This window comes from Geotrypetes seraphini, chromosome 7, assembly GCF_902459505.1.
Source record: "Geotrypetes seraphini chromosome 7, aGeoSer1.1, whole genome shotgun sequence".
Classification (NCBI taxonomy): domain Eukaryota; kingdom Metazoa; phylum Chordata; class Amphibia; order Gymnophiona; family Dermophiidae; genus Geotrypetes; species Geotrypetes seraphini.
In genome coordinates, this window is record NC_047090.1 from 23,712,289 (window position 1) to 24,865,721 (window position 1,153,433).

General features: G+C 43.0%; 7 protein-coding genes across 27 annotated transcripts; 4 read left to right on the plus strand and 3 right to left on the minus strand.

The window, feature by feature from the left end:
* Window positions 1-30,671: 30,671 nt before the first annotated feature.
* SLC41A2 (solute carrier family 41 member 2) lies at window positions 30,672-171,453 on the minus strand. Of its 2 annotated transcripts, XM_033950818.1 has the most exons (11): window positions 171,340-171,453; window positions 137,419-138,189; window positions 133,357-133,464; window positions 129,962-130,033; window positions 126,080-126,224; window positions 119,468-119,614; window positions 93,371-93,518; window positions 90,347-90,426; window positions 53,431-53,562; window positions 50,453-50,601; window positions 30,672-31,489 (listed from the first exon to the last, which is right to left on the minus strand). In XM_033950818.1, the coding sequence occupies exons 2-11, from the start codon at window positions 137,971-137,973 to the stop codon at window positions 31,304-31,306; spliced, it is 1,722 nt and encodes a 573-aa protein (XP_033806709.1). In that variant the 5' UTR covers window positions 137,974-138,189; window positions 171,340-171,453; the 3' UTR covers window positions 30,672-31,303. The 2 variants fall into 2 exon arrangements, with proteins under 2 accessions (XP_033806709.1, XP_033806712.1); XM_033950821.1 differs by lacking the exon at window positions 137,419-138,189 and having other exon boundaries at window positions 171,340-171,429.
* LOC117363679 lies at window positions 156,850-161,349 on the plus strand. The gene is given in 5 exon segments (XM_033951796.1): window positions 156,850-157,028; window positions 158,637-159,052; window positions 160,426-160,481; window positions 160,659-161,107; window positions 161,109-161,349. Coding segments are annotated over 5 exon segments (1,341 nt in total).
* Window positions 171,454-171,520: 67 nt separating the features above from the next.
* On the plus strand, window positions 171,521-200,118 carry C7H12orf45 (chromosome 7 C12orf45 homolog). 2 transcript variants are annotated; one of them, XM_033950823.1, is made up of 5 exons: window positions 171,521-171,642; window positions 182,264-182,436; window positions 188,073-188,159; window positions 195,416-195,552; window positions 197,772-200,117. In XM_033950823.1, exons 2-5 carry the CDS (start codon window positions 182,367-182,369, stop codon window positions 197,955-197,957), a joined length of 480 nt encoding a protein of 159 aa, XP_033806714.1. In that variant the 5' UTR covers window positions 171,521-171,642; window positions 182,264-182,366; the 3' UTR covers window positions 197,958-200,117. The 2 variants fall into 2 exon arrangements, with proteins under 2 accessions (XP_033806714.1, XP_033806713.1); XM_033950822.1 differs by lacking the exon at window positions 171,521-171,642 and adding an exon at window positions 173,566-173,633 and having other exon boundaries at window positions 197,772-200,118.
* A 2,317-nt stretch (window positions 200,119-202,435) lies between these two features.
* Window positions 202,436-319,023, minus strand: ALDH1L2 (aldehyde dehydrogenase 1 family member L2). Of its 7 annotated transcripts, XM_033950815.1 has the most exons (25): window positions 318,174-318,511; window positions 301,067-301,281; window positions 295,093-295,553; window positions 286,988-287,132; window positions 284,321-284,555; window positions 280,730-280,895; window positions 276,576-276,677; window positions 276,154-276,243; window positions 272,801-272,935; window positions 266,868-266,993; window positions 264,415-264,506; window positions 258,674-258,818; window positions 255,497-255,616; window positions 249,894-250,021; window positions 247,097-247,247; window positions 241,123-241,193; window positions 237,454-237,559; window positions 236,059-236,146; window positions 233,219-233,312; window positions 229,938-230,037; window positions 224,901-224,999; window positions 213,944-214,109; window positions 210,592-210,697; window positions 209,335-209,534; window positions 202,436-205,275 (listed from the first exon to the last, which is right to left on the minus strand). In XM_033950815.1, the coding sequence occupies exons 3-25, from the start codon at window positions 295,138-295,140 to the stop codon at window positions 205,220-205,222; spliced, it is 2,769 nt and encodes a 922-aa protein (XP_033806706.1). In that variant the 5' UTR covers window positions 295,141-295,553; window positions 301,067-301,281; window positions 318,174-318,511; the 3' UTR covers window positions 202,436-205,219. The 7 variants fall into 7 exon arrangements, with proteins under 7 accessions (XP_033806706.1, XP_033806703.1, XP_033806702.1 ...); XM_033950812.1 differs by lacking the exons at window positions 295,093-295,553; window positions 318,174-318,511 and adding an exon at window positions 318,896-319,023; XM_033950811.1 differs by lacking the exon at window positions 295,093-295,553 and having other exon boundaries at window positions 318,174-318,512.
* WASHC4 (WASH complex subunit 4) lies at window positions 318,551-538,554 on the plus strand. Its single transcript, XM_033950810.1, is given in 34 exon segments — window positions 318,551-318,772; window positions 328,170-328,309; window positions 330,278-330,331; window positions 338,147-338,212; window positions 349,972-350,017; window positions 357,214-357,281; window positions 360,760-360,842; window positions 368,597-368,639; window positions 368,848-368,951; window positions 373,320-373,440; window positions 374,486-374,609; window positions 375,125-375,252; window positions 386,117-386,277; window positions 397,764-397,890; window positions 398,854-398,979; window positions 401,390-401,497; window positions 413,387-413,533; window positions 416,901-416,980; window positions 427,643-427,748; window positions 428,958-429,074; window positions 434,791-434,959; window positions 445,833-445,918; window positions 445,920-445,988; window positions 451,429-451,503; window positions 451,604-451,708; window positions 457,030-457,164; window positions 479,009-479,117; window positions 487,553-487,619; window positions 488,325-488,411; window positions 491,150-491,297; window positions 504,495-504,591; window positions 510,921-511,117; window positions 525,651-525,750; window positions 537,292-538,554. Coding segments are annotated over 34 exon segments (3,516 nt in total). The 5' UTR covers window positions 318,551-318,708; the 3' UTR covers window positions 537,351-538,554.
* Window positions 538,555-556,090: 17,536 nt separating this feature from the next.
* APPL2 (adaptor protein, phosphotyrosine interacting with PH domain and leucine zipper 2) lies at window positions 556,091-682,011 on the minus strand. Of its 4 annotated transcripts, none has more exons than XM_033952808.1 (21): window positions 681,846-682,010; window positions 659,666-659,764; window positions 651,712-651,771; window positions 651,406-651,477; window positions 637,811-637,898; window positions 633,184-633,225; window positions 631,380-631,438; window positions 626,034-626,180; window positions 622,949-623,031; window positions 607,372-607,530; window positions 593,469-593,657; window positions 591,633-591,675; window positions 591,483-591,539; window positions 591,302-591,390; window positions 587,143-587,301; window positions 584,353-584,405; window positions 573,040-573,214; window positions 562,046-562,082; window positions 561,711-561,851; window positions 558,842-558,889; window positions 556,091-558,144 (listed from the first exon to the last, which is right to left on the minus strand). In XM_033952808.1, the coding sequence occupies exons 1-21, from the start codon at window positions 681,897-681,899 to the stop codon at window positions 558,016-558,018; spliced, it is 1,983 nt and encodes a 660-aa protein (XP_033808699.1). In that variant the 5' UTR covers window positions 681,900-682,010; the 3' UTR covers window positions 556,091-558,015. The 4 variants fall into 4 exon arrangements, with proteins under 4 accessions (XP_033808699.1, XP_033808703.1, XP_033808702.1 ...); XM_033952812.1 differs by lacking the exon at window positions 681,846-682,010 and adding an exon at window positions 661,528-661,759; XM_033952811.1 differs by lacking the exon at window positions 659,666-659,764 and having other exon boundaries at window positions 681,846-682,011.
* An 84,835-nt stretch (window positions 682,012-766,846) lies between these two features.
* On the plus strand, window positions 766,847-838,088 carry C7H12orf75 (chromosome 7 C12orf75 homolog). 10 transcript variants are annotated; one of them, XR_004540029.1, is made up of 7 exons: window positions 766,876-766,965; window positions 767,149-767,302; window positions 781,616-781,640; window positions 816,865-816,900; window positions 832,271-832,312; window positions 833,188-833,219; window positions 837,030-838,088. XR_004540029.1 is itself a non-coding variant. In XM_033950866.1 (6 exons), the coding sequence occupies exons 2-6, from the start codon at window positions 767,278-767,280 to the stop codon at window positions 837,209-837,211; spliced, it is 348 nt and encodes a 115-aa protein (XP_033806757.1). In that variant the 5' UTR covers window positions 766,876-766,965; window positions 767,149-767,277; the 3' UTR covers window positions 837,212-838,088. The 10 variants fall into 10 exon arrangements, 3 of the variants coding, with proteins under 3 accessions (XP_033806757.1, XP_033806758.1, XP_033806756.1); XR_004540030.1 differs by having other exon boundaries at window positions 781,616-781,636; XR_004540026.1 differs by lacking the exon at window positions 767,149-767,302 and having other exon boundaries at window positions 766,847-766,965.
* The last annotated feature ends 315,345 nt before the right edge of the window (window positions 838,089-1,153,433 follow it).

Genomic DNA, 1,153,433 nt, shown 5'->3' on the forward strand with positions numbered 1-1,153,433 from the left:
TTTATTATATATTGCCAACGAGATGTGTGAAATATTCATAATCCCTTCCTCGAAGAAAAGCCATTCAAGCCTGATTATTTTTCTAAGCAACTTTCATTAAACTGAAGTGAGAAAAGAATTATGCTGTATGTGGATTTTATTTACACCCCAAAGCAATCAAAGGTCCAGCTTTTGATCTAAAATACCATGTGACAGGTTTTTTCCCCCCCCCAGAGCATGAAATGGGTTGTATTACTGTAATTGTGGTGTCTTTTACTAAGCTGTGATAGGTTTAGCACAAGGTTAACACAGCAAAAAATTTAGCACTTTGGGATGCCCTTAGGCAAATCATCTACAGTTCAAGAAAATGTCAATTTCAGGCACAGTAAGCCATGCTTTTCAGTCACATCCAGTCCAAAGTAGCTTATTTTCCTCAGTCCATACATCCAGCCAGAGAGGAAAAACCAATCCCAACAAGGGCCCCTTGTTTCACGGCTTCCTGCCACTTCAGGAGAAATTTTGGAATGATAGAGTCTGGGTTTTTATACAACAGTCTTTTTTCTCCTATCCTTTTTTTTAGGAGCTTTTTTTTTCTGTTCTGTTTTTCCCGACTGCTAAGGGCAAGCCAGTGATATGAGCTGGACTTTCGATCCCAATAGTGGTCTATTCTGAAGCCTGCTTTCTGGTTTTGAGGATTGCCAAGTCATTACATTCCCGGTTTATCCCTTAGTGCAACTCAATGCGACATTATGATGGAATAAGCATTCATTCACAACTTGTTGGTTCTTATCCATGATTTATATCCCCTTGCTAATCAGGCCAGTCATTGCGCAGAGGATCATGCGGAACTTAAAAACTGTGGCTCCTAAACCTAGTCTGCTTTTTAGCCTGACTATGGAGCATGCAATGAAACTACTAAGTAGTAGGATTTAAAAACAAACCTCAAAAAATATGTATTTCTTCTCTAAATGTTTAGTTAAATTCTGGAATTCATTGCCAGAGAATGTGGTGAAAGGAGCTAGCTTAGCAGGGCTTTAAAAAGTTCAGATAATTTCCTAAAAGTCCATGGACTTGGGAAAATCCACTGCTTAGTCCTAGAATAAGCAGCATTAAATCTACTCTTTTGTTTGGGATCTTGCCAGGTACTTGTGATATGGTTAGTCACTATTGGAGTTGTACAACTAACAAATTTCTGGGATACAATCGTAATGACTAATAAATATATATTGAATACGTATTGTAGAATATAGTTACTAGCAGGGATTCATTCAGGCCACGTACATAAAAAAAGTTGACATAACATAAACTATATGTGAAATAATAAAAGTATTAAATCGGAGAAAAATAAACCTCAATTGTGAGAGGTTGGGACTACACAAGTACCCAGCCCTCAACACATCATCACGGGTTTATAAAAAAACTCCGCATACATAGAAATAAATCGGGCTTCCACTCATATCAAGTCACATTTTTTTCCAAGAACTTTTTTTGTATAATTACAGCTGTAAACACCCAATTCTATGTGTTATATGTGTCAACAATTAGTGACCAGAACCCCAAGCTTGACTATAGTAATAATGAAGGCTACAGCTCCGTTTCAATTGTGTAAGTCGTTTTGCAGGCACAGAATACAAAAATCACAATTAAGGAAAAAGTACACTCATCTGAAAGTATGAAATTTCAACAGAGGCTTTCAACTCCTAATCCCGACAGAAAAGACTTTCTGTTTCGCCCAAAACAGGCTACTTCAGGGGATATATGCCATCTTCGAATGTCTCCTTGCTTCTTACAATACGATGGAAATGAAGCCGGCTCCTCTCAAAACTCAAAAACTCAAAAAAATTTGAGAGGAGCCGGCTTCATTTCCATCGTATTGTAAGAAGCAAGGAGACATTCGAAGATGGCATATATCCCCTGAAGTAGCCTGTTTTGGGCGAAACAGAAAGTCTTTTCTGTCGGGATTAGGAGTTGAAAGCCTCTGTTGAAATTTCATACTTTCAGATGAGTGTACTTTTTCCTTAATTGTGATTTTTGTATTCTGTGCCTGCAAAACGACTTACACAATTGAAACGGAGCTGTAGCCTTCATTATTACTATAGTCAAGCTTGGGGTTCTGGTCACTAATTGTTGACACATATAACACATAGAATTGGGTGTTTACAGCTGTAATTATACAAAAAAAGTTCTTGGAAAAAAATGTGACTTGATATGAGTGGAAGCCCGATTTATTTCTATGTATGCGGAGTTTTTTTATAAACCCGTGATGATGTGTTGAGGGCTGGGTACTTGTGTAGTCCCAACCTCTCACAATTGAGGTTTATTTTTCTCCGATTTAATACTTTTATTATTTCACATATAGTTTATGTTATGTCAACTTTTTTTATGTACGTGGCCTGAATGAATCCTTGCTAGTAACTATATTCTACAATACGTATTCAATATATATTTATTAGTCACTATTGGAAACAGGATACTAGACTTGATGGACCTTTATCCCAGTATGGCACCTCTTATGTTCTTAAGTATAGGACAATCAGGCCATTGTGACATCACTGATGAAGTTGGCTCTTAGACATTGGTGGAATGAGGCTTTATGACATCACAATCTCAGCTCTGGAATGTTGCTACTCTTTGGATTTCTGCCAGGCACTTCAGACCTGGGTTGGCCACGGCTGGAAACAGGTTTGATGAACCTGCTGTCTGTCCCAGTATGGCATCTCTTATGTTCCCCTACCCCTCTGCAGTATTCCCAACCTTGAGACAGAAAACCTGACCTCGAAATCAAATTCAGGTCTTCTGCTTGGCAGTGTACAGCACTATCAATGAGCCAACCCCACTATAATACATCCATTTCAAAGGAAATGTCACACTGAAAAGTCCAAGGTGGCAGACTGCCTAGATTAGCTTACGAATAAGGCTTTCAACCGCTGCCAGCAAATCTGTGTGCTGTCAAGAAACCCTCTGCATTGCGAGTAATGGTCCCATGGAAGGTAATTCTATAACTGGGATTCTGATAGGAGAAGAATCTATAAAGGAGAGCAGGCATATCAAATATAGCATAACGGCAAAAAGGGGCCCTTTTACCAAACTGCTTACTGAGTCCTTACATGGGTCATTTCCATATGCTAAGGCCATTTTTCCCACTGGTGTAAAATGGCCGCGCTTGCTATTTTCCTTATTAATGGCCACATGCTAATTTTCCCATTAGTGCATGAGCCCATTATGTAAGCAGTAAGGCCCTGGTTCTATAAAAGATGCCTACAGCCTAGACAATCTGAGTGCCTAACTTAATTGATAATTGAAAGCACCATTAAAAATTTGCTGGTAGGCATCTACATCAAGGCCCCTACGGGCACTTTCACAGCAAGTAGGTGTGGTTAGGGTAGAGTTACCAGACTTCCGGATTTTATCAGACACGTTCTCCCTTTGAGGACATGTCTGGAGGGGTCTGGACGGCTTTTCAAAACCCGGCACTTTTTCCGGGTTTTGAAAAGCCTCCTCTCACCTGTGTTGAGCCTCCTGCCCGGCCAAAGTAGGCAGCTGGGGGCAGAGCTAGGTTGGGACTGGGGCAGGCCTGGGGGGGTGCGTCTAGGGTGTCCAGACTTTACAATTGTAAAATCTGGCAACCCTAGGTTAGGGAGGAGACTGGACGTGGATTGACCTAGGCACCAGTAGATGCACTCATTTAAGCAACAAAAAACCTTGGCCTAAATGGCAGTGTGCCTAAGGACTGAAAGCCTACCAGCATCTACGAACACTTAGGCACTGATAGGTATGATTCTATAAATGGGGCCTAGAAGTTGATTGACAGCCGTGCAGAACAGGGTCTAGGTCAGGGGTGTCCACCCTTTTGGCTTCCCTGGGCCGCATTGGACGAAAAAAAAATGTTTCTGTGGCCGCACAAACGCTGCCGCAAGACAGAGGAGGGAGACGACAAGATGGTAAACACCAGGGGGCAGCAGAGGAAAACACTGCATCGCCCTTGACCGGGGCCGCACAAAATACTTCACGGGGCCGCAGGTTGGACACCCCTGGTCTAGGTGGTAGATGCCTTTCATAGAATCAGAGCTTATGTGCGAAGTACATGCTGATTGGCTAGCACAAAACACCCAAGATAACTCTGCAACTGATTAGCACAGTTTACCATTCAGCCAGCAGAGTTCTTTAATTGTATTAGGCTTGCATGTTCCCTTCAACTTCTGTAGAATCCTGCTGAAATGGGAACACTTCACTTTCTTAAGAACATAAAAATTGCCGCTGCTGGGTCAGACCAATAAGAACATAAGAAGTTGCCACCATTGGGTCAGATCAGAGGTCCATCGCGCCCAGCGGTCCGCTCCCGCGGCGGCCCATCAAGTCTGTGACCTGTGAAGTGGTTCCTGACCATTTCTGTAACCTACCTCTACATCTATCTGTAACCAATGGTCCATCCTGCCCAGCAATCCGCTCACGCGGAGGCTCCAAGGTCAAGACCAGTGCTCCAAATGAATCCAGTCTCACCAAAATTAGGTGTGCTGTGGGGTACACCAGTAATGTAGCCAGCCCTACAATTTAGGGGGGACACACCCAGGGATGAATTCCTCTCCTCCACCCATGCAAGGGACATTAGGAAGTTATTTTGCTGTGTTGTTCTCTATAGCAGTGGTTCCCAACCCTGTCCTGGAGGACCGCTAGCCAGTTGGGTTTTTGGGATAGCCCTAATGAATATGCATGAGAGAGATCTGCATATAATGGAGGCGACAGGCATGCAGATCTTCCCCATGCATATTCATTAGGCTATCCCAAAAACATGACTGGCCTGGTGGTCCCTCCAGGACAGGGTTGGGAATCACTGCTCTATAGCACTGGAATTCTGAACATTGTCAGACCACATGATTCTATGAAAGAACCCAGGAGCATAAGAACATAAGAATTACCATGCTGGGACAGATTGAAGGTCCATCAAGCCCAGAATCCTGTTTCCAGTAGTGGCCAATCCAGATTCCAAGTACTTAGCTAGATCCCAAGTAGTAAAACAGATTTTATGCTGCTTATCCTAGGAATAAGCCAAGGGTAGGGAACTCCGGTCCTCGAGAGCCAGTCGGGTTTTCCAGGATTTCCCCAATGAATATGCATGAGATCTATTTGCATGCACTGCTTTCAATGCATATTCATTGGAGAAATCCTGAAAACCCAACTGGAATACGGCTCTCAAGGACCGGAGTTCCCTACCCCTGGAATAAGCAGTGGATTTCCCCATGCCATTGGACTTCTCTTTTAGGAAATTATCCAAACCTTTTTTAAACCCTGCTAAGCTAACTGATTTCACCACATTCTCCAGCAATGAATTCCAGAGTTTAATTATACATGTGAAGAGCTATTTTCTCCAGTTTGTTTTAAATCTACTACTTAGTAGCTTCATCACTCCTAGTATTTTTGGAAAGAGTAAACAAGTGATTTACATCTACCTTGAACACTATAATCAGTATATTATAGACCTCTTATCATATCACCCCAGAGCCACCTCTTCTCCAAGCTGAAGTACCCTAGCTGCTTTAGCTGTTCCTCATAGGGATGTCACTCCCTTTTATCATTTCCATTGCCTTTCTCTGTATCTTTTCTAATTCTGCTTTATCTTTTTTGAGCTATAGCGACCAGAACTGCACACAGTATTCAAGGTGCAGCCGTACCATAGAGCGATACAAGGGCGTTGTAACATTTTCATCTTTATTTTCTTTACCTTTCCTGATCATTCCTAACATTCTCTTTGCTTTCTTAGCCACTGTCGCACATTGGGCTGAGGGTTTCAACATATCCTCAACGATGACTCCTAGATCCTTTTCCTGGACAGTGACTCCTAACATGGAAGCCTGTAGCAGCCTCACGTAACTATAGTCCGGGTTCCTCTTTCACTTTGCACTTGCTGACATAAAATGGCAAATGACATTTAGACACCCAGTCTCCCAAGGAAATACCCAATGGAGGAAGAAATCCGAGAGGTTGGATAGGCTGGGGCTCTTCTCTCTGGAAAAGAGGAGGCTCAGGGGAGATATGATAGAGACCTTCAAGATCATGAGGGGCATAGAGAGGGTGGATAGGGACAGATTCTTCAGGCTGAAGGGGTCAACAGGCACGAGGGGGCATTCGGAGAAACTGAAGGGAGATAGGTTCAGAACAAATGCAAGGAAGTTTTTTTTCACTCAAAGGGTCGTGGACACTTGGAATGCGCTACCGGAGGAAGTGATAGGGCAGAGTACGGTACAAGGGTTCAAACAGGGATTGGACGGATTCCTGAGGGATAGGGGGATCGTGGGATACTGAGAGAGGTTCTGGGATGTAACACAGGTATAGAAAGCTAAACAGGAAATAAGTATAGAAATCCAACCATGTCGTGGATGTGCAAGACCGGAGGGTTAGGACTTCGATGGGAAGATAGGACTCAATGGGAAACCAAGGTGGCAAGGGGGCCCCTTCTGGTGACTCAGACAGGCCGTGACCTGTTCGGGCCGCCGCGGGAGCGGACTGCTGGGCGGGATGGACCTATGGTCTGACCCGGCGGAGGCACTGCTTATGTTCTTATGTTCTTAAGAAATGCTTCCCTCAATTCTGAAGAAGTAATTAATTAAGAAGTTATCTTCTTTATCTGCAGGTTTATAACATTTTAGCACTGAGCACTGTTCCCTCTAAGCTGAGCAACAGTCCAACAACTGCGTTGCGGCCAGTGGGGGTTGGTGCATAAATATTGTATTTTCCATCACTAATGACAGACAGATCATCTGGAGTCCCGCAGACCTATTGAAAATGGAATGGTGAAACAGCACCCCCCACTGGCAGGACTTTAAGGAGAAGATCCCACTCAGCTTTTAGGGAACAGTGGCCCTGAGCAAAGGCTGGTCTCCCATGTGGTAGTATGCCATGTTTTCACTAGGTCACTGGCAGTGGCATAATAATGGAGGTGCGGACTGTCCCTGGTGCCATGTCGGTGGGGACACCAGAATCTCTCTGTCCCACCCTAAACTAAACCTTAAATTTATATACCGCATCATCTCCACGGATGTGGAGCTCGGCACGGTTTACAAGAACTTAAAATATAGGAAGAGAAGGAAAAAAAAGGTTTACATGAACTTATATATAGAAGAGAAGAGTAAGAGGGGATAGAATTACATTTTAGTGAAAAGCCAGGTTTTCAGTTGCTTGCGGAATAATTGGAGGGAGCGCAGGTTCCGCAGCGGGGTAGTAAGGTCGTTCCAAAGACCTGTGATTCTGAAGAGAAGGGATTTTCCCAGTTTGCCTGCATAGCGAATACCCTGCCACACTCCCTCCCACCCCTCTTTTTGAGCTTCGCTAGTGCAAGCAACTTCTCCTACCTGTTGCATGTGCCAGCCTGGTTCCCCTCTGAATCACTTCCGGGTCAAGGTGCCAGGAAGTGATGTCAGAGAGAAATCCAAAGCTGGCATGAGGAGCATGCTTGAGAAAAGCTACTCAAACTGGTGAAGATTTAGAGGTATGGGGGGAAGGGAGAATGTGAGTGTGGAGTTAGGGGGGCAGGGAGGAGTGAGGGGGCCCAGGCAACTTCTACCCTTACTACTGGTCACTGAGCCTGCCTGTAACAGATTGTTCCTTAGCTGAGAAAGCAATATTTTATTAAAAGGCATTATCTATCATATAATCACAAAAATAACCTGTTTTCTAATGGTCAAGGAACAGTGATACTTAGCATACACAATCTGACAGAAAAATAAGGGGAAGGTTCAGGTCGTATTATATGCATGCAACCTTTCACAGCAAACTATTACTCTGAGAGTGTCAGCTATGTAATTGACTTTGTTACGTCTGCCTTAGCCTTTAGGACCAAGATTATTAAACAGCCACACAAAGCATCATGTGTGTTCCTTCCATGCACCTAGGGTCAGGCGAAGTTCAAAACCTGACCCCTTAAGCATCTGTCAGTTTCCATAGGCATGAAGGCAAGCAGATACACTGTAGCTTTGCATGGGAACAGAGCCTAAGAAAACATTGGTATAGTATCAAAGATGGAGTGGAATGAGTTGCAATAAATCACTACATATTTTACGTGACCTTGGTCAGAATCCCTTTAGCATCCAAGTACCATTTCTTCAAATAAACATCCAATTTTTGGCATTGCACAAAACAATTTTATGATCTTTAATTTCCTCCTATTAATCTACTTGTTTGCACTATTTTACTTAAGACTTACTTAAGGGGAGTGTGTGGCACAGTGGTTAGAGCCACAGCCTCAGCGCCGTGAGGTTGTGGGTGCAAATCCCATGCTGCTCCTTGTGACCCTGGGAAAGTCACTTAATCCCCCATTGCCCCAGGTACATTAGACAGAGTGTGAGCCCACCAGGACAGACAGGGAAAAATACTCAAGTGCCTGAATGTACATCACTTAGATTATAAGTGGTATATAAATACTGAAATAATATATAAATAACAAACTTCTTGTTTGAGATGTAATTTTGGGGGGGACACTGTTGTGCATTTGTCACCCCCCTTTATTTACTAAGCCATGGTAGAGGTTTTCTACCAAGGCCCAGAGCGCGAAATGCTCTGACAGTCATACAGTTCCTATGAGCATCGGAACAGTGTTGGAACATTTTGCGTCCCCGGGCTGTGGTAGAAACCTCTACCGCAGCTTAATAAAAGGGGGACAGTGGCGTACCAAGGAAGGGGCGGTCCGCCCCAGGTGCAAGCCCTGAGGGGGTGCTCCCAGCCTTGAAGCCGTTGGCGTCCAATTCTCTCCCCCCCCCCGACATCCGAATTCTTCCCCAGCCCCCCCCCACACCGTTTGCGGTGGAGAAGCAGCCTGCAGCGGAATTGCGATGCCAGCAATCACTGCGCTGCTTCTGCGCTGCTTCCTCTGCCTGTGGTCCCGCCCCTCCTCTGATGTCAGAAGAGGGGCAGGACCGCGGCGGAGGAAGCAGCACCAAAGCAGTGCAGGGATTGCTGGCATCACGATCTTGCTGTGGGCTGCTTCTCTACCGTAGGTGGTGCGGGGAAGCCAGGGATATGAGCGGTCCTTCAGGGTTGGGGACGAGTGATCCTTCGGGGTGGGGCGGGGCATCAGACCTTCAGGGTGGGGCGGGCAGGCAGGCCTTCAAGGGGGGGATAGGCCTTCAAGGGGCGGGGACAGGCAGGCAGGCCTTCAAGGGAGGGGACAGGCCTTCAAGGGGGGGGATAGGCCTTCAAGGGGAGGATAGGCCTTCAAGGAGGGGGACAGGTCTTCAAGGGGGGGGGCAGGCCTTCAAGGGGGGACAGGCCTTCAAGGGGGGGGATAGGCCTTCAAGGGGGGCAGGCCTTCAAGGGGGGGCAGGCAGGCAGGCCTTCAAGGGGGGGACAGGCTTTCAAGGGGGGACAGGCCTTCAAGGGGGGACAGGCCTTCAGGGGTGGGATACAGACCTTTAAGGGGGGACAGGCCTTCAGGAGAGGGAGGGCCCTGGTGTAGAAGTACACAGAGGGAAGGGGGCGGTTCAAAGAGATGCGCATATGCTGGACTTTGGGTGGGAAGAAATAATGGGTCTGAAAATAGAGGAGAGGGAGGGAGATGATGGACCATGGTTTTTAGGGAGGGAAGGAACAGAAAGGGAGAGAAGTTGGACACAAGAGATGGTGTGGAGGGGGGGATAGAGATACTGGATAGGAGGGTAGTTGGGAAAGAAATGGAGAGATGGTGGTGGGGACGGAGGGAGAGATGCTGGATGAAAGGGTAGTTAAGAAAAGATGGATCTGTGGAGGGAGACGAAAAAAGGAAAGATGCCAGACCTCCTGAGGAGGACAGAGATGGCAGATGGATGGTTAGCATGCAGAAAGAAGGAAGAAGGAGATCCTGGCAAGCAAGTTATCAAAAGACAACCAGAGCCTTGGATCAACAAGATTTGAAAAATAACCAAACAACAAAAGGTAGAAAAAGTAATTTTATTTTCTGTTTTCTGATTACAATATGTCAGATTTGAAATGTGTATCCTGCCAGATCTGGTGTTAGACAGCAAACGTAAGCTAGGATTTAACAAAGAGAGGAAAAGTCCTTTTTGTTTCTTTATTTTATTTATACCACAGCGCCAGTGTGGTTAGGAGAAACCAAAGGGGGGTGAAAAAGCTATAAAATAAACCCACCAGGATGTTTGAAAAAAAAAAAAAAAAAATCCAAAAAACACCCAATTGGGCAGGAAAATCAAATCGAAAAACCAATTCCATAGGCTGAATCGAATTGAAAATTTTTTTTTCCCCTGAATTGGGACAGCACTAGTTTGCGCTACTTTCTTAGACTTTAGGACCTGAGATTGGGGAGAGATGCCATCCTCAGTACTTTATTATGCAAGTGCAACGAGGATTTGGTCAGACTGTTGAAGGGTCTGCAGAAGAAAAATATTGTATAGGCCGGGGACATGAGACAGCAGGAAATGGGAACTTTTCTTCCTTCTATTTTTGTGAATGGCAAGGCTGAGGATGTCAGAGAGTTCAATTAAAATATGTGCTTTATAAGAAAATATAATAATGTGTTTTATAAAGTTTATAAGCATTGCTGGCCTACCCGGTGAGGTGTTCCTAATGGTGGTGGTGGTGGCAGCAGCGTGTCAATGTGTTGAGAGGAAGAGGTGGTCTGGGAAATTCTGCTGAGCAAACTCCGGGCCCATTTCCACCCCCCAGTTAGTCCACTCCACTCAACTGGTTCACACACTGAGTGGGTCTTTGGGTGTTATGCCTGGGTAGTTGTTTTGGGATCTCTTCCAGTGGTTTGTCAGTATCTCCTTGTGGTCCAAGGAAGGAAACTTTGTTAACCTTAGCATTGACCTTCAGAATATGTTTGTAACAGCGCTGCTTGTGTGGCATTAGGCTATGTTGTGATCGAAAGAAAAAGACAGACCTTTGCACATTTTTGCACTATATGGTGGGTGTATGAGGAGATTCACATTTCCTGCACAGCTAAGTCCGTGTGAAGTTACCTTGTGCTGTATTTGACATCTAGCAAGGTCTCTGTTTGGAATGAAAGATCTCAGCTTAAAAATGAAGTGGCCAGAAGTTATGGTAAAAGCAGATAGCGTTGCTGGTTTTAAGAAAGGTTTGGACAAATTCCTGGAGGAAAAGTCCATAGTCTGTTATTAAGACATGGGGGAAGCATCTGCTTGCCCTGGATCGGTAGCATGGAATGTTGCTACTCTTTGGGTTTTGACCAGGTACTAGTGACCTGGATTGGCTACCATGAGAATGGGTTACTGGGCATGATGGACCATTGGTCTGACCCAGTTAGGCGATTCTTATGTTATGCTTTTCATCTGTAGGGGCCTTTGTTTTCACTTCTTATTTTAATGTATTTTTTTTCTGGGAACTTATCAGTGTTTTTTTATAATGGGAACAAAAATGGAAGAGAATTAATGTGTGTGGAATCGGGGGGGGGGGGGTAACTAATTTCTTCAGCTAAATAATTCAATCCACCTCAACCAGACATAGGAGAACTCACACACCATTCACACACCCTCCAATCAAAAACGTCAAAAGAAAAAAAACCTGTTCGACAACCTCCTAACACTCGACCCCCAACTCTACAACCTATTGACCTCGACCACAGACTACAAAACCTTCAAAAAAGAAATAAAAACCCTTCTATTCAAGAAACACATAAAACCAAACTAACACAATCAGAACTGTCCCAAGCATCACCTGCAACTACTCCATATGTACTTCTGATGTCATGACAATTCAGACATAATTTGTGTTATGTTTGTTATGTTATGTTTGGAATAATGGTTACATATGAGGTTCAATAAAAGAAAATTTTCACTGCCTGTTTCTATTCTGACCATTTATTCCATTTCATGGTTATTACAAAAAATATTTTTTACATGGGGGGGGGGGGGTGTCAAAAATGATGAGCCTTGGGTGCCACATACCCTAGGTATGCCACTGAAGGGGGAGAAAGTTTTTTCAGTAGTTCCTCTCCTTTCTTTTTGTTTAATTGCGCAGGACATATTGTATTTTTTTTTTCTTTGTGTATTTGGATTTATCTCATACATCTTTTCAGTAATGGCTTAAGATGAGTTGCATTCAGGTACACTAGGTCATTCTCTGTCCCTGGACGGCTTACAATCTTTTACTAAAATGTGTTAAGAAATAGATCAGTGTGCTTTAATGTAGAACAGTCCCCATGCATTAAACGTATTTTTAATGCAGCCCTAAAATAGGACTTTTAAAAATGTTTGCAGGTCCCAAGCTAATTCTTCCATTAGCACATAAGACCTGCAAAATAGTAACGCAAGAGCACTTACCACCTCCTATTTAAAAAGCTCTAAGAGCTAGGCATGGGTCCAGGAAGTTATGTCAGAGGAGGAGCCGACGCTGGTGCAACAGCAGGTTGGGGGGTTGCTGTTCACACTAGGAATGTTACAGAAGTACGGGGGTGGGGGTGGGGGATGGAGAAGGAGGATGGGTGCCTTTGCCTTCACCAAGATGATGCCCGAGGCAGACTGCTCCCCCTTACTACACTTGTCCCTCAATATTCGCAGGAGTTAGGGGTAGAGCCAGCCCGCGAATGTTGAAAATTCGCAAATAACCTTTTGGCCGACTCTGACCCACCCCCGCCTTCCCCCCAGCATCCCGGACCTTACCTGGTGGTCTAGCGGGCTTTCGGGGCAGGAGTGATCTTCCTACGCTCCTGCACCGTGCAGATCACTGAGACAAAATGGGCTGCGGGGAGCTCCATTGTGCAACCTCATCTGGAGTATTGCGTTCTGGTCTCCTTATCTCAAGAAAGATATAGTGGCACTAGAAAAGGTTCAAAGAGCTTCTCTCGTATGAGGAAAGACTAAAAAGGTTGGGGCTCTACAGTTTGGAAAAGAGACGGCTGAGGGGAGATATGATTGAAGTCTACAAAATCCTGAGTGGAATAGAACGGGTACAAGTGGATCGATTTTTTTCACTCCGTCAAAAATTACAAAGACTAGGGGGACACTCGAAGTTACAGGGAAATACTTTTAAAACCAATTGGAGGAAAAAAAAATTTCACTCAGAGAATAGTTAAGCTCTGGAACACGTTGCCAGAGGATCTGGTAAGAGCGGATAGCGTAGCTGGTTTTAAGAAAGGTTTGGACAAGTTCCTGGAGGAAAAGTCCATAGTCTGTCATTGAGAAAGAGACGGGGGAAGCCACTGCTTGCCCTGTAACGATAGCATGGAATATTGCTACACTTTGGGTTTTGGCCAGATACTAGTGACCTGGATTGGCCTCCGTGAGAACGGACTACAGGGCTTGATGGACCATTGGTCTGACCCAGAAAGGCTATTCTTATGCTCTTATGCTTAGGAGTGAATTGGTGGGTTGCACTATTTAGTGGTGCTTTTTTTTTATTACCTGTGATGACAGTGGGTTTGCTTTGATACAGCTTTGTGCTGTTTGTATGTCCCCTGTGTGACTTTGAGGTCTTTTTCTCCACTTTTGTTTGGGTTAGTCCCTCACCAAGTGCTTCCTGTGGCAGAAGAGAGTTGCTTGGTATAGTGTTAGACTGTTGAAAGAACGGCCCATATTACACTTGTTTTGAAGAAATTGCACTGGCTACCGACTGCATTTCAAGACCAACATAAAGTGATTTCTGTAATTCATCAAACTGCCTACCACCAAGCACCGTGGTGGTACCATATCAGCCTAACCAGAGCTCTGAGATCTGAAAATCAAAAGTTGTTAGAACTGATAATGTGAGGTAGATACAAGCTGAAACCAGAGCTGCTGCTTATTGTATTGCAGGTATTAAGCTATGGAACCTATTGGCGGGATAGCGATGGCTATGTTCTGACCGGCTAAGATAGAAAAAAAAACCAAAAAAGATTAAAAACACAATTGTTTGTTACAGCATTTTTGTAAAATGTCCATGCTTTTCAGTGGCACAGTGGGTTATTTTAAGAATAGTTGTTTTTAAGATTTTGCTTGTTGCATATTCCCAAGTTTTTATGTTCGTACTCTGTAAACTGCCTAGTTGTATTTTTTAAATAAAATAATAAACAAATAAAAATACTCCTTCACATGAAATTACCGTATTTTTTGCATCATAAGACGCACTTTTTCCATCCCCAAAGTCAGGAGAGCGCTGGACCACCGCAACTTTAAAAAGGTACCGGGGGGGCTACGGGCAGCTTCGAGCTGTGGGCGGGCTCCTTCGGCTGAGGGCAGGCACCAGACCACCATACCCACCCCCCTGAAGAGGAGGAAATGTTTTTCCTCCTCCTTATACAACAAAAAAATACGGTAATTCAATTACTTTTCCTGCTCCTTTTTCTCAATGGTAAAGATATGTGTGCTGTAAGGAGAGCATGTATTGTGGAGAAAGAACTTTTAAAGCACTTTTTATAAAGATACATCTGTTAATTTCGATTCTTGGTTTGTATTATGACTAAGAGATTATATTTCTGTATTTCTTTAAACATCTTTGTATATAGGATGTATTAAAATGATAAATAAAGTATTAAAAAAAAAAAAAAAGATACATCTGTTTACTATTGTATAAAGTTTTGAAAATTACCATTATTATTTTGAAAACACACCTGTGTTTATCATTTTGCATATGTATGAGGGCCATTTCTAAAATAAGAATCATTTTGTTGTAAACTAAACAATTTATTGTAACCTATTCAGCATTTCTCCCTTTAACCGTTGTCCTTCCCTTAGACTTTGTTGTCTCCACTTATATCCTTTCTTGTTCTTAAATTTACCCTATGATGGTGGGATGTCCGCCCTGTATCCTGTGTCTATTTGTTTCTATCTTCTAATTATTTCTCTGATCATGCTCACTTCTATCTCGTACTCTCTCTCTCCTTGTTTTCTCTCCAGGTTTGTCCTTGGTTCTCCCAGAGCCTCCGGTTCTCCCTTAAGGTTCTCTTTGAGATGCTCTGTGTTGTTATTTCCTGGACTCTCTGGTGGTTCGGTTGAACCTTTATCTTTACATGTTCAATGCTGATCTTGTTATGTTATTTGTTTCCTTTTTGTTATTGGAAAACCAATAAAAATATTTGAAATCAGAATCTTTCTAATTACAGTGAAAATATGTCTTAAACTACTTTTCCCCGTTGATGTCCAAGCATTTTTGAGACCGAGAGATGAGCTTGGAAATCCCCTCGTTGAAAAAAGATTTCCTCCTGTTACTTGAACCAGTTGTTGACAGTTTTGTGGATGCCATCATCGGTCTGCATGCGTTTTCCACCCAAGAATTCCTTTAATTTTGGGATGGTCCGGTATCTCCCACCGAAACATTTGCAACACTTCTGTTGTTTCGAGGACCACGAGGACACCATTCTTTTCTGTTTGCGTTCTGCTGTCAATATTCTTGGAACCCACCTCGCACAAATCTTCTTGCAGTGAAGGCGATCGGTGACAATTTCGTAAACAACAAAAAGAAAAACATAAAAAGCTCATCAATTGCGAATCTCCTGTTCTGCTGAATGCATGCATCAACTGCAGCGTCCAGTTCTTCAGTAATGACAGACAAGCATCCGGATCTTGTTTCATCACGCTTGTTTGGTCTCCCTTTGTTAAACAACCGACACCATTTTCGTACATTTGCAGATCTATCTTTTCATGACCATATCAGTGAAATAGTTAAATCATGCTTCTACAGATTACGGCTCTTACGTTCAATTTCTACTTTTTTGGATGCTAAATCACTCAATATTTTAGTTCACTCTCTTATTATCTCTAAATTGGACTATTGTAATTCTCTCCTAATCAACATAACCCAAAAAGAAAATAGACGTCTCCAAATCATCCAAAATACATCAGTCAAATTAATTCACAATGCAAAGAAATTTGACCATGTTACCCCTTTACTAATTAAATCACACTGGCTTCCCATAACCCATCGAATTACCTTTAAAATTTTATTTTTGGTTTACAAAACATTGAGCTTCAACGAACCCCAATACATTGCAAAAATGATCGTCCCATACAAATCTTCTCGTTCTTTAAGATCCTCTTCATTACAATTGCTCTCAATCCCCTCACTAAGAATCATAGGCACAAGACGTAATGATATGTTCTCTGTGAAAGCCCCTACACTGTGGAACTCTCTTCCAAATTTTATTAAAAACGAAACAGACCTCGTTGCGTTTAAGAAAATTTTAAAAACATATTTATTTCAAGACGCATTTGACATATGAAACAAAACATTTTAGGTTCTCATACTCTTCTCGTCTCATCTTGACCCATTACTACCCAATGTGCTTTCCTTTTGATATCAAATTCTAACATATAACAAAATTGTAACTTTTCCCCTTCCTTCCCACCCCATCCTGTTCGTCCAACTCTGTCTGTCTTTTAAGTGACTTTTGTAAACTTAATGTATTACCACATTCTGATGGTTTTTAAACTGTACATCGCTTAGATATTGTTATAAGCGATTCATCAAATAAAGGTTAAACTTGAAACTTGAAACTGAGATTCATTACACCTTCACCATAGTTTCCAAGTTTATTATTAATTTGATATACCACCTTATCATTTATTTCGAGGTGGTTCAATTAGCAGTCAATGAATTTTAGCTGGGTGAATGTTTTTTGCATTTAAAAAATGAATCACCAATCGCACCTCAGAATTGGAGGGACTGATGATAGACAGCTTAACACTGATAGGCAGGGTTACAGACTAGAGAGTTGCACGGGGACAGAAATCCCACCCATCCCCGTCTGTTCCCGACAGGATCCTCTCCGTCCCCACCCATCCCCATCAGGATCCTCTCCGTCCCCACCAGGATCCTCTCCATACCCACCCATCCCCGCAAGGAATTACCTCCATCCCCGCCCGTCCCCATAAAAAGCAGCAATTACTTTCTGACAGGATCATCAATTCCACAGTTTCTTTTGTGTTTCCGCTGCTGTTTTCCTTGTGGAATCTCTTTGGTGGAACCCTTTTTTTGTTTTCTGTTCAGGTAATTAACTTATAAACCCCTCTTTTACTAAGGCTGAGATGTCCATTATATTATATGGATGAACCCTGCTTCCAAAGCCTTCCATCCCCGTGGGAGTCCCGTTGGCTAGAGGGGGGTCCCCGTGGGAGTCCCGTGGGCCAGAGGGGGTTCCCGTGGGAGTCCCTTAGGGTTAGGGGGGATTCCCGCGGGACCCGCGGGATTCCCGCGATCCCCGTTCCCATGCAGACCTCTATTACAGACAAGTCTAGACAATGTTCTAGTCCAAAGCGCCTACTAAGGTTGTTAATATATGCAAACGATTTATCCAGGGGGGATGGGAGCGGGAGGGGGTATATCTTTTATTTTGGTATTATTCCTGATGGTAATGAAGAATATGGGGAGGGAATTTTTTTATCTTTTGTATAGATTCTGATTGTTTATAAGTGCTTATTTGATGATTATTATTTGTATGTAAATTGAATTACACTTTTTGTTGGCATTAAAAACTAAATAAAGTTAAAATATATATATATATATATATATATATATATATATATACACGCAAACGATTCCTACTTTTAAAATGGCCCTCGTATAAATCACTTTTATGGGTATAAAAATACACACACCCCCCCACAACCACTGACCACATCTTATTATCTGCAATGCATTTAAACCACTATTTACAATTAATCACAGGTAATGCTTCCAGTTTAGATTTGCACTACATTTAGCTGACAGCAAAAGCTGATAACTCCAAGTTAAAAAGTGTTTCCTGGTAAGAAAAGTCAGACTTGACAGGTAAATTGTATTGCACAGCTCTGACAGAGGGACAGACGTTTCTAAGATAACATCATCATGATTTTAGACCTGGTAGTAGCATAGCTCTCTTTTATTCCATGCCAGCATATTCTAAAGTTCTCTACAATCATCTGTGCTCTGTAATTTTTATTCAAAAGTACTTTTCTTGTCATTGGTGACATAAATCTCAACAACTGCTTTGACTTCTCTTTAAAAAATCAAACAAACCGCAAAACCACAGCATGCTTCCAACTTCAGGTGCTAAGGGGAACATGGCACTTGCCAGTCAATCCGATGTTTTGCTGTGCCGTTGATCTGGAATCTTTGGTGGTTATAATAGAAACTCTTCTTGCTTTGGACATCTGAAAACTGGCATTTAGACTTCCATATTGCATGGGCATCCAAATCCCATTTACAAAGGCGGGATATGAACGTCCAGAACTGCAGTATGTTCATATGGAAGGGGGTGTGGTCTGGGTGTTTTGGGCAGGACTGGAAAGGGCATCCGACTGATTTCAGAATATGTATGTCCATATTTAGACCTGGTAGTTGGCACATCCAGGTTATAGAAAGAGTCCGTACGCTGAATAAGCAGTTCTCCACTGGAAGTCACAGTAAGGGAAGTCACAGTGGGCTCACAATTTTTAAAAAAAGAACATTGCAAAGCATTGCAGTGGGATTTTTTTATTTTAATTCTTTATTCATTTTTATAACTTACATCAAGTGCATCAAAAAGTATAAACCATTTTGACTTAAATACATCACTTGAAATTCTACAATTCTTCATATTAAATAGAATTATCCCTTTCCCTCCCATCCCTTCAACATCTCATAACGCTTATACCATATAATAAAGTCCCCCCTCCCCCACCCCATTCTTTCATTTTATTCATTGCGATAATTTGTTAATGGCCCCCACACATCTTGAAATTTATTAAAATTTCTTTTCTGAATAGCTAATGTTCATTTCATCTTATAAATATGACACACTGAATTCCACCAAAAACTGTAGTTTAATCTATTCCAATTTTTCCAATTACATGTTATTTGTTGTATGGCGACTCCTGTTAAAATAAGTAAGAGTTTATTATTTTTGGAAGATATTTGGCTCTTAGCCCTCATAGACATGCCAAATAATACTGTATCATACGATAATGCCACATAATTTTCAAATAAACTATTAATTTGGCCCCAAATTGATTTCCAAAAATCCATAATAAATGGACAATTATCTAAAGTCCCTGCTTCAAGATGACAATGCCAACATCTATGAGACTTAGAGCAATCTAATTTTTGTAAACGAACAGGGGTCCAGAATGCTCTATGCAACAGAAAAAAATCTCATAGATGCAGACATTGTACATCTCATCCTCCAAGACCAAATTCGTGGCCATTGAGACGCAGTAATTTGATGCTTAATCTCAATGCTCCAAATGTCTCTAACACCAGTCTTTGTTTTTTTTATTCATAAATCCAGATATTAATTTGTACCACTGAGCGGCCTGGTGTCCCAGGAAGTCCACCTGAAAGCATAAAAACTCCAAGCCATATTGATCATTAAGATTTTTCCATTCAGGGAACCCCGCCTAAATGGCCTGCTTCAGTTGCAACCACTTATAACGTTGTGATTTATCAAGACCGAATTTATGTCGCAACTGTGAAAAATCAAGCAGTTTACCATGTAATGGCCTGCTTCAGTTGCATCCATCTAAAACTTTGTGATTGGTTGAGGCCAACTGCAGTGGGATTTGAGCTACACTTCTCCCTCCGTATTCGCGGTTTCAGCAATTGCGGTTTCGATTATTCAGTTTTTAGCTTGCTGGCTCCTCCCCCCAAAATGACATCAGCTTGCATAGAGAAATCGCTGATTCCAAGCGTTTACAGAGAAAATTGCTGATTCCCAGCACTTTCACCACCGTGTTTTGCCTCTTCGTCAGGATCAGGCCAGCTCTCCCACCATGTTATTCACAGTTTCACCCTATTCACGATGGTTTTGAATAGAAAACAGCGAATAACATATGAAAAAGTTATTTGCGGTTTTTCTGTATTTGCGATTCTGTTAATCCCTTATCACAGCAAATACGGAGGGAGAAGTGTAATACCCTCTGGCTCTCTGCTGGTTACTCTGAGCATTAGATTACTCGCACAGGTGTCTATGTGGCTATTTTATAATATTGATGTTCTTCTGCTGCCACAAAACTGTCCATGTTCCTTGTTTTGCCCATTCATAGTTTGGCTGTTTTAGTTTGCAAACAGATGTTCATGCTGAATAAAGCCAGCACTTGGATGTCCATTTCTCTTGTAGTTTTAAAGAGGCAGCAGTTCCTGTTCTACAATGCATGAGAAATGGACATCAATATATGACATATACCCTTATTCTGAGATGGACATCCTTTCTATAATCTGCCTTTTTTATGAACATGCTTCCTTTTCCACAATGCTTTGGAGTGAAAGGTGGAAACTGCTTTTGCACATGAACTGGTTTTTTTTAATTTTTCTTTTTTTTAAAGAAAATCTACCACTGCTGCCAGATATTTAGACATTCAGGGCCAGATTCTGTAAAGGACATCTAACTTGAGGCATCCACAATATGGAAGTCTATTGGCTTAGACATCCAAATAAAGTCGGGCCTCACCAATCAGGAGCTGCTTTGACTTTGATTGGTGAAGCACGACTTTAGTATAGGAAGAGGTGGTCAGAGCATACTGCAAGTGATTTCCTTCACTCGCCGGCGCTCCGGCTGCCCTCTCCTACCTCTCCAGCTGCCCTCTCCTGCCTCCCCTTCGCGGTCGGAAAATACCATGAATGAGCGGGACCGCAGACTGTAAATTCACGGGGGAGCACTGTATTGCATACTAAACTTAGATTTTTTTGCGAAAAGAGGACTCCTATTTGATGATAATAGAAAAAGATGTTTAATAATGCATTACTCAAGCAAAGCACATGAAAAAAAAAATATTGGATACTAAACCTAATTTCCGAAAAGTTAAGAAAAGAAAAAGAGATACACTACTCACAATTACATTACATTAGTGAATTTTATTCCGCCACTACCTTGCTGTGCTTCAGAGCAAGTAGACATGTCTGATGCACAATCTTGACATCAGTGTGACATCATCAATATGCACCTAGATGGCAGAATGTCACTACAAACTAATCAGAACCCCTGCCTAAACTATAGGCAGTAGAGCACTCCAGACCCACTGAAGCTCCACCCCAGGCCCACCCAAGCTCCATTTCAGACCCTGCCCAAGCTCAGCCCCAGACCCCAACTCCTTAATAATAATACTAATTGTAAATATCATTTCTTCCATTCATTTTGCAGTTGGTAATGGAACCCAAGCGGGATGAGGTCATACTGGATTTAGTGCTTACAAACGGGGAAAGTGTTTCTGATGTTACAGTGGGTGATCATCTGACATTCAATGATCACTGCACGGTATGGTTTAATATGGGTATAGAGAGGGTTCATTCATAAGTAAAGGTTCTAGACTTTTAAAAAAACTAACTTTGTTGTCTGGATGGGAATGTTTGGAATGAGTAGAAATGCAGTGGGCAAAACTGAAAGGAGTATTGTAAGAGTGACAAATCTTTTTGTGAGGCAAGTAAGTGGAAAAGAAGGCCAATTTGGTTCTCAATAGTAGTAGCTGAGAAGGTAAGGTATATAAATAATTAAAAGACAAATAAATAAAATATAGTGATGGTGCCAGCATTTTACTGTATATAATTTTAATGTACAAAAAAACAGCATAAAATCGCCATTCTAATGACATCATAACGCTATAGACGTTACTAGGATGTCTATGCAATGTTTAAAAGGCGATTCTGCAAAAGACGTCTAATAATATAGATGCACTTAGATTCACTCAGCACCGCTGAGTGCTATTATAGTGCGTCTATGCTTTATGGAATCATGCGCAGCATTCTGCTGCTGGATGCCTAAACGACGCCTTAATTTTAGATGTCCTTTACAAAATCTGACCCTCATTCATTAGCATGCCTTAAAAAAATTAAGTCACATTAATTGCAATTCTTATATTATTATCCCCAAGAAATATAACACGATATCTACTCCAAATCTCAGGATATTAACTAATATCTATGCACAGATTAACCAAAGTCAGTGGCGTACCAAGAGAGGGGCGGGAGGGGGGTGGTCCGCCCCGGGTGCAGCCTTAGGGGGGGTGCACAGCCGGCCAGGTCCGGAAAATTCTACTGGGCCAATCAGCCTTCCTCTCCCCGATGTCAATTCTGCTGTCGGAGAGGAAGTTTGGGCCAGCCAATCGCTGCCTAGCTGGGCGGAACTTCCTCTCTGAGGGCAGAATTGACGTCGGGGAGAGGAATGCTGGTCGGCCTGACGCAGAGAAGACGAGCTTGGGGCAGCGGCGGCTTTGGGGCCTGTTCCCCGATGGCAGTGACTTGGGGGACGGTTCCCCGATGGCGGTGTCAAGGCTTGGGGGAGGGCAGGGAGAAAGAAAGAAAGGAGGCAGGCAGGGAGACAGAAGGAAAGAAGGGAAACAGAGAAAAAGAAAGGGAGCATGAAGAGAGAAAAAAGAAAGGGAGGCAGGGAGAAAGAAAGGGGAGAGAGGAAGAAAAAGTTAGGGGATGGAATGAAGTGTGGAGGAGAGGAAGCATACAGGCTGAAAGAAGGGAAGAAAGATTGGATGCATAGTCAGAAGAAGAAAGTGCAACCAGAGCCTCATGAAATCACCAGACAACAAAGGTAGGAAAAATGATTTTATTTTCAATTTAGTGATCAAAATGTGTCTGAATTTATATATGCAGTCTATATTTTACACTATGGCCCCCTTTTACTAAACCGCAATAACGTTTTTTAGCGCAGGGAGCCTATGAGCGTCGAGAGCAGTGCTGGGCATTCAGCGCAGCTCCCTGCGCTAAAACTGCTATTGTGGTTTAGTAAAAAGGGAGGGGATATATTTGTTTATTTTTGTATGGTTGTTACTGAGGTGACAGTGCATAGAGTCATCTGCCTTGACCTGTTAAAAAAAAACCCAGAATAGGAATGATAATTAACATTTTCTCAGCGTACAGTATGCTTTGTGTTTTTTAAAAAATTTTATTGTTGATAGATCATTTTGACTTGGTCATTTTAAAAGTAGCTCGCAAGCCCAAAAAGTGTGGGCACCCCTGAGCTAGAGTATTAAAGCTGCGTGTTTCTGCTGCAAAGGTCATCTCTGACGCAACCAGATGTTGCATCAGAGACGACCTTTACGGCAGCCATATGCAACTACAACGCTCCGGCTGCTATAAGAAGGCAGTTTAGACATCGCCGGCCACAGGGCAGGGAGGTTTGTCAGACCGGGCCTGTTGTCCGGGGGGGGGGGAGAAAGCGCCACGAAGGTAAGGGGCAGGGAGGGAGAAAGGGAGGAAAGGTGGGGTGGAGAGGAAAACACGATAGAACAGAGGGGGGAGAAGGACGCTGAAAGCACATGGGGAAGACAGAGGGGGGAGAAGGACGCTGAAAGCACATGGGGAAGACAGAGTGGGAAGAAGATGCTGAATGGAAATGGGGAACAGAGAGTGGGGAGAAGACGCTGAAGGGAAATGGGGAAGAGAGAGTTGGGAGAAGACGCTGGCAGGGAAGAAGCCAGAGATGCCAGACTATGGGGGGAGCGGAGGGAAGAAGATGGGTGCCAGACCAATTTGGAAGGGGGGAGAAAGGGAGAGGCACAGTAACAGAGCAAATGGAAGATGCAGAGAGAAAAGAGACAGTGGATGGAAGGAAGAGAGTAACAAGAAGATGAGGAAAGCAGAAACCAGAGAAGACAAAGGTAGAACAAAAATTTTCTATTTATTTATTGCTTTAGGAGACATGTGTCACTGTTTCTGTGATGTTGCATTGTATGAAGAGTCCAGCTTCTTGCTGGTTCAATTTAACCTTTGTCTATGTATTTCTATTTTATCCCCCCCTTTTTCAAAACTGTAGAGCATTTTTTAGCGCCAGCCGTGGTAGTAGCAGCTCTGATGCTGTTAATTCTATGAGCGTCAGAGCTGTTACCACTGTGGCTAAAATCCACACTACAGTTTTGTAAAAGGGGGAGGGGTTAGTTTGTGATGACATATTCCATACTAGGCGAAGGTGTTTTCTGTGTTCTGTGTGTTCGAAAGACATGGTTTTCTATTAGGATTGACGGTGTAGGATTGATCTGTACTAGTCTGGCTTGTTTAGTTTTACAATGGGTGTATTGATGTTGTACTGCTCACTGCAGTATGTAAGATGCTGCCTTTTCCTAGGTGTGACATGTGACATGTGGCTTGTTACTAAAAATCATGTTTTTTGTACAGATGGGGGGAGGGTGCCAAAAAATGATGGGCCCCGGGTGTCACATATGCTAGGTACGCCACTGACTAAGGTAGGCTTAGATTACTCCAGACATCAGAAGTATCACTCAAAGCTCAGATAACCTCTCATCGCCATGAGATTTGCACACCCACTTCGTCATTAGTCTTTTTTTAATATCTGTTCTCATTAAATAATTGTTTTTATAGCTCCCCTCCTTAACTCTAAGCATCTTAAAACAGTGGTTCCCAACCCTGTCCTGGAGGACCACCAAGCCAATCGGGTTTTCAGGCTAGCCCTAATGAATATGCATGAGAGAGATTTGCATATAATGGAAGTGACAGGCATGCAAACCTGCTCCATGCATATTCATTAGGGCTAGCCTGAAAACCCGATTGGCCTGGCGGTCCTCCAGGACAGGGTTGGGAACCACTGTCTTAAAGAGTAAATAGAGACAAAACAATCACTTATCTTTTAAACATTCTGTCCATTGGGCAGAAGGAATACGTCCAACATTTTTCACCAAAACAAATTAACAGCTTTTTCAAGGACTTCCCCTGTAAAATAGACAGAAATGAGCTTTCCAAACTCTTTTAAAAATTCACAAACTATTCACTCTTTACTAAAGAAAACTCACCACTTTCTGCCGTGTTCCACTGAATGCCCCGCAATTCCAGACATACAGGAAACAGAGCAACATCCTCTTTGCAAATGTTTAAAAGGGTTTGGAGAGCTCATTTCTGTCAATTTTACAGGGAAAGTCCTTTGTTTTGGTGAAACATGTTGGACTATTCCCCCTGCCTTATCTAAAAGATAAGTGATTGTTTTGTCTCTATTTACTTTTTAAGATGCTCAGAGTATGGGGAGATTATAAAAACAATCAAGTATTTAATGAGAACAGATATAAAAAAGACTAATGACGAAGTGGGTGTGCAAATCTCATGGCGATGAGAGGTTATCTGAGCTTTGAGTGACACTTATGAAGTCTGGAGTAATCTAAGCCTACTTTGGTTAATCTGTGCATACATATTAGTTAATATCCTGAGATTTGGAATAAATATTAAACAATTTAGGGCACTTTTACTAAATAATGTTAAAATCCGGGCTTAGCACGTTTTAACTTGGAAGTTTACCATGTACTAAGCCCAGATTTAAAGTGTCAGCATTTAGAGCATTTTAAAATATTTTTTTTGGCAGTGCTGTGCTTATTTAATAATAATAATAATAATAATAACTTTATTTTTCTATACCGCCATAGTCAGATGACTTCTAGGCGGTTCACATTGAAAGAAGGCTGGACATTCAGCGAATTACAAATGTATGAGGGGGAATGTTATAGAAGAAAAGGGTAGTAAGAGGAGGAAAAGTAAAGAGGGGTTGTAAGGGGAGGGAAGTGAGAGGGGTTGCCTGAGAGATTGCCTGAGAGATTGCTTCGGGTTTATAGGGGGAAAAGCGTGGTGAGCGAAGGTCGGTTTGTTTAGGTGATGAATTTGTCAAAAGAGTGGTTTTGATTGATTTTTGGAATGCGTTGTAGGTCTATCTGGTTTTATTTATGTAGTTTCCCAGCCAGGATTGTTGTTTGTTAACTTGGAACATGAAGGTTCTGTCAAGGAAGGGTTTGCATTTGCAGCCAGTGATTTTAGGATAGGTGAAGATGTTTTTGTTTCTGGTTGTTCGTGTGTGGTTGTGTAGAGTGAAGTGTGTTTGCAGGTAGGAAGGTGCTAGGCCCCAGATTTGTTTGAAGCAGATGCATGCAAATTTGAACTGCATTCACGCTTCTATTGGTAGCCAGTGCAGTTTTTTGTAGTATAGGCTAATGTGGCCATTTTTTCTCAGCCGAAGATTAGGCGAACTGCAGTGTTTTGCACTAATCTCAGTTTCTTTATTGTTTTTTTGTGGGATACCCAGGTAGACGATGTTGCAGTAGTCCAGGGTGGATAGGATCAGCGATTGTACCAGTAGCCTGAAGGATCTTATGTCAAAGTATTTTTTTAATAGTCCTTAGCTTCCATAGTGTATAAAAACATTTCCTCACTGTTAAGTTTGTGTGGTCAGCCATGGTCAAGTGCGTGTCTAGTGTGATACCCAGAATTTTTATGGTTTTGGAAATCGGATATTCGTGGTCGTTTATTTTAGTGATGTTCTCATTATTTTGTCATTGAGGCTTGCCAAGAAGACTTTTGTTTTCTCTGTGTTTAGTTTCAGTTTGAAGTTGGTGGTCCATTTTTCGATTTCTATCATAATGTGTGAGAGGTTGTCTATAATTTCAGTTGAGATGTCATTTAATGGGGATTAAGGATGGATATATCGTCTGCGTATATGTAGTGCTTTAAATTTAATTTTTGTAGTCGGTGACCTAATGATGCTATGTAGATGTTGAATAATGTAGGTGATAGAGGGGAGCCTTGGGGTACCCCTGACGGGTTTTTCCATGGGTTGGAGCAATTTCCGTTGCTGGCTACTCAGTAGGATCTGTTTGTTAGGAATTCTTGAAACCATTTTTCCAATAGTGCATAGAACTTGCAAAAAACATTAATGCAGGAACACTCACCATCTCCTTTTTAGGAGCCACTAAGGCCCTGATTCTATCAAAATTGCCTAAAGTTATGCACTGATATCAGCGCCTAATTTAATTATATTACATTAGTGTTTTAATCTGATTAACAGGCTTAAGCAGTGCTGATACTGGTACTCAACGCCCCACAATCGGCTTTAATTGGACTTAATTGGAAGTTAGGCATCTAACTAAAAAAAAAAAATTGATTCTATAAAAAGTAAGTGCCTAGCCCAAAGTGCTTACATTAGCAGTGTGCAAGATTAGGGGTAGATCATTGGTGTGTTTTTGAGGTAAGTACTCACGAATTAGCTGCCATTAGGTTATGATATTAGCGCTTAACTTTTGGCAAAGAAAACCCTGCAATAAATTGGGGACTCCTAAATGTTAGGATACCGAGTGCTGCCTAAACACGCTTAGGTGACGCTAAACATGATTCTATAATGGGTGCCTATGTTTTATAGAACCAGTGCCTTTAGGTGGACTTTATAGAATGATTGCCTAAGTGTACCTGTATTTTCTGTGCTATCCAGTTTGCGTGCACTAATGCAAACAGATTCGATGGAATAATGCTTCCATGCTCATTCCCTGCCCATGACACACCTCCTCTGACAAATATATATACAGTGGTGCCTCGCATAACGAACGCCTCGCACAACGAACGCTTCACACAACGAACTTCATGTCTTGATTCACACAACGAACTTCGTTTCACACAACGAAGTCGCCCGAGCTGCCGATGTATTGCATCCTTCCGCGCAGGCACTGCAGGCAGTCGTTAGTCACTGTGCTTAACTGCCCTCTCTCACTGTATACAGTCATCCTTTTAAGATAAACTCAATATTTTTTATATATCATGGCTTCTAAAAAAAAGCAGAAAGGTGATTTCTGTTGAAATGAAACGGGAAATAATTAGAAGGAGTGAATGTGGGGTAAAACAGTGTGACCTCGTCAAAGAGTTTGGCCTCAGCAAGACCACCATTTTCACCATTTTGACAAATTTATCTTTTTTTATGTCATCTTAGCATATTTTATGCTGCAGAACGAATTATTTTTTTTAACATGTATTGTTATGGGAAAACGCGTTTCACGTAACGAACTTTTCGCATAACAAACTTGCTCCTGGAACGAATTAAGTTCGTTGTGTGAGGCACCACTGTATATATATATATATTTTTTTTTAGCGCACATAAATTGGAAAACTATCACATATTTTAAGGTAAACCTTTTTCATGTGCTAAATGTGTGTTAGAGCTTAACATCCTTTAGTAAAAAGAAACCTCTTAGTGCAAACTAAATTGATTTCTTGTGTGTTAATGCTTCGTGATTAGGGTGCATTAAAATGTTACAGTATGTGTTTACATTTGGTAAAATGGACATATGAAAAGAATCAAATAGAGGAGAGAAACCCAAACACACCAGAATGTTTTGCCTGTATACAGGACTGAATGCCTGGCTCTGAAAAAAAGGCGAGACAGCTTTTACTCAGAAACAAAGAAGCGTGTATTCATCTGAACTGGCGAAAAGAGATTTCTTATTCTTTACAACAAAAACATTCCCCAGGTCCCCTTTCCCATAGTTATCAAATTCAAGTGCTTTGGAGGACAAGCTGAGCAACATAGGGCTCCTTTTAGCAAGGTGCGCTAGCGTTGTTAGCGCACGCGCTGGATTAGCGCACGCTATAGTGCGTGCGATCCAAAAAACTACCGTCTGCTCAGGAGGAGGCTATAGCGGCTAGTGTGCACGGCATTTTAGCGTGCGCTATTCCGCGCATTAAGGCCCTAACGCAGCTTTGTAAAAGGAGCCCATAATTTATCTACCTCAGTAGAAAAGAAAATTCAAAAACCTTTTCTTTTAATTTTTCAATATCGTCCCCTCATAACTTCATACACTTCATTCACTTTTCTTGCTATGACTAACCCTTGTGAAAAGAATTCTTCTCTTTGACCTTCAGACCAGGACGTCACAGCTTCCTTGACGTCTCCATCACTTGAAAACCGCTGTCCACGGAGAGATTTCTTCAAAACTCGGAACAGGAAATAATCCGAGGGAGCCAGGTCAGGACTCTAGGGTTGATGGTTCAGCTGCTGGAACCCACATTCTCGGATTGTGATTGTCGTGACATGCACTGCCATGAAGAAGCAGCACACCTGCTGTGAATTTTCATCTTTTCTCCTTGATTCCCACAAAGTGATCTTGTGTTGACGTAACTCTCCCCAGTTATGGTTGTCTTGTGTGGCATGAACTCCAGAAGCCAAAGTCTTTCATCATCCCAGAAGACAGTTGCCATGACTTTGCCTACAGATTTTTCTGTCTTGAACTTTTTTGGGTGGGGGGGTGACTTGTGCTTCCACTGCATTGACTCCATTTTGGATTCAGGATCTCTGTGATAGACCCAAGTTTCATCTCCAGTCACCTAACGATGACAAAAAATCCACTTGGTCTTCAAGGAGCATCTCCAAGTTCTCCTGACAGCACCGGAGCTTCGTGGCCTTCTGACATGGTGTCAGCATTCTTGGAACCCAACTTGCACTAACCTTAGATATGCCCAACTTTTCATGAAGTTTTTAGAAAACTGTACCTGCCAAAATGTCCATTCTTTAGCTATACTCGTGACAGATGTCCATTCTTCAGCTATATTTGTCTGACAAAATTAAATCCTCGACTTTCTTGCATATTTCTGTGGAAGTTGCTTCCACAGGCTGTCCAGTGTGAGGGACATCTTCAATGGACTCTCTACCCCACTTACAACCGCTGTTCCAAAATTTTACTTGGTAGGATGATGAGGCAGACTCACCATAAACTACAGTCATGCGCACATGGATCTCCTTTGGCTATTTCACTTCTTTTGTGAGAAATTTTATCACTGAACGGTGCTCCAAATCTAGCAGTTTCTTACTTGATTTGTACAAGGACTCTCCTGACATCCTGTCTCTTGGAATGTTAGACTCGCACTGAGCCACAAATGTGCATGGGTAACCTTGAGACATGTCACAACTTGCACAGACTTCTTTCAAGATGCTTGCAAGTTTCAAGTTTATTAGGATTTTATATACCACCTATCAAGGTTATCTAAGCGGTTTTTTACAATCAGGTACTTAAGGATTTTCCCTATCTGACCCGGTGGGCTCACAATCTATCTAATGTACCTGGGGCTATGGAGGACTGAGGACTTGCCACTTTCTTTCACACTCAGGTACATAAATTGTTAAACGCCCCTTGTCTAAGAGGATGCTTGTTAGGCACCAAGGGACAAATTCTATAAGAGGTTCCTAAATAAATAGGTGCCTGTCCTAGTTAGCAAATTGGCTTCAATTTTGAGTTTTAACAAGCGCCGACATTTGAGAGCGAACAATTGAGTGCAAGACTTCAGTGCACTGCTCTAAAAGTTTATTTTACAGGGCTCTGACAGGGGGGGGGGTTCTGGGGGAACCCCCCCCTACATTACTTAATAGTGTTGGTGCTGCCGTTGGGGGTGGTTTTGGGGGTGCTGGTGTGGCTCAGCAGTCAGAGCATCCACCCTGTAGTCCCCAGGGTCCCAGGCTGGAGGGAAAGAGTGGTTGCGGGGCTAGGCAGGCTTGCACTTTTTGGATGCATGGAAGACAGCCTGGACACCGTCTGCAGTTAAGTGTTCGTTTTTCCCTGCTTACCACTGACTGTGTTTGAGACGCTTATATGTGCTGCTTGCTTTACTCACATTTTTTTTTTAAGTTTTGTAATTTGGCGTGCTAGATTTTTTTTTTTTTTTGAGGTGGTTCCTATGAGGGCTACTATAGTGTTTCTCACTGCTGAGTGAACTGATACGTTTTGGACCTTGCTTAATGGTTGTTTATAAGTGGAGTTTTTTTGCCATATGAAGATGAACTGAGGCTTTTTCTCCACTTTTTTTCCTTGTTTTTTGTGTGTTAAGTGAATGAGTGGGTCTTTGTATGAGTGCAGTGGGTAGACCTGGTAGTGTCTAGGTAGGTCCCTCATATGGTTTCCAATAGGGCATAATTCATTAGTTTTAGGGGTTGTAACCCCCCATTATACAGAAAACTTAACTTTTCCCTGAAAAAATAAGTAAAAAGTTAAGTTTTCTGTATAATGTGTGTGTGTGTGGTGGGGGGGGTTACACCCCCCCAACACGGCAACGCGAACAGTATTAAGTAAAGTGTGTGTGGGGGTTCCCCAACACCCCCCATTGGAGCCCTTTAAAATAAGCATTTAGAGCGGCGCGCTGAAGTCTTGCTCTCAAATGTCGGCGCGCGTTTATCTTGCGCGCTTTTGTCCCGTCACCTAGGAAATCATGAGTTTAATCATGTGCTAGACTTGTACTCTTTAAGTTCAACACACTGATCGTAACGCAAGGCAAAGAGACACTATCCTAATTTGAGCAGCTAAAATCCAGTAGGTAGGGTGGATTATTGAACCAGGGTCTACGGTGACTCTGTTGCTATGTAAATGACACTACACTATTTCATAGTACCGTCATATAAGACCTGTATGGTGCAGAACAGATATTAAAAGATTTTTTTAGAAAATATATATATAAATGAAAAAAGAATGTTTTCCACCTGCAAAGCTCCTGCCCACACTCCTGCCCAAGGATGTTCACACTTTTGCTTTCTTCTAAATTCAGTCACAGAGATAAATTAAGGCTATTTAAATTCCATCGGTATTACTGTATTATCTCTCAAACACAATGAAACTATTGCCCTGAAATCTTTCAGATGGCATCGTAAGCAGTTGTCTTCTCTTTTGACTTTAATCTCCTGGCAGCTGTCGTGTGCAAGGGTCCAAGTTATTTAGTCACCGACATCCCCATCTCTGTCTCCGATGAGCCACAGGAAGTGAAAGCTGATGGCTAATAAGGCAGTTCCCAGCAAATCTCCCAGGGCAGTCAGATATGGGATTGAAAAACTGTCGGGATCTTTTCCTTTTCTCCAAATGTGGTGCACCATCCAGTCGGCAATCCACAACAGCATAAACACCTGAAACGGTAAAAACCAAAACAGAGCCTCAGTCTGTAAAAAGTCCAGCTGCACAACATTAAACCACACAAGAAAGAATATATTTATTATTCTGGTGAGGTAAATAACCTGTGAGGAAAATAGCATCAATGTTCATGCATCACCCACAACGAGTCACTCTTCCCCTTTTAGCCCTTCCAGAGTATCATTTAGAGCTGTCTTTCGCTCTACTCTTTCCGGAAGAAGCACCTACTGTAGTCCAGTGTGCCGCAAACTTTTTAAAGCCGTGGCACACTAAACACGGGAAAAAAAAAACAACAACAAAAAAACTGCAGTAGAATGTACAAGGGGCAGGAATTTATTCAATAAAAATCATAAAAACATGTATAGCATACATAAAATAAATATAATAAATATATCCAAAAACTGGCCCAAGTATTCATGTGGACCGGACCCGACACAGTCCGTGTTTCGAAAAACACTTCTTCCTCAGGGGTCCCGGATGATGGTACATAGAATATCAAAAAACCAGATTGAAAAAAAACAAAGTCGAGCGGAACAGTCATAAAATTCTCCTGTTCAGGTGCTGCATTGAGAAACACAGGCTCGGGACCATGGCTGGAAGGCGTCTGGAAGTGTGCGGACGTCAACTTGATGTCACTATGCACACGTGTGACATCATCACATAGACGTCCATGCAAGTGCAGATGTGCTCCAACCACGGTCCTCAGACTCCTATTGCCACCAGTGGTTGAGTTCTGGAGAGGGAGAGGTGTGGATAGCAGGAGAGGCACGGCTGACTGCCTATAGGATGTGACTCTCACCACGAAAGGCACATCTTGTAAGCCGTCAGCCGGTGCCTCTCCTCCTCCGGCATCTCGCGGTACACCTGGAATCTCCTGCGGAACATAGTTTGCGACACACTGACCTAGCCAGTTGGGTTTTCCAAAATTACCATAATGAATATGGATGAGAAAAATTTGCATATACTGGAGAGCCACAGTATGCAAGTCTATCTCATGCATATTAATTGTGATACTCCTGAAAACTCAACTGGCTAGGTGTGCCTCCAGGAAAGGCTTGAGAAGCACTGACTTTGAAGAGAACTGGACCTGGTATTGATCTCAGTGCAACCCTGCTGGTCCCTGTACTTTCAGGAGAGTGGCACTTGACTGGTTAGGTGCACACTAGTTAAAATCCTTATCCACACTCTTATTACCTCTTGTATAGATTACTGCAACTTGCTTCTCACGGGCCTTCCACTAAACCATCTCTCTCCCCTTCAAGCCATTCAAAATTCTGTTGGATGACTTATATTCCTCCAGTGTCGCTAAGCTCTATTACCCCTCTCAAGTCACTTCACTGGCTCCCCTATCTACAGTTCAAACTTCTCTTATTGACTTTTAAGTGTATTCACTCTTTAACTCCTCAGTATCTCTCCCTATACTTCTCCCCAGCTTCAATAATGAGCATTAAGCAGCTCATAATTAAAATAAAATAAAATTTAATTGGGAGATAGGCTAAAGCAGCTAGAGCTCTTCAGCTAGGAGAAGAGACATCTCAGGGGTATGACAGAGGTCAAATAAAATAATGAGTGGAGTGGAAAGGATCAATGTGAATCGCTTGTTCACTCTTTCCATAAATACTAGGACTAGGGGGACATACGATGAAGCTACTAAGTAGTAGATTTAAAACAAACCAGAGAAGATATTTCTTCACACAATGTGTAATTAAACTCGGGAATTCGTTGCCAGGGAATGTGGTGAAATCAGTTAGCTTAGCAGGGTTTAAAAAAGGTTTGGATAATTTCCTACAAGAGAAGTCCATAGGCCATTATTGAGATGGCTTGGGGAAATCCATTGTTTATTCCTAGGATAAGCAGCATAAAATCTGTTTCACTACTTGGGATCTAGCTAGGTACTTGGGACCTAGGTCGGCCACCTTTGGAAACAGGATACTGGGCTTGATGGACCTTCGGTTTGTCCCAGTATGGCAATTCATATGTTCTTATCTTCTTAGGCACAATTCTACAAAAGATAGATGGCTATCGCATGGTAGCGCCTAACACTATAGCAAGTATGAAGGCATGAAGAGACTTATAAGATCATGAAGGGCATAGAGAGAGTAGAGAAGGAAAGGTTCTTCAAACTGTCAAATAATAAAAGAACAAGAGGGCATCTGAAAAAGTTGAAAGGGGACAGATTCAAAACAAATGCTAGGAAGTTCTTCTTTACCCAACGTGTGGTGGACACCTGGAATGCGCTTCCAGAGAATGTAATAGGGCAGAGTACGGTACTGGGATTTAAGAAAGGATTGGACAGTTTCCTGCTAGAAAAGAGGATAGAAGGGTATAAATAGAGGATTTCTGCACAGGTCCTGGACCTGTTGGGCCGCCGCGTGAGCGGACTGCTGGGCATGATGGACCTCAGGTCTGACCCAGCAGAGGCATTGCTTATGTTCTTATGAAGAAATCTGATCATGTAACTCCCCTGCTTAAGAACGCTCAGTGGTTACCTATTCTGCACAGAATCGCTTATAAAATTGCTATTCTTACTTTCAAAGCTCAAAATACCAAAGAATCCACTTTCATCCACAAGCCTCTCATCCCGCATGATCTGCCTAGAATGCTTAAATCTACTACCCAATATCTGCTTCATGTTCCTTCTTTAAAGATCATCAGTACATGCCGGGACACCTCATTCGCCATTACTGCACCCACAATCCGGAACTCTTTACCTACCTATTTAAGGGCTGAAAGTAATCTAGACAAATTCAAAGGAAGCCTAAAGTGCTTCCTTTTCAAAGACGCCTATGAAAGCTGAGCCAGCCCTTTGATCTCGTAAGCTTTTTCAGCCTTCTGATTGATCATTTTTTTTTCTCTCTGTTCAGAACACTGTCCTTCCCTTCCCCGTTTGTTTTTTTCCTTATTTAAATAGTAAATATTTAAATTTTGTAGTTCTCCCTACTTTCCTTTTGTTTTATCGTACGTTACGTCTGTAGGTATTATGTTTCTGTACGTTATGCAATTTTTATTTTAATCTGTATTTTATTTCCCCCATTCTTTTATTGTACACAGATACCAAAGGGCAAAAGCAAAAAATTTAACCCCTTGGCTTTGAGTTGTGTGGAAGTTGGAAGAACTTTTCATTTTGAGCCAAGGCATTAAGAAGCTTTTGGGTTTAGCCTGACAGAAACTTCAGTGCACTCAGCTGCAAGCCTAATTAGTGGAAATTTCACAGCTGAGGGGGATAGGAGTCAGTAATATCCTACTTGTGGGAGGTGATGAAACCATGTAAGGACATTATGAGTCTAAGGCCTCAGTTTGCCAGTAGCCTGAGAAGCTTGTAAAGCTCTAGGTATAAATTTTTAGACTGAATCAGGTTGGGCAGACAGACTAGATGGACCATTCGGGTCTTTATCTGCCGTCATCTACTATGTTACTTCTCCCTCCGTATTCGCTGTGATAGGGGGATTAACAGAACCGCAAATACAGAAAAACTGCGAATGACTTTTTCATATGATATTCGCGGTTCTCTATTAAAAACCATTGTGAATATGGTGAAACCGCAATAGCATGGTGGGAGACCTGGCCTGTTCCTGAAGGAGAGGCAAAACACAGTGAAGAAAGTGCTGGGGCATTGGTGATTTTTCTCTGTAAACGCTTGGAATCAGCGATTTCTCTATGCCAATGGTTCCCAACCCTGTCCTGGCGGACCACCAAGCCAGTCGAGTTTTCAGGATAACCCTAATGAATATGCATGAAGCAGATTTGCATGCCTCCATTATATGCAGATCTCTCTCATGCATATTCATTAGGGCTATCCTGAAAACCCGACTGGCCTGGTGGTTCTCCAGGAGAGGGTTGGGAACCACTGCTCTATGCAAGCTGACATAATTTGGGGGGAGGAGCCAGCAAGCTAAAAACCGTGAATAATTGAAACCGCGAAAACTGAAATTGCGAACATGGAGGGAGAAGTGTACAACGCTTAAAATTCATGATTGGCGTTTTATCAAAATTTTAATAAACTTGAAACTTGGAAAAAGACTTAGGTGCCGCTAGGTGTGATTTTCTAAAGGACTTAGGCGTCCATAAAGTAGGCCTTTAAAAACCCGGTCTACGTTTTAATTTAGGCACCACTAAGGGCTCCTTTTACAAAGCTGCGTTAGGGCCTTAACGCACGGAATAGCGTGCGCTAAAATGCCCCGTGCGCTAGCCGCTACCGCCTCCTCTTGTGCTAATCTGGTGCGTGCGCTAAAAACGCTAGTGCACCTTTGTAAAAGGAGCCTTAAGTTCAATTCTGTAATGGGCGCCTAAGTGTGATTGACACCTATCTTTTTTAGACGCCAATTACAAAATCTGGCCCATAATGCAGAGAAACCAAAAGAAACTCTGTGGAATGACGATGTTCCTTAAATGGACTTTATTTGAAAAATGTTAAAGTTCCAAAGGTACAATAAATCATCCACATAAAAGTAATATAATCCACATGAAAACCTTAAAGGACCTAGTCCACTAGGGACGCTGGACCCAACACGGTCAGCGTTTCGACAAAGAGTCTTCTTCAGGGGTTCCCTGAGGGTCCTATAATGGTGAATATGTGGAGATGCTAATATGTGGTGAACCGCAAGTAAGACGCTGCTTGAATCCAAAGTGAATAGGTAAGTCCATTTAAGGAACATCATCATTCCACAGAGTTTCTTTTGGTTTCTTCTGGATTTTCTTCTCTGTGGATACTTTGGGGGGGTCAATCCTCTTTGGTTTTCCCATAATGCAGAGAGCCAAAGGGGTAATTAGCACAAAACTTTATAAAATTCCTCTGCAAGGAAAATACCTTTTAATACTGTAGGCTAAAAATAAAAACATAAATAAAATATTCAGTTATTCCTTTAGAACAGTGAATGACTTCCTCTCAAAGTAATCATTAAAAAGTAGATATTTTATTAACTCAGTAAGTAAACCAATGCATACTTTGCAATAAGGCCGCATTTTAAACTAATTTCATTAAATTAACAAACATGCTCTTGTTTATTCTTTATGAAATATGCATAGTTTATTTAGCTAACCAAGTCCTCTCAAAAGACAGCTTTATCGCCACCTCTAATTATGTACCGCCAGTGCTCTCTATAGAATTCCATGGCCAGATGTTCCAAATCCAAACTAAGTATATTTAAGAAAACATGTTTTCTTTGGAATAGGCTTCCAGATCCTTTGACTCTGCTCCTTTTTTTGCCCCAGCTCGGACCAAGCTTGTTTATAGTGAAACATTGACAGCTATTTAGGAAAATACAGCAAGCTAAAGCAACCTCAACAGTGACCGTATTTGCACATTTAAGGACTCTTTTAATAAGATGCCCCAATAAACGGACTTAGGGCTCCTTTTACTAAGCTGCGATAGCGTTTTTAGCGCGCACATGATTTTAGCGCGCACTAATCCTGCACTACGCGGCTTGAACTAATGCCAGCTCAATGCTGGCGTTAAGGTGTAGCGCGCACGGCCATTCAGTGCGCGCTAAAACCGCTATCGCAGCTTAGTAAAAGGAGCCTTTAGTGTGTCCTGACAAGAGACTTTTCTACATGCTAAGACCACTTCTAGTAGGGCCATAAATTTGCCCTTATTTTCAATTATTTAATTTTCTGGCCATGTGCTAATGTTAACACCGCTGTTCCCTCTAAGCTGAGTGGGAGAACTCCTCATGCATTGCTGCCAGTAGGGGGCGGGAGGTGTTTCAAACGTTGTGATTTCAATCACTCGGGACAGGCAGGTTCTCTGGAGTCCTGCAGAGTTTGCTGTCCCTCACAGTTGAAAATGTGATACACTTCTCCCTCGGTATTCACGGGGGATAGGGGCAGAGCTGGACTGTGAATGGAGAAAAACCGTGAATATTTTCTCGTCCGGCTCTGACCCACCCCGCCTTCCTCCCGGTATCCTGGCCTTACCTGGTGATCTAGCAGGCTTTCGGGGCAGGAGCGATCTTCCTACGCTCCTGCCCCGTGCAGATCGCCAATAGAAAATGGATAACAGGCCCCGACGCCGACATTGTCCCATGCTCTCTCTGCTTCGGGCCGATCAATCTTCCTCTCCCCGACGTCAATTCTGCCATCGGAGAGGAAGTTCCGCCCAGCCAGGCAGCAATTGGCTGGCCCGAACTTCCTCTCCGACGGCAGAATTGACGTTGGGGAGAGGAAGATTGATCGGCTCGAAGCAGAGACTACGGCGGGAGCTCATGGCAGCCATTTCCTATTGGCGATCTACACGGGGCAGGAGCGTAGGAAGATCGCTCCTGCCCCGGAAGCCTGCTAGACCACCAGGTAAGGCTGGGGTGCCAGGAGGAAGGCGGGAGAGAGGCGGGAACGTGATAAAATATGGGTTTTCACCCCCCCCCCAAAAAAAATCGTGAATTTGTGAAACTGCAAGTATGGAAACCGCGAATGGGGAGGGGGAAGTGTACTGAAACAGCGTCTCCCACTAGCAGGATTGTAGGTGCAGGACTCCTGCTCAGTTAAGAGGGATCAGTGGTATACAGGAACTGTATACAGGAACTGAAAAAAAATGTACACAGGAGCCCTTACTGCCTCCTATTTGGGAGATGCTAAGAGTTCCTGTGTCGTCAGCATGATTCAGTTAGCAGCGCTCACATCAGCAATGCTAGCTGAATATGCTTTCAAGTCCATTCTCCGCTCCCTCCAAATAAATACCATATGGTTATCGTGTGCAAAGGGAAAACTAATGTAAAACGCTTTACCATGTCCTGCATTAGGCCATATTTCCCATGTTAAGAGTGTATTGTGGTGACTTAGTTAGGATTTTTCCCGATATATCTAGAGCTACTTAATTTAGAAGGAAAGAGTTTTTGAAGTTAAAGCTTAGAGTTTTGGCTCTAGAGGCATCTTTTTATTTAAAATTTCCTTGTAAATGTTTAGTTAAGTTACATGATGTGGAATATGTTTTTTGGGATCCCATTCACCTACAACAATTTTTAGTTGCACGTGAGCAGAAATAATAATATTTCTTTTTTCAGTTTTGTTTTCATCCCTAAGATTATGATGAGACAAGTACCCCTATAATAGTAAGGATTGATATAAGGTTCGCGTAGGTCGAGCTGAGAATTTTTTTTTTCTTTATCTTTTCTTTTACTTTTTCTTGCTCTAGGTGAGCTGAGAATCTTTCCTTTTTATTTTTTCTTGTTGTATTAGTATCCTGCCCCCCTGTCTTGTGAGCTTAAAAAGGATTTATGTATGATGAAATTATGTACTTTGATTGTAGATTTTTCTTTTTTTTCCTGTTATTGATGGATAATGTATTATTCAAATTATAATAAAAAAATTTATAAAAAAAAAAAAAAAAAGAGTATATTGGTGCTTAACGCAGTTTAGTAAAAGAACCCCTTAGTGATCCTGAAATGGAGAAAGCCACAAGACTGCAGTAAGAGCGGATAGCATAGCTGGTTTTAAGAAAGGTTTGGACAATTTCCTGGAGGAAAAGTCCATAGTCTGTTATTGAGAAAGATATGGAGGAAGTCTCTGCTTGCCCTGGATCGGTAGCATGGAACGTTGCTACTCTCTGGGATTCCAGAATCTTGCTATTCTTTAGGACTCTGAATGGAATGTTGCTACTCCTTGGGTTTTGGCCAGGTACTAGGGACCTGGGTCGGTCTCCGTGAGAATGGGCTACTGGGCTTGGTGGACCATTGGTCTGACCCAGTAAGACTATTTTTATGTTGTTAGAAAATATACCTCCTACAATTTATTTTTAGACAAAGGCAAATACGTACATATTCCTTACAAAAATATGGTGCGAAAAATATATATATTTTTTTAAATCTCTAATCTGAAGTCCTTCTAGTGCTGGTTTGTATGTCATTTCATATAATAGTAACATAGTAACATAGTAGATGACGGCAGATAAAGACCCGAATGGTCCATCCAGTCTGCCCAACCTGATTCAATTTAAATTTTTTTTTTTTTTTTTTTCTTCTTAGCTATTTCTGGGCAAGAATCCAAAACTTTACCCGGTACTGTGCTTGGGTTCCAACTGCCGAAATCTCTGTTAAGACTTACTCCAGCCCATCTACACCCTCCCAGCCACTGAAGCCCTCCCCTGCCCATCCCCCACCAAACGGCCATACACAGACACAGACCTGCAAGTCTGCCCAGTAACTGGCCTAGTTCAATATTTAATATTATTTTCTGATTCTAAATCTTCTGTGTTCATCCCACGCTTCTTTGAACTCAGTCACCGTTTTCCTCTCCACCACCTCTCTCGGGAGCGCATTCCAGGCATCCACTACCCTCTCCGTAAAGTAGAATTTCCTAACATTGCCCCTGAATCTACCACCCCTCAACCTCAAATTATGTCCTCTGGATCTAAATAGGATCTAAAATGTTATAAGGTTATGACGCGTAATTCCCAGTGGGTTGGATCACTCAAAACTTAACGTCTCAAAGAAGCAATTAGTTTCCCTGTCAGTTCTCTCTCTCCTCTGTATAATGAAGCTGAGCTTTTTTACATTTGCTGGAATGTTGTGACCACGTTCTCCTGACCTGACTGCACGCATTGTATTTGAAACCAGAATATTTATGTAATACGTGCACTGTGGCAACTTCTCATTTTCTAGATTTAGAAGAAGTTCACTCAGATGAGGAAATCTAAAGAAGTCTATTTTAACTTATGCTTTTGGGAGGGGCTCCTACATAAATGATCGTGGTGGGGGAGGGGTGCCAAAGGCAATACCACTTGATCCACAATGAAAGAGATTGCTCAATACTGGGCCACTGATATCCACAGAACTGGCTCCCATGGGCCGCAGGAATCAGAGGGAACAAATCTGACGGGTCTTTGCTTTTGCAAAAGTGGAAAAATACTCTCAAGAAACCAGAATCCGTTTTCAAAGAAAACAGTGAGAAAAATTCATATACTGAATGCACAGGCACAGTTTTTCATTTCTAGACAGCATAAGTGCTTTGGGATACTTTATAAGTCAACAGTGTACATTTTAAAATGTATAACTGTGCTCACCCATGGTCACATTTGCAGAACTTTATCACATGGTTGCACTCCAGCTTGCAGCAAAATACTAAACAGCAGATATATAACTAGCCAAAAAAACAAACGAACCTGAAAATTAAAATGTATCAAACAAACCAAAAAACACATTTACACATTTCTCTCTTAACATAGTGCAACAAGAAAGATTTATCAAAATATAAACTTGCCCGTTTTTATATTTGATTCTTCTACATCCTTCCTGGTCTTGTTTCTTATTTAATTGGTCATACTGACTTATGCAAACAGATTCTGCATCCACAGAATCCTTCCTCACTCAGCAATGCGTGCAGGCAGAACTCACCATACCATTGGGGAAAAAAGGGGCATAAAAACATTTATAAACAGATAGGAAAGAAAATCACTGGCATGGAAATGACAGATTCACAGATTTTTTTTTGTTTTTAACTGTGCTCTGCATTTCTGTCGATTTTTTTTTTTTTTTTAAATATATATTTTAGATGTGTATTTATATAACTGCCAGGCTGTTCCTCCCATCTTCAATTTGCTGGTGTTGTTTCTCCCCAGCTAAATGCTGACAGCAGAATGAGCATTCCACAATGCCAGTCTTGGCAAACTGCACTTGAAGAATAACAATGTGACAAACCATGTAATGTACAGCTTTACATTCTGAAAAATACAATTTTGGTGAATCTGATCCTCTAAAACAGTGTTTTTCAACCTTTTTACACCTATGGACCGGCAGAAAGAAAATAATTATTCTGTGGTCCGGCATTGGTCCGTGGACCGGCGGTTGAAGAACACTGGGCTAAGTCGTGGGCCAGACCCCGCCCATCTCTACAATCACTACCCCAGACCCCGCCCCCATAATAGTACTAATTACACCTTGCAACGTCAGAGAGAAGGCTTCCGGTTCAGGTGCAGGATGCCTGTAGGAGCCACTGTCTGTGGCTTTGTGCACTGAATCAGTTAGGAAGAGGGAGCTAGCTGGAAGATAACGCCGCATCGATCGCACCGTGGACCGGCAGTTGAAGAACACTGTTTTGGGCCTGATGCACATGTTGGCCCTGTGGACCGGCAGGAAATTTCTGTGGACCGGCATCAGTCCACAGACCGGCGGTTGAAGAACACTGTTTTGGGCCTGATGCACATGCTGGCCCTGTGGACCGGCAGGAAATTTCTGTGGACTGGCATCAGTCCACAGACTGGTGGTTGAAGAACACTGCTCTAAAACAGAGTCTCTCAAATTTTTTTAGCTCTGGCACACTAAACGAAGCAAATATTTTTTGCGGCACACTAAACAGAGCAAATGTTTTTTTTTTTATGGCACTTTATAATTGAAAGTATAAAACTGCAAAACCAACAAAAAATTAAATTTGAGAGTTATTTATTTAAAATGTATTTGAGCTATGTATGGGTAATTGTAACAACGGTGAAACTAAAGTAGATAGAATAGAATTGCTAATCAATGCGATGGATGTGCTTGTTTTTAAGTCGCGGATGGATAGTCGACCAGCAAACACGCATTTCATCATCAGCCATCGACATTTTTCCCCGATTTAATTTCTGTCAGAGCTGAAAATCCAAGTTTGCAAAGGTAAGAAGATCCAAATGGGTATCAAAGCCTTGACTGCTTTGTTGCATAAGTTAGGATAACTATTACATAAAAAAAAAATAAATAAATAAAACTACTTGTCGTTAGTTTTCAAGGACCAATCCCGTCAAAGAATGATGCTTGTCTGGGCAGTTGTATCCTTACGCGCACAGACGCTCATAACATTGACAGACTCTCGTGTACGCAACGAACGTGTCTTCTATTCTAGTGTATACTTATGAAGGGAATTTTTAAAAATAAAGTCAAATTCTGGAATCTCTCAAGGCACACAGTTTGAGAGACACATATGATAGAGCCCTGGCAAAATATGGTTGTGCCCAAATGCCAAAAAAAAATAAAAAATAAATAAATTTTGTACTCTTAAAAGAAAGTTCCACTTGAGGAAGTAAAACCACCGTAACCAGCAGCATGGTTCCTTCAGCAAGACCTTAGCGGTGTCAGGTCAAAAGCGCGCCGGGACAAAGGCGCGATCAGACAATTGAGCGCAGTGCGGAGGCGCGCGCCGAAGAAAATTACTGTTTTTAGGGCTCCAACGGGGGTGTGTGGGGGGAACCCCCCCCACTTTACTTAATACAAATCGCGCCGCGTTGTGGGGGCGTTGTAGGGGGTTTGGGGGGTTGTAACCCCCCAAATTTTACTGAAAACTTCACTTTTTCCCTGTTTTTAGGGAAAAAGTTAAGTTTACAGTAAAATGTGGGGGGTTACAACCCCCCAAACCCCCCACAACGCCGGCGCGATTTGTAGTAAGTAAACTGGGGGTGCTCCCCAACAAAACCCCCCATCGGAGCCCCTAAAAACAGTAATTTTCTTCGGCGCGCGCCTCCGTCTTGCGCTCAGTTGTCGGCGAGAGCCTTTGTCTTCCGCGTTGTTGTCTATGAACCGACCTTAGCACTCCTTTGCCACCTCCGCTCTTCTTTTGTCAAAGAAGTAGCAGTAACAGAGTAGAGGAGTTGAGGAGTAGCCTGGTGCTTATTTTATTTTATATTACATTACATCAGTGATTTCTATTCCGCCATTACCTTGCGGTTCAAGGCGGATTACATCCAAACTAAAACAAGAATTACATTTCAACTTGAAGTAATAGATTAAACAATGAGATAAAATTTTAAGGGAGATTTATGGGTTTTAGATAATATTTGGTGACTAGAAAAATTAGAGAGTACTAAGGGTTTATAGAGTGTTGGATGTTGGGTTAGGATTTTTGTGCTGGATGGTTTAACGTGTTTTTTTGAAGAGTATGGTTTTAATTTCTTTCTTGAAGGTTTTGTAATCTGTGGATGAAGATAACAGAGTGGTGAGTTGTTTGTCCAACTTAGCTACTTTGGAGGCTATTAGGTTGTCATAAAGTTTTTTTATTTTGACATTTTTGGATGGTGGGTAATAGAATAGTGAGTGGGATCTTCTGTGTCTGGTTGAGGAGGATTGATTTAGTCTGTTATTCCAGTAAGTTGGGCTTCCTCCGTTGATAGCCTTGTAAAGTAAGCAGTAGAATTTGAAGTTCACTCTCGCTTCTGTTGGAAGCCAATGCGAGTCATGTTATGCCTCTGTGATATGGTCATATTTTTTTAGTGAATAGACAAGTCTCAGGGCTGTATTATATACCATGTCGGTAACAAAAATCCCATGCACGAATACAGGATGTCCGGGGCGGTACTTGGAGAGACCTCCCAGGAAAGGGACTTGGGACTTCTGATCGACAAGTCGATGAAGCCATCCACACAATGTGCGGCGGCAGCAAAAAGGGAAAATAGAATGCTAGGAATGATCAAGAAGGGGATCACAAACAGATCAGAGAAGGTTATCATGCCGCTGTACCGGGCCATGGTACGCCCTCACCTGGAGTACTGCATACATTGGTCGCTGTACATGAAGAAGGACACGGTACTACTCGAAAGGGTCCAGAGAAGAGCGACTAAGATGGTTAAGGGGCTGCAAGAGCTGCCGTACAGCGAAAGATTAGAAATTGGGCCTCTTCTCCCTCGAAAAGAGGAGATTGAGAGGGGACATGATCGAACCATTCAAGGTACTGAAAGGGGATAGACTTAGTAGATAAGGAAAGGTTGTTCACCCTCTCCAAGGTAGGGAGAACAAGAGGGCACTCTCGAAAGTTGAAAGGGGATAGATACCGTACAAACGTAAGGAAGTTCTTCTTCACCCAGAGAGTGGTAGAAAGCTGGAACGCTCTTCCAGAGGCTGTTATAGGGGAAAACACCCTCCAAGGATTCAAGACAAAGTTAGACAAGTTTCTGCTGAACAAGAACGTGCGCTAGTAGGGCTAGTCTCAGTTAGGGTGCTGGTCTTAGACCAGAGGGCCGCCGCGTGAGCGGACTGCTGAGCATGATGGACCACTGGTCTGACTCAGCAGTGGCAATTCTTATGTTCACTTATATCCTAAGTGGTTTACTTATGTCCTAAGTGGTATTTATATACCACTTATATCCTAAGTGGTTTATGTACCACTTATATCCTAAGTGGTTTACTTATATCCTAAGTGGTTTATATCCTAAGTGGTTTATATACCACTTATATCCTAAGTGGTTTAATTATGTCCTAAGTGGTATTTATACGCCACTTATATCCTAAGTGGTTTATATCCTAAGTGGTTTATATCCCACTTATATCCTAAGTGTTTTAATTATGTCCTAAGTGGTATTTATACACCACTTATATCCTAAGTGGTTTATATCCTAAGTGGTTTACTTATATCCTAAGTGGTATTTATATACGACTTATATCCTAAGTGGTTTATGTACCACTTATATCCTAAGTGGTTTACTTATATCCTAAGTGGTATTTATATACGACTTATATCCTAAGTGGTTTATGTACCACTTATATCCTAAGTGGTTTATATCCTAAGTGGTTTGCTTATATCCTAAGTGGTTTATATCCTAAGTGGTTTATATACCACTTATATCCTAAGTGGTTTACTTATGTCCTAAGTGGTATTTATACATCACTTATATCCTAAGTGGTTTATATCCTAAGTGGTATTTATATACCACTTATATCCTAATTGGTTTATGCACCACTTATATCCTAAGTGGTTTATATCCTAAGTGGTTTACTTATATCCTAAGTTGTTTACATTCAGGTATTTTATCATATTTCCCTATCTGTCCCGGTGGGCTCAAACTCTATCTAGTGTACCTGGGGCAATGAAGGGATTAAGTGACTTGCCCAGGGTCACAAGGAGCAGTGAGGGATTTGAACCCACAGCCTCGGTTCAAATGCTGCTACTGTTCCTTGTGATCTTGGGCAAGTCACTTGCTCTCTCCTGCCTTGGATAGAAACCTTTACTACTGCTACTACTTTTCACTTATATAGCGCTGAAAGGCATATGCAGCGCTGTACATTTTGACATTTAATAGACGGTCCCTGCTCGAAAGAGCTTACAGTCTAACTTGGACAGACAGACATGACATATAGGGTTGGAGATGCAGAACCCCCAGGTAGAAGGGACGGAGTCTGGAGTTGGCAGAGGAAGAGAAGGACACAATTAGGAGGGACTTACCAGCTGAATGGAGCTCGGGTGGGGGGGGGGACGACGACAACGACACAGGGGGTTGTAAGCCCCAATATTTAGTGTACCTGAATGAAACTCACCTTGAGCTAGTACTGAAAAAAAGTGGAGCCAATTCCAAATATATAAATAAATAAGAACACATGGGGTAAGAGCAGAAAAATGTTCTTAAAAAGTAAAGGTAAAGCTGGATGTCAATAGGGATCTACAGTACTGAACCAGGCAAGAAACTAGGTATACAAATGGACCTTAAGATCCTTATTTGTTACCATCACCCTCCTAGTTAATGTCTATTCTATAACTTGTAAGCACAATTTTCCACACAAACCCCCCAAATTCTGTATATGGAGCAGGAAAAGGATCTAGGTGTCTTTGTTGAGGATACGTTGAAACCCTCAGCTCAATGTGCAGCAGCGGCTAAAAAAAAAGCAAATAGAATGTGCAGTTCGGGTCGCCGTATCTCATAAAAGAAATAGCAGAATTAGAAAAGGTACAGAGAAGGGTGAGAAAAATAATAAAAGGTTTGGGACAATTTCCCTATGAGGATAGGCTAAAGCACCTAGGGCCCTTCAGCTTGGAGAAGCGACAGCTCGGGGGTGATATGCTATACGTCTATAAAATAATGAGAGGAGTGGAAACGGTAGATGTGAATCATTTGTTCACTCTTTCCCAAAAAATACTAGACTAGGGGGGGGGGCGTGCGATGAAGCTACGAGGCAGTAGATTTAAAACAGACGGGAGAAAATGTTTCTTCACACAACTGTGTGATTAAACACTGGAATTCGTTTCCGGAGACTGTGGTGAAATTAAGTTAGCTTAGCGGGGTTTAAAAAAGGCTTGGATATTTTCCTAAAAGAGAAGTCCATAGGCCATTATTGAGATGACTAGGGGAAATCCACAGCACAAAATCTGTTTTACTACTTGGGATTTAGCTAGTTACTTGGGATTTAGCTAGTTACTTGGGACCTGGAATGGACGCAGGATACTGGGCTTGAAGGACCTTCGGTCTGACCCAGTATAGTCGGATTGTGGGTATTCCTAAAAGTTAGGTGCACCGTAATGCCCAATCCATTTCCAAGTTAGGCACAGGTATTTAGGCCTGGTTTTCCTTGGCCTAAATGGGTATACCGTTCTAGTCGATGCTGATTTTTTGGGCACTATATAGAATACGGCCCTAGGTGCAAAAATGCGTGTGCAAGATTATAGAATGAGAGGACATATATATAGTTCTTTATGTAGAGCAAAAAGGGCGGGGTGTACCGCTCAGTTATACAATGAGCGGTATATGGAAACCGAAATAAACTTGGAAGAGGCAGGGCCACAAATATTTAGTTATGGGTGGGGCTATATTTGGTCTCTGTGGGATAAATTCAAGAAAAGTCTTCATAGGTTAAACGCTAAACATTTGAATATTAAGCATGAATTATATCAATAAGTAAACATTTAATAATAATAGAAATAATAATACCTTGTCAGTTCAGAGCAACTAACAATACAAGAAGCCGGCCATATCCAGAATTTACAACATCATTCATTTACAAAATACAAAAAAACAATCTATAGAAAATCAAACAGGGGAGTATGGGAGTGGTCACACCTTCATGTATCCAGTGGTCATCTGATCAGTTTGGGTACCTTTCTGGCACTTAGACGCTTCAAAAATAGGTCTAGCTCAGAACATTCTAAGTTTCATCCAGGACGTCTTGCAAGAGGTTAGATTATCGCAATAAGATGTCCAAGTCTAAGTCAGTCCAAATCCCGCCCAAAACATGCCTCTAACGTCCCTTTCCGAGTTGGACGTCCTAGAGGGCGAACGTCCCACAAAACATCTAAAATCTTTATTTTGAAAATCGGCATTGGACATTTTGCCAAGAAAAACATCCAAGTACTGATTTAGATGTTTTTTGGGGATGTTTTTGTGTTTTGAAAATGTCCCTGATACTGTGCTGAGCACAAAAATGTCTGGACATCAGTGATTTTTGAAAAGTGGCTTGAAAATTGCTATGTTCAGGATGAGAATTTTAGACGTTTCCACCAAAATGTCTACAACTGGACTTGGACCTCATATTGAAAATGTCCCTTTATGCAAACCAGGTATTTTACATGTCGTTACTAGAACACCAAAGATTGGACTTTCTGGGACATTTTTACAGCAATAATTCATTCTTTATTTAGAGAACAAAATCCAACCCTTCCTCTCTGAGCACACTACCAAAACCTTTATCCACACCCTCATCACCTCGCACTTAGACTACTGCAACTCGCCACTTTCAGGCCTTCCTCTTAACCATCTCGCTCCCCTCCAATCCATCCAGAATTCGGCTGCATGACTCATATTCCGTGAGAGCCGCTATACTCACATTACCCCTCTCCTAAAGTCACTTCATTGGCTTCCCATCCATTTCCGAATTCAATTCAAACTCCTCTTACTGACCTACTCAGCTGCCCCTCACTATCTCTCTTCACTTATCTCTCCCTATGTTCCCCCCTGCGAGCTCCACTTGGCTTGTAAGTCCCTCTTATCTGTGTCCTTCTCTTCCTCTGTCAACTCCAGACTCCATCCATTCTACCCTGCTGCGTTGTATGCTTGGAACAAGCTACTCTAATCCCTACGGTGGGCTCCGTCTCTGGCAGTGTTCAAGGCCCAGTTAAAAGCCCACCTCTTTGAGGGTGCTTTCAACTCCTAACTCCTCTCACCTCACCCATCCCCAACCCTGTATGTCATGTCTGTCTGTCCAAGTTAGATTGTAAGCTCTTCCGAGCAGGGACCGTCTATTAAACGTCAAAATGTACAGTGCTACATATGCTTTTCAGCGCTCTATTAGTGATAAATAGTAGTAACAGAAGTAGAACAGGACAATGGTGCCACTGCCCACGACTGAAATTCAAAGACCGAGTTACATCAAAGAATGTTGTAACAAGAAAATAAGACTATGAAGTTAGCATTAAATTAAACTCTACCCCTTCAGCAATCATGCTCACACAGGACACTAATGAAAGTGGCACACGCATTTTCACACAGGACACTAATGAGAGTGGCACACGCATTTTCACACAGGACACTAATGAGAGTGGCACAGATTTTTACTGCAGGCACAATTTTACTGCCGATAAGAATTTCAAGCAGACCCGGTTGACTTTCTGTGCTTTGAGAGCTGGAATGCAATCTGGTTTAATTACTGAGCTGTTTAATGTTGTGGTTTTAAACAACCTGTGTTTAACAGGATGGAAAATGGAACCACAAATTCTTATCTCGAGGCTTAAATCGTGAGCCATCTAGTCATTAAACTATTTTGGTTAGAAACTGTTTCTGAGAGCTAATTGGCTTTCTTTTAATAGGGTCCTGTGGGTTGCTCTTGGAAGGAGATCTAGGACAATTTAGATCAAGCTGAGGTACGAGTGCTTTCAAAATATGTAAGAAATTTCCGTTTCAATGCTAACTGGAGAAAGTCTTTGTCTAAAAAACATGATTTTTAAAAAAAACCTACTAATTTGTACCAAAACAATTGTAACTCCATGATTAGCAAGCACACTGTATTATTATTGGGATATAAAACAATGCATGTTCTTGCTCTTGTTGATTCATCTTCCATCAACATTAAAAAAAAAATCCTTAATTGCCCGTCTTGCATGTTGCAAATATGAGTCATTTCTGTGTCAGGCAGTAAAAGGTACATCAGTCAATAATTGGCCACACTGATACAGTGCCACGTACACATCTGTGTTCTCATAGAAACATCAGAAGCCCAGTTTCAACCGTCACAAAACTCCTGGAAACAACCAGATGAACTGTGTTAGAAATAGGGGATTCTTAAATAAAAAAAGATGCCTTTTCCAAAATCACAGCCTCCCGAGTTGTTGCTCATTTATTCAGCTTGACATTTTTAAGCAACGTAATGATTTTTCTATAGGCCAGGGCAGCCCTGTCAAGATCCCAATGAAAGCAATGACAAGCAGGGCAGAATTAACCAATAGGCCAAGTAGGCACGTGCCTAGGGCCCGAAATGGTCAGGGGGGCCCGATGAAGGAGGGCATCAACATTGTTTTTTCCAAACGGCGATGGGACCCTCCAGCATCGATCGGCAACGCCGCCCCCCCCCCCCAATCGGCAATGCGGGCCCCACCCCGATCGGCAACGCGGCCCCCCCACCCATCGACGGAAAGTAAGACAAGCAAGCAAGGCGGGTAAGAAAGGCAACGGGAACTGTAATTGTGCAAGCGGTGCTGCTTGCCCAAAGCTTCCCACTGACGTAGCTTCCTGTTTCCGCCTGGGCGCATGGTGGGGTGGGGCGGGGCAGGTGGCCCAGTGTACTTGTGTGCCTAGGGGCCCTCGACGAATTAATCCTGCCCTGATGACAAGGATGCATTTGGAGTGTATATTTAAAACTCAGTAGGTCAATTTTAAGCATGTCTGTCAAAGAGTGGCATAGTGAGGGGGGGTGGGGTGGCGGACTGCCCCAGGTGCCGTCTTGGCAAGAGTGCCAGCATCTCTCCTCCTTTCTGACCACCCACCTCTTCAGCGAACAGCCTCTCTTACCTGCTGCTTGCACCAACTTCAGCTCTCCTTATGACATCACTTCTGGTCGCGGGATCAGGAAGCAACGTCGGAGTGACAGAGCTGAGGCCAGAGCGAGCCGCAGACAGGCGATGCTGCCGGCGATGATTTGAAGAGGCATGCAGGGTGTGTGGGTGTGGTGCGGCAATGCTGGCTGTCACCGCCCTGGGGTCCTCCTTCCCTTACTAGGCCACTGCCTGGCAGCTCCAGCATGCAAATTAATGCAGCTTTAACCCCAGCTCTTGGAAATACATTTTCTTTTTGCCCCCCATGTTTTATTTCTTACCTGTAAAAGAGCAGCCAACAGATATACAGCTATGAAGACAGGGGTCAGGGAAGTGTGACCACTTTTCATTAAATGGATGGTGTAGAGGAAAATTAAATGTCCAGGAATCACTAAGAGGAACAGGACTTGGGCTGATTTATTGTTCACTCCTGGAACAGAACAACCAAACAAAATCTTACAGGCATTTGGAACAGAGCAACAGTTCTGATTAACAAGAGGAAACAAAGGTATTGATGCCCCTTACTGTAATTAATTTCACATTAATTTCCACATACAGACTAAACAGAGACAGCATTATATCAACAATAATAAGCCAGCTCTTTTTTTTTTTTTTGGCACGTTTCTTGAAAATCAAAATTCTATTCCTTCACATTCCATCAAATATGCCTAGATTTTCTGGGATTTGAAGATTATGATTCTACTACCGAGAGTGGGTAGCTAGGGTGACCAACCTCAGCACCAAGCTAACAGAGGATGAACCGAAAAAGGGGAAGGGTGCCTGATGCTTCCTTTCTGAGTCAGTCTGAGAACACATAAGCTCAAAAGGGAAGGGGGCAATGAAAGCAACATTCGGGCTCTCCAGCTGGAGAAGAGATGGTTGAGGGCAGTGGCGTAGGGAAGGTGAGAGGCGTCTGGGGAGGTGGTGCCCCTTCCCCGCCCCCACCGGTCCCTTCCCTGCCCCCTCCTGCCAGGCACTCGACCTTTCCCTTCCCCTGGGCCTCTTTAACATTCACGACCCAAGCAGCGACCACCCCCAACCTGCTGCTCACGTCAGCGTCGGCTCTTCCTCCGCCGTCATTTTCTAGGTGTGGGTCTAAGAAGCGATGTCATATGAAGGGCCAACGTTGGAGGTGCTGCTTGTGCCGCAAATGTCAAAGAGGTACGAGGGAAGGGGGGGGTGTATGTGTGAGCGGTAGTGCGGTGGGGGAACAGGGATGGAGCGGGGAACGGAGAGGAGGGTGGGTGCCAGTGCCTCCACCAATATGGGCAGACTGCACCCCCCCTTTACTACACCACTGGTTGAGGGGGAATATGATATAGGCCTACAGCAGACCCTCAATATTCGCGGGGGTTAGGGGGCAGAGCGAATAGGGAAAATCGAAAATAATTTTTTGGGCCGGCTCTGAACCACCCCCGCCTCCCTCCTACGTCCCCGACCTTACCTGGTGATCTAGCGGCGACATGGGGCAGGAACGATCTTACGTGCAGATCACTCATAGGAAATGGTTGTCGTGAGTTCCCATCGTAGTCATATCAGTGATCTGCAAGGGACAGGAACGTACAAAGATCGCTCCTGCCCCGAAAACCCGCTAGACCACCAGGTAAAGCTTATGGGATTCTGGGGGAAAGCAGGAGGGAGGCGGGGAAGGTCCGGAATACAGCTTTAATTCCGGGGGAAAGCATGGGATGGGTCAGAACCGGCCCAAATATTATTTGCATTTTTTAAAATATTCGTGGGCCGGCTCTGCCCCTAACCCCTGTGCTTATTGAGGGAGAAGTGTAGTCTCGTGAGACCACGGGAACTCACAGCACGGCGAGTTCTTTTCCTTCCCCTGCCCCATTCCTGCAAGTTCTGTCCTCATTTGCACAAGCCCCAAACACTTTAAAAACACAAGTGTGAGGCTTGTTCAGTTAAGGTAGAGCTTATAGGAATGGGGCAGGGACAGGGACAGTGACAGGAAAGGGAAATTAAGTTCCTGCGGGGACAGGGCCATTCTCTATCCCTGGGATCAGTAGTATAGAATTTTGCTACTTTTTGGGATTCTGTCGTGCGCTTATGACCTGGATTGGCCACCGTTGGAAGCAGAACACTGGGCTTGATGGACCATTGGTCTGACCCAGTATGGCTATTCTTATTTTCTTATGCTTGGGATTCTATTTTATACACTGTCCCCTCAAATTCTATTTATTTATTATTTATTCAATTTTCTATACTGTTGTCCCAGGGGAGCTCAGAAATGTTTACATGGATTTATTCAGGTACTTAGGCATTTTTACCGTTTGTCCCAGTAGGCTCACAATCTACCTAATATACCTGGGGCAATGGGGGGGATTGAGTGACTTAAATTCAGTAGTTGCAGTATTTTCAAAATATCTTTTTAGAGTTGAGTTGGTTTATATATATATTTTTTTTTTATTGAAGAAAACCTACTCTTCTGCATTTGGTTTATGGGACTGAGTGACTTGCCCAGGGTCACAAGGAACAGCATGAGTTTGAACCTACAACCTCAGGGTGCTGAGGCTGTAGCTTTGACCACTGCGCAACATTCCATCCCCCATCCCCCAATAGCTGAGGTGTAAGCACAACTTAACTGATTAATTGACTTACTTGGTGCTGATAATGGCCAATTGACACCTCATAACTGACACCAATTGGCATTAATTAAAAGTTACGCGCACAACTCGGAAAGCGCGAGTCTATAAAAAGTATGTGCCAGTTGCAGTGCACAAATCTGAAAAGGGAGTACGGCCAGGGTTGGAATGTGGGCATTCCTAAAAATGTGCATTGTTATAGAGCAGGGGTAGGCAATTCCGGTCCTCGAGAGCCGGAGCCAGGTCAGGTTTTCAGGATATCCACAATGAATATGCATGAGATAGATTTGCATCTCAAGGAGGCATTGTATGCAAATCCATCTCATACATATTCATGGTGGATATCCTGAAAACCTGACCTGGCTCCGGCTCTCAGACCGGAATTGCCTACCTCTGTTATAGAGCATGTCCGATGTGCACACAACTTGTGCAGGCGTTTAGGCCTGGTTTTAGCTGACCTAAAGGGGTGTGCATGCTCTTAAGTTATGCAATGCACACTGGCGCTAAGTGCAATTCTATAAAAGGTACATGCACCTTGCAGAATCTCACTAAGCACAGTCCTAGTCGACACAGATTTTTTAAGGTGCCATATACAAAATCAGGCCCTGGCTGGTCTGCTTGTGGATGTCTGGGAAAATAACTGCAAATCAAAATACTGCGAGTACCTGTCCCACAATAAGTCTTCCAAGGGTAAAAGCAACCTTTGGTTTCTTCAGGCAGCTCCCCAGGGATACTATGCAAATGAAGGTGGGTAGAAATTCGGCTAGCTTGAATGGCCACTAAATTACCACCAATACCTGCAAACATTCAAAAAGAGAAAATGTAACATAGGACTGCTAGCATCTGTTAAAATAACATTTCTGCTGTTTTTACCAATAACGCAAATAATTCTCAGAGGGAATGGGATTTCCAGCGACTTTTGCATAAACACTGATACATAGAAATATAGTGGATAGCGAATTGCTCCTTTCAAACTGCGACACCCCCCCTTCTTTTAGTCACAAATAGAGAGCCAACACATATAAAAACAATAATATATCTACAGACACACAATTATACATACACAGGTACACACGCATAGCGAATGAAAAATTTGAATTCAACATTCATGGGGAAATAAATCCTGCCCATGTTAAACACTGACATCTGTGGAACTATTCATCACACTAGGCGCAGGAGTAGGCAATTCCAGTCCTCAAGAGCCACGGGCAGGTCAGGTTTTCAGGATACCCACAATGAATATGTACGAGATGGATTTGCATGCACTGCCTCCTTGAGATGCAAATCTATCTCATGCATATTCATTGTGGATATCCTGAAAACCTGACCTGCTTGTGGCTCTCGAGGACCGGAATTGCCTACCCCTGCTCTAGGGGATGCCATACCTCAATGATTTGATAGTCTATGAATGAGGTAGAAGGCACTGCCAACAATTCTGAGTGGAAGACTGTTATGCTCAAGAAGAAATGTAGAGTTTAATAGAGACCACAATTCATTTTCACTAGTTCGAGAATAATTTTGAAAAACAGGCCTATGAACTTAAATTGTACTCTATATTTTACTGGTAGCCAGTTTGGACTAATTAAGATTGGTGAAATATGGCGAATACCAGGGGGTATTCTGGATTAAATGATTCTGAAGACCTCAATGGCAAGCCTTAATACAACATATTACAGTAGTCGAAGTGTAAAACACCAGCAACTGGACCACCTTTTGAAAATCATGAATGCATGCAACCTGTGGCAAGTCTCAGTTTATTACGTCTAATTTTAGCAATCTGGAGTCCTATGGATAGACTAGAATCAAGTATGAACCCCAAATAACCTAACCCCTCTCACTATTGTCTGGATGTTTTCTCCAGACGGGATGGCCATTTTGGCCAGAGAGTATTACAAACCTTATTCTCCTAAGTTGCCAACACTCCCTCCATCCCATTCTGGTTAGCTTGGAGGTCACCCATGTGTGAGAATAGGCTGCCTGCTTGTCCTGGGATAAAGCACAGTTAACTTACTGTAACAGTTGTTATCCAGGGACAGCAGGCAGCTATTCTCACAACCCACCCACCTCCCCTGGTTGGCTTCTCTGCTAGCTATCTGAACTGAGGAGACTCGCCCTGTGCTGGGCGGGAAGGCACTCGCACATGCGCGGTGTGGCTGACTCGAAACGTCTACGTTTCTACAAGCAAGTCTGCTTGCGAGGCTGCGGGCTCCGTGGAATGCGCCACCCATATATGAGAATAGGCTGCCTGCTTGTCTTGGGATAACGGTACCTACTTTAAATGGGGTGTACAAAAATATATTGTCTGTTTACAGACAAAAAATAATACCTAGTAGATATAATCTCATATAGTAGGACCATGCAGATGTCAAATGATGTTGAGGAGAGAGCAGATCCCTAGGGCACTCCGCATCTAGTAAGGTGATTTAGAAAGACTTTGGCCTACTTAAGCTGCCTCTTAGTCAGCTAGGACACAAACCATGTTAGGAACTTACCACCTAGTGTTTTCAGTAGTAATAATGGAATCAAATGCAGAGATGCTATCTATAAATCTAATATAATAAAAGGCTACTCGCGCATGCGCACTTCCATCTGCGTGTTCCGTTTTCCGTGCGCTGTACGGCACTGCAGGTAGGAGTGCGTATGCGCCAGAATCCCCCCCCCCAAGGTGGCTGTCGGCGGCGGATGTTGGCCGCGGCGGCAGCAAGCCACGGCGGACAAGAGCTACAGTAAAAATAATTAAGTGCCAACTTCTAAGACCTCAAACCCGAGACTCACAGGATAAAACTAAAAAAAAGGGAGACACAATCCCACCACGTGTCAGCTTGAATAGAAACCTCCAACACCTGCCCCAAAAATGCCAAACAACTGTTTAGAAGAATGATAAGTGAAGTCCTTAAGATCTGGATGTAACACATGCTACAGAATGACCAATCCCTACTGATTCAAAAAACTATGCAACTTAACCCGATCAGCCTGTCCATTACTTACAGCCTGGGCACATGCACACACACAGGGAAGTGGTGGGAGAGAAATGGTGCTGCATAGGAGGCAGGGCGAGAGACAGATAGATAGATAGAAGGAAAAAAGAAAGCCACAGGGGCAAGGAGAGACACAGAAAGACAGACAGACAAAGGGGGCCAGGGAGAGAGAAAGACAGCAGGAGGGAGAGAGAGACAGATAGATAGAAGGAAAAAAGAAAGCCACAGGGGCAGGGAGAGACACAGAAAGACAGACAGACAAAGGGGGCCAGGGAGAGAGACAGACAGCAGGAGGGAGAGAGAGACAGATAGATAGAAAGAAAAGAAGAAAGACACAGGGGCAGGGAGAGACACAGAAAGACAGACAGACAAAGGGGGCCAGGGAGAGAGAGACACAAATAAAGACACACAGACATATATTCTAGCACCCGTTAATGTAACGGGCCTAAATACTAGTACAAGTATAAAGAGATAAGCAATATGGGAAATTTCTAAACCACAAAGAATAGAATCCAAGAGATGTCTTTTTAACATCTTTGGATTACAGCCTACCCTAAATCCATGCTGCCACTTATCCAGAACTGTATTTTTCTTCACATATTCATCCAACTGCTGTTGTATAACTTGCTCAATTAATTTACTAAGAAAATGCATGCTAGAAATTGGATGAAAATTTGCATATTCATCAACTTGGATGAATGCCTTTTTTTGAATTAAGGAAATGAATGCTCTCTTGAACTCAGCTGGCATAACCCCATTTCTCAAACAGGAATGAATCAATTTATATTAAAAAAATAAATAAATAAATAACACTATCTGAAAATCTTCAATATGGGAGTAGCTGTATCGCCCCACAGGACAAGCTGCAGGTCTTGTTCTTTGAATAACTGAAATGATAGAGGAGGGATCAATGACATAAAATGAATTCCATTGTCTACAGACAGTCTCCAAAGAATCCATTCAGAGACCACATTTGCCACATCAAGAGGAAGAACTTTGTATACAGGGTAAAAGCACAGTGATGGGGCCCACAATTTCTCTAAGCTACTGACCATGAATCTGTAAGTGAAAAACTGGTTTTCAATGTTGCCAACTCAGCCCTTTTCCATTCCATTTACTAGAAAAAAGTGCAAAATAAATGCCCACACTCTAGAATTTCTGTGACCAGGGTAACTTCAACAGTACACAAATCACCTACCCCCTGATATTCAGACAGCGGCTGCAAATGTTTTGTTGCCCTTTGCCGGCATTATTCCTGGCTATTCAATGCCGGGCCTTGTCCAGGCTTTGGCACTGAATATCCGGGGTTTATTTCTGAGCTGGTTAACGCACAGCTGGCTAAGTTAATATTCAACCCTGGACCGCATGAGCCAAGCCATTTAAAAATAGGACTGCTATTTGTGTTGGCTGATTTAAGCGGTTTACTTATTCAGTAAGGAGCTGAATATTGGTAATTAATCCAACTCCACCCTGTAATGCTCACATGTTGACGTTTTTTAAATTTGGTGCTAATCGCTCATTTTCGGCAAAGAACAGGTTAAGTGCCGCTGAAAATGACCCAATAGCCGCAAACAAGTGATTTAACCAGTCAGCAACCATTTTCCACTAGTTAAATCATTTGACTATCAGTCAGCTAATCCTTAACATACTGATGGGACTGTCAACTAGCATTCTATATCCCTGACGGATTCTGGCATTGTATTCTATAAGAAAAAAATTTGAGAAATACCCCCTAGAAAACCCCTTTCAAATTCTTGCAGTACTGAGGTTTTTCTACTACCGTGTTTTCCCAAAAATAAGACAGTCATATTAATTTGGGGCCCAAAAAGGGCACTAGATCTAATTTTCGGGTAGGTCTTATTTTTTTCATGTACAATGATCATCTCTCCCTTCTTCTCCTCCACCCCAATTCTTCTGATTTCCTTTCTCTCCCCCACATGTACAGCATCTTTCCTCATTTCTCACCCATCCCCTTGAGAAGTATCTTTCTATCCCTCCCTCCATCCCCCTGTGCAGCAGAACCCTTGCAGCTTCTATCCCTCCCATCCCTCCCTCCCCATCCCTTGTGTAGCAGAACCCTTGCAGCTTCTATCCCTCCCCTTGTGCAGTAGATTCTTGCAGCTTCTATCCCTCCCTCCCATCCCTTGTGAAGAAGAACCCTTGAAGCTTCTATCCCTCCCTTCTTCCCACCCCCATGTGCAGCAACTTTCTATCCCTCCCATCCCCCCCCCGCCGTTGCTGCGTACCCCCCCCCCGACCCTTTCATCTCTCCCTCCCATCCAAACTCCGACTGTGAGCCGAAATACCTGGAAACAAAGGGCAGTACAGGCTGCATCGCGGCCTGCCCTTCTCAAGGCTGGGCATTTCTCTGCTGCATCACTGATGATGTCATCGGCAACACAGCACCAAATGGCCGGGTGTGTGAAGGGCAGGCCACGATGCAGCCTGTGCGGCCGACGCTGCCGTTTGTTACCAGGTATTTCGGTCTCACGGTCAGGGTTCGGATGGGAGGGAGAGGTGGAAGGGCCAGCGGGGGGGGGGGGGGGGAGGGAGGAGGGAAGGGGAAGCGCTGCTGCCGGCGACTAGGGCTTATTTTCATGGATAGAGCTTATATTAAGATCTACCCCGAAAATCATACTAGGGCTTATTTTCGGGGTAGGTCTTATTTTTGGTGAAACACAGTATGTGCTATGCATGATCTAATCCATATAGGTTTATGAAAGTATGCTCAAAAGTGAGGGCTGTAACTTGCAAGTTATATTTTATTTATTAGGATTTGCAGTGTATACCACCTTTTTAACAGGTGATATTGAACTCATATGCTGCACTAATGCACAAAAAGCAGTATAATTTTATATTCTGTAGCATTTTTCATATAAAGGCAAATCAAACCACTTTAAAATCGCATAGAATGTACCTCACAAGATACACTAAAGTACAATCCATTACTGTCTTTTCATGGATCATGGCAAGATTTTTTCCTGAGGGAGCTTTAAATCAGAGCAAACCAGAAGAGACTGTTCACACAATGGCTTTCTTGTTGATTCATCTACCACTAACATAAAAAAAAGAAAAAAATCCTTAATTGCCCATCATGAGTTTTATTTCAGATAGCTGATGTATAGCACACCAGGAAGCAGTGATGTTTTTGAAGGATAAATATATAGGCCCCCCTTCTCTGTATTCACATGAAACAAAGATCGCCTGTGCTTTCAGAGCTCGTATGTCTATAAAAAACAACAAATGGAATAATAGATGGGAAAAGAGGGATCTACCAAGACGATAACCTTCAATGCCTCTTGTTCAGCTTGTAAGGAGGAACTCCCTTCTCCATATCATACAGCACACAATTGTCAGCATAAGTCCCAGAGTTCAGCATCTGGTTCCAGGTCATAAGAAACAGGTGATCCTCTCCTGGTTTTCTAACTACAGGTCAAAAATCTTTTATAACAACGAGAGAGTCAGACTGATTTGAAATAGAAATGGAAAACCAGAGTCGATTCAACTGTCCCTTTTAATTACGAGCATCTCTAGCAAATCCCCAGGACTCAGACAGAAGCATTCACTTAGATTTTTTATTTGTTTGTTTTGATATTGATTTCACTGTTGAGCATGGGGCATTGACGCCATTTGTGAAAGCTTCAGGTTTGAAAATAATTCTACATGCAAAATGACACCAGCGCAAGGTTTTAAAATTATAACCAGGATTTATTGAATTATTGGTTCTATTTTCCCATTATTAGATCAAAAGAATAGCATAATTGCTTACGTTGCGCTCATGGGAGATCATCATCGTGGCCAAAGACTGGCCTTCTCACAATGGTCTCGTCTTTCTATCTCATTACAGTCTATTATATAACTTTTGGTTTAGTGACATCATCAAGTTTGACGACCAATAACATTTCTATGGGTGGTCTTAAAGTTTAAACAAAGAAACATTCCTCCATGTTTAAAAGTTAGTCAAAGTTTCAGATGATTTCTGAATTAACATTAACATTCAAAAGAATTCACAATTATTAACATGGTAAATTCTCAGTCCTTCCATGCTGACAAGTTCTGAGCCTTAAAGGAAAAAAAACTCCTAAGCTGACAGATTCAAATTGCACAGCCTTACACAGAAATCTTACTCAGGAGAAAAAGGGGGGGTTAAATCCCCCTCTCCTCTTCCTGAAGCATGGGCTTTCAATGCCCCCCTTCTCCCTATTCTTGAGACTGACTCTAATTACTTCCAGATGTTATGCTTAAGATTTTTTCTTAATGTTTCTGCTTATAAACATAAACCATTTATATTTCCACAATCATATCATCACATATTACATTCATGGGCCCCAAACATTCATAATTTCATTCATATTTTGGCCATTCATACTTCATACATTTTATATCTCAGTTTGGAATATGGAATCTGATATGCTTTTCCTAACTAGCCTGAGCACATCTGTTTTCAATTAGAACCACGAGGCTAAAGGCGGGAAGCTGAACAAAGAACAGAAACTATTCACTGGCACAAGATGCTGGCCTAAGACAGGACAGTCATAGTACATACAAAAGAACCTCCATGTAATCATGTAATCATGATTTCCACCATGATTTCCACCATGATTTAGTTCAACAGCAAAGTACACAAAAAAACACCATTCTTTTCCTTATATTAATCTTTAGTGTGTTTTTTTTCTCTGGCCTTAGCTACATTATATTTAAATGTTTTATTCACCTGTTTTTCGTACGCTTCTATTTGGGCGTGGTCCTTAACTGACACAGAATTGTCTCTAACTAGAATTACCCAGAACCATATGAAAAACTGGCCTTTTGTAGGAAAAAAACTCCACAAAAAATACTGCACTTATCATGCTTCTGACCTCAATATCGTCCCATTAAACAGCACCCCCTGCTGGCCACGAGCCACTACTCCTCAATCCCCTCTTGGATATTACTGAATTTATGAAGTAATATTCAGAATTGAGCTCGTGGTCTTATCTGTGGCGCTGAGGTTTACTTTGGGTACGGTTCTTCTTATGGATCAGTGTGTGTCTGTGCAAGTATATTCTTTTAAATGCCAATTAGATAGCAAAAGCCAGAAAAATGTACTACCTAGGCCTGCAACGGCAGGTGCCTAGAAGATCTTACCCAAAGCTTACTTGAATTCTCTAGTGAGAATGCAAGCAAATCCCATCCACTATTCTAGATAAAACCCATTCAAGTGTACATTTATGTAAGTTGCTGTCTAAACCATATCATATAGGAAACTTACCATTCCAGTGGTAGTTAGACAGTGTCTGTTCTAGGTGCAAGTACAGTCCTAGAGCAGAGACGTCCATTGTTTTATTCATAGAGGTATTCATGAAACTCCAGTACTTTTAAAGTTTAAAAGTCAGAAAATTTAGAGAAAGTATAGCTAAAGAAAAATAGAACCTTAGATTTCCCTAAGATAAAGAGAACCTCAGTATTACCTAATTTAATTAGTCCCTATGCTCAAAAGTGTTATGTTATAAAATCTTGGAATTAAATCAATAAAGTGTAAGAAAACCCAAATATATGCTTAATATGGAAATGTACTTATGTGCAGATAATGCATGCACATCAGATATAAGTTTTCTTTTTTCTGTGTGTGTTGCAGGAACTCATTTCTCAATTTTAAATTAAAATCATTAAAAGGACTGATGATATTAGCTGTTAAACCCAATTAAACAATATTGTGGCACTGTGTTACAGCTTAGAAGTTGCCACTGTGTATAGAAATACAGTCATATGAAATAAAATTTAAAATACAGGATACACAAAATATTTTCTGAGAACAATGCATGAAGACAATGATAAAGAAAATACAGTTATTAATACAATATCAGAATAAGTCTATGAAATTATGCAAAAGCATAATTAAAGTTCAGAAGCCTAATTCAAATGAAATGATTTAAAGTAACATGGTTTAAGATAAAGTCTGTTTTTTCGTTCAAAATTTTTTATATGAGTCCAGAAATGTCTTTTGCAAATAGTTTTAGCAACTTGTAAGGTCGGAGTCTCTAAATTAATTTCAGTGAAATTTAAATCATGGCTTTAAAAAGTTCATGCTGCAACGTTTTCATAATTCAAGCTTGGCTTTTCTGTAACTATGGAACTGCTTTTCTTTACACCCGTACAACTGAAAGGTAAGCACAGCTCATTAGTTGAAGACAAAGGAACACTGAAATTCCCGCCGAAAATTCAGCATCGGAATTTTTTCTCTGTGTTCTCCACAGCTCTAGTGGTGGTATGTGGTACTGCTGGTCAGTGTAAATCCTGGAAGGAAAGCACATGTTCATTAACAAAAGAACAAAGAAAAGAGAAACATATGGCACTTTATCCCCTCTGCAAAATTCTTGTATTGCAGAGTCTTCTGTGTAGAATTGTTGAAAAGATTCAAAGAAGGTTCTTAACTGAAACACAAAACATACAGATTAAATAGACTTTTTTCAGGGTCCTGTAGTACCCAAAATATGGCCATAGGAAAATTTAAACATGCAGACACATTCTCTACATATTAAAATTAGACTTTCTTTTTTTTCTAACATCAGGGAATTATTCTCAATTCCATATTCTTTATTGGGTTCTTATCCTGAAGAGCTTACTTGTAAAAAGTAAGCAAAATTTCAATTCCGAATTCATCCACTTACATAAAAGTTTATTATAATTGTTCTTTTCCTTTAACTAAGTTAGCAAGCCCTTTGTTTCACATTTATTTCGATTTTCAAAAAAAATATAGGTACTTAACCTCTACTTTTGTTAATCTTTTTATTTTAAACTTCCCAATTTAATTTTAAAATGCATTTAAATTTAATTACTCCCTAATCATACATTTCGGACAATGCACAAGTTTAAAAATACTTTATAAACCATGCAGGGGCACAAAAATTCATATTCAAAATTAATTTGAACCCTGAGATAAAAATATAAAGGCAGGGATTTTATTTTTCCCTTATGCACACTTGCCTGCTTTTAAGCATGGTATCTATTTTTTGGAATAAATCTTTTTCTTTTCCACAAAATTATCCTTTCATTCCCAAGTCCAGCAGAATTCTTTTCTCTTCTCTCATCTTCCCTATCGAACTTCTCCATATCAGATCCCTTACAATCAGGTCATAATTCATAGCACATCCTTCCTTAACACGTCTCACAAAACTTTCTTCCACATTCTTGTACGTTCGTTCTACAGCTTTAAAATCGCCAGACATTTAACTTTCTTTTCCTTTTCACTTAACCATCTCGTTTAAAAATCACTTTCCAATTACAGTTCTGTTCTTCCAACATTCTAATAACCTTTTTAAAATATAAAGGAACAAGGGAAAAATTCAAGCTACATAACGTCTTTTTTTTTTTTTTCTAGAATGCATCTTGTACTGAGCCCTTAGGCTACAAACAGCTTCTGAAACTCTACCAAAGTACCTCCATTGTTCCTAACACCGCAGGGATCACTTAGCTATGTAAACTCTGCTCTCCCAATACACTTTCTTGTTTTCCTGAACATCAAAAACAACTTTGAATTAACTTCAAGTGCCTTACTAAACAATTACCCGGCTGATCGGAACTCCAACCTGCATGCATTTCCCTGTTAAAGTTTTATCCTGATATTCACACATAGGATTCTCATGTCTTGTTAAACTACCAGTTCTCAATAAACCCTTTTAATATGCAAACAGATTTGCTCCGAGACTTCTCAAAAAAGAAGAATTAAATTCGTTAACTGACTATGTTAGAAAATCTGTAGCCCTGAGACAAAGGACTTCATTGCTGTTCCATTCCCTCCCCCTCTTTCCTCACGTGATAGCTCTGTGGAAGGCATCGAGGAAGGAAAAAGGTGGGGGTGAAAATCCCCCATTTGCAGCCCGCTCTTTCAAACAAAGGAGACTGAAGGGAACGGGAAGCCATTAACTTTATTTTTCTTTTTCCAGAGACAAGAGAAAAAGTTAGGGCAGAGCACGACAGAACTGGAGTTTAGAAAGACAAAGCTGAGAAACACAATTTCTTTTTTCTTTTCAAAGTAGTTACTTCAGATAGGCACTGAAAATGCACTGAGGGAGAAAAAGAAGGAGGGGGTGCCCTCAGCCCGTTTTTTCAAACAAAGAGACGGGTGAGGGAAACTTTTCAAAGTCAGATTAAAACAGACAGTTTTCTTTTTCACAGAGAGAAACAAGTTAGTTCAGAGACAAAGCTTAGACACACAGCAGGAAAGAACAAATTTGTTTTTTTCTTCAAACTTAATAACGCATTTTCAAACAAGCAAAAACTTACGTTCACAGAGGAGACCTGCTCTCTACTGGGCACTTTTTTTCTTCTTTCAGACGGGCACTGCTCAGTTTAAAAGCCAGATGGAAAAATGCCAGCACTGCAAGGGCTGTTACATTCTTTCTGTGTTACTTTTATTTCTAATTTTTTTCTTTTTCTTTTTCCATTAATATTTAATTTCCACTAACTTCATATCCCTCTACCCACAAATTTATTATGTACAGATATATACAAGCATGCATGCTCCTTACTGTTAAATAATTTTTTTTTTTAATATTTTTAATTTTTTTATTAATTTTTTTTTTTTTATAATTTTTTTTCTTTAAACAGGCGTAATACTCACAATTTTCCAGTTTTCCGGTCCCGTTTTATCTCTAATTTCCGCCATATTCCTGCGCAGCCAGTCAACCTGTGACCACCTTTTGTTACACAACCATGCGAAATCTCTAAAGTTCCTAGAGCTTCTATGAATAACCTATAAGCTTTTTCAAGGCGTCAAATTAGTTAGTTAGTTCCCGGGTTTCGCCACCAATTGAGCATGGGGCATTGACGCCATTTGTGAAAGCTTCAGGTTTGAAAATAATTCTACATGCAAAATGACACCAGCGCAAGGTTTTAAAATTATAACCAGGATTTATTGAATTATTGGTTCTATTTTCCCATTATTAGATCAAAAGAATAGCATAATTGCTTACGTTGCGCTCATGGGAGATCATCATCGTGGCCAAAGACTGGCCTTCTCACAATGGTCTCGTCTTTCTATCTCATTACAGTCTATTATATAACTTTTGGTTTAGTGACATCATCAAGTTTGACGACCAATAACATTTCTATGGGTAGTCTTAAAGTTTAAACAAAGAAACATTCCTCCATGTTTAAAAGTTAGTCAAAGTTTCAGATGATTTCTGAATTAACATTAACATTCAAAAGAATTCACAATTATTAACATGGTAAATTCTCAGTCCTTCCATGCTGACAAGTTCTGAGCCTTAAAGGAAAAAAAACTCCTAAGCTGACAGATTCAAATTGCACAGCCTTACACAGAAATCTTACTCAGGAGAAAAAGGGGGGGTTAAATCCCCCTCTCCTCTTCCTGAAGCATGGGCTTTCAATGCCCCCCTTCTCCCTATTCTTGAGACTGACTCTAATTACTTCCAGATGTTATGCTTAAGATTTTTTCTTAATGTTTCTGCTTATAAACATAAACCATTTATATTTTCACAATCATATCATCACATATTACATTCATGGGCCCCAAACATTCATAATTTCATTCATATTTTGGCCATTCATACTTCATACATTTTATATCTCAGTTTGGAATATGGAATCTGATATGCTTTTCCTAACTAGCCTGAGCACATCTGTTTTCAATTAGAACCACGAGGCTAAAGGCGGGAAGCTGAACAAAGAACAGAAACTATTCACTGGCACAAGATGCTGGCCTAAGACAGGACAGTCATAGTACATACAAAAGAACCTCCATGTAATCATGTAATCATGATTTCCACCATGATTTCCACCATGATTTAGTTCAACAGCAAAGTACACAAAAAAACACCATTCTTTTCCTTATATTAATCTTTAGTGTGTTTTTTTTCTCTGGCCTTAGCTACATTATATTTAAATGTTTTATTCACCTGTTTTTCGTACGCTTCTATTTGGGCGTGGTCCTTAACTGACACAGAATTGTCTCTAACTAGAATTACCCAGAACCATATGAAAAACTGGCCTTTTGTAGGAAAAAAACTCCACAAAAAATACTGCACTTATCATGCTTCTGACCTCAATATCGTCCCATTAAACAGCACCCCCTGCTGGCCACGAGCCACTACTCCTCACTGTGCAACAAATTTTAACTTTTTTTGTCTGGGGCAAGAAGAAAATGAGGTTTACTTTATAGAATTTGACCTCCTGTGTATGAAAATAGCCTCAGTTTCGAGCAAATCACAAATATTTATAGCATGAGAAGTCATAATATAACGCATTGTGCCGATTTAAGAGTTCCTATAAATATTATTTTCTAGAATTGTTTTGCTGTTGAAGTGCATTTAAAAACAAGATTAGGAGCATCTCTAACAATAGTCAGCCAGCATTGATGAATTCCATCTTCCCTGATATCGTTTCTCCATTGTAGCAATAGCTTGGTGAAACCTTTTCCCTTGCTCATCACTAACACTACCAAGATTATCGGGGGGAAAAATCCAGATGCGAGTGGAGAAAATGAATTTTTAGTGACATGTTGCATTTGAGATCATTAGAAAATATGGCAAAAATGTTAATTTTTGCACTATAATGCTCTTTTGCCAAAAATCAGAGGGTTATACCAAAAAATTAAGGTCAGTTTTGAATTCAGTGACCCCAAATCACTATAGAACACCCACTACAATTCATGCCCCCAAACCTCTGTTGCACACTGTTTTCAAGATTTTTGGACCAGCATTATTCAATCGCGGTTCAAATGCAACTCTTTAGAAAAGTCAATGCTGCAAAGTGACAAAAAGGCAGCCCAGCCAGTAGGAGCATGGGTGTCATAACCAGGTTGTTATCCTGAAACTTTAAATGGGAGAGTAAGATGAGGCTAGGCAGGAAGGATAAAGCAGGTTTAAAACTGGGATGTTGGGCAGGACAGGCTAGTGAAGCTTGAACTGGTAAGCTGACAAAGCAAAAGCAGGAAAAGTACGGTACTACTAAACATTTCTATAACGCTACTAGACTTAACGCAGTGCTGTACACATTATATGGTCCCAAAAAACCAGGTAGGCAAGCGATCTGCAAGATCTGTGAGATCCAGTCCAGAAAAACAAAGCAGACCAATGTAATAAAATATTGCCATGTTTCGTCCCCTTCAATGGCTGCATCTGGGCAAAGTTTGAAACCAGAAGGTGCAATCCCAAACTTTCACCTATCTGGAAACTACAGGTTATTCACAGTCATGCTGTGTGTTTAGAGTGAATGTGGATAAGCTGTAGTTGCCAGATAGGTGAAAGTTTAGGATTACATCTTATGATTGCCAGATAGGAGATAGTTTGGGATTGTACCTTCTGGTTCCCTTGACACAGCCCTTGAAGGGGGCGAAATATGGCCATGTCGGGCAAACTAGACGGGCCATTTCTCCTTTATCTGCTATCGTGTTTCTATATTGTTATATACTCGAAGCCCAAATGATGAAGTTATGACTGTCTTATTTTGGTCGCACCGTCAGAAGAGAAAGATCATTGGAGAAGGACATCATGTTTGGGAAGATCGAAGGAACCAGGCGAAGAGGACAACCTGTAATCAGATAGCTGGAAACGTTGAAAACAACCATAGGGATGATGCTGGAGGACCATACCGGACTAGAACAAGTCGATGGCACCTAACTATGTATTTTAAGAATTTAAGATATTTTTTCAATAAATTAGATACAAGTTTTTATTACATTGGTCTCATTTGATTTTCTGGACAATCTCTATCCCTAGTGGGCTCACAATATAAGTGTTTTGGAGGGTTAAGTGACTTGCACAGGGTTAAAAGGAGCTACAGTGGGAACTCAACCAAATTTCCCAGGATCTGAGTCTACTGTACTAACCATTAGGCTCCTCCTTCAATCTATTTTTGCAGTGGGGATCCATGCAGAAGCAACAGAGGCAGAGAGTTGGTGTCCCAGTAGAAGGAAACATGCATGTACATTCAGCAGAAGAGAGGGAAACATATGAGCTAACATAGGGGGTCTCTTACTAAGGCGCGTTAAGATGATTTAGCGCGTGCTAAATGCTAACCCGTCCATAGAATATAATGGGTGCGCTAAATTGGCTAGCGTGCCTTAGTAAAAGACCCCTATAGTAACATAATAGACGACAGCAGATAAAGACCCGAATGGTCCATCCAGTCTGCCCAACCTTACCCACTCTTTAAATTACCGATTTAATTTAAATTTTCCTTCTTCTTAGCTATTTCTGGACCAGAACCCAAAGCTCTGCCCGGTACTGTGCTTAGGTTCCATCTACTGAAGTCTTCCTCAAAGCTCACCCCAGCCCATATATACCATCCCAGCCATTGAAGCCCTCCCCAGCCCATCCTCAACCAAACTAAACTAAACTAAACCTTAAGTTTATATACCGCATCCTCTCCACGGAAGTGGAGCTCGGCACGGTTTACAAGAACTTAAAATAGAAGAGAAAGGAAAAGGTTTACATGAGCTTATATATAGAATGGAAGAGTAAGGGGGGAAATAGAATTACATGTTAGAGAAGAGCCAAGTTTTCAGTTGCTTGCGGAATAGTTGGAGAGAGCCCAGGTTCCGCAACGGGATAGTAAGGTCGTTCCAGAGACCTGTGATTTTGAAGAGAAGAGATTTTCCCAGTTTACCTGCATAGAGAATACTGCATAGAGAGGAGAAGGATAGTTTATATCTTTGGGCGGGTTTGGTGGAGTCAGGACTCAAGGAGTTAAAGGATAGTGGGATTAGGGGAGGAAGGATGCCGTGAATGATCTTAAAAGCCAGGCAGGAGCATTTGAAATGGATTCTGGAAATCACTGGGAGCTAGTGAAGATTGGACAGGAGTGGCTGCAGTATTCTGGATAAGCTGGAGTCTTTGAAGACTTTTTTTTGTTAGGCATAAGTAAATGGCATTGCAGTAGTCAAGTTTGGAGAAGATGATGGATTGGATGAGGACGGCGAAATGTTTTTTGTGAAAGTAGGATCTTACTTTCCTCAGCATGTGGAGGCTGAAAAAGCATGATTTTGCCAAGGAGTTGAGGTGGTCGTTGAGGGAGAGAGAAGAATCAATAGTGATGCCAAGACCTTGCTTGAGAACTCAAGGTGCAGAGCAGCGCCTGTGGTGTTCTAACTTTGGGCCGAGCCAGAGTAATTTTGTTTTTGATTCATTTAATTTCATCTGTACCGAGAGGGACCAGGAGTGGAGTCTCATTATGCAAGATGTAATGTTCTCGTGGAGGTTGGTGAGGTTCTGGCCTGTTTCAAGGAGGACAAGGATGTCATCAGCGTATGTGTAGATTGTTTCAAGGGGGGAAAGTTGGAGGAGCTTCAGGGAGGACATGTAGATGTTAAAGAGAATAGGGGATAGGGGTGATCCCTGAGGGACACCGCAAGATGGTGTCCAAGGTACAGACATGGTGCCATTTGTGTTGACAGTGTAGGAGCGAGAGCGAAGGAAGTTTGAGAACCACTTTAGGACGGTGGAGTCAATTCCTATCTCCATATAACGGCCATATAAGGACACAGATCATGCAAGTCTGCCCAGTACTGGCCTTAGTTCTTCAATATTTACTATTATTTTCTGATTCAAGATCCTCTGTGCTCATCCCACGCTTTTTTGAACTCCGTCACCATTTTCCTCTCCACCACCTCTCTCAGGAGCGCATTCCAGGCATCCACCACCCTCTCCGTAAAGAAGAATTTCCTTACATTGCTCTTGAGTCTACCACCCCTCAACCTCAAATTATGTCCTCTGGTTTTATCATTTTCCTTTCTCTGGAAAAGATTTTGTTCTACCTCATGTCATATAAAAAGGGGTACAACTTGTATACAGTTATTCAGGTGCCAATAGATGGGAGATTCTTCGCTCAGTTTTGACATTTGTATTTAGTGACCAAGGCTGCTGATATTATAAGGATATTTGAGTTGATAACAGTTATTTTTATTCAGACCTTGGTTAGGATGGTCTAGGGAGGGCCATGATAAAATGAGGCAGAGGTATAGAGCATAGAGTGGTTGTTTTCATATGCTCTTAACTATCAGCATTCATGAAGCAGGAAGCTGCCAAGCAACTGCTTCAATATATGTGATTAGTTAAAAGCTTTAAGCTGCCTCTCTCCCCCCCCCCCCAGCCCCCTTCTAATCTGTCAGTCTGAAGCTAGATTTTTCTGTTTAATGTTGTAAATAAACAAAAGCTGTGGCCATTTCATCCTGATTAAAGAAGCGATGGAATAGTTTTGAACAGGGGCGTTTTCCGGTTGACTGGAATCAAACAAGAAAAATAAATGGGGGGTTGGAAGTGGAGACAGGGCCAGTGCTGGGGGGGGGTTAGAAGCAACTAGGCCAGTTTTCTGGGGCCCCCGGACCTGTGCAGGCCTAAAACAGGCACACCAGGACTGTGAATTTAGGGGTCCCCTCCTAAGTTTCTGTCCTGGTTCCAAACACTGGCCCTGGGTGGAAGGAAGAGGAACAAAAAAATCAGAAGCAGAAAGGTATGACATGTCCCAGCTGAGTTCATGCCAAATTTTATGCTTGTTTATGCTTGTTGAAAGCTTCTATACGACTACTAGTGACTGGGGGAGTCAATTCAGAGCAGTTTACATGAGCTTCTGCAATGGTGTTACAATACATAGTTAGCGTTTTTTTTTTTTTAGATGGTTTTCAATACACTTCTCCCTCTGTATTCGCGGTTTCGCTTATTCGCAATTTTTCGTATGCTGACTCTTCTCTCCCCATTACCTCACGAATAAAGTACTGTACCGATAAAAAGTTTGGTGCTTCCCAGCTTTACTGTATTATTATTACTGTACACTACTGTATTGTTATGCAATAAATAATTTTGTTTTCCACAAAAATGGCGAATATAATCATTGTTTGTTATTCGTGATATCAATATATTAATGGTGGCTGTTACAAAAAACAAAACAAAACGTGAATGACATATAAAGAGTTATTTGCGGGTTTTCCATATTTGTTTTTTTTAATTCTTTATTTAATTTTATAATTTGACATAATAAACAGTCAATTCAAATAAATATTCCAATACCAGTCTCAACCATTGTTACATAATAATCAAAAAGGTAAATAGGTAAATTAAAATAACAAAAAAGAAAATAAACAAAACAATAGTACAGTACAATAGGAAAAATTTTCCCTTATAATTCTAAGTATACTGGTTTGGAAAAATTAGACCTCAATAAAGGGGGAGAAAGCTACTTTCGCTGAATTTTCAATCAAACATTACAAAGAAAATACAGATGGTATTGAGTAGGGGCAAGGAACCTAATTAAACTAAGCGGGTTGTAACTACAATTCTCTCAGGAATATTAACTTTGCTCTTTTGCAGAAATAAATTTTATCAACTGCTGAGGTTCAAAATAAACATGTCTATTCCCCTGATAGACCATCACACATTTACAGAGTACGAACGTAGCACCCAACTGTATGACCCTCGGTCTCAAAATGAGAAACTGTTTTCTTCTCTTTTGGGTCAATCTTGACACATCAGGATACATTCTCACAATTTTTGTCCTAAATGGTATATCCTTAAACTTAAAAAACATCTTAAGCATCCATTCTCTGTCAGAGTCTATAGCAAACTGTACTAGCAGCGTCGCAGTTGCCGGTGGTTCATTATCCGACCTCTCAAGGAAATTTGTTAGGTCCAAACTATCAGCAGACAAATTCTGCTGGCCTGGTTCCTGACCCAAAGTCCTAGTTAGCAAATAATATATTTTAGTGAGGGGTGGATAAGAAGTTTCGGGCACTTTCAAAATCTCTTTCAGGTATTTCTTAAACATATCTTGTGGAGAAATAGTTGAAAGTTTTGGAAAATTTATAATCCGAAGTTTACATCTTCTGGTCATGTTTTCCAGCATTTCAACTTTAAAATTAAGATTTCCACTATCCCTGACCCACACCGAAGCCTGGGACTCCACAGATTTTATTCTGGTCTCATATCCATCCACTTTTGTTTCCACACTAGATAGTCTATTTTTCAGTTCCATATTTTCAGAAACAACAGTTGTATATCTTGTGGTAAGTTGCTGCATTTGAGATCCTAAAGAGAGTTGTAATGTAGATATTGCTTCCCATAATGTTTCCATATTGAAAACTTTGGGCCTCTGCATGGGACCCTCTGTTGCAAATAAGTTACCTGAAACCTCAGCTGGAGATACGTTCAATTTCAAGAAATCCTGAGGAATTTGCAGTTTCAATTTCTCCAAGTGCTCAGATAATCCACTTGGCTTCCCTTCACCGTCCACCGAGACGTCTCCCGATCTCGGCTGCGCTGGTGAGGAAACACCCTGGGGCGCTCCGACCTCCATCTGCTGGTCTAACGCCCCCAGGCGACTCGGAGGACTCCGCTCCTCCGGAGACAGTGATGTTACTTCTAGGGAGGGATCTGACGCCTCAGCCAGCGCGTCTCTCCCTGCCGAAGAAAACTCTGGATGACTCGTTCCAGCCCCACGCTGGAGGAAAGCATCCATCGGGCCCGCAGCTGCCGGAGCTTAGACTTTCGTTTAACCATCAGGTAAAAGCTAACAGCTCAGAGCCTGCGTGAGTGCTCAACGCCAGCTACTCGCGGCCATCTTGTCCAGCACACGCCCCCAGGGATACCGGGTTTTCCATATTTGCGGTTATGTTTCGCTCCTAACCACCGTGAATACGGAGGGAGGAGTGTACAGACACATTTATACCACAATCAATCGTCCTACATATATGCTTAAAACTAGTCTTCAGATTCAGTATCACTGTATGGAAGGCAGGTTTTTCCCACCACAATTCAGATATCATAAATGGAAGCTCTAATGGATGCTTTAGTTGGGCTGCAGGCTCCAGAGTTTTTCTTGATCAGTTTGTGTTAGTGAAAGGTTTTGAAAGGTTAATCTTACATATATGGTACTTTAAATCATTTTCAAAGATTCTCATTTTTTAAGGCCTCTGTTATTCACAAAGGGCTGTTTCTTTGGTTGTTTTTTTTATTAGAAGTGCTGCAAAGGCCACCTACCCTAGAGGTGGCTTCTTGCAGGTTTCTGACATGTTTAACCGGGATGTGTGTTTAGACAGAAAGCACCGTGCAAATTCAAGGCATTGTTATTTATTACATTTAAAAAAAAAAAACCACCATTACTGAATTCTTAATCCTCCATTACTGAATTCTTAATCCTCATTCAGGAGAAAATATTTCCTATCAACTAGTAGCCCTGCCTGGATCCCTTCTGGCCACTCAGTAAGACTCCAGGATTCACCATAAGAAAAGAAACATACCATAGATCAGAAAAGTAAAATAACTCAGCGAGAATGTTTTACAAAAGGTTCATTCTTGAACTGTGCATACACAAATGTCTATTTCATCCAGCAATGAGATAGCAGTTTAATTAAATCCTATATAATCATGAGTGTGAATTTTAATCAGCAGATATGAAATAAAGGATCCAAAATAATGCACTGGCTCAATTGTTAGTTATTCACAGCAAGGGGAAAAAAGAAGATTCTTCAATAAATTTTGAGGCAGGGATAGTGTTATCAAGATGATTGAATTGAATGGCTGGAAAAACATATTCCAAAAAGGGATGCATCCATCCAGTGTCGGCTACAATTTGTCTGTTTCTTCTTTTGCACTGTTTCTGTCCTGCTAAACAAATGGAACCTCTGTGGCAGACCCTACTAGGAAAAAGATCCTATCCGTCATACCCAGACTCACAGAAAGCCCCCCCTATGGATGCATCTGAGAGCAAATTAGCCAAACCATTTGGATTATCTGCCCCAAGTGAGTGGTATCTGTCAGAAAGATCATAGGAAATCACTGAGCCCTGTACCTTTAGGGCTTAATGACCAGCATAGGATTGTAGGCATAATTCCTTAGCGATTGTAAGGCAGAGTCATAATGTAAGGAAGAGTCTCTTTCCAACACTATTACAATGATTAACACTCACAACATTAATGGCTCTTGAGTTCAGTGGATCTGTTAACTCTGTAAAGGGACCGTGAGACACATCTGCACAACACAAATTTGACTGTGCTGAGACTGAAAAGCAGAAAGCAATCACACATCTCACAGAGCTGCGGGTTCAACGGTCTTAAAACAGCAGAATTCTAGTTACTACTCTCAAAAGTCCCACGCGTCCATTATTTGGCTCTGCTCATCCCTCTGCTGGTCTACGTTCTGAGTTCTTTTTCTGTCCAGAATAAAACAGCATAGCTACACAATATGGGGCTCATAATCGAAACGGAAATACCAGCCTACTTCAGCACTTAGACGATCAGTAAGACAGGCCATCCAATGCCGAGAATCAAACCGGGTTTTAGATGTATTTAAAAACAACCTAGGCCTTCACAGTGCTGCTGAACGACCAGAGATAAAAAGGGGCGTGTCAGGAGGAGGGTCGAGGGCGGGAATTGGGCGGGACGTACTGCATGTATAACCGAAAGTTTTACAACACTGCCTAGACGGAACCTGGACGTTGTGACTTAGGCCATTTAAAACCAGATCTAAGTCACAAGAAGGTATCCAAAGTGACCAGATAAGCACTGCAGACACAAAGTACAGACCCACACACACTGCCCCAGTCATCACTGACCCCCCCCCCCCCATAAAAATCATAATAACAACTTTACATATCTGCCTCCAGAACATCAGCACCTGGCAGCCTGGCATAGGAAAGCCTAGTAAAGCTGCACAGAGGTGGCTTAAGTGGTCTTGGGGGTGGGCTAGTGAACCTTGGAGAGGAGGATCCAGGCCCATAAGCCACTCTAATCACTGCATTCATGGTGAAACATGTGCACCTCCCAAACCCCCCCCCAAACCCTTTTGTACTGCCATATAAGTGGCTCCTGCAGTCATAAAAGCTATTAGGGTGGTAGATAGGTGGGTCTAGTAGATTCTGGGGGTGTTTGGGGGGCTCACCATGACCTATAAGGGAGCTGTAGTGAGATGTTTATATGGGACCCTTTTTGTGAAGTTAACAGCAGTGCCCTGTAAGGTACCCCACTACTCTGGTGCCATATCTAGGTGTCCAGTCCATCACTTTTCTGGTCCCTCCTGCACCCAAAAGGTCTTTTTTTAGGGATTTATGACTTGGATGAATTTTTGGACGAAAATGGAGTATAAAAATGGACAACTTAACGATCTGGGCAATCAGACGGCTGGACGTACAGTTGGACGATTAAAAAAAAAAAAAAAAAAAAAAGTTGGATGTATTTTTCGAAAATGGACCTTTTCCCGTGTCAGACTTTGGGCAACTTGCAACTTAGGCCCAAAACGGACTTAGTCGTTTCTTTTGATTATGTCCCTCCACAGGAATACAAGCCAGACAAGTTGCAGGAGATATCTTTTATCAGATCAGCTTAATAACTTAGAGGCATCCCTTTAAGCACGATCCCCCTCATTCTGTAACTTGTCTTAAATTATACACAATACTAGCATTTCCACAGGTAAGTGTACACTTAGACACACAATTATAGGTCTGTCCGCAGAACTAGTCTATAAATGATGAATGCAACTTGCTGTAAAATGGCTGATGTTTTTTTTTTTTTAACTGTATTTTTGCTATTAATGGCTATGCACTAATGTTGATCCACTCAAATCAAAAAATGAGAACGGTCGGAACTCCACCCACAAATGCAAATACCCCATTGTAAAATCAGTTTTACTCAGGCGTCCTTCAACCTCTCATACTGTTTTCAGATCAAAAGTGCTGAGCAGCAAATCTATATTTTTTAATTCTACAATTTTATACTGGTATTTGGGGTGGGAAAAGCCTCAGAAAATGGAAATGCTAAACAAAGCTCTCCTTTTTCTCAATCATTAGCTATATTTATTTATTTTATTATTTATATACCGCTGATAGCCTAAGTGGTTTACATTCAGGTACTCAAGCATTTTTCCCTGACTGTCCCAGTGGGCTCACACTCTATGTAATGTATCTGGGGCAATGGGGGATTAAGTGACTTGCCCAGGGTCACAAGGAGCATTGTAGGATTTGAACCCACAACCTCAGGGTGCTGAGGCTGTAGCTCTAATCACTGTACCACACACTCTCCAGTTTTGATTTTTGTTACTGCTGTTTTAATTTATCATATGGAACACCTTCTTCATGTGCAACTTGTTTTAGAAATATATGACAGAGTCCCAGAAAAGTCATCAAAAAAACTTAAAAGATCACTTAGCTTGATTTATTCCAGCAGCAGCTACTCAGTAGCAGCTCCATTCATAGTTCTGGCAGTCCATAGGCAGTCCATCAAACAGCTTTGACACAGCCAACATTTTCGCGGCTCTAAAGTCACCGAGTCAAGGAAATTTTTCACACGGCTGAGATGCCTTAGTACTGCGGAGCCAAAGCAACTGCCAGGAATAAAGGCGCTCTCCAGGGCATTATTTCATTGTGGAATTCAATAATATATATTTGCTGTCTGAAAACAGGGAGAGAGCTTGAGGGACACGTAAGTGGAACTGATTTTACAGTGGGGTATTCGATTTTGTGGGTGGCATGCGTGAACATTGCCATTGGCACTCAACTAATTTTAGCTCACACATAGAAACGTAGAAGATGACGGCAGATAAGGGCCATAGCCCATCAGGTCTGCCCACTCTACTGACCCACCCCCCAAGTCTACTATCCTAGGGATCCCACTCCTGGTGACAGGTTCCCTTGGCTTAACCCTCTGAGGGATCCCACATGGGCATCCCATTTGCTCTTAAATTCTTGCACGCTGTTTGCCTTGATCACCTGCACCGGGATCTCGTTCCAAGGATCCACCACTCTCTCGGTGAAGAAATATTTCCTGGTGTCGGTGGTAAGGGCTCAGGCGATATTCCTACACTAACTGATTAGTGCAGGAATGACCACTCTGAGCCCTAACAAGCCCCCTCAAAAGTTAAGAAATATTTTTTAGAACGCGTTAGCATGGCCACCCTGCGTAAGAAATTATATGATGGCCTTCTAGCGACACAAGCAGCAAAAATTGAACCTTCAATCTCTAAATTTTTGATCACGACTTCTAATCTCAAAGCCTTCCGAAAAGAAATCAAAACTCATCTATTCACAAAGTACACTCAATCTACCTAAACTCTCCTCCTTCTATCTCCTCTTCAATATCCCTAAGTTTAGTCTACTACCTGGTTCAATTTTCTTAATTAAGGTAACCAATTTCAATTTCTAATATCTTTACTAAATCTTTAACTCAATCATCATATGGAATTCAGTCTAGAATCTTTGTAATGTTACTAGATTTAATTTTTCAATGATACATAATTTAATATGTTTATTATGCTTAAATCCTTCCCATGTAACGTATCCGAAAAACTCCTGTATAAAGTATTCAAAATTAATTTTCCTATGTACTGTTTCTCTGCCTTCTTCTATTCTATGTTTATAGCCTAATTAATTTATTTTTCTCAAGTACTTTAGCAAGATTGTGAGCCTTTGGGACAGTCAGGGAACTCTAAGTACTTTTCTTCATTCAATTAATCTTACTTAATTGCATCTCTTTTGTATCTTTACTGTAAACCGCTTTGAGCCTCACGGTATAGCGGTATACAAGGAACAAAATTATTATTATTATTATTATATTTTGGAGTTACCACAAGACACCTGAGCACGCTCCGCACTACTTCATTTTTAGCTGTATTAGACATAAGTTGGTGCCCAATACAGTTTAGTAAAAGGTCCCCTAAATTTACCTGACCATGGAACATTGGACTCCCACTCATTCAATTTGTTTGTTGGATGACACATCGGAGATCCAAGATGGCACCAGACGGACTGGCCTTTTTCTCCGCCAATCTGCTTTAATGGCTAAATGATGTATCATAAGCAGTGGATATATCCTACAGCACAAACTTTGACATCTGCGCATGCGCGAATGCCCTTCAGACGGGCCCTGAGCTGCAAGTGGGGGTTACCACCAGGGAAGAGGCGCAGAGAGGAGAGGCACCGGCGCTGGCTGATTGCCTACAGGACATGCCTCTCACCACGAAAGGCAGGTCATGTAGGCTGTCAGCCAGTGCTTCTCCTGCTCCCCCCCCCCCAGTGTGTCGCGACACACCTGAAATCTCAGGAGGCATACTAGTGTGCCACGCCACGGCACAGTTTGCAATACACTGCCATAGACTAAATTGGTGTCCATTGATTATAAATGAATTGAATTTTCTTTCATTGACCCACAAAACCTTCAATAGAATTTTTTTAATAAATATTTAATACAAAAAGTTAAAAGAAGGTGCCATTTTCAAATAGAGTTCAATGCTCGAAAAGTGAGAAAGTTGTAAGTTTTGACCAGATAATATTCACTGCTTACAGATAAATTTGAAGATAAATTTGAGGATTTTTAACTACTCTGTTGTTTTTATAGAGACCAGCACGTGCCTTCAAGAAGCCTATTCGGCAAAACGCTACTCACAGAGGAGAGTACATTCACACAACAATGCATTTAAGATAAGCGTTTTTTCATGTTTAAAGTAATCACTGTTTGGAGTTCTTGTCAGTTGATTTTCATTAATCACAAACTCTGCAATAGTAGCGGTAATAAGAACATAAGAATTGCCGCTGCTGGGTCATACCAGTGGTCCATCGTGCCCAGCAGTCCGCTCACGCGGCCACCCTTAGGTCAAAGACCAGTGCCCTAACTGAGTCTAGCCTTACTTGCATACGTTCTGGTTCAGCAGGAACTGGTCTAACTTTGGCTTGAATCCCTAGAGAATGCTTTCCCCTTTTACAGCCTCCAGAAGAGCATTCCAGTTTTCCACCACTCTCTGGGTGAAGAAAAACTTCCTTACGTTTGTACGGAATCTATTCCCTTTTAACTTTAGAGAGTGCCCTCTCATTCTCTCCACCCTGGAGAGGGTGAACAACCTGTCTTTATCTACTAAGTCTATTCCCTTCATTATCTTGAATGTTTCCATCATGTCCCCTCTCAGTCTCCTCTTTTCAAGGGAGAAGAGGCCCAGTTTCTCTAATCTCTCACTGTACGGCAACCGTTTGATAAACATAAATAATATAAGAAAAGATTTTTTTCTGTATTTTACCACACATTTAAAATCAAAAGGATTGAAAAAGACAAAGAAACAACAACAAAAAAAAAGAGTAATGAAAAATAACTTTTTGTATTAAATATAAAAAATTCCACTGAAGGTTTTTTGGGATCAATGAAAGAAAATTCAGTCCAGTTATAACCAACAGCCACCAATATAGTCTATGGTTTGGATTTCTGAGATCCTTTTCCTTCAATAATGTCTAGTGGCATGCATTCTCAACGAATATACCTTTACTTGGGTGATATTTTGAAATTTTGGTTTATTTCGATTTTTTGCTTTGTTATATATTGAGCACTCTGCAAATAACCCCAAGTACCATGGTGCCCGACTGCTTGATATTTATGAAAAAAATTTAGCTTTTTTGACCTTACTGTCATTTAAGCTTACTAATTATTACTGTTTAAAATTTAGCTTGAAATAAACCATACCTCTGTCAACCTGCCTTGAGCTAAATCTTTCATGAGAGGAATCAATAAGAAGAGAGTGCCTGAATGCTTCCTTTTGCTTCCCACGGAGAGATAAGGCATTAAATCACGAAAGGAGCGCATGCTGTAATCCTTGAAAGCACACAGCTGATGCCTTGAATGGATGCTGGACTCTGTGCAATCAAGCATTTTTCCAAAGCCATAGCGTGTTGCATTCAGCACTGTCAGGGAAGATGGGCATTTGACAGGCCCACTGGAATTACTGGTTTACACCAATAACATTCTGCACAGGGCAAAGATTATATGCTGAAGGGCTTTTCTTAAAATGTACAAGTCTAAGGTATAACATTATACTATGCTTCAGCATTAGTGCAGATGGAATAGTTCACTTACCACTCCTTGCAATTCATTTTAAAATCCCAATTACAAGTCAAGCAATATCAGTACTTTAGGCTGACAGAAACCTTTTATTGTACCTTCTGTACTTCTTTGAGGGAATAAGCAGTCGGGTGGACAATGGGGAACCCATAGACATCATTTACCTCGATTTTCAAAAGGCTTTCGACAAGGTGCCACATGAAAGGCTGCTTAAGAAGCTGTGGAACCACGGGGTGGGAGGGGATGTGCACAGATGGATCAAGCACTGGTTGTCAGGCAGACTGCAGAGGGTCGGAGTAAAGGGTCAATATTCTGACTGGCGGGGAGTCACGAGCAGTGTGCCACAGGGGTCGGTGCTGGGGCCGTTACTCTTTAACATATTTATCAATGACCTGGAAAAGGAGGCAAAGTGTGAGGTTATAAAATTTGCGGACGATACCAAACTGTGCGGCAGAGTTAGGACCAGGGAGGAGTATGAGGACCTACAAAGAGACCTGGACAAGCTGGATGACTGGGCAAACAAATGGCAAATGCGCTTTAACGTGGACAAATGCAAGGTCATGCATATAGGGAAAAAGAACCCGTTGTTCAACTACAAATTGGGGGGGTATTGCTGGGAGACAGCAGACTTGAGAGAGACTTGGGTGTGCTGGTGGATGCATCACTGAAGCCATCTGCACAGTGCGCAGCAGCCTCGAAAAAAGCCAACAGGATGCTTGGCATCATAAAGAAGGGCATAACAACCAGAACACGGGAAGTCATCATGCCATTGTATCGAGCGATGGTGCGTCCACATCTGGAATACTACGTTCAGTATTGGTCGCCGCACCTCAAGAAGGACATGGCAGTACTTGAGAGAGTCCAAAGGAGAGCAACGAAAATGGTAAAAGGGCTGGAACACTGCCCATACGACGAGAGGTTGGATAGGCTGGGGCTCTTCTCTCTGGAGAAAAGGAGGCTCAGGGGAGATATGATAGAGACCTTCAAGATCATGAGGGTGGATAGGGACAGATTCTTCAGACTGAAGGGGACAGCAAATACGAGGGGGCATTCGGAGAAACTGAAGGGTGATAGGTTCAAAACAAACGCAAGGAAGTTTTTTTTCACCCAAAGGGTCGTGGACACTTGGAATGCGCTACCGGAGGAAGTGATCAGGCAGAGTACGGTACAGGGATTCAAACAGGGATTGGATGGATTCCTGAAGGATAAAGGGATCATGGGATACTGAGGGAGGAGCTGGGATGTAACACAAGTATAGAAAGCTAACCAGGTAATGAGTATAGAAACCAAACCAGGTCGTGCATGTGCAAGACCGGAGGGTTAGGACTTTGATAGGAAGACAGGACTTAAATGAGAAACCAAGGTGGTAAGGGAGCCCCTTCTGGTGATACAGACAGGTCGTGACCTGTTTGGGCCGCCGCGGGAGCGGACTGCTGGGCAGGATGGACCTGTGGTCTGACCCGGCGGAGGCACTGCTTATGTTCTTATGTTCTTATGTGGCATTATGTACATTCTGTTTGAAGTGTCTCCAAAATCACCCTTAATGTAAAATTAACGGGATGATAAAAAGAAGAGACTTCTCCATATTATTAGCATCACAAAATCATGCATAGTCAGAAGATCAAATTATTGGTATAATATAAAGGTCTCAGGGCAGGATGCACAGTGCTCCGACACCATGGTGGGGAAGAAGATTAAGAAGAGGATAAACACTGTAAAGACGCTAGAGCAAGCTTGGTCTCTTTTTAAGGATACGGTCACCAAGGCGCAAAATCTATATATACCGCTTATCAACAAGGGATCAAAGAGGAAAAAGAATAAAGAACTGGCATGGCTCACTGTAGAAGTTAAGGAAGTGATCAGACACGAAAAATAACCTCGTTTAAGGAGTTGAAAAGATCAAAAACGGACGAAAACTGGAATACGCACAAGCAACATCAATGCAGGTGCCATAAAGCAGTAAAAGGGGCCAAAAGAGACTATGAGGAAAAAATAGCCAAGGAGGCAAAAAACTTCAAGGCGTTCTTTCGATATATTAAAGGGAAACGACCCGCGAAGGAAGCAGTGGGACCGTTGGATGACCAAGGAATAAAGGGAGCACTAAAGGAAGACAAAGCAATCGCCGACAGGCTGAACACATTTTTTGTGTCTGTATTTACCAAAGAGGATATACACAGCATACTGGAACCCATCAGGCTATATGCTGGAAGTGAAAACGGGAAACTGACAGGGTTGACAGTCAGTCTAGAAGAGGTTTGCAGGCAGATTGATAGGCTTAAAAGCAATAAATCCCTGGGACCAGATGGCATCCATCCGAGGGTCATCAAGGAACTGAAAGGGACCATAGCTGAACTGCATCAACTAATAGCCAATCTGTCGATCAAACCGGGAAAGATTCTGGAAGACTGGAAGGTGGCGAATGTTACGCCAATCTTCACAAAAGGTTCGAGGGGAGACCCGGGAAACTACAGACCGGTGAGTCTGACCTCGGTACCAGGAAAGATGGTAGAGGTGCTGATAAAGTACCGCATCATTGATCATCTTGAAGGACATGGTCTGATGAGGACCAGCCAGCATGGTTTCAGCAAGGGCAGATCTTGTTTGACAAACTTGCTGTACTTCTTTGAGGGAGTAAGCAAGCAGATAGACAAGAGCGACCAAGTCAACATTGTATATCTGGACTTTCAGAAGGCATTCGACAAGGTTCCGCACGAATGACTACTTTGGAAAATTGCAAGCCATGGAATTGAGGGTGAAATACTCACGTGGATTAAAAACTGGCTGGAGCATAGGAAACAGAGAGTGGGGGTAAATTGACAATACTCGGACTGGAAGAGCATCACTAGTGGGGTGCTTGGACCCGTACTCTTCAACATCTTTATAAACGATCTAGACATAGGTACAACGAGCGAGGTGATTAAATTTGCAGACGATACGAAGCTATTCAGAGTGGTGAAGACGCAGAAGGATTGCGAAGACCTGCAACATGACATAATCAGGTTCGAGGAATGGGCATCGACATGGCAGATGAGGTTCAACATGGATAAATGCAAAGTGATGCATGTCGGTAACAAAAATCTCATGTATGAATACAGGATTTCTGAGGCGGTACTTGGAGAGACCTCCCAGGAAAGGGACTTGGGAGTTCTGATTGATAAGTCGATGAAGCCGTCCACGCAATGTGCGGCGGTGGCAAAAAGGGCAAACAGAATGCTAGGAATGATAAAGAAGGGGATCACAAACAGATCAGAGAAGCTTATCATGCTGCTGTACCGGGCCATGGTGCGCCCTCATCTGGAGTACTGCGTACAGCACTGGTCGCCGTACATGAAGAAGGACACGGTACTACTCGAAAGGGTCCAGAGAAGAGCAACTAAGATGGTTAAGGGGTTGGAGGAGCTGCCATACAGTGAAAGATTAGAGAAACTGGGCCTCTTCTCCCTCAAACAGAGGAGATTGAGAGGTGACACGATTGAAACATTCAAGGTACTGAAGGGGATAGACTTAGTAGATAAGGACAGGTTGTTCACCCTCTCCAAGGTAGGGAGAACGAGAGGGCACTCTCTAAAGCTGAAAGGGGATAGATTCCGTACGAACGTAAGGAGGTTCTTCTTTACCCAGAGAGTGGTAGAAAACTGGAATGCTCTTCCGGAGTCTGTCATAGGGGAAAACACCCTCCAGGGATTCAAGACAAAGTTAGACAAGTCCTGGTGAACAAGAGCATACGCTGGTAGGGCTAGTCTCAGTTAGGGCGCTGATCTTTGACCAGACGACCGCCATGTGAGCGAACTGCTGGGCATGATGGACCACTGGTCTGACCCAGCAGCGGCAATTCTTATGTTCTTATGTTCACTGTATATAAGCAGACAGTGCTTACTGCCTATAGCTATACATTTGGGGCGTCTTTTACTAAGGTGAGCTAAGCATTTTAGCGCATGCTAAATGCTAATGCGAGCATGTTAGTCTATGGACGCATTAGCGGTTAACACGCGGGTATATTTAGATTGCGCTAAAATTCATAGTGCATCTTAGTAAAACAGGGGGTTAGTTATGAGACAGCTTTTTTTGCAGTCCTAAATTAAACCTCTTTGTTATAAAAATAGCACTGAATACTGCCGCTCTCCAACACTATTTGGATAGCATTGGGGTATTTAAAGGGATTTTTGATGGTCCTGCAAGTTTAAACCATAAACTGGATTTAAGAATTTGTTTTATATAAATACGATGTTCAGCTTACTTTTGGGGGATATAGACCTTTTTTTCCTTCTCATTTGAATAAAATTATATACATCCTTTTCTCATTACGAGCACTATTTATTTTACTTTCCGTCCTCCTTATTCTTTTCCATCTTCCCCTTTTCCTTAGCCTCTCCTGCCTTCTTCTATTATGCCCATCCCTTCCCTCTTTCCCTTCCATCCCCTTCTCCCTCTCTTTCTCTCTCTTCAGTCTTTTTTTTCCCTTCCTTTTTTCTTCTCCATTTCTTACTCTGCTTCCCCTCCTTCCTCCCTTTTTGCTTCCTTTAAACCATAATTTTCCCCTCCCCTCTCTTCTAGCCATAAAAATGGTTAATTAGACCCAAGTTGTACCCACTGGAGAATCTACTCTTTGTAACAGTCTTCTTTTATTCTTTTTAAATTCTTTATTGATTTTCAAACCTTCAACAGTGCAATACAACAAATGCAACGAATAATGATACAAAAAAAGCACATTCAACTTTCATATGTACATAATCAACCATTTTCCCCCATCCACCCACCCAATAATCATTCAATAGAACATAAAAACATATATTACCATAAAAACCTTACCCTATTCTCGATAATTATATCTTCCTGTCCATCCCAAATGTACATATTCAAAAATCAATTTATGACATACATAACCCCCTCCCACCCTACCCTGGATATGTACCAAAATAAACAAAAACTGATTCACAGTCAACACTCAATTATTATAAATTATAATGAGGTAACATAAGATGCCAATGGGCCCCATATGTATATTACCATGCTCCACATTCTCAGCATTTATTCTTTCAAGTCTATAACTAGAGCAAAGACTAGCCCACCAGAACGAAAAATTTTAAACGATCACAGTTCTTCCAATTTCGAGTGATTATCTGGATGGCTACCCCAGTCATTATAAGGAAAAGACGACCTCTATATTGATCTAAAGGGGGCTTAACATGTAATATTGTACCACAAATGACTGCCTCATACGTTAGAGGAATTGATGATTCCAAAATGTTATTAATTCTACCCCATATTGACCTCTAAAAGCTAAGTATCAAAGGACAATAGAACAACAGATGATCCAGTGTCCCAATGTCTAAATGGCAGTGCCAGCATCTATTAGACTTGGAACTATCTAACTTATGCAACCTAACAGGGGTCCAAAAAGATCTATGTAAAAGAAAAAAACATGTTTGTCTCAAAGATGCTGACAAATAACAGCTTTACAACGTAATTTATTGGGTTTTGTATTTTTTAGAAATCTCACCTGCTCTTGCTGACAAACCATTCTTGGATTTTAGAATTCCTATCTGTATGGTTTCCTGAAGCAGCAATTGAAATGTGCCACGTCAAAACCATCTTTTAGTTAAGGGGCTCATAATTTAAAAAAAATAAAAATAATAAAACACGTCTAAAAAGTGGCCTAAATGGGTACTTGGACGATCAAAAAACCTGATCGTCCAAGTACCCATAATCAAAGCTGGTTTTAGACGTATCTAAAACCAGCTTAGGCCTGTCCCCTGCCTCTAAATGCATAGAGCCAAAAAAAGCGTTTTTAGAGGAGGGGAAAGGGCGGGAAGTGGGCCGACCTAGACCTAGGCATGCAGAAGGTATAACCAAAACTTTAGGAAGGTTGACTTAGACCAGTCAAAACAGGTATAAGTGCCGAAAAGGGGCCGCTGAGCTGATCATGGCTGCTGCAATCAGCTCAGTGGCCCCAGCAACCTGCCTATCCCCTACAGCTGGGCCTATTCCGGTTGGCCCAGGCATCTCAGGACCCACCTATGGGTGGTATTTGAGCCGCCTGGGACAATCAGGCTCTAAGGCCAGCCATTCAACGGATGGCTGGCCTGTCAGACGGACGGACTTGGCACCCGTCCGTCCAACCAACGATTTTGAAGGTACGGGGAGGGGGAGTCGTGGGGTCGGCGGGGGGGGTCACGGGACGGCAGTGAGCCATCGGGGGTTCGGGGGGGGGCCCTTGCGTCAAGGGCAGGAGGGCCTGGGATCCCTCCTGTCCGTATCTTAGTGAGGGTGGGGGGGGGTTTCGCTTGGGCAGGAGGGCTTGGACTCCCTCCTGCCCGATTGTGTCAGGGGGCTCGGGGGGTGCCGCGGGGCAAGAGGGCTTGGGCTCCCTCTTGCCTTGATCTTTGTCGAGGGTTGGGAATCGCCGGGGCAAGAGGGCTTGGGCTCCCTCTTGCCCCGATCATGTCGGGGGGGGGGGGGGGGGTGGATTCTGTAACCGGTGTTGTTATTTGAGCAAACATACAGTGAAGTAGATCAGTGGGATTATTAATCATACTAAATCTTAAAACCAATATAAACGGGAACCTCTAATTCTATTTATCTACACGAAGTAAATGTATGCCATACTATATCTAACTCAAATTACAAATCTCATACCTATTACAGGCTCCACAATTCGGCTTTGTGCCGAGTACTGGGCTGAAGAGAACTTAGACCGCGGGTAAGCTAACCTTAAATAAGAACCTTATGGGTTTAACGCCACCTTCTAAGACGGCGGAAGTGATGTCACCAGGGGGGAGGGGAAAATTTGTTCAAAAGTTAAAAGAAAAATATACAAATTAAAGGGACAACCACTCGATCTCGTGATTCAATCCATTTGGCACTAAAGTATGCCATACATAAATGAACCTTTGTTCTTTTCTGATCAAACATCTGGCGAGGTCACCGTCAAAGTTCTTAATTTGTATCAACACGGTGTACCTCAAATCATGGATTGAATGCGATTTCTCCAACCAATGACTTGTGAGGGGGGCGGAAACTCTTTGATTGCGAATACCACTAATGTGTTCCGTTATCCTGACTTTGATTTTGCGGGAGGTCTGTCCTATGTACAATTTGTGACAAGGGCATTTAATACAATAAACCACTCCCGCAGAATCACAGTCAGTCCCAGAGTTGAGTTTAAAATTATTGCGATTCGCCCCTGGAATATTGATTTGAGAAATATCCCATACATACTGACACAGATGTTTGATCAGAAAAGAACAAAGGTTCATTTATGAATGGCATACTTTAGTGTTTTTAGCACACTATAAGCACAAGACTATTTATTCACCGCTGAGGATCATCATTGGGATCATACCATCCAATCCACAGATAAGTCTTTTCAACTTGGATTTTCACGTATAATTTATTTGGATGGTTGTGGGGACAGTGAAAAACGATGATGGTCCCCCAATGAACCCCAGTTTGGTGTTATCACCAGTCACGGGTTTTGGGTCTGAGATTTTCACAATATTTAATTAAATATAACTTTTTTGTAAGTTTAGCTGTGATTATAGTAGGTATTAGTTTAAACACAGTATCACAGTATAGTAAATTATATATCTCTCCACATAAAAGTGACTATAAAATAAACCCACCAGGATGTTTGAAAAAAAAAAAAAAACCCCAAAAAAACCAAACACCTTATTGGGCAGGAAAATCGAATCGAATAATCAATTCAATAGGCTGAATCGAATTTTTTTTCCTGAATTGGGCAGCACTATTGTGTTCATACCAACCACAGAAATAGCAAATACCCTAAATCAATAAAAGTTTATTATGCTTATAGAAAAGTATGAAACAAAAAGTGCCACCATTCTTGCATTTTACTTTCCAATTTTCATTTAAAATCTTTTGTTCTTTACATTTTGAACTGTCCCACTCTTAATGCATCATGATGTGACATACAAACGCAACCGTCTCTTGTAAAGAGAGCTGCCTGCAACTACAAAACTCCCAGGTCAATACGCTACTAATATTTTAAAAAATGGCTTTGCTTCTTAATACGAGAACAAGACCTGAAAGACAAAATACAATTTTTTATGCTGTCAAGCTGGAGAGTTTAATCAATGCCCTTAATGTTCCCCTTGGCAATCAGCATCAAAATCCTCATATCTTTCCTCAACACTAAAAAAAATAATTTAAAGGTTTAGCAGCTATAAATTAAGATGTCGTAAAAAAGACTTTTCAATTATTAAAAAAAAAAAAGAGGGGGGAAAATTACTAGTAGAACACATATGCAAATAGAGATTAAAATAAGAAAAAGACATGGTTGACATTCAAAGCGATTTATGTGGTCTGTGCAGGGCTATCCACTGATATTTATTGGCACCTAAACTAAATAAATAACTAATGGAGCGGTTTGCTGGAGACTATGGGATTTGGCATCTCTGGATCTGCTGTGGCCAACCTGCCGTCTTGTCTTCAGCGTTTGATCTTGGCCTTGAGACATCACACAGCCAGAGATCCCGACGAGTCGGCCCTGCTGTCCGTTGGGCCTGCGGCAGTCCCTGCTCCGGCGGACTTCAATATCAGCTATGACCTGCCACCTTGGCCGTCTTGCTTGGACGGCTTTGGGTCTTTGAGGTTTTGATTTACTTTAGTGTTATTCTTTTTCTTGTTATTATTTGAATTGTTATATCTTTACTATTTAATAATTGTTTTCTCAGGTACTTTAGCTAGATTGTGAGCCTTCGGGACAGTTAGGGAATTTCCATGTGCCTAATATTATTTTATTGTAACCCATTCTGAGCTTCTGGGGAGGACGGGCTATAAAAATGAATAAAATAAATAAATAAATAAATAATACTTACACAGTTATATCTGCCATACAACTGGCATAAGAGCAGATACTTAAGTGCAATAAGGACATATATCACTTATAATATCCAATTAAGTTATGTGTTAAATTGGTAACCTGCTCCATGCTCCATGCTCCACCCTGTGCAATCGCAACGAGAGGTAATGAGGAGACCGGAACAAAGGCAAGGACCCATAGAAAAGTCTAATCAAGTTTCATTAGCAACAGTATTGAAGGGGTAAGAAATCGTTCTCAACTAGGCCAAGTTTCGACCAACAAAGGCTGCCTCAGGGGCATCAAAGACCAGATTCACGTACAAATAAACCCCCCAAACTTTCACCAAAGCTGGCAAAAGGGTTACTATCCCTCACAGGCTCCATACAAGTTTTTTTTAAAATACATGAATCTCGTCTTTAATGTCCTTGAGGCAACCCTTGTTGAGCGAAACTTGGCCCAGTCAGGCACCATTTCTTACACCTCCAATACTGTTGTTAATAAACCTTGATTGGACTTTTCTATGTGAGCCTTTGTCGTTGTGCCAGTCTGCTCCTTACCCCTCACCAGTCTAATTAGTTCTTGTGGTCTATCTGTTTGTTTGTTTCTTGGGATTGTCCCTCTTGCAAATGCATGCTATGTAAGTTAAGTGGGTCTTTGCAGAATGCTGCTTAGCTGCTCCAGTGGTACTGTTGCAAGTTATGTGCAGACATACCTCTATAAGTGCTAGTATTCTTGACACCGGAAAATGTAAAAGAGGGAGGAGGGTGGACCTCTCTGAAAGTTCATCATTGTACAAAAATGTACTACAGAATATAAACACTGGCGGCAATGAGTGATTTGTGAGGAAGAGACCTCTGAAATCAAAGGGCCTCAAGTCACAGAAAAAGGTGACTATCTTTGCAACCAGAAAATGAGAAAGAACACTGATACAGGGAACCATATCCTCCTCCTGCTCTGCAACAAAAACTGTTGTATTTCTGAAATAACTACTCAATTATATATGCTCAGAGCAGGGCATGCTGTTAAGACATGCTGGGGTCCAGGGCAGAAATTAAGGAGGGCCCCCCCATTCCCATATCCCCACCCACCAAATGCCTTCCCATCTAGCATCTCTCCCTTATTCTTCCCTCCCCACCCCTAGATCCACCAAATGCCCTCCCATCCAGCATCCCTTCTTTCATTTTAATATCAGCTGCTCCTGGGATGTCCTCCCATTCTCCCCACCCAGTTCTGAAGAACCCCTTCACCTGTAAAAATGCAAGAAGGTCACCGGCATGACAACGATTCTCTAGCACAGCCTGCGACCTTCTCGGCACTGCTCCTCTACCATGGTCTGCCTCCCACCCCTTTGATGCATCTTCTTGTTTTTGCTTGGGCAGACCGTGGCACAGGAATGGAGTCGAGGAGGCCGTAGTGAGCATTGGAGAATTGCTGCTGCACTGGTGACCTTGCATTTTTACAAGTGGGGTGAGGGGGAGGGCTTCAGAACTAGGTGATGTGACAGGAAGGACATCCAGGTGCAGCTACCCTGTTTGCTCCCCAACCCCCTTCCCAACACCAGCCCCGACTCAGTCTGAAATCTTTAGGGTTCCAAAAAAAAAAAAAAAGGAAATTCTGCCATCATGATTAAATTTATTCATTTACCATATATCCCATCTTAACCAAGGAGGGTAATAAAAATACACGGTCTATAAAACATAAAAAGAATAACACACCATGACTCCACAAGTCGCTCACATTTGCACACACAACACAGACAAGTGCACGTAACTGTGGAAGGCCACAGCTACCCACAATGGAACACAGTTTGGCGTTGCTGATGCTTTGAAGCACTCCGTTAAGCTCAGCCCCCTGCAAAATCAAAGTGCCCAGTTATTCTAAGCTCTATCCTTACTGCCAAATCCCTTTACTGTTTGTATTGTACATTCATTTGGATGCCGATGTTCAACAGATAATTAAAGAAAATGCCGGGTCATTCTTACCATTAATTACAGGAGTATAAACAACAATGCCAGCCAAGTTGGGATCAGAAACCGTCGTGTCTAGTATAAGGCCACCGATGCTGAAAAAACACAACAAAAATATTTAGATTTTTCCAACAATCTTGAGTGTACAGACAATGATTGCATTTGAACTACAGCAGACCCTCAATATTTACGGGGGTAAGGGGCAGAGCCGGCCCGCAAATACTGAAATATCGCGGATAACTTTCAGGGCCGGTTCTGACCCGCCCCGCCTCCCTCCTGCATCCCAGACCTTCCTCTGGTGGTCTAGCGGCAACGCGGGGCAGGATCGATTATCCTACGCTCCTGCCCCATGCAGAGCCGTCATCAAAATGGCTGCTGTGAGTTCCCGTTACAACGGGAACTCACAGCAGCCATTTTGATGATGGCTCTGCACGGGGCAGGAGCGTAGAAAAATCGCTCCTGCCTTACGTCACCGCTAGACCACCAGGTAAGGTCCAGGATACAGCATTTCTAAGAAAAAAAAAAAAAATCACAAATAACTGAATCCGCGGGTGCTGTAACCGCAGATTTGGAGGGGGGTCCATGGATGGGTTTCTGCGGGTCAGATAAAAATTAACATTTATATTTACTATATAGCCCAGTATTGTTGATTTCTCTCTCAGATAATGAGAGAGTAGATGTAGTAGTAGTAGATCTGTTTTAATTTGCACAAGAAGATATTTCATAATTATAATGAGCAATCATTACTTTTTGCATAAAAAAGGAGTGGTTTTACTTTGTTTACTTTAAAGTTTAATAATACTTTGTGTATGTCATACATGTATAAGTCAATCAAGCCTCGATAAATAAAGTACATTATATTCATTGCATGCAAAGTTGTGTTTATGTGAATATTTCTGGGTGGTCCATAGCTTTCATCAGATTCTTAAAAGGGTCTGTGACTCAAAAAACGTTAAGAATCACGGCTGTAGAGGAAGGGGGGGGGATCCTTTCAGATTGGCAAGTTACGCTCTTGCCCATGCTAGTTTGAATCTCAAAAGTCTTGTGAGGCTGATGTGAGAAGTCCCGGCAGCCATTTTGGCCGAGTAACTACCGGGGGAAAGAGCAACTGGGGATCGTTCTTCCCTGGAAGACGCTACTAGATCACCAGGGCATTTAAAGGTAAGTGCAAGGAGGGTCTTCAGGTGGTGAGAGGGCAGAGGGATTGTGGTGGGGGGGCAGGGTGGGGTGGGGGGGGCAAGTGACTGGCTTAACGGGACCCACTTTCTCTTGGTGGGAGGCAGGGGGAAGGTGGCAGCCAGCCTGGGACAACTCGCTCTGGCAGTTGTGTGGTTGGGGGCAGAAACAGGGTGGTCGCAGGGGAAGATTCAGTTTCAGTCAAAAATGTACTTGCATTTTCAGCCATAACCAAAAGCCTAACCAAACACAGATTTCAGGCCGGTTTTGATGCTAAGGCCAAAACTGAAATTCGGTGAGCCTCTATTAGACACAGTAGCAAATGGAGCAGAAAATAAAGAGTGGGTCCAGTTAATACACAGTTCTCTGAAGCTCTGTCATAATAGCATTATTTAGCTATGCCAAGGGCCCCAAGATATAGCACCCCAACTCCCCCCTCCCATCCCCCAAAGCGGACGTTTAGTTTCATTTATTAAAAGAAGGTCAATGAGCAATACAATTCATGAAAAAAAATTACAATTGCAATGTTAATAAAGTTATTTGATATAATACACTTTGATGATTATAAGGGAGATTTTGTTTTATCATTCATTTTACTGCATTTCATCCTATGAGATACAACTTTGCCACCTCCTCCATTAGGGAGTTATGTAAATGAAAGCAGTTCCATATCAGCCCTCACCAGCGTTACAGATAAACATCACATTAATGCATGTAAAACATAAAGCAGTTCTCGGATGGGAGATAAATTACAAAGATCAGGTGGCTAGGAAAGGTTATTTCGATTCTTAAAAATTCTATTCTAGTGGGCCGTTATCTTATCCAAAACATACTCCATTAATTACTACTCAAAATACAAGATCTAATCCAGGGGTGTCCAACCTTTTGGCTTCCCTGGGCCGCATTGGCCGAAAAAAATGTTTCTGGGGCCGCGCAAACGCTGCAGCAAGACAGAGGAGGGAGCCAGCAAGATGGTAAACACCCAGGGGCAGCAAAGGAAAACACTGCATTGCCATCAACCAGAGCCGCACAAAATACTTCACTGGGCCGCATGCAGCCCCCGGGCCGCAGTTTGGACACCCCTGGTCTAATCCATAAGTAAAGAATGGGTGCTTCTTAGGCTATATAGGGTGGGGAGGAGGCTAAGAGAGTTGAAAATTAATACCTGCCTGTAGATGCTATTACAGCAGAGCTTCCCAAACTCTGGGTTGGAATCGCCATAGATGCATCAATATTCTGCACCTCTGGTGGGGGAAGAGGGTTCATAATTTGATTTGGCTACTATTATGGGGTCACAGCTACACAAAAAGGGTGACAAGCACTGCATTAGAGACATGATTACATTAAAACCACTGCCCAAACAGAATTACATGATTTTTTCATGCAGATACATGGAACGCGCTACCGGAGGATGTGATAAGCAGGAGCACGCTGCAGGGCTTCAAAGAAGGTTTGGATAGGTACCTGGAGATCAAAGGGATTGAGGGGTACAGGTCATAGGGATAGGATTAGAGGACTAGAGGCAGTTACGAAATTAGTCAGGGACACTGATGGGCCGCCGCGGGTGCGGACCGCAGGGCAAGATGGACCTCTGGTCTGCCTCAGCGGAGGCAACTTCTTATGTTCTTAAATGTAGCAATTAAAGAGAGGACTCATGAAAGGTGAGCTGCGAAAATAAGGGGTTTATCCACAATAAAGATGCCTTGTACTCCAATACGTTTTGAAAGTGTATAAATGCATGAATTAAGACCAAATGACAGAGTGAGACAGCCAGACACATTTAGCCAGTGGATCTGCTTTGATACTGTGCAGCTCAAAATACATTCTATAAATTTAATTTAGCGCTCAGTGCGAGGTACTAACCTGCTAATAAGCATTGCGATTATGACAGGTTCCCACCCTGAATGCAGGACAGTCTTGGTTGCCGGATGCTTGGAGGCTATTATAATTCCAATAGGAGTTAAAGCCAGGAAAAAGGCGCCGACTAAAGCAGGTACATAAGAGTAAGTGCCTGGGAGAAAACACAAAGGTTACCAGAGGCTGGGTTAGTCAAAATTTAATTCTGTCTTTCTCTTTTTTAAATTCATTAAAAAAAAAAAGTTCTATTATTATTATAGCATGCAGGGAAAAAAATAAATGGGTTACAGTATTCCCCTACTCATTCGCGGACGGCGGTTTACGGTCTCGGTCATTTGCGGATTTTCTGACCACAAATGACCGGGCAGCTGGAGGGGCAGGAGAGGGCAGCCGGAGCGCCAGCGAGTGAAGGAAATCACTCGTTGTATGCTCTGACCGCCTCTTCCTGTACTAAAGTCAGGGCCTCACCAATCAGGAGCTGTGTGTCAAAGCAGCACCTGATTGGTGAGGCCCAACTTTAGTACAGGAAGAGGCAGTCAGAGCATACAGCGAGTGATTTCCTTCACTCGCCAGCGCTCCGGCTGCCCTCTCCTGCCTCTCCAGCTGCCCTCTCCTGTCTCCTCTGCCTAAAAACTGTATTCGCGAAATTTTGGGAGAGTACTGTAGTGTTCATACTCTGTGGTCCAATACAGCATATGAAAGGGAGTCCAAATATACAGCAGAAAACACCACCACCCAACAAAAGTGTAGCTGCCTTCAGAACTGGGACGAAAAATAATTTATTTCAAAATATAAGACCCGACACGGCCAGTGTTTTGGCTCTTGCCTGCCTCAGGAGTCTACAGTAAGCATATAAAAACGTGGAAGGGCATAATCGAAAGAAACGTCTATGTCTGTTTTGGGCCTAAGTCGTTTAGTACTGTATTTATGATATGTATATTTATATGATTCACTGACTCTTGATGTGAACCGCCTAGAACTCATTGGTATGGCGATATACAAAAATAAAGTTTTTTATTATTATTATTATAGTCACCCAAAGTCGGCAGTGTCTAAAGTTCATTCTCAAAATATATGTCCAAAATATTTTGTTTTTCGAGAGTCGTCTAACTGTACTTCCAGCTGTTTGATCGCCCAGACCGCGAAGTTGTCTATCTTTATACCCCATTCTTGTCCAAAAATTCATCCAAGTGAAAAACGCCTAGAAAAGGATCTTTTGGATGTGGGAAGGGCCAGCAAAGTAATGGACTGGACACCTAGACATGGCAACAGAGTAGTGGGACACCTTACAGGGCACTGCTGTGAACTTCACAAAAAGGGTGCTACATAAACATCTCACCATAACTCCCTTATAGGTCATGGTGAGCCCCCCAAAACAACCCCAAAACCTACTAGACCCACATGTCTACCACCCCAATTGTCCTCACGGCTGCAGGTGGCACCTATATGGCAGTACAGTAGGGTTGGGGGTGCACATGTTCCACCATAAATGCAGTGGTTAGAGTGGCTTATGAGCCTGGTCCTCCTCTCTATGGTTCACTAGCCCACCTCCCACACTACTTAAGCCACCTCTGTGCTGCTCTACTAGGCTTTGCTATGACAGGTGCTAATGTTCTGAAGGCAGGTATGTACGTTTTTAGTCCGATTTTTATGTTGCTGTGGAAGGGGTCAGTGATCACTGGGGGTGGGGGGTGGGGGTCTGTACTTTGGGGGTCTGTCACCTTGGATAGTTTTTTGGCATTTAGAACTGGTTTTACATGGCCTAAGTTTAGATCACGGCCTAAGTTTAGATCAGCCCACGTCCCGCCCAAATCCCGCCCTCAGCACTCCTTCTAAAATGCCCCTTTTAGCTCTTGTCGTACAGCACTGAAAAGGCCTAAGTCATTTTTAGATACGTCTAAAACCCGGTTTGATTATCGGCACTTGGACGACTTGTCTTACTGATCGTCCAAGTGCTGATTTAGGTCGGATTTTAGACGTATTTCCACTTCAATTAAGAGCCCCATAATGAATATACAATATTCAACATTTCATAACAATGTCACACAACAGCACATCATAAAATTATATAAATATATTAAAATGTACATAAGTGTACTATTTTTTTTAAATTAATCACGTTTTAAATATATATCATATATACATTGATCTACGATGTCTATTGTCCTTTTTATATGCTTTTTGAATATTGTATAAACACATATATGAGCATGGATTAATGAGATAAAGCCAACATGGATTTAGTCAAGGAAAATCTTGCCCCACTAATCTACATTTTTTTGAAGGGGCGAATGAACATGTGGTGAACCAATTGATATTGTGTGTTTGGATTTTCAAAAGGCAAAAGACTTCTGAGGAAATCAGAAAGTCATGGGACAGAAGGTAATGTCTTATTGTGGATTAAGAACTGGTTGAAAGATAGAAAACGGAGAGTAGGTTTAAATGGTCAATATTCTCAATGGAGAAGGGTAAATATTGGGGTTCACCAAAAATATATACAGGATTTGAGAAAGAGCCAAATACTCTCACAAAATACCTTTCTCACAAAAGACTTTCTTTAAAGTTTTTTGTGAGAAAGGTATTTTGTGAGAGTAAATATTGGGGTTTCCCAGAGGTCTGTGCTGGGACCTCTGCTTTTTAACATATTTATTAATGATCAAGAGATGGGAATAATTAAATTTGCTGATGACACAAATTAAAGTTTGCTGATGACACAAATTAAATTTGCTGATGACAAAAAAGTTGTTAAACCGCAAGAAGATTGTGAAAAATTGCAAGAGGACCTTGTTAGGCTGGAGGACTGGGCATCAAAATGGCAGATGACGTTTAATGTGAACAAATACAAAGGAACCTGAGCTATAGCTATGTGATGCAAGGTTTCACGTTAGGAGTCACCACCCAAGAAAAGGATCTAGGTGTCATCGCTGAAGAAAGCAAACAGAATGTTAGGAATTATCAGGAAAGGAAAGGTTTCCAAAAATACTAGGACTAGGGGACATACAATGAAGTAGTAGATTTAAAACAAACTGGAGAAAATATTTATTTACTTAATGTGTAATTAAACTCTGGAATTTGTTGCTGGAGAATATAGCAGGGTTTAAAAAAAGGTTTGGATAATTTCCTAAAAGAGAAGTGCATAGGCCATTATTGAGATGGCTTGGGGAAATCCACTGCTTATTACTAGGATAAGCAGCATAGAATCTGTTTTACTCCTTGGGATCTTGCCAGGTATCTGTGACCACTGTTAGAAATGGGATACTGGGCTTGATGGATCTTCAGTCTGTCCCTGTATGGCAATTCTTAGGATCACTGGTGTTTGCTAAATCCATCAGTATACCTTAGTAAAAGGACCCCTAAGAAAGATATTGGCAGTCAATTGGTTTCCTGCTGCTTTCCTTCCAGACAGTAAACAGAGCACAAACTAGTGCATGGATCTGAATTTTATCATCTCCTGCAATACCATTAATGTCTTGGAATTCATCCAATCTAATTTCAAAAATGGCTACTCAAAATGGCTGGTGGTATGTTGGTAGAATATTCAATAGCAACCACTTTCAACAAAAATAGATTCATTTGTTTAAATGAATTCAAGCCAATGTCAAAAGAAGGTGCCTTTCTTTTTATCCTACTTTCTAAATGTGAGCATCTTCTTCCATATCACAGATACTGCAAATCTCTTCAAGATATTCAATGGCTCTATGTGTAGTTGCCCCTCGCCACTACCACCTCCCATCATATCTGCTTATGAGAGAAAATGCAAACAATTTTAAGTACAGAAAAATGTAACTAATTCCAATTCAAAGTTTCTTAAACCTAGGATACTAAGCATGGGTCCAACATCCATGGCAGCCAGTCCTGACACACCCCTCCCTCTGTCCCCCTGATGCAGCAGGCAGACAGTCCTGACATCCCCCCCTTCTTACCTGAAGCAACAGAGCTGGTCTTGACAACAACCCTCCTTGCCTCCCTCCCTCCCTTACCTGAAACAGCAGAGCTGGTCCTGACAACCCCCCTCCCTCCCTTACTCGAAGCAGCAGAGATGGTCCTGACCCCCCTCCCCCTTTTTCCTGTCTCACTGACTTGAAGCAGTAGCGGCAGCTGGTGAGTAGAAAAAGTGATGTAAACAGGCTACTTCTGGCCAGCCCCAGCAGGGCCTTTCCTCTGCTGTGTCACTTCCAATGCCAGAAGCAGCCTGTTTACAATGCTTCCACTGGCTACCGCTACTGCTTTGGATAAGTGAAGGTGGGAGGGGGCTTGTCAGTACTGACGTGGCAGAGGAAAGGCCCTGCCGGGGCTGGCCAGAAGCAGCTTGTTTACAGTGCTTCTTTTGCTCACCAGCTGCTACTACTGCTTCGGGTGAGGGGGGGTTGTCAAGACCAGCTCTGCTGCTTAGGGTAAGGGAGGGGGGGGGGGTGATAGGTCCAGTTCTGCTGCTAAAGGTCTTACCCCTTTAAATCCTCCAACAGGAAATTGTCCAATCCTTTCTTGAACCCCAGTACCGTACTCTGCCCTATTACGTCCCTCTGGAAGCGCATTCCAGTTGTCCACCAGACTCGTTGGGTAAAGAAGAACTTCCTAGCATTCGTTTTGAATTTGTCCCCTTTCAACTTTTCCGAATGCCCTCTTGTTCTTTTATTATTTGAAAGTGTGAAGAATCTGTCCCTCTCTACTCTCTCTATGCCCTTCATGATCTTGTAAGTCTCTATCATATCCCCTCTACGTCTCCTCTTCTCCAGGGAAGAGAGACCCAGTTTCTCCAATCTTTCTCTATCTCTTTCTCTCTTTCTCTCTCTCCCTTTCTCTCTCTCTGTCTCCCTTTCTCTCTCTCTTTCTGTCCCTCTCTACTCTCTCTATGCCCTTCATGATCTTGTAAGTCTCTATCATATCCCCTCTAAGTCTCCTCTTCTCCAGGGAAGAGAGACCCAGTTTCTCCAATCTTTCTCTATCTCTTTCTCTCTCTCCCTTTCTCTCTCTCTGTCTCCCTTTCTCTCTCTCTTTCTGTCCCTCTCTACTCTCTCTATGCCCTTCATGATCTTGTAAGTCTCTATCATATCCCCTCTAAGTCTCCTCTTCTCCAGGGAAGAGAGACCCAGTTTCTCCAATCTTTCTCTATCTCTTTCTCTCTTTCTCTCTCTCCCTTTCTCTCTCTCTGTCTCCCTTTCTCTCTCTCTTTCTGTCCCTCTCTACTCTCTCTATGCCCTTCATGATCTTGTAAGTCTCTATCATATCCCCTCTAAGTCTCCTCTTCTCCAGGGAAGAGAGACCCAGTTTCTCCAATCTTTCTCTATCTCTTTCTCTCTTTCTCTCTCTCCCTTTCTCTCTCTCTGTCTCCCTTTCTCTCTCTCTTTCTGTCCCTCTCTACTCTCTCTATGCCCTTCATGATCTTGTAAGTCTCTATCATATCCCCTCTAAGTCTCCTCTTCTCCAGGGAAGAGAGACCCAGTTTCTCCAATCTTTCTCTATCTCTTTCTCTCTTTCTCTCTCTCCCTTTCTCTCTCTCTGTCTCCCTTTCTCTCTCTCTTTCTGTCCCTCTCTACTCTCTCTATGCCCTTCATGATCTTGTAAGTCTCTATCATATCCCCTCTAAGTCTCCTCTTCTCCAGGGAAGAGAGACCCAGTTTCTCCAATCTTTCTCTATCTCTTTCTCTCTTTCTCTCTCTCCCTTTCTCTCTCTCTGTCTCCCTTTCTCTCTCTCTTTCTGTCCCTCTCTACTCTCTCTATGCCCTTCATGATCTTGTAAGTCTCTATCATATCCCCTCTAAGTCTCCTCTTCTCCAGGGAAGAGAGACCCAGTTTCTCCAATCTTTCTCTATCTCTTTCTCTCTTTCTCTCTTTCTCTCTCTCTGTCTCCCTTTCTCTCTCTCTTTCTGTCCCTCTCTACTCTCTCTATGCCCTTCATGATCTTGTAAGTCTCTATCATATCCCCTCTAAGTCTCCTCTTCTCCAGGGAAGAGAGACCCAGTTTCTCCAATCTTTCTCTATCTCTTTCTCTCTTTCTCTCTCTCCCTTTCTCTCTCTCTGTCTCCCTTTCTCTCTCTCTTTCTGTCCCTCTCTACTCTCTCTATGCCCTTCATGATCTTGTAAGTCTCTATCATATCCCCTCTAAGTCTCCTCTTCTCCAGGGAAGAGAGACCCAGTTTCTCCAATCTTTCTCTATCTCTTTCTCTCTTTCTCTCTCTCCCTTTCTCTCTCTCTGTCTCCCTTTCTCTCTCTCTTTCTGTCCCTCTCTACTCTCTCTATGCCCTTCATGATCTTGTAAGTCTCTATCATATCCCCTCTAAGTCTCCTCTTCTCCAGGGAAGAGAGACCCAGTTTCTCCAATCTTTCTCTATCTCTTTCTCTCTTTCTCTCTCTCCCTTTCTCTCTCTCTGTCTCCCTTTCTCTCTCTCTTTCTGTCCCTCTCTACTCTCTCTATGCCCTTCATGATCTTGTAAGTCTCTATCATATCCCCTCTAAGTCTCCTCTTCTCCAGGGAAGAGAGACCCAGTTTCTCCAATCTTTCTCTATCTCTTTCTCTCTTTCTCTCTCTCCCTTTCTCTCTCTCTGTCTCCCTTTCTCTCTCTCTTTCTGTCCCTCTCTACTCTCTCTATGCCCTTCATGATCTTGTAAGTCTCTATCATATCCCCTCTAAGTCTCCTCTTCTCCAGGGAAGAGAGACCCAGTTTCTCCAATCTTTCTCTATCTCTTTCTCTCTTTCTCTCTCTCCCTTTCTCTCTCTCTGTCTCCCTTTCTCTCTCTCTTTCTGTCCCTCTCTACTCTCTCTATGCCCTTCATGATCTTGTAAGTCTCTATCATATCCCCTCTAAGTCTCCTCTTCTCCAGGGAAGAGAGACCCAGTTTCTCCAATCTTTCTCTATCTCTTTCTCTCTTTCTCTCTCTCCCTTTCTCTCTCTCTGTCTCCCTTTCTCTCTCTCTTTCTGTCCCTCTCTACTCTCTCTATGCCCTTCATGATCTTGTAAGTCTCTATCATATCCCCTCTAAGTCTCCTCTTCTCCAGGGAAGAGAGACCCAGTTTCTCCAATCTTTCTCTATCTCTTTCTCTCTTTCTCTCTCTCCCTTTCTCTCTCTCTGTCTCCCTTTCTCTCTCTCTTTCTGTCCCTCTCTACTCTCTCTATGCCCTTCATGATCTTGTAAGTCTCTATCATATCCCCTCTAAGTCTCCTCTTCTCCAGGGAAGAGAGACCCAGTTTCTCCAATCTTTCTCTATCTCTTTCTCTCTTTCTCTCTCTCCCTTTCTCTCTCTCTGTCTCCCTTTCTCTCTCTCTTTCTGTCCCTCTCTACTCTCTCTATGCCCTTCATGATCTTGTAAGTCTCTATCATATCCCCTCTAAGTCTCCTCTTCTCCAGGGAAGAGAGACCCAGTTTCTCCAATCTTTCTCTATCTCTTTCTCTCTTTCTCTCTCTCCCTTTCTCTCTCTCTCTCTCCCTTTCTCTCTCTCTCTCTCTCCCTCTCTACTCTCTCTATGCCCTTCATGATCTTGTAAGTCTCTATCATATCCCCTCTAAGTCTCCTCTTCTCCAGGGAAGAGAGACCCAGTTTCTCCAATCTTTCTCTATCTCTTTCTCTCTTTCTCTCTCTCCCTTTCTCTCTCTCTGTCTCCCTTTCTCTCTCTCTTTCTGTCCCTCTCTACTCTCTCTATGCCCTTCATGATCTTGTAAGTCTCTATCATATCCCCTCTAAGTCTCCTCTTCTCCAGGGAAGAGAGACCCAGTTTCTCCAATCTTTCTCTATCTCTTTCTCTCTTTCTCTCTCTCCCTTTCTCTCTTTCTCTCTCTCCCTTTCTCTCTCTCTGTCTCCCTTTCTCTCTCTCTTTCTGTCCCTCTCTACTCTCTCTATGCCCTTCATGATCTTGTAAGTCTCTATCATATCCCCTCTAAGTCTCCTCTTCTCCAGGGAAGAGAGACCCAGTTTCTCCAATCTTTCTCTATCTCTTTCTCTCTTTCTCTCTCTCCCTTTCTCTCTCTCTGTCTCCCTTTCTCTCTCTCTTTCTGTCCCTCTCTACTCTCTCTATGCCCTTCATGATCTTGTAAGTCTCTATCATATCCCCTCTAAGTCTCCTCTTCTCCAGGGAAGAGAGACCCAGTTTCTCCAATCTTTCTCTATCTCTTTCTCTCTTTCTCTCTCTCCCTTTCTCTCTCTCTGTCTCCCTTTCTCTCTCTCTTTCTGTCCCTCTCTACTCTCTCTATGCCCTTCATGATCTTGTAAGTCTCTATCATATCCCCTCTAAGTCTCCTCTTCTCCAGGGAAGAGAGACCCAGTTTCTCCAATCTTTCTCTATCTCTTTCTCTCTTTCTCTCTCTCCCTTTCTCTCTCTCTGTCTCCCTTTCTCTCTCTCTTTCTGTCCCTCTCTACTCTCTCTATGCCCTTCATGATCTTGTAAGTCTCTATCATATCCCCTCTACGTCTCCTCTTCTCCAGGGAAGAGAGACCCAGTTTCTCCAATCTTTCTCTATCTCTTTCTCTCTTTCTCTCTCTCCCTTTCTCTCTCTCTGTCTCCCTTTCTCTCTCTCTTTCTGTCCCTCTCTACTCTCTCTATGCCCTTCATGATCTTGTAAGTCTCTATCATATCCCCTCTACGTCTCCTCTTCTCCAGGGAAGAGAGACCCAGTTTCTCCAATCTTTCTCTATCTCTTTCTCTCTTTCTCTCTCTCCCTTTCTCTCTCTCTGTCTCCCTTTCTCTCTCTCTTTCTGTCCCTCTCTACTCTCTCTATGCCCTTCATGATCTTGTAAGTCTCTATCATATCCCCTCTAAGTCTCCTCTTCTCCAGGGAAGAGAGACCCAGTTTCTCCAATCTTTCTCTATCTCTTTCTCTCTTTCTCTCTCTCCCTTTCTCTCTCTCTGTCTCCCTTTCTCTCTCTCTTTCTGTCCCTCTCTACTCTCTCTATGCCCTTCATGATCTTGTAAGTCTCTATCATATCCCCTCTAAGTCTCCTCTTCTCCAGGGAAGAGAGACCCAGTTTCTCCAATCTTTCTCTATCTCTTTCTCTCTTTCTCTCTCTCCCTTTCTCTCTCTCTGTCTCCCTTTCTCTCTCTCTTTCTGTCCCTCTCTACTCTCTCTATGCCCTTCATGATCTTGTAAGTCTCTATCATATCCCCTCTAAGTCTCCTCTTCTCCAGGGAAGAGAGACCCAGTTTCTCCAATCTTTCTCTATCTCTTTCTCTCTTTCTCTCTCTCCCTTTCTCTCTCTCTGTCTCCCTTTCTCTCTCTCTTTCTGTCCCTCTCTACTCTCTCTATGCCCTTCATGATCTTGTAAGTCTCTATCATATCCCCTCTAAGTCTCCTCTTCTCCAGGGAAGAGAGACCCAGTTTCTCCAATCTTTCTCTATCTCTTTCTCTCTTTCTCTCTCTCCCTTTCTCTCTCTCTGTCTCCCTTTCTCTCTCTCTTTCTGTCCCTCTCTACTCTCTCTATGCCCTTCATGATCTTGTAAGTCTCTATCATATCCCCTCTAAGTCTCCTCTTCTCCAGGGAAGAGAGACCCAGTTTCTCCAATCTTTCTCTATCTCTTTCTCTCTTTCTCTCTCTCCCTTTCTCTCTCTCTGTCTCCCTTTCTCTCTCTCTTTCTGTCCCTCTCTACTCTCTCTATGCCCTTCATGATCTTGTAAGTCTCTATCATATCCCCTCTAAGTCTCCTCTTCTCCAGGGAAGAGAGACCCAGTTTCTCCAATCTTTCTCTATCTCTTTCTCTCTTTCTCTCTCTCCCTTTCTCTCTCTCTGTCTCCCTTTCTCTCTCTCTTTCTGTCCCTCTCTACTCTCTCTATGCCCTTCATGATCTTGTAAGTCTCTATCATATCCCCTCTAAGTCTCCTCTTCTCCAGGGAAGAGAGACCCAGTTTCTCCAATCTTTCTCTATCTCTTTCTCTCTTTCTCTCTCTCCCTTTCTCTCTCTCTGTCTCCCTTTCTCTCTCTCTTTCTGTCCCTCTCTACTCTCTCTATGCCCTTCATGATCTTGTAAGTCTCTATCATATCCCCTCTAAGTCTCCTCTTCTCCAGGGAAGAGAGACCCAGTTTCTCCAATCTTTCTCTATCTCTTTCTCTCTTTCTCTCTCTCCCTTTCTCTCTCTCTGTCTCCCTTTCTCTCTCTCTTTCTGTCCCTCTCTACTCTCTCTATGCCCTTCATGATCTTGTAAGTCTCTATCATATCCCCTCTAAGTCTCCTCTTCTCCAGGGAAGAGAGACCCAGTTTCTCCAATCTTTCTCTATCTCTTTCTCTCTTTCTCTCTCTCCCTTTCTCTCTCTCTGTCTCCCTTTCTCTCTCTCTTTCTGTCCCTCTCTACTCTCTCTATGCCCTTCATGATCTTGTAAGTCTCTATCATATCCCCTCTAAGTCTCCTCTTCTCCAGGGAAGAGAGACCCAGTTTCTCCAATCTTTCTCTATCTCTTTCTCTCTTTCTCTCTCTCCCTTTCTCTCTCTCTGTCTCCCTTTCTCTCTCTCTTTCTGTCCCTCTCTACTCTCTCTATGCCCTTCATGATCTTGTAAGTCTCTATCATATCCCCTCTAAGTCTCCTCTTCTCCAGGGAAGAGAGACCCAGTTTCTCCAATCTTTCTCTATCTCTTTCTCTCTTTCTCTCTCTCCCTTTCTCTCTCTCTGTCTCCCTTTCTCTCTCTCTTTCTGTCCCTCTCTACTCTCTCTATGCCCTTCATGATCTTGTAAGTCTCTATCATATCCCCTCTAAGTCTCCTCTTCTCCAGGGAAGAGAGACCCAGTTTCTCCAATCTTTCTCTATCTCTTTCTCTCTTTCTCTCTCTCCCTTTCTCTCTCTCTGTCTCCCTTTCTCTCTCTCTTTCTGTCCCTCTCTACTCTCTCTATGCCCTTCATGATCTTGTAAGTCTCTATCATATCCCCTCTAAGTCTCCTCTTCTCCAGGGAAGAGAGACCCAGTTTCTCCAATCTTTCTCTATCTCTTTCTCTCTTTCTCTCTCTCCCTTTCTCTCTCTCTGTCTCCCTTTCTCTCTCTCTTTCTGTCCCTCTCTACTCTCTCTATGCCCTTCATGATCTTGTAAGTCTCTATCATATCCCCTCTAAGTCTCCTCTTCTCCAGGGAAGAGAGACCCAGTTTCTCCAATCTTTCTCTATCTCTTTCTCTCTTTCTCTCTCTCCCTTTCTCTCTCTCTGTCTCCCTTTCTCTCTCTCTTTCTGTCCCTCTCTACTCTCTCTATGCCCTTCATGATCTTGTAAGTCTCTATCATATCCCCTCTAAGTCTCCTCTTCTCCAGGGAAGAGAGACCCAGTTTCTCCAATCTTTCTCTATCTCTTTCTCTCTCTCCCTTTCTCTCTCTCTGTCTCCCTTTCTCTCTCTCTTTCTGTCCCTCTCTACTCTCTCTATGCCCTTCATGATCTTGTAAGTCTCTATCATATCCCCTCTAGGTCTCCTCTTCTCCAGGGAAGAGAGACCCAGTTTCTCCAATCTTTCTCTATCTCTTTCTCTCTTTCTCTCTCTCCCTTTCTCTCTCTCTGTCTCCCTTTCTCTCTCTCTTTCTGTCCCTCTCTACTCTCTCTATGCCCTTCATGATCTTGTAAGTCTCTATCATATCCCCTCTAGGTCTCCTCTTCTCCAGGGAAGAGAGACCCAGTTTCTCCAATCTTTCTCTATCTCTTTCTCTCTTTCTCTCTCTCCCTTTCTCTCTCTCTGTCTCCCTTTCTCTCTCTCTTTCTGTCCCTCTCTACTCTCTCTATGCCCTTCATGATCTTGTAAGTCTCTATCATATCCCCTCTAAGTCTCCTCTTCTCCAGGGAAGAGAGACCCAGTTTCTCCAATCTTTCTCTATCTCTTTCTCTCTTTCTCTCTCTCCCTTTCTCTCTCTCTGTCTCCCTTTCTCTCTCTCTTTCTGTCCCTCTCTACTCTCTCTATGCCCTTCATGATCTTGTAAGTCTCTATCATATCCCCTCTAAGTCTCCTCTTCTCCAGGGAAGAGAGACCCAGTTTCTCCAATCTTTCTCTATCTCTTTCTCTCTTTCTCTCTCTCCCTTTCTCTCTCTCTGTCTCCCTTTCTCTCTCTCTTTCTGTCCCTCTCTACTCTCTCTATGCCCTTCATGATCTTGTAAGTCTCTATCATATCCCCTCTAAGTCTCCTCTTCTCCAGGGAAGAGAGACCCAGTTTCTCCAATCTTTCTCTATCTCTTTCTCTCTTTCTCTCTCTCCCTTTCTCTCTCTCTGTCTCCCTTTCTCTCTCTCTTTCTGTCCCTCTCTACTCTCTCTATGCCCTTCATGATCTTGTAAGTCTCTATCATATCCCCTCTAAGTCTCCTCTTCTCCAGGGAAGAGAGACCCAGTTTCTCCAATCTTTCTCTATCTCTTTCTCTCTTTCTCTCTCTCCCTTTCTCTCTCTCTGTCTCCCTTTCTCTCTCTCTTTCTGTCCCTCTCTACTCTCTCTATGCCCTTCATGATCTTGTAAGTCTCTATCATATCCCCTCTAAGTCTCCTCTTCTCCAGGGAAGAGAGACCCAGTTTCTCCAATCTTTCTCTATCTCTTTCTCTCTTTCTCTCTCTCCCTTTCTCTCTCTCTGTCTCCCTTTCTCTCTCTCTTTCTGTCCCTCTCTACTCTCTCTATGCCCTTCATGATCTTGTAAGTCTCTATCATATCCCCTCTAAGTCTCCTCTTCTCCAGGGAAGAGAGACCCAGTTTCTCCAATCTTTCTCTATCTCTTTCTCTCTTTCTCTCTCTCCCTTTCTCTCTCTCTGTCTCCCTCTCTCTCTCTCTTTCTGTCCCTCTCTACTCTCTCTATGCCCTTCATGATCTTGTAAGTCTCTATCATATCCCCTCTAAGTCTCCTCTTCTCCAGGGAAGAGAGACCCAGTTTCTCCAATCTTTCTCTATCTCTTTCTCTCTCTCCCTTTCTCTCTCTCTGTCTCCCTTTCTCTCTCTCTTTCTGTCCCTCTCTACTCTCTCTATGCCCTTCATGATCTTGTAAGTCTCTATCATATCCCCTCTAAGTCTCCTCTTCTCCAGGGAAGAGAGACCCAGTTTCTCCAATCTTTCTCTATCTCTTTCTCTCTTTCTCTCTCTCCCTCTCTCTCTCTCTGTCTCCCTTTCTCTCTCTCTTTCTGTCCCTCTCTACTCTCTCTATGCCCTTCATGATCTTGTAAGTCTCTATCATATCCCCTCTAAGTCTCCTCTTCTCCAGGGAAGAGAGACCCAGTTTCTCCAATCTTTCTCTATCTCTTTCTCTCTTTCTCTCTCTCCCTTTCTCTCTCTCTGTCTCCCTTTCTCTCTCTCTTTCTGTCCCTCTCTACTCTCTCTATGCCCTTCATGATCTTGTAAGTCTCTATCATATCCCCTCTAAGTCTCCTCTTCTCCAGGGAAGAGAGACCCAGTTTCTCCAATCTTTCTCTATCTCTTTCTCTCTTTCTCTCTCTCCCTTTCTCTCTCTCTGTCTCCCTTTCTCTCTCTCTTTCTGTCCCTCTCTACTCTCTCTATGCCCTTCATGATCTTGTAAGTCTCTATCATATCCCCTCTAAGTCTCCTCTTCTCCAGGGAAGAGAGACCCAGTTTCTCCAATCTTTCTCTATCTCTTTCTCTCTTTCTCTCTCTCCCTTTCTCTCTCTCTGTCTCCCTTTCTCTCTCTCTTTCTGTCCCTCTCTACTCTCTCTATGCCCTTCATGATCTTGTAAGTCTCTATCATATCCCCTCTAAGTCTCCTCTTCTCCAGGGAAGAGAGACCCAGTTTCTCCAATCTTTCTCTATCTCTTTCTCTCTTTCTCTCTCTCCCTTTCTCTCTCTCTGTCTCCCTTTCTCTCTCTCTTTCTGTCCCTCTCTACTCTCTCTATGCCCTTCATGATCTTGTAAGTCTCTATCATATCCCCTCTAAGTCTCCTCTTCTCCAGGGAAGAGAGACCCAGTTTCTCCAATCTTTCTCTATCTCTTTCTCTCTTTCTCTCTCTCCCTTTCTCTCTCTCTGTCTCCCTTTCTCTCTCTCTTTCTGTCCCTCTCTACTCTCTCTATGCCCTTCATGATCTTGTAAGTCTCTATCATATCCCCTCTAAGTCTCCTCTTCTCCAGGGAAGAGAGACCCAGTTTCTCCAATCTTTCTCTATCTCTTTCTCTCTTTCTCTCTCTCCCTTTCTCTCTCTCTCTCTCCCTTTCTCTCTCTCTTTCTGTCCCTCTCTACTCTCTCTATGCCCTTCATGATCTTGTAAGTCTCTATCATATCCCCTCTAAGTCTCCTCTTCTCCAGGGAAGAGAGACCCAGTTTCTCCAATCTTTCTCTATCTCTTTCTCTCTTTCTCTCTCTCCCTTTCTCTCTCTCTGTCTCCCTTTCTCTCTCTCTTTCTGTCCCTCTCTACTCTCTCTATGCCCTTCATGATCTTGTAAGTCTCTATCATATCCCCTCTAAGTCTCCTCTTCTCCAGGGAAGAGAGACCCAGTTTCTCCAATCTTTCTCTCTCTCTTTCTCTCTTTTCTCTCTCTCCCTTTCTCTCTCTCTGTCTCCCTTTCTCTCTCTCTTTCTGTCCCTCTCTACTCTCTCTATGCCCTTCATGATCTTGTAAGTCTCTATCATATCCCCTCTAAGTCTCCTCTTCTCCAGGGAAGAGAGACCCAGTTTCTCCAATCTTTCTCTATCTCTTTCTCTCTTTCTCTCTCTCCCTTTCTCTCTCTCTGTCTCCCTTTCTCTCTCTCTTTCTGTCCCTCTCTACTCTCTCTATGCCCCTTCATGATCTTGTAAGTCTCTATCATATCCCCTCTAAGTCTCCTCTTCTCCAGGGAAGAGAGACCCAGTTTCTCCAATCTTTCTCTATCTCTTTCTCTCTTTCTCTCTCTCCCTTTCTCTCTCTCTGTCTCCCTTTCTCTCTCTCTTTCTGTCCCTCTCTACTCTCTCTATGCCCTTCATGATCTTGTAAGTCTCTATCATATCCCCTCTAAGTCTCCTCTTCTCCAGGGAAGAGAGACCCAGTTTCTCCAATCTTTCTCTATCTCTTTCTCTCTTTCTCTCTCTCCCTTTCTCTCTCTCTTTCTGTCCCTCTCTACTCTCTCTATGCCCTTCATGATCTTGTAAGTCTCTATCATATCCCCTCTAAGTCTCCTCTTCTCCAGGGAAGAGAGACCCAGTTTCTCCAATCTTTCTCTATCTCTTTCTCTCTTTCTCTCTCTCCCTTTCTCCCTCTCTGTCTCCCTTTCTCTCTCTCTTTCTGTCCCTCTCTACTCTCTTTATGCCCTTCATGATCTTGTAAGTCTCTATCATATCCCCTCTAAGTCTCCTCTTCTCCAGGGAAGAGAGACCCAGTTTCTCCAATCTTTCTCTATCTCTTTCTCTCTTTCTCTCTCTCCCTTTCTCTCTCTCTGTCTCCCTTTCTCTCTCTCTTTCTGTCCCTCTCTACTCTCTCTATGCCCTTCATGATCTTGTAAGTCTCTATCATATCCCCTCTAAGTCTCCTCTTCTCCAGGGAAGAGAGACCCAGTTTCTCCAATCTTTCTCTATCTCTTTCTCTCTTTCTCTCTCTCCCTTTCTCTCTCTCTGTCTCCCTTTCTCTCTCTCTTTCTGTCCCTCTCTACTCTCTCTATGCCCTTCATGATCTTGTAAGTCTCTATCATATCCCCTCTAAGTCTCCTCTTCTCCAGGGAAGAGAGACCCAGTTTCTCCAATCTTTCTCTATCTCTTTCTCTCTTTCTCTCTCTCCCTTTCTCTCTCTCTGTCTCCTTTTCTCTCTCTCTTTCTGTCCCTCTCTACTCTCTCTATGCCCTTCATGATCTTGTAAGTCTCTATCATATCCCCTCTAAGTCTCCTCTTCTCCAGGGAAGAGAGACCCAGTTTCTCCAATCTTTCTCTATCTCTTTCTCTCTTTCTCTCTCTCCCTTTCTCTCTCTCTGTCTCCCTTTCTCTCTCTCTTTCTGTCCCTCTCTACTCTCTCTATGCCCTTCATGATCTTGTAAGTCTCTATCATATCCCCTCTAGGTCTCCTCTTCTCCAGGGAAGAGAGACCCAGTTTCTCCAATCTTTCTCTATCTCTTTCTCTCTTTCTCTCTCTCCCTTTCTCTCTCTCTGTCTCCCTTTCTCTCTCTCTTTCTGTCCCTCTCTACTCTCTCTATGCCCTTCATGATCTTGTAAGTCTCTATCATATCCCCTCTAAGTCTCCTCTTCTCCAGGGAAGAGAGACCCAGTTTCTCCAATCTTTCTCTATCTCTTTCTCTCTTTCTCTCTCTCCCTTTCTCTCTCTCTGTCTCCCTTTCTCTCTCTCTTTCTGTCCCTCTCTACTCTCTCTATGCCCTTCATGATCTTGTAAGTCTCTATCATATCCCCTCTAAGTCTCCTCTTCTCCAGGGAAGAGAGACCCAGTTTCTCCAATCTTTCTCTATCTCTTTCTCTCTTTCTCTCTCTCCCTTTCTCTCTCTCTGTCTCCCTTTCTCTCTCTCTTTCTGTCCCTCTCTACTCTCTCTATGCCCTTCATGATCTTGTAAGTCTCTATCATATCCCCTCTAAGTCTCCTCTTCTCCAGGGAAGAGAGACCCAGTTTCTCCAATCTTTCTCTATCTCTTTCTCTCTTTCTCTCTCTCCCTTTCTCTCTCTCTGTCTCCCTTTCTCTCTCTCTTTCTGTCCCTCTCTACTCTCTCTATGCCCTTCATGATCTTGTAAGTCTCTATCATATCCCCTCTAAGTCTCCTCTTCTCCAGGGAAGAGAGACCCAGTTTCTCCAATCTTTCTCTATCTCTTTCTCTCTTTCTCTCTCTCCCTTTCTCTCTCTCTGTCTCCCTTTCTCTCTCTCTTTCTGTCCCTCTCTACTCTCTCTATGCCCTTCATGATCTTGTAAGTCTCTATCATATCCCCTCTGTCTCCTCTTCTCCAGGGAAGAGAGACCCAGTTTCTCCAATCTTTCTCTATCTCTTTCTCTCTTTCTCTCTCTCCCTTTCTCTCTCTCTGTCTCCCTTTCTCTCTCTCTTTCTGTCCCTCTCTACTCTCTCTATGCCCTTCATGATCTTGTAAGTCTCTATCATATCCCCTCTAAGTCTCCTCTTCTCCAGGGAAGAGAGACCCAGTTTCTCCAATCTTTCTCTATCTCTTTCTCTCTTTCTCTCTCTCCCTTTCTCTCTCTCTGTCTCCCTTTCTCTCTCTCTTTCTGTCCCTCTCTACTCTCTCTATGCCCTTCATGATCTTGTAAGTCTCTATCATATCCCCTCTAAGTCTCCTCTTCTCCAGGGAAGAGAGACCCAGTTTCTCCAATCTTTCTCTATCTCTTTCTCTCTTTCTCTCTCTCCCTTTCTCTCTCTCTGTCTCCCTTTCTCTCTCTCTTTCTGTCCCCTCTCTACTCTCTCTATGCCCTTCATGATCTTGTAAGTCTCTATCATATCCCCTCTACGTCTCCTCTTCTCCAGGGAAGAGAGACCCAGTTTCTCCAATCTTTCTCTATCTCTTTCTCTCTTTCTCTCTCTCCCTTTCTCTCTCTCTGTCTCCCTTTCTCTCTCTCTTTCTGTCCCTCTCTACTCTCTCTATGCCCTTCATGATCTTGTAAGTCTCTATCATATCCCCTCTAAGTCTCCTCTTCTCCAGGGAAAAGGGACCCAGTTTCTCCAATCTCTCAGCGTATGAAAGGTTTTCCATACCTTTTATCAAACGTGTCGCTCTCCTCTGAACCCTCTCGAGTATCGCCATATCCTTCTTAAGGTACGGTGACCAATATTGGACGCAGTACTCTAGATGCGGCCACACCATCGCCCGATACAACGGCAGGATTACTTCTTTTGTTCTGGTAGTAATACCCTTCTTGATTATACCTAGCATTCTATTCGCTCTTTTAGCGGCCGCTGCGCACTGTGCCGTCGGCTTCATTGTCATGTCCACCATTACCCCCAAATCCCTTTCTTGGGTACTCTCATTCAATAACATCCCTCCCATCGTATAGCTGTACCTCAGGTTTCTGCTTCCCACATGTAGTACTTTACATTTTTCAACGTTGAACTTCATCTGCCATCTCGTTGCCCATTCCCCCAGTTTGTTCAAGTCCCTTTGTAATTCTTCGCAGTCCTCTTTAGTCTGAGCTCTACTAAATAGTTTGGTGTCATTCGCAAATTTTATTATCTCGCACTTCGTCCCTGTTTCTAGATCATTTATAAATATATTAAATAGCAGCGGTCCGAGCACCGATCCCTGTGGAACACCACTCGTGACCTTCCTCCAGTCTGAGTAGTGGCCCTTCACTCCTACCCTCTGTTTTCTACCCGCCAACCAATTCCTGATCCATCTATGTATGTATCCTTCCACCCCATGGCTCTTCAGTTTCCGAAGTAGGCGTTCATTGGGGTACCTTGTCAAGGGATATATGATGTCTATGGGGTCTCCTCTGTCCATCCGTCTGTTAACTCCTTCAAAGAAGTGCAATAATTTTGTTAGGCACAATCTCCCCTTGCAGAATCCATGTTGGCTGATTATCAGAAGTTTGTTTCTTTCAAAATGTTCATCGATGTTGTCTTTTATCAGCGCTTCCGCCATTTGTTGCCGATTGTTTGCCGAATTTAAATGGAAGACATGGAATGGAGTGTTCAACCAGAACCTGCTTTACCAGAAGCCATGGAAGTGAGCTGATCTGACTGTGTGTTTGACTTGCAAGGTTGTTCAGATTTTTGATTTTTTTTTTTTTTGATGTGCTGGCTGGCTTGATGCGGGGACAATGCTTAAGGACAGTTAAGCGATCTTGGTAATGTACTTTTGAGTACCGTGAAAACCCTGAAGGTTGGAGCCGGTTTGCCAGACATCCAGGTAGTGTGTTTTATGGGTTATATTTTTTGTGCTTTGCTTTGCCAAGGAGCTGAATTGGCAAATCCAGTAATCTTCCGCTCCTTAGTGCTTGGAGAGAAGGGAGAAGCCCTGCAACATTGTACAGCTCTGAGTTGAGGGTTGGACTAAAGACTGCCTGGGACATAAGTTATACACTTGAGCATGAAGCAGACCAGGCTGGTGAGGACATTAGTATTCTGGGTACATTATAGTTGTTGACTTTTGTTTTCCCTGCATTATTGTTTTTGCCCTAACTAGATGAACAATAAATAGTATTTCTTTCTTTTGATACTTACCTTAATTGTGTCATTCTGACTTTTGTACACAAAGTGAAGTATCCACAACAGGGACTTCCTCCTATTTGGGGAAGCACGCCAGGGCAGTATTGTAGGCGTGTGCCGGTCACCGCTAGGCCCAAGGGCTAGTCACGCTACAATATGCATGAGATCTATTAGCATACAATGGAAGCAGTGCACGCAACTAGATCTCATGCATATTCATTGAGGAAATCCTGAAAACCCGACTGGATTGCGGCCCTCGAGGAGGGACTTTGATACCCCTGTTTTAGCCTGTAACTATTGGCACAAATTCATGCTAATGGTTGCCAAACACTAACACTCAAGCTAACTGCTTAGCATAGCTTTGTATACATGCCTCTATATCAGGGGTGTCAAAGTCCCTCCTCGAGGGCCGGAATCCAGTCGGGTTTTCTGGATTTCCCCAATGAATATGCATTGAAAGCAGTGCATGCAAATAGATCTCATGCAGATTCATTGGGGAAATCCTGAAAACCCGACTGGATTCTGGCCCTCGAGGACCGACTTTGACATCTGTGCTCTATATGGTTGCATTTGTAAGCAATGATTCAATAACACGATGAAAAGTATAGAAAATCACATGAAGAATCCAATTTTAAATTTAAAAAAATGAAAATGGAGCTGAAATTGAATTAAGTAATTTCAATAAATGGATTACATCCGTATTTCAGGTTTTAAATTAAAACTTAAAACATAGCATAAAGACATTCACCAATACAAAATGCTCTATTCTTCTATTGTTTTAATCAATCAGTCTTTCATCCCTGACCTCGAACATCAACCTGCCAATCTGGGCATAGTTGCTCAACCAGATAAATGGAATCAAAACTGCTCCACATCCTTCTTTTGTCTCTCACACAGCACCCTCCAGAAAGCAGCATAACGATCCCACAGCGCCATCTAATGTTTAAACAACGCCTAGTCTCACTGGCATGGCAAGTTACGGTGAACAAACTTTCACCCAAATCTGGGTGTGCTGAAGTCTGCCCAGAATTGCTTATTGGATGTTCCTTCGAGCGTAAGGCTGGAAAAATATCGCTCCACAATTTTTTGTGTTGCTGGTCCAAAATTACGAAATTCTTTGCCTACTGAATTGCAGAAGGCACAGAGTGAAAGATTTTAAGAAGGGTTTGAAAACCTATCCTTTTAAACAGTATTTTGGTGCTGAATGAACTTTTAGAGTATAAATGCACTATACCCGAGAGTTTCAGTTAGTCATGAGAATTTATGACTAGCTTTGATGTAATAACATTGATTGTACATTTGGTTGTGTCTGTGCTATTGTAATCCACTTAGAATTGTAAAATTCTGTGAAATATAAATATTTTAAATAAATGAAATAAATAAAGATAAGGACATTTTTTGAGAAAATCTTCCCAAACATTGAATTCACTATCTTTTTTTTTTTTTTTTTAAATCAACCAATATAAGTGAATTTACTGTGGAGTGCCGCAGTGTTCAGTGCTTGGACCATTGCTCTTCAACATATTTATAAATGATCTGGAAATTGGTACGACGAGTGAGGTGATTAAATTTGCAGATGATACTAAGTTATTCAGAGTAGTGAAGACGCAGGAGGATTGCGAAGATCTGCAACATGACATAAATAAAGACATAGATAAAAGACAGGTTGTTCACCCTTTCCAAGGTAGGGAGAACGAGAGGGCGCTCTCTAAAGTTAAAAGGGGATCGATTCCGTACAAATATAAGGAAGTTCTTCTTCACCCAGAGAGTGGTAGAAAACTGGAACGCTCTTCCGGAGGCTGTTATAGGGGAAAGCATCCTCCAGGGATTCAAGACAAAGTTAGATCAGTCCTGTTGAACCAGAAGGTACACAGGTCTCAGTTAGGGCACTGGTCTTTGGCCTAGGGGCCGGCACAGGAGCGGACTGCTGGGCATGATGGATCACTGGTCTGATCCAGCAGTGACAATTCTTATGTTCTTATGATATAAAACAATTAGCTTGTGGGTAGCTAATGGGGATATGTTCTGATGTGAACCTAGCATAAAATGGCCAAAACAGCTGTAGACATTAGAAGGATAGACTCTCAGTTTTAGTAATTGGGTACTCAACACCTGTGAACAGACCATAGAAGTTTCAAGTTCTATTTAAAAATTGATATACTGCCCTAGGGCAATGGTCATCCAAGTGGTTTACAGATAAAAAAAATTATGGTCCAGATACCTTTAAAATGTTTAAAAGGAGGAACTCCATATAATAAAGAAAAAGTAGGAAAGTATAGGAATTATTTTACCAGAGAGAGTATGCTACCCAGCAGGTAGAGCCCATGTGCCAAGAAGGAAAAAAAGAGAAAAAACACCCCAACCCCAAATAGTTTAGAATGCATATTTGAATAAGTAAGTTTTCAATGTTGCACAAAATTCTGAAAATGTCTGTTTTAATCTAATGCCAGGGGGTAAAGAATTCCAAAGAAATGGTCCTATAGAACAGTGGTTCCCAACCCTGTCCTGGAGGAACACCAGGCCAATCGGGTTTTCAGGCTAGCCCTAATGAATATGCATGAAGCAAATTTGCATGCCTATCACTTCCATCATATGCAAATCTCTCTCATGCATATTCATTAGGGCTAGCCTGAAAACCCGATTGGCCTGGTGTTCCTCCAGGACAGGGTTGGGAATCACTGCTATAGAAGATACTTGAGCGGGTTGAATCATAGTATATTTGACGAAGACAGGGAATATGTAGTTGATCTAATTGCGAAGAGTGTAATGATCTAGTTTGTGTATATGATGTCAAAATGTCTAGAGCAGGGGTGTCAAAGTCCCTCCTCGAGGGCCGCAATCCAGTCGGGTTTTCAGGATTTCCTCAATGAATATACACTGAAAGCAGTGTATGCAAATAGATCTCATGCATATTCATTGGGGAAATGATGAAAACCCGACTGGATTGCGGCCCTCGAGGACAGACTTCGACACCTGTGGTCTAGAGAGATAGAGGGGCAAACCTGAACGATGGATCTTATACACAACAGAAAGCAATTTAAAGGTGATTCTATGGGCTCCTTTTACGAAGACGCGTTAGCGGTTTAACGCTAAACCGCTGGCCACGCTAGCCGCTAGCGCCTCCTCTTGAGCAGGCGGTATTTTTCCGGCTAGCCCGGGGGTTAGCGCGTGATTAAAAGTTGAGCGCGCTAAAGCCGCTAATGAGGCTTCATAAAAGGAGCCCTATGTGTTATGGGGAGCTGGTGTTCTGCTATGAGAAGTGGTTTAACATGATCAAATTTTTTCGATCCAGTTACAGTGGTGCCTCACACAACGAACTTAATCCGTTCCAGGAGCAAGTTTGTTATGTGAAACGTTCGTTGTGTGAAACGCGTTTTCCCATAAGAATACATGTAAAACAAAATAATTCGTTCTGCAGCCCTGTTTTCCCATAAGAATACATGTAAAACAAAATAATTTGTTCTGCAGCCCTACATTTCCCTCCCTCCACCTCACCTTATATGCAGAGTTTGCCAGCTTTCTTTTTCACCCAGCCGCACGCTTTCAAAAAGCTGTGCACGCGCAGCTGCTGGAGTTGATCAATGTTCTCCTCTCCTGCAACTTCCGGTTTCCGGTTGCGTCAGAGGAGAAGATTGAACAACAGAGCATGCGCGCATGTGCTGCTCTTTGAAAGTGTGTGGCTGGCCGAAAAAGAAAGCCGGAAAACTCGGCATCTAAGGTAAGGTGGAGGGAGATGATGGAACACTGCATTCAGACAGGAGGGTGCTGCTGTTCCCGGCTCACATTAGGAAGCGGCGAGAGTAGTTCCGCCCCCCCCCCGGGCCCCTCGGGTGACTTCGTTGTGTGAAACGAAGTTCGTTATAGGGAGCAAGACAAAAAGTTCGTTATGCGCAGCGTTCGCTGTACGAGGCGTCCGTTATGCGAGGCACCACTGTATTTATTTTATTGAGGAATTTTGTATAAGTTGCAGGTGATGTTTTTCTTTACTGGTAATGTTCTATACTAGACTGTTACCACAAAAAATGCTATCAGCCAAACACATGTTCTTAAACTCACGTTCATAGTGTGTAATATAAATCGCAAACAGTACTCAGAGAAAATGATAAGATAATAAGAGACCACATAAAGTGGGTCAAGCCCAATAGTCAGTATCGCATGTTCTCAATCTTTATACTTTTGAAACATATGTAAGCTGGAAAAATTTCAATTTATATACCAACATTTGATAATTCAAAAGCAAAGATTTTACTTATCTTCAACAGGAGACCCGTTTAGAAATCCTCTCAAGCTTTGGGCTCTGTTGCGTTTTGCAAAATTGCTGCCTCAGAGAACCCATTCAGAAAACATCTCTTCAAAAGCACCAAAACGGTCTCGGCTATAATGAAGAAATGTAGGCCTTGAAAACCCCGGCCTATGTTTCCGGCGCCTACCTTTGCCAGAGGTGCAATTCTCTAAACGGCGCCGTCTCGTGACTGACATGCGATCAAGCAGTCGCTTTTAAGGTGGCCGCCAACAACGCCTTGCGTTAAGTCACTTTTCTCATTTGAAGCATACATTAGCAGATAAAACAGTTTAGGAAAAGGGGACCTAAATGGCTTTGCAGATTTTCCTCTCAGGGGATAATTTTCAAAACCATTCCATATGCCCAGAACAGTTACTTATCTGCGAAAATGGCTTATTATAAAATTGCAAACACCAAAAGGTCTAACAGGACAGAGAACCCACGGGTATAAAACAGTACAAAAGGAAGTGGGAACGGACAATGCACGCTCCACTGAAGATCACTGATGTAAAACCAACTTGTTTATTTCGTAATAGGACACAAACATTAACATCCTGTATGGTTGCTAGCCTGTTACAAAACTTGTTCTTTCAATCAAATAGCTTTTGAAGTTTGTTTACGCAGCTACATGTTTTGCGCTCTTTTATTGTCCTATGTAAATATGCTGCAGTTTTTTAGAGGTTTTCTCCTGACGAAATGTGGTATTCTGATGGTCCTATTTCCATATTTTTACTACACAGCTTTGTTTTATCCCAGATCTGCCATCTGTGAACTTATACGCTACAGGTTTGGTTTCATTTTTAGGTATTTGCATAAACATTATCATATGTTTTGTTTGTCACATATATATATCTTTGATATATGTATTTATTTATTTACATGATTAGCCTCTGGCATTCGTTTACTTGCATGGCTTTAAAAAAATTTTTTTTTACACTTTTAATTTTTATATGATGTGTTTTATCATGTTGCGTTATGTTTTTATGTTTAGTGACCCCCTGATGCAGGCGTTCCTCAGATGCCGAAACACAGTGCTGTGTCGGGTCTACAGCTTCTGCTTGTGTCAAGAACATAAGAAATAAGAACATAAGCAATGCTTTCACTGGGTCAGACCCGAGGTCCATCGTGCCCAGCAGTCCACGCATGCGGTGGCCCAACAGGTCCAGGACCTGTGCAGTGATCCTCTATCTATACCCCTCTATTCCCTTTTCCAGCAGGAAGTTGTCCAATCCTTTCTTAAACCCCAGTACCGTGCTCTGCCCTATTACGTCCTCTGGAAGCGCATTCCAGGTGTCCACCACACGTTGGGTAAAGAAGAACTTCCTAGCATTCGTTTTGAATCTGTCCCCTTTCAACTTTTCTGAATGCCCTCTTGTTCTTTTATTCTTTGAAAGTTTGAAGAATCGATCCTTCTCTACTCTCGCTATGCCCTTCGTGATCTTGTCCTTTTATGAAATAAACAAGTTGGTTTTACATCAGTGATCTTCAGGGGAGTGTTCATTGTCCGTTCCCAATTCCTTTTGTACTTATTATAAAATTGCCCAGATTGTTAACAGGTAAATGTATTTAGGAGGGAATTCAATAAAAAGCACTGGAAAAAAAAAACTTGAGCACCCTGCCGTTATAGAATAGTGTTCAGTGCGGATCCCGCGCCTAACTTTTGGGTGCCATAATCGTTCCTTTTAAAAGCAGGTGTAAAGGCCAGTGCCCAACTTAGGCACGCTTCAGATGAATTCTGTAAATCCGAGAACAACTTTTTAGAATGCCTACACGCCCCTAGCCACAGCCCCTTTTCAGATAACGTGGGGTTGAAGTTGGGCGCTGTGCTTTATAGAACAGAGCGCAGCGACATGTGTGCGCAAATTTTTAAGACTGTCATTAACATCAGTAATTGGTTGTTGGCATCCAATTATTCATGTTTCCTGTCTCATTGCTAAACTTTTTGTGCACGCATCTCTGATATGCGCACAAATTTGGGCGCGATATATAGAATCCAGAGAAGAAAGGCAATTGTGCCAATCAGAGGTGTTCCCAGAGGTGGGGATGGGGCAGGTTTCGACTTACGCTCATATATCTGGGCTTTCAGAAACACACAAGTAAATTCTCCCCCAAAACCTTTTGAAACAGTTGTAACCAGGGTTGTTTAGGAGCCCTGGACCAGGACCCACTTTTTTTTCAGTTGCCCCAATGCACCCCCCCCCCCAAAAGGGCAGTTCCTTCCTTCTTCCTAATGCTACTGCCTGGTTCCAACACGATATGGCTTCATAGACTAGCTTCCTTGAGGAAAATCTGTATCAAGCAGCAGCATCAGGAGGGAGGAGGGCCCTCCCTCCTCCGATGCAGATATTGACACTGGCCCCTCCCCCTTTGCGGCAGCTGGCCTATGAAGCTGCATTCTGTCATGACTGACAGGAGCACTGGAGGAGGGAGGAGTTGTAGAGTGTTCAAGCCAAATTAAGAGGCAGGTGACATCACAGTTCTGAGTATTTGATGCCCTTTAGAATCGATACCCTGGGCCAGATCCTCACCTGGTTCATAGGTTAAGTCAGCCCTGGGTGTAACAAATGAGAATACTGACTATGCCAGCTAATGTTGCAAAATCAACCTCTAAAAGACTTCTAAAAGATCTCATAAAAGCATAAGGTGTGTTTATGATGCAGAAAAACTTCACATTTGCGTCCAGTGAAAGCTATAGATGGGGCATGTTATGATGTGTACTTCCAATCATTCTAAACATTACTAGGCTGAAAAGCAGTAACTGTGTTTTTTTTGTTTTCTTTTGGGGCTTTGTTTGTTTTTTTCTATGTACGGTAGCTAAAAAACTCTACTTACCCAGGCAATCATAAAGGCCTTGGCTTATCCATGCTAATATGGCAAGAGTGATGAGGTCCCCAAAACTGGCAGCAATAGGTGTGGCAACATTGTCGGGGTTTATACCCGTCTTCTTTGATCCAACAATTACACCCACCATGATTATCCCTAAAGCATACAAAAGCACAAATCTTAGCAACCCAGTTCCTTTTCTTCAATAAAACATGTCATACCTTTTTGCCAAGATTTGCTTCAATTATATAAATGAGGGACCTCAGAAATCTGGCTGTGTTTCTTAATTTTCTTTGTATATACATTTGCTATCTCCCGAGATTTTACTGAGGAAGTATTTTAAGGAGATTCTAGGTTTAGTCATGGCTGATACTACATCAGTTTCTTTTTTTTTTTTTAATCTTTATTAAGTTTTCAAAGCTAACAAAAAGTGCAAAATGATATGCATACATATATTAATAAAATGAGACTCTAGGCACCCTAATCACCACTTTTTGAAAGAAAAACATTCACATGTAACTCCCAATAACAGTAAGAAGTTACTTCTTACTGTTATTGGGAGTTACATATATTAATAATCATAATAAGCACTTATAATCAATCAGTAACAATACAGAAAGGATAAAACCCCCTCTCCCTTCCAGCGTTTTCAATCAGGGAATAAAACCAAACAAAAGAGATACCCCCACCCTCCCCAGTTTCTAATTGTTATTATTTACCCGATAAAATTAACATTGAGTTGAGATCAATAGGGTGTGGATCAATTAGTTTCTTCAGAAATAGATTTAACTGCTTTTCCTAAGGATTCTCAAGAGTGTTATAAATACTAGATTTGCCCCCTCTTCTCCGAAACTGCGCTAGCAGTTTCTAGCGTGGGGATCCGCGCTAAATGGCCTGCGCTGCTTCCGATGCTCATAGAGTTCCTATGAGCGTCGGGAGCAGTGCGGGCCATTCACCGCGGCTCCCCGCGCTAGAAACTGCTAGCGCAGTTTCGGAGAAGAGGGGGTTACTCTTTTGGTGACTCTTGGCAGTGAAAAGACTACATCCCCGATTTTGAAACATTATTTTCAGAAAAAAAAGATGTGGTGTATTGCGGGGCAAGGATTTATATTTTTCCTAGCATATCTAGGCAACTCAACTTAGAATCAAGCTTTTTACCCCTCCCCCTTCCTTTTATTCAGCTGTGATACAGGTTTCTACTACGGCCCAGAGTGCTAAATGCTCCGATGCTGTTCCAATGCTCATAGAATTCCTATGAGCGTCAGAGCATTTAGCGCCCTGGGCTTATTAAAAGAGGGCCTTAGCTTTTAAATCTAGAATAGTAGCCCTAGGGGCCACCTTTATTTCTGAAGTATCTTTGTAAATGTTTTTCTTACATTTCAGGGTAGAGAGTATATTTTTGGGATGCGTTACATTTCAAACAATTTCTTAAAGGTCTTATGAAATAATGCTTTAGATGAATGAATAAATGCTATATAGCAAAACTGTAATAATAATTGTTAAAGCCTATTGTTTGCTTATGACATTTTCTTGAGAGTTAATGTACGAGGGTCATCTCATAAATAATGCACACAATTTTTTAAATTTACATGTTTTATTTTATTTTTTTTTCCAAATATTTCTTTACAATCCTTCAATATAATCTCCCTGCTTTGCAATGGCAGAGTCCCAACGTCGGGAAGCTTCATTATTCCATCCAAGACACCGTTTTAGTTCAGTTGCTGAATGGCTCGGGTACTGGCGGAAGAAAGCTCTTCCAGAGATGCAAAATGATGTCCACGCATAGGTTGCTTCAACTTTGGAAAAAGGTCAAAGTCTGGTGGTCTCATGTCTGGACTGTAGGGAGCATGAGGTAACACCTCCCAGCCGTATTTGTGTAGTTTTTTTAATGACATTTCCTATGTGCGGGCAAGCGTTGTCATGAAGAATGAGTGGCCCAGCCAGGAGCAACTGAGGTTGGGTTTTGTGCATTTTTCTGCGCATTTTTTTGCAAAAAATCATTATAATACACTGCTGTGACACTTCTTCCACATGGAACTTTGTCTGTGATGATGATGCCTTCATAATCATAAGCAAAATTCATTATTTGTTTGACTTTTGATTGAGCTCATCGAAATTTTTTTGGTCATGGGGAAGGTGGAATTCTCCACTCATCACTGAAAAACTACGCGAATAAGGCTGGGAGGTGTTATCTCATGCTCCCTAAAGTCCAGACATGAGTCTACCAAACTTCGACCTTTTTCCAAAGTTAAAGCAACCTATGCGTGGACATCGTTTTGCATCTCTGGAACAGCTTTCTTCTGCCGGTACCCAAGCCATTCGGCAACTGAACAAAATGGTGTCTTGGATGGAATAATGAAGCTTCCCGGACATTGGGACTTGGTCATTACAAAACAGGCAGACTATATTGAAGGATTGTAAAGAAATACTTGGGAAAAAAAATAGTGTGCATTATTTATGAAATGACCCTAGTAATTCTCTCTTCCCTTAATGTGGGTTACAATGGCTACGAGGACATTTTTTTTTAAAATTTGTTTGAATGTTTCAGTTATTCTACTCTTGTACTATTTCTATTAAATCAGGAATATTTAAAAATTCAAATTAAAAATACCCATATTTTTTATTTAATTGCCCTAAGGCTCCACTGCTAAGGGAAAAAAGGCAATGGGAAAGCAGAGAAGGCGGCCAAGCAACACCATCATGTGAAAGTTGAGTATTTGTTTGGAGGAAAATGATGATTTCTATAGTAGATTTAAACAAACTGGAGAAAATATTTCTTCAATCAATGGGTAATTAGACTCTGGAATTTGAAGCCAGAGACTGTAGTGAAAGCAGTTAGCTCAAAAAATGTTTGGTTAATTTCCTAAAAGAGAAGTCCATAAGCCATTATTAAGATGGCGTGGGAAAATCCACTACTTATTCCTAGGATAAGCACCATAAAATCTGATCTCCTTCGGATCTTGCCAGGTACTTGTGACCTGGGTTGGCCACTGTTGGAAACAGGATACTGGGCTTGATGGACCTTCAATCTGTCCCAGTATGGCAACCCTTATGTTCTTAAGTAGAGGATAATGAAGCCATTCTGACATCACTGATGAAGTTGGCTCTTAGGCATTGGTGGAATGAGGCTTTATGACATCACAATCTGAGCTCTGGAACGTTGTTACTCTTTGGGTTTCTGCCAGGTACTTGGGTCCTGGGTTGGCCACTATTGGAAACAGGATACTGGGCTTGATGGATCTTTGGTCTGTCCCTGTTCTTATGATATGATAGTTTAACTGTACCAACAAAAAATGTTATAGCACTTGAGCTTTTGAGACCTATAGGTCCCTTCTTCAGAAGCAACTGCAGTACCGAAGGAAGTCACAGCTTCAGAGTGTTGATGCGTAGGAGTTCTCATAGTAGGGTCTTCAGGAAATGTCAAGTGCTGTTTGTATTGGCATCAATTAGTATTGGTTAGTGAAAATTTAGTCACTGGAAGAGTACCTCACAAACAAAGGTATTAAGCCAGCATCGAGACAGAGGGTGAGGGATCAAAGGCTCCTATAATGTATCATAAATTAGATGCCTACGTTAAGTTCATTTTATAGAATCTAATAGATGGGTGTATTTCAGTTCTATGTTCTCCTGTCTTACGTTTTTTTTTTTAACTGTTTTGCAGGGTTCATAGACATAATCGCGGAAGACAAAGGCGCGCGCTGACAACTAAGCGCAAGACGGAGGCGCGCGCTGAAGAAAATTACTGTTTTTAGGGGCTCCGATGGGGGGTTTTTGTTGAGGAGCCCCCCCATTTTACTTAATATAGATCGCGGCGGCGTGGTGGGGTGTTTGGGGGGTTGTAACCCCCCCACATTTTACTGGAAACTTAACTTTTTCCCTAAAATGGGGGGGGTTACAACCCCTCAAACCCCCCCACAACGCCCCCACAACGCAGCGCGATCTGTATTAAGTACAGTGGGGGGGCTCCCCAACAAAACCCCCAGTCGGAGCCCCTAAAAATAGTAATTTTCTTCGGCGCATGCCTCCGTCTTGCACTCAGTTGTCGGCGCGCGCCTTTCTCCCGGCGCGATTTTGACCTGACACCGTTTTGCAGAACTAACCCAAATATCAAGTGTTCTGGTTAGGAGAACTATTCGTAATCAGATTGGATATGCTGTATCCACAGGAGGAAACTGTTAGTCAGATCAGATGTGGAGGAGCATTTTCGATATGACATCTAAATCCGAGTTTAGATGTTTTGCAGAATACGCTCAAAAATCCAGTACCAAACATGCCATTTTCAAAACTGCAAAACATCTATCTTCTTTTTCAAAAATGGATGTGTTTGTGCTTGGTGCATCTATCTTTTATGAACCATTAAAAAAAACAACAAAAAAAAACCCCACACCCAAAACCAAAATGCACAAAAATAAGCCATTGGGATGTAGGAGAGGCCTGCATTCTTAGTTGCCTGGCCACACAGATATCCCCAGCAGAACAGAGGGGCACCCTAGAAGGCACTGCAGTGACCCATCACAAATAAAGTCACAGGTACACATCTCACTATAGTCCTCCAAAACCCACCCAAAACTCAATTTACCCAACTGTAAACCACACCAATAATCCTTATGCCTGCAGGTGACACCGACTATATACATATGTGGGTACAGTGGGATTAGGATAGGATTTGAAAGGGTCACAAATTCCACCATAAGTGCCGCCGGCCTCAGTTCCCATCTCTATGGTTCACCACACTGCCAACTAGGCAATTCCAGAAACCTGCTTGCTGCTCTAATAGGACTGGTCATAATATCTTAAGCTGTCATACAGGTAGGTATGCATTGTTTCATTCACATCTTTAGGGGGTGAGATAGTCAGTGACCAGTGGGGAGTGTGTATGTTGGGGGAGGGGCTCATGTTTACATCCCTCCAGTGGTCATCTAATCCAGGGGTATCCAATTCCAGTCCTCGAAAGCCACAGGCAGTTCAGGTTTTCAGGATATCCACAATGAATATGTATGAGATGGATTTGCATGCACTGTCTCCTTGAGATGCAAATCTATCTCATGCATATTTATTGTGGATATCCTCAAAACCTGACCTGCCTGTGGCTCTCGAGGACCAGAATTGCCTACCCCTGACCTAATCAGTTTGGGCACTTTTTTTGCACTTATTCATTGATAAAACAGGTATAGCCCCAGACGTCCAAATTGTGCCCTAGACGTATTCCTAAACGTTCGATTATGGCAGAAAAATGTCCAAGTCATAAGCCATGCTCATACCACGCCTCTAACACACCCCCTTAAGATGAACAGCATAGAAATCTGTCTAGAAAACAGGTTTCAAAAATAGTGAATTGGAAGGGTTTGGTGAGAAAAACATCCATCTGCCCCTTGATCACATTTTTGGACATTTTTCTTTTTTGAAAATGAGCTCCATGGTGTATCCACAGGAGAACCGTTGGCACTCAGACTGGATATATTATATCTATAGGAAAATTGTTAGGAATCAGATTGGATGTAGTGTATCCATAGCAGTTCACCCTGGTTTGGAGGATATGCTTAGTCTTACATATCACTCGTAGATACAGCTCTTTCTTTTATCCCGCAAAATTTCAGCAAAGATTCACTGCAGTTTACAATAAGAATTCGAGATCAATCATTAAAGTCGAACAGGAATCTTAGAACATAGACGGGTAGAGGTCGTGAAGGACTATAAGGAGAAGAGATACATCTTAAACATTTTTCTAAATTTGTGGTAAGAAGGGAGTTGACACAGACAGAGGCAGGTTATTCCAAACTTTGGGACCCTGGAATTCAAAGGTAGACTCGAATACTTTCTTCCATTGGACTTGTTTAGCTTAAGGTGTCGTGTTGTTCTTGAGTTATAGAAGGAGAGTGGGACCCTAATGTCCGATACTAATCCACTAGAGTTTTCTCCATATATTGCCTTATAGACCATACAAGAGATCTTGAACTCTTTTTTTCCATTGGGAGCCCGTGTAAATCTCACAATAGTGGACTAGCCTTCCCAAATTCGTCTACTTGAAAGATTAATCTGACTACTGTATTTTGAAGTAGCTGCAGTCTCCAATGTTTTTTTTCTCAGTGATACCATAATAGAGAGTTACAGTAGTCCAGATATGGGAGTGACATGGCCTAAAGCTAGCCTGGCTTAAAGCAGGTCTTACTGATCTTGTCTTAATCTGAAAAATAATTTTTTGACCATAACATTTACCAGATCCCCTCTGATCTAAAATGCAGCCTGAAGCTTTAACAACAAATTCTCAGGTTCTAGCTCTAATTTGTCAAACTCACAGCTGGTAGTTAAGTTTATAGCTTGTGGCTCTACACAGTAAATTCATAGCTTGTAGCTTGAGAATATACCTGTTTATTGAAATACACTGGCATTCACTGTAGTAAATTAAAGGTAATCTAGTATTGTAAATCTTTACATCTCTGCTGCCTATTATTTAATTAAGATGCAAATAATTAAAGCTATATGCGTGTTAGGTGGTAGGCATGTTGATTTGATTAATGAGATCAGAATTTATGGTCTTTCTTCCAGCTTGGACTAAATTAGCATATTACCCCATTAATTTAGTAACTCAAAAAAGGAAAGCTTAGCAAGTCAAATCCATACCTTGTAAAAGAGATGCTATAAATGCAGTAGCCACGCTGCTGGAACACAAGAGTATTGCATAATCTAGCTGATATTTTCCTTCTGGTATCCAACCCAGTATGACTGCTGCCACTGCCGCGAGAAAACCAACCACGGTTGCTTGCACCTAGGAAAATGAACAAGAGAGGTTGTCAATGTGGTATATATCCCATTTAAGGTCCAAGACAAGAAACAGGCAGCCGATCCACAAGATCCAGGACACAACCCCCCCCAAAAAAAAAAAAACAAACCAACAGATCAGAATAAGGTCCAAAAAGCTCCAATGCAAAATTTCCTCACCACATAAAATCACAAATAATTAAAAGCTGGTTTTTTTTATATCCTATATAAGTACATGCTTTCTTCTTTTAAGGAATATAATGTAGCAGTTCCCATATATGGAGACACAGGACCTGACAAGGTCTGTGTTTCGAAAAACACTCCTTCCTCAGGGGTCCAGGATGTAATTGTGCTTAAATATAGAAAACCTTATTGAAAAAAGAGAACTTGGTAATCTGTGAAAGACTTGCAACGTAATGCTCCTGTCCAATAAGGTTCTCTATAGTTAAGCACCATTATATCCTGGACCCCTGAGGAAGGAGTGTTTTTAGAAACACAGACCGTGTCAGGTCCTGTGTCTCCATATATGAGATACAATATATAGAACCACAAAAAATAAACCAAAATGACACTGGATATAATTTATTTTCTCTATTTATAGACAGGGACAAGCCTTAGAATGTTGAGTATTAAATTTTCACCCATTCAGGGTTCTTTCAAAGAGAAAGACATTTCTTTTCTCTTACTCACATTCACATCACTAGCTTGAACCCTTCCTCCCTACCTTTTTTTCTCTTAACATTAACTATACATTTTATTTCTTCAATAATTTAGAATTAACTACTATTTAAAATTTTTTAATACTGTTTGATACTAAAGGGACTGTGCAATTCATTCATAATAAAGACTATTTAAACCTCACAGTTCATTTCAGAGACTCTGGACCGACAGAAAGTGCACTAGTGCTTAAAGGTGCCATTTCATAAAATGCCATTTCAAAAAGTGCTCTGAACCGGCGGGAGTTAGTTCGTAGCCCAGATAAGCGTTGCAAAAAGACTCTTCCCTGATGCAGCGGGGATGTAATTTGATCCCGTGAAACGTAGGCCACGTTGGACTGAGAGTAGCAAGTAACAGTCCTGGTTCTTAAAGAGCATAAGAACAAAGCTAAGTACTTTAAGCTCTATGAGGTTTAAAAGTTTACAGCACATATGCACTTTTTGGAAAGTGAACTATTACACTTTTGCACTAGTGCACTTTCTGTCGGGTCCAGAGTCTCTGAAATGAACTGTGATCACGAGGTGCATGCATTATAATCTTTAGAATGTCACATGCAATAGTAAGCTTTTAGAATCATTAGATGTGTAAACAAGGGAATCACTTTATTGCATCCGTTATAATGTATTCAGATGTCACGTGAGATGCTAGCCTTGAGAATCACATTAGATATGTAAACATAGGAGTTACTTTGGTATAATCTGCACTGTAAATGCATGCTGAAACTGTAACCTTTCAAATCATTAGATAAGTAAAGAAGGGAGTTAAGATACTCAATAAAAGGGTTAGAGGCCTTCCATTTAGGGATGCCTTATCTCAATCTGAGTCCTGTGTGAAGCCTCATCCCTACAAAGGGATCCATGTTTCTGAGCATATATTACACGATCAGCACAAGATTAATATCATATCACAACTCAGTGGTGAGTCATTTGTAAAGTACCCATGTCTGTTTTATCATTCCCTCTGTGAGAAATTCCCTAACCCCTATTTGTCCTGTTTGTCTGTTTTAATTAGATTGTAAGCTCTATTGAGCAGGGATTGTCTGTTACATGTCCTCACTGGGCATGCAATTAACCCAGCTGGGGATAAAACTATTCAGTTATGCAGATGACTTTACGATTATCATCCCATTTGCTAACTCCATCTTGGAAACTATTCCCAAAGCCTCAGAAGCCATAAACGTAATGGAGCAATGGATGACAGACTTCAAGCTCAAACTTAACTCAGAAAAAACAAAATTTTTCGTTGTTTCACCACACCCGATTGACACCAAAATACCACTATGTATCAATAATTTTAGTTACCCTATCCAGCCCACCATAAAGATATTAGGTGTAATTCTGGATCAACGCCTAACCATGAAAGACCAGGTGGACTCCTTAATCAAAAAGGGTTTCTTCACTCTCTGGAAGCTCAGATCCATTAGAGCCTACTTCAATACGTCGGTTTTCAGAACTAATCCCTCATACTGTGTCAACTTGACTACTGTAACATCGCCTATTTGGCAATTTCCCAAAAAAATATGCGACGTTTACAAGTAATGCAAAACGCAGCGGTCAGACTGATCTTTGGGCTAAAAAAGTTTGATCACGTGTCACCCTACGTTGCATTGGCTACCGATGGAGGTACGCGTAAAGTTTAAGTTCGCCTGCTTCTGCTTCAAAGCACTGTACGGACTTGCCCCTAAATACATAACCGACCTTTTCTCCTTCTCAGCCAACAGACACAAGAGGAGCTCACACTCCAACTTCGTTTCCCCCCCAGTTAGAGGTTGCAAACTGAAAAAACACCACGAACACCTTCTCTCACATCAAGCAGCGCTATGGGGTAGGGACCTAGAACAATTGCTTTCGCCCACCACTTATGAGGTTTTCAGGAAACTTATAAAAACACACCTGTTCCTAAAATATCTAGACAACTGATCCTCTTCTCCTTCCCCCTCGATATTGATCACCATATCCTATTAATCTCTCTATCCTCAAAAATGGATTTCCTGTCCCACCAACTCTCTTTCTTCCTCCCCTTTTAAGTTCAATCAATTTGTACCTTGCTTAATCTTTTGTAAACCGCAGAGAACTTCACGGTATTGTGGTATATAAACTGTTATTATTATTATCATATGCAATTTGATTTTATATGCAAGTATGTAATTTGTTATAGTGTGTTTTTGTATTGATTTGTATGACAAATGTTAATGTTTTATTTTGTATGTTCATATGTAACTCGCCCTGGATAACAGCAGGAGAGAAATAAACAAACCAACAAACTATAGAAATGATAAGTAGTTGTAGGATAGCCCTACAAAAACTATTTAAACGGCCAGGAGCCGTTTCTGACTGATTAAATTGCTTTGAATATTAACCCCAATGGTTTGGGGGGGGGGGTTTATTTTAGTTTTTTCACAGTCCTAGAAACATAGAAACATGATTGCAGCTAAAGGCCAAATGGCCCATCTAGTCTGCCCATCCACAGCAACCATTATTTCTTTCTCTCTCCGAGAGATCCTACGTGCCTATCCCAGGCCCTCTTGAATTCAGACACAGTCTCTGTTTCCACCACCTCTTCCGGGAGACTGTTCCACGCATCCACTACTCTTTCTGTAAAAAAGTATTTCCTCAGATTACTCCAGAGCCTATCACCTCTTAACTTCATCCTATGCCCTCTCATTGCAGAGTTTCCTTTCAAATGAAAGAGACTCAACTCATGTGCATTTACTTTACATAGGTATTTAAACGTCTCTATCATATCTCCCTTCTCCTGCCTTTCCTCCAAAGTATACAGATTGAGATCTTTAAGTCTGTCCCCATATGCCTTATGACGAAGAGCATGCACCATTTTAGTAGCCTTCCTCTGGACCGACTCTATCCTTTTTATATCTTTTTGAAGGTGCGGCCTCTAGAATTGTACACAATATTCTAAAATGAGGTCTCACTAGAGTCTTATACAGGGGCATCAATACCTCCTTTTTCCCACTGGCCATACCTCTCCCTATGCACTCTAGCATCCTTCTATGCAACCTAGCATCCTCACCTGTTTTAATGCCAGATTGCCAATTATCAGGTTCCACTTCTCGATGGGTGAATCCATTTTTCCAATATTTACCTTGTCAAAAAATAAAATCATGTTAGCATGAAACTAGACTGTTAGGATTTTGATTTGCAAACCCTAAGTGCTAATGAATATATATATGTATGTATTTCTTAATGAATATGATTATTTTGCTCAGCTACCCCAAGAAAAGTGCAGGGGAACTGCACGTAACATGTTTTGCAATCAACAGAACTGAATTTCAATGAAACCTAAATTGTCTGGGCGGTTGTATCCTTATGCACACAGACGCTCATAACACTGACAGACACTTGCATACACGACGTACGTGCGTCATCTATTCTACTTAGGAAGGGAATTTTTTAAAATTTAAGAAAAATTTTGGAATCTCTTCAGGGCACACCACTGTGCCTTGGCACACAGTTTAAGAGTAAAAGTGTCCTGATTTGGGATGTAATATAAATGCTGAAAGAACAACAGTTAAAATACCTCTTTCACAATCAGCCATCAACCCGAAATCAAGTTTAATGGTCATTTTAAAGTGTGTCTGGTTTCCTCAGACTATGCCATAGAGTTCTAGAATCTTGCCAGACAATTTAATGGAAGATATTTTCATGGTGGTTTATGCTATCTACAAATCTGTTCTCTCTCTCTCCCCCAGTTCCAATGAGTCTCTCAAAGAAATTCTCTGACTCATCAGTGAGGCTAGCAAAAAGCAATTTTTTTTCCAACACATAACCCACCACCTGTGGCACACAGACATTATAGAACTCAATAAGGCATCTTTGATTTAGTGCAAAAGTGTAAAGGGCTCACAATGATGACATAAAATTTGACATAGGGGCTTATTAGGCATTAAAAGGTTGAGGTAAGATACCTGTAAAAAAAACAAAAAACAACCTCTCCCTAAGCAAAATAACTGAAAGTGCAGAACCATGCCTACATTAATTAATCCCCGCGCTTGTGCGATTGTTCTGAAGTTTGGTTGGCTTAGTACAGATCTGATTGCTCTTGGTTGTCTGAGTCTGAAGAAGAATATCTTGACTAGTGTGTTAATTTGGTCCCTGTAGGTGAGATCTGAATTTAGGATTACCCCCAGTACTTTTGAGCACTTCTCTATTTTGAGTTTCTATCCAGTTGTTAGCAATAGATATGTGTAAGGTAATTGTCAGCCCAGCCTCAACTTTCTGGCCTTACCAATGTCAGCAAAGGCCTAAGGGAGATCTTATCATTCATATCTGACCTTAGGGAATGTCAGTGCAAACAGCCTCAGATTGCCCCAGACTGCCTAAATTACATCAGTGCTAAAAGGTAACAAAGGACCTTGGTACAGCTAAGAGGTGCGAAGAGGTGCTAAAGACAGCTAAGATGTGTTAATGTCTGTGCTTAAGATATACAGTAAGCCCAGGTTCATGGTCTAACACAGATAGGGTTAATCAGAAACCATTGTCAAATTGATACTGGAAATTCTCCCTCTTTCCTTCTCCAGTCTCTCACACCCCACTCACTTTATTCACCATTGTTTCAAACAGTTTACAAATTATAAACAGAAAGATACTGGGAAATACAATAGTTTCTATATTTAGAATAAGATTCCAACCTATAAAAGCCCCCCTCTCTCTCTCTGGAACCCGAAGCTTGGAACATCACCTCCCCTCCTCCCAGTGTCTGCCTGTGTGGGTCTTTTCGTAAATGACGGTCGATAAGTTCAGATGGAGTAGAAGGAGCAGGCTTTGGGGTCTGCAAGGTCCTCTAGGTGAAGATTTATGTCTCCGAATAACATCAGGTTTGGGAATGAGGTTGAGGCATGGGAGATCAGATTGCATAGGTTTTCTTATGCTGTGGTCCAGATACCCGGTGATCTGTAGATCAATAGTAAGCCTAGATCTTTTCCACCCTTGTGATTTGGGATGCTGTATAGAATATATTCTAAATATTGGTCTGTTCCATTGTCGAAGTCTGAGGGGGGGGGGGTGTATCTGTATAGAATGAGAAGTCCTCCTCCTTTCTTCTGTATCCATATCAGCTGCTAGCTGATCATGAGGTCTCTCAGGATATGGGTCTTATTATATACAGCCCATCTTACTTGCACCATAAGCTTTTGAGCATTGGGACCTGAAAGTCCCTGGAAACGACTGACTAAAGTAGAAATTTGGCACCATCTTAAGAAGGAACTTTGTAAAGGTGTGCAGAACCACCTTACTATTGAAAAGTCCATAAGCCATTATTAAGATGAATGAGAAAAATTCACTGATTATTTCTAGGAAAAGCAGAATAAAATCTGTTTTACTATTCTGGGATCTTGCCAGGTACTTGTGACCTGGATGGGCCACTGTTGGAAACAGGGATACTGGGCTTGATGGACCTTTGGTCTCTCTGTCCCAGTATGGCAACTCTTATGTTCTTATCTGTCACTTGCATTTATGGCTCACTAATTCTGTAAAGCCAAAGTTACCAAAATCTGAAATCCAGGTCAAGTATTTCAGATCACAGGAGTCTAGTGGTTCAAAAGGAGTTTCCATCGGCTGGGCCAAGACATTGTCCTAGAAGTGTCAAAAATACACACATTTAAGCTGTTCTTTACAATCTTGAAGTCCTTTCTTTAACACTATGAACTGTTACATGTATCTGCTCCAGATATTGGCTCGTTGTAAGGATGAACTTTTTAAAAACGTCAAGATCTTTTTTCTGGGACGCACCCCCCCCTCCAAAAAAAAAAAAAAAAGCCATAATGGAATCTAATGATGTGATGACGAAAACTATAACCCAATTGGGATGTCCCTGGCTCAATTAAAAAATGGCCTGCCTGAATTACATACAAGAATGGAAGAAAATTTATAAAATATTGAGAAATCTTCCTAGGGGACCTAACCTGGATAACAACATAAAAGTCTGCATGACATTGACAATGAAAAAAATGAGAAAAGAAATCTGAAAAAGCAGAATGGAATTCAGCTCATAGGATGTGTTCAATGGTTCCATGGAAACGAAGACAACGAGGCAGTCCTAGTGTGAGAAATGGAATTCATGCATGGTGGGGGCATCTCAAAGGCTTCTGAGAAATCCAAGCTGGAGAAGCTTCTCCTCACGTATGTAAGGGCTTGCAAGCCTGCTTTGTCTTCAGAGAATGCTACTTACCCATGGCAAGCATGCGTTTGCAGGGGTGGAATCGGGATGGGTTTTGGACTTTACAGGCATACTTTTGGATTTTCAAACACATATATGCAAAATAGCAAATGTAAATGTCTAAGATTATTTTTAGAGGGGTGATTTTTAAATTAAATGTACAGTATATCCATGCTTTCCCTTTGAAAACTGATATAACTTGTAAGTATACTGACTACACAGGTTAGGTTAATAAACCATCCATTACTTACAGCAGTTGAAAGTCTTGATGCCAACGTCATCTCCAAATTGCCCTTAAGTCCAAGCAGTGCAGGAACCAAGATAAAAACTTCAGTAAGATTTCTGAACACATCCCAGTGCTACAAAATTAAAAGAGAGAGAGAGAAAAGCACACGTTTCCAAGAAAGCTGTAAACAACAGTAAAAAGAGTTGGCGTTCAAAAGATTAGTCCTGCTGGAGTACAGGATAGTACAGGTTACTGCAGCAGTCTGAGAACCAGAAAACTTGCCTTCCTTTTAGAATGAAGGTCTGCACTGAAGGTTTATCAGCCTACTAGAGCAGTGTTTTTCAACCTTTTTACACCTATGGACCAGCAGAAATAAAAGAATTATTCTGTGGACCGGCATCGGTCCGTGGACCAACGGCTGAAGAACACTGGGCTAAGTCGTAGGCCAGACCCCGCCCCCATAATAGTACTAATTGTAACACTATTTTTTCACAGATACACAATAAAATCTTATTAACAACACATAATGGTTAACCACAAAATTAAACTACACAAAGCACACTGACAGCAGATGTAAATTCTCAAACTTGACATAATTCAATCACTAAATTCAAAAATAAAATCATTCCCCCCTTACCTTTGTTGTCTCCCTCCCTCCATGCTATGCCTTACCTTCTGGCCTGCTCCCGCCTAGCCGTTTTATGCCGCCCCCCGGTGTTATCTTCAGGCCGGCTTCCTCTTCCTCACTGATGCAGTGCACAAAGCTGCAGGGCAGCGGTTCCTTGCACGTCCCACGCCTCATCTGGAAGCCTTCCCTCTGACGTTGTGACGTCAGCGAGAAGGCTTCCGGTTCAAGCACAGGACGCACTTAGGAGCCACTGCCCGTGGCTTTGTGCACTGAATCAGTGAGGAAAAGGGAGCTGGCCTGAAGATAACGCCGCATCGATCGCACCGTGGACTGGCGGTTGAAGAACACTGTTTTGGGCCTGATGCACGTGCCGGCCATGTGGACCGGCATGAAATTTCTGTGGACTGGCAACGGTCCACGGACCGGTGGTTGAAGAACACTGTACTAGAACACTCCAATCACAAGACCAAGATTGTTTGCAGAAACCTGTCCTGAAGACCCGTCACAGGCCAACAACTGACAACAATTTGGAATATCTTGCCAGCCAAACTTTGAAAGATGAGCGATCCTTTTGAATTTGGTGGAAATTTGAAAACGGTTCTTTTTATTTTTAAAAGCCTTTATTTTAAAACCAAACGAATAATTAATCTTCTGACGCTCAGCCAGCAAGGTATGAATTATTCATGATTCTCATTATGTAAGCCATGGTATTAGTTTGTAGATATGATTTCTGATGATTGTTTGTGTGTTTTTATCATATTTTTACAAAATTATGTATGTAAATTATGTAAACCGTTTAGTTTAAATGGTATAGAAAATTTCCTTTGAGTGATCTGCACGGGGCAGGAGCGTGGGAAGATCACTCCTGCCTGAAAACCCGCTAAGGTAAGGCTTAAGGTGTGGGGGGACTTTCAAGGCTTGAAATAGCCGAGGGAAGCGGTGTTAGGGGCAGAACTGGCCCGAATATTATTTGCGGGTTTTTAACATTCGCGGGCCGGCTCTGCCCCTAACCACCGCGAATCCGGAGGGGGAAGTGTACAGCCAAATTACATAAGGTCATCAATTGTGGAAAGGGTCTAAAATGCAGATAAAAAAAGAATTAAAATAGATCACAGTATTAATTCCCCTTCAAACTAAAAGAAAAATTCTTAAAACTCAGAATCTCAAGAACACAATTAGGAACTTGCAGCACAAAAACTACTTTCAGCATTTACTAAAGACAGTACAGTAGTACCTTGGTTTATGAGCATAATTCGTTCCAGAAGCTTGCTCGTAATCCAAAGCACTCGTATATCAAAGCAACTTTCCCCATAGAAAATAATGGCAATGCAGACAATCCGTTTCACAACCCGTACCTGTCTGGATGATGCAAGTTTGTAGGTGGCCAGGCGCTGGCAACCCTCGGGGTCCCCGTATAACTGCTGATGGAGGGGGAAGAGGAGTCCTCGGCGCACAGCAGGCAGCCAGAAAGGGTTATGGACGTGCTTGAAGGAGCGGGGAAGGGAGAAGTAGGAGTAGACAGGATTGTGTGGGTCATCGGCCGGGTTTAGGTAGCAATCGGGGGGGGGGGGTGCTGGTGGTGGAGCCGTAGGCCCTCATTGTTCTCCACGGAAATAAGCCCGAAAATAAGCCCTAGCATGATTTTCGGGGTAAGTCATAACATAAGCCCTACCCCAAATATAAGCCCTAGTTGAAGCGCTGGATTCACAGGCAGCGCTTCCTCCCCCCCCCCCCCTGCACACCCTTCCTCCACCGACCCTTTCATCTATTCCTCCCCATGCCAACCGCGAGACCAATATACCATTACCTTCTTCCAAATGGCAGCGTCACGGCTGCAATCTAAACGAACGCGCTGCTTCATGCCTTTTATCGCCGGGGCTTTGCTGTGCCGCATTGCTGATGACATGATCAGTGATGCAGCAGAGAAATGCACCGGCAGTAGAAGGCATGAAGCAGTGCGTTTAGATTGCTGCCGCAACGCTGCCGTTTGGAAGAAGGTAATGGTATGTCGGTCTCACGGTCAGCTTGGGGAGGGAGAGATGGAAGGGGAGGGAGAGCTAGAAGAGTCAGCGGGGATAGAAAGATGCTATGGGTTTGTCGGTCTTGCGGTCGGTGTGGGGAGGGAGAGATGGAAGGGTCGGCGGGGAAAGAAAGATGCTGTGGGTTTGTGATTGGGCATTGTTTCCCCAAAAATAAGACCTATTGGGTTTTTTGGGCCCAAAATTAATATAAGACAGTGTCTTATTTTGGGGGAAACACGGTAGCACCTCCTTGAGACAAACTTGGTTTTTCTTATTACATAGATCTTTTTGGACCCCTGTTAGGTTACAAAAGTTAGACAGTTCTAAATCTAATAGATGCTGGCACTATCATCTAGACATTGGATCACCTGTTGTTCTATTGTCCTTTGATACTCAACTTTTGGAAGTCAATATGGGGACAGATTAATGATATACTTGAGTCATCAATTCCATTGGCTTATGAAGTAGTCATATGTGGAACATTATTACATATTAAGCCCCCCCAAGGACCGCTATAAATGCCGGCTTTTCCTAATTATGATCGGGATAGCCATGCAAATGGTAACTCGGAATTGGAAAAATTATGATAGCCTCAAATTTTCCTTTTTGGTGGGCGAATTTATGCTCCATTTATAGGTATGAAAAAATGAATGCTGAAATGTTGGGGCATGGTAATTTATTTAAGCTGGTTTGGGGCCCATTGACATCTTTTATTACTTCTCTATAGTCGTCTTTTGTCTTTAATTTCTGGTTTATTTCCTTACACATCCAGGACAGGGTGGGGGAGAGGTGGGGAGATTCAATTATTATTTTACATAAGGGAAGGCTATTGAAAGAATATATGCATTTGTGTTTTTATTGATTAATCAATGGGTATTGGTGGGAGGATAAAATGGTTGCTCATGTATGTCTGTAAGATGAATGTGCTTTTCTTGATTTGTTATATGTTTATATACCTGTGTATTGCACTGTTAATATTTGAAAATCAATAAAGACTTTTAAAAAAAAAAAATTTTTTTAAGGGGTCTTTTTACAAAGGCATGCTAAGCGTCTTAGTGTGCGCTAAACATTAACGCATCCATAGACTATAATAGGTGCGTTAATGCTTAGCGCGTGCTAAGACGCTTAGTGCACCTTTGTAAAACTAGGGGTAAGTGTAGATGAACAATTGGCAATAATAACAGATAATGTGCAGTAATGATCCACATGCTAGCTGTCACTGGTGATTATGGTTCTGTTTTTCTCCCCTCAAGCCCATTCAATGCATTAAGCAGCCAGTGCAAATTTTTGCCAAGCTAGCTAATTTAAAGTGCATTAGAGGTTAGCGCAGGTGTGTACCATCTAATGCACGGCAAAAAAACATGCTAGCTGCTTAACACGACTTCATAAAAGTGCCCCATTATTGAGAAGAGCCGTCAAACCAAGGAAATATACCAACTTGAACAATATCCAAAACCATGCCAGCTGAGACGGTTCCAAACCCGGCCAACAGAAATGGAACTAGAATCTGCAATGCCATGGCAACACTGGACTCCTTTGGTGGTTTTCTACTTTCTTCCGGACTGTTATCTTCATCGCCATCACTAGATGCATCGTGATTCTGTAGGATAGGGTCTGTTTCCGAAGCGTCCATCCCGTCACAGTAATTAAAGTCGCCAAAGCCATCGTACCTTGGACTACAACTCGTTGGACTATGCATGCTGTTACTATGAAAAACTGGTTCGGACAAGTGGTGGTATGCCGAGTGTTGGTCCAATCGAGCATTGAAACTGTGCGCAACTGGCTGTAATCCATCTTGTCTTATACCATTTGTTTTATTATGTTTCTCATCCTGGCTATTGTGGTACACAACCGGAACCATACCCAGGAGCATGGACAAAAACCTATCAGTCTGAATTGTATTTAAACCAATGCTCCAGCTAACGAGCCCTTCTCTAGAACAATCCGTACTATTTATTGTGTTGGCAACAACTCTGCCTTTACAGTTAATCATATTGACATCAGGGTATTGCTGTAATGACACCTTGGCTTATATTCTGTCTTCTGCAAAAACAATATGGCAGTTCGCTTGATATGTTGTCAAGCATCATTTAAAAAATAAAAAAAGAAATACAAAACCAGCAAAAAATGTAATTGTCCAGAACTCTGGCACAAGAAGGATGATGCTCATCTGTGGGTATCTCGATCATTTCCACAATACAGTCTGCACCTAGGGGAAGGAAAAATATGAATTCAGTGCTTGGAGGCTTCATTACCCTGTCCAAAATGCCTAAAAAGAATTTTATTGTTAAATATATTTTATTACGCTCAACAAAGAGGAAAAACAGAAACACAGCAAAATACAGAAAACAAGCTCACTTTTTGGTAGTCATAAACACAACGCAACTTCACCCCTCCCACCCTCGCAGGCCCCCATTCCCTTGTTACTCACTAATGTCAGATACAGAGCAATGAGCAGACCAAGAACAAGGAACAAGAAATGCAGCCAAGCAAACAAGATAAGCTCATTAGAGGCTCAAATAACAACCCCCCCCCAGTCCTCCTTCAAGTCCAACCCAGAAGATACCAATCAGGAAAGAGATGCATAGAGACCCTTATAAAGCAACATGAGTAGTAAGCAATCCAAAGCAACAGATCAACAGTTCAACAATTCAATAAGCGACTGCGAGCCGCTGGGGTCATAGTGTTCCAAAAAGGCTCCCAGGTACGTTGAAATGTGCGCCCAAGTAGGGAAGAAAAGTCCTGCACATCTCTGCGTTCCCACATCAGAAGTGTGATCAGGCGACGCTGCCAGAGAGAATAATCGGGACCCTCCACCTCCGTCCACTTGAGCAAAATGCACTTTAGGGCTATCACTACAGTCCATCGGAGAAAAGCAGCAGGCCCTGGTCGTCGAGGAGAAAAATGGAGAGGTACTCCAAAGAGGAGCAAGGGGGAACGTTGGATGGTAACATGCCAAATACTTTCCACAAAAAGAAAAATGGTATCCCAAAAGGGCTGGATGACAGGACAGGTCCAGAACATATGCCCCAATCCAGCTTCCGGAGTGGCACATCGAAGACAAGCAGCAGATGCTCGGAACCCAGAAAGGTGAGCCCTTTTAGGGGAGATATACAATCGCAAAACCAATTTAGAATGTTGTTCCCAAAATGTAGCATATTTGCGGAAAGCAGTTAATTTTTGTAAAAAGAATTTTATATTATAACTAATTGTTAATATCAACAACATTACCAAGAGTCATGACACAGTCAATTTTGTCAATTTATAAAGACCTAATCCTGATTTTATATTGTCTAGGCAGAGAAAGGGACATCCAATTTGAGATGTACTAGAGCCCCCCAGGTCACCTCAGAGACTTGGGAACACCTCTGACTACACCTTGAAAACACAGAACAGGGATGCTCAGCCCTCACCCCTGTTTTCAGAGAACCTTGTCCAAAAAGGGATATCTCCTCGTACTGTGCATAGTGGCAGTAATAAAGACCTAGTACTGCAGGTGAAACATTTCTTCCTGAATACGCCATCCAATCTGTCAAGCTACCCTCCCCTTCCATTGTCCTCTCACCCCCCCCCCCTTTACATCCAACTCCTCCCCTCAAACCTCTCACTTCTTATGGACTCCCTGTAAGTAATTACTAAACTAAACTAAACCTTAGGTTTGTATACCGCACCATCTCCACAAGCGTAGAGCTTGGCACGGTTTACAGGGTTAGGTTGAAAAGGAGCTACAATGAAGGGTTATAGGAAAGGAGCTAGGAAGATAAAGAGGGACAGGGTACCAAAGAGCGGGAGATGTTAGATTATTGAAAAGAGCCAAGTTTTCAGGTGTTTGCGGAAGGATTGGAGGGAGCTAGAAATTCTGAGCGGGAATGTGAGGTTGTTCCAGAGTTCTGTGGTTCTAAAGGGGAGGGATGTTCCTAGTTTTCCTACACGGGATATACCTTTTGCAGAGGGGAATGATAGTTTCAGTTTTGGGGAGGATCTAGTGGAATTAGGGTTAGAGGAGTTCCAGAAGAGTGGGATAACGGGAGGGAGGATGCCATGTAGGATTTTGAAAGCTAAACAGGCACATTTAAAGAGGACTCTGGAATGAACTGGGAGCCAGTGAAGTTTGGACAGGATTGGGGAGACGTGGTCAAACTTGCCTTTAGTGAAAATAAGCTTGGCCGCGGCGTTCTGGATTAGCTGAAGTCTATGGAGTTTTTTTTTAGTTAGGCTTAAATAGATGGAGTTGCAATAATCCAGTCTAGAGAGGATGGTGGATTGAACAAGGACGACGAAGTGAGAATGATGAAAGTATGATCTCACTTTCCTCAGCATATGAAAACTAAAGAAGCATTTTTTTACCAAGAAGTTGAGGTGGTCATTGAAGGAGAGAGAGGAGTCTATGATGATGCCAAGGACTTTGCTTGAAAACTCAAGCTGAAGAGTGGAGCCGGAAGATAATGGGATGGAGGTGGGTAAATGACCTAATATTGGGCCGAGCCAAAGTAATTTTGTTTAGGACTCGTTCAATTTCATTTGTACAGAATGTGCCCAGGATTGGAGGTTCATTATACATGCGGATATGTTCTCAGCGAGGTTAGTGAGGTTCGAGTCGGTCTCAAGGAGGATGAGGATATCATCAGCATAGGTGCAGAGAGTTTCCAGGGGGGATAGATGAAGGAGTTTCAGAGAGGACATGTAAATGTTGAAAAGGATAGGAGAGAGGGGTGAGCCTTGTGGGACTCCACATATCGGCTTCCAGGGGGGGGATGAGGTACCGTTTATGTTAACGGTATAGGAGCATAAGCGTAGGAATTTCGAGAACCAGTCTAGGACTGTGGAACTTATGCCTATTTCAGAGAGTTGGAAGATTAGGATATCATGATGGACGACGTCGAAAGCTGCGGAGAGGTCGAATTGTAGAAGAACAGCAAATTTGTTGCGAGAATGAAGTTGTTGTACCTTAGAGATTAATGAGGCTAATAGGGATTCGGTGCTGAAGTTGGGTCTGAAGCCGAATTGGTGGGGTAGGAGAATAGAGAATCTTTCTAGGTAGGATGAGAGTTGAGTGGATATGATGGATTCTAACATCTTGGTTAGGAGAGGGATATTTGCTATTGGACGGTAATTGGAGGGAATAGAGGGGTCAAGGTCGGTCTTTTTCGGTAGAGGGGTTAGTGCAATATGTCCCATTTTGGAGGAGAAAAGGCCCGATGTTAGATCAGCGTTTATAAGTTTGGTGAGGGAAGCGATGGCCTGTGTAGAGATATTCTCGAATAGGTAGGAGATGGAGCATGCAATAAAAATTTGTCAACTAAACACAGGTTATGTGAAAGTTTATAAAGGTGAAGTGTTAGCGGCCAAGGTGACAGGGTCCTCTTTAATCAAAACTTTATCAATTTAAGTCAACACTTTAAACTCAATCCTTGACTCAACTGGCAGCCAATGTAAATTCTTCAGAACCAGTGTGACGTGATCAGTCTTTGTTACACTGCCACCAGGCGAGCAGCAGCATTTTGGACAATCTGCAACAGGGAGACCTAAATATACGGCCCCTTTTATCAAGCTGCTCTAGGAGTTTTTAGTGCAGGCCGGAGCGGTAAATGCTCTTGACACTCATAAAACTCCTACAAGCAATGGAGCAATTACCTCGGCTGACTCATGCTAAAAACATCTAGTGCAGCTTGATAAAAGGGGTAAATAGTGAGTTACGCAAGAAAAATAATATAATAACAAAAATTCAATCTCAAAATCAAAACAATGTTATTAGCCAAGTGGTGAAGCAGATTTACAAATAGTGGAGAGAAAGCTTCAACTGCATTTAATGTGCTTTCAATAAAGACGGCAACCCAGCGGGTTACAAACCATTCCATTTCGGTCTCATAGGCAAAAAAAAACTCTACAAAAGGCAAAATGCAACTTTCAAGGTGGCAAAACAAGAGCCTTGTTGGAAGAAAGAACTGCTGTGGACTAGCTGAGGCGCTGTATCATCATGATCAGCAGCGAGGTTGAGTGCAACGGTTTGTGAGGAGTCTATCAGCTTGTGAAGATAAGTTCAGCATTGTTTCTTGTTCTTTTTGCTTCTTCTTTGATTGATTTCCCTGTGCACAGTGGTGTTGGGTACCCATTTTGAAAGTTGCATTTTGCCTTTTGTGGAGTTTTTTGCCTATGAGACAGAAATTGAACAGCTTGTAACCCACTGGGCTGCCATCTGATATTGAAAGCACATTGAATGCAGTTGAAGCTTTTAACATAAAAAGTGCCTCTGCTGGGTCAGACCAGAGGTCCATCACACCCAGCAATCTGCTTGCGCGGCAGCCCAACAGGTCCAGGACCTGTGTAGAAGTCCTCTATCTACACCTTTCTATTCCCTTTTCCTTCAGAAAATTGTCCAATCCCTTCTTGAACCCTAATACCGTACTCTGTCCTATCACGCCCTCTGGAAGCGCATTCCAGGTGTCCACCACCCGTTGGGTGAAGAAAAACTTCCTAGCATTGGTTTTGAATCTGTACCCTTTCAACTTTTCCGAATGCCCTCTCGTTCTTGTAGTTTTCAAGAGTTTGAAGAATCTGTCCCTCTCCACTTTCATTATGCCCTTCATGATCTTATAGGTCTCAATCATGTCCCCTCTAAGTCTTCTCTTCTCCAGGGAAAAGCGCCCCAGTTTTTCCAGTCTCTCAGTGTATGAAAGGTTTTCCATACCCTTTATCAAATGTGTTGCTCTCCTCTGAACCCTCTCGAGTATCGCCATATCCTTGTAAATGTGCCTCAGTGGGTCGCTCCACCATTTAGCTAATAACATTGTTCTGATTTTGAGAGTAAATAGTGAGTTGTAATAATCAAGGATCAGAGGAATCATTGCATATATCACAGTTTGAAATGATTTACTTATAAGTTAATCCTTCAGTCTCCTCAACAATTTTACCTGAATAAAAAACACTTTTTTCACCACTGATTTCACCTGATAGTTCAGTGATAAAATTTGAATCAAGAATCACTCTCATAAATGCAAGAGAGGAGAACGCATGGCTGGAGTTTGAGAAAGCAGAGGGCGGGGCTTCCACTTATGGGCATAACTTATATCATTCAAGTGACCACAAGTATGCTGGGTCTATGAATGGTGTAATTGTAGGAGTGCAAATGGTAGGCAAGCAGGACTATACACAAGAGATTGGAATCCGGGCACTCAAATGCTGTTATAGAATAGGGGTCCTCAAGGCATGGAATCGGGGCAACTAAAGAAAGGGGCCCAGTTAAAGAATTGCATCCTTTGAGGATAATTCTATACAGGGTTACCAAGATGCATCTATTTGGTACCTACTTTCCTTTATAAAATACTAGTATAGCAGGACAAATACATCCCTATATTTTAGGCGCGATCACTTATACCAGTGATAACCCCTATATTTTAGGCGTGATCACTTGCACCAGTGTTTCTCAACTCGGTCCTGGAGTACCCCCTTGCCAGTCAGGTTTTCAGGATATCCACAATGAATCTGTATGAAAGAAATTTGCATATACTGCCTCCATTATATGCTAATTTCTTTCATGCATATTCATTGTGGATATCCTGAAAACCTGACTGGTAAGGGAGAACTCCAGGACCGAGTTCAAAAACACTGACTTTACACCAGCAACAGAGTTGGTGTAATTGCTCATGCCTACAGACAACAACAAAAAAAAAAGCAAATCAGTGCCGATAATTGTTTGATAAGATCCCAATTAATGGTGCTAATTGGCTCATTATTCAATTACATTTTGCATGCAAACTGAGAGCGTGACTAAATTTATGCATGCAACTTTTTTAGTGCTTTTTACAGAATTAGGACCTAATTCTAAATATAGCGCTACAAAAATCGGTGCCAACTAGAATGGCGCTTAGGGTGATTTTATAAAAGGTGTTCAATGATATACAGAATCATTCTTAATGCCAATATATATCATAACTTTTAGGCACACCCACTTAGGCCACGGAAAACCAGGGTCTAAGTACCAGTGCCTAAGTTGTGCACAGATCAAGGGCTCCTTTTACAAAGGTGTGCTAAGGGTTTTAGCGCGTGCTAAAATGCCCCACGCACTAGCCGCTACCGCCTCTTTTTAAGCAGGCGGTAATTTTTCGACTAACATACGCTATAGTGCGTGCTAATCTGGTGCGTGCCCTAAAAATGCTAGCGCACCTTTGTAAAAGCGGCCCCAGGTGTATTCTATAACAGTGAACATTAAATTTTAGGAAAACCCATGAGTCGCCATGCTCCTCTCCTGGTCACTCCTCCTTTTCAGATTTGTGAACTAGAACTGGAACGTACCACTTTACAGAAGGCACCAAGTTGTGCACGTGGAGGGGCATAATCAAAAAAAGCGTCTAAGTCCCCTTTTGGCCTAAGTCCTTAAACGTTCAAAGCAGAAGCAGGGAAAGTGTCCATAACCAAAACAAACGTCAAGTCAAGTTTCAAGTTTATTAGTATTTGATGAATTGCTTATTAGAATTACTAAGCGATGAACAAAATTGAAAATAGGGTATATTACAAAAGGACTAACATATTAACAAAATTCTTTCATATAATACATACATGAGTAGGGAGGGAAAGAGGAATAGTTACAATTTTTGTCTTAGTAGAAAGAATAAGAAGGAAAAAACAAAAGGGAAAGGGGGGTAGTTAAAACTTTGGCAATTTTTGAGATTTTTATTGAAGATTTAAGTATTAAAAGCATCATTAAAAAGATAAGATTTTTTGAACAATGTAAGATCTTTCTCATTTCTAATGTATTGTGGCAAAGAGTTCCACCATTGCGGGCCCATCACAGAAAACATGTCCGATCGTCTCGTGCCTATTATTTTCAAAGATGGAACTGAAAGGAAATTTTGGCTTGATGACCGAAGTGGGCGTAGAGTATTATGTGGTATTAACAATCTTGATATAAATTGGGGTTCATTGAATGCTAAAGTTTTAAATATAAGCAACATTATTTTAAAAAACATGCAATGGCCGATTGGAAGCCAATGGGCATTAATCAGCAACGGCGAGACATGGTCATATTTCCTAGTATTGTATATTAGTTTGATCGAAGTGTTTTGTATGATCTGAAGTCTTCTTTTTTCTTTTTTGGGAAATATTAAGTAGGAGAGCATTGCAATAATCTAGTTTTGCTATAATCAAAGAGTGGATCAGTATTTTGATAGATTTGGGACTCAGAAATTTAGCGATTGATCGGATCAAGCGCAACTTAAAAAAGCAATTTTTAACAGTGAGAGAAATATGTTTGTGATAAAGTAATTTATCGTCAATTGTGACCCCAAGGATTTTAACAGTAGAGACTAAGTTTAGAGGAATATTGTTAAGAGCAAATGAGGTCTTCAGGGCTATATCTTTTTTCCAAGTGAAGAGCATTGATTTGGTCTTATTTATATTTAATGCCAATTTATTTGAGGTAAGCCAATTTTGAATTGTTTCTAGTTTTTTATTAATAGATGAAATGTCATTATCGTTTTCTGGATCCAATGGGTGAATGAGTTGAATATCGTCAGCGTAAGAGAAGGAAGTGAAACCAATAGACTGGCAGATACTTAGTAGTGGAGAGAGAAAGATATTGAACAGGAGAGGGGACAAAATAGATCCTTGAGGAATTCCAAAAGAAGAAGAATAAGTTTCAGAAAGTTCATTATTAAACCTGACTAGTGAGGTACGATTAGCGAAATACGAAGTAAACCAAGAAAGTACTTTGTCGTTTATACCTATCGATTCTAACCTATTTAAAAGTAGATCGTGGTCTATTGTGTCAAAGGCTGCAGAGATGTCTAATGAAAATAGGACAACGGATTTATGGTGGTCTAAAAAGTATTGAATATTAGTTGTTAGTCCTATCATAGAATATTCCATATTATGAAATTTTCTAAAGCCTGTTTGGTTAGGATGTAAAGCGTTAGTGTTTTCAATGAAATCGGAAATTTGATTAAATATAAATTTTTCTGTTAATTTTGCCAGAAATGGTAAATTAGCTATTGGGCGATAATTTGATAATTCATTGGTACTAATTTTATGATCTTTGAGTATAGGGGTAATAATTGCAGTTTTCCATAGGGATGGGACGATGGCAGTGAGTAAACTCTTTAGAATAAGAGAGTAAATGAAAGGTCCAAAGCAGGAAAAATGTTTTTTTAAGTAAAATGGTGGAATAATTTCAGAACCGGAATCTTTTAAATTGATTTGTTGAAAGAGGGATTCTATATCTTTAATGGAAGGGATTTTAAAATTGGAGCACCTTGCTGTAGGAATAAATTCAGTTTGATTAGTATTCATTGGATTGCTGGTTGTGATAGAAAGAAAAGAACTTCGAATGTTGTTGATCTTTTGATTAAATGCGTCTGCTATTTCCTGTGCTTTTAAAGTAGACTTCTGGGTAGTATTGTTTGTTTTGTTTTTTGGATCTATGGATTTTAAAATGTTATATAAAGTAGAGGAATTTTTAGCTTTGTCAATTTTTTTAGAATAGTATGTTTTTTTGCCTGATTGATTTTGGTTTTGTAAGTTGAGACATTGTCTATATAAATTTGAAGGTTGGTTTGTGTTTTAGTATGTCGCCATTTTCGTTCTAAAGAACGTAACTGTTGTTTCATCAGGTGAAGTTCTGGCATGTACCAAGGATTTGAAGATTTACGAGAAGATGAAGTTTTATTTATTATTGGAGCTTTGGTGTCTAGAAGAGATAACAAGGAAGAATCCCATAAAGATAGTTGGTCGTCAATGGAATTGGATGAAGATGTTAAAATAGATGGGTCAAGAAAGGGAATGATATCTGTAGAATCTAGTGTGGAATAGTCTCGGAATTAGATAAGTTTAGTTTTGGAGGCTGGCTGTGGTAATTTTAGTTTGTACAGATCAAGAGAGAAGGATATAAAATGGTGATCAGACCAAGGGACAGGTGTGACTAAAATATTAGAGAGAGTGAGATAATGAGATAACGGAGAGAAAATCATATCTATAGTGTGATTTGCTATGTGGATTGGTTCAGCTATTTTAGGGTGTACGTTAAGAGGTTTTAGGATATTTAATAGGTTCTTGGTAAATGCATTAGAAAGATCATCAAAATGAATGTTGAAGTCACCTAAGATAAAGGGAAGAGTTGTAGAAGAGCAAAAATCAAATAGAATATCCTGAAGGAAAGAGAATTTGTTTTGTCCTAACCGGGGGGGGGAGGGGGGGAGGGAGAGAGGGGGGGGACATAGAGTAATAAAAAATTGAGTTTGGTGTTTAAGTTAAGTTTAAGGTGGAGATATTCGATAGCAGCGTTTTTTGAAGAGTAATCAGAAAGATTTACAAGGTTATTTTGAAATATGACCGCTAGTTTCCGCCTTTGCGGTTATGGCAGTGATTAAAAAGGTAATCGTAGTTAGGTGGACAGCAGTAAGAAAGGTATGCTTTGTCACTTTCAGAGAGCCAGGTTTCTGTGATAAAGAAAATGTGTAGATCATGATGTACAATATCATCTTTTAAGAGGTGATATTTGTTTTTGATTGATCTTGCATTAACAAGTCCTAATTTCAAGCTATTATTTTTGAAGACAACATTTGTCAAAGGTATTGAGGCAGTGGTTATTGGTTTAGTATTATAAAAGGAAGTAGGAGTTGGGATTTCTAAGAGGAAGGGATGATGTGAAGCAATAGTTCTATGATTTAGGGGGCGATGGCCCCAAAAGGTTGGAATGTTATTGATAGACATATTGACTTTTGAAGAATAGTTCAAGCCAAAGTTTTGGGTTCCTATGAGAAAAAAGCCGCGAATAAAGAAAACTGTGGGCCAGTGTTTATAGCTAATGGAGACCCGTTTGTATGGATTAAGATGTGATGAAAGTCTAGGTATTGCAGCGCCCTCCGTTTGCGCACGAAGGAGCGCACAAAGGAGCAGGGCCTGCTCCTTTTGTGCGCTCCTTCGGCGTGTGCCGAAGATGCGCGCCTCTGCGGCGTGTGCCGCAGTAGGCCCGGTTATGAAGGGTATCAGCTGACCTGGTGGGGGAGGCGTCCGTCGCGTGAAACTGGTGGGGGAGGCGTCCGGCGCCTTGTTTTGATTATGGCCTGCCTCTACTAAACGCCCAGATCACCACCACGTCTAAAAGTACACCCCCACGATGTCTACACTTTTTGACCATAATGAACCCAAAAAATGCCTAAGCCCCAAATGTCCAATAGAAGGGCTTTTAGGCGAAGGAGGAGCCAGTTATTTATGTTATTTATGACAGTGTTTTTCTGTCCTCCTTAGGCCAATGGTGTGGCCCTGTGTTGGAGCACAGGAGATGGTGATGAGCTGAAGTGCCATAAAGCGGTTCTGATTTTGGGCTTCCTGAGGTCAATTGCAGCTACACTTCTCCCTCCGTATTCGCGGTTTCTGCCATTGCGGTTTCGCTTATTCGCGATTTTTCGTATGCTGACTTCTCCCCCCCCAAATTACATCATGAGTAAAGTTCCTTTTCTTTACTGTACTGATAAAAAAGTTAAGCGCTTACCAACATTCACTCAGAAAATCGCTGCTTCCCAGATTCTCAGCCTGAAAATTGCTGCTTGACTGCTATCAGCGTCGAGAAGAGCAGCGGGAGGGAAGCATGGGCCACTCGGGTTAAGTGACAGCGGGTTCAGGTCTCACGAGAGGAGCGCCGGTGCCAAGAGCAGTGGGAGGGAAGCATGGGCCACTCGGGTTAAGTGACAGCGGGCTCAGGTCTCGCGAGAGGAGAGCGCCAGTGCCAAGAGCAGCGGGAGGGAAGCACAGGCCACATTACATTGTGCTTATTAACCGTGTTACCAAAAAGTTCTACGCGGTTTACAAAAGATTATTAATTTTAAATATGATCCGTGGAATAGGATGGATTAAGTAGTCAAGTATTTAGAGAAAAGATAAGTTTTCAACTTTTTCCTGAAATGTTTATAGGAATCAGCTGAAAGCAACAATGAACAAAATTCTTTTTCATGAGAGGCTGCCTGGGATGCTTCAGGCTCGGCTCGGTTCTCCAATCCTCCAACGGTGACACGGGCTCCCCTGTCCCTCGCGCTGCCTCTTGCAGGAAAGGGCGGGCTCAGGGCCCGGCTCCCTGCGTTGAGTGTCTGAAGCTCAGGTGGAGCCATGCTCGGAGGAGACGAAGGATCCCAGGGAGCCGCTGAACCTTGCTTCTTCATTTATTAGCAGGGACCGGGGCACCCGCAGCCAAACTTTGCATTGGGGAGTTGGTGGACTGGAGAGGGAGAGATGGGGAAAAAGTTATTCGCAGTTTCAATAATAAAAACGCTGGCTGTTACAAAAAACCGCGAATAACAGTTAAAAAGTTATTCGCGGTTTTTCCATATTTGCGGTTATATTCCGTCCGCATCCACCACGAATACAGAGGGAGAAGTGTACTCGTATCTAGTACTAAATATACCAGTCTGAAATTCTCCCCCCTCCCACTGTTGGATTTTCTGAAAAGCCAGAAAAAAATATATGTTATAAATTTAGATACACTGGAGACCCAGACTTGTTGGCTATGGGGTCACAAGGATGTACCTAGGAATACCTCTGCTAGATTAATAAAATCATTCAGGGCAGATTATATAACCCCCAAATCCCAGAAATCCCCAAAATTCAACAAGGACACGTATATTTCATCAATAGCTTCACTCTGTTGTGTCCTTGCTGGTGTTATCGTCTAGGTGGAGGTTAATATCTCCAATGATCAGTAGTCTCTGGAATTTTAGGAAGGCTCTTGTTATAGTCTCGAGAACGAGTTCTGAGGATTTATTCCAGGGGATAGGAGGGCGGTAAAGTAACAAGATACCTAGTGGGTAGGGATGAAGTTTGTCATTAACTGAAGCTAACATGAATTCTAATGAGGTATGGCTGCCCTTTTCAAGGAGCTGAACATCGAAGAATGATTTGTAAAGCAGAGCCAGGCCTCCTCCTTTCCGGATGATTCTGGGTGAGAAGAGGCCATAGTTTTGTGTGAATGAATCATCTTTTTCGATCCATGATTCTGTGATGCATACAATGTGCAGGACGATCAGATTCCAAAGCAGAGTTCAGATTCTGGGGCAAAATTTACTACAAAAAAAAAAAGTTTGGATTCCAAGTCGTTCGAGTTCTGGGGCATTCGGATTCCAAGGTACCACAAGAATGAAATAAAACTACAATAGATTTCAAGAAGATATCTCCTACTAATTCTGCCCACGACCAACGGATTACAAAGAAATGTATATTGGTACTAGATCTTCGGTATGTCACATTCGGATAAAATCTTGCACTGTCACTATGGCAAACTGTAACACATTAACTGTATATTATGTATGTTCACCTGTAACCTGTCCTGATCTCTTTGGGGAGGATGGAATAGGAAATGAATTAAATAAATAATACCATGGCTGTCCGTATGTCTCGAGTCAATTTAAAGGGTAAAGGGTCATGGATTTGATGTACCGTCTTTCAGCACTACAACCAAAGCTCCTTACAAATATTAGCACACTGCACACCAGCCCTAGCGACTCCAGAAATTTACAGAACTAACTGAAAGCTTTGAGCTTTGGTGCTGGAGAAGGATTTTAGGCATGCCGTGGACCCCCTCCCCCCCCACCTGAAGAACTAACAAATCGATTCCCAAGAGATCAAACCGGCTATAGTCACTCGAAGCCCAAATGATGAAGTTACGACCGTCTTATTTTGGTCACACCATCAGAAGAGAGAGGTCACTGGACAACTACATCATTTTTGGGAAGATCGAAGGAACCAGGCGAAGAGGGTGGCCTGCAATCAGATGGCTGGACACATTGGAAACAACCATGGGGATGATGTTGGAGGACCTTTCCGGACTAGCACAAAACCCGATTTCTTTTTAGTACCCTGGTAAAGCAAAGAGTTTCAAGTTTATTGAGATTGAGATTTTGATTTAAATGCAATATCAAGTATTTTCAATGTGTATAACAATAATAATTTGGGAGGGACATATAAAACAGTTTAAAACCATAAACATACAGTTTTATCCATAGTTACATTAAAGATACGTAAGGAATGAAAGGTTAAATTACATTTGATTTAAAATAAACAATTAAAAATAAAATAACAGTTCTCTCACTGAGCACAGCTGGAAACACTTGAGCTTTTCTAAGGTATGAAGTAGAGAATGACACGGTGACAAAATTCATCACCGTTCCCGTCCCCGCGGATAACCGCGGGAAATAATCCCATGTCATTTTCTAGTGTCTATTTCAGCCTCAGTCCTTCTACACCAAGCATTCTTCAAAGCAAAGCTTGTGGGTCAGTGGTTGTGGCCATTCATACTCTGATTCTTCACTCTCTCCTTAAAGAATGACATGAAGATGGTTTCCCGCAGTTATCCGCAGGGGACGGGAACGGTGATGAATTTTGTCACCGTGTCATTCTCTAGTATGAAGTGCAAGCCATGCACAAGCTTAAATTTAAACACAGAGGTCAATTGGGATTTATTTTGAATTCAACGCAGTATGTCATAAGAACAAAGGTATTAATGATGCCTACAAAATGTAACAAAAAAATAAAAACATGTGCCCGAACCATCAGCAACTATTAAAAAAAAAATATTACAGATGTAAGACTGCCAGATCAACAAGTACCAGCTGCACTCTATAAATATGCCCTCTAGGAACATTTCCTGCATACCAAGTAGCAAAACTGGTTGAACCTATGATTTTCTATGTTCAAGGTAAAAATCAAATCTAATTTAATTTAAGAATAGCCTGCTTCTTCCTGAGAGCTTAAATCAGGGAATAACTGTAAGAAAGATTGAAACAAAAACTTCCCGGACCAAGCACAAGGCAAGAAACAACAGGAAAAAAACAAACAAGTTGTGACAATGTATCATTTTTCCTGTCTCCATCTGCAGAGCAAGGCATGTCTTTCTGGAGGATTTGGAAGGCAGAGACATGGGGGGAAAAAAAAAGTGTTTCAAAGGAGTACCAGGGCATTTGTACAATATAAAGAATACAATTTTTGCATAACCTGTAAAAAAAAAAAAAATCTTTATTTTAAAAAGTACACACATTTCAATCCTTTTTTAAAATAATTTTATCCTGCCTTTCCAGCTAATGCTCAAGGCCTTTTACAGCATTTTTAGAATTCATGTTGGAAGTCCCAGAATTTCTTCAAAACGGCAGTAAAAAAAAAAAAAATCCTCAAAAACATAAAATAAAAATATAATCTAAATAAGCACCTAAGCAACGAGTCACAGGGGATGGTGAGATGGTGAGATTTAAAACCACAGCTCACTGCTCCAACTGCTAGGTTACAGCTCCACTACGAGAATTTTAGGTTTCTAGAGGCCCTTCCAATTTTGACTTCAAAACAAAGGACTCTTTTTACTAAGGTGCGCTAGTGGTTTTAGCGTGCGCTTAGCGTGCGCTACAATGCCGCATGCGCTAGACGCTAACGCTTCCATATTTTTTGTTTAGCGCAGAGTTTGCACGCGATAATCTTCAGTGCGCGCTAAAAACACTAGCGCACCTTAGTAAAAGGAGCCGAAAGTTATGATAGATCTGTTGAAAGATATGTTTAATAAATCCCTAGAAACTGGATTGGAAAAGGGTAGATGTGGCCCTCTTCATAAATATGGAAACATATGGAATAAATATGAAAACTAAGAGGTCCTTTTATTAAGGCGCTCTAACCAATTTATCACGCGCTAAAAATTAGCGAGTGCCAAATGCTAAATCATCCATTATAGTCTATAGGCGCCACAGCATTTAGAAAGTACTAATCTTTAGCGTGAGCTATATTACTTAGCGTGCCTTAATCAAAGGACCCTTAAGGTACCCTTTTATCAAGCCGCATTAGGGTATTTTATCATCAGCTGTTGCGGTAAAGGTTCCAACACTCATAAAAACTCAGCGTCAGAGCTTTTACTGCAGCAGCTGGTGATTTTTTTTTTTAAAAAACCCTAACGCGGCTTGATAAAAGGGAGCCTAAAGGCAGATAAAACTCAGTTTAGTAGTGAGAAAAATAAAAACACCACCACTGAAGGAAAATATAGTAAAACATTTACAATCCAGCGGATTGCAAGATTCGAGGCGTAGTTTTATCTGATTAATTTCTTTGACCGAGTCATTAGAGAACTGGATCAAGAACACACACTGGATATGGTTTATCTGGATTTCAGACAGCTCCTCATAGGAGGCTAATCATGAATAAGCTAATTAAATTTAATTCCACATTTATAGCCCGCTTAACCACAAAGTTCCGTCAAAAATTATAAAGGCTAGGGGACACTCGATGAAGTTACAGGAAAATACTTTTAAACCAATCGGAGGAAAATTTTTTCACTCGAAGAATAGTTAAGCTCTGGAACACATTGCCAGAAGTTGTGGTAAGAGGGGATAGCTTAGCTGGTTTCAAGAAACATTTGGACAATTTTCTGGAGGAAAAGTCCATAGTCTGCTATTGAGAAAGACATGGGGGAAGCCACTGCTTGTCCTGGATCAGTGGCACAGAATGTTGCTACTATCTGGTGTTCCGGAATCTTGCTATTCTTTAGGATTCTGAATGGAATGTTGCTACTCTTTGGGTTTTGGCCAGGTACTAGGGACCTGGATTGGCCACTGTGAGAACAGTAAACTGGGCTTGATGGACCATTATATAACATCTAATATTTTCTTGTAACAAAGTATGCCATCAACCGGTAGTAATGATATATTAAAATAGCCCAATGTTGTTCTTGACGCTGTCAATATAATATATATTACAAATCCCACAGCGGCATTAGTCAGAATTTATAATTAATAAGTTGTTTGTTTATCATTTGCTTATTTTTTACTTGTTTTTCTCTACAGTCTTCAGATCGTGCCAACCACCAGCCAAATTATTCGTAGGCTTATTTCATTTTATGGCTTTGATTCATCATCAGACCTTAATTAATATTTTTTTTCTAAAGTGCTTTGTGCTTCATACAATTCATATGTGCATATAATTGAAGAATTCATTTATCATTTTTCAAAAACATTTTTCTATAACAATTAAAAAGATTTTTGTACTCAGCTTTAGATTTGGTTATATCTCTATTAGTTGTATGTTTGAACCTCGGGTGGGACCTATGGGTTCAACAAGTTTCTCCCAGAGGCTTTTTCAAAAACAAGTCCCCCCTTTTACTTTGCTCTGCAATATCCCGATACTCAGGGGTCCTTTTACAAAGGCGCGGTAGCGGTTTAACGCGCTGAATACCACGCGTTAAACCGCCTGCCACGCTAGTACCTAATGCCTCCATTGACGAGGCATTAGGATTTTAGGCTGCCGCGGGGGTTAGCGCGTGATGAAATGTCCGACACGCTAACCCCCGTAGCGCGCCTTGATAAAAGGAGCCCTCAGTCTTCTATACAAAGACTGAGGGCTTCTTTTATCAAGGTGCAGTAGGGGTTTAATGCGCAGAATACCACGCGTTAAACCGTCTGCCGCGCTAGCCACTAACGCCTCCATTGACGAGGCGTTAGTATTTTGGCTTGCTGCGGGGGTTAGCGCGTGATGAAATGTCCGATGCACTAATCCCCGTAGCGCACCTTGATAAAAGGAGCCCTGAGTATCGGGATATTGCGGAGCCATAAAATGAAATAAGCCTACGAATAATTTGGCTGGTGGTTGGCACGATCTGAAGACTCTAGAAAAAAAAACAAGTAAAAAATAAGCAAATGATAAACAAATAACTTATTATTTATAAATTCTAATGACTATTTAATGCCGCTGTGGGATTTGTAATATCAACCGGTAGTATGCATTTACAATGTCCCTGACATCAATTTTAATCAAAATATTTCTGAAATAATCATTTCCTTATTGCTTTTTCTAAATAACTCAGTGCTGGATAGATTTCTAATTTTATTGGGTAAAACATTCCATAGCTCTGCATTTTCTCTCTAGAGGAGAATAACCTACCATCTTTAACAGATAGTATAGCTAACTGCAATTCTCCTGAGGAACATAAATCTCTTGTTGATTTGCATACAATTATCAAATCTGTAACTAGGACATAACCCATATAAAATCTTAAAATAAAAATCAAACCTTTAAAATCTATTCTGTGGCAGCCAGTCTAGTTCTCATAACAGCGTAGCATGATCATATCTATTTCCCCCTAAAACTAATTTAGCTGTAACATAGCAGGAATACGTAACAAGCAAATATTACAGTAATCCATGAAAATAAAGGTGCAAGAGACTGGACAATTTACCGCCAAAATTCAAATTCAAACTTTCCCGCCAAAACTGAAATTTCTTGACCCACAGACTGCCCTGTTCTCAATCAGGTCAGCCCACCAAACTTTCCCGCCAAAATTGAAACCTCTGTTCTCAATCAGGTCCATGAACCCACTATATATAAAGACACACTGCAGACTTCACAGCATACCCTGAAGAACGCTACAGCAAGATGGTTGAAACATCGGCTCTTTCTACACAGATGCGACGAGACCCGGAAACCTGCTACAATCAACCTGTAAATAATTTCTCTCTAAGAAATGTTTCATTCTATACAGCAATTTTAACTTAAACCCAGACTTTCCTAATCAATTTATTAACCTGAGTTCCCATTGTTAGGCCAACATCTAATCAAACCCCCAGTAATCTAATTTCTTCTTTAAATTTCACATCTGATTTCCTTTTTCTCCTTGTCATACTAAATGGGGTGGTTTTAACCAAATAATTTATCTTTTCTGGATTTAACTTTAAGGAGCATTGAGATATCTAATTAAAAATACCCATAACTACAAAATTCATCAAGATGTTAACTGAAGACACACCAGAAAGTACAGGAAAAATTAAAACAATATCATCAGTATAAAAAATAATAATAAAAAGCATTTCACTTCTGGCCTGGGAAAGGAAGGGGTCCCCAAGGTGTAAACCAGATTAGAAATTGGTTGACTGACAGAAAGCAGAGGGCAGAGGTAAACAGAATCCATTTAGAACACAGTGTCTCGCACTGGTCGCTGTACATGAAGAAGGACACGGTACTGCTCGAAAGGGTCCAGAGAAGAACGACTAAAATGGTTAAGGGGCTGGAGGAGTTGCCGTACAGTGAGAGATTGGAGAAACTGGGCCTCTTCTCACTTGAAAAGAAGAGACTGAGAGGGGACTTGATCGAAGCATTCAAAATACTGAAGGGAATAGACTTAGTAGATAAAGACAGACTGTTCAACCTCTCCAAGGTAGGGAGAACAAGAGGGCACTCTCTAAAGTTGAAAGGGGATAGATTCCATACAAACGTAAAGAAGTTCTTCTTCACCCAGAGAGTGGTAGAAAACTGGAACGCTCTTCTGGAGTCTGTTATAGGGGAAAACACCCTCCAGGGATTCAAGGCAAAGTTGGACAAGTTCCTGCTAAACTGGAACGTACACAGGTGAGGCTGGACTCATTTAGAGCAGTGGTCTTTGACCTGAGGGCTGCCGCGTGAGCGGACTGCTGGGCATGATGGACCACTGGTCTGACCCAGCAGTGGTAATTCTTATTTTTTTTAAACCTTTTGAAGCTGTGGCACACTAAACTCAGGGGCTGCATCTGGAGGGCGTGGATATTGACGCGATGATGTCACGTTCATGTGTGATATTATCATGTCAACATCCGTGCATGTGCAGTGGCCCTCCAGATGGGGCCCTGAGCTTGCTATTACTACGCAAGGGGAGGGGGGTGGGTGAAAGGCGCCAGCTGACTATTTACAAGACATGCCTCTTGCTGTGAGAGGCACATCCTGTAGGCAAGTCCGCTGGTGTCACTCCTCCTCGCATCTCACGGCACAACAAAAATCTCACCGCGTCACACAGTTTGCGATACAATAATTTTAGGAAAAAGAACAGCGAGCAGTAGAGTGTCTCTAGAATCTGTCCTGGAGCTCATTCTGTCCAATATCTTCATGAGCGATAATGCACAAAGTGTTTGAAGGGAACGCTTGCCTTTCTACAGATCACATGAAGATCCGCAACAGAGTGAAACTCCTAGAGAGAGCTGACAACATGGGAAGTGATCTTAGCAAATTTAGAAGACTAGATGAATGCCAACAGTTAAGATTCATTTTGAAAAAGTACAGAGTGATGCATCCGAGGTACAGAAATCCAAGGTATATGAGATAGGAGAGAGGCTATTGTGCACAGACCAGGAAAGATATCTCTTGGTGACAAGGTGGTGATCAGTTTTCATTGAAATTTTTATACAGTAGTTACAAAGAGTTGTACATAATACTGTAAATATGATCCAAGCAGAAACAAAGATGCAACCAGGGGAGCAACAAGCACCCATGTACAATGAGTAAACAAAGCCAAAAGGGTGATGTTTCATACAGGCATATGTAGCACTTCTTAAAACAACGATTAGGGTTTTCCTATTTCATTTATGCTAATGATATTCTGATTTTTTTTTATTTATTTGTTACATTTACCTAACAAAAACACAAGTATATCCAGTAAAACATAGTCAAATAAAGTCAAAGGCAATAGTTTATCAATGATCAAGTCCACATTAAATGGCTGAGAGTACCAAAGCTTAAAAAAAAGGTAAAGTAACAAAGTTTAACATCTTGGCAGGCAAAGAGATGTGGCACATTCTTTAAATCATCAATTACGCTGTCCAGCAAACAAATAGTAATTTAAGAAACTATCTGCAAAGGTTATAATATTCAGATTTTAATCTCTATGGATATATTCAGGGGAGAATAACTTTCTTCCCTCTCCTCCAAACTTTCATTATCACTGCAAACGGGCTTGTTGACAACGATTTAAAATGTAATCTCTCAAAAACCGAACGTCTCCTTTTCACTTCCACAAAGACAGCTCACTCCCACCATTCAGGGACCCCGGATTCCGCTCAAGGACTCTTTATCAAAATCCCTTGGCATTATTCTCAACGGCCATTGAACACTGGTGCTCGACCTCGTTTGACCCTCTCCGCTCTCACACCTCGACTATTGCAACTGTTTAAATCAGGGCCTCTCTTTTACGCAAATCAGATGACTTCAGCTTGTCTGCTGCTTTTCCAAACTCCTTTCAAAAATTCCCAGCATAGCTTGTAAGTCTTGTTATTCTGGTCGTCATATCCTTTCTTCTTTACCTTTATTAAATCATTTCTAAACCGCTTATACTAGTCAGTTCAAAGCGGTTTACAAAATTACATTCATAAATTCCAAAACAAAAATGACTCATACGTTATCAATATACAATCAAACTGGCCAATCATAAAATATATATTTTTCACAGTAGTAACCACATACAAATAAATCAGTCTACCTCCACCACAGATTTCTCTATTTCTACTGGAGCCTCAGCGACGCCACCCTTAGCGACTCAATATCTCATTGTCACTAGGGATTCACATATCAAATCTTCACCGGCCCCATTATAGCAAACTTGGACTTGATTATAAAGTATTTTTATTGCCCATTATATTTAAAACACTTTTTGGTTTCTTTAGACTTTATAAATCAGTCCCATTTCTGCAAGCTCTGTCCTCATCTGCACAAGCCTCAAACACTTTAAAATCATAAGTGTTTGAGATTTGTGAGGTTAAGGCTGAGCTTACAGGAATGGGGCAAGGACAGTGACAAAACCTGCCGGGACGGGGGAAATTGAGTTACTGCGGGGTGTGACAGGAATCTGGCTAGTCCTACTAGTAAGAGGGAGAAAGTCCCTGTAAGCCCCATTAAAAACCCTGTTACCAGGTATAGGAAACATCCTGAACAGTGTGAAAATCATGTGCACAACTTTAGGAAGGAGCCCGTCCCTTTAATAGTGTCCAGAGCTCAGGCTGATATTGAGAAGGCAGGGCCCTTTAAGAGTTTGGCTAATCCTGCTAGGAGGGGGCATGGCTGGTTGCTGAGGCTCCCATTTACTGAGCTTTCCTCCTCAGATAGAGAGGATAGACAGCTGGGACAAGGAGCGGAACAGAAGCTGGGAAGGAAGCCAGTCCTTCCAGCTGAACCTTGGCCAGCACAAGGAAGTTTCCCTGAGGACTGGGAGATGGAGGAACTGGAAGCCAGCCAGATCAAACCAGTCACAGAAGCCCAGCCTGAGGACTATGACATGGAGTGCCAGAAGGACTATGTCTTGCCTAACTGGGAAGAACACTTAATGGACTGTGAGTAGGCTATTAAGCCAAGCAGTTTTTCTTTTCCCTCATGGGAGTTTTGAGTTTGTGGGGGTTTATTGTGGAGCAGCTTGTGCACTGCTGCTACTTGTGCTTGGGGGTTGATGAAGGAAAACCTGAGCCTGTCTTTTAGGAGGGAGGCAACACCTGTGGTGTACGGGCCTATCTCCTCCCAACCTGTTGGGGATTCGGCTCTACCCAACAGCCAGAGAGAGCGTTTTCAGAGAACAAGTGTTTGGTGCATGTACTGTTTTGTTGAGCCCTGAGTGAGGCCAGAGGGAAAAGTTAAGGATTTTTGTTGATGGACTGGACTAACTCTAAAAACACGGCTTGTGCTAAAGTGGGACTTATTTGCTTCCTAAGAGGAATGAATTGAATTCAAGGAAGCTTGTCCTTTTTGCTCGTGCCATTTCTGAAATTGTGTTTGGAGTTTTGTTTTCCATTAAAGTGTTTTGTTTTGCTCAATCAGGAAATCTCAGTGTGCAATTCTTGGGAGGCACTGAGTGCTGTGTTCCACCACCTTTATTTAAACTTTGGGACTGGGATTCAGCGAAGCAACTAGGCCTAGCCAGGATCCTGTCCCACAGGGGATGGGGAAAAATTTGTCCCTGTGTCATTCTCTAGTATGCATGCACGGTACTTTTGTTTTGCAAATGTACCAGCATACTCACGGAGTAAAGAATGTAGTATTCATGCCTGCACTCAGATATCAAAGTACCCCCTTTTCTCAAAACTGTCACTTAATTTTATGCAATTTTAACAGCCTGCCAGGATTTGGGAAAGGAGTTTTATCAGCAAAGTTTCCAGTGACCAGAATTTTCACAACTGCCACCAGAAGGCTTCAAAAACACACAGGATGTCAGCTCATATGAGTAATGACACCTGCAAACACATACAGGCTTAAAAGTAGCACACTTATCACCTCCTCAGTGCCCAGTGTCTCCTCAGGCTCTAACACCCTGTTATCTATCAACCTCCAGATAGCCTCAAGCACAAAAGAAAAAGCAACCCAAATAGAAGAGTAAGAGTTTATAAATAGGGTGCATAACAAGCTTAACAAATTATTATGCTTAGCAAGCACATTACTTGTTTTGTTTTGGAATTGTATTTAATCCAATTTTTTTTAGCCCCACCCCCTCTCAATTGCATTTTTACGTCATAATTGTTTTTAATGTTCTGTTTGTTGGATTTTTTTATTTTTTCCACTTTTAATTTTTGTAAATCGCATTGGATTTGGATATTGCGATCATATCAAATATTTTAAAGAAACTTGAAGCTTGAAACTGTGGTAACAGCTTGAAAACAGGCTGTAATCTATGTTTGTAACTTTTTATTCCAATTTCTTAATGCTATCCTTCATTAAGTTGAAGATGCACAAAATCCACTAGAAATTCAACTATCTAGCTTCGTAAACAGTATGGTAGGACATGAATTTCTTAATGTTCCCAGAAGGAGAGAATCTTTCTCAAGTTCAATGAAACCCAATAAAAGAGCAGAACAAGGTTTCTATCACTAGCGCTGCCCGATTCACGATTCGAATCGATTCACTGATGAATCGATTCGAATCGATTCATTTTTGTTTGTTTTTTAAAATCAGCCTGGCCGATTAGGAAGTGCTGCCACTAGGCAGCAGGTGGGACCACAGAATGAGCCTAGCACGTCCTCCTGGTCGCCCGAAGATAAGCTGCTGGCCAGTCTGCGGGCCAACAGCCACCTGGTGCTGCAGGGCTGTTCGTCCATCGGGCTGCGGCTAGTACTGGAGTATCTGTACACTGCCAAAGTGACCCTATCACTGGACACTGTGGAGGAGGTCCTGTCGGTGAGCAAGTTCCTGCACATCCCGCAGGTGACCCGCCTCTGCGTGCAGTTCCTCAATGACCAGATCTCGGTGCAGAACCACAAGCAGGTGTGTAAAATCGCCGCCCTGCATGGCCTAGAGGAGACCAAGAAGCTGGCCAACAAGTACCTGGTGGAGGACATGCTGCTGCTCAACTTCGAGCTGCGCGCCCTGCTCGACTCGCTGCCACCGCCTGTCGAGTCCGAGCTAGCTCTTCCAGATGTCCGTGTTCTGGCTGGAGCATGAGTGCGAGACACACATGCAGCACGCACTGGACCTTATGAAGCACCTCTGCTTCGCCCTCATGCCGGCGCCCGAGCTCGTGGAGCGTGTCCAGTCAGTTGACTTCATGCGCTCTGACCCCATCTGTCAGAAGCTGCTGCTCAACGTCATGAACTACTATCTCATGCCCTTCAGGCAGCACTGCCGCCAGAGCCTGGCTAGCAGTTAAGGGGGTGGGGGGTTACCTCCAGAATGTGCTTATGGGTACAGTATGCGCACAGTATAGTTCTGTGTGTATCGAATCAGCACTGCCCTCGTGTATGTGTGTGCAGTCTGTGTACAATATATATGCATACAGACTGCATACAGTCACTCTCATGGGTATATATTGGTCGCCATACCTTAAGAAGGATATGGCGATAATCGAGAGGGTTCAGAGGAGAGTGACACCTTTCACATGCTGAGAGATTGGAGAAACTGGGTCTCTTTTCCCTGGAGAAGAGGAGACTTAGAGAGGATATGATAGAGACTTACAAGATCACGAAGGGCATAGAGAAAGTGGAGAGGGACAGATTCTTCAAACTTTTGAAAACTACAAGAACGAGAGGGCATTCGGAAAAGTTAATTAACTTTTGCCAGTTAATTAACTTTTTTCTAGTCTGTATTTGTTAAATTTTGTAAACTGCATTGAACTTACCGGTTATGCGGTATAGAAATGACTCGTTATGTTATGATGGCAGATAAAGGCTAAATGGCCCACCCAGTCTGCCTATCCACAGGCTGGATGGGCCATTTGGCCTTTATCTGGAAGAACTCATACTGTTCCTTCCCTACTCTAACTGCTTCCTAGTCCATGACAGAGCAGCCACATTACCCATTCCAGGAGGGAGACTTTTTGGTCAGCCCTGAATTTCTGCCAACCTCATCCCTAGTGCATTATGGGACCTGCGACACCTATTTCAGTGGGATATAAGTTGGGATAATGCTTCTTTAGCCTTCATATGCTGAGGAAAGTGAGATCCTGTTTCCATCAAAAACACTTTGCTGTCCTTGTACAATCCATCTTCCTCTCCAGATTAGACTATTGCAATTCTATCTACTTAAGCCTAACTAAGAAAAGCCTCCACAGACTCTAGCAGATTCAGAATGCCGCAGCTAAGCTTATTTTCGCAAAAAGTAAATTTGATCATGTCTCACCACTTCTGTCCAAGCTTCACTGGCTTCCAGTAATCTCCAGGGTCACTTCAAATGTACCTGCCTAACTTGCCTAACTTTCAAGATCCTTCACGGCATTCTTCCTCCCGTTATTCCTTTATCTTGGAATTCCTCTAATCCTAATTCCACCAGATCCTCCCAAAAATTAAAACTATCCTTCCCTTCTATAAAAGGATATATCCCATGCTGGAAAACTAGGGACATCCCTCCCCTTTAGAATCACTGAGCTCTGGAACAACCTTACATCCCCTCTCCGAAACTCGAGCTCCCTCCAACTCTTCCGAAAACATCTGAAAACTTGGCTTTTCTCAAAAATGTAACACCTCCCCCCTCTCTGGTACCCTAAAACCCTCTATATCTTCTTTACACCTAATCCTATAACCCTCCTTTGGAGTTCCTTTCTACCTTAGTCCTGTAAACCGTGCTGAGCTCTACGATTGCGGAAAAGATGCGGTATACAAACCTAAGGTTTAGTTTAGTTTAGAATTTTAAAACCAGGGATATAATGTTAAAACCAGGCCAAAAAGTCTCCCTCCTGGAATGGATAGCTTAGCAGCTCTGCCATGATCAGTATCCACTAGATATAGGTGAGGACCACTTTGCAATACATTTGGAACAGGCTGCTCTGCTCCCAGGAGGAATTGCATCTCCAAATACCCTCTGGTCGTGCCCTCCAACTCCAAAATGCCAGATGACGATCCTACTCCCATTTCATACCAAGCAACTGGAATCAACTGCCCCAACAATAAAAACGTACCTCTTCATCTTACCCCCCCCCCCACCACCTAATGCCCGTAAGATTAAAAAAAAGAAATGTATACTAAGGGCTCCTTTTACTAGGCTGCGGTAGTGTTTTTAGAGCGCGCTGCCCCCGTGCTACGCGCCAAGAACTAATGCCAGCTCAATGGTGGCGTTAGTGTCTAGCGCGCGGGGCAATTCAGCATGCGCTTAAAACCGCTAGCGCTACCCTAAATGTATGTTTAATTAGATCCTCTGTGTATGTCAAACTAGCATGAATATACTGTATTAAAAGTTTGGCAATTTGGTTTTGGAGGATGAGATGACAACGTCTGCATCTATGAGACAAACATGTTTTTTCTTATTACATAGAGTATTTTGGACCCCCAGTTCGTTTGCATAGAGTAGATAGTTCTAAATCTAATAGATGTTGGCATTGTCATCTGGAAGTTGGGACATTAGATCATTTACTATACTATTGTCCATTTGATACTAAAATTCTGGAGATCGATTTGGGATCAGGTTAATAATTTATTAGAAAATCTATTGGCACTGTCGTATGATACCATTTTATTTGGAACATCTATGAGGACAAAAAGTCAAATTTCGGCAAAAAAGAACAAACTTTTGTTTATAACGACGGGAGTTGCCATGCAGCTTATTTTAAAGAATTGGAAAAATTGGGATAGATGAAATTATTCATTCTGGTGGGAATCCCTATGTTATGTCTTTAAAATGGAAAAGTTTATGGCCCTTCAGAAGAGTTATTATAAAAAATTTATGGAAAGTTTGGGAACCATTAACTAAATATTGTAAAGACTGATTTATTTGTATAATTTGGGGGAAAACATGCACATCCAGGGAGGGAGGGAGGGGGATATGTTTTGGCATTTGTTAAGAAATATAGAAGGGTTGATTGCAAGTATTTTATGAGATGTTTGTAAATTGAAAATGGGTGGGAGAAAATTAATTTTGTCTTTATTCTATTAAGTATATTGTGCTGTAATGATATTAATTTATGTAAATGTATCATCTTTTGTGCACAATCGAAGTTTTAAAAATGAATAAAGAATATATATATACATATTTTAAAAAATGTTTGGTAATTTGTAACCTGTTTTGTCTATATATTATGTATGTTAACCTGTAACTTATTCTGAACTCATTGAGGAGAACAGGATCTAAAACAAGTTAAATAAATATTACTGCTCCACCCTTAAGAGATTGGCAGCACTTACCTCAAGATTGCCTCATAGAACGAAAACTCTCCCAGCTTTGAAAAGCTCCCACTTCCCACTACCTTGTCAAAAGATACCTACACAAACATTATTATCAAACCAAAGCGGTATTATCAGGGCATATTCTAAACACAGAGAGAAATTTACATTCTACTTTTAGAAGATAAAATTTAAAATCTAGGAATTGGCCATAAATGTTCTTCTTTTATGAGGAGCATACAAAGATCAGAAAAAAACAAAATAAAACATTCAAACACAGCAGATGTGGACTCTGATTCAGAATTTCAACAACGGAAGTGGCCTTTAGGATGCGGATCTTATGCAACAGTTTATATTATATTGTTGGGTGTTTTTTTAACCAGAAATATGTGGGTAGGGCAGAAAAATTGAAAGCTATGCAAATAGCTCCAAGCTGAAGGAAGCAACTAAGGGCTCCTTTTACAAAGGTGCGCTAGCGTTTTTAGCGCACGCACCGGATTAGTGCGCGCTACCCGAAAAACTACCGCCTGCTCAAGAGGAGGCAGTAGCGGCTAGCGCGTGCTATTCCGCGCGTTAAGGCCCTAACGCACCTTTGTATAAGGAGCCCTAAGATTTTTTTTTTAAAACCCACCACATATTTACATCTAACTGCACCTGTGCAGCAGGTCAAAGGCTCTCAGGAAGCAGAGGGTGGGGCTATGTGCTTAGCACTATGAAGAAGGAACACAGCTGTATAATACAGCAAACATCTTTTCTACTGCACAGGCCTATGTCCTGGGAGATGTTTGGTCATTTGGATAGCTCAGGAATTTCTGCAAAATATTTTTGAGGTATTTAGATTATACAGCTTTTAAAGTGAGGCCATGTGTCATTGGGTCACACAACTGATGGCAAAATGCACATCTCAAACCTGTAAACCCAAATTATTAAAAGCTGCCACTTGGGGAGGAAGGGGAAGAGGGACATACAGGCACTCCCTGAGTTACAGACACCCGACTTAAGTACGACTTATACTTAAGAACGCAGTTGCGACTTCATTTGATTTCACTGAGCAGTATTTCCAGTGGCATAAACTCCTCACTTCTTCTGTAGCAGATTCAGGAATGATGCATGGCCACATTAAGAACAGTGTGTGGTTGTGCATGCTGTACCTTACAGGGAACACTAGTAGGAACAGTTGGCCCTTTTGTCAGCTGGAAGCAGACGCAAGCAGCAAGGATCTTAAAATCTACAAGTTCTGAGTTACACACAAATCTGACTTAAGAACAGTTTTTAAAATATAACTTATTCTTAACCTGGGTACTGCCTGTATAGGAATAATCAAGCCATTATGACTTCACTGATGAGTTTGGCTCTTAGGCATTGGTGGAATGAGGCATTATGACATCAGAATCTCAGCTCTGGAATGTTGCTATTCCTTGGGATCTTGCCAGGCACTTGTGACCTGGGTTAGCCACGGTTAGAAACAGAATACTGGACTTGAGGGACCTTCGGTCTGTTCCAGTATGGCAACTTGTATGTTCTTATGTGAGTAAAGTGCAGGCAGTCCCCAAGTTACAGACACCCAACTTAAGTACAACTCATACTTAAGAACGCAGTTGCACCTTCATTTGATTTCACTGAGAAGTATTTTCAGTGGCACAGACTCCTCACTTCTCCTGTAGCAGATTCAGGAATGATGCGTGGCCACATTAAGAACAGCATGCTGTACCTTACAGGGAACACTGGTGAATAGTTGGCCCTTTTGTCAGCTGGGAGCAGAGGTAAGCAGAAAGAACCTTAATCTACAAGTTCTGAGTTACATACAAATCTGACTTAAGAACAGCTTTAAAAACGTAACCCGTTCTTAACCCGTGGACTGCTTGTACTGCGATGTTGGAAAATACTCTATCCTTTCTTATTTATGCCACTACAAGAGATGAGCATAGAATCACTGTCCAATTCAACTCCTACGGATATTAGGCTTTACATGTTTTGTTCTGGATCTGAAGTACAGGTAAATAGAGAGTGAGAGAGAGAGAAATAATAAAATTTACCAAAAATACATTTTTTTTTTTTAATTTTGATGCTGGAGTCACAACTGACCCTGATAGTCCACTTGAATTTTTGGAAACAAGTTGTAGGCAATACCTTTTTACTGTACTATCTTAATGTTTCTTTGACAAACTTTCCAAATTTATCTTCTCTTCATTAGGTCAGTGAAGAAACAATGCAGCTGAACTGGTTTTAAAAAATGCAACAACATCTAGGACTTAAGACAGCCTGAGAAATATTCTACTAAAGGCATTAAGTTTTGTGCTGAACGCATTATAATGCAGAATTTTAATGCACACCAAATCCAAAACTAACACTGAATCAAAAGGGGGGGAGGGGAATTCACACTATTATTTTTACTACAGAACATGTTACCATTCAGATTAATGTACAGTACATAACAATCTTACAGTACATAGCATATCCTATTCAGAGGGCGGTAAGTAGCCTGGCATTATCTTCACATTAGCCAGTTAGTACACAGTAAGGGGTCCTTTTACAAAGGCGCGGTAGCAGTTTAACGCGGGGAATACTGTGCGTTAAAACGCCTGCCGCGCTAGTACCTAACGCCTCCTTTGACGAAGAGTTAGGATTTTAGGCTGCCGCGGGGGTTAGGGCGTGATGAAATGTCCGACGTGCTAACCCCCGTAGTGCGCCTTGATAAAAGGAGCCCTAAGTGTTAGGCGCCATTCGGCATGTTTGTCCGCTAGGTACCATTTCTAGAATCTGGGCCTTACTCATTACGGGCCTCTTTTACAAAGTTGTGGTAGCGTGTCCCAGTGCAGCAAATCAGATGCAGTCGCATTAGGTTGCTGCATGGGACTCGCTGCCACAGCTTTGTGAAAGGGGGGGGGGCTCGACATCTTTTAGAAAGGGGCGAATTCTATCAACAATGCCTACACTTAAGTAGGCGTCCTAAAGCACCTGTTAAGAAACGCCATTTTAAAATGGCGGAAAACAGTAATGTTAAAGTGCCTACTGGCGCTTAAAAAATTTGCTCAACAAAAACAAAAAGAGAACACTATAATCATAGAAACACTTTATAAGTTTACTAGAGGAGCTCAGAACCGTAAGTTGGTATGGAAATCACAACCTGGGATAAACCCTAAAGTGTGTTTCGGTTGTCTATCATTGCTCCATCTTGTATGTATAAAAAAAAAATCCATCTATGAACAGTTGTAACTTATTTATAAACACGTCTATCAATTTAATTCTATGTCGTATGAAACAACTTTATACAAATTCAAGATGGAGCAATGATAGACAACCGAAACACACTTTAGGGCAGGGGTGTCCAACCTGCGCCCCCATGAAGTATTTTGTGCGGCCCCGGTCAAGGGCAATGCAGTGTTTTCCTCTGCTGCCCCCGGGTGTTTACCGTCTTGCCGGCTCCCTCCTCTGTCTTGCTGCAGCGTTTGTGCGGCCCCAGAAAAACTTTTTCGGCCAATGCAGCCCAGGGAAGCCAAAAGGTTGGACACCCCTGCTTTAGGGGTTTAACCCGGGTTGTGATTTCCATACCAACTTACGGTTCTGAGCTCCTCTAGTAAACTTATAAAGTGTTTCTATGATTATAGTGTTCTCTTTTTGTTTTTGTTGAGTGGTTCACCATTTCGGAACACTAGCTCTCGAATTTATTACTACCCAGCAATGGTTTAAGGGGAGGTCTAAAAACTCTGCGCCAGAATGACACTTCCGTTAGGCGCTTTAGGCCGCCGAACGCCACTATGAATGTGGTGAACGCCGGACGTGGTATTAGGCAGCCTAAAGTGCCTCTGTAGACATGATTCACGACAAAGATAGGCACCGGAAATGTAGGCCTGGAAAACCCTGGGGCTACGTTTCTTGCGCCCATCTTTCCTGGAGGTGCGATTCTGAATACATTAAATGATTGACATGTGATCGACAGCCGCTTTTTAGGCAGCGGCTGATATCGGCATTGTAGAGAATCCGGGCCTTAGCGTGAAATAAAATTTAACGCACTCGTTGGCTAATGCTTCCGAGCAAACTCTCCACCCATGCCACACCCCTGAATGAGAAATGTTGAAAAGTTCAGTAATGCACAGTTTAATGCAGTGTTCTTCAACCACCAGTGCTGGTCCACAGAAATTTCCTGCCGGTCCACAGGGCCAGCACGTGCATCAGGCACAAAACAATGTTCTTCAACCACCGGTCCACGGTGCGATCGATGCGGCGTTATCTTCGAGCCAGCTCCCTCTTCCTAACTGATTCAGTGCACAAAGCCACGGGCAGTGGCTCCTACGTGCACATCCTGTGCCCGAACCGGAAGCCTTCTCTCTGACATTGCAACGTCAGAAGGAAGGCTTCCAGATGAGGCACGGGACGTGCAAGGTGCAATTAGTACTATTAGGGGGGCGGTGTCTGGGGTGGAGATTGGGTAGAGATGGGCGGGGTCTTGCCCACAACTTAGCCCAGTGTTCTTCAACCGCTGCTCCACAGAATAATTATTTTATTTCAGCCGATCCATAGGTGTAAAAAGGTTGAAAAAAACTGGTTTAATTGCATAGAAATAGGCGCCTCCAAACTAGTTAAATGTGTATCAAGACAGTAGTCTGGGAACATATCTTTAGGGGTCCTTTTACTAGGCTTCCCATAGTAAGTTTGGCATTAGCACATGCAAACTGTGCACAACAGAATTTTTTTATTTTCTCTGTGGAGGGAGCAGAGAGTGGGTGTTTCTGCGCTAATCAGCATATTTACTAATCAGTGCATTCCTTAGGCACAGATTCTCTATGGGGCACCGATATCTGCGGCCACTGATCGCGTGTCAATTACACGACGACACCCTATAGAGAATTGCGTCTCTGTGGAAGGTAGGCGCCAGAAATGTGGGCCAGGGTTTTTCAAGGCCTACATTTCTGGTGCCTGTCTTTGTTGTGAATCGTGCCTACATAGAAACCTACGGTGTTCGCCATGCCCATAGTAGCATTAAGCGCCGTAACGTGCACGGTTCCGGCACCTTTTATTTAGCTGCCGGTAGGCGTGTAAATTTTAATGTTTTATCACCATTTTAGACAGCGGTTCTCACTTAACTTAGGCGCCTAAGTTTCGGCACTGTTTATAGAATATCCCCCTTACTACCTCCAAAATGGGTGGCATAAGTGCTCACGTGTTAATTTTAGTTAATCCCCCACATGCTAATAGCACCATTAGCACATAGCCATTAATTTGAAAAATAGAAAAATCAGCCATTTTCTACCTGCAAGAAAAATGACCTTCGCACCTGTGTAAGGGCACACTAAGAGGAAAACCAAAAAAAAACCTCTGTGGAGTGACAATGTTCCTAAATGGACTTTATTTGAAAGTGTCAAAGTTCCAAAGGTACACTGAAATCATCCACATAAAAGTAAATCATCCACATAAGAGCCTTAAAAGACCTAGTCCGCTAGGGATACAGGACCCAACACGGTCCGCGTTTAGACAAATGCAAGCAGTGTCTCACTTCCGGCTCACCACACAATTGTTTCCTACGTACTCACCTTTATAGGACCCCTGAAGAAGACTTTTTATCGAAACGTGGACCGTGTTGGGTCCTGTATCCCTAGAGCAGTGTTCTTCAACCGCTGGTCCACGGTGCGATCGATGCGGCATTATCTTTGAGCCAGCTCCCTCCTCCTAACTGATTCAGTGCACAAAGCCACGGGCAGTGGCTCCTACGCACATCCTGCGCCTGAACCAGAAGCCTTCTCTCTGACGTCGCAACATCAGAGGGAAGGCTTCCAGATGAGGCACGGGATGTGCAAAGTGCAATTAGTACTATTATGGGGGGCTGGGGCTGGAGTGGAGATTGGGTAGAGATGGGCGGGGTCTGGCCCACGACTTAGCCCAGTGTTCTTCAACCGCCGGTCCACGGACCGATGCCGGTCCACAGACCGATGCTGGTCCACAGAATAATTCTTTTATTTCTGCCGGTCCATAGCTGTAAAAAGGTTGAAAAACACTGCCCTAGCGGACCAGGTCCTTTAAGGCTCTTATGCGGATGATTTATTTTTATGTGGATGGAATTATTTTATGTGGATGATTTCAGTGTACCTTTGGAACTTTGACACTTTCAAATAAAGTCTATTTAGGAACATCATCACTCCACAGAGTTGTTTTTTTTGGTTTTCTCTGGATTTTCTTCTTTGTGGATAATTTGGGGTTAATTCCTTTTGTTTTTCGCTAAGGCCACACTAAGCCCAACTTTTCCTGTAGCTTTTGTAAAAGAACCCCCTTAGAAAGCTTAAAGAAATATTTGGGCTCAACCAAGGTTCCTCCCACAGGCCAGGGCTGAAATCTCACCTATCTTGACCAATTCAGGCATCAGACACTGTAATGCTACCTCAGCCCTATTCCTTCAAGCATACGGTAGTGAACGTCAGCTTTATTCGAAAAGCTTTCTTCCCATCTTTTACTGTGCGACTTCACTGCTGTTATTATCTCTCTGCATATGGTTTAAATGTGTTGTTGTGTTTCAGAAATCGTCATCTACTGCCAGCAAAAGAAAATGTTTTTAACCCTTTTTTTTTTTGATGATGATGACAATAATTTTTTTTTTTTTAAACCCCCAGCACCGGCACACGAGCCAGCAAGTCACAAATCTCTTCCCCCCGGTCACGTGCCAAGAGATGGTTCACACATCAGCCCGAAGGGTCAGGGCGGACAGCTGCCTGCCCCGCTATCCAAGTTACAGATACTTTTCTCAGAACTCCTCAGAGCCACTGCAGCAAAGTGCTCTTCATCTGCCAACGCGTCTTCCCCGAATCCCTCCCCGCATCTGGCAGACTGTCAGCGCGCGCGACTCGTTGCAAAGAGATGCAGCAGAACCAGCCCCCGTCCCGCGGGGCAGCTTCCCAATAAGACTCAGCCCTCGCCCACCGCCCCCCCCCCTTAAAAATACGTTTTAGAAAAACACCTTTGCAAACTGCTTAGGAGCTGAAAGAATACAGCTGGGAAAGGGAGGAAGAAGGAAAGGCGGCAGGAGGGGGGGGGGTTGGAGGAGGTTGTCGTGGTCCTACCTGAGGGCGCGCGGACCGGCCGAGTCCCCGACCGGTGTCCTGGTGGGGAGCGCGAGCGGACGAAGCTCAGAGCAGGGCCAGAGGGTGGCGCCGGCACGAGCCGGAGGAGGAGGAGGGGAGCGTGACGTCAGAGCGTCGCCCGGGGTCCTGGGCCGCGTTCAGCGGCTGCTCGGGAGTCTGCCTTAGGGAGAGGTGACGAGGGGACGGTGACATCGCCTCGCCGCACATCCGGCTCGTGATTGTTGGCGTTTAGTCTTTACACCCAAGCCTCACCCCCCTGCTCCCCGGTCAGGGCACAGCATGGTGAGGCCCTCACCCAGGACTGCCCTCCCAAACCACTGGGCCAAATGCAGGAGTTGGCACTGGCAAGCAAATTACCCCTCCCCACTTTCACAAAACCGTAGCGCGACGGTAACTCCTCCAACGCTCATAGTATTCGGCCGACGCTACGGTTTTGTACAATAGGGAACGGAGGGGGGGGGGGGTGTATAATGCAGATCCCCCAGGTTCTGACAGTCATTCAGCTAGTCCTATCCTGCTTGGATCTTGCATACATAATCTTCACATTTGGCATTATCCCTTTTCCCTTCAGCTACTACCTGTAGCCGCCTCATCCAAATCGGCGGCCGCGTGGTGGAGGCAGGCAGAGCAAGCGGCTGAGGGCAGAAGGAGGAGACTGCAAGCAGCAGGAGAGCGGGGCCGGAGAGAAGCAGGAGGAGGCAGGAGACGGTGAGAGTGAAGAACTATAGCCGGACTCCCAACTTATAAGACTAGCTAACTAACAAATTGTCTTCAGTCTTTCTTTAGCATTCTACCAAGTCTTTAACTATCAATCTTACTTTCTATCTCACCAACAAGCTACTAAATCTTTCTCACTTAACAGGCAGACCTCACCAATCACTCTATTCCCAAACCACTTTAACAGGCAGACCTCAAGCACCTCTCCAGCACACTAACAAACAGACGTTCTTATCTGACAATTAACTAACTGTTAACTAACTAACTACTACTACTAACTAACTAACTACTCCATCCCTCCCGCAACACTTACTGACCAACACCTAACAGCCCCCACCCTAACAAACATCCTAAAAAAAAATAAATAAATAAATAAATAAATAAAATTTTAAATTAAGAAATAATAACAATAAACCTTTGTAATGGCAGGTAGGACTAGAAGCAGCAAGACTTCAATCAAAACAGGCAGTTCAGTCACCGAGAGCACCCAGGGGATGGCTATGGTCCGAGTACAGATGGAAGGAGAACCAGGACGGAGGGCAGAGGTCTCTGTACAGACCGAGGCCATCCCCTCAAAGATGTCTACAGTATCAACGCAGACAGAAGTAATGGATCAACCGGACGACAGCCTTTGGATGGAGCTAAAGAGCCTGAGAGAGGAGGTTCAGCGCTTAAGGAGCATCCGAGACGACGAGACCTTCATCGATGGAGTCATCCAGGAGCTGTCTCAGATCGCTGAACAGGAACCTGACAAGACCACCCTGGGAACACCCATAGCATCCAAAACGGCCACCTTGAGACAAACTACCGGAATGCAGGAAGTGGTTGGAGACGCTGACTCCTGGCAGTTGGTGACTTCCTCCACAAGAAAACGCAAAGGACCTAACTCTGTCTCTTTTTCCCCCATACAGGACAGCTCAACATCGACACCTCATATCGCCCTGAGGAACAGATATCAGCTGCTACAGGAAGGTCCGGAGAAAGAGCTACAAGTAGTTGTTCAGCAGACGGTTCCAACTCCGCAATCAACAGTACAGCCCACCCCTAAGAAGCGCAGAGTGGTGGTCATCGGAGATTCGCTGCTGAGGGGCACCGAGGGACCAATCTGCAGACCAGACCTACAATCAAGAGAGGTATGCTGTTTGCCAGGGGCCAGGATCCGGGATGTCACTGCTTGCATTGACAGACTCATTAAGCCCCGAGACCACTTCCCCATGGTTCTAATCCACGTAGGAACCAACGACACCGCAAGGAGCAGCCCGGACATCATACCTGAAGACTTCAGGGCCCTGGGGGAGAAGCTGAGGAGGATGGATGCGCAGGTAGTCTTCTCCTCGATTCTCCCAGTGAGGGGCAAGGGCAGAGCCAGAGAGGATCGAATACAGAGGGTGAACGACTGGCTGCGAGGATGGTGCAAGGAGATGAACTTCGGGTTTCTGCACCATGGAGAAGCATTGCAAGGACTACAGGGACACGACGGGCTACACCTAACCAGAAGAGGGAAGAATGTCCTTGGACACCGCCTAGCCCGCCTACTCCACAGGGCTTTAAACTAGGTAAGTCGGGGGAGGGTACAGGCACAAACAACATACCAGGCGAACTAAAATGCCAATACATTTTTGAGGCTGAGGAAAGTAGTCACCGAAATTCTGGGTCAGGGGTGAGTGCACACACTTTTGAGTCGGGAGTAGGGTCACATCATATTTATGGGTCACATTGTAATTCCGGGTCTAGGGGGAGTACACACTGTAGTTCTGGGTATATGGGGAGTACACTTTGTGGTTCTGAGCATCAGGAAAGCACAAATAACACATACAATGTTAAAGGTGTTCAAATAGCTCAAGCAGGAATATCCCCACTGAGACGTAACAAAAATATAACATGGAGGGCTATGTACGTCAACGCACACAGTTTAGGAAACAAGATCCTGGAATTGGAAACAGAAATAAGGAATGCCGACCTGGATGTGGTGGCGATATCCGAAACCTGGCTCACAGACTCCCACGGGTGGGACATGGTCATACCGGGTTACAACTTGCTTCGCCGGGACAGAGAGGGTAGGATGGGAGGGGGTGTAGCATTATATACTAAAGATGACATTAAGGTCACGAGAATCTCAGATGTCCAGTATACTGGGGAATCCCTTTGGGTTAATTTGGCCAGAGGGAAGGACAAATGCTTGTATCTTGGCGTAATTTACAGACCCCCAAGACAACAGGATGACCTGGATATGGAAATAATCGAAGATATAGAAAATATCACCTTGCGTGGGGACACAGTACTGCTAGGTGACTTCAACATGCCTGATGTGGATTGGGTTACACTTACCTCTGCTTCCGGCAGCAGCAGGAGGCTATTAAACTCTATGAAAGGAGCAAGCCTCAGGCAACTGGTGTTGGAACCGACAAGGGATCAGGCAATACTGGACCTGATACTTACCAATGGAGAAAGTGTCACAGAGGTCTCGGTGGGCGACACATTGGCCTCCAGTGACCACAACATGGTATGGTTCAATATCAGGAAAGGTTTCACTAAATCTACTACACTAACCAAAGTCCTCAAATTCAAGGACACAAATTTCAAAGATATGGGAGACTTCGTTCACCAGGCGCTACAAAGCCAAGAAGAAACCGATAACGTGGAAGACATGTGGTCGACTTTGAAGGCAACCATACAAGAAGCAACAAACCGCTATGTAAAATCAGTAAGTAAACGGAGAAGGAACAATAAGCCACAGTGGTTTACTGCGGAGATCTCAGACCTGATCAAGGAGAAGAAAAAAGCATTCATCTCTTACAAACAATCAGGGAAGCAGGACTCTAGAGCAGACTACCTGACCAAATCAAAAGCCGTCAAAACAGCAGTCAGGGAGGCTAAATTCCTCATGGAGGAGTCTCTAGCAAAGAACATCCAGAAGGGAGATAAATCCTTCTTCAGGTATATCAGTGATAGAAGAAAAAACTCAGGCGGGATTGTACGTCTTAGGACTCCAGATGGAGACTATGTGGAAAAGGATTCGGAAAAAGCCCAACTATTAAATGAATACTTCTGCTCAGTCTTCACCCGAGAAGCACCAGGGCTCGGCCCTCAGCTACAGGCAAGGGTTGGCTCAGTTGACCCGTTTAGTAACTTTGAGTTTACGCCCAGCAGTGTCTACGGTGAGCTGTCAAAGCTCAAGGTTAACAAAGCAATGGGGCCGGACAACCTGCACCCCAGGGTGCTTAGGGAGCTGAGTGATGTCTTGGCGGAGCCACTGTCCGCGCTCTTCAACCTCTCCCTTAGTACAGGCAGCGTCCCGTTGGACTGGAGGACGGCTAACGTCATTCCACTGCACAAGAAAGGCTCAAAGATGGAGACAGCAAACTACAGACCAGTGAGTCTAACATCGATAGTGAGCAAACTAATGGAAACTCTAATCAAACACCAATTAGATAAGATCCTGGAGGAGGAGAATCTACGGGATCCCCGACAACATGGATTTACTAAGGGGAGATCCTGCCAATCCAACCTGATCAGCTTCTTTGATTGGGTGACAGGGAAGCTGGATATTGGGGAGTCCCTGGACATCGTGTACCTGGACTTTAGCAAAGCATTCGATAGCGTACCACACCGCAGGTTACTGAGCAAGATGAGTTCTATAGGATTAGGTAACACATTGACGAAATGGGTTGGGAGCTGGCTTGGAGGTAGGCTCCAAAGGGTGGTGGTGAACGGCACCCCCTCCGAAATGACGGAGGTGATTAGTGGAGTACCACAGGGCTCAGTCTTGGGCCCAATCCTATTCAACATCTTTATAAGAGACTTGGCAGAAGGGCTTCGAGGTAAAATAACATTATTCGCCGATGACGCCAAACTGAGTAATGTAGTGGGCAAATGCACAACAGACGAAGATTCAATGCCTGACAACATGATGCACGACCTACTCCTACTGGAGCGATGGTCTAGGACATGGCAACTCAACTTCAATGCCAAAAAATGCAAAGTTATGCACCTGGGCAGCCAGAATCCATGCAAGTCTTATACCCTTAATGGCGAGATCCTAGCAAAAACGGTAGCAGAACGAGACTTGGGGGTAATCGTCAGTGAGGACATGAAGTCTGCCAATCAAGTGGAGCAGGCTTCGTCCAAGGCAAGACAAATCATGGGCTGCATACGAAGGGGTTTCGTCAGTCGTAAGGCGGAAGTCATTATGCCATTGTATAGATCCATGGTGAGGCCCCACCTGGAATACTGTGTGCAATTCTGGAGGCCGCATTATCGCAAGGATGTGCTGAGACTGGAGTCGGTGCAAAGAATGGCCACCCGGATGGTCTCGGGACTCAAGGATCTACCATACGAAAAACGGCTTGACAAATTACAGCTATACTCGCTCGAGGAGCGCAGAGAGAGGGGAGACATGATTGAGACGTTCAAGTATCTTACGGGCCGCATCGAGGCGGAGGAAGATATCTTCTTTTTCAAGGGTCCCACGACAACAAGAGGGCATCCGTTGAAAATCAGGGGCGGGAAACTACGAGGTGACACCAGGAAATTCTTTTTCACTGAAAGAGTGGTTGATCGTTGGAATAGTCTTCCACTACAGGTGATTGAGGCCAGCAGCGTGCCTGATTTTAAGGCCAAATGGGATCGGCACATGGGATCTATTCACAGGGCAAAGGTAGGGGAGGGACATTAAGGTGGGCAGACTAGATGGGCCGTAGGCCCTTATCTGCCGTCTATTTCTATGTTTCTATGTTTCTATCCTGCCTAGGGAAAATTTTGTGCCCATTTAAAATTGATAGTTTGGCTACACACTATTATTCTAGAGATGAGAGTTCAGTTTTCATGGCCAACAGTCTCTGAACGGCTTTATGGTGTATTTATTCCTAATACGTACACCATAATAGCAAGGCTGTTTCTTTCCAATATATTAAAACTGAGAAAAGTGAACGGAACTACATCAAAGTAATAGGAAAGCGGACAGAGGCCAAGAGTGGCTTAATAAAATAAAAGTGAGTTAAAAAAGAGAGAATGTGAAAGGAAATCTCTTTACTAGCCAAAAGCAACCAAATCCGGACTTTTTAAAGAAATAAACATGAAAAAAAAAGATAAAACAATTCTTCCTACTCTTTTAAGTTGTAAAAAGCAGGATAACCAAAACTGATGGTCTTGCTTGAAAATGTGATATTGAAATTTTTTGCCAGATTTATTGAAGGTTTTACTGTTATCTATGGCAAAATCCAAATCTCAGCCTTACTCATTAATCCGAGAACATAAGTAGCGTGGACTTTCAGAGAGTAAATGTACAGGCACTGCATGCAAGATGCTATGTAGAAGAGAAGGGACCAAGAGGACAAAAAATGGAAAGGAGAAAAGAGCAGAGTGAACCCCAGGATGGTCTTATTTGGAGTGATCTCTTCAAATAGATTACTGTAGTAGCCTGCTGGTATTTCAGATTCTAATTTAAATCAATCCAGGTGACTCCATGAAAACAATCAGGGTCAGTCTAATATTATGCAAGACTAGCAAGTTGCCCAAGATAACAATTAGGAAGGCAACAAAGAATAACTGCTGTCAAAATAATAGGTTCTGAGGGCTATACAAATTCAAGTAAGGTGTACATGCTAGAATCCTACTACAACCACACTTTCGACCTGGTTTTCAGCACAGTATAGCTAATCATGAAAAACCAACGGAATCTATGGAAACTACGGTTTTTCATAAAAGTACCGATAGAAACACATTTCTAGATTTCACCTGTAACCATCCGTTGCCACTTAAACAAAGTTTACCCATGTCCCAGTTTCTACGTTTTAAGCGTATTTGTTCGGACTCTGGAGAGTTTCGCCGCCAAAGTAAAGATCTTTCACAGCGTTTATTCTCCCCAAATTTTGAAGAAAGCGTACAAACGGGCTAAACATGTGGATCGGAACTTATTGTTACTACCTAAAGTACGTTCTCCAGATGTGCAAACAATCACTTGTGTATTAGAGTTTTCGCCATCAATAAAACGTGTGGTCAGATCCTTACGTCGTCATTGGGACATTTTAGGACAAGATCCTGCATTTTCTGATTGCCACCTTCGTCTGGCTTATTCTAGACAAAACATAAGAACATAAGAAGTTGCCTCCGCTGAGGCAGACCAGAGGTCCATCTCGCCCAGCGGTCCGCTCCCGCGGCGGCCCATCAGGCCCATTGCCTGAGCAATGGTCCCAGACTATCCCTATAACCTACCGCTACTCTTATCTGTACCCCTCAATTCCTTTATCCTCTAGGAACCTATCCAAACCTTCTTTGAAGCCTTGTAACGTGCTCCGGCCTATCACAGCCTCCGGAAGCGCGTTCCATGTGTCCACCACCCTCTGGGTGAAAAAGAACTTTCTGGCATTTGTTTTAAACCTGTCTCCTTTTAATTTTTCCGAGTGCCCCCTTGTACTTGTGGTTCCCCGTAATCTGAAAAATCTGTCCCTGTCTACCTTTTCTATACCCTTCAGGATCTTGAAGGTTTCTATCATGTCTCCTCTAAGTCTCCGCTTTTCCAGGGAGAACCTTAAAGAACTACTAAGCCCTTCGGATAGTTGTGCTCAGAAACAACAATATCGTCATTCTGTAGGCCACAGGTGTCGAAGTCGGTCCTCGAGGGCCGCAATCCAGTCGGGTTTTCAGAATTTCCCCAATGAATATGCATTGAAAGCAGTGCATGCACATAGATCTCATGCATATTCATTGGGGAAATCTTGAAAACCCGACAGGATTGTGGCCCTCGAGGATCGACTTTGACACCCCTGCTGTAGGCAGTCATTCGAGATGTCAAAGGTGCCAAATTTGTGCCATAACATTAGATCTAGTAGGCTGCTTTAAGCACCTGGCATCAGGGAAAATACATTCTATTCGTTTTCACACTACCTGTCTTACCGACCATGTAATTTATTTAATAATATGCCCTTGTAAGAAGATCTATGTGGGCCAAACGTCACGCCCTTTCAAAACACGTATGACGGAACACAAAAGTTGTCTCCACACTAGCAAGTTGCAGGCTCCGATTGTGGCCCATTGTCAAGAGTTTAATCATAAGTTTGAAGATCTGCGGTGTTGTGCAATAGACTACATTCCTACAAGTCACTGTAACCGTCAGCGCATGCTCTTGCAAAGGGTACTATTCTGGATTTGTGTTTTGGAGACTGAGGAACCTAAAGGGTTGAACTTTAGAACTGAATGGCATCATATACTATGATACAAACTATAACCATTCTGGCAATCGAAGCATCCGTTGGACTGTTTCTGATATTTAATGACAGCATATCACATTATATATTATGCTGTGTATCAAGTTCATACTAACATAATAAGATTTTTGTTGTTTATCACCATTTTTTATTTTTGTGGGTTTTTCATATTTATTTTATTTTGAAACCATAAGGTACATGTTTTCATTTAATCCTGTTTTTGTTTTGTCATGTGATCTGTGAACAAGAGGATCACATGACTGCGACTGAGAGATTTAAAAGGCGGGGCATTATTCACTCTCTGTGTTTGGGGAGCCGCCATGTCTAATCGTGGAGTCGATTTGAGAGTATGTATTTTGTTCACTGCAAGAAGAGGGGACCAAGCAGCTGTCCTACAGACGTTAAGTATTTGTGATATATTTTTCTTTGCTTTGTAAGATTGACCGCCGCTCAACATCCTGAGGCAGCTTATGATTAGTGAAACGCTGGCCATCGTTGATGTGCGGTGTGTCTCTCTGTCTACCCAGTGGGATTTCACTCTTTAAGTTATTTCCAGACACAGTGGTTCATATCCAAGGCAGATTGTAGTCCACCTGCATTGCACAAGGCTTTTGCCTTTATTGAAATATTATCGGGGAGGTTTTTTTATGCCAGTGACTGCACTTTACCCCAGTAAATCTTCACCTGTTTACAACTGGAGTTTATCAGTTTGGTGGAGGGGGGGATCTGAGGCTTTTTCCTCCTCTTGATAATTTTCATAGTTGTTGAAGTGCTGTTTGTGGGCTATCCGGTCTTTGTCTTAGAACCCTGTGTCTGTAATAACACGAGGACTTCTTTTCATAGATTCCATTGGTTTTTCATGATTAGCGATACTGTGCTGAAAACCAGGTCGAAAGTGTGGTTGTAGTATTTTGGTCTTTCGAGGGGCTTGTATTGGATTTGCATGCTAGAATCCTAGACATTTACATGCTCAAGGAACAAGTAAATGCAGGTGCCATGATTATAGAATTGTCTTTATGATGTGCAATTATGAGTTTCTATGGAATTTTTGTAGAATGATCATATATTAATTCTTTTCAAAGGGGTTAAAGTCATTGCAGTTAAAGTGTGTGTGTGTGTTTGTTTTAGCTGTGATTTCTTCAGGTTTTGCAAGTAGTCACCCAAAGTGCAGTTAAGATTTGCAGTTACAGTGCAATAATTAACGCACTTGGTATGTTCACTGCATGCATAGTGCAGCTATGCTTACCACCTCCTGTTTAGGGACCTGCTAAGTGCTACTTGGGTTGGTCAGTGTTGGAGACTGCTTGCTGGGTTTGATGAACCACATGTTATATTAAATTCTACATCGGCTCCTGTTTCAGTGGCCTGTGTTTAAGAAGCACTCAATGTTTCATCATCCATCTCTCCCAATCTCATTTTGGTTGTCATAAAATATGAAAGAATGCAAAAGGATAGATCAATGGTAAAGTTAAACTTATATAAATTAACTAAATATAATCATAGGGAGTCAACTTTTCAAAATGATTGAGGGTGCTGAACCCAATGGAAATTATTCCTTAATACACACAGTCAAGAAGTTATATTGGGTGTGTTCAAGCACCCAAAGAGCCGGCACCTGTGAATATGACTATTATAAAAAAATATTAAAAAATGGCCTTCATGAATAAGTTATAAAAAAATGAGGAAAATGTTTGCCTTAAGTTTGTAAAATGCCTAGAAAAAATATTTAAATTTCCTTTATGAATAGGCAAGAAATTGTTGCCTGTTTTAATTTCTGTCCATGGATGGCAGCCATACCAACTGAGCATTTAATATTTCAGAATGAGATTAAAATTGATTGGAAAGTATAGCCAGACCAGAATTAAATGGAAAAGAACAAGAAATGTAACTAGCATTAACCAGAAACTAGTCATAATTATATTAAATTTGGATCTGATTCACTATGGACCTCTTTTATAAAGCTGCAGTAGTGATGCTGCCACATAAGGGCCCCAAAGCTGTGATAACTAGGGTTGCCAGATTTCTAAATGAAAAAAAGGAGGACATATGGCACTGTTTCAGCCCTGCCCCCTCATCTCTTCTTTCCCAAAAGTGGGCCGTGTCTGGAAGGCCTTTGACAATTTATTTATTTATTCAACTTTCTATACCGTTCTCCCAGGGGAGCTGAGATCAATTTACATTAATTTATTCAGGTACTCAAGCATTTTTCCGTTTGTCCTGGCAGGCTCACAATGTATCTAATGTACCTGGGGCAATGGAGGGATTAAGTGACTTGCCCAGGGTCACAAGGAGCAGCACAAGGGTGCTGAGGCTGTAACTTTAACCACTGTGCCTTTGTGTTGCATCCGCGCATGTTCAGAGGCTCTCTAGATGTGGCCCTGAGGTTGGAGCCTTCCAAAACCCAGACAAACTGCCAGGTTTTGCAAATCCATCCAAGCACCTGGGCAGTGCTATAAAAAAAAAAAAAAAAAAAGGACATGCCTGAGTTTTCCTGGACATCTGGTAACCCTAATAACGATTCTGCTGTGGTAAATGCATCAAAGCCCATTCAATTCCTATGAGCTTCAGTGCATTTACTGTGGCTTTGTGAAAGGGGCCCTCAGCCTAAGACTTCCCCCCATCTTTTCTCCAATAAATGTAGTTAGCATTCATTTCTAATAATAAAAGTGTGACCTACAGCTCACATGTCCACCTTCATTTTTTGGGTCTTTTCTGCACAGCAAATTGCTTGCTTTTTTTTTTTTTAATCAATGACGCTTTCACATGCAGAAGTTCCCAAATTTTACTTTATTTTTTTTAAATTAGCAATACATTTATGAACAAAAGCAACAACTTTAAAATAAACAGCAACCCGACATAAATAAAGAAAGGCAGGTGCCATTATTACTTTGGTTTCCGGGATAGAAAACAACACACAATGCCCAACTGGCGTGTACAGTCACACCCAAGCAACTCGTTTGGTTGTTTTTTTTAAACTGCAGGCCGTAAGCTTACGTAGTACGTAAGGGATTCGAATGACGTAAGTGATGTCATTGATGTGCGACGTTTGCTGAAGCGACTCCTGCCTACTGGCGCCCAGCGAAGATGGAGGGAAGCGCCGGAGATGGAGAGCGTGCGGCCTCGCGGGAGTTGCTGTCCGTGGGCTGTGGAGCAGGTGAGGGCCAGAAGGCGGCCTCCGAGACCGCCATATGCCTCTGTTCCTGTTAAGGGAATGCTCAGAACGTTCTGCTGTTATTGTCTCCTTCCCAGGCACATTGCCCTGTATTTGGAGGGCCGTTTTATCTAGTTTACAGGAACTTTTTTTTCGCTCTGGCCAGCAAAACAAACAAACAACAACCACAAAAATCCCCAACACAAAAACAGAAATAAAACAACTTCTGTATAATGCGGTGGGAGGAGGAACTGTCCATATTCTTCGCGCCTCTCCACGTGTTTTTCGGAGTATTTTCTGGATATGGTAGTGAATATCACAAATAATAATGCCACTTAAATTTAAGTTAATCAAATATATTTAGCAAGAAAATTATTTTCAGGCAGCTACCACATATCACTCATTTCACAAAAACCAGGAACTTTTTCCTTGATTTTAATTAGCAGCCTAATCAAAACAACTTCTTAGGCCCTCAGCGTCACCACTCAGAACCATAGAGAAAATGAGATATAAAGCTAAGTAAAATTAGATTATTTAAAGAAGATAAAATAAATTAAGCTATTTTAAGCTCTTGATAATTTACAAAAAGAAAAAATAGACCCAGTGACGATTTGTCACGTAAAGCTCAGAACAGTGATAAGTTTGAGTTCTGAGTGGTGACCCTGAGGGCCTAAGAAGTTGTTTTGATTAGGCTGCTAATTAAAATCAAGGAAAAAGTTCCTGGTTTTTGTGAAATGACTTAAATTTAAGTGGCATTATTATTTGTGATAGTATTGAATTTGAATGCCTAGTATTAAAATCGTGGTTCCCATTACATAGTTGATATAATAGTGACTGTCAAATACTGAAAGGTCACTTTTGGTCAGCCACAAAAACTCATAGACATGAAGAAAGGAATGGGCTTTATTCAGCATATGCACAACAGATCTCAGAGCACCAATATGGCAGCTTCCAAAGTGCCAACAGGATGTTCAGTGACTCTTAAATTTGTCAAATAGAGTGGTTCCTTGCCTAATCAGATGACCTCTCTCAGGTATTCTTTCCCCTTACAACCCCAATGTATTATGTAACATCTTTCTTCTCTCATGTATTCTTTCCCCATGTTTCTCCAATTTATTATGTAACATCCTTCTTCTTGCATTTTGTAATTTGCTGATTGTCCAGCCTTCTTTCTGTGTGAACTGCCTAGAAGTCACAAAGCAGTCTTCAGGTTAAGGAAAACTCAAGGTCATGTCAAGGTCCTTCATTATCACTTTAAAGTTGGCCACACCACTACTGTACTAGCAAAGCAAAATTGTTTACATATATAATGAAGGCCTTTACGAACGGGGGTGCTGAAAAGTTCTCGGCCCAACCAAGAAGAGAGTGATGTGAATATGGTTCAATCAGTGATCTGAAACAATGTAAAAAAAATAGAATTTCGTCCTGCAAATTGGCACTTTAATGAAATAAGATAACACTCTTTTCAGCTACAGTGGCAAAATAGCTCTCAGAATTTAAGAAGTTGGTTGGTTGGGCTGAGAACTTTTCAGCACCCCCTCCTATGTTATAAGAAATGTTTTTTATCTCAGGACAAGCAGGCAGCATATTCTCTATACATGGGTGACGTCATCTACGGAGCCCCGATCGGACACTCTCGCAAGCAAACTTGCTTGAAGATCTTCAAGCTTGCGAGTTTACCTCGCATGCATATGTGCCTTCCCGCCCTAACCAGGGCGCGCATCTCCTCAGTGTGGCCTCAGTTCTTTATTTTCCGTGGAGCCAGAAGTCCTGTTCCTCTGCTCTGCGAGATCGGAGTGCCTCTAGCACCGCGGCTTGCTTTGATTTTTTGTTTTTGGGTGAGTTGCTGTGCGGCGCATTTCATATAAAAAAAAAAAAAAATAAAACTTTTTCGTGTTTGACTCGGGGCTCCGGGTCCGACTAGGACGACGAGCCTCGTGAGGCTCCGACCTTATGTCCCTGTCCTATCTCCGGGTTTAAAAAGTGCACCCAATGTGGTCGAGTGATTTCTATTACTGACCCCCACCGTTGGTGCAACAACCTTGAGGCACTTTGAGACTTCGGTGCGCTCGAGGCACACCTCTCGTTCTCATTGGCAGCACTCCCCGTCGGTCTCTCCGGGGCGGGGTGGTTCGAGGTCAAAGACTCCTCCCTCGAAGCCATCGGGGAAGTTGGTCTCTTCTCCCGTTCCGCGCACTCCAGGCTCTTCCCCTGGTAGGTTGCTGCATGGGCGCTCTTCTGCCTCACCGGGGCTTTCTCGGGACTCTGACATGCCTGCCCTTTATTCTAGAGAAGCGTCCCCGTCCTTCTCGGCGGCTCGACATTCAGGGTCTTCCTCGCCTCACGAGGTCCTTTCTTCCTCTCGGACCTCCTCCTTTGCGAGATTTGGGTTTCGAGATCAACTTCCCAAAATCCCAGTTATGTCTGTCCCAATCTCTCCAGTTTATCGGGGCGGTATTGAATACGCTTCGTCTGCGCTCGTTCCTTCCTCGTCAGGAGACTCTTACCCGCCTTTGCCGACAGGTGTCTCTTCTTTCAACAATCTCGGCCAGGCACATGATGATCCTGCTGGGGCATATGGCCTCCACCGTTCATGTGACACCTTTTGCCAGACTTCACCTTCCGCAGTCAACCCTGGCTTCGCAGTGGTGTCAGGATCACGATCCGATCTCTTACCGGATTGTGGTGACTCCTTCCTTGAAACAATCTCTCCTCTGGTGGATGCGCTGTTCCAATCTTTCAAGAGGTTTTCTGTTTCACACTCCCCTGGCGCAGAAGGTCCTGACAACGGACTCGTCTGCCTACGCTTGGGGGGGCTCACCTCGACGGCCTCTGGATGCAAGGGCCTTGGTCCAGCGAGGAGCGCCGCTGTCACATCAATCTGTTGGAGCTTCGAGCCATTTTCAACGCTCTCAAGGCCTTCCTTCATCTGCTTCGCGACCACGTGGTCCTCGTACGGATGGACATCCAGGTGGCCATGTTTTATATCAACAAACAGGGAGGCACGGGTTCCCTGTCTCTTTGCTGGAAAGCTCTGAGGATTTGGGATTGGGCGATTCGCCACAACATCTTTCTTGGGGCGGTCTACATTCAGGGCCGGCAGAACTGCCTGGCTGACAATCTTAGTCGCCTTCTGCAACTTCACGAATGGTCCCTCAGTTTGATGACCTTGCGTCAGATTTTTGCCTGTTGGGGGACCCCGCAGGTGGATCTGTTTGCTTCCCCCCTAAACCACAGGCTGCCCTGGTTCTGTTCAAGAATCTGTTCTCCGCACCATCTCGAGGCAGATGCGTTCCTCCTGGACTGGTTGGGCCTGTTCCTCTATGCGTTCCCTCCGTTTCCTCTGATTCTGAAGACTGTGATCAAGCTCAAGTCCGTTCACGCCACCATGATTCTAATAGCTCCTCAGTGGCCCCCTGCAACCCTGGCTCTCCCTGCTTCTTCAACTCAGTGCCAGGGAGCCTCTTCTTCTTCCGATTTTCCTTCTCTGCTTTCTCCCAGAGTTGCGGATCTCTGCTTCATCCCAACCTGCAGTCCCTGCATTTGACAGCTTGGTATCTCAGCACCTAACTGTCTCGTTCCAGTTCTCTCAATCTGTTCGGGATGTTCTTGAGGCTTCCAGAAAGTGGTCCACTCGCTAGTGTTACTCTCAGAAGTGGACCAGATTTTCCTCTTGGTGTTCGGCGCTGCGCCTGGAATCACGTTCTGTCTCCTTGTCGTCCGTGCTGGACTGTCTGTTGCACTTGTCTCGGTCTGGTCTCAAATCGACTTCTATTCGGGTACACCTCAATGCCATTGTGGCTTTTCACCTGCCGCTTGAGGGGAAACCGCTCTCTGTTCATCCGGTGGTTTCCCACTTCATGAAGGGCCTTTTCAATGTCCATCCTCCCCTCAAACCCCCTCCGGAGGTTTGGGATCTGAATGCTGTCCTTGCTCAGCTGATGAAGCCTCCCTTTGAACCTATCGATCGGGCTCATCTGAAGTATCTCATTTGGAAAGTGGTGTTACTTATTGTGCTTACGTCTGCCCGCAGGGTCAGTGAGCTGCAGGCTTTGGTTGCGATCACCCCTTTCACAGTCTTTCATCATGATAAGGTGGTTCTCCGCACCCATCCTAAATTCTTGCCTAAGGTGGTTTCGGATTTTCACCTCAACCAATCCATTGTTCTTCCTGTGTTCTTTCCTGAGCCCCATTCTCATCCTGGAGAAGTGGCGCTTCACACTCTTGACTGTAAGGGGGCGTTTGCTTTCTACATGCAACGTACTCAGGCTCATCGAACAGCTCCTCAACTTTTCATATCTTTTGATCCGAATCGGTTGGGTGTCCTGTGTCCAAGCGCACCTTATCCAACTGGTTGGCTGCTTGTATTTCTTTCTGCTACGCTCAGGCTAGTCTCCCTCTGCAGGGTCGAGTCACGGGGCATAGAGTCAGAGCAATGGCGGCGTCTATTGCTTTCCTCAGGTCACACCTATAGGTTGATTGAATAGATTGAAGAGATCTGCAAGGCCGCCACTTGGTCCTCGGTTCATACCTTCACCTTTCACTACTGTCTGGATACCTTTTGGCCAGTTTGGCAAGTCTATTTTGCGTAATCTGTTCTCCTGAATTGCCAACTCTCTCTCCATCCCTTTTTGGTTAGCTTGGAGGTCACCCATGTGTAGAGAATATGCTGCCTGCTTGTCCTGGGATAAAGCACAGTTACTTACCGTAACAGGTGTTATCCAGGGACAGCAGGCAGATATTCTCGCAACCCACCCACCTCCCCGGGGCTGGCTTCTTTGCTAGCTATCTGAACTGAGGCCACGCTGAGGAGACGCGCACCCTGGTTAGGGCGAGAAGGCACACACGCATGCGCGGTACACTCGCAAGTTTGAAGATCTTCAAGCAAGTTTGCTTGCGAGAGTGTCTGATTGGGGTTCCGTAGATGACGTCACCCACGTGTAGAGAATATCTGCCTGCTGTCCTTGGATAACACCTGTTACGGTAAGTAACTGTGCTATATATTATTCTGTTGACTTCTCATGTTTTGTGCTTATAAGCTTCTGCAACTTGACATGTTGCATGCACTTTTTTGTATTATGCCTTGTGTCCTCCCTTATCCCCTTCCTCTTGTCTTTCAGAAGTCAGCATCATCTGATTTGTCATCTTCTCCTTCAATGCCTGTCCTACCCCCACTCTAACTAAACTTATAAAGTTACTGTTAGAGAAGGATTGCTGAGAGTCTTGTCAATAAATTAATGTGCAGTGAAGCTATGTTTTTTTTTTTTTGAGCTGTGACCAGTTTTGGCATCTTGAGGGAGAGGAACAAAACAGTTTATACTCCTTTCCCTGCCCACCCCCACCCCCCTCGTTCTGCTGCCTAGTTGAAGATCAAGAAAAGAAAAGTAGGGAAACAAGCAAAAAGTAAACTAAAATTGGACGGTGGAAAAGAATAGAATAAAAATAAGCTCAATTAAATAAACTTGCCGCAATAAAGTGGCTCTAAAAATTTTCAGCTGTTATCCATGTTTTCTAAATATGTTTCCATACCAAGGATGGATTATATAAGAGAAATTGAGGTATACACCTTCATAGCTTCAGCTTTTATTTCCATGATGATGATTCAAATAGATGACTAATGCATGCTTTAAAATACTCAGGTCTTCATGAGAAACTGCTGATTAATTCAAAACAAGGGAGAAGAAAAGACACAACTTTGCCAATTGTTAAGATCCCAAGAAGCAGTAGTAAGTTTCTCTTTTCCTTAACAATTTTCTTTAATTCTGTTTGGTTCTTGATTCTTGTATCCACATTAAAATGTAATTATAAAATGCAAAGTTTGTAAAGAGGTTAATCTAACAATTTAATGCTGGTATGCCATTTCCATTTACAGAAAGTACAAATTATATACAAAGAGCTGCTAAGGAACAAAATAACAAAATTTATAGAGGAGAAAAACATATGCTCAGAAAGGCATAACTTAAAACAGGCTCACCTAATTCAATCATTACAACATGCAAAGCCTGCTTAGAACTGTATCTTTATCTTTATTGGAAGCTTCTATATCTGAGTCAGTTCAGAGTGGTTTTCAAAGACATCTATAATGGATTTTAAATACAGATTCAGATGGATTCCACTGTGATTGTTGTTTGCCTCCTAGATGCTTGGCTAGGGTATCATGTTTGCATTTACATTATTACACTATTATATATATATATGTGTATGCTGTGTTTACCCAAAATTACAGTTAACCATTCTAAGTATGCTATATTTACACCCTTATAAATAGGTTAACTGTTACAACAAAAAAAATCTATATTTACATGCATCCTAAATAGCTCTAGCAATGTGTACTGTATTTGTCCTATTTACTCTCACCCTAGATCAGGGTGCCCAATACGTCGATCGCGATCAACCGGTAGATCGGGAAGGCAACGTGAGTCTCCGTGATAGACTCGTGTTGCCGTCCCGATCTATCGGGCCGATCAGCCTTCCTCTCTCCGACGACGCCGGGCATCCATTTGAATCTGTTTTTTGTCATTTCGGTGGTGGTGGCAGCAGCCTGAAAAAGAAATCATCCTGGCTGGGGTCGGTGTCATGCTCTGGAGCTTCTACCTCTTCCAGCAGCCTTCCTATCTGGCCCTCTCCCTTCTACTTGCATCAGGCCACACCACGTGCTCCGCGGCTCGCTTCGGCAACTCAGCAGCAGCGATAGATACAAGCTTCTGACGTCGGGGCCTACCCTCTGCAAGTCCCGCTTGTTTCATCTTCCTTTTTCCACAAAGGCGGGACTCGCAGAGGGAAGGCCTCGATGTCGGCAGCCTGTCTTGATCACCGCTGCTGACGAGTTGCTGAAGAGAGCCGCGAAGCAGAAGGTAGAAGGGAGAGGGCCAGATTCAGGACTCATGGGTGAGGGAGGAGACGAGAGAGAGAAAGAGAGAGGGGAGGGAAACAAAAGGAAATATTTCATACTGGGCTGGGCTGAAGTGGAGGGAGAGTGGAAAGATTCTGGCTACAGGAAAAGGGGGGAAGCTGAAAATGGAGATAGTGACACAAAGAAGAGAAAGTGTAAGTAGGACCTACTGAATAAGGATAGAGATACAGAGGGGACATGCTGAAAGCAGGGGTGGTAGTGGTTTAACACAGAGGGAGAAATCCTGAAAAGGGGTTACAGTGTTCTCCCCAGGGCCTTTCAGCCGGGCGCTTCGCCCGGCTAATTTAGATGACCGCCCGGCTATCATCTATGCAAATCCTGCTGCTGCTGCCGCTGCTCAACATAAAAAAACAAACTAAACAAAAAAAAAACCCACCTCTCACCGGCTTGAAGACTTGAACTCAGTGATTTGTATTTATTTCACAGGCAGCTGCCTTAGCCCGTAGCGAATTCATGCTTTCGGGGCTCTAAGATGTGCGTGCCGGCTTCCCTGCTCTTCCCTCCGAAACCAGAAGTTAAATCCGGGGGTGGGGGGGGAACAGAAGGGAAGCCGGCACACACACCTTAGAGCCCCGAAAGCATGAGTTCGCTACGGGCTAAGGCAGCTGCCTGTGAAATAAATACAAATCACTGCCGATAAGCACAGGACGGCACATCAGAAGCCGATCTGAAGGGCAGTCCTCAGGTTGCCTCCAGTTTTGCTCGGGAGGGTTACTGAGCTATTTTGCTGGTTTTTTTAACCAGGCTCTGTCCTTTGATTGGGTATGTTTCCCTGTCTCCAGAAAGCAGAATAATCCTGCTGCGTTAAGTGTAAACAACACCTCCCACAAAGCTGCTGATAATGCTTCTGTGCGGCTGCAGTGAGTCTGGGACAACTCTGAGAGGAAAAAAGGTGTCAAGTTCCTTTCAGTTCCAGCAAGCAGGGTGATCAAGACCACGTGGGGTGTTTCTGTCTTGGGAAAGTTTAGTTTTTGGACTCTTGGATTGTTACTCGGTTTGTAACGTCATTTTTTTTCTTGAGAGGGAGCAGTGCCTCTGCCACTGAATTTCCTGGCGAAGGAAGGGGGTCAGTTGCTCTGATCTTTCCTAAGTCACAGCAAATGTCCATTGACCCCCCAAAAGAGGCAGGACAGCAAGTCATTATTAATCAGTTGTATGCATCTATGGGTAGCAAAGATAATTTTCTCACTGGGTTCCAGTGCTATTTGAACAGCAGTGCTTAACATGTGCAGCTCAGAAGAGAGGTGTGTTTTTTGTGGGTTTAGAAAAAAAAAAGTCCTATCCCTTACAATACACGGAAAAAATCTTGGCAAATCATCAGATGAGAGCTGCTACTTGAAGCTCCTACGATGATATGATTTTGAAGTGCAGGGATTTTCATGCTGTGCATTGTGTACATATGTTGGTATGAGTTAATGATCGCGCAAACGGGGCTATGTGCACAGCTGCTGTTTCCAAGTCCTGCAAAAAGGTAGATTGTAGTTCCATGACAGAAATCGAGTTTTCTCTGGGCTCTTTTCAAAACTTCAGGCCAATGAAAAGTTTGTGGGTGCTTTCTCTTTGAGAACTGGTACACCACATCCATCATGAAACTAAGAGCACTGAGCACTTTCTCTTTGAAAAAGTCATCCAAGAAAATAAGTATTCCCATAGATTTAAACCTTCCTTTTCTGGAAACAGCATCTGGGTAAACAGCTTAAAAAATTGCTCTGGGATTAGGTAAAATAAGGATTGCCCGGATCCCACAGACCTCGCACATCTCTGTGGCATGGGGTCTGCAGGGCATTTTAATACCCGCAGACCTCACAGTTCCCGCTCACCCTTGAGGTAAGCAAATTTTTAAGGATGTGAGGTAGAGATCCGCGAGGTTCATGGGGCTGCAAGATCCTCGTTTTACCCAGTCCGCTAGGTTTGTGTGTTGTCACTATGCATGTCATGCACAAAATACATATTTTTGTGGTGTTTTGGGGGACACGAGTGACTAATTATACTTTTCTTGGGTCTCTTTTTGGTATCAAACAAAGTTGTTCCTTAAGGATCTTTTTCCTGTACATGTTCTTGCCCTAGATGGAAACACCAGGGATGGACTGTCATAGGAAAGGAAGGTCAGAGAGGGTGAACAGTGGATGCAAGGGTCAGAGAGAGGGTGGACAGTAGATGGAAGGGGTAGAGAGCGAGAGGACAGAGGCTGGGTGGAAGGGGCAAAGAGAGATAACAGATGTTGCATGGAAGGGAGTGAGGACAAAAGTTGAAGAGAGTGAAGAGAAGATGATTAAAACAGAAACGACAAAAGGTAGAAAAAAAAAATTGTTGCTCTACGTAGAATCAAGTAGTATTGTAACTATTGATTAAAGTTTATACATAGGAAATGGAAATAAGGCAGTTTTTTGAGACTAAACCCCTTTCCTCAGGTCAGGACAGGATACCATAACAGCTTTATACTGTACTGTCTTGAAGAAAGATTTGGTCTCTGAAAGCTAATTGAAAAATGGATTAGTCCAATAAAATGGTATTTTCTTATTTCTCATTATTTGTTTTATTTCTTTTTGTTAATTTGTAAAGTGGTGATTGTTATATATCAGTTTTTTCAAATTTACATGTACTGTCTTTATATTTTGCACAGTAATAGGGGACATGTGTCACTGTTTCTATGGTGATGCATTGTATGCAGAGTCTGGTTTCTTGGCAGTTCAGTTTAACTTTTGTCTACATATTTCTATTTTTAGTTTGTGATTATTCCATATTGGGCGAGGGTGTATCTGTGTTCTGTGTATAAAAAGGACATGGCTTTCTGTTAGCAATGACTGTACAGGATCAATTGACTGTGCAGGATCTGGCTTTAGTTTTACAATGTGTGGGTTGGTGTTCTAGTGCTCACTGCAGTGTTTAAGATGCTGCCTTTTCCTAGGTGCACCCTTGTTGTGTGACTCATAGATTATTACTAAAAATATCTTTTTTATAAAGAGAAGGGTTTAAAAAAATGATCAGCACTGGCTGTCATATATACTAGGTACGCCACAGGATTTAATGACCCTATTCTTACTTTACTGTTGACGTAGGCGTTGTCCCCCCACTACCACCACACACATTAAAGTTGTATTAACAAGCAGCTTTCAAATATCATTATAAGCAAATAAAAATAAAATATTTTTAATACATTGCTAATTATTACCTGCATCTTTACCTAAACTGTTTTCCCTAGCTCTCACTTTGATCTTAATTTGCTACTTTATTATTTTGCTGTAGTGCAATCACATAGGTCTCCTTCAAGGCTCAGTAACACCTCTCCATAAATTATGTGGAAGAGGTCTGGAAGTGGGGATTGCATCTATTTCATATCCTCAGTGAGACCTCAGGAAGGAACCTAGTGATCAAAACATTATTAGAGGTGCTGTAGAGCTGTTTCTTGTATGACTGGATGAGCTATATTTATCTTTTTTTTCTTAGTTGTTTAAATTCATGCAGAAATAAATGGCTAGATTGAACTCAATGACTTCATTAACGCATTTCCCTTTTTTTAAACCTCTATACCATTTGAAAGAGGGCGCATATCTAATTATTCACTTCTAGAATTGGATACTTCTTAAATTTAGTAAAAATATTCTGGCACAAGTGTCAAACCTTAAAAAAGGAAGTCATATCGAGCATTGGAAAACAATAATAATTAACTAATAAAAATAGTACACATTTAGGGCTCATTTTACAAAGGCACGCTAGCGTTTTTAGAGCACGCACCAGATTAGCGTGCGCTACCTGAAAAACTACCACCTGCTCAAGAGGAGGCAGTAGCAGCTAGCACACGGGGCATTTTAGTGCACGCTATTCCGCGTGTTAAGGCCCTAACGCACCTTTGTAAAAGGAGCCCTTAATTTTCTCCACTACCAAATTTCCCCACCCCACCCGGCTACTTTTTCATGCCACCCAGCTGGAAAAAATTTCTGGGGAGAACACTGTGGGATGTCAGGGAGCATGCCCTTCAGTGGGGGGTACCGGCAGGATGGACTGGGCATCCCTCCTGCCGACGATCTTAGGGGGTTGCGGTGGTGGCTGCAGGGGTGCTGGTTATCCCTCCTGCTAGGAATGTCTTGGAGGTGGTAGCAGGAGAAATTGGGTACTTCTCCTGCCGTGGACATTTGGGTCAGAGGGGTGGACATTTGAGAGTTCAAGCAGGAGGGAGTGGACATCTCTCCTGCTGGTAGTCTTCGTGGAGGGAGGGATGGGTTCCCTTCTGTGGCAGCTAAACTCATCATGGCATTTAGATTCCCTTGCCGCGATCAGCTCAGTGGCAACCCGATTCTCTTAACTGGCGCTTATGAGAGACGCTGGTTGGAGATTCGTGGTATAAGGCGATTCTATATAGGACGCCTGTGTGCGAATATCAAAAGCCACTTAGGTAGCTTCTGAGTTCCAGTGTCCTATACAGAATCCATCCCTTAGATTTGGTTTTACATCGTCTAAGTCACAACATATAAGTTCCATCCAGGCAGCCTTGTAAAACTTTTGATTATCCCTGCAGTACGCCCTCACCACTCCTTAAAAAAATGCTTTCAGCTCTGGGTGCACAGCGGGATTCAGAGGCCTAAAAAGTCTCTGGATATGTCTAAAACCCGTTTTGATTATCGGAACTTGGACGACCTGTCTTTTTGGTCATCCAAGTGCCAACTTGGGCGGGCTTTTAGACGTATTTTTGTTTTGATTATGAACCCCATGGTGTCCAACTTAGGATAAATATCTCTTTCTACAGATCTTAGCTAGTGAGTCACCATCTGGCTGCATGGATAAGAACATTAATTACCATACTGGGTCACACTGAAGGTCAATGAAGCCCAGTATCCTGTTTCAACAGTGGCCAACCCAGGTTACAAGTACCTCGCTAGATCTCAAGTATTAAAACAGATTTTATGCTGTTTATCCTAGCTGTCCACAGAGAAAGCAAAGTTACATGTTAATGGATGTTCTCTTTTTATTGATTTATTTGATTTTTAACCCGTCCTCCCAAAGGAACTCATAACGGGTTACAAATCAGGTACTCAAGTATTTTCCTTATCTGTCCCGGCAGGCTCAAAGTCTATCTAATGTACCTGGGGTTGTGGAGGATTAAGTGACTTGCCCAGGGTCAAAAGGAGCAATGTGGGGTTTGAACCCAGAACCTCAGGGTGCTGAGGCTGTAGCTCTAACCACTGCACCACACTCTCATCCTCTTCTCTGTGAGCTTACATAGACCTGCAATTTATGGTCATAACCAGAAGTTGATTTGTGTGTTTGGGGGGGGGGGGACGAGCATTTTCTCCAGCCCCCCTCTACCACTACTAAAACCATTGCCACACCACCACACCTAGTCCTCCATAAATTATACCCTTGCTGGTGGGGTGCTCAAGCTCCACCAACAAATGTTTTGCTGCCAGAGCCCGCATATAGTGGTGGAGTAGACAGGCTGATCCAGCCTCCCACCACCACCACAACCTTCATGCATGCTCAGCTGGCAGGGCTTGAGCACTCCCGGCAGCCATGTATCAGCTGTCATAATTTTGGAGGGGCCTGAGCCCAGAGTGGGGAAGGGGGGCAGGCTCTAGGCCTCTGATGGCTATGCCTCTAACCCAGGACCTCCTGTGCATAGTAACGATGTCGCCATCTGTGGGGCAATAGGATCCTGCTCTCTACACAGAACACCCATTACTGGCATGAAACTTCGTTTATCGGTGGGTGTTGGAGGAAGAAACAAGATGGTTCTGAACCATGAGTACAGATACCATTATGGTTAAAGGAGAGAGAGACTGTATGAAGTATAACAAGAATGATTTATAAGAAATCGTGTCTATTTGTGGCCTCATATCACAGGGAAAATCAATGGGAGATGGGAGCTTGTGATTTCCTATGATTTAAGAATATGGTACATTATTTTCACTTCAGTAAATCTGGAGTTAGAATTTTGCTCCCATAGTGTAAACTGCTAGTAGGGGACTATACCATTTATACTTGTTTAATTATGATAAAGTTGGAAATGCTGAATTCTATTATACATGTATATTCATGCAAGTACCTTGGGGTATTCCTGTCTCTTCTTTCAAGTTTTGGACCGAGTTCAGCACTTTCTACCACAGATGGCTCAAGCAAATGAAGAACTAGCAAAGGAAATGACGGCAAAACCAGCGAGTCACTTTGATATTGAAACTGTGGAGGACACGCTTGACAGTTTTATCGAGATGGTAAATATGTTAATTAAAATGTGGGAAGTTTTGGAGTTTTTTCTGAAGAGATTTTGCTGATGATTTGTTAACATTAGACGCACAGGTCTTAGCTAATGAAGAAGGGATTTCTATAGTTTTGGAGGCTCATGGATTTTGTCTTCTGATAGTCTTTATTTTGGTTCTGTAATAGGTCTAATGACCCACTCAGAGTCCAGTTTTCTCCAGTAACAATTTAACTAGTTTATACAGTGGAATGAATTTGCTGTTTCTTTGTTTTCCAGTAGCTGATGTTAAGGAGGATTTTCTGAGTTAAAGCAGCAATAACAAGGATAGGCAGGGAATGAATAATGTATTTTTCCTTCAATTTAAACCCCCTTTCCTAAAGGCTTGAGACAGGATACATAAATTAAATTTTATATAATTCTATGTGGGTTTTTTTTTATTACATATCTGTATTCAAGTATTGATTTGCTTGTCTATAATTTGAAAAGTTGAATAAATAAACAAATTAAAAAAAATGTACATTAAATGCGCATAGACAAAACCAAACAAAGTATAAACCCAATAGTTAGAGCTTGTTTTTCTAGAGCGTATGTCATTCTAGACAGATGGGTAATCTCCCCATGCTCTTGAGCCAAGCAGAAGTAATCCATTCCAGCTTATGAATCCCTCATCCTTCACTAGAGGGTTCTACTGCACACGAGCCGGAAGGAATCTTTCTGATCTGTTCTGTACATTTCTTTCTTTCTTTTTTTGTGGCTTTTGGTGCTCAGAGTTCACCACTTTGAGGGTCAAGCTCTGCCCGAATAGGGAGAAACAGACTGAGGTTGGGATGGGGGCATGTCTTCAGGGGGGGTTCCAGCAGGAGCAAGTGGGCATCCCTCTTCTCCCTCTTGCCGGCCGACTTCGTGAGAAGGAGATTCCCTTGCTGTGATCGTCTCAGCGGCCACGTCGCTTACATTTCAGACACCTATCACGGCCTTAGGGAGACACCTAGGGCCACCTAAGCTCACCTAAGGCCACTTCTGGATGAAACCACACCTAGCCTGAAGCGAGCTTAAGTGGCCCTACGCATCTCCCTAGGCTCGCGAAAACACCTACAGTGTAGGTCAGTGGTTCCCAACCCTGTCCTGGAGGACCACCAGGCCAATCGGTTTTTCAGGCTAGCCCTAATGAATATGAATGGAGCAGATTTGCATGACTGTCACTTCCATTATATGTAAATCTCTCTCATGCATATTCATTAGGGCTAGCCTGAAAACCCAATTGGCCTGGTGATCCTCCAGGATAGAATTGGGAACCAATGGTGTAGGTGACCTGCCTCAGGTGTGGTTGTTTTTTTATTTGTTGTTGTTTTTTTTTTTTTAAACATGTACCTCGATTGGTTGGTTAGACAGCGGTAGGACACATACCGCCACCTACAATTGGGATGCCATTTATAGAATTTGGCCTTCAGTGTCTTCTTGAGATAGGATAAAGCCTGCAGTGCTGTTCAACTCCTTGCAACAAGGCCTCACTGCTATAATTTTTGCATAAAATGTCGTTTTATCAATGACTTATGTTAATTTTTTTTAAACTTTTAAGTGTTTTGATAATTTTCTCTCGTCTTTTTTGATTTTTTTAAAAAAGGCAATAAAATTGGAATAGAAGAATTGGCTCAAACTCACATGCATCACTGAGATGTTGTCGTCACTATACTAGATTTCAGGCACAGAGATACTATGTTGGTGCACTATTTGCCATATAAAAGGTTGAAATATTGGAAAGAAATGAGTGCATCCTTATGATGAGAGATGACAGCAACAAGTGTATGTAATATATATCCAGCCACAGCCATTCCCCTGAAAATCAGCTCTCCTTGGCCCAGGGAGTATCAGAGAGTAAGAGAGGCAGTCCCTGACAACCCAAACAGCTGAAATTGTAGAATGCTTTGGATTTGAATAACACTGTTCACAAACTGATTTGTACCACTTCCTAAAACTGCCCACACTTTTACCATCAGTGTAGTTCTACACAGTTAGCACTGCATTACCAAGACTTGAATCTGAACCGCTTCTTGCCATGTTCCCATGCCCCAAAACACATCAGCAAAATGTTTTCAAAACGGTGGTGTATTTTTATGCTTTTGTTCTGCCATGGCTTTGAACAATTTGGGTAAAAGCAGTGTGTACATCAGATTAGTTTATCCATGCTGTCTTGTGGTGATCATTTTTTAATGGGTTATGTTCCCTATGCAGAATGTGGCTGTGATTGAACTGAACGAGTCCGATACCAGCAGTGATGAAGAGTCAAGCTCAGAAGACAGTTCACAGTCGGACAGCGATGTCTGCATCACTGATGAAGTGATGCAGAACAATATTCGACTGCCGAAGCAGAACGGGAAAGGAGGGAAGATAGAAATTCTGGAAAGTGAAAAGGATTGAATATACTTTCTGGTTTTTCATTTCTACATTTGTGTGCTACTTTGAACGTTTTTAAAATGCCTCTCTTACACGAGTAGCTTTTCCTTAGAAGCTAACTCAGGATGAATCCCGTTGTAGAGTTTTCTATTCTCTGCTTCCTGATGAGGGTTTCATTTAACAAACTAAGAAGTAAAGTTATTTATTTATATGGCCATTAAACAAGGAAGGAAAACCATGCATAAGCAAGGAGCACATTCAGCTTCTGTCCTGATATTTTATGTAGGAGTCAGGCCCATATTGAACCTTCCTTTTTGTCTTCAGGAAATATCCATGTCAGTACTCAGTCACTGGCTAGTTTAGATCTGGAGATTTGGCTGTGCCTGAAAGTTATGTGGGCGTATCTACAATCGCAAACCAGGCAGAGTTAGGACAGCCTTTTGTGTGGTCTTGTATGCCTAGTTAGCTTATGCAGGCGCCAACATTGAACAGCAGTGCTTGTATAACTCCCAGCTCTGCCTCTGAGCACTGACTGGCAAACGCTGTAGGAGCCACATTGGATTTCCAGCAGCACTATGCGGTTAAAGTTACCACTGAAAATCCAGAGATGGCCTGCTCACTGATCTAACTGAGCAGGGGCCTCTCCTGACAAGTTAAATCATTCCGATTGAATATCAACCCCATTATTTTCATCAGCCCCACTGGCATTGAATTGCATCTCCTCCTGGATGGATTTAATCAGATCAATTGGCAGCCTGAAGTTGAAAAGTGCAAAAAAAAGAAAAAAAGGACTAGTTTACTATAATGTTGCTGACAGTTAAACTGTTCTCCTTGTTCCATTTTTTTAAGACTGGCTTTGTATTTCAAATGCCAGATTGATAGCTATGGTTAAAAGTGGCTGTAGAATAATATCCCTACAGAATTGTTTCAGCCTTGTGTTTATTAGTTCATTTGATACACTGCTTTTCCTTACCAGATCTAAGTGGTTTACAACAAATATACAACATATCAAAGTTTAGAAACAGGAACTCCACTAAAGATAGGACAGACCTAACTAAGTCATTCCGAGAACTCAAACTTATTCACAACTATACCTGAAAGAAGTGCAAACTAAAGGCTTAGTTTTAATAAGTTTCAAGTTTGTTATTTATTTGATATACCACCTACCATTACGTCTAGGCGGTTTACAATAAATTTAATAAAAACATATCTGATAAAACAGGGGATTGAAAGATAACATTATTACTGGGACATAGATAATTTTCAAACTCTCGCTCTCATTCTGATAAATTCCACACACCACCACCTACATTGGAGGGTGGAGCTTTTCCCCTCATCGTATGACATATGGTCAGTCAAGTCAAGATCAACCACAGATTCTTCCAGGGGACTGATCAATGTGGTATTCGTGCTGATGCTGTAGATGTTGCTGGGGTTTTCCTCCCACTGCGCTGGGGAGCTCTGAGTTATGGGCAGATAGTGCTTCTGTGAAGAAATAGGGATGCAACAAGGCCTCTGTGGCCCAAATCCTCTGTTTGGATGGGTACACTAGGAAGTGCTTGAGCAGTTCCAGGGCTGGAGGAGATGCATCTGGTACAATATGTTCCAGTGGTATTGGGTGGGTTCTCCTTGAAGGAGATATTGTAATCAGGGAGTTCTGTGATTTCAGGCCAGATCTTCTCGTTTGCTAATTTACTAGTTAATAAAATGGGACCTGTGGTAAAGCAAGTTTATTTAAAATTTTTTATGCTGTTCAATCAAACTTCTGAGCGGTGTACAATAAAAAATAGTTTTCAGCAAAAATAGGGTTTGCATTTGACAATTAAAATCTACGTGACATACTCAGACAGAGATGGAAACATATGGAAAAAGGGATAGGAACTACAATATTTTGATAATAGAGAACAATTAAAGGAAAAAAAAACAACAGGGAAGGGAAAGATGATGCCTTCTGCTGGCGGCATGTGTTTAGCCCTTATAAGGGCAATAGTGCCTCTTATTAGATCTAACTCTGATTTGGAAAATAGCAGAAGACAGTAAGTTTTCCAGTTTATCAGTATATTTATTTTGCATTTCAACTGTGAAATGCCACTTTTTAAAAATGTTTCTTAAAGAAACAGAAAGCTGTACTGTACATCATTTTGGAACCACCTTTTGTATTTTAATAAAATATTGAAAACCTTTGCATATGAATTTATTTTTTGTAATCTTATTAAGAGCTGGTGGTATTCAGTAGAGAGTGACACCATGGGGACAAATTTTTCCCCGTCCCCGCGGGAACTAATTTTCCTACCACATCCCTCAGAGTTCTTTCTGTTCCTGCCCCATTCCTGCAAGCTCCATCCTCATCAGCACAAGCTTCAAACACTTTAAAATCATAAGTGTTCGAGGCTTGTGTGGTTAAGGCAGAGCTTACACGAATGGGGCAGGGTCAAAACTCATGGAGTCGGAATGGGGAAATTGAGTTCCTGTGGGGACGGGGATAAATTTGTCCCCGTACCATTCTCTAGTATTCAGATCCATCTGGCCATGCTATAAGTGTTTTCATTAAGCTCTTGATGTACTGGTACAAGAATCTGCATGACTCTAGTGTTTTACCTCAGATATAAAATGTTCACTTATGGGAGAAAACCTGTCCAAGAAAAGGTTAATTTGGCTTCCTTCCACTTCTCTTTATCCATCTCATCTACATCGACCTTACCTATAGCTGGCTTATGGATATCGGTACTCCTTGATCCAGCGAGCGAGAACTGCCTTTCAAGCCTCTGCTTGAGACCCCCAGGGCTCAAGCAGCCTCTCCTTTCCTGAACTCCTGTGGCGGGCATAAGAAGATAATTGGTCTATGGATGCAGAGCTATTTATTCTTCTCTCTAAATACAGTGCTGGAGATATTCTATGACCAATGACTGGCAGACAGATCCATCCTCTTAACTTTATATGTATGAGGGGATGCTGAAAAGTTCTCAACCAACTAACTTCTTAAATTTTGAGCGTTATTTTGCCATTGTAGCTGAAAAGAGTTATTTTATTTTGCAAAGTGCCAACTTGCAGAATCATAATACAATGTTTTGACATTGTTTCAGATCATTCATTGAACTATGTCAACAAACTGGAATTTTTCAAGTGTGGAACTCTAAGCTGTCATGAAGTTCTTATTCCTGCAGAAGAAAACGCCAAAGAAAATCCATGAATGTACAATGCCAGCATTGAATGACAAATGCCCATCATATTCCACGGTGAAAAAGTGGTATGTGAACTTTCAGTGTGGAGATTTTGAAACTGAAGATGCAGCAAAGTCAGGGAGGACTCAAATGATGTCAACTCTTGAAGTTGTTGACCATGTCCATGTCCTGATTTTGGCAGATTGGTGAATATCAGCTAAAACAATTCCTGAGCCATTACAGGTATCCAGGGAATCATCCAGGGAATCTGTTGAGTATATAATCTATAAGCTGCTGGGTATGCAGAAGCTGTCAGTCAAGTGGGTGCCCTAATGTTTGAATGCTGACCAGAAATGACGTTGAATGGACACTTCCCTAGTTGATTTTGCAGCATTTTTAGGAAGCTGGTGCCAACATTTTGAAATGACTAGTTACTGTTGATGAAACACACTTACACCACTGTGATCAAATAGTCCATGCAATGGCAGCACTCAGGTTCTCTGAGGCCAAGGAAATTCAAGCCCCAAAAGTCAGCAGGAAAGGTCATGACCACAGTGTTTTGGAATTAGGAAGGTGTTGTAATGACTATCTTCCAAGTTGGCCAGACAGTTAATGTAGAATATTAGTGTAACTTGTTGTTCCAATTAAAGGAAACATTGAAATAAAAAAAGGAGAGAGAAGCTGCAGAAAGGAAATTCTCTTTTTGCAAGATAATCACCTGCTCCCAAGGCTGGCAAAATGATGGATGTTTTGATGCAGTTGGGGTTTCATTGCATAGACCATCCACCCTACTCACCAGATCTTGCTCCATTTGACTATTTTCTGTTTCTAAACCTTAAAAAGAGTTTGAAAGGGTGACAGTTTTTGAGTGATTTGAAGGTGATTCATCAGCAGAGCAATATTTCAGTGACTAGACATTGCACTGGTTTTTGGAAGGGTTACAGACACTTCATACACAAATATGCCAAGTGTGTCGAACTTAGGGTGAATATGTGGAATAACTTGTAAGTTTCATCGTTCCACATCATTCCCTTCTTGGTTGGGCTGAGAACTTTTCAGCACCCCTTCGTAGATCAGAATAAGAGCTACTGAATGTTCTGGGTAACCATAAAGGATATGTTGTGCTGGCTTTGCTCTATATACACTATCATTTTAAAACAAGTTTTAAAAAAATATAATTGCACCACAATGTGCTGTTTTTGAAACTTCAAATCATTCTGGAATTGATTCACATACTTCTAGTACAAGCCTACTGTTGAGGTGATAGGCTCCGGAGTAAGCTAAGAGAATACTTTTTTATAGAAAGGGTGGTAGATGCATGGAACAGTCTCCTGGAAGAGGCGAGGGAGACAGAGACTGTGTCTGAATTCAAAAGGGCCTGGGATAGGCATGTAGGATCTCTCAGAGAGAGAAAGAGATTGGCCATTCAGCCTTTATCTGCCATCATCTTTCTATGTTTCTAACTTCATTCAGCATGTAAATCCCTCCTTACACGGTACACATACTAAGCTGCCTGGTCATTACTTGCCACGGTTGTTAAAATCTGAAAATGGTCAGTTGTATTGCAGCCTACTTAAGTCAAAATGCCATAGAAATGAGCATCAAAGATTAAAAACAAAATGTAAATGGGTCCAGCAGGTTCATTATAATAGGATATCATTTATTTATTGTTAGGTCATGGCAACTCGAATAAGAATAGTGACAATGGCATGTGAAGTTATAGCCCACTAATTTTAACACCCTCATGTTTTTGAAATGCTGTTTAAGGGAAACTAAGTGCAAAAGATACAAATAAAATTAAGACCATGTCACTCACTTAGCAATTTTTAGTTTACCATTGTACCTTACAATTTCAAAAATGGTACAAATACATAAAACAAGATAGTTTTACACCAGTCTGTACAGATTACAGCTTCCTTGAGGCAAAAAAGTAGAAAATATTTTTCATAATTCTTTATGCACACCTTTACACCGACGTTGAACTCTGTACATATTATACAAAGATCATACTAAGTGCACTTTATTGCATTGGATTTACAACTTGGCACCACAGTTTTCCTGTGTTTCTGAGGAGTAACAAAAGCAATTGTTTGGATCAATGTTTCATTGGTAAAAAAAAAAAAAAAGTGGTTTACAGTCTTTTTTCAGTATCTTAAGAACACAAAAGCTAAACAGCAAAAGTATCTCCTTGTGTAGAAAACACAGCATCTTGAATTTTAAGCTTACAATATGTCAGTATAATTCCCAAGATATTTTGGAAGTATCCATGTTTTCAAAGGATAGTGATGACTTAAAACCTTTCTTAAAATGACATCTTATCAAAATACAAAATACGATCCTCGTCTCTACTACTTTTTGGAATTTCTCCGTCTCATCATTCAAGGCAGCCGGGATTGGGTACATTTCTCCGATGGTCCATTTTGTGTGCTTTAAAATGTATTTTTCTTAAATGGCTGGACCCCGACGCTCCTAACACCTCACTGTGGCGATCTCAGATGATTCTGCTGTTGGCTTGGGAGCGCAGAGATGTTCCAGATCTTTCCACGGCTATCTAGGAGTCTTTCTGGAATGCCATGACTCAGGTGGCCAGAAGCCATGTTTTGAACTGCTGATTGTGATTCTTTATGCTTCAATTCTGTGTTGCTCTTTTCTGGGCTTGGTGCTGGGGACTTCGGTACTGTTGGGGGGGGGGGGGGGGGGGGTTGGGTGTGTGGGGGACAGTTCTGTATAATTTGTTTTTAGAGCACTGCTTGTTTGGCTGAATCTTTGTACCTGTGCTTTATTTGCTCTAATAAAAATCATTTCAACTTGACAGGTTGATAACTTGCCACATCACCGTACATTCCAGTACACCTCAAATAGTTGAATATTCACTCAAATTTCAATACTAATATGTCAAACATGGACTTATCTTCTGCTGTTGTTCTATATTATAGTCTTTAATTCTCTGAATCCGGTAAGTATGTTCCTGTTCAGAAATAATCCCGTGAATAAAAAAAACTAATGGTGATAAATCCTAAGCTCCATAAATTTTGCCACTATAAAAAGTCCACTAGCTGGTAAGTATCTTCCTGTTCAGAAACGATCCCATGAATAAAAATCTAATCATAAATCAAAAGGTCCATACGCTTCTTTACAACTATAAAAAGTCCGCTAGCTTCTTTAAACAAAATAACAACAGAACAGCACAAGCTATATACATGTTTGACATATTAATATTGAAATTTGAGTGGATATTCCACTATTTGAGGTGAACTGGATTGTACGGTGATAAGGCAAGTACTTGTTCATCATAACGTTGGGTGAAGATTTTGCACTTAAAATAACTTCTTATCAAAATACAAAATAATGTGTGTCATTGTAGAGATTTTGAGTCATTGCTATTCTTTGAATTGATGGTATACTTATTTTGGGGATAGTTTTTATTATATATTTCTCCTGTTATTTTGTTTTTGTATAGTTGAGTATCCATATATATGATCACCATGAGCCTTCAGATATCCTGGTACTATTAAATTCTGTGGGTGACTGACTTGCAGCTCTAGTTCTCCATCTAAAAAGCCACCCAAAATTTGGGCAGTAACAGATGTGTCAAAGTTTTGATGGCTGCACTTTTTGATGATGATGGTGTCTTACTCATATGTAAAGCGGGAAAACTAATAAAATTAATAAGAGTCAGATTGTTGCAGGTACTCTGTCTTCTTCTAGCTTGGCCAGGTTGTTGAGGGGATTAAGAAAATCCTGCCTGTGCAGCACTGCTCATTTGGGGGGGCTATTTTAGAAAATCGAGATTAAATGGCTCAGCTGTAACTGAAAATAATGGAACCTCAGAACAGACAGCAAGAGAGAATTCAGGACCGATTGCCCTTTCTGTCCATATCCTTACGAGAAAAACTATATTTAAAATGTTTTCAAGCAATGCCTGATGATTCAGTGTTCAAAAATATGTATAACCACTGCATAAAATGGTTATATCATAAAAAGATCTATTTAGGCATCTATTTTGCTTTTGTGTATTATCCATACAGCATACCCAGGGCATTGTGGATTTTCTTAAAACACTTAATGGAGTGAATATGGAAGATCTGGAGGTTCCATATGTGCTGTACATCTTCAGTTGCCATATTAATACTCTATAGTTACTGCTTTCGTTCTGAGGTATTCATGAAGTGCTTCTTCACCTAGGATTTCAAAGCAGAAAAATATTGGTCAGATGAAGCACTTTTGATACAAAAATCTGTAGCCCTTGTAGTTGGTCTTTGACTTCCAACTCTACAGTGTGAAATACTGAACTTATTGGTAATCATGTCACACTGATATAAAGCATTCTTAGATAGATTCACGAAAGAACAGTTAGTCAGATCAAAGGTCCATCAAGCCTAGTATCCTGTTCCCAGTAGTAGCCAATCAAGTTTACAAGAACCAGACAAGATCCCAAAAAGTAGATTGATTCCATGCTGCCTACCCTCAAGGCTAAGCAGTGGCTTTGTCCAAGTCTGTCATGTTAAAAATGATTTATGGACTTTATTGCCAGGAACTTTGCATATCTATTTTTTAAACCCAGTTATTCTGCTTTTACCACATCGTCTGTTCACTTCTATGACCATTGGGCTAGTATACTAACATGACTATCAAACAAAGGCTCCCAACAATTGCCAATTATCAGATACCCTCCATTCCATCCATATACAAAATGGAAAAAAAAGAACGTAAGAATTGCTGCTGCTGGGTCAGACCAATGGTCCATTGTGCCCAGCAGTCCGCTCACGCTGCGACCCTTAGGTCAAAGACCAGTACCTTAACTGAGTCTAGCCTTACCTGCGTACGTTCTGGTTCAGCAGGAACTTATCTAACCTTGTCTTGAATCCCTGGAGGGTGCTTTTCCCTAAAACAGCCTCCGGAAGATTGTTCCAGTTTTCTACCACTCTCTGGGTGAAGAAGAACTTCCTTATGTTTGGACAGAATCTATCCCCTTTTAACTTTAGAGAGTGCCCTCTCGTTCTCCCTACCTTGGACCTGTCTTTATCTACTAACTCTATTCCCTTCATTATCTTGAATGTTTCGATCATGTCCCCTCTCAATTTCCTCTTTTCAAGGGAAAAGAGGCCTAGTTTCTCTAGCCTCTCACTGTATGCCAACTCCTCCAGTCCCTTAACCTCAGAGATACACCAACATTTCAAATGACACCACTATGTTTATCTTAAATAACAATTACAAGTAATTATTATTTGTGGAGGGTTTTTTTTAGACCTATGATGGAGTGTGTCTAACCCCGTGGTATTTGGGGTGTTGGTGTATCTCTGAGGTCTTTTTTTTTCTCCATGTTTTGACATTTTGTATATGGATGGAATGGAGGGGTCTTACTGATAATTGTTGGGAGCCTTTATTTGATATACAGTAATAGTGTTGCTACCTTGTGCCCTGCCCCGTTCAAGTTTATTAAAAATTTGTTGAACACACAATGTCAAATACTTCAATGCGTATGACAATTTAAAATTAGGAAACAAACAATAAAACAACTTTATACAAATAAACATACAGTTTATACGTATAAATAATTACCAGTACAAAAGGAAAGTGAAGGTGAACTACAATCTTTAAAGAAAATAGAGATACATTTAGGGAAAAAACAACTGGAGGGTAATAGAAATTAATCTTGAAAGCATAGCTAAATGTGGGAAAGAGGTAAAGGAGATTACGACCTATACGTGCAGTCTGATTAAAATTAAGTATTAGAGCATCTGGAGGGCATCTGTATGTGCAATTGTGACACGATGATGTCACACGCATATGTGCATGCGTGTGACATCATAACGGCTCATCTGAGCGTGCGCAGATGCCCTCCAGGTGCATCCCCGAATTCCACAGTTTTCAAAACCCAGACAGTGTCAGGTTTTGAAAAGCATGCTGGACGCCTGGACAGTCCTCTAAAAAGAGGACATGTCCGGGTAAATCTGTACATCTGGTAACCCTATCCAAGAGGTTCCTGTTAAACAGCAGGGAATCGGAATGATTTGTGATGACACTGACTGATTTTCAACTCCGGTCCCTGTGTCTAGGACACTTCTGGTTTTCAATGTAAGCAAGTTCTTGGACAACATGAGCACAGATATTCAGTGCTCTACCACTTTAGTTTGTGCTGCTGCTGTTAATGCACATTATTTTACTGCAGAGCTCATTTTATGCAGTACAAACTAGAAAGTAATGATGTACTGTACATTAATGGCTATTGTAATAGTATACTGTATATCAGGTATGTGAGCAATCAAAATGTTTAGTGTGTGTGTGTGTGCCCTCAAGTCAAAGATGACTTCTGGCAACTACACTGAGTGATCCCTATCCATAGGAGCCAGCTCTGCGGGTGCTTGAAAACCCCTAATATTGAGAAAACTCTGTATCCAGGGTGGGATGGGTGGGATTTCTGTTCCCGCGCAACTCTCTACTGTATATCAGGTACGTGAGCAATCAAAATGTTTAGTGTGTGTGTGCCCTCAAGTCAAAGATGACTTCTGGCAACTACATTGAGTGATCCCTATCCATAGGAGCCAGCTCTGCGGGTGCTTGAGAACCCCTAATATTGAGAAAACTCTGTATCCAGGGAAGGGTAATTCAGGGTGGATTAAAATCAATGATTTAAAACATCGGATTTTTTAAATTCTTTTTTGAGGGAAAATCTATGCAAAGATAGTTTTCTATTTAAGATACATTATAGTTCAAAAGTTAATCATGATGAAATAAGGATTACTTTTTAATTATGTAGCACGAGGCTGTATAGCAGGGCTGCCCAAGTCCGGTCCTCAAGATCTAGTGGCAGGCCAGGTTTTCTGGATATCCACAATGAACATGCATGAGAAAGATTTGCATACCAAGAAGGCAGTGCAGGCAAATCTCTCTCATGCATAATCCTTGTGGATATCCAGAAAACCTGGCCTGCCAGTAGATCTCGAGGACCGGACTTGGGCAGCCCTGCTGTATAGTCATGCAATGTTTACATTTTTTGATAAATGAATTTGATTATTCCATTCATAATGTCAAGGGCAATTTTTCTATCTGGAGGATATTATCACAGATGCTTGGTTTTGCACTTCTCAAAACTGTGAATTCGTGTCTGCAGAGATAACATGCTTCTTTTTCACAGGAAAAATGCTATAAAATATACAAAGTTGAGAAAAAGACCTTAGCCCTTTTGTTCATTTGCAAATTGATGCACACAGAATCAACCCCATACCTCTTAAATGCTAAGTTTATATATCTGCATAAAGAGTTAAGTGTGAAGAGGAAGGAGCAAGCAGTAAAATGAAAGTAAAATCTTTTGAGCCAAATACTCCACAAGTCTTGGAATCTTTGTGTGTATAGCCTGAAGTTTATCATATTTTCTCCTTGGAAGAGAAAGCCTATAATGGCAGTAAGCTATAAAAGAGACCTAGTTTGAGAATATTTTTATGAAGTTCCTCTACATGTGGGTAAGGCAGGCATGCGTGCAAAATGCAAACACTGCAACAAAGAAATACAAGGCCTGGTAGCCCGAATGAAACAACATCATGAGAAGTCTTTGATGAAGATGACAAAAGGAACATGTTTGAACAGGCAGGATCTTCAGGTTAGTAAATGTTTTGATTTCATCATATTTTTTTAAAGGCTGCCTTGAGGTATTGTTATATTTGTTATTGCATGTTATCGTCATTTTGATACAGTTATGAAGAAATAAAGAGTTGAGCATGGCTACACTCAACACCATATGTTGGCCACCCATTAAACTGGTCTTACGGGCATGGGAATTTGAAGTTCCTGTTCATAATTTGTCTAGACTAAAGGAGGTACCGGATCATCCAGTACCAAAAAATTGGTAGTGTACCTATACTAGCAGTAAGTCCACATGAGCACAATAGCCAGTGTAAATGTCCATGTCTACTGTAACTGCTGTCAGTTATAAGCATAACTCATAGTAAACTTAGGCATCCCCCTGACCTGCCCATACCCTTCCCAGGTCAACACACCTTTGCAGTTGCAAGCTATTGTGCATGCTGAATTTATACAACACTGACTAATGGCAGCCATGCATATTATTGCAAAGTACTATCAATTAACACCAATTATAGCAAGTTGCTGGTTGTCAGTCAATTAGCAGCTAATTTACCAATTAAGTTATGCGTATGGCTGGCACTATTCTATAAATTAATTGTGCAAAGAGTCTTGAATATAAGGTACAAACTAGTCTGGTGACTAAAGCAAATACGTACCTAAATCTTTACCAAATCCTGATTGTTTGAATCCACCAAATGGTGCTGCAACATCAGTCTTGTTATATGTATTAATAAAAACCGTTCCAGCTTCTAGTTTTTCACTAACATACATAGCCTTGTTGATGTCCTTTGTGAAAACTCCAGAAGCTAAACCATATTCAGTGTTGTTTGCTCGCTGCAATACTCCATCAATATCTCTGTAAAATAAAAATGTGCATGAGCAACACCATTTACTCAGGAAAATTGTTGCAATGGGGTTAATGGTATTCTGAAGACACTCTTCTTTTGTCATTCTGAAATATCAGTCATTACAGCTCATTAGAGGCCAACAAAAAGCAGTAGTTTTGGTTACAACTGAAACCATATCCTTGGTCAAAATCAACAGCTGTTTTTTTGGCCATAACTGAAGCCAAAACCAAAAGTCATGCGTACCCCCCCCCCCCCCCCCCCCCGCACTCCTCTCAGCAGATAATAGATGCCTTTGAGGCACCTCCCCCCGAGACATTGGAACATCAAGAGGCCTACCCCAGGCCTACGTTAACAAGCCCTGGTTGTCTAGTGGCCTCTTTGGGGGCAGGAAAGAATCTCACTCTTTTCTGCCCACTGTTCTGCCTGTTGCTGCGACTATAAAATGGCTGCTGAGATTACCACGGGAAGTCCCACAGCCATAATGAGATTGGCTTTGACATAAGCAAGAACAAAACCTGAACCTGAATTTTGGATCAGTTTTGGTGCCAAATCCGAAACCATGCTCACGACCTCCCTTCCCCAACTTCCACCCCCCACCCCACCCCACCCATACCTCTTTAAATTTTTACCAGTGTGAGCAACTTCTCTGGCATGCTGCTAACCCTGGCCTAGCTCCCCTTTGAAATCATTTCCAGGTTGCAGGGCCAGGAAGTGATGTCAGAGGGAAAGCCAACACTGGCACGAGCAGCAGACCGGAGGGGAAGATTTAAAGAGGTATAGGGGAAGGGAGGGTATGAGTGTGGCGGGGTGGACGGGGGTGGGTGGGGTGGAGAGGAGGCCATTGGGGTGGGGGGCCTCCTATCCTCACTATTTAAAATTATCATAAAAACGAGAATGGTAACTGCCAGGTGTAATACTTCTCCTGAGCCATGCATGAGTTATTCCCAGTCAAATTTCAGTACATAAGAAGATCTGTAGCTATTAATACATGGAATAACGTAGACATATAGTACACTCAAATGTCTGAAATAAACTTAGGGAACTTAAATAGAGGCTAAAACATACCCATCCTTAAACTTAGAAATAACCATAATAGGGCCAAAGGATTCTTCCTGAGCGAGGTACATGTGGTCTTCAACATCTGTAAAGACTGTTGGTTCCATGAAGAAGCCTGTAGATAAGGGTGAGATCTTTTCACTGAACTGTTTTAATATAATTCTGATTAACAGAAGTCATACTACTATTAATTATTTCTATAGCGCTACTAGAAACACGCAGCGCTTCAGAGTCACAAAGAGTGAGAAAACAGTCCCTGCTCAAAAGAGCTTACAATCTAAACAGTCAAGACAGACAAACAGGATGTCATGGATACAGTTAAGGGGAACGGTTAATCTGCTGGCTGGGTTGGAGGGTAGCCAGAAGTACAGGACAATCAAGCCATTGTGACATCACTGATGAGGTTGGCTCTTATTGGTGGAATGAGGCATTATGATATCACAATCTCAGCTCTGCTTCCCAAAGACAATCAGGATGTCATGGATACAGTTAAGGGGAACGATTAATCTGCTGGCTGGGTTGGAGGGTAGCCGGAAGTACAGGACAATCAAGCCATTGTGACATCACTGATGCGGTTGGCTCTTATTGGTGGAATGAGGCATTATGATATCACAATCTCAGCTCTGCTTCTCAAAGACAAACAGGATGTCATGGATACAGTTAAGGGGAATGGTTAGTGGGCTGGGTTGGAGGGCAGAGGAGTAGGGTTAAGGATTGAAAGCTATATCAAAAGGTGGGTTTTCAGTCTGCTTTTAAACAAGGGAAGGGAAGGGAACTGAGACAAACTTGGGTAATTTATTCCAGGCACAAGGGGCAGCTAGATGAAAGGAACAAAGTCTGGAATTGGCAGTGGAGGAGAAGGGTAATGCTAAGAGTGACTCATCTGAGGAATGGAGTTCTCTGGGAGGTATATAAGTGATGAGAGATATTGAGGGGTAGCAGAATGAACACACTTGTAGGTCAGCAATAAGATCTTGAACTGTATGCGATGGCAGATAGGGAGCCAGTGAAGTAAGGAGAGGGATGACATGAGCGTAACGAGGTTGGAAGTAGATGAATGGCACAGCAGAGTTTTGCACAGATTGCAAGGGGGAGAAGCGACACTGAGGGATACGTTAGGAGTAGATTGCAGTAATCTAAGTACACATTAATCTTGGTGTTTGCGGAAACACGACTGATGAGAAAAAAAACTTTGTTATAACTACAGAGAAAAAAAGAAAGAAGAACTGATAACGGGTATTACATTAAGAGGTTTTCAATATGTTTTGAATGGTACAAGATTAATCTGGAAACTTGATCAACATCAGAAGATGGAGTATGAATTTTGCACAAGTGAATTTGGTGATATGTTATGAAGTGGGAAGAGGTTCTCTGTTGGTGTGATTTTGTATGTTTAGACTTATATGTAGGAATTTGTATTTATTTATGAATGGGTGATGATGATTATGAAGAAGATATATGAGTAAAAAATTACTTATAAAATTGTATTTATAATTCTTAATAGCTTCTTTGGAAGAGAATTGTTTAATTAGTTTTGGGCTATTGATAAGAGAAAATGGTTCCATATTGAAAGTATTTTGTTATGCATATTTGAAAGGGGTATCCTGAAAATGTGACTGGTTGAGTGTGCCCCCAGGACTGGGTTGAGAACCACTGATTTAACGTAACGTGGCTGAACCACAGCTGAACGTTGTCCTCAGTATTTACACATGTTTCAAGTTTATTAAAAATATGATATATCGCCTAACATACTTCTAGGTGGTTTTACATTGTAAAATAATCAGTTAAATCCCTAAAAAGGAAGGTAACAAACATGAGACTAACAAGAGTAACTGGAACAAGAGGGTTGAATGTAAGAATCCATCTTAAAAAAGTAAAGTACACTTCTTCCTCCGTATCCACGTGGGTTAGGTGCTGAGCCGGACCGCGAAATGTGAAAAACCGCAAATAACATTTTGGCTGGCTCTGACACCCCCCCACCTCCCTCCTGTGTCCCCGGAACCTTACCTGGTGGTCTAGTGGTGAAGTGGGGCAGAAGCGATCTTCCTATGCTCCTGCCATGTGCAGAGCCATCACCAAAATGGCTGCCGTGAGTTCCCATTGTAGTCTTGAGACTACAACGAGATCTCACGGCAGCCATTTTGGTGACGGCTCTGCACGGGGCAGGAACATAGGAAGATCGCTCCTGCCCCACTTCACCGCTAGACCACCAGGTAAGGTTCCAGGCCGGCTCAGATGGCTAAAAAATAGCCTAAAAAAAGGAAATTCTTTAAAAAAAAAAAAAAATTGCGAATAACCGAATCCGCAGATACTGAAACCGTGGATTCAGAGGGAAAAGTGTAATCCAAAGAAGGGAAAATATGAAGGGGAGGAGTAATCTCATCTGAAAACCAGAGCAGGGAGTAGTCAGGATACTGAAGCAGGAAAGATTTCAAAATTAAAGGCATCCTTAAAGAGGAATGTTTTCAGTTTTCCTTTAAATTTTTCAAGAGAGATTTTGTTACGTAGTTTGATAGGCAATGAGTTCCAAACGGTCGGTGTGGTACCTGCATGTTAACAATCAATGTTAATGCACTTTAGTACGTTGACCCCCCTAAATTTTGCCTAATGGTCCATCAATGCCTCCCTTTCCTCCGTCCATTTAAAGGTTTCTTAACGTTTTGCTGACAGGATCAATAAACCCAGACTCCTAAGTGTTGGCACGACTGGCATAAAACAGTACACTGAAGACAAACATCCTTTTACACTTCCATAGTACAGACCGCCTAGAACTCCAATAATCGAGCATTCGGTAGGATATAAGATTACATATAACAACAATATATTTTTCTTCTCACGGTGTGCATTTTGGGCCCGATTCTATAAATGGCGCCTAGCAGCACCTACATTGTAGATACCACTCGGCACAGCTGTCAATCAACCACACGGCGCTGTTTATAGAATCATGCCTAGCGGTGCCTAAGTGGACCTAGGCAGTGCTAGACATTCTAGTGGTAGGCACCGATATATTAGGCCAGGCCTAATTTACCAGCACCTATCTAGTATGCCTAGTGATGCCTAAGTAAACCATGCCTATTCTCTGCCCTTAACCATGCCTACTTTTCAGGAAGGCATCATTAGACAGTAGAGGACACTTCCACTTAGGAATCGTTAGGTGTTCTAAGAGTGGTGCTAAACTCAAATTGCTTAATTAATTTTATTTTTTTTGATTGTCTGAAAAGTGGTGTGGTCAATTACCACACCAATTAAACCAATTTGGCACGGATTCCAAAGATAGGTGTCGCTGGGTGCCACCAATTGGGGCACCTAGCAGCGTCTAATACAGATGCCCTATACAGAATCAGGCCCTCTCTGTATTTACCAGCTCTGGGTACTTGTCTTCCTCCATACACCAGCGTGGCTCCTTCTTTCACGCCAGTCTCGCAGTATTCCAGCAGTTTTTCCAGGTGTGCCTTGTGGTTCTGTGGGCCATGATCCGTGGATCTGTCTAGAGGGTCACCAATTTTCATCTTTTTGATTTCGTCTACCTAAAAGATTGCCAAGTTTACAGTTAAACATTAGCAGAAAATGCAAAATACAGTGATATCTCCTCTAAATGTCTTTAAGACCTGGAAGAGATTCAATATTTGTATTGCTTTGTTTGGCATTTTTTCTACAATGATTTTATACATTTGTAACTAAAGCTCTGGATCAGGTTCCAGTACAATATGTACAGTATATTATAACTTTCAGAAATAAAAATGGCAATAGTTGAACAGTAAATCTTTTTTATTTTTGATGTGTGTGTGTATAAAAGACCTCTTATGAAATCAGGTCATTCCTAAATGTACAGGTGGTACAAGGTGGCATGCACTTGTAGAGTAGGAGGCGACTGGATGCAACATGGGTGGAGTCTAGGGTTACCAGATGTCTGGGAAAACCTGGACATGTCCTCTTTTTAGACTTTCCAAAACCCGGCATTTGTCCTGGTTTTAGAAAGCCCTGACAAGCTCCGGCCACATCTGGAGGGCCTCTGAGCATGGGCGGATGACGTCACACATGTCCGTGCATGCTCCAGGGTCTCCAGACACGGCCAGAGCTTGTCGGGGAAAAGAGGAAGCTTTGTAGGGGCGGGGCTGGGGGCAAAATGCGGCAGGTCTGGAGGCAGAACTGGAACAGGGTGAGGTCATGTGTCTGGGGTTTTCCAGACTAAATATGGTAACCCTAGTGGAGTCAATGTACACCCACACTTATGTGCTAACATTTAGGCCTCCTCATCAGCAGGTTATTTATTTATTAACTGCCTTTATGAAGAGATTCACCCAAGGTGGTGAGCCCCCACAATCTTGGTGCTTTCTCTCCAGAATTTGAGCTTCTACATAAGTTATAAAGACACTTAGGTATCTATAAGCACTTTCCTGTTCTATTAACCTAGGTGCTCTCGTATTACTCTCTATCCTCATTGGAGTAGTAAGGGGGGCAGAGCACCCTAGGAGCTGTCTTGGCGTGGGCACTGGCTCTCTCCTTTCCCTCCTGGAGATGGGGGGGGGGGGGAAGTCACTTAAATGCATTCCTTCCACTATACCTCTTCTAATCTTTGCCGGCCTGTGAGCAGGAACTCCTTCCTGCTGCTCCTGCTAGCTTTAGCCTTCCCTATGATGTTGCTTCCTGTTAGCAGGACCAGGAGGCCATATCAGAGGGCTGGCTCAGCTGGCTCAAGCAGCAGGTAGGAGACCCTGTTTGTTGCTGGTGAAGAAAAGAAGAGGTACGGGGGGAAAATGCTTCTAAGAGACGCCCCATTCCACCGCAGGGGGGTGTCAGGTGCTGGGCGCCTCCACCCCGGATGCAAGCTTCCCTCGCAAGCTCCTCAAATTTGGAACTCACTCCCACTTAATATAAGAGAAGAAAAATTACTGAGCAAGTTTAAAAGTCTCCTAAAGAGTTGGTTATTTAAGGACGCTTTCTAATGGATTAATTCTAAGTTACAATAGACTAGGAAGACGATCTAGTAAAATCAAGCAGGTATTTGTTCCCCAACTTTTTGTGTCATTAGACCTTCCTTTTTTGTTTATTATTTTTTTTTTTTTAGAATTGTATTTAAGCCAATTGTTGTCGGCTCCTATTTCCCTAAATGTATTATTGTAATTAGTATTAATTGTTATGTTTGTTTGTTTTTTATTTTAACCTAACTCTTAACTTATGTAAATCGCGTTGGATTTGGAGTATGCGAGTAAATCAAAGAATTTAAATAAACTTGAAACTATGCCACTAATCTTCTTCATTAAAGGTAAGCACCACTGTGTGTGTCTATTTTAGAATAATTACTTCTACAAAAGCAATATCACCACATATATTTCTTCATTAAATCTTGCTAAATCCTCAGAAGTGCTACTCATGAGCTGTGTTTGTGCTACATAAGATTCTCCGCACTCAGTTCCTCATTTGATCAAGCAATTCTTTAACTCTCTTCTATTATTATTCACATATACTTGTTTATCAATTTTTTTCAGTTATTGTTTGCATAAACTTATCTTTCAATTTATGAAACAATTTAATATAAGCTCATATCAGACTTTATACACAGCGTCGAGTGGGGACATGCAGTGGCACAGTAAGGGAGGGTGAGGGGGGGCGGATCTGCCCCTGGCGTCATATTGCTCGGGGAGCCGGCATCCCTCCTCCCTGCCCACCCCCCATTCCCTTCCCCTGTACCTTTTTAACTTTGGCATGAGCAGCCACCCACTTGCTGCCCGCATCAGCTTCGGCGCTCTCTCTGTCACTTCTGGGACTTGTGCCTAGGAAGTGACATCAGAGAAAGCACTGAAGCCAACGTGGGCAGTAAGTTGGTGGCTACTCAAACCAAAGTTAAAAAGGTACGTAGAAGGGTTGCGCGCACGCGGCAGGGGGGGCAGGGAAAAGGGGAGGGGAGGGCACCGCTCACCCTCGCTATGCCACTGGGGACCTGTTTCGCCTGTCAGTTATATCAAGGAAGCCCCCCCCCAACGTTTCACTCACTACCACCCCGACTGCGCTTTGCTTTTTTGCTGTGCCGTATTGCCACAGCGTTTAAGTAGCGCCATGGTGTTAAATATCTCAAAATCTGTGGTGAAAAAAGCTTTTGCTGATTACGAGGTAGCTGAAAGTTACATTGATGAATTTGCTAAGAGGATATCTGATGGAAATTTAGGTCCTGAATAAATTTACAGTGCTGATGAAACAACTCTCTACTGACATTATGTTCCTAGAAAACACTGGCAACAGCTGATGAACTAGCACCGTCTGGGTTTAAGGACACAAAGGACAGTGTAACTAACTGTTCTTGCATTTGCCAACAGCGGGCACACAGTAATTAAAGTCTTGCACTGTAACTATGACAAATTCAACCTGTAAACTGTATATTATGCCTATTGGTATTTGATCCCTAGTGTGTGTCAAGGTTAGGATAAAACTTGTATTGGAAAAACTTGCACTGTAAGGATAACTATGACAAATTGCAACCCGTAAACTGTGTATTTGGCCCCTAATGTGTGTCATGTTAGGATAAAACTTGTACTGTAATTATGACAAATCATAACCTCTTAACTGAATATTATGTATGTTTAACCTGTAACCCATTCTGAGCTCTTTGGGGAAAACGGGATAGAAAACAAAATAAATGGTCAAACTAAAATATCAGTAGCATCACTAGGGTTACCAGACGTCCGGATTTCCCCAGACATGTCCGAGGATCCGGACAGCTTTTCAAAACCCGGCACTTTATAATAATAATAATAAAAATAACTTTATTCTTCTATACCGCCACAGTCGAAAGACTTCTAGGCAGTTCACATCGAAGAAGGCTGGACAATGTCCATGATATTGAAAATTTTTCAAGTGATGTTGTATTATATTTGGTTGATATTTACTGTACACTTGATGTAAGTTTAAAAATGAATAAATAAATTAAAAAAAAAAAAAAAAAGAAGAAGGCTGGACAATCAGCGAATTACAGAATGCAAGAAGTGAGGGTACAATTTATTACATAAGGAAAAGATAAATGGACAGCATATTACATCAAGATTGACAGAGGGAAAATATAATTTAGTAAGTAGTGAGGCTTCTGTTTAGGAGATGAATTTGTCAAATAATACGGTTTTAATTGCTTTCCGGAATGCGCCGTAGGTCAGCCTGGTTCCATTACTGTAATTTCCCAGCCAGGGCTGCTGTTTGCTTGCTTGGAACATGAAGGACCTGTCCAAAAAGGATTTGTATTTGCAGCTTGTGATCTTTGGGTATGTAAATACGTTACGGTTTCTGGTTGGTTGTGTGGGGTTGTGTAATATGAAATGTGGTAGTAGGTAAGAAGGCGCTAGTCAGGGTTTTGAAAAGCTTGGAACAAATCATTGTCGGGCAGGAGGGCATCCGCGCATGCACTGTGATATTCAGCCTATGCCTGCTAGGTATGTCCCCAGAGCAGTGCACAGCTCAAGAGTAGACACTCCACAAACAGCTCAATTTAAACCTCAAACTGAACATTTTGATGACTTTCCTTCTTTGGCCCCTAGAGGAAGCGGGAGAGCAGATTTGCCTGTTTTCTCTCCCCCCCCCCCCCCCCCCAGCTCTAGTTTAGCTCCCAGCAGTCATCTGCAGGTTGGAAGTAGAAACAGCTGGAAAACCTGTTCACCGGAGGGTTTGGGGCTTGGCTGCAGGCTATTACACCAGAGAGTAGAACAGCTAGAGAGGCAGAAGGAGAAGCAGCAGCAACCAAGAAGGCAGGGTGACTCAGGGTCGAGAGCTCAGGATGGCAGTGAGCAGCTGGAAGGTATGGAGCTAACTGAGGCTGGTCTGGAGCCACCCGACCTAATGCCTCAAGATTTCCAAGATATGGAACTGGAGCCTTATGCTGAGCCCCAGAATAGAGTCCTGCCAATGGAGATTTGCTGGACTGGAGGCAAGTAATTCAGATTGCCTAAATGCTTAACTTGGACACTGCTTAACTGAGCTGACTGAATGGTTTTTTTTTGTGGTAACCCTGAAGAAGGTGTGGTTCTTCTTTGACACAACTTCCTGTTTCTGGTTGCATCAGAGAAGAAGATTCAAGCAGCCGCACATGACTTGTTGAAAGGCTCATGCCATTTGGAGGCAAGAAAAATGAAAATTGCCATGAAGGTGAAGGTGAGGGGAAGGGAAGGGAGGGAGGGAGGGAGATGCCTGGATGGCAGCAATCAGAAGGAAGGAGGGAGGGGGCTGCTGGACCATGCAATCAGTGACTGCGCGCATTCTCTCACTTCACTGCAGAGACAAGGCCATTCACCGCTCCACAGGCCGGTGAATGGCCTTGTCCCCATACCCGTTGCGACCACTTTTTTTTCTCTTCCTGTTTTGGCGGGTTACCCGCAGCTAGCCGTGGATAACAGCCACTGTGTCATTCTCTAGTCTGGATTTCGCAGGACATGGCCTCCTTTTTGAGGACATGTTCAGGGGTCCGGATGGCTTTTCAAAACCCGGCACTTTGTCCAAGTTTTGAAAAGCTTCTAGCAACGAGCAGTGATGTCACACAAATGCATGTGATGTCATTGCATCATACCAGTGCATGCACAGATTCCATCCTGATGAGAAAACAGGTTGAGGGGGTGAGGCTGGGGCAGAACAGGGCGTGGTCAGGCAGAATGGAGTGGGCTTGGGGGCGGGGGTCTAGATTTTCATTTACAAAAATCTGGTAACTCTAAGTAACTGGATTCAAAGGCCCATGATTTCAGTGTTCTAGAACAGTGGTTCCCAACCATGTCCTGGAGGACCACCAGGCCAATCGGGTTTTCAGGGTAGCCCTAATGAATATGCATGGAGCAGGTTTGCATGCCTTTCACTTTCATTATATGCAAATCTCTCTCATTTATATTTATTAGGGCTATCCTGAAAACCCGATTGGCCTGGTGGTCCTCCAGGACAGGGTTGGGAACCACTGTTCTAGAAGGAGCTGTGGCACATGACCCCTTACCCAGGACCATTATTTCAATGACTACAGGAGGATAGAATAAAGGAGAAATATCCCTGGGTAATTGTGAATGAAGTCTCATGGCAATAGGGTCCCTGCCACAATTCCAGTTGAGATTTAGACCCAAAGGAGCAGTGACTATTGCCATAACAGAACACCATATTTCAGCAATAAAAGGAAAAATGTTGCCAGAGGCAAAGAGGCTCAGGCCAGATTCTCTAATATCACTGATAAAATCTGACAGATCAAAGAACTGTGAATGAAAATGAGGTTTATGGAGGTTCGCTAAATTTAGATGAGATCTGTTGCTGGTGATAGCGATTGGCACATGTGTAAAATAGTCCATGGAAAGAGGCGTGGGTGGATAAAGGGCGGAGAACTACCAGCAAAGGCTACGTCATTGAGTCAATCATAGGAGGGGAAGGGAGGGGAGGTACAATCATCGGCTTTCAACAAGCGCGTATAAGACACGCCTTTTAATATACGCCTCTAATACACACGCTCGAAACGCATGCTTTGGAGATTTTTTGCCCTTCACTATATTGCTATAATTTCTGTGAACAGTGTGTTTAAAAATTTTTTTTCACTTTCATTGATCACCTTATAATACCCTAATATGTAAATATCTAAATAATAACTTCACAATCTGGTAAGTGCTTAATAGTGAACGCCCAGACCCACAACTATAACCCAGTGAAAAGTCATGGAGTAGCTGTGTATAGAGACCACCATAGCTTGTTCACAGTCTCTCCCACCAATACCATAGAACATTAGTTCTAACAACACCAATCACTTCTCAATGAGAAGCAAAAATAACTTATCTTGGTATATGGTGGAATATGGCCATTACAGCTGCTCCAGGCACCTCTTTGATCACTTCAACTGAATTGATGCATTTTCACCGACCCCCCCCAACCTAGGTTTCACCGGTTGGCTTCTTCAGGAGGGGTGCTACAAACACAAAGTGATCCTAATCATACACCCAATACAACCCACAACATTCTATGTTCACCAACGCTCAAACTCATACACTTATAAAGACTATTATCATACTCATAATACAGCTTTCAATTCTTGCCTGCGGCTTACCGGGAAGAAAACTCCGTCCAGCATATAGAACACTACTGGCGTCGCGTTACACACCAGCAGGCCACGCCCCCTAAAATACTCCCCCATTACTGACATCACAAATGACGTCAACCACGGAGAACTACATCCTCAACAAGCTAAATCTGAAACCAGTCAATCTCGTTGTTCAACCCTACCGGGGCCAGGGTGTGTCACTGAAATATAAACTTATGTTCTTGATATAACAAGTACTGAGATACATTCCCTGTATCCTTGTTGGCATGAAGTAACACTGTGTATTTAACATCTTCAGCCATATGATTCCTCTCTAGCCAATGACTAACAAGAGGAGCCGAATCCCGTTTGCAATGGATGTTACTCAAATGTTCGGCTATACGGACTTTCACCACTCGCCTCGTGTGTCCTATGTAGTACAAACCACAAGGACACACTATGCAATATACCACTGCCCGAGCTAGGCAATTAGTCCCAGTTCGCAAATAAAATTTCTTACCCCCTGATCTAGGAATGCGCAAATGGTCAGTGTCCAGAACATGCTGGCAATACACGCATTGCCCACAACCCATGTGGGAACCCAGTGTATGTGGGAATGTCGTGTATGCTCACTATATTTGAGGATCTCAGCCAAATTCTGCCCACGCGTGAAAGCAAACCGAGGGACTTCCTTCATGCCCTCATGTACCTGCAACACTGACCAGTGCCTAAGAATAATCTGTTTGATTTGATAACTCTGGCTGGAATATGGCAGTACACACACCATGGCCCCTTCACCTGAGGGTGAAACAACCATTCACGCTGACAATTGCGTGCTCTTTTCCACGCCTGTTTCACAACCTTAGGTGGATAACCTCACTCCACAAACTAACCATACATTTGCGTGGCCTGCTGGTGAAAATCCGCGTTGCCAGAGCAAACCTTCCTCAGTTTCAAAAATTGCCCCACCGGGTTACTGTCCCGCAGGGGCTTTGGATGAAAACTACTGTAATGCAGGAGCGTGTTGCAATCAGAAGGTTTCCTGAATAAAGTAGTCTCATTCTGCACTACCAAATCTATTCAATTTCATAACCTGTATATCCAAAAAAGGTATAGTGTCACTACTGACCACATAAGTTAACTTAATGTTGGGATCCACTTGACTAAGTTCTTCAAGAAACACTTCCAATTCATCATGATCCCCATTCCAGATGAAAAAGATATCATCTATAAATCTCCTCCAAAGGCCAACTTTACTAAACCACTGAGATTTATATACATACTAGTCTTATAGCCCGTACATTAACGGGTGCTAGAATATGTGTGTGTGAGTGTGTGGTTTTATTTCTTTTCCTCTCTCCTTAGCCGCTTTCTGTATTTCTGTCTTTATTTTTTTTTTCCTTGGCTGTCCACCACCACCCTTTCTCTCTTCCTTTTTCCTCCCCTGTGTCCTCCACCACCCCATCACTGCTCACCTTATCCAGCAGCAGCCCTTTAATTGATCTTTTTATTTTTTATTTCATTCTTATTTCTGTTTCCGGGTTCAACTCTTAGTTTCCATTCTTTCTTCTCCAACCACGCTTTCTGCAATTACATTATTTTCTCCTTCTAAAAATGCATTTCCTGTTGCCTGTCTCCATTCTTTTAATATTCACACCAGACCTGTCTCCTAGTTCCATTTCTGCCTTTTCCTTCGGCCTCACCATCTAATTTCTCATCCCTTCCTCATTTCTTCTTATCTGACTCTTTATCCTGGTCTTTCCTTTCCCCTACTTCATTGCTTTTTCCTTTTTCTCCATCTTATTTCTCTCCCCCTTTCCTTACCTCATCATCATTATTACCCCCAAGCCAATTCTCTTCCTCCCTTCCCAGATCGGATCCCCAATAAAGCGTAAGAGTGCTTCGTTACATGTCTGCCTTTTACAGTTGCCCAGGCCACAATTTCACTTTAACCCTAACCCTTCTCAAGGGGGCGGGACAGGCTGGTGAGGAGCTTCGGGGGCTGCTACTGTTAGCCCCGGCAGAGACGGAGCGGCCAAGCTGAGCTAGCAGCAGAGCCCTCATGTGTGTCCCCCCCCCTCCCTCCTCTGTGCCAGTGCCGCTCTCCCTCTCAGCGGGCCGGGCCGGACCGCGGCTTCTTTGCTCCAGAGCTTGGCAGTGGGGCGAAGAGCGGGCGCAAGGGGATCGGGGCCATGCTGTCAGCGGGACAGCCCCAGCCCTCTGCCTCCTCCCCTCGCGGGCTTGTGGAGGCAATCGGCGGCTGTGGAGCTGCTGCAGGCTGGAGGTTTGTGTCGCGGTGGGAGGGTGCGCAGCACGGATCGGACGCGCACGGGGCTCTCCTTGACCCGGGGCTTCGGCGCCATCGACGGAGGGAAAGAGGCGCTGTGGAGGCGATCAGCGGCTGGCTGCAGGTCCCAGGCTTGTGGAGTCGATCATGGTGACCGGGCCCTTTGAAAGCAGCGCTAGGTGGAGAGCAGGAAGGCTGTTGTGAGGTAATAAGTGCGCATGCGCACTCGTGCGGCACATCCCGACAGAAAAGGGATCAGGGAACACGCGTCGCGAGTGCGCATGCTCGGGCTAGCATTTTATTATTTAAGATAACTCCTCATAAATAGACATATAGAGGTATGCGACCGATGGGGTCACAGTGGCCCCCATCGCCACGCCTTTAGTCTGTATGAAGTACTTATTTTCAAACCGAAAATAATTATGACAAATAACGAATTCAGTTAATTCTCCCACCAGTTCCTTTTTCTGTACTGCTATGTTAAGTTTGCTAACTGTTAATAATTGCTAGGGCCGCTAATTGTGGGACATTGGTGTACAGTGCTGCAACATCAGCTGTAATCAGAAACCTATATTCTTTACCTTCACATTCTTGTAAACATTGAAGAAAATGAGAAGAATCACACACACATGATTTAGCTGTAAACACTTGCATCTGTATGAAGCTGTCAATGTACCTAGATAAAGGTTCCAGCACTGACCCAATGCCAGCCACAATCGGACGGCCCAGAGGGCAAGTGAGGGACTTATGGATTTTAGGGGTAAAGTAAATATAAGGTATTTCAGGAAATTCTACACACAAACACCTATATTCCCTACCAGATATAACTCCCCCATCTTTAGCCTTGTTCAGTACACTATCGATCAAACCCTTAAAAATCCCTAGTTGGATCCTGGGAAATTTCCTTATAAAATCCTACATCTCGCAATTGACCCATAGCTTCATCCCGATATTTACTGTAGTCCTGTACCACTATCCCACTGCCCTTGTCGGCGCAGGCAAGAATTGAAAGCTGTATTATGAGTATAATAATAGTCTTTATAAGTGTATGAGTTTGAGTGTTGGTGAACATAGAATGTTGTGGGTTGTATTGGGTGTATGATTAGGATCACTTTGTGTTTGTAGCACCCCTCCTGAAGAAGCCAACCGGTGAAACCTAGGTTGGGGGGGGGGGGGTCGGTGAAAATGCATCAATTCAGTTGAAGTGATCAAAGAGGTGCCTGGAGCAGCTGTAATGGCCATATTCCACCATATACCAAGATAAGTTTTTTTTTGCTTCTCATTGAGAAGTGATTGGTGTTGTTAGAACTAATGTTCTATGGTATTGGTGGGAGAGACTGTGAACAAGCTATGATGGTCTCTATACACAGCTACTCCGTGACTTTTCACTGGGTTATAGTTGTGGGTCTGAGCATTCACTATTAAGCACTTACCAGATTGTGAAGTTATTATTTAGATATTTACATATTATGGTATTATAAGGTGATCAATGAAAGTGAAGATATTGTATATCACCTTTGATTAGTAAAGTTCCCTTGTTTAGTGAGTTAAAATTTTTTTTTTATCATGAGCCACAACCAGAAACACATGCCTGAGATGTGCTTTTCACAGTACCAGCACCCCCGGACCAGCCAGTAATTTTTGGTCATTAAAAGCTGGCGCTTCAACTTGGAGAATCACCCAACAATGATAGAGAATCGCCCGGCGTGCTCGTTTAAATATTAATGAGCCCATTATATTACCATTTTAATAGTAATGACCTCATCATACCACATTTACATGGGCAGAGTTGGAGGCTGGTAGGAAGCTCAGAAAAGATCATAGTGGTAATCAGGGCAGTAAAATACTGGCATGCTAAACTGTCCAGAACTGGTTTTGCAACCATCTTTAAAGGCATGGTAAGTTTTGATAATCTGGCCCTCATTCCTGTGGCCAATAGAACCTCCTTGTATTGTAAAAACAAAAGAAACTTCCTGCAATTAAAAATAATTTTATAACAGATATTACACATCTTACCACTCTCCTCACAAACTCATCGTGAATTGATTCTTCAACAAACAGTCGGCCAGCTGCAATACAGTTTTCTCCCTTATTGAAGTACACCGCACCCATGCCCTTTGGAAGAAATGGGAAAATGCTCATGCAAACACACAGTGCTACAGAATTACAAGGCAGAATATCCTGTTTCTGACAGTGGTAAGCAGCAGATACCTATAAGAAACACATAAGAATAGCCTTACTGGGTCAGACCAATGGTCCATCAAGCCCAGTAGCCCATTCTCACGGTGGCCAATCCAGGTCACTAGTACCTGGCTTAAACCCAAGGAGTAGCAACATTCTAGAACCCCAAAGGGTATCAAGATTCCAGGCAGAATCTCAAAGAATAGCAACATTCCAGAACCCCAAGGAGTAGCAACATTCCATGCTACCGATCCAGTGTAAGCAGTGGCTCCCCCCCATATCTTTCTCAATAACAGACTATGGACTTTGCCTCCAGGAACTTGTCCAAACCTTTCTTAAAACCAGCTACGCTATCCGCTCTTGCCACAACCTCTGGCAACGCGTTCCAGAACTTAACTATTCTCTGAGTGAAAAAAATTTCCTCCTATTGGTTTAAAAAAATATTTCCCTGTAACTTCGAGTGTGCCCTAGTCTTTGTAATTTTTGACAGAGTGAAAAATTGCTCCACTTGTACCTGTTCTACTCCACTCAGCATTTTGTAGACTTCAATCATATCTCCCCTCAGTCGTCTCTTTTCCAAGCTGACCCCTTTCCCATCACACTCTTTCAGTTCAAGGAACCACTGAACCTAGAGTGACAGCTTTGATTTTATGTAGAGAATGACATGGGGACAAATTTGTCGCCATCCCCGCAGGAACTCCATTTCCCTGGCCCATCCCCGCAAGTTTTGTCGCTGTCCGTGTCCCCGCCCCATTCCTGTAAGCTCTACCTTAACCGCACAAACTTCAAACACTTATGATTTTAAATTGTTTGAGGCTTGTGCAGATGAGGACAGAGCTTGCAAGAATAGGACAGGGACAGGAAATTGTTGACAGAGAATGTGGTGAAAATAGTTAGCTTAGCAGGATTTTAAAAAGGTATGGATAATTTCCTAAAAAAAAAGTTCATATTAAGATGGACTTGGGAAAATGCACTGCTTATTTCTAGGATATGTTTTACTCCTTGGGATCTTATAAGGTACTTGTGACCTGGGTTGGCCACTGCTGGAAACAGGATACTGGGCTTGATGGGCCTTCGGTCTGTCCCAGTATGGCAACTCTTATTTTCTTATGTTTAATATTTTCCAATACCAGTGAAGCATGAGGCCCTAAAGAACGTAAGAATTGCTGCTGCTGGGTCAGACCAGTGGTCCATCATGCCCAGTAGCCGGCTCCCGCGGCGGCCCTTAGGTCAAAGACCAGAGCTCTAAATGAGTCCAGCCTCACCTGCGTACATTCCAGTTTATCAGGAACTTGTCCAACTTTGTCTTGAATCCCTGGAGGGTGTTTTCCCCTATAAAAGCCTCCGGAAGAGCGTTCCAGTTTTCCACCACTCTCTGGGTGAAGAAGAACTTCCTTACGTTTGTACGGAATTTATCCCCTTTCAACTGTCGCTTGTCTAGCTTACACATAAATCCTGCCCTGCATAGGAGCAATAAGAAAGGCAGTGTCTTGCAAACTTTGTCAAGCCGCAGCACACTAAACCTAGTGGCCGCAGCTCGAGGCATCTGGAAATGCACAGACGTCAATGCGATGACTTCACGTATATGCATGATGTCATCACATCGACATATGCGTGAAGGTCCTACCGATGGGCCCTGAGCCACCAGTGTGTGTGTGTGTGTGTGGGGGGGGGGGGTGCCAGAAGGGAAGGCGCACGGAAAGAAGGAGAGGCATTGGTGCCGGCTTATTTCCTACAGGATATGTCTCTCACTACGAGAGGCACATCCTGTAGGCAGTCAGCCATTGCCAGCATCTCGTGGAGAATGCATTAATATAGCATAGTAAATGTTGGAATTGTAATTACCTTCCTTCTCTCAGATGTCTGGTGGTAGGGTTACCATATTTTATAAAGGAACACTCCGAACACATAACCACGCCCTGTTCCGCCTCCAGCCCCGCCCCATTCCTCCCGGTTCTGTCTCCAGCCCCACCCCCAGCAAGCCTCCTCTCTTCTGCGACGAGCTCCGGTCGCATCTGGAGGGCCTGGATGTGGATGTGTTTGACATCATCCGCTCCTACTCAGAGGTCCTCCATATGCGGCCGGAGTTTGTTGGGGCTTTCCAAAACCCGGACAAATGCCGGGTTTTGAAAAGCCCATTTGGGAGCTTGGATAGTCCTTTAAAAAGAGGACATATCTGGGTTTTTTCGGACGTCTGGTGATCACTATCATAGTGTCACTCCAGTTAGGTTTCACACTGGAAAGTATATTGTACATTTTTCAGTAGGTACCGTGTTTCCCCGATGGTAAGACACTGTCTTATTTTTTTTGGAAGGCCAAAATATGCTCTAGGGCTTATTTTCGGGGGGATGCCTTATTTACCCTTTCAATGTCTTTCCACCCTCCCTCCACTCCGGCCCAGCCCAGTATGAAATATTTCCTTTTGTTTCCCTCCCCTCTCTCTTCTCCTCCCTCACCCACGAGTCCTGCATCTGGCCCTCTCCCTTCTACCTGCACCTGGCAACATCCCCCTGCTCCGCGGCTCTCTTCAGCAACTCGTCAGCAGCGGTGATCAAGACAAGCTGCCGACATCGAGGCCTTCCCTCTACGAGTCCCGCCTTTGTGGAAAAAGGAAGTTGAAACAAGCGGGACTCGCAGAGGGTAGGCCCCGACGTCAGAAGCTTGTGTCGATCGCTGCTGCTGAGTTGCCGAAGAGAGCCGCGGAGCAGGGGATGTGGCCGGAAGCAGGTAGAAGGGAGAGGGAGATAGGAAGGCTGTAGATCTCCGGAGCATGACACCGACCCCGGCCAGGATGATTTCTTTTTCAGGCATGCAACTTACAAGTCCGGCGTCGCGGTGGGAAATAGCCATGCTGAGCAGTGAGCTCAGCACTACACAGATGAAAGCCTTGCTTGCTGATTGGTCCGGCGGCACGGCCGCCGGACCAATCAGCAAGCAAGGCTTTCATCTGTGTACGTGCTGAGCTCACTGCTCAGCATGGCTATTTCCCGCCGCGACGCCGGACTTGTAAGTTGCATTCCTGCGTGACACACTACCGGAGCCACGGCAAAGGTGGAAAAGAGCCACATGCGGCTCTGGAGCCGCGGGTTGCCGACCCCCGCGGTAGACGGAGGGACCACACGGAGTCACCCACCGTACCACCCGATTCGGGTAAGCACAGGTATCGGTGGGTGGCTTATTTGCGGGGGGGGTGCCTTATTTTACAATTTTTTCTAAAAAGGGGGGGCTGTCTTATTTGATGGCCCTGCCTTATCATCGGGGAAACACGGTAAGAACAAGCTGCATGCAATTTATATAAGAGCTAATAATTTCCAGGTTATAAGTTACTCCTGTGTGTACGTCGTAGGGACCAAAAAAAGTAAGAAAATTGACATATAAGTCACTCCTTTGTATAAGATGCAGCAAAACATATGGTGTTGGCAGTTCAAATCGTACTCTATAATGTCTGGATAGCAATTGGTACTTGAGGCTGCAAGTACTTTATCCACACTCAGGCCTGCAAAAAGGGGATTTGGGGACTTGGACACTGCCTGCACCCGAAAAACTGAAACCAGTCTTCCACGTATCAGTGGCCATCTTCCAAAAAATAGTAATCACTCAATGACAATGAAGATGAAAGCGAGGTAATTCAAATCTTGATAAAGCAAAACTCCACCTCACTTTATGAGAAAAGGGAGAAATTTTCTTCTTTCTTTAACACTTGCTGAGTTCTATCATCTTCCAATCTATCCAGAAGTAAGACAAACCAGCATCGACTGATAATTCAATCATTTATTCTGAAGACAGAATTGCTGAGCACATCCCGACGGGACCCGTTTCGCCCTAACCGGGCTTTCTCAAGGGTTCACAATAGGCGCTCTTTTTTCAGCGTCCTCACTTCTCAGGAACTTTATCCACACTCAGGCCTGCAAAAAGGGGATTTGGGGACTTGGACACCGCCTGCACCCCCAAGACCCTGCAGCCACATGCTCAACGCACTCCCTGTGCCTGGCTCAGAGCCCACCATGAGCTTGCAAGGAGGAGGAGGGAGCTGTGCACAGCCCTATCTGCACTAGTTCACTTTCTTCAAGGGTTCAGGTGTTTGGTTCTCCTCATTATTGGTCAGTTTTTTTTCTTCCACTAAAATGCACATCCGGGCCTTGCAGGCTCAGAGAATCATGGAACGCATTGCCAGAAGTTGTGGTAAGAGCGGAAAAATAGCTGGTTTTAAGAAAGATTTGGACAATTTTCTGGAGGAAAAGTCCATAGTCTGTTAGTGAGAAAGACATAGGGGAAGCCACTGCTTGCCCTGGATCAGTAGCATGTTATGTTGCTACTCCTTGGATTTTGGCCAGGTACTAGTGACCTGGATTGGTCACTGTGAGAATGGGATACTGGGTTTAATGGACCATTGGTATGACCCAGTAAGGCTATTCTTATGTGAGCCAACTATAGGACAATCAAGCCATTGTGACATCACTGATGAGGTTGGCTCTTAGGCATTGGAGGAATGAGGCATTATGACATCACAATCTCGGCTCTGTAATGTTGCTACTCTTTGGGTTATTGCCAGATATTAGTGACCTGGATTGGGCACCGTGAGAATGGGCTATTGGGCTTGATGGACCATTGGTCTGACCCAGTAAGGCTATTCTTATGTTCTTAACATAAAGCTGATAATGACCTTGCACAATGTCAGGAAAAAGGCACAGTTTTCTGCATGCAGCGGAACAAGTCAAGGAATCAACACTGGCAACAAATTACCGTATATAAAACTCATACATAAGCCGTACCTTTGTGTAAGTTGCATCCACAAATTCTTATGTAAAGAAACATAAATGACTTATAACCTGGAAACTATAGTAAATATATTTCATATTAGTGTTGTCTTACCATTCTCACAGCTTTGTCCAGGTCACAGTCACTGAATATAATAAGCGGAGATTTCCCACCGAGTTCAAGCGAGACCTTTTTCAGGTTGCTAACAGCACAGCTGGGAAAACAAGGTTGAATAAAATCATGAACATTCAGATGTTTGAAAATGATCCCCAAGGCTTTACTTTCATGCACAAGAGGAACTAGAAGTGCACTTGATCCCAGTGTTAGCAGACTTTACCATGATGGAATTGCTTTTGACTGCTAGAGGCGAGGGCAACTAATAGAAGAGAGTAAAAACAACGTCTGCAAAGCCCATTACCCTAAAAAGGCAATGCTGCCAGGAAATAGAACTGGAACAGCTTGAAAATAATCAGTGAAATTGATTTAAAAAAAAAATTTTTTTTACAGTATTTTTAAACTCTAATCCTATCAGGGTTTTTTGGAGGCTGGTTTTTTAATCTTGTGTCTGACTAAGGTAAAAAAATATATATATATATCTACTATAATAAAACGCTAAGCGCACATGGCACTCTTACCTGCGTGTTCCCTGATCTGTATGTCCGTGGCAGGTAAGAGTATGCATGCGCGCAAAGGGTTCTATTCTAGGAAATACGACCACCGGCAGGTAACACGCTGCGTCTCCCCCCCCTCCCCCGGCGCCGACCCTACCTGGCACGCCCGAAACTCCCATTGACCCTCCCAGCTGACCCTCCCACCGTTAGACGGCCGACAACCCTTCCGGCTCCAGTAGCGTTCAAGGCACAGTAAACACGCTGCTTTGTGGCCTTCTACTGCCCTAATTTCCTCTGTCGCGTCTCTGATGATGTCATCAGGGACATGGCAGAGGAAATCAGGCCCCCGCATACCTTTTGAAATGTTCACCAGTGCTAGCAGCATCTGCTTCCTGCTCCTCGCACTGGCCTCAGCTCCGTTCCGACATCACATTTTGGCACACGTGCACAAGGGTTTCACAGAAAGCACAGGTCTTGTGCATGTGTGTCAGACACAGTGGCGGGGTGGTCCGCCCTGGGCGTCATCTTGCTGAGGATGCTGGCAGCTCACCTGTCTGCACCTCCCCTTCCCACTCCTGCCCCTTCCCTTCTCCTTTTTAACTTCGTCGCGAGCTACCTGGAGTGGTGGCGTCCCTCCTCCACCCCCCGCCGCTTCCTCAACTCCCCCCCCCCGCTATGCGCATGTACCCCCTTCCCCATACTTTTTAAATTTCATCACGAGCAGCGACCAATTGGCTGCCCGAATAGTTTTTGACGTTCCTCTCAGATGTCACTTCCGGGACGTGACATCAGAGAGATCGCCGAACCCAACAAGGGCAGCAAATTGGTGGCTGCTTGCGATGAAATAAAAAAGTATGGGGAAGGATGCATGCGCGGGGAAGAGGGTAAAGGAGGGACGGTGCTGACCCTTTCCCGCCCTCTTCCCTGCCCCCTGCCATGTGCACCTGCCCCTTCCCCGTATCTTTTTATTTTTGGTGCGAGCAGCCACAAAGTGGCCGCTCGCTTCAGCTTCGGCACTCTCTCTGATGTTATTTCCTAGGCGCAGGTTCCGGAAGTGATATCAGAGAGAGCACTGAAGCCAACGTAAGCAGCTACTTCATGGCTGCTCGCACCAAAGTTACAAAGGTATGGAGGGAAAGGAAGGGATGCGCACGCGTGCGGCAGGGGAAGGAGTGGGAAGGGGGGATGGAGAGCAGGAAGGGTGCCAGTGCCCGGAGGAAGACTGCACCTGGGTGGACCACCCCCCACACTATGTCACTGTGTAGACTCCTGATGCAGGCATGAGGGCCAAAACACATATGTGTTGAGTCATTTTTTTTTTTTTATAATTCTTTATTCATTTTCATATTTTACATGAAGTGTACAAAATATTGAGTTACAACTAATGAATACACAATATCACTTTTATATCTATTACATAATATTCTGAACAAATTTTTTTTATCCCCTCTCCCACTCCCCACCCTTCAAGTACTTTCCAATCACCTTATACATATTGTATACCATATTATAACATGTTATGTAAAATTATTTTCACTACCCCCCCTCCATGTGTGCCATAAAGAAGACAAGAAAAAGAAGAAAAGAAGAAGATAAATCCTATTATTCATTCAGTACAATACTTTGTCAATGGCCCCCATATTTTTATAAATTTAGGAAATGTCCCTCTTTGTATTGCTATTACTCTTTCCATTTTGAATATATGACAAATTGTATTCCACCAAAATGTATAATTAAGGTTACTATGATTCTTCCAGTTATTGGTTATATGCTGAATGGCAACCCCTGTCATGACTAGTAAAAGCTTGTTATTTTCTGGTGAAATTTGACTTTTTTTTCTCATCATCAATCCAAATAACACTGTATCATATGATATTGCTACATGATTTTCCATCAATTTATTAATTTGTGGCCAAATTGCATTCCAAAAACTTTTAATGTAGGGACAATGATACAGTAAATGATCCAACGTCCCAGGTTCCAGATTACAGTGCCAGCATTTATTGGACTTAGAACTATCTAATTTTTGCAAACGTGTAGGGGTCCAAAAAGCTCTATGTAATAAAAAGAACCAAGTTTGTCTCATAGATGCTGACACTGTACATCTCATTCTCCAAGACCAAATTAGTGGCCATTGAGATGCAGTAATTTGATGCTTAATCTCAATGCTCCAAATGTCTCTTAGACCATTTTTTGGTTTTTTATTCAAATATCCAGATATTAATTTATACCATAATGTGGCTTGATGCCCTAGGAAGTCTGCTTGGAAGCATAAGAACTCTAAACTATATTGATTATTCAATGTTTTCCATTCAGGGAACCCAACCTGAATGGCCTGCTTCAATTGCAACCATTTAAAACTTTGTTTTTTATTAAGACCAAATCTATGTTGAAATTGTGAAAAGTCATTTTGAGGAATAAAGTAAAGCAGTTTGACCTGTTCATCATCACTGTTTTTGCTGCAGGATTATTTCCCTGTTTATTATTCTAACCCAGGGGTAGGCAACTCCAGTCCTCGAGGGCCAGAATCCAGTCGGGTTTTCCCCAATGAATATGCATTGAAAGCAGTGCATGCAAATAGATCTCATGCATATTCATTGGGGAAATCCTGAAAACCCGAGGACCGGAGTTGCCCATCCCTGTTCTAACTCTTAACTAGGCCCCTATGCCTGCTTCTAAGAAAAAACTAAGGGGAATGAGAAAGACTATCTCAATCCAATCAGTCTGAGAGCACATTATAGTATGCAGTACAGTCTATATTCCAGTTTCAATATGTGTTAATACCTTTTCATGATCTGTTTGCCAATAGGGGTTGAACCGGTGAAGCCAAGTTTACGGATATCGGGGTGTTCAGATAGACGCTGTCCAACAAGACCACCTGGAATAGAGCAAGAGTAAACAAAAAATCATATGCAGCTCTTTGCCCCAAATCTGAAAGGACCTGGGCAGAGCAGTCATACGCCCCAGTCCTAACGGTGCACTTTGCATGGGGTCCGCTGTTTTCCAGTATTTTGCACTCTTTGGTGGATGGCACTTGAAGATTATGTAACCTAACATATCAGAGAGGCTATTCAAGTCTGCCTGGCCAGTGATATTCAGCAAAATAAAAACAAGTGGGACAGACCGCGAGCTCCGGATATTGCTGCTAGCTTAGAACTCCCGTGCTGCACGCGCCTAGAGAGGGAAGAAAGGCGGTCGAAGCAATCCAAGTGTGCCTGAAAGATTGCAGGCAAGTGTCAGCATGGACCCATAATTACACCTCTGAGGCAGGCCTCCATCTGGAGGCCGAAATATGAGCCATATTGGGTCATCTACTGGATCCTTCTACAATAAGGACATTCTGCTTATAAGACTATTTATTATATATGGTTTTATATGTACTATTTCTGTGCAAATTGGAATAAAGATTGTTTGTCCCAAGGTTGACGTGGTCTATCCCACTCCCCATTTGTTTTTCTTTTGTTCAATTTTACGTGGGGTTTTTGTTCCTTCTTTTTCAAGTTCAATTAATTTTAATATACCGACCATTGATGTGCACCTGGCCGGTTTACAATGCTAAAAATGAAAGGTTAAAATTAATTTTTGTAAGGGGGGGGGAAATGTGAACATTAAATAGACAAATTACAAATACGAACATAAGCTTGAGAGGAAAGGGGGAAGAGAAAGTTAATAATTACATAATTAAAAAACAAATTAATTAAAGGGAAGAGGGAGGGGGAGGATAAAACATCAGGAATGGGGATCGCTTCTTAAAAGTGGTTCATGTTTATTTTGCGGGCTGTTGGAAAGGAAATATTTAGACGCTATGGTATGCGTCTTGGAATAAGAGCGTTTTTAGTTTAGTCTTAAATTTGTCGAGTGAATTTTCGAATGATATTCAGCGGCACTTAACCCGTGAATATCATCGCTAACTGGTCATGTGCTTTACTGTGAGGGGCATCTGCTGCTGCACATGTGTGTGATGTCACTGCGTCACATCCTTGCATGCTCTGAGGCACTCTAGACATGGCCCTGGACTCAAGGAAGGAGGTTGGTGTGGGGGCAGGGCTGGGGGCAGAATGGGGCGTGGCCACAGGTCATCTTTGTCTTCAACAAATTTGGTAACCTTATTTCTGCAGGACTGTCAAGGGAAGAATTAACGGAAGTGATCAATAATATTAAGTTATTTTGTATCATATGAAGCTGTATACCAATGAAAAATATTTCAGCCAACTGCCAACTTCCTTCTAATGTTGTAGTACTGTTTTAGGGCTAAATGCACAAAACTTTCTGGTTTTTGCGACCGACAGAATTTGCCGACCCAATTCTCAAAACGGCTTACTGTGTAGTTCTCCATGCGGTCGTACATTGTCCGATTCTGGTATGCAAATGACCTTTTTACTATTAAAATGAGGTCATTAATATTAAAACCAGCCTTTCGATGAATGGCCTAACATTGCATGCCAGAATCATATTGATAATATCGACGCCAAAAAACTGACAGGACCTTCTCTTTCCCGGTGCATCCTGTGATACAAAGGGAGGGGCCTAAGGCCCTGATTGGCTCAACACCTGACCCCTCCCAGGGGAGGGGCCTTAGGCATATGAGCCAATCAGGGCCTTAGGCTCCTCCCTCCCTCCCTGGACACACAGGAAGGAGCCTAAGCCCCTGATTGGCTCAGATGCTTAAGGTTAGGGGAAGGGCCTTAGGCATCTGAGCCAATCAGGGCCTTTGGCTGAGATGCCTAGGCCCCTCCCAGGAGAGGGATACACAGGGAGGAGCCTATCAGGGCCTTAGGCCCCTTCCCATGCATCCCAAGCACCAGGCCCACCATTTTGTAGTAGTGGGCCTGCAAGCAGGAGGGACTGGGCATCCTTCCTCCTGTCATCATAATTTAGAGATACAGGGGTGTTTCGGTGGCAGGAGGGTGTGGGCAACCTTCCTGCCAATTTTTGGTAAAGGGGGGGAAGGGGAGGGTCATTTCAGGGGGGATCCTGGTGGGGAAGTTCAGTTCAGCGGGGGAGGGGGTTCGTGGCAGCAGGAGAAAGTGGGCATCTCTCCTGCCATTTTTTATTGACGTATGGGGAAGGGGGTCTTGTGGGTGGGGCAGTTCAGCTGGCATGGAGGGGTGGTGCATGATGGTAGGAGAGAGTGGGCATCCCTCCTGCCACTATTATGGTTCCAGGGATCATTGGGGGTGTGTGGACCGTCATCAGAAGGGGGGGGGGGCTCGCAGTTTTGTTTTTTTTTTAACAGGGATAGATATTGTGCGTATGTAACTCACACACAACATATGTGCCATTAAAAAGAAAAAAAAATCACACCAACAGCTGAGTGGCAAGAGGCTGCTTTGGGGCTTCCCCTGGCGCTCAGCTGTTCGGGCTTCTCCAAACTGGCTCTACACACATGCGTCAAAGTCACTCTCAGTGACCGATCAGATGGGATTAGGCAAATCTGCGAAAATGATTTACATGCAAACTTGCTGGAACATTGGTCACAGTTTCAGAATTGGCCAAAAAATCGGCCCACAGTGACCCACACGGTCTTAGCGACCGTGTTTTGTACATCTAGCCCTTAGTCATCTATTAATGTCTTCATCAAGGTTCAGTACAAGAGTAAAAGAAGGAAATGTTAGAGAAATTACCTGACCCTGGTAAAATATTGATAACTCCCTTTGGAAAGCCTGCGTTTGCTGTCAACTCTGCAAACTTTAGAGCCGTCAGTGGTGTGACCTAAATGTGAATACACAGAAAAATGCATTTAATCATTTGTATGTTTCCTTATGCTTATTGTGGTAACTTTCAGTTTCAACAAGCAGCACTGTTCTACATTCATTTTTTCATTTTTCTGCAGCTCCCTTCACCCTCCCCTGCGATCCAGACCCATGTTCCTTTTAACATCAAAGAGGAATGTGATATGCAGGTGGATGAAGAAACGGCTTATTTCCTTATAACAGTGTTGTCTGCTGCTTAATATGATTGTAAAACTTGAAACCAACAGTCTCATGATCTTCTGTAAACAATATACTGTATTAACCCCCCACTTTTATAAAACCCGCTCCCCCCTTGGCACGCCACTGAAACCATGCTTTTGCATAGATTTTTCAGCACTTTTCAAAATTACTGTATTGAAAATGATTGCAGTCTCATCCAGAGCTGCCAAGGGGACCAACCCACTCAGCAGAAGATTCAGGGTCGCCGCCCCCCCTTCCTGGCCTAACGCTCCACTCAGATCCAGCTCTGGCACAGACGATTGGCAGCCAGAGGCAAAGAGAGCGAATCTCCCCATGCCACTGAAGCAGTAAACCTTCATAAAATGTCATCTCCTGCTGTCGAAGCAGGGGAAGATGATGTTTTATGAAGGCATCCTTCTGCGGCACAGGGAGGATGCTTAGCAGAGATCATGCCTCATGAGCGTTACCAGATCTCTGGATTTACCAGACATTTCTTCTGACTGTCCAGGTATCCGGATGGTGTTTTCAAAACCCGGTAGTTTGTCCAGGCTTTGAAAAGCGTTGAGCTCGGGACCGCATCTGGAGGGCCTTTGTGTATGCGTAAATGTGACACGATGATGTCACATGTATGCGCACGTGTGCAACATCACTGCGTCACATCCACGCATGTGCAGACACCCTCCAGAAGCAGCCCTAAAGAGGTGAGGTTTGTGTAGGGCAGGGGCTGTGGGTAGAACAGGGAGGGGTTACGCATCCTCTCTTTTTGATGAAAAAAAAAAATCTGGTAACCGTATGCCTCATGTGCAGGAGCTGCCTTGCTAAAGCGGGAGTTGACCCCTGAAAGCTGAAGATTTGGCAGGTCTGCTCATCAGATTTTGGTCATTTTCAGTAGCGTCCTGTGTAGGACCACGGTGAACCTTCTCCTCAGGTTTGGACCTGAGCAGTGCACGTTACAGGAAGTTATTATGTCAATGAATGGAGGGGGATTGAAGGATCCCCAAATGATTTTTACATGTTTTGGAAAGTGTTCCAAATACATTTAGGACGCCTGGAGAATGACTGAGCACCCCCCCCCCAGAGTTTTACCTGGGCTGGTTTGAGAACCAGCGTGTTGCCCGCAGCCAAGCATGCCGCACTCTTCCATGCAAGCATCATGAGAGGGTAATTCCATGGGATTACAATGGAACAGACGCTTGAAATAAAAAGAAGAGAGGGACGTTTCAGAACACAGTTTAATTGGACTCGTGGACATTGGTTCACACAAGCATTGGCTACTGCCATCAAGAATCAGAAAAGCAACTTGGAAAGAATGGGGAAAAGTGTGCTAAAGGTTATCAGGAGCAGGAAAAGGAGGTTAAATTACCCTCTGCGAAGGGGCTCATTTTCAAAAGAGAAAAACATCCAAAGAAATGGCATAAAGTGATATTTGAATGTTTTTCTTGCTAAAATGCCCAAATCATTACTTTTAAAACCCATATTTTAGATGTTTTTTCTAGGCTGTTCATTCCCCTGTTCGTGATTTGGGTGGATTAAGGAGTTGAACGTTTTGCATTTAACATTTAACAAAACGTCCAGATCACCATTTAAATGTTTGGGACTATACCCATTTTAAAAATGAATAAGAGTCAAAAAGGTGCCCAAACTGACCAGACGACCACTTGAGGGATTAAGGTATGACCCCCCCCCCCTCCCTTTACTCTTCCAGTGGTCACCAACCGCCTCCCACCACCAAAGATGTGAAAGAAACAGTATACTCGTCTGTATGACAGCACACAGACACATCTGAGCAGAGCATAGGGGCACTCGAGGGGGTACTGCAGTGAACGTCACATTAAAATATCCGAGGTATATATCTCACAATTACCTGCTTATATTGTATGGTGAGCCTTCCAACACCCACCCAAAACCTATTGTACCTACATAAAGATGGTACTTACAAGCATAAAGGCTACTGATATATACAGGTGGGTACAGTAAGTTTTGGGTGAACTTTGGAGGTCTCACCATACAATATAAGTAAGTTAAAGAGAGCTGCGCATGCCTTTCAGCGCTTTAAAAATGATAAATAGTAGAAATTAGAAGACTTCAACCTATACAAAATACAGCTGTAAAAATTATATATAAGGTCAAAAAATTTGATCATGTTACTCCGCTTTTAAAAGACGCTCACTGGTTCCCCATATCTCATCATATAACATTCAAAATCTTACTTCTCACTTTCAGAATTAAATTAGAACACTCCCCAGCATTAATCGATAGATTACTACTTCCTTATACTACTTCTAGATCACTCCACTCTACTCAACAAATCTCAGGGAGTCTATTCCAAGTTTCTACCAGTTTAAACGCAAGAGACTGACTAAGCTTCCCGACAGATTTAATTTCCCTAAAAGAGGGGAACGATAGTTTATATTTCTGTGTAATCCTTGAATGACAAGATTTAAAAGTATTCCGGAGACTGTTATAGGGGGAAAACACCCTCCAGGGTTTCAAGACAAAGTTAGACAAGTTCCTGCTGAACCAGAACATACGCAGGTAGGGCTGGACTCAGTTAGGGCACTGGTCTTTGGCCTAAGGGCCGCCGCGGGAGCGAACTGCTGGGCACGATGGACCACTGGTCTTACCCAGTAGTGGCAATTCTTATGTTCTTATTTTCCTCTCAATCCCATCAATCCGTTGTATCTTTTACGACACCAACCTTAAGGAATGCTCTACCCAATCATCTTAGGCAAGAAAACTCTATACCAAAATTCATATCAAATCTAAACTAAACTAAACCTTAAGTTTATATACCGTATCCTCTCCATAATTATAGAGCTCGACACGGTTTACAAAAGCTTAATATAGGAAGAATAACACATTGAAATTGGAAGTTGAGTATAGGGGGGGAGGAGAGCATTAGATATTTGTGAAAAGCCTGGTTTTCAGGTGTTTACAGAATAGTTGGAAGGAGCCCTGATTCCGTACTGGGGAAGTGAGATTATTCCAAAGCACTGAGATTCTGAAAAAGAGAGATTTTCCCAATTTTACCGCATAGAGGATACCTTTTAGCAAGGGGAAGGATAATTTAAGTTTTGGGGAGTGCCTGGTGGTGTCAGGACTCGAGGAGTTCCAAGACAGAGGGATTGGGGGGGGGGGGGGAGAATGCTGTGTAGGCTTTCAAAAGCTGGGCAGGCGCATTTAAAACGAACTCTGGAAATTATTGGGAGCCAGTGGAGTTTGGACATAAGTGGGGAAACATGATCAAATTTGCGTTTTGCGAAGATCAGCTTGGCCACAGTGTTCTGAATTAGTTGAAGACTTTGAAGACTTTTTTAGTTAGACTTAGATAGATGGAATTATAATAGTCTAGTCTGGATTGGATAATGGATTGAACAAGGAAGGCAAAATCTTAAAACATTCATGTTTAAAGACACTTACAATGTCTAAGAGGATTTAGTCAATGATAGCAAACAAGAAACATTCAGTTTCTTCCTTTCCCATTTGTGTTTTCCTTTCTTTTTTTAAAGAAGTAAGTCTAAGGGCCTCTTCTAGTAAACATTCTAATTTAACCCTCTCCTCATTCCCATTTACCCACCCAGCTATTTATAACATCGATCTGGTGGGGTTAAAAACAAGTAAGTCCAATAGAAGTGGACTTATAAAAGATAAAAAGTTTCATGTTTGTTTGGTGGGGTGTTTTTTTTTTTTTAATAAAAATCCTTAAAAGGACATTTACACTTGAAAGGTATCTTTACAAAGGAATGTCTTAAGGAAAGATTTAAATTTCTCAAGATTAGTTATCTCTCTAAGAGCATTTGGTGCTGAGTTCCAGAGGGTCGGGGCAACTACTGAAAAAATAATGTTTCTTCTAGTATTAATATGGTTCAAGGCTGGGATTACTAATAAATTTTGCTCCGAGGAACAAAGAAATCGCGATGTGGAGTATGGTATCAAAAATTTATTAATGAATTCTGGCTGTCCAGTGTTTCTTGTTTTAAAAATTAATAATAGAGTTTTAGAAATGACACGGTGATGGATGGGAAGCTAAAATAGTTAAAGCTAAATCCCTGTATTACACTAAACAAATCTCCACTGCTAAAAATACTTCGACGCTGTATAAGATTGTACGATGACTGGGGCAGTGGCGTAGTGAGGGTGGGAGCTATCTGGGATAGTGGTGCCCGGCACTGCCATGCCAAGTGCCCCCACTCTTCCCTGGTGCTAGAGTGCTACCCACCTCCCCGCATACCTCTTGAAATGTTGCCAGATCGAGCAACAACTTCCACCTCCTACTTGCACTGGCCTCAACTCCCTTCTGACATCACAGGAAGTGACATCAGAAGGGAGCCGAGGCTTGTGTGAACAGTAGAAGGAGATGCGCCAATGCCCCTGCCACGATGGCGTCCGGGGCAGTCCACACCCCTAGCCTCAACCCCTCCTCCCCTTACTACGCCACTGGACTGAGGTAGTCTGCATAGAACAGTTACGATTATAACTTAGTTCTGGCCTTCCACAATGGCTAGGGAAACCTGCAAGGAGGGGGCCATGGTTATAAGCCTGATATTAATAAGTATGCTTGGAGACAGAGAGGGAGGAGAATTTAGAGGTTAGGTAGAAGTCATTAGGGGAGCTGGTATTGGTCTAATTATGGAACTATATATCTTAATTTATCTGGGTAATAAACTGCACAGTAAGATTGAATGGACTAGTTGGAATATACAGTATATGCCATCATTTACTATGTCATTATATTACTATGTAAAAGAGCCTTACCCTAATGGTTCTTTTTTGGTAAATGTTAGGTTGCGATTTGGACGTGCCTGGTTAATTGGGATTGTGGAACCCTATAAAGAAATAAAGAATTTGAAATAAAACATTCCATTCCCCTCATTAAAATTCTCCATTCATCTTCTACCCTATTCACCAATAGGCTTCCTTTCTTTTCCCTCTCTCTGTCCCTTCCTTCTCAAAAATTTCCCCTCTTTTAAAGGGACTCCTGTCCCTAGAGAACACATATGCCCTTGCCAGCCTGACGAAGTGGTGGGAACTTTTAAGATATACCCTCATCTAAGCTCTTTTTGGCCATCAGGTGTTGCTATGACAACAGCAGCCCCTTTTCATCCATCAGATCAAACACATTTTCTCTCTGGTGACCTCTGCTGGTCCTACTAGACATGAACTTTAAACTAGAAAATGTCATGGGAACCATCCCTGCCCCAGTCCTCGTCTTGTGCAGATGAGGCTAGAGCTTGCGGGGACAGGGTGGGGATGGAAATAGACCTCGTGGGGATGGAGACATATTTGTCCCTGTGTCTTTCTCTACTTTAAACTCACATTTCCTACACTAGGACTTTGCAGTTGAAGCCATAAGGTCAGTTCTCTCACTGCAGCTTTTAAAGTCATTCAAGTCTTCCAGAGTCTGAAACAAGGTTACAAATGAAAGAAATTTAATAAGGAGTTCTAGGACTCTAAGAGACTGCAAATTCTCTAACTAGCTCTGTCAACATCAGCTGACAAATATCAGAGGCCCCATGGATGTAATTCATCTTTTCTTCCATTATGGATGCCAAGAATTTGGAATCTGAACTTGCTCTAAAACAGGAGCTGTTGCCATCATACCACTGTCCATGTGTCATATTATACAGCTATAGATACCATACATGTTAAAGTCTTGAGAGCAACACAGGATTTCCCTAATGGCTATTACAATACCAGAGTGAATGGGGGGGAAAAAAAAGGAGAATTCAACATTTATATGTAATAATGCTACTGTATAACCCAGAGTATCGCAAATTGTGTGCCATAGCCTACTAATGTGCTTCCTGAGATTTCAGGTGTGCCACGTCAAACTGGGGAGGAGGAGAGGCGCCAACACTGGCTGACTACCAACAGGACATGCCTCTCACGGCGAAAGGCACGTCCTGTAGGCAATCAGCTGGCGCCTCTCCTTTTCTCTGGCCCTCTTCCCTGCTGGCACCCCCCATTACCGTCTCAGGGCCTGTCTGGAGGCCTTCGCAGATGCATGGATGTCAACGTGATAATATCATGCATGTGCATGATGTCACCACGGCGATGTCTGCGCACTTCCAGATGCCTTGAGCCGGGCCACTAGGTTTAGTGTGCCACGGCTCGAGAAAGTTTGCAGAACACTGGTATAACCACTAAAATGCTTCTTGGCAAATTAGAATCGGCAGTATTAGACCCAGCTTCACTGTTTTTACAAGCATCACTTGAACCCCTCCCCCGTTTTACTAAGCCGCAGTAGAGATTTCTACCGTGGTCCGGAGAGCTAAATGCTCCGAAGCTCATAGGAATTCTATGAGCGTTGGAGCATTTAGCTCTTCTACCGTGGCTTAATAAAAAGGGGGTAATATTTAAAAGAACATAAGAAGATGCCTCCGCTGGGTCAGACCAGGGGTCCATCGCGCCCAGCAGTCCGCTCCCGCGGCGGACCATCAGGTCCATGACCTGTAAGTGATCCTTTGTCTAAAACCTTTCCATCCCCATTATTCTTCTATCTATACCCTTCCATAATCCTATCTCTACCTCTATCTATATCCCTCAATCCCTGTATCCTTCAGGAACTTGTCCAATCCCTCTTTGAATCCCCTTAAGGTAGTCTGTCCTATCACATCCTCCGGAAGCGCATTCCAGGTGTCTACCACCCTCTGAGTCAAGAAAAATTTCCTAGCATTGGTTCTAAACCTGTCCCCTTTCAATTTCTCTGAGTGTCCCCTTGTTCTTGTAGTTTCCAATAGGCTGAAGAATCTGTCCCTTTCTACCTTCTCTATGCCCTTCATAATCTTGTAAGTCTCTATCATGTCTCCTCTGAGTCTCCGCTTCTCCAGGTTGAAGAACCCCAGCCTTTCTAACTTGTCTGCGTTTGAAAGGTTTTCCATACCTTTTATCATTTTTGTCACTCTTCTCTGAACCCTCTCAAGTATCTCCATGTCCTTCTTTAGGTACGGTGACCAATATTGGACACAGTATTCCAGATGCAGGCGCACCATCGCGCGATACAGCGGCATGATGACTTCCTTCGTTCTGGTTGTAATACCCTTCTTAATAATACCCAACATTCTGTTTGCTTTCTTTGAGGCTGCTGCGCATTGTGCTGTTGACTTCATTGTTGTGTCCACCAGCACATCCAAGTCCTTTTCAAGGTTACTTGCCTCTAGTACTAATCCCCCCATTTGGTAGCTGAATATCGGGTTCTTTTTCCCTATATGCATGACCTTGCATTTCCCTATATTGAAGTTCATTTGTCATTTAATCGCCCACTCCTCCAGTTTGTTCAGGTCCCTTTGTAGGTCCTCACATTCTTCCAACCCTGCTAACCCTGCTACAGAGTTTAGTGTCATCCGCAAATTTTATAACTTCACACTTCATCCCCGTTTCTAGGTCGTTGATAAATATATTGAACAGCAGCGGTCCGAGTACCGACCCCTGCGGAACTCCACTCGTGACCCTCCTCCAGTCCGAGTAGTGGCCCTTCACTCCAACCCTTTGCTTCCTGCTTGCCAACCAGTGTTTAACCCATCTGTGTTAAACACTGGTGGACCCCTTCCACAGCTTCCTAAGTAGCCGCTTATGGGATACCTTGTCAAAGGCTTTTTGGAAGTTGAGATAAATGATGTCTATGGGTTCCCCTTTGTCCATCTGGCTGTTTACCCCCTCAAACAAGTGCACTAAGTTTGTTTGGCATGATCTTCCTTTGCAGAAGCCATGTTGGCTCGCTTTCATTAGTTCATTTTTTTCAATGTGCTCACAGATGCTGTCCTTTATCAGTGCCTCTACCATCTTGCCCGGAACCGATGTCAGACTTACCGGCCTCTCGATTCCTTTTTAAAGATAGGTGTAACATTTGCTATCTTCCAGTCCTCCGGGATCTTGCCAGTTTTCAAGGATAGGTTGCAAACTCGTTGGAGTATTTCCGCTATTTCGTTTCTTAGTTCTTTTAGTACCCTTGGGTGGATTCCGTCCAGGCCTGGTGATTTGTCGCTCTTCAATCTATCTATCTGTTGGAGGACATCCTCATGGCTCAACTCTATTGTCGACAGTTTTTCTTCTTGATCTCCATTGAAGATCTCTTCGGGTTTTGGTACACTGGATGTGTCCTCGCTTGTGAAGACTGACAAGAAGAATTTGTTTAACCTATCAGCTACCTCCTTTTCCTCCTTTATCCCTCCCTTACTGTCTCCATCATCCAACGGTCCTACTTCCTCCCTCGCCGGTTGCTTCCCTTTAACGTATTTGAAGAACGATTTGAAATTTTTCGTCTCCCTGGCCAGTCTTTCTTCGTATTCCCTTTTCGCTCTCCTAACCACTTGATGACATTCTTTTTGGCATTTCCTGTGTTCCTTCCAGTTTTCCCCGGTTTGGTCCTTTTTCCATTTCCGGAACTAATTTTTCTTCTCTCCTATCGCTTTCTTCACTTCATTGGTTATCCATACTGGGTCTTTTGTTTGGGTTTTTTTGCACCCTTTTCTAAATCTGGGGATGTACATATGTTGTGCTTCTTGCACCATGCCCTTGAATAGGGACCAGGCTTGCTCCACGGTCTCTGTTTTCCTTGAGCTGTTTCTGAGGTTTTTTTTCACCATTACTCTCATAGCATCATAGTTTCCTTTCTTGAAGTTGAGCATTGTCACTGTGGTTCTCTTCCCTTTTGATGTTTATGTCCAAGTTGACAAACAAGCTTGGTGTCGTGGCAGCAGACTGTGGTGTTGATTAACCCCCCAAATTCTGTTTATGGCGCCTTAAGCTGTGCGTGCAAATTGTTTTTTCAAGCCTGATAATTGGCAAGTAACACCTCAAAACTGATGCTACTGTTAATTGGCACCAATTTGAAATTATGTGCACAACTTGGTAGGAACATTCTAGAAAGTGCCGCGTCGGTTCTAAGTGTGTGAATCTGAAATGGGGGCATGACCAGGAGTGGAGCATAGTCAGATCATGGACATTTCTAAAATGTATGCCCGCTGTTATGGAATATGCCCGAGTAAGCCGAATTAAGAAGGCTAGTCCGCTATTGGGAGAGTTACACTGGCTGCCAATGAAAAAAAGAATCCTGTTTAAGACTGCTTGTATGGTCTACAAGGCCATATATGGAGAAAACTCTCAGGGAAACATATCTGATAATATTTATTTATTTTTAGTATTTATAGACCACTTATAGCTTAAGCGGTTTACATTCAGGTACTCAAGTATATCTCCCTATCTGTCCTGGTGGGCTCACAATCTGACTAATGTACCTGGAGCAATGGAGTATTAAATTACTTGCCCAAGGTCACAAGGAGCAGTGCTGGATTTGAACCAACAACATCAGGGTGATGAGGCTGCAGCCCCAACCACTAGGCCTCTACTCCTTAAGGCACCATATTAAGGCTACTTGCTCTTTTAACAATTCAAGAACACCACAGCAGCTTAAACCGACCTTTCCATCTCCCGTACAAATTCGCCGAAAGAAACTACTCAATTCCACCTTTGAATTTCAGGGTCTCAAGGTTTGGAAAAGGCTGCTGTTTTGTCTGCATCAGATCCCCTCAAAATGATAAAAACATCTCTCTTTTCTCTGTAACACCCAAAACTGTTTCTTAACTTACCACAAATACCTTACTGTAATTGTAATGTAAACTTCTCACGTCTTATTGTAAGCCACATAGAATCCTAGTTGAAATTTTATGGGGAATAAGAAATTGTATGGTATGTTATGGTATGGTATGGTTATTAGGTGCAAGGATTTAGGCCTGGTTTTCCTTCATCTAAAAGGTGCACCTAAAAGTTATGACACACACTGGTACTTAGCGTGATTCTATAAAGTATGTTTACCTTTTATAGAATCATGCTAAGTCAGTGTCTCGCAAACTTTACCAAGCTGCACAGCACACTAAGCGTGTTGGCCGCGGTTCGAGGCATCCGCGAGTACGCAGATGTTGACACAACATTATCATGTGCATGAGTGATGTCATCATGTCGAGGTCTGCGCATGCGCAAAGGACCTCTAACGGGGCCCTGAGCTGCCAGTGGGGGGGTGCTGGAAGGGAAAATGCAAGGAGAGAAGGAGAGGCGCAAGCGCCAGCTGACTGCCTACAGAATGTGCCTCTCGTCACGAGTCAGCTGGTGCCTCTCCTCCAACTCGGCGTCTCGCAGCACGCCTGGAATGTCAGGTGGCACACATTTTTGCGATACACTGCGCTAAGTGCTGTTCTGGTTGACACCAATTTTTTGGACGCCATATATAGGATATGGCCCTAAGTGTTCTTCATTATACATATATCCAGAGAGTTCAAGTTAAATGAATCACTCGGGATGAATGATGCACCTCTAGGAACTTTGCCAAAACTATACAGTAAACTGAAGCACAGATATATACTTGTTAAAGACCAAATTCATCACAGAATGGATAATGTCAGCTTATGGCTAATACTTTGGTAGTAATGGCCCCCCTTTTATCAAGCTGTTTTAGGGTATTTTTTTATTGTGGATCATTGTGGTACAAGTGCCGATGCTCATAGAATTCCTATGAGTGTTGGAGCTTTTACCGCAGCGATCCGTGATTAAAAACCCTTAACGCAGCTTGATAAAAGGGGGCCTATGTGTGCTCTGTTATGAGATGGCACCATTTTCTCAGTGGAGCCACACTCATGGTGCAAGCCTCAGTCCACTTTAAATGTCCTATTGTACAAAATAAAATGACAAGAAAAGAGATGCAAAGGGCACATAGCCACATCAGTTATTATCTTGCCTGAATTTTATCACACCATCCAGCAAAGTATCTGAATGTCTGCACAGACATTCCTACGTGGGTCTTCAGCGCCAGTGTGTACACAGCTCCCGAATCAATGGCTTCAATCGTCGCCAGCTCTTCCTGGTGTTCCTCCATCAAATCTGCAAGTCTTTAACCAAAAGAATATGCTGCATATGAAAAAAATATATAATTTACAGATGCACTACTTTAGCTCAAAAATATCATCATGTTTTTCCATTATTACAGCATCATCACTGGCACTCAATCAGATTATAATATTTATGCTACTATCTCTTACCTTCAAAACACATAGGATAGGTCTTCCACATTATCTAGCGACCTTCACCATCCCATATTCTCATGTTTGTCTTCTCCGCTCGATAAATGATCACATCTTAGTTTTGTCTAGCCCAGGGGGGTAGGCAATTCGGTCCTCGAGAGCCACAGGCAGGCCAGGTTTTCAGGATAACCACAATGAATACATCGCAGATGGATTTGCATGCACTGCCTCTTTGAGATGCAAACCTATCTCATGCATATTTATTGTGGATATCCTGAAAACCTGCCCTGCCCGTGGCTCTCGAGGACCAGAAATGCCTGGTCTAGCCATCAATTATAGTGCAGCTTGCATCTACCAGACATCGTGCTTTCTCGTGTTTTGCCACCCCTTTCTTTGGGAACTCTCTTCCTCTTCATATCCGAGGCAAAAAATATCTTTTAAATCATTTAAAGTTGCTTTAAAAACCTGGCTCGTTAACTCTGCTCACAAAATCAACCAGGTCTCAGCCTCAGCTTCTTTGGGTAAGACTCACTGCTAACTTATCTGTCGATTTTTCACATCCTCTACCTTCCTACCCTACCTCTCTTGATGCTTTCCTGCTATACTATGGGCCTCTTTTACGAAGCCACGCTAGCGGCTGTGCTGCGCCAATGGCCCCGAAGCCCACAGAGATTTAAAGGGTTTCGGGGCCGTTGCTGTGTGGCAGCCACTAGCGCAGCTTTGTAAAAGAGGCAGTATGTCTTTTATGAATGATTTTATCCTGTCCTGTCATTATTGTAATTCCTTTTACTCTGACCTATTATCTTTTGATTTGTAAACCACTGAGATCTATATGTTAGTCCTATGCAGTATAGCAGGTTCTAATAAACCATTCCCTTTAAGGGACTGCTGAGAATTTCTTCACTCTGATGCTCCCCATCTGTAATGAACTCCTTTCAAAATGGTAAAATGAACCCCCTGTTTTACTAAGGTGCGCTCTGCGTTTTAACGCGCGCTAAATACACGTGTGCGCTAACCGCTAACACGTCCATAGACTAACATGCATGGTTAGCGTGCGCTAAAATGCTTAGCACACCTTAGTAAAAGGAGCCCTAAGACTCTGGACATTCATAATAAATAATCTGGACATTCAGCGCCAAGATCCAGACATTGGCCCATACTGAATATCCACCTAGAGCAATGACCAGTACCACTCTATAGGCAGCAGCAACACCGAGCCTGGTATCTGGAGAGTTAACTCAGTAATTCCCAAACTTGTCCTGGGGGCAGCCCCAGCCAGTCAAGTTTTCAGGATATCCACAAATGAATATTCATGAGATTGATTTGCATATACTGTCTCCTTGGCATGCAAATCTATCTCATGCATATTCATTGTGGATATCCTAAAAAAAATCTGGCCAGCTGGGGCTCCCCCGGGAAATCTGGCCAGCTGGGGCTCCCCCGGGACAAGTTTGGGAACCCCCCGAGTTAACTACATAAAAGTTACGACTTTATCTGGACAGTTATCTAGTTAGTGGACTGAATATTATCACCAACCATAACTTCCACTTTCACTCCATCCTCCTATCACTCCAGAATGATCCCAACAGTGCACTGAAAATCAACAGATAGCCATAGTCAGTGTCACGTAATCAGATAAGTGTTTTTGAATATCAGGTTCTTTCTTTGTAAATTCCTCAAGACCAACTAGCATTTCAATGGTTTCAGATAGGTGGGGAAACAGATGTGCAAATTGCCCTCACTTTAGCCAGAGCTGAAGACTAAAAGATGTCCAACCCTAACTTAAGATTTCCATTATATGCGGTGGACTCTTCTAAAAGATAAGTATTTGATTCTTACTCTCTCCAATTAGATAACTTTTGTCTCCTGCATGGCACAAGGCTTTTTGGTTAGTAGTCCAATAGAGGAGGATTTTTATGCCAATGAGGTGTACTTAGCCCTGTAAGGTTCTTCCACACTTCAATTAGTTGGTGTGGAAGGGGTTCTGAGGCTTTTTCCTACCTCTTGGACAATTTACCAGCTTGGTAAGCCGTTCCGTGCTTGAGACTCATGTCATCTTCATTTAACTAAGAGTGTTTTAGACAGAACTCTAGCTTGTATGTCATTTGGTGAATGTGCTGATTAATCTATAAGGGAGTGATACATTATATTTTGATTGTCCTCATGAACGTGAGTTGTGAGCACTAAGATTTCTCTTAAGCCATGATTCTGGCACAACACACATACAGAGATTTGCCCCACCCAGTACAAGGTATTATTTTTGACATTCTTCAAAATAAGTTTCACCCATTTACAAACATCATAAAAATGAAGGTTTCTCAAAAACAGAACATGTATCAAGACATGCAAAAAATATATTAAAATTACAGATACTGCATGATATCCAAAATTTTAGACGTCAACCACTACATCTCCATGAATACAAATACGGATAAAGGTACTTGCTTAAATCCCCTCAACAAAGTAATATTGATAAATAGCTTGGGACAGATTGAATGGCACGGTGTCCCTCACCTGTACATCAGTCTCCCTCTGTCTCTTGCGTTCATTTTCCCCCACTCTCCATTTTCAAAAGCATCTTTAGCTGCTGCTACAGCCTTATCTACATCAGCCACTGAGCAGTAGGACACGTTGCATATCACCTGTAACAAGACATTCAGCTGTTAGCTCAGACACAGAGGGCTCCACAATTTATTTAATGTTCTTTTCCTTTGAAATTCATGCAGCACTTTCAAACTGGGCTATATGACAGCTATGTTTCTACACTGTCTGACATAAACATGTATGTTCTGGCACAGAAACATTTTTGTTGCTACTTCATAACATAAATGTAAATATGCCTGTGCTGACTTATTGATATTTTAAAGTGTAACTAGAACCAAGCCTTCTCAATATATGAAAGTCAAATATGAGTCTTAAATATAGGTGTTGAAATAAGGTAATACAATTTTCACATACACTCAGATTTGTGTAATCCGACCAAGAGCCGTGGCTCCTATAGCCGAACCCACCGTCCCATCACTGTGTATGACTTTGGTGCAAAATAATAATAAGTAAGGCAACATGATCTTTGAATGCTAGATTTGTTCTCAATGGCAATAAGAGGGAAAAACCACTCCACTTAGCTTTAAGGTGTGTTAGCAGGTCCCGACATGGGCCATGTTTCGAGGGTCAGTTTCAAGGAACCCAAAGGAGATGTGCAGAACTTCAAATGCCAGAGAAATAGTTACTGAGTGATTCGGACGAAACACTTGTGTTCATAACGGGTGCTAGAATATATGTCTGTCTTTATTTCTGTCTCTCTCTTTCTCTCCTGCTGTCTTTCTTTCTGTCTGTCTCTCTCCCTGGCCCCCTTTGTCTGTCTGTCTTTCTGTGTCTCTCCCTGCCCCTGTGTCTTTCTTCTTTTCTTTCTGTCTCCCTTCCTCCCGCTGTCTGTCTTTCTTTCTATCTATCTGTCTCTCTCCCTGCCTCCTATGCAGCAGCATTTCTCTCCCCCACTTCCATGTGCAGCAGCCACAGCAGTATTCCCTCCCTCTCCATTTCCCTGTGCAGCAGTATTCCCTACCCCTCCATTTCCCTCCCCCCACACCACTTCCCTGTGCAGCAGCAGCGTTTCCCCTACCTCCCCCTTCCTTTCCTGCGGTCCCGACAAACCTGCCGATTCCAGCAGCATGTGCAGCACTCTACACACACTGCTTCGGGGCCTTCTACTGCCCTGATTTACTCTGCCGAAGCAGCGTGTGTAGAGTGCTGCACACGCTGCTGGAATTGGCAGATTTGTAGTTGGGACCGCGGGAAGAGAAGGAGGGGCAGTAAGGGAGCCATGTCTCTGTCTCGCAACGGGCTTGCCGGCTCCGGCCAGCCAAAGTTCATTTTTTAGTTCAAAGCCGACGCTGCGTCTCCTCTCTCGATCCCCACCAGAGTCGGAAGTCTTCTCCAACTCTGGTGAGGTTTGATAGAGGAGCCGCGGCGGGGGCTTTGAACAAAAAAATGAACTTTTTCTGGCCGGAGCCGGCAAGCCCGCTGCGAGACAGAGAGAGGCGTGGTAAGCGCGCATTCTCCCTACCTTGGAGAGGGTGAACAACCTGTCCTTATCTACCAAGTCTATTCTCTTCAGTACCTTGAATGTTTCGATCATGTTCCTTCTCAATCTCTTCTGTTCGAGGGAGAAGAGGCCCAATTTCTCTATTCTTTCGCTGTACGCAGTTCCTCCAACCCCTTAACCATCTTAGTCGCTCTTCTCTGGACCCTTTCAAGTAGTACCTTGTCCTTTTTCATGTATGGCGACCAGTGCTGGAAGCGGTACTCCAGGTGAGGGCGCACCATGGCCTTCTCCGATCTGTTTTTGATCCCCTTCTTTATCATTCCTAGCATTTGTTTGTCCTTTTCGCCACCACCGCACATTGCATGGACGGCTTCATCGATTTGTTGATCAGAACTCCCAAGTCCCTTTCCTGGGAGGTCTCTCCAAGTACCGCCCCAGACATCCTGTATTCGTGCGTTAGATTTTTGTTACCAACATTTATCACCTTACACTTATCCACGTTAAACCTCATTTGCCATGTCGATGCCCATTCCTCAAGCCTGATTATGTCACATTGCAGATCTTCGAAGTCCCCCTGCATCTTCACTACTCTGAATAACTTCGTATCGTCCGCAAATTTAATCACCTCACTAGTTGTTCCTTTGTCCAGATCATTTATAAAGATGTTGAAGAGCACTGGCCCAAGTACTGAGCCCTGCGGCACCCCACTGCTCTTCCAGTCCGAGTATTGTCCATTTACCCCCACTCTCTGTTTCCTATGCTCCAGACAGTTTCTAATCCACGTGAGTATTTCAACCTTGATTCCATGGTTCGCAATTTTCTGAAGTAGTCGTTCATGCGGAACCTTGTCGAACGCCTTCTGAAAATTCAGATATACAATGTTGTCCAGGTCGCCCTTGTCTATCTGCCTGTTCACTCCCTCGAAGAAGTGCAGCAAGTTTGTCAGACAAGATCTGCCTTTGCCGAAACCATGCTGGCTGGTCCTCATCAGACCGTGTCCGTCAAGGTGATCAATGATGCGGTCATTTATCAGCGCTTCTACCATCTTTCCCGGTACCGAGGTCAGACTTACCGGTCTGTAGTTTCCCGGGTCTCCCCTCAAACTTTTTTTGAAGATCGGTGTAACATTTTCCACCTTCCAGTCCTCCGGAATCTTTCCCATTTTGATCGACAGATTGGCTATTAGTTGAAGCAGTTCAGCTATGGCCCCTTTTAGTTCCTTGATGACCCTCGGATGGATGCCATCCGGTCCCGGGGATTTATCACTCTTGAGCCTATCAATCTGCCTGCATACCTCTTCTAAACTGACCTTTAACCCTGTCAGTTTCCCGTTTTCACTTCCAGCATATAGCCTGATGGGTTCTGGTATGCTGTGTATATCCTCTTCGGTAAATACAGACACAAAAAACATATTCAGTCTGTCTGCGATTGCTTTGTCCTCCTTTAGTGCTCCCTTTGTTCCTTGGTCATCCAGCGGTCCCACCGCTTTCTTTGCAGGTCGTTTCCCTTTAATATATTGAAAGAACGGCTTGAAGTTTTTTGCCTCCATGGCTATTTTTTTACTCGTAGTCTCTTTTGGCCCCTTTTACCGCCTTATGGCACCTGTGTTGATGTTGTTTGTGCTTATTCCAGTTTTCATCCATTTATGATCTTTTCCATTCCTTAAATGAGGTTTTTTTTTGTCTCTGACCGCTTCCTTAACCTCTACAGTGAGCCACGCCAATATGAAGAAGGGTGGGAGGATAGCAATACTGTATAAAGACCAAAAATGGATCTTCTATTTGAATATTATTACACCTAATGGGTTAAATGGGGAACTTAAGTAATCATCATTAATTTGAATTGATTGAATGTAGCTGTAGGATGAAGGGGGCTGTGATAGGAGGTTCTGTGACATATGATTAAAAGTAAAGGAAGGGTTTAAAATGCCGTGGCCATGTTTTCTGCTTAAGAGAGCAATCAGCAGAAGCATTGGTGATGATGGGCTAAAGTAAATTATATATTTATATATTTAAATGTATTATGAGAGACAAAGAATACGTATAAATGAGCACTTTTAATGTGGCGTTTTTCAATTGTAGGGGAATTCCTTGACAAAGCTACAGTGAAACAAAGACTCTATCCCCCTGTTTTACTAAGGTGCGCTAAGTGTTTTAGCACGCGTGCATAGACTAACATGCATGCATTAGCATTTAGTGCGGGTTAGCGTGCGCTAAAAAGCATAGCACACCTTAGTAAAAGGAGCCCATTGTCAGTGTAATATTCCCTGGCCATTAACCATATAGAAGACAGATGAGTATTAAAATTTAATATGTAAATTTAAATATAAATAGTTTAAGAATAATTGAAGAAGTGACCGATGACGAGTTGTGTGTGTGAGTGCATATAAAAGTTGTATTTATGCAGTGACACTGGCTGAGGTCTGAAGATTGTAAATTAAGAGTGTCATGGTGTTTGATTCTGTGAGATTAAAATCTCTGAATTATAAATTGAAGCTGGTGGTGTGTACTTATAAGATCATGGCAAACATTAAAAATCAGAGTTCCTGAAGTAGGTTGCAGCTTTAGACAGTTAAATTAGACTAGTTAACAAGATGCAACATTTCCTGGATCACGAAGAAACCTAGGGGCAGTGGCATACTTGGCTTGGTGGCAACCCAGGGTGGAGCATCCCCCAGCCTGATCACTCTCCTCCTGCAGACACTATGGGAGGGAGGTATGTGAAGTGGTCATGGGGCCATGGTCCACACGTGAATGGCTGTCGACTCTGCCGATCCCCTGTCCTGGAATAGGAAATTGATGCGAGAGTGGACAAGGCCGGCAGAGTCAGTGGCCACACACATGCAGTCCGTGGTCCCATGACTGCCTGCACCTGGGATGGACCACCCCCATCGCCCTGCCCTACGCTTGAGCCCAGGGGTAGATATATCCAAAGGTTCCTACTCAGTTAAACTGTACTGAGCTAGCCATCCCTGCTAAATGGCCATCACCTACCCAGCTAGCTTAGGGGCAAGGCCAGAGGCAGAGTCTGGGTGGAGTAGTAACTTAGCCGGTTTATGAGGATATTCAGTCCGCTAACCAATTGTCCTAATTTTAAAGCTGCACTAAAAGGTGGCCAGTACTATTCTCTGCACAAGTCTTTCCCGTGAGCTGAGGCCACTTGTAGCGCAGCGGTAAAATGTCACCATTTTCTTATTAATGGCCATGCACTAATTTCCCAGTTAGCATATGGCCATTAGTGCATGAGCCACTACTGCCACCTATTTTGTAGGTGGCAAAGGCTCCTGCGCTAACCAAGCGCTAGTCGGCTGGCACAAGTCAATATAGGTGCACTAACCGATTAGCATAGAACACGCCTATTCTCTGGCCCTTGACACACCCCCAGTACTAAAAAATAAAATCTAATTTTTAGCACATGGGAAGCATGTGCTAATCACATAACTACTGCGGGATGCGTGAGCATGCTCCACAGTAGAGCTTTTTAACATGCAATAAGCATGCGGTAATGCTTACTACAGCTTAGAAAATGGATCCCTTCTTGTGGTGAGTTGACTAGGCTCCGATCTGAATCTCAGTTAGTGCCCGGTTAACTTCTTTGTCAATGGCCATACCTAGATATCCAGTGTTGGAAGCTGAAGGTACAGTGTGTTCTCACTATTAAGAACACACGAGTTGCCATACTGGTCAGACCAAAGGTCCATCAAGCCCAGTGTCCTGTTTCCAACAGTGGCCAACCCAGGTCCCAAGCACCTGGCAGAAAACCAAAGAATAGCAACATTCCAGAGCTGAGATTGTGATGTCATAATGTAAGGCAATAAATCTTCCACCAATACCTAAGAGCCAAACTTATCAGTGATGTCATAATGACTTGATTGTCCTATACTTGGCTCACATAAGAATATAAGAACATAAGAATTGCCATACTGGGACAGACCGAAGGAAAATCTTGTAACCCTAGTCTGGCTTGCTCCTGCAGACCCTGCTCATGATCTGGACATCGGCTTTTACATACAATACTTGTATTTTACAGTCCAACTGTGAATTATTTACCGAGTACAGTTTTTAATACTCACTGAGCCATCTGTTGGGTTTATTGTATCATATTTCTTCCCATCATCAGCATCCACAAATTGTCCATTTATAAAGCATTGATAGGGCATTTTCACAGTCATGTTGTTAACATTTTGTGTGGCCTGACAAAAAAAACCCAAACAAACAAATTTTTTACACAGTATCAGATTTTTGTTTTCAGATTATTTTCTCACCTAATATCAGAAGAAAGGAACTAAAATATATGTGAGATGTAAAAAATTAACCCACCCACACCCCGCTTTTACAAAAGTGCTCAAGAGGTTTTTGGTGCCAGCCGGCGTGCTAAATGCTCTGGGCTGCTCCGACGCTCCTAGGAACTCTATGACCACTGGAGCAGCGCAGAGCTGACTGGTGCTAAAAATCTCTTGCGCGCTTTTGTAAAAGGGGGTAAAAATGAGGATGCATGGGAAGATGTTACACTAAGAAACGAACAGTTAAATCTTGCTTATTGTGAATGATTTGTCTTACCAAATCGTTACAAGGACACACGGGAATAAGATATGCAAATCGTTTCCCTCTAAAGCAGTGGTTCCCAACCATGTTCTAAAGGACCACCAGGCCAATCGGGTTTTCAGGCTAGCCCTAATGAATATGCATGAGACAGATTTGCATATAATGGAAGTGACATGCATATTCAATAGGGCTAGCCTGAAAACCCGATTGGCCTGATGGTCCTCTAGCACAGGGTTGGGAACCACTGTTCTAGAGTGTTTTTCAACCTTTTTACACCTATGGACCGGCAGAAATAAAAGAATTATTCTGTGGACCGGCATCGGTCCGTGGACCGGTGGTTGAAGAACACTGGGCTAAGTCGTGAGCCAGACCCTGCCATCTCTACCCAATCTCTACCCAGACCCCGCCCCCATAATAGTACTACTTGCACCTTGCACATCCCGTGCCTCATCTGGAAGCCTTCCCTCTGACGTTGCAACGTCAGAGAGAAGGCTTCCGGTTCAGGCGCAGGATGCCCGTAGGAGCCACTGCCCGTGGCTTTGTGCACTGAATCAGTTAGGAAGAGGGAGCTGGCTCGAAGATAACGCCGCATCGATCGTACCGTGGACCGGCGGTTGAAGAACACTGTTTTGGGCCTGATGCACGTGCAGGCCCTGTGGACTGGCAGGAAATTTCTGTGGACCGGCACTGGTCCATGGACCAGTGGTTGAAGAACACTGTTCTAGAGAATCTACTTAATATCAGCACTATTTAACTGGTCAGGAACAGCCCCTGGCAGTTAAATAGCATTTGGCCGGCTAACCCTTAATATTCAGCGAGAGATAGCTGTCTGTCTATTTCCGCTAAATATTAGCAGTTAGTGGCTTAAACCTGGCAGGCTATATCACACGATAGCCACCAATTTTAAGCACTGACCGACTAAGTTTAATGGACAAATCAGGCTGTGCAAAAAGCAGGTCTATCTTTGGCTGCTATAACGTAGCCAGCCAATGCTTAAAATTGACATAGCCAGTTAAGTCTGAGCTGGCCAAAAACAAACTGGATATTCAGTGCTGGTCACCGGATATGGCTGGCACTGAATATCGATGGTCAATACTGACCATAGGAGTTAAGTTCACCAAAAAACAGTCAATATATACCAGAGAGAGAGAGAGACAAAATCTTTTCAATAAATGGAGATATATGACAAATATTATCTCCTGGATGTCACTATTTCAGCTTCAAAGGCTGACATAGGAAACACATCTCTGGTTAAAAAAAACTCCATTTATAATTCAACAACAATATTTAATTCAATCAGTTCATTTCAAATATCATTTCAAAAATTGTTTAAAGATCAAAAAGCACTTCTCTCAAATAAGTCTCTTCTCCAGTCACCAAAAGACCATAGCAGAGAGCACAATCCTGGGGGTTGCAGCCCAAAAAGTCACGCTGAAACAATAAACACTTCTGGAGGGCGATGAGCATGTGCAGATGTGTGTGACATCATCCACACGTGCTCAGAGGCCCTCTAGATACGGCCGGAGCTCATCTCCAAAACCAGGACAAACTGTCAAGTTTTGGAAAGTCCATCCGGGAACCCAGACTCTCTTCTAAAAAGAGGACATGTCCGGATTTTCCCGGATGTATGGTAACCCTGCTTAAAAGTATTGCTGATTTTAGTCTTTGCACTTATAATATGCTGCCACATCAGGATCAGTCAGACATTGGAGGGATGGGCTGGGAGGGATCAGAGGTCTATGCAACAGGGGTGGGAAAGGAGTAGGGATGGACAGGCAGCGAAAGAAGATGTAGATTCAGGAGAACTGGGAAGAGACCGCAGTCAAGTGGTGATGCTGTGGATGGGCCATTTGGCCTTTATCTGCTATCATATTTCTATGAATAGAGCATGTCTACTGCTACCAATACAGACTGCTGGCAGATTCCTTGCAATTACATTGGTAACTGAAACATTCTTCCAACCACTAACCTATTGATTAAATCCTACTCCAAGGGTCGGCAACCTGTGGTTCGCGAGTCACATGCAGCACTTCTTGCACATGGCTGCGGTTCTCCAGGCCCCGACTCTTTAATTTCCCTCCCAACCCCATGATCCCCCCCCCCCTCGGGTTTACCTAGATATCTGGTGGTCCAGCAGGGGTCTTTGTGGCAGGAGCGCTCCTGCCTCCTACAATAGCTTCTGCGACCTCTCGCAGTTGCTTACCGCATTTCCTGTAGTACCGCGAGCTGCCGTGAGAAGTTGCGGCAGCCATTTTCAGGAGAAAGTGACGTCCAAGAGAGCGCCTAAGCCGACGCGGGCAGCAAATTCGTCGCTGCTTGCAGTGAAGTTTAAAAAGGTACAGGGAAGGGGCACAGGGGCGGGGAAGAAAGCGAGAGAGGGACGCCAGTCACCCTCGTTATGCCACTGGAAGTATGTAAAGAAGAAAATGCAAATCTTGTGCTTAATGTACAACAGCCTTGCCAGTGTGTTATTTATACAGTCGCTAAACTTCATCCCACAACGGTGGGATTTTGAAATCCTCAGGGATTCTAGACCCACAAACTGGCAAACTAATTATTATCACGGGGGATTCCCGTGCAGTTTCTCTTCGGAAATTCGGGGTTGGCGTGCTGTGTTAGTGCACCGTCCCCTTACTTTATAACAAGTGGAAAGTGTGCACAGAGTCTCAAAAAGCGTGATCTCAGCTCAAACACCACACACTCACGTAGTCTATAACCAACTCTTCCCTGTCCTCGCCCCTTGATTTTCTCACAACCATCTGTATGAATTCATGAAGTGTTGTAGCCATGTAAACGTCTTCGTTCTGCAGCTGCAGCCCACCGCATTTCTGTTTGATCTCTTCTACTAACCTTAAGAGAATACAAAAACATAATTAATGTAAAGATTCTGTTAAACATATTGGAAACTGGAACAAAGAACAGGAGAACCAAATCCACAAGCTCAAAGACGTAAAGCAAGAAGTGGAGATGTCCAATGAAGACTGGTGAACTTAATCTTTCTTAAAAAGTCCTTTATTCGTCCAAAAACTCAATGATTCGACTTGTACATGTTTCGGCCAAATCGGCCTGCTTCAGGAGTCTTAAAAGTCTTCAGAATGAAGTAATCTTAAATGAAAGGACTTCCTAGTCGTTCATATTGTACTTATCTTTTGTAAAGCTCCTTTTAATGAACTACCTCTTTGTTGTAACATAACATAACATTGTACTTCTTGACCGCATAACCATAAGTTCAATGCGGTTTACAAAAGATTATAAACAATGAACAATTTAGTAATGGCAGGAAGAATTATTTGACCAAGTATTTTGATAAAAGATAAGTTTTCAATTGAGTTTTAAAATCTTTATAAGAACAAGCTCCAAGTAATAATGATCGAAATTCTCTACCATGGGAAGCTGCTTGAATGAAACATCTCGGTCCAAAATGCACTGAAAGTTTCGGATCGAGATGTTTCGTTTGTATCATATGTCGACTGTACAGCCTTTCTTATTCATTACAACAAAGAGGTAGTTCATTAAAAGGAGCTTTACAATAGATAAGTACAACATTAAAGGACTTTTTAAGAAACATTTTGGAAAACAATCTGGGAAAGCAGTAAAAGAATTCAGTGGAGCGAAAGAGTAGCCCAGTGATTACAGTACCAGACTGACAATAGTGCTACCCGATTCAGGGACAAATTTTTTCAAATTGATTCGATTTGGCCCATTGAATTGATTTTTCGATTCGATTCACTTTTCCTGCCCAACCAGGCTTTAAAAAAAAACAAAAACCAAACGTCCTGGCGGGTTTATTTTGTACCCTCTTCACCCACCCCATTCCCTTTTGCCCTCTCCAACCCCACACTGGTGCTGTGGTGTAAACAAAATAAACAAAAAAAGACTTTTCCTCTCTCTATTAGGTCCTAGCTCACGCTCGCTGTCTAACACTGGCTCTGGCAGTGTACCTAAAATGTATCTCACCTTGGGTTTTACTAAAAAACGCTAGAGGTTTTGAGCGCAGGCCGGCAAGGTAAATGCTCCGACACTCATAGGTAAAAGGAGTCTTAAGTTAGCACTAGCCAAAATAAAATCCCGGATATTCAATGCTGGCCACTGGAAATGCCCTGGCACTGAGTATCCGGGATCAGTGCCAGCCTCAGGAGGCAGGCTGCCTTCCAGAGTCTGAATATTGTCCCCATAAAAGCTACTTTTGGCACACATATAAAATGCAAAGGGGTCCTTACCATAGATACCTTGGTATAGAATTAAAGGGTAAGAGGAATGCATAGATATATCATCTTTCTGTGGTACAGTCAAAGCAGTTTACATATTATAGAAGTAGATGAGTTTGAGGTAAAAAAAAATAAAATAAAATTTGGATGGATTTTTTGAGAATGGACTTTGGACACTGCCGACTTTGGCCGACTAGCGCCCTAGGCCCAAAACGGACTTAGATGTTTTCTTTTGATTATGCCCCTCTATGTATATTAATATTAGACCCCCTTAGTATGTGTCAAGTTAGGATAAAAACTTGTATCGTAAACCTGTACTGAAATTATATATGTTTAAACTGTAACCCGTTCTGAGCTCTTTGGGGACAAAGGAGTAGAAAACGAATTGAATAAATAAATAAATAAATAAATACACAGGTACTTTCGCTGTCCCTAGTGGGCTCACAGTCTAAATCATATGGTCACAATCTAATTGTCCTTTAAGGGCTCCTTTTACGAAGCCGCGTTAGGGGCTTTATCGCATGCACATTTTTAGCGTGCGGCCGGCAAATTAGCACACGCTATTACGCGCGTTAAACCGCTAACGCGGCTTCGTAAAAGGAGCCCTAAGTGTCTGCAGGTACTTTTTCTTTAGGCAATTTTCAAAACATAAGTATGGGGGGCACTTTCACTTTTAAAAATGGTGCAAAGACATTTGAAAGGGTGTGGAGCCCGGCGGGCCTTGACTTTATGTCACAGTTCAGAGCCGGAGACCGAGGACCCCATGCTCTGACTCTTATTGGAGTGGCTGTCGCTCTCTCCTTTTCGCTCTCCTGGGTGGCTGCACTAGTATGTTTGGTTGTACGGGGGGTATGTCTATGGGGTGTTTGAGGCATGATTGTTGTGACTTGAGGCCGAGTGTTTGGAGTTTGGGTGTGTTTGCTTGGGGGGTATTCTGCTACTTAAAAATGTCAATTGTGTAGGGCGTCCAGCCGAAGGATTTCTGTATTATGCCTCATCTGGTGTCATGTTTTTTCACTTGTTGCTCTCTCTGGTTGTTATGCTTATCTCTGCTTTCTCCACTTCTGGTTGTATGTCCCTTTGCAATTGCTAATAAAGATATTAAAAAAGGAAAGGGTGTGGAGCCCATTGACAACATTTACTGAGTCATAATAGTTGTCATGTACCTTTTCTTTTTATTTGTCCTCCTTACACATCCAGGATGGGAGGGAGGGAGATGGGAAAACATTATAATTATTATACATTATATCTATTTTATTGAAATTATACATGTGGGGTTTTATTTTCATTAGTTAAGGGGAGGGGGTGGGTGAAAATGTTTGATGTTGAAATATTTGTACAGTTAAAGTGCTTTTGTTTGATTCGTTTATGTTTAAATTCACTGTATTGCACTGTTAATAATTGAAAACTAATAAAGATTTACAATAAAATAAAATAAAAATGGTGCAAAGACCGGGGGCAAAAGCGCCTAGACATGCTACAGCAAAGCGGGGCAGTTTGCACATTCAGTCAAGTAATTTGCGAAGGCAAAGGAAATCATTCAGACTCTGTCCGAAGAATCACGAGACTAAAATCTTTCATGACACAGGGATAAATATTTCAGCCAGCAGCATTGAGCATTTTGCCAACTGCTGCCAGCGTTATTCCTGGACTTTCAATGCTGGGCCATGTACGGCTTCAGCACTGGATATCCGATTTTTGCAGAGCCGGCCAACGCATGGCCAGTTAAGTCGATATGGCTATGGGTTACTCTATAAAGATAGAACTTAATGGCCAAGTGTTAACTCTGCCTCCGGAAAGCCCCCAAAATAGCCAGTTTCTACTTAGGCGCCAATTGCTGATTTTTAGCAGTGATAACTAGTTAAATGCCACTGAAAATCAGTGGATAGCCCCGAACAAACGATTTAATAATAATAATAATAATAACTTTATTCTTGTATACCGCATTACCATGGAAGTTTTATGCGGTTAACAGATGAAGAGACTGTACATTTACAGCGAAGTTACATTTTCGGCGATGCTACGTTTACATTTTTTGACGATACATTTACGGTGAAGTTATTTTACAGGTAGGTTACATTTGCAGAGTTGTTACATTTGCTGTAAGGTACATACAGCGGTGTTACTTATAGCAGTGTTACGTACGGCGGTGATGAGTCTGGAGGTAAGTCGAGGTTAGAGGAGGAGGCAGGGAAGAGGGGGGGAGAAGTTAGAGGAATTTGTCAAAAAGGTAGGTTTTGATTGACTTCCTGAACATTTGATAGGGGGGGGGGAATTGGAGATGAGGGTTGTGAGGCATTTGTTCCATTTGCCCGCTTGGCATGCTAGGGATCTGTCGAGGAATTTCTAGCCAGTTAAATCGCTTTGAATACTGACCCAAGTAGTGATTTCATAAGCTTCGCACACACATTTTGGGCTAAAACTGAAGAATGAAGGCTTGTAAAGCTATGCTTTGGTGGGACTTGGTGGAGGTGTGGGCGAAGGGAAGAGGCGCGCATGTGGCGGGGGGGGGCATGGAAGGAGTGGGGGTGAAGAGGGTGGGGGAGGGGCATCACCACCCCAAGCTCCTCTCACCCTTGTTATGCAACTGACTGTAAGTTACATGCACCTTTGCCATATTTAGCTGCCACAGTTACGTTATGTCTAAGGCTAGTGTAATGCTAGTGTTCTATAATGCACGTCTTCTCAACCCAGTCCTCGGGGCACCCCAAGTTCCATCAGGTTTTCTGGATATCCACTATGAATATGCATAAGATAGATTAGCATACCAAGGAGGAAGTGCATGCCAAGCTATCTCATGCATATTCATGGTGGATATCCTGAAAACCTGATGGGACTTAGTGTGCCCTGAGGACTGGGGTTGAGAAGCCCTGATGAGTATGTGCCTATAGCAGTGTTTCTCAACTCGGTCCTGGAGTACCCCCACTGCCAGTCAGGTTTTCAGGATATCCACAATGAATATGCATGAAAGAAATTTACATATAATGGAGGCAGTGTATGCAAATTTCTTTCATGCATATTGATTGTGGATATCCTGAAAACCTGATTGGCAAGGGGGTACTCCAGGTCCGAGTTGAGAAACACTGCTCTATAGACTAGGCTCCCAGTTTGGCTGACTAAAGAATTACCCCCACGCCACCACACCCCAAATGGAGAATAAAAGCCTTAGCAAATCCTTTGCTTTAGACCAGTGTCTCTCAAACTCTGGTGTGCCCTGAAGAGATTCTGGGTGTGCCACGAGAGATTCCAGAATTTTACTTTAATTTTAAAAATTCTCTTCATAAGTATACACTAGAATAGATGACATGTCTGTCTGTCAATGTTACGAGCGTCTGTGTGTGTAAGGATACAACTGCCCTAACAAGCATCATTCTTTGATGTGACTGGTTCTTGAAAACTAACGGGAAGTAATTTTATTTTTATTTTTTTTATGCAGTAGTTATCCTAACTTGAGCAACAAAGCAATCGAGGCTTTGTTACCATTTGGATCTTCTTATCTTTGCGAACTTGGGGGTCCTTTAATCAAGCCGTGCTAGCGGGGCTAGTGCGGACATTTCATCACACGCTAACCCCTGCGGCCGGCTAAAAAATTAACACCTGCTCAATGCAGGCGTTAGCGGCTAGTGCGGCAGCCATCTTGATAAAAGGACCCCTTGGATATTCAGCTCTGACAGAAATTAAATTGAAAAAAAGAGAACAACCGTAGATGGTGGATGATGAAATGCGTGTTTGCTTGTCGACTATCAAGCCACGTTTTGAATTCATTTGCATTCAAAAACAAGCACATCCAATATATTGATTAACAATTCTATTCTATCTTCTTTAGTTTCAAGTTTATTAGGATTTTATATACCGCCTATCAAGGTTATCTAAGCGGTTTTTACAATCAGGTACTCAAGCATTTTCCCTATCTGTCCCAGTTGGCTCACAATCTATCTAACGCCGTTGTTACAATTACCCATACATAGCTTAAAGAACTTTAAATAAATAACTCTGAAGTTTAATTTTTTTGTTGATTTTGCAATTTTATAATTTCAATTATAGTGTACCGTGAAAAATATTTGCTCTGTTTAGTATGGCCGAACTGAAAAAGTTTGAGAGACGCTGCTTTAGACACTTCCATTTTTTGTGTTTGTATAACACATGATGTACTTGTTGGATTGACTCCTGCTTTTGTTATCATGACTGTAGGTGAGGTGAGGTTTGCGCCAGATCTATGCAATAGCAATTCTTTTTACCTGACCACATCCATGGAAGCAGCTCCAGATTTAAAGAAGTCAGTGGGACCATCAACGTCCGAAATATTGCTTAAAATTCCTTTCCAGATGGCCTGCAGAAGATAGTAATATTAAGATCTGGCAGAAAAATAACCTATTCGCTGAAAATGACTATGCTGGTAAATGGTAATTATCGTAAGTGACTGAGAACCTGCTTCAGTGGTTTGGGGCATCACTATTTTTCAGACCTGTAGTTCTCAACCTGTTCTTGAAGGACTTTTCAACCTAGTTGGGTTTTCAGGGTAGACTCACCAACTCACCTCACATTAGTCAAACAGGTAGATTCACTTTTGGCTTTGGCCCATTGCACAAATGGAACTGTAGTTTGGATTATATAATGGAAATCAATGGGACAACGTGTAATTAAACTCAGGAATTCATTGCTGGAGAATGTGGTGAAATCAGTTAGCTTAGCAGGGTTTAAAAAAGATTTGGATAACTCAAAGAGAAGTCCGATGGCCATTACTGAGATGGCTTGGAGAAATCCACTGCTTATTCCTAGGATAAGCAGCATAAAATATGTTTTATTGTTTGGGATCTAGCTAGCTACTTGGGACCTGGGTTGGCCACTGTTGAAAAAAGGATACTGGGCTTGATGGACCTTCGGTCTGTCCCAGTATGGCAATTCTTTTGTTCTAATAAGAACTATAATTTCATATATGCAATTAGGACAAAAAAAGGAGTGAATCAGCCTGTTTGGCCAACCTGGGGGGACTTGGCAACTCAAATTCACTGCCTGCTTTCCTAAACCAAAGGATCTCAATGTAGATGTCAAGGCCAAACTTGTTAGTCGAGATATTTACAATGAATGTACATGTGAAATATGTACTAGTAGCATAGCCATATGTAAATTTCTGGGCCTCCCTCCCCCAACAAAGCACGTCAAGGGGTGCCACCATTGGCAGTTGGGAGTGTGCCGCCAACTTCTCCAGTGTTCAGACTGTTAATACATAATCGTTGTGGATACCCTGAAAACCCAACTAGGTTGAAAAGTCCTTCAAGAACAGGTTGAGTTAAAATTGGGGGCAACGTTTGTACTTAGATTTCCATGTAAATGTATAATTAATTTCCAGGGAACTAGATATGTGTTTTTTGAATCTTCACAATTGTCAAGATTTATTTCAGCCAAAGAGGTTTCTACTGCTGTTAACTCTAACAACTTGCAACAAGAAGCTTCTTAATTAGTAGGGACCTAGGTGTGATTCAGGTCTACTCTTTGTTTACCCAAGAATGCTTAGAGAATTATAATTATACCGATTTTTTCCTAAGCTCACTCCTCAATATAGTGGACTAAATAACAGTACAATCAAAAATTTTATTTAATGATTTAATTATATTTTACTTTTATCTAATTTGAAATGTAACTGTTAAAATGTTGATTTTTGTTGATTATGAAAATGAAAATTAATAAACATTAAAATGATAAAAAAAAAAAAAAGAACAGGTTGAGAACTACAGGTCTGAAAAATAGTGATGTCCCAAACCACTGAAGCAGGTTCTCAGTCACTTACGATAATTATAGCAACCCAGGAATGTATGCAGACGATCAGGTTGGTTTATTTCACTGAAGCAACTTCTACATCTATTTCCTCCTATACAATGTTGCTGCAGGAGATGGAAACCACATTGGCCCATACCACTGCAGACCCACCGTAGCATTTATTGTTTTTAATAATTAAATTTAAAAAATAATACAAGCACATAGTTACAAACGTGGTCTGATTGAATTGCAGTGGTGTACATTTTTCTGCAAAGCCGCTCTGAAGCGTCCACCCCTACCTCATTTGTCAGTGCACTTCCCATTGAGCAGCACTTCCAAACAGTGGCGTAGCCACAGGTGGGCCCAGGCCCACCCAGTAGCAGTACTTCTCTGATGAAGCAGGTAGGGATCCCCAAGCTCAGCCAGCTATAAACTCCTGAAACCTCTCCTCCTGTGTACCTTTAAAGAGCAGATCTCCAGCAGCGAGCAGTATGACTGATACACACAGCTTGTGCTGGCACCACAGCTTCCTTTCTGTCGCAACTTCATATTTGTCAGAAGGAAGGCTGCAATCTGTTCTTTGAAAGGTATGTAGCGACAGTGGCAGCGGAGGATGGGCAGGGGGGCTTGAGAGACTGGATCCCCCTGTGGAGCATGTGTCTTCTGCCTAGGGTTACCAGACATCCGGATTTCCCTGGATGGCTTTTCAAAACCCGGCACTTTGTCCGTGATGTCATCATGTCACATCCGCACATGCACAGATGCCTTCCTGCCTGACAAACAGGCAGCTGGGAGGGACTAGGGGGCTGAACTGATGGTAGAGCTAGGGAATAATGGGGCTGTGGAACTGGGCGGGCCTGGGGGTGGGTCATAAAATCTGGTAACCCTACTTCTGCCCACCCCAAACTGGGTATTTACCATTTGTACTGCTCACCCTGATTTCATTTGCCATCCTTGTCTCTTCCTCTGTCAGCTCCACCGTGGATGCTTCACCAGATGAGAAGTATTTAGAGGCAGGAATCATCTTCCCATCTTCAAACTGAAGATTTCTCACCATTAGCTGAAAAATTAAAAAAAAAAAATCTACTCACTTACCTGGAAATAAAATAACCTGGTATAAAACTGGATTTCAATTTTTTTTTTTTTTTAAATTTATTCTTTATTGAATTTCAAATTTTTATGATATCACAAATCATAATGAAAACAACAGTATCACTGGAAATAAGTTCTTGATAAAGTACAAAGGAAAATATAATATGTTTCTACCGTCCGTTAGAGAAACTTGGAGAAAGAGTTTACAAATAGTCAGATATTGTTACTTCATCATAATAATAAGAATCAAAGAAAAAAAAAAAGGAGACAGCCTGAAGTGAACCCTAAAATTCCTAGTTATGAGCGTTATAATTGTCTATTGATAGGGGTGCTTGCTGTCACCACTGCATTATCTACAATAAATCTAGATAACTGTGTGGAATCAATGAAAATGTATCGAATTCTTTAAAATTAACCAAACATTTGCATGGAAATCTTAAATACAAAAGTTGCTCCCAATTTTAAGACCTGGGGTCTCAAAAGCAAAAATTGTTTCCTCTTTTTTTGTGTTATTCTGGAGATGTCTGGATATATTCTAATTTTTTGATTCAGAAATGTAACATCTTTATACTTAAAAAAACATTTTTAATAACCACTCTATCTGAATCAAGTGCTAATTGAACAAAGAGTGTTGCCCACACTAATTTGTTCTGACTCTGATGTTTCAAGTATATTTGCCAAGTCCCATAAATCTAATTGTGGTTCTCGCTGGTCTTCCGGAGTCTTCTTCTTTCCCGAGGAAATATAATAAAATTTTTGAAATGGGTGGAAAAGAATTTGGTGGGACTTTCAGAACCTCCAGAAGATATCGTTTGAACATGTCTAACGCTGAAACTGTAGATAGTTTAGGAAAATTAATCAATCTTAAATTCTGTTTTCTTGTTATATTTTCCAACACTTCCATCTTAAAGTTGATATTCCCATTTTCCTTTATTAGGAGCTAATATTGTGCTCCCAAAACCTTAAACTTTTTTTTCCTGGTCCAATGTCTCAGAAAGTACCCCAGAACAATTAGTTCTTAGCATTTGCATTTGAGTTTCCAGGGATAGTTGTAGGTTAGAAAAGCTTCCCAAATTGAATTTAAATCAATAATCGGTGGCAGAGAATGACACGGGGGAAAAAAATCTGTTCCCATCACTGCCCTGTCACCGGACCACCGTCCCCTTCACCACCCCGTACCCGCAGCATCCACCCTTCCTTCTCACCACCTCACCGCTTTTCAGCGGCCTGAGAATCTCCCTCCCTCTCCCCCTTACCTTTGCAGCGCGTTAGTAAAGAAACTTACTGAAGCCGGAGGAGACTGCCTGCCTGTGCCTGCAGTCGCATGTGTGTGGGCGGAAGCTTCTTCTCTGATGCAACCGGAAGTTGCATCAGAGGAGAAGCTTCCGCCCACACACACACACGACTGCAGGCAGGCAGGCTTCGCTGGCTTCAGTAAGTTTCTTTACTAAAGCGCCGCGAAGGTAAGGGGGAGGGAGGGAGATAGATTTGGCCATAGGTAGGGAGGAAGTGACTGCGTGCCTTCCCTCCCTTAACTACAGGGACAAAGCCATTCACCGCTCCACAGGGCGGTAGATGGCCTTGTCCCCGTGCCCACAGTGAGAACTTTTCCCCCCACCATATCGGCAGGTTACCTGCGGCTACTCACAGCTAGCCGCGGGTAACTGCCACCGTGTCATTCTCTAACCAGTGGTTTAAGCAATGGAGTTAAAAAACATTTAAATTCCATATCTTTGAGTTCCACAGTACCCGAAGGAAATTTTTTCAGCGGTGATTTGTGCACCTCTTCTACCATTTTCAAGGTTCCCTGCGGCAGCAATGATGACACTGAAGCAGCTGAAACTTTTCTCACTGCAAGTTCTGCCTCCTGTTCGTCTTCACAGCTCTCAGAAACAGCTGCTAAGCTCCCCTCACTCTCCTTGTCTTGCAACACAGGACGGGTGAGTGGCTGGGCAGGCATTCTTTGCTCTTCCAGCAATAAGCTGGTCTCCTCGAAAGAAGTGTGAAGACCCTCCGACATGTCTCCACTTTGCGCCAAGGTCGTTTCCGCCAGCTCTCCTTTGGGCCCCCATGTGACGAACGCGTCCATCGAGCCAGGTAAATTTGTTTGCGGCCCGGGTTCTGAAGGGAATACCTGGGTCATGGATTTCCTTTTAACCATAGGAATTGTAAGAAGGCACGATAACGTTCAGCTGAACGCCTTCAGGCCGCCATCTTTCTTAGTCTCCTCCCTCTCTCTGGATTTCAATTCTCATAAATGATTGATCTCATCAATCTAAGATTAAGATGCCCAAATAGATGTTAAACTCTTTTGATATAGAGGAAAATTTGTCCATATAGGGCAGGGGTCTCAAAATCCCTCCTTGAGAGCCGCAATCCAGTCGGGTTTTCAGGATTTCTCCAATGAATATGCATTGAAAGTAGTGCATGCACATAGATATCAGGCTTATTCATTGGGGAAATCCTGAAGACCCGACTGGATTGCGGCCCTCAAGGAGGGACTTTGAGATCCCTGATATAGGGGTAATACTGCAGGTGATTGAGGCCAACAGCGTGGCAGATTTCAAAAATAAATGGGATATTCATGTGGGATCTCTAATTATGTAAAGGCAGGGGGAGGTGAGCAAAATCAAGGAGAAGGGTCACTAGAGTGGGCAGACTTGATGGGCTTTGGCCCTTTTCTGCCGTCATTTTTCTATGTTTCTATGTATGTTTCTATTACTGCTCGAGGACTCAGCGGCCATTTGTGAGGCTCAATGGTCATGAGGCAGGAGTGAATGGGTATTTCTCCCACCCTACTAGACACCCTACTAGGGACCCTCAGTAAGTCCAGAGATTGGGTTGGGGGATCTTGCAGTTTGAGGGTCTTGAACCCAGGGAGTTGAGGGGGAATCTAGGGAAGGCTGCCACATGTAGGGCCTGGGGGGGTGGGGGGGTAGGGTTACCAGACGTCCGGATTTCTGCGGACATGGCCTCCTAAGGTGATTAAATTTGCGGACGATACAAAGCGGATGATACAAAGCACCTCCTGAGGACATGTCTGGGGGTCTAGATAACTTTACAAAACCCGGCATTTTGTCTGGGTTTTGAAAAAAACTTTCCTTCGGACAGGAGGACATCTGCGCATGCGTGAATGTCCTGCCCGACAAGAGCAGGCAGTGGAGGGTGGGATTGGAGGTGAGGCTGGGGCAGATATGGGGGCGGGATTGGGTGTGTGACAGGGCGGAACCAGGGCATGATGTGGAGGGGATGGGTGGGACTGGGCGGGCCCTGGAGAAGGGTCTAGGGGGGGGGTCTGGTAACCCTAGGGAGGGGGGTCTTTGCTGCCAAGGATTGTGATGCCTGGGGGAGGGGGATTTGCTTCTGATGTGGCAGTCAAGTGCTATCAGGAGGCTTGCTATTGATACTGGGGAATGTTGAGGGAACTGGCATTGGCTGCAGGCAAGCCTGGTTAATTTCGTTTTCCTGTCTCCACTGCTCCGAGGACCTTCCCTTCTGCTCTCACTTTCTAAAAATCTGCCTTCACATCAGCTGATTTACCTTTATCCACATTTATTCATGCATTTTGAAAAAATGCAGCAGATTGTACACTATTTTGATCTGCATAGCCAAAAAATGGCAATTTCTAAAGTGTAAAAAAACAAACACTAGCAAGGAAAACTATTAAACCTAAAATGTACTTTCTATTTAATAGAGGGGGTCCTCTTAAATGTTACAGCTCAGGGGACAAAAAGGGTCTTGTTGTCAAAAAGATGTGGGTATTCCCAAAATAGATTTTCTAGATGTCTTTCTGGATGTTTTGTCTCCAGTGCATCCAAATCTTAAGGGGGCATGTTAGAGGTGTGTTTTGGGCGGGCTTAGGACTTGAATGCTTCTCAGGCATAATCAAACCTTTAACATTTGGGGCTAGACCTATTTTAAAAGCGTCTAAATGCTAAAAAGGTGCTCAAACTAACCAGATGACCACTGGAGTGATTAAGGCAGGACCCCCTACCCCCTTACTTCCCCGGTGGTCACTGATCCCCTCCCACTACCCCAAGATGTTAAAAAAAAAACCCCAGTACATTCTAGCCTGTATTACGAAGGCGTGCTGAAAAGTTCTCAGCCCAAGCAGCTTCCGATGTTAAGAACATAAGAAGTTGCCCCCGCTGAGTCAGACCAGCGGTCCATCTTACTCAGCGGTCCGCTCCCGCGGCGGCTCATCAGGCCTAGTGCCTGAATAGTGGTCCCTGATTAATTTTGTAACCTACCTCTAATCCCATCCCTATAATCTACCTTTACTCTTATCTGTACCCCTCAATCCCTTTGTCTTCCAAGTACCTATCCAAAGCTTCTTTGAACTCCTCCTGTTTATCACATCCTCTGGTAGCACGTTCCATGTATCCACCACCCTCTGTGTGAAAAAGAACTTCCTGGCGTTTGTTCTAAACCTCTCCCCGGGCTCTTCTAAGAAGAACTATAGTGAATTTCACATTAAAAGTTCCAGGTATAGATGTCACTTGTTTCTATTGTATGGTGAGCCCTTCAAAACCTACTGTACCTACATTAAGATGACATGGAATGCGCTCCTGGAGGTTGTGATAGGGCAGAGCATGCTACAGGGATTCAAAGAAGGATTGGATAAATTCCTGAACGATAGGGGGATTGAGGGGTACAGATAAAAGTAGAGATAGGTTAGGAAGAGGGGTACAGATAAAAGTAAAGGGATACAGATAAAAGTAGAGATAGGTTAGGAAGAGTATAGATAGAAGAAAAAGGGGGATCATAGGGCTATGTCAAGGAACACCAGACAGGTCATAGACCTGCTGGGCCACCGCGGGTGCGGACTGCTGGGTGCGATGGACCTCTGGTCTGACTCAGTGGAGGCAACTTCTTATGTCTTATGTTCTTATGAGGCATAGAAGGATATAGGTGACTAAAAATTATGCCTCCGCATGTGCGGATCACCGGATTAGATGGACCGAAGGTCTGATCTGGAGATGGCGCTTCTTATGTTCTTATCTGCAGGCATAAGGGCTATTGTTGTGACGTACAGGTGGGCACAGTTAGTTTTGGAGGGTTCACCATACAATAGAAGCAAGGTAAAGTAACATCTGTACCTGGGCCTTTTAATATGACATTCTCTGAAGTAATCCTTCTGCTGTGCTGAGGAATGCTCAGCTGTCAGTAAACCGTTTGCTAAGAATGCTAGTTGCTTAAATGTCCAAAAAACTTGCTTTTGTGCGTTTTTAATTTGGACGTCTTTATATTCGAGTCTTTATATTCTATATATATTATATTTGGACGTCTTTATATTCAACCTTTCCCCCTCTTTTTTTTGGTGGGGGAAGGCTACCTTGGTTTATATTTGGATCAGTTTATATTCAAGTATATACGGTATCTCATAGTTAGTACATATACTCTGCTGAGAGTTATGGGGCTTAAATTATTTAACGCACAGGTTCTCAATCCTGTCCTGGAGGACCACCAGGCCAGTCGGGTTTTCAGAATATCTCTAATGAATATGCATGGAGCAGATTTGCATCCCTGGAGCCTCCATTATATGCAGATCTCATGCATATTCATTAGGGCTATCCTGAAAACCCGACTGGCCTGGTTGTCCTTCAGGACAGGGTTGGGAACCACTGATTTAACGCATTAATTCACATTAACACACTATTGCACATTAATAAACGACACCCAATGTTTCTAACTGTGCTTCCTGTTCAATTTTTCTGAATTTATATGGAATTTGAATCTCTACAAATATCATATCATTTATTTAGGAGTGCTTACCATTTTCCCATCCTTGCCAAAAAGAATGAGGCCATTTTTTGTTACAATGCCAGGCTTCGAAGCACCTTGGATTGCCAGCGGCTCACCTGAAGGCACTGAACCTTCAAATAAAGAGGAGCCATAGAAAGTCACCACCTTTACAAAAGACAATGAAGAGGGTGTAAAGTACAAAAGTGAAGCAAGCAGTAAGTCATGCATGATTACATGATAATCTCCCTTAGCTTTCATGCACATAATTGGGGCAAACTGTTTTACACATTTTTAAATCCACCTTATTTTTATCTCTTCTGCAAACATGTTTGTTTTCAGGCATTGTTTCATCATGTGGGGTAGTTGAGACATTGGAAAACTGGTTTTTTTAAAGTGATCTACTTTCCTTTTCTGCATGTAAACACAGAAGAATGACCATGCCAGCCCATATTATCGTTCGTTTATTGAATAGTGTTAGAAGCAAGTGTACTATTCAAATTTTCTTGTATTTGCTTTAAGTTGATATCAGGATTGTCTCCAGTTTATCTTTCCCCTCACTTTGATTTATATAGACCATAAGGAATACAAGAAGTTTTCACTTATTTGCCTTTCCTAAGCCAAATGGTGTCCGTTATAAGACCTTGTTTGACAGGACCTTAGTGTTTCAAGCAGACAAACTGTAATCTTGGCTTGGTGAATGTATTCATCAAGCCACGTCCTCTTGTTCTTTTCAAAAATTAGTCAAGTCTTCTCTGTTTGACAAATTTATCATTTAATTGGGTACTTTTAAGATTGTAACTATATTTTTAACTTTTATTGTACGATTTTATTCTTATGGTATGAATGTAATTCGCTGACTGTCCAGTTTCTTTTGGTGTAAACTGCCTAGAACTTTTGGTAATGGCGGTATAAAAGAATAAAATTATTATTATTATTATTATTATTATTAAAAGCCAGCTTTTTTCTCGATACATGGGGCACAAGCGCCTCTCCTCCTCCCCCATACCTCTTTAAATGTTCGCTGGTGGAAGCGCATCTTCCACTTGCTGTTCACGCCAGCACTGGCTCCCTTCTGACATCACTTCCTAGTTGCCAGACTAGGATGTGACATCAAAAGGGAGCCGATGCTGGTGACAGCAGTGGGTGGAAAATGCCGCTATTCTCACATTACCCCTCTCCTCAAGTCGATTCATTGGTTCCCCATCCATTTCCGAATATAGTTTAAACTCCTCTTGCTGACTTACAAGTGCATTCACTCTGAAGCCCCCAATATCCTTCTTCACTTATCCCCCCTATGCTCCTCCCCATCTCTGTTCGTCGGGCAAGCCCCTCTTATCTGTACCCTTCTCTTCCACTGCCAACTCCAGACTCCGTCCCTTCTTTTTTGCGGCACCGTATGCCTGGAACAGGCTGCCTGAATCAATACGTCATGCTCCCTCCCTAGCAGCGTTCAAATCCAAGGTAAAAGCCCACTTTTTTGAATCTGTTTTCAACTCCTAACTCCCACTCACTGCTATCAGATACCTATACCCACTGTATCATTTTCTCTACCATAATCTCCCCAACCCCGAAATGTCCTGTCTAAATTAGATTGTAAGCTCTTCTGAGCCAGTACCGTCTATTGTATGTTAAAATGTCAGATACCTATACCCACTGTATCATTTCCTCTAACATAATCTCCCCAACCCCGAAATGTCCTGTCTAAATTAGATTGTAAGCTCTTCTGAGCCGGGACCGTCTATTGTATGTTAAAATGTCAGATACCTAGACCCACTGTATCATTTTCTCTACCATAGTCTCCCCAACCCCAAAATATCCTGCCTAAATTAGATTGTAAGCTCTTCTGAGCCGGGACCATCTATTGTATGTTAAAATGTCAGATACCTATACCCACTGTATCATTTTCTCTACCATAGTCTCCCCAACCCCAAAATATCCTGCCTAAATTAGATTGTAAGCTCTTCTGAGCCGGGACCGTCTATTGTATGTTAAAATGTACAGCGCTGTGTACGCCTTTCAGCACTTTAGAAATAATAAATAGTAGTAGTAATATGTGGGGGTGCCCAAGTGGCAGGGAAGAGTGGTGGGGGGTGTGCCCAAGTGCTGGGGAAGAGTGGGGGCACACCGCATTGCCATCCTGGGCGCCACTGTTCCAGGCGCCAACCTCCCGCACTACGCCAGTGGGTTTGGGGCTTGTTGGATTCTTATTGTCAGTCTGCAGTATAAGTTTAATGGGGACTTGGCTCTTGGGATAGGGTTGTTAATCTTGTTTATCTAATATAATAAAACGCTAGGCCGCGCATGCGCACTCCCATCGCGTGCGTCCGTTTTCCGTGCGGCTGTCGGCCCGTGCTGCTTTTCCTCTGCCCTGCTCCTTGCCTGAAGTCCTCTCTCCTCCCCCGAGGCGGATGTCGGACGCGGCGGCTGTCAGCCGTGCTGTTCTTCGGTCTGCCCTGCTCCTTGCCTTACTATATTTTTAAGCTGAAAGACGAGGCAGCGGCTTCTCTCAGGATCCCCACCTGCGTCGGAAGTCTGATGCAGTCGGGGATCTTGAGAGGAGCCGCCGCCGCCGTGTCTTTCAACTTAAAAATATAGTAAGGCAAGGAGCAGGGCAGAAAGATCTTCAAAATGGCCACAACTACAAAGTTAACATCCTGGTGTCGTGGACTATACCTTCCCTTTCTGCACATACTAACAACAAAAATTCCACTTCAGAACTTCCCCCGGGGTCTTTTTAAAAGTCCAAACACTCTCCTTTTCACTCTCAGGAGGTGAGATGGGAAAGGAACAGTTATAACACAGTCTGGAGCATTCCCAATGTAGCCGAGGCTGAAAGGGTTCACCAGGCACGTTGCCATTTGCAATGCAATACAGGAGAGGATAAGCAGTGATGTGGTAGGTTGGTTATGGTTTGATATTTTGTATTTTGCTTATGAGGATATGCTAAGGGTTATTTTACAGCTGCTTTAAATTGTTAATGAGGCCAGTGACTAGACCGTGCAGGGGGAGCAGGAAGAAGGTGATGATGGACAGGGGGGAAGTAAAACAAAGGGGCTGCTGCTGGATAAGGTGAGCAGTGATGGAGGACACAGGGGAGGTAAAAGGAAGGGATAATGGATGGGGAGCAGGCAAGGGGTGGTTGTGGACAGCCAAGGAAAAAATCCCCCCAAAAAACACAGAAAGCGGCTAAGGAGAGAGAAAAATAAATAAAGACAGCCACACACACACATATATTTTAGCACCCGTTAATGTAACGGGCTATAAGACTAGTGGTTGTATAAAACTAATTAAAAAAAACAACAACTTTGAACTAATACAAAACCAGCAAAAAAAAAAAAAAAAAAATTAAAACTAAGCACATATATTTATTTCATCGTACACACCTGATTATCTATCAGTGTCCACGCACCGGGCACTTTGTCATGCCCTCGAATCCAGTTGTGGATAACTTCCGCTGGCTGGTCCCAAGATATCTAGGAATCAGGGAAATATATACTGTGGATGGCTCTTGTATCTCATTACACCAGACAACGTTCAAAACACATTAGAACAAGTTCCTAAAAGCTGTTCCAAGCAATCACACAAGTGTCACACCTTAGTAAAATGATAGCAGTTTCCAAAGATTCACTGAGGTGTCTTAATCTGTCTTTCCTCACACTTGCATTGTGAAAAGGGTCTAAAGAAACTGTAGTTTCTGTCCAAAAGTTTTTACAACACTGCTGAAACAGAAGAAAATGTGCCTCCCTACAGAGCTAATGCAACCTCCTGTGTGTGTTTAATCGGGGCGTGTTTAATCATATCCTACCTTGACATTTTCTTTCTTCTGTATTCCTTCGTACGTGGCCCCTTCCTCAGACTGAGGCATATGAGGCGCTGTACCATCAGCAATGAGCTGCACAGCCTCCACCTAGCAGAGGAAACAGGTAAGGTTAACGCCTCTGGAGGTTTGCACACGCTTATATTTGGCATCAGATAAATCGTTATGTCCCTTGATTCAGTTCACAGACAAAATCGCGCGAGACAACGGCGCGCAGATAACTGAGCACAAGGTTGACGGCGCGCCGAAGAAAAGCACTACTTTAAAGGGTTCCGACGGGGGGTGTTGGTGGGGAACCCCCCTATTTTATTTAACAGACATCGCGCTGGCGTTGTGGGGAGTTTGGGGGGTTGTAACCCCCCTCATTATACTTGAAACCGAACTTTTTGCCTGTTTTTTAGGGAAAAAGTTCAGTTTTAAGTATAATGTGGGGGGTTACAACCCCCCAAACCCCCAACAACCCCAGCGCAATGTCTGTTAAGTAAAGTGGGGGGGTTCCCCCCCACACACCTCCCGTTGGAGCCCTTTAAATAGTGCTTTTCTTCAGCGCGCCGTCAACCTTGCGCTCAGTTGTCTGCGCTCAGTTGTCGGTGCGCCGTTGTCTCGCGCAATTTAGTCCCGTCACCCTTGATTCACACCACAGTTTTCTATTGTCACTCCATGATATTTGTGTGGTGTCCTCACCTCACTTCTCTTTCTCCTAAATTTAGAGTTGATGCACTGTGAACAGGCATGAAGCACGGCTCAATGTCATAAGCTGCTTTAGAAACCCTCGAGGAAGGAATCCATATCCAGATGGTGTTTCGTTTTGAAGATAAGGCCAGCTGTACAACATGGGTACTCTTGGACCAGGAAGCAGGGGCAGGGCGTATATGTGAACATGCATGCAGAGAACTGAATCTTCATGTATACTTTCACTTCTGTGAACTATACATGCCCTTCTTTTTGTAGATAAAAGTACACTTCCCCCTCCCCATTCGCGGTTTCTGCACTCGCGATTTCACATAATTGCAATTTTTTTCTGGGGAGGGGGAAAATTTAAAAAAACAACCATATTTTTTACCTCCCTGCCGCCTTCCCGGCCTTACCTGGTGGTCTAGCGGGCTTTCGGGGCAGGAGCAATCTTCCTACGCTCCTGCCCCGTGCAGATCGCCACGAGGAAATGACTGTAGGGAGTTCCCGTCGTAGTCTCGAGAGACTATGGGAACTCACAGCAGCCATTTCCTCATGGCGATCTGCATGGGGCAGGAGCATAGGAAGATCGCTCCTGCCCCGAAAGCCCTCTAGATCAGTGTTTTTCAACCTTTTTTGGGCAAAGGCACACTTGTTTCATGAAAAAAATCACGAGGCACACCACCATTAGAAAATGTTAAAAAATTTAACTCTGTGCCTATATTGACTATATATAAAGTAATTCTCTTGAATAGGAATCAAATAAACACAAATAAAGTATTTTATAATTACTTTATTATGAAATATTAAGTAAACAGAATAGTGAAAAATTATAAAATACTGTACTTTATTCAGTGCGAAACCTGGGCCTATTTGGCTGAACACAAAGCTGATATTCTGGCTGGAATCGAAGAAAGACACACACGTAGCTCTTCGTCAACAGCTCTCAGTCTCTCTCTGTATTTGGTTTTTATAGCATACAAAAATAGACAAATATACCCTCCATCCTTTTTATTAAACCACAATAGCAGTTTTTAGCGCAGGGAGCTGCGCTGAATGCCCAGCACTGCTCTTGACGCTCATAGGCTCCCTGCGCTAAAAACCACTATTGTGGTTTAGTAAAAGGTGACCATATTGTAAAATATAGACAGCAGATATAAATTCAGAACTGTGCATAGTAAGTGAAGGGAAGTTTTCATCTCTGGGAATTTACCCAGTTAACTATTTAAGTTATTTGGGCAAATTCCTTTGAAAACTGTGGTAATACTGCCTCCACTTTGCTAAATTTAAAATAAAATCATTTTTCCTACCTTGTCTGGTGATTTCTGGTTGCACTTTCTTCTTCTGACTGTGCATCCAATCTTTCTTCCTTTCTATCAGCCTGTATGCTTTCTCTCCTCCACACCTCATTCCCTCCCCCAACTTTTTCTTCCTCTTTCCCTGACCTTTCTTTCTTTTTTTCTGTTTCTCTTCTTTCCTTCTGTTTCCCTGCCTGCCCCCTTTCTTTCTCCCTGCCGTTCCCCAAGCCACTGCCACTGCCGCTGCCATCGGGGAACAGGACCCACCAATGGATAACAGGCCCCAAAGCCGACGCCGACGCATGCTCTCCCTGACGTCAATTCTGCAATCGGAGAGGAAGTTCCGCCCAGCCAGGCAGCGATTGGCTGGCCCGAACTTCCTCTCCGACTGCAGAATTGACGTCGGGGAGAAGAAGACTTATCGGCTCGATAGATTAGATCGCCAAGACAAAGTGAGTCCTGGGTGAACGACTCACTTTGCCTTGGCGAGCTACTGGCGCCCCTGCCTTGGGTCCCCTGTCAGCTCCGGGCCCCTGAATGCAGGACTGGTAGTACTGCCCTGATGGCGGCCCTGCGGCACACCAGGTAACATCTCGCAGCACACTGCGGTTGAAAAACACTGCTCTAGACCACCAGGTAAGGTCGGGAAGGCGGCAGGGAGGTGGGGGTGGGTCAGAGCCAGATAATCGCAGTCTTTCGCCATTTGCGGTCCGGCTCTGCCCGTATCCCCCGCAAATAACGAGGGAGAAGTGTAAGTGTGTAGGTTTGCTTATGCTGTGTGCGAGGCCCCAAAATTCAAAATATGTTTTTACACAGTAAAACTGTAAATGACAGCAGATAAATACCCACACATAGTTCATCCAGTGTGCCCAACAAGGTGGCCAGAGCCACACTTAGTGTTAACAGAAGTCCAGATTTCCTCAGACATGTCCTCCTTTTGAGAACATGTCCGGGGGTCCGGACGGCTTTTCAAAATCCGGCACTTTGTCTCGTGAGCCCCGCGAGAACTGACGCAGGCATTGAGGAAGCAGCGTGGTGGCGGCTGGACGCTAAAAAGATCATTCCCGCCTTGCACCGCGGCCGCAACATTGCAGGAGGCCAGCGAGGGAGCTGCATTATTTTTAAAAGGTACGGGAGGTCTACTAATGGGGTGGCTTATCTATGATGTTATTAGATAGGCCTATATATGGGGAAATACGGTATTCAGTTTCACTAAGGTGGCCTCTTGTGGTGCTGGGACATCTGGCAAATGCCCAGCTTGTATCCCCCACAACTTAGCTCACAACTTTTCCAATTGTAGTTCAAGGCACGTGACTTTCACATACAGGTTATATTCTGTCCTCAGAAGTAGAGAGTTGCAAGGGACAGAAATCCCACCTGTCCCCGCCCGTCCCCGCCAGGATCCTCTCCATCCCCACCCGTCCCCGTCAGGATCCTCTCCGTCCCACCCATCCCACAAGGAATTACCTCCATCCCCGCCCGTCCCCATAAAAAGCAGCAATTACTTCTGACAGGATCATCAATTCCACAGTTTCTTTTGCTGTTTTCCTTGTGGAATCTCTTTGATGGAACCCGTTTTTTGTTCCGGTAATTAACTTATAAACCCCCTCTTTTACTAAGGCTGATGTGTCCATTATATTATATGGATGAACCCTGCTTCCAAAGCCTTCAATCCCCGTTGGAGTCCCGTTGGCTAGAGGGGGGTCCCCGTGGGAGTCCCGTGGGCCAGAGGGGGGTCCCCGTGGGAGTCCCGTGGGTTAGGGGGGATTCCTGCGGGACTCCCGCAGGACCCGCGGGATTCCCACGATCCCCGTTCCTGTGCAGACCTCTACTCAGAAGGCATACGATTTAAGGTCATACCTGAGGCAAAGGAGGATTAAGTGGGCTTGCCCAAAACTACAAGGAGCAGCAGTGGAATTTAAACTGGGCTTCCCAAGTTCTCAGGCCACCGGCGCTAGCCATGAGGCAATTCCTCCACTCCACTGAATTCTTATACTGCTTTTCCAGACTGATTTCCAATATTTAACTTCATGAAAAGATTTGATTATTGCCCTCTAAGTTTCATTTGAAAGACGTAACACACGTAAGAAGCAATGCTATCCAAACCACTAAATTTCCAGCAACAGTTTCTAATGCTGCATTTCCTCTTAGAATATTTATGTGATGACTTACCATGGCTTTAATCCCTTCTGGGAAAAGGAAACGATTGTAGAGTGTGTCCACTGTGTCATTTGGCTCCACATCACACTCACGCTGGAGAAGAATAGGGCCAGTGTCCAAACCATCATCAGCCCAGAATATAGAAAAACCAGCTTTCTTATCTCCATGGATCAGAGTCCTGAAAAGAACATCGAGATTAAGCTGATTTAGATGCAGCGATTCTTGTGAGACGTTCAACTGGTACTGACAACGCGATGTCAAAAATAAAAGCAAAGAACCGGAAACGCATGTACCTAAGATTTCAAAACAAGAAAATACCAAGGAGTTTGGTGACAGATCTGGTATTCAATCCATAAAATTCACTGAATCATGGCAACAATGACCTGGGCATCATAAAGCCATATTTCAAATTCAACCATAAAAGACTAAATAGGAAAGCTGTGCTAAGACTGAGCAAATTTTTATGGCAGGCGTTCTAATTGTATCATTGCATCTTATGTTTTTATTTGTTTATCTCGACAGAAAAAGAGGAGTCTTCCCTTGACCAGCGCAGCGAGAAGCAAAACAAAAGAAAGGCAAAGCCGTTGTCGCACTACAACACAAGAGATTTTTTTTTTGAAAGTTCCTCTGGGAAGTCCCAACTAGGATGCTGGTTTCGGCAGAACACTGCCTTCCTCAGGGGACATACCAAACGGATAACAGGATATTACAGTGGTGTTTCTATTTCAGGTAGTCTTGAAAAAGACCTTTAGGAACGTACTGAAAGAAGTTCTGACAGTCAAACTTCAATTTTTTTTTTAAATTATTATTAATCAAGAAAAGTATTTTGAACTTACAAATATTCAAAAGTAATCATTTCCCCCACCCACTTTACTTAATCAATAATATAAATGCAATTATCCTTCCAATAACCCACTCTTATTTAAAGTAGTAATACGACTCCCCCCTCCCATCCCTTAGATGTGTAAGTTATAATTGTTCAGTTATGATTGATAAAGTTAGTCAACGGACTCCATACTAATTGAAATAACTTAAAATTTCCCCTTTGATCAGCAATCGTGTCCTATAACAAAGGCATAGTGAGTGCCACTAAAGAAACTTGTGAAGGAACTCTTAGTGAGAACCCATTTACATTCCTAAAGGTCTTTTTTAAGATTACCTGAAATAGAGACTAGAGGTTCACCCAGAATAAGGAGAACCCAGAACCCATTCACCTACCCTCCACTCAAAGGCACTCGACGCAAAAAACTATATGACAACCTACTTGCCACACAGGCAGTGAAACTTGACCCCACCATCTCCAAGCTGCTGATCACAACAACTGACTTTAAAGCGTTCCGAAAAGATATCAAAACCATACTATTCAAAAAACACATCCCAACAACCTAATCTCCCCCCTTTTCCTAACCCAACTAAACATTCCTTGCAATTCCCCTCCTTCAGGCGACATCTAATCAAGTCTCTATAACGAATCCTCAATATATACCCGGATCCGGCCTCTTTTGAAACATTGTAACCACTAAATATCTCAAAACGTCCGATACCTCTATATGTAACCTGAATCTAGCTTTCTGTAATGTAATGTAATGCTATGTAAAATAATGTAATGTATTGCAATGTAATGCAATGCAAAGTTATGTAAATCTATGTAAAGTAATGTATGTAAGGTATGTAAAGTTATGTAAAGTAACATAACATAACGTATTGTATTGTTATCGCCTGGAAATGTCCAGCTATCTTCTAATGTAATCCGCTTAGAACCGCAAGGTACAAGCAGAATAGAAATCACTAATGTAATGTAATGTAAGGTCTGCACAGGAACGGGGATCGCGGGAATCCCACGGGTCCTGCGGGGGTCCCACGGGAATCCCCCCTAACCCATGGGACTCCCACAGGGACCCCCCTCTGGCCCACGGGACTCCCACTGAGATGGAAGGCTTTGAAAGCAGGGTTCGTCCATATAATATAATAGACACATCAGCCTTAGTAAAAGAGGGGGTTTATAGGTTAATTACCTGAACAGAAAACAAAAAAAGGGTTCCACCAAAGAGATTCCACAAGGAAAACAGCAGCGCAAACACAAAAGAAACTGTGGAATTGATGATCCTGTCAGAAGTAATTGCTGCTTTTTATGGGGACGGGCAGGGATGGAGGTAATTCCTTGCAGGAATGGGTGGGGACGGAGAGGATCCTGGCGGGAACAGGTAGGGACGGAGAGGAATCTGGCGGGAATGGGTGGGGACGGAGAGGATTCTGGCGGGGATGGGTGGGATTTCTGTCTCCGTGCAACTCTCTAATAGAGACACCACTGTAATATCCTGTTATCAGTCTGTTATGTCCCCTGAGGAAGGCAGTGCTCTGCCAAAACCAGGATCCTAGTTGGGACTTCCCATAGGAACTTTCAATAAAATCCCTTATGTTGTATTATGATATCGGCTTTGCCTTTCTTTTGTTTGATTTGTTTATCTGCCTGGAAAAAGCTAAAAAGCTTATCCCCCCCCCCCCTTTACAAAAGTGTAGCGTGGTTTTTAGCGCCAGCCATGGTGGTAACAGCTCCTACGCTCAGAGCTGTTACTGCTGCAGCCAGTGCTAAAAGCCACCCTACGGTTTTGTTAAAAAAAAAAAAAAGGGAGGGGATGGTTAACAAAGATTGGCAGGATAGAAATTTACAAAGTGTATAAATAGGTAATTAAGGACATAGATTCTGAGACAGCTGAGGGGAGATAATGATCGAAGTCTACAAAATCCTGAGTAGAGTAGAACGGGTACAAGCGGATTGATTTCTCACTCCGTCAAAAATTGCAAAGACTAGGGGACACTCAATGAAATTGCAGAGAAGTAGTTTTAAAACCAATAGGAGGAAATATTTTTTCACTCAGAGAATACTTAAGCTCTGGAACACTTTGCCAGAGGTTATGGTAAAAGCAGATAGCGTAGCTGGTTTTAAGAAAGGTTTAGACAAGTTCTTGGAGGAAAAGTCCATGGTCTGTTATTAAGACATGGGGGAAGCCTCTGCTTGCCCTGGATCGGTAGCATGGAATGTTGCTACTGTATGGGGTTCCAGAATCTTGTTACTCTTTGGGATTCCAGAATCTTGCTATTCTTTAGGCCAGGTAATAGTGACCATGAGAACAGGCTACTGGGCTTGATGGACCATTGGTCTGACCCAGTAAGGCTATTCTTATGCTCTTATGTTCATGCATATTCTAAATACCAGACTGGCGTTGTGCATCCTGAGGACTGGGCTGAGAACCCTGATCTAGAGAGAGCCGTGTTCTCTGACCCCTGCCTACGAGTGACTGTAATGGTTGGGCAAGGTTGATGGCTTTAGAAATAAGAGAAAAAACTAGGGAGTTACAATGGAAGAGTCAGGTGGTGCTGTGGTCCAATAAGAAGCCAGTTCTGAGTAAGATGAAAGCCAAAAAGGAAGCAGGAGAAAACTGACTGATCAAAAATATAATGAAACAACAACAAATCGAATTAATCCAATCAAAGGTCTCATATACAGTACAAACAAACAAGCTTCTTTTCCTATACCCAAGAAGATCAACTGTATTATTTTCCCTGTCAGGTTAAAGAAATCAGGTTCTAAGTATATCCTACCAGTTAATAGCAGAGGCACCTCTATGACGGGGTAGCAGGGAGGGATGGTAGATAATGGAGCCGTGCTTGGGATGATCGATGACATCCATAGGGATGAACTGTGTACAAAATGGGAGCACATTCAGCTCAGCACCCACAGATTTATAGGCTTCAACCACCTCCTGGAGGGACTTTCCCTTAACTCTCCATCTGGGGAACTTGAACACAGGGGTCCCGTCTTTCTCTGCTGCCATCGCTGAGAAAATGGCCAAAAATAAGGCACTGTTAAGTATTGATTAATGGTAATATATTAATATATACTGTATCTATCTATCTATCAGTTTTATTTTAAAATTTTCAATAAAGATCTAGCTCTAACCAAATTTTCCTTTTCTTTTCCTTAATTTCAGAATGACACGGGGACAAATTTTTCCCCGTCCCCGCGGGAACTCATTTTCCCGTCCCAGTGAGTTCTTTTCCTGTCCCTGCCCCATTCCTGCAAGCTCTGTCCTCATCTGCACAAGCCTTAAACATTTTATGTTTAAATCATTTTTATTGGTGTATTATAACATAGAACATCCAACAACAGTGATATTGTACAATCCAAAATCCACACATCAAACCATAATGATGTCGTCCATCCCAACCATCCCACCCCAGGAGCAGCAGCAGCAGCAGCAAACTCACATTGGAACATATCAATTATAACTTAGCAAATACAGTCAGCAAAGAATCTTGGATCAGATATAGGGAGTTAATGTGACCAGTATTGACAAAATAGTGTCCCTGCTCTTGAGTCCAAAGCAGAAAAGTCCTAGTTTTCGAGCAGTGCCTGTTGGGTCATAAGAATGAGAAAGTGTAGGTGCTTGAGGAATAAGCCATCAATGTAATATACTTTTCCTGCCCATCTAATGAAGGCTTTACATCCTCAAACATTTTAAAATCATAAGTGTTTGAGGCTTGTTTGGTTAAGGCCGAGCTTACAGGAATGGGGAAGGGACAGGGACAGCAACAAAACTTGTGGGGACGGGATAGGGAAATTGAATTACTGCAGGGAGGGAGAAAAATTTGTCCCTCTGTCATGCTCTAAACTGCACTACTCTAGAAATCAAAATGTAGAAAAAATGAGTCAAGTAAACGACAATGAAGTCATTGTAACATCACTAATGAGGACGGCTGGGGAGGAGATGCTGAGTCTGACAGGAGCGCAATTTTTTTTACCACAGGAGCAAGACTTTTCACCACTTCCACGGGGCGGTGAAAGGTCTTGTCCCCATTCCTGCGGTAAACCAGTTGCAAATGTCCCCATTACTGCGGTGACCCACAGCTTACCATGCTAAACGGTCCCCGTGTCAGTCTCTAATGTATGGTACAACATCTAATGTATGATTGACAAAATTTTTAAGTACACTCTTTGTTGCATTGGCTATATTTTTAAAATTTTGTATTCACTTTTTTTTTCTCTTTGTGAAACTTTGTTTTTATTTTATTACCATGGGCAAGGGGTTCTCAACCCAGCCCTCAGGATACATCTAGCCAGTCAAGTTTTGGGGATGTCTGCATTAAATATGCACGAGATAAATTTGCATGCACTACCTTCATTCTATGCAAATCTATCCTGAACACCTGACTAGTTAAGTGTATCCTGAGAACTGGGTTGAGAACCCCTGCCTTGGGCATTCTGATGACTTAAGGCCAGATTCATTAAGCTGACCGATTGTGTCCCGACCAGTTTGAAACCCCGACCCGATTCATTAACCTTCTGGCCGATCCTGTCCGCACCCGATCCGATCTGCACATGCAAATAAGGGGAAATGCATTCGGCAGTGATTCACTAAACAAACAGATTGGGCTAGCAGATCCAAACGTGAGCGATTGCTGAGGACCAGTCGCTCACGTCCTTGCTGACTGTCCTGCTCTCTGCCGCCCTTAAGAAAACAATCGAACACGCCCTGCTCTCTGCTGCCTTTGCTTCCCCAGTTCTCTGACGCCCTGCTCTGTTAGCCCATTGCAAAGACAGGATTCCCTACGGCGACCGAACTCCCCGCTGCCTGCTCAGAAGCCCCCTCTGCGAGCCCGTGCTTTTAACCCACGGGTTAAAAGCGGGGCTGCACTACAGTGAAGATGTTAATGTGCAAACTCTAAGGAAATAATATTGACTATTCTGTTGCATGAAGTAAAATTGAAAAAAACAAACCTTTGCAGACAGGGGCTGCACGCAAACCTCTTCTTTTCTTGTGAGCCAGAAATCTGGGGCAAGATGTTTGAAATCAGCAGGACTCTATTATATGCTGCTTTGTTAAATAATGAGGTAACACAGTGAAAGGGGACAGGGAGAGCAAGCGCTGCCAGCAATGGTCTTCTTTTAAGGCAACAAACCACTGGACTTCACGGCGGGGCTTCCTTGCGCAGAGAGCATGCGCAGACCATCTACAGGCAAAGAAGATGGTCTGCCCATGCATCAGGATCGCTCTGCAGCGATCTGTGCAGTCACTGTGGAGCGGGCCTCCGATCTGCTTCATTTGCATGAGGTGGGTTGGTGGATCGGACACCCGGGAAAGACTCGGCCACGGATTGGACAGGTAAGGGGGCTTTAGTGAATCTAGCCCTTAATATCTGGGAGTAATGGATTTACAAACCTTTTCAATAATACAAAAAAAAAGATCATTGCATGATATTTGTACTCACCCAGAGGATCAGCTTTCCCATCCTTGTCTGGAATTGTGAACACACCCACCACTTTATGCCCTTCTCTACGGAGGCTACGGTAGACTTCTTGTCCAAAAAGACTCTGACCTATTAAGGCTAGCTTTAGCCTATTTTGATAATAAACCTGCCAACAAAAGATTTAAAAAACAAGCTAAATTCTTCAGTGTAACATGAGCAGACACATAGTTCTATGAACATCATGTAAATGGTTTTCTTTTCTTCTGTTTAGCAATAGAAGGTGAATTACAGCCTCACCCATAATCTTGCTGAAATGCAATCACTTACCTTTTACCTCCAGCAGCCCACACAGCCAAGTGAATTAAAGAAACAAAATATTCCTTCTACCTACCAAAGAGAAGACACATTTACAACTATCCAGGTCAGATAGTTTGGCCCATAGGAAAGGCATTAGGTTTTAAGAGTATTTAATTACACAGACCATGGTATGTATTTAAAACACTACTTGAAACAAAAAATGGTCAAGGACCTCTTGAATGTGAAACACAACACACAGAATAGGTTCCTTGTGCAATTGGTTTTGTATATGTCACGAGGGAAAGACCTCAGAAGCCTGCACCAACCACAGAATATTCAATTCTTGCGATGGTTTAACTCAGCAGGACAGGTTATCTATCATCGGTCACAAAACCCTCTACACACCAATTACCAATTTGAATTTCTGGTATCTTAATCACTTTTTCTTTATAGAACGTTTGGTGTGTAAAAAATAAAATGCACTTATCCGGCGCCATTTTTTGAAGTGTTTTCAAGACTGAACACATTGTCAAAAAGTTCCCTGACGAAGCCATTAGCCTGGCGAAACGGGTCCCGTCGGGCCTTATTCTTTAAGCAGATAAGTGCATTTTATTTTTTACACACCAAACGTTCTATAAAGAAAAAGTGATTAAGATACCAGAAATTCAAATTGGTAATTGGTGTGTAGAGGGTTTTGTGACCGATGATAGATAACCTGTCCTGCTGAGTTAAACCATCGCAAGAATTGAATATTCTGTGGTTGGTGCAGGCTTCTGAGGTCTTTCCCTCGTGACATATACAAAACCAATTGCACAAGGAACCTATTCTGTGTGTTGTGTTTCACATTCAAGAGGTCCTTGACCATTTTTTGTTTCAAGTAGTGTTTTAAATACATACCATTTTCTTCTATTGCCTTCAAGCAGCAGCCGCAAGACTGATCGGCTCCTGCCTAGCGTCAGCTGTTCCTGAGGAAGGGGGAGTACTCCCCCGAAACGGAGTCCCGTAGGACGGTGGTGATATGCTGTTCGCCTTTTTTAAGAAGCTAAGTACCTTCATTTTCTTGTGCTGGTTGAAATTGGACACTTGTTTTTTCTAACCCCCCTGGATCAGGGGTAGAGACTACTCACATAGAGTGGAGATTTAAAAAAAAGTACTTTAAGCACTGTTTGTGTTATTTTGCACTAAATTTCACTGAGAGCCCTAGGATGTTTCACAGTTGACACCTCTTGGTGTAAGCCAGTGACAGCCTTTGCCTCCTGCTGGAGGTGGCTGTGTGACTGAGGGCTCTCTACACAATTTTGAGTTACTTTTTCTTAGGTTATTTATAGCGGAACATTTTAGTTCCTTCTTTCTCCTTGTGGGCGGTCTCTACCCCTGATTACAGTTTTTATCTTGGGGTTTGGGAGTTTTCATGTATTTAAAACAGACATGTCCAGCCTGTTTTTACTGCTCACATTTTATATTTTTTTACATTCAGAGGGCCAAATCAACACACCATCATGTTTTGGCACACGTTTAGTCAAATAGTGGCAAAATATGACAGTGTATTGTTCTCTCCCCAGTAATCACCCAGTCTCTCTTGCTTAGACAAACCCCCAGCTTTCATCTCATCTACCTATCTCCCCCCCCCCCCAGTTTTTTTTTTCTTGTTTTCTTTTTCAGTTGCAAAAGAAACCAAGGAATTCCTGATTCCTCACCACAACTTGGTTCTTTGCAAGCATGAACCTCAACGGGCCTGTCTTTTAGTTCTCTAATTTTTGATAAGGAAACATAGAAATAGATGGCAGATAAGGGCCATGGCCCATCTAGTCTGCCCACCCCAAAGACCCTCCCCTACCTTTCTCTGTGAATAGATCCAGGAAACACATCTTTGGCCTTTGCAGCTGGTCCTAATCCCTAACTCGCTCGCAAGAACCCATGCGTAACCCCCTACTTGTCCTGTTAGATGTTGGCACCGCCATCCCCATCCCCCCCCCCACCATATCTCTCCTTGCTTATCTCCCCCCCCCCTTGATCTCCACTCGTTGGGCAAGTCCCTCTTATCTGCACCCTTCTTTTCCACAGCCAACTCCAACCCTATCTAACGGCTAGAATACGCCCATGGCAGCATCAAAGTATTTGAAACATCAAAATACCCAGTTTCTGATGAAGCTCTGTAGACAAACATAGAGCAAAACGGAGATCTTCTATCACACTTCATCTATGTGGCTTGGTAGAGTAAAACCCAAGCTAAGAATTATATAGATCAGAGGTTCTCAACCCTGTCCTGGAGGAACACCAGGCCAGTCGGGTTTTCAGAATATCCCTAATGAATATGCACGGAGCAGATTTGCATCCTTGGAGCCTCCATTATATGCAGATCTCTCTCATGCATATTCATTAGGGCTATCCTGAAAACCCGACTGGCCTGGTGGTTCTTCAGGACAGGGTTGGGAACCACTGATATAGATTAAGCTATGAGTCTCCACTAGAGTAAAAATGAACATTGAATAAATGATATATGAAATCTTAAATGCACACAAAGGGGTGATTTATTTAAATATTAAGATTTCACACAAGTATCACTTTATAGGAATATTTCAGATTTATAAAAACAAAAAATTAAAAAGAGACGCTCTGGACCAGTGATAGCTCGCATTCAGGTCACTTGCTAAGACAAGTTCTAACAGCAAGTAACCGCGTGCACTTGAGATATTTTAGTCTCTAAAAAAAATGTATGAAAATATAAAACAATCAAGACAGGCTTGTTCTTGCATTTGCCTATCTTTATTAGGGTTGTTGGTTTAAAACACCTAAGTTGAATGTATTCATAGTTTATAAAAATGCCAGGTACAAGGATAGAAAAAACAGAGCAGCTACAAATTTGGGTGTCAGGTCAAAAGTGCGCCGGGACAAAGGCGCGAGCAGACAATTGAGCGCAATGCGGAGGTGCGCGCCAAAGAAAATTACTGTTTTTAGGGCTCCGACGGGGGAGGGGCATGGGGGGAACCCCCCCACTTTACTTAATACAGATCGCGCCGCGTTGTGGGGGGTTTGGGGGTTGTAACCCCCCACATTTTACTGAAAACTTCACTTTTTCCCTGTTTTTAGGGAAAAAGTTAAGTTTACAGTAAAATGTGGGGGATTACAACCCCCCAAACCCCCCACAACGCCGGCGCGATTTGTATTAAGTAAACTGGGGGTGCTCCCCAACAAAACCCCCCATCGGAGCCCCTAAAAAAGTAATTTTCTTCGGCGCGCGCCTCCATCTTGCACTCAGTTGTCGGCACACGCCTTTGTCTTCCGCGTTGTCTATGAACCACAAATTTGTGAATAAGGATTTGGGGACTACTTCGGCTAGTTTTGGCTGCAGTTACCTACAGTGGCATGTGACACCCAGGGCCCATCATTTTTGACCCCCCCCCCCCACACACACACACACTCTTGGTATGCCACTGCTACAGTTCGAAAAAGGCTAAGAAACCGACAGGAGCGGCGAAAGCGTCCTTTAAGAAACACTCTCCCAATCTGGCTCTATCCCGCCCCATTCGTGATGCCACCAGACAGCGTTCTCAGCCATTGGTCGACCTTGCCTGGGTTGCAGCACCCAGGAAAGGTCAACCAATGGCTGAGAACGCTGTCCGGTGGCATCACGAAGGGGGCGGGATAGAGCCAGATCGGGAGGGTGTTCCTGAAAGGATGCTTTTGCTGCTCCCACCGGCTTCTTAGCCTTTTTCTTGGCCGCGGGGGTGCAGGTCACAGGATGTTCCGGACCCAGCCAGCTGTGCAACCCCCTAGGGTGTGCACCCGGGGCGGTCTGCCTACCCCCCCTCCTCCCGCCCTTGGTACGCCACTGGTTACCGATTTTATCTTCAAATATATTTTATTGAGCCTCAAGAAAAACAACCATTGGAAACAAGAACAAAGAGCAACACTGCAGCTCAAAATTTCACACCATAAACCAACAGACCCACCCCACCCAACCCAACCCACAACCCAATCCCCCCCCCACCCGCTCTCACTGATGCAAACAAAAACAAAACAAAATTTAATTATAAAGGGAGGGCTAACAATTCAAAAGGCGGCTACGAGCCACAGGGTACAAGGTATTCCAAAAGGGCTCCCAAATTCGCTGAAAGGCACGTCCAGGCAAGGAAGAAATGTCTTGGACTCCTCTCTGTTCCCAGGAAAGCAATGTAATCATTCGACAGCGCCAAATGGAATAGTCAGGGGCCTCCGCTTCCATCCACTTAAGCAAAATACATTTGATAGCAATCACTGCCGCCCAACAGGAATGTGGAGGCCCCTGGGGAGACGGGGATGGAAGTGCAAGGAGACTCCGAATAATACCAAAGCTGATCTCCGAACTTTAATGTGCCAGGTATCCTCTACAAAATGAAAAACAGTGTTCCAAAAGATCTGGATGGATGGACAAGACCAAAACATGTGGCCAAGGTTACCGATTTTATAAAAAAGATATAAAATCGCTGCTTATGTTACCTTTATAAAATATTTCTTCAAAAAGACCCCCAAACTCTTCCTATTATACCACAAAACGTATATCAGACCCCTTAATGTATAAAATTGTTGTCAACGGAAGTTACAAAGGTAATAACATTCACTTAACTTTATAAAATATGCTTAACAATAGTGCCTTTTTGGAATTTGGACACAAACAGTGGGCTCCTTGAATAATAGTGAAATCTATTTCTGATCACTTTCTTTGGTGCCCTTTTCGTACCACATTTTCGGGACAAACCAGGATTCGTGATGATTTTGAGGGGCATCCACATTATATTACACCAGTTTCTCAAACTGTGTGCCACAGCACAGTGGTGGGCCCTGAAGAGATTCCGGGTGTGCCACGAGAGATTCCAGAATTTTACTTTATTATTTAAAATTCCCTTCCATATGACACGTACATCACGTACGCAAGAGTCTGTCAATGTTATGAGCGTCTGTATGCATAAGGATACAACTGCCCAGAAAAGCATCATTCTTTGATGTGACTGGTCCTTGTAAACTAAAGGCAAGTAATTTTAGTTTTTTATGCAATAGTTATCCTAACTTGAGCAACAAAGCAATCAAGGCTTTGTTACCATTTGTATCTTATCTTTGAGAATTTGAATTTTCAACTCTTGCCAGAAATTAATAAAAAAAAAAAAAAAAGCGAACAACTGCAGATAGTGGATGATGAAATGCGTATTTGCATGTTGACTATCAAGCCGAGTTTTGAGTTAATTTGCACTCAAAAAATAAATCCATCGCATTTAGAGCTCCTTTTACTAAGGTGCGCTAGCGTTTTTAGCGCACGGATTTTAGTGCGCGCTAAACCCGTGCTACGCTTCTAGAACCAACGCCAGCTCAATGGTGGCGTTAAGGTCTAGCGCGCGGGGCAATTTATAGCGCGCTATTCTGCACGTTAAGTCCCTAAAGCACCTTAGTAAAAGGAGCCCTTAGTTTCACTGTTGTTATAGTTACCCTTACATAGATTAAAGAACTCTACATAAATAACTCTCAAATTAAATTTTTTTGTTGGTTTTGCAATTTTATAATTTCAATTATAATGCGCCAAGAAAACATTTGCTCCGTTTAGTGTGCCTCGAAAAATATTTGTTCCATTTAGTGCATTACACACTACTCCCTAAAACATCTTGTCTTTTTTTTTTTTTTTTTAAATTCATTTTCCAAACCTCTGTAGAAACCCTTAAGCTTGCTTTCAGATCAGTCTACTCTGCCCTCCCTCTCGAGTATGCAATACATTTTAATTGATGTCCCGTTACACCGATCTTCAAGAAAGGTTCGAGGGGAGATCCAGGGAACTACAGACCAATGAGTTTGACCTCGGTACCGGGAAAGATGGTAGAGTCACTGATAAAGGACAGCATCATTGATCACCTTGACGGACACGGGCTGATGAGGACCAGCAGCACGGTTTTAGCAAAGGCAGATCGTGTTTGACGAACTTGCTGCACTTCTTTGAGGGAGTAAACAGAGAGATAGACAAGGGCGATCCGGTCGACATTGTATATCTGGATTTTCAGAAGGTTCCACATGAATAACTTCTGAAAATTGCAAGCCATGGAATTGAGGGTGAAATACTCACATGGATTAAAAACTGGCTGGAGCATAGGAAACAGAAGAGTGGGGGTAAATGGACAATACTTGGACTGGAAGAGTGAGGTGATTAAATTTGCGTATGATACGAAGTTATTCAGAGTAGTATAAACGCAGGGGGGTTGTGAAGGTCTGCAACGTAACATAATCAAGCTTGAGGAATCGGCATCAACCTGGCAGATGAGGTTCAACGTGGATAAGTGTAAAGTGATGCATGTCAGTAACAAAAATCTCATGCACGAATACAGGATGTCCGGGGCGGTACTTGGAGAGACCTCCCAGGAAAGGGACTTGGGAGTTCTGATCGACAAGTCGATGAAGCCGTCCACACAATGTGCGGCGGCAGCAAAAAGGGCAAACAGAATGCTAGGAATGATAAAGAAGGGGATCACGAACAGATCAGAGGTTATCATGCCGCTGTACCGGGCCATGGTACGCCCTCACCTGGAGTACTGCGTCCAGCACTGGTCTCCGTACATGAAGAAGGACACGGAACTACTCGAAAGGGTCCAGAGAAGAGCGACTAAGATGGTTAAGGGGCTGGAGGAGCTGCCGTACAATGAAAGATTAGAGAAACTGGGCCTCTTCTCTCTCGAACAGAGGAGATTGAGAGGGGACATGATCGAAACATTCAAGGTACTGAAGGGGATAGACTTAGTAGATAAGGACAGGTTGTTCACCCTCTCCAAGGTAGGGAGAACGAGAAGGCACTCTCTAAAGCTGAAAGGGGGATAGATTCCGTACAAACGTAAGGAAGTTCTTCTTCACCCAGAGAGTGGTAGAAAGCTGGAACGCTCTTCCAGAGGCTGTTATAGGGGAAACACCCTTCAAGGATTCAAGACAAAGTTAGACAAGTTTCTGCTGAACAGGAAGGTGCCCTGGTGGGGCTCGTCTCAGTTAAGGTTACCATCAGAACCCACTAGGTTGCATACAATCTGCATAATCGATCCTGCTGGTCTTAAGCTGCAAAACGGAGTACCAAACGCCAGCAAGGATGGCCTTTTGAAACAACGTTGCAGCGGGAGCAGACCCGCAACTTTTTATTGTCTTGTTACTATGCTATTCCACGCGGCTGTGTTTATGCGACGTGTCGGTCCTCGTTCCCCCTTTTTTTGGGGGGGGGGGGGCGTGGCTGATGCAATTCGAAGGCGCGTGGGGGTGACGCCTCCTCCTCGGCATAATCGCTCGACGTGGCTTTCCCACGCCAGCGGCAGGGAGCGATCGCAATGCACAGAACCCAGAATGCTAGCACAAACCAGTCACTTCGCCTGAAGCTCTTTTCCCGTAACCAAAGGGTTACAGCAAGGGTCATTTACGTTTAACCAATCAGCTGCCGTGCAGCTAAGCAACAGTTTCTCTTACGCTAATGTACGCTCTAGCGATCTCATTTTCCAGTGTTTTGACCGGGTACCCAAGTGATCCTGGACAAGACGATCGTGCACCTTTAATCCAAACCGTTTATATCGCCTTGCCTGATTTTTTTTTAAAGCCAAAATCCCACAGTAATGTTGGTCTTGAGAGACTGGGACTCTCTCTATATATCCTGAAAAAGCACTAAAGCTGACAGCGGGCGGTAAATCCAAACTCTTTCCCTTTTAACCTACAAAAAAAAAAAAAATAAGTACTGGAAATCCGTATTCAGCCTGACAAATTCTGCTGCGCTTTCAAAGTGTCACAAACGTAGCTGTCAGGGTCCGTTTACTGCCGGCAGTCCGGCGATGCCATATACTCACCGTGGCGGTAGCAAATGTCCTGCTGAACTGATTGGCCGTCCACAGCATTTCGCCGAGTCGGCTCGGCTCAGCTCAGCAGAGCTTCTCGCGGAGGGGCAGCAGTTGTGCGCGAGGCAGGAGCTCTGAGAGCGGCGCGTGTGCCTCGCCAGCCCCGGGCCCTCAGCGTTCGGAGACTGAACTGACGCAACCCCCGGTGGCTGGGCTGAGCGGCGGGCACGCGCACTGGCACGGCAACTGTGCTTGTGCTCTGGAAATGCAAAATAGGCTGAAGGGGGTGAAAATTCGGCTTGCCTGGAACAAGTGTCGTTTGCGATTCATGCCATTGGGCTCAGATTTGTTGTACAGTGTTACTGCAGCCCTTGAGAGCGTAGTACTGGCAACCAAGAAATCGAAATTAACGGACAGTAGCAAAGTCGTCTTCGGGGCTTCAAGTACCAGAAGCTCATCGTGCATAACATCACCTAGGTGCGAGCGAATGGATGTGAGTGAGTGGAAACGAGTACTGTACCTTTATATAATATGTAAATTGCTTTGATTGTTGTAACCACAGTATGTTCCATCCCCTTTTCCTGCCGTGGATCTCTGACTCCCAATTCTCCCAGTCCCATCCATAACACCATCTTTCCCGGTAACATGGATCTAATAAAAATAATATCCTGGCTGGTTTAAGAACTGCTGTGTTGTGTTAAAAGATAAAATCAACATCAAGTTAAACAAATGAGCCTGAGAGAGCAACATAGGACATAGAAGTCACAGCTGTACTTCAAAAGCCTATGATTGGGTTTTCAACAAGCTGCTTATAGCTTTTGAAGTACAGCTGTGACTTTTATGTCCTATGTTGCTCTCTCAGGCTCATTTGTTTAACTTGATGTTGATTTTACCTTTTAGCGTAACACAAGTTCTGAAACCAGCCAGGATATGATCTGTACTGCTAAGTAATTTAGGTAGCGGTTACAGTAAAACCGTGGATTGCAAGTAACTCGGTTTGCAAGTGTTTTGCAAGACAAACAAAACATTTTATTAAATTTTAACTTGATATACAAGCAAGGTCTTGCAATACAAGTACAGTGGAAGCTTGGTTTACAAGCATAATTCGTTCCAGAAGCATGCTCATAAATCAATTTACTCGTATATCAAAGCGAGTTTCCCCATAGAAAGTAAGGGAAACTCGCTTAATTGGTTCCACCTCCCATTCCCCCCCCCCTGGCCAACGGTGCTGCTCCACCCCACCCCATCCCCAAAAGACCTTCCCCACCCCCGAGGCCACTGGTGCGCTTCTACATCTCCCACCCATGAAAAAGCATGGCCCCCCTGCCCGCAAATGCTGTCCCCCCACAAACCGGCATTACCCCCCCCCCTCGCAAATGCCTGCCTCCCCCTGCACAAACTGGCATCCCCCGCCCGCCCAAATGTGGCACCGGCACGCAGCACCAAGCTACATGAGGTGCCGGTGCCCGAAGATTGTGCCTCTCCTCCGAACTGGGCCTTAAGCATCTGTGCATGCTCAAGGCCTTCCGGCTCTCGTTCTCTCCGAGAATCTCGCCTCACATCACCACAACTGAGCAGATGGTTCTCTCTCTGACGCTGCGGGAGTGTAGTGACTGTTCTAAACGAGTGAGGTCTTGCAATATGAGTATCTATAGTATTTTGTATTAAAGTTTTGGGATTGTGGAACGAATCGTCTTGAGTTTCCATTATTTCTTATAGGGAAATTTGCTTTGATTATTACGAGTGCTTTGGATTACAAGCATGCTTCTGGAACGAATTAAGCTCGCAAACCAAGGTTTTACTGTATACCCTGTTGTGTATTAACATCTAATAAAACCACAATCTGCAAATGGACAGACATATACACCAAAAATAATTTTTTAAAGCTGTTCCAGATGAGGTCTCACCATGGTTCTGTACAACGGCATAATGACTTCAGCAGGAAGCCTGAAGTCATTATGCCGTTGTACAGAACCATGGTGAGACCTCATCTGGAATACTGTGTGCAATTCTGGAGGCCACATTACCATAAAGATGTGCTGAGAGTCGAGTCGGTTCAATGGACGGCCACCAAGATGGTCTCGGGGCTCAAGGATCTCTCGTACGAGGAGAGGCTGAACAAATTGCGGCTATACTCTCTCGAAGAACGTAGGGAGAGGGGAGACATGATTGAGACTTTTAAAATACATCACTGGTCATATCGAGGTGGAGGATGATATTTTCTTTCTTAAAGGACCTTTGGCCACAAGAGGGCATCCGCTAAAAATCAGGGGCGGGAAATTTCATGGCGATACCAGGAAGTATTTCTTCACCGAAAGAGTGGTTGATCTTTGGAATGAGCTTCCAGTGCAGGTGATCGAGGCCAACAGCGTAGCAGATTTTAAGAGTAAATGGGATGCCCATGTGGGATCCCTAAGAGGGTAGAGTTATGGATGGGTAATTAGGAGTGGGATCTCTAGGAGGGTAAAGTCAGGGGGATGGGTCAGTAGAGTGGGCAGACTTGATGGGCTCTGGCCCTTTTCTGCCGTCATTTTCTATGTTTCTATTATTCAGCTGTGCCCTGGTTCCTCATCAGCGCTAACCCAAGTCTGGAAAACTCAGCAATGAGATTCCTGGGAACTGAAGAGTAAGTAGCCTAATGCTACATTGGTCACTTAACCCTCCATTGCTTTAGGTACAATCTTAGATTGTAAACCCTTTGTGGACAGGGAAATACTTGTACCCTCAGCGGCGATCATCCACCATTTACGAAGGGCTGCTGAAAAGTTAGCCCAACCAACAAAGTTGGGGCAGTCTCTATTGAGGGCTAAACACTTAGTCCAGCGATTTTCCACTTTTTCGTTCAGTGGACTAAGGGGCTGATTCTACAAATAAGCATTCTGATTGTAGGCGGCGGTAGGCGTCCTACCACCATCTGGCAGCCAATCGGAATGCACGCTTTTAGAAAAAAAGTCTCTCAAGGAAGGACGCCTACACTGTAGGCATTTGTGGCGGGTCTAGGGAGATGCATAGGGACGCTTAAGCTTGCCCAAGGCAGTGAACGGGCATGGTTTCACCCAGAAGTTGGGCATTGGGTGAGTTTAAGCATCCCTACGCATCTTCCTAGAGCCGCGACAGATGCCTGAAATGTAGGTCTGCAAAATGCTAGCCTATATTCCATCAGAAAAATAGACGTAGCCAGCTGAGCTGATTGCAACATAGGAATCCCCGATCAGCTGAGCTGGCAGGACTCCCGAACCCACGGTTTCGGAGAGACCTGCCAGCTCAGCTGATCAGGGGAAAATACCCCTGCCATGATCATCTGAGCTGGCTGTGGCAAAGGACTCCCTGACACCCACCCCCCAAAATTGGCAGGAGGGACACCCACTCCCTCCTGCCTAACACCATTGAACCCCCTAATATTCCCCCCTCCCCAAAATCAGCTGATTGTCCAGCACATCTTGTTGTAAACTGCCTCGAACTATCATGGCTTTGGTGGTATATAAGAATAAAATTATTATTATTATCTTTGCGATCATTCAAGTGTGATTCTCTGACTGGTGCCGGTTAGAGAATTGTGGGGGGGGGGGGGAGGGGAGGGGGGTAAGGCTTCTGTCCTTTTAGGTAGACTCAATTCTACATAGGATGCCGGTACTTCTTAGGCAGCTGCTGATACTGGCATCCTAAACAGAATCAAGTTCTAATTGTATAGCCCTCGATGGAGACTGCCCCAGCTTTGTTGGTTGGGTTGAGAACTTTTCAGTGGTCCCCCATATGCCCTATGGGGCTTTTAGCTATAGTACATGCATTAACTTTGTAACTATGTAATCAGTCCCTTGAATGGCAAAGTTATTCAGAAGAGGGTCATTAAAAGTCAGAGTAAGTCTCTATTCCCACGAAAGCATCCAAGACTCATATATAAGCTCTCCAACTGCTGGCAAGGAGTGTTAGTATTAAACATGCTGGTTCCCAGAGCATAAATTTATGAGGGGGACCCAAGGCCCATCAGCAACTGATTTTCCTTAAGCTTAAAGCATGGGGGACCAGGGCACATGCCCTCTTTGCACCCCCGGCCCTGGTGGCAAGAGTACAGTCCTACCCAGAGCCCACACATAAGAGTTATGGTAAAAGCAATGAATCACATCTTAAGTCTAGTGTGGTGTTCCATAACTTATTTACTGATGCAACGTGAGATGTCAAGCAATAATGTTCAGCTCTAGTTACAGCTAGTCCAGCCCAAGATAAGTTTAACTTCTAAAAGCTCTGTGTCTACGATCCCTGGAATTTATTTTGAGCCTGAGACTCGATGTTCCTTCAGTGGATCATTAGGCTCTGTAACTAGGGGGAATCTTCAATATTCAAGTAAAATCTCATTTGAAGGATCCAGCCTGGACTCCTTCACTAAGTCCACAACTCCACTTTCTCATTCTTTTCGTTTCTTTACGAAGAAAGACTGGGCAAACTGCAGCTCTATACCCTAGAGGAGCGCAGGGAAAGGGGTGACATGATTGAAACATTTAAGTACGTCACGGGTCGTGTCGAGGTGGAAAACGATATATTCTTTCCCAAAGGACCCTCGGTCACAAGGGGGCACCCGCTCAAACTCAGAGGAGGGAAATTTAGTGGTGACACCAGGAAGTATTTCTTCACAGAAAGGGTGGTAGATCACTGGAACAGACTTCCGGTGCAGGTGATCAAGGCCACCAGCGTGCTCGACTTTAAGAATAAATGGGACATCCACGTGGGATCCCTACGAGGGTCGAGTTAAGGAACCAGGTCATTAGCATTCAGACTTAATGGGGTGGGTCAATAGAGTGGGCAGACTTGATGGGCTATGGCCCTTTTCTGCCGTCATCTTTCTATGTTTCTATGTTTCTAAGTTCAATTTATTTGATATACCACCAATGTAAAACCAAGGTTAAAATCTAAGCGGTGTTGAATAAAATAAAACGTAGGAGGGTTTAGAAAATGTTTGAGTATCTGATTGTAAAACCACTTAGATAACCTTGATAGGCAGTATATAAAAACGTAATAAACTTGAAACAGAAAACTGGAAGACTGGTGATAACATTCACAAGAATTCACAAGAATATAAGGATATAATTCACAAGAATATAAGGAAAGAAACAATAGTGAAAGATTACAATAAAATGAAAAGGTGAAAACAAGAAAAGGGTGAGGAAGGAAACACAAGGAGGAAGGAGTGGCCTAGTGGTTAAAGCTACAGCCTTAGCACCCTGAGGTTGTGGGTTCAAATCCTGTGTTGCTCCTTGTGACCTTGGGCAAGTCACTCAATCCTCCATTGCCCCAAGTACAATAGATAGATTGTGAGCCCACCAGGACAGAGAGGGAAAATGCTTGAGTACCTGATTGTAAAACCACTTAGATAATTTTGATAGGCAATATATAAAACTAGTCTTTAAGCCCGTTACATTAACGGGTGCTAGAATAGATGTGTGTGTCTTTCTTTCTTTTTTTTTCTCTCTCTCTCTCCTTGGCCGCTGTCTGTCTGTCTGTCTTTCTTTATTTCTGTCTTTCTCTTCCTTCGGCTGTCCACCACCACCCCTTAACTGCTCCCCCTGTCCAGTAGTAGCCTTTCTCCCTTCCTTTTACCTCCCCCGCGTCCAGCAGTAGCCCTTCTACCTTCCTTCTACCTCCCCCCTGTCCAGCAGCACCTCTTCCCTGCTCCCCTTGTCCATCAATACCTGTCCAGCAGCACCCCTTCCCCGCTCCCCCTGTCCAGCAGCAGCCCTTCTCCCTTCGTTTAACCTGGTCCCCTGTATGTCTGTCTGTCTGTCTGCCTGTCTTTCATTCTGTCTGTCTGTTCTGTCTCTCTCCCTGGCCCCCTGCCTGCCTGTATTTCTTTGTTGCACCATGCCTGCCTGTCTCTCCATGGCCCCTTCTGTTTCCCTCCCCCCTCCCAGAGCAAAGCATGATTGCTGTCTGCCCCCCAGCACACCCCTTCCCTCAAAGCAGCCCCCTTTCCCTCTCCCCCTCCACTTCTTACCAGCACACCTTGCAGCACCCGCACGACACCCTCCTGCTGTTGTAGAGACAAACCGCCGCTCAATCCGCGCTCCACGCCAGTGCACATGCCGCAAGCTGCTCCAAGCTGGTGCATGCGCCGCAAATGGAATTCAGCATGGAGGCACACATTACAGCGGCAGGGATCATGGCCTCCTAAGTGCACATGCGCGCTTAGGGTTTTATTATAGAGGATACCTAAAATAAATAAATACAAGGAATGTTAAGGTAAAGTATTCTTGTTCAGCCTCCATTTCTTTTTCCCTTGACAAGAGCATCGCAGTTTGCTGAATCTCCATCAAGTACCACTTGGGCAACAACCTCTCACTTTAATTTTTCTACCTCTTTGACACAGAGGGATCTCGACATAAGAAATCCTAGAAACTCCTTCAGGAGCAAACCAATAAGCCAAAAGCTTCCTTCCCATAACACAAAGAAAATTATGGATTCACAGAATTAAGATGCTATTCAAAGCACTACTAGCCTTTACTACTTTTATGATCTAAAGGCTAAAAATAGGAATTTAAGTATGCACATGTAACAAGAGCCTATTCATCCAACTTAAATATAGTACAATAGGTAACAGACAGAGAGCCAAAAATGCCAGGAAATAGCTACAGTAAGGCCTCTCAAATGTGTCCTAGAGATCCCACAAATAATGGTTTTCAAATGTGTGCAAATATTTTGCATGTACATTCATTGAGGGAATATTAGTATATTTAAGAACATAAGAACTGCCATCTCCGGATCAGACCTTCGGTCCATCAAGTCCGGCGATCTGCACACATGGAGGCCCAGCCAGGTGTATACCTGGCGTAATTTTAGTCATACTTACTACACTAAGGTATAGTCCCCTAATGGGAAAAATATCACAAAATATTAGTTCTCACAGTATTCCCATATATATATGAAAAAGTGTACATCACTCGTTATACTAAAAAGTGTGTGTGTAGGAAGAGGCCTCAGTACCGGAGCCCACGCACAGTCGTATTCACAGACTGAGATGTTCGGCGTGGTTGTGCTGCTCCCTAACTCCAATCATTGGCCTTCTTTCTATTTTTATACGTGTATTCTATCCAAAATTACTCAATAATAAATATACTCTAAATAAATATCTTTTTTTATATTTTTGTCGCTTTCCTGATGCTAATATCTTTTTTACTTTTTTTATTCTTTTACAATATGTCTACACTCTTTCATCTAATTGCATTCAATAGAGACTGAACTGACAAACATTTCAGACAAATCTGGTTTAGCTATCGTTGAACACTTTGATAATGGAAAAAGTACTTAGCTTTTAACAGTGCTTATGTATCAGAAAGATACCAACGTGGCCAGCGTTTCGTGGAGCTCAACTTATGTCCACTGCTTCAGGGCCATTTTTACACGTACCAAGCTATTTTCTGTAACAAACTAACAGCAGTCAGAAAATAGTTTGTTAGTTTGTACTAACAGAGACTGCTGTTAGTTTGTTACAGAAAATAGCTTGGTACGTGTAAAAATGGCCCTGAAGCAGTGGACATAAGTTGAGCTCCACGAAACGCTGGCCACGTTGGTATCTTTCTGATACACAAGCACTGTTAAAAGCTAAGTACTTTTTCCATTATCAAAGTGTTCAACGATAGCTAAACCAGATTTGTCTGACATGTTTGTCAGTTCAGTCTCTATTGAATGCAATTAGATGAAAGAGTGTAGACATATTGTAAAAGAATAAAAAAAGTAAAAAAGATATTAGCATCAGGAAAGCGACAAAAATATAAAAAAAGATATTTATTTAGAGTATATTTATTATTGAGTAATTTTGGATAGAATACACGTATAAAAATAGGAAGAAGGCCAATGATTGGAGTTAGGGAGCAGCACAACCACGCCGAACATCTCAGTCTGTGAATACGACTGTGCGTGGGCTCCGGTAATTTTAGTCACCCATATCCCTCTATGCCTCTCGTAAGGAGATGTGCATCTAGTTTGCTTTTAAATCCTAGAACGGTAGATTCCGCAATAACCTCCTCTGGGAGAGCATTCCAGGTGTCCACCACTCGTTGCGTGAAGTCAATATAATTAGCTCTCAATGAATCATATATCACAGCACTCAGTTTTTAGAATGAAATACGAGGGTTCTTCAAAACGTTTATGCACTTTCATATTTTCATGCTCAACCAAAAACATTTGCTGATAGCATTAAGAAGTTAGTACGATGCTGGGGAAAATGTATTACAAAATAGGATGATTATATGGAAAAGTGATGTAATTTGCTTTTGAGATAAACACCTCACATTGGAAAAACATTCTGATTTAATATTTAAAAAAAGCATTTTGGTGCTTTCGAAGCTCCGCACCATCAAGAAGTACTTTGATGAAGCCTCTTTTCGCTTGTTAACTCAATCTTCCATTTTAAGTATTCTTGACTACTGTAACATCATATATTTGGGTGCTTTTAAGAAAACTCAAAAAGTTGAGAGTAGTTCAGAATACGGCTGTTCGCCTTATTTTTGGTTTAAAAAAAATGGGAAGCATATTACTCCATTCTATCAAAAGCTTCATTGGCTGCCATTGGAATCCATGCATATTTTTTTTTTTTTAGATATTCTCTTTATTGGGTGTATATCCTCAAGGAAATGGGCATTTCCAAATACATACTCTTTGTCTCTTGAGAAAGGCATTGTCTTTCAAGCATGTGTCCAGTAGCATAGTAAGGGGAGGAGGTGGTGGACTGCCATGGGTGCCATCTTAGTGGGGGTGCCCCCTCCATCTTAGTGGGGGTGCCCCCTCCATGCCATGCTTGCACCCTTCCCTTCCATGTCCCCCCCCCCCCAGTGCCTATTTAAAATCTTTGCCAGCACAAGCAACTACTTCTAGACTGCTTCTCACGCTGGCCTGGCTCCCACTGAAATCACTTCCAGATGATATCAGAAATAAAGCTAGTGTGAACAGCAGGCTGAAGAAGCTGCTTGCGCTCGTGTTGGCAAAGATTTTAAGAGGAACGGAAGTGGGAAGGGAGGGCACAAGTGTGGTGCGGAAGGAGAGGGCAGAGAGGAGGGCGTGGGGGTGGGGTGCCAACATCCCTGCCTCGGGTGCCTCGTACCCTCACTACACCACTGCATATGGCTCTTCCTTCCATCTACTTCCCCCTTTCTATCATGAGCTTGGGTAGAGAGGCAGAATCAGAAAAAAAAAGCCACATTGACAATGAATGCACCTCAGAGGTTTCCAGGGGCTGCCATTGGTCCCCCCAGGCCTTGCACTGAAGAACACTGGGCTACTCTGGTACTAGAGGTCTATTTGCAATATAGAAGCTAGAAATTACTACTGGAGCAAACATTCAAAAGGTATCTATTGCAAAATGTTATGATCCAACAACACTTGGTATGACCCTCCTAAAAGAGACACATTTCTTTAGCAGAGATACATAGTAACATAGTAAATGATGGCAGATAAAGATCCGAATGGTCCATCCAGTCTGCCCAACCGTACATGCTTTATAAATTAATGATTTAATTTAAATTGTCCTTTTTCTTAGATATTTCAGGGCCAGAAACCCAGAGCTCTGCACGACAGTGTGCTTAGGTTTCATCTACAGGAGTCTCCAGCAAAACTCACTCCAGCCCATCTAAACCATCCCAGCCATCAAAGCCCTCCCCAGCCCATCCTCAACTGAATGGCCATATACGGGACCCAGTACCATGCAAGTCTGCCTAATACTGGCCTTAGTTCTTCAATATATACCATTATTTTCTAATTAGAGATCATCTGTGTTCATCTCACGCTTGTTTGAACTCTGTCACCGTTTTCCTCTCCACCACCTCCCTCAGGAGCACATTCCATGCATCAACTACCCTCTCCTTAAAGAAAAATTTCCTAATATTACTCTTGAGTCTACTACCCCTCAACCTCAAATTATGCCCTCTGTTTTTACCATTTTCCTTTCTCTGGAAATTTTGTTCTATGTTAATTACCTTTCAACTATTTGAATGTCTGAATCATATGTCCCCTGTCTCTCCTTTCCTCTAGGGTAGGGGTGTCCAACCTGCGGCCCCGTGAAGTATTTTGTGCGGCCCCGGTCGAGGGTGATGCAGTGTTTTCCTCTGCTGCCCCCGTGTATTTACTGTCTTGCCGGCTCCCTCCTCTGTCTTGCTGCAGTGTTTGCGCAACCCCTGAAATTTTTTTTTTTCAGCCAATGCGGCCCAGGGAAGCCAAAAGGTTGGACACCAGGGGTGTCAAAGTCCCTCCTCGAGGGTCGAAATCCAGTCGAGTTTTCAGGATTTCCCCACTGAATATGCATGAGATCTATTAGCATACAATGAAAGCAGTGCATACAAATAGATCTCATGCATATTCACTGGGGAAATCCTGAAAACCTGGCTGAATTGCGGCCCTCGAGGAGGGACTTTGACACCCCTGCTATAGACTGACATAGCACCTCACTTCTGGGTCAAGAAATTGCCACTTAGTGGGGAAATTATTAACGTGAGCTACTGTTAAGTCATGTTACTTTACTGTGCTAAAATAGCCTGATGAGGTAAAATAACTTAACAGTAGTCCACATTGATAACTTCCCACCTTAGTGTAAATGACCTATCTAAAAGTTAGCCCATGTTGATAACTTCCCCCTTTAATGTCTGCATAGCCACCAGGTTTATGGCAGCTAAGCAGAATGTCAGGAGTTGTTTTTTTTTTTTTTTTTTTTTAACCCTTTCAGGACCAAGGGACATATTTGTCCCATAACTTTAAAATCCTATAAATTTTGATTGGGATAGTCTACAGTTCTAAATTTGATATGTACGGATTCCATATGATACTGCCTTTATGTAAACAAACTGGTTCCGACATTCATTCATTAGCGTCGTTGCCAGATTGACGAGAAGATTCACTTGCCACACTGTCCATAAGCCAGAAGTGTGATTTTTTTAGATAAAAATAATGATATTTCACAAAAAAAAAAATCAATTTTTTGGCATCTGCAAGCCCTTTTTACCATAAAAATGTCGTCAAAACCACAAAAATTGGCCTAAGATCCTTATGGTCCTGAAAGGGTTAAATGCATTAATTATGGCAGTTTGTGCAAAATACAGCAGGTTACATCAGTGTCTGTGTTAAGGCTGGATTTATCAGACACAGCAGTGGTATAGGGATCCCCCTCAAAGATGCACTATGACAAATGGGGTGCCTCCAACGCCTTAAAGAAGCAAAAGCAGCTGAACTACAATTCTATTTCACAGTGCTCCAAATGATGCTGGCTAGTGAGTAGAGAATGACACGGGGACACATTTTTCTCCATCCCTGCAGGAACTCAATTTCCCCATCCCATCCCCGTGAGTTTTGTCGTTGTCCCTGTCCCTGTCCCATTCCTGTAAGCTCTGCCTTAACCACACAAGCCTCGGACACTTATGATTTTAAAGTGTTTGAGGCTTGTGCAGATGAGGACGGAGCTTAGGCATTGGTGGAATGAGGCATTATGACATCACAATCTGAGCTCTAGAATGTTGCTACGTATGATTTTGAAGTGTTTGAGGCTTGTGCAGATGAGGACGGAGCTTAGGCATTGGTGGAATGAGGTATTATGACATCACAATTTGAGCTCTAGAATGTTACTACTTATGATTTTGAAGTGTTTGAGGCTTGTGCAGATGAGGACGGAGCTTAGGCATTGGTGGAATGAGGTATTATGACATCACAATCTGAGCTCTAGAATGTTACTACTTATGATTTTGAAGTGTTTGAGGCTTGTGCAGATGAGGACGGAGCTTGCAGGCATGGGGCAGGGACAGGAAAAAAACTTGCCGGGATGGGATGGGGAAATGAGTTCTCGCGGGGACAGGGAAAAATTTGTCTCCGTGTCATTCTCTACTAGTGAGCACCTGCACCTTCAAAACATGGATCCAGTGGAATGCTGATGATCTGGCTGAACAATGACTAGGAGAGGGCCATCAGGATAGGAGATGCACCTTTTTTCATCATAATGCACTAAGCGGGTACCAACTCTGTCTAATTAGAAATCTGGACTTGTCTATTAAGATAAGCGTTGCTAGTGTACTGAATCCAAATCTACTCATGAAAGTTATATTTAGTATTCTCTGAAGTTCTTGCTGGAATATCCTTGAGGTCATCACTTATAAGATTACCGTTTCATATTACTTGTCTTGGCTTCCTTTGATATGTCTTAATATTCCAAATGTCCCACAGGACTGACAGTGTTTTTGCTCTGTTATTTTAAAACCTTTTTGCTAACTTTGTACAGCACTACATTTTTAATGCATTTTTTTCTCAATTGAAAGTGCAAGTTGGGGATTTCTCTATCTGTATTGTCTATTAGCACGCATTTTTCTATACACCCAGAAACAGACCTATGCATATGATAAAAGGTAGAAGGCAAAATCAGTGAAATGGCAGCGAAATCAGACTTTGCTACCTGAAGATGAGCAGAGACAATGACAAGAACTGTTGGTAGTGTAAAGACTCCAACCCCTATGGCACAAAAAAAAGAAGAAAGAACCCCCCCACCCCCCTCTAGGAGTGGCACAGTGTGTCAGCAAGGACTCAAATTCCACCAACCGAAAGAGATGAGCGGCAGTCAAGATATGAGCAGTGTGCCTGCAGGGACTCAACTCCTGCCAGCAGGCCTTAATTTGAAGATAGAAAGGGAAGAGGAACTTTGAGGACAAGAAAGGCTTAGGAAAGCCAGGAGCAGAAGCAACAGGAGGAGAAGGGATGGATTAGGGATTACAGTAACTATTCTCTGTTTTGCTCCAGGCTCATATTCTCTATCATCCTCTTCCCTACAGACTGCTTGGGAGGGACTAGAGTAGAATGAAGAGGAAGCAGGCTGTGGCAAAGAAGTGAGCAGTCTTCTGGTGGGCATCCAATGCTGCCAGCAGGAGGCAGTGGTAGAGAAACAGAGCCAGCCAGTGAAAATGATAGGAAGCTTTCGGGGGAGGGAAAGGGGATTAGTAGGAGAGAGAATGCAAGAGGGAAGAGGGGGAGAGGATATGCGTGTAGAAAGTGATTATCTACATGCCCACATTCACAAAACCATTCTTCATTCTATCCCCAAAACAACCCAATTCCCTCCCACATCCAACAGATATACTTGAATATAAACCAAGATTTTTGGGCCAAAAAAATGGCCCAGAAATGGGGGGTCTCAGTTTATATTTGAGTCTCTTACAGTAGTTTATAAAAATATCCAAATTTAAGCCTACCGGGCTGTGGGGAATGGAGTCGCAGGTCAGGGGCAGGCCCGACATGCTAGGCAGGCAGCTGACTCCTCTCGGTGGAGTCCACGGTGGTCATCTATGTTATTTGTCAGCCGCCAGGAGGAGGGGGGAGTGAGGAGTCAGCAGTGCATCCGGATTGTGAGCAGCCCTGCCTTTGGTCCCGTCCCAGTCCCGCTAAACCATCTGGCAATAACAAAGCTAGATATCACGGGAGCCTTCCTTCTTGCCAAATTGCTAAAGGCTCTACCGGTCTCAGTCCTGCCCCCCTCTGAAGTTACTTCCTGATTTTGAGGAGTGGGATCGAAACTGGCTGTCCCTCACTTGTGCTCGGCCACTAAAGTTGTTAATCGATCCCAAATGTTTCAAGTGGCCAGACCGATGCTATGGAATTCAATTCCAGATGCCATTCGTCTAATTCCTGACTTTTTGGTTTTTTGTAAAAGCCTGAAACCATATTTTTTTTTGTTTGGCTTTTCCAAACCTGGGAAGAATAACCTAAATCACAGCTACCAAATGCTAGGTTCCACCTTGGGGATTAGCGCCCACGAAAAGGATCTGGGTGTCATCGTAGACAATACGATGAAATCTTCCGCCCAATGTGTGGCGGCAGCCAAAAAAGCAAATAGGATGCTAGGAATTACTAAAAAAAGGGATGGTTAACAAGATTAAGAATGTTATAATGCCTCTGTATCGCTCCATGGTGCGACCTTATCTGGAGTATTGCGTTCTGGTCTCCTTATCTCAAGAAAGATATAGTGGCACTGGAAAAGGTTCAAAGAAGAGACACCAAGATGGTAAAGGGGATGGAACTCCTCTCATATGAGGAAAGACTAAAACGGTTAGGGCTCTTCAGCTTGGAAAAGAGACAGCTGAGGGGAGATATGATTGGAGTCTACAAAATCCTGAGTGGAGTAGAATGGTTAAAAGTGGATCGATTTTTCACTCCGTCAAAAATTACAAAGACTAGGGGACACTTGACGAAGTTACAGGGAAATACTTTTAAAACCAATTGGAGGGAATTTTTTTTCACTCAGAGAATAGTTAAGCTCTGGAACGTATTGCCAGAGGTTGTGGTAAGAGCGGATAGTGTAGCTGGTTTTAAGAAAGGTTTGGACAAGTTCCTGGAGGAAAAGCCCATAGTCTGTTATTGAGAAAGACATGTGGGAAGTCACTGCTTGCCCTGGTAGCATGGAATATTGTTACACCTTGGGTTTTGGCCAGATACTAGTGACCTGGATTGGCCACTGTGAGAATGGGCTACTGGGCTTGATGGACCATTGGTCTGACCCAGTAAGGCTATTCTTATGTTGTCTTATTATATTTTGCCATGTTTGTTTTAACAATGTATGTGCTGCTGTTACCCGCATAGATGTTTGATATGCGGGCTACAAATGTTTTAAATATATAAATAAATAAATGGCCTGCACTGTGGAACTCAATGAGCGTCAGGAACAGCGCAGGCTATTCAGCATGGCTCCCCGTACTAGAAACTGCTATCGCAGTTTTGTAAAAGGAGGCCATAGTGTTGGATATCTTTGGGAAGAGGGTAGACCTCAGCGGCTACACTTGAACCATGTTATTTCATTTAAGGTACAGGATTTGACATAGCTAGCCTCCTCATTGGTCTTCCTCCATCCTCCACTATGCAGTTACTGTAATATTCTTCTAATTTTCATTCATTTATATTCAATTCAATTACTATTCAAGCAAAAAACTTATCTTTATATGCATAGCTGAACGGGACTCTGACATAGATCCACGTTTCACTGAGATGTTGTTTCCCAAAGATATCCAACACTATATTGAGTGATACTAAGTTTCTGTTTAAAACATTGTATCAGGGAAAGCCTGAAGAATTGATAATTACCTCTGAAACTTTAACTGTGAGGTTTTTTCATACTACACTTTGATTTATAATAAACTTCACATTAAGACAGACTTGAAATTGAGCTGAATTCTGATGTGACAGAAAAAATTGCATGCACACGAGGTGCACAGAAAGTCTAGACACCTCGTTGAAGACAGCGCCTCACACATGCAAATAACAGTCTCCTGGAAACGCATTAATGTTTGCGCATGACCAGAAAAAGGCTAGAAGCACGTCATAGGCATGTGTCTTAAGCACGTCTCATAGGCACGTGTTATAGGTGTCAATTGCCATAAGACACTTGTGTAGTAAAGTGTCACAAAAGCATTTTAACAGGCCGGCGCTTTTATTATAGCAGTCTCTTTGCTGTTCACATTGGCTGTGCATGGCCTTCTGATGGTGGTGTGTCTTTTGCAAGAAGCATGGGATAGCAGATATAGCAGGATCTTCCCCACATGGAGGAGGGGGAAGTGCTGTCCCAGAGTGCCACCCACATCATTAAAACCAAACGGATGCGTGCACCAAAATTTAGCGATGAGGAGCTTAAGGTTTTGGTGCATTGCATCAGTGGCGAGTTCACACAACTTTTTTTTTAAAAAGTCTCAAATAGCCAGAAAAACCAACTGTGGGTCCAAATTGCTGCGGAAGTCAGTGACCTGGGGCGAAAACACATCCTGTTGAGCAAAGCAAGCACAAGTGGCAGGATATCCACAGCTTGATGAAGACCCGCAAGAATGTGAAAGCACACAAAGGGTATTGGGGGGGAGACCCTTTGGTGAGATGTGAGGGTCACTCTCCTGGAGGAGTGTTATCAAATATTGACCATCCGCTATGAGCAGGTTTTGGGGCTGCGCAGTGGTGGAACAGTGCCAACCAATAGAGAGAATGGTGAGTTGGGTGTGGTTTGAGGGTGGGGGAAACAGTAGGCTTCTGGTAGATTAAACTGTTTCATTCTAACTACTTTGTATTTTTTTGTAGAGGAGGATCCGGAAGAGGGAACTTCCACAGGAGTGCCATGTGGCACTTCTGAACATGCACAGGATAGTGAGTTGTGTGGGTGTGTTATGCTTGCTTGGGGGGGGGGGGGGCTGGAGGGTGTCTGGTTAAACATTGCAGTTGTGGCCTATAAAATGTTTATCCTCTTCCTTTTTCATTGGCTTAGGAGTTGGGCCTCTTTTGACCAAATGGAATCCAGAAGCTGAGGAGGTGGAAATTGTACAACTCACCTCCACCTTATATACCTCACCTCTGTGCCCAATGGCTGATGAGTCAGCTCCAGAGGATCTCCCTCCGAGGTCATATCACAAGGGACAGAAAAAAAGGTTATGAAATGAAGAGGGAATGGCAGGACAATGGAACACAGGGCATTCTGTGACAACATGCTTTATGGTCTGTGACTGAGCACCCAATTAGAACATACTCGTAACAGACACACTGGTCCATCTAGCCCAGTATCCTGTTTTCAATAGTAGCCAATCCAGGTCACAGGTTCCTTGCAGAAACCCAAATAATAGCAATATTCCATGCTACTAATTCCACAGCAAGCAGTGGCTTCCCAAATTTCCCCCCACACCTGTCTCAATAGCAGTCTATGAACTTTTCCTCCAGGAACTTGTCCAAATCCAGCTACGCTAACGACCGTTACCACATCCTCTAGCAGAGCTCCAGAGCTTTACTGTCCGCTGAGTGAGAAAATATTTATTCCTATTTATTTTAAAGGCATTTCCTGGTCTTTAGAATTTTTGAGTATAGAATCAATTCACTTTTACTCGTTTTACATCACTCAGGATTTTGTAGACCTCAATCATATCCCCCCTCAGTCGTCTCTTTTCCAAGCTGAAGAGTCCTAACCTTTTTAGCTTTTCCTCCTACGAGAAGAGTTGTAATTCTGATTTTCCCTCATTATATTAAGAAAAGCAAGATTACTAGTTCTTGCCTGAAACAGGGTAAAACTTAGGACTAAATCAACCCTAGATCCAATTGGCAGTCTTAGACTAATAAAGCCCAGTACAGAAATTTTGGAGGAATCTGCAAAGCCTTCAAAAAGGCGGTAGGTACTTCATTCAGCTTTAGCTAGGCTTGGGGCCCAGGTCAATTGTCCTAGCTGTACTCCTTTAAGCCAGGCCTGTTACTAGAATACAAGAGAACCGAGCCACTGCCGTAGCGCAGATATAATGGAAGCCCAAGACCAAGGGCTCCTTTAATCAAGCCGCACTAGCGGGGTTAATGCACGCGCTGGCCAAAAACTACTGCCTGCTCAAGAGGAGGCGGTAGTGGTTAGCGTGGCCGGCGGATTAATGTGCGCTATTATGCGCGTTAAACCGCTAGCGCGGCTTGATAAAAGGAGCCCCGTTACCCTAAAAGGTAAAATTATGGTCTTACCTGTTAATTTTCTTTCCTTTAGAAGCAGCAGATGAATCCAGAGACTAGTGGGTATAGCTCACATCGACCAGCAGGTGGAGATAGAGAACTGATTAACAGTTGGCCTTAAAACCTGGTGTTCCTCCTGTTGATTCAGTTATGCACTTTGCCCAAGCATCCCGAAAGGAGAATGAGCATCCACAAAACTTCATTCCAGTAGAAAATGTGCCCCTCAGCAATGAAATAATACAATTACCAACCATAGCCCAACTAAACAAACAAACAAACACCCTACACACAGACAGTGCACTTGGGGAGGGGCTCTGGATTCATCTGCTGCTTCTAAAGGAAAGAAAATTAACAGGTAAGACCATAATTTTACCTTCCATAGCAAAGCAGCAGATGAATCCAGAGACTAGTGGGATGTAGCAAAGCAAACTCAAACCGGGTGGGACGCCAATGCCGCCTCTGCCAGCACTGCAGCGCCAAAACTTGCCTCCGAACGGGCCGCTACGTCTAAACGGTAATGCTTTGAAAAGGTATTTCCCGACGACCAAGTGGCCGCCCGGCAAATTTCCTCTAAAGACATCCCCCCGGACTCCGCCCAAGACGTAGCCAATGCCCGAGTGGAATGAGCATGAAGGTGCTCCGGTACTTTCTTCCCTGTCAACACATAAGCCGAAGCAATAGTTTCCTTGACCCAACGCGCAATGGACGCTTTAGACGCCGCCATCCCCTTGTTTTTACCCGCGAACAACACGAAGAGATGGTCCGACCTACGAAAATCATTCGTCACCCCCAAATAATGGAGAAGCATACGTCGTACATCCAGTAGACGCAAAGACAAAAATCATTTTCCCCCAATCCTCCTTCCGGAAGGATGGAAGGAACAAACTCTGGTTCCCATGAAAGGAAGAAATAACCTTAGGCAGGAAGGACGGCACCGTACGCACCGACACCCCAGTTTCCGAAAAACGTAAAAAGGGTTCTCTGCAAGAAAGCGCCTGTAGTTCCGATACTCGCCTTGCTGAAGCCATCGCCACCAAAAACACTGTTTTCAGCGTGACATCTTTCAAAGTGGCCGCTGACAGGGGCTCAAAAGGTGCCCCCTGCAACTTCCCAAGGACGAGTTTAAGGTTCCATGTTGGACAAATTCGCTTTACCGGCGGGCGGATATGGTGAACCCCCTTGAGGAAACGGACCACGTCCGGCTGTGAAGCGAGCGTTGAGCGAGCCACCCGGCCCCTGTAACAGGCAATGGCCGCCAACTGAACCTTTAAAGAGTTATAGGCTAACCCTTTCTCTACGCCCTCCTGCAGGAAAGCAGGAATAGCTGGCAGAGATGCATGGAAGGGCGCAATTCCCTGTCGTCCACACCATGCATCAAAAATCTTCCAGACTCTCGCATAGGAGGCTGAAGTCGAAATTTTCTTAGCTTTAAGCAGGGTGGCAATCACCTGTTCTGAATAGCCCTTCTTTTTTAGCCATGACCGCTCAATAGCCAGGCCGTAAGACCAAAGCGGGCCGGATCTCCCATCAAGATTGGACCCTGAGTTAGTAAGTCCGGAGTTACCTGGAACATTACCCGATCGCCTACAGAAAGCTGAATCAGATCTGCGTACCACGGCCGACGCGGCCAATCCGGAGCCACCAGGATCACTCTGCCGTGAAAGCGAGAGATGCGTTGTAACACCCGACCTATCATGGGCCAAGGCGGGAACACATACAGAAGGGAATTTGGAGGCCATGGGAGAGCTAACGCGTCCACCCCCTCCGAGCCCTTCTCCTTGCGTCTGCTGAAGAACCAAGGCAACTTCGCATTGCGGGACGAGGCCATGAGATCCATCTCTGGCAACCCCCAACGACGGACTAGCAGGCCGAACGCTCGAACAGACAACTCCCACTCGCCCGGATCTAGAAGATTTCTGCTGAGGAAGTCCGCTTGCACGTTTTCGTGACCTGCAATGTGTGCCGCCTGACAGAAGCGGAACATGCCCCTCTGCCCACCGAAACAATCTTCTTGCCTCTTCGGCCAACTGCGGACTCCGGGTGCCCCCCTGACGATTGACATATGCGACCGCCGTGACACTGTCCGAAAAGATCCTGGTCGGCCTGTCCTGAATCAGTGACTGAAAAGCCCGCAGCGCCAGCCTGATCGCTCTTAATTCCAGCAAATTGATGGGCCACTGGGCCTCCTGGAAGGACCACACCCCCTGCACTGAAGTTTGCAGGCACTGGGCCCCCCAGCCCCGCAGACTGGCATCCGTTGTAACTACCACCCAGTCCGGCGTGGCCAACGGCATGCCCCTCCAAAGATGCAACTCGTGGAGCCACCAGTGCATGCTGCGAGCTGCTCGAAGACTCCATTGGAGACGCACATTGTAGTTCAGAGAAGCTGGGGACCAGCGAGAGAGCAGAGACTGTTGTAAGGGCCTCATGTGGCACCGAGCCCAGGGGACCACCTCCAGAGTCGCCACCATGGAGCCCAGAACCTGTACATAATCCCAAACTCGAGGTCTGGCCGACCCGAGAAGTAGGCGAATCTGAGCCTGCAATTTCTCCCCCCGGTCTCGGGGTAGAAACACTTTCCCCAGAGCCGTGTCGAACCGCACCCCCAGATGCACCAACGACTGCGACGGGGACAGAAAACTCTTGGGAAAGTTGACAATCCACCCCAACGACTGAAGGAGAGAGATTACTCTCTGAGTTACCGACAAACTCTCCTGTCTGGACGAGGCGCGGATCAACCAGTCGTCTAAGTAAGGGTGTACCCGAATCCCTTCCTTGCGTAGAAAGGCGGCTACCACCACCATGACTTTGGAAAAGGTGCGGGGAGCCGTTGCCAGGCCAAAGGGCATTGCCCGAAACTGATAATGCTGGCCAAGAATCGCAAACCGCAGATACCGCTGATGCGGAGGCCAGATCGGGATATGGAGGTACGCCTCCTTGAGATCGAGGGACATGAGGAACTCTCCCGGTCTTACAGCCGCAATAACCGAGCGTACCGTCTCCATCCGGAAATGGCGAACACTGAGAAATCTGTTGACCCCTTTGAGATCCAGCACCGGTCTGAATGACCCCCCCTTCTTTGGTACAATGAAGTAAAGGGAATATATCCCGCGGCCTACCTCTTCCGGGGGCACCGGTACCACCGCCCCCAGATCGAGCAGCACCTGAAGAGTCATGCGGACCGCGTCTCCCTTGGCCGCCCCATTGCACGGGGACACCAAGAAAGAATCTACGACGGGAGAGGCGAACTCCAACTTGTACCCTTCTTGAACAATGTCCAACACCCACTGATCTGACGTGATTGTGGCCCACTCCGCCCGGAACGCCGAAAGCCGGCCCCCTAAGGGAAAGGCGGAGGGAGCCAAGCCCCCGTCATTGTGGAGTGCGATTGGCTGGGGTACGTGTTGGCTGCCCTGAAGAGGGTTTCGTCGTACGAAAGGAACCCCTCTGCTGAAACCTAGGTCTCGAAGCAGAGAACGAACCAGATGCAGATCTGAAGAAAGGTTTACCAGACCTGGATCTCCTAACATCCCTGAAGCGCGGTCTAGACGATGAGGACCTCACCGGGGGCCTAGCCCTATCCTCCGGTAAACGCTGAGTTTTGGTATCCCCAAAATCCTTCACCAGTTTATCTAAATCTTCTCCAAACAATAAACCCCCTTTAAAAGGGAGTCTCACCAGCCGAAGCTTGGATGCTGCATCTGCCGCCCAATGACGGAGCCATAAGGATCTGCGTGATACCACCGAAAGAGACATCTGTTTCGCAGACGCCCGAATAATATCATATAAGGAGTCTGCCAAATAAGCCAAGCCTGACTCCAAATCAGCCAGCTCCGAAGGGACAGAACCCCCAGACTCCATTAAATTATCGGTCATCCTTTGCGACCACTGCAGACATGCTCGCGCCGCATAAGAGCTGCAGATTGCGGCCTGTAAGGTAACCGCAGCTACTTCAAAGGACATCTTTAGTGAAGATTCAATCTTCCTATCCTGCGCATCCTTCAATGTAACCCCCCCTTCCACCGGTAAGGTAGTCTTTTTGGTTACCGCTGCCACCAAAGCGTCCACCCTGGGTAATCTAAACTTATCCAGTTCAGTCGGGTCAACCGGATACAAGAGCCGCATGGCTTTTGCCACTCTTAAACTGGCCTCCGGCGTATCCCATTGCGCCGAGATCAGCTCCTGCATGGCTTCATGCACCGGAAAGGACTTAGGTGGCCTACGTGTACCTGCCATCAGGGGGTTACCCGAAATATTCAACCCCTGCAAAGCCTTAGAAATCAAGGAAGCCAGTTCCTCTCTATGAAACAGACGGAGAGCTGAAGGATCATCAACTTCCCTACCTGGGGGATCCTCTGCTTCCCAATCTAAGACCTCACCTTCCTCCAACGATTCAGGAAGAGAGAAAGGGGATAATGGAAGATTACCTTCTGCGTCCGCGGTCGCGAGTCTGCGTTTTTTCGCCCCCTGCGACCGCCCAGGCGACAACATAGGACCCGTAGCCGGTCCGGTATTATCATAGGTCAAACCAGTAGAGGTGGACGGCCCAGGGAGGGACGGACCAGTCACTGGCACTGACTGGGCAGGCTGCAAGCCCTGCAGCAGAAATGCTCGGTGCAACAACATAATAAATTCAGGGGAGAAGGCACTCAATCCAAGTGACGCTGACCCGCTCAGATCCATGCCTGGGCGCGAAGCCGCGACGTCCCCAAGCGGTCCCGGCTCCCCGAACGCCGCTGACCCCCCCTCAGCCGTGGAAGAGTCTTGCAGCACCCCCGAGTCGCTCTTGAGAACCGGGGACTTAGACCGTGCCTCTCTGACATGGGAGATGGCTATATCACAAGCCTGCAGGAAAGCGTCTTCTGCCGGTGAATCCGAACAACCGGCAGAACAGATGCCGGACAGTGCTCTGCGCTTCCCACAGCGTGAGCACCGCTGGCTAGCTTCCGCTGCCATCTCACAAACCGGCGACTCAAAAAACTTTTTTTTTTTGTTGCACACACGTGGCGACTCGCCGCCGACCGCCGACTCCGCCCACCAGCTACCGCGGTCTTCGTGAACGAGAAACCGAACACAGCCCAATAAATCAGAAAGCCAAAAACTTACTCACCAACCTTTCCCCCGCTCAATCTGGCCAGGTTACAGCTGGTAATTGCCCTGAAAGCCGACTCGAAAACGGCACGGCTCAGCACAGGCAGGAAGTCCTTTTTTTTTTTTATACTGGAATGAAGAAACAAACTCCTGCAGTGGCCAAGGAAATCCCTCAAACAAACGGAGGGGAGGGTGGAGAAGGGACCTGGGAGGGCCCAGGTGTAGCTCCCAAAGCCAGGCACCCCTGTCCTACTGAAGAGAACTAGTCTCAACAGAGGAAGCCACAGGAACACCACATAAACCGGCCCCAGCCAGAATCCAGGAGCTAAAGAGTAAGCTCCATCCCTGCTGGGAGATAGAGCAAAACTGAATCAACAGGAGGAACACCAGGCTTTAAGGCCAACTGTTAATCAGTTCTCTATCTCCACCTGCTGGTCGATGTGAGCTATACCCACTAGTCTCTGGATTCATCTGCTGCTTTGTTATGGAAAGGCAATTTCTACCCTTGCAACAGTAATAATAGCTTTATTTATATCCCTCCATCATACCTTTTCAGCTCAAGACGGTGTACAAGAGGAGCAGTAGGACAGCAAAGTGGCATTACATCAGTTAGATTTGGAAAGGAGTGGACGACAGTTGAGTGACGGGACCGTAAGGGGAAGGAGGTAGGAACGTGTAAGACGAGGTAGGTGATGAGCAGAAATGAAGGATCAGATTTACTTGTCGAATAAGTGGGGTTTTTAGTAATTTTCTGAATAAATGGTATGTTAGCAGCCGTGTGTGCAACTCGTCTCCAAAGCTCTAGCTTAACTTCCACGTGCGTGAACGCGCACGCAGACTCGGCAGGACGAGATGGGCGGAGCCCAGCGTACGCGTAAGGGGGTGGGGTGGGGGCGGGTCCGAGACGCCGAATCTCGCGCTTCAGTAAGAGAACAGCTGAAGGCTTAGGCGGCCATTATTGATTCGGGGATCTGTCACCGTAGTCAGTGTGTCTTTAATTACGGCGTGGCCGGAGAGCGGAAGTTACGTACGGGTCACGCGATGGGCCGCCTTTGGCCGCGCTGCAGTCGCTGAGCGAGAGAGATGGCGGCTGTGGAGACGCTCTCCCCGGACTGGGAATTTGATCGCGTTGACGACGGTTCGCAGAGTAAGGAAGAGCCCGGGGAGGAGGCGGCGGCGAGTCGCTGCCTCTCGGGACAAAACCTTGGGAAGGGGTGGGGGGGGGTTGAGGCAGAGCTCGGCTGTTTTTAGCCCTTAACGTTTCCCTCACCTGACGGCTCCGTCTGTTACTCTCCCTCTTCGTTTATTGAAATTCACTTCCCCGAACTGCTGAAGCCTTTTCCCGTGATGCCCCTCGGCCGGGGGGCAGCTCGCGCGCGCAGGTCATCCTCAACGTTCAGCGGAGCCCGGTTCTGCTTCTATTAGGAAACCTCCCTGAGCGGGTCTCAGACTGGCGCTTGCAAACGTTGGAGCTGATTTTGGTAGCAGCTGACAGGACGTGCCTCAACTTCGTAGGGGGGGGGGGGAGGCGACTTAGGTTTTATTTTCGTTTCTTGATTCCTCCCCTCCTCCCTCATTCTTTCTTGTTTTTTGGAACAGTGATTTCTTCTTTTGCAGCCGCTCCCTCCCTGGTTTGATGGCAAAAAAAAAAAAGGTCGCGCTGAGTTACTTCAGCTGATGAGAGTAGGCTGCCTTGGCTTGGCCGACGAAATGGCATGCTGGCTTTCGGGTTGTGTGTCTTAGCTGTCAAATGAGCCTGCATCATTTAAGCTGCTTTTCTAAGGTTTGTTAAAAACCGCTACATGTTAAAGGTAACTAGTGGAAGAGCAGCTGTATTGCAGCGAGTGGAGAATGAGGGCAGCCGTGAAATGCGTTCAGTGACATGTTTGTGTTTTACTTTCTTGATCTCCCTCTCTTCCAAACTGCCTTATGAAAGCATTAGAGGAATATGACAGATTACTCTTATTCACAGCCTCAATATATAAGGGATTACAAACCTTATATACTTAAACCTTTTTCAATTGCAAAATCTCTCACATGATCCTCAGCGAGGCCACCTCCCCACTCAATAAATCTTCATGGTAGGTGGCTTTACACCTCCTCTCGTCATCGGATCTTTATATTTTCTTAAACTTTTTTTGTGCTTGTATTCTTTATAATTTTTTTTATATATAATTTAATGTTTAAATACTTAAATAGTTCATAAATAGTGGCTAAAATAAATTTACTTAGCTTTAGATCAGCTCAATTTCTGGTCTCAGTTCATAGAATGGAGGGATAACCGACATGTTTCACCCATGTGTTCTGATACGGTTTTTTTCAAGGTTATCTCTCCTAATAAATATTTCTCCATTCCGAACAGACCATTCTCCTGATCTAAAGCTAAGTAAATTTATTTTAGCCACTATTTATTAACTATTTAAGTATGTAAACATTAAATTATATATTAAAAAACTAGTATTTTAGCCCGTTACATTAACGGGTGCTAGAATATATGTCTGTCTGTCTTTATTTCCGTGTCTCTCTCTCTGTCCTGCTGTCTTTCTTTCTGTCTGTCTCTGTCCCTGGCCCCCTTTGTCTGTCTGTCTTTCTGTGTCTCTCGCTGTCCCTGTGTCTTTCTTATTTTATTTCTGTCTCCCTTCCTCCCGCTGGCGGTAGAATATATGACTGTGTTTCTTTCTGTTTCTCTCCATACTCTCATTCATCTTGTCATCTCCCTTTTGACCTCATACAAATGGCTCACCACTTTCAGAATACCCCTCCCTCTCTCCACTGGTCAGTCTATATCTCCCTGTCCCTTTCTCTTCATCCCCTAGCATCTTCTTATCCCAGCTCTCTGCCCTCCCATGGATTCTTTTTTCCTCCATTTTCTGTTGTTCTTCTTCCTTCCCCCCTTGATGCTGAACAATAAGATGGAGGGAAAAAAAGAGATGCTGCATCTCTCTCCCCTTTCCACCCCAAGACCTAATATTTCTACCTCCCTTCCATCCCTAGGTCCAACTTCCCTCCCCCAGGTCCACCATCTCTCCCCAATAGTCCTCCCTTCGAGTATCTCTTTCCCCAGATCCAGCTTCTCTCCCTTCAGACCATTACCTACCATCTCTCTCTCTCCTCTGTTCCTGGCCCCATAAGCTGTCCCCCATGCCCAGTCTGGCATTTCTTTTAATACTTTCCCCCTTTGTACTTTATAAAAATTAAAAAAAAGTTAATTCAGGGAATTTCCTAGGCCCAACATGTTCTCCCTCTTCTCTACATTCCATTCCGATATTGCCTTCTCCTTCTGTCTCGCTGAAAAATCCACTGGCCTCAGCTGTGATTCAGGAACGTTGGCCGTGGCTCCCCTTCCTGCTTTCAATCTGCCGCGGTTCTCCCCCCCTTCCCCCGGCGGAATGTTTCTGAATCGCAACCGAGGGTGGTGGATTTTTCAGCAAAACAGAAGGCGAGGGCGACATCAGACCGGTCCCTTTCTCCCTATCTCCTTCCCTACTTCCCTGTGCAGCAGCCGCAGCATTCCCTCTCCCTCCATTAACCGCGAGAGGAGCCTGCACACGGACCTAACAGGCCGAGCCTCCAGCAGTCTAACTTCCCGGCGGCTCCTCTGACGATCGCCACCTTCTCCGACGCAGGAGCGGCTTGTGAGAGGAGCCGCTGCAGCGTCTGTGAAGTTGAAAAAAACTTCGGCCCATTTCCGTGCTCGGCCGCGGCGGGGTACAGGTGCCGCGGCCTGCAGCCGCCGACATCCGTTTTGACTTTTTTTTTTTTTTTTAAGTTGAAAGACGCGGCGGTGGCTCCTCTCATGATCCCCACCTGCATCGTAAATCCCACGCAGGCGGGGATCGTGAAAGTAGCCACCGCCGCGTCTTTCAAAGAACCGTAAGCCACCCATGCGCACTTCCTATGTGTTGCTACAGCTCACAAAAAGCGGCGCACACTTAGGAAGTGCACATGCGCGGCTTACCATTTTATTATATTAGATTATAAAAAATACAAGCACAAAAAAGTTTAAGAAAATATAAGGATCCGATGACGAGAGGTGTAAAGCCACCTACTATGAAGATTTATTGAGTGGGGAGGTGGCCTCGCTGAGGATCATGTGAGAGATTTTTGCAATTGAAAAAGGTTTAAGTATATAAGGTTTGTAATTCCTTGTATATTGAGGCTGTGAATTACTATTGCCTTTTTCTTTAAGAAGTTATATGAATTGGGTGCCTTTGTGTCTAGATTACTCTTATTGCCATAACTAGTCTCTTATCTGTTTCTTTTTCATGGGTAGTCTCCAGTGTCCTTAAGTATTCTTTTACTGTATTTCCTTTAGTATTCCAGTGACATATAGATCTTTCACATCTCTTTTCTTGGCTTTTGTATAAACCTAGATTTTTGTTGTGTTTCAGTACTGTTGCCTTAACTACGTTTTCTTTCTCATCCTGGTACAAAATTCTCTTATGTCAACTCTCTCCCCTCTTTTTAAGCCTCCAGGCTCTGTTTTAATTCAGCAAATCTTCATTTTCTGTTTACTTTGGGAAGTCTTGCTTGCTGGGTTTTTGCTATATTTGTGTTCATTCATTGTAAGACTTTCCCCATCTATGTCATTAGTATTTGCTCTTCACTGTTTTGTCTAATTTGCCATCTTTGTTTTCATTTTCTGTGGGGAAGCAAAGAGTAGCACTTCATTCTGTAAAAGTGTGTCTATGTTCTGCACAGACAGCAGATAACATTATAGACATGATGATTTTTCTAAGGCATTGGTTAGTAATTCAGTCTGGGAAAGAGTGAAGTAGATATCCAGAAAATTTTCTGTAAATCTGTTTGCTGGCACTGTAAGTGAGATGTTTTCACCCAGTTGAACCCAAATACAACTGGGATTGCAAGTAACTTGGTAAGCAAGTGTTTTGCAAGACAAGCAAAACATTTTATTTAATTTTAACTTGATAAACAAGCAATGTCTTGCAGTACAAGTACATATAGTATACACATCACATAATCACAATTGAGCCGATGGTTTCCTCTCTCTGACTCTGCAGGAGTGTAGTGACTTCTAAACAAGCAAGGTCTTTGCAATATGAGTACATACAGTATACATGCATCACAACTGAGGTGATGGTTCTTCTCTCTCTGACGCTGCAGGAGTGTAGTGACTATGCTAAACGAGCGAGGTCTTGCAATACAAGTACATACAGTATTTTGTATTAAAGATTTTGGGTTGTGGAACGAATCATCTTGAGTTTCCATTATTTCTTATGGGGAAATTTGCTTTGATATGAGTGTTTTGGATTACAAGCATGGTTTCAGAACAAATTATGCTCGCAAACCAAGGTTTTACGGTACTTAGCTAACAGTAAAAGGGACAGTCTAGCTACCAATAGCGTAGCTTCTAGTTTTCAAAGAAGATTGGGAGAGTATTATTACTATTATAATCAGTTATGGTTGGTTAAAACTAATGTAGAGGGAGATGATCACTTGTTCTAAGATCAAACTGGGCTAGAGTCCAGTGCAAGCTTTTGAGCACAAGTCAGACTTTTGTCTTGTAGAAATGGTCCTGTAGTACTTTGAACCAGGGCTATGGATTAGGTACATAAAACCTTTGAGTCAGATTCCTTTATTTATATATCTATAAAAGTGTTGTATTACATGCAAGGTGTGTAGGGTTTTTTGTTTGTTTTTTTTTTTGGGGGGGGGGATTTTAGTTTAATTTATGTTTGTTGTTTTTAGCCAGCAATTATGGATGTGGAATTTGTGTTTTGTATATGTAACCGAAGTATTCTGTTAGTGTGATTTTGCTATACAACATTTTATATTAATTTGGCTTGTTCAGTTGTCTTGATAGTAGAAGAAATATTTGTGATCGAATAAGCCAAAACTTTGCTTGTGACTGATGAGCATTGGCTACATAATCTGCTCCAGCTAATCAAGCTGCATAAAGGTTTACCCTCCACCAGCTTGAACCCATGCAACCTGGTATGACAGGCGCATGTCACAAAGGAAGCTGCTGCCCCAATTCCCAAAGCCAGCTCATCGAATTGTCTTTTAAGAATCACATCCACTCTGTGATCCTGCATATACTTTTAATATCACACCTCCCTCACTTGGAAAAGACATGCATTTGGTACCTGTACTACCAAGGAATTTCCCTTGGGTTGAGTGAGCAGCTACTGATACTTCAGTGCCATCAAATACAGCTGAGCCATTGTCTTGGCTACTTTAAGAGATATATAAGATATAACTCTGGTAAACACTAAGTACTCAGTAATCTATCTTTAACATGTTGGTGTTTTTCTTTTCTAAGAAGACAAAGCCACGGTAGCCATTCTCCCATGGCAAATGCGATGCAGCCCATTCAGTTCCTAAGAGCTGCAACACATTTACTATGCTGGTACTCACTATTGTGATTTTGTAAAATGGGCCAGTTTGAATTTGAAGCAGATGGCAAAGTTTGTTTAACTAAGGACATACTGTATATGGATTAAATTAAGTGGCAGAGAGCTTTGGAAATTGTTCATTTATTGCAGGCTAGCCAATCCAAAATTTTCCACCATATAGGTTCTTGTAAAATATTGCTTTTATGGCATGGAAAAAGCAGAGGTGTTATGTTTAAATGATTTTTATTATTCCAGCAGTAAGATGCAAATACAAACAGTAATACCAGTCAGGAAATAACATTTTCAACAATATAATCAGTTCCCCTCTCCTCCCCAAGTGTCCATGGCCAGTCCAACAGCTGAGAGTGGGAATAAAATCTTAAAGATTCAAAAGTCTACTGCGAGCACGCGGTGTGAGGTCCCTCCAGAAGTGCTCCCACACCTGACAAATTTTGCGACCCGGTGCCAAGTGTCAAGTCTCCCACCATGCGTCTCTCCAGTTTTGCGTGCACGATCATTAGGGATCTCCATTGTGCATAAGACGGGGGATCACGGGAGAGCCAGTTGGTGAGGATGGCTTTTTTTCCCATCAAAAGGGCTCTGGAGATAAATGCTGACATTTCCCTGGGTTTGGGCGAGGCTATATTATAAAATCCAAATAACGCCCTCGGTTGCGGGAGCCATCGCCTTCCCCAAAGCGATGTAGTATATAAGCCAATATGTCTCCAAAACTGCTGGATTGCGGGACAAGTCCAAAACATGTGACTCAAAGATGCGTGAGCCTGATTGCATTTCAGGCAAGAATGCGACGCAGTAATCCCCATCTGGGCTTCACGTTCCGGTGGAATTTTAAAGTCTAAGAACAATTTTCAATTGCATTTCTCAGTGAGTAATATTGGGTGACACCTTCTGAATGTTCTTCAGGACCCGTTGTAACTGTTGAGCAGTCAACTGGCAATGCAAGTCCTCAGCCCACGCAGTCGCTAATATATCCAGATTCGTACTTGGTTGGCAATCCCGGATCCCCACAATATGAAATCGTAGAGAAATCCTCTGTTGGGCTGAAAGGCAGGCAGAGGTGTTAATGTAACATGCTAAACATTTAGGGCCCCTTTTACAAAGCCGGGCAGCGATGCTGCTGCAGTAAATGCATCGAAGTCCATAGGAACTGAATAGGCTTTGGTGCATTTACTGTGGCTACATCACTTTGTACTGTGGCTTTGTAAAAGGGGTCCTTAATCAAGACTTTACTTTCCAGTTAATTATCATGCAGTTAGTTAAACATCTAATATTTGCTGAGGCAAGCTAGGTACTTACCCCCTCCCCCCACTTTTATCAAGCTGCAGTAGAGGTTTTTAGCATGGTTCAGCGAGGTTAGTGCTACAACGCTTATAGGAATTCCATGAGTGTTGGAGCATTTATCATGCCAGGTTGCTCTAAAAACCTCTAGCACAGCTTGATTAAAAGGGGCCCTTAGTTAAGTAGGTCCATGGCTTATTTTCAGATTCCCCTTTTCTGGCAGTCTGAAGGAGCTCTTCAGATATGTATTCCTTTTTATATGTATACATTTCACTGCTTTAAATGCTTTTAAAATTATATTTGTTTTTTTGGCACATTATATAGCTTTCCTGTGTGCCTCTTTCCAATGTCATATTACATTACTTTAATCTCTTCCCTTATTATAGAAAAAATGCTGCCTATCTTAATTTTTATATATTTACACATTATATAATAGCTATGCAATGGTTTAAAAATGTGGTATCTGGAACTGTACAGAATATAGTACTTAAGGCACTATTTTTCATTGAAATATGCTAATTGTTGGAATTTTTAAAATCCTATTTGCTTTTTTTGTATGCTTCATTTATTAGCATTCAGCTCTTAGTAAAACCTTTTCACTAGACCCCCTGGTGTCTCCTAAAGGAAAAAGTTTTTTTATGGTTATTTTTCTTTAGGTATATACAGTACTTCAAATACAATAGTTGGGTATGTTTGAATTTACATTACTTTTGTGTTAATTGTAAGTGATCTCCTGAAAGGACTGTTGAGATCAAAACACCCCAGGTGAAAAGTTGTTGGGTTTTTTTTTTTTTTTTTAAAAACAACTGATGGTTGTCGCAATTGAAAAAGTTTCTGTTTTGGTGGTAGTTTTAGCACTTCACTAATAAAGAGGATTGTCTCTTAGACACATTCTTTTGATGGATGATCATGTAAAGACAAAATGTGTCTCAATCTAAGAAAAGGTACCAAGTCTTAGTACACACTTAAGTTGGGAAATGAGGCAACAGTGTCAGTTGGGTTCTATTTATAACTAAACATTTTTTTTAGCTTATCAGATACAACAGTTTGGGTAGTGTATACCTATGCTGTTTATTTTGGCTCACTTGCTTAATTACCTCAATAATTTCATCATGTGGCCTGTAAAAAGGTACCAAGTCTTAGGGCTCCTTTTACAAAGGCGTGTTAAGGCCTTAACGCGCGGAATAGCAGGGCTGTGGAGTCGGTAGATAAATGTTCCGACTCTGACTCCTCAGTTTTTTGTACTTCAGACTCCGACTCCAGTACCCGAAATTTCCTCCGACTCCACAGCACTGGTTAATTTTCAGATCGTTAAAATGGAATGTCAAGTTGAGAGAAATGAGCATTTTCGACACCACCTTCTTTTTGCTTTTAATCAAGGTTCTAAGGCCGCAGAAGCTGCTCGCAACATTTGTGCTGTGTATATAGTGGGTGCTATAGCTGAAAGAATCGCTCGTGATTGGTATGCCAAGTTAAAAAATGGAGTCAGTAGATAAATGTTCCGACTCCGACTGCTCAGTTTTTTGTACTTCTGATTCCGACTCCAGGTACCCGAAATTTCCTCCGACTACGACTCCTCGACTACGACTCCACAGCCCTGCGGAATAGTGTGCGCTAAAATGCTGCGCGTGCTAGCCACTATCACCTCCTCTTGAGCAGGCGGTAGTTTTTCAGCTAGCGTGTGCTATAGCGTACGCTAAAAACGCTAGCGCACCTTCGTCAAAGGAGCCCTTAGTTTCTTCACCTGGTTTCATACAGCAAGTTACAAACTACTTTCTCTTTATTTAGCATGCATAGCAAATTGTTGACTTAAATGCAAAATGTACCTGAGAATGAGTAATTTTTCTTCATAATTAAAAAAAAAATTCTGTTGGTCTTAATAAACAGAAGTTCCGGATTTTCAGGCTAAATTCCAAAACTGGAAACTAGACATGCAGCCTGGGAATCTCGATCAACATGCATGATGGAACAGGATGTTAACCAAAAACGAAATCTCCAGCACAAGGTTACTGAATGACTAGACCTATGGAATGATTACTAGAACACAGCTGACTGACCAGTGGATCTGGAAGTGTGGGCCTAAATGGAAACCAGATGCAGATAGCACACTAGAACCCATGAACTGTGTGACCTTCTATTACCAGCTGACTGGCACGAGATTACAGGGGAATTTGCAAAACAAGCCTAACCCTAGCCCAATAATAGTATCATATGGGTTTGTCATGCTCTAGCCACATCCTTAATTCCTATGAGTGTCGGAGCAGCGTCGGAGCATTCAGTGCACTGGCCTGCCCTAAAAACCTCTAACGAGGCTTTGTAAAAGGAGCCTAAAATTAGGTTTCAATTATTTTACTAAGACTTGGTATCTTTCTCAATTTTAAATTGGACTCTGATAAAAATTATAAAATTTTGTAACCCATATGACTAAAACCAGTTGTTTCTGTATTTTGACAATCCAAGTTTCAAGTAAACCAAATTTAAAAACTGACAATTGATATTTGCAATTAATAACTTTGTTTTTTAATTTTTCTCACAATTTTGAATCTTCAATTGTTGAATTATATTAATTGAAACAGTATATATTTCTGGCAAATGAAATGATAGAATGATACGGTTTGTTGCATTTGAATTGGCATCTTCTTGAGTACTTAGCCAGCTGAATAACTCAATTTCTAAGACTTGGTCCCTCTTCTTGGATCATGACAAAAATTTATCTTAGGTTTTGGCCATCTTTTGAATTTTACTGTAAGAATTAAGTACATCTGTCTTGCTTGGATTTCACAAAGTACTATGAATCAATTTTAAATACAATTGGATGTATTCTGTAAAACTTTGTCCTTTTAAATCATATGAACTTTCAAATACACCTTAGTTATGCTTTATTTTCAGAAATTCATGCTGAAGTTCAACTGAAGAATTATGGGAAATTCTTAGAAGAATATACCTCTCAGCTGAGAAGAATAGAAAATGCTTTGGATGATTCAATTGAAGATGTCTGGGACTTCAGTCTGGACCCCATTTCATTGCAGGTTAGGATTCATTGGTACATGTTGAAAAGTCTGTTTGTAGATCTGTAGACAAATTTTTCATCTAGCTGAATCTTGAGATTCTAATATGATCAGGTTTTCATATGTTTACACATTCAATAAATAGTGGTTTAAAAATGTTGTATCTGGAACTGTGTGAAATATTTAAAGCACAATTTTTTTTTAATTTGGCAAAAATAACCTATATTGGAATTCTCTGAAATAAGAAACTTCTAATATCGGGCTTGGAACTTTGTGATTAAGCAGGATATAAATATGGAAAATTTAAATTTTCAGGTCAATTTAATCTATCTTTTGTGATGGAAATTTTTTTAAATTCTGTAATGGGTTTAATAGTTATAGTGTGGAAGAAATTATCCTTATTTTCTTCTTTGTGAAGTACTGCTGTATATTTATTTCTAAATGAAGAGAAATTAAAAATTAATGTATTCTAGTTTACTATATATATACATATATATATACTCAAATTTTACCTGACCTGAATATAAGCAGAGGTAAACTCCCTCCCCCTCCAGAAGGAAAAAAAAAGGTTGACTCTAATAAAAACCAGGGCGGGAGGTTATATTCAAGTGCTTTGCCCTGCCAGGTTGAGCACCCTGTCCCCCCCTCCCTCCCTGCCCTCCTCAATTATTACCTTTAAAATCTCTGGTGGTCCAGTGGTGAACCAGGACAGGAGTGATGTTGCTACTCTCCTGCCCCATGCAGAGCCACTATCTGAATGGCTGCTGCGAGTTCTTGCGGCAGCCATTCAGATAGTGTCTCTGTATGAGGCAGGAGCGTAGGAAGATCGCTGCTGGCCCGGTTCACTACTGGACCACCAGGGATTTTAAAGGTAAGTTTTGTTTTTTTTTTACTAATTGGGGAGATGTGAGGGAGGTGAGAGTTGTGACAGGAGGCGGGAGAGATGCCTCCTATCTTGGCTCACTGCTGGACCATCAGGTCTCACTGCAAGCATGGTGGAGGCTTGCAACTGGTCTGGGAGGGGTGATGGGTGGGCGCTGATCCAAGACTCCCCCCATTTTAGGGCCAATTTTGGTTTATATTCAAGTATATATGGTAGTTTATTGTTAAATTTTAATTGCACTTTTATTGTAAACTGCTCAGATTTTCATAGATGATCAGTATGTTAAAATAGATGAGGTCTAGCATTCTGTCTAATACAGATGTGCCTCGCTGTTGAGCATTTTCTTCGGTTACTGTTGCATTATATGTTACCTAATGCAGGAAGCTTCTTTGTGATGGTTTGTTTTCACTTGAGGCAGCTGACAAAAGTTTTGCAAGATTGGTGGTTTTCTAATACAGTTCTAATCTTGCATTTTGACTCCCAGCACGTCAGCTGTCTTAATGCTTTTGTTTTTTTTCTTTTTGTTAACATATACATTCCTTGAGTACAGGACTTCATTCATAAAACTTAATTAATATTTCTTATTTTCAGTTATTTAGCTTGCTGTTGGCACATCTACTAGAATTATAAAGTGATCTTAATATATATATATATATATATATATATATATATATATATATATATATAATGAATACTAAATAGCATAGGCAGTAAGTAGAATGGGGTAAGCCACTGGTGCCACAACCCTACTAATATTTTGACCAACAAAGCTAGAAAGTTTGGGGTGAGGTTGCAGATGGGTTTGATTTGTTGGCCTTTCCATCCAAAAAATGTGTTCTGCTACCCCTGTTATATACTGCACATTATACCTATGTGTAAACACCCAATAACCCAGGGCCCCAGCTTCATTATACTGGTGATCATATGCTGTCTGTAGTTATTGGTCTGTTGAGGCCAACTTAGGGTAGTGATGAGGAATCTATCTAGAGTAGCAAGAGACTGTTAGTTTGTTGTTTAATCAGGGTTTGTCTTTTTGCTAGTGTCTTGCCATTCAGTTCTGCCATGCTTTTTATAATGAATGCTATTTTTGTTTTAATCAACACTAGCTGTTGCCCTATGAACAGTCTTCTCTGTTGGAGCTCATAAAGACAGAAAATAAGGTAAAGCATCTTTGCATTTTGCAGTGTGATGCATCTTTTGTTCCCACTTACTTAGAAACATAGAAGATGACGGCAGAAAAGGGCCATAGCCCATCAGGTCTGCCCACTCTAATGACCCACCCCCCTTGATTTTACCCCCCTAGAGATTCCCTCATGTGTATCCCATTTCCTTTGCTGTTCCCAAATGTGTATCCCATTTCCTGTGCTGTCACAATTCTTATTCCATTTCTGATCGTCTCCTTCCCCCTCTACTCCACTGAGATTCCTTTGTTTGGCTCTTCCACTTTTGTTAGAAGTCTGTTCCAGGTGACTATTATTCTATTGGTGTAAAGCATTTTCTCTCATTCTTTTTAGTTTAGTTCCCTTCAGCTCTGCATTCAGGTACTTTTCTTGATATGTTAATGTTTTTCAGTGTATCTTCCCTTTTTCTTCTGAATCCTTTTCTATTGACCCTACAACCCATTGAGTTCTCAGGGTATCCAAATTGAATATGCACAAGATTAATTTATTTACATTCTGAGTCTTCAATTAATGTGAATATCTTATGCATATTTACAAAGGATCTCTTGAAAACTGATCTGGCCTTGGAGGCATTCTGAAACGTTTTGGAAATCTCTACTTTTGAGAGTATATCTTTAATGTATTTTGGGTTCTCGCATGTTCACCTTGGTTTCATTTTTGTTTATGATGGACACACAATCTCAGAGAGACGTTCCATATCTGGTAGCAAAAAATGGCCTCTCATTCTGCTTTCCTATGTTCCCTTTTCTTTAAGTTCTTGGAGCTGCTCTTGTGCATTAAAGTATAATAAAACCAGAATTACAGTTCATATTTAGGACCCAAGTCCTGGTTCAACGTTTGGTTCAAATCTTCTACTCTGAGGGCCCATTGCACAAAGCTCCGGCAACTCAGTAAAAAAAATACCAGGTTGGGAGCAATTTTGTATTGCCAGGCTATGCTCGGCACAAATAGCATGCAAATTATACTGTATGCGCGCTGTTTGTGCTGAATAGCCCAGTAAAAGGGGGAGGAACTGTGCTTGGCGCCTGTGCAGAAAAGCAAATTGGTAGGCACAGGCTCAGTACAGCTTCTGATCACAGGAAGCAGTTTATCCTAGGACAAGCAGGCAGTATATTCTGGACATCAGCCATGTACATCCTGTTCTGTATTCCGTCACTCCATGAAGATCTCTACATTTTTTGGAAAAATCTGTGACTGAAGCGAAAGCTTCAATTAATTTACAACTGAAGGATAAAAATTTACTTGTTAGAAAATTGGAAAATTTGGAAAATGCTAACAGGAGTCTGAACCTTAGACTTTTAAATTTTCCTATTTCCAAATTCCAATCGGCAAGAGAACTGTTTCATTCTTTCTTGAGACTAGTACTTAAATTTCCTGAAAACAATTTACCACCGTTACATAAATCATATTATTATTTTTTTTTTTTATTAATTTTTCTTTTATTAAGAAAAGAAGAATACAAAGAAGTAAACCACAATCGGAATACAAAGAACCAGAAACAAAGCAAAACCCAAGACAAAAAGGGTCTACCGCGTTGTTTCTGCGCGGAGACAAAAGATACTCATCAAAAGCCAAGAACAACCCACCCTCCAAACCCCCCCCCCCACCCCTCACCCCCCCAAGCACTCCAGTGTCAGAAATTCAGAAGAGCACTTCGGGCACCCGGAGACAAATTGTCCCAGACCGGAGCCCAAATCGCTCGGAATTTCCTCCATTGACCAGGGCCACTTTTCTTAGTATCCAAATATTCATACTTCAGCAAAGTAAACAGTTCATTTTTCCACATTAAATCATATTATTTAAATATTCCTAAAGAGGATAACGGAAAAGGAACTGTAGCAGGAGATTTAGACCTCACAGCTATCCTGGAAACATCTCAACAAGAAGAAATTATGGGAAGAGCAACTTTATTGGTAACCTTTGTTTTTCAACAAGATAAGGAAGCAGTTCTTCGTCTATTCTACAAAACTGACAATTCAGAATTTCATGGTTCAAAAGTCTCAATCTTTCCTGATGTATCAAAATGGACTCAAGATAGACGAAAGAAATTTTTAACTTATCGTCAGTCAATTTTGAGTATAGGAGCAACTTTTCAGTTACGTTTTCCCTGTAAATGCTGTATTATCTACCAAAATAATAGATATATATTTTATGAACCTGATCAGTTGAAATTTTTTCTTGAGGGTAAGGCAGCTGGTTAAGCTCCAATTCCCTCCATGCCTTTTCTATTAACCAGGATGTTAATTTAATTTAATCCAACTGTTTGATCTCCTAATTTAATTTGAATGAATATTTCTTGAAAAACCAACTTCCCTTGGAGGTGTAGGATTCTCTCTCCCTAATTTGTGGACTATGAACTTAGTTAAATCTGTGGAATTTTTGACTTATAATTTATGTTATGTTTCTTCTTAAATGTTTATTTCTATCACATTGTTGTTTAACAATTTGTAAAATTATAAATAAATAAGATCTCTACATTTATACACCCAAGGACAGGAAAACCATATAAACTAAATTTTAGTAGCAATTGCAATACGGAACAGGTTATATATATGATCATATGCCCAGGTAGTCTCCTTTACATTGGAAAAACAAAAAGAAAGACTAAAAACTAGAATCATTGAGTATGAGAGTTGCATTTTAGAAGATATCTATACCCTCCATCTTTTCAGTAGCAGATTTGATGTTATGCCTTAACTGAAGCGTTCATGTACACATTTCACTACAGACATGCTTGGCCTATCTGGACTCACACTGGTTACCAATACAAGCACAAATTCAATTCAAACTATACTGTCTATTATTCAAAGCAATAAATGGCACAGCCCCCAATTACCTAAACAACCGCCTGTACCAAAACACCACCACTAGGCAAAGAAGAACTAAGACCCCTTTTACCTACCCCCCACTCAAAGGCACCCAGCGCAAGAAGATATTTGACAGTCTGCTGGCGACGCATGCAGCGAAACTGGACCACACTATCTCCAACCTGCTGATAACAACAAACGACTACAAATATTTTCACAAAAAAATCAAAACCCACCTATTCAAAAAATTTATACAGATGGCTTAACCTCAACCGGACCCCCCTCAACGCAACTCCCCCCTCCACCAGTTCCCTTCTCTTTAGCCTCAAGCATGTCAACTGCTTCCCTAACGGTATATATACTGGATCTGCACTATTTCCTATTTGTACAGCATCTTGTAGCTCTTGAAATATACAGCTCCATTATTCTTGTAACTTCTCTTGGAAATGACCAGAATTCTCTCTGTAATTATCCTGGAAATGTCCAGTTGTCTCTTTTGTAATCCGCCCAGAACTGCAAGGTTGAGGCAGAATAGAAATCAGTAATGTAATGTAACATGCTTTTGCAATAGCATGTTTTCACAATTAATGTGTCTCCTCATGGGTCTCTATTTTCATTGCTGATATCAGAGATCCACTTTATAAGTCATGCCATATTATGCATGCTATGGGTGTTCTTTATTTCTGTAAAATTACTGTACTATGGACAAAAACCTTAGGGCTTTACTCTTTCATTTCTTTTAATTTATAATAGTAGGTCTTTTGAAAATGCATGTAAGGTCAGTTTGACCAGGCAGTCTCCCATGTAGCTTTTAGATTACATATGGACCGTAGCTCTAATTATTTAATTCCATTCTAATTTTAATGCTATAACGTTTTGTTTTTTGCATGTGTTAAACGTTTACCATACACATGTTGTAGGTCCAAGATCTTAATAGTGGTACAATGTTATCATTTTAATTGCACTTGTTCTTATTGTTTATCATTTGCTTGTCCTGTATTTTCGTCTTTTTGCATTATATCACTATATGCTGATGGCTACTGGTATGCTTTGTCATCCCTTTCTCTTTCAACTCTTAAATCCTTAATTATGAGTTTGCAATTTGGTCACTTGGATTTTACACAATACTTCTTTCGCATACTACACACATTGGTCACAAGACAAAAAAACCTTTTTTACCAATACATTTCACAAGTATTTTTGTTGTCACGACTTAGGACACTATTTAGTTTATTGATATTCATTGTACAATCAACATCCATAAGTTTTATCTATTTCTATTCAAACAAATGACATCTACGTGTGGGTTATCACATTGACATTAAACATATCACAGCGTTACTTATGCAACATATCAGTTTTCAGCCATTATGCCCATTTAAACATGATGGATCACCAGTGACCCATTTATTCGGTTTTCTGATTCACAAATACCATGTCAGTATTCATCATTCTCCGACACCCAACTCATTACGTCATTACCCTTTGCCTTTATACTCAAGCCCATTGTGGCGCCTTTTTCCATTATTGCTACAGCAATTGCAGCATGGTGAGGTGTTTTTTTGTTTATTTTTATTATTATTACGAGCCCCACAATTTACCATCTTTCCTCTGAATTATTTATTTTTATATTTTAGCAAAATTGTTGTGAGTTCTTTTGACCACCATACCCAGGGTATGTATTTATGTCCCTTCTATTCTTCTACTTATCGTTAGCTTTCTCAGTCTACACTGTAGCTTTCACATCCATATAAAAGAAATCGACAAAATAGAGCAAGAAACGACGTAGACAAGAGGTCATGGACTGAAACTGAAGGGAGACAGGACCAGGACAAATGTCAGAAAATAATATTTCACACAGAGAGTGGTGGACGCCTGGAACGCACTCCTGGAAGAGGTTGTGGTGGAAACTACCATTCTAGGATTTAAGGGCAAGTTGGACTCACATCTTCTTGCAAGACACATTGAGGGATACGAGTGACCAAGGTCCTCGTCGGGGAACACCTAGCTGAGCCTCCGCGGGTGCGGACCACCGGACTAGATGGACCCATGATTTGATCCGGTGCAGGCATGTCTTATGTTCTTATATATGTGATATTTATGCACTTTCTCGCACTCAGTATATACACATCTTATTTAGCATTCTTATATACTTATCACTTGTACTCCTCATTCGTACCTCTTTCCATGCAATGCACATGGTTAATCTTCACCACATTATATATATATTTTCTCCACTGGTTCTTTCACACACACCTTTTTCCAGCTAAGGAATGCCACATGTGAGAATATACTGCTTGCTTGTCCTAGGATTAGCACAGACTTACCTGTAACAGGTGTTATCTGAGGACAGCAAGCAGATATTCTCAGAACTCTCCCACCTCCCCTAGATGACTTCTTAGCTTTTTTTACTGAACTGATGGTCCCACGAGCCAACGTTGGGTGGGAAGGCAGTCTCAAGACTTACAAAAAATTTAAAGTGGCAGTACAGTTATGCACTGTCTGTACTCGGTTCCATAGATGATGATGTCCACATGTGAGAATATCTGCCTTCTGTCCTTGGATAACACCTGTTACAGGTAAGTAACTATGTTATCAGGCTGCTGAGGCAGGAGCTGTAACCACTGGGCCACTCCTTCACACTATGTAGAACTGTACTTGAGCTCTGGTAAGCAGCAGCAAACAACAACAACAACAAAAAAAAAAGATGTCTGAGGCTGGAAGGTGTTTTTATGTTTTACTGCTGCTTACCAGAGCTTATGCACAGCCCTACACAGTGTGGAGAAGTGACTTAGTCATTAGAGCTCCTGTTTCAGCAACCTGAGATTGTGGGTTTGATTTTGAGGAAGTTTTAGAGTGATTTGAATGCATCTGTTCTGCATCCGTTATAAGAGTGTATGCTCCGCTCAGGTCATACACTCACATAGCAGACCACAAACCTACTACTGGCAACTCCAGATCTGCCAGAAAACTTTACTTGGTAAGAGGTGGGCGTTCCCTTCTGTGCATCCCAAGGAGTGCTCATTTTAATACCGATGAGCTCTTTGTAAGGTTATTGGTAGCTGCAACTGTGTGATTGGTAAAAGCCTCTAAAAACACCTGCTGAGCTGTCTTGCAAGTAAGATTGCCTACAACCAGTCTTATTTGCATGGCAGACTTTTGGACATCGAGACCTGAGTCGGCTAGGACTAGGGATTCTGCCAAAGCAGCATTCACAGCCTCCAAGGAAATTTCAGTTACTGTGTAGCAGCAACACCTAATTTGCTGTATTTAAGGTCTAGAAGGACTCTCTGGTGACATAACTAAATAAGTTTGAAGGGGATATATTGTAGGAAGGAAAAACCCCAAGTAGTTACTAAGGAGGAAAGCCTAGATCCCAGCCTTGATTCCTGTTGAGGTAGAAGCCCAGAGGGAAAGTAAGAAATCTGCTAGGTGAAACAACCCCTCCCCCCCCCCCAGTGTTTAATTGCCATTGGCTTTGATATGCTGTCAGAGCTTTGGATCTTCATTCAGATTCCTACCTTTATAGACTTCATGATGGAATGCTGTAGGGAACTGCAGTAGTGGATGAAAGTGGCTCAAGGTAGAGAATGACACGGGGAAAAAATTTGTCCCCGCCCCGTCCCCGCGACCACTGTCCCCACAGCATCCATACAAGCCTCAGTACTGCAATATTTATCTTATTCCTTCCTTATAAATCAAAGGTCTGGCTGCTGAACTAGAGAAAGAGATGTTCAGCTAGCAGGGCTTTGTTTATAAATTTTTATCGACACAACTAATATATTACTTTATCCTAAAGCAAAAATAAATGAATAAATAAAATAAATATAAATTTTTTCTACCTTTGTTGTCTGGTTTCTGCTTTCCTCATCTTCTCCTTATTCATTTCCTTCCATCCACTGTCTGCCTTCTCGGTCTCTTCCATATGCTCTGTTACTGTGCCTCTCCCTTCCATTTCTCCCTCCACCCCCTACCTCCAATTGGTCTGACACCCATCTTCTTCCCTCCGCTCCCCCCATAGTCTGGAGTCTCTCTCTCCACCATTTCCCTTCAGCGTCTGTTCCTCTCCACCCCACCTTCCCCAGTTCCCTTCAGTGTCTATTCCTTCGCACTACACCTTCCCCAGTTCCCTTCAGCGTCTATTCCTCTCTACCTCACCTTCCCCAGTTCCCTTCAGCGTCTGTTCCTCTCTACCCTACCTTCCCCAGTTCCCTTCGGCGTCTGTTCCTCTCTACCCCACCTTCCCCAGTTCCCTTCAGTGTCTGTTCCTCTCCACCCCTACCTTTCCTCCCTGCCCCTTACCTTCACGGCAGGCAATTTCTAAATGTGCTTCCTACCAGCAGCTGGAGCATTTAAATCTCATGTGGCTGCAGGAAAGGTCGTCTCTGATGCAACTTCTGGTTGCGTCAGAAATGACCTTTACGCCAGCCACACGCGATTTCAACACTCCGGCTGCTCGTAGGAAGCACATTTAGAGAAATTGCCTGCCATGAAGGTAAGGGGCAGGGATGGAGATGCTCAGGTGGTGGTGGTGATCGGGCGACAGCGATCTGTAAGGAGGGAGATGCTTGGGTGGCGATCGGGTGGCAGCTATCAGTAAGGAGGGAGGGAGCACGACCGGTGACCATGCGCATTCCCTCCCTTAACTGCAGAGACAAGGCCATTCACCGCTCCACGTGACGGTGAATGGCCTTGTCCATATAGCCGCAGTGAACACTGTTTTCCCCCCACCGTTTCGGCAGGGTTACCCGCGGCTTACCACGTGTAACAGCCACCGTGTCATTCTCTAGCTCAAGGATCACTGAACATAATTCTTTAGAAAGCATCAGCCAGCTATATTGAAGAAAGCATTTTAATGGTTGTTTTGGTTTGTTTTAAAGTGTATGACCAGATTTAGGAGGTAACTAGTAAACATGAAATATATTTATATCTGCTTTATAAAAAATTGTAAGCTCATCTCATAATTACTTTTTTCCAATAAACGTAGGTTCTGAATAAAGTTATCACTGTCTATGCTGCTCTTTGTTGTGAAATCAAGAAACTAAAATATGAGGTAAGCTTCAGAAATATGTTTTGAGCAAATCAACATTTTAATGTTACTAATATTTGATTCCATTATGTCTGTCAGACCAGTCCAGAACGAATGAGTTGTCTGTCTACCAGCGGATGGAAACAGAAAAAATAGTACCAAGAACTTCACCCTTTAAGGGTATTGTGCAGCTTGGAATGTTCAGTATTTTTCTGTTTCCAAGTTTGACATTTGATATATCACAATGGAAGAACATCTATGCAATTTACATATGGAAACTAATAGTTAATATAAGTAAAGGTAGAACTACAATATCAATAGTAAAGGCAAGAAAATAAAGAATTAAAAAGTTAAAAATTGATTTTGTGCTCATTGTGTCTTTTTTTTTTTTTTTTTTGAGAATACCGAAATATTTAATTAATTTAAACACAAGCTGAAAACACATACGAGTCATAGACTTTCATATAGGAGAGAGCAGGCTGGATAAGGGAAGATCAGAAAAAGATTCTACAGAAAGTGTCCTGTCAGGGCAGGGCGAATATTGAAAGACTGAAGAAAAAAAAAAAATTAAGGACAGCTCTTCAATCTTGGTTTTCTGTCTTGAAAACAGCTGTGGAGTGGGTACTTGGCATCTGGAAGTGGAGAAAGGTATATGTGTGGAGGCATTTCATGCACCCTGGTTGCAGAACAGCGGATGGTTTTGACAGGGCTCTTGAAGTTGCTGCTTGCAGCTGTAAGTGGTAGGTCATAGGATGGATTTTGAATCCATATAATCTGGGCACAAACTGATTGGCTGGTTGCTTGGGCCTATACTTGGGGTTGAAGTAAATGCTGCTTAGTTACCTCATTGGAATGACTACGAGATGGTATTGTATTTTCCAAAACAGACAATATTTTTATTGTTAGTATAAAGACTTACAAAATTACAGCAGCAGAAATATATTGTCAGTTCAGAATATGCAATGGAGAGTAGAACTTACACCCATATGCCAAACAGGGGGCTAGCACACCCGCTGGCATAAGCAAGTAAATCTCTCTGGCTCTACCTGTGATGCATGGATTGTTATATAGAGAAATTCTCTCTTCGTTCCAAAAAGCACATCCCTGAACTTTGGTCATGTACTTCCCTATTGGTACAAAAATGTATTCCTAACTATTCTTCCCTCCAGTCCACGCCTCTCTCACTTCCCCTCCCCCCCCCCCAGGAGGGGGGCCCGAGCAGAAACAGAGAATTCTTCGTGAACTTTCTTCCTCCAGCTCTGAGATCCTTATCACCTTGCAGATGCTAATTTGTGGTTTTACAACGCTGTACATCTTCAGGATAGCATTCCTGTAGATAGTCTTATGCAGAAAGTTGGCAAGGGTGACCTCTAGCACCCCAGCTGTCCCTGATTCCCATAACTTGCAGAAAGACAGACAGCCAGCCTGGTAACCAGGCTCGTTCAGGCTTCTCCATCTCTACTCCCCCATCATCCTGCAAGGATTGTTGCTTGTTATAAATGTTTTATGGCTTTCCAGGGTGCCTTGCATATGTGAAGTCATACAGCACTGATAACAGCTCAGCAGAACCTTGGAGAAATATCCTCCCAGCAGGGAATGGAGACAAGAACTTTGCAGCAAAGCCAGCTGAGTTAGCATTTCAAAGGATACATGTGTTCATATACAGCAAGGTACAGGCTGTTCCATCTGAAAGGAAAGCTGATTTAGGCTATGGAAAAATATAGGTTAAAAATGTCTGTAGTATCCAGCATACACAAGTGAGGCCAGTATATCCAGTTTATCCATCTGTATGTCCAGGTTATCCATCTCAAGGTGCACCATGAAAACCATGTGAGGGAATCCAGTGCCAAAGTATGCACCATCTGTATGCTGGGAAGACTTGGGGGTATATACATCCATGCATTTGGGGCAGTAGTTTCACCATGGCTTCTCTAGGAATGTCAGATAATCCAGTGGGGAGCATGGGTTGGTTCTCGCAGTAAACCCGGGGACAGTACCCAAAGTCTCCCTGCTGGTATTTCTCGAGCATCTGGGCAATGCCATGATTAATGAGGATGTAGCAAGCATTGATCAGACCATATAGCATTTCAGCTGCCTGTTCTGTCAGGTCACTCTGGTTTGGGTTATCCTCTATTTCTTCATCTGGCTCCAAGTTGAGGATCATGTCCAGCGTCTGCCAGTAGTGTGGCACCTGCTCATTTAGCCCAGTCAGGTTAAACTTGTCCTGAATGTAGTCTTCATCCACCTCTTGGAAGAATTCATTGCCCCATAGGCCACACGAGACCTCTTCTGAGCTGCTCGTGTTTGTGTATTCTTCTCTGGTCAGTGTCTGCGCCGCCCTCCGCTTTACGTCAGTGCAGGTGTCCATACTCCAGCGCGTTGATGGAGGTGTGTGTGTGGGGGGGGGGGGTTTGAAAAGGTTCCTTATTTCATTTTGCAGATCATTGGTCAAATGCATCTATAAATAGGAAAGTTTTTAATAATGTTTTAAAGTGTTCAGTATTGTGTTCTATTCAAATGTGATTTGGAAGAGTGTTCCAGAATTGAGGACCAATGACTGAGAAGGAACGATCTCTAGTGCAGTGTTTCTTAACTCAGTCCTGGAGTACCCCCTTGCCAGTCAGGTTTTCAAGATATCCACAATGAATATGCATGAAAGAAATTTGCATATAATGGAGGCAGTGTATACAAATCAAGTTTATGCATGTTCATTGTAGATATCCTGGAAACCTAACTGGCAAGGGGGTACTCCAGGACCGAGTTGAGAAGCACTGCTCTAGTGGACGAGTATGCAATTTGCCTAATCGATGGAATCACTAGGAGGTTTTGCTATAAAGAGCGAAGTGTACATATTGATGAATAGGGTATTAGATAGTTATCCAAATATGATGATGACCGGTTTTGAAAACCAAAAGTATAATTTTTATATGTCGAACGATGTTTTATCGCAGGAGTCTCAAGGTCCGCAATCCAGTCGGGTTTCAGGATTTCCCCAATGAATCTGCATGAGATCTATGTGCATGCACTGCTTTCAATGCATATTCATTGGGGAAATCCTGAAAACCCGACTGGATTGGGGCCCTCAAGGAGGGACTTTGAGATCCCTGTTTTATCGGTAGCCAGTGGATAGTGCAGCTCCTTCTTGGTGCTTGCCTGTCTGGTAGATTCTGGCAAAGTCAATTTGAGGTGGCTGTTCAGACTACAACCTGAGCAAAGGTCCTCAACTGCCTCATTCAGCTAAGATGACACCCAGAAGTTCTAGGTCCCTCATCCTCTAGCTTGGGTAGCACCGGGCAGTACTGGGTCCCTCCCATCCCCCCTCCAGATCCACTCCTGACCTCTGAGATGACTTTAGAGTGTAAAATGAGGCAAAAGTTTATTGGAACTTTTGTGTGGCAGTCTCCTGAAGAGCAAGTATGTATTTACTTTTCCTGCTTTTTAGTTTTACTTCACTGAGGTAAGTTGCAATTTTTTTCTTGTTTGCTGGTAGACATGAAGCTTCTGCGCTTGTAATTTAAGGGTGTTTTAAGTTTTTAATTGCTGATAACCAAAAAGAATTATGGTACTGCCTTTCCAGTGTGTTGGTTTTCAGCTTGGCAATTTTTTCTCCTCCCAGGTGTTTGTTTTTAGAATGACTAGTTTTTATTTTTCCTATTAGTAACTTAAACGCTCTGACAAAATAGTATTAGTACTAATAGTATTATTGTTGACAAACAATACCTTGAAGAAATTTTATTTTTCCTGCCATCAGCTGCCTCAGACTGTTGGCAGTTTTCTTTTTGGCTGACTTGGTCTCCTCTCAGTCTGTTGTGAACAAGATTTTGCTATGATTGGTACTGGCTTATTTCTTTAAGTCTCTTATTGAGCACATTTTCTGTCTGAGCCAGTCCATCCAGGGATCTCATCTGTACAGTTCCCCCTGCTTTTATGCTGTTTGCCTTTGTATGTTTTCCTTGCCTTTTTATTAGCCAGTGGTGCTCAGCTAAATTTACTAATTCTCGCCTTAATGTGATAGTTAATTCTAAGCCCTTTTGTGTTATGCAAATGCAGTTGTTCTCCTGGAGTCTTTAGTCCAGTTTAGTGCTTTTTTTTTTTATATACTTCTAATATCATTTTTAGGACTTTTGGCTGAACTCCTAGGCCGAGGTTTAGATGTTTACTTCCTTTGGCTATTGCTGCAAGACTGTTATGCTGTATGGGCTTATAGCTCTCATCAAGGAGAACCCTTGAATATCATCTGCTTGGGCTTATAAAGTTTTGCTGGAATATCACAGCTTCCTCATATACATAATATCAGCTTTTTTATTTTTAAGTTGCTTTTTGGCTGAACTCCTAGGACGAGGTTTAGATGTTTACTTCCTTTGGCTATTGCTGCAAGACTGTTATGCTGTATGGGCTTATAGCTCTCATCAAGGAGAACCCTTGAATATCATCTGCTTGGGCTTATAAAGTTTTGCTGGAATATCACAGCTTCCTCATATACATAATATCAGCTTTTTTATTTTTAAGTTGCGTAGGCTCAGTCATCTTTTGGGTTACATGCTGACACTGTCCTTTATGCTGGAGCGATGGTCTAGGACATGGCAACTCAACTTCAATGCCAAAAAATGCAAAGTTATGCACCTGGGCAGCCAGAATCCATGCAAGTCTTATACCCTTAATGGCGAGATCCTAGCAAAAACGGTAGCAGAACGAGACTTGGGGGTAATCGTCAGTGAGGACATGAAGTCTGCCAATCAAGTGAAGCAGGCTTCGTCCAAGGCAAGACAAATCATGGGCTGCATAGAAAGGGGTTTCGTCAGTCGTAAGGCGGAAGTCATTATGCCATTGTATAGATCCATGGTGAGGCCCCACCTGGAATACTGTGTGCAATTCTGGAGGCCGCATTATCGCAAGGATGTGCTGAGACTAGAGTCGGTGCAAAGAATGGCCACCCGGATGGTCTCGGGACTCAAGGATCTACCATACGAAAAACGGCTTGACAAATTACAGCTATACTCGCTCGAGGAGCGCAGAGAGAGGGGAGACATGATCGAGACGTTCAAGTATCTTACGGGCCGCATCGAGGTGGAGGAAGATATCTTCTTTTTCAAGGGTCCCACGACAACAAGAGGGCATCCGTTGAAAATCAGGGGCGGGAAACTACGAGGTGACACCAGGAAATTCTTTTTCACTGAAAGAGTGGTTGATCGTTGGAATAGTCTTCCACTACAGGTGATTGAGGCCAGCAGCGTGCCTGATTTTAAGGCCAAATGGGATCGGCACATGGGATCTATTCACAGGGCAAAGGTAGGGGAGGGACATTAAGGTGGGCAGACTAGATGGGCCGTGGGCCCTTATCTGCCGTCTATTTCTATGTTTCTATGTTTCTATAAAGTCTGAGGAGTAACCTAATAGTGCAGTGACCTGTAAACCAACAGACCCAGGCTCAAATCCCACTTCAGCTCTTTTAACTCCTTATAGGCTTCTACCTCTTGTAGTGACCATATGGCTCCAGAAAAAAGGGGACGGATTGAGACATCCGGGTTTTACTTCCATTGAAAGCAATGGAAGTAAGGAGAACAGATTGAGACATCTTGGTTGCTTTCAATGGAAGTAAACCCCGGATGTCTCAATCCGTCCCTTTTTTTCTGGAGCCATATGGTCACACTAGGTATAGTGGCAGTTATCTTTTTAGGTGCCATGGTGGGCTCATCCATTATATGCGGTACTGGCACAGCATTCTTCTAGGTGACATGGTGGCTAAAGCCTTATAGGTTGCTTAGGAATAGCATTCTGCATAATGGTAGCATGCTTAGCCTTTAGGCAAGGGGTTGATCTACGCTTAAGTTACGTTAAAGATAAAAATTCATACGAAAACTGCAATATGCCTTTATAAGATATTAAGAACGTATGATAATTTTGAAATACTAAGAATATTATTGCTAGGCTGGGATCGATGAGGATTTATACTCGGGTGCAGTCTGAGAATTCCTGAAAGTACTAGCTGCATTACTAGTCATAGCCTTTAGGCTGGCAGATAGTATCCTTAGAAGCTACATGGTACAGTGTTCTTTTATACTCTATGATGGTAGTAAATGTGGATGTGGTATATAGTGGCAATGCCATTATATATAGCAAAATAATAGCATATTGATAAGCTAGTGGCAGCTTCTTTTATATGCAGCTTAGTGGCAGTCATCTTGTGTGTTACCCAGTATCAGCTTCCTTATATTCTTCATAGGGGAAGCATCCTTTATGTTGCATGATAGCAGCCTTCTTATCTGCTACATGGTAGCAACATTCTTCATCACTGCATGGTGCAAGCGTAATTATATGCTGTATGGCAGCAGTGTTGTCTGCTGCATGATGGTAGCATCCTAATAGCTTGCAAGGAGGCAGAAACTTTTCAAGCGAGTTCAATTCCTGCAGCCTTATTCTTTCTGCTGCATGAGATAGATTTGCATCTCAAGGAGGCAGTGCATGCATATCCATCTGATATATATTCATTGTGGATATCCTGAAAACCTGACCTGCCTTTGGCTCTCGAGGACTAGAATTGCCTATTCCTGTTCTAGATATTGGCTTCATCAATACCTCTAATGCAGTGATTCCCAGACCCTGTCCTGGGGGACTCCCAGCCAGTCGGGTTTTCAAGATATCCCTAATATATGCATGAGAGAGATTTGCATATTATTTGCATATATAATATGCATGAGAGAGATTTGCATACCTGTCACTTCCATTATATGCAAATCTCTCTCATGCATATTCATTAGGGATATCTTGAAAACCCGACTGGCTGGGGGTCCCCCAGGACAGGGTTTGGGAACCACTGCTCTAGTGTTTGCATAGAGTAGGCTTACTCTTAGATAGTTACCTTTGAAACTTCCATTCGCTGATGCTGCAGTTCACTTCTCTATTTTTTTCTTTTTTTGTCCCTTTCTAATTGGGGCACTGCTTTGCTACTTCCCATTTGATCTGGACTAGTCTGGCATAGATGTAATGGAAGGAAGAATTGTTTATCTGATCACTTTCTTTCCTTTAGTCATGCCAGACCAGTCCTGAAGCCCTCCCTCTCTGTTTTTTTCTTAAGTGTTTGTTTTCTTCTTACATAGCTTTTGCTTTTCATTCCCTTCTTGGATCTTCCCTTCTTGGATCTCCTGACTCAGTGAAATACCTGTATGTCAGTGGAGTATGAGCCTCATTCTGTGTTAACAGTGTAACCTCAGTGGCATATTAGCTTTAGTCTTTTCCAGTTGTTAGCTATAATTATGATTACCATTGCTTGGCTATAACTGACCATTCCAGTCTGCATGATATCCTTAACAGGTGAAGTTCTTGGCAGGGCTGTGGAGTCTGAGTCGAGGAGTCGGAGACAATTTTGGGTACTGGAGTTGGAGTCGGAGTCATGGGTACCAGAAACTAAGGAGTCGGAGTCGAAGGATTTATCTACCGACTCCACAACCCTGGTTCTTAGTTCTATTTTTTTTTCTCTGCCTCCATTTACTGGTAGATGGACATAATCTGGTATAACTAAAGGAACGAAGATTATCAGGTAAGAAACATAATTTTCCCTTATTTTGTACTCGTCTGATCATGAATTCCATGTGACTGGTCCCTGGATATCTTATTAGATCTATTTGTTCCACACCCACCCATTGCCAAGACACCAGCTCTTCTGTTATTCCCATATCAATAACCTGGGCAGATGGTTGGCTGTGCTGCTTAAGATGTGGCTGGATCTCTTCCCAATCAGTCTTTTCAGACGTAAATTAAGATTTGTCTTAAAACATCTCAAGCATTAAGTGTCAGTTTTATTAACAAATTATGCAAGTCAGTCAATCCCTGTGGTAAAAATGTACAGGCTTCAGTATGTGTTTTTTTATTCACTCTTTGACTATATTGGTCTTCTGGGAAGCTAAAATGTTTTAAAGTCATCCAGATACAGTACTAGTATTTTTGTCTGGATTTTAAAATAAACTGAGAGCTTTACTTCTCAGAGGTCTCTACTCCATCCTGAGTTGCCTACTTGGAAGTAAAATTTCATTGTAACATTGTAACCTTTTAATATTGTTCAATTTGTGTAGTTGCCTTCAGAGTTTAGAATGTTCTGGTGCTTTGTTTTTCACCCTTTTGAAAGTACCTTTGACTGGATAGCAAATATGTATGTATTTTTATTTTATTTGGGAGGGGGGAGGGAGTGGAACGAATTCTGTTTTTAAAATCCTAGATGCATGAATATCCATTCAGTACAGAAGCATGTCCAGCATCATTATAGAATGGAGATGATTCAGAATTTAAGGGGAAAAATTCATTTCAGTCATTCCCTTGCAAAATGAAATTGTGCACACAAACAAAAATCACAAAAATGCACACCCCTACTTGCAGCAAGAGTAAAAAAGAGGTATAGGGACATGATAGCTTCTCTCAGTATTTGTGCAAAATCATCTCCTTTCAGGCCAGCTTGACTCTGGTTGTTCTGTTATATAAATACAAGAGTCTGTACTAGAGAGTTGCACGGGGACAGAAATCCCACCCATCCCCGCCAGGATCCTCTCCATCCCCACCCGTCCCCGTCAGGATCCTCTCCGTCCCCATCCATACCCGCAAGGAATTACCTCTATCCCCATTTATAAAATAGAATTTCAATATTAAAACTCACTAAGTAATAAACTTATCAAACAAAGTGGTCTTAATTAATTTCTGAAAATATATCAATAGGATAACATAGTTTGCTGAATACATTTACCTAACCAAGATTGTTGCCTACCAGCTTGAAATGCTAGGGTCCTACCTAAGAAGGTCTTATATCTAATCTAATCTAAACCTTAAGTTTATATACTGCATCATCTCCATGAGAATGGAGCTCGACACGGTTTACAAGAACTTAAAATAGTGGGTAGAGAAGAAGAAAAAGGATTACATGAACTTATGTGTAGAAGGGGGGAGAGAAAGGGGGGAAGGATAGAGCCACAATTTGCTGAAAAGCCAGGTTTTGAGTTGTTTGCGGAATAACTGAAGGGAGCTCAGGTTCCGCAGCGGGGTGGTGAGGTCGTTCCAAAGACCTGTGATTTTTAAGAGAAGGGATTTTCCCAGTTTGCCTGAATAGTGGATGACGCATGGAGAGGGGAAGGCTAGTTTAAGCCTTTGGGCAGTTATGGAGGAGTTGGGACTGGAGGAGTTGAAAGACAGTGGGATAAGAGGAGGCAGGATTCCGTGAATGATCTTGAAAGCCAGGCAGGAACAATTGAAATGGATTCTGGAGATTATTGGAAGCCAGTGAAGTTTGGCAAGGAGTGGGGAGGCATGGTCAGACTTGCGTTTTGAGAAGATCAGTTTGGCTGCAGTATTCTGGATTAGCTGGAGTCTTAGAATACTTTTTTTTGATAGATTTAAGTAGATGGCGTTGCAGTAATCTAGTTTGGAGAGGATGATGGATTGGACAAGGATGGCAAAATGTTGTTGGCTGAAGTAGGATCTAGCTTTCCTCAGCATGTGAAGGCTGAAAAAGCATGATTTTGCCAAGGAGTTGAGGTGGTCATTGAGGGAGAGAGAGGAATCGATAGTGATACCAAGGACCTTGCATGAGAACTCGAGCTGTAGTGTATCGCCTGTGGGTAGTGCGAAAAGTGTGGGCAGGTGTTCGAATTTTGGGCCGAGCCAGAGTAGTTTTGTTTTAGATTCATTTAGTTTCATCTGTACCGAGAGGGACCAGACACGGAGTCTCATTATGCAAGCTGTAATGTTTTCGTGGCGGTTAGTGAGGTTCTGGTCAGTCTCAAGGAGGACAAGGATGTCATCTGCATAAGTGTAGATTGTTTCCAGGGGGGATAGTTGAAAGAGTTTCAGGGAGGACATGTAGATGTTAAAGAGAATAGGGGAAAGAGGGTGATCCTTGAGGGACACCGCAAGATGGAGTCCAAGGAGTGGACATGGTGCCATTTGTGTTGACTGTGTAAGAAGTTTGAGAACCACATTAGGACGGTGGAGTCGATTCCAATCTCGGAAAGTTGGTAAAGTAGTATGTCGTGATGGACGACATCAAAAGCAGCGGAAAGATTGAATTGTAGTAGGACAGCGAATTTGTTACGTGAGTGTAGTTGTTGTACCTTTGAAATTAGGGAAACTAGGAGGGATTCAGTGCTAAAGCAGAGTCTGAAGCCATGTTGGTAGGGGTGAAGAATGGAGAATCTCTCGAGATAGGAGGAGAGCTGGGTAGCAACTATGGTTTCTAGAAGTTTGGTAAGTAGAAAGATATTTGCTATGGGACGGTAGTTTGATGGTAGGGAGGGGTCGAGATCGGCTTTTTTCAGAATAGGTGACAAGGCAATGTGGCCCATTTTTGTGGAGAACAAGCCTGATAGTAGAGCAGAGTTAATGAGTCTCGTAAGGGAGGAGATAGCCTGTGCAGGAATGTTTTCATAAAGGTGGGAAGGGAAAGGATCTAAGATGCATTTGCAGGATTTCAGTCTGAGGCAGAGTTTAGAGATCTGGGGTTCAGATATGGGTTCAAATGTCGTCCAGGATCTATCCGCTGGGATATCTACACCCATTAATTTTTGGATAAGCAAATAAGTAGAACTTTCTAGTTTCTCTTGATGGTCTATGCAACACAAAATGAGGAAAAAAGTAACCTGGAGGCAATCCCAATATCAGCTTAAAGCAGATACAGGAAAATTTGAATAATACTCCAAAGGCAGCCAATGAAGTAAACGATAATATGGACTAATATGGTCGTTCTTTTTTAAACCAAAAATCAATTGAACAGCTGTATTCTGAACTATCTTTAATTTCCTTAGAATTTTTGGGGGTGCTCCTAAATAGAAGAGGTGGTAGAGCAGAGTACGATTTTGGGTTTCAAAAGGGGTTGGACAAGTTCCTGAAGGAAAAGGGGATTAAAGGGTATTGTTAGAGGTACTATACAGGTCAGAATGTCTTAAATAAAGGATCAATTACAGGTTGCTGACCTGGGGGGCCACCGCGGGAGCGGACTGCTGGGCACGATGGACCTGTGGTCTGACTCGGCAGAGGCGATACTTATGTTCTTATGTACTTCTGACAGGATCATCAATTCCACAGTTTCTTTTGTGTTTGCGCTGCTGTTTTCCTTGTGGAATCTCTTTGGTGGAACCCTTTTTTTGTTTTCTGTTCAGGTAATTAACCTATAAACCCCCTCTTTTACTAAGGCTGACGTGTCCATTATATTATATGGACGAACCCTGCTTTCAAAGCCTTCCATCCCCGTGGGAGTCCTGTGGGTTAGGGGGGGATTCCCGCGGGACCCCCATGATCCCCGTTCCCGTGCAGACCTCTAGTCAGTACATTAGGTGATCAATCTGTGCTTGTAAACTGTTTGCAGAAGGATGTCAATCACATCTTTTGAGTTCTTCCTCCTTCACTAGTGGAGTATATAGTGCCCTCTTCAATTTTTCCTTATGCTGGCAAACTGAGAAAGTGTGTTCTGATCTACTGTGTTCAGTTTTTATTATTTTTGAGTATTTTTTTTCTCAGTTTCAAGAGGGTTTGGGGCCTAGAGGACTGATGAAGGAGGAGGTGCTGAAATATGTGATTGACATCCTTCTATAAACAGTTTGTGAGCATGCATTGATCACCTAACTATAGACTCCTGTGTGTATTAACAGAAAGAAGATTATCCAGCTAAGAACCTAATCTTTCATTATTGGGGTTCACATTTAATCAGCCTGTTCAGTTAGGGTACTTTTGAATATTATTAAAAGTCACTCTTTGATATTGTTTTTCATAACTCGAAAATCCATTTATTTTTGTCTTTTGCATTCAAGGCAGAGACCAAATTTTATAATGGCCTTTTATTTTATGGAGAAGGAGGTGAGTAGTTGTATCAGTTCTGGTTTTATTGTTCCATACTTAGACATTTTTTGTTGCTGTGTTATTGTTATGATTTATTTTATGAAGAGATTGCTCACTAGACTCCACTGTCACCTATACAACTTAGTACTATGGGCTCCTTTTATCAAGCCGCGCTAGCGGTTTAACGCGCGTAATAGTGTGCGTTAAACCGCGCCCGGCTCCTCTTGAGCAGGCGGTAGTTTTTAGGCTAGCGCGTGTTGAAAAGTCGCACGTTAACTCCGCTAGCGTGGCTTGATAAAAGGAGCCCTATATGTTTTGTTGTCCTCAAATATATTTGAAGAATTAAAAATAAATGAAATATCCGAGGGAGGGCAACTTTCAAAATATCTTCCCCTGGGTAAATGAGTACCTGGATAAATGGCATGAATGAAAATTGCCCCCTACAAAGTTCATTTATGTGCAGACTTTTAATCACAGTAAAAAGGAGGCAGCGCTGTGAATATATTTAGATCAGGAATAGAACAAAACATACTCATGGGATTTTGAAGTTCGAGTTCACCCACTCACACAAAGAGTAGCTGCAAAATACACAGATGCTTTTAATGCATACCTTTAGCACTTGAACTTTTTCAAAGGGAAACCATGCAGTTTCAAGTTTATTTACATTGGTTATAACGCCTAATCAGACTTCAAGGCGGTTTACAAAGGTAAAATACTTAATCAAATGAACAGGAGACAATATCATAAAAGAATACAATAATACACAGACGTGACAAACAATAAGATAAAGGGAAGAACTATAATTTTAAAGAAAAAGGAGGAACGAAGGTGAGGGAAAACAACAACCAGCAGTCGTGCAGAAATACCACTTCTGAAATGGAAACAAGGTTAAAATAGTCTGTATATTTTATACATGTTGTAGGCAGTGTTCCCTCTAAGCGGGCGGGTGTTGTGAGCAAACTTTTTTCACTGTGAGCTAAAAATATCGGGCGCCAGCAAGTTATGAGCCAAATAAATATGTTGCTTTCTACCACAGAACTTCCTTACGTTTGTATGGAATCTATCCCCTTTCAACTTTAGAGAGTGCCCTCTCGTTCTCCCTGCCTTAGCTACTAAGTCTATTCCCTTCAGTACCTTGAATGTTTCTATCATGTCCCCTCTCAATCTCCTCTGCTCAAGGGAGAAGAGGCCCAGTTTCTCTAATCTTTCGCTGTACGGCAACTCCTCCAGCCCCTTAACCATTTTAGTTGCTCTTCTCTGGATCCTTTCGAGTAGTACCGTGTCCTTCTTAAAGTACCAGTGCTGGACGCAGTACTCCAGGTGAGGGCGTACCATGGCCCGGTACAGCAGCATGATAACCTTCTCTGTCTCTTCAGTCCAGCATCTGCCCCTTCCATTCACTGTCTGTCTTTCGCTGCCATCTCTCCTCCTGCCCCCCCCCCACCCCCCAATTTGGTCTAGCATCCATCATCTTCCTTCTGTTCCCCTCATGGTCTGGCATCTCTATCCTTCCCTCCCCCCTGTGGTTTTTAGCATATCTCTCTTCTCATTTCCTCCACTCAGATCTGATCATTCTCTGCTCTCTCTTCCCTTTTCTTCTCTGGTCTTCCTTCTCTATTTTCTGCCTCCATCTAAATTAAATTCTTTCTTACTATTTAGTCCCGTTTCCCTCTTTTCACTGTGTCTACACACAGCTTGTCACCCCTTTCCCTCACCCCTCCATTATCTTACTATTTTCTTCCCCCTTTATTTATCTCCTCCTTCCATCCAGTATGTGTTCTTTCCCCACTTCCATTCAGCATCTGCTCTCCCTTCTCAACTGACATCCATCTGCCTTCTGCTCTCTCTCCCTTCTTCTCACTTCCATCATCTGTCCCCTTCTCTCTCTCTCTCATCTCCTCCATTCCATCATCTGCCCCTTCTCTCTCTCTCTCTCTCCCCCCCCCCCCCCAACTTCCATCATCTGCCCCCCTTCCCCTCACCTTTGTGGGTCACTTTCTTTCCCCTGAGGGTGGCTCATGTCACAGGGGAAGCTTTGGCCGAGCAGAACCGCTTGATTGACAGTGGAACTTACTTGATTGATGTCGATGCTGGGGCCCGTTGCCGTTTGAAGGAAAAAAAAAAAGGTGGAAAAAAGGAACCTGTAAAGGCGAGAGGAAGGGAAACCTCCAGGACAGCTGCTTTTTGCCCTCCTTCAGCGGCCCAAGAGTTCAGACCAGCAGCGGCAGCTCTGTATGCTTTTAACTTCGGCACAGAGCTGCCCCTAATCAATAGTTTAGCGCGGTTTCATGAGGCAGCCTCGGGGCCTTTGATAGCCGGCCCGCTTCGATGATGCGATGTGGGCCGGCCTAGCAAAGGCCCCGAGGCTGCCTTATGAAACCGCGCTAAACTATTGATTAGGGGCAGCTCTGTGCCGAAGTTAAAAGCATACACAGCTGCCGCTGCTGGTCTGGAGGTACGGAGACAAGGCAGGAGGCAAACGCGGTGGAAGGCAGGAGTCCCGGCGAAGGCAGGAGTCCCGGCACAGCGACTGCAACAGGAAGTTGCAAGTCAGCTGACGCCGGCCTTTCGTTGCGGCGGGGACCGAATCCTTCGCGGACCGGCAAGATTTTGTTTGCGGACCGGCGGTTGAAGAACTGTGCTCTACACTGTGTGCGCTGTGACGAGAAACTTGTGCGCTGCGAGGTAATATTTTGTGCGTCAGCGCACCCCAGCGCAGCTTAGCGGGAACACTATAGTAACTCCTCAGTATAAGGTTGCCTCTGAAATTAGTGTAGAAAGGGACTGGAGACTTTCCTTACCAAACCTGTGTACAGTCAGGTCTGGTGTTGGTGGCTGCAACCAACGCAGTTGCCCTAGGGTCTGAATGTTGCCTGATAGAAACAGAGAAACATGACTGCAGATAAAGGCCAAATGGCCCATCCACAGCATCCACTGTACGTTAGTTCCATGGAAATTATTTAAAAGTCTTAGTCATATTCCCTCTCTCCCACCTTTCTTCCAGTCTTCCAGCATATACTGTACATATTTAGGTCTATAAATCTGTCCTCATATCTTTATACAAAAGAAAACAAGTGGGGAGTGGGGCAGACCACGTCAACCTTGGGGACAATCTTTATTCCAATTTGCACAGAAATAGTAAATATAAAACCATATATAATAAATAGCCTTAAAGCAGAATGTCCTTGTTGTAAAGGATCCAATGGATGACCCGACATGGCCGTGTTTAGGCCTTCAGATTGAGGCCTGCTCAGGGGTGTGATTATGGGTCTAAAAGTAAATCCACTTTACATGAAAAAAGATCAAGACATTATAAATAAATTACAAACTGAATATAGCTTATATCGATAAACCAAAATATCAAAATAAAACTGACCAATTTTATTGCTTCACTTTGGACCAAATCCTTCCTGTTTTATATTTCTTTGAAAGTGTTGTCCCTAGAATTGCACACAGTATTCTGAATGGAGCCTCACTAGAGACTTATACAATGGCAATATCGCCTCTTTAATTTTTTTCCTACTGACCATTTTCTGGCTTTGACAGTCATCTTTTCTACCTGTTTTGCCACTTTAAGATAATCAAATACAATCACTCTCAAGTCCCTCTTTTTTTGTACACAGAAGTACTTCATTCTCTATACCAATGTTTCTCAAATTCTTCAACCAAAGTACCCCCTAAGTTCAACAACTATCAACTGAGTGCCCCTGACCCCACCCCCATAATAGTACTAATTGTAATACAATTTCTTCCATCCATTTTTCATTTACACACAATATAATCTTATTAATACATAATGGTAACCACAAAATTTAAAAACCACAAAGCACACTGTACGCAGAGAAAATGTTAATTATTTATATTCATGTTTTGGTTTTTTTTTTTTTCAAAGAGGTTAAGGCAGATGACTAAAAAAATGCAATGTCATGTCGGTTACAACTATAGAAAAATAGACAAATATATGGCTCCTTTTACAAAGCCGCGCTAGCGGGATTAGTGTGTGCTAGCCGAAAATCTACCACCTGCTTAAAAGGAGGCGGTAGCGGCTAGCACGTGCGGCAATTTAGCGCGGCTTTGTAAAAGGAGCCCATAGTGCAGAATATAGATGGTGGATATAAATTCTCAAAACTGACACATTTTGATCACTAAATTGAAAATAAAATCATTTTTCCTATCTTTGTTGTCTGGTGATTTCATGAGTCTCTGGTTGCACTTACTTCTGACTGTGCATTCAATATTTCTTTCTTTCTGCCTCCTGCACGCTTCCTCTCTTCTGGACCTCATTCCCTTCCCCAACCAACATCTCTCTCTGTCCTTCCATGAATCCAACTTTTCTTCCTCTCTTCTCCACCCCTATTGGCAACATGTCTCCCTCAGTCTCTCTCTCTCTCGCACACTGTCCATTTGTTTTGAGAGATCCAGGCATCTCTGCCACATCCAACATTTCTCCCTCTCATCTCCCGGATCATTTTTCACCACTGCCTACCAGCCCCATGCCCATTTCTCCTTCTATCACTCCTCTCCAGCACTATGCCACATTTCTCCTTCCATCACTGCCCAACATTCCTCTGCCTTGCATCCCCTTCAATCTGTCCCTCTGTTCCCACTCCACCACTATATCCAACATTTCTCCCATGAAAAAGGATCTTCAAAAGTTAGAGGAATGGTCTAATATCTGGCAACTAAAATTCAGTGCAAAGAAATGCAGAGTAATGCATTTGGGGATTAATAATCGGAAGGAACTGCATATGCTGGGAGGTGAGAGGCTGATATGCACGGAGGGGGAGAAAGACCTTGGGGTGATAGTGTCCAAAGATCTAAAGGCAAAAAAACAGTGCGACAAGGTGGTGGCTGCTGCCAGAAGGATGATGGGCTGTATAAAGAGAGACATAACCAGTAGAAGAAATAAGGTGTTGATGCCCCTGTACAGGTCGTTGGTGAGGCCCCATTTGGAGTATTGTGTTCAGTTTTGGAAACTGTATCTGGCGAAGGACATAAGAAGACTTGAAGCGGTCCAGGGGAGGGTGACGAAAATGATAGGAGGTTTGTGCCAAAAGACCTTTGAGGAGAGACTGGAAGCCCTGAATAGAGGAAAGGAGGGACAGGGAAGACATGATTCAGACGTTCAAATACTTGAAAGGTATTAACATAGAACAAAATCTTTCCAAGAGAAAGGAAAATGGTAAAACCAGAAGGCATAATTTGAGGCTGAGGGGTGGGAGACTGAAGAGCAATGTAAGGAAATTTTTCTTTAAGGAGAGGGTGGTGGATGCCTGGAATGCGCTCCTGAGAGAGGTGGTGAAGAGGAAAATGGTGACGGAGTTCAAAAAAGCGTGGGATGAACACAGAGGATCTAGAATCAGAAAATAATAGTAAATATTGAAGAACTAAGGCCAGTACTGGGCAGACTTGCATGGTCTGTGTCTGTATATGGCTGTTTAGCTGGGGAGGACTTCAATGACTGGGGATGGGGTAGATGGGCTGGAGTGAACTTTGATGGAGACTTCAGTAGTTGGAACCTAAGCACAGTACTGGGAAGAGTTTTGGATTCTTGCCCAGAAATAGCTAAGAAAAAAAAAAAAATTAATTGAATCAGGTTGGGCAGACTGGATGGACCATTCGGGTCTTTATCTGCCATCATCTACTATGTTACTATGTATCCTCCTATTCCCCATGCATCTCTACATCACTCATCTTTCTCTATGCACAGTTTTCCTTTCCCTATGTGCACCATTTCTTTCCCTCTCATCACACATTAATGCCCAACAATTCTCCCTTTCTATTCCCTCCCTTCTATGTCCCAAGTTAGTGCCCTCTTCCTCCCTCCTTTTTGTGCCCCATGTTCATGCCCCTACCTTCCTTCTGTGTCCTGAGTTTGTGCACCCCTCCCTCTCCCTGTCTTTAACTCAAAATCGTGCCCCTGCAATGTTCCAAACGTGCTCCATCCTCCCCCTCCTTCCTTTCATCCCTTTGTTCCAGAAAGATCTTGTCGCCTTACTTGTTCGAGCCGCACTCACTCGCTCCTTCTGCTTTCAGCAGCACTTGGGGGGGGGGGGGAGACGCACAGGCAGCAATTAACATGCTGCACTTGGCTGCCCCACAAGTCCTTCCCTCTGACATCAACTCTGATATCAGAGAAGGTTTCCGGGTCAGCTACTGAATCCTTACAACAGTCTCCGTCTCTGGCAGTGTTCAAGGCCCAGTAAAAAGCCTACCTCTTTGAGAGTGCTTTTGACTCCTAACTCCTCTCACCTTGGGTTCTGCATTCCCAACCCTATATGTCATGTCTGTCCAAGTTAGGTTGTAAACGCTTTCAAACAGGGACTATCTATAAATGTCAAAAAGGACAGCGCTGCGTATGCCTTTCAGCACTATATAAGTGATAGAGTAGTAGTAGTAGTAGTAGTAGCTACATGCAGTGTGTTAATTGCTGCCTGTGCGTCCCCCCCCCCACCAAGTGCCACTGAAGGCAGAAGGAGCAAGTGTGGCAAGCAGGTAACTGGGAACCTCCCTCCTCCGCCCCGCTGACCTGGAAGGCTTCCTCTGACATTAGCGGGAAGCCCTGTGGATTGGCTTGGAGAGGGGGAGGGAGGGCAGACAGGGAAGGGAGACGGGCAGAAAGGAGGGATCCCTGGCAGTGGCTTTAATGACAGGAGGGCAGGGAATATCTTCCGTGGTGGCCAGGCCATGTACCCCTAAGGGTACACGTACCGTGTGTTAAGAAACACTGTTTTATACTATACCATAACATTCCCTTGGATTTTTGTAGCTGAAGTGAGACCCTGCCTTTTTTTTTAGTATTAAATCTTACCCCCCTCCCCTTTTACAAAGCTGCGATAGGCTTTTTTATTGCCGTCTGCGGTGGTATTCGTTCTGATGCTCATAGAATTCCTATGAGCATTGGAGCTAGTACTGCTGCAACCGGCACTAAAAAAAAGCCTAACACAGCTTCATAAAAGGGGGGGGGGTTAGTTGTCAATTTCTGGACCATTCTACAACCTCATTGGATCCCTCCTCTGGGGTGTCTACCCTGTTAAAGAGTTTTAGGCTTCCGGGTCACCGCCAAAATTTCTACCCTTGTTCCCAGCATGTTTAACACTAGCCCTTTGTAAAATAATAGCGTTGATCCAGAATATAAATGAAAGTGTTGATGGATGTACATTTGGTCTAGCTTTTAAAGATTTTCTTTCTTTTTAACTTCTTGGCTTATCCAGCGGCTGAATCCAGCATGGTGGAAGGTGATTCCCAGATACAAATGGGAAGGTTTGTGTCTTTCTTACAGGTAAATGTTTTGCCTCCTATGATTTTAGTACTTAGTTAAGACTTGATAGAGCATTGGTGCAAACTTTGTGAGTGCTTGAGCATCCCTAGTATTACGTGGCACACTAAAGGATTTTGCTCAACTATTTTGAAAGTGGACTGCTCTGACTATATTTGTACTGCAATTCAGCATATGTTCCATCTATTATTTTGCATTTCCATGTCCATGGGATAGATAATCTTCTTTCTGGTAATGGGACATATGAGTCATGATGTCCTGCCCGGTCAGTGTAATTATTTTCCTGATTAATGTCTCAAGACAAATATATTTGTCAGAACTTGAGATCTTTTCATGCCAGTCAGATATTATGAGTACAGTACCATATTATTGTTACAAATGCAATTGAAAGTATACAAGCCATAAATGCTAGTGTTGGTTGTACTCAGATAGTTAGATTGGTTGTTCTACTATGTTTTATTTGATATATATTGTTTATTATACTTGTTATAGAGCAGAAGAGAAGTGTTGGGGAAGTTCTCCATACCTCTCCTTATGTCTCCTATTTTAGTGGTTATCGGCATCTTTTGTACAAACAAAAGAGATGCAATACAGCCCACTGAGGAAGGAGGGGTAGCTAAAGAAATTTGTAGAAGGGTGTTATTGTGGACAATACATTGAAACCTTCTGCCCACTGTGAGGCAGCAGCCAAGAAAGCAAACAAAATGCTAGGAATTATTAGAAAAGGGATGGTAAACAAGACTAAGAATGTTATAATACATCTGTATCGCTCAATGGTGCAACCTCACCTAGAGTATTGCATTCCATTCTGGTCTCCTTATCTCAAAAAAGATATAGCACAATAGAAAAGGTTCAAAGAAGATCAACCAAGATGATCATCATCTCGTATGAGGAAAAAATAAGGAGGTTAGCACTCTTCAGCTTGGAAAAGACAGCTGAGGGAAGATATGATTGAAGTCTACAAAATCCTAAGTTGTGTAGAATGGATTCAAGTGGATCGATTTCCCCCCCCCCCCCAGTCAAGATTTTCAAAGACTAGGGCACACTCGAAGTTATAGAGTAATACCAATACCAATAGGAGGAAATATTTTTTCACTTGGAGCAGTGGTTCCCAAACCTGTCCTGGGGGACCCCCAGCCAGTCAGGTTTCCAGATATCCCTAATGAATATGCATGAGAGAGATTTGCATACCTGTCATTTCCATTATATGCAAATCTCTCTCATGCATATTCATTAGGGATATCTGGAAAACCTGACTGGCTTAGGGGTCCCCCAGGACAGGTTTGGGAACCACTGACTTGGAGAATAGTTAAACTCTGGAACGCGTTGGCAGAGAGTGTGGTAAGAGTGGTTAATGTATGGTTTTAAAAAAAAGTTTAACACAAGCAAAAAAATTGATCCCGGAGAGTCCACAGAGAAAAACTATCTTTAGATAGATGTTTCCTTCAAAAAGCATTTTATTTAAAAAAAAAAATCAGATTTTTAAAAAATGTAACTTTTTTTTGTTGTTTTTTAATCATCGATTTTTATCTACCGTGCCAAACTGGCTTAACTAGTTTCAGAAATACTTATAAAATTAATCAAAGTCCTAATGCATATTGGTCAGACTTCCAAGACATACAATGGCTTCACCTAGACAGACTCTACAAAAAATACAATCATGCGGCATGCGACCTCAATCACATTCTCACAGAAGGCCAATTTCCGTAAGATCTCTCAGAGATTATCATAACCCCTTTCCTGAAAGACCCTAAGGGAGCCACAGATCAACCATCCAATTACAGACCCATAGCCTCAATACCACTATATGCCAAGATAATGGAAGGCTTCATAGCAAAACTCCTCTTCGAATACCTAGAAAACCACAATTTACTCCATCCTTCACAATCAGGCTTCAGAGGCCAACACAGTACAGGAACATTACTACTCTCTCTCCTAGACACAGCCAAACACCTAAGCAAAAGCAAAAAAATGTGGCTCATTCAACTAGACCTCACCGCAGCATTTGACCTGGTAGATCACGACATCTTACTACAAACACTGGAGGCAATAGGAATTGCAGCCAGAGTCTACAACTGGTTTGAAGGATTCCTCTGCTCAAGAAAATACAGAATCAAAACAAAGGAAGAACAATCTGAAACCTGGAACAAACCCTGCGGAGTCCCCCAAGGTTCGCCACTATACCCAACACTCTTCAACCTCTACATAGCCACACTCGGCACATGCCTAGACAAATTAGACATAATCTCATACAGCTACGCAGATGATATCACCATCATCTTGCCTTTCGACCAATCCACCAATAACACAACAATCAAAATACATACAACACTAGAAACAATATCACAGTGGATGAGAGACCACAAACTAAAGTTGAACCAAGACAAAAACCAAATTCCTACTTATAGAAAAAAACAAAACACCCTCCATAACAAACTTAGAATTAAACTCCATCCTTTACCACCTACAACCCAACCTAAAACTGCTGGGAATAATAATAGACAAGGGCTGCACCATGCAAATTCAAATCAGCAAAATGGTCCAGAAGGCATTCGCAACCATGTACAAAATACTTCAACAAAGAACAGTTCTGACTCGTGGTCCAAGCACTAATCCTGGGTCTCCTGGACTACTGTAACAGCCTATACCTGTCATGCCCCGCCTATACCTTAAAACAATTACAAACGGTGCAAAACACAGCTCTCAGATTAATATATTCATTGAAAAAATACGATCACATTACCACTGTTTACCAAGACACACACTGGCTCCCAATACAAGCACGCATACAATATAAATTATTTTTCACCCTCTTCAGAGCCCTAAATGGAACTGGTCCCAGCTACCTAAACAAACACCTGATCAGAAATAACACATTAAGACCAAGGAGAACACAGGCTCTTCACCCATCCCCCCAGCAAAAGGCATACAAAACAAAAAACTATATGACGAACTACTAGCCACCAGAGCAGCGAAAATAGACTGCCACCTCTCCAAGCTACTGACCAAGATGACCAACTGCAAAACATTCAGGAAAGAACTGAAAATTATACTTTTCAAAAAATTTGTCAAATGAGCTAATCAAAAACCTTATAAACCCTCCCCCAAAACCCATCGCTCATGCTAGTTGTCAATTCGTGTAAGCTCACTCTATCAACTCTGTAAGCTCCCTGGGAATGCCCAGGTCAACTCCTTTTTGTAAACTGCCTAGAACTGAAAGATATTGGGATAGAAAACACGTAATGTAATGTAATAATGTAATGAATAGTGGTCAGGCAGTACAGTCTGTTTTCATTCATATTTCTTTTTAGCTTCTTTTTGCTCTTGGTAGGTACAAAACTCAATTCTTTTTTTCTGAAGCAATTCTTTCCAAGTTTTGTTTTTAAAGATAGTTTCCAGGTCTCCCTTGAGCCCTCATTAATGCCTTAACCGTATTTTTTTTCTACTTGTCATGCTTTTGACAATTTTATGTTTTTCATAGGAGCTTTCTTGTTTTGTGACACGATGTTACGAAGTGGTAATGAATGCTGTCCATCAACTGGCTTCTCTTTACAACAGCAGCAGGTAACAAACACAGAAGATGTTGCTCTATCTTCCTTTTATTTTATCTATTTTAACAATTGAAGAAAGCATGAGTGTAGAGGGAATTTGGATTTAGCACACATCGTTTCAGTAGTAGCCAAGGTGAGTCACATTCAGATTCAGCAGGTATTATCCTGTCTTCAAGGGACTTACAGTGTAAGTTTTTGTATCTGAGACAATGGAAGGTTAACTTGCCAAAAATCACCAGGGGCATCTGAGAGATTTGAACCCTGGCTCTCCCGGTTTGCAGCTTACTGCTGTATCCATTAGGCTACTGTCCCACTCTTGCTGACAGCTTAAGCTAGTGGTGCACTGGAAAGTGTGCTGTTATCCTGGATCCCCTCTAATTGTCACTAAATCCTAGAGGGTCCACTAGTCAGTCTGTTTTTTCAAGCAACCTACAATGAATATGAATAAAATGGATTTGTATCCACTCGCATGCACAACACTGAATTTCCATGCAGTGGTGTGTTGCAGTTTTTGTATCCTCCAAGGCAGCCTTACCTCTGCAGTCACTTCTGCCACCCATACTGAGCTGGGGTTCATCAGGGTAGGTGATGCCTGTGTGGTCCGCTATCTTGGATTCTGCCGGCTTGGGCTTTCCATGCTGTTTTCTCATAATTTGTCAGCCATAAACTCCGCAGATCTTCTGTCCGGTTAGCCCGTAGTATATTGACGCACGAATATAGCGAGAGAACGGGGAAGAAATCACCGAAAATTTGCAGATCTGCTTTGGGTGTTGTGGAGCTGCAAGTGTTTGCTTCTTACAGCTCCATGCTTCCGCCGGAAGGTCTCCATGCGGTGGTGTGGATGCATATGCATTGAGGATATCCTATAAGTTGGAATGCACAAAGACCAGGTTTTGAGTTACTGTAGTTCTGTGTTCATAAATTTTAATGTATTTTAAAATCTTTTAGGTTTTGAATTAGAGAAGTTTAATTATTCCACATTTATATATGCATATGATATTACGATATTGCTACCTTTTTCAGACAATATAGATCAAGTAAGAAGTGATACAAGTTGTTATATTAATTTATTAGATCAGTGGATGATTGAATTTTAGTTTAAATTAAATAAAAAAGTAGATCACCTATTATTCCCCATCAAGATAATCTTTTGTCGATTTGATAATATTGATTACCAACAATATTAATCGAGAGTCAACTCTCTTCTGCTAATAGGAGGAATACTGGTTGATTAACATAGACAATATTACATCCTCTAATAGTGGAGAAAAAGACCTCAAAGCAGAGCAGGGAAAATACCAAACAGCACATGTCTGTATCAATGTACACCCACTGTCATCACAGGCCAAAAAAACTCCACTCAGAAACTTTAAACAATGAAGTCACACCGGCTTCCTCCTTAGTAGGTAACTGATATAAGCTGTAAATTTTCAAGTCAGCAGGTGGTAATGCAGCATAATGACAATTCAGTGTTCACTATAGCCAATCCAATCGGCTCAGCACAAAGAGAGTTAAAAACCTATTTATCTGCAAAAGTCCATCCACGCTGTAAATCCAAACAGTTATAGTCCCAATGGGAGACCCTGTTTTGCAGATGTCATCAGGGGAGATGTGTTCCACAGCACACTAGCTGGTTGGATGTGCTATGGAACATGTCTCCCCTGATGACACATCAGTGAAATGGGGTCTCCCATTGGGACTATAACTGTTTGGATTTACAGCGTGAATGGACTTTTGCAGATAAATAGGTTGTTAACTCTCTTTGTGCTGAGCTGATTGGATTGGCTATAGTGAACATTGAATTGTCATTATGCTGCATTACCACCTGCTGACTTGAAAATTTACAGGCTACATCAGTTACCTGCTAAGGAGGAAGCCGGTGTGACTACATTGTTTAAAGTTTCTGAGTGGAGTTTTTTTGGCCTGTGATGACAGTGGGTGTACATTGATACAGCCATGTGCTGTTTGGTATTTTCTCTACTCTGCTTTGAGGTCTTATTCTCTACCCTTAGAGCAGGGGTGTCCAATGTCGGTCCTCGAGGGCCGCAATCCAGTCGGGTTTTCAGGATTTCCCCAATGAATATGCATGAGATCTATTAGCATACAATGAAAGCAGTGCATGCAAATAGACCTCATGTATATTCATTGGGGAAATCCTGAAAATCCGACTGGACTGCGGCCCTCGAGGACCGACATTGGACACCCCTGCCTTAGAGCATGTAATATATTCTATGTTAATCAACCGGTATTCCTCCTATTAGCAGAAGAGAGTTGTATTTCAGTTTATACTGTTGGTTTTTCCAACTCTTTCCTGTGGTATTAAATAATATTGATTAACCAATAAATATAGTAATTAAGATTTGGGATGTACAGTTTGATAGTAATCTATTATTGGAATCGCATTTCAATTTTTTGATTAAAATAATCTTTGGGCTGTTCTGGAAGTTGAGTTAGAAAAGAGAGGAGAGTTAGAAAGTATTTTGATCACTATCATTTCCGACTATTAGTTCCATCTCTGTTCTTGTCATTGATAGATTTTGGGCAATCCAAATAAATGATGTTACAATAGTCTGTTAAGTAAATTGCAAACTTGACAAAATACTGCAATTCAGTTAATCTCTGGATTGAAAAAAGGAGACAGAATTACACCATATCTGATAAAGCTCCATTGACTTCCTGTGGAAGTCAGAATATGGTAAATTCTACTGTATTTTTAAAATATATCAAGGAAAAGCTCCATTATATACGTTTCTTTTCCATGCTATTCTGAAGCAGAATTATATGGTTTAAGACAGAATTCTCCATTTTGAGTTCCAAAGGTTAGAGGAATAAAGTATATCAGATTATTTACCTCCTCTATCAAGCTGCAAAACGTTGGAAAAATTTACCAGTTCAATTAACTTCTGATGATAATTCTAAAAGTTTTAAAGAAGGCTCTGAGAACTTATCTGTTTAATGAACATGTGTTAAAGTAGTAGCAAATTTAATGTTGATTTTAAGATTGTAATTCTGGACTCTCTTTCCATTTCTTACTGATATTAGACCACAGTGAACTTTGTTGAAGTATTTGTGGTATATAAATAAATGTATTGTATTAAATTCACTTACAATATTTTAACTTTTATGGCACCACATAAGAATTCTATTGCTGCCTCTGAGAATCCATTTTCTTCTAGGAGTGAGATGCTTACCAGAACATTTAAACTAAATATTATGCTTTCCAGTTTTATTTTCTACTAGTGTTTAAGCCCGTTACATTAATGGGTGCTAGAGTAGATGTCTGTCTGTTTTTTTTATTTTCTTTGTCTCTCTCTCCTTGGATGCTGCCTATCTGTCATTTTTTCTGTCTGTGTCTCTCCCTATGTCCTTAGTGCCCTCAGTGCCTCTGTCCTGTCCTTAGTGTCCCTTCCCATGTCCTTAATACCCCTTCCCACATCCTCAGAGCCTCCTTCCCATGTCCTTAGTGCCCCCAGTGCCTGTGTCCTTAGTGCCCCAGTGCCTGTGTACTGTGTCCTTAGTGCCCCCAGTGCCTCCTTCCCATGTCCTTAGTGCCCCCAGTGCCTGTGTCCTTAGTGCCCCCAGTGCCTGTGTCCTTAGTGCCCCCAGTGCCTGTGTCCTTAGTGCCCCAGTGCCTCCTTCCCATGTCCTTAGTGCCCCCAGTGCCTCCTTCCCATGTCCTTAGTGCCCCCAGTGCCTCTGTCCTTAGTGTCCTCAGTGCCCTTTCTGTGTCCTTAGAGCCTCCAGTGCCTCCTTCCTATGTCACCATCACTATCTTCCAGACTTTGTCCCACCCCCCCTCCAATGCCAGCCAGCCTGCCTGCCTCCCTCCCATCCCCCTGAGCAGCAGTTTCCATTTAAACCCCCCCCACCCCCTCGAAGCCTGCCTGCCTCCCTCCCTCCCATTCCACTGAGCAGCATGATTCCGTTTAACCCGCCCCCCTGCCACTACCGCCACCGTGCAGCCGACCCCACTGACCCTCCCATCCGACCCTCCCACCGCTAGACGGCCGACAAACCTGGCTCCAGCAGTGTCCTAAACACAGTAAACACACTGCTTCGCGGCCTTCTACTGCCCTAATTTCCTCTGCTGCGTCTCTGATGATGTCATCAGGGATGCGGCAGAGGAAATCGGGCCAGTAGAAGGAAGCTTATTGTGCCTCGGATGCTGCTGGAGGTGGGAGGTTTGTGTTTGTCTCGCGGTGGGAGTTTCGGCTGGGAGGGTCAACGGGGGTTTCGGGTGTGCCGGGTAGGGTTGGCGCTGGGGGGGGGAAGTCGCAGCGTGTTACCCGCTGGCAGTCCTGTCCTAGAATAGAACCCTAAGCGTGCATGCGCACTACTGCCGACCATGGAACTACAAATCAGGGAACACGCTGGTAAGAGTGCGCATGCGCGCTTAGCATTTTATTATAGTAGATTAGTACTAGCCCAGAGAAGAATCTGTTCTGTACCAATAAATAATTTAATAGCTAAATTTTTGTTGTTCTAATTCGTCTAGCATCTTATTTTACATAAGAGATTTGTGTTTGTTTCATCACTTTGTCACATGGCTGTGTGACTATTCTTGTTTATATATGAATATCGGGTCAGTAGAAGAAGCTTAGGATTAGAGAATGACACAGGGACAAATTTTTCCCCGTTTCCCGCAGGAACTCAATTTCCCCATACTGTTCTGCACCATTCCAGAAAGCTCCGTCCTCATCAGCACAAGCCTCAAACACTTTAAAATCATAAGTTTTCGAGGCTTGTGCGGTTAAGACAGAGCTTACAGGAATGGGTGAGTGACAAGAACAATGACAAAACTTGCAGGGACAGGACGGGAAGTTGAGTTCCTGTGGGGATGGAGAAAAATTTGTCCCCGTGTCAATCTCTACTTAGGATATAGCCTCAAAATTGTGGTGGTGGTTTTTTGTTTTGTTTTCCTTTCTAAAGTTTTTAGCATACTGAGCAGTTTAATATTTTTGTGCACTATTGTTAGAGCTTTAGATAACTTACTGCAGCATGAGGTTGGGTATTTATTCTTAGTTTCTAACCATTTTGATTAAGAGGCTCCTGAACTTTGCTGCTTCCTGTTTTTTTGGTAAGAAACAGTGATGCTTGACATTTGTTAATCAGTGACCCAGTTCAGCAGGAAGACTTATGTTGAAATGTTATGCAAATAAACTCTCTTTATTTAAAAAGAATATTTCATTCAAGCAATAGTGCCTGTTTGGGAGGGTATTTCTGTCTGACCACTTCTACACATTTACAAACATTATGCGTACAGATAAAGGCAGGTAGAACCAAGGAGAGAGCAGAATGGGCTGACAGGGAAGTTGGCCCTGCCACTGGAAAATAATTAGGGTTGGCTGCAAGAAAAACTATTGCCACAGAGCTCCAATCTGTATGGCCCAAAAAGTGAAAAATCCATGGCAGCACAGTCATCAGCGTGCCAGCAGGGATCCAACCCTACCAACACAAGAGAAGGAGGTGAGCTGAGGTGGTAATCAATGTGTTCCCTAATTTTTGCTGGCACAAGTTTTCAGCTTTGATCTGATGTGTGCGAAACAGCTTTGTTCCCAATAAAGAAAGTCAGCAAAAAGTTTGTACATATGTGTTCCCTTTTTGACTTCATGTGCACATGCACAGCTTAGGGAGAACACTAGTAATGGAAAGCCAGCTGGACCTTCCAAAACGTTCATAGGAAGCTGTGGAGTGGGGTAGGGGATGAGCAGGTGAGAGGAGAGAGAGAGAGAGAGAGCTTAAGGGACAGAGTTTGAAGAGGGAAAGAGGAAGTGAGGATGGAGGGAAGGAACATAAGGAGCAGGAAGTGAGTGTAAGAGGCAGAGGCGAGAATGCCTGCATTCAGACAGCTATGAATGCACAAGCACACCTGATCCACAAAACAACCCTCCTTCATATAAACCTTACATGCTTATAGTCTCCTCATAGCCTCAGATATACACAACATAGCACTCAAATGCATATATAGTACATACACCACCACTATTCCTTCAGCCCTACCACTCTATCAAGATACACTTAATTTCTCAAAGATCGGCCTGAATCTGTGAACGGAAGAGACCATACCATTGTGTCACATGTAGGGAGTGATTTTAGAAGGCTACTGTGACATCTACACATGTAAATTCCTTTTGTGTGAAGGCAGTGATTTTAGAAATTCTACTACTTTCACGTTTTTCTGCATCATCCAATTTGACAAGGACGGTATAGGTATAATAAAAATAAAAAATCTAGACATTGGCATTTATACCTATTTGGAGGGCATGCATAAGTATCAACTAATTGCTTTCTTTTTTTTTTTAATCTTTATTAATTTTAAAATATAAATAGTGCAATACAATGAATTTAAATATAAACAAATCAAGAAACGCACTTTAAATATGCAAATAATTTGAAAAACCCTCTTCTCCCCCCTCCCCCCTTAACTAATAAAAGTAGATATACATTTATAATTTCCATACAATAAATAAAATAGGAATAATAAACAATAATACATTTCCTACCACCCTCCCTCCCACCCTGGATGTGTAAGGAGGTTAGATAAAAAGAAAAGATACATGACATCTATTGTAACTCAATAAATGATGCCAATGAGCTCCACACCATGTTAAATACTTTACTATAACCTAAAATTTCAGCATTCATTCTTTCATATTTATAACTAGAACACAAGTTTGCCCACCAGAAAGTATAATTAAGTCGATCATAACATTTCCAATTGCGTGTTATCATTTGAATGGCTACTCCTGTCATTATTAAGAAAAATCGCCTTTTATAACGATCCAATAAAGTATCATAAATTATAGCTTCATAAGTTAGTGGTATCGATGACCCAAGTACAACATTAATTTGTCCCCATATCGACTTCCAAAAATGAAGTATCAATGGACAATAATACAACAAATGATCCAAAGTCCCTATATCAATATGACAGTGCCAACATCTACTATAATTTAGAACTGTCTAACTTTTGCAAACGAACTGGGGTCCAAAAACTCCTGTGCAGCAAGTAAAACCATTTTGTATTTGAGGCTTTACAGGAGTGTTTGGGAGCATTCGAGTTAACCTCTCTATTTTAAAACCACTTAAAAAAATTCAAAGCATTAGTTTTGTAGCTATATTCCTTAATTGAATCCCCTGGACCTCCCAGTTTTGTAAAATCCATACCTATATGTTGAAAATTCACTGGCCTCTTATGATAACTTGCCCTGAGCTTATGGCATGAACTAAATTCAAATATGTAAAACTGTTATGCTCAATAAAACTGAGAACTATCTTTGAGCATTTTGATTCTAATCTCAGGTTGGAACACTCAACTTCTGAAAAAAGACTATATAGGAAGTTGGGGGGTTTTTTTCCTGTATAGATTTCATGAGAGTGATTTCTTGGTGTATGAGATTTGACTGAGGCATTCTGTTCTGGAGTTTATATACCATTGATACAGGGTGTCCAGGTTACTTCTAAGGTCTATGAGGAGCCCTTCGTCTTTGTGACACTTTGAACTCAAACATATCCTATAAAATTATATCATCTTTCAGGTTAAGGTCAATTGAGTCAAACATCTTTAGGGGTGTATTGTGTAGTATTTTTTGACATGATGTTCTGATGTATACATAAGTTACTATATTTAATCATTGATTGTAAATAGGTTTGGGTTGAATTAATTTCAAGTAAGATGGTCTAAGTCTAGCTTAACTGGGTTCCTTGTATAAAATACAATTTATGCATATTTGCAAAATTGTAAAAAAATACTGTATTTTTTCACAGGAATGCCTCTAAAATTATTGAGACTTCAGGAGTTCATTTTCAGGTAGGAAATGCATAATTTTTTCTCTGTTTAAAAATGTTTTTGTTTTTTTAGAGGTGAAAGCAAGATTAGATGAGAGATTTTGGTCTCTGCTGAAAAGGAGAGCATGCTATCTGACTTTGTTTGCATTGTACTTAGAATGTGAGCTGAAGTGAGAATCCAGGTAGCATTAAGATGCTGAAAGATGAAAGACTTCTTTTCTTTAAACCAGACTATGTATGAACATTTGGGTGAACTGCTGACTGTGTTGTTAACATTGGATGAAATCATTAACAACCATGCCACAATGAAAGACCATTGGACCATGTACAAAAGGTGAGTAGTGGCATTGGAGAACTTCTTGCAGGGTGTTTTCTGTCCAGCAGAATGATGCACGTTATCAAATCACAACTGCAAATGATTGTTTATTGAAACCTTCTGTACCGCTGCTAATGACTGAGAGAGTCAATTCAGAATGGTTTATAAGAGCTTTATAATGGTGTTACAATACATGAGTTTCTGTAAAGGTGTTAACAATACAGAGTTTGCATTTCCTGGGATGGTTTCAATACAGACATTATAAAACCATAATCGGTACATTATTAAACCATAATCCGAACTTGTGCTTTTGTAAAGGTGTTATAATACAGAGTTAGTGTTTTCTGAGTTGGTTCTCAACACAGCCCTCTTAAACCATAATCAATCATTTTTCTTTTTCTGCCTATAATATAATCAGTCTACCTGCTTATAAATACCTTCTTGTAGATAACTATATAAAATATATAAAATATATCATATTTGTTCATATTATATCTTATATATACACACATATATATATACGTCAAGTTTCAAGTTTATTTTTAACTTGTTGAATCGCTTAATTTAAATTGCTAAGCGATTTACAGATAAAAAAATAGGTACAACAGATTAATTATAAAAGAATACATAAATTTAACACATTATCATACAGAATAATAAATAAAGTCATACAAACTAACAGACACATGGGGAAAGAAAGGGTAGAACTACAATCGTATATATTAAAGAAAACATAAATGGAAAATACATCAGGTAAGGGAAATCACAGGGAAATAAAAAGATAAGAAAATTTTTTTAATAAAAATCCTTAATTAAATTCACACATCAAACGCATCTTTAAAAAGGAAACTCTTTAAGCTGCTTTTAAACTGTTTCAGATCGCTTTCTACTCTAAGATACTGGGGCAAACTGTTCCATAATTGTGGGGCTATAACAGAGAAGATGTCAGTGCGACGAGTTCCATATTTAGTGTTGATTACTGTGTTCATACTATCATGCTTAGTGTCTGTATCAGTGATCTGTGTTCATGTTGGAAGTACTAACTTCCTAATAAATCTAGTTATTTGTGCTATGATTATCTTATCCCCTGTCCCTACTGTGTTTATCCTATAGATGTTCCTAGTGGGGACTAGCCAACTGTCTCCTCTCTGTTGGCTATAGTATTCTGTGAAGAGGATGGTCTTCATCCCTTTCTTTTAACTTTCCGGTGTCCTTTTCTAGTTTTAGTTCCTTAGAAAGGGCATTCCATCACCTTGGAGCCATCACTGAGAACATTCTTTTCCTGACGCTTTTATATTTGATGTGTCTGAAGGGAAGGTATTTCCAGCAGGAGGTTTTGGCTCGAGGGTAGTGCTGGTGTGTGTGATGTAGTCTGTCCACTAGATATTGTGGTTCTGAGAGATGAAAAATTTTGTGTCGGCAACAAGATCTTGAATTTTGCCCTGTTTTCGATCGGGAGCCAGTGTAGTTCTTTCAGTAGCGAGGTGGCACTCGTCAGCCTCAATTTTCTCAGCAGAAATCTTGTTGCTGTGTTTTTTGTACCATTTGAATCTGCTTAATCATGTACTTTGGAATACCCAGCAGGATCGTGTTACTGTAGTCAAAGATGACTGCTTGGTGGGTAAGATAGGGTTTAAGTCCTCTGACCCAGTAGAGTTTGCCATATGTGGGGTTTTTTTTTTTTTTTTTTTACAATGCACTGGATCTGTATTGTTAAGCCTAGGTTTGGGTTTAGCCATACTCCTAGGTTTCTTACCCCCTCCGTGGAAGATTTGAAGGTGTTGCTGTTCAAGGTTAGTTGGTATCTTGGGCTTTTTCCTCCCCATTTGTTAATTAGCAGTAATTCTGTTTTTTTCTTGTTGGCTACTAGTCTGTTTGTTTGGAACCACTTGAAGATTTTTTTCTAGGCCTGCCTTGAACCTCTGTTTTCACATTTTGTTTCTTTTGTGGGATGATCAGTTGGATGTCTGCATAGATGCAACATTCACATCCCCGTTTTCTGAAGAAGTTCCCTAGCAGTTGGAGGAGGATGTTGAAAAGCTTGGGTGACACAGCTAATCCCTGTGGGTACTTCTATGTCTGTTTCCAGTTGCTTGTATTCCCCTGCCATTCTACCCTCATTAGTCTATTTGTAAGAAAGGATTCAATCCATGCTATGACATTTTCCTTTGAAGCTCAAGGTCATGCATCTTGATTTTAGCACTGTGTGTTGGATTAGATCAAAGGTGGCTGAGAGGTCCAGGAACCCTAGTAGGACATTTTCTTTTTCATGGTGTTTCGGACCGAGTCCTGTACTGCTACTAGTATGGTTTCTGTGCTCAGGTGTCGGCTGAAACCTGATTGGGCCTGGTCACACTTTGATGTATTTTCTAAGAAGTCTGATGTTTGTTGGTAGATTATTTTGTCTATTAGTTTAGATTTCCACGGTTGATTGGCTACTAGTCTGTAGTTTGAGAGATCTTCATGGTATTTTACTTTATTTTTCAGAAAGGGTTTGGTAATTGAGAATTTCCGTTTTGTAGTGATTTGTTAATGATGTCTGAGATGTAGGAGAGTCCTGGGCCTTCAAATTCTCTCATCGGGTGTATCGGGCATGTGGCGAGGGAAGGTGGGCCTGGTTTTATTTTTCTTAATAGTTCAAAGTCTCCCATTATGTCTTCTGTTACACTAGTATGTTTGTCCATTAGTATATTGTTGTTTAGGCTGTTGTGTTTCTGAATCTTCTTTATTTTCTCTGTAAAGAAGCTGCTGAATTCTTCGCTGGTTAGGGAGGTTTTATTTGTTGTCCTGCGTCTGAGTAAGTGGAATGAAATATCTGTTCTACTTAACTCAGATGTGGCAAGACTAGAGAACATGCAAATGATCGTCATCTTGCTTCAAGCTGATCCTTTTACTCTTAAAAAAAAAAACTAAAAACATAAAGAGAAGGGGAAAAAAAAGAGAAAAATATAGAATTTAACGTAAGTACTGATGTTTCAGTCGCATTTTCTCAGGGTTAGATAAAGCACATGCAAAATGTGAGTTGGATTTAGCGTGATCTACTCAAAGTGAGATTTTCCCCATTTGGCTCTTTGAGCTGTCTCTTTTTTTTGTTTGTTTTTTTGTTTAAATCCAACAGTTTTCTCCAGCTTTTGTAGGTTATTTGGAAGCTTTCCAAAGCTTTTCCCTTGTACTATGCCATCAAGGAGATAACAGTGGAACAGGAAATAGTAAAGTTTTAGGATTTTATGCAGGATGGTTTGGAGAAGGGGTTTACCTTGACTTCCTTTTAATGAGGTAGGTTTTGACTTTAGCAAGCCATAGGAGTTTGATGCAGGGCAGAAAGTTAAGTTACCCATACAGATGTTGTGAGGTTTCTGAGAGGAGTTGAGCTTTAGTGACATTGGTTCTGGCATCCTTTTGAGCCCCTTAAGAATTCCATGTTGAAGGATGTCACTTCTGAAAATGGTGCTTTTGCTCTACCAGGAAGATTTCCGAGTTACAGCTTGTATCAAGTTGAGAGCCATTCCTGGTGATTTTCAAAGAGAAAGTTGAGATTCTGCCTGCCCCCTCCTTCCTGCTGAAGGTGGTGATCTCATTACATGTTAATTGAACATGAGAAACAAGATATTTTGAAGTGGAGAGAGACGAGGATGCCAGACACATCGTTTGTACATGTGATGAGCAGTATTTATCTCAAGAGTCAGACACATTTTTTTTCCTTTGTGCTATTTGGGAGCTCCATGAAAAGGAAAGCAGCTTTGAAAATGAAGGTGACCCGCTGGATTAAGGAGGAAATTGCAGCAGCATATATTTTGTGAGACCAGGAATTTTCCTTGGCATTGAAAGTGCATTCCACAAGAGTACATGCTTCCTCTTGGATGAAGAAGGGTCTTATTCCTCTGCTTGAAAGATGTAGAGCTGCTACTTGGTTGTAATTGCATTCTTTTATGAGGCACGATCACTTAGATCTTCAGGCTTGGCAAGATGGCAGCTGTTTGGGTGATGATGCTGGTTGTAGAGTTGACTGGTAGGTATCCTCCTTATAGGGGATATTGGTTTGATAATTCAAATACCTCTGGATTGGTCTGGAAGATTGCTAAGAAAGGTAAAGTTAGGCTTACCTTCCAATTTTCTTTCCTTTAGTCCCTCCAGACTAGCCTGGAACCCACCCAGAGCAAAGTGTACAGTTTCAATAGGTGATTACACTTGTTAGTAAGCAGAGTGGGTAACAGCCTATCAAAACAGTACATATTGTTTTAAATTCTCTTAAATGTTAAAGCTGCCACTGGGTTAAAAAAAAACCCAACAACCCCAAAACAAACTTGGAATAAAGAAGAAAATTGCATATCTTAAATATATTGGACCCCCAACTAAATATCTTAATGTCTTGTTTCTGTTAACAAGGTTACTAAAATCTGTCCACCATAACCCTTTGAAGTTTGGAATTCAGGAAGAGAAACTGAAGCCATTTGAGAAGCTGTTGTTAAAGCTTGAAAGCCAGTTACTTGATGGGATGATATTCCAGGTAAAATTCTAGGCTAAAATCTGAAACAAAAGTAATGCAGATTGAGGCAGAATTTCTAAAGTTTGACTTATACTTAGTAAGGAACATAAGACGGCATTTAAAGATCAGAAAGCTGGCTGTGTTGAAATGATTTATGCCTTTTTGAATGAAAGATGTTACTTTATGTGCAGTTAATGCCTACTGCTTATGGAAGGACCCAGTAAGGGCAGCTGAAAGCACAACCCTCATACAACAGACCTTCAATATTCACAGGGGTTAGGAGCAGAGCCCCCTGTGAATAGGGAAAATCATGAATAATTTTTTTAGCTGGCTCTGACTCACCCCTTCCTGCCTCCCCGACCTTACCTGGTAGTCAGTGGCGATGCGGGGCTTGAGCAATCTTCCTACGTTCCTGCCCCGTGCAGAGCCGTGCTGTTACCCATGCTATGAGTTCCTCTGGTTTCACGAGACTACAATGGGAGTTTCGTTGTAGTCTCGTGAGACCACGGGAACTCACAGCATGGGTTCACAGCATGGCTCTGCACGGGACAGAAGTGTAGGAAGATCGCTCCTGCCCCGTGTCGCCGCTATACCACCATGTAAGGTCTGGTGGATGTCTGGGGCAGCGTTTCTGAATTAAAAATCAATGTGCAAAAAAAAATCGCGAATAACTGAATTTGCGATTGGGGGAAATCGCGAATCGGGAGAGCTGTACTGTATTTCTTTTTTCAGAGATATGGAGGAAATCTATTTTTAGAAAATTATTTGTCTCAAATATGCATAACAATTTTAAATTAATTTTGGTGGACATGCAAAGATAGAATATGTGTGTGCTTTTCATTGTCATAATAAGTATTTTCTGTAACTTCTATGTGGCTCTCAAAATTCTATGGGAATGCAGTGGTTGTGCTCTTCTGCAGTATTTTTACCTCCCATTGCAATATTACTGAATAAGAGATGATTTTTCTTTCCTCTTTTTTTGTTTGACTTGCTCTGATCCCCTTGGACTGTGCATTCAATTGAAAAGGATAATTTTATTTCATAAAGTGTTTAATTATGTTTTTAGGGCTGTATAGAACAACAGTTTGATTCCACAAATGGAGGAGTGTCTGTGTCAAAGAATAGCACTTTTGCTGAAGAGTTTGCACATAACATTCGCACGATTTTTACAAACATTGACCTCAAATTAGGTAAAAGAGCCATTTTATATGGTCTAGGTTTTGGTATTTCTGCATGATTTACTGGGTGTCTGGTAGCAAGACTTGTAACTTATTTATTTCTTCATCTTAATATACCCTTTCTGATAATAAGAACATGTTTAGTTAAACCAAAAGTTCATCACTTTCTTATCTCTGGCCATGACAAATCCAAATCACTAGAAAGTACTTGACAGATCCTAAGTAAACCAGTTTTGTTCACTCCCAGAAATTATGGCACTTCCTACTCTTTCTGGCTAGTAATGGTTTATAGATTTTCCTTCAAGAATGTGTCCATATCCCTTTTGAACTCAGCTATGTTAGATGCCTTGACTCCATCCAGTTTGAATGTACCCTGGTTTATTTTAAATTTGCTACCTATTAATTTTGTAAAGTATCTCAGATCTTTTAGTAAGTATAAATTAGTTTCTTGTTTACCTGTTCTGCTTTGTTTTGATTTTATAAACTTTATTGTATCCTTTATCGGTTGTTTTTTTATTTTAAACTAGGAGAACCTTCTGAAATTGACCAAAGGGATAGATATGTGGGGCTTTGTGGGCTCTTTGCCCTGCACTTTCATATTTTTCGGACAATAGACAAGAAGTTCTACAAATTGCTTCTGGATGGTTGCAAGAAGGTAATACAAACGAACATCGAGGCAGACTAATGTACACTCGTATATATTTTTTTCTAAGAGGACTATCAGATGGTATAATATCCAAACATGAGCTATTTCTAATAACTTTGGATCATCACCAGGATCATCACCAAATCATCATTAGTCCTCTGATTTTCATATCAATTTTTCTACAAATTCATATTCCAATATATTTGAAAAATATTTTTTCATCAATATTTTTCCATTTTAATATATTTGAAAATTTTTAATTTAATATTAGCTGCACTTATGTTTAGCATATGTGAAGATCCAGCATCAGGGAAGCTCATTATTATGTATCAAAAATTGTCTGCGTTCAATCTGCACAGTAATTTTCTCTATTAACTGTATGGAAGCAGTTTTGCAGTTACCATACTTTTAATTTGGCTATTACCGTATTTTCACTCATATACCGCGCACCCTTGTAAAACACGCACACGAGTATAGCGCGCGGGAAACTTTAATTTATGTAAAGAAATTTTTATATACCGCGCACACCCGTATACTGCGCATGCCGCCCCGACTCTCCCGTCGCCGCCCGATTTTCCTTTCGCCCGCCCCGACTCTCCTCTCCCCCTTGAAGTCCTGTCCCCACCCTGAAAGCCTGATGCCCCCCCCCGACATCCGATTCACCCCGCAGGACCGCTCGCACCATCCCCCCCGACGTCCGATTCACCCCCCCCCCCACCGCAGGACCGATTGCATCCCCACAGCCTCCCCACCCCCTCCATCATGGAGAAGCTCCTACCGTTCTCCTGCTGCTTCCTCTGCTGGCGGTCCCGGCCCTTCTGTGAGCCCTGCTCTGAAATGCTTCCTCTTCCGGCGGTCCCGGCCCTTCTGTGAGCCCTGCGTCTGCGCTGCTTCCTCTTCCGGCGGTCCCGCCCTTTCTCTGACAGAGAAAGGGCGGGACCGCCGGAAGAGGAAGCAGCGCAGACGCAGGGTTCACAGAAGGGCCGGGACCGCCGGCAGAGGAAGCAGCAGGAGAACGGTAGGAGCTTCTCCATGATGGGGTGGGTGGGGAGGCTGTGGGGGTGCGAGCGGTCCTTCGGGGTGGGGGTGCGATCGGTCCTGCGGGGGGGGGGGTGAATCGGACGTCGGGGGGGGATGGTGCGAGCGGTCCTGCGGTGTGAATCGTCGGGGGGGGGTTGGGAACTATGTAAAAAAAATTTTATATAGCGCGCTCACACGTATAATGCGCAAGGTTATGCACGGTTTGTAAAATCGTGTATAACGCGCGCTTTATATGCGTGAAAATACGGTAACTTTGTAATAACTGCAAATCTTAGCACTCTGTAGTAAGTGGGGAGTTTAAGTTGTTTGTCTTTGCACAAGGGAGGAGATTATATAGTACTTGGTTCATCTCTCCTTGTGTATGTGTTGAGGGGGGGTGGGTACGAATACTGAGGAGTGTGTGGCGCAGTGGTTGGATCTACAGCCTCAGCACCCTGGGGTTGTGGGTTCAAACCCCGCACTGCTCCCTGTGACCCTGGGCAAGTCACTCAGTCCTCCACAGCCCCAGGTACGTTAGATAGATTGTGAGCCCACCGGGACAGATAGGGAAAATGCTTGAGTACCTGATTGTAAAAAACCGCTTAGATAACCTTGATAGGCGGTATATAAAATCCTAATAAAACTTGAAACTTGAAACTATAGGGATAAGATTATTCCTGGCATAATTCAGCACGACTGCACAATTCAGTATTTCTGCAGAATTCCACTTTTCCTACACAGAATTCCTCTTTGGTGATGTCTGCTTCATCAGGTCTTGGCTTCAGAAGCAGTTCCCACAAGCTGCCTGTCGCTAACCCAGAAGCCTCTCTAAGGCAGAGAAGAGGCTTCCAGGTTAGTGGCTGGCAGTGTGTGGAAGTCGCTGCTGAAGTTGTGACCTGCTGAAGCAAGCCTTACTAGGGAGAAGAGAGTACATGAGAGGAGAGGAAAGAAAGATGCTGGCACAGTGGGAGGGGAGGGGTGAGAGGAAGGAAAGATGCACAGGAGGAGGGGTGAGAGAAATACATGATGAGGGGAGAGGGTGAAATGCACATGATAATGGAGAGGGGGAAGAGAGAAATGGTGCATGGAAGGGGATAAAGAGGTTTCTACCTGGGCACAAGGCAGGGGGAGAGAGATGGTAGGAAGAAAGAAGGATCAGATGCTGGCTTTAAGGGTGGAGGAAAAAAGATGCTGAGAATGGTAGAATCCAGAGGGAATGGTGGCAAGGAATCGGATGAGAAGATCGATATTATGGAGGTAGAAATATGGTAATGGGGTATACTTTGAAGATGAAAAGGAGGGCTGAAGAAGGAATGAGATGTGGAATGGGAGAGAAGATGGAAATTTGATAGATACTCATAGCTAAAAAGTGAAAAATTGGAGGAGGGGGTAAAAAAAGAGGCAGAAAAGTGCTAAAAACAAATGGTCAGTATGTCAGAGGCAGGTGTAGTGAGGGAATAGACAGGAGAGAGGAGAAAAGACGAATGGATAGCAGCAGAAAAGAGAAACTGAACCAACATGATGGAAAAATAAAATATCCAGACAACAAAGGTAGAAGAGAAACATTTTAAATGTCTGAAATGTAATATGGATACTAATTAGCAAAAATATTATTTAAATTTTGCATAGAAATCTGCCAGGTATATAAGATGCATGTGCTCAGTCTCCTACATTTTGGTCTGTTGATACATTACCTCCTGTAGTCTACCTGGTGGCAAAAGGGAAATGCTGTAGGGGCAGTGTAGTTGTGCTCAGTCTTTTCCACTTTGCTGGCCTGGTAATGCTGTATCCGCTATGGCCTTTCTGAAAAGGTGGAAAAGGTTTGTGGCAGTCTGTTGCCCTGTTTTCTAGAGCAGTGTTCTTCAACCTTTTTACACCTATGTATCGGCGGAAAAAAAAATTATTTTGTGGACCAGCAAACTACTAGGACTGAAATTTTAAAAACCCGTTTCTGCCCCGTCTCCGCGAGCTCGGTCCTTGCAAACCATCTGATCCCATCCGCACAAGCCTCAGTTATGATTTTATATTGAATGTATTTTATTAAAGTATAAAAAGAAACAATATTCTTTACAATTGTCATTTTATAAATACAAATAATACAGAGCAAGGATCAACAAAACCCCTGTCTCTCCTCCCCTTCACATATATCCCCCTCTACTATCAAGAAAACTGAATAAGCCAAATTATTACAGAATGCTACACAGAAATATCATGCTAACAGAATACCGCAGTCACACATAGCAGGATTAGGGTTAGGGGAGTGCAACTAGGGCAGCTGCCCCCCTGGTCAGAGAGAGCCCTAAGCCACTGCCTGGACTTTGCAGCCCCCAGTTATGTCTAACACCAGCTCTAGCGAATATATATTTCAAATCTGATATATTCTAATCATAAAATAGAAATAAGATTATTTGTTTCTACCTTTTGTTTTCTCTGGTTTCTGCTTTCATCTTCTTTTCACTCTCTTCCTTCCAGCATCTGCCCTCTCTGTCTCTTCAATCCAGCATCTGCCCCTTCCATCTACTGTCTGACCTCTCCCCCTTCCATATGGTATTTGTCTTCTTTCTATGCCCCTCTCCCCTTTCCATCCAGCCTATGCCCCTCTCTCCTTTTTACATGATTCATTCTAGCTTCACTGTTCTCTTCATTTTTATCTCTCCTACACCAGATCTAGCATCTTTGTCCCTCTCAATTTCTCTGCTGATCCCCCTTCCCATCTCATTCCTGTCTCTCCCCTTCCCCTCCTCTAATCTCCCTGACAGCTGTTTCCTTCCTTTTTTCTTCTCCCTTCCCTCCTCCCCCTGTCCAGCAGTAACTCTCTTCCCTTCCCTTTCCCTCCTCCCCTCCAGCAGCATCTCTCCTTCTCCCTCCCTCCAGGTCCAGTAGCAGCTGTCCTTCTTTTTTTATTTTTATTTTTTTTTACCATGCCCAGCAGCTTTCCGGCCTCTAACAGTGGCTTTCTCCCCTCCCAGCAACTCTCCTTACTTGCCAGCACAGCGATTCAGGAAGGCAGCCTCGAGTCCTTTGTTGGGTCGCACCGCCTGTGAGAAAAGCGGAAGTTGCATCATCAGAGGCAGCCGCGACTCAGCAAAAGCCCCAAGGCTGCCTTCCTGAATCGCTGCGCTGGTAAGTAAGGAGAGCTGTTGGGAGGGGAGAAAGCACACTGTCGGAGGCTCCCCATGATCTCTCCGGCCCTGTGTGGACTACAGCTCGTCGATCTTGCCGGTCCTGCGCGGACCGGCAGTAAATTGGAGATGTTGATCTCGCCAGTCCTCTGCGGACCGGCAGGAATTTTCTGTGGACCAGCACCGGTTTGCGGACCGGCGGTTGAAGAACAGTGTTCTAGAGCACAGTTTTTCAACCGCCGGTCCGCGGACCGGTGCCGGTCCGCAGAAAATTTCTGCCGGTCCGCGCAGGGCCGGCGAGATCAAGTCGGCAGTTAAATTTCCTGCCGACTGCGGTTCCTGCTGATTAATGTTCCTCCCAGCCTCAGGCGATTAAGATAGGCTGCCAACGTCGGGGCCTTCCCTCTGTGAGTCTCGCCTGTTCAGAAACAGGAAGTTGAAACAAAATAGGTGGGACTCAGAGAGTAAAGGTCCCGACGTCGGCAGCGTGTCTTGATCGCCGCCCCTGCCGAGTTGCTGAAGAGGGCCGCGGGGAAATCGCGAGTAGAATGGAGAGAGCTGCAGATACAGGTGCAGGTGGAGGGAGATGTCAGCGTGTGCGAGCAAGATCCTGGGGAGCCTTCACAGTGGCTGTCTCCCCTCCCACCAGCTCCCCAATTTGCCAGGGCAGTGATTTACCGGCAACTTCCTGCAGGCAAGTACCAAAAGCTGCTGGAAGGGGAGGAAGCCACTGTAGGAGCCTGGGAAGGTCTGGAAAAGGGAGAGCTGTTACTGGACTTGAAGGGAGTTAGAAGGAGAGATGCTGCTGGGAGGGGAGGAGGGAAAGGGATGGGAAGAAAGTTAATGTTGGATAGAGGGAGGAGGGAAGGGAGAAGAAGGAGAGATGCTGCTGGGAGGGGAGGAGGGAAAGGGATGGGAAGAGAGTTGCTGTTGGATAGAGGGAGGAGGGAAGGGAGAAGAAGGAGATATGCTGAGAGGGGAGGAGGGAAAGGGATGGGAAGAGAGTTAATGTTGGATAGAGGGAGGAGGGAAGGGAGAAGAAGGAGAGATGCTGCTGGGAGGGAGGAGGGAAAGGCATGGGAAGAGAGTTAATGTTGGATAGAGGGAGGAGGGAAGGGAGAAGGAAAAAAAGGAAGGAGGGTAGGGAGAAAGAAAAAAGGAAAGAAACAGCTGGCAGGGAGATTACAGGAGGGGAAGGGGGTCAGGGTGGAATGGAGAGATCAGATGAGAGAAAGAGGAGAGAGAGGAATGAGAAAGTAGAGAGACATTGATGCTGGAAAGGGGGTCAGCAGAGAAATAAGAGAGGGATAAAGATGCTAGATCTGGTGTAAGAGAGATAAAAATGAAGAAGGCAGTGAAGCTGGAATGAATGATGTAAAAAGGAGAGAGGAGGATGGACAAGGAAGAGGGGCATAGAAAGAAGTCAGATACATATGGAAGGGGGAGAGGGCAGACATTGGATGGAACGGGAAGATGCTGGAAGGAAAAGAGTGAAAAGAAGATGAAAGCAGAAACCAGAGACAATAAAAGGTAGAAAAAAATAATTTTATTTCTATTTTGTCATTAGAATATATCAGATTTGAATTATATATCCTGCTAGAGACATAACTGGGGACTGCAGTATTCTGTTAGCATGATATTTCTATGTAGCATTCTATAATAACTTGGCTTGTTCAGTTTTCTTGATAGTAGAGGGGATATATGTGAAGGGGAGGGAGACAGGGGTTTTGTTGGTCTGTGCTCTGTATATTTGTATTTATAAAATCACAATTGTTCAGAATATTGTTTCTTTTTATACTTTAATAAAATACGTTCAATATAAAATCATAATTGCGGCTTGTGCAGATGGGATCAGATGGTTTGCGGGGACCAAGCTCGTGGAGATGTGGCGTAAACGGGGTTTTTAAATTTTAGTCCTAGTAGTTTGCCGGTCCACAAAATAATTCTTTTATTTCTGCCGGTCCACGGGTGTAAAAAGGTTGAAGAACACTGTTCTAGAGTATATCTTTGGGATCTAGGTCAGCCCTGTTGCTTTTACCATATTTCTGAAATGAAAAGGATACCTTATATACTCTAATATAAATCGACCTGAATATAAACCGAGGTAACCTTTTTAACCCCCCCAAAAGATGTAAAAAGATGGACTTATATAAACCGTGTGTGTGCTAATATTCAAGTGTCTTGCCTTGCCCTGCTAGGCACTGCACCCTGTTCCCCCTCCCTCACTGCTCTACATCCAGCCCCCCCTCCTTCCCCTGTCCTGTCAGTCTCTGTACTCTTTCCCCCCTCCGTCCCGATGCCTTGCAGGCCTCCACTGGTTCTGCCATAAGACCTGATGGTCCAGCGGTAGCTGGTTCAGGAGGGATTCCTCTTGCCTTCTGTCCTAGCCAATTCTAATTATTTTTATCTTCCTCCCACCTCTCCTGCATGCCTTTTGTATCCCTGGTGGTCCAGCGGTGAATCACGGCAGGAGCGACTTTCCTTTCCTGAAGAACCGCTTGCTTATTGGATGCTTTGAGTTCTCAGTCCTGTGAGGTCACACACCCCTAAACACCCTGCCACACCAATGGTACTGGTTCTCAAACCAAGGGTACTGGTGCAGCTGTTCAGGGAGCAACTTCATGAGCTCTTTAAGAGGGAGCTCGATGACATGTTTAAGTTGCATGCAACACCGCTGTCAATATCCACTCCCTCAGTACCGGCCCAGCCTCAGCATAGCACCTTGAGGCCACAGGGTACCGTATCAAGATCCTCATCGAGACGTCTGTCTACTTTGCACCAATCCACCCGTCGACATCGACATTCAACTTTGCAGTAACGCTATACATTGAAACATCGTTGCTTTGCATTGAGACACCGATGTTCATCTTCAAGGCATTGACATTCATCGAGATCTGGCTCTAGGCACCTTTGATCAAGATCGCATCGCTCCCATGTTTTGAGGGATAACAGAGCTTCTCATCGGTCCTCTTCTTCATCATCATTGGATCGGTACTGAGGCCATTGAAGAAAATTTTCTTGTCCAGCTCACCATTCGCCTCCTCATTTTGCTTCATATAGAGAATCAGTCAAATTATCAATGGGGAAAAAAAATTAATCATTATTTGTGATTGAGGGTGTACCAAACTGGTTGAATATCAAGAGTAAAGGTCACTCCTCTAAAAAGATTAACAACCTTGTGCACATAAGCATTAGACTTCTCATATATATAATTCAAAGGCTGAATATGCTCAGAGACATAGAGGCAAAAACAAGGGGTATTTACCTCAAGAATATCGCCTCACCACCCAGTCATCGCATATGCTTAAAGTGCCTTCAAACACCTTTAAGTGCTGTATATCACAGCCTAATCGTTTTCAAAAAATGTTCAATTAGAATGACAAGACACTTAGCTTTGTCAGAGAATCACCTGGAGTACCTGCGGCAGAATCTTAACCTTTCATGTCACCTCTCTGTCTGAGTGTGAGCCCACTCTATCTGCGCCAGAATCATTTGGTATACTATCAGATCCGTCACCTCCTCCTCCAAGACAGAGGACTGTTTTCACTAAATATATTAGACAGTTTGGAAAGGCCCTGCCTGTCAAGGTGGAAGCTGACATTGAGCCCAGGGTGGAGCTCTTGGATGCCTTAGATTATGATGAGTAAATATAAGAAATCTCTGGAATATAAACCCCCTCAGAAAAATAGTTAAAGACCCAATTCATTTTCTCACAAAACACTCACTCTTAACAAACTCACACTATTTCAATAAATAAAGCTAATCTTATCAAAACTAGCTTTATTTACTGAAGTAGTGTGAGTTTGTTAGAATGAGTGTTTTGTGAGAAAGTGAATTGGGTCTTTAACTATTTTTCTGAGGGGGTTTATATTCTGAGATTTCTTAAATTTACTGTTTAATCATCTTGGGTTAAAGATATATTTTTTGCCATCTGATAGTGATCTTAGATTATGTGGAGCCACCTAAGGAGCTTCTCAAGTTGCCCTCTTCTAGAATGAAACAAATGGCTATGCTCTCTAGACCTCAAAGAGGCTCACACACACACACATCTATGCATCCTGTTCACAGAAAGTTCTTGCGGTTCTGTGTAGCTCACCAGCACTTTCAGTCCATAGTCTGTTATTGAGGACGACATGGGGGAAGCACTGCTTGCCCTGGATCAGTGACATGGAATATTGCTACTCCTTGGGTTTTGGCCAGGTACTAGTGACCTGGAATGGCCACCATGAGAATGGGCTACTGGGCTTGATGAACCATTGGTCTGACCCAGTATGGCTATTCTTATGTTCAACCTGGCGTCTTCTCCAAGAGTATCCACCAAGTGTCTGGTGGATGTAGCAGCAGCTCTACGTACTTTCGGATTCCAAGTATTTTCATATCTAGATGATTGGCTAATAAAAGCTGCCTCACTTCAAAAAGAACTTTCAGCAACACAGTTGCAACTAGGGTTCAAAGTCAGTTTTCCAAAGTTTCTCTCAAACACTGCAATTCATAGGAGCCCTTCTCAATAATGTACATCTATGAGCTTTCCTTCCTCAACAAAGACAGGTCAGCCAGGCAGATGATGTGGATTGTGGATACCATGTGCCCCAACAGCCAAGCTACCCTTCTGGCAAGACTTCACCTCAGACTGGACCCTAGCATCTCAATGGTCTCAGGCTATCGACTCCTTCTCTCAAAAGATTAGTCATCTCATCTCTATGTCAGTCTCTTCATATGAAAAACCAGCCTGGTATTGTTAGAAGAATGTCTCTGAGCAACGAACCCCGTTTGGTGCATACCAATGATATGAGGGAGAGCCTTGACCAAGCATAAAGCCAATAACTTAGCCAGAAGTTTACCATCTACATTTATTAAAGAAATAGGCCTGTAATTTGAAACCAACATAGGATATTTATTTGGCTTCGGCAAAACTATAATTAAAGATTCTGCCATAGTACCTGTAATTCAACCTTTAACCAGTTGAGCCTGATATAATTTTAATAGATGTGGTAATAGGGTAATTTGGATTGATTTATAGAACTCTACAGTGAAACCATCACCACCTGGAGCGGATCCAACTCTAAGAGATTTCAACGCTGTTTGTAATTCTTTTAGCAATATAGGCTCCTCAAGACTTCCTTTTACATGCTTGGGAATTTTTGGTCCCTTGATTAACTTTAAAAATTCTAAACCTTCTAATTCCTTATTTGAATAAGGCTCGGAAGAATATAAAAGTTCAGGAATTGTTTTAAAATAGTTCCAATTTGAGAATGGGTATCCCCCTTCTCATCTTTGACTGCAACAATTTTTACCTTTCTTTCTTTGCTTTGAGATAATTTGCCAATAATCTTCCCGCTTTATTTGAGTTTCCATAATACAAGGCCTGCTGAAAAAACAAATCTTTCCTGACCAACTTCGAAGAAATCTCATTGTACTTACATTTAGCTTTTAATAGTGCCTGCAGTGTAACTTGTTCCCATTTTTCAGCCAATTTTAGCTCTAAAACTTTAATTTCTTGTTACAAATTAGAAAATTCCCTTGAAAGCATCCCACAAGGTTTCTAAGGAGATTTCCTCTGAGGCATTAATTTGGAAATATTCATTTTCAATTGAAATTCTTCAAGAAAGTTTGATTCTGCAAGCAATGTATTATTAAATCTCCACACAGGTCTAATACTATCTTGTTCAGCAAATTTAAACTCAATCCAAACTCCACCATGGTCTGACAAAATGATTGGGTCTTTGATGGATCTTGTTACCTGCTGAACTAATTGATCTGAAACAAAAATATAATCTATTCATGAAAATGATTTATGAACATGAGAGCAAAAAGAAAATTCCCATTCTTTAAAATGAAGGATCCGCCTTATATCTTTCAAACCACAAGATTGTACAAGATTTTCTAAACCTAATGACTTCATAACCTTACTAGGTTTTTTATCTATCAATGGATCCATAATAGCATTAAAATCCCCTGCCACTACTATATTAGAAGCAGCCAGTGGTAGAATCAACTTTTGCAGAGTTTTGAAAAATTCAATTTGATTCAGATTAGGGGCATATACTTTGAATAGCGCCAGTGTATTATTTCCCAAGCTCATATCCACATGTAACCATCTTCCTAATGGATCTGCAGCAACTAATTTAAACACAGCTGAACATTTCTTATGCACCAGAATTGCTACCCCAGCCTTCTTTCCTAATGGCCAATTCTCCCTCCATCTCACTTCAGTAAGCTACAGAGTCCCAAGTGAGAATATGCTGCCTGCGTGTCCTAGGATAAAGCACATTTACCTATTGTAACAGGTGCTATCCAGGGACAGCAGACAGATATTCTCGCATCCCTCCCACCTCCCCTGGTTGGCTTCTTAGCTTGCTTACGGAACTGAGGAACCGCGGGCCTACATTGGGTGGGAAGGCACTCGCACATGCGCAGTGCGGGCAGTAATGAAATTTCTTAAAACTTAAAGTGACAGTTCATTTTGAATGCTGTCCATACCAGGCTTCGTGGATGATGTCACCCACATGTGAGAATATCTGCCTGCTGTCTCCAGATAACATCTGTTAGGATAAGTAACTGTGCTTTACTTCACTGTAGTTTTTGTGAATAATAATAATAGCACTCTATTATACTTTCCTCTGGCTGTACTTCAAGAACCCTCTTACAAACCACACATTTCATTGTAAATGTTCAAGATGGTTGAGTTTGAGATTTGTTGTGACCAGTTTCTTTGTGTGTATACATTCTAGGTACCAGCCATTACTTTAACTGGCAATATCATTTGGTTCGCTGATAACTTTCTGCTGCAGAAGGTGCCTGCTTCTACCAAGCTGTTGGACAAGAAGAGCATTCAGGCGATCAAAACTCAACGTGAGAGCTTTTTGCAACAGAAGGCTCTATCTCTTACCAAGTAGGTTTTATGGATACTCGATGTTACCAGTAATGCAGCAATTATCAGACATGCATTCTGCTACATTCAACTGGTCAGATTTTGGGGATTTGTCATGAAGTTCTGTTTTGTCTCCATTATATACATATATTTTTTGTATACATATATTTTATAGAACTCCTGATAACTCAGCCAGCTGCAAGTATCTGCTAAAATCATGAACGATTCCTCCAGTCTGTCCAACAGTCACAATCCTTATTAATTCATAATTAAAGTAACAGTGAATGTGGTATAAAAATACTTGATCCTGATTTTTCTTTGCTATTTATGGGGCATAGACCATATAAGTCCACCTGGCACTGTCCTTGTGTTCCAACGACTGGAGTTTGCATCAAAGCCCACTCCAACATCCTAGTCTGTCTTGTCATATATGGGATCCAGACCTAGAAGTTTGCCTGGCACTGGCCTTAGTTCTTCACAGCCGAGTCGCCCTCTAATCAACACTCAATATATGAATACACATGCAGTCATATAAATTTTGTATTTCATACTATCCAATTTTCTAATTAGGGATCCATTTTTTCCCCATGATGGTACCAAAACCGGCTGGTAGTGACACTAGTGGAATCACTTCTTGATTAGTGAGCTTTGCAGTCTTTGGGTGTTTTTTTAGAATAGTTTTCTGGATGTCTGTGAGCCTATGCTGCAGTTTTGGTAACATGCCCAAGCCTGGTCTGCTTGCCTTAGATTGTGGCCTCAGTTTTACATATAACCCTTTGCAGTTTGTACTTAAGTTACCTCAGTTTCCTAGACGTGTTTCTCTTCTTCATTAATGGGGCTATTTCATGGTTGCTGCATTCAGCAGACATTAGGGGAACAGAGTTGTGAAATCCAACAGGATTTGGGAGAGATAGTGCATCATGTGGAAGTGGTTGAGCATGTTCAGGCATTAAATACTGTGAACACTAACACGCAGAGAGATTTGCTGGATTGCCTCACCCGAGTAGAAGATTTAGAAAACTGATCACACTGGAATAACATAAGGCTGCGAGGAATCCCGGACACTGAAGAGTTTCAAGATGCAGAACAGGTAGTGCAAAGCTTATATGCACATATTCTTGGAGGAGCTGACAAAGGTGATCTTGGTTCATTGGCAACCCCTAAGATTGACAGAGCACATCAGGTGTTGGGCCCCCAAAGGGGAGATTCTCCCAAGGATATCATCGCCTGTATGCATAATTTTCGGGAACAGGAGCAATTCTTAAAATCTGCGTGTGCTAAAGGCCCGATTCTCTGGAAGAACTGTAAGGTGGAGGTCTTCCAGGATCTCTCATCTATCATTTTACAACGCAGACGAGAGTTCCGCCCAGTGCTGACAGTATTGAAACAGCACTCCATCAAGTATCACTGGCTGTTTCCCTTGGGGCTTCTGCTCACCATTAATGGGACTCATAAGAAAGTTACCACCATCCAGGAGGTGTGGAAACTCTTGCGGAAGGAAGGGTTGGTGACATCTAATTCAGAGAAGCAGCGGCAGGTTACGGCGCCGAAGCTGGAGAAATATCGTTGGCAGGAGGTGCCTAAGAGCCTGCGCTCACCTGGTGTGAAGCAAGGGAAGGAGCGGAGAACCCAGGAGCTGGGAGATACTCGAGAAGACACCTGAAAGGACTCCTGTACCTATTGGGTTTACTTGGTTTCTATGATAGCTGATTGACTTAGTTTTTCTGCTGGGGAGTCATGGCTCTGTGTATGAGTATAAGTGCTGATGACTGTCGGGTGATAGGATATGGCATGGGGGTGTCTATTATTTGGTTGAGGGAGGATGGTGGGTTTTATGATTGTATGTATGGGGTGAGGGGGGTTCCTAGGTGTGTGGCTGAGTCAAGAAGGGTTGAGGGACGCCACACGAGGTCATGGAGGGAGGGGGGTGGGGTTGGATGGGTTTGGGGGGTGGGCAGTTATCCGGAGTCATGGGGGTGTTCAAACGGGGATGATGAAGGTTAAGGGGGATAATACAGTTCGCATTTGCAGTTTCAATGTTCATGGTTTGAATATACCTCGTAAGAGGCAATTGCTGTTCAGAGTTTAAACGATTGCATGGTGATGTGGGCTTTGTGCAAGAGACACTTTTTTTTTTTTGAAAACAGGGGAAAAGGTATTTTCTACAAAGGACTTTCTGTTGAAATGTTGGGCTTCCAGTCACAGAGAGCATAAGAAAGCAGGGGTGGGTATAGTATTTGCTCATCATTTGAAGGTGGAAACTGTTAAGGAGTGGAAAAATGAGGGGGGGAGGTGATTGATAAGGGTGGGGGTTATAGATGGACTTCCAGTGACCTTGGTGAACATATACGCTCCCAACAATAAACAGGGCCAATTCTTTGAGGAACTGCTCCCTAAGGTTTTGTTAGCTAAATCAGGGCACATTATAGTGGGAGGGGATTTTAACTTGGTTTCAGACCTTCGAGTAGATTCTATGGGGGTGGGGTTCAGTGAAGCAGGATAGGAAAAAATTCCATAACTTTTTGGAGGTCCTCAACGTAGAGGATGGGTGGCGGAGTAAACATTGGGGGGATCGGGAGTGTTCTTTTTTTCTCCGCTGTCCATAATACATATTCCCGTATAGACACATTGTGTCCTAAGAGTTGGGGGGGTATGCTTCTCCTCTGGTTCTCCTTCCTTCCCCTATCCAACATCTCTTTCTCTCTCTCCCTGCCTGAGTCCAACGTTCCACTCTGCCCTCTCCCCCTTCCCCCCCGAATGTGACATTTCTCCTTCCCTCCTTTCTGTCCTCCCTATCCATCTCGCCCTCTCCATGAGCCCTTTCTGCCTCTTCCACACTTCTGCCTCTTCGAGTGACATCCTTCCTTCCCACTCCCCAACCCATGTTCTCTCCCCATGCACCATTTCTCCCTCATCACTCTCGCTCCTCTTGTAAAAATTTTTCTTCCTTTCTTCTCCCCCCAATCCCACTCACAGCTAAAATACTCTCTCCCCATCTACCATTTCACCCTCTCCTCCAGTAGCATCTTTCCTTTCCCTCCTCTTTTACTATGTCCAGCAGCACCTCTTCTCCCTTCCATTTCCCTGCTCCATGTCCAGCAGCACCTCTTCCTCTCCCCATGTCCAGCAGTACCCCTTCTCTTTCCCTCCTCCCCTGCCAAGCAGTACTTCTCCTGTCTAGAAGCAGCTCAGTGTGCTTTTAACTTGGCCACAGAGCTTCCGCGAGGATTAATTTAGATGTGGTTTTCATCGGCTGCCTCGGGGCCTTTGCTAGGCCAGCCCATTACAATGGTGCGACTTCCTCTTTCGAAAGAGCCGCAGCACACTTGGAATCTCAGGAGGCACACTAGTGTGCCGTGGCACACAGTTTGCGATACATTGGTCTAGAAAGTGGCAGAAATTTCTGCACATTTGGGGCTGCTATTTGGAACTGGAGGAGGGTATTGAGGGGACCTCATAAATCCTTTCATAAGAACATAAGAACTGCAGCTGCTGGGTCAGACCAGTGGTCCATCATGCCCAGCAGTCCGCTCCCGCGGTGGCCCCCAGGTCAAAGACCAGCGCCCTAACTGAGACCAGCCCTACCTGCATACGTTCTAGTTCCACAGGAACTTGTCTAGCATTGTCTTGAATCCCTGGATGGTGTTTTCCCCTACGATAGCCTCCGGAAGAGCGTTCCAGTTTTCCACCACTCTCTGGGTGAAAAAGAACTTCCTTACATTTGTACGGAATCTATCCCCTTTTAACTTTAGAGAGTGCCCTCTTGTTCTCCCTACCTTGGAGAGGGTGAACAACCTGTCTTTATCACTGTCTTTTGTTGATCCTGCTTTTCTGATTTGGACACTTTCTTCTTTGTATGTGTTGTTTTGGGGGGGGGGAAGAGGGGACTGTTTACAGTTGTAAAACATGTGTGGAGTTCTGATCGTTTCTCATTCCTCGTGTATCTTTGTGGTGTACTTCACTGAAAATAAATAATTACAACCCCCTCCCCCTGCCCCCCTACAATCCAGGATGAAAATATTTTAGGCAGTCAGAATGCCAGCTGTTTGACATATTTGACCACAATCCACTTTTTAATAGCTATTTTTTTAGCACAGCCTGCAATTCAGAAGATTTGATTGTTTATATTATTAAAGCAATATAAAATTTGGTTTCATTTACATTGAAAGAGGCTGGACTTTCAGAAATCTCCCTCAGAGGTCCTGGTTCCAGGATAGCCTCTAGGATTCTTGAAATTCTTGTGTGTGGGGGGGGCGTGGCTTAGCGCGAGCACGGATGGAGGTGTGATCCTGAAGCTCCTCTCCATCGGGCAATGAAATAAAGAAAAAAATTTATTTTCCTTCAAAATAATTATATATAAATATATATACGGAAAGCTGAGTAAAAGATACAAAACAAAATCCTAAATAGCGATATTTGAAGAAGGGTATGTGCAGACAGGAGACGGAAAAACGGAAAGCCGTTTGAACTGACGGTTACATAGAACTGAATACAGTACCGAAGTATGTGTTTATATTCTGATCAAATATAATAAAAAAGCTGAGGGGAATCGGGAAAGTAGTCTGTGATTCCGGATGTTTGGAGAGGCTTGAAAGCAGCGCTGAGACGGAGAGACGAAAGTAAACGGAAAAAAAAAAAAAGGCTGAAGGGAATCGGTAAGCAGAGAGCTGTCAGTGTCAGCGTTTTCAATAGACTTTGAGATATATGTTAAATTGAGAAAAGTAAAGAATGAATATATTCTGACAAAATATAACTAAAGAAAAAAAAAAAAAAAAAAAGCCGAATTGCTATATTTAAAGCGGGATTTGTGCGGATGAGAGTTGGGAAGACATAGAACCGTTTGTGCTGACAGTTTATTGAAGTTTAAATGCAGCGCTGAAACCGCGTGATATACGTGATTGAACAGTTTGGCGAAATAGAGGAGAAAAGTTTATATTCTGAACAAATATAAACTGAAACATAAAAAGGAAGCTGTTAAAAGTCAGGAAAGTTGAGAACTGCCTGTATTTCAACTGATTTAAGAGACTTTACAGCTTAGCGCGAGCAGCAATACTGATACAGTTGAATGTGAAAAACCAAAAGGTGATCTGATCAAATATAGCCAAAAAAAAAAATATAACCTGAATTGCGGCAGTTGAAGTGGGATAAGTGCTGACAATAAAAGGGAAGACAGAAAACCATTTGTGATTTTGGCGGTTTCATTGAAATTGAATGCAGTGTTGAAACTAGCAAATTACAAGTGAAAGATCAGTATTGATTGGAAAAAATATAAAAAAGGAATTTGTGTTCTGACCAATTATATTGAAAAAAAAAATTATTCTTTGATAAAAAAGGGGATTTAAAAAAAAATTGAGAGAGAGGAGGACTTACATTTCTCTTAAAAATTGGGTGCCTTAGCACTGAAGACAAATAAATGTCAGCTTACTAATAAAAAACAAATACTGAATTCAATATCAATTTCCTCTTGCAAAGCTGCGATTGGGCTTGTGAGAGAGGAGACACGAAAAAAATATTCAACGGAACTCTAAAAAACTGAAACAGCAAGATATTGAGGAATTTGAAAGACGCTGAGAAAAAACAGAAGAAAATTGCTTAAAGCTGATCAAAATAGAAAAAATAACTCTAATAAAGGGTTGCTCTCCTTAATCAGAGCTGCGATTGGGCTTGTAAGAGGAGAGGAAAAAGTTCCCCTACAACATTGAAAAAGTGAAAGTGAGAAAAGAATTTTCAAAATAACATAGGTAAAGGAAAAGAAAAGAACTTAAAAAGAAAACTTTCTAATTCAAAGATATAACAAAATCTTGGAAGAAAAGAGATTAAAAACCTAAGAATACCAAATATAAAAGATTTAAATACAAGAAATAATAATAACCAAGGAAAAGTGAACAATAAAATGGCAAGTACCAGACAAAACAAAAATGAGACAGGTACATCTGCAAAAAGACAGAAACAAGAACAAATAACACCAAGCAAGATACCACTTCCTATCGAAGAATCAGACACATTAAGCAAAGCTGAAGTCATGGAAGAATTAAAACAAATCAAACAAATGCTGAAAGAAACTATTACTAATATGTCTGATATGAAAGAAGAAATTTTAAATATACATAGACAAATGGAAGTTAACAACAAAAGAACAACTGAATTAGAATCAAAAATAGAAATTATAGAATGTGAATCAAAAAGATGTAAAAACGACAACCTGGAATTAAACAAATTAAAAGATCAACTGGAGGATTACGAGAATAGAGGAAGAAGAAAGAACATCAAACTCTTTGGAATACAAGAAAATCTAGAGGGGAAAAATACTATCCTTTTCCTTGAAAATTTAATTCCAAAAATTCTACAATTAGACTTGAAACAAACAATTGAAATCGAAAGGGCACATAGAATCCCAATAAAAAATTCAGAAAATAAAAACAGACCAAGACCAATCATTTTCAAAATGTTGAGATACCAGCAAGCACTAGAGATACTAAATGCTGCAAAAAAAGATAAAAACTTAAACTATAAAGGATCAAGATTATGGTTTTTACCAGATTTCGCCAAAAACACAGCATCTAAAAGGAAAAGACTACTAGATATGAGACCACTACTCAAAGAAAAAGGATTTAAATATGGACTATACTATCCAGCGAAAATGAGAGTGTCATCTGGAGACAAGTCGTTATATTTTGAGGATCCCGAAAAACTAAAAGAGTTTCTATCTAAACCAGAACCTATGATATATTAACAAAATATATTAAAAAGGTTTTGAAGACTCTATGAAAAATTAGGAAATACAACATATCGAAATATTGAAGAAATGGAGGAAAACAATACAAAGAAAAGACAATAATAATTATATGAAAGAAAGAACAGAATATATGAAAATTATTAAATAATACACTGCATACAAGTTTAAAATAATTATATGTTGAAATCAAAACACTAAGGAAATACAAATTAACACATTGTTAAATGGAAAATGATACATTAATAAAATGTTATGGAAAATGATTAAATAAATATAAAAGATCAATATAGATAGATAGAAGGGAAATTTGTTTAAACAATTGAATATTGATTGCCTGGAATGGGGAGAATGTTAGGATTATATTTCCAATGTGTATCCTTAAGCAGCCAATGTATTGGGTGGGAAAGGGAGGGATAAGAAGAATATTTATTAGAATAATTAAGGGAGATACATTAGGGTTTAATATGTGTGTCATGAAGAAAATTTTTTGGTTATTAAATATGAAAGAGGAGAGGAAGAATAAGATAATGAAAAGTATTAAAATATATAATGTCTTTTAAAATATATTCTATTAATGTCAATGGCCTGAATCATGTAATTAAAAGGGAAAAAATATTAACATATTTAAAAAAACAAAATGCAGATATTTACTGTCTGCAAGAGACCCATCTTAATATGAAGGAATCACAAAAATTATCAGGTGGATGGATAAAAGAATGTTTTTTTGCTCCAGCAGTGGGTAAAAAAGCAGGGGTTGCAATCCTTATAAATAAAAAATGTATGGCCAATATAAAGATAAAAAATTCAGATCCACATGGAAGATGGATACATATCGATATAAGTATGGGAAATGATACCCTGACGTTATTTAATATATATGCCCCTAATTCGAATCAATCAGAATTTTTCAAAAAGCTACAAAATATGTTATTACCACTGGCTGCCTCTAATTTAGTGGTGGCTGGAGATTTTAATGCTGTAATGGATCCATTATTGGATAAAAAACCAGGTAAAAATATTAAATCTTTAGGTTTAGATAATTTAGTTCGATCATGTGATTTGAAAGATATATGGCGTATTCTTCATTTTAATGATCAGGAGTATTCATTTTGTTCACAGGTTCATAAATCATTTTCAAGAATAGATTATATTTTTGTTTCAACAAATAAAGTGCAACAAGTGAGTAAAGCCTCCATTGATCCTATTATCATTTCGGATCATGCAGGAATATGGATAGAATTACAATTAGATCAATTAGAAAATAATAGACCTCTTTGGAGATTTGATAATGCATTGCTTGTAGATGACAAATTTTTGGAAAATTTTAAAACACAAATTAATGAATTCTTTCAAATAAATTTAGTGGAAGATACATCTATAGAAAATGTATGGGATGCATTTAAAGCAACTATGAGGGGTAATATCATATCATATTCAGCTTTTATTAGGAAACAAATTAAAAAACAACATATAGAATTAGAAAAAGAAATAAAAATATTAGAAGCTAAATTGATAAGCAAATGGGAATATGAAGTTTTGCAAGCTCTTTTGAAAGTAAAAGGTAAATATAACGAATTAACTTCAAAAATGATAAGAAAAGATTTGTTTTCCAAGCAAACAATGTATTATGGAAATTCTAATAAGGCGGGAAAATTATTAGCAAATTATCTTAAGGCAAAAAAAAGGAGAACTAATATTAATGGAATTAAAGATGATAATGGTATAATAACAAATCAAACAAATATAATATTAAAACAATTTTTAAATTTTTATAAGGATCTATATTCTTCTGAACCTTATTTGGAGAAACAAAAAGATGGAAAAAAATTTTTAGATCTAATAAATGGACCTAAGATTCCTGATCATATAAAACGAAGTTTAGAAGAGCCTATATCATTAAAAGAATTAGAAACAGCATTGAGATCTCTTAGAGTTGGATCCGCTCCAGGTGGTGATGGTTACACAGTAGAATTTTATAAAACATTTCAAAATATCCTCTCCCCACAATTATTAAAATTATATCAGACACAACTTATAAAAGGTAATATAAAAGGTACTATGGCTGAATCAATAATAATTGTTTTGCCTAAGCCAAATAAAGATCCTACTTTGGTTTCGAACTACAGGCCTATATCTTTGATAAACGTTGATAATAAACTTTTGGCGAAAATTTTGGCTTTGAGATTGGCCAAAGCTCTCCCACATATTATAGATATGCATCAAACGGGTTTCGTTGCTAAAAGACATTCCTCCAATAACTCTAGACTATTATTTCACATGCTAAACTTGTCAAAAAAAATGGATGAACCGGCATTTACAGTTTCATTAGATGCCGAGAAAGCATTTGATAGGGTAGAATGGAATTTTATGTATCAGGCTTTAGAATGGTTTGGTATAGGTTCTGGATTTATACAAATGGTAAAAACATTGTATAGCTTCCCGATTGCAAGATTAAATATTAATAATAAGATATCTGATGGTTTTCAATTGCAGAGGGGAGTTAGACAAGGTTGTCCTTTATCTCCTTTGTTATTTGATATTGTATTAGAACCCTTATTGTTAGCAATACAGCAAACGAAGGAGATACAAGGAATTCCATATTCAGATATGGAATATAAAATTTCGGCTTATGCTGACGATATTTTGCTTTATTTGAGAAATCCAGAATCTACCTTATCTTCTTTATTGAAATTAATTGATAAGTTTGGCAAATTTTCAGGTTATAAAATTAATTGGAATAAATCTGAAATTATACCCTTGAATGTTCACTGTGTAAAAGGATTATTAGATACTTTTCCATTCATATGGAAAGAAGAAGGATTTAAATATCTAGGCATTCAAGTTAAAAAAACAATTGAAGATACTGTAAAAGAAAATGAAAAATATGTATTAAAAAAAGTAACGGAGTTATGTGAACAATGGAACCCACTACATATATCTTGGTGGGGGAGAGTTCAAACTATTAAAATGATGATCTTGCCTGTGGTTTGCTACCAAATGAGTATGATACCTATTTATTTTCAGGGGTCCTTTTATAAGAATATTAATAGAATTTTAACAAAATTTCTTTGGCTTGGTAAAACATCTAGAATAGCTTTAGTAACCTTACAAAAATCAATTAAGGAGGGAGGGGTAAATTTTCCAAATTTCTATAGGTACCATCAAGCCTATATTCTACGTCAGGGTATGTATTGGATCCTCCCAGAACTTATGGATAATGCACCAGATTGGTTATATTTGGAATGGCGCCTTATGTTTCCCCTAAATTTAGTACATTTACCAAGTATTAATATACCCAAAAGATACAGAGAAAATAAAATAATAATGGATACTTGGAAAACATTGAGATTTATTGATAAATTAACACCCAACCCAATATATAAATCAACTAATCAATCCATATGGATAAACTCCAAGATCAAAATTGGCGGAGCTCAAATCCTGTGGAAGAACTGGATTATTGCAGGAATTAGATCTCTAGATGATATTATTTCAGAAGGTAAACTGCTGGATTTTTCACAATTGCAACATAGATTTGGTCTTAATAAAACACAAAGTTTTAAATGGTTGCAATTGAAGCAGGCCATTCAGGTTGGGTTCCCTGAATGGAAATCATTAAACAATCAATATAGTTTAAAGTTCTTATGCTTTAGAGCAGACTTCCTAGGACATCAAGCCGCATTGTGGTATAAATTAATATCTGGATATTTGAATAAAAAACCAAAAAACGGTCTAAGAGACATTTGGAGCATTGAGATTGGACATCAAATTAATGCATCTCAATGGCCACTAATTTGGTCTTGGAGAATGGGATGTACAGTGTCAGCGTCTATGAGACAAACATGGTTCTTTTTATTACATAGAGCTTTTTGGACCCCTACTCGTTTACAAAAACTAGATAGTTCTAAATCTAATAGATGCTGGCACTGTAATCTAGAACCAGGGACATTAGATCATTTATTATATCATTGTCCTTATATTAAAATATTTTGGAATTCAATTTGGCCACAAATTAATAAATTAATGGAAAATCATATTGCAATATCATATGATACAATTTTATTTGGAACAATGATGAGAAAAAAAAGTCAAATTTCACCAGAAAATAATAAACTTTTATTAATTATGACAGGGGTTGCCATTCAACATATAACTAACAATTGGAAAAATTACAACAACCTAAATTATACATTTTGGTGGAATACAATATGCCATGTTTTTAAAATGGAAAGAACAATATCAATACAAAAGGGGACATATAATAAATTTATAAAAATATGGGGGCCATTGACAAAATACTATAATGATTAAATAATAGAATACTTTTTCTTCTTTTCTTCTTTTAGAGATCTTCTTATGACACACATATAGGGAGGGTAAGAAAAACAATTTAGATATAATATATTATAATATATGATACAAAATGTAACAAATGATTAAGGGATAATAGAAGGGTGGGGGGAGGGAAAATGAATAAAATTTATCTAGAATATATTGCAATAGACATAAATATGATATTGAATAATTATCATTTGTATTCAAACATGTTATATACTTTTACAAAATTTGAAAATATTATATTAAAGTGGTGAAGGGGTGGGGGGAGGGTGAAGGGGAAAATCAAATTCAGACAAATATTGTGATAGATATAAAAGTGATAACATGCATGTATCAAATATATTTTATTATTATGTACACTTTTTATGAAATTTGAAAATAAAAATATAATGGAAAAAAAAGAAATTCTTGTGTGTGCTTTATCCTTTCTTAGAGATGTGCAGTCATACTATGTTCTTGTTTGCTCATGGATGATGAAGATGGAATCAATCTTTTCCAAGGAACAGTGCATGGATAAATTTGCAGAAGATCTCACCAACAGATGCAATATTTTTGTACAGGTAATATTTCCAAGAAACAAGATCACTGGTGCCATTTTCTGCTCTTGCTTCTTGCTCAGAGCTAATATAAACGAGAGAGAGAGAGAAACACTGAAATAATACAAATTAAATATGTTGCAGTTGATAATCTGCAGTTACCTAGACAAATCTGTGATTTTAAAAAAAAAATTCTGCTTGATTAAAAACATGAATAATTATCTGAAAGGGATGCCTTGGACATTCCAGGGGTGTGGAGCAATTCAACTTAGCTTGGTAATGGGGTGAGGTTTGCTAAGGTCTGGTAAAGTATTGCATTTTACTTTAGCTTACTTTTACCATGAGAGTTAAACCTCAGTACCAGGGTTCAGTAACTTCATGGGTAAATGAATAATAGTATTTGTATTCTACTTCAGGAGCTACTGGTTTTCTTCTTGGAATGATTGGCCTGCTGACATGCAGCCCAATGCCCTTGGGAGCCTTCCTTAAAGGGTCTGATGCATAAAATTAATATCCCTCCTCCCTCCAACCCACCTTTTCTTGAAGACACCTGTGGAGCTACCTTTGTAATCCCTGGTGTTTAGTGTTGCAGGGTAGAAATTATCTCATTTTGTCCAATGTTAGACCTACTCTTGAAAAAGCATTGGCTCTAAATGGTTTAAAATGTGATAAGTTAATTTTGGTAAATAATTCAGGTCATTCTAAATACACTCCTGTTTTGTTTTGTTTTCTTTGATTCTACTGTTGTCTCAATGACATTTTCTGATCTTTATCCACTTGCTTATTTCCCTATGCTCTTGTTTACCTTTTTTGTTTTAGGTCAAACATAAAATTTCAGTCTGTAGAATTGTTCAGCTACATTTTTCCAAAACATTTTCACTGATGCTAGGTAATAAATATAAAACCATCATGGTATTTTGCAGTAAATAGGAGCCTCTGTATCTGTCAATCTTACTGATTTTTTTTTTTTCTGTGGATACTCTGCAGGGTTATGTTTATGCATGTGGCCTCAGTAACATCATTAAAACAACAATGAACTTGCACATGTCGCTGCAGAAACCGATGACAAAAACATCTGTGAAAGCTTTGTGCAGACTTGTTGAACTTCTCAAGGTAAGTTTATTGTAAAGAGATGCAAAAGATTATTTAGAAGAATTACAAACTTTGGATTGATCAAAAGCTAAAATCTTCTTTATTAATTAGTAGTCTAATGTACCATGGTTTGCTCTTTTATCCCTTAGTGAGTGTAGGAAACAGATTCTTAGGAACATAGCTAATTATGCAATTTAATGTCACCATTTTATTTTGCATTCAAATCAGAAACATCTGGAATATAATACTGAACAGGACCATCAGAATAGTGAGTTTATCGGTACTACATTAATTCTTTCTATGTGTGTTTTCGTGCTCAAACTCTCAGTCCCATAATATATTTACATTTTTTTGAATGCACATAAAACCATTTCTTGTACAATCCTACTTTATTCCAGGACCAGTGAGTTGTTTACCTCCTCCTGTCAGGGATCTGTAGAAAGCCTCAAACATTTGAAGCTTTTACCCTCTCCCTCTCACACCTTACCACTGAGCGTGCTTCTTTGAACTCCAGTCTAAATTCCTACAGGCCAGGCTGTACGAGCTTATCTTTTCTGCTCATGTTTCTTTTTGCGGTGGCTTCGCTCTGGGTTCAGATTGCAGGTCTTTCATGTAAGGGCCTTCTTGCTTTGAGGGACTCATTGGATGCACATCAGGATGTGGTATGTTTTCTGTGGGCGCGGTTCGGCTGCAGCCTCCTTTGCACCTTTCCTGTCCAAGATGGAATCTAAATCTGGTTCTGTGCTTTCTGACTCGTCCACCATATGAGCCTTTGGAGCAGGCATCTTTGATGGATCTCACAGTCAAGAAGGTCTTCCTTGTGGCTATCACTTCAGCCCAGAGAGTTTCTGAGCTTCAGGCTCTTTCCTGCAGGGATCCCTTCCTGCGTATTACAGATTCCGCGGTGATGCTGCGTACTGTTCTTCCTTCCGAAGGTGGTTAACACTTTCCATGTGAATCAGGTAGTCCGGCTTCCTACATTTGCTTCCCCTGGTTTGAAGGAGCAGGACCGGGTGTCATGGTCCCTAGATGTGCATGGGCTTTTGTTACGGTATTTGAAAGTTACCAACGAGTTTCGTCTCTCTGACCACCTGTTTGTCCTGACGGGTCCTGCCCACAAAGATAGGCCGGTCTTTAAGGCTACCATTGCCAGGTGGATTCGCTAGGCCATTTCAGCGGCTTACGTGGTGGCTGGAAGAAGACCCCTCCTTAGGGATGTGGGCTCATTCGACGAGAGGAGTGTCCTCCTCTTGGGTAGTCATCTGCTGTGTCTCTGGATGAGATTTGTAGGGCTGCTACGTGGCCCTCCTTAGAAACATAGAAACATAGAAATAGACGGCAGATAAGGGCCACGGCCCATCTAGTCTGCCCACCCCAATGACCCTCCCCTACTTTTCTCTGTGAATAGATCCCACGTGTCTATCCCATTTGGCCTTAAAATCAGGCACGCTGCTGGCCTCAATAACCTGAAGTGGAAGACTATTCCAGCGATCAACCACCCTTTCAGTGAAAAAGAATTTCCTGGTGTCCCCGTGCAGTTTCCCACCCCTGATTTTACACGGATGCCCCCTTGTTGCCGCGGGACCCTTGAAAAAGAAGATATCTTCTTCCACCTCGATGCGGCCCGTAAGATACTTGAACCTCTCGATCATGTCACCCCTCTCTCTGCGTTCCTCGAGTAAGTACAGGAACGCAGAGAGAGGGGTGACATGATCGAGACATTCAAGTATCTCACGGGCCGCATCGAGGTGGAAGAAGATATCTTCTTTTTCAAGGGTCCCGCAAACTTTCATCCGGTTTTACATGATCGATGTGACACACTGTGCAGCGGTTCACTTCCTCTTCTTGCTGCAGGAACTTAGCTCCGGAGGGGAAAAGAGTGAGTAGAGCTGCTGCTGCCCATGCCTTCGCTGATTTCTGTGGGGGGTGAGATTTTTTTGTGCAAATTCTGCATGTGTAGATTTGTGCCAGGAGTAACTTCAAAACTTTTTAGTGTTCTTATCCTGTATTCTTCTCAGTGGTGCCGTCCCCCCACCCCTATCCGCTTCCCAGCTCCCTCCTGCTGCGCGCGCCCTTTCGCTTCCCCCATATCTCTTTAACATTCACGGTGTGAGCAGCAACCCCAGTCTACTGCTCACCAGCTCTTCCTCTGACATCACTTCCTAGGAGTGTGTTCAGAAAGGGGCAGGGAAGGAAGGGGGCGGAGAGGAGAATGGATGCTGGTGCCCCCACCAAGAGGGCGCCTAGGGTGGACCGCCCCCCCCCCCTTACCAGGCCACTAATTTTTCTTTTCCTTTTTCAATGACATCAAACTAGTAAGGATGAGGGAGGTATTTTAATGTATGCAGTAATCTATTAATGCTAAGCAAAGTATTGGTGTTTTGTTTATTTTACTTTAGAATTAACTAGTGTGGTTTTGGAATCCTTGTAGGCAATAGAACATACGTTCCACAGGAAAAGTATGGTCATGGCAGACTCTGTTTCTCATATTACCCAGCATCTGCAGTACCAAGCCCTGAATGCTATTGCTGTTGCCAAGGTAAGAAATTCTGCTGGATTAGTGAGTTAATCTGTATTCTTGGAAGATTTCCTGCTCCACCAGTGCAAATGTTTTTACCCTTAGTAACTTTACATCTTCTCTTTTTTTTTAATAAATCTTTATTCGTTTTCAAAAATTACAACAAGTGTACAATAATCCATCAGAAATATATTAATTAATCACTTGACAATCTTATTTGTAATCTTCCAATACCTAAATATAAAAGAATCCCACCCCTCCCTCCCATATACTAATAATTAACAATTATCAATTCTTATCATTCATACTCCCACCCTCCCTCTATCTTTTCCAATACTGAGGTGTTTAAGATGTCTGATCATTAGAATAAATAATCAATGGCCCCAAATCTTTTTAAACTTATTATAATTACCTTGTTGTATAGCAAGCACCCTTTCCATTTTATAAATATGGCATACAGAATTCCACCAAAAAGTATAATTTAGTTTAGTATAATCTTTCCAATTTCCTGTAATCTGCTGAATGGCAACTCCTGTTAATATTAATAAAAGTTTATTATTCGCTGAAATTTGGCTTTTAAATCTCATTGATGTACCGAATAATACAGTATCATATGAAAGTCCAACATGATTTTCTAATAAAGAATTAATTTGGGGCCAAATTAACTTCCAAAAGGTATTTATATAGGTAATTAATTGATGAATTTTTATCTGAATTGAGTTTATTTTTAGTATATGACTTTATCTAAAATGTTGTTTTAAAGATGGTCTTTATGGGGTTTATTACTGTCTGATCTAATATGCGTGTCATCAAGTTTACACTATTATTAATTATTTTGGGGGGGGATTGGGAGGGGATAGGGTTGGGGGTAAGTGGGATTGATGGAATATGGGGTAATGAATTTTTTACATCTTCTCTTGATAAATTCTTAATGCTTCTTTTATAAATGTACAAGTAGTTCATTGTATTTTGATTTACCATATTTATTTTGTATGTCTAGTTGTAGCCTGCTTTTGATTTTTAGAATTTTTTTTTTTTTAAAAAGCTGAGCAATTTTCAAAGGGAATTCTATGGGTGATGAGAGATTGCCTGTAGGAATAGGTCATTTAAAAATTGCCATTGACCCTCAGCAAGGAAGAGGAGTGGGGGGAAGTGTAGTTTATGCCTGTAGAGGTAGACATGAAGGGTTAATTTTCTAGTCTCTGCAAATGCTTTTCAACCTTTGCTTAGTACTTGGGTTATGCAGACTACTGATTTTTCAGTGAGAACTCTGTGCAGTTTCTCTTTGAACATAAACTTTCAGGACTATGATCAAAATTCTGCTAAGTATATCTGCAAATATTTGTCTACCTGTTCATTTAATTATTAGGCTGTCATACTCTGTTTTTAATGTGCTTCAGCAGATTTGCTGTTCCTCAGACCACTTTTTCAAATGAGACATTTTGTCTTGAGTTTTTACCCTCCTCAAAATTTTAAATCAGTTTTTGCATTTGAAATGCAGTTGTATAAAGCATTTCTAAATAGAAAGCAATAAAATGAGTACCGATCGTGTACCGATCGGTTTGCGACCCTTTTGCGACCCGATTTCCCTCCGACCCGATTCACTAACCTTTGTAGCGATCCCATTGCAATCCGTGCATGCAAATGGGGGGAATCGGCATGCAAAGCAAGAAGGACGTGATTCACAACACTTTTTTCCTGACACATCAACTGGCTGGCCAATCAAGAACAAGCGACTGGTGAAGACCAGTCGCTTGTGTAGAAAACTGCTATCTGCCCTGATTCTCTTGCTCTGGCCGCCCTGCTCTCTGCCCCGATCAGGCTTCTCTTTTCTCTGCCCTGCTATTTTTTGGGTGAGGCTCCACTCGGAGTACTGGCGGGACTGCGGCGGAGGAAGCAGCCCAGGGATCGCTGGCATCGCGATCCCGCTGCGGGCTGCTTCTCTACCATAGGTGGTGCGGGGAGGCCAGGGGGATGAGCGGTCCTTCGGGGTGGGTCGGGGCATCAGGCCTTCAGGGTGGGGTGGGAAGGCAGGCCTTCAAGGGGGGGGGACAGGCAGGCTGGCCTTCAAGGGGGGGAGAGGCCTTCAAGGGGGGGGACAGGCCTTCAAGGGGGGGGACAGGCAGGCAGGCTTTCAAGGGGGGGACAGGCCTTCAAGGGAGACAGGCCTTCAAGAGGGGGGATAGGCCTTCAAGGGGATCAGGCAGGCAGGCCTTCAAGGGGGGACAGGCAGGCAGGCCTTCAGGGGGGTGGAGGCCTTCGGGGGGGGGACAGGCCATGGGGGGGTGCAGGCCTTCAAGGGGGGCGGACAGGCCTTCGAGGGGGTGCAGGCCTTCAAGGTGGGGACAGGCCTTCAGGGGCCCTGGTGTAGAAGTACACAGAGGTAAGGGGGGGGTTCAAAGAGATGCGCATATGTCGGACTTTGCGTGGGAAGAAATAATGGGTCTGAAAATAGAGGAGAGGGAGAGAGATGATGGACCATTGTTTTTAGGGAGGGAAGGAACAGAAAGGGAGAGAAGTTGGACACAAGGAATGGTGTGTGTGGGGGGGATAGAGATACTGGATAGGAGGGTAGTTGGGAAAAGAAAGGGAGAGATGGTGGAGTTGGGGAGTAATTTTACAAGATATGTTATAATATGGTATATAACACGTGTATATTCTATTTTAGTTGAAAATGTGATGAATGGTGGGTGGGGTTACTACACTATTAGATTTTATGTGTTAGATAGTATAGTGCTATATTGGAATTACTTGTGTGATGTATTTTTGTGCACTTGTCGTTTTGATTTGAAAATGAATAAATATGAATATAAATATGATATATTGTACTTAAAGTATTCATGAAGGAAAATCAAGTGTGTGTTTATAAGATTATATGTATTTTTTCTGATACACTTGTAATATGAAAAAATGAATAAATAAATTAAACAATGAAAATGAATAATGAATTTAAAAAAAAAAAGAAAAGATGGATCTGTGGAGGGAAATGAAAAAAGGAAAGATGCCAGACCTCCTGGGGAGGGAAGGGAAATGGGGAGGACAGAGATGGCAGATGGATGGTTAGCATGCAGAAAGAAGGAAGAAGGAGACCCTGGCAAGCAAGTTATCAGAAGACAACCAGAGCCTTGGACCAACAAAATTTCAAAAATAGCCAGATAACAAAAGGTAGAAAAACTAATTTTATTTTCTGTTTTGTGATTACAATATGTCGGATTTGAAATGTGTATCCTGCCAGAGCTGGTGTTAGACCGCGAATGTGAGCTAGGATTTAACAGAGAGAAAAAGTCCACAGCGCCAGTGTGGTGAGGAGAAGCCAAAGGGGGGTGAAAAAGCTATAAAATAAACCCACCAGGATGTTTGAAAAAAAAACAACAAAACATCCCAATTGGGCAGGAAAGTCGAATCGAAAAACAAATTCAATAGGCTGAATTGAATCAAAATTTTTTTTTTTTTTCCTGAATCGGGCAGCACTAGTTTGCGCTACTGTCTTAGACTTTAAGACCTGGGATTGGGGAGAGATAGCATCCTCAGTACTTTATAATGCAAGTGAAACGAGAATTTGGTCAGACTTTTGAAGGGTCTGCAGAAGAAAAATATTGTATAGGCCGGGGACATGAGACAGCAGGAAACGGGAACTTTTCTTCCTTCTATTTTTGTGAATGGCAAGGCTGAGGATGTCAGAGTTCAGTTAAAATATGTGTTGTGTAAGAAAATATAATAATGTGTTTTATAAAGTTTATAAGCATTGCTGGCCTACCCGGTGAGGTGTTCCTAATGGTGGTGGTGGTGGCAGCGTGTCAATGTGAGATGGTCTGGGAAATTCTGCTGAGCAAACTCCGGGCCCATTTCCACCCCCCAGTTAGTCCACTCCACTCAACTAGTTCACACACTGAGTGGGTCTTTGGGTGTTGTGCCTGGGTTGTTGTTTTGGGATCTCTTCCAGTGGTTTGTCAGTATCTCCTTGTGGTCCAAGGAAGGAAACTTTGTTAACCTTAGCATTGACTTCAGAATATGTTTGTGTGGCATTAGGCTATGTAGTGATCAAAAGAAAAAAACAGACCTTTACACATTTTTGCACTATATGGTGGGTGTATGAGGAGATTCACATTTCCTGCACAGCTAAGTCCTTGTGAAGTTACCTTGTTCTTTCTCTATTTGACATCTGTTTGGAAGGAAAGATTTAAGCTTAAAAATGAAGTGGCCAGAAGTTATGGTAAAAGCAGATAGCGTTTCTGGTTTTAAGAAAGGTTTGGACAAAGTCTTGGAGGAAAAGTCCATAGTCTGTTATTAAGACATGGGGGAAGTGTCTGCTTGCCCTGGATTGATAGCATGGAATGTTGCTACTCTTTGGGTTTTGACCAGGTACTAGTGACCTGGATTGGTTACCATGAGAATGGGCTACTGGGCATGATGGACCATTGGTCTGACCCAGTTAGACTATTCTTATGTTATGTCTTTGTTTTCACTTCTTATTTTAATGTATTTATTTCTAGGAACTTATCAGTGTTTTTTTATAATGGTAAAAAAAATGGAAAGAGAATTAATGTGTGTGAAATAGGGGGGGTGTAACTAATTTCTTCAGTTAAATAATTCAATCCACCTCAACCAGATATAGGACAACTCAGTCACCATTCACACACCCTCCAACCAAAATCGTCAAAAGAAAAAAAACTGTTCGACAACCTCCCTAACACTCGACCCCCAACTCTACAACCTATTGACCTCGACCACAGACTACAAAACCTTAAAAAAAGAAATAAAAACCCATCTATTCAAAAAACACATAAAACCGAGCTAACACAATCAGAACTGTCCCAAGCATCACCTGCAACTACCCCATATGTACTTCTGATGTCATGACAATTCAGACATAATTTATGTTATGTTTGGAATAATGGTTACATATATGAGGTTCAATAAAAGAAAATTTTCACTGCCTGTTTCTATTCTGACCATTTATTCCGTTTCATGGTTATTACAAAAAATATTTTTTTACATGGGGGAGTGTCAAAAAATGTTGAGCCCTGGGTGCCACGTACCCTAGGTACGCCACTGTTCTTAATCACACCTTTTGTGGGAATTCTTTAGTCTATTATGTACATTTTACAAGAATGGATAATGCCAGTTCTGGAATTCATATTCTGACCTATCTGGTAGATGCTATGGATATATAGAGGGAGGCGGAGGGTTTGGGATAGGGGATGTTAAATATTAGTTAATGGAAATCAAATGGTTATTAAACATTTATACAGCTGTTTGTTGTGTTTGTTTTTATTCTTGTTCAGTTGAAAAGCTTGATTCTGGAGTGTAACCAGCATTCTGAATAGAATTGTATCCAGAGGATGGCAGGGGAGGGGGCTTTTGGGGGCAAAATGGTTTGGTTTGTAAACACATGTCCAGATATTTTCTTTGTGTTTTAGGTTTAAATCTTTTTTTTTTTTTATTTGAAGATTGCAAACAAAATAACATTAATTGCAACGAGAGCATCTCTGTTACCAAGACAGATTGTCTGACTGTGCAAGAGTATCAGTCATTTCCTGTGCAAACAGCATTATTCCTTATGGAGGGTAAAGCACCTCAACTCGCAAGTTGCTTGCAGAAAATATCAATCAATTTTTTCTCTCCACCCATTTATCTCTCTGGGCAGCACCCGCTTTTCTCAGTCCTAACTTCTGCAAGATGTCTTTTCATCTGTGTGCACTAGTGCTACCCGATTCAGCCCCATTGAGTCGATTTTTTGATTCGATTCGATTTTCCTGCCCAATTGGGCGTTTTTTTTTCAAACATCCTGGTGGGTTTATTTTATAGCCTCTTCACCCCCTTTGCCTTCTCCTAACCACACTGGCGCTGTGGTGTAAACAAAATAAACAAAAAAAGACTTTTCCTCTCTGTTAAATCCTAGCTCACGTTTGCGGTCTAATACCAGCTCTGGCAGGATACACATTTCAAATCTGACATATTGTAATCACAAAACAGAAAATAAAATTATTTTTTCTACCTTTTGTTGTCTGGTCATTATACAAATCTTGTTGGTCCCCGGTTCTGGTTGTCTTCTGATAACTTGCTTGCCAGGGTCTCCTTCTTTCTCCGTCCTCTCCCTTCCTGTTTCCCTTCCCTCCCCCGGAGGTCTGGCATCTTTCCTTTTTTTCGTCTCCATCCCCAGATCCACCTTTTCTCAACTACCCTTTCATCCAGCATCTCACCCTCCTTCCCCACCACCCCAGGGTCCACCATCTCTCTCTTTCTTTTCCAAACTACCCTCCTATCCAGTATCTCTATCCCCCCTCCACACCATCCCTTGTGTCCAACTTCTCTCCCTTTCTGTTCCTTCCCTTCCTAAATCCCTTTGTCCACCATCTCTCTCCCTCTCATCTGTTTTTAGACTCATTATTTCTTCCCCCCAAAGTCCGGCATATGCACATCTCTTTGACCCCCCCCTTGAAGGCCTGCATCTCTCCTTGAAGGCCAGTACCCCCCCTTGAAGGCCAATATCCCCCCCTTTGAAGGCCTGCAACCCCCCTTGAAGGCCTGATCTCCTTTTTGAAGGCCTGTCCCCCCCCCCCTTTGGAGGCCTGTCTGCACACCCCTCCTTCGAATGCCTGTCACTCCTGAAGGCCTGCTTGTACCCACCCCCCGAAGGACTGCGCCCCCCCCCCCCCGAAAGGCCTGTTCTCCTGGCCTCCTGTACACTATTTACCTAATATCAGCAGCCTGCATTGAAGATCATGGTGCTAGCGATCTTTGCAAGCTGCCATAGGTCTTCGGAGCTGTTTCCTCTGCTGCGATCCTGCCTGTGATGTCAGGATGTGCAACATCTTTCCTCCCCTCTCACCCATCCCCTTGTGTCTTCCCTCTGCAGCATCTTTCTATCCCTCCCATTCCCCTGTGCAGCAGAACCCTTGCTCAGCTTCCATCCTTCCTTCTCTCCCATCCCTCTTGCGGCAGAACCCTTGCCTAGCTTCCATCCTTCCCTCCCTCCCGTCCCTTGTGCAGCAGAAGTCATGAGCACGCGCAGCCGAATCACCAAACCCCCGCTGACCCTCCATCCTTTCCTCCCAACCAATCCCCGCTGACCGTGACCATAAATACCTTCCGACAGAGGAGTGTTGGGCCAGCAGCACTCACAGGCTGCTTCGTGGCCTTTTCGCTGGGGCCTTCTGTGTACTGATGACATCATCAGTGACGTGGCAAAAGGAATTCCCCAGCGAGAAAGCCATGAAGCAGCCTCTGAATGCTGCTGGCCTGACGCTCCTCTGCTGGAAGGTATTTATGGTCGCAGTCGTCGGGGATCGGTTGGGAGGGGAAGGATGGAGGGTTAGCGGCAGTTCAGCGGGGGGGCGGAGGGAAGCGTGGCTGCCTACAACTAGGGCTTATTTTTTGGGATAAGACTTATATTAAGACCTACCCCAAAAATCATGCTAAGGCTTATTTTCGAGGTAGGTCTTATTTTCAGGGTAACACAGTAGGTAAAATTTAAAACAATTCTAAAGTGCAGTTTAAATACATACCAAAAAGATTATCTCAACTTTTCACAGATGTTGAGGGGAAAAATGAAACTGTTCTACCTGAAAACAAGGGGGAGATTTAAAAAACGTCGGAACTTAAGACTAAACTACTAAAGAGGGGCTATCCGAGTTATATTGCTAAGAAAGCATACCAATACATTGGCAGTTTAAGTAGAAATGTTCATGTGCTCTAAATGAGATAAGTGCTTTGTTAAACGTCTTTTATTAAGAAAGAGGTTATTGCATAATGTATGCTGAACATACCATTTTTATAAAATAATATTAAAGAAAACCAAAAAAGATAATTAAATTACAAGAGAAAAGTTAATTAATAAAATAAGAATTGCTAGCAGAGGTTGCAATTCGATTAATTTGAAGGTTTTGTAGCCATGATGGCCATACTTTTTTAAAAAGAGCACCTAATTGGCCGGCATGCGTTAACACTTGGAAGCTCGGGGCTAGGTTCCCTGGGAGCAGTACTTGCCCCTGTGGAGTCAGGCACTTGAGCACAGGCTGATTTGACCCTGATGGTGGTTGGCTGTATACCTCCCCCCCCCCGCCCCTGAAGAATCGAGCAAGAGCATGAGAGGTCGAGGGTTTCAGGTTTTTGGGACCTGAATAAAATGCAGCCCAAAGAACAAGCTGCTGGAGTTACCCTTGCTTGTCTGAGGCAGAAATCCCTTCTCCATTATCATCTATGAGTACAGCTCATTATCCCAGGACAAGCAGGCAGCATATTCTTAACGCATGGGTGACGTCACCGACGGAGCCCCGGTACGGACCTTTTTAACTAGAAAGTTCTAGTTGGCCGCACCGCGCATGCGCGAGTGCCTTCCCGCCCGACGGAGGAGTGCGTGGTCCCCAGTTTCTTCGTTTCCGCGGAGCGAAGAAGACGCATGTGTTTTCAACGGCCGTTGAAAAACTAATTTTTGCCTTCCCGCTCACGTATTTTCTCACTCTTTTCCTATTTTTCTTATCGGATTCCCTTTATTTTTGTTTTCAAAAAAAAAAAAAAAAAACTCGTCAAGCTTTCCTTATTTTTTCAGGCCGGCCCCGGCGGGGCCTGTTGCCACCATACAGGCCTCCGGATTCGATTCCTGACCACGCTTTACCCTCTTCTCTCTCAACACGACTGGCTATGTTCCCTAGACCTCAAAGAGGCCTACACTCGCATCCCCATCAATCTGAATTCACGTCGCTACCTCCGTTTTCAGATTCAGCACCGCCACTATCAGTACAAGGTACTACCCTTTGGCCTCGCATCATCGCCCAGGGTGTTCACCAAGTGCCTTATTGTGGTGGCAGCCTTCCTCTACATCCAGGGCGAACAGAACTCCCTGGCCGACAATCTCAGCCGCATCCTTCAACCTCACGAGTGGACTCTGGACCCTCCAACACTCCGCTCCATCTTTGCTCGCTGGGGCACTCCGCAGGTGGACCTCTTTGCAGCTCCTCACAACCATCAGCTGCCCCAGTTCTGTTCCAGACTCTTCTCTCCTCACCGTCTGGCCCCGGATGCATTCCTGCTCGACTGGACGGATCGGTTCCTCTATGCCTTTCCTCCACTCCCTCTGATGTTGCGGACGTTATTCAAACTCCGCAGGGACAAGGCCACCATGATTCTCATCGCTCCTCAGTGGCCTCGCCAACACTGGTTCTCCCTCCTGCTTCAGCTCAGCTCCAGGGAGCCCATTCCTCTTCCTGTGTTTCCTACTCTACTTACGCAGCAGCATCAGTCTCTACTACATCCCAATCTGTCTTCACTCCACCTGACAAGCTTGGTTTCTCTCGGGCTGACCTCTCCAGAGAATCTGTCTCAGCCTGTCCGTCGCATTTTGGATGCCTCCCGGAAACCGGCCACTCTCCAATGTTACCATCAGAAGTGGACCAGGTTCTCCTCTTGGTGTCTCCTGCATCATCACGATCCCACCTCATTGGCGGTGGAAACTGTACTGGACTATTTGCTTTCTCTGTCCGATGCTGGCCTCAAGTCTACCTCAATCAGAGTCCACCTCAGTGCCATCACTGCGTTTCATGAGCCTATCCTCGGAAAACCTCTCACGGCCCATCCTCTGGTTTCCCGGTTCATGAGAGGCCTCTTCAATGTCAAACCACCTCTGAAGCCTCCTCCTGTCGTCTGGGTCCTGAATGTGGTTTTATCAGCCCTCATGAAACCTCCTTTTGAGCCTCTTGCCACAACTTCGCTCAAACTTCTCACATGGAAGGTGCTTTTCCTCATTGCCATCACCTCTGCCAGGAGGGTCAGTGAGCTGCATGCACTGGTTGCTGACCCACCTTTCACGGTTTTTCACCATGACAAGGTGGTTCTGTGAACACATCCTAAATTTTTTCCCAAGGTGGTCTCGGACTTCCACCTCAACCAGTCCATTGTATTGCCTGTCTTTTTCCCTAAACCCCATGCTCATCCTGGGGAACAGGCGTTACACACGCTAGACTGTAAGCGGGCCCTTGCATACTACCTTGACCGTACCAGGGCTCACCGCTCTTCACCTCAGCTCTTTTTGTCCTTTGACCCTAACCGTCTGGGGCGCCCTGTCTCTAAACGGACGCTTTCTAACTGGCTTGCTGCCTACATTGCGTTCTGTTATGCTCGGGCCGGTCTCTCACTGGAAGGTGCTGTCACAGCCCATAGGGTCAGAGCTATGGCTGCTTCTGTGGCTTTCCTCCGCTCCACGCCCATCGAGGAAATCTGCAAGGCTGCCACTTGGTCCTCAGTTCACACATTCACTACTCACTACTGTCTGGATGCCTTCTCCAGACGGGATGGACACTTCGGCCAATCTGTGTTACAAAATTTATTTTCCTAATAGCCAACCATCCCCCCTCCCTCTCTGTTAGCTTGGAGGTCACCCATGCGTTAAGAATATGCTGCCTGCTTGTCCTGGGATAAAGCACAGTTACTTACCGTAACAGGTGTTATCCAGGGACAGCAGGCAGATATTCTTACGTCCCACCCTCCTCCCCGGGTTGGCTTCTTAGCTGGCTTATCTTAACTGGGGACCACGCACTCCTCCGTCGGGCGGGAAGGCACTCGCGCATGTGCGGTGCGTCCAACTAGAACTTTCTAGTTAAAAAGGTCCGTACCGGGGCTCCGTCGGTGACGTCACCCATGCGTTAAGAATATCTGCCTGCTGTCCCTGGATAACACCTGTTACGGTAAGTAACTGTGCTTTACTGTCTATGGAAAAATTGAGGTGGGTCTGAATTATACAAATCTAAGGGTTTTTCAGGGTGTCCCAATGAATCCTCATCTTTTGACACTAAAATGCTGCCGCAGTGGCCATCTTGGATTTCCCAATTTTATTTCAAAAGCCTACTGACTCAGATTAACTCGATTTTGGTAAAAATGGATTATTACGGACTCCTCTGGTGATTTAGATACCATATCATGCACTAGATCAGGGGTCTCAAAGTCCCTCCTTGAGGGCCGCAATCCAGTCGGGTTTTTAGGATTTCCCCAATGAATATGCATGAGATCTATGTGCATGCACTGCTTTCAATGCATATTCATTGGAGAAATCCTGAAAACCCGACTGGATTGGGGCCCTCAAGGAAAGACTTTGAGATCCCTGCACTAGATGGTCAGATGAGGTGTGTCCTTGTACCACAGGAGCCCTGAGCTTAGCATTTTTTGGTCACTTCACAGGTGAGGAGATGTAGGAAGCTCAAGAGATCCATAGCAGCAACTGACCTTGTCTGACAGGGAGGCAATGCCCCCTTACTTTTCCCCGCTGTTTGAGTTCTCCCTGCCTCCTGTTTATGCTGGCCTCTGTTCTGACGTCCTGGTCCCGCGACTAGGACGTAATGTAAATATTGAAGAACTAAGGCCAGTACTTGGCAGACTTGCACGGTCTGTGTCTGTATATGGCCGTTTGGGGAGGATGGGCTGAGGAGGGCTTCAATGGCTTGGAGGGTGTAGATGGACTGGAATGAGCTTCGACGGAGGCTTCAGTAGTTGGAACCTAAGAACAGTACTGGGCAGAGCTTTAGATTCTTGCCCTGAAATAGCTAAGGAGAAGAAAAAAATAGAAAAACCCAACAAATTTTTAGATTGAATCAGGTTGGGCAGACTAGATGGACCATTTGGGTCTTTATCTGCCATCATGTGCTGTTACTATGAGAGCCAAGACCAGCAAGAGCAAGGGGTGGAAGATGCTGGATTGGGGAGTTCCCAGAGCTCCCCCTTGTTTTTATTTCCTCTCCTAGGGGTTATCACTTGCTTTGATATGGACTGAAGAGAGGAGGCCATGTTCAAAGAGACAAGGGGTGGCTAAATAGTTGAGACAGCTCAGTAAATAGGCTGCTAGAGTGCTTTTCTAATTAATAATGGTATCAATTATGAATTTTTTTTCTCTCCCCTCCCCCCCATTCCCTTCATACCCAGAAAAGAGTAATCTCTGACAAAAAATACAGCGAACAGCGGCTTGATGTGCTATCTGCTCTGGTCCTAGCTGAAAATACTATTAATGGACCAAGCACAAAACAGAGAAGGCTTGTTGTTTCACTAGCACTGAGTGTGGGGACACAGATGGTAAGTAACAGACCACTACTTACATTCTGTCACTGTCTTTTCTCATTGTCATTTTGACTGGTAATGGTTATGTCTTAAGTCCAAGGAAGAGGAATTTCAAAAAGTCAATGAAGGTTTTTGATAATTATAGCCTCTGTTTTGTTGACCAAACAACCAGAGTGTGTTAGGCTGGCTTATGCACTAGTGCTGCCCGATTCACAGTTCGAATCGATTCACCAATTCAGTTTGACTGAATTGATTTGTTATGGGAAAAAATCAGACTCGTCAACTCAGGCCTGCTCTTGGGCTTTTCCTCTGCTAGAGTCTTTCCTTTTGATGTAACTTCCTGTTTTGTGAAACTGAAGCTGCCTATGCCTATTAACTGTACTTTATACTAATACTATAGCAATTTTAAAATATCGTCTTGAAATGCTAGCCTATGTACACTAACAAACACTTCCTATGCTAAGAAAAATAACCTATCCCTAAAACTCCCTTGCTAAGTGAGCAAAGTACTTTAAATAAAATAAGTCCCTGAACTTAGCTATTTAGTTTTAGGATTCCCTTTTCCCAAGCTTGTAAGCAATTTCCCAGCAAAGTCTTTTCAGTGAAGATCTCTCTGTCTCTTGAAGTCCCCTAATAGCACCTCTTCTGGACCTGATTCCTTTCTCAGGAACCTGCTAATTTAGTTGATATTCACTCTCAAACTTAGCTCCCTTGTGATCAAAAATGACGCTGTCGGAGAACACACACGAGCTGACACACTCAGGTGATATTCACATCCAGAAATAACAGAAAGCTTTATTGTAAGATGGCATTCCACTCTATACAGTCATTAAAGCTATCTTAGCTTTTGTAAAGCTGTAAAAACTTGGTTTTTCATCCTCATTTACCTAGGGTAATATTTGTAGTTGGGACACTGAACTAGATAGTATCATCTTGCTGTATTTTATATTTTAGATGTTTTATTGCAGTTATTTGTAGATTGTCTTATATAGTGTGTACAATTTATTGTAAACGACTTTGCTACTTTTAAGCGATATATTAAGTAAATAAATCAAATGCAGAAAGACAGGGCCAATTGCCTGTTTCTAAAGAAACTTGAGTGGTACCAAAAAAACAAGCTTTGTAGTAAAGATAATTATGCTTATTATAAAGATCTTTTTATTAAATCTTTAGTTTTGAATGTATAAAGAATGTATTTGTGAAATTATGAAATTTCAAAAAGGCATAGGCACCAATATGCTTTCATAAAATTAGGTTTGTGTGACAAGAATGCCTCCAAAATGAAGATATTATAATGAATAAAAATAAATAATTCTTCAAACTTGTTCTTCTGTTACATGTAGTTACCAGCATTCATCACATATTTCTACCAATGATGGATAAATGTTTGAAAATGGTTATGAAAGGATAGCTCATCTTATTGCTTCAACCAGTTGTTCAGTCTTTTTCACCTTTTCATTTGAGTTACGTATATGCTTCCAAAGATATTCTTATTTTCTCTTGGAAAAAGATAGAAATTACATGGTGCTAAGACTGTGCTGTATGGTAGATAGAGTAAGACTTTTGAGACCCATCTTCACAATTCCTCCTGTGGTGGTTTGTGCTGTGTGAGGCTTAGCATTGCGTTTGCACAATTTCCTCCTTGTACTTTTGAACTGTTCTCATGTCACCCCATTACTGCAAAAAGCTCACTGGTTGCCAGTTACATATAGGATTACATATAAAATAGCTCTTCTAGTCTTCAAGACTATACAAACCAACGCTCCGGCATTTATAGATAGGCTTTTGATTCCACAGAGCTCATCGAGAGTTCTTAGATCCACTTCACAGTTTACCCTTAATGTTCCTTCCTTGAAAATTATCGGAACACGCCGTGCTTCTATTTTTTCTGTAACTGCTCCAATGACTTGGAATTCTCTTCCCTTATATATAAGACTCGAACAAGATTTGCAGAAATTTAAGAGTAGTTTAAAGTGCCTTCTTTTTAAAGAAGCCTTTAACTGAAAATACAATGTCCAACCAAGATGTAATACTTTACGATTTCAGCCATCTCCAAATTAAGATTTTTAATAGCTCTTATTCGACCCCATCTCTGCCAGCAATCCTCTTCTTCCTACCCTCCTTATATACTTCCCTTTTATGTACTTTTTCTTTAAAATTGTATTTCCTCCCCTCTTTCCTACTGTTTCCCGTGGCTTTAAAAAGCAAATACCCAAGTAGGTCTGGTTACGAATTATGTATATGTGATTTCTCTAAAATCATATTTTTACCTTTTGTACCACGCTTTGTAATTTGGTAAAGCGTTCAATCAAATAATATGAATAAACTTGAAACTTGAAACTTCCTTTGAGTGATCCTCATTTTTCTATACAAGTTTATCAACCTTTCTCAGGTGAGACTCATCGGATGCTGTCATGGGTTGTCTACTTCATTTTTGATCACACATTTGCCTTTCGTGATCCACTGTCTTAAATCAATCTCACATCAACGGTCATCACCATAAATAACCTGCATGTTGTGGTGAATTTCAATTACAGGGACTCCTTCAACAGTCAGAATTCTATCCTGACACATTGCTTAAATCACGAGTATTCATTGCATGCTTTCATTTTTACAAACAATAGCAAAACATATTCACATAGATACTTGTTGCCAGTTGAGGTGAAAGAAGAGATTTCAAAGGCCAAATGAACGTTTGCTGTGTCGAAGCTGTTGAAATATTAAGGTAGAAGTGTTACTTTTCATTCAACCCTCAAATAAATGACTTCTAGCAGTGTGTAAATCCCCTTGTATAAACCTACACCTGTTCCAATGAAGGTATTAACATGTCTGTATATTCTATGCATTTGAGTATTTTGTAAAACACACATGTACATTGCAACAAAACCCCCAGGAATGTTTACATAGAGATCACATAAATGTAGGCAAAATCTTGCATTGCGCTTTTATATCTCTGTATACCCACTTGCAAATGTTATCACAGCCATTTCTTTATACATGGGGAAAAACTTTGTAAAATTACCTTCAGAAGTGGTCAGTGTATCCGTGCATAAGTAGCAGAAGAACAGTACATCCAAAATAGTAGATTTTACTTTTATTGTCCTGAGAGGGAGGGAGTTGGGCGCACGCATTCTTCTGCCACAGGGATGTCCCCACGATGAGGTAAAAGATGCAGCTTTGGTGGTAATGTGGGGGCAATAGCTTTACATATATTTGTGTCATTCAGAATGGAGAAACATCAAATTAATGCTTTATTTTCTTTAAGGTTATGCCATGATTTATTTTTGCAATGCTTTTAGGAAAATGAAAGATAAAAACCTAATGCCTTAAATATATAACCTTTGTGCATTTTCATTTAACATAATCTGTTTGTATTTAACAGAAAACATTTAAAGATGAAGAGCTACTTCCACTTCAACTAGTTATGAAAAAAATGGACTTAATCAGTGAACTTAGAGAAAGGTAAGTGGCACCCAATCTGTTATGTAATCCAGATGTACACAGCTGGAAGCCCTGAAAAGTGGAATGGAGGGGTATCCTAGTGATTAAAGTAGTGGATTGAAAACCAGGGAAGCTAGGGTTCAAATCCCACATCTCCTGCTGATGCTCCATGTGATTTTGGACAAGTCACTTCACCTTCCATTGGCTCAGGTACAATTTAGATTGTAAGACCTACTTGATAGTAACTTGCCTTGACAACGATTTTGAAAAGACAAGTAGTTAAATCACAAATCCAAACCCATAAGTGCAGAGAAAGTCATAGGTTTGCTTACTTCCTGTCTCACATTTTTGATCTTACATCATAACAGTGTGCAATGTTTTGTATTCCTAGCTGAAATCCCTTCTGGTGGTAGACTTTTATGTGACTCGTAGCTCTTAAGCAACAGAATGCAATGCTAAGGTTCTAATGCTTGTGTATCCTGGATCTAGTAGTGTCCAAGCTCAGCACTCTTGAATAAGGAATCAGTGGGGATACACCGTATTACCTTTGATTTTTTTTTTTTGCATTTTCTGCAGGAGGCAGTCTCCTAATAGCTTCAGCCTTTCCCTTTCTATACCTTAGGAAAGAGGACTGCAACTTCCTCTCCCAACATTCAGCTTAGAAGATTTCCTTTCAAAAGCAAAATGCTCTTCAAGGAAGATATTGGATCCTTAGTGAATATCTTGAAGGAGCCCAAGCCTTATAATTATGAGGCAGGCCAAAGCCTTTAGCATAGTTCTAATAAAATTAGAATAGCTTGCATGAAGGGTGGAAAATGCAAGCTGGGTCGTTATGGTTATTAATCATTTCTCATTTGCAGTCATGTCAGCCATGGAACAATAGTAGAGCATGCAATCAAATAATTTCTGTCTCTGAAGTTATACAAGGTTGCCCTGGAGCTTCACTGTGTTCCCTGTCTTTCTGGCAGCTGTGCTACAGATTCTTTCAGATTGAAGAGCAGTGAAACTGCTTCCTGAATTGTCTGGAGAACTGGAATATATGCCTATTACTTCAGATTTAAACCTTGATTAGTAATAGCAGTGGGGATAATTTTTAACAACTTTGTTACTCTTTTCTACTTGTTTTTGAGCTGCTACATTCGTCTGTTGACCAGCATATTCCCTTTAGGCTTGAGCAATTGCTACCAAAGCGTTCTCCAAAAAAATTTTTTTTTTATTGGATGCACCTTTTATTCACCAAGAAGGATTCTGAGTGCATCTATTTTGGGACATCTGGATGTTTTGAGCCAGTATTCCTTTTAAGACACCAAAAAGATGGCAGCTTGTATACTAAACTTCTTTCAGTCTGTTGGCTGTGTGGTCTGCTTTCTGTTGAAGTCCACATTTCTTAGGTGAGAGAATAATCATCAAGTTACTGTTTTCCTTCAAGTTTAGGGAGTATGCCAGTTTAATTCTACATTCAGTTGCTTCTTTGCCACATGGAGTCTCAGTCATAGTGCTAGATACAGGTGCTTGTGGCTTTGGGCTTAGATGATTTCTTGGTTTCTCCAGGTCCCTGGTTCTCAGGTCACTGCATTAACCATTTGGCTAGTCCTCTTCTAAAGTCTGATTTCACATAGCAATTTTTTAGACAAGCTCTGAAAACTTGATCACTTGTAAAAATACCTGTCCAATTGACATTTCTGTTATTTATATGATACTATACTGTAACTGAGCACTTGTAATCTACCTTAGAGGTACAAGTGTAGTGTACACTTGGAGTTCTTAGAATGCTGCTGCATAAGGTGCTGGTTTTGGTTCTGCATTATGTTCTTGAAGCTCCCATTTTGACATAACATCAGGTACCAGCCTGTTCACTGGGGTGCTCTCTATCACGATCAAGTGGCACAAGGAGCTTAGTCTCAGTCCATGGTATCCTGATTCTTCAAAACTCTGGAGCTTTCCATAGTTCAGTTACTGCTAGAGGCCTCAGAAGAGCACTGATGACCTTTATTTTCCCAAGAACTTACTGCAGTGGCTTAAGTTAACAAATAAGGAGGTATGAGAAACACTTATTGGATCTGCAGCACTTACTGCTAGAATGCAAAATATTCAAGCAGAATTTCTTGTTTAAGCACACAAGTTCTTAAAACAAGGATGTGGCACCTGTAGCATTTGCACTCGTAAAAATTGGTTTAGAGAATCCATTCTAAACCTTATGGTGACAAGGGCCAACATCAAGGTTCTGTATCTGTATTAAACTAAACTAAAACTTAGCTTTATATACCGGGCCATCAACCAGAAGAAGCTTGACATGGTTAACAATAATTAATAAAGATATGCTAAAATTGCAAGGAGATTAATTTTCAAAATGTTTAGCAAATAGAAAAGTTTTTAAAGATTTATGGAAGGATTGGAAAGGACTGGGACATCTCAAAATTAAAAGAAGCTCATTCCATAATTGGGAAAATTTAAAATCCAAAGAGAGGATGAAATTCTTGACTCTTTTAATTCCTTTCCTAGAAGGGAGGGAAAGTTTTGATTGTTGAGTGCCTCTTGCATAAGAAAATCTGTAAACGTTCCATAGAAGAGGAACAAGAGGAATAAAAATACCATATAAAATTTTGAAAATTATGCATATACATTTAAACTGGATTCTGAGATGAACCGGGAGCCAATGGAGGCTCAAAAGCAAAGGAGTCACATGGTCGAATTTTCTCTTTCCATAAATCAATTTCATAGTGGTATTCTGAATCAATTGAAGCTTTTGGAGGACTCAGATCTTTGTGATGCTAAGATAAATAGCATTACAGTAATCTAGCCGAGATAGTATAATTGATTGGACCAAGACAGAAAAATGACGTTGATGGAAAAGAGATCTAACCTTCCTCAGCATTCGTAAACTGAAAAAACATTTCTTAACCAGAGAGTTTATTTGATCCTTAAAGGTAAGGGAAGAGTCGAAAAGTATTCCCAAAATCTTCAAGGCAAACTCAATTTGCAGGGAGGTCCCAGAATCCAAACATACAATGGAAGGAAGATAGTCAAATTTTGAGCCTAACCACAAAAGTTTACTTTTGGCTGCATTTAACTTCATCTGGACAGACATAGCCCAAGCTTAAAGTTTGGAAATACAGTGATATATTTTAAAAACAAAATTGTAATATTTGAATCAATCTCAATCAATATAAAGATATCATCCGCATAGGTAAAAAGTGTTTCCCAAGCTAACAACTTATGTGTTCAAAATAGTCATATAAAAATTGAACAAGACTAGGGAAAGCGGAGAGCCCTGGGAAACCCCACAAGGAGGCTGCCAGGAATTAGAAATATTACGTTCAATATTCACTGAATAAGAACGAGAAAGTAAAAATTTAGAAAACCAGTCAAGAACAACCTGATTAAGTCCGATATCTGAAAGTAATTGGAGCAGAATATCGTGATGCACTACATCAAACACCGCAGACAAATCAAACTGAAGCAAAATTGAACATTTTATTTTGTAGTTGTAAATGATGGATTTTAAAAAGAAGAGAAATCAATAAGGTTTCAGTACTAAAATTAGAATGAAATCCATGTTGAAAAGGTTGAAGTAGTGAGAATATCTCCAGGTAATTGGTAAGTTGACCAGCTACAATTGATTCTAGGAATGTTGTCAACAAAGGTATATTGGCAATTGGTCGATAATGAGAAGGGATAGTAGGATCTAGATCTGATTTTTTTTCAGAGGAGGAAGGAGTGTTATTTGTTCCATAGATTGCGAAAAGTATACATTTTCCAATGAGTAATTTAGTAAGATGGTCCCCACCATGTTATAGCCTGAGAAGGAATATTAAGAAAAAGATATGATGGAAATGGATCCAGTGAACATTTACACTTTCAATTTTTCACACAATTTGAAGACTTGGTATTCAGAAACTGAATCAAAAAAGCACCAATAGCGATCAGCTGGTATCTCCAATGTGGGATTTTTGGAATTAGAGAAGAAATATCCAATATTTCCTGCAGGAAAAGATTGCCTAATAAGAGAGATTTTATCTTGAAAAGAGCAGGCTAGAACGTTGGCAGAAGTTGATGATGATTGCTCAAACTATGAGTGAGAGTTAGTCAGAGAACGCCAGAGTTTAAAAAGAGTACTACTCTGATTATTGGACTTAGCTATTTTACATCCATAATAGGTTTTTCTCGCTTTCCTAAGTTCAAAATTATAATTTCTAATTGCAGATCTCCAATTTAATTTATCTATATCTGAATGACATTTTTTCCATTTCTTTCCTAACTTCCTATAGTTTTGTTTTAGGGCTCTATGAATGGGTAGGAACCATGGTGCATTCCGAGCATAGGAGATTGTTTTGGTGATAACTGGCACCAAGGATTGATAGGCTCATTCTGTAACAGATCTCCAATTATGCCAGCTATCATCAATCGTGTGTTCCCTAGGAGAGCTGGAGAGAGAATCTAAAACTTGAGACCAGAAAAATTCTAGACAGATTTTCTTTCTAAATGTGACAGTTTTTTTCCTGCAAAAATTGCATCGGGATATGGGACATATAAATGGGAAGTGAGAATTCACCAAGAAAATGGTCAATCCAAGGAACTTGCTGTCAGCAAAAGCACAAACAGCATCAAAGCAGGTGCCATAAGGTGGTAAGAGGGGTCAAAAGAGACTACGAGGAAAAAATAGCTAAGGAGGCGAAAAACTTTCGATATATTAAGGGGAAACAACCCGCGAAGGAAGCGGTAGGGCTGTTGGATGACCATGGAACATAGGAAGTGCTAAAGGAGGACAAAGCCATCACCGACAAACTGAACACATTTTTTGCATCTGTGTTTACCGAAGAGGATATACACAACATACCGGAAGCCGACGGGCTATACGCGGGAAATGAAGACAGAAAACTGACAGGGTTGACGGTCAGTCTAGAAGAGATATGCAAACAGATTGATAGGCTTAAAAATTATAAATAGATCCACAAAAAAGGTTAATCAAAGCTGCCCAAAACTTTATTTAGTATGGTTATAATTTTTTAAATTTTTTTAAACCTTTTTAAACATGAAGGAAAATGATCTCAGATATGCCACTCCTGCGAGTTATATTGTTATAGCTCACATATGGAATAGTGGCGTGAGTGTCTTTCATCGATCTATAAAACCTTCATGATGGACAAAATAACTAATGTAAACAATTTTTATCCACTACTCTAACTTATTTTTTTATATATTTCATTATTTTCTTTTCTTTTAACTTAGTGCTAAATTAGCAACTCATATATATTTTGTTATAAAAAGTGCAAATAAGCATAGATTCTGTTTGTGCAAAAAATGCAATTAATATAACTGTGCAAAACTTGCAAAGATTTTAATGTCTGATTTACAGTAACTTGGAATGTGCAAATCAGCAAAGCAATTATTATCTTATGTGCAAAATAGGCTCAATAAGATTGTGCAAGTACATAAAGCACAGAATAGCAGCAGAATGGTGCAAAATACGCAAATTCAAGTAAAGACAGCCAAAAAGGCACTTATCTTGTGTAGTTTTATAACAAGATAGAAAGCTTAGTTCCCATAGTAAATATCCGACGGGAGCCCGTTTCGCCGTAACATGCGGCTTCGTCAGGGTTTTAGTCGATATACGGGCTGAGAAAAAAGCATAAAAAAGAATAATTAACAAAGAGAGTAAATAAAGTATCTACCTCTCTATGTATAGCGTACTTACTTTAAGCGTTTGTCTTTTAAGTTGTTCTCACACAATCCTGTACTTACAAAATTATAAATCCCTGGGACCGGATGGCATCCATCCGAGGGTAATCAAGGAATTGAAAGGGGCTATAGCTGAACTGCTTCAACTAATAGCCAATCTGTCGATCAAATCGGGAAGGATTACAGAAGACTGGAAGGTTGCGAATGTTACACCGATCTTCAAGAAAGGTTCGAGGGGTGATCCGGGAAACTACTGACCGGTGAGTCTGACCTTGGTATCAGGAAAGATGGTAGAGGCGCTGATAAAGGACCGCATCATTGAGCACCTTGACGGACACGATCTGATGAGGACCAGCCAGCACGGCTTCAGCAAAGGAAGATCTTGGTTGATGAACTTGCTGCACTTCTTCGAGAGAGTAAACAGGCAGATAGACAAGGGTCACCTGGTTGGCATTGTATATCTGGATTTTCAGAAGGTGTTCAACAAGGTTCTGCTTGAACAACTACTTTGAAAAATTGCGAGCCATGGAATCGGGGGTGAAATACTCACGTGGATTAAAAACTGGCTGGTGGATAGGAAACAGAGAGTGGGGGTAAATGGACAATACTCGGATTGGAAAAGCGTCACCAGTGGAGTGCTGCAGGTTATGGTGCTTGGACCCGTGCTCTTCAACATATTTATAAACGATCTGGACATTGGTACGACAAGTGAGGTGATTAAATTTACAGACGATACTAAATTATTCAGAGTAGTGAAGACGCAGGAGGATTGCGAAGATCTGCAACGTGACATAAACACGCTTGAGAAATGGGCCATGACATGGCAAATGAGGTTCAACGTCGATAAGTGTAAAGTGATACATGTCGGTAACAAAAATCTTATACACGAATACAGGATGTCCGGGGCGTTACTTGGAGAGAACCCCCAGGATAGAGACTTGGGAGTGCTGGGGCGACAGATCGATGAAACTGTCCGCGCGGCGGTGGCGAAAGAGTGAATAGGATGCTAGGAATGATTAAGAAGAGGATCACAAACAGATAGGAGAAGGTTATCGTGCCGCTGTACTGGGCCATGGTACACCCTCACCTGGAATACTGCATCCAGCACTGGTTGCTGTACATGAAGAAGGACACGATACTACTAGAAAGGGTCCAGAGAAGAGCAACTAAAATGGTTAAGGGACTGGATGAGTTGCCATAGAGCGAGAAATTAGAGAAACTGGGCCTCTTCTCCCTTGAAAAGAGGAGACTGAGGGGGACATGATTGAAACATTCAAGATACTGAAGGGAATAGACTTAGTAGATAAAGACAGATTGTTCACCCTCTCCAAGGTAGGGAGAACGAGAGGGCACACTCTGAAGTTTAAAGAGGATAGATTCCGTACAAACGTAAGGAAGTTCTTCTTCACCCAGAGAGTGGTAGAAAACTGGAACCCTCTTCTGGAGGCTGTTATAGAATTAAACACTCTCCAGGGATTCAAGACAAAGTTAGACAAGTTCCTGCTGAACCGGAATGTACACAGGTAGGGCTGGTCTCAGTTAGGGCACTGGTCTTTGACCTCAGGGCTGCCATGGGAGCGGACTGCTGATCACAATGGACCACTGCAAATAAAAAAAATTAAAAAGGTGCTTCAATATCTAATTTAAGATCCTATTTCCTCTTCACTTTGGCTGGAGCCGAAATCAATTAATATATTAATTCACTCTTTGGTCATTGCCAAACTCGACTATTGCAACTCTCTATTAATTAACATTACACAAAAGGAAAAAAGATGCCTTCAAATAATTCAAAACACAGCTGCTAAACTTATACCCAATGGTAAAAAATATGATCATGTCACCCCCCTACTGATTAACTCCCATTGGCTCCCAATTAGTTACCGCATTACTTTTAAAATATTACTTCTTGTATTTAAAACTTTAATCTTTAAAGAACCACAATTTATTAATAGAATGCTCATCCCCCACAATACTTCCCGGTCTCTTCGATCGACGGCCCCAAAACTCCTAATGGTCCCATCATTGAAATTCATAGGCACTAGAAGACATGATATGTTCTCAGTAATGGCCCCCCAATTGTGGAACGCTCTTCCCCAGCATATTAGAGAACAAAAAGACTTTAGCCAATTCAAAAACCTTCTAAAAAGTCACCTCTTTAAAGTGTTCAATCTTTAACTTTCTTTCTTCTCGATGAAGATATTATGGTTCAGTTTTATTTACCCATCCCATTGTTTTTTCCTTGTTTTTTGTCTATTTTCTTAAGCTATGAAGATGTAACTTTACCCCTCTATCCTTCACGTTTCGTGTATGTCTCAAAACTGTTAGTTTTAAGTTATTTTGCTTACTTATATAAACTTGTTTTATGAAGTTGTAAATCGCTTAGTAACTCGAATAAGCGATTCATCAAATACAAATAAGAACTTGAAACTTGAAGGGGAAGTAGAAAGATACCAGATCGCAGGAAGGGGCAGGAGAAAGATGTCAGACTACTGGAGGTGGGAGGGAAGGAAAGAGAGAGAAGGAGAAGAAAGAGATTTCTACACTAAGGGGAGAGGGGGAAGGGAAGGACAGAGATGCTAGGCCACAAAAGGGAGGAGGGAAGGGAAGGATGGGGAGAGATGCCAAGACTGTGGGAAGGAGAAAAGTTGAAGAAAGTGAAAGAGAGAAATACAGCAAATGCATAAGAAGGCCCTGAAAACAGAGTTCAGAGCACAGAGAGAAAGAAGTGCAGCTAGAGACTGGGAAAAGATGATTAGAAAAATAAAATCACCAGACAACAAAGGTAGGAAAAATTATTTTATTTTCAATCTAGTGATTGAAATATGTCGGTTTTGAGTATTTACATCTGTTATCTATTTTGCACTGTTCAGGAAGAAAGCATTTGTTTCTATTTCTCTGGTGTTGTACTGCATGCAGAGTCTGGCATCTTAGGGTTTCATTTGTATATATTATATATTAGGACTTTGTTTGTAGTCCTGTATTTGCATAGGGTTTATCTGTATTCTGCATGTGTGACCAAGGCCAGGTGTTCTGGTAGAAATGAATGTCAAGAAGCGTTATTGGTGTCGCGGTATATAAGAAATAAATTAAATTACATTACATTACATTACATGGCCCCAAATAGGAAGATATTTGTCTACTCTCCTTCACCTCTTTTGGACCCAAAAAATTAGCGAAGACCACTGATTTATGGGGTTTTAGCTGAATTGAAAGTAGTTACTAGTGAGGCTACACCTCATAAATATTCATTCTCATCTTACCCCCCCACACACACACACCTAAATCTAGCTGTCACTGCACCAACAAGTCCCTGGACAGAGATCACACAGTGCTTCTATTGTAATCTAGTATATATGTGCCTTTAATTTAATCCTGGGTTTGTCTGTTGAACAATGGTGTGGTGATCCCTCACCTTACCCATCCCTCATTTATCCCAGTGACTGTGACATAATGACTAGGAGCAGGACTCGGGGCTAGATGCATTAAACACAGTTGCTAATACCATGCAAGTCGCTATTGGTGATTTTTTGGCCAAGTGTGGAATAGCAATCGGTGTTCCAACAAGTTTCTGTGCAAATGATTTGCATGGAGGTTTGCTGTAATCCATTCAGACCAGTCACTCTGAGAGTGACTTGGACATGCGCAGAGCCGGTTTGGGGAAGCCCAAAGCAGGCTCCTGCCACTCAGCTATTCAGGCTTTTTTCTTCTTTTTCTGTATAGCACAGATGTTGTACATATGTTACATATGCACAATATCTGCCCCATTAAAAAAAAAAATAAAAATTGTCCCTTCTCTCCTCCCCCCCACACCCCGCCGACACCACCCACCCCCTGATAATGACGAATGGTCCCCAGTATAAAAAAAATCAGCAGGAGTGATGCCCACTCCCTCCTGCCACCAAATTCCCCTGCCCCTGAACCTCCCCGGATCTCTCCTTAAAAATAGATGACAGCAGTCATCCTGCTACTCTAGTCCCTCCTACTCTACAGGCCTGCCACTCCAAAATGACGGGCTTTCCCCTTCCCGGTGCATCCTGCGATGCGACTTCAAGACTCCGGCAGGGATAGAGAGAGCCGAGAGGTTCAGGGTTTGGCTTCTGTGCTGGGCTTGATGAGCGACTAGTTTAGCCGCTCTGAGCAGAAACAGGGCAGTGAGCGTGGTTCGGCGGACTGTGGAGCCGGCCCAGGGCTGGACATGGCGGTATACCTGGATCACCAAGTGACGAGCGTCGAGAAGAACGGCCTCTGGCTGTACATCCATCCGCTCATCAAGCTCCTCTTTCTGCGCCATCGAAGCAGATGCAAATTCTTCAGCTTAACAGAAACTTCAGAGGACTACACAGTCATGGTGGATGAGGAGGGTTTTAAAGGTACGATGCACGGAGAGGAGCCTAAGTCCCTGATTGGCTCATTCGCCTAAGTCCCCTCCACAGGGGATACAGAAGGAGGTGCCCAAGGCCCTGATTGGGTCAGATGCTTAAGGTCCTTGGGTCCCTCCCAGTGCATCCCATGATTCACTGGGAAGGGGAAGGCCCACCATTTTGGAATGGCAGACCTGGAAAGCAGGAGGGACTGGGCATCCCTCCTGCTGTCATCTATTTTTAAGGTATGAGGGAGGGGCTTGGGGGGGGAATCTGGTGGCAGGAGGGAGTGGGTATCCCTCCTGCCAATTTTGGCTGGCACAGGTGGGATTTCACAGTGGAATGAGGGAGTGGGCATCCCTCCTGCTGCCATTCTGGTTTGGGGTCATTGGGGAGGGCTGTCGTCATTGGGGAGCTAGCATGGCTTTTTTTTAATGGCCAGATATTGTGTGTTTTGCACACGTGGGTAGAGCATCGGGTCGGTAAATATGATCGGTCGCTAAACCGGTTTAGCGACAGTCGTTAGACAATCGGAGGCTTTAGTGCATCTAGCCTTTCGAAATTGAACTCAGGTCTCCCACACTCTGCATTTGGGATGGACCAAAGACTTCTGATTTTTGAAACAATTTGTTTTACATTTTAGAGTTCGAGGACAGTGTGACTGCAGCTTCTTGTACTGGCATCGAGCAGTGTTCCCCATTTATTTAGATGATGTGTATGAGCATGCTGTGGATGCTGCAAGATTACATGTAAGTAAAGTACATTTTGGGTTACACATTAGTTTAGTTTAGAATTTGGAGAACAGTTGTCTTAGTTATGCTAATATGCTTTCCAGTGGTGGAAGCTATGAAAGAAATATGAGATGCAGCTGTTAATTGTATGCATTATATTGTGCAAGGCCTAAAATACTTTGGTTGAAACACAAAAAACACCTTTATAACTGGTACTAGAGAATGAGACAGTGAGTGTTACCCGCAGCTAGCCCTCCGAAACGGGGACAAAAAAAATTTGTCGCCGCAGGGACGGGGAGGCCATTCTCCGCCCCGTGGAGCGGTGAATGACCTTGTCCCCGCAGTTAACGTGTGGTCTAGCAGCCTCCTTCATCCGAATCGCGGTTCAGACATCTCCCTCCCTCCCTCTCTCCTTCCCTGGCTTACTTTAATTTAAATCTTAACAAGCTGCCGGAGCCTTGAATTCGCGTGCGGCTGCCAGAAAGTCGTCCTCTGATGCAACTTCCTGTTTCCGGTTGCATCAGAGGAGGACTTTCCGGCAGCTGCACACGACTTCAAGACTCCGGCAGGGATAGAGAGAGAGCCGAGAGGTTCAGGGTTTGGCTTCTGTGCTGGGCTTGATGAGCGACTAGTTTAGGCGCTCTGGAGCCAGAAGCAGGGCAGTGAGCGTGGTTCGGCGGACTGTGGAGCCGGCCCAGGGCTGGCCATGGCGCCACACCTGGATCACCAAGTGACGAGCGTCGAAGAACGGCCTCTGGCTGTACATCCACTTGCTCATCAACTCCTCTTTCTGTGCCATCGAAGCAGATGCAAATTCTTCAGCTTAACAGAAACTTCAGAGGACTACACAGTCATGGTGGACGAGGAGGGTTTTAAAGGTACGATGCACACACAAATTTTGGTAGGCTGACTTGGTGATTTGGTGGCAAGTGCTGTGCAGAGGATCTGGATTTGGTACCTGGTATCAGGACTGTGGTTCGTGGATTGGCTGCCGCTGGGAAAGCCATAGAGGCAGCTAATATAGTGCTTTTAAGCATGGGAACTTAAGCTTATATGGATGCTGCAGGGACGGGGCGGGGATAGTGGGGACAGGGCGGGTACAGTGGTCACGAGGATTGGAGTGGGGATGGGGACAGTGACGGGGACAAATTTTTTCCCCGTGTCATTCTCTAACTGGTACATCTGCTGTTCAGACTTTTCCTTTCATTCTTCCATTTTTTGTTTCAGTACATGTTCAGTGCTTTGCAAAACTGTGTACCAGCAATGATGTATGCAAAACATCTGGAGTCTTACGATGAACTGCTAGATTGCTACGACAGTGAAATCATGCATATCTTGAGTGAGGTAACTACTTAATGACAGAATTATAGTGTGCATTTAGCACAGAAATATGTTTAAAATGCAGCACAAAGTCCTATTAACATAGAAATGTAGAAACAGAGAAAGTGGTGACGGATAAAACCACATGGCCCGTCCAGTCTTCCCATCTGTAGTAACTAATAAGCTCTACAGTTCTTTGAAGCATTTTAGAGGAGCAGAAAAGCTTCTTCATATTAATAATTACTAAAAGCTTTTGGGCCTCTTTGTGTCTTCATCTTTACACAGAGCCATACAACTGTGTATTAGTGACACTTTGAAAGATTTTTTTTGCTAGTCCTGTTGCTGTTGTTTGATACTTTTTTTTACATTAGTATCATGGATAGATTTTCAGGTTTCCTCCTTATTTTTTGCGCTCAGTTCAGTGTAGGCATCTGTTGAGGAACTAGGGCTCAAAGCTGGAGGTAGTGCGAGGTTGCAACATAGGGACATCTGTTCATATGTTCACAACATGCTACTGTTCGAAACAGACTCCCAACATGACTGGGAGGTTTGGCCAGTCAGTCTTCCAGAATCTTCTTGGAGATTAGACTACAATTCTGCCCCCCACCCCAGCCCTATTTCTTTTCTTTTTTTTTTCTGTTTCAGGCTACCTTCCAAAAAGAAATAAAAAGGAGAAATATGAGAGAGAATGATTGGCAACAAAGAATATTTTGGTGTCTGCGTGTTGCAGCAATTGGTTTTGATTTACCTTTTGTTGAAGGCAACCTGAAGCTAGGGAATCCCTATGCTGTGAACATGTATTAGCCTGCTTGTTGTCAAAGGAGACAGTTATTACTTTTAGCAGATATTCTTCATGAACAGTAGGATGCAATCCTCTTATACCTGTCCTCCTTCCTCTCTCCTTGAGGAGTTGTATTCTATTGTAGCTGAATAAATAGACTGAGGTGGTCCCATAATGACCAAGCTGGAAAAGCTTTCTCATGCGGACTCACTCAGCGACATCACCCTATGCTGAGTGAAAGTGTACAGGGTAAGGCAAACAGAGTAACTCCCTAGAGTTTTTTTGTTGTTGTTTTCTCAGCAACCACGTGGAATTTCAATGTAAAATTTTACAGCTTTGCTACGATCTACATTTACGTTCTGAGTGGAATGAGATTCTTTAAACACAACAAAAGTTGCAAACTTTTTAGTGTGACTGCCTAATGATATTTACATGTTCAAAAATGTTTGCATTGTAAAACTACCATTATTTGGGGGGGGGGGGGAGGAAATCTCAGGGTACCAGCTAATAACGTCACAGTGATATAGACTTAATGTTGGAGGCCTATCTCAAGCTCTACCCAAAGCTCAAAACAATCACCAAACTCAAGAAAATGCAGCAGATGAGCCTGCCACATGGACCAATTGACAAAATGACTGAAGGCATGTATTAAAATGAGAGGTGGACACTGAGCATTCACAGTGACTGTAAAATTCTGACAGACAGCTTTATTGTTTGAATAATGATATTGTACTGTGTTTTAGCTCAGACTTTTTTAATGTACAAAAATCACTAGACAGTAACACACAAATGCAGGGCTGTGGAGTCGGAGTCGGAGGAAATTTCGGGTACTTGGAGTCGGAGTCAGAAGTACAAAAAACTGAGGAGTTGGAACATTTATTTACCGACTCCATTTTTGAACTTGGCATACCAATCACGAGCGATTCTTTCAGCTATAGCACCCACTATATAAACAGCACAAATGTTGCGAGCAGCTTCTGCGGCCTTAGAACCTTGATTAAAAGCAAAAAGAAGGTGGTGTCGAAAATGCTCATTTCTCTCAACTTGACTTTCCATTTTAACGATCTGAAAATTAACCAGTGCTGTGGAGTCAAGAGTCGAGGAGTCGGAGGAAATTCCGGGTACTGGAGTCAGAGTCTGAAGTACAAAAAACTGAGGAGTCTGAGTCGGAACATTTATCTACCGACTCCACAGCCTTGCACAAATGTCAGTAGTATCAATGTGATTTAAGATAATGTTTAATAATAATATGTAAGTACGAGAGTCAATTTAAAAGTTTCTGGTCTGACCGAGCAAGATTAGCATTGCAATTCTATAGCTGTTTGACAGATGGCATTGACAAACGTCTATGGCCAGATTTTTAAGTCAGTCGGACCATTTAGTTTTATCGTGTCAGCCTTTTAAAGTGAACAGCTACTCCACTTTATAAAAAAATGGACATAATTGAGTATTGCACTGTGATAAAATTCCTTTATTTATTTGAAGGGAAAATCGCCTACCGAAATGAAATCTGAGTTAGACACAATTTATGATGATGAGTTTTCATTTTCAGCAGTGAAAGCATGGGCTGCAGAGTTTAAACGTGGCTGGACAAGCATTGTTGATGAAGAATACTTTGGATGTCCAAAAACAGTAACCACCAATGAAATGGTTAAAGTTAACTGAATCATGATGGAACATCACCGATTGACTCTAAATGAGATAGCAATTAAAGGCTGCTGGCATTTCATCAGAACGTGTGCACACTATCCTACATGCGGAAGTTGAGTGCATGATGGGTGCCACATTGCTAATTGTCGACTAAAACGAGTTTGATTGAACATTTTAAAAAAGCCTGTCTTGAGCGTTTTAAGTGCAATAAGAACAACATTTTGCAATGTTTTTTGACTGGATGAGACTTGGATTCACCTCGCACTCCTGAGACAAAACAGTCCAAACAATGGACAACAGATGAACGGACTCTGAAGAAAGTGAAAACGGCTCTGTTGGCTGGGAAGGTGATAGTGACTGTCCTTTTGGGATTGCTACTGGATGATTTTTATTGACTATCTGGAAAAGGGAAAAACTATTAATGGCGAATACTGTGCTTGCTTATTTTGTCATCTAAGCTCCGATACCAAGCCAAAATTTCCTCATTTGGCCAAGAAGAAATCTCTCTTCCACCAGGACAACACACCGGCTCACACATCAACAATTGCAAACCTGGTGAAATTGCATGAATAGCAGTTTGACTTAATTTCCCATCCATTGTATTTTCTGGATTTGGCCCTGTAACCTCTTTCTGTTTCTGAACCTGAAAATATGGCTGGCTGGGAAGAAAATTTCTTCAGATTCTGTGGTCATAGATGCTGTAAATAGCTATTTTTCCAGTTTAGACATTTCATATTTTACTGAAGGCATAAAAGGTCTGGAAAAAGTTGGAGCAAATGTTTTCTTGATTAGGCCAGGAACTTTTCAATTGACCCTTGTATGCTAAGTAAGTAAAATTTTGCGTTGAAATTCAAAGCGGTTGCTGAGAGAATGGTAAAATAATAACCTCTAGGGGGTTACTTTTTGTTTTGTTTTGTTTCACCTCCTATAAGCAAGTCACTGTATTTTTACTTTTTTATCTGCTGAAGAGTGATTTCAGAGCCAGATGTTTTATAAAGCATTACTCCATGTTCACATGCCTTTGTTAAAATAATCTAATAAGCAGCATTATTTTGAAGTTGAGCACTATTTAATAAATCTCAAAATAGCTACAACATTGTTATTGCCCTCCAATAGCTATGAACTTGTAATTTTAAATTCTAGAAGAGGCTAGATGATAGACATACTGTAAATGTAGTAAACTGAGCATTTTTCAATGAAAGGCTAATACAGTGGTACCTCGGTTTACGAGTGCATCGGTTTGTGAGTGTTTTGCAAGACGAGCAAAACATTTGCAAAATCGGTGCCTCGGAAACCGAGCATGGCTCGATTTACGAGCACCCCCCCCTGCGATCTGGCACCCCCCCTCCGCCACGATCCGACCCCCCCCCGCCACGATTGGGCACCCCCCCTGCCACAATCCGACCCCCCTGACACGATTGGGCCCCCCCCGCCACGATCCGACCCCCCCCCCCCCCGACACAATTGGGCACCCCCCGCCTCTTCTTACCCTCATCTGGGCACTCTTGAAAATCGGCCTTCTCCTCTGATGGGCCTTGAGCATCTGAGCATACTCAAGGCCTGCGAATTCACGTTCTGAACGTGAACTCGCAGGCCTTAAGCATGCTCAGATGCTCAAGGCCCAGCAGAGGAGGAAGCAGATTTTCAAGAGTGCCCAGATGAGGGTAAGAAGCGGCGGGGGGGTGCCCAATTGTGTCGGGGGGATGTCGGATCGTGTCGGGGGGGGTGCCCAATCGTGGCGGGGGGGGGGTGACGGTTCAGGCGAGGGGGGTGCCGGATCGCGGGGGGGGGGGCCTTCGAGGGGAGCAATGCCGGTTCTCGGGGGGGGGGAGGGGAACGCATCAAAGCGAGTTTCCATTATTTCCTATGGGGAAACTCGCTTTGATAAACGAGCATTTTGGATTACGAGCATGCTCCTGGAACGGATTATGCTCGTAATCCAAGGTACCACTGTATTTGAATAGGTTTGGTTTATTTATTTATATCCCGCCCTTATCCAGGGCAGGTTACAAACTAAATACAAAAATTCAAAATTACATCTAAAAATACAAAACAGACAAAATACCATGGTGACCAGCACCTTCTTGTCAGCAATCTCTATTCTTCCTTGTTCATTGAATCTCATACCCTGTATTTCATCAGGCAAAGGAGGTGCTATTTAAAATTTTGTATATTTTGTTGTTGATGAATATACCCAAGGAGGTTATTCCATTCTCTAGGCCCAATATAATGGAAAGTACTATCCTTGGATGATGTAGGCCTCAGCTCTCTTACAGATGGAATATGCAGATCTAATTGTTCTGCAGACCGAAGGAGCAAGAGGTTGCAGTTTAAGTCCCCAAGGAGGTATAGTGAGAAACACAGAATAATTCTTCACAGAAAGGGTGAAAGATACTTGGCGCAGCATTCATAGGAGAGGTGATGGAGACAAAGTTGGCATCAGAATAAGGAAAAATAGAGAAGGGCAGGAGATCCTTAATTGTTCAGGTAAAGCCAGAACAGTTAGGGAAAATGGGCAGACCACATGGACTGTGTTCTTATCTGCCATTGCATTGTTCCATAAATGCATAGATGCTATGGTGGAAAGGCAAGGTTGGTTAAGCCATTAATGTTGGGCTCAAGTGATTTGATCAGTTATGTGCAGCCCTCGCTTCCAGCATTAGGCAGCTGCTTCCTGAATGATTGATGTAGAACTTGCTACACCACTGAATTTGACAGTACAGAACCAAGTTGTTCACAGACTAAACAAAAGAGAGAGAAAGCTGTGCCGTATTTGCTATGTCCTTGGATACTGTTTGGTTGTATTGGCATTGTCTGTCTGTTTGCTTCTTAATAATAAAAAATGTTTCAAACCAAAAAAATATATATATAACAGGAAAGCTACTCAATCAAGCCTGAAAAATCAGCCATCCAAAATCTGACAGTGCAGCTGGAAATCAGGAAGTAGATAGGAAGTGCAGGAAAACAGGGTCAGCTGCAGTTGTGACTGACATCCAGTTAAAGCCTTTTGGTAACTTTTTTAAAAATACAAATATTGCCTTTTTAAATTTTTTGTTAAAAAAAGATTGGATGGGTTCTATTATATGACTTTTGTTTCTTGAAAAGGCATTTAATCGATAAACATCCCACTGCAGAAAAATCTTTTAGAGCAGCTAATCTTGAAAATATTTCATTCTAAATGTGTGAAAAAAAATCACTTGTCTATCAGACATGTTTTAAAACCAGCACAAATTAGATGTTTTGAGGGCTGAAGCTTGTTTGCTACATAAATGCAAAGTGAAATGTGGCGTGATTTTATTCCTCAAACAGCACTTACTGGACAAGTTGTGTAAAGAAATTGAGAAGGATTTGCGACTTTCTGTACACACTCATTTAAAACTGGATGAGAGGAATCCCTTCAAAGCTGGCATGAAGGATCTGACACATTTTTTCTCCCTGAAGCCTCTTCGATTTTTCAACAGATTTATTGATATCAAAGGTATTGAACTTTTGATTTAGCCATTCCCTTTTTTTTCAGCTTTGCTTTGTTTTCTTCTGTCTTCAGGTATTTTCCTTTGTATTTCCCCTCAGGAGTCTCCTTTCCTTTTTGTTTCTGGGTCTCATCAGCTCTTCCCACTTCTAGCCCACACCCTCCCATTCAGTCATTTCTTAAACTATTTAGTAACCTGCTATTCTTAGCTATGCCTTGTGTGATCAGTTTTTCAACTGTCAGCAGCTGCTGTTTAGCATAACATAATGTGCTGAAGTGTTCAAGACTTACCCTATGAATCCTTCATGTGCAGCTACTGATATTTTTATATCAACCTCTCTTCCCTCTTAATTCTTGTCTGAACTGAATTAGCAAGCTCTTGCACAATCCACGGATGCTTTTAGAGTGGAGTGCTTTGACTTGTGCAGTTCTCAACTCAACAGCAGCAGATGTTGTATCAGATGTTCCCACCTGTGAATATGCAATGTGTGCAGGGTAAATATGTTTCAAAATGAAATGGTTGGAGCAGTTTTTTTGTTTCTTTATGTGAAGCCTAATGTTTCTTTAAGTGAAGCCTAATGATTGTATTTCTCTGAGGACAAACAGGCATAATATTCTCACATGTTGGTGATGTCATCCATGGAATCCGATACGGACACTGTCAAGTGCATTGTCACTTTAAATCTTCAGGCAGTGCTCACATTCTGCCCGTTCAGGTGCCTTCCCACTCAGCATCAGCATGTGGCACTGACAATTCTAAGTTTTCCACAAAGTTGTGTTTTTGGTTTCCCCTCAGTGTGTCAAACTTTGAAGTATTTTTTGTGCCTTCCTGATATTATTTCATTGTTTTCTTCATAATTCTTAATTTTTATTGTTTTCCAGTATTGTCTTCGAGTTTGATTAAATTTGGTTGATTTTTCAATTTTTGGATTTTGGGCCACTTTGAGACTTTTTTTGGTCCAGGGAGCATCAACATTTTTCAGTATACTTTTTTACTCAAGCTCCCTGGGCCATCGAGCCTTTTGATTTCACATTGGTGGTTTTCACCTCCATGTCAAAGAGGGTGCTGAGCAGCTTCAAGAAATATACTTGATGTAACTGGACCTTTTTTGACCCTCATAACTGTTGTGTTCAGTGTCCTAGGTCCTGAACATTCATTTTGAACTCTTATCTGCATATGCAAGAGATCACTGAAAGCCAGACAAATCCAGTGTGCTAAACTTTTCAGTTGGCATCGACATCAAATATGGCAGGGGATTCATCGCCCAATACTAAACCTGTAATGGCATCAGTATCTACACTGCATGCACTGGTGCATAGTGCATCAAAAATCCATCTCTCTTCAGAGACAAGACTCGATGCGGTCTTTGTCCATGTCTCATGCATCGGAGGACACTTCACATAGGAAAGTTAAGAAGCATAAACATTCCTCCCCTTCTAGGAATTGGCATGGCATTTTCCCAACATCCAACTCCTCGATGCATAGTGTCTACTTATCATGAGTTGTGCTCCATCACTGCAGATCATGTCTTCTCCCAGGTGTGCCTTGACATTGAGGTCTCTCACGCCCAGACAACCAGCAATGCAGACTGCTTCCACACCGATGTCTCTTCAGTGAAGACACCGACTCTCCAGGAGGAGATCTGAGCTATGCTCAAACAAGAGCTTTCAAGACTACTGCATATGCAATCTTCACACGCTCTAAAGGCGTCCATGCATGCATGCCTGCCTCAGCCCAGCCTAGCCTAGCCTAAGGTTGAGGTGTCAATCGAGGATGAGGTCACACACTCTTGCTTGATGTTGAGCATTGGGTTCAGCACAGAGCCACTCCATGCAGGCATTGTAATTAGCATAGGAGTTATCGCCTGGTTTAGAGCATAGACCCCTGCTTCGATACTCCTCTTAACACACACTATCAGGTTCTCCTAGGAGTCTGACTTGGATATCTCCAACCACTCAGATGAGGATCTGCCAGACTTGTCAGCAGAAGAAGCCTATGGCATCCATTCTGATCCTTTTACTTCATCTCAAAGACGAAAGTTTCTGCCAGAAAGTACTATAAAAACTTTACTGGCTTTGTGAAGCAAATAGGTCAAGTTGTGCCCATTAAAATGGATACAAAGGAAGAACCATGCTTTGAACTCTGAACTCTTTGACTATAAATCATCTCCAAATGATTATATCAAAGTGCCTTTACATAGATTCATAAAATATATTTTTTAAGAACTAGGAGACTCCTCTGTCAGTTTAGGTATCTCTTAAAAAAATTGACATAATGTATAAAATACAACAGTGTCCAGGTTTAAAACAAAACCAAAACAACTTCAACATCATTTTCTAGCTGTGGAATCTGTTTCAAAATGTTCTCACAGTTCAAGATCTTGTCTCCTCAAGGAAGGGAAGCCAGAGACTAGACTCTTTTGCTAAACGCATTTTTTAATCATGTACATTGACAAATAGAATCTTACATTACCAATTCCATACATCCCATTTATTTAAAATCCTTAATTAAACAACTTCTAATTTTTGAGGAATTGCCTAAGAACTTATTCAATATAAGGCACTTTCTAGATAAGGCATATTTGATGCATTTAATGATTATTTTCAAACATCTGCAGTAGCAAAAACTGTGCTTAGTTTATCCTGGTTTAGAATCTCTAATCTTTGAAACCTTAGTTATAGGAGTGTCTTTCTGATGTTCCTTGCCTAAGATTGAAGAGGTGGCTAATAGAATTAAAATCCAAAAATATCACTCCAAGACAAAAGCACCACACAAGCCAAGAAAGCTAGCTTATTACTTAAGCGAAAGAAAAGCCTCAGACAAATGGAGAGGTGTACCCACACTCATCCAACCAAGCATCATAGGCAAAATACTTTCGAACAAGTTTAAAGTTACCAGGTGGGAGCAAAAAAATAGCTGAGAATGATTAATGGTAAAAACTGCTGAACACAAACAGGCCAGGCTGACGAGTGATATTTTTGGATTACACTTTCCTCCATTCCTCCCTGTTTTTTGTAATAGAATTAAAAACACAGACACCATGGCAACATAGTCTAAACCATAAACCTCTATATTATCTTATAGAAGATGTTCTCCATCCAGATATTCATACTATTGTAACACAAAATGTTACAATAGAAGATAATATAGAGGTTTATGGTTTAGACTAAGTTGCCATGGTGTCTGGTGATTATGTTGTTTTAATCAGCTGTCTTCATAATCCTCTCAGTCTACTAATCAGCATTCCAGTGCAAAGCAACAAAAGACACAAGTCACAGACTCATTCTCAGTCGAAGCAACAGTTGTCCTTTTGACTCTTCTAGATTGCATTGCTAACATTCCCCTGAATGTACATCCCAGTCTTCCCATATAAGGCTGGCTGTTCTTTTTTTCATTAATGTTGGACACTCATCTCAACCAGTAGGTGCTTCCAAGTCATCACTCAGGGCTATGCCCTACATTGGATCAAACAATCTCCAAAATAGTCTTTTTTTTCAACTCCCTCCAGAAGACTTTCCTTCACTAAGAACTCTCAGCCCTTCAACAGTAAAATGCTCAAAAGTATTTCCTGATACTGAAAGAGACTGGAGGCTTTCGACCCATTCTAGACATCTGAGGCCTGAACAAATACTTGTTGAAGGAGAAGGTTTGCATGGTCTCTCTGGTAACCCTCCTACCATTACTAGAAAACAAAGATTGGCTTTGTTCTCTGAGGCCTGAACAAATACTTGTTGAAGGAGAAGGTTTGCATGGTCTCTCTGGTAACCCTCCTACCATTACTAGAAAACAAAGATTGGCTTTGTTCTCTAGATGTAAAAAACACATTCACTCATGTTTTCATCTTACCTGCACACAGGAAGTACCTCTGCTTCTGCATAGGATCTCAGAATTTCCAGTCCAAGGTCTTGCCGTTCAGACTGGCCTTTGCTCCTTGTGTCTTCACAAAGTGCCTAGTGGTAGTCATGGCAACCCTTTGCACATGGTGATTTCATATATTTCCTTATTTAGACGACTGGTTGATCAAGGCCTTGTCATCGCAAAGAGCTCAGATTACCATAAATTCAACAGTTTGTCTCCTTGAGCTTCTCGAGTTTGCCATCAACTAACAAAAATCACATGTACATCCTTAACAAACCTTACATAGGAGTTCTCCTGGACACCATTCAGGATCGAGCTTTTCTACCGAAGCAGCATGTCGACAATCTCGTTCACTTGTGTCTCCACCCTAAAATGAACTTACACCTGTCAGATGGTATGCCTTCTCAGTCAATTGGCATTGACAGTGCATGTGATCCTATTTGCCCATCTTCACTTCAGGATCCCACAGAGGACTCTTAACACACCAATGGTCCCAGGCCACAGGATCCCTGTCTGATCCAATATATATCACCCAGAGTCTTCAACACTCTCTCCAACGGTGGATGGAACCACTCAGTCTTACTTGAGGTTTGCCTTTCCAGCCCCATTAGACCAATGATTCCCAACCCTGTCCTGGGGAACCCCCAGCCAGTTGGGTTTTCAAGGTATCCCTAATGAATATATATACTCAACAAAAAAAGAGAGCTATAGCTACAAACTATTCAATTTCATAAATATTAATCATTTATTATAATTTTATATTGAACCATCACATTAAAATTTTTTTTTTCAATATTATCATTTTATATAATATATACATACAATCAACCTCCCCAAACATGAAGCCCATCCAATCACCTAAAACTTTTGAAATGTTCATTCTATCAATAAAGTGCTGTTTTAAATGCGTAGTCTTCTTCACTGAGTCAATTTTCTATTGCTTTGCTTCTTCAATCAGTTGTTCATGATATATCCTCTGTTCTTATCACATCAGTCCAACCTGATCATTGGAGACAAATAAGCTCAACACAGTTCTGTGTTTCACCCTAAGTCGTCATCAGGAGCTTAAAACTGAAGCAGGCTCCACTTCATGATCACTACAATACATGATACCAAATTTATACCAACATACAACCTTACAACCTACAATAAATAAAAAAAATAAAACTCTAAACATAATATTCTAAAAAACCTTAATCATACCTGACACTTCATAATAATCTTTTTTTCTGGCAGCAAACAAGAACGAGACATCCAAACCAAGACCTCTCCAGCTCAACAAAAGGTCAAACTCAATTTCCTTCTAATAACTCATTTCCTGCTCCCTCTTTATAATACACATACACCTGCCCCTAATTGAAGCAAATGCCACTTGTCACACAGCTATCCCCTTCTGTGACCGTCAGGCGGTTTAGCTGTGCCGAATCCTTGACCTGTCGGCGTGGCTTCCCCAGGAAAGAGGAAGGCTTTTCAGGTAAAACAGACCTAGGCTCCTGCCTAGTCTGCCCAGGCCCCACTGAGATACGTTTGCCAATAAAGGGAGACACAATTCAGGTATGGTAAAAATCTCATTCTCAGGCTTTATTTGATAGGGGGTCTAAACACCTGTCAACCTCAAATCATCCACCGTATGTTTTAACTCAACCCAGTGGGCTACCAGTGGGAGATTCATTTTCTCCAACCGCAGATTGCTCACATGCTGAGCAATTCGCTGTTTAATTTTTCTCTTAGTCTGGCCTAAGTACCATAATCCACACGGGAATACTATTCCATACACAACCTGACCCGTATTACAATCTGTACAATCACGCAAATAAAATACTTTGCCACGATTAGGAATATCAACTCTATCAACTTCTAATGCATACCGACAGTACACACACCCCCTACACTTATGATGCCCTCCTCCATTCACTCTCCTGTCATAGTTATTTTTAGACAACTCCCAGAGATTGCGTCTCTGAGTGTAAGCAAACCTCGACATATCCTGAAGACCCTCATGAAGCCTCAGGATATGCCAGAGTTGCATTATCACCTATCTCAATTGATAGGACTGAGTAGAATAGGGGAGCATACATGTCGGACATCCTTCCTCGCCACCATCTCTCTCTTTTTTCAACATTAACCTCCTATCAGAGAATATAGTTCTCTTAAACGCATGCTTAATTACATCCTAGATCTTTGAAGGACAGTGTTCCGGTGGGCCAGTTTCTGAGGGTTAAATATGTGTATAGCGAGTTGGCAGAATTTCTATCTCAGTCTTGATGGATGTCTGATTGTTTTAACTGGAGGGGTTATCCTCAAAGAGTAATTAAGTGTGCGTCTAAGAGAGCTAAATACTCTTATAGAGTTAGGCCTTTGGTTGAGCTGGAGAGAGGTCCTGGTTTGGATGTCTCATTCCTGTTTGCTGCCAGGAAAAAGAATATTATGAAGTGTCAGGTATGATTAAGATTTTTTAGAATATGTTTAGAGTTAAAAAAAAAAAATATTATTTTGATTTATTGTAGGTTGTAAGGTTGTATGTTGGTATAAATTTGGTACAACAATAAATGGGAAAAACCCAGGTGGTTACCTAATAATTAAATTAAAAAATGTATAAACCACCAGTTGCCAAAATGATACTGAAAGGATTTTGTAAATAAGGGAACTAGCCTCAGATTACGGAGCTACACCCATTTCGGGTTTTCTTATAGAGATAAGCCACACTGTTTTCTTGCTCATGCTTACATCACCGGCTTGAGCCCACCCTCCCTACCTTTTAAACTACAAGCTCTAATTCATTTAATTCATTACACAGCAACGGCAATTCTTATGTTCTTACATATAACCTACTTATAAATCTAATGCATACACATAGAGCCTCCCCCCCCTCCAGTTCATACAATTAATAAAATAATCCCCCCCTAAAAATTTCTTATGAAATGTTCACCCATCACCTGAGCATAGCAGCAATCAAATTGCATAAATAACTGCAACGAGCATACAAAATGCTTGGATTCAAAGTTCTCACTCATAAATGTTCATCAATTGCTTCGTTTGCATATATCCCATTGATCTTTTAGTAATCAGTAATGTCCAGTTCACTCACATACATCATCCTCATCAAGCTCGACATGATTCCATGTTTTTCCACCAGGCAACTTCAGGAGTTTACTGGGTACAGCTTCATTTCAAACAAACATACTACAATAAATAACAACAAAGCTAAACTTCACTTCTTATCATATGTTCTTCATAAACATATAATTTAATGTACTCAAAATCAATGTTACCTTGTAGTTTCATTATAACTACTCATATAAAGCAGCTCATATGATTGGAGCGTCCAAGCCAGGATCACAAATCCAACTTCAAACTGAAAGGAGAGTTCCGTTAACTACCTCACTTCCTGTCTCCTATTTATTACCCGTAACAAATTCTGTTGAACACATAGCAGGTGCCAATCAATTTCCTTATTTAATCCTATAGGTTCAACCGTCCCCCATGTATAAATCATTCGTTGTTCCTTCCTCACCAATATATCAGAAACATTCCGCCCCCATCCCCCCCCACACACACACACACACTGCTTGTATCAACTCTCATCAACACTACAAACCTCAATGGGATACCAAAGGTAGGTCAATTTTTTCCAATCACAAGTTACTCATATGATGGGCAATTCGGTACTTAATTTTGCGTTTAGTCTGCCCTAAATACCACTTCTTACAGGGATATGTAATCCCATATACTTCTTAACTAGTGTTACAATTAGTCACACTGTAAGAAAAATACTTTATCACTATTTGGTATGTTAATGCAATCAACCTCCAACTGGCAATACACACATTTCTTACATTTCTGATGACAACCACTTCCATTATCTACAGATCTATTTGTTAATGATAGGAGTTGGCTAATGTTAAAAAGGGATGAACGTCGTGAGAAGCGGGCCATCTCCAGCCGCAGCACAGTGAAGGGGAAGGGAGATCGAGTCGTCCCCTTTCACTGCACTGGAGGGCAGATTGTGTTAGGCGGTTAGCCCCGCCCCCAACAGCCGTTTCTTCACCTGGCCTGCCTTCCAGCCCTCTTAAGGGCTCAGTAGACCAGGCCGCAGCACAGTGAAGGTGCAGGGAGATCGAGTTGTCCCCCTTCACTGCACATCACACATCATGGCTACACATAACATGCCTCCAACATTCCAGGCCACCCCCCCTTCCCACAACACCCCCAACCCTCCTCACAACACTATATTTCACCAATCCCCTTCATCACAGGCCAAGGCAAACGTGGTGACCTAGCCTCTCAATGCAAAAACAACCGTACCAGAAACCCTGCCAACCTCATCCCCATCCTATCCTTCCCATCAGCCCCCACTAGCAATATACTCAAATTTGCACTCATCAATGCAAGATCAGTTAACAACAAGACCTTCTTCCTCCATGAGTTCATCTGTGACAACACATGGGATGCCCTCATGGTCACTGAAACCTGGCTCCAAGACAACGATGGGATAGCACTAGGCAAATTGTGTCCTCCAGGCTACCAGGCCCTAGCCTGCTCACGCACCACTGGGAAAAGCGGCAGAGTGGCCACCATCATTAAGACCTCCACCACACCAAAACTGATAAGCTGTATGAACGTTCCCATCATGGGCCACAAACACAAAATCACCCTCATCTTACTCTACAGAACCCCACCCCCCACTCCACAGCAGAAGCCCTAGAGTCCCTCCTTGAATTCATCACTGAGCTATCCATCTCCCACAAACATGTAACCATCCTAGGAGACTTCAACTTCCCAGATTACCCCAACACCTCAGGAATGAGTGACAACTTCCTCTCCTCCCTCACCGACCTGGGATTCCACCAAGCTGTAACCATCCCCACACACTCAGCAGGCAACACCTTAGACTTAATCTTCACCCATAGGTACCTGACTGCAGAGCCCCAACAAACAACCTGCACCACTACACCTGTCCCATGGTCAGACCACCACCTCATTGAGTTCCAACTCCCGCTCAAAACTACCCCAGCCCCGCTAAAAGGCCCTATCCCATCCACCCAACATCGTATCCCTAACTCAGTCAACCCTACAGTCATGGCCGCAGACATTCGCAATCTAAACAAAACCTTCATCCAACATCCCCACTCCATCGACCTAGCAGCCTCCACCTGGCACTCCAACATCCAGTCCCTCTCTAATAGCCTCGCTCAGACAAAAACAACACGAATAACCATCAACAAAACACCTGCTCCCTGGTACACCAGCGACCTCTGATCCATAAATAGTTCACTGAGGAAAGCAGAAAGAAACTGGATCAAACACCCAAATTCAGAATCCAAAGCTCACTGGAAAAAACATCTACCACCTACAAAGCCGCCATCCTAGAAGCAAAGAAAGCCTACTACTCTCACTTCCTACAGAAAGTCACAGCCATATCCAAACAACTGTTCGCCCTTACTAACCAGGCCAGGCCAGGTTCCCCGTTGGGTGTAAGGACTGCCTGGCCTGGATTTGGAAGCCATTAGCAGCTAAGTTATTTTTTCTTGCTTTTGCTGTGGATGTTATGAGCTGGACTATACTGCCTTTTGTTACATTCACCCACTGATTTTCATCTGTATTAGGCATGCTGTTTGATACCACCTGGCAGGCTACTTTAGTTGCCTTGTTTTTGGCCTATTTTTCAGCATTTACATATAAACAGATTAACAGCTTTCGTAGGAGTGGAGTTTTTTTGGCCAAATGAAGCTGAACTGAGGCCTTTTTCTCCACTTCTTTTCTTTTTCTCTTTCCCTTTTTCTTTGGGGAGTGTGAATGCTGTTGGTTGTATGTTTAAGGCCATGTGGGGCTTGTTTTGAGTTTATAAGGAATCTATCCTCCCCATCATTAATTCCTCCCTCTCCACGGGGACAGTACCACTCAGCTAGAAGTCGGCTATTATCAAACCCACACTCAAAAAAACCTGCCCTCGACCCTAAGGAACCCAGCAACTACCGGCCAGTCTCCAACCTCCCATTTGTCTCCAAACTCCTAGAACAAATAGTGCTTCACCAATTACATCCTTTCATAGAAGAACAAGCTGCCTTGTCCCCCGCACAATCTGGCTTCCGAACAGGCCACAGCACAGAGTCAGTACTCCTGGATATCATAGATGACAGCTGGTTGATACTCAACAAAGGCAGCGATGCCTTACTGGTCCTACTTGACCTCAGCGCTGCCTTTGACACTATCGACCACCACCTCCTCTTATCCAGACTCTGTGACCTCAGAATCAAGGACTCTGCCCTCCAGTGGTTCACCTCCTTCCTTCACCAAAGAACCCAAACAGTCCTACTAGGAGATGATGATTGGTTCAGACAAGCAATACTGTAGAATCTTTTCTCTACTTGAGTTTCAACTTTCCCTCTAGCCCTGTTGTGTTTCACCAGGCTCGTGTTCAGTATTAAACCTCTAACAGAGACATGACCCTGGCAGCTTGGGAGTCCCACATGTGAGCATATTATGCCTGCTTGTCTTTGGAGAAAGCAAAGATACTTATAGCGGGGGGTTTTGGAGGATAACAAGCATATATTCTCATAACCTGCCCACCTCCCTTAGTTGGCTTCTTAGCTTTTTTTTTATTATTGAACTATCAGTCCTGCATGCTGACATTGGGCGGGAAGACACTTCCATAAACACAGTGTGGGCACTGCCTAAGGATTTAAAGCAACAGTACACTTGGTAGTGTTTGTACCAGGTTCTGTGGGTGACGTCTTCAACATGTGAGAATATATACCTGCTGTCCTCGGAGAACACCTGCTACAAATCAGTATCTTTGCTTTTTGTTGCAAGCTTATTTTCATTGAACTTGATTGTTACTTCCAGAATATTATTTTACCTTGATACTGCTGCTTCTTTTCCTTCCCCCATTCACTTAACCTGGGGCTATTAAACCCTTGTTATGTTGCAGTGAAGCTTTTTACATTTTTGTTCTTGTGCATTGATTGTGGAATGTTGTGGATCATGTCATTGTGTTTCTTTTTTGTTGATTTATTTATGTAGCTTATGTGACACACTACCTAGACAAGACCTTCTACAACCTAACAACAGTAGCTCTTCATGACTGGGCCACATACAGTGAAATGAGGAAACCTAGCAACTCAGCGTTATGGCTTAATTATGACAGAGGCACACCTGCCAAGTCAGACTTTAGAACAGGTGTGTGGTTTGCATGATCAGGCAATTTCTCATTAAGATGTTTGCATTGTTGTGCGATTTATTTAAAGCTTTTAATGTAGAATAATTACAAAATGTATTTCTTTAATGTGTATACTTTATAGTTTCATGAATACTTAGTGGCCCATTTTCTAACATTTAGTTGGCTAAGTAAGGACTTGTTTAGATCAAAACCTTGAAAATATATGGGGCTTAGCCTTTAGCCAGCCAAATTCTTGGCAGGCCTAAGGGAGGATTTGGTCAGGAGGAGAAATCTAGGGGCCTAGTGCTTATTTTCAGCAATAGTCACCTAATTTCAAGTTCAAATTTGTTAAAATTTGATGAAATGGTAATCATAAATTCTAAGCGTTTAACAATTAAAAAATTAAAATGGGGAACAATTAACATACTTGTTAACGACAAGATGTAACTTACATGAAAACAAAAGGATATTACGCAGAAATACAATTTAAAAAGAAAAGAGTACAATTAAGGTTAAAATCAAGAGGGCAATGAGAGAAATTATTTCAATATTGAATGTGATTAATACAGAAATCGTCAAGGGTGGACCCAGAGATCATTTAGCATTTATATGCATCTTTAAACAGGAAACTTTTAAGGTTTCCCTTAAATTTATCTTCATTTTTCTCAGACCTTAAATGTGAAGGTAAAGAGTTCCAAATTGTAGGGACTATAGTTGCAAATGATTTTTAAAGATGGGTCGTGAAGAAGGTGCTGAGATGCTGATCTTAAGGTTCTCAAAGGATCATGAAGGATGAGCAGCTTATGAATGAAGGCAGGTACGGTGTTCATGGTTTTAAAGGAAATTAAAGCAATTTTGTATGTAATTCAATGATGAATTGGTAGCCAGTGTGCACTCTTTAGCAAGGGGGAACGTGATCAAGTTTCATCTTGTTCGTTATAATTTTTATGGCAGTGTTTTGTATTAATTGTAGCCGTCGGATGGCTTTTTGACAGACACAGTTATATAAGGAATTACAATAGCCAAGCTTGGAAATAATAAGGGAGTGAATTAGAATGTTGAGAGACTGATGGTCAAGAATGTTTGCTAAGGATCTGATCATTCTGAGCTTGAAAAAACAGTTCTTAACTGTACTAGTTTGAAGGCGGTAGGACAGTTTACTGTCAATCATTAACCAAGGATTTTAACTGAACTGGCTAAATCTAGGTGCTGCCCTAGCAGATGTATAACTGGCTGATCAGATCTAATCCTTCTTCCTCCTACTCAGTGATAGCCAGACAAGGAGCTGAAATCCATCCCCCTTCCTCCCACAAAGCCATAAAAGTTCAAAAAAGAAAGACCAACAAGTCCTTCCTAAGTTGGGCTATAAGGAGGATATTACTGCACCACTTCATCTTATTTCTTGTTGCCCTATGAAAAAGACATTTTGTATTTGAATTATACTTATTGTAATCCGCCTTGAGCTGATTGGTTAAGCGGAATAGAAATATTTTGATTAGATTAGATCTTGGTGTCCAGAATGAGAATCATTGTTGGGGGAGGACTGTTGGAACAGCTGCCATCAAGCTCTCATGAGGTTGGGAGTGATGGTTAGAGGGGAGGGGGGGAGGCTTGTCAGTACCTCTTCCACATTTTAACATAATGGCAAGAGTTAGAGGGGGGAAACTGTTGAATCCCAATGCAGAATTTTTTTTAACCTTAGAAGGATTATGGTATGGGGGTGGGTAGGCTGACGGCCTTATACTTTGTTTAATAATTGGCATGGGTGGAAGAAGACAGTCAGCTAGAAATGGGGAGATTGTGGTGCAGTGGTTAAAGCTATAGCCTTAGTACCCAGGGGTTGTGAGTTCAAACCCATGCTGCTCCTTGTGACCCTTGCCAAGTCACTTAATCCCCCCTTTGGCCCAGGTACATTAGTTAGATTGTGAGCCTGCTGGGACAGACAGGGAAAATGCTTGAGTACCTGAATAAATTCATGTGAACCGTTCTGAGCTCCAGCTAAATTTAGCCAGACAAATGTTTAGCTGGCAAGATTGAGAGTGTATTTTAAGCTAAAAATCTAGCTGGCTGTAATTAAATGAAAACCAATCCGAGTGATTTTAGAAATCATGTTTTACTTGTGAAAAATGTCTGTTTATAAAATTGCACAAGGGTATTTTATTTATATATTTAAAAAATTGTAGCCTGCCTAAACTTAGGTGGGTTCCAAAATATACACATTTAAAAACAAAAGCATACAATCACAGAAAAACAGCATCACCAAATAGCAAGCGACAACATTACAGATATACTGCTGCATGCCAATAATCCAGATGTACTACTATATAGCATACCACACCAATTAAGCTCATTAAACAATTTTGGGTTCTGTGTGAAACTCAGCTAGGCATTCCCGATCTAGTGCCACTTATAGAATCAGGCCCCTTGTGTTTAGCTGTTGTGGGGGCAGCATTTGGGCTGAGTAACATAGTACATAAATACTTTTATAAAATATATGCATGCCAGTATAAAAGGTACACATAATTATATTTGCCTCAGAACAGATATACTTTGAAATAGAGGAGTGGCCTAGTGGTTAGAGCAATTGCCTCAGCACCCACAGGTGGTGAGCAAAGAATGACATAAGAACAGATACTCGTGGAGCAAGGATTGGGACAGAGCCTGTGGGGATGGGGTGGGGATAGGAACAGAAACAAACTTTGTCCCCATGTCATTCTTCAAAAATCTTGAAACTAGTATCAATATGTAAAAACTTAACACATTTAGACAATTGACAACTGACTTCAATGATAAAAAAAAACCTGCTGAAGCTGTTTTTGGATTTTGACAAACTACTGTTAAATGACATCGTTTGTGTCTTGTCTGCCATCTGCAACAGCCTTCCATCATGTAGCCAGCTGCTTAAGCATCTTACTGTTACTACAATAGATTTATCCACCATTGCTGGCATCAAGGAACATTTCTAAGATTTAATAGACACTTATTTTCCTGTTCATCCACTACACTGTTTAAGTTCTCCTCTATGTCTGAAAAATAATCCAATTGCCTTCCCAGATGAATCTTTGAGACAGTTGTACCAAAATCAAATAAGGCTCTATTTATGATTTATAAACAGTTATTCAGAATATTGTTCATTTTTTACACTTACACTTTAAAAAAAGATTTAAATATAAAATCATAAGTGTTCAAAGCTTGTGCAAATGAGGACAGAGTCTGTGGGGATAGGACGGGGCAGAGATGGAGATGGAGCCTACAGGGATGGGGGGCAGTGCCCGTGGGGACAGAGCCCATGGGGACAGAGACAAACTCTGTCCCTGTGTCATTCTCTCATTGTGGGTTAGATTCCCACTGCAGCTCCTTGTGACTGGGCAAGTCACTTAACACTTCATTGCCCCAGGCATAAAATAAGTACCTGTCAAAAAAAAAAAAAAAAAGTAAACTGCTTTAATTGTAACTACCGTATTTTTTGCTCCATAAGACGCACTTTTTCCACCCCCAAAAACGGGGTGGAGAAGTGGGTGCGTTTTATGGAGCGAAAGACGACCCCTCTCCTCCCTTTTTAAAACGCCGCCCACCTGCCCTTTAAAAATACAGCCTGCCCGCTGGCCCTTCCTTTTAAAACACCCCCTGCCCCATAGTACCTTTTTTAACGTCCCTTAAGCCTGGTGGTCAAGCGGTGTATGGGATGGCAGGAGTGTGCTTTCTGCACTGCTGCCTGGGCCCGCCCCGCTTTTTGAATGGCTGCATCAGTTTTTGCGGGACTCGCTGCTGCCAGAGTAGTAAGGAGGAACATGGGGATGGGGAAGAGCAGGTGGAGAGGAAAGAAAGGGACTACATTGGAGTAGGAAAATAGGGGAAAAGATGCCAGCATCGGGGGCCGGAAAGATATATGGCCTTAGGGAGTGGCCTTGGGAGTGGGGGGAGGGGATCTTTAGAAGAAAGGAAGAGACGGGGGAGAAGCTGAACATGGGGAGAGATAAGAACAAGGATGGTGGACCTGGGAATAGAAGAAATGTCAGAGGGACAGGAGACCCTGCACAAACAGAAGAAACAGATAAAAACAGAAGAGAGACACCAGTAAATTACCAAAAAAAAGTGTTGGGCACAACAAAGGTAGAAAAAAGTATTTTATTTTACACTTATTAATTTAAATGTTAGCTTTTGGAAATAAGCTTCCTGTCCCAGCCTACCACTAGACCACCAGAGGTGAGGGGGGGGGGAGCAGGTTACATTTCAGGGCAGTGGGACAGAGTATAGAGCCTGGCAGAGAAGAGGGGGACAGGGTACAGAGCTTAGTAGGGAGGGGGGACAGGGTACAAAGCTTGGCAGGGAAGGGGGGGGACAGGGTGCAGAGCCTGGCAGGGAGTGAGGGAGGCTGTGTGCACAATTTGGTTCAGATGGTTTTTTTTCTTGTTTTCCTCCTAAATCTAGATTGTGTCTTATGGTCAGGTGCGTCTTATGGAGCGAAAAATACGGTACACAGAAAAGTAGTATATCAAATACCATCCCCTTTACTTTATATGAGAGCATTAAGTTGACTGAGGCTGGTTCTGGAAGCCTAGTTTATAAAGGCACATATGTTTATATTGTGTTTACATAATAGGCATCTGGTTATAAAATTACCCTCTGTTAAATGACTTGCACTTTTTTGAACACTGACCCTTTAGCTTCTACCCTGTAAAATCTTATCTTTAGAATGAGATTCAGTTTGCTTAGCATTCAGTCACAGTAAAAATGATCTGTACAGTATACAGATGAATATACATACAATACTTTTGTGTGTATGCGCTTTTGTCCCTTCCTTGATTTGACCTCATTTGAATATACATTTCATTCTTCTGTTTATTTTATTTTCCATAGACCTACCAGAATCATAGTATCTAAGGTGGTGTATAATATTCATTGTTTACTGAAACAAGCAATTCTTTATATTTCATTGCAACACTTTTTGGTCTTTGTCTAGGGCAGGGCTGCTCAAGTCTGGTTCTCAAGATCTAGTGGCAGGCCAGGTTTTCAGGATATCCACAATGAACATGCATGAGAGAGATTTGCATACCAAGAAGGCAGTACAGGCAAATCTCTCTCATGCATATTCATTGTGGATATCCTGAAAACCTGACCTGCCAGTAGATCTCGAGGACCGGACTTTGGCAGCCCTGGTCTAGGGCTTCCCAAATATATGCAGATGAGCCCACAGCCACCTAAGTTTGTATAATATAAATTTGTATACTGTATACTGACATATGCATATCTTTCATGTATATTGTTGTGGTTCTCCCAAAAACCAGTAGGCTGTGTGCTCACTAACATAGGTATGGGAAGCTCTAGGTTAAAAACAAAGTAAATGAGCAAGTTGACTTCAAATCTTGTAGTATATTGCTTTATCAATGCACAATGGACCTCTTAAAAATGCTTTAAAGTTGCTAAGATAGGAACACTTTTTTGTGCATTCTGTTTCAGGGATTGGATGTCCTAGAAATCATGAGAAACATTCATGTATTTGTATCTCGATACCTCTATAATCTCAATAACCAGGTGAGATGGCATTTTACATTCTCCAGCGTATATACGAATGCATTTTTTGTTCCATGATGTCAACATGTGAATGACCTTTGCTAGCTGATTTCTTTTGTAGATCTTCATTGAGAGGACAAGCAATAACAAGCATTTGAATACTATCAATATCCGACACATTGCAAATTCCATTCGAACACATGGTACAGGAATTATGAGCACAACGGTAGGCATTAGTGATTTATTGTATACACAGGGAAGTGATATGAGTTATTTAAGTAAATACAGTATTATTTCCTCATCATTGACACAGTTTTATTTTATGCGTTGTTTTAGTGTATCAGGCTGCATTTTAACGCTGCATTAGATGAAACTGTTTTAATGCTCTCTGATATGGACAAAAATTGTGCAAAATTATTTTGTCTGTCAAGTCAGCTCTGTTTGCATGTTTATTTTATTCCATATTAAATAATAATAATAATGTATTTGTATGCCGCCATACCGGAGAGGTTTTAAGCGGCTCACAACACAGGAAACAATACATACAATTCCATCAAAGTATCCTGGTGAAATACAACAAGGAGCTATATATACATTTCAATAGTGCATCAGAATAAAAAGCATGCCATATGGATAGAAATGCAAGTGATAAAAAGTGATAAAAACATGATTAAGTTAAAAGAAAACCATTAAGATAGCAGCTTATTGAATAAATAAGTCTTTAACAATGTCCTAAAATCTAAATAAGAAGAAGCTTCTAACATCATTTTACCAAGCCAAGTATTCAATTTGGCGGCCTGGAAAGAAAAGGTTCTATCATGGAACTTCTTATAATGGCAGGATTTTACAGAAGGATATGTCAATAACTGCACTCTCCGTGTGGTTTTTATTAGAATGACTCCAAGAAAAGTGAGAAAGTAAGTAACCTGGTGACAGACCGAACACTACTTTGTAACAGATGTATGAAAACTTGAACAGCACTCTGAACTCCACTGGCAACCAGTGTAGTTTCAGGTAGGAAGGAGAGACATGTTCCCATTTTTAAAAACCGTAAATAAGGCGGGGTCGCAGTATTTTGAACTACTTTGTCTCTTTAAAATTTTCATAGGTGCCCCTAAATATACGATATTACAGTAGTCAAGAATACTTAAAATGGAGGATTGCACCAACAGCCGAAAAGAAGTTTTGTCAAAGTACTTCTTAATGGTGCGGAGCTTCCAAAGCACTTAGAAACATTTCTTAGTCAGAAAATTAGTATGAGTTTCCAATGTAAGATGTTTATCCAACATAACCCCCAATATTTTTATAGATTGTTCTAACTTATAATCCAACCCATTCACCTGTATCATTGTTTCTTTGAGCTTGTCATTAGGTGTTGCTAAAAAAAATTTAGTTTTTTCCTTATTTCATTTCAATTTAAAAGCTGTCATCCAAAGCTCAATCTGATTTATAATGGATGTAAGGAAATTAATAAATTCAGGAGACAAACTGATAAGAGGGATGACTATAGTAATATCGTCAATGTAGTAGCTAGGAAATAATTTCTTTCCTGCTAAACAAGCAACCGTATTAGATTTTTACCGACCCTCAGTGGCACCACTCAGGACTCAAACCTTTCATTGTCCTGAGCTTTACGTGTCTGCTCGTCACTGGGTCTAATGATCTTTTTCATAGAGCTAAATGTTTTTTAGACTTTTTAAATTTATTTATATTTTTATACTTAGCTTAAAGCTGTGGCTAAGTCCTCTTAGCTCGAGATGTCAGCGTTTATAAGGGATGTCAAAGCCGACATGTTTTTCGCCTAGATAGCTTTTTCAAGGCTTCATCCCTCTTTACCACCGACTACCACTGTAACCGCCAATGTAAAAGAATTGCTTTGGGTGCCGAAACTGGGATCCTTGTTGGGACTTGTATTTTTTTGAATAAAGACAGCTTTCCTTGGCTGATTAGATTTCTCCCTTGCCTCTCCTGCTGTACTGTTTGTAGTTTCGAGGCAAGTTGTTTCTTCTTTCTTCATGCTGTACAATTCTGGAGACCACATTTTCAAAAAGATATAAACAGGATGGAGTCAGTTCAGAGGAAGGCTACTAAATGGTCACTGGTCTTCATCATAAGGCATATTTGGACAGACTTAGAGATCTCTATATGTATACTTTGGAGGAAAGGCAGAAGAGAGATATGATCGACATTTAAATACCTACATGGCATAAATGCACCTGAGCCGGGCCTCTTTCATTTGAAAGGAAGCTCTGGAATGAGAGCATAAGATGAAGTTAAAAAGTGATAGGCTCAGGAGTAATCTAAAAAAATACTTTTATACAGAAAGGGTGGTAGATGCATAGAATAGGCTTCCAGTAGAGGTGGTGGAAACAAAGACTGTGTCTGAATTCAAAAAGTATGGGACAGGCACGTGGGATCTCTTAGGAAAAGGAGGAGATACTGGATGGGCCCTTTGGCCTTTATCTGTCATCATATTCCTATGTTTCTGTGTTTCATATATTGCCTGTGGAAAACTGCCACCTATCTCTGTTACAGCACATTCGACTAGAAGTATTTGCCCCTTTTTGGGCAGAGTCCCAGGCTGTTCCACCCAATTAAATCTGTAGAGTAGCTACTCGGTCTACTCTTCCTATCTTTACAAGATTCTATAGAGAGGATGTGGCAGTCTGAGAGGATGCCACTTTAGGGTCCTCAGTGCTGCGGGCAGGTTCATCTATCCCTCCCTAGATGTCTGGCACTGCTTTGATATGTCAGCTTCAGTACAGAATCCTATGTCTTTGCAACAGAATGGAAGATTAGGTTCTTACCTCGGTAATCTTCTTTCTGTTAGACATAGGATTCTGTACAGCCCACCCTGTGTAGACTTCTGATTCACCTATATACTGTCTTGGACATTCCTGGTGTCCATCATAGGTCTTCTTTTCCTATCATTTGGATGAGTTAAAAAAAGAAAAGATATTACAGCTTTACTTTTTATCCTTATAGAATAGTGCTTGTTCCACATAACAGGTTGGTGCCTGGATACCCCTACATTTGCGTTCATTATAATTATTGTTAATCATTGTTCCTGTGTCATGATTTACAGAGCAGAACAGAAATGTAGTTTGTTTTGGGGAAGTTCCCTGTGACCCTCTCTCTTTTCTTCTGTTTTAGTGGAGTTCGATTGCTTTGGTACTAACTGAAGAGGGAGCTATTCTCTACTGGTGAAGGGGAGGAGTTGAGAGATTTGAGTGACACCCTTCTGCAAAGTTCGCAAGTATAGGAGGACAACAGCTTCAGTACAGAATTCTATATCTCCTAACAAAAAGATTACCAAGGTAAGAACCTAATCTTCCATTAGAAAGCTGTACCTTCTGTGCTGTTCAGTATTTCATAATAACCTATGACTGTCCTTAGCATTTGCACAAGGAACAAATATTAAATTTTTATCTTTAAGTATCTCCCTAGCCATTTAGTTAAAGCTTTGGGAGCCACCATATTTGGAAGTATCACAAAATAGCTCATGCAGGTATTGGATATGCGGAATGACATTTGTGCTAGTCCAGTGAGCGAGGTGATTAATAACTACTAATATATGTTGTCTTCAAGGTGCAAGGAAAATTTACAGGAGAGCAGTTTGTAATCGATTCCAAAAGTATTATTAACCCTGTAAAATGATACGTAATTTTATTTCAGGACTTGGTAAATTCTAGGGGGCAAATTGCTGTAACACCTAGAAATTGGACCCTGACACCAAAAGTTTCATGTCCCCATGAGATGTTATTTTAAGAACATAAGAATTGCCATACTGGAACAGACTGAAGGTCCATCAAGTCCAGTATCCCAACAGTGGCTAACCCATGTCCCCAAGTACCTAGCTAGATTCCATGTAGTAAAACAGATTTTATGCTGCTTATCCTAGAAATAAACAGTGGATTACCCCAAGCCTCAATAATGGCCTACAGACTTCTTTTTTTAGGAAATGATCCAAACTTTATTTAAACCTCGCTAAGCTAACTGATTTCACCACATTATTCGGCAAAAGATAGCAGCGTTTAATTACATGTTGTGTGAAGAAATATTTTCTCTGGATTGTTTTAAATCTACTACTTAGCTTTATCACATGCTCCCTAGTCCGAAAGCATGAACAAGTGATTCACATCCACCCTTTCTACTCCGCTCAGTATTTTATAGACCTCTTTCATATCATCCTTGAGCCGTCTCTTCTTCAAGCTGAAGAGCCCTAACCGCTTTAGCCTTTTCTCATAGGGAAGTTGTTCTATCCCTTTTATCATTTTCATCACCCTTCTGTGTACCTTTTCTAATTCTGCTATTATCTTTTTTGAGATAATGACGACCAGAATTGTGCCCAGTATTCAAGGTGAGGCTGTACCATAGAGAGATACAAGGACTTTATTATAATTTCATCTTTGTTTTCCATTCCTTTCCTGATAATTCCTAACATTCTATTCTTTGTTTTCCATTCCTTTCCTGATAATTCCTAACATTCTATTTGCTTTCTTAGCCACCACTGCACCTTGAGCTGAGGGTTTTAATGTATTCTCAACAATAACACCTAGATCCTTTTCCTGGGTAGTGACTTCTAACATAGAACCCAGCATCACGTAGCTATAGTTCAGGTTCCTTTTTCCTACATGCATCACTTTGCACTTGCTCACATTAAACATTATCTGCCATTTTGATGCCCCATCTCACCAGATCCTCTTGCAATTTTTCACAATCTTCTTGCTAATTAACAACTTTGAACAACTTTGTCATCAGCAAATTTTAATTATTTCACTAGTTATTCCCATCTCTAGATAATTGATAAATATGTTAAAAGGCAGTGGTCCCAGCACAGACCCCTGGGGAACCCCACTATTTAAATTCCCAAGTGAAACACTCTAAAATCACACAACCCCAAGGGAACTAATTATTCAACACTCCAAACACCTAGGATATGGTATATATTCACTTGTTCCCTACTCAAAAGGAATTTAATTTTTTAACTAAGGTTTCCATTCAGCTCAAAGGATATCAAAAGGAAGGGAGGAAAGAGCCTCAGACTTCAGCCTGCCGTTGTTCATTAGCTTTCAAGCAGGCTATATTTGTGAGCTACCTCACTGGTTCAAAAACCTCTTCGTCCTAATGGTTCTCTATTAGTTTTTTCAATTGATTAATTATAATTTTTAATAAATATTTTTAAATTAATAATTTATTTTATATATTTTTTAAAATATGTTTTTATATTAAAACTCCTAAGAGCTAAACCCTATCAATCCAAACTTCCATAAGGTTGGGGGGGGGGCCTAACAGTGGTATTCGGGAGTGACCATAAAATCACTTCCCACTAGTATGTTAGAACTGCAGTCGGATGACAGTACACTTTTTATACTCTCCATACTGGGTTCCGAGGATAACATCACACACACATGTGAGAATATCTGCATGATGTCCCTAGATAGCACCTGTTACAGGTAAGTAGTAACTGCTTTTTCAGTTACATGTTTTTAACTTTTGGTTTTGTCAAGGTCTACATTAATGGCCGATTTTGCTTGTTTTCCCTAGGTCAATTTCACATATCAATTTTTAAGAAAGAAGTTTTATATCTTTAGTCAATTTATGTATGATGAACACATTAAATCCAGATTGATCAAAGATATTCGGTTTTTCAGAGAAGTAAAGGATCAAAATGATCAGAAGGTAAAGCCAAACTTTCTTCATAATCTGTTTCCCTTCTTTCTTTCTGTGTGTCCTCAGTCAACTCCATTTGGAAAGGGTTAATTGCTTACGACACATACAAAGTCAGACCTCACCTTCCTTCTATGTACATAGTAATAACTGTTATAATTAAAACAGACCTTTTTGGAATGGCTTAGGAGTGGGGAGATCCAAAGAACAGGAACCTGTTTCTAAGTCCATTTGTTCAGAAGGCCTCTGAGGCTTGCTGGGGACCTGCTTGCCAATCTGTGCTCTCCTCTGTGGTGGTACCCTTGTTTTCATGTAGCCCTTTGGAACTTCTGGTATACCTCTTCTTTAGGCAAATTGGTTGCTTTCCTCCCCTCGCCTCCCCTAAACTCAGATGTGAGAGCTCATGATTTTTTTCTAGCTTCACAGGGGGCTAAACTCCTTCCCCTAGGAAATGAAGTCTGACTCTGAACCTTGTTTCCTAGACTTCTGCTTCTTGGAACATGTGTTGTAGGCAAAACTGATGTTAACTGAGTGACCACTAGAATATGCTTTTCCCTGTCATAATATGTCCAGGAAAATATTCATTGTTTTTTATCATCCTTCCAGACCGCACAGAAATGGATGGTTTATGCTCCTCTGCCAGCAGGTAGAGACTGAGACACTGACTTTTGACATCAGTACAAGTGGGCTGTGCAGTCCCTCTTACAATCAGTCTTTTCTCAGTCTCCAGCAGGTGGAGTGGTCTGTTTTGTGCAGTCTGTGCTGAGGTTTATTAAGGCCTGTCAAATCTGGTTAGAGAAAATTTCTTGTCCCTTTTGTCTCTGTCGACTGAGCTGGTGACCTCAGGGATGTCTCGCTCGGTAGGGTTATTTATTTATTTAATTTTATTTTTATCCCATCTTCCCGGGAGCTCAGAACGGGTTTCAAGCCAACATTCACAGTATGTTGCATTGGATAGTACGTTTGACAATACAATACAATATACTACAATACAATACCCCCCATTTCCCCCATGTACCCAGGTTTTTCTGAATCTAGAGGAGCCTCAACTGTATGCCTTGCCACTGAGGGGATTGAGGGGTACAGATAAGAGCAGTGGAAGGTTTAGAGATAACTGTAGAGGAAGGCAATAAAATTAGTCAGGGACCGCTGACCAGGCAATATGCCTGGTGGGCCGCCGCGTGAGCGGACCGCTGGGCTGGATGGACCTCTGGTCTGCCCCGGCGGAGGCGACTACTTATGTACTTATGTACTTATGATACCGGCACTGACTACAGTTTAGAGTGCCTATGGGGTCTGCTTTCTCTTAGTACAGCTGGTTGGCATGAGAAGAAATAAAAAAGAGAAAATAAGACGCAAGAAATAAAAGGAACTTGGTATTAAAAAAAAAGAGGCCTGAGGCCACTGTTTCTTACATGGCATTGTTGTGCGTGGGTTTTTGGCGCTTTCATTATGAGCATTTCAAAAAAGCAGAAAAAGTGCTCTGTTTGTGGGCGCCGGTCGGTGGATGCGTCTGGCGGATGCATAAAATGTTCCGGCCACCTCGAAGGAGACCTGGCTTTGGATGTTGGCATGCCAGGTTCACCTTTGCAAGTGCATTGCTCAGTGGTGGGAGGCAGGGGTGAGCTATGGGCTTCCCCTATTACCCATGCTGGGTTTTTCTCAGCTGCCAGTGGTCAGTAAGAATCGGTGTTACAGTCTGCCGGGGTTGGGGATTCTGTTTCAGCCGCAGCTGTGGCGGCAGGGTTGGCTATGCCTTCGGTGCCGTGTATGTTTTCTGGTGACAGTATGGCGATGGCCCCTCAGTTTTGGTGGGAAGTGCATCAAATTTGCCTACGGCCTCAGGCAACCTTCCTGTCTTGGAAAGGCAGGAAAAGGTCTTACATGTGTCTTCTGCTCCTAACATAAATGCTGTGTTGTCGCTGAGGTTTTTTCCCCCTGATTTTATGTTGGCCATGTGCAAGGCTTATTTACAGGCGGCTGGGGGTCCTGCTTCAGTGCCGGGGGTCTCTGGGTCGTCGGGGGGGGGGGGGTTGTCCCTTTCATGGCCACCCTGTTCAGTCTCCTGCTGTAGCTGCCTTGTCCAACCCCCTCAGCCTTCGCCCAAGCAAGCCAAGTCTTGGGACGAGGATTCTTTTATGTCTGATCCGTTATCAGGAATGGGATCTTGGGGTGAACTTTCCAGATCCATCAAGGGGGAGCCCAATTTGTTGGATGAGGACTTTTTAGAGGCACCAGATGGTGAGGACATATCTGTTGTGCACATATTTCAGCAGGAAGAGTTGCAGGAGCTCGTTCTTCAGGTGTCTTCGGTTTTATACTTTGAAGAGGAAGTTAAGGACCTCCCTCATGTTGTGGACCCTCTCCAGATAGGAATCCAGTCAGCATCCCACTCTTTCCCTATACGCCTTTTTGCATGGCATAGTCCATGGCAAGACTCTACCCTATCCCTGATGGCGATAGAGATACCTTTAAGTCTCCTGTGGTTGATGCGGTGGTCTCTGCTATTGCACACAGACATACCATGCTGGTAGAAGGTGGTTCAGCCTTGAGAGACCCTCAGGACTGTAATAGGGAGGCTCTACTTAAACAAAGTTTTGATGTTGCTGCCCTGGTGGTCTGGTGGCCCAGACTTGTTTCTGGTGGTCTGAGCAAGTTCTTGAGCGTGAGTTCGCTGACTGGTCCTTAGTGGATCAGGAAGTGGCTAAGATTGAGCTAGCCACTTCTTTTCCCTCTGATGCCATGTATGATCTTTTGTCTGCCTTGGCTAAGTTCATGGCTCTTGCAGTAGCTTTCCGACGTACCCTGTGGTTTCAGGGTTAGTTGGTGGATGCGGCATCTAAAACTAAGCTCAGTAAGTTCCCCTTTTCGGGGGCTCTTTTCCTTTTTGGGGAGGAGTTAGATAAGCTTTGCATGACTCTAAAGTGCCTCGGTTACCAGAGGTCCGACCTCGCCAGGCGTTGCAGGGTGGTTCTGCCCAGGGGTTCCGCTCTGGTCGGGGTGCAGCCTCTTTTCCTTCCAGAGGATGTTTCTTTCAATGCATGCAGTCCTTTTGGGGGGCTTGCTGGGGGGGGGGGTCACGACTCCTCCAAGGACTCCTCTGCTGCATATCTGCCCTAGTGACTTGTTGCGGGTCCTTCTCCCAGTTCAGTCGGAGCCCGGCTGCGGAAGTTCTACTGGGAGTGGGCCAAGATCACCATGGATCATTGGGTCCTGGAAGTGATTTGGGACGGTTATGCTTTGGAGTTTTCCCGATCAAGGAGGCTATCGCTTCGGTGCACCTTCTTCAAAAGAAGTCTGTTCTGGAATTTCTCAAAGCTCATGCCACTCGAGGTCAGGCAGCTTCTTGGGTTGAGTCTTCTATTGTACCGCCGGTGGATATCTGTAAAGCTGTGGTTAGTTTTCTCTCCATTTCTTTGTGTGGTACTATCATGTGGACGTTCAGGCTAGAGAATGACATGGGGACAAATTTGTCCCCATCCCTGCAGGAACTCAATTTCCCCATCCCATCCCCACGAGTTTTGTCGCTGTCCCATTCCTGTTAACTCTGCCTTAATCGCACAAGCTTCGAACACCTAGAATTTTAAAGTGTTTGAGGCTTGTGCAGATGAGGACAGAGCTTTCAGGAATGGGGCAGGGACAGGAAAAGAACTTGACGGGAAATTGAGTTCCCGTAGGGACGGGGTAAAATTTGTCTCTGTCATTCTTTAGTTCAGGCACATTCTAGTGGCGACCATTTTGGGGTCCTACCTATGATGGGTACTGCTTTGGTACGTCCCATCTGTTTCTGTGTGGGTCTGGAGGAGTGATAAAGAAGGAGAAATTAGATCCTTACCCGCCCTTTCATGTTCTGTGTTTTTTGCGGAGTATTTTTTTTTTTTCCTGTGGGTGTTGGTGGTTGTTGAGGGAGTTGGGGGAGTTACAAAAGCAGCGGCATTTGGTTCGGCTGGTTTAGCTGGCGAACTGTGGGACATTTGGTGAAGGTTCTTGCTGTAATCAGTATCCAAAAATGTTTTCCTAGTCCACTTGAGGCTAGGCTTATGTTGTTTTTTTTTTCCATATGAGTGTGGTCATATGTTCTGAATTAACCTAGTTGATTTCTGCTTGGCTATTCGTAAAGACTGATTGTAAGAGGGACTGCACAACCCATTTGTACTGTTGTCAAAAGTCAGTGTCAGTCTCCACCCCCCTGGCAGAGGAGCGTAAACCTTCCATTTCTCTACTGGTCTGGAGGGACTAAAAGAAAGAAAATAAGCAGGTGAGGACCTAATTTCTCCTTCATGTAGTTTTTGTGGGGACTGTTTTAGTATACACTTCCCCCTCCGTATTCGCAAATTCTGTATCTACGGATTCGATTATTCATGATTTTTGACCAGAATTTTTTTTTGGGGGGGGCTATTTTTAGCCCTGTAAGCCCTCCCCTTAAGTCTTACCTGGTGGTCTAACGGGTTTTCAGGCAGTAGCGATCTTCCCACACTCTTGCCCCGTGCAGATCGCTTACAGGAAATGGCTCGAGAGACTATGGGAGCTCAAGGCAGCCATTTACTGTGAGTGATCTGCACTGGGCAGGAGCATGGGAAGATTGCTCCTGCCTGAAAACCTGCTAGACCACCAGGTAAGGCTTAAGGGGGTTCTACATGGCTAAAAATAGCCGGGGGGAAGCGGGGGATAAGGGCAGAACCAGCCCAAATATTATTCGCGGTTTTTCCATATTCGCGGGCTGGCTCTGCCCCTAACCCCCACGAATATGGAGGGGGAAGTATACTATAACACTATAAAAAGCTGTATATCCTGTGTTCATATGCATTTCCTCTTTATTAAAATGCTGTAAAAATTCCATGTGGTGTATTTCTGAACCAAAGTGCTTATTCTGTCTTCCTGTTTGCAAGCTTGATATTATAAACTGATTGAGGTACAGCATGAGAATCTCCTGGGTTGGAAATGATTTAAGTGCCTGAATTCTGTTGGTCAGATCATGTGGAATGCACATCTGATGGAACATATGCCCTTGGCATAAGAGAACATAGACATTTTTTTAATTAAAGCAAGCAGAGGCCAGTTTTTACAAAGTGCATATAAAAATGTACATATTGGTGCCCTTTAAAAAAAAATCCACTGGTATTATAGATATAATGCTTGACATATAATATAGTATACATAGAACCAAAGGGGCTTGTTCTTGGCATTCCAGGGGTGGTGCTCACTATACATAAAAACTATATATGTAAGCACCAATATTCAACTGCTGTACGATACATGTGAAGGCCTGTTTTGCATAGAACATTGAGATGGGAATTGAAATATTCAGGTTGAGAGATTTAAAATTATCGTGATATTTTACAAAAGTCTTTGCCAAATTAACTGCTTTTCATAACATACCTATTTTCAAAAGCTATACATGAGGAAGAGATTAGAGAGTATTCCTTTCTTTCCAGATGTTCACATCTAAATCTTTTTTTCCCCTAAATGCATGCTCCCAGTAGTCAAGACCCGCCCCCCCACCTCCCAACAGTATCATGTATAGCCCAACTCCACTCCCTCTCCCCACCTGCACCATTCGGCTCTGGGTTTAAAATGGTGCTCTTGACTTCTGGTGGCATTCTCATAATACTATTGCCAGTGGTTGAGCTGTCAGTTAAGGGTAGGTTTAAAAGCCAACATGCAAAATTTTTGGCTATTTGTATTTCCCTTGTAAAATGGAGAATACAAGTCTAGGTTTTCAGTCCTTCCAAATCACACTCCCTTTGTCTAAACATGGTTTAGATTGATGCTTTTCAACCTAGTCCTTGGGGCATACTCATCTGATTGGGGTTTTAAGGATATCCACAATAAATATGCATGTGAGAGATTTACATGCATTGTCTCCTTGGTATGCAGATCACGTTCATTGTGGATATCCTGAAAACTTGACTTGCATGTTATGTACCTTTTAGAGATGCTGCTAAAATAACCCCCATGGCTTATTTATCTGGTTTAGATGTTGAAAAGCAGATATAAAATGGTGGGTACAACTGTATATATAGAAGGTAGATATATGTGGCTTCTGCTTAGCCCAGTTCTCAGAACACACCTAGTCAATTGGGTTTGCAGGATATCTGTAATGAATATACATGAGATAAATTTGCATGCAGTTCCTCTCTTCTGTGAAAGTCTGTCTCTTGCATATTCATTGTGGATACTCTGAAAATCTAAGTAGCTAGGTGAGTCCTAAGGACTGGATTGAGAACCCTGGCAAACATGTACTGCTGAATATACAAATAATTTGAAACAGATTTAAATTTCTTGCTAAAAACTGATTTACACAGATTAACCCTGATTTTATTGTAGGTTTAACAAACTTAAAATATTCTGAAAATGAATGCTTAAATGTGGCTGTGTACATTTTCAGTCTTGATTTCAAACATTTGTTACTGGTAAATGCACTTTCATCATTTTTAAATTGCTGCCAATCCCTATCTTCCATATTTATCACACCAGTCCAAACAAATGGTTTCTTCTTCTCTATCAGCAGATGGAGACAAATATTTGTAGGGTGCTATGCACCCCCTACCATCTTCAGTTTTGCTGTCTCCAGCAGGTGATAAACAGGCATCCTTCATAGCGGACAAATTGTGAGTTATAATTTTGGACTCGGAGAACTGATCACCCTGTTGAGTACAGGTGGATAGGGTATCTTTCAGAGCTGAGTCTTCCTCTAAGCCCTCAGGGAGATACTTGGAGGTGTTCAGGTCCCTCTCTCACTCCTGGCTGTCCTTCTTTATTTGGTCCTTGCGTTCTCTCTCCCACTCCTTCTTTCCTCCATCTTGGGGGAGATTGCAAAAAAATAAATTGAGAGAGAGCCACTGTAGGGGAAGGGATTCAAGTATTGTAGCTGACAGAGTAGAACACCCTCTGGGCTGACTGGGATGCTGGGAGGTGACCTGCCTGGTGTAGGGAGGTAGTTTTGGACCAACAATCTCAAACAGGTGTGAGACCTTTGGAGTCAGATCTAAGTGGCCAGAATATTTCTGCAGTGTGGGAAAGGCAGCCATTTTAAGCCTGCTCATTCAAGACGTTCTAGCCTCCCCCTACAGTGCCCCCCTCCCCTGCCCCAACTCCAAAAGAAATTTTGGAAATGGCAGTACAAACTGCACAAGGGGCTTTTGGAACAGCAGAAGTTAGGGACCCTCAGATAAGGGGATGTATTCCCCCCTCTCATATTCTATATTGCACAAGTCATTTATGTTGTACAAGTTTTGGAAGCTCTTAGCATGCTGGGGATTCTGTGATGGAAGCAAGAGGCCTTGAAGGGGGGGGGGGGTAATCATGTTGTATAAGCCTGCGAAGTTGTAATTCATCTGGCCATTAGCAACCTATTATTGGCTGAATGATATGTGTGGAGGCTGGTCTCAGAGTAGACGGGGCCATGAATAAGGTGAGTAGCCAAAAGCCATAGAAGAAAAGGAAAAGTTAAACATGCCCAGGGTTGATGGTATGATTACAGCGGTGACTATAGTGCCTGTAGCAAAGGGGCATGGCACTTAAGGACCTTCAAGACTGGGAGATTGAAGCCTTTTTGAAGCAAGCATTTGAGATGGCAGCTTTGTGTTCCCAAGTTGCAGTTTTGAAGTTGGATACATGTTCAAGACCTATTTGTATTGGGGCCAGCAACTGCCTTCAGAGTCCATAGAAGAAGGAAAAGTGTGTGCCAGGGAGGCTGCTCATTTACAGGCCAGTCTTATATAAATGGTGGATGCTGTATATTATTTCGTTGGAACCTCCATCAGAGGTATGGTAACTACAATCTCAGCCTGGTTACTCTTTGGCTGCAGTTTAGGAGGTTTCAAATTTTTTTTTTCTTTGCTGAGAATCTAGAGCACAGGAGAGTCCAGCTCTCTCTAGGTTGGGTTTTCAGGATTTCCCCAATGAATATGCATGAATCTATTTGCATTCAATGTAGGTAGTGCATACAAATAGATCTCTTTATATGAAGAACATAAGAAGTGCCTGCACCGGATCAGACATGGGGTCCATCCAGTCCGGTGATCTGCACACGTGGAGGCTCAGCCAGGCATACCCCGGCGAATACCTTAGTCACTCGTATCCCTCAATGTATCCTGCAAGAAGATGTGCGTCCAATTTTTCCTTAAATCCTAGAATGATGGTTTCCTCCACCACCTCCTCTGGGAGAGAGTTCCAGGCGTTCACCACTCGCTGTGCGAAGCAGAATTTTCTGACATTTGTTCTGACCGTGTCCCCTCTCAGCTTCAGTCCATGACTTCTTGTCCGAGTCCGAGTCACATTAGACAATGTGAATAACGTTGTTTCTTGCTCACCATCCTTTCCCCCTGCTGGTGAGTGAGCTTGCTCCATTTTGTCGATTCCTTTAAGTATTTTAAAAGTCTATCAGATCCCCTCTCAGTCTTCTCTTCTCGAGGGTGAATAATCCCAGTTTTCTGAGGCGATCTTTGTAGCGCAAGTTTTCCATACCTTTTACTAGCTTCGTCGCTTGCTTCTGCACCCTCTCCAGCAGTGTTATAGCCTTCTTCAGGTAGGGAGACCAGTGTTGGAGACACAGTATTCCAAGTATTGTCTGCCTATTGCTCTATAAAGCGGCATTATGACCTCCTTCGATCTACTCGTGATTCCCTTCTTTATCATGCCTAACATCCTGTTTGCTTTCTTTGCCGCCGCTGCGCATTGAGTCGACGGCTTCAGGTTCCTGTCTATCAATACCCCCCCCAGGTCCTTTTCTTGTTCGCTCTTCCCCAATGTTATACCTAACAGATTATACTCATGCTCCTTGTTTTTCCTGCCCAGGTGCATCACTTTGCATTTTTCTACATTAAAACTCATCTGCCAATTCTCTGCCCATCTCTCAAGTTGGTTCAAATCTCTCTGGAGTTCCTCGCTGTCTTTTTGTGACCTGATTGCCCAGCATAGCTTTGTGTCATCTGCAGACTTGATGATAAGACTGGTCGTTTCTTCTTCCAGGTCATCTACGAAGATATTGAATAAGATAGGCCCAAGAACCGAGCCCTAAAGCACACCGCTAGTTATTTTTTTCCAGTCCGAATACTTCCCATTTATGCCCACTCTCTGTCTTCTGTTTTCCAGCCATTTTCCTATCCATCTTAGTATATCCCCTTCTATTCCATGACTTTGTAGTTTTCTGAGAAATCTCTCGTATGGTACTTTGTCGAATGCTTTCTGGAAGTCCAAGTATATTATGTCCACCGGTTCTCCACTATCGACTTGTTTGTTCACCATCTCGAAAAACTGAAGTAAGTTCGTCAAGCATGACTTCCCTTTCCTGAATCCATGCTGACTACCTCTTAGCAGGTCATGGGTATCCAGATGCTGGACTATGCTATCTTTAATCAAAGCCTCGACCAGTTTCCCAGGGACTGATGTGAGACTCACAGGTCTATAGTTTCCCAGTTCTCCTCTTGATCCTTTTTTGAAGATTGGGATGACGTTCGCTATCTTCCAGTCTTCTGATATCTGTCCGGTTCTAATTGACATGTTAGTGAGGGATTGCAGTAGTTCTCCGATTTCTACCTTTAGCTCCTTTAATACTCTCGGGTGAATTCCATCTGGGCCAGGGGATTTGTCACTTTTTAGTTTGTCAATCTGATAGTATATCTGGTCCAGATCCACCTTCACTGTGGTGAGGCTCTCCTTTATTTCTCCCTTGAATACTTTCACTGTTTCGGGTATTGATGTGACATCTTCTTTGGTAAAGACAGATGCAAAGAAGGAATTTAATCTGTCTGCAATCTATTTGTCTTCTTTGATGTATCCTTTTCTTCCTTGGTCGTCAAGAGGGCCCAATGTCTCCTTTGCGGGTTTCATCCCTTTAACGTATCTAAAAAAGGGTTTGAAGTTTTTGGCCTCTTGCGCTATCTTTTCCTCATAGTCCCTTTTGGCTTCTCACCGCCTTGTGTCACTTCTTCTAGTCGTCTTTGTGGCTGTTCCAAGCCTCGGTTGTTTTCTCGCGCTTTCCATTTTTTAAATGAGTCCTTCTTTTCCCTTACTGCATCCTTCACCTCTTTGGTTAGCCAAGCTGGTTCTCTTTTGCCTTTATTTTTCCTTCCTTTGGCTATCTGCGGAATGTATAGATTCTGTGCTTCGGTGATAGTGTTTTTTAGGGACCATGCTTGCTCTATCGTTTCGATTTCGGCTATCTTTTTCTTGATCCGTTTTCTCACCATGGCTCTTATGTTATCGTATCTTCCTTTTTTAAACTTAAAGGTCGTGGTTAGGGTCTTGGTTCGCTTCCCTTCCCGATGTCGAGTTTAAAGTTGATCATGCTGTGATCACTCGTCCCCAGCGGGACCGTGACTTCTATTTCTTTTGTTTGCCCAGTTATGCCATTTAGGACCAAGTCCAAGGTGGCGTTTCCTCTTGTTGGTTCTCCTACCATTGGGAAAATTCTGAAAACCTAACTGGACTATGGCCCTTGGAACCAGGATTAGTCTCTCGTATCTAGAGGATTTGAGAGTTGCTAAGCACCAGATAATGCTAGAGGAGAGACCCAGAAAGAGCTTTAGATCTGGTCCAGGCAGGACAGGTTTTCGGGATGCGTGATATCACATGGCAAAGGGATTTTGTAGTTCTTGAGTTTTCTGGATGAGTTGCAGCCCTTTCATACTGATAGAAAAGTTGTGTGGTGAGTTATAAGGCTGCTGGATTGCCGAGAGATGCCCAGTAATCAGCAGAGAGTTTGTTCCTTGGACAAGTGGCTAGGAGGCTAATGTTCACTTTTCTTGGAGTGGATCCAGATGATGTTGAACAAGTAGATACTTTATTTTGTGAAACAAAGTTGTCTTGGAATTTTCCTACCGTTTTGCAGATTCCTTTGTTTCTCCCTTTCATGGTCTAGCCAAGAAGGTAGCAGCAAGGGTCACACTCAAGAGCAGTGGTCCTGGGCCAGAAGAGTGGGGCAAAGGCAGATACTTAAGTTGATTCATGGTTTTAAAGAAAAAGGAATTCTTTCTCTTATCCTGAACCTAAAAGGCATGAATCCGGTCTTGTGAATCTCAAATTTAAGAATGGTGACTCTGTGCTTAATCATTGTTGTGGTAAGACAGTGGAAGTTTCTAACATCTAGAACTTCAAGGTTTGGAAGGAGCATCAGAAGTATTGGATTCTTTATTCTGAGGCATCATTATCAGTTATAAACCCCAGGAGTCAGACATTTTTGCCAACTATTTATTTGGATTTATTAACCACCTTTATGAAGATCCATCCAAAGTTTCAATGAAAAATATATGTACAAATGTACTGTATTTGAGCAGATATAACATGTTGGCTAAGTAAGTCTATTGTATGCCTTTATGTGTGGGATGAAGTCTATTAGAATATCCCCAGAGGCAGCTTATTTTTTAAGCGAAACATCAAGTACTTCTGACTGTCTTCGAGATATTGTGAATATCCTTGAAGAAATAGAAGTGATTTTGTTGCAGATGGAATAGATGGATATCATATCGGATACATTTTTGATATTCTCTTTAATAGACATTCTCCACTTTTTTAAATTGCAACGTACTGGTTGCTAAGTTAGCCTACGGTATCGGGTTGACAATTTCAACAAGAGCAAACTAAAACCATTCCTATGTCTAAAACAGCATACCTTGATATTGTTTTCTGGAAGCACACTTTGGCCACTACCACAATGAAGATGGAGATGACTACCACAATGAATAAGCATTGGATTTGCATATGCTAGGTCTCCAATGTGCCCATATTTGCTGTGGTAACCCTGTATTTGGCTTATTTCATAGTGTGACAGTTATTTGAGGTCTGGAATACCAATTTTCTACAGTTTGGATTTCTTGCAGGAGTGTTTAAAAAGTGTGCTGAAGATGCAGGCAGCAGTGCCGGCATGTCTTTAAGGGCACCCCTTTGTCTTGAAAGAGGTGATGCACCTTCATTCTCCTAGTACAGTTGGTGGTCCCAAATTGGAATCTGAATCTGATTTCTCCAGGTGGTTCGGGTTTTTTCCCAATTTGAATTGCAGTGGTGAGCATCTTTATGCTTAAAGCAATCATCCTAGTTGGCTGTTTTCTTGGTGAGGTGGATTTCTGAACTCCAGGCTCTTTCCTTTAGAGAACCTTTCCTGTGATTCACTGAGGTGTGTGTTCTAGTTCAGGTGATACCATTTTTTCTGCCAAAGATGATTTTGTTTCATATTAACCATATAGTATTGTTGCCTTCATTTCGGAGGAGATTGTGAAAAAGACTGAGTGGTATTTATAGATATTTGTATGGATTTTCTACATTATCCAGAGACAGAGGGGCATAGCTACCATTGAGAGTGCCTGGTAAAATTCCTAGGGCTGCCCAGTGGTAGGGGCCACTTTCAACTGAACCCTCCATTCCTCTCCTTGCCACCCCCCTTCCTGCATCTGGGTCCAGTACCTCTCACCCGATCCCTGGCCCTCTAAAGGCCGTGGCAGAGAATGCTAAAAGCTGCCTCTCTCTCACCAGTAGGGGTCTTTACTTTGCTGGGTCTTGCCTCTCTGATGCAACTTCCTATTGGCCATAGGACCTAAGGTTCTATAGGAAGTTGCATCAATCAAAATTATTCTGCTAAAAAATTAAGTGAGCTGCCATTATGCTCTGTAGTAGCTGAAGCCTTTTTTTTTTTTTTTTTAATAACTTAACTGAAATTCTAAGATACATTATAGAAACATGATATAGAAATATAGAAACAAGATGGCAGACAAAGGCCAAATGGCCTATCCATTCTGCCCATCCGCAGTAACCATCATCTCTTCCTCTCTCTAAGAGATCCCACGTGCCTATCCCAGGCTTTCTTGAATTCAGACACAGTCTCTGTCTCCACCACCTCATCCGAAAGACTGTTCCACGCATCTACCACCATTTCTGTAAAAAAGTATTTCCTTAGATTACTCCTGAGCCTATCATTTAACTTCATCCTATTCCCTCATTTCCTTTCAAATGAAAGAGACTCGACTCACATGCATTTATATCACGTAGGTATTTAAATGTGTCTATCATATCTCCCTCTCCCGCCTTTCCTCCAAAGTATACAGATTGAGATCTTTAAGTCTGTCCCCATATGCCTTATGACGAAAGACTACGCACCATTTTAGTAGCCTTCCTCTGGACCAACTCCATCCTTTTTATATCTTTTTGAAGGTGCAGCCTCCAGAATTGTACACAATATTCTAAATGAGGTCTCACCAAAGTCTTGTACAGTGGCATCAATACCTCCTTTTTCCTACTGGCCATACCTCTCCCTATGCACCCTAGCATCCTTCTAGCTTTCACCATCACCTTTTCAACCTGTTTAACCACCTTAAGATAAGAACATACAATTACACCCAAGTCTGCTCTTCTGTCGTACACATAAGTTCTTCACCCCCTAACTGTACCGTTCCCTTGGGTTTTTGCAGCCCAAATGCATAGCCTTGCATTTCTTACCACTAAATTTTAACTGACAAATTTCAGACCATTCGTAAAGCTTCACCAGGTCTTTATTCATGTTGTTCACACCATCTTGGGTGTCTACTCTTGCAGATTTTAGTATCATCTGCAAAGAGTCAAATCTTACCTGACAGCCCTTCAGCAATATCATTTATAAAAATGTTAGAAAGAATAGACCCAAGAACAGAACCTGAGGCACACCACTGGTAAACATCCCTTTCCTCAGAGCGATCTCCACTGATTACTATCCACTACTCAACCAATTCTTGACCCAGTCCCATCCCTTTGAGACCCATCCGGAGGGCACTTAGTTTATTTATCAGATGTCTGTGTGGAACACTGTCAAAGGCTTTGCTAAAATCTAAATACACCACATATAGCACACTCCCTCTATCCAGTTCTCTGGTCACCCAGTCAAAGAAATTGATCGGATTTGTCTGACAAGACCTACCTCTAGTGAATCCATATTGCCTCCGATCTTGTAATCCACAGGATTCCAGAAATTTCACCATTCTTTGTTTTAAAAGCGTTTCCATTAATTTGCTTACCACAGTAGTCAGACTTACCGGCCTGTAATTCCCTACTTCTTCCTTAATATTTTTGTGGAGAAGGACCACATCCGCCCTTCTCCAGTCCTCCAGTACCACTCCTGACTCTAGAGATTCATTGAAAAGGTCAGTCAGTGGAGCCACCAGAACTTCCCTAAATTCCTTCAGCATCCTCGGATGTACACCATCTGGCTCCATCACTTTGTCTATTTTTATTTTAGCTAGCTCCTCATGAACACAACCCTCTGAAAATCGATCAGGGTCTACTACTCCTCTATTCCTATTCATGTTTGTCTTCTGCATTCCTGCTCCCAGCGCTTCAGTTGTGAACACAGAACAGAAATATTTGTTAAGCAATTCAGCCTTTTCTTTATCAGCTTCTACATATTTCTCCTCTTCACCATTGAGTCTCAAAAGGCCACATTTGTACTTCTTCCTATCACTAATATATCTAAAAAATGTCTTGTCTTCTCATTTTACCATGTCAGCTATTTTTTTCTTCCATTTGCATCTTTGCTTTCCTGACTACATGACCAGCCTCTTAACTTTTCCAGATATTTTACCTGTCTTCCTCTTTGTGATTTTTTTTTTTTTTTTTAGTTTATGAAAGCTAACCTCTCATGCCTTACCTTCTCAGCTACTACTTTTGAGAACTAAAGCAGCCTTCTTTTTCTCTTACTTTTACTTACTTGCCTCATAAAAAGGTTTTGCCCACAGCATTTCCACTCCTTCCAGACATTCCTATTCAGATGTAATCTCCCATCCGAACAAAGTTAATTTTGTTAAAGTCTAGAACCTTTGCTTTTGAAAGAGCCCTCTCTATACCCATCTTAATATTAAACCGTACCATGCAGTGATCACTGGATGCCAGATGATCGATCACTCACTGTAACATCAGAAACACTTTCCCCGTTTGTAAGCACTAAGACCAGTATGACCCTATCCCACGTGGGTTCCATTACCAACTGCTGGAACAGTTCTCCTTGTAGAGAATCCATATCTCCCTACTTCTAGAAGACCCTGCAATAGGCATACCCCAATCCAGCATGTTAAAATCACCTATTAGTAAAACATCCCCTTTTTTAGATATCTTCTACTACTACTACTATTAAATCTGTCTACTTCTGTCTGTGAAGGAGGCCTGTATATCACACCAATATAAATATATTCACCATTCCCTCTTTTTCCAAAATGATCCACAGTGCCTCTTCCTTGTACTCCCCCCTCCTTTTCTTCCTACCATCTTTCCTGAACAGATTATAGCCCAGTATAACAACTTCACAGTCATGGTTTTCCATGAACCACGTCTCCATGATCACCACTATATCCAATTCATCTTCTTCCATCACAGCTTCTAGATCCAGAATCTTGTTTCCCATACTTCAAGCATTAGTATACTGTATACTGTTTTCCAGACATTGCCCCCTTTTTCCATCTGTGTTAGAGGTATTCAGTGATTTACTTACCTGAGGGCTTATACTCACTTGGGAGCTTTGATCTCCCTGCCCCATCACTTCTAGTTTAAAGCCCTCTTCAGTAGATTAGCCAGCCTGCGACCAAAGACATTTCTTCCCTTCTTTGATAGATGCACACCATCCCTGCTCAGCAGCCCTTGGAAAATCATCCCATGGTCCAGGTAGCCAAAATGCTTTTGACACCATCCATGTAGCCACACATTCATCTCCAGTCTTAAATATGCTGTCGAACAGTTCTAAGTTGTTTCAATAAAAACAAAAAAAACTTTCTTGACAAGATGGATTAACCTGATTTCCCAAGGATAAAGAACAGTCCAAAATTTGAGTTTAGTAGTATAGCTTCTGGCAATTTCTGATGTTTACCCATCCAAAGCACTTTGGTTTTATTGATGTTTAATTTTAGTGTCTGTGATAAAGGTCACTTCTTGATCTTATCAGTATTGGTTATTTCCCAATATGACTGATCCAAACCTTCAAAGATAGGAATTGAAAATGACTATACTTATCTGTATAAGAAAATAGTTCTTTTCAAGGGAATTGAGCCCTGAGAACTCAAAATGTTAAGACAATATGAGCAACAGTGATGAGCCCTAAGGAATCCCCACAAGAAAATCTCTAAGCAGAAGAAAAAACACCGTTCATTTTGACCATCTATTGCCTATTTTTGTCAGAAAGTTTTGAAACCAATCCAATACAACTCTAGAAATGTCTTACTTAATAAGTAAAAGAATATGATCAACTGTGTCAAAAGCAGCTGAGATATAAAGCAGCTGAGATATCAAACTGTACCAAAACAGTTTGACCCACTGTTACTAAGCATTTTTTTGCTTGAGAAACTAAAGTCAGAAGAAATGTTTTAAGCGCTATGTAAACTTCTGAACTCAAATTGAGATGCGTGTAAATTTATCCAAATATCTTGTCAGCTGCTGACTAACAATAGGCTTGATTTAATTTAGTGAATAGTGGTATACTGGCTATATAGGTCTCTAGTTGCTTGGTAATGTTGGATCTAAATGCATGATACTGTTACAAAGTGCACAATCCATTGCATTTAGGCATTATTTCCTATAAAGATGTGTAGGGCAACTACATGGTCATCCTTACATTCATTCTTTATGCATTATAGATTAGATATGCATGCCAGAGAGGATCCTGCTTATGGGACATGTGTGCTTAGAGCAGGGCCGTCCAACCTTGGCCCCTGCCAGGTCGGGTTTTCAGGATTTCCCAAATGAATATGCATGAGATCTGTTTGCATACAGTGGAAGCAGTGTATGCAAATAGATCTCAAGCAAATTCATTGGGGAAATCCTAGAAACCCAACTGTATTGCGGCCCTTGAGGACTGACGTTGGACAACCCTGTCTTAGAGCATATGCTTCACAATCCCGTCTAGTGCAAAGGGTGCTTTGCTCTTTCATATTCATTTGTACTGGTCTAGTCGACAATAAGAGAGGAAATATTTGGTTTTGGCTGCTAATTTTCTTAACTTCTATCAGACCAAGCAAGTTCCACCCTATGTATGAAGGGAAAAGGATTGGGACTTGTATACCACCTTTTTGTAGTTATACAACCACACTCAAATTGGTTTACATAAAGGTATTTCAAGCATTTTTCCCTATCTGTCCTGGTGGCTCAATGGTCCTGGTGGATCAATGATTGGCTAAGTGGAAGACGTCAGAGGGTGGTGGTCAACGGCACCCTCTCTGAGACATCGGAGGTGACCAGCGGAGTGCCACAGGGCTCGGTCCTGGGTCCACTCCTTTTTAACATATTCATAAGGGACTTGACCCAAGGGCTTCAGGGTAAAGTAACTCTATTCGCTGATGACGCCAAACTATGTAATATAGTAAGTGAAAGCAATCTGCAGGATAGTATGACGCAGGATCTGATTACGTTGGAAAACTGGTCCTCGACATGGCAGCTGGGCTTCAACGCTAAGAAATGTAAGGTTATGCATCTCGGTAGCAGAAATCCATGCAAACCTTACACCTTAAATGGAGAAACACTAGCTAGGACTTCAGAAGAAAGGGACTTGGGAGTAATCATCAGTGCAGACATGAAGGCCGCCAAACAAGTAGAGAAGGCCTCATCCAAAGCAAGGCAACTTATGGGATGTATCAACAGAAGCTTCGTTAGCCGCAAATCTGAAGTCATAATGCCACTGTACAGAACCATGGTGAGACCTCATCTGGAGTACTGTGTACAATTCTGGAGGCCACATTACCGTAAAGACGTGCTTAGAGTTGAGTCGGTTCAGCGAATGGCCACTAGGATGATCTCAGGGCTCAAGGGTCTCTCGTACGAAGAAAGACTAAACAAATTGCAGCTCTACACTCTAGAGGAGCGCAGGGAGAGGGGGGACATGATTGAGACATTTAAATACATCATGGGACGTGTCGAAGTGGAAGAAGACATCTTCTTTCTCAAGGGACCCTCGGTCACAAGGGGGCATCCGTTCAAACTCAGAGGAGGGAAATTCAATAGTGACATAAGGAAGTATTTCTTCACAGAAAGGGTTGTAGATCACTGGAACAAGCTTCCAGAGCAGGTGATCAAGGCCACCAGCGTTATTGACTTTAAGAATAAATGGGATGCCCTAGTAGGATCCTTACGAGAGTCGAGTTAAGGAACTAGGTCATTAGTATTCAGACTTAATGGGGTGGGTCAGTAGAGTGGGCAGACCTGATGGGCTATAGCCCTTTTCTGCCGTCATGTTTCTATGTTCTATGTTCTAATCTATCTAATGTACCTGCGGCAGTGGAGGATTAAGTGACTTGCCAATGGTCACAGGGAAGCAGTGTGGGGTTTAAATCCACCTGTTAGCAGTTTGCTTTTGAGTAATCTTGGGGGTCACCCAGAGGTGTAGGGGTATTCCTGATGGTGGTCGAGGAAACCCCCATTTTTTTCTGGGGGAAATTAGGATGTTTTTTACTTTATCAGTTTTAAATTTTAACAAAATCAAACATTTTGTATAGAAAGATTGTCTGATTATACATATATTTAAAAAAGAAAGGAAGAAAATAAATTTTCCACAAAAAAAATCTCTAGTCAAACAATCTCAAGTCCTCAACATTGGATCCAAGAGCTGATGAGTGAATTTTAAAGAAATTCAAATAATAAATCCTATACAAGAAAAAGGTATCTGACATCTGGGTTAAGGAGCTTTATATTCTATTTAGTCAAGTCCACTGTTGTTGTTCCTTCCTTTTCCAAACGTTTCAGCGTCAAGAAAGCTGTAAGTTGGGCCGGTTCAAAAAACACATATTTATTATCATGATACCTTACTATACATTTACATGGAAAGCGCAAAAAGAAAATACCACCCAACTGCGCAACTCCTTTAGTCTGCTGGTCCAAGCTTCTATTCTTAGCGTCCTGGACTACTGTAACATCATTTATCTAGGCGCCTTCAAGAAAGTCACCAAAAAGCTGAGATTGGTCCAAAACACCGCCATCCGCCTTATCTTCGGCCTAAAGAAATGGGATCACATATCCCCCTTCTACCACAAGTTGCACTGGCTGCCATTCGAATCCAGGGTCCTATTTAAGTTCTCTTGTATCTGCTACAAAACCGTATGGGGTATGTCACCTGACTATCTTTACCCCCACTTCAACCTGAACTATAATAATAAGAGCTCCCGCAGAATAACTATGTTTGCTTTCCCCTCACTGAAAGCATGTCATCTTAAAAGATTCCTTGAACGAACTTTCTCTTTTCAAGCGGCCAAACTAAACTCATGGCTCGCCCAAATTATACTTGACGCCTCCTCATACCTCCACTTTAGAAAAAAGCTCAAAACTCTACTTTTCAATGGACCAAATCCTTAATGCTCCCCTCTTCCGCCTTAATGCTCCCCCTCTCCTCATTAGAAAACAGATCGAATTCCCTCCTCTGCATCAGACCAAATCCTCCTCTTCCCCCCCCTCAACACGGCCCACCTTTCTTTACTTTTTCCCCCTCCTCCCCCCCCCTCCCAACGATCCCTGTCCCCTCCTCTCTTACATTATGCTTGGCTCTCCCTTCTCACAAATTCTATTGAACTCTTTTACGGTAAATACCATATATGCTCTGTATTAGTCCTTCCTTACTTAAATTGTCAATGTAAACTAGTTTGACCCTTCGATTGACTTGTTATGTACTTCTTTTTCAACTGCACTGTATGTAACTCATCTATTTGTTGTGAACCGCCTAGAACTCCCTGGGTATGGCGGTATACAAAAATAAAATTATTATTATTATTATTAACTCCTGATTTCATCAAAAGAAATTGACGTCTACGATTCTGAGTTTCTTTACTAACATCTGGGAATACTTGAATTTTCAAACCCAGGAACTCCTTATTTTTATTTTTGAAAAACATTTTTAATATCCAATCTTTATCTGGAAGCAATGCCACAGATAATAGAAGAGTAGCTGGTTTAGCCAAATCTTTATCAGATGCTTTCAGAATTGCTGTTAAGTCTAATTGAGGTTCTTGTTCAACCTGTTTCTGATCCTCCGCTTGCTGATCCATTACTTTAGTGGGCAAATAGTACACCCGAGTGAGAGGAGGTATTGATTCCTCGGGAATATTTAATATCTCTATAAAGTACCTTTTTATCATCTCCTTTGGGTTTATAGATGGAACTTTGGAGAAATTCAACAAGCGCAGATTATTAGCCCGATAATTATTTTCCATTGTTTCCAATTTTCTTCTAAGAATTTGATTATCTTTTATTATTGTAGATTGAACTTGCTTAATCAAATTAGGGTGTTTACATTTTCTCTTTTAGAGACTAAAACTTAGCAACAGTTAACTTCATTTTTTTGACACCTGTATAATGCAGCGTTCAATTTGGAGAGGATTGGTTCTTGTTCCAATTTTTTAAAATATTTTTATGAGTAATATTGTGGAAGGATGGTTTGTCCCTTTGTGGAAGATAACAAAATCTGCAATAGCTTACACACTTCTGATGGTGTGGATAACAAGAGGGTCCTAATGAAAAATGGTCCAGAATTGCAGCTAAGATTTAATGCGAACAATGCTGAGTCATGCCGTTGGGCTACAAAAACCTGAATGAGGGGTACAGTACTTCTGTACTTGAAAGAGGAGTGGGACTTAAGTGTGATTTTTATATGACAATCGTATGGAGGTCATATTTGTAAAAAAGGTAACGGTGAAAGCTAGAAGGATGCATAGGGAGAGAAATGGCAACAGGAAAAAGGTGATGGTACCTCTGATGAGATGACATTTTGAGTGCTGTTTATAGTTCTGGAGATTGCACCTTCAAAATAAAACAAAAAAACACAAAAAACCAGGATAGAGTTGGTCCAGAGGGTGGCTACTAAAGTTGTCATTTGTCTTTGTAATAAAGCTTATGAGGATAGAAGACCTCAATTTTGTATACTTTGGAAGAAAGGCAGGAAATGAGAGATGTGATAGAGATGTTTGATTATCTCCGTGGCATAACTGCTCAAGAGGTTAGCTTCTTTCAATTGATAGGAAGCTCTGGAGCGAGGCGGTATAGGATGAAGGTGATCTTTTGTGGGGTGGCCTAATTTTGTCCTTTCTTTTGTTTGCTGCTGCTTTGTTTGTGCCTTGATGCTGTATTTTGTAGTTTCTTTTGTCTTTCTCTACAGTACACTTCTTTACTTCAACTCTCTTTAGGAATTGATTTTTCTTGATATGGAATATAATTGAGAATGTAAACCGCTCAGGTCTATATTTAATGTAACTTGGAATGTAAACTGCAGAGGTCTGTAGTTAATATGATTTAGAATGTAAACCGCTGAGGTCTGTAATATGGTGTATGCGGTATAACAAATGATAATAAACATAACATAAGAAACCTACTCAGGAGTAACCTAAAGAAATGCTTCATAGAAAGGGCGATAAATAAGTGGAATGGCCTCCCAGTGGAGCAAGTGGAAACAGTGGAGACGAAGATTGTATCTGAATTCAAGAAAATGTGGGACAAGTACATAGGATCTCTAAAAGAGAAGAAGGGATAGAAGATGGTATGGCTAGGCAGATTGGATAGGCCATATGGTCTTTATCTACATTTCTATGTCTGCCTGTTAGTAGAGGGCAGAACCCATTGTCTGGACTGGCCTGGTAGGATTTGAGGCAAGAAAACTGGCAGGTAAGGCCACATTTTGTTCTTCTGATTCAGCTTGTTATTGCTGGCAGAGGGATTATCCTTACTTGCTAACAACTGGTTCTGTATTGGTAGCAATCTGTACTTATTGGGTCAAGCTCAATTCCCAGATCATTAAGGCTAATGGAATTGGAATGTACAAAAGCCAGGCATTGAAGTGGATGTGAGAAAGTAAAATGCAGCAGACAGATGGGATTTCTTTTCTAGGATCTCCTCATTTTAATGTTTTATATGGACAGTATTACCATTATTTCCTTAGTATCCCTTTGAAAGAGCTGAGAAGTTCAACAGAGGTATCAGGAAACTTGGCATAACACCAGATGGGCAGAGCTACCTGGACCAGTTCAGACAACTCATAAGCCAAATAGGTACAGTGACTGTAGAATATATTTTTTAAAAATTTCTGATCTTTACTTTGTAAGAATGTAACAATTGCCATCAAGCCTGGTTTCCTGTCTCTAGTAGTGGCCAATCTCAGTTTGCTTGTTTGTTTATCCCTCGCCCTTATCCAGGGCAAGTAACACCTTTACATACAAAATAATACATTACTTTTAACATACACATCACATCAACACAGACATTACTATAACACAAATAACACACTTACATACAGCATCTAAAATTACAAATAACATACAAGTCGCTTCAACGACAAGTGTCATAACCAATAAAACAGACCAGATCATAGAATACATCTGTGACCAGCACTCTGCACTGAACAGTCACCAGTCCTCCTCCCTCAGCTCAGATCTTATATTTCATCTGACAGAACAAGTGTCATTTCAGTACTTTCTTAAAGTTCTGTAAATTCTACTGCTAACAAATATATTCTGGAATGTTGCTCCATTCCCTGGGGCCAATGCAATGGAATTCACTATTCCTGGATGAAGAGAGCCTTAAGTCCCGCACAGATGGGACAAAATGATCAGTTGACTGAAGCAATCGAGTCGACTCATGGGCAAGATACTCCAGACCAGGTGTTTAGGAGCCAACTTCTATAGGCACATGACGACATTCACCAGAAGCTTATAACGTATCCTGTCCTTTACCTTCAGCCAATACAACCTTATAAAGTATTCTGCCACATGCTCAGTATCGGGTAAGGTCCCAAAATGCACTGATACATTTTTATTCCATGCTGTTACATGCTTAGAAGGAAAATTATCAATGTGGGCTGCTGTTACGATGGGGTAGTTTTACCACCAACTCATGCTGTTTTAGCACAGGTCCAAGTTTATTCAGTGAGACCTAGTTACTAATAATCTGAGTTATCAGTAAAATAGCTTGGCTTAACAATAGCTCATGTTGATAGCATCTCCCAGTTAGTGTTTTGTCAGAAGTAAAAAAACAAACAACCCCCCCTCCAAAAAATAAACCCAACCAAAAAACCCCCAAACCAAAAACCTTGTATGTGATGAACCAGAAAGGTTTTGTAATTAAGATCAGTAATCTTTTGTAACTTCTGTTTGCTCATATGAAGAAATTAAGGGGCCTTTTACTAAAGGGCATTAAGCCATAATTTGCCCTTAGCATAGGAAAAATGCATTAAAATGTTTTTGCCTGTTTGTACATTCTAAGCATGCATTGACTACATTTATACATTTTTTGAGGGGAGGTGTCCATGGGTGGAGAGCAGGTATGGAAGCATTAACAAGTTAGCACATTCTCATTAGTGTGCACTAAATGGTTAACACAGGAGCATTGGTGCCTCCTGAAAAAAATTGCTTTAAAAATAGGCCGAGTAAAATCTGGGCTTAGCATAAGGGAAAATTCTGCATTAGGACACACTATCAGATTTTACTACCCTTTTGTAAAAGGGCTCCTAAGTTCCAAACATTTGGGGGTGGAGTAGAGGGGGCTATCATTGTAATGCATTGTATACAATGATGTGCACAGAAGGTCCCACAGGGGTCTAAAAAGTTTGGCTATTTGAGCTATCCCTAATGAATATTTATGTTGTGAATTTTGATGCATACTACCTCTGTATATAGATCCATAATTATGTATATCCATTAGGGATAGTCTGACAACCAAACCCATTAGTGACCCTCACATTGAAAGTGAATACTACTACCTTTTATAGACATTGTTCTATCATTAGCTAACATAAGTGTTTTCACATGCATTCACCTGAGTACCTGTAGATGATGTAGGACTAGCTCACAGCTGTTGATCTCCAGGGGCACCTTTATTTGCAGGATTTTCTCACAATTTTATTTCTATCCCTCTCTTTTTCTATAGCCCTTTTCCTTTGCTGTAATGATTAATTTCCTAAAATTATTTTCTCTGATCTGGTACAGGGCATTTGGCAACCAATGTCTATTTTTAAAAAAAAATATAGAAAATGACAGCAGATAAGACCATATGGCATGTCCAAGTTGTCTATCCAGCTGCTAAGCTCTAAATACCCTTAATTTTCCTTAAAGATCCTCTGTGCTTTGTCCCATGCTTGCTTGAATTCAGATATAACTCTTCTCTTCATTGCCTCCACTGAGAGGCCTTTCCACTTATCCAAAAACAAACAAACAAAATGTGCACAAAATGATTCTGATGCAGGTTTTATTCAATCATAAGTGATGCAATGAAAATCCAAATCCAATGAGAATCCACATACAATATATACGCAAATATAAGACCAGGGGTTCCTTTTTCCCCAAAAAAGGAGGAAAAAAGATTGACTCGATTATAAGACTGGGTGTGTGTGTGTGTGTGTGTGTGTTTAATATTCATGTTCCCTGCCAGCATCTGTGCCCTGTCCCCCCTCCCTCCCTCCCAGGCTCTCCACCCTGTACCCCCTCCTGAAGAGGCACTGCAAACCTCCTCACTGTCTCCCTCTAAGGGAATGACCACTTAGACGTGTAGTGTATTTCCAAATCAGATAATACATTTATTTGCAAGCAGAATATATAAATTGCAACAGTGGAAGCATGCCAGCAATAAGATTGTATTATCAGTCTGGAGATACAATGGAGAGATTATACAGACAGAAGCCGGCAGAGTCTGGCTGTACAGAGGCTCACTGCTGAAAACCAGGAAGGGTAGCCCATTATATAGGTTTTATTTGGTCTATGCCCATGCATCCTATGTCACCTGAGGACTATTCCAGTTGGTGCAAATACACTACTTGTTCCTGTGCCCATATCTGGAGGGTTGCTTACTGTTTCTGTGGTCAGGTCCTTTGTCCAGATGTATACTGGCAGTTGTTGCCAGTTGCAGATTCAATGGTTGCTCTTTGTCACAAGATGCTGATCTGAAAGTTGCTGATGTGCACCTGATTTCTCTGTAAAGCTATGTCCTTTTCTTGAACAATGAAACTCAAGCATGCACCTGATCACAAGTTCATCTTCAGAGCAAACACAGTAGAAATGTCTTAACCTTTTTAAGACCAAAATGGTTGTAGCTTTCCATGGGGTCCATGGACCCTTCCTCACTTCCTGCCCTGTATCCTGTTTCCACTCTCTCCTGATGACCTGCAGGCCTCTACTGAGCCTGCCGTATGACCTGTTGGTCCAGTGGTAGACTGGGAGAAGAGGGATCTGTCCCTGTGGATTCTGACAATTTTTTTTTACCTCCATCCCACCTCTCCCCGCGTGCCTTTTTGAATTCCTCGTGGTCCAGCAGTGTATTGGGTAGGAGCGAGCTTTCTGTGCTTCTGCCCTGTGCTGAGCCTCTCCCTCCTTGAATGGCTGCCTCAAGTTCTTACGGCCCAACGGTGTACTGGGCAGGAGTGAGCTTTTTACTCTCCTGCCTGGCCCTGAGCCACTCCTTGAATGGCTGCTGCCAGTTCTTGTGAGTCCTGTGGGACAGGAGGGATCCCTACTTTCCCGGTCCACCAGGTCATATGGCAGGCCAGCGGAGTCCCGCAACAAGTCCGGGAGGGGGGCGAGTGGGCGCTGACCCAAATATGACTAGACCCCCATTTTTGGGCCATGTTTTTGGTCCAAAAATCTTATCTTATATTTGAATATATATGGTATGCAAAGATTTGGACCCAACATGGTCCGTGTTTTGACAAACGTGTTCCTCAGGGATCCGAATTGGTAGTAAAAAAAAAAAAAAATCAAAACGAGCAAGTGTGGATATTATCATGAATCTGGATTCACAATAATATCCACACTTGCTCTTTCAGAAAGAGTCATTTGGCTCCATCCCAGTCCTTGGACTACCTGGGACTATTGTTTGATAAAGATGAGAACAAGGTCTTTCTTCCGGAAACGCGCAAAGCAAAGCTCAGGCTTCAGATTCTGGCAATAAAGGACAGGCCTGCTCCGATAGCATGACATTAACTTCTGTTGCTGGGATCCATGTGGCAATGATATAGTACCCTGGGCAACAGCACTTTTAAGCCTTCTACAGGAGGCTGCTCTCCCAGTGGGTCCCACAGTCAAAAGTGCTGGACTTGGTGCTGCCTTGGACAAACACAGCTCTGTGCAGCCCGGACTTCTATTCTGGAGACTGTCTTTGCATATTCACTTGAGAGATCTTGATGATGGATGCCAGCCTCTTTGGCTTGGGAGCCCATTACCAAGGGCGCCCATTGCAGGGCTGGTGGTCACCCTCAAAGAGGGGTTGGTCAATCAACTACTTTTTGCTCAGAGCGATCAGGTTAGCCCTTTGAGCACTGAAGAGCATGCTGGAGGGCAAGGCAGTCCATGTCTTGGACAATGCCACAGCAGTAGCCTATGTCAACTAGCAGGGGGCCACCAGGAGTGCACTGATGAGATTGGAGGCTCAAATGCTGTTATGATGGGCTGAGGCCCATCTATTGGCTCTCGCGGCGGCACATGTAGCAGGAGTGGACAGTGTGCAAGCAAATTTCCTGAGTCATCATACACTGAATCTCAGAGCATGATCTCTGTCTCAGGAGGCCTTCGAAACCGTCAGCTCAATGTGCGGTGGCAGCAGCTAAGAAAGCAAATAGAATGTTAGGAATTATCAGGAAAGGAATGGAAAACAGATGAAAATATGTATCGCGCTATGGTACAGCCGAACCTCAAATACTGTGTGCAATTCTGATCGCTTTATCTCAAAGATGTAGCGGAATTAGAAAAGGTACAGAGAAGGGTGACGAAAATGATAAAAGGGATGGGACAACTTCCCTGTGAGAAAAGGCTAAAGCAGCTAGGGCTCTTCAGCTTGGAGACTGCTCAGGGGTGTTATAGGGGTGACAGAGGTCTATAAAATACTCAGAGAAGTGGAAAGGGTAAACGTGAATCACTTGTTTACTCTCCAAAAATACTAGGACTAAGGGGCATGGGATGAAGCTACTAAATAGTAGATTTAAAACAGACCAGAGAAAATATTTCTTCATGCAATGTGCAATTAAACGCTGGAATTTGTTGCTGGTGAAATCAGTTAGCTTAGCAGAGTTTAAATTTCCTAAAAAAGAAGTCCATAGGCCATTATTCCTTGGCTTGAGGAAATCCACTGCTTATTCCTAGGATAAGCAACATAAAATCTGTTTTACTACTTGGGATCTAGCTAGGGACATGGGTTAGCCACTGTTGGAAACAGAAAGCTGGACTTGATGGACCTTTTGGTCTGTCCCAATATGTCAGTTCTTATGTTCAAATATTTTATTTTATTTTTCACAATTTGATATACTGCTACAGCTGACTAGCAGAACTGAGTGGTTCACAGGTTAAGAATTAGTAGATAGAAAAGAACTCCATCAAAGTGACAGGAAAAGAATAACCAACCAAATCATGAGAACATACAACCAAACTCGCAGGAGAATGGGGAACATCAAGAAGCAGTCCAGAGACAGAACTAAAAGGAACAAGCAAGCTCAAAGAGCCAGGTCTTTAAGAGGGATTTAAACTTCTATAGGGATCCCTTTGCACGTAGTGTGAGGGGTATTCTGTTCCAAAGTGAAGGAGCTACACAAAAGAACACAGGGTCCCGGGTGGACTGTAGTGCTGAAACGTGCACTGATGTGTTGCCTGCTTTACATCAAGTGAAAACAGCATGTGTGTTAAGTGTTTCAACAAGAGCATGTGCCTTAAATCTCTACCTAAGGTAGTGTTGGATTTTCATTTAAATTAATCAGTTATTGTTGATCTTCTTGCCATGTTAGTTATGCAGCCTTCTGAAGCAATACTACATATACTTGACTTGACGAGTGTTTCCCTTCTACTTTGATAGAACAAAGAACATCAAAAATTAATCCCAACTGTTTAGTCTACTGTGGGCCTTATTGTCTGAGACAAGCCATAAAGTATACTATAACTGCCTAGATCTTTCGAATGAAGGAAAACTCCGGAAGGAAGAGGGTATAGGATGCAATTAAGAGGTGATAGGCTCAAGAGTAATGTAAGAAAATACTTCTTTACAGAAAGGGTGGTAGATGTATGGAATAGTCTCCCAATGGAGGTGGTGGAGATGAAGACTTTATCTGAATTCAAGATAGCATAGGCAGGCATGTGAGACCTCTTAGGGCAGGGGTGTCAAAGTCCCTCCTTGAGGGCCACAATCCAGTCGGGTTTTCAGGATTTCCCCAATGAATATGCATGAGATCTATTAGCATACAATAAAAGCAGTGCATGCAAATAGATCTCGTACATATTCATTGTGGAAATTCTGAAAACCCGACTGGACTGTGGCCCTGGAGGAGGGACTTTGACACCCCTGTCTTAGAGAGAGGAGGAGATAGCAGATGCTTTAGATGGGCCATTTTGTTCTTTATCTGCCATCATGTTTCTATCTCTGGATGCATCTACATCTGTTACTAAAGAGCAGGTTTTCCCTTACAGGGCCATATAACAGTCCACAACAGAGCAATGGCAGCCTCTAAAAGCTCTCTGCTTTCAACTCTGTTGAGGAAATACAGGTACATGGAGTTCGGTGTATACTGTGTCTTCAGCATGGAGTACTGTTCCCATGCTGGATTTCATTAAGACAGCAAGTTTGACCAGGTAGTCTTGAAGAACTTCTTTAAATCCTGACCCATTCATTTTGGTCTATTACATGAGGATATTCTAATCTGTTTCCTGGTTTTAAACTTTTTCTTGCAACCACTCATTGTCTATGGGGAAAAATTGTAATAAGTACATAAAGACAGTCCTTAGCTTGGATGTTCACATACATGAGACTGTTCATCCTGTTTGTCCACAGAGAACAGTTTTTAATCTGTAATCAGTGATCTTTGTGGACAGCAGATTAAACAGTCCTATATAACTGCCTATCTCCCATTACAATTTAAAATCACTCTTCTTAATAGTATAAAATTGAGTGGGGCCTTTTATACAGTGATATCATCTGGATATGTGCTGTGTAATGCCACTCATATGTGGGTTTGTTTGTCCTGCTGTTTATTCAGAATACCAGTTATGGTCAAGAACCTTAACTTTCTGTGGTATACAATATTTTAACATGAGACTGATTATGCTGCAAGATATTGATGTGAAGCCAGTTGGGGAATTTATTTCATCAGAGAGCAAATTAGATTGAAAAGTCCCTCACCCTCTGTAGTATTGTTTCTTAATATCTTAATAATGCTTAATAACAGAGGTGGTGGTTAGGCATGGCACCCAAATAAGGAGCACTGTTCTGTTGATTCTTAGTGATGGATGCTCTAAAATTGCCATTAAAATTCTGTGGGTCGCTGTGATGCCGGTAAAAGGTTAGATTTGAAAGCAGTGATTGATGTTGAAACAATTTCACATGCAAATGAGTTTGCAGAGGTCTGCCGTAATCCCATCCAATCAGTCGTTGGACAAAGTGACTAACATATGCAGCCTCCAGCCGCTCAGCAGTTCGGAGTAGGAAGAGTAGGTTTTTATTTTATTTTTATTTTTTTTAATGGGCACAGATGTGTGTGTGTGTGCTACATATGCACAATATCTGTGCTCATTTTAAAAAAAAATAATAATTTGTGCCGCCCCCCTCTTTCACACTCATCTCCACAGGAAACCATCCCCATGTCCTTAGAGAGGGAAGAATCAAAGTATGAATTGGCACATCCACTGATCCTATTGCATTGAAGAATGCTGATGTAGAAGGACTGAGGTTGAGATAGACACTAAAGAATGACATGGGATTGTTTCCCATGGTTATCTGTGGGGATAAATTCTGTCCCTGTGTCATTCTCTAGGGGCCCGAACTTTAAAAAAGAAACAAAAATGGCAGGAAGCCCACTTTCTCCTGCCTCCGCCACCCAGACTCCTCCACATCCCTATCCCCCCACCTTTAAATTGAAGACTGACAGGAGGGACGCCCACTCCCTTCTATCACCAGGACCCCATCTGTTCCTATTTTTTAAAAAAAGCTGCTTTTCAGCACTTTTTTAACACTACCGACACCTCCAGACCTGTCGAAGATTTTGGAGTGTAAAAAAAACAGCGCTCCATTTTGTACATCTAGGCATCAATAGGAGTTCTCATTTTAATATTGATGAGCTCGTAATCTATTTACATACGATTATCAGAGGTAGCTACAAACCACAGAAAAGACTGTGTGACTAGCCATTTTAGGCATCGATAGCTGAAATACTTCAATGCTAAACATGTTAAAACTGGTTTAGCGTCGATCATTAAAGGCCCTGAGAGTTTTGAGCAAATGGGCCTCAGTGTCTGGAATAAGTAGTATGTCCTCAGATGTAGGGATTAAATACCATTATACATGCTGATGGTTCTAGTGAAAGGACTTGTAATCTGTCAAAAAGAGGCAGAAATTACTTATCTTTTTTATTTAGTTTTAATTATGTGTAGTTACCTTGAAGCAGTAGTTTCATAATAGCAAGAAATTTCAGGATGCTGTATTTACATGCACATTTGAAATATTTCTTTGCTGTTTCATTTTGCAGGCAATGCCATGGGCTATGTGCGGATGATCAGATCTGGAGGCCTTCACTGCTGCAGCAATGCAATAAGGTAAAAAAATATAGATAGATAGATAGATGTAATCAATTACACTGAGAGCAGCATGGAGTCTATTAGTGATCATTGGGTCACAGCCATACTTGGCCTTTGGGCACAAGTGTCAACTGACTGCTGTGGCCATATGGTTGGAGAACCATGGTCCATGTTGATTCCAGAAATCAGTTGTGTAGGCACAGGGAGGCCCAGATGGGGGTATTTGTATTTGGTGACATAAGAATTGCCGCTGCTGGGTCAGACCAGTGGTCCATCATGCCCAGCAGTCCGCTCACGCTGGGGCCCCCAGGTCAAAGACCGGTGCTCTAAATGAATCCAGCCTCACTTGCGTACGTTCCAGTTTAGCAGGAACTTGTCCATCTTTATCTTGAATCCCTGGAGGGTGTTTTCCCCTATAATAGCCTCCGGAAGAGCATTCCAGTTTTCTACCACTCTCTGGGTGAAGAACTTCCTTACGTTTGTACGGAATCTATGCCCTTTCAACTTTAGAGAGTGCCCTCTCGTTCTCCCTACCTTGGAGAGGGTGAACAATCTGTCTTTATCTGCTAAGTCTATTCTGCTAATACCCCAAATGTTCATGGCAGATTACAATAAAAATTAATAGATGTACTGCACTTATTAAAAATAAAGGCAAGATTTCAATATTTTCTAAGAGTTGGAGAACAGTAGCTAATTGAATACCTGTTGAACATGACTATGCAGGTTTGTTCCTGACCTTGAAGACATTGTTAACTTTGAAGAGCTGGTGAAAGAAGACAGACTTTCGGAAGAAACTCAAAATTCAGCAAGGTATGGTGGTAGCTTTTTTTTGAATAGAGGGAACACAGTAAGTCATCATGGTTATCATTCTTATTTACAATTTCTAATTCATCAAGTGAATATAAACTTAGTTTGATGATCAATAGAAATACCAAATCAGAGATTAGAGACCTGAGCTGCTGATGTTGTTAATAGTGCATGTTATTTTTCCTCAAGGAAGGTTTTATAGGTTATGTTTGGTTATAGGTGTATAAATTTGAGCTTTTTCATAAATCATAACACAGTGGTATGACTGGAAGAGTGTTTGCTTTCTTTCTTTAAACTAGTCATTTTGGGACCAGGTTTTAAAAATGATCATTAGATGCCAAAATTTAGGAAGATTTTCAGCTAAAAATGTTTAGGCTTGCAGTTTATCTAGATTTACTGTAGTAGGTGTCTATGCTGAAAGTCCACCCCTTTGAACTCCCACCCCTGTAGCCACCAGACTACCAGATATCATAGGGGCCTGTTTAAAGTGCAGTAAGCAGTTAGCATGGGATTTAATGTGTGCTGTTAGTGGAGGCCTGTTGTAATGGCTAGCGCACACTAAAAATTTAGTGCTAATTGTAAGCTGTTAGAAAGTAGGAACTGGGCATATTATGGGTGTGAACTCAACACATGATAATTACCGCTTGCAGTTAGAATGAGTGTGCACATACCATCGCTTCAATTAGTGACATTAAAAGTGTATCCACACTAATTGCAAACAAACCTAATGTGCAGTAAATAACTTTTCTATGTAGTAACTGCAGGAACCTACTGGGCGTGTGCACAGCCTTGTACTTCTGCAGGAACTTATTGAGTGTTCCCCCAGGAGTTGGCCCACAGCCTTGCACTTAGTATGTGTTAATTTTTCCTGTTAAAGTGCAGTATGTACAAAAGTGTGTTGCATTTTAGTAAACAGATCTAGAGAATGGCACGGTGGTTGCTACCAGATGAAATGGGGAGGAAAAAAACTGGTCGCTGTGGTACAGGCACGCGGTCATTCACTGCCCCGTGGAGTGGTGAATGGCCTTGTCCCTGCAGTAAAGTATCTGCCATGTTGCTTCCCTTCCCAGCCTTCCTCGCGACCATGACACTCGCTCCCTTGGCACCAGTGGAAAAAAAAAACCAACCAAACAACCCATCCGGGCATCTCTTCCCTTCACCTAGCCATCTTCCTCCCTTTCCCTCACCGTTGTGGGCGTTCTTCATAGTTTTCTCTTTCTGAGGTGTTTAGATGTGGCAATGTTCTCACCAAGTCCCACGTGTCTGCTCCAAAGCTTCTTCTCTGACACACTTCCTGTTTCCGCCTGGGTGTCTTGTGTCAGACGAGAACCTTTGGGGCAGTTGTGCGAGACTTAGTGAGAGCGTTGCTGTGTCCAGACACCTCAGAAAGAGAAAACTATGAAAAGCGCCCACAAAGATGAGGGGAAGGAAGGAAGGTGGCCCGAAGAGGTTGAGTAGCACTGAAGGGAAGTGGAGGGAGAGGGGGGAAGGGTAACAGACGCTGGATGGGAGGGGGGAGAGAGGAGAGCATATGCTGGTTGGACGGGGAGAGTAAGAGAGGGGAACAGATGCTGAAAGTGGAGAGAGAGGGAGCAGATGCTAGAAGAAAGTGGGGAGGAGAGAAAGGGGAGCAAAGGGATGGGAGGGGAGAGACATAGGGGAGCAGATACTGGATGGGAGAGGATAGAGAGGGGAGCAGACTTTGGAAGGAAGAGGAGAGAAGAGATAGAGCACATACTGGATGGAAGGAAAGGATACAGAAAAAGAGCACATGCTAAGAGACTAGATTTAGTGAGACACTGGAAGGGGTGATGGAAAGAAGTAGCAAGCTGGAGGTAGACACAATGAAATGTAAATTGAGGACTGGAAAGTAAGTAGACAAGATGTAGAAAACAAAATTGAGAAGGAAGAGCAGAAAAGGAAGGGAAAGAGAGAGAGATGCCAGACAATTGGGGGAGGGGGAGGAGACAAGATACCAGATCTGAAGGGAGGAAAGGAGGAGAGATGCTAAAAACCACCTGGGGGAGGGAGTGAGAGATGGAAGGGAAGAAGACAGATGCCAGACCATGGGGGAGCGGAGGGAAGAAGATGGGGTGCTAGATCAATGGGGGGGGGTGGAGGGAGAGGTGGAAGGGAGAGACAGTTTCTGGTAGAAGCATAGAAATAGAGCAGATGAAATAAGGAAGAGGCAGAGAGAAGGCAAACAGTGGATGGAAGAAAGAGAATGATGGAAGATGAGGAAGCAGAAACCAGACAACAAAGGTAGAAAAACATTGCTTTTCTTTTCTTTTTTTTGCTTTAGGATAAAGTAGTATTGCTTTAGGACAAAGTAGTATTATAGCTGTGTTCAGTTATAAAACTATTCGAGGCTTGTGTGGATGGGATCAGATGGTTGACGGGGCAGGGACGGAAACCAAGCTCATGGGGGCGGATATGGGGACAAATTTTTCCCCCGTGTCATTCTCTAAAACAGACCCATGGATGACCATGACTTCTCACAAACCTGGATGCTGAGAACTCTGCTTGGAGATTGAACAGAGGGCCTTATGTAATATCAGTGCATATGAGCCTCCAGGCCAGCCCCTTTGTCTTGAGGAAAATAAGAATGTGTTCTTTTTGACAAACCATCATCTTTGCTGAGTACCATTGAAGGATAGGGCATCCATTCTGGGTTTGTTGGGGTTTTTTTTAAAGATCTGTGGACAATATATCATCAAGTATTATATTTTTTTCTTTTGCAGGCAGTTAGACTCTGTCCTTACTGATCTCACTCAAAATTCGGCAGAGGGCACGGAGTACTTCAAAATGCTGGTAGATGTGTTTGCTCCTGAGTTTCGTAGTTCAAAAAACATGCATCTCCGTCACTTCTATATCATTGTGCCTCCACTGGTTAGTTCTACTTTCGACTTTTCTTTTTTTATTCAAATAATAAGTTGGATAGACTGTTTAATATTTTTTTTAAAAAAACAACTTATTCCAATTCCTTTGAGAACAAGTTACATTTTTATAAAAGTACTGCATCATATTCTCTTTATCTAAAAAATATGCTTCAAGACTTTCTGCTATGTTGGAGCTATTTATGTTTGTTTGTTTGGTTTTTTTCCTTTCCCTATTTTAAAAAGAAAAATACAAATCTAACTCACAGAGAAATTAAGGATATTATACAGTACCAACAAATACAATAAATAAACAATACCTTTTGGCATAATACTTTGAAATATCTCTAATCTGTTTAGTTCTTTTTCCAAATACATGATCAAGACAAGTTACATATTTAGATACATTTTTTAAATCCCTACTTAGAGTTCTTGGTTTAGTGCACACTGAACATATGGATTTGGTCCCTGATGTACAAAAGGGTTCTCTGTGGCTGCTACCAATCGTCAGTAGCAGCAACCGAGAATCCTATGCTAATGCATTACAAGGAGCTCTTTAGTATTCTAATGAGCACTCCATGTAATGCACAGCAAGGAAACACATTGTTTCTCATTCAGACTTTACCGACAGCTGTCATCTTACTTTCCTGTTGGTGCCTGAATGCTGATTGGCTCAGGCACTGACAGGAAAGTAATGCCATGACATCCCATCCTGCCGGTAAAAACTTTGACAACCATTAAAAAAAAAATACACAGCAGAACAGCGCAATCTAGAGAAATTAATTAAAACAAAAGAAGTGGCACATCAATCTGATATCAATAACCCTTCTCTCTTGGGGGAATTGCAGAAACATAGATTCCAATATAACTCCATATTGAGGAAATCAGCAGCACATAAGGTATTCGTCCAAGCCGCTCATTATTATGCTGACAATAACGAATCGGGTCACTTACTGGCTTCATACTTAAAACATAAAGGTGAACAAAAATGTATTTCCTCTCTAACCAGAGCAGATAATTCTGTTATATTCACCACGTCCGACATCCTAGAAGAATTCAAAAAGTTTTATATAGATCTATACCGATCAGAATCCTGTGAGTTTCACGATCCCTACACCTTCCTTAACGAAGTCACTTTACCTCTCCTGCCTGAACTGGATCTTGATGGATTGACATCTTCCATAACTGAACTAGAAATAATAGATACGATCAACAGCATGACAACAAACAAAGCCCCGGGTCCAGATGGACTTACAATTTTATCAAGCTTTCAAAACAGCTATGTCCCCACATCTACAACAATTTTTCATCCACATGTCGAAGCAAGGAAATGGTTTGTTTACTGAAGCGACAATAATTGTTTTACCTAAACAGGGTAAAGATCCTAATCGTGTCAGTAACTATCGGCCACTCTCCTTGATTAACGTGGATGCTAAGATCTATGCTAAATTAATCGCCACTAGATTGCAGGAAGTCCTACCTTTATTGATTTCTGAAGATCAAACTGGATTCATCTCTGGACGACACTTCTAATAACACTCGTACCTTAACAAATATCATCTCGGTAACTCAAGCGCAATCTAATAAACTTGCCTTCTTATCTCTGGATGCTGAGAAGGCTTTCGACAGAGTGAAATGGCCATTCCTATTCGCTACTCTCTCGAAGTTTGGCTTCCCTGCGAGTTTCATTCAAATGATTAAGGTGTTATACTATGCCCCTACCACTAGATTGTGCATTAATGGTCAATTCTCTGACTCTTTTTGTCCTACGAGAGGAACTCGACAAGGATGCCCACTATCTCCTCTATTATTCAATTTGGCATTGGAACCATTGCTGGCTGCCATACATGCAGATGTCACCATTAAAGGATTTGTTCATGCTGACATGAGATTAAACTCTCGGCATATGCTGATGACGTCATACTTTATGTGACACCAGATTCCATACTATCTGCCTTGAAGACGATAGATAGTTATGCGTTGGTTTCAGGCTACAAATTGAACACAACTAAATCAGAATTAATGCCAGTAAATTGCATCGAGGACAAGCATGAAATGGTTACGCATGGTTTCATCTGGAATCCAGTTAAGATTAAATACTTGGGCATCTACTTGGGTCCTACACTGGAAGATATGGAGCAGTTTAACACAGTTCACATTCTAAGTATCATCAAAGAATCCACTCAGAAATGGTCCCCTCTTAAACTGACGTGGTGGGGTCGCCTAGATACCATCAAGATGATGTTACCTAAAATAAACTATATACTGAGCATGTTGCCATTCTTGCTCAAAAGGTGCACATACCCACGACATCGAACGTTGCTTAACTGCCTTTCTGTGGCAGAATAAACAACCTCGAATAGCTTTGAACAAACTGAAACTTGATAAAACTATGGGTGGTATAAACTTTCCTGATTTTCTACATTACCATCAGGCTTTTATAATGAGGCATGGTTCTCAATGGCTCATTGATAGTCCTATGTCTAACCTTCCTACTTGGCTACAACTGGAAAAATGTCTGCACGGAAGCAATCGCTTTGCACTTGTCCTATCCTCCCCTCTACAACCAAATGATAAAAGTCAACCAATTTATCACTCTACACTAGTTGTGTTAAAGGCCTATGACAACCTGGTGGAAATCAAGTGGCACGAGTCTTGTCGGTTATTGCTATGGCATAACGATTGCATAAAGATACAAGATGGAACTCTTAACTGGAAATTGTGGGATCTGGTCTCTTCAGGACTTAATCAAGAACTCTCAATGGATCTCCTTCACTGACTTACAAGCTCAATATAGTCTACCTCATCACCAATACTTTTGCTGGCTACAATTGAGACACTGCTTATCTGCTATCTTTCCAGATGTAGGGAAATTAAAAGATACTCCAGATCTATTACCGCAGATATCTCTAATCAATAATAACAAAAAAGGGATTGCCTCATGATGGTATACCATTGTACATAAGCCCAATACTTCTTCATTATCCAACATGAACGCTTGGCATGAAGACTTGGGTCTTTCAATGGAAGATGTGGACTGGCAGGACGTCTGGACTAGCATGTTCAGATCTTCTCACTCAGCTGGGGTGATTCAGTCCATATTCTTCCTTCTACATAGAACTCACTGGACCCCAGTAAAAGTTTCTAAACTTCCTGATGGTCTTTCTCCTACATATTGGTCATGTAAATCTCAGGAGGGAACGCTACTGCACATGATTTATGAATGCTCACACCTCTCTGTCTACTGGAAACCATCTCCTCTATTCTGGATATACAAGAACCCATAAACCCATGCATTATTATCTTGGGACATCATGGACTCCGCCAATTGTTGCCTGAACATAATGCTAGATTGCTTCACATTCTGCTATTTCTAGCCCTCAAAAACATACTACACTGCTGGAAAGATCTTTCCCAGATGAATTGTAATACATGGTGGAACACGGTATACCTCACAGCGAAATATGAAAGTGTGATGGCAGAAAAACACAGATCCATGTGCTCCTATGTTAAGATTTGGAGTCCGGTCAACACCTTTTGCTATACCGGTTGAAGACATTCAGTTATTAAGACATGAACTGTGCTCCACAATAATATTCCCCTATGTTATGGCTCCTGTTTAGATCTGATGCTGGATTATAACCTAGCTGTTTCTCTGTACCTTGGATGTTCTAATGGCGGTGGCTGTGAGTTTTGTCATCATTCCTCTCTTATATAAAGGCCTAGACCAGATGGTTGTATTACATAGATAATATTGTATGTAACCCTAATTTTATATTATACTTACAACGTGTCTGTATCTCGCCTTGTTAACATTTTTTTTTTTGTACTTATTGTATATTAAAACTCAATAAAACCTTTGAACTTAAAAAAAATAAAATTCCTCCCTCCCACTGAATCCCCCCCCCCCTCCGGTCCATGTCCACACCCCCCCCCAGCCAACATATGTGCGCATAAAAAGAAAAGACTGCTCTTCCTGTCCCAAACAGCTGAGTGGCAGGGGAAGCCCCGAAGTTGCTAGTAAAAGAAAAATTGCACCCACCATGGTATTTTTTTTACTGCAGTATTGGTGCTTTGTGCATATGGGCCTTGGTTACAACTGATAAAAGCCTGAACGCAAGGAAACTGAACATACTGGTAAAGGTAAAAAAACACCAGATCAGCATTAATTATAGAGGTGTCAGGTCCAAGTTGATTATTCTGTGAATTGGATGGGTGCAAGAAGATTCTTAGATATCAAGAAGTGCAATCAAAGACCAAGAAAATGTGACATAAGAACATAAGAATTGCTGCTGCTGGGTCAGACCAGTGGTCCATCGCACCCAGCAGTCCGCTCATGCGGCGGCCCCCAGGTCAAAGACCTGTGCCCTAACCGATACAAGCCCTACCTGCAGTCATTCTGGTTCAGCAGAAACTTGTCCAACCTTATCTTGAATCCCTGGAGGGTGTTTTCCCTTATAACAGACTATGGAAGAGCATTCCAGTTCTCTACCACTCTCTAGGTGAAGAAGAACTTCCTTACGTTTGTACGGAATCTATCCCCTTTTAACTTTAGAGAGTGCCCTCTCGTTCTCTCTACCTTGGAGAGGATGAACAACCTGTCTTTATCTACTAAGGGCTCCTTTTACAAAGGTGCGCTAGTGTTTTTAGTGCACGCACTGGATTAGTGCGCGTTACCTAAAAAACTACCACCTGCTCAAGAGGAGGCAGTAGCAGCTAGCGCATACGGCATTTTAGCATGTGCTAAACGCATGCTAAAACCACTAGTGCGCCTTTGTAAAAGGAGCCCTAAGTTTTTAAAAGTTTTTTAAATGTTGCGATGTCTTTTTCAGTTCTAATGTATAAGCATAAGAACATAAGCAATGCCTCTGCTGAGTCAGACCTGAGGTCCATCGTGCCCAGCAGTCCGCTCACGCGGCGGCCCAACAGGTCCAGGACCTGTGCAGTAATCCTCTATCCCCTTTTCCAGCAGGAAATTGTCCAATCCTTTCTTGAACCCCAGTACTGTACTCTGCTCTATTACGCTCTCTGGAAGCGCTTTCCAGGTGTCCACCACACGGGTAAAGAAGAACTTCCTAGAATTCATTTTGAATCTGTCCCCTTTCAACTTTTTTGAATGCCCTCTTGTTCTTTTATTATTTGAAAGTTTGAAGAATCTGTCCCTCTCTACTCTCTCTATGCCCTTCATGATCTTGTAAGTCTCTATCATATCCCTTCTAAGTCTCCTCTTCTCCAGGGAAAAGAGACCCAGTTTCTCCAATCTCCTTTATCAGACACGTCGCTCTCCTCTGAACCCTCTCGAGTAACGCCATGTCCTTCTTAAAGTACGGCGATCAATATTGGACGCAGTACTCCAGATGCGGATGCACCATCACCTGATACAATGGCAGGATAACTTATTTCGTTCTGGTTGTAATACCCTTCTTGATTATGCCTAGCATTCTATTTGCCTTCTTAGCGGCCGCTGCGCACTGTGCCGTCGGCTTCATTGTCATGTCCACCATTACCCCCAAGTCCCTTTCTTGAGTACTCTCATTTAATAACATCCCTCCCATCATATAGTTGTACCTCGGGTTTCTGTTTCCCACATGTAATACTTTACATTTCTCAATGTTGAACTTCATCTGCCATCTCATCGCCCATTCCCCTAGTTTGTTCAAGTCCCTTTGCAATTCTTCGCAGTCCTCTTTAGTCCGAGCTCCACTAAATAGTTTGGTGTCATCCACAAATTTTATTATCTCACATTTCGTCCCTGTTTCTAGATCATTTATGAATATGTTAAATAGCAGCAGCCCGAGCACCGAGCCCTGCGGGACCTCACTCGTGACCCTCCTCCAGTCCGAATAGTGGCCCTTCACTCCTACCCTCTGTTTCCTCCCAAGTCTCTTTCCTGGGGGGTCTCTCCAAGTACCGCCCCGGACATCTTGTATTCGTGTATGGAATTTTTGATACCGACATGCATTACCTTACACTTATCCATGTTGAACCTCATTTGCCATGTCGATGCCCATTTCTCTAGCTTGATTATGTCACGTTGCAGATCTTCACAATCCCCCTGCATCTTCACTACTCTGAATAACTTCATATTGTCCGCAAATTTAATCATCTCACTCGTCGTATCAATGTCCAGATCGTATATAAATATGTTGAAGAGCACGGGTCCAAGCACCGAGCCCTGCAGCACCTCACTGGTGACGTTCTTCCAGTCCGAATATTGTCCATTTACCTCCACTCTCTGTTTCCTATCCGCTAGCCAGTTTTTAATCCACGTGAGTATTTCACCCTCTATTCCATGGCTCTCAATTTTTCGAAGTAGTCGTTTATGCGGAACCTTGTCGAACGACTTCTGAAAATCCAGATATACAGTGTCAACTGGGTCACCCTTGTCTATCTGCCTGTTTACCCCCTCGAGGAAGTGCAGCAAGTTCGTCAAGCAAGATCATCCTTTGCTGAAGCCGTGCTGACTGGTCCTCATCAGATTGTGTCCGTCAAGGTGATCAATGAAGCGGTCCTTTATCAGTGCCTCTACCATCTTTCCTGGTACCGAGGTCAGACTCACAGGCTTAAGAACTACAGGATGTCTACAGCTGCCTAAAATCGGGACGCACTTTTAGAGAATCAGGGCCTTAGATTGTCACTTAAAGTTCTTAATCATAGAGCAATTTCGTTTTAAGCGCAAAAACTGAGAGAGAGGCAAATTCTTTCTCAGACTGGCTGGATGGCAGCTATTAAAATTCAAAAACGTGTTCCTGTCTGTAGGCTTCATGTAGACATTAAAATGGTCATCTTCTTGAATAATCTTCAGATCTAGATATTCCAGCTGATTCTTTGAATGATGCATGGTGAATTTTAAATTTGAGTCACAATTATTCAACCAGTTACTAAAACTTTGTAGATCTTTCTCAGTGCCTTTCCAAAGCATTAAGACGTCATCGATGTACCTGAACCATCTGCTAATGCAGGCCTCAAAAGTAGAATTTTTTATCCATGTAAACTCAAAGTCTGCCATAAACAAATTAGCTACTGAAGGGGCGAACACTGCCCCCATGGCTATTTCTGTTTTCTGTTTGTAAAATTGTTTATTGTATAGAGAAAAAATTTTCTTTCATAGCAATTCTCGCTAAGTTAGATAAAAAGACCATTGGAATTGTGTGTGGTCGTTCTCTCTTTTCAAAGATTCTACTGATGATATCTAAAGCATCATCCTGTAGGATTGATGTATACAATGAGGTTACATCAAAAGATACCACTATAAAAGGAAATAACTCCTTCGGAACTTCATTTAACTTCACTATCAAATCCCTTGAATTTTAAATGTATGATTCAATTTTCGACACTTTATGTTTTAAAAATTCATCTACGAATTTTGAAAGAGGTTCCAGAACTGAACCCCGTGAAGACATTATAGGTCTCCCCGGGGGATCTTCTAATCGTTTATTAATTTTTGGCAGAGTATAAAAAACAGGCACTATCGGAGATTTTCTGTTCAAAAATTTATGGTCTTTATGTGTTAAAAAACCTTCCAATACACTCTGGTCCGTTAATTTCAGAATATGTCTCTGCAATCTTTTTGTAGAATCTAAAGCTAATTTTTCATATACTCCCTCTTCATTCAGTTGTCTCATGTTCTCCCAGTTGTACTTTTCTTTTTTAAGTAACACTAAGGCCCCTCCTTTATCAGCTTTTTTGATCACTATTGACCTATCTGTTTTTAATAACTGAACAGCCTGTAGTTCTTTGTTAAGGTTCTTGAAAAAATGTTTCTTATTTTGTTGCCATATAGAAACATCTTTTAAGACGCACTGTTTAATTGCATTAACTATTGGATTTACAGGAATTGGTGAGGACCAGTGTTCCCTCTAAGCGGGCGGGTGTTGTGAGCAAACTTTTTTCACCGTGAGCCAAAAATATCGGGCGCCAGCAAGTTATGAGCCAACTCGCCCGATTCTCCTCTCGCCGCCCTGCCATCTGCCGTACGCCTCTTCCGATCGTGCGCTGTGACGAGAAACGTGTGCGCTGCGATGTAATATTTTGTGCGCCAGCGCACGCCAGCGCAGCTTAGCGGGAACACTGGTTCAAATGGTTTTATTTATTTCCCCAAATTTATTTTTGTTATACGCATTGAAAATATTTGATATTGCGTTTAAATCAAAATCTCAATAAACTTGAAATGAGTGCCCGTGAGATTGTGGGAGGGTTAAATACTCAAAACTTAGAAGTTTTTGCTACGCCAGCTTTCTGGTATCTTTACATACAGTGGCGTACCTAGCATATGTAACATCCGGGGCCCATCATTTTTTGGCACCCCCCCCATCTGTAAGAAAAACATGATTTTTAGTAACAAACCACACGTCACACATGAGTACCTAGGAAAAGGCAGCATCTTACATATTGCAGTGAGCAGTACATCAATACACCCATTGTAAAACTAAACAAGCCAGACCAGCACAGATCAATCCTACACCGTCAATCCTAACAGAAAACCATGTCTTTCGAACACACAGAACACAGAAAACACCTTCGCCTAGTAAGGAATATGTAATCACAAACTAACCCCTCCCTCTTTTACAAAACTGTAGTGTGGATTTTAGCTACGGAGGTAACAGCTCTGATGCTCATAAAATTCTGAGCATCAGAGCTGCTACCACCAAGGCTGGTGCTAAAAACGCTTCACAGTTTTGTAAAAGGGGGGATAAAATAAAAATACATAGACAAAGGTTAAATTGAACCAGCAAGAAGCTGGACTCTGCATACAATGCTTCACAGAAACAGTGACACATGTCTCCTAAAGCAATAAATAAATAGAAATTTTTTTCTACCTTTGTCTTCTGTGGTTTCTCCTTTCCTCATCTTCTTGTAACTCTCTTCCTTCCATCCACTGTCTGCCGTCTCTCTTCCCCTATATGGCATCTTCTCTCCTTCTATGCCCCTTCCAGAAACTGTATGCCTCCCCCTTCCATCTCTCCTTTCACCCCATTGGTCTGGCATCTCTCTCCTCGCCTTCCCTCTCCCACACCTCTCCTCATAGTCTGGTATCTCCCCTTCCCTGATTCTCTGGCATCTCTCTCCTTTCCTTTTCTTCCATCTTTCGCTCCCCCTCCATGCTCTCACATCTCCCCCTTCCTTTTCCCTTAGACTGGCATACCTTCCTCCTACGCTCCAAGCCCTGGCATCTCCTTTAATTCCCTCCCTCATCTTCCTTCTCCCTCCAGCTGGGTACCGCAACACTCTTCCCTGCAGCTCTGCACTTCCCCACAATTGCCATGCTTCGGTTCCTCTTCTTCCCTCCTTCCTCCCCCCCCCCCCCGCGGGACCCTGCGGCACCATCAACTCTTACTCCCTCTAATGTCGGCCCTGCAGCTCCAGACTTCCTCGCACCTTCTCCCCTCCCCCTTTGGATCGCTATTATTTTAAATGTTATAGCCGCGGAGCTGTATCCATCAGTGGAGATGTCTAACCTCGGCCTGCCCCGGAACTCTTACTGCAGCAGCCGCCCGTCTAGGCAGGAACAGGAAGTCACTGTTGCAGTAAGAGTTCCGGGGCAGGCCGAGGTTAGACATCTCCACTGATGGATACAGCTCCGCGGCTATAACATTTAAAATAATAGCGATCCAAAGGGGGAGGGGAGAAGGTGCGAGGAAGTCTGGAGCTGCAGGGCCGACATTAGAGGGAGTAAGAGTTGATGGTGCCGCAGGGTCCCGCGGGGGGGGGGGGGGAGGAAGGAAGGAAGAAGAGGAACCGAAGCATGGCAATTGTGGGGAAGTGCAATCCCCCCAATGCGTCCCCTTACCTTACCGACGCGTGTGTGCGCTGTGAAGAGAAACTTTGCGCTGCGATGTAATATTTTGTGCGCGAGCGCAGGCCAACGCAGCTTAGCGGGAACACTGGTGAGGACCATGTGCTTTTGGGAGCTATTACCATGCGATCCTGAACAGTGGGCTGGGAATTGAAAAAAAATTTTAACTGTAGCTTTCTTACTAACTTCTCCAAGTCCACATGAAATTGAAATAGATCAAATTGGGTAGAGGGTACGAAGGAAAGACCATATGTTAATACTGTGGTCTCAGCAGTGCTCAATGTCCAATTCGATAAATTAATCACCACTGGTTTCTCAGGGATTGTGACCGGATATTGGGTCTGGAGCGCTGGGGCTGGGCCTAAGGTCTCAGACTCATCGTGTGAGGCATTGGAACAGGAGGGATTGAGTACCCCTCCTGCTCCTGTTAAAGGTATGGGAAGGGGAACGGGGAGGGGGCATCGGTGGGTGGCAGGAGGAAAATGGCATCCCTCCTGCCATTTGGTTTTTTGGTTGGTGGGTGGGAAGGCATTGGAGCATTGGACACGATCTTGAATGAAGGGAATCTTCGGGATCCCAGTCAACATGGATTCACCAAGGGTAGGTCCTGCCAATCCAATCTCATCAGCTTCTTTGACTGGGTAACAAGAAAGTTGGACTTGGGAGAGTCTTTGGACGTCATGTACCTGGACTTCAGTAAAGCTTTTGACAGTGTCCCACACCGCAGGCTGCTAAGCAAGATGGAATCGATGGGGTTAGGAGAGACACTAACTGCATGGGTCAATGATTGGCTGAGTGGCAGACTTCAGAGGGTGGTGGTTAATGGTACCCTCTCTAAAACATCGGAGGTGACCAGTGGAGTGCCGCAGGGCTCGGTCCTGGGTCCACTCCTTTTCAACATATTCATAGGGGATCTGACTCAAGGGCTTCAAGGTAAAATAACACTATTCGCCGATGACGCCAAACTATGTAATATAGTAAGTGGATGCAGTTTACAGAATTATATGGCGCAGGACCTGCTTACATTGAAATGTTGGTCCTCAACCTGGCAGCTAGGCTTCAATGCTAAGAAATGTAAGGTCATGCACCGCGGAAGCGGAAATCCATGCAGGACGTACTTCTTGAACAGAGAAACTTTAATTAGGACTTCAGCAGAACGAGATTTAGGAGTGCAGACATGAAAACTGCCAATCAAGTGGAGAAGGCTTCATCTAAGGCAAGGCAGATATTGGGTTGTATCAATAGAAGTTTCGTCAGCCGAAAGCCTGAAGTCATAATGCCGTTGTACAGGGCCATGGTGAGACCTCATCTGGAGTACTGTGTGCAATTCTGGAGGCCACATTACAATAAAGATGTGCACAGAATTGAATCGGTTCAGCGGACGGCCACCAGGATGATCTCAGGGCTCAAGGGTCTCTCGTACGAAGAGAGACTGAACAAATTGCAGTTCTACACTCTCGAGAAACTTAGGGAGAGGGGAGACATGATTGAAACATTTAAGTACCTCACGGGACGTGTCGAAGTGGAAGATGATATTTTCTTTCTCAAGGGATCCTCGGCCACAAGAGGGCACCCGCTCAAACTCAGGGGTGGAAAATTTCATGACGACACCAGAAAGTATTTCTTCACAGAGAGAGTGGTTGATCATTGGAACAATCTTCCAGTGCAGGTGATCGAGGCAGACAGCGTGCCAGACTTTAAGAATAAATGGGATACCCATGTGGGATCCCTATGAGGGTCAAGATAAGGAAATTGGGTCATTAGGGCATAGACAGGGGGTGGGTAAGCAGAGTGGGCAGACTTGATGGGCTGTAGCCCTTTTCTGCCGTCATCTTCTATGTTTCTATGAGGGATTGAGCCCCCCTCCTGCTCCATTAAAGGTATGGGGAAGGGGCATCCGGTGGGTGGCAGGAGGGAGTTGGCATCCCTCCTGCCATTTGTTTTTTGGTTGGTGGGTGGGGAGTCGGGAGGCATTGGAGCAGGAAGTATTGAGCACCCTTCCTGCTCCGCGGGGCAGAGAGCAGGAGATAGGGGTTTTTACACAAGCGACTGGTCCTCACCAGTTGCTTGTTCTTGGATCAGCCAGCCAGTTGGTGTGTCAGGAAAAAATTAGTGAATCGCATCCTTTGTGCTTTGCATGCCGTTTCCCCTCATTTGCATGCACGGATTGGAATCGGATCGGAGGAGAGGTTAGTGAATCGGGTCGGAGGGAAATTGGGTCGCAAAGGGCTCCCAAACCGATCGGTACACAATCGGTTTGTTTAGTGAATCTAGCCCTTAGTTTTGGGAGTGAGATAATATTTGGAGTAGTAGGGCAGTTGCTGGAGAGAGGTTTCCAGTTGGGGCAGTTTGTAGTGTGTTGTCAATTGCAAGTAGTGTAGTTTTTGGAAGTGGGGCATTTTGCAGAGCAGTGTGATAGTTTGGGGGTAGTGTTTTTGGAGGGATGATGCAATTGTAGGTAGATTGTTTTGGGGCCATGGAGGCAGTTTGGCAACTGGGGCAGTTGTGAGTGGGTAATTTGTAGGGGATATGAGCCAATTTGGAGGCTTGGAAGAGTGGTGAATTGTTTTAACCTTTCTAAATTGCCCTGCACTGTTAATCTAAGTTCTATATTTCATGCTGAAGAAACTAAAACCCCTTTTCCCATAGAAATACATCTTTGAAAGGAGGGGGCTTATTTTTCTTTATCTTTATTAAAATATATATATATTGCACAGTATCAACACTGGTCAAGTCGTTAGTTTATAAGTAAAAACATGAACAGTAATGCATCAAATAAAAACAATAAAACTTGAAAAATACTTCTGTCCTTTTAATGCAACCTTTATATATCATCCCCAAGATCTTTTGAAACCAGCTATTGAAGAACCCTACCTCTTCAGGATAACAATACAGCACTATAGCTATTCTTATCAATACATGTGTCTGAAATGTGTACAGCAATTGGCCTGCCTCAACCTCCAGTCGATTTGGCCCATTTTGGAACTTAGTGTACATGTGTGTGTTTTTTAATGATTTTTGGCCCAATTTGGAACTTGGTATATATGTTTGGGGTTTTTAAAAAATGATTTTTAACCCATTTTTCTCACTTGCCATCCCATTCCATTAATGATTTTATTCAACAAATGCTCAAACTCCTACAGAAATTCACTGGACCATTTTTTTGTTGTGGTGGTGGTGGAGGGCTTATATTCTGGAACTCCCAGTCTGATTTGGCCCATTTTCAAAATGTGTGTCTCTTTATTGGTTTTCTCATGCCAAGTTTCATCCTATTCTATTAAATTTCAGAAAGTTATTTGGTCCCAGATGTCAAATATATTCAGTCTCTTTTGTATAATTCTTTTCAACTACCATTGAATTGGAAAGAAATGAAAATAAACAGACATGATTGGCAATATGTTTATTATGTTTCAGACCCTCAACTTTGTAGAGCATTCCATCAGCTGTAAGGAGAAACTGAATAAAAAGAATAAAGTTGGTGCAGCTTTTACTGATGATGGCTTTGCAATGGGTAAGTTAAGTTTGATTTCATCGTGACAGCAGTAAGCTTTAAATGTGCTCTGTCTCTTCAAGTGGGCGGAAAATGTGTGTATTAAACTAGAAGATCAGTAGAACAAATTATCTCTTAAAATGTTAACATTCATTTGAGGGCTCTTTGGAAAATTTGGGCTTATGCAAGTTCCAAAATATATTGTGCTTGCATTTGAAAAAAATGACTGCAGGTGCATTTAGTATAATTTGGTTCACGTACAGTGAATTTATTCTCCTTTTATCGTACATCTGTGCTATTTTTGTGTGTCCTACATTGGCTTCTTTCACATTTTTGTCTTATAGTGGGGAAGCAGCAGCCCTGCCAAGGTGACACTATTCATCTTAGGCATTAGAATTATGTTCATTTGTGCATCTTTCTTCTGGTGAATTCCTTCTCCAGAATAGAAGAGGGCTAGATGAATGGAAGTTTTGCAAATCAAAGTCGGTATCCTGTAGAGCCCAAGTAGAGGGAAGTTGCTAGTCTTGTATGCCCCACCCATGCACTTATTCTTAGCTGACCATTGCCCTGCTGAATTTAGGTGCTGTTCTCTTGACTCTTATTATAAATGGCGCTTGATATATTTAGAAAGATTGGTCTTGAAGGAAGTCAAAATTTCATGTTTACATGGAAAAAAAACGAACATATTCTCCAAGAACAAACAGGACTGTAAATCCTTATGTCTGGGTAATACCACCAATGGAGCTTGGCACAAGAAGCTATACCCCAGCAACATTTCCTGGAAGTATTTGGGTAGTCTCATTGTGCATGCATGCTTGTTCTGCCTGCTGCTGTTGTGCAGGAATTCCTCCTCAGTCTAACCTATTCCGCAGAGCTGATGGAGCTCGTTTTGCATTGCAGTCACCTCAGTGCCTCAAAAAATGTTTATTTCTCATAAATCTTTAAGTCCTGTTAACTGTTGTATATCTTTTCTTGTCTACATGATAGCTCTTTGAGGGAGGATGAGGAATTAGAAATTATATATACAATTTTTTTTTTTTTTTTGCCTAGACTCAGTGTTGGCCATTTTTAGGCCTGGAGCTCTTAGCTGGCGTGTTGTCACCATTGAGTTGTTTCATTTCACTTTGGCTATTTTTTCAGTGAAATGTCTCAAAAGAAGATCCCCATAGGCATTAAAAGGTATTACTCGTGCAACAGGACCCTATCCTTTATGGATACTCACTCATGGCTCTTGCAGTGCCAAGGACCTGACTTGTTTCCTCTAATTGCATTCTCTGTTCACAGATATAAGGGAGGGATTTAGGGTAGAGAGAGAGTTTTTTCAGAGATCAGACTGGTCCATTGATGGAGCTACATTGGGCGCTGAGATGCATTTACATTAAGCATCAGTAGGGCCTATTGGGAGCAGTCATCATCCAATTCCTGTCTGAAGAAGGATTTGGCCTCATCTTCATTGGTATTGAGGAAGTGTGATGCGGGACATCAGGCAGAGGCTGCAGATTCAGTTTGTCACACTCTAACTTGCTATACATCCAAGTTATGACAGATTGCCAGTATGCCTTCTTTTGAAGTCTTGGGATGACTGCCTGAGCATGGGTCCAAAGTTGAGCCAAAATATCTTTCCTTGCCCAATATTGAATCCCAGTCTCAACTAGAGAATGACACGGGGACAAATTTTTCCCTACCCCCACGGGAACTCATTTTCCCATCCCGGTGAGTTCTTTTCCTGTCCTTGCCCCACTAGGGGCTAGATTCACTAAGGACACTGATCATGTCCCGACCACTTTGCAATCACTTAGCGACCCGACCCGATTAACTAACCTTACTCCCAATCTGCATCCGATCCGCACATGCAAATGAGGGAGAACAGCATGCAAATACAGGCAAGCAGCGATTCACAAAAAAATGAGGAACACCGAGTGGGCTGGCCGATCGAAAAATAAGCGACTGCTGAGGACCAGTCGCTCAGGTCCTTTCCGACTGCCCTGCTCTCTGCTCTTGCCGCCCTGCTCTCTGCCCCAACTCTCCTGCCCTTCCCCTCAGTGCAAGCCTGTGGTTTTAACCCATTTGTTTAAAGTTTAAAAAAAAAAAAAAAGTAAAGCAAAAAAGTATAAAAAAGTTTCCAGCTCTGCCAGGCATGGAGGGCCAGCGCATGCGCAGACCATCTTCAGGCAAAGAAGATGATCTGTGCATGCGTCGGGATCGTTGGAGAGCAATCTGTGCAGTCGGTTGGGGGTGTGATTCCGATCGCCCTCATTTGCATGAGGATGCTTCATGAATCAGCTCTCTATCATGGATCTCCAGCCCTATGTTCTCCAGCAACTGTGGTCTCTTGGCTCCACACCTCCTGGCTTGATATCCTATGCAATCTCTTTGGTCCTTGTTGAAGATTCTTTTCCATCTTGTAGGGTAGATTTGATTTTAATTTAATCAATTTAAATCACTAGTCAGAAAAACGATTTAAATCATGGTTTTCTGCAGAAAGATTCTTGCTGGTATAATCTTAATGTTTACAACCTGATGAAAACTTCATTTTTAAAAAAATAACTTTCCTTTATCATCCCTCCAGACTGACACAGATGGGTATGTTTACGCACTTCTGCTAGCAGGTGGAGACTGAGAACACACTGAATTCTTACAGTACAAGTGGGCTGTGCAGTCACTCATAGAATCAATCTGTCTGTTCTCGGTCTCCAGCAGGTGGAGGTGGTAAGCCTGCACAGTTTTGTTTTAGGCCTTGGCACGGTCTGTTGGAAAGGTTAGGCAATGGTATTTTTATCTGCCCCGCTTTTTTTTCTTGTTGGACTGAGCAGGGGTCCCATTACCACCTCGGGAGTGTCGCACTTGATCAGTTGAGTTCATCCCCCCATTTCCCGCATCTTCCTCTTTTTTTTTTTTCTCTAGAGGAGCCTCAACTGTATACCTTGCCAAGGGGAAAAGACTATACTGTAGTTTTGAGTGCCTGTAGGGTCTGCTCCTTACGAGGCAGTGCTTTTCTTTCTGTGCTGGTTGCAGGAACTGTGTTCATTCTTATTTTTTTTGCTGCTGGTTTCATTCAGCCTGCCTCGCAGTTCACAATGAGCACTTCTCATAAGCTGAAGTGCTCAGTGTGTTTCCGTCAAGGGCTTAATGCGGCCAGTTTTTGTTGTTTTTGTTCATGACTGGAAGGGGAGCCCTAGCTTGCTTGAGAGCCGGCTGGCTTGAGGGTTTTCCCTGAAACCGTGAAGGGTGCATCAACCGTGGGTAGTGGGGAGGCCTGTGGTTTCCTAACTGCCAAATGTGCTGGGTATTCCCCAGCTGTTGTGGCTGCCGGTGGTGGGGAAGACCGGGCTTCCCTTACCGCCGAAGGTGCTGGGGATTCCCTTACTGGCGCATAAAGCCTTTCTGGGGATACCCTTACAGTGGCTTTGATTATTTAGGCCTCTTCAGTGCCCTTGGCCTTGGGGATGCCTTTTTTGGCTGGCTTTTCTTCTTTGGTGGGGAAACTCTTCCATTTTGACAGTCTTCTCGGGAGTTTCCGCCTAGATTGGAGAGGACTTGCAGGCCTCCTCCTCTACTGGGGAGCGTGATCCTTTCCCACCTCTTTGTTTTTCCCCGGATTTTGTTCTCGCCATGTGGAAGGTGTATTGCATGCACACAGCTGGTGGTCCTGTCTCCTCTTCTGTGGCTTCAGCCTTGTCCAGGGGGTCATCTTTACATTACATTACATTAGTGACTTCTATTCCGCTCGTACCTTGCAGTTCTAGGCGGATTACAAAGAAGCTAACTGGACATTTCCAGGAACCTTACAGTTTAGGTGTTAGGATTACAATGAAGCTAACTGGACATTTCCAGAAGATTTGCAAGTTAGGTAGTGGACTACATAGTTGATATGTAGGAGAGAAAAAATTACAAAAGGGGGTGAGACTATTACAAGGGAGGAAAAGGACAAGGGGAAGAGTTAAGATAACTGGATAAATTTTTTTGAATAGCAGAGTTTTGATTCCTTTTTGAAATGATTTGAAGTCGCTCGTTGTTGTCAGTAAGTTGGAGATGGGGTGGTCAAGTCTTTGTTGGTGCCAGCATGTTTCCTGGGAAAGATAATGTTTTGTCCCCTGATGAGGACCTGGGTCTCTGGGGACCTGCAGGACCCTCAAGGGTGAACAGATGATGCGGGTGGCTGGCTGTCTGAGTCACCCACAGGGGAGGATTCAAATGTGGTGTGCATTTTTTGTCGGGAAGAGCTCCAAGAGCTTATTCTTCAGGTGGCCTGTGTCTTGCATTTTGAGGAGGACACTAAAGAGGCTCCGTGGGTGGTGGATCCTCTCAAAGGGAATCGGACGGCTTCCCATTTCTTTACCATGCATCAGGATCGCCGGGATATAGTGGATACTCAGTGGAAGACTCCGGATGCCCCTTTTTGGCTGGTGCAGACCATGTCACAGCTTTATCTTATTCCTGAGCTTAATGAGGATTCTTTTTGGTCACTGGTTGTGGATGATGTGGTTTCGGCCATTGCCAAGAGGCATACTATTCCGGTGGAGGTGCAGCAGAGTTTTGATGTGGTGGCTCCTGTGGTCCAGGTGATTTATGGTGGTCTGGTGGCCAAAGCTTGTTTCCGCTAGGAGTCTAAGGACTGGTCACTGGTAGATCAGGAGGTGGCAAAAATTGAACTGGGCTCTTATCTTTGACACCATGTATGACTTGTGTGCTTCGGCTAAGTCTCTGGCCTTGGGAGTGGCTACTAGAAGTACCTTATGTCTCCATGGTTGGTCAGCACACATGGCCTCCAAATCCAATCTCAATAAGTTTCCCTTTAACATAACGTAACATGCAACACATCTGCTACTTCTGCTGGTTATACCTTTCTCTATACAGCCACTGCCTTGCCACACTGTTTTGTTGCCTTCCGATCCTCAGACACTGTCATCCCCAAGGTTCCTCTCTCTGTCTGTGCATATCTGCTTCTTGCCTCCCAGCAAATATCTCTCATGTGCTGTGACTCTTTTGAGGAAAATCTGAACATTCTAGAACTCCAGGCATCCAGTCACAGGTGTCAAACACTGCAAAATTGAATAAAGCAATAAAACTACTGCTTACGTCTGCAGGGTGGACCATTCGGGTCTATCTGCCGTCATCTACTATGTTACTATGTTAAAGCAATGATAAAAATACACCTTACCACAGCCAAAGGAGAGGGAGCTTTGGGAGGTTTTGAACTTCCACAAAATAAAACATAAGAGTTATGGCCAGCCCAAAAAGTGCAGATCTCGGCTACAACTAGAGCTCAGTGCTGTCAAATTCTGAAGTGCTTCTGGTACTGCAAGTTCATCTTCCCTCTGGCACAGAAAAGAATGCACGATAGAGAGAAGAAAATGGGCAGACAGCGCCAAACACTGAAAGGGAGAGAGACGGGCAGCTGCAAGGAGCAGATTGAAAGGATGACTCCTGTTCCCTCTATTCAATTTATTATTATTTCTATTTATTTTTTCTATTACTCGTTTGGCTGTAAAGTAGGCAGACCCCTCAGACTCTCCTCTGTTTACAAGCAGAGCAGACTAGCAGAGTCGGGGGGGGGGGCTTTTGGGGGGGGGGTTTCTAGATCAAAAACCAAAGAAAAGGGTCTAAGATCTAGGAGATGAAAGAGGTGGAGGGACCTAGCCACCTGGGTGTGACACCCCTGTGACTTAACAGACCCCCCACAGGCCTCAGTCCCAGTCCAGGAGCCAGAGAGGGAATTCTTAACTTTTCCATAAAACAAATATCAACTAATTCTCATCCCCAGGAAGGACCCAAGACCTCAGGGAGATTGCACAGGCCATCTGCTGAGACTGGCTTCCAGGAGACTGCATAGCCCTCTTATAAGTTAAGTTGAAGCTCAGTGGTTCTTAGCTTCCATTTATTGGTAGCAGTACGTAATACCCATCTGCACTGATATAGAGGGATGCTACGGAATACCCATTTCTCTCAGTGCATTTATCCTACCACCTTGTGTCTTGAGACTTGACCCAGTTGCCATCTTTCCTCAGTTTGCAGGGCCCTGCTTCTCACCTACATAAGTGAAGTTCAAATTGGGAGTTTTCTGTTTAGCTGACATTCTCTATTGATCTAAATTCATAAGACACCAATTTTAGCTTTTAAGACTATGGCTCACTAGAAGCTCCTGTGTTATATATCCATCTTGGCTCATGGCATCATTTCCTCCTAACTTCAGCTGCTTTTTAGGTTTAAATTGTCTGATTTAATAGCAGAAATATTGCATCAGTAATGCTTCAGTGTCAGGCTTGGACTGACTTGTCTAGTGGCAGGTGCAGAAGATGTAATTATACTTGGTTTAACTTTAGCCTGGTCTTTTGGTTTAATGATTACAGGTGTGGCTTACATTCTAAAGCTTTTGGATCAGTACCAGGAATTTGACTCATTGCACTGGTTCCAGTCAGTTCGAGAGAAGTACATGATAGAGAAAAGGGCAGTTGCTAAGCAACAAAATGTGCAATCAACTAATCAAGATGAAAAACTACTACAGACTATGAATCTTACTCAGAAACGGCTTGACATCTATTTACAGGTATCATTATACTTATTTTTTGGCTTGCATTATCCAGATAGTAATAGCGAGTTCTCTGGAAAAGGTAAGGGTGATGCAGCCACAATTTCCAGTGATATTGTCAGAATGGCTGCAGGTTGGATATTTGCTCTCCTAGACCCCATAAAAACTTGGAAGGTTTTCTTGGGCATGGGCAAAATTTCTCTCCTGGAATAGCTCTCCCTTCTCTGTTGGTTAACAACAGTGCTTCCTGTAAGGATTGGCTAGGTGCGTGCAAATTTATTCTCATGTGAGCAACAAGTTCTAAAAACCAACAATTTTCCAGATTTACAAGTATTTTTGAGAGTGACCATGTAAAATTTGTGAGCAATGCTCATAGAATGTATGAGCGATTACTCATGTTAACACTAAGGATACAAATTTTTTTTTTTTTTTTTTTTCTTGGGGATCTTATGGGTTGGATAGAAAACTGACAGTGCCTAGCAGTGTGATATTAGCAAATGGAAATGGAACACAGTTAGAGTAGGCAAGATTACAATCTTTTTATGGTCTGTTTATATGAAGGGTGATTAGGTGTGATACTTGGGGGAGGATTGTCTGGTGGTAGATGAGTTCAGTCGAGGTAGGTGAATTTTCTGGAGGTAGGTGAACTTGGCTGGAGGTAGGTGAAGTGGTTTAAGGTTTTTGGATGAATTTTTTAAAAAGCAGGGTTTTGATTTCTTTACGGAATGTTTTGAAGTCGTCCGATGTTGTCAGCAGGTTGGAGATGGAATGGTTGAGTTTTGCTGCTTGTGTTGCCAGAAGGTTATCAAACATTTTCTTGCGTTGTGTGCCTTTGAGTGGAGGGAAGGCAAAAGGATTTGGGGTTCTTCTTTGTCTTGTGGTGGAGATCTGGTTTAAGCGATTGTTTAGGTAGGATGGGGAAGAGCCTTGTATTGCTTTGAATAAGAGGCAGAGGAGTTTGAATTGAATTCGTGCTTGTATGGGTAGCCAGTGGGAGTCTAAGAAGGCGGTTGTTATGTGATCATATTTTCTAAGTGAGTAGATCAGTCTGAGGGCGGTGTTTTGTATGGTCTGGAGTTGCTTTATCATAATGGCTGGACAAGGAAGATATAGGGAGTTGCAATAGTCCAGCAGACCTAAGACTAGGGATTGTACGACTAGTCTGAATTGTGTTTGGTTGAAGAATTTTCTGATTTTGCGTAGGTTTCTCATGGTTAGGAAAGCTTTCTGGGTCGTCTTGTTGATTTGGGACTGCATTGTGCAACATCTGTCTATGGTGACTCCTAGTAGTTTTAGTTCGGGTTGTATTGGGTATTTGGTATTTTTGATTGTCAGTTCTGTGATGGTAGGAGATTTGGCTTTTTCGAGCAGGAGGAATTTTGTTTTTTCTGAGTTTAGTTTTAGTTTATGATCCATCATCCATTTTTCTACTGTATCTAGGGTTGTTTCCAGTTTTGCGGTGGTGGTGGGCTCTGAAGGGTCGAAGGGGAGGAGTATGGTGATGTCGTCTGCGTAGCTAAAGGATGTGACATTTAGGTTATCTAAGGTGGCTCCTAGGGAGGAGATAAAGAGGTTGAAGAGTGTAGGTGAGAGAGGTGATCCTTGTGGAACTCCGCAGGGATTTGCCCATGGCTCTGATTTGATATCATTGTATTTTACCCTATAGGTTCTTGATTTGAGGAACCCTTGAAACCAGTTGTAAACTTTGCCAGAGATCCCTATGGCGTCGAGTATCTGTAGTAATATGGTGTGGTCAACTAGGTCAAATGCAGCAGAGAGGTCAAGTTGTATTAGTATCATCTTTTTTCCTTTACTGATGTGTTGCCGGGCTGTATCTAGAAGAGAGACAAGTAGTGTTTCTGTACTATGGTTGGTTCGAAATCCTGATTGTGAGGGGTGGAGTAGGTTATGTTTTTCCAGGTAGATTGTGAGGTATTGTGTGACTAGGCCTTCTATTATTTTGACGTATATTGGAATTGAAGCGATAGGTCTGTAGTTGGAGGGGCTATCTATTGGGCCTTTGTGATCTTTCATGATTGGGGTGATTAAGATCTCTCCTAAGTCCTGTGGGAATTGGCCTTCTGTTAGTGTGGTTTGAATCCATAACATAAAGTTGGTTTTGAATGTGGTGGAGGCGTTTGATAACAGGTAGGTGGGGCAATTATTTAGTTCGCTGGAGGCATGGCTGTATTTGTTGTAGAGTCGGTTCATATCCGACCAAAGTAGGATTGGGAAGTTGGACCAGCTTCTGTCTGCTACGATGGCTTCGCCTGTTATTGGGTTTGTTGTTATCTTTTCGAGATGGGTGGGTGTATCGATGAATGCGGTTCTGATATTGGTGATTTTGTTTTTGAAGTAGTCTGCTAGGTGGATGGCTGTCGGTGGGTGGGTACCTTGAGTGGCAAGATAAGGTTTAGTATCAGTGAGGTTCTTTACTAGGTTGAATAGCTTTTTTGTGTCTGGGATTTTTGTGCCTATCATTTTGGAGTAGTAGGCTTTCCGTTTTTCCTTGAGTTTGGTTTTATATTGGTTAATTTGATTTCTCCATGCAGTTTTAGTGTGTTTTAAGCTCTTATTTTTTTTCCAGTCTCTCTCTAGTTGTCTGCAGAGCTTTTTTGATTGGAGGAGTTCGGAGTCGAACCATTTATCAGAAGGTCTGCATATTTTAAATTTTAATTTTTCTGGGGCTAGTTCATTCAGGATGGTTTCGCTTATGGTTCGCCATTGGGATATGAATTCGTTGGGGGCTGTGTTGGTGATGGAGTGGTCTGCTTTGTCCCAGAATGTGGGGGGTTCAATTTTTTGGCGTGTTTTGAAGGAGGTTTTTTTTGGCGGTTGTTTGTTGATGTTTTGAGGCCAGTTGATGTTAAAGGTGTATTCATAGTGGTCTGACCAGAGTGAGGGGTGCCAGGCCCCATTTGAGATATGGATTTCGGGTTTGTGGTGGTGTTGGGTCATGTAAGCCGCGACATCTAGTTGGTGGCCTTTTTCGTGTGTGGGTTGGGGGTCGAGGATCTGGTAGTTCAGTGCTTTGAGGTATGAGAGTAAATTTATTACTTGTTTAGAGGTGTGATCTTCAAGATGGAGGTTTATATCTCCTAGGATTAGATTATGAGGTGAGGTTAGGGAGTTCTGGTAAATAAATTCTTCGATATCTTGTTTGTTGTCATTCCATTTTCCTGGTGTTGAGTAACAGAGGATGCATGTTAGTGTTCCTGTGAGAGAATCATCGGATAGTTGACAGGCTAGGAGATCTAGGTGAGGGGTGGTGTGTTTGTCTAGGGTCTTTATATTGATGTTGTTTTTGAGTATGATGGCTAGACCTCCACCACGTTTTTTTTTCCTGCAGATCAGTTCTATTTTGTAACCTATAGGGCATAGTTCTGTGATGGTGGGATCGGATTCCGAGGTTAGCCAGGTTTCGGATAGGAATAAGCAGCTTAGTTGCTTTTTTACTATCCAGTCCTTAATGAGGTCTGCTTTTGTGCTTATTGATCTGATGTTCATGTATGCGCATGATAATGAGATGTTGAGAGTTTGGGGAGTGGGTGAGCGGTTTGGGTGGAGGAGATTTTCTTTGGTTTGTGGATGATGGTTGCGGTTTTCTGGCTTTGGTTTTGGAGGTGGTCTTTTTCCCCAGCTGGTTGGTATGCTGATGTGGTTGAGTGAGGAGCAATCTATCAGGTTTCTGGGTGAATGAAGTTTTCTGGTAGGTAGTGGGAACCTTTGGGATTCTGTTAAGGTTGGGATAGAGGATGTGTGATAACCTTCTGTTTTTCTGTTGGTTAGAAGTAGGAAGAGTAGTAGATGTAGGAGTACGTTTGTTGAAAAGTTGGGAGGCATGGTGGTGTTTGTGTAGGGTGCAGGAGGTTCTGCTGTTTGGTAACTGGTGTGATGTGCAGGTTGGGGGGTGTGGGGATGTTAGGGGAGGAGGAGGCGTTTTTATTTTATTTTTTTCCCTTTTGTTCTGTAGCGTCTGTGTCCTTCAGTAGTGAGTTCAGAGATGGGTGAGTTTTCTTCCCACTGTTGAGAGAAGTGGAGCTCTTCTTTGAATTGTGAGGGTCCCTACTGGTTCGGGGGAATACTATCAAAGTTAAGTAGGAATGGGAAGAACTAACGAAGAGTGTCAGCTATAGCAGATTGTCTGTGCTTGTCAGGATATTAGGGGATAGACAGTACTAGTATCTTATCAGATTATAAGGAGGACGTATAGATTGTTTTGGGGCTAAACAGTAACTATCAACTTATTCGTCTGTATAGGTTCTTATGGAGATAAACAGTACTAACAACTTATCCGTCTGTATAGGTTCTTATGGAGATAAACAGTACTAACAACTTATCAGTCTGTATAGGTTCTTATGGAGAAAAACAGATCTAACAACTAATAAGTCTGTATAGGTTCTTATGGAGAAAAACAGTTCTAACAATTTATCAGTCTGTATAGGTTCTTATGGAGAAAAACAGTACTAACAACTTATCAGTCTGTATAGGTTCTTATGGAGATAAACAGTACTAATAACTTATCTATTAGCTATTAGCTCTTCAACCTAGATGGGAGACGAGGGAGGGAAAGCGTGGCTTCGTCGCTCTATTGTCAACAGAGGAACTCCCATTAGAGAGAAGTAACTGTTTTCACTGTTGACATTCTGGTAATGCAGGCACACTTGCTGTTGATTACAGATGGGCCACTGCAATAGCCTAGCATTGTGTTGCTGATTAGAGGCCAAATGAAAGTATGTGGTATTGATGATCTAGGAAAGGAGGATCCTCAAGTGGTACCTATGGAGTTCATTTTGAATATTTCCTTTTACAAATTCATTGAGATCCTGTATAACTCAAAGCCAGCCCTCCATCATCTAGGACAGTGATTCCCAACCCTGTCCTGGAGGAACACCAGGCCAATTGGGTTTTCAGGCTAGCCCTAATGAATATGCATGAAGAAAATTTGCATGCCTATCACTTCCATCATATGCAAATCTCTCTCATGCATATTCATTAGGGCTAGCCTGAAAACCCGATTGGCCTGGTGTTCCTCCAGGACAGGGTTGGGAACCACTGATCTAGGAAATAAGTACTTTGAATACAAGCCTTGAGCACTGGTACAGACACTTCTTTGATTCTGGATGCCTGCAGCAGAGAGTATAGCTTTAAGATGGTGAGATGATAGAGTGGCCTACGATGGTGATCAGAGCTCTGAAAGGTTGAAGTTAGGTGAAATTTATTTTGATTTATAATATTTGAGTATCCATCTGTCTTATTCTATAGGAGCCACCCCCTTACTGGAGGAACTTGGTGCTGGAGTAGAATCCCTGAGGGGGGGGGCAGCAATCTTGTTTGTTTTTGTACCAGGTCCTAAAGGTGCTTTGACAGAACCAATTGGCACTGATGAGGAGATTCTGGCAACTTTTTCAATAAGTATATGCAGGAGGGGGCTCATAATGGCCCATGGGATATTATATTTGGGGTTTTTTAGTTCTCCCACCCTCCCTTTTTGCTGTCAGTTATGATATTTTTTTTACGTTGGGTTTTTATAAGTTAGAGAAGATGAAATCATACAATTGCTTCAAGTAGATTGAACAGAATGACAGTACAAGGTAGAAATCAGCTTTCTCTGGGCAATGGGAGAGCAAATGTGCACCTTGAATCCATTCTGATGAGGTCATCAGCAAATGTGGCTGCATTACCCCTGCTTGTTGATAGAAAAAGATTATGTACAATTTGCGTGTGCTTAAAAGTACCATTTGGGAAATTTAGACTCAAGAACCTGCTTAGAGGCCCTTTTGTTGTTAGGTAACAAAATGTCATACAAATTCAATCACTAATATGTTTACCCTCCAACTTGCCCATTGATAGCGTAAGATTACTGAAGATATTACAGGAGGTTCTTCCTTTGCTTCCCTACTTCCCAATTGCCATGCTAGTGTCTCCTGTCCTAAGTTGATCAGAACAGTCAATGTGGCATCCTGCCTCTACTATTTCTGATGTAGAAAATCTCACCAGGATAGTAGTAGTGGATCTTCTTTCCTAGCTCTTTGCATTCTTAGATGAATGTGGCCCTAAACACATGGGAAAATTAGGTTCTTATCTCTATAATCTTCTTTTTAGTAGAAAGGCATATGAATCTTGAACTGCTTGGTTAGTCATCTCTACCCGTGAGTTCTGTAGAAGGCATTATTCACATTCTTTTTGGCTCAGCCTCCTTTATCAGTGGGCTGTTCTGTAGCTCCTCAGTTCAAACCAAAGCACCATAAGAGGATAAATAAAAAAGGAGGGGCTTGGGGGAACTCCCTGCCAAAGCCAGATCTGCTCTGCTCTTGAACAAATATAATAGAAACATCAAACAAAGTGGACCCAAATAAGCCACCTACTTGAGTGCAACCAGCATTAACATTTATGTAGTTCTCATATTCTCACATTTGATGCTTTGCAATAGCGCAAAATCTTCAAACCTCTCTGACAGGAAAAAATATGTGGAAATACATACATGTCTGAGACAGCAAGTAGGCTAATTGAAATCTGACAGGGCAGACCTTCAAGACTTATATGCCTTTCTACTAGAAAGATTATTATTGAAATAAGAGCCTAATCTTCCCTTCTAGTGTAAGGCATGAGTCTTGAACCAGTGGGACATACCAAAGCATTCTCCTGAGTGAGTCTAGGGTGGGACAAATGAGCCTGCTGTTAGCACTGAGATCCCAAAAGCGTCATCCAGCCATGCTGCTACATCCATCCTGTAAACATTTGTGACAATATGGAGGGTCGTCCATGTAGTTACCCTACAGGTGGAAAAGCCTGGGACTCTACCAATGAAGAAACCACACTCCTCATAGAGTGTGCTCTCAAAGAAATCAATGGTTGCTTACTACATCCAATATAGTCTGAAGAACTAGTCATGCGAATCCATCTTGAAATGAGAGCCTTAGAAGCCAGTTTTCCTGGGTAGCTAGGACTCAGTACAAAAGAGATGATCTGAGAGACAAGAATCATTCATCACCTACAGAGAAGAACTCTTCTAATGTCCAGCAGCACCAAAACTTTGTCCTTTCTCTTCGAACCCGTGGTGTGGAACATGGGTAGACGGACTTCCTGATTTATGTAGAAGACCAAAACATCTTTTGGCAGAAAGGAAGGTACTGTATGCAACGAGACCCCAGTCTCCATAAATCTAAGACACACATGTCAAACACAAGGCCCGGGGGCCAAATCCAACCCACCTGGCCTGTTTTATGTGGCCCTCGGTGACTGTGTCGCATCTAAGTGCCTGACTGTGCAGCCCCGGTCCTAGTGGCGCTCCAAGCGCCTGAACACACTGCCCCACTCCCTGCAGCACTCCAAGCTCCTCACCATGCTTCCTCAGTACTCATTTGCAGGCAGAAGGACCCAGTCCCAGTATAAAAGCTAGGTTGGAGCATTGCGTTCCACAGAAGTGCCTGAGCGCGCCACTGGTGTCTCAGGGCGAGGAAGGATCTATTCTTCTGCTAAGACTAAGTATCTTAATAGAAAATTCAGCCCTTGACTTAGCCTGTGTTTTAGATTTCGGCCCCTTATGTGATTGAGTTTGACACCCCTGATCTAAGGAAAGGCTCTCTGGACAACAGAGCCTGCAGCTCTGAGACCCTTCTAACTAATACGATAGCTACTAAGAAAACTGTCTTAACAGTAAGATCCACCAGCGATGCCTCTTGTAAGGGCTCATATGGGGCCTTATGGAGGTGGGCATGCAAAACAATGTTAAAATTCCATGTCGGGAACGGCTTTCATACAGGAGAATGCAGCCGCAACTCTGTTCAAAAAATCTGGCTATCACAGGATGAGAGGCCAAAGAAACTTTCTCTACTTAAGCCGTAAAGCATGAGAGGCCTGCAACCTGCACTTTGAGGGAATCAACCTCCAGGTCCCTTCTTGAGTTAGTTTTGAAACACCAGGACTACTAATATTGGAACCTTTAAAGGGCTCCACCTTCAGATTAGCACACAACTGCTGAAACATTTTTCAAGCCTTAGAATAGGCTGCGACAGCCATCAGTTTCTTAGATCTTAGGAGGGCAACTATGATCACCTCTCATTAGCCCTTCCACGCTGACCGCATGCTCAAGAGCCATGCCTTAATCCCAAAGCATTCTGGATCCTTCAGGGCAATTAGACCCTGCAAGAGAAGAGTCAGATGAAGTGGCAGTTTGAGACACTTGTCCCTCTGCAGCTGAATCAGATCTGTGTACCATGACTGACGCAGCCGATCTCGAGCAAACAGGATTACCCAACCCTGGGTGAGTCACTATTGTGCGAATGATTCAGCCTATCATGGGCCATGGGGGAAATACACATACAAAAGACCTTCCTCTGGCTAAGGTTGTACTAGAGTGTCCATGCTAGTGCTGAAGGCTGAATCTTCAGCTGAAGAACTGAGCGCCCCTTTTTGGGGTGCTGCTGACACCATCAGATCGAATGTCTGATGTCCCCTAGCAACTCAAAATGCTTTCGAAGGCCTTCTGGGACAAAGACCATTCTCCCAGCTCCAATGTCTGCCAACTGAGATCATCGGCCTGCACACTGTCCACGCCCGCTAAATGTGCTGTTTATAGAGCCTGTAGGTGGACTTCTGACCAGCGAAACAATAACTTGGCCTCCATTCTCAACAGAGCACACATAGTCCACATCTGTAGCATTGTCTGAGAAAACCCTGACTGTTTTGCCTTCCAGGGTGTTCTCCAAAGTCTGCAGCACTTGCAGCAACAATCTATTGATGTACCATTTCCTCTGAGAAGGTAACCATCGGCCCTGAACTAAATGACCCCCCCTCCCCCAAGCCGTACAGACTGGCATCTGTTATCAGGATCACCCAAGAGGATTTGTGAAGAGGCAAGCCTTTGAATAGTGACTCTGGTTGGAGCCACCAATTCAAATTTTGATGCACTTCCACCGTCCAGGCCAGTGGCATCTGGATAGAATCAGTCTGTGGAGACCAGTGGGAAAATTAGCATGCCCTGAAGAGGGCACAATTGAGCTTTCACCCATGGAACAACCTCTTTGGCTGCTAATATCAACCCCAGCACCTGTAGATAAAGCCAAGCTGTAGGAGCAGGCTTTGCCCAGATCTCCAAACTCTGGCATCTTAGTTTCAGTTTGCATGGCTCTGGAAGAAAAACACATCCTTCTACTTTTGTTGAAGTGGATCCCCAAGTCTGCACCTAGATGAAATAATTAAGCTGCACTCTAGGGATTTTGTTGGCTCCAGATGCATCTTCTGAAAATTGACGATTCAACCTAGATCCTGCAGCAGTTAGACAACTTGCACCACTGCTGTCTCGCTATCAGCCTTGGACGGGGCTTGAATCAGCCAATCATAGAAACATAGAAACATGATGGCAGATAAAGGCCTTATCCCAGGACAAGCAGGCAGCCCATTCTCACATATGGGTGACCTCCAAGCTAACCAGGATGGGATAGTGGGAGTGTTGGCAACTTAGGAGAATAAATTTTGTAATACTCTCTGGCCAAAATGGTCATCCCGTCTGGAGAAAACATCCAGACAATAGTGAGAAATGAAAGTATAAACCGAGGACCAAGTAGCAGCCTTGCAAATTTCCTCAATAGGTGTAGATCTGAGGAAAGCTACTGAAGCTGCCATTGCTCTGACCTTATGGGCTGTGTCTCTACTCTGAAGGGGTAATCCAGCCTGCATCCTGGCATAGCAGAAAGAGATACAAGCAGCCATCCAGTTGGAGATGGTATGCTTAGGGATAGGATGTCCCAACTTATTTGGATCGAAGGAGACAAAAAGTTGAGGAGCAGTTCTGTGTGGTTTGGTGTGTTCCAAATAGAAGGCCAAAGCACGTTTACAGTCCAGAGTATGAAGAGCTGATTCTCCAGGATGAGAATGAGGCTTTGGAAAAAACACTGGGAGAATAATGAATTGGTTGAGATGAAATTCCAAAACCACTTTAGGTAGGAATTTAGGATGAGTACGGAGAACCATCTTGTCATGATGGAACACAGTGAAAAGTGGATCAGCAACTAAAGCTTGCAGCTCATTGACTCTTCGAGCAGAAGTGAGGGCAATGAGAAACACCACTTTCCAAGTGAGATACTTCAGATGAGCCGTAGACATTGGTTCAAATGGAGGCTTCATCAATTGAGTAAGAACAACATTGAGGTCCCAAACCACTGGAGGTGGTTTGAAGGAGGCTTGACATTGAAAAGTCCTTTCATGAATCTGGAAACCACCGGATGAGCAGAAAGGGGTTTTCCTTCAATAGGCTGATGGAAAGCAGCAATTGCACTGAGATGGACTCAGATTGATGTAGACTTGAGGCCAGAGGTGGATAAGTGCAAAAGGTAGTCTAAAACAGAAGATAAAGGAGGAATGTTGAGGCTCCTTATCGTGAGAAAAACACCATGTAGAAAATCTAGTCCATTTTTGGTGATAGCATTGTCTAGTGGTAGGCTTCCTAGAAGCCTCTAAAATGTCTCTCACAGATTGAGAAAACTGAAGAGGAGTTATGTTGAGAGGTACCAAGCTGTCAGGTGTAGAGACTGCAGGTTGGTAAGCAGAGAAGGAAAAACTGGTAGAAGGTATGGCTCCCTGCTGCTGAGTTGAAGGAGAAGGGAGTACCAAGGTTGTCTCGACCACTGAGGAGCAATCAGAATCATGGTGGCATGGTCGTTCTTCAACTTGACGTCACCCATATGTGAGAATAGCTGCCTACTGTCCCTGGATAACACCTGTTACGGTAAGTAACTGTGCTAAATGGCCCATCTAGTCTGCCCATCTGCAGTATCCATTATCTTTTTCTCTCTCCAAGAGATCCCATGTGCCTATTCCAGGCCCTCTTGAATTCAGCCAGTCTCTGTCTCCACCACAACTTCCGGTAGACTGTTCCATGCATCTACCACCCTTTCTGTAAAAAGTGAGGGAATAACTAATAAATGTTGATCATTAGACCTCAGTAATCTGGTTGGGGTATAGGGAATCAATGATTTGTAAATGAAAGCAGGAGTTTTATATAACAGAGACTTGAAGGTAAGCAAACTTAATTTATACTGTATACGATGCGCGACTGGGAGCAAGTGCGCTTTCTTAAGAAGGGGAGTGACGTGATCAAATTTCTTAGCTTTCATTATAAGTTTAATTGAAGCATTTTGAATGATCTGTAAACGCCTAATTTCATTTTGGACTATTCTCTTGAGTAGGGCATTACAATAATCGATTTTTGAAATAACCAAAGAGTGAATCAGAATGTTAAGAGATTTTGAACATAGAAATTTAAATACTGAACGGATTTGACAAAGTCTGTAAAAGGTGGATTTAACAATATTACTAATGTGATTATGATAGGTTAGTTTATCATCGAAGATAACCCCTAAAATCTCGATGTTACTTATCAACTGTAAAGTGGTACCCTTAATAGAGATTGGAAAAATAAATTTAGAACTGTCTTTCCAGGAAAAGAACATAACGTTTGATTTATTAACATTAAGGGCTCCTTCTCTGATGAATCCTGATGCAATATAGTATGGCAGGCACATGCAGAGAAGGAAGCCATTGCCACCGCCTTCAGCCCCAATATCAAGGTGTCAAACTGTCTTTTGTAATAGAACTTCTAAATCCACCCTGCGGTCTTGTGCATCCTTCAAAAACACTCCACCTTCACTAGGCAGAGAAGTTGCTTGGTAACCTGAGCTACCATTGAATCCACTTTAGGCGGGACAAATAGCTGTTGAAAATATGGAGCCAGGGGATACACCTTTGTCACATCCTCCCAGTGCTCCATTACATCATTGTTAATGTCAGAATGTGAAGGAAAAAAGATAGTTGAGGCTTAGAGCTGCTCGTGACAGAACACTGAGCAGCATAAGTTGGCAGGAGTTCAAACTTCAATATACACAAAGATTCTGTGATGACCTTCAGCAAAGCCGCCAGCTTAAAAGGGCAGCACACAGTCTGGTCCTATCATTAATCCAGGGCTGCCACAGACTCTTGACTAAATTTTCCAAAACTGAAGATTAATTTTAACGGAGTAAAGGAATTGATTGTCTCCTTGGGGGCCCAGAGGCATCAGCGCATCTGCGCTGTGCCACTATCCAAGGGCTCTGGAAGGGATTTTTGGCCCAAAAAGAGCCACCTGTGACTCCCCTGTCCTAGAGGGACCAGAGGGGGGGGCTAAGCCCAATGCTTATGTTCCCCTCATGCGCTCTGCAGCACGTGGAACATGGAGTCTCCTCAGCCGGCCATCCAGTGCAAATCTGCCATGAATCAGGTAAAACAGCCAGAGGAGAATGTCTCTAATGATTTTAAACAAAACCGAGGTGTTTTTAAAAGCCTCTATCTGCCTCAAAATCAGATTACGAAATCTGAGAGGGCTGCCACTGTAGCATTTTGGTGCCAAAAAACAGCCCAGAAGAGCTAAACGTTTTTAAAAAATTCAGGAAGGGGGTTTATCCTAGGATAAGCAGAGAGCATATTCTCACATATGGGTGACATCATCCACGGAGCCTGGTACAGCAGGCATGAAAAGTGTAGTTAATAAGTTTTAAGAAACTTTTCGACTGCCCACACTGTGCATACGTGAATGCCTTCCTGCCTGACGCCCGCTCGTGGTACCTCAGTTCTTCGTTTTCCACAGAGCAAAGAAGTCTGTTTTTGACTGAACTCAGTTTAGCCGGCTTTACCTTCCCACTTCACTTAACTCAAAATTGGCTAGATAAATATACCTACTTATTCTCTGAAACTTAATCCAAAAAAGACAACTATCTTGTGGATGAAAAATAAAGTATTCTTTTGCCTAATGTGGGTCTAGTTTTCAAAGAAAACTGTGATTTGTAGTTCAGGTATTTTGATTGATCTGTGGTTCACATGACAGAGAAGTCTTGTTTCATTAAGATTGCTAACACAAATTTCAGATTTTTTTTTTCTATATAGAGCTTCAGCTGCTAGCCTAAACTACGAGGGCTCATTTCATAAATAATGCACACTATTTTTTAATAAAATTTTGTAAATTTTTTTTCCCACGCGTAGGTTGTTTCAACTTTGGAAAAAGGTCAAAGTCTGGTCACATGTCTGGACTGTAGGGAGCATGAGGTAACTCCTCCCAGCTGTATTTGTGTAGTTTTTCAATGACATTCCCTATGTGCGGGTGAGTGTTGTCATGAAGAGCAACTGAGGTCGGGTTTTGTGCATTTTTCTGCGCATTTTTTTTTTTTTTTTTTTGCAAACAATCACGATAATACACTGCTGTGACACTTCTTTCACATGGAACTTTGTCTGTGATGATGATGTCTTCATAATCATAAGCAAAAATAATCATTTGTTTGACTTTTGATTGAGCTCATCAAAATTTTTTTGGCTGTGGAAGATAAAGCTCTCCACTCATTGAAAAACTACTACCAGACTTTGACCTTTTTCCAAAGTTGAAACAACCTATGTGTGGCATCGTTTTGCATCTCTGGAAGAGCTTTCTTCCGCCGGTACACGAGCCATTTGGTAACTGAACAAAAACGGTATCTTGGATGGAATAATAAAGCTTCCCGGACATTGGGACTCAGTAGTTGCAAAGCAGGGAGACTATATTGAAGGATTGTAAAGAAATACTTGAAAAAAAAAAAAAAAAACATGTAAATTAAAAAAAATAGTGTGTATTATTTATGAAAGGACCCTTGTATAATATCCTCATGTTTAGATTATTGTAATATTTTATATTGTGGGCTTTCTAAACAGCTTTTAATTTGAACGAGAAGTTGAGAAGTCTTTATTATATGTTGTTATCTTGAATGTTTCAGTTAGCTCTTTTGTAATCCGCCTTGAACTGCAAGGTATAGGCGGAATAGAAGTCCCTAATGTAATGTTTCAATAATCAAACTCGGCTCTCAATATTACAATTTACCTTAAAACAAGGCTAGAGGCACTTGTAGAAATGCTAATAAAATGTCTACATTTTCAACCCCATTTTACATAAAAGAACCAAAAGTGAAAAAAAGGTACTTTAGCACTCTCTCAACACAGGGTAGCACACTTATAGAATCAAAAGCAAAAAATGTGCTGGCACAAGTACGATAAGACAGTAATCCCCCACAGTGCTGTGCTATTCTTCTTGTACAACAGTATACACACACAAAAAAGTGGAGAAAACCCCCCCTCAATTTGGCTTCATCGGTTTGATTTAAAAAAAACTCCACTTAGGAATTTTCCTCTATCCAATCTGTGAAGGCATTCGATCCTTATATGCCATTGAAACTGTGCTCAACAGTCAATCTCGTACTATAGTGGAAGCAAATGCAAGCAGCAAGTACTTTAGCCCCAAACATACTATAAAATCTCACAATATCTGAACAGCTTTTAAGGGGATTTCAACTTTTGAAAATTAAGGCTGCAAAAATATTACATAATTCTGTTTTATCTGGTATGTTGTTATAATACTGTATGTAAAGATTGTAGGATTGTGGCATAATTTGGGATTCCTAGTTTGGAATCATTGTAAACACTTGAGCTTTGGGTTGAAACAATATATTATTTCCTGTACTAGAACTTCTAATACTTCAGTTATGTGTTTCTCTAGGAATTTGAGTTGCTTTATTTCTCGCTGAGTAGTGCGCGGATATTCTTTAGAGCTGACCAAACTGCAGCAGAAGAGAATCAGGAAAAGAAAGAGAAAGAAGGTAAGTGAATGCAATCTTAGAACTTTAAAGACGAAGCCAGCAATAATTTAATCTGGTTTGTAGCATTGGATCCAGTGTCAGATATCACTTACAATTGAGCCTTTTTCATTTCCAGTGACTCACCTGAATTTAATTCATTGTGAAGTAGGACTGTAGATTTAGTGCGTTAAGGCGATTAATAAAATTAATCGCAATTAACGAGATTACTTTGTCTGTAGGAGTGCTCTGGTCCCTTCCCCATGCAGCCGTTTGCAGTCTTCAAGCCGCCAGCAGCATTAGTTTGCTGAACACACTGCCTTTGGTAGCCCCAAAAGCTTTCTTTCTGTAGAACAGAAGTTGAAGCAGAGGGAAAGCTTCTGGAGTTGCCGAAGGCAGCATGTTTAGCTGACTGACAATGCCAGCAGCCCGGAGGAGAAAAGAGAGAGAGAGAAAGTTACCCATTCCATGGGGAGAGAAATGTCGCACCCAATTGGGGGGAGGGAGGGGTAAAAGGAGAAAGCCACCAAATTGAGGAGGGAAAGAAGAAAGGGAAGGGAGAGGAGTGAGAGATGACAGACCACAGGGGAGGGAGAGATGCCAACCCACAGAGGGATGGGGAGATATATGGAAGGGAAGGAGACAAATGCTATACAATGGGGTGGGTCAGTGGCGTACTAAGGGCAGACGCTGGTTGAAAAGGGATAAAGAAAGTACAGATGCTTTATGGAAGGAAAGAGCAGGTGCTGATGGAGGGAGAGAGTTGCTAAATTGAGGTGGGGGACAAGGAGAGAGGAAAAATGCGGGATTCAGGGCAAGGAGGGAGTAAGGTGCCGCATTGAGGGAAGGGTGAGCAAGGAGAGAGAGAGAGGTGTTGCTTGGGAGCATGGAGGAGTAAAGAAACGCTGGACTCGGGGTGACATGGAAGGCAAGAGGTGTTGCATCGGGGGAAAGAATATGAGAGCTGCTGAGTGGAGAAAAGAGAAGAGACGATACACTGGCCTGGAGGCAAGACAAATGAGAGACCAGAATAGAGCTGAGAGGGTGAATACAGAGAAAAGAAATGGGGGACTAGGTAGTAGATGAAAGATTCAGGAAACTACAGATAAACAAGTGGTTTATACTTGATTTCAGGAATTTTATTTTTGTTGTATATTCTTTAAAAATATCACAATTAAAATTCTTAATTTTCTTGCAGCCCTATTGTGAAGGAATTGACAATAATCTCAATGTGATTGCTTCCAGTGTTTTTGTGGAGCAGTGGGGACAAATGGTTTAGTAGTAAATTATCACTGCTGCTATCTGAAATGCTGTAGGGTGCAGATTTCATTTGAGTGATCCAGTACCCTAGTCTGTCTCACTGCATAGAATGCTGCAGGTTAGAACTATAAAGGAGCAATTTCCACATTGCCCACATCTGGAGAAAGTTTGCTTTGGAATTTGCCAAAGTACAAATACACATATATTTGAAAATGATCTGTGTGTGGTTTTCTCCCCAGAACTAATCTCCAAATATTTTATTTAAACGTAGTCTATTGTGGAACACCATGTTTACTTTTAGCTGAATTGAGGGAGGATATTTACCTGTGTAAATTGCCCTCCCTGGGTGTCACCTAAGGGAAGATTAGATACTTACCTCGGCAATCTTTCTAGTAAATAGGCATCTCATTCCTGAACTCTTGAGTAGTCGATCCCTTCGCACAAGAATTGTGTAGAGACCCTCACTAGCATTTTCTTTGCTCTGTCTTCCATAAGAGAACATAAGAATAACCTTACTGGGTCAGACCAATGGTCCATCAAGCCCAGTAGCCCGTTCTCACGGTGGCCAATCCAGGTCACTAGTACCTGGCCAAAACCCAAGAAGTAGCAACATTCCATGCTACCGATCTAATAATACAAGTCACTCGAAACAAAGCCAATGTTGATGATCAGCTGCTCTTTATGATATATTATCTTAGACTGTATGTATAATTTGATAACAATTCGATATCTTTATGTAGCGTGTATAATTCTTTGTAACATATTTAAGTCTGTTCAAAATTTATATAACAATATGTTTCCTGTAACCTGCCTTGAACTCTAATTAATGATGATTTAGCAGGATTATATAATTGCACATAACATAACACCAATAAAGCTTTTCAGGAGTAGCCCCTATACTCTGAAACTTACTTCCAGAGGGACTACCTCTAATTCAGGAAGATGGTAAAAGCTTGGCTCCTCTTCCCTCACTCTGCATATAATTTGCCATTTGCCTTGAGTTTTTCCCCTATCTTGTCCCTATTGCATTTGGCCCCTTAGCTACATAGTCAGCATTAACATCAGATCTCTGTTATTTCAATGCTCTAATGCGTGCTTCGTAGGTGTTTCATTGGTTTTGTAGGAATATCGTATTGTATTTATGTTATTTGAATGTTCTTCCATGCTGTCTACTATGGGATCATTTGTATTGTATGCCATTTTGTGTATATTTCTGTTCTATAATGTTTTACAGTGCTGTTAAATCTCTATTTTTCTGATACTCTTTGTTAGCCTTATTATTTCCAAGTTGACCCTATATCCTGTGATTCCTCAGTTCATAGTAGAGAATGACACGGTGGCGGTTTACCCGCGGCCACCGCATTTTAGCCGCGGGTCACCCGCCGAAAACGGGGAAGAAAACTAGCAGTCGCTGCGGCGACGGGGACAAGGCCATTCACCGCCCGCGGGGCGGTGAATGGTCTTGTCCCCGCAGTGAGGCATGAAGGATCGCGCGGTCCCCGCAGCTCACACCCGCCTGCCCAATCGATTCTAGTGTTTAGCCAGCTCTCTCCCTTCTCCTCACCTTAGTTTGTAGATTTTCTTTTTCGGCGACCCGCACGCTATCAGAGAGCCGCACACCCGCTGCTGCTCAGTTTCATCTTCTGCTCTGACGCAACTGGAAACAGGAAGTTGCAGCAGAGCAGAAGATTGAACACTGAGCAGCCGCGCGTGCGCGGCTCTTTGGGAAAGCGTGCAGGTCGCCGAAAAAGAAAACCTATAAACTAAGGTGAGGAGAAGGGAGAGAGCTGGCTAAACACTAGGATCGATTGGGCAGGCAGGTAGTGGCTGCGGGGACCGTGCGATCGCTAGTGTTCCCATCCCGGCTCAAATTGGAAGGAGGGAGTGAAAGGGAAAAGGATTCTGGGCCAAGGGGATGAAGTCGGAAAGAAAAACCCACAGCAGGAAAGAAAGGGAAGGACTGGCAGGTAAGCCAGATGCTAGAAGCAGGGGGGGGGGGAAGAAAGAGGGAAAAAAGCTAGATGGGGTTGAAAAGAAGAGACACACTGGTATGGAAGAGGAAGATAGGGGAAATCTGGACACAGGAAGGTAACAGAAAGAGGGGAAATTATGTGCATGGGGCATAGGGACAGAGACATAAAGGGGACATGCCATGGGGATGGTATATGGACACAGGGGGGGCAATGACAGATACATAGGGGAGATATTAGAAATGGAGAAAATAGGAGCACAGAAGCGAGATGGTTTGTGGGGATGGGACAGGGACTGAGCTCGCAGGCTCCAGTGGCTTGCACAAATTACATTGTAACGTGCCATGAAAATAAGAGGGAGGAAGGTAGATAGATAAGCCACGTGAGAGGAGCTGAAGGGTAGTAGAAAGGAACAGATGGTAAAGGAGGGAGGGAAGGGTGGTGGTGGAAAGGAATAGAACAGACATTGAAGGAGGGTGGAGAGGAACAGACCCCCAAGGGAAATGTGGAAGACAGAGTGGGAAGAAGACAGATGCCAGACTATGCGGGAGCGGAGGGAAGAAGATGGGTGCTAGACCAATTGGGGGGGGTTAAGGGAAAGGCACAGTAACAGCAAATGGAAGACGCAGAGAGAAGACACACAGTGGATGGAAGGAATTCAATGAGAAGATGTGGAAAGCAGAAACCAGACAACAAAGGTAGAAAAAAAAAATTATATTTATTTATTTATTTTTTGCTTTAGGATAAAATAGTATATTAGTTGTGTTGATAAAAATTTATAAACAAAGCCCTGCCAGCTGAACATCTCTTTCTCTAGTTCAGCAGCAGGAACTTTGATTTATAAGAAAGGAATAAGCTAAATATTACAGTACTAAGGCTTATATGGATGCAGCGGGGACGGTGACGGGGCGGTGAATGGGATGGCAGTGGCGGTGACGGGGCGGTGAAAGGGATGGCGGTGACGGTGACGGGGCGGTGAAGGGAACGGCGGTGACGGGGCGGTGCAGAGGATGGTGGGCCGGTGACGGGGACAGATTTTTTCCCCGTGTCATTCTCTAGTTCATAGCAAAGCAGATGATCAGCCCTAGAGAGGAGACATAAAAGGGAGGGGTACAGGGACTTTCCCTGAGAAACAGGTCTGTTCTGCTCATAATAAATAACCCAAAATATTGAAAATATGAAACATTGAAGATATAAACATTTAAGCATGTAATGAGGTGGAACGAACTAGCCACCTACCCAGTTACCTACTGCACTAACAGCTTTAGGGTTCTGAAGGATACCCCCTGAATGCAATGAAGTATGCTCCTCTGTTCTTGTCTTTGTGATAAAGAAATGAAACAAGCAAGCCAGACTTCCCAGCTTGTCAATAAGCAGGCTAATGAACATCTGAAAGGGCGGGCTTCAGGAATGAGGTGCCTATTTATTAGAAAGAAGATTACTGAGGTAAGTACCTAATCTTCCCTTTTAGTGCAATAGGCACATCATTCCTGAACTCTTGGGACATATCAAAGCAGTCCCCAGAATCTAGGGTGGGGCATGTGAGCCTGCTTATAGAACGGAGGATCTGAAGGCAGCATCTAGTTTGGCTGCCATGTCCACTCTAAAATTTTGTGAAAGTATGGAGAGAGAACCATGTAGCCACTCTGCAAATCTCAAGAGAGACTGCTGTAGCTCCACCCAGGAGGATGATACTCCCCTAGTGGAATACACCTTTAAGGATATGGGGGGTTGCTTCCCGCTCCAAATGTAGGCTGATGAAATGGCAATACGAATTCACCTGGAAATGATCGCTTTGGAAGCTGGTCGACCCTTAAGGAACGCACCTGCTAGCACAAAGATGACTCAATTTGTCATTTCTAGATAATGAAGAACCACTTTGTGAACATCTAGCAATTTCAGGACTTTATTCATCTTCTTGGATATAAAGGAAATGAAGGCAAGCAATCATACATAGTTCCTGGTTGACATGAAAATTGGAGACCACTTTCAGCAAAAAAGAAGGTACAGTCCTCAGTATCATTCTTGACCTGAAATTCTGAGAAAGGGTTCCCTGCAGGAGAGGGCCTGCAGTTCTGACACCTGAGCTGAAGTGATCACCACTAAAAACGCCATCTTAACCATGAGGTCCAATAACGAAGCCTGCTCCAGTGGCTCATATGGAGCTTTTTCTGGCACCCACAGGACAAGATTAAGATTCCACAATGGGAATGTGTGTCATACTGTACTGGAGGATGCAGGCGCAAATCCCAGTTCAGAAACCTGGCCGCTTTAGGTGCAAAGCCGAGGACAACTTATGTACTAGAAGTCTGAAACATGAAAGCCTTGCTACTTGAACCTTGAGGGAATCCATTGCCAGATCTTCCTCAAGTCCCTCCTGCAGGAATGATAGGACAAAATAAAACGGAGCTAAAACCGGATTCTTGCTCTTCTATGTGCACCAGACCTGGAAACACTTTCAGGCTTTCACATGGGTGGCTAACATTGACTGCTGCTTGAACCGTAAGAGGGTGGAAATCACCCCATCCAGATGGCCTTTACACATTAAAGCTATGCCGTAAGCCCATAGCACTCTGGGTCCTACGGGTGACTGGACCCTGCATGAGCAACCCCAAATGGCATGGGAGGCTGAGTCTCTGGTCCCTCTTTAGACATACGAGGTCTGCATACCATGGATGTCTTGGCCAGACTGGTGCGACTAGAACTACCAGCCCTGAGTGCCAAAGAGGGAAGACATAAAGGAGCCCTGTCTTTGGCCATGGTTACATCAGAGAGTCTAAGCTGTCAGTTTCTGGTTCTTATCTTCAGCTGAAGAACTGTGCCACTTTCTTTGTTGGCTGCCGACGCCATCAAATTGAATGTCGGGTGCCCCTGACTCACATGTTGTTGAATGCCTCCTAAGATAGAGCTCATTCTTCGAGATCTAGAGTCTTCTGGCTGAGAAAATTGCTTGCATATTATCCACTCCTGCTACATGTGCATTCGAGAGAGCCATTGTTGCATTGTCTGAAAAAACTCATACAGCTTTGCTCTACAGTGCTGTCTCGTTTGCTTGCAGTACTAGGCGTATGACTCTCAATTTCAACCAGTTGATCACTTTTGGGAGGTAGAGCAGCATCCCACAATAGGACGCCATTTGCAATGCGCTCCCCAACCATAAAGACTGGCATCTGTAGTCAGAATTAGAGAATGACACAGGGGACAAATTTGTCCCCGCAGGAATTCAATTTCCCCATCCTGTCCCCATGAGTTTTGTCCCTGTAAGCTCTGCCTTAACCGTACAAGCCTCGAACACTTACGATTTTAAAGTGTTTGAGGCTTGTGCAGATCAGGATGGAACTTGCGGGAATGGGGTAGGGACAGGAAAATGATTTCCTGTGGGGACGGGGAAAAATTTGTCTCTGTGTCATTCTCTAGTCAGAATCACCAAGGCCTGAGGCTTCAGCCACCAGGCCAGACTATATATCACTTACAGATGCATACATGTAACACATCCCTTTGCAGAGATCAGTGGAATAGAAGCGCATCCTGGAGATTGCACAAGTGTGCTCTTGCCCAGGGGACCACATCTATAATCTCTACCATCAACCCCAGCAACTTCAGGGAATGCCAAGCTGTCAATGCCTGCCTATCCTGAAACTCCCTGTGAGCTTCGTTCTGTGGCCACCTGGCAGAAAAATTTTGTTCTCCAGGAATTGTTGGCTCCAGGTGGCTGTTCCAGAAGTTGACCACCCAGCCCAGATTTTGCAGAAGCTCAACCACACATTGCACAACCCTTCAGATGAAGCTGTTATAAGCCAATTGTCCAGATACGGATGCACCTATACCCTCCCCCGTCTTGCAGAGGTGTGCAGCTACCACCACTGTCACTTTGGTGAAATGTGGTGCTGTGACCAGTCCAAACAGCAGGGTTGAAAACTGGAAGTGCTGCTCCAGAACATGAAACCGTAAGAACTTCCTGTACTCTGAAAAAATGGGACTGTGCAAATAGGCTTCTGACAAATCCAGAGAGGTGAGAAATTCTCCTGGCGCTACTGATCAAACCATCTCCATTTGGAAATGCAGTATCTTGAGGGCAATATTGACCGACTTGAGATCCAAAATCAACCTCCAGTCTTCTGAGTCTCTTTTGGGCACTATGAAGTATTTAGTATCTGCCTAAGCCCAATTCTTTTTCTGGAATGGGTCCTATGGCTGCTACCTTCAGCAACCTCTGCACTATTACTCTACTCTGATCGCTTTGGTCTCCCTGCTGGAGAGTCCACAAAAAGGTCTGGAAGGGGACAGAATAACTCAAGTTGTGTCCCTCCTGAATAATCTCCAAGACCCAATGAATTGAAGTGATCCCCACCCAGGCTTCCCAATAGGCTTTAACCTCCCACCTAGCTTTGGAGGTTCAGCTATTGTCCTGGCATCAGAACTGCTTCTTAGGTGTGGGATCCTGTAGATTGGGGGCGCATGGCATCCCCCAAATCTCTGCTTCGAGTCTTGAAAAGATTTCTGGACCGAAGCACTTCCCAAGTACTGGCAAAAATGTCTAGAGATGGGAAAATGACCCCAACCTGACCCCCCTAGAGGCTCTTGGTCTACTGTCAGGTAAAGACTTTGGCTTGCGATCCTGCACACTGGCCATGAGGTCATCCAGACCCTTTCCAGACAGCAATTGCCCTTCAAAGAGTAACTTGCTCAGTGTTGTCTTGGAGGATGAATCCCCCACCCTCTGCCTGATCCACAGCATTTTTCAGATGGAAATAACATAAGCAGAAACTGCTCAATACCCTGAAAATATCATATAGAGCAGTGATCCCCAACCCTGTCCTAGAGGACCATTGGGCCAATTGGGTTTTCATGATAGCCCTAATGAATATGCATGAGAGATATTTGCATATAATGGAAGTGACAGGCCTGCAAATTAGCTCCATGCATATTCATTAGGGCTATCCTGAAAACCCGATTGGTCTGGTGATCTTCCAGGACAGGGTTGTGGACCACTGATATAGAGCATCTGTCACATAAGCCACTTCTGACCTGAGGCTCTCTACACAATTGGCATGGGAAGGGATTGACTACCCAAGGGTTCAGAAATGAGGTGCCTATTACACTAGCAGGTACAGTTAGCCTTTTTATTTCTCCATGGAGATGCAGGGGTAGTCCGTGTTTGAAGGTGCCATTTTTAAATTTACTACTAGAGATTAGTCTCCAAAAAAAGGAATAAACTGTTACATTTTAAAATGGGTCATTTAATAGGGAACCAAATTATGCTGCAGCAACCTGCTTCACACAGGCAATATGACAGTTGCCTATTGTGGTAGGAGCTTTAAAAATATATACTACAGTAGAAATTGTGCTTTTTTCCGTTTAAAGCTGTGATCTTTCACATGTTTAGTACTGCCTTTCCCTATCAACTACAGTGGTACCTTGGTTTGCGAGCATAATTTGTTCCAGAAGCATGCTCGTAATCCAAAGTGCTCGTATATCAAAGCAAGTTTCCCCATAGGAAGTAATGGAAACTCGAATGATTTGTTCCACATCCCAAAAACAGGCCTATGTCTTCTTGTGGTCCAACACTTCTCCCACTCCCTGTTTCCGCATTTCTCCCTCTTCTCCCCTCCCCGCTACAACCCAGTGTATGTACTCCCCTCAATTTCCATCCCCACAGACCATAAGAACATAAGCAGTGCCTCTGCCGGGTCAGACCAGAGGTCCTTCCCGCCCAGCAGTCCGCCCCCGCGGCGGCCCAACAGGTCATGACCTGCCTTAATCACCAGAAGGGGCCCCCTTGCCCCCTAGGTTTCTCATCGAAGTCCTATCTTCCCATCAATGTCCTAACCCTCCGGCCTTGCACCTGCACGACCTGGTGAGCTGTCTATACTTATGCAACACCCCAGCACCTCCCTCAGTACCCCACGATCCCCTTTTCCCTCAGGAATCTGTCCAGTCCCTGTTTGAATCCCTGTACTGTACTCTGCCGGATCACTTCCTCCGGGAGCGCATTCCATTTGTTCCACGACCCTTTGGGTGAAGAAAAACTTCCTTGAATTTAATTTGAACCTATCTCCCTTCAGTTTCTCTGAGTGCCCCCTCGTACCTGTCGTCCCTTTTAGTCTGAAGAACCTGTCCCTGTCCACCCTCTCTATGCCCCTAAGTATTTTGAAGGTCTCTATCATATCCCCCCTGAGCCTCCTCTTTTCCAGAGAGAAGAGCCCCATGTTATCCAGCCTCTCGGCATATGGGCAGTTTTCCAGCCCTCTTACCAGTTTCGTTGCCCTCCTTTGGACTCTCTCAAGAACTGCCATGTCCTTCTTGAGGTGCGGCGACCAATATTGAACGCAGTATTCCAGATGTGGGCGCACCATCGCTTGATACAGCGGCATGATGACTTCCCGCGTCCTGGTTGATATGCCCCTCTTGATGATGCCCAGCATCCTGTTGGCTTTCTTCGAGGCTGCTGCACACTGTGCGGATGGTTTCATGGATGGATCCACTAGCACACTCAAGTCTCTCTCAAGTCCGGTGTCTTCCAGCAATCTCCCCCCCATTTTATACTCGAACAACGGGTTCTTTTTCCCTATGTGCATGACCTTGCATTTATCTACGTTAAAGCGCATTTGCCATTTGTTTGCCCAGTCCTCCAGCTTATCGAGGTCCCTTTGCAGTTCCTCACACTCCTCCCTGGTCCTAACTCTGGCGCAGAGTTTGGTATCGTCTGCAAATTTTATAACCTCACACTTTGCCTCCGTTTCCAGGTCATTGATAAATATGTTGAAGAGTAGCGGCCCCAGCACCGATCCCTGCGGCACACCGCTCGTGACTCCCCGCCAGTCAGAATATTGGCCCTTTACTCCGACCCTCTGTAGTCTACCTGACAGCCAGTGCTTGATCCATCTGTGTACATCCCCGCCCACCCCGTGGTTTCACAGCTTCCTAAGCAGCCTTTCATGTGGCACCTTGTCAAAGGCCTTTTGAAAATCGAGGTAAATGATGTCTATGGGTTCCCCTTTGTCCACCTGACTGCTTATTCCCTCAAAGAAGTACAGAAGGTTTGTCAGCCACGACCTTCCCTTACAGAATCCGTGCTGGCTTGTCCGCAGTAGGCCATTTTTCTCGATGTGCTCGCAAATGCTGTCCTTGATCATTGCTTCCACCATCTTCCCTATAACTGAAGTCAGGCTCACCGGCCTGTAGTTCCCGGGGTCACCTCTCGATCCCTTCTTAAAGATAGGTGTGACATTCGCCAGTTTCCAGTCCTCCAGTTTCCCTTTTTCTTGTCCTCGCCCTGGTGGGAACGTTAACAGGCCCCACTCTCACCCCCAGGCCTGGTTCTCCGTGCAGGCTCCTTCTCGGCCCCCAGCCACTCCGAGAGTGTTAAAATTCCAGCATCACCTCACGGTGCCTGTTATTGCTGCAGGTTCTGGTCCCACTTCATGGACCCGTCTCGTTCTGGTTTCCCACTATTACTATCACTGTGGTCTCACCTCATGGCCCCATTCCGCTCTGATCACCTTTTACTGGGCGTTGGCAGCTCCGCACAGAATGAGAGAGGTGATAGTAGTGGGGCGTCAGTGAGGAGACAGGGCTGAAGAAAGCGAGGCAGGCAGGGGGGAGGGGGCTGCCCACGTTTCAGAGCTGGAGTGCAGCATTCCCTCGACCAAGCTCCACTCCCTTTTGCTTCCACTTCCTGCATAAGCTCCTCCCTGTCTCTACGAAGTAGCAGAAGGAACCAAGATGCCTTCTTTCCTGCCTTCCCTCCGCCAATCAGGGCTAGAGAGCGGACCTTTGCACAGCTCTCCCCACCCAGGGACATCCAGGAAGCACTGCCTCTACAAAGTAGTAGAAGGAACTGAGATGCTTTCTTTCCTGCCTGCCCTCCATCAATCAGGGCTAGAGGGTGGACCTTTGCATAACTCTCCCCACCCAGGGACATCCAGGCAGCAATGTCAGGAGTAGATTGCAGGGCGGTGGTGCCGGCATGGGTTGGTGCGTGCTGTTTGCTGGTGTCCACTGGAGGTAAGGGTTTGGGGGTGGGCCGCGGGGGGGGGGGGGAGAAGCCGGTTCCCGGGGTGGATGCACTCGTTGATCGAGTCAACGCTTGCTTTGCGAGTTAAAGTTTGCTCGTCTTGCAAAACACTTGCAAACTGCGTTACTCGCAAACCGAGGTTTGACTGTACTAGAAACTGGAATAGTATGATGCAGAGGCATCACTTTACAAATGCCCTTTTCAGCATCCATTGCGTGCCAGGATAGTGACCTTGAAGAAACCTTTGTTGTGAATTTGTCACTTAAAGAGCAAGTTTAACAAAGATACTTAATATCCTATTTTCTTTTGTATTTGCAGAGCAAACCAGTGATAGAAATTTGGCTAACAGCACTACTTTAGATCATGGGATGAAATGAGTAAAATTGATCACATCAGACTCATTCTGCATCATCTCTACCTTGACATTATTTCTTCCGATAGTATTTTGGTTTTCTTCACTGACTGAAAGCTGTCAAATGTTGCATACAGACTATAAGCCTTCAAAGTGGACCACTGTGAGCCCTGAAGCATAATCCAACATTGCACTTAAAAATGAGCAAAGGAATTGAACAGATCTCACATCAAATCACTTGTCTTTGTACAATGTGGTGCCAGTTGTCAAGTAAAGGTGATGCTCTTTTTATATGTATTCAAGATACAACCCTTTTACAGTGCTCTGAAACTCTTCAGTACACTTTCCAGCTTAAGCATTAGGCCGTTGCATTATTTTGTTTGGATTTTGACAGGAACACTGAGTCTGTGTGTTCTTTAAATGGAAGAGAACAAAGAGACTAACAGGGAAATTGTTCCCCAGAAACCTACAACAGCAAAAGTAGAATGTCCAGGTGGATCGAGAGCATGGCCTCATGGGAGCTTTTGAACTTCATAAGCACTGCTGATGTGTGCTGCCTAAGTTTGTTTTCTTTCAATTTAGAAAGCTTTTGTACTGCTATTCAGTTCATCTCATGGTTACTCTGTTTAAAACACAATTTTATTTGATCCATTTAATAATGGTACCAGCAATGCTGCTGCTATTGTTCTTCTCCCTCCCATCGCTGTTTATTGTGGAGTATATTGATTACTCCTGATCCATGGATCAACATGCAAAGCATAAAATATCAAAGAATTTTGCTCTTATTTTCACACTGAGTGGTGATTTCAAAGAATACTGTATTAGTCTTGATCAGCATCTGTGCCTAATGTAGTCTTAACAAAATTAAAAATTAACATTCTTTGATTACAGGAAGTCTAAATAGGATTGTTAAATAATTTTTAATATTTTTGTTCTAATGCACCTCTGTGTATATGCTGTATACATATGTAAAATGATAGGCTTGCTAATAGAGTACTGTGGTGGTTAATCTATTGGCATAAATTCCTTGTATAATTTAAAATTAAAATGTAAACACTTTAATCTGAGATGCATAGTTGACTGTTTTCAAATTCTCAGGTATGAAGGACCAAATGTTACCTTATTTTTTTGTTCTGACTGCATTTTACAAACTAGGTATTGTTACCTCTGTCTTTGTCCATTTGTGTATTGATACATCATGGTCAATAAAGTAAATATTTCTAACATTACATGTGGGTGTTTTGTTTTGTTTTTATATTCAAGACCCTACATTTGAAAGTAGCATTTTGGGTAAAGTTCAGTGACTGAGTAGCAGTGCTGCCTTGCGGAGGTCTCTGGTTTGATTTTCAAAGTAAACATAGTAAATGACAGCAGATAAAGACCTGAAAGATCCATCCAGTCTTCCCAATATTTACATGCATTATAAATTCATAATTACATTGCCTTTTTTTACTTATTCCTGGGCCATTAACCTTATAGTCCACCCAATTCTGTCCTTAGATTCCAGGTATTGGAATTTCCATTGAAGCTCACTCCAGCCTAGACAGACCGTAGTCTGCCCAGCATCGTCCTCATGTTCCAAATTACTGTAATTCCCTAGCACATTCTAAACTGAAATGTCTTATACACAGACTGTGCAAATCTGCCTGGTACTGGCCTTAGTTCATCAATTTATACCATTCATTTTCTAATTAAGCACAGTTACTTACCGTAACAGGTGTTATCCAGGGACAGCAGGCAGATATTCTTGACTGATGGGTGACGGCACCGACGGAGCCCCGGTACGGACAATTTTAGAGTGATTGCACTCTAAGAACTTGGAAAGTTCTAGTAGGCCGCACCGCGCACGCGCGAGTGCCTTCCCGCCCGACAGAGGCGCGCGGTCCCCAGTTAGTATAAGCCAGCTAAGAAGCCAACCCGGGGAGGAGGGTGGGACGCAAGAACATCTGCCTGCTGTCCCTGGATAACACCTGTTACGGTAAGTAACTGTGCTTTATCCCAGGACAAGCAGGCAGCATATTCTTGACAGATGGGTGACCTCCAAGCTAACAAAAAGAGGGATGGAGGGAAGGTTGGCCATTAGGAAAACAAATTTTGCAAAACAGATTGGCCGAAGTGTCCATCCCGTCTGGAGAAAGCATCCAGACAATAGTGAGATGTAAAAGTATGAACTGAGGACCAAGTAGCAGCCTTGCAGATTTCCTCAATAGGAGTGGAACGGAGGAAAGCTACAGATGCTGCCATAGCTCGAACTCTATGGGCCGTGACAGAACCTTCCAGTGTCAGTCCGGTCTGAGCATAACAGAATGAAATGCACGCTGCCAGCCAATTAGACAACGTACGTTTAGAAACAGGACGTCCCAATTTATTCGGATCAAAGGACAGAAAGAGTTGGGGAACTGATCTGTGGGGCTTAGTACGCTTTATTTAAATAGTAAGCTAGAGCCCTCTTACAGTCCAAAGTATGTACAGCCTGTTCTCCAGAATGAGAGTGAGGTTTCGGAAAGAAGACAGGCAGGACAATGGATTGGTTGAGATGGAATTCAGAGACAACCTTCGGGAGAAACTTTGGATGTGTACGCAGAACCACCTTGTCATGATGAAAGACCGTAAAAGGTGGATCTGCAACTAGTGCATGTAGCTCACTGACCCTCCTGGCAGAGGTAAGAGCAATAAGGAAAAGTACTTTCCAAGTGAGAAACTTGAAAGGAGTGGTAGCCAAAGGTTCAAATGGAGGCTTCATTAAGGCGGAAAGAACCACATTGAGATCCCAGATTACAGGAGGGGCTTTAAGAGGTGGTTTCACATTGAAAAGACCCCGCATGAATCTGGACACCAAGGGATGAGCCAAGAGAAGTTTTCCATGAACTGGCTCATGAAAAGCAGCAATAGCACTAAGGTGGACTCTGATGGAAGTAGACTTAAGGCCAGAGTCAGACAAAGAAAGTAGATAATCCAACAAAGTCTCCACAGCAAGGGAAGTGGGATCATGTTGATGAAGAAGACACCAGGAAGAAAATCGTGTCCACTTCTGATGGTAACATTGCAGAGTGGCCGGTTTCCTGGAGGCATCCAGAATGGAACGAACGGGCTGAGACAAAGAAGTATTATGAGAAGTCAGCCTGAGAGAAACCAAGCTGTCAGGTGCAGAGACGGAAGGTTGGGATGCAGAAGTGTCTCCTGATGTTGCGTAAGCAGAGAAGGAAACAGCGGAAGAAGAAAAGGCTCCTTGGCACTGAGTTGAAGTAGAAGGGAGAACCAATGTTGCCTGGGCCACAGTGGAGCAATCAGAATCATGGTGGCTCTTTCTCTCTTGAGCTTGAACAAGGTTCGCAACATGAGAGGCAGAGGAGGGAAAGCGTACAGGAACAGATTGGACCAATCGAGGAGAAATGCATCCGCTGCCAGACGGTGAGGAGAGTAGAGTCTGGAGAAGAATAGGGGCAGCTGGTGATTGTGAGGAGCTGCAAAGAGGTCTATCTGAGGAGTGCCCCACTGAGCGAAGATGGACTGTAGAGTTAAAGGATCGAGTGTCCACTCGTGAGGCTGAAGAATTCTGCTGAGCTTGTCTGCTAAAGAATTCTGTTCTCCCTGAATGTAGATAGCTTTCAGAAAAAGTTGGTGATCTGTGGCCCAAGCCCAAATCTTCTGGGCTTCCTGGCACAAGAGGCGAGAGCCTGTCCCCCCCTGCTTGTTGATGTAGTACATCGCAACTTGATTGTCTGTGCACAGCAGGAGGACTTGAGGAAAGAGAAGATGTTGGAAGGCCTTGAGGGCATAAAACATCGCTCTGAGTTCCAGGAAATTGATGTGATGCTTCATTTCCTGGGCTGTCCAAAGTCCTTGAGTTTGGAATTCGTTCAAATGAGCTCCCCAGGCATAAGGGGAGGCGTCGGTGGTGATGACAAGTTGATGAGGAGGTAGATGGAACAGAAGACCTCTGGAGAGATTTGAGGATATCAACTACCATTGTAGAGACTGACGAAGAGACGATGTCACAGATATGTGTCGTGAGCAGGGATCCGTCGCTTGGGACCACTGGGTAGCTAGGGTCCATTGAGGAGTGCGCAGGTGAAGACGTGCGAAGGGTGTGACATGAACTGTGGAGGCCATGTGACCCAAGAGTATCATCATTTGCTTGGCAGAGATGGAACGTTGTAGAAGCACCTGCTGACATAGAGACTGAAGAGTTTGAAGACGGTTGGACGGCAGGAACGCTCTCATGAGGACTGTGTCTAACACCACTCCAATGAATTGAAGTCTCTGAGTGGGGATGAGATGAGATTTGGGTAGATTGATCTCGAACCCCAGAAGTTGGAGAAACAGGATGGTCTGGTTGGTGGCCAGGAGTACTGTCTGAGATGAATTGGCCTTTATCAACCAATCGTCCAGGTAAGGAAAGATCTGAAGGTGGTGAGAGCGTAAAAAGGCCGCCATATAATCAGACATTTGGTGAACACTCTTGGAGAGGAGGCAAGGCCGAAGGGCAGCACCTTGTATTGGTAATGACAGTGATTGATCATGAAACGGAGGTACTGTCTGGAGGTCAGATTGACCGGTATGTGAGTGTATGCGTCTTTGAGATCGAGGGAGCATAGCCAGTCGTTTTGATTGAGAAGAGGGTAAAGAGTGGCTAAAGAAAGCATCTTGAATTTTTCTTTGACTAAGCATTTGTTGAGATCTCGAAGATCTAGAATTGGCCTGAGATCTCCTGTTTTTTTGGGGACTAGAAAGTAACGTGAGTAGAATCCCTGTCCCTTTTGATCTAGAGGAACTTCCTCTATGGCGTTCAAAAGGAGGAGGGATTGAACCTCCTGGAGAGAAGACTGAGGAGTTTCAAAAATTCCTTTGGAGGCTGGTCAAAGTCAAGGGCATCAAGAAAGGCCTTGGATTTTTTAGACTCAGCCTCCAAAGGAATGGAAAGAGATTTGCACATGTCCTTCAAGAAAGAAGTGAAAGATGTGGAATCATGTTTGGAGGATGGATCAGGAATAGCAGGATCATCCTCATCCGAAGAACACTCACCCTCAGAAAGAAAAGGCTCTTCGGAGTCACCCCACAGATCAGGGTCCCTAATATGGGAGGCGCGGTCCCGAGACTCCGGAGTAGAGGGTTCTAGGTGTCGGGATTTGCGTGCCGACTTACCCGACCTCATAGATACGGTACGAGGAGATGTTACCGACTGCAACGGTGCCAAAGTCTGCACCGACTGATGCTGGGCTCTCGGCTCCGGTGCAAGGACTGGCATCGATACCGATGATGCCGAGTGAACCGGTACCGAAACAGTGGATGCTGACAGTAGGGGCTGCTCCACTGCCGGTACCGGTGGCTCAGACCGGACCGGGACCGGAAGGTTCGGTGCCAAGAGAGCAGGAAGGAGTTGTTGTAACTGCTCCTTGAGCTGCACTTGTATGATAGCTGCAATGCGCTCATCCAAAGAAGGCACCGGTACCGCCTTTTTCTTTTGTGGTACCTGCGGTGCCGCTCGACGCCCCGAAGATGAGGAGCCCGAGGTCGAGGGACTCACCTCGATAGGGGCGGAGCGCTTCCGCGGGCGCCTCACGGTCGGCAGGACTGGGCTCGCTGCAATCGAGACCGGAGGACGCTCCAGCGGGGAAGGCTTCTTAGCCGGCTTACCTGGGTGTTGCAACGCCTGCGCAGTGTCGACTAAGAGGGTGCCGACTGCAATGGAGCCGAAGCTGGTGTCGATGATGCGGGATCGGACATTTCGGCACCGAAAAGTAATCGCTGTTGTATCTGGCGATTTTTTAAGGTACTTTTTTTAACGTGGCACAGCGGGTGCAGGTGGAAGCCTGATGTTCAGGACCTAGGCACTGTAAGCACCAGTTGTGTGGGTCCGTGAGGGATATAGGCCGTGCACACCGCTGGCACTTCTTGAACCCTGGTTGGGGGGGCATGAAAGTAAAAACGGCTTCTGCCAAATCGAAGGCCGAGGCCTCGATGGTGGCAGAAGGCCCCGCAGGGGCAAAACCGAAGTGACGAGAAAAATAAAAAGTAAACGTTCGTTTTTTTTTTAAATAAAGAAAAAAAATGAAGGGAAAAAAACTTCCAAAAAGGTTTCGCGAGCGGGAAGGCGTTAAGGAAAAAATTTCAACAGCCATTGAAAAAAGCGACTTCTTAGCTCCGCGGAAACTAAGAAACTGGGGTCCGCGCGCCTCTGTCGGGTGGGAAGGCACGTGCGCGGTGCGGCCTACTAGAACTTTCCAAGTTCTTAGAGTGCAATCACTCTAAAATTGTCCGTACCGGGGCTCCGTCGGTGCCGTCACCCATCAGTCAAGAATATGCTGCCTGCTTGTCCTGGGATAATATATATATTCTCTGTTCATCCCAAGCATTTTTTGAATTCCATCACCATTTTCCTCTCCGCCACCTTCCTCGGGAGGGCATTCCAGGCATCCACTACTCTCTCCATGAAAAATAATTTCCTTACATTACTCCTAAGTCTACCACCCTGCAACCTCAATTTATGGGGTGGTAGACTTAGGAATAATGTAAGGATTAAAGTAGCCGATGATGCTGTTTGAATATGGATTTGCTACCTGTAATGTTAAATACAGGGGATTGCAGTCATTGTTAAGGACAATAATTAATGGCTGAATTTAGTCCATGGTCCATAATTCTGGAAGGCCCTCAGCCATGTGTGTGGTGTTGGAATAATCAGAAAAGAACAGTGGGTCAGATTTTTAAAAAATGAAGGCTTAATCATCAGAATTCCAAGTCTGTTTCAGACTGAGCTGAGAATTAAAAGGACACAGGGAAGAACAGGCCAAATAAAAGCACAGCTACTTAGCGTAATAGGTGTTATCCAGGGACAGCAGGCAGATCTTCTCACTGATGGGTGATGTCACCGACAGAGATCTGGTTCAGACTACTTTAAAAAAAAGTGCATTGCCACTTTAAGAATTCAAAAAGTTTGCGATAGCCCGAACCACGCATATGCGAGTGCCTTCCTGCCTGATGAGGGCGCGCGGTCCTTCAGTTAAGATACGCCAGCTAAGAAGCCAACCCGGGGAGGTGGGTGGGCTGTGAGAATATCTGCCTGCTGTCCCTGGATAACACATGTTACGGTAAATAACTGTGCTTTATCCTAGGACAAGCAGGCAGCATATTTTCACTGATGGGTGACCTCCAAGCTAACAGAGATGGGATGGTGAGAGAGTTGGAGAAAGAAAATATAATTTGAAATACAGAGTGGCCAATGTGCCCATCCCGGCTGCAGAAAGAATCCAGACAATAGTGAGAAGTGAAGGTATGAACTGAGGACCAGGTGGCAGCTTTACAGAGGTCCTTAATGGTGTAGATCTAAGGAAAGGAACAAAAAGCTGCCAGAGCTCTAACTCTGTAGGCTGTGACTGTCTCATGCCAGGCCAGACTGAGCAAAGCAGAACGAGATGCAGACAGCCAGCCAGGCGCAAATTGTTCTCTTGAAAAAGAATGACCTAACTTTTTTGTGAATCAAAAGAAAAGTTAGAGAAAAAAAATGGTGAGGCTTTGTCCAATCAAAGTAGCAGGCCAAAGCTCATGTATAGTCCAAAGTATACAAAGCATGTTCTTCAGTAGGAAAATGAGGTGTAGAAAGAAACACAGGCAGAATAAGTGACTGAGTGAAAAGAAAAGTGACAACATTTAGAAGAAACTTTAGACGTGTATGCAGAACCCCCTTGGCATGATGAAAAACTGTGAGGGATGAATCTGCTACTAATACAGGTAACTCACCGACTCTCCTGGTAGAGGTGAGAGCAATAAGGAAACACACTTGCCAGGCAAGAAACTAAAGATGAACCGCCAAAAAATGGCTTCAACAAACTAGAAAGAACTATAGTAAGGTCCCAAACGAAATGAAGGGACTAGAGAGCTGGTTTCACAGGGGGAAAAACCCTATCAGAAGCCTGGAAACCAAGTGAAAAGGGTGAAAGGGGCTCAGCACCGGAGCGTGAGAGCACCGCTTCGCCCCCTCCCCTGAGCCAGCAGGGGATCCTGCACTAAAGCCAGCAGAGCCGACCAAAACCAGCATCGGGGGCCCAGCATGAGAGCACCGCTCCGCCCCCTCCCCCGAGCCAGCAGAGGATCCTGCACTAAAGCCAGCAAAGCCAACGGCGCGCTGACGAAGGCGCACGATAAAGGCGTGTGCGTCTTAGCACGCGCCTTTGTGAAGCGACTTCGCGAAGAGACACAGGACGCTGAACAACACAACGCTCCCAATAGAAGTCATTCCAACACTCGCTCAAGAAAACTCAATCGTAACACCACCAGAAGAGCAGAAATGTAAGGAGGCAACTTATGCTCTTCCCCTTTCAAGTCCTAATCTCAAAACTAAAACCCAGCTCAGGATCAACACCGCCAATCCTCCCCCACATTTGCACACAGACTCATCTTGAAGAACTGCCCCCCCACATACAATCAAAAATGACACCCTACACAACTAAACTCCTGTTCTCCCTCCTACTACTCTTCCCGCTCCTAACAAATTGGAAAACATCTGGATACCACATCTCCCCCATCCCAATTCTATCAGAGTCCAACAGACACTTCCAACCTTCAAGAAAACCCCAACCATCCAGAAATCTGATAGACTGTTCAATGATCACCTATAAAAGCATCCCCCCCAGTTGGGGAAAAAGACCACTCCCCAAGCCAAGAACAACATCCCACACCCATCCACAACCAAGAAACCTCCTCCATCCAATATGCACCCAAAATCCCAATACAACCTACACCTCAATAGCCTGTGCATATATGAACATAAGATCGATAAGCCCAAAGGCAGACCTAATAAAGGACTGGATAATTAAAGAACAACTAGGCTGCCTATTCCTAGCTGAAACCTGGTTAACATCTGACTCAGATCCTTGCATAACAGAATTCTGCCCTAAGGGATATAAAGTAGAGCTAGTCTGCAGGGAAAAAAAGCGAGGGGAGGATTAGCAATTCTAGCTAAAAACAATCTCAACATAAAAGTCCTAGACAAACACACTACACCCGATCTAGATCTACTAGCCTGCCAACTATCTGGCGATACAATCAAAGACACCATAACCTGTATTCTCTGCTATATGGCACCAGGAAAATGGAGCGCTACAAAATATACGCTTAAAGACTTCATCTTCCAGAACTTACTAACATCAACCTACAACCTGCTACTAGGAGACATTCAATCTCCACCTTGAAGACCATACCTCCACTCAAACTGAAAGCCTACTCGCCTACCTCAAAACACTATCCTACCAAATACTCAACCCCCAACCCACACACGAAAAAGGCCACCAACTAGATATTGCAGCATTCATGACACAATAACCTCACACACCTGAAATACACATCTCAAATGGATCCTGGAACCCCTCCCTCTGGTCAGATCATTATAAATACACCTTCAATATCAACTGGGCTCAATGCAATTACAAACACAAACCCCACAAATCCCCCATCAAAACCTGCCCAAAAATCGAAACCAACCACATTCTGGGATAAAGCAGATCTCTAAATCGAATCCATAGACCCCCCCCCCCAAAGAATTCATACCGCAATGGCAAACATTAAGCGAAACAATCCTAAATGAGCTAGCTCCAATAAAATCAAAACACAAAATCTGCAGACAATCAGACAAAAGGTTTGACGCCGAACTTCTCCAACTCAAAAGGCACTGCAGACAAATGGAAAGAAACTGGAAAAAAAATAACCAACATCAATCCAAAATAGCATGGAGAAGTCTTATCAAACAATGCAAGACCAAGCTCAAGGAAACAAGTAAAGATTACTACTCCAAGCTGGTAGGCACGGAGTCTATAGACTCAAAAAAACTTTTCAACTTAGTAAAAAACCTCACAGACACCAAACCTTACCTAGCAGCTCAAGGAAAGCACCCACCAACAGCCACCCAACTCGCAGACCACTTCAAAAACAAGATCACAACAATCAGGACAATCTTCAATAACACACGACCCCACCTAGTCGAGATAACAACAAACCCCCCCCAAATAGGAGAAACCATTGCAGCAGACAGGATCTGGACTGAATTCCCTGCAGTAAACTGGACAGATATGAATCGACTCTACAAAAAATACAGTCAAGCCTCATGCGACCTGAACCACTGCCCCTCATATCTGATAACTAATGCTACCCCCAAATTTAGGACCAGCCTCATGCAATGGATCCACATTACTCTCACTGAAGGTCAATTCCCGCAGCACCTAGGAGAAATCATAATCACTCCAATTGTGAAGGATCACAAAGGCCTAATAGATAACCCCGCTAACTATAGACCCATCGCCTCGATACCAATATATGTCAAAATTATAGAAGGACTGTTGCCCAATACCTCACAAATTACCTGGAAGACCACAATCTTCTCCACCCCTCTCAATCGGGGTTAAGATCCAACCACAGCACGGAGACCCTACTAGTAACCCTACTAGACACAGCCCGACAGCACCTCAGCCAAGGCAGAAGGATGCTGATAATTCAACTTGATCTATCTGCAGCATTCGATCTGGTTGACCACACCATCCTACTACAGACACTAGAAGCCATAGGGATTTCAGGCAGAGTATATAACTGGTTCCAAGGATTCCTTAAAACCAGATCTTATAGAGTGAAATCAAACAATCTTAAATCAGATCCATGGTCCAACCCCTGCGGGGTACCTCAAGGATCACCACTCTCACCTGCTCTCTTCAACTTCTTTTTATCCTCTCTGGGTTCCACCCTAGACAACCTAAATGTAACCTCTTTCAGCTAGCTGATGATATCACCATACTTCAACCCTTCGATTCTCCCGACCCCACTTCTACAGAAAAATTGGAAAAAAACCCTACAAGCAGTGGAAAAATGGATGACAGACCACAAACTGAAACTGAATCAGTGATAATATGCTGCCTGCTTGTCCTAGGATAAAGTATAATTTCGTTATAACGGACTCACTTATAATGGAACCTCGTCTATAGTGGATGAGGTCCGCTGGTCCCGGCCGTGCGCCTTTATAAACATGCAGAAAATCATTGCATATAGCAGACTCACATATAATGGACTTTCGGATATAACAGACAACCAATTTGGTCCCCAGAGCCGCTTTTAGCTGTAGTTTTGTTCGGCTATAACGGACATGCAGGTTCCACCTACAAGGCGCGTGGCGTGCCGGTGATATAGTATCAAAATGCAGTCCAGAACAAAATGACAGAGCATTTTTCTTTCCATTACAGTATGACATAATGCTTTAGAACATCTTTTAGTGTTCTGGTTTTGCAATCATTTCGTGCCATACCAATGTTTTGCTGAGTTTTGTTCTTGATGTTGCTGAGATGCTTGTGCAGTGACTGTTGTTCATTGATTGTACGTTGTTTCAAGCTGACCTAAATAAAATTTTAAAAATATGCAACTCTGGATATAACGGACTGTTTTTCCAGGTCCCTTGAAGTCCGTTATAACAAGATTATACTGTAGTAGTCTATTGCTTAGAGCACTGGGCTGATGAAAGGAAGGTGGTTCAAATCCCACTGCCACTCATACTCTTAGGTAGGTCACTTAACCCAGCATTTCTTCAGGTACAAATTTAGATTGTAAGTGTAGGGAGATATTTAGAGTATATGAAGGCACCAGCTAAATCCTAAATAAATAAATGAAATAATTTTGTTAAAGAATACAGTGCAAAACATGTAAAATAATAAGCTTGTGAGTGATAGTAAGTTATAAAGCTATTAAAGGTGACCCTGCCAAAGAAACTAAGCTTTGACCAACAGAATGAGATGACTGCCCTCCAGATGGGCTCCCTAGAATACAACACATGAAACCTACCACCAAAGAACCTTGTCACCAGGAATGCAGCCTACAGATTTGCACTTTTCAGAGACACACCACAGTGGTTCAAGGGAAGAAGACTGTATGAAACACCAAATTAAGAACCCAAGTTGCAACAACATCCAAAACAAAAGATTCATGCCTCTTTGGAACTGTAATAAGCCCCTGGGCCTGAGGTAGGCCACCTTTAATATTGAGAATGATGTACCATGAGCTCCATGGTCAATCAGGGGCCACTAAAATCAACAGATGAATGTGATACAGACCACTGCAGCTGCACCAACCACAGGGGAAATACAAAGAGCAATCTGACAAATGGTCACTGTTGCGGCATTGTTTTGCCTGCTAGAACCCCACTCCTCTGACTGAAAGAAGTGCAAGAATTCAGGTTCAGGGTACTTGATATACAGCCTATTGTATATAATAAAATTCTAAGTGGTTTATAAGTAAAGTAGAATCTATAATAATCTAGAAAGGGGTCAGTTAAAAACAAAAAGACAAGGTTTTGATACAGGAGGGTAAAATTAGAAAAAGGAATAGAGGGAAGATCTCATCCTTTGGGCAGTTGAGGGAGGAGTCACGCCAACCTGTACAGTTGAGCAAAGGGGCAAAGCCTAGAGAATGGCACGGGGACAAATTTTTCCCCGTCCCCATGGGATATCAATTTCCCTGTCCCGACCTCATGAGTTTTGTCGCTGTCCCTGCCCCATTCCTGTAATCTCTGCCTTAACCACACAAGCCTCAAACACTTAAGATTTTAAAGTGTTTGAGGCTTGTACAGATGAGAACGGAGCTTAGGTATTGGTGGAATGATGTATTATGACATCACAATCTGAACTCTAGAATGTTACTACTTATGCTTTTAAAGTGTTTGAGGCTTGTGCAGATGAGGACAGAGCTAGCAGGAATGGGGCAGGGACAGGAAAAGAACTCACTGGGTCAGGATGGGAAAATGAATTCCTGCAGGGATGGGGAAAAATTTGTCCCCATGTCATTCTCTAGTAAAGCCTACCACAACAAAGCAACCATATTCATAGAAAAGTAGTCAATGCTGCAAAGCAGATTGGAGCGATAAAAAGTAAAAGGCTTTAAGCGATGATTTAAATTCTCTTGACAGAGTTAATGAGTTTCAAAGGGCTGGTGCTGTGGCACTAAAACATGAATTTTGAATAGTTATCAAAATAAACATAGTAAAAGGATGGGATGGATATTAATTTTTTTCTAGGAAGAACAAAGACTGAAGGACTTTGTTATCAGATCCATGACTGGCTTGCTGCAAGAGGCCCAAAAGTGAGAAAGTGAAGTTGCTTACCTGAAATGGAGGTTCTCTGTATACAACAGGGGAATGTAACCACACTCGGTGGTGAAGTCCTCAGACTGGTCCTACAGTAAGCATTTGGCTTACTGGGAATGTGCAGGGATTCCTGCCTTCAGTGCCTCCTCCCCTCACCAGCTCAGCTTTGTCTCTAGTTGAAAAAGATGTATGCTAATGGGGATAGCAGAAGGGTAAGTGTGGCTGGATTCCCCTGCTGTCTACTGAGAACCCCTATTACAGGTAAGCAACTTTGATTTCTCAAGCAGGGGAGATGCATACATACTTATTGATGAATCCCCAGCTATAAGTTATATCAGGGTGCTGGTGATAGATCAAGGAGCAAACAGGTTTCATAGGATGGACTGTCCACAACGAATGTCATATGCTGTGGTCCAAACAGTATTGCTTATTAAAGGTATGAACTGAGGAACAGGTTGCAGCTTTGCAGATATCCCTGTACTGGAAAAGATGGTAGAGGCGCTGATAAAAAACCGCATCATTGAGCACCTTGACGGACACAATCTGATGAGGACCAGCCAGCAGGGCTTCAGCAAAGGAAGATCTTGCTTGACGAACTTGCTGCACTTCTTTGAGGGAGTAAACAGGCAGATAGACAAAGGCGACCCGATCGACATTGTATATCTGGATTTTCAGAAGGCATTCAAAAAGGTTCCGCATGAACGACTACTTCGATAAATTACTAGCCATGGAATAGAGGGTGAAATACTCGTGTGGATTAAAAAATGGCTGGCAGATAGGAAACAGAAAGTGGGGGTAAATGGACAATGCTCTAACTGAAAAAGCGTCACCAGTGGAGTGCTGCAGGGTTCAGTGCTTGGACCCGTGCTCTTCAATATATTTATAAATGATCTGGAAATTGGTACAACGAATGAGGTGATTAAATTTGCAGATGATACTAAGTTATTCAGAGTAGTGACGACGCAGGAGGATTGCAAAGATCTGCAACGTGACATAAACATGCTTGAGAAATGGGCTGCGACATGGCAAATGAGGTTCAAAGTGGGTAAGTGTAAGGTGATGCATGTCGGTAACAAAAATCTTATACAAGAATACAGGATGTCCGGGGCGTTACTTGGAGAGACCCTCCAGGAAAGAGACTTGGGAGTGCTGGTCAATGAAGCCATCTGTGCAATGTGTGGCGGCAGTGAAAAGGGCGAATAGGATGCTAGGAATGATTAAAAAGGGGATCACGAACAGATCGGAAAAGGTTATGCCGCTGTACCGGGCCATGGTACGCTCTCACCTGGAATACTGCGTCCAGCACTGGTCGCCATACATGAAGAAGGACATGGTACTACTCGAAAGGGTCCAGAGAAGAGCAACTAAAATGGTTAAGGGGCTGGAAGAGTTGCTGCACAGCGAGAGATTATAGAATCTGGGCCTCTTCTCCCTTGAAAAGAGGAGACTGAGAGGGAACATGATCGAAACATTCAAGTTACTGAAGGGAATAGACTTAGTAGGTAGGGGAGAACAAGAGGGCACTCTCTAAAGTTAAAAGGGGAGAGATTCCATACAAACGTAAGGAAGTTATTCTTCAACCAGAGAGTGATGGAAAACTGGAACGCTCTTCCGGAGGCTGTTATAGGGGAAAATATCCTCCAGGGATTCAAGACAGGATCCTGCTGAACCGGAACATACGCAGGTAGGGCTGGTCTCAGTTAAGGCACTGGTCTTTGACCTAGGGGCTGCCGCGGGAGCACGATGGACCACTGGTCTGACCCAGCAGCGGCAATTCTTATGTTCTTATGGATTTGATCAAAAGATTGCCACTGAAGAAGCTGTAGCATGTAATCTGTGTGCACTGATCCCACCAGGATGTGGCTGATATATGCTTTAGTGTAGCAGAATTCGATGTAATGGGAAATTTATATGGAAATGATTTTTCTAAAGGCTGGTTAACACAATTTGGCCAGGTTGTCGTTGATGAAAAGTTGACTGCTATGAAGTAGGGCTGCAGTTTCTCTGAGGTAAAAAAATAAAAAAATAAAAAAGTAGTGCTCTCCTACAGTCCAGGATGAAGAGGCATTGCTCCACTGATGAGGTGTGTGGAGGAAGTATGATGGTTGATCTATATTCTGGCTGAGACAGAAGTTTGAAATCACCTTAGGTAGGAATTTTGGGTGCATGTGCAGCTGGACACAGGGAAAATTGTGTATAAGAATAGTAAGTTACTAGTGCTTAGAATTTGCTGTCTCATCTCGCTGATGTGATGGCTGTGAGAAAAGCTGTCTTCCATATGAGGTACATGAGAGAGGTGGTGCCCAGTGGTTCAAAGGGTGCAACCATTAGTTGGTCAAAGATAATGCTGAAATTCCATGGCGGTGGCGGTTCCCGAAGGGGAGGTCAGAGATTAGTGAGGCTTATTAGTAAGCGTGCCATCAGGGGTTGCGTAGAGATTGGTTATCCACTGATTGGGTCATGATAGGCAGAATTGTGGATAAGTGAAGGTGCACTGAAGTTGTCTTGAGGTCTGAATCCGATAAGTGGAGGATATAAATCAGTATGAGTGGAATTGGGCACTTGAGGGGATCCTGGTGTTGGGAAGTTGCCTAATGAGAGAAACCTGACCACTTAGATTAAGATTGTTTGTTTGATAGAGGGCTGTCTGGTGGCCGAGGAGGAGGGTCTTCCCTTACTTGGAGCCTGGGATTGTAGCAAGGATGCTCCCCTCAATTTTTATGTAGTTAGGCTGAGACCAAGTAGGCTGGGGTGAAGAACTTGGCCATTCTATTGCATGAGGAGGTAGGGTGGGCCCTGAGTGGAATTGGCAGAGCATCAAGAAGGACTAGGAGAAGAGGGTACCAGATCAATCTAGGCCATCAAAGAGCAATCAGGATAGGATGCTCAGAGTCTGACTTTCTGAAGTACCCTGGAGATGAGAGGAAATGGTGAAAAGGTGTACAGATTTTCCATCCAAGGAATGGTGAAGGCATACCATGCTATGGCCTGATGCCCTGGATGGACTGAACGATACTGCATCCATTTTGCATTGTCCTGTGAGACAAATAAATCTATAATTGAGATTCCTCATAAGTGGAAAGCAAGATTAGGTTCTTACCTTGATGATCTTTCTTGTAGATGAGTCTAGTGGTCCTGAATCAAAGTGTTTTGCATCTGAACCCACACATTTCTTGCCAAAAACAGTTAATCATCTTTTCAACTCTACCTACTTCCCAGGGAGCTGCACCTGCCCCCTCAATTCATACAAAATCAATCAAGTAGCACTGTAATGAAACACATAACCAAATGGAAGGAAATGAAGAAACCTCAACAGTACAATTCTGTTTTGCTCTGTAGCAAACATTACCAATAAACATTACAACATTTAAGCAGCTTTTATAAAACAGATACAAAAAAACATGTGCAACCAGCACTAATTTTATATATAGCTCACAGATACATAACCTGCTATCTAGCGAAGACTTGAAGCAGTCTTTCACTCTCAAGAACAGGGTTTGGTTTTTTTTCATTCTTTGAGCTCACCTGAAAGATTTCTCCAGCTCCAGATTGATTCCAAGACAGAAAGCAGGCGAAGGGTGGGGCTTCAGGGCTACTAGACACATCTACAAGAAAGATTATCGAGGTAAGAACCTAATCATTCTAGTGCAATGTGTCTAGTGGTCCTGAACCATAGCGATCTACCAAAATAGTCCTCAGAGTCTAGGGAGGGTCCACTGAGCCTGCCTTCACAATGGAGGACCTGAAGGTGGCTGCAACATCCACCCTATAGAACCTGGTAAAGGTAAGAAAGATAGACAATGCAGCCACTATACAGATCTCCTCAGGAAAGAAAGCCCTAGTCTCCATCCATGAGGCAGCAACTCCTGGTGGAGTGAGCTTTCAGTGCAATCGGTAGCTGATTACCACAGCCCACATATGCAGAGGAAATGGCCATGTTAATCTGTAAATCGAGGCTTTAGATGCTGGCCTCCCTTTCTTGGCATGACTGGTCAGAGCAAAAAGGCGATCAGAAACGCAAAACTCATAAGAACATAAGAGTTGCCGCTGCTGGGTCAGACCAGTGGTCCATCATGCCCAGCAGTCCGCTCACGCGGTGGCCCTTTTGGTCGAAGACCACCGCCCTGAGACTAGCTCTACCAGTGTACATCCTTGTTTAGTAGGAACTTGTCTAACTTAGTCGAATCCCTGGAGGGTGTTTTCCCCTATGACAGCCTCTGGGAGAGCTTTCCAATTTTCCATCACTCTCTGGGTGAAAAAGAACTTCCTTACGTTTGTATGAAATCTATCCCCTTTCAACTCTAAAGAGTGCCCTCTCGTTCGTCCTACCTTGGAGAGGGTGAACAACATATCCTTATCTATTAAGTCTATTCCCTTCAATACCTTGAATGTTTCGATCATGTCCTCTCTCAATCTCCTCTGTTCGAGGGAGAAGAGGCCCAGTTTCTCTAATCTTTCGCTGTACGGCAGCTCCTCCAACACCTTAACCATCTTAGTCGCTCTTCTCTGGACCCTCTCGAGTAGTACCGTGTCTTTCTTCATGTACGGCGACCAGTGCTGTACGCAGTACTCCAGGTGAGGACTCACCATGGCCCAGTACAGCGGCATGAATAACCTTCTCTGATCTGTTCGTGATCCCCTTCTATATCATTCCTAGCAGTCTGTTTGCCCTTTTCGCCACCGCCGCACATTGTGTAGACCAGTGGTTCCCAATCCTGTCCTGGAGGACCACCAGGCCAATTGGGTTTTCAGGCTAGTCCTAATGAATATGCTTGAGAGAGATTTGCATATAATGGAAGTGATAGGCATGCAAATCTGCTCCATATGTATGAGTCGAGTCTCTTTATTTTGAAAGGAAACTCTGCAATGAAAGGGCATAGGATGAAGTTAAGAAGTGATAGGCTCCGGAGTAATCTGAGGAAATATTTTTTTACAGAAAGGAGGGTGGTAGATGCGTGGAACAGTCTCCCAGAAGAGGTGGTGGAAACAGAGACTGTGTCTGAATTCAAGAGGGCCTGGGATAGGCACCTGAGATCTCTTGAAGAGAGAAAGAGATAATGGTTACTGTGGATGGGCAAACTAGATGGGTCATTTGGCCTTTATCTGCCATTATGTTTCTATTTCTGCACATGCCTAGTAAGCCAAAAGCTTAACTGCAGCTAGGGGAGAGCACCAACGCAGGATCAGTCTGAGAACTTCCTACACCAAAAGCATGCTTCTTGCTGGCTGACATTGTTTTATTTTTCAAGTTTCATTTAATCCTGATCTTTTATGTGACAAAGATAATTCATAAAGAGAGCCTTGCATAATATCATTGAACACCAATATGATTAATGAGTGAATATACTTTGTACTTATCAGATGGTAAAGGTTTGTTTGCAAGCACATAACCAAGGACTGTGGCTGTTTTCCCCCCTCCCTCTGCAATTTTGATGTGGCTTGGATTCTATTACTTATTACATCTGGTTTATATAACTAGGTGCCTCAAGGGCCCCATTTCCTGCTGTTGCTCTACATAGATTGAGCTATCTGCAAACATCATACCAGCAACACTTTTTTTGTTTGGCAGTAACATTTATTCTAGCCATTAATCCTAAAACAGAATACCTGAGAAACTGCAATGAACTAGAGAATCACAAATTAGAATCACTAGTGCATAAACCATGTTTTGTGTAACTTTATTTGTAAATGCCCTTTTTTTTTTTTTGTACACAGTTTAAACACGATCTAAAACAGATATTGATACAGACACACATTCTGGCTTATGCTTTACTAGGATTGCACATGATCTACAGTTATGTCAGACAGAAAAATACCATATAAGAAATGATGTTGGTCTTGCTTTGCAGTCCATATTCAAAAAGGAATACATTTATTATCCTGCATATGCTGCTTATTGACAGTATTACAATTTAATAGAAAGATGTTTGAAAAATGTAGGCTCAAAAAGAGATCAGGCACTTGATTTACAAAGTATATTTTAACTTCACATGAAGTACAAAAATAGATATTAACAGCAAAGAGCAACCATTTATGAGTCCTTTGGTAAATCAAGGCTAATACAAGACCAATATGACTGACTGATTTGAAAAAATCCCATCCACAATTATAAAGGAAAGACAATCTTCAACAAAGAAAAAAGTAGTGCATTTTCTATATCCTTCATTATCCTTCTCCATCATACTCGTGCAAGTAGGAATCCTGGCCAGACAGTTCTCTGGGTACTGGTGCTAGAAATACTGACAGTACCAGGAGAATTTTCAGCTGGTTGCTAAAAGTTTTGCCAGCAACATTAACAAGTTAATGTTTCTGAAAATCAGTGGCTGGCCCCAGACAGCAGCGCTTCTCCAGACAGAAGCTGCTCCCAACCGGATATATGCTGATTGTGAAGAAATAATTAACTTTTTATAATACACATCTGGTCTTCTATGGCCCCTTGTAATTACCAGTTCCTCTAGAGAATGGCTCAAGGGCTAACCTGGAAAAAACTAAACAGGAAAGTGTTATACCTCTTTAGGGGGACCAGAGCTTTGACTTAAAAAACACAAGTTGTGGGAATATAACGTCCAGAAGTGGCTTACAAACAGCAATTGAAACATTGCTAGACTAAGCAAGGTCAGGAAACAGTTATTACCAAGTAACGACTGATTGAGCCCTGCTAATAGTGGCCCCTTAGAGGGTAGGTGTAGCAGCAGAACAATGGTGTCCAAGTCCTATTAACTAGGGCAATAGATATCAGATTTATAGCCTTCTAAAATTTCCAGGTAAGCCCAGAGCCCTGTAATGTGGAGAGGGGGCCAGGTATGCTGAAGGTTAAGTGAGAAAATTACTCAAGGTCCCATTGAATCAAAGAAAAACATGATCAATATTAGAGTTAGAAGCAGGAAAGCTAGCATGGACTGGGTATTTTTTTCAGGTTCTCTTTCATTAATTCAGCATAGAAATTACATGAAGGACTTGGAGCTAAAATAATCACATGAAAATCTCCACTGTATGCAAGGCAATAGCACCTAGAGTTACTTAGTAACATAGTAGATGACTGCAGATAAAGACCCGAATGGTCCATCCAGTCTGCCCAACCTGATTCGATTTAAATTTTTTTTCTTCTTCTTAGCTATTTCTGGGCAAAAGCTCTACATGGTACAGTGCTTGGGTTCCAACTGTCGAAGTCTCCGTCAAATCTCAATCCAGCCCATCTACACCCTCCCAGCCATTGAAGCCCTCCCCAGCCCATCCTCAACCAAAAGGCCATATACTTAAATTTCAAGTGCTACCATGTATTATCCAAATCTGGTAATTTCATTGTGATTCAAAAACAGAATGAATGCTGTATTTTGGGATAAGTGGGGGAAGGGGGATGACAGAAATATGCTATAGTATATTATACTCATGATTAAGTTGAGGAAACAAAATCAATTGTGCCCTTTGCAACATAAAACTCAATTATTGGTCCTTTATCAATCTGAATATGGAAATCCTATCCCCAAAATCCACAGCTACTTACCTAGGTATCAATCAAAGATAGTGCACATTAATTCTGGGAATGCTGACAAACAGAAAAATAACCTTTCTTAGGACAATATTATGCTTCTGACTCTACAGCTTCATTTTCTCTATTGTTCTTCTCATCTTCTTGATCATTTAACAGGATGAATTTGCCATCATTCGTGAAAGGCACGGACATCAGGAGCTGAGCTAATGCTTCTGGATCCTAAAATAAGGATAGTTTTAAAGTATTATGAGAAACTTTGTCCAAACTGGGTGCTCTGTTGTATAAGCATTGGCATGTTCATTTCAGATATGATAGAATTCATTTTGATTTCTGATTGGAAATCCTCATATCTGAATAAGTAAATTGCTTTGCAAAGTAATCCTGGGGCACTAACTCCAAGTTTAATAATGGTTTTGAGATTTACCACAGGCAAAAACATTGTAGAGGGTGATATTCAGCTATGTATGGGCACTGGCTTTGAACATCCAGGTTTATGCAGTCAGCTCTCTCTTATTGTGATATGTATCACTTAATCCCCCCCCAAACACCTCAACAGATAAGACAATATTTTATGTGGTCCATAAGACTGTTTAACTTAGGCAGTTAAGTGCTAAATATTGGCACTTAACCTCATTAAGTGCCGACTCTGCCCTAGACTGCCCACAAAATGGCTGGCTTTCAGTTTAGTAGCTGCAATCATATTCAACTGCATTAGTTGGTTAAGTGCCACTGAAAATCGGATAGCCCTACACAAGTGATTTAACTGGCCAAGAAACATTTCTTTGAATATCATCCCCTTAGTGACTTGTGCATTCTAGGAAGGAGAGCTTAGTAAGTGATTGTTTTGCCAATAGACCTTGTGCCAATTCAATACAGAGGAATAACCAAACAGAAGGAAAAAGAAAATGTCTCTTACTTTTTGAGCCTCAGTGATCTCTTTCCCCAAACTTAGAGCATAACAAATCTGCAAATAAAATTAAAAAGGATTACTACAGTCTGAACATTTTTAATTATCTCTTATGTATACAGTTGTGAAACGTACAGCAAAAGTTGTGAGTACTTCTGCCCCTCGATTCCAGTTTGCTGACAGAGCCTTAGGCCCCTCCCTGGCGCACTGGGAAGGGGAAGTCTTGCCATTTTGAAGAGGCGGGCCTGCCGGCTAGAGGGAGTAAGCACCCCTCCGGCTGGCCTTCGTGAAGCAGGTAGGAGGAGGTCGGGGGGGGTCATTGGGGGCACAACAGCAGTGGCGGTGGGAATGGGCATCCCTCCCACTTCCAGGAAAGGAGGGTGTCAGAGGGGTTCTTTTATCGCAGTGGCGGGAGGGAGTAGGCATCCCTCTGGCTGCTGGAGGGAGTGTTAGTGGGTTGTTTGATGGCCGCAGGAGAGAGTGGGTATCCCTCCCGCTATTGGGGGGCGGTGTCAGGGGAGATTGTTTGACGGTGGCGGCAGGAGGGGGTGGGCATCCCTCCTGCTGATCTTCGATTTAAGGTTTTTTGTTTGTTTTTAATTTGCAAGGGGAGGGGATGTGGTCTTAGCTGTCAAACCTGAGCCAATCAGCGCTCAGGCACTGATTGGAAAGTAAGGCTATGACAACTCAGACCCTGCCAGAAATATTTGCCCTTAAATGTAATACAATGATGTTAGGGAATCACCCGGCAATGATAGAGAATTGCCCGGAGTGCTCATTTTGACCTTGTTGTACTACATTTTCATGGCAGAGTTGGAGACAGCTAGGAAACCCAGAAAAGAATAGTGAGAAATTCTGATCATCGGCCGGTAAAATACTGCCCCGCTAAAACGACTGAAGCAGGTTTAGTGACTGCATTAAAGGCAGCATTAAGTTTTGAGAATTTTCCCCTGAGTCACCTAGTGCTAAGGGAACATGACCTTAAATTTTATTGCCATCAATGGACTCTACAGACTCCATGTATGCTTGACTAAAAAAGCCCGTTATACTTTTCAAAAACTGAGGTTATCATAGACACTAATTTGTTCAATTCTGCAACATTCACCAGATTTTATTTTAAAGTAATACCTTGAATAAGCTACTGCAGGCATAATAAAAATATTTGCTGTTCTTTTGCCTGGAGTCAGAGCATGAGGATATTTCTTGTCCACACAAAGTACCTATAATCAAAAGATTAGGTTCTTACCTTTGCTAATCTTCTTTCTTGTAAATCCACACTTTATTTCAGGACCAGTGGGTTATTTCCCTCCACCTGCTAGGATCTGTAGGAAGCCTCAAAACTTCTGAGGCTTTTACCCTTCCCCCTCCCCCCAGCATGCTCTGCTGCTCACCAATCAGTCTTAAAGCAGCCAGGAACATTTGCAGAGGATAATAACAAGAGAGAGAGGAATGGGGAAACTCCAGCAATCAAATAAATTCTGCTCATATAAACAAATACAACAGCAGCAACAATGAAAACAGAAATAACAGGTTATGAAACTTTGGAAACCTGAATGACAAAACAGTGCTATAGGTAGACACAGCCTGCACTGTCATAAAGGGGTGCTAAACCTAGTCTGATGGCACTCTTATAAAAAGCTGGTCAGAAAACAGAAATCAAGCGTACCAGTACTTGTAAGGCAGAGACTTGTAAGGCGTCTCAGCAAGTATAGGGTGGGTTCCCGGAATAAAGTGTGGCTTTACAAGAAAGAAGATCAGCAAAGAAAGAAAAAATCCTCAGCTTCAATTACTCAAACTTTCGACATTCCCCAAGGCTCTATCCTTTCTCCTTTACTATTTAATATCTTTCTAGCCCCTCTTCTCACTCTAGCCCAGTCCATTGGATTCACAATTTTTGCTTATGCAGATGACATTCAACTTCTTCATCCCAGTGATCCTTCCACTATCTCTGATATACAAGAAATAAACACTAAACTTGACAAAATTAGCGACTGGCTCCGTATAAATAAACCTTCCCTCAACATAAATAAATCCTGTGGTATACTCTTCCTGATCAGGAACAACAAAATGATAAATGGACAAATCTCTGTTAAATCCTCCTCAGTAAAAATGGAATCAAAAATAAAATTGCTCGGAGTCATTCTAGATAAAGATCTAACCTTTCATGACCGTCGTAAAAAGCTGTTTTCACAAACTCCAGCTCATCCTTTCTTTAACCTCAATCCTCAAAACTGATGCTATCACAATCCTTATTCATTCACTGGTCATTTCTCATTTAGATTATTGCAACTCCATCTATAATGGAATCACCCAAAAAGAATTACATCGTCTGCAGCTCATTCAAAATATGGCAATTAAACTTATCTATAAAGTAGGAAAATATGATCACGTTACCTCTCTTCTGCGAGAAGCACATTGGCTACTCATAACACATCGTATCACTTATAAAAACACTTTACTACTGGTCTTTAAAATCAAATTTTCGTGCCTCCCATCCTTTCTTGACAGACTCATCATCCCCTATTGCTCTTTCCGGACCCTCAGATCGGCTACTACACTAGAAAAACTTTATGGAACGCCATGACACCTCAACTCCGCCACGAAAACTCACTCGACAAATTTAAGACTAAACTAAAAACATTCTTATTCTAAGACGCATACCATAGCTTCCTGGCTTGAAGGAAGAAAGACTGGTAAGCAAAGGTGCATGCTCAGTGATGAGGTATGAGGGGGAGAGGGTAAAAACCTCTGAAGTTTTGAGGCTTCCTACAGGGTGGAGGAAAATAACCCACTGGTCCTGGAATAAAGTGGGATTATACAAGAACTATATATACATGTGTTTCTATTACATGAGAGAGTAAAATAATCATTCCAAGACCTTTTCGCCCTCCATGTTGCTCTCAAATATGTAGGCACTCATCGACTCTTCTCCAATAGAATCTGGAAACCGAATCACAAATCCAACCAATCTTTTGTTTTCTTGATGAGCAGCAAACTGGGTGACACTAGAAAGCTCAAACTGTGGGGGGAGGAAAAATACATTAGTCTTTCACAAGCACACTTGACCTACCTAGGGGAAAAAAAAATCCATAAAATATATTTACTGCTCCTAGAAGAGATTTCTAAATGCCTGTGTGCATTTATGGTTACACTAAAGAAAATCTTTAGGCCAGGCACAGAAAACTGCATGTACATTAATAAAGAATTACTCACACTTGTCCTTGTAACTTGAGTCTTAGGATCTATTAATCTGTAATTAGAAAGAAGTTACATATGTTAATTATTAAGTTAAAACACATGTGAGAATACAGAAATATTTAAGAATCTCCCCTTCTTTTATGTGAAAAAATAAAAAAAGTTACAGAAGTTCAAACATATAATTTTTGAAGATTGCTATGATATGAAAAAAAATCAGACGCTCTCAACATTTTGGATTTGCTACTTTAGTCACATATAGTTTTACTATACAGTGGTACCTTGGTTTACGAGCATAATTCATTCCAAAAGCATGCTCGTAAACCAAATTACTCGTATATCAAAGCGAGTTTCCCCATAGAAAGTAAGGGAAACTCGCTTGATTCGTTCCCCCCCCCCCCGAGGCCAGTGGCACTGCTCTACCTCCCTCCCCCAAGGCCAGTGGCACTGCTCTACCCCCCCCACGAACCGGCATTGCTTCCCCCCCGCGTGATCCGCCACCCCCCCCACGAATCCTCCCCGCTCGAATCGCCCCCCCCCCCGCCGCAATCCGATATCCTCCCCGTACCCATCACCCACCCGAACGCATCACTTACCCCCCATTGGCACCCGGCACCAAGGCACAGGACATGCCGGTGCCGGTGTCCGAAGATCTCTCATCCTTTTTGCTGGGCCTTGATCATCTGCGCATGCTCAAGGCCTTAGTTCCTACTCTCTCTGAGAATCTCGGAGAGAGCAGGAACTAAGGCCTTGAGCATGCGCAGATGCTCAAGGCCCAGCAAAAAGGATGAGAGATCTTCGGGCACTGGCATGTCCTGTGCCTTGGTGCCGGATGCGTTCGGGTGGGTGATGGGTACGGAGGATATCGGATCACGGCCGGGGGGGGGCGACGCAAGTGGAGGGGTGCCGGATAGCAGGGGGGAGGTGCTCGTACATCGAGGTAAGCTCGGTTTGCGAGGCACCAATATTGCGAATGTTTTGCTCGTTTTGCAAAACACTCGCAAACTGGTGCACTCGTAAACCGAGGTACCACTGTATATATTTTGGTATTGCCATCTTTTGCCCATTAGCATTGGGTTTGGAGATGGCTGAAAAGGGCTTCCCAGCTTGTGGTTGAGTCATCTGTTTGAAGTGTATGATGAGGTGGTGAAGGCTGGATTGGGTGACATCTCTTAAGGGAAGGAAAAAGTATCCACCATAACAGAGATGTGTTGATGAAGTCTAGAAGTGAAATCAGTCATGAGGGCCTGAGATCACTGAGTTGAATGTAACCTGAGGTGCCACTGTAAAGACCTCCAATGAAATCATGCATACAGAGCGAGCTAGAAAATTGACACTATGGGGCTCATAATCAAAACTTTAAAACGTCCAAAAACCAGCCTAAGTTGGCACTTTGATGTCCAAATGCTGAAAATCAGAACCAACTTTCTGGATATGCAGCAGCACTTCTAAGCTGCTGTGCGTCCAGAGAGCAAAGGGGCATGCTGGGAGGTGTGTTATGGGCGGGAATCAGGCGGGCTTCAACCTGGATGTACCCCAGCCATAATCAAAGCTTTCCTAGAGGGAAGTTAGACGCAACTCAAACGGGTCTAACTGCTGGGATCTAAGTTCTACAAAGGTGCCCAAACTGACAAGAAGACCCCTGGAGGATTTAAGGCATGGCCTCCCCTTACTCTCCCAGCGGTCAGTTTATCCAGCGTAATTAGTAATTTATTTTAAAGGATGAATGACTTTCAATTGCATGTTTGCATTGAAACACAGATGAAGTAACTTTATAAGGGTCTCTACAGCCTGTAGCAGGGAACAGTAGCAGGAGAACTCATGTCTTAAGACATTCTTTTGACTCTGCTACATATTCTCCCAGTATAAAACAGAATAATGTTTGTAGGCATTCAAAATCTTATGACTCATGCAGCACTGCTGGCAAATCTGAGTGATATATTAAGTAGGGCAGCTGCCTTTTACTGGTGTGAAAAATACCAGAATGATTGAAATGTAACAGTGTAGTTTTAAAAAAACAACCACAAAGGAACAACCGCAAGAGAATCCTTAGTCTCAGACTTGCACACTTTTGGTTTTTGCTTCATGTCTTATATTGCTGATGGTGCACCCAATTAGAGAGCCAGGACATGACAAATTATTCCTGACAATTTCTTAGAGAAAGATAATGTTACCAGTAGAAAATGAGACTAACGAGATTTTTTGCCACCATTAACAGGTATTGCTCCTTTAAAAGTAAACCCTAACAAACAAAAAAAACAAATCCAAATACAAGGTAGTAACCTGGTTTCACATCAGATGTCTGGTGAATTTGAAGAAATAATTTGGGAGCATTTGTGGTTGCATTAGTGAGAATAATAGCAGGTTCCAGCTTTTTCCCACAACACAAAAGATATGCATCCAAGCTGTGTTATAAGACAAAAAGCATCTGCATGCATTAGCAAACAAAAAGTAAAACTCGATATTTCTAACTGTACCTTAAAAGCCACTGTTAATGAGTGGCAAGCGTTCTATTGAAGAAGTCTGAAGGGAAAGGGCGCTTTAAATTTTGCAGTTGGAGTGCATCATGTGATCTGACTGATGTAGTAGGAGGTCACTGGAGAAGTTTAAATCTGCCTACCATTTGGAGCTTTCTGCTGTGATGCTAAAAGAAGATATGCTCTTTTTTATTTTGCTGTTTTTTTGGCATTTGTGGAGCAGCGCATGGGCATGAAACAAGGGCCTTGTTGAGAAAGGGTTTACTCTTTCTACCACCGGCTTTGAGCATTACCTGAATGAGTGGAAGAATGTTATGAGAGTTTGGGGCGGGGCCAAACCGTTTGTGATTTTTTTTTTTTTCAAATTCTTTATTCGTTTTCAATCTTACATCAAGTGCACAAACAATAAAATAATACAATTAAACACATCACTTGACAATCTTTCTGATTTATCTTACACTACATAAAATTACCACCCTCCCCTCCCATCATTCCTCTATTATTTCCCCAATAAGAAAAATGTAAAATATACCTCCCCCTCCCCCCAATCATTAGACACTGTATATTACAATAGAAAATGGTGTTTACTCATTACAATAAGAAGTTAATGGCTCCCAAATTTTATTAAATTTCTTATAGCTTCCTAGTTGTATAGCTATTGCTCTTTCCATTTTATATATGTGACATAATGAGTTCCACCAGAAATTGTAATTGAGTCTACTGTAATTTTTCCAATTACTTGTGATATGCTGAATGGCGACTCCTGTCTGTTTGTGATTTCTAGTTCCTGGTATGCTGTGGACATTACAGATTTGAAGACTTCCAGCAACAGTGAGAGGATTTGAGGAGGACAGCAGTGGACTATATATGTGACCTGCTTGAAGACTGGTGTTCTAAGAGAAGCTTCTCCCAATTCCAGCTCTTCAAATTCCTCCTGCTAGCAGCTAAGTACTTGGCTTGTATTGCATTTTTGCACGTTTTTTGGTAACTTTATAGGGGTTTTTATTTTGTTTTTCACCACATAAATTATTTAACACTGTTTTGATCTGTAGCATTGTGCCAGGGTGAATAACAGTTTTTTTTCTTGGATATTTCTGAGTTTTTTTGCTGCCATTACACCTGGACACAAGAGGAGCCTATAATTATTGGACTTTTGCCGGCTGGCTTGATTGTCTGGCATGGATTAAGTTCCTGCCTGTTGTTCTGAGGCTCGTTTTGATAAGGATTTGGAAAAGCCAGTAGCACATGACAAAACAGTCTTTTCAAATTTTGCCATAGGTGTGTTTTTTGTGGTTTTTTTAAAAAAAAAATTGTATTCATTTTTCATACTACAACAAGTGTATCATAGAAATTTAAACGATCTCCTAAAATATACACTTGATTTTCTTTCATGTACCACTGTAAATACAATATATCATTCTAAATTCATGTACAATAATAACTGAAAATGTATATGTTACATAATATGTATAACAATTGTTACTAAAATTTAAAACCCTCCCTTCCCTCCCCTCCTAATACAAATAACAATTATAATAAAAATATTGACAAATACATATATATTATGAGATAAATAAAATAAAATAATACCCACCCACCTCCCCTCCTAATAAATAATTTATTATGGGAAAATGATAACATTCATTACAGAAGTCTGCTAATGGTCCCAAATCTTCTGAAACTTACCATAGGTGTGTTAATACTATGTAGTAATTTTTTTGGGTGACAAAAAATTCACCTTTTGGATATTTTTGTATAATTATCTTATAAACCGCAGCCATACACAAGCCCCATCATTAACAACAGTATTTAGAAAGAACCGAAATACACAGATAGAGCACCACTGCACAGCATTATACAATCTTTGCAGCTATAATTGTCTGTAAAGCAGTTACTTACCCTAACAGTTGTTATCCAGGGACAGCAGGCAGCTATTCTCACATATGGGTGACGTCATTCACGAAGCCCGGATGCGGACAGCCTCGCAAGCAGACTTGCTTGGAGAAACGTAGAAGTTTCGAGTCTGCCGCACTGCGCATGCGCAAGTGCCTTCCCGCCCAGCACAGGGCGAGTCTCCTCAGTTCAGATAGCTAGCAGATGAGCCAACCAGAGGAGGTGTGTGGGTTGTGAGAATAGCTGCCTGCTGTCCCTGGATAACAACTGTTATGGTATGTAACTGTGCTTTATCCCAGGACAAGCAGGGAGTCTATTCTCACATATGGGTGACCTCCAAGCTAACCAGAATGGGATGGTGGGAGTATTGGCAACTTAGGAGAATAAATTTTGTAATACTCTCTGGCCAAAATGGCCATCCCATCTGGAGAAAACATCCAGACAATAATGAGAAGTGAATGTATGAACCGAGGACCAAGTGGCAGCTTTACAAATTTCCTCAATAGGAGTGGATCTGAGGAAAGTTACTGAAGCCAAAATTGCTCTGACTTTGTGGGCTGTGACTCGACTCTGTAGATGCAGTCCAGCCTGGGAATAGCAGAAAGATATGCAAGCAGCCATCCAGTTGGAGATGGTACGCTTAGAAATTGGATGTCCCAACTTGTTTGGATCGAAGGAGACAAAAAGTTGAGGAGCACTTCTGTGTGGTTTGGTGTGTTCTAAGTAGAAGGCCACAGCACGTTTACAGTCCAGAATATGAAGAGCTGATTCTCCAGGGTGAGAATGAGGCTTTGGAAAAAACACTGGAAGAACAATGGATTGGTTGAGATGAAATTGTGAAACCACCTTAGGTAAGAATTTAGGATGAGTACGAAGGACCACCTTGTCATGATGGAACACAGTGAAAGGGTGGATCAGCAACTAAAGCTTGCAGCTCAATGACTGTTCGAGCAGATGTGAGGGCAATGACAAACACTACTTTCCAAGTGAGATATTTCAGATGAACCGTAGACATTGGCTCAAATGGAGGCTTCATCAATTGAGCAAGAACAACATTGAGATCCCAAACCACTGGAGGTGGTTTGAGAGGAAAAATCCTTTCATAAATTTGACATTGAAAAGTCCTTTCATAAATTTGGAAACCACTGGATGAGCAGAAAGGGGTTTTCCTTCAATAGGCTGATGGAAAGCAGCAATTGCACTAAGATGGACTCAGATCGATGTAGATTTGAGGCCAGAGGTAGATAAGTGCAAAAGATAATCCAAGACAGAAGCCAAGGAGGTATCTCAAGGCTACATGTCATGAGAGATGCACCACATAGAAAATCTAGTCCATTTTTGGTGGTAGCATTGTCTAGTGGCAGGCTTTCTAGAAGCCTCTAAAATGTCTCTTACAGGTTGAGAAAACTGAAGAGGAGTTATGTTGAGAGGTACCAAGCTGTCAGGTGCAGAGACTGCAGATTGGGATGAAGTAGAGATCCTTGACTCTGTGTAAGCAAAGACAGAAAAACTGGTAGAAGGTATGGCTCCCTACTGCTGAGTTGAAGTAGAAGGGAGTATCAAGGTTGTCTCAGCCACCAAGGAGCTATCAGAATCATGGTGGCATGATCGTTCTTCAACTTGACTAGAGTCTTGAGAATGAGAGGGAATGGAGGGAATGCATACAGGAAGAGATTCATCCATTCCAGTAGAAAAGCATCTGCCTTGAGGCGAGGAGAATATATCCTGGAGCAGAACTGAGGCAGTTTGGGGAGATCTATCTGAGGAGTCTCCCACTGAGAAAAAATGTAATGAAGAGGCGAGGAATTGAGTGTCTATTCGTGAGATTGCAGAAGACGACTCAACAGTTTTTCGCCCCTTGGATGTAAACAGCTTTCAGGAAGGTGTTGTGGAGGATTGCCCAGTCCAAAACCTTCAGAGCTTCTTGACAAAGGGAGAGAGATCCCGTTCCTCCCTGCTTGTTGACATAGTACACGGCGACTTGGTTGTCCGTCCGGATAAGGCCTACCTGGTCATGAAGAAGATGTTGAAAAGCTTTGAGAGCATTGAAGATTGCTCCGAGTTCCAAAGATTGATATGACACTGACGATCCGTGCTGGACCAGTGGCCTTGAGTACGGAGACAATCGATGTAAGCCCCCCAAGCGTAGGTCGAAGAAGTTGTGGTGAGGACCTTCTGATGAGGTGGTGTCTGAAACAGTAACCCTCTGGAGAGATTCAAAGAGAGCATCCACCAGCGGAGAGACTGTCTCAACAAAGGAGTGACTGTAATGTGTCAAGAGAGTGGCTCGCAAACCTGCATTCACTGAGATGCCAGGGTCCACTGAGGAATTCTGAGGTGAAGTCTGGCAAAAAGAGTCACGTGTACAGTGGAGGCCAAGTGATCTAGTAGTACCATCATGTGTCTTGCTGAGAGTGAAAAGTGGGAGGACACTTTGTGACAGAGCTGAAGAAGAGCATCCAGTCGTTTTGAGGAAGGAATGCTCTGAGCTGGATAGTGTACAGAACAGTTCCGATGAACTGTAGATTCTGAGAGGGCTGTAGTTGGGATTTGGGAAAGTTGATTCTGAATCTCAAACTTTGTAGGAAACCACGATGGGAGGGCTATTATTGAGTGAGAGTACCCAAGAAAGGGACTTGGGGGTAATAATTGACATGACAATGAAGCCATCGGCACAATGCGCAGCGGCAGCTAAGAAAGCGAATAGAATGCTAGGAATAATCAAGAAGGTATTACATGCAGAACGAAAGAAGTTATCCTGCCGTTGTATCAGGCGATGGTGTGCCCGCATCTGGAGGACTGCATCCAATATTGGTCGCCGTACCTAAAGAAGGATATGGCGATACTCGAGAGGGTTCAGAAGAGAGTGATCTTTGATAAAAGGTATGTAAAACCTTTCATACGCTGAAAAATTAGAGAGACTGGGGCTTTTTTCACTGGAGAAGCGGAGACTTAGAGGGGATATGATAGAGATTTACAAGATCACGAAGGGCATAGAGAAAGTGGAGAGGGACAGATTCTTCAAACTTTCGACAACTACAAGAACGAGAGGGCATTTGGAAAAATTAAAAGAGGACAGATTCAGAACCAATGCTAGGAAGTTCTTCTTCACCCAACGGGTGGTGGACACCTGGAATGCGCTTCCAGAGGGCGTGATAGGGCAGAGTACGGTATTGGAGTTCAAGAAGGAATAGGGGATAGAAGGGTATAGATAGAGGGCTACTATACAGGTCCTGGACCTGATGGGCTGCCGCCTGAGTGGACTGCTGGGCATGATGGACCTCCGGTCTGACCCAGCAGAGGCACAGCTTATGTTCTTATGCAGCCCGTTGGGTCGCTACAATAACCCTCTGAGATGTTGAATCTTTGATGAGCCAGTCGTCTAGGTAGAGAAACACCTGAAGACCATGGTTCCTTAGAGCTGCTGCTACCACTACGAGGCACTTGGTGAACACTCTGGGAGATGATGCCAGGCCAAAGGGTAGCACTCTGTATTGAAAATGCTGATTTCCCACCCAAAATCTGGGGTACTGAAGGGAGGACGGATGAATGGGGATGTGAATGTAAGTCTCTTTGAGATCTAGAGAACATAAACAATCGTTCTGATCTAGAAGGGGATAAAGGGACGCCAGGGACAGCATACAAAATTTTTCTTTGATTAAAAATTTGTTGAGAGCCCTGAGATCCAGAATGGGTCACTGATAGCCGGTCTTCTTTGAAACTAGGAAGAAACGGGAGTAAAACCCCCTGTTCTGCTGTTCCAGAGGAACTTCCTTGAGCTTGAGCTTGAGTTTCCTGAAGAAGAAGGGCGGTCTGGGATGGATTGGAAGGATACTCTCTTGGAGGAAGCTCTGGAAGAATCTGAATGAAATGAAGAGAGTATCCTGCCCTGATTATTGACAGCATCCAGAGGTCGGATGTAATGGTCTCCCATCGATGGTAAAAATGATGGAAACGACCTCCTATGGGAAGAGGGGATGACAGGGGCAGAACGATGGAGGTTATGCTCTGTTTGACAGTCAAAAAGGCCTTGGAGAAGCCTTGGGTGTAGCAGAAGGCTGAGATTTCTGTTACTTCTGCTGCCGTTGTTTTTTGGGGGTTGCTCGAGTAGAAGGACCTGCCCTTGGAGGATAATGCCTCTGATAGGATGAAGAGGTTGAGAAGGCTTTGCAGGAGCTGGCTTAGGCATTGTCTAACTATGGAAGCAAAAGATTTCTGATGCTCGGACAACTTCTTGGTGGTGGCCTCTATCGATTAATCAAAGAGGTCATTGCCCTCACAAGGAATATTGGCCAGTCCTGAATGTTAGGGCCATATGAATAGTGCGAAATACGGCAAGGTGGCGCATCGTTACTGAGAAAGCAGTGACCCTCGAGAAAAGCTCAAAGGCATCATAAGATGACTGAAGAAGGTGCAACCTGAGTTGTGCTAATGTAGCAATGACTTGTTGTAACTCTAAAAGCCTGTGTTGAGCAAGGTCTTTACTAAAACCAGGGAGTATTTCAATAAAATATTTGAAATAAGTAGTAAAGATGAAATTATAATTCAAAACCCTGGAGGCCATCATCGAATTTTGATAAAGACGACGGCCATATTTGTCCATGGTCCTACCCTCTCCGCCAGGAGGCATGGTAGCATAGACCCAGGAAGGATGACTCATCTTCAATAAAGATTCCACAAAAAGGGATTGATGAGATAGTTGGGAATTCTCAAAGCCCTTGCAATGTAGAATTCTATACCTCGATTCCAACTTGCCTGGAACAGCAGGAATGGAATAAGGCGTCTCAAGATTTTGTTTGAAACTGTGAGACAGAAGCCTATTAGAGGAAGCATGAGAGACTCTGCAGGAGGTCGAGGCATATTCATTTCCTCTAAATACTACTTAGAGTACTTCGATCTAGCATCCAATTGAAGGTCCAGGTGCTCAGCCCTCTAACAGAGGAAGGAGGAAAAGGACAATTGATTTGCCAGAGCATGGACTCAATGACCTCGAGGTGCCTCAAGAGGAAACAAAGGCGAGGCATTGGAATCAGCTGAGTCCTCGGGTTCTACGATTGGTGTCCTCGATCAAGGAGTTGGAGGCCTCGAACAGCTGGAAGGCCTGGACGAGGTAGGCTTCTCTTTGGAAGAGGACCTGCGCCTCGATGAGGGCCTCGACCGGCAACGAGAGTGCTGCCTGGAACAGGTCTTGTGTGAGGTCGAGACTTTGCCCTGTGCCTCGAAACGGGCAATGCCTTTGTAGTGGTATAGGGCTAGAAGCTGTAGATCAAAACCCCATAGACTCAGTGGTTTGGATCAAGGAATCTCGAAGCACTCCCAAAGACTCGGCTCCTTGTATGGAGTGTGAGGATTCCAGTCGAGACACTCGCAAAGACTCGACTCCTTGCATAGAGTGTGTAGATTCCAGACCAGACACTCGCAAAGACTCGACTCCTTGCATAGAGTGTGTAGATTCAGCTCGAGGCACAGGCAAGGACTCAACCTCTTGTGAGCCTGCTGAGTGCCCAGGCTAGACTGCAGGAAGCAGCATCGAGGCAGGATTGTATTTGCTCAGTAACTGAACAATTTCCCGCTCTAGAATGGTCTGGATGGTAGCCTGCAATTGTGAATCTGAGTCTGAAACTGGACCACTTGCTGATGCTAAAGGCTCTGAGGTGGCAGAGGAAGCATGGTTCGCCTTGGAAGAGTGATCCTTCAGGACCACCGCCGGAACCGTCTGCTGAAGTATCTGACCTGCAGGAAGCTCAGGAGAAGACTTGGCAGAGTTTACTTGAGGTCCAGGACTTTCCCAAACGAGGAAAGTCTGATGAGACTCGAGGTCGGAGTTGTGGAGGCAGGAGGACTCCTCGCAGCAGGCTTGACCAAGTCAGCAGGGGTTTCCATAGTAAGAATCTTCTCCACTTGAGGGCTAACATTGGCTACACTTCTTGAAGCCCATGACTGGTCGGGACATAGAAGGAAAGATAGCTGAGGGAGTGCGGCAGGCCCCACCAGTCAGCCGACAAAAATAAAACTTTATTTTTACACAATAACCAAAAGAAAAATACAGCGACCTGGTAATAAATCAAATAAAACACGAGCCGTGGTGAGAGAAAGCATGAAGCGAACTAAGTTCAGCGCAGAGCATCAAAGACGGACTTCTCGGCTCCGCAGAAAACTAAGGAACTGAGGAGACTCGCCCTGTGCTGGGCAGGAAGGCACTCGCACATGCGCAGTGTGGCAAACTCAAAACTTCTATGTTTCTCCAAGCAAGTCTTCTTTCGAGGCTGTCCGCATCCAGGCTCCGTGGATGACATCACCCTTATGTGAGAATAGGCTGCCTGCTTGTCCTGTGATAAAATAAGATATCATCTCTATGTCTTCCAAGTTTCTCAGCTCCAGTTTGGTCTCAGACTTTCACTGGGCTATACTGGAGACCTGCTCAGAGCTCCCTCCCCCATTAGAGCCCTCAGGAGTTAATGAGAAACTGGAAAATGAGGTTTAGCTTAGTGTACAAGCTAAAAATGACACAGACACGATCTTAGGGGTGTGCACTGACCACGTACGAACATTTCAACATGGATATCATTGTATGTACTTACGGTATGCTTAAATTTTGCTTTATAGAAGGAATGGCTAGGCAAGGCAGAAATAGCACCGTACCTCAAGCTTTTGCTGGTTATCATCAGATGGGTCTCAGTTGTACGAAAAATATTATGAATGGCACGAGCAGCTAGAACTTGTCTCATGGCTTCATAGATCACTATGGTGGTACTATCTGATTGAACAGCCATAGATCCCAAGAAACGGACTACAAACACCTGCTGCAAGAGTGACCCTGGAAAATGGGGAGAAAGAGTTAAATTCTTTACACAGGATCATACCAGAATTGTACCATACAACTGCTATGTAAGGAACAGACTGATATCTGTCATTGAGTTGGCAGAGATCGGAAACTAATGCCTTCATTTAAAGAGATTTATGTGGCTTCTAAAGCACACATACAATGTCACTGGATAATTCTCATCTTTGTACAAACACCACAAACTGCTATACTTAAAAAAAACACAAATATTTTTTTTCAAATTTGGAGAATTGGTGGGAGGATACTGAGGCGACTGAGCCAATCAGGACCTTAGGCCTCCCTGTGCATCATATGATGCACCAGGGAGAGGCCTAATGCCCAATGTCGTCACAGAGGAGATGGAGCAGGAGGCGTTTTCAGTACCTCCTGCTCCCAACGTCAAAGGTACGGGAGTCTGGAGGGGGGCCTCCCTCCTGCATTTTTCTTTGGGGGGGAGGAATTTGCAGGCAGGAGGAAGTGGGCATCCCTCCTGCTGTTTTTGGGGGGAGCAGGCGGGCACCTTCGGGGCAGGAGGGAGTGGGCATCCCTCCTACCTTTTTCTTTGGGGTGGAGGGGGGGAGATCCTTCATGGCAGAAGGGAGTGGGCATCCCTCCTGCCATTTGTTTTAGGTTCGGGTGAGTTGCCGCAATTGTCAGGGGAAGGGATGCACGATTGTCGGGAGTCGTTGGGTAGGGCCGGCGACGGTGAGGGATTTTTTTTTTAAATGGGACAGATATTATCTGTGCCACTGAAAAAAAAAAAGAAAGAAAAAATACCCAGCAGAAGGTCTACAACAATCGGGTTTTAGAATTGGTAAAACCTGATGCTAAATAGCCAAGCAATGTAAGTGAATCAATCACTTGGCTATTTTGCATGGGGTTTTACTAATTAGCATGGCCGGATTGGAAAATGGGTGATCGAGGGGAAAAAATGTGGTGGGCTGTTTAGTGAATCGGGTCGGTTAGCAGCGATCATCATTAAACCTGTGAAAACAGGTTTAGCGACAATCAATGACTTTTGTGAATCTAGCCCAAAGTGAAGTTGCTTAGTTCTAATGGGGGATCTCCATAGACAGCAGGGGAATGAAGCCACATTTATTAGTGAAGTCCTCAGATTGATCCTGTGTGTCGGTGCTCTCCCTTTGGTTTATTGAGCATATGCAGGAACTACTGCCTTCTGTGGCTCCTCCACGTGCCATATCAGTTTGTCTCTAGCTGGCGGTCTAGATATTAGAGAATGACACGGGGAAAAAATTTATCACCGTTCCTGCCCCATTTCCGTGAGCTCGTCCCCCATCCCTGCCCTGTCCCCTTGAGCTCAGGCCCCATCCCTGCCCTGTCCAAGCCCTGCAGACTGTTAGATCTCATCCACACAAGCCTCAAATAGAACTGATTTTATGCTGAACTTATTTTATTAAAGTATAAAAAGAGACAATATTCTGTACAATTGTCATTTTATAAACACAAATAATACAGAGCAAGGATCAACAAAACCCCTGTCTCCCCTCCCTTTCACAAATATCCCCTGCACTATTGTGAAAACTGAACAAACCAAATTACTACAGAATGCTACATAGAAAAATCAAGCTAACAGAATACTTCAGTCACACATGGCAGACAGAGTGAGCCCTAAGCCAGCTGGAAGCTAAAGAAGCACAGCCTGGACTTTGCGGTCCCCAGTTATGTCTAATACCAGCTCTAGCAGGATACATATTTAAAATCTGAAATATTCTAATCACAAAATACAAAATAAATTTATTTTTTTCTACCTTTTGTTGTCTGGTAATTTTATTCTTCAAATCACATTGGTCTCAGGCTTTGGTTTTGGGTTCCTACAGTCTTCATCATGGCATGGCTGGCTCCTGAAGGTAAAATAGGTGCAAGAGGAGCTTGGGAGGAGATGCCGAGTCTGACACAGTTGCAATTTTTTTACCACAGGAGCAAGACTTTTCACCACTCCAATGGAGCGGTAAAAGGTGTTGTCTCCATTCTCACGGGGAGGTGAAAGGTCTTGTCCCCATTCCTGCGGGGCGGTGAAAGGTCTTGTTCCCATTCCTGCGGTAAACCAGTTGCAAATTTCTCCATTCCTGCGGATTTACTGCAGTGACCACATCAACGTAGAGAACCTGAATAATACAACTGGATATTAACGTCGTCTGTCCTTTTAAGGACAGTTGTATTATTCAGGTTCTCTAAGTTGATGTACCTCTAGATTGTGGTATGTAAAGCAAGACCCCTGACGAGGGAGTGTTTTCCGAAATAGGGACTGTGTTGGGTCCCGGATACTCACACAAGAGGACCATTTGTTTGGAATGCTACATTGCATCTTTCTTTTTATTTATTTATCCATTTATTCTTATACATCATACATTATGAATAAAATAAAGACTTTGCCACATTTTAACAACAAAGGGAATATAGAGTTAGGTCTGCAGATCTCAAAACTTATAATTGCTCAGTCTTATATAATCCACATATGGGGGGAGACAATGCACATTTAGAGAGAATAATAGAAAAGGAATTATTTTCATTTACAAATCAAATTTGTAGTGTTACATCTTCTAAATTACATAGACCTATTTAACAGGGGTCCATTGGAATTGCCTTAGACTGAGGCACTAGGCAATAATACTCCCTTTCCTTTGAGAAAAAATAGCAACTGGGAGGGTTCAAAAAAGAAAAAAAGGAATGAACATCCTTTTCCTTTCTGATGGATACATGTATTTTATTGGGGGGAGGGGGGAAAATGGATGATTAATATTTTTATTTAATGACTGGATTTCTGTTGTATTATGAAAATTTCATTGAAGAATTGTTGGGTGGGGGGAAAGGGTTATAATTTCCACTTTAATGAATTATATGTATAAGAATGTCAAGTGCTGTATATTTTATTAGTAATGTAATGTTTTAATATTAATCACTTGTTTGTCAGTTTTAAAATGAATAAAGAATTTAAAAAAAAAAAAAAGGGATTTTTGATCCAGTTGGATCATACACTTGCATGGATATCTTAATTGGAACATTGCATCTTTCTTAATAAAAATTAGACTTTTATACCCTTGTACATCAGCTCTGCAGTATTCTTTCTTTGTTTTGTTGTTTGACTTTTCTACCGCTGTTTGGTTGGATTGTTTGTTTCTGGTTGTGTTTGGCAAATATATATTACGCAATTAAACAGCAACCCCACCCATGCTCCATACAAACTTCTCCACTGTGTTTTTAGGTTTGCCCTAATTTTATAAAGACCTATTGCAAGTATAAAAAGTTTATAACATTACCATCTGTAAGGGTGCACTTAGATTTAGGCACTAGAAAAGCACCTATTTGAAGTCTATTCTATAAAGAAATTAGGAGTTTAGTTTTCTTTATAAAATCCTAGCATATGTGGCCAAAAGCATGACTATATTCCTGGTGCAAACACTTATACCAGCCACAGAACTGGTGTAAATACTTGTGCCTCAATTGCAGACAACCATGCATAGATTTTTAAGATTTTATAATTTAGACATGCAAGTTTGCATCCTGCCAAATTTCATCCTCATAAGCACCCTCCCTTAAAGTATGCGCTATGGCATCTAGGCACTGTACCTACAGAGCACTTAGCTGGAAACTGCTCATTTACATGCATACATGTTCACATACATACCAAAATGATTGAATATTGGCATTTACATGTATTCTTACTGTAGGTGGCTGCTTAAGGGCAATTTTATCTAAGCGGATTACATTAGAATATGGCTGGTCATTTCCAGGCGATGACAATACAATTATTTGTATAACTTTACAAACTTTGCATACCTAACTTTACATAACTTTTCGTACATAACTTTACATAACTTTACATGGTGTTACTTTGAGTTACTTTACATTATCCTTACCGTGCTTGCATAACTTGCATTAAGTTTACATAATTTATCTTACATTAAGTTTACATAATTTATCTTACATAATTTATCTTACATAACTTTACAAGACTTTACGTAGAGTTATTTTATGTTATTTTACCTTATTATTCCAATACATTGCATAACTTGCATTACATGATATTACAAGGCATAACTTTATGTTATATTACAACGCATAACCTTATGTTACATTACATAACATTACAAAGCATAATCTTATGTTACCAAAAAGATCGTCTGTTCCTAGGTTTTTATATCTGATTTTTCGGTATTTGGGGAAACTGTGTTTCTAGATATGAATTGGCTTTTCGCCCGTTGCTACTAGATTAGATGTTGCCTAGGGGACGAGGTTGCAGTTGGTTGTGAGTTGCAGGAGGTTATGAAGGGAGAGAAGATGATGGTAGATTATAATATTGGGATGTGTTTTTTGAATAGTATGGTTTTTATATCTTTTCGAAACGCTTTGTAGTCCGTAGTTGTGGTCAGCAGCTTGGATATGATGGGGTCAATTTTCGCGGCCTGTGTAGCAAGTAGGTTGTCATATAGCTTTTTGTGTTTTGTGCCTTTGAGTGAGGGGTAGGTGAATGGGGTCTGGGTTCTCCTTACTCTAGTTGAGAGGTTTCGGGTTAGGCGGCTGTTTAGGTATAGAGGTGCTGTTCCGTTTAGTGCTTTGAATAATAGACAGTATAGTTTGAATTGAGTTCTTGCTTGTATCGGTAGCCAGTGTGAGTCGAGATAGGCATTAGTGATGTGATCGTATTTTCCTAGCGAGTAGATAAGTCTGAGTGCTGTGTTCTGTACTGTCTGAAGGTAGGTGGTAAAATTTATGCACCCATTGAATGTGAAAATGTTTAGAATACTAGTATATGTGTGTAAACTCACATGTGCATATACGAGGGTCATTTCATAAATAATGCATACTATTTTTTAAAATTTACATGTTTGTTTGGTTTATTTCAAATATTTTTTTACAATCCTTCAATATAGTCTAGTCTCCCTGCTTTGCAATGACCGAGTCCCAATATCTGGGACACCGTTTTTGTTCAATTGCCGAATGGCTCCTACAGTCAAGTCATAAGCCCACCAGACTTCGACCTTTTTTCAAAGTTGAAACAACCTATGCGTGGACATCGTTTTGCATCTCTGGAAGAGCTTTCTTCCGCCGGTACTTGAGCCATTCGGCAACTGAACAAAAACAGTGTCTTGGATGGAATAATGAAGCTTCCCGGACATTGGGACTCATTCATTGCAAAGCAGGGAGACTATATTGAAGGATATTACTTGAAAAAAAATAAAACATGTAAATTTTAAAAAAAATAGTGTGCATTATTTAGGAAATGACCCTCGTATTAGTAAGCTGCCTAAGTGCTATTTTATAAAATATGCGCCTAACTTGCATAGACAAAAACAACAAAAATTTGAATGGTACTATATTAATAAAATAAATAAATAACAAAAACCATTCACAAAACTCAACAAAGAGTCACTAATTCCAAAATAATTTGTTAAAATTTACTGTAAATACCACTTTCCAAAAGTTATGGATCCCACTAAAATCCTTAGAATAGGCTGTCATACAAGGCTGTAAATACTATCATATATAATATAGAGACGAACCAGGAATCTCAAGCGCTCACCATCAGAAGCCTAAAAATATTGTTAAGGCTGGTGACTTATTTAGTGAGCTATCATCGGCCCAGTTATGTTCTCTATAATTGTAAGTATAATTATTAATTTATTAATTTAATTGTTTTAAATATTACTTTCTTCTTTATTTTTATTTTTCTTTCTTTAAAACAACTTAAGAACATAAGAACATAAGAAACGCCTGCACCTGATCAGACCCGGGGTCCATCTAGTCCGGCGTTCCGCACACGCGGAGGCCCAGCCAGGCACACCCTGGCGAATACAATGTCACTCGTATCTCTCAATGTCTTCTGCAAGAAGATGTGCGTCCAATTTTCCCTTAAATCCTAGAACGGTGGTTTCCTCCACCAGCTCTTTCGGAGCTAATAAAGTAGTCTAATATTCTAAATATCCATTACCCTCTCAGGTGTTATTTAGGGTTACTTAGCTTTCATTTTCTTTAACTGTAAGTATTCTGTTTCAGTTTTTCTCCTCAATACTTTATTTCAATTTCTTCTCGACGGAAGATCTCCGTTTCGCTCTTATTAATTGAACAGGAGCTTCATCAGGGCAAACGCCAAGAATATCACTACAAATAAAGCATGAACATTTTAGTTTGGAAAGAACTAGTCTACTTAATCAAACTTAAAGGCACTAACTGCTTGTACTAAAGAGGACTCCATGGTATCACTGATGGGCAAACTCTTGTATTTAGGATACAATATATCTAAACGTTCCCAACCCTGCTATACTAAACAGTTCTTCAGCAATTGAGAATATTGTTTTATATTTCTAATTTTAAATTTAAAGTTTAAAGATATTTTCTAACCACGCAACTATACACCTAAAACACATACAAATCTGAACACTCATACAAACTCCACGGCCGGGAAAGCCTATCCCCTCAACAACATACCTGATACCAACGCCGATGCCACACCGGTAAATAGGCTGGAGATAAAACAAGGACTGCTCTGTACAGCGACTCAAGCAATTTCAAGAGTCGATAGTCAGTTCAACACAAACCTATGGGGTTTTAAATTAAATGAGAGCGTCTGACGTCACTTCCGGAAAGTGACCTCACTCATCGGTAAACAAATGCCGACCCAGCCAAGCATACGCGCACTCATACATGTTAGAAACAAACCCAAAGCACAAAAGAAAAGCTATAAACACAGCTAAATATAAAAGACTAATAGAAGAATACAGGTTTCCAACGCTGACCCAAGACATGAGAAATAATGCCAGACTCAAAAAAAGACCTGCCAATTAATAGCCACATTCAAACCCTGAGGTTGAAGGCTATGCAGGCGATCAATCCACCTCTGCTCAATTTGTAAAAGCTTTTTCCCTCTATCCCCTCCCCTTACAGACACCCCAACTCTGTCAATTACCATACATTTTAGCTGATCAAATGTGTGTTTGTATTGAATACAATGAGCTACAAGCGGAGCTTCCTTCTTCTGAAGGTTTAAACAAGATTTGTGCTCTGCCATCCGAATATTAAACTGTCTAATAGTTTTACCTACATAAATCTTTTGGCATGGACACTTAATAACGTATATAACAAAATCTGTTCTACATGTAGTGATGTAACGCAATTGATATTGTTTATGATTTATAGGATTTTCAAATACATCCCCCTGCATTGTTAAAGGGCAAACTTGACATTTGCCGTTACCTTCTACTAATACTGGGTCAGGTCTTAATCTTAAGTGTTCTCTAAGATTACGTGCTCTAGAGTAGGTCAAACGTAATTTGGAACCTTCAAAGCAAGGACTACTTTGGACTACCCTCCAGTGATTTCGAATTATACTGGCTATATGATCGGATTCTGCATTATGTCTGAGTATAAATGTTTGAAACTCCTCACTATTAATGAACTCATTTATATCATCCCCACTTTGGGTATTTCTTTCACTGCAGGCAGTAGACGGTTGTAAAAGCCATTCAGGATGATTATATTTTGCCCTACAGTAAGATCTTTTCAATACTTTTTCAGGATAACCTCTATTCATTAAGTTTTTAGTTAACTTATTGGCTGACGCTTTAAAATCAGCTGTATGTGTACAAATGCGCCTAAACCGTAAAAGTTGAGCTAAAGGTAAACTGTTTTTAAGAGAGGTTGGATGGCAACTATCATACTGCAGCAAAGTAGTAGTATCAGTAGATTTCGTATAGAGCTTGGATTCAAGATGATTATCTACAATATAAACCCAAGTATCTAAAAAATTTATCCCCAAAGTGGAACGATTCATGGTGAACTGGATGTTGCTATCCTTAGTGTTAAGCCATTCAAAAAAATTTTCCAATTGATCTTCAGAACCTTGCCAAATCATGAAGACATCATCAATGTATCTTTTCCAACCTACAATATTTTGATACCATTGATGAATTCCTAAATACGTTTCTTCATAGTCTTTCATATAGAGACAGGCTACCGAGGGCGCACACGTGGCCCCCATTGCTACCCCTTTTATTTGTAGATATAAATCCTGACCATCAGTAAAAAAATTATTCATTAAGGCCAATTCTAGTAAGGCCATGATAAATTTGGTAGGGCTTTGATGAGGACAAGCACGAGCATCCAATGCATTTTGTGCAACAACCAAACATTTGTCCTGAGGGAGGGACGTATATAACGACACTATGTCCAGTGTAACCAAAATAGTAGGAGTATTTAATAAATTGATTGTTTTTAGCCACAAAAGAAATTGACTGGTGTCTTTAATGTAAGAACTACTTTGGCTTACTATCGGTTTCAAAAAATAGTCCACATACTTAGAGAGGGGCTCAAGAATGGAATTAATCGAGGATATGATTGGCCTCCCAGGGGGATTATGCAGTCTTTTATGAATTTTAGGAGTTAAATACATCCAAGGAATGGTACTAAATTCCTTATTCAAAAATTGAAACTCTCGTTTAGTTACATAACCCTCGTCGAAACCTTCTTGGGTTAAGGCCAAAATTTGGGCTTTCAACTGACATGTAGGATCAACATCCAATATTTTATAAGTATCTTTATCAGCCAATTGTTGAGTAAATTCTTTCTTATAGTCTATCGTGTTCCAAATAACAGTTGCACCGCCTTTGTCGGCTCTGCTAATGATGATTGACTGATCCTGTTGAAGGCTACATAAAGCATTATGTTCATCCTTAGTCAAATTGTAAGTTTCAGTTTTATTGTATCGCAGTTGTCCTACATCCTGAAGAACCAGTTGTTTAAAGGTATACAATAGTGGATCAAGAGGACCAGGAGGAGTCCAGGTCGACTTCTTTACAACCACTGATCTATCGAACTGAGATTCTTTTCCCCAAAAAATTTTTTTTAAGGATAAAGACCTCACGAATCTCTCCAGGTCAACTTGAAATTGGAAATAGTCAAACGAAGCTGTAGGGACAAACGATAATCCTTTAAAAAGTACATTCTTTTCTTCCTGGGTCAAAATACGGTCAGAGATATTGATTACAGATGAGGCAGAATTTTGCTGTTGACAATTCATCAATAATGGTTGCGGGTGTTCCTGCGACCCCTGCTCCTGCCTCTGGGTCTTCCTCTTCCTCTGCCGCTTGTAGCTCATTGTATTCAATACAAACACACATTTGATCAGCTAAAATGTATGGTAATTGACAGAGTTGGGGTGTCTGTAAGGGGAGGGGATAGAGGGAAAAAGCTTTTACAAATTGAGCAGAGGTGGATTGATCGCCTGCATAGCCTTCAACCTCAGGGTTTGAATGTGGCTATTAATTGGCAGATCTTTTTTTGAGTCTGGCATTATTTCTCATGTCTTGGGTCAGAGTTGGAAACCTGTATTCTTCTATTAGTCTTTTATATTTAGCTTTGTTTATAGCTTTTCTTTTGTGCTTTGGGTTTGTTTCTAACATGTATGAATGCGCGTATGCTTGGCTGGGTCGGCATTTGTTTACCGATGAGTGAGGTCACTTTCCGGAAGTGACGTCAGACGCTCTCATTTAATTTAAAACCCCATAGGTTTGTGTTGAACTGACTATCGACTCTTGAAATTGCTTGAGTCGCTGTACAGAGCAGTCCTTGTTTTATCTCCAGCCTATTTACCGGTGTGGCATCGGCGTTGGTATCAGGTATGTTGTTGAGGGGATAGGCTTTCCCGGCCGTGGAGTTTGTATGAGTGTTCGGATTTGTATGTGTTTTAGGTGTATAGTTGCGTGGTTAGAAAATATCTTTAAACTTTAAATTTAAAATTAGAAATATAAAACAATATTCTCAATTGCTGAAGAACTGTTTAGTATAGCAGGGTTGGGAACGTTTAGATATATTGTATCCTAAATACAAGAGTTTGCCCATCAGTGATACCATGGAGTCCTCTTTAGTACAAGCAGTTAGTGCCTTTAAGTTTGATTAAGTAGACTAGTTCTTTCCAAACTAAAATGTTCATGCTTTATTTGTAGTGATATTCTTGGCGTTTGCCCTGATGAAGCTCCTGTTCAATTAATAAGAGCGAAACGGAGATCTTCCGTCGAGAAGAAATTGAAATAAAGTATTGAGGAGAAAAACTGAAACAGAATACTTTCAGCTAAAGAAAATGAAAGCTAAGTAACCCTAAATAACACCTGAGAGGGTAATGGATATTTAGAATATTAGACTACTTTATTAGTTGTTTTAAAGAAAGAAAAAGAAAAAATAAAGAAGAAAGTAATATTTAAAACAATTAAATTAATAAATTAATAATTATACTTACAATTATAGAGAACATAACTGGGCCGATGATAGCTCACTAAATAAGTCACCAGCCTTAACAATATTTTTAGGCTTCTGATGGTGAGCGCTTGAGATTCCTGGTTCGTCTCTATATTATATATGATAGTATTTACATCCTTGTATGACAGCCTATTCTAAAAATTTACTGTAAACCTTAAATCTAGTTATTTAGAATATTACAATTATTAATGAATTATTACGGGGAAATGCCTCAGACTTAGGAGATCTTTCCAGCTGGAACTATTCAAGAGAAGAATGAATTAATCTCTTGCCTCCTTATGACATCACAGGCTAATTCCCCACCAAAATATTTATTTTATTACTTTAATTAATTAAATAACTTATAACTTTTAATCTAATATTAATTAATTTAGTAGAGAATCAACATATAACTTATAATCTATTTTAAATTACTTAAATTAAATTAAATTTACTTTAATTTAAAATTTAAAAATTTAATTAAAGAATCAGCATATCATTTTTTTGGAGACTCAAGACCAAGCTCTATTAGAGTGTCAATTTAATTATCTTCTTACATTTCAATTTCTTTCATTATATGCCTAGCTCTCCACTTACACATTTAACATATATAATACTTTAAATTATGCATGCCTGTCATATTTAGGTGCTCACTCTATGGCTGATATAAGTGCGGGTACCTAAATATTAGGCATGTCAATACTGGGCTAGGTCCCTTTAAAAGAATAGGCTCCTATCGAATGCCCTTGAGGTATCTAAATAAAAGTACTCAGTCTTCTATATGACCAAATGCTAGGTGATGAATATAGTACATTACCAGATAAGACCTCATTTACATTTGTTTTTGTATAATATTTCCAATCACCTTAAAATAAAATGTTTACCTTCCTCATCAGATCTATTACTATCTTCTGTTTCTCCAAATGGATTTGTTCGCCTGTATATTTTAAAATAAAACGTGAAGATAATCTTGTAATAAAATCAATTTTGTTTTGTTTTTTATTCATGACATAATAAAACTATTACAAGATATAAAAATTTCAGCATAACTGCACTGTGGAATTGCTACACTGTCAAACAGGAGACTGGGATTCAATCAGAGCCCAGTGTCTACTTCTCCAAGCTGAGGATGGTTCAGCAGAGGATGGGAGGATAGGAAGGGAGAACCAGCAGCTGCACAATGAAAACACCTAGGGCCTTTTCTATTAAACTGCGCTAGCAGTTTGTAGCATTGTGAGCCACGCTGAATGGCCTGCGCTGCTCCTGATGCTCATAGAGTTCCTATGAGCGTCGGGAGCAGCACGGGCCATTCAGCGTGGCTCTCTGAGCTAAAAACTGCTAGCGTAGTTTAATAGAAGAGGGTGCTAGTGGCCAGATTTAATATGCATATAAACTTTGTTCTGGAGAGCTAAGGACTATTGCAGCGATGACTGGAGGGGGAATCTTAAAAAAAGATGAAATACTGAATTAGCTATAAAGGAAGACTCATGATACAGTTACAGTTAAATCATTTATATTCTACTACTACCAACAAATAATTCACAGTGGATTAAAAATACATACCAAGAAATAGATCAGCTAAGCTATACATAAATGATAAGACATTATCCCATTATTAGCTATTAAGATTAAATTTCTGGAACAAAAAAGTTAAGCATTTTTTTTTAAAAATGGTAAAAATTACTATAGATCGTATTCAGTGGCGTACCTAGCATATGTGATACCCAGGGCCCATCATTTTTTGACACCCCCCCCCATCTGTATGAAAAACATGATTTTTAGTAACAATCCACACGTCACACATGAATACCTAGGAAAAGGCAGCATCTTACATACTGCAGTGAGCAGTACTTGAGCAGTATATATCATCAAACCCATTGTAAAACTAAACAAGCCAGACTAGTACAGATCAATCCTACACAGTCAATCCTAACAGAAAACCATGTCTTTTTGAACACAGAACACAGAAAACACCTTTGCCTAGTATGTAATCACAAACTAACCCCTCCCCCTTTTACAAAACTGTAGTGTGGTCTTTAGCCACGGTGGTAACAGCTCAGATGCCAACGCTAAAAAACGCTCTACAGTTTTGTAAATGCGGAGATAGAATAAAAATACGTAGACAAAGGTTAAACTGAAGCACCAAGAAGCTGGACTCTGCATACAATGCAACATCACAGAAATAGCAATGCATCTCACCTAAAGCAAAAAATAAATAAATAAATAGATTTTTTTTTCTACCTTGACTTCTCTGGTTTCTGCTTTCCTCATCTTTTTGTCACTCTCTTCCTTTCATCCACTGTCTACTCTCTCTCTGCCTCTTCTATATGGCATCTTCTCTCTTTCTATTCCCATTCTAGAAATTTTATGCATCCCGCTTCCATTTCTCCCTTCACCCCCATTAGTCTGGCATCAATCTTCTTCCCTTCCCTCCTCCAATGGTCTGGCATCTCTCCTCTCCTCTTCTTCCCTTCCCTCTCACACACCCCACATGGTCTGGCATTTCACTCTCTCCTCTCCCTTCCCCCCACTTCCATCAGCATCTGCCTCCTTTCTCTCCCTCCACCACGCTTTCCATACCACCCTGACCCCCTTTCTCACCCTTCACCATGATTCCATACCACCCTGACCCCCCTTTCTCACGCTCCACACCCTTCCATACTACCATGACCCCCTTTCTCACCCTTCACCATGTTTCCATACCACCCTGACCCCCCTTTCTCACCCTTCACCATGTTTCCATACCTCCCTGACCCCCTTTCTCACCCTCACCCTTCCATAACACCCTGACCACCTTTCTCACCCTTCACCATGTTTCCATACCACCCTGACCCCCCTTTCTCACCCTCCACACCCTTCCATACCACCCTGACTCCCTTTCTCACCCTTCACCATGTTTCCATACCACCCTGACCCCCTTTCTCACTCTTTACCATGTTTCCATACCACCCTGACCCCCCTTTCTCACCTTCCACACCCTTCCATACCACCCTGCCCCCCTTTCTCACCCTTCACACCCTTCCATTAACACCCTGACCTCCTTTCTCTCCCTTCACCACCCTACTATGCTCCTTTCTTTCGCCATCCCAAATCAGCAAGGTCCCGCGATGACTGCTTCTGCTCCGGATGGAAGAGGTAAGTGACACTGGAGGGGGCTGGGCCGGCAGACGCAGGGAGTTGTAGCAAGATCCCATGATGACTGTGGCTGCTGGTCCACCCCCCTCCCCCCCCGACGTCACTTACCTCTTCCGGAACAGAGGCGGTAGACGGCACAGTCATCGCGGGACCTTCGTTCACTTCAGCGCGGCTGCTGACTCTGCTCTGTTATAAGTACGGCAGCCACGCTGAGGTGCCGTTTGGAGCAGCACTTGAGGTTCCGGATCCGGCCGGCTGTGCACCCCCTTGGAGAGTGCACCCGGGGCGGACCTTCCCCCCCTTGGTACGCCACAGATCATATTGGAATTGGTAGGATTGACCATACTTAAATATTTATTTATATTATTAAATAGTGATGATAGTGAAATCCCAGTAGAGGCCAGTCTTCACTAAGCTGAAATCTCAGAAGGAAATATCCAGGTATAAACCCCACAAAGCTAAAACACAACCACTACCAAAAATAAACTCAAATTACTTTCTGAATCTGGAACCCCAACCTTACAAGAATCCTCTTGTACCTGCCACCTCGGTTGTAATCCATGAATTCAGAAGCAGGAAGTACAATATCAAACTGAATTGGCGTTCCTGGTGCAATTAATTGTGCAGAGTCTGATGGGTCCAATGGTTCCTTGATGATAGTCTTGGTGCTCTCTGGTTCCATACTCTTTGGGTTATGACTAATGTACAAAAAAGCAAGAGAGTTAGGAGTAGCAGCAAACTATGGCATCTGAAAATATGGGTAGTGAGGGCAAACTTCATCAAGAAATCTTGTTACAATCTAAACACTTCAGAAATTTAACTATGTCACAAGAAAAAAGACAAACCAACACGGCTTCTGAGAAAGGAGAGTGCTACTGAACTGAAACCATTTCTAAGCAGGTGTCATAATTGGCTGCCCTAGCAGTCAACAATGTAAGGCTAATGCTGTAGTAAGTAAACTTAACTCTCCAGCAACAATAATCTTATAATCATATCTTAATACCATATTGGCATGATTATAATTAAAAACTAAAGAGATTATGTTCTTACCTTGATAATATCTATTCCATTAGATAGGAATGGTATGCTGAACCTTAGAAGCAGCTCCAGGACCTTCTTCCTTCCGAGTCCCTCCTTATGTTGTAACTTCCTGTTTCACTGGAAGTTACATTGGAAGGAGGAACTCAGCTGGAAGAAGATCCCAGAGCAGCCCTGTGTGCGATATTGCCTCTTCTTCCATGAAGCTTCAAAGAGGCTGGTAGACCCACTCCAGGAGGTGCAAAGAGGACGGCCCAGGGAAGTTGTAAGTTTGTTTGGTTTTTTTTATCAGTTTTCACCCGCAATTAGGAATGAGGGAGGGGGGCTGCTGGACTTGCAAGGGAGGCTGCTGGCTGGGAGAGGTGGAAAGGGAGGCAACTCGCAGACGATCCATTGCAGGAACAAGACTATTTACTGCTCCACAGGGTGGTGAAAAGCCTTGCTCCCGTACTCATTGCAGAGGGTTGAATTTTTTTCCCTTGTTCCTGCAGGTTAGCCCCACGAAACAGTCCCCAGTGTCATTCTCTAGCCCAGGCCTCCTTGTACTCCAAAAGCCTTCCTCCTATTCGGAGGAAGCTCAGGCTCTGGCCTAGCATCATTTGGATTTCTTAGTACTAGCTATAGAGCAGGGGGGTGGACACCTGAGGTTGTCTAGAACCCCCAAACCTCTGTCTAGAACTCTGAGCAGAGATGCTCATCATTGCAGGGTAAGACCTCCTGTAGCCATAAAAGGAGCCAAGATTCGACCTCTCCAAGCACATGGTATACTGTCTGGAAATAACTTAGGATGATGATCTGCCATGCTGGTCATAAGATCGTCCAACCCCTTACCAAAAAGGAACCTGTTCAAAGTTGCTTTAGAAGCAGAATCTCCCGCCCATTGTCTAATTCAGAACATTCTTCAGGTGGAGATGGAATAAGCAGCCACGCTTTCTCATGACCCTAAAAACATCATATAGGGCATCTGCTACATAATCTACTCCTGACAGTAACATCTAGGTGTATGTACTCTCCTCTGCGGACGGAATCCGCCAAACGTTTTAGGGCAGGTGCAAACCATAAAGGAAGCTGCTGCAGCTGACGCTTTCAGACCCAGAGCTAAAGACTCAAACTGTTTTTTGAGGACCAAGTCCATCCTGCGATCCTGTGCATCGTTTAATTTCTCTCCTCTCTCACTAGGGAGCACAGTATGCTTAGTTACCTGCGCTGCTAACGAATCCTCCTTAGGTGGGGTAAAAAGTTGCTGGAATTAGGAGCCATCGGGTACAATTTTGTCGCAGCCTTGGACAACCCTTAGAGGGCGCTCTGACATCTCCCATTGCTCTGTCAGTATCATGGCTATCTCTGGATGTGAAGGAAAAAATGTGGACTGGGTTTTAGAACTGCTCATAAGTGAAATTTGAGCTGCGGAAATTTGCAGGAATTCCAAATTTAATTCCTGCATAAATACTTAATGACTTCCATCCAATCCACCAGTTTGAATCATCCACATACCAATGGGTCCTCTCCCTAGTCTAAGGCTGCCCCAGACTCTTGGCTGTTAACATCCATCTGAGACCTGGAATCCTCTATGAGGATTTGCTTTAAGGAAGTAGACATTGACCCTGACCCCCAATCATCCCAGACCTTTTCCGACCGGACCTCCATTTCCTGCAGTAAAGATTTTCACTGGGGAACTGGGCTCTGCAAAGGTAAACTCCCAAGCGCCACCACTGGCAATACTCCAGACTATACAGGTATTTTCAAACTTCATATAAGCCTCAAACATCAAACTTACTATATCAGAGGTAAATCCCTGACCTGGACTTCCTAAGGATCTTTGCAGGGGAACTTCTTGTATTCTCATGGGTTCTGAGGTGTCGCTTCATTTGCATTTTGTCATCATAGCTGAGTCGCCATTTGAGGGCTCTTGGGGGTGATTTATGCACCAACAAAAAAGCTTCCTGCAACTCTAAGGCCCTAGAGGGACTGTGGGGGGGGGGGGCTAAGCCCAGTTCTCTTTCTCCATCTCACATGCCCCATGGTATGTGGCAAGTGGATGCTCCTCAGCTAGCCATCCAGCCCAAAATTGCCATGATACAGGGGTAGAAAGGCTTGGGGAGCCCATAAAAATCATTATCCACTATAATAAAACCCTAAGCACTCATGCGCACTTCAAACAGCGTGATCCCTGCCTTTGTGGTGCTGCATGCGCAAGTAGGTGCATGAGGCGGTTTGTGATGCGTGCGGCGGTTTCCCCAGCAACGTTCCTACCCTGATCTCCGACGCCAGCTGACTTCTGACAGACCAGCAGCGGCAGCAGCTGCAGTGCATTTGCTAGGCCAGCCCACTTCGATAATGCAAGGCGGGCCGGTCTAGCAAAAGTCCCGAGACTTGCCTGGTCTAGCAGATGCTGGACAGGGAGAAGGGGTACATCAATCCATTTGGCTGAACTCCAAGATTAAAATTGGCGGATGTCAATTCGGCTGGAAGCAATGGGTTAGTGGAGGTATTCGTACTTTGAATGATATTATTTTAAATGGTTCGATGCTTAGTTTTTCACAATTGCAACATAAATATGGTTTAAATAAGACACAAAATTTTAGATGGTTGCAGTTGAAGCAAGCTATTCAGGAGGGGTTCCCTGAATGGAAGAATCTTAATAATCAATATAGTTTAGAATTCCTTTGCTTTGAGGCGGATTTCTTGGGTAATCAAGCCGCACAGTGGTATAAATTACTTAATGAATATCTGAATAAAAAAAAGAAAACTGGGTTGAGGGATATTTGGAGCATTGAGATCAAGCACCAAATTTCTGCATCTCAATGACCACAAATTTGGTCTTGGAGATTAAAGTCTACAATGTCGGCATCTATGAGGCAAACATGGTTGTTTTTATTGCATAGAGTGTTTTGGACCCCAGTTTGTTTATAAAAAGTAGATACTTCTAGGTCTAATAGATGCTGGCATTGTAATAAGGATGCAGGGACTTTAGATCATTTCATTTATTTCTGTCCTTGTATTAATGCGTTTTGGAAATCAATTTGGCCCCAAATTAATTTGCTATTAGAAAACTTTGTTGCCTTGTCATATGATACAATTTTATTTGGTACTTCAATGAGGTTTAAAAGTCAAATTTTAATGTCTAACAATAAATTACTATTAATATTGACAGGAGTTGCCATTCAACACATCACTAGGAATTGGAAAGACTATACAAGACTCAATTATACCTTTTGGTGGAGTTCAGTATGTTATATGTATAAGATGGAAAGAGTTCTTGCTTTACAGAATGGGAATTATGATAGATTTAGAAAGATATGGGGGCCATTGATTGAATATTCAAATGATTAGACACCTTTAAATACTTGAAATTTTATAATAAGAAGGGATATAATACATATATGAATGAAATTATTGATATAGGGAGGGCTGGGAGGATGGGATGGGGGGTAATTTAAAGTATTTAAGATTTATGGTTAAGAATGTACAAGTGATTTTGTATAGTATAAGATATCATATTGTATACTTGTTAATTGAAGTGAAAATGAATAAAGAATTAAAAAAAAAAAAAGATTTATGGTTAAGAATGTACAAGTGATTTTGTATAGAATAAGATATCATATTGTATACTTGTTAATTGAAGTGAAAATGAATAAATAATTTTTAAAAAAGCTGTACCTTGGCAATACGGTCTCTTGTTTTTTTTCAAAGCTGGTGATGGGAGTCACTGCTTGTAGGGCTGTCTGGTTTAATTTGATAGCAACTGCCTGAAAAATAAGCAAAGCAATAAAAAATGACCTCTGTGCTCTGACCCAACCATCACAGAATGAAATGAAGGCATAAAATCCAAACAATTTACTTCTGGGTTATCAGTCAGATAGATCTGCCTGGAAATATTGTTGATTGTAGAAATCCACTGTGAAGAAAGTGGAAAAAAAAAAAAAAGGTGACTGAAATTGCATACTATCCAAAAACGATTAAATCAAAGTAGAAATATTAAAGTTATTACCTCCTCACATTCTCTTTTGCCCTCGGCCTGCAGGATAATGTTCCTAAAATTAATATATTTGTACATAAATAGACAGAATAGATTTGAGAGAAAATCGCAATCTAAAGTCACAGAAAAAAACCTTCCAAATGGCGTAAATCATAGGGTCTCAACTGGGAAGATCAGGGAAATGCCACCACATTTGCTGGTAACATCCTCCAAATGGATCCAAAGCTTGAGGTTCTCCCCTGTCTCAGGAAACTGCTTTGTTTGCAGTCTGCTGAGCATATGCAGGAGTTCCTGCCTTCCTTAAAGCTCTATTTCTCTCTACCTCTTCAGTCTAATTCCAAGCATAGGTAAGACTTGCATGTGAAGGGCTTGGTGGGCTTGGTGAAGGGCTAATGAGCACTTAATTTAACTAATGAAGTCTGTGACATGAGAACTTATAAAAGCAGATGGAGAAGATGATTTCAACGTGCAAAAAGGTTTTTCAGTATAAACTGTTACAAGGACAAATCTAAAAAATAACGTTTTCTAAATGTATGAACTGAAGACCAAGCCACAGCAATGGAGACAGAACAAAGATTTGCCATGGAAATTGCTTTCCACCAGAGGGAACGTGCTATTTTGTTGTCAGAAGCTGAGATATTGGATTCAGAGTAACAAACTAAAATTTGACATCTAGTGACATAAGGTATGTGTGATGACTAGTAAACCTGGTTTGTTAGGGTTAAATGCTACAAATAGTTGAGAACAATGACTACCTCCAAGAATGTCTCCACTGAATGTTGGTAACAGAGATGGTGCTCTGGCTAACATGGCAGAGAATAGTGTCCCAGGGAAGCTAGGTCTTGGCATAAGAAAGGCCTAGGCTAATGTGGACCTTTGTACAGTTATATGCATTTCCACTACTTTCCAGGCATATTAGATAGAAAAGTGCCTAGGGCTGAATTGGCCCAGGCGCCTAAGGCCCCTCCTATGGCGGAAGGGGCCTAAGGCGCCTGGGCCAATCCGGCCCTAGGATCCTGTGGGTTGGGAAGGGGAGGGGCGGACCCGCCTCATTTGGACGGAGGTGGGCCTGCTGGCCGGATGGTGCAAGGATTACAGATGCACACAGTATTATAGAATATGGGAGATCCACACCTAATTTAGGTGCGAGGATTTACACCAGGGTTCAGTGGTGCAAATTCTTGTATCTGGATTCTGATGCTAAGCTCTATTTCTATAAACAGCACCCAATTTGGTGTGCTGTTTATAGAATAGCACTCAGTGCTCATCTGTTTCAGAGCCCAAATTTGGGCAACATTTCGTGACTGAGCCCAGAATGGGCAATTTTCATAAAGCTCTTACCTATGTTAGTAATGGGTAAATAGTTTTTGAAAATTGTCCTTCCTGTAATAAAGCGAATAATTCACTCAATATTATGATGGTGCAACCAGGCAATTGCCCTGGGCTTCCATGCTACAGTGGCCCTCCAAGCCTACTGAGGCTGAAGAACACAGTCTGCAAGTGAGCTCTGACCCTCTGCCCCTTCAAGATTACTGCTGTGGGCCCCAGCATGTCTAACACTGGCCAATAATTTACTATTCAGATCCTAGGAGGGATTGATCTATCAGAATTTAAGCAAAGATTGAACCTTACGAGAGGCATCAACAGGCCTGATTTTTACAACCTCCACATTTGATTACATACATATTTGCTTATGCTCCTACTAAATATTCCTCTAGCTAATGATTCAGATATTTTAATATCCTATAGAAATTAGAGCTAAAAGACTAGTTAATTTAATAGTGACAATAGGTGTCACACTGTAACATGGTACAACTGAAAAACAAATTCCTATCCATTCTCACATACTGTTTGCCAGTCGGTGAAGTGATTTGAAAACAGTATCTTCGGTCTTCACAGTCCACTGCCATTACAGAAGAGTTGTCTAGGTCCAGAATCAGCCCACCAGCTACTGCCCCTCGGGGCTGACACATCAAATTGCCACCTTGAGTGAAGAAATAAAGCCTTTCCCATGATGTTGTCACTAGGCCTGTTTTGCTAAAAAGAATACACAGAACATTGAATAAACTTGCATTGGCATAAAATGACAAATATATAAAATCCAGATCATTTTAAACTGAAAATACTTTCCACATTAGAGTCTGTGAGGAACAGACTACCCCCCTATATAAGGAAAAATTATGTTCTTACCTGTTAATTTTCTTTCCTTTAGATGCAGCAGATGAATCCAGAGACCAATGGGATAGCCCACATCTACCAGCAGGTGGAGATAGAGAAACTAATTAACAGGTTGTCCTATTGGCTGGCACTCCTCCTGTATTCTCAGTATAGCTCCTTGCCCAAGCATCCGGAACCATCAATAGGCATAGCATGTAAAAAACTTCTTTCCCCTAACAAATTTCAAAAGGCAATAATACAGAATACAACCATCCATAACAACCAACATCGAAAATTGCAAAGGCAAAAAACCGACAGCCAAAATCCAGAAAGGGTGGGGCTCTGGATTCATCTGCTGCGTCCAAAGGAAAGAAAATTAACAGGTAAGAACATAATTTTTCCTTCCTTAGCAACATCAGCAGATGAATCCAGAGACCAATGGGATGTAGCAAAGCAATCCTCAAACTAGGTGGGAAGCAAATACCGCCTCCGCAACAACCGAAGCACTAAATGCATCCACCACATGCGCCCCCACATTCAACCGGTAATGCTGAGCTAAAGCACTCTCAGAAGACCCAGTAGCCGCGAGACAAAACTCCTCCAAGGAAAAGACCTCTGGTCTGAGTCCAAGAAGCAGCCATCGCTCTGGTCATGAAGTTTTTCTGCCAACCGCTTCCTTGCCATCAAGCAAGCGTAAAGAATGTCCTCCTGGACCCATCGAGCGATGGAAGCTTTGGACGCCGCCATACGTTTGTGGTATCCCTTGAAGAATACACAAAAAGGTGATCTAAACAACTAAAAGTCGTTAGAAACCTAGCTCACAGAGAACGCTACGCACTTTCAAACAATACAGTGAATAAAAGCAAGTCTCCCCATTTCTCCTCCCAGGAAGAAGGAAGGAAAATTGAGAGTGGCGTAAAAGAAAGGATGACCCCCCTCCTGAGAAAGAAATTGCGGTACCGTCCGAACTGACACCCCAGATTCTGTAAAACAGAAATAGGAATCCCCGCCGAACAAGGCCTGCAACTCAGAAAACCGCCAAGCTGAAGCCATGGCCACAATGAAACCTCATGTTCAACAGCACAGCCTTTGAGAGTCTCAGAAGAGAAGGATGAAAGGAAGCCTTCGGTAAACTGCGAAGAAGTTCCTTAAGACTGTACCCCAGACAGGGCTTTCTAGGAGGTGTACGAATATACCGTACTCCGTTTAGGAACTGAACTACATGAAGCTGAGAGATAAGCGAAGAGCAAGATACCTAGCCCTTGTAACAAGCTAAGAAAGGTACTGGAAGCTGAAGGGAATTGAACGCTAAGCCCTTGGAGATACACTTGTGCCAAAAAGAACTCTGGAAGGGTACAAATGTTGAGAAGTACTCAAGAAAGGAAAAACCTCCAAAAGGAAGCAGAAGCCACAGGTGAAGACGTCTGTATCGCCTAGATAAGAGAACAACCTGCTTCGCAGAACCCTTACATGTCAGCCATGACATTTCAAAAGCCAGGTCGTAATACCAAAGTAGTACGAATATCCATGTCGATCGGACCCTAGGTAAGCAAATCCTGAGATACCAGGAAACTCAAATGTCCGGCTGTCGAAAGACTCATCAGGTCCGCACCGCAAGGATGGCGCACCCAATCCAGAGATTCAACAAATACTGCGCCCGGAAAGCGAGCGTGAGATGGCCAATCCAAGCTATCATCAGCCAGGGGAAAACACTGAAAAAGGAGAAACCCAAGGCGAGAAAGAAGCCACGCTGGTACACCCCCTGACTCCCGACTCCCTGTGCCCGCCGAAGAAGCTAGGAAAGCTTTAGAATTTTGAGACGAGGCCATGAGGTCTAGGACCAGGAGATCTCACTTCCATACAAAGAGCTGTAACGCCTGAGCCAAATGCTCACTATCCAGGATGTAGAAGATTTCACTATAACTAACCTTTACACTTTCTAGAGCGTATACAGCACTGTACACTGTAACACACAAAAAATAGGGCCATCTCAGATTTCGCAGAGAGAAAGCCTATCTAAACTCTTTTCCTGACCCATAAAAATGATCTGCCAACAGAAGAGGAAGATGAGGGTCCACCATTGAAGTAGAACTATAACTTTACTCGCCAACTGAGTACATCACCTACTGCCCAGGCTGTAGAGAAATACCACCATCAAAATACTGACTGAAAAGACCTTCAGCGTCATTCCAGAAGAATGGGCTGAAACAGGTTGGGCAGACTGGATGGACCATTCGGGTCTTTATCTGCCGTCATCTACTATGTTACTATGTTAAACTCCAGAGACGGTAGCCTGACCATGCCCCAGAGTAGAAGAATGAACAAGTACTGAGTCATCTCTTAAGACCAGACTCTTAGAGACTCCAAATGCTCAAAGACTCTTAAGACCAGACTCCAAGATCTGAAGATGGAAGGCACCGAGCCCCCCAACCCGACAGCCTGGGATGTTTGGTGACCAGGAGCTAGTCCAGCAAAGACCGAGGCATGCCTTTGAAAAGAGAAATCTCGCTGAGCCACCAAATCATACAGAGCGATGCTAGAGGAGCCTACCAAATACATGGAGCCCTGAGATACCGGGAACTACTGGAACAACAGTGACTGCTGTAGCGTTATAATGGGAAAGCAAGTCGAAGTTCCCAGTGGAGTCAGTAACAAGGATCCTAGATCCTGTACAGAATCCCACACTCTCGCCATGGTGACCAAAGAAGAATGCAAACCTGAGACTGCGACCCATCACCTTTAGTCTCTGGGAAGAAACACATTTCTCTCCTACATTAATAAAAACATTTACCAAATATATCTATAAACAGTATAGGAGGAAAGAGCGCAGTGTAAAGTCAAAGATTCACATCCAAAGAATTGAGGAAAGGGAACCACCCTTTTCGAGTCAGTCAAATGGCCCGACTGGAAGACGTCTGAATCAAGCAGCCAGTCAAGAAGAAAGTAGGCGAATTGCCTTGTAGTGCCAAAACGGTACCACTGCCCTCATTTTCTAAAATGTGCGTGAAGCCTTGGGTAGGCGAAATGGCATGCGCCAAAACCGAAAGCACTGCTCCAAGAGAGGCAAGCAAACCTAGTGCCGATTCGGAGCCCATAGTGAAAATGTAAATAGTCTCCCAGGTTTTCTGCAGAAATGTAACCTTGAGAAACTAATTCAGCAGAATGGGATCCAGCTCCAGGCTGCCCAATTAACCCGTCTTGGGCACCATGCAGTAAGTGGAACAACATCCCTTAGTTCCCAAAGAACTACAAGAACTGCCCTGAGGACCAGTAACACCTAAAAGGGAAACAATAAACAGAGACTCCAAGAACGAACTGGAAACCTGAGGAGGATGCAAAGGTGCAAGCATCCTAAAAAACAATTCACGCACCAGCGGATACTCAACCCACAGTGACACCAAGAAAGAATCTGAAATGAGAGAAAAGAACCTAAAGGCGCAAGCAACTTGAATAACGGTTAAAGTCCCATGACCTGCCAATATTACAGCTCCTTTTCCGTGAGAAAGCCGGAAGAGCCAGCAGCGGAAGTAATGACCCCTACAAAGTGAAGCAGAGGTCAAGTAACGAGCCAGAGGAGAATCGTAAGTTCTGAATAGAAGAAAGGAACACTCCTGAGAACAAACCAGTCTCGCAATGTTATATGACTATGATGGAATGCTGAAAAATAAGATTAAGCTGCGGCAGCCTGTGGTATCTGAAAATTGCATGCACAAGCTGCTCCAAAATCCAACCGCCCTTAAAGGGTAACTGTTTTGGTTTTTGGAGGTTTTCTTTTTTAATAACCAAGGCGGCCTAGGGAAGGCACAAGGTTGGACACTCCTGCAGAAGATCCTGCCACGCTAGAAACAGAAAAAGACAGACTTGCCCGCAGGTAAAGGCGAATAGCCCTTATGCCCCTAGAAACTGCTCCCTATGTACAGTAAATATTTCTACAGCGCTACCAGACACACTCAGCGCTGCACAAAGGCCCCCACATGAAGGAAACAGCCAAACCTACATAGTTTCACCCTTTGGAGACCCTGAGAGAGATGAGGAGACACTGGGTACTCTCCTGCAACCGACATCAGTCGCCGTGATTTGCCTACCACCGACCCAGTACGGAGAAAATCCGAAATTGGGGGGGGGGAGGTAAACAGAGAGCAGACTCTCTCTCCTAAGCGCCTACAGAGATTCCCTAAAGAGACAACGCTATCACGGCAAATCAACCAACTCGGGAGACCTCCCATACACCGAGCTGTACTGTCTCAGCAATGAAGAGAACTACCATAACTTTCCGACGCAGCAGACTCCGAAGGCATAGAAGCTGCGGCAGACGCTAATAAAAGTCAGCTGCCAGAGAACATACTGAACACTATGGCGCTCCCACCAGCGCAGGACTACAAGCGCTAAGCCTCTTGCTCCCTGTAAGACAGTGGCTCCTAGTAAACATTGAAAATCACAGACCAGCCGGATAAATTAAACCCAGCCGCTGCAAACACTGATGCCAAGTCAGTTTCATTGAGAATTTAAACAACGCTGCGGCAATCCCGGCAGTGCACAATAACAAGCGTGTGCCTGATTCGCGGACAAATGTGCCGGCCCCATTTAACCATGCTGTAAAAAACATACCCGGAGCCAACCGCCAAGAAATCTGACACGGCCGGTGCCTACAGACAGGAAAAGCAACGTCGAGGAGACCCAGTATGAAAGACACGATGGTCTCCTCAGAATAAGAAATAAAGTGCGCGGTTCCCGCGCACGGGAAGGCAACGGCTTCTACAATGGCATTTGAATTATATACCTGGAGCCTTTCCCTCAAGCCTGTCTCACAAATTCCTTGCCTCACCAAGTTCAGCGTTATATAAAAGAAACTATAACACCCGCCGATCAAGACCATTAAAAGACCAAAACCCGCAAATACACCATTCCAACAACGTTAGCAATCAAATACTTACAACCTCTTGCAGTGCCGGTAGAAGCCGATAAATGCCGGTTGCTCAGCACTAGCAGGGCAGAAATGTTATTCAGTAACTGTGGTCTCTTATGTTTTGGTGTTTTGTTTTGTTTTTAAGGGAAAGAAGAAAATTAGAGACAAAGGCAGACCTTCTATCACTGGAGGGAGGGTGAGACAGGGACCTGGGGGGGCCCAGGTGTAAACCCTAAAGCCGGCACCGTTCATCCGGACACCCCTGTCTCACTGAAGAGAAAATCTCAACAGGAGAAATAGAAACGTTAGCTCACTGAAGAGAAAACCTCAACAGCAGAAAATAATTGCCCAGGCACATCCAGAATCCAGGAGCTAGTTGAATAGCAACCATCACCTGCTTGGAGATAGAGCATACTGAGAATACAGGAGGAGTGCCAGCCAATAGGACCACCTGTTAATCAGTTTTTCTATCTCCGCCTGCTGGTAGATGTGGGCTATCCCATTGGTCTCTGGATTCATCTGCTGCTGTTGCTAAGGAATTATTGTTGTTTTGCTTATTTAAAAAAGGGACTGATTTATACACAAAACATTTGTTTTGATCTTTTGAAGCATCAAATAGCTTGTAAGTCAGCTTAAAGCTTCAGAGTGTTCAGAGTACCACGTAAAAATGAGAGATTATATCAAAAGCATCAAAAGTGGAATGCACCATGTATCTTCTAGTCTCTAGAACATTAGTCAGATGTTGATAATCATTCAGATGTTTTGATGGTATATATTGATTAAAAGATGACTTTTTGGATGAGTGATTTCATATAAAATGTCATATAGATATTGTACTTTAATCTTTTATTAGCCAGCATGGAGCCTTGGAATACTCTGTGCTCAAACTTACCTAGTATTCTGCCTTCTCTGTCTAGTAGAACTATTAATTCTAGAACTATTAATTCCTTTTAAGGCAGATTCCACAACCAAAGATTGGTGTTGCAACTGTGGTTTGTCAAAGTCTAGGCACGACCGGATTATGTAGAGAGAAAGCACAGTTACTTACCATAACAGTTGTTATCCAGGGACAGCAGGCAGATATTCTCAACAGTGGGCGACATCACCGACGGAGCCCCGCAGCGGACACCTCGAAAGCAGACTTGCTTGAAGATCTTTTTAAGAGCTTCCGAGTGCTGCAGTGCGCATGTGGGAGTGCCTTCCCGCCCGAGTCAGGGCGCGCATCTCCTGTGAGGTACCTCAGTTCAGATACCTAGCTAAGAAGCCAACCAGGGGAAGAGGGTGGGTTGTGAGAATATCTGCCTGCTGTCCCTGGATAACAACTGTTACGGTAAGTAACTGTGTTTTATCCCAGGACAAGCAGGCAGCATATTCTCAACAGTGGGTGACCTCCAAGCTAAACATAATGGGATGGAGGGAGAGTTGGCAAGTTAAGAAAAGAGATGTTGCAAAACAGATTGGCCAAAATGGCCATCCCTTCTGGAGAAAGTGTCCAGACAGTAATGAGAGGTGAATGTATGAACCGAGGACCAAGTGGCAGCCTTGCAGATTTCCTCAATAGGAGTTGATCTGAGGAAAGCTACAGACGCCGCCATTGCTCGAACTCTGTAGCCCGTGAGTCGACCCTGCAGAGGGAGACCAGCCTGAGCATAGCAGAAAGAGATGCAAGCAGCCATCCAGTTGGATATGGTTCGCTTCGAGACAGGATGCCCCAACTTATTTGGATCGAAGGAGATGAAAAGTTGTGGGGCTGTTCTGTGAGGTTGAGTGCGTTGCAAGTAGAAAGCCAAGGCACGCTTACAGTCCAAAGTATGGAGTGCTACTTCTCCAGGGTGAGAATGAGGCTTTGGAAAAAATACTGGAAGAACAATAGAATGATTGGTGTAAAATTCTGACACAACTTTAGGCAAGAATTTTGGATGAGTACGGAGGACCGCTTTGTCATGATGGAAAACTGTGAAAGGTGGATCCACAACCAAAGCTTGTAATTCACTGACTCTTCAAGCAGACATGAGGGCAATCAGGAAAACTACTTTCCAAGTAAGGTACTCGAGATGGGCCTTATCAGTTGGTTCAAATGGAGGCTTCATCAATTGAGCCAAGACAACAATGAGATCCCAGACCACTGGAGGTGGTTTGAGTGGTAGATGAACATTAAAAAGTCATTTCATAAAGCGGGAAACCACAGGGTGTGCAGACAGAGGTTTCCCATCAAGAGGCTGATGAAAAGCAGCAATCGCACTGAGATGGACTCAGATAGATGTAGACTGCAGTCCAGATTGTGATAAGTGAAGTAAATAATCCAAAACAGAAGCCAAGGAGGTAGACATTGGCTCCATACGGCGAGTGGAACACCAAGCAGAAAATCTAGTTCATTTCTTGCCGTAACACTGCCTAGTGGACAGCTTTCTGGAAGCTACCAAAATATCCTGTACAGACTGAAAGAACTGTAGAGAGTCTATTAGGTTGAAAGGTACCCAGCTGTTAAGTGTAGAGACTACAGGTTGGGATTTAGCAAGGACCCTTGACTCTGAGTAAGCAGAGAGGGAAAAACTAGTAGAAGCAGAGGCTCCCTGGTGCTGAGTTGAAGAAGAAGGGAGTACTACGGTTGTCTGGGCCACCGTGGATCTATCAGAATCATGGTGGCATGTTCCATCTTGAGTTTGACAAGAGTCTTGAGAATCAGAGGGAATGGAGGGAAGGCATAAAGAAACTGACCCATCCAATCCAGGAGGAAAGCATCTGCCTCGAGACGCTGGGGAGAGTATATTCGAGAGCAGAACTGAGGCAGCTTGTTGTTGAGGGGGAGGCAAAGTGGTCTATTTGGGAGTCCCCCAGCGAGCAAACACCTGACATAGGGGCGAGGAATTGAGTGTCAATTCATTTGGTTGCAGAAGATGACTCAATTTGTCCGCCAGACAGTTATGCCCTGACCTTGAATGTAGACAGCTCTGAGAAAAGATGCTGCGATGGATTGCCCAATCCCATAGCTGCAGAGCTTCCTGACAAAGGGAGTGAGATCCCGTACCTCCCTGTTTGTTGACATAGTACATGGCGTGAAGAAGGTGTTGAAAAGCTTTGAGATGAGACACTTGATGGCAAAGGCGAATGAGGGCATCCTGACATGGTCAAAGCAGGAATGCTCTGAGTTGGACAGTGTCCAGAATGGCCCCAATGAACTGAAGAGACTGAGATGGGGTCAACTGGGATTTTGGAAAGTTGACTTCGAACCCCAGACATTGGAGGAACATAATAGTCTTTTGGGTTGCTGCAATAACCCCTTATTGAGAGGGGGCCTTGATGAGCCAGTCGTCCAGGTATGGAAAAACTTGAAGATCCTGGGCACGGAGGGCTGCAGCTACCACCACCAGACACTTCGTGAAGACTCTGGGGGATGAGGCGAGTCCGAAAGGAAGAACTCTGTATTGTAGATGAAGATTCCCCACCCGGAATCGAAGATATTTGCGAAAGGCTGGATGAATCAGGATATGAGTGTAAGCCTCTTTGAGATCCAGAGAGCATAGCCAATCTCTCTGATCCATCAGGGAATATAAGGTTGATAAAGAAAGCATCGGAAACTTCTCTTTGACTAGAAAATTGTTGAGGGCTCTGAGGTCCAGAATGGGTCGCAAATCCCCCGTCTTCTTTGGGACTAGAAAATAACGGGAATAAAAGCCCATGTCCCGTTAGTTTAAGGGAACTTCCTCGACAGCTCGAAGGCGAAGAAGAGCCTGAGCTTCCTGAAGAAGAAGGGGAAGTTGCAACAAATTTGAAGGACACTCTCTTGGAGGGTGATCTGGAAGCACTTGAAGAAAGTGAAGTGAGTATCCCTCCTGAAGGATGGTGAGAACCCAGAGATCTGAGATGATCATCTCCCACTGGTGATAAAAATGGTGAAGACGACCTCCTATTGGCAGAAGAGAAGTCTGATGAAAGGAGGTTGGTATGCTCAGATTGGGAATGTCAGAAAGACTGAGCTGGTTTAACCGCAGCAGGAGTCTGAGCTTTCTGCTGTCGTTGCTGCTATGGAGGCCTTCTAGGCGGAGGCCTGGAGAAAGCTGGCGTCGTTTTTTGAGGATAACGATGTGGTGATTGTTTGTATGGCCGAGCAGGAGGAGTCTTAGGGCTCGGCCGAATGAGGGAAGCAAAAGAGCACTCATGTTCAGAGAGACGCTTTGTAGCAGCTTCAATAGTCATCAAAAAGTTCATTTCTCTAGCAAGGCAAGTTGGCTAGACGGTCCTGCAAATTGGGATCCATATCAACAATGCGAAGCCAAGCTAGGCGACGCATAGCCACTGCAAAAGCAGAGATCCTGGAAGAGAGCTCAAAGGTATCATATGTGGCTTGCAGCATGAAGAGTCGAAGTTGAGACAGAGTTTTGATGATCTGTTTGAATTCTGGAAGACACTGCTCCTCAAGAGCTGGGTAGAACTTACGCATCAATTTGAGGAAATACTTAAAATAAGCAGTGAAAGTATAGTTGGAATTTAGAATTCTGTTAGCCATCATGGAATTCTGATAAAGTCTACGGCCAAACTTGTCCATGGTACCTCTCTGCCTGGAAGGACTGCAGCATAGAGCTTAGATGGTTGAGCTTTCTTTAATGAAGATTCCACAACCAAGGACTGGTGATTCCAGCTTGGATGGAATTATGGTAATGGAATAAGGAGTTTCCATATTCCTGAAGAAAGTTTGCTTTAATACTGGAGTCATAGGAAGCCTCAAGGTCTCCTTGGGTGGATGAGGCAGCTTCATGTCGGCCAAGTATTCAGGAGTATACTTGGTATCAGAGTGGAGATCCAGCTGAAGAGCCTTCCCCATGTCAAAGACAAATCTGGCAAAAGAGGCAGACTTCGAGGACGAGGGACTTTCAGGAGAAGGAGTGCGAGACTTAGGAAGCGCTGAATAGGAAGGAGAAACCTCTCTGGAATACTGAGAAGGAGGCTAAGAATCCAGGCGCACAGTGATTGAAGAAGCTCCACTACCTGCAACAGGAGGAGTTAGAGAGTGCTTGCGCTTCAAGGACCTCGATGGTGAAGTTCTCGGGGTTCAAGGAACAGAGTGGGTCGAGGTAGGAGGAGAAAGCTCCCTCGGAGTCTGTCTCGATGGAGGGGTCTTCGACCTCGATGGACTGCGAAGAGAATCAGCTGGTGCAATAGTCTTGCGAGACTTATGTTTAGATTTAGTAGAAGTCTCGGTAGCCTTTGATAAACGAGGCATAGAAGACTCAGTATCTAGAGGAGGAGAGGGTTTCTGTTGTAGAAAAGTCTCCTGACTGAGCTTGGAAGTGAGATGCCTCGAGTGCCTCGAACGATGCCTCGATCGAGGTTGAGGAGACTGTGTCCGAGGAGTAGGTGAAGTTACTTGATGATAAGCAATGAAACTTCCGAGGTTTGCCTCGAGGTGCTTCAACAGAGGCCTCAGACTGCCGCTCAGGCTGTCTCACAGGAAGCAGAGTCGAGGTTGGGAGGAGCTGAGCTACGACCGAAGAAATCTGAGTGGTCAGAATGGTTTTTAGCATGTCCTCGAACATAGGCATCGAGACAAAGGGATCAGGTCTCGAAGGTGCAGCAGTGCGCTCCAAGGAGGGCGACCTTGAGGATGAGTATTTCCAATGCTTGGAGGCACGCTTAGCTGGAGGTCTCGAAAAGGCTGGCAGGACTGTGGATACGGCTTGGGATGCCTGAGACTCTGGAGGCTTCTTAGGAATGGTACTTTAAGGAGAGACAGGAGACTTACCCATCGAGGAAGACTTCTGAGGAACTGCCGAGGAGGCCTTCGAGACCAGAGGTGTCGAGGTCAAGGCCTTGGTGGAGGCAGATGTGGGCGTTGAGGTCGAGGTCTTGGAAGTCGAGGCCGACACCGAAAGCCGAGGTCGAGACCTTCTCAGCAGACGGTTCCATAGTGCCAAACAGTTGAAGAAGTATGGCACTTCGTCTGCGAAGGGCTCGAGGTTGAAGGGTAGCACAGCGTGAACAGGCGTCGGGGCAATGTTCAGGACCTAGACAAGCAATACACTAACTATGAGGATCGATGATTGAAATGGCCTTGCTGCACTGGCTACACTTTTTAAACACGGTAAGAGGCCGGGACATAGAAAAAATAAAGGCCGACAAAAATGAAAAATAAAAATTTTATTTATTTTTTTAACACTACAAAAGGAACAATAAGAATGCGAACACAGCGACTAGCACAAAAGAAGAAAGCCGCGGTGAAAAGAAGGCAACGAAGACTGCAGAGCTGAAGTAATATAGGACATCTTGGCTCTGCAGAAAACGTTGAACTGAAGTACCTCACAGGAGACGCGCGCACTGACTCGGGCAGGAAGGCACTCGCGCATGCGCACTGCAGCACTCGGAAGCTCTTACAAAGATCTTCAAGCAAGTCTGCTTTCGAGGCTGTCCGCTGCGGGGCTCCGTTGGTGACGTCACCCACTGTTGAGAATATGCTGCCTGCTTGTCCTGGGATAATCCAATTTTCATGGAGTTACTGGGACAGAAAGTGGAGCTTCCCAGTTTTTAAATAAGGTGTATTTCATAAGACTGTGTAAAGGTACCTTTTATACCATCCTTAGGCCACTCTTTGTAGTCAAGGGCTTCCATGAGCTCTGTTCGAGGTTTTGAATCAGATTATATTAATTGGAAGCATCTGCCCCGTTTGTCTGATAAACTGTAAAAGACAGACTTTCTGGAGGCGACCGTCAGAGGTGGAGATGGATCAGAAAGAATCTCTTAGGATTCATCTGCAGACAAGTCAGGGTAATTGCTAGAAGAGCGTGGAAATGGGTTTGAGTCATACTCCTCTTTGTCAGCCCTTGTAGATGTAGAATGTCGAGACAGATGTTGAGTGGAGTGGTGAGATGAGTTGTGCTCTCTGGAAGAAAATGTAAGTCTCCTTGACTTAGATACTTGATGTCTGAGATCGATGTCCCGATGGAATTTAAGGACACTGCTCAGACTAGGCTGAAGCTAGGTGCAGTTGAAGCAGATTTTTGCATGGAGTGCAACTTCAGCATCCCAGTTAGTTCCTTCAACAGCTCTCTGAGCTGATCCTGCAGCAATGGCGCAGGTACAGATAATGGCAAGGGTATAATAGGCACAGTCTGCATCAGGTGTCAAAGTGTTGGGGACCTCGACATCAAGGCACATTTCAGAGGAGACACCAATTTTAATTATGGTGATCTTGCATCAAAGCTTGAAGTGCATCGACGGTGATAACACCTGGGACGATGCTGATGCCTGTTCAGAGGGGGGAAGATGTTTATGCTGTTTAGCCTTTTTACAAAGTTACCCTAATGCATGTGCTGTTGATGTCGTCAGTACCAGTGCCAATCGATGTTGAATATCAGTGTCAACAGTGAAGTTGACCCGAAAAAATTTTCAAACTGTAATTTCCTGGGCTGTAATTTCCTCTTCTACAACTTAGAGCAGAGCATGCAAGAAGTATCCTGATGTTGAGGACCTAGATACTGGATACACTAGTTTCGTGGATCCTTGCCTGAAATGGTCCTGTGACATTGAGTGCACCGCTTGAAGCTGCTAGGCACCTTGGACATGGAAGGAAAACCCACTGACATGAGGTCAAAGAACTCAAGGTCCAGGGAGGTCAAGCAGGTAGTAAACCCAAAACGAGTCAACGTTCCTGGCCTGAGGACAGGCTGAAAAGTGCTCGCAGGCCCAAAACAAAAATGTAAACAAGAATTGAAAATTTTGATATGTAACAAATGTAGAACAGAAAAATATAACAAAAATAACAGGAAGGAACAAAATACACATACAAAATATACACACTTAGGGCTCCTTTTACTAAAGTGCACTAGCGTTTTTAGTGCACGCTAACCACACGCTAAACAAAAAATACTAACGTAAGCTCTATGGAGGCGTTAGCATTTAGCACGTGTGATATTGTAGCGCGCGCTAAAACCGCTAGCGGCCTTAGTAAAAGGAGCCCTTAGAGAACCTCTAAGGACAGCTTCTCCACCCACAGTAAACTAAAAATTGACATTTCCGCAAGTCAGCATCAGGCGGGAAGGCAGTCTTGAGATTTTTAAAAAACTGACAATACACTTTTGCACTGTCCATACTGGGCTCCACGGACACTCCACTGTTTGTCCTTGAATAATGCCAGTTCCACCCAATTAGTTACCACATAAAATTTGCAGCTAGTGTGCAGCTTTAAGCTGCAATAACTATAAATTTTACTGCGCTTTAGTAAAAGGGTCCCTAAATTTGGTTGAAATAGGGGATGAATTTAGGAACTCAGCTTTAGGTTTTCATCAAAATGTCTTTTTTTTTTTTTTTTTTAAAGAAAAACCACCCAAAGTTGGCATTAGAGATGGGAGTTACAAGAATCATGTTGGTAAAAAGACATATTTAAGGCATCCTAATCTTATAGCTCAAAAAGTTAAATTCAGAAGAGGGATTTATTAGGGTGGAAGGTTTTGGATTAGCATTTGTCTGAAATAGTTATCAAATAGGTTTGCTACTGCATCAGAAACCAAAACAATGAAAAGATGATGTGTGATAGGGGAAGTTCTGTCAGAGCTCTGTCAATTTCCTTTGTGCTTGAAGATGAAATTATAATGGATATTTCAAGGTGATCTAAAAAAAGAAATTAAATCTTCAACTATTATTACTGATTTGTACTTCATATTCTATACTGAATCAAGAACCAGCCATTCTCTTTACCTCCTAATGTTAAGGTAGCCAGACTTCTGGATAAGATTTCTGTTTATCACTGGAGAGGCTATATCAGAGTCCGGGGTGTAGATAAATTCATCTCCTGAAAGCAGTTCCTGCTGAGAGAGTCTCATGGCTTCAGTGTCAGCATCAAGGTCTTCCTGAATGCTACAATATAATCAAAAGCATTTTAATGTTTGCCAAAGGTAATTCAGAAATCAAGTGTCTGTTGCTTGGAGCACATAATTATTATACTTGGTGTTTTTCTTGCTCTCTTTCTAGTTATTTCTGGGGGTGTAGGGCTTGGAGATCATGCTGTGACCTTTTCTTTGCAAGATACTGCGAAGGTTCACTATTGTCTTTTTCAGTCCACAAGAATAACCCCTTCTTTTACTAAGGTGCGCTAGCTGATTTAGCGTACGCTAAATATTTGCACGTGCTAAACGCTATCGCATCCATAGAATATAATGGCTGTGTTAGCGTTTAGTGCATGCTTTTTTTTTTTTTTAATTCTTTATTCATTTTCAATCTTACATCTAGTGTACAAACAATAAAACAATACAATTAAAACACATCACTTGATATTCTTTCTAATTTGTCTTACAATACATAAAATTACCACCCTTCCCACCCATCATTCCTCTATTATTTTCCCAATATGAATAATAAAAAATTATACCTCCCCCCCCCAACATTAAACGGTGTAAATTTCAATAGAAAATGGTGTTTACTCATTACAATAAGAAGTTAATGGCTCCCAAATTTTATTAAATTTCTTATAGCTTCCTTGTTGTATAGCTCTTGCTCTTTCCATTTTATATATGTGACATAATGAGTTCCACCAGAAATTATAACTGAGTCTACTGTAATTTTTCCAATTTCTTGTAATATGCTGAATGGCGACTCCTGTCATTATTAATAAAAGCTTATTGTTATTTGATATTTGACTCTTTTTCCTCATTGACATACCAAATAGTACTGTATCATAAGATAATGCCACATGTTTTTCCAATAAACAATTTACTTGATCCCAAATTGAGTTCCAAAAGGCTAAGATAAAGGGACAATAAAACAAAAGATGATCCAAAGTCCCTACTTCAAGATTACAGTGCCAACATCTATTAGACTTTGAACTATTTAACTTTTGTAGTCTAACTGGGGTCCAAAACGCTCTATGCAGAAGAAAAAAACAAGTTTATCTCATAGATGCAGACATTGTACATCTCATCCTCCAAGACCAAATTTGTGGCCATTGAGATGCTGAAATTTGATGCTTAATCTCAATGCTCCAAATATCTCTAAGACCATTTTTGGGTTTCCTTTTAACAGATTCACTTATAATTTTATACCACTGTGTGGCCTGGTGTCCCAGAAAGTCCACCTGAAAGCATAGAAATTCCAGACTATATTGCGTATTCAGATTTTTCCATTCAGGGAAATGGCCTGCGCTAAAACGTCTACCGTGCCTTAATAAAAGAGGGGGTAAGTCTTCCTTTTTCAAAGGCCTACTTAGCATTTAATAAGTTCAAGTTTTTCCAGACCAATACTGATGGAAGAGGAACAGTACTAGGGATGTGCATTTATTTGAAACCCACAAATATATAGAGCCAAAGTTGGGGAGGGGTCAATACACAATTCCGCAGGGATATGGAGAAGCTAATTTACTAACAAACAGCGGGATGTGCCCCTGAGTTTGCCCCTGAAAGATACGAAATGGGGTACTCTGTAGGACAATCTGACGAGGCACCCCCTTCTAAGGAAACATTTGAAATCTTGTGGACTTCGTAAAGATAAGTCTCCGTGTATATTTATTTTTGAACTGTGGTGGAAAACTTTCTTTCATAAGGACCTAAGAGTCCAAGCGACTTTATATTAAATATTTTTGATTTCTCTATTTGATTTTTGCACACAGCACTTTTGATTTACCCCCCCCCCCAAAAAAAAAGCAATTTTTGAATTTAAAAATATTCACATATAGGGTGGTGTTATGTGATGTTTGTGGGTAAACCCTGCAGTGCGCTTTAGGGTGCACAATTACTGTGGATATACCCAGGTGAACTCCTTAAAGATTGATTAATCACCCTCCATGAATGATTGGTAAATTATTCCAACAAGTGCAATTTTGTATGTAGAGTTCTATATGCAAATCAGAAAATTAGAGAACCAGGAGCAGGTCTTTGGTATTAGTTTACATTTATTTGAAACACCATGGGAAATGTCATTGACATTTCTGATGTTATTCCATGTATTCTTTAGTCCCAAATGATAACAAAAATTTGTTTTGCACTATTAATAGCATCGCCCCCAGAATGAAAATATAAACAAAACAAAAATGAAAAATGCTGAAAATGGCATGGGGAACTAAACAAATGTTCCATTAATCCTGACCAGGATTTAATTATTCTGCTTCTGGAAGTTCAGTTTTGCTTATGATTATGATTATTGAGAGCTTCTATACCAGGGGTGGGCAACTCCAGTCCTCGAGGGCCGGAATCCAGTCAGGTTTTCAGGATTTCATCCATGAATATGCATTGAAAGCAGTGCATGCAAATAGATCTCATGCATATTCATGGAAGAAATCCTGAAAACCCAACTGGATTCCGGCCCTTGAGGACTGGAGTTGCCCACCCCTGCTCTATACCGCTACTAATGACTGGGGAGTCAATTCAGAGCGGTCTATATGAGCCTCTGCAAAGACACTACATGAACTTTTGTAAAAGTGATATAGAAACATGATAGCAGATAAAGGCCAAATGGCCCATCTAGTCTGCCCATCCGCAGTAACCATTATCTCTTTCTCTCTCCGAGAGATCCCACGTGCCTATCCCAGGTCCTCTTGAATTCAGACACAGTCTCTGTTTCCACCACCCCTTCTGGGAGACTGTTCCATACATCTACCACCCTTTCTATAAAAAAGTATTTCCTCAGATTACGCCGGAGCCCATCACCTCTTAACTTCATCCTATGCCCTCTCATTGCAGAGTTTCCTTTCAAATGAAAGAAACTCAACTCATGCACATTTAAATTACGTAGGTATTTAAATGTCTCTATCACATCTCCCCTTTCCCACCTTTCCTCCAAAGTATACAGATTGAGATCTTTAAAGTCTGTCCCCATATGCCTTATCATGAAGACCACACACCATTTTAGCAGCCTTCCTCTGGACTGACTCCATCCTTTCTATATCTTTATGAAGGTGTGGCCTCCAGAATTGTACACAATATTTTAAATGAGGTCTCACCAGTCTTATACAGAGGCATCAATACCTCCTTTTTCCTACTGGCCATACCTCTCCCTATGCAACCTAGCATCCTTCTAGCTTTTGCCGTCACCTTTTCAACCTGTTTGGCCACCTTAAGATCATCACATACAATCACACCCAAGTCCCGCTCTTCCGTCGTGCACATAAGTTCTTCACCCCCTAAACTGTACCATTCCCTTAGGGTTTTTGCAGTCCAAATGCAGACCTTGTACTTCTTAGCATTAAATTTTAGCTGCCAAATTTCAGACCATTCTTCAAGCTTCGCCAGGTCTTTCTTCATGTTATTCACACCATCCAGCGTGTCTACTCTATTGCAGATTTTAGTATCATCCGCAAAGAGGCAAATCTTACCCGGCAACCCTTCAGCAATATCATTTATAAAAATGTTAACAAGAACAGGCCCAGGAACAGAACCTTGAGGCACACCACTGTTAACATCCCTTTACCTCAGAGCAATCTCCATTGATCACTACCCTCTGTCACCTTCCACTCAACCAGTTCCTGACCCAGCCTATCACTTTGGGACCCATCCCAAGGGCACTCAAGTCTATTTATTAGATGTCTGTGTGGAACACTGTCAAAGACTTTGCTAAAATCTAAATACACCACATCTAGCACACATCCTCTATCCAATTCTCTGGTCACCCAGTCAAAGAAATTGATCAGCTTTGTCTGACAAGACCTACCTCTAGTGAATCCATATTGCCTCCGGTCCTGTAATCCACAGGATTCCAGAAACTTCACCAGTCTCTGTTTTAAAAGCATTTCCATTAATTTGCTTACCACAGAAGTCAGACTTACCAGCCTGTAATTCTCTACTTCTTCCTTACTTCCACTCTTGTGGAGAGGGACCATATCCACCCTTTTCCAGTCCTCCGGTACCACTCCCGCCTCTAGAGACTCGTTAAAAAGGTCAGTCAGCGGAGCTACCAGAACTTCCCTAAGTTCCTTCAGCACCCTCAGATGAACACCATCCGGCCCCATCGCTTTGTCTACCTTTATTTTAGCTAGCTCCTCACGAACACAACCCTCTGAAAATCGATCAGGGTCTTTTACTCCTCCGTCCCTATTCACGTTATATGATACATTAGCTTCTGTAGAGATGTTACCATAAGGAGTTGTGAGGTGTTACAATGCATGGGCTCTATACTGAAATACTAGTGGTTTTATAGAGTTATTAATACTGGCATGGTTATGCCAATAATTCATCATCCTACTTATATGCACATGTTTATACCAAATCAGTTGTCCTATGTATGTTTACTATTGCCACTAAATACACTATACACACCTCTTAAGGAGGTTGGCCATTTCAACTAAATATAATCTATTTACATGCATCCCTGAAAGATCTGGTTTCCTCTCTCTGTCAATTTCATAGTTTCAGTTGAAGTAGTTTGAGAAAAGGATAGTTTTTATTCCTTTCTTGAATTTTCCAATGTTCTTTTCTAACTTTAATTCCTTTGGTAGGGCATTCCACCACGTCGTTGCCATTACCAAGAACATTCTTGTCCTGGTGCTTTTGTATTTGATGTCTTTGAAGGAAGGTATTTGTAGTAAGGACTCTTGGCTTGAGCGCAGAGCATGCCGGGGCGTATGGTTATTTAGTCTGGCTGCTAGGTATTGCGGTTCCAAGAGGTGAACAGATTTGTGTGTCAGCAATAGGATTTTGAATTTCACCCTGCTCTCAATCAGGAGCCAGTGTAACTCCTTCAGTAGCGGGTAGCGGGTAGCACTCATCTGTCTCGTTTTACCTAGTAGAAACCTAGCTGCAGAGTTTTGTTTGGTTTGGATCTGTCTGATCATGTATTTTGGTAAACCCAGGATTCTGACCGGGATTTAATTGTGCTTCTGGAAGTTCAGCTCTGTTTATACTCTACCCCTGATTTTGGGAATAGCAACAGTAAGTTGCCATGGGTCAAAAGTTCAGGCTCTACAAACACACATCTTCCTCTCTCACTCACACAAACTACATTTTCACAAATTCTTCCCCAAGGAAGCAGGAGAACAACTACACTACATGGTCTGTAAGCTCTGTATGCTAATAAAGTGTTTAGCTCAATTTCAAATCTTTGTCCTGGTTTCTGAGGAACACTGGGACACTAATATCCACTTAAAGGATCTGTCAAAGGAAAAATCAGGTTAACGATGTTGAATTCAATCTTTGTGGTGGATGTAAAACAAAGTCTTTTGTGTGTGTTTAGTTGAATGAGAGGAGGATGGCAGTTGTAGACAAAAAACAACAATATTTGGGCAAACAGGTGGATGTAGGCACTGTATAGGGGAAAAAAAAACAACCTAGTGTAGAGAACATGTCTGTGTGGTAGTGCAGGTAAAGACAGACCAAGGGGTCCAGCGAGCAGGCAGCTGGCTGTACTGGAACTTTCACACATGCTCACACGAGAAGCTATCTTGTTTTTTCTGAGCCCTAGAGAGCTGCTCTGTGTTGGTGCTATAAGATAAAAGGCATCTAACAGTGGCTGATTTCATCTTGCTTGTCGAGAGAGAACTCTGCATTTCCTTAATCATAATCTTCTGCTCCCAGGATGGCACAGTACTCTTACCCCAAAATTCTATAAAGTCCACCTAAAGTTAGGCACCTACATAAGAGTGTGCCTAGCCAATACAGGCATCTAATTTAAATGATAGACTAAATTGGCATCAATAATTGGCACTTAATACCTCATAAATGGCTTTAATTGGACTGAATGGAAAGTTAGGCACCTAACTTGGTAGGTGTGATTCTAAAATAGTTAGGCACCTTGTCCAAAGTGCCTGCCTAAAAGTGGGCATGGTTAGGGGGCAGAACAAGGCTGTGTTTTGACTTAGGTGCCGTTGAGCACCCAACTTAGGTGCAGGCATTTAGGTCAAGAAAACCCTGGCATAAATACAGTATGCCTAAAAGCTAAGGCACCTAGTGTCATTTAGGTGATGCTAAGCATGATTCTTTACAGTACGCCTAACTTTCATAGAATCACAATTAGTGCCACACTAGTCTGTGCCGATTTTTTTAAGTAAATTATATAGAATCAGGCACCTAACTTAATTAGCAAAATACCCTTAATAGTATAATTGGAGAAAAAATTTGAATTGGGCCATAGGTGCCTATCTGATTCTATAAAAGATAGGTGCCTATCGCATGGTGCTTAGTGGCACCTAACACCTAAGTGGGCATTTCTTTGGGTAAAGCGTGATTTAGGCACTGTTAAGCGCAATTCTCTAAAAACTCAGGCACCTGAAATGCAGGCCCTTAAAACCCTGGCCCATATTTCAGGCGCCTAAGTTTTTACATAGGCCCTGCTAGCCACGATTCTGTAGACAGCGCCTAAGTGTGATTGACATGCGGGGCGCCATTTTTCTAGGCACCAGATGATTTACGTGCCATTTATAGAATCAGTCTCTTAATGTGCGTAGCACTGCAGCGTCATTTTCACTCTCCTGCCACTAGCTGCACTTCCTTTATTTCACAAAAGAGTGACTGACAGAGAAAACGATCATTTATTCCTTGTTTGCCTTCTACAGTATGTTGTCTACAAAATGCTGACGGTGAAGCTGGGCAAAGTATGAAGCAGAGCTGAGCAGTTATATTTGTGGGTCTGTACTAAGTCACTTAAGGCAGTTCTTCAGGTTGAAAGAAATGGGATGGAATGAGAGTTCAAATGAAGATTATATCTGCCTTTCTTACTTTGTGTCCACAATGCAGAGTCTATTCTGATGAAATGAATCGAGCATAGGTCTTGAAAGCTAACTACGCATAGCTGAGTCCAGTAAACAAGTATCAGCTACAGCTTGCTTGTTAATCACCATTCTGAAATACAGCATTCCTGATTGCCTTTTAAAGACACTTTCTATACCTGAAAACTCAGCGGTATATTATGTTCATATTTTCCTGCTGATCCTAAATTCCAGACAGGAGCAGATTTTTACTGTTGAGCAAAAATATGGACTCTGAAAAAGAACTGCCATGTGAAATCTTACCCCCTCTTTTACTAAGGTGCGCTAATCGAATTAGCGCACGCTAACATAGACTAACATGCACGTGTTAGCGTTCAGCGTGCGCTAAATCGATTAGTGCATGCTAGTAAAAGAGGGCCTCAGTTTTGTCTTTAACATCTTAGAAAAATGTCAACTCTGAGGAAATAAATTGTTCTTGGTTAATATACTGTATATCCACAATTCCGACACATTTTCTCATTGCAGAATTCAGTGGTCCAATAAGTTCTTATAATGAAAACTAAGGATGTATGGCATGTTGATAAACACCAGAGATTAAATATAGTACACTCATCAATTCTCTGAATTGAAAAAGAAAATGCTTCTCCACTCTTTGGAAACTGAAAACCATAAAAAAATATTTTGACCCTCTATCTTTCAGACTACTGGTACAGTCATTGATTCTATCCACCCTGGACTACTGTAACATCATTTACTTGGGGACATCTAAAAAAACCGTAAGAAAAACACGGCCGTCCGCTTAATATTCGGACTAAAGAAAAGTGATCACGTTAGTACCAACTGAGGAAAGAATTCTATTCAAATTCTCCTGCTTTTGCTGCAAACTAATCTGGGGAATGGCCCCCCAACTACCTTCTACCTCACTTCGAATTCTACTCCTCCATTAGGTCTACCAGAAACCGCAACCTTTTTGCATACCCGAAAATCGCTGGCTGCAGATATCGAACCTTCCTGGATAGAACTTTCAAGTTTCAAGCTGGTAGACAGCAATCTTGGCTAGGTTATTTCATTGATGTCGCTAGGTTGACCTACAGCGTCTTCCGGAAAGAATTAAAGACCACTTTGTTTAAGAAATTCATGTCCTAGCCAGACTTTCTCCCCACGAACAAAACTATCACACCTTACCCTGAATTTCTTCTTCATTTTAGGTATCCTATATTCTTTGTCTGCTAAAATTTCCTCTTCACAATTGTATCCAGTTACTCGCAGGTGTCCGATCATTTTCAATGTAATATGTAAAATAGTTAATTCTTATACTGCAACCTATGTATAGTTTTCCTTCTAACCACCTTGCACCTTGTAATCACCGACTGCTCAGTGACCCCTTATCTATTCATATACTGTAATTCGCTGATTGTACAGCTATTCTTCATTGTGAACCGCCTAGAAGTCGCAAGATTATGGCGGTATAGAAAAATAAAGTTATTATTATTATTTATTTATACAAGTTTTCATATACTGCACATCAAATCCAGTCCTCGAGATCCACAATCCAGCATGGTTTTCAGGATTTCCACAATAAATGTGTGTGAAATTTATTTGCATTCACTGCTTCCACTGCATTCGTGCCTATGGGGGTAATTCTATAAAGTAGACCCTTAACATTTACACAGAAATTACACATGCAAATGTTTTGAATAATGGCATATATATCTGTAAATGCCAATGTTCTGCAAATATGTGCATATCTTACATAGGTGCATGTGACCTGAATTGGCCACTGTGGAAACAGGATACTGGGCTGACCCAATACAGCTATCCTTATGACAGATGAGCATAAAACACAGACAGTGGGTAGGATTCACACTTACATATGTATCTTATAGTGTTCTATAAGGTGCATTATTTTGGGGATTTACACCAACTATAAAGCTGTCATAAATGCTCGCACCTATCTGTGTGTTGCTTTTAGAATTGTGAATGTTTTATTTTGTAATCCGCCAAGAACACAGGATTGTGCAGAATAGAAATACAGATAAATACAAAAAAACAAATATTCTTGCAAGGAAAGTAGATGCCTGCCTTTTTTTTTTCTTTTATAGAAAAGGTGCCTAAATATAGGCACGCAGTTATAAGAACACAAAAATGGCCATACTGGTTTAGACCAATGGTCCATTTAGCCCAGTACCCTGTTTCCATTAGTGGCCAATTCAGGTCACAAGTGCCTGGCAGAAACTCAAAGAGCAACATTCCATGCTACCGATCCAGGGCAAGCAGTGGCTTTCTCAATAACAGACTTTGGACTTTTCCTCCAGGAAATTGTCCAAATCCTTCTTAAAGCCAGCTAAGCTATCCACTCTTACCACAACCTCAGGCAATGCGTACCAGAGCTTAACTATTCTCTGAGTGAAAAAATATTTCTTCCGATTGGTTTTAAAAGTATTTCCCTGTAACTTCATCGAGCGTCCCCTAGTCTTTGTAATTTCTGATGGAGTGAAAAATCAATCCACTTGTACCCGTCCTATTCCACTCAGGATTTTATAGACTTCGATCATATCTCCCCTCAGCCATCTCTTTTCCAAACTGAAGAGCCCTAACCTTTTTAGTCTTTCCTCATATGAGAGGAGTTCCATCCCCTTTATCAAATCTTGGTCGCTCTTCTTTGAACCTTTTCTAGTGCCACTTTATCTTTCTTGAGATAAAGAGGCCAGTATTGAATGCAATATTCCAGGTGAGGTCATAAAATGGAGCGATACATAGGCATTATAACATTCTTAGTCTTGTTAACCATCCCTTTTTTAATAATTCCTAGCATCTTGTTTGCTTTTTTGGCTACCCCCACACATTGGGTGGAAAGTTTCATTGTATTGTCTACAATGACACACAGATTCTTTTCTTGGATGCTAACTCCCAAGGTGGACTCTAGTGATTTGGGTTATTCTTCCCAATGTGCATCACTTTGCATTTGTCCACATTAAATTTCATCTTCCACTTGGATGCCCAGTCTTCCAATTTCCTAAGGTCCGCCTGCAATTTTTCACAATCAGCATGCGTTTTAACAATTTTGAACATTTTAGTGGCATCTGCAAATTTAATCACCTTGCTCGCTTTTCCAATTTCCAGATCATTTATAAATTAGTTAAATAGCACAGGTCCAAGTACAGAACATCCATTGGAAAAAATGACCATTTAACCCTACCCTCTGTTTTCTGTCCAATAACCAATTCCTAATCCACAACTGAACTTTGCCACCTATACCATGACTCTTTAATTTTCTCAGGAACCTCTCATGACGAATTTTGTCAAAAGCTTTCTGAAAATCTAGATACACTACATCAACTGGCTCAACTTTATCCACATGTTTATTCACACCTTCAAAGAAGTCAAGCAAATTGGTGAGGCAAGATCTCTCTCAGCTGAATCCATGCTGACTCTGTCTCATTATAACATGTTTGTCTAGGGGGTTCCACAATTTTATTTTAAAATTGTTTCCATCATTTTACCCAACACTAAAGTCAGGCTTATCGGTCTGTAATCTCCCAATCTCCCCCGGAACCCTTTTTAAAAATCGGCGTAACATTGGCTACTCTTCAGTCTTCAGGTACTACCGATGATTTTCACAACAGGTTACAGATCACTAAGAACAGATCAGATCTTCAGGTACTACTGATGATTTTCACAACAGGTTACAGATCACTCAGAACAGATCAGAAATTTAATGTTTGAGTTCTTTTTTTACCCTGGGATGTATACCATCTGGTCCATGTGATTTATCATTTATTAACTTATCGATTTGGCTTAGTACATCTTTCAGATTCACCGAGATTTCTTTCAGTTCCTCCGCATCATCACCCTTGAAAACCATTTCCAGTTCCGGTAGATCTCTTACATCTTCATCCATAAAGACCAAAGCAAAGAATTCATTCAGTCTCTCCGCTATGGCCTTATCCTCCCTGAGCGCCCCTTTTGTTCCTTGATCATCCAATGGTCTCATGGATTCACTCAAAGGTTTTATGCTTCTGATGGTACCTAAAAAATTGTTATGAGTTTTTGCTTTTTTTGCAAGTTTCTCTTCATATTCTATCTTAGCTTTCTTTATCAATACTTTGCATCTAACTTGCCAGTGCTTGTGTCTCTTATTTTCTTCATTTGGATCCTTTTTCCATTCTTTAAAGGATTTTTTTTTGGCTCAGCCTCTTTCACTTCACCTTTTAACCATGCCAGCTCTTGTTTCCTCTTCTTTCCACCTTTGCTGATACGTGGAATACATCTGGTCTGGGCTTCCTTGATGGTATTTTTAAATAACACCCATGCTTATAGTTCCTTTGCGGGAAACGACCTGCAAAGGAAGCATTGGATGACCATGGAATAAAGGGAGCGCTAAAGGAGGACAAAGCAATCGCTGACAGACTGAACACGTTTTTTGCGTCTGTATTTACCGAAGAGGATATACACAGCATACCGGAACCCATTAGGCTATATGCTGGGAGTGAAAACAGGAAACTGACAGGGTTAACAGTCAGTCTAGAAGAGGTATGCAGGCAGATTGATAGGCTTAAGAGCGATAAATCCCCGGGACCGGATGGCATCCATCCAAGGGTCATCAAGGAATTGAAAGGGACCATAGCTGAACTACTTCAACTAATAGCCAATCTGTCGATTGTATCGGGAAAGATTCCGGAGGCTGGAAGATGGCGAATGTTACACCGATCTTCAAAAAAGGTTCAAGGGGAGACCTGGGAAACTACAGACCGGTGAGTCTGACCTTGGTACCGGGAAAGATGGTAGAGGCGCTGATATAGGACCGCCTCATTGATCACCTTGACGGACATGGGCTAATGAGAACCAGCCAGCACGGTTTCAGTAAAGGCAGATCTTGTTTGACAAACTTGCTGCACTTCTTCAAGGGAGTAAACAGGCAGATAGACAAGGGTGACCCGTTCGACATTGTATATCTGGACTTTCAGAAGGCGTTCGACAAGGTTCCACATGAACGACTACTTCGGAAAATTTCGAGCCATGGAATTGAGGGTGAAATACTCACGTGGATTAAAAACTAGCTGGAGCATAGGAAACAAAGAGTGGGGGTAAATGGACAATACTCAGGAATGGAGGAGCGTCACCAGTGAAGTGCCGCAGGGCTCGGTGCTTGGAACCGTGCTCTTCAACATCTTTATAAATGATCTGGACATAGGTACGACGAGCGAGGTAATTAAATTCACGGACGATATGAAGTTATTCAGAGTAGTGAAGACGCAGGGGGATTGCAAAGATCTGCAACGTGACATAATCAGGCTCAAATAAAGGGCATCAACATGGCAGATGAGGTTCAAAGTGGATAAGTGTAAAGTGATGCATGTAGGTAACAAAAATCTCATGCACGAATACAGGATGTCCGGGGCGGAACTTGGAGAGACCTCCCAGGAAAGAGACTTGGGAGTTCTGATCGACAAGTCGATGAAGCCTTCCGCGCAATGTGTGGCGGCAGCGAAAAAAGCAAACAGAATGCTAGGAATGATAAAGAAGGGGATCACAAACAGATCGAAGAAGGTTATCATACCGCTGTACCGGGCCATGGTGCGCCTCACCTGGAGTACTGCGTCCTGCACTGGTCACCGTACATGAAGAAGGACATGATACTACTGGAAAGGGTCCAGAGAAGAGCAACTAAGATGGTTAAAGGGTTGGAGGAGCTGCCGTACAGCGAAAGATTAGAGAAACTGGGCCTCTTCTCCCTCGAACAGAGGAAATTGAGAGGGGACATGATTGAAACATTCAAGGTACTGAAGGGGATAGACTTAATAGACAAGGACAGGTTCTTCACCCTCTCCAAGGTAGGGAGAACGAGAGGGCACTCTCTAAAGTTGAAAGGGGATATATTCCATACAAACGTAAGGAAGTTCTTCTTCACCCAGAGAGTGGTGGAGAGCTGGAACATTCTTCCGGAGTCTGTCATAGGGGAAAACACCCTCCAGGGATTCAAGGCAAAGCTAGATAAGTTCCTGCTGAACACGGACATACGCAGGTAGGGCTGGTCTCAGTTAGGGCGCTGGTCTTTGACCGGAGGGCCACCGTGTGAGCAGACAGCTGGGCATGATGGACCACTGGTCTGACCCAGCAGCGGCAATACTTATGTTCTTAGCAACTGATCCTTTTAACATCTTTTTAACCATTTTCCTCATTTTATCATAGTTACCCTTTTGAAAATTAAATGCCTCTACAGTAGATTTCTTTTGTGACGTCACTCCCAGTATTAGCTCAAATTTGATCATGTTATTATCACTGTTTCCTAGGGGACCCAACACAGCTAACTCCTATACTATGCCTTGCATTCCACTAAGGACCAAATATAAAATAGCTCCACCTCTTGTCGGTTCCTGGACCAGTTGCTCCAAGAAGCAGTCATTTATGATATCTAGGAATTTTACCTCCCTAGCATTCCCCGATGTTTTTTGTATATAGCATTATGGTTAATTGTATTGGTGAACAATATTATTCTTTAGGTAGAATGATTTCTCTTTGAGGGTGATTGCTATTCAGTATGAAGGTCAAAGGCTTGAGGCTGGCTTATATATGATAATTTTTCAGGAAGCTGTGACAATTATTTTTTCAAAATATTTTATTTTTGTTTAATGATATTATTAGGAGCATAATCAAAAAACTAAAACGTCCAAGAAAAACACCCAAATCGGCACTTGACATCCTAATCATCAGGATTCTAAGTGCCGATTTTCTAAAACATTCTCCTGGACATCTAGCAAGATGTTTCGTTCACTCTACATCGAGTTTCAAGGGGGCATGTTATGGGTGTGCTTTGGCCATGCCAGACTTGGACATCTTGCGAGGATAATCAAACCTTTTCCAAGACATCCTGGAAGGAACTTAGACACTTCCAAAAGAAGTCTAGCCCAAAACGTCTAAGTGCCAAAAAGGTACCCAAACTGACCAGATGACCACTGGAGGGATTAAGTAATGACCCTTCACACTCCACTAGTGGTCCCAGACCCCCTCCCATCACTCCAAACTCTGAATGAAACAGTACATACCTGTCTCTGGAACAGCAGCATCTGATATTCCCCCTTGAACAAACCTTAAAAGTTCTGGGAGTAACACTGGACAAACATCTATCCCTCGAGAAACACACTGATATCACAGTCAGGAAAAGTATCTCGACTCTATGGAAACTCCGCACCATAAAAAAATACTTTGACGACTCTTCATTCCGCCTCCTAGTGCAATCCTCCATACTCAGCATACTGGACTACTGCAACATCATCTACTTAGGCTCCACAAAGAAAACCATCAGGAGACTAAGGATGATCCAGAACACCGCAGTCCGCCTCATATTTGGCCTGAAAAAATGGGACCATATCACCCCTTTCTACCATAAACTTCACTGGCTCCCTCTAGAATCCAGAATCATATTCAAATTCGCCTGTTTTTGCTACAAAACGTTATTTGGTTTATCCCCAAGCTACATCACCCCTCACTTCACCCTTAACCACAACTACAAGAACGCCCGTAAAATTCAACTCTTCGCCTTCCCCTCCCTAAAACTATGCCACTCAAAAAAATTCCTAGACAAAACCTACGCCTTCCAAGCCGCCAAACTAAACCCTTGGCTAGCCCAAATGGTCCTCAAGGCCCACAACTACCTCGACTTCAGAAAATTACTCAAAACTCACCTATTCCGAGACCAAGACCCTCAATGCCCCTTCCAATCCTCTTCTACCCCCTTCTGATCCTCGCCCCCCCTGTTCTCCCTCCTCTTCCCACTACTTCTCTCCTTGCTGTTCGCAACTCTATGACCATTTTGATATGTAATCACTTGTAAATACTCTCTCCTTGCTGTCTGCTACTCTATGATCAATTTGTGTAACCACTCGTAATCTCTGTCAAACTACTCCATGATCAATTTGATATGTAACCACTTGTAATCTCTGTCTAAATAATGTGAACCGCCTAGAACTCTTCGGGGTATGGCGGTATACAAAAATAAAGTTATTATTTTTATTATTATTATCCTAGTAGAGCATCACACAGGTGGGCAAGTGAACCATAGAGGAGACGCCTGACCCAAAAGCACTCTAACCCACCAAAACCCTACTATAGTTGCCAAGTACAGCCATAAGGGATATTGGGTATAGTAGGTTTGGGGGGAATTTTGGAGGGCTCAACATAAATTATAAGGGGTATATGGTAATATGTATATCTGGCACCCTTTACATACAATTCACAGCAGTGCCCTCTAAGGAGCTCCACTGTTCTGTTGGCATATTCCATGTGTAAAGCATGATTACATATGGAAGATGCTTTCTATAATTGAAGGGCTTATTTCTAAAATCTGTTAAATCTACGGCCCCCTTTTATCAAACCTCAGCAGAACTTTTTACTGCGGGCCAGAAAGGTACATGCAACTCATAGGAATTGAATGAGCGTCTGGAGAATTTACCTCGCCCGCCCTCAGTAAAAACCTCTACTGCAATTTGATAAACGGGGCCCTATGTTAGTTGCATTGGACTTAATGGGATTTAGAAATAAGCCCTTCAATTATCCCATAAAGTATCATCTCACAGAAAAGGGATATCAACTGAATCTTCCATTTATAATTCTTAGGAAATCTATAGCCGCTACAAGTGCATTTGTTACCTTTTAATCATGTTTGATATAGATAATAAAAAGTCATCCATTCTTTTAGAAAACATATCTGCCCCCTTCTTGAAAAAGTAAACCTGAAAAATATCAAAAAGATAATTACTACATATGAAAAAAAGATAATCGTAAAGTAGACAGTGAATGTTTCAATATTGAGCAGTATCAATCAATATTTTTTTAAATGCCAATTGTGGCAATAAAAAACAATGTATATCCAGCACTGCAACATGTATAGTCAAAGCTGCTAAATATACATATAATATGCTTACTGCTCATATATACAAACTATTAGTATTAATAAACTAATCAAAGATCACATGATAGCGGTCCACCAATCAAATCATAGATATCCATTTGATAGATTCATTCAGCACAACAGAGAAAAGAGTGTGTAATTTATAAATCTAATAGTGTTCCTGGTAGACAACCTCTTAAACAACCCCCCCAAGAGGATGGGAAGGTATATGATCAATCACCCGCCATCTGATGTCTTATATAGAATGAGCCTCAGGAATCCAATGAAATACTAAAGGTGTTGTTTTCTTCTCTGTATGCCCATATATACTCTAGCTCTATGACCCTGGTATCATATGAGTTAATATTTTTTACTGGTGAAACAAATCCCTCCGTAAATTCCAACATCAATAACACAGTTTCATTTCCCTATATATTAATGGTGACATTGGTGTCTATATAACACTACTTCTGACACCGAATATGCTATTGAAGCCATGATGCTCCCTGTTATCTCACACCAATGTCATCCAATCAAGTTCTTCATTGGAGCCTAGGCATTTAGCTATAAAATCCAGTGTTCTTTAAAATTCAGCACATCTGACACCAACTGGCCAATCGCACTCATATCATTACTGGGGTCATAATCCAATTTACCACAGTGAGCCAAATCATCAAACTGATGATCCCTTAAATAGACCCAAACAAAATTGTAGCATGATGGCTCCACCTTTATCCACTCTTGAGATTACTAGTTCAGAATCAAGACACAATTTTTGAAAGCTCTGCCATTCCATGTATGAAATATTATAGTGCCTAAGACTGTGGTTCGTTGTTCAATCTTTTGAAGTTCTTTCAATAATAGATCTCAAAATGTCACAATATTAGAATGCAGAGGGCCCAGAAGACACCAAAGATATTTGGTTGTTACCAGTGATGGGTTCAATACACTATGAGAGTGAGTAAAATATACTTTCATCTGTATTTTTCTCAAAAATCTATAGACCACTATCCTTGTTCGGAAGGCATCATAATCAGTTGATGGAACATATCCCAAACCAAGATTCAATACATTTTCTTGGTAAGAGGTAAGTATCTTATGTGCTATTGACATTACGATGCTCCCTGTTATCTCACACCAATTAAGTTCTTCATTCTTTAAAATTCAGCATATTTTCTAAATTACCACCCTTCTGAAATTGAATCCATAGGGTGCCCTCTGATATCCTTAAAAACGTGACCTTTATCTGTCCAGTGATTCACTAAAGGGGCTGTGTCTGTAACAGTGTTGACTCTTATGTTCATTTAATTGCACCTTAATAGATCACATAGAGTGCCCTGTATAGATTCTCTCACATGGATACTGGATCAAATAAATCATACCTGATGAGACTCCCGATTTCTTTGTTTCCATGGTGATCTTATCATCAAATTCACTAATTCACCAATATTGGTATTCTATTGATAGGATATTTTCCAGAAAGACCGATATTTGCCTTATAGTTGTATTACATGCCAATGTTGCAATATGATCTTATTAATTGAAGATGAGAGGGAATAATACTTTTGAACAAACATCAAATCTGGAGTTTCTCTCTTTTGTGTCTACTTTAACAGCAGATCACACTGATCACATCGAATTCTCAAATATGCTGAATAAATAACATTACTAGATTCAGTTCCAGAAGGGTGGTAATTTAGAAAATGCGCTGAAATTTAAAGAATGCTGGATTTTTAAATCTAAATACACTGACTCCTAAAAGCTTGAATGAAGAACTTGATTGGATGACCCTGGTGTGAGATGACAGGGAGCGTCATGATGTCAAAAGTGTGTTTGGTGTCAGAAGTAGTGTTATATAGACACCGCCACCATTAATATACAAGGATATTAAATGGCCACCATGGTTAGCTACAATTTGAGATGGGTAAATTTTAGAGTGTTGCTTGTGCTGAAGACTTAATTATGTAATGTAATGTAATGTAATTTATTTCTTATATACCGCTACATCCGTTAGGTTCTAAGCGGTTTACAGAAAATATACATTAAGATTAGAAATAAGAAAGGTACTTGAAAAATTCCCTTACTGTCCCGAAGGCTCACAATCTAACTAAAGTACCTGGAGGGTAATAGAGAAGTGAAAAGTAGAGTTAGAGGAAAAATAAAAATAAAATAAACATTTTAACAAGACAGCATTGATCTAAATACTTTGGAAGGTAGAAGAGAGGAGAGAAAGGAATAGAAGCAGAAGGGGGAGCCGTTGAACAGTAGAATTCTGGAGAAATTTAAATGATAGAAATAGAACAAAACAAAGACAAAAGGCAAAACAATAGATAAGATTAAAGATAAATCATAAGCTGGAAAGAAAAATAAAATAAAACTTTGTCTTCAATCCAGCTAGACGTATAATTAGATGATTCTCGAAAAAATATATATTTTGGATGCATTTTTCGAGAATGGAGTTTAGACACTGCCGACTTTGGGTGACTAGCGACTTAGGCCCAAAACGGACTTAGATGTATTTTTTGATTATGTCCCTCTTTCTGTTTAAGTTGTGTTTATTCTCCCTCCATTTTATTAGTTTTGTAAACTGCTTTGTCCTACGTGTTAACAAAACCAGCATAGAAAGTCTGGAATAAAAAAAATGTATTAGTTACAATATTCTATTAATATGCACATACTTTTAGCAGCCTTAAAAAGGGCAATTTTCAGATGGCCAGGCTACATGTGTAAATTACTGTTTAGCCCTAGAAATGGCTAGAATATCATCTTCTTAATGCTTTCACTCATAATAACAAATTACATTTTTGACCAAGCTAACATTTGTAGTATGATGGGTTTACATACTTGTCCTTGTGCAAATCCCAGCATGGGTTCTACCACTGCAATTCTCTTTCTATATTGCAGAGCATTCAGGGCACAATAGTACTGTAAGGATGAAAGATGCTGTTTTCTTCTTGCATTCGCCACCTCTTTTGCAACCTCTGTTTTTAGCTGGGGAATCATTAATGCAGGATTTCAAGTTACTGACAATATAATGCATTGCAATTCAGATATTAAAACAAAAAGTTTTATATTTCTTTTAGACTATGGCTTTGATTCAAAGACACAGTATAGTAAAAAAGCCTTAAATTAAAGGCCTCTTTTATCAAGCCGAATAGCGCAGGCCAGCATGGTAAATGAACAGAAGCCCATATGGATTTAAAGGACTTTGGTGCATTTGCCGTGCAGCGCTTGCAAACTGCAATTTCCTGGCCTTATGTGACTTCTTCTGCGATTTAGAGCAGAGCATGCAAGAAGTCTCCTAATGTTGAGGACTAGGTGTTAAATGCAATGACTGCATAAAAGAGAGGTTCAAACTCCATAGTTAAACTTTCCTGCTGTGTACGTTCAATTCTCAATATCAAAAATATGACAAAGATTATATCTCAGAGGTAAAGGTGACTTAAAATGTCTTTGCTCATCTTCCACAATTCCAGTTTGTGCTGTAGATACTAGATGTGATTATACCCAAGGTTAGGGTTAACAGATGTCCAGATTTCCCCGGACATATCCTCCTTTTGAGGACATGTCTGGGGGTCCGGATGGCTTTTCAAACCTCAGCACTTTGTCCGGGTTTTGAAAAGCTTTCCTTCATGTAGGAGGGCACCCTCACATGTGTGAATACAATGCCATTGCGTTGCATCCGCACATGTGCGGATGTCCTGCCCGACGACAGAAGGTAGTGGGGGGGGGGGGGGCGCAGCTGGGGTGGGATTGGAGGCAGGCTTGTGGGCATGACAGGGAGGAAGCAGGGCATGATGGGGCGGGGATGGGTGGGACTGGGCAGGCCTGGGGGCGAGTCTAGGGATCCGGATTTTCCAGACAGAAAATCTAGTAACCCTACCCAAGGTATATCTTCCTAGTTGATATTTGCAGTACAGTTCTCTGAATTCACAGTTGCTTGCTTGTAATGGGATTCTCTGTAGGTGACAGGGAAATGCAGACACACTTGATGGTGATGTCATCTGACAAAGTCAAAGTGGCCAGAGCCCTTCAATAGTTACAACACCCCCCCTTCCCTTTTTTTTAAGGCTTGTCTGCATTTGCATGGGGATTCTCACTTATGCCTTCAGGATTTATCAAGTTTTAGTCATAGTAGCATGATATATGATAAAAGACAAAGACCCACATGGTCTATCTAGTCTGCCTAATAAGGCAGTCAGAGCTGCACCTGTCACTCTGTGCAGGTTACATTCTCATCATGATCAAATACTGGCATCACAAAATAGGGCAGTCACACAATCATGAAGACTGGTATTTTGATTACAGCACAGTCACATTCATTGTCAATACAGTAGAACACATGTCAAATACGTATACCCACTATAATCTCCCCAATCCTGAAATGTCTTGTAAGCTCTTCTGAGCAGGGACTGTCTATTGCGTGTTAGAATGTACAGCGTTGCGTACGCCTTTCAGCGCTATAGAAATAATACCAATTATTCAGATATCCAATTATCTGGATTACATCGGGGGGAGGGGGGTCTCAGTTTATATTTGAGTTCCCCCCTAAGTACCATCATCCTCCATCCCACTAGTGTTTCCTGTGGGTCCAGGAGGAGGTTGGTGGTGTCTGTTCAGGGAGGGAGGGGGAATGCTGCCTTTTCTTGTTGGTGGGGAGGGGGAGTTGCTGATGGTGTTTTTTTTTAACAATTATTATTATGAAAAAAAACAAAAATCCAATCAGCCAGATATTTGATTATCTAGACTACTCTCTGCCGAGGTTAGTCCAGATAATCAGCGTTCTACTCTACTTGATTAAACCAGCAATCTAACATGTTACAAACTAACATTTTACTTCCTATCAACTTTAAGTTGTCTCCTCTCCCTCTGAGATATATTCATAGCATGTGATATGAATGTGACATACACAAAAGCCACACACTTGGTCTTGATCTGTCTCTGTAATTCTTGTGTCACAGAGAGTAGAAGTCTGCCAGGCACTAGTCCATTTCTCAGCACTCCAGCCTATCCAAATCTGTCTTTCTAAAACTGGGACAGACAAAATAAACATCTGCCCTGTTGTGCCTTGTTAAGTGTTGTTTTGATTATTTCCTTTTGCATTTGAGGATCTTTTGTATTTATCCCATGCATTTTTTAATTCCGCCACCTCCCCTAGCAGGGCATTCCAGGCATCCGCCACCCTCTGTGAAAAAGTACTTACTGATATTACTCCTAAGTCTACCACCATGTAATATGTCCTCTAGTTCTACTGTTTCCTCACCTATGGTAAAGATTTATATGTATATTGATACTTTTCAAGTACTAAAAATATCTGTATTATATCTCCCTTATGCCTCCTTTCCTCGAGGGTATATATATTCAGGTCCTCAAGTCTTTTCCTGTACATCTTATCACAAACTCCATACCACTTTTGTCACTTTTCTCTGAACTGCTTCAAGTCTTTATGTCCTTACTGACCTCCAAAACTGAATACAATACACCAAGTAGGGCACCAACATTTTCTGCTGGTTATACCTCTCTCTATTTAGCCCAGCATTCTTCTGGCCATCCTTGTCTCTAAGATGTTATAGATTGAATCCAAAGGCTGAGGGTCATAGAGAGGTAACATCCCTTTTGAACTTCCTCATTTGAGTGAAGTGTCTTTTCTTAACACTTATACAGAGCTTTTATATCCATATACTGGTGGTATGACATGACCTTTCCCACCATGAAGCAAGACCTGCTGTTACTGGAACATTGGTCCACGACCTGGCAGCTGGGCTTCAACGCGAAAAAATGCAAGATCATGCACCTTGGCAACAATAATCCGTGCAGAACATACACACTGAATGGCGAGACCTTGGCTAGGACGGCAGCAGAGCGGGACTTAGGGGTAATCATTAGTAGAGACATGAAAACAGCCATCCAAGTGGAAAAGGCTACATCCAAGGCTAGACAAATGCTGGGTTGTATCCGTAGAAGCTTTGTTAGCCGGAAGCCGGAGGTCATAATGCCATTGTACAGAACCATGGTGAGATCTCATCTGGAGTACTGTGTGCAATTCTGGAGGCCACACTACCGTAAGAGCGTACTGAGAGTTGAGTCGGTTCAGCGCATGGCTACTAGGATGATCTTGGGGCTTAAGGATTTCTCATACGAGGACAGGCTGCACAGATTGCGGCTATACTCTCTCGAAGAGCGTAGGGAGAGGGGAGACATGATTGAGACATTTAAGTACATCACTGGCCACATAGAGGTGGAAGACAACATTTTCTCTTTCAAGGGTCCGTCGGCCACAAGAGGACATCCGCTAAGAATCAGGGGCAGGAAATTTCATGGGGATACCAGGAAGTACTTCTTCACAGAAAGAGTGGTAGACCATTGGAACAAACTCCCAGAGCAAGTGATCTTGGCCAGCAGCATTTTAAGAAAAAAATGGGATGCCTACGTCGGATCTTTACGAGGGCAGTGTAGAGGTGATGCCACCTGTGAGTGACCCCTTAGGGGGTTGTTTGGGGAGGGTTAATGGAGTGGGCAGACTTGATGGGCTATGGCCCTTTTCTGCCGTCATCTTTCTATGTTTCTAGCTGGAATAATGTGGCTATAAATATAATATTTATGTGAATTGTAATGGTAGAGGGTGCAGGATAGAAAATTTTTAGATAAATAAAGTTCCTCCACAGGAGCTGGTGTAAATCTATGCAACTGAAATATGCAAATGAACATGTATCACAGCACCTATGGGCATACTTTGTAACTTCGTCCAAACTCATCCTTCAAAACACCTACACCAGGTCGCGTACAAGTACAAACATACGTGTCAAAGCGAAGTGCTTGTATGCAAAGGGTAATTTTATAAAAGAGGTCTTTATGTGTGTTTAATCCTGGGGATTAATTTTATCAGACTTTTTCGTGTGTATATGCCAGTATATGCACACTCTCTTATAAAAAATAACCCCCCTTCCCAATTTAAAAGCATGCATAATGTTAAGAACATACATAATTTTATGCACGCATGTTTAGTAGCAGAGTATTGCTGGATTCATGATTTATTCACATATATCTTCTGGAGTAATTTATAAAAAGACACATAGGCACCCCTTGTATCTTTATATAATAGGTTTAAAATAGGTGCTTACATGGCCTGTAAACCTAGATGATCCACTATAAAATTACTCTTTTATTTGGAACAACTATGAGAGCAAGGAGTCAAATCTCGTCAAATAACAACAAACTTTTATTTATTTTAACTGGAGTAGCAATACAACAAATAACATACAATTGGAAAAAGTATGACAGGTTAAATTACAATTTCTGGTAAAATTCTGTATGTCATATATACAAAATGGAACTCACAATAGCAACGCAAAAAGGTTATATTAATAAATTTCAGAAAGTCTGGGGACCATTAACAGATTTTTGTAATGAATGATTAACTTTTCCCATGATAAGATATTTGATTAGGGGTGAAAAGGGGTGGGCTTTACTTGTTGTTATTATATAATACATGAGTATTTGAATAGTTTTCACAGTAAGGATGATTTTATGTATTATTGAATAGGGAGGGAGGGATGGGGGATTATTATATTCAATTAGAATGATTTAAATTTTAGATTTCTTACATAATATTTAAAATATTATAGAATATTAATTTGTAATGAAATGTTAAACTTTATGCTTATATGAGAGTTAATCAAGTGTGTATCTTTAAGTTCATATGAGTTTAATTGCTACACTTTTTGTAACATAAAAAAATGAATAAAGAATTAAAAAAAAAATTTACTCTCATGGAGGGCAATTCCAATAACAGGCCACCTGCTATATGTGGGGCGCACTTTCCTTTATAGGATACTAGCATAACAAGAAAAATACATAACTACAATTTAGGTGCAAGCACTTATACAAACCATAGGGCTAATGTAAAGCTTGCACCTAAATTGACAAAGCACACAAATTATATTGTTTTATAATTTACTTATTTAACTATGTACCCTGCCCACTCTCCAGCCAGACTCTGCCCCTACGTACATTCACTTTCAAACTATGCATCACCACATTTAGATGCCTTGTCAAAGGAACAGTATGTTAATAGGAACTGTGGCATTTACACATGTATGCGAATGTGTGTTTCTTGGGGTTCACTTTATAGAATGACCCCTTAATGTGCAAGTGACACAACAAAAATATATCCACCTAGAATCATTTTACCTTCTCATTTTCTCGTTTCTTTGGTAACCGGCTGTATTTTGCCATTGATATGTCATGTTCTATAAAAAGAAGCATGTTCAATATCAGGATACACTTTATGTGGATGTCACACAACTCTAATTAGCAGGATAGATAGCCAGATAAACTACTTTAATGGGAAAAAGGCAGGACAACATTCCAAAGGGTTGCTGTTTCAGTTTAGAGAGGGTCTGACCTAAAGCATCTTATCAAAGTTTCTCAACAGCAGCATGAGAATATGGAAAATAACAACAACAAAAAAATCGAAACAGACAAAAATGAAAAATCAGAACAAAAAGTAACTTCCAAGCAAACTATACTACAATATTATTACATTACATTACATTAGAGATTTCTATTCTGCCATTACCTTACGGTTCAAGGTGGATTACAAAAGAGTTATAGAAGGAGGGTTACAAAGGAAGATCTCTGGTCATTTCCAGTGACGGTAAAGAGTAGATCAGGTAGTATTATATTACTGTATATACTCGAATATGTCGATCCGAATATAAGTCGAGACCCTCATTTTCCCCCCAAAAAGGAGGAAAAATGGTTGACTCAAATATAAGTCAGGCGGCTTAATATTCAAGTGTCCCTGCCCTGTCAGGCTCTGCACCCAGCCCCCCTCCTTGCCCTGGTACATCCTCTGCCAATCCCTGGTGGTCCAGAAGTGTAGCGGGCAGGAGCGAGCTTTCCGTGCTCCTGCCCTGCTGCTAACCTGGTCAGTGGTGGCTGCCGCAAGATCAGGGCTTCTTCAGCCGCTGAGCAGCACTGAGCAGGAGCTTGCTTTGGAATTCCTGCTCAGCGCTGAGCGGGAGCCAGTCAGGAAGCTGCTCAGCGCCGAGCAGCAGTGCCAAAGTGTGCTCCTGCTCGGTGCCGCTGAAGAAACCCAATCTTGTGGCAGCCACTATTGACCAGGTTAGCAGGGAGCAGGAGAACGGAAAGCTTGTTTCTGACCGCTGTACCTCTGGACCACCACGGATCGGCAGATGAGGTATGAAGACAGGGCAGGGAGGGGGGACAGGGTGCAGAGCCTTGTGGCAGCTTGCAATAATTCAGGGGGGGCGGGGGGGGGCACTGGCCCAAATATAAATCAGGACCCCCATTTTTGGGCCAATTTTTGGGCCAAAAAATCCCAGTTTATATTTGAATATATACAGTAGGTTTCAAACCTGTGGCCTGGGGGCCAAATGCAGCCCGCCAGGTACTATTTTGAGGCCCTCGGTATGTTTATCATAATCACAAAAGTAAAATAAAACAGTTCCTTGATCATATGGCCCTTTAGCTATAAATTACAATATTATTATTGAGACAGCCAAAAAGAAAGATTTATAAACCTCATGCAAAATTGTCATTTCTTTAATAAGACATTAACTATTTTTTTTCTGAGACCCTCCAAGTACCTACAAATCCAAAAGGTGACCCTGCAATGGGTTTGGGTTTGAGACCACTGGTATAGAATTTTGTCAAATAGCTGAAGACAATGAGGTAGTAGATCAACTAGCAATAAAAACAGATGAACAATACTTTTGTCCTTGCAGACATAATGGAAGAAATCCTTTGGAAAACAGAATTCAATATGTAGGATGCTTTATACAAATTAAATTTTGCTTTTCGAGGGGATATGCTATTGCTAAATCTTTCTGAAAAGGCATGGATATCCTAAACCCAAGAAATTTGCCTCCCCTACAACCCTATTATTATGTTTTTCCAAACGAGCTCAAACTGCATTACTGAGTGTGTCTGTACAAGAAAAGACAGCATCAAAATAAAATCAGAAACCTACCATTACTAGCAAGACTGAACAGATCTTTTAAAGTGCTTACTTCTGGAAAGAAAAATAGAGATAAACATTTCAGAGGACAGAAAACTTATAAAAAATTTCACAGCCATAAAGGTCTATTCATGGTCCTGCAGTATATAAACTGTTATATTATTATTATTATTATTCAGTGCCTAGTACAGAACTCAAAAAGCCAGGGAAATCAGAGACCGTGCCATGTTACAGTAATCAAGATTCAAAAGCATGTACAACACAATTAACTCAACAGATAATAGGCTCTGCAATTGTCATCCTTTTGAAATTGCATTACTCCCATTACGTGTATACGTAAGTCATATATACATATAGGGCTCCTTTTACTAAGGTATGCTAGCGTTTTTAGCGTCTGCTGCATTGCCCTGCGCGCTATGTGCCAAAAACTAACGCCAGCTCAATGCTGGAGTTAGTGTCTAGCACGCAGGGCAATTTAGTGTGCGCTAAGCATGGGCTAAAACCACTGGCGCAGTTTAGTAAAAGGAGCCCATAGTCATACAGATGGAAGTATTGATTTTAGAAGAGACAACTTTTACATAATGTGCAGCTGGCAAGCACAGATTTGACAGAAGCATGCTCTGGATTGTTCTTAAAGTGTGTATTGTCTATCTTTACACATATATGAGTGCTTAAAAAAAATGATCCATTGTTATTTACACCTGCTCTGAAACACATGTAAATGTTAGCACACTGTTCATTTTGTTTGAAGGAGTTCATTTGGGTTTGGAGGAGTTGTTGAGGGAGAAATTATGCTTATATCTCTGGTGTAAAAAAAACCCAACAAAGCAAAATACAGTGGAACCTCGGTTTGCAAGTAACCCGGTTTGTGAGCGTTTTGCAAGACGAGCAAAACACTCAGCAAACTTTTGGCTCGCAAACCAAGCACTGCCTCGATAAATGAGCACTTACAGCCCAGGAAGCGCCGCTTCAGGGGATTCCTCTTCCGTCTTCCAGCCAGCCTTCCATGTCGGGTGCCTTCCACAGGTTGGAGGACCTCTGTCTGGACCTGCGCGGCCGGGTGCCGTCCCGCCTGCGCGTTGCGTATGACGCGCACAGCGTCAATCATTGGCGTTGTGCGTGTCGTGCACAGCGTATGGGTGGGGCGGCGCTCGGCTGCATGGGCTCGGTTGGGGGCTCTCCAGCATGCAGGGGGCATCCGACGTGGAGGGCTGGCCGGCAGATGGAGGAGGCATCCCTCTGAAGCAGCACTGCGGGGTTCTCCAGTGGCTGGCGGACATTAGAGCCATCCCCCCCTGAAGCGGCACTGTGGGGTTCTTCTTCAGATGACGGACGGAGGAGGCGGACAGAGGAGACGGCGCTGCAGCACCCGGCACCCGACAGGTACAGAGCCCGGGTTCTGGAACGAATCATCGGTGTTGCCACTATTTTCTATGGGGAACTTTGCTTTGATAAATGAGCATTTTGGATTACGAGCATGCTCCTGGATTATGCTCGTAATCCAAGGTACCACTGTATCTAATGTTGAAACTCAGCTTCTTAACTGGCTCCTCTTGCATTGACAGATTTGAAAATCTGCCATTTACACATGCTGGTAGCAAAATACTACTTATGTGTAATGTCTCTCAGTACATAAGCTAAACCATGAGTGACTTAGCTGTGTTTTTCCAACTAATTTTTGGTAAAATGGCTAATCTTACTGTACAAGATAGAATACGTACATTTTCCAAGGCCCTATATTAATTTTACAAAGATCCCCATAAAATATAAGGGTTGTGAAACAAAGGGTGTAAATTTATAAAGATTTTTTTCTTCATGTACATATATATACATATACACACACATTCACTGACACGATGGTAATGTGGGTGGTTTTGAGGTATAGTTTGGGTGGAATAGGGGTAGAATTATGATATATGTGTATAGTTTATAATATATGAGTACACACAAATACACCTACCAATTTCAGAGCAGGTCTCAATGTGTGGATCGGTATTTGCATGCTACTAGGACTGCTTCTGGGTAATTATTTTATTAAGGTACATAGGAGCATAGCATCCTTCTACATAATAAGCACATTTATTAACTTCTTGCATTGGCATCCTGCTATAAAATTAAGCACAAAGGCCCTAATTCTATAAAAGACGCCTACAGTTAGGTGCCAAGATCAGCACACCCAGCAGATCTAGACATTAAACTTACCCCTTTTTACAAAGGCATGTTAGCCGTTTTAGAGTGTGCTAAACGCTAACGCATCCATAGACTTATAAAGGGCACATTTGCATTTAGTGCACGCTAAAACGCGTAGCGCATCTTAGTAAAAGGAGCCCTTAATTTTTTTAAATTGACTTACCCCCTCTTTTACTAAAGTGCGCTAACAGATTAGCACGCACTAATCGAATTAGCGTGCACTAAATGTGTCCATAGACTAACATGCACGCATTCGCATTTAGCATGCGCTAATCGGTTAGTACATCTTAGTAAAAGAGGATCTTAATCAGCACTGATAACTGAAAGTGACATTAAAAACCAATGACAATAACCTTAGTTATACATTTTGGTGGAATACATTAATGTCATATATTTAAAATGGAACGAGCAATAGCAATACAAAGAGGGACATATACTAAATTTATAAAAATATGGGGGCCATTGACAAAATATTGTAGTGAATAGTCATCACTTCTTCTCTTCTTCTTTTCTTTTTCTTCTTTTGGCACACCAAAGGGGGGAGGGTGTTGGGTACAATTTTACATAATATGTTATAATATATTCTATAATATGTGTATATTATTATTATTATTATTATTATTAAGTTCTTATATACCGCCATACCCAAAGAGTTCTAAACTAAACTAAACTAAGCCTTACGTTAGATAGATTGTGAGCCCACCGGGACAGAAAGGGAAAATGCTTGAGTACCTGATTGTAAAACCGCTTAGATAACCTTGATAGGCGGTATATAAAATCCTAATAAAAACTTGAAAAAAAAAAACTTGAATATGGCTTTATTATTATTCTTTTATTTCATTCATATTGATAATCATGTTTTCATTATTTACATTTATAATCACATGGTTTCAATATTTTTTTAATCACTATGGGCTCCTTTTACTAAGATGTGCCAGCGTTTTTAGTGCACGCAGGATATTACCGCATGCTACACCGTGCACTACAGGGCTAGAACTAACGCCAGCTCAATGCTGGCTTTAAGGTCTAGCGTGTGCGGCAATTCAGCACACGCTATTCCGCACATTAATGCCCTAACGCAGCTTAGTAAAAGGAGCCCTATGTTTGGCAAATACATAGAGTGTATATTACATCTTGGGTTCGTCTATTTCACAGTGTGTAAAGTCACCACTTTATTTTTGCTGTAAATTCAAAGACATTAGATATATGGTCTTAATTTATTATCAAGTTTGAATGATATTAAGTGACCTTTGTCCAATCCTATTATGAAGTTCGGTTAACAAAGATTGCTTGTGGGTTAATAATTTGCCACACAGTTGGTGGTTAAATGATGGCACAGATATTAGAAGCTAGTAATCCAAAGTACAGTATTTCATTTTCTGCTTTAGCTACAAATATTGTACTTAACATCGTTTATATTGGATGCCCACTTTTTCAAATATCAATAAAAGGTCCATTGCCGTAAATTCAAATAAAAAATAAAGGGCAAAAAAGAAGGAATTCTCAGTAAATATATAAGTATGAATTTCGGCTAAATTTAAGAAATTTAGGGCTCCTTTTATAAAGGCGTGCTAGCGGTTTAACGCACGTAATAGCGCGCGCTTGCCGCTACCACCTCCTCTTGAGCAGATGGTAGTTGTTGGCCAGCGCAGGGGTTAGCGCGTGATGAAAAGTCGCACGCGTTAACCCCGCTAGCGCGGCTTTGTAAAAGGAGCCCTTAGCCACTATAGGTTAAGTTGAGGAAATGGTTTCAGATCCAATGATGGTAAGAGACACAATTTATAAAACAAATCGATCATTTCTGAATATAGCTAATATGTTTTAATTATAATATTAAGATCCATCAACATATTTAACAATACTCTGGGTTATAGTACTACACACCATTTTTATTATTTCTTTACTATTTTTGCATTTTATTATCTAGCCCCAATATTATGGAAGTTTTAACTGCCTGTAGAATTGAGAAAAGGAGGAATCTTTTCAAAATTTCAAAAGACATTTAAAGACACATTTTTTTCAACTGGCCTTTTTAAATTGATGAGATGAATTTGGGAATGCAGTCTACATTTATAAATTTATATATTTTATAAATTTTAAATTTGTATTAATTTCATTAATTAATTTGGATTTTAAATGATATTATGTATTAGAAATGGTTTTTGGGGGGTTTTCTCTATTTAAATGGAGTTCTTTTCATAATTTGAATTTAGTTATATTGTAAACCGCTTTGATCCTTTTTGGTTGTATATGCGGTATATAAAGATTTTAGTAAACAAACATATTTCCCAGAACATTTATTTATCTATAAGGAAGAAAGAATCCACCTAATATAGATACCTGACCAATTAGTTTCCTATATCCAAGACAGTATATTTATGACAGAATTGAATAAAAATTAGAATATATAGGACTAGAAGGCAATCCTAATCACTGAAAACAAATTTACCTGTGAGATCTTTTTCTCGAAACTGTATGATGGGGAGTATCATTGAGTCTGCAAGCTGTTTTGCCAGTTCTGAATGAAGAACATTAAGCTGAAAAAAAACAAACCACATCTGTATGTGCTGCCTTCCTTCCACTTTCACAACAAAAGAAAATGATCAGGCAAGATACAGCTTCCAGTCAAACTCTAGAGATTATTCCCTTCTGCTACCTTTAGATACTAAAACCCTCGCATACCCACAAAATCAAAAAGCAGAAAAATAGGACTGTGTTTGATGTGCTTAACTTAGGCAGTTAAGAGCTAAAAACATTAAACCACATAAGTGCTGTTTCTATCCCCGAAACACTGACAAAATAGCTGGCTTTCGGTTTAGTGGTCTGTGGTGCTATTCAGTAGCATTAACAAGTGCCACTGAATGATGGCAGATAGCCCCACACAGGTGATTTAAGCAGCCAAAAGTCTTTCCTGGGCAGTTACTTAAATCACTTTAAATAAAATTGACCCCACAATTTTATCTCACTTTCTATCATAAAGAAATGTTGAAAATAACAGTGCTAGTCTGAATTTGTGGAATGGACGAAGCAAATAAATAAAGCTGTAGAACATTTAATATTTTGAGCATATCACTGCAATAGCCCTGAATCAAATTTCTTAGGCTTTCCTCCTTTCACTGAAGAAACAAACTGTTACAGTGGTCATCTATAAGTAGACAGCACAGCCACATGTTCTTTATAATATGTACATTTCCTGAAAGACTTTTTTCCACATAAATGTACATGATTGGTTTAATTCCAATTATTCTTATATGCTACAAATCAAATGTCTTAGCTGTAATAAGCTTCATACTTCAGTCAACTGAGCTGCATAATGTGTGCTAGAGAACACATGTAGAGCTTTCTTAAAAAAAAAAAAAAGCTTCCAAGCATAAAAGAGTAACCCCAAAATGGAAGAATACAGATACAGAGGGGAGAAACCTAACTGGCCATGGGGAGGGGCCTAAGGCCCTGACTGGCTCAGGTGTCTGAGCCAATTAGGGCCTTGGACTCCTCCCTCTATATCCTGGTTTACAGAGGGAGGAGCCTAAAGTCTTGATTGGCTCAGACGCCTAAGGGCCTCCAAGCAGGAGGGACCAGCTTCCTTCCTGCTCTCAACTTCTAACAAAGGTATGGGGAGGCAGGGGTTCGGGGGAATATTCGGCGGCAGGAGGGAGTGGGCATTTCTCCTGCCTTTTTTTGAGAAGGAAGAAGGTAGGGGATGGTTTGCAGAGGAGCCTGATACAGGGGGGGCCTTCATTGGCAGGAGGGAGTGGGCATCCCTTCTGTCTCTTACGGGAGTGGCCATCATCATTTGGGGACATGCGGTTGTCAGGGGGGTCGGATGTGGTTGAGAGGGGGGCCGGCACAACTTTTTTTTTTTAAAAGGGGACAGATATTGTGCATGGGTAACATGCACATCTGTGTTCAATGAAAAAAAAGGTTTCCTGCCCTGAACAACTCAGTGTCAGGAGGCTGCTTTGGGGTTTCCCCTGCCTCTCAGCTGTTCGGGCTTCAACTGCCGGCTCTGTGCATGTGTGAGAGTTGCTCTCACAATGATCCATTAGATGGGAGAGACAGGGATAATGGTGAACTTCCATACAAATCATTTGCATACAAATCTGTTTGTGCATCAATCGCTCTTTTGGAATCGGCCCCAAATCGGATCACAGTGGACCCACGCGGCATTACTGACCCTGTTTAGGGCATCTAGCTCTAAATCTTTAATCATCTGGGCTGTGTATACCCAGTGGCGTACCAAGGGGGGTAGGGGGGGTAGTCCACCCCGGGTGCACGCCCCAAGGGGGTGCACAGCTGGCCACCCACCGGGGAATAGGCTGCCACCGGGGAAAGGCTTCCACTGCCGTCATCGGGAACAAGCCGGCTGAGTTCTCCCTTCTTTTCTTCCCTGCAGGGCCGACCAACTCTCGCTGCCCAACGTCAATTCTGACGTCGGAGAGGACGTTCTGAGCCAGCCAATCGCTGCCTGGCTGGCCCAGAATGTCCTCTCCGACTTTAGAATTGACGTCGGGCAGCAAAAGCAAAGAGTTGGTCAGGGGAAGAGAAAGCAGGGCGAACTCGGAGCCAGCCTGTTCTCGATGGCGGCAGTGGCAGCCTATTCCCAATGGTGGTGGCATAGGGGAGGGGAGGGAGAAAGAAAGAAAGAAACGGGGGGGGGACAGGGAGACAGAAAGAAAGGGGGCAGGGTGAAACAAAGAAAAAGAAAAAATGGGGCACGGAGAGAGAAAGAGAAAGACAGACAGAGAGAAAGAAAGAAAGAGGGCATGGAGAGAGAAAGAAAGAAGGGGGCAGGGTGAAACAAAGAAAGAAATGGGGCACAAAGAGAGAAAGAGAAAGACAGACATACAGAAAGAAAGGGGGCATGGAGAAAGAAAGAAAGAAGGGGGCAGGATGAAAGAAAGAAAAAGTTGGGGGAGGGAATGAGGTCTGGAGGAGAGGAAGCATACAGGAGGCTGAAAGAAGGGAAGAAATATTGGATGCACAGTCAGAAGAATAAAGTGCAACCAGAGACTGATGAATTTACCAAACAAAGGTAGGAAAAATGATTTTATTTTCAATTTAGTGATCAAAATGTGTCCGTTTTGAGAATTTATATATGCTGTCTATATTTTGCACTATGGCCCCCTTTTACTAAACCGCAATAGCGGTTTTTAGCGCAGGGAGCCTATGAGCGTTGAGAGCAGTGTGGGGCATTCAGCATAGCTCCCTGCGCTAAAAAACGCTATCGCGGTTTAGTAAAAAGGGAGGGAGTATATTTGTCTATTTTTGAATAGTTGTTACTGAGGTGACATTGCATAAAGTCATCTGCCTTGACCTCTTTGAAAACCTGCGGAATATAAATGATAATTAACATTTTCTCTGCATTCAGTGTGCTTTGTGTTTTTAAAATTTTATTGTTGGTAGATCATTTTGATTTGGCCACGAAGGTAAGGGGGAGGGAGGGAGGGGAGCTGCTGAAAGACATCTAGTAATCCTTGCAGGCTTGACTGTGCAGTGAATTATTTTTGTAAAATCATATTTTGTTATGTGACTAGCATTATTTCGACTTTAATTTCTATGAATGAATAGAATGAAAATGATATAAAATTACTTGCTTGTTTTTATGTGTGTGCCCTGAAGGAAAGTGGAGAGAGAGTGGGCTGAGTACGCTGAAGGGAAATGGGGAAGAGAGAGTGGGGAGAAGACGCTGATTTATAAATTGACAATTGTACAGAATATTGTTTCTTTTTATACTTTAATATAATAAGTTCAATATAAAACAATTCAAGGCTTGTGTGGATGGAATCAGGTGGTTTGCGGGGATGGGGACCGAGCTTACGGGTTTAGTCCAATAAAATGGTATTTGCTTATTTCTCATTATTTGTTTTATTTTTATTTGTTAATTTGTAAAGTGGTGATTGTTATGTATCAGTTTTTTCAAATTTACATCTACTGTCTTTATATTTTGCACAGTATTAGAGGACATGTATTACTGTTTTTGTGATGTTGTAGTGTTGCATTGTATGCAGAGTCTGGTTTCTTGGCGGTTCAGTTTAAATTTTGTCTACATATTTCTATTTTTAGTTTGTGATTATTCCATATTGGGCGAAGGTGTATCTGTCTGTGTGTATAAAAGGGACATGGCTTTCTGATAGCATCGACTGTACAGGATCAATTGACTGTACAGGATCTAGCTTGTTTAGTTTTACAATGTATGTGTTGGTGTTCTAGTGCTCACTGCAGTGTTTAAGATGCTGCCTTTTTGTAGGTACACTCTTGTTGTGCGATATGTGGATTGTTACTAAAAATCATATTTTTCATATAGATGGGGGGGGTGTCACAAAATGATGTGCCCCGGGTGTCACATATGCTAGGTACGCCACTGTGTATACCATGCAATCCCAAATTATGAAAGCTGAATTATCACCATAATGAAAAGAACTAAGAATCAGATTAAGATCAAGAAATTAGTGTACGTTTAGAGAGCCTGAATCTAAATTCATATTGGTGATTTCCCAAAAGAACAAATTTGGATGTATTCTGTACCCTCTTTCCCATAGGCATCGGAATGGGGGGGCCCCACAAGGGCCATACCTCCCCAAGAAATGGCAATTGGAAGTATGGCTCTCCCTTCTCCCCCACCTACCACCTCCCCACCACTTTAATTAAAAATCTTCAGGCAGCTGGCGGCACAACAAAGTGAGCCTCTCACCATCTGCCTGTCCTGGAAGCATTCTTTCTCCAGTGTCCTGCCTATGCGGGAAAAGGTAGTGCTTTAGAAAGAATGCTTCTGGGGCAGGCCGATGGCAGGAAGTTCGCTTGGTTGTGCCGCTGGCTGGCTGAAGATTTTAAATTACAGTGGCAGGGAGGTGGTAGGTATGGGAGTCGGAAACTGGGGCGAGGCTGTACCATAGGATCCAGCTGGGAGGGGGGGTGCTGGTGTTGGAAAGGCAGGGAAGGACAGATGCTGCAGGGGTGTTGGGAAGGCAGGGAAGGACAGATGCTGCATGGACTGAGAGGGGGTTGGGAAGGACAGATGCTGTATGAGTTAGAAAGGGAGGGAAAGAGAGATGCTGCTGGTGGGTGAGAGAAGAGAAAAAGATAATTGTTGGACATAGTAGGTGTGTGGAATGGGAGGGAAAGAGATGGTTTACATGGGGGTTAGGAAGAAAGAGAGAGAATTGTTAGACGTGATAGTGGTGGAGAGGAGGAAGGGAGAAATGTTATACTGGAAGAGAGGAGAGATAACTCAAAGAAGGGAAAGATGTCAAGATTCCAGAGAAGGGTGATGGAAGGAGGGAAGAAAGATGTCAGACCACTGGAATGGGAAGAAGAGGGAAGTGAAGGAGGGGGAGAGATATATCAGAATGCAGGAAGGAGAGGAGAGAGATGCCAGACCATGTAAAGGAGAGGAGAGAGATGTCAGCCCACGGGAAGAGGAAGGGAAGGAGAGAGATGCCAGACCTTGGGAGAGGAGAGAGATTTCAGGCTATGGGAAGGAGAGGAGAAAGATACCAGACCATAGTTGCGGGAAGACAGAGATGTCTGACCATGGGAGATGGAGAGGGATGAAATAGTGCACAGGGATGGAGGGAAAGGGGAGACAGAGGGAGGAGATGGTATAAAGCAATGGGTGTGCCAGGGAAGAGATAAGAAGTAATGCTTCTTATGGCTAGATAGGAATAGGGGAGAAGAAAGAGGAAGGAGATGGTACACATAGATAGATGGGAAGGGAAGACATGGAAAAGTAGATAGATTTTGATAAGAAAGCAGAAAAATGAAAGAAAGTTGAATGTTTAAAGTTAATGCTAAAGCTGGATGTAGGCCAGAAAGTGAAGGAGAGAAAACCAGCAAATGGATAAGGCGGCCCTGCATACAGAGTTAAGAGCAGACAGAAGAAAGTGCAGCCAGAGACTGGGAAAAGATGGTTAGAAAAATAAAAATCACCAGACAACAAAGTTAGGGGAAATTATTTTATTTTCAATTTAGTGAATGAAATGTGTCAGTTTTGAGAATTTACATCTGCTGTCTATAATTTGCACTGTTCAGGAAGAAATGCATTTGTTTCTATTTCTCTGGGGTTATTCTGAATGCAGATTCTTCCAACTTAGGGTTTCATTTGTATATATTAATACTTTTAGTTTGTGGTCCTGTATTTGCATATGGGTTATCTGTGTTCTGCATGTGTGACTAAGGCCAGGTATTCTAGAAGGAATGAATGTTGAGAAGCATACAGTGTGCTTTGTGTAGTTTAATTTTGTGGTTAACCATTATGTGAGGTGGGGGCAGTCTGCCCTGGGAGTGGTCTTGGTATGGGCGCTGGCATCTGTCTTCAACACCCACCCCAATTAGTACTATTATAGGACTGGGGCAGAGCTTTTGGGGGCCCCCACAAACAAAAAAACGTTCTGCTGACTATTTTCTCTCTTATTCCCTGATGCACCAATTGGTAAAAACATGTCCATCTTTTGAAACCAAAAGTGTTATGTGTGCACTTGATGCAAAATACAGAAAATGAGAAGTGAAGTTTAAAATGCATATTAAATAAAAAATTTGATATATGTTTACAGTTTATCTGTGATACAGCCTCATACAAGTTATAATATTGGCATTGAAGAAGATTTTACAGCAATATACTGACATACAAATATATCTAATCATGTCATGCAAAATTTCGTATACAACACTTTTGCTTTCAGGCAGCAACAACGGTCTCCCCCCACCATCATCACCACTAATCTTCTCCTGTCTTTCTCTCCTACTGAGGCGCTAAAAGCTTGATCTCACTTCTGACAACCAGGCAGGAGGTTTACTTTTCAATCCAATTATTTCAGAAGCATTTGCTGCTAATATTCCCTTCTGTAGACTCTAAGAAAAATCTGATAAAAGTGGAACTCCAGTAGGCAGTGGCAAACCTGCATCTGCACAATTTCAGCAAATATAGGTGAGTGGGTGATTTTTTAAACAGGAAAATTTTAAAGTAAGCAGCTAGTGGGAGTACACCAAAATCATGAAACAGTATGAGGACAGGACTTACAAATTTTTTAAACAGTAAAATAACTAACAGGTCCATGACTTGGAAACTGATCTGAACAGCTCTATGAAAAATACAAAAAGAGAGACTGAAGAGGTCCTGCACAACAGCAACAGGTGAGAACAATCCTACATGCATGATGAATGGCCCAAACACTTAGCAAAGTTGCTAGGGCACTGTTTCCCTTGCAGGAAGATTTACAGTCCTATTTATCATCTGAGTAAAGGAAAAAAAGCAAAACAACAAGAAACACTGAAAAGGGAAGGATAAGTAGGTGGCAACCTTTCAAATTCTAAGCAGGCTTAGGGGTTGCAAACCCTGCTTTCCTCCCATGAATTAGACATAAGACAAAGGCCCAGATTCTCAAAACAGCTCCATTTGGAAGGCACCTAAACAGGGCCTAAGAGGGGCATAATCGAAAGAGACGTCTAAGTCTGTTTTCGTCTAAGTCGCAAATCGTCCATAGTAAAAAACAGCCTAGGACACATTTTCGAAAAATACATCCAAAATTTTTTTTGTTTCGAAAATCGTCTAACTATATGTCCTGCCGATCTGATCGTCCAAGCCGTTAAATCATCCATCTTTATACCACATTTTCGTCCAACTTTTTGTCCAAGTCAAAAACGCCTAGAACAAGCCCTGTTGGACATGGGAGGGGTCTGCAAAGTAATGGACTGAACACCCAGACATGGCACCTAAATAGTGGGGTACCTTACAGGGCACTGCTGTGAACTTCACAAAAAGGGCGCCATGTCTTCTCCTCATTACAGCTCCTTTATAGGTCATTGTGAGCCCCCCAAACCACCTCCAGAATCCCCTAGGCCCACTTATCTACCACCCTAATAGCCCTTATGGCTGCAGGAGCCACTTATATACCAGTAAAAAAGGGTTTTGGGGGTGTATAGTGGAGTGCACATGTTTAAGTATCAATGCAGTGATTACAGGGGCTTATGGGCATGGGTCCTCCTCTCCATGAGTCCCTAACCCACCCTCAAGATGGCTTAAGCCACCTCTACGCTGGACGACTAGGCTTTCCTATGCCAGGCTGCCAGGAAATGATGGTCTGGAGACTGAATTTTAAAGGTGTGATTATGATTTTTATGGGGGTGAGGGGGTGTCGGTGATCACTGGAGTAGTGTGTGGAGGTCTGTTTTATGTGTTTGCAGTGCTTATCTGGTGACTTTAGGTGGGTTTTTGTGGTCTAAGTCACAATGTCCAAGTTTCGTCGTTCTGGGCTGTATAACTTTCGGTTATACATGCTGTATGACTAAGTCTAAGCCGGCCCATGTCCTGCCCAACTCCCGCCCTCAACACTCGCACTATGAAGGCCTAGGTCATTTAGAAATACGTCTAAAACCTGTTTTTATTATCGGCACTTGGACGTATTTGGACAATGTTCATCCAAGTGCCGACTTAGGCCGGTTTTTGGACGTTTTTCTCTTTCGATTATGAGCCCCTAAGTGTTTTAATTGGCCATTAAAGGAGCGGTAATTGACTGTGCCATTAAAAACCAATTAAAAACTAATTAAGAAAAAAAGGAAGGTGCTGTGAGGCGCCTACAAAAAAAGGTGCCCAAATCGCATCTATGCAGATGCTTACTGGCGCTGAACATCAAAAGATGCAGGGTTATGGGCGGGGTTGATGTTCGGCACTAAGCGTGATTCCATGTCGAAGATAGGTGCCAGAAATGTAGGACTCTAAAACCTTGGCCCACATTTCTGGCACTTATCTTCAACACAAGACTGCTATTCTCAAAATGGTGCTGTAGTTTGAGTGACATGTGACTGGTGCCATTTTTTTCAGGCGCCAGCCAATTCTGATGCTGTTTTGAGAATCTGGACCATAGTTCCTATATTTCACAGATCTTCCCTTGCTTGGTTGTCAAAATTTTTTCTGGAAACAGAATGGTTAGATCCTTAGCTAACATTCTTGATCCACAATCTCTTAACATTTTAATTCATTCCCTCATAATTTCCAAACTTCACTATTGCAACTCTTTTCACAAAGGTGTCTGTCAAAAAGACATCAGACGCTTACAATTAATAGAAAACACAGCCATAAAAATTATAACCAACAAGAAAAAATTTGACCACGTCACTCCTTTGTTGAAAAGTGCACACTGGTTGCCAATCCATCATCGCATTATTTATTCAGGGAGACCGTGGAAAATCACCAGCAACAGTGGAACTGCCGGGACACATCTACAGAGAGTGGGGACCACCAACAGGACAACACAGCAGCGGGATCTGAAGGCAGCGGAGGGGACCCACAAGAAGGCATGTCTGGTGCAAGCCAACACCAAGATGAGAAAAGATGGGTGTGCACGGAGGACACGGACCTACGACTGGCGAGATGGACATGCACCAGGGACACAGACCTGTGGCTGGAGAAGAAAGAGAAGATAAAGGGGACAGCAATCATCGTGAGGGACTCCATTATCAGACAAGTTGACAGCCACATAGCAGGAGGAAAACAGGATCGGCTGGTGACCTGCCTACCAGGTGCCAAGGTAGAAGACATAGTGAGCTGCATCGACAGGATTGTTGACAGCATGGAAGAAGAAGATACGGCAGTGGTGATCCATGTGGGGACGAATAACGTGAGCAACAGGAACTACAACAGAGAAGTACTGAAGGACCAGTTCCAGACACTAGGGAGGAAGCTGAAGACTAGAATGCAGAGGATAGCATTTTCGGAGATCCTACCGGTAGCCAGGGCACATGAGAAGAGATAGATAGAGCTGCAAGCAGTCAATGCTTGGATGCGGTGCTGGTGTGAGGAAGAAGGATTCCACTTCGTGCGCAACTGGATGACGTTCTAGGGGAAGAGCAAGCTATACAGGAAGGACGGACTCCACCTCAGCAGAGATGGAATGAGGCTACTTGCGAACAATATCAAGAGAGAAGTTGAGAAGCTTTTAAACTAGGAAGAAGGGGAAAGCCGACAGTCGACCAAGAGAGAGAGTCAATGATTCGGGAACCAGTATACCCAGAGGATACCGTGCAGGAAGAAGGAGGGGATGACTCACCAGATCACAGACAAGACAGACCAAAAGGGACACAAGAGGGAAGGACACGCAAGAAAGGAACAGGCTGCAAACTCAAGTGTATGTACACGAATGCAAGGAGCCTTAGAAATAAGATGGGTGAATTAGAAGCTGTGGCACAAAAGGACAACGTTGACATCATTGGCATCACAGAAACATGGTGGACTGTTGAAAATGTCTGGGACACGGTGCTACCGGGATACAAACTATACCGCAGAGACAGAGTGATACAAAAAGGAGGAATTGCCATATACGGCATTGCCATATACGTCAAAGAGGGAATTGAATCTACTGGAGAGAACATGCCACAACAGAGGGATAAGTTAAAGTCTCTATGGGTCAAAATTCCGGGAACAAATGGACCAGAATAGGCAGGATAGGCATCTACTACCAACCCCCAGGGCAGTCCGAAGAAATTGATGGAGAAATGATGGATGAGATTAAACGCAACTGCAAGGGAGGCAACGCAGTTATCATGGGCGACTTCAACTATCCGGGGATAGAATGGAACCTCAGCACCTCTGGCTGTGCTAGAGAGACCAAGTTCCTGGAAACAGTAGGCGATTGCTTCCTTGAACAACTAGTCAAGGAAAACATGAGAGGAAACGCAATTCTGGACTTAATTCTAAATGAGCTGCGAGGACCGGCACAGGATGTAGAGGGGATGCTGGGAAACAGCAGGTAAAAATACAAGTGTAACACCAATTCATTCTTGAGGGCAGGATTTAAAACTATGCTCATGGTTTTTCCTGAGTAAATTTACTAATAGGGAGAAAGTCACTAGGATTCTGTGATGAAAGTAATAATATTCTTTATTGAATCACAGCTCTTTATTTTATTTATAGCTATCAAGCTAACATATTAAAAACAAACGCTTATCATTCACAGCAAAAAATTGATTCAGTCTCCAGTAACGCTGAAACGATGTGATTAGATGGTATATCACAATATCTTGAAATTCCAGCCATTTACAACAACCATGGCGGAACGAGTATAAAAGTCAATAGCAGCGTTAATGGATTGTGCAACTAGTGCAAATTGTGCAAAAAATTTTTGTAATGTGCTGAAGTGCTATTAAAGTGCTGATTAAAGTGCCATGTGCTTTTTATTTCAATGCCTGGCCCCCCGACCCAGGTTTCGTATTCTTCGTCAGGAGGGGTCTAGGTAAAAGCAAACTAACATTAAAAACATTACAACGATAAATCGAATACACACTCAATCTTATAACTGAATCTCGCCAATCTTATATCAAATATCAAAACTTCTTTACTATCAATATAAAGTTGTTAAACATACCTTCTCAGGCAAGCTAAATCGGGGAACGACACCGGAAGAGGAACTGGCTGAAGTTGCTTAAGCTCCCGGATTTAAATACTTACGCACTCACTAATACACCCATCTGGTAAAAATGCTGCAATTAAAGCAGCGGAAGTGACGTTATATCCGAGGGCAACACACATATACTTATATATTTAACCACTCGATTTCAAAATTTAAACCATTAGGAGATAAGGTATTCCAATTGTAAATGAAACGTTGTTCTTTCTGCAATAAAAGTTTACAGATATCTCCTTCATATTGATCAATATGTATAAGCACTGTATATCTGAGATCTTGCAACATGCACATGTACTTGAAAATGCAAAAGCAAGCATCTGCACATAGTAGTATATTTAAATGTGTCCATGTGATCTTTGGGGATAACTTTTAGAATGAAAGCAGACATGTACTACAGTATTACTTTGAAAATCCTGTACAGGCAGTTTCAAAATTGATGCCCTAATAGTTTAATTGGTAAAAAAAAGTCATTATTTGTAAACAGAATTGGTCCCTTCCCTGGAGGCTTCAGATAGAATTATGGGTAATAAAGTCAAGCTAGTGTACTCTTATCACTGACATTGTCAAAATTATTCCTGTATTGTTGACTGTAGAACTGCAGACACTCTGGGTTAGTAACTGCTAATGAAATTCTTGCCCCCAACTGATGAAGATGGCGCCTTTGGCTGCAATTACCCCTTAGATGTGCAGTATAGCAGAAAATGACTTAGGACCTGAATTCAAGTTGATGTATAAGTGGGTCAGAGGGCTCAGATGTGCTCTTAGTACTGCAGTTTGAATAGCAAATTTACAGCTTGTTAAAAATTGCAAGACAGTGAAAATGAAATCACACTTGCAAAGTGTGACTTTTCAAAATGGATTACATCTCTAAGGCACAGAGCCAATCATAGGTGTAGTCTGAAGTGGACATGGGAGGCAGAGCCCCCCAAATGTGTGCGCCAATGCTGAATTGATCTCTCTGCCCCTGCTGCCAATACGGCTTGCCCACCTCCAAAGCAAGTAGGCAAACTATATAAAAAAGGCAGTTAATGTACAGTACTCCCCCGATATTCGCAGGGGTTCCGTTCCAGGAAACCCCGTGAATGCTGAAAAACCGCGAATACGGTTTTTAGCGGGGGAGATAGGAGAGGGCAGCTGGAGAGGCAGGAGAAGACAGCCGGAGCACTGGCGAGTGAAGAAAATCACTCGCGGTATGCTCCTTCCGCCTCTTCCTATACTAAAGTCGGATCTTACCAATCAGGAGCTACGTGTCAAATTTACGAGGGGAACACTATATATAGAAAGTTTACTCATAAATAAAATCTAATAGAACAACACAGAACAAAACACAAGACTAAAGATTACAGAATGGCATGGATTACAATACACAGTGCTTGCACATATAAGGATCAGGTCCTATCTACATGCCCTACACAAAGAAGAGGAGAAACTGGAATTCTTTTCAAAGGAGTCCAGCAAAAATACCCACAAAGGTAGTCTCTTTCTGTGGACATATTTTTAAAACACTATAAGAACTAGTTCACCATAAATTGTGCCCATTGCACTCTGGTTGAAATCTGATCTCTACTCAAATGATTAGAACAGTGCCCCGTAAACTCTCTCGAGCCGTGACATATTAAACCGTAGCACAAGGCATCTGGAAGTGAGTGGACATCACATGCATAGGGATTCTATGAGCGTCAGAGCTGTTACCGCGGCAGCTGGCACTAAAAACGCTAGCGTGGCTTTGTAAAAGAGGGGGAAAGATAATAAAGGTTTGAACACGTTCCTGGAGGAAAGGTCCAAGTCTACTATTGAGACAGACATGGTGAAAGCCACTGTTTGCCCTGGATCGGTAACATGGAATGTTGCTACTACTTGGATTTTTGCCAGGTACTTGTGACCCGGATGGGCCACTATGACGACAGGATACTTGACTAGATGGATCATTGGTCTGACCCATTAAGGCTATTCCGTTGCTCTCATCAGAATCTAATTTACTTCAAAGCCCAAGCCTCCATACACAGAGATTTCAAGGAGAAAACAAAAATCAGGAAATGGTTGAGAAATGTATAGAACTAATATTTCCAAAACTGGCAGGTCCTGAGGCTTTTGCCTGTTTCAGCCTAGATATTTGTTACTGAATTTCTAATTCAAAGAGGTTTATTACCCCCCCCCCTTTTTTAAAAAAAAAAAATAATAATAATAATTAAGCTGTGGTAGAGCTTTCTACCATGGCCTGGAACGCTAACACTAAATGCTCTGACACTCATAGAATTCGGAGCAGCGTTTGAAAATTTAGCACCCTGGGCCATGGTAGAAACCTCTACCATGACTAAGGGGTCCTTTTACTAAGGCGCGCTAGTCTACATGGACACGTTAGCATTTAGCATGCGCTAAAATGGCTAGCGTGCCTTAGTAAAAGGACCCCTTAGTAAAAGAGGACCTAAGTTTTCTAGATTGGTTCAGAGTTAAAGAGGGACGCTATACATTTTGAAAAGTTATCTGTATTAGAAGCAGGCCCTGGTCTGAGTGAGACAGATGTTGTTAGACCTGTATTATTATTGTTATTATTTAAACATTTATATACCACTTATAGTCTAAGTGGTTTACATTCAGGTACTCAAGCAGTTCACATACTATATGTATGTGTAAAAATGTATTTTACCTCATCCACCACTTTTGCAAAATACTGAAGAGTAGATATCACTTCTTCATCTCCCTTGCCCAAAGCAAAATTCTAAAAATAAAACAAAGTAGCCAAGACTGAGTGAGAAAATGGACAATATGGTCTTTAAATCTTATTTTTTCTTAACAAGAAAAACAACCTGAGTTTGTTAGACACAGAAAGTTACCAATTAGTTCAGAATCCTTAAACTAGAAAAATATATGCAAACAGATTTGAATTAGTGGCACAGTGACACAGCGATTTGCATCCTTATCAGTTTTTAAATTTCTGTTTCCAAGTACCCACCTGAGTTTCATAAGCTAGTAGCTGCTTGGAGAGCTGTTGTGTTGCCAAACACATCTCATTCTGTAAAGGGAAGAATAGTGTTAATGCAACTGAATCACCACAGAGGATTGTCAGGCTAACTTTTGTTTTGTTAATTTTTAAAGAAACCAAAATAAGAAAATAGTAAAGAATTCCCCTCAAAGAAAAGGAAATGTTATATAGGAAAACTACCTGATTTATATTAATTCCCCCCCCCCCAAACACGAGAAGAACAGAGAAAGATAATAGACAAAAATACAGTGCCTAATTTAAACTGAGCCTAAATACCCACCCTAATCTAGAATAAACTAGAAGAAAAAGCTTTAATGGAAGAACTAACAACTTGTTAGTCACACACACAAGGAAAGAAACCACCAGCTGCACATACTATAGCAGGACATATTTATCCAATCCTACCCCAGCTGAAATTATATTAATGCACCTTTCAACTACACATGTAACTTTCTTTAAAACTTCTCCCCTTAATTTCTTATTCCTGGTATTCTGTTTTATCTATATGTTCCATCTTTGCTTATACACTAATGATGTCTATTAAAATGTTTTACTGTGTACTATGTTGACACTTATGTAGCATACTATACCGTACATTGTATTGTTATTTGAATATTTTACTGCTGTAATTGTCTATTGCCTACGTTTGACTTATTTTTGTTGCAACATATTGTATATGGTCTTAAGTGAATTCCTTAAAAAAGGCAGTACATAACTCCTAATAAATAAATAAAAGGAACATCTAAGAACTTGCGTTAACTACTCCCTTATCACAAAGAAACCAGGGGAATCATGGTACTTCATCACTCTCTCCAATTTCTTCACAAACCCTTTTGTAGCTCCAAAGGGCTCCCAACAGACATGCCACAACAGCTGCACACTGTAGCTACTCAGATTTTTATAGGGCAACAAGGACCTTCCTAGTGAAATCAATTAGCCAAAACACATCACAGGAGCCAAGTACACTAACTGCACTGTTAGAGTGATGACCCCACCAAGTAGAGTAGAATCTAGGTTTCTCTCTTCTTCCAGAGTTACAATAACCACTCAGATTTTTATAGGGCAAGATGGCCCTTTCCCGATGTCAGCAGGCCAAAGTGTGCACAAGTCACTAACCGCACAAGCAAAGCAATGCCCCCCACCAGGTTTTCTCCTCTTCCTCTGACTTGGCTGGTTTAAATTTTATTAGAAAAAACATTCCAAATTAAAGGCTTTTCTTGCAGTTCACTATCCACAAAATAAATGCACTAACGTTATCCTTCATGTACAAAGACTGCAGTAATCCAGGCAGTGCTTGGACTAATTGCTCCTCACCACTAGTATTTGTGGATCTTAAGACTTCAGACACAATAAAGAAAACAGTTAACTTATCAGAGACTTTACTTTTCTAACAGATTACATTTGTCAGTTCTTTATTTAAAAAAAAAAAAAAAAAATACATGGTCAGGGCTTCTCAACCTTATTGCAAGGCAGAGGCTTTCAAGTCTGCCTGATCTTAAGAGTGCACTGAAATGAAATCTCACAATGTCACTGTATTTTTCATTATCCCCTGGTAATTACATTACATTAGTGATTTCTATTCCACCATTACCTTGCGGTTCAAGGCAGATTACAAACGGAGTTATCTGGCCATTTCCAGAGGAATTGAAGAGTACAGCGAGTTGTTTCAGAGAATTGGGATGAGTCTTGCGGTGTTAGTTTGTCTTCAAGGATTTCTTGAATAGCATGGTTTTTATTTCTTTTCTGAACGATTTGTAGTCTGGGGTCGTTATCAGTAAATTGGAGAGTTGGTAGTCTAGTTTTGCTGCTTGTGTGGCTAGAAGGCCATCGTACAGTTTTTTTCATTTGACATCTCTGATTGGGGACGTGTGAATGGTTTGTGGGTTCTCCTATGTCTGGTTGAGATAGTTTGGATTAGGCGGTTGTTTAGGTAGGCTGGGCTGTCTCCGTTTATGGTTTTAAATAGTAGGCAGTAGAATTTGAATTGTACTCTTGCTTGTATTGGGAGCCAGGGTGAGTCGAGGTATGCCACCGTGATGTGGTCATGTTTCTTCAGTGAATAGATAAGTCTTAGCGCTGTGTTTTGAACTGTTTGTAGTTGTTTTATCATGGTTGCAAGGCAGGGGAGATAGAATATGTTGCAGTAGTCTAGAAGACCTAGGACTAGGGACTGGACCAAAAGCTGGAACTGAGTTCTGTTGAAGAATTTTCAAACTTGCCTTAAGTTTCTCATGACAGTGAATGATTTTTGTATTGTTTTGTTGATTTGTGGTTGCATGGTACAGCATCTGTCTATCATCATTCCTAGAAGTTTTAGAGTGGGTTGTAGCTAAACCGGTCAGTCTAAAATATCCATAGAATACAATTTAAAAAGTTTAGAAATGTATTTAGAAAAAGGATGGAAAGATCTGTGGTACTGCAGATTTCTTCAAATATTTTTTTATGATTTTAAGCTTAATTCCTTATGTTGGAGCTCAGCTATAATTTTCCTCTTTATTCTCTCTAATATACTCCTACCTTCTCTTCTATGCATAGTCTCATTCCCCTAAAGGGCTGCACTCATCACTGATATTTAAATCACCACTGATCAATAAATTTCCTAACAACTGTATTAAGCAATGCCAAGCCAATACACCCAGATTTGTAGGATGTTAAGGTATTGCCAGAAGATTCTGATGTAGCAATTTTGATCCATGTAAAAAGCACAGAAACGTGGATGTGCAGGCAGAAAACAGACTCCATTAGTTTATTTCTTTGACTTAATACATCAAGTGTTTCACACAAATCAGACATCATAAATGATGCATAGAACATCCTGATTGAATATATTGAATGTTGATAATTTAGCTTCTTTTTAGTCAGATAACACCTTTCCATATAAGTCATTTGTCTTCCTGTAAAAAAGTCTCCTCAACTTCTCAAAAATGTGAACAAAGTAATGTGCAAGCAAAGAATCTCTGAAACATTCCTGGAAAAAGGATAAATTATGCCCACCAATTAAATTTAGGAAATGAACACAGGAGAAAAATAAATCCTTCTCACAGCGGAGAATTAAGACAAACAGTGAAGGTGACCACTTTTTGTGAGCAGACACACCGGCAGGTTTTTATTTGCAATTACATTACGTCTAGAGCAGGGATCTCAAAGTCCCTCCTTGAGGGCCGCAATCCAGTCGGGTTTTCAGGATTTGCCCAATGAATATGCATTGAAAGTAGTGCATGCACATAGATCTCATGCATATTCATTAGGGAAATCCTGAAAACCCGACTGGATTGCGGCCCTCAAGGAGGGACTTTGAGACCCCTGGTCTAGAGCATACAAAAACAACGCAGTGCTGAGTATTCAACATTATATGATATCAGTGGGTTATTGAATTATAGTCATCAGTCATCAAGATTCCTGATGCAGGCCAGTTAGGCCAAAACACGTACGTGTCAAGTCTTTTTACCAATAAATTTGTTGAACACAGAGGTCACCTTCGCTCTTTGTCTTTTGATTCACCAATTAAATTTAGACATAAACCAGAAAAGAAGACACGTTCAAAGTTATACAGAGAGCAAGAGAAAGAAATACGTTTATATTTCAGGAGTCTAGTTTCTCAGTTCCATGTGTATGCCAAAATGTTTAATCACATGGGATGATTTATAAACAGAAGTAAAAACAGATTTCAGAATTCATAACAGTTTACCTTGTTCACAAATATTTTAAAACTCTCCCAATCCAGATTTGCCAACTTTCAAAAAAGTTGAAAAGATCAACACACTTGTGTAGCCATAAATAGGAGTCAGGACAAGATAAAGGATTTTTTTCCGCCAACAAGCAATGGAATGCATCCACACTTAATGATGATGTCCTCTGGTCAGATTCTATCTGCAGTGCTTTTCTCTAGCTCAGGGCCCCTGAGCAAAGAAAAGGTTCTCTGAGCTAGAGGAGAATGCCATATATGAGATCCATCCAGAGGATATCACCAGTAAATGTGTCTGTATTCCTTGCTACTGTTACATGCAAGCATCTATGCTTTTTTATCTGGCAGTTTATCCAGTGGGCTAATCTGAGAAGACCAATGCCCCAGGCTGGAAATAATTCAAGGATAGTGTCAGAAACTATACTCTCTATTTCAGAGGTAGGGAACTCCGGTCCTCGAGAGCCGTATTCCAGTCGGGCTTTCAGGATTTTCCCAATGAATATGCATGAGATTTATTTGCATGCACTGCTTTCAATGCATATTCATTGGGGAAATCCTGAAAACCCGACTGGAATACGGCTCTCGAGGATCGGAGTTCCCTACCCCTGCTCTATTTGATTGATTGGAAGGCCAGTGAAGAAAAGTTGATGAGAGCAAGGAAGCATTCCTAGCAACCTGAAGTCAGCCCAGCTTCTTACCATGAAACTTCAATCCTAAATTATTTTACTGAATTTGACTTGCTCGCCTGCAGTTCTGTTTGTCCCATACCTAGACTAGGTTGATCCACATACATATTTCATTGAGCTTTGATTCATGACTGGTCATGTCTGTCTGTCCTACAGGAAATCACGAGTACCTCCCAACAGATAACCTCATAGTGGGAGACCAAGTTAAGTTCCCGAAATTGGCTTTTACTCTCTGGGCTAGCTGAGACTGGGAATGCTAGAGATAATATTCACAGCCTCCAGAGGGCTATGAGTTCCAGCTATTGCACACCAGTGACACTGACTTAATCAAGATGACTAATAATATGTTTTCACAAGGTTTCAGAGGGAACCATGTTCATTGCATCTCCGAAAGAGAGCTATCATTGAACTAGCTACCATAATTAGGAGGGAATAAAAATGAGACAAATTTCCTCATGGAACTGTGATCATCACTCACTAAGTACCAGTTTTGTCACTCTCTGTGGGTATCACTTAAGTCAAAAAATGTAGAACAGAAATTAATGACTCTTGCTACTCTTGTAAGGGGTCATTGGGAACTTTGACATTTGATATACGACTGTCCTAATTTACAAGTCTATTGGAGAATATATAGCAATGGATAACAGCAAATTTGGGGAACAGATATTAATTTGTCACTGAAAGTCATTATTTGGAAGCTCTTAGTTCTTTCAGCTGCCACTCTAAGGCATGGGTGAACTGAGGTCGATGCTGGACAGACTTCTACAGCCTGCAAATGGCAAAAGACAGGTGAAGTTTTGATACCTCCAGTGTTAAATCATTTTATTATCACGTAATGTGAGTGGGGGAGTTATGCAGGTTAAGATGGAGGGGACAACATCTTGACTGGTAAGTTGAATACTGTCAGCAATACTTGGGAGTCTTGGTTATAACCATATATCATCTCCATCATGTTTGGCTGCCTTTATGGTTGGGCATGTTCGTGAACTGATTTTTTGGGTGTATCTATGAATTGGGGACCTGGGAACCAGGCAGGAGACACAAATATTTAGTCTTTTCTTTTAATATGGCGTTCTTTTCTATCTTTTAGGGCTCCTTTTATCAAGGCGCTCTATGGGGGTTAGCGCGCCGGACATTTCATCACACGCTAACCCCCGCAGCAGCCTAAAATCCTAACGCCTTGTCAATGGAGGCATTGGGTACTAGCGCGCCAGGCAGTTTAACGCGCGGTATTCCCCGCATTAAACCGCTACCGCGCCTTTGTAAAAGGACCCCTTAATTTTGAATTGTGCTCTGCTTGTATGGATTGCTCATTTTCTAAGCGGTTAAGCAAATTTAATAAAAACCTGAAACCTGACTTCACAACAAGCATTTAAACATGGGTGACTGGAGCTTGCACAGAGCGGAAGGCACGGCTCTGGCACTGGCTCATAGTCCATCCAATTTGTTGGACAGACTGGATGGACTATGAGGGTCTTTTTACGCCATTATTTACTGCGTTACTGAGTCCACAAAGTGTCTTTTGGGGTTGTTGATTTTTTAATTACAGTGACACTATGGGCTCTTTTTACGAAGCTGCGATAGCATTTTTAGCGTGCGCAAAATTTTAGCGTGCGCTAAACCCGTGCTATGCGGCACAATGCTGGTGTTAGCATCTAGCGCACGCAGCAATTTAGCACACATTAAGCTTGCGCTAAAACCGCTATCGCAGCTTAGTAAAAGGAGCCCTAAAGAGTTATTGTAAATCATTAGAAAGATAATAGTGATGTACATTTTATTTTAAGGTAGCAATTGACATGTCTATTTAGAAAGTATGAGAAGATATTGGAGGGAAGGGGCTTTCTGGTACCTAAATAAAAAAGCACGTGGGAATTGCTGGATCACTTTATTAAAGCTTGAGAGGTTTCATGGATTTCTTCTTGTTAATTGTTAATTGTTATTGATATTGTTTGTAAATTTGATTCAGTTGATTTTGTAATTTAGCTTTTTAATTGAAAGACTAAAAATATTTAATTACTAGCTGATGACCCGGCATTGCACGGGTATTTAATTATAGCAATAACACTGTAAATGGATTCAAATAAAGATACTTTATAGTGGTGAATGAAAATATTTTTTTACAGCTTTATAAAAAGTACAATATTCAAATTATAATGTGAAATATTTGACAAAATGAATACAATACAACTAACACAAAACTTGATTATAAACAACATTTTTAGTTTCACCTCCAGGAGCAAGAACATATACATTCTTGGGTGAACCCACCCTTCCCACGTGTGCAGGTGGGCCGCGAGACCCCCAGAACATATCACCCCAGGTAGTGAGGAATCTGCATACCAATTTACGTTCAAAGCGGTCCCACAGCTTTTTACATTTTTTCCATTGACTTGAATGGGTGAAATCTGATTTTCTGTTTGTAGCTCCGCCCACGTGTGCAGGTGGGCCGCGAGACCCCCAGAACATATCACCTCAGGTAGTGAGGGATCTGCATACCAAGTTTCATTCAAGTCGGTCAAGCCGTTTTTGAATTACTGTGAGAATGGCAGCTTTTTACATTTTTTCCATTGACATGAATGGGTGAAAATCTGATTTTCTGTTTGTAGCTCCGCCCACAGTGTGCAGGTGGGCCGCGAGACCCCCAGAACATATCATCCCATGGTAGTGAGGGATCTGCATACCAAGTTTCGTTCAAATCGGTCCCACAGCTTTTTACATTTTTTCCATTGACTTGAATGGGTGAAATCTGATTTTCTGTTTGTAGCTCCGCCCACTGTGTGCAGGTGGGCCGCGAGACCCCCAGAACATATCACCCCAGGTAGTGAGGGATCTGCATACCAAGTTTCGTTCAAATCGGTCCCACAGCTTATTACATTTTTTCCATTGACTTGAATGGGTGAAATCTGATTTTCTGTTTGTAGCTCCGCCCACGTGTGCATGTGGGCCGCGAGACCCCCAGAACATATCACCCCCGGTAGTGAGGGATCTGCATACCAATGTTCGTTCAAATAGGTCCCACAGCTTTTTACATTTTTTCCATTGACATGAATGGGTGAAATCCGATTTTCTGTTTGTAGCTCCGCCCACGTGTGCAGGTGGGCCGCGAGACCCCCAGAACATATCACCCCAGGTAGTGAGGGATCTGCATACCAAGTTTCGTTCAAATCGGTTAAGCCGTTTTTGAATTAATGTGAGAATGGCATCTTTTTACATTTTTTCCATTGACATGAATGGGTGAAATGTGATTTTCTGTTTGTAGCTCCGCCCACGTGTGCAGGTGGGCCGCGAGACCCCCAGAACATATCATTCCAGGTAGTGAGGAATCTGCATACCAAGTTTCGTTCAAATCGGTCAAGCCGTTTTTGCGTGATCGCGGCACATACACACATATATACACACATACCTCCGATTTTATATATATAGATATGATATTGTTAATTATATGATATACTTTATGTAAATTGGACCGATGAACTTTCTTTTGTTATATCTATGTGACTATATTCCTCTTAAAAGTTCACACCTTGCTTGTTCACTGAAAAAAAGAACTTACCTGAGCTCCATAGACACGCTGCATTGCTTGAAGTAACTGATTTGTATAATCCGTAAGCGTTCCTGCATCTTCCTCAAACACACTTAACAATGAGCGTGTCTTTAAGGAAAAAAAAAATAAAAACACTTTAGGACAGTATCTCATGGACACATTAAAAAGAAAGATCTGATTCTATGATTATTGCTGATGTGCAATTCAAGAATTCTAAATGCATTTTAAATTAGAATGCAATTCCAGACCAAAATGTGACTAATTAAACTATTCAGTCCTACAAGTTTCAAGTTTATTTAAAAATTTGTTAATCCGCTTATCAAGTTTCTAAGTGGAATACATAAGTTAAAAACTAGGTTGAACATAACATGATACAGACAGATGAACTGAAACAAATAATGGGGAAAACTACATTAAGTGATAAGACAGAAAAGACATTTAGGGTTAACATGTGGTAGGGGTATTTCATCTGTAAGAATATGTAGAAATTGAGGTCTATAGATCAAAGGTATCTTTAAATAGGTATATTTTTAAATTAGATTTAAAGCGATCTAGTGAGGTTACTTCACGTAAATAAATTGGTATAGAATTCCAAAGTTGTGGAGCGATTACAGAAAAGATGGTTGAGCGAGTCATGTTAATGTGACAAACACTTGCTATATATGTAAAGCAGGGATCGCAAAGTCCCTCCTTGAGGGCCGCAATCCAGTCGGGTTTTCAGGATTTCCCCAATGAATATGCATTGAAAGCATTGCATGCACATAGATCTCATGCATATTCATTGGGGAAATCCTGAAAACCCAACTGGATTGTGGCCCTCAAGGAGGGACTTTGAGACCCCTGATGTAAAGTCATTGAACCTGGTGATACCCAATGTGGTATTCTTCTAAGAGTCAGTGGCATAGTCCGAACTGATATTTTTGAGGGGAAGCAAGTTTACATGGGTGGACAATAAGCATACGGGTCCAAATCATGCTAGCTATACTCTTATCATACAATAATGTTTTAGAATAGGGAAAGGGATTAGGACTTGTATACCACTGTTTTGTAGTTTTACAACCACACTCAAAGCGGTTATTGTACTTCAAGCATTTTCCCTATCTGTCCTGGTGGGCTCACAGTCAATCTAATGTACCTGGGGCAGTGGAGGATTATGTGACTTGCCCAGGGTCACAGGGAGCAGCACGGGGTTTGAACCCATAACCTCAGGGTGCTGAGGCAGGCTGTAGCTTGTCGTCCGCACCCTTAGGCAGGAGGCCCAGGAATGCAGGGACGATAATTATGCTCTTGTGACCTAAGGTAGGATACACAAGGAATGTCAGGATATGCGTATTCAGGATTTTCCCCAACACACAAAAAAAAAACCAGAGGAGCCAAAATAAAAATCCGGCCTGGATTTATTAAGTTCCACTATAGGCAAGGGCCAACACACTTGGTTCTGAATCCTTCAAATAAATCAAGGAGCTTTCCAAACAAGAAAGAAAACAGCATAATGTTATAGTCACATATTGCCAAAAATCATAAATCCAAACAGCTCCCAAAAGAAAGGAAAAGGGAAGACTCTGTACTCAGGAGTCTTAACTTCAAAGTCCTTGGCTGCACTACGCAGCAAAATACAAACAGTCTTTTTGCTTTTCTTTAGAACACAAAATATGTCCCAAAAGGAGCAGTGTCTCAACACTGCACTATGTCAGCCAGTAGTAAGGCTGGCCAGGTGGTGTGCTCCACGTGCTGATAAATGCCACATTAAAGAGCCCTCAATCCCACCTCAAACGTGGGGCAAAATTCCCCCCCCACACTGGCAAAACAAACAAAAAGCCAGAAAGTTCCAAAACAATTCAGTATCCCAAAGTTCACTGAAATAGCTGTACCTCTTAGTCAGGTCGACCGGGAACTGCTTTGGCAACGGTTATGTCCATCGGTTGTCCTTCCAGGATTGGTTCCACTCCCAATTCCATAGCCTGGGGATCCTCAGAGCAACTGGGAGACAGCACCGCATCGGCTTCTCCAAGCTCCATGCCTTCAGGCCATTCAGGGTTCTGCAGAGCTCCTAGTCCTGAGCTAGCCAGAGGGAACTGTTCCTGGGACTGGTTTCCTCTCCTACAACCCTCCTTCTCCCTTACTAACTGCTCAGACTTTAGGTTCAGGAGTTTACAGCCCCGCCCAATCTCCCCAGCTGGAACACATTTCCGGTTGGAAGCCTTGGGCAGGAGAGGGGGAGGGAAAGCCTGTAATTCTACTCCCCGGCTCCCTCTTGTGGAATGGGAAGAAATGTCAGGAAAAGAACCACCTTGAGGTTTAAACTGCTGAGACAGAGGGTCATATGTTCTAGCCACTGGCTTAGGGCTAGGATCAACCCTAGCTGGCATAGCCTGCATATCACAAGCTCTAACCACTGAATGTCTATGTAGCAACCTTCTCAATCGTATCTCCAAACAGATATCATATTTGAAACATCAGAAAGGTGTTCCTGTTCCGAGATCTCAAGATCATTGCCACTGCAGATGCTCAAGAAGAAACATCAAATGCATTGAAAATGCCTCAAGCCACAAATTTCCTTGTAGTGAACAAGTTTTAACAAAACTGTTGGTATTCTTTTAGTTTCTCTTGTGGTAAGAATTCCTCAAAGGCTGGAAGTTGTTTAATTAAAGATACTAAATAAAATGGAAGTATAGAATTGGTAATCCAAGATTCTATTTGTTAGCATAGATCAGGGGTAGGCAATTCCGGTCCTCGAGAGCCGGAGCCAGGTCAGGTTTTCTGGATATCCACAATAAATATGCATGAGATAGATTTGCATCTCAAGGAGGCATTGCATGCAAATCCATCTCATACATATTCATGGTGGATATCCTGAAAACCTGACCTGGCTCCGGCTCTCAAGGACCGGAATTGCCTACCCCTGGCATAGATGATTGAACATGTGCTTACCAAAAGGAGTCTAATATTCTGGTTTCCTTTCCTGGAGGAGCAGAAGCATAAATTACCTTGAACTGTGTGAACGTTTTAAGGCAGATTCCACTGCTAGAGAATGATGCTGAAGTTGTGTTCTCTCAAACCCTGGACACTTTTGTATTCTATACATTGTGTCAATTTTTTAAGAACTTCCTGGATTGATAGCGGGGTCTCCCAGTTCTTAAATAGGGTATCTTTCATGACTTTATATAAAGACACTCCGATCTGTCTCCACTTTAATGGGTAGAGCTTCACTCATTTTTCTTACAAAGCCAGTAAAAGATATGCTTTCTGGCCTTTGAGGCAGAGGATAGAGTGAATGGAGATATCTTGAGTCAGACTCTTCAAAATACTCTCTCCTAGGTCAAGGGTAGCCATAAGCAGGCCTCAAGAGCCATAAGCAGGTCCTCAAGAGCCATAAGCAGGCCAGGTTTTCAGGATATCCACAATTAATATGTACGAGATGGATTTGCATGTACTGCCTCCTAGAGATGCAAATCTATCTAAAATAAACTAAACTAAACCTTAAGTTTGTATAACGCATCATCCCCACGGTTTACAGGTAATTCAATAAATGAGGGAAGGACATAATAAGAAATTAGAGGTTATGAAGAGAATAGCTAGCTTTACATTTTAAATAGATAGTTTTACGTTTTGGAGAAAAGCCAGGTTTTCAGATGCTTTCGGAATAATTGGAATGAGCCTAGGTTCCGCAGCGGGGCAGGGAGGTTATTCCAAAGCTCAGTGAATTTGAAGAAAAGGGATTTTCCTAATTTACCTGCACACATGATGCCTTTTAATGAAGGGAAAGATAGTTTGAGTATGTGGACGGATCTGGTAGTGTCAGGTCTCGAAGAATTCCAGGATAGTGGAATTAGGGAAGGAAGACTGCCATGTAGGATCTTGAATATTAGGCAGGTACATTTAAAGTGAATCTTAGAAATCACCGGAAGCCAGTGAAGTTTTGACAGAAGCGGGGAAACATGATCGAATTTGCTTTTTGCGAAGATCAACCTAGCCGCAGTGTTCTGGATCCGCTGAAGTCTTTGAAGATTTTTCTTGGTTAGACTTAGATAGATGGAATTACAATAGTCCAATCTGGAAAAGAATGATTGATTGTAAAAGGACAGCAAAATGTTGTTAGTGGAAGTAGAATCTCACTTTCCTCAGCATGTGAAGACTAAAAAAACATTTTTTTTTTTACCAGAGAATTGAGATGATCATTAAAGGAAAGTGTGAAATCAATAATGATGCCCAAAACTTTACTTGAGAATTCGATCTGCAGTGTGGGACCAGAAGATATCCTGAAAACCTGACCTGCCTGTGGTTCTCGAGGACTGGAATTGCCTACCCCTATCCTAGGAGTTGTCAGTGCCCAAGCCAATCAGCACTCAGGCACTGATCAGAAAGTAAGGCAAAGGCAGTTCAGACCTTTCGGCAAATTTTGGCCGCAAATGTGGCACAATGAGGTTAGGGAATCACTCAGCAATTAGAGAGAATCGCTCGGAGTGCTCATTTTAATATTAATGATGTTGTTGTACTACATTTACTTGGCAGTATCAGAGACTGCTAGAAAACTCGGAAAAGATCACGGTAAGCCGTTTTAATAATCCACCTCTATAATACATGCACACTAAACCAGCTGGAACTGGTTTAGTGAGCACGTTAAAGGCAGATTTTAGTTTTGAGAATTTGCCTCGAGTGAGGAACTAATTAAGCAGCAATGGCATGATCAGTGGGATATCTTAGGGCTCTATACTGAGACCACTTCCTCCCTGTCTGATTTTTTTTTATTCAGAGATAAAGTAGTGGTCTTGAAAGCCACATTTCTTGAAGTACAGTGAACAGAACAAGAAGACACTTCTAAGCCAGGGGATCAGGAGTTCAACTTTATGAGGTTTTTTTAAACTTACCCTGACATATATGTATTTTAAGCTTTTAATAGTGTCACTTCCTAGTGTGAATTCTGAGATATCTTCTGATGAGGTCAGGAAGCTTACAAGTTTAGTAAAGGAAATTGTGATGTTGACCCTTGTCCAGCAAGTGCCTTATTTTGAATTACTGATTCTATGATAGATAAATTATATTACAAAGACAGTTGATCACTAAGAGCCCCTTTTACAAAGCCATATTGACAATGCTGATGCAGTAAATGCACCGAAGTGCATTTACCATGGCAGCATCGCTACCTTGGCTTTTTAAAAGACTCCTTAAGGGAGGACGTATATCCTTCTTTTTATTTATTTTATTACTTATTTTATATACTGCCTGTCAATGGTGGTTGTCTATGTGGTTTTTACATTCAGGTACTTAAGATTTTTTCCTTATCTGTCCTGGTGGGCTCACAATACCTACCCTACCTGGGATAATGAAGGATTAGGTGACTTGCCCAGGATCACAAGGAGCAGTGCTGGGCTTGAACCCACAATTTCAGGGTGCTGAAGCTGTAGCTCTAACCACTTACGCCCAGATTCTCAAAACATTAACGCCGTCACAAAACTGTTTTCTGGTGGTTTAGCCTGTACACAGTTTAGTGTCAGATTGTCAAAACAGATTACCGTATATACTCGAATATAAACCGGGATTTTGGGGCCCAAATATTGGCCCAAAATGGGGGTCCCAGTTTATATTCGAGCCAATACACCCCCCTTCCAAAATTATTGCAGGCCACCGCCGCCGCAAGGCTCTGCACCCTGATGCCCTCCCTGTCCTAACCTCATACCTCTACTGCCAATCCTCGGTAGAGGTGCAGCGGGCAGCAGCAAACTTTCCAAGTTCCTGCCACGCTGTTAATAGGCTTCCATGAGTGTCTTCGGCCACGCTGAGAAGCACGAGCAGGCGTGTGATTTGGCACTGTTGCTCAGTGCTGAGCGGCTTCCTTAATGGCTCCTGACTTTGCCCAACTACTCTAATGCCTTAGTACTCTCCCGCATGGATTACTGCAATATGCTAGTCAACGGTCTCATGGTGAAGAATGTACAACGTCTCCAGCGTGCTCAAAATGCAGTGATCAGGCTTCTTATAATCCTCCATGCCCATTCCAGGAACCCCCGCAAATTTCAAAAAAACGTAAATACGATTTTTCGACTGTCAAAAGGCAGGAGAGGGCAGCTGGAGCGCTGGCGAGTGAAGAAAATCACTCGTGCTATGCTCCGACTACCTCTTCTTGTTACTAAAGTAAGGCTACACCAATCAGGAGCTGCTTTGACACGCAGCTCCTGATTGGGGTAGCCCGACTTTAGTACAGGAACAGGCGGTCGGAGAATACAGTGAATTAGTGAGTCCACGAACCGTGAATTCGCGGGGGAACACTGTATAGCAAATTGTAACCAGTAAACTGCATATTATGTATATTATTATTAGACCCTAGCATGTATCAAGTTAGGATAATAACTTGTATTATAAACTTGTACAGAAATTATGTATGTAAAATCTGTAACCCATTCTGAGCTCCTTGGGGAACAACGGGCTAGAAAATGAATTAAATAAATAAATTTAAAAAATCCTCATCCCAAGAAACCCTCAGCCGCTTGGATGAAGATGAGGAGAACTCGGGGGAGGACTGGGTGGGGGCAGATGCCGAGGGGGGCTGAACAGGGGCAGACATCAAAGGCAAAGACTCCACCGAAAAACCAGAGTCCCCCAGGGAAGAAGCAGAACGTGGCTAAAACAAAATCAGGGGCAACTCCACTCCCAGCAGCAAAGAACTCACTGCAGAAGCAGGAGAAACACTTAGGACCTGTTCCTATCTCTCTAAGATAGGAGGGCGGTCACCTAAGGCCACAGGCAAAATAGCCGAGCTTCCTGCCAAAAGTAAGATAAAGCCCACCGAAGAAATCTCCCCCAAGGCCTGTAGCAGCAAAGAGGCCTGAATAGACCCAGCCAATAAAGCAGGACTGCAGGCAGCAGCTGCTTTAGCGAAAAGGGAGTCCCTAGCACTATCGGCAGTAACTTATTTCCCTAACCGTTGACGACTGGGGAAATCCGGGCTTCATGACTGCCTGCATCCAATGAGCGGTGCACGTGCAAAGGGGAACCCTGCTCACCGGCACCTGAAGCCGACATGGATTCTGCCCTCGGAGCAGCCGGAGCACTTTGTGCACATGCCAGCCGCGTTCACAGCTCATCGGGCTCATCGTGAACTGTTACACAAGAAAAAACAAAAACGCCGGTTAGCAAATAACTTCAATTAAAGCTAATTAAAAGCTTCCCTTCAGATCAGCACTGCCGAAGGATGTTGGTTTTTTTTTTCTTACAAGTACAACTTTAACTAACAAAATGAGCATATGCCATAGCTCTCAAAGCTATATGCCTTGCTTGGACTGTGGCAAGACTTACTGCTGAGGCATCTCTAAGCCAAAAAATTAGGGGAGGTGGAGGAAAATGAGGGGAGGGACTTGAGCAGTCGAGTGTGGCACCCCCGAGGTCTGAAAAGTGTCCCCCAAGCTCTATCCAGCACCCACAAACAGGGACAAAAAAGGCCACTAATCACATCCAACAGGCCCTAACTAACCAAAGGAAAGACTGCACAGACTTACCACCTCCACCTGCTGGAGACTGAGAACAGACTAATTGTAGATGGGACTGCACAGGCCACTTGTACTGCAGCCAAAAGTCAATATCTCAGTCTCCACCTGCTAGCAGAGGAGCATAAACCCATCTGTTCTGTGCCAGTCTGGAGGGACACTAAAGAAGAGGGGGGTTAATGCTAAAAATGCAGGGTTGTGCATTTGAGCAGCAAATCACTATACTTGGAAGAACTTTTGTGCACAAGAGAAGAACTTGGGGGTGATCATATCTCATGATCTTAAGGTGGCCAAATGGGTAGAAAAAACAATGGCATAAGCTAGAAGGTGCACAGGGAGAAGAATGGCCAGCAGGAAAAAGGAGGTTATAATGTCTCTGTATATACAGTATATACAGTGTATATATATATATATATATTTTTTTTTATATTATTTATTTATTTTTTCTTTTTTTAAATTATAACCTACTATCTAAAATCCTAGGTGGGCAATAATAAAAAAATAACATACATAAAATGTAAAAATAATATCACTGATTGGCAAAAGCAAAACAAAAAACAATACCAGAATTAAAATGGCAACACTTGTGCATAAATGTGTTTTTTCTCACTGAACGCTATGGTCTGTTAGAATGGCATCTAAGCTTATGAGGGAGTGATAGCCTTGAAAATACCTTTGAAAACACATGGGTGAAACATGTCGGTATATCTCCCCTGTCTGAACCGAGACCATACAGCTAAGTACTCATAGTACATATATATTAGAGTTATGATATTTGCAGAACACATGAAAAGTTTGAAAAATAAAAAAAAAGTTGAAAAAGTAAAAACGTTAAAACTCACGGCCCCAAAGCTCATAAAGATTTAAAGGGCTTTGGGGCTGTATCCCCTGCGGCAGCTGCTAGCACTGCTTTGTAAAAGAGGCCGTTAAATCGATTCATTGACGATTTGAGGCATAAAGCTACTCACTATGAGTGAATACTAAGTGGGTGGTGGCCTCACTGAGGATCGGAGAAAAGACAGATTATAAATTATTAGTAGGAATAAGGTATTTAATGTATGCGGTTTAAATTCTAGCATACGTAAAAATGGTGTATGGATGTTACCCTTATTCTATAATAATATTTTATAGAAAATAGTGCCACTGGTTAATTCATTATGTGTTACTGGCATAATTTAGATCAGGGGTGCCCAATACGTCGATCGCGATCGACCGGTCGCTCGGGAAGGCAATGCGAGTTGATCACGGAACCCATCCCGGGTTCCGTGATAGACTCATGTTGCCGTCCCGATCGACCGGCCGTATCAGTCTTCCTCTCCCTGAGGTTCTCCACCAGTCATCACTTCATGCTCGCTGTGTCCTTCCTTGCTCGACTGCCAGAATCCATCTTCCTCGCGCGCCTTTGTCCCGGCGCGCTTTTGACCTGATGCTTTTGACTCTCCTACATCAGAATTGAAGGGGAGCGGAATCCTGGTCAGCGCAAGGCTTCTGCAAGGAAAGCTTAGGGGCGGTGGTGGCTTGGAGGCCTGTTTCCCGGTAGCGGTGGCAAACCTAGTGGCTTGGGGGACGGCAGGGAGAAAGAAACAAAGGGGGCAGGCAGGGAGACAGAAAGAAGGGGGGACAGGGAGACAAGAAAGAAGGGAAACAGAAGAGGAGACAGGAGAAAGAAGAAGTAGGCATGGAGAGAAAGAGAAAGAAAGAACAGGAGGCAGGGAGAAAGAAAGAAGGGGGCAGGGAGAAAGAAAGAAAAAGTTGGGGGGAGAATGAGGTCTGGAGGAGAGAAAGCATATAGGAAGCTGAAAGAAGGGAAGAAATATTGGATGCAGGAGTGGGCTGAAGTCAGATGTCAGAAGAAGTGCAGTCAGAGTGAAGTGAGAAGAAGTTAGAAGAAGAAAGTGCAACCAGAGACTCATGAAATCACCAGACAACAAAAGTAGGAAAAATGATTTTATTTTCAATTTAGTGATCAAAATGTATCCATTTTGAGAATTTATATCTGCTGTCTATATTTTGCACTATGGCTCCCTTTTACTAAACCTCAATAGAGTTTTTTAGCGCAGGGAGCCTATGAGCATCGAGAGCAACGTGGGGCATTCAGCGCAGCTCCCTGCGCTAAAAACTGCTATGTGGTTTAGTAAAAAGGGAGGGGATATATCTGTCTATTTTTGTATGGCTGTTATTGAGGCGACATTGCATAGAGTCATTTGCCTTGACCTCTTTGAAAAAAGCCCAGAATATGAATTATAATTAACATTTTCTCTGCCTTTCAGTGTGCTTTGTGGGGTTTTTAAAAATTATTTTATTGTTGGTAGATCATTTTGACTTGGTCATTTTAAAAGTAGCTCGCAAGCACAAAAAGTGTAGGCACCCCTGATTTAGATTATCAAACCTTGCCTCTTTTCTTCATCCACTGGGTATATACAAGGACTGCTAACCAGCCCTAAAAGGCATGCTTGAATAAATAAGATCTGAGCAACTTCTGGAACATCACATAATTCAAGACCTGTCTTAATCAGCAGGTAGAGTGGTTCCAGAGAAACAGGTCCTGGAACAGAAAATTGAGGCACGATGTTTCTTTAATTCAGTAGTTATTATTAGGTGCATCACCAAAAATTTGGCATAAACAGCAAGCCTGTGCTTTCCTGAACTGTCATCTGTGCTTGAAAGCTAGGGAGAGCAGAAAATTGAGAGACCTGGGTACTTGAAAACTCCTATAACCGGTCCTTATTTCTGCATCCCTATTATCCCCAGGGATATATGCTGCCATGAGCACCAAATGGAAATGTTGTACTGCTTATTCATAGGTTCTGTTACATAGTTCTAGTAACATATTTGCAAGGTTTGTGTTATTTCATGGTATCTGGTAGCTGAATAATTTTGTTTTACTGAGGTTAAGGCCAAAATTTGAATATCAACCCCTAGAGGAAAAAACAAATCTTAAGCTCTCAGCTCTGTATAGAATAGATGAAAATTTCTTAATGTTAACATGAGTTTCTGTGAATTTGCCCAACATTCAACCCATTTCAAAAAAATTATGTACCGGTAGTCCTTTTACAAAGGTGCCCTAATAATTAGAGCACACTAAGATGCCCATAATGGGCATTTTAGCATGTGCTAATTGGTTAGCCCACCTTAGTAAATGTTGGTCTATATGGGGTATATAAGCATTAGATTTTTCACCGTTAAAAGTGAAGATTTAAACCTTTTTGAGAAAAAAACAACCCACAGTTTGATAATTTTAATAAAACTATATGTATATGGCAAGAGCAGGGGTGCACAAAAGGTCGATCACAATCAACTAGTACATCGCAAAGGCAACGCGAGTTGCTTGCATTGCCTTTGTGTTCTGTTCTCCCTGCTTCCCCAACACTAGGCCAGGCGCGTGCAAGTGCCGGGCCCACAGCCTTCCCCCCCCACCCCCCCCACCCCCACCGTCAATTCTGACGTCTGAGAGGAAGTTCCGGGCCAATCGCTGACTAGCTGGCCCGGAACTTTCTCTCTGAAGTCAGAATTGACGTCGGGGGTGTGGGGGGGGGGATGGCTTGTTGGCCCAGGGCTTGTACATGCCTGGCCTGGCATCGGGGAAGCAAGGTGAAGTCAGTGGAGGTGGCTTGGGGAGGCAGGGAGAGAAAGAAAGAAAGGGGAGGGGCAGAGAGAGAAAGAAAGGGGAGGGGCAGGGAGAGTAGATAAAGAAAGGGGAGGGGCAGGGAGAGTAGAGAAAGAAAGGGGAGGGGCAGGGAAAGTAGAGAAAGAAAGGGGAGGGGCAGGGAAAGTAGAGAAAGCGAGGGGAGGGGCAGGGAGAGAGGAAAACCCCGCCCACTTTCATTTGGACGCTCTAGGATGGTTTTCGTCTCCCAAGGGAGAGTAGAGAAAGAAAGAGAGAAAGAAAAAAAGAAAGAAAGAAAGGGGATGAGCAGGGAGAGTAGAGAAAGAAGGGGCAGGGATAGAAAGAAAGAAAGGTGAGGGGCAGGGAGAGAAAGAAAAAGAAAGAAAGAAAGAAAGGGGGGCAGGGAGAGTAGAGAAAGAAAAAGGCAGGGAGAGAAAGAAAGAAAGGGGCAGGGAGAGAAAGAAAGAAAGAAAGGGGAGGGGCAGGGAGAGTAGAGAAAGAAAGAAAGGGGCAGGGAGAGTAGAGAAAGAAAGAAAGGGGCAGGGAGAGTAGAGAAAGAAAGAAAGAAAGGAAAGAAAGAAAGAAAGAAAAGGGAGGGGCAGGGAGAGTAGAGAAAGAAAGAAAGGTGAGGAGCAGGGAGAATAGAGAAAGAAAGAAAGAAAGAAAGGGGCAGGGAGAGAAAGAAAGAGAGAAAGGAGAGGGGCAGGGAAAGAAAGAAAGAAATGGGAAAGGGCAGGGAGAGTAGAGAAAGGAAGAAAGAAAGGGGAGGGGCAGGGAAAGTAGAGAAAGAAAAAAAGGGGCAGGGAGAGAAAGAAAGGGGAGATGCAGGGAGAGTAGAGAAAAAAAGGGGCAGGGAGAGAAAGAACATAAGAACATAAGAGATGCCGCTGCTGGGTCAGACCAGTGGTCCATCGCGCCCAGCAGTCCGCTCACACTGCGGCCCTTTTGGTCAAAGACCAGTGCCCTAACTGAGACTAGCCTTACTAGCGTACGACCTTCTTCAGTAGGAACTTGTCTAACTTTGTCTTGAATCCCTGGAGATTGTTTTCCCCTGAACGGGAGAGCGTTCCAGTTTTCCACTTCCTTACGTTTGTACAGAATCCTATCCCTTTTCAACTTTAAAGAGTGGCCTCTTGTTCTCTCTACCTTGGAGAGGGTGAACAACCTGTCCTTATCTACTAAGTCTATCCCTTTCAGTATCAGGGGAGGGGAAGAGAGAAAGAAAGAAAGGGGAGGGGCAGGGAGAGAGGAAGAAAAAGTTGGACTCATGGAGGGACAGAGAGAGATGTTGGTTGGGGAATTAAGTCTGGAGGAGAGGACACATGCAGGAGGCAGAAAGAAGGTAAGAAATATAGGATGCACAGTCAGAAGAAGGAAGTGCAAACAGAGACTCATGAAATCACCGGACAGCAAAGGTAGGAAAAATGATTTTATTTTAAAATTTAGTGATCAAAATGTGTCCGAATTTATATCTGCTGTCTATATTTTGCACTATGGCCCCCTTTTACTAAACCTCAATAGCGATTTTTAGCGCAGGGAGCCTATGAGCATTGGGAGCAGCGCGGGGCGTTCAGCGCAGCTCCCTGTGCTAAAAACTGCTATCGTGGTTTAGTAAAAAGGGGAAGGGGGTACATTTGTCTATTTCTGTATAGTTGTTACTGAGGTGACATTGCATAATTTAAAGTCATCTGCCTTGATGTCTTTGAAACCCCCTCCCCCGTATATAAATGATATTTAACATTTTCTCTGCGTAGTGTGCTTTGTGATTTTGTTTTATTTTATTGTTGGTAGATCATTTTGACTTCGTCATTTTAAAAGTAGCTTGCAAGCCAAAAAAGTGTGGGCATCCCTGGGCTAGAGCATAGATGAACATATATCATAATTTTTTTTTCAAGTTTTATTTTATTTTTCAAGTTTATTAAGATTTTATATACCGCCTATCAAGGTTATCTAAGCGGTTTTACAATCAGGTACTCAAGCATTTTCCCTCTCTGTCCCGGTGGGCTCACAATCTAGCTAACGTACCTGGGGCTATGGAGGACTGAGTGACTTGCCCAGGGTCACAAGGAGCAGCGCGGGGTTTGAACCCACAAGCCCAGGGTGCTGCGGCTGTAGATCCAACCACTGCGCCACACACTCCTCCATAATCAAAACATTCACCTGCTAGTATATATTTGCAAATGTTATCCGAGTCTATATTTGTTGTAGAACAATGTTGTAAGTTTGGAATAGCTATATATACTACTACCACAAATGTATTAATTATACATACAAGCTATTAATTATGAATACCTTACACAGTACACTTATACTAACCTTATGCTACTAGGGAGAGATTGGTATGGCAACTGAAACCTTACCAGTACCAAAGAAAAAAATCATCAAGCAAATACTTTAATAGCTCTACAGAAAAGTTCTTTCACATATACTAACCAGCCTACTAAGCTATATTTGTCTACTTGTTCTCTAAAAGGGAAATCTAAAGGAAAACAATATTTGTATGAAAGCTTAGTTATCTCAAGGAAAATTGGCCTTAAAAAATATCATCTCTGCCCCTATTAAATTTTTGAACTACTCAGCCAATTTCACTCAGATTTCTGCATTTAACAGCCACCACAAAGAAACTCCTGAGAATCACTGGCAAAAGAAACAACTGCTGTTCAAGAAACTGGAGAAATATTCCAAGTCAAAATTCAAATAAGCTAGCACAGTGTTCTTTAAGGAAGAAAATCTTAAGGGTCTCTAGATCAGCCTCCTGAATCCTGAACACATCTGACAGGGCTCTCCCATAAACCTTTGGGCCCTTGGCACTTGCCTATGTCTTAATTCAGCTGTAGCTGTATGGATATTCAGGATAGGTACTAAAACTGAATATTCAGCCACAATTCACATGGCAGTGGCTATTGTTTAAAAATGCTGGCCACCAGTGGCTGGATAATATGCTTTGTTTCCAGTTAAATTTCAGACAGCAGTCAAAGCTCCAGCATTTTTTTTTTTTTTTTACTCTTTCACCAAATATTCCATCTATCAGTAGTTTGCATTCAGACTGTGATGAGACTAGAGCAGGGGTAGGCAATTCTGGTCCTCGAGAGCCGGAGCCAGGCCAATACATACATAAGTTATATAAATGGAAGAAGCAAAAGAAAGATATTTAGGGGCTCATAGTCAAAGGGATTAAGCATGTTATTTTGCTACTATTCAGGGTTTTGCTAGATACTGTATTTGTGACCTGGATTAGCCACCGTGGAAACAGTATACTGGGCTAGATGGACCATTGGTCAGACCCAGTATGGCTATTCTTATGTTATGTTGAGCCTGCACAGGTCCCAGCTTCGAATATCTAGGAATAATGCTGTAGGCAGTGAGCAAACCACTTGCCACCCGATGACTGAATATTGACTCCTTTAGTTTCTTTGGGAAAGGCAGTATTAGGGCTGCCCAGATAACAAATAGTTAGCTGGCTAAATTCCCCAGGCAGAAAGCTTCCTTTCACTATACATACAAGCATAGGCGTCAGAACAGGGGAGGCCACAGGGGCCATGGCCTCCCCCAAAATTGGCAATTGGAAGTATAGCTCTCCCGACTCCCCCCAACTACCACCTCCCCACCGCTGTAATTTAAAATCTTCAGGCAGCCAGATGCATAACTAAGCGAGCCTCCCGCTGTCAGCTTGCCCCAGAAGTGTTCTTTCTGCAGCAAGCTGCATGACTGATGCAGGAAGAGGGAGTGATGCAGAAAGAACACTTCTGGGCAGGCTGACAGCAGGGAGGCTTGCTTCGTTGTGCCACCAGGCTGCTCAAAGATTTTAAATTAGAGCAGCGTGGGAGGTTGAAAAGTGGGGAAGTCGGGAACTGGGGAGTCATACCACAGGTTACAGCTGAGGGAGGGTTCTGGGAAAGCAAGAAGGGCAGATGCTGCATGGGCTAGGGGGTTGGGAAGGCAGGGAAGGACAAATGTCGAATGGGCTGGGGGTTAGAAAGTGAGGAAAAGAGAGATGTTTGGGTGAGGTGGTGGGAAGGGAAGAAAAGAGATGCTGCTGGTGGGTAAGGGAAGAGAAAAAGAGAATTGTTGGACATAGGTGTGTGGAGTGGGAGGGAGAGATGGTATACATGGATAAAGGGAGAATTGTTGGACATGATAGTGGTGGAGAGGAGGGAGGGATGAGAGATGATGCAAAGAAGGGAGAGATGTCAGATTCCGGAAAAGGGTGATAGGAGGAAAGAGAGAGGTGTCAGACCGTGGAATGGTAAGGAGAGAGAGGTGCCAGACCACGGAATGGTAAGGAGAGAGAGATGCCAGACCACGGAATGGAAGGGAAGGAGGGGAGACAGAAATGCCAAACTGCAGGAAGGAGAGAGATGCCAGACCACAGAAAGGAGAGGAGAGAGATGTTAGACCAGGGGTGGGCAACTCCAGTCCTCGAGGACCATAATCCAGTCGGGTTTTCAGGATTTCCCCAATGAATATGCATGAGATCTATTTGTATGCACTGCTTTCAATGCATATTCATTGGGGAAATCCTGAAAACTCAACTGGATTCTGACCCTCGAGGACTGGAGTTGCCCGCCCCTGTGTTAGACCATGGGAAGAGGGAGGGAAGGAGATAGAGATGCCAGACCATAGGAGTGGGGAAGGAGGAAGACAGAGATGTCTTACTACGTGATAGGGAGAGAGAGATGAGATGGTGCACAGGGATGGAGGGGAAGGGGAAACAGAGGGAGATGATGCACAGCAATGGGTGTGGCAGGGAAGAGATAAGAAGAAATGCTTCTCATGGATAGATAGGAATAGGGGAGAAGAAAGAGAGAGGAGATGGTACACATGGATAGATGGGAAGGGAAGACATGGAAAAGTAGATAGATTTTGATAAGAAAGCAGATAAATGGAAGAAAGTTAATGTTAAAAAGGTTAATGCTAAAGACTGATGTAGGATAGAAAGTGAAGGAGAGAAAAAAAAAGCAAATGGATAAGACGGCCCTGAATACACAGTTAAGAGCACAGACAGAAGGAAGTGCAGCCAGAAACTGGGAAAAGATTATTAGAAAAATAAAATCACCAGACAACAAAGTTAGGGGAAATTATTTTATTTTCAATATATTGATCGAAATATCAGTTTTGAGAATTTACATCTGCTGTCTATAATATGCACTGTTCAGGAAGGATTGTTCTGCATGCAGGGTCTTGCATCTTAGGATTTCATTTGTATATATTAGTACTTTTAGTTTGTGGTCCTGTATTTGCATAGGGGTTATCTGTGTTTTGCATGTGTGACCAAGGCCAGGTATTCTGGTAGAAATGAATGTTGAGAAGCATACAATGTGCTCTGTGTAGTTTAATTTTGTGGTTAACCATTATGTGATGTTAATAAGATTATATTGTGTGTATATATAGAAAAATGAATGTAAAAAATTGTATTACAATTACACTACTCCCTCCTTATTTGCAGGGATTAGGGGAAGAGCCAGCCCACAAATATGGAAAAATTACGAATAACTTTTAGGGCTGACTCTGCCCCACCCCTGCCTCCCTCCTGTCTCCCGGACCTCTCCAAACCTTACCTGGTGGTCTAATAGTGAAGCGGGGCAGGAGCAATCTTCCTACGCTCCTGCCCCGTGCAAAGCCATTAAAAAAATGGCTGCTGTGAGTTCCCGCTGTAGTCTCGTGAGATCATAGGAACTCACAGAAGTCATTTTTATTGATGGCTCTGCACGGGGCAGGAGCGTAGGAAGATCACTCCTGCCCCGCTTCACTGCTAGGCTACCAGGTGGAGAGGTCCAGGAGGTGGGGGAGGGTCAGGGTTTAGAAACTCACAAATAAACGAAGTTGAGAGTCCTAGATCCATGAATTTGGAGGGAAAAGTGTAGTACTATTATGAGGGCGGGGTCTGGGACAGAGCTTTTGGGCCCCCAAACAATAAAGCGTTCTGCTGCCTATGCATACAAGGACATTTGTAGTAGTGGTCTTCTGTATGCCAACTCAAATTTTCCAAGGGAAGCCAGAAACAATTATACACACAAGTATGAACTCTTGCTCTTCATTCAGTCATGTGAAAAAATTAGGACACCCCATGAAATATTCAGTTCCTTCTTAAGAAATGTTCACATATCGATGTCAAATCTATTTATCTCTGGAAAAGAAAGTGATGTAATCGCAGGTAAACAACAGAAGATTTCCTTGATTTACTCATAAAGCAAAAGATATCCACAAAAACGTATATTCTAACCGAGGAATAAATTAGCAGGGAGACGCTTCTTGTAGCCATCTACCAGTGTATGACATCGGTCTGAGGAAAGTTTGGCCCACTCCTCGATGCAGAATTCTTTAAGCTGTGAGATGTTTGAGGGGTTTCTTGCATGTACAGCCTGTTTCAAATCACCCCACAGTATCTCAATGGAATTAAGATCAGGGCTTTGACTGCCACTCCAGGACTCTCCATTTCTTAGTTTTCAGCCAGTCCTTGGTGGATGTATTGGTGTGTTTTGGGTAATTGTCATGTTGCAGGGTCCAGTTTTGCTTCTGCTTTAATTTTCTTACAGATGGTCTCACATGTTCCTCAAGCACCCTCTGATACACAATAGAATTCATGATGGATTCTATGATGGTGAGCTGGCCAGGTCCTGCTGCAGCAAAGCATCCCCAAACCATGATACTTCCACCTACATGCTTCACAGTTGGTATGAGGTTCTTTTCCTGGAATGCTGTATTTGGTGTACACCAAATATGTTCTCTTTTCTGGTGTCCAAATAATTCAATTTTAGACTCATCTGTTCATAGAACACTATTCCAGAAGTCCTGGTGTTTGTCTATGTTCTTTCTGGCAAACTTCAGTCTGGCCTTGATGTTTCTCTTAGACAGCAAATGTTTCCTCCTTGCACACCTCCCATGCAAGTTAAATTTGTGCAGTCTCTTTCTGATTATAGAAGCATGCACTTTCACATCAACAGTAGCAAGAGCCTGCTGTAGGTGCCGTGATGACATTTTAGGGATTTTGGAGACTTCTTTGAGCATCTTGTGGTCTGCTCTGGGAGTCAACTTGCTTGGGCAGCCAGACCTGGGCATGTTGGTAGTTGTTTGGAAAGTCCTCCACTTGTATTCTATTTTCCGGAGTGTGTAATGGCTAATGTCAAATTCTTTCAAGATCTTTTCAAATCCCTTACCAGACTTATAAGCTGCTGCAATCTTCTTTCTGAAGGCCTCAGACAGCTCTTTTGATCTCACCATGGTATTCACTCTCACTGCAGCAATCATAAGCACACCAAACTAAATGTCTGAGGTTTAAATAGGGCAAACCTCCTTCAAAATGCTGAGTAACTATGTTCTAATCATGTACACCAAATGTGATACACCTGTGTGTGATTTGAGCCACTTTAAGTGGGAGGATATGTTGGGGGGGGGTGTCCTAATTTATTCCTCAGTTAGAACACACATTTTTGTAGATATCTTTTGTTTCATGAGTAAATCAAGAAAAATTTTTGTTGTTTACCTGCAATTACATCACTTTCTTTTCCAGAGATAAATAAAAAAAGATTTGACATTGATATGTGAATATTTCTTAAGAAAGAACTGAATATTTCAAGGGGTGTCCTAATTTTTTTACATGACTGTACTCTCTCTGATGCTGTGCTGCTTCTGTGATTAATACTCTCCCCCTTTTAAAAAAATGTTCTGCACACCATCATTTTCTGCCATTTTTTAATTTTTTTCAGCTTGCAGCAAACGTGTCCCTGCCCCATACATTTTTACTTCTTTTCAACAATACTACATTGCCTAGCCTAACATACTCACTGGTTTCTTCTAGAACCCCAGAGCTCACATCTCCCTCCATGGGACTAGAAAAGCCTTCCTACCACACACCATCTCTGCACTGAAAGGGGGAGTAGGAGGATGGAGAACTGTGTGGAAGGTAGAGAATGACATGGGAAAAAATTTGTCCCATCACCGCCTTGTCCCTGCGACCATCATCCCTGTCACCGCCCCATCCCCGCGACCACTGTCCCCGCAGCATCCATAAAAGCCTCAGTACTGCAATATTTAGCTTATTCCTTCCTTATAAATTAAAGTTCTGGCTGCTGAACTAGAGAAAGAGATGTTCAGCTGGCAGGGCTTTGTTTATAAAATTTTATAAACACAACTAATATACTACTTTATCCTAAAACAAACAAACAAAAAAAAAGAAAATAAATAAATAGAAATTTTTTTCTACCTTTGTTGTCTGGTTTCTGCTTCCCTCATCTTCTCATTCAATTCCTTCCATCCACTGTCTGCCTTCTCTCTGCATCTTCCATTTACTCTGTTACTGTGCCTCTCCCTTCATACACATCCCCCCAATTGGTCTGGCACCCATCTGCTTCCCTCCACTCCCCCATAGTCTGGCATCTCTGTCTTCTTCCCTTTCAGCGTCTTCTCCCCACTCTGTCTTCCCCATGTCATTTCAGCGTCTGTTCCTCTCTACCCTTCAGCGTCTGTTCCTTTCCTCCACCACCCTTCCCTCTTGCCACCTCACCACCCTTTGTGCCCCCTTGCGCAGCCCCCTCCCTCCCTCCCTCCTTCCTACCTACCCGAATCTATCTATCTCCCTCCCTCCCTCCCTTTTACCTTCGCGGCGTGTTTTGAGTAACTTTCACAAAGCCGTCGGAGCCTGCAAACAGTAGCGAGGGTGTGTGGGCGGAAGCTTCTCTTCTGACACAACCGGAAGTGGCATCAGAGGAGAAGCTTCCGCCCACACATGCACGTACTGCCTGCAGGCTCCAACGGCTTTGTGAAAGTTACTCAAAACGCGCTGCAAAGGTAATGGGGGGAGGGAGATAGATAGATAGATTCGGGTAGGTAGGAAGGAGGGAGGGGGCTGCGCGCGTTCCTTCCCTTAACTGCGGGGACAAGGCCATTCACCGCTCCATGGGGTGGTGGATGGCCTTGTCCCCGTACCCGCAGTGAGCACGTTTTTCCCCTCTTACCGTTTCGGCGGGTTACCACCAGCTAATCGCAGGTAACAGCCACTGTGTCATTCTCTAGTGGAAGGGAGGACTGTGAAAAGTATAGAAATCCTGTAGGGCTTTGTGCAGTTAATTAGCAAATCTGCAGAAAGCCTGTGTAAAACAAACAACCGGTGCTCTCGAGCACATCTAACGCGCCTCCCCCTGTTAGTAGTACCTTCCTTAAAAGTTTTATACTGTAAGAGAGATATGATCTTTTCCATCACAGCTCCACAAATTTGGAATTCACTATCCACTTAATATAAGAGAAGAAAAATCTCTTAGTAAGTTTAAAAAGTCTTCTAAAGAGCTGGCTATTCAAAGACGCTTTCCAATAGATTGGTCATACTCTATAATAAGTTTAGATAGATGATCCAATAGAATAAAGCGGGTATTTGTTCCCTGACCTTTCGTGTCTTAACCCTTCCCTAGTTTTATTTTTACTCTTAGTTTTTTTTTAAATTGTATTTATGCCTTTCCTTCCTTACATACACCATTGTATTGGTAATGAATATTTTTTTTTAAATTTTTGAACATGTGTAATTCCCATTGGATTTGGACTATGGGAGGTAATCAAAATCTATATATATAAAATCGGAGGTATGTGTGTATGTATGTGTGTATGTGCCGCGATCACGCAAAAACGGCTTGACCGATTTGAACGAAACTTGGTATGCAGATCCCTCACTACCTGGGATGATATGTTCTGGGGGTCTTGCGGCCCACCTGCACACGTGGGCGGAGCTACAAACAGAAAATCAGATTTCACCCATTCAAGTCAATGGAAAAAATGTAAAAAGCTGTGGGACCGATTTGAACGTAAATTGGTATGCAGATCCCTCACTACCTGGGGTGATATGTTCTGGGGGTCTCGCGGCCCACCTGCACACGTGGGCGGAGCTACAAACAGAAAATCTGATTTCACCCATTCAAGTCAATGGAAAAAATGTAAAAAGCTGTGGGACCGATTTGAACGTAAATTGGTATGCAGATCCCTCACTACCTGGGGTGATATGTTCTGGGGGTCTCGCAGCCCACCTGCACACGTGGGCGGAGCTACAAACAGAAAATCTGATTTCACCCATTCAAGTCAATGGAAAAAATGTAAAAAGCTGTGGGACCGCTTTGAACGTAAATTGGTATGCAGATCCCTCACTACCGGGGGTGATATGTTCTGGGGGTCTCGCGGCCCACCTGCACACGTGGGCGGAGCTACAAACAGAAAATCAGATTTCACCCATTCAAGTCAATGGAAAAAATGTAAAAAGCTGTGGGACCGCTTTGAACGTAAATTGGTATGCAGATCCCTCACTACCTGGGGTGATATGTTCTGGGGGTCTCGCGGCCCACCTGCACATGTGGGAAGGGTAGGGTTCACCCAAGAATGTATATGTTCTTGCTCCTGGAGGTGAAACTAAAAATGTTGTTTATAATCAAGTTTTGTGTTAGTTGTATTGTATTCATTTTGTCAAATATTTCACATTATAATTTGAATATTGTACTTTTTATAAAGCTGTAAAAAATATATTTTCATTCACCACTATAAAGTATCTTTATTGAATCCATTTACAGTGTTATTGCTATAATTAAATACCCGTGCAACGCCGGGGCATCAGCTAGTACTAAATAAACTTGAAACTTGAACTGTAGGCACGTGCCTAGTCTGCTTCAAAAATACGAGTTTTGGGCGGGGTGTCTATCATGAGCCGACTCAGCAGCACAAATAGAGCGCTCCCAATGACATCCCCCCCCCCAAAAAAAAAAAAAAAAAAAAAGGGCTAGGCTTGACTTGGGAGACGAAAACCATCCTAGAGCGTCCAAATGAAAGTGGGCGGGGTTTTCCTCTCTCACACCCGCCTCCGACCCGCAGCCGTGTTTACATTACCCAACCACACACAAAAACAAACAAGCAGGAAGCCCCCCCCCCCTCTCTACAAGTTAAAGACCCCCGTTCCCTCCACGTTTTTCACTTCACACCTCGGCCAGCGCCCCTCCCCTTGGCCGTTAGTCGTCGTCGTCCCTCTCTCTCCCCCCCCCCCCCACCCCCGGCTCGCGCCTCAGCTATAAAACATTTTCCACAGCGCCGTCGGCGTTTTCCCGCCCGAAGCGGCCGTTCGTCTTGCTCCTACCTGCGGGCTATCCTGCAGAGCCTCTTCTAGGAGCAGTTTGTCCACGGTGGGCATGTTTAGCTGAGTGGGCGGCGAGCGACGTAGGAGGGTTTGCCGGCTCTGCCCTTCGCTTCCCCGTGACACGTAGCGTTTTGACGCGGCGCTTCTTGCCCTCTAGTCTGCAGCGGAGAGCCGAGGAGGGGGGAGGGCCCTACACTACGCCTCACCCCCCCCCCCCGGCAAGAAATTCGACCTTTGTCCCAGTGTATGCAACTGTTAATTAAAAGAGCCGGTTTAACATTTAATAATATGCAACTGGTTAATTAAAAAGAGTCATTAGTGATGATTACTATCAAAACTATACTAACTTGATTACTGCTACGTCCTGTATCTTGGAATAACTAAAAGATAAGATGCAGGGCGTTGCAAATTGTGCAGAATGCAGCAGCAAGACTGATACAGGCGTATCTAAATACAATCACATCTCGCCCTATCTCCAACCATTGCACTGGTTGCCTCTTGTTTTTAGATCTCAATATAAAGCAATAATAATTTGCCATCAATTCTTGTATGGAACCATACCTGAATTGTTTAAGAGTAAGATGTCAAACTATTTACCATCTAGGTCTCTGCGTTCTGAGAATTTAGCGTTATGAAAAACAAATGCTAATCCAAAATATACTGAGACCAGTATAATGGCCTTTCGCTGTGCGGGGGTCAAATTGTAGAATTCACTTGTTGGTCAATTACGAAAATGTTATGAGAAGGGTAATTTCAGTAACATAGTAGATGACGGCAGATAAAGACCCGAATGGTCCATCCAGTCTGCCCAACCTGATTCAATTTAAATTTTTTTTTTTTCTTCTTAGCTATTTCTGGGCGAGAATCCAAAGCTTTACCCTGTACTGTGCTTGGGTTCCAACTGCCGAAATCTCTGTTAAGACTTACTCCAGCCCATCTACACCCTCCCAGCCATTGAAGCCCTCCCCTGCCCATCCTCCTCCAAACGGCCATACATAGACGCAGACCGTACAAGTCTGCCCAGTAACTGGCCTAGTTCAATCTTTAATATTATTTTCTGATTCTAAATCTTCTGTGTTCATCCCACGATTCTTTGAACTCAGTCACAGTTTTACTCTCCACCACCTCTCTCGGGAGCGCATTCCAGGCATCCACCACCCTCTCCGTAAAGTAGAATTTCCTAACATTGCCCCTGAATCTACCACCCCTCAACCTCAAATTATGTCCTCTGGTTTTACCATTTTCCTTTCTCTGGAAAAGATTTTGTTCTACGTTAATACCCTTTAAGTATTTGAACGTCTGAATCATATCTCCCCTGTCTCTCCTTTCCTCTAGGGTATACATATTCAGGGCTTCCAGTCTCTCCTCATATGTCTTCTGGCGCAAGCCTCCTATCATTTTCGTCGCCCTCCTCTGGACCGCCTCAAGTCTTCTTACGTCTTTCGCCAGATACGGTCTCCAAAACTGAACACAATACTCCAAGTGGGGCCTCACCAATGACCTATACAGGGGCATCAACACCTTCTTCCTTCTACTGACTACGCCTCTCTTTATACAGCCCAGAATCCTTCAGAAAACTATTAACGCAGTTATTTGTTAATGCATTTTTCTAGGAACTGATCTTTGCGACTGTTCGTTTGATGGGCACTTTACATGATTTTCTGATGATTATATGTCAATGTTTGTTTGATTTTATTTGTCTTACTGAATTATGGGCAGGATTCGCTAAACCTCCAAACCGTGCACAATCTGTTTCCTATTGCACGCTGGCGACTGATTCATTAAAGGACTGCATGTAAATGGAGACGATCGTTAGCACGCCCCCTACCCACGGCCAGAGCGATCTCCGCTCATGCACACACTCTGACAGTAGTGACAGGAGAAGCAGCCTCCTGTCACTGCTGTCAGGGCTCAGCCCAGCCCAGATCTCTCTTGCCTGCTCCGGACTCTCCTGCTCTCTGCCGCTGTTCCCTGCAGTGCAAGCCCGTAGTTTTAAAGCTGGCCTGCACTGTGGAGAAGGCTGTAGAGAACAGGAGAATCCGGGAGCAGGCAAGAGAGATCTGCCCGACACCCCCCCCCCCCCAGCCCCGATCTCTCCAGCCTGCCCTACTCTGCTGTGCCCATCCTGTCCCCCCCCCCCCACGGAGAAAAAAGCAGGAGGGATACCAACTCCCTCCTGCCATCAGTGTTTGTTTGTTTTTAAATGCTGCATGCATGCAGCACGGCCCTCACCCCCGCCGACCGGCACGCCCCACCCCCAGCAGTAAAAAGTTGTGAGCAGGAGGGGTGCTCAGTCCCTCCTGTTCCTAGGCCTTCCACCCTCCGGCCCGGTCCTGGTCAGGCCTGGCCCACCCACCCCGTTATCTGCAAAATAGTTGGAAGCAGGAGGGGTGCCCAGTCCCTCCTGCTCCTTGGGCAAGACTCCCCAACATCTTCGGGAGCAGGAGGGGTGCCCGGACCCTCCTCCTGCTGCTACGCACTGCCAAAATCTTCAGGAGCAAGAGGAAAGTCCTTCTGCTCCTATTCTGCTGCCCGCCGTCATCCAGTAGCGGCCTTAGCTATTCCTTATGGACTAGCTTTATACCATAGGCACAAATGTTACCCTAATTATTGTGCAGATTTCATATATATTGTTCATTATGCATATTTCACGTTATTCTGTTTTATGTATTGTTTCATGTTCATTATAATGTATATGCAGTTCATCTGTGTATGTACATCACTTTTATGACGTCTAGTTCAACACTGACTATGTATATATGTCCTCATTGACTGATACGGTTATGTAACTTATCATACCTATTATTGTTATGTATATCTTATGCTGTTATTGTGTTTTATTTCTAAAACTAATAAAAATATTGAACAAAAAAAAATAAGAAGAAGAACCAATTTATGAACTAACTAGTCTTTAAGCCCGTTACATTAACGGGTGCTAGAGCAGATGTCTGGGTTTTTTTTCTTTGTCTCTCTCTCCTTGGACACTGTCTGTCTGTCATTCGTTCTGTCTGTGTGTCTCCCTGGCCCCCTGCCTACCTGTATTTCTCTTTTGTGCCATGCCTGCCTGTCTCTCCATGGCCCCCTTCTGTCTCCCCCCCTTCCAGAGCAAAGCATGATTGTTTTGTGCCCCCCCCCAGCAGCCCCCTTTCCCTCTCCTCTTGTGCCATGCCTGCGTGCTCTGTCGCCCTCTTCTGTTCCCCCCCCCCGATGATTGCTGTCTGCCCCCAGCACACCCCTCCCCCCAAAACAGCCCCCTTTCCCTCTCCCCTGGTCCCCTGTTCTGCCATGCCTGCGTGCTCCTTGGCCCCCTTCTGTTCCCCCCTGATGATTGCTGTCTGCCCCCTCCCCCAAAGCAGCCCCCTTTCCCTCTCCCTCTGGTCCCCTGTTGTGCACTGCCTGCCTACTCCGTGGCCCCCTTCCGTTTACACACACCCCCCTCCCATTCTTACCCTTCCTCCATCCCTCCAACTGGAGCTGGTCCTCTCGGCCCAGATCGTGCATCAGACTGTGGTTGCCATTACTGCCGAGCCCTCTGTGCAGCAGGCCCGGTGTCCTGCCCCGGTACTGCTCGCCGTCGACCAGGTTCTCCTGCTTAATGGCGGTGGGCGGGGCTGCAGGAAGATGGCAACCCTGGTTCCTTCTTCAGCACCATGTCTGGAAGGTGGAGAGCAGCCTGCGAGGTTCGCTACAGCGGCTGGCGAACCTCAGCAGGCCGCTTTGAAGAGGAGCAGCAGCGGGAGGGAGGAGTAGCTGGCATGTTGTGCACACTCACACGCCTCCAGCTAGCGCAGGCGCCGTGAGGACTGGCACAGAAGCACACCTCACGCCACCAGGACTCACGATCTTTCAACACTGCATGTGCGCTTAGGGTTTTATATATAGAGATCAGGGAGCTATATTAAAGTATAGGGAATGTAACATTAAGCCTTCATATTAAAAAAAATTCAGTGCCCTTAGCCTTCGTAATAAATGGAAAGATTCACGTTGCACGTGAGATGAAACGTGTACACCTGATAATAATGAAAGTAACTGAGATACAGTGTTGCCAGGTTATTTTTTTTAAAAAAATAATCCCGCCCAATTACCTTGAAAAAGCAGCTCAAAAACAGCCCAGTGTATGAGGGGGTACTGAAAAGTTCTCAGCCCTACTAACTTCATTGGGACATTCTCTACAAAATAGCATCTGAACATATTCACAGAAGTTACAAAACAAAATTCAGAATCTCAAAACATCCTTTTCTAATCATTCAAATTGCTCCACAGCTCTGGAAGTTCCTTAATACTCTATGGGGAGGGAGATCAGACAGTGAAGTAGCTAGGGTATGTGACACCTGGGGCTGATCATTTTTTTACCCCACCCCCACTATAAAAAGGGATTGGAGGTGCACCCCTTAGGAGCTGCACCTCAGGTGGACTGTCCTTTTGCCCTGCCCCCACCCCCCAATATGCCACTGCTAGAGGAAGGGAGTTTTATTCACCAAAAGTTAGTAAAAAAATGTATTAAAATTAGTCCAATAAAAAGATTTCCTTATTTCCATTTTCTGTTTATAAATGTTTATCAATACAGCTACAGTACTACTTTATTCTAAAGGAACAAAAAAATATATATTTTTTTCTACCTTTTATCATCTCTGGTTTCTGTTTTCTCATCTCTTCATTCTCCATTCCATCCAGTGTCCACCCTCTTCCTCTGTCCCTTCCATTTTTCTGTCTCCACTCCCTCCCCCATGATCTGGCTTCTGTCTCTTCTCCTTTCCTTCCCATCCCAACTCACCCCATGCTCTGGCATCTGCTTCCCTTCCCTCATGCCCTGGGATCTCTCCCTCCATGCTCTGGCATATCCTTTCCTTCCTTTCCCTCCCTCCCTGATGGTCTGGCATCTCAGTCTCCTTCCCTCTGTCCATGCTCTATCATCTCTTTCTCCTCTCCTTCCCTTCCATATTTCCCTCCCCCTCCATGCTCTGGTATCTCCTCTCTTTCTTTCCTCGAGGGCCGGAATCCAGTCAGGTTTTCAGTATTTCCCCAATGAATATGCATTGAAAACAGTACATGCAAATAGATCTCTTGCATATTCATTGGGGAAATCCTGAAAACCCGACTGGATTCCGGCCTTCGAAGACTGGAGTTGCCCACCCCTGGTCTAGAATGTCTCACTTATTGTACTGGAAAAGGAGATTATGCACTTAAGAACATAAAAATTGCTGCTGCTGGGTCAAACCAGTGGTCCATCGTGCCCAGCAATCTGCTCACGTGGCGGCCCTCTGGTCAAAGACCAGCGCCCTAACTGAGACTAGCCCTACCTACGTACGTTCTGGTTCAGCAGGAACTTGTCTAACTTTGTCTTGAATCCCTGGAGGGTGTTTTCCAATATGACAGACTCCGGAAGAGCGTTCCAGTTTTCTACCACTCTCTGGGTGAAGAAGAACTTCCTTACATTCGTACAGAATCTATCCCCTTTCAAATTTAGAAAGTGCCCTCTCGTTCTCCCTACCTTGGAGAGGCTGAAGAACCTGTGCTTATCTACTAAGTCTATTCCCTTCAGTACCTTGAATGTTTCGATCATGTCCCCTCTCAATCTCCTCTGTTCAAGGGAGAAGAGGCCCAGTTTCTGAAATCTTTCACTGAATGGCAACTCCTCCAATTCCTTAACCATCTTAGTAGCTCTTCTCTGGACCCTTTCGAGTAGTACCGTGTCCTTCTTCATGTATGGCGACCAGTGCTGAACGCAGTACTCCAGGTGAGGGCGCACCATGGCCCGGTACAGCGGCATGATAACCTTCTCAGATCTGTTCATGATCCCCTTCTTTATCATTCCTAGCATTCTGTTCGCTGTTTTTGCCGCTGCCATGCATTGCGTGGATGGCTTCATCGACTTATCAATCAGAACTCCCAAGTCTCTTTCCTGGGAGGTCTCTCCAAGTACCTCACCGGACATCCTGTATTCGTGCATCAGATTTTTGTTACCAACATGCATCACTTTACACTTATCCACGTTGAACCTCATCTGCCATGTTGATGCCCATTCCTCGAGCCTGATTATGTCACGTTGCAGGTCTTCGCAATCCCCCTGTGTCTTCACTGCTCTGAATAACTTTTTATCGTCTGCAAACTTAATCACCTCACTCATCGTACCAATGTCCAGATCGTTTATAAAGATGTTGAAGAGCATGGGTCCAAGCACCAAGCCCTGCGACACCCCACTGGTGATGCTCTTCCAGTCCGAGTATTGTCCATTTACCCCCACTCTCTGTTTCCTATGTTCCAGCCAGTTTTTAATCCACGTGAGTATTTCACCCTCGATTCCATGGCTTGCAATTTTCCGAAGTAGTCATTCATGCGGAACCTTGTCAAAACGCCTTCTGAAAATCCAGATATACCATGTCGACCAGGTCGCCTTTGTCTATCTGTCTGTTTATTCCCTCAAAGAAGTGTAGCAAGTTCGTCAAACATGATCTGCCTTTGCTAAAACTGTGCTGACTGGTCCTCATCAGCCCGTGTCCGTCTAGGACGGTGATCAATGATGCGGTCCTTTATCAGCGACTCTACCATCTTTCCCGGTACCGAGGTCAGACTCACCGGTCTGTAGTTTCCCAGATCTAACCTCGAACCTTTCTTGAAGATCGGCGTAACATTCGCCACCTTCCAGTCTTCTGGAATCTTTCCCAATTTGATCGACAGATTGGCTATTAGTTGAAGCAGTTCAGCTAGGGTCCCTTTCAGTTCCTTGATGACCCTCGGATGGATGCCATCCGGTCCCGAGAATTTATTGCTCTTAAACCTATCAATCTGCCTACACACCTCCTCTACACTGACTGTCAATCCTATCAGCTTTCCGTCTTCGTTTCCAGCATATAGCCTGATGGGTATGCTGTGTACATCTTCTTCGGTAAATACAGATGTAAAAAATGTGTTCAGTTTGTTGGCGATTGCTTTGTCCTCTTTTAGCGCTCCCTATATTCCATGGTCATCCAACGGTCCAACTGCTTCCTTCGCAGGTCGTTTCCCCTTATTATATCGAAAGAACGGCTTAAAGTTCTTCGCCTCCTTGGCTATTTTTTCCTCGTAGTCTCTTTTGGACCCTTTTACCGCCTTATGGCTCCTGCATTGATGTTGTTTGTGCTTGTTCCAGTTTTCATCCATTTTTGACCTTTTCCATTCCTTAAACAAAGTTTTCTTATCTCTGATCGCTTCCTTCACCTCTAAAGTGAGCCACGCCGGCTCTTTGTTCTTTTTCCTCTTTGATCCCTTGTTGATACGTGGTATGTATAACGTGACCATTTATTTTTTTCATCAAAAGGGGTCATCTATTAATTGTCAGTCCCGCCCTAGTACCGCCCCAAATTCCTTCCATTCATTTTTCATGTACACATAATATCTTCATATTAATTCATAATGGTAACCTTAAAATTAAAAAAAACTATAAAGCACACTATACGCAGAGAAAATGTTAATTATCATTTGGGATTTTCAAAGATGTCAAGGCAAATGACTTTAAAATATGCAATATCACCTCAGTAACTATAGAAAAATAGACAAATATAGTGCAAAATATAGACAGCAGATATAAATTCTCAAAACTGACAGGTTTTGATCACTAAATTGAAAATAAAATCATTTTTCCTACCTTTGCTGTCTGGTGATTTCATGAGTCTCTGGTTGTGTTTCCTTCTTACTGTGTATCCTTTCTTTCATTTCTTTCTTTCTTCTTTCTTTCTGCACTCAGGCCCAACAATTGTCCCTTTCTATTCCCTCCCTCCTTCCTTCCTATGTCCTTAGTGCCCCAGTGCCTCCTTCCCATGTCCATAGTGCCCCCTAGTGCCTCTGTCCTGTGCCCCTAGTGCCCCAGTGCCTCTGTCCTGTGTCCCTAGTGCCCCAGTGCCTTTGTCCTGTGTCCCTAGTGCCCCAGTGCCTCTGTCCTGTGTCCCTAGTGCCCCTGTACCTCCTTCCCATGTCCCTAGTGCCCTCAATGCCTCCTTCCCATGTCCATAGTGCCCCCAGTGCCTGTCCTGTGTCCCTAGTGCCCCCAATGCCTCTTTCCCATGTCCATAGTGCCCCCCAATGCCTCCTTCCCATGTCCATAGTGCCCCCCAATGCCTCCTTCCCATGTCCATAGTGCCCCCAGTGCCTGTCCTGTGTCCCTAGTGCCCCTAGTGCCTCCTTCCCATGTCCATAGTGCCCCCAATGTCTCCTTCCCATGTCCATAGTGCCCCCAATGCTTGTCCTGTGTCCCTAGTGCCCCCAGTGCCTGTCCTGTGTCTCTAGTGCCCCCAGTGCCTCCTTCCCATGTCCATAGTGCCCCCAGTGCCTGTTCTGTGTCCCTAGTGCTCCCAGTGCCTCCTTCCTATGTCTTCTCTTGCCTTTGTCCCTCCCCCCGAAGCCAGCCTGCCTGCCTACTTCCTTCCCTCTCTCCAGTGCCTGATTCAACCCCCCCCCACCCGCAGATTCAAACCCCCCCCCCCGCGATTCAACACCCCCCATGGATTCAACATCCCCCCGCAGATTCAACCCCCCCTTCCCGCTCATCCGCCCGCCCGTGTACCGCCACTGCCTGCCTGTCTGCCTCCCTGCCGCGCCGATTGAAACGCTGGGCCACCGCCGCTGCTTCTTGGCTTCTTTCCGATGTCAATTTTGACGTCGGAGAGGAAGTTCAGGCCAGTCAGGGAGCGATTGGCTGGCCCTGAACTTCCTCTCAGACGTCAAAATTGACGTCAGAAAGAAGCCAAGAAGCAGCGGCAGCAGCCCAGCATGTCAATCGGCGCGGCAGGGAGGGAAAGTGATCAGCCGTCCTGGTGTCCCCGCAAAGCTTTGGGACACTGTCCCTGAAAACGAGACATTTCGGTGTCCCGAAGCGGTGGATCGGGACAACGGGACGGTCGGCCCGAAAACGGGACTGTCCCGTTGAAAACGGGACGTATGGTCACCTTAGGTATGTATAGATTTTGCGCCTCGGTGACTGTGTCCTTAAAAAGGGACCAAGCTTGCTCTAGCGTTTTTACAGTGCTTATCCTCTTCTTAATCTTCTTCTCTACCATGAGTCTCATTCCTTCATAATTCCCTTTGCAGAAGTTCAGTGCCGTGGCTGTCGTTTTGGACCGATGTTCCTCCCCTGCGTCCAGATCAAAGCGGATCATATTGTGATCGCTGTTTCCCAGTGTCCCTTCTACTTCTACATCTTGTGCCGGTCCTCGCAGGCCATTTAGAAATAAATCCAGAATTGCATTTCCTCTAGTATTCTCCTTGACAAATTGTTCCAGGAAGCAATCGCCTACAACATCCAGGAACTTGGTCTCCCTAGCACAGCCGGAGGTGCCTAGGTTCCAGTCTATCCCCGGATAGTTGAAGTCACCCATGATAACTGCGTTGCCTCCCTTGCAGTTGCGTTTAATCCGTCTGTCATTTCTGTCCTACTTTAAAATTGCTTGGAATCACGATTGACAGAAGCTGTAACATGCAACCCCAAATTAACAAAATAATAAAGACATCATTCATGACCATGAGAACTCTGAGAAAAATCCGATCATTCTTCGAAAAGAAGCAATTCCTACTATTGGTACAATCTTTAATCCTTGGGATGCTGGACTACTGCAATGTACTATACCTACCATGTCCCGCGACCATGATGAAGCAATTGCAGACGGTGCAGAATACAGCCCTGAGACTTGTCTATTCACTAAAAAAATATGACCATATCACAGAGGCATACCATGACTCGCATTGGCTTCCAATAGAAGCGAGAGTGAACTTCAAATTCTACTGCTTACTTTACAAGGCTATCAACGGAGGAAGCCCAACTTACTGGAATAACAGACTAAATCAATCCTCCTCAATCAGACACAGAAGAACACATTCACTATTCTATTACCCACCATCCAAAAATGTCAAATGAAAAAATCTTTATGACAACCTAATAGCCTCCAAAGCAGCTAAGTTGGACAAACAACTCACCACTCTGTTATCTTCATCCACAGATTACAAAACCTTCAAGAAAGAAATTAAAACCATACTCTTCAAAAAACACATTAAACCTATCCAACACAACAATCCTAGCCCAACATCCAACACTCTATAAACCCTTAGTACTCTCTAATTTTTTCTAATTACCAAACATTATCTAAAACCCATAATTATCCCTTAAAATTTTATCTCATCGTTTATTCTATTACTTCAAAGTTGAAATGTAATTCTTGTTTTAGTTTGGATGTAATCTGCCTTGAACCGCAAGGTAATGGCGGAATAGACATCACTAATGTAATGTAATTTCTCCATCAATTTCTTCGGACTGCCCTGGGGGTCGGTAGTAGATGCTGATCTATGTTTCCAGTCCATTTGTTCCCAGAATTTTGACCCATATAGACTCTAACTTATCCGTCTGTTATGGCGTGTTCTCTCCAGTAGATTCAATTCCCTCTTTGACGTATATGGCAATGCCCCCACCTTTTTGAGCCACTCTGTCTCTGCGGTATAGTTTGTATCCCGGTAGCACAGTGTCCCAGATGTTTTCCTCAGTCCACCATGTCTCCGTGATGCTGATGATGTCCACGTTATCTCTTTGTACTTAAGCTCTTTTCCAGTAGACAGGTGAGACAATCTTGACTTCATCTGCTTGCAGTTTTCAGTTTGTTTATTTATTATTTATTTAAAAAGTTTCTATACTGCCAAAAATCTCAGCAGTTTCCATAATAACATATATAAAAACATAAAAATACACATACACCAAGATCACCACACTTATAGCTATTGACACAAAATGTGTCCTTTGCAGTACTTTTAACAAATACTCATCTACTTTAAATTAGGGGGAAACAAGACAATTTCAGAGAAATAATTATCATGCCATATTAGAAATAAGTGTCAACAAATAACTTTGTCTAAAGCAATTTTTTTAAAGACATCCCAGCGATCATAAACATTTTCATGCTTCTCCAAGCTGATTTTTGGATGCCTACCAGCCCTTAGAGGCTGAGATGAATTTGTGTTTATGCTCAATTTATTGGAGAGTACTTTCTGAGCTTCACTGAAGCCTGTGTTGGCATTTAACTTGCCTGTTGAGTTAATTCTTGAGCAGAACAGTTGGTTTGAGCCTGTTGCTACAGGTGCCTCTACTTCACGTGTATTAGGTGGCTCTACATGCTGAGGGTTGAACTAGAGAGTCTAGTGAAGTGCAATAGAGGAATCTGGAGTGGATTCCTTCTGCAGCATGCAGCTGAAGGGAAATAACCCTACTATCTAGAATGTCTCACCTGTCTACTGGAAAAGAGCTTACCAAGGTAAGTACATAATCTCCTTATAATTTGCATTCAATTAATGTTTAGCTTTGGGAAGTTATTTTGCTGTGCTGCTTTGGCGGTACAGTGGTACCTTGGATTACGAGCATAATCTGTTCCAGGAGCATGCTCGTAATCCAAAATGCTCGTTTATCAAAGCGAGTTTCCCCATAGGAAACAATGGAAACTTGCTTTGATACGTTCTCCCCCCCCCCCCCACCCACGAGAACCGGCATTGCTCCCCCCGAAGGCCATCCCTGCAATCCGGCACCCTCCCCCCTGCAATCCAGCCCCCCCCCTCCCCCCCCTGCTGCTTCTTATCATTATCTGGGCCTGGGCACTGGCACCAGCATCTCTTGTGCGTTGGTGCCGGTGCCTGAAGATCTGCCTCCTCTTCTTGCTGGGCCTTGGCGCCAATTTTGCGAATGTTTTGCTCATCTTGCAAAACACTCGTAAACCGGTGCACTCATAAACCGAGGTACCACTGTATTTCCCAGCATTGGAGTTTTAAGCATTAGCCTATGGACTCCTTAGCGAGATATGGGAGGGGCTTTAGGTATCTGAACCAATCAGAGTCTTAGGCCCTTCCCCAGTGCATCCCAGGATGCACTGGGAAGGCCTGCTATTTTGAAGAGGCAGGCCTGCCGGCAAGAAGTAGTGGGCATCCCTCTTACAGGCTTTCTTTCCTCAACAAGGGGGGGGGGGGTTGAGCTTGGTGGCGGGGGGGTCTGGCTTGATTCCCCCTAGCCCATCAAGGTTCTCATTTAAGGACTTGTTGGTGGAGTTGTGATATAACACACATAACATCTGTGCCATTAAAAAAATAGAAAAATAAGACTTCCTGCCCTGAACAGCTTACTGATAGGAGGCTGTTTTGGGGCTTCTCCTGCCGCTCAACTGTTCGGGCTTCCCCTGATGGCTCTGTGCATGGTGTGAGAGTCATTTTCTCGATGACCGATTGGATGGGATTATGGTGAACTGCGAAACTCATTTGTATTCAAACTTGTTTTAAAATCGATCACCGTTTTAAAATTGGACAAAAAAATCTGTCCACAGCGACCTACATGGTCTTAACGACCATTTATAGTGCATTTGGGCCCTAGTTACTATGCAGCACTGCGTACAAAGGCATGAGTGTTTTATTTTATGAAAATACTGAATTCAGAGTCAAGGCTTTGTAAATGGAGCTTATTTGACCTGTGCTATTGAGATAAAGCTAACCAGTAACTATGCCCTTGAGCTTCAATGAGTTGATGTAGAGTGGTGTTTGCTTGGAAAGAATGATGAACCTTGAAGCAGCTGTGTTGTTCTGTAACCATTTTCTGGAAGTATTACTGGGAAACAGTTAAATATATGCTCTGATCTGACTGTAAAATACTTGTATATAAATATACTGAAGCTGCACAAAAGAGAGCTGTTTCTGAGCGTATGACAATATACTATTCAGCCTCTGCACTCTACCTTAGGAACAGACTTTTTCACCAGGTTTTCTTCCCCAATCTAGCTGAAGTCCCTAAGTTTAGATAAGATATGACTCATTAAAGTGGAGGTGGGACCTGGTGCTGTCTTGGGAGTTGTGGGTTTGATCCCAGCCTGTTCCTTGTGACTCTGGACAATAGTGCTGCCCGATTCAGGAAAAAAAAATTTGATTTGATTCAGCCTATTGAATCGATTTTTTTAAATTTGATTTTCTTGCCCAATAGTTTTCCACGGAGCTAAGAAGATGTGTTTTTGAACATTGTTCAAATTTTTCTGCCTTTTGCCTTCCTGCTCCCATGTTTGTTTCTTATTTAGTCTTTCCTTTTTTTTTTTAAAGAAAAAATGGAAGAAAAAAAAATAAAGAGGGAAAATATTTTCACCTCATGTGCATTCAGCCAGCGGGAGCTTCTTTCTTCTATCTCAGCCATTGAGTTTAATTTAGCTGAGGCAGTTTTCCCATTGATGTCCCACCTGTTAACCGATTTTAAGAAGTATGGTAAGTGTCAATGGCCGATTTCACTTACAGATCCCCACTCTTGGTGTTTTCAGTGTCTTCGCCCAGAACACCGTGTCGACTCCTGTAAATGTTGTTCTTCTCTTCAAAAATGATCTATCAAGAGTCACAAACTTCAGCAAGAGAAGTTATTCGGTACCACCGTGGACACCAACAAACTATCGACATCGACACCAGTATCGGAGGGCATCGCTCCTTCTGGTAAGCCAGCTAAAAAGCCACCAGCTTTCCAAACGGCGTTGCAGATCACTGATGCATTGAGTCCCTTGATGCCGATAAAGCGATAGCTTCCATTGTGACTTGCCTCACCTGCATTGAGGGGTACATCCTCATCACAATCACCCTTTCCAAGGCAAGCCACAGGTACCGGTGCTTTCCTTTTGGGAGAAGCTTGATGCGCTTCTTCCGTCTAGAATTCAGGGATATGTTTCACTTCACCTTGGTTTTGTTCTTACCACATCCTTTTAGTGCATTCTAATTAAACACTACATAATCTTCTAATTTAGATTGAAATGCAAGTCAGCTGTTGTACATACAGATCTCATACAAAAAAATGGAGCCTGTGATAAATTCCTTTCAAATCATTTGTAGCAGCCTAAGGAATTCAGCAATAAGGAGTGTTTGCCTGAATCCTCAGTGCTTCTACTGTAGTCCACCAGTGGGATAATACTTAGGAGCTGACTTCAGCTATGGTCAGTCATATTGGTGTCATTGTCCTTCAGGTGAACTTTCCGACTTTCTAGTGGGAGCTGGAAGTTGCAGAAAAGTGGTTGAACAAAAGGAATGACCAGTATAATCAATGGGAGGATCTGGTTTTCAATAGAATCTTCCTCTGACTATAAAATAGAGACTCCTCATAGGAGCAATGTCTTAGGTTTTACATCTCCGACTTCTGACCTCTCTGAGAGGGAGGCTCTTCAGACCAAGCCTTGTCAAGGTAGGTCTCAAAAATATTGAGCCTTTTTCTGTGTCACGCAGACCAGTACAATAGAAACATATGCGTGTTATAAAAGTGCAAGAACAGAACCTATAAAGTTGTGACCTTTGTGGATATAAGAGGATGAGGGCCCCTCTACATTCCTTATGATTACAAGAGAGGAGAAGGAAAATCTAAGCTACTGTGAAAACCAGCAAGTGTTTTTCAACCTTTTTACACCCGTGGACCGGCAGACTACTACAATTTTGTGGACTGGCAAACTACTAGGACTAAAATTTAAAAACCCCGTTTCCACCCTGTCACCTCAGTAACTATAGAAAAAAATAGACAAATATAGTGCAAAATATAGACAGCTGATATAAATTCTCAAAACTGACACGTTTTGATCACTAAATTGAAAATAAAATCATTTTTCCTACCTTTGCTGTCTGGTGATTTCATGAGTCTCTGGTTGCGTTTCCTTCTGTCTGTGTATCCTTTCTTTCATTTCTTTTTTTTGCACTCAGTCCCAAGAATTGTCCCTTTCTATTCCCTCCCTCCTTCCTTCCTATGTCCTTAGTACCCCCAGTGCTTCCTTCCCATGTCTTTAGTGCCCCCAGGGCCTCCTTCCCATGTCCTTAGTGCCCCTCCCTGTCTTTAATGCCCCCAGTGCATCATTCCCATGTCTTTAGTGCTCCCAGTGTCTCCTTCCTATGTCCCTCTCACTGCCTTCCACACTTTGTCCCATCCCCACTCCCCCAAGCCAGCCTGCCTGCCTGTCTACTTCTCTCCCTCCCTCCCTCCCTGGCCAAAGCAGCACAAAAAAAAAAAAAAAAATCTAAAATCAGTAGAATTGCAAAAGGCCTTGAAGTAGGTGAAATGTTTATTATAAGTCCCCATTGCTATTGTGAGAAATACAGGTTTGAAAAAGAAATCAGGCAGTCAAGCAGTGTCAGCCCGACTACTAAGAGAGCTAAGTTTCCAGATGGTTGTGGGGGGAGGAGGGAGGAAGCACCAATGCAGTAGTCAGCAATTCTGCAAAATACTCATTGGCGCCAGCAGGGGGCCTTTAGCATCCATGCAGGCTTAAGGCCTGCCAGATCCCGCTTCCTCCAAACTTGATTTGTTTTTCTACGACTTGAAAAAGGCATGAGCCAAAATCTAAATAAATATGTATGTGAGACATGCCTGACACCTGCTTTGTACACAAAACAGCATGTAATCTGGTTATTTATGATACCAGGCAGTACTTATACTTGAAATCACAGTATGCGCGGATGATGTCATATGTGTCTGCGCATGCTCAGAGGCCCTCAGACGCAGCCCAAAGGTCAGGAATAAAAAGACAAAGCTATTTGGGGGTTGGGCTGGGGATAGAATGGGGCAGGACTAGAGGCAGAATGAGGTATGGCTGGAGACAGAATGGGGTGGGGCTGGGGTAGAACAAGGCGGAGCTGGGGGCGGAACGGGATGTGGCCATGCATCAGGGATTTTTTCATGCAAAATATGGTAACCCTAATTAGGTGGCATCAGCATAAATGAACATCTTAACATTTCCCCATTTTTTAATTTGAACTATGCATAACTTTCACCTGAGGCTCACCCAGAAGTGGCGCACACCAACCACGTACAATCCAGCATCCATTGCTCCCTTCCCACCCTCTTCCAGAAGGTCCAATATCTCTGCATCTTCCTTTCTCTCCCTCACCTCTGCCATGGTGCTTCCAACTTCATATTATAGGTGCCACCTGGCAGTAATTCACACAGGCCTGCTCCAGGGCCTTCCCTCTGCTGTGTCCCACCCTGTGTAAACAGAAAGTTGCATCAGACCAGGTGGAATATGGCAGAGAGAAGGCCACAGAGCAGGCCTATGAGAATTGCTGCCGAGTTGCAGTGATATGATAAAGTTGGAAGCACTGTGGTGGGAGTGAAGGAGAGAAAGAAAGATGCAGAGATGCTGGACCTACGGGAGGGAGAAGGGAGTGGAGAGAGGTGCTCTACCTAGAAGAGGGGGGGCTAGAGGGAGAGGAGTTGGACTTGCAGGGGGAGCCAGAGGTTAGAGGGAAGGGAGATAGGTGCTGGACCTGCAGAGAGGACTGGAGGGAAAGAGGTACAACACCAAAGGGATGAAAGAAGAGGGGTCTAATGCTGAACCTACAATGGGAGTAAGAGCCAGATGCTAGAAAGAGGAGGAAAGAGAAAGGGATATAATCTGGATAGGATGGGGTTAGAGAGCCAAGGGACACATTGGTATGGGGGTGGGAGAGAGGGGAGAAAATGGACACAAAGGGGAGATAATGTATGGGGATAACATATTGACAGAGGGACAATGCCTGACATGGGGGTGGGGGCATATTGGAATACAAAGACAATTCTGGACATTGGGGGGATATATGGACATATAGTAGTTATATATGGACACATAGAAGTTACTAGGCATGTGGTAGAATAGGAACATGGAAGGGAGATGCTAGACAGAGGGGGTATAGGGAGACAGAGGGGTGATGATGGATGGGAGGCTATGAACACAGGACAAATGCTGGACAAGGACATGAGAGACAGATGATGGACATGGAGAAAGAAGAAATGTTAAATGGACAATAGACCCTGGTGAGAGAGTTAAAGACTGAGGAAAGCAGAAACCAGAATAATTTGAGACATAAAATTACATTGACCAGATAACAAAAAGGCAGAAAAATAATTTTATTTTCTAATTTTGTTATCAGATTTAGAATGTAAGAACATAAGAAGTTGCCCCCGCTGAGGCAGACCAGAGGTCCATCTCGCCCAGCGGTCCGCTCCCGCGGCGGCCCTTCAGGCCCATTGCCTGATCAGTGGTCCCTGGTTATTCCTATACTTGCCTCTCACTCCTGTCCCTGTAACTAACTCTACTCTTATCTGTACCCCTCAATCCCTTTGTCCTCTAGGAACCTATCTAAACCTTCTTTGAAGCCCTACAACGTGCTCCTGCCTATCACAGCCTCCGGATGTACATCTTTCTAGAGCTGGTGTTAGATATAATTGGGGTCCAGGGCAGTAATTTGGGAGGGCACCCTAAAACCATTACCAGGTTGCACCTTCTTCAGCTTGCAGGATGCCTGGGGCTCTCTTTGGCTAGGGAGACAAGGACAATTGCCCTAGTTCAGGGGTAGGCAATTCTGGTCCTCGAGAGCCGGAGCCAGATCAGGTTTTCAGGATAGCCACAATAAATATGCATGAGATAGATTTGCATCTCAAGGAGGCAGTGCATGCAAATCCATCTCATATATATTCATGGTGGATATCCTGAAAACCTGACCTGGCTCTGGCTCTTGAGGACCGGAATTGCCTACCCCTGCCCTAGTTGCACACCCCTAACACCATCTTTGACATGTGACGTACAAAATGTATTCCAAAGCAATCAATGGCATACATCAACAAAGACTCATCATAGAAGAGAGCCCAGCAGAAGCTGATCTTAATATCAGTAAATGCAGGGATCTCAAAGTCCCTCCTTGAGGGCCGCAATCCGGTCGGGTTTTAAAGATTTCCCCAACGAATATGCATGAGATCTATGTGCATGCACTGCTTTCAATGCATATTCATTGGGGAAATCCTGAAAACCCGACTGGATTGCGGCCCTCAAGGAGGGACTTTGAGATTCCCTAAGTAAATGCCATAAAAATCCATCACATTAGGAGGCATATTTCATCTGACAGAAAAGATGCCGCTTCAACACTTTCTTAAATTGGCCCAGATCTTTCTGCTGTCAAACGCACATTAGATGTTTTTTCCACTCCACAGGTCCAGCACCTGAAAAAACACTTTTTCTGATTGCTACCTGTTGAAAAGTTTTATATGTTGGAATTACTAGGTCAAAGAGAACTGCAGAGTGCAATTGCCTAGCAGGTACATATGGTGCAATACAGTTCTGCAAATACACTGGAGAAAATTGATGAAAACTTAAATACGCCAAAGTGGGGATGGAACAGAGATAAAACCAGATAGATAAATCCTTTGACTCCGACTCCTCAGTTTCCATGACTCCGACTCCAGGTACCCATAATTGTCTCCGACTCCAACTCTTACTCCACAGTGCTGGATAAAACAAATGAATAAATATTTATTAAAAACTAATAAAACGGACTCTGTCATATATTGGATTGAACTGTGATGTAGACCCGACACGCTCCGTGTTTCGGCATTGATGCCTGGCTCAGAGGTGCACTCGTATAGCAGCACAACCTAAAGGCTTTCAGTCCACCTGCCTTTCAAGGAGTCTCTCTGTAGCTGAATGTGTGCTTTCTGGGGCTATATGAGTTTTATTTTAAAAACAGCAGAGGAACTGGACAAGCTTTAAAGAAAAGATGTTTGTGTACCCCTGAGGCAGGCATCAATGCCGAAACACGGGCCGTATCGGGTCTACAACACAGTTCAATCCAATATATGACAGAAACTGTTTCATTGGCTCTTAATAAATATTTATTCATTCGTTTTATCTCTTGGTGATGTGTACCGTTCCATCCCCACTTTGGCATTTTTTGTTTGCATTCCATGGGGTTAATTTCCTAGTTCTTTGTTTGGTAAATTTAAATACACCATCAATAACAATTTATATTTTACTCGATATTATACTGTCAGCCAATACATCGAAATGAAATATGCAGTTACATGCTCAAATCTACAAATCCCATAAAATAGACGAATAATTGAGTTCTGAGCAACCTGCAGGGCTCGGAGACAAAATAATGGAATCCTCAAAAACATGATGGTATAGTAATCCAAGCCTGCAAGCTTTTTGTTGTTTTGGCATTTCAATGCGGTGGACACTGGAGGATCAAGTGACTTGTCCAGGGTCACAAGGAGCAGCACTGGGATTTGATCTCACAACCTCTGGGTGCAGAAGCAGCAGCTCAACCAGTGAGCCACAGTAGGCAGCTTTCTATCCCAGGAGAGCTCACAATTAAAAAAAAAAAAAAAAAAATTACAAAGAGCTGCAGTGGGATTTGAACCAGCATCTAAGCAGGGGTAGGGAACTCCAGTCCTCAAGAGCCGTATTCCAGTCGGGTTTTCAGGATTTCTCCAATGAATATGCTTTGAAAGCAGTGCATGCAAATAGATCTCATGCATATTCATTAGGGAAATCCTGAAAACCCGACTGGAATACGGCTCTCGAGGACCGGAGTTCCCTACCCCTGATCTAGAGAATGACATGGGGACAAATTTTTCCCCGTCCTGTCCCGGTGAGTTCTTTTCCTGTCCTTGCCCCATTCCTACAAGCTCTGTCCTCATCTGCACAAGCCTCAAACCCTTTAAAATCATAAGTGTCCGAGTCCTGTGCAGCTAAGGCAGAGCTTACAGGAATAGGACAGGGACAGCGACAGTGACAAAACTTGTGGGGGAGGGGGAAATTGAGTTCCTACAGGGATGGGGAAAAATTTGTTCCCGTGCCATTCTCTACCAGCATCCTCTGGTTCTCTGCACACTGCTCTAACCATTAGGAAGCTTCTACGTGTGGATATCTATGAGGTCATTTTGTAATATGCTTGGATTTTACTGACTTTTGTATGCTCACATAGGCAGTCCGTCAGGGATTAACACCAACTTCATAAAGTCATAGGTGATACAAAAAGCAAGCAGTACAGCTTTAACCATAAAGATAAAGTGTTTGGAAAAAATTACCTCAGTGTCATGGCGCTAAATGTTGCTATTTTTAGAAAAGCAGCGTTAGGGCTGTTTAAGTCACGGTAAGGGCCATTTACTGCAACTTAAAGCCCTAACACTGCTTGATGAATTCCCCCTTTACTTTAAGGGCTCCTTTTACGAAGGTGCGCTAGGGGTTTTAGCGCGCGCTAGCCGAAAATCCACCACCTGCTCAAAAGGAGGCAGCAGCGGCTAGCACGCAGGGCAATGTAGCGTGCGCTATTCCGTGCCTTAAGGCCCTAGCGCACCTTCGTAAAAGGAGCCCTAATTTTTTTCACTTCCTCAGAATTCCTTGGCATGGAGACCTAACTGTGTTGTAAGAATGAGTTACATCCTGTCAGTGAATTTTGCAGGACCAGAGCTTCCATGACAGGATTCCATTAGATTTATTATTTAAAGTGGCCCTGCAGTGGAATAGTATTTCCTTCAGCATGAAAACAGAAATTAGGACAAGCAATGACGGTATTTGGATTGTTTAATTATCTTCAGGCAGATTTTGCTAGTAGCTCTGCAAATGATGAAACAATGTGACTTAATGGCAAATGAGGCCATATGGTGTATATCTTCCAGGATGCTTACTTTTGGATCCAACGTATTATCATACCATCGGCTTTTTTCTGTTATTTTTGTACGGGACTTAAAAAAAATATTCCCTTGTCTATTTATACGACAAGACAGTAAAAATGGCTCCTTGTGTAATAAACAGCTCAGAACAACTGTACTATGAAGGCAGAGTTAAATACACAGCTTGAATCACATCTCTGCCTTAAGGTGATGAAATGCAGTATCAGGAAGTGGTGTGCTGTGTTTATACAAACATAGTGCCCTTGAAATGTTTGTAGAACAAAACTGCTAAAAAAAAGGAAAGACGATAAATCTCACAGAAGGCCACAAAGAGCGCAGGTCTAGCTCTGGAGGAGTCCAATCAAATGCTGAGACAACATGCCAAGTAAACCATCTGCTGATCTTATGGAAGAGGCTGAAATTTACCACAATATTTGGAATGAGAGAACTCTTCAGAACAGAAGGGTTTTTTCCCATACATTTCCATCAGGTTCATCTCTATATTATGCAATGATGTAGAAACAGAATACGATGCTGGATAATAACCAGCAAAGACTATAATCCTAGCCTCTGGCTGCCTGCAACACACTAATTTGCAGATATGTACTGTATGTATTAAATAATCTGATTTTGCTTTATATAGAAAGGTCATTGGGGGGGGGGGGGGGAATTCTGTAAATTCTTAGGCACCTATTACAGAAATGTGCCTGATCAAAACTTAGGTGCCTAGAAGAAGCCCAAAATCCAAAATGCCAATGGAGAGGCCCGCAAATGGGAGCAGACCGAAGTTCCACATGGAAGGACCAGAGTTCCATAAACAAATCAAAAATATCCAAAAACACACAATGTGGAACAAGTTCCTGAACAGTCAGGAAGTTAACATATAATTAGGGTTGCCAGATTTTACTGTAGAAAAAAACAGTGTCAACTCCTGAAATTGTTGACCTTGTCCTTGACCTGATTTTGGCAGATTTGCAAATATTGGCTAAAACACTTGCTGAGACACTACAGATATCCATGGAACATGTTGGATGTACAATCTACAAGCAGCTGGGTATACAGAAGCTGTCAACCAAGTGGGTGCCAAGATGTTTGAATGCTGACGAGAAACGATGTCGAGTGGACACTTCCAAGTTGATTTTGCAACATTTTCAGCGAGCTGGTGCCAGCCTATTGGAATGACTAGTTCCTGTTGATGAAACATGGTTATACCACTATGATCCTGAGACAAAACAACAGTCCATGCAATCCATGGTGGCTCTCAGATTCTCCAAGGCCAAGGAAATTCAAGACCCAAAAGTCAGCAGGAAAGTTCATAGCCACAGTGCTTTGGGATCAGGAAGGTGTTGTAAGGAGAGTGTGTGGCGCAGTGGTTAAAGTTACAGCCTCAGCACCCTGGGGTTGTGGGTTCAAACCCACACTGCTCCTTGTGACCCTGGGCAAGTCACTTAATCCCCCCCATTGCCCCAGGTACATTAGATAGATTGTGAGCCCACCGGGACAGACAGGGAAAAATGCTTGAGTACCTGAATAAATTAATGTAAACCGTCAGTATAGAAAATTGAATAAAAAAAAGGTAATGAATGATGCTTGGACACACAAAAATGATTGTTAAAATTATGTGGGTTGCTGTCCGAATTGAAAATAGTGGTTAATGTTTAAATGACTTCATATGCAAACGAGTTTCACAGAGGTCTGTCATAATCCCATCCAATCAGTTGTTGGAAAAGTGACTTTGACACTTGTGCAAAGCCTGCGGAGTAGTGCTGCCTGATTCACCGATTCATTTCGGGTGATTCGGTTCGAATCGATTCAAAACCAAAAATAATCGGCCTCCCAATTTGACGACTGACCCTCCCCCCCTCACCCCCTAAAGCAGGATTGGCAGCGTTGCCTCTTGCTGGCTGGCTGCCGCCGCTCCTGCTTTAGAGAGTGAGTGGGGAGTGTCAGTTGGGAAGTGCTTCTGTCCGGCTTCCCCTTTGGCCTCCCGGCTTCAATTTACCTAATTTCAGCAGCTGGATAAAATCGCTAGTGCTAGTGATCTTTTCAAGCTGCCATCGGGTCTTCCGAGCTGCCTTCTCTCTGCCGCGGTCCCGCCCTCCTCTGACGTCAGAGGAGGAGCGGGACCGCGGCAGAGAGAAGGCAGCTCGGAAGACCCGATAGCAGCTTGCAAAGATCACTAGCACTAGCGATCTTACCCAGGCTGCTGAAATTAGGTAAATTGAGGCCAGGGGAAACACACAGGCCTTCGGGGAGGGGGAGAGGGGGTTGTACAGGCCTTCCGGGAGGATAGGCAGGCCTTGGGTTCAGGCCTTCAGGGGGGACAGGCAGGCCTTGGGTTCAGGCCTTCAGGGGTGGGGTGTAGGCCTTCATGGGGGACAGACCTTCAGGGGGAGACAAACCTTCAGGGGAATGGGCCCTGGTGTAGAAGTACATGGAGGGAGGGAGGGAAGGGGGGTTCAAAGAGACGTGCATATGCCAGACTTTGGGGGGAAGAAATAATGGGTCTAAAAATAGAGGAGAGGGAGAGAGATGATGGGCAAAGGGATTTAGGGAGGGAAGGAACAGAAAGGGAGAGATGGTGGACCCTGGGGTGGTGGGGAAGGAAGGAGAGATACTGGATGAAAGGGTAGTTGAGAAAAGGTGGATCTGTGGATTGGAGACAAAAAAAAAAAGGAAAGATGCCAGACCTCCGGGAGAGGGAAGGGAAATAGAAGGGGAGGACAGAGATGGAAGATGGATGGTTAGCACGGAGAAAGAAGAAAGAAGGAGACCCTGGCAAGCAAGTTATCAGAAGACAACCAGAGCCTGAGACCAACAAGATTTGAATAATGACCAGACAACAAAAGGTAGAAAAAATCATTTTATTTTCTGTTTTGTGATTATATGTCAGCAGTGGCGTACCAAGGGGGGGAGGTCCGCCCCGGATGCACGGCCCAAGGGGGTGCACAGCTGGCCACTCACCGGGGAATAGGCTATCGCCGGGGAAAGGTTGCCATTGCCGTCATCAGGAACAAGCCGGCGCCGAGTTCACCCTCCCTGCTTCTCTTCCCTGCAAGCCGACCAACTCTAGCTGTCCGACGTCAATTCTGACGTTGGAGAGGACGTTCTGGGCCAGCCAATCGCTGCCTGCCTGGCCCGGAACGTCCTCTCCGACGTTAGAATTAATGTCGGGCAGCGAGAGTTGGTCGGCCCGCAGGGAAGAGAAGCAGGGAGGGCGAACTCGGCGCCGGCCTGTTTCCAATGGCCAGTGGCAGCCTTTCTCTGGCAGCGGTGGCAACAGCATGTTTCCCAATGGTGGTGGCATGGGGGAGGGCAGGGAGAAAGAAAGAAAGGAGGGGGGAGACAGGGAGCCAGAAAGAAAGAAAGGGGGGGGGGACAGGGATTCAGAAAGAAAGAAAGGGGGCAGGGTGAAACAAAGAAAGAAAGAAAAAAAATGGGGCATGGGGAGAGAGAGAGAAAGACAGACAGAGAAAGAAAGGGGGCATGGAGAGAGAAAGAAAGAAGGGGGCAGGGTGAAACAAAGAAAGAAAGAAAAAAATGGGGCATGGGGAGAGAGAGAGAAAGACAGACATAGAGAAAGAAAGGGGGCATGGAGAGAGAAAGAAAGAAGAGGGCAGGGTGAAAGAAAGAAATGGGGCACGGAGAGAGAGAGAGAGAGAAAGACAGACATACAGAAAGAAAGGGGGCATGGAGAAAGAAATAAAGAAGGGGACAGGATGAAACAAAGAAAAGTTGGGGGAGGGAATGAGGTCTGGAGGAAAGGAAGCATACAGGAGGCTGAAAGAAGGGAAGAAATATTGGATGCACAGTCAGAAGAATAAAGTGCAACCAGAGACTGATGAAATTACCAAACAAAGGTAGGAAAAATGATTTTATTTTCAATTTAGTGATCAAAATGTGTCCGTTTTGAGAATTTATATATGCTGTCTGTATTTTGCACTATGGCCCCCTTTTACTAAACCGCAGTAGCAGTTTTTAGCGCAGGGAGCCTATGAGCTTCGAGAACAGCATGGGGCATTCAGCGCAGCTCCCTGCACTAAAAAACGCTATCGCGGTTTAGTAAAAAGGGAGCGGGTATATTTGTCTATTTTTGTATAGTTGTTACTGAGGTGACATTGCATAAAGTCATCTGTCTAGACCTCTTTGAAAACCCGCGGAATATAAATGATAATTAACATTTTCTCTGCGTACAGTGTGCTTTGTGTTTTTAAAATTTTATTGTTGGTAGATCATTTTGACTTGGCCACAAAGGTAAGGGGGAGGGAGAGAGGGGAGCTGTTGAAAGACATCTAGTAATCCTTGCAGGCTTGACTGTGCAGGGAATTATTTTTGTAAAATCATGTTTTGTTATGTGACTGGCATTATTTAGACTTTAATTTCTATGAATGAATAGAATGAAAATTATATAAAATTACTTGCTTGTTTTTATGTGCGTGCGCTGAAGGAAAGTGGAGAGAGAGTGGGCTGAGGACGCTGAAGGGAAATGGGGAAGAGAGAGTGGGGAGAAGACGCTGATTTATAAATTGACAATGGCCAGATTCGAAGATAAATTTGTTTATAATTCTATATGGTATGGGTATGTACTTTTTTGGGTCCGCTTCCTAGATGACATTTTCTTCATCTGGGAGGGCACCAGGGACCAACTTGATGTTTTTTTGGAACACTTAAATTCGTCTGACCCCAATATTATGTTCACAATGACATGTCACCAAACAAACATCCAATTCTTGGATATTGCCATCACCATTATGGGGGATGAGATCCATACTTCCCTCTTTAGGAAGCCGGTCATCCGTAATACCCTTCTACACTTTAGTAGTTTTCATCCTCATAAATTGCGGTTTAATTTACTGGTGGGGCAATTCTTACAGATTCGTAGGATATGCTCCACTATGGAAGAGTTTCGGAGACAGGCAGACGCATTGTCTGACCGTCTTCGTGTGAGAAGCTATCCTAACAGTGCTATAAAACGGGCTTATACTAGGGCAAGATTTGCCCAACGTGAACTCCTTCTTAGAGAAATAGATATTATTCAGGAGAAAGAGAGTGAGATTCTAACATGTGTCCTTCCCTTTTCGAAAGCTGTAAAGTTTTTAGTTCTAGCTATGAGGAGACACTGGCACATAGTGCAGGGGCACGATGCCTTGCATACTTTTCCGAGGATCGCATATTCAAGGGGTATCACGTTGGGCCAAAAATGCAATTTTCAAAAATATGGATGTAGGAAAAAGATGAGAGGGGGTCATCATAAAAGCTGTGGGAGATGTCAATGGTGTCCCTCCATGATTGAGGGGAGGTCATGGAAGGTTCCCAGGAGAGATATAACTTTGGAATCATTGACGGATACTGATTGCACTACTAGCGAAGTCATTTATATTATTATTTGTCTGTGTGATTTGATATATGTGGGATGCACTGCTAGATCTGTGCGGGTGAGACTTACTGAACATAAATCCCGGATAGCAAATAAGATTGTAAAAGCTCCTTTGGTTGACCACTGGATAGCATAAAACCATAAAGTAGAAGATATGAGGTGGCGCATTATTGAGAAGGTTGTTGAGAGGGATGGTGGGAAGGATATGGTAAAGTTGAATGAATATGAACAGAGATATATCTTTCTTCTTAATACAGTAGAACCTCACCGCCTTAACTGGGAATTGGAGTGGTCTTCATTGATTTGACAGGTCCAGACCAATAGGAATTGGGGGGGAGGAAGTTATAAATTTTGTAAGGGAAGACAGTATATAAACGCCGGGGTACACGCCGACGCCATCTTGCTCATTCACAAAATAGGTAGAGTCGGATGACACAGGCGACCCGGTAAGACGTTTGATTTTAAGGCTATATATATGTATCTCTATACAACTACCGCATGGGTGATGTTATTAAACATAGACTAATGTCACTTCATGTTATTGTTTAGGGGGACCCTTGATACAGCACGGACAGTGCGAAACATGCCGGATCATGCTCCCAGGGTTTAGCTGGCATAAAGATAAGTACATATACCCTATTTACTTCCTTACTATTTATACTTATTTATTTGGAATTCAATGCACTTTAAAAAGATAAAAAAATGAAACAATGTGAAATTGCCAGTGATGATAGCACCACGTAATTTCTTCCCGCAGTAATAAGACAATACACGGTGGAGTGGTGGGACTGAGGCTTTTTCATCTACTTCATGAGTTTGACAGAATACGATCCATATCCAGTATTTAGTCTCTTTAATATCATTATTATACTAAGCACCTTGGTGTTGTATGTAATATTGACCACATCTATGTGTTCATCATATTATTATATTTGATGCATCGTCATTGTTATACAAGTTTTAATGTTGTATTTGTTGGTTTGCATTAATAAAAATTGTTTGAACTAAAGTATAAAAAGGGACAATATTCTATACAACTGTTTATAAAACTCACAAAGAGAGCCTTCCACTTCTATTTGGGTTTGGTGTAATCTTCCCAAAGATTCCATTGCCTGTGTTTTACATCACCTGGGAAGGTAATTGGATTGTCTTTCAGACATGGGTATATAGAAGAGAACATAAACTGTGTAGAAGATTAACAAGAAAATATGTGTCTATTATATGTTAGAAATGTTCCTTGATTCCTGCAACGATGGATGAATCTGTTGCAGTAACAATGAGATGCTTGAGCAGCTGAGCACATGATGGAAGGACGTTGCAGATGGCAAACAAGACACAAATGAATCATTAATCACTGAATTCATCTTATATATATATATTTATTTTTTTTAATGTAGTATTTATTATCTGAATTTTGTTTGTTTGTTTGTTGTGTCTACAGTTCAACTGAGTTTGACCTACAGTACAATTTGTTTGCCCTTTTTTTTTTTTACTGTCTTACCTTTAGAAAATAGGTGCTTTTCTGGACTTTTTCACATAGGTGCTCTGCTATAAAATTAGCCCCACTGTCCGCATCCCTACACAGTCAGTGCATAGGTTTTAGCCATAGGCTTTGCACCAGTTTTCAAAATGATATGAGTGTATTATTTTACTTTGAAAATTGCTTAAGAAAATATATATATATATTTTTTAAATAAATCTTTATTAATTTTCAAATGTTAACAGTGCCATACAATGAATTTAAACATAAACACTACATAGAATGCACTTTAAATACACAAATAATAATAATAAAAAACTAATCATTTTCTCCCCCCCCTCCTCCCCATAATTAATAGAAGAAGTACATATTTAATTTAAATAATATAGATAATTAAGTATAGCAAACAATAATACATTCCCCTCTACCCACCTACCCACCCTGGATGCGTAAGGAAGTCAAATAAAAGGAAAGGTACGTGACAGTTATAATGCAGTGAATGGGCTCCACACCATTTTGAATGCGTTACTATATCCCAAATATTCCGCGTTCATTCTTTCATACTTGTAACTGGAACATAGGTTTGCCCTACCAAAAAGTGTAATTCAGTCGATCATAACTCTTCCAGTTACGTGTAACCATCTGGATAGCTATTCCCGTCATTATCAAGAAAAGCCGGCTTTTATATCGATCCAAAGGAGGTTTAATATGTAATAGAGTACCACAAATTATGGCTTGGGGGACATGCTTATTCTTAAGAAAATATTAAGCACAGAAACTCATGCCTACATTTTCTAAGCATACTTCTGAAAATACAAAAATATGTGCATTGCTGTAATCCCCTGCCCTAAATCAGCCTCTGGGAATTCCAACCCCCCCCCCCCCACACACACACACACACCTTGGGGAATTATGCATGTACTTTTACCCTTGTGCAGGATGGCCAATTTTTAGACGTACATAATTAATGAGCTTCTGACCTATGCAAATTGCTTTAAGAATGGTCTTTCCATTGCATGCACACAAAATACAAAATGTGCAGTAACATTAGGAGTACATCCTTTAAAGCGGCCGTCTAGGGCATTTCCTTGCCAACAGTAATGAGAACATATTACTGTTCTTCCTCACACACATTTGCAAGGCACTGTTGGAGACCATATGAGAAAGATTCTTATAGCCATTGCTAGGGATGTGCTAATCACCTCTCAGCTGTTGCCAGGTATTCATCTCTGTTTGACAAAGCACAGGTTAGCAGCAGTTTGAAGTCTGCTAGTCACTTTTGTTTTTAACCTACTTTCCTACGGAAAATAAAAAAAGGCTTATTAGATCCTTGTGTGAATTTCTTTATTAACCTCTTTTTGCTTGATCTATCCACACCAAGCGTTCAGGATATGTCAAGAAGGATATAAAGGTGTTGTTTTGTTTTGTTTTTCTGGATCCACACATACACGTCCTGAGAAGTGTGCCCAAAATTTGGATGCCAAAACATCCATTTTTGAAACCGCTGAAATTCCAAAAATTTTGGGGTTTTTTCCTCAAAAATCACCTACTTAGACATCCTTGAGGGAGTTGGTCCAGAGGAAGGATACTAAAATGGTCCGTGGTCTTCATCATAAGGCGTATAAGGACAGACTTAAAGATCTCAATCTGTGTACTTTGGAGGAAAGGCGAGAGAGGGGATATATGATAGAGATGTTTAAATACCTACATGGCGTAAATGCGCATGAGTCGAGTCTCTTTCATTTGAAAGGAAGATCTGGAATGAGAGGGCGTAGGATGATGTTAAGAGGTGATAGGCTCATGAGGAATCTAAGGAAATACTTTTTTAATGAAAGGGTGGTAGATGCGTGGAACAGTCTTCCGGAAGATGTGGTGGAGACAGAGACTGTGTCTGAATTCAAGAAAGTGTGGAATAGGCACGTGGGATCTTTTAAAGAGAGGAAGAGATAACGGTTACTGTAGATGGGCAGACTGGATGGGCCACTTGGCCTTTATCTGCCATCATGTTGCTATGTCAGGATGTCCAACCTTAGGACACCTAACTTTTTTGGACATTTTTGACCACAAAAACATCAACGTTCAAAACGTCCAATCCAAACCATTTGGATGTGGGAAAGGCCAGCATTGTAACGGACTGGCCACACAGACATGCCAGCATAACATATAACATAACATAAAACTCACTTGTATATCGCAAATACCATTAAGTTACATTACATTAGGGATTTCTATTCTGCCATTACCTTGCAGTTCAAGGCGGCTTACAAAAGATTAATAAAATGGGGGTTACAATGGGAGAACTATTGATTAACTAGAGAAGTAAGTAGTAGATCTTTTAACATTTCTCGGGTTGTTAAGGGTAAGGCGGCTTACAAAAGAATTAAAAGGGGGTAACAATGGAAGCACAATTGTTGTTACTAGTGAAGTAAAGAGTAGATCAATTGTCAATTTTAGAGTTATTAAGAGTACATGATGTTATGGCTGCTTCAGGAATTTCTTGAAAAGTATTGTTTTTATTTCTTTTCTGAATGTCTTGTAGTCTGGGGTGGTCGTCAGAAGGATGTCTGGTTGTCCAGTCTTGCGGCTTGAGTGGCTAGGAGGCCGTCGTGTAGTTTTGATCGTTTTACTTCTTTGATCGGGGGAGGTATGAATGGGGAGTGCGTTTTTCTGTGTCTGGTAGTTTCTGCTTGGATGAGGTAGTTGTTCAGGTAGGATGGGCTGTCTCCGTTTAGGGTTTTAAATAACATGCAGTAGAATTTAAATTGTATTCTTTCTTGGATTGGTAGCCAATGTGAGTTGATGTAGGCTTCTGTGATATGGTCATGTTTTCTCAATGAGTAGATGAGTCTCAAAGCTGTATTTTGGATTGTTTGAAGTTGTCTAGTCATAGTAGCAGGGCATGGGAGGAAGAGGATGTTGCAGTAGTCCAGCAGTCCTAGAATTAGGGATTGTATTATAAGCTGGAATTGTGTTCTTTCAAAGAATTTCCGTTCTAGTCTCAGATTTCTCATGATTGCGAAGGATTTCTGTATTGTTTTATTTATTTGCGGTTGCATAGTGCAGCATCTGTCTATAGTCATGCCAAGTAGTTTTATGGTGGTTTGGATGGGATAGTTGATTGAGTTGAGTTCTAAATTGGTTATGGTTTGGACTTTGTCATTTTCAAGGAGGATGAATTTGGTTTTGTCTGGGTTGAGTTTAAGTTTGTGATCTTTCATCCAGGTCGTGACTGTTTCTAGTGTTCGATGTAGTGTGTTTGTCAAGGTGGGCTTAGGCTGATCATATGGGATGAGGATGGTAATGTCATCTGCATAACTATAGGTGGTTATGCCTAGATTGTCCAGATGTGTTCCTAGAGAAGCAGTGTATAGGTTGAAGAGGGTAGGGGATAGTGGGGATCCTTGTGGTATGCCGCAGGGGTTTGACCAAGGTTCTGATTTTTCTTTGTTTGATTTTACACTGTAGGTTCTGGATTTTAGGAAGCCTTCAAACCAAGAGTATACTTTATCTGAGATACCTATTGCATCCAAGATCTGTAGAAGAATGTTATGATCAACTAGGTCGAATGCTGCAGTTAGGACCAGTTGTATGAGAAGCATTTTTTTCCCTGTGCTAAGGTGTTGTTTGATTGTTTCCATTAGGGAGCCTAGTAGTGTCTCTGTGCTGAAGTTGGTTCTGAAGCCTGATTACATGGGGTGGAGTAGGTTATGGTCATCTAGGTAGTTGGTGAGGAGTTTGGCTACTAGGCCTTCTGTAATTTTGACGTATAGCGGTATTGAGGCAATAGGTCTGAAGTTGGATGGGTGGTCTGGTGGTTCTTTTGGGTCTTTTTGGATTGGGGTGATGACGATTTCGCTGAGGTCAGTAGGGAAAATGCTGTCTGTGAGCGTGGATTGAATCCATTGTAGAAGTATAGTGCGGAATTTTACACTGGAGGTAGTAAGGAGATATGAAGGGCAGTGGTTGAAGTCACAGGAGGCATGGCTGTATTTTTTGTAGAGTTTATTGAGTTCGGACCATTGTATGTTGGGGAACTGAGACCATGTTCTGTCTGCTGCAGTTGAATCTTTTTCTGAGGGGTGAATTGTGATTGCGTTTTGATGGGGTGGGGTAAGATTGAGGGTGGCTCTGGCATTGGTAATTTTGTTCTTGAAGTGTTCTGCTAAGAGGATAGCTGAGGGGGGGGGTGTTGTTGGTGGTTGTGTAGGGTTTGGTGTCTGTTAGATCTTTCAGGATTTGGAATAGTTTTTTGGAATCTTGGGTTTCTGTGCCTATAAGATTAGTGTAATGAGTTTTCCTCTTGTCCTTTAGTAGATGTTTATATTGTTTGTTGATTTTTTTCCAATAGGTTTTTGTTTGATCTAGGTTAGTTTTTCTCCATTTTCTTTCTAATCTTCTATACTGTTCTATGCGGTTCACAAAGACTAGTAATACAAATGAATAAACAGTGCTGCTGTGAGCTTCACATAAACGGTGCCAGAAATACATCTCACCATAACCCCCTTATAATGTATGGTGAGCCCTCCAAAACCTACTATATCCATTTGTCTACCATTCCAGTAGCCCTTATGGCTGCAGGTGGTACCTATATGGCAGTATAATAGGATTTTGGTGGGTTTTGATGGCCTCACACTTTCCACCATAAACATGGTTAGAGTGGCTTACGGGGCTGGTTCCTCTTCTCTATAGTTCACTAGCTTACCCACCAGGCTACTTGAGACACCTGTGCGATGCTCTACTAGGATTTCCTATACCAGGTGCTGCTGATCTAGACACAGGTATGTACTGTTTCATTCAGATTGGGGGGGGATGGAAGGGGGTTAATGACCACTGGGGGAGTGTTGGGGTCCATTACCTAATCCCTCCAGTGGTCATCTGGTCATTTTGGGTTCCTTTTTGTAACTTTTAAAACATGTCTAGCTCTGGACGTTTAAGTTCTCTTCTGGACGTCTTGGGAAAGGTTCGATTATTTATCACCGCAAGATGTCCGAGTCTGAGCCCGCTCAAAGCCCGTTCACGACACACCTCCTCGAATTTTAGACACCCAGGGCCCTGATTCTGCAAAACGCTTCTAAAGTTCCACGCCCGTTCCACGCCCATGCCGATTGAGTTAGGCGCGAGTTTTAAACATGGGCGTCCCTGAAATTATAGCTGCGTCTACAAAGTGGTGTCTACGTCCTATGGACGCCTAAGTACCAATTATTGCTTGTTAAGACCACTTAGATTGGGCGCCTAAAGAACATCTAACTTTAGGCATGACGTAGGCGCCCTTTTTAGAATCAGGGTCACAGAGGCTATGAAGCCTAGCAAGACATCCAGAAGGTCAGTTTCAAAAATCGGCACTTGGACGTCTTGGCGATTAAGATGTTCAAGTGCAGTATATGTTGGATGTCTGCTTTTTTTTTTTTTTTTAAATGAGCCCCATAGTCAATGGATGTGGGTATTCTGAAAAGTAAAATTCTAGGTGGAACTTTGGTGTTTTTATTTTTTTGGCCCAGTATCTTCCTTTCACTTTGAATTTCTAGCAGGCTTTAATTGTGCTATGTCATTTTAAATATTCATTCACACCTTCCCTGTAATTTTCCCCAACATTCTTAGCTCAGCCATTCTAGACAGTCCTTGGCTGAGGACTCCTTCTGGAACCTTGCCATTGTGGCCTTTAAATGTAGCTACTGTTCTGCTCATTCTATAACTTGGTACCCAGGTCCTTTACACAACAGTATATACCACTATCCACTGGCGTAGTGAGGGTGAAAGGCGCCCGGTGCATCAGTGACTCTTCCCGCCCTCTTCTCTGCCTCTTCCCGCTCCTTCATGACACCCCCCCCCTCCGCTGTGCGTGCACCCCCTTCACTTCCCTTCCCTATATCTTTTTCATTTTCCAGGCACAAACAACATTACGAACTTGCTGCCCGCATCGTGTCGGCTATCCCTCTGATGTCACTTCCTAGGCAAAGGGCCCGGAAGTGATGTCAGAGAGAGGCAACACCAACGTAGGCAGCGAGTTCGTCATGCTTCTCAAGCAGTGAACATTAAAGAGGTACGATGGAAGGGAAGGGGCACATGCTCGTGGCAGGGGGTGTTGGGAAAGAGCGGGGGAGGGGCGGATGGGTGCCGGCACCCCTATCAAGACCGCATCTGGGGCAGACCACCCCTCCCTTACTACATCACTGCCACTATCACTTAGCATCAAGTCAGCCTAATTGACCTCTACTTAACATCCCTTATCCACTTCTCATGTGGTTCTGTTTAAGAGTGTGTTCACTTGTTCACCATCCTGTGAAACAGCAGGATAAAAAAAAAAAGTGAAGAGATTGCCAATCATTTCCTTCTTTATGATTAATAAGCCATATCAGGTATGGATTTTTAAAAACCCTGAAGTCAAAGGTAAAACAAATATTTTGTTTAGCAAGGCATATCCTGTTTTAAATAAAATAAATAAATAAAAATCATCCTCTTTTTTATTCCAGCTAAGGCACTGATTCCCAAACTCATTTCTCAAAGTCCAAATGAAGTCCAACTTTCAGGTTTTTCACAATGAAAATGCCTTAGACAAATTGACATAAATGTAGTTTATTAGGCAGGTTATATTTCATATTTTGGTTTCCCTGAATATCTGACTCGCTTGGGGATCTCCAGGATCAAATTTGGATTTATTTTGAGCCAAGGGTTGCTCTGCATATTTGAATACTTGGCCTTCTGGAAAGCCTTATTTTGCTTGGGATCTTTGTTTATACTGTACAGCAAGGGTACCCACACTTTTTTGACTCGCAAGCTACTTTTAAAATGACCAAGTCAAAATGATCTACCAACAATAAAATTTTAAAAAAACACAACGCACACTGTACGCATAGAATTGATAATTATCATTCCTATTCCGGGGGGTTTTCAAAGAGGTCAAAGCAGATGACTCTATGCACTGTCACCTCAGTAACAACCATACAAAAATAGACAAATACCCACCCCCTCCCTTTTTACTAAACCACAATAGCAGTTTTTAGCGCAGGGAGCTGCGCTGAATGCCCAGCGCTGCTCTCGATGCTCATAGGCTCCCTGCGCTAAAAACCACTATTGCGGTTTAGTAAAAGGGGACCATATTGTAAAATATAGACAGCAGATATAAATTCAGACACATTTTGATCACTAAATTTAAAATAAAATAATTTTTCCTACCTTGTCTGGTGATTTCATGAGTCTCTGGTTGCACTTTCTTCTTCTGACTGTGCATCCAATCTTTCTTTCAGCCTGTATGCTTCCTCTCCTCCAAACCTCATTCCCTCCCCCAACTTTTTCTTCCTCTCTCCCTGCCCTTTCTTTCTTTCTCTCTTCATGCCCCCTTTCTTTTTTTCCTGTTTCTCTTCTTTCCTTCTGTCTCCCTGCCTGCGCCCCTTTCTTTCTTTCTCCCTGCCCTTCCCCAAGCCACTGCCACTGCCGCTGCCATCGGGGAACAGGACCCAAACGCCACCAATGGATAACAGGCCCCAAAGCCGACGCCGACTCCGATGCCGCCGACGCCCCATGCTCTCTCTGCTTCGGGCCGATCAATCTTCCTCTCCCCGACGTCAATTCTGCCGTCGGAGAGGAAGTTCCGCCCAGCCAGGCAGCAATTGGCTGGCCCGAACTTCCTCTCCGACGGCAGAATTGACGTTGGGGAGAGGAAGATTGATCGGCCCGGTAGATCGCCAAGGCAAAGGGAGTCCTGGATGATCGACTCACTTTGCCTTGGCGAACTACCGGTCGATTGCGATCGACCTATTGGGCACCCCTGCTGTACAGCATTCACACTATATCCATCAATATATAATGCTGTTATGCTTCTTATTGCTTTTACTATTTTTTTTTTTTTTATATGCTTTCTTAATGCTCTATAGCTACAACCTTTATTGAGTGAAAGACTCTTTATAATGTGCTCAGTGCTCTTCCACCCAGTTAGCAAAATGCTATAACCGTGTGTGTGACTGCTGGGAACCATCATCGCACATGTATGTTCTCACTAGTGCTGCCCGATTCAGAGAAAAATATTTTGATTTGATTCGATTCACCCTGTTGAATTGATTTTTTGATTCGATTCGATTCAATTCACTGTTAATGACACAGTTTTTTAAGTTTAAACATTTTATTTTACCAAGGCAATATCATATCAAAAATTCCAAGCTTCCATCCCCAGCCCCTCTGCCAATTCTGAGCTTCCATCCCCAGCCCCCCTGCCGATTCTGAGCTTCCATCCCCAGCCCCCCTGCTGATTTCAGCTTCCATCCCCAGCCCCCAAGGCTCATCAGCCCCCCTGCCGATTCTGAGTACTCCCTGCCGATTCTCAGCCCCCCTGCCAATTCTGAGCACCCTCTGCCGATTCTCAGCCCCCCCTGTCGATTCTCAGCCCCCTGCCGATTCTCAGCACCCCCTGCCGATTCTCAGCCCCCCCTGCCGATTCTGAGCACCCCCTGCCGATTCTCAGCCCCCCCTGCCGGTTCAGTTACTTACTCAACTGGATGTGGAATCGCGGGGAAGAGAGGAGAAATGCGGAGACAGCCAAAAAATACCCTTTGCTTCCAACTGGTCCGCTGCACGAGGTCTGCTCGCTCCCCCTCGACATTCCCATGTCCTTTCGTTTCTTCTGATGTAACTTCCGGTTTTGCAAAACCGGAAGTTACATTAGATGGGAATGAGTCCGGCGGCGGGCAGTGAAAAAAGAATGAACTTTAATCGGGAAGAATCGGGAAGTCCGGTTTTTTACAAAAACGAACCGATTCGAATCGATTCACCTGATTCGAATCGGTGAACCGATTCGAATCGTGAATCGGGCAGCACTAGTTCTCACCTATATATCTAATAAACTTCACAAAATATCCAACTTTAAATTGCTACTTATCTTTAGCATAGATGTTCCATGGTGATGACATGCAATGAGGATCAGCAGTTCACAGTTTTTCTGGAAAGCCTACCACTGTGTTTACCTGGTTTGAATGCTAGCTCTGGAACATTGTAGCAGAGCTCCGGAAGGAGGTGAGCTCACAGGCAAGCAGTCTGGCAAATGAAGTGGCTAAGAAGCAGGGGCTCAAAGCACAGGCGGAGACAATTAAACAGCTGGAGCCAGCTAAGGAGGCTGCAGGTGAACTCAAGAAAAAGCCAAGCATTAGAGGAGAGAAGAGCTCATATTGAGGAGCTCTTGCCAGCCAAGCCAGACGGTAGGTAATGTTCGAAGCTTAGTTGTCAGAATCTTACATAAAGGTAGGAACTTACATGCTGTACTGTGATACTACTGCTATATGTCAGAAGGGGAAAGATGACCCCAAACCCCTTGAGCTCAGTTAAGATCCCAGAAGGGCTGGTGGAAGACTAGGCTGTGCTTTCGGGGATGGGGTGGTGGTGGAGGGGAGTTTACCTCTGCTTCCAGGCTGATGGGTGATATCAGGTCCAGTGAATCGCCAAGGAGTGGAGACCTCTAATCCAAGCAAGTGAGCCCTTTAATTTTCCACTGCCATGGTTTCTTGTTTATTGAAAGGTTCTATACTGCTACTAATGACTGGAGAATCAATATAAGCCATTTTTTCTGCTCTATTACTGTGAAAATGGCCTATGAAGACTTTTCACACATTTATTTTGTGTTTGTCTTGTTGGACTGGTCTTTGAGTTATCATCTCAAATATTCCTTTCTGTTCCTTACGATTTGAGGACAGAAACCTACTTACTATTCCATTCTTACGAATTATAAATACTAGGCGTAACACACTTTTTTCTGTCACTGCTCCCCAAACCTGGAACCTACTACCAGCTCCAATAAGAGAAGAAAGAACCCTCAAAAAGTTTAAATCAAAATTAAAAAGTTACCTATATAGGGACGCCTTCAATTAATTTGCCTTCGAAGTTCAGTAAACATATCCACTCAAAGCAAGCAAGCACTGATCTAATAAATCTCCTATTGTCTTATCCCTTCTTTGTTCTCTTTCCTGTACCAAATTGTAGTTCTTCCCTGCATTCCCTCTTGTCTAATGTACGTCTGTGATTCCCAAAAACTGTTTGTCTCCCCTATTTTAATTTTTATTGTTCATCACTTTGTAATCTTTGAAAAAAAAGTGATTTTATCAAACACGAATTAAACTTGAAACTTGAAACTTAGCAGTAGGAGGATCAGGCCTGGAAATTAAACTCTGCCCCATAGCTGACATCATCAGTCAGTGGTGTCCTTTGTAACCAGGGTATATTGTGGCCACTTGTATTATAAAGCTTACCATTCATTCCAGCTGTCACACTGTGACAGTGGGCAGCCTGTTCCATCTTGTCGGACTGGTTTTGGATCCTGGTTAGCAGCTAGAAGACTGGGTGTGGGAGTCTTATTCTGTCCTAAATCTGACATCATCAGTTAGCAATGCACTTTCTGACCAGTATTTCATACGCTGAGAGATTGGAGAAACTGGGTCTCTTTTCCCTGGAGAAGAGGAGACTTAGACGGGATATGATAGAGGCTTACAAGACCATGAAGGGCATAGAGAGAGTAGAGAGGGACAGATTCTTCAAACTTTCAAATAATAAAAGAACAAGAGGGCATTCAAAAAAGTTGAAAGGGGACAGATTCAATACAATGCCAGGAAGTTCTTCTTTACCCAACGGGTGGTGGACACTTGGAATGCGCTTCCAGAGGACGTAATAGGGCACAGTACGGTACTGGGGTTCAAGAAAGGATTGGACAATTTCCTGCTGAAAAAGGGAATAGAAGGGTATAGATAGAGGATTACTGCACAGGTCCTGGACCTGTTGGGCCGCCGCGTGAGCGGACTGCTGGGCACGATGGACCTCAGGTCTGACCCAGCGGAGGCATTGCTTATGTTCTTATATATTGCTGCTACTTTCTATCAAGCCATCACAGGCATGCTGAAGTAGGTATATCAGTGAAGGGGCATGGCAAAACGGTTGTACATGAAATAGACAAATACATGGACGTACACTGGTTTGGGAGAAGAGGGGGAGGGAAGGTTGTAATTACATCATTACATTACATTACATTACAGATTTCTATTCCGCCATTACCTTTCGGTTCAAAGCGGATTACAAAAAGAGTTATGGAAGAAGGGTTACAATGTTAGATCAGAGAAGGTTTCCAAGAGAGGGAAAAGTAGGATCTGGGGTTAGGGAGGGGATGGTAAGAGGGGGGTTAAGCTTTATCATGATATTAAGCTTTATTAAGGGATTTCTTGAAGAGTATAGTTTTTATTTCCTTTCTGAACATCTTGTAGTCTGGGGTTGTTGTCAACAGGTTGGAGACTTGGTTGTCTAGCTTTTTTTATATAATTAAATAAAAATAAAAGAGGGAAGGAGGAGGGAGGAAAAGACACCGGGAGAGGGGGGGGGGTCGCTTCTTAAAAGCGGTTCTTTTTGTATGCTGAAGTTGGGGTAGGGTCAAACGCTATGGTATGCGTCTTGAAATAAGAAAGTTTTTAGCTTAGTTTTAAATTTAGCAAGAGAATTTTCTTGGCGAAGGTGAGATGGCATAGCATTCCAGAGGGTGGGGGGCTGTATCAGATAAATTAGCGTTTCTAGTGAAATAGAGTTCCTTGATTTGGGGGGGACAGTTAATAAGTTCTGGTCAGCCGATTCCTACATGATACAGTCAGTGGGAAATTATATTTATGTTTATTTTGAAGGGGTCTATCAACATCATCAATTTATTTTAAGGAAGCAAAACGTTTGGAAAAATTGGGTGTCCAGTGCTTTTGATAGCCTTTATTTTTGTTAATTGTAATCCCACTTTTGGTACCTTTTTGCTCAGCGGGTCACATTTAACTATGTTGATGTTTATTAAAACAATTTACAGTTACAGTTAAACTATTTATATTTGATATACTGCTAAGCAATAATGAATAACAAAGCATTTTACAACAAAATTAAAATACATCTTCATCATTGTTAAACTAAGAAATCCAATTATTGATAGTAAAGCCTACCACTCTAATGGCCTCTTTTACAAAGCTGCGCTAGCTGGCTGCCACGCAGAAACAGCCCAGAAGCCCTTTGAATCTTTATGGGCTTCAGGGCCGTTAGCGCAGTGCAGCCGCTAGTGCAGCTTTGTAAAAGATGTCGGAAGAGGTCTTCATTAATATGGGGCCCTTTTATTAAGGCGCGCTAACCAATTTAGCGCGTGCTAAATGCTAGAGAATGACACGGTGACAAAATTCATCACCGTTCCTGTCCCCGCGGATAACCGCGGGAAATAATCCCATGTCATTTTCTAGTGTCTATTTCAACCTCGGTCCTTCTACACCAGCATTCTTCAAAGCAAAGCTTGAGGGTCAGTGGTTGTGGCCATTCATACTCTGATTCTTCCCTCTCTCCTTAAAGAATGACATGAAGATGGTTTCCCGTGGTTATCCGCGGGGACGGGAACGGTGATTAATTTTGTCACTGTGTCATTCTCTACTAAATGCTAAGGCATCCGTTATATTCTATGGGAGCCGTAGAAAGGCTTAATCGAAAGGGACGTCTAAGTCCGTTTACGTCCAACTCACAAGTCGTCCAAAGTAAAAAAATAGCATAGGACACATTTTTGAAAAATATATCCACAATTTTTTTACTTTTGAAAATCGTCTAATTATACGTCCTGCAGATCTGATCGTCCAAGTCGCTAAATCGTCCATCTGTATACCACATTTTCGTCTAACTTTTTGTCCAAGTCCAAAACACCTAGAACAACCCCTGTTGGACTTGGGAGGGGTCTGCAAAGTGATGGACTGAACACCCAGACATGCCACCTAAATAGTGGGGTACCTTACAGGGCACTGCTGTGAACTTCACAAAAAGGGTGCCATGTTTTCTCCTCACTACAGCTCCCTTATAGGTCATGGTGAGTCCCCCAAACCACCTCCAGAAACCCCTAGACCCACTTATCCACCACCCTAATAGCCCCTTATGGCTGCAGGAGCCACTTATATGCCAGTACAAAAGGGTTTTGGGGGTATATAGGGGAGTGCACATGTTTAAGTATCAATGCAGTGATTACAGGGGCTTAGGGCATGGGTCCTCCTCTGCATGAGTCCCTAACCCACCCCCAAGACGGTTTAAGCCGCCTCTGTGCTGGACGACTAGACTTTCCTATGCCAAATGGCCAGGTGATGATGGTCTTGAATTTTAAAGGTATGATTAATATTTTTATGTGGATGGGGGGGGTTGGTGATCACTGGGATAGTGGGGGGGGGGGGGGTCTGTTTTATGTGTTTGCAGTGCTTATCTGGTGACTTTAGGTGGGTTTTGTTACATGGTCTAAGTCACAACGTCCAAGTTCCGTTGATCCTGGCCTGTATAATTTTCGGTTATACATGCTGTACAACTAAATCTAAGCCGGCCCACGTCCCGCCCAACTCCCGCCCTTGACACTCCTCCCGAAAGCCCCGTTTAGCTTTGGTTGTTCAGCGGCACTATGTAGGCCTAGGTCGTTTAGAAATACGTCCAAACCCCGTTTTTAGTATCGGCACTTGGACGTATTTGGGAAATGTTCATCCAAGTGCCAACTTAGGCCGGTTTTTGGACGTTTTTCTCTTTCAATTATGAGCCCCTTAGCATTTAGCGCACGCTAAATCGGTTAGCATGCCTTAATAAAAGGACCCCTAAATTATTTTCTCTCTAATCTAACTACTTTCACTTCGATTATTCGATTTTTATGTGAACCAAGTCACGCTCCTTTTGGGGAGTCAACCATTTTTCCTCTTTTTTTGGGGGGAAAGGGGGGGTCTCGACATATTTGGATTGACTTATATTCAAGTATATATGGTAATATAACTGGGGCAATGGGGGGAAGAGGTGACTTGCCCAGGGTCACAAGAAGCAGCGTGGGTTTGAACCTACAACCTCAGGGTGTTGAAACTGTAGCTTTAACCACTGCGCCACATTCTCCCCCTTAAATGCTCTGGCTGCTGTAGCACCTCTCCTGCACTCTTTCTTGAATCCCCTTTCTGTAGATTTGCTCTTATAGTGACATCAGTTGCCTTTTGCAGCTTGTCCTTTGATATTTTACCTCTTTCCTTCATTTTCTGGCAAGCTCATGTATCCTCTTTAACAGTGGTTCTCAACCCTGTCCTGGGGATCCCCCAGGCAGTCGGGTTTTCAAGATATCCCTAATGAATATGCATGAGAGAGATTTGCATACTTGTCACTTCCTTTATATGCAAATCTCTCCCATGCATATTCATTAGGGATATCTTGAAAACCCGAATGGCTGGGAGGTCCCCAGGACAAGGTTGAGAACCACTGCTCTTTAATGACAGTAATGATGGTTCATTATCTCCTTTCTATCTTCTGGAGTCCATCTAACTGTTTTTAGGCCTTCCAACTTTTTCATTAGTGTCTGTGGTTTATCACCGGCTGCAGCGTTGCATCAGGGATGTTATCTTCTCCTGAAAGCTATGTGCTATTGTTTCCACCATCATTAGCTCTGATGCATTGTAGCAAGGTGTAATTTATTTTGCTGGATCTATGAATTATACAAAAGTATTGCTTCTTGGAACTCTGTGCTTCCTCAAAACTGTCTAATATATTACTTAAAATAAAATATTGTCTGCATAAGAAAGCATAAATATACCCAAACGTGATAACAATTTTCCTACAGAGCTTATGTACACATTATTTTTTTTTTCCAATTCTTTATTCATTTTCAAATCTTTTAACAAGTATACAATAATTAATAAAATATTCATACAAATCACTTGTAAAACTTATTCAATAAGTTCTAAATTATCCCCTCCCCCCTCCCACCCATTCCAATACTAATAATGATTCTAATAAATCATACAAATTATACCACCCCAATCCCACATAATATTATTCTCTATATAAAAAGGTGTCTAATCATGCGAATATGCAATCAATGGCCCCCAAATCTTTTTAAAATTAGTATAATTTCCTTTCTGCAAAGCAATAATTCTTTCCATTTTATATATATAACATATAGAATTCCACCAAAAGGTGTAGTTAAGTCTTGTATAATCTTTCCAATTTCTGGTAATATGCTGAATGGCAACTCCTGTCATTATCAATAGAAGTTTATTGTTATTTGCTGAAATTTGACTCTTTGATCTCATCGATGTTCCAAATAAAATTGTATCATAGGATAGGGCAACAGAATTCTCTAAGAAAGAATTAATTTAATACAAGGACAAAAAAAAAAATTAATGATCCAAAGTCCCTGCTTCTAGATTACAGTGCCAACATTTATTAGACTTAGAGCTATCTAACTTTTGTAAACGAACTGGGGTCCAAAAAGCCCTATGTAACAGAAAGAACCAAGTTTGTCTCATAGATGCCGACACTATACATCTAACTCTCCAAGACCAAATTCGTGGCCATTGAGATGCAGAAATTTGGTGCTTAATCTCAATGCTCCAAATGTCTCTAAGACCAGTTTTTTGTTTTTTATTTAAATAACCATATGTCAATTTATACCACTGAGAGGCTTGGTGTCCCAAGAAATCCGCCTGAAATCATAGGAATTCCAAACTATACTGATTATTAAGATCTTTCCATTCAGGGAACCCCTCCTGAATAGCCTGCTTCAGCTGTAACCACTTAAAACTTTGTGATTTATTAAGACCATATTTATGTTGCAAATATGAAAAACTAAGCAGTGTACCGTTTGAAATAACATAATTTAAAGTTCGTATTCCTGCGATGATCCAATGCTTTCCAGACAATTTTAAATCCGCCAATTTTAATCTTGGAGTTTAGCCAAATGGATTGATTTAATGATTTAGAAATTGGAATAGGTAATAAATTATTAACATATCGTAAAGTCTTCCAAGTATCAATCAAAATTCTATTTCCTTTATATCTATTAGGCATTTTTATACTCAGAAGATGAACCAGATGCAAAGGAAACAGGAGTCGCCACTCTAAATACAACCAATCTGGGACATTTTCCATGAGCTCTGGGAAGACCTAATACATACCCTGTCTTAAAATATAGGCTTGATGGTAGCTATAAAAATTTGGAAAATTTACCCCCCCCTTCCACAATTGTTTTTTGTAAAGATACTAAAGCAATTCTAGGTCTTTTACCCAACCAAACAAATTTTGTAAGAATACTATTTAACTTTTTATAAAAGGACCCCTGAAAAAAAACTGGTATCATACTCATTTGATAACAAACCACAGGCAAAATCATCATTTTAATAGTTTGAACTCTCCCCCACCAAGATAAATGTAAAGGATTCCATTGTTCACACATTTCTGTTATTTTCTTTAATAAAAATTTTTCATTCTCCTTTATTGTGTCCTCAAAAGTATTTCTAATAGTGATGCCTAAATATTTTAATCCATCTTCTTTCCAAACAAATGTAAATGAATCAAATAATCCTTTGGTACAATGGACATTGAGTGGAAGGACTTCAGACTTACTCCAATTAATCTTATATCCTGAAAACTTTCCAAATTTCTCTATCAATTCAAGCAAGCATGGAATAGTAGTCTCTGGTTTCCTCAAATAAAGCAGTATGTCATTCGCATAAGCAGAGAGTTTATATTCCCAATTTGAATATGGAATACCTTGTATCCCCTTTGCCTGATTAATAGCTATCAACAAGGGTTCCAAAACAACATGAAAAAGCAAAGGAGATAGAGGACAACCTTGCCTAACCCCCCTTTGCAAGCTAAATCTATCTGATAAATTATTATTAATCTTATGTACACATTAAAAGGCAGTGGGGAAAGAGGAGAACTCCCACATTGATGAAAAAATAGTCTAGTGCAGTTTTGTTTTTGATTTTGATTTTGGCTTGATTTGTACTGAAGATTTGGGGATGGGGAACACAAGATTTTGTTTGTCAGACAAGACAGAACGCCATGGCACATTAACTGTTGCCTTTCTGATCAGGAGAGGACATCATAGAAAACAGCTGAGATAACTATTTTTCTTATCTTTTTACTCTGTTTATAATCCTTCTAAGCAGTGGCGTACCTAACATATGTGACACCAGGGGCCCATCATTTTTTGGCACCCCCCATCTGTACGAAAAACATGATTTTTAGTAACAAGCCATACGTCACACATGAGTACCTAGGAAAAGGCAGCATCTTACATATTGCAGTGAGCAGTACATCAGTGCACCCATTGTAAAACTAAACAAGCCAGACCAGCACAGATCAATCCTACACCGTCAATCCTAACAGAAAACCATGTTTTTCAAACACACAGAACACAGAAAACACCTTCGACTACTATGGAATATGTCATCACAAACTAACCCCTCCCTCTTTTACAAAACTGTAGTGTGGATTTTAGCCACGGTGGTAACAGCTCTGATGCTCATAGAATTCTGAGCATCAGAGCTACTACCACCACGGCTGGCGCTAAAAAATGCTCCACAGTTTTGTAAAAGGGGGGATAAAATAGAAATACATAGACAAAGGTTAAATTGAACCAGCAAGAAGCTGGACTCTGCATAAAATGCAACACCACAGAAACAGTGACATATGTCTCCTAAAGCAATAAATAAATAGAAAATTTTTGTTCTACCTTTGTCTTGTCTGATTTCTGCTTTCCTCATCTTCTTGTTACTGTCTTCCTTCCATCCACTGTCTGCCATCTCTCTGCCTCTCCCTATATGGCATCTTCTCTCCTTCTCTGCCCCTTCCAGAAACTGTATGCCTCCCCCTTCCAGAAACTGTATGCCTTCCATCTCTCCTCTAGAAACCCCTCTTTGGTCTGGCATCCATCATCTTCCCTCTGTTCCCTCATGGTCTGGCATCTTTCTCCTTTCATCTCTCTTTCCCTCCCCCCTGTGGTTTTTAGCATCTCTCTCTTCTCATTTCCTCCGCTCAGATCTGATATCTCTGTCTCCTTCCCCATTCTCTGGCATCTCTCTCTCCTCTCTCTCTTCCCTTTCCTTCTCTGGTCTTCCTTCTTTATTTTCTGCCTTACTATGCAGTCCTCAGTTTCCCTCTTTTCATTATGTCTACCCACAGCATGCCACCCCTTTCCTTCACCCCTCCACTATCTCACTAACTCTATCTTCTTCCCCCGTCCAGCATATGTCCTTTTTCTTTATCCCTCCTTCCATCCAGTATGTGTTCTCTTTCTCCACTTCCATTCAGCATTTGCTCTCCCTTCTCCTCACTTGCATCATCTGACCTGTTCTCTCTCCCCTTTCTACCCACTTCCATCATCTGCCCCCTTCTCTCAATCTCTTCATCCACCACAGGCCCATCTTTCTCCCTTCCTCACCTTTCTGATTTTGGCAACAAGATCTGCAACACCCCCCCCCCACTCCCCTGGACAACAGGCCCGGTCCAACAAACCTCCCTGCCCTGTGGCCGGCAATGTCTAAACTGCCTTCTTACAGCAGCCGGAGTGTTGTAGTTGCATATGGCTGCCGTAAAGGTCGTCTCTGATGCAACTTCCGGTTGTGTCAGAGATGACCTTTACGGCAGCCACACGCAGCTTCAACGCTCTAGCTCAGGAGTGCCCACACTTTTAGGGCTTGCGAGCTACTTTTAAAATGACCAAGTCAAAATGATCTACCAACAATAAAATTTAAAAAAAACACAAAGCACACTGTACGCTGAGAAAATCTTAATTATTATTCCTATTCTGGGGTTTTTTCAAAGAGGTCAAGGCAGATGACTCTATGCACTGTCACCTCAGTAACAACCATACAAAAATAGACAAATATATCCCCTCCCTTTTAACTAAAACCACAATAGCAGTTTTTAGCGCAGGGAGCTGCGCTGAATGCCCAGGGCTGCTCTCCATGCTCATAGGCTCCCTGCGCTAAAAACCGCTATTGCGGTTTAGTAAAAGGGGGCCATAGTGTAAAATATAGATAGCAGATATAAATTCAGACACATTTTGATCACTAAATTGAAAATAAAATCATTTTTCCTACCATGTCTGGTGATTTCATGAGTCTCTGGTTGCACTTTCTTCTTCTGACTATGCATCCAATCTTTCTTCCCTTCTTTCAGCCTGTATGCTTCCTTTCCTCCAGACCTCATTAACTCCCCCAACTTTTTCTTCCTCTCTCCCTGCCTCCCTTTCTTTTTTCTCTCTTCATGCCTCCTTTCTTTTTTTGTTTCCCTTCTGTCTCCATGCCTGCCCCCTTTCTTTCTTTCTCCCTGCCTGCCCTCCACCAAGCCATTGCTGCCACCATCAGGGAACAGGACCCAAAGCCGTGGCTGCAGCCGCCCCAAGCTCTCTCTGCTTCTCTGCATCGGGCCGACCAGCATTCCTCTCCTCAACGTCAATTCTGCCGTCAGAGAGGAAGTTCTGCCCAGCCAGGCAGCGATTGGCTGGCCCGAACTTCCTCTCTGATGGCAGAATTGACGTCAGGGAGAGGAAGGCTGATTGGCCCGGGATGGGCTCCATGATCGACTCACTTTGCCTTGGCGATCGACAATTATCCGAATACGGCCGGCTGTGCACCTCCCCTAAGGCTGCACTCTGGGCAGACCGCCCCCCCCCTTGGTACGCCACTGCTTCTAAGACTCTAAGATTGACAGCCAATAACCTTTTCTCTATTCCGTCACTGAAGTATAGAAATACAATGAGGTCTACTATCTTCTCTGTTACTGCCCCTTCTCTCTGGAATAGTATCCCAAATTACTTACGCGAAGAATCAATTCTTAATAATTTTAGGACGACATTTTTCTTTCTTGATGCCTTTGAGACCTAACTGTCCTTTTAAGGGCAATTGAGTTCAACATTATTTATAGAAGCCCTTCCTATTGTTTTTTCCTTTGACTTTTTACCTTTTGTTCCTGTTTGTCTTTGTTTTTAAAAGTCTTTGAAAGTTATTGTTACTGTTTGGTGATGTAATGTCAGCTTAAACTTGTATTTTAGCTAAAGTATGTTTTATATTCTTTTGAATTTCTACACCGCCTAGAAGGTTTATTGGGCGGTATAAGAAATTTAAAATAAACTTGAAACTTGAACTTGAAACTCGTGTGCTATGATGTACATGTTTAACATCTTTATCCCAGGATAAGCAGGCATGATATTCTCACATGTGGGTGACGTCATCTACAGAGCCCCGATGCGGACAGCATTTCAAGCAAACTTGATTGAAGATTCAAGCTTGCTGTGCTGCATCACGCATGTGTGCCTCCTGCTCCACTAGAGGGCGCCTCCACTCCTCATGGTCTCCAGTTCGTTTTTTTTTCCGCAGTGCTAAGAAGACACGTTTTTTTCTTAGCTCTGCCCCAAGTGCCTTCTTTGCACCGCGATTTATTGTTTTTTTGCCGTTCAAATTCGCTGTGCGTATAATTGTTTATTATTCTTCTTCTTCCTGCTCATCGCGCTTTACGCGCTTCATTCACGATCCGGGGGCTCCCGGGTCGTCGCGGCCGCATGGCCTGATAAGCCGCGGCCGCCTGAAATTTCTATGTCCCGGCCTGTTACGGGCTTTAAAAAGTGCACCAGGTGCGAGTGTCTATTATCAATCACAGACCCGCATCGCTGGTGCATCCTCTGCCTGGGGGTCGATCATCCGACAGAAACTTGCCCCCGGTGCGCTACCTTCCAACACCGGGCGCTCCGCCGCCGCCGGGCCCGCATGGCGGACCTGTTTGCTGCCGATCAACCCTTGACCTCGGCCTCGAGGTCGGCCCCGGCTTCGGCCCCGGCCTTGACCTCGGCCTCGAGTACCTCGGCTCCGCCTCGGGACTCGACTTCGAAGACCCCGAGCTCTCAGAAGTCTTCGGCTCTGGGTAAGTCCCCTCTTCCTTCCTCAGGTTCCATACCTCCGAAGAAGCCAACCTCGGGGACAATGGCTGGACAAGGGGGGAGTCCCTTACCCACGGCCCCGACGAAGCCCCCGAAGACCTCGGAACGTGCCTCCACCACTCGGGAATGCTCTGACTCGAGATCACCCCCGGTGAAGTGCACCGCGGCCTCGGACATGCCATCGATGCTGTCCGTGCCGGTGTTCCAGGAGCTGCTCCGAGCAATGATCACAACGGAGCTATCCGCTGCCATGGCTCACCTTCAACTGGCCTCGACCTCGACCTCACGTGCGCCGGACCAGCCTGAGCAACGCGTCGAGACCCCTCGGGGCAAAGTGCGCCGTTTACGCCGCCTCTCTTCTTCCTCGGATTCCTCTCCGAGGCACTCGAGGCATTCGTCCCCGGCGGAGCTACGCGGGGCGAAACGTAGATCGAAGCCCCTCGACTCCTCGGGCCGTCGACTTTCCAAAAAAGCCCGGAGTTCCCCTCCAACTCGAGGCCGCTTGCCCTCGACTCGATCGGGGGGACCGCTACGGGTTACTGAGCTATCTCTCACTAACCCCAAGCTGATTCTGACTCCTCCTCGGTCTGGGGATCCGGTCCGAGGCTCTAGGCTTTCGCCGAGGGAGTTTGGGGAGAGGTCCCCGACCCGACATCGGTCGGTGCCTCTTACCCCGGCGGCGTCCCCGAGGGGCTCCTCAAGGCGACGCAGGTCCTCGACCCCGGAGCGTTTCCATAGCGCGTCCCCGGTGTCAGACCGAGGATCCGAGCAAGAACCTCGCTATTCGAGGGAGGCTTCCCCTTCCTTCTCAGTGAAACGAAGGTCTCGTTCACCGTCCCCGCAAGGGGCCACGGGATCTCACCGACCTTCCTTCACGAGGTTTGTCCAGGACATGGGACGTGCCCTTGACTTGGACTTACAATCTGACTCGAGGTACTCCAAGGAATACCTGGCGGAGATGGATATGCCTTCTCCGCCCCGAGAGTTCCTCCGGCTACCGCTGAATCTGGTGCTCCGGCAGACCCTCATCAGGAACCTCGAGACCCCTTACATGGTGATGGCGGTCCCATCTAAAATGGAGTCTAAGTACCGTACGGTACCCTGCCCGGGGTTTGAGCAACCACAATTGTCCCACCAATCTTTACTGGTGGAGTCTTCCTTGAAGAAAGATCATCCCTCTAGGGTGTCCCCGGTGGTCCCTCCGGGACGCGAAGGCAGGACACTAGACAAATTTGGCCGCCGTTTGTATCAGAACTCTATGATGGCCTCTAGAGTCCTGAACTACACGTTCACCTTTTCCTCTTATCTGAAACACCTCATTGGGCTACTTGGCGCCTTCTCGGTGGATTTACCTGCTCCCTCACCAGGCAGCGTTTGGCCTCCTCCTAGAGGATTTCTCCAACCTCCGCCTGCACTTGTTCCATGCTGCTTACGACGGCTTTGAACTTTCTTCCAGGGTCGCAGCCTTCGCGGTGGCCATGCGCAGGCTGGTGTGGCTGCGGCTCATCGATATGGACCCAAACCTGCAAAATCGGTTAGCCAACCTTCCTTGCGTCGGTAAGGAACTCTTTGACGACACTATCGAGGCAGCTACGAAAGCGGCTGTCGGAACACGAACATTCCTTTGCTTCGCTCGTCCGACAAAAACCTAAACCGCAGGCCTCTCGCCCTTTCCGGGGATTGCCTCGCCGCTACCCCCAGAAGTCTACTCCGGCCTTTTCCCGACCGCCGCCTCGGCATCCCCAGGCTCACTCTAGGGCTTTACCAAAATCACAGCCTACTGCGCCTGCGAAGCCGTCTCCGTCCTTTTGACGGGATGAGCGGACGGGGGGCTGGCCCCCTCCTCGCCTCCGCCGGGCCTCCTTCCCATCGGGGGCCGCCTACGAGCCTACTACCCTTGCTGGGAAGCCATAACGTCAGACTCATGGGTCCTTGGCGTGATCTCATCAGGGTACTCACTCAACTTTCGAGAGGTTCCTCCCGACAGCTCACCAAGTGCGTGTCCTCCCAATCGAACGCAGTTGTCCCTCCTCCTCTCCGAGGCACAGGATCTCCTCCGCCTGCGGGCGGTGGAACCGGTCCCCCCAAAATCAGAGGGGCCAGGGGTTTTACTCCCGTTACTTCCTGGTACCGAAGAAGACGGGAGACCTGTGCCCGATTCTGGACTTAAGGCGCCTGAACAAGTTTCTGGTGCGGGAAAAGTTTCGGATGCTTTCCCTTCCGATTCTTTACCCCTTGCTCAACGAGGGCGACTGGCTCTGCTCCCTCGATCTGAAGGAGGCCTACACCCATGTTCCGGTGCACCCTGCTTACCGCAGGTTCCTACGCTTTCAGTTGGGAGACCTCCACCTGCAATACCGGGTCCTCCCCTTCGGCCTGTCCTCATCCCCCCGAGTTTTCACGAAGTGCCTCGTAGTGGTCACGGCTGCCTTGCGCTCCCAGGGTCTGCAAGTATTCCCCTACCTGGACGATTGGCTGATCAAAGCCCCGACCAGGGAGGGGGCTATCTCAGCGACCCGACAGACTATTACTTCTCTTCAGTGTCTGGGGTTCGAGGTAAACTTTCCAAAATCCCAGCTGTGCCCCTCTCAGTCCTTACAATTCATCGGGGCCGTGCTGGACACGGTCCGTCTTCGTTCCTTCCTCCCACCCCAGCGCCTGGAGGCGCTGGTAAGTCTGAGCTGACAAGTCTCGAGATCGACCTCGGTCTCGGCACGACAGATGATGACGCTCCTCGGCCATATGGCCTCCACCGTCCACGTCACTCCGCTTGCCCGCCTTCATCTGCGATTACCGCAGTGGACTTTGGCCTCACAATGGCGTCAGGATTGAGACCCGATCAACCACCACGTGACAGTGACCCCTTCCTTGCAAAGATCACTCCGTTGGTGGACCGACTCTTCAAATCTTTCCAAGGGTTTGCTCTTTCTCGCCCCTCCACACCACAAGGTCCTCACCACGGACTCGTCGGAGTATGCTTGGGGGCTCATGTGGACGGTCTTCGCACTCAAGGTCTGTGGTCCACAGAGGATCGTCGCTGCCACATCAACGTGCTGGAGCTTCGGGCCATTTACCTCGCCGCGGTGGCTTTTCAACACCTGCTTCACGACCTGGGTGGTTCTCGTCCGCACAGACAACCAGGTGGCGATGTACTATGTAAACAAGCAGGGAGGGACGGGGTCATGGTCCCTCTGCCAAGAGGCTCTGCGGCTCTGGGACTGGGCAGTCTCCCAAAACATCTCCCTTCGAGCGGTTTACATACAGGGAGAACAAAACTGTCTGGCAGACAGGCTCAGCTGCCTCCTCCTGCCACATGAGTGGTCCCTGCATTCTCAGGTCCTGCGACAGGTGTTCGACACGTGGGGGACTCCCCAGATAGATCTGTTCGCCTCCCCCGACAATCAAAAACTGCCTCTCTTCTGTTCAAGGATATACTCCCTGGACCGTCTCGAGGCCGATGCCTTCCTCCTCGATTGGGAGGGGAAGTTCCTTTATGCGTTCCCGCCGTTTCCTCTGATTCTGAGGACGCTGGTTCATTTGAAATCGGTGAGGGCCACCCTGATCTTGATTGCTCCATGATGGCCCCGCCAGCCTTGGTTTTCCCTACTACTTCAACTCAGTGTCAGGGAACCTCTACTTCTACTTGTCTTTCCCTCTCTGCTATCTCAGAGTCGGGGTTCACTGTTACATCCCAATCTTCAGTCTCTTCATCTGACTGCTTGGTTTCTTTCACCTTGACTTCCTTCCCTGTATCTCAGTCGGTCAGGGAGGTGCTGGAGGCTTCTCGGAAAGACTCAACTAGACTCTGCTATTCCCAGAAGTGGACTAGATTCTCGTCCTGGTGCTCCTCTCACCGCCAGGACCTGGTGTCGGTCCCTGTGTCTTTGGTTCTGGAGTATTTGCTTCAATTATCTCACTCTGGCCTGAAGACCAATTCCATTCGAATACATCTTAGTGCGATTGCTACCTTTCATCAGCCCCTAGAAGGGAAGGCTCTTTCACTCCATCCCTTGGTCTCTCGTTTCATGAAGGGTCTTTTGAATGTACATCCTCCCCTCAAACCTCCTCCTGTGGTTTGGGATCTTAATGTGGTTTTGGCTCAACTGATGAAACCGCCATTTGAGCCTATGGATAAGTGTCATCTCAAGTTTCTCACTTGGAAAGTGATCTTCCTACTCGCCCTCACTTCTGCTCGGAGGGTTAGTGAACTGCAGGCTTTGGTGGCGGACCCGCCTTTCACTGTATTCCATCATGACAAGGTGGTTCTCCGCACTCACCCTAAGTTTTTGCCTAAGGTGGTATCTGATTTTCATCTCAACCAGTCCATTGTTCTGCCTGTGTTCTTTCCCAAGCCCCACTCTCATCCTGGAGAGGTGGCGCTCCACACTCTTGACTGCAAGAGGGCGTTGGCTTTTTATCTTCAACGCACTCAGTCTCATCGGACAGTTCCACAATTGTTTTTGTCCTTTGACCCTAATCGGTTGGGTCGCCCAGTTTCCAAGCGCACCTTGTCCAACTGGTTGGCTGCTTGTATTTCTTTTTGCTACGCTCAGGCTGGTCTCGCGCTGCATGGTCGAGTTACGGGGCATAAAGTCCGAGCGATGGAAGCTTCGGTAGCTTTCCTCAGGTTCATGCCTATTGAGGATATCTGCAAGGCTGCCACGTGGTCTTCGGTTCATACTTTCACCTCCCACTACTGCCTGGATACACTGTCCAGGAGCGATGGCCGGTTTGGCCAATCGGTTTTACGTAATCTGTTTTCCTGAATTGCCAACTTCCCTCCACCCCTTTTTCATTAGCTTGGAGGTCACCCACATGTGAGAATATCATGCCTGCTTGTCCTGGGATAAAGCACAGTTACTTACCGTAACAGGTGTTATCCAGGGACAGCAGGCATATATTCTCACAACCCGCCCACCTCCCCGGGGTTAGCTTCTTTGCTGGATATGTGAACTGGAGACCACGAGGAGGGGAGGCGCCCTCTAGTGGAGCAGGAGGCACACATGCATGATGCAGCACAGCAAGCTTGAATCTTCAATCAAGTTTGCTTGAAATGCTGTCCACATCGGGGCTCCGTAGATGACGTCACCCACATATGAGAATATATGCCTGCTGTCCCTGGATAACACCTGTTACGGTAAGTAACTGTGCTTTTTAGCCTGTCTATGGCATTGTTGATGTTGATTCCACTGAGCACACATTTATAGTTATATTTTTTTTGTCATTTTTCTGTATGTGTTTTTGAATCTGCTTGAATTCTCTTGTTTTGTGTAGTCTCTTGAGGTTGCCGTGGTAAGTCTCGGAGGTCATTTCCATTAAGCATTGGCACCAGGCATGAACAAGTGTCCATTTTCATTGAACAGCAGCAATGGAGAGAGGCCACTAGACCATCAGGGCTTGTTAAGGGTGGTCCAGGGAGGGCCTATGGGGGGGGAGGTCGGTCAGCCCAGAGAGATTCCTATTTTGTGGCAGGGGAGCATGTCTTCTGCTGTTAGGTGGCAGAGAGTGATTGTGGGTGGGCGACGGGATGTTTCAGTTTCTGCTGAAAATGCAGATTTTGGGCCAGTTTCAGTGCTGAATCTGATCTGAATCTGAAATTTGGTTGGCCTCTAACCTGTTCCTTTCATAGGCTGTTAACTTTGGAGTTCAATATCCAACAAACAAAAGGGCCTGGTTCCTTCCAGACCACAGAAGCATTTCAGTGTGCACAAAGTTGCAAAATACAAAGCTTTCCTACCTCATGGTTATCCCTCTAGCCCAGTGATCTCAAACTTGCTGCCCGGGGGCCACATGCGGCCCGCTGGGTACTATTTTGAGGCCCTCGGTATGTTTATCGTAATCACAAAAGTAAAATAAAACAGTTTCTTGATCATATGTCTCTTTAGCTATAAATGACAATATTATTATCAAGACTTAGCCAAAAGGAAATATTTTTATTTAAATGATTTTTATTGAGCACAAGAGTACAGAATATACATAAAACACAACTGAAGAAATACAGGCTCAAATTTTCAAATAGAAAGGAAAACCGAAATAACCCACCTCCCCCACCTATCCCCCACCCCAGGCCTCCGTCAAGCGGCAGCCAAACAAGGGTCAAAGAAATCCCCCCCCCCAAAAAAAAAAAGGTACAATAAATACACCAAACAAACAAATGGGGAAATCAACAATTCAATAAACGACTCTGAGCCAAAGGTGAAGAAAGGCTCCAAAACTAACTGATGGAGCCTAATATGTAGCCGGTACTCAACCACTGCCACCAAATTCAACAGCAGGAGCTCATCCAACACAGTCAAGTAGGTGAAGAAGAGGGCCCCAAATCCGAGGGCAGGGTGTTGAGGTACTTGCCAGCATCTACCACCGAGTCGAACATGCGCTACCTAGTCGCTGTGAAGATGCGAAGCAAGGCCGGATAGGCCAGAATGAAGCGTTGCTTTTTCTTGGAGAGTGTTGCACAAATAGGCAAGAATTTCCTTCCTCTTCTCCAGCAACAAGGAGGAATAATCCTGAAACAATTGCACTCAATGGCCATCATATTTCAGAGTTCCAATGGAGTCTGTATTGCTGCATCAAAGCGGCTTTACAAGTGTAATTGTGGATTTTCATGATAGCGACACGAGGCCGCGTGCGTTCATCCATTTTACACCCCAGGCAATGTGCCCTTTCTAGGCGCACGGGACCCAAGCCGGATGGTAACGGCAGATCCGCCTGTAACCACTGCTCTAGTGTGGTGAGTAACCTAGGGACGTTAGAGTATCCGTGTTGCCGCCGCCGAGTTTTCAATATCGGCCACCCTCACCTCCAGCTCCCCGTTCTCCTAGAAAGGTCAGAGAACAGAGCTTCCATATTGGAGAACTGGTTGGAAATCAGAGTCAATTGAGGCTCCAATGCTTGAACTACGGCAGCGGTAAGCTCCTTAACAGAGTCTGGATGCAAAGGCGGTGTCACACTGCTAGAAGGACTCGCCATAGCGCCAGCTGGAGGGTGAGGTTTCTTGCGGTCCTTTTCCTTGCGAGGCGGCTTAGAACTCATTGAAATCGGAGTTCTAAGCAAGTATCTGTCCACAAAGGTAAGTAGAGCCCTGTATCTAGCAACTGGCAGACGTCCAAAAAGAGTTTAATTAAACCGGCAAGGCCCGGGGCCCAGGAGCTCAGTAAGAACACGTTTCACCAGGCTCACTACATCACGTGATTCAAAGGAAAGATTTATAAACTACAAAGAGTTTTTTCCTCATGCAAAATTGTAATTTCTTTAATAAGACATTAACTATTTTTTTCTGGGGCCCTCCAAAGGGTTTGAGTTGGAGACCACTGCTCTAGCCCTTCAAACATATGTTGTGTAAGCATATTTATTTGGTCTGTTTTATCTTGCTCTCGGCCTCTCTGACTGGTCTCCCTTCTGGAGTTTTATTTGTTTTGTTTGAACCAAACACTGGAGTCAGGCCTAATAGGGTGAGTTTGCTTAAGAGGGAAAGGCACTTCCTATACACTCCATCACAGAGCCATTATCTTTCAACTCACTCAGACCTGGCTATTCACAGTCTGCAGAAACTTTGATGTTTCAAGTAGGGGACTGATTTGAGGGCACCTCTACAATATGTTTGTGACTAGCTTTTGAGAGATATGACCTTGGAAATTAGTTATATATACATTTATGTAGCAAATGCATAATCATTGAACTGAGCAAAAATCTTAGCAGTGGCTGAATCTAATCCATTTTCATTTGTTACACATCATTACATAGTACATCAGAATATTAAACATACTGGAATATGAAACACGATATAAAAAAGACCAGTTGAAGGAGGAATCCCAAGATGGTGAGTGTTGCACAGTATTTAAAGGTACAGCCTCAGCACCCTAGGATTGTGGGTTCAAATCCACGCTACTCCTTGTGATCCTGGGCAAGTCACCTAATTGCTCCCCATTGCCCCAGGTACATTTGTTAGCCCGCCGGGACAGAAAGGGAAAAATGCTTGCGTACCTGAATAAATTCATGTAAACCATTCTGAGCTCCCCTAGGAGAAAAGTTTCAGCCTCTGATAACCAGAGCTGGTACTATGACATCACAATACTTCATTCCGCCAATGCCTAAGAGCCAACCCCATGAGTGGTGTCACAATGACTTCATTGGCTCACTTCTACAACATTTTGATTTCTAGAGTGGTGCAGTGGTTAAAGCTACAGCCCCAGCATCCTGAGGTTGTGGATTCAAACCCACACTGCTTCCTGTGACCCTGGGCAAGTCACTTAATCCCCCACTGTCCCAGGTAGATTAGACTGATTGTGAGCCTGCCAGGACAAACAGGGAAAAGGCTTAAGTTCCCGAATAAATTCATGTAAACCATTCTGAGTTCTCCTGGGAGAACAGTATAGAAAATTTAATAAATAAATATATGAAGTTGAAACTCCTAGAGCAGTTTTTTAAGCTTGCTTTTTTATAGCATGGAAAATAGGAAGGATAAAGCTAAGGCTTACCCTGCCAGTCTAGGACTCAGTGTGTGAACATATAGTCCTTATGTAGCAGAGGGCTGATTCTGCCAACCAGATACTAGAAGAATCCATTGTGGAATTGGATGCATTGCTCAGTTCCAGCAAATCAGCATTCCTGCTCCACTCCTGTTATTATATGCCTTTATAAAATAGTATACTCGAGAATAATTCTGTGCATATGCATGCATGACGTGGTTGAAATTAGCGCATATGTGGAACGAATACGGAGGATCTTGTAATCAGAAAATGAACGGTATAAATTGAAGAACTAAGACCGGTACTGGGCAAACTTGCACAGTCTGTGTCCCATATATGGCTATTCGGTTTAGGATGGGCTAGGGAGGGCTTTAATGGGAAGTCCAGTAATTTGGAGATGGTTTAGATAGGCTGCAGTGAGCTTTGATGGCAATTGCAGTAGTTGAAATCTAAGGACATTATCAGGCAGACTTCTATGATCTATGGCCCAGAAATATCAAGAAAAAAAGACAATTTAATTTACTCATGAATTTATAATATGTGTTCTTGTTGAGCAGACTGGATGGACCATTCAGGTCTTTATCTGTTGTCATTTAATATGTTACTATGCAGGGCCGGTATTAGGGAAGGGCAAACAGGGCAGCTGCCCTGGACCCCAGAGTGCCAGGGGGTCCCATGTTCCGGGCATCTGTTCTCCTTGTTGGTCCATCTCTCCCCCCTCCCCTTCACGGTTGCCTTTCCAAATCAGATTTCTTTTTCAATGGGGTCCCAGCATGGCAGCTGTTTTCATAAGTTGCAGGTCCGAAGCTTCCCCTCTGATGAAACTTCCTGTTTCTGCCTGGGTGGATCGCATCAGAGGAAAAGCTTCGGGAAGGGCAGCAGCCTACAACTTATGAAAGTGGCTGCCGTGCTGGAGTCCTGCTGAAAAAGAAAACTGTGATTTGGAAAGGCAACAGTGAAGGTGAGAAAGGGGGGCGAGTGAGATGGACCAACAAGGTTGTGTGCTGCTTGAGCTTTATGTGCTGTAAGGAGTGTGTGGTAAAACAGCAGCAGCAGTGGAGAGGTGAGGGAGAAGGCTACTGGATGGAATTGGGGTGGAGGGAGAGGGGGCAGGATACTCAATGGAACTGGGGTGGAGGGAGGGAGAGAGAGAGAAGGGGGCAGGAAACTCTATGGAATTTGGGTGGAGGGAGGGAGAGTGGGGTAGGATACTCAATGGAATTGATTTGGAAGGAGGGAGAAAGAGAGAGAGGGGGCAGGATATTCGATGGAATTGGGTTGGGGGAGAGAGAGAGAGAGAAAGGGGCAGGAAACTCGATGGAATTGGGGTGGAAGGAGAGAGAGTGGGGTAGGATACTCGATGGAATTGAGGTGGAAGGAGAAAGAGGAGGCAGATGGTGAAAGTGGAGTAAAGGGAGAGAAAAAAGAGGGCAGACATTGGATGTCAGTGGGGAGGGGAGAGAGGGGGGAGCAGATGCTGAATGGAAATGGAGAAAGGGGGAACATACTGGATGAAAAGAGAGAACAAAGAGAAGAAAATAAAGAATAAAAGTGCACCTGCTGGATGGAGGGAAGAGGAAAGAGTTAGTGAGATACTTGAGGGGTTGAAGGATAGGGGCGGCAAGCTGTAGGTAGACACAGGGAAAAGAGGGAAATTGAGGACTGGATAGTAAGAAAGAATCTAATCTAGACAGAGGCAGAAAATAAATTGAGAAGGAAGACTAGGGAAGAGAGAGGAGAGAGATACTAGATCTGGGGGATGGGGAGAAAAGGGGGAAGGAAACAGAAGAGAAAGATGCTAAAAACCTTGGGGGGGGGGAGGAGGGAAGGAGATAGATGCCAGACCATAGGAGGTATGGAGGGAAGAAGATGGATGCCAGACAGGTGGGGGGGGGGAGGAGAAGGAAGGTGAGATGGAAGGGAAGGAAAATGAGATGCAAGACCATGGGGGGAGTGAAGAAGATGGATGCCAGACAAATGGGGGGGGGGGAGGAGGAGGAAGACAGGTTTTGGAAGAGGCATAGAAAGAGAGCAGATACCATATGGAAGAGGCAGAGACAGGGCAAACTTTGGATGGAAGGAAGAGAATGATGAGAAGATGAGGAAAACAGAAATCAAACAACAAAAGGTAGAAAATTTTTTTTTTTTTTTTTGCTTTAGGATAAAGTACTATTGTAGCTCTGTTGATAAATGTTTATAAATAAAAAATGGAAATAAGGTGATCCTTTTATTGGACTAATTTTAATGCATTTTTGACTAACTTTTAGAGACCTTATCGTCTTTGTTTAGGTCAAAACAGGATACTATAAATGCAGTATACTTTACTGACCTGAGGAAAAAGGTTTTGACATCTGAAAGCTAATTGAAAAATATATTAGTCCAATAAAATGGTATTATCTTATTTTCCATTGTTTGTTTTATTTTTATTTGTTAATTTGTAAAGTGATTTGTTATTTCTCTTTTCTCAAATATACATCTGCTGTCTTTATATTTTGTACAATATTAGGGGACATGCATCACTGTTTCTGTGGTGTTGCATTGTATGCAGAGTCCGGCTTCTTGTTGGTTCAGTTTAACTTTTGTCTACATATTTCTATTTCTAGTGCAATAGATAAGACATTCTAGAGTTAGACAGTAAGGTTACTTCCCTTTAGCTGCATGCTGCGGAAGGAATCCACTCCGGATTTTTCACTCTGCCTCTATAATACTTCACTGGGCTGTTTAGCTCCCTCTTCAGTTCTTTCCTTCTGTACGCATGACTGCAGATGTGTATGTTCTGCTCTCCCCATTTTATTATTTTTAATTTGATGTAATTTTGCCGTGCTTGGAGCGAATTTAAAGCTCTGCCTGCTTGAAAATTCACAGACTTCGGTCAGTAGCTGACAGGCCAATCCCTCTGGGTACCTGTTAACCAGCCTGCATAGTATTTTCTCTGGAGCTCAGGGCAGTCCCTGAGGTGGTTTCACCTTCTGTTATTCAGAGGTCGAGCGAAGGTTGTTAGGAGGCTTGGCGGGGTCTCGCAGGGTGCTGGCTACGGCACTGCGCCTCTGCCCATCCCAGTGCGCATCCAGTGGTCCGCAGGAGTGGAGGTGTAATCAGACATATGAGTCTGACTGGCAGCCCGAAGATCAGATTTTCAGAAGCATTCCCAGCATTGTGGCAGTGAATTTTCTTATCCAGCTACTGTGTGAGAGCTGAAAGCAGGCAGCAGCATATGTTTATTGAAAGTGGAAAGGGTCACAACCAGGCATAATACAAGCTCGTGAATAATACAAAAGCAACCAAGTACAGCAAAGAATCGGCAAAATCATGAAGGCCCCTATAGGATCCTAATGATTCTATCCGGTCACAGTGAGTACACAGGCTGACACCCTTTGAGAGACATTGGGGGAGGTTGGAAAAGTGGGGTTTCTGAATGTTCCCTGTGTTCCCCCTCCTGAAAAATCCTAAAATCGTTTTTGCTGTTTGGAAAGTGTAAACAAATCACGATTTTTGCTTGAATTTGACGGTGGCCATCTTGGATTTCTAGCGACCTTTTCTTTCAAAGTTCTCTGCTTCTTCAAAACTGCAAATTTTGCCTGGAAAACTGCTGGGATGGAGTCATAAGCACATAAGCATTGCCTCTGCCGAGTCAGACCATAGGTCCATCATGCCCAGCAGTCCGCTCCCACGGCGGCCCCCCAGGTCAATGACATGTAGTGATCTATTACTCTACTACTCTATTACTTTACAGCCTTTTGTACTATATAGTAACCCTCTAGTTGTACCCCTGGATCCCCTTTTCCTTCAGGAACTCGTCCAATCCCCTTTTGAACCCCAAAGTCGTATTCTGCTCTACCACCTCCTCTGGAAGCGCATTCCAGGTGTCCACCACCCTCTGTGTGAAGAAGAACTTCCTAGCATTTGTTCTGAACCTATCTCCCTTCAATTTTTTTGAGTGCCCTCTAGTTTTTGTTGCCCCCGCCAGTCTGAAGAATCTGGCCCTCTCTGCCTTTACTATACCCTTCATGATCTTATAAGTTTCTATCGTATCCCCTCTAAGTCTCCGCTTTTCCAGGAAAAAGAGCCCCAGCTTTTCCAGCCTCTCAGCATATGAGAGGTTTTCCATGCCCTTTATCATTTTTGTCGCTCTCCTCTGGACCCTCTCGAGAATCGCCATATCCTTCTTAAGGTACGGCGACCAGTACTGAACGCAGTACTCCAGATGCGGTCGCACTATCGCCCTATACAGCGGGAGGATAACTTCCTTGGTTCTGGTAGTGATACCTTTTTTGATAATGCCCAACATTCTGTTTGCCTTTTTTGAGGCCGCTGCGCACTGTGCCGCCGGTTTCATTGTTCTATCCACCAAAATCCCCAAGTCCTTTTCTAGGTTGCCTTCCCCCAGTACCATCCCCCCCATCGTGTGTACATCGGGTTCTCTTTCCCTTGCCAGGATTGCGCAAACTTAGTGCCTTTGGAGCGTCCTTGTGCCACGTGTCACGCGGCACAGCCAGGGGGGAGGAGGGGGGATGCAGTGCCCAACTGAAGCAGGTGTCCAAACACTCAAAATACTTTGCTACTAAGCTCAGCATCTGAGTAACTGTACTGAAAGATGCTTCCCTCATCTTTTCAAGTATTCAAGTAACTCTAAGGTTTATGCAGCAGCGACAGCAGTCTGTCATCCTAATTTCATGCTGCGCTTGATATCACCTGACAAGAAAGATTGGGCGAGATCAGCCTTTCTAGATGAAGAAAAATCAAATCAGACGGTGAATGAAATGAAGGTGCCCTCCATGACTACAGCAGATGATTTCTTCAATTTTGACGATGGTGAAAATCTTGGCACTGAATCAGAAAGCTCAGCTGCAAAGGTATATCAACTAGCAGCATAAATAAATTTCCTTGTCACTATTAATATTATAGCCACGGGTGAAAAAACAGTGAACAGTTTTTCTTATTGTGAATGAAAGAGATGTGATGGATGCTAAGAGCTAAGACGTCTTGATAAATATGAAGGGATATCTGAATGCGATGCTCTGTAGATCAATATTATTATTATTTATTAATTTGATATCTTGCCTGCACCTTCCAAGGACCTAGGAAGCTTGCAATGTTAAAACAATAAAATGAAAATGAAAAGAACGCCAATAATATACAGTGGTGCCTCGCATAACGAACGCCTCGCACAACGAACGCTGCACACAACGAACTTCATGTCTTGATTCACACAACGAACTTCGTTTCACACAACGAACTTCGTTTCACACAACGAAGTCGCCCGAGCTGCCGATGTATTGCATCCTTCCGCGCAGGCACTGCAGGCAGTCGTTAGTCACTGCGCTTAACTGCCCTCTCTCACTGTATACAGTCGTCCTTTTAAGATAAACTCAATATTTTTTATATATCATGGCTTCTAAAAAAAGCAGGAAGGTGATTTCTGTTGAAATGAAACGGGAAATAATTAGAAGGAGTGAATGTGGGGTAAAACAGTGTGACCTCGTCAAAGAGTTTGGCCTCAGCAAGACCACCATTTTCACCATTTTGACAAATTTATCTTTTTTTATGTCATCTTAGCATATTTTATGCTGCAGAACGAATTATTTTTTTTTAACATGTATTGTTATGGGAAAACGCGTTTCACATAACGAACTTTTCGCATAACAAACTTGCTCCTGGAACCAATTAAGTTCGTTGTGTGAGGCACCACTGTATAGGGTAGTAAACAACTTAGGCCTTCTTTTACAAAGGCGCTCTAAGCGTTTTAGCGCGGATTTAATCAACACATGCGCTAACCGCTGACGCATCCATAGGATAACATGCACGCATTAGCATTTAGCGTGTGTTTAGCGCGCGATATTTAGCGCACACTAAAAAGCTTAGTGCAACTTTGTAAAAGAGGGGGTTAGTATCCATCCATCAGCAATAACAGCCATTCATCCTATCATGAAAAATATTGCTGCTGACTTGAAAGGTAATATCCACTTTGCATATCTAAAAAGAAATCAGGAAGCACATGCAGAGGGAAATGTGGCACCAGATGCGTTCTAGGGCCTAAAATGCGATTTTTTTTTTTCTTTTTATGGGATTTAACTCGTACCTCATTTAGCACCGTTTTTCTTTTTTTTTTTTTTTTGGTCTTTCATGAAGCTTCTGCTTCAGCTTTGATTGGCAATTTTGTTTTTGACAAACTGCCCAGATTTTCCTCAACGTCAGCTACAAAATGGGAAAACTAACCTTTCTCTCTTTTTATATGGAGCGGTTTGAAGGAACAGTGTGACTTTTAAATAACATTTCGTGATTGTTGTCACTGAAAATGCTGTCAACCAGCATCCTTGAAAAAACTCTAAAATAGATTATTCATGCCATAATGACTTTTACCTACGGAATAGCCATGGGAATGCTCATAATATCCAGCTGGGAGTTAACGATCCAAAGCACCACACTTCCATCTCCCAGATAGAAATTTATCTCCAGAACTGTCCGGGTCTCATTTGTTCTTTAACTGGTCACTATGATAACGATGCAAACTGCATTTCTTGACCTTCGTTGCTGATCATTACAAGGTAGCAGTATAGCTCTCTCCTAGTTCCTCTTTCTCTTATGACCCTTTCCTCAAGTGATGTCACAGTCCAATGATTGTAATATCAAAGTCATTTCCATGGTAATCAATTGTGTTGTTATCAGAGGCCCTAGACTATGACAAGAGTAGAAGGGATGTGGCACAAAGGAAAGACCAACAACAAGCACCACATTGTACATGAAAGTCTATATTAATCAAACCCGATAGGGAAAAAAATTCTCCCAAAAAGCATATAGAGATGGTTTAATGAAATTAGCAACACAAAAACAAAATCCAACGAAAACTGCAGTACCGCCAGCCAAAGCAAAAACAAAAAAACAAACTGCAGGCAACTATGTACGAGATGCAGGCAATGTTTATTATCCTATCCTATATAATAAAACGCTAGCCGCGCATGCGCACTCAGACCTGCGTGATCTGTAATCCCTGATCCGTAGATCCGTGGCCAGAGTGCGTATGCGGCGGTCAGATTGGGAAAGCACAGCACAGCCGGCGACTACCCCCTCCCGCCCTCACTCACTGCCAAAACCACCACCTCCTCCTTCTCGCCGGCTCACCCGCGTTTAAATGGAGAGAAAAGCGCTGCACCGCTGTTTTCCTTCTGATTTGGTTTCCTTGCTGACTCAGACTGCTGCTACTTCACGTCATCACCAGTGTTGCTGTCACTATTGCAATGTCCTGTCCCTTTTTCCATCTGTTCTCTGGAACTGCCACACACAGTGGCGTACCTAGGGGGGGGCGGGGGGGGGGGGCGGGCCGCCCCGGGTACCAGCCCTGAGGGGGGGTTCCCGGCCTTGCCGCTCAGTCCCCCCCCACGCCCGAAGGACCGCTCGCCCCACTGACCTTCCAGCACACCTATGAAGCAGCCCGCAGCAGGATCGCGACGTAAGCAATCCCTCAGCTGCTTGGGCGCTGCTTCCTGCGCCGCGGTCCAGTCCCTCCTCTGACGTCAGAGGAGGGGGCGGGACCGCGACGCAGGAAGCAGCTCCTAAGTAGCGCAAATATAGCTGACGTCGCGATCCTGCTGCGGCTGCTTCATAGGTAGTGCGGGGAGGCCAGGGGGGCGAATGGTCCTTCGGGGTGGGTCGGGGATCTGACCCAGTTCTAATACCTCTCCGTCTCCGTGCCGACCGACCCCCTCAAGGACCGACCCTTGGAAACATGTTTTCAGGCTTGGAATCCAGTTAAAAGGCAATAGACGCTCTGTCTATACCTGGGACCAAACTGAAAGAAATTTGTCCAGCCCTGGCAAGTTCAAACCCAACTCAAACCAAATTCTGCACTCCTGGGGAAGGGGGAGGTTTTGCTTCTGAGAAAGTGCTCCTTAGTACATCAGAATCTCTGTCTGCTTCTTGGCACCAGCACTGGAGAAATAACGAGACGCCCTACTTTCTTTCTGCATGTGAAGCCATCTGGAGGGGGGGGGGGTGTTTGTGAGTACCAGAAGGCACTGCGAGGAAGGAACGGGGTATATTAGTAGATCTGTGTGTGATGGAGGGCACTAGGGCCAGCAGGAGTGAGGTACATAGTTAGAGCTGTAGAGGGGGGGGGGGGAGAAGGAGGGTGTCCCTATTGCAAGGGAGGAGTGAGGTTTTCCCTCGCCTTTTCTTCAGTCCTAAAGTTCACATTTTCTGGCTTTGGCTGCCTTCAGCAGTCATGCGACCGGGTAACAAAGCCCCCCTGACCCTGCACGCTGTCTGATTCGGCTGCTGTTGAACAGTTTGCGTGCCGGAACCCTTCTCAGGCTGAGTGGAATTTGGGTTATGAGCTGCAGGGAGTGGTTGTGAATTTCTCCGTGAGAACCTTGTGCATCCTCCTCCAGCTTGAGTCCGCACTAGACGTCCCCACGTAGACGTCCGCAATAGACGTCCCCACTAGACGCCCGCACTAGACGTCCGCAATAGACGTCCGCACTAGACGTCCGCAATAGACGTCCGCACTAGACGTCCCCACTAGACGCCCGCACTAGACGTCCCCACTAGACGTCCGCAATAGACGTCCCCACTAGACGCCCGCAATAGACGTCCCCACTAGACGTCCGCAATAGACGTCCGCAATAGACGTCCCCACTAGACGTCCGCAATAGACGTCCCCACTAGACGTCCGCAATAGACGTCCGCACTAGACGTCCCCACTAGACGCCCGCACTAGACGTCCCCACTAGACGTCCGCAATAGACGTCCCCACTAGACGCCCGCAATAGACGTCCCCACTAGACGTCCGCAATAGACGTCCCCACTAGACGTCCGCAATAGACGTCCGCAATAGACGTCCGCACTAGACGTCCCCACGTAGACGTCCGCACTAGACGCCCGCACTAGACGTCTAGTGCGGACGTCTACGTGGGGACGTCTAGTGCGGACGTCTACGTGGGGACGTCTACGTGGGGACGTCTAGTGCGGACGTCTACGTGGGGACGTCTAGTGCGGACGTCTACGTGGGGACGTCTAGTGCGGGCGTCTACGTGCGGACGTCTACGCGTGCGCGTCCTCGTGCGCGCGTCTTACATTCAGCACCAAGTGGTAGAAACCTAAACCCCAAACTCAGATAAATGCATTCCCAGGCCTTGTTCTCCCCTCCTCCAGGTCAGATTGCTGTTGAAAGCTGAGGCAACAGGAAATACGTCAGCCTCGGGGAGGATCGGAACTCAAGCTGGAGGAGGATGCACAAGGTTCTCACGGAGAAATTCACAACCACTCCCTGCAGCTCATAACCCAAATTCCACTCAGCCTGAGAAGGGTTCCGGCACGCAAACTGTTCAACAGCAGCCGAATCAGACAGCGTGCAGGGTCAGGGGGGCTTTGTTACCCGGTCGCATGACTGCTGAAGGCAGCCAAAGCCAGAAAATGTGAACTTTAGGACTGAAGAAAAGGCGAGGGAAAACCTCACTCCTCCCTTGCAATAGGGACACCCTCCTTCTCCCCCCCCCCCTCTACAGCTCTAACTATGTACCTCACTCCTGCTGGCCCTAGTGCCCTCCATCACACACAGATCTACTAATATACCCCGTTCCTTCCTCGCAGTGCCTTCTGGTACTCACAAACACACACCCCCCCCCCTCCAGATGGCTTCACATGCAGAAAGAAAGTAGGGCGTCTCATTATTTCTCCAGTGCTGGTGCCAAGAAGCAGACAGAGATTCTGATGTACTAAGGAGCACTTTCTCAGAAGCAAAACCTCCCCCTTCCCCAGGAGTGCAGAATTTGGTTTGAGTTGGGTTTGAACTTGCCAGGGCTGGACAAATTTCTTTCAGTTTGGTCCCAGGTATAGACAGAGCGTCTATTGCCTTTTAACTGGATTCCAAGCCTGAAAACATGTTTCCAAGGGTCGGTCCTTGAGGGGTCGGTCGGCACGGAGACGGAGAGGTATTAGAACTGGGTCAGATCCCTGAAGAAGCTCATTCTCCTTCTATCAGTTTGGTTCGGTGCAGTGGCGTACCTAGGGGGGTGCGGGGGGGGCGGGCCGCCCCGGGTACCAGCCCTGAGGGGGTGTTCCCGGCCTTGCCGCTCAGTCCCCCCCCACGCCCGAAGGACCGCTCGCCCCACTGACCTTCCAGCACACCTATGAAGCAGCCCGCAGCAGGATCGCGACGTCAGCAATCCCTCAGCTGCTTGGGCGCTGCTTCCTGCGCCGCGGTCCCGTCCCTCCTCTGACGTCAGAGGAGGGGGCGGGACCGCGACGCAGGAAGCAGCTCCTAAGTAGCGCAAATATAGCTGACGTCGCGATCCTGCTGCGGCTGCTTCATAGGTAGTGCGGGGAGGCCAGGGGGGCGAATGGTCCTTCGGGGTGGGTCGGGGCATCAGGCCTTCAGGGTGGGGCGGGCGGGCGGGCAGGCAGACTTTCAAGGGGGAGGGGGGTGACAGGCAGGCAGGCAGGCCTTCAAGGGGGGGTGCAGGTCTTCGGGGGGGGGGGGGGTGCAGACCTTCAAGGGGGGGACAGGCAGGCAGGCCTTCAAGGGGGGGGCAGGCCTACAAGGGGGGGGGGGGACAGGCCTACAAGGGGGTGCAGGCCTACAAGGGGGGGGACAGGCCTTCAAGGGGGGACAGGCCTTCAGGGGGGGTGCATGCCTTCAGGGGGGGTGCCGACCTTCAAGGGGGTGCAGGCCTATAAGGGGGTGCAGGCCTTTGGGGGGGTGCCAACCTTCAAGGGGGGGTGCAGGCCTTCAAGGGGGGGGACAGGCCTTCAGGGGGGGACAAGCAGGCAGGCCTTCAAGGGGGGGACAGGCCTACAAGGGGGTGCAGGCCTTTGGGGGGGTGCCAACCTTCAAGGGGGGGACAGGCCTTCAAGGGGGGACAAGCAGGCAGGCCTTCAAGGGGGGGTCAGGCCTTCAAGGGGGGGACAGGCCTACAAGGGGGTGGGACAGGCAGACCTTTAAGGGGGGACAGGCCTACAAGGGGGTGGGACAGGCAGACCTTTAAGGGGGGATAGGCCTTCAAGGGGGGGGACAGGCCTTCGGGGGTGCAGGCCTTCGGGGTGGGTGCAGGCCTTCGGGGTGGGTGCAGGCATTCGGGGTGGGTGCAGGCCTTTGGGATGGGTGCAGGCCTTCAGGGAGGGACAGACCTTCGGGTGGGGGGTACAATCCTTCGGGGAGGGTGCAGGCCTTCAGGGGTGGGGTTTAGGCCTTCAGAGGGGGACAGACCTTCGGGTGGGAGGTAAAGTCCTTCGGGGGGTGCAGGTCTTCAGGGGTGGGGTGTAGCCCTTCGGAGGGGGGACAGACCTTCGGGGGAGGGGGGTCCTGGTGTAAAAGTACACAGAGGGAGAGAGGGAAGGGGGGGTTCAAAGATACGTGCATATGCCAGACTTTGGGGGTTAGAAATAATGGGTCTAAAAACAGAGGAGTGGGAGAGAGATGGTGCATAATGGGATTTAGGGAGGGAAGGAACAGAAAGGGAGAGAACTTGGAAACAGGGGATGGTGTGGAGGGGGGATAGAGATACTGGATAGGAGGATAGTTGGGAACAGAAAGGGAGAGATGGTGGATCCTGGGGTGGTGGGGAGTTGAGAAAAGGTGAATCTGTGGATGGAGACAAAAAAAAGGAAAGATGCCAGATCTCCGGGAGAGGGAAGGGAAACGGAAGGGGAGAACAGAGATGGCAGACGGATGGTTAGCACGGAGAAAGGAGACCCTGGCAAGCAAGACAACAAGAGCCTGGGACCAACAAGATTTGAATATTGATCAGAGAACAAAAGGTAGAAAAAATAATTTTATTTTCTGTTTTGTGATTACAATATGTTAGATTTGAAAAGTGTACATGAGACAGCTTGAAATGGGAACTTTTCTATTTTTGTGAATGGCAAGGCTGAGTTCAGTTAAAATATATGCTTTATAAGAAAATATAATAATGTGTTTTATAAAGTTTATAAGCATTGCTGGCATACTCGGTGAGGTGTTCCTAGTGTTGGTGGTGGTGGTAGCATGTCAGTGTGTTGAGAGGAAGAGGTAGTCTGGGAAATTCTGCTGAGCAAACTCTGGGCCCATTTCCACCCCCAGTTAGTCCACTCCACTCAACTGGTTCACACACTGAGTGGGTCTTTGGGTGTTATTTCTGGGTAGTTGTTTTAGAATCTCTTCCAGTGGTTTGTCAGTATCTCCTTCTGGTCCAAGGAAGGAAACTTTGTCAACCTTAGCATTGACCTTCAGAATATGTTTGTAACAGCGCTGCTTGTGTGGCATTAGGCTATGTAGTGATCGAAAGAAAAAAACAGACCTTTGCACATTTTTGCACTATATGGTGGGTGTATGAGGAGATTCATTTCCTGCACAGTTAAGTCCATGTGAAGTTACCTTGTGCTGTATTTGACATCTAGCAAGGTCTCTGTTTGGAAGGAAAGATCTAAGCTTAAAAATGAAGTGGCCAGAAGTTATGTTAAAAGTAGATAGCGTAGCTGGTTTTAAGAAAGGTTTGGACAAATTCCTGGAGGAAAAGTCCATTGTCTGTTATTAAGACATGGGGGAAGCGTCTGCTTGCCCTGGATTGGTGCACTCAGTTGTTCCCACTTGGAGAACCTATTGACTTTTACTGCTTTTCTGTGTGGCTTTAACATTTTTGCTATTCAGTATACCTAAACTATTATTCAGTAGAAAAAATTTGTTTGTTCAATCAAATCCTGTGTGGACATTGGACTTCTATGAGTGAATGTTCTGCTTGATTGAACAAACTAAATTTTTTCTACTGAATAATAGTCTAGGTACAATGAAAGTAAATAGCAAAAATGTTTGAGTAGATAATTAAGGAAATCTTTTTCATATTGCTTGCTTATGGACTGGGAAAAAAGACTGTTCAAGCAAATGTCTCCAGAACTGCTTTAATGGAAAAATGTGATTTTTTTTTTTTAAAGTACTTTGTGAAATTTATTGTTGTTGTGAAATTTATTGTTATACTTTGTTTAAACTTAAAAAGCGGTGTCATTAACAGTGAATCTAATCGAAAAAATCGATTCAACAGGGTGAATCGGATCGAATGAAATATTTTTCTCTGAATCGGGCAGCACTATTGGCTACCATGAGAATGGGCTACTGGGCATGATGGACCATTGGTGTGACCCAGTTAGGCTATTCTTATGTTATGTTCTCATCTGTAGGGGCCTTTGTTTTCACTTCTTATTTTAATGTATTTTTTTCCTGGGAACTTATCAGTGTTTTTTTATAATGGGAACAAAAATGGAAGAGAATTAATGTGTGTGGAATGGGGGGGGGTAACTAATTTCTTCAGCTAAATAATTCAATCCACTTCAAACAGACATAGGAGAACTCACGCACCATTCACACACCCTCCAACCAAAAACGTCAAAAGAAAAAAACTGTTCGACAACCTCCTAGCCATTCGAGCTGCAACACTTGACCCCCAACTCTACAACCTATTGACCTCGACCACAAACTACAAAACCTTAAAAAAAGAAATAAAAACCCTTCTATTAAAAAAACACATAAAACCAAACTAACATAATCAGAACTGTCCCAAGCATCACCTGCAACTACTCCATATGTACTTCTGATGTCATGACAATTCAGACATAATTTATGTTATGTTATGTTTGGAATAATGGTTACATAAATGAGGTTCAATAAAAGAAAATTTTCTGTGGGAGCATTTGTTGGAACTTCTGTTATCCTGATTTCTTCTATCTGTGGGCTTTCTTTAGCTAACCTACTTATCTGGGGCTTTCCACTTCTGCAGCTGCCCTTTTCACGGTCCACTTTGCGCTTGCACTCTCTGGGGAGGGGGGGTTGGGTCTGGGCTTGGTGGGGTAGGTGTGTCTGGTAGTTTTGTCTGGGTGGTGGCTGGGTGTTTCTTGGGTGCTTGTTGTGCGGATTGGTGTGTCTGGTGAGCGGTCTGGGTGTTGTTGCTTGTGGGGGTTTTTTTCATTATAAAATATGGCTGAGGGTCTAGTCCGGCTTATTATTCTTGTGGGTTCTGGGGTGGGATTTGTTTGCTTGCCCCAAGTTTTGGCCTTTTGTTGTGTATTGCTATGCCTCTCATTGGCAATTTTCTCTTGGGAGAGGCTTGTTCATGCTTGTTGTTGCTGTTACTCTCATTCTGTGTTCTTTTTGATAATGTATAAGTTTCTGTACAGACCATGGTTGCTTGTCTGGACCTTTTGCCATTCTCAATAAAAATACTTTGAAAAAAAAAAAAGAAAATTTTCACTGCCTGTTTCTATTCTGACCATTTATTCCATTTCATTGTTATTGCAAAAAAAAAAAAAAAAAAAAAAAATTTTACATGAGGGGGGGGGGGTGTCAAAAAATGATGGGCCCCGGGTGCCACATACCCTAGGTACGCCACTGGCCACACATGCCATAAACTGCCACAGGCTCCACCACTGTACGCATCGCAGAAGCAGCATTGAGAGAAAAGCGCTGCACCACGCTACCGCTGGCTTCGGCGTCTTCTATCCACTGCGGCCAACCCTAGCGGAAACAGGAAGTAGTCAGAGAGGGCGGGCCGCAGTGGACAGAAGATGGCAAAGCCAGCGTTAGCGTGGTGCAGCGCTTTTCTCTCAATGCTGCTTCTGCGATGCGTACAGTGGTGGAGTCTGCGGCAGTTTATGGCACGTGTGGCAGTTCCGGAGAACAGATGGAAAAAGGGCAGGACAGTGATAGTGACAGCAACACTGGTGATGACGTGAAGAAGCAGCAGTCCGAGTCAGCAGGGAAACCAAATCAGAAGGAAAACAAAGCCCGTGCTGAGGGGGCCACTTCAGAAAACAAACAAAAACAGCATGACTGAGAAGGACAAAGCTGAGAAGAACGTTGAGAAGCTAACAGGAGAGGAAGCTACGAATGAGACAGAGAGGAAGGAGCCCTGTGCAGATGTTTCTGCCCCAGTGAATGGCGAATTTGCAGCCCAGCAGAATGAGAGTGGTGAAGACAAGAACCGGGAAGAAGACCACAGTTTGGGTAGTGTAAAGCAAGAGGTGCCGACTGAATATACACAGAATGACACACACATTGATGCTAAGATGGAAAAGTTAGGCAGTGACAGAGAGAGAGACAGATAGAAAGAAAGACAGAAAGCTGCCAAGGAGAGAGAGAAAGAAAGAAAGACAGACAGACAGACAGTGGCCAAGGAGAGTGAGAGAGAGAGACAGAAAGAAAGAAAGAAAAACAGACAGACAGTGGCCAAGGAGAGATAGAGAAAGAAAGACAGAAGGCGACCAAGAATAGAGACAGAAAGAAAGACAGTGGCCAAGGAGAGAGGGAGACAGAAAGCAAAAAAGACAGACAGACAGGCAGTGGCCAAGGAGAGAGAGAGAAAGAAAGAAAGACAGACAGACACATCTATTCTAGCACCCGTTAATGTAACGGGCTTAAAAACTAGTACCAAATATTTATGCAGTTAAAAATTTTTAACTGCATAAATATTTGGTATAATAAACATTGCCTGCATCTCGTACATAGTTGCCTGCAGTTTGTTTAATGAAATTAACTTTATTTTATGAAGGAAGGGCCGGATGATGTGATTGCCCTTGCTCTGCGAAAGATCCAGTAATCATGAAGGGGGAAATTCTAGAAATAGCAAAAACCCGCACCGCTAAAGTACCTGCTGGCGCCTAAATGATACATTCCAGAATCGTGCCTACATAGGTGCTTTAGGGCCGCCTAATCTAATCTAAATATTGGATTTATATACCGTGTCATCTCCCTAAAAGGAGCTCGACTCAGTTAACATAAAAATCTATAATCGAAGCCCAATGCCGCTATGGGCATGGCTAATGCTGGAAGTGGAGTTAGGTGGCCTACAGCGCCTACATAGGTACAATTCACAATGAAGATAGGCGCCAGAAATGTAAGCTCGGCATACCCTGGCCTACATTTCCAGTGTCTTTCACGGATGTGTGATTCTCAACAGGGCGCCGTTGCGTGATTGACATACGATTGGCGACTGCTTTTTTAGGTGGCTGCCAATATCAATACCCTATAGAGCAGGGGTAGGGCACTCCGGTCCTCAAGAGCCGTATTCCAGTCGGGTTTTCAAGATTTCCGCAATGAATATGCATGAGATCTATTTGCATGCACTGCTTTCAATGCAAATTCATTGGGGAAATCCCGAAAACCCGACTGGAATACGTCTCTCGAGGACCGGAGTTCCGTACCTCTGCTATAGAGAATCGGGGCCGAAATGCGTGGTGTATTGGTTCATTATTGTGACTTACTCGCTCGGTGGGGAGGTGGGTGCATAAAGCTTAGCGTAATGAAAGCTTTTGAATGCTAAGTGGCAGAGTATAATATACACCAGGGATCTCAAAGTCCCTTCTTGAGGGCCGCAATCCAGTCGGTTTTTCAGGATTTCCCCAATGAATATGCATTGAAAGCAGTGCATGCACATAGATTTCATGCATATTCATTGGGGAAATCCTGAAAACCCGACTGGATTGCGGCCCTCAAGGAGGGACTTTGAGACCCCTGATATACATTGATGAAGAAGAATGGTATAACTGAAAAGTAAAGAGTCCCAGTGTTTTTTGGGATGTGTGAATATAAATCTAATTTAGGCCCCATTTATAGAATTGTGCCTAACTGCGCCTAGCTCAGTTTAGGTGTGATCAGGCATCATAATGTCAGGTGCTGCTATATTAGGCCAGGTTTTCCTGGCTTCTAACACAGATACCTAACGACGCTTAAGTCATTCCACACCCAAACTCCACCCTAGCCACACCCACTTTGTGGATGGGTGCGGGTAGGCGCTATGCCAATCCTCATGTGGAGCTTAATGCTTTTTATTTTTATTTTTTTAATTGGCTTTTAATGGCAATGCTGTTTTCAATTATCATGCCATTTAAGCCAATAAGTTTTGTGCGCAAACTGGCTAGGTGCCACTAGGCACCAATGATATCGGCACCGTTTATAGAATCAGGACCTCGTTCGCTTTCCTGCAGTATGGATCAACCGCTTCCAGAGCTGGTGTTAGACATGCTGGGGCTCAGGGCAGAGATTAAGGAGACCTCCCCTCAATTCCTCTCCTCCCTCTCCCCTCCATCAATTTCCTCACCCATCAAAAGCCCTCCCTTCCAGCATCTTTCCCTTATTCCTCCCTCCCTCCTCTCCCACCATCCCCGGGTCCATAAAATGCCCTCCCAGCCAGCATCCCTCTCTTCATTTTTAAGATCAGCTGCTCCAGGGGGCCCACAGCCTTCTTGACACTGTTCCTCTGCCATGGTCTGCCTAAGCAGAAACAGGAAGTTGCATCAGAAGGGATAGATGGCAGAAATGGAACAGCGCCCAGGAGGCCATGGGCATAGCTAGCGAGCTGCTGTTGCGCCAGCACCAGCGACCTCCTTGCATTATTTTTACAGGGGGGGGGAGGCTTTGGAACTGAGTGAGGAGAAGGGAAGGGCATCCTGGCTCATGGGCGCCTCCTGGAGGTGTGGGGCACTCGGCGCAGGGCAGTTTCCCAGTTTGCCCGTCCCCCCAATGCCAGCCCCTCCCCCTTCCAGAGCATTTGGTCTTCAGGCTGACTTGAGGAGTGAAGTGACTTAACTGGCCAGCTGTGGAATGTCCAGGTTGCAAGTGGATCAATTTGGACTATCTTCAGTGCAGAAAGTTTGGGAATTCACTGTGGTAGGTGAGCCAATGCCTGCTTCAGGGCAGATACAAGTTGCTTCTCAGGAATAAGTGGTGGAAGTCTTAGAATCTCCTAAAATTCAATGGGCTGTGGCACCATTCACTGGCAAATCTCCCCCTAGTAAGACCTCCCGATGTTACTATGGATACTATGTGACAAGCTTTAGCATCTGTGGACAAATTGATTTCCTTCATGGCTGTAACTATTTTGGATATGCATGCTAGAATGCAGACTAAGGAAAAATTGATTACTAAGAATTGTCCCATTTGTTGAGTGCTCTGAAAGAGACTGTCAGGAGCTTGGGTAATACTAAGGCTCGTTGGTTCAGGGTCACAGCAAGAAAAAAAAAATTAAGAGCCATTAGTTTAAGGGTGTTAAATTATCCTAAAACACATTTAAAGGGCAATTCTGTAACAGGGCACCTGATAGGAGCCTAGTTTATAAAGGAATGTAAACATCTACAAGTAACACTCTCACACACACACACACTAGCACAGTGTTCTTCAACCTTTTTACACCTATGGACCGGCAGAAATAAAATAATTATTTTGTGGACCGGCATCGGTCCGTAGACCGGCGGTTGAAGAACACTGGGCTAAGTCGTGGGCCAGACCCCGCCCATCGCTACCCAATCTCCACCCCAGACCCTGCCCCCATTGTCCTAATTGTAACACTATTTTTTCCATTAATTTTTCATATATACACACAATATAATCTTATTAACAGCATATAATGGTTAACCCCAAAATTAAACTACACAAAGCACACTGTATGCTTCTCAACATTCATTCTTACCAGAACACAGATAACCCCTATGCAAATATGGGACCAAAAGCTAAAAGTACAAACAAACCCTAAGATGCAAAACTCTGCATGGAGTACAACCCCAGAGAAAAAGAAACAAATGCATTTCTTCATGAACAGTGCAAAATACTGACAGCAAATGTAAATTCTCAAAATTGACACAATTCAATCACTAAATTAAAAAATAACATAATTCCCCCCTACCTTTATTGTCTCCCTCCCTCCATGCAATGCCTTACCTTCTGGATTGCTCCTGCCTGGCCTTTTTATTCTGCCCCCGGTGTTATCTTCAGGCCAGCTCCCTCTTCCTCACTGACATAATGCACAAAGCTGCGGGCAGCGGCTCCTTGCGCGTCCCACGCCTCATCTGGAAGCCTTCTCTCTGACGTTGTGACATCAGGTGCAGGATGCACGTAGGAGCCACTGCCCGTGGCTTTGTGTACTCAGTTAGTGAGGAAGAGGGATCCGGCCCGAAAATAACGCCACATCGATCGCACTGTGGACCGGCGGTTGAAGGACACTGTTTTGGGCCTGATGCACGTGCTGGCCCTGTGGACCGGCAGGAAATTTCTGTGGACCAGCACCGGTCCATGGACCGGTGGTTGAAGAACACTGCTCTAGCAGGACTTGCTTATCCACTCCTACCTCTTTCTGATTAGAGAATGACACGGGCACAAATATTTCCCTGCCCCCACGAGGATTCATTTTACATTACATTACACTACATTACATTAGGGACTTCTATTCCGCCTATACCTTGCAGTTCAAGGCGGATTACAAAAGAGCTAACTGGACATTTCCAGTGAAGTTACAACAGTTCCCATCCCATCCCTGCGATTTCTTTTCCTGTCCCTGTCCCTGTCCCATTCCTGCAAGCTCCATTTTCATCTGCACAAGCCTCAAACGCTTTAAAACCATAAGTAGCAATATTCTAGAGCTCAGATTGTGATGTCATAATGCTTCATTCCACCAATGCCTAAGCTCCGTCCTCATCTGCACAAGCCTCAAACACTTTAAAATCATAAGTAGCAACATTCTAGAGCTCAGATTGTGATGTCATAATGCCTCATTCCACCAATGCCTAAGCTCCGTCCTCATCTGCACAAGCCTCAAACCCTTTAAAATCATGTGTTCGAGGCTTATGCGGTTAAGGCAGAGCATACAGGAATGGGGCAGGGCCAGCGACAAAACTCACGGGGACGGGACGGGGAAATTGAGTTCCTGCGGGGACAGGGACAAATTTGTTCCCATGCCATTCTCTATTTCTGATCTCATGGGCAACTTTCTTAAAATGAGTCCCCTTATTTCCTTACTTCCGTTACTCTGTCTAAATCCAGTGCACCCAGCAGGGCACGGACGTCGACGTGATGACATCATGCGCATGCGTGAAGGCCCATCTGGCCGCGACCCGCTTTGGTGGAGGGATCTGGGAGGTGCGGGGAGAGGAGGAGAAACGTCGGCCAAGAGGAGAGTCATCTGCGCCGGCTGACTTCCTACAGGACGTGCCTCCTTGCCAGTGTGTCGTGGCACACCTGAAATCTCAAGAGGCGCTATGGGTGTGCCATGGCACACAGTTTGCGATACACTGATCTATATGTTCCATCTTTGCATGTTGTCTATTAAAATGTTTTACTGTCTCTTGCATGTTATGTATTGTGCTGCGTGTGTCTGGTAGCACTATAGAAATAATAAACAGTAGTAGTTTATTGCACATTGTTTTCATATAGTACTGTAATGTAGCATTCTTTGTCATACTTTGTACTGTTATTTGAATATTTTTACTGCTGTGATTATCTATTGCTTATGTCCAACTGAGTGGCGTACCTAGCATATGTGACACCCAGAGCTCATAATTTTTTTAACACTCTATATAAAAAACATGATTTTTTTTTTAGTAATAATCCACACAACGCACAGCAAGCGCGAACCTAGAAAAAGGCAGCATCTTATATACTGTAGTGAGCAGTGGAACATCAATACACCCATTGTAAACCCACACAAGCCAGACCAGTACAGATCGATCCTGCACAGCCAATGCTAACAGAGAACAATGTCTTTCATACACACAGAGCACAGAAACACCCTCACATAGTATGGAATACGTAATCACAAACTTAAAATAAAATATGTAGACAAAAGTTGAACTGAACCACAAAGAAGCCAGACTGCACACAATTCCACATCACAGAAACAGTGATGCATGTCCCCTAATATTTCCCCCCCCCCCCCCCACACACACTTTTACAAAATTGTTGCATGGTTTTTAGTGCCGGCCATGGTAGCAACAGCTCCAACACTCATAGGAATTCTATGAGCATCGGAGCTGTTACTGCTGTGGCTGGTGCTAAAAATCACACTACAGTTTTGTAAAAACCGGGGGTGGTAGTGGAATTGTGCAAAATATAAAAATAGCAGATGTAAATTTGAAAAAACTGAGAAATAGCAATCATCACTTTACAGATTAATAAATAAAACAAAAAATGGAAAATATGTAATACCATTTTTATTGAACTAATACATTTTTCAATAAGCTTTAGAGGCTAGAACCTGTCTGGATGCTTCAACTGTATAAGCTACTGTATATGATACTGTATGATACATCTTTGAGGTAATAAGGAATTGTATGACAAATAATGTATGTTTTATGACTGATGGGATGAATGGTGAAGTTTGTTTTGTTTATGCATTATAGTATGGTATACTGATTTGGAGCCGTTCCTAGTAAGCTCCTGAAGATGCCTGGTGGCGAAACACGTGACTCGTGTCAAGCTGAATGAAAAGATCTAGCGTGAACTGGATATTATCCCAGGACAAGCAGGCATGATATTCTCACATGTGGGTGAGGTCATCTACGGAGCCCCAGCGCGGACAGCTTTTCAAGCAAACTTGATTAAAGTTTCAAATTTGCTATGCTGCACCATGCATGTGCATGCCTTCTTGCCCACTAGAGGGCGCATCCCCACCTCGTGGTCCTCAGTTCAGTTTTTTCCGCGGAGCCAGAAGCCCTGTGGAATTTTTGCTCTTTAGTGTTTGCCTTCTGACATCGCGTCTGAGTCATTTTTCTCGGTCGCTGTGCTTGCTTTCTTTTTTTATTCATTCGTGTGTTCGGTAATCGTCAAAAAAAAAAAAAAAAAAGAACTTTTTCGTCGGCTCCGGGGGCTCCCGGTAGCCGCAGCCACGGGACCTCGTTACGTTCCCGGCCGTTTTTCGATTTCATGTCCCGTCCTTTGACGGGCTTTAAAAAGTGCACCCGGTGCGATCGGCTGCTTTCAATCACCGATCCCCACCGGTGGTGCTTACTTTGCCTGGGTCCCGAGCACCCCACCGACTCCTGTCCTCGGTGCTCGACTTTTCAGCCAAGAGCTCTCCGCCGCCGTCGGGCCAGAATGGCGGAGCTCTTTGCGGTGGACCCCGCAGCGGGGCAGGCCTCGACGTCGGCCTCGGCTTCGGCCACGGCCTTGACCTCGGCCTCGACTCCCTCGACCTCGCCGCGACATCCTGCTTCGTCGAAGCCTGCGTCCTCGACTTCGAAGTCGACGGGGGGTAAGTCCTCACTTTCTTCTTCAGTTCCAGCCTCGAAGAAGCCATCCTCGGGATCCTCGACGGGGGCGGGTGGGTCGTCTTCGGCCCCGCCCCGAGCGTCGAAGTCGGGTGCCCCGCGGGAATACTCGAGATCTACCGGCCATGATGGGGGTTCCTGTTTTTCAGGACTTGCTCCGGGCCCTCATTGCCTCGGAGCTGTCCGGCGCCCTTGTGCATCTGCAGCCGGCTTCGGCCTCGAGTGCCTCGGCTTCGGCAGCCTCGGTCTCGGTGCCCTCGACTTCGGACCCCGGGGTGGCTCCGGCCTCGACCCCGACCTTGCCCTCGACCTCGGTCGACCAGCCGGAGCGGAGTGTGCGGCCTCGGGACAGGGTGCGGCGAGTTCGGAGGATCTCTTCCACTTCTTCCTCGTCGAGGTCCTCCCGGGGCTCCTCGCCCTCGGGTTGGCCTCGGGCGAAGCGCCGGCCGAGGAAGCCCAAGCGTTCTAGGGGTTCTTCTCGGAGACGCGGTCGCTCCTCGCTGACCGGGGCTGAGACGCTGCGTGTCTCGGAGCTCTGCCTCGATAATCCGAGGCTTTTCCGTTCCTCCGAGGGAGGGTTATCGAGAGACTCCTCGCCGAAATGGAAGGGGCAGGCCTCGGTACCTCGTTCCCGGGGAACTTCCCAAAGGGGTTCCTCGGGGCATAGGCGGTCCCCGACCCCCTCGAGGTCGCTTGGGGCGTCGTTGTGGGGTTCGGGGTCTGGTACTGTTAGGGAACCTCGGTATTCCCATGAGGCTTCCCCTTCCTTTTTGGCGACGCGAGCCTCTCGGTCTCCCTCCCCGCCTTCCAAGCCCTCCTCCTTTTCGAGATTTGTGCTTGATATGGGGAGGGCCTTGGACCTTGATCTGGTGTCCGGTTCTCAATACACCAAGGAGTTTTTGGAGGAGCAGGATTTACCTTCTCCCCCGAGGGAGACTCCTCGTCTGCATCTCAATAAGGTCCTCCATCAGACCTTCTTGAGGAACTTGGACTCCCCTCTTACAGTCACAGCGGTTCCATCAAAAATGGAGTCGAAGTACCGTACCATCCCATGCAAGGGCTTCGAGAAAGCACAATTGTCTCACCAGTCGTTGCTGGTGGAGTCGGCGTTAAAGAAGTCCCAACCTTCTAGGATCTCGGCTGCGGTCCCTCCTGGGCGGGAAGGGCGGACCCTGGACAAGTTTGGTCGCCGCCTCTACTCCAATTCCATGATGGCAGCCAGGGTCCTTAATTATGCTTTCACTTTTTCATCTTATCTGAGGCAGATGGTGAAGGCATTACCCCGTTATCATGGGGTCATGCCGGATTCCCATAAGGGGGACTTTGGTAAATTTATGGCCAACTTGTCACAGCTGCGTCTATACCTTTTTCATGCTGTTTCATGCATGTTTGAGTTGGCCTCCAGAGTCTCCGCCTTTGCAGTAGTGATGCGCCGTCTCGCATGGCTCCGAACGGTTGATATGGACCCGAACTTGCAGGAGCGCCTAGCCAATCTGCCATGTGTTGGATCGGAATTGTTCGATGAGTCCTTGGAGGCGGCGACCAAACGCCTGTCCGAACATGAGCGCTCCATCACCTCCTTGGTCCGTCCTAAGCCACGGGTACCGCCACAGAAGCCATTTAGACCTCCACCGCGGCGATACCCTCAAAAGTCTACACCAGCATTCTCAAGGCCTCCGCCCCGGTGCCCCCCGCAGCAGGGCAGAGGGGCCCAGCCGAAACCTCAGACGCAAGGGGCGTCTAAGCTGGCGTCGTCTTTTGACATGATGAGTGGATGGGGGCGGGCCCCCTCCGCACTCTCGCCGGACCCCCTGCCCATCGGGGGCCGGCTGCGGGCCTTTCATTCGGCCTGGGCTATGATCACATCAGACGCTTGGGTGCTCCGTCTCATCTCCGAGGGTTATTCGCTGAACTTCTCAGCCACGCCACCGGAACAACCGCCAGGGGCATCTCTTTGCAATCGAGCCCAGCTTCCTCTTCTACTCTCAGAAGCCAGGGCCTTGTTGAGCCTTCGGGCGGTGGAGCCGGTCCCCCCAAACCAACGGGAGCGGGGGTTCTACTCCCGTTGCTTTTTGGTCCCAAAGAAGACCGGGGACTTACGCCCCATTTTGGACCTCCGGAAGCTCAAGAAGTTCCTGGTCCGGGAGAAGTTCCGTATGTTGTCGCTTCCGGTTCTCTACCCTCTGTTGGAGGAAGGGGACTGGATGTGCTCCCTAGACTTGAAGGAAGCGTATACTCATGTTCCGGTGCATACCGCCTTCCGCAAGTTCTTACGGTTCCAGGTGGGGGAGTTGAACCTTCAGTATCGGGTCCTCCCTTTCGGGCTGGCGTCATCTCCTCCAGTCTTCACGAAGTGTATGGTGGTAGTCGCGGCTGCCCTGAGATCTCAGGGGCTGCAGGTCTTCCCCTACCTGGACGATTGGCTGATCAAGGCATCATCCAGGGAGGGGGTTATCTCAGCGACCCAACAGACTATCATCTTCCTTCAACATCTGGGGTTCGAGGTGAACTTTCCCAAATCGCAGCTGTGCCCTGCTCAATCCCTTCAGTTTATCGGGGCCGTGCTGGACACGGTTCGCCTTCGTGCGTTCCTCCCCCCTCCGAGGCTGGAGGCTCTGCTTCGACTGTGCCGTCAGATTTCGCTGCAGCGCTCCGTCTCAGCGCACCGTCTGATGATTCTACTTGGCCACATGACGTCGACGGTTCATGTCACACCGTTCGCCCGATTGCACCTGAGACTCCCTCAATGGACCTTGGCCTCCCAGTGGCGTCAGGATCGGGCCCCACTCTCCTTTCCTGTAACAGTGACTCCTTCCTTGAGACGCTCGCTCCGTTGGTGGACCAACTCTTTCAATCTTTCCGGGGGTTTGCTCTTTCTCGTCCCTCCGTATCGCAAGGTCCTGACCACGGACTCTTCGGAGTACACGTGGGGGGGGGCTCATCTCGACGGTCTGCAGACTCAAGGTCTATGGTCAGCGGAGGACCGTCTTTGTCACATCAATGTGTTGGAGCTTCGTGCCATTTTTCTGGCAGCTCGAGCGTTCTGCCACCTGCTGCGCGAGCAGGTAGTCCTCGTACAGATGGACAACCAAGTGGCAATGTATTATGTAAACAAGCAAGGGGGGACGGGCTCTTGGTCCCTGTGCCGGGAAGCCCTGCGCCTTTGGGAATGGGCGGTCTCCCAGAACATCTTCCTGCGGGCGGTTTACATTCAGGGAGAGAAGAATTGTCTGGCCGACAAACTCAGTCGTCTTCTCCAGCCGCACGAGTGGTCGCTAAACTCCCGAGTTCTGCAAGAGGTCTTCGACCGCTGGAGGACTCCTCAGGTGGATCTGTTTGCCTCCCCGGAGACTCACAAACTGCCCCTCTATTGTTCTCAGATGTACTCCCCGGACCGTCTCGAGGCCGATGCCTTTCTTCTCGACTGGGGAGGGAGGTTCCTTTATGCGTTTCCTCCTTTCCCTCTGATCTTGAGGACATTGGTTCATCTCAAGTCGTCCAGAGCCACTATGATTCTCATTGCGCCTCGTTGGCCTCGTCAGCACTGGTTCTCCCTGCTCCTTCAACTCAGTGTCAGGGAGCCTCTACTTCTGCCTGTTTTTCCCTCTCTGCTGTCTCAGAGTCGGGGTTCGCTGTTGCATCCCAATCTTCAGTCCTTACATCTGACGGCTTGGTTCCTTTCCCCTTGACTTCGGTTTCTGTTTCTCAGTCGGTCAGGGAGGTGTTGGAAGCCTCGCGCAAGGTCTCGACTCGGCTTTGTTATTCCCAGAAGTGGACCAGATTTTCATCCTGGTGTTCTTCGCACCATCTGGATCCGAGTTCGGTTCCGGTGTCCTCGGTTCTGGAGTATTTGTTGCATTTGTCCAAGTCTGGGCTGAAGATGACTTCTATTCGGGTGCATCTTAGTGCTATTGCTGCTTTCCATCGGCATCTCGAGGGTCGATCTCTCTCTCTTCATCCTCTGGTGATTCGTTTCATGAGGGGTCTAGTGAATGTTAATCCTCCTCTGAAACCTCCTCCTGTGGTTTGGGATCTTAATGTGGTCTTTGCTCAGCTGATGAAGCCTCCTTTTGAGCCTATGGACAAATCTCATCTTAAGTTTCTCACTTGGAAGGTGATCTTTTTACTTGCACTCACGTCCGCGCGTCGGATTAGTGAGTTGCAGGCTTTGGTTGGGGACCCGCCTTTTACTGTGTTCCATCATGACAAGGTGATTCTTCGCACCCATCCAAAGTTTTTACCTAAGGTTGTGTCTGATTTCCACCTCAATCAGTCCATTGCTCTTCCGGTGTTCTTCCCGAAGCCCCACTCTCATCCTGGGGAGGCGGTGCTTCACACGCTTGACTGTAAGAGGGCGTTGGCTTTTTATCTTCAACGCACCGAGTCTCATCGGAAGGTTCCTCAATTATTTTTGTCCTTTGATCCTAATCGGTTGGGACGTCCTGTTTCCAAGCGCACCTTGTCCAACTGGTTGGCTGCTTGTATTTCTTTTTGCTACGCTCAGGCTGGTCTCGAGCTGCATGGTCGGGTCACGGGACATAAGGTCTGAGCGATGGCAGCTTCTGTTGCTTTCCTCCCGTCTACTCCGGTGGAGGACATCTGCAAGGCTGCCACTTGGTCTTCGGTTCATACTTTCACCTCCCACTACTGCCTGGATACGTTATCCAGGAGGGACGGCCGGTTTGGCCAGTCAGTTTTGCGAAATCTGTTTTCCTAAATTGCCATCCTCCCACCTGCCCTTTTTGGTTGGCTTGGAGGTCACCCACATGTGAGAATATCATGCCTGCTTGTCCTGGGATAAAGCACAGTTACTTACCGTAACAGGTGTTATCCAGGGACAGCAGGCATATATTCTCACAACCCGCTCTCCTCCCCGGGGATGGCTTCTTTTCTTTGCTGGCTATAGAACTGAGGACCACGAGGTGGAGATGCGCCCTCTAGTGGGCAAGAAGGCATGCACATGCGTGGTGCAGCATAGCAAACTTGAAACTTTAATCAAGTTTGCTTGAAAAGCTGTCCGCGCTGGGGCTCCGTAGATGACATCACCCACATGTGAGAATATATGCCTGCTGTCCCTGGATAACACCTGTTACGGTAAGTAACTGTGCTTTATAGAAGATACATGGGATAAGTGCATTTGAACATTTGAAACGTATTTATAAGTGACTACTGGTGAATTGAACATTTTGGATGCTAGTTTGGACATTGGTGCTATTTATTCATTGCTAGCATTTTCTAGTGATGAGTGAACATTTCATGGATTTTTATGGGATTTTTTAACAGATAAACTGGGTGGGCTCTAGATTTGTGAATATAGGATTATAAGTTATGTAATATGATGATTTTTGAAAGGAATTAATAAACTATTTGTGAATATTAAATAATAAATATTATGAAGAGATTAATTAATAGCTTTTTAGTGTTTAGGGTTTAAATCGTGATTGAAGCTATTGTCAGCTTAATTATAAGCCCTGCTGGGATTTGTAATGAGTATGCATGAGATGGATTCAGAGGCCTACTACTTCCCTTGTATGTATATCCATCTCATGCATATTTAATGATATACAAACTCAACCAAAAAAGAGCTGACTACAAACTATTTATAATTTCATAAATATTTAATCATTTATTATAATTTTATATTGCACCACCACATTTAACATTTTTTTTCAATATTATCATTTTATATAATACATACAATCAACCTCCCCCCCCCCAAAGAGAGAAATGATGTTGAGGAGGGACGTCTGACATGTACTCTCCCCTATTCCACTCAATCCTGTCAATTGAGACAGGTGATAAGGCAACACTGGCATAGGGTCTTCAGTATATGCCGAGGTTTGCTTACACTTGGGGACGTAATCTCCAGGAGTTGTTGTCTAAAAAGAATTACGACAGGAGAGTGAATGGAGGAGGGCATCATAAGTGTAAGGGGTGTGTGTACTGTTGGTATACATTAGAGCAGGGGGTGTCCAACCTGCGGCCCGAGGGCCGCATGCAGCCCCGTGAAGTATTTTGTGTGGCCCCGGTCGAGGGCGATGCAGTATTTTCCTCTGCTGCCCCCAGGTGTTTACCATCTTGCCGGCTCCCTCCTCTGTCTTGCTGCAGTGATTGCGCGTTTGTGTGGCCCCAGAAACATTTTTTTTCGGCCAATGCGGCCCAGGGAAGCCAAAAAGGTTGGACACCCCTCCATTAGAGGTTGACAGAGTTGACAGTCCTAATAGTGGCAAAGTATTTTATTTGTGCGATCGTACAGATTGTAACACGGGTCAGGTTGTGTATGGAATAGTGTGCTCGTGCGAATTATGGTACTTAGGCCAGACTAAGAGAAAAATTAAACAGCACATTGCTCAGCATGTGAGCCATCTGTGGTTGGAGAAAATTGATCTCCCGCTGGTTGCCCACTGGGTTCAGTTAAAACATACAATGGATGATTTGAGGTTTGTGGCATTGCTTACTTGTCAATTGGTTCGTGGTGGCAATATTTCTGAGCCTTTTGGGTTAAACAAAGAGGTTGAGTGGCATTTGCTTTAATTAGGGGCAGGTGTATGTGGATTATAAAGAGAGAGCAGGAAATGAGTTAGTAGAACGAAATTGAGTTTGGCCTTTAGTTGAGCTGGAGAGAGGTCATGGTTTGGATGTCTTGTTCTTGTTTGCTGCCAGGAAAAAGAATAATATGAAGTGTCAGGTATGATTAAGGTTTTTTAGAATATTATGTTTAGAGATTTTTTTAATTTATTTTGATTTATTGTAGGTTGTAAGGTTGTGTGTTGGTATAAATTTGGTACCATGTATTGTAGTGATCATGAAGAAGTGGAGCCTTAGGGTTAAACACAGAACTGTGTCAAGCTTATTTGTCTCCAATGATCAGGTTGGACTGATGTGATAAGAACAGAGGAGATATGAACAATTGATTGGAGAAGCAAAGCAATAGAAAATTGACTCAGTGAAGAAGGCTACGTATTTAAAAACAGCACTTTATTGATGGATTGAACATTTCATGAGTTTGGGGAGGTTGATTGTATGTATGTATTATATAAAATGATAATATTGAAAAAAATTTTTAATGTGATGGTGCAATATAAAATTATAATAAATGATTAAATGTTTATGAAATTATGAATAGTTTGTAGCCATAGCTCTTTTTTGGGTTGAGTTTGTATATTGTTACTTAGAGCTATTGAAATGCATATTTAATGGAGATAGCCTGCCCTAATTCATACCTATTGCAAATCATTCATATTTCTGTGCAGCGCTCCGTAAAATGTATTTTCTATACAATTTCTCCGAATTTTTATTATTATTATTTTTTTTAATCAAAGCTTAAACAGCGAGTCTAGTAAATAGAAACCCGGAACCCATCGAGCCCTGCCCTCTTTCCCGTTTGGCAAAACTTCTTAAGAAAGGCTGCATCGCAAGGACAATCGGAGCCATAGTTATACAGTCAAAGTCAGCCGGGAGATGCACCCCCCTCCCCCCCACGCCCGGTTCTCTTCATTTTCCGACGGGGAGGGTCGAGACAATGTCAAATCAGTGTCACAAGGCGCGCGCATTCGCACGAGCTAGCCGCTGACAGGAGATAAGGAAAGCGCATCCCGATACGGGGCGGCCTCCCGGCCCCTCATTGGCTGCGCTGAGTTTTTTTTCTCTCTCTCTTTTAAATTGCCGCCGCTCTGGGGAGCCAATGGGCCGCGCGGGGGACGGGCAGCGGACGCCGGTTTCTATGACAACGAGGGCAGCGGGTTGGGAGCTTTCCCCTCCCCCCCCTCTCCTGGGCTCGCTGGCCGCGAGCGCCTCCGCTTCTTTCCCCAGCCCGCCGCCCGGGGAGATGGGCTGCGGCTGCTCCACGGCCGCCACCGGCGCCTCCAGGGGAGGTAAGTCAAGGGGGACCGCTCACTTCCCGGAGAGAACCCGCCCCAGCCCCGATCGGCAGCTCCCGGGTTTGCCCTTCCCGTTGCCTCGCTTGCTACCCGATCCGATCTTCCGGGCACCGTTCTTGGAAGCGATCGGTGCTGCCGCTAAACGCAATCCAAAGGACTCCTTCCTGAACGCAGCGGTGGTGGGGAATGTCCCAAAGCACTCGGTGCACCGGAGCTTCCACAGCTCTAGCAAATCAGCTCTTAGCGGTCCGTTCCGGTCACCGGCGACGTGTATAGCCTGGAGGACAAAGGAAAATAGCCGCCAGCGCCGAAGCCGATCCCTGGTATTTGGGGGGGGGGGAGGGGAATGCATAGTTTTGAGATTTATGATTTAAAACCATCAGCTAACGTGCGAAAAGGGATTAGGAAGCTGTTCAAGTGGCAGGACCAGAAAAGTTAACTTTTTTTTTTAATTTTTTTTTATTTCAGACATGATAATCAGTTTGTCATTGTAATTTGATAGTCCACCCCACAGAGGGGATTTAGTATTTTTGCCACTGAAGGTATGACTCAATTTGCAGAGCATCTGCAGTCCTTTTCCAAACTGTGCTTTGCCTGCCACTTCTTGCTATTATAAATAAGCCAGTTTAAAGTGTTTTTTCCAAAGAAACTGCACAGGTGGTAACATTTTTATACTTATAGTTTTCACATCCGTTGACCGTGGTAAGTCAGTTAGCTGGTTGTCAAAGAGACCTGCTGAACTAGGTTGTGGTTTCTGTTGTTTAGAAGTCCTGTTTCATATCAGTTTCTGGGAGGGGGGTTAATAGGGAGAGGGCAATTATTTCCTGAAGATTTTGAACCTCCATTAACAAGTTGAGGGGTATTCTTAATGAATGCAATGATCTGCTCTTTGGGCTTCTGCCAGGTGCTTGAGACCTGGATTGACCACTGCTGGAAACAGGATACTGGGCTTGATGGACCCAGTATGGCAACGCTTATGGTCTTATGTTCTAACCATCCCGTGTCATTCTTAAGTGTCTATCTCAGCCTCAGTCCTTCTACACCAGCATTCTTCAATACAAAAGTTGAGGGTCAGTGGTTGTGCCCATTCTTACTCTGATTCTTCTCTCTCTTCTTAAAAGAATGACATGGAGATGATTTCCTGCAGTTATTAGCAGGGACGGGAACGGTCATGAATTTTGTTACAGTGTCATTCTCTAGCTAGAACCATATTTTTATTTTATTTTTGGGGGAAGGGGGGGGTGGGGCAGGTCTTGGGGCTATCCTTCTGGTGTGCAGCTTTATATACCAGTACAATATTGTCCGGGCATTCCTAGGAAAAGAACAACTTGATACCCATCCTCTATAAAGAGACTGTCTCATTGTGTTTCTTATGCAAATTCCTGACTTCACGGCCTATCATTACATTACATTACATTACATTAGTGGAGGAGATAAGAATAGGGTGAAATTATGGGTTTTAGATAACGTTTGGTAGGTATAAAAGAGTATTAGAGAGATCTAAGGGTAGAGTGTTGGATATTGGGTTGGGATTGGTTGTGCTGGATAGGTTTTATGTGTTTTTTGAAGAGTATGGTTTTAATATTTCTCCTGAAGGCTTTGTAGTCTGTAGTTGAAGATAACAGAGTGGTGATTTGTCTGTCCAGTTTAGCTGCTTTGGAGGCTATTAGGTTATCATAAAGTTTTTTTCGTTTGACATCTTTGGATGATGGGTGAGTGAATAGTGAGTGGGATCTTCTGTGTCTGGTTGAGGAGGATTGATTTAGTCGGTTATTCCAGTAGGTTGGGCTTTCTCCGTTGAGAGCCTTGTAAAGTAAGCAGTAGAATTTGAAGTGCACTCTCAGCTTCTATTGGAAGCCAATGCGAGTCATGGTACGCCTCTGTGATATGGTCATATTTTTTTTAGGAAATAGACAAGTCTCAGGGCTGTATTCTGTATTGTCTGCAATTGCTTCATCATGGTCGCAGGGTCTTTGCATTACTGTTCAGTGCTGTCACAAATGGCTCCTGGTACTTTGCTTGTAATGTCATAGCAGAGCTTTATGGACACGGTAAAAGTTTCACTATGAATCAACCTACAAATTCAGTGCCACAATCTCTAAAGCAAAATTAAATCAAGAGTCCAAAATGGAGCACATATGCCGCCTCAACCTAAAGGTTTTTTAGCTTGTGTGGCTGCAAAGTCCATATGTACTTGTCACTCATAGACTTTGTGAGCAATTTTCAAAGGGGAAATAGCAAGTTTATGTTCAAGTTTATTAGGATTTGATATACCGCTTATCAAGGTTTTCTAAGCGGTTTTTACAATCAGGTACTCAAGCATTTTCCTGCATAGCCCTGGATAGTTTCCCTTTGAAAATGGCCTTTGCTTTTAACCTTCTGCCTGCAATCTGTTTGGGCAGAAAATGACAGCAAAGCAATGCTTGTAGATCTCAAAATCAAATTTCAGTGTATGTATGTAGTGAAAGAACACGCCTCCCTTTAGCCCAGTTGAGGTAGTCAATTTGGTTCATAGACAAAACCGCGGAAGACAAAGGCGCGCGCCGACAACTGAGCGCAAGATGGAGGCGCGCGCCGAAGAAAATGACAGTTTTTAAGGGCTCCGACGGGAGGGTTTTGTTGGGGAGCCCCCCCACTTTACTTAATACAGATCGCGGCGGCGTTGTGGGTGGTTTGGGGGGTTGTAACCCCCCCTCATTATACTGTAAACTTAACTTTTTCCCTGTTTTTAGGGAAAAAGTAAAGTTTTCAGTAAAATATGGGGGGTTTACAACCCCCCAAACCCCCTACAATGCCCCCACAACGCGGCGCAATCTGTATAAAGTAAAGTTCTTCCCCCACACACCCCCGTCGGAGCCCCTAAAAACAGTTATTTTCTTCGGCGCGCGCCTCCGCGCTGCGCTCAGTTGTCAGCGCGCGCCTTTGTCTTCCGCGGTTTTGACCTGACACCGTCAATTTGTTCCTTAAATATCTTCTTAGCCTGGCTTGGAAAATTATCCTTGATGTAGGCTTACTCATACTTTTGTATACTGTATATGTACCTTATATATAAGACACTCATATGATCTATTTGTGTGATTGACCACATAATGGGGGAGGAGAGGCACCAAATTTGCTTACATTTGAAAGTGCGCACACATACTTTTAGCCAATCAATAGAAGAAAACTTTAAGGTAAGTCAATTCATCAGATAAATGGCTTCAAAAATTGCTCCCTGCAGTTGTGACCTCACAAGACATTCTATGGAAGATTATGGGATCTTTTCCAGATAAGCCCCGCCAAAAAGTTAACCCCCGCCACCCAAAAAAAATTATAAAAAAGAGGTGCGATCTGTAGAAAGTAAAGTGGGGGGGTTCCCCCCCACGCCCCCCCCCGTCGGAGCCTTTAAAAAAATTGGCGACAGTTTATCCTATTTTTTTATAATGTTAAGTTTCATATCCTCTTTTTTATAATCTTTTTTGGGTGCTCCGGCTTTACTTGGGAACCCCCCACTTTACTTTATACACATCGCGCCGCGTTGTGGGGCCGTCGTGCTGAGAACTTCACTGGTTAAGGTTGCGTGCGCTGGCAAAAGGTGGCGGGGCTTAACTTTCGGCGCGTCCACTTTTTCCATTAGTGGCGGGGCTTATCTGGAAAAGATCCAGTTTATGCATGATAGTGCTGCAATATCATGAGCACATTGGTGGAACAAGGGGTTGTTGTGATCTTCAGAGCTCAAATGGAAGAGCAGCCCTAGTGGTTAGAATAGTATGCCCCAGTAGTGTAACTGGGCCAGAATTGTGCCCAGTTCAACATGCCCCCTGACATGCCTGCCCTTCACGCTGCACTGCAGCCAAGAGGAGATGATAGAGGGAAGCAGTTCTGGCAACCCAGCGTCCCGAGGAGTGGCCTAGTGGTAGAGCAGCTGCCTTTACACCCAGTGGTTGTAAGATCAAATCCCAGGGCTGCTCCTTGTGAGCTTAGGCAAGTTATCTAATCCACCTATTGCCCCAGGTACAAAATGATTGCTTGTATACATGTGAACCACTTTGAGTGTGGTTGTGCACCTGCAAAAAAGGACAGGTCCCAATCCCTTCCTTTTGTGCCCTATTTGGCCACATTGCTCACATAACATAACAATAATAATAATAACTTATTTTTATATACCGCCTAACCAGCAGTTCATCGCGGTTTACACAATAGGTACTCAGCATTAAAACTATTCACTTGTATACCATAACTACTTCGCAGTTCAGTGCAGTTAAGAAAATAATAAGATACTGTACATTCACAGTGAATTATAATCCCAATTTTTTTAAAAAAATTATCAAATAAGTATGGTTTTAACAGTTTGGGTATGAATTGGAACTTAATATCAAATTACCCAAATTCTTGTCCCATACACCTACCTGATAAGATAGAATCGTTTGTACACACAAGTTTTTACAGAGGGAAAGGTGAATAACCTTAAATCCCAGATGGGGTGCTTTCTATTGACAAATTTTAAATATAATTAGGCATGAGACCATTCAGTGTATTCTCGCCTCTATTGGCAACCATTGCAATATCTGAAAATATTTTGTATGGTATGGTCCTTCTGTATCCCAAGGGGTCAGGGTTCAAATTTCACCTTTCCCACTAATACTTCTTGTAACCTTGGGCAAGTCTGTTCATTCTCCATTTCTTGTGTACAAACTGATCTCTTTAAGCATTTCATCTGAGTCGGGGAGAGTGGGGGAGGCTTACTAAATAAGGCCCTTGTAACTAACCCCCCTCTTCTATGAAACTGCGATAGCAGTTTTTAGTGCGGTGAGCCGCGCTGAATGGCCTGCGCTGCTCCCGACGCTCACAGAGTTCCTATGAGTGCCGGGAGCAGCACGGGCCATTCAGTTTAATAGAAGAAGGGGTATGTGGGAAGCAGGGCTGTGGAGTCAGTAGATAAATGTTCCAACTCCGACTCCAGGTACCCGAAATTTCCTCTGACTCCCAACTCCTCGACTCCGACTCCATAGCACTGGTTAATTTTCAGATCGTTAAAATGGAATGTCAAGTTGAGAGAAATGAGCATTTTCGACACCCACCTTCTTTTTGCTTTTAATCAAGGTTCTAAGGCCGCAGAAGCTGCTCGCAACATTTGTGCTGTGTATATAGTGGGTGCTATAGCTGAAAGAATCGCTCGTGATTGGTATGCCAAGTTCAAAAATGGAGTCGGTAGATAAATGTTCCGACTCCAACTCCTCAGTTTTTTGTACTTCTGACTCCGACTCCAGGTACCCGAAATTTACTCCGACTCCTCAACTCCGACTCCGATTCCACAGCCCTGGTGGGAAAGGGAAGATACTCACTGTATTTTAAACTCAACATTTTTATTTTTTGTTGTCCCTTTAAAAAGATATTGAATCTACAAAGACTTCAGATTGCATGTTAAGGAATTCATATTCCTGATCTTAATAGCAGTAGTAAAGCTTTTCACCAACTTGGCCTTTGACATGTTTTAATGACTAGCAGCTGGTAGGACGTCTTGTCAAGCTTTAATGTTTCATGGTGTTCTTTCTCATTTTTAGCTTTGGCTGAGTTACTGTGTCTGGCTAGATTTAGGGCATGCTTCCAGTCATAGTTAAGGCTGACTGTTTAAAATTTAGAACGTAAGAACATACAAATTGTCCCACATTGAGTCAGACCAAAGGTCCTGTTTCCAACAGTGGCTAGTCCAGGTCACAAGCACTTGGCAGAATCCCAAAAGGTAGATCAATTGCCTTAGACACATCCAGCGGAATGTGTGAAACATCCATTCATTAATTTGGACACTGTCACACCAACAGGCCATATTATATTTATTTATTTTCCCTGGGGCTCTTTTCCCTGGAAAAACGGAGACTTAAGAGGGGACATGATAGAAACTTACAAGATCATAAAGGGTATAGAGAAGGTAGAGAGGGACAGACTCTTCAGACTGGTGGAGGAAACAAGAACAAGAGGGCACTCAAGAAAATTGAAGGGAGACAGATTCAGAACGAATGCTAGGAAGTTCTTCGTCATGCAGAGGGTGGTGGACACCTGGAATGCGCTTCCAGAGGAGGTGGTAGAGCAGAGTACGATTTTGGGTTTCAAGAAGGGGTTGGACAAGTTCCTGAAGAAAAGGGGATCCATGGGTAGAGTTAGAGGGGTACTACATAGGACAAAATGTCTTAAATAAAGGATCACTTACAGGTCACTGATCTGGGGGACCACCGCGGGAGCAGACTGCTGGACGCGATGGACCTGTGGTCTGACTCAGCAGAGGCGATGCTTATTTCATTAGTTTTCTGCTGAGTTCCCCAAAGAGCTCAGAACGGGTTACAGCTTAACATATTAACATACATAATATGTGTAATGGGTTACAATTTGTCATCCCTATGAAACGTGGCGTTTATCCAAACTTTACCTAAACAAAAGATCTAGTGCCATATATATTTATACATTTCTTTTTACCCAGATGGCATTAGGCAAGGGAATTTAGGTGAAGTGATGCTAATATCGTCCTCCGTCCTTTGCAAATCAGGCTTTTGAAAGGGATTCAATATGGAGATGTCAGTGGCCTCCCTTATTTTTAAAGTTGGAGCTTAACAGCTTCATATCCCCTAGAAAGTAATCGTACAGTTTGAGTTATCTTCTGCCTTCAGACTGGTAGATCACTTTTTATGATCAAAAACTGAATGTCAATGTACCAAAATGGTAGAGCCGTTGCATGTCAGACAGTTTGTCTTAGGGATTCCCACTGTTGCCTATTTTAATATCTTGAGCTCTTTGGGTAGGAATACTATCCCCCTCCCTCCCCATTTTACAAAGCCGTGCTAGCAACTGCCATGCTGCTCAGTTAATGGTATTCTAAACTAGTATGGTGTGCTTTAACCATCATCTGTATTCCCTCTGAGTTCACTATAAGCTGGAACATTCATTGTCTTTTGATAACCTTGCTCTCTGTATTACAGCTCCCCGTGACATGCATGAGTTTTTGACGTTGTAAATCGCCTTGATCCTTTATAGGCATAGAGCGATCCACAAGTCCTAGATTAGATTTCCTCAACTCCATCTTCGTAATGGTTTATGGACATTTTTTTAAAAAAAATTTAGCTACACCAGTAGCTCTTACTCCTTTGGCAATGCATTCCAGGGCTTAATTCTGTGTTGAGTGAAAAAGGTTTAAAAATATTAACCCCCTCTTTTACTAAGGTGTGCTATGCTTTATAGCGTGCGGTAAATATTAGCGCGCGCTAAACGCTAACGCGTGCATGTTATCCTATGGACACGTTGGCAGTTAGCGCATGCGTTGATTTAGCGCACGCTAAAACGCTTAGTGCACCTTAGTAAAAGAGGGCCTAAATATGATTACTGTATTATGTTCTTTAGAAACTTTGGATATGACTATCTTCTTCCATTAACTAGGAGACCTTTGACATTAGGCAAACCCATGGAAAAGAACCCAAGTGATATTTTATTGCTAATTTTATTAATCATTACTGTGATGGGGTAGAATTGCTATCACAAATGCAAAGCACCCCACTTCAGAGTGTCACATATAAGAAAGGAGGGTAAAGGGTCTCAGAAACCCGCTTGATTAAACACATAAATATGTAATATCAAAGCTAAATGGGTTGGAGTCTTAATCATTGACCCTTATCGCCACCTCCTGCTTAATGTTTTCCTTAAATCTTACTGTTACTAATTTATTATATAATCAACTTTTAATAAGGCATTATCACAGTAAGTTTTATCACTTATCTTTAATGTGCAGAGTTACTAGCCTGCCTCGATGGGACCTGTTTCGCCATACAAAGGCTTTGGCAAGGGTTCTAAAGGAGCTATTTTGAAGCATCCTTCCTCATTTAGGGGCTAGGTTTTAACTGCGAAGCAAGCTCATTTGCATGTTGAGTCTAGTTGGCATAGATCTCACCCCAAGAGAAACAGGAGCTTGCAGATAAGACCCGGAGCCCAGCAAGACAAGTTAGGGAGAGCTCCTGGCAACAGGAACTCTTATGAGCGAACCTTGGGAAGGGAGGGAAATACATGCTGGCACCTGCTTAACCTCCAGTAAGCGCAGACTTGAATTGACCGGTGACTTCAATTGTCCATGAGGACCAAGGTACCGAGTGACCAATGGTGACTGGAAGATCAAGTGACCGGAGGTGACCAGAAGATACCCAAGTGACAAGACGTGACCAGTGGTGACCAGAAGAGTCCTGAGTGACTGGTGGTGACCGGAAGAAGCCTAAGAGACTAGTGGTGACTGGATAGTGACTGGAAGTCCTGAGTGATCAGTGGTGACCGGAAGAGTCCCAAGCGACCAGTAGTGACTGGAAGAGACCAGAAAGAGAAAAACCAGAGATGTTAGTGACCAGTCGGTTGTCTCTGATAACAGCAATAAAGTGACCGCTTGACAATTACAAAAAAAAATTCTTCCCTCCCTCTCCCTTTCTGTCTGTTATAATAATTCTTTGCTCAGATTCGAACCAGCAAGGAGAGCATAAGAAAAGTCAGTTGAAGATGCTAATTAGGTCAGACATGCCTATCTAATTGTCCTCTTTTTCCACAGAGAAGGGGCCCCATTTTATGTAGTGAGTTTATGCTGTAAATTTCCCATATTAGGGGGGGATATTTTCTTGTAAAAGGAAATTCTAATAGCCTGATCAATTTAAGGAGTTAGGCTTCTAAATTGGCTTCTTTGAAAATTTGCCTAGGGTTGAATGTTTAACTTGATGATCAAAATTTCACATGAGTCCTTACTATCTATAAAAAGTATGTGGACTGAACACTCATTGTGAAAATATTCAACAAGTATCTAACAAGTACCCGCTTTTTCTTCTTCTATAAAGCTGGGTTATAGAGACACCTCAAAGAAGATAAGTGTGGCATTTTTTTAATATCTTATTGTAAATTTAAAGCATTTTGGAGAAATTGCCTCTATGAAGTTTGGAGAGTAAAAAATATTAAGATAATTAAGAATACTACCCTTAGTGGAGTTTTCCTGGACCGAGGATGTGTCTTCTTCTTCAAATCTTCATTTGAAGTTTCATTGTCCCCGGTTTTGATTGGCTTTTTTCATTCTGAGCGACACTGAGGTCCTTTTCTCCACTTTTAGTGGTCATGTTGAGTCTCCCTCCCGGGCTTTTCTGTATTGAACGTAGTAAACATTTATTGATACTGCTAGGTGCCATTTACAGAATCAGGCTCTTTGTGCCTCAGTTTAGTAAAAGGGCCTCAAAACATTAGCTCAGTGTCTCGCAAACTTTTTCTGCTATGGCGCACTAAGGCCGTCTTTTACAAAGGCGTGCTAAGCGTTTTAGGACAGTGTTTTTCAACCTTTTTACACCCGTGGACCGGCAGAAATAAAATAATTATTTTGTGGACCGGCAAATTACTAGGACTAAAATTTAAAAACCCCGTTTACGCCCCATCTCCGCGAGCTCGGTCCCCGCAAACCATCTGATCCCATCTGCACAAGCCGCAGATTTTATATTGATTTTATATTGAACGTATTTTATTAAAGTATAAAAAGAAACAATATTCTGAACAATTGTGATTTTATAAATACAAATATACAGAGCAAGGACCAACAAAACCCCTGTCTCCCCTCCCCATTTATCCCCTCTACTATCAAGAAAACTGAACAAGCCAAGTTATTATAGAATGCTACATAGAAATATCATGCTAACAGAATACTGCAGTCCCCAGTTATGTCTCTAGCAGGATATACATTTCAAATAAGATCTATTCTAATGACAAAATAGAAATAAAATTATTTTTTTCTACCTTTTGTTGTCTCTGGTTTCTGCTTTCATCTTCTTTTCACTCTTTTCCTTCCAGCGTCTGCCCTATCTCTTCAATCCAGCATCTGCGCGTTCCATCCAATATCTGCCCTCTCCCCCTTCCATATGTATCTGACTTCTTTCTATGCCCCTCTCCCCTGTCCATCCAGCCTGTGCCTCCTCTCTCCTTTTTACATCATTCATTCCAGCTTCACTGCCTTCTTCATTTTTATCTCTTTTACACCAGATCTAGCATCTTTATCCCTCTCTCATTTCTCTGCTGACCCCCTTTCCAGCATCAATGTCTCTCTACTTTCTCATTCCTCTCTCTCCCCTTTCCCTCATCTGATCTCTCCATTCCACACTGACCCCCTTCCCCTCCTGTAATCTCCCTGCCAGCTGTTTCCTTCCTTTTTTCTTTCTCCCTTCCCTCCTCCCTCTATCCAACATTAACTCTCTTCCCATCCCTTTCCCTCCTCCCCTCCCAGCAGCATCTCTACTTCTTCTCCCTTCCCTCCTCCCTCTATCCAACATTAACTCTCTTCCCATCCCTTCCCTCCTCCCCTCCCAGCAGCATCTCTCCTTCTAACTCCCTCCAAGTCCAGTAACAGCTATCCCTTTATCCAGCAGCTTCCCAGCCTCCTACAGTGGCTTCCTCCCCTTCCAGCAGCTCTCAGTACTTGCCTACAGGAAGCTGCCGGTAAATCACTGCCCTGGCAAGTAGGAGAGCTGGTGGGAGGGGAGACAGCCACTGTGAAGGCTCCCCAGGATCTTGCTCGCACATCTGACCATCTCCTTCCACCTGCACCTGTATCTGCAGCTCTCTCCATTCTACTTGCAACTTCTCCGCGGCCCTCTTCAGCAACTCGGCAGGGGCGGCGATCAAGACAGGCTGCCAACGTCGGGATCTTCACTCTCTGAGTCCCGCCTATTTTGTTTCAACTTCCTGTTTCCTAACAGGCGAGACTCACAGAGGGAAGGCCCCAACGTCGGCAGCCTGTCTTGATCGCCTGAGGCTGGGAGGAACAGCAGTCGGCAGGAACCGCAGTCGGCAGGAAATTTAACTGCCGAATTGATCTCGCCGGCCCTCCGTGGACCGGCAGAAATATTCTGCGGACCGGCGGTTGAAGAACAGTGTTTTAGGATAACATGCATGCATTAGCATTTAGCCTGTGTTTAGCACAAGCTAAAAAGCTTAGCGCACCTTTTTAAAAGAGGGGGTAAGCTTTCTTTTGATGTTACAATTCTTTTTTGGATAAAGCACACTAAGCTCAGGCCAGGGCCACATCTAAAGGGCCTCTGAGCATGTGCGGATGTCGACTGGTGATGTCACATGCATGTGCGTGACGTCATCACGCTGACGTCTGCGCACGCTCAAAGGCCCTGTAGATGCGGCCCTCAGCTCAGGGGCCTTCCAAAACCTGGACAGATTGCTGGGTTTTGAAAATCCCTCCATGAGAGGGACAGAGAGGAGGAGAGGCACTGGCGCAGAGTGACACGTCTCTTTCCCGGCACACCTGGAATCTCGTTGCAGCATGCAACTGTGCGTGGCACACAGTTTGAGTTACATTACATTAGCTCTTTCAAGCCTTAACGAAAATAGGAGGATAAGTCAGTAAATAAAATGACTTTAAACACATCAAAACTGTTAACATTCATTTATTTACTCTCCCTCCTATTATAATCCATTGGTTATCTAGGAATATACATTTTGCTTCCTATTTCTAGGGGTTACCATGATAATAAGCTTCATTAATTTAACATAGTGAGGTTCCTGCAGAGATCTCTGAACGCTAAAGTTCATATCTCTGCTTCCAGGAAACAGGATACAATAGCCCGCTTCTCTCTTTAAATTTTCATAAGAAGTGACTCATTCTATGTGTGACCATAGCGTTACTCCAAGTATTTATTTATTTATTTTTTCTCTCCTCGGTTTATATCTCCGCATCCAGTTTGTGGTGAAACCCTGTTCTAAGCCCCTTTGTCTTTCTGGTGACTGAAGCGTATGAAGCTGAGATGCAGTGAGATTTACATGTCAGCACAAGTCTCCTTTCTCGCAAGCAATTTGATGTCAACTGCATCTCTAAAGCTGATGAGGCAGACACATAGGGCACTGCCAAGACCTTGATGAATCAGACCTGCATGTGTCTTGCTAGTGGATTCTACAGCATGAAGCTTTTGTTAAGGTGGAGGTCTTGGATAAACTGTGGTATTTTCTTGTTCAGATGTATTCACACAAAACCTTACTAAACCAGTACACTTCCCCTTCCCCATTCGCGGTTTCCACACTCGTGTTTCACAAACGCGTGATTTTTGGGGGGGGGAACCTATATTTTTTCATGTTCCCGCCTCTCTCCAGCCTTCCTCCCGGCATCCCGGCCTTACCTGGTAGTCTAGCAGGCTTTTGGGGCAGGCGCGATCTTCCTACGCATCTGCCCCGTGTAGATCGCCAATAGGAAATGGCTGCTATGAGCTCCTGCCGTAGTCTCGAGAGACTACAGGAACTCACGGCAGTCATTTCCTATTCCTATTGGTTGGCCCGGAACTTCCACTCCGATGTCAGAATTGACGTTGGGGGGGGGGGAAGAAGAAGACTTGTAGGCCTGGCGCTTGTGCAGTGCAGTCGCTGCACGCACCTTGATGTTGCTGGGTCAGGGAAGCAGGGTGTGTGAGGGCAGGAGAAGCAGGGTGGCTTGGCTTTTCGGGGGGCAGGGGAAGAAAGCTGCGTTGGGGAAGCAGGATGGCTTGGCTTGTCAGGGGCAGGGGAAGCAGGGTGGCTTGGCTTGTTGGGGGCAGGGGTAGCAGGGTGCGTTGGGGAAAAAGGGTGGATTGGCTTGTTGGGGGCAGGGGTAGCAGGGTGCGTTGGGGAAAAAGGGTGGATTGGCTTGTTGGGGGCAGGGGAAGCAGAGTGCGTTGGGGAAGCAGGGTGGCTTGGCCTGTCGTGGAGCAGGGAAAGCAGGGTTGATTGGTTTGGCTTGTCGGGGACAGGGGAAGCAGGGTGCGTAGGGGAAGCTGGGTGGCTTGGCTTGTCGGGGGCAGAGGAACCAGGGTGCATTGGGAAAGCAGGGTGGCTTGGCTAGGGTGTGTCAGGGAAGCAGGGTGACTTGTCTTGGGGGGGGGCAGGGGAAGCAGGCTGCGTCGGGGAAGCAGAGTGGCTTGGGGTGGGGCAGGGAGAGAGAAAGAAAGAGAAAGAAATGAAAGAGAGGATGCACTGTCAGAAGGAAGTGCAATCAGAGACTCATGAAATCACCAGATAACAAAGGTAGGAAAAATTATTTTATTTTAAATCTAGTGATCAAAATGTGTCACTTTTGAGAATTTATATCTGCTTTCTATATTTTGCGCTATATTTAATGGGATCCGGAGGATCCGGGATCTGAGGGGGGGGGGGGGGAATGGATCTGGGGATCCTGTCCCGTTTTGAGGAAAAAAAATTAATGGTCACGTTATGCATTCCCAACCCTATATTTCATGTCTGTCTGTTCTGAGCAGGGACTGTCTATAAATGTCAAAATGTACAGCGCTGTGTACACATTTCAGCACTATGTAACTAATAAGTAGTAGTAGCAGCAGCAAGTCCATGATCAAGCTGGCTGTCAAACAGAAAGGATCGTTATAACGTGCAGAACTGTTATGTGGTATTCTAAAGTCACCTTTTCAAATTTTGTAAACTCTTCCCGTCTTTTCATTATAGGTTCTTCAGGGTCAGCTAAAGGTGGGTAAGTAATTTACATAATACATCCATTTTCAGTTTTTTTTTGTCGAGTATATTACTGAGTTTGCCGTTTTATCAGCCTAGAAAACCTAAAAATAAACCATGCTCCTAAATGTTGTCACTTAGAAGTGATGTCAATACTTGCGGTAAAGCGCATTAGTGACCATAAACAGCGTGCGTCATAAATAAACTGTTAACTACACCTATTTTCGTGGCGTTAAACACAAACGTGCTAAACACGCATTAGAGCCGCGCTACGCGTTTCATTAGGTCGTGCAGTAACTATTTTATGGGCTACCCCTACACCACACCTCTGGAACATCCCTATCTCTGCCCATATGCATGTTATACATTAGCGCGGGGATTGTCACGCGCTAATACGCGATTTAGCACACAGACCACCTAACGCAGCCATTAACGCGCACTAATGTCCTAACGCACCTTAGTAGAAGGAACCCTTAATCTGTATCGCAAACTGTGTACCACGGAGGAGTCCAGGTGTGCCCTGAGATGCTGGCGAGGAGGAGAGGTGCCAGTGCTGGCTGACTGCTTACAGGACGTGCCTCTCGTGGCGAGAGGCACATCCTGTAGTCAGCCAGCCGGTGCCTACGCCTCTCCTCCTCGCCGGCGCCTCTGCTTCCTCTCCTCTCCTTCTACAGCACCCCCCTCACCGGCGGTAATAGGAGGCTCAGGGCCGCAGCTAGACATCGACATGATGATGTCATGCATGTACATGTCAGCGTTGTCATCACAGAGAAGTCTTCCGGGTCAGGCCATGTGCAGCATGCAAGAGCTGCTGCCCGTGTTCCTGCAACAAGTGCCGCTGAAGGCTGGAAGGAGGTAACTGGGATCCCTCGTTGACCCTGAAGGCTTCCCTCCGACGTCAGCTCTGAAATTAGAGGGAAGCCTTTCTGGGTCGGCTTTGGCAGAGGGGCACGGGCAGGAATGAGGGCATGGGAACCCTGGCAGCAGTGACCATTAAGGAGGAAGGGGGCTGGAGACCCACGTACAGCTGTGTACCCCCAACAAGTGGCTCCCGTACCCCAAAGGGTACATGTACCATGTGTTGAGAAACTGTGGACTAAGGGGAATGGAATTTGATACCACCTTTCTGCGTTTATAGTTAAAGTGGTTTAAATATTAAATACAGGTTCATGTTTTGTTCATGAAGCAAAGGAGGGGTAAGTGACTTGCCCAGAGTCACAAGGGGTGGAAACCGAGCCCAGTTTCCCAGGTTCTCAGGCTGCTGCATTAACTGCTAGGCTATTCCTCCAGTCCATCAAGCCCAGTATCCTCTTTTCAAAAGTGGCCAATCCAGGTACAAGTGCATGGCAGGCTCACCCCAAAAAAGTAGATTCTGTGCTTCTTCCCCCCCCCCGAATAAGCATTGACTCTCCAAGTGTACATTAATAATAATTTATAGAATTTTCCTCTCAGAACTTGTCCATCCATGTCTCTTTAGATATGCTAATGTCTTCTTTTAATGTGTCCTCTGGCAATGAATTCCAGGCTTAATTATGTTGAGTGACAACATAGGCCCTCTTTTACTAAGGCGTTCTAAGCGTTTTAGCGCGCGTTTAGCGTGCGCTAACCGTTAACGTGTCCATAGGATAACATGCACCCGTTAGCATTTAGTGCATGATTAGCGCATAGTAATATTTACCGTGTGCTGAAAAGCACAGCGCACCTTAGTAAAAGAGGGGGATAGTTTATCCTATTTCTTTTAAATGTACCACCTAGTAGGTTGTTCAAAATGCAGTAGCACAGGTAATCTGAGGTAAAATGACAGGTAAAATGAGCAACATTTACTGATGATCCCCTCACTCAAAATTATTAATACACGGCGGCAATTCATTTTTTCTGTCACAGCCCCTCAAACATGGAACTCACTCCCTATTTATTTAAGGGAAGAACGCAACTTGGGATAGATTTAAGAGCAAATTAAAAAGCTTTCTTTTTAAGGATGCATTCGATAATTAGTAAGCCAGTCTAGTGGCCTTATTTTAATTGCACTTTATAGCTTCTCTGAAGTATATTGATCTTTCCTTTCCTTTTGTTTTTTCCTTGAATGTCTTACTTACTATCAAACAATTTGTATTTCCTTTCCCTACCTTTCCTTGTGTTTTAATGGGTTTGTAATGTTAGTTTATAATTAGTCTTGCAAGACTTAGTTTTTCTCATTTGTTGTATTGTTTCCTAAATTTTGTAATTTTACTAATATGTACATCGCTTAGAATTCTGATTAAGCGATCAATCAAATCCTTATTAAACCTAAACCTAAAACCTGAGGGAAAAGATTTGATTACGCAACTCCATTGGCGGCCAGTAAAATATCGGATTGTTTGCAAAGTCCTTGTGTTGATTTTCAAAGTAACACATTGCGGGATTCCTCACTATCGGACTCGGGTGTTTAACGTGTACCAACCATTTAGACCCTTGAGGTCAGAGGGGATGTTGAAGTTGGCTAGTGAAGGGCTCGTACACTATGAGAAAATGAGAGCTTCAATCATTTATTTATTTATTTTATTTTATTTCTTCCATTTGTGCGTCGCACATACCTATACAAGCTCCAGGCGACATTACAGAGGAAGGGGTTAGAAGAGGGTAGGAAGGTCTATGGAGGGCAGGAAGGAGTGGAGAGGAGAGAAGCATGTCAAATATTTCATAGTAATTCCTAACTTCACAGATAGGAGCACCATCTATGTAAATGATCTCGAAATGAATTAAAGGAATTTATGTAAAAAGGAATAGAAGGGAGGAACCCTTAAACAATAGAATTCAGTTAATAAAATAAAAAGAATGGGGGTAAAAACAATGGAATAAAATTTAAAATAATTCATAAACTGGAAGAAAATATTGAAAACCAAAATCAAATAATCATCTCAGTAGCAGGGGTGCTTTTATGGAATAATTTGACTGGACCACTTCTTCTATGAAACTGCGCTAGCAGTTTGTAGCGCTGAGAGCCGAGCTGAGTGGCCCATGCTGCTCCCGACGCTCATAGGAATTCTATGAGCGTTGGGAGCAGCGCGGGACATTCAGCATGGCTCGCCACGCTAAAAACTGGTAGCACAGTTTAATAGAAGAGGGCCTTAGGCTGCTATCAGACATTCAAAAATTTAAAAGGGTATTGAAAACAACTTTATTTATGGAGGCTTTTTCCTGAATTTTATCTAACGATTGTAATCCTGGAGAACTTTGTTGTAGTGTTATTTGTGATTGTGTATGGACCTTGTGAACTGCTTATGTTTAAGCGGGGTATAAGTTTTTAAAGAAATAAGTTTTAAAGAAATAAATAAATAGTAATCGCATGACACCTACTCTAGACCAGTGGTTCCCAACCCTGTCCTGGAGGTCCACCATGCCAATCAGGTTTTCAGGATAGCCCTAATGAATATGCATGGAGTAGATTTGCATGCCTGTCATTTCCACTATATGCAAATTTATCTCATGCATATTCATTAGGGCTAGCCTGAAAATCCGATTGGCCTGGTGGACCTCCAGGACAAGGTTGGGACCCACTGCTCTAGACCAGTGTCTCTCAAACCTTTTGAGCTCTGGCACACTAAATGGAGCAAATGTTTTTCATGGCACATTATAATTGAATTTATAAAATTGCAAAACCAACAAAAAATTTAATTTGAGAGTTATTTATTAAAATTCTTTAAGCTATGTATGGGTAGTTGTAACAATGGTGAAACTAAATTATATAGAATAGAATTGCTAATCAATGCAATGGATATGCTTGTTTGTGAGTGCAAATTAGCTCAAAACGCAGCTCGATAGTCGACAAGCAAACACGCATTTCATCATCCACCATCTGCAGTCGTTCTCTTTTTTTCGATTTAGGGCTCCTTTTACTAAGCCGCGTTACTAAGCATGCTAAATTTCCGCATGCGCTAGACGCTAACGCCAGCATTGAGCTGGCATTAGTTCTAGTCGTGTAGCGCGGGTTTAGCGCATGCTAAAATGCTGCGTGCACTAAAAACACTAACGCAGCTTAGTTAAAGGAGCCCTTAGTTTCTGTCAGAGCTGAAAATTCAAGTTCGCAGACTTAAGAAGATCCAAGCGGCAACAAAGCCTTGATTGCTTTGTTGCTCAAGTTGGGATAACTATTGCATAAAAAATAAAGCTAAAATAACTTGCCGTTAGTTTTCATGGACCAGTCACGTCAAAGAATGATGCTTGTCTCATGGTTGTATCCTTACGCACACGGACGCTCATAACGTTGAAAAAGTGGCAGTGCCTACCACTATTCACTTCCCCTTCAAATATGGAATTTCGGTCTTAAAGGTTCCATGGTCATTCTGGTTTTTAAAAAAAGAACCTTTATTCTGTTTGACTGAATGCCTTGTAACGGTGGTCTCCAACCTTTTTCACATAAAGTGCCGCAATATGAATACTAGAAAGCTCTAAGATAGCCACCAAAAGATTTCAAACTTACAAATACTACTAAAATTAGATCGGCTTCCCAGCCTCATTTCACTGTCTTCTGGCGCCACACTGCAGCTCGAGTTCTCAAGCAAAGTTCTGGGCATCATCATTGACTCTACACACTTTCCTTCAACAACCACCTCAACTCCTTGGTAAAAAAAAAAAATGCTTTTTTAGCCTTCACATGCTGAGGAAAGTGAGATCCTGCTTCCACCAAAACAATTTTGCTGTCCTTGTACAATCCATCATCCTTTCCAGATTGGACTATTGTAACTCCATCTACTTAAGTCTAACTAAGAAAAGCCTTCAAAGACTTCAGCGGATTCAGCGGCTAAGATAATCTTCGCAAAAAGTAAATTTGACCATGTCCAAACTTCACTGGCTTCCAGTAAGCTCCAGGGTTCACTTTAAATGCGCCTGCCTAACTTTTAAGATCCTACACGACATCCTTCCTCCCCTAATTCCACTATCTTGGAATTCCTCGAGTCCTGATACCACCAGATCCACCCAAAAATTCAAACTATCCTTCCCTCATTAAAAGGCGTCTTCCATGCAGGAAAATTAGGGACATCTCTTTCCTTCAGAATCACAGAGCTCTGGAATAACCTTACCCCACTTCGGAATCTGGGCATTTTCAGGATTTGAAGAGCATTTCAGTCAACTGAGGGCTACAGTGGAGGACTTGTGTTGGAGACAACTGCCTTGGAACATACAATGGTTTGATCCATCACATGTTTTTCAGAAAACATGGGGATTAAGTGAAGCAAATCTTTTATTCAGTCTGCATATTTATGTATCTAGGTGACAGGATTGTCTGCTTCCTGTATTTCTAGAATGTGGCATCTCTTTATCTAGCTGATAAATGACTGGAAAAATTTCAGGAAGCCATTTTGTGTTTGAACGTCAGCATTATTTGGTTTAGCTCCTGGATATCTTTCTTCCCTGTTTAAAGTACAGAATGCAGTGTTATCACAAGTGAGAACAACTTCTCGAAGGACACTAATTCTTCCCCTCCTGTGCTGGGATGGGGCTCCTGAGGCGGGCCAGTTAGGCCGAAACACGCACGGGTTGCAATGGTGGCCATGTCCTCTTTAGAAAATCAATGGGGGGGGGTAATTTTATAAGAGGGTGCTTATAAAAATTGTCAAAGGAAACATTTTTTTGGCAATTTGGAACCCCTGTATACAGTCTCTTAATCCAGGAATGAGGAGTCTCATTTTAAATAATTTGCAAATATGATGTTTGGGGAGCTGGGTATGTTAGCATTACTAACATTTTCAGATGTGACATGGACAAGAGGTCATAGCCTGAAACTGAGCGGCAGCAGGTTCAGGACTAACATCGGAAAATTCTGTTTCGTACAACGAGTGGTGGGCACTTGGAATGCTCTCCCGGAAGAGGTTGTGATGGAGACTACTGTTCTGGGTTTCAAACGCAAGTTGGATTCATACCTTCTTGCTAATCATATTGAGGGATATGGGAAAACCGGGTCTCCATAAAGGAGTACCTAAATGGGCCTCCGCGTGTGCGGATCACCGGACTAGATGGACCTAGGTCTGATCCGGAGAAGGCATTTCTTATGTTCTTATGTTCTTAACCCTAACAGGATTACCCAAATAAATAATATGTTTATAGGCTCCTTTTACAAAAGCACGCTAGCCGCTACTGCCTCCTTTTAAGCAGGTGGTAATTTTTCGGCTAGCACGTGCTAATCTTGTGCGTGCGCTAAAAGTGCTAGCGCACCTTAGTAAAAGGAGCCCTATGTATCCATAAGAACATAAGCAGTGCCTCCGCCGGGTCAGACCATAGGTCCATCCTGCCCAGCAGTCCGCTCCCGCGGCAGCCCAACAGGTCACGACCTGTCTGAATCACCAGAAGGGGCCCCCTTGCCACCTTGGTTCCTCATTGAAATCCTATCTTCCCATCGAAGTCCTAACCCTCCGGTCTTGCACATGCACGACCTGGTTGGCTCTCTATACTTATTACCTGGTTAGCTTCTATACTTGTGTTACATCCCAGCTCCTCCCTCAGTATCCCACGATCCCTTTATCCCTCAGGAATCCGTCCAATCCCTGTTTGAATCCCTGTACTGTACTCTGCCTGATCACTTCCTCCGGTAGCGCATTCCAAGTGTCCACGACCCTCTGGGTGAAGAAAAACTTCCTTGCGTTTGTTTTGAACCTATCTCCCTTCAGTTTCTCCGACTGTCCCCTCGTACCTGTTGTCCCCCTCAGTCTGAAGAATCTGTCCCTATCCACCCTCTCTATGCCCCTCATGATCTTTGAAGTCTGTCTGATACAAGAGATTTCATGAACGAACATTTGCTTTTCAAGCAGGAAAAATGAATGCCTGGTTGAGCTCCCTTATTCCTTCAGTTGATTCTTATTACTCTTTTAGGAAGTTATTAAAAACTAAATTATTTGAAAAAATATAATTTGAATTCTTGCATGCTTTGTTAAATCTTTACTGGTTTTAAATTTTTATTGCACTGTGATGTTCAGTTTTTTCTTTTATGTAAATCGCCCAGAACTTATGGTTGGGCAGTATATAAAAATAAAGTTTATTATTATTATTACTATGAACATCAAGTTCACCTTTTACTAAGGTGCGCTAGCGTTTTTAGCACACGCACAAAATTACCACGCGGTACACTTCTAGAATAACGCCAGCTCGATGCTGGCGTTAAGGTCTAGCGCGCGGGGCAATTTAGCGCATGCTATTCTGCGCATTAAGGCCCTAACGCACCTTGATAAAAGGAGCCCTTAGTGTTATATATGATAATAAGGAGCTATAAGATACAGTGTATGAAAGTGTGGCTATCAGTTATATGACTTTGAAACAAGAAAGAAGATTATTAAAATGAGAAAAAAGATTGCTTGAAAGGAGATTATTTAAATAAAAGGAGATTAATCAAATGAAATAACATATTGAAAGCATCAAAAAAATAGAATAATCGGAGGGGGAGGTTTGCATGCCAATGACTGTAACTGGAGCTAATGCACTTATACAGAAAGTGTTTCTCTTTGAATGAGATATACAGCGATGCCTTGGAATCCAAACTTAATCCGTTCCAGAACCCCGTTTGAGTTCCAAAATGTTCGAGTTCCAAGACAATTTTTCCCATTGAAAATAATGGAAACTGGATCAATCTGTTCCTGGGTCCCACAAACTCAAATTTTAACAGTAAATACACTGGATTTTAGGGGCAGAAGCACACACACACAATGTGCAGGGTGTTCGGATTCCAAAGCAGAGTTTGGATTCTGGGGCAAAATTTACTACAAAAAAAAGTTCGGATTCCAAAACGTTCGAGTTCTGGGGCGTTCGGATTCCAAGGTACCACTATATATTGCTCCAAATTTCTGAGGGTTTTCCTATCCTTGAGATATCTATATTAAGAATCAGATCAGTTTATGAGGATATGCTGGAGGATATATGACTACAGAAACATAACACTGTGGGTTTTCCTGTGGGTTTATTGTTGATTTGAGAGCTGGAAAAATTCTTACGCATTTTGGGTCAGATTCTTTATATGGCACCTAGGACCAGGTGCCTAGAAAAATGGCGGCGGCCTGTTGAGTTCCGTACGGAACTTAATTTTTTTAAAGAGATTAACTGGCATGACTATTGGATCACGCCATTAAAAGCAGATTCAAAAATATAATTAAAATGAATTTTAGTTCCATGTGGAACTCAACAGGACGCCTAACCGCCCCACCATGTAGGCACCAGTAAGCGCCTAACGGTGCCTAGTAGTGCTTAATGCCTAAGCAGGTGTAGTTAAGGGCAGAAAGTAGGCATGGAAAGGCTTAGGCCGCTGCTAGATGCCTACAATGTAGGCGATGAAAACCCATGCGTACATTGCGGGTACCTACTGACACCTAATTACATTTAGGCCTTCTTTTACAAAGATGCACTAAGTATTTTAGCACGGATTTAGCGTGCGCTAACCGCTAACGCGTCCATAGGATAACATGCACGTGTTAGTGTTTAGCGCATGCTAATATTTAGAGTGCGCTAAAAAGCTTAGCAAATCTTTGTAAAAGAGGGGGGTTAAATGCCAGTAAGGGATGATTCTATAAATGGTGCTTAGATTAGATTGATGTAATGAAGACACCATTATATTAGGTTCCTGCTCTTCTAGGTGCCATTTATAAAATCAGGCCCTTTTTCTCTCTTTTTTTTGTTCCTATGAGAAAACCTACTTTTTGAGGGCGATCAATAGACTGAACTCAATGTCATGGGTGCCATGGTCGACAAAAGAAAGGCAAAGCCGATGTCACAATACAACACAAGGGATTTGATTGAAAGTTCCTATGGGAAGACCCAACTAGGATCCTGGTTTTCGGCAGAACACTGCCTTCCTCAGGGGACATACCAGACTGATAACAGGATATTACAGTGGTGTTTCTTTCAGGTATTTTTAGGAACGTACGAAAGAAGTGCAGACAGCCAAACTTCTAAAGAGATTTGTCGAAGAACTCACAGTGAGAACCGATAGTGTTCGGTATAAAAAGCCAGTATTCTACTTAAATGGCTCGACAGGGAGGCGCCGGACTACTATCTCTGGCGGTGCCGGATGATTACTCTCCTGATGTGGGAACGACGGGATGTGCTAGATTTTTCCTCTCTCCCTGGATGCTCTTTTCAGCGCACTTGGGACTTGGGAGTCCTTTTCGACCACCATGACTCCCTTGGCTCGTAGCCACTTGCTTAACTGTTGATATCTTTTTCTATATTGTTGTGTTCCTTTTCTGTATGCCTAACTAATACTGTAATACAATTCATTCTAGGGGTTATACTTGGAAGAAGAACCGGGGGTGGAGTGGGTAGGGGTGGGTGTTTTGGGGGAGGGTTGTCGGATGTTGTGGGTTCATTTGATATAACTTGAGCTTGTTTTTGATACCTTTTTGTGCTGATGCTTGTTTTCTCTGTTGAGCTCGATAAAATATATTTGAACGTAAAAAAAGCCAGTGCGTGTGCATTGAGTATATATATATATATATAATGGAAGTAAAGGGCGTGATGAAGAGAACTTCTCAGAGCAGAGCTTTGCCTTTCTTTTGTTTTACTTCTCGCTGTGCTGGGCAAAGGAAGACTCTTTCTCCGTCGCATGGGTGCCATGGTCGGCGTGATCTAACCCAGTCCCTAATGCAGTGAACACAGTTATGATGACTGGAGGCTGAAAACAGGATGTGGGATCTTGGGTTTAGGATAAGTGAATTGCAAACTGTGTGCCGCAGCAGATCCAGGTGTGCCCGACGAGATGCTGGTAAGGAGGAGAGGCGCTGATGCGGGCTGACTGCTTATAGGACGTGCCTCTCACCGCGAGAGGCACGTCCTGTAGGCAGTCAGCCGGCACTCGCGACTCTTCTCCATGCTGGTGTCTCTCCTCCTCTTCTTGCACCTCCCTTCCTCCAGGATCCCACACCGAAGTGACGGGTTCAGGGTCGCGGCCAGATGGGACTCTGCGGACGTCGATGTGATGGCGTCGCTCATATGCATGACCTTATTGCATTGACATCCGCGCACTTCCAGGTGCCTTCTGGCCAGGGCACTGGGTTTAGTGTGCCTTCTGGCTGAAAAATTTGCAGGACATTGGTTTTGAGTATGGAATGATTCATACTGTATATAGCTGTGTTCAAGGCTGGGTCTGAGTCATTCAAATTACTTTGAGCTGTGAAGCTATGAATAGATGTTTTTTTTGCAGAGCTGTCTTGAATGTAAGGTTCATCAAGTTTATTTTCACCTGGAGAAAACTATTTGGTCTAAACAGTTTGATCATTCTATCTTTATGCACATTGTCAGAAGCAATTTCATTATAGTTGAAACTCATTAACCTGGAAGAAAAACAGTTTCCCATCATTGTTTTGATAGAAACGTGTCGGAATTCTTACGCTGTTGTTTGCCGTTTAATCTGCAAATTGGTTCTCAATGGCAATCTTTCACAGCAGTTTGCATTTCTTCTTATATAATACCCACAATGTGGCAATTGCTGGGTTCTGGTGAATAGGAACAACTCATTTTAATGCAGCATTTGAGATGAAGTATTATGAAGAGGTTGTACCATTGGGAGCTGGGAGACACTGTCGGGTTGTGAGTTCAAAGCCCTCCACGTAAGAATGTTGAAAAGTGTTGTTTTATGAAGCATATGGTACACTATGGCCTAGATTCACTAACCTTGCGATCTGCGTCCGATCCATGGGCGATTGGAGGCAGGCCGACCGATTCACCAACCATCTGCATGCAGATGGGGGCGATCGGAGGCATGCCCCAAACCAACTGCATGAATCGCTGATTGAGTAGGGGAGAGCCCTGACAGTAGTGACAGGAGAAGCAGCCTCCTGTCACTACTGTCAGGGCTTCTGCTGGCTTTTAAATTTTTTTATAAATTGGGACGCCCCCTTTTCTATATATTCTGAAAAAGCGCATTGCCAGCCCATGGTTTTAAAGGGCAGGTTAAAATCACGGGCTTGCACTGCGGGGAAGGGCAGGAGAGTCGGGGCAGAGAGCAGGAGAGCAAGGTTTTTGCACAAGCGACTGGTCCTCACCAGTTGCTTATTTTTGGATCGGCCAATCAGTCGGTGTGCCAGAAAAATGTTTAGTGAATCGCGTCCTTCCTATTTTGCATGCCATTTCCCTTCATTTGCATGCACGAATCGGATCGGAGGAGAGGAAAATTGGGTCACAAAGGGGTCGCAAACCAGTTTGCTTAGTGAATCTAGCCCTATAAGTTGTTAGGTGCCATCAACTCGTGTTCGAGTCCTAACGACTTGATGAATTGTCGATCTACAAAAGAAATCGGTTTTGTGCTAGTCCGGAAAAGCAAAGAATATGTCCAAAAACCCCTAATAAACTGTGGAGAACTCTAGTGCAAATGGGAATGCCCGAACACATCTCAGCTGATAGCCTATATGAAAATCAAGAAGCTGCAGCGAGAACTGAATACTGCAACACCGATTGGTTTCCAATAAAACATGGCGTCAGGCAAGGATGCATCTTGTCATCTTACACAATAAGACTGTTAAATTAAAAGTCTTTACTGGTGATTGTTGCAGATTTCATGCAACTAATATAATATTTTGATTATTTTATGCTGTACTATTTTTAGTGTGTTTTAATCTTGAATGTGTATGTTGTGATGGTAAACCTGTCAAGAATTTTTCAGATCTAGCGGGTAAGAAATTTCATATATAAATAAATGACTGGCTGTGGGGGGCAATTCTATGATGGGGTGCTAGAAATAGGCATCTGGAAAGCATGCAGTAGGGCCCAGATTCTATAAAACAGTGGTTCCCAACCCTGTCCTGGAGGACCACTAGGCCAGTCGGTTTTTCAGGATAGCCCTAATGAATATGCATGAGAGAGATCTGCATATAAATGAAGGTGCCTAAGCATGCAAATCTGCTCCTTGCGTATTCATTAGGGCTATCCTGAAAACCTGACTGCCCTGGTGGTCCTCCAGGACAGGGTTGGGAACCACTGCTATAAAAGACGCCTAAAATTACACATCTAGATTGGCGCGCCTAGCCTATCTAGGCATCTAACAATTATTTAATTAGCTTATTTGGCACTGATAAGCTTAATTTGCTCAATAATTGTCTTAAATTAAAATTAATTGGGTGGTAGGCACCCACCACTTTCAGATAGATGCCTAGTCCGAGGTGCCTACCAGAAAGTGAGTGTGGTTAAGGGCGGGATTGTGGGTGTGTTTTGCACTTAGGCACCAAAATTGGACTTAGGGCGCCAGTATTTAGGTCAAGAAAACCCTAAACTAAACTAAAACTTAATTTTATAGACTGGGTCTGCAACCAAAAAAGGTGCTTGACTCGGTTTACAATAATGTAAGTATACTACATAAATATGGAAGAAGAATGTAATCTAGAATGGTTTAGGGTCTCTTTTACAAAGCCGCATTAGCAGCTGCCGCGCCCTGAAGCCATTTAAATCTCTATGGGCTTCGGGGCTGTTACTGTAGCGGCCCGCGCTAAACACCTTCATAAAAGAGGCCCTTAGTTTCCAAAGTGTTTAGTAAACAAGAAAGTTATCAGAGCTTTCTGAAATGAAACGAAGGGGCCCAGGGCAGGATTAATTCTTCAAGGGCCCCTAGGCACACAAGTACACTGGGCCTACTAGCCCCGTCCTGCTGAGATTCAGCTAATAGAACCCTGGACTGCCATATGTTTAGGGCTGGGCTTCAGGGAACTGGAGTCAGACATTCCAGACTTCAGGGTTAGTCAGAGCCTCTTGTGAAACTGTTTACTGTTATCATCGAAGCCATGTTGCTGCGCCGGGCAGCAGAAAGGACCTGCTATGTGTCACACTGGAGAAAGTAATGATGCAAACTGAGTCGTAGTACAAGGTTGAGGTTAGGGATGAAGAAGTTCGGCAGGCAAGTAAGATCGGCAACACGGGACCCCAAGCGATGCTGCTGCTTGGTTAAAGCTACCCTCTGACACGAACCGCCCAGGTGGAAACAGGAAGCTGCATCAGAGGAGAAGCTTTGGGTTGAGCACTGGGCCCCCCCCTCCCCGCCTGCGTTGCTGATCTTAGTTTCCCGGGGGCTCATTGCCATTTAAAAAAACTGCTGAGTCATCTGTTACTTGTTTCTTTAGCGGGCCCCCCTGACAAGTTCGGGCCCTCGGCACGTGCCTCTTGGGCCTACTCATTAATCCGGCCTTCAAGGGGCCTAGATTTCTAAGTGAAAGTGGCTGAATCTCTTACATAAGAAGATAAGAAATGCCTTCACCGAATCAGATCTTAGGTCCATCTAGTCCAGCGACCCGCACACGCGGAGGCTAAGCTAGGTGCTCCCTGATGAAGACCCTGTTCTACCCGTATCCCTCAATGTGATTTGCAAGAAGGTGTGCATCTAACTTGCCCTTGAATCCAATCTAAAGGAACCAAAGTAATGCCAAAGAGAATTTTAAATGCAATACAAACGCACTTAAATTGAATTCTAAGATACACTGGAAGCCAATGTAATTCTTTGAGCAATGGGATTATGTGATCGAATTTACTCTTACCACAAATGAGCTTGGCAGCGGTGCTCTGTATCAATTGAAGTCTCTGCAGACTGACCTTTGAGAGACCCAGGTACATTGAGTTGCAATAATCCAATCTTGACAAGATAATTGACTGAACCAATACAGAGAAATGTTGCTGATGAAAGAGTGCTCTCACTCTTCTCAGGATATGGAGGCTAAAGAAACACTGTTTAACAAGAGAATTTAGCTGATCCTTAAATGTAAGAGATGAATCAATAACAATACCCAATATTAATATAAATAGGCATAAATAGGGGGCATCTAAGGTTTTGAGGCCTTCCAGAACTGCTAGTTGCGATTCTATAAACGGTGCCTAATTCATGATTGACATGTGCTATGCACCACGTTCCTCGGTGCCTATATTTTAGGCACCATTTATAGAATCGGGGCTTAGATACCTTCTTTTATAGTAATTCGTGATGACATTGTCCAGGATGGGAGGTACAGATCTTTCATGATCATTTTTAGTGTTTTCTTTTTGGGGCAGGATCTTGTAAATTGTTCCTGAGTGTTTGTCTAGCTTTGTTGATCTGCCACTCAATGCAGGTAACCCCCCCACCCCCACCCCAATCTTTGTGTGAGTCAGTTATGTTTTACTTTAGGGTACCTTGGTTACTGCTTTTCTTTAGCTGAGATCAAATTCTATTCTTGGAACACTAAGAAGGCATTTTTCAGAGTTGAAGAAATGGGTTTTTCTGTGTAACAGGTTGTACACTGTCAGAACTCATTGTACATTGTAATCCTTTATTGATTTGTTGTGAGAATGGGAATGGCTTATTTTCACGTTGAAACCTGGGGGAGGCCCTTTTTATTGCAGTTAATTCCTCCCTCAATTGAGCCAAGACATGGGGGAAGCCACTGCTTGCCATATATTGCTAGCATGGAATATTGCTACACCTTGGGTTTTAGCCAGGTACTAGTGACCTGGATTGGCCACCGTGAGAACGGGCTACTGGGCTTGATGGACCATTGGTTTAACCCAGTAAGGCTATTCTTATGTTCTTATTTTTCAAAGCAGAGTGTTAGAGACAGATAGCGTAAGCTCTAAGACTCCAAATGGATTGCCTCAAGATTAAAGTACCACAGTTATTTTGATTATTAGGTCTGACATAGAGCAGTTACATTAGAAGAGAAAAATCAAGAGTGTCGCCTAACTGAAAACAAATTCGCTATGACTATATACGAGATCTTGATCCTGGGGTGGGTGGGCTGAGGGGAAGGGGGAGGTGCAGGCTTTTTAGTGTCCAGGCCCTGTAGAACTTGTCTGGGCTGACGCAAATCTGCTTTCTGTGAATGCCAACGGGAAAGCGTAGCAGAGGTTTTCAGCAGTTCAAAAGCAAATGAAATGATACAGTTCAAGAGACTGAGGAGCAGAAAGCAAAAGAGAGCTACAAAGCTTGTTCTGTTAAAGACAAGAAGGAGGAAGCTGATAGAGAGTAGAAATCTGGGCGGGTGAAAGCTAATCCATAGCCTAAAAGTTCAAATGTAGAGAAAAGAAACTATAAATCACTCGATGGTATGGAGATCTGTTTGCGGTCGTAGCGCACCATGGGGTAGAGCAGCGTATCGCATAAAGTGTGCCTCTTGCGATTTCAGGTGTGCCGTGACATACTGGGGAGGAGAGAAGCACTGGCTGACTGCCTACAGGATGTGCCTCTCGCTGCGAGAGGCACGTCCTGTAGGCAATCAGCCGACGCCTCTCCTCTCCGGCCCTCTTACCTGCTGGTACCCCCCCCCCACACTGTTTTCGAAGTATTTAGGCAGCTAATTCGTAAAAAATTCTATTATGCACTATTTTGATCATTTTAGTATCTCTAATTATTGGCTTTTAACTTTTTTTAGATCTATTCAACTTCTTTTATTGCGTTTTTTAAAAAACTATTGTAAACCGCACAGAACTTTACGGTCTTGCATTATTATTTTTATTACTAGCGGCTCAGGGCCCGTCTGGAGGGCCTTTGTGCATGCACAGACATCGACATGATGATGTCATGCATGTGCGTGATGTCATAACGGCGATGGCCGTGCACTTCCGGAGGCCTCGCGCCGTGGCCTCTACGTTTAGTGTGCCGCAGTTTGCGGGACACTGGGGGAGAGGGTGGGTTCTGGGGAGCTGCATAGGGCCAATGTTTCTCGGGAAAGTTAACAAAACCTCCTGAAGTGTTTACTTTGAAATGAATAATGTAACTTGCCAAGTTTACTGCAAGCTGTATTTTTTCCCATTTTGGCTGATAATGAGCAGTTCTTCTGCATGCTTCACAGCTCATATTTTAACACGATCTGTGGTTAAAAAAAACATCTTGTATTACGTTGTGTTTTGGACAAATAATGCAGCTTAGGAAACAGGGCCCTAAGTTTGTATGTGAAGTAAGGGTGGTTGAAATGATTAACTGAGGTCACAAGATGCTCTAATGACCAGGTCACTTCTCTAGTCCAGCAATCTCAGGATTACTTTTGCCTTTTTGTTCTTTGCTGAGGGGAAGGCCATTGCAGCAAGGATGTACACAGACATTTGGAATTCTTCCTGATTTTGTATTTTTGGATGACACATATAAACATCTGCTCTATTTTGCCAATACCTCTTAATTTTTTTTCTATTAGAACATAAGGATTGCCATCCTGGGACAGACCGAAGGTCCATCAAGCCCAGAATCCTGTTTCCAACCATGGCCAATCCAGATCCCAAGTACCTAGCTAGATCCCAAGTAGTAAAACAGATTTTGTGCTGCTTATCCTAGGAATAAACAATGGATTTTCCCCAAGCCATCTCAATAATGGCCTTGTATGAAATTATCCAAGCCTTTTTAAAACCTTGCTAAGCTAACTGATTTCACCACATTCTCCGGCAATGAATTTTAGAGTTTAATTACACGTGTGAACAAATATTTTCTCCAGTTTGTTTTAAATCTACTACTGAGTAGCTTCATTACATGCTTCCCTAGTATTTTTAGAAAGAGTGAACATATGTTTCACATCAATCTTTTCCACTCCACTCAGTGTTTTATAGATCTCTATCATATCACCCCTGAACCATCTCTTCTCCAAGCTGAAGAACCCTAGCCGCTTTAGCCTTTCCTCATAGGGAAGTCATCCCAAACCTTCTCTGTATCTTTTCTAATTCCGCTATATCTTTTATGAGATACGGCGACCAGAACTGCACGCTGTATTCAAGTTGCGGCTGTACCATAGAATGATACAAGGGCATTATAACATTTTCATCTTTGTTTTCCATTCCTCTCCTGATCATTCCTAACATTCTACACTTCCCCCTGCCTATTCGCGGTTTCAACGTTCACGATTCATGGATTCATGATTTTTTTTTTTCCCCAGCCCCTCCCCCCTGAGAATCGCTCATTGGCAGCCTGCATCGAAAAATAACAGCCCGAGAATTGGATCGGGGCAAGGAGGGAGGCGATTGGAGGAGGATGGGGGCGATCGGGGGAGGAGGACCTCTTAGTTTCACCATTGTTACAATTACCTATACAAAGCTTAAAGAACTTTAAATAAATAACTCTCAAATTTAATTTTTGTTGTTTTTGCAATTTTATAATTTCAGTTATAATGTGCCACGAAAAGCATTTGCTCCATTGAGTGTGCCAGAGCCGAAATAGTTTGAGCGATACCATTCTAGATAGTCACCTGAGGAGTAGTACCATTAACTCCCCTCCCCCTTTTACAAAAGCATAGCGCGATTTTTAGCGCCGGCCGTGATGGTAACGGCTCCTACGCTCATAGGAATTCTGGCGCTAAAAACCGTGCTATGTTTTTGTAAAAAGGGCAGGGGGGGCTTAATGTCCCCTTTCTACACCAAGAACATCCCTCTTTAATGAATGGCAGATTCACTTAGAAGCGTCAACACAGAGAAAAAAAAAAAAAGGGAAGACCTGTGTTCCACAATACCACTTGTGAATCCAAAGCAACAAAAGTGGAACAGTAGTCTCTGGATATAGCTGGAATTGTAAGATTCAAAAGTTTATCAAGGATAAAATAACCAAACATAAAATCATATAAAAACATTAGCAAATCATGCGTTCAGAAATAAAATATATGCCAAAACAAGATCACAATACACTAATTGCTCCCAAGGATGGTGATTTAAATTGGACCGAACACGGGCCATGTTTCAGCAGAACTTTGCCTTCGTTAGGGGTCCTGAAGGATGGTAGAATGCTGAGAGCGAGCCATTAGGTCTGAATTATAAGAACATAAGAATTGCCGCTGCTGGGTCAGACCAGTGGTCCATCGTGCCCGGCAGTCCGCTCTCACGGCTGCCCTTAGGTCAACGACCAGTGCCCTAAGTCTAGCCTTACCTGCGTACGTTCTAGTTCAGCAGGAACTTATCTAACCTTTTCTTGAATCCCTGGAGGGTGTTTTCCCCTATAACAGCCTCCGGAAGATCGTTCCAGTTTTCCACCACTCTCTGGGTGAAGAAGAACTTCCTTATGTTTGTACAGAATCTATCCCCTTTTAACTTTAGAGAGTGCCCTCTCGTTCTCTCTACCTTGGAAAGGGCGAACAACTTGACTTTATCTACTAAGTCTATTCCCTTCATTAACTTGAATGTTTCGATCATGTCCCCTCTCTGTCTCCTCTTTTCAAGGGAGAAGAGGCCCAGTTTCTCTAATCTCTCACTGTACGGCAACTCCTCCAGCCCCTTAACCATTTTAGTCGCTCTTCTAAGGACCCTTTCGAGTAGTACTGTGTCCTTCATCATGTACGGCGACCAGTGCTGGATGCAGTATTCCAGGTGAGGGCATGATAACCTTCTCCGATCTGCTTGTGATCCCCTTCTTAATCATTCCTAGCATTCTGTTCGCCCTTTTTGCCGCTGCCGCACCGCAGGCGATTTCATGTAAACTGAAAGTGCACCTACTGGTATGATACAGTCTTCTCCTTGGCAGCATAATAGATTTCTGCTGCCCTTGGCTGATATTTTTATACTTTTAAACTGCTGTTTTGGAAAAACAGCAGATGGGTTCTTCAGTGTGGAACAATGATGAGTAAACAACGTGGCTATTCTCTTTGATATACAGTGAAAATAATGGTGGTGGATTTTTTTTTCACAATCTGGTATTATGCACACATTAACTATGCCTCACCTCGTGCTGAGCAGAGAAAGATATTTTTGTGTGTTTGTATGGAAGAAAGTTGTGCAAGATCTTACTATAGATAGCATTTTTGGTGGTAAGAGTAAAGATCTTCAAAATATAAGTTGACTAAACTTATTCTTTTGCTGGAAAGATATGCAGTTATTATGAGCTGCATTTAGGATTAATAAAAACATGCTGTAAGTTGTGTAGTTGGCCATAATAGGATCAGATATGAAGGGTTGTAGTTACTAAGTTATGGTAAAATATCACATTTTACTAAAGCAAAATTAACCACACAAGTCACTTACTCGCAGTACCTCGGTATTGCAGGTGAGTAACTTGCACAGTAAATTTAATTTTTTATTGCTGCAGCTGGGAATAGTGTGTTCCTTGGTGACTGTCTAGAGGTAGTGCCATGAGCCTACCACTAGGGGGGGTCCATTTTAAAATTGGGAGCCAACAGGGCAAGAGCAACCGGGGATCAGCCATCTACTAGCCACAAAATAAACTTCTTGTAGATGCTGGGGGTGGGAGCTTTTGAAAAAGGGGGCTAGGGGAGTGGAGGATTTTGCTTACTGACACTTATGTGGAATTTAGGAGACATCTAAAAACATATCTGTTTTCAAAGTATTTAGGCAGCTAATTTGTAAAAATTTTACTATGTACTATTTTGATCATTTTAGTGTATCTAATTACTGGCTTTTAACTTTTTTTGTTCTATTCAACTTCTTTTATTGTTTTTTTTTTACTATTGTAAACCGCATAGAACCTTACGGCCTTGCAGTATACAAACTTTTTTTTAAAAAAATTCTTTATTCATTTTATAACTTACAACAAATGTATAGTAAATATCAAACAATTATAGTACAACATCACTTGAAAATCTACAATATCATACAACAAGAAGATTTAACCCCCAACCCCCTCCCAAATTCATATACAACTAAATTATACCACATGAAAATAATATCTTATGTCATTCATATATATATTATTAGTGGAAAACCAAGAATCCCCCCATCCCAAATCCATATGTGTATTAAAATTGGGAAAAGTGTAAATTATTCATTATAATAATTTAATAATGGTCCCCACACATTCTTAAATTTATTATAATAACATTTTTGAACTGCCAACGCTCTTTCCATTTTATACATGTGACAAACTGAATTCCATTAGAAACAATAATTCAGCCTTTTACAATCCTTCCAATTATTATTATTATGGGGCTCATAGGTAGGGTTACCAGATGTCCAAAGAAACCCAGACATATCCACTTTTTAGAGGACTGGCCGGGTGCCCGGAAGGATTTCCAAATCCCAGCAGTTTGTCTAGGGCCCTGAGTTCGGGACTGCATCTGGAAGGTCTGCATGTGTGGACATCAACGTGATGTCACACGCAAGTGCGTGACATCATCATCCTGTTTGCACATGTGCGGAGATCCTCCAGATGATGCCTCGAGATCGGGGAAGGAAACATGAGGTTCATGTGGGAACGGGGCTAGGGTGGAGGGGGGCTGGGTTGGAATGGGGCAGGGTCAGGTGTCCTGTTTTTTAAAAGAGGAAATCTGGTAACCCTACTGATAGGGGTTGGGGCTAGTGATTTGTTCCTTCAACTAAGCCTTTTAGGAAGCTCTCTGGGATCATCAGAATATAGAAACATAGAAACGTGATAATAATAATAATAGTTTATATACCACAATACCATTAAGTTCTATGCGGTTTACAATAGATTAAGCGAGGTACAAATTGATTGAATTTAAGAGGGGGGAAAGAGGAGAGTTAATAGGACCGGAAATGCGTTGTTGAGGAGAAAGAGATTAACAGGACAGAAGAATCACTATGGAGGAGAAAGAAGATGAGTGGGTCAGTTGTCTAGATACTTTAGGAACAGTTGAGTTTTTAGACATGTGATGGCAGATAAAGGCCAAATGGCCCATCCAGCCTGCCTTTACTTTTGAATGAGCCCTCTCTATACCCATCTTAATATTAAACTGTACCATGTAGTGATCACTGGATGCCAGAGGATCACCCACTGTAACGTCAGAAACACTTTCCCTGTTTGAAAGCACTATTTATTTATTTATTTATTTAGAAGACCGTCCTCTCAAAAGGAGCCCAGAACGGGTTACAAGAATACATTCATAGTATGGGTAGGACAAACTTTAGTGAGAAATACAGACTTTACAGTATAGACAGAAGGGGATTTAGATTACAGCAATTATAGTGTAGACATAACATTCAGACTTAAAAATACAGACTTAGGACCTCTTCTATCAAACTGCGCTATGAGCGTCGGGAGCAGCGCAGGCCATTCAATGTGGCTCTCTGCGCTAAAAGCTGCTAGCGCAGTTTGAAAGAATAATAATAATAAACTTTATTTTTATATACCACCCAACCATAAGTTCTGGACGGTTTAGATAAAAAAAACAAACTGAACAAATTCAGTGATACATACAATAATAAAAACCATTGCAGTGGATTAAAAATCTAAAACAGTGAAGATTTAACAGAACATACAAGAATTCAAATGACATTTCTTCAAATAATTTAGTTTTTAATAACTTCCTAAAAGAGTAATAAGAATCAACTGAAGGAATAAGGGAGCTCAACCAGACATTCATTTTTTCCTGCTTGAAAAGCAAATGTTCGTTCATGAAATCTCTTGTTTCGGACAGATTTCAAGGATGGATACATAAACATATTGTTAGTTCGGGTAATCCTGTTAGGGTTTTGTGCTTTAAACAGAGAAGAAAGATATCCAGGAGCTAAACCAAATAATGCCTTAAAGCAGATGCATCCAAATTTAAATAAAATTCTCACCTCAAAAGGCAACCAGTGTAATTTTAAGTAAAAAGGACATGGTCAAACTTTCTAAGGCCAAACACGGACATAGAGTAGATTAAGTTGAATATGACCCCATCACGCTTGGGCTCCATTACCAACTGCTGGAACAGTTCTTGTAGAGAATCCAGGTTCTCCCTACTTCTAGAAGAGGGATACCCCAATCAACATCCGGCATGTTAAAATCACCTATTAGTAAAACTTCTCCTTTTTTAGATATATTCTGAATGTCTACTATTAAATCTCTGTCCACTTCTTCTGTGATCGACTAGTAGATCGCAAAGGCAATGTGAGTCGATTGCATTGCCTTTGCGATTTTGTTCTTCCTGCCTCCCCGAGCCAGGCCGGGCACGTACAAGCGCCGGACCTACAAGCCTTCACCTCCGACATCAATTCTGACGTCGGAGAGGAAGTTCCAAGACAGCCAAGGTGAAGGCTTGTGGGCCCGGCACTTGTACACACCAGGCCTGGCTCGGGGAAGCAGGGAGAAATCGGGGTGGTGACTTGGGGGGGGGGCAGGGAGGGAGAAAGAATCGGAGAAATGGAGAAATTGGCGCGATGGCTTGGGGGGGGGGAAGCAGGAGGAGAGAGAAAGAAAGACAGGCAGACAGGGGGAGATAGAAAGAAAGACAGAAATAAAGAGGGGGCAGGGGGAGAGGGAAAGAAAGAGAGACAGAAAGAAAAAGGAAGGGGGCAGAAAAGAAAGAAAGGCAGAAAGAAAGAAATATTGGATTTACAGAAGAAGGAAGTGCAACCAGAGACTCATGAAATCACCAGACAAAAAGGTAATAGAAATGATTTTATTTTCAATTTACTGATCAAAATGTGTCAGTTTTGAGAATTTATATCTGCATTATGGCCCCCTTTTACTAAACCGCGATAGTGGTTTTTAGCGCAGGAAGCCTATGACCGTCGGGAGCCGCGAAGGGGCATTCAGCGCAGCTCCCTGTGCTAAAAACCGCTATCATGGTTTAGTAAAAGGGGAGGGGGTATATTTGTCTATTTTTGTATAGTTGTTACTGAGGTGACATTGCATATTTTAAAGTCATCTACCTTGACCTCTTTGAAAAAAAACCCAGAATATAAATGATAATTAACATTTTCTCTGCATAAAGTGTGCTTTGTGTTTTTTTTAAATGTTATCGTTGGTAGATCATTTTGACTTGGTCATTTTAAAAGTAGCTCGCAAGCCAAAAAAGTGTGGTCTATGACATAAAAGCCACCTTTGATGCTGAAGGAAACTTCTTTCAGTGGCTGGCCACTAGCCAAAGTACAAATTGCTTCTGTTCACTTTTGTCAAAGTATTTTTATATTTTTCAATGAGGCTTATCCCTCGTTCTGCTGCATTAACAGTTAGGGCCTTAACGCGCAGAATAGCGCGCGCTAAATTGCCGTGCGTGCTAGCCGCTACCGCCTCCTTTTGAGCAGGCGGTAGATTTTCGGCCAGCGCGCGCTAATCCAGTGCGTGCGCTAAAACCGCTAGCGCACCTTTGTAAAAAGAGTCCTTCGTTTGGATGCCCGATTCCAAAGTTCCTTGAAAACTGGATTGTCAGTCCACTCTGTGGGATGTTTTGCTTTTGTTGATCCTCTGTCAATCAAGAGATCCCCCCCCAAAAAACCACGACTGCGTTCTCTGTGTTACAAAACTTTCAAAAGCCAAGGTTCTGTTTCATCTGTGTGCATGAGACGTTGTGGAATGTCTAACAATGGTGGACGCTGTGCATTTTACACCGTTCGTAGCTTTGTTTGTGGTGCGATTCTGTCTTCAAAAACGGCAAGTGCTCAAGACAGAAACCATAGGTGTCTGGAAAGGTCTGTGAGTGCCTTGTTTGCAACTGCCTTATTCATGCAGCTTCCTCAATTGCCAAAAGCAAGTCTATGCGTTGTGTCGGTATCCTGGCTCAATTCCATACCGCCATCGCTGACTCACATGCCAACTTAGAGCTTTCTGGAAAAGGTTATCCTTCATCGTAGTGATGAAAAGTGACCAGTCGAAGAACATCCAGTCCGCGTGGCGGTCTAGCCGTTGACAGCTGACAGACTGATTTCCCAAAGAGCCAGTTTTTGGGTGAAGGTTGCAAACTAGACGACGCAATACAAACTAATTATGCGCAATCACCTACATACACAACACACAAGCAAACATACATGCTGGCCGGGTGCCCGGAAGGATTTCCAAATCCCGGCAGTTGCCTAGGTTTTGGAGGGCCCTGAGCTCGGGACTGCATCTGGAGAGCTTCTGCGCATGTGCGGAGATCCTCCAGATGATGCCTTGAGATCAGGAAAGGAAACGTGAGGTTCATGGGGGGGGGGGGGGCTGGGGTGGAGCAGGGGCTGGGTTAGAATGGGTTGGATTGCGCATGAACGAAGGTCAGAGTAGGGTAGTTATAGGAACCAGAGGAACCAACTTTTCAAAATGATTGGGGGTGCTCAAAAGTCCCCATCCCAGGCCCTGCCCACACAATATAACCTTATTAACAATTCATAATGATTAACCACAAAATTAAACTAAGCTATACTGTATGCTTCTCAACATTCATTCCTACCAGAACACCTGGCCTTGGTCACACAAGCAGAACATAGATAACCCCTATGCAAATACAGGACCACAAACTTAAAGTACTAATATTGACCCATAAGTATGACAAGATCTGACAAGGCAGATTTTTTTTTTTTTTCCATACTACCGTGGACCTAATCTCCTCTGCCTAACCCTCTAACTGTGCCTAACCTTCTCTGCCCCCCCCACCCCTTTTTAGGAAGCTGCGGCAGCAAGCTGCATTATATAAGAATAAAGTTATTATTATTATTATTATTTTGCTCTCAGAGTGCAGGGACAGGAGATATCCCTACATGAATTCTGCCCTCCCCCACCTGAGCAGACCTCCCTCTAAAAACAGTAAAAAAAAAAAAAAATAAAAAAAACCACAGAGAGTTTATATAATGGCAGCTTTCTGTGGCTGCCTGTGATGATGAAACAGGGACAGCTGCATTCAGTTAAAACAGCTATTTTTGCTTGATGCCATCACTGGACACACAATAGTTGTCTCGATTAAGAGAGTTCGTACTGAAATAACCAGGACGCTTACATTTTTTTCCCAAACATGGGAAAAAATGCATCCTATTGAGAGAGTGAGAGAATATTGTAAAACATTTGTCTCTTGGAAGGTTAGGATCTCATAAAGGAGTTGGCAGAAGCTTCTACTGCTGTTCGTCAGTGCTTTTCAGGCGGGGCCTGTTTTGGATGAAGAGGAGGAAGGAACCACAATTGTTGATACTAGAATACTGTTAGTTCAAAATAAGAGAGTCAGTACTGCATGCTTCTAATATACAAGTGATAAATAGAAAAAGTGGGAAGGAGATGTAGCTGGAAAGTTTCTATGTGGGAATGTTTGTTAACATTTGATATATCTCCTTTCTGGAATGCAAACCAAGTGGTATACAACGAAAATTAATCAAGAGAGAGAGAAAAGCTCCAAAAAACGAAAGGCCAACAGAATTATGGTTTTGGCTTTGGCACTGAAAGCAGCCCAGAATCTGGGTTTGGTCATTCTCCAGTTTCTGCTGGAAATGCCAGTGCTTTTTTTTGACTGAAATCAAACCCTCTCTTTATGACCCCTCTCAGCCTGTCCCATTCCATCATGCCAGAGAGTGGGTCCCACCAGGCTGAGCCAGCCATCCCAAATACCTGTATAACCTTCTGTCCTTCCACCATCCAAAGGTCCTCTACCTTTAAATGTCATGTGTCAGCCTAGCATTGCTAGCAATCAGCATTTTCGGTTAGCCTAACCAATGTCAGCAAAGGCCTATGGGAGATCATATCATTCATGTCTGACCTTAGGGAATGTCATTGCAGACAGCCTTAATTAAATCAATGCTTTAAAGGTAACAAACGAACTTGCAACTAAGAGGTGCAAAGAGGTGTTAAGAAGATGTGTTAATGTCTGATGCTTAGGATGGACAGCTTAGGACGTACAATAGGTTCAGGTGCACAGATAACTAAGATTAATCAGAAACTATTGTCAGAGGCATACTGGAAAGTACATTTGACTCCAGTCTATTCTTCTCCAGTCTAGCACACCTCACTCACCTTCCAATCCAAACTTATCTCAGTTTAATTAGAAAATCCACAAGGCGTTCATTCACACATACACATGTGTAATTTACACATACCCACATACACTAATGCACACACACAGCAAATGTACATACCCACATTCATACATACACAAGCATGCACATATATATATACATACACACAAATACACATAAGAACCTAAGAATAGCCTTACTGGGTCAGACCAATGGTCCATCGAGCCCAGTAGCCCATTCTCACGGTGGCCAATCCAGGCCAAAACCCAAGGTGTAGCAACATTCCATGCTACCGATCCAGAGCAAGCAGTGGCTACCCCCATGTCTTCCTCAATAACAGATTATGGACTTTTCCTCCAGGAACTTGTCCAAACCTTTCTTAAAACCAGCTACGTGTACGTACACATGCACACAAGCTACGTGTACATACACATGTACATATGTGTACATACACATATACACATACATATGCACACATACATGCATGCTCACATGCATGTATAATACAAACACACATACATACTCATATGCATTATTGCGTACATTCATGCATTCACACATTCACGTGTACATAAACACCTGCCTCCATGGTCTGAATATCAGCCTCTCTGTTATAAAATTATCATCTTAATGCCTCAAATTGTATTTTATAATACATAGTTTGACAATCTGTAAACAAGATGTCAGTTTCTTCTTTAAAATGTTTGTGGGGTTGCTTATTTAGGACTATGGTGGGTGCAAAGCTTAAGCCAGCCGTGGAGCATTTGTCAAATCGTTTTAATTTTAAAGGGTATCTCGGCAAACAGAAGCGTGTGTTTCTTGAGATAACATTGGAATGACCAGCCTTTTACTTTCTGTGAAGTCGACACTTTTCTGAAGGTTATTCACTGATGTGGCAAAAACCTGACTCAGTCACCATTAAGCTATATGATAGCATCACAAAGCATGAACAGTTAGTCAGACTAAAATAGCAACATTAGAACTTTTTTAATGAAATAATCTTTCTTAAAAAAAAAAAAAAGTACCATTTACAGTATAATCTCATTATAACGGACTCGCTTATAACGGAACCTCATCTATAGTGGACAAGGTCTGCTGGTCTCAACCTTGCGCTTTTATAAACATGCAGAAAATCATCGCATATAACGGACTCGCATATATAATGAACAACCAATTTGGTCCCCAGAGCCGCTTTTAGATGTAGTTTTGTTTGGCTATAACGGACATGCAGGCTCCGCCTACAAGGCGCGTGGTGTGCCGGTTATATAGTATCAAAATGCAGCCCAGAAGAAAATGACAGATTATTTTTCTTTCCAGGACAGTACGACATAATGCTTTAGAACATCTTTCAGTGTTCTGGTTTTGCAATCATTTCGTGCCATACCAATGTTTTGCTGAGTTTTGTTCTTGATGTTGCTGATATGCTTGTGCAGTGACTGTTGTTCATTGATTGTACGTTGTTTCAAGTTGACCTAAATAAAGTTTTTAAAAAATGCAACTCTGGATATAACAGACTGTTTTTCCAGGTCCCTTGAAGTCCGTTATAACGAGATTATACTGTATATGTATGCCACAGAGAGACTACTGTTTTGTAGAGGAGCATTCGTGTCATAACTATTATTTCTCAGTTAGGTCCTCTTAATTCCCTCTCTGTGATCCACCAGTCTTTCTGCTCTCTTCTCCTTTAATGTAGCTCGCTGACTTTTCTGAGCCATTTTTATGTAAACCGCCTTGAACCGAAAGGCACTCGCGGTATATAAATATTTATGTTATGTTATATCAGTGTTTTAATGTGTGATTATTACAAGTGTTTGATAAGTATTATGTTGACATTGTATTATATCTCTCTTAGGTGAATTTCAGTGCTGTTAAGCAGTGGCGTACCAAGGGGGGGGGGGGGGGGCGGTCCGCCTCGGATGCACGCTCCAAGGGGCTGCACAGACGGCTGGGTCCTGAACCTTCCGCACTGCTCTAAACGGCACCTCAGCGCGGCTGTCGTACTTATTCCAGAGCAGAGTGGGCAGCCGCGCTGAAGTGCAGGAAGGTCCCGCAATGACTGCGTCTACCGCCTCTGCTCTGGAAGAGGTAAGTAACGTCAGAGGGGGGTGGACCGGCATCCGCAGTCATCGTGGGACCTTGCCGCAACTCCCTGTGTCTGCCAGCCCACCCCCCTCCGATGTCACTCACCTCTTCCAGAGCAGAGGCAGCAGAAGTAGTCATCGTGGGACCTTGCTGATTTGGATGGAAAGTGAAAGGAGCATAGCAGGGTAGTGGAAGGAGTAAAAGGGGTCAGGGTAGTATGGAAGGGTGGTGAAGGGAGAAAAAGGGGGTCAGGGTGGTATGGAAGCATGATGGAAACATAGAAACATAGAGTATGACAGCAGAAAAGGGCCGTTGGCCCAACAAGTCTGCCCACTCGAATAACCCTCCCTCAACACAACCCTCCCTCTAAGAATTTCCTAGAGCGAACCCACTCCAAGAACCTTTCCTCAACAAGAACCCTCTTTTTAAGCATTTCCCCGGAGCGAACCTACATGTTTATCCCATTGTCTCTTGAAGTCGAGTGCGTTACTGGCCTCAACTACCTGAAGTGGAAGACCATTCCATCGATCAACCACTCTTTCAATGAAGAAGTATTTCCTGATGTCACCCTTGAGTTTGAGCGGATGCCCTCTGGTTGCTGTGGGCCCCGTAAGGAAGAAGATATCTTCCTCGTCCTCAATACGGCCTGAAAGATATTTGAATGTCTCTATCATGTCACCCCGTTCTCTGCGTTCTTCGAGAGAATATAACTGCAGCCTTCTTAGACATTCTTCATATGGGAGATCCTTAAGTCCTGAGACCATCTTAGTGGCTATACGCTGAACCGACTCCATTCTCTTCACATCCTTTTGATAATGTAGCTTCCAAAACTGAACACAGTACTCCAGATGAGGTCTCACCATCGACCTGTACAATGGCATTATAACTTCAGGCTTACGGCTGATAAAACTTCTCCGGATGCAACCTAGCATTTGTCTAGCCTTGGCTGAAGCTTTCTCCACCTGATTGGCAGTTTTCATATCTTCACTAATGATTACACCCAGGTCTCGTTCTTCGATGGTTCTTGTTAAGTTTTCACCATTCAGGGTGTATGTTCTGCAGGGGATATTGCTACCAAGGTGCATCACCTTACACTTTTTGGCATTAAAACTCAGTTGCCAAGTATTAGACCATTGTTCTAGTAAAAGTAGGTCCTGCCTCATAGTGTCTAGCATGGTTGTGCTGCCCACAATGTTGCATAGTTTAGCGTCATCCACAAATAACGCAATTTTACCTCGAAGTCCCAGGGAGAGAAAGGGAGTCAGGATGGTATGGAAGGGTGTAGAGGGTGAGAAAGGGGGTCAGGGTGGTATGGAAGCAAGGTAAAGGGTGAGAAAGGAGGTCAGGGTGGTATGGAAGCATGGTGAAGGGAAAGAAAGGGGCAGATGCTGATGGAATTGGTGTGCAGGGAAAGAAGGATACTGCATGGAATTGGGTTGGAGGGAAAGAAAGGGGCAGATACTGATGGAAGAAGGGGGGAAGGGAGAGGAGAGAGTGAAATACCAGACCATGGGAGTGTGGGAAAAGGAAGGAGAGGAGAGAGATGCCAGACCATTGGAGGAGGGAAGGAAAGAAGATGGATGCTAGACCAATGGGGGTGAAGGGAGAGATGGAAGGGGAGGCATAAAGTTTCTGGAAGGGGAATAGAAGGAGAGAAGATGCCATATAGAAGGGGCAGAGAGAGGGTAGACAGTGGATGAAAGGAAGAGAGTGACGAGAAGATGAGGAAAGCAGAAACCAGAGAAGACAAGGTAGAAAAAAAAATCCTATTTATTTATTTTTGCTTTAGGGGAGATGCATCGCTGTTTCTGTGGTGTTGTATGCAGAGTCCAGCTTCTTGGTGCTTCAGTTTAACCTTTGTCTACGTATTTATATTCTATCACCCCATTTACAAAACTGTAGGGTGTTTTTTAGTGTCGACATCTGAGCTGTTACCACCGTGGCTAAAAACCGCACTACAGTTTTGTAAAAGAGGGAGGGGTTAGTTTGTGATTACTTACTAGGCGAAGGTGTTTTCTGTGTTCTGTGTTCGAAAAGACATGGTTTTCTGTTAGGATTGACTGTGTAGGATTGATCTGTACTAGTCTGGCTTGTTTAGTTTTACAATGGGTTTATTGATGTACTGCTCATTACAGTATGTAAGATGCTGCCTTTTCCTAGGTACACTCTTGTGTGACTAAAAATCATGTTTTTCATACAGATGGGGGGGGGGGTCAAAAAATGATGGGCTCTGGGTGCCACATATGCTAGGTACGCCACTGCTATTAAGTATACTTTTGAAACTGTTTCATGGTAGTCCTATATTAAGGGGTCCTTTTACTAAGGTGCGTTAACCAATTTAGCGCGCAAAATGCTAATGTGTATATACAATATTTAGTCATATTTAATGCACGCTAAATTGGCTAGCGCGCCTTAGTACAAGAGGGGATAAGTTTCAATTTGTTGATTTTGAGTTTACCTCATTCATTGTATTTATGTTTGTATGTGGGGTTTTTTACTATTGTTATGCTGTTAACAAAATTGTAAGTTTTATGTTGAATTGTACTATGAGAATTGGATTTTTAATCCTTTGTCAATTAAGGTGTAACAAAAGAGTCAACCTGGCAAGAAGTCTTCAGTTCAGTTTCAAGTTTGATTTTCCACTCTCCTCAATTGTCTGGGGCAGGTGGGTGAGAATCTTCCTCTATAATATTACCAAAATCCGACCCTTCCTCTCTGAGCACGCTACCAAAACACTTATCCACGCCCTCATCACCTCGCACTTAGACTACTGCAACTCGCTACTCTCAGGCCTTCCGCTTAGCCATCTCGCTCCCCTCCAATCCATCCAGAATTCGGCTGCACGCCTCATATTCCGGGAGAACCGCTTTGCTAGTGTTACCCCTCTCCTAAAGTCACTTCATTGGCTTCCCATCCATTTACGAATACAATTCAAATTCCTCTTACGGACCTACAAATGCACTCATTCAGTTGCCCCTCACTATCTCTCTTCACTTATCTCCCCCTATGATCCCCCCTCCCCCCATGAGCGCCGCTCAGCTGGTAAGTCCCTCCAATCTGTGACACCTCTTCAACTGCCAACTCCAGACTCCGTCCCTTCTGCCTTGCTGTGCCTTATGCTTGGAACAAGCTGCCTGAATCCCTATGGCGGGCTCTGTCTCTGGTAAGCCCAGATAAACGCCCACCTCTTTGAGAGTGCTTTTGACTCCTAACTCCTCTCATCTTGGGTTCTGCATTCCCAACCCTATATGTCTTGTCTGTCTGTCTAAGTTAGATTGTAAGCTCTTCTGAGCAGGGACCGTCTAAATGTCAAAATATACAGCGCCAATTCGCCTTTCAGAGCTATATTAGTGATTAGTAGTAGTTAAGAAATCTAGATATATTCCTAGGGCCCTAAGTCAAGAGGCGGTATTGGACCTGCTCGGTCTTCTCCCTGAGAATGGCAGACTTCCAATAAATGTAGGATACTTGGAGCCAGAGTAGGGTTGGCAAACAGTTGTTCTAATTATGAGAGGCCAGTGACTAGCAGAAACTTCAACCTGACTACATAAGTTTCCATTAAAGTAGCAAGTAATAGTCTGCCTTACTAGCAGTCCACGAGCACCACCACCTCCCTCTCTTTTCATGGCTGCAATTCCTCCTCAGGCCTCCTGAATCCTCATCTTCCCTAATTGTGTGCTCACCTGCCTGCCTGTCCAGCCTCTCCCTCCCTTCTTGCACAGACTTCCATTACCTCCTCAGCTCATCTTTGACCCGAGTTCGGAAGCAGGTTGGGCTGAGTGCACAAAGAAAACGGGGGTCTGTGAGCATACACTCATTCCATTTGTACATTCACTCCATCCATACACTCGCATCCTGCTTCTGTTTCCTTCAAGCCACTTCAAGAGTGGGAGTGTGTGGCGCAGTAGTTAAAAGCTACAGCCTGGGGTTGTGGGTTCAATCCCCCGCTGCTCCTTGTGACCCTGGGCAAGTCACTTAATCCCCTCATTGCCCCCAGGTACACTAGAGTTTGAGCCTGCTGGGTTAGATAGGGAAATATGATAAAGTACTTGAATGTAAAACCGCTTAGGATATACGTGGTATATAAATAATTAAATAAATAAATACTATACATAGAAACGTAGAAACTGACGGCAGAAAAGGGCCACGGCCCATCCAGTCTGCCCACACTAATGACCCACCCCTACCTTCCTCTATGAAGAGATCCCACGTGCCAATCCCATTTTGTCTTAAAGTCTGGCACGCTGCTGGCCCCAATTACCTGTAGTGGAAGATTATTCCAGCGATCAACCACCCTTTTGGTGAAGAAGTACTTTCTGGTGTCGCCATGAAATTTCCCACCCCTGAGTTTCAGTGGATGCCCTCTCGTTGCCGCGGGACCTTTGAGAAAGAAGATATCTTCTTCCACCTCGATACGGCCTGTGACATATTTGAACGTCTCGATCATGCTACCCCTCTCTCTGCGTTCCTCGAGTGAGTATAGCTGCAATTTATCCAGCCGTTCCTCATACAGTAGATCCCTGAGACCCGAGACCATCCGAGTGGCCATTCGTTGAACCGACTCAACTCTCAGCACATCTTTGTGGTAATGTGGCCACCAGAATTGTACACAGTATTCCAGATGGGGGTCTCACCATGGATCTGTACAATGGCATTATGACCTCTGGCTTACGGCTGACGAAACTTCTTCGGATACAACCGATGATTTGTCTAGCCTTGGACGAAGCTTTCTCCACTTGGTTGGTCCTGTGATTCTGAGAAGGGTACACTGTTCCATTGCGTTGCCCTGTCATCTTATTAGGAGAAAATTTGGCAGCAGGTCCAAAATATCTTTATTATTGCGATTCCTTTAACTTATGGAATTGTAATTTGTAGATTTATCGATTGTCCTTGCATGCAACAGAGGGATCATTCAGAATTGTTTAGTATCTTGCTTACAATTAAAACACTACTTTATTGACAGTGTAAATATAGCAAACATAGCTTTACCACATTATGAAAGAGCTTTTGCTGACAAGGATTCCTCTCTGTGTAAGTTCAATGCCGTGTGGTCTCTGATTGCTGTTTATGTGGATCAGCAACTTGTTATCTGTAGGTTTTTGTTATATGATGGGCCACTGAAAAGTTCTCAGCCCAGCCGAGAATGATATGGAGCCATGTTACTATGAAACTTACAAGTTATTCTACACTTTTTTGACACTTTTTTGTTTCAATGATCTATATATATATATAAAATCGGAGGTATGTGTGTATGTATGTGTGTGTGTATGTGCCGCGATCACGCAAAAACGACTTGCCCGATTTGAACGAAACTTGGTATGCAGATCCCTCACTACCTGGGGTGATATGTTCTGGGGGTCTCGCGGCCCACCTGAACACGTGGGCGGAGCTACAAACAGAAAATCAGATTTCACCCATTCATGTCAATGGAAAAAATGTAAAAAGCTGCCAACGCAAAAACGGCTTGCCCGATTTGAACGAAACTTGGTATGCAGATCCCTCACTACCTGGGGTGATATGTTCTGGGGGTCTCGCGGCCCACCTGCACACGTGGGCGGAGCTACAAACAGAAAATCAGATTTCACCCATTCATGTCAATGGAAAAAATGTAAAAAGCTGCCATTCTCACTGTAATTCAAAACCGGCTTGACCGATTTGAACGAAACTTGGTATGCAGATCCCTCACTATCTGGGGTGATATGTTCTGGGGGTCTCGCAGCCCACCTGCACACGTGGGCGGAGCTACAAACAGAAAATCAGATTTCACCCATTCATGTCAATGGAAAAAATGTAAAAAGCTGCCAACGCACAAACGGCTTTCCCGATTTGAACGAAACTTGGTATGCAGATCCCTCACTACCTGGGATGATATGTTCTGGGGGTCTCGCGGCCCACCTGCACATGTGGGCGGAGCTACAAACAGAAAATCAGATTTCACCCATTCATGTCAATGGAAAAAATGTAAAAAGCTGCCAACGCATAAACGGCTTGCCCGATTTGAACGAAACTTGGTATGCAGATCCCTCACTACCTGGGGTGATATGTTCTGGGGGGTCTCTCGGCCCACAACTCTATGTTGCTTGCTCAAGGGTGGGTTCACCCAAGAATTTATATGTTCTTGCTCCTGGAGGTGAAACTAAAAATGTTGTTTATAATCAAGTTTTGCGTTAGTTGTATTGTATTCATTTTGTCAAATATTTCATATTATAATTTGAATATATGTGTGTGTGTGTATGTATGTATGTTCCAGCATAACTCTTCAATGCATGGATAGATTTCAACCAAACTTGACATACACATTACTTACTATCTGAGGACAAACACTGTGGGGGTGGGAAGGGGGGATATGTAAAAATGATTGAAAATAACAGATTTTAGTATCTACCCCATAGTATTTTCGGGCTCACAGATGAATACTCAGCATAACTCTGAAACGCATGGAGAGATTTCAACCAAACTTGGTACACATATGACTTACTATCTGGGGAAAAATATTGTGCAGGTGGGACGGGGTAAAATACTGTGAGGGTGGGAAGGGGGTGATATGTTAAAATTATCAAAATCGACAGATATTAATGCCCAACCCATAGTTTTTGGCCTCGCAGAGATGAATACCGACACTCCCGATGCCGTTTAAGTCTAAGTTCAGCCCCATAGAGAGGGACATTCCTTTGGGACTTGTGGAGGGTAGGGGGTTGGGACATGGGGGTGGGGCATATGGGACATGTTGGGGGGGTAACGTGGGGGGGATAGGGGGTGGGACATGTAGGGGGTTGGACATTTTGGGATAAATAAATATCCGGGCAACGCCGGGTAATCAGCTAGTATGAAATAAAATAAAAAGTGTCAAGAGAAGTGTGGAATAACTTGTAAGTTTCATGGCTCTATATCGTTCTCTCCTTGATTGGGCTGAGAACTTTTCAGCGGCCCCGCCTACTGTGATGTCATAATGCCTCATTCCACCAATGCCTAAGAGCCAACCTCATCGGTGATGTCACAATGGCTTGGTTTCCCTATACTTGGGCCCGTTTACTAGATGCATTTGCCTCATTGAAACGAAAAGTGTCAAGAGAAGTGTGGAATAACGTGTAAGTTTCATGGCTCCACATTGTTCTCTTCTTGGTTGAGCCAAAAACTTTTCAGCGGACCCTCTTTATTTGTTTTCATGAACATTTAATAAAGTTTGTTGAAACTGAAAGGAAGAATGAATGGACATTCTTGGGGGCACTTAAAAATGAATAAGGGCCAATGCAGCGTTAGTCTGATCCTGTGGTCAGAGGATGCCGCAGAGGCGGCATTCACATCTCCTGGTGGGCTGAGGGGGGGGAGGGGCAGGTGTTGTGGTTATTACTCAAGGGTGACAGCGAGCACTTAGAAGCATCATGATGACAGGGTCCTGAATGGAGTCTTGCTGCATAGCTCAGAAAGACCTTTGATTACAATCACTAGACTAGGTTTGTTAGAGGGGTGGGGGATGTAAGATAGGTGGAAATTGCAAAAAAAGGCTTATAGTGCCAGGATCCTAAGTGGGCTGGAGGCCCAAATGAAGCATTTTTTTTTGAAGGGGAGGTGGGGGGGAACTTCCTGATCAGAAAAAAAAAGAAGTGATTATAATCTGTGATTTTTTTTCTGTATGATAGGGCTGAAGAATCCACAGCTGAAGATGACAGAAGAAGGTATTTTTTCTATATTATAAGTGTTTTAGTTTGGACATGTAAAAATATGCCTGCTAATGATTAAGCTTTCAAAATGATTATTTCCCATTCTGGTTTTACTCATCCATTGACTGCTCTGGTGCCAAGAAGTGCTCTCAAAGTGTGAGAATTAAACCTGATATCAATCTCCTTATTAAAACATATTTTTTCCATTATTTAAGACTGTATAATATAAATGCTGATTTCACTTTAATTGATATCAAAAAGGATAAACTTACCAGGTTTTTGGATTGATGCATTTTCTGGTTATTAACTTCTATCGATTTCTTGCATAACTTTTGGTTACATGATTATTGAATTTAATCTACATTACAATGTTGATAGTCAACATTTTTAGTAAGGCCATGTTTAGAACTGCAAATTGTCAGCCGGAATGAGAAAAATCAGTTTTGAGGCCTATATTGAGTAGATTTGCTTTGGATAACTTTGGGCTAGATTCACTAAGCAAACCAATCGTGTACCAATCGGTTTGTGACCCCTTTGCGACCTGATTTCCCTCCGACCCGATTCACTAACCTCTGTCCTGATCATCCTCCAATCCGCGCATGCAAATGAGGGGGGACGGCATTCAAATGCAGGCAGGCAGCGATTCACTAAACAAAATGAGGGACACCGACTGGGCTGACCGATCCAAAAATAAGCGACTGCTGAGGACCAGTCGCTCAGGTCCTTTCCAACTGCCCTGCTTTCTGCCCTGCTGTTCTGCTCTCTGCCCCGATCTCCTGCTCACTTTCCAGCTCTGTCTGCCCGATCACCGCCCTGCTTCTGCCCCGATCTCCTGCTCTCAGCCCCCGACTTTCCAGCTCTGTTTGCCCCGATCGCTGCCCTGCTTTTCTGCTCTCTGTCCCGATCTCCTGCTCACTTTCCAGCTCTGTCTGCCACGATTGCCGCCCTGCTTCTGCCCCGATCTCCTGCTCTCTCCCCTCCGACTTTCCAGCAATCTACCCCGATCGTCTTCCTCGTAGTGCGAGCACATGGTTTTAACCCACTGGTTTAAAGCAGGTTAAAACCACAGGCTCGTGAAAAAGTAAAAAAAAGTTTAAAAAAGTAAAATTTAGTTCTGCCGGGCACGAAGGGACAGCGCATGCGCAGACTAGTGCTGCCTGATTCACAATTCGAATCGATTCACCGATTCACTTCAGGTGAATCGATTCGAATCGATTTACCACACCAAAAAATCGGCCTCCTGATTCGTTGACTGACCCTCCCCCCTCGCCCCTAAAGCAGGAGTGGCAGCGCTGCCTCTTGCTGGCCTGCTGCTCCTGCTTTAGAGGGCGAGTGGAGAGGGTCAGTCGGGAAGTGGCTTCCCCGCTAGTGTTCGGCTTCCCAGCATCAATTTGCCTAAATTCAGCAGCCTGCATAAGATTGCTGGCTCTAGTGATCTTTGCAAGCTGCCATACATCGTCCGAATTGTCTTCTCTCTGCCGCGGTCCCACCCCTTCTCTGACATCAGAGAAGGAATGGGACCATGCAGAGAGAAGACAACTCGGACGACATATAGCAGCTTGCAAAGATCGCTAGAGCCAGCGATCTTATTATGTAGGTTGCTGAATTTAGGTAAATTGAACACGCAGACCTTCCGGGGGGAGGGAGGTGTAGTCCTTTTGTGGGGGGGAGGGTGCAGTCTTCCAGAGAGTACAGGCCTTCAGAAGGGACAGGTAAGCCTTCAGAGAGGGTGCAGGTCTTCAGGGGAGATACATGCAGGCCTTCAGGGGAGGTGCAGGCCTTCAGGGGGACAGGCTGGCCTTCAGGGATGGCCGCTCCCCAGAATCCCCGATCAGCCCTCCCCGCTGACCTGCGACCCCCCGTCCGACCCCCCACCCATACCCCCCTTTCCCGTACCTTTAATGTTGGCCGGACAGACGGGTGCCAAGCCCGCCCGTCCGGCAGGCTAGCCGGCTCCAGAATGGGGCTGGATTGGCCCAGCCGTCTGAAACCCCGCCCACAGGTGGGGCCTAAGGCGCCTGGGCCAATCAGAATAGGCACGGAAGCCTTAGGCCCCTCCTATGGGTGGGGCCTTAGGCACATGGGCCCAACCTGATGTTGTCGGGGGGGGGGGGTTCGCGGTTCGACGGGACAAGAGGGCTTGGGCTCCCCGTTGCCCCGATGTTGTCGGGGGGGGGGGGGGTTCGCGGTTCGACAGGGCAGGAGGGCTTGGGCACCCTCCTGCCTGGATCGTTGGGGGGGGAGGATTCTTTAACCGGTGTTGTTTTTGACAGACACCGGTTACAGAATCCAGCTTTTAGGTGAAGGACTGGCTCCTCCTTCGCCTAACAGCCCTTGTGTTGGACGTTTGGGGCTTAGGCGTTTTTTTTGGTTCATTATGGGCAAAAAGTGTAGACGTTGTGGGGGTGTACTTGTAGATATAGTGGTGATCTGGGCGTTTAGTAGAGGTAGGCCATAATCAAAACAAAACTCCTTTTGGACGTTTGTTTTGATTATGGACATTTTCCCTGCTTCTGCTTTGAACGTTTAAGGACTTAGGCCAAAAGGGGACTTAGACGTTTTTTTTGATTATGCCCCTCTAAGGATCTTAACATTTGCATCTTCTCTTCCTATAGGCTAAGGCTCTTTACACCTGCATTGTGATGTCAAAGAACTTTATGGTTATAGAAACAGCTGGTAATTAATTTATATGAGGTATAGAAACATTGTAACATGATGGTAGATAAAGGCCAAATGGCCCATCCAGTTTGCCCATCCGCAGTAACCATTATCTCTTTCTCTGTCTAAGAGATTCCACGTGCCTGTCCCAGGCTTTCTTGAATTCAGACACAGTCTCCATTTCCACCTCTTCTGGGAGACTGTTCCACGCATCTACCACCCTTTTCGTAAAAAAGTATTTCCTCAGATTCCTCCTGAGCCTATCACCTCTTAGCTTCATCCTATGCCCTCTCATTCCAGAGCTTTCTTTCAAATGAAAGAGACTCGACTCATGCGCATTTACATCACGTACAGTAGGTATTTAAACATCTCTATGAGAGAGGAGAGATGCCAGCGCCCTCACCAAGATCCCTACTTACTAAGCCACTGCTCTGTCTACTGGTACAGCCTTACTGTTATGCGCCGTGGCCCAAATTCTATAAACGGTGCTGCTAGTTTGAAAGCAATTAAAATCACATTTAAAAAAAAAAAAGACGGTGCCACCACAAACAGCGCTGGAATATTGACAAGGGATGCGCCCACCGGCCTAAGTATAAAATTCATATGGTTAACACGGGAAGTGCCCTTAGGTGTTTGTAGGCACCTCTGTGGTCATGATTCTTGTCACAGATAGGAACTGGAAATGTAGGCCTTGAAAACCATGGCCTACATTTCCTGTGACATAGCTTTGATTCTGTAAACGGCACCACTGTATGATTGACGTGCGATCCGTGTCGCTTATGTGGGCGGCTGTTCATTGTGGCACCTTTTATAGAATTCATGTGACTAACATGACAATTTGATAGAACAGCACCTAGCACACGCGTGCAAAATCGCTAATTAAGGGTGTGGAATTGGTGCTTAACTTTAGACGCTATTTATGGAATTTTCTTTATGCCTTTTATGACCCTAATCGGCTGCAGTGTTTCTTGATGACAAGACATGTTTCTGAGGTGATAGTTGTGCCTGATATTTCATCTACTTCACATTTATAGCATCATGACAAGTGGAGGCAGGCTTTCCGCACTGCTAATTCCCCCCCATCCTCCTTTTACGAAGCCGCATTAAGGTTTTTATCACCAGATCACCAGCTGCAGCGGTATTAGCTCTAACGCTCATAGGAATAAAAAAGCCTAATGCGGCTTGGTAAAAAAGGGGTTTGTCTTTCTGATTTCTTTTGTTTGTTTTTTTGCTGAGAGGTACTCCTGTTCCTCTAGGTCGAGTTTCCCTCTCTTTAATTCCTTTTTTTTTCTCTTTGGTTGAGGTTAGCAGAGATTATATTTCTTTTCTCTTTTAGCTACATTTCTTGGCTCTTGGATGAGTGTATTGAAGATTTTTATTTCATGCAAAATTTAAAAAACACAAAATGTAATAAATCCTGAGGTATTCCATATTAAAAGCATAAATTAGATTAGATTGATTGATAGATTAGTTAGATTGTGAGCCTGCCGGGACAGATAGGGAAAAAATGCTTGAATAAATTTGTGTGAACTATTCTGAACTCCCCTGGGAGAACAGTATAGAAAATTGAATAAATAAATAAATAAATATGATGTGGAGTCATGAAACTTACAAGTTATTCCACGCTTCTCATTTCAGTGAGGCAAATGAATCTAGTAAATGGGCACAAGTATAGGGAAACCAAGCCATTGTGACATCATCGATGGGCTGGCTCTTAGGTATTGGTGGAATGAGGCATTATGACATCACATGGGAAGGACTGCTGAAAAGTTCTCAGCCCAACCAAGCAGGTAATGGGGAGAGTGTGGTGCAGTGGTTAAAGCTACAGCCTCAGCACCATGAGGTTGTGGGCTCAAACTAGAGAATGACACGGTAACCTGCCGAAACGGGGAAAGAAAAATAGCAGTCGCTGCGGGGACGGGGACAAGGCCATTCACCGCCCCATGTAGCGGTGAATGGTCTTGTCTCCGCAGTGAGGCATCAAGGATCGCGCGGTCCCCGCAGCCCCTGCCCGCCCGATCGATCGTAGCGTTTAGCCAGCTCCCTCCCTTCACCTCACCTTAGTTTGCAGGCTTTCTTTTTCGGCGACCTGCACGCTTTCAAAGAGCCGCACACACGCGGCTGCTCAGTGTTCAATCTTCTGCTCTGACGCAACCGGAAACAGGAAGTTGCAGCAGAACAGAAGATTGAACACTGAGCAGCCGTGCGTGCGCAGCTCTTTGAAAGCGTGCAGGTCGCCGAAAAAGAAAGCCTGCAAACTAAGGTGAGGTGAAGGGAGGGAGCTGGCTAAACGCTACAATCGATCGATCGGGCGGGCGGGTGGGGGCTGCGTGGACCGCGCGATCGCGCGTGTTCCCGACTCACACTGGAAGGAGGGAGTGAAAGGGAAAAGGATTCTGGGCCAAGGGAATGAAGAGGGAAAGAAAAACCCACAGCAGGAAAGAAAGGGGAGGACAGGCAGGTGAGCCAGATGCTGGAAGCAGGGGGGGGGGGAAGAAAGAGGGAAAGAAGCTAGATGGGGTTGAAAAGAAGAGACACACTGGTATGGAAGAGGAAGATAGGGGGAATCTGGACACAGGAAGGTAACAGAAAGAGGGGAAATTATGTGCATGGGGCATAGGGACAGAGACATAAAGGGGACATGCCATGGGGATGGTATATGGACACGGGGGGGGGGGGCAATGGCAGATACATAGGGGAGATATTAGAAATGGGGAAAATAGGAGCACAGAAGCGAGATGGTTTGTGGGGATGGGACAGGGACCGAGCTCGCAGGTTCCAGTGGCTTGCACAAATTACATTGTAATGTGCCACAAAATAAGAGGGAAGAAGGTAGATAGATAGGCCACGCGAGAGGAGCTGAAGGCTGGTAGAAAGGAACAGATGGTAAAGGAGGGAGGGAAGGGTGGTGGTGGAAAGGAATAGACCAGACATTGAAGGAGGGTGGAGAGGAACAGACCCTGAAGGGAAATGTGGAAGACAGAGTGAGGAGAAGATGCTGGAAGGGAAGAAGACAGATGCCAGACTATGGGGGAGCGGAGGGAAGAAGATGGGTGCTAGACCAATTGGTGGGGGGGGGGTGAAGGGAGAGGCACAGTAACAGCAAATGGAAGACGCAGAGAGAAGACACACAGTGGATGGAAGGAATTGAATGAGAAAATGTGGAAAGCAGAAACCAGACAACAAAGGTAGAAAACAAAAAAATTCTATTTATTTATTTATTTTTTGCTTTAGGATAAAGTAGTATATTAGTTGTGTTGATAAAAATTTATAAACAAAGCCCTGCCAGCTGAACATCTCTTTCTCTAGTTCAGCAGCAGGAACTTTGATTTATAAGAAAGGAATAAGCTAAATATTACAGTACTAAGGCTTATATGGATGCGGTGGGACGGTGACGGGGCAGTGAATGGGATGGCAGTGGCGGTGAAAGGGGTGACGGGGCGGTGAAGGGAATGACGGTGACGGGGCGGTGCAGAGGATGGTGGGCCCGGGAGGGGGCGGTGACGGGGACAGATTTTTTCCCCGTGTCATTCTCTAGTTCAAACCCACACTGCTCCTTTTAAGTCACTTAATCCCCCCATTGCCCCAGGTACATTAGACAGATTTTGAGTCTGCAGGGACAGACAGGGAAAAATGATCAAGGACCTAAATAAATCCATGCAAACTGTTCTGAGTTCCCCTCGGAGAACGGTATAAAAAATTTAATGAATGAATAAATAAATAATTGGTGTTAACAGGCAGTAATTTACAGTTATATGCTCTTAGTTGGTATTCAAAAAAGGTACTGATGTCCTTTTAGTCTATGTGTCTACTGTGGGATTTTAAAAAAATGTTTTAACAGCTGATTTTTGAGTGCAGGTGTCTAGTTTGCAGAACAGTAGCCGTATCACGTTCAATTTATGCAAGAACTTTCCTTTTTATCATTTATAATTTGAAGAAGTTACCACCCCTTGACAGTGCAGACGAAAATAAATGCTAAAATGTTGTTCTTCTTCAAGAAACTACGGAGGTGTATATGTTGGAATACCCGTTGATGCCGCCGCCATGATTTCCAGCCAGACAAAGGCCAGACAGAAAGGTACTTAATAATTACCTGCTTGTTTCCTAGATTTATTTAGGGGAGTGGCGCTAATGTGTGTTATTTGCTCATTCAAGTTCAAGTTTCAAGTGTATTAGGATTTTATATACCGCCTATCAAGGTTATCTAAGCGGTTTTACAATCAGGTACTCAAGCATTTTCCCTCTCTGTCCCGGTGGGCTCACAATCTAGCTAATGTACCTGGGGCTATGGAGGACTGAGTGACTTGCCCAGGGTCACAAGGAGCAGCGCGGGGTTTGAACCCACAACCCCAGGGTGCTGAGGCTGTAGATCCAACCACTGCGCCACACACTCCTCCATTAACATTAAAGGGCAATAACTTGCGTTAAGTTACCATTACGCATGTTAAATAAGTTTATCACAGGACCCACAGTATGAGATGCAAACATACAGAACATAAGAACATAAGATTTGCCACTGCTGGGTTAGACCATTGGTCCATCGTGCCCAGCAGTCCGCTCACGCTGCGGCCCTTAGGTCAAAGACCAGTGCCCTATTTGAGTCTAGCCTTACTTGCATATGTTCTGTTCCAGTAGGAACTTATCCAACCTTATAAACCTCATAACCGCAACGAAGCTGGTAAAAGGTATGGAGAACTTGAACTACAAAGAACGACTTAGAAAACTGGGACTGTTCTCCCTTGAGAAGAGGAGACTGTGAGGGGACCTGATTGAGACTTTTAAAATAATAAAAGGAATCGACAAGACAGAGCAGAATAAAAAGTTATTTACGATGTCAAATGTGACTAGGGCAAGAGGTCATGGACTGAAGCTGAGGGGGAACAAGCCCAGGACAAATGCCAGGAAGTTGCTGCTTCACACAGCGAGTGGTGGACACCTGGAACGCTCTCCCGGTGGAGATTGCTGCGGAACCCACCGTTCTAGGACTTAAGGGCAAGTTAGATGCACATCTCCTCGAAAGACGCATAGAAGGATACAGGTGGCTAAGTTTTTGCCAGGTTACACCTGGCAGGGCCTCCACGTGAGTGGATCACCGGACTTGATGGACCCAGGGTCTGATCCGGAGATGGCAGTTCTTATGTTCTTATGTTCAATGCGGTTAACAAAAGATTAATAATAAAATAACATTAAAAAATGCCTAAATTATTTAGCCAGGTACTTTGAGAAAAGGTAAGTTTTCAATTGGGTTCTAAATTGTTTGTAAGAGCAAGCGTTACGCAACAAAGGTCGAAATTCCTTATCGTAGGAAACAGCCTGGAATGCTAATGTATGATCCAAAGATTTCTTGCTTTTACAACCCTGAGCAGATGGAAAAGTAAACTAAGCAGGTGGATCCTCTTCTATGTTTATAAGATGCTATAAGGAATCTGTCAGTCATATAAATTGGAGCAATACCGTACACGACTTTATAACAAAGACAACCCAACTTAAACAAAACGCGAGCTTCCACCGGGAGCCAATGCAACTCGCAATAGAAGGGTGTCACAAGGTCATATTTCCTCACACCATAAATCAATTTAACTGTCGTGTTCTGAATTAATCTAAGTCTGGCCATCTCTTTCTTGGTGCATGTTAAATAGACTATACAGTGGTACCTCGGTTTACGAGTGCACCGGTTTGCGAGTGTTTTGCAAGATGACCAAAAGATTTGCAAACTTGGTGCCTCGTACACCGAGCGCGCCTCGATTTGCGAGCGCCCCCCCCCTGCGAACCGGCACCCTCCCCCCCGCAATCCGGCACCCCCCCCCGCACATGCTCAAGGCCCAGCACCGGAGGCAAATTTTCGGGCACAGCACAGCACAGGACATGCTGGTGCAGGTGCGGAGGCTACATCAAAGTAAGAAGAGGGTTCGGGTGGGTTGGGGGGACCTCAGGTCGCGGCAGGGGGGTGCCCGATGGCGGCGGAGGGGTGCCGGATCGCGGGGGGGAGGGTGCCGGTTCGCGGGGGGGCCTTCGGAAGCAATGCCGATTCTCGTGGGGGGGGGGAGCAGCGCTTCTGGCCTCGGGGGGGGGGGGAAGGTGGAAGGTGGGAACATATCAAAGCAAGTTTCCCTTACTTCCTATGGGGAAACTTGCTTTGATATCCGAGCATTTTGGATTACGAGCATGCTCCTGGAATGGATTATGCTCATAATCCATGGTACCACTGTATTGTAATAGTCAAGAAGACTCAACAACAATGAATGAGCTAGAAGTTTGAAAGCAGAAAACTCATAATACGGTTTTATGGTACGCAACTTCCACAATGTATAATAACCCTTTTGTACCACGGCAAAGCATGTAGATGCATTCAAAACACCTCATTACTATCCCCCCCTTATACAAAAATGCAGCACAATTTTTAGCACTCGGTCACAGCGGTAACAGCTCTGACGCTCATAGATTTCCTATGAGCATCGAAGCTGATACCGCCACGGCCAGCGCTAAAAGCCATGCTACGGTTTTGTAAAAGGAGTGGTGGGGGGGGAGTATATAAATTGAGTAACATGGATTGCATTGTTGCTGCTGGAAAAGTATCACCAGCAGAAAGCTGGCTGTATTTTTCCATCCCGAGGCACTGTGTTGCCATTCCGTTGTACCGGGCCATGGTTCGCCCTCACCTGGAAAACTGTCCAGCACTGGTCGCCATACATGAAGAAGGACACAATACCAGAAAGGGTCCAGAGACGAGTGACTAAAATGGTTAAGGGGCTGGAGGAGTTACTGTACAGTGAGAGATTAGAGAAACTGGGCCTCTTCTGCCTGGAAAGGAGGAGACTGAGAGGGGACATGATCGAAACATTCAAGATAATGAAGGGAATAGACTTAGTAGATAAAGACAGGTTGTTCACCCTCTCCAAGGTAGAGAGAACTGAGAGGGCACTCTCTAAAGTTAAAAGGGGATCGATTCCGTCCAAACATAAGGAAGTTCTTCTTCACCCAGAGAGTGGTAGAAAACTAGAACACTCCTCCGGAGGCTGTTATAGGGGAAAACACCCTCCAGAGATTCAAGACAAAGTTAGGCAAGTTCCTGCTGAACCAGAACGTATGCAGATAAGGCTAGTCTCAGTTAGAGCACTGGTCTTTGACCTAAGGGCCGCCACGTGAGCGGACTGCTGGGCACGATGGACTACTGATTTGACCCAGCAGCGGCAATGCTTATGTTATATTGCTCCTTGGCATCTTCTTAAAGCGGCCACTCTTTAGTTAAAGAGCAGTGGTCTCCAACTCAAACCCTTTGCAGGGCCACACTTTGGATTTGTAGGTACTTGGAGGGCCGCAGAAAAAATAGTTAATGCCTTATTAAAGAAATGTCAATTTTGCATGAGGTAAAACTCTTTATAGTTTATAAATCTTCCCCCCCCCCCAAAGGCCTGCATGTCCCCCAGCTTCCCCCTGGCCTCCCGGACTTAGTTTAAGCTAATTACCGCAGCCTGCAGAGAGGATCGCCATAGCGTTCGTTGCAGGCTGCCATCGGCTTCCGCAGCACGTCCCTTTGCCGCAGTCCTGCCCCCTCCTCTGAGGATTGTGGCAGAGGGAATGTGCTGCTGAGGACGACGGCAGCCTGCAAGGATCGCTACATAACCGGCAATCCTCTCTGCAGACTGTGGTAATTATCTTGCGGTAAGAGCGGGAGGCCAGGGGGGAAGACGGAGGACGCTGCAAAGAGTGGGCAGCACTAGTTATAGCACTAGTACAGACTGCGGGCTGCAAAATAGTACCTGGCGGGCTGCATGTGGCCCCCAGGCCGTGAGTTTGAGACTGCTGTTAAAGAGCATCCTCCCTGCCCTGAAGATGCCCCCATCTACAAACTCCTCATCCTCCAATAGGCTCCCCTAGAGCATATTGTTTATAATCAATGCTCCCTTTAAGGAGTGGCCAGGGCAAGTCACTTAATCCCCCCATTGCCCCAGGTACAATGGGCAATTGATTGTAAGTCCACCGAGACAGATTGTAAGTCCACCGAGACAGATAGGGAAAAATGCTTGAGTACTTGAATAAATTTGTGTAAACTATTCTGAGCTTCCCTGGAAAAACAGTATAGAAAATTGAATAAATCAATAAATATGATGTGAAACCATGAAACTTTCAAGTTATTCAACGCTTTTCATTTCCATGAGGCAAATGTATCTAGTAAATGGGCACAAGTCTAGAGAAACCAAGCCATTGTGACATCACCGATGGGGCTGGCTCTTAGGCATTGGTGGAACGAGGCATTATGACATCACAATGGGAGGGACTGCTGAAAAGTTCTCAGCCCAACCAAGAAGGGAATGGGGAGAGTGTGGTGCAGTGGTTAAAGCTACAGCCTCAGCACCCTGAGGTTGTGGGTTCAAACCCACGCTGCTCCTTGTGACCCTGAATAAGTCACTTAATCCCCCCATTTCCCCAGGTACATTTAGATAGATTTTGAGTCCACAGGGATAGACAGGGAAAAATGATCAGGTACCTAAATAAATTCATGTAAACTGTTCTGAGTTCCCCTCGGAGAAAGGTATAGAAAATTGAATGAATGAATGAATAAATAATTGGTATTAACAGGCAGTAATTTACAGTTACATGCTCTTAGTTGGTATTCAACAATTGTGCAGACAAAATTCAATGCGTGCAACTGTGTGTGGACCTGGGAGGGGCATGGGTGGATCACTGGCATGCCTAGAATTTGTGTGTCTAACTGACAACACTTAGGTGTGAACATTTACACCAGCCTTTCAGCTGCCATTAGTACCAGTGCATAAAGTTAGGCACGCTGAAGACTTACATGAGCATTCTGCAATGGTAATTATGCGCAGAATTCTAAACTAGAATTTGTACTTAGCATTAGAGAATGACACGGTGGCGGTTTACCCGCGGCCACCGCATTTTAGCCGCGGGTCACCCGCCGAAAACGGGGAAGAAAACTAGCAGTCGCTGCGGCGACGGGGACAAGGCCATTCACCGCCCGCGGGGCGGTGAATGGTCTTGTCTCCGCAGTGAGGTATCAAGGATCGCACGGTCCCCGCAGCCACCGCCCGCCCGCCCGTAGCATTTAGCCAGCTCCCTCCCTCCACCTCACCTTAAATTTCGAGTTTTCCGGCTTCCTTTTTTCCGAGCCGCACGTGTTCAAAAATCCGTGCACGCGCGGCTGCGCGAGTCAATCAATCTTCTCCTCTGACGCAACCGGAAACAGGAAGTTGCAGGAGAGGAGAAGTTTGATTGACTCGCGCAGCCGCGCGTGCACGGATTTTTGAACACGTGCGGCTCGGAAAAAAGGAAGCCGGAAAACTCGAAATTTAAGGTGAGGTGGAGGGAGGGAGCTGGCTAAATGCACGGCTTTTTGAACGCGTGCGGCTAGGGAAAAAGGAAGCCGGCAAACTCGGAACGAATATAAGGTGAGGTGGAGGGAGGGTAGGGGCTGCTGGACCATTCTTCATTACTTTGCCATACTAATTCCATTCTATGTTAGGTGCCACGGACTCAGATTCGAGTCCTAGCGATGATGAGTTAAAGATCCCAAAAAATGCTGCGGGGACGGTGACGGGGCGGTGAATGGGATGGCAGTGGCGGTGACGGGGCGGTGAAAGGGATGGCAGTGACGGTGACGGGGCGGTGAATGGAATGGCGGTGACGGGGCGGTGCAGAGGATGGTGGGCCGGTGACGGGGACAGATTTTTTCCCCGTGTCATTCTCTACTTAGCATGCAGTGTCCCAGCACCTAACTTTAGGCGACCTTCAGAGAACTTTTTGAATAAGGGGATCGTTTACTGAAGATTAGTGAATGGCTCTGGTGACAAACAGTGATATAGCCAAAGGGACGGATTGAGTCGGAAGATGATATCTTCTGTCTCATGGGTCCCTCGACCACCAGAGGGCATCCGCTGAAAATCAGAGGAGGGAAGTTTCAAGGAGACTCCAGAAAGTACTTCTTCACCGAAAGAGTGGTGGATCAGTGGAACAAACTCCCACTGCAGGTTGTTGAAGCCAGCAGCGTGAAGGATTTTAAGAGTAAATGGGATGCTCACGTGGGATCTTTAAGGGAGTAAATTCGGGAGCGAATACTTTGGAATGGGCAGACTTGGTGGGCTATAGCCCTTTTCTGCCACTATGTTTCTATGTTTCTAAGGGGGGGCCTTGGGGGCCTGGGCCCTCCCAATTTGGGTTCAGGCCGGACCAAAATTGAGGTGCCCTCCTTTAAAATGTACTTTGATACAATGTAACCCTCCCATGGGAGTGAGTAAACTGCGGTAACTCAATACGGCAGGTTTAGTCACTCCTGCAGGGAGTGACTAAACAGGGGAGATATGATTCAGATGTTCAAATACTTGAAAGGTATTAACGTAGAAAGGAAAATGGTAAAACCAGAGGGCATAATTTGAGGTTGAGGGGTGGTAGATTCAAGAGTAACGTTAGGAAATTCTTCTTTACGGAGAGGGTGGTGGATGCGTGGAATGCGCTCCCGAGGGAGGTGGAGGAGAGGAAAACGGTGAAAGGGTTCAAACAAGCGTGGGATGAGCACAGAGGATCTCGAATCAGAAAATAATGGGTATGCGTTGAAGGAACTAAGGCCAGTACTGGGCAAGCTTGCACGGCCTGTGTCCCGTATATGAACATTCGGTTGAGGACGGGCTGGGGAGGGCTTCGATGGCTGGGATAGTTAAGATGGGCTGGAGTGAGATTTGATGGAGACTCCAGTAGATGGAACCTAAGTACACTACTGGGCAGGGCTCTGGGTTTCTGGCCCAGAAATATTTAAGAAAAAAGACCATTTAAACGAAATAATTAATTTATGGAGCATGTATGGTTGGGCAGACTGGATGGAGCAAAAAACCCAAAACAACTGCAGACTATGAACAAGATGCAGGCACTGTTTATTTCAAACTCTAATGGTATATACAACCTTATTACCAACCAAGGGACCCGAACACGGTCCGTGTTTCGGACAACACACCTTCTACAGCATTAAAGGGAAAAAAGTGCTCGGAAGAGTGTAGTGCTGGATTGTAAACACCATTGCGATCACAGTGGATGGACCACTCGGGTCTTTATCTGCCATCATTTACGATGTTAACTATGTTTTCACAAAACATTGTAACTTCTTCTATATATTGTAAATTTCCCCATGTTCTTGCTTGGGTCTCTTAACCTGTAAATCGCTTTGAAGCTGTTCTGGAAAAGAGTAATTGAGAAATTCTGATTAGATTAGGTGCGGTCTGCCACTTTGGTCCCACCAGCGGAAGCTCTCCTCTACGCGAAAGCTAACAGTTGGCAGCACTTTTTCTGGGTCGCTGCTGCGTTGTTCCCCCCCCCTCCCATCCCCCATATATACTTGTTTATTGTGAAACTTAGCACGTGCGAGGGAGACCTGCTCCACTCCCCCACAAGTGCACGATAACCAAGCATGCAGGGGAGGAGGGCGACCTTTCTCGCGCCTACTCAGTTTCACAACAGCCGAGCATGTGTCAGCAGCAGCGGCTCAGGAAATGCCGCCACCTGCCGGGCTTTGGATGGAGGTGGACTTCCGTTGGTGGGGCTTAGGAACTCCCGCCGGCTCAGGTATCTGAGGTTCTGGGGAGGGGGGTGGCAGAGAATGGCAGGGTGTGGTGCCAAATATTATACCTCCCACTTTGGGCTCGGGGTCCTTCCAACCCCAAATCTGAGGTCTGGCTACACCCCCAATGGCAAATAACATGTTATTCCTATGGGCCCTGCTACATGTAACAAGTGCTAATCTTTTGTAAAAGACCCTGCCTGAGCTTGGGAAGAGATGGCTTAAACTTTGCTGGGAAAGTTATAATAAAAGTGCTTAATGTGATCATCCACGAATGTTAAAAATCTCTATAGCCAACCCTGGGGGCTAAGGGTTTCAATCGACTCTGAATATGCGACAACAAACAATACTCTTACATAATTTTCAGAACAGAAAGTAAATAGGTTATTTCCTTTTTTCTCTTCTTATCTCTTGCCTTCTTTATCATGTATTTTTGTATTCTGCGCAGTCCAGATGAAATAGCAATAGGCGATATAGCAACTATTAATACCTGCTACTTGTAAACTCTAAAAATTGTCTTCCAGTTAAGAACATAAGAGTTGCCTCCGCTGGGTCAGACCAGAGGTCCATCGCGCCCAGCAGTCCGCACCCACGGCGGCCCATCAGGTCCACGACCTGTTAAGTGGTTCCTGCCTTTTCCTATAACCTATCTCTAAATCTATCTGTACCCTCTAATTCTATCTGTACCCCTCAATCCCCTTATCCTTCAGGAATTTATCTAAACCTTCCTTGAACCCCCGTAGTGTGCCCTGCCCTATCACAATCTCCGGGAGCGCATTCCATGTGTTCACCACCCTCTGGGTAAAGAAGAACTTCCTAGCATTTGTTCTAAACCTGTCCCCTTTTAATTTCTTGTTTTGAACAAATGTGCTGTACAAATCTAAATTGAAAGTAGGAAATAATATTGCAGAATGACTCCGTGGACGGAGCACTATGAGGATAATCATATATTAAATTGGTGTTAGAGAAAACAGTTATATTAACTGGAAGACAGCCAGAAGGTAATATGCTGGCACGGCTGTCCTGCTGTGTTATACATACTATGGAGGGCTGCATTCAATCTGTACAATATGTGTGGATTCATATTGGTTTCTGATGCATTTGTTAATAAATAGTTTTTTTTTTTAAATTGATTTAAATATGCTTTTTTTATTTTGCAAGACTAATATGGAGTAGCTACATCTGGATTCCATAAACAAACAGGTACTGACTGCATGGTTACTGTTTTCAAACTAATTGTGGGAATAATGAATTTGCAGATTTTAAAGCAGAGCAACTTTGAACCAGATTCTATAAATGGCGTCTGAATTTAGGTGCCTAGATTGGCGATTCTAGCCAATCTGGGCACCTAACTTAATTTTTTAAATGAGCTTAATTGGAGCCATTAATGAGCAATAATGAACTTGAAATTGGCAAAAATTTAAATTAATTGGGTGATAGGCACCTATCTTGGTAGATGCCTACTGCTTTCAGGTAGGCATCTAGCCCAAGGCGTCTATCAGAAGATGAGTGAGGTTAAGGGCAGATTATGGGTGGATCTTGGGCTTGTTTTACGACTAGGTGCCTACAATCCAACTCCCGCCCCACCCCCTCCTTTCTCTCCCCCTCCCCTCCCTTGGTTCCCTTCTCCCTCCCTCATCTCTTCCAAACCAAATATGATAAACTTCTGCTAAAACCCCAATACTTCCTTCCTCGTTGCTTGTAATTCCGACAAAATGTTGTAAATCCATGTTCAGCCCGGATCCTAATTTAATTGATGTGAACTGCCTAGAACTCTTTGGGTTTGGCGGTATATAAGAACTTAATAATAATAATAATAATAATAATAAATTGGACAATTTAGGCCAAGAAAACCCCGGCATAAATAGAGGGCACCTAAGGTTTTGAGGCCTACCTGCACCTAAGTCCAATTTAGTCACCACTAGGCGTCATTCTATAAATGGCGCCTAACTGGAGATGGACAAGCGCTTTGCATTTATAAAATTAGGCCATTTGGGGGTAATGTTATAAGAGATGGGCATGTCTGTGGCTGTCACATTTATAGGTTGGATCTGAATATAGCTTATTTCTTTTCACAGTTGTAACTCAAGACAAGTTACATTTATCTACGGTAAGTATTTTTCTGTCCTCGGAGGGCTTACAATTAAAATTTGTACCAAAAGGCAATGGAGGGTTAAAGGGGCAATTCTGTAAGTTGGTCCCTTGATATAGGCGCCACAAAGGGGCTCAGTATGTAGATGACGGCAAAGTAGCACTTCATGCTCCTTGATCAAAGCTGGATTTAGGCCAACTGATGCTCTAAGCACATCTTAACAGTGGAGCCTCTTGGCCCTTCCATTGCATAACTAACAAAACTGAATAATAATAATAATAATTTTATTTCTTATATACCGCTATACCCTAAGTTCGAAGCGGTTTACAAAGAGGGTCGTGCCGGGAGAGGGTGCAGTGTTTACAGCAGGAGACATATGTTTACAACAAGATACATATGTTTGGAACAGGATAAGTGCTGAGAAATATTATTATTCTATGAAACAAAATATTCTATATTTATATTTATAATGATTAGAAAAACACTGAAATGCATGTTGGATAATGGGAAAGGCAGACAGCAGCGAAAGTGTTAAGGCCATGATACCTAGGGGAAAAGAAAACACTGTGGAGCTCCCCTCCCCCTTTCCCTTGGTGCCCTAAGCACAAGCTTATTTTGCTTAATGGTTAATCCTGAGCTGCATTTGATGGATCAATTACCTAAAACTTCGTGGGAAGTGGCCTCAAAACCCACGCTTCATAGGATGTGTTGATTTGTGTAAGAGCTTGAAAAAGGCATTTTATCTAACCGTCCACCCCCCCCCCCAAAAAAAAAATGTTCTTATGACTGTATCAGATGTCATGGACAGCATTGCCATTTCATTAAAAACTAGCAAAAAAAAAGTACAGAACTTCAAATGAAATCAATTTCCAAAGTACCGCACATTTGGAGAATTTGTGATTGTGTTTTTAGACTTCAATTGGCAGCTATTTATCAACTCAGTAAACTGAGGCCCTTAAAAGTTCTCTCTGCAAATGCAGGATTTTGAAGGTCCATTATGATTAAAAAGTGTGAAAATATATGGATATTGTCCTTCAACCATTTTTGGAAAGATTGTACAAAATGTAATCATTATAACTATCATATTCAAAACAGAAAGTCATAGAAAATAGAATTGAAAAGGGTAATGTTGGGAGAAAGGTTTTAGAAATAAAAAAAAAAAGAAAGAAAAATAACATTGTGGGGATTAAGATTGCTGCATAGAGGGCTGAGGTGAGATAGAGCTCCTAACCTCACGTTGCCATGATTTATCCTCATAAGAACATAAGAATTGCTGCTACTGGGTCAGACCAGTGGTCCATCGTGCCCAACAGTCTGCTCACGCGGCGGCCCTCTGGTCAAAGACCAGCGCCCTAACTGAGACTAGCCCTACCTGCGTGTGTTCCGGTTCAGCAGGAACTTGTCTAACTTTGTCTTGAATCCCTGGAGGGTGTTTTTCCCTATGACAGACTCCGGAAGAACGTTCCAGTTTTCTACCACTCTCTGGGTGAAGAAGAACTTCCTTACGTTTGAACGGAATCTATCCCCTTTCAACTTTAGAGAGTGCCCTCTCGTTCTCTTCACCTTGGAGAGGGTGAACAACCTGTCCTTAACTACTAAGTCTATTCCCTTCAGTACCTTGAATGTTTTGTTCAAATTTTTCCTGGCTACCCCCAACGACAAAATCAAAGACACCACTGGACACAAGGAATGGCTTTCCCCCTCGAACAATCCTTAAAAGTACTGGGAGTCACCCTAGACAAACATCTATCCCTTGATAAACATACTGATATTACAGTCAGGAAACGCATCTCGGTGCTCTGGAAACTACGCACCATAAAAAAATACTTTGACGACACCTCATTCCGCCTTCTGGTACAATCCTCCATTCTCAGCATCCTTGACTACTGCAATATCATTTACTTTGGCTCCACGAAGAAAACCATCAGAAGACTGAAACTGATCCAGAACACCGCTGTCCGCTTTATATTTGGCTTGAACAAATGGGAACACATCACTCCTTTCTACCACAAACTTCACTGGCTACCTTTTGAATCTAGAATCATGCTTTTGCTACAAAACTTTATTTGGCCTATCTCCGAGCTACCTCATCCCGCATTTCAACCTGAACTGCAACAAAAAGAACTCCCGCAGAATCAATCTATTCGCCTTCCCCTCCCCAAAACTATGTCACCTCAAAAGGTTCTTCGACAAAACCTTCGCCTTCCAGGCGGCCAAACAGAACCCATGGCTAGCCCAAATTATGCTCGAGGCCTCCACCTACCTCAACTTCAGAAAACTTCTCAAAACATTTATTCCACGGACAGAATCCCTAATCCCCCTTCTACCACTCCTCCCACCAACGATCTGAACTCTCCCTTTACTTCTTCTTATTGTCATATCCCTACCTAACCCCGATATTTTGTACAACCCCTTCATGCTTACCTCATCAACTTCGTTGACTGTAAATCTAAATAATTGTTATTCTTGTAAATCTATTTAATTGATGTGAACTGCCTAGAACTCCCTGGGTATGGCGGTATACAAAAATAAAGTTGTTATTATTATTTTTATTATTCAACTTTAGAGAGTGCCCTCTCATTCTCTTCACCTTGGAGAGGGTGAACAACCTGTCCTTAACTACTAAGTCTATTCCCTTCAGTACCTTGAATGTTTTGATCATGTCCCCTCGCAATCTCCTCTGTTTGAGGGAGAAGAGGCCCAGTTTCTCTAATCTTTCGCTGTACGGCAACTCCTCCAGCCCCTTAACCATCTTAGTTGCTCTTCTCTGGACCCTTTCGAGTAGTACCGTGTCCTTCTTCATGTACGGCGACCAGTGCTGGACGCAGTACTCCTGGTGAGGGCGTACCATGGCCTGGTACAGATCACACTTTGTCTGGGTTTTGAAAAGAAATTGTGTCGGGAGGGGGCATCCAGGCATGCGCAGATGCCTTTCTGCTCGACGAACAGGCAGCGGGAGAGAGAAGAGAGGAGGCTCTGTGGGAGCAGGGCTGGGGTGGAATGGGGAAGAGGTGGAGATGGAACAAGGGGGGGGGGGCATGTGTTTGGGGTTTTGCGGACTAAAATATGGTAACCCTATCTCTAAGCGCTGTTGTAGTCAGAGGATATGAAGACTTTCAGCAAGGTTATCCATAAGCATAGTTTGGATGGATATAGGCTACGTGATTTCCCCCCCCCCCCAGGGCAGGATTAACCAATAGACCCAGTAGGCACGTGCCTAGGGCCCGAAATGGTCAGGGAGGTCTGATGAAGGAGGGCATCAACATTGTTTTTTCCAAATGGTGATGGGCCCCTCCAACATCGATCGGCAACACAAGCCCCCCCCCCCGATCGGCAACGTGGGCTCCCCTGATCAGCAATGTGGCTCCCCCCATCGATGGGAAGTAAGACAAGCAAGCAACGTGGGTAAGAAGGCAACGGGAACTGTAATTTTGCATGCGGTGCTGCTTGCCCAAAGCGTCCCTCTGACATAGCTTCCTCTTCCTGGGTGCATGGAGGGGTGGGGCGGGGCAGGGGGCCCAGTGTACTTGTGTGCTTAGGGGCCCTCGATGAATTAATTCTACCCTCCCCTCCCCCAATGTTTCAGGCACTGATGCTGAAGTGGTATCTCTCCTCTACTGTCAGTATGGCTTTCTTACCCTTTGCCCCCCACCCCTCCAATGTAAGCAGGCAAATTATATCAATATTGTCTCTTTTTTCTCCATTCAGAATGTTTCTTTTCTCGACATTGTTGAAATGACTCTGTTAACCAAAATTTTTCCCCCAAATGAGCTTTTTGTTTCCGCTACACAGAATGTATTAATTAAATATATTGCTCTATTTTTCCAGTGCTTGGCATACTTGGCTCACTGAAGCAGAGGAAGAGCTGTGTAATAGTTCTACTGAAGATCTATTTATGTGCACCGAGAACCGCTCTCAGTTTGTTTCAAGATGCCATTATGGGATGGTTCTTGCTCTGTTTATGCTATGAAGTCTGCTACAAGTCAACACTGCTGGTGGGACAGCAGTAAAGGATGGTGCCACACCAAATATCTGAGGAGCTGCAACACCTCCATCTGTGCCTGCACTTCAGATAATAATGAGCTTGCTTTCCCCCTCCCCCCTTCATATTTTGTTGGGTCATTTGAGAACTCAAATTATGGGAAATGAAGGAATTTTATAGACCGATTCCATATGCTGATTTATGACACAACATGGAAATTAGCGCTGTGTTCTGCCGCATGCAGAATAGGCTTGACAGAACATTCTAGATCTCCTATGCGTTAAGAATTCCACCGAGAGGATGCTTTCAATGTTTGGAGGTGAATGGCGAGAGATGCATCTGTATAACTTGCAGGGTATTCCCTAGTTAACAAGCAGGATCACACCCTTAGGTCTATTGCTATCAATATTTGATGGTGCTGGAAAGAGACTTGTGTAGGAGAAGCATTGGTAAATGGACTCCAAGGCTGATGCTTAAATCCCTTAACTAGATCTCCAGATGCTGGATTTTTCTACCAATGGTCTTCTGCATGCAGATGTTCCATGTTTCAGGTCTTTCTGTGGTGGATTAGCATACTGTAAAGAGGTCAGAGGTTGCAGGTATGGGGCTGGGAAGTTTTGATGGAGAAATAGAAAAGATAGTATACACTTCTTTGCATCTTTTAGGATTTTTATTGCAAATTTTGATGACTTTTTTGTTTGCTGGATTAAATAATTAGAATGAACTTTAATGGCAGAAATTATTTGATTCCCTGAATGAATGGATTTTTTTTTTTTTTTTTTAAATCTGTATCAGTTATGTACTGCCATATGGTAGAAAATCTCAATCAAAAACATCTGGAAAATTTTCTCAAGGAAAATGTAGTTCATTGCAATATTTGACAATAAAGAGCTAAATTTAATTACCACAAACGTTCTCTGTTTTCTGTTGATATCAATCACTGACTTTTACTAGACTGCGGTAGAGCTTGTTACTGTGGGCCAGTGATGTAAATGTTCCGACACTCATAGGAATTGAATGAGCGTTGGTGCGTTTACCCTTCTTTCTCCATTCTAATCTTCTGCCTAAATTTCTGTGTAGTCCACTCTCAGCCTATACTCAAATAACTTGTATCTAAACTAAACTACTTATATTTAACTTACTGTTCTTAATTTGCTGTATAGTCCCTATATTTACACTGCTGCACAGTCTCGTATGTCCAAGTATATTTAAATCTACTGTATAATCTTGTATGTCCAATTCACTCCATTGTGAATGTTTACTTGTAAACCGTTCTGAGCTACTGGGAGGACGGGATAAAAATCTAAATAAATAAAATAAATAAATACTCCGCCAGCCCGTGGTAAAAAGCTCTGCCATGGTTTAGTAAAAGGAGCCCAATGTTATTTTCTCTTTAGGAAAAGTTTGAGGAAAAAGGAGACTTATTTTATCCTAATATACTGTTCATCTTCCATGTTAGAAATGAAACAAAATTACCTTCTCTTATGTAATAAGAGAATAATAGTAATAGCATTCCATTTTGTACCATTAAAAGGTTGCAAATGCTGACACTTCTATAGGAAAGTTATAATGTAAGAGAGAGTGCATAATCCCTCTTCTAAAACACCAAACCATTTCTAACCACTCATTCAATTTCCAATGCACTTAACACAGTTAGAACCATTTTTCACATATTGGGTATAATTGAAAATCTTTTGGTTAGAGGGTCTAAGATTAGTATTATTTTTTTGTATTTTGTTCTAGATAAAAATGTTCATTATTAAAGCTTTTTGCAGAATCTTTGAAATGGTTGGTTTACGTAAGTTGGGCGAGGGAAAGTATGCATTCATGTAGGTAGTTTGCCCCTGCTTTATGGTCCTAAAGGAAGTGCAAAGATTGGTGGGGTGGGGGGGCACAATGTGTGTATTTGCAAATGAGCTGGTCAAATGAAGAACATAAGAATTGCCATACTGGGAAAGATAGAAGGCCTGGTATCCTTTTTCCAACAGTGTCAACGTCACAAGTACATGGCAAGATCCCAAGGAGAAAGATTTTATGCTGCTTATCCTAGGAATAAGCAGTGGATTTCCTCAAGATATCTCAATAATGACTTATGGACTTTTGTTTTAGGAAATTATTCAAACCTTTTTTAAACCCTGCTAAGCTAACTGCTTTCACAACATTCTCTAGCAATGAATTCCAGAGTTTAATTCCACATTAAGTGAAGAAATATTTTCTACGGTTTGTTTTAAATCTACTACTTAGTAGCTTCATTGCATGCCTCCTAGTCCTAGTATTTTTGGAAAGAGTAAACAAACGATTCACATCTACCCTTTCAACGCTACTCAGTGTTTTATAGACCTCTATCATATCTTCCCTGGGCCGAAGAGCCCTAGCCACTTTAGCCTTTCCTCATAGGGAAGTCGTCCCATTCCTTTTATCATTTTTGTTGCCCTTCTCTGTACCTTTTCTAATTCCACTATATTTTTTTGGAGATATGGCCACCAAAATTGCACACAGGAGGGATGAAGTGATATCACCAGGCCAAATGGCTGCTTAAGTTTGTGGCTCCTTGCTGACCCAGGGTAATCCATATTTATTGTTAGCTTAAACCTGATATTGTCACAGGGAAGCCCCTGCAAACTCTTGAATTGAACTCAGGAATGCCAAATGCTGGCTATTCACCACCTATTGCTAAGCTTAAACATTTCTCAAAAGGAAAACTAGAAACTGACACTTCTATTTATATCTTTCTAAGAAGACACAACAGGAGGGGAAGGTTAAGGCATTAACTGTGAGACAGAAAAGAGAGTGAAGCCAGATTATTTAGCCCCAAAATCGAATACAAATCTTAGGTAGAACCTGCTCCTTTGAGCAATACAGTAAAAGCTCAAAGGAGGAATTGCCAGGTTTTCTTGCTAGTGAAATGATGGTGGAGTTTATTGAATACAATCTTCATCATTTACCTGAGTACTAAAGGCCTATGTGTGAAGGCCTGTGTTAGGCCACAGCCTAAATTTTAAAATAAAAAAAACCCCCAGTGGAAATTGAGGCCTGCTTTCAGAGCAGAGGAAGGGCAGAAGGATACAGGACAGTGTAATTCCTGCCCAGATAAACATATACATTGGTTTGGTGAAGCTATAGTTTGGAGGAGCTAACCCCTTTGTTTTTTCCCGTTTTCTGGTGGTATCATTGTGAGAAAGTACCCAAAAGGACTAAAGGCCTGGAGTTGAAAGCCAGAGAGACAAGGACAAGTAGAAGGGATCCGCGACTAAAGGCCCTCAAGTGAAGTTAAGGAACTTTACAGTGGAAAATAACTGTTGCATTTTTTTCTGCAAAGATATTGATTTATAGTTTCAATAAACATAATTAATTGTGCTAAAGCAGAAGTGAGTGAAACTCTTCTTTTTTCTTGTGCATGTCAATCACACTCCACTAGCCTTTAAGACTAACTGCTCGGTCTCATTTACCTGTTGCCAAACTCTAGGCTTGGCAGTTGTTCTGCCTACACCTGGCCCAATATATCGGACTTACTCAGGATTATTTATTTATTTATAACGGGTTACAGGTTTAACATATGAGGGCTGTTCAAAAAGTATCAGACCTTTATTCATAAAAAATACTTGTATTCAGATACAACAATCTTATACTAATCTCCTTCAAAGTAGTCCCCTTGGGCTGCCACACACTTCTTCCAACGGTTCTGCCACTGTCGGAAGCAGCGCTGGAACGCCTCTTTTAAGATTGCTCGCAACTGGTCCGTCGCATTCTGCATGATGTCATCTCTTAACTGAAATCTGGTCCCTTTCAGGGTCGTACCCATAAACCCAGGACACATCGCTGTTATGAGTAAAAAAAGATTATGAACCTACAGGATTTTGCCTACCAGGGCAGCAACCACCCGTGATGCGAGGTAGAGAACATGGCCACCAGCAGACACCAACAGGGCCGAGACTTGATCTCCGACATTCCTAGTAACAGACACAGCATGCATGGAGGAGATTGAGTGGTGCCTTTGGGAGATTAAAAATGATATTGCCGCATCGCAGGCCGAAATGGCAGCAATTGGATCAGAGCTCCATCCACGTATTGACAGTTAAAAGAAGATGAGATGACGTATCTCTAGTGGAATCTCATTCCCTGTTGCATGAGTCTCAATCAGGTTTTAGATCCCACTGTAGTACAGAAATGGGGTTCATAGACAAAACCGCCGAAGACAAAGGTGCGCGCCGACAACTGAGCTCAAGATGGAAGCGTGCGCCGAAGAAAAAGAGTGTTTTTAGGGGCTCCGACGGGAGTTTTTGTTGGGGAACCCCCCCCCCCACTTTACTTAATACAGATCGCGGCGGCGTTGTGGGGGTTTGTACCCACCCTCATTAACCGTTTCCCTGTTTTTTAGGGAAAAAGTGAAGTTTTCAGTAAAATGTGGGGGATTACAACCCCCCAAACCCCCCACAACGCGGCGCGATCTGTATAAAGTAAAGTGTGTGTGTGGGGGGGGGGTTCCCCCACACACACCCCTGTCGGAGCCCTTTAAAACCATCATTTTCTTCGGCGCACGCCTCCGTGTTGCACTCAGTTGTCTGCGCGCGCCTTTGTCCCGGCGCGCTTTTGACCTGACACCCAGAAATGGTATTAGCTACACTATTGGATCATTTGAATAGCTTTTTGAGCAAGGATAGTAATGCGCTGGTGCTATCGTTTGATCTGAGCAGCGCTTTCGATTTAGTAGACCACTGCAAACTGTTGGAATTTTTGGATTCTATAGGAATCCAGGGTAAAGTATTCTCATGGTTTAAAGGATTCCTGGAATCAAGACTCTATCAGGTTAAATTTAAGGATGCACTCAGTAATTTGGAAAAATCTGTGTGGAGTCTGGCAGGGCTCCCCACTTTCTCCTACACTTTTTAATGTGAACCTTCTTTCGTTGGGTTATTGGATGAGTAAATTGGGCTTGAGGTTGTAATATTACAAGAGTTATCCCATGTTGTAATACGTTATCCAGCAGTACTCAATCTATTGAGTCTGTGCTAAATACGATGGAATCCTGGATGCAGGAATCCAAGTTGAAATTAAATCAGGAAAAAACAAAATTATTTTTTGTGTCATCACAAAAGATTATTCTTGAACCAATAATTAAGATCAATTCAGTATCATTTACAATAAGCCCTACAATTAAAATCTTGGGAGTTGTTTTTGATCAGTGCTTGACCATGAAAAATCAGATAGACACAGTGGTTCAAAAGGGTTACTATACGTTATGGAAATTACATACCATCAGATCCTACTTTAATGCTACTGCTTTTACAATCTTAGTTCAGACATTACTTCTGAGTATTCTAGATTACTGTAACATTGTATATTTGACAAGTACTATGAAAAATTTGGCTAGACTGACCTTGGTTTAGAATACAGCAGTAAGAATGATCTATGGTCTGAGGAAGTACGACCACATGACCTCTTATTATTGTGAGCTCCATCGGCTCCCAGTTGAGGTCCGGATGATCTTTAAGTTGGGAAGCTTATATTATAAAGTCGCTTTTGGTGCTGCCCCATTACACCTTGTTGATAGATTCATTTTCATGGCACATGAGAAGAGTAGAAAATCTCATGCCCTATTTACGTTCCCTTCAGCTAAGGGTTGCAAAAGTAAGAAACATCATGGGCATTGTCTTTCCTATCAAGCAGCTTATTACGACAAAGATTTCTGTCCATTATTGATTAGATCCACATCTTATGAACATTAAAGAAAACTTTTGAAAACTTTTCTTTTTTCCAAATTCACGGTTAACTAAATTTCTGTATATCACATTATTCCTGTATTTCCGCATAGCATAATCTTTTGTTAACCGCGTTGAACTAAGGATTATGCGGTCTAGAAATTTGCTATTATGTCATGTTATGGAATATAAATGTTGCTGCCCTGCACAATGAGGCCTAAATTTCCTTTCTAGAATATAAGCATAATTGGGTGTATATGCGAGTATGTACCTTGGCGTGTATACTTATGCCAGCCATAGAGATGGTATAAACGGTTGTGCCAAAATGTTGGAGATAAACATTTAGAGAGAAAAACACAGGAGAACTAAATCCACAAACTCAAAGTTGCAAGGCCAAGAGTGGAAATGTCCTAATAAGACTGGTGAACTCAATTTATTTCATAAAAGTCCTTTTATTTATCAAAGAACTTGATAGTTCAAACACAATGACTCGACATGCACATGTTTCGGCCAAGACCGGCCTGCTTCAGGAGTCTCCTACAAACCCTGTCAGTGCCAGGCACTTCCAACCAGCCTCTCCAGCTCCTACGTTCTCTCTAGCACACCCTAGGAACAACATTATAAGTTGGTCCTTCGTTTGTACGTTTCTCCCAAGAGGGCTTATCTCTCTGGTTTCGGGAGTCCGCTGCCTGTCTTAAGTGTCAGGCCCCTGAGGCTGGCTTGGGACATATGTTTTGGACCTGTACTACCATTCGCTCCTTTTGGGATGCTATATTTCTCTTTGTGGAATGCATTTGGAACATTACTATACAATGCTCTCCTTTGTTTCTATTTGGTGCTGTTCCCCATTATTTTTCCCGTAGACGGGGGGGGCTTCTGCATTCCTCAAGTGGAGAATCCTCGAGGCTCTGAAATGTATTCTACTTAAATGGCTAGACGTGGAGGCGCCGGATTAGTCTCTCTGGCGGTGTCGTCTGATTACCCTCCTGATGTGGGAACGATGGGATGTACTGGACTTTTCCTCTCTCCTGGGGCGCTCTTTTCAGTGCATTTGGGAGCCCTTCTGGAACACCATGACTCCCTTGGCTCATAGCCGCTTGCTCAACTGTTGATATCCTGTTTTTGCATAATTTTAAGTTCCTTACTTATGTATGACTATGTATTCCTGTACTCTCCTGAAGTTCATTATTTGGGTTGTAACTAGAAGGAGGACCGGGGGTGGGGGCTGGGAGGGTACAGGAGTGGTGTTGTGGGTCTCTTTATTATAAGATGAACTTGTTCTCTGTTTCACCTTGTGTTTTTGCTCGTTTTTACTGTTACGCTCAATAAAATATATTTGTCATAAGTTTAATCGGTATGTAAATGTTAGTGACTTTAATTAAATTAAACCTAAAAAGGGTCCGAGTGATATTCAAAACTATCCCCCTGTTTTACTAAGGCGCGCTAGCCGATTTAGCACGTGCTAAACGCTAACACGCCAATAGAATATAACAGACGAGTTAGCATTTAGCGCATGCTAAATCGGCTAGCGCGCCTTAGTTAAAGGACCCCTATAAGAGCTAACTTTTTCAAATTATTGAGTGTGCCCAACTCAACGAAAATGGCCTTTCCCTGGACAAAATCATGGAATTGGCTCGATACTGGGAGTGCTCAAGCCCCCCCCCTCCACCGAGTTGCACCTATGAGAAGATTTAATCAGGCTGAAATAGCCGCTGAACAGTTCGTTCACTTGTTTGAGGCTTTCCCTTAATTTTCAGCGGCAATTAACTGGCTATCACCTCTGAAAATTAGCACTTAGGGGCTGATTCTACAAAAGGCACCTAAATTGTCCAGCAACCCAAAAAATGGCGCCAATTGCATGTCAGTCACACTGAGGCACTGTTTACAGAATCTTGACAAGCAGCGCTTATATAAGGCCTACATTTCAGGTGCCTAAATTTTTAGAGAACATAAGAATTGCCGCTGCTGGGTCAGACCAGCGGTCCATCCTGTCCAGCAGTCCGCTCATGCGGCAGCCCTAAGGTCAAAGACCAGTGATCTATTTGAGTCCAGCCTCACCTGCGTATGTTCCAGTTTAGCAGGAACTTGTCCAACTTTGTCTTGAATCCTTGGAGGGTGTTTTCCCCAATAACAGACTCCGGAAGAGCGTTCCAGTTGTCTACCTGTAGGGAGATCTGATAAGTTCTGATCCAGGGTATCAGAATGCAGGCAAGGTCAGCACACAGGCAGTTCTGAACCAGGCCAGGTTGGCACACTGACCTAGGCCCTGTGTACGGATCTAGGCCTTGTGTTTGGATCTAGGCCTTGTATTTGGATCTGAAGCCCTGTTTCTCATTCCCTCTCCCTCCTGCCACGTACACATTCTAAGCAAGGACAAGGTTTGCACCTCGTGACAGAATGCTGAGGCATTCCTCCTCCCTTCCTGTCACATTTACCCTTATTCCTTATCTTGGTTAGCCACTCCTTATATGGGCAGCAATTAGACCTTGCCTGTGTTCTGATGCCCTGGATCAGAACTTATCAGATCTCCCTACATCTACCACTCTCTGGATGAAGAAGAGGATCGCGCTTAGTGGCACCTAAGTAATACTCTGCCCACAGAAATGGCCACTTAGGTGTTAGACACCACTAAGCGCCAAGCGATAGGCGCCTATCATCCAATTAATATTTTTATTAGCCTATTAAGGGTATTTTGCCAATTAAGTTAGGTGCCCTTTAGAGAATCTGCTTCTTAGCGCCTAAATGAAAACCAGCTATTTTGGGGGTGTTCCAGAGGCAGAGTCAGTTCTTAACCAGCCAATGGTATTGCATAAAACACAATCCTATCTTTATGCAGCAACCTATGGCCGGTGAAGTTCTGAATATTGATGTAACCAGCTAAATGTTAATTGGTGGAGTTGTCTCAAGTTAGAAATGCATCCTGTGTAACATGCCCCCTGGAGTTTCTATCCTACCTACTCTGTCACAGCCAAGCAGGGAAGGCAATGGACAGGACACAGTTCTGGAGCCCTCACCTCTCTTGCACCCTGAGCAGTTGCACTGTTCGCACACAGCTTGCTACAGTGCCACGCAAGCAATGCAAAAGCCTGGACAAGGCCTGGCACTGAATATCCATGAACAATGCTGACGGCAGCCAGCAAAATACTCACTGCTACCGGCTGAATATTAACCCTGGTAATTCTATAAAAATGTATGTGCATATCTAGGTGGAGCCCATTCTACATATAAGGGAAAGCAGATGTAGCAGTACAGGGATGTGTGTATAATTTAGGTGTGACCACGTACATCAGCCATAGAGCTGGTGAAAATGCTTGTGTCTAGACTGCTAAATTAAAGACATGTAAATTATAGTATTCTATAATTTATGTGCAAAACTGCATCCTAACCGCATACCACCCAGACACAGCCTATTTGTATGACCATCTTCAAACCATGTGCCATCGCATTTAGATATCATTTAATCGAGTAGTGTGTAGTCAGAATATGTGCCAGAATTCCGATCATAGAAATGTGATGGCAGATAAAGGTCAAATGGCCCATCCAGTCTGCCCATCCGCAGTAACCATTATCTCTTTCTCTCTCCGAGAGATCCCACGTGCCTATCCCAGGCCCTCTTGACACAGTCTCTGTCTCCACCACCTCTTCTGGGAGACTGTTCCACGCATCTACTACCCTTTCTGTAAAAAAAAAAAGTATTTCTTTAGATTACTCCGGAGCCTATCCCTCTTAACTTCATCCTATGCCCTCTCATTGCAGAGTTTCCTTTCAAATGAAAGAGACTCAACTTGTGCGCTTTTACATTACGTAAGTATTTAAACATCTCTATCATATCTCCCTTCTCCCGCCTTTCCTCCAAAGTATACAGATTGAGATCTTTAATTTGTCCCCATATGCCTTATAAATGTATGTTATTGGTGCTTAAGGGGGGGAATTCATCAAGCGGGGTTATGGCCTTAATGCACGTAAGGGAATTAGCATGCACTAAGGGCCTAATTCTATATATGTCGCCTACAAAATCAGCGCTGATTCGAAGGGGGGGGGGGCAAAATGCAATTCTATAAAAGTTAAGTGCCCATTATTGAATCATACTTAGTGTCGCCTATGCTTGCTTAAGCGGCATTAAGCATTCTAACATTTAGGTGCGCCCTATTTATGCCAGGGTTTTCTTGGCCTAAGTGCCTGCATGTAAGTTAGGCCCAAAGGTGCCTAACTTAAAAACAGGCACCTAACTCAAAAACATGCCCACAATCACCCCTAACCTTGCCCGCTTTTAACTATACCCTTTGCACTAAAGGGGTTGAAGTGGCGCCCGAAATGGTAGCGGTGCCTAGAATAATGGCACCTCTAATGTAGGGTTTTAAAAGGCCTACATTTCAGGCGCCTAGATTCATCATAGAATCGAACCTAAAGTCGCTGAGTGACGTCTAAGGCCAACTCCACCCCATAAACACACCTACTTAGGCATGCATCATCACTAAGTGCCGCTAGGCACCCGTGTGTTAGCCGCCGGTCCCAGAAGGCTTTTATTTAGTTTTTTAATTGGCTTTTAATTGCATGATCAATTATTGCGCCAGCTAATGCTGATTAAAACAATTAACGTAGGCGCCGGCAGATGCTATCTAGGCGCCTGCCATCGCTTAAGCGTAGGCAGCCCTTCCAGAATTTCCCTCTAGGGGCCTAACTGTTGTTAGGCGCCTAACTTTCAATTAACTCCAATTAGTGCCAATTAAGAGGTGCTGAGTGCCAATTATTGGTGCCGAGTTAGCCTATTACTCAATTAAGCTAGGCGCCTACATCAGCTAGGCATGTCAATGTATACGCCTAACTTTAGGCGCACTTTATAGACTTTGGGGGTAAAGGCTACAAGTCCGTTCTATACTTATGGGCTTTTGGCATTCGATGCACGCTAACTCCCATAAGGCATATTACGGTGTGTTAAGGCCATAATGCTGCTTGATGAATTCTCCCCCCCCCCACCCCTAAATATTGGTGCCTTCTTTATAGAATTGCCTTCAACATGTCATAAATTTTCATCATTTATGGAAGGAGTGGCCTGGTGGTTAGAGCTACAGGCTCAGCACCCTGAGGCTGTGGGTTCAAATCCCGTACTGCTCCTTGTGACCCTGGGCAAGTCACTCAATCCTCCATTGCCCCAGGTACATTAGATTGTGAGCCCACCGGGACAGATAAGGAAAATGCTTGAGTACCTGATTGTAAACCGCTTAGATAGGTGGTATATATATACCTAAATAAATAAAATAAAATTTTCCATCTTCGCCACCCAAGGCCCTTCCCTTTCTACACACAAGAAGACTTTTAAAGTGATTTTGTTTCTGAGACATCATGAGTCATCTTTTAATCTATTATTTCAGAAGTAGATCTCATGTAGTTTCCATGGATACAAACAATTCCAAGCTATTTTAAATAGTAAAATCAGTTCCCCTATAGTGTGTGTCCGGTTAATTGAGCACTCGTAGAATGTAACAGGGACCAGCTGTTATTTCCTTATTTTTTTCTCTTTGAAAGCAACTGAAGCACTTGATGAAAGATCCAGCTGAAACCATGTGCTGCATATTTTGCAGATGGCCAGCCATGCTTCCCCCTATCCTCTGCAAATTTATTGCAAACAATTCCATCATCTTTATAAATCCCATTAATATACCATGTTTCCCCGAAAACAAGACCTACTCCAAAAATAAGCCCTTGCAGGATTTTCGGGGTAAGTCTTTACTATAAGTCCTACCCCCAAAATAAGTCCTGGGATTTGCCGGAAAGGGAAGCTGGGCAATGGTCCTGTTGCCCAAGGAATGAGTGGGGAGGGGAGGATAGAAGCTGGGCAAGGGTCCTGCTGCACAAGGGAGGGAGGGAGGGGAGGAAAGATGCTGCACATTTGGGGGAAAGAAAGGAAAGAGGAAGAACTGGGGTGAAGGAGAAGAAGGAAGAGATGATCATGTACATACCCCAAAAATAAGACCTAGTGTCTTTTTTGGGCCTAAAATTAATATAAGACACAGTCTTATTTTTGGGAAAACACAGTAGTAATAAAAAGAAATCTGAACTTTATGCTAGTGTAAGTTGGTGCTTATGTTGGGTGAGTCCTGTCTGCATGAAATCGGAAAGGTGTGTCTGAAAGACTGAAAGTCGCCTTGGTTGGCGACGGTTAAAAAGGAACTGCAAAACGGACGGTGAAAAGAATGACGTGGGAAAATAAGCGTTGATAATGCAGCGCATGTTGGCAGTTCTCAGTCTTCGGTATATAAGCGTATAATTTTATCGTCTTGTATTTAATTCAGATTATATACCCCCTCTTTTTAGATTTTCCTGTTTTCAAATTCTTTTCTCACACCATCCTTATGTTCTAACCCAATCTGATTAACACATTTTTTTTTTTTTTTTTAAATTGTATTTTTTCTTTTTCCCTCCTTTCCTACTGTTTCATGTGTTTGTTACCCCAGTTCGTTTTTTAATTTTAAAGTAATTATTTTTATTTACGATGTATTTGTGATTTAAGAAATCCAATTTTATTTCTTTGTAAAACGCTTTGTATCCTGAAAAGCGTTTAATCAAATAATATAATAAACTTGAAACTTGATAAAGCGCCATCGGATGTTTGCGGCAATCCAGAATTAAGACTGCAACACTGGGTTTAGGATCTCAACCGTCTGAACTATTACACAGTGATGCCTTTTAGCAGTTCAGTTCAACTTTTGGGGCCTGATTCTATCAATAATAATAATTTATTCTTATATACCGCCAAAGCCATAATAGTTCGAGGCGGTTTACAATAAGAAGTGCTGGACAATCAGAGAAAAAGCACAATATAAAATCATCAAAAATACATCCATACAGGATAAAAATACGTAAAACAATGAATCCTTAGGTTACAAATCAATTAAACAATTTCATTTTTACTAATTTTCTAAAACTAAAGTAGGATGAGGAATGCTTGATAATATTACCCAGCCAATCGTTCAATTTACCTGCCTGGAAAGCAAGAGTTCTGTCCAGGAATCTTTTATAACGGCAGGCCTTTATTGTTGGGTAAGAGAACATATGAATTCTATGTGTAGGCCTCTTAGAACAATCCAAAATAAAATGAGAGACCAAATACGCAGGGGCCAAACCAAATATTAATTTAAAACAAAGACAAGAAAATTTAAACAAAACTCTTGCTTCCAGCGGCAGCCAGTGTAATTTTTGATAATAGGGACTTATATGATCCCAATTTTTCAAACCAAAAATTAGTCGAACTGCCGAATTTTGAATAACTCCAAGTTAGGTGGCAGTAGGCGCTTTACTGCCGCCTAACTTAATTATTTTAATTGGCGTGGTAATTGACAGTGCTGCTAAAAAAATAATTCAAACTTGTTTACAAAGTAGGCATTGTAATTGCATCAACAGTAGGGGGTCAAAGTAGGGGTGGAAATGACCTTAGGCGCTGTTAGGCACGATTCTGAAAAGAACTTAGGTGTCTGCAAAGTAGGCCAGTAACATCCTGGCTTAGATTACTGGCACCTAAGTTTTGTGATTGGCACCGTTAGCCACAATTCTTTAAATGGCGCCTAGTGTGATTTGACATGCCACCAGCGCATTTTTTGTAGGTAGCTACCAATTTAGGCACCATTTACAGAATTTGGTCCTTGATGCACAAATCTATTTTAAACAACTATTCATTCTGGCCAGTGCATGATCCTCTGTGCACAGCTTTGCAGCAGTTTATGGAAACTGCACTCCATCCGTTCCTACTTTGATACCCTTCCCTTCCAAATCCCATGCCGAGCCCTGATCCTCAGCATGCTAGACTACTGCAACATCATCGACATCTCATGTTCCAATAAAGCACTACAACAGACTTTGAATGTTTCAGCACACAACTGCACGCTTTATCTTCGGCCTAAGAAAAACCAACCACGTCACACCTTACTACAAGCAACTACATTGGCTCCCGATTGAGGCCCGCTCATTATTCAAACTGGGCTGCTTCATGTATAAGTCCCTTTATGGCCTCCTACCAAACTACATGATGGAAGTATTTGAGTTTACCTCCCCTACCCGCCTTTTGCACTCCAACTCCATTTTTGCCTACCCCTCCTTGCAAGGAAGATCTAAAAAACTTACGTGGCAAAACTACTATCCTACCAAGCAACTCACCTCAGTCAGGAACTACTCCCCATTATTGGATCTTCTTCATCCTACATGCATTTCAGGCAAAGGTTAAAAATATACTTGTTCAATAAATTCCTAGTAGAGCATTAAACCCTGTGCTCTCTCCATGTGTCTCGCACTCTTCTCAAGATGACAATAATGCTCCATGCATAGTTTGGGTCTCCATCTCCATATCTGTACTGGTTATCAAAAGCTATTCACACACTTGAGTTCTTCTTTTTTGTCGTATTAACCTACCACAATTGCATTTGACACTGACCTTGTCTTGCTCCTAAGTTATTTATTCTTGTACCCTCACCTCTCATGTACGGTCTTTTACTTAATTCCTGTTAACCGCTTCGAACTTCACAGTGTATTGTGGCATACAAATAAAATTTAATGTTATTCATGCCACATAGCCACCTCTGTACTGTCTGCTCAGGATAGGTGCTCCTGTGACTGCACAATTCTTAAGTGCTTGGGTCGGGATTTCAAAAAGTTTCAAGTTTCATTAAAATTTTGATGTATCGCAATATCATTAATTCAAAGCAATTTACAATTAAAACAGGGTCTTAATTTTTAACTAAAACCAGCACAGATGGACATGACGTACCAATACATAAGGGAAGTAGGGAGAACTACAATAAGTATAGTAAAGGATACATAAAAGGAAAATACAAACGGAGGGTAAGAAATTTTAAAAGTATTGATAAAAATATAACAGAAAATTAAGAACTTTAAAAAAAAAAAAATTTTTAAATTCAGTTTCTCAGAGCCTAAGACAGAGGACAAGTGAGTTTAAGCAACGAATGGGATCAACAGAGACTCCGATAATTAGGTCTCAAAAGCATCCTTGTACAACCAGCATTTTAACAGTCCTTTAAATTTACTTAGTGATTTTTCTTCCTTATTAAAAGATGGTAAGGAATTCCATATTCTGGGCGCTGTAACTGCAAAGATCGTATCTTGTCTTGTATTTATTATACTAAGTGATGGAATTACTACACTTCTTCCTCCATATTCACGGTTTCAGCATTAGCGGTTTAGATTATTCACGGTTTTTAGCTTGCTGGCTCCTCCCCCAAATTACATCAGCTTGCATAGTGAAATCGCTGATTCCAAGGATTTACAGATAAAAATCGCCGATTATCAGCACTTTCTTCACCGTGTTTTGCCTCTCCTTCAGGAACAGACCAAGTTTCCCATCATGTTATTTGCAGTTTCACCATATTCACGATGATTTTTAATAGAAAACAGCGAATAACATATGGAAAAGTTATTTGCGGTTTTTTCTGTATTTGAGGTTCTGTTAATCCCCTATCACAGCAAATATGGAGGGAGAAGTGTAGAAGGTTTTTGTCCTTTGAAAAGCATAGTTTGTGGATAACTGAAAGCTATTTGCTTTCTAGCACATGAGCCTCGAGTAGTGCATTTGGAATAGGATTTAAACAGAGGATCCTTGCTGGAGGGCAGGGCCGTACTGGGTCAGAATTGTGTTCTATGCAACACTCCAATTGCTGCCTCCACCCTGCCTAACGTGCTGGGGCAAAGAAGAGGATACAGGGAGGGGGGGGGGGAGAAACAATTTTGGCATCCATGCCTGGCTTATGCCCTGTGCTGTTGCACAGTTTGCAAAGTCTTTGGTATTACTTTGGTGCAGAGAGGAAAAGGGAGAGGCTGGGGATCAGCAGGAGGGGTTTATGGAATTTTTCTGGGAGTGAGGTGGGATGGACTGGGTCAGTGGTCTCAAACTCGCGGCCCGCCAGGTACTATTTTGAGGCCCTCGGTATGTTTATCGTAATCACAAAAGTAAAATATAAAACAATTTCTTGATCATGTGTCTCTTTAGCTATAAATTACAATATTATTATTAAGACTTAGCCAAAAGGAAAGATTTATAAACTATAAAGAGTTTTACCTCATGCAAAATTGTCATTTCTTTAATAAGACATTGACTATTTTTCTGAGGCCCTCCAAGTACCTCCAAATCCAAAATGTGGCCCTGCAAAGGGTTTGAGTTGGAGACCACTGGCCTATAGGAAGAGGAGATGCAAATGTTAAGAGCCTTAGCCAATAGGGAGAGGAGGAGATAGTAGATGCTGTGGATGGCCATCATGTTACTATGTTTCTATAACCATAAAGTTCTATGACATCACAATGCAGGTGTAAAGAGCCTTAGCCTATAGCAGTGGTCTGAAACTCGCGGCCCGCCAGGTACTATTTTGAGGCCCTCGGTATGTTTATCATAATCACAAAAGTAAAATAAAAGTTTCTTGATAATATGTCTCTTTAGCTATAAATTGCAATATTATTATTAAGACTTAGCCAAAAGGAAAGATTTATAAACTATAAAGAGTTTTACCTCATGCAAAATTGTCATTTCTTTAATAAGACATTAACTATTTTTTTCTGAGGCCCTCCAAGTACCTACAAATCCAAAATGTGGCCCTGCAAAGGGTTTGAGTTGGAGACCACTGGCCTATAGGAAGAGGAGATGCAAATGTTAAGAGCCTTAGCCAATAGGGAGAGGAGGAGATAGTAGATGCTGTGGATGGCCATCATGTTACTATGTTTCTATAACCATAAAGTTCTATGACATCACAATGCAGGTGTAAAGAGCCTTAGCCTATAGCAGTGGTCTGAAACTCGCGGCCCGCCAGGTACTATTTTGAGGCCCTCGGTATGTTTATCATAATCACAAAAGTAAAATAATAAAACAATTTCTTGATCATGTGTCTCTTTAGCTATAAATTACAATATTATTATTAAGACTTAACCAAAAGGAAAGATTTATAAACTATAAAGAGTTTTACCGCTTGCTAAATTGTCATTTCTTTAATAAAACATTAACTTTTTTTCTGAGGCCCTCCAAGTACCTACAAATCCAAAATGTGGTCCTGCAAAGGGTTTGAGTTTGAGACCACTGGACTGGGTGGACCTAGCAGTCCTTATCTGAGGTCATATTCTATGACTGGAGTGGGAGCATGTTTGGAAAATTGACGTATTACAAGCAGCCCTCCCATCTCTCACTCTGGGGCAGATGTGGGAGGAGAAGTGATGAGGCAGTGGTTCCAAAACTTGTCCTGTCTGGTTTTCAGGATATCTGCAATGAATATTCATGAGTTAGGTTTGCATGCACTGCTTCTGTTGTATGCAAATCTAACTCACAAACATTCATTGAATCTATCCTGAAAACCTGATTGGAGTTCCTTCGGGACAGGTTTGGAAACCACTGTGCTAAGAAAAAAAACAAAGGGTGGAAAAGAAAAGAGAATCTCTCTCTGTCTTTAAAGAGATAGAGAGATATTTAGTTATATAAATAAATACAAATAATAAAAGTGAAAACATTATCATCATACATTTAAAAAGCAATATTTGTTTACAAAATGCTTGATAAAAACCCATGATAAGAAATTCCTAAAAGATTAATTAAATAGAAAGTCAGCTAAATGAATTGCATGTAAAAATTCATGAACTAAACCGATACACTTACAATTGGACATCAGTGGATATAATTGCTTCTCACGTGATTACAGATGATTGAAAACAGACGCTCGCTTTTGATGACGCTGCATTGGCTCCCAGTTAGCGACTGAATAGAGTTCAAGATTCTAACACTGACACATTTCAGCTCCATCTCGATAAGCCTACTGTACCTACTTATCGGACTGCTAGCATCCACTAGCTTGAACTCTACACTTTTCTCAGGATCATCTTCTGGGAACTCCTCAAATGCGACTGGAATCTACCTGGCATGCAGCATTCACACTCCCTGCTCCAGCTATTTTGGACTGCCATACCATCTGAGCTTAGGTTAAAAAATAAAGACTAATTTTTTTTCCCAGAAGTCTCCAGTTAATACAGAATACAGCGGCCAAACTTATTTTTGGAAACAGAAAGTACGACTATGTTTCCCCATTGCTGAGAAAATTCAATTCGCTTCCAGTCCATCATAGGATACAGTTCAAGTGTGCATGTGTGGTTTTCAAACTCCTTTATGGAATACTAGCTGATGCCCCGGCGTTGCACGGGTATTTAATTATAGCAATAACACTGTAAATGGATTCAAATAAAGATACTTTATAGTGGTGAATGAAAATATTTTTTTACAGCTGTATAAAAAGTACAATAATCAAATTATAATGTGAAATATTTGACAAAATGAATACAATACAACTAACACAAAACTTGATTATAAACAACATTTTTAGTTTCACCTCCAGGAGCAAGAACATATACATTCTTGGGTGAACCCACCCTTCCCACGTGTGCAGGTGGGCCGCGAGACCCCCAGAACATATCACCCCAGGTAGTGAGGGATCTGCATACCAAGTTTCGTTCAAATCGGTCCCACAGCTTCTTACATTTTTTCCATTGACTTGAATGGGTGAAATCTGATTTTCTGTTTGTAGCTCCGCCCACATGTGCAGGTGGGCCGCGAGACCCCCAGAACATATCATCCCAGGTAGTGAGGGATCTGCATACCAAGTTTCGTTCAAATCGGTCCCACAGCTTTTTACATACTGGGCAGACTTGTACGGTCTGTGTCTGTGCATGGCCGTTTGGAGGAGGATGGGCAGGGGAGAGTTTCAATGGCTGGGAGGGTGTAGATGGGCTGGAGTAAGTCTTAACAGAGATTTCGGCAGTTGGAACCCAAGCACAGTACCGGGTAAAGCTTTGGATTCTCGCCCAGAAATAGCTAAGAAGAAAAAAAAAAAAAAAAAAAAATTTAAATTGAATCAGATTGGGCAGACTGGATGGACCATTCGGGTCTTTATCTGCCGTCATCTACTATGTTGCTATGTTACTATGTTACTATGTTACATTTTTTCCATTGACTTGAATGGGTGAAATCTGATTTTCTGTTTGTAGCTCCGCCCACGTGTGCAGGTGGGCCGCGAGACCCCCAGAACATATCACCCCAGGTAGTGAGGGATCTGCATACCAATTTACGTTCAAAGCGGTCCCACAGCTTTTTACATTTTTTCCATTGACTTGAATGGGTGAAATCTGATTTTCTGTTTGTAGCTCCGCCCACGTGTGCAGGTGGGCCGCGAGACCCCCAGAACATATCACCCCAGGTAGTGAGGGATCTGCATACCAAGTTTCGTTCAAATCGGTCAAGCCGTTTTTGAATTACTGTGAGAATGGCAGCTTTTTACATTTTTTCCATTGACATGAATGGGTGAAATCTGATTTTCTGTTTGTAGCTCCGCCCACGTGTGCAGGTGGGCCGCGAGACCCCCAGAACATATCATCCCAGGTAGTGAGGGATCTGCATACCAAGTTTCGTTCAAATCGGTCAAGCCGTTTTTGCGTGATCGCGGCACATACACACATACCTCCAATTTTATATATATAGATTTGACTCTTTGATTCCCTGGGAATTCCTTTAGATCCTGCTATTCAAGAATTACAATTCACAAATTAGCATTTCCTTCTCTGAAAGGTATTAAATGCACTGGGAAGCTTAATAAATCTTTTACTTTTAAATTGGTGAAAATTTGGAATGGACTTCCAGATTCTCTAATTATTTCAATTTCAAAAAAGTTAAAAAACCTGGTTGTTTTCACAATAGTTAATTTGATTTTAGCTGTCGTATACTAATTTTAAGCAATTCAACATACTTTTTTCTAACTTTTTCCATCCCTCTAATCCAGGTGTGTCAAAGTCTCTCCTCGAGGGCTGCAATCCAGTCGGTTTTTCAGGATTTCCCCAATGAATATGCACTGAAAGCAGTGCATGCAAATAGATCTCATGCATATTCATTGGGGAAATCCTGAAAACCTGACTGGATTACGGCCCTCGAGGAGGGACTATGACACCCCTGATCTAATCTAACCAATTTCTGTTTTTATCCCACAGTTTTTACATGTTATGTTTCATCTTTTAACAAATTGTAAACCGAGTCGAGCTCCTTAGGGAGTAGATTCGATATATAAAATGAAGATTAGATTAGATTCCTCTTGCGCAATGGATTATTATTAGTTGGAGAGCTGAGGAGGGAGATGCTTCACTAATCTGCTTCTGCCATACTGAAGACTTACAAACATATGTTGCCTAATTGGTGACCTGCTTGTCTGGTCACATTATTACTTCAGGCTTTTGTATCCCAATTTTGGTTCCAGAACATGCTGAAAAGTGAGTCCATAATGCAAAGAACTCTAAAATGGTTTCTGCGGACACTGTATTTGAAATCCCACTTTTTATAGATGGTGTTTCTCCGTTCGTCATGAACAGCTAGGCACGAACCAGCAAAGTTCAGAGGCTTCTCTGGTATGAGATTTCCCAGTTTGTTCACTGTCTGAGTGACTTTTCAGGATTGAGCTCTGATTGGATAGGCCTTATAACTTCCAGGACCTGATTGGATGGACCATATAGCTTCCGGGTTCAACCCTGGAGTGTTTCCTGCTGGTAAAAACTGTTAGTTTTGTGTTCCTGTTTATTACTTTGCCTGGATTTCCAGCTTTTATTCTGTCTCCATTTGATTGATCTCTTGACTGAATGTGAAATGACCCTGACTGAACAGTACTTCTGTTGCCCTGTGTCCATTGAGTTGCTTTTATGGTTTGGGCTTTTGCTATTTTGAAACTTTGTGTGAAACCCCCCCCTGCACCTGAAAAATGCCTCTGCTACAAAGTAGAAGACACCGGATTTTTCAGGGGACAGTCAGAGCGGCTTTAGGTGGCACCGCGCATTAGTCCTGTGCTCAAACGTCGGTGTACCTTCAGCTGTTACTTTGGATAAGAAAAATAGTGTGAGGACTGAATGTGACTGAGCCCTGGGATCGTGACCCTTCAGCCTTGCGTAGCAAGTCCGGCCTCGGTCTACACCCAGCTCGAGAGACATTTAAATTCACAAGAACAAAAGAATTGCCATACTGGGACAAAACGAAGGTCCATCAAGTCCACCTCGCTTCTATTTCTATACACAGGTTGCCATCTTAAGTTCTTCTCCTTTCACACTGTTCACAGTGGCGTAGTGAGGGTGAGAGGCGCCAGGGGCAGTGGTTCCCCTCCCCCACCTCCACACGCTCCTTCCCTGCCCCCTCCTACCGTGTGCATGTCGCTTCTCTTCCCTCGTGCCTCTGTAACGCTCCTGGTGTGAGCAGCAACCCCCCCAAGCTGCTATCGTGCCAGCGTCGGCTTTTGTTCCGACGTCACTTCCTAGGCGCGGGTCCAGGAAGTGACGTCAGAGGAAGAGCCAACATTGGCACGACAGCAGCTTGGGGGTTGCTGCTCATGACAGGAATGTTACAGAGGTACGGGGGAAGGGAAGTGGAGCGCACTCGTGGCAGTAGGGGGCGGGGAAGGAGTGGGGCAGAGAGGAGGACAGGTGCCTGCACCCTCACCAAGACGGCCGTGGGGCAGACTGTTCCTCCCGCTCCCACTTACTGCACCACTGACTGTTCCCAACCTGTTGTGAACATCCATTTCCTGTTCCCTTGAGTCCCATTAGAACTTAAGAATTGCCATACTGGGACAGACTGAAGATCCATCAAGCCCAGTATCCTGTTTCCAACAATGGCCAACCCAGGTCCCAAGTACCTGGCAGAAACCCAACAAGTAGCAACATTCCAGAGCTGAGATTGTGATGTCATAATGCCTCATTCCATCAATGCCTAAGAACCAACCTCGTCAGTGATGTCACAATGGTTTGATTGTCCTAAAGAACATAAGAGTTGTAATACAGGGAAAGACCGAAGGTCCATCAACCCTAGTATCCTGTTTCCAGCAGTGGCCAACCCAGATCACAAATACCTGGCAAGATCACTAGGAGTAAAACTGACCTTTTCTTCTTCTCAGCCAACAGACACAAGAGAAGCTCACATTCCAACTTCGTTTCCCCCCCAGTGAGAGGTTGTAAACTGAAAGAACACCATGAACATCTTCTCTCGCACCAAGCAGCATCATGGGGTAAAGACCTAGAACAATTGCTTTCGCCCACTACTTATGAGGAATTTAGGAAACGTCTGAAAACACACCTGTTCCTAAAGTATCTAGACAACTGATCCTCTCTTCTCTCTCCCCTCTATAGCGATTAACTTGTTCTATTGATCACTCTCTCCTCAAAAATGGATTTCCTGTCCTATTAACCCTCTTTCTTCCTCCCCTCTTAAAGTCAATCAATTTGTACCTTTGCTTAATCTTTGTAAACCGCATAGAACTTCACGGTATTGCGGTATATAAGCTGTTATTATTATTATTATTATTATTAAAACAGGTTTTGTGCTGCTTATCCCAGGAATAAGAACCCCTTCCCGTCACATTTCTCCTTGTATAGTGCAATATACAGATAGCAGATGTACAGTCTCAGAACTGACACATTTCAATTTGATTGTTCCACAGAAACAATATCAAATCCCATTATACCCCCCCTACTAAACTAAAAATAAAATAATTTATCTTACCCTTGTTGTTTGGTGATTTTATCTTTCTAATCATTTTATTTTGCATCTCTGGTTCTGCTTCCCTGTGCTCTGAACTCTATTTCCAGGGCCTCCTGTCTGTTCACTCATTATTTTCTCCTCTTCACTTTCTGTCCTATATCCATCTTTACCAATCAACTTTTCTTCCATTTTTCTTCCTCCTTTTCAAATCTGTCTAGTTTTCATCTCTTCTCTTACATCAAATAAAAACATACTTAACATTTTTTAAACAAATGTGTTTTTACCTTATGCCTGAAGGATAGATAAGATTTGGCATAAAAACAATAGTCCAATATTTTCCTTCAGAACTGCACAGTTTACATATAAACATGATTACATTATATTACATTATAGAAGATTTCTATTCCGCCATTGTCTTGCGGTTCAAGGCGGATTACAAAAGAATTACAAAAAAACGTATTACATGAAGAAGATATCTGGTAATTTCTAGAGGAGATAAAGAGTAGATGAGATTGCGTTGATGAATCGGGAAGGTATTGGGAATATAAAGGCCAAATGGCCCATCTACTCTGCCCATCCACAGTAACCATTATCTCTTTCTCTCTCCAAGAGATCCCATGTGCCTATCCCAGGCCCTCTTGAATTCAAACACAGTCTCTGTCTCCACCACCTCTTCCGGGAGACTGTTCCACGCATCTACCACCCTTTCCTTAAAAAAGTATTTCCTTAGAATACTCCGGAGCCTATCACCTCTTAACTTCATCCTATGCCCTCTCATTGCAGAGTTTTCTTTCAAAAGGTGACGGCATTACGTAGGTATTTAAACATCTCTATCATATCTCCCCTCTCCCGTCTTTCCTCCAAAGTATATAGATTGAGATCTTTAAGTCTGTCCCCATACACCTTATGATGAAGACCGTGCACCATTTTAGCAGCCTTCCTCTGGACTGACTCCAACCTTTATATATCTTTTTGAAGGTCTGGCCTCCAGAATTGTACACAATATTCTAAATGAGGTCTCACCAGAGTCTTATACAGGGGCATCAATTCCTCCTTTTTCCTACTAGCCATACCTCTTCCTATGTAACCTAACATCCTTCTAGCTTTCGTCGTCACCTTTTCAACCTGTTTGGCCACCTTTAGATCATCACATACAATCACACCCAAGCCCCGCTCTTCCGTCGTGCACATAAGTTCTTTACCCCCTAAACTGAAACGGCAACAGCTTTTTTGGTAAGTTTCAAATTTATTATTGATTTGATATGCCACCTATCAAAAGTCTAAGTGGTTTACAAAATATAGTTTAAAATATATGATAAAAATGGGGTTAAAAACAGACAAGCACAAACAACAAAAACCAGTAACATAATACCAAATGGGTGGAGGGAAAAAGTTTACGTTGTCTTAAAAAAAAAAAAAGTATTAAATTTTTCTGGTCTGCCATCCTATTATTTTTAGGTTCTTTATGGAATTGTCAATTGGTGGAATCTTCAAGGGGGGGTGTTATGTGGTAAAGCTGCAGCTTGTGGGGTTTTTGGTCAGGGAAGAAGTATTCTATTTCAAAAGGCTTGTATGATTGGTCATAAATGTATTTTGCAATATTGGTTACAGAAAGATTCGCCTAGTCATTGGCATTGGAGGAATCAATTTCATCGTTTAATTTTATTTGAAATTTGGGAGTTTCGTAATTTTCCTAGAAGAACTTGTTTATTTTTAAAAATCTGGGACCCTTATATACAAAATTTATCCTCAAGAGCAGTGGTCTCAAACTTGCTCTCCGAGGGCCACATGCGGCCTGCCAGGTACTATTTTGAGGCCCTCGGTATGTTTATCATAATCACAAAAGTAAAATAAAAGTTTCTTGATCATATGTCTCTTTAGCTATAAATTACAATATTATTATTAAGATAGCCAAAAGAAAATATTTATAAACTATAAAGAGTTTTTGCCTCATGCAAAATTGCCATTTCTTTAATAAGACATTAACTATTTTTTTCTGAGGCCCTCCAAGTACCTACAAGTTCAAAAGGTGGCCTTGCAAAGGGTTTGAGTTTGAGACCACCGCTCTAGAGCAAGAAGTAGGATTCTTAATACTTTACATTGAAGACTTGGAATAGTTCAATGCATTTTAATACTTGGTATTTGATGTCACCTTTCACTCTAGGGTAGGGGTAGGAATAGGTGGGATGATAGTAATATATGTGGAATTACTTGAATTGTATTTTGTTTAATTCATTTATTTCAATGTTATAATTAAAATTAAAATAATGGGGGGAGGGGATAGGGAAGGGTGGAAGGTAATAGGGGGAGTGTATTGTGAGATGTAATAGGTAATTTTGAAATTTATTTTGAAGAAATGAAAGACATTTGATGGAAAGTTAATATGGTGAATTTAAATGTAACGATTATTTTATTGTATTATATTATTGTCTATTTATTGCTTTTCTTCAATAAAATGTTATAACATTAAAAAAAAAGAAAAGAGGGAAGGAATAAAAGGAAAAGGGAAGAAAATTTTTTTCCTGATTACTGTCGACGAAGAGGTCCTCATATATTGAACCAGACTTTGAACGAAAATGTTTTAAGATATGATTTGAATTTGGATACACAATCTTCTTGTCCAAGGTGATTTGGAAGTGCATAAGGTTAAGGACTTGATCCAAATCTTTTTTTTTAAATTATTATTATTTATTCAATTTTTCACAATAAGAACATAAGCATTGCCGCTGCTGGGTCAAATCAGTAGTCCATCGTGCCCAGCAGTCCGCTCACGCGGCGGCCCTTAGGTCAAAGACCAGTGCCCTAACTGAGTCTAGCCTTACCTGCGTACGTTCTGGTTCAGCAGGAACTTGTCTAACTTTGTCTTGAATCCCTGGAGGGTGTTCCAGTTGTCCACCATTCTCTGGGTGAAGAAGAACTTCCTTACGTTTGTATGGAATCTTTTCCCTTTTAACTTTAGCGAGTGCCCTCTCGTTCTCTTCACCTTGGAGAGGGTGAACAACAAGTCCAAGTACTTGCATAAGGATTAGAAATAATATCATTCAAACATAAATATGGTTGATATAACAATAAATTGAAGAATAATCAACTAATTATTTAGTCTACAAATTTTTGGATCCAAAAACAGGGAAAACAAAAATAAATAAAAGTAAATTAACTAATTAGACAAAGTTGGAGACAAACGTAGTTGATCCCCCAGATAGCCGTTTTGTTACACTGCGGGCAATTCAATTGAGCCAATAGTAATTCTCCCTCCTTCTCTGGCCATAATAAATTGAAGCCATTGACTGGGTTCAAAAAATAGGAAATTTTTCCCTTTTAATGAAACACAACATTTTGCAGGAAATTTTAGAACAATTAAAGCATCTAGAGCCCAAACTCTTGGTCTATAACTCAGGAAATATTTTCTTCTTTTCTGTGTTTCCTTAGACAAATCGGGAAACATACAAATAATTGAACCAAGAAACGTCATTTATGTGCCGAAAGTATGTCCGAAGAATTAAATTCCTGTCACACTCTAGGGCAGAGGTGGGTAATTCCGGTCCTCGAGGGCTGGAATCCAGTCAGGTTTTCAGGATTTCCCCAATGAATATGCATGAGATCTATTTGCATGCACTGCTTTCAATGCATATTCATTGGGGAAAGCCTGAAAACCCACCTGGATTCCGGCTGAGGACCGGAGTTGCCCACCTCTGCTCTAGGGCAAAAATCACTGAGACTAGTACTCTCGGTTATTACTTCAAGTGAGTTGTACAAAAAGTTTGACAGGTTTAATTCACTCTTCTGTATTTCCATTTCTCCACCAGGGGTAGAGGCAAGTTGTTTTTTTCTCCCTCATAGAGATATATTGAACTCTAGTTATTGATGGTAAACTCTCTTCTGGAATTAACAAAATCTCCTTCAGATACTTCTGCATTATTACTAATGGAGCAATTACAGGTGATTTTGGAAAGTTCAGTAATCTTAAATTATTCCTTCTTTGCTTGTTTTCCGTGTATTCCAATTTTCTCTGTATATAAGATCTTTTTTTAACTTATATCTGACTCCAAACATTTTATTTGATTAATCTGATCTTCATGCCTTTTAATAGACTCACTCTGCTCTTTTAACATCGTCCCATGTGCATTGAACTGAGAGCTAATAGTAATACAATCCGCACATACCAAAGTTACTGTCTCTTTGAGGTTGGAGTCTATGGTAACAATTGCTTCCATAGGTCGTCTAAACTAACTTTGGCAGGCTTAGTTAAATCCCCAAACTGAAAATCTAGAGAAGAAATGTTCTCACCAATTTCTGCAGTGGAAGATGTTCATGGTGTATCTTCAGTAGGAGCCTGTCTCTCCAGAGACTTTCCTCCCACCTCTCCTCCAGGGTTCATCAGTTGGCCGTCTTCGCAGAAAAACAGGGTTGCCTCTTCCACTGTAGCATTTCTTCTCTCAGGTTGAGGAGGCGGCTGCCATTGAATCAGGCTAATATAAGCCCGAAGAAATTGACAATCCTCCCCAAAAATTGGTGTGGCCCCCGCAATTGATGTGCAATTCCAGCGTCCAACGTCGTCTGGATCAAACCTTTAGAGCCTCTGACCGCTGGAAGTCCCAGCCGCGAGGCTCCCTTCCTCTTGCCAATAGGATAGTGGACAAATTAAATGAGGAAAAATCAATCGCTTAAAAGACGCTGGTAATGAGACAAAATGGGTGAGGAAGTCAGACGGTAAGCCGTAAAGCCAGGCTTCACACACCCATCTCAGTCGCCATCTTGGATCCTCTCCAAACTTGATCCAAATCTTATTGTATACCGCATTGATTTCTTGCAGAAAATTGTAGTATATAAGACTCAGTACTGTATTATATTATTTCATATAATGGGACCTGTTCTAAAAGTAGCATGAGTTAGTGATAAAATAACCCATATTAATGATAGCAAACTGATAATTTCTTCCCTTATTCTGCATCTTGTCTCATGGCAACCATATTACAATTATATTGTACACTACAGTACTGTACAATGCATAAGGTGGATTTGTAAGCACCTTTACACTGGATTTCCTCTAGAGGTCAGTAGCTACCCAATAATATAAAATCTCCCTCACTAGTATAATTCTGGTTAGACATGTACATAAGAACATAAGAAGCGCCATCTCTGGATCAGACCCTTCGGTCCATCATGTCCGGCGATCCGCACACGCAGAGGCCCTGCCAGGTGTACACCTGGCGTAATTTTTAGTCAATAGTTCCACACAAGCTGAATATCAAAAAGACATAGAACCACTACATAGATATTCATACACTAAACCTCATTACCAGAGACTTCAATCTAGCAGATATACAAAATATACGGAGAAAGACTTCAGTGTTCCAAGAGGCAAACTCGGGGAACTTCTATGGCAATTATAAAATTGTCATAGAAAACACATCCTTGGTCTGAAAAACTCCGTTCAATAAATTATTCTCAACAATACTTATTTCCAAAAACTTTTAGGTAAAAAACCTGCACTTATCTTTAATAATATGTTTTTGTCCTCTGGTATGGGCAAGATCACTGCAGCGCAGTGAAGCAAATCATTCGGTGCTGTTGCATTCAGTCTAACATAGCACTGAAGATAGCCAGAAAATTTGTTCGTTCACGGTCTCACAAAATTGAAGTAAATTCGTTAAACATGATTTCCCTTTCCTGAAGCCATGTTGACTGGCTTTCATCAGGTCGTGTGTATCCAAGTGCCGGACTATGCTATCTTTAATCAGTGCTTCAACCATCTTTCCAAGGACAAACGTAAGGCTCACAGGTCTGTAGTTACCCGGTTCTCCTCTCGATCCTTTTTTGAAAATTGGCGTGACATTCGATATCTTCCAGTCATCCGGTATCTGTCCAGTTCTAATTGTCAGGTTGGCAAGTTTTTGCAATAACTCTCCGATTTCAACTTTCAATTTTTTTAAGACTCTCGGATGAATTCCATCCGGTCCAGGGGATTTGTCACTCTTAAGTTTGTCAATCTGGTAGTATATCTGGTCCAAGTCCACTTCTACTGTGGTGAGGCTGTCTTCTATTACTCCTTTAAACACTTCCACTGCTTCTGGTATTGTTGTGGTGTCCTCCTTCGTAAAGACAGATGCAAAGAAGGAATTTTGTCTGTCTGCAATTTGATTGTCTTCCTTGATGTACTCTTTTCTTCCCTGGTCGTCCAGGGGTCCCATCGCCTCTTTTGCGGGTTTTTTCCCTTTTATGTATCTAAAAAAGGACTTGCGCTATTTTCTCCTCATAGTCCTTTTTGGCATCCCTCACCGCCTTGTGACATTTCTTCTGATCATCTTTATGTTTGTTCCAAGCTTCGGTTGTTTTCATGCGTTTCCATTTTTTGAAAGAGTCCTTCTTTTCTTTTATGGCTTCCTTCACCTGTCTGGTAAGCCATGCCGGTTCTCCTTTGCGTTTAGTTCCCCTTTCTTTGGAATCCGCGGAATGTAAAGATTTTGTGCTTCCTTGATAGTATTTTTCAGTAGGGACCATGCCTGATCTACCATTTTAAGTTTGTCCACTTTTTTCCTGAGCCGTTGTGCTACCATGGCTCTCATGCGATCGTATTTACCCTTTTTTAAAATTTAAGGTCGTGGTTAAGGTTTTGGTACGTTTCCCTTTCCTGATGTCAAGTTTAAAGTTGATCATGTTGTGATCACTCATCCCCAGTGGGACCGTGACTTCTACTTCTTTTGTCGGTCCCAGTGCTGTGGAGTCGGAGTCGGAGTCGAGGAGTCGGAGTCGGAGGAAATTTCGGGTACCTGGAGTCGGAGTCGGAGTTGCCAAACAATGCACCGACTCCGACTCCGACTCCGACTAAATTTAGATTGGAATTTAAAAAAAAGCAAGTTTAAATGTCCCAATTCACAAAAAGTTATAATTAATGACTTCTCTACTGTAAGAATAAAGACCAATGCATGCAGTGCCTCACGTAACCGCAAAACGAACATGTGCTTCACTATATGGCACGCAACGCACAATTCGGAGCACCAATACTTATAAATGTATTCTCCCTTGTTGTTGTTTACAACTTATTTCCAACGTTCAACAAGGTTTTCAATACCTCGTTGGTAGAAATCACCTGGTGTAGACTCGAAAAATTCATCCAACCAAGCTCTCCCACCATACGCACAACATCTTTTTACACGGATGAAGATCTTGTTTCACGCGCGGGGTCATTTGTTTACCTGGGCTAAGCCATTCCTTACGCTGCTTCATATTGATGTACAGGCACCATTTTTCGTCGCCAATAACGATTCGGTAAAGAAATCGTTCCTTGTGTCCATGAGTTGAACGGTGACGAGCAAGCAAACCAGCGGAGATTGTGGCTCGTTGATTTTTGTTGTCGTCACTTAAAGCAGTAGTTTCTGTGGTAATGACATGTATGTTGCCTTTCTTTCCTTCAAGGAATGTACAAAAAACTGAAGAGTCGGAGTCGGGGAGTCGGAGTCAGAAGTACAAAAAACTGAGGAGTCGGAGTCGGAACATTTATCTACCAATTCCACAGCCCTGGTCAGTCCCGTGAGGCCATTTAGGACCAAGTCCAAGGTGGTGTTGCCTCGTGTCGGCTCTTTTACCATTTGTTCCAGGAAGCAATCCCCTAGCGTCTCCAGGAACTTGGCCTCCTTGCCGCAGTTGGAGGTTCCCAGGTTCCAGTCTATCCCCGGGAAATTGAAGTCTCCCAAGATTAATACATTACCTGTCTTGCATTCTTGTTTGATTTCCTCTATCATTTCTGAGTCCGTTTCCTCCGTCTGTCCTGGGGGTCGATAGTAAAGGCCAATATTTGTGTCTGCGCCATTATGACTAGGAATCTTGATCCAGAGGGACTCCAGCTTCTCTTTCCTTTCCGTCATAGCCACTCCAACAGATTTTACTCCCTCCTGAACATATAGGGCAATACCTCCACCTTTCTGCCCTACTCGATCTTTTCTGTCTAGTTTGTATCCCTGTAGTACTGTGTCCCATTTGTTTTCTTCATTCCACCATGTTTCTGTTATGCCAATGATTTACAGTTCATCATGTCTTGCTATTGTCCCTAGTTCTCCCATTTTGTTTCCCAGACTTCTAGCATTCGTATACATACATTTGAGTTCTCTTTGTGTTACCTTCTTGGACTTTCTACTCATGGTTGTCTCTACTATTTCTTTCACAGTATCCTTTTCTGCTCCTGCGTTGTCTCCCTTGTTTGCTGTGTGGTTGTCCCCTCCTGTGTCTGAGTTGTCCCTTCATGCCTTGTCTCCCTTATTTGCTGTGAGGTTGTCCCCTCCTGTGTATGAGTAGTTGCCCTGGTTCCTTCGTCAGGGCATCCTGTCGCCCGGGCCATCGACTGGTGGTTGACTGTCGGCTTTCCCCTGTCTTTTAGTTTAAAGCCTTCTCGATGGCCTTCTTCATGTTGCCTGTCAATAATCTTGCTCCTTCCTTGCTGAGGTATAGTCCGTCCTTTCTGTAGTACTTGCTTTTTCCCCAGAACGCCATCCAATTGCGCACAAAGTCAAAGCCTTCCTCCTCGCACCATCGTCTCATCCAGGCGTTGATCGCTTGCAATTCCCCTTGTCTCTTTCCATCCGCTCTTGGTATTGGGAGGATCTCGGAGAAAGCCACCTTCACCTCCCTGATCTTCAGTTTTCTTCCTAGTGAGTGGAGCTGGCCCTTCATCTCTTCCCTGTCATACTTCTGCCCGCTCACATTGTTGGTTCCCATGTGGATAAGCACAGCAGTGTCCTCTCCCCCTGCGCTGTCTATGATCCTGGAGATCCTGTTGGCCACATCCTTCACTCTTGCTCCAGGCAGACAGGTGACGATTCTGTCCTCTCTTCCTCCTGCGGTGTGGCTGTCCACATGGCATATAATGGAGTCACCTACGATGATCCCCATCTTCTTTATTTGGGGGTTCCTTGGGGGTCATAAGTCCATGTCCATGGTGTAGGGCCAATCTTCTTCCTCCTGAGATACACTTAAAGTTGTTTTCGGTTCTTTGGGTGGGGGGACGTCTTCCTTCGTTCTCTCTCTTCCTCCTGGTGTGCGGTCGTCTCCTACCTCATCTTCAGTTTTTTCTGAAGTTGCAGGGGTGTCTTCTCTCCTCTCATCCAGGCCCTCTTCCTGGGTTGCTCAAGTACAGCTATCCAGCCCTGGGATCTCCACGTGTTGCTGGTGAGCTTCCTCAATGAATCTTTCTAGTTCCTTGACCTCCTCGTTTGGACTGAACTCCACTAGAAACTTCTGTTCTCGGATTCTATCCTCAAAGATGAGGAGTTCTTTTAGTTCCGTCACTGTTTCCTCTAGTAGTTGTACTTGCTGTTTCAAGCTATCCATCTCCATGCATCGACTGCAAATGTATGCCCGGATCCCCAAATAGGATTGCAGCCTGTACAGAAGACAGGGAAGCTCATCTTCTGGCTTCCTTGGGCTTCCATTTCTTGCTTCCCTTATGAGTTGTCCGAGTGATTTAAAAAGAAACTGTGATTTAATCAAACTTTTAATTAAACTTGAAATAAGTTGAAATATGTTTTTTGATACTCTGTGAAGGGCTGCACTGAACTTGTCCCACGCTGAAATGTATATACAAACACGACAGCGCAAACAAGTTGCGTAACTCCTTATATCCCAACTGGCTTCCTGATAGGCAAACAGTCGTTGTAAGAACTTCTTATAAATGCAATCTTGAACAGACGGAAACACAAATAAAGAAGTAATCGTAATGGACGATCTACTTTAAAGAAAGTGAATTGATCCAGTAAATATTCAGGTGCCTGCCCATATAAAGTTTTGTAGCAAATTTAAACAATACCCGGGCCTCGAATGGAAGCCAGTGGTCTCCAGTCCTTTCCTGGAAGACCAAGAGCCGGTCGGGTTTTTTTGGGGAAGCTCTAATGAATATGCATGAGAGAGATTTGCATATAATGGAGGTGGCAGGCATGCAAATCTGCTCCATGCATATTCATTAGGCCTATTCCGAAAACCTGACTGGCTGCTGGTCCTCCAGGACAGGGTTGGGGACCAGTGCTCTATAATATGGAGTCCATGAAAGTGCATCGAGAGGAGCGGTTTCTGTCAAGCATGATAATTTAATGGGAGCCTCGACCCTGAGGAAAGCGTATGAAACATGGACATGTTGGTGGAGGCGCTCCCCTAAAACTATTACATTACATTAGTGACTTCTATTCCGCCTGTACCTTGCAGTTCAAAGCGGATTACATAAGAAGATGGCTGGACATTTCCAGGAGAATACAAAATAGGGTTGGATGCATACTAGAGGCTTTGAGGGGTAATTGGGAAAGATAGCAAGAGGGGAGGGAGACATCGGAGAGGTTGCGGGGAAGGGAGGGAGAGCTCTAAAGATAAAGAGAGTTAAGAGGACTCTAAAGATTTTTTGAATAGCAGAGTTTTGAGATCTTTTCAAAATGATTTAAAGTCTCTTGTTGCTGTCAGCAGGTTGGAGATAGTGGGGTCAAGTTTCGCTGCCTGCGTCGCTAGGAGGGCGTCATACATCTTCTTGCGCTGAGTTCCCTTGAGTGGTGGGTAGGAGAATGGGGGTCTATCTAAGCTAAGTAATGGGGTCTATCTAAGCTAAATAATAAATTTCAATGATATATAGTAATTTAAAACTAAAACAGACTAAAAAAATATATATTAAAAAAAAGCACGTTTGATCCCATGAAGATCGGGTTCGGTGACTTCTGTCACATGAACTTTTGGGTAATTTAACCCTCTGAGGATCGGGTATATCCTGAATTGAGCATTGCTTCAAATGTGATTCTATAAATAATACTGGAAGTTTGGTTTGCTATAATATGGAGTGACATGGTCAGACTTCTTCAGGTCAAAAATTAAGCGAACTGCCACATTCTGCATTTTATGGAATCTGACTAGATATGAACCGAATTTCAATAATCCAAAGTACTAAGTACTAAAGATTGAATCCTGAATGCCATAGGATCAAAATAAAATTTAAGCAATTTCCATAAAGTGAAAATATGAAAAAAATGAAAAATTCAATCGTGTGCAATGGATTTTGCACTTGAAATATGCAGAATCCAGACTAAAGGCACTTCAGATGTAACTGCTAATTAGTGACAACACCAATTATAGCCAATACAGGACTTGGTTGTTAAGGGTCTAAAAGTGGGAGTGTGTGGTGCAGAGGTTAGAGCTACAGCCTTGGAACCCTGAGGTTGTGGGTTTGAATCCCACACTGCTGCTTGTGACCCTGGGAAAGTCACTTAATCCCCGTTGCCCCAGGTACATTAGATAGAGTTGAGCTCGCCGGGATAGTTAGGGAATAATGCTTGAGTACCCGAACCATTTGTAACTAGTCTTTAAGCCCGTTACATTAACGGGTGCTAGAATATGTATGTGTGTGTGTATTTCTTTCTTTCTCTCTCTCTCTCCTTAGCCTGTTTCTGTATTTCTTTCTTTCTGTCTTTCTTTTTCCTCGGCGGTCCACCACCACCCCTTGCTTGCTCCCCCTGTCCATTCTCCCTTCCTTTTTCTTCCCCTGTGTCCACCACCACTCCTTCACGGGTCCCCTTATCCAGGAGCAGCCCTTCTCCCTTTGTTTTAACTCCCACCCTGTCCATCAGCACCTCTTCCCCTGTCCAGCAGTACCTCTTTTCTGTTCCCCCTGTCCAGCAGTACCTCTTTTCTGTTCCCCCTGTCCAGCAGTAGGCCTCCCTTCCTTTCCCCCCCCGTCCATCAGCACCTCTTCCCCTGTCCAGCAGCAACCCTTACCTCCACCGACACCTGCCTAAAGCCGCCGCGGCCTGCAGGCACTGACAGCCTCTGCAGCCTGCTCCCACTCCTTCCTCGCCGTCCGTCCCCCCCCCCCCCCCGGGAAGCTTCGTTTCTGGCTTCGGCAGCCTCCTGTCTGCGGGCCGGCCACCTGCGCCGCAGCTCCTCTCTCGATCCCCGCCTGGTGCGGTTCGAGAGAGGAGCCGCGGCAGGTGGGTGAGGAGGGTGAGAAGATCCTGGCAGGTGCGCCTGTGCCCCCCCCTCCCCCTCCGAATCAGCGGCAGACTGCAAACCGCCAAATGCGCCGAAGACGACCGCTGAGAAAGCTCCACAGTCGCGTGCCTTCAGCCACCGCGCGCGCGCCTCCAGCCCCCACATGCGCCCTGAGATTTAGAATGTTGCCACAGAAGCACACCTCAGGGTGCCAGCGCTCACGAATTTTCAAGAGCGCATGCGCCTCTAGCATTTTATTTGTAATACGCATAGAATTGTAGGATATGCAGAATATAAATTATTATAAAAAATTAGCATCTAATTATTAAATTAAGTTACATGCATAGCAGGAGTCTAAGGCAATGAGGAAATGTGGTGGCTGCTTGAGGACTCTTTTTCTGTGCTGCTCTCGAAACAGTTGGCCCCTTCCTTTTATGCTTTTTATCCACATTTCCTCATTGCTTTGGACCCAGGAAGAAGGCGCCTTAGTCGAAACATGGACCGTGTTGGGTCCGCACCACTCCCTAAATATGTGGATTTCACTTTGTGAATGTATTTGTGCAACATTTGATTGACTCAATAAACGACCGCATCAGGAACATTTTTTTTCCACTTTTTGGGTCTTTGGCTTTGCCTAATTTATTTTACCATTATTAACAGGGCTAGAGGTGAAACAAATACACAAACATTTAAACTGGTAAGATATTCATAATGAATTTGCATGAGATAGATTCCAATACAGTGGAAGCAGGGCGTACAAATTTATCTCATGCATATTCATTGTCATATCATTCACATTAGGAGTTCACTAGAAAATCACTGCTGGCAGATAAAGGCCAAATGGCTCATCTACTCTGCCCATTCGCAGTAACCATTATCTCTCTCTCCGAGAGATCCCACATGCCTATCCCAGGCCCTTTTGAATTCAGATGCGGTCTCTGACTCCACCACCTCTTTTGGGAGACTGTTCCATGCATCTATCACCCTTTCCGTAAAAACGTATTTCCTTAGATCAGTGATTCCCAACCCTGTCCTGGAGGAACACCAGGCTAATCGGGTTTTCAGGCTAGCCCTAATGAATATGCATGAAAGAGATTTGCATATGATGGAAGTGATAGGCATGCAAATTTGCTTCATGCATATTCATTAGGGCTAGCCTGAAAACCCAATTGGCCTGGTGTTCCTCCAGGACAGGGTTGGGAACCACTGCCTTAGATTACTCCAGATTAAATTTCTCCAGAATTCTACTGTTCAACGGCTCCCCCTTCTGCTTCTATTCCTTTCTCTCCTCTCTTCTACCTTCCAAAGTATTTAGATCAATGCTGTCTTGTTAAAATGTTTATTTTATTTTTATTTTTCCTCTAACTCTACTTTTCACTTCTCTATTACCCTCCAGGTACTTTAGTTAGATTGTGAGCCTTCGGGACAGTAAGGGAATTTTTCAAGTACCTTTCTTATTTCTAATCTTAATGTATATTTTCTGTAAACCGCTTAGAACCTAACGGATGTAGCGGTATATAAGAAATAAATTACATTACATTACTCCAGAGCCTATCACCTCTTAACTTCAACCTATGCTCTCTCATTGCAGAGTTTCCTTTCAAATGAAAGAGACTCGACTCATGTGCATTTACATTACGTAGGTATTTAAATGTCTCTATTGTATCTCCCCTCTCCCGCCTTTCCTCCAAAATATACAGATTGAGATCTTTAAGTCTGTCCCCATACGCCTTATGACGAAGACCACGCACCATTTTAGTAGCCTTCCTCTGGACCGACTCCATCCTTTTTATATCTTGAAGGTGCGGCCTCCAAAATTGTACATAATATTCTAAATGAGATCTCACCAGAGTCTTATATGGAGCCATCAATACCTCCTTTTTCCTACTGATCATACCTCTCCCTATACAACCTAGCATTCTTCTAGTTTTTGCCGTCACCTTTTCAACTTGTTTGGCCTCCTTAAGATCATCACATACAATCACACCCAAGTCCCGCTCTTCCGTCGTGCACATAAGTTCTTCACTCCCTAAGCTGTACCGTGTGTGTAGAAACTTTCCACCCAAAACCACAAGTCCACTCTGAAATAAATCCTCATTCAAAATGATATTTTGAAAAAAATGTTTTGTTTTGTTTCAAATATGATGGTCTTTGGCTTTGCAATCTTAGGGCTCCTTTTACTAAGCTGCGGTAGCGTTTTTAGCGCGCGCTGTCCCCTGCCCTATGCGGAAAAACTAACGCCAGCTCAATGGAGGTGTTAGCGTCTAGCGCTAAAACTGCTACCTCAGCTTAGTAAAAGGAGCCCTTAGTGTGGAACTTTTGGGTTCTCCTTTGTTTGTTGAAAATAAATTAGAAGCAGCTTATAAGCAACCCTGTGGCTCAGTGGTAGGACTATTCACTGCTATGCAGAACAACCATGGTTCAATCTTCCTTGTTAGGTCATAGCCGGCCCAGATTGAACCAGAAATACAAAAAAGCAGGAGACTGATGGGTCAAACTCCACACACCCCCCCCTCCCAAAATCTCTTAGAAACTACAGTGAGAAATAGTTGAGCAACTGTGAAATGGAAGGGAAATCCTGCTCTCGTGGCAGCTTTCTGCCGACAGAAACAGAAGTGTTTGTTATAAATTGTAAACAGCAACAAGGATGTCAATTTCCATAGAGTACTAGATAAAAGTATGGGAAACCAGCAATGTATTCAAAAAAAATGGTGCTTCCGTTAGCGAGGTTTAACTTCACAAGATCAAAGGATAGATGAAGGAAACCACAAAAGTCATGAAGATAACCCAAAGAAACATTCCAGATGCTATAAGATCTGTCTGTGTCCTTTAGCTCCAGCAAAAATCATTATACAGACAAATCTAAGTAACTTTTTAACCTCAAAATGACATCAAAGTATTTTTTCAAGTTGTAAATGGCTATAGTTTAAAGTTCGCATCAGGGCGGAACAAACCTGCCATGCTTGGTTGGCATCCATTCTTGGACAACCAGAAACATGGGCACAAGATTGGAGAAATCTATAAGGCATCAGGTGAACAAAGTGAAGTCATTGGAAAGAGAAGGTGTACCTGGCTTGCATAGCCTGATACTTGGAGGCAAAACAGATTAAAGCAAAGGAAACGAGAAATGGCTGCAATTGATTCAAAATGCTGCAGCCAGACTGATTTTGGGAAAGAAAAAATTCAGTCATGTGTCATCTCCGTTGAGGAAATTACATTGGCTTCCGTTTCAATTGACAGTTCCATTTAAATGTGCCTATATAGTCTTTAAAATTGGACTATTTGTTCCTTTGATGCCTTTATCTGCAAACACTATGAGATCTTCGGGCAAGAGAACACCTCATGTGTATAAGCTCTCTTTTCCATCACTGAAAGGAATCAAGTCCATTAGTCAAATCTCACACTCCTTTCCATACTTACCAACTGCGATATGGAATGGACGACCTCCTCAAATGAGATCGTTTTTATCTCTTCAGATCTTTTGCAAAACCTTAAAACCCGCTATGTTTTATCGCTTTTTAGGCAATATCTCCAATGAATGTTCTTTGTGATCTAATTATGTATATCGAATCGAGCTCCTATCTTTAGGAGATGATTCGGTATATAAGACTAAGAAGCAGGTTCTTCCAGTGGGGAGAAGATGAATAAGAGCTGGGGAAATGCTACTGAGATTCTAGAGTTGTGAAGGCAGAGTAGCATAACATCATCATAGAACCTAGGTCTTACTTTTTGAGCTTTCGGGCCTAGTTCGGGCCTACCGGTAGTCTTTTTCCCTAGCTATTGAGTGAGAGAAGAAAATCTTTATGAATTCAGCCCTCAGAGTACACTACGAGGATTTGACTATAAGTCTCTTATGTTACTGATTTTAAAAAAAAAAAAAGGTTAGTGTTCAGATCAAATTTTCTGGCATTCAAGTTAATTCACATCCAATACTTCATCCTAAAGGCAAAATTCCATGATATCTGCTGAATATTACAGGACTTTTGATTTGATTTGTACCATTTAACTCATAGAAGGCGATGAAAATCATTTGTGTCTGCCTATTGTTGTGCATAGAAAATCTACTCCAATTTAACTAATATCTTGATTCCATTCTTTAAGCTAGCCTTCCCTTGAGCGAGCTCTCCTTTTAGATATAGATCAACGCTGCTTGGATCTCTTGTCCTGTCTTGACAGCTGTGGTTTAGACGTAACCAAGTAATAAAACGAGAATGTCTAGGAGCAAAATTAGTCCCAGGCTGTAGGACCTGGCATTTTTACAGTTTGAAAATCTAGGATAGTACTTGGCATTTTTATTTATTTATTTTAAAATTTTCTTCTCCACTTAATGCCTAAATAAAAATATCAGGTACTACTACTATTAATTATTTCTATTGTGCTACCAGACGCATTCAACGCTGTACAGAGTCACAAAGAAGAACTAAACAGTCCCTGCTCGAAAGAGCTTACAATCTAAACAGACAATACACACAAACAGGATGTCATGGATACAGTTAAGGGGAATGGTTAAGGCAGGGGTGGGCAAACTTTTTGACTCGTGGGCCACAATGGGTTCTTAAATTTGACAGAGGGGCCGGACCAAGAGCATCTTTCTATCCCTCCCTTCCTCCTGTGCAGCAGAACCCTTGCCCAGCTTCCATCCTTCCCTCCCTCCCTCCCTCCCTCCCATCCCCCTGTGCAGAAGAACCTTTGCCCAGCTTCCAACCTTCCCTCCCTCCCTCCCATCCCTGTGCAGAAGAACCCTTGCCCAGCTTCTATCTTTCCCTCCCTCCCATCCCCCTGTGCAGCAGAACCCTTCCCTCTGTCCCATCCCCCTGTGCAGAAGAATCCTTGCCCAGCTTCTATGCTTCCCTCTCTCCCTCCCATCCCTCAAGCAGCAAAACCCTTGCCCAGCTTCCATCCTTCCCTCCCTTGTGCAGCAGAACCCTTGAGCACCCGCCCCCGCTGACCCTCCATCCTTTCCTCTCATCCAAACCCCGCCGACCGCGAGCTCTACATACCTCCCTCCAGAGCAGCGTCAGGCAGGCAGCACTCTAAACAGGCTGCTTTGCGGCCTTCTCTCATTGGAGGCTTCCGTGTGCCGCGTTACTGATGTGTGTGGGGGAACCCCCCCTAAGTACACTGAAAACTTCCATTTTCATTTCTGTTTTCACTGTTAGGGAGTTTTCAGTGTAGTGGGGGTTCCCCTCCACACACCCCTCACAGCACTGACGGAAAGTCTTAAAAGCGGCAGCAGCAGCGGCGCGCAAATGTTGCCACGGGATTGTCAGCGCACCAAAGTCCGGCGCGCTATTGATGGGTCACCGTTTTGTTGAGATTTGTATGTCCAGCCGAAACATTAGATATAACATACCCAATACTCAGTGCTCTTGTCTGGCTAGGAGTGGCTCCTACCTGGATGACTCCTGCTCATTGTGGCAAACCAACAGGCTTTAGTCTATGGAAAATCTTTGTTGTAGAGGTCCAATTAAAGTCCCAGCAAGGATCCTAGTTTCGGCAGTATGGCATGGTCTTCATCAGGGGACAAAACTCTATTAAAAATATAAAAAGATAAAATAAAAAAAAAGACATACAGTATATAAAATTTAAAAAAACCCAAACATTTAAAAAACAGTTTCCCTCAGTCCTCATTTAAGCAATATGGATTGTTACATATACACAATAAATATTCCTTATAAAAGGTGTTCCATAAAAACAAATACAATAGAGTCTCAGTTATCCAGCACCCATGGGGATTGGTAGATGCCGGATAAATGTGGTTTCTGGTTGCCTGAGAGCTACTATTAAAACAGGCCTAACTAATACCATAAACTACCGAACATGTGGTAGACAAAGCGTGGACGTACTCAGGTAAGGCTTGCCAAGTTTACACTGAAATTTCTGCCAGAAATTGATTTTATTTTCATTTAAAGTATTACAGTCTTTTGTTGTTGTTGGTTGCTTGAGAGTTCCAGTTGATTGAGTTCCGGTTAACAGAGTCTACCGTATATATATTTTTACATAACATAGGGCTCCTTTTACAAAGCCATGCTAGCGGTTTAACGCGCGTAATAGCGTGCGTTAAACCGCCGGCTGTGCTAGCCGCTACCGCCTCCTCTTGAGCAGGCGGTAGTTTTTCGGCCAGCGCGGGGGTTAGCGCGTGATGAAAAGTCGCGCTAGCGAGGCTTTATAAAAGGAGCCCATAGAGTAATACAATGGTACCTTGGTTTACGAGCATAATTCGTTCCAGAAGCATGCTCGTAAACCAAAATACTCATATATCAAAACGAGTTTTCCCATAGGAAATAATGGAAACTTGCTTTGATACGTTCCCACTCCCCCCCAGGCCAGCGGCGCTGCTCCACCTCCCCCCCCCCCCACACTCGCAAAGGCACTCCCCGCCCGAACAACTTGAACTTACCCCCCCTCCCCCCCCCGTCTGGCACTGGCACGCAGCCCACAGGACGTGCCGGTGCCGCTAGAAGATCTTCCTGCCTCTGCCGGCCTTGAGCATGCATCTGCGCATGCTCAAGGCCTTCTAATTCTCCCTAATCTAATCTAATCTAAATCTTGGGTTTATATACCGCATCATCTCCAACTGGTGGAGCTCGACACGGTTTACATGGTTAGGAAGCAACGGAACTCCAGTGGGTTTATAAAAGTAAGTAAGAGAGAGGTTAAGTGTGATAATAATAGGGAGGGGACGGGTTACGTTTTGGAGAAGAGCCAAGTCTTCAGAAGCTTACGGAATGGTAGAAGGGGGCTCAAGTTGCGGAGAGGGGAAGGGAGACTGTTCCAGAGCTGAGCGATTCTGAAGTGGAGGGAGGACCCGAGTTTACCGACGAGGGAGATACCCTTTGAGGAGGGGAAGGATAGTTTTAATTTTTGCGTGGATCTGGTGGAGAGTGGATTTGAGGAATTCCAGGATAGAGGAATAAGAGGTGGAAGGATGCCGTGGAGCATCTTGAAGGTTAAGCAGGCACATTTAAAATGGACCCTGGAGATGACAGGAAGCCAGTGCAGCTCCCTCTCGCCGAGATTCAGGCAAGATCTCGATGTGGCTTAAATTCAAGCTTTTTGGCTATCCTTATCAAACCGGAGAATAAGGAACAGATTTAGCATACAGTGCTACAATTATACTGTTGTGTGGAACAAATTCCACTTGATGCTAGCAATATGGAGTATCTAAAACTTTGCTTTTCTTTTTTACAACAGGATTCCTTTAAGCCTAACTTACTCTGCCTTCTGTTGTTCTTCCAGACATGTTGAGTTAAAACAGTTTGAATCTATAAAGTCAGATGCTTTTTAGAGACCACCCTGAATTTTAATAACACATGATACAGCTGTGATGTTTTTTGTTTCCTTGGCTGCTGTTTAATTTTGTACTTTTTTTTTTTTCCTAGAGGAGGAAGAGAATAGTGAAAAAAAAAGGGGACAGATTTCCATTGCCATTTAAGTTTCTCGAAACATCATGGCTTATATTTGATAACTCTATAGTGTAACCTCTTCACCTGATTGTCCAGCACTTCTTGTTGTAAACCGCCTCGAACTTTCATGGCTTTGGCGGTATATAAGAATAAAATTATTATTATTATTAAGTTTATATACATTTGGGCTCCTTTTACCAAGGTGCGCTAGCGTTTTTAGCACACGCAGATCAGTGCGCGCTAACCCCGCGCTACGTGGCTAGAACTAACGCCAGCTCAACGCTGGCATTAGCGTCTAGCGCGCACGGCATTGTAGCGTGCGCTAGTCCGCGTGTTAAAGCCCTAACGCAGCTTAGGAAAAGGAGCCCAAAGTCTTGATATGCCGCGCATCAAATATCTGAGCCGTTTGCATATAATAAAATAATTAATAAAATTTAAAAAGTCAACTTACGAGGGTCACTAGACAGACCATCCAAAAAGACAAGCAATAAGATACACAAGGAGCATGGGGGAGAAATACAACATTTTTATAGAAAAGGGGACAAAGGTAAATTACAAAAGGAAAAAGGGAATAGATTTAAAATAAACCAAACCTTGTCTAGGCCTTACAATCGGATTTAAATGGACTCAACTGAAAGTTAGGCCCATAACTTGAAAAACTTGATTCTATAATAAGTAGGCACGCCTACCCTAAAGCGCCTACACTACAAGTGGATGTGGTTAGGGGCAGATCATGGGCCTGTTTTCGAGTTAGGCGCCTTTTTGCAAATTAGGTGACATTAAGCTCCGATATCATCACCTAACTTTAGATGAAGAAACCCTGGAATACACTGGGGACGCCTAGGGGCTCCTTTAACAAAGGTGCGCTAGCGTTTTTAGCGCACGCACAGGATTAGCGCACGCTATAGCATGCGCTAGCCAAAAAAAATACCGCCTGCTTAAAAGGAGGCAGTAGCGGCTAGCGCGTGCTAAAACCACTTGCGCACCTTTGTAAAAGGAGCCCTAAATGTTAGGACGCTGAGTGTCGCCTAAGCATGCTTAGGCAACGCTGAGCGTGATTCTACAATGGGTGCTTAAGTTTTATAGAATCATTGCTGATATTGGTGTCTTAAAAGCTGATATTGGTATCTGACAGCTAATAATGTAAGATACGAGTATGTGGCAGCTCATCTTCAAATGTTTTCCGTTGTTGGAATATCATATTGGAAGAAACTTACTGGGCAACGGGAAGGGGTAAAACACAGACCTTACGGATCTCGCTGATCTAAACCTGCACATCCTTAGGTCCATGCCACTTTTAGGGCTCCTTTTACTAAGCTGCGCTAGCGGTTTTAACGCGCGCTGCAGATTAGCGCATGCTAACCACACGCTACGCGCCAAATACTAACGCCAGCTCAATGGTGGCGTTAGCGTCTAGCACGCATGGCACTGCTAACGCTCCTTAGTAAAAGGAGTCCTTAAAAATCTGAGGACCGTGCCACATTTAGTCTCAGCAAAGGTTATGGCTCTGACAGACCTCCGTGTCATTTTAGCTACTCTGACGGACTCTAATGCTTCTCCCTCCCTATGCTGAGACTAAAAGTGGCAAAATTTTTGCCCCGAGGTCCGTGCCACTTTTAAGTCTCAGCATAGGGAGGGAAAAGCATTAAGATCCGTCAGAGCTAAATTGTCGTAGAGGTCTGTCAGAGCCATAACCTAGGCTGAGACTAAAAGTGGCACGGTCCTCAGATTTTTAAGGACGTGCGGTTTTAGATCTGCGAGGTCCGCGTTTTACCCCTTCCCCTGGACAACTAAGATTATGTGCAGATCACTACAGCTTTAAGAAAACGTTGAAAACGTTGAAAACAAAGCTGTTTGTAGACACATACTTTTGATCTGTCTTTCCTAACGTTGTTTGGGCGTTTTTGTAACAGTTTTTTCAAATACATTATTGAAGAATTTGTAGGTAATCAATAATAATAAAATGCTAGAGGCGCATGCGCTCTTGAAAATTCGTGAGCGGTGGCGCCGTGAGATGTGCTTCTGTGCCAGTCCTCACGGCGCCTGCGCGTGACTGTGCAGAAGACACCAGCGCCTCCTCCCTCCCGCTCCTCTTCAAAGCGGCCTGCTGAGGTTCGCCAGCCGCTGTAGTGAACCTCGCAAGCTGCTCTCCACCTCCGTGCAGAAGAAAGAGTCGCCGTGTCACCTCCCGCCCTCACTCGCCGCTGCCGCCGCTGATCCTCCTCTTCAGAGCAGCCTGCGATCGTGGCCGGCTTTAAAGAACCTCGCAGGCCACTCTCCAGCTTCAGTAGCACGCTCCCTCTGACGCACGGGATCGCGTCAGAGGGAACGTGCTACCGAGTTGGAGAGCAGCCTGCGAGGTTCGCTAAAGCCGGCCACCACGATCGCAGGCTGCTTTGGTGAAGAGGAGCAGGCCAGAAGACGCCTGGATGTTGGGAGGGTAAGAAGGGAATCAATACCAGGAGCCAGGGGGAAAGGGAAAGGGGGCTGCTTTGGGGGGAGGGGTGTGCTGGGGGGAGACAGAAGGGGCCATGGAGAGATAGAGAGAGGGAAAGGGGGCTGCTTTGGGGGGAGGTGTGCTGGGCACAGACAGCTTTGCTCGAGGGGGGGGGGAGACAGAAGAGGGCCATGGAGAGACAGTTAGGGAGAGGGAAAGGGGTCTGCTTTGGGGGGGAGGTGTGTCCTGGGGGCAGACAGCTTTGCTCAGGGGGGGGGGAGACAGAAGGATACAGACAGCGGCCAAGGAGAGAGAGAGATAAAGAAACACAGACAGACAGACAGACACATCTATTCTAGCACCCTTTAATGTAACGGGCTTAAAGACTAGTATTTTCATAAGTGTTAATATTATTTTGAAGGGTTTTTTTCCCCCTGTATGTGTATTTGGAAACTGCTGTGACTCCAGGCGGTATATTAAGTTTTTAAATAAATAAACTTAGGCGGACATTATAGAACCAGAGCCTAAGGGCTTAACACCATTTAGTAAAAGGGCCCCTATGTTTGGGAATGTGGTCATGCAGGGTACAATTGTGTCCTTTGGGGTCCTTAGCATGCCTTTATGGAAAAAAAAAAAGTGTCCTTAGCCTAACAATTAATTTTAATTTAAGCCATTGATTTAATGCTGATTGTTTGTTACTGGCATCAATTAAGCTTTCTAAATAATTAACCCCCCCCCCTTTTATGAAGCCGCATTAGCGTTTTTTATCGCCAGCCATGACGGTAAAAGCTCTGACCCTCACAGAATTCCTTTGAGCGTCGGAACTTTTACCGCCACGGCTGGTGATATAAAAAACGCTAACGCAGCTTCATAAGTGGGGGTGGGGTAAGTTAGGTGCTTAGATCAGCTAGGTGCACCGCGACTCCTACTGCCACTTAACTTCAGGCGAGAACAAAAACACTGTAGAGAGGATGATGTTCAAATGCAGGCTTTTATTTGAAAATACAATCCAATAATCCACACGGAGAAATATCTAGGACTCAGAACATTGGGAACTATGGATCCAACACGGGTCCGTGTTTCGACAAAACTGTCTTCTTCAGGGGTCCCTAAAGGTCCTGATACATAAACTCGTGGATCAGAGGCTAAACACGATCATAGGTGAAACTCTGCGCAGATGAGAAGTCCTCGGGCACCATTTACAGAATCTGGGCCTTAGTGCTCAATCTATTCAGCACCAAATTTTCAGCACTATCTATTAAATTCCTTCCATAGTCTGGAGCTTGGCTGTACACAATAAGACAGACCAGAGTATGTAATTTAGAAATGGCTCTTACCTCTAGTGAGAGCCAATGCAGTTTAACAAATAATAGTGCGAACCTATCAGATTTTGCAGTGTTTGTAGTTTCTTACGCAAAAAAAACAAAAAGGGAGACCCAATGATCCACAGTAAAAACGATCCAAAGATAAAAACAGCAGGCTGTGGATGTACCGAAAGATGATTTAAAAAAAAAAAAAAAATTTATTTGTTACATTTACATAACAAAAACACAAGTATATCCAATTCAAAAATAGCATATAAATGCTCATCAAATAAAGTCAAAGGCAATAGTTTATCAATGATCAAGTCCACATTAAATGGCCGAGAGTACCAAAGCTTAAAAGAAAAAAGGTAAAGTAACAAAGTTTAACATCTTGGCAGGCAAAGAGATGTGGCACATTCTTTAAATCATCAATTACGCTCTCCAGCAAACAAATAATAATTTAAGAAACTATCTGCAAAGGTTAATTTCTAAGAAAGTCTTCTAACTGGACTGGATCCAGAAACATATTTGTCACTTGCAAATGAACTAAGGCATTTATAAGGGAATTTTAAGAAGAAGGTCACACCCACCGCTAAGGCCTTGGGCCTAAGCAATAGAAACTGCTTCCTCTTTATCTGAATCTGCTTAGAAACATCAGGAAATATTAACACTCGGCCACAAAACAGAGCTTGTTTCTTAGTAAAGTACAACTTCAAAATAACCTGTTTTTCTAGTTCTGTTTTGAAAGTTACTAAGAGTGTAGCACGTTTTTTAATTGTGTCCTTAAAGGACTCAAGAAAATAAGACTGTCTGGTGATACTAATTTACGAAAGATGATTTTTATTTGCTCTTCACAATAAAAATACAAATAAAAGTCTGAATTTGTAATACATGTATGTTTGTGCTGACGGACCCTACACGGTCTGTGTTTCGGTGAGACCACCTTCCTCAGGTGTCCGGATGATGTAGGGTACAAAGATAAAAATCTGAGCAAAACAATGTACCGTATTTGCCGGCGTATAAGACGACTTTTCAGTACCTTAAAATCCTCCCCAAAGTCGGGGGTCGTCTTATACGCCGGGTACTGTTTAGAGAGCTGCACGGGGACGCCCCTAGGGTCGCGGGGATCCCGTGGGGACGCCCCCTAGGGTCGCGGGGATCCCATGGGGACGCCTCCGAGGGTCGCGGGGCTCCTGCGGGGCTGGATGCTCAGTCTTCTGGATGTACGCGGCTCTTCTTCTCCCTACCTTCTCTGCTTGCAGCACAGAGCCGAACGGAAGTCTTCCCGACGTCAGCGCTGACATCGGAGGGGAGGGAGGGCTTAAACAAAGCTTAAACAAAGCCCTCCCTCCCTCCGACGTCAGCGCTGACGTCGGGAAGACTTCCGTTCGGCTCTGTGCTGCAGGCAGGGCAGATAAGGAGAAGGAGAGTAGCCTCGCGGTTCGAGTGGCTACCAAGGGAGAGGGGCGGCCGCCCCGCCCCGGTTGCAGCACAGCCGGCCAGGTTCCCTTAGTTTTGTGGCACTTCCCCGACCGACCGATAACAGCCCGGGTCCGACAATCCTCCCTGCCCTGTAGCCGCGAATCTAAATTACCTTCTTACAGCAGCTGTAAGAAGGTAATTTAGATTCGCGGTTAAGGGCAAGGAGGTTTGTCGGACCCGGGCTGTTATCAGTCGGTCGGGGAAGTGCCACAAAAGTAAGGGGACCTGGCCGGCTGTGCTGCACCCGGGGCGGTAGAGAAGGTGTGCGGAAGAAGGGGTAGTCTTATACGGCGAGTATATAACAAAACTCTATATTTTAACTAAAAGTTGGGGGGTCGTCTTATACGCCCAGTCGTCTTATACGCCGGCAAATACGGTACGTGTCTTTGAGCATAAAACCTGAAAATGGCTTGAAACAAGCAGAGTGGTGCCATTTCAGGTTTTATGCTCAAAGACACGTACATTGTTTTGCTCAGATTTTTATCTTTGTACCCTACATCATCCGGACCACTGAGGAAGGTGGTCTCACCGAAACACGGACCGTATAGGATCCATCAGGACAATCATACATGCATTACTAATTCAGACTTTTATTTGTATTTTTATTGTGAAGAGCGAATAAAATCATCTTTCAGAACATCCACAGTCTGTTTTTGTCTGTAGTTTCTTTCGAGCGTGTACTCCACAGCATAGATATAGTATGTTACAGTAATCTGTCCACTATAATATTAAAGACTGAACTATCAATTTACATTTATCTGGATCAAGATAGCATCTAATGTGTCTCAGATTCCTCAACATCCAAAAGACCTTCTTAATGTTCAATAATTTTTATTGAGTTTTAAAAATAAAATATACATAACAAAAATCTTACAAAGAATATCATCTCAACTCAGTTAATACATTGTAGATATATAAAATCAAAAAAATCAACAATCAATTATTATTACAATACAGGCACGATAAAGTACCTCTCAACACACCCTCCTCCCTTCTCTTCCCATCCCCCTACCCCCTCTCCACCCATCCCATTTCCAAATATTACTAATAAATAGTGTTTCACTTTATGATTACAAATGTAATGAGTTCACTACAAAAATGCGTTCTCTGACTGATAATTGCTGTATATAAGGTTCCCAGGTCATCCAAAATTTACTTTGTTTTTTATAAGATGGGGAGGTCGCCCTAGCTTCCATAATCATAAGAGCATGAAATGCTGCTCTCCAAGACCTTCTTAAATAGGGATTTCTTTTTTAAGCTCCCTTCAAAACCTAGAGAAAACACCCAACCTTTAGAGATGATGGTTCATCTTCCAGTACTCTAATTACTTAGCATATATTAGGAACAGGGACTCAGGAGGTTTCTGCATCCTACAGATGGGGGATCTGCTGAATGTGGATGGGTCTCCTCTTCTAGAATTTGAATGTGTCCTTTGCTGACAGAGTTTGATAGATATAGAATTTGAATCTGTCAACTTGCATCATGGGCTCCCTTTATGTGGGAGTCTGAATCTTTATACAGGTATCTACACCACATATACTTTAAACTAGCCTTATCACTTGCGTTCCAAGGGTTTCAGAAGCTGCAACCTTGATTCAGTATAGTTTACATGCTTTTTTATGATTTACATTTTGTTTAATGTACTCTTATTTCAAGGATTACAGTAATAAGGCTTTAAAATATACAGTGCTCCCCCGGTCATTCGCAGTCGGCGATTCGCAATCCAAGTCATTCGCGGTATTTTCCGACTGCGAATGACTGGGCAGGAGAGAGCAGGCGCGTGAAGGAAATCACTCGCGGTATGCTCCAACCGCCTCTTCCTGCACTAAAGTCGGGCCTCACCAATCAGGAGCTGCATGTCAAAGCAGCTCCTGATTGGCGAGGCCCGACTTTAGTGCAGGAAGAGGCGGTCGGAGCATACCGCGAGTGATTTCCTTCACTCGCCGGCGCTCTGGCTGCTCTCTTCTGCCTCTCCCGCTGCCCTCTCCAGTCTCCCTCGCTAAAAACCGTATTCGCGGTTTTTCAAGATTTGCGGGGGGTTCCTGGAATGGAACCCCCGCGAATATCGGGGGAGTACTATATGTGGTATAGATTCCTTTATAAAGATTCAGACTCCTGAGGCAGGCCCTAGTGGCCGAAACTCGTACATGTCGAGTCTTAATCATACGAAAGAGATTGAGCACCACAGGTTACCTTTTCTGTCTTTCTTATGTCTCTGCCATGTGAAGGTAGGATCTTCTGTTTTGGTGTAACCCCTTTTACGTGAGCGCACGGGGAACCTATCAAGTTTCAAGTTTATTAGGTTTTTATACACTGCCTATCAAGGTTATCTAAGCAGTTTTACAATCAGGTACTCAAACATTTTCCCTATCTGTTCCGGTGGGCTCACAGTCTATCCCCTCTTGTCCTTAGAAATAGCTGCCATGCCTTCAGACGCAGGTGGTGTACGTTTAAGCAATGATATATTGACGAGCAAGAGCTTGAAAGATAAAAGAGCATCTGGGGTTCCCTCCCCCCCTCAAGTGTGGACCCTGTTTGGGATTTTTCCTGACGTGTCTTGCGATTTTACATGCGTTTGGTTGTTTTCTCAGGTTTTAAAACAACCAAGGGCAGCAGCAGGAAAACTCATCACACAGCTACTGCAAGCCCTCCTGAGAAGGAAAACAAGATCTGATGTCTTTTGTCTTATTGTCTGGCCCCCACAGTGGCAGCAACCATTTGCCTAATAAATTTTCTCCCCTGTGCTTCTTTGTTTGCCTTGCCTCCTATTTAAAATTCTTCTTCTTTTTTTTTTTTTGCTTTGCACAAGTTTACATAAACCACTCTCTTTGCTTAGAATAAATCCCAAGGCTATGAAATTGCATAACAGATCTCTTTGCATTAAGAATATGCTTCAAGGACTTATGGGAGTCTCGCAGGCATTATTTCTTATTTCGCCAGGACTGCAAAAGTTATTTTCTTTGCTGGCAAAAGGTGGTTTCTGTTAAACTTCTCTGCGGGAGAAACGCAAGCCTATGTGGGGGCACTTCCTTTGTCTGTGCTGAGCAAAATACGAATGTGCTGGTGGAAACCTCGAGCTAGAAGGCCTTCTTTGATCTTTTGAGGTAGATCTGGAATGAGCCAACCTGGCGTTCTGGGTTGAGTCACTTTTTTTGCAGTGCAAAGTGAGGCCAGATGATCTGGAAAAGCTCCAACCCTGACCTCTGTGGCATAAAACCTTCAGATCAGTCTCCTTGACATCAGTCATCCATCCTGGACCAGTATAAGGAACATATGGGTTATTTTTTTCTAATATTAGGATTAAGTGAGGATTTAAATATATTCCATACTCCGACATTTCACCTTGCAACATCCTGAACTGCAATTTACCCTCTCTTTTACTAAGGTGCGCTAACCGATTAGCGTGTGCTAATAGAATTAGCACACGCTAAATGCTTATGCGTCCATAGACTAACATGCATGCGTTACCATTTAGCGTGCGCTAAATCGATTAGCATGCGCCTTACGGCCTCTTTTTACAAAGCCGCACTAGCGGCTGCGCTAATGGCCCCGAAGCCCATAGAGATTTAGAGGGCTTCGGGGCTGTTGCCGCACGGCAGCCGCTAGCACGGCTTTGTAAGAGAGAACGTTATTGTAATCCATGACTAACTCTGCTATTTCTTCTTATATTTATAGCTTGGGATTCTTCAGATGCTATTTTTCATTAAAATAGATTATTTTGCCTATAAAAGCTGTCTCTGGTACCTTGTATGATATTGGTAATATTTATTTAATTTTCTAGCCTGTCCTCCTCAAGAGTCCAGAACGGGTTACAGTGAGACATTCACAAAGTTTCGAGGCATACGAATAGAGGTACACTATAGAGGTATACTCACATTACATTTCCATAGGGTACATAGGCCCAGATTCTCTGTACAGCGCTGATATTGGCGGCCAGAAAAGAAGTGGCCGCTGATCGCTTGTCAATCACACGACGGCGCCGTGGAGAGAATCGCACCTCTGGGACAGATAGGCGCTATAAATATAGGCCAGGGTTTCCCAGGCCTACATTTCCAGCACCTAGCTATGTCCCAAATCGTGCCTACGTAGGTGTAAAGCACCTAAGTAGGGGCGATTCCGGTGCCTTTTATTTAATTTTACCACTTAGCTAAATGCTACTGCATTAAGGACCCCTTTTACACAGCCGCAGAAGCGATGCTGCGGCAGTAAACGTGCCAAAGCGCATACAAGTGAATGGACTTTGGTGCATTTCTCATGGCAAGAAAACTAGTGGGGAAAGGCTGAAATTTTGAATTTTGTATAGAAAGAAAGCCGTTCACCTACGAATGAACCCCGAGGCAGCGGTATGACAATTTATGCCGTGAAACGCTGGCCGCGTTGGTGAAGAGTGAAGCGGCTACTGCTGTTTATACATAATTACGAGGCATGAGAGAAGGCACAATGAAAGAGATTATTTGCTGGACTGCTAGGAAGAATTCAGCATTCCAGATAAGTACAATATATTGTGGAATTCCTTCATTCGGATAGTTTTTCTCGTATTTGAGCGTCGTTGAATATAGCTGGAAGCTTTTCAAAACTCAGAGAAAGTGCCGGGTTTTGAAAAGCCGTCCAGGGAAATCTGGACGTCTAGTAACCCTACCGAAGTCCATTCAATTCATATGGGCTGTGGTGCATTTCCTGCAGCAGCATTGCTACTGCGGCTTTGTAAATGGGGACTTTAATGCAGGACTCGCAGGAGCATTAAGCTAAGTGCTAAGAGGAGTGTGTGGCGCGGTGGTTGAAGCTACAGCCTCAGCACCCTGGGGTTGTGGGTTCAAACCCCGCGCTGCTCCTTGTGACCCTGGGCAAGTCACTTAATCCTCCATAACCCCAGGTACGTTAGATAGATTGTGAGCCCACTGGGACAGATAGGGAAAATGCTTGAGTACCTGATTGTAAAACCGCTTAGAAAACCTTGATAGGTGGTATATAAAATCCTAATAAACTTAAAACTAATAAAACTCCTGCATTAACCAGTTCGCACGCGCTACTCATAACGTGCTTGCTGGTTAGTGCAAACCTACACATTCCCCTCCCGTGCCCGGCCTCCTTTCACAAAAATATTTTTTAGAAAATTATTAGCATGCAATAATAGCAAAATGACTGCACAACGCTGTAATGCATTTGTGCGGTAGTCTGTTCTGTGTGCAGCTTGCAGTTACTTGAGCAAGGCTGAAATGAACGCATTTACAGGATTTGAAGTGCATTTTAGCTGTTTCAGGGCCACAATGGAGGCTTCGGGGGGTTGCATGTGGCTCTGGGGCCATGTGTCGAAGACCACTGTGTTAAGGACTTATGACTGTATTTAGTAAATGGCCCTGAAAAAATATCCATGGATAGGGTTACCAGAAGTCTGAACTTTCCCGGACACGTCCTCCTTTTGAGGACATGTCCGGGGGTCTGGACAGCTTTTCAAAACTAGGCAATTTGCCCAGGTTTTGAAAAGAAATTGCGTCGGGAAGGAGCATCCACGCATGCACAGATCCAACACGGTGACGTCACTTGCACGTGCACGTGATATAATCACATCGCATCCACACATGCACGGATGCCTTCCTGCCCAATGAACAGGCAGCTGGGGGCGGAGATGGGTGGAACTGAGTGGGCCTGGGGGGTGGGTCTAGGGCTCCGGATTTTACTGATGTAAAATTTGGCAACCCTATCCATGGAGAACCCTGCTTTATTGAAACTGCAGACTAAGGGGTCCTTTTATCAATAAAGTGGGGAAGGCTTCAGCTAAGGCAAGACAGATGCTAGGTTGCATCCGCAGAAGTTTCATCAGCAGGAAGACTGAAGTCATAATGCCATTGTACAGAACCATGGTGAGACCTCATCTGGAATACTGTGTGCAATTCTGGAGGCCACATTACCAGAAGGATGTGCTGAGAGTGGAGTCGGTTTAACGGATGGCCACCAGGATGGTCTTGGGGCTCAAGGACCTCTCCTACGAAGAGAGGCTGAAAAATTTGCGGCTCTACTCTCTCTCGAAGAACGTAGGGAGAGTGGAGACATGATTGAGACGTTTAAATATATCACCGGCCGTGTCGAGACGGAAGAGGAGATTCTCTTTCTCAAGGGACCCTCGCCACAAGAGGGCATCCGCTCAAACTCAAGGGCGGGAGATTTCATGGCAACACCAGGAAGTATTTCTTCACCGAGAGAGTGGTTGATCCTTGGAATGAGCTCCCTGTGCAGGTAATCGAGGCCAACAGCGTGCTAGATTTTAAGAGCAAATGGGATGCCCATGTGGGATCCCTTAGAGGGTTAAGTTAAGGAGATCGGTCATTAGGAGTGGGATCTCTAGAAAAGTAGACTTGGGGGTGGGTCAATAGAGTGGGCAGATCTGATGGGCTATGGCCCTTATCTGCCGTCTTTTTCTATGTTTCTATGTTTATCAAGTCGCTCTAGCGGGGTTAGCGCGTCGGACATTTCATCACGCGCTAACCCCCGGGGCCGGCTAAAAAACTAACGCCTGCTCAATGCTGGCATTAGCAGCTAGCGCGGCAGGCGGTTTAACGCGCGGTATTACGCGCATTAAACCCCTACCGCAGCTTGATAAAAGGACCCCCTAAGTCAATACAAAAAAAAGGGGAAATAAATTCTTCCAAAAATTGGGAGCACAAAGTTTAAATGTCCAAACAATAGATATATGTGAAACTGCCCTATATTTGCATTAGAGAATGACACGGTGACAAAATTCATCACCGTTCCCGTCCCCGCGGATAACCGCGGGAAACCATCTTCATGTCATTCTTTAAGGAGAGAGGGAAGAATCAGAGTATGAATGGCCACAACCACTGACCCACAAGCTTTGCTTTGAAGAATGCTGGTGTAGAAGGACCGAGGTTGAAACAGACACTACAGAATGGTATCCAGAGCAGATATTGTGATGTCATAATGCCTCATTCCACCAGTGCCTAAGAGCCAGTCACATCAGTGATGTCACAATGGCTTCATTATCCTTGGCTCACATAAGAATCAGAGTATGAATGGGCTCAGCCACTGACCCGCAAGCTTTGCTTGGAAGAATGCTGGTGTAGAAGGACTGAGGTTGAAATAGACACTATAAAATGACACGGGATTATTTCCCGCGGTTATCCGCGGGGATGGGAACGTTGATGAATTTTGTCACCGTGTCATTCTCTAATTTGCATTGCCACCGTAAATACGTATAACCTTGTTTCAAATCATTTCAACAAGAAAACAATATGCTCAGAGACCTGGAGACCATAGCCGGGGAATGCTCCCCATTGCAGCCTCCCCATCCAATCATAGCATATTTCTCTTAATATTTGACGTTCTTTAGTTGGTGAAATACCGTTATTCTTCACATTAGTTCAAAAAAAGTGGTGCACTCATCTATTTGAAGGTTATTGAAACTGCATTTGTGCCTGCTTGGAAACGGATGTCAGTGTCTGCAAGCAAGTGTATCTTTTACAGCGTAAATCGTGACTTCACCTGCACTCTGTGCCTACACCCTGCCCCTGAACACATGGGCCCACATAAAAGAGAAAGGAAAGGGGACAAGGGAGTTGATATACTGCCTTTCTGTGGTAAAAATCAAAACGATTTACAGAAATTTCTTTTGTACCTTTTACACGCAAACCCTTGGGATAATTTTCTAAAGGTCTTTTATGACTGTAAAAAAGGCTCTTCTGTGGATTAACCCATTACCCCATAAAGACTAGAGTTCATCACTTAAACGCATAGAGGGGCTTAATCGAAAGGGACGTCTAAGTCCGTTTACGTCCATCTCGCAAGTCGTCAAAAGTAAAAAAAGAGCCTAAGACACATTTTCGAAAGATACGTCCAACTTTTTTTTCGTTTTGAAAATTGTCTAATTATACGTCCTGCCGATCTGATCGTCCAAGCCACTAAATCGACTATCTTTTTACCACATTTCTGTCCAACTTTCCGTCCAAGTCCAAAACGCCTAGAACAAGCCCTGTTGGACGTGGGAGGGGTCTGCAAAGTGATGGACTGCACACCCAGACATGCCACCTAAATAGTGGGGTACCTTACAGGGCACTGCTGTGAACTTCACAAAAAGGGTGCCATGTCTTCTCCTCCCTACAGCTCCCTTATAGGTCATGATGAGCCCCCCAAACCACCTCCAGAATCCCCTAGACCCACTTATCTACCACCCCAATAGCCCTTATGGCTGCAGGAACCACTTATATGCCAGTGCAAAAGGGTTTTGGGGGTGTATAGGGGAGTGCACATGTTTAAGTATCAATGCAGTGATTACAGGGGCTTAGGGCATGGGTCCTCCTCTGCATGAGTCCCTAACCCACCCCCAAGATGACTTAAACCGCCTCTGTGCTGGACAACTAGGCTTTCCTATGCCAGACGGCCAGGTGATGATAGTCTGGAGGCTGAATTTTAAAGTTATGATTAAAATTTTTATTGGGGGGGGGGGTTGATGATCACTGGGGTAGTGTGTGGGGGTCTATTTTATGTGTTTGCAGTGCTTATCTGGTGAGTTTAGGTGGGTTTGAGTGACTTAGACCATGTTTTACATGGCCTAAGTCACAACATCCAAGTTCCGTCTAGATTCTGTTGTAAAACTTTCGGTTATAAATGCTGTACGACTAAGTCTAAGCTTGCCCACGTCCAGCCCAACTCCCGCCCTCGACACGCTTCCCTGTTTAGCTTTGGTCATTCAGCGGCACTATGAAGTCCTAGGTCGTTTAGAAATACATCCAAAACCCGTTTTTATTATCGGCACTTGGACATTTTTGAGAAATGTTCATCCAAGTGCCGACTTAGCGCACCTTTGTAAAAGAGGGCCTTAGTCCAGTGATTTTCCACTTTTTGCGTTCCGTCAGAAAAATACGGAACCCCCCTCTTCAACTAATATTCCAGCTGCAATCAATTCCTTTGACCCTTCTCCTTCCAACCTCCTCTTGCTAATCTCTTAGACCCTTTCCGTTTGTTCTTCCCATGAATTCCCTCTGAATACACCCCCCCCCCCCCAGCAGACCGTAAGTCACTGCTCTTCCAAGGCTTGGACTTAAGAAACTACATTGACAGATCTTCTACCCAAAGTTGTACCTTAAATAACCCCCTCCTAGCTGTCCTCAAATCACCGTTTTTCCAAACTTGTGCTTAAGTTGCAGTATTGTCATTTGTCTGTCCAATGTAATCCACTGTGAATGTTAGCTTGTAACCCGTTCTGAGCTACTGGGAGGACGGGATAGAAATCGAATTAAATAAATTAAAATTAATTATTTAAAGTGGAAAATCGCTGGACTAAGGGTTCCTTTTACAAAGGTGCGTTAGGGCCTTAACGCGCAGAATAGCGCGCGCTAAAATGCCGTAGCAGGCGATAGTTTTTCGGGTAGCACGCGCTATGGCGTGCGCTATTCCGGCGCGTGCGCTAAAAACACTAGCGCACCTTTGTACAAGGAGCCCTAAGTGTACAGCCCTCGATGGAGACTGCCCCCACAACTTTGTTGGCTGGGCTGAGAACTTTTCGGCGGTCCCTCGTATCTAAGCGGCGACACCCTGGACTGCTGTAAATTCTGTCCAGATGGATAATTTTGAAAGTAGAGCATATAAGAGTATATATTCTTAAACAGCCAAAATTATCCATTCAAGTGGCCTGGATTTAAAAGAAAGACGTGGTCAGTGGCGTTGCTGGTTGCATAAGAGCTTTTAAAAATCAATCCCATTATGATTTCAATAAAGATAGTTTTATCACCAGCTCTATGGTCGGCTAACTGCAACCAAACAGTTTGTCTAGATGAATGGATATATGACCGCTAGGCTCTCGTATGGTATAAAACTACAATGCTGTACTGTACTGCATTACTGATCTCCCGATCACAGAGTGACTCAGGCCGCCAGCTGGCAGAAGGAATTACAATAATGGTTTCATTCACCTCTTATAGTACAAAAACTCGGATATGGTGAATATCAATAATAATCACAAAAAACACTTTCACCAAAAGGATGTATTGAAGGTATATTAAACAAAAGACACAAGCAAAGACCAGTCTTAATGGAGGAAAAAGCCTCAGACAGGGACCCACCCACCTCCACAATGGTGGAATAACGGTGTTCAGGCGATCACTTCACTGGCATAAAACCTCCTACTGTAAAGGTCATAGCAATGTGTCAAATGTATCAAAAAATTGCTTTCAAGATTGAGTGATGCAGATAGAAGTAATAATAACTTAACTTTCTCCTTAAGGATCGGAACACCAACGATGGCCAGCGTTTCACTGTTAAGCTGCCTCAGGGTGTCAACAAATCCGATCACACTATGAATATAAACATAAAACACTCAAATCAGAATAAATTTAGAAAGAAACCGGTGTGTATAGTGAATACAAAATATCTTAAAACCGGTTACATACCTCTCTTATCGGACACCGCCGCGTCTCAAAAGATCCTAAGATGGCGGCATGGTTAGCGAACAAGATTAAATCATGCCGGTGTAATGACGTATGATTGCGTCAGCACCGGAAATGACAAGCCGGCTTTTTACAAGCCGGTAAAAGATTGTTTCATGCTTGTCAAGTCTATTTGGGATGATACAGAAAAGGCAATAAAAACTTTTTGATATATCAGAAGAATGCTTTAGTTATGCTATCTGAATCGTCTACTACTTCTAAAGTTTTAATCATTTTCTAATTTTCTATTGTTTTATTATTTTATTGAATACAATAAATAATATTGTTTGAATTTATTTGTTTGAATAATTGTTTGAATAATAAAATTTATTGAATACAATAAATAATAAAAAATAAAATTATATATATAAAAAAATTTTTTTTTTGAAAAATCACAAAAAAATCACAAAAAGAAATAAAATAATAAAACAATAGAAAATATCTCCCCTCAGCCGTCTCTTTTCCAAGCTGAAGAGCCCTAACTCTTTCAGTCTTTCTTCATATGAGAGGAGTTCCATCCCCTTTACCATCTTGGTCGCTCTTCTTTGAACTTTTTCTAGCGCCACATAGTAACATACATAGTAGATGACGGCAGATAAAGACCCGAATGGTCCATCCAGTCTGCCCAACCTGATTCAATTTAAATTTTTTTTTTTAAATTTTTTTTTTCTTCTTAGCTATTTCTGGGCAAGAATCCAAAGCTTTACCCGGTACTGTGCTTGGGTTCCAACTGCCGAAATTTCTGTTAAGACTTACTCCAGCCCATCTACACCCTCCCAGCCATTGAAGCCCTCCCCAGCCCATCCTCCACCAAACGGCCATACACAGACACAGACCGTGCAAGTCTGCCCAGTACTGGCCTTAGTTCAATATTTAATATTATTTTCTGATTCTAAATCTTCTGTGTTCATCCCACGTTTCTTTGAACTCAGTCACAGTTTTACTCTCCACCACCTCTCTCGGGAGTGCATTCCAGGCATCCACTACCCTCTCCGTAAAGTTGAATTTCCTAACATTGCCCCTGAATCTACCACCCCTCAACCTCAAATTATATCCTCTGGTTTTACCATTTTCCTTTCTCTGAAAAAGATTTTGTTCTACGTTAATACCCTTCAAGTATTTGAACGTCTGAATCATATCTCCCCTGTCTCTCCTTTCCTCTAGGGTATACATATTCAGGGCTTCCAGTCTCTCCTCATACATCTTCTGGCGCAAGCCTCCTATCATTTTCGTCGCCCTCCTCAAGTCTTCTTACGTCTTTCGCCAGATACGGTCTCCAAAACTGAACACAATACTCCAAGTGGGGCCTCACCAATGACCTGTACAGGGGCATCAACACCTTCTTCCTTCTACTGACTACGCCTCTCTTTATACAGCCACTATATCTTTCTTGAGATAAGGAGACCAGAACTGAATGCAATACTCCAAATGAGGTCTCACCATGGAGCGATACAGGGGCATTATGACATTGCAATTTAATTTTTTTTTTATATGCTCACAGTTCCAGTTCCAGTTATCTTTATCTAATATTTTTATCGGCTGGAAGCAAAACATTTTTAACCAAAGTTTGAAAAATTCAAAAACAAACTTCTGCAACACCGAGTAACAGCAGAAACCCACATGGCAGCGCTGAGACCAAAAAAGACGTGCTGTTTCACCAAAAACGGGTAACACCGAAGTCCCAGTGCAAATATCAGAAAAGCACGAACAAGACGAAAAAACATGAATGGCAAGCTTGGATGAATGCAAAACCCACTTATCTTAAATCTCCCAACAGTGGCCTGACCGTTTCACATAGTTGCTTTTTCAGGGGTTATCAATATGCTGCCTGGCTCTAAAATCAATAGGAAAGAAAAGTGTCCTCATACATCCACTCTTGTGAATGCCAGTAGAAATTGCTGTTCAGTCACTGCAGAGCATAAAGAAAATTTTTTATCAGTATTAGTGAAAGACTACCGTGTTTCCCCAAAAATAAGACAGGATCTTATATTAATTTGTGCTCCAAAAAATGCACTAGGGCTTATTTTCAGGGAAACACGGTATCTCCCCTTGCCATGCTATACCCATCTCTCCCCCCCATCCCTTTGTGCACTGGAACATCACCGACTGCCTTCCATACCTCCGAAGCCTCAAACCCGGTGCCAGCGGTGACATCAGTGATGCGGCAGAGGGAAGGCCCCAGCAGGGAAGACCGCGAAGCTGCACATTCAGAGCATATAACTCTAAGGTGAGCATACACATGGGAAGGGCACAAGAGGACCATGGGCATGGTGCCAAGTAATGCTTGTATGTGTATCATTTGGTACATTTAGACATACTACGATTATTTATTGTTTCTATAGCACTACCAGACGCATGAGATGGTCCCTGCTTGAAAGAGCTTACAATCTATGACTATTTCCACTTACCATTGACATGGCAAGACAATGGAGGTTTGCACTAATTTTCTATAACGACTTAGTTGCCTAAGTGCCATTTGTCGATAAGCACACCCAATGCAACTCCTAAATCAAGGCACCAAGTCATAGAATTGCCTCCATCGATCATAAAAAAAGATCCAATAAAGATTTAAAAAAAAACAACAAAACCTTGAAATATAACTTAACTTGTAATTCCCATTTTGTACACATCTTGATGAAAAAAGAAACTTATTTTGGGCTTCTGCTTGAATGTTCTCTTTTTGCGTTCACTTGGATACCCCTTTTTCTGAGTTCTTTGGGCACACGTACCATTGCCTGCATCAGTGTTAAAAAAAACCCAGAGGTTAGCCATCGTTGCTCCTGACAGGTGGAATGTAGAGGATCAGTGAAATGAGTACTGACTGTGTGTTATTTTAGCATCAATAATGGAAACTGGTCAGACTTGGATACATTTTTTAGTGAAGGAAATTATATGGCTGGATAGGGTAAGACAGCTGTGCTGTTGGCTCTCTTATTCAGTCGCACTGAGCGATGGCTCTGAAATAACAAACTTTGCTTTCCAGGGTAGTTACTGCAGACCACATGGTTGCTGAAGTTGGAAGAGGCAGCTCTTTTGGAACTGTCGGGCTACAAATTATGGAGATGTGGTACCCAGTGTCATCTGTCACAGTGTACTAAAAAGGAATTGCGCTGTGGTAACGCAAGGACCGCGTTCAATGTGCCAGCGGTTCAGCCAGTTCTCTTGATAAAATAAGGGTTGCATCTACGCTCAATTAAGGGCATTTTTTTTTAGAGACAAATGAGGTGGTGGAACTCTGAAATGCAAGGACCACCCAACGGGCTCGTTGATATGCTGAGATGAACTATCAGTCGTGATTCTGCGGACCAATGCCACAGCAAGAGCTCCCTGATTCAGCCGCCCACAGTTTTGACTGTTTTGATTTTATTTTCACTTCTTTTTAGTTTATGATATATTTTTTAATCCCACTTATTGTTTTTCCACTTGTTTTATTTTATTTTATCATTCAAATTTCATTTAAATTTCCCCAGAATTCTATTGCTTCAACGGTTCTCCCTCTGCATCTATTCTTATCTCCCCTCTTTTTAACCTTTCAAATTCCTTTAGATCATTGTAATCTTATTAGTATGTTTATTTTCTTATTTTTCTCCTCTATCTCTATTTTTCTTTCTTTATTACTCTTCTGTCATTTTTCCTGGTACTTTAGTTAGATTGTGAGCCTTCGGGACAGTAAGGGAATTTCTAAGTACCTATCTTACTTATAATTTTAATGCACCAATATATTCATTGTAACCCGTTCTGGGCTCTTTTGGGAGGACGGGCTAAAAAATCGAACAAATAAATAAATGTGAAACCCGCAGAATTGATTATGTTGTTATGACTACCAAATTTAACACCCTTCACCCCCCCCCCCCCTCTTTTACAAAACTGCGCAAGAGGTTTTTAGCCGCCGGACGGCTCTGCACAGCTTCAACGGTCATAGAGTTCCTGTGAACATCAGAGTAGCACAGAGGATTTAGCACGCCGGCCAGCGCTGAAAACCTCTTGCACGGTTTTGTAAAAGGGGGGGGAGGGGGTAGTCATCTTACCTATTACCTTTTGAAACCAATGCAAAATACCTAATCAATGTAATCTATTTTAAGAAATCCAGAAAGCAAATAATATTATGCATTATTAGTTTATTTCTGTATTATTATACATTGAAGGGGTAATTCTGTATGGTGTTGCCTAGTTTTATGTGGTGGTGCTGTTCTAGTCTAGAATATTATAATTTATGTGCTTTCCAGCTAATTTATAGAGTCCAGCATTTGCACTAGCTCTAGGGCTGGTGGAAGTGATTGCTTCTAAAATGCGAGTGTGTTTTCTGTCACTTGTGCTAATATTCCATAAATAAAAGCAGGAACCTTCTTTTCTTTCTAGATTGGGTTAGAAATATGCTCCTATTTTGGAAGTCAATTTGGGGGCAAATAAATATAGTCTTAGAATCGGATATTCCATTAACATACGAAGCAATAATTTGTGGTACTATTTTACATATTAATCCTCACCTTGATAAATTTAAGAGCCGTCTTTTCTTGATTTTTAACTGGAATTGCGGTTCAAATGATCACAAAAAACTGGAAAAATCACGACAGGTTAAATTATACATTTTGGTGGACAAATCTATGCAATACATATAGATATGAGAGTGAACGCAGAATGTTTAGGGTTTTATTTAACAAAATATGGAGTCCATTGGCTTTATTTGCTGTTTCACATTAAAAGATAATATATTGCCTTCTGAGTTTTTTCATTACACATCTGGGATGGGATGGAGGGGGGGGGGGGGGAAGGTAAGGAAAGGTACTGAAAAAATTGATATTAAATCTTCATATTAAAGATGTTTAGTATTGTCAATATTAATAATTGATGGAAGGGGGTTGGGTATAGTTATGATTCTATAATATTACAGTGGTACCTCGGTTTACGAGTGCACCGGTTTGCGAGTGTTTTGCAAGACGAGCAAAACATTTGCAAAATCGGCACCTCGGAAACCGAGTGTGGCTCGATTTACGAGCGTCCCTTGCGATCCGGCACCCTCCCCTCCGCGATCCGGCACCCTCTCCCGTGATCCGGCACCCTCCCCAACGTGATCCGGCACACTCCCCCCGACACGATCGGGCACCCCCCCCCCCCGCCGCGATCAGGCACCCCCCCCCCGCCGCGATTGGGCACCCCCTGCCGTGATCAGGCACCCCCCCGTCGCTTCTTACCGTTATCTGGGCACCGGCACTGGCATGTCCTGTGCTTGGTGCCGGTACCTGAAGATTGGCCTCCTCTTCTGCTGGGCCTTGAGCATCTGCGCATGCTCAAGGCCCAGCAGAAGAGGAGGCCGATCTTCGGGCACCGGCACCAAGCACAGGACATACCAGTGCCGGTGCCCAGATGACTGTAAGAAGCGGCGGGGGGGGGGGGGGGGGATTGCCCAATCGCTTCGGGGGGGGGGTGTGCCGGATTGCAGGGGGGGCCTTTGGGGGGAGCAATGCCGGTTCTCGTGAGGGGGGGGGAACGTATCAAAGCGAGTTTCCATTATTTCCTATGGGGAAACTCACTTTGATAAACAAGCATTTTGGATTACGAGCATGCTCCTGGAACAGATTATGCTCGTAACCCAAGGTACCACTGTATTTGTTTGAAATAGTGTATCCTTTGTAATATTTTGTTATTTTCAATTAAATGTATTACACTATTGTAATTTAATAAAATAATAAAAATGTTAAAAAAAAAAAAGAAATATGCTGCTGTTTGGCCTCTTATCCTAGGCACCCTGTATTGAATTTCTAACCAAATGACGAAAAGTGACAAGCTGTTCCTCTGAGTCAGCGTCCCGCAAACCTTGCGGTGCAACGGCACGCTAAACCTGATGCCGTGGCCAGAAGGCATCCAGAAGTGTGCGGATGTCGACCCGATGGCGTCCCGTGCATGCGTGATATCATCACATCGACATCCGCGCAGGTGCGGAGGCCCTCCAGCCGCGACCCTGAACCTGTCACTTCGCCGTCCGTCGCGACTTGCTTTGGCGGAGGGATCCGGGAGGCACGGGGTGAGGAGGAGGGATGTCAGCCAGGAGGAGAGCCACCTGCGCCAGCTGACTTCCTACAGGATGTGCCTCTTGCTGCGAGAGGCACGTCCTATAGGCAGTCAGCTGGCGTGGATGACTCTCCTTGCCAGTGTGTCATGGCGCACCTGAAATCTCAAGAGGCATACAGTTTGCGATATACTGCCCCGCTGCTAACCCAATCGGTCGCTGCTGCGAGCTCCGGCTTCAGCCGCTAAGTGGTACCGAGCAGGAGTACGCTTTGGCGCTGAGCGGCTTCCTGAATGGCTCCCATGAATTCTCACAAGAATCTCCACTCACCATCTCCCAAGACAACTCTGAGCTTTCTCAGGCTCGAAGCAGGAAAGCAGCAAACAACAAACTCTCAGGACTCCCAGACAAATAGTCCTGTGGATTACTCTCTGGAAGTCTTGACTCCTGAAGACGCTTACAACGAAACACCGTCGGGTGTAGAGCAAGGCTGCTGCAAGTGTCAATGCATCTGTTTGTCCTGTGGAACTAACAAAGTACAGTCAAACCTTGGCTTGCAAGCATAATTAGTTCCGGAAGCATGCTTGTAATCCAAAGCACTCGTATATCAAAGCGAATTTCCCCATAGGAAGTAATGGAAACTCAGACGATTCGTTCCACAACCCAAAAACTGTAATACAAAATAGTATACGTACTTGTATTGCAAGCCATTGCTTGTATATCAAGTTAAAATATAATAAAATGTTTTGCTTGTCTTGCAAAACACTTGCAAACCAAGTTACCGTACTTGCAATCCAAGGTTTACTGTATTCGCTACAAGGAGTGGGTAACAAAGTTGCAAAGCTTCCTGTTTACATTCAATAGAAGTTAGTAATCATCTAACTGTGACTGATATTGATAGTCTATGAACTGGACTTTTTAGATTATTTGTTTGAGTTTTTCATTAGCTCATATGGGGGAGGATAGTCTTGGGGCAATAATATTTATTAAAATGTATAAGTTTTATTTGGATGTACTTGAATATAATTATAATAAATGGTTAATGGATTTTGTCAAAATCATGATGAAATTAACTTCTTTCTTGCAACAAGTTGAGCATTAGAAGTGTTGTTTTAATTATTTTTCCCATTAAAGTTTGTGTTTTGTTAATTCACAGAGATGGAGAACCATGACTGGAAAATAGTTGTACAGTCTATGAATGACTTATGTGGTCAGGAAGAGTTGACCATGGTTAATCTCAAAAAAGGGAGTGGAGCATCTATTTAAACTGGCATAACAGTGCCTCCTCTTCATTGACATTCTTTTTATATACGCGGTGTCCGCAAAGTCTCTTTACAATTTGAAAAAAAATTACTACAAAGGCAATTGATGAGCTATGTTCATCAAATTTGTCCTATGTACTCAGTCGTTATCAAAGTTTGCAATCACATTGCATTTGGGTAATTCAGGTTCCCTGTTGATGAAAGAGAGGCTGTCGAATCAACCCCTAAAGAAAATAAAAGGCTACTCCTCAAGAAAAGGCTGCAAAAACCAGAGGGAACGGTACAGTTTAGGAGGTGAAGAACTTATGTGCACGACGGAAGAGTGGAACTTGGGTGTGATTGTAAGTGATGATCTTAAGGTGGCCAAACAGGTTGAAAAGGTGACGGCAAAAGCTAGAAGGATGCTAGGTTGCATAGGGAGAGGTATAGCCAGTAGGAAAAAGGAGGTATTGATGCTCTTGTATAAGACTCGGGTGAGACCTCATTTAGAATATTATGTTCAATTGTGGAGACCGCACCTTCAAAAAGATATAAAAAGGATGGACTTGGTCCAGAGGAAGGCTACTAAAATGGTATGTGGCCTTCATCATAAGGTGTATGGGGATAGACTTAAAGATCTCAATCTATATACTTTGGAGGAAAGGCGGGAGAGGGGAGATATGATAGAGTCATTTAAATACCTAATTAAAATAAATGTGCATGAGTCGAGTCGCTTTCATTTGAAAGGAAACTCTACAATGAGAGGGCATAGGATGAAGTTAAGAGGTGATAGGATCCAGATTAATCTAAGGAAATACTTTTTTACAGAAAGGTGGTAGATGCGTGGAACAGTCTCCCGGAAGAGGTGGTGGAGACAGAGACTGTGTTTGAATTCAAGAGGGCCTGAGATAGGCACATTGGATCTCCTGGAGAGAGAAAGAGATAATGGTTACTGTGGATGGGCAAAGTAGATGGGCCATTTGGCCTTTATCTGCCATCATGTTTCTATGTGTATTGTAGTTTATTGAAACAAAATCGGATATGCAGACTCAGCAAAACTACAGGACTAAGTATGGAAAAGTCATCCATCGTCACATCCATCAATTCGTGCATGGCACAAGATATTTATGGAGACAGGGACAGTATTGGATAAAGAAAGGAGTGGACGACAAAGAATATCAGAGGAAAACGTCGACCATGTTCGTTCTCCTTCAAAATCCATCCGTGTAGAGGTGTATTAAATGAGGCAATTCCCCCCCACTTCAATATCTACTCCTCATTTTGTAATAATTTAAACAGATTTTTCTATTCATTAGGTTTTTGGGTTTTTGTTTTTTTTTTTAAATAAAATCTTGAAATTGTAAAGAGACTCTGTGGACACCTCGTATAATGCCATGCCTCCTACCCTTCTTCCTACGTTGTTCTTTTGGAAAATCCAATTATTACTATGCTCTGCTTAAAACTTACATTTGTTTTTAAACATTGTTATTGAAAATAGGGGAAATCACTGGTTTCCTCCCTGTATCTGAAGGTAAAAGCTAATAGCAGACTAAATATGAGCTCTTTAAATATATATATATATATATATTTTTTTTTTTTTGCTTCTTATCTCCACCTACTGGCTAGAAATCAGAGCATTTGCTGATTGACTCACCTGCTATAGAAAGCAGAACTAATCAGAAGAAGACTTGCCCATTACCACATCCAGTCAACAAGCCATTCCTTGTTCTCTGAGTTCTGCGTCTGTAATAAATGGGACCCATGCATAGCTAGAAAACCTTGTCCTTGAAGAAGTGAATCAGACATTCCAACATTAGCCTGCGAGGTGACCCTAAAGTATAGCAGTTTGCAAGATCCTTTCAACAAAATTAAATTGCTCAAGGAAACATTTTTATACTATAGCACTGCTGTGGGGCATAAAATATTACTGGAAACAGCATCCAGGCAAGGGCGATACAGTCATCCAAGAATAAACATTTGTTTTTCATTGAACTATAAAGCTGTTCTAGAGTTGCTCTATATGAAGTGATTTAGAAGTTTAGATATAAGTACAGTATACCACAATCCAAGGAACAACGCTGTAGAAAAATTAGTCAAGCCAACATTTTAGGGATCACAATCCAGGATCTTTAATCTGGATTCTGAAATTAATTTTTATTTTTTCTTTTATCCAGCTTTACCTCCCTCCGTGCACACTCACACTACCACCAACACTTCCTCCTTCTCCTTTATTTTGCTTTGTTTTTTTTTTTGGTTTTGGGGGGGGGGGGGGATGTTTGCTTACTTTTTCCAGTCTTTCATGAATTGAGGGGGAAGAGTAGGAATAGGTGACTCAGGAACCTACTCTCTGTAGATGGGATCCGGAATTGTTAGAATCTGATGGTGTCAACAGAAGATACATGTTCTGAAGGATTTGGGCATGATGTCCCTCCAGACTCTCAGGTTTTTCGGCTCAGATCAGAGTTTACCTCATCAGCAGCTGGTTGGAATTAGCTGCTGCTAAGGAACCTTTGAATGGGTGGATCTTTTAGGAAGGGGTGCAGTTCAGGAGCAAGTTTCCTTGTGATGCCCTTATATAGTGAATTACAATAGTCAATTAGAGGCGACAATATAGCTTGAGTTATTGTGTGAAAGCTAATGTGGTCTTAGAGATGTTTTAATACTTAGCAACAGGCGTAACTTATGGAAAACATTCCGAACAAGGAAATGTACCTGATTCTTTATAGTTAGTCCTGAGTCTAGTATAACACCTAATATTTTGGATTTATTTTCAGTCTGGAGAGATTCACCTGTGGGCTCTTTGCAACATTTACTAGGGAGGCCCTCAATCACCAAACCATATGATTTTAGTTTTTTGCAGATGGTGAAGCCCTACTTGGCGTATAGTGTTCAGTTTTGGAGACATAAGAAGACTTGAAGCGGTCCAGAGAAAGGCGATGAAAATAGTAGGAGGTTTGCGCCACAAGACGTATGAGGAGAGACTGGAAGCCCTGCATATGTATACCCTAGAGCCCACACTTTTTGGGCTTGCGAGCTACTTTTAAAATGACCAAGTCAAAATGATCTACCAACAATAAAATTAAAAAAAACAAACCACAAAGCACACTGTACGCAGAGAAAATGTGAATTATCATTTTTATTCCGGATTTTTTATTCAAAGAGGTCAAGGCAGATGACTCTATGCTATGTCACCTCAGTAACAACTATAAAAAAATAGACAAATATACCCCCTCCCTTTTTACTAAACCGCAATAGCATTTTTTAGCGCAAGGAGCTGCGCTGAATGTCCCGCGCTGCTCTCAATGCTCAAAGGCTCCCTGCGCTAAAACCCGCTATTGCGGTTTAGTAAAAGGAGACCATAGTGCAAAATATAGACAGCAGATATAAATTCTCAAAACGGACACATTTTGATCACTAAATTGAAAATAAAATCATTTTTCCTACCTTTGTTGTCTGGCGATTTCATGAGTCTCTGGTTGCACTTTCTTCTTCTGACTGTGCATCCAATATTTCTTCCCTTCTTTCAGCCTCCTGTATGCTTCCAGACCTCATTCCCTCTGCCAACTTTTTCTTCCTCTCTTCCTGCCCCCTCCCCTTCTTTATTTCTGTATGTCTTTCTTTCTGTCTCCCTGCCCCCTTTCTTTCTGTCTGTCTTTCCCTCTCCATGCCCCCTTTCTTTCTTTCTGTCTCCCTGCTCCTCCTTCTTTCTGTCTCACTACCTGCCCTCTTTTTTTTTTTCTTTCTCCCTGCCTTCCCCCAAGCCACTGCCGCCACCATCGGGGAACAGGCCTCCAAACCACCGCCGCCCCAAGCTCTCCCTGCTTCCCGACGCAGAAGCTTCGGGCCGACCAGCATTCCTCTGCTCGACGTCAAGTCTGATGTTGGAGAGGAAGTTCCGGGCCAGCCAGGCAGCGATTGGCTGGCCCGGAACTTCCTCTCCAATGTCAGAACTGACGTCAGGTGGGGAAGGTTGGTCGGTTCAGCGCTTCTGCATCGGGAAGCAGGTAGAATGCGAAGGCAACGCGATCGACTCGCGTTGCCTTTGTGATCTACTGGTTTATTACGATTGACCTTTTGGGCACCCCTGCCCTAGAGGAAAGCAGGGACATGGGAGATATGATTCAGACTTTCAAATACTTGAAAGATATTAACGTAGAACAAAATCTTTTCCAGAGAAAGGATATTGGTAAAACCAGAGGGCATAATTTGAGGTTGAGGGGTGGTACACTCAAGAGTAATGTTAGGAAATTCTTCTTTACAGAGAGGGTAATTGATGCCTGGAATGCACTCCAGAGGGAGATGGTGGAGAGGAAAACGGTGACAGAGTTCAAAAGGGCATGGGATGAACAAAGAGGATCTCTAATCAGAAAATAATGGTATATATTGAAGAACTAAGACCAGTACTGAGCAGGCTTGAACGGTCTGTGTCCCTTATATGGACATTTAGTTGAGGACGGGCTGGGGAGGGCTTCGATGGCTGGGATGGTTAAGATAGGCTGGAGTGAGCTTTGATGGAGACTCCAGTAGATGGAACCTAAGCACACTTCTGGGTTTCTGGCCCAGAAATATCTAAGAAAATGGACCATTTAATTAAATGGTTAATTTATGGAGTATGGTTGGGCAGACTGGATGGACCATTTAGGTTACTATTGACAGTGTCAAAAGCAGCAGAAATGTCAAATTGTTAAAGAACCATATCCTATCTTTTTCTGAGGGAGGTTCTAATCTCTGCAATCTAAGTTAACAATAGTGTTTCTGTACTATGGAGAGCATGAAAGCCATGCTGGCTAGGATGCAGTTTATAGATAGATATCTTGTCTATCTATGAACTGAACAAGCAAATTGACTTGCCCATTTTTGTATTTTGTTTTCTCCAGGATTTAAATCTCTGAAGCATTAGAAGCTGCTTGCAGTTTAGACAATTTTCAGAACAGCTAAGCATCTTGCAGGCACCTGAGCACTTTGTACATGAAGGTCTGTAAGCCTAGGGTTACCAGATTTTCCCAAAGGAATATCCGGACCCATGGCCACGCCCCCAGGCCCATCCAGTTCCGCCCGCGTCCTGCCCCTCCCCTCCTTAAACTGTTCAGTCATTGCAGAATTTTCATTTTGAAATTCAGTGACCTTCACTACGAGCGCTGCTGGTTTCCTTTAATAGCTTTGAAAAGTAGGCACAGGAAACCAGCAGCCCACTGTGCCAATGATTTCCTGCTCTTTGGGCTGCCGGTTTTAAGTTACAAACTATGAGGATTTAAGCAGTGAAAAGCAGGCATGGGGGATTTGGAATTCATATTACATGCCTGCTTTCCCAGGCCTACCATGACCTTCTCCCAACTCCACTCCTATTTCTTGTGGAGGTCCAAAGGCAATTTTCAAAAGGCCTTTTCATGCCATTAAACTTCCGTTTATCTGTGAAAATCCCTTTGAAAACTACCTTTTTAAAATAAACTAAAATGCATAAATAATAAGCTATCCAGACCTAGATCAGCTATTTTTTTAAGCCTTCAGGTTGTAAGTTCTGGAACACGTTGCCAGAGGATGTGGTAAGAGCAGATAGCGTAACTGGTTTTAAGAAAGGTTTGGACAAGTTCCTGGAGGAAAAGTCCATAGTCTGTTATCGAGAAAAACATGGGGGGATTCCAGAATCTTGCTATTCTTTAGGATTCTGAATGGAATGTTGCTACTCTTTGGAGTTCCAGAATCTTATGTTGCTCTTTGGGATTCCAGAATCTTGATATTCTTTAGGATTCTGAATGGAATGTTGCTACTCTTTGGGGTTCCAGAATCTTATGTTGCTACTCTTTGGGTTTTGGCTAGGTGCTAGGGACCTGGATTGGCCACCGTGAGAACGGGCTACTGGGATTGATGGACCATTGGTCTGACCCAGTAAGGCTCTTCATATGTTCTGTTTTATGCAATGGAGTTTTAAATGAATCTCCCAAACTGTATCAGTTTCATAAAATAAATTTCCATTGTATATAAAAGCCACGAAGTTCAGGAACTTGAGAAGAATGTACTATAAACGTTTTGTAACAGACACCAACAAACAGAAGAACCTTTTCAATAAACCTGGTCTCTTAAGTCAAAAGTTTCCCATTGGATTCCTAATGCCCAGGTCACATCCGTTGTAAGTTTTTAGTTTATATGAATAAAGTAGACCAGTCTACGTCTTCTGGAATGATAAAAATCTCATGCTTGCAGACTTCTTGGCTGGATCCAATTCTTAGAGCTGGATTCTTGCCAGCTTTCTTTGGCCATGAATTTTCCTGTTGACATTTCTCTTTTGGCTATTAAACTGGTCTCTCTGTCTCTTCTTTTTCTCTCTGTCTCTTTTACTCTTTTCTCTCTTTTTCTTCCATCAAACCCTTCCTTTTCTAAATGTAACATAATACTACCTTTTTGTACGGTAAAAGCTGTACTCAGTCTCCCAAATTGTATAAATAGTGCCCAGAGTTAAGAGCATGGGGTCCTTTTATTAAGATGCACTAACCCAGTGTTTTCCAACCCTGTCCTGGAGGACCACCAGCCTGTCAGGTTTTTGGGATAACCCTAATGAATATGCATGAGAGAGATTTGCATATAATGGAGGTGAAAGGCATGCAAATCTGCTCCATGTATATTCATTAGGGCCATCCTGAAAACCTGACTGGCTGGTCGTCTCCAGGACAGGGTTGGGAACCACTGCAATAACCGATTAATGCACGCTAAATGCTAAAGGCGCCCATAGAATAATAATAATAATAATAATTTTATTTCTTATATACCGCTATACCATAAGTTCAAAGCGGTTTACAACAAGTTACATACAATGAGAGTAAGAGATGTTTACAACAAGAAGTAAGAGATGTTTACAACAGGAAGTAAGAGATGTTTACAACAGGAAGTAAGAGATGTTTACAACAAGATACATACAATGAGTGTATGAGATGTAAGGGGAACAGAAAAAGTACTTTCTGGGATACAAATTGCAAATGGAAGAGAACCAAGATGGTTTGAATCAAAAGGAAGTATCTAGTTAGAGATTGGGGTGCAGGGGAAAACAATTTGGGTGGAATACCTTTACAAATGGGAAGAAGGATGAGTTAATCTAAAATCAAGAGAATTGGGGATTGGGATGAGGATGGCTGAGGGGGATTGGGCAAGAATTAGGAATTAGAATTTGTTAAAGAGACAGCTCTTCAGTGATTTTCTGAAGTCGGCGTAAGAAGTGGCCTCGAGAATGGGTTTTACGAGCCACGTGTTCAGTTTGGCTGCCTGGAATGATAACATTCTGTCTAGGAACTTCTTGTAAAGACATGATTTCAGGGATGGGTAATTAAAGAGATTTATTCTGCGAGAGAATATAATGGATGCCTTAGAATTTAGTGCATGCTAAATCAGTTAGCACGCCTTAATAAAAAGGACCCCATAGTTATGAAATAGGGGTGCATAAACCAACTGTATTGGGTTGGATTTATAATTTGATTTACCGCTGTTGACATAAATATTTAGTAGTGTACAATTAAAAAAAAACTTATTAAAAATACATACAATCACTTCCCAAAATTAGCAGAACCAAGTCAATCATTAATAATAATAATAATAATAATAATAATATTCTTCTATACTGCCAATAATCGTGCGACTTCTAGGCGGTTCACATTGAAGAGAACTGGACAAACAGCGAGTGTATGCAGATAGTCAGTGAAATTACAGTGAATGCAGAGAATTACAATAAACAGTTTGTTAAGTATTTCAGAAGGGACATGTTAGAAATAATAGAATTGTATTTAGTGTTTGGTGTAGTTACTATTTAGGTGATATATCTGTCAAATAATACAGTTTTTATGACTTTTCTAAAAGCGTCGTAAATCAGTCTAGCTCAGGGATCTCAAAGTCCCTCCTTGAGGGCCGCAATCCAGTCGGGTTTTCAGGATTTCCCCAATGAATATGCATTGAAAGCAGTGCATGCACATTCATTGGGGAAATCCTGAAAACCCGACTGGATTGTGGCCCTCAAGGAGGGACTTTGAGATCCCTGGTCTAGCTCCATTGATGTAGTTGTCTAGCCAGCGTTGTTGTTTGTTTGCTTGGTACATAAAAGTTCTATCCAAGAAGGTTTTGTATTTATTGGTGATAACTGTCAGTAATTGGCCTTAACGAGCACTATTTGACACCAGTTACTGGTTTTGTACCTATATGCTCTACAGGCAAAAGAAGAACACCTCGCCTTGGGCTATAAACAGTCAAACAAAAGGTAAGGGAGACGTCTTTTCAACCAATGATAGAATCTTTATTCAAAACTGTGGTCCCGATAAGGATCCTAGTTTCGGTGTATTGGAGACGCCTTCCTCAGGGGACACTTCTATAGAGCAGTCAAAATATGCTGAAGTGAAAACTCTTGAGTGCGCCTATGGACTTCTCTTTTAGAAATTTATCCAAACCTTTTTTAAACCCCGCTAAGCTAACTGATTTCACCACATTCTCTGGCAATGAATTCCAGAGTTTAATTACATGCTAAGTAAAGAAATATTTTCTCATGTCTGTTTTAGATCTACTGCTTAGTAGCTTCACCACATGTCCCCTAGTCCTAGTATTTTTGGAAAGAGTAAACAAGCGATTCACATCTACCCTTTCCACGCCACTTAGTATTTTATAGACCTTTATCATATCATTCCTCTTCTCCAAGTTGAAGTCGTCCCATCCCTTTAATGATTTTTACTGCCCTTTTCTGTACGATTTAGAAATATAGAAACATAGAAAGATGACGGCAGAAAAGGGCTACAGCCCATCAAGTCTGCCCACTCTACTGACCCACCCCATTAAGTCTGAGTGCTGATGACTTAGTTCCTTTGCTCGACCCTCGCAGGGATCCCACTGGATGTCCCATCTATTCTTAAAGTCGAGCACGCTGGTGGCCTTGATCACCTGCACCGGAAGTTTGTTCCAATGATCCACCACCCTTTCCGTGAAGAAGTACTTCCTGGTGTCACCACTAAATTTCCCTCCTCTGAGTTTAAGCGGGTGCCCCCTTGTGACCGAGGGTTTCTTGGGAACGAATATGTTGTTTTCCATCTCGACTCGACCTGTGACGTATTTAAATGTCTCAATCATGTCACCCCTTTCCCTGCGCTCCTCTAGAGTATAGAGCTGCAATTTGCCCAGTCTTTCTTCGTATGAGAGACCCTTGAGTCCGGAGACCATTCTAGTGGCCATCCGCTGGACCGACTCGGCTCGAAGCACATCTTTACGGTAATGCGGCCTCCAGAATTGCACACAGTATTCCAGATGAGGTCTCACCATGGATCTGTAAAGTGGCATTATGACTTCAGGTTTGCGGCTGACGAAGCTTCTCTTGATACATCCCATCATTTGCCTTGCCTTGCATGATGCCTTTTCTACTTGTTTGGCAGCCTTCATGTCTGCACTGATGATAACTCCCAAGTCCCATTCTTCTGAAGTCCTAGCTAGTGCTACTCCATTCAAGGTGTATGTTCTGCATGGATTTCTACTGCCGAGATGCATGACCTTACACTTCTTAGCATTGAAGCCCAGCTGCCATGTCGAGGACCAGTTTTCCAACGTGATCAGATCTTGTGTCATACTATCCTTGAGATTGCTTTCACTTACTATATTACACAGTTTGGCGTCGTCAGCGAACAGCGCTACTTTACCCTGAAGCCCCCGGGTCAAGTCCTCTATGAATATGTTGAAAAGGGATGGTCCCAGGACTGATCCCTGCGGCACTCTGCTAGTCACCTCCGATGTCTCAGAGAGGGTGCCGTTGACCACCACCCTCTGAAGTCTTCCACTCAGCCAATCATTGACCCATGCAGTTAGTTTCTCACCCAACCCCATCGATTTCATCTTGTTTAATAGTCTACGGTGCGGGACACTGTCAAAAGCTTTACTGAAATCCAAGTACACTATGTCTAGAGACTCTCCCGAGTCTAGCTTTCCTGTCACCCAGTCAAAGAAGCTGATAAGATTGGATTGACATGACCTGCCCCTAGTGAATCCTTGTTGACAGGGATCCCTCAGATTTCCCTCATCCAATATCGTGTCTAATTTACCTTTAAGTAGAGTTTCCATGAGTTTACACACTATTGATGTGAGACTCACTGGCCTGTAATTTGCAGCCTCTGCTCTGCAACCCTTTTTGTGCAGAGGAACAACGTTGGCTGTTTTGCAGTCTAGGGGGACTCTCCCCGTACCTAGGGAGAGATTGAAGAGCATGGCTAACGGTTTTGCCAGAACATCGCATAGCTCTCTGAGCACTCTTGGGTGCAAATTATCTGGTCCCCTGGCTTTGTTCACCTTGAGTCTTGACAGTTCTCTGTAAACATCAGTTGGTGTGAACTCAAAATTCTGAAATGGGTCTTCCATGCTTTGCTTTGCTTCCAGCCGTGGCCCGTGCCCTGATACCTCGCAGGTGAAGACTGAACAGAAGTAATCATTCAGTAGTTTGGCCTTATCAGAATCTGTTTCCACATAGTTCCCTTCTGGCGTTCTAAGGCGTGCTATCCCGTTTGTGTTCTTTTTCCTGTCGCTAATGTACCTGAAGAAGGATTTGTCCCCTTTCTTAATGTTCTTCGCTAGAGTTTCTTCCATTCGAAGTTTGGCCTCCCTGACTGCTGTTTTGACCGCTGCAGACTTTGTCCTGTATTCAATGTTTGCTTCTTTTTTCCCCGTGCGTTTGTATGAGAGAAATGCTTTTTTCTTCTCTTTGACGAGGTAAGAGACCTCATCAGTGAACCATTGGGGTTTCTTTTTTCTTTGCTGTTTGGTTACCGATTTTATGTAGCGTTTAGTTGCCTCGTGAAGGGTCGATTTCAAGGTTGACCACATAGCTTCCACATTATCAGTTACTTCTTGAACCTGCAGCGTCTGATGGACGAAATCTCCCATGCGTGCGAAGTCAGTGCCTCGGAAATTGAGTACCCTTGTTTTTGTTTGTGACCTGGGGAAGCCTTTCTTAAGGTTAAACCATACCATGTTATGGTCACTGGTGGCTAGCGTTTCTCCCACCGAGACCTCCGAGACGCTTTCCCCGTTCGTAAGTACCAGGTCCAGGATGGCCTGGGCCCTAGTGGGCTCTAGTACCATTTGTTTGAGCCGTACTCCCTTCATGGACGTTAATATCCTCCTGCTATCACAAGTTGTCGCTGAGAGTGTGTTCCAGGCTACATCAGGCATGTTGAAGTCTCCCATCAGAACGACGTCCCCCTTTAAGGTGATATTCTCAATGTCTTCGATTAATTCTGCGTCCTTGTCCTCCGATTGTCTTGGAGGTCTGTATACCACACCAAGGTACAGGCATTTTTCTCTGCCTCTGGCCAGGTTCACCCAGATGGATTCCCCAGTATACTTGACATCCGTGATCCTGGTTGTCTTGATGTTCTCTTTGATGTAAAGTGCTACCCCTCCTCCTAACTTACCCTCTCTGTCTTGTCGAAGCAGGTTGTATCCTGGTATAGTTATATCCCACCCATGAGAGTCTGTGAACCATGTTTCGGATATTGCTACTACGTCTAGGTCTGCATTAACTATTTCTGTTTCTAGTTCTAGAAATTTATTCCCTAGGCTGTGTGCGTTAACATACATAGCTCTCCACTCTTTCTGTTTGCTAGGCTCCTGTAGTGAGCCATCCATTTGAATTAAAGTGTCACCTAGTGATTGTTTTGCAATAAGGGTACTTACCTCAGACTTAGAAGCGGAGATTTGGTTCGCCCCATCAGGATTGTTACTTACTGCTCCGGTGTAAAAGTGGGTACCCACCCCCGACTTACCTAGTTTAAAGCCCTTCGAAGTAGGCGGGCTAGCCTGCGTCCGAAGACATTCTTACCTCTGTTGGTCAGGTGGAGTCCGTCTGGTCCCTGTAGTCCCTGTAGTGCCTCTCCGTGATTCAGGAATCCGAAGTTCATTTCCTGGCACCATCGTTGTAGCCACTCATTCGTCTTCAGGATACGTTCGTCCCTGTCCCTTCCTCTGCCCCTAACAGGAAGAATTGAAGAGAATACTACCTGTGCTCCTGTCAGCTTTAGCCTCTTTCCCAGAGCTCCGAAGTCTCTAGCTATGTCCTCCAGGGAGTTCTTGGCAGTGTCGTTCGTCCCGACGTGAATGAGCAGCATGGGGAAGTGGTCCTGGGGCTTGAGAAGTCTATCAAGACAGGTGGTCACATCTCGTATTCTGGCTCCGGGCAGACAGCAGACCTCCCTCGACTGCATATCCGGTCTGCATATTGGTCCCTCGGTGCCCCTCAACATGGAGTCCCCAATGACTATCACTCTACGCTTCTTTTGGGGGTGTCGATCCATTGTCCTTGGAGATGTGTGTTGTTCCTGTTCCATGTCCACATCGGTAGTCTCTTCCTGCAAGACCTGGAATCTGTTCTTCAGGTTCAGATGTGGAGTCGATGTGGAGCTGCCCTGGTGAGAGAAAGAGTGAGAAGGTGAAGAGATTGTAAATGGGGGGGGGGGGGTCTCCTACGTTTACCTGTGGAGGAGGTCACTAACTGCCAGGAGTCAGTGTCTCCATCCATCTCCTGAACAGCAACAGTTGGTTTCTTTATCGACGGCCCTGGTGTCATCATGGGAGATCCGTCACGAGCCCGTTCTGTGATTTGGGATAGCTCCTGCACTATCCCATCGATATAGGCCTCATCCTCTCTAATGCCTCTCAGACGTTTCACCTCCTCCCTGAGGCTCCTTAGTTCCTGCATGATGTCATCATCCTGCTGGCCGACCTCCTCTGTCTGTGTAGAGGCCATAATGTACTGCTGTGTGATGGGCTCGGTTTGCACGGAGACGTCCCTTCCCGGTGCTTTGTCCTCCTCTGTCTGCGCGTAGGCTGAGGCCATCTCCCGGATCACCTCAGTGCAAGGGATGCCGACCTTGCTTGTAGGTTTCACACTCCTTGTCCGCCCTGCCATAACAAAACAAAACAAAACAAAAAGGGAGAGAGAGAGTTAATGCGATAGAGTAAATGAGAGAGAGTAAATGTGAGAGTATGAGAGTATAAGAGAGTATGGGGGTATGAGAGTGTGAGAGTATGATAGATAGTATGAGAGATAGTATAAGAATGTGTGAGGTTAGGGCTTCTGAGAGGTAAGGTTGAAGTAAAGTTGAAAGTTAGGTGTTAGAGAGAACAGTAGGGTGTCTGGAATGAAGAATTTGCCCTAATGTGTCCTGTTGCCCCGGATTTGGCTCTTCTTTAGGCTCTTCGCAAAGGCGCTCTCGCTAAGGCGAGCGCCTTTGCCGCTCGCCTTCGCCGCGCGCCGAACGGTTGCGCGCCGTTGGCTCGCCTCCTTTAAAGGAGGATCCCGGTCGCAAGCTGCTGATGCTGTGGGGGGTGGGCGGAGTTACTCTCGCCGCTACCCCGAAGTTCTCGCCACGCGCTCCGGCGCTCCTAGCGCCTCACTCTGTCTCCCCGCCTGTTCGCCTCTCTCCTCCTTCCTCTCCCGAACTGCTTTCCCGATTTCTGTGCCTCGCAGCCAGTAGTTAGGTATGAGTATTTATACCAGCCTATGACTTGGTATTTATTTATTTCCTTTTCATGAAGATTACTCAAAGCGGTTTACAGTACACCGAATAGTAATCAGGTACTCTTGGGTATTTTCCCTCTCTGCCCTGGCAGGCTCCCAATCTAACAATGGTACCTGGGACAATGGAGGGTTAAGTGACTTTCCCAGAGTCACAAGGAGCTGGCTGGGATTGAACTCGAAAGCTCAGGGTGCGGAGGCAGCTTAAGCAAGCTATTTACAAAGACAGTTCTGCTTGGAACTACGAACATAAAAATAGCCTTATTGGGTCAGACCAATGGTACATCTAGCCTAATATCCCATCTTTGCGGAGGCCAATTCAAGTCACAAGTATCTGACAAAAACCCAAATAGTAGCAGCATTCCATGCTACTGTCCCATGTCTGTCCCAACAGCAGACTATGGGCTTTTCCTCCAGGAATTTGTTCAAACCTTTTTTAAAATCAGCTACATTAACTGCTGTTCTCACATAAGCATAGTCTTACTGGGTCAGACCAATGGTCCATCAAGCCCAGTAGTCTGTTCTCACGGTGACCAATCCAGGTTCCTAGTACCTGACCAAAGCCCAAGGAGTAGCAACATTCCATTCAGAATCCTAAAGAATAGCAAGATTCTGGAATCCCAAAGAGAAACATAAGATTCTTGAACCCCAAACAGGAGCAACATTCCATGCTACCGATCCAGGACAAACAGTGGCTTCTCCCATGTCTTTCTCAATAACAGACTATGGACTTTTCCTCCAGGAAATTGTCCAAACCTTTCTTAAAACCAGCCACACTATCCGCTCTTACCACATCCTCCGGCAACGAGTTCCAGAGCTTAACTATTCTCTGAATGAAAAAAATTTCCTCCTTTTGGTTGTAAAAGAATTTCCCTGTAACTTCTTCGAGTGTCCCCTAGTCTTTGTAATTTTTGATGGCGTGAAAAATCGATCCACTTGTACCCGTCCTACTCCATTCAGGATTTTGTAGACTTGTGAACAGGGTAACTGCCCTAGGCCTCACAGCTCCAGGGGGTCCTTGTGGGGTGGGATGTCCTTTCCTTCTCTCCTCCCTGTTCCGTAGCCCCTCTCACCTTTTAAAATGCAAAGAGGTTGCCGGCGCAGCAGTGATTCTTTAGCGCTTATCGCGGCTTTCTCGGTGTCCCCGCCGACAATAATCTAAGTGAACTTTAAAATTTGGAGTTTGAGTAAAAAGTTTATATTGAGAAGAAATAATTATTGAGAAAAAGTGTTATATTTAGAGACCGATGAAGAAGTGAGTGCTTCTATACCCAGAGATAAGATGGTTCCTGGGTTGCGCTACTGAGGTCTTGAACATCTTGTTAAAAGTCTAATGCCAGCATGAAAAGCGGTTGGCACCAGATTAACGCATACATAAACGTGTGCAGGATGTTCAGAGAGACAACTCTTGTGCAGGTATCAGTGTGGGCACCAAAGTATTCCTTCCCAAAGCTTAAATGGAAGCAAGAAGCAAAATCTAACCTTAACACTGAAAACTTAACGTCAGCTCAGGAAAAGATTTACGGTCAATTTGGCAACTTAAACGGTGGGGTTTTTCCTCTCTTTTGCAAGTGGAAAGAAATCTGTGCAAGTTTTAAGTGCTGAATTGAGAAACAAATATGTATGACTTGGAGCAAAGGACAGATATCGCTCCCCAATGGAATTTCCCCCTCCCACGCACTCGTTCCTCCCTCCTCCCCTCACAATCATGTCCAGCGACGTAGCGAGAGTGAGAGGCGCCCGGGCTGGCTGCGCCCATCCCCTGCCCTCGTCTCTGCTCCCACCCCGATCCCCCCAAACCCTTTCCCTTCCCCCGTCACCTCTAGCTGTTCACCGCCACGAGCAACAACCTCAACTTGCTCCTCGTGACCCCGTCAGCTCTCCCTCTGAGTAGAGAATGATGTGAGGAAAAAAATTTATCACGTTCCCACCCCATCCCCGTAAGTTCGTCCCCGTCCCTGCCTCACCGCCACGAGCTTGGTGTCCATCCCTTCTCCATCCCCGTGAGCTCAGTCCCCATCTCTGCCCCATCCCCGTCCTGCAAACTGACAGTTCCCATCTGCACAAGTCTTGAATAGTTATGATTTTATACTGAACTTATTTTATTAAAGTACTAGTCTTTAAGCCCGTTACATTAACGGATGCTAAAATAGATGTGTGTGTCTGTCTGTCTTTCTGTCTTTTTTTCTTTCTTTCTCTCTCTCTCTCTCTCCTTGGCCACTTTCTGCTGTCTTTCTTTCTTTCTGTCTCTCTCTCTCCTCAGCTGTCCACCATCACCCCTTGCCTACTCCCCCTGTCCAGCAGTAGCCCTTCTCCCTTCAATTTACCTCCCCCATGTCCAGCAGCACCCCTTCCCTGCTCCTCCTGTCCAGCAGCAGCCCTTCTCCCTTTGTTTTATGTCTCCCCTGTTCAGCAGCACCCCTTCACTGCTCCCCCTGTCCAGCAGCACCTCTTCCCTGCTCCCCCTGTCCAGCAGCACTCCTTACCTGCTCCCCCTGTCCCTCTTCTCTGCTCCCCCTGTCCAGCAGCACCTCTTCCCTGCTTCTCCTGTCCAGCAGCACTCCTTACCTGCTCCCCTGTCCTTCTTCCCTGCTCCCCCCTGTCCAGCAGCACCTCTTCCCTGCTCCCCCTTGCAAGCAACACTCCTTACCTGCTCCCCCTGTCCCTCTTCCCTGCTCCCCCTGTCCAGCATGCGGCTTCCTACTTGGTGTAAACTGTCCTTCCTGTTATCGAATAGATTAGGCCAACTCCAGTATAATCTCCAGAAATGCAGACCTCTCCAGCTAACTCAGGGCAGTGCAAGAGACTTGGAGACTTTCCACAAACTTACAGTATTTAAAAAAATTAAACTCTACAATCATGATCATCCCACAACCATTCTACAGTATAAAAACATACTTTGAGATATTAAAGTATGTTTTTATATATATAAAAACATACTTTAATATCTCAAAGTATGTTTTTATACTTTGAGATATAAAAACATACTTTGAGATATTAAACTTTGCTTTGCAGGGAAAACACACACCAATGGCTCTTTGAGTTTCAGTTTGAATGCGGCCTCCTCTTCTTTAAAGCAGCCTGCTGAGGATCAAGGCTGGCTGTAGCGAACCTCGCAGGCTGCTTTGCACCTCGGTAGCACGTTCTCTCTGACACGATCATGTACGTCTGAGAGAATGTGCTACCGAGGTGCAGAGTGGCCTGTGAGGTTCGCTACAGCCGGCCGCGAACCTCAGCAGGCTGCTTTGAAGAGGAGCAGCAGCGGTGGCAGCAGCGGTTGGTGAGTGAAGGCGGGAGGGGAGAATCGCCGGCGTGTTCCCTGCCTCCGTGTTCCAAAATGAAATTTGGCATGGAGGGACACAGCACTGTGGCAGCGATCAGAAAACCCTAAGTGTACATGCGTGCTTAGGGTTTTATTATAGAGGATAAAAAGAGACAATATTCTGTATAATTGTCATTTTATAAACACAAATAATACCGAGCAAGGATCAACAAAACTCCTGTGTCCCCTCCCTTTCACAAATATCCCCTCCACTATTGTGAAAACTGAACAAACCAAATTACTACAGAATGCAACATAGAAAAATCAAGCTAACAGAATACTTCAGTCACACATGGCAGGAATAGTGTTAGGGGAGTGCGACTAGGGCAACTGTTCCTTGGTCAGAGAGAGAGAGCCCTAAGCCAGCTGGAAGCTAAGGAAGCACAGCCTGGACTTTGCGGTCCCCAGCTATGTCTAATACCAGTTCTAACAGGATGCATATTTCAAATCTGAAATCTTCTAATCACAAAATATAAAATAATTTTTGTTTTTCTACCTTTGTTGTCTGGTAGTTTTATTCCTTAAATCACATTGGTCTCATGCTTTGGTTTTGGGTTCCTTCTGTATTCATCATGGCATGGCTGGCTCCTGAAGGTAAAATAGGTGGAAGAGAAGTGGGGGAGATGCCGAGTCTGACACGGGCACAATTTCTTTTACCACAGGATCAAGACTTTTCACTGCTCCCATGGGGCAGTAAAAGGTCTTGTCCCCATTGCCGTGGGGCGGTGAAAGGTCTTGTCCCCGTTCCTGCGGTAAACCAGTTGCAAATGTCTCCATTCCTGCAGATTTACTGCAGTGACCACGGTTTACCGCGGTAAACGGTCCCAGTGTCATTCTCTACCTCTGACTCGCTCAGAAGTGACATCAGAGGGAGTGCCGATGTGATCGCGAGTAGCATGTTGAAATTGTTGTTCATGGCGGTGAACAACTAGAGGTTATGGGGGAACGGAAGGAGGTGTGTGCATGACGAGAGGAAGAGTGGGAAGAGGCGGGGGGGGGCAGAGAGGAGGAGGGGTGCCAGTGCCCTCACCAACATGGTGCCCGGGGTGGACCGCCCCTGCCCCCCCCACCCCCGGTTGCTCATCACACACCGTTTCACTTATAAAATACTACTCCTTGCTTTCAAAACAAAAAATTCCTATCAACCAGCTTTCATTGATAAACTTTTAATCCTGTATGCGTCTTGTAGGATCAAGCAATCAAAATCTGCTCACTATCCCTTCACCCCGAGAACTCTTGTACAACACCACTCACATATCCATCTTCTCTGTCACAGCTCCCACACTGTGGAATGCCCTTCCCACTGATCTTCGTTTAGAAAACTCTTTAGATAAATTTAAATCCAAATTTAAAACGTTCCTCTTTAAAGACGCCATCACTCTGTAAATTCTATCATCTATGAAAACTGATCATCCTTTGCAAAAATCCCATGACAACCAAAACGCTTTTCTTGAAGCGACCTCCCCAACCTAACTGTAGTTCCCTTTCCCATTTTCCTCTTTTTAATTTTATTTTCACCTCGATATGTTTATTAATCTCTCCTTCCCATTCTTCTCCTAATGTATCATGTGCGTCAATGATTCCCTTTTAATTACCCTCTCTTCTACGAAACCGCAATAGCAGTTTCTAGCGCAGAGAGCTGCGCCAAATGGCCCACGCTGCTCCCGACATTCATATCATTCCTATGAACGTCAGGAGCAGTGCGAGCCATTTGGCGCGGCTCTCTGCGCTAAAACCTGCTATTGCGGTTTCATAGAAGAGGGGGTTAGTTTAGATAAGTTTATATTTAAAAAAATTTTTTTAAGATACATTTCATTTTATTGTACACTTTTTAGATACCTGTATGATAAACGGTATTATCAAAAATAAAGAAACTTGAAACTTACTACGCCACTGATCATGTCTGTCTTTTTCTTATCACTTCTTCCTCTATATTAAATTTAAGTTGCAAGCCGCCTAGAAAGTTGCCCCAATTATGCGGGACAGAAAGTGCTAGGTGTCATTGTTGAGGATACGTTGAAACCCTCAGTTCAATGTGCGGCAGCTGCCAAGAAAGCAAATAGAATGCTAGGAATGATCAGGAAAGGAATGGAAAACAAAGATGAAAATGTTCTAATGCCCTTGTATCGCTCTTTGGTATGGCCGCACCTCGAGTACTGTTTGCAGTTCTGGTCGCCGTAACTCAAAAAAGATATAGCGGAATTAGAAACAGTACAGAGAAGGGTGACAAAAAATGATAAAAGGGATGGGACGACTTCCTTATGAGGAAAGGCTAAAGCGGCTAGGGGTCTTCAGCTTGGAGAAGAGAGGGCTCAAAGATGATATGATATAGGTCTATTAAATAATGAAAGGAGTGTAAAAGGTAGATGAGAATCGCTTGTTCACTCTTTCCAAAAATACTAGGACTAGGGGATATGTAATGAAGCTATTAAGTAGTAGATTTAAACTAAAGTGGAGAAAATATTTGGATAATTTCCTAAAAGAGAAGTCCATAGGCCATTATCGAGATGGCTTGGGGAAATCCACTGCTTATTCCTAGGATAAGCACCATAAAATCTGTTCTTCGGATCTTGCCAGGTATTTGTGACCTGGGTTGGCCACTGTTGGAAACAGGATACTGGGCTTGATGGACCTTCAGTCTGTCCCAGTATGGCAACTCTTATGTTCTTAAGTATAGGATAATGAAGCCATTGTGACATCACTGATGAGTTTGGCTCTTAGGCATTGGTGGAATTAGGTATTATGACATCACAATCTCAGCTCTGGAATTTTGCTACTCTTTGGGTTTCTGCCAGGTACTTGGGACCTGAGTTGGCCACTGTTGGAAACAGGATACTGGGCTTGATGGACCTTCAGTCTGTCCCAGTATGGCAACTCTTATGTTCTTAAGTATAGGATAATGAAGCCATTGTGACATCACTGATGAGTTTGGCTCTTAGGCATTGGTGGAATTAGGTATTATGACATCACAATCTCAGCTCTGGAATTTTGCTACTCTTTGGGTTTCTGTCAGGTACTTGGGACCTGGGTTGGCCACTGTTGGAAACAGGATACTGGGCTTGATGGATCTTCAGTCTGTCCCAGCATGGCAATTTTTATGTTCTTAATAAACTGGAAACTTGAATAAACTTCAGCAAAACCGGTTAAAACAAAGGGAGAAGGGATGCCGCTGGATAAGGGGAGCAGTGAAGGGGTGGTGGTGGACACAGGGGAGGTAAAAGGAAGGGAGAATGGACAGGGGAAGCAGACAAGGGGTGGTGAGGAAAAATAAAGAAAGAAAGAAAGACAGACACATACATCTATTCTAGCACCCGTTAATGTAACGGGCTGAAAAACTAGCATATATATATATATATATATATATATATGTATATATATATATATATATTTGGATGTCCTGCAATTTGCCATTCAAAAATGGCCATTTTTGTTCCTCCAACTTTGGACATTCAGCTGGAAACTTGAAATCTGGACTTAGATGTTAGGGCAATGTCTTTGGCAACATACGTCTGTTGTAGGAACCTGATTGGAGAAAGAATGCACAACATTATTACATGAGGACTCTACCTATATTAGGCCAGTCTTCCTGGTGAAAATGGAGAAAGCGACAAAGGCAATTGCTCTGAAATTTGATTTGCTCTCACAGTTTGGCCATCTGTCTGGGGGATGATGAGCCGAGGAAATATATGGCTGGATCTCAAAGATAATTTTGATAGCTAGGAGTTATCAGTTCAAAGTTGTCGAATGGCGCTCTTTGAGTGAGTTTTATGAGAATTAGAGGCAGAGGTGCAGCCTTTGGTGAGGTCCTAGCTCCTGGGATAATGGGGTAGGTGTCAAGGTAAACATCCCTTTTAGCTGGTTGAAAGCTTGCTGTGCCACTGGGGCAATGCAAAGCTAGTGAGTTTCTTCCACTAAGAGGTTAGGGATGCTACAACTGTGGAACAGGTTTCTGTGAATATCCAATATTTATTTTATTTATTTAGTCGAATTTCTAGTCTGTCCTCCCGGAAGAGCCCGGAACGGGTTACAAGTTTATATACACAGTGGAAGGTTTAGCAAAAAGGTTACAACTTCACAAACAGCAGTAGTAGAAATTCCTATGTACATGTTTTGGGTACTGAGCTTGGTAGCATGGCCAACGATGGGCAACAAGGATGCAAATTCACATATAAGATATTCAGAACAACAGATTAGCAAAGCCAATGAAAAGGGGAGAGGACAATTTTCAAACACTGCCTTTAATAAAATTAAATAACTTTTCTTTTTTTTTTTAAACTTTATTTCGTTTTTAATGCCAACAAAAAGTGCAATACAATTTATATACAAATAATGATAATCAACCAAGCACTTATAATCAATCAGTATCTATACAAAAGATAAAAATTCCCTCCCCCCATCCATCATTACCATCAGGAATAATACCAAAACAAAAGATATACCCCCCTCCCGCTCCTACCCCCCCTGGATGTGTGGGTGAAAAACAACGGAAGATAAAGATAAAGGCCAACTATAGCAAATCTACAAAAGATGTCAATGGACCCCCAAACTAATTTGAATATCTTATTATGCCCCAGCATGTCAGCATTCATTTTCTCATATTTATAAGTTAAACATAAGCTCGCCCACTAAAAAGGAAAACTAAGATGATCCCAATTCTTCCAATTGCGAGTAATCATTTGCATGGCTATCTCGGCCATAAGAAGGAAAAGCCGGCATTTATAACTTTTCTATTGCAATCTAGAGGTAGAAAAGTGTGATCCGGAAAGACGGTACAGCACCATGTTTTCACGCATTTGCATTTCAGAGTCAGAGTAAAATGCTTACAGAGACAATGAACACATAAGCCAGTTATGTGGTTCTGATCAAGGCTCTAATTTTGAAGCGTTATGAATAGATTACTCATAAGCAATAAAACCTTAAGAGAACTTGGCAGGGTTATTCCTAATGGCAATGAATGACGATAGAATCTCGAAAAAGATCAAACCTTATTTACTTTGAATGCACCACTCACTCTTTGGGAAGCACTCAATATTTCATATCACTTCAGAGCTTGGCAGAATGACATAATCAAACAAAAGCGGAGCATTGTGACATTCAAAAAAAAAAAAAAAATCAAACCTAAAAGGTTCAATTAGTGCATGTAGTCAGCAGTTTTGTAGGAAACTTTGAAGACATTTATGTTTGGCAATGAATCTTACTACTTCAGAAGGATGTGTGTCTTCGTGCTATCATCTCAACTCAATTACAAGTTTCAAGTTTATTAAAACATTTTTTATACCGCTAATTCAAATTTCTAAGCGGTGTACAGCCTTAATAAAAGAAAGCTTTTAAAACACAAATAAAAATTGGTGTTAAAAATAATATACAGTACTATACTAGGTTAGTAGACTTTTAGTATAGGACACATATATTGACTACACACAATTTGGGAAGTAGGGTTGAATTACAATAATTATAATAGAGCACACTTAAAGGTTAAAACAATTGGTGGAGAAAGGGGCTATTGCTGATTTAGTCCTAAAAAGGACAGTTTTATCCAAAAGCATCCTCAAATAAAAATGTTTTGAGTTTAGCTTTAAACTGCTTTATCGAGGTTTCCGCTCGTAAGTGATTGGGCAATGAATTCCATAGGGAAGGTGCAGTGACGGCAAAGTTATTAGATCTCAGCGTATTGATTAGTTTCAAGGATGGTACAACAAGAAGGTTTTGTGACGTAGATCGGAGCAATTTAGCGGGTTGATATGGAATAAGGAGTCTATCAATGAATTCGGGTTGGCTATTGGAACGAGTAGTAAGGGTTAACAGTGAAATTTTGTAACTAATTCTGTGCTCGACAGGCAGCCAATGAGCGTCAATTAAAAGGGGAGACTGCCGACTGTTTTTTAAAATATATATCTCAGTTATGACTGCCTAAATGTTTTAGGCAAGAGACTCAATAAAGCATTCATTAACGCCATATGAAGGCTTTGCACCCCTCCCCCCCATCTTCCATGTAGCTTGCAGACCCAGAAATAATTTATGGTACCTAAGGCTTAATTTCTGGTGGAAAGATCTGGAACACAGTTCCTCCATTCTTTTAAGTCTCCTGGGAAGCAGGAGTGTTTTGCTAAATCCTCTCCTGTCCACACCGCTTGTAGAGAAGAGGGCGAGGGGTTGCCTGGAGCAGAGCAGAGATCAAACACTCTACTCCAGTGTCTATTAAACTTTCTCGAGCCGGGGCACACTAAAGGTAGTTGCCACGGACATCGCCGTGATGACAACATGCATATGTGTGACATCATCACGTCGATGTCTGCGCATGTGCAGAGGCCCTCCAGATGGGCCCTGATCCGCCAGTAAGGGGTGCCAGCAGGGAAGAGAGCCAGAGAGAAGGAGAGGCACTGGCGCCAGCTAATTGCCTACAGCAGTGTTTCTCAACTACAACAAGCTAAGTCTAACAACTACTTCAAGCTACGGTAAATCTAACAACTTCAAGCTAAGTCTAACAACTACAACAAGCTAAGTCTAACAACTACTTCAAGCTAAGTCTAACAACTACTTCAAGCTACGGTAAGTCTAACAACTTCAAGCTAAGTCTAACAACTACAACAAGCTAAGTCTAACAACTACAACAAGCTAAGTCTAACAACTACAACAAGCTACGGTATGTCTAACAACTACAACAAGCTAAGTCTAACAACTACTTCAAGCTACGGTAAGTCTAACAACTTCAAGCTAAGTCTAACAACTACAACAAGCTAAGTCTAACAACTACTTCAAGCTAAGTCTAACAAATTATCAACTGAGTACCCCAACCACAGACCTCCCTAGGCCCACCCTAACTCTGCCCCAGATCCCATCCCCTTTACTAATCGTAACACAATTTTTTCCATTCATTTTCATATACACACAATATACACAGCAGATATAAATTCTCAAAACTAGCACATTTCAATCACTATAGTGAAAATAAAATCATTTTACCTACCAGCGATCCTCTGCAGGCTGTAATTAGCTTTAAAGGTGAGACCAGGAGGCCGGGGAGGGGGGGGGAAGCTAGAGAGAAGGGGGGAACATGCAGGCCTTCGGCGAATTGGGCAGCGCTAGCACTGTACTGCATAGGGAAGTCAGCTGGCAGGCGCCTCTCTTCTTCCTCAGTGTGCTGTGGCATACAGTGGTACCTCGGTTTACGAGTGCACCGGTTTGCGAGTGTTTTGCAAGACGAGCAAAACATTTGCAAATCGGTGCCTCGGAAACTGAGCATGGCTCGATTTACGAGCACACCCTCCCCCCGCAATCCGGCACCCCCTCCTTCGATCCGGCACCCCCCGCCACGATCCGACCCCCCCTGACACAATTGGGCCCCCCCCGCCACGATCCGCCCCCCCGCCACGATTGGGCAACCCTCCCCGACACAATTGGGCATCCCCCGCCGCTTCTTACCCTCATCTGGGCACTCTTGAAGATCGGCCCTCGTCTGCTGGGCCTTGAGCATCTAAGCATGCTCAAGGCCTGCGAGTTCACGTTCTGAACGTGATCTTGCAGGCCTTGAGCATGCTCAGATGCTCAAGGCCCAGCAGACGAGGAGTCCGATCTTCTAGAGTGCCCAGATGAGGGTAAGAAGCGGCGGGGGGGGTGTGCCCAATTGTGTCGGGGGGGATGTCGGATCGTGTCGGGGGGGGGTGCCCAATCGTGTCAGGGGGGGTCGGATCATGTCGGGGGGGTGCCCAATCGTGTCAGGGGGGGTCAGATCGTGGCGGGGGGGTGCCGGTTCGAGGCAGGGGGGGTACCTGATCGCAAGGGGGGTGCCTGATCGCAGGGGGGGGCCTTCGAGGGGAGCAATGCCAGTTCTCGGGGGGGGGGGGGGGTGGGAACGCATCAAAGCGAGTTTCCATTATTTCCTATGAGGAAACTCGCTTTGATAAACGAGCATTTTGGATTACGAGCATGCTCCTGGAACGGATTATACTCATAATCCAAGGTACTACTCTACTTGGAATCTCGGCACACAGTTTGAGATACACTGCTCTACTCCCTAATCCAGTCCTCCTTCTACTGTTCCAACTGGACCTGGTCTGCCTGCAACCTTCCCAGCTCCACAGTGCCACTTCCTTTATTGTCTACTGTGCTGACTAAATCATACTATACAGCTACAGCTCACTGTATAGTCTTTATCTCAGGTTTTTGTGCTGAAAGCAAGGACTAGTCTGAGTTGCATTGACCACTGTCAGAGGTTACTATTCAGCCAACCCCTAATTCTGTAATCTTGGTGTTACCACCAGACTCTAAACTGATCGAACAGTTTCTTGAATAAATGAAGCAAAACAAATTTAGTCAGATGGATTCAATGCAGTTCAAGCCTGTAACATATCGTCTTCCTCTACCAGCATATCAGAGTTAAGCTGGGAGTGTCCACCTTGTGGAGATGACACCGTTCTCCAGACTTAGAAATAAACCTACGCTGTGTTAGATCGTTAGAACTAAAGGGTGAAAAAAAACCAGGTGGGAGAATAATACTACACTCAGTTTTTCATCTAGCCATGTGCTCTGCAATATGGCTACTGCTCTCTCCCAGACTGGAGAAGGAGGCGGGCTTATGCTCTGTGGAAGCAGCCTAGCTCTCAGGGAAAGCAAAGCCCTCTGGGAATTTAAGTCCACAGAGCACACATTACATATACATCTATAACAAACAATTAACTCGTTCTTATTCAAGAAACTGAGCAAATGCCCACATAACATGGGGGCAGATCATCTACAAGTTAAGGCCTCTTGGTACCCCAGGCCTGCAAGCTAATTTTCAATGGAAAACTTCCTGTGGACTTTAGTTTTGAAAATCTCCTCTCTGATGGGGCCCTGGGTACCTGCAGAGTACGCAGCTGCAAAATCCACACTGGGAAACATATAATGGGAAGTATGCTGTGGTCTAGCCTTGTCTCCGGTGCCTTTCTTTTTTCCCTTTATTGGGAGTTGATGCAGTTTATCTGTAAGCAAACATCTGTTTACCTGTGGAAATCCCTTTGAAAACAAACATTTGAGGAGGGGGGGAGTAATTTCATTTAAAAAAAAAAAATACACCTAAAAACATTCAAAAAAGCATCTACGTGCCCTTACAAAATAGATCCCCCAAAGCAATTCCCAATAGTGCAAATATTCTCTCACAAATTTACATCTTTTCTGAGGAAGTTGTAAATGTTTTCTATTCCAATTCCCTGCATCTATTACTTTGTGTTAAATTATTCCAATGGATTGGCATCACTTGCTCCATTGCAATGGTTTCTCTAGTTTTGTTCTGGAGTTTTTACAATTATAAACATCTGAATGTTTGTACTAATAAATCTGGGGCCAGACCCATAATTGTCCATTGTCCCCTTCATCTGTAGTATCACAGATGCTACTTGACATCTTATCTTTCTAACCTGGTATGGATCCTGTGTGTTCATCTTATGCCTTTTTTTTTTCATTCCAGTATCAATTTTGGTCCCACTGCCTTCACTGGGAGAATGCATAGTTGTAATGCCGCTTTCAAGGTTTGGAACTAGGATTGGGCAGCTGGGACTAAAGATAGCTGTCAGTTAGAGAAATGGGCGGAGAAATGGCAGATGAAGTTTAATGTGGAAAAGTGAAAAGTAATGCGTTTAGGCAGAAAGAACAAGGAACACGAGTATAGAATGTCAGGTGCAACTCCGGGAAAGAGCGAACAAGAAAAGGACCTGGGTGTACTGATAGATAGGACCCTGAAACCGTCGGCACAATGTGCGGCAGCGGCAAAGAAAGCAAATAACATAGTAACATAGTAGATGACGGCAGATAAAGACCCGAATGGTCCATCCAGTCTGCCCAACCTGATTCAATTTAAATTTTTTTTTTTTCTTCTTAGCTTTTTAGCTTTTCTGGGCGAAAATCCAAATAGCTAAGAAGAAAAAAAAAAAAAATTTTTAATTGAATCAGGTTGGGCAGACTGGATGGACCATTCGGGTCTTTATCTGCCGTCATCTACTATGTTACTATGTTATTTGCTTTCTTTGCCGCTGCCGCACATTGTGCCGACGGTTTCAGGGTCCTATCTATCAGTACACCCAGGTCCTTTTCTTGTTCGCTCTTTCCCGGAGTTGCACCTGACATTCTATACTCGTGTTCCTTGTTCTTTCTGCCTAAACGCATTACTTTTCACTTTTCCACATTAAACTTCATCTGCCACATTAAACTTCATCTGCCAGAATGTTAGGCATGATAAAGAAAGGAATCATGAGTAGATTGGAGAAAGTTATAATGCCGCTTTATAGGGCAATGGTCAGACCACACTTGGAATACTATCCAACATTGGTCTCCCAACCTAAAGAAGGATATAAAACTGCTGGAGAGGGTGCAGAGACGAGCAACGAAACTAGTAAAAGGGATGGAGAAACTGGAATACGAAGATCGACTTAAGAGACTGGGATTGTTCTCCCTTGAGAAAAGGAGACTGCAAGGGGACATGATCGAGACTTTCAAAATACTAAAAGGAATCGACAAAATTTTCAATGTCCAATGTGATACGGACAAGAGGACACGGACTGAAGCTAAGGGGGAACAAGTCCAGGACAAATAACAGGAAGTTTTGCTTCACGCAACGAGTGGTAGACACCTGGAATGATCTCCCAGAGGAGGTTATTGCGGAATCCACCATTCTAATAATAATAATAATAATAACTTTATTCTTCTATATCGCCATAATCTTGCGACTTCTAGGCGGTTTACAACTGAAGAGAGCTGGACAATCAGCAATTTACAGTATGCAGATAGAGAAATTACAGTATACAGAATCTTAGAAATGCAGCAATTTTAATATACAGTTTGTTTAGAATTTTTTCAGGGGGGACATATTAGGTTAAAGAAAAAGGAAAAAGAGAGAGGTGAAGTTGAAGTTTAGTTGACATATTTGTCGAATAAGGCAGTTTTTATGGTTTTTCTAAAGGCGACGTAGGTCAGTTCAGCTCCATTTATATAGTTGTCCAGCCAGTGTTGTTTGTTTGCTTGGTACTTAAAAGTTCTGTCCAGGAAAGTTTTGTATTTACAGCCGGTAATGCTTGGATATGCGAATAGACTGCAATTTCTGGTTTGTCTCGTGGGACTGTTCTAGGATTTAAAAGCAAACTAGATGCACATCTCCTTACGAGAGGCATAGAGGGATATGAGTGACTAAAATTACACCAGGTGTACACCTGGCTGGGCCTCCGCGTGTGCGGATCGCCGGACTTGATGGACCGAAGGTCTGATCCGGAGATGACGGTTCTTATGTTCTTATGTATGCCTGGGGGAGGCCTATAATGATGATGGTGGCAGGGGGGAGTTTAGGGGTACTGCTGTTATGGGGTGAAGGGAGATTGGAAGACCCTTTGAGATAAGTACTATTCTTCCGTTAAGGGGTCCTTTTACTAAGGCGCGTAAGCCGTTTTAGCTTACATTATATCCTATGAAGGCATTAGCGTTTAGCGCATGCTAATATTTGGCGCAAGCTAAAATGGCTAGCGCGCCTTAGGGCTCCTTTTACTAAGGTGCGCTAGCGGTTTTAACGCATGCACAAAATTACCGCGCGCTATAGAGCGCGCTAGCAAAATTATTACCGCCTGCTTAAAAGGAGGCGGTAGCAGCTAGCGCGTGCGGCAATTTAGCGTGCGCTATTCCACACGTTAAGGCCCTAGCGCACCTTTGTAAAAGGAGCCCTTAGTATAAGGACCCCTAAGACTTTGAATTGCTCAAAGTGGCAGCATATTGAACAGTTATAAAGCTATAGAGGTTTTGGTGGTTGATAGCTTGCACGTCATGGTATAGGATAAAAGGACTGATTTTTTAAACAATAAGATAAAATCAAATTAAAAAGTATAACAAAATAATCAAGACAATAAGGAGTTTCTTTTGCTTATGACAGGGGTGTCAAAGTCCCTCCTCGAGGGCCGCAATCCAGTCGGGTTTTCAGGATTTCCCCAACGAATATGCACGAGATCTATTTGCACGCACTGCTTTCATTGTATGCTAATAGATCTCATGCATATTCATTGGGGAAATCCTGAACACCCGACTGGAGTGCGGCCCTCGAGGTGGGACTTTGACACCCGTGGCCTATGGGACGTGAAGTATTCACTAAAAGAACCCGAGTTGGGTACACAGCTCCAAATTCTGAGGCTCTTTCACCCCATTAAGGCGGTGACATGTAAAGAAAATAAAACAAATCCAAAGCACTCGTATATCAAAGCTTATATCCCCATAGGAAATAATGGAAGCCCAGATGATTTGACCCACAACCCAAAAACTAATGTACAGAATAAAATTACCCAAAAACTAATGTACCTGAATAAAATAAAAAGGAGAAAGACGCCGAGCCGCCAGAGGAGGGGAAAGAGGAAAAGAACCTCAGCCTGGGTGGCTCCCCGGTTCTGCTGCTCCTGTCTCAGCAGCCACCGTTGCTTCCGGAGCTGGGCTCAGTACTGCTGCAGAAGCAGGCATGAAATTGTGTGGAGCGGTGAATCCGCAGGTGGTGTTCGTCATGCTTTCCCAGGCTCCGCAGCGTCCCTGTGCACACCCTGCAGGAACGTAAACACCACCGGACCTGTACGCATGCGCTGACCCCCGCCTCCCGGAGCTCCAAACGCACAAAGTACAGGAGTTCTAACCAGGCGCGTGAGCTGCACAGAAATATCCCCGCCTTGAGTGAACGCGTGCACCGTCCCATCTCCGGAAGAAGGCGCCTCCTCAGATCCGGTCACCTCCCAGCGGGAAGAAGGTATTTGACTGCTCGTTTTGCAAGTCACAAATTTTGCAAATATTTTGCTCGTCTTGCAAAACACTCGGAAACCGAGGTTTGATTGTAAACAAATTGAGACTATGACCATTGATTTAACGCCGGTGGAAATTTTGTGTGGTTTGGGGATGATACATTTGGACCACACGGTCAGTTTTTTTTTTATTGGTTTGATAAGACAAGCACATTAGATATCAGTATCATTCCTTACAATAACATAGTAAATGACGGTCCATATTGCATTACATCAGGAGACCGAAAACATCATATTCCCATTCAATGGAGTCTCCGATAGGGATAATTTTATCAATTAAAACAATTACTTTTCTATTTCTGGGTGTTAGGGTAGGAAATTACAGCCCAACCACAGTGCCTATGCCCTCTCAGGGTAGAATATTGCAGAGACTTGCCATTGCCGTCTGCAACCCACAGCACCTTTCTTCCCTGGTGGTCTCTTATCTAGGTACTGACCAGGCCTAACCCTGTTTATCTTCTGAGATATAACAAGCTCAGGCATGTTGAAGCTAGCGTCGATCGTAAGCTATTTTTAAAGTAATATACTGGTCTATTTGTACTGGGAAGCAACAGACTTGAAGGCCCTGATTCTATAAATGATGCCTAGGTTGGCGCCTAGATTGGAACGCCTAGCCGATCTAGGCGTCTACTTTAATTTTCTTAATTGGCACCAATAATTGAAAGCCTTGTTAATAAAATGAAAAATCGATTAAAAAACAATAAACTGGTAGGCGCTTACCACTTCATGGTAGGAGTCTAACCGAGGTGTCTACCAGCATGTATGCATAGTTAGGAGCAGATTCAGAGTGGATTTTGGCCGTGATTTGACTTAGGGGCCGGTAGGCGCCTACCTTAGGTGTACTCATTTAGGCCAAGGAAACCCTTGTCTAAATGTCAGTTCTCCCAAACATTCAACGCCTATCGACACCTATAACCAATTAGGCACCGCTGGGTGCAATTCTATTAACGGCGCCTAGCAGATGATTGACAGCCATATTCAACAGTACCTTGGAGTAGAGAATAACACAGGGATAAAATTTTCTCCATCCTTGCGGGAACTCATTTTCCCGTCCCATTCCCGCGATTTCTTTTCCTGTCTCTGTCCCATTCCTGCAAGCTCCGTCCTCATTTGCACAAGCCTCAAACATTTTAAAACCATATGTAGCAACATTCTAGAGCTCAGATTGTGATGTCATAATGCCTCATTCCACCAATGCCTAAGCTCCGTCCTCATCTGTACAAGCCTCAAACACTTTAAACTCATAAGTAGCAACATTCTAGAGCTCAGATTGTGATGTCATAATACCTCATTCCTCCAGTGCCTAACCTCCGTCCTCATCTGCACAAGCCTCAAACACTTAAAAATTATAAGTGATCGAGGCTTGTGTGGTTAAGGCAGCGCTTACAGGAGTGGGGAAGAGACAGGGACAGCAACAAACTTCACAGGGACGGGGCGGAGAAATTGAGTTCCTGCGGTGACAAATTTGTCCCCATGTTATTCTCTACCTTGGAGTTAGGCGATGTTTATAGAATTAGGCCCAAAATGGCCATTCATTTTCTGAGCAAGAAAATGTAAAAGTTTTTAGATCTTTTTAAATGTATGCAAACTACCCCTTTTCTCAGCTGTCACTCTTAGCAATGAGGCTTACTGAATTCCACCAAGTAATTTTTTTTTTTTTCTGATTTCTGATGCTGCTTCCCCTCACGACCTCTTTAGCTTCCGACTCACCCATCTACCTCCTCTCCGGGCCCAGCTGCTGTAATTTATTAGGGCAGCCGGCCTGTCCTAGAAGCTGCCTCTCTGCAGTGACTTTCTGTAGGCGGGACCTGCAAAGAGGTGGCTTCTGGGGCAAGTTGTTGGCAGCAGGCTCACCTCGTTGCTGCTGCCAGCTGCCCGAAGATTAACTTACAGCAGCTGGGCCCGGGGAGGAGGTAGTTGGGAGTCAGGAGAGCCGGCTAAACCCAGACAGACTCTTGGACAGGCCTGAACATCTGGTAATCCTAGTCCATTATACCTGGATGTTCTGTGCCAGTCTCTGGGTGTGGCTCAGCTAGGGTTACCAGATTGTACATATGTAAAATACGGACCCATAGACCTGCCCCCAGGCCCACCCATCCCCCAACCAGTTACACCCACACCACGCCCCAGCCTTGCCCCTAGCCCCGACCCTCAGCCTGCTCGTCGAGAGGGAGGGCATCTGCACACGCACAGATGCCCCGCCCGACGCGATCTGCTTTACAAAACCCGGACAAAGTGCCGGGTTTTGAAAAGCCGTCCGGACGCCCGGACATACCTCTATAAAGAGGACATGTCTGGGTAAATCCGTATGTCTGGTAACTCTAGGCTCAGTACTGAATATCCTGCTATACACATCCCGAGGCAGCTAGCATTAAAAAAAAAAAATTGCTTCAGGTTGTATATTGCCCCTCAAATACTTTAAAATCTAGTATGTAAAGGCAACTTGTGGCCGAGGGTCCCTTGAGAAAGAAAATATCATCTTCCACTTCGACACGTCCCTTGAGGTACTTAAATGTTTCGATCATGTCTCCCCTCTCGAGGAACGTAGGGAGAGGGGAGACATGATCGAAACATTTAAGTACAAGCTTCCAGTGCAGGTGATCGGGGCAGACAGCGTACCAGACTTTAAGAATAAATGGGATACCCATGTGGGATCCCTACGAGGGTCAAGATAAGGAAATTGGGTCATTAGGGCATAGACAGGGGGTGGGTAAGCAGAGTGGGCAGACTTGATGGGCTGTAGCCCTTTTCTGCCGTTATCTTCTATGTTTCTATGTTTCTTTTCTATCTTAACGTCCAGTCCAATAGAATGACAGAAACCTGAATTTTGCTATGCAAGCAATGACAGCAAGAAATGCTTTTCAAGATTTGTTTTAGGAGGTTCTGATTTTATCAAGGAATTCAATCTTCCTAGCTGAGTGCTTAGCAAAAAAAAATAGTTCAGCTTTAATAAAGCACAGCTGTTGACATATTCACTCACCTTCACCAACGCATGGGTGCGTTTCATACTGAATTTCAACGAAGGAATTTTAGACTTTAAAAAAAAAAAATAATCAAAGCGTTTCAGCTTCCCTTTGGGATTACGGCTGCTTTTTAGATCAAAGATACACATCATGAAAATGGCTTAAGGTGGAAAGCTATGCTTTTTGCTTTTCTCATAAATGAAACGATTGATGTGTTTTAACTGAAGGAGTTTAGAAACTCTGTTTTATCTCTGGTGTGTCCTGCATTAATGAACAGAAAATACAATAGCATATAATGACCTGAATACTCATTCAATCTTCCTGGGCTTTTTTTTCTCTACTGTACTAGTAAAGACCCTACATGATCGTCAACTTTTCCCAGCTACCCAGATAAGTTTTGCTGACTGGGCCAGTTATTGATTTTTGACAGTTATCCAGGTAATGCCACTGACAATCATTGTACATCACCTAGGCCCTACCGTGCTTCCCCGAAAATAAGACAGTGCCTTATATTAATTTGGGGTCCAAAAAATGCATTAGGGCTTATTTTCTGGGGATGTCTTATTTTTTTTTTCATGTACGACAGTCATCTCTCCCTTCCTCTCCTCCACTCCAATTCTTCCTCTTTCCTTCCCCCTCCCCATCTTTCTATCCCTCCCTCCCTTCCCCCTGTGCAGCAGAACCCCACTGACCCTCCCGCAGCCCCAGTGAGGAAGACCATGAAGCAGCCTGTTCAGAGTTTTAGGAGGACTCGGAGCGGAGGTATGTCAGGTCTCACTGGGGTGGGGGGTTGCCGAATTGACGAGTCTGATTTTTTTTCCAGTGAATCGGACAGCACTAGGTGCAGTGGCGTACCTAGGGGGGGGGCGGGCCGCCCCGGGTACCAGCCCTGAGGGGGTGTTCCCGGCCTTGCCGCTCAGTCCCCCCCCACGCCCGAAGGACCGCTCGCCCCACTGACCTTCCAGCACACCTATGAAGCAGCCCGCAGCAGGATCGCGACGTCAGCAATCCCTCAGCTGCTTGGGCGCTGCTTCCTGCGCCGCGGTCCCGTCCCTCCTCTGACGTCAGAGGAGGGGGCGGGACCGCGGCGCAGGAAGCAGCTCCTAAGCAGCGCAAAGATAGCTGACGTCGCGATCCTGCTGCGGCTGCTTCATAGGTAGTGCGGGGAGGCCAGGGGGGCGAATGGTCCTTCGGGGTGGGTCGGGGCATCAGGCCTTCAGGGTGGGGCGGGCGGGCGGGCAGGCAGACTTTCAAGGGGCAGGGGGGTGACAGGCAAGCAGGCAGGCCTTCAAGGGGGGGTGCAGGTCTTCGGGGGGGGGGGGTGCAGACCTTCAAGGGGGTGCAGGCCTTCAAGGGGGGGGACAGGCAGGCAGGCCTTCAAGGGGGGGACAGGCCTACAAGGGGGTGCAGGCCTACAAGGGGGGCGGACAGGCCTTCAAGGGGGGACAGGCCTTCAGGGGGGGTGCATGCCTTCAGGGGGGGTGCCGACCTTCAAGGGGGTGCAGGCCTTCAAGGGGGGGACAGGCAGGCAGGCCTTCAAGTGGGGGGACAGGCCTTCGGGGGGGTGCAGGCTTCGGGGGGGGGGGGTGCAGACCTTCAAGGGGGTGCAGGCCTTCAAGGGAGGGGACAGGCCTTCAAGGGGGGGACAGGCAGGCAGGCCTTCAAGGGGGGGACAGGCCTACAAGGGGGGGGGGGACAGGCCTTCAAGGGGGGACAAGCAGGCAGGCCTGCAAGGGGGGGGCAGGCCTTCAAGGGGGGGACAGGCCTACAAGGGGGTGGGACAGGCAGACCTTTAAGGGGGGACAGGCCTACAAGGGGGTGGGACAGGCAAACCTTTAAGGGGGGATAGGCCTTCAAGGGGGGACAAGCAGGCAGGCCTTCAAGGGGGGGTCAGGCCTTCAAGGGGGGGGACAGGCCTTCGGGGGTGCAGGCCTTCGGGGTGGGTGCAGGCATTCGGGGTGGGTGCAGGCCTTCGGGATGGGTGCAGGCCTTCAGGGGGGACAGACCTTCGGGTGGGGGGTACAATCCTTCGGGGAGGGTGCAGGCCTTCAGGGGTGGGGTTTAGGCCTTCAGAGGGGGACAGACCTTCGGGTGGGAGGTAAAGTCCTTCGGGGGGGTGCAGGTCTTCAGGGGTGGGGTGTAGCCCTTCGGAGGGGGGACAGACCTTCGGGGGAGGGGGGTCCTGGTGTAAAAGTACACAGAGGGAGAGAGGGAAGGGGGGGTTCAAAGATACGTGCATATGCCAGACTTTGGGGGTTAGAAATAATGGGTCTAAAAACAGAGGAGTGGGAGAGAGATGGTGCATAATGGGATTTAGGGAGGGAAGGAACAGAAAGGGAGAGAACTTGGAAACAGGGGATGGTGTGGAGGGGGGATAGAGATACTGGATAGGAGGATAGTTGGGAACAGAAAGGGAGAGATGGTGGATCCTGGGGTGGTGGGGAGTTGAGAAAAGGTGAATCTGTGGATGGAGACAAAAAAAAGGAAAGATGCCAGATCTCCGGGAGAGGGAAGGGAAACGGAAGGGGAGAACAGAGATGGCAGACGGATGGTTAGCACGGAGAAAGGAGACCCTGGCAAGCAAGACAACAAGAGCCTGGGACCAACAAGATTTGAATATTGATCAGAGAACAAAAGGTAGAAAAAATAATTTTATTTTCTGTTTTGTGATTACAATATGTTAGATTTGAAAAGTGTACATGAGACAGCTTGAAATGGGAACTTTTCTATTTTTGTGAATGGCAAGGCTGAGTTCAGTTAAAATATATGCTTTATAAGAAAATATAATAATGTGTTTTATAAAGTTTATAAGCATTGCTGGCATACTCGGTGAGGTGTTCCTAGTGTTGGTGGTGGTGGTAGCATGTCAGTGTGTTAAGAGGAAGAGGTAGTCTGGGAAATTCTGCTGAGCAAACTCTGGGCCCATTTCCACCCCCAGTTAGTCCACTCCACTCAACTGGTTCACACACTGAGTGGGTCTTTGGGTGTTATTTCTGGGTAGTTGTTTTAGAATCTCTTCCAGTGGTTTGTCAGTATCTCCTTCTGGTCCAAGGAAGGAAACTTTGTCAACCTTAGCATTGACCTTCAGAATATGTTTGTAACAGCGCTGCTTGTGTGGCATTAGGCTATGTAGTGATCGAAAGAAAAAAACAGACCTTTGCACATTTTTGCACTATATGGTGGGTGTATGAGGAGATTCATTTCCTGCACAGTTAAGTCCATGTGAAGTTACCTTGTGCTGTATTTGACATCTAGCAAGGTCTCTGTTTGGAAGGAAAGATCTAAGCTTAAAAATGAAGTGGCCAGAAGTTATGTTAAAAGTAGATAGCGTAGCTGGTTTTAAGAAAGGTTTGGACAAATTCCTGGAGGAAAAGTCCATTGTCTGTTATTAAGACATGGGGGAAGCGTCTGCTTGCCCTGGATTGGTGCACTCAGCAGCAACAAATACTAGTTTTGGCTGGCTCTTTCCCCGCATTTCTCCTCTCTTCCCCACGATTTAATATCCAGTTCAGGCAGTAAGTAAATGCATCGGCAGGGGGGGTCTGGTAAGTCTTGGGGGCTGGGGATGGAAGGTGAGAATCAGTTCTGTAGGCTATCAGAAATTTGCTTAATTATCTACTCACACAGAAAAGCAGTAAAGTCAATAGGTTCTCTGAGTGGGAACAACCTGTTTGATCTTGCACTCTTGTGATTGACCAATTGTTTATCACTGTTTAATTTATCACATTGATTAATTTGAGCACACCTGAGGTGTCCTATGATGGTGTGCACTGCAGGCAGAGGAGCCTTATTGTGTAAAGCACTGGAGAATTCTCTCCTCTCGCTTACCTCTCACGCTGAGGACACCCTGCTTCAGTATAATCATTTATATGATTTATCTTATAAACATTATTACGTGGTCTTTTCCTCAAGTGCTGAGACATCAGGTTGTTCCCACTTGGAGAACCTATTGACTTTTACTGCTTTTCTGTGTGGCTTTAACATTTTTGCTATTCAGTATACCTAAACTATTATTCAGTAGAAAAAATTTGGTTTGTTCAATCAAATCCTGTGTGGACATTGGACTTCTATGAGTGAATGTTCTGCTTGATTGAACAAACTAAATTTTTTCTACTGAATAATAGTCTAGGTACAATGAAAGTAAATAGCAAAAATGTTTGAGTAGATAATTAAGGAAATCTTTTTCATATTGCTTGCTTATGGACTGGGAAAAAAGACTGTTCAAGCAAATGTCTCCAGAACTGCTTTAATGGAAAAATGTGATTTTTTTTTTTTAAGTACTTTGTGAAATTTATTGTTGTTGTGAAATTTATTGTTATACTTTGTTTAAACTTAAAAAGCGGTGTCATTAACAGTGAATCTAATCGAAAAATCGATTCAACAGGGTGAATCGAATCGAATGAAATATTTTTCTCTGAATCGGGCAGCACTATTGGCTACCATGAGAATGGGCTACTGGGCATGATGGACCATTGGTGTGACCCAGTTAGGCTATTCTTATGTTATGTTCTCATCTGTAGGGGCCTTTGTTTTCACTTCTTATTTTAATGTATTTTTTTTCTGGGAACTTATCAGTGTTTTTTTATAATGGGAACAAAAATGGAAGAGAATTAATGTGTGTGGAATGGGGGGGTAACTAATTTCTTCAGCTAAATAATTCAATCCACTTCAAACAGACATAGGAGAACTCACGCACCATTCACACACCCTCCAACCAAAAACGTCAAAAGAAAAAAACTGTTCGACAACCTCCTAGCCATTCGAGCTGCAACACTTGACCCCCAACTCTACAACCTATTGACCTCGACCACAAACTACAAAACCTTAAAAAAAGAAATAAAAACCCTTCTATTCAAAAAACACATAAAACCAAACTAACATAATCAGAACTGTCCCAAGCATCACCTGCAACTACTCCATATGTACTTCTGATGTCATGACAATTCAGACATAATTTATGTTATGTTATGTTTGGAATAATGGTTACATAAATGAGGTTCAATAAAAGAAAATTTTCACTGCCTGTTTCTATTCTGACCATTTATTCCATTTCATGGTTATTGCAAAAAAAAAAAAAAAAAAAAAATTTACATGGGGGGGGGGGTGTCAAAAAATGATGGGCCCCGGGTGCCACATACCCTAGGTACGCCACTGACTAGGTGTCAGGGATGGAGTCAGAGAGTGTCGATCTTAACTAGGGCTTATTTTTGGGGTAGGGCTTATATTAGGAGCATGTTTGAAGATCATGCTAGGGCTTATTTGGGGGATAGGTTTTATTTTGGGGGAAACAGGGTATCTAGGCAAGGCCATGGATGGTAAAACGGTGCGGTGGGAAATTATCTGAATAGCAGTAATATTCAGTGCTGCCATTCAGATCATTTTTCAGCAACTCAGAACAGAAAATTGCTGTCTAAGCTGAGTCCTCCAACTGCACTGCCGCCAGCGAGTGGTGTTGCTTCGATATTGTGCTTTCAATTTCTAGGGTACAGGCAGATTCCCTGGAGTCCTTCCAGTGGTGTAATAAGGGGGGGGCAGACCGCCTCGGGCGCCATCTTCCTCGGGGCGCCGGCACCCCTCCTCCTCTCTGCCCCTTCCCACTTCTCTCCCTGCCGCACGCGCCCTTTTCCTTCCCCCGTACCTTTTTAACTCCGGCACGAGCAGCCACCAACTTGGCGCTCTCTCTGACGTCACTAGGAAGAGCGAGCGCCGAAGCCGACACGGGCTGTAAGTTGGTGGCTGCTCGAGCCAAAGTTAAAAAGGTACGGGGAAGGGGCACAGGCGGGGGGAGGGGGGTGCTGCTCACCCTCGCTATGCCACTGAGTCCTGCAGAGCTTGCTGGTCCCTCACTATTGAAAATGTGATCGTGAAACAGCACCACCCACTGGTGGGATTGTTAATGGAGGACTCCGACTCAGCTTAATGGTCCTAAATTCTACCGATCATTACCCGGATAGCAGTCTTGAATTTCACCACTTTCCAGATAACTCCTGATAGTCAAAGGTGCTATTCTATCTTAATGCCAACTCTCATGTCTGGATAGCAGCCATCACTGAATAGTTACACTATACTACAATGTGCTAAGTCTTACAATATATTTAACTTTCATCCCTAGGAATGCTAAGCGGGCCACAATGCCTTCTCCATGAAAGGCACTACAAACAATTGTACGCACACAATTCACTTAGGACCCTTTTACAAAGTTGCAGTAGCGAAGCTGCCACGGTAAATACACCGAAGTGTGTAGGAATTGAATGGGATTTGGTGCATTTATCATGGCCGAATCGCTACGTGACTTTGTAAAAGGGGCCGTGGGGGGGAGGGGGGGGGGCAAGTGCATTATCTTTATACGGGCATCTTTAGCGGCTAATGCATACGGATGCAATTATGCGCGCTAACACATTTGCGATGCTAACGTGCTTAGGGCCTTTACATGAATCCCCTCCTTCATTTTCAAAAGCTAATCCTATTAATTAGAAAATAGATATATTTTTAGTGGTTTACTAAAGTGCAGATAAGATATTAATTGTCGAATTTGAGGAGGGATATCATTCCAGATTTTCCCATGACTACTTATCACTTATATAGCGCTGAAAGGCATATGCAGCGCTGCACATGTTGACATTTATAGATGGTCCCTGCTCGGAAGAGCTTACAATCTAACTTGAACAGACAAGATATGCAGGACCCAAGGTGAGAGGAGTTAGGAGTCGAAAGCACTCTCGAAGAGGTAGGCTTTTAAACGGGCCTTCAACACGGCCAGAGACGGAGCCCGCCGTTGGGATTCGGGCAGCTCGTTCCAAGCAAACGATGCAGCAAGATAAAAGGGACGGAGTCTGGAGTTGGCGGAGGAAGAGAAGGGCACAGATAGGAGGGACTTACCAGCTGAGCAGAGCTCATGGGGGGGGGGGGAACATAGGGAGAGATAAGTAAAGAGAGATAGTGAGGGGCAGCTGAGTGAGTGCTAGGTACTTGTGACATGGATTGGCAGCTGTTGGAAACAGGATATACTGTCCCAGTATGGCAATTCTTATGTTCTTATGCACTCATACATAAGCATCAGGTCTGATATTGCCTCCTCCAGTGTGTGGTCCATTCCCAGCTGCTAGATTAGTTATGGTTTATGGTTTATTAGACTCGATGTACCACTCCTTGTAAAGGAAACCATTGGAGCAGTTTACAACACAAACCCTACATCCAAGTTAGCCTCTGGATTCATTACCTTATTTCCCATATAACAGCCATTAGTAAACACAGTTCTCCCTGTAAAAAAAAAATCAAGGATCTTCTTTCTTCTCAATGACACTGCAGCCAGGATGTCCCAATCAACATCTGGAAAACTGAAGTCAGCTAGGGATAACACTGCCCTTGCCATAGTGATCGTTTGCAATTATATCCCTATTTTTTCTCCCTGTGAGGGAGATCTGTGTTTCATGGCCATATAATTAGAAGTTCCAATTTTCTCTATCCAGATTTCATCCAGGGTGCCTCTTCTTCGCAAGCCTTTCAGTTCCATTGCCTTAATATTATTAACATACAATAAGGATGTATCCAGGGTAACCAAATAGAAAAGGAAAAATTTGACAATTTATATAAGACAGACATCTTACATACGAAGTGATGTTCGCACTATTTTTAATCAAGCCGTAACTTGTTCTCAACACGCTAATAGATTTTGTAAGCACTTTATAAATCAGGAATAGACATCCACATGAGCCAAAGGAAATGGAGCAGACGGTGATAAGATTGTTTCTGATTTAATTCCCAAAATAAAACAGTCTCATTTGAAAATCCAACTACTATATTTTGGTGGGGGTTTTTTTTTTTTTTTTTTTTAAAGGTTACAAATCCTGAATTTGTTGGTTGTCTCTTAGAAAGAAAGGAGCTCATTTATCTTGTTTGGGGCTATCTCCAATTACCCTGAATTTGTCATCCCGCATTAAAACAACATGGCTCTGGACAGATCTTGTGCAAGACATGGCAATTCGTCCTTTTTCTTGTCAAAGAAATAAAAGTCGGAAAACAAAGTCTAAGTCAAGATGAATTCTGAAAGCTACAGAAAAGATTTGTATCTAAGATATTAATATTTATCATTGTCATTAAAGACTTTTCCCAATTATTTTACTTATGACATCAATTAAATATGTTTGGTGTGTGGTTAAGTGCATGGTAACCACTACCGCACAAGTGAGGAAATAGGTTTTGAGATATTTTGACAGTTACAATGCAATAAACAAGGGCATTTGGGGGTGGAGAGGGGGGATAGTCAATAAATGGCCCCCAATGTTAGGTGCTGAGATGATCTGTACTAAACCAGCATTCCATAAAGGGTGTTTTGTGTAGAGTACCCTCTACAGAATACTAGCTTAGCATGCATTTTGGGGGTAACTCTATAAATGACACTCAAAAATCAGCATGGGAAAAGAAGAAAATTAAAGGCTGGACTCAGTAATTGGCGGTGCAGAGGGTAGGCCTCGGTGGGGAAGGCCACAAAGCAGTCCGTTCAGAGCGCTGCCGCCACCGCTGTTTTTGGAGGCCTCAGAGTATTGGTATGTCATTCTCACGGTGGGAGGGTTGGCAGGGGGGGATGGGGACGGGTGGGAGGGGACACAGGGGGATGGGAGGGAGGGATAGAAAGATGCTGCACAAGGGGATGGGTGAGAGGGTTGGTTGGGTTCTGCTGCACAAGGGGATGGGAGGGAGGGATAGAAAGATGCTGCACAGGGGGATGGGAGGGAGGGAAAGAAAGATGCTGCACAAGAAGATGAGTGGGAGGGGAGGAAAGATACTGCACCTTGGAAGGGGGGAAGGAAAGAGGAAGAATTGGGGTGGAGGAGAAGAAGGGAGAGATGATTGTTGAACATGAAAAAAAATAAAACATCCCCTGAAAATAAGCCCTGAGGCATTTTTTGGACCCAAAATTTATATAAGACACTGTCTTATATTCAGAAAAAAATGGTAGCAACATTCCATACTACCAATCCCAGGATATGCAGTGGTTTCTCACATGTCTGTCTCAATAGCTGCCTATGGACTTTTCCTCCAGGAACTTGTCCAAACCTTTTAAAAACCCGTCTATATTAACGACTCTTACCACATCCTCTAGCAACACGTTCCAGAGCTTAACAGGCGAATGCCAATCCAAAATATGTAGAAACCAGTGCAATGACTTTCTGTTGTGCAGGGCTGAAACTGTGGAACTCACTTGGGCAGATACGGAAATGGGTGGATAGAGGTACATTTAGGAAACTACTCAAAACGCAACTGTTTATAAATGCCTTTTTATAGAGTCTGATTTCTTCTGATTGAAGATTTCCTGAGGATTTAATTATTGCCGTTTATATGTCTTTCAATTTGTCTTAAATTTATGTATATAATAGTTTGTAAACCGTCTAGGTTTAGATCAGGGGTGTCCAATGTCGGTCCTCGAGGGCCGCAATCCAGTCAGGTTTTCAGGATTTCCCCAATGAATATGCATGAGATCTATGTGCATGCACTGCTTTCAATGCATATTCATTGGGGAAATCCTGAAAACCCGACTGGATTGCGGCCCTCGAGGACCGACATTGGACACCCCTGGTTTAGATGGTATAGAAATTTTTTTTAAATTTTAAAAATATATTCATTGAGTGAAAAAAATGTTTCCTCTATTGATTTAAAAAGTATTTTCCTGTAACTTCACTGAGTGTCCCCGAGTCTTTGTAATTTTGATGGAGTAAAATATCAATCCGCTTGTACCTGTTGCACACCTCTCAGTATTATATAGACTTAAATCATATCTCCCCTCGGCCATCTCTATACTAAGCTGAAGAGCCCTAACGTTTTTAGTCTTTCCTTATGAGAGGAGTTCCGTCCCCTTTGTTATCTTGACCACTCTTCTTTGACCCTTTTCTAATTCTGCTATGTCTTTGAGTTACAGCGACCAGGAATTGAACGCAATAATCCTCAAGGTGAGGTCGCATCATGGAGCTATACAGAGGCATCATAATATTCTTAGTCTTATTTTTCATGCAAACCATTCTGAGCTCCCCTGGGAGAATGGCATAGAAAATTTAATAAATGAATAGTGTGAAAAGTTTCAGCCTCTGATGACCAGAGCTGGTACTGTGATGTCATAATGCCTCATCCCACCAATGCCTAAGAGCCAACCTCGTCAGTGATGTCACAATGGCTTCTGCAAAAACCAGAGGGAACGGTACAGTTTAGGGGCTGAAGAACTTATCTGCACGATGGAAGAGCGGGACTTGGGTGTGATTGTATGTGATGATCTTAAAGAGGCCAAACAGGTTGAAAAGGTGACGTCGAAAGCCAGAAGGATGCTAGGTTGTATAGGGAAAGGTATGGCCAGTAGGAAAAAGGAGGTAAGACTTTGGTAGGACCTCATTTAGAATATTGTGTACAATTCTGGAGGCCGCACCTTCAAAAAGATATAAAAAGGATAGAGTCAGTCCAGAGGAAGGCTACTAAAATGGTGTGTGGTCTTTAGTGATAAGGTGTATGGGGACAGACTTATAGATCTCAATCTGTATACATTGGAGGAAAGGCGGGAGAGGGGAGATATGATAGAGTCATTTAAATACCTACATAATATAAATGTGTATGAGTCGAGTCTCTTTCATTTGAAAGGAAACTCTGCAATGAGGGCATAGGATGAAGTTAAGAGGTGATAGGCTCAGGCGTAATCTAAGGAAATACTTTTTACAGAAAGGGTGGTAGATGCATGGAACAGTCTCCAAGAAGAGGTGGTGGAGACAGAGACTGTGTCTGAATTCAAAAGGGCCTGGGATAGATAATGGTTACTGTGGATGGGCAGACTAGATGGGCCATTTGGCCTTTATGTATGGGCTTGGGCTCCCTCCTGGCCCAATCCATCGCGGGGGGGGGGGGGGGTGGTCGCTGGGGCCAGGAGAGCTAGGGCTCTCTCCTGGCCCGATGTTAATCGCCGGGGCAAGAGGGCTTGGGCTCCCTCTTGCTCTGATGTTGTGTGTGTATGGGGGGGCGGGGGGTGATGCATCGCGGCAGGAGAGATGCCTCATCTCCCCTACCACGATGCCATCACTCCTCTACCCGAGCTGCTGCGGGTCACGGCAGTTTGGGTAGAGGAGTGATGGCATCGCTGTAGGGGAGATGAGGCATCTCTCCTGCCGCGATGGTTGCAGTGGGTAGGTTGCCGTACCGCTGAACTGATGGTGCCAGCGGCCATCAGCTCAGTGGCCCCTTTTTCGGCACTTAGACCTGGTTTGACTTCGTCTAAGTCAAAAAGGTCTAAGTGCTGACTAGGCAACCTGTAAATATTTTGGATATACCTGTTGTACGCCAAGGTGTAGGTTGGCCCACCTCCCGCCCACTGCCTGCCCTTTCCCCTCCTCTAAACACACCTCTTTTCTCTCTGTGCATTTAGTGGCAGGGGAAAGGCCTAAGCTGTTTTTAGATACGTCTAAAAACCAGCTATGGTTATGGGTACTTGGACGATCAGGCTTTTTGATCATCCAAGTAGCCATTTAGGACACTTTTTAGACTTTTTTTAAAATTATTATTAACCCCATAGGTCTTTATAAAAATTTAAAAATTGACTTAAGATTTTTCCAATTTGAGTATGTGTAACTCTTTACATCTTTCTTGGTGGAGGAGAGTCCAAACTATTAAAATGATGATATTGCCTGTGGTTTGTTATCAAATGAGTATGATACCAGTTTTTTTTTCAAGGGTCCTTTTATAAAAAGTAAATGGTATTCTTACAAAATTTGTTTGGCTGGGTAAAATGCCTAGAATTGCTTTAGTATCTTTACAAAAACCAATTGCAGAGGGTGGGGTAAATTTTCCAAACTTTTACAGTTATCATCAAGCCTATATTTTACGCCAGGGTATGTATTGGGTCCTCCCAGAGCTCATGGAAAATACCCCGGATTGGTTATATTTGGAATGGCGACTCTTGTTTCCTCTAAATTTATCTCATGTTCTCAGTATCAAGATGCCTAGAAAATATAAAGAGAACAGAATATTGATGGATACATGGAAAACATTGCGATATGTTAGTAATTTAACACCTAACCCAATAAATAAATCAACAAATCAATCTATATGGATAAACTCCAAGATTCAAATTGGTGGATTTAAAATCGTTTGTAAGCATTGGATTATTGCAGGTATACGGACTTTAAATGATGTTATTTCAAATGGTAAACTGCTTGATTTTTCACAGTTGCAACATAAATATGGTCTTAATAAATCACAAAGTTTTAGATGGTTGCAACTGAAGCAGGCTACTCAGAAGGGGTTCCCTGAATGGAAAAATCTCAATAATCAGTATAGTCTGGAGTTCTTATGCTTTCAGGCGGATTTCTTGGGACACCAAGCCACACAGTGGTATAAACTGATATCTGGATTCATGAATAAAAAAACAAGGACTGGACTTAGAGACATTTGGAGAATTGAGATTAAGCATCAAATTTCTGTGTCTCAATGGCCAGGAATTTGGTCTTGGAGAATGAGGTGCACAGTGTCCGCATCTATGAGACAAACTTGGTTCTTTTTGTTACATAGAGCACTTTGGACCCCAGTTCGATTACAAAAGTTAGATAGCTCTAAGTCTAATAGATGCTGGCATTGTAATCTCGAAGCAGGGACCCTAGATCATTTAATATTTTATTGTCCCGGTATCATGGCCTTTTGGAAATCAATTTGGTCTCAAATAAATTGTTTATTAGAAAACCATGTAGCATTATCATATGATACAATTCTGTTTGGTATATTAATGAGAACAAAAAGTCAAATTTCATCACGCAATAATAAACTTCTATTGATTATGACAGAAGTCGCCATGCAACATATCACCAGTAACTGGAAAAATTACAATAATCTTAGCTATTCATTCTGGTGGAATTCGTTGTGCCACATTTACAAAATGGAAAGAACAATTGCTATACAGAAAGGGAATATAATAATTTTAAAAAGATCTGGGGGTCATTAACAAATTATTGTAATGATTAGACATCATTTTCCACTGACAGTATATTTATACATTGGAGAAGGGAGGATGGTATAAAGTTCTATTAAAGGTTTAATCAATAGATAAGAATATTTATATGATATTTTTGATTTAAATTTATGTGGGAAGGGTGGGTGGGGAGGGAATAAATTTATGTATTTATGATGACAATAGAAAGAAATTCAAGTGATGTGTAAAAGTTGTAAATGATGTAATATTGTGTACTTGATGTAAGATGAAAAATGAATAAAGAATTTGAAAAAAAAAATTAGAGGTACCAGAAATCTGTAGCCTGCACACAAGGGGTCGGAAGGAGCAGCTTGCTCGTCAATAGGAATTCAAAATATTTATTCCGCAATGGGATCGCACACAATAAAAAGCCAAAATGTTGCTCTGCTGAAGTGAATGCGACCATCTGTATATGATTTCTGAATACTGCTTGCCGACTTGAATTTTTTTAATGATCTCTTGTGAGTATTTACCCCTGACGAAGCCCTTTGTTTTGGTGACATGTGGCCACATCAGGCTTTTAATTATGTGACATCCCATTACAGAATAAATATTTTGAACTCTTACTGATGTGCGATCTGCTCCTTCTGACCCCTTAAAAGCCCTAATGTGCATGCTGAAGTGGTCTGAAAAAACATTAGTATATTTGTTCTAAAATTAGCAAATATGCACATGTAAATGGAAAAATGTCAGATACAAATGAGGATCTAATCTTAGGGTTGAATTACCCTCCCCAAAAAATAAATAAGGACCAGCGCTAAGCAGTGCTACCTGTCTACTTGTGATGAATGAGCTCATCTAGAGTGCCTCTATACCACTGTTCCTTCTGAGTGGGAGACCTCCACCTACAATCCTGCCAGTAGAGGGTGCTGTTTCACTATCCCATTTTCAATAGCGAGGGACAGGCAAATTCTGCAGGACTCCAAGGAACCTGTCTTTTCCTAGCAATTGAAAACACAGTATTGAAGCACCACCAGTGGCGTAGCGAGGGCGAGAGATGCCCTTCCCCCACCTTCTTCTCTGCCCCCCACCCCATCCGCTCCTTCACCATCCCCTCCTGCCACATGCCTCTTTTCTTCCCCGTACCTCTTTAATGTACCTCTTTAATGTGAGCAGCAACCTCAAGTTGCCAGTGTCGGCTCTTCCTCTGATGTCACTTCCTAGGCACAGGTCCAGGAAGTGATGTCAGAGGAAGAGCCAACGCAGGCACAAGCAGCAACTTGAGGGGGAGCGTCAAAGAGGTATGGGGGGAAGGGAAGAGGAGCATGCATGTGGCAGGAGGGGGCAGGGAAGGAGTGGAGGGGCAGAGAAGTGGATGGGTGCCGGTGCACTCCTCCCCCTGAGCAACACCCCCTATTTCCAGCAATGCTGTTGGAGGACTTCCGCCTAGCTTAGGGGGACCTAGATTCTCTTAATATTGATCATGCTTCACATGTGTGATTTGAAGCAATTTCTGGTGACTGAAATCAGATTGCGAATAATTTCTGTACAAAAGCTGATTAGATGATAGATCAGAAGAGTACGGCGATTAAGAAATGGCAAGAATATTAGTTCACCCGTGAACAGGTTGATTCCTTTTGATATGATGTAATGTAAAACAGCTGTTAGCCTTGTCTGGACTGTGGAGTAGAAGGCTCATATTCTTGGACACTGAATTATTCTTGAAGTATAGATGCAGGCTTTGGCAAGACTCATTGGAAGCGTAGCCAACACCTTGCCAGTGGTATGGACTAATCATTCCAAGAGCTATCATACTAGTGCATGAATATTTTTGAATATCAAATCCAATTCTAATTTTGAGTCTTCAATTTCCAGCGAGTATTTTTTAATTTCCATTGAATACAGACCAGGCAAACATAGCTCAAGAGGCAATACAGAGGATCTGTAATTACATAGTAACATAGTAGATGACGGCAGATAAAGACCCGAATGGTCCATCCAGTCTGCCCAACCTGATTCAATTTAAATTTTTTTTTATTTTTTATTTTTAATTTTTTCTTCTTAGCTATTTCTGGGCAAGAATCCAAAGCTTTACCCGGTACTGTGCTTGGGTTCCAACTGTCGAAATCTCTGTTAAGACTTACTCCAGCCCATCTACACCCTCCCAGCCATTGAAGCCCTCCCCTGCCCATCCTCCACCAACGGCCATACACAGACACAGACCTGCAAGTCTGCCCAGTAACTGGCCTAGTTCAATATTATTTTCTGATTCTAAATCTTCTGTGTTCATCCCACGCTTCTTTGAACTCAGTCACAGTTTTACTCTCCACCACCTCTCTCGGGAGCGCATTCCAGGCATCCACCACCCTCTCCGTAAAGTAGAATTTCCTAACATTGCCCTGAATCTACCACCCCTCTACCTCAAATTATGTCCTCTGGTTTTACCATTTTCCTTTCTCTGGAAAAGATTTTGTTCTACGTTAATACCCTTCAAGTATTTGAACGTCTGAATCATATCTCCCCTGTCTCTCCTTTCCTCTAGGGTATACATATTCAGGGCTTCCAGTCTCTCCTCATACGTTTTCTGGTGCAAGCCTCCTATCATTTTCGTCGCCCTCCTCTGGACCGCCTCAAGTCTTCTTACGTCTTTCGCCAGAAAATGAATGGTATAAAATGAACTAATGCCTGCTTTGGGCAGACTTGCGCGACGGTTTCCTGTGTCTGATAATTCAGTTTAGGATGGGCCGGGAAGGGCTTTGACAGGAACCCCAGTAATGTGGAACATGAGGGCTTTTAAGGACTACATCCTGCAAATGACCAGATGGTTTGGATAGGCTGGAGTGAGCTTCGAAATCAACGCCAGTAATTAGAACCTAAGGACAGTACTGGGCAGACTTCTATGGTCATTGCCCCGGAAATATCATAGAAAAAAAAAGAAAATTTAATCATGAATTTATAAGGTGTGTAACTATCAGGCAGACTGGATGCTCTGGAACGCATTGCCTCCACCCCCCCCTGAACTACGGGACAAAACTATACTTGATCGATTCAAAGGAAAACGAAAAACATTCCTCTTTAACCCACTAATCTTATGTAACAAAACTCTCGTCTTAGCTTTGGTTATCAGACGGGATCTCCCGCCCTTTTTGTATTTCCTCTAGATGGCTCTCTTTCCTATTGGAACTGTATTTCCTCCTTCCAAACTTATTGTCATATCTATTTATTTAATTATTTATATACAACTTATATCCTATTTATCATATTTCCCTATCTGTCCCGGTGGGCTCAAACTCTTATCTAGTGTACCTGAGGCAATATATTATCCTGAGGGATTAAGTAACTTCCCCAGGGTCACAAGGAGCAGCGAGGGATTTGAACCCACAGCCTCATAGTAAGTCTTGTACGTTACCACGTACGTTTCCCCTATTTCTATTTTTATTATGTACAAACCGCTTAGACGACTGACAGGCGGTATATCAAATTCTGATTAAACTTGAAACGTCTAAGTCAATGGGCTCCTTTTATCAAGGCGCGCTACGGGGGTTAGTGCGTCAGACATTTCATCATGCGCTAATGCCTCGCCAATGGAGGCGTTAGGTGCTAGCGTGGCAGGCGGTTTAACGCGCGGTATTCCGCGTGTTAAACCGCTACCGTGCCTTTGTAAAAGGACCCCAATGTTTTGATAGTATCAGGAAAGACTGCACACTTCCAGATTAGAAGAGTGAGTGCAACTGATCATTGCAATTTGGGGCAAAAAATGGCACAAAACGGCATGAGATGTAGTTTCAAACACAAATTGACATCCCCAGTTTCAATAAGGTTTCATTTCATTGTAAAGGATGTAAACTGCATTGATGTCCAAGTGCAACCACATTCTTTATTCACTTACCCAAAGATGGAATGCTGCAAATTGGATGATAATTTGATGATGCAGACAAGTCCACTGATGGATTATTTGATATAGAAGCCGTCTAAGCATTTTCAGCACTGGCAGTTAAGATTTTGACATCAAGATATAATACTACATAACAAATTTTTATTTTATTTTTTTGTTCTTAGGTAATAAATGTTCTTTCTTAATTGCCTATGCCACAAAAGTTGTAGAAAATGGCTATCATTTTTTCCTCAAACTTTGCTTTTGTGACTGGGACATTGATCGTTTGAAGTTTCCCTTTTTTGCAGAACATTCCAGATTGGTTTAGAACAAATGCCAGAAAGTTCTTTTTCACCCAGAGGGTGGTGGATACATGGAATGCGCTTCCGGAGGCTGTGATAGGCCGGAGCACGTTATAAGGCTTCAAAGAAGGTTTGGATAGGTTCCTAGAGGATAAAGGGATTGAGGGGTACAGATAGGAGTAGAGGTAGTTTTAGGGATAGTCTGGGACCACTGCTCAGGCAATGGGCCTGATGGGCCGCCGCAGGAGCGGACCGCTGAGCGAGATGGACCTCTGGTCTGCCTCAGCGGAGGCAACTTCTTATGTTCTTATGATTCCAAGCTGAGTAAACTTAGGGGTCTTTTACTAAGGCGTGGTAGTTTCCCCTGCTATCTTTGCCTTTGGGATAGTAGGGACACAAAGGTGCACTCCCAAAGGCGGGACTGGCTGAGTTTTCTGTGTGGAGAAACACCATCAAATGGACCCCTGGAAAGTGCTGATGCCACCACTGCACATCAAATTGGGCCTAATGAGACAATTTGTCAGAGCTCTAGATAAGGAGCTGGCAGCCTTCAAGTACCTTCAAGACATCTGTCTGAGGTAAAGGTCAAAGCTGGTGTCTTTGTCAGATCATAGAAAGAAGATCCTGGAATGCAAGGAATTTCTTGAGAAGCTAACTAAGAAGGAGAAAGCAGCTTGGAACAGCTTTGTTGAAGCAATGCAGGGCTTCCTGGGCAATCATCACAAGGGCTGAAAACTACGTGGAGTTGGTTGATAAGCTGGCGAAGAATTACAGTAAAATGGGCTGTAGGATGTCTCTCAAAGTCCATGCCCTTGATGCTCATCTTGAAACATTCAAGGAGAACATGGGAGCATGTTCAAGAGGACCAAGGTGAGCGCTCCCATCAGTATATACACTTCCCCCTCCGTATTCGCGAATTCCGTTTCTACGGATTCGCTTATTTGCAGTTTTAAATTTAAAAAATTTATTTTAATTTTTCGAGCTATTATAAGCCCTGTAAGCCTTCCCTTAAGCCTTACCTGGTGGTCTAGCGGGTTTTCGGGCAGGAGCAATCTTCCCACACTCCTGCCACGCGCCGATCGCTCACAGAAAATGGCTCGAAAGACTACGGGAGCTCAAGGCAGCCATTTCCTGTGAGCGATCTGCACGGGGCAGGAGCGTGGGAAGATCGCTCCTGCCTGAAAACCTGCTAGACCACCAGGTAAGGCTTAGGGGGGGCTTACAGAGCTTAAAATAGCCAGGGGAAGTGGGGGTTAGGGGCAGAACTGGCCCAAATATTATTCGTGGTTTTTTAATACTCTCGGGCGGGCTCTGCCTGAGAATATGGAGGGGGAAGTGTACTAGACTTCGAATGCTAACACCAAGGACAATATAATGAGAATATGATGGGTGACTCATCTAGGGCAGGGGTAGGGAACTCCAGTCCTCGAGAGACATATTCCAGTCAGGTTTTCAGGGTTTCCCCAATGAATATGAATGAGATCTATGTGCATGCACTGCTTTCAATGCATATTCATTGGGGAAATTCTGAAAACCCGACTGGAATACGGCTCTCGAGGACCGGAGTTCCCTACCCCTGATCAAGGGGCTGATTCTAAATCTTCAATATAAATACATGTTCATTGTGATTCATATGTTGCTTTTGATGACTTTATAAGAATGAAAAGATGAAAAATTCGCCCCCCTCTTCTATGAAACTGAGATAGCAGTTTCTAGAGTGGGGAGCCGCGCTAAATGGCCCGTGCTGCTCCTGACGCTCATTGAGTTCCTATGAGCGTCAGGAGCAGCGCGGGCCATTCAGCGCTAGAAACTGCTATTGCAGTTTCGTAGAAGGGGGGAGGGGTCGGTGTTTTCACATTTTAAATACGAGAAATTTCAAAATCTGACTCTCCTGATCACATAAGCAAAGTTTTTTTTGGAAATAACAGACATTTTCTATACTTTTTAGGCATGAGCTATTATTTTATTTATTTATTTCATTTTCTATGCTTTTCTCCCAGGGGAGCTCAGAACGGTTTACATGGATTTATTCAGGTACTCAAGCAATTTTTCCCTGTCTGTCCCGGTGGTCTCACAATCTATGTAATGCACCTGAGGCAATGGGGGGATTAGGTCACAAGGAGATTTGAACCCACAGCCACAGGAGTGCTGAGACTGTAGCTTTACCGCACCAGAATTAGGAAATTACACCTCAGGCGACACTGACCCAAGAAAGAAAAAGCCTCTGAACCCTCTAGAACCAGCTACAAGTTTCAAGTTCAAGTTTCAAGTTTCAAGTTTATTTAAATTTAATGGTTCGCTTAAGATTTCTAAGCGAATAACATTACAATAAATATAAGGGTAAAAACAGTTAAGATCATTTTTGTGAATTAAAAAACATATTCGTGAACACTTAACAAAACAGACACTACTGGAAAGGTTGGGAAAAACATGCGGGGTAAAAAGTTACAATGTTGTTGTGTCCTCTTAGATAGACGAAGAAAATTGGATAGGGTAGGATAGAACATTGGGATGGGGGTACCTAAAGATAGAAAATTTTCGAAGTTTATGATATTTTCAATTGATAAAAGATGGCGCACGAATGCAAACGCGCAAACAGACTTCCAGCAGGATAATGAAAGTGGCTCAGAAGACACGATCCAGCATCCTCGTCCTGGAGCCATATGGTAACCCTATCAGAGACAGATGTACAGTACTCCCCCCCCCCAAAATTCACGGGGGTTCCGTTCCAGGAACACGTGCAAATTTTGAAGAACCGCACATGCAGTTTAGGAGTAGATCGGAGGCAGGAGAGGGCAGCTGGGGCGGCGGCAGGTGCTGAAAATCGGGAGCGGGATCATTCTTTAATATTTTCCGAGGCGGTCGGAAAACGCCGCGAAAGACTGAGTCCGCGATAAGCGAACCGCGAATTTGTATATGAAGTTGATGTGAATAGGGAGCCAAAGTGTCAGCAGAACCTCCATTTTCAACATTATAGTACCACCCAATTTCTTTTGCTGAAATTGCCACAGAGGTTTCATCTCAAATGCTGAACTTGCATCTCATTGCCAGGCTCATAGATATTAAAATTCCCTTCTCTGCAATTAACAAGCACAGTAAATTAGGAACACCCACCTCCCCCCACCCTATCAAACCCAAATCCAAAACAGCAGAGCGTCCTTGCTAAAGCAAAGTGCGGGAGTGTGTGGCGCAGGGTTTAGAGCCACAACCTCAGCACCCTGAGGTTCTGGGTTCAAATCCCTTGCTGCTCCTTCTGACCCTGGGCAAGTCACTTAATCCTCTCATTCCCCCAGGTACACTAGATAGAGTTTGAGCCCACTGGGACAGATAGGGAAATATGATAACATACCTGAATGTAAACCACTTAGGACAGTGGTCTCAAACACGTGGCCCGGGGGCCACATGCGGCCCGCCAGGTACTATTTTGAGGCCCTCAGTATGTCTATCATAATCATAAAAGTAAAATAAAACAGTTTCTTGATCATATGTCTCTTTAGCTATAAATGACAATATTATTATTAAGACTTAGCCAAAAGGAAAGATTTATAAACTATAAAGAGTTTTACCTCATGCAAAATTGTCAATTCTTTAATAACACATGAACTATTTTTTTCAGAGGCCCTCCAAGTACCTACAAATCCAAAATGTGGCCCTGCAAAGGGTTTGAGTTTGAGACCACTGACTTAGGATATAAATAAATACCGAAGAGTGAGTATGGCCTGAAGTTTTTTGAGGAGAACTAGGAAAGAAAATTAAATAATAAGATAACAAGAAAAACAAGAAGTAAAGCAGGGTAGAATTAGGAAGAAAACAGAAATGAGATGATGAGGGAGAAGGGAGCGTGAGGAGTAGAGTAAGTGAAACAGCTGACGTGCAGAAAATCTGAATGGAAGAGGATCCAGTGATGGTCAGGAAGCACATTTGGATTTATTTCTTTACTTATTCATTCAGTTTTCTATACCGTTCTCCCAGGGGAGCTCAAAACGGTTTACATGAATTTATTCAGGCACTCAAAGCATTTTCCCCTAAGTGATACCTCATACGAGGCTGTTTTCTCCATTCAATATTTTTATTAGCGGCCCTGCTGCCGTTCTGCTTTTAATAGTTCTGTTACTGAGGCGACCAGATTGAGCGCCAGTTCAGGCAGTTTCCAAGAGGAACTGAGCAGTGATCTAGTAAATCAAGGCTTGTCATATTCGCTACCGAGAAGAGTTCCGTTTAGGAATCAAATCTGGATCTTGCTCCGTGCTGCTGATGGAAGCTCGCCGTCCCCACAAACACATGAACAACTCCTGCTGAAATACAAGCTGCTGTCAAAATTTAATTGTTTTATTCATCCCATAAGCTTCTTTTCTTTTTTTTAATACGGATGGTGCATATGCGTTTTAGAAGAATGATATACCCTTAGGGATCATTTTGTACAATCTTCAAAAGGGCCGATTATTTCTGCCATTTTGGCCTCATTGGTTGCAGATGATTACACAAGTGGACGACACAGATGAAAATATCACATTTCGTGCCACAGCTCATAAAAATCTCCCCCACACTTTTTTCTAATTCTTCAAAGCTGCTCCCTGGGAAACAGTACGAGTGTAATTATAAACCTCTGTGTCCTAGGTAGTAAAGACAGAAGAATTCTGGGCACTTGTAGAAGCTGGACCTGTCGCAGTATTTCCTCCTTGTGATGAATTATAACAGAAATGTTGACACTATTTCTCCTAACTCCCTGGATATACAGTACAATGCAGGTTACTTATTTTAAATATCTTTAGGTCAGCCTCGTAGGGGGCACGTGGACATTTTGCAGATCCCTACATTCTCCAGCTCTGTGATTCAGAAACAAACTACAGTAAAACCTTGGATTGCAAGTAACTTGGTTTGCAAGACAAGCAAAACATTTGATTAAATTTTAACTTGATGTACAAGCAAGGTCTTGCAATACAAGTACCTACAGTATACACACATCACAACTGAGCCGATGGTGCTTCTCTCTCGGACGCTGAGGGAGTGTAGTGACGGTTCTAAATGAGCGAGCTCTTGCAATACGAGTATGTATAGTATTTTATACTAAAGTTTTGGGGTTGTGGAACGAATCGTCTGGGTTTCCATTATTTCTTATGGAGAAATTCACTTTGATATACAGTGTTTTGGATTACAAGCATGTTTTTGGAACGAATTATGCTCGTAAACCAAGGTTTTACTGTATTTAGCTTCCTTTTTAGTGCTGCATTTCTTGCAAGAGGTATGTTACTATGTTGAAAGTCTTTTTGGGAGCTCACTACAGACAGCGATCAGAGTCATTTTTAATGATTTAAGCATGCTGATGTTTCTCATCTTGCTAGAATACCCTAGTGGCCAAAATTGTGGAAACTCTTCGAGTGTTTCAAAAGCGGAGACCTTTATTCAACTGTTGCTCCAGTTACTTATTTAATCCCGCAACATATGATATGTGTAAACATTCCTTGATTGCTTATGAACAGCATCGTAGTATTTGTACAGTAATTTTGTTTATTGGGTGGTTAGGAATGACTTTTAGTGATTTGACATCAAAAAGGTAAGCAATCGGTCGTGTTTCTTTTGATAAGTATTGCTTAGATTTTGAGCGCATACAGTACAGTAGGTTGTTTATGTGTTTTGTTTTGATTCCCTGATGTTGTCACAGCTTGTGGGGATTGTCTAAAGGCCCGTTGTGCAATATAAATTGGTATTTTTCATTAATTGATTTAATAGAAGTAAATGAATATTATTGTGCTCATAATAAAAATTTAAAAAATCGTACAAAAAGTGGCCTAAGTTGTTACTTGGACAATCAAAAAGACAGATTGTCAAAGTACCGATAATCAAAACTGGTTTTACATGTATCTAAAACCAGCTTAGGCCTTTCCACTGCCTCTGTACGCCCAGTGAAAAGGGGCGTTTTTGGAGGGGTGGATAGGGTTGGAGGTGGGCCAACCTAGACTTAGTCGTCTGGCAGCTATAACCAAAAAGGTTTGACAGGTTGCCAGATGGAACTTATACTTTTTGACATAGTCCAAGTCAAAACAGGTATAAGCTCTGAATCGGGCCGCTGAGCTGATCGCAGCTGCCGTGATCAGCTCAGCAGCCCAGGTAACCCATCCCCCCTGACCATGCACCCCCCCCAGGCCCCCTCCACACCCCCACGAACCCTCTTAACTCTCCAACCCCTCCGGACCCCCCTCTAACCTTACTAGATGGACGGACGGACGGGTCTTCCCTCTGTCTGTCCGGCCTGCCCTCCTCTGAATGGGGATGCACCGGGGGGGGGGGGGCCTAGGGCCTGATTGGCCCAGGCGCCTAAGACCCCGCCCATAGGAGGGGCCTTAGGCACCAGAGCCAACTAGAATTGGACCAGTTGCCTAATGCCCCTCGTATGGGTGGGGCCTTAGCCACATGGGCCAACCGAATCTTAGTTCTCTTTTGGTCTAAATCCCTAGACGCAGAATAGGCAGAACACAGATAATAAAACCAAAAGGAAAGCTCTCAATATCCTGTTAGTGACCTGCTGCATTAACGTGGTATCAGATAAGAAGAATGCAGTGGCATCTACTGGGCTTTATTCATACACCCCTGAGGAAGGCTTTTATAGCCGAAACACGGACCGTGTTGGGGTCCAGCACAAAAAAAGGATCAAAAAGACTCTTTGTTATGCCTATATTATTTCATGCAGATGTTATTTATATGTATCAGTTATTTATATAGTTTCAATACATTGATTGTCCCTGAAGTTGGTTGACTGTGCCCCTTCCACACGCCTTTTTTTGGTTTACATTTTCACATGTGGGCTTGTGTTTCTTTTGTGTTGTGACAGCTAGTGGAAGATAACTTGCTGGTACTAAAGGGTCTAATGTAATAGATTTCATTAGGGTAAGCACAATGTGACCCATAGGTAAGGAAAATAAATCCATGATCGAAAAACCGATTCATTAAAGGTGTTAACTGTTGCAGGTTTATAGGTAAATCCTGAAAAAACAGTAGCAGGATATAGATACAAAGGACAAGAAAAATGGCTCCATCTATTTAATATTGAAACTATTTGGTCTTTGGTAACATGAGGAAAAGAAGGCTACAGGAACAAAATCATTATTGGCTGAATAGAGAGAGATAGAAAATACCTCTTTAAATGTAAATGAAGAGCGACTAATTTTGATTTTTTTCCAAGAAATAGCTAAATCTTCGGCATTAGGGGCTTGAGGATGTTGTCCATTCTTTAAAGGAGCTGATAAAGATCTCCAGATTTTAAACAGAGTGTCATAATGATCCATGGATCTACTTATCACCATAAAACTGCTTCTTAGATTTGCTAGCATGCATTTCACATACTACTGCCTTTCTGTGGTATAACCAAAACAATTGACCTATTATATACAGGTACTTTTTTTTTGTCCCTGCTGGGCTCACAATCTAAAAATATATAAACTGACCTCTCATTCAAACAGGTAACCTAAACATGGATTGTGATCAACAATTTGTAAGTCACTCAGAGACGTGAAACTCTACAAGGAAGGATCGCTCCCCCCCTAGAGATGAACCAGAGTTTGCCTTCCAATCAATGACTGGAAGGCAAACTCTGGTTCATCTCTAGGGGGGAGCGATCCTTCCTTGTAGAGTTTCACGTCTCTGAGTGACTTACAAATTGTTGATCACAATCCATGTTTAGGTTACCTGTTTGAATGAGAGGTCAGTTTATATATTTTTGATGAACCAGAGTTTGCCTTCCAATCAATGACTGGAAGGCAAACTCTGGTTCATCTCTAGGGGGGAGCGATCCTTCCTTGTAGAGTTTCACGTCTCTGAGTGACTTACAAATTGTTGATCACAATCCATGTTTAGGTTACCTGTTTGAATGAGAGGTCAGTTTATATATTTTTGATGAACCAGAGTTTGCCTTCCAGTCATTGATTGGAAGGCAAACTCTGGTTCATCTCTAGGGGGGAGCGATCCTTCCTTGTAGAGTTTCACGTCTCTGAGTGACTTACAAATTGTTGATCACAATCCATGTTTAGGTTACCTGTTTGAATGAGAGGTCAGTTTATATATTTTTGATGAACCAGAGTTTGCCTTCCAATCAATGACTGGAAGGCAAACTCTGGTTCATCTCTAGGGGGGAGCGATCCTTCCTTGTAGAGTTTCACGTCTCTGAGTGACTTACAAATTGTTGATCACAATCCATGTTTAGGTTACCTGTTTGAATGAGAGGTCAGTTTATATATTTTTGATGAACCAGAGTTTGCCTTCCAATCAATGACTGGAAGCAAACTCTGGTTCATCTCTAGGGGGGAGCGATCCTTCCTTGTAGAGTTTCACGTCTCTGAGTGACTTACAAATTGTTGATCACAATCCATGTTTAGGTTACCTGTTTGAATGAGAGGTCAGTTTATATATTTTTGATGAACCAGAGTTTGCCTTCCAATCAATGACTGGAAGGCAAACTCTGGTTCATCTCTAGGGGGGAGCGATCCTTCCTTGTAGAGTTTCACGTCTCTGAGTGACTTACAAATTGTTGATCACAATCCATGTTTAGGTTACCTGTTTGAATGAGAGGTCAGTTTATATATTTTTGGATCTAAGCATTTTTCTGACTTCCACTAATTTCTTAACTAGTATCACCCCTACGATTCCTGAAGGAAATTGACTTTGGGCTCACAATCTAAGCTTTTTGTACCTGGGGCAGTGAAAGGTTAAGTGACTTATCCAGGGTCACAAGTAGCTGCAGTGGGAATCAAACCTGGTTCTCAGACCACTGCACTAATCAATAGACTGTTTCTCTGCTCTGCCTCTGCTCGATTCATACGTCAATCGCTCCTCCTAAATTTACTTGCTCCACTTCATCACTGACGCTGAAACCGTGGATTGAAGACAAAGTTTTATTTTATTTTTCTTTCCAGCTTATGATTTATCTTTAATCTTATCTATTGTTTTGCCTTTTGTCTTTGTTTTGTTCTATTTCTATCATTTAAATTTCTCCAGAATTCTACTGTTCAACGGCTCCCCCTTCTGCTTCTATTCCTTTCTCTCCTCTCTTCTACATTCCAAAGTATTTAGATCAATGCTGTCTTGTTAAAATGTTTATTTTATTTTTATTTTTCCTCTACCTCTACTTTTCACTTCTCTATTACCCTCCAGGTACTTTAGTTAGATTGTGAGCCTTCGGGACAGTAAGGGAATTTTTCAAGTACCTTTCTTATTTCTAATCTTAATGTATATTTTCTGTAAACCGCTTAGAACCTAACGGATGTAGCGGTATATAAGAAATAAATTACATTACATTACATTACATTACCAGAACGAAGGAAGTTATCCTGCCGCTGTATCGAGCGATGGTTCGCCCGCATCTGGAGTACTACGTGCAATACTGGTCGCCGGACCTTAAGAAGGATATGGTGATGCTCGAGAGGGTCCAGAGGAGAGCAACAAAAATGATTAAGGGCATGGAAAACCTTGCTTATACCGAAAGGCTGGAGAAGCTGGGGCTCTTTACCCTGGAGAAGCGGAGACTTAGAGGGGACATGATAGAGACCTATAAAATCATGAAAGGTATAGAGAAGGTAGAGAGGGACAGATTCTTCAGGCTAGCAGGGACATCAAAAACAAGAGGGCACTCAGAAAAACTGAAAAGAGACAGATTCAAGAAGAATGCTCAGAAGTACTTCTTCACTCAGAGTGTGGTGGACACCTGGAGTGCGCTTCCAGGAGAGGTGATAGGACAGAGTACAATAATGGGTTTCAAAAAGGGCCTGGATGACTTCTTGAAGGAGAAAGGGATTACAGGGTATAGATAGAGGGGTACTATACAAGGTACTTCAGGATTAGGGCATAAACAATTCAGGTGGTGAGAACTTACAGGTCAAGGACCTGGAGGGCCGCCGCGGGAGCGGGCTGCTGGGCGCGATGGACCCCTGGTCTGACCCAGCAGAGGCGATAATTATGTTCTTATGACTCCTCTGATTAGAGAACCCACATCAGATCCAAAGACAAATCTAAAGACACGATGAAGAAACCAGGTTTCAAGAAGTGCCCACACTGCAAGAAACATGGCATGTTCAGACATACTGTGTACCACATGTGTGTCCATGGCTCTGGCACACTAAACGGAGCGAATGTTTTTCACAGCACATTATAATTGAAATGATAAAATTGCAAAACCAACAAAAATTTGAGAGTTACCAGTATTTATTTAAAGTTCTTTAAGCTATGTATGGGTAATTGTAACAACAGTGAAATGAAGGTAGTTGTAGGGGGTCCCAAAAAACGTACTCAATATCTTGCAACTTAACCAAACATTTACAAGGAAATTTCAGGTAAAAAGATGCCTCTAGGGCCAAACTTTAACCTTCAACTTCAGAAATTCTTTCCTTCTCAATTGAGTGGTCCTAGAGACATCCGGAAAAATCCTAACCAGATCTCCACAAAATTTCATTGACCTGTTTTTAAAGTAAAGTTTCATTAATAACATCTTATCTATCTCGCTCATGCATGTTATCACCAGGATAACATGCATCACGTCCTGAGTATCTTCCAAAAATTCAGTCAAATTTACTTCAGGCGTGGCCAGATGGTCCAGCAATTACAACAATTTTTAGTTGCGAGAGAGCAGAAATGAGTTGTTTCACCCGCTGAGAAAAAAGAGGAGAAATTAGTATCCCAATTAGTAAGGAATGATTCAAGGTCGTTTAGGACAAACTGAGAATTATTGTCCTTTAGCTTTTCTTGAATTTGTTTGATTAGAAATAGTAACATGTTTCCCCTTAATGTGGGCTTAAAAGGAATTATGTATGTATGAATTGATTATGTATTGTTTTGTGAGATTTCTCCTTTTTTTCCTCTTTGTATGATTGGATATTGTAATGTATTCAAAATTATAATAAAAAAAAAAAAGAAATGAAGGTAGATAGTCTATAATTGCTAATCAATGCGATGGATGTGCTGATTTTTGAGCGCAAAGTAACTCAAAACGCAGCTCAGTAGTTGACAAGCCAACACACATATCATCCACCATCTGCAGTCATTCTCTTTTTATGATTTAATTTCTGTCACAGCTGAAAATCCAAGTTCGCAAAGATAAGAAGATCCAAACGATAACAAAGCCTTGATTACTTTGGGCTAGATGCACTAAAGTCAGCGATCGTCGCTAAACCTGTTTTCACAGCTCTAGCGATGATCGCTTTTACCGACCCGATGCACAAAACGGCTCACTGTGTTTTCTCCCTCGATCGCCCATTTTCCAATCTGGCCATGCAAATAAACTAAAACCCCATTCAAAGTAGCCCAGTGATTGATGAACGAACATCACCCCCCCTGGGGGTTTTAGCTATCGGAAAAAGACAACTGGTCTAGGGCCTTAGGTATTCCCTGTGATGCATGGGGACGGGCCCAAGGTCCTGATTTGCTCAGATGTCATATGGGATACAGAGGGAGGAGCCAAGGCTCTGACTGGCACAGACACCTATGGCCCCTCCCAAGGGGAGGTGTCTTGGGCATCTGAGCCAATCAGGGCCTTAGGCTCCTCCCCATGCGTCTCATGGTGCACCAGGGAGGGGAAGGCCTGTTATTTTCCAGCCTTGGAGCTGGAGGGACCGTGCTTTCCTCCAGCTCCCAATGTCTACCAAAGGTACGGGTGGGGGGTCATGGAGTATGTGTGTGTATTTGGGGGGGGGGTCAGGGGAGCATCTGGTGGCAAAAGACAGTGGGCATCCCTCCTGCCTTTTTTTTTTCAGGAGGAAGGGGGGAGGGGATGGTTGGGGGGAGTTGGTGGCACGGGGGTCCAGGACCAGGTGGGGACATGGCACGGGGGTATTCATCCAGGCAGGAGTGGTAGGCATCCCTCCTGCCATTTAACTGTACTGGGGGTGAGGGTCGCGGTGCTAGTTCGTGGGGGTTGTTGGGGACGGCCATCAGGCTGGGTTTTTTTCTTTTAATGGGGCAGATTGTGCAGGTGTAACACATGTACAACATCTGTGCCATTAGAAAAAACAAAGCCCTAACAGCAGTGACAGGAGGCTGTCTCTCCTGTCACTGCTGTTAGGGCTCTGCGCATGGTATTTTTGCCAAGTTGTGGCACTTTATCAGCCGAATAGATCCTTACGATCCAAACACCAAAAGTGTGGAGGGAGATATGCAGACATCAGAGCAATGGCTTTTTGTATTGCTGGCGTCAAGTTACGATTTAAGGGCAGTTATGATTTAAGAAACAGTTAAAAACTCAGCTGTCTATCACCACATTTTTGCGATGTATTTTGTTGATTTTGGAGCAGAAGATACTTTTTAAGAGTGAAGATTTTATAACCCTATTTTGTGATGTCAATTTTATGTATGCTTTATTATTGTAAACTGTTTAGTCTTTAGACGGTATATAATTTTTAAAATAAATAAATACGCGTTAACCCGTGGTGTGATGCTGAATGTGAATCTCCTGAAAATATTGATTCTAAATGCAGGTTATGCAAGGTCGTGACACAACTGTGAACATGGAATTCAGTAGTGATGTCTGGTCGTTGGGCCACAGTAAAGCTCGGTACAAAAGGATTAACCAGAAACGAGCCCCACCCCCTTATTGTCAAGATCATTTATCCCACGATCTTTTTCACAGTCTATCAGATTGGCAGTACATGCCAGTCTGCTTGTCAGATTAGGATGTTGGTTTTAGTTTGAAGTGTAATGTTTCTTGTGGCAAACCTTTCAAATAGTCTTCATTTCTTGGAACAAAGTTGATTCAGAAGTCTTTGTAGAAGGAATTTGTGGTCTATTTTTTTTTTTTTTTCCTTTTTAAACTTACAGGGCCTGCAGAAGTTCATGTGGAAAACTGGACTTTATTTTTGTTTAAGACATATTGGAGTAATTGTATAAAGACTTTTTTTTTTTTGCATGCATAAATGGATAAATTGCCTCTCGATATTGAATGACTGATGGCATCTCCCACTATAAAAGCCGTTCTAACCCTTCCTTCCTGGAGGGAAGCCCCTGGAAACACATCCTTGTTGCGAGAGGACATTGCATCTCCTGGTGAGCAGGTCCTGGCTACAGGATTGCCACCTACTTAGGGTTATCAGACGTCCGGATTTCCCCAGACGGCTTTTCAAAACCCGGAACTTTGTCCGGGTTTTGAAAAGCTTGGAAAAAAAAAATCACTGCCGGGCAGGAGGGCATGGGGTGGGGGGGGGGGGGGGTGGAGCTGAAGTCAGTGACCTCTGCATTGTTGAAAAGAATGCAAAAAAAACCAAAAACCCCAGCAACATTATTTACTCCTGACAACTTTATTCAATTAAATTATCCAGTTCTCCCTGGGAGCTGGAGAAGTGTTTAAGTACATCATCCCCCGTCCGCTGTGCCAAGTCTAGCGTTAAGAGCTGCAAACGGGAAAAAAAGACATTGGGAGGCCATGTAGCAAGAAGGATGAACAGGCCCAAAATGTTCATTTGGTTTCGATTCGACAGGTTTTTGTGTTTGTTTCAGGCGAAATGTCATCAACAGGGCGCTCTCGATGCTCAGCAGTGCACACTGTTCTTCACTGGTATATCTCGCTAAGTAATAAGCAACAGGGGTGAACTAGTGTGCGCATTTTTTTAAATTGTCAAATGTCCTATACCATTTCAAATAAATGCGCATTTCTGTGTGCCACAAGCCATTATGGTGGTGCAGTGGTTAAAGCTACAGCCTCGGAACCCTGCTTCTTGGTTCAAACCCTTGCTGTTCCTTGTGACCCTGTGCAAATAACTTAATCCCCCCCTTGCCCTAGGTACATTAGACAGATTGTTAGCTCGCCTGGAGAGACATGGAAAAATGATTTCAGCACTTAAATAAATTCATGTAAACCATTCTGATCTCCCCTAGGAGAATGGTATAGAAAATTGAATAAATAAATATGATGTAAAGCCATGAAACTTACAAGTTATTCCACACTTTTCATTTCAATGAGGCAAATGCATCTAGTAAATGGGCACAAGTATAGGGAAAACAAGCCATTGTGACATCACCGATGGGGTTGGCTCTTAGGCATTGGCGGAATGAAGCATTATGACATCACAATAGGAGGGACTGCTGAAAAGTTCTCAGCCCAACCAAGACGTGAATGGAGAGAGTGTGGCACAGTGGTTAAAGCTGTAGCCTCAGCACCCTGAAGTTGTAGGTTCAAACTAGAGATCTGCACGGGAACGGGGATCGTGGGAATCCCACAGGTCCCGCGGGTTCCCCCCCTGGCCCACGGGACTCCCACGGGAATGCCCCCCTGGCCCACGGGCCTCCCAAGGGGACGCCCCCCTGACCCATGGTACTCCCATGGGGAGACCTCCTGGCCAATGGGACTCCCACGGGGATGCCCCCCTGACCCATGGGACTCCCACGGGGATGCCCCCTGGCCCATGGGACTCCCACGGGGATGAAAACAGGCCTACCTAAATTCTGGCGATGCAGGCATGCAGCTTACAAGTCCGGCGTCGCGGCGGAAACAGCCTTGCTGAGCAGTGAGCTCAGCATGTACACAGCTGAAAGCCTTGCTTGCTGATTGGTCCGGCGGCACGTTTTGAGTATCAAAATGCCTAGGCTTTATAAGGACAATAGAATTTTAATGGACACTTGGAAGACATTAAAATTTATCACTAATTTAACAGATATTCCAGTTCATAAATCCACTTGTCAGGGTTGAACCCCAGGATTCAAATTGGCGGGTTTAAGGTCATCTGGAAGTACTGGATGAAAGCGGGCATACGTAGTTTAGACGATGTAGTATCAGACGGAAAGCTGCTTGAGTTTTCACGATTGCAACAAAAATTTGGTATTACTAAATCTCAATGTTATAGATGGTTGCAGTTGAAGCAGGCCATTCAGGAGGGGTTCCCTGAATGGAAAAATCTTAAAAATCAGTATAGTTTGCCATTCCTGTGCTTCCAGGCGGATTTCCTGGGTCACCAGGCTGCTCAGTGGTATAAATTAATATCTGGATCTTTGAATAAGAAACGAAAAACTGCATTGAGATAAAGCATCAAATTACTGCGTCTCAATGGCCACGAATTTGGACTTGGAGGATGAGATGTACAGTGTCTGCATCTATGAGACAAACATGGTTTTTTTTGTTACATAGAGCATGTTGGACTCCGGTTAGATTGCAGAAATTAGATAGTTCCAAGTCTAATAGATGCTGGCACTGCCATCTTGAACCTGGGACATTGGATAATTTATTATTTTATTGTCCCTTGATACTTCAATTTTGGAGATCCATTTGGGATCAGATAAACAAAGTAATGGAAAATCCAGTGGCACTAACATATGACACTGTGCTATTTGGCACTATGATGAGAGCTAAAAGCCAAATATCATTTCATAATAATAAACTTCTCTTTATTATGACAGGGGTTGCCATGCTGCTGCTTATTTTAAGGAATTGGAAAAATTGGGATAGATTGAACTATACATTTTGGTGGGAGTCTCTCTGTCACGTTTTTAAAATGGAACGTAGTATGGTTATACAACAGGGACATTACAAAAAATTTCTGAAGATTTGGGAGCCATTGACAAAATTTTGCAAAAAGCGATTGTTGATTTTACCCTTTGGTCATACACGTCCAGGGTGGGTGGGCGGGAGGGAGGGCTGGAATAAATATTTTTAAAAATTCTTTCAGTGCAATTTTTGAATATGAATATGGGGGGTGATATATTTTTTTGTCATAGATTACAATTTGATTGATTTTAAGTGCTTTTATAGTGTAATATGATTGTATAATATATTGCACTTATGTATGGCTTAAAATGAATAAAGATTAAACAATTAAAAATAAAAAATAAAGGTATTTCCCTGTAACTTAAAAAAAACCCCAAAAACATTGAAGTAAAATGAATAAAAAAAAGGAAGGTAAAAGGGGAGTGGCAAAACATTAGGATGGGGGGTCACTTCAGAAGAAGCGTTTGATGTTTCAAGGCTTCACAAGAATTAAGGTTTGAGAAGCGGAAGCTGGTACTAAAGAGTAAAGGCATTTTTAAAGAGAAAAGTTTAAGTTTGGCTTTAAATTTTTTAAGAGAGTTCTCTAATCGAAGATCTAATGGGAGGGCATTCCACAGAGACTGAAAAAATGGACTTGCGAGTAATATCGTGAAACAGTTCGCGTACTGGCGGTATGGAAAGTAGCGCTATTCTATGAAATGCACTCGAAGTTAAGCGCCCTATAGAGACTAGTACTTAGCTCTGGGATCAGCAACTCATTTGAGCCATGAGGATTTTACACCAACTAAACCCTAGTGTAAATTCTTTTGCCTAAATTAGGTGCAGATCTCTGTTATACTGTGTGCCCAGAAATTGCAGGAATGACCCTTCTATGGCCACCCCCACCTCCACCTCCACCCCCCCCTTTTTTGGAGCACACGCAGATTACCGCATCTAACCGCATGTCCATAAATTTAAATTGACCCCGATAGCACCAATTATCGGCACAAAAGGAGGAATTCATCAAAAGGCACCAACCGACTTAGCGCGTGCTAAATGCGTTAGTGTATGCTAACGGCTAATATGTACTAAACGGTAAGATACCGATTATGGGCTAGATTCACAAAGCAAACCGATCGAGTACCGATCGGTTTGCGACCCCTTTACTATCCAATTTCCATCCGGCCTGATTCACTTACCTCTCCTGCGATCCGCTTCGAATCCGTGCATGCAAATGAGGTGAAACGCATGCAAATTGGACAGCGACCAAATTTCATATCCGACTAGGCTGGCCGATCACCTGAATAAACTTCTAGGGACCAGTCGAAAACGTCCTTCCGACTGGAAGCCCTGCTCTCTGCCCTGCAATCTCTCCTGCCTGCTCGCCCCATATGCTGCCCTTCTCTGCCTCGATCTTTATTTTTTATTTTATTTATTCAATTTTCTATACCGTTCTCCCAGGGGAGTTCAGAACGGTTTACATTCATTTATTCAGGTACTCAAGCATTTTTCCCTGTCTGTCCCGGCGGGCTCACAATCTACCTAATGTACCTGGGGCAATGGGGGGGGGGGGATCTTCCCCGAATTTCTCCTGCCGCATCGCCGTTCTCCTGCCCTTCCTTGAAGCTCTCCTGCCCTGCCCTGCCCAGCGAGCCTGTGGTTTTAACCCGCGGGTTTAAAGTGGGTTAAAAACACGGGCTCGCAGGGCTATAAACTAAAGTTTTAAGTTTAAAAAAAGTTTAAAGGTAAAAAAAAAAAAAGGTCGTTTCTCAGACGGGCATGTGCAGACCATCTACAGATGGTCTGTGCATGCGCGGGGATCGCTATAGAGCGATCCGTGCAGGCTGGTGCGGGCGTTCCTCCGATCGCCCCCGTCTGCATATTTTTCATTCCTGAATTCATCGGACCTGCCCGATCGGGCAGGTTAGTGAATTCAGGCCTATATTCCATTTTAGCATTTAGCACACACTAGTTGTTAGCACATTCCAGTGGCATAGTAAAGGGGCGGGGGGAGGGGCAGACCACCGCCGATGCCTCTCCTCCTCCCCACTCCCCTGCGCGCCCCTTGAAATGTTCACAAGCCTGAGAAGCATCTTCCACTTCCTGTCCACGGTGACCTTAGCTCTCTTACGATGCCCCTTCCTGATGGCAGGACCAGGACATGATGCCAAAAGGGAGATGAGGCTGGCAGGAGCAGGAGGAGGAGGGAGATGTTGCTCGTACCGGCAAACACTTCGAGAGGTACGTGGAGGGGGGGGCACTTGAGTGGTGGGGAAAAGCAGGGGGCGCACGGCGTGGCAATGCCGGATGCCGGCGCCCCGGATGCATCCATCCCTTGCTACGCCACCGGCACATGCCAACCTGGTCAGTGCGTGCTAAATTTGGTTAATTCCCCTTGATGAATCCCCCCCCCCTAATTGGCCCATTATCCAATTAAATCGCATGCACAAACTGGACATGCGCACAATTCTGAGCGCCAAATATTGAATTTTGGATGAAAACTGATCTGCTTCAGCTCGATCTATGAATTCCTGTTTGGTGAAAATATTGGATGGGAAGACCTTAGTGATTAGAAAAGCTTCTTTACCTTTGATGGGACTTTAGAAACTATCTTAGATGGGAATATTTTGCTGCTAAACTCTGTCTGGGGTGATTTTGGACTCTTAATTTGATTATGTGAATCAGAATGCACAGTACATTTTTTTTTTTTTTTACAGTTCAACGCATTGCAAGATCCAAAGCAACATGGTTTTACCCAAGGGAGATTGTGCCAAACTAATCTGACTTCTTTGATTGGATGACCAGAGATCTAGATAAAGTGCATGTGCCTGATGTGGTGCACTTGGATTTCAGCAAAATGTTTGATACGGCTCTTCATAGGAGACTTCTAAATAAAGGGGGAAGGGACTTGATATGCTGCTTTTTCTGTATGGTTTACACCAGACATGGGCAAACTACGGCCCGCGTGCCATATCCGTCCCGTTTAGTTTTTAAATCTGGCCCACGGTTTCAGAGGCAGCCGTCGTTTGACCATGTCTGCTTTAGCCCTTTCTCTTACTATCATCGTGTGCGATGGCTGCTGCAAAGCGCCTGGCGGCCCCTTTCTGCGGCGATTTGTGTGCGTGCGACCGACTGAGTGAGAGGGAGCTGAGGAGCTCCTGCATACGTATGTGTGCGAGAGAGAGAAGAGAGACTGCGCAGCCGAGACAGCAGAATCGTCCGTCCCTCTGGCAAACCACCGGGAGGAAGAAAGAGAAAGAAAAACAAGAGCAACAGCCACCGCAGGAGCAACCGACCCCGGCGCTGCCAAAGGGATTACAGAGAGCAGTTGCCCGGGCTATGGCGGGATCGCCTTGCCTTTGACTCTAGCCCGCAGGATTCCGTCTCCTCAACGTTTTAGGCTTCGCACGCGTGCCCGCTCTTTCGTCCGTGGTCAGTCGCTCGTGTGTGCGCGCACCACGGGGGGGAGGGCGGGGGGAGGAGGAAGAAGAAGAGGATCCGGGACATTCGTCCAGCATGGTCTGGGAAACCAGGCACCTCTGGGTGGGCAACTTACCTGAGAACGTGCGGGAGGAAAAAAAATCATCCAGCATTTTAAAACGGTGAGTGGCCCAGCGTGCTCCTCCATGGGGGAGGGGGGCGTTTCTTTTTCACAGGGGGGGAGGGGGTTTGAAGAAGGAAATAATGAATCTCAAAATAAAAAAAAATAATAATAATAAAAAAAACCAATAATAATAATAAATCTCAAATTCCTCTTTGCCCGCAGCACTTGAAAAAGTGTCGGTGTGAGGTGCGGGGAGCGAGAGATAAAGGCTAATAAGGAGGCTAACAACCTTGCAGCAGAAGAGATAGCTTGGGGTGATAATGTTTAAGCATCTCGAGGTGGCAAAACAATGTGTTAAATCAATAATTACTTACTGTATATATTTGAATATAGAGCAAGATTTTTCAGCCAAAAAATGGCGATCTCGGTTTAATACTCTAGGCCCGAGGTCCCCAAAGTCCCTCCTTGAGGGCTGAATCCAGTCGGGTTTTCAGGATTTCCCCAATGAATATGCATGAGATCTATGTGCATGCACTGCTTTCAATGCATATTCGTTAGGGAAATCCTGAAAACCCGACTGGATTCGGCCCTCACAGAGGGACTTTGGGGACCTCTGCTCTAGGCCCTCCCATTGACCGGCATGCTGCTGTCCCCCTCCCCCGTTGACCATGGGCAAGCTGCTCTCCTCCCCTCTAACTTTCAACACACTGCTGCACCACCCATCCACTCCTCTCTTCCCAAAATGACCAGCACTGCTGTCATACATCTGGATACCTTCCTCCCCACCCACCCCTGTCCAGCACTGCACTTTACCTTCACTGATATGCTGCCAGCGATCATTCTTGTTTCCCAGTGCAGGCCTTGAGCATCTGTGCATGCACAAGTCCTGCTGGCTCCCACCCTCTCCGCCCCTAACCATGCCTGCTTGCTGTTAAGTGCTGGAAGGCACATAGGTGTAGGAGAACAAAAACTGCAGACAATGTACACGATGCAGGCAAAAATTTATTATCCCAAAATAAAATGCAGTAATATAAAAACCTTATTACCAACCAAGGGACCCAACACGGTCCGTGCTTCGGACAAACACCTTCATCAGGGGTCCATGGTAAATAAGGTATAATGTATACCGCAAAAAATGAAGATAACAACAATTGCCTGTATATTAAATCTGCCGAAAGTGCTGCCAAAAATGAAGTCACTTTTTTTTTCTGTTGAGTGCATTTGCCCTCCTTACTACGCCACTGGGGTAAGTGTCTAAATATAGGTGCTCAGTTATTCCATGGAAAAAGGTAGTAAAATAGAGAGGCTACACGGCTTGACCTAGGGTTACCAGAAAAGTCGGGTTTTGAAAAGCCGTCCGGACCCCTGGACATGTCCGGGGAAATCCGCACGTCTGGTAAACCTAGATTGACCACATATAATAGACTTATGTTTATCTTTACTATTACTAGCAGATAAGGTAAAGGGGGAGCCGCATCATGGACTTGATATAAAGTACTCCCCCGGTATTCGCGGGGGTTCTGTTCCAGGAAGCCCCGCAAATCTTGAAAAACCCGCGAATACGGTTTCTCGTGGGGGAGACTGGAGAGGGCAGGAGAGAACACCCGGAGCGCTGGCGAGTGAAGGAAATCACTCGCTGTATGCTCCGACCGCCTCTTCCTGCACTAAAGTCGGGCCTTACCAATCAGGAGCTGCGTGTCAAAGGCCCGACTTTAGTGCAGAAAGAGGCCGTCGGAGCATACAACGAGTGATTTCCTACACTCGCAGGCGCTCTGGCTGCTCTCTCCTGCCTCTCCAGCTGTCCTCTCCTGGTCGGCGGTTCGTGGTCGGAAAATACCGCGAATGACCGGGGGAACACTGTACCACCTTTCTGTGAGTACAATCAAAGCAGTTTACATATACTATATGCAGGTACTTTTTTCTGTCCCTAGTGGGTTCATAATCTAAGTTCTGAATCTGAGGCAATCGAGGGTTAAGTGACTTGCTCAGGTAACAACTCTACTGGTAGGGCAGAGATTTTTTTTTTTTTTTTTAAATCTCTGAATGTTTTTGCGTCATCTGCCTGTGATGTCCAATTGTTCGGTGTTTGCTTCACCAGGCCACGGCTGGTATTCTGTGTCTGGATCAGAGTATAAGAACATAAGAATAGCCTTAATGGGTCAGACCAATGGTCCATCAAGCCCAGTAGCCCATTCTCATGGTGGCCAATCCAGGTCACTAGTACCTGGCCAAAACCCAAGGACTAGCAACATTCCATTCAGAATCCTAAAGAATAGCAAGATTCTGGAATCCCAAAGAGTAACAAATGATTCCAGAACCTCCAACAGTAGCAACATTCCATGCTACCGATCCAGGGCAAGTAGAGGCTACCCCCATGTCTTTCTCAATAACAGACTATGGACTTTTCCTCCAGGAATTTGTCCAAACCTTTCTTAAAACCAGCTACGCTATCCGCTCTTACCACAACCTCTGGCAACGCGTTCCAGAGCTTAACTATTCTCTGAGTGAAAAAATATTTCCTCCTATCGGTTTTAAAAGTATTTTCCCTGCAATTTCATCGAGCGTCCCCTGGTCTTTGTAATTTTTGACGGAGTGTCCCTTCCTGGTGCTACTCTTCAGACTGATGCTAGTAATAGCTTAGTCTAGAATTGATACTATAAACTGAAATTAGCATCAGTTTTGAGTCGTCGTTTTACTTTATGATGTGATATTTTTAACCATGGGAGATGCACAACTCACATCTGTTGTTCTGTGCAAGTATTGGAGTAAAGTGTGCACGGAGGGAGGAGTTAGACTGTAACACAACCATTCAATCTTATTTCTTGTCTGTAAAGTTACATTTTCTTGGCACATCAAAATGTCCATTTTAAAAGCTTCTGCCCTTATCATAGGGCTTTAAGACTGTCAAACAGCTTATCCAGCAAAAAGGATGCTGCGGCCGCCTCTTATCTCCTTGTTTGAAAAATGGTTAAGTCTGTTTATCCAGAAATGCAATCAGTTAAAGTATTCTGCGGGTTTTCATTTTTCATGCTCAAGCGCAGCTTGTCAGATAGCGAACAGCTAATCTCCACTATAACGGAGTGAAGACAGGGAACTTAAGCACAAACACTCTTGCAAGCCTGATACCTCTGCTGGGTTGGGTCATAGTGAAAGAATCCAGAAGAGTCTGGAAACTAGACAGAGGAAGGGCATGTTTTTAAGCCAGTGATTTTATTTAACCATGAAATTACCAACCCTGTATACAAGCAGCGGCATAGTGAGAGAATGAGGCGCCTGTGGAGCTGGAGCCCAGCATTTCTGTGCCCCCCCCCTTGCATTTTCTCTTCCCCCCTTGTATCTCTTGGCGGGGTTGGCACCTCTCCTGTTTGCCCCCCCACACCCATCTCTTCAAATCTTCACCCGCAGCGAGCAGCATCTCCTATCTGCTGCTTGCACTGGCTTTCAGCTCTCCCTCTGCCCTGCAAACAGGAAGTGACATCAGAAGAAGAGCTGAGGTCAATATGAGAAGGAGGTGCTGCTCGCTGCCAGCTAAAATTTAAAGAGATGGGCTAGCGGCAAGGAGAGAGGTGCCGGAGCCCCCTGCTGAAATGGTGCCCGGTTGGTCCACCCCTTCGCCCTCCTGGCTATGCAAGTAAACTTATGCATGTTTAGGGCTGGATTCAGTAAACGATGCTCCAAGTTAGGTGCCAAAAAATCCAAGCTAAACTAGTATTCTGGAAAGGATGTGCACTCTATGAAGGATACTAGCAAAGTATGGATTTTGCAACTAATGTCGGGCACTGGATTTATGTCTAATCAAATCTGGTATAAAGCCAGCGACCAAGTGAAGACATGAAATCAGCCAATCAAGTGGAGAAGGCTTCATCTAAAGCTAGACAAATGCTGGGATGTATCCGTAGAGGCTTTGTTAGCCGGAAGCCAGAGGTCATTATGCCGCTGTACAGAAGCATGGTGAGACCTCATCTGGAGTACTGTGTGCAATTCTGGAGACCGCACTACCGTAAGGATGTGCTGAGAGTTGAGTCGGTTCAGCGAATGGCCACCAGGATGATCCCGGGGCTCAAGGATCTCTCGTATGAAGACAGGCTGCACACGTTGCGGCTATACTCTCTCGAGGAACGTAGGGAGAGGGGAGATACGATAGAGACGTTTAAGTACATCACTGGTCGCATAGAGGTGGAAGACGACGTTTTCCTTCTAAAAGGACCCTCGTCCACAAGGGGACATCCGTTGAAAATCAGGGGGGGGGGGGAAATTTCATGGGGATACCAGGAAGTACTTCTTCACTGAAAGAGTGGTGGACCATTGGAACGAGCTCCCGGAGCAGGTGATCGTGGCCAGCAGCATACAAGATTTTAAGAATAAATGGGATGCCCACGTCGGATCCCTACGAGGGTAGCATAGAGGAGGGCAGCTTGGGGACGAGTGATAGAGTGTAGATTAGGGGAGGGTTGTTGGAGTGGGCAGACTTGATGGGCTATGGCCCTTTTCTGCCGTCATTTTCTATGTTTCTATGTTTAACTTAGGCATGGAAATGACATTATTCTCTAACTTTGTGTCTAACTTCTGGGAACTCCCCAGCTGAATATTTGCTGGACCCGCATAAGCTCCAGTGCCCAGCTCACCCACATTTACACCCCCAATATTCACTACCAGTGCCTGGACATGGCTCGGCACTGAATATTGGGAACTAATTTAACAAGTGATGGCTAGCATTTTTAAAAATGCTGACCATCACTGGCCGAATATTGGGGCGATTCCATTTAAGGGGGTTCATGGATTCCCCCGGCAATTGAAGGGGAATCAGGAGACTGTTCAAATTACCAACCTGAGAATTTGAACTAAACAACGCAGCAGATGTCTGTCCATCGGCCCAGCCACAAGATCTGTGAGAAACTGAGAAAAAGAGAGGCCTACTTTTCATCTTCTTCATCCTGCATATCCTGGATACAGTAAATGCCACTGGAATTCCTTAAAACACAATGTGCCAAAATGGCTCCAATGTAGCATGGAAGGGACATCAAAGGGGCTTTTCCCTTTGGTCATGCTTCATTGCTCACGCCCCTGTTGCTGTGCGTTATAGTTGTGAAAGGTCACTTGGACACACAAAGACAGAGGCGTGAAGAAGGTACAAGAGGTTTATTTACATCATGCCGGACCCTTGTGCAGTGAACAGCCTGCTTACAAGAGTGTTAGAAACAGGAAATGCACAGACTTTTATGCCCTTTTCACTAAGCATATGGAAACTAATATATGCAAAAACTACAATTTTCATTTGTTATTTCTATAACTTTCTACAATTATTATTGGTTCTAAGCCAGCACTTGTGATAGGTTCAGGGGTACAACTTATAGTCCTATAGGAAGCTAGTTCATTTGTCTGCTTATCTAAGCCTTGCAGTTCTAAATGTTACATGTTCAGGAGGGCAGGGTACATCATGGCTCAAACTGTTATCTATTTAGCTTACAATGTGGTAAGGCAGGGACATACATTTCAAGCAGATGATGTCAGTAGATTGTACACTGTTTCCAGCTATGTAGGCCAGAGCAGTATTTCAAACAACAGTTAACCATTTCATGACCCTACAGTTGTGTGCTGCAGGGTGGCTGAATCTAAATAGGAAAGTGCCATTCAACACTTATGATATTAAAGAGCAGTTCTTATTCTCAGAAGGCCCAGCTCCAAATGGACTCCTCCAGAGCAAGCCCTAAGGAAGGTCCAGATCAAACTGCAGGCAGACCCCAGCATCTTGAATCTCTCAGGTACCCTTCCATATCCCCCATTTGCTTGTTTATATTGAAGACCAGTGGCATGTGGTGAGGGCATTCAGTGAATCCCCAGCTCTACAGCCCTATTTTTTTTTTTTTTTTAATTGTTTACTTTTTTGCTTGATGCAGTTTGATATGTTAAGAAGGCAGCCTGTTCAATCAGTCAAACTGCATCAAACAAAAAGTAAACAAACAAACAAAAAAAGGCTCTTGGGATGGGGATTCTCTGAACCCCCGAAGACCCTGAAAGTACTTTAGGGGGTGGAGCAAATCCTCTGAAGGCCCTGACCGCTCACCACTGTTGAAGATCCATGGAACACCTTTACTGGAGTGGAGTGTCTCCTATTAGCATAAATGCACCTTAGGCCCTGAAGTGAAGAAGAAGTATAGTGCCGAGATCAGTGGGCTGAGAACCAGACAAGCCAGGGTTCAAATCCCACTTACACCCACTTAAAACCTTGGGCAAGCCACTCAAGCCTCCATTGCTTCAGATACAGACCAAGATTATAAATCTGGGATGTGGATGTTCTGAAAGATGATTTTTATTCGCTCTTCACAATAAAAATACAAATAAAAATCAGAATTAATGATACACGTATGAGTGTCTTGACGGACCCTACACAGTTTCTCACTGCGATTTTACACGCCACTCTTCTTGTTTTAAGCCATTTTCAGGTTTTATGCTCAAAGACACCTACATTGTTTTGCTCATATTTTTATCTTTGTACCCTACATCATACGGACACCTGAGATAGGCAGTCTTGCCTAAACACAGACCGTGTAGGGTCCGTCAGGACAATCATACATGTATTACTAATTCAAACTTTTATTTGTATTTTTATTCTGAAGAGCGAATAAAAATCATCTTTCAGAACATCCACAGTCTGTTGTTTTTATCTTTGGATTGTTTTTTCTGTGGATCATTGGGTCTCCCTTTTTGGGTTTTTTTGTGCTGAAAGAGTATAAGCAGAATCCCTTTCTATCATAGAAACACGATGGCAGATAAAGGCCAAATGGCCCATCCAGTCAGCTCATCTGCAGTAACCATTATCTCCTCCTCTTCCTATTGGCAAAGGCTCGTAACATTTGCATCTCCTCTTCCTATAGGCTAACGGCTCTTGTGATGTCATAGAACTTTATGGTTATAGAAACATAGTAACATGATGGCAGATAAAGGCCAAATGGCCCGTCCAGTCTGCCCATCCGCAGTAACCATTATCTCTTCCTCTCTCTAAGAGATCCCACATGACTATCCCACGCTTTCTTGAATTCAGACACAGTCTCTGCCTCCACCACCTCTTCTAGGAGACTGTTAGAGATCCCACATGACTATCCCACGCTTTCTTGAATTCAGACACAGTCTCTGCCTCCACCACCTCTTCTAGGAGACTGTTCTATGCATCTACCACCCCTTCTGTAAAAAAGCATTTCCTTAGATTACAGAAAGGGAAACCACTCAAGTATTCACATGGAGCCTCTGAAAAGAAGTCCTGGCTCCATGGGCTGCCTCACCTTGCAGTCTAAGTGGGAGGGGCCAAAACCATGGCAGTAGCCTTTATAAAATATGGAATCTATACCTAGAGAAGATGCCATCTCAACACCTTGAAACATGAACATACAGAAGAGCAACAAAAAATCATACGGATATGCTAAAAGTACTGACTTTGTTGACATTTTCTATTTTGCTTTAACTTTTTAGAGAAGCAGGATTAATAAAGCTTGCAGCATGCCACACAGACCAGTTAGCTGTTGCTTAGCTACGTTTTCTAATATGGTTCACTATCTTGCCTATTTGGGGATAGATATATCTTCTGCTCACTTCTGTGTTTCCTTTTAAAAACTTTCACCGCCTCCTCCCTATTTTGTTTTTGGGTAAGAAATTCTGTGTTTGATTGATTCAAGGCACGGATAAGTTCTAGCTGAGAACCATTGACCCAGGACGGCAGAGCGAGCGGCGAACCTGTAATTCATGTGCTGAAAAAAGCCAGATGTGCTGGTAAGTCGCAAGATGTCAACCTGAGTGGCTGAAAGTGCTAAATGAGGAGCTAATCTCTTTGTCTTAATGAGGGTATTTTTTTTTTTTTTATAACACGTCACGTAGGTTGGAAGCCCCAGTTGGTGCCTAGTTGGAGGCTGTTATATAAAAAAACCACACAGGCATCATCAATCTCTTTTTTCATATCAAGCAGCTTTATGGGATAAGGATTTGGAACATCTGATTATGCTTTCTGATTCCTATGTGGAATTTAGGAGATATTTAAAGACATATTTGTTCATGAAACACTTAGGCAGTTAATGAGCCATCTAGATCAGACATGGGCAACTCCGGTCCTCGAGAGCCGGAACACAATCGGGTTTTCAGGATTTCCCCAATGAATAGACATTGAAAGCAGTGCATGCAAATAGATCTCATGCATATTCATTGGGGAAAGCCTGAAAACCCGATTGGATTCCGGCCCTCGAGGACCGGAGTTGCCCATGTCTGATCTAGATCATTATAGTACTATTTTTAATTATTCGGTTAATAATTAAAAATTATGGGTTCGGGGTTGGGGGGGAGAGGTGAATAGGAAAAAGGGAAGGGGGAAAGGAAATAGGGGGAGGGTATTGAGAGATGTAATGGGTAATTTGGAAATATATTTTGAAGAAATGAAAGACATTTGATGGAATTTAATATGATGAATTTTAATGTAATGACTATTTTATTGTATTATATTATTGTATATTTACTGGATTTTTTCAATAAAATTTTATAAATTAATTATTTGGTTATCTAACTTTATCCTTTTTCTAATTCTTTATTAATTTTCAAAACTTCAACAGTGCAATACAACAAATACAACGTATAATGATACAACAAAAGCACATTCAACCTTCACATGTTCATAATCAACTATTTTCTCCCACCCACCCATCCAATAATCATTCAATAAAACACAAAAACATATATTACCATAAAAACCTTACCCTATTCTGAATATTGATATCTTCCCACCCTTTCCTGGATATGTACCAAAGTAAACAAAAGACTGACTCACAGTCAACAATCAATTATAATGAGGTAACATATGATGCCAATGGGCCCCATATCAATTTAGATATACAGTGGTACCTTGGATTACGAGCATAATCCGTTCCAGGAGCATGCTCGTAATTCAAAATGCTCGTTTATCAAAACGAGTTTCCCCATAGGAAATAATGGAAACTTGCTTTGATGTGTTTCCCCCCCCCCCCCCGAGAACCGGTATTGCTCCCCTTGAAGGCCCCCCTGCGATCTGGCACCCCCCTGCGATCCAGCACCCCCACCCCGCCACGATCTGGCACCCCCCCCCGCCACGATCCGGCACACCCCGACGTGATTGGGCACCCCCCACCATGATCCGGCACCCCTCCACCACGATCCGGCACCCCCATCACGATTGGGCACCCCCAGCCGCTTCTTACCCTCATCTGGGCACCCCGAAGATTGGCCTTCTTGTCTGCTGGGCCTTGAGCATCTGAGCATGCTCAAGGCACAGCAGACGAGGAGGCCGATCTTCGGGGTGCCCAGATGAGGGTAAGAAGCGGCGGGGGGGTGCCCAATCGTGTTGGGTGGGGTGCTGGATCGTGGCGGGGGGTGCCGGATCGTGGCGGGGGGAGGTGCCCAATCGTGTCAGGGGGGGTTGCCGGATCGTGGCGAGGGGGGTGCCGGATCGCGGGGGGGAGAGTGCCGGATTGTGGGGGAGGGAGGGGCGCTCGTAAATCGAGCCATGCTCGGTTTCCGAGGCACTGATTTTGCAAATGTTTTGCTCGTCTTGCAAAACACTCGCAAACCGGTGCATTCGTAAACCACTGTACTGTATTACCTTGCCCCAAATTCTCAGCATTTATTCTTTCAAATCTATAACTAGAGCAAAGACTGGTCCACCAGAACGAAAAATTTAAACAATCACAAATCTAACTTTTTCTAATTTTATCTAACTTTTTCTCTTAATTGTAATTTTTGTAAACCGCATAGAACTTTATGGCCCTGCGGTATATAAATTGATGATTATTATTATTAAAATCTGTACAGTGCTACAGACATTTACACCATGCAAGCTGAAGTAAACATGTAGGTGTGTATTTCCACGTTCTGCCCAAGTACACGTGTATTTCCACGTTCTGCCAAGTACACCCCTACATGTGGATGGCATAAATGTACACACCTTCTTATCCAGTGTGGACCTTTCAGTGTATAATCTGTGGGATATTTTATATGAGGCTTTGGATGAATGTAAAACAGTGTTTACATGTGGAAAATCCTTTATGAAATGACCCCCTTTGTGTACAAGGAACTTTTCACCCCTTTGCTTGGCAGCTGTTGTGCTATATTCCCATGTTCGTTGAACTGTTCTTGATAAGCAACATCAGACGTCCTTAAGGGAGTGTTTCTGGTTTATCACCATTTGTCCTGTCCACCTCCACTGCGCGAGTAAGACCAGATGTTTCTGTGATGTCTAACACGGAGAGGCTGGGAGCCACAGAGTCGTTCAAAATGGATGATTAGTCAACAAATTTGTATGGTTAAAAAAACGGGGGCTGGAAACATCTGTGGAAAATGAATCTCCCGTGAACTGTAATATTCCTGGCTGACCCGGGGACTGGAACATGGGAAGTAGGTCATCTCAAAGTAGGTGGTAAGACTGTGATGGAGAATCCTCTACTAATGAAGAGCAGATTATAAGGAAGCATTTGAGGCATTTCTTCTATATCCTATACGATACAGAGAGATCATAATTGCCTACAAATCAATGCATAAATCAGTTCTGTAAAAGAAATTAGAGTATATATGGACTATTTCTATTTATTTATTTAAAATTATTTATAAACCACCTATCTACAAATCTAGGCAGGGAACAATACACACATACGAAATCAGTCCATAGAACAAACAATAAAATGTGTTGCCAGAGGATGTGGTAAGAGCGGATAGCAGAGCTGGTTTTAAGAAAGGTTTGGACAAGTTCCTGGAGGAAAAGTCCACAGTCTGTTATTGAGAAAGACACGGTGGAAGCCACTGCTTGCCCTTGATTGGTAGCATGGAATATTGCTACACCTTGGGTTTTGGCCAGGTACTAGGGACCTGGATTGGCCAACCTGAGAACGGGCCACTGGGCTTGATGGACCATTGGTCTGACCCAGTAAGGCAATTCTTATGTTCTTATGTAATGAAAACAGACATTAAAATAAAAAAAACCCCAAAATTAAAAGAGCCTACACATCCATATGCTGTCACATGACAAACACCCCAAAAGACAATTCAATAACGGTACAACCCTCGGCCTGAAAAGTAAAAATCTTCAGATCCTCATACTATCGCATGACTTGCACCAAAAACGCACTCAGACAATGCGCTTTTGAGAGTTCTTGTGAATTACTATAATATGCTACTTTTTGTTATAAGCTAGTGAAGGAGTAACCTAATGGTTAGTATAGTGCAGGGGTCTCAAAGTGCCTCCTTGAAGGCCGCAATCCAGTCAGGTTTTCAGGATTTCCCCAATGAATCTGCATGAGATCTATGTGCATGCACTGCTTTCAATGCATATTCATTGGGGAAATCCTGAAAACCTGACTGGATTTCAGCCTTCAAGGAGGGACTTTGAGATCCCTGGTAGAGTGGGATTTGATCCTGGCGATCTGAGTTCAAATCCCACTGTAGCTCCTTGTGACCTTGGGCAAGTCACTTAACCCTCTATTGTCTTAGATACAAACATAAAAAGAGTTCACGGTTTGTGCAGGTGAGGACAGAGCGTATAGGGAAGGGAAGGGAAGCGAGCTGACGGGGATAGAGGGAGCCTGCAGGGATGGGGAAAATTTGTCCCCAGCTCTTTTTCCAGTAGGCACCAAATACAGAATGCTTGCACCTACATAGGTAGGGGGGTGGCTCTATGGCATTCATCCATCTATGAGCTGGCCACAGTTCTATAAAATACACACATAGAGGCTAATTCTGGAAGCGGCACCTGCCGCGGGCCAATCCCTGACAGGCGTCGCTTCCAGAATCGCAGTTTGAAGGGACCCTAGACCCCGGACATGTGGGCCAGGGTTTCACAGACCTGCATTTGCGGCACCTAGGGTCGTGTTAGAATCGCGGCCAGCAGCGCATAGTGGTGCTAAGTTCGGTGTCGACCCCTAGCCATACCCTTTTCTGGGCTTCAGCAGCACTATGTGTCGCTAGCCACTAGGGAGATAGGTGCTGGTTAGGGAGGCTGCTTAGCTGCAGCCATTTTTATTTTTTTGAATCACCTTTTAATTGGTTTTAAATGACATGGTCAATTGCCGCATCATTTATCACCAATTAAGACAATTAAGTTAGGCAGCGGTAGAACTAGACTACCTACTCTCCAATTTACTGATAACGACTACAGACTACAAATCGTTTAGAAAAGAAATAAAAACCATCCTATTCAAGACATCCTTGAAGATAAACTAACACCGCAAGACTCATCCCATTTCTCTGTAGCAAATTGCTCTACTATTCAATTCCTCTGGAAATGGCCAGATAACTTCTTTTGTAATCCGTCTTGAACTGCAAGGTATTGGAGGAATAGAAATCAGTAATGTAATGTAGAACGCCTACTGCTGCTTAACTTTCGGTGGCCCGACGAAAATCAACCCCATATTTGCTTTAGTGGGTATCTGAAAGGGCAGAGATTAAGCTCTACCAGATATGCATGTAACCAATAGAATACTGTAGGTTATAAGAGAATGCCACCAATGGCGTAGTAAGGGTGAGCGGCAGCACCCGGGGCGGTGGTGCCTTCCCCCCGCCAACCCCCCCCCCCACTGTGTGCGTGCCCCCTTCCCTTTCCCATTCCCTTTTTAACTTCTCTGGCGTGAACAGCATGCGGCCCACGGCGGTGTCAGCTTGGCCTTTGACATCATTGCCTAGGCGTGGGTCGCGGAAGTGACGTCAAAGAGAGCACCGATGTTGACACGGGCAGCAACCTTGCGCCAGGGAAGTAAAAAAAAAAAATACGGGGAAAGGCAAGGGGCATGTGTGCGACAAGGAGCGGAGAGGAGGAGGGCTGCCACTGCGCCCTTAGGAAGACTGCACCCAGAGCAGACCTTCCTATGCACTGAATGCCACTTACTGTGCGCCAGCTATTGACTTGACATAAGTAATCACAGCTACATGCTTGCGTGTATGTGACACTTTCTATTGGCAGTACCCAGAGAAGTGCCCTTATAAAATACCACTTAGGGCTATGATTCTTGGTGCTAATTTCATGGCGCCCAATTGGGCACTCTTTACTGAATTACCCCTCTTAGATCAGAAGCCCTCCAGAGATGGTGAAAAACCTAGTGTACCTGAATATTTTTTTTACATTTTTATTTACATTTTATTAATTTATATTCTGCCTCACAATTATACCTCTCAATTCTAGGCAGATTACATAATACAAGAGGCTGAAGAACATCAAGAGTTACAGGAATTAAAAAAATATATCAAATGACATATACTATAATCCATTATAAATCTTTGACCAGTAATGTTTTTAATTCAACTCTAAAATGTTTAAAAGTGAGTGTAGCACCCAACAATCCCAAAATGCCCTCATCCAATTTAGCTGCCCGATAAGTATATAAGGTCTCCAAGGCTTTCCATTTTTCCTTCCCTTTAACAGCTGGCTAGCTAAAGAATCCATGACCTCAGCTAAATCCAGAGGTCAAATATAGAGGAGCTAAGTCATATATTACTTTGTAAAGCACACAATAAAAATTTAAACTTTACCCACGCTCCAATTGAAAGCCAATGTAATCTCCTATAAAAATCTGAAATATGATCAAATTTGGATAATGAGAAAATCAGCTGTACAATTAATTGCATTTTGGCAAGTCTGTAGTTGTTTCAATAGAACTTGCCTTTAGCTATTACCAAAAAGGTGTGAATTAAATCAAATTAAATTAATTTGATTAGGTTTTACATCTATCTATGTCAATTTTCAAATGGAGCCTCCAGTAACATCTGAGTATTACCTCAAAGCATCCATATAGCTTAAATGTATTTTCAGTGTTGGAAGTGCATGTTGCTCTGGCAAGCGGTGGGAGGGGGGGAGGGGAATACTCTACGAGGCAATTCTTTAGTCCAGTGTTTTACAACCTCTTTACACCTATGGACCGGCAGAAATAAAAAAATTATTCGGTGGACTGGCATCGGTCCGTGGACCGGTGGTTGAAGAACAGTGGGCTAAGTCGTGGGCCAGACCCCGCCCATTTCTACCCAATCTCCACCCCCAGACCCCGCCCCCATAATAGTACTAATTGCACTTTGCACGTCCTGTGCCTCATCTGGAAGCCTTCCCTCTGACGTTGCAACGTCGGAGAGAAGGCTTCCGGTTCAGGTGCAGGATGCCCGTAGGAGCCACTGCCCGTGGCTTTGTGCACTGAATCAGTTAGGAAGAGGGAACTGGCTCGAAGATAACACCGCATCGATCGCACCGTGGACCGGCGGTTGAAGAACATTGTTTTGGGCCTGATGCACGTGCTGGCCATGTGGACCGGCAGGAAATTTCTGTGGACCGGCACTGGTCCATGGACCGGTGGTTGAAGAACTAGTCTATGTGTTTAACAAGTCAACCTTTCACGCTGGAAAAAGCTGATTGTAGCCATGCCACAAACTGTGTGACATGCAGTAGAGTCTAATTAGTCCTGAAGAAGCGGCGGAAGAGCTGTGAGTCTTTAAATATGTGATCACACATGTGCTTTGGAAAATCTGTAGCATTTTTGAACTGGTTTTAAGATTTGGGCACTAGTTTTATTTCGGCTGTTTGTAAATGTTACGTATGATAACCAATGAAAGAAAGTTTTTTTATGCCGACGATGTGGTTGGCAGGGCATATATTTGCTCACCTAAATCCTGAGGCTTTTTTCTTTCATTCGTGGTGGTATACTCGGTTTTGATCACGTGTGACTTTTTGTATGGGGTGGCAACTGTGGTAATAGTGTGACACATCCCCTCCCCCTGTTTCCCTGTCGTTTTGCATAAGTTATGCGCACCAGCCCTGATTCTATAAATGGTCCAAGTTTCCAAGTTTATTTAATCTTTGATATACCATTTATCAAAAGCATACCTAAACGGTTTACAATGATCAAAATATTATAAAAACTTAAAAATAAAAGGTAGAGGGGACGACAAAACATATAGACATATTTGTAGATGCTTTTTCTAGCTATTTCTAGTAAATTTGATGAATTATCCACGATTATTATCCAAATTATGGTATCTTTCTGAGGATTGTTTGCATGCTTATTTTATCACATGTCTATTTTATCATGTGTCTATTTTAAATATGTATGTAAATTATGGAATCAACCAAATAAAGGACTTATGAACGGCTTTGCTTAAGAACAAGGCTACAAGTGCACATGAGAGAACAACCAGCTGACAGGCTTTAAGATAAGTGCTGGTCTCTGTCATTGTTCATATTAATGCTATTAAACATTATATATATAGAAAGTAGATTATAAAACTATAACAAAAATTAATTAAAAAAATAGAACGCATTAAGTTCAATGAAAGATACCATTTACCTGCTAAATCCCTGTGAGTAATCGGCACAGGCGTCTGAGAGCTTTTTTTACGGGATACATTATACACATATTGGAGACAATTGTGTTCGTAAGTCCTTTATTTGGTTGGTTGAAAAACGGGGAGGACTTTTCCCATCGTTTGCACATTTAAGTGTAAATTATGTAAAACGCTAAGTTTTAAAAGGTATATAAATTTTTAAAATAAAATAAAATAAATACTGGTACCAAAAGGAAAAGTGGGAAAAGGTGAGAGCTTAAAAGTTCAACGTGGATAAGTGTTAGGTAATGACATGTTGGTATCAAAAATCCCACATACGAATACAAGATGTCCGGGGCGGTACTAGGAGAGACCTCCCAGGAAAGAGACCTGGGAGTACTGGTCGACAAGTCAGTGAAGCCGTCTGCACAATGCGCAGCGGCAGCGAAAAGGGTGAACAGAATGCTAGGAATGATTAAGAAGGGAATCACGGACAGATCGGAGAGGGTTATCATGCCGCTGTACTAGGCCATGGTGCGCCCTCACCTGGAATACTGCATCCAGCACTGGTCGCCGTACATGAAGAAGGACACGGTACTACTCGAAAGGGTCCAGAGAAGAGCGACTAAAATGGTTAAGGGGTTGGGGAAGCTGCCGTACGGTGAGAGATTAGAGAAGCTGGGCCTGTTCTCCCTTGAAAAGAGGAGACTGAGAGGAGTCATGATCGAAACGTTCAAGATAATGAAGGGAATAGACTTAGTGGATAAAGACAGGTTGTTCACCCTCTCCAAGGTAGAGAGAACGAGAGGGCACTCTCAGAAGTTAAAAAGGGATAGATTCCGTACAAACGTAAGGAAGTTCTTCTTCACCCAGAGAGTGGTGGAGAACTGGAATGCTCTCCCGGAGTCTGTTATAAGGGAAAACACGCTCCAGGGATTCAAGGCAAGGTTGGACAAGTTCTTGCTGAACCAGAACGAATGCAGGTAGGGCTGGTCTCGGTTAGGGCACAGGTCTTCGACCTGGGAGCCGCCGTATGAGCGGACTGCTGGGCACGATGGACCACTGGTCTGACCCAGCAGCGGCAATTCTTATGTTCTTAAACACAATGATAAAATAAAATCTAAAAGGGAGGGAAGAGAGGGAGGGGCTTAACACACTAGGATAGGGTAGTGGTCGCTTCTAAAGAAGCGTTTCAATTCGGCACTGCCGACTGCGCAGAAGCTGTTCGGGCTCTTAATGAACGAGGTAAGTCAGAATGAGTAGGTGTTTTTGAAGAGGAATGTTTTTAGTTTAGATTTGAACTTTTCAAGAGATGTTGCTTGTCTAAGATCCGATGGAAGTTAGGCACCTAGATCAACGCATCTTGCTGATCTAGACACCTAATTTAATTATTCAATTAAGCTTAATTGGCACCATTCATTGAAAAGCACCATTAAAAAGTCATTTCAAACCAATTTAAAAAAAAAAAAAATTTGCTAGTAGGTGCCTAACTCGATGATTAGGGGCAGATTCTGGGCATTGGTTTAATTTAAGCGCTGGTTGGCGTCTAATTTAGGCGCCTTCGTTAGGCCACGAAAACCCTGGCATAAATGGGAGTGTGTCTAGGTTTTCAACGCCTACTGATGCCTAAGAACGCTTAGGCGCCGCTCTCCATGATTCTATAAACGGCACCTAGCGGATGATTGATAATCAGGACTAATTAGATGATTGATCATTACGCTCATTGGCACCTTCAAGTTAGCCACTGTTTATAGAATCAGAGCCACCATTTCCAAATATTGTTTAGGCACTTCAGTGCCAGTATTCTGTACATTTAAGTACTTAACATGTATGTGAATTTAAGAGTTCCATGGATACTGAATATTAGTGCCTGTATCTCTACCTTATACGTTTAGCCTGGAAGTTCCAGGCTCTACCTGGTTTTGGCACATTCAAGCCAAATGTGTACTCTGGGACATAGATAGGGGAACTTTTATTAAGGCAATCTAAATATTAGCGCGCACTAAGTACTAAGGTATCCATTATATTCTATGGGCGCCCTAGCATTTAACGCATGCTAAATCGGTTAGAGCGCCTTAATAAAAGGACCCCACAGTTTTATACAAGCACTTGTGTCGAAAATGAACCTAAACGTTGACCTTTATATGCCTACCTTGCACTGTACATGTCAAAACTAGGTCTAACCTAGAGATGAACGATAGCTTCTGCATTTCTAACTTATGCCAGCTCTAGGGCTAGAGCAACTGCCAACACTAGTGTTTAGGTACTGCATTTTGCAACACCGTTCTTGATAAAAGCTCACTGGTTACCACTTTCCCACAGAATAACTTACAAAATATCACTTCTAACCTTTAAATCAAGAATGCTCCACTCTCCAGGATTCATCAATAGATTAATTGTTCCCTACAATTCACCTGGATCATGGCGATCAAGTAACCGAAATCTCTTGGCCATGCCTTCATTACGTCAAATAGTCTATGATGCTATGCGCAAACCCATTTTTTCTGTAACTTCCCCTTCATTATGGAACTCATTGCCATTGTTCCTCCTTGATGAATCCTCTTTAGATAAATTTAAATCTAACCTAAATCCTTTTTTTATTTAAAGATACATTTGACCTATAAACATTCACTAATTTCCACTATATATGAAGAATTTGTTCCCTCCTTATTGCATTCACCCTTTTTTGTATCTCTATCCTATCAATTATTGTATTTCCCCCACCTCATCAAATTTGGGGCCCATTAATAAAATTTTGCAAGTTATGAAATATTAATATTATTTCCCTTTGATTTATGAAAGATTGTGATACACATCCAGGAGGGGAGGGAGGGGGTGGGTGGGAGGTGGGATTGAATAACTATATATTATTTGTTGGAATAGAGTGTAGGTTGAGATATTAGTTGGTTGTTCATATGTTTGCACTCTGTATTTGAATTAAAAATGAATAAAGAATTTATAAATGAGAAACACAGATGCAGATAAAGACCATGTGGCTAATCCAGTCTGCCATTTGCTATTCTTTAGGGTTACCAGATGTCTGGATTTCCCCGGATATGTTCTCCTTTAGTCTGGGTTTTGAAAAGCTTCCCGACAAAATTTTATCGGGAAGGGGCATCCACCCATGCATATATATTAATAATTTTACTTTTATGCAAGCCACTTAAATATCTGATAAGCGGGATATCAAATTTTAAATAAACTTGAATCTTGGATGATCCAATATGACTCCTGCTTTTAGATGTGGGCTTGAGTTGGTCTCTGGGGGTGGTGGGGGTGGTAAGTGTGCTATGGGGAAACCGGGGAGGGAGAATGAGAGATGGTGGACCTGATGGGACAAGAAGGGAAGAAGATGAAGAAGGACAGATGCTGAACATGGTGGAGGGTGGGTAGGGAAAGGAGGAGAGGCTCTAGATTTGATTGAGGAGAGTGAATGGAGATCGAGAGATACTGGACTGGATTGAAGGGGAAGGGAAAGAGATGCTGGATCTTGTGGGGAAAGGAGAGAGAGGTGATACTGGATAGGAGTGTCCTGAAAATCTGAAGCCAATTGGTAATGCTAATCCTGGATCCTGAGGATTTACCCAGACATTGAATTGCTAGTGTAACCTTTAAGGTCGCTACAGGCAAAAAGCAGAACTGCACAACCAAGTCAACTAGGAAACCAAATCCTAGGGGACTGAAAAAAGAACTTCTGCCCTTTCGTAGACAGCTTCTTTTGGAAATGAGGTCAGAGAGGAATGGAATATATGAAAAAAGGATCTTGGAATAGCAATCTCCAATGATGCACTGAGACACCAAATGAGAAAAGCCTGCTTTCAAAATATTCTTATTCTCCAGAGAACAGGTAATCAGCACTAAAAGTGCCCAGACAAGAGGAAGCAAACTTGAAGAAGTCAAACAAAAGGGATCAAGCCCTAATCACAACCCATTCTCAAGTTCCACGGTCTCCACATCAATGTCTATGAGTACCAACAGAGGCCAGCCGAGATTCCGGAAGATATATGTAGCTCACAGACAAATTCAAAGAATGCTCAAATGAAAGCTCTGTAGACAAAGAACAGGTACAGAGGATGCCAGTTGCATAAAAAGCATTATGAAAGACTGTGTCTTAAAAAAAGAAAAGAAAATAAATTTCTATCCTGGGGACTGTAGTCCAAATTAGAGCTAGGCTTCCCTTCCACCCCCCACTAGAGAGTTGCGCGGGGACAGAAATCCCACCCATCCCCGCCCATAGCCGCCAGGATCCTCTCCGTCCCCACCCGTCCCCATCAGGATCCTCTCCGCCCCCACCCGTCCCCATCAGGATCCTCTCCGTCCCCACCTGTCCCCGCAAGGAATTACCTCCATCCCCGCCCGTCCCCATAAAAAGCAGCAATTACTTCTGACAGGATCATCAATTCCACAGTTTCTTTAGTGTTTGCGCTGCTGTTTTCCTTGTGGAATCTCTTTGGTGGAACCCTTTCTTTTGTTTTCTGTTCAGGTAATTAACTTATAAACCTCCTCTTTTACTAAGGCTGACGTGTCCATTATATTATATGGACAAACCCTGCTCCCAAAGCCTTCCATCCCCGTGGGAGTCCCGTTGGCTAGAGGGGAGTCCCCGTGGGAGTCCCGTGGATTAGGGGGGGATTCTCACGGGACCCCTGCGGGACCCGCGGGATTCCCGTGATCCCCGTTCCCATGCAGACCTCTACCTCCCACCCCCATGAGAGCAGAAGGAGGCTATGATGCAGCTAGAACAGTACCCCCTCCTCCTCCTGTTTTATCCTTTTTAATTCTCTTTTTCTTAAATCTTATTGTAGTTCGCCACTCTCCCTTTTGTATCACGTTAGTCTATGCGGTCTTTGTAATACGTTACTTTTGTTGTTATCGAACCCCCTGATTTTATTATATTATGTACAATCGCTTAGAATTAAGATAGGCGATATATCAAATGTTCATTATAACTTGAAACTTATCCTGGAAGAAGGAATTGCACAATGGGAAATGACAGAGAGAAAGTGATGTTCTTATATCCCTAAGATTTAATAGATAATGTAGCCCATAGGTAAGATTACCAGACATACGGATATACCCGGACATGTCCTCTTTTTAGAGGGCGTGTCCGGACGGCTTTTCAAAAGATGGCAGTTTGTCCGGATTTTGAAAAGCAGATCACGTTGGGAGGGGCATCCGTGAATCCGCGGATGCAATGTGGTGACGTCACGCACATCAAGTTTCAAGTTTATTGAGATTTGTTATCTACGCAATGTCATCTAATCTAATCTAATCTAATCCTTAGGTTTGTATCATATACTTCAATGCGTATAACAATTGTTTTAAAAATAAAAATAAAAAAATGGGGAAGACAAAACAAGATATTACAAACAAATTATTCACGTTCTATTACAAACTGGTACAAAGGTGAATGGGATGAACTACAATCTTTAAAGAAAGAGAAAGAAACATTTAGGAAAAGACATATATGGTGGGAGCATATAACCAGAATATAAAGTAATGTAAAAATATTTTGGCAACCTACTCATAGGTTACAAAGAACGCCTCAGAAAACTGGGATTGTTCACCCTCGAGAAGAGAAGACTGCGAGGAGACATGATAGAGACTTTTAAAATACTAAAAGGATTTGACAAAATAGAGCAAGAAACATCGTTATTCACATTGTCAAATGTGACTCGGACAAGAGGTCATGGACTGAAACTGAGGGGCACCAGGCCCAGGACAAATATTAGGAAGTTCTGTTTCGCACAACGAGTGGTGGACGCTTGGAACGCTCTCCCTGAGGAGGTCGTGATGGAGACCAGCATTCTGGGATTCAAGGGCAAGTTGGATGCACACCTTCTTGCAAATCACATTGGGGGATACGAGTAAACAAGGTTTCTCAGCAGGGAACACCTGGCTTGGCCTCCGCGGATGCGGGTCGCCGGACTGGATGGACCTAGAGTCTGATCCGGCGAAGCCATTTCTTATGTTCTTATGTTGACTCATTAAAGACTAAAGATTTAGTACTTGGTAAATAATGTGTGTGCATTTCATTGCATCACATCTGCGCATGCACGAATTCCTTCCTGACCAATGAGAATAGGCTGAGAGGGGTGGGGTTATGGGCGGGGCATGGTGTGGGCGTAACAGGCGGGGATGGGGGCGGGTCTATGGGGTAAAATCTGGTAACCCTATTCATAGGGAACAGGAGTAATGGCCTATTACAGATTTGCATTTATTTATTTATTGGGAGTTATTTGGTTTGAGCAAGAAGAAAAGGCCCTAGGAAAAGCTGGAAAAGGGCAACCAATGAGCATAAGACAAGAAGTTACCAGAAGCCATTTGCAAGATGCAGGAGGTTGTTTTTTTAGCATGGCACAACAGTGAAGCATAAACCAAAGATCTCAATACATATACTTTAGAAAAAAAGCGGGAGAGGAGAGATATGATAGAGACAGCTTGTAAATACCTCCATGGCCTAAATGCACAGGAAGTGAGTCTCTTTCAACTGAAAGGAAGCTCTTGAATGAGGAAGCAGAGGTTGAAAATGAATGAGGACGGACTCAAAAGTAACCTGAGAAAATAATTATTCACAGAAAAGGTGGTGAATTCATGGAACACTCTCCCTGTGGAAGTGGTGGAGATGAAAACTCTGTTGGGATTCAAGAGAGCTTGGGACAAGAACATAGGATCGCCAATGGAGAGGAAGGAATAGTAGGGTTACCAGATTTTCCTTTGGGAAAATCCGGACCCATGGCCACACCCCCATGACCGCCCAGTTCAACCTCTGTCACACCCTGTTCTGCCCCCCAGCCCCACCCCCAGGCAGCATCTGCAAATGCACGGACGCATGCATGCATGGGTGGATGCCCCTTCCCGATAAAATTTTGTCAGGAAGCTTTTCAAAACCCGGACAAAAGGAGGACATATCCGGGGAAATCCAGACATCTGATAACCCTAAAGAATAGCAAATGGCAGACATGGGCAGACTGGATTAGCCACATGGTCTTTATCTGCATCTGTGTTTCTCATTTATAAATTCTTTATTCGTTTTTAATTCAAATACAGAGTGCAAACATATGAACAACAAACTAATACCTCAACCTACACTCTATTCCAATAAATAATATATAGTTATTAAATCCCACCTCCCACCCACCCCCTCCCTCCCCTCCTGGATGTGTATCACAATCTTTCATAAATCAAAGGGAAATAATATTAATATTTCATAACTTGTAAAATTTTATTAATGGGCCCCAAATTTCCTTAAATTTACTATGGTGCCCCCTCTGTAAAGAACAAATGTTTTCAAACTTATAAATTTGACATAAGGACTCCCACCAAAAAGTATAATTCAAGTTATCCCAATTTTTCCAATTTTTCATTATCTGCATGAGGAGCAATTTATTCTGATTTGCATTTATAGGTTTCTTGGTTAATAACATTGTTCCAAATAATATTATATCATATGATAGTGATAAAGGAACTTTCAATACCGTAATAATTTGATCCCAAATAGATTTCCAGAATTTGAATATCAAAGGACAATAGTATAGCAGATGATCCAACGTCCCTATATCAAGATGACAATGCCAGCATCTATTAGATTTAGAAATATCCAACCTTTGCAATCTAACTGGGGTCCAAAAAGATCTATGTAATAAGAAAAACCAAGTTTGTCTCATAGATGCTGCTTGCATCTATGCTTCTATAGACCAGTGATTCCCAACCCTGTCCTGGAGGAACACCAGGCCAATCGGGTTTTCAGGCTAGCCCTAATGAATATGCATGAGAGAGATTTGCATATGATGGAAGTGATAGGCATGCAAATTTGCTTCATGCATATTCATTAGGGCTAACCTGAAAACCCAATTGGCCTGGTGTTCCTCCAGGACAGGGTTGGGAACCACTGCTATAGACCACTTGGAGAGGGACTGTATTAAGCTTAAACTACCACTCCAGCTGTGCAGAGTCTTGCAAGATGTCTGAAGAGCATACTGCTTGGGATGTGCCTACTATTACTATTTGTTCATTAGACTTTATTTACCACCTTTTTGCAGAAATTCACCCAAGGTGGTGCAATAATAAGCTGGACATAGACAATAGATAATGACAACAGTAAATAGCTGATTCTATAAATAGCACCTAAATTGGCCGGCGCCTAGAAAAATGGTGCAGGCCTTGTTGTCAATCATGCTTAGCCACCGTTTACAGAATCGCAGCTAGCGGTGCCTATGTAAAAGCATAGGCGCCTGAAATGTAGGCCATCCCCGTGTCATTCTTTAAGGAGAGAGGGAAGAATCAGAGTATGAATAGGCACAACCACTGACCCTCAAGCCTTGCATTGAAGAACGCTGGTGTAAAAGGACTGAGGCTGAGATAGATACTAGAGAATGACAGTCTCTGGTATCCAGAGCAGATATTGTGATGTCATAATGTCTTATTTCACCAATAAGAGCCAAGCTTATCAGTGATGTCATAATAGCTTCATTATCTTATACTTGGCTCACACAAGAATCAGAGTATGAATGGGCTCAGCCACTGACCCTCAAGTTTTGCATTGAAGAATGCTGGTGTAGAAGGACTGAGGTTGAGATAGACACTAAGAATGACACAGGATGGTTAGAACATAAGACCATAAGCGTTGCCATACTGGGACAGACCGAAGGTCCATCAAGCCCAGTATCCTGTTTCCAGCAGTGGCCAACACAGGTCCCAAGTACCTGGCAGAAACCCAAAGATAGCAACATTCCAGAGCTGAGATTGTGATGTCATAATGCCTCATTCCACCAATGCCTATGAGCCAACCTCATCAGTGATATCACAATGGGTTCATTATCCTATACTTGGCTCACTTAAGAATCAGAGTATGAATGGGCTCAGCTACTTATCCTCAAGCCTTGCATTAAAGAATACTGGTGTAGAAGGACTGAGTTTGAGATAGACACTAAAGAATGACATGGGATTGTTTCCCACAGTTATCTGAGGAAATACTTTATACAGAAAGGGTGGTAGATGCGTGGAACAGTCTTCCAGAAGTGGTGGTGGAGACGGAGACTGTGTCTGAATTCAAGAAAGTGTGGGATAGGCACGTGGGATCTTTTAGAGAGAGGAAGTGAAAATGATTACTGTGGATGGGCAGACTGGATGGGCTAGTTGGTTTTTATCTGCCATAATGTTTCTATGTTTAAAGATAGAATCAGTCTTGAAAATAAAACAATTATGGTATAGAACCAAAATTTGTGATGGACAGTGAAAAGTTTAGTGTTATATCCCCTGAAGTAATATAGAAACATAGAATATGACGGCAGAAAAGGGCTATAGCCCATCAAGTCTGCCCACTCTAATGACCCACCCCCCTGACTTTACCCCCTTAGAGATCCCACGTGAATGTCCCATTTTCTCTTAAAATCTGACACGCTGCTGGCCTTAATCACCTGTAGAGGTAGACTGTTCCAATGATCGACCACCCTTTCTGTGAAGAAGTATTTCCTGGAATCACCTCGAAATTTCCCTCCCCTGATTTTCAGCAGATGCCCTCTGGTGGTCAAATGACCTATAGGACAGAAGATATCATCTTCCACCGCGATACGGCCCGTGACATATTTGAACATCTCAATCATGTCCCCCCTCTCTCTTCGTTCCTCTAGTGAGTACAGCTGCAATTTATTTAGCCTTTCTTCATACGTGAGATCCCAGAGCCCCGAGACCATCCTGGTGGCCATTCGCTGAACCGACTCAATTCGCCGCACATCTTTCCGGTAGTGTGGCCTCCAGAATTGAACACAATACTCCAAATGAGGTCTCACCATGGATCTGTACAGTGGCATTATCACTTCAGGTCTCCTGCTGACAAAACCCCTACGGATACAACCCATCATTTGCCTTGCCTTGGAGGAAGCCTTTTCCACTTGATTGGCAGCCTTCATGTCATCACTAATGATCACCCCTAAATCACGTTCCACCTTGGTCCTAGCCAAGGTCTCACCATTTAGTCTGGCAACTTGATTGATTCAGGCAGCTGCATATATATATATATAAGTAAGTATAGCTTCTTTTTATTGTATTGTTTAATGAATATGCATGAGACAGATTTGCATATAATAGAGGTAACAGGCATTCAGATCTGCCCCTGCATATTCATTAGGGATTTCTTGAAAATCCGACTGGCTGGTGATCCCCAAGGACAGGTTTAAGAACTGTGGAGATAGAGGATATCTTCAGGTCATGCATTCAAGTCAACATTCGCCATTCCTATGTTATTTGGACAGGTTTGCTGTTTTCCCTTCTGCCATCTCTGAATTAATAACATACTAAATGACGGCGGATAAAGACCTGAAAGGTCCATGCAGTCTGCCCACTAGTTATACCCATTAAAAATACATGATTAAATTAACTTGTCTCTTCTTTGATATTTCTGGGTCGTAGACTGTAAAGTCCTAGGCTCCAACTGCTGAATTTGCCATCTAATCAAGCCATTGTGACATCACTGCTGAGGTTTGCTTTTAGGTATTGGTGGAATGAGGCATTATGACATCACAGTCTCAGCTCTGGAATGTTGCTACTGGCAACAATACCTCCGAGAGATATGTTAAAAAGATATATGATAGAAATATTGGGTATTTCAGAAGAATTGTTGCCACCATTTACCCAGGTTTATTACTTGCCTATACGAAGAGAAGAAGGACAACATCCAAAATTACAGGAATTACAAGAGGACCAACAGATATTAAACATCTCGACGATCTTGGAACAGTCAGACAGGGAAACGGCGATACCAGCAACTTTACTTCTTACAGTTGCCTTGGCACCAGATAAAAACTGGTTGCTGAGACTCTACTTTAAAAATAAATTAAATGAATTCTTGGGACATAGAATACATATGTTTCCAGATCTGGCACGAGATACCCAAAAGCATCATCGTGAATTCTTGATTTTAAAGCCGGAAGTTATTGCCCTTGGAGCTTCTTTCTTTCTACGACACCCATATAAATGTGTGATAGTACATCAAAAGCAAAAATATGTTTTCTTTGATCCTACTGAACTGACAACCTTTTTGTCGGCTGCACACCTGAAAACAGGGACAACATGAGTGCTCATGTTAAATTTGGACACTTCCTTCAGTTGATTGAATTCCCTGTTTTCCTTTCTTTGTATTCCTATACTAGCTGATGCCCCGGCGTTGCACGGGTATTTAATTATAGCAATAACACTGTAAATGGATTCAAATAAAGATACTTTATAGTGGTGAATGAATGCAAGTCTCACTGGAATTAGCAATCTCTTAAACTGAAAAGGAAGATCTGTTGGAATAAGTGGCATCCAAAAGTTTCAGTATTGATTTAAACAACTCAATATGTGGAAACTCAGGTTGAAAAGAAACTCCATGCAGTTTTTTCCCGGTTCAGAATGGAACCTGTGTGCCTAGTTCAGCATATGTGAGTACTCATGTAATGAAATAACATTATGAACTGGGGTGCATGAAGGAAACAGTTACAAACACAGTTAGAACATACAAACTCTATATGTATGGTGTCCGTGGTAGAATAGAAAAGATGTCCCTAGTGGTTATAGTGTCATATAAAGTGTTTTATAGTTGGAATTACTGTGAGAATGGCAGCTTTTTACATCCTTTCCATTGACATGAATGGGTGAAATAAGATTTTCTGTTTGTAGCTCCGCCCACGTGTGCAGGTGGGCCGCGAGACCCCCAGAACATATCACCCCAGGTAGTGAGGGATCTGCATACCAAGTTTCGTTCAAATCGGTCAAGCCGTTTTTGCGTGATCGCGGCACATACACACATACATACACACATACATACCTCCGATTTTATATATATAGATTACAGATTGCTCGCTGATCATACTTCTTGGATCTATTATTTGAGGACTTGAGCTGGAGTTAAGCTTTATTTTTATTTTTATTTTTCTTGATTGTGTTTATATATAATTGGAAAAATTTTGTGTTAGCTAGCTTCATCTTTCTGTACAAGTGGATACTTCATATGTTTATGGAAAATTTGATAAATAAAATAAAAAAAAAAATGGAATGTTGCTACTCTTTGGGTTTCTGCTAGGTAACATAGTAACATAGTAAATGACGGCAGTTAAAGACCTGAACGGTCCATCCAGTCTGCCCATTCATTATACCATTGCAAATACATGATTAAATTAACTCTTCTCTTCTTTGATATTTCTGGGACATAGACTGTAAAGTCCACCTGGTATTGTCCTAGGCTCCAACTGCTGAATTTGCCATCTAATCAAGCCATTGTGACATCACTGCTGAGGTTGGCTTTTAGGCATTGGTGGAATGAGGCATTATGACATCACAATCTCAGCTCTGGAATGTTGCTACTCTTTGGGTTTCTGCCAGATAACATAGTAACATAGTAAATGACGGCAGATAAAGACCTGAACGGTCCATCCAGTCTGCCCATTAGTTATACCCATTAAAAATACATGATTAAATTAACTTGTCTCTTCTTTGATATTTCTGGGTCACAGAGTGTAAAGTCCACCTGGTAATAAAAACGACTCTCTCTTCGGATATTGTAGTTTGTGAAAAGGCATTCTTTAAACGGGCATTTAATCCTCAAAGGGTTCTAATATATTGGACAGCTTCTCTTTTTAGTTCAAATGTATTCTTCACCTCTGCCAATATTATAATCACCGATGTAGCTCAGAAGATTTACCTTCGGCAATCTCTACTTTAATGACTTTATGTATTTAGTTTTGCTTGCAAGCTCGTAACATGCTTTACTTCCCCAAACAGCCTGGTACTATCAGTGACAGATGCCAGCACAGAATACATCACACATCGAGCCTGATTCATCAAGGTTTTTCCCATAGACACAGCACGAGAGAAAAGCCTTCGCCGTTTAGATCTTAAGTCTAAAGAAGTCACACCTGTCAAGCATGCGCCTGTTATCTCGAAAAATTGCACTTCTACATAGCAGACTATTTATTTTCTGTGAAGATATGACTGTCTTTAAGCCATCTGAGTGCTAATGTAGAGCTCAGTTTAGAAAACTGTAATTGCACGCTGGAGTGCTATAAAATAGAGATCAGAAACTTTATTATCTAGCAAGTAATTCCGCATGTTTATCCTCTGACTGAAACGTCTTGAACCACACTGTACTACCTCATCTTTGCCATACATAAATTTCAGAGCTGTCAGTCAAGCTGAGGTAATTGCTCAGCTTTCCCAGTGTTAAAATAATTAAAGAAAGTTTGCTAACACTTAAGTGGATTATTGGCACGGTGGAGACTGCTCTTGGGAAAAATGCGGCCCATGAATGAGGTTCGTCATCTGTGGGATCTGCGGCGCATTTGTGCTGGCACAGGCTTTTCGGGAGTAAATTTCTAAGCTGTCTATGCATGTAAAACTGTATTGTATTTGAAGAAATAGGTATTATAACACTGAATGGGGCATTCATGCATAAACATATGTGTTACTGGTGCATGAAGTAGCATTTTAGAAAGGACAAACAAATCGGAATTGAGACATCAAGATTAAGACATCTCCTGCCCAATACTGAGTAGTATTTAGCCGGCTGTCTCTCACTGAATATCCCAGTCAGCGGATTGGCTATACATATTTGCATGAAAAATGGTCCTGGAATCGGCAACTAAGATTTAATGCTAAAAAAAAATAAAAATGCAGGGTTATGCTCTTGGGTTGCAAAAATCCAAGAGAACAGTATAGTCTAGGGGGCAAAGTACTTCTGTGTAAGAAGGAAGAGCGGGACTTGGGAGCGTTTGTGTCTGATCATCTCAAGGTGGCAAAACAGGTAGAAAAGGCGACGGTCAAAGCCAGGAGGATGCAGGGTGCTTAGGGAGAGGAGTGGCCAGAATTGATTGTGTTGGGGTATAAGTCTCTGGCGAGGTCCCATTTAGAATGCTCGTGTGCTATTCTGGAGACCACACCTTCAAAGAGAGATAAACAGGATGAACAGTGGTAGGCCCAAATGCTACAAAATTGGTCAATGGTCTCTGTCAAAGCATATAGGGACAGACTTATAGACCTCAGTAGGAAAGGCAGGAGAGGGGGGATATGATTGAGACTTTTAAAATATCTCCATGGCCTTTCCCAAATGAAGGAAAACTCCAGAATGAGTTACCATGTTAATGGATGTACATCTAACCCAGGGGTAGGCAATTCCGGCCCTTGAGAGCCACGGGCAGGTCAGGTTTTCAGGATATCCACAATAAATATGCATGAGATAGATTTGCATCTCAAGGAGGCAGTCCATGCAAATCCATCTCATACATATTCATTGTGGATATCCTGAAAACCCGACCTGCCAGTGGCTCTCGAGGACCGGAATTGCCTACCCCTGATCTAGCCAATCGGGTTTTCAAGATTACTCATATTGCAGTGGACAAAACAGATTTGCCTCCACTGTGTCTCCAATGTATACAAATCTACCTCATACATATTCACCAGGGTGCAATCCTGAAATCAAGCCAGTTTGGTGTGCTTCCAAGAGAGGGTTGGGAACACTGCTCTGGTGCTCTGTTTCATTCCAACTCTTTGGTGTCTAGGTTGGAGCTCCTCCCTTGAATCTCTGCATACTCCTCCAGCAGGACAGAAAGGAAGACCATGGGCCAAACTGGGCTTATGGGTTTCATAGAAACACACTTCCTTGAAGACATCTCCCAGTAGGGAATGTGAGATATAACACACTCTTTCTGACCTCATCACTCAATGTTGACTTTGTGGCCACCAAATACTTCTAAAAGTCTTTTTGAAGTGAAGTTCTAAAAATAATTATTTCAATTTCTTTTTCTCAACACAAATCTTTTTTTTTTTTGTATCGCAAAACAAGATGATACCTTGGGGCACTGCAAAAAGCAGTTACGGGAAAGAACGTTTCAGAGGTGAATACCTGGCCCTGTTTCGTCTTCCTGAAGGAACATCAGAAAATATGCAAAAACAAATCATGTTTATTTCAAGGCTATATTTTATACATCTGGTGGAGTAGGTTATGCAGAAACCGAGAGTAGGATGACTTGGAAAGAGTGCAGTTGGATAGGAATTCAGCATTGAAGCTAATTCCCATTTAGGAGGCTGTTATCAAAAGTAGATAAGGCTTCTCCTGGGCTTAGGCAAATTTAAAATCATTTGAGGCATGTCTCCCCCTCCCCCCTCTAGTTCTCACATATATACCGTATTTGCTGGCGTATAAGACGACTTTTCAGTACCTTAAAATCCTCCCCAAAGTCGGGGGTCGTCTTATACGCCGGGTACTGTTTACATGCCCTTACTTTACATGCCCTAACATCTCCTTCCTTACCTCCTTACGGTGCTTACGGTACTAGTAAACCTGCCGGGACATCAGCGGGGCCATGGCGGGACATCAGTGTGACAAGGGTGCCAGCTCCTTCATCCTGCGCTGCGGGAAGCAGCGGCGCTCTGGCCCCACCCCTTTTCTCTTTACTACGTCTCTCGCACATGCGGCCGTGTGTGGAGTCTAGCCCTTAAGGAAGTTGCGGGGGCGAACAGGAGGCTTTTGAAGGCTTTTAAAGGGAAACTGTCATGCCAGCAAACTTGCTAGGGACTTGCCCGGCACTTGCTCTCTCCCTCTATGTGTTATCTTCCTTCTATCATTGACAGTTTCAGTTTGGTTAACAGTTTAGAAAACAAATAGCATGGCAGCTCCCATGGGTTTATTGTTCTATTCAGCTTTAGTGAATTAATTAAAATTGTTGAAATAAATTCTGATGTTCTTTTAAGTTTTATTTGTTGTGCAGAAGGTGTGCGGAAGAAGGGGTCGTCTTATATGGCGAGTATATAACAAACTCTATATTTTAACTGTAAAAGTTGGGGGGTCGTCTTATACGTCCAGTCGTCTTATACGCCGGCAAATACGGTAGTTCTAATTGTCTTTCCCAGAGAAAAATCTTGCTATTTCTGCCAGTGCAGGCCAATTTTGCTCTCAAACGTGCCAAATCACTCTTCTGTGTTTGTTCCTGGTCCCGGGTTGAAATTTCTTTCATAACACATTTCATGTCTGTGCTTGGGCTTGAATTCAGAACCCAAGCTGCTAAAAATGCTTATTTAACGGACACTGATGAATTGTGAAGGGACAAAGGGAAAGCCTGAATAACTGGAATGCCTACATGAGCCTCTTAATTGAACAAAGCACACTTAATGAGGTCAGAAATGTTTGCTTTCACACGTGCTTCACCCTCAGTATTCCTAACTGCCTGGCAGAGAAAAAGTGCCTGGAACTTACATCCACATGTGGAATTGGGAAGGTAATTAAGCTGGCCCCCCATGAGAGGAACATATGAGGGCTTAATTAGCCATATATTAGAGAACACATTTGATAGAGAATTAATGACTAGCTAGCTAGTTTGCAGCATGAAAGACTTTTATTCGTTCTCTGTGGGCAAATACATATACTTTTAACTGAAGTTTTATCTTTCTTTTTTTTTTTTTTAAGCTGATTTTAACTAAAGTTATTTTAGTCTTCTTTTTTTTCTATTAATTCCTGCCCTTTTGTGCTTACCCTTAATGTTTCTCTCATTTACTATAGCTATTGTATTTCTTCCCTTTTTCCTTCGTGTGTCTTCTGTTCGTTCGTCCTTAAATAACCTAGTATGTGTTGTAGTTTGTCTTACAGTTCTTTTTTTGAAAGTATGTTTTAATTGTAATTTTGTTTGTTGAAATGTTATTTTATTTAATGCTTTGTACAACGCTTTGCAGAATCGATAAAGCGTTTAATCAAAAAACTAATTAAACAATAAACAATAAACAACACCAGAGTATAAGACACCAAATAAAGAAAACTAGAATGGAGTAATATATAAAGCAAAAATACTGCTGTGCAAAACATATTACATTTTCCCCTCCGTATTCATAAGAACATAAGAATTGCCGCTGCTGCTGGGTCAGACCGGACGCGGCGGCCCCCCTGATCAAAGACCTGCGCCCTAACCGAGACGAGCTGGCCCGTGAATATTAAAAAAACGCAAATAATATTCGGGCTGGTTCTGCCCCTAACCCCCGCTTCCCCCGGCTATTTTAAGCCCCGAAAGCCCCCCCTTAAGCCTTACCTGGTGGTCTAGCGGGTTTTCGGGGCAGGAGCAATCTTCCCACGCTCCTGCCCCGTGCAGATCATTCACAGGAAATGGCTCGAGAGACTACGGGAGCTCAAGGCAGCCATTTCCTGTGAAGCGATCTGCACGGGGCAGGAGCGTGGGAAGATCGCTCCTGCCCCGAAAATCCGCTAGACCACCAGGTAAGGCTTAAGGGGGGGGGGGTCTTACGGGGCTTAAAATAGCCTGAAAAAAGAAAAAGGAATTTTAAATTTTAAATTGCGAATAAGTGAATCCGTAGATATGGAAACTGTGAATACAGAGGGTGAAGTGTAAACATTTTGGTGAGAAATAATGTCTGTAGTCTCTTTAGCCACAGAGAATTTTTCTTTTTAATACAGTACAGTTACATCTAACCTCCACTGGATGACTGCATGTTCCATGTTTGACATCCTAACCCAAGTCCCTTAATTTGATAACAGCAATGACATTTCATAGCCAGTGGCTTTGCACCAGGGTTCCTTCTGGAGAATGACACAGGGACAAATTTTTCCCCGTCCCCACAGGAACTCAATTTCCTCATCCCATCCCCGCGAGTTCTGTTGCTGTCCCTGTCCTTGCCCCATTCCTGTAAGCTCTGCCTTAACCGCACAAGCCTCAGACCCTTGTGATTTTAAACTGTTTGAGGCTTGTGCAGATGAAGACGGAGCTTAGGCATTGGTGGAATGAGGCATTATGACATCACAATCTGAGCTCTAGAATGTTGCTACTTATTGTTTTAAAGAGTTTGAGGCTTGTGCAGATGAGGATGCAGCTGAGGCATTATGACATCACAATCTGAGCTCTAAAATGTTGCTACTTATGATTTTAAAGTGTTTGAGGCTTGTGCAGATGAAGACGGAGCTTAGGCATTGGTGGAATGAGGCATTATGACATCACAAGCTGAGCTCTAGAATGTTGCTACTTATGAGTAAGTGTTTGAGGCTTGTGCAGATGAGGACGGAGCGTGAAGGAATGGGGCAGGAAAAGAACTTTCCAGGACCGGGTGGGAAAATGAGTTCCCACGTGGACGGGAAAAAATTTGTCCCTGTGTCATTCTCTAGCTTCCTTCTAGCACCCCACAATCACAGGCTGTAGGCTGGCCACTAGATGTCACTGTTGGTAATCACTGGGACTCCCAGTAGATTTCAAGAAAGTCTGGGATAGGCAGCACAGTGGGATCTGTGGATGGGCAGACTGGATGGGCCATTTGGCCTTATCTGCCCTCATGTTTCTATGTTTCTCCCTCCCTGCAACATTTTCTCAGGGAATGTAAAAATTTATGTGACAACTAGATCCTGATATTTTGCCTGGCAGAACACAGGATTGCCACTGAGCAGTATTAACTTATTATTATTTATCAGAAAAAAAAAAATTTGGGACCTTCAGAGGCACATCTTTCAGGTAGCAAATAGCATATTCTGCTGTTCTTTCAGATAGCTTTCAGCATATCCTACTAGTCAAAAGCTCGTTATTGATCCAGAATTGTAATTCATTTTACACTTTTTCCATTCTCAAAAACATTCTTCACCGTTTACAGTTCTATTTCTCATAATAAGTTTAAGCTCATATAAATTCAGTTCAAGTGCAAAAAGGACCCACTGCCGACATGGCCAGTATTTTGATACTTCTTCAGGGAAGTGGTCCATTAAAAAATAGAAACAGAAGTGTATGTCAAAGTGTGCGCTTCACCATTTATAACAAAATCTCACAAAAGTGACAGATATATCCACAGTGTGCTTCCATACATACACTTACTGGAATGTCATTCCATCTGCTAAGCAGAGTTGACAGATACTTTTTTATAATCTCGTCCAATTACCTTGAAAAAGCAGCCCAATGTATAACCGGGGGGGGGGGGAGGGGGGGGCGCTGAAAAGTTCTCAGCCCAGTTGGGATAGTCTCCACAAAGCAGCGTCTGAACATACAGAAAATACAAAACAAATTTCATAGCCACAAAACAACCTTGTCTACTCAGATTTAAATTGCTCCACAGATCTGGAAGTTCCCTAATATTCTACGGGGAGGGGATTGGACAGTGGCGTACCCAGGGTATATAACACCAGGGGCCGATCATTTTTTAACACCTTCTCTCCAATATAAAAAGGGATCGGAGGAGCACCCCCCTTAGAAGCTGCCCAGAGTGGACTCCCCCCCCCCCTTTGGTATGAAACTGCCTGAGGAAAGGAATTTTGGTCTCCAAAAGTTAGTAAAAAAAATGTATTAAAATTAGTCCAATAAAAAGGACCTTATTTCCATTTTCTATTTATAAATGTTTATCAATACAGCTACAATAATACTTTATTTTAAAGCAAACAAAAAACATATTTTTTCTACCTTTTATCATCTCTGGTTTCTGTTTTTCTCATCTTCTCTTCACTCTCCATTCCATCCAGCGTCCACCCTCTTTCTTTGTCTCTTCCATTTTTCTCTTTCTGTCTCCACTTCCTCCCCCATGCTCTGCTATCTCTCCCTTCTCCTTCCCACCCCAATTCACCCCATGGTCTGACATCTGCTTCCCTTTCCCTATGTCCTGGGATCTCTCTTCTCCTTCCATCTCTCCCTCTCCCTCCATGCTCTGGCATCTCCTTTCCTTCCTTTCCCCTCCCACCTGATGGTCTGGCATCTCCATCTCTTTCCCTTCCTTCCCCCCATGCACTGGCATCTCTTTCTCCTCTCCTCTCCTTCCATCTCTCCCTCCTCCTCCATGCTCTGGCATCTTCTCTCTTTTCTTTCCCTCCCTCCCTCCTCCCTGATCTGGCATCTCCACCACCTTCCCTTCCCTCCTCCCCATGCCCTGGCATCTCTTCCGCCCCCCTCCATGGTCTGGCATCTCTTTTTTGTCTCCTCTCCCTTCCCTGGTCTTCCTTCTCTCTTTCTCCCCAATCAAGTGCTGTATTTCTCTCCCCCTCCCTCCCTCCCTTTGTCACCCTGCAGTTGGCAGCACAACGTTTGCAATTCGCTGCTATGGTCGGCATCGGGCCTTCATCTCTGTTGAATCCTGCCTTCACAGAAACAGGAAGTAGGCGGGACCCTACAGAGAAGAAGGCCCAATACCAACAAGAGCAGTGAATTGTGAACCTTGAAGGGGAGGGGTGTGGAAGTGGTCTTCCCTCCCTCCCGCTTGCTTCCACTCTCTTCCCTATATGCGATCTGGCACCTCTCTCTCAAACTTTTCCACCACCACTCCATCATACAGTCAAACTTATGAGATTGCTCACCAACAAGTCTGCAGTTTTCCTTTTTTTTTTCTGTCCAACACACCATGAAGCAGCCCAAATTACCACTCAAAAATCTAAGAACAGCTCATAAATCTGCAACCCGCAGCTACTCAAAATTTCCCGCAAACCAGCGTTTCAAAGCATCCCTCGGATCTGGCAACTGTGCTGCTAAGGCTTCTTCAAAATGGCCGCAGCAGCATCTGATGTCACTTATGTCCCAACCAGGAAGTGAATATGATTGCAGAAAGTTCACATCACTCATCCAACAACAAATCAGAAGCCGCCAACCAATCTCTGCATTCAAACCATTGGGCTGTACTGAGTCTAATTAAAATATCCAGCGATATTCTTTCAAATTCAAAACATATCGTATTCATAATTAGATTTGTATGTGTAAAAAAAACTTCTAGCGTGCATACAATGTGCGTACTAAAAACAAAATGTATGAAATCTGAATTTAAAGTAAAAAACGAACTGAAAAAAATCAGGAAAATATGAGAAAAGCTGTGTGCATCCCTAGCTTATTTTAAAGGCAGAGGGCCTGATTTACTAAGATTTCTATGTCTGCAAGGAGAAATCATAATACACCAGAACCAAATGGGAATTTGTTTTGTAGCATTTACAACAGTAGGTGACAAAATACTGAGGAATATAATTTTATTGTATTGTAGAAATAGGATTGCCTAGTAAATCCTTATGAAAGAACTGCAATGGCAACCTTTATTTTAACATCAAAATAATACCGAGAAGAGCATGCTCACTATCCCATACCACATATTACAGTTATAAATTTCATTTGGCAAACATTTTTCAAGGAAATAAGAACCAGCCGTATGGTTTATTTAGTTACTATGAAATCGCAATTCAGAGACTATAAAAGTAGTCTGTTTTCATAAACAGAGTTTTATAATTTTATGAAAATTTGGACCATGGTCTGTTCTGTTTCTAAATTATGACACAAATATGTCTTTGTTCTAAAATGAGAAAAAAAAAGACAAACCCAGCAAGTAATGGAGATCTGGGAAGTGGCTGCTTACTTGCAAGAACCAAAAAGTACACTGAAAATCGAAGTGAAATTGTTAATGTGGGGTTTTGTTTTTTTTTACTTCCACATGTAAAGGACAATTCTATAAACTGTGGTCTAAAATTTATGTGCCATTGCGTGTAAAGTTTTAGGATACTAGCATGCAGGACATGTGTGTGGGTGCACATTTATGCATGAATGCCAGGTGCCCATTTTCAAAACAGATGGATGTTTAAAAAAAAAAAAATTCCCATCTGCTAAAAACGTCCAAATTCCGATTTTGGAAACTCGGAATTTGGATGTCTCACACTGCAATTTGTCCAAATAGCAAGGGGGGTGTTGTGGGCATATTTTGGGTGGGACTAGTGAGGGTCCAAAAGTAGGACGTCCAACAGGGATTTTCAAATGGGAAGAAATAACCAAGTATAAAAAGATGTTTAGGCCCTCTTTTTCTAAATCGCGCTAGCGGTTTTTAGCGCCGGGAGCTGCACTGCTCCCGACGCTCATAGGAACTCTATGAGCGTCGGGAGCTGCGCGCAGCATTCATCGCGGCTCCCGGCGCTAAAAAACGCTAGTGCGGTTTAGTAAAAGGGGGGCCTTAGTCTAAACCTCTTTCAGTCATGTCCAAGTCACAAAATGTTGTTCTAATTGAGTAGGAGACCACTGCAGGGATTAAGACGTGACCCCCCCCTCCTTAATCCCCCAATGGCTGCTATCCCCTTCCCTCTCCCCTGAAAGTGACACTGAAAAGGAAAACCAGGCTCGGAGTCTATACCAACTGCATGCATTATAGCCCAGTGTCTCGCAAACTTTCCAGCCGGCAGCACACTAAATCCGCTTCGGTGGAGGGGTCCAGGAGGTGCGGGGCGAGGAGGAGAGACGCCAGCCAGGAGGAGAGTCATCTGTGCTGTGGAAGAGTGTCTTCTTCTAGAGTCAGGGGTCTCAAAGTCCCTCCTTGAGGGCCGCAATCCAGTCGGGTTTTCAGGATTTCCCCAATGAATATGCATGAGATCTATGTGCATGCACTGCTTTCAATGCATATTTCATTGGGGAAATCCTGAAAACCTGACTGGATTGCGGCCCTCAAGGAGGGACTTTGAGATCCTTGTTCTAAAGGTAGGGGGAAAGGGGTCAGTCACATATGCTAACATTTAATAAAGACAAGTAGTTGCCTACTTTCCTTTATAAAACAATGCCTAGGTAGCCATGGGGCCCTGTGAAAAAATACCTTTGAGGAAAATAATTCTATTTAGCTCTGGCTATCATAAAGAAAAGTAGGTGCCTATATAAGCGCCTATTGCATGTCTATCACGCTTAGGCACCTTTTACAGAATTGCGCCTACTGGCGTTAACCTAAAATCTAGACGCCTGTAATGTAGGCCAGGGTTTTAAAGACCTACATTAAAGATGCCTAAATATTTTAGAAAATCGCACCTAGCAGTGCCTAAGTTCTTCTCTGTCCCTAGATTAGGCGCCGCTGGGTGTCATATGATAGGTGTTTATCGTTTGTAAAATCACACCTAATAAGATAGGCGCCTATCGCCCAATTAAACTTTTATTTAGGTGCCCGGCTTTATTATATAGAATTTGCCTCTTAGTGTTTAATTTGAAGTAGAGAATGACACGGGGACAAATAGTTCCCCGTCCCCACTGGAACTCAGTTTCGCCGTCCCGACCCCGCGAGTTTTGTTGCTGTCGTTGTCCCGTTCCTGTAAGCTCTGCCTTAACCACACAAGCCTCGAGCACTTATGATTTTAAAGCGTTTGAGGCCTGTGCAGATGAGGACGGAGCTTAGGCATTGGTGGAATGAGGCATTATGACATCACAATCTGAGCTCTAGAATGTTGCTACTTAGGATTTTAAAGCGTTTGAGGCTTGTGCAGATGAGGACGGAGCTTAGGCATTGGTGGAATGAGGCATTATGACATCACAATCTGAGCTCTAGAATGTTGCTACTTAGGATTTTAAAGTGTTTGAGGCTTGTGCAGATGAGGATGGAGCTTAGGCATTGGTGGAATGAGGCATTATGACATCACAATCTGAGCTCTAGAATGTTGCTACATATGATTTTAAAGTGTTTGTGGCTTTTGCAGATGAAGACAGAGCCTGCAGGAATGGGGTGGGGACGGGAAAATGCACATTTTATCAAATTTGAAAAAGGTTTGGAGACTTTTAGATGACAATTGTCAGACTTCAGTTTAATTTACAGGTACCTTTGTCACTGAAGTGAATATTATGTGATGTTAATATGGTTCACATCTGTTTATATATACATTAAAACTTTGGATTGCAATTAACTTGGTTTGCAAGCAAATCATTTCATTAAATTTTAACTTGCAATACAAGTACATACAGTATTTTGTATTAAAGTTTGTGGGTTGTGGAACGAATCGTCTGAGTTTCCATTATTTCCTATGGCGAAATTCGCTTTGATAAACGAGTGCTTTGGATTACAAGCGTGCTTCCGGAACGAATTATGCTCACAAACCAAGATCTTACTGTATATTCAATAAAAAATTTAAACAAAAAAATAAAAAGAAAAAATGAAAAAGAACATCATTGATGATACAATTACAGTACTCCCCCAAAATTTGCGGGGGTTACGTTCCAGAAACCCCCATGAATGTTGAAAAACCGCAAATACGGTTTTTAGGCAGGGGAGACAGGAGAGGGTAGCCGGAGCGCCGGCGAGTGAAGGAAATCACTCGCTGTATGCTCCAGCCGCCTCTTCCTGTACTAAAGTCGGGCCTCACCAATCAGGAGCTGCTTTGACACGCAGCTCCTGATTGGTGAGGCCCGACTTTAGTACAGGAAGAGGCGGTCAGAGCATACTACGAGTGATTTCCTTCACTCGCCGGCGCTCCAGCTGCCCTCTTCTGCCTGGTCATTCGCGGTCGGAAAATACCACGAATGACCGGGCCCACGAACCGCCGACCGCAAATTTGCGGGGGAGCACTGTATATAATAGGATGTGTTTGGGTTCCTATTAGATGAGCATATCGCACCCAGTATTTTAATGAAGAAAAATATTTCCCCTCCTACCTACAAACTATCCAGCAGAGCTGTCAAACATGTTTTGAGGACAGCCATCATACCAACAGAGGAACAAACTAAGACCATTGGCACAGTAAGGGGGGTGCAGAGTCTGCGGACCGCCCCAGACACCGAGTTGGTGGGGGTGCTGGCACCTCCCCGCACTGCCCTGCCGTGCCATTCTTCCCCCTACTCCATACCTATGTATTATCTTTGCTAGCGCAAGCAACTTCTGCCTGTTGCTCGCGCCAGCCTGGTTCCCCTCTGAATCACTCCTGGGTCACGGGGCCAGGAAGTGACATCTGAGGGAAATCCAACGCTGGCATGAGGAGCATGCTGCCGAAGCCACTTGCGCTGGTGAAGATTTAAAGGTACAGGGGGAGGGAGAGCACATGTATAGAATGGGGGAGCAGGAAGGAGTGGGGGCACAGAGAGGAGAGCGTGTTGGGGGGGGGTGCCTCCTACCCATACTACTCCACTGACTAAGGGATATATTCACTAAGCATACCGATTGTGTATCAGTTTGCAACCCGATTTCCCTCCGACATGATTCACTAACCTCTGTCCCAACCATCCTCTGATCCGCACATGCAAATGAGGGGGAACGGCATTCAAATGTAGGCAGGCAGCGATTCACTAAAAAAAATTAGGGACACTGACTGGACTGACCGATCACAAACAAGCGACTGCTGGGGACCAGTTGTTCAGTGGTTTCCGACTGCATATCCTGCTCTCTGCCCCAACTCAAGACGCGATTCTCCTGCGCCCTGCTCTGCCCTGAATCTCCTGCTCTCTGCCCCGAAGCCGCGATTCTCCTGCCGCCCTGCTCTACCCTGAATCTCCTGCCCGATTCTCCCTGACTCTCCTGCCCTTCCCTGCTGTGCAAGCCCATGGTTTTAACCCACGGGTTTAAAGCGGGTTAAAACCACAGGCTAGTGAAAAAGTTTTTTAAAAGTTTTAAAAAGTAAAATTTAGCTCTGCCGGGCAGATGGTTTGCACATGTGTTTGGATCCCTAAAGAGCGATCAGGGCAGACGGTTGGGGGCGTGATTCCGATCGCCCTCATTTGAATGAGGCTGATTCGTGAATCAACCCCCCCCCCCCCCCCCGGACATGGATCGGATCCCTCACGGATCCGATCCGATCCGTGCCCTTAGTGAATCTAGGCCTTAGACCTCTAAATGGTAGAACTTACTTCATAAACACTGATACAGTCAGAGCCGATGAAAGCTGGATTTTGCATTCCTTTGTCATTAGTTACTCAAATACTTTCTGGAACAAAACAGCACTCTTTGGATCAGTTGTTCATTTTTTATACTAAGATGTTCTTTCATTTGTACCCTACAGGCATGCTGGGGAAATAAGGTTCTGATTAGTGGGGGAAAAAAAACAAAAGCTCACCTCTTTTTTTTTTTTTTCTCTCTCCATGTTCCCTGATTGGGTTCCAGTCCACAGGATAATGAAAAGACTAAAATAGGCTGGACATGATTGTTTCATACAGCACGGAGCATTTAAGGCTGATGACGTCCCATGACCGTCCACATACAGTATTAGTTATCTGGGTCAGATGTTAGTGTCTATGCTTTCAATTACATGGCTCTAGGTCTATAAACCTTTTCTTTGGTTTGTGGATGCTGGGTGGAAACTGTAAACAATATTTTCAGTGGAAAAAAATTCTGTAGTTCAATTATCTAGTGAGCATGCTTTATTACAATACATTACAGATTTTTATTCTGCCATTACCTTGCGGTTCAAGGCGGATTACATACGTATTGTCAGGATAATACAGAATACATAAGGCGGATTCCAAGAGAATTGTAATGATTAGGAGATAAATAGGAGTGGATTGAATCTGTTTGATTTGCTAAGGAGTGGATAGCATAGTAGGTGGAGCTTAGGACGGATCAGGTTTCGTTATATAGGTTTTATGTATTTTTTGAAGAGTAGGGCTTTTGTTTCTTTTTCGAAGATTAACAGACATGATGGCCTTGATTCTATAAAACAGCACCCAACTCCTAGGTCACGGGTGTCAAACTCAGGCCCGCGGGCCAAATCTTGTAGGTGGTATAGAGCCTATATTTCTGGTGCCTGTGGCTCAGGGTGACTAAAGTAGGGAAAATCCTGTTATAAATCCTGTGTTTTAGGGTAGCACTGATAGAACCTGCAGTTTTGTTTAAAATACTGTGTTTTAGGTGGTATAGAGCCTATATTTCTGGTGCCTGTGGGGTGACTAAAGTAGGGAAAATCTGTTATAAATCCTGTGTTTTAGGGTAGCACTGATAGAACCTGCATTTTTGTTTAAAATACTGTGTTTTAGGTGGTATAGAGCCTATATTTCTGACTCACTAGTTTTTAGCCATTGTGTTTGATTAGGTGGAGAAGGGAGGGGTTCTGTTTTACTTCTAAGGTTAATTGCATTATCTTTGGGACATTGCTGAAACAAGGCTGCCCTGTGAACTTCTAAAAGCTAAGTTACTCACCATTTCATATTCTGCTCTTTTCACTGGTTTTCAGCATTATATCTGCTTAATTTCTCTTCTCCTCCCTGTTTCTTACTAAAAAAAAATATAAAAAAGCACTAAAAAATCCTTCTCTTTCCTCTGTTAAATCTTATTTCTTCTTCCTGCAGTTTTGTTTAAAATACTGTGTTTTAGGTGGTATAGAGCCTATATTTCTGCCTTACTAGTAGTCTTACTTATAGTCCCACCAACCCCAGGGACCACTATTCATATATAGAGACCCATATAATCAGGACTTCACAACCAATCAAGATGACCTTTATTCTATGCAATCACTGTGGTGCTTTAATTCCAAGACATACTATTTGGAGGCTTAAGGCTTGCCCCATCTGTCTTCAACTTGCCAGTATTAAGGAGGAGCTCTGCAAACTTAAACAGGAATTGAATACAATTAAAGCAGCTTCCATCACTCCACAAAATCATACCAACTTACCACCTCTACCTCAAAGAATAAAACAGCCCAGGAATAAATGGGTCACAGTAGGCTCAGGAAGACTGCGACATGTAACACAGAAACATCCACCTTCACTAATATTACCTCTACAGAATTCCTTCGCTCCACTAGTGCACTGCGATACTCAGGAAAACAGAAGGGAGGTGGGACTGGAACCAATGAAGGAAACTCAAGAGAACAAGAGCACCCTAAGTACAAATAAAAAAGCCAAAAACAGAAAACTATTACTGTTGGGGGATTCCATCATCAGAGGCATTAACCTTGGAACACAGGGCGAGGAGTCCAAAATAGTGAAATGTCTTCCAGGATCCTCAGCTACCAGGAGTTCCAGGCAAATACTGACTATAATTAAGGAAGAAACTAAGGATTTTAACACTGATGTTGTTATCCATCTGGGAACAAATGACCTGGCCAACAACTCCACACTTGCAGCACAGAAAGCTTTTCGGGAGCTTGGTGAGGGCGTGAAACCTTTTGTAAAGACTTTAGCTTTTTCTGAAATACTGCCTGCATATGGAAAAAGAGAGCAAAGAATGAAAAACACAGAGGACTTTAATAGATGGCTCAGAGCCTGGTGTCATCAAGAAGGCTTCAGGTACATAGGAGGATGGGGAAATACATGGAAGGACAAGAAGCTATATTGCACTGATGGGCTACATATTACTACAGCAGGAAAAAGAAACCTTGCAGAGAAATTTAGACAATATTTTTCCAGGCATTTAAACTAGAAGGTGGGGGTGGTGTATGTACGAAGGACAATTATAGAGACCACCCCCGGCAAAAGAAAAGATGTGATAGTAGTAAAGGCTGCAACATAAGCAATATCAGCAACTCATTTCTTAGTATTGCAACGGAAAGTGAAACGACACAAAAATCCATACGAAAAAGGAGATTATCGCTGAAAAATAGCTGGAAAGCGATGACCACAAATGCTCGCAGTCTAAGCAACAAAGTTCATGATCTGCAAGCCCTGATATTAGAGGCAGATCTAGATATTGTTGCTATCACAGAGACATGGTTCAGTGAATCACATGGATGGGATGCAAACATACCGGGATATAATCTTTTTAGGAAGGACAGAGATGGTCATAAAGGTGGAGGAGTAGCTCTCTATGTAAAGATCAATATCCAAGCGACTGAAATGCAAGGGACCTGGGGAGAGGAAGAAGCGATATGGATTGCTCTGAAAAGAGAAGATGGAACTTCTATCTACGTGGGTGTAGTCTACAGACCTCCGACTCAATCGCAGCAAATTGATAAGGATCTGATTGTGGATATCCAAAAGTTTGGAAGGAAAGAGGAGGTTCTGCTGTTGGGAGATTTCAACCTGCCGGATGCGGACTGGAATGTTCCGTCTGCGGAATCGGAAAGAAGTAGGGAGATTGTGGATGCCTTTCAAGAGGCTCTGCTCAGACAAATGGTGACGGAACCCACAAGGGAAAAAGCGATATTGGATCTGGTCCTCACAAATGGAGAGAGTATCTCTAATGTTCGAGTGGGTGCTCACCTGGGTAGTAGCGATCATCAAACGGTTTGGTTTGATATAACGGCTAAAGTGGAGAGCGGCCGCACGATACTTAAAGTCCTAGATTTCAAACGTACGGACTTTAATGCAATGGGAAAGTACCTGAAGAAAGAGCTGTTAGGATGGGAGGACATAAGAGAAGTGGAAAGACAGTGGTCTAAGCTGAAAGGAGCGATAAAAATGGCTACGGACCTTTATGTGAAGAAAATCAATAAAAACAAAAGAAAAAGGAAGCCGATATGGTTCTCCAACCTAGTGGCTGAGAAAATAAAGGCGAAAGAGTTGGCGTTCATGAAATATAAAAAAACCCAAGAAGAGGAGAGCAGAAAGGACTACAGGGTGAAACTGAAAGAAGCCAAGAGAGAGATACGTTTGGCGAAGGCACAGGCGGAAGAACAAATGGCTAAAAATGTAAAAAAGGGAGATAAAAATTTTTTCAGATATATTAGTGAAAGGAGGAAGATAAAAAATGGAATTGCTAGGCTAAAAGATGCTGGGAACAAATATGTGGAGAGTGATGAGGAGAAAGCAAATGTGCTAAACAAATACTTCTGTTCTGTGTTCACAGAAGAAAATCCTGGAGAAGGACCGAGATTGTCCGGCAAAGTTACACGAGAAAATGGAGTAGATTCTGCGCCGTTCACGGAGGAGGGTGTTTATGAGCAACTTGAAAAACTGAAGGTGGACAAAGCGATGGGACCAGACGGGATCCATCCCAGGATACTAAGGGAACTCAGAGAGGTTCTGGCGAGTCCTATTAAAGACTTGTTCAACAAATCTCTGGAGACGGGAGTGATTCCTGGGGATTGGAGGAGAGCGGATGTGGTCCCTATTCATAAAAGTGGTCACAGGGATGAAGCAGGAAACTACAGGCCGGTGAGCCTCACTTCAGTTGTTGGAAAAATAATGGAAGTGTTGCTGAAAGAAAGGATAGTGTATTTCCTTGAATCTAATGGGTTACAGGATCCGAGGCAACATGGCTTTACAAAAGGTAAATCGTGCCAAACGAACCTGATTGAATTTTTTGATTGGGTGACCAGAGAGCTGGATCGAGGACATATGCTAGATGTAATTTATTTGGATTTCAGCAAAGCCTTTGATACAGTTCCTCATAGGAGGCTGTTGAACAAACTTGAAGGGCTGAAGTTAGGACCCAAAGTGGTGAACTGGGTCAGAAACTGGCTGTCGGACAGACGCCAGAGGGTGGTGGTTAATGGAAGTCGCTCGAAGGAAGGAAAGGTGACTAGTGGAGTCCCTCAGGGTTCGGTGCTGGGGCCAATCCTGTTCAATATGTATGTAAGTGACATTGCTGAAGGGTTAGAAGGAAAAGTGTGCCTTTTTGCAGATGATACCAAGATTTGTAACAGAGTAGACACCGAAGAGGGAGTGGAAAATATGAAAAAGGATCTGCAAAAGTTAGAGGAATGGTCTAATGCCTGGCAACTAAAATTCAATGCAAAGAAATGCAGAGTAATGCATTTGGGGATTAATAATAGGAAGGAACCGTATATGCTGGGAGGAGAGAAGCTGATATGCACGGACGGGGAGAGGGACCTTGGGGTGATAGTGTCCGAAGATCTAAAGGTGAAAAAACAGTGTGACAAGGCAGTGGCTGCTGCCAGAAGGATTCTGGGCTGTATAAAGAGAGGCGTAGTCAGTAGAAGAAAGAAGGTGTTGATGCCCCTGTACAGGTCATTGGTGAGGCCCCACTTGGAGTATTGTGTTCAGTTTTGGAGACCGTATCTGGCGAAAGACGTAAGAAGACTTGAGGCGGTCCAGAGGAGGGCGACGAAAATGATAGGAGGCTTGCACCAGAAGACATATGAGGAGTGACTGGAAGCCCTGAATATGTATACCCTAGAGGAAAGGAGAGACAGGGGAGATATGATTCAGACGTTCAAATACTTAAAGGGTATTAACGTAGAACAAAATCTTTTCCAGAGAAAGGAAAATGGTAAAACCAGAGGACATAATTTGAGGTTGAGGGGTGGTAGATTCAGGGGCAATGTTAGGAAATTCTACTTTACGGAGAGGGTGGTGGATGCCTGGAATGCGCTCCCGAGAGAGGTGGTGGAGAGTAAAACTGTGACTGAGTTCAAAGAAGCGTGGGATGAACACAGAAGATTTAGAATCAGAAAATAATATTAAAGATTGAACTAGGCCAGTTACTGGGCAGACTTGTACGGTCTGTGTCTGTGTATGGCCGTTTGGAGGAGGATGGGCAGGGGAGGGCTTCAATGGCTGGGAGGGTGTAGATGGGCTGGAGTAAGTCTTAACAGAGATTTCGGCAGTTGGAACCCAAGCACAGTACCGGGTAAAGCTTTGGATTCTCGCCCAGAAATAGCTAAGAAGAAAAAAAAAAAAAAAAATTTTAAATTGAATCAGGTTGGGCAGACTGGATGGACCATTCGGGTCTTTATCTGCCGTCATCTACTATGTTACTATGTTACTATGTTACTATGACCCGTGAGAAAATTCCAAATGTCTACTAGGGCAGGCCCACCGGTAGGCAGTTGTTTCACCCAATCGGCTCATGTCCCCATTATGCATGTCATCACGTTTGACGTTTTTACAAGTTCCCAACGTTCTCCGGCTCTTTTCACAGCCTCACACTGCGTCGTAGTAGCACTGGACGCTTTGGTAAGTATTGACTTTTTCTTCTTTTTAATCCCTTGTTGTATATAGTCTTTTGATCACGTTCTAATGTTGGCGTTTTGTTTCCTGGTTCTCATTCTTTTCCGATGCTAGTGTTTTTCCGTATTTCTATTGGTTTTCTCTGCTTCACGTAATAGCTTTTATTATGATTTTATTTTTACGCTTTTTTAAGCATATGTTGCTAATTCACATGGCATTTTATTTCGTCCCTCTTTGGTTTTAATCCCTTTGTAGTTTTTCCGTTTTTAAGTTTGGCTCAGCTTTTTTGTCCCCTACCTCTTTTTTCCTCTCACTGTCTTGAGCGTGGCCTACATTCATGACCTGTGCCCTATTCATCGTTATATCTGATGAGAAGGAGAAACTTCCTCAATTGTAGACATTTTCTCACTACATATCAAGGTTGGCCCGCGACATTGTTCAAGTTTTTAATCTTGGCCCCCCACTGTGTATTTGAGTTTGACATCTCTGTCTAGGTGCTGTTGAGCGTGATTGCCAATCATCTGCTAGGCGCTGTTTAAAAATTGTGCCTAGTAGCGCCTAAGTGGTCTTAGGTACCAGTAGAGAAGGGGTCTCAAAGTCCCTCCTTGAGGGCCGCAATCCAGTCGGGTTTTCAGGATTTCCCCAATGAATATGCATGAGATATATGTGCGTGCACTGCTTTCAATGCATATTCATTGGGGAAATCTTGAAAACCCGACTGGATTGTGGCCCTCAAGGAGGGACTTTGAGATTCCTGCAGTAGATGATGAAACCTTAGGCACACTCATTGGCGTAGTAAAGGGAGGGGGGTGGGGGGAGTGGTCTTCTTGGTGAGGGCGCAGGCACCTGTCCTTTCCGCCCCCTGCTCCTTCCCCTCCCCCCATTGACTCACGTTCGCACCAGTTCCCTTCCCCCGTACCTCTGTAATGTTCCTAGTGTGCCAGCATCAGCCCTTCCTCTGACATAACTTCCTGGACCCGCGCCTAGGAAGGGACGTCACCTACAAAATACTTCTCCTCACCTACAAAACTAAACACACAAATATTCCAGCTTTCATCGATAAACATCTGATTCCATATTCTTCCGCCAGGACGCTACGATCCAATACTCAGGATTTATTAGGAATCCCATCCTTTTCGCGAGATATTTTACGATACCACCCGGAAGGCTTTGGTGCGACAGCAGCTTGGGGGTTGCTGCTCGCGCCAGGAACATTACAGAGGTGCGGAGGAAGGGAAGTGGCATGCACAGCAGGTGGGGACAGGGAAGGAGCATGTGGCGGTGGGGGGGAGGGTGGCAGAGAAAGGGGGCGCCACCACTCCGGCTGCCTCTCACCCTCGTTACGCCACTGGGCGCACTCCCATTTAGGCCAGGGTTTTCTTGGCCTAAATGAGTGTGCCTAAGTCAAACCATGCCCAAAATCCAGCCCAAATCCGCCCCTAACTATGCCTACTTTCTGATAGGTGCCTCGGTGTAGATGCCTAGCTCAAAGTGGTAGGCACCTATCAAGTTGGGCGCCAACTAGCTAATTAATTTTTTTAAATTGTTTTTTAATGGTGCTTTCAATTATCAGTGCTTATTAAGTCGATTAAGAAAATTAAGTTTTAACGCCTAGATTGGAAAGGCTCACCGATCTAGCCGCCTAACTTTAGGCATCATTTATATGATCTAGGCCAAAGGGCCAGATTCAGTAAATGCTGCCCCAAATTAGACACAGTTAGGATCTGCGCTAAGCACCATTTCTATTAAGGTCACTGTGCGCTAAGCCACCTTTACAGAATAGCGCTTAGTATGCACTTCCATGCCCAGCTTTGGGCGTGAGGACTTATGCCTTTTGAAACCTGGTGGCAGATGGGCGTATAAATGCAAGTATTCTATAAAATTGCGCCTAATTTTTAGGAACGCCTTTGGCCTGTCTTTGCCCCTCCCATGGTCACACCCCCTTTTCAGTTGCACACTACGAAATTTAGGCACACATGCTTTAGAATAGGGTGTAAGAGAGATGCACATATAACTCTTAATTACTGCTAATTAAGAGCCAATCAAGTCCAGTTAGCTCGTTAGTGCCTAATTGACAAAGGGCCAGATTCTATAATTGGCAACTAACTCATTAGGTGCCTAGCAGCTATCCTCAGGCAACCTCACCCCGTCTTTTACAAAGTCCGATAGCGCGGTCCGCTGAGGTAACTGTGTCAAAGTCTATAGGGAATTAAAGGGCTATGGAGCTTTTGCTGCATGGCGGCCGCTAGCTCAGCTTTGTAAAAGGGGGGTTAATTAGTAATAAATTAAATAAATAGTTTTTTAAGAGACAAAGCTTTGTAGGTAGTACAAAATGCTGCAGCTAGGCTGGTTATGGCACATATTATGCTGGTTTTGAAGAAATTACCTTGGGGAGTGTGTGGTGCAGCCTCAGCACCCTGAGATTGTAGGTTCAAATCCCACACTGCTCCTTGTGACCCTGGGCAAGTCACTTAATCCCCCATTGCCCCAGGTACATTAGGTAGAGTGTGAGCCTGCTGAGACAGATAGGGAAAAATGCTTGAGTAACTGAATGTAAACCACGAGACTACAAGTGGTATATAAATGCTTAATTAATTAATTAAATAAATAAATTGCCAGTTGCATTTTGGGTTCGACATAAGGTGATTTCTGCAGTTCAAGCTATTTACCATCAAGCACCATGGTATTTTCGCCAAATTGTGGTACCTTCTCAGTCAAATAGATCTTTACAATCTGAAAATCAAAATTTATTGGACCTGATAATGCAGGGGAGATAGTCTGACAGTAGGGCAATAAGTTTTTGGATTGCTGCTGTTAAATTGTGGAATGCTTTGGTAGGGCAGTTATGACTACTCTCAAACCGGTTCCAAATTTAAGAAACAGTTACTAACCCAGCTGTTTGTTACAGCATTCCTGTGATATATTTGGTTAATTTTGGAGTAGAAGAAATTATTTAAGAGTGAAGATTTTAACATTTTAAGAACATAAGAATAGCCTTACTGGGTCAAACCAATGGTCCATCAAGCCCAGTAGCCCGTTCTCACAGTGGCCAATCCAGGTCCCTAGTACCTGGCCAAAACCCAAAGAGTAGCAACATTCCATTCAGAACCCTAAAGAATAGTAAGATTCTGGAATCCTAAAGAGCAACATAAGATTCCGGAATACCAAAGAGTAGCAACATTCCATTCAGAACCCTAAAGAATAGCAAGATTTTGGAATCCCAAAGAGCAATATAAGATTCCAGAACACCAAAGAGTAGCAACATTCCATTCAGAACCCTAAAGAATAGCAAGATTCTGGAATCCCAAAGAGCAATATAAGATTCCAGAACACCAAAGAGTAGCAACATTCCATTCAGAACCCTAAAGAATAGCAAGATTCTGGAATCCCAAAGAGCAACATAAGATTCTAGAACACCAAAGAGTAGCAACATTCCATTCAGAACCCTAAAGAATAGCAACATTCCATTCAGAATCCTAAAGAATAGCAAGATTCTGGAATCCCAAAGAGTAGCCAGACAAATTAGAGAAAATTGACCCCCAGGAAATCCACAGAGAAGAAAGTCCAAGGAAAACCAAGAAAACACTGTGGAGTGACGATGATCCTGAGATGGACTTTTAATAAAAGAATCAAAGTTCCAAATGTACAATAAAACAATAATAATAATAATAATAACAGTTTATATACCGCAATACCGTTAAGTTCTATGCAGTTTACAGAAGATTAGTGGAGTACAAGTTGAGTTGACGTACAAGTTGAGTTAACTTAAGGGATGTGGGAACAATGGGGAGAAAGGGCAAGAGAGGGGAAGGAGGGAAGTGGGTCAGCTGTCTAGGTATTTCAGGAATAGGTGAGTTTTGAGGCGTTTCCTGAATACCTCATAAGTGGTGGGCAATAGGAGTTGTTCTAGGTCTTTACCCCATAGAGCAGCCTGATGTGAGAGAAGATGCTCATGGTGTTTTTTTAGTTTGCATCCTCTAACCGAGGGAGAAACGAAGTTCGAGTGGGAGCTTCTCTTGTGTTTGTTGGCTGAGAAGGAGAATAGGTCAATGATGTATTTAGGGGTTAGACCGTAGAAAACTTTAAAACAGAGGCAGGCGAACTTAAACTTTACACGAGCTTCCATCGGCAGCCACATAAAATCCACATAAAAATGAAATAATCCACATAACCCAACACGGTCCATGTTTTGACAAAATGTCTTCTTCAGGGGACCCTAAAAGACCTATGGTGGTAGATACGTGGTAAAACCCTGAAAACTTTGTTATTCTCGCAGTTTTTAAATGGTTTAACTACAGTATCAATGAAATGATAATATTATAGTTCTTTTTTATTTATTTATTTACTAGCTGATGCCCCAGCGTTGCACGGGTATTTAATTATAGCAATAACACTGTAAATGGATTCAAATAAAGATACTTTATAGTGGTGAATGAAATTATTTTTTTACAGCTTAATAAAAAGTACAATATTCAAATTATAATGTGAAATATTTGACAAAATGAATACAATACAACTAACGCAAAACGTGATTATAAACAACATTTTTAGTTTCACCTCCTGGAGCAAGAACATATAAATTCTTGGGTGAACCCAGCCCTGAGCAAGCAACATAGAGTTGTGGGCCGCGAGACCCCCAGAACATATCACCCCAGGTAGTGAGGGATCTGCATACCAAGTTTCGTTCAAATCGGTCAAGCCGTGTTTGAATTACTGTGAGAATGGCAGCTTTTTACATTTTTTCCATTGACATGAATGGGTGAAATCTGATTTTCTGTTTATAGCTCCGCCCACGTGTGCAGGTGGGCCGTGAGACCCCCAGAACATATCACCCCAGGTAGTGAGGGATCTGCATACCAAGTTTCGTTCAAATCGGTCAAGCCGTTTTTGAATTACAGTGAGAATGGCAGCTTTTTACATTTTTTCCATTGACATGAATGGGTGAAATCTGATGTTCTGTTTGTAGCTCCGCCCACATGTGCAGGTAGGCCGCGAGACCCCCAGAACATATCACCCCAGGTAGTGAGGGATCTGCATACCAAGTTTCGTTCAAATCGGTCAAGCCGTTTTTTAATTACTGTGAGAATGGCAGCTTTTTACATATTTTCCATTATTCTTTATTGAATCACAGCTCTATTATTGTGTTTAAGTTCTTAGCAGGTTTACATTTAAAAAGCAGACACTTATCCACTATCAAAAGTAGATTCAGTTTCATAGAACGCTGCAACAAGTCACGTGTTTAGGTGGAAAAACACATTATCTTCTGCAATTTCCAACCATTTACAGCATAAATGGCAAAACATCAATAAAAGTCTATAGCAGCGTTAATAGGTTGTGCAATTGGTGCAAAGTAGTGCAAAAACATTTTTTTGAAAGTGCTGAGGTGCTATTAAAGTGCAATTTAAGGTGCCATGTGCGTTTTACTTCAATGCCTGGCCCCCCGACCCAGGTTTCGTATTCTTCGTCAGTAAGTAAAAAGCATACTAGTATTAAAAACAAGACTAGAGATAAAACAAACTTTACTCAATATTATAACCGAATCTAACCTTTCTTAAATCAAATGTTTAACTTCTCTCTTAACAATGTAAAGTTACTCAACGTACCTTCTCAGGCGAGCTAAATCGGGGACTGACACCGGAAGAGGAACTGGCTGAAGTTACTGAAACTCCCGGATATAAATACAAGTGCTTATGCTAACACTCTCAACAGGTGAAAAGATTATTCTTAAAACAATGGAAATGACAAAATACCCGGGGACACCACACATATATTTATATATTTAACCACTCGATTTCTGAATTTAAGCCATTAGGGATTAATGTATTCCAATTGTAAATTAATCGTTGTTCTTTCTGTAATAAAAGTTTGCAGATATCTCCTTCGTATTGATTAATATGTATGAGCACAGTGTATCTAAGATCTTGCAACGAGTGATTTTCCTTCAACCAATGATCCACCAGGGGTGCTGTGTCTCTGCCCCTACGGATATTACTAAGATGTTCAATAATGCGTGCTTTAATTTTTCTACTAGTTTGTCCGATATATAATAAACCGCACGGGCAGATCACGCAATAAACCACTGCCTGGGAGTCACAGTTAGTACCTGTGATAAGATTAAATTTCTTCCCTTGTGAAATTGGAATAAGTATAAATGGTTGGCACCATATATAGCCACAAGTGCTACAATGACCACACGGTTTATGAGCCGGCAATCTTTGTCTGCAATGGATCCCCCTCCGGCATCGAAGCTTTTCTCCCAAGTTACGCGCCCTCGTAAAAGCAAATTTGGGTTTATCTTTGAGTGACGGATAGTACTGTACTATAGGCCAGTATTTTAAAATAATTTTTTTAATAGCATTACTCTTGTTAGTAAAAGGTAATACGCATACTGTATGAGAGTCATTATCCTTCTCCGTTGGCTGCATGAGCCAAGAATGATGACAGTTCTTGGCTCGCTTCCAAGCTCTTTTAATTATTTTTTTAGGATAACCTCGTTCTACAAATTTGTAATACAAATCCATAGCTTGATTATTAAAATCAATTTCGTCTGAACAAATTCTTCGTATGCGAAGAAATTGGCCTACTGGTATGCTATTTTTAAGAGAACGATGATGTGTTTTTTGTGTGGACTGGTGGAGAGGCTGAGCTTGATGTGTTTTTAATAGAAATTAATCAGAAGGACCCGAATATTAAATTTACGCACAAGAAGGATAGGGTTAATATATCATTTTTGGATATTGACCTTTATATTCATGATAATGCTATTTCCACCAGTGTACACAGAAAACCATCTGATCGCAATGCACTCCTCCAGTATCGAAGCTTTCACCCTCGTTCTCTTAAAAATAGCATACCAGTAGGCCAATTTCTTCGCATACGCCGAATTTGTTCAGACGAAATTGATTTTAATAATCAAGCTATGGATTTGTATTACAAATTTGTAGAACGAGGTTATCCTAAAAAAATAATTAAAAGAGCTTGGAAGCGAGCCAAGAACTGTCATCATTCTTGGCTCATGCAGCCAACGGAGAAGGATAATGACTCTCATACGGTATGCGTATTACCTTTTACTAACAAGAGTAATGCTATTAAAAAAATTATTTTAAAATACTGGCCTATATTACAGTACTATCCGTCACTCAAAGATAAACCCAAATTTGCTTTTACGAGGGCGCGTAACTTGGGAGAAAAGCTTCGATGCCGGAGGGGGATCCATTGCAGACAAAGATTGCCGGCTCATAAACCGTGTGGTCATTGTAGCACTTGTGGCTATATATGGTGCCAACCATTTATACTTATTCCAAATTCACAAGGGAAGAAATTTAATCTTATCACAGGTACTAACTGTGACTCCCAGGCAGTGGTTTATTGCGTGATCTGCCCGTGCGGTTTATTATATATCGGACAAACTAGTAGAAAAATTAAAACACGCATTATTGAACATCTTAGTAATATCCATAGGGGCAGAGACACAGCACCCCTGGTGGATCATTGGTTGAAGGAAAATCACTCGTTGCAAGATCTTAGATACACTGTGCTCATACATATTAATCAATACGAAGGAGATATCTGCAAACTTTTATTACAGAAAGAACAACGATTAATTTACAATTGGAATACATTAATCCCTAATGGCTTAAATTCAGAAATCGAGTGGTTAAATATATAAATATATGTGTGGTGTCCCCGGGTATTTTGTCATTTCCGTTGTTTTAAGAATAATCTTTTCACCTGTTGAGAGTGTTAGCATAAGCACTTGTATTTATATCCGGGAGTTTCAGTAACTTCAGCCAGTTCCTCTTCCGGTGTCAGTCCCCGATTTAGCTCGCCTGAGAAGGTACGTTGAGTAACTTTACATTGTTAAGAGAGAAGTTAAACATTTGATTTAAGAAAGGTTAGATTCGGTTATAATATTGAGTAAAGTTTGTTTTATCTCTAGTCTTGTTTTTAATACTAGTATGCTTTTTACTTACTGACGAAGAATACGAAACCTGGGTCAGGGGGCCAGGCATTGAAGTAAAACGCACATGGCACCTTAAATTGCACTTTAATAGCACCTCAGCACTTTCAAAAAAATGTTTTTGCACTACTTTGCACCAATTGCACAACCTATTAACGCTGCTATAGACTTTTATTGATGTTTTGCCATTTATGCTGTAAATGGTTGGAAATTGCAGAAGATAATGTGTTTTTCCACCTAAACACGTGACTTGTTGCAGCGTTCTATGAAACTGAATCTACTTTTGATAGTGGATAAGTGTCTGCTTTTTAAATGTAAACCTGCTAAGAACTTAAATACAATAATAGAGCTGTGATTCAATAAAGAATAATATTATTTTTCATCACAGAATACTAGTGATTTTCTCCCTATCAGTAGAAGTACATAATTTCCATTGACATGAATGGGTGAAATCTGATTTTCTGTTTGTAGCTCCGCCCACGTGTGCAGGTGGGCCGCGAGACCCCCAGAACATATCATCCCAGGTAGTGAGGGATCTGCATACCAAGTTTCGTTCAAATCGGTCAAGCCGTTTTTGCGTGATCGCAGCACATACACACATACATACCTCCGATTTTATATATATAGATTTATAAATTTTCACATTATTTAATAAGCATATCATCTTGTACAGAAAGTGCAATTAAGAAAACATAATATTAAAGTTACTTTCAATCCAGAAAATAAACCAAACTATAATAGGAAATATTTCTCAACTTTTTTTTTTTTTTAAATAATTTTTATTAGCGAGTGCAACACAGAGTGTACAGAAATCCAACAGTACAAGGACACACACTAGTTCTCAAAGTTAGGATCCAAGACTTGAGAATCGGAGTGATTAAAATATAAAATAATAATTAAACGAAATCACATTATCTGATGCTGAACAGGAGCTAAATTATTCCTTGGACACAGGTATTTCTCCATATTCAAGGCGCTTCGTAGAAAGGAAAGCCGTCAAATGAGCTGGTTTAAAGAACACATATTTTAAAATATGATACCTTATTACACATTTCCAAGGATATCTCAAAAAGAATAAACCCCCAATCTGGGTCACACCTGGTTTCAATATTAGAAATTCCCTTCTTCTCTTTTGAGTCTCTTTAGAGACATCCGGAAAAATTTGAATATGGAAGCCAAGGAGGACTCTGGTTCTATTTTTAAAGAAAAGTTTAAGGATCCAATCTTTGTCTGGAGCCAAAGCCAGAGTCAGTAAGAGAGAGGCTGAAATAGCCACCTCTCTGTCTGATTGTTCCAGTAAAGTGGAGACATCCAGAGAACTTTCCTGAGGTTTTCCAACATCTTCTTTCTTCTGAATATCCTGAGACCTTATAAGTAAATAATACACTCTTGTCAATAGTGGTAGTGAATTCTCAGGAATTTTAAGAATTTCCAGAAAGTAGCGATTTATCATATCTCTTGGGGAAATTGATAAGACCTTTGGAAAATTGATTAAACGTAAATTATTAATCCAAGTATTGTTTTCAAGTACTTCCAATTTTCTCCTCATAATCAAGTTATCTTTTACAAGTAAATCATGATTACTTTTAATCATTTTTACGTCCTTTTATTCTTGAGTATCAGATTTCAATAATGCAATATCCTCTTTCAAAGTATTAATTTCTTCTTTCTGGTCCTTCAATTCTTTATCTAGATTTTTAATTTGAGGATTCAGTGAAATTTCCAAAGCCAAAACTAGTTCCCAGAGTGACTTCTGGGGGTTTAACAGGAACAAAAGAAATTATCGGTGTAGTTTGAGGTAGTTCAGATGGCTGGTTTACCTCCCCAGTGCCTTGTTCCTCCTTAGCTGAAGATGTCCCGGTCGCTGGTTCTTCCAAAGGGAGCAAATCCTTCTGGGTTGTTTCCTGCAGCAAGCCCTCCATTATGCTGGCCTCTCGAGAGGAGAACATTAGCTTGTTGGACGTACTCTCCTCTCGCGGTGAGCTAGCTCCCAGCGGCAGTGGCTGAAGGGGAGGCGTCCTGACGTCGGGGCTCAGAGTAACGTCTAGCCCGTGGGTTTCGGTTGAAGTACTCCTCTATGCTGACCCTCCCAATGGGCGATTCCCAGAACAAGCTTGCTCATTTTAAAGGCATCTGAAGATGTCTTCGATTGTAGGAACCGTGGGTCCTGAGCGCTGGGAGGCACCACCAACGCTCCTGCCCCTTCGTTTTCGCATTTTTCGAAATGCGTCCTGTCAGGCGTCCTGTCAGTATTCAGATAGCAGCAGCCATCTTGGATCCCCTAATATTATAGTTCTTACTTCTCTTATGTTTCTTTTTCTATGTACTCTAGTCTTAATTATATGTGAACTGAGTCGAGCTCCATTGGAGAAGACCTGGTATATAAACCGAAGATTAGATTAGATTACCGATCCAGGGCAAGCAGTGGCTTCCCCCATGTCTTTCTCAATAACAGACTATAGACTTTTCCTCCAGGAAATTGTCCAAACCTTTCTTAAAACCAGCTACGCTATCCGCTCTTACCACAACCTCTGGCAACGCGTTCCAGAGCTTAACTATTCTCAGAGTGAAAAAAAAAATTTCCTCCTATTGTTTTTGAAAGCATTTCCCTGTAACTTCATCTAGTCTTTGTAATTTTTGACAGAGTGAAAAATCGATCCACTTATACCCGTTCTACTCCGCTCAAGATTTTGTAGACTTCAATCATATCTTCTCTCAGCTGTCTGTTTTCCAAGCTGAAGAGCCCTAACCGTTTTAGTCTTTCCTCATACGAGAGGAGTTCCATCCCCTTTACCATCTTGGTCGCTCTTCTTTGAACCTTTTCTAGTGCCACTATATTTTTCTTGAGATAAGGAGACCAGAATTGAACGCAATACTCCAGATGAGGTCGCACCATGGAGCGATACAGAGGCATTATAACATTCTTAGTCTTGTTAACCATCCCTTTTTTAATAATTCCTAGCATCCTATTTGCTTTTTTGGCTACCGCCACACATTGGTTAGAAGGTTTCATCGTATTGTCTACAATGATACTCAGATCCTTTTCTTGGGCGCTAATTCCCAAGGTGGACCCTAGCATCCGGTAACTATGATCCGGGTTATGTGGCGCCTAGATATTATACCCTCTTCTAGGTTAGTGAATAAATAAATGGGAAGCCTCAGCCCCATCACTCTACCGCTGTAGCTTTTTTAACTGCAGGAAGAATTACGTGGTGCCATTCATCATTGGCTGTTCTGCATTCTTATGTTCTTCTATGTGAATAATTTTTATATACATTTTTTGATATTTTTTATAAACCTTAAATATTTTATGTAACTCATTTAAAATTTATATGCACTTATCTTTGCATCCGCCAAAACCTGGGAGTCAGACCCGACATGTTTCGCATTGTTGCGCTTTATCAAGGGTCTCCCTGCATGTTAAAGAAAAGGAAGCCATTATGTTCTCATTCAAATACTGTTCCCTCCCCTCCATATATTTGTCCTTTGCTATCCAACAAGGTAATGATAAATTGTCTTACTGAGATTGCCACTGCCATCCGACTCTAGATTTTGTTTATGAGAGAAAAATGGCGGCGGCGTTCTACCCCGGTGTTTAAATAATCCTCCTTTTCCTTGTCACCAATTGTTACCTCCCCCTATTTCTCATTGGCCCAACTGTCAACCAATCAATGAAGCCCACTCCAACTCTCCGTTCAACCCTTGTGGTTCCACTGTATCTAGCATAAAGATATATCTCTGTTCTCTCTCGTTAAGTCTCCTATAGCCTTTCTCACCATCCCTCCCAACTACTCTTTCTATGACCCGCCATTTGATCTCCTCTACCTTATGGTTACATGCTACCCAATGATCCACTAAGGGGGCCCGGGAGATCTTATTAGTAATTCTCGATTTGTGTTCAGTTAATCTGACCCGTATTGCCCTGTTCGTCCTTCCAATACATATTAGTACACAGGGGCAAATTATCATATATATGACATCTATTGAATTACAATCTGTATCCGTTTTGGATTCCAAGGTGATGTCCTTTCCTGGAACCCTCCAAGACCGCCCGTCTAATGTGTCACTTCAATACTTGGACTGATATTAAGGACACTATATTACAGCCATATATACTTGGGTTTTAAGTGATTAACAAGTAGCAGGCGCCACTTCCAGAATCAGGCCCTTAATGACCCTTATTCAAGTTTCCAAGTTTATTAGTTATTTGATATACCATCTATCACACAATAACTAAATGGTGTACAATAAGTTGTACAGCAAAATTATAACTTAAAAAGAAATAAAAGCAATATGAAGTACAATAAAATAATACAACTAAAAATTAACATAGACTAACATTAACCAATTGGAAAAGAACACTGGGGAATAAAATTACATTGAGATTTAAAAAAAAAAGAATACGGGAGGGAAAAGGGAAAGGGAAACTGCAGTTGGGAAGTTGGGAAGGGGGGGGGGGTCACTTTTTAAGAAGCGTTTGTCATTCTCTGCTGATGGTTTTTGTCAGGATCTGATGAAGGAGTCTAACCTGAGGTGTTGAAGGCGTCTTTAAAGAGAAAAGTTTTGATTTTGGATCGGCATTTTTCCGAGGAGGATTCTAATCTAATGTCTAGGGGCAGGGCGTTCCAAAGCGATGGTGCGGAAACTGGAAAAAAAAAATTGCCTTTCCGGGTGGTATCGCAAAATATCTCGCGAAAAGGACGGGATTACTAATAAATTCTGAGTGTTGGATCGTAGCGTCCTGGCGGAAGAATATGGAATCAGAAGTGTATCGATGAAAGCTGGAATATTTGTGTGTTTAGTTTTGTAGGTGAAGAGAAGCATTTTGTAGGTGATGCGATATGTAATAGGCAGCCAATGGATGTCGCGAAGGAGGGGGGGGTAGCAGTTTTTACATGAGATCATTCGCTAACATCACAGGTTAGCAGCGTTAGTACTCATTAACACAGCGGTCTCAAACTCAGATCCTTTGCAGGGCCACATTTTGGGTTTGTAGGTACTCGGAGGGCCGCATAAAAATAGGTGAATGTCTTATTAAAGAAATGACAACTTTGCATGAGGTAAGTACCTACAAATCCAAAATGTGGATTATCTAAAATTATCAGAAGCAATAAAGGAAAGATTTATAAACTATAGACTATAGACAGATTCAAAACAAATGCTAGGAAGTTTTTCTTCACCCGACGTGTGGTGGACACTTGGAATTCGCTTCCAGAGGGCGTGATAGGACAGAGTACAGTATTGGGGGTTCAAGAAAGAATTGGGCAATTTCCTGTTGGAAAAGGGGATAGAGGGGTATAGATAGAGGATTACTGCACAGGTCCTGGACCTGTTGGGCCGCCACATGAGCGGACTGCTGGGCACGATGGACCTCAGGTCTGACCCAGCGGAGGCACTGCTTATGTTCTTATGGTCTTATGTTATAATTTCAGCTGTACACAGCTGAAAGCAGTGCATCATGCAGAAAGTGAAAAACTATCAAAGTATCAACTGCAAGAGACAAGATTTTGGACCAACTATTTTGAGGCCCTCGGCATTCTAAAGAATGATTCTTTATGGAAAACCTGTGCCTTAAGTGTCCAGCGGTCGCGTCCACAACCGCCTTCAGCTCTCACCTCCTCCAGCACCCGGACACACGCACAAGCTGCACTGCCTCCAGTGGTTACCTTACGTTCTGGAACGTTGCCCGCCTCACTGCTGTGTAAACCTCACGCAAGCGCTTTCCTGCGTTTGTACGCGATGGTGAGGTGGAGTGGAGAGGACAATCGCGTACAGACGCAGGAAAGCGCTTGCGTGAGGTTTACAGCAGTGAAACGGGCAACGTTCCAGAATGCAACCGCCGGACACTTAAGGCACAAGTTTTCCATAAAGAATCGTTCTTTATAATATAGAGGGACTCAAAATAGTACCTCGCGGGCCACATGCGGCCCCTGGGCCATGTGTTTGAGACCACTGCATTAACATGATGCACACTTCAGTATATCTAGTTGGGTTTTTTTTTTTTTTAAATTAAGTAATACTCTACTTCCTAAACTGGAAGATTCCTACGGACCACAAACTGCTTTGTTATGGTAAACAGCTTTCTTCTTATATTTCACTTGTAATACTGGTTTTGCACATGCAGCGACCATTTGAGATCTTTAAAAATAAGACGCTATTCTTTTTTGTTCAAAATCTGCCTGGTTTAGGCTAGAGACTGGGTACGAGATCAGCTCTGGTTCCACTTAACCAGCTTGGCAATGAAAAACACAAGCTTGAATCTCACAGTGTCTTTGAATGCCTTTGAGCTGTCAAACGTCAATACATTGTACAGGAACTCAGAGACTCTTGTCTGGCTTCTGGGAAACCTACTGTTCTTCCATGTCCTTCAGGACTCATTAAAATAAAATATCATACAACAGGAGCAAAAATTTCTACCCTTCTTAGGTTTTGTGGATGGTTCTGGGTAAACATTCAGAGCATAATATTTTTATGTTTTATGCTTCTGTCTTAAAATTTTATATTCTACATTTGTGGTTAACAAATGAAAATCAAAGTATCAATGTAAGAAATGAACCCTGTTACTCAAATAGGAAAAAGGAAAAAAAAAAACACTGGAGGACTCTTCTCATTGGGAGATAGTACTTATATATAACCAAAATATACATTTTTAGAATGTAAAGTGAGTCCTCAGAGTGAGGTTGTAAGCTCTGAAGAGCAAAATTCCAAAAAGGGAAGAGCTGTAATGCTTAGCTTAGCCTCGATTGTACCCGGTGTGAGAAATCTTCTCACTATATAGGCTGCACACCATCATAGGATATCACAAGTGTGCTAATTACAAAAACGTGTATTATCACAAGTGTAGTATGAGCATCGAATCAAATAATAGACAAACAGGATGTCATGGATACAGATAAGGGGAACGGTTAATCTGCCGGCTGGGTTAGAGAGCAGAGGGAAGTACAGGACAATCAAGCCATTGTGACATCACTGATGAGGTTGGCTCTTATTAGTGGAATGAGGCATTATGACATCACAATCTCAGCTCTGCTTCCCAAAGACAAACAGGATGTCATGGATACAGTTAAGGGGAACGGTTAATCAGCGGGCTGGGTTGGAGGGCAGAGGAGTAGGGTAAAGGATTGAAGGCTATATCAAAAAGGCGGGGTTTCAGTCTGCTTTTAAACATGGAAAGGGAAGATGCTTGGCGGACAAACTCAGGTAATTTATTCCAGGCATAAGGGGCAGATAGATGAAAGGAATGAAGTCTAGAATTGACAGTGGAGAAGAAGGGTACAGCTAAGAGCAGCTTATCTGAGAAATGGAGTTCTCTGGGAGGTGTATAAGGAGAGAGAAGAGAGGAGAGATATTGAGGGGCAGCAGAATGAACACACTTGTAGGCCAGCAATAGGAGCTTGAACTATATGTGAAGGCGGATAGGGAGCCAGTGAAGTGAGTTAAGGAGAGGAGTGACATGAGCGTAGTGAAGTTGGTAGAAGATTAGTCGTGCAGCAGAGTTTTGCACAGATTGCAGGGGGGAGAGGCAACACTGAGGGAGACCAGAGAGAAGTAGACTACAGTAATCTAAGCATGAGGTTATGAGGGATCTTCAAAAGATTTCTACACTTTTATTTTTTTTAAGCACCATTTATTAAATATCTCAAAAGCAAATTACATCACTTTTCTACAGGTGAGCCAGCTTGCCTGACTAACTGGTCACATGATATTCTACGACACGCCCTCTTACCACTTCTCCCGCCCCAACCATTTCCTGTGAAAATATCATAGTGTCAAAACTTTTTGAAGGACCCTCAAATAAATACTGCCAGAATATTGACCTGAATGTGCCTAACGTTATATGGGAACAAGAACTGTTTAATTTACAAAACGAGCCTCAGAACTGTCCAGCAGAGACAAGAAGCTCAGCTAGAACAACAAGCCACATAGGGCTCCAAAAGTTAAATCATAGGCTCCTCTGACCGGGAGAGAAACCCAGTAAAAAACTCAAGAGCTCAAAGGGCCCACTGTGTAAAACCTGAGTTTGCCCCCACCGGTTGAGTAAAACTACATTCAAAAATTGTCCCAAAATAATCAAGGCAAACACAGTGTAGTGGCATACACACAACCCCCCCCAAAAAAAAAACCCAAAAAAAACAAAACCAAAAAACCCAAACAAAACCTATGAGGAAAAAAACTCAAACATTACTTATCTTTAGAGAATCCAAATGTGAAAATCAACACGCTGTTCTCACACATGTATTTGTAATCCAATCAAAGTATAGGAGCTGCTCATGAGTTCCCCCCTTCAACAAGAGCCTTGTTTCGCCAAATTCTGCTGCTTCAGGAAAGAAGGAAGTTATCCCAAACGAGCACAAACTGCTGTTGTGATGAAGTTCTGGCTTCTTGTTCTAGCTCAGCTTGTTGTCTCTGCTAGACAGTTCTGAGGCTTGTTTTGTAAATTAAACGGTTCTTGTTCCCGTATATAATCTTGGCTAAACATCATTCTGTCAAGTAAAGGTTTACATTAAGTAGTTAATTTTGACAGTAACACCGTTCTTTTGTATTACTTTGTACCCAACGTTATACATATGGGGTAAATTTTGTATATCATCGCCCAAAAACAAAAAATGAGCACCAGGCACTATTCTGGGTAGATTTGAAAACTCATTTGTAACATCTTTGGATTATTCTTAACAGCCAATATGAGCGATCACAATCTACAAGGGCTTCAATGATAGCTGAAATGTGTGACACAGGGGTGTTTGAGGCCTGCGTGCATTCACATACAAGAGTTTGCAGGATCTTGTTCAGGCATTTTGAAGCACGTGCATCATAAAATAAACAGAAAAGTCTGATTGGAAGCAGATGCATGTAAAACAATCAGGCTTCATCCCTATATTCAATCCATGCAAACCACGACAGCCTGGTCTGAAAAAAAAAAAAAAAAAAAAAAATCAAAGGAACTCGATACAGAAGGAGGATGATTGTCGGTTGTTTGGCAGGCATAAGTTAGAAACGCAGAAATGCAGATGTTTTTGACTGCATAGCCAGAACTTAACATTGTTCTTAACAAGTGTAATTGTTGATTTTTTTTTTTTTTTTTCATTTTAGGAAATCTATGGTTTTATATATTGTTAAGAAAGCGGTTCTTAAACATGAACTATTTTCCAGCTTGTTGGGATAAGTTTTCAGTGAGGGCATCGACACGCAATGGCACGAGTACATGTGCACTTTCCGACCCACACGAACCAAGCGGATTTTCCAACCCCCAAAGCCCTGATTCTATAAAAACACGCCTAAAGTTAGGCACCTAGATCGTTGCGCCTAACCCATCTAGGCGCCTAGCTTAATTATTTAAAAAGCTCAATCGGTGCTGATAACAAGCAATTAGCACTTTATAATTAGCTTAAATTAAACTTAACTGGTTGGTAAGCGTCTAACTTAATAAAGGCCAGGTTCTGTAATTGGTACCTCTCCACCCCTAAACATGCCTAACTTAATTATTTGAAAAGCTCAATCGGCGCCGATAACAAGCAATTAGCACATTATAATTAGCTTAAATTATAATTAACTGGTTGGTAGGCGTCTAACTTAGTACGGGCCAGATTTTGTAATTGGCGTCTAAAAAAGATCACACTTAGGTGCCCATTATAGAATCGTGCTTAGTGGCACCTAACTTAAACCTTAGGGGCCTGTGCAGTAGGAGTTGGTGGTCAATAGTGCCAAAGGCACTCCTGAATGCAGCCCACTAGCATCTTAAGTGGCGGTAAACACGCATCAGTGCTTACGACCGCTTGGTAAAAGGGTCCCATAACTTCGTTCCAAAGAGATTTGGATACGTTTTTGGAGGGAAAGTCCATAAAAATGTTTGTCCAGATAGAATTTGCATGCTATTGTTTATCCTTTGAAATGTGTTATGAGAAATTGATCTGCTTTTTCAGATCCAGGGTATTCAGTTTGTGACCTGGACTGGCCACTATCAGAAGCAAAATCCTGGATTAGATGGACCCTGGTCTCATTTAGCAGGGCTTATGTTTAGGAACTGCTAATCTGCAGATATACAAGGAAATGGGATAAAAAGATTTACTTTTTTAAATGTTTCATATTAAGATAATTATGTCCAGACAACATTCTGAACTGTTGATGGTTAGAAGACATTTTCAGATTCAGTACTGTACTGGAACATAGATATTGTGTCTTTATTTAGGCCTATGTCCAGTCTGCCAAATATCTGCAGACATTTAAATTCTTGCTTTCCTCTTTGCCTCTATGATTTCAAGTTACCCTATGCAAGTGCCAACCTTATATCTTCCATATTATGTCTTGGTTTACAAATATGTCATTTCCTCCCCCCCCCCCTTGGTATGTCGAGTCTGTGGTTTTGCTTCTAATATTACTGCAATGTCTGTTCATAGCCCCATTAAGTGCCCTGTTTCTCCTATATAAATACTACCATTAATCACTGAAATGATTTTTTATTTTCATTCTGAGAGAAATTTCAGATCATGTAGCACACAACTGCTTATAACTGTGGTTTTTGCAAGTTGATTTGTTTTAAAGGGAATCTCCCTTCAGGGTTTCCCTTCAAAAACGCTCTGGAAAGCCAGTGCTATGGAGATCTCTGAAAAATGAAACTCTGGCATGTGTTTCAGCCATTCCGTTCTCTAACCCTCGAATCTGAAATTGCTGTGAGACGGGTAGCTTTAGAAAATTACTAACGACGCAGCTATTTGTTGATGCCTTTTTTTAGGTACTTCCGACAAAGTTGATGAACTAACCATGATCTTTTTATCCACATTATGGTATCACTTGAAGATTGTCTTTATGTTTATTTTATCTTATGTTTTTAACTCTCCGTTTGTTTCTACTATGTGCTCATTTTGAAGCTTTGGAAACATTTATAGCAGGGGTGTCAAAGTCCCTCCTCGAGGGCCGCAATCCAGTCGGGTTTTCAGGATTTCCCCAATGAATATGCATGAGATCTATTTGAATGCACTGCTTTCATTGTATGCTAATAGATCTCATGCATATTCATTGGGGAAATCCTGAAAATCCAACTGGATTGCGGCCCTCGAGGAGGGACTTTGACACCCCTGATTTATAGCATCACAATAACTGGTAATATTTGTCATCTTCCATTCGGGGGAGGGGCAGAACTGGGGGGGTCTAGGGGTAGGATGGAATAGGTCATATAGAAATGTATATTGAAGGAATGATAGAAATATGTATGTTTATTTCATAATTTATTATAATTTGATTAATTACTTCAATACAATGTGAATAGGAGGAGGAAGGGGAAGTGGGGGGAGTAGGGGGGTTAATATGGGTCATATGGAAATATATTTTGGAGGAATGATAGAAATATGTATGAAAATATCATAATTGTGAATCTATTTGAATGGAAATCTATTTGTATTATATTATATTTCCTTCAATAAAATGTTATAAAATTTTTAAATAAATAAATAAAAAACTCTGCCAAAACTCTGAATAGTCCACATTCTGGAAAAGGCAATTCAAGTTCTAGAAGGAATTCAGGAATCAAAAATAAAGGAATAAGCCATAACAATCTTCTCGCTCTTAAAAACCCAAAAATATATCAATTAGGACTAGATATTATAACACCTTTCCCTTCAAGGAAATATTGCAATTGAGAGGGCTCAAGGAAAACATAAGAATGTTGGTCAAAGAATGCCATATATTTATATAGATAATCACACAAAAGGAAATTAGAAGATTACAACTAATAGAAAATACTGCAATAAAAATCATCACAGGTAAAAGAAAATTTGACCATGTCACACCATTATTAAAGAACACGCATCGGCTTCCTATCAACCACAGAACAACTTACAAACAGGCGCTCATCACATTCAAAGTTTTACAATTCAACGCGCCGTTATTCCTAGACCGAGTCATTAGGCGCCACTAGGCTCAATTCTATAAATGGCGCCTAGACGTTGATTGACAACTGTTCCAAACAGCACCTAGGATTTAGACACCATTTATAGAATCAGGACCTGAGTGTTAAATGTACAGAGCATGCTCAATGTTTCAATGAATCAATTATGTACAGACGTTCCAAAAAAATGGTCCCTTCTGGTGTGCTCGGCTTAAATTTAGAGAAACGGGGATTAAGATTAAGAAATCTTCCTTAGGGGTCCCAGGTTTCCTTTTGGGAACAGAACAGTGGATCGAATCTAATCAAATTCTCAGTCTTATATACCAAATCATCTCCTAAAAATAGGATAATATGGAAATATATTTTGAAGGAATGATAGATATATGATGGAAAATTTGTATGGTGAATTTAAATGTAGTGACTATTTTATTGTATTATATTATTGTATATTTATTGGATTCCTTCAATAAAATGTTATAAAGTAAAAATAGGAGCTCGATTCGGTTTACATAATTAGATCACAAAGAAAGATCCATTAACATTCATTGGAGCTATAACCTAAAAAGCAATGAAACATAGTGGTTTTTAAGGTCTTGTGAAAGATCTGAAGAGATAAACACAATCTAATTTGAGGAGGTGGTCCATTCCATATCGCAGTTAATAAGTATGGAAAGGAGTGGGAACAAATACACATATCTAATCTAATCTAATCTAGTCTTCAGTTTATATACCGGATCATCTCTCATCAGAGCTCAACTCGGTGTACAAATAGTCAAGAGACCAGAATATACATAAAATAAGGAGAAGTAAAGATAGTAGAAATTAATTTAGGGCTCCTTTTACGAAGCCACGTTAGCGGTTTTAGCGCCCATAGCTTTTTAGCGCGCGTTAAACCTACGCTATGCGGCTAGAACTAACCCCAGCTCTATGCTGGCATTAGCATCTAGCGCAGCCAGCAGTTTAGCGCGTGCTATTATGTACGTTAAACCACTAATGCGGCTTCGTAAAAGGAGCCCCTAGTCTATCACGATATTAATGTTTATCTCTTTTAAGGTTTATTTTTATGTAAAGCTTTGCTAGCATTTTTTAGCTATGAGTTTTAAGACTTTATTGTATGTATATTTTATGATGTTTTAAGATTATGTATGCATAAACGTGTTAACCGTTTAGTTGTAAACGGTATAGAAATTTTTAAAATAAATAAATAAATAAATCTTGCAATGTTAATGATTAGTAGGTTTTGCAGGTAAACTATTTAGGTATTGTGAGAATAGCAGGGTTTTTAAGGTTTTCTGAAAAAATTGCAATTGGTCTATTGTTGTAATACAGGGGTCTCAAAGTCCCTCCTTGAGGGCCGCAATTCAGTCGGGTTTTCAGGATTTCCCCAATGAATATGCATAAGATTCATTGGGGAAATCCTGAAAACCCGACTGGATTGTGGCCCTCAAGGAGGGATTTTGAGACCCTGTTCTAATAGAACCAGGAAGTCCATTCCAAATCTCTACCAACTTGAAAGCATAGGACTGACAAAGTTTTCTAACTGATTTAATTTCCTTGAAAGAGGGAAACAATAATTTGTACATATACAATGCTGCTACGACAGGAGTGGGCAACTCCGGTCCTCGAAGGCCAGAATCCAGTTGGGTTTTCAGGATTTCCCCGATGAATTTGCATGAGATCTATTTGCATGCACTGCTTTCAATGCATATTCGTCGGGGAAATCCTGAAAACCCAACTGGATTCCGACCCTTGAGGACTGGAGTTGCCCACCCCTATGCTACGAGATCCTTCTCACCACAGTGTTTATCTCCCCTCATTTTTTCAGGCACTAGACTTTTATGCCCACAAAAACACTCCTTGACTTTAAATGGTTACAAAACCAAAATATATTGGACTATTCTTTCACCTTTGAGACTACAGTTTCATCAGCTTGCTGTCATCTTATTTATAAACATGCGCCAATAAGTTTTGATTTTGTAACCATCTAAAATCAAGGAGTGCTTTTGTGGGCACCCTGTATATTTGTTCCCATCCATTGCTCTGTTCCCAAAAGGAAACTTGGAACCCCTGAGGAAGATTTCTTAATCGAAACACGGCCCGTGTTGGGTCCCTGTTTCTCGAAGGCAAAAGTGGATTGTTATTATGCAACATTTGTTATTGACTGAATAAAGTGCCTGCATCGTGTTTTGCGGTTTCCTTTTTGTTCTCTGCTACTTCATATCCACTGCAGACCTGTTGGATTTCCTTTTTTTTTCTTGGCTTTCCTCAGCTTAAACTTACCACAGCTAACCTTGCTCAAAGGCACACTCTGCTTCCCATTCCAGCAGTGTCTATTTCAGACTACTCGCAGTACCTTTGACCTTACTCTTAAAAGAACACATGCATGTTACAGTGTAGAAGGCTTGGATTAGTTATCTTTGTCCCTGAAAGAGGGAATCAATAGTGACAAACATTATTTTCTTCTCTCCTGTTTAGTGGGTTAATTGGTTTTGCATTCTTCAGTAGCTACCAGCTATATAACCACTTGAAAACACCAGGAAGTGTTGCAAGAGACGATCAACACCTTAAGCTTTCCTGCCCATCTAGTAAAGGTATCAAAAGAACCAAGATTTTTGGCCTCTCTCTGTCCTTCAAGCTCACTCAACTTTGGAATGATCTCCCACTTTTCCTGAGACGTTCCGGTTCCCTTTTTCTTTTTGTAAGGCTTTGAAGACTGTTTTGTTTACTAAACATTTTGGTAATTTAATTCTTTCCGAGATCCATCCAATATGTCTCTCTCAGCTTAATCTAACTATTGGAAACCGAGTCGAGCTCTCTTAGATTGAAGTCTCGGTATACAAAACCAAGGATTAGATTAGGAAGTAAAGAGTGTAGCAATACAGTATCTTCATCTGTATAGGAAGTCTAGGGGCGGTTTAATGCGCGTAATAGCACGCGCTAAACCTCCGGCCGCGCTTACCGCTACCGCCTCCTCTTGAGCAGGCAGTAGTTTTTCGGCTGGTGCAGAGGTTAGCGCACGATGACACGCTAGCACGGCTTTGTAACAGGAGCCCTAGGTGTAGGGACCTCACACTGCCTCTGTGAACGGGGTGAATGTCATCTGATCTTGTCTCTGTGATCATCTTTTTAACAATGTCTTTTTTTGCTGAAGGATGCTGGTGTGCCCAGGTTCCGTCCATCGATGCAATGTGAGTTTGGCCACAGGACTGACATTTTCCAACCATCCAATCAAAACTGTGTCACAGGTGGCAGGATTTGTTTTTCTAAGAACATTGAGCTCTTTCAAGAAGCTGGCAGTACATTAGTCTTTGCAAGTACAGTAAAACCGTGGTTTGCGAGCATAATTCGTTCCGGAAGCATGCTTGTAATCCACAGCACTCGTCTATCAAAGCGAATTTCCCCGTAGGAAATAATGGAAACTCAGACGATTCATTCCACAACCCCAAAGCTTTCATACAAAATCCTGTACAACCTATGAAACCCGCCTCGCGTTGCTGCGGCTCCCGCACAGCCACTTCTTATAGCGAAGCGCCAACAGGGCGCTGACCAATCGCGAGGCATGTCATGTGATGTATAGACTTCTTGAATTAGCCGGGGTTACACGAAGGACGTTCATTCACAGGCAGAAATTAGCAAGGAAAGAAAAAATATAAATAAAGAGAGAGAGAGAAGCGGTCCCGAGGTGGAAGCTGTACAAAACCCGGACAAAGCGCTGTGTTTTGAAAAGCCATCCGGATGCCTGGATATCTCCTCTAACCCTAAGTGGGTGGGAAGGCTTGTGTGGACAGCCATGTTTGGTTCATAGACAACGGCGCGAAAGACAAAGGCGCGCCCAGACAATTGAGCGCAGCGTGCGCCGCCGCGCCGCTCTAAATTACAGTTTTTAGGGGCTCCGACGGGGGGTTTTGTTGGGGAACCCCCCCCCCAGTTTACTTAATAGACATCGCGCCGGCGTTATGGGGGGTTTGGGGGGTTGTAACCCTCCACATTTTACTGTAAACTGAACTTTTTCCCTAAAAACAGGGAAAAAGTGAAGTTTTCAGTAAAATGTGGGGGGGTACAACCCCCCACACCCCCCACAACGCCCCCACAACACGGCGCAATGTCTATTAAGTAAAGTGGGGGGTTTCCCCCCCCATACCCCCCCGTTGGAGCGCTAAAAACAGTAATTTAGAGCGGCACGGCGGCGCGCGCTGCACTCAATTGTCTGGGCGCGCCTTTGTCCCGGCGTGCTTTTGACCTGACACTGCCATGTTTTGAGAGCTACTTAAAATTCCTTAAGATAGGGGTAGGGGATATTATGAATGGAGAGGGGGAGAACTGCCCTGAAGATGTGCATTTATTATTTATTTATTTGATTTTTTTTATTTTTTTTTTTTAGTCTGTCCTCCCAAAGGAGCTCAGAACAGGTTACAAATCAGGTGCTCAAGCATTTTTCCTTCTCTGTCTCGGTGAGCTTGCAATCTAATGTCCCTGGGGCAGTGGAGGATAGGTGACTTGCCCAGGATCACAAGGAGCAGCACAAGGTTTGAACCCACGACCTCGGGGTGCTGAGGCTGTAGGTCTCGCCACTGCACCGCACTCTCCTCACTGCCTGAACTCAGAGTGGATGGGCCCCCGTTCACCTGGGCCCACTCGTGACTACTCCATTGTTTTCTGTTTGGTGCCTGGAGCTGTCATCAGTGGAATATTCACTTTCATTCGCCTCACCTACTACATGACTTTCCGAGTCAAGCCAGGTCTCTTGGCTTGTCTCTAACTTGGCTCTCCTTTTGCATTTTCTGGCTTGCCCACTTGTAAACAGTTAAACTCTTACGATATGATATTAATAGACATGCTTAAAGAAGTTGTAAGCAATAGTGAGCCAAGGAGAAGGTGTCCTAAAGGAGAGAACACTGCCAGTTTCATTTTGTCCCTCACGCAGAACACAGTAAAGAGCTTCACATACTAAATCCAGATGCCTATTTTCTTCTTTGAAAAAAAGAAAAAAAAATCGGCAGTACTATCAACTATTTTTAAAAAAATATTAATTTCAATGAATTTTGGCTCTGTTCTCTTCCTGTTTTGTTAACGCATGATGCTCCCTTTCAGATTGATGCCTCTCTTTTGGCCTTTTTAAAAAATATATAGTGTAACCACGACATCCCTGTTATTTCAAACAATGCCCTTCTGTGCTCTCACTGTCAAACTGTTTGTGCCGTGTAGGGGCTGCCTGTGAGGGATGAAGAGGGCTGCGAGGCCTCCATGTGCAAAGCCTCAGCCTGGGGCCTCATTTGCATAAGTCAGTCAGGGTTGAAAGGCGGGACCATGTGCAAAACATGTAGCTGCTCAGAGGCGGGGCCAGTCCTGGCCCTTTCTTTATGTTGCACTTACCTGGGCAATCCGGTATTGGTTTCTGATGGCTATTAGCACAATCCAGCACTCATTGAGCTTAGTGAGTGAAGCACAAGTTTCAAGTTTTTATTTTGGTTTGATGAATCGCTTATTTAATTTACTAAGTGAATTACAAATTTTAAAAAGTATAAGCATATACTAATTAATTATTAAATATAATAGGTTAAACTGACAGACTTACAGACTAATAGATACATAAGGAAAGAAGGGTAGAACTGCAATTCAATTTTTTAGAGCAGTGTTCTTCAGCCACCGGTCCATGGACCGGTGCCGGTCCACAGAAATTTCCTGCCGGTCCACAGGGCCAGCACGTGCATCAGGCCCAAAACAGTGTTCTTTGACCTCTGGTCCACGGTGCGATCAATGCCAGCTCCATCTTCCTCACTGATTCAGTGCACAAAGCCACAGGCAGTGGCTCCTATGCACGTCCCGCGCCTGAACCGGAAACCTTCTCTCTGACATTGCAATGTCAGAGGGAAGGCTTCCAGATGAGGCACAGGACGCGCAAGGAGCCGCTGCCCACAGCTTTGTGAACTGCATTGGTGAGGAAGAGGGAGCCGGCCTGAAGATAATACTGGGGCGGCATAAAATGGCCAGGCGGGAGCAGGCCAGAAGGTAAGGCATAGCATGGAGGGAGACAGACAACAAAGGTAGGGGAATGATTTTTATTTTTGAATTTTGTGATTGAATTATGTCAATTTTGAGAATTTACATCTGCTGTCAGTGTGCTTTGTGTAGTTTAATTTTGTGGTTAACCATTATGTGTTATTAAAAAGATTATATTGTGTCTCTTTGAAAAATGAATGGAAAAAATAGTGTTACAATTAGTACTATTATGGGGCGGGGTCTGGGGTGGAGATTGGGTAGAGATGGGCGGGGTCTGGCCCACAACGTAGCCCAGTGTTCTTCAACCGCCGGTCCACGGACCAATGCCGGTCCACGGACCAATGCCGGTCCACAGAATAATTATTTTATTTCTGCCAGTCCATAGGTGTAAAAAGGTTGAAAAACACTGGTTTAGAGTAACGAAGAGAACATAAATGGAAAAAACAATGGGGAGGGACACACAACAAAAAGAGAGAAACATAAAAATGAAGACAAATAAGACCATATGGCCTATCTAGTCTGCTTATCCCCTCTTAGAGATCCAACGTACTTGTCCCAAGCTTTCTTGAATTCAGATACATATATCGTCTCCACCACCTCCACCAGGAGGCCGTTCCATGCATTCAGCACCCTTTTTAAAAAAAAATTATTTATTTATTCATTTATAACCTAACATCATACTTATAAACCGTGTAACCGTTAGTTCAATGCAGTTAATAAAAAATTAATAATAAATTAACATAAGAAACATATAGCTTAACTAGAGTTTAAGCCCGCTACATTAACGGGTGCTAGAATAGATGTGTAAACTGTTAGCACAATGGGGTGCTGAGGCCTTTCTTTCTTTGCTTCCTGCTCCCCCTGTCCAGCAGTAGCCCTTCTCCCTTCCTTTTATCTCCCCCCTGTCCAGCAGCACCCCTTCCCTGTTCCCCCTGTCCAGCAGTAGCCCTTCTCCCTTCCTTTTACCTCCCCCCTGTCCAGCAGCACCCCTTCTCCCTTCCCTGCTCCCTCCTGTGCAGCACCCGCTAGCCCGGGCAGCCTCGGGGCTTTTGCTGGGCAGGCCTAGCAAATGCCCCGCAGCTGCTTGATGAAACCGCCACTGCTGCTGGTCCGGGGGTGAGAATAAAAGGCATCCCGGCAGTGTAGTCAGAAGGCAGGAAGTCAGCCGGCATCAGAGATTGGGGCAGGAAATCAGTTGGAGCAGGCACTGCACATGCGCAGCACGGCACCACAGAGGCACGGAACACAGAGTTTGAAGTGCGCGCTAAGGGTTTTATTATAGCAGATTCGCCAGATACTTTGAAAAGAGGTAAGTTTTCAATTGAGTTCTAAAATGTTTATAAGAACAAGCACTGCGTAACAATGGTTGAAATTCCCCATCATAAAAAGCAGCCTAGAATGCTAATGTATGTTCTAGAGATTTCTTACTCTTACAACCTTGAGCAGATGGAAAAATAAGCGAAGCATGTGATCCTCTTCTGTATTTATAAGATGCTATAAGGAGTCTATCAGTCATATAGATTGGAGCGATACCATACACGACTTTGTAGCAAAGTCAACCCAGCTTAAACAAAATGTGAGCCTCCACCGGAAGCCAGTGCAATTCGCAATAGAAGGGTGTTGCGTGATCATATTTCTTGAAACCATAAATCAATTTCACCGCCGTATTCTAAATTAATCTGAGCCTAGCCATCTCTTTCTTAGTGCATGTCAAATAGGCTATATTGGAGTACTCCAATAGACTCAGCCACAATGATTGAACTAGCAGTTTGCAAGCAGAAGATTCAAAATATGGTTTTATGGTGCGCAGCTTCCATAATGTATAATAACCCTTTTGTACCACGGCATCTGCTTGTTTTTACATGGTCAAATGTTGATCAAATCCGACTCCCAGTATTAATATATATATATATATATATATATATATATATATATATATATATATATATATATATATACACACACACATCAAACATTATGGGGCTCATAATAATTTTTTTTTAAAGTCTAAAAAGTGGCCTAAATGGCGGCTTGGACAATCAAAAAGCCTGATCGTCCAAGTACCCATAATCAAAGCTGGTTTTAGACGTATCTAAAACCAGCTTAGGCCTTTCCCCTGCCTCTAAACGTACAGTGAGAAAAGAGGCGTTTTTAGAGGAGGGGAAAGGGCGGGCAGTGGGCGGGAGTTGGCCGACCTATACCTAGGCGTACAACACGAATAACCAAAACATTTGACAGGTTGCCTATTCGGCACTTATACGTTTTGACATAGACCAAGTCAAAACAGGTAGAAGTGCCAAAAAAAGGACCGCTGAGCTGATGGCGGCTGGCGCGATCAGTTCAGTGGCACGGCAACCTACCTCCCCCCCCCCCACTGCAACCATCGCGGCAGGAGAGATGCCTCATTTCCTCTACCGCGATGCGATCACCCCTCTACCTGAACTGCCGCGATCCATGGCAGGAAAATGCCCAATCTCTCCTGCCGCGGGTTGTGGCAGTTCATGTAGAGGAGTGATCGCATCACGGCAGGGGAGATGGCCAATCTCTCCTGCCATGATACATTACCCCCCCCCCCCGACAACATCGGGGCAAGAGGGACCCAAGCCCTCTTGCCCTGTCGACAGCTCGACATTCCCCGACTATGATTGGGGCAAGAAGGAGTCCAAGCCCTCTTGCTCCGTGGCACCCCCGACCTCCCCGACTACGATTGGCGCAAGAGGGAGCCCAAGCCCTCTTGCCCCGCGATCACCAACCCCCCCCGCCAAGTCCGATGGGGCCAGGAGGGAGCCCAAGCCCTCCTGGCCCTGCGATTTCCAACCCCCCTCCGCCCCACGATCGGGCCAGGAGGGAGCCCAAGCCCTTCTGGCCACATGACCCCCACCCCCTACAAGATTGGGCAGGAGGGAGTCCAACCCCTCCTGCCCAGGTGGACCCCCTACCCCCCACTCCCACTAAAATACAGGCAGGAGGGATCCCAGGCCCTCATGCCCTCGACCCAAGCCCCCCATGACTGCCTCCCTGAACCCCTGTTCGCCCCCCCCACTGACCTGTGACCTCCCCGCCAACCCCACGACCCCCCCACCCCCAATCCCACCCCCCATACCTTGAAAGCATTGGCCAGACAGACGGTTGCCAAGTCCGCCCGTCCGGCAGGCCAGCCAGCTCAGGAATGGGGAAGGATAGGCCCAGGCGGCTCAAACCCCGCCCACAGGTGGGGCCTGAGGCGCCTGGGCCAACCAGAATAGGCCCAGGAGCCTTAGGCTCCTCCTGTGGGCGGGGCCTTAAGCACATGGTCCTGAGCTGGCTGGCCTGCCGGACAGATGGGCTTGGCACCCGTCCATCCGGCCAACACTTTCAAGGTTTGGGGGGGTGGGATTGGGGGTGGAGAGGTCGTGGGGTTGGCGGGGGGGGTCGCGGGTCAGTGGGGGGGCCGATCTGGAGTTTGGGGGCGGTCGTGGGGGGGTTGAGTCGAGGGCAGGAGGGCCTGGGATCCCTCCTGCCTATATTTTAGTGGGGGTGGGGGGTAGGAGGTCCGCCTGGGCAGGAGGGTTTGGGCTCCCTCCTGCCCGATCTTGTAGGGGGTGGGGATCGCATGGCCAGGAGGGCTTGGGCTCCCTCCTGGCTGGATCGTGGGGGGGAGGGGGGTTGGAAATCGCAGGCCAGGAGGGCTTGGGCTCCCTCCTGGCCATATCGGACTGGGCAGGAGGGGGGGAGTTTGGGGATCGCGGGGCAAGAGGGCTTGGGCTCCCTCTTGCCCCAATTGTAGTCGGGGAGGTTGGGGGTGCCACGGGGCAAGAGGGCTTGGACTCCCTCTTGCTCCGATGTCGGGGGGGTTAGGGATCGCGAGGCAAGAGGGCTTGGACTCCTTCTTGCCCCGATGTCGTGGTGGGGGGTGGGGGGGGTTGGGGTGGATTATGTAACCGGTGTTGCTTTTGACAGACACCGGTTTCCAAATCCAGCTTTTAGGCGAAGGACTGGCTCCTCCTTCGCCTAAAAGCTCTTGTTTTGGATTTTTGGGGCTTTGGCTTTTTTTAGGTTGATTATAGGGTATAAGTTTAGACGTAGTGGTGGTCTGAGCGTTTAAAGAGCTGAACATAAAGGCAGGCCATTATCAAAAAAACCCTCCTTTTGGACTTTTTTTTGATAATGGACATTTTCCCTGCTTCTACTTTCAACGATTAAGACCTTAGGCCAAAAGGGGACTTAGACGTTTTTTTTTATTATGCCCTCCACATATTTGGAATGAAAGACTTTGCCACATTTTAACATTTAAAAGGCAATACAAAGTTAGGTCTCCAGACAAAGTGCCGGGTTTTGAAAAGCCGTCCAGACCCCCAGACATGTCCTCAAAAGGAGGACATGTCCGGGAAAATCCGTACGTCTGGTAACCCTAGCTAATTGTAACCTGTTAACTGTATATTATGTATGTTAACCTGTAACCCAGGGGTGTCAAAGTCCCTCCTCGAGGGCCAGAATCCAGTCGGGTTTTCAGGATTTCCCCAATGAATATGCCTGAGATCTATTTGCATGCACTGCTTTCAATACATATTCATTGGGGAAATCCTGAAAACCCGACTGGATTGTGGCCCTTGAGGACCGACTTTGGCACCTGTGCTGTAACCCGTTCTGAGCTCTTTGAGGAGAATGGGGCAGAAAATGAATTAAATAAATAAAATATCCTGTAAACCTTACTGTCTGGCTGTTTCTCAAGGACTGGGTAGAGAATCCTTGCCTCATATTATATAGTATAATAGGGTCTGGCGCTGGTGAATGGGGCCCTCTGCTATTGTAATCAGAACAAGTTTCAAGTTTTATTTCAAATCTGATTAGTCGCTTACCATAATTAAAAAAAGGAGAAAATACAGTTAACATATATATATATATATATATATAAAACATAATCTTAAATGCATATATATAACATATATATATAACATATATAACATATATATTATATATATTGTGGTGGGGCCGGGGGTAAGCCTAGCGCTGGCAACCCGGCTCCCGCCCCAGGCGTAAGGACGGAGCGCTCCCAGGAGGACTCCCACTGGATAAGCAGTAGAATAATTAGTGGAGACTGCGTTCTTGGTAAAGTTCAGCTTTTGTCTTTATTACCCCTAGTTCACAGCACTAGGGTTCCAGTAGTCCCTCTGGTCTGAGGAGACTTAAAACAAAACATATTTTCATAAGGTTTCTTCCTTACAATACAGTCCAGCCTGCTGCCCAGGCAGAAAAGCCAAAAAAATAACCAAAACGTTTTCTCCTTAATTTTGCTCCTTTTGTTTGGAAATATTTCAGGAAGCTCTGTGACCTAACCCACCCGAAGTCCAATGCCTCCCATTACCCTGTGCTCCTGGGTAGGGGCTAGGGAACTTTATATAACCCAACCTTTTATGACTGGTGTAAGTCCCCTCCCGAAAGTCCCCTGCTTCAGGGTTACACAATGTCAGGTCTCTGAGTTCCGTTACACTTCTCGGGGAAGTTAATTAAAGGTTCTCACCTCTTTCCCTTTATCTACATGGCCTCCCTCTCAGGCTCTAAGTGATTCATTCACACATGCTCACAGTTCTGCTACGGGAGAAAGAACGCTACACAAAGATACATTCACTTTCATTCCCCTCCCCCATTCATACCTTGTTAACTGTGATTCTCCAGGAGATCCCATACTGCGAGACTGCACTCCATCTCACTGCTTTCAGATAGCTCTCCCTCTAATTCCATTAGGGAATCTCCGCTTTCTGAGACAGGGTAAGAATTCCCTTCAGGGACAGATGGAAGTCTTTCTACTCCCCTGCACTTCTGCTTAGGAGTCAGAAGTCTGTTAGCTCGGGAGGGTTGTAAGACCAGCTGTGCTTTAGCTAGGGTCTGGGACAGAGACCTCCTAGCAGGCTCTTTCCTGCTTAGCACGGCATGTCTCTCTCCTGCATTTCTCCCTACAGTCTTCTCCCCAGTGTTCTCCCCTGCAGTCTTCTTACCAATCTCGTCCCCAGTGTTTCCACCTGTGCTCATTTTATGCTGCAAGCTTAATCCCACTTTGCCTCTGGGTTCGTCCTGCTTGCCAGCCACACCCCTCTCATTAACCATGCCTGTGCTGGTTTTCTTTACTAGAGGTTTTGTTGGAGATTTGCCCAAGGTATTATAAAAGAGATTATAGTGCCCTAAACCAGATGTTATGGTTTCTGCCCTTCTCTCTCTGCCTTGCCCTGCCTGTTGGCTCTTGGTGATAGGCACAGGGTTACTGGGCAGCTTCCTGGGCTTAGGAATAGGGGCCAGCCTTTGCAAGGCAGGGTTTAAAGCTGGGTTTAAACTGTTGACAGGCTCTTCCCTGTCACATACCCCCCCTCAAAACACTATCAGTCCTTTTATCCTTGGGCGGGGAATCTATCCCTTCCTCCAGACGTGACAGAATGTCCGCATTCTGCTGTCCACAGGTTTGAGTTTCATCCACCCCAGTGGAACCCCAACCTTGGTTTCCTCGGTCCGTTTCATCTAACCTCTTTTCCTCCTGCAGATCTGGAAGGAAAACCTTCTCACAGATTAATTGGGCTATTTGGTCTCCTTCCCTTATCCTATAATCTTCCTCTCCTAAATTGAAGAGGAGTATTTTTAGGGGCCCCCTATAGTCGGGGTCCACTACCCCCGCTCCTACACATAGCCCATGCCTAAGTGCCAATCCAAAACGAGGTGCTATTCTCCCATAGCAACCCGGGGGTAAGGATACCTGTAAATCTGTATTTATGACCTCCCGACCTCCCTTGGGTATTATTCTTTCTTGGGCACTACTTAAATCAAACCCTGCGGCTTGGTTCGTAGCCTTATAGGGAGATCTCGCCCTATTAGACAGCCGCACAAACTTCAATTTTACTTCGCAGCTCTCCTTCTCAGCAAGCCCCAGATCTACCACTCTTCCCCTCTCCTCCTGGTCCCGGAACCTGCCCCACTGTTCTTTGGGAACGGGTCTGGAATGACAAGGCTTACATTCGTGGTACCAGATTTTAACTTCTTGGGGTAAAGAAGGCCAATAAAAATGAGCCTTCGCCTGGCTCAGGGTTTGGGCCTCCGAAAGATGGCTCGTCTTGGGGTCCAGATGGGCAACCCAAAACATCCTCCTTCTATAGGATTGGGGCACTACCAGATGTCTATGTTGCCTCCCCATTTCTTTATCCCAGGCCATGTAATATAATAGGCCTCCTTCTATCTGGAACTGTCTGTACCTTCTCCCTGGCTGCCTCATTTGCGCCCATATGTACCTTAAGGACCTATCGGTTCTCTGTTCCTGTTTTAGGGTCGGGAACTTCCGCATCACCTCCCATGGTTGCAAAGGCCTCCAAGACAGATCTCCCCCGGACCTTAATTCTTGGGAATAAGTGACTTTGTCAGCCCTCCTTTCTGCCCGGGTTTTCTTAGTTTTCCGTGAGGGGGATCCCATAAGCGCATCCTCCCATGGAAAGATTTCCCCCAGTTCTTAATCTCGGGGCTCCCTCTGTCCTTGTAGTGTCCACCCCTCATTATGCCTAGACCGGGACATCTCTTCCCGCTCTCTCATACATTCTTGGAAACCTGCCCATTCCCTCCCTAATATAAGATCATAGGGAGGTGTTGGCATTACTACTACCTCTAGGGGCTGCCTTTTCCCCCCATACTCCAGCCACACTCTTCGGAGTTCATAGGGAATGGTCGTGCCATGCATACATTGAATTCTAGATATGCCTCTAGGTCTATCCACCTGCCCTCCCTTCTTATTTCGTATGGCCCTCCATAAGGCCCGAGAGACGCTTGACTGATTCGCCCCAGAGTCTAATAAAGCAGTAGCTGGAACTCCCCCTACCCTGACTGGCAGAAAGTACTCCCTCCCTTCCCTAGGGCATGGGGATTCCTTCCTACTAGCCAGGTTCAACTTCCCTTCACACTGTGTGCTCCGGTGACCCATTTTCCCACAGGAGAAACAGCGAAAGGTTGGCTTCCTGGAGGTCCTTTGATCATACCTACTCGGGTGGTGTGACTAGACCCCCGTGTTCGTGAGGTTTCCTCCCAGGGTGTTCGCCTAGACCCTTGAGTTCTAGAGGGAACCTGAGCCTCCAGGAAGGCTTCAGCGATAGCCACAGTTTGACCCAGGGTTGGAGCTCCCTGCCTGGCTAACCAGTCTCGTAAAGAGCCTGGAACTGCTTCCATGAATTGTTCTCTCACCAGCTCTGCTATCACGGCTGGGAGACTTTGCAGAAAAGGGGTTAACCATCTCTCGCAGAGACGTTTAAGCCTCTGCGCTAGGGCCTTAGGTCGCTCCCCGGGCTCCATTTTTAAGGCCCGAAACTGCATTCTGTACTGCTCTGGGGTATGTCCAAGATACTCTAGCAGCACTTCTTTTAAGTACTTATAGTCCGAGGCTTGCTCCGCATTTAAAGTTCGATAAGCCTCTAGTGCTCGTCCCGCTAAGCAGGGAATAAGCTTTATAGCCCACTGGTCCTGAGGCCAGTGAGATGCCCCAGCTACCCGTTCAAAAGCTAATAAAAAATCTTCAATATCGTCCTCCGGTGCTAGCTTATTCAGTCTAATAGGCTCCCCAAAGGAAGCTCCTACCGGGGCGCTGGTGGTTGGTTCAGTCACTTGCCGCTGTGCCAGCTTATGCATAGCCTGCACTTGTTCCCCAAGCATATGAAGTAGCTCAGCATGGCGGGTTTGTTGGGCGGTCTGATCGGCTTTCCACAAGTCCATCTGTGTCCGTACCGACTCTCGCATCGCCTCTGCAAGCTGTCGCCGCTCGACCTCCCACGCTGCTGTAGGCTTGGCCGACTCCATCTGGAAGGCAAGGGAAACGAGAACACAAACCAAGTGTGGCTCTTTAAACACCTTTCCCCTCTCCCTTCCCGGAAACAGGAAGCCTTTTACTTAGAATCCCTCAACAGCACCCTAAGGTACCCTTACCTCAGGCACTGATGAGTCTGCGCCTTTGGGTTTTTTCCTCCCCAGGATTCGATCTCCGTCTCCACATACACTGCTCCTCTGGTCGCCTTTCCACCAGGACACAGCTGGGCTCACTCCGGTCCTCATCCGCCGACCAGGATCTCCGGCCTAGTAGCCATGCACTCCTGCAACACCTCTGTGGACTCCACCAATACTCCAAGAAAATGAGACTTTAGTAATCACTGTCCCAATATTCACAAAAAAAAACTGTAATCCACAGGCAATTCCAAATTATTGTTTTCAGTCTCTTAACACTTGTGCAGCACTCAAAACCTGCACCAAGCAGTATTGCAATTCCTCAGCAAACAAACAAAATTTGAAAAAGCAAAAAAAAAAAAAATTCCACTGTTCCAGCAGTAGCCTGTGAGTGGCGCTACATCCCATCACTGCCACCATATTCTGCTCTGTGGCGGGGCCGGGGGTAAGCCTAGCGCTGGCAACCCGGCTCCCGCCCCAGGCGTAAGGACGGAGCGCTCCCAGGAGGACTCCCACTGGATAAGCAGTAGAATAATTAGTGGAGACTGCATTCTTGGTAAAGTTCAGCTTTTGTCTTTATTACCCCTAGTTCACAGCACTAGGGTTCCAGTAGTCCCTCTGGTCTGAGGAGACTTAAAACAAAACATATTTTCATAAGGTTTCTTCCTTACAATACAGTCCAGCCTGCTGCCCAGGCAGAAAAGCCAAAAAAATAACCAAAACGTTTTTTCCTTAATTTTGCTCCTTTTGTTTGGAAATATTTCAGGAAGCTCTGTGACCTAACCCACCCGAAGTCCAATGCCTCCCATTACCCTGTGCTCCTGGGTAGGGGCTAGGGAACTTTATATAACCCAACCTTTTATGACTGGTGTAAGTCCCCTCCCAAAAGTCCCCTGCTTCAGGGTTACACAATGTCAGGTCTCTGAGTTCCGTTACACTTCTCGGGGAAGTTAATTAAAGGTTCTCACCTCTTTCCCTTTATCTACATGGCCTCCCTCTCAGGCTCTAAGTGATTCATTCACACATGCTCACAGTTCTGCTACGGGAGAAAGAACGCTACACAAAGATACATTCACTTTCATTCCCCTCCCCCATTCATACCTTGTTAACTGTGATTCTCCAGGAGATCCCATACTGCGAGACTGCACTCCATCTCACTGCTTTCAGATAGCTCTCCCTCTAATTCCATTAGGGAATCTCTGCTTTCTGAGACAGGGTAAGAATTCCCTTCAGGGACAGCTGGAAGTCTTTCTACTCCCCTGCACTTCTGCTTAGGAGTCAGAAGTCTGTTAGCTCGGGAGGGTTGTAAGACCAGCTGTGCTTTAGCTAGGGTCTGGGACAGAGACCTCCTAGCAGGCTCTTTCCTGCTTAGCACGGCATGTCTCTCTCCTGCATTTCTCCCTACAGTCTTCTCCCCAGTGTTCTCCCCTGCAGTCTTCTTACCAATCTCCTCCCCAGTGTTTCCACCTGTGCTCATTTTATGCTGCAAGCTTAATCCCACTCTGCCTCTGGGTTCGTCCTGCTTGCCAGCCACACCCCTCTCATTAACCATGCCTGTGCTGGTTTTCTTTACTAGAGGTTTTGTTGGAGATTTGCCCAAGGTATTATAAAAGGGATTATAGTGCCCTAAACCAGATGTTATGGTTTCTGCCCTTCTCTCTCTGCCTTGCCCTGCCTGTTGGCTCTTGGTGATAGGCACAGGGTTACTGGGCAGCTTCCTGGGCTTAGGAATAGGGGTCAGCCTTTGCAAGGCAGGGTTTAAAGCTGGGTTTAAACTGCTGACAGGTTCTTCCCTGTCACAATATATATATAACATATATATAACATATATATATAACATAATCTTAAACGCAGCCCCAAAAATTACAAGACACACAGAAACACAATGGAAAACGGGAAGAACTACGATAGTTAAAGGAAAGTTAAACGTCTAAGGGGGGGGGTGGAAACAACATGAAGAGCAAAAGGTGAGATAGCTTTGCCTCAGTCACTGCACTGTTAGGTGCCATCGACTCGTGCTAGAGTCCTAGCGACTTGATGATATCATCAAGTTTTCATGGCCGAATACAGACGTAGATTGCCGAACCTTTCCTCTCCGCATTATAAATTCGATGTCGTCATCGTTGTCGCCTCCAGCGTAATCCTCCGCCTCCAGCACTGCCCAACTGCTTGCTGCCCACAAGGGTGGTACATCGTTAGTCTGACATCTCCGCTGAAACCTGACCGCCTTGGGAGGCCCTGCTGGGAGCGGAACTACCGACGGCATGGCTTTCAGCTCCACAGATGCGCGCAAGCCCCAGCGGCACGCCAAGCCCGCCTACCACGACCGCACTATGCAAATCTAGAAATAGTGCAAAAATAATAATTAGCACTGAAGGATCATCTCTCGAGGTAATGGCCAGAGGAATGAGAGACTCAACATTGCTTTAAACATATTACAAACTTTTTGGCTTGGGCTCTCCGCTGATGTCACGTAACAGATTACATGTTATCTTTTCGAGCTGACTCAGTTGCAAGCAAGGAATGTGTATGCCAGGGCCTTTCCTGCTTCACATCCTAGCACCGGGTCAGTTTAAAAATAGTTTTAACAATTTCTTCTTCTGCCAGTGTTTGGCACAAAGATCCGCAGGTAACACTAGAACGTGACACAATATTTTTGTCATGATATTATGCAACTTAGCCATCACAGATTAATCAATAAGCAGGATAACAAGGGAAATGTAAAAAATTGCTCTGAGTGTTCAAAGCACCTACAGAAATTCGTTTTCAGCAGAGAAGAGCAACAAGGATGATAAAAGGCATGGAAAACCTTTCATATGCTGAAAGGCTAGAGAAGCTGGGGCTCTTTTCCCTGGAAAAGCGGAGACTTAGAGGGGACATGATAGAAACTTATAAGCTCATGAAGGGTATGGAGAAGGTAGAGAGGTACAGATTTTTTAGACTAGCGGGAGCAACAAAAACAAGAGGGCATTCGCAAAAATTGAAAGGAGACAAATTCAAAACAAATGCCAGGAAGTTCTTCTTCACTCAGAGGGTGGTGGACACCTGGAATACGCTACCAGAGGAGGTGGTAGGGCAGAGTACGATTTTGGGTTTCAAAATGGGATTAGATGATTTCCTGAAGGAAAAGGGGATTGAAGGGTATAGTTAGAGGGTTACCATACAGGATATTAAAGGATTAAGGAATAGAATGTTTTAGGTATAAGATCACTTACAGGTCATGGACCTGGGGGGCCGCCATGGGAGCGGACTGCTGGGCATGATGGACCCATGGTCTGACTTGGCAGAGGCCATGTTTATTATGTTCTTATGTTCTAATTTTCAACTGTGCTATAAAATCTGGAAGAAGCTGATAAAATTTAGATTATGAGGCCGCTGTGTTTTTTCCTCTCTTCCAAATGAACACATATCTTTAGGATGAAGGCATTCGCCCATAGATATATCCTTTAGAGAATTTAGTACTCCTCCAAGATGCTGGATTGGCAGTGCTGGGTGGGTGGGGGGCAAAGTCCTCCATTTATCCACTGTACCAGCACAGAACAGCAGCGGCGGAATCTTTCCCACACTACCCTGCCAACGTATCTCAGCCCTGCAAGGAAGAGAGGGTAAAACAGTCTCCATGCCTACGCAGTCTTTGGCCTTTCCTGCTGAAGCTGGCAAACGTGTGATAGTGGATTGAGTGGGAGCTGAAACCAGACTCCCCAATTCCTTTCACATTGGCTAGAAGAAGCTGAACTCTCAGAGGTTACATCAAGGGCCAGAAAGAATGAAATGTAGAAAATATGTTTAATAGATTTGATATACTGCGTTTCAAAACAGACATCAGAGTAGAGTATAAACTTAAAGCAATACGTTACTTGTCTACACAGATGCAGACACAAAGAAATACTATGATTAATTATTTCTATGGTGCTACCAGATGCACGCAGCGCTGCACATAGTCACAAAAAGTATGAAAACAGTCCCTGCTCGAAAGAGCTTACAATCTAAACAGGCAAGATAGACAAATAAGATGGCATGGATACAGTTAAGGGGAACAGTTAATCTGCTGGCTGGGTTGGAGGGCAGAGGGAAGTACAGGACAATCAAGCCATTACGACATCACTGATGAGGTTGGCTCTTATTGGTGGAATGAGGCATTATGACATCACAATCTCAGCTCTGCTTCCCAAAGACTGAAACTCTCCACACTACTACTACTACTATGAATTATTTCTGTAGCGCTACCAGACATAAGCAGCGCTGAACAGGGTTACAAAGAAAACAGTCCCTGCTCAAAGAGCTTACAATCTAAACAGGCAAGACAGACAAACAGGAAATAGAAAGAGAAAAGAAGATACACATGTCATTAAAAAAATAGATGCCAAGGGATTAAACAGCAAGAACCCAAATAAACTGATATGTTATGGTCCACTCCTACCCAGGGACCCTGGAACACTTATAAATAAGGTTACCATATTTGTGAAGTAAAAAAAAAAAAAAAAAGAGGACACATGGCCCCGCCTCAGCCCACTCCAGTCCCATCACCAGTGCCATTCCTCTCCCAGGCGGCTGCTGGCTGCGTGCAATCAGGGCCGTAGCAAGCTATAATTGAGCCCTGTGTGGCTTGCCCTCCATGGTGCCCCCCCCCCATCCTTTCTTGTACTGCCCCCATTCTCTCCCCCATGAAATATCAGATTTTCAGTTGTGAGTTTTATACCTTATTCAAAATGAAAAATACAATTCTTTTTACTACCTTTCTTGTCTATCCGTTCAGTTTTTCTAATCACGTTGGTCCCGATCTCTGCTTACCAAGTTTATTAAAATTTGATATTCCACCTTATCTGAATTCAAAGCGGTTTTATATAAAATTTAAGTAAAACAGGAAAACAGCCAAAACTTTAAAATAACACGAGAAAACAACAACAAAAATGTTTTCTGCTTTCCTCTGTCTCCTCAGCTCTCATGCCAGTCTTTGTGTCCATTTGTCATTTTTCTCTTACCTCCTTTCTTCATCAGCTCCTCCTCTACTACATTCATCTTTAACACTGTCCCTTCCCTCCCCCCACCCCTTCGGTGTTCTTCGATATATTTTTCTCCCTCTCTTCATTCATTCTTATTATATAGTCTTCAATGGCCCTCTTTTTACGGTCTACCTACAGCTTTCTATCTTTTTTCTCTCACCCCACACCTCTCCTTCCCCTTTCTCTTATCCCTCAGTCTCTCCCTAACTCTGGCCTCTACTCCTTTCCATTCAGCATGTCCTTCGCTCTCTCTCTTCCCACTTCCATCTCCTGGGTCACCCCCTGTCTCTCTCTCAAAAGGGAACATAGCCAGGAAGGAACAGGGGCAGTTCGCAGGCGTTCCTAAAAGTTAGGCACACTGTTATGGAATACACTCAACCCATGCAAAACTTAAATGCAGGTATTTAGGCCCGGTTTTCATTGGCCTAAATGGGCACGCCTACACGTTAGTTACACGTATGGGCACTAAGCATAACTCTACAAACTGTGCATAACGTTGAAGGCATTTTGTAGAATCACTCTATGCACCATCTTTTTCGGCACCAAAAATGCTGTCTTTTTCGCGCAAAAATGCCACGCGCGCTAACCGCTACTGCCTCCTTTTAAGCAGGCAGTAATTTTTGGGCTAGCATGCGCTAATCTTGTGCGTGCGCTAAAAACACTAGCACACCTTTGTAAAAAGAGCCCCAAATTTTTTAAGCGCCATATATAGCTAATTTTCAGAGACCAATTTAGGAGCCTAACTCTCAGAATTAGGAGCCTAAACACTTTGAATATCAGCCTTTTCAAATTCTGACATTGTTCCCCACCCAGAAATTTACATGATAAGAAGGTCTTTCTGATACTGTATTCTATACTGGAAAGGGTGATGAATGCATCGTCTCTGGATCAAAATTCTTTTTTTTTTTTTAACCCTCCCAGTTGCAATTTTTTCTTGAAGGAAAGGGAGTAATAATGCCTAGTGCTTCATTGTGAAGTAATGCCAATAGACCCTAGTTAGAAAGGTCCAAGTAAATAATTTGAAGATGTAACACTACGAATTTTATTTGCATTTTCTGAATATATATTCTCTCTGTTGATGGGAATTGTCTCTCCCAATACGTGGGCTATATCAGAGTCTGAGCAATGTTAAGTTCTTATGTCCTGGTAACCCTACAATTAGCCATAGTAATTCCAGCAGAGAGAGGAGGAAGGGAGTCAGCTGATTGTTCCTCCTCTCTCCACCTGAGGATTCTCAGCTGAACTGAGGTCCCAGTGGCAGTGGCACCCAGTATCACCACACCATGCACCCCCTATTTTCCACTACAGCTCAAGCAAACACCTCTCCCCCCCCCCCTGTGTACCTCTTGAAATGCTCACCAGTGTGAGCATCATTTTCCGCTTCCTGCTTGTGCCGGCCTCAGTTCCTTTCTGACATCATGTCCTGGTCCTGCAACCAGGAGGTGACGTCAGAAGGGAGCAGAGGCCGGTATGAGCAGGAGGTGGAGATGCCTTTTGCACTGGCGAGCATTTCAAGAGGTACGTAGGGAAACAGAGAGGAGAAGAGGCACTGGTGCCCCTGCCAAGATGGCACACAGGACTGTCCATACCCTCCCCCCCGCCCCTTATTATGCACTGAGCTGCCTTTCCTCTCTGTAACAAAGTGGCCTTTCCACTGGCTAGATCCTACCATATTCTCTGCATGAGAGCTGTAGATGGCTAAACTTGTAGCCAAATCAATGAAACTGTCCTTGCATTGCGCGGCAGCGGCAAAAAGGGTGAACAGACTGCTAGGAATGATTAAGAAGGGGATCATGAGCAGATCTGAAAAGACTCCAACGGATTCAGAATGCCGCGGCCAAGCTCATCTTTGCTAAAAGTAAATTTGACCATGTCTCCCCGCTCCTGGCCAAGCTCCACTGGCTTCCAATAATCGCCAGAGTCCACTATAAATGCGCCTGTTTAACTTTCAAAATCCTATATGGTATCCTCCCTCCCTTTATACCTCTTTCTTGGAATTCCTCAAACCCTAATACCACCAGATCCTCCCACAAATTAAAACTATCCTTCCCCTCGCTAAAAGGCATTTCCCACACAGGAAAGCTAGGGACCTCCCTCCACTTCAAAATCACTGAGCTCTGGAACAACCTTATCTCCCCTCTTCGGAACTTGAGCTCTCTCCAAGTTTTCCGCAAACATCTGAAAACCTGGCTTTTCTCAAAAAATGTAAGTCTCCCTCCAACTTAGGAATCAAGGAAACTCTTATATCTTGGCATCCCAAGTCCTCTAAATTTTCTTCACACTTCTACCTCTAACCCTCTATTGTAGTTCCTTCCTATTTCTCCTACTGTAAACCGCGTCGAGCTCTACGAACGTGGAGATGATGCGGTATACAAACCTAAGGATGAGATTAGATTAGATTAGATCTGAAAAGGTTATCATGCCATTATACCTGGCCATGGTACGCCCCCACCTGGAATACTGCATCCAACACTGGTCGCCATACATGAAAAAGGACATAGTACTACTCAAAAGGGTCCAGAGAAGAGTGATAAAAATGGTTAAGGGGCTGGGGCAGTTGACGTACAACGAGAGGCTAGAGAAACTGGGCCTCTTCTCCCTTGAAAAGAGAAGACTGAGAGGGGACATAATCGAAACATTCAAGATATTGAAGGGAATTGACTTAGTAGAGAAAGAGAGATTGTTCACCCTCTCCAAGGTGATGAGAATGAGAGGGCATTTGCTTAAGTTAGAAGGAAAAAGATTCCGTACAAACTTAAGGAAGTTCTTCTTCACCCAGAGAGTGGTGGAGGTCTGGAACACTCTCCCGGAGGCTGTTATAGGGCATAGCACCCTTCAGGGATTCAAGACAAGGTTGGATAAGTTCCTACTGGATCAGAACATATGCAAGTAAGGCTAAGACTCAAATAGGCCACTGGTCTTTGACCTAAGGGCCACCGCGTGAGCGGACTGCTGGGCACGATGGACCACTGGTCTGAACCAGCAGCAGCAAATCTTATGTTCTTATGTTTCCACCTACTACCTCTTGGGCCTGATTAAGCAGCCCTTTAAAGGGCTGCGTGTCAGGCGGGCCTGTACCGTCAGTGGCGCACTTTGTGCGACCCTTCGCGTGAACCAAGTAGGACCAAGCTAAAACCTCTGCCCAACTTCACCCATAAGTATCAACAGTCCACAAAGCTGTTTAATCGAGGACCAATGCATCTTTGAACCCACCTTCGAGTTTCAAGGTCCCAAAATTTGGAACTGCCTCCCGACCTGCTGACGTCAGACCTCCTCCCATCTTCAGTTTAGGAAGGTACTAAATACGCATCTGCTTTCATTATAGTCTTGCTATGATTCATAATGTCTACGTTGCTAACCTTATTAATCTTATGTAAGCCGCAATGATTCCCAGTTGACATTTGCAGGGTATAAGAAACAATTTGCTATAGTATGGTATAGTTGCAGTACATGCTTTTTCGATACAAGTTTTTATCCCAACTTGACACATACTAGGAATTTAATACTAATACGTGTGTTGTTAATTGCTTACTACAAGCTTCTATACCACTACTGATGACTGGGTATGTCAATTCGGAACGGTTTACAAGAGCTTCTGCAAAGGTGTGATAATACAGTTAGAGTGGTTCTATCATGGTTTTCGGTATAGCACTCACTTTGGTTTAGGTGTATTTAGGCATTGTGGTGTGGTGCATTTGCATATCTTTTGCATTAGTCTTTTTGTCCGAGTATACAGTATTTACTACATACTATCTATCAATATGCCATTGTTGCCTCATTTACTAAGGTGCGCTAACCGATTAACGTGCCCTATATGCTAACGCGTGCATGTTAGCGCACCTTAGTAAAAGAGGGGGCAAGTTTCCAACTTTATTTAAAAATTGGATTGAACGCCTATCAAATACTAGACGTTTTACAAATGTAAGAATAAAGGGGAAGAACAAATTTAAAAACAAAATAACATTAAAAAACTAATCCTAATTTTTATTTATATGTTCAACATGTCTGTATCTTGCCTCGTTAACATTTTTCTTTCTGTACTTATTGTACATGGTATATTGGAAAAAGCTAAAATTATCTTTTGATTTTTTACTAGGATCAGGGACAAGGGGTTGCATGGGTCTTCCTGATCTTTGGATTTATGGGAAGGCTTGATTACTACGACATATTAGGGTTTGGGTGTTTGATGATGTTTTATTTTCTCCTATATTATATGAAAAAGCCTTCTATTACCCTTTTCATTTATTATATCTTCTTCAGATACATCCATCTAAATTACCGGACCATTTTAAAGGTAATCCTATTTTATCTTCAATGAGGTCAGTTTGGGGAAATTTAATTAAATTATGGAGATATAAACCATGTATAACAGATTTGCTACCTATTCAGGGTAATGGAGATTTTCAACCTGGTATGACATGTAGGATTTTTAGAATTTGGGGGCTTAAAGGCATTTATTATTTATCACAACAAGTTTTGGATGAAACTGGGAAGATTAAGAGTTTTCCTGACCTTTCTATTGTAGTGGGAAGGGGTCCTAGATCATTATATGCGTATATGCAATTGGTAAATTATATTAATAAATTGAAGAGATTGAATTTTACTTGTGGAGTTCATGACAGAATTATTTCTTTTTTTAATCAATGTGATGATGTGCCTATTTCAGTTTCTTTATTACACAAGTGGTGGTGTAATATATTACCTACCCGTACATATGATAAAATTCTACAAAATTGGAATGAGGAGTTGGGAATTCAGATTTCTCTTCTTGATTTTACTCAATCTATTAATAGACTACCAAAGATTATAAAAGGGTATGTTTGGAGAGAATGTACTTATAGAATTTTGCATAGGGCTTATTTTTCCCAAATTCAAACTTTTCATGTGAATTTAATAGATACCCCAATTTGTATTAAATGTAATAAAGATCCTGGCACATTATCTCATGCTTTTTGGTTGTGTCCTTTAATCAACTCATTTTAGTCTGCCATCCTATTATTTTTGGGTTCTTTATGGGGTAATTCGATAGTGGGTTGTCCTAGAGGAATAATTTTTGGTAAAGCATCAGCTTGTGGGTTTTTGGCCAACTAAAATGTCTTTTATTTCAGAAAGCCTGTATAATTGGGCTCAAGGCCCGGCACAGGAAGCAGATTTTCGGGCACAGAACATGCTGGTGCCAATGCGGAGGCTACACTGGAAGTAAGACGAGGGTTCGGGTGGGTTGGGGAATCTCAGGTGGCGGTGGGGGGCTGTCCGATGGCGGCGGGAGGGTGCCCGATGGTGGCGGGGGGGGGGGGGTGCCGGTTCGCGGGGGGGAGGGTGCCGGTTCTCGGAGGGGGGTGCTCGTACAGCGAGGCAAGCTCAGTTTATGAGGCACCAAATTTGCGAATGTTTTGCTCGTCTTGCAAAACACTCGCAAACCGGTGCACTCGTAAACCGAGGTACCACTGTATTCACTTGTACAGAAAGTAAGTTAGTGAGGATATGACTTATAACAAGTATAAATCTCATTTACACCTTTACATAATTTAATAATAAAGAAAAATCTTTTCAACTAACTCAACTCAAGTCCTCAAGCTATGGTTCCAAGATTACATACTAGCGAAGATAAACTAGAGACAGAGCTGAGGTAGGAGCACCTTATAAAAACTATAGAGCAGTTGGTTTCTCTTTATCCAGTTGAGACAGAGACAGAAAAGCAGTTAACTGCTGAGGTTCAAATAAAACATATTTAACTAAACGGTGGCAAATAATAGACTTGCATGGATGTCTTAAATAAAATGTCGCCCCCAAGGAAATGACCCCAGGTTTCAGAAGAAGAAATTCTCGACGACGCTTTTGAGTTTCTCTAGAAAGATCAGGAAACATTTGAATTTTACATCCAAGAAACTCTTTCTGTTTGTTTTTGAAGAAAAGTCTCAATAACCATATTTTATCATTTGCAAGAGCTACAGTCAATATCATTGTAGATGGTACTGCTATCTCTCTATTTGATGTTTCTAAAATTTCCGAAATATTCAGTGGTGCTTGGTCAGGTATTTTAGACTGTAATCTTAGAAAGAAATTAGAAACACTTGAAAATAATTCACGGAATAATAACTTGCGACTTATCAATTTTCCTAGACTAACTATGGTTACTCCTAGGGAAAATGTTTAGGAGATACCAGATAGAAATTTTACAAGTTCCGGAAGAAACTTTACCACCATTTACTCAAGTGTATTACTTGCCAAATAAAAATCATTTTTAATGGGGGCACCCAAAGCAGATGTTGATTGGAAGATCTTAAGGATCTGTTAGATTCGTACAGAATAAGAATTTTATCTACCAAGGCCGGCTCCTTTGTTTTAAGGGTTTTTAAATATTAACGTCAGAGAAAGGGCGGGACCGCCGGAAGAGGAAGCAGCGCAGGCGCAGGGTTCACAGAAGGGCCGGGACCGCCAAGAGGAAGCAGCAGGACACCGGTAGGAGCGTCTACATGATGGGGGGGGGGTGTCGGGAGGCTGTGGGGATGCGAGCGGTCCTTCAGGGTGGTGGTGCGGTTGCGGGTGGGAGTGCGTGCGAGCGGTCCTTCGGGGTGGGGGTGCGGGTGCGTGCGAGCGGTCCTTCGGGGTGGGGGTGCGAGCGGTCCTGCGGGGGAGTGAATCAGACGTCGGGGGGGGCATCAGGCTTTCAGGGTGGGGACAGGACTTCAAGGGGGAGAGGAGAGTCGAGGCGGGCAAAAGGAGAGTCGGGGTGGCCAGAGGAGAGTCGGGGCGGGCGAAAGGAGAGTCGGGCGGCGACGGGAGATTCGGGGCAGCATGCGCGGTATACGGGTGTGCGCGGTGTACAAAATTTTTTTACATATATTTCGGTTTCCCGCACGCTATACCCGTGTGTGCGTTTTACACGGGTGCGCGTTATCTACGTGAAAATACGGTATTCTATGTTGAACAGGAAGCCAATGGGCTTTCTTTAAGAGGGGAGTAACGTGTTCGTGATGACTTTAATAGCTGCAGCAAGCATGCGTTAGTGTATGCCGCAGCTTGTTAAAACTGCTCCTTAGTGGCTTCTGGCTGGCATATCTGCCACTGTGGACTCTGTCATAATGCACATTTTTAGAATGAGCCTGAACTATAATTTTGATCTTGTGACATTCCAAAGCAGACTGCAGACTACGGAAATCAAAGTCTAAACTGTTTGTGATCAGGACTCGAAACATAAGTGAATATATTAGTGGGTTAAAATCATTACTTCAAAAAAATGCTATTTGATTTATCCAACAAAAACTTGTGAAAAATGTGTCTGGCATAAAAACGGAAAAATATTATGCTGCGGTTATAAATGGTGATATGGGCCAGGATTAGCCGTTTCTTTTCACTGTGTTTTATTTTCTGACAAAACAGATGACCATTCCAAGCTTTTAAAAATAATATTGCTGTGTTTTTGAAGAATCTGGGCCTAGGCATGTATCAGAAACTCTGGGTCTCACAGTGCTTTTATTTCAAGACAAATTTCTAAAATACAAAAGAAACTTTTTATTAGAACTAGAACAATGCTTAGAGTTGTAGCTTCGCAAAAAGTTGTACCGATGAAAATTCTTTACTCAGAAATGAAGGTTAAGTTGGTCAAATATAGGATTTCAAGGTTAATGAACCTGCCAATTAAAGTCACAATTAAGGCCCTCTTTTAAAAAAAGTGCGCTAAACGTTTCAGCGTGGGTTTAGCACGCGCTAAATCAAAGCGTGCGCTAACTGCTAACGCGTCCATGGGATAACCTGCATGCGTTAGCGTTTAGCGCGTGAGTAGCACCAGCCATGGACATCAAGTTGCAAGTTTTATTCATGAGTCACAGAACTCTGGAGATAGCAGGTCTCTTGATGGCAGCGGGTTGAACTTCTGAGCTTGCCCCTGAGGAAGGACACGAAACGGGGGGGGGGTCTCTGTAGGGCATTCAGCTAAGGCGCCCTAGATGAACTGAACGGCTGCTATCCTCTCCAAGATAAGTTAAAGCAACATTTTTGATTGGTGGTTGCAACATTGACTGATGTTCTTAAAGAATCACAGTGACACTTGTATTAAATGTTTTTAAAAGTTTTTATTGCACAGGGCACTTTTGAATTACTGAAAAAGAAAAAATAATGGTGATATGAATGATGTTTTGGGGTAAGACCCACAGTGCACTTCATGGTGCACATTGTCTGTGGGATATACCCGGGTGAAAGTCTTAAATCATAGGTTATTCCCCAGAAACTGATTATTCACCTTATTTATTGATTTAAAATTGGTTAATCTCAAGTACCATGTGCAAATTTCAAGAAAACGTGGGAGTAGGTCTTGGCAGTGGTTAAAGCTACAGCCTCAGCACCCTGGGCTTGTGGGTTCAAATCCATGCTGTTCCCTGTGACCCTGGGCAGGTCACTTAATCCCCTCTCAATTGCCCCAGGTACATTAGACAGATTGTGAGCCCACTGGGACTGACAGGGAAAATGCTTGAGAACCTGAATAAACTCATGTAAACCGTTCTGAGCTCTCCTGGGAGAATGGTATAGAAAACTGAATAAATAAATAAAAATAAATAGAAAAGTAAAGAAGATAAGTAGGTGAAGGACAATAGAAGGGGCAAAAAAAAAGAAGAAGAGAGGATAGCAGGTGGAATAGAATTAAGGAATTTGGAGCGACGAATAGGAAGGTAATCTAAAAAAAAGGAAATTTAACTCTGCAAAGGAGATCAGATAACGAAAACTGAAGGCATAACTTAACTCGAAGCGCTAAAGGTTAAAAGAATCTTTAAAAAGAAAGCATTTTAACTTACTCTTAAACCTATCTAGAAAACGTTCTCTTAATTGAATAGCAAGGGAGTTTCCTTCGCGTTGTCATCACTGAGAAATGCTGGCCATTGGATCTTAGCATTCTAGAGGGGGCATAAGGAATAAGAAGTCTGTCGATGAATGCTGGGGCCTCGGAAAGAAGTGTCTTTAGAGTTAACAAACATATTTTATAAGTTATACGATGAGAGACTGGAAGCCAGTGGGATTGCTTTAGAAGTGGCGAAACATGATCAAATTTATTTGCTTTCATAATAAGTTTAATAGATGCATTTTTGGATAATCTGTAAGCGCCTTATTTCCTTTTGGGTTATTCCCTTAAATAGATAGTTACAGTAGTCGATCTTGGGACGTTACCAGAGAATGTATTAATATGTTAAGTGTAAGCTACTGCACCTAAATGTTGGCTTATAAATGCCGACTAATGCTCATATTCTAGAACAGCAAGTTCGTGTGTAATTGCTGAAGTCCGCGACAAAAAGACACCAACAAGTTCCACAGTGAACCAAGGGAAAGACAAAGACAAAAACAAAACTGTGGATGTGATGTACCGTACTTCATGTCAAGGTTTATTGCGATTGTTCTTCATAAATCTTCCAAATGGTGCAGATAACGTAAATCAATGGATTGTGGTGTGGACTCAACATGGTCTCTGTTTCAGCTGTGGATGCCTTCCTCAGGGGTCCAAATGCCGAGCGCCACAAGATTTGATTATGCTATAAAGCATACAATGGTGTGTGAAAGCGAAAGTTCCTCAAGCCAAAGTGTAATTGCTGATTTAGAATTCATGTTTTTGGCGCGGCATCCTGGCCAGTGGCATAGTAAGGGGGGTGGGGGGTCCACCCCAGGCACTGTCTTGGGGGGGGTGCCAGCACCCGTCCACCCCTCCACCACCCTACTCCTTCCCCAACTCCTCCACTACTGTGCGCGTGTGTCCCCTACCTCTTTAACATTCACGGTGCAAGCAGCAACCCCCCCCAACCTGCTGCTCATGTCAGCATCGACTCTTCCTCTGATGTCACTTCCTGAACCAGTGCCTAGGAAATGATGTCAGAGGGAGAGCCGACACGGGCAGCAAATTGGTGATGCTGCTCATGCCGGGAACATTAAAGAGGTATGGGGGAACAGAAGGGGCGCATGTGTGCGGCAGGAGGGGGTGGGGAAGGAACAGGCAGGGGTAGGGGTGTGGAAAAGAAGGTGGGGGAGGAGCGCCACTGCTCCAGGCGCCTCTCACCTTCACTCTGCCACTGATCCTGGCATCTAAATTTTGGCACCCTTTTCTGAATTACTCCTGTGTGTAGAGCAGTCATTCATTGAGGACCTTTTTATGAATTTTTCCCTGAAAAAGCTGAGTTATTTTTCAAGTTTGTTTGATATACCATTTATAAAAATATACAGTCATGCACTTCCGGGAGGGGGGAGGATGGAGGGTCTGTTAGATTAATGAAGTTAGATATATTGGGGTTCATTATAGAAATGCTATGTGATTGCATTGTGATGGCCTAGGAGGGAGGGGGGACTAATTCTGAAATGGATATAAATGGAATATTAAGTGTATTATTTATGTATAAAATGTGGTATTTATTGTTACACTTACTGTAAGTTTTGAAAATAATAAAGAATTGGAAAAAAAAAATATACAGTCATGTGAAAAAAATTAGGACACCCCATGCCCCATGAAATATTCAGTTCTTTCTTAAGAAATGGTCACATATCGATGTCAAATCTTTTTTTTTTTTATCTCTGGAAAAGAAAGTGATCTAATTGCAGGTAAACAACAAAAATTTTCCTTGATTTACTCATGAAACAAAAAATATCCACAAAAATGTGTGTTCTAACTGAGGAATAAATTAGGGACACCCTAATAGCTAGTGTTACCCCCTTTGGCTGAAATAACTGCAATAAGATGCTTCTTGTAGCCATCTACCAGTCTCTGACATCGGTCTGAGGGAAGTTTGGCCCACTCCTCAATGCAAATTCTTTCAGCTGTGAGATGATTGAGGGGTTTCTTGCATGTACAGCCCGTTTCAAATCACCCCACAGCATGTCAATGGGATTAAGATCAGGGCTTTGACTCGGCCACTCCAGGACTCTCCATTTCTTAGTTTTCAGCCAGTCCTTGATGGATTTACTGGTATGTTTTGAGTCATTGTCGTGTTGCAGGGTCCAGTCCGCTTCAGCTTTAATTTTCTTACACATGGTCTCACATGTTCCTCAAGCACCCTCTGATACACGGTAGAATTCATGGTGGATTCTATGATGGTGAGCTGGCCAGATGCTGCTGTAGCAAAGCATTCCCAAACCATGACACTTACACTTCCATGCTTCACAGTTGGTATGAGGTTCTTTTCCTGGAATGCTGTATTTGGTGTACGCCAAACATGTCCTCTTTTCTGGTGTCCAAATAATTCAATTTTAGTCTCATCTGTCCATACAACACTATTCCATTTATTTCATTTAAGGATGTTTGGAGCCCTTTAAAGGGTTTTGTAAAACAATGTGTGTGATGAAATGATTGACCTGCCACACATATGGGAGGGAGGTAGGGTGGGGTTTTGTGTTAGGGAGGGAGGGATGGGTAGATAATGACATGTTTTTCGTTAAGAATTTTCTAATGTATGCTTACATATGTTTATAATATATTTGTGTGTTCCATTTTTCTGTAAGATGTTAAAACTTAATAAAGATTGAACTAAAAATATAAAAAAGAGATTTTGAGGGGTTTCTTGCATGTACAGCGCGTTTCAAATCACCCCACAACATCTCAATGGGATTAAGATCAGGACTTTGACTCGTATACAGTATATCTAAACAATTTCCAATATGTATTTAAAAAGAGGGGAGACTCAGAGTGGACTAAATATGACAGACATTACAAATCCAAAACAGGGGAAGAAAAACGGGGAGAAGAAGAGGATTTGTTACAACTCCCACAAAGGAACTAGGGAGGAAAGGCAGAACACATAAAAAAGACAATTTCTGGCTCTATCGTGGCCATGCTAAGCTGAGAAAAAGTCTGGAAAACGCAGAAAGAAATAATATGCTTTGAAGAAAGTCTTAGATTTCAGAAAAGATATTCAGATTTAATGTAAGGGGGAGACCGTTCCAAAGAGTGGGTGCTGAGATGCTGAAACAAGAATTTTGGGTGGCGTCCAGAAAGACTTGGCGAAAACTGGAAACCACTAATAAATAGCTGGTTAGAGGAACAGAAAGTTCATTGGGAAGAATAAAGGATTAGTGAATTAGATAAGAATAACAGTAAACCTAACTTTTGGATTTGGTGAGAGCTAAGACTTCAAACAAAATCCTATAGCCTATGGGCAGACTGTGTTCAGAAGATAAAAGTGATGAGACATGGTCAAATTTCTTATGCTTGAAAAGGAGCTTTGCAGCTGCATTTTGGATAAGCTGACATCTGCAGACTTGTGTGGTTGGAAGACCTAAATGAAGAGAATTACAGTAATCTAGTCTGGTGACTACCAGAGCCAGAATAAGACATCGCGGAGAAGAATATTCAAGCATAGGGTGTATTGAATGAATCTGGTTTAAAACAACAACAAAAAATAACTTCTGGCAGCATGTGAGAGATGAGCCCAGAACAACAGGCCAGCATCTAAAATAATGTCCAAAATCTTCACTGACCCCCCAAATTCTATATGTGGTGCTCCAAAAAATTGGCACCAATCAGAATAGTGCTTAGCACACGCCATGTATAGATTCAGGCGTAGTGGTAGTATGCTAACACATACCCCCTCTTTTACTAAGGTGTGCTAATCAAATTAGCGCGCGCTAAATGCTAACGTGTCCATAGACTAGCGCGCGCTAATCGGTTAGCGCACCTTAGTAAAAGAGGGCCTTAGGCGTGCCCATTTAGGCCAAGAAAAACCAGGCCTAAGTACTTGCACCTGAGTGGTCTGCAGATTGGGCAAATACCCACCATCCGCTCCTGCTCTTCCCCTGACCACCCCCTTTTGAGAACTGGAGCGCACCACTTTACAGAATGCACCTACACAGCTGTGCATGTGACTTCGAATTCATGCCAATTTGTATCAATAACACAGGCCAACAAAAACGAATTTTTTTCTTTGTACCTTGGGATTTTGATCTGTTCCTGGGGTTATTTGGGGCGCTGATATGACCATATCACAGAGGCATAACATGACTCGCATTGGCTTCCAATAGAAGCAAGAGTGAACTTCAAATTCTACTGCGTACTTTACAAGGCTATCAACGGAGAATAACAGACTAAATCAATCCTCCTCAATCATTCACTATTCTATTACCCACCATCCAAAAATGTCAAACGAAAAAAACTCTATGACAACTTAATAGCCTCCAAAGCAGCTAAGTTGGACAAACAACTCACCACTCTGTTATCTTCATCCACAGATTACAAAACCTTCAAGAAAGAAATTAAAACCATACTCTTCAAAAAAACACGTTAAACCTATCAAGCACAACAATCCGAACCCAACATCCAACACTCTATAAACCCTTAGTACTCTCTAATTTTTTTCTAATTACCAAATATTATCTAAAACCCATAATTATCCCTTAAAATTTTATCTCATCGTTTATTCTATTACTTCAAAGTTGAAATGTAATTCTTGTTTTTAGTTTGGATGTAATCCGCCTTGAACCGCAAGCTAATGGCGGAATAGAAATCACTAATGTAATGTAATGATTCAGAAAATTGTATTGGATAGACCGCATCAGCTCTAGTTTCTTAGATATGATTGAATGTATTAATTTTATTAACGGCATTTAAAAGATCTCTCCTGCAGAATCGAGATGTCATAACCAGCTTTCTTTTTTGAATGGGAAATGTATGTATTTAAATTACCCACATTTTTTTGTGTGTGTATAATGACCTTTGTTTCACAACTATTCGTCTACTTCCTTTCCTGTAAAGCACACTGGCATAAAAATGTAAAGCTCAAATGACAAAATCGCTTTTGTTCTGTTATATTACATAATTATGTGCAAAAAATTTAGATGGTAAACATGAAACAGTTGCCCGTAGATTTAAATTCTAATGTTTTTCAAAAATGTTGTGAGGGCTAAGAGCCAAATATCATCTAAGAATAACAGGCTTCTACTTATTATGACAGGGGTCGCCATACAACAGATTACCAGTAATTGGAAAAACTGGAAGAGACTTAATTACAATTTCTGGTGGAACTCTTTATGTCACATTTATAAAATGGAAAGGACAATAGCCACACAGCAGGGGAATTTTAGAAAATTTCAGGAGATTTGGGAGCCATTAACAAAATATTGTAATGATTGAATATTATTTTTACCCTTAAAAATGCACATCCAGGATGGGGGGGAAGGGTGATTTGATTTAAATATTAAATAAGGTATATAAGAATGGGGTTTATGGTAGGTTTTCTTGAATTTAAAGAATGCTATTGATTAGGGGGAGGGGGGCCAAATTCTGATATGGATTTTAACAGAATATTAAGGGCTCCTTTTATCAAGGTGTGCTACGGGGGTTAGCGCGTCGGACATTTCATCACGCATTAACCCCCACGGCAAGCCAAAAAACTAACGCCTCGTCAATGGAGGCGTTAGTGAGTAGCGCGGCAGGCGGTTGAACGCGTGGTATTCCGCGCATTAACTGCCTACCACACCTTGATAAAAGGAGCCCTAAGTGTTGCATTTGAGTTTAAAATGTTATAAATGCTGTTACAAGTTTATTCGTTTATTACTATTATTAAAATAATTTTTTTAGACCGCCTAATCAAATATCTAAGCGGTTTACAATGTAGTGTTACATAAAGACATATATCGTTATAAAAACAAATGAAAACAGGGGATACTGGAAGACAATCCGAGTATTAAAAGCACAAGACGTACGGACCTACTGCAAACAATAGGAGAGTGGGGGAAGAACTACAATTTTTATAGAAAAGGTGCAACATGAAAGGAAAATACGATAGGCTAGGGTAAAAATTAACAATTTACTTTATATTTTAAATTTTGAAATTTTTAAAGTTTTAAATTTTCAAGGTTTTTTAAAAAAATATCAAAATATTATAATATTAAAAACATTAAAATTTTAAAATATTAAAATATGCCCTTAACAGGAGAGTTGTTATCCAAAGGCATCTTGGAACAAGAATGTTATCAGTTTTGCTTTAAATTGTTTTACGTCTGGTTCACTACGCAAATAGTTAGGCATCGAATTCCAAAGAGTAGGGGCTGAGACGGCAAAGTTATTAGAGCTCAACGTGTTAATCAGTTTTAGAGAAGGAAATTCTGAGACATCGAACGAAGAGATTTTGATGTATTATAAGGGATTAAAAGTCTGTTGATGAAATCAGGTTGATTATTTGATTTTGTTGTAAATGCTAAAAGTAGAATTTTATAAATTAAAAAAAAAAAAAAAAGAATAATGAATTGGGAAAAAAAATGTTGTCTTTTGTTAGTTGGTTAGGTGTTTTTGCATACAAGTTAGCAGATATATCCCCCCACCCCCTTCTTTTACTAAACCATGAAAGTGGTTTTTAGTGCTAGCTGGCACTGTTCCCGACACTCATAGAGTTCCTATGAGCGTCGGAGCAGCGCAGAGTATTCAGTGCGCCAGCCTCCACTAACATCCGCTTCTGTGGTTTTGTAAAAGTGAGAGTTTTTTTAACGTATTTCCAACTGTAGTTTTACATCCCAAACACTGGATTGTAAAAGGTAAGTAACTTACAAGTCTTACAAAATGAGCTTCTTGAGGGTCGAATGACTGGAAAAAGTTTATATCACAAACTTGTGCTTTTGGTATGATTTTCATGTTGTACACTTTTAATGTTTAATATGTTCCCTACATGCTTAAAAGAAATTAATTTAAACACTACATTAAGATACCCAGATTTTTTTTAATGGCGAGCAGAGTGAAGAGTGGTATATGGCACTTGTTCAGTATCTCAAAACCTGTTAGGAGAAAACTGGTGCCAGTTTTGGAATCAACAGGCCAAATATCTCCAGAAACAGGTCTAACATTTGAGGGCCCAAACTGAGTGTTGGCCAGTGATAGGTTTGGATAGGTTCCTAGAGGACAAAGGGATTGAGGGGTACAGATAGGAGTAGAGGCAGGTTATAGGGATAGAAGTAAGAGGTAAGTTATAGAAATAGTCAGGGATCACTGCTCAGGCAATAGGCCTGAAGGGCCACCGCGGGAGCGGACCGCTGGGTGAGATGGACCTCTGGTCTGCCTCAGTGGAGGCAACTTCTTATGTTCTTATGTTCTATAAAGTCCACCTAAAGTCAGACACCTACTTGATTGATAAATAGGCTAAAGCAGCATAAATAATTGGCAATTAACACTTCACCAGTTATGAAAGGGTTAATTGAAAGTTAGGCACCTAGAACACAGGACATGTGCAGGGGAAATCCAGACGTCTGCTAACCCTGTGCATGCCGATTTGTGTACACAACTTAAGATGTCATATTTAGACTCCGAGACTGAGTCTCGGTACAGGGTTTCTTTAATAGCAGAGACCAGATTGTTCTGTTAATGTAATATCTGCTCTCCACAGTTGTGGAACATAAGAATTTCCGCTGCTGGGTCAGACCAGTGGCCCATCGTGCCCAGAAGTCCGCTCATGTGGCGGCCCTTAGGTCAAAGACCAGTGCCCTAAATTAGTCCGGCCTCACCTGCGTATGTTCCAGTTTAGCTGGAACTTCTCTAACTTTGTCTTGAATCCCTGGAGGGTGTTTTCCCCTATAACAGCCTCCGGAAGAGCGTTCCAGTTTTCCACCACACTATGGGTGAAGAAGAACTTCCTTACATTTGTACAGAATCAATCCCCTTTTAACTTTAGAGAGTGCCCTCTCGTTCTCTCCACCTTGGAGAGGGTGAACAACCTGTCTTTATCTACTAAGTCTATTCCCTTCATTATCTTGAACGTTTCGATCATGTACCCTCTCAGTCTCCTCTTTTCAAGGGCGAAGAGGCCCACTTTCTCTAATCTCTCGCTGTACGCTGGACTAGAGTTTTAAAAAGCTGCATGCTTTTATGTTTTTCTTCTGCTTTTCTTTTATATGTTTACCCATCATTAATTTGCCTCTGACTGCAAGTCCTCTCCCCTAGATTTCCCCCGCACAGAATTTCCCTTGACTTCTCTTTCAGGTAAAAGAATGGCTAAACCTCTTTAATCTTCTCCTTATTTTGTCTAGACCCAGCTTAGCATGCTGGATCCGATCAACTATGGAACTAGTCTGCATCCCACCCAGGCAGCCTGGCAGAAAGGGATAAACAAATCTCACTTTAAAATTCTTCGATTCGACAACTTTGCTATATCATCTAACTCAGTGATTCTCATACCTGCCCGAGGAGGGGGCGGAGGGGCCACCATCCAGTTGGGTTTTCAGGATATCACTAATGAAAATATGCATCTCTAACTCCACAAGGAAGCTATTAAGAACATAAGAAGTTGCCTCCGCTGAGGCAGACCAGAGGTCCATCTCGCCCAGCGGTCCGCTCCCGCAGCGGCCCATCAAGCCCATTGCCTGATCAGTGGTCCCTGGTTATTCCTATACTTGCCTCTCACTTCTATCCCTGTACCTAACTCTACTTTTATCTGTACCCCTCAATCCCTTTGTCCTCTAGGAACCTATCCAAACCTTCTTTGAAGCCTTGCAACGTGCTCCTGCCTATCACAGCCTCCGGAAGCGCGTTCCATGTATCCACCACTCTCTGAGTGAAAAAGAATTTCCTAGCGTTTGTTCTAAACCTGTCCCCTTTCAACTTCTCCGAGTGCCCCCTTGTACTTGTGGTTCCCCATAATTTGAAAAATCTGTCCCTGTCTACGTTTTCTACGCCCTTCATGATCTTGAAGGTTTCTATCATGTCTCCTCTAAGTCTCCGCTTCTCCAGAGAGAACAGCCCCAGCTCTTTCAGCCTGTCAGTATATGAGAGGTTTTCCATACCCTTTATTAGCTTTGTTGCTCTTCTCTGGACTCCCTCAAGACTAACAGTTTAACATTCAAATATTTTATTAAACTATTGGTTCACCACATTGTTACAGAAAGTACTTTTGCAATCATTATAAAATCGCTTAAATAACCATATACACAAAATTACACAAGAGGGACCAAACATTCACACACTAAACACCATTCATTACATCCTCAAACCTGCAGTTGTCCTTATTCATCATAATTAACTCCAGACCCCACGTTGATCCTTAAACGATCATCGAATGCTCCACAATCTCATAAAGGTTCTTCTACACATAATATGCAGTGTAACCCAACACCGAGCTGTGTTTCGCTGTTATGCGCCTTCAGGAGCTGGGTCTGTAAGGACTCCCAGTGTTATCTAAACCAGTGTTTCTCAACTCTGTCCTGGAGAACTCCCTTTCCAGTCAGGTTTCCAAGATATGCACAAAAAATATGCATGAAAGAAATTTTCATATAATGGAGGCAGTGTATGCAAATCAAGTTTATGGAAATTCAATGTGGATATCCTGAAAACCTGACTGGCAAGGACCGAGTTGAGAAACACTGGTCTAAGCAATGAATATGCATGAGAGAGATTTGTATGCCCGCTACCTCCAATATAGATACATCTCTTATGAATATTCATTAGGAATAGCCTGAAAATCCAAATAACTGCTGGCCCCCAAGCAAGTTTGAGAACCACTGATCTAACTTGTGTCCTGGTTGTCTGTATTGAGGTGCAGCTAAAAGGTTTTTCACAGAAAGTATACTTTTAGCCAGATACAACATAGAAACATAGAAATCCATGCAGGCTTTTTTATTTGGATTTAGCTCGCACCTTTTTCAGTGGTAGCTCAAACTTAGAAACATGACAGCAGATAAAAGTCAAATAGCCTATCCAGTCTGTCCATCTGCAGCATCCACTATCTCTTCCTCTCCCTATTGGCTAAGGCTCTTAACATTTGTATCTTCTCCTCCTATTGGCTAAGGCTCTTAACACTTGCATTGTGATGTCATAGAGTTTCATGGTTATAGAAGCATTGTAACATGATGGCAGATAAAGGCCAAATGGCCTATCCAGTCTGCCCATCTGCAGCATCCACTATCTTCTCCTCTCCCTATGAGATCCCGGGTGCCTGTCCCATTCTTTCTGGAATTCAGACACAGTCTTTGTCTCCACCACCTGTACCGGGAGACTATTCCACACATCTACCACCTTTTGTGAAAAAATCTATTTTCTTAGATTATTCCTGAGCCTATCACCTCTTAACTTCATCCTATGCCCTCTCATGCCAGAGCTTGAGGGGGTGAGAAGGAGCGAGGGGCAGAGAAGAGGGCAGGGGCGTGGTGCCACTCACCCTTGCTATGCCACTGTGCCTAACTGTAGGTATGTTTTATAGAATCAGGGCCTTTGTAATTGTAGGGCAGGGTTGGGCAAACGTTTTGACTTGTGGGTCACAATGAGTTCTTAAATTTGGCAGAGGGGCTGGACCAAGAACATCTTTCTATCCCTCCCTCCCATCCCTTGTGCAGCAGAACCCTTGAGCACCCACCCCCGCCGTGCAGCCGAACCTCTCCCCCCGCTGACCCTTCATCCTTCCCTCCCATCCGAACCCCACCAACTGCGAGCCCTACATACCTCCCTCCAGAGCAGCGTCGGGCCGGCAGCACTCTGAAAAGGCTGCTTTGCGGCGTTCTCTTATCGGGGCCTTCCGTGTGCTGCGTTACTGATGACATCATCAGTGATGCGGCAGAGGGAATCCTCCAACGAGAGAAAGCCGCGAAGCAGCCTGTTCAGAGTGCTGCCGGCCCAACGCTGCTCTGGAGGGAGGTATGTAGGGCTTGCAGTTGGCAGGGTTCAGATGGTTGGCGGGCCGTAGTTTGCCCATGTCTGTTCTAGGGTTACAGGCAAAACTTTTGAACTAGAATTTTATGAAAGATGACATCCAAAAGAGAGCAAATATAGACCACAGTATAGGGAACAGAACCCCCACGTAAAATCTCAATAGAGAAAAACCAAGTGAGGAGTGGGATACAACGCGTGAACCTTGAGACAAAACAAATCTTTTATTTCTTTAAACTCAGAATAAATACAGAAACACATGTATAAAAAGTCCTATAAACGTGATGTCCTTATATTGAAAGGATCTACTCTTTAAAAAGACGCAACTCTTTTGGGCTTTTTAACGAGTAGTGCATATGTTTACAGTCTTTTGAAAGAGTGTATTCTTTTCAGACCATTAGACACACCCCTGGGCTGAAACACGGACCGTGTTGGGTCATCAACTGGATCCTTTCAACATAAGGACATTATGTCTATAGGATTTTTTATGCATGTGTTTTTATTCATGTGTTTCTGTATTTATTCTGAGTTTAAAGAAATAAAAGATTGTTTGTCTCAAGGTTGACGCGTTCTATCCCACTTCCCACTTGTTTTTTTCCTCATCCAAAAGAGAGCAACACATATGTGATTTTACACCGCAGCCTTGGGTAACCTGAACAAGTCTGACGTTAGCTATTAAAGATGATGCATAGCTTTTTTCATGATGCACATTTCCTCTTTGGAGCAAATACATCTTTCAAAGTTAAGCCCTTTTGCGTTATCTCTTTGGTGTTCAGAATTCTTCTGCATCCAATGTACTCCCAGCTCAGCTATGCTCTCTGTTTCATGTCTCAGGATTGTGATGTATTTGTGAATTGAACATTCTTCCTTTCAGATTATGTGCTGGCCATTGCTTGTGCGGCTACAAAAAGAAAAAAGAAAAAAAAATCCCTCTATCAAAGTTAAGGCAGGCTTTGAAATCTACCTGATGATTTATTAACCAGTTAGGTTGTTCCTACTCCTACTCCTCCTCTCCCACATGTCTTTCCCTCCCACCTGGTTCTTCGGGTTCCTTCTTCAGCCTGTCTAAAGCTCGATTACTTCCCTTCCCTTGAGTACAAACTGTCTTGAAATGTAATGTAATGTAATCTAATGTGAATTTCTGTATTGCACTTATCTAAAATAGGTTCAAGGCGATTTACGAGAAAAGAGGCCCATACATTATTATGGGGAATTACAATACAAGTGACATTTTAAATACAATAGCTTAGCAGATCCTTAAGCTATCATATCACAGGACAGTCAGAGACACCTGCCTGGAAGCTGCTATAGCTCAATAAGTAAAAGCCCTGTGTTACTCTTCCAGAGATCATAAGTTCAGCTCCCCAGCACATATTTTAATTGTGGCATTCTACCTTGCAGGTGCACCTTGATGATCTCACAATGAGGCCACTATTTTGCAGCTGCAAACCTCCATTTGCAATGAAGTAGAAGCCATGCTAAGGTCTGTATCCATTTTTTTCTGTTTTTAAGCTTTTGCAAATAAAGTTATGTATGCAATCTATATATTTTTGTCATGTGCTTTCTTTGCTTTCAAGAATGAGCTGATTGGAGCACTGTTTAGTCAGAAAAAAAGGGTAGCTTTTTGGCAAGAAAACTAAAGCTATGTTTTTCATGTGCTGTGCTTCAGTTAATGGCTCTTTTCCTCTAATTAGCAAATAACATTGCTGTTTATCCACAAAATAGGTTTTGCATGCAATATATCTGTTTTGATGTGCTCCATTTATCTAGTGCTGCTTAATAAAGCAAAAATAAAAACCCAGAGAGCTATTTAGCAGATCGCATTAAGGACATCCAAACTGTGCCTAAGTTCCAGAGGAACGTCCAAAGAGTGCCTACGTTGTGTACATAGAACTCAAACTAAGCTCAAAAGTAGACCTGGTTTTCATTCACCTACAATATAGGTATCATTTGGATGCCCTAGGTTGCTCAGTGTTATGTAAATGAATCAAAGGACACCCAAATTGAGACATTGCCCTAACCACGCCCATCCCATGCCCACGCCTATTGAGTTAGGCACGAGTTTTAAACATGAAATTGTTGCTGCGTCTGCAAAGAGGCATCTACGTCCTTTGGACGCCTAAGTACCAATTATCGCGTGTTAAGACCCTTAATTGGCTCATTAACTGCTTAGATTGTATGCCTAAAGCACACCTAATTTATTTTAGTTATAACATTTTATTGAAGGAATCAAGTAAATATACAATAATATAATATAAAGAGATATTCATTACAAGTAGATTCACAATTGTTATATTTCCATACATATTTCTATCATTCATCCAAAATATATTTCCATATGACCTATTGCATCCCCCCTATACCCCCCTGTTCCCTTCCCTCCTTCCCCCTTTCCCCTTCCCTTCTCCCTCTCATTCTTTTTATTTCCAATTTATAACATTGTATTGAAGGAATTAAGCAAATAGACAACAATAGACAAAGAAATTCCATTACCAATATTTCACAATTCAGATATTTCCATACATATTACTATTATCCCTCCCCAAAATATTTCCGTTTGACCTATTTCATCCTACCCCTACACCCCCCTGTTCCCTTCCCCCCCCAGATGGAAGGTGACACAAATTGCCAATGAATGTTTTCAAAGCTTCAGTGTAAATCATTAAGAATCATACTTTGTGCTCTAGAGCAGGGGTGTCCAACCTGCGTCCCAAGGGCCGCATGCGGCCCCGTGAAGTATTTTGTGCGGCCCCGGTTGAGGGCGATGCAGTGTTTTCCTCTGTTACCCCCGGGTGTTTACCATCTTGTCGGCTCCCTCCTCTGTCTTGCTGCAGCATTTGCACGTTTGTGTGGCCCCTGAAACATTTTTTTCGGCCAATGCGGCCCAGGGAAGCCAAAAGATTGGATACCCCTGCTCTAGAGGAAAGGTTTTGAATATAGGGGTCCCAGATTTTCATAAAGAGATGAGTTCATCTAGGAAATCTACAAAACTCCCAAACCTTGAATAAAAGTAAACGATGGAGTTGGTTCCTCCAATGCCAAAAACTAGGAGGGTCTTTCTGTAACCAATATTGCAAAATACATTTATGACCAATCATATATGTCTTTTGAAATAAAATGCATCTCCCTTGTCCATATACCCCACAAGTAGCCCCTTGGGGATTCCACTAATGAATTATCCCATAATGAACCCAAATATAATAGGATGGCAGACCAGAATGACTTAATAAGGGGATATTGCCATAATTTACCTAATTTATTTTAATCTCTGTTCTAATTGATTTTTGTTGTAGTTACCCCTCCTCCTGAAGAAGCCTTAAATGGCGAAACTCAGGTCTGGTACAGGAGCATAGTTGTGGAGCACAAGCCACATGGGTGATGATAAATAAATTGGAGTTGTCTTCCTGCTGAGCCTTGAGCTTGTATAGGCTTGTGCGATTCACAAATGGAAGATTAAATTAGATTAGATCATTTATGACCAACTGGGACCTACGCTACCCTCTGGAAAATCAGATAAGTGACGTTTGAATAGTGGAAGTAGTAGCAACAAACTTTTGTGAACATTGGTATTGGCCTCGTTGGGGCAATTGAGAGACAAGGAAAGTGTGATGATGGTCCCCAAATGATCTTCACGCGGCTCGATGGCAGGAGACATGGACACTGAGCACTTTCACACTAATTTATAAGTATATGAAGAAATTAATTTATAAATTTAAAGTTTTCTAAGTGTATTTCTCCTGCTTTTTATGATAGATTATATTATTTTATTCTCATTTGTTTAATTTATGGTTATTTATAACTGTAGGCTTATTTATTTTTGTAGATCATTTTGGACCCCTGATATAGTCTGACTAGTCGAAACACAATTACTTTATATAATAGCCTACCACTATTCAGTTAAGAACATAAGAATGTAAGAATTGCCGCTGCTGGATCCTTAGGCTAATAATAGTCTCGTGAATCCTTAGGCTGATAATAGTCTCGTGAATGATCTGGTCACTGTACATGAAGAAGGACACTGTACTACTCAAAAGGGTCCAGAGAAGAGCGACTAAAATGGTCAAGGGGCTGGAGAAGTTGCCATACAGTGAGAGTTTGGAGAAACTGGGCCTCTTCTCCCTTGAAAAGAGGAGACTGAGAGGAGACATGATCGAAACGTTTAAGATACTGAAGGGAATAGACTTAGTAGATAAGGACAGACTGTTCACACTCTCCAAGGCAGGGAGAACGAGAGGGCACTCTCTAAAGTTGAAAGGGGATAGACTCCGTACAAACGTAAGAAAGTTCTTCTTCACTTAGAGAGTGATGGAGAGCTGGAACACTCTTCCGGAGTCTGTTGTAGGGGAAAACACCCTCCAGGGTTTCAAGACTAAGCTGGACAAGTTCCTGCTAAACTGGGACGTACGCAGGTGAGGCTGGACTCATTTAGAGCACTGGTCTTTGACCTGGGGGCCGCCGTGTGAGTGGACTGCTTGGCAGGATGGAGCACTGGTCTGATCCATCAACGGCAATTCTTATGTTCTTATTCAAACAATTAGTGGCTTATTACAGATTATTACTACTAGATCTATTCTTTAGGGGGGACAAAAAGCCTCAGATGTTGGACCGTCTGCACAGTACAGATGTTCAGTGTGATTACTCACTCTGCTCCTCATACTGTCATTGGCAAAAAAAACAACACAGTATTAAAATGTTTTTCTTTTTCTGTTATCTTATTTTTAAAATTTAATTATAAATATACTCCTACCTTAAAAAAAAACTTTCTCAAACCTTCTTCCATTTTATATCTAGTTTCAACACAGCCCATGTTGGGTCTTTGTTCCAATTTGATGCATGTGTTGGACTTTGATTAAAGTACAGTAAAACCTTGGTTTGCGAGCATAATTTGTTCCGATACCATGCTTGTAATCCAAAACCCTTGTATATCAAAGCAAATTTCTCCATAAGAAATAATAGAAACTCAGACAATTTGTTCCACAACCCAAAATCTTTAATACAAAACACTGTATGTACTTGTATTGCAAGACATTGCTTATATATCAAGTTAAAATTTAATCACATGTTTTGCTTGTCTTGCAAACCAAGTTACTTGCAATCCAAGGTTTTACTGTATTTGCCACCTTCATACCTTGGTCATCTCTGCTTTTTTTTAATGTTCTTTTTGCTTATATTTAGGCTTCATCTTATAGAATTCACTTTCAATTTTTTACTAAGTAGAGAAGCTGATGTATCTGGAACTGGAAAAATAAGTTTCTTTCTTTCTTCCTTTCTCTCATTTTGCTTTTGATCTCTTGTCTGACTCTGGATTTTTCCCCTGACACCCAGACGGATGAGGTCATGCTCTCCTGACATGGAGTGCTGCCTCCGGCTTGTATCAAAACATTTTTTCTGCAGCTGTTCCTGAAAACAATTTTTTAGTCTGTCATACATTTTCTTTTTACGTGATGTATTAACTAAATAGGGAAAAAAACCTGGTATTCTGCCAGAAACATATTAAAGCAGGGGAAGTGGATATTTCCCTAGAATTCTTATCCAAATATTCTATTTCCGAATATGAATAAGACTGCCTTCCATGCATTACAGGCTCATGAGCATAATGAAATTATTCTTATTGTCATGGGTATCCAGGGCAAGCATGGGCTGGATGTTTGGGGGAGATAGCATATTTGCAGTGCTCTTGCCCCTATATTTCATTCTGGTCCATCTACTCTATTGCTTGATTTTCTAATCAGGCCAGGATTAAAGCACAAACAAGGCATGTAACATAGTAATAATAATAATAATCTTTATTCTTGTATACCGCCCAACCATGAGTTCCAAGTGGTTCACAATCAAGGACTGTACAATCAGTAAAACATACATGTAAACATAACATAACATAACTTTATTCTTCAATACCACCCAAATCAAACAATTTCTAGGCGGTTTACAAGAAGGCTGGACAATCAGCGAAATACAGATAATTACAAATACAACACGTTACTTAACAATATTCAGTATAAAATTTTTGTTAACCCTGATATCCACTTTTAGGAAATGAATTTGTCAAACAATGCTGACTTAATTACTTTTCGAAATGCACCAAAAGACATCATGACTCCACCGATGCAATTGCCCCACCAGGACTGCTGCTTAGTTGCCTGGAATTCAAGGGTCCTATCCAAAAAAGTCTTGTATCTGCAGCCAGTAATTTTGGGGTAGACAAATACATTAGAACTCCTAGTTGTCCTCATTGGGCTATATAACGTAAAATGGCCTAACCTCCTAAAGATATGCAGGTGACATCACCATTCTTCCCTTTGACCAACCGGCGCCCACCATGACAAGGCACAATACACAAAACACTTGAAACAGTAGTAACATGGATGAAAGAGCACAAACTAAAACTTAACCCTGACAAAACAAATTTCATCCTCTTAGAAAACAGCAAAACCCCAACCTTAACAAACCTAGTAATAAACTCGATCTCATACTCCATTCATCCTACGCTAAAACTTATTGGAATACCATGCAACCACAAATCAACAAAATAATAAAAACATCATTCACAACTATGAGAAACCTAAGACAAGTTCAAAAATTCTTCGACAGAAAACAATTTCAACTTTTGGTACAATCTCTAATCCTAGGCTTAATAGACTACTGCAATATACTATATCTCCCCTGCCCAGCAACCATGATAAAACAACTACAAACAATACAAAACACAGCTCTAAGACTCATCTACTCACTAAATACGACCACATCACAGAAGCATACCACGACTCACATTGGCTCCCAATACAAGCAAGAGTACACTTCAAATTCCATTGCCTACTATTTAAAGCTATAAACGGAGACAACCCAACCTACTGGAACAACCGACTAACTCAATCTACCTCAACCAGACACAGGAGAACCCACACACTATTCACACACCCACCAACCAAAAATGTTAAACGAAGAAAAATGTACGACAACCTACTAGCCACCATAGCAGCAAAGCTGGACAGACAACTCACAAATCTGCTATCTTCAACCACAGATTACAAAACCTTCAAAAAAGAAACAAAAACCCTACTCTTCAAAAAAAATACATTAAACCTTTATAACAGAACCAGACCCACCCCAAGCTTCACCCACAACACTATCTACTACTTAGCAAATCAAAAATATGTTCAAACCACTCATTAGGCATTTCCTAATATCATGACAATCCTCATGTAATCCACCTAATGTATTTCGTAGCATCATGACAATTCTTGTGTAATCCGCCTTGAACCATAAGGTAACGTCGGAATAGAAATCAGTAATGTAATGTTACAAACTTATCAAACAAATAAGTTTTCAACAACTTTCTGAAGGCATAATATGATTGCGTTTATGGAATCAGAGAACATAACCAGGAATTCATTTTTCCTAACTGGAAAGCAATAGTCTTATCTAGAAATCTCTTGTAACGACAAGCTTTTACAGATGGATACATAAACAGTCATTTCAAGTATGGACTTATATAACTTAAATTGGGAGAATATTTATCCTGGAGCCAGACCAAAAAGAGCTTTAAAACAGATGCAGCCAAATTTGAACCAAATTCTTTCTTCAGAATTCTCGCTTTAAAATCCATGTCAAACAAATCAATAATAAACACATATAGATACAGTTTGTCCACTGTTTATAGTAATATAGTAACATAGTAAATGACGGCAGATAAAGACCCGTGTGGTCCGTCCAGTCTGCCCAACAGTCGCTTTCATTATCAAGGCAATTGTGAACCAACAATCTAATTATATTATATTTTAATTGCTAAGTTCTGCTATAAGATGCCTTTCCCTCACCCTGATATATACTGTACAGGACCTGTACTCAGATCAGTGGCCTAGTAAGAGGAGGGAGGGAGGCGGTCCATCCCGGTGCCATCTTGGTAGGGGGCGCTGGCACATGTTCTCCTCTCTACCCCTCCCGCTCCTTCCCTGCCCCCCCCCATTATCACACCCCCCCTTCCCTTCCCTCGTACTTCTGTAACGCTCTTGGCACGAGCAGCAACCCCAACCTGCCATCGTTTGTTCTTCTAGCGTCACTTCCTGTGGCCGAGTCTAGGAAGTAATGTCAGAGGAAGAGCCAACACTGGCGTGAGCAGCAGGTTGGGGGTGCTGCTCATGCCACAAATGTCAAAGAGGTATGAGGGAACGGGTGTGCGTGTGCTTCGCAGGAGGGAGCTGAGAAGGAGCAGATGGGGGTGGTGCTGGTGGGGGGAAGAGAAGAAGGCCACTGACTCAGATGATACTCCTGGCTCCATCCTTGCCATTTCAGGGCTCAGTCCGTAAAAAAAATTTTGCCCTGCACTGGCCCTACTTCCCCAGCTACCGAAATACAGTCAAAACCTACTATGGCCCCTCCTGATCGCTCTTCCCACATATGGGACACAGACCGTAGATATCCATCCAGCATGGGCTACACTCCCCCACTGCTGGAGTTGCCATCAAAGCTAACTCCAGTCCATCTTGATCTGTCTTTCCATAGACGCAACACAGACCATAGAAAGTCCATCGCCTTCGCTTCCCCACTGCTGGAATTGCCGTCAGAGCCAACTCCAGCCCATTCTGATCTGTCATGTCATATAATGGGACACAAATTGTAAAAGTCCACCTGGAATTTGCTTCACTTTCCCGCTGCTGGAGCTGCCATATAAGTATCACTAGGGCCTAATGTCTGGGAGAGGCCCTATTACAGCCCAGTATTGCTCACAGAGGTCTGTCTATTCTTACTTATTTATTTATTCATAGGATGCGTAAGAGAGCCCGACAATTTGTGATGAAACAAAAGCATAACAAAGAACAGATCATATAAGTATAGAAAGCCAAACAGTTTAATAAAATACATGCCTGACACGACCATATTTCACCCAAAGGCTGCGTCACAGGCAAAACTGAATAAAACAATAAAATCCATGTCAAACAAATCAATAATAAGCACATATATAATCAATTAACAGTTTGTCCACTGTTTATTCTCTTTTTATTATATGCATGGTTCTCTTAAGAACATAAGAATTGCTATACTGGGACAGACCGAAGACCCATCCAGCTCAGTATCGTGTTTCCAACAGTGGCCAACCCAAGTTCCAAGTTTCGAGCTAGATCCCAAGTAGTAAAATAGATGTTATGCTGCTTATCCTAGGAATAAGCAGTGCATTTCCCCAACCTTCTCAATAATGCCCTATGGACTTCTCTTCTAGAGAATTATACAAACCTGTTTTATACTCTGCTAAGCTAATTGATTTCATCACATTCTCCGGCAACAAATTCCAGAGTTTAATTACACGTTGTGTGAAGAAATATTTTCTCCAGTTTATTTTAAATTTACTACTTAGTAGCTTCATCGTATGCCCCATAGTCCTAGTATTTTTGGAAAGAGTGATCAAGTGATTCACATCTACCCTTTCCACTCCTTATAGACCTCTATCATATCAACTCTGAGCCATCTGTTCTCCAAGCTGAAGAGCCCTAGTACCTTTTCTAATTCTGCTTTTTGTTTTTTAGATACGGTGACCAGAATTGCAAACAGTATTTGAGGTGCAGCCATACCATAGAGTGATTCAAGGGCATTATAACATTTTCATCTTTGTTTTCCATTCCTTTCCTGATAATTCCTAATATTCTATTTGATTTCTTAGCCACTATAGCACATTGAGCTGAAGGTTTCAACATATCCTCAACGATGACATCTACTGTTCAACTATTGTCTGATTTGAGTTTGGAGGGCAACATCCTCAATTGGGTCAAAGGATTTTTTTTTTATTGCGATAATACATGGTAAATTTCAATGGTACAACATCTACTGCATGGTTTTTGGATTGAGGGATCCCTCAAGGTTCACCATTGCCCCCTGTTCTTTTTAATATTTATATGACTACATTAAATTTATTTACATTAAGCCCTTTTGAAACTTTATTCACATATGCCGATTATAAGTAGATCTGAATTTGAGCAACTTCTCTGCTAATATAAATTCTTGTATTTCTAAACTGCACCATTGGTCACTTCAGGTTCAAATGAAATTAAATACAACAAAAAAAAATTGTTTTGGTTTGGTTCTGAATTGCAAATATTCCAAGCACATTTACACTTAATGCCGGTGAAGTCCTACCAATAGAGTTCTCTTCTAGAGCGTTGGGAATCATTTTAGATTCTTCTCTTTTCCTTCCATCATCAGGAAACCATCATTAGGTAATATTTCTTTAGTTTACATACATTGAAAAATGTCCACACTTTATTTAACTAGCACCATTTTTCAGTATTGGTTCAGTCAGTTATTTTAGCTCAGTTGGACTATTGCAATTCTATCTATGTTGGTTTAAGTAAAGGGAATCAGAAAAGGTTACAATTAATACAGAATGCTGCGGCACGACTAATTTTTGGAAAGTCAAAATTCAAGCATGCTACTCCAATGTTTAAGAACTTACACTGGTTCCCGTTTCGTTACAGAGTTCAGTTTAAATGTTCATGGATTGTTTGATACTTTGATACCCTTAACTTTGAACTCTTCAAACATTTTGGGTTATAGAACTATTCATATACAAAAATTATCTTTTCCTTCAGTCAAAGGTTCTCGATCAACTGGCAAAATAGCTCGATCTTTTTCTTTCTTGTTGACTGCACCCTTGAATGACCATCCCTTCCAGATATGATCATATATTTCTCTTCAGATTTTCCATAAAATTTTTAAAACTACGATGTTTCAAAGTTTTTTAGAATGTAATTCCTAATGATCTATCTTAAAATCAATACATCCTTTATAAACATATTTTTATTGTAAGCCCTATATTTCTAGGGATGATCTGGTATATAAATCTAAGGTTTAGATTAGATTACTACTGTAGATCCTTTTCATGGGAAGTGACTCCTATAGTTTGAGTTCCTTTTTCCCACATGCATCACTTTGCACTTGCTCACATTAAATGCCATCTGCCATTTTGAAGCCCAGTGTCCAACTCACAAGGTTTTCTTCCAATTTTTCACAATCCTCTTGTGATTTAACATCTCTGAACAACTTTGTGTCATTAGCAAATGTAATTATCTCACTAATTATTCCCATCTCTAGATCATTGATATATATGTTAAAAACCAGTGGTCCCAGCACAGACCCCTGGGAAACTCCACTATTTACCCTTCTCCATTGAGAATATAGACCATTTAAACACACTGTTTCTGTCTTTCAACCAGTTCTTAATCCATAATAGGACATTACTTCCTATTACATGACTTTCCAATTTCTTCAGAAGTCTTTCATGAAGTACTTTGTCAAATGCCTTTTGAAAATTCAAATACAGAATATCAACCGGCTCACTTTTATCCACCTGTTCATTTTACCCCTTCAAAGAAATGCAGTAGATTGATGAGGCAAGATTCCCTTTGACTAAATCCATGTTGGCTTTTTCTCATTAATCCATACTTACATAAGATATGTTTTGCCATTTTGTTCTTTATTATAGTCTCTACAATTTTGTCTTGTGCAACATCAGACTCACTGGTCTATAATTTCCCGGATTACCTCTGGAACCCTTTTTTTGGCCATCCTCCAGCCTTCCGCTGCTATACTGGATTTTAAAGAAAAATTACAAATTACTAACAATAGCTCTGTAAGTTCGTTTTTCAATTCTATCAACACTCTGGGATGTATACCATCTGGTCCACATGATTTGCTACTGTTCTATTTGTCAAATTGACCCTTTACATCTTCCAGTGTTACAGAGATTTGTTTGAGTTTCTCTAATTCATCAGAATTAAATAACATAGCATAGCATAAATCTTTATTTACATACCATAAAAGCCTTTCAGTTCTAGACAGTTTACAGTAAAAAGGTTGAAGAGAGTCAGCGAACTACAACAGCTGAGAGAATATTAGAATTGTATAGAACACATAGAAGGAAGTGTAGCAGGGCTTTATAAGGAGGGTAATAAATAATAAATAAGAATGATCATAATCTTAGAGCAACAACTTGGAATAAAGAGTCAATTTAAAACTGGGTCATCCTGTTTGAACAAGAGGAACTTTTTAGGAGCTTTCTGAAATGCATGTAAGAGGTTGAAGATCAGACCAGTTGGCTCCATTCAGGATCTTTGGATGCTGTTTGGTAAGGTAGGAGTCTAGTAATGAATCTTTTATAGGTGTGACCTTTAATTGAAGGGAAGGCAAAGAATGATTGAGGTCGAGTGGATCATCTGGGTCTGGAAAATGAGAACTGATTGGTGAGATAGTTGGACAATAGACCGTATAGAGCTTTATAGAAGAGATAACTGAGTTTGAAGAGCACTCGATTCTCAATTTTCAGCCAATCAGGTTTATGGTAGGAAGGTGTTATATGATCAAATTTATTCAGGTTGAATATGAGCTTTACAGCAGTGTTTTGAATAACGCTTAGTTTCCGGAAGCGTTTGCGTAGTTCTGCTAAGTAGATGATGTTGCAGTGATCTAGGATATATAGGACTAGTGATTGGACTAGGAGCATGAAAGGTGCCTGGTTAAAGTATTTTCTGATGGATCTGAGTTTCTAGAGTATGCAGAATCCTGTGCGAATACCATTTCTAGCACCAGTATCTCCTCTACATCTTCCTTGGTGAAGAGTGAAGCAAAGAATTAATTTAATCTCTCTGCTATCTCTTCCACGAGAGCCCTTTTTATCCTTTGGTTCTCTAGTGGTCCAAGTGATTCTCTTTCTAGCTTCTTAGAAACACAGAAACATGACGGCAGATAAAGGCCAAATGGCTCATCTAGTCTGCCCATCCGCAGTAACCATTATCTCTTTCTCTCTCTGAGAGATCCCATGTACCTATCCCAGCCCCTCTTGAATTCAGACACAGTATCTGTCTCCACCACCTCTTCCGGGAGACTGTTCCATGCATCTATCACCCTTTCCGTAAAAAAGTATTTCCTTAGATTATTCCGGAGCCTATCACCTCTTAACTTCATCCTATGCCCTCTCATTGCAGAGTTTCCTTTCAAATGAAAGAGACTCGACTCATGCACATTTATATTTCGCAGGAATTTAAACATCTCTATCATATCTCCCCCCCCCCCCCCTCCTGCCTTTCCTCCAAAGTATACAGATTGAGATCTTTAAGTCTGTCCCCATATGCCTTATGACGAAGACCACACACCATTTTAGTAGCCTTCCTCTGGACCAACTCCATTTTTAAAATATCTTTTTGAAGGTGCAGCCTCCAGAATTGTACATAATATTCTAAATGAGGTCTCACCTTAGTCTTATACAAGGGCATCAATACCTCCTTTTTCCTACTGGCCATACCTCTGCCTATGCATACTAGCATCCTTCTAGCTTTCACTGTCAACTTTTCAACCTGTTTGGCCACCTTAAGATCATCACATACAATCACACCCAAGTCCCGCTTTTCTGTTGTGCTTTTAATATATCTAAAAAAAGGTTTTACTGTGTGTTTTTGCTTTCAACGCAATCTTTTTTTTTAAGGTCTCTCTTTGTTTTCCTTATTAGCACTTTGCATTTGATATGCTATTCCTTGTGCTGTTTACATTTTCAGTCAGATTCTTCTTCCACTTTCTGAAGGATTCTCTTTTAGGTCTAATAGCTTCCTTCACCTCATTCATTAACCATGCTATCTGCCTTTTGGTCTTTCTTCCTCATTTTTTAATACTTGAAATATATCTAGCCTGGCCTTCCAAGATGGTATTTTTGAATAACCTCCATGCCAGATGTAAATTTTTGACCTTTGCAGATGCTCCTCTAAGTTTCCTTGTTACCATTCTCCTCATGTTATCATAGTCTCCTTTTTTGAAGTTAAATGCTATTGTATTGGATTTCCTGTGTGAACTTATTCCAGGGATTATATAAATTCTGATCATGTTATAATCTCTCTTATCAAGTGGCCCCAGAACCATTACCTCCCACACCAATTCATATGCTCCACTAAGAAGTAGGTCTAGAATTGCTTCACCTTTTGCCGATTCCTGATCCAGCTGCTCCATAGAACAGTCCTTGATTTCATCAAGGAATTTTATCTCTTATTTTTGCAAATATGTTCTATGTCTCAATAGATAATTGTATTTAATAAACTCGCTTTTATCTCAGGTTGATATGTACAGTCCTTTCCCCCACTTTTTTTTTCTTTGCTATATTTATCGTGGGGTGTTCGCCTTGTTTTTTGGATTGCATTCAAAAAACGTTTAACCGGGCAGGAAAAGCTTCTGCTCAGTTAAACCACACCAAGTAAGCCGGGAAGGGATATTCAGCAACACTTCAATTGTAAGTGCTATTAAATATATCCTTGGACCGCTGTGGCACTGTCTGGTCAGTGCCAGGGCACTGGAGTTGGGATAGAGCTACACTGGATATTCAATGCCAGTGCCAGGATTTGATTGGACAGGCTTTTAATTCAGTCTGCAGCCAGCAGCTTAAACATGCTGATCGCAGTAGGCTGAATATTGGATGAAAACATTTTGGAAGAATGATCTTCCATTCTGAATTGTAAAGTTAAAAGACGTTAACATTTACTTGAGGCTTATTTTGGGCCGAGTTCATTGCTGGTTATGGTTCAGCAAATCTTCTGAGCTGTATACAGTGAATGACTGATTGCTGGAATGAGTCAACCGGTAGTATTTTCTCTTGGGCTACAAAAAAATAAATTGGAGTCTTATCGGACAATATTGAACTCTGTCTTGTAGATATTTACTCACATGCATAAATCATTGTATGCTTTCTGAATTTCACAGAATAGAGGTTGGAGTGATGGGAGTTGAGTACTATTTCCATAAAATAACAATAAGCAGAACGAATTAGATGAATGTGCTCAGACCATATCTATCATAATTGGATATGGTTTGATAGCTGTTTATTAATAACATACTTGTATGCTGCCTTCTTGGATAGCTATTCAAAGCAGTTCACAGTCTACAATAATACTCTGTAATGGTTCTCTTTCAGTGTGTATCAGGGCTGGATTAGGATGAATTATGAAAGAAATAAAACTCATCAAGGATCCCACTGTGGAATAAAAAAGTGGAATATAAGTACCATTTTAGATTAAATTAAATGTTGGCCATGGACTGTTTTCATTGATGTCATAGCTGATGAGTGAATGCATCATTGCTTGAATTAAAACATGAAGAACTTCATTTATTAAAGGGTTATCTCCCAAACATTTTTACCCATGGGAAAAACACACTTTCTGTGAATGCTTGGAGGGGCATTATCAAAAGATACGTCTACTACTAATAATAATAATAATTTCTATAGCACTATCAGACGCACGCAGCACTGCACAGAGTCACAAAAAAGAAGAAAACAGTCCCTGTTCAAAAGAGCTTACATTTTAAATAGGCAAGACAGACTTCTAAGTCCGATTCGGATGTATGACGCTAGACACCCAAAGTTGGCAGTAGGAAAATGTCCAGTCCCAAACGCTCAGAACAAGACCTTTTGGATATGGGAGGGGCCAGCATTGTGATGGATTGGCTACCCATACATGGCAACAGAGCAGTGGGGTACCTTACAGGGCACTGCTGTGAACTTCACAAAAAGGGTGCCACATAAACATCTCACTAGAACTCCCTTATTGGTTATGGTGAGCCCCCAAAACCCACTATACCCACCAGTAGCTCTTATGGTTGCAGGTGCAACCTATATGGCAATACAGTAGGGTTTGGGGGGGATGGGGGTGCATATGTTCCACCATATATAGTGGTTAGAGTGGCTTATGGTCCTGGGTCCTCCTTTCTATGGTTCACTAGCCCACCCACCCCTCCCCCTCCCAGGCTATTTTAAACATCTGTGTGCAACTCTACTAGGTGCTGATGTTCTGGAGACAGGTATGTACATATTCCGATCTATGTGGGGGTGTGAGAGAGTCAGTGAACACTGGGGGAGTGTGTGGAGGTCTTTAAATTGTCTCTGCATTGGTTATCTAGTCACGTTGGATACATTTTTGGCACTTATACCTGTTTTTACATCTAACACAATGCATAAGTTACATCCAGGAAGTCTAGTACAACATTCGATTATCCCTGCAGGACGACTAAGTGTAGGTCAGCCCATATCCCACCCCGACCTCTCCTCCAAATATGCCCCTTTCAGCTCTGGGCGCACAGCGTTAATCAGGGACCTAAAAAGTCCCTGGATATGACACTTGGATGGGTTTTTATACGTGTTTAAGTTTTGATTATGAGCCCCATATTGTATATATGTGAAATCTTATCCCAAACATCCATCCCAAAAAAGCTGAACATTAGCGCACTCTGTAGCGTAATAAGGGGAGTGTGTGTGTGTGGGGTGCGATCTGCCCCAGGCGTAGTCTTGGTAAGGGTACCCGCACCCATCCTCCTCTCTGCCCCCCCCCCCGCTCTTTTCCGACCCCTCTGACAGGCATGTGCGCTCCTTCCCTTCCAGCGTGCCTCTTTAATTTTCCCCCGCATGAGCAGCATTACGAACTTGCTGTCCATGTCGGCGGTGCCTCTCTCTGACATCGCTTCCGGGCCCCGCACCTCGGAAGCGACGTCGGAGGGATGGCCGACACGACATGGGCTGCAAGTTCATGAGGTGGCTCGTGCCTGGAAAATTTAAAAGGGATGGGGAAGAGATGGGGGAGCGTGGGCCTGGTGGGGGGAAGGGAAGGAGCAGGAAGGGCAGAGAAGAGGGTGGGGCGCCATTTCCCCAGGTGCCACTCACCCTTGCTACAGCACTGAGCACACTCATAGAGTATATGGATCAATGTGCCAAGATGCGACGTGACATGACCAACAAAAGTCTGTGGAAGAGGACCCACGTTTATTAAAATTATTTTTTTAAAAATAAATTATTATTATTAAGTTTCAAGTTTACTATTAAGTGATATATTTATTATCTATTTGTTATATTATATTGATGCACTTATTGTACGTTTAAAAATGAATAAAGAATTAAAAAAAATAAAATAAAATAAAATTTTGATAAACGCAAATCAAAACTTCTAAGGGGAGACAGAAACCAATAAATACTCACAAAATAATACATGACCAACTAGAAACGACAGGAAAACGGGGAGAACTACAAATTAAGAGTAAAGAATACATAGAAGGTAAACCACAGTGGGAAAGCTAGGGAGTAAAGATGATAGAATAACCCCGGCTGTAACCAGATCTAATTAACAGACAAATGCATCTCGGAATAAGTAGGTCTTTAGATTTCCCTTGAATTTATCTAAGTTGTTTTCTGCCCTAATATGAAGAGGAAAGGAATTCCATATGGTAGGGGTCAAAATTGCGAATGAGGTAGCCCGACATGTGCTAATAATTTTCAAAGATGGCATATGAAGCAAATGCTGAGAAGAGGATCTTAAAGCTCATATAGGTTCATGTGGAATAAGAAGTTTATGGATAAAGGCTGGTTCTTTAGTGGTTTGAGCCTTGAAAGAAAGGATAGCTATTTTATATATGATACGGGGTGAAACTGGCAACCAGTGAGCCGTTTTTAGTAGCGGAGTGACATGGCCGAATTTCTTTTTGTTTGCAATAACTTTTATGGCTGTGTTTTGTATCCATTGTAGATACCCTTATATGACGCATTACAGTAATCGGGCTTAGAAATGACAAGAGAACGTATTAGAATACTGAGAGATTGAGGGTCTAGAATGTCTGCAAGAGATCGGATCATCCTTAGTCTTATGAAATATGCTTTGGCTTTCCTTGGGGTCCAAAAAGAGCGATGCAAAAGAAAAAAATAATTGACTGCACAATTGAAGCTCTTGGACCAGGTAGCCATACTTGACAGTTATTTACAGTATTTCGTTTTCTATTCCGCCCCCCCCCCCCCCAAAGAACGCAGAACGGGTTACATATATATACAGTTAACAGGTTACAATTTGCCATAGTTACAGTACAAGTTTTTAACCTGACACATATTTTAGGGAGATAATATTAATATATATAAAATACAGTTACAGGTTGCAAGTTGTCATAGTTACAGTGCAAGGTTCTTCAATACAAGTGTTTTTCCTAGTACATTCAATTTTGCCGAACGATCCAGCTTCCACCATGTGATAGCAAACATTTTGTTTCTGTCAACCCCAACCCCTCCATTTTTATCCCTACATATTGATGTTGGAACCCATTTAAACGGAAAGTGCTTCTTTAAATTCACCTTAATAAGAACATAAGAATAGCCTTACTGGGTCAGACCAAAGATCCATCAAGCCCAGTAGCCCGTTCTCACGGTGGCCAATTCAGGTCCCTAGTACCTGGCCAAAACCCAAGGAGTAGCAACATTCCATTCAGAATCCTAAAGAATAGCAAGATTCTGGAATCCCAGAGAGTAACAAAAGATTCCAGAACCCCAAAGCATAGCAAGATTCCATGCTACTGATCCAGGGCAAGCAGTGGCTTCCCCCATGTCTTTCTCAATAATAGACTATGGATTTTTCATCCAGGAAATTATCCAAACCATTCTTAAAACCAGCTACACTATCCGCTCATACCACAACCTCTAGCAACGCGTTCTAGAACTTAACTATTCTCTGAGTGAAAATTTTTTTCCTCCTATTGATTTTAAAAGTATTTCCCTGTAACTTCATCGAGTGTCACCTAATCTTTGTAATTTTTGATGGAGTGAAAAATCAATCCACTTGTACCTGTTCTACTCCACTCAGGATTTTGTAGACTTCCAGTACTCTTATATTCCGTCCCATACACATTTAAGCCACTGACAATGACATCTCAGGCAATCAGAACCAGATGGTCAACAAACCAAGCAAGTTCTTCATCCGCACAACAGGTCCCCTTCCCGGTTCTTCTGTTACCCTGTTCTCTGAAGCTATGTTTGTTCTACTGTTACTCGCCCTGAGCTTTCTGGGAGGGTGGGATATAAATCTCAATCAATTAACTCAGCATCCATAGAAAAGACTTTCTTGAATTTCAACTGTGTATTGCAAAATAGGTAGGTAAATTGTTTCCATAAATTTGCTGTTAACTTATAAATTGAACCAAGTTTTATCATGTCTACTCTTCTGTTGAAAGAATGAATTAAACAATGAGATTTCTGAGGATTCGGCCTCATGAAGGGGTGGTCCACCGGCATCTCCTGAATCACAGGCAACTTGTGGAATCTAAACTTGAGGCTCTTTGGATACCGGCGAAGGATCCAAGATTGACCAGTAAGAGGAATGAACCTCATTGGCTTGCATACTGGCGAAGGAACCAAGATGGACCAGTAAGAGGAATGAACCTCATTGGCTTGCATGTCAATATGAGGAGGTGCCTGTGGCAATAAAAACGTGATCCAATGGGAGCAGGTGGTAGCAGCAGTCTCCATGGTCAACCAGAAAAGGCAGCTGTTGATCTGGACTCGGGAAGCATTTGTATGCTTTACTATCCAGGCAATTAAACAATGAAATCCTCAAACTTTATGAACAACTATATGGACAAGATTTCTCCACTGCTTGACTTCCCCTCTATATGCCTCCAATATGCTTTTCAGTTCGTGCCCTGCTATGCTCCCTATGCTCCCCAACTCTCCTCCCTTTGTCTCACCTGGTTCCCCATTGTAAATGATAACATGTTAGCCCTACGTTGCCCTTAGATACCCTGCCATAGAATCTGTACATTTCTCCTCGATGATAATTTGCTAGCCTTTAATATTGTACCGAAGTTCTCTCTGATTTTTGTAACCTTCCTGGTTCTTCTGTTACCCTGTTCTTTGAAACTATGTTTGTTCTACTGTTGCTCGCCCTGAGCTTTCTGGGAGGGTGGGATATAAATCTCAATCAATCAACTCAGCATCCATAGAAAAGACTTTCTTGAATTTCAACTGTGTATTGCAAAATAGGTAGGAACAGTTACTTTCTGCATGCAGAAACTACAATTGGAAGTCTTTCTGCCCTAAGGTAAGAGTCTTTGTACTAGATATTCATAGTTGCTGACAAACAAATGATATTGTAGAGAGATGGATATGGAATGTCATAAGAACATAAGAATTGCCGCTGCTGGGTCTAGTCTAACTTTGTCATGAATCCCTAGAGGGTGTTTTCCCCTATAACAGCCTCCGGAAGATCGTTCCAGTTTTCTACCACTCTCTTGGTGAAGAACTTCCTTACGTTTGTACGGAATCTATCCCCTTTTAACTTTAGAGAGTGCCCTCTCGTTCTCTCCACCTTTATCTACTAAGTCTATTCCCTTCATTATCTTGAATACTTCGATCATGTCCCCTCTCAGTCTCCTCTTTTCTGTAGAATGAGTTGATTAATTGAAGAGGATGGTGTTTGGAAAGGACAGTGCTTAAAGGGTTGGATAAAAGAAAATTTGATTGTTAGACTTAAAAGGGAATTTGAGACATAAAGGGAGATTGAAATGTTAGGCTACAAGGAGTCTGAAAGTAAAAAGAGAGTCCACTTTCCTAAGGAGAGAGGCGGATCAGTACTGCAGTCTCTGGGTCAAGACAGAGAATCAACATACAAGGTGAGAGGGCAACGAAGGGGACCAATAGGATCAGTGCCTGATAGTGGAGTAGCTGGAACATCAGGTCCCTTAGGAAAAAAACTAAAGACTTCAAGACAAAAAGTTTAATAATATATAGGTATATTTAATGGAATATACTGTAGATTTTCTTTGAAATAAGTTTTTATATGTCAAATATTTAATCACTTGTTTAAGAGGATAACACCCTATTTACAGTACATTGTTTCAAAACATGAATAGGCCACTTAAAATTAAAATACTAGGTAAAAAATATTTGTAGGGTAGTTATTTAATCGAATGGATACATAATAAAGTACCATTGAGTTGATTCAATATTTATGTAGTACACACATTAATTTTAATCATTATATTCAAATAGTTTAATCCTAATGAGCAAAAAGTAAAAAATGACAAAAAATCATATTGCATGGTGGGGAGTGAAATATGATAAAGTACCTGAATGTAAAACGACTTAGGATATAAGTGGTATAAATAAATAAAAAATTGCTCCAGGTAGCAAAGGCGGAGAGTAGTGTAGGCTTATTAGACCTATAATAAGAACATAAGAATAGCCTTACTGGGTCAGACCAATGTTCCATCAAGCCCAGTAGCTCGTTCCAAAGGTGGCCAATCCAGAACACCAGTATCTGGCCAAAACCCAAGGAGAAGCAACATTCCAGCATCTCAAAGAATAGCAAGATTCCGGAACCCCAATTAGAGCAACATTCTAGAGCTGAGATTGTGATGTCATAATGCCTCATTCCACAGTGCCTCAGAGCCAACCTCATCAGTGATGGTACAATGGCTTGATTGTCCTATACTTGGCTCACATAAGAACAGCCATACTGGGTCAGACCAATGGTCCATCAAGTCCAGTAGCCCGTTCCCACGGTGGCCAATCCAGGTCACTAGTACCTGGCCAAAACCCAAGGTGTAACAAAATTCCATGCTACCGATCCAGGGCAAGCAGTGGCTTCCCCCTTGTCTTTCTCAATAACAGACTATGGACTTTTCCTCCAGGAGCTTGTTTAATGAGAATTGCTAGAGATTAGGTTCTTCTGTAACTATGCACTGGAAAGTCAAATTGTAAAACTTTAAATTATTCTATGCTCTTCGAGGGGGTGCTGAAAAGTTCTCAGCCCAACACAGAAAAGAATGACATGGGTATGATTCATTCAATGATCTGAAACAATCTAATCTAATCTTCTATTTGTGTGTAACTCATACCTAAACAGGCTCAAGGTTTCTGTAGAGAGGCAAGAGGGGAGAGGATGGGGAGAGAGGGGAGGTGGGTAGGTAGGAGAGAGGAAAGGGTAAAGGAGATTAGGTGTCGAACAGAGGGGTTTTCAGTTTTCTTCAGAAGATGATGTGGCAAGGTTCAGTTCTGGTCCTTTCTGTAAGGCCATTCCAAGTTTTTACTCCTAGAAAGGTAAACATGGAGTGGAAAACTTGTTTGTAGTGAAGATCTTTTGTGGATGGGAGTTTTATTAGCATCTGGTTTAGGGTTCTGCGAGAAGTAGATCACGCTATTGAGAAGAGCTGGATGAGTGGGGCCGCAGGGTTTCCATAAAGTAAGCGGTGAATGACGCAAGATATTTTGAATGTTATTCGTGATGGGATGGGTAGCCAGTGTTTGATGAAGGTTGTGACTGAGTCGTATTTTCTCAGGTTGAAACTGAGTCTTATGGCAGTATTTTGGATGAGTTGCACTTTGTGAATTAGAGTAGTGTTGATTCCCATGTAGATGGAGTTGCAGTAGTCCAGTTGTGGTAGGATCATCTGCTGTACGATTAAGGCAAAGTGGTGTTGATGACAGTACGGTCTGATTACATAGAGTTTTGTTTCTGCAAATTGGCATTTAACGAAATAAGATAATACTCTTTTCAGCTACAGGGGCAAAATAACGCTCAGAATTTAGAAAACTGGTTGATTGGGCTGAGAACGTTTTAGCACTCTCGAACGTGCTAAAAGTCACCTAACCCTCTATTGCTTCCGATACAAATTAAGTGCCTGTATCTATAATAATAAAATGCTAAGCGCGCATGCGCACTCTTACCGCTTGCTTCCCTGATCCCTGATCTGTCGGGCTGTGGTGGTAGGAGTGCGCATGCGAGCCAGACAAGCCTCACTGCTCTCCACCAGGCGCAATATGGCCCTACCGGCCGAAGTTTCTTTTTAACTTAAAAGACGCTGCGGCGGCTCCTCTCACGAGCAGCTCCTGAGTCGGAGAAGGCTTCCGACACAGGCGGCGATCGTGAAAGGAGCCACCGGAAAGTTAAACAAGCAGAGGGGACCGCGGGAAGAAAAGGGAAGGGGGGGGCAAGGGACTAAGGGAGCCACGGCGCTATCCTGTCGGCTCCCAGAAACAACCTACTTCTCCCGCGGCCCAGAAGACCTACCCGACAACCCCGGACACTGAGCTCAACCAGCTCCCCGTGGCCCAGCAGAGGCCCCGCGACAGACTGCATCGGCACCTGACTAGAGGTTGTATGCCATTTGCTTTCCAGGTGGAAAGATACAAGCAAGACAGATACCCTGCAGAAAACCCCCCAAAACAAACTGAATTCTCTGTGCATCCTGAGAACACAAGCTGAAAAGATAATGAGGTAAACTATAAGTAGCACAAGGGCCTGGTTTCCAACAGGTGGAAGCAATGGAGTCCAAATCCCACCAACGCCAGATGGAAATAGGGAAGGTAAAAGGGGAAATGGGAGCCTGAATATGGGTAGGTAAAAGTAAGGGAGAAGGGCTACTGCTGGACAGGGGGAGCAGGGAAAGGGTGCTGCTGGATAGGGGTGAGACACAACAACAACAATACACTCCAAATTTGCCAAAATTCCTACTGTAGAAAAAACACAAAAAGGCAACCTAGTCACATCAAGGTTTGTGTGGGGGACGCTCAAGGTTGAACCTCTTCTCCTGGCGCGGTTTTTTGCGTTTATCAGTTTGTGAGATAGTTTCAGATAAGTATTGTGTTCATTTGATTTTTGCATGGTGATTTTTTATTTTGTTGTGTGAGTCGGGGGGTCTGGCTGGCAGGGTTTGTTAGGGGGTCGCTCAGGTTGTTTGTGTTGAGTTTAATTTACTCACTTTGATTGTTTGATTTGTTTGATTTAGTGGACTCAGGTCCCTTTAATTTCAGCACACTTAGGGTGCTCAATGATGGTGTGTGTGGGTGGAGGCTTACCGTCTTGACCCAGAAGTGAAGTGTCGGAGCTGTGCTCCTATCACTGAGGGTTCACACTGAGAGCACCCTATATTATATTCACCCCATTTTGGTTTGTTAGTTGCGAGCCAATTTTGGCGTCTTGAGCGTCCCCCACACAAACCTTGATGTGACTGGATAGGGGGGAGAGACAGAAAAAGAGAAACAAAGAAAAGAAAAGCCTAAGTCTACACATCTATTCTAGCACCCGTTAATGTAACGGGCTAAAAAACTAGTTTAATATATAAACTGCTTTGATCGTAACCACAGAAAGACGATATATCAAGTCCCTTTCTAATCTTATTTAGAATCTCGAAGGGAGAAATTTTACTAACTTGTGGGCTGCAGAGACCTCAGTGGAATCTCCTGTTTTAAATGGGATGTCCATTTCATATACAGAATGTTGAGCCTGGAATTCAGATGCCCAGGTCAGGACATGCTCAGTTCCAGTGGTAGTTTACAAAAGGCTTTGCTGAACATGGAGTCTTTTGTAAAATACATAGAAGAAAGTGCAGGAGTGCATGTGTATTTGCTACTTTGTCCATCAGCAAGAGCCATTTCATAAATTTACATGTGTACAAGAGTAACATCAACTCAACATTTTCCGCATGTAAAGACTAATGATCACTTTTGAAAGCAGTAATTATACAAGTGCCACTTAACTGCTGATGCTGACACGTGTAGCCAGTCCTATTTTGCAAACCTACACATCTTAGTGATGCTAATTAAGCAGTGAGGTTGCAATCTGAGGGGGAGGTGGGGGGTGCTGGAGGCATAAAAGAGGGAATTAGGGGAATTACTCCTTTAATATCTTGTATAAAGTTCTGGGTGAAACAAACATTTTTCACAAATCTGTCCTTGTCTCCAAGCTGGTGCAAAACCCGATAGCGTTGTTGGTTTTTTTTGTTGGTTTTTTTTAAACCATAGACCTGTAATCTGTACGTGAGATGAGAAATGCATAGATTTGTGGCCCACCTAAACAGTGCCCCAGCCGTACCACTTTGAAATCTCTTCATCCTGTGATCTCCAAGGGTAAATAGCAGTTTTCTGAAATTGCCATTTACCGGTATCTTACCATTTATCTATGGAGATGCTTTTAGAAAGGAAGCCTAATCACACAGACATGTTTTTCTGCATTCTTGATATGATTCTTCTGGAATGATCTTGGCAGTGCAATCTAGTAGCATTCAATGATAGAAAAGCCTTCCCACTAGCAGAAAGCTGGAGGAGGAGAGGAAAAGAACAAGGGAGAGAGAGAGAGGGGGGTAGAGAGAGAGAAAGAGAGGGAAAGAGGGAGAGAGAGAGAAAGAGAGGGAAAGAGGGAGAGAGAGAGAAAGAGAGGGAAAGAGGGAGAGAGAGAGAGGGGGGGGGAGAGAGAGAAAGAGAGGGAGAGAGAGAAAGAGAGGGAAAGAGGGAGAGAGAGAGAAAGAGAGGGAAAGAGGGAGAGAGAGAGAAAGAGTGGGAGAGAGAGAGAGAAAGAGAGGGAAAGAGGGAGAGAGAGAGAAAGAGAGGGAAAGAGGGAGAGAGAGAGAAAGAGAGGGAAAGAGGGAGAGAGAGAGAGAGAGGGGGGGGAGAGAGAGAAAGAGAGGGAGAGAGAGAGAAAGAGAGGGAAAGAGGGAGAAAGAGAGGGAAAGAGGGAGAGAGAGAGAAAGAGAGGGAAAGAGGGAGAGAGAGAGAAAGAGTGGGAGAGAGAGAGAGAAAGAGAGGGAAAGAGGGAGAGAGAGAGAAAGAGAGGGAAAGAGGGGGGGAGAGAGAGAGAAAGAGAGGGAGAGAGAGAAAGAGAGGGAAAGAGGGAGAGAGAGAGAAAGAGAGGGAAAGAGGGAGAGAGAGAGAAAGAGTGGGAGAGAGAGAGACCTGAGGTTGTCCCAGCTAGGGTTGCGCATTTCTTTGAAACTATATAGAAAACATTAATGCATTTCCTATGTTGTTTCATCTCATTTGCAAATAAGAATGAGCCCCCCCTATCTTTTTTTCTTGTGCTGTCAATAGTGCACTAACCCCCCCTCTTTTACTAAGGTGCGCTAGCCGATGAAGTGCGTGCTAACTGATTTAGCGCACGCTAAATATACGCACGCACTCACCGCTAACGCACCCATTATAAGTCTATGGATGCGTTAGCGTTTAGCATGCACTAAATCAGTTAGCGCCTGCTAAATCGGCTATCGCACCTTAGTATAAGGACCTGTTAGTTTCTAAGTTTTATTTAAAATTTGATTAATTGCTTAATCATAATTCTAAGCGATGAACATAGCTTAAGAAAAAGTTTAACAATATTTAGGGAGTACAATATGCGAAACATATACCAGACGCACAAGACTTACTGTGCCAAATGGGAAAGGAGGGTAAGAAATACAATATTGGATAGGAAAGAAGACAAATAGAGAAAGAACAAAAGGAGGGATAAGGAAAAAAAGGAAAAGCAGAAGAGAGAATAACGAGTAGAAAGGAGATAAGATAAATGGGTGGATAAATAGAAAGAGAATTTAGAAATTGGGAAATTTAATTCTGCAAAGGAAATCGGAAGCCGAATGTAAGGGTAATACCCTACCTTGACTATTCACAAAGACGGCACTTTGTGAAGAGTGTGTGTTCTTTCCCTATAGTGCAAGCATGTGTGAATAGTGTCCGCATATGCATATTATCAAGAAAGATTGTGTGCTTTTTCTGAAACAGTGACTGGTCCAAATGGAATGAACAGCATGATGAATACAATAAAGCCACCCTAGAGGCTAAAAAGAATATACTACTCCAGACAACTATTAAAGACTCCCAGTAGATCAACAAACCTTTTTAAACTAACAAAAATGATACAACTTCACAAGGAGACAACCAGTGCCTTAACACCAAACTCAACAGCAAAACGCTCTCAGACTACTTTGCTGACCAAGTAGACAAGATATGGTTGCACCTTGACTTTGCCGCACCACAGACATCATCCCCCCCCCCCGACTCAGACAAGATAATTAAAACTACAACTTGTAACATAATTCACTTCGAGACTGTCTCCCATGATGACATCAAAAACTAGACACTATTCACCCTTCTGGCTGCATTCTAGACAACTGTCCGCCACACCTCCTAGTGGCTGTGAAAGACACCTTTGTAGACTCCATTCTTCCTCTCATCAACACCTCTCTACAAACAGGCTTAGTGCCCACAAACTGGAAGTCAGACCAATCTTGAAAAAATCAACACTTGACCCTAATGTGCCCGGCAACTTTAGACCTGTCTCCAATCTACCCTTCGTCTCCAAGATCCTAAACCAATTACACTCCTAATTTGAATATCAGCTAGATTATATTTATTGTGGATACAGATTTTGGAAGAGAGTTCCAAAGAATGGAGGCCATGACTGAAAAAGAGTTTCTATGGACATTGAGAAATAGCTGCCTGAAAGAAGGAATAATCGGTAAGTATTGAAGTGACGAATGAAGAGTTCTCTTTGGGGAATATTGAACTAAAAAGCTAAATAGAAAAGATGGAAGACCACTGGATAGAATCTGGAAGGAAAGAATATTGTATTTAAAAGGGATTCAGTAGGAGTCAGGAAGAATATGCTCTGCTTTTAAGAGAGGTGTAATATGGTTGAATTTGAAGTTACGGTAAAGTGGTCTGACCGTGGTATTTTGTACTAATTGTAACCGATGAAGATCATAGTTCAAAAGACAGGTAAGAATTGAATTACAGTAGTTGAACTTTGAGAGAAATAGGGAATGTATAAGAATACAGAGGGAACCAGGCTGAAGAAGAGAACGAACAGAGCAGATTTGAAGAAGAACAAGAAAAGAAGGGACTACCCTTGAGATATGAGAATGAAAGGATAGGGTGCTATCAATCGTAACTCCTATGATCTTAGTTGTTGTAAATGGTTGCTGATAAAACTATAGTAGCCAGCCACCATAGTGGTGTTAGAGTTTGAATGGCCACTGAAAGAGAAAATCACCAGGAAATGGGAAATCTTGCCCCAGGAGCACATTGTCTGGCTTATCTAGGCCAATAGCTCAGGAAACTTGCTAAACATTTCTCCAGGCAGTAGGTGGCAGAATTACCACCCAGGGCACAGTGATTTATGGTCCTTTAGACTGACTGGGAATGTCTTTCACCACCATTACCCATTAATGAAAGACAACCATTAGCAGAGTTTTTATTTGTTCTCTCTGTTCTGTTTCATCTTAATGCCTGAACCAACAGCAAGTTAGAACAGAAACAGAATATAAATCTGCTTCTTTCATTTTGCAGCACATCACCTGTGGAAAATACGTAGAATAGTGCCAAACCAGGATTTTCCATTCGGTCTCTTTCTATTACTGCTGACAGAAATAGCAGACAGAAATGTTTCTAATACCTTAAGAGTAATCTAAAAACTTTTCTTTTTAAAGATGCCTTTGATAACTAATTAGCCAGTTCTCTGGCTAATTCTATTTCTGTTGCATAATACTATGGAAATTTTCTGTTTCCCCTGCCTTATGTATTTTCCTTGACTGTCCTGCTTTCCTTTAAATATTTTGTAGTTCACTTCCCTTTCCTTCCTTGTGTTTATGGGTTTGTTAAGTCTGTTAATAGTCCTGTATGGACTTAATTATTGTTAAATATTGTATTGTTCCCCAAATATTGTAATTTTTATTATGTTCATCGCTCAGAAATATGATTAAGCGATCAATCAAAAACCTTATTAAACTTGAAACTTGATCTTTTTCTTCGTGAGAAGATCTCATGAATATATTTAATTTTAGCTTAATTGATCTTTAATAACATTCTAAACTCGAATGCACCGTTATAGAATATGCCAATGCGTGCGCAAGTTAGGTGCAAGTATTTAGGTCTGGTTTTCCTATGCCTAAATGGGGTGCCTAAAAGTTATACATATACCTTTTATATAGGGTTACCAGATGTCTGGATTTCTCCGGACATGTCCTCCTTTTGAGGACATGTCCAAGGGTCCGGACGGCTTTTCAAAACCCGGCACTGTGCCCGGGTCTTGAAAAGCTTGGAACAAATCGCTGTCGGGCAGGAGCGCATCCGCACATGTGTGGATGCCATGTGATGATGTCATGCGCACACGTACGTGTGCATGATGCCATCGTGTCACCCAACGAGAGCAGGCAGCGGTGGGCGGGGCTGGGGTGGGACTGAGGTGTAATGGGGCGGGGCTGGTGAAAGTGGGCAGGCCTAGGGGTGGGTCTAGGGGGGGGTCCAGATTTTTCAAACGGAAAATCTGGTAACCCTACTTTTATAGAATCGAACTAAGGGGGGAATTCTCAAAGACACATTGAAGGTTAGCCAGCGGTTGGGCGCCCTAACACCAGCTAACCAACCAATCTGGAAGCAAGTTTTCTAAATAAAAAAATGAAGTCGCAAATGGCACCTTCATTTAAGGTGCTGCTGTTGCACTTAATGAAGCGCTTAGGGGCACATAAGAACACCTAAGACCGGCGAGGAAATGGCTTGCACCAGAAGCGGCCTTAGGCATCCTTAGGTGCCCCTAGTTGCTTTCGTAAGCGCGACACCGGTGCCTTTAAAGAAGGCTTCTAAAATGCTGGCCTACATTTAAGGCACCAGTATAAAAAAAAAACAAGCTAAATTCTATAAGCGGTGCCGGTTTGGCAGCTGCTTCTTAGGTGGCTGCTGATGCTGCCGCCGCATATAGAATTTCCCCCTACGTGCCATTCTAGTCAGCGCTAATATATACTTCCCCCTCCCGATTTGCGGTTTTAGGACTTGCGATTTTGATTATTCGCGATTTCCTAAAAACAGAATAAACCCCCACCTCCCTCCCGCCTCCCGGACCTCCTTGGACCTTACCTGGTGATCTAGCAATCTTTTGGGGCAGGAGCGATCTTCCAGCGCTCCTACCCCATGAAGATCACTCATACAAAATGGTTGCCGTGAGTTCCCATCGTAGTCTCGAGAGGGGGGGAAGGCGGGAGGGACGTGGGTGGGGGGGTGTCAGAGCCAGCCCAAACGTTATTCGCGAATTTTCGATATTTGCTAGCCGGCTTTGCCCCTAACCCCTGTGAATATTGAGGGAGGGCACATTCTTTAAATTGTGTATTTTCCCTAGGTGTGCCTAGGCTCTTTTCGATTGTTAACCATATTGCTTGGTTTGTTGTCCGCTTTATACAAAGCAGAGCACATCAAAACATACGTAATAATAAAACAAAACTAACATAGAAGCATGCATAAAAACTAAATCATACACTAAAAAATTACACAAGATCATTTGACTTCAGCCATAACCAGTGTACACAGACATCATCATATCACCCATGCTTCATTTGGCAGAAAAGGTGGTGTCTTAATAACCTTTTGAATACCTTCAGATTCTCTTGCTGCCGTATACCGTATATTGCAGCAGCCTGTTCCATTCTTCTGGACCCACGCAGGAGAACACACCTGCTCTCATCGTTTGTACACTTATTTCTTTTCCAGTCGGAACAGTTAAATCGCAGGGTCCGGCAGAACGTAACTTGGGAAGCGCAAAATACAGTCGACTCCTCTTAAGTGCAAGGCCTCCGGACAGCCACGTGCACATAAATGGCGTATGCGCTTAATAGGAGTACCACATTTTAGTCAGGCGGTCATTCAGCCAGTATCGGCAGCTACCTGGGGTGATGGCGGCAACAGCAAGCAGCGCTGAGAGAAAGGTGCTGGCGAGTGCTCGGCGCGCTGGAATGGCTCTCCCGTCTACTTGCTGCCTAGGGCGGCTCGCGATGCTGTGACGTTCCGGGGAGGGGTGTGTGTGGGGGGGGGTATAGTAAATGCAGTGCAATAAATACAGAGGACCCGTGATTGTGTTTAACCGGAGTGAACGTAACGTGAAAGAATAGAGGTGGGTCCTATGACATCAGTGCACATAAGTAGATTGTGTGCTTATCAGAAGTGCAAGTATCCGGAGTTTGTGTCCATTGACTTTAATGTTAAAAAAAACACAAAAAAACGGGACCGTGGCAGTAGGGTGCAGATAACCGGAGCGTTCGCTTATCCAACATGCACTTAGGTGGAGTCGACTGCAGTATGAAAGATGCTCAAATAATTGAACTAATTTAGGCATGTGCAGGATAAAAACATTGTATTGATGTTTATCCATGATCCCCACCCCCCACTTTTACAAAACCGAAGCATTTTTTTAGCGCCGGCCATGGCAATAACAGCTCCACGATCATAGGAAGTCTATGAGCGTCGGAGCTGTTATCGCCACGGCCGGAGCTAAAAATGCACTACAGTTTTGTCAAGTTTCAAGTTTCAAGTTTAATTATTCTTAATGAATCGCCTATTTTAAATCACTAAGCGATGTACAAAGCCTTAATACATACAGATTGATACCTTAATACATACAAATTAAATATTAGTGACAATATAAAGTAAATTTTGTAAATAGTAAACATACTTAATTACATACGTATATTAAAATGTTAGTTAGGGTATAGAGACATACTTGAATTGTGAGGATAAATAGGAAAGAAATTACAATAATTGGATAGGAAAGGAAGAGTAATAACAAAGGAAAAAACAAGTAGGAAGGGGAAGTAAATTTATAGATAAATAAAAAAGCATAATAAAATATTAAGAATCATTTGCATCTTTAAAAAAAAATGTTTTTAGTGTTTTTTTAAAAATGGATAAATCTTTTAATTCCCTAATGTATTGCGGTAAGAGATTCCAAGACTGAGGGGCAATAACAGAGAACATGTCGTTACGCCTAGTTCCAATCACCTTCAACGAGGGGACCGACAGGAGGTTGAAAGAAGAAGAGCGAAGTGAACGAGTCGTGTTATAAGGGATTAACCATCTATTAATGAATTGTGGCTCATTGAAAGTGATGGTTTTAAAAACTAAAAGTAATAGTTTAAACGTAAAAGTGTTTGTGTGCGTGGGTGGGGGGGGGGGAACCATATGACCTGATATTATTTAAAATGATCATTTGCCATCTCAAACACCTCTTGAATATAGATTTTTTTTTTAAATTTATCATCCTTCCATTCAGTGGTTGCTTCTCCTCAATCCATTAACTAATTTTTTTTTTTGCTACAAAACTTCCATTTCTTGAGCAAAGCCAATACAGTATTGGCTGCTACAAACAGCTAAAGGTCTTGTTTTGGAATCAGACTTCCGCAGCAGCCATGCTTCTCTTATGATTTTCTGCTCACACAAGTTAAAATGAGTTTGGCAAAACTCCCCATCTGCTACTCAGGTGAAAAAATAAAGTCTCCTGATGAAATTCAATCCCTGCACATTCTTCCTGCTGCTTCCCAAGATAAATTGCCAGCAGATTATCCGATGATATCATGAAATTAAAGAACAAAAGTGTTTCGCCACCCCCGCAAAGCAAGTGAGTGTCGAAAGAAGGTACTTGTAGATAGAACAGGCACAGTGGCGTAGCGAGGGTGAGAGGCGCCCCACCCCCGCCCTCATCTCTGCCCCCCCCATTCCTTCACCGCCCCTTCTCTTCCCCCATACCTCTAGTTGTTCACTGCCCTCTGATGTCATTTCCTATGCGCGCCACCCGGAAGAGATGTCGGCGGGAGCCGACACGGTCGCGAGAAGCACGTTGAAGTTCCTCGTGGCAGTGAGCAACCAATGATGTGGGGGAAGGGAAAGGGGGCATGCGTGCGGTGGAGGGAGGAGTGGGATGAGGTGGGGGGGCAGAGAGGAGGAGGGGTGCCGTTGCCTCCACCATGATGGTGCCTGGGGTGGACCGCCCCACCCCCCTTACGATGCCACTGAGAACAAGTATACAAGTATGGCCGGGACTCATCCATAACCATACTTACAGAGAGGCCAAAGTGTGCAGCTGGAGCTGGAATTGTAAGAAGCAAACTTGAACAGAAACCCTTTGGTATGGAAGAGGAAGGGCAAGAAGGGATCTGTGCACTGGTGAAAAGTGGACAAAGGCAGGGTTTAATCTGCCAGAATCCAGAGGAAAAGGGACTCGGGGGTCATGCAAAGCTTCCACCACAGGGACAGCTGAAAAGGAGAACCGTGAAGAAGACTACAGCAAGAAGGAAATCTACAGAAGATCTTAAGCCCATTTGACTTACACAAGAAGTATATGTGCCCTGAAGTGATCCTGTTTTATGTGGTCATTTATGCGTAAGGGAGCAATCACAGTGACTCCTAGAGGTGGCACAGCAATGAAGAACATGAAAGTGTGTAATGGAATATTTGTTGTTAGCACTCTGAATGTGTTTCTTTATTTACGTTCCCCTGCAAGCAGATCTAAATTCTTAGTTCCTTAATTACACTGACAAGCACAGAAATAGGGGACATGCAATGAAATTACATGGAAATACTTTTAAAACAGGCCCGCCCGGTTCTGCCCATCCCTGCCCTGCTATATCCCAGTCCCACCACCAATCCCACCCTAGCTTCCCCCCCCCTGCTGCTTGCTCTCAGAAGCGATTTCGAGGAAGCTTTTCAAAACCCGGTCCAAGTGCCAGGTTTTGAAAAGCCATCCGGACATGCCTGGGGAAATACGGACGTCTGATAACCCTAAGATCAGGTGCACTAGGTAACTCCATGCCTAAGAGGATTGCAATGTAAGGAAGGTTAAGTGACATACCCAAGATACTACTACTAGACATAAGCAGTCCCTGCTCAAAAGAGCTTACAATCTAGAGCTTACAATCTAGTCAAGACAGGCAAACTGGACAGGAAGGTGCATCAAAACACTGTGCTTAGGTGGGGGAATTTCAGAGGGAGTGCCAAGACAGATATGGCGATACTCGAGAGGGTTCAGAGGGGAGCGACGCATCTGATAAAGGGGATGGAAAGCCTTTCATACACTGAGAGACTGGGGCTCTTTTCCCTGGAGAAGAGGAGAATTAGAGGGGACATGATAGAGACCTACAAGATCATGAAGGGCATAGAGAAAGTGGAGAGGGACAGATTCTTCAAACTTTCGACAAATAAAAGAACGAGAGGGCATTCGGAAAAGTTGAAAGGAGACAGATTCAAAACCAATGCTAGGAAGTTTTTCTTCACCCAAAGGGTGGTGGACACCTGGAATGCGCTTTCAGAGGGCGTGATAGGACAGAGTACGGTATTAGGGTTCAAGAAGGGATTGGACAGTTTTCTGAAGGAAAAGGGGATAGAAGGGTACAGATAGAGGACTACTACACAGGTCCTGGACCTGTGGGGCCACCGCGCGAGCGGACTGCTGGTTACGATGGACCTCTGGTCTGACCCAGAAGAGGCACTTCTTATGTTATGTTCTTATTGGTGCTTAGCAGGCGGGGTGGAGTTTGGAATTGATCATAAGAAGCCTTAAGAAGGCATAATAGGATTTGAATCCGAGACTTTCTGCCATAGAGAATGGCACTGGGACAGAATTTGTCCCCATCCCCGCGGTTATCCAAGGGAAACCATCCTCGTGTCATTCTTTAAGTAGAGACGGAAGAATCTGAGTATGAATGGGCAGAGCCACTGACCCTCAAGCCTTCCATTGAAGAATGTTGGGGTAGAAGGACTGAGGTTGAGATAGACACTAAAGAATGACATGGGATGGTTAGAACATAAGACCATAAATGTTGCCATACTGGGACAGACCGAAGATCCATCAAGGCCAGTATCCTGTTTCTAGCAGTGGCCAATCCAGGTCCCAAGTACCTGACAGAAACCCCAAAGAGTAGCAACATTCCAGAGCTGAGATTGTGATGCCATAATGCCTCATTCCACCGATGCCTAAGAGCCAACCTCATCAGTGATGTCACAATGGCTTAACTGTCCTATACTTGGCTCAAATAAGAATCAGAGTATGAATAGGCATAGCCACTTACCCTTGAGCCTTGCATTAAAGAATGCTGGTGTAGAAGGACTGAGGTTGAGATAGACAGTCTCTGATATCCAGAGCTGATATTGTGATGTCATAATTCCTCATTCCACCAATGCCTAAGAGCCAACCTCATCAGTGATGTCACAATGGCTTCATTATCCTCAATTTGGCTCATATAAGAATCAGAGTACGAATGGGCACAGCCACTGACCCTCAAGCCTTGTATTGAAGAATGCTGGTAGAGGACTGAGGTTAAGACAGACACTAAAGAAGGACACGGGATGGTTTCCCACGGTTATCCGCGGGGACGGGGCCAAATTCTGTTCCTGTGTCATTCTCCTCCCCTCCTTTTATTTTGAGCAACTTTATTTTTATAACAAGGTGTAATTCTAAACACAGGGTACAGTAACTGCTCGAAAAGTACAGTCAGGACTTTTGCTGCAACACTATCCCATTACTCATCTTTTCCTCAGAACAATTGTATTTTTAATATATACATCCGTTGCCAATCTCACCCGGCTCTTCAGTTGCTATTTTAGCCATATCTTAAATCGGTTTTCTCTTCTTTGCCTTTTACAAAGTTTAAGTCACACCAGTGTAACCACCCTCAAGATACTCCACTCCATATTCAAAGCGATTTAAGCAGGCAGGAGAGGCCTGCCCAACCATCAATATTCAGCGGCTCTTAATCGAGCAGTGTCACTGAATATTGGCAAAAAACAGCCATTTTTTTGTGCTGAGCCACACAGAGGCATTATGGGTAGGATCACCATATAGCACCAGAAAAAGGAGGATGGATTGAGACATCCAAGTTTTACTTCCATTGCTTCCCTCTTAATTATAGGGGGCGGAGTTAGGGAGGAGCTGGCAGTTAGGCAGGTGCTGGCAATATTCCATGTTGGCATTCGGATAGCCAAGCTGGAATTTAGGATTGCAGGGCTAATTCTGCTCACAGCGGTCAGCGTTTCCGAAAATAAAAAATGCTGCAAAATCTTGTTCAGCTTCTCCACTCCTGAAAATCCAAGTGACTGTGGGTTTCCCAATACAGGATTTAGAAACACTGCCCTAGGACAAAAATTGACTCATGCAATCTGGCTAGTGTCATTTCAATAAAGGTCTTTCTTTGACTGTTAAAACTCGACAAAACACTCAGTCCATTCATGCCTTTTGAGATTCAGCACTACATATTTACATAAAGGACTTTCAAATTTTGGAAAGCAATGTGCTGAGTGTTTGTATATTAATCCTGAGGGAACCCTGCACAATGCAAAATTTGTGCAGAACTCCCACTCCTCTGCAGACTGCACAGAATTCTGCCTTTCCCCACAAAGAATTTTGTGCAGCCTGTTTTTTCTGTGGACAGTACAGAATATCTTCCATTTCTGGCTGGCTGCCTCTCTCCTTTCCTCTCTGACTACCTTCAGCGTGGCAAGCAGGGCCGGTTTTAGACATGCTGGGGCCCAGGGCAGAAATTAAGGAGAGGGCCAATTTCCCCCACCCACTTTTAAATGGCTTCTTCACACACAAGACAATTTGTGCACACATCCCCCAAATCCTAGAATACTGCATGTAAATTTTAGGAACACTCCTTTTTTAAAAAAAAATCTTTATTCATTTTCAAGCCAAAAATAAGTGCAACATATTATATAATCATTTACACTTTAATAGCACTTAAATTCAATCAGAATTATATTCTATGACAAATACATATATCATCCCCCCCCACTTCTACTTATCTAAAAATTTGCACTCAAAATTAAAAAAATCTTCCCATCCACCCTGGGCGTGTATTATCAAAAGGGAAAAATCAACAATCACTCCTTATAGAATTTTGTCATTGGCTCCCAAATATCCATAAACTTCCTATAATGTCCCTGTTGTATGGCCACCATACATTCCATTTTAAAAGTGTGACCAGGGCCAGATTTTCCTAAAGGCTAACTAGGCTTCAGCCTAGGGCCTCAAGATCAAGGGGGGCCTACATTTAATTTGTTAGCAAAATTAAAATTACACTATTCTAAAAACAGTGAACACTAAAACACTGAACTGAAAATAAGGAGAAATTCTACGCTTCGGGATCGGAACCGGCTCCGGCCGCAATGGGGCGTCAACTCAGCTTCTCCCTTTCTTTTTCTCGTCCTGGGAGGAGGATCGGGGAGGGAAAGACATCAGTCCAGAAAGAGCTGGGCAAAGCCCAGCCCCGCGGGAAGAGAGGCAAAACGTGGATCCGTCAGGACAGGGCAGCCCAGACTGGCATCGGGGTGGGTGTGGTGGGTGGGGTGGGGGGTTTCAGTGGAAGGGGGATGGGAGGCAGGCAGGCTGGCATCAGAGGGGGGGTAGGGGAGGTTTAATGGAAGGCAGGGAGGCAGGATGGCATAGGGGGTGTTCAATGGAAGGGGGATGGGAGGCAGGCGGGCATCGGAGGGGGGGTGAGGTGAGGAAGGACGCACTGGGGGCACTATGGACATAGGAAGGGGCAATGTTGTGTGTTATGTTTGATTAGTTATTGTTACAAGTACTATATATGGTGCTGAGAATAAATGTCCAAATAAGTGTTCTCGACTTTTTTTTTATTTATTATCCGTGTCACATTTTTTTATAAAGGTTAGTACCAATAACAACATGTTTCATTTAACATATTGATATATATCACAGTAATGATGTATTTTATCATCTCTCATGTAGTTTACAAACTTAAAAATGGGAGGTGAAAGGGCCTCATAAGTGGAATAGCCTAGGGCCTCTTTTCATCTAAATCCGGCCCTGAGTGTGACATAGAGATTCCCACCCAAAAGTATAATTTAATCGATCCCAGTTTTTCCAGCTCCTCAAAATAAGTTGTATGGCAACCCCTGTCATTATAAAGAGAAGTTTGTTATTCCGAGCAGATATTTGGCTTTTAGCCCTCATTAACGTACCAAATAGGATGGTATCGTACGTCAATGCCACTGGATTTTCCAATATTTTGTTCACTTGATCCCAAATGGATCTCCAAAATTTAAATATCAAGGGACAATAGTACAATAGATGATCCAATGTCCCAACTTCGAGACGACAGGCATCTATTAGACTTGGAACTATCTAATTTCTGTAATCGAACAGGGGTCCAAATGCTCTATGTAACAAGAAAAACCATGTTTGTCTCATAGATGCCGACGCCGTACATCTCATCCTCCAAGTCCAAATTCGTGGCCATTGAGATGCAGAAATCTGCTGCTTTATCTCAATGCTCCAAATGTCACGAAGACTTTGGTTTCATGTTCAAAAATTCAGATATTAATTTGTACCACTGAGTGGCCTGATGTCCCTGATCCCCAAAATCCTAGAATCCTGCGTGCAAATTTTAGGAACACTCCTGACCCACTATGGACCTCCCATGGCCATGCCCCTTTCTAGAGTTTTCACACTATGGGATTTGCATGCAATTGTGCACAGCAAGATGTGCACCCAAATCGGCAATGATTAGGGACAATTAACACCCAATTATTGGCACTGATTGGCTTGTTAACCAATTTAGCTGTGTGCACACTTTGGATCGGGGCCCAATTTGGGGCGCCTTATATAGAATCTGGGGGATAGTGCTAGGGCATTCCATGAATAGGAGCCAACACCTGTCCAATAGCGGCAATTTCCAGTGCCATTTTCTGGATAAGAATCTGCATGACAGCTCAGTGTGCCTGCAAGTAATGCGTGTTACAGAACATCTGTGCAGAAACTGTAGGCAAAATGCTAGACACTGAGGATTCCAAATGGGATTCGTGATATAAATGGGAAATTAGACCAAATCAACCAGGCTTAGGTTTAGGCTTAGGCTTAGGCTAGACTTAGGCTAAATATGTTAGCCCTAAATGTTAACAAGTCCCAGATGATCTTTTTCCCCTGGAAAGAAGACCAGAATCTACAAGAGGCAATTAAAATCGACAATATTCCCCCTACAACATGCACAAAAATTCTCCGGGTCATAATAGATCATAAATTAACATACCAAAACCACATAACACAAACAGTGAAAAACTGTTTCTACAAATTGCGTATGATCAGGTCACTAGCAAAAGTATTAGAACCATCAGCACTCAATATACTTATCCACTCTCTGGTCATTTCGAAACTCGATTATTGTAATTCTTTGCTAAAAGGTATCACCCAAAAACAAATAAAGAGACTTCAACTTATCCATAACACTGCAATAAAAATTATAACAAATTCAAAAAAGTACGACCATGTAACGCCTCTTTTTTTCATCTTTATTCATTTTCAAAGCTAATACAAAGTGCCATGAATTATATATACATCAATAACAAAATAAGCACTTAAATTCCATTAATAACAATACAGAAAATAAATATCCCTCCCCTCCCATCCAATATTTGAATCAAGAAATGAACCAGAAAGATATCCCCCCCTCACCCCGTCCTGGATATGTATAAAAATAAACTAAAAATTTTAAACAAAAACTATGTTGAATTAACAAAGGATGTCAACAGGCCCCAAACCAATTTATTTAATTTGCTATTCCCTAATATATCTGCATTCATCTTTTCATATTTGTAACCTAAACATAAACTGGCCCACCAAAATGGAATGTTAAGGCGGGAGGCAGGGAGGCAGGGAGGAGCAGTGAGATTATACTGCTATCTTCACTCGTGATCAAGCTCCGCCCCCCATGTAACGCCTCTTGTAAAAAATGCTCATTGGTTGCCAATAGCATTACTTTCATTTAAGATCCGCCAATCTAATCTGCCTACCTTTTTGGACAGGTTACTGATCCCTTATTCTTCATCCAGAACTCTGTGGTCCTCTGACCAAAACCTTTTCTCAGTCCCATCTCTTAAAGTTATCGGCACAAGACGAGCAGAAATATTTTCAGTAGCTGTGCCTCAATTATGGAATTCTGTGCCTGGATATATTCGAGGAGAACCGGCTCTAGATAAGTTCAAATGTTTTTTGAAAACGTTTCTTTTTAAAGATGCTTATGATAATTAAAATTCACCAATCAAACTTATTTTGTAGGTCTTTTACTTTTAAATATTTTTGCTTTTTCTTTTAGCCCCTCCCTATTATGTGACACTTCACTCTTATCTTTTTCTAAAATTTTTGGAGTTCCATGCCCCTTTCCCATTGTTGTCTGTAAGTCTTTCTATTTTTGTCAACGTATGTGTGAAATGTTCTTGTAACCCCTTTTTTACTTTTTTTACTAATTCGCTTTGAAACTATGTTATAAGTGTTTGCATCAAATTTTAATAAACAATGAAACATGACACATTCCCAACATTGGGAAGAAGACATGTAAGAGGTAATAGGATCAGGAGTAATCCATGGAAATACTTTTTTATAGAAAGGGCGGTAGGTGCATGGAACAGTCTCCCAGTAGAAAAAAAAAAGACTGTGTCTGGATTGAAGAAAGCATGGGACAGGCATGTGGGATCTCTTAGGTAGAGGAGGAGATAGTGGATGCTGCGGATGGGCAGATTGGATGGGCCATTTGGCATTTATCTGCCGTGATGTTATATAACACTTGTAACCATCAGGTTTTTTGTACTCTGTGTTTCTATAACCATAAAGTTCTATGACATCACAATGCAGGTGTAAAGAGCCTTAGCCTATAGGAACAGGAGATGCAAATGTTAAAAGCCTTAGCCAATAGGGAAAGGAGGAGATAAGGTGACGGGACTAAAGCGTGCTAGATAATCGCTTGTGGACAAAAACGCTAAGACAAATACATGCAGGATGTCAGCACGCTGGATTAAAAGGTAACTTTAAAGCTCTCCGAGGAAGGGTGCGTGGGGGGAACCCCTCACTTTACTTAGAAGTGTTACCGCTGCCATTGGGGATGGGGGATGGGGGATGGGGATGGGGGAACTCTCCCCCCCCCCCCCACACACACACACACTTACAGAGGAAACTAAATTTTCACTAAAACACTGGGAAAAATGACACTTTCCTATCTAATGGGGGGTCCTCCCCAAAACCCCCCAAAAGCAGTGCCAACACTTCTAAGTAAAATTGGGGGACCCCCCCCCCCCCTGCCCCGGAGCGCTTTAAAGTTACCTTTTAATCCGGCGCGCTGACGTTTCATCTATGAGCCGGAGATAATGGTTATTGCGGATGGGCAGACTGGATGGGCCATTTGGCCTTTATCTGCCATCATGTTTCTAGGTTTCTATTTATCGCAAAGTCTTTGCACTTAAGGCGCATTGATTTGTATTGTTAAACCATGTTAACTGCAAAAAACATAATGTCTTGTAGTAAACATGCTCCCTTTGAAAGAGCCACTGAAAGTTGCCTATTCTAGCCACCACTCAATTTAGAGAAGAAATCTGTACATGTTGTGGCTCATGTCTCCTTTAACAGTTAGCAGGTGCACAGTAAAGTAATTATACGAATCAAAAGCGCTTTGTGATAAATTTCAGGCAAGCACAATGCGGCAACAGATTTATAGATTAGATAAAACACTGCTCAGCAGTCACATTTTTAGCTTAATTTCCTTTTATCTTTTTTTAAAATAATTTCCCTATCCCAGATGGCATGCCCAAGCAACACATGTGCCTTCGACGGCTGGGAAGGCTGGAGGCATGTCTCCTTTGAGACTTACCCTCTCAATCCTGAGCCTTCAGCTGGTAACAGTTATTCCAGCAGTGGAAATCATATTCCCTTTTTTTCCGTGGCAGCGTGCAGATCATCTACTCGGCCCCTGAATTCACCAGCATGTCAGACAACAGACTCAGACTCAGGTTTCTTGTGCTGCTCCTGCAAAAGTCTCAAGGTTAACTTGGGCTTAAGTTATCTTTAAGACTCATTCTTTTCTATCTATTCTGATTCCTTGACTTGAAGCGGTCCAGAGGAGGGCGACGAAAATGATAGGAGGCTTGCGCCAGAAGACGTATGAGGAGAGACTGGAAGCCCTGAATATGTATACCCTAGAGGAAAGGAGAGACAGGGGAGATATGATTCAGACGTTCAAATACTTGAAGGGTATTAACGTAGAACAAAATATTTTCCAGAGAAAGGAAAATGGTAAAACCAGAGGACATAATTTGAGGTTGAGGGGTGGTAGATTCAGGGGCAATGTTAGGAAATTCTGCTTTATGGAGAGGGTAGTGGATGCCTGGAATGCGCTCCCGAGAGAGGTGGTGGAGAGGAAAACTGTGACTGAGTTCAAAGAAGCATGGGATGAACACAGAGGATCTAGAATCAGAAAATAATATTAAATATTGAACTAAGGCCAGTACTGGGCAGACTTGCACGGTCTGTGTCTGTGTATGGCCGTATGGTGGGGGATGGGCTAGGGAGGGCTTCAGTGGCTGGGAAGGTGTAGATGGGCTGGAGTAGGTTTTAACAGAGATTTTGGCAGTTGGAACCCAAGCACAGTACTGGGTAGAGCTTTGGATTCTTACCCAGAAATAGCTAAGAAGAAAAATTTAAAAATTTTTAATTGAATCAGGTTGGGCAGACTGGATGGACCATTCGGGTCTTTATCTGCCGTCATCTACTATGTTACTATGTTTTCACATATAGGGACCTTTTAACCTCCTCTTTTACAAAGGTGCACTCAGCTTTTTAGTGCATGCTAACTATTAGCGTATGCTAAACATGCACTACATGCTAACGCGTGCATGTTATCCTATAGACACGTTAGCAATAGGTGCACACGTTGATTTAGCATGCACTAAATCCGTACTAAAACGCTTAGCGCGCCTTTGTAAAAGAGGGCCTAAGGTGCTGCACAGGTGGTGTGGTGAGGGTAGGAGGTGCCCAGGGTGGTGGCAGCCACCATACCCTCCTCTCCGTCCCCGCTCATTCTGCGCCCCCCGCCTCTCCCCCCACTTCTTCCGCCTCCCCCCCCAAGCCGCACTCGTGCCCTCCCTTCCCACCTCCTACCTCTTTAAATCTTCGCCAGCACGAGCAGCTTCTCCGGCCTGCTGCTCATTTTAGTCTTGGATTTCCCTCTGACATCACTTCCTGACCCCAAGACCCAGAAGTGATTTCAGAGCGAGCCTGGCCGGTGCGAGCAGCAGGCTAGAGGACTTCCTCATTCAGGCGAAGATTTTAAAGTGGTGGGGGGGGCAGGGAAGGGAGGGTGCGAGTGTGGCATAGGGGGCAGAGAGCTGCCAGCACCCCTACCATGACGGTGCCCAGGGCAGGCTGCCCCCCTGTCCCCTCATCCCCCCCTTACTACACCACTGCTGATACGTACTTATGTGCACACAGGAGAGTGTGGTGTAGTGGTTAGAGCTACAGTCTCAGCACCCTGAGGTTGTGGGTTCAACCCCTGGGCAAGTCGCTTTATCCTCCACTGCCCCAGGTACATTAGATAGATTGTGAGCCCACCAGGACAGATAGGGAAAATGTTTGAGTACATAAACCACTTTGAGTGTGGCTGTAAAACTACAAAAAGGTGGTATACAAGTCCCAATCCCTTTTTCTCTGATGTCATAATGCCTCATTCCACCAATAAGAGCCAACCTCATCAGTGATGTCACAATGGCTTCATTGTTCTATTTTTGGCTCACTTCTAATATTGTATTGGAGGAGAGGGTGGTGCAGTGGTTAGAGCTACAGTCTCAGCACCCTGAGGTTGTGGGTTTAACCCCTGGGCAAGTCACTTTATCCTCCACTTCCCCAGGTACATTAGATAGATTATGAGCTCACTGGGACAGATAAGGAAAATGCTTGATGTACCTGTATGTAAACCGCTTTGAGTGTAGTTGTATAACTACAAAAGGCAGTATAGAAGTCCCAATCCTTTCCGCTTACCGTGGGGTATAAAGCATTACTGCAGGGCACATTCAGATGTCCTATAGTCATTTTCAGATCAGCATGCACTTCCCATGTGATACAAAATCATTTGTATATATTTTTTTAATACTGGAGGGTGTGTTTAGGGATGGAGAATAGGCATGCCTAGTGCTAATTAGTTAGCGTAGCTAATCAGTGCACACCAAACTATTAGCATGTGGTTAGTGCTGGAGCCCTTACTGCCTTGAAAATAGGTGTTGGTAGGCGCTCCCATGCTAATGGCCACACACTAATTGGGAAATGAGCTTGCGGCCATTAATGGTGTAAGTGAACACTGCGGCCAAAATTTTGACGTGCTCACGACGTTGGCTATTCGAGTCATTTTGTCTGGGCGGGAAAAATACGTAATAGGTGTTTGGTGGAATGTTGGATGGTATGTCTTGCAAGGAAGTACGAAGAGGTTACTGCATGGAGGAGGACGATGAGTAGGCGAGCATTTATGAAGGTCTGGGCACCTCTGGATGCTTTTGGTCAACATGTGGGCCAGTGATTTTGGGAACAGGATAAGGGCGACAGCTGTATGCTGAAAAGGGGGGAGAGGGGAGGAGGGAATAAAGGGGTTGTATTTATTTATTTATTATTTATTTATTCGATTTTTTTAGCCCGTCCTCCCAAAAGAGCCCAGAACGGGTTACAATGAATATATTGGTGCATTAAAATTATAAGTAAGATAGGTACTTAGAAATTCCCTTACTGTCCCGAAGGCTCACAATCTAACTAAAGTACCAGGAAAAATGACAATTAGAAGAGTAATAAAGAAAGAAAAATAGAGATAGAGGAGAAAAATAAGAAAATAAACATTCTAATAAGATTACAATGATCTAAAGGACTTTGAAAGGTTGAAAAAAGAGGGGAGATAAGAATAGATGCAGAGGGAGATCCGTTGAAGCAATAGAATTCTGGGGAAATTTAAATGAAATTTGGAATGATAAAATAAAACAAAACAAGTGGCAAAACAATGAGTGAGATTCAAAAAAATATATCATAAACTAAAAAGAAGTGAAAATAAAAACAAAACAGTCAAAACTGAAGTCCAGCTTGAACGGGCCCCCGAGCCGATGGCCCGACTGCAGCCCTCCTCCGTCGGCTCTCCCCTGCTGGAATGGGGGAGGTGCGAAGACAGTGTCGGGTGCCCCGCTGGAACGGGCCCCCGAGCCGACCGTTGGTCCGATGGCCGGACTGCAGCCCTCCTCTGTCGGCTCTCCCCTGCTGGAATGGGGGAGGAGCGAAGACAGTGTCGGGTGCCCCGCTGGAACGGGCCCCCGAGCCGACCGTTGGTCCGATGGCCGGACTGCAGCCCTCCTCCGTCGGCTCTCCCCTGCTGGAATGGGGGAGGTGCGAAGATAGTGTCGGGTGCCCCACTGGAACGGGCCCCCGAGCCGACCATTGGTCCGATGGCCGGACTGCAGCCCTCCTCCGTCGGCTCTCCCCTGCTGGAATGGGGGAGGAGCGAAGACAGTGTCGGGTGCCCCGCTGGAACGGGCCCCCGAGCCGACCATTGGTCCGATGGCCGGACTGCAGCCCTCCTCCGTCGGCTCTCCCCTGCTGGAATGGGGGAGGTGCGAAGATAGTGTCGGGTGCCCCGCTGGAACGGGCCCCCGAGCCGACCGTTGGTCCGATTTGAAGAAATTTAGAATGTGAAATGTTTGCAGTATTCTGTATGTAGACCGTTTTGGCTATAAGTGGTATACAAATAAATAAATTCTGTTTAAAAACATCTAGGCCGCTATTCAAGCGTAGTCTTGCACACCGCAGTGGGCGCTGTCAACAGAGGAGTTTCGTTTCTAAAATTTCCGACCAAGTCAACAATTTAAGGGGAAAAAAATATGTTCCAAATCATTGGGAAAATGAAAGTAAAAAGCCAAGAAAAAAATTAATCCCATATGTTCCAAAAAAATCACTTGTTCCTAATAACTTTATATTGCTGATATTTTAAAAGAATTAATATGCTCAGAGACCCCAGAGATCTCCTCCAGGTACCCCAGATCTAAAGTCTTACCTGCAAGGATTGTTTTGAATGCTTAAGTTGAAAAGTATTATTCAAAATCACTTAGCAATGTAGAGTTTTATAAACAGACTTATCTTGAACAACTGTTTAGGGTCCCGACATGGACCATGCTTCGTGTCTGCCTCAGGGAACTCAAATAAGAGTCCAAATATTGTTCAAAACGTGGGTCTCTATCTTACAAAATTATTATTAAATGGATGGAACTCCACCAATAAACTATACACACTCTCAAAGAGAGGAATATAATTTATAAAAAGTAGAGAGGGACAGATTCTTCAAACTCAAAACATAAAAGAACAAGAGGGCATTCGGAAAAGTTGGAAGGAGACTGATTCAGAACGAATGCTAGGAAGTTTTTCTTTACCCAGCGTGTGGTGGACACCTGGAATGCGCTTCCAGAAGATGTAATAGGACAGAGTACGATACTGGAGTTCAAGAAAGGATTGGACAATTTTCTGCTGGAAAAAGGGATAGAGGGATATAGATAGAGGGCTACTGCACAGGTCCTGGACCTGTTGGGCCTCCGCGTGAGCGGACTGTTGGGCACGATGGACCTCGGGTCCAACCCAGTAGAGGCACTGCTTATGTTCTTATATTAATACAGTGGTACCTTGGTTTACGAGTGCACCGGTTAGCGAGTGTTTTGCAAGATAACGAAAACATTTGCAAACTTGGTGCCTCGTAAACCGAGCTTGCCTCGCTGTACGAGCATCCCCCCCCCCCCCCGCGATCCGGCATCCCCCCCCGCGATCCGGCATCCCCCCCGCTCACATTGCCCCCCTCCACCGCGATCCTACTGTACCCCGTCTTGGCACCAGTGCCGGTGCCCGAAGATCCTCCCTCTTCTGGTACGGCCTGGGCTGGGCGGTGCATCGGAGATCCTCCCTCTTCTGGTCTGGGCTGGACTGGCTTTGAGCATTTGCGCATGCTCAAAGCCTTCTGGTCTCGCTCTCAATCTCGGAGAGAGCGAGACCAGAAGGCTTTGAGCATGCGCAAATGCTCAAAGCCAGTCCAGCCCAGCCCAGACCAGAAAAGGGAGGATCTCCAATGCACCGCCCAGCCCAGGCCGCGCCAGAAGAGGTAGGATCTTTGGGCACCGGAACTGGTGCCAAGTCGGGTAAAGGATGTGTCATTGACATGCTCGGGGGGGGGGAGTAGGATCGCGGTGGAGGGGGGGCAACGCGAGTGGGGGAAGGATGCCGGTTTGCAGGGGGGGGGGAAGCTGGATCGCGGGGAGGGGTTTGGAACAGCGTCGGATTCCTCAAAGGGGGGGGGAGAATGGAGCAGCGCCGGTAGCCTCGGGGGGGGGGGGGAGGAGGAGGTGGAACCAATCAAAGCAGTTTCCCTTACTTCCTATGGGGAAACTTGCTTTGATATACGAGCAATTTGGTTTACGAGCATGCTTCTGGAACTAATTATGCTCGTAAACCAAAGTTCCACTGTATAGGAAAGAAGCGCGCTTGATTAAAATTTAGCACTCTAATAATAAGGTATTAAGTTAAAAAGACCAAGATTCAAAGCATTTGCAAACAAACTAAAGTTTTATTTCTTATAGAGCAAGATTAATTATAAAATTAAAATCAATCAGGTGAAGCAGTTACAGATAGGATCTTTTAAGCTAGGATAATAAATAGTGCCACACAAGACAAAATGTTGCTAAAGCAGAAGGATCAATTTATCTGGATTCAAAAAGTTACTCATGATGTGAATAGGCCTTAAAATGGAGAAGAGACCGCATGGCCTATTTGGTAATTTCCCAGAAGAATATGAGACAATTACAAATGGTGCAAAATGTGGCAGGCAAGCTAATTTTGGGGTTGAAGAAGTTCGATCATGTAACACCTTCCTACCGACTTCTGCATTGGCTGCCGATGGAGACGTGTGAAGTTTAAGTTTGGATGTTTTCGCTTTAAGGTACTATTCGGTTTAGCCCCTAAATATTTAACTGACCTTTTCTCTTTCTCAACCAACAGAAATAAGAGAAGCTCACACTTGAATTTGTTTCTCCACTGGTTAAAGGATGTAATTTTAAAAGACATCATCGACATCTTTTCTCATATCAGGCAGCATTATGGGGTAAAGATCTGGAACAATTATTTATGCTTGCTAATACTTATGGGGAATTTAGGAGACACCTGTTCCTGAAGTATTTAGGTAACTGATCTGTGCTATCTTATTCCACAATAACTGATCTCTAGAGCTGTTAATCACTAGCTTTTAACTTTGTTAACTCTACTCAATTTGTAGCACTTTTTAATCATTGTAAACCGCATAGAACTTCACAGTCCTGCGGTATATAAACTGTTATTATTATTATTATAATTCAGAGAAAACCAAAAAAACTCTGTGGAGTGACGATGTTCCTAAATGGACTTTATTTGAAAGTGTCAAAGTTCCAAAGGTACACTGAAATCATCCACATAAAATAATTCCATCCACATAAAAGTTAATCATCCACATAAGAGCCTTAAAGGACCAGTCTGCTAGGGATACAGGACCCAACACAGTCCGCGTTTCAACAAAAAGTCTTCTTCAGGGGTCCCTGGGGGTCCTATAAAGGTGAATACGTGGGAAACAATTGTGTGGTGAGCCGGAAGTGAGACACTGCTTGCATTTGCAATAGAAAAGGATTTTCTTCTCTGTGGATATTTTGGGGTCAATTCCTTTTGTTTTTTGATTATCATTATTATTCACATGGCTATCCCCAGGAGAAAGGAGTGTACAGCCAGGTTGGGGTCTGAGGGAGAAGAGAAGGAAGGCCGAGCATGTGTCTGGCTTGAAAACTGGACCCATGATGCATAGCAATTGTCCCATCCCTGAGGCTGGAGAGCAGTCCCTGAGGCTAGCATCGTATCCAGTCATAGAGCAGTCTTTCAATTCCCTCTGTGATGCCATGATTTAATTTTATTTGAGTGCTTAAAATGGTGTCCCAATACAGAGTATTGTTACTGTCCTTGCTGAGTGTGGTGTGAAGAGTTTCTGAGTGGCTTAAAATGGAGGATCTGATGAGATTCTATTGTTCTTGCAGACTGGGGTAGTTTGGTGTAAAGAGATGCTGGCCTACATCCTGTTCCACTGATACACCTTCTAGTATAGGCTAGTAGAGTTCTGTTTAGCGCTGGCATCCACCCTGGCCGTCCTTTTGTGCTCTATGGTACTTAACTATTTCCTGAACAGATGGCTGAAGCAGTGTTAGACTCAAAACTGTTCAGATTCCCAGTTAGAAATCATTTTTACTTTAACTCCAAGCAGAATTATAAAAATAAGCAGAATATAAAATCATATCATGCTACATCTAAAATAAAAAAAAAAAATATGTGTATCACTTCATCAAAAAGCATCTCAAAAACTTAGGGGTCCTTTTATCAAGCTGCGGTAGGGGTTTCACGCGCTTTAAACCGCCTGCCGCGCTAGCCGCTAATGCCTGCATTGAGCAGGCGTTAGTATTTTAGCCGGCCGCGGTGGTTAGCGCGTGATGTCCGACGCACTAACCCCACTAGCGCGGCTTGATAAAAGGACCCCTTATAAATATACAGTAATGTCTCATATATTTCAAGCTTTTTCTTCAAAAAGAGAAAATTCCTTATTCCAAAAATATTCTTCTTATATAATAATTAATTAATTAATTAATAGTGCTCAGTGATAGCCAATACGAACTCCAAAGCAGGAGGATAAGCAGGAGATTTGGGTTGATTTGGATTATATGCATTTAAGATTTTTGAAAGTTTTTGGATGGGAACACTTTGCACTTTTTGGATTTGGAGGCACTAAGCACTTTTTGGAACAGCAGCAACAGAAGCCCGGGACTTTTAACAATTTTAACAACTTTAACAACTCCAGCAGAGATAAGCACCCTCTCTTTTTTGATGTTGATTTAAAGCTTTAGGGGTCCTTTTATCAAGACGTGCTAGGGGGGTTAGCGCGTCGGACATTTCATCACGCGCTAACCCCCGCGGCCGGCTAAACAACGAACGCCTGCTCAATGCAGGTGTTAGCGGCTAGCGCGGCAGGCGGTTTAACGCACGTTAAACCCCTACCGCAGCTTGATAAAAGGACCCCTTAGTCTTTTGAACTTTAGCTGTTTTAGAGGCAGGAAGGGAGGAGTAGAGAGCTGCACGGGAACGGGGACGACGGGAATCCCGCGGGACCCGCGGGCATCCCGCGGGTTCCCCCTTTGGGTCACGGGGATCCCGTGGGGACGCCCCTAGGGTCGCGGGGATCCCGTGGGGACGCCCCCGAGGGTCGCGGGGATCCCGTGGGGACGCCTCCGAGGGTCGCGGGGTTCCTGCGGGGTTGGATGTTCTCAGTCGCGCGGCTCTTCTCTCTACCTTCTCTGCTTGCAGCACAGAGCCGAACGGAAGTCTTCCCGACGTCAGCGCTGACGTCGGAGGGGAGGGAGGGCTTAAAGCTTAAAGCCCTCCCTCCCTCCGACGTCAGCGCTGACGTCGGGAAGACTTCCGTTCGGCTCTGTGCTGCAAGCAGAGAAGGTAGAGAGAAGAGCCGCGCGACTGAGTCGGGAAGACTTCCGTTTGGCTCTGTGCTGCAGGCAGTGCAGGTAAGGAGGAGAGGAGCCTCGCGGTTCGAGTGGCTACCAAGGGACGGGGCGGTCCGCCCCGCCACACCCCGCCCCGGTTGCAGCACAGCCGGCCAGGTCCCCTTACTTTTGTGGCACTTCCCTGACCGACCGACAACAGCCCCGGTCCGACAATCCTCCCTGCCCTGTAGCCGCGAATCTAAATTATCTTCTTACAGCAGCTGTAATAAGGTAATTTAGATTCGCAGTTAAGGGCAGGGAGGTTTGTCGGACCGGGGCTGTTGTCAGTCGGTCGGGGAAGTGCCACAAAAGTAAGGGGACCTGGCCGGCTGTGCTGCACCCGGGGCGGTGGAGAAGGACGCTGAAAGCACTTGAAGACAGAGGAGGGAGAAGGACGCTGAAAGCACATGGGGGAATACAAAGGGGTGGAGAAGGACGCTGAAAGGCCATGGGAAGGGCGGGGGGGGGGAAGGACTCTGAAAGCACTTGTGGAAGACAGAGGGGGGAGAAGGATGCTGAAAGGACATGGGGAAGATAAAGGGGTGGAGAAGGACGCTGAAAGGCCATGGGAAGGGCGGGGGGGGGGAAAGGACTCTGAAAGCACTTGTGGAAGACAGAGGGGGGAGAAGGATGCTGAAAGCACATGGGGAAGACAAAGGGGTGGAGAAGGACGCTGAAAGGACATGGGGATGACGGGGGGGTGGAGAAGGACGCTGAAAGGCCATGGGGAAGACAGAGAGGGAGAAGGACGCTGAAAGGACATGGGGAAGCAGAGGGGGGAGAAGGACACTGAAAGCACATGTGGAAGACAGGGGGGAGAAGGACGCTGACAGGACATGGGGAAGATGGGGGGAGAAGGACGCTGAAAGGAAATGGGGAAGAGAGAGTAGGGAGAAGACGCTGGCAGGGAAGAAGACAGATGCCAGACTATGGGGGGAGCGGAGAGAAGAAGATGGGTGCCAGACCAATTTGGAAGGGGGAAGAAAGGGAGAGGCACAGTAACAGAGCAAATGGAAGATGCAGAAGGAAGAGAGACAGTGGATGGAAGGAATTGAATGAGAACATGAGGAAAGCAGAAACCAGGCAACAAAGGTAGGAAAAGAATTATATTTCTTTTTTTTTATTTTGCTTCAGGATAAAGTAGTATATTAGTTGTGTTGATAAAAATTTATAAACATTAGAGGCTCTGGTAGAAACCCATTTGCAAAGTATGTATTCTTCCCAATTAATATTTTCAAATTAATAAAGTCTTTTTGCTTATTTGTAAATGGTTTCTACCAGAGCCTTTAATTCAGTAGCATAATTAAATGAAATAACTATTTCTGAAGTTTATATGGACGGGCGGGGACGGAGGGGATTCCTCGCGGGGACGGGTGGGGACGGAGGGGATTCCTCGCGGGGACGGGTGGGGATGGAGGGATTCCTCACGGGGACGGGTGGGGACGGGTGGGATTCCTCACGGGGACGGGTGGGGACGGGTGGGACTTTGGCGGGGACGGGTGGGATTTCTGTCCCCGCGCAACTCTCTAGGGAGGAGTGCTATGATGTATATAAGCCTGAACTGGCAGAGTCCCGTGCTCTTATGCTTTGGAGTTCATATTGGCTATCATTGCGCTCTATTAATTAATTATTTATTTATTATATAAGAAGAATATTTTTAGAATCAGGAATTTTCTCTTTTTGATGAAAAAGTATTTATAATAGAGGATTCATATTCATATATTCAATACTCCAATTACGTTTTGCGTGTCCATATATTTCAAGGCCAAACCAAAGAGTATCTTAAATTTCTTGAATGTCTTTTCCAGATTCAATCAAGTAACTGACAAAAGACGCCGAAGGGCGAATGCTATAGAATAAGTGATATTGAATAATACTGGTAAGTGATTTTGAATAAAACAATATATGCAATGATTGGCAGGTGAAACTTTAGCTCCTCCCTAACTCTGCCCCCTATAAATAGGGGGGAAACAATGGAAGTAAAACCTGGATGATTGACAGATGAAACTTTAACTCTGGGGTAAGCATCTCAGGTCTCCAGGTCTCTGAGCATATTAATACAGGCCTGTAATATGCCCCCTAACCATACCAGCTTTGTGGTAGGTACCTCAGATTAGGCGCCTTCTTGGTGAGAGCGCAGGCAACCATGTTTCTCTCCACCCCCACTCCCGCGCCTTCCCCCCCCCCACTGCCGTGTATGCACACCGCTTCCCTTCCCCCGCACCTTGCAAACAGCAAAAGCTGCTGTTGCACCAGCGTCGGCTCTTCCTCTCACATCACTTCTTGGACTCATGCCTAGGAAGTGAGGTCAGAGGAAGAACTGCAGCTTGGGGGTTGCTGCTCACGCCAGGAATGTTACACATGTATGGGGGGAGAGAAGTGGAGTGCACGTGGCAGGAAGGGATGGGGAAGGAGCGTGGGGAGGTGGAGAGGGGCGTTGAAGAGGGTGGAAGCCACCGCCCCGGGTACCTTTCACCCTCGCTATGCCACTGATCATTGCAAAATGGGATGATGAATTCTAATTTACATGGGTGATTATGGAAATAAACATCACAATTCTGTCAATGTGAGATTGTAGAAAAGAATATTCAGTTATTACTTGGTTTTGGGCACTTCCTTCCATCTATGAGGGAGTGTGGGTCTAAACAAATAGCAGGTTGCAAAAATACTCTTTCCTTTGCCAATGGTGTACCCCAGACCTTCATTTTTGGGGAATTGGGTGTCCTTCCCCCACTCTCGATGCCCTGTTCTTCACTCCTGCCTGCTCACCACGCCCTTCCCAATCCCCAATTCAAAATTTAAATACCTATGTTGTTGGGGATCCCTAAATAGAACAAGCGGCCATTTTACCCGTGTGGTAAAAATGGCCTCAGCGAGCGGGAATGGCCCATATAAACATGTACTAAGGTCACTTTTTTACCACATCATAGTAAAAGGACATCTTAACTGACAAATTAACATGTGCAAAGTTGATGCCAAAAGGTTTTTAGTAGCATGTCCCAATATGTGAGAGAAAAGTCTGAAAATGACCCCAAAATGAAGCAAAAATTTTTTCCTATTACCCAAATGCCTTTGAAAATGCAAAATGCCCTCTTTCCCTCCCCCCTCCCCACTCCCCCCCCCCCCCCCCCCGGTTTCTGTATACTGCAGCCAATGTTGCGCATGCAAATCTGTGCACATTGTTGATTTGCATGTACAACTTAATTGTCTAACAAGCCAATCAGCATCAATAATTGCCAATTATTTATTTATTTAGTATTTATATACCGCTTATAGTCAAAGTGGTTTACATTCAGGCACCTAAGTATTTTTCCCTCTCTGTCCCGTGGGCTCACACTTTATCTAATGTACCTGGGGCAATGAGGGGATTAAGTGACTTGACCAATTAACAATCAATCCTTGGCACTAAATGTCCCAAAATTAGAATTCGCGTGCACAACTTTAAGTGTATTCTATATAGCGGTGCATGTAAATTCTACTGCGCAGATCTCAAGAGGGATGTATGGCTAGGGGAGGAACATAAGCAAGTTAGGAGCACTGTTATAGAGTACGTAAGGTTACCAGATTTTCCTTCGGGAAAATTCGGACCCATGGCCACGCCCCCCTGGCCCGCCCAGTTCCTCCTATGTCATGCCCTGTTCCGGCCCAGCCCTGCCCCCTAGATGGCAGCCGTGCATGCGCGGACGCGATATAGTGACATCACCGTGTTGCGTCCGCACATATGAGGATGCCCCTTCCCGACGCGATTTTGCCGGGAAGCTTTTCAAAACCCGGACAACGTGCCGGGTTTTGAAAACCCCGTACGGACCCCCGGACACGTTCTCAGGAGGACATGTCCGGGGAAATCCGGACTTCTGGTAACCCTAAGAATACACCCAATCCATGCACATGTTAGGTGCAGGCATTTAGGCCTGTTTATCATTGGCATAAATACTTGTGCCTAAATGTTAGTTGCTTGGATAGGTGCTACATGTGATTCTATAAACCACTAGTCTTTAAGCCCGTTATATTAACGGGTGCTAGAATAGATGTGTGTGTCTTTCTTTCTCTCTCTCTCCTTGGCCACTTTCTGTCTGTCTGTCTTTCTTTCTGTTTCTCTCTTTCCTCAGTTGTCCACCACCACCCCTTGCCTGCTCCCTCTGTCCAGCAGCAGCCCTTCTCCCTTCGTTTTACCTCCCCCCCGTCCAGCAGCACCTCTTCCCTGCTCCCCCTGTCCAGCAGTAGGCTCCCTTCCTGTTACTTCCCCTCCGACTCCCCTCAGAGTTCTGCCAGTGCCACTGCTGCTGTTCCTCCTCCTCCATCACCTCGTGGCAATTCCCCAGTCTCACTCCCCTCAGAGTTCCTGCTCTTCCCGCCAGTGCTGCTGCTGCTATTCCTCTATTCCTCCTCCTCCACCACCCGTCGCCTCGCAGAAATTTCCCAGTTCCACTCACCCAGAGTTCCTGCTCCTGTCACCAGTGCCGCTGCTTCTCCTCCGCCGCCACCCGTCAGCCCGCGCCGCCTCTGTCGCTGCTGCCCCTCTGCGCTCCGGAGGCCCCGGGCATTTCCTCCCAAGCTAATAAAACCCTAAGCGCGCATGCGCACTCCTACCTGCCATGGAGCTACAGATCACGGATCACGCAGGTAGGAGTGCACATGTGCGCTTAGGGTTTTATTATTAGTGATGCCTAACTCCAGAGGTAGATTATAGAATTGCACTTTGTGTCAACATTTTTTTGCCGATTTGTTAAGCAGCATATATAGAATTTACCTCACACTGTATAAACTTTATTAAACATTAAAAAAAAGAAATATGTTAGATTATTAGGAAGCAGAGGTGTACAAATTCATAGCTCCCTAAACTTAAGAAGATCACCTCTATAAAACTAGTGTTTTAATGCTCCCTAAGGATGGTTTCAGTTATAGTAACTTTTCAGGGAATCCCCTTTTTCTCACCCTTCACATGACCACTTTTTTGGCTTTGATCTTGGCAGCTGTGCTCTCAGCTTCATTTTTATTTTGTGACTAATGTAGATATACCCCAAATCAAAACCAATCTGCTTTCCTCAGAAACCTACAGTCCTTTGGGATCGTAGAGAGGTCAGAATGATCTCCAGTATTACTGCTTGGGATAAACAAGAGGAAATTATTTTAATGATCACATGAAAGATCAAGAATAAAAATTCTTCTTGTACAAGGCAGAGCACCTCTTTTTTTCTGAACTGATTCAGCAGACCTAAGACTACCTCCTTAGAAAGAAACAGAAACATGAGGACAGATAAAGGCCAAATGGCCCATCCAGTCTGCCCATCCACAGTAACCATTATCTCTTCCTCTCCCTATAGGCTAAAATTCGTTACATGTGCATTGTAATGTCATAGAGCATTATTATTATAGGCTAAGGCTCAATACTTGCATTGTGAGGTTTATAGAAACATAGAAACATGATGGCAGCTAAAGGCCAAATGGCCCATCCAGTCTGCCCATCCGCATTAACCATTATCGCTTCCTCTTGGAAAAGGCAGGCTACTAGACTAAGGTGACCATACGTCCCGTTTTCAACGGGACAGTCCCATTTTTCGATTCCCTGTCCCGTTGTCCCCACACACAGCTTCGGGACACTGAAATGTCTACTTTTTAAAGAAATATGATCACATCACGGAGGCATACATCGACTCACACTGGCTTCCAATCCAAGAAAGAATACAATTCAAATTTTACTGTATACTATTTAAAACTATTAACGGGAACAGCCCCACCTACCTAAACAACCGCTTTATCCAAACTACATAGAAAAACACACACCCCTTTCACTCACCCCACAATCAAGGAAGTAAAACAGAAAAAACTTTACGACGGCCTACTAGCCACTCAAGCAGCAAGACTAGATAACCAAGTCTCCATCCTACTGACATCAACCCCTGACTACAAGAGGTTCAGAAAGAATATAAAAACTATACTCTTGAAGAAATCCCTGAGTAAAGCCTAATACCATGATCACCCCCCCCCACCCCTGATCCTACCTTTCCCTCTCTGAGAAACTATCTCTGATCTAACTTTGTAACCCTTCCCTCCACAACTCTTATTGTAATCCGCTTTGAACCAAAAGGTAATGGCGGAATAGAAATCTGTAATGTAATGTAATGTAATGTTTTCAGGGACAGTGTCCAGAAGCTGTGCTCGGGGACAACAGGACAGGCAATTGCTTCCCCTCAGTCCAACGCAGCTGCTGCTTGCCAGCCTCTCTCTAGCGCCATTCAAACCACCCCCACCCGGTCCGCTGCTTGCCATCCAGAATTCTTCATCCCGACGTCAGAGAGGAAGTTCTGGGCCAGCCATGCAGTGATTGGCTGGCCCAGAATTTCCTCTTGATGTCAGAATTGACGTCGGGACGAAGGATTCTGCTTAATCTTCTGAACCGCTTCCTTAATTTGCCCCTTGACTCTGGCCACCTCTTGCTGCAGATCGGCTTTCGTTATTGCAGCCGTTAGGAGACGGGGAGGCAGCCCACGATTCATCCTGACCTGACTCAAGCTGGGAATCGCTATCACCCGAACCATTTTAGAACCGCTCCCATGCGGTGCAGGGCTCTATGCTCCGATCCTCCCAACGGCACCTTGTCAATCATCGGTTTCTTTTTGGTGGCATCACTCTTCTCCCCCCACTCTTCCGATTGCAGGAACGCACTGGTAAGGGCCGGGAAAAGGGGTGCTAGTGCTAAATTGGGAAGTTTTAAGTCTCAAACAAGTGGGAGCTTCAGCTCTAATTGGATGATGTCACCTGAAGCGAGGGATGAAGGATTTTGGACTGCAAGCAGCGGCAGCGGATTGGGGGTGGTGGTGGAATTGGACGCAGTAGGGAGGAAGCTAAGCAGGCTGGCTATGGGGGAGGGGCTGGGACAAAGGCTGGAAGGCAGTGAGGGGGACATAGGAAGGAGGGAGGAAGGAAGGAGAGAAAGAGGCAGAGAAAAGGGGGGGGGGATTGTAAGTAGAAGAAAGACTAGAGAGATAAAGTCCTGGACCAAAGGAGAAAGACAGGAGGCAGAAGCTGGACTTTGGGAGGTGCAGAGGGGGAGAGACCCTGAGGAAGAGCAGAGAGAGGCAAGATCATAACAGAGGAGGGAGAGAGAGGGCGACCTGGAACAAAGTACAAAGGAAAACTGACACTGGATCTAGGGGCACTAAGGACATAGGAAGGAGGCACTGAGGGCACCAAGGACATAGGAAGGAGGGAGGGAATAGAAAGGAACAATTGTTGGGCCTGAGTGCAGAAAGAAAGAAATTAAAGAAAGGATACACAGTCAGAAGGAAATGCCAAAGAATCATGAAATCACCAGACAGCAAAGGTAGGAAAAATGATTTTATTTTCAATTTAGTGATCAAAATGTGTCAGTTTTGAGAATTTATATCTGCTGTCTATATTTTGCACTATATTTGTCTATTTTTCTATAGTTACTGAGGTGACAACTTTGAAAACCCCCCAAATATAAATGATAACATTTTCTTTGGTATAGGGTGCTTTATGTTTTTTTAAATTTTATTTTATGGTTACTGTTATGAAATAATAAGATATTGTGTGTACATCAAAAATGAATGGAAGAAATTGGGGGCGGGGCTAGGGCGGGATTGGGGGCGGGACTGAATATTAAAATGTCCCGTTTTGATGAAAAAAATAAATGGTCACTTTATACTAGACCCTTTCCATAAAAACTGACTCAGGCCACACCAGGAATGCTGTTGCATAAAAAGTACAGATTTACTATAAAATAAGAAGCAGCATGTAAAAAGAAGAACAGATTACCAGAATTCAGAATGTCACAGATCAAAGTTCCACCCCCTGCAGGTATGCGGAAAAATACCTTATCTGTGTGCATTTCCCATCTCACATGAACTGATATATTATCAGCCATGCATTACAATCTATTAGACAGTTTCTGATTGGTTATTAGCATTATCACAAGTAGTCAGGTGCTAATCTGATTTGTTTGCATCACTAACAGAATTAACTAAGTGGTTATGGAACATAATTGGCTATATCCCTAATTGATCTAAAAGCCATTAACATCTGCGTATGTCCTTAAAGCAATTTTCCATTTACATATGTCTAAAAGCCACCAAAAAACACCTAAGATTATCTGCCTTTGACACCCTTCTGCTTAGGGCTTTTTTAAGAAGTGATCTATGCATGACCTCCGCCCAATTCCAAGAACGGCCCCCACTCTGTCCTGTAGGTGCTGTGGTGTGTGCATATGTGCAGGTCAGCTTGTCCTTTGTGGTTCCTTGGACCAGGGCAACTGTAGTTCTGTGTTAATCTGATGTCCCAAAAGGTTGTTATTTCATCTGTGGTGGCAACCGTCAGGACAACCTTGTCACTTGTCCAAGCTTTGCATTTTGTGCATACAATTCATAGGCCTCATGCCTGGCCTGCTGTCCATTGTTTCACCTCTGGTCAGAGAATATAGGAAAAACAGAAATCATTGCTGACTGCTTTACACCTGCAGGCCTGTCTCTGTCTCCCAGCTAAGCACCAGTATTATAACTTTCTTTCCATACAGCATGCACTGGTCTGTGTCGTATAATACTCATCTGTGCTGTGTTCCTTATCTCGAACAACAGAGACAAGGGGAAATTGCCATATAAGAAAACAGCTTCTGTTCCAGAATTCTTGTAAAGATGAATTTATACAGAAAATAAGCTTGGCCTGTCTTTTGCAATGTCCTGTTTTTAAAGTCCTGTAGTCATATCCCGAGGGTCTTCAGAAAAGGGGTCCAACCGGAATTCTCCTTCACTCTCTCGAAGAGATCCCACACTTTTTTGAATTCAGACACAGTCTCTGTCTAATTTATATGTGTTATTATGGAAATAAACATCACAATTCTGTCGAAGATCTAAATGTGAGATTGTAGAAAAGAATATTCAGTTATTACTTGGTTTTGGGCACTTCCTTCCATCTATGAGGGAGTGTGGATCTAAACAAATAGCAGGCTGCAAAAATATTCTTTCCTACACCAGTGGTGTACCCCAGACCTTCATTTTTGGGGGATCGGGTGGGATGGAGGTTGAGCCCACAGTGGGAGGGGTCACAAAATCTTGTCCTTCCCCCACTCTCGATGCCCCATTCTTCACTCCTGCCTGCTCATCACACCCCTCCCAATCCCCAATTCAAAATTTAAATACCTATGTTGTTGTGGGATCCCCAAATAGAACAAGCGGCCTCTTCTGGGAGACTGTTCCATGGTAAAAAGCCTATCACCTCTTAACTTCATCCTATGCCCTCTCATTCCAGAGCTTCCTTTCAAATGAAAGAGACTTGATTCATGCGTATTTACATCACGTAGGTATTTATATGTCCCTGTCATATCTCCCCTCTCCTCCAAAGTATACATAACATGAATAACTATTTGACATTAAAAGGCCACCAGCTGCCCAGCTAAATCACTAACACAGAAGCACCGAAGACAGTGCATCTATTCATATTAGATCCAACATCCAGTTACCGGTACTTAATTTCTCTTCTTGTGCAAATGAACTGTGCTTTGAGTCAACATCATTTATCAAATTTCAGTCCAATGTCTCTCCACAACAAGCCTCGGTGCCTATTACTTTTCAGGAGCTTCTCCTTTTTCCTGCATGCTCAGGAAGAGATGAAGGGGCTGATTCTTAGGGTTACCATATTTTTCTCTGGGAAATCGTGGACAAACGACCCCCCCCCCCCCGCTCTGTTCTGCCTCCAGCCCCGCCCATTCTGCCTCGAGCCCCGCCCCCACAAAGCCTCCTCTCTTCTTCCGGGTTGATTGATTTAATTTAAAAACATTTACCCACAGCGACTCACAATTTACATACACAGCCGCGTCTAGAGGGTCTGGAGCGTGCGCGAATGATGTCACCTGCACATGCTCAGAGGCCCTCAGCTTGTCAGGGCTTTCCCAAACCAGAACAAATGCTGGGACATGTCCGAGTTTTCCCGGACGTCTGGCAACCTTACTGATTCTAAATATGGCGCTTCAGGTTAGGCAGTAGTAGGCGCTGCACTGCTGCCTCATTTAAGTGACCAAACCTGCCTTAAAAGCCCCGAAAACAAAAAAAATTTAGCCGCCTGCTGGAGTCTCCTGAACCAGCACCCTAATAACAGCTACGGAGGCGCCTAAGGGCTAACGTGATGCCTTCAAAATCTTGACCTATATTTCTGGCACCTATGTTTGACATGGCCTTGATTCTGCAACTTGCTGCCACTGCTTGATTGGCGACCAGCGCCAGATTTGGAGGCGCCGACCTTTTTTTCTAGTCCTCCATATGCACAGGGCTAGTGGAAGGTCTAGTGCTACAACTTTGGAAACGGCAACAGAGGAACTTTAAATGAGAGCTGTCAACTTTCTAAAAGAGTAAAAACCACCATTCCTCCCTTACCCCTACCCCGGTCCCACCCCCGGCCCCTTCCCCTGGACCACTTTTTCATAACACATATGAATAAACCACGTGTTGTTGAATGGATATACTTTTATCTGATGGGAAGACCTTTGGCGAGATATCTTAGGACCAAATCTAAGAGGCTACATAGATCAGCTGTTCAGACTCCATCCGGCCAATCTGTTACGTCTGATCTCCTCGCAATTTGAGAACTTCTATACTGACCTTTACAAATCGGACTTTTCCTCAGCCTTGACCATAGACTCTTTTCTGGCCTCCATTGATCACCCGACTTTGCCAGCTTTTCTCAAATCGGATCTCGATGCTCCTATCTTGTCTTCTGAGATTGAGACAGCGATCTCTTCATTAGCTAACGGCAAGGCCCCTGGCCCTGACGGGTTCACCAATGAATTCTTCAAAAAATTTCATGCCCTCTTGGCTCCACACCTTCTCACGTACTATAACTTCCTTCATTCCACACCGGATAAACAGGTTGGGCTGTAGATCAATGATGAATGCCTCAATGTCATTTTACTCATGGAAAAGGGCTTCTATTAATTATTATCCTCTAGGGCAGGACTGCCCAATTCCGGTCCTCGAGATCTACAGGCTGGCCAGGTTTTCAGGATATTCACAATGAATATGCGTGAGAGAGATTTGCATACCAACAAGGCAAATCTCTTTCATGCATATTCATTGTGGATATCCTGAAAACCTGGCCTGCCTGTAGATCTTGAGGACCGGAATTGGGCAGCCCTGCTCTAGGAGGTTAATATTCACTTGTTGATGTTCACTCAGTATTTTGCTAACTGCCACCAGTGTAATTTCCAAATATTCAATGCTGGGCCCTGTCCAAGCTTCAATACTGAATATGCAGTTTTGTGGAGCTGGCTAGTGCCTAGTTGGTTACCGTAAGTCGGATATGCAGCATTTAACTGGTTATAGGTTACCGCATAGAAATAGGATAGCCTTTTATGCAATCCCATATGTGCAATTAACCTGGTCAGTTAAGTGTTGAATATCAATACTTAACCAGCCAACTGCTGACTCCACCCCTGGCTTATGGACTTTGTTTAAGGAAATTATCCAAATCTTTTTTAAACCCTGCTAAGCTAACCACTTTCATTATGTTCTCCAGCAACAAGTTTCAGAGTTTAATTACACATTGACTATAAGTTATCCTTTATTATATTCAAAGTGAGGATAAGAAGTAAACAAGCACCAAACTCAATATAGGATGTGTTTCATCTACAAGGCCTTCCTCAGGAGTCCTATGTGCAACAAGCAGTGCTTTGCAAATCCAAATTAGTTGACCAAAACAAATACTGTTCGCTGGTAAGTCCATAATCAGTGAAACTGTGACAGCAAAGGGGAAGAGAAAAAGATGAATATTCCTGAGGCTGAGATGGAGGGAAGTAAAATGGGGGGGGGGGGGTGAGGGAGGAGGAAATGTTTCTGAGGCTGAGCAGAAAATGAAAAGGGGGAGGGGTGAATGCTCCTGGAGCTGAGGGCCATATAAGGCTGATGGTTCACCTGGGGTATCAGTACTCTTGCATCAACACAGCCACCACACAATTTCTTCCCTGGCTCTATCCCTCCTACCCACCCTCCATATGTCTCCTTATACAGCACTTTCCCAGCATCTCTCCCTTCTTTCCCACTGGCTCCATTCCAGGGTCTCTCTTCCTTTTTCTGGCACTCTCTCTCCTTATAAGGCTGACTTGTCGGGGCCAGGCTCAAATCGTTAGGTGGCAATGGCAGCAATGAATGGGAGAGTCAATGTGGGGTCTGTGACTTGACATATGCTTGTGGACCTTGCAACATGAGGACCTTTCAGTCCTGGCTATTGAAGAAAGTCCATGCGGGAATAGGGAGTGCATGCATGCACTTACTGCAAGGCCCGTGAGTTCATGCATGCATTTTGAAAATCCAGATTCTTGGACCCGCCCTCAGGCCCGCCCAGTTACACCCATTCCTGCCCTCATTGCTTAGAAACTTTTCATAACCCGGACAAAGTGCCAGGTTTTGAAAAGCCGTCCAGACATGTCCTCAAAAGCCAACAAGAGAAATGAGCCTAAGAATAAATTGGCTGGTGGTTGGCATGATCTGAAGTTTAAAAGAATTTATAATGCTGTTTTTCGCTTTGGAAAATATACAGCACTGCATACGCTTTTCAGCGCTATATAAGTGATAAACAGTGGTACTTTCTGCTGATCCAGTTCTCTGGTCACAAAAATCTTGGTCAGATTTGCCTGACAAGACCACACTGCTTCTGTTCCTTTCAACCAACAGAAACAAAACATGAGACCCGATGTCAAGAACACAGTCATCTGATGAGTTTTGTAATGACCAGCTAAAAGCAAAGTTTCAAAGTTCCTAATGTATACCTAAAATACTATCAGAAGGATAATTACCGGTATTGCCTTGATCTTATTTTTTTAGAGGTATATAGTAGCATACCAGCCAATATCCCTATTAAAATGAATTCTGACCTGCCGAGAATTTCTGTGATGCAACAGCTTGAGCTATTGTGCTCTACCTACCCTGATGCACCAACCAGACAGCAAAAATTGCAAATGACATGAGTCATAGTTCCCAGATTTCCTCTTTATGATCACACTGATTAGAATGAACATTCTGTATCAGTTTTTTTCCAGCACATTACAACATACATTATGTATTGGAAGTTTCTATACCTCTGCTCATGACTGGGGAGTCAATTCTGAGCCGTTTGCATGAGCTTCAGTAAAGGTGTTACAATACCCGAGCTTCAGTAATGGTGTTACAATATAAGAGCTCCAGGAATGGTGTTTCAGTACAAGTGACATCACAAATGTGATTGATCACCTTATTAGCCAATCAGAATTGAACTTCAATAAAACCAGTACCCAAATCTGGTTTTAGCTCATCAGGATCACTCAAATAGTAAGTGAAAACATAAAAAGTTCCTCACATGTCCATGGAACATTATTTTATTTTTACTAAGCAAAACATGTCATGAATAGTGCATAGTACCAGAATACTTTTTTTTCCTGTGGTTTGGGTTCAATTACTTCTATGGAATCTTTTTGCATTCCATTGAGTCATTTGTTTTTTGTTTGCATTATTATGGTTGGTAAAAGAAAGTTCTTTGGCACTGAGTGGAATGACTCACATTGGCCAGTGGGCTGTGTTTGAATAGCTTCTCTTTCTTACATTTATTTTTTAAGCTCCGGGATATTTTTTTAGCCTGAAGAATCATGCCTGCCAGCCTTTGTACGATGTTAGTAAACAGAAAACAAAAGAAAGGAGAACACTTAGACCAAGTTAACAGGTTCAGACAAGGATTTGGAACCCACCTGGTTTAGTTCTTCCAATTATGACCTCACTGTTTAAACTCAATGTTCATTTCATGGGAGCCAACTTTTCTAAATGACGGAAGGGGGTGAGAGGAGAACTGCTAAACCTAATAAAACATTTACCCGTCCCTGGACACAGTCAAGGAGTTTGCTCAATATTGGGGTGCTTAAGTGCTCACAGTGCTGGCTGTTATGCTTCGTATACATTTTTGTCTGCGTGGTTTGTCTATTCCCCTTGAGAGCTGTCTCTTTAAAGCATTGCGTAAATGTTCCACAATACCGGGCTCATCCAAGTTCATTTCTCAAGGGTTGCGAACAAGCCAGATTTTCAGGAATTCTCTAATGAATATGAATGTGAGAGGTTTGTATATAATGCAGGTATGGGCATGCAAATCTCACCTGGAGTACTGGGTCCAGCATTGGTCGCAATATATGAAGAAGGACTGTGCAGCTAAGTCCATTTTGGGCCTAAGTCACTAGTCAGCCAAAGTCGGCAATGTCTAAAGTCCATTCTCGAAAAATATGTCTAAAATATTTTGTTTTTTTCAAGAGTCGTCTAACTGTATGTCCAGCTGTTTGATTGCCCAGACCATGAAGTCATCTATCTTTATACCCCATTCTTGTCCAAAAATTTGCCCAAGTCAAAAACACCTAGAAAAGGCCTTTTGGATATATGTGTGTGTGTGTGTGTGTGTATGGCAGGGGGGCAGCAAAGTAATGGACTGGACACCTAGACATGGCAACAGAGTAGTGGGGCATCTTATAGGGCACTCCTGCAAACTTCACAAAAAGGGTGCCACATAAACATCTCACCATAACTCCCTTATAGGTCATGGTGAATCCCCAAAACACCCCCCATAACCTACTAGACCCACCTGTCTCCCACCCCAATAGTCCTCACAGCTGCAGGTGGCACCTATATGGCAGTACAGTAGGGTTGGGGGTGCACATGTTCCACCATAAATGCAGTGGTTAGAGTGGCTTATGGGCCTGGGTCCTCCTCTATGGTTCACTAGCCCACCTCCCACACTACTTAAGCCACCTCTGTGCTGCTCTACTAGGCTTTGCTATGCCAGGTGCTAATGTTCTGGAGGCAGGTATGTACGTTTTTATTCTGATTTTTATGGTGTTTTCAGGGAGGGGGTTCAGTGATCACTGGGGCAGTGCTGGGGAGGGGGTCTATACTTTGTGTCTGCAGTGCTTATCTGGTCACTTTGGATACCTTTTTCATACTTAAACCTGGTTTTACATGGCTTAAGTCACAACGTACAAGTTCCATCCAGGCAGCCTCGTTACACTTTTGGTTATACTTGCAGTACGACTAAGTTTAGATCAGCCCACGTCCCGCCCTCACCACTCCTCCTAAAATGCTCCTTTTAGCTCTGGTCATACAGCATGACTGAAAAGGCCTAAGTCATTTTTAGATACGTCTAAAACCCGGTTTGATTATCGGCATTTGGACGACTTGTCTTACTGATCGTCCATGTGCCGATTTAGGCCAGTTTTTAGACGTATTTCCGTTTCGATTATGAGCCCCTTTGCAACCTGCTTTATTGCTTCCTAATGAGCAATTGCTGGTGAGAAGGCTCTGCCAGCTTTATATGCCTGGTAAGCCAGTTACGGTTATTTTATTTGATATACTGCCATTATTAACAAAACAAAATAAAAGTCAAATCAAAGCGGTTAACAATAGATAAAAATCAAAGGGAAGTAATTTTAAAACAACAATAAAATAAACACAACAGGGAAATGTATGCTGCACAATTAACAATACTAGACAGAAAATCACAATCAAGGGCAGGAAAGGTTTACAATATCAAGAGGGAAGAACAAAAGTAGAAAGAACGAGAGGGCACTCTCTAAAGTTAAAATGAGATAGATTCCGTACAAACGTAAGGAAGTTCTTCTTCACCCAGAGAGTGGTGGAAAACTGGAACGATCTTCTGGAGGCTGTTATAGGGGAAAACACCCTCCAGGGATTCAAAACAAAGTTAGACAAGTTCTGGCTGAACCAGAACGTACGCAGGTAAGGCTAGTCTCAGTTAGGGCACTGGTCTTTGACCTAAGGGTCGCCGCGTGAGCTGACTGCTGGGCACGATGGACCACTGGTCTGACCCAGCAGTGGCAATTCTTATGTTCTTAAATAAGGTAAAAACAGGAGGAGAGGGGGGAAAAATACAGGGGGGGGGGGGAAGTGCGAGAAGAAGAAAGCAAAGGAAGAACTAAACTGAAGTGTTAAGAGCTAGGGTCAAATTCTAGTTTGAAATAATAGGCTTTCAAATGTGATTTAAATAATTTAAGAGACTTTTCTTTTTTTTATTATTATTTATTTATTATTTTCAACTTAAATTTCAAGTATTACACTTGTACAGAAAGCAAGAATAGGATAGATATCAAATACAAAGCAATATAAATCTTAAATTAAACAAATATACTATTTATGCTCAAGTCCACAATTAGGATCCAAGAATTATTGAAAATTGGCGAAATTATCTAAAAAGAAAATTGTAAAAGAAGCTGAGAACTATAGCACTGAGATGAGGTCACAATATCCTAAATATAGGGCTCAAAGATTGTTAACATTCAGGCGAGAGACATAGCCACAAAGTTTGTCAATTGTGATGGTTCAAAAAACACATATTTAAGAGTACGGTGATATACAATACATTTACACGGGTGTCTCAAATAAAAGGTTGCTCCCAAAGATAAAACCCCAGGTTTCAAAAGAAGAAATTCACGGCGACGCCTTTGCGTCTCCCGTGCCAAATCTGGGAACATTTGTATTTTATAACCAAGAAAGCTTTTTTGTCTATTTTTAAAGAAAAGTTTTAACAACCATGTTTTATCAATTGGCAAAGCTAAAGTAATAATCATGGTGGCTGGTGATGCTAGATCTTTTCTATGCGCAGATATAGCGGAAGGGAGTTCCAGAGCTTTGGGGCCATTACAGAGAAACTAGAATCTCTGTAAATGTCTAGGAAAAGCTGCCTAATTGATGGGATGGTCAGTAAGGATTGATTGGAGGAACGCAGCTCCCTTCTAGGAGAGTATGGAATCAGATGAGAAAATAAAAATAGAATAGAGCTGGCAGACCCTTGGAAAGACAGTCTGTTTTCATAAATCCATTGACTAAAGGCTTCTAAAAGACTCTGAGTTTCCCCACCTCCAATACTATTAGTAGATTATATAATGAAACCTATTTATGAAAGACTTTTAGAGCTAATAAAAGCAATAATATTCAGAATCTTTCACCAAAAATACGAAGTTTGGTTATCAATGATTTATTATAAAAATTAGGTTTAATAATTACATTCCAGTTATTTATTTTAATTCTTTAGTTTTGTCAACTTTCATCCAGGGTGAGGGATTTCATTTAGGGAAAGATAGGGGGTAGGGGATGGAATTAAGGGGGGTGTAGATAAGATTGAATTAGTTCATATAGAAATTAAATTTGAAAGAATGATTTATATTTGTATGAAATATTATTATTGTGATTCTTATTGTATTGAATGTATTTTTGTATTATCCTATTGTACTGATTATTTGATTCTTTCAATAAAAATTGTTATACATAAAAGCAATAATGGGGGCAATTCTATAACTTATATGATAACATAACCCATAGCAGTATGAGCAGTAGTGCAAGACTACCTCTAGGGGCACCATTTTGAAGATGGACTGGCAGAACAGGAGCAATTAGGGATCACTCCTGCCTAAAGACCACTGGACCACCAAGTACATGCAAGTCTGGTAGGCCCACTAAGATGGTGAAAGGCCTTTTGAGAGGGGGAGGGGAGCTGCAACTGGGAGAGGGAAGAATGGTGCAGTGGTTGGAGCTACAGCACAACCCACTCATCTGGCTGTGGGTTCAAAACCCTGCACTGTTCTTTGTGACCCTGGGCAAGTCACTTAAGCCTCCACCTCTCCAGGTATATTAGATAGACTGTGAACCTGCTAGGGCACATAGGGAAAACGCTTGAATACCTAATTTGTAACCCATCCTGAGCTCCTTTGGGAGGGCAGGCCAAGAAAAAATGGCACTGACCCCTTTAGACTCTGGCCCATGAGCATCAGGCTATTGGTCTGACCCGATTTCTCTTTGTACTTCATGATACTCTTTCTATTCTATTCATGAACAGCATTTAATTCTCCACCAGCCATCCCAAGTGCATCTTGATTCCAAACGTCAATCAGCTTTCTTTTTTTTTTATCATTCCCTTGTGATGGAATGCTTTACCTATACCTAGGGTTACCATATGGTTCCAGAAAAAGGAGGGTGGATTGAGACTTCCGGGTTTTATTTCCATTGAAAGCAATGAAAGTAAAACCCGGATGTCTCAATCCGTTCTTCTTTTTCTGGAGCCATATGGTAACCCTACCTGTACCTCTTCATACGGAGTTATCATGGAAGAAGTATAAATCCCATTTAAAAACTAATTTATTTTATAGCTCTAACTGCTTGTAATTTAAAATTATACATAAATATATTTGTAAAGTGCTCAGACCCATAACCAAATTAATCTGTGATAACAACAGACTATAGTTATTATGGGACCATCATCGCCCTTTACGGTCCCAAGCCACTCGCTATAAACAATCTTTAAAAGATGTAATAAATTCACTTATCTGGTGTAGCGAGTGGTCGATAGATGTTGAAAATAACCGGGTCTGAGCACTTTACAAATATATTTATGTATAATTTTAAATTACAAGCAATTAGAGCTGTGATTTGGTGAGTGAATTGTAAGAAATCATCACAGATTACAAATAGTATTTCCCTATTAAGATTGGACATAGATGCTTTTGAGCCATAGGTAGGAAGGGAAGTTCTTTGCAAGCTAGTTGTCTTGTGTGTTTGTACGTTTTTGGTATGGTTGTTCTCTTGTGCAAATGGATTATTTCCTATTGCTTTGATGGAGCTCCAATTTCTCTCTGTCAATTATGTTTTCATACCATGCATTTTTTTCTTCTATACCACAATTTTCTGCTAGGATTCACTGCGGTTTACAACAAAATTTAAGAATAGGACATGTACATTGAATTAAGAGTAGAGGGGTTGAATGCGGTTTACAACAGAATTAAGAACAAGACATGTACATTGAATGGAGAGTAGGGGGTAGACTCCTGGGATTTTTCTGTAGGTCCAAGGAGAAAAGGTGAGTCTTAAGATTCTTTCTGAAGGTATAATACTGGCATGGTTATCGCAGGTGGAGAGGGAGACCATTCCATATCATGGGTCCCTAGTATACGAACATTGATTCGTACAGCTTCTTCCTACGTACACCTGAAAAGAGGTGGGTGGGGGGAGATTAGTTTGTACCATTGGAGTGTTCTAGCACTGAGGAAGGAGTGTGTAACTGCGATGGCTACGCTAAGTCCTGTGGAGTTCTCTCCGTAGATGGCTTTGTGTACCATGCAGGCTGTCTTGTACGGTATTCTTCTCTTCACAGGGAGCCAAATCAAGATGGCGTACAATATAATACAGTGAAGAAGAAAAGCCAAAGATGGAAAAACTCCGCACAAAGTCAATCAGCCAAAAACGAGCAGAGCTGACCAATGCATTCAGGCTGGCCAAAACTTTAATAGGCAGCTCGCACCGAACACACGTCAAACGAACCCGACACGGGCCGTGTTTCAGCAAATGCCCGCTTCAGGGGTTCATAATCTCCTACAATTGTAACACTGTATGAAGTCCATTATGTAGAATGTGTACCAACGAATAAGCAAAGCCAGCACCTCGGCGTTCTCGGTTTCGTTTGATGTGTGCTCCGTGCGAGCTGCCTATTAAAGTTTTGACCATCCTAAATGCCTTTCGCTGCTCGTTTTTGGCTGATTGACTTTGGGCTCCTTCTACTACGCTGCGCTAGCGGTTTTAGCGCATGCTTAGTGCGTGCTGCATTGCCCCCGTGCACTAGACGCTAATGCCAGCATTGAGCACAGTGCGGGGTTAGCGCGTGCTAAAAACGCTAGCGCACCTTTGTAAAAGGTCAAATCGTCAGTGAGGACATGAAGTCTGCCAATCAAGTGGAGCAGGCTTCGTCCAAGGCAAGACAAATCATGGGCTGCATACGAAGGGGTTTCGTCAGTCGTAAGGCGGAAGTCATTATGCCATTGTATAGATCCATGGTGAGGCCTCACCTGGAATACTGTGTGCAATTCTGGAGGCCGCATTATCGCAAGGATGTGCTGAGACTGGAGTCGGTGCAAAGAATGGCCACCCGGATGGTCTCGGGACTCAAGGATCTACCTTACGAAAAACGGCTTGACAAATTACAGCTATACTCGCTCGAGGAGCGCAGAGAGAGGGGGGACATGATCGAGACGTTCAAGTATCTTACGGGCCGCATCGAGGCGGAGGAAGATATCTTCTTTTTCAAGGGTCCCACGACAACAAGAGGGCATCCGTTGAAAATCAGGGGCGGGAAACTACGAGGTGACACCAGGAAATTCTTTTTCACTGAAAGAGTGGTTGATCGCTGGAATAGTCTTCCACTACAGGTGATTGAGGCCAGCAGCGTGCCTGATTTTAAGGCCAAATGGGATCGGCACATGGGATCTCTTCACAGGGCAAAGGTAGGGGAGGGACATTAAGGTGGGCAGACTAGATGGGCCGTGGGCCCTTATCTGCCGTCTATTTCTATGTTTCTATGTTTCTTTGTGCGGAGTTTGCCCTTCTACGGCTTTTCGTCTTCGTTTTGTTTATATTGAGCATCATCTTACCCTGTGCGTTCAGAAACGAGGCATAGCGAGTTCTTAATTAAACATAAACATAAGCATTAAAACCTTTTTCACCTGACTCTCTTGAGCACACCCCTAACCTCTATTTCTGCCCCAGCAAATTTATCCTGCCTCACGGAATGTGCCCTCCACTTGACTTATGGGTGAAACTAAGGCCCTCTTTTACAAAGACGCGCTAAGCGTTTTAGCATGGATTTAGTGCGTGCTAAATCAAAGTGTGCGCTGACCACTAATGCGTCCATAGGATAACATGCATGCGTTAGCATTTAGCGGGCGTTTAGCGTGCGCTAAAAAGCTTAGCGCAACTTTGTAAAAGGGGGGGGTAAGCCTCTAGTCGCACACTCGGTGCTAAACTATACAAGATCTTATCTCGCTACAGCAGGAGTGCCTACATTTTTTTGGTTTGAGAGCTACTTTTAAAATGACCAAGTCAAAATGATCTACCAACAATAAAATTTTAAAAAACACAAAGCACACTGTACGCAGAGAAAATGTTAATTATCATTTGTATTCGGGGGGGTTTTTCAGAGGTCGAGGCAGGTGACTTTAAAATATGCAATGTGACCTCAGTAACAACTTTACAAAATTAGATAAATATACCCCCTCCCCTTTTACTAAACCGCGATTGTGAGTTTTAGCGCAGGGAGCTGCGCTGAATGCCCCTCGCAGCTCCCAACGCTCATAGGTTCCCTGCACTAAAAACCACTATCACGGTTTAGTAAAAGGGGGCCATAGTGCAAAATATAGACAGCAGATATAAATTCTCAAAACAGACACATTTTGATCACTAAATGGAAAATAAAATCATTTTTCCTACCTTTTTGTCTGGTGATTTCATGAGTCTCTGGTTGCACTTCCATCTTCTGTAAAGCCAATATTTATTTATTTCTGCATTTTTTTCTCTCTCCCCCTGCATGCCTGTGTTTCTTTCTTTATCCCCCTGCCTGCCTGTCTTTCTTTCTCTCTTCCCCTGCCCCCCAAGCCATAGCGCCAATCTCTCCACTTCCCCGATTCTTTCCCTAACCACCCAGCCACCACGCCGATTTCTCCCTGCTGCTTCCCCAAGCCAGGCCTGGTGCGTACAAGCGCCAGGCCCGTAAGACTTTACCTCCGACGTCAATTCTAACATTGGAGAGGAAGTTCCAGGCCAGCCAGGCAGTGATTGGCTGGCCCATAACTTCCTCTCCGACGTCAGAATTGATGTCAGAAGTGAAGTCTTGTGAGTCTGGTGCTTGTATGTGCCAGGGCTGGCTCAGGGAAGCTGCAGGGAGAAATAGATCGCAAAGGCAATGCAAATCGATCGCATTGCCTATGTGATCTACTGGTCGATCGCTCTACAGCATGTACCTTCACCAAGAATGCCTATAATTGTCCTATACTTTGAATGCATTGTATTTCTAGCTGGCTATACTTATAGGGCCTATCATTTACCATGCTATGGTGCTCAGCCCCCAAATCATGTATTCATTTCTACATGCAGTTCATAAGCAGGAGGATTGTGTGGCAAAGTGGTGGGAGCTAAAGCTTCAGCACCCTGGGGTTGTGGGTTCAAACCCCACACTGCTCCTTGTAACCCTGGACAAGTCACTCAGTCCTCCATAGCCCCAGGTACGTTAGATAGATTGTAAGCCCACCGGGACAGATAGGGAAAATGCTTGAGTACCTGATTTAAAAAAAACCCTTAAATAATTTTGATAAGAGCTATATAAAATCCTAATAAACTTGAAATGTGTTGCTGTCCATGCAGTTTATAAGAATTTTCCCTCATAAGAACATAAGCATTGCCTCTGCTGGGTCAGACCAGAGGTCCATCATGCCCAGCAGTCCGCTCACGTGGTGGCCCATCAGGTCCAGGACCTGTATAGTATTCCTCTATCTATACCCTTCTATCCCTTTTTCCTTCAGGAAATGATCGAATCCCTTCTTGAACCACAATACCGTGCTCTGTCCTATCACACCCTCTGGAAACGCATTCCAGGTGTCCACCACCCTTTGGGTGAAGAAGAACTTCCTAGCATTGGTTCTGAATCTGTCCCCTCTTAATTTTTCCGAATGCCCTCTCGTTCTTGTAGTTTTTGAAAGTTTGAAGAATCTGTCCTTCTCCACTTTCTCTATGCCCTTCATGATCTTGTAAGTCTCTATCATGTCCTCTCTACCTCCGCTTTTCCAGGGAAAAGAGCCCCAGTTTCTCTAATCTTGGTGTCAGGTCAAAAGCGCGCCGGGACAAAGGCGCGCGGAGGCGCGCACCGAAGAAAAAGAGTGTTTATAGGGTCTCCGACAGGGGTTTTTGTTGGGGAACCCCCCCCCACTTTACTTTATACAGATCGCGCCGCGTTGTGGGGGCATTGTGGGGGGTTTGGGGGGGTTGTAACCCCCCACATTTTACTGAAAACTTCACTTTTTCCCTAAAAAACAGGGAAACAGTTAAGTTTCCAGTATAATGAGGGCGGTTACAACCCCCCAAACCCCCCACAACGCCGCTGCAATCTGTATTAAGTAAAGTGGAGGGGTTCCCCAACAAAACCCCCGGAGACCCTAAAAACACTTCTTTTTCTTCAGCACGCGCTTCCATCTTGCGCTCAGTTGTCGGCGCGCGCCTTTGTCTTCCGCGGTTTTGTCTATGAACCCTAATCTCTCATATGAAAGGTTTTACATACCTTTTATTAATCTCGTCGCCCTTTTCTGGACCCTCTCGAGTATCGTCATATCCTTCTTAAGGTACAGCGACCAATATTGAACGCAGTACTCCAGATGCGGGCGCACCATTGCCCGATACAACGGCAGGATAACTTCTTTCGTTCTAGTTGCAATACCTTTCTTGATAGTACCCAGCATTCTATTTGCCTTCTTAGAAGCCGCTGCGCACTGTCCTGATGGCGTGAAGCGGCCTCTGAGAAGGCTGTTGCTGTTCTCCCCTTAATCTGTTGTTCTCTATATCATACATGTGAATTTGCATCATTGTTGACCATCGTTGGCCATGCTACCGGGTTCAGTATCCAAAACATGAACATAGCAATTTCTACTACAGTTCTTCATCCTTTTTATATCCTCTGTCTATCTGCTGTATGTGAAGTTGTAACCGTGTTGCTAAACCTTCCACTGTGTATGTAAACGTGTAACCCATTCTGGGCTCTTCCGGGAGGACAGGCTAGAAATCCGACTAAATAAATAAGCACAGTAAAATAACCACAGCTTTTGGATGGGGTTATTTTTCCATCATTTTATACCCATAATGCAAATTGAGGTGTGTACCCGGTACACGCAGCAAGTCGTGTTCTAGTTTTTACATATTCATGAACACACATTTGCATGTTTTGCATATCATTATTATGCAACCCATGTCATACACATCTCTAGCGGAGAACACGCACATGTCTCTGAGCTCTGGGAGATACATTACGACTAGAAAGCATGTAACAAGCTGGTGTACAGATTTCCTGCCATCTGGGCTAATTATGTCATTAAATTACACTGCAAAACTCATCTGTCTCTGACCTGTTGTCAAAAGCGACCTCAGTTTGAACTCTCCGAGGCGGCGGAACTGCCAGCCAAGGCTTTACCATAAAGAATGGCTAGTGGAAATGAAGTGGCATCTGGAATGTTATTGTTAACCATGCCAGCTGAAAGCGGGTTTAAGTCATGCATTGAATTGTTATGATTTGCTGAGAGTCGGTGTGTTTTTACAGACTTTAATTAACTGGCATGTAAAGCCATTAGCCTCATAGATTGAAAAGGGGAGCCAACTTTCACATCATAAAAATTTGTCGCATGGCATGAAGTCTCTATTTATGGGCCGTCTCATGGTCTCAGCTTTGCTCCAGATCTCGTACTAATCCCAACCCGTCACGCAGTTCATCAGATTGTTTCTGTCACACGCCATAGCCAGCCTCGTTAATAAATAATTACAGCTGGAAAGCTTTCATTTAGCCCAAGCGTTGCTTCATTCAAGATGTGACGATGATTGATTGGGGCACTATTAAACCCAGACCCTTCTAGCTAATCGTCGGTTATCCCTTAATTGAAAAATTTGATTTCATCAAAAGACAATCCAGCGGGTGAATTATAGGATCTAGTCAGCCTTGCATGTACCTTGATTAAAGACATTCAGGCAAAAGCTGGCATTAAATAAAATATTTCTTGTGATCAGTAGATGTCATTCTAAAGAAGCCAATGTCTTACAACGCATATTTGCCTTCATGATATCCAATATGACCTGAGCTTTAAAGTGATGCATCGACCTCTTTTGCTTGATAGGGATCTCCTTTGAGATTACGCTTTGATCTCATAGCAGATGAAGTATGTTGACCCGCGCCTTTCTTGGCTATGGAGTCTAGCAGTCCATATCTCAGATCCTACAGGAGGTATTCACAGCAGTTTATGCTTTTTTTTTTAATTCGGCAGGAACAACACCTGCCATCTGTTGGAGAGCCTAGAGGCTTTAAAAAAATATATATATGCTATGAACAGTGGTTTAATGAACTTAGTTTAACAAAATAATATATTTTGATAAATTCTCTTAAGAAAGGTCTTTAGCACAAATACAAAGCCATGGCAGGGTGCAAAATTTATTTTTAAAAATTGAGAGTCTGTAGGGTGGTTTTTTTAATTATTTTATTTTTTTTTTTTGGGGGGGGGGAGGTTACAAGAGAGTGTAAATTCCCATATGAAAGCCCTGCCAACACATATGCGTTTCCAGTAAGAGGGCTGCATTATCTGTAAAAGGTTTGCCATGCTGCATTTTAAGTGTTTGAAAAGGCTCTATTTCCTATAAGAAGTGGTGCAGTTTGAGAGGTGGGTATATATATGTTGTCATTCATATATAGATCAGACTCAAGATTTAATTAACAATCATTGCCCCTGACGCAGGTACCATGGCGCCGAAACATATTGGGCAGGTTTTCAAATTTACAGTATTTTGACGTCTGAATATATCTATCTGTTCTATGTTACTAATAAAAGACTATTCGGAGCCTATGGGGCTTATTTTCAAAAAAGGTAGACGTCCAAAAGACAGAATAAGACAGCACTTGGACGTCTTACTGGTCAAAACGTCCAAGAGGGCATTCTCCAAACAGACTATCTAGACGTCTTTCTGTTCACTTTTTCTTCAATGCGTCTAAATCTGAAGGGGGCTTGTTAGAGGTGTGTTTTGGGTGGACTTAGGTCGGGCTTAGGACTTGAAAGTTCTGCAGGGATAATCAAACTTTTAACAAAACATCCAGGACTGCATAAATAGGATTGCATAAAACACCTTTATGTGGTTTACCTTCTACGGTTAAGTCCTGAATATCGTGTATACCTGGGTATTCAATGCTGGTGTCTGGGATAAAGCTAGCGGAAGCAAAAAACAAACCAACCCCAAAACACCGTTGACCATCACTGACTGACTATTGAAACAGATTGACCATTTAACCCGATGAAACTAATAAAAAGCTTTTTCATTTTTGTTATGTCTGCATTTGCCTTGTTCATAACATCTGGAACCCATCACATTTATCTCCTGACTCATTGGTAAGCAGAAACCATATGTATAGTCAGTGATCAAACGGGATGGTACCACAGTGGCTCAAAGTACTTCTCATTCAAAATAAAAGTGGGTGCAATCAAATGTTACAGAAAGGGTGGTTGATGTGTGGAATGGTCTCCTGGTAAAGGTGGTCGAGACAAAGACTGTATCTGAGTTCAAGAAAGCATGGGACAAGCATATGGGATCTCTCTCGCAGAGAGAAGAGGAGATAATTGGACGCTGTGGACGGGCCATTTGGCCTTTATCTGCCATTATGTTTCTATGTTTTTATAATAATAATGCTCTATGACCTCACAATGCAACTGTAGGAACAAGAGGATATAATGGATGCTGTGGAAGGGGCCACTTGGCCTTTCTCTGCCATCATGTTTCTATGTTTCTCTGTTACTCTCAACTCTTTTTATTTTCCTTTGACAGTTTATACCAAACCAAAGGTTGTTATTTTCTAAGAATGAAAAAAGAATTGTTTTCTCTTGTACAATAGAACTTAGTTCAGGGGAAAAAAATTGGCTTTGTTGATGGCTACAGTTGACTCACAACAGAACCATAGAATGTATGTTACGTGCAGAGGCTGTGCCCTAAGGTCCTGGTTCTATAAATGGCACCAAACTTCTAGGCACTGTTGAGTGCAATCGTTAATTATCCGCTAGGTGCCGTTTATAGAATCTTGCCTAGCAGTGCCCAAGCAGTCTTAGGCACTGGTAGGTGGACTCCCATTTATGCCAGGTTTTCTTGGCCTATATGAGTGTGCCTAAGATAGGCAGCTACCAAAATCGGTTGAGAATAGGCCCCTAACCATCACTACTTGCTGGTAGACGGCTCAGAGTAGACACCTACCTCAAAGTGGTAGGCGCCTACTGAATTAGGTGCCTACCAGCTAACTGTTTTTTTTTTTTTTAATCGTTTTTTAATGGAGCTGTTCAATTCGCAGTGCCGATTAAAACAAGAAAATTAAGTTAGGCACCTTGTTCTGGGCAATTGAGAATAGCTCTCTGCTGAAGGCGCCAGGTGAGGATGGCATGCGTGTGGAATTCTATAAACTTTTAAAAGAAGAGATTATTAAACCACTTGCTAGCATGTTTAACATTACGGTTGGTGCAGAGGCTTTGTCTGAAGGTAGGAATACGGAACGAATTATGGTGTTACCTAAGCCAAATAATACGGAGGTCAAACTGTTAGCGAAGATTATGG

Coding starts and splice junctions, on each gene's coding strand:
- C7H12orf45 (XM_033950823.1), top strand. CDS start 182,367: ATGGAGGGAAGCGCCGGAGATGGAGAGCGTGCGGCCTCGCGGGAGTTG. Junction 188,160..195,415: donor TAAGATCCCAAGAAGCAGTA/GTAAGTTTCTCT, acceptor TCTTCTTTCAAG/TTTTGGACCGAGTTCAGCAC. Junction 195,553..197,771: donor TTGACAGTTTTATCGAGATG/GTAAATATGTTA, acceptor TTCCCTATGCAG/AATGTGGCTGTGATTGAACT.
- ALDH1L2 (XM_033950812.1), bottom strand. CDS start 301,180: ATGCACCAGCTTGGAGCAGCTTGCGGCATGTGCACTGGCGTGGAGCGC. Junction 233,313..236,058: donor CAATATTTTACCAGGGTCAG/GTAATTTCTCTA, acceptor GCTCTATTCCAG/GTGGTCTTGTTGGACAGCGT. Junction 210,698..213,943: donor AAGACAAGTACCCAGAGCTG/GTAAATACAGAG, acceptor CCTTATCTACAG/GCTTCTTCATGGAACCAACA.
- SLC41A2 (XM_033950818.1), bottom strand. CDS start 137,973: ATGATTAACTGTAAAGGCAGAGTTGTTGCCAACACAATAAATAGTACG. Junction 130,034..133,356: donor CATCAAGACTTTCAACTGCT/GTAAGTAATGGA, acceptor TTTTTTGACAAG/GTAAATATTGGAAAAATGGA. Junction 53,563..90,346: donor TTATACTCCTGTAATTAATG/GTAAGAATGACC, acceptor GAATGTTTGCAG/GTATTGGTGGTAATTTAGTG.
- APPL2 (XM_033952808.1), bottom strand. CDS start 681,899: ATGCCCACCGTGGACAAACTGCTCCTAGAAGAGGCTCTGCAGGATAGC. Junction 626,181..631,379: donor AGAAACGAGAAAATGAGAAG/GTAAAATGATTC, acceptor ATGATTCCCCAG/CTAAAAACAGAGGTTGCAAA. Junction 558,890..561,710: donor GCAACATGGAGGGCGAAAAG/GTCTTGGAATGA, acceptor TTTTATTTGCAG/ATTTGTTATGCTCTAAGTTT.
- C7H12orf75 (XM_033950865.1), top strand. CDS start 767,962: ATGGGCCGCGCGGGGGACGGGCAGCGGACGCCGGTTTCTATGACAACG. Junction 768,152..781,615: donor CACCGGCGCCTCCAGGGGAG/GTAAGTCAAGGG, acceptor TTTTCATTATAG/GTTCTTCAGGGTCAGCTAAA. Junction 816,901..823,541: donor GCTGAAGATGACAGAAGAAG/GTATTTTTTCTA, acceptor TTCTTCTTCAAG/AAACTACGGAGGTGTATATG.